Here is a 939,451-nt window from a genome sequence, read left to right as displayed (position 1 = left end):
TTCTCAGTACGGCTACCAAATTAAAATACAGCATAGTTAACCATAATAATATGTTCTACTAAAATAAATAAAAACAATTACTAACACTTTATATTCAACACAAAAACAATATATTTCACCAACACGTGCTCGCAGTTTATAAATGTAATCAGTCAAACCCATTTTAACCGACAAAAAATATTTAATTCAGCCGTATAAATTCTATCTTACTCTAACGCATAGAGCGGATATATAAGCATGCCGAATGCTTATTCACTCGCACTTACGTTTCGTATTTTTTCAGGCCTTAGTTTATCCCATATTTTTCCACACTTAGCCTGTTATACTACACCAAGTAGGGTAAGGGAGTTTCCATTAATGTTGTGTTCCCTGATTTGGGATGAATTGATGACTAAAAGCAATTTTAAACAATTTTCGGTATAGTTCGGTTATGAGGAATACAGCGGAAAACACATTTTGAAAATACCCGATATACTGGATTATTTCTTAGTTTGGGTTAGTTTAGGTTAGGTTAGGTTGGGTTAGGTTAGGTTAGGTTTGGTTAGGTTAACCTAACAAATAATTCGGTATATCAGCTATTTTCAAAATGAGTTTGCCGCTGTATTCCTCATAACCGAACTGTACCCAATTTTCTTTGCAATAAGAAACAGGGTAACAATGTATTTTTTAAGTTAAATGCGTCAAGGATAATGTCATTAAAATAACTAACGTACATCGTTTTGCATTAGAGACGTCGATACCAATACACACTCGCAAAAATTTCGCTAATAAGAGGGCCTATGGCGTCAATGTTATTTTTTTCGTCGGTCCTATATTTTTTATTTTTTAATACTGTATCACTGCGTTCCTTGCCCATCTCAGAGCGATACATATACACACAAGCTTTAAAAAAAATAATAAACCATAGACAAGGAAGATTCTAGATTTGAAATTATTCGAAAATAGTGCGGGATAGAAACGGAACTGCAGCGGACGGATGCAGAATATCATTATAAATAAGTGTTGCCAGTAAACATGATAATTACTTTATTTAAAGTTATTGAAAGTGATATTCGATACGGAATAAATTTAAATACGCGTCATGCGTACTAATTATTGTGAAGTTTTTTCAAGCGTTATTTATTTGAAAATATTATCAATACTGCTAATAGACAAGTGAAAATTTTTCAAATTATAAAAGACACGAGTGATTGGTGATAAAACTATTTAACAAAAGTGAAATTTTATTTGATAAAACTGGTGCTATATACCCACGACTACTAACCTACATACAGAAGTGGAAAACCAATGAAATAACATTCAATGTGAGTTATTTTTTTGTGCATAAGAATAATCGGTTCTTGTCTGTTTAGTGGAAGTCAGCGGCAAACTTTGTTTTAAAATAGCCGATATACTGCGTTATTTGTTAGGTTAAGTTAAATTTTTTATTTTATTAGTTAGAATTCATGAAATCTTGCTGAAATTGGCTATGAAAATTGCAAAAACAGGCCTGTACCAAATAATTTTTATGTAACATTAATTACTTTACCTAATTTTATTTAAAAAAAAAATATTATGTCTTAGTTGATACTAATATTTATATACCCAGATGGTGTAATATCCATTTCTAAAACAGTGAGTCTCTGAATCTATCCCGTAGCTGGCAAATAGTTAAGATTTTTATCAATGTGTGGTTAATCCAGTGTAATGACGAATGGCTGACTACCACACTTCATGAAAACGGTCTGTCACTATAGCTTTGTCTTTGCAGATGCACATTTGCTCCACTTAGGAGTGTAACTGGTGATTTAGATAAAAATAAATGAAATCTGATATGATATGTCATAATACACCAACACTCAATATCTCAAGAAGTACGCTAGTTAAACAAGTGCTTTACAGCCAAATTAAAAAACAAGTAAGTATAATAATATCAAATAATTATTAATACTAAACATACGTTTTCATTTTTATCATATTTTATATTTTTTACAGTGAAATTAATTAAATATTAATTACTGTATACGATGATTGCAATAAAAAATCTGTATTTATAAATCTAATCTGTAACCTAGTAAAGAATTAAATTGCAAGCGCAACGGGTGACATTTTTTTTTATTTAGTACTGCACGACTTAAAATGTAGTGGTACCGATAAATGCGGTACGCAGATCCGGTTTCACGTTATGCCCAGCATGCACCTGTCCATTTAAAGCGTAACGAATGAATATTAGGTGGGTACTTACAACATTGATAAGATGTACGCAGGAGCGAAGTCAATAACACAGTCGATTCAATCTTTAGTATATGTCTTTTACCTGTTTCTAAGTATTACAAACTATTGTAATAGAAAATATTAGATACGTAAATAAATATATTAGTATTTTAAAGCAAAATTACTTCATCATATAAAACTCCAGCATCGGAGGATAGATCAAGCATAAAGATGTGGCATATCCTTCGATCCATAGATATCTAATGCGTCTCTTGCCATTTCTTACGCCGGATTCATACCAGACTGACGTGTCGTGTCATGATGCATCAGAAGCACATCGGAAGCCTATATTTTGTATGAAAGCGTACACACTATTCTGACGCCAGTATTATTCAAAATATATTCATTACTCTGTCAAGCTGCAAAACTATCCTGTAATTGGTAATGCCAATCGGGCGGATAATAACTATGAACAACCAGATCGATATTGATATATTCCACCTATCTAAGGAAGAAGTTTATTTAGACGTTGTTTTATAAATTCTTGACATAAAATCTCATTATGGGTATATTACTACAAACTAGTATATAATTTTTTGTTGTTCTAATAAAGCTTCTATTTTTTGTTATGAACGTCTTGAATTTGTAATTTTTAAATTGCTTGTATCTGAATAAATTAATTTTATTTTTAATGCCAGACTTGCACCGTGAAGTTCGCGTCTTACACCATCGATATAACGTCACAACGACGGAATATAAACGGTTAGTGCTCGGCCGTAGTCAATTGGCGGGCGCGGCGCGGCGGCGTCTTGCGAAACTCAAACGTATAACCGTGTGTATTATGCCCCAAAAAACACACTGTCTACGAACATTTTACACACGGTTATACGTTTGAGTTTCGCAAGACGCCGCCGCGCCGCCCCCGCGCGACCACTACGTTCTTGCACTTATGGAACAAGGGCGCGGAGTGTCACACCATCGGGTGGCAATATTATTTATTAAATCAACAAAAATAACTATTTGCCACAACTGTCAAAGAATGTTATTTTCTACCTAAGCAAAAATATCATATAATAAAATTCTATAATAATTATTGAGTAGGTATAATATATTTATTTTTCCATTTACCATTTTTTGAATAGATTTATTTACGAAGGGCAACAGCCATAGAAATAAAAAATAATAATATCAGAGTTGTATTTTTGTATATTTTAAAAGACGTATACTCGGAACATGACCTAATTTTGATATCCTTTGCGGAATGGGTATTTATTTAGGCAGGCTTATAAGATATAAGTGGATGATTTTTTCCGATATTTCATTGCTTAATTTATTCAAAAATAGAGACTGATTTTGTAATTTTTATATCCATATTTCATAGTCGGATGGCGTTATACCAGGGAATAATGTTGAAGAAACACACTTTTTAAATCAGGTTTATAAGATATAAGTGGATGATTTTTTCCGATATTTCATTGCTTAATTTATTCAAAAATAGAAAAATAGAACAGGGAATAATGTTGAAGAAAAACATTTTTTAAATCAGGTTCATAGGTGAGACACAAAATATATAAATCTTTAAAAAAAACATCAAAAAATAAAAGATTTTTCGGTACTGTTCGGTTATACGGAATACAGCGGTAAACGCATTTTGAAAATAGCCGATAAACTGGATTATTTATTAGGTTAACCTAACCAAACCTTACCTAACCTAACCTAACCTAACCTAACCTAACCTAACCTAACCTAACCTAACCTAACCTAACCTAACCTAACCTAACCCAACCTAACCTAAACTAACCCAAACTAACAAATAATCCAGTTTATCGGCTATTTTCAAAATGCGTTTTCCGCTGTATTCCATATAACCGAACAGTACCGATTTTTCTAGTAGGTGTCTTTTCAAATTGTGTATATTCAATATATAGAATGTTACATTCTCAAATCTTGTGAATTATTCGTTGAATAAAATAAATGGTTAATTAAATTATTAGCAAGTGCAAGTACGTTACAACTTAAAGGTATGCAGTATCAAACTTCACCATGAAATGTTGTATCGGAAATATATGACCGTATATTAAGGACCGTCCAACCTCTTTGGGTCGTATAGTACTGACATTAAGTTCATGTCTAAATAAAACACGTTTCTTGTCGGTTTACACTTTACAGGAAGCCAGTAGCAAAGAAATTTGGAAAATAACCGATATACTGGATTATTTGTTAGGTTAGGTTAGGGTTTATTCTTGAATTCATGAATTTTACATCAGCTATGAAAAATGAATTGATTTCATATTGAATCTAATAAAATTGGAGACCGTATACCACGGTGAAATATTTTACGTACAATTTAAATGTAACCAATAATTAGAGTAAATAATTATTAATACATTAATTTAAAACAAAAGAATCAATAGTCGACATTAACGCAATTTGATAAGCATTTCATGTAAGAACTAGTAGTTAAATTTATCGTAATTAAGTAGGATGCCCGTAGCTTATTTGTTTAAAGCACATTGTTCCATCGGGCAACGTATTTTTTCAATAAAGATTTTTTGGTACAGTTCGGTTATGAGGAATACAGCGGCAAACACATTTTGAAAATAGCCGATATACTGGATTATTTGTTAAGTTAACCTAACCAAACCTAACCTAACCTAACCTAAACTAACCCAAACTAACAAATAATCCAGTATATCGGGTATTTTTAAATTGTGTTTTCCGCAGTAAAATCCTCATAACCGAACTGTACCGATTTTTTCTATTAAGTATAATATTTGAGCTGTTTTCAAAAATGATATATTTATTCAATAAATATTTTCTAAAAATACCTTCGTTTTGCACCAGTGATCAATTATCGGTGGCGGTAAATATTTTCCGTCAACCTACTGCCTTATATAAAAAAAAACTGTGTAATGCTGTAAAGGTCAAACTTATTTTTTGTTTTTAAAAAAAGTATTCCTGAGTAGATTTATATGAAACATTTTATCAGATATAAAATGTAACATTGTATCTGTGAGTAAATAAAATTATTCTAATTTTACCAAGGCACTATGAGACGAACGCAGCAAAACCAAACCACCCCCAACCTCTCCACCTAGCATCAATGCTCGTACACCAGCATAAACAAGCATACTTTTGGTAGTGCTTAAACGCAGAAATATGTACGTACCCCCAAAACACCCTAGGAAGAAAAGTACGAAGCAGAATAAGAAGACGGAAGAAAACTGGGGTGGTGTGGGAACAAGGGAGGAATTAGAAGTTTCCTAAGACGTTGCCCCGAGCGACCACCTTTTCCCCATTCCACTACGTCCCCCCGGGCCCGTCTTCTCCAGGTCTTCCCCCCCAGAAGAGGGATGCAAATAATCCCTGTCTTTTTCGCGCCGTACGAATGCTCAGATAAAATGAATTCATTACGAATTTTCAGTTTGCATGTAAAAACAAGCGGCAAGCTTCGGTAACGCTACTCGATTGTGGGGCTGTGTTGGGCCGTAGCGCGCCGGTGTGCGTGCGTAGCAACGTCTACGCTTCTACGCTTCTACGCCATACATTTTAGTCTGCAGTATGTATGACATCTGTAATCGTTGTTGTGATTGTAGCTTTAAAAGAACATGTTTTGTAGACTACAGATAAGAAAGAACCGTTATTATTCATCTAACAAGCGCACAACAAATAAATAAGTACAAATAAATTAATATAACCAGCTTTTTGTACATAAATACAATAGTTATACACGGAAACAACTCAAAATCAAAGGTTTTCAATTAATAAAGCCATTTATTGAAGAAAAATTTTCTCACTTAATAATAACAACAAAATATTAAATAAAAAGAACTTTTCATATACAACGTTTTTAAATTTCCTGTTAAATCATATAAACTTGACTTGACTAGCTTAAACGATCAAAAAAAATTGTACTTGATAGAAATGCTGAATAATGAAATTTCATTTCATATTGATTTCTATAGTAACGCACGTATATATTATTTAATAATTTAGTTGCCCCCCTAGCAACCAATAATGGTATCGAAATAACTTCTCATACAAAATAGAATTAACTAAAAATGAATTCAATTCTACTTAAAGATGGCTAAAAGTATTTAAAAAATGCATTGGCATCGTGTTCTGATATATTGTAAAAGTTTCAAATGTCTAGCTAGTCGGGAAGTTAGTTAAAAATTGATTGCAAGATTTGTACCGAACAAACAACCACCGGATAAATAAGAATACGACCTAAAAAACGTTGTAAAATAGATACAGTAGTATCAGGGTTTGGTTTATATTCAATTCTATTTTTAAATAGGTTCTTAAATTGAAATAAATATTTATACAAAAATTTTAAACGCAATTTCCGTAAGTATCGAACTCTTGTACTTATCGATAAATACAATATTACTTTTAACTAGCGATAGCCCGCGATTTCGTCCAGGTAAAATACAGAAATAAAAAGAAAACACATACACATAATAAATAAATATAAATTCGATTAGATTTTTTTCAAATCAATAATATAGACAACGGTTGGATGTAGGCACGCGCCCCTCTACCCGCACTTCTTTGCTTTTTCAAAGTTGTTTTATCATCACGTTACCTACACGTGATTAAATTTTATTATTATCTCTGACTAAAATCGCGTTATTGACAACGGTTGGGTTTAGGCGTATTCTCCTTTGCCTCTCATTAAACTTAACACTCCACCACTGTCAACTGACTGCTTTACCTTGTTGCATGCTGTGGAGCTATATATATATCGAGATAAAACTCTTTAAACGTGCAACAATTAATAATCATTAAACTGTGCAAGTTTCATCAATATTGGTCCAATAATTTTATAGTTATATTTATCTATGTTAATGAATAAAATTATTGAAAAATGTTTCTGTTTCTTCTTCTTCTTCCACCCTGTCACGTCCCAACATTGGGACATAGGGCAAGCACAAGATGGCGCCACTTCCCTCGGTCCATCGCCAACTCTTGCGCCTCCCGCCATGTCAGACCTGCAGCACGTAGGTCGCTCTTGTAGCACCGCTGTAGGGTAAGGGAGGGCCGGCCATGGGACGGAACCCTTGATGCTGTGCCACAAGGGTACGAAGTGTCATACTCTTTGGCGGCATCCGGAACACATGTCCCAGCCACGTGAAATGCCTCTTCGTGATTACGTCAATCACCGAAGGCTGCTCACGAACTCGGGTGTTTGCAACGCGGTCGTACCAATGTACCCCTAAGATTCGGCGGACACATCGATTCTCAAAGCTTTAAAGCCGAGACTCTTGAAGCTTAGTAAGATGCCATGTCTCAGCCATACAGGATTGTCTTTTTGTTTACTCGGTTAGAACTCAAAAATACTAAACCAATACTAACGATACTTGCACAGCTTATAGATGTAGGTGTACTTATATGATGCATAAAGTGCGACTTGAAAGAATCCTCATTTGCGAGTATGGTGAAACACAGACTACGAAGCACATTGTCGAGTCATTCAATAAGTATGCCTTCCCCGGACTGAAGTTTCAGTCATATCCAAGCCAAACCGGCGGCTGTTATATGGATTGATACCTTGACGGTTCCTCTGTGACTTGTTATATGACTATTTCTGTGATTTTTTTTTTATATATTTATATTACGTTATACTTATATATGATATAAGTATTTGGTTAAGTGCAACAACATAATGGTTTGGGTAAATTGATGACAACTAATGTATATTATAAAATATGTTAATTAAAATCATTCCTTTTTTTAATAATACAAATAATGAAAGGGTCAGCTATTTAAAGGTGTACACTGTAATGTTTTTAGTTGATTTTGGAAACTATCAAAATATGTACATATAGGTATAAACGTTGAAGCTAAACAGCACGTAGATATAGAAGTCATTATCATCAGCCGGGGTCGGCCCACTGTTGGATGAACGCCTTCCCTAGCTCCGTCCACTCTTCTCGCCAGGGCTTCCAACCGTTATTTTTTTCATTTCGGTTTTCGTTCCGGTTCAAGTAAAAATATATATATCAGTTCGGTTCCGGTTTTGGTACCGAAAAAAATAACAGTTTTTTGATTTTCGGTTCAGCTTCGACTGATTAATTTTTAAATTTCATTTTTATTTGTATAAAATATTTCCTACCATAATTTATAACATTGTATTGTACTTATATGATAGCCCAAGACTCAGGTGAGTGACCCAATAATCAAGAGCCAAGACAACTACCTACGATAACAGAACAACAACTGAACATGTACGGTTCCGGTTTTCATTCCGACAAAATAACGGTTTTTCCTGTTTTCGGTTTTTGGTTAAGTTCCGATTCAAAGCCCTGCTTCTCGCTCATTAGTTCTTTAGCGCTACGTACATCAACCGTATTGTATTAGTTCTTCAATGCAAGGGATGTTAAGGCATCCATATGGTCGTTTAGTACCCCTGTATAACGGCATTTGTCCAGCGGTTTTCCACGGATTGAGTGACATGTCTAGCCCATTTAATTTTCATCTTATTGGCAACTTTTATGACATTACATACTCATGTCTCTCTCTTTATAAATATCTTTTTATAAATGTCTGTTTGTTGTATATCGTCACCTCAATACTACAACTAGATAACTTAATTTGCACTGTTTTTGAGATAGCTATTGAATATTATTCTACATTTCCTCCTCTACGAAATGATACAATTAGATTAGTAAGAAGTAGGGAATCCAATCCCGAGCCAAAATTCTGATCCCGGAATTTCGGGATTACAATTTGACAATCCCGGGATTGACATTTTTTTCCATTGTTAAAATAAAATTTTTATATTTACAAATAACATTGATAAAATCGGTCAAAAATAAATCTAGTATAATTTGTACTATTTTAGACATTTATTGTTAATATTGTATACGTTCAATCTTAGAAATACATAAGTAAGTTTAATGGAGTAAATAATATTGTAATATAAATAATAATGTGAATTTAATATGATAGTAAAGACGTTAGCGAGATTTAAAATAGTAAAGCAAATCATGGTGTACTTATGGCCTTTCCACTTCATAAATCTAATTAGTCAGCCAAATATGAAATTGCCGTAAAACGTATGAGATCATGGTGGAATTACTTTGTTAATAGTGCTAAGCATTGTTTTTTCCTTTTTTTCTCATTTTTATTAATTTATGTGAAAAAATAAAATGAATCGGCAATTTACACATGGGTATAAAAATCAAACTTCATTCAAACTCAGTTTATTTCTAATGTAGTTATTTGTTATTAAAAGTATTTTTTCTGATTTATTTTCGTTTTTATTTTATTTTCCATAAAAATTGATAAAAAAATCAATCCCGAAAGTTTCGGGAGTATGTTTATCAATCCCGGGATACATAGCTATCGAAAATAGCTCGGGATCCCGGGATTGGAATCCCTAGTCAGAAGTTAGTGGGAACTGTATTAATTTTCTATTTGAAAATATTAGATAACTTTAAAACCATAAATGCATTAAATAAATACAATCAAATATCTCCAATATTATTTCATTCAACTGAACATTATTTAGTTGTTCCCAATATAATAATAATAGCCTAGATTTATGTTAATGAAGTTAAGTATATTTTTTTCCAAATTTCCCAACAATGACCAAATCAGAGTTATCTAGTTGTAGTATTGAGGTGACGATATTCTTTTAGTTAAAAATGTCCTTCTGAGTTATGTTCAGTAAAAGTGAAATCGGTAATATAAAATTTTCGTTTTATTTAAATTAATAATAGGTAAGTACATTAGTTGTTAAAAAGGAAGATTTATATTTTGAGATTAATATATCAATAAATGTTTAAAATATGCCATATAAATTTAATAGTATTATACGGTAATAAATTCCAACAATTTTCCAGATTTAGTTTCATTATGTACATCAAAAATCATTAATTAAAATATATGAATGGCAAGAAGGCTCGTAAACTTCCCCTAAGATGTACACTAAAGCAGTCGAATTCGTCGCGAAATATGCTTGCAATGCGTAAAATGAAAGATTTTCATATGTGTACAACGGTGAATTTTGGCTACCTTATTAAGAGATTTCTTAACAGTTTTGTTTTATGACAAATGGATGTCGGCCACTTACTCTATATTAGGTCTATGCCAGCGGTTTCCAAACTTTATGTTACTACGCCTCCCTTTCGAAAAAATCAAATCTTGGCGCCAGGGACATCAGGGAATTTTGTGTCTCAAAAGCGTACGAGATTGTCAGACACAGCGATTGACAGTCTGTGTTTTTTGAAATTCTATTTTAATAAGTAATGTTTTGAATTATTTTTGTTTTCCTACTTCCATTATGTTTCTCTTCTTACATAGATAAAAAAAAACATATTTTTCTGGAATTTGTCTGTTTTTACACTGATTTTAGGATTTTTACAGTTTTTTTTTAAATTTCCCGATATCTCGAGAATTCTCGAGAATTCTTTTCTGGAAATCCCGAATCTCGAGAATTCAAAATTTCATCATTTCGGGAAATCTCGAGATGGAGATTTTCTCGGGAAATACCCAACTCCACGTGTGCTGACCATATACTTAGTTTTTGACTGGTTTATTTGCAGCCCAGCGTTTTCTGCTTTTATTTTCATAGTGCCACCATGATCGATCATCCTCTGTTTGGATCTGCTCTTAGTATTAATTATGAATATAAAATAAAAAACGGTATGATTACTTTATATTATATTTATGCTTGCTTATTAAAATGCAGATAAATCTGTCAGAAAAGTGCTCTCGTCATATAGCGCGAATCATTTTCTCATAGCATTCGTACAGAGCTTTATCACGTAGAGCAGACTTTCGCTGCATCTCTCGCTTTCGCGCTGTTTCGCGTAAACTTTTGTAAAATTCACATTAGGTTATGAAAAACACGAGGCATACGCCAGTGGCGGTACCTAAAAGAGTAGTAAAACCTACCCGTATTGATTATCCAATCAATAAAATATATCATACAGCCGAGCGGCGTATGAAAATCCTTTTTCCCTGTAACATCCCTCTCCTCCCTCACCGCCACTGTATTCATATACATTTATACACTTATACAAATTTCTCATCAGTGGCGTGCCTTAACAAAAAAGGTTACTAATCAAGTGCTGTATTTTAAATGCGTTCCCCATTGAGTGGTTAAGAAAAATAAATTACCATTTTAACCCTATACCATTATTATGTCTGTCCAAATGTTGACCATTTTTTAGACAAACACAATATACTGGGGGAAAAAAACGTATTTTTGTCCAGACGCGAATTTTTAATTCGTACTTGCGACACTACCAGCTATCATACCGTTTGGTTGAAATATATTATATACTTTACATAATATATTTATATTATGTTTAACTAAATATTTTAAAAATATGGTAATATGCCAATATATAATATGGTTTTATTTTACTATGGGAACATAGTTCATATTTTAGTGTCGATGTTTTAAGATAAGTATAGATTAGCCTACAGCCATAATTTATTTCTGTAATAGGAAGTTTTATTTGCTTCAAATCATAATACAGTGAAAGATGGAGAAAAGTCGAGGTGTAGGGAGAAGTAGATTGTATTGACTACATAACCTACGTAAGTGGTTCAATGTTCAAGAATTTGATGATATGATATGAATGGCATGTAATGGGAAGGTGTAGATCAGGGATGGCGAACCTATGGCATGCGTGCCACCAGTGGTAGTGGCACGCGAGATGCATTTTGTATGGCTCGCGAATGTTTCATTTTGAAGAGAAAAAATGACTATTTTATATATTATATTGAAAAAATGTTTTTTTTAAAGTAGTTTTACAAATAAATATATAGGTACTTACTTATATATAATATTAAAAAATAATAACGACATGGCCGTGCGTGTTTTCTTCTGTTTTTCATATTATGTTTAGGTACCAATCGATGCGCAAACGGAAACAACGAAATTCATGCATAAATAATGACAAATCGCATTAAGTATATGAAAAATTGCAGGCAAATCATTTTCAAGAATAATCATTACCTTTAATGTAAATATACTATTGTATAGGTCTGTTCTTAGGATTGGGGAATTAAAAATAAAAATATTTAATCAACAAACCTTATGAAATTAATTATCGGCAGTCATTCAAATATAATAACTGCTTGTTATTTTGCCTCAAACATAATCTCAAAAAATGGAAAACCGTTCAGTGATGGAGAATATAATATTGAAAGAATAGTGGTTTAAATGCTTCCACGATATTTTTGACTAATTTGGAAACAAGGAAAAAAATTCAAAGAATAAAAGAAATGCCTTCAGCTAGAAATACGATGAAAGATAGACTATCAAGAAATCAATTGTAATTTTTAAATTTTTTTAATAAAGTTCTTCAAAACTATTTATTTAGAAAACTTAAAAAAAAAACTTTTTTATCGCCATGAAAAACTGCGTGACACGTCAGAAAGTCGAAAAATATTATTTGGGAAATTTTGGCACCCGTACGTATAAATGTTCGCCACCCTGGTGTGGATATTGCAATTTGACCTTTGATGACTATGAGACGACACCAAAAGAAAAAGAACTTAGGTTATACCCGTTGTAGACCATTTAGTTTGTTTTTCTTCGGATTCGTTATATTTTTGCGAATTTAAGTCTCAGATAGATAATTGAGAACATTAATCATATATAAATATAAGCAGTTTCTGAAAATTAAACGTGCCATTCTCAAAATGAGACAGTCCGCTTTTTATATATCATAATATCTAATAGTTTACACCATCATGGTAAGATGAAAGTTTTGTACCTGTATATGCAGATTGTGAAAGTATATTGTGTGATTGACAACAGTGCACTGCATTGTCCATTTAAAATATATATAGATACGTACTTTATCCACTGATTACAGGAGGACCTCGACTTTCGCACATAATTGGTTCATAAAAGTGTGAGAAATGAATGTTAAATGTTCGAAAGTAGAGGGAAGTTAAAAAAAATTTAATTGTGTGTATTTTAAAATATTTATTTATCAAGTAAATATAAGATGTTTAAGAGGCGTTTAAGAGACAATATGTTTAAGTGGGGCTAAAAGTTATCAAGAGTTAACTGTTTGCCACTCTTCTTTTTCTTATTTTAAATAAAATGTTTCAAATGGTAAATTATTAATTGTTGTTTTTATTTATTAAAACGCATTTTTTATTATGTTACTTATTCCACTTTTAATCAATAGATTAGGACCGGTTTCGTCCGCCTCAGAGGGACATTTTCAACTGAGGCGGACGAAACCGGTCCTTATCTATTGATTAAAAGTGGAATAAGTACTACAAAAAAATTGCGTTTTATTAAATAAAAACAACAATACAATGCAGTTCCACCATGAATTGACAGTTAACAAAATAAAAGAAAAAAGTAAATTATTAACTTTACAATATTGCTTAACTGCTGGCACGAAATGTAAAGTGAACCAATCTTTTAATATTAACGCAGTAAACCAGGCTTTTTTATTTGATTACCAAATGACTGGAAGCAATTCTTTATCTTTCCCTTTCAATTCTCTAGGATTTTCTGGTTGATAAATTAACATTGGCTACAATTTGGCAGTCTGTTCTGTTCTATTTTGTTCTAAATGTAGTCATTTATAGGCTTCCCAGAATACATTATGTTATTGTTATGTATTGCGTATTGATTAATATATGACAGATTAATCTCTCGTCAAGCACGCCACTGCACTCGTTCGCTCTCAAAGTTGTATGAAAATTATAGCTGGAGTATGAAACTTTTATATCATCGCGGTACTTTCTGCGGATGTATAAAATATTCCCGTATAAACGGCGGGAATTTTCTGGTGCACGCGCGACTGTGTTGGTGAGACCTGCGCCAGTGTGCGTGGGTTTGTGTGAATTTGTACGGATGTCGGTGTGTGGTGTATCGTCGCAGGACTCTGCACGTAAAATGGCTTAAATTATATTTTTAGCGCCGACTTAATCAGGTCAAGTTTCGTTTACGACGCCACTGACATAAATAATGCGAAAATTTTATTTCAGTTCCATTTGGGTATTTAAATAATAATTATAACAAGTTTTTCGTAGTATAGAATTTATCAGTATCGTCATCATAACGATCTAAGTCAAAACTTCCCAACCACCGTGTACCCTTAAGACGATACATCAGTAAAACAGCAAATAATTTTCAACTATAGGCGCGACGAAATTTTGGACTCGCTGGCAATCGGAGAGTTCGCTCTCAGAGGTGTGAACACGTCAATTTGTTTCATGATGGCAACGGGGTATTAATTCTTAAATCATATAAAGATAACTAAAAACGTTACCCATTTACTTGAAAAAGAAAACATGTAAATGAATATATTATTATTGTTACTAATAGAACATTAAAGTGCCCACCACCACCCGTCATATCTGCACAGCCGTGGATATGCACGGCCGCTTTCTATGACGCTTTAAACGTGTCTGAAAGAAGTGATTTTAAGTGTTCATTCTGTCCCGAGACGGAGCCGCACGGGACTGATGCTGCAACCATGCACCGTAGTGCTTAAAGAAGAAAGTTAAGAAAGAAAATTAGAACAATAAACAGAACATTAAATGGACGCATGTTGGATTTATATGACAATTTTTTTTCGTTCAGCATGCGTCATTTGCACCCGCGACCCGCAATCCGCGCATCGCCAAGCCACGATCTTTTTACACTATGCCTCAACTGAGGTATAGCCTTAAACGCGAATCAAATTAGGTGCATGTCGCCTACTGTCACGCTATCGCGGCGACAAATTTTGTCTATTGTTTCATCATTTTCGAGAATTTTTTGAACGATCACCATCTCTGTAAATTCACTGAAGAATGACACTGATGAAGAGTGCCAACTATAATGTATTAGTAATTTAATTATTCATGCTAATTTCAATTAATTTTAACAGTTTCTACGTGTGCGTGCGTTAAAATTACTTGCGACATAACACCCATAGATAATGTCTTGAACAGAACCCAACCTGCAGATAATAGACAACATTCTTATAGAAAATACATGGTGCCAACCGCTAAAAACAGAAAAAAACGTGATTTTTACAAGACAGTCAAAAAGTGTAGGCATGCAGAAGATGATAAAAACGTTCATTGAGTCATGCAGGTGTCGATGCAGTGCAGTTCAACTTGAGGTGACCTCATTTTTTTCTGGTGATTTCGACAGATTTTGCCAACTGATAATGTTAGTTTAAAGGTTCAAAATGTGGAGCATCAGTCTGATAATATTTTAAACACCAAGAAAAAACAACATTACACACTTTTTTCCCATGGCGGTAGCTTACTGTGACGTCACGTGATAGCACGCTACATGCACCTGATTTTGATCAGAACTTTAGCGATTTGGAGGTGTGTCGTCGCATGATATTGTCGAAATAAATATTTGTTTTTTCAGGTCCACCAACAAAAGAGTGTTTATGGAAAGAATCGTGACAATAATATACTTTAAACAATCACTAAATGTTAATTTTAGTCAAAAATAATAAAGATCGACAAATTTGATACATATTAATATTAAAATAGAAGATATTAAAAAAACTATGTTAATTTAAACTGTCAAATTTATAATCTCCACCTTTTTAAAGAGATATTACTTTGAAGAATGTTAAGGCCTTGTCCACATGGCGCGTGTCTCGCCGCGATTCGCCGCTCGTGTATTTGGACACCTCAATGAGGTCACCTGTACCTCGACCGCGCGCGGCAGTCGTTACGGCGCGAGTGCATGTGGACGGCTATTTTTTAATTATTTTACATTTTTTTACCATATCTGATCCAAATAAAATTATAATATTGGCCTTCACATGGCGAAGGTTTGTATTAACAGATTTTTTTGTTTATACGAGAAATGGATGTTAGCCACTTGCTCAACCCATCAGGTCGATACCCATGTCATTATAAGCCGACGCGTAAGCCGCTCTGTCATCGTAGGCGTATAAAAAATGCGTGTGAAAAAAAACCTGTGTGATATACCGTCGCTATCATATATATTACAATACAATAATAGTTATATTTTTTTCTACCTGTGGGTACATTTATATAAAAATTAAAAGACTACGATAAAAAAGATAATCAGAATTACATTAATGATTATATCGTAGAACTTCATTATAATGATTTTGAAGCAAAGTTTTTTTTATTATAATATCATCACAAATAACTCAATTATCGTAAAGTTAACAACATTACTTTGTTTTGAAACCAAAACAATCTTCTGAAATCAAAAGCCTCTCCACCATAAGACTGTACCTACTTCAACACATAAACAATAATCAATCAACTCTCAAGCCTTCTTTGAATTATGAAATTATACAAATAATGATAATCTTTAAATAAATATTTTTTTTTTTTGATAAATTCTTATAAAATTAAACGGTTTCCTTAATGAAAGTCACTTTTAGTCCACTATTATTCTCGAGTACAAAAACGGGGAGTGTGCCCCCTTTGCTAGAGATGATGAAAAGAATGTACTAGAAGCGGCAACGAATACTAGCTGGCACCCCTATCCAGGTGCCTCCACCAACCCTTAATCTAGTGATTGTGAACCTCAATTATTTAATTTTTTTTAAATCGCGTTAAATATTTTAAATCTAATAATTAAAGTATATAATAAGTATATATTTTTTTAACAAATACTACACAAGATTTTAGAATGTAAAATTCTTTATTAGAAAACACATATTATTAATATCTATTAGAATTAAAAATATATATATATATATTTCGCCGAGAATCCCCTGTCCGGCAACATATGTCTTTCAAGATTTTTTGTAATAGGTATATATTAAGTATGTTTTTCAATTAAGTGTTTCAGAATTATATAAATTTATAACTACTCTTAAAGAATTAGTTGAAGATCCGTTATTATTCTATTATAACTGTGATATTGTAAATTTATAGCACGGTGTCTTTCGTAGTAGAATGCATAAGAATGTGATACTGACTTCGCATGGAAGGCTTCGTGTTCGATTACCGGCGAAATAACAATAATCTGTACCTGCTCAAATAAAATATCGAACATACATTTAATTCAGTGATTCATTGGATAAAAAAACTGGTTGTTGTATTATTAGACATACTAGCATATCAGAAAAATTCGGGGGTAATTAAAAGGTTCCCCGATTCTGGGCTAAGGAGGCGCTTGGGGTGTTCCTCTAGGAAGTAAGGGCGGATGACGGAGGCATCTGGGAACGGGAAACCCCGGAAAAGAGTCGGAAAACTAAACTAGAGAGAGAGAGGCGCGATCGCGGTGCTACGGCGTAGCCTTTTACTTTCGCGTAGCAGTGAGCTATTTCAGGATGCGGGCCCATCCTCGGATCACGGTCGTAATCACGTGATACAAATGGTAATTGTCGACATTCCTACGATATTTTCAAGCACTTGTTGACGAGTGTTTACTAGAATCACAGTTTTTTTCTGTAAAGCTTTCAAAGTTTTATATTGTATGTCATTATGAGATTGCGTTCATGACGGGAATACTCACAATCTTGTAAAAAATCTTAATATAAATTCTTATTTACGAGTTATAAACATCTTAACTATATCCCAACCACTTTCGGTCATGTTTTTATTGATCTGCTATAAATTCGGTTAATCCGGTAACCCTTATAGTCCAGTGCATAAGACACTAATTTCTCATTCCAAGAGTTTTACGTTTAATTTCTGACAAAATCACAATACATATACTCCAAATATTTCTGTTACGGCTTCACTGTCTTCTATAATATTTGGTACCCTCGTAGCTTGTTGTACTATATATAGTATATAAATATAATACATATTTATACATAGGTTTATATAGTATAGTAATAAATAAATTAAATTTATGTTCATAATAGCCCATTAGCAGAAGGTTACATGTAAGTTGTACGTATGCAGTTCATCATGGGACACTTCTTCGTGCGCCGCAGTACGTGAAACATGAGTTCGTATAACATTTTATCAAATGAAGAATTCTTCGTAAAACATTTCACCGTGGAATACATTTGTACGTATCTTACAAAATGCGGTGATAGTTTGTAAATAGTACTGTTCCAATTAGCTTAACCCTAACCTAACCTAACCTAGTAAAGGCATCTCATAAAATTTGCCACATGTTGTTGCATACGTACAAATATACTCGACGGTGAAATATTCAACGAAAAACTCGTCATTTGATTAAATTAATGTTACACGAACTCATTTTTCACGTACTGAGGCGCACGAATAAGTGCCCTGCGGTGAACTGTTTACGTACAAATTTCCAGATACGTTAGCAGAAATATAATTCCAAAGTTTTGGGCATAAAAATTCAACAACAAAAAATTAATGTGATGTAACAAGATATTATATTTAAAAAATATAACAATTAGAATAACAGATAATTTATAACTATTTTTGTATGCTTCCGACATTGTTAACTACTGGTAGTTTAACAAATTGTTTTTTTTTAATCGTAAAAACTAAGTAATGATAACTAATATGAATATTTTTGGTATACAGTATTGAAAAACCAAAGTAAAAAAAGACCTTTCAACCATAATTCATCATCGTACTGTCAACGTAATGATTTCTTAGATTATTTAGATTCATTTTTGTATTAGCCTTTGTTAGGTACTTATTATAATTTTTAATTTTGTCTCTACGTACTCCCCTCTTCCATGGATACACTTAACTTAAAGTCATGTAAATTCAGCCAAAGCAAATTTGAGTGCGTAGTGACCTCGGTCTTGCATAATTGCTCATGAGACATTCCCATTTATAAAAAAAATGATGCTTCACATTCAAACGTAAGATCCCGATACACTTATTAAGATGAAGACCCGTTATGTAATGGGACGGCTGTGATTTGGGGAGGTCATTACCTTCAATTCCTCAGGAATAATTAGTTACCCAAAACTGAGGTTACCATACACTTATGTGTGTTTTAATTAATGTTAAAAGCTATAAATATATTATAAATATAAACCATTATCATTTGCAAAGAGGATAATTTTAATAATTCGATAAGGAGTAGGTGAAAATGCAGGTCAAAATATGCCATAGATACTTGAAATTAAATTTCTTGATAACCTAGTTCTACAAGAAAACAACTCAAAAAAACCTTGTTCTAAGATAATCATTTTAAATTTAAAGTAAATGTGTTTATTTTTTTTTATTTAATTCAAATGAACTTAACAATGGATAATAATATTTTACAATTTAACAAATAATTGACCCGAACATTCGCGTTTATAATTAAATTAATGATTAATCCCAGAAAGATCTTATTCAATTTTATGACTCGTTATTGAATTGTAAAAAAAATACCTTTCTACATCGAATGACATTAGTAACTCAAACCCTTGAAATTTTATGTTGTTTCCCTACAGAACTAGACTATCGAAATGTAGCTATCGATGATTTCCATATACTAAAGTTTGCTAACTAGAAAGCTACCTATTTGGATAGGTATGCAAGTTGACAAGACATACGCCAAGTTATCACACTTAATACTACAAACACTTAATATTAACACTTACGGATATATTAAGGCACCTCAGTTGAGACATAGTCTAAAAAGATCGTGGCTAGGCGATGCGCGGATTGTGCAAATCACGCGTGCCGAACGAAGTATAATTTGTCATATAAATCCAACATGCGTCCATTTAATGTTCTGTTTATTGTTCTATTAGTAACAATAATAATATATTCATTGATATGTTTTCTTTTTCAAGTAAATGGGTAACGTTTTATAGTCATCTTTACACGTTTTAAGAATTAGTACCCCCGTCGCCATCACGAAACAAATTGACGTGTTCACAGCTCGACGTTTGCTCTCCGATTGCCAGCGAGTCCAAAATTTCGTCCCACCTATAGTTTAAAATTATTTGCCGTTTCACTGTACTATACCGCAATATATATATTACTACAATATACATACTGCACCGCAAGTATGCTCTTAAGTAAAAGCTTTATTAAATTTATACTTAGGAATATTTTTTTTCAACCATGTCCGATCCTAATAGGATCATATTATTTGCCTCCATAGAGTAGAGGTTTGTATTGACAGATTTTGTTAGCTGGATTTATTATTTTTCGTATTTCATTTCTGATATTGGTTTATATTATATTTTCAATTAGGACACTTTTGAAAATAACCACCTGCAATTTTCTCCGACTGAAATAACCTGATACGTGATATGACAAAATACCTTGTCTTCCCATTAGTTGTGCCAGTTATATTCTTTTTTTCTTTGCTGTACCTTCTATGAGAAAGGGAAGACTTTGAATAATTATATTTTTTGTTCTCTTTCTTGGATACATTTATAAATTCGTCACTCTAACAATACATATTATGTTTTATTTTAAAGTATTATTTATTTAAAAGATAGAACAATAAAAAAATAATTATATTATAATTATCTTGGTTGATCTGTATGTCTGTCTGTCTGTAACGCAAAAGAGAAAACATCAGTAGCGAAAGGTGGAGGAAGGCTGTTAAGATTCACCGTAAATAGAGCACATTAAACTTTGTCAACCATACGTATTGAAATAGAAATACAATTTACATACGGCGTTAGTTAGTTTTTAAAATTCAAATAAACTTTGCGGAACCAATCCATTTTGGTTTAGGAAGGAATTAATTGATTTTTAAAAACTAGCCTACACCATCTGTAAATTGTAGTTTTAACAAATACGTTTGACTGACAAAGTTTAGGGTGCACTATTTATGGCGGATCTTAACAGCCTACCTTCACCTTTCACAACTTGAAAACATATATAAATGTGTAATAGAGAGCAATTAGGGAGCATACGTATTAAAACGGATAAGGTGACAGAAAACATACCTACACATAAAAGCAAGTTATAAATTTAAAAAATAAGCTGACATGCAAATAAATGAATCGTTTATTCGCTCATAATACTTTGACAGATGCTTATAGTACAGTACTAGCATATTGATTGTATTTATAGACAGTAATTAAACGATATTACAAATTATTAATTTGTGACAGATTGACGAAATGGTATAAAGAAGTATGGTAATGAATTTATAGGAAACACAAGTGTGAAAATGATATATATATCTTAAAATATCAATGTATATAAGAATGATCTCGATTCAAATTACAGAGGTTTTATAAGTGGATAAATCTAAGTGAAATTGGTTAGATAAAAAATTACCAAGTACTAGTTAGTATTAACAACTGGTATTCTTTCTAGTAGTAAATATTAAATAACCTGGATACTTAATAAAAGTAAAAATATTAACAATATGTTAATATAACAATATCAAATTTATTAACTATTATAATCTACTACTATTGGGTGATTTAATAATATAATAAATTTAATATATTCACTAACTATGTTTTTATATAAACGTGGATTAACTGTTCTAGTTGTCACTGAGCATTTACCCAAGTCGCAATAAAACGACTCAAACGGATTAGTATAAAATTTAAATCAATTAAAATTCAAAAAATATTTATTAAAATATTTTTATTCAAATTCAAATTAATAAACCTTCTTTTTATACTTTTAGTATTGTATTGTTGCTTCACCAGCAAAGTCTAACAATTTAATCAGTCGATTTCGTAATTATATTTTTATTATTTTTTACTCCAATAAGCAATAATCTGTTATATCTTTTTATTTACAGAATAACCCAGCAGATTCCAATATCTCATAGGATACAACTCTTCGCCAAAAAGGTTAGTACAAAAATATATATTATTATTTGTATTTTTAAAGTAATTTAGCATTGTTCTATTATGTGGAATATTCTTTTTATTGCAAACAAACAATACGTAACTAATTAATAAATATGTAAACAATTTAAATAATTATAGTATTTAAAATAAACACTGTATAAAGTATACTTATTTTATTGACTTATTGAAATAACTACTACATATTGTGTTTTAATTTAACACAATTTAAAATAATTAGCATCAAATTAATTAACCATCTTTTCAAAAGATACTTGATTACTTGATAGTAATTCACAATAATTTATAAAATACTTATTGACATTAAAAGCATTTTACGTAGAAATAATATATAACTGTGGTGATTTCTTTAACCATGTTCGATCTTCATAATTAAGATTACATGGGTCTCCACAGAGTGGATGTAGTATCAACAGATTCTTGTACGACAAAATTGACCTAAGCCACTTGCTCAAGATATTAGGTCCATACTCTGACTCAAACAAAAATTGAAAAACAATATGCGTACTTGTCAGACCCAGGATTCGAACCTGGGACCCACAACATTATAGGTTCACAACACGCGTTAATAAGTGGATTTTTCACATTATACTCTCTCTGAACCCACGACAGTATAAGCCTGCCGCATAACCGCCCGGCTATCGTGGGCATTGTGTTGAATAACAAATGGTAACTAAAGTAGCTTTCTGGTTATTTTTGAGAGTGACATATCGTTGTTGACTTGAGCGCTCCCAAATGACAAATGAATTTGTACCTAGCGTAGCACGTAGCGCGCAATGTGGCACTAGTTTTTTTACTAGACAAACATAGCACCTAACGAAGCACTAGCGAAGCACCTACCTATGTGGCCGAAGCCTTCTGGTTTAATTTAAAGGGCGCTTGTGAGCAGGCATTAAAAAGGCCAATAGTTAAAATTTGTCGCAATTAAACATGACAGTCGTAGCATAGTGGTAGTGCACATGGCGCGAAACCCAAAAGACATAGGTGCGATTCTTGTACGATAGATTGACCATCAATATATTAGGTCGATACGCTGGTTCCAAAGACACATTAATAAATGGATTTTTGTCATTATAATGCTCGGAACCCACGACATTATAAGCCTGCCACATAACCGCCCGGCTATCGTGAGCATTGTGTTGAATAATAAATGGTAACCAATTTTCTAAAATAAATTTAATGGTTTTGATTATGGCTTAATTTGGAGAGTGCTTATGAGCAGGTATTAAAAAGGCCAATAGTTAAAATTTGTCGAAATTAAGCATGGCAGTCGTAGCATAGTGGTAATACACAGAGCGCAAACCCAAGAGACGCAGGTTCGATTCTGCCGGGTGTCTTACTTTTTTCGAAAAAAGATTCTTTCTATTGGCAATATTTTCTGTGTTTCAGTGTTTTCAGAATTATGTATGTAAAACAACAATGTAATTATTATAACAATGATTCCAAAGCTCACAAAGTATTAGAGTATGGCAAAGATCTGTTTTTGCTAATTACTTTTCAAATGCAAATTAACACGTTAATTACAAAATTAATTAAAAGGGCCCGTAAGCATTGTGTTAACTATATAATTATATTGTTATAAAATATATGACAAACTGTCTGGATGAAAATTTCTCAGACATTAATTAAGTAGAATCAATCGAATTTTTATTTTTTGTTTACAAGTCCAGATTTTATATTTGCACCAATCCGAACCCGAAGCGTCCTTGCTTTTCAAAACGTTGACATATCCGGTTGCAACCTCTAATACTTCCGACGTTAATCGTCAGATACAATCAAACCACGGTTGGAAGGACGCCTCTTCAAGCTGATTCATATTACTGCAACTATTCTGTAGTCAACCCGGAGGTCTGCATGTCTACCTTTATGATGTTTTGTAGTTTGTACACTTCTTGCCTACCATTGACTTGATTCTTCCAGCAATTATCTAGTCGATGAGCTATATACCATTTCCGTTTCCATGAAAGGTTTTTAGGAAACTTTAATATATCACAAACCTATATTTGTTCCTTTATGCAATTACTGTCATTACACGTTATGCCCAGCATCAATATACTATAATATATACAATTTTATATAATACGACAACTGACTTATAAAACACATGTTATTTTTTATAAAAATTTCGTTGACGATGTGTCAAAAGGGCGTAAGAACATTATTTAGCCCTTCCAAGGAAGAAGGCGGTAACTGACACTCACACACTTTAAATATAAATGACATAGTGTGTGTTTTTTTTTCAAATTTTATTACTGTGAATTAATAAAAAATGGTGATATTTTTTATTAGTACGATATTATCATACAAAGTAATAATAAATAAGCAGTAACTGCAATAAATACGTGCAATGACTGCCTTTTTGCTAAGGTGTATTATTGTAGCAGATGTTCATTTTTTACTAAGGATTTTAACGGTATTTTAGTGATAATACTGATTTTAAAGTAAAAATAGATTACCTAAAGGATGACGTTCATAACTAACTTTCACAAATTTTGCGAGTTACTGCCTTCTTCCTTGAAAAGGCAGTATGGTGAAAAATAGTAATTTTTTAGGTTTAAAATATTTTTTGGGAAGATGTATTTTTCTAATTTTCAAATCGATTTCCTCTAAAGCTGAAAATTGTTACTTACGCCCTTGTGGTATAGCGGGTCCATTATACAAATTTAATACAATCAAAACACAATTTTATTTAGATTTCCACAGTATCTTTCGTTGAAATCGTATTTTTTATATTATATATTTCAGAGAAATTAACAAAATAATAAATAAACAAAACTCAATGCAATTTTATCCGGATATCAGAAGAGGCCTGTGATAATTCTTTCCTCTTCTCCCTTCACTCATTTTGCCAGCGGGTACTTTCACCCCTTCCCCTCCCCACCCTCGCCAGCGCTCACGGTTCATTTTTACCGCCCTTGCCCCCCCTCCTGTCATGTAACACCCACACAGTCGAACGCACGCACTGCACACACCCATACACTCACACCGTCTCAATTACTCGCGAATGTATGCGCGGCATTATAGAGTGTTTTCCGAAAGTTTCATTTTTGGTCCATGCAGCATTCCATCGTCATCATCATCATCAGCTAGATTCTTCCGCTATTTGAGGATTCAAATTCAGGTAAGTGCTTATAAATCGAGATGTATGAGCCAAAAGGACGTAATAAAATAAGGATATAAAAGACGTTATTATCGATTGCTAGTGTAATGATCTAATATATATACGTATTTTATTATTTTAAATATATAAAGTCACTACTAAAACAAAAGGGCGTAAGTGACAATTGGTAACTTGCCAGATGGAAAAAAAACTATTTGGCGGAACTAAACTCTAGAATCTGGGGGTTCACAAACTTTTTCGTCAAAGGGGCAATTTTGAAATCAAACTATTTGGCGGGCCGCCCTTTCTTTTGTAAATATTTTCGGTTTTAAAAAAAACAAAAGACAAAAAAAAATATTTCATTGTGTAAACTTATATTTTTTACTAAATATACATTATTATTACTCTGATTAATTAATATACTAAAAAATAATATTTAATTTTTTTACCATGTGAATTATGCAATTATTTTTTGTTTGAAACTAAATCCTGCAATTTTGGCTCAAATTTTGTGGTGTGAATACGCAAAACAGATGCGATATTATGGTTGTATGTTAATTTTGATTTTTAGTTTGATTTATTAAAACTCATTGTAGAAAATGCTTTTCACAAATATAGGTACTTCCAAATAAAGAAGCCATTTGATGAGCATGTTTAACTATATTTAGATATACCACAAGTCAAGTTTTTTTCAAACATCATTTTGTTTTGTCATAATATATGTTTACTAATTACCCTTAAGACGATACAATACGTCAATTTGTTTCGTGATGACGACGGGGGTATTAATTCTTAAATCGTGTAAATATGTCTAAAAACGTTACTCAATTACTTGTAAAAGAAAACATGTCAATGAATATAAAATTATTATTGTTACTAATAAAACAATAAACGGAACATTATATGGACGCATGTTGGATTTATATGATAAATTATATTTCGGTCGGCATGCGTCATTTGCACCCGCGACCCGCAACCCGCGCGTCGCCTAGCCACGATATTTTTTGACCATGCCTCAACTGAGGTATAGCCTTAAGTAAAATTTAAGTTTAACTTAGAATAACTTAGATTTTTGTTTTTCTTATCACGTCCCATAATCCAGGATTACGTATTTAAAGAACTTTTGGTAACATAATGCTTGTTTCAAGTTTAGTTTTTTTAAAGGCTTATTCATTTTCTTTTAAATTCTATTAATACATTTATACAGAATTTCTGTAGATATTTAAATGAAATGTGTTCATTTTCATTTCATTATAAATACTTTAATTATTATGAAAGAAAACACGTATTATTGAAATTTGATCAAAATATTATCATAATACGCTGAAATGGTTCATTTCATTGAACATACTACGCTTGGAAATACTGAGAACATGAGTTACGTGCTACGCCGTAGCCGCTTACTACTTAGTCTACGGCGTAGCAAGCTTGTAGCTGCTATAATATCTGCTGTACGGCGAGCGTACAGAAAAATGTGTACAAGAGATTCGATTCCGCAATTCGCGCGCACATCCTCCCATCTACTGCTGCCAAATGTAAATTTTACGTTGTACAGTCGCCACAGTGATTCAAATTATTTAATAATTAATTAATATTTTATTGATGTTATTTTAATTTCGAAAAAATATGTCCATCCGATCTATTCAATACACAATACAATCTACCATAAAGACTCTACTTCAACTGATGCGGTGCCCAAACAATAGACTTCGAAGTAAAAAATTATAAAGAACTTTTAATACTGTGACATTAACGTTGGATGAATACATTCGCATATATTCTACACACGACACTGCTTTCGGCCGCTACGGCAGCTATCTAGGGGTTTTTTTTATTTATAATTATTAATAACCATGTCCTTGCTTTTTCGTAGAAGGTGGTTGTTGGTTATTTGAACAATCACAAACACCCAAGCTTTGAGACACATAATTATTGTGTCCTTGCCGGGAATCGAACCCAGAACTCTCGGGTGGAAGGCCAGCGCCTTACGCACTGCACCACGAGAGCCGCCCTCTAGGGTAGGTTTGTATCGAAGCATTAGCACTTATTGTAACAATTACAATACGTTAGCCGTCTAAACAGTCAAAACTGTCTATCTCGCTCTAAAATTTACCACAGCCAAAAGAAGTGCTGTTAAAAAATAGCACTTATTGTAACAATTACAACTAAGTGCTAATACTTCGATATAAACCTACCCTAGATAGTTGCCTTGTGTATAGAATAGATGTGAATGTATTCATCCAACGTTAATGTCACAGTATTAAAAGTTCTTTATAATTATTTCCTTAGTTCAAATTCTATTGTTTGGACACCGCATCAGTTGAAGTACAGTCTTTATGGTAGAGAGAATTCAAAAAAATCAGTGGCTTTATTCAACTGGCTGTCTTGTAGGTATACTTACGCGTAAATACTGTAGCGTAAAAATTAGAAGTCATCTATATTTAAGTGTAAATGAAAAACCTATTGATAACTTACTATTTTAGAAATTGGGAACATCAGCTGTTCATTCTCCCAAGGTGCAGAACTAACAAACCATTGGTAATGCTAATTGCGTGGGCAATAACTTTCTTCAAATATTTCACCTATGTGAGGGTGGGTTTAGATGGAAATTGCTTTATGTATATTTTTAATAGATTTACTTAGCTCGTTTGGCGTACTTCCGAATACTTCTAAATCCGAGAAGTTAGAATAATTGGTTGAATGACTAATAATCAATTCTATTAACTGGTTGCCAATGACCAAAAATAGTAGACAGAAGTATGGAATGGCATAAGAAAACGAAGAAGATGACGTACACTTTGTAGAGGCCTATGTACTACGCTGAAGAATGACAATAATACAATGAAGGTACTAATCTATATTTTAATAATATTGTTAATAATATAATCACTATTATGTATTAAAACTAGTTTTTTTTTCATTTATTTATAGACCGGTCACGTCTTTGCCATTGATAACAAAATTGAGAAAGTCGTAAATATGTGAATTTGTACAAAAAATAAAATTAAAATTACTAACAAAATAGTTAGTGGTTGGCAACTGTAAAATTATAGATATTTAGGAAATTTTCGATAAACTCAGTTTATTTTGCTATGACAAGGATGAAAAATTGAATTATAGAGACTTTTTGATTATACGGTATCAATGTAGGGCTCCTATATTACAAATTGATTTTAATTTTTTCTATGAGGATTGCTGGCTAACTCATTCAATGCCCGAATAGAAGATAGGTAAAGAGCATAACATCACAAACACTCATACTCACAATGAAAAAATATATTAATAGTTTATAAACACGTACAAATAATTACATTCCTAGCCGTATTTCTATAATATATTCATTTTACCACGTTTTAATTAGCTCGTATTCTTGTTTGTCCGATACGGATTTTTTCTTGTTTGTCCAAGATTTTTAACTAACTTTCTGACTGGCTAGACATTTGAAACTTTTAGAATATATCACATCACGACTACAATGCATTCTTTTAATACGTTTGGCCATCTTCAAGCAGAATTGAATTCATTTTCAGTTAATTCTGTTTTGTATGTTTCGGAAAAAATTCGTTATAAAAGTGATATTTACTACTCACTATTATTGGTTGCTAAGTGGGTCCTAGCAACTGAATTATTAATATATACGTGCGTTACTATGAAAATCAATATAAAACGTCAAAATGACATTTCTGTATTCTATAATATTTATTCAGTATTTCTATCAAGTACAATAAAAAGTTTTCATTAATACATTGAATTGTCAAGTTTATATGATTCAATAGAAAATTTAAAAACGTGGTATATAAAAAGTTATTTTTATCTTGTAATTATTTCTTATTTGGTCATTGTGATATTCTATCGTAAAATGGAAAACTAACTACGTATTTCAAAAAAGATTTTTTAAATATGGAATACTAATTAATACGAAAAATTCATCTTTAAACATATGAAAATATAATCCTAGTCCTGGCCTATTCAACTAGTAAAATGTAAACAAGCAGCAGTTATCCACTGATAAACATCTATCCTGGCTACTGATACATCCTGCATCTGGCACAATGTATAGAGCCTGAAAATGGAAAAGTACAAAATTCATTCATAATTTATCAAGTATTTAAAATCAATATATTATTATCATATATAAATAATTGTATTATAACGTTCATTTGACATACGAGGGTACTTTTAATCGTCATCTGATAATTATACATTTTTAGTTGGCTATATCACAATTCACGTGAGATATTCTATCGAAAACCGATGGCCGTATAGCATTGAGATCAAATTCGTGTCTAAATAAAATACTTAAAAATACTTATTTAATAAAATCCACAGGAATACAAGGAAAAGACAGAAGAAAGTAGGTGGGTAAGTAAATTAGAAATACAATCATATACTATGTATTTACATAAGATTCCGAATGATTCAAAAGTAGGTATATATATCAAATTAATTTACTTATTGAATCTTATAAATTTGGAACATTACTCTCTGCAATTCTCCACGAACAACGCATCACTTTTGATCTCAGTAATATACGGCCATCTCTTTCCGGTACGAAAGCTCATGGTGAACTGTGATACGGTGAAATTCGATACGTGCAATATGCATTTAACTACATTTAAGAGGATCGGGAGACCCAAACTGCGGTGATTGGACTGTGTAAAAAGAAACACAGCATATCTGCGGTCGGGAAAGATTTTAACCGATAGAGGCAGATAAAGACGTTTCCTGGAGTTGTCCAAGACCCACATTAAGTTATTATACCGATGATGAATGAATGAATGTATTTTCTTTTAAATCTTCTGTCAAAAAATAGCAATAGATATAATTAAAATGGATTGATAAATAGGTCAGATTTATTATATAGTTATATAGTATTATATATTTTTTTTATAATTTCTACATAAAAATTATCACCCCTATCACCTCTTACACTGCATTGAAATACAGTGTATTTAGTTGGTTCTCAAAGAGTTTTTCTCACCGTAGCTCTACGTAGGGTCTACGGTATATATTTGAATTGTTACAATATTGACAATGATCCTACATATTGCATCAGTGCATCAGAAAAAATATTATCAATTAACTGTAAATATATATTTATTTTTTTATCAATTATCACAATTCATTCAATATTTTTTTGCTATAGATACAGAAATGACACTTTTAAAAAAAATTATAACACAAAACACCTGTTATTTTCCCCAGCTGTATTTTATTAAATTAATTTTATTAATTTTTCATTTTTTTTTAACTTAGTAAACGTAACTGAAGTCAATGCTGCTTATTGTTTAATTTAAGTAGTAATTATTCAAATAAAGTAAGTACAGTATGTAGGTATATTCTCAACGTTACAAATTTGTTAGTAGGTATAAATAACTTTATGATTGAATATTTTATGTCAGCTGAAAATGTACCATTGAAGCTGACGAAATCAGATCTGACCATTAATTAATTATGTCGACTAATTACCTACTACATAATTATGTTTTATGCAGTATATAATTGACATTTTATTTTAATTAACAGTTAATTAATACCATTAAAATGTTAGAGGCTTTAATGTATTGTTGTTAAATAAATTGTCACGTGTTTGTGAAAAACATTGTATTTAGCTTTTGATGTGAATGTGAGCGGACAGAACAGGTTCTGTTTTTTTTATTATATTTGCGTAATAAATACGATACTATATTATTAATGTCATATTATAATAATAATTTTTAATTCATAGAGCATTCTTTGAAATTACACAATTAAATAATTAAGTTGAATTTTTCATATGTATAAACTTATGAAACCATGTCCGATCCTAATAAGATCATATGGGCCTCGACAGAGTGGAGGTTTGTAATAAAAGATTTTATTTTTACGAGGAATGGATGTCAGCCACTTGCTCAACTTATTAGGTCCATCCTCTGACTCATACACAAATTGAAAAACAATCGTTTTTTAATTATTTTAATTAAATATTTATTGACTGTGTTTAGGCGAAAAGGGTTAACCATCGTGTTTTCATTTGATATTCACAATGTCATCATCATCAGGGGCGCGACAACCCAGTGTAGGTCCTGGCCTCGTCCAACAGGTCCCTCCACCTGTCCCTATCCAGTATGGCCGCTTTCCAATTTGGTACCCCCAGAATACGGCCGTCACTGGCAGCTCCATCCAACCAGCGAATCTTTGGCCAGCCTCTTCTTCTACGCCCTATTGTATTGCTGGACATCACTCTCTTTGCCGGTTCATTGTCATTTATACGGTGCACATGACCTAGCCATCGCAGTCTCCCAATCTTAATTGATTGAACTGCGCTGCAATCTTCGTACAGCCCATAGAGCTCAGCATTATATCTTCTCCAATTGCTGCCGTCCCTGATCAGTCCATATATACGTCGGAGAATTTTTCTTTAAAATATGTTCAGGGCTCGTTCATTTCGTAGAGTTAATGTCCAGGTTTCCGATGCGTAGGTGAGCAGATATTCACAATGTACACAACGAAATATACGTTCTATGAAAAGAGAGTAAGCTGATTTTTTTTATTATTATCATAAATTCAACTTTTATTTCGGTCTGGAAGAAGTATTTTAATTACTATAATGTTTTTCTATAAAAAATACAGTTAATACAATTAAAAGTCTTAAAAATGCAAAGGTACTATTAATAAAAACACACGATCTATATTATTTACGATTCGTCGTAAAATTGTCAATCACTTTCATTCGCGTATTTTTATTAATAAAAAAAAATCCCAATCAAAGCAGATATGTTCTCTTGTTGTTATTCATTTCCCATCAAAAATAAAACGAATTTTCTATCAGTTTTCATCCGTCGATAACGCAATGCCGAGCTCATTCCACCCAACCAACACAGCCTTAAAATTTTATAATGTTTTATAAAACACGCCACATACATACATATTAACGAACGACCCCCATCCACCCCCAACCCCCACGCGCACATTCACGCGAACCAACCAATACATTCGCACGACATTAACAATATCCACGCGAAAAGCGCTCTAGGCAGAAGTACACATTACACAATATTTGCACAAACCAAAACTTACTTATATTTTTAGATTATATAAAAAAGGGGGTAGTATCTGTGGGGGGGTTTGTTTCTGCAATTCTCCATGGGCGTAGGAGGCTGGCTGTATGTATCGGAACATGCGCAAAAACCCAAAAACATCGCGGATGAAGTAAATATACTCGAGTACTATCATACTAGTAGTACTATTTCGAGTATTTAATCATAGGTAGGCGGGGGCGGGGGGACAGGGTGCGTACAGTCGGCGTAAAATTCTGCGCCTTTCAAAAAAAATATAGCAAAAACGTTGCCATGTTTTAGACATTCTTTGTTTATATTTTTTTTCGTATTTTTATAGTACTGAGTTGGCTACGTTTTATATACTTAGGTAAATAAATATCAGGTTGTAAACATTGTATATAAATTCACAGTTATAGGTACGTTATTTTACGATAATATTTCGTATATACACTTAGGTCTTTTTTAACTAAAATATCACATATTTTAAAAACATTTAATTTCATATACAATTAAGAAAAGTCCAAGTATTTCTTCTATTTTTAAAAATAACTACAACATTCTACAAAGCACAATTTCAGAAGTGTAGTAGTAGTAAAACATTAGCACATAAAAAATGTCCAATCCCAAGAGAATCATGCGGGCCTCCACAGATCGGATATTTTGTATTAACAGATTTTTTTACGAGATATCGACGTTACCCACTTAACCTATTAAGTCCATACTCTGACTCCAAACACACATTGAAAAGCAATATGTGTATTTGCCAGACCCAGGATTCGAACCTGAGACCCACAACACTATAAGCCGACGCGTTAGCTGTTCAGCCATCGTGGACGTAATAATAGCATCAAATTCTAATATTATGTATTATGACCTCAGCATGAATCAAATCCAAAAAATTCGGTAAAGGAGGCCAGCCCGTTAAGCATTAGATACAATTTTCAGCTGACATATTCATTAGATATTATTTTACAATTTTTAAAACATTTTAATATTTTTATTATAAATAATACATTGTTAACATTTAATTGTTTACTGTTAGTATACAATTCAATTTTTTATTCTTAACAAATGTATTACAATCAAAATAGCTAACGGAAAATAAACTAACTTGTAGAAATTAATAAAAGTTACATTATTATTTTGTACACATATTACCACGTTTATCTTAGCTCGTATTCTTGTTTGTCCGGTGGTTGTTTATCCAGTACAAATCTTCCAATCGATTTTTAACTAACTTTCCGACTAGCTAGACATTTGAAACTTTTAGAATATATCAGAACACGATGCCAATGCATTCTTTTAATACTTTTAGCTATCTTTAAGTAGAATTGAATTCATTTTCAGTTAATTCGGTTTTGTATGAAAAGTTATTTCGAAAGAAATCCGTAATCCAATCCACTATTATTGGTTGCTAAGGGGCTGGTCGTAGCAACTAAATTATTAATATGTACGTGCGTTACTATAGAAATCAAAATGACATTTCAGTATTCTATATTTGTTTGTTTGTTGCAAAATAGCAAAAAAATGATTTGTTGACAATTGCCTCATTTGTTCTAAATTATTAATACATAGAATTGTCAAGTTTATTAATGATTCCACAGAAAATTTAAAAACGTGGTATTTAAAAAGTTATTTTTATCTTGTAATTATTTTTATAATACGTTGGTTTTTAAAAATAATATTTTTGATTTTTTCAAATGATGATCTTCTTTATTGTGTACCATCCCCAATCGGAAGCCGACGACGATAACAGCGATCATCGTTTACTTCCGGAGCAGTTTAATAGAACTGCTCTCATACGCATATTCATTAGACGCCAAGTGCTACACCTTCACTGCCACATAATATATACCATACCGTTGATCTTTTCTTGGATTTTCCTGTACGTCTTTTCCTGTGATAATTTAACTTGGGTGCTATAGTTCTTCGAGTTGTCTGCTATGCAGATGTTCGGTCCTTTCGAATTCGTTTGAAAATGTCCACATTAGTTACCCCGTCAGAATTTTGACGACACTTCTCTATAGGCACATCTCAAAGACCTCATTTCTCCCTTATATTTAATTGCCTAGAGTCCATACCTTCAGTGATCGATCATTTTAAGCTTCATTCTTCGGTAAATAACAATCCATGCTATTTTTAAATAGTTTATAATTAATGTACTCGTATTATAAGGAAAACATTTATTTCTACGCAAATAAATATTTTATATATTTTTTATTTACTACATATAAGAAAATTACGCGTCATCACATCGCTTTTTCTCATATAATACAATCCCGTCCGGTGTCATAAGTTTAATAATAATATGTAATCGGTTTCTACTATTAATTGGTAGTGAACGTAAATCTAACTTCCAATTGATAAGTAATTTCTACTATTTCATAGGAATTGAATTTAGCAACTCTGGTTTCATCGTACAGAACATTCATTTCCAACGTTTATCTACACAATATATCAAATAATATGTAACATAATGTCAAATATACATCAAGACGTTAAATATACAACATGGAGTCAAATATACAATATGATGTCAAATATACAAACTGATGTCAAACATACAACATGATGTCAAATATACAAACTGATGTCAAACATACTACAACATGATGTCAAACATACAATATGATGTCAAATAATATATACAAACTGATGTCAAACATACAACATGATGTCAAATATATAAACTGATATCAAACATTTCTTTTATTTTGTTAACTGTCAATTCATGGTGGAACTGCATTGTATTGTTGTTTTTATTTAATAAAACGCAATTTTTTTGTAGTACTTATTCCACTTTTAATTAAAAGTGGAATAAGTACTACAAAAAAAATGCGTTTTATTAAATAAAAACAACAATGATATCAAACATACAACATGATGTCAAATAAATAGCAAGGCAAATATATAAACATAATTACATATAACCTGATGATGCAGACAGTGCATTATACAGTAAGAAAAACTTTCATCAATTAGTATCAAAATTTTCACTTGACGTATTTAAAGTAAATTTAAAGTAATCTACCTATCAATCATCTGAATAAAAATACAAAAATAGAAAAAAGCAAACAGTAGGTATTCCAGTCAGTGAAATAGTTTTATCTATTGATTGAAAAGTGTAGAAAACTAATTTTGTAAATTTGAGTGATAAAATTTAATAATTTACTTTTAATGTTATACTTTATACGTTTATTAGCAGGACCTACCTCGAAAAATCGTAACGCAGTGGTCTAGCACGGAAGTGTTAGTTGTAAACATAATATATTTTACAAACGAAGTTAAAGTCGCAGTGGCTCGATATCATCCTTAAAAAAAGCACAAGTAGGACGAGCAACATACATATTTTTTTATACTAACCAGGACGTAAACCAAAATATTTCTAATATAACTTTTTTTTTAATATTAGAATGTCATATTTTTTTATATATATTTACGCTGTTTCATAAATATATAGTCTGTCTTATTTTATTTTATTACCACGTTTTTCTTAGCTCGTATTCTTGTTTGTCCGGTGGTTGTTTATCCAGTACAAATCTTGCAATCGATTTTTAACTAACTTCCCAACTAGCTATACATTTGAAACTTTTAGAATATATCAGAACACGATGCCAATGCGTTCTTTTAATACTTTTAGCCATCTTTAAGTATAATTGAATTCATTTTCAGTTAATTCTGTCTTGTATGAAAAGTTATTTCGGAAGGAATCCGTAATCCAATCCACTATTATTGGTTGCTAAGGGGGTAGTCCTAGCAACTAAATAAATAATATATTATACGTTCGTTACTAGTGAAATCAAAATTGCATTTCAGTATTCTATATTTGTTTGTTTGTTGCAAAATAGCAAAAAAAATATTTGTTGACAATTGCCTTATTTGTCCTAAATTATTAATACATAGAATTGTCAAGCTTATATGATTTAACAGAAAATTTAAAAACGTGGTATATAAAAAGTTCTTTTCATCTTGTAATTATTTTAAATATAGATTACTTAACGATGTTTTATAAATACATAGTTTGTTATTTTAATGTTAAAATATTTTTTTTAGTATTATATGTATATAATAAATATTTCTTATGAACCCTCAGCAGTGATACTGAATATTTTAAGCGAGTGTTTTAATAAAAAAATATTTGTTGTATCTTCAATTTTTTAATATTTAATTCAAGCAAAAGATTCTAACGTACATTTTCAGGCACTTTTTAATCTCTCAAATGCAGACATGGTGCGCCCCCGCGTCACAGAGCGAGATAAACAAAAACCTCGCTTTGATCGTTGGTAAATTTTATTCTCTGTTAATAATACAATATCATATACACACAGAGCGAGAGCGCAAAGAAATGGCAACCGCAGGGCGCTCAATCACATCCGAAAAACCCGGGCCAAAATATTCGCAGCACTTCATTTCGCGCCCTCTACCCACCGTGGTATACAAATTCTTCTGACAGGCCCAATATTTTCGACCCACACCGCTGCATAACGGCGGGGGGGCGGTGGGGGGCGGTAACTAACTACCGCCCCCCTCCCTCCTCTGAATAAATGCTTCCCTTAAGCTCCCTCATAGGGGGCGGAGGGGGGCATTAAACTCCACGAAAAACTCTACTCTCTCTCGCATACAACGTTAAAGAAAGCTACATCCAGACGCCGCGCTGTGGGGTTCATCACTGTAACACAGTTCGTCGTCAGATTACTAATCAACATTAATATTAATTCGATATTAATGGATATACCGCGGAAAGACAAAAAAAGAAACCAATGTATAAAAACCAGTGACGAATTGTAGAGATCCGACAGAAATTTTGTGATGTGTGTTTATCTCACTTAGCTGGTAGACCTGCCATGCTGGGCCAATGAGCTGGACCTCTATCATTTCAACCCTTGTGGGGGGCATGGTATTAGTATATTGTATATTGGAAGTCATAATGTGACACATTTACGCCAGTTTTCTTCGGCGAGAAATCTCACCATGCTCACTCAACTGTCAGTCATACTTATTTATTTTAGTGCCTGAAGATGCCGAAAGACAAAACCCGGGTCGCTAAAAAAAACGACTCAAATGGAATAGTAGTAGTGGAATAGTTAAATCCATCAGAACTTAAATTCAAATTCCATCAAGTACCATCGGTCGATAGTATTAATATTAGTTAATAGTATTCGTTATCAGTGTTTATTTGCATTTTGGTGAGTGTACACAGTGCGTGAAGATGCCGAAAGGCGAAACCCGGGTCGCAAAAAACGACTCAAATGGAATAGTACAAAACTAAATCCATTAGAATTTAAATTCGAATTCCATCAAGTACTATCGGTCGATAGTATTGATATTATATATTTTCATTGAACTAAGAATACAAATTACAGGTGGTGTTGGTTAGCTTTTAAATTTCAATTAAGCCGTGCCTATATCAAACAATAATACATAAACAATATTCTTATAAGTACCTATCAAATCTACAATAATTATATATGATTTTATGGCAATCTAATAGTGGTTCAAGCATAGCTTAATTGAATTTTAAAAACCATCTGCAATTTGTATTCTTAGTGCAATGAAAATAAATAAGTATGAAATGCAAATTTGGTGTACACTATTTATATTATTAATCTCTACAGTCTACCTCCACCGTTCGTTTCTGAATGAATTCGGTACACAGACGTATGTTAAGATGATGTCACTCGGCGTGTGGCACAACCGATGGACAAATACAGTCCTATATTAGTATTCAAGGGGCTCAAATGACTGCAAAGGCAGGCCTTCATCCAGCAGCGAATTAATCTCGGATGATAATTATTATGGCTAGTAATAAAGAACTACTGATATTTTCACTGCTTAAGTATAATGTTAAATGTCTCGGTAGCCGTCGATTGGAGCCCAGACCGCGATATTGATCAAATTTGATATGATAGGTATCACTTTAGAAAAAAATAAACATTTCTTTTGTAAATAAGATATAACCTCATAAAGCTTCGCATGCCTCAATTATTTACAGTGAATAAACGCAACCACTAAGCGAAGAATATAACGGTCTAGGAAAAATTTTCAGTCGAATATAGTGATATTAAGCTGCAGGATAACGTGGCGTCACACACGCCCATCGACCCATGGCGCGATCAAAATAATAAGGGTGTTATGGGGAATTTATTAACCATACCTTCCAGTTATACTTATTTTAATTACACCGCAGAATAATATAACTGATTTTCTATTAAAGTAACTGGCAATCAATCGACTGACACGGAATACTGTAATTTTGTATGCATCCTTCGATATAATAAAGTGTTTCAAGGTTAAATTCATAGTTAGTTACGTATTTAACAGTGGGTATTCATTGCCCTCGAATGCCTTATCAAATTTTCTGATAGGAAAATAAATATATATATATACGTGGAAATGGAAATAAAAATATATAATTTATTGATGAAAACGTGAAAGACTGGGTTTTTTAAAATTGTCTCCAGAGAATTTTATAGTTGTTAGTTCACATAGTCTGAATGGAAATAAATCATTTTTAAATCTAACTGATAGCGTCAGACTGTCTAAATGGAAGAGATATGTCACTAATAAAAATGGAATTGAAAAGTATATGAATAATTTAACTCAATAAAAATCTGCGTCATCAATTTGATAGAACCATATAAAATTTTTACGTATAATATATCAATTTAATGATAAACCTCTTTTAAAGTATTAAGAATAATTGCTAAAATAAATGAGCAATGAGTTTATTCGCTTAAGTTTTTATGTACCGTCAGGCCATAAGCGAATTAACTCGCTAGATCTTGTTGACGTCATAACAAGGTTAGTAGTGGTTTATGTCTATTTTCAAACCAATATTTATTATTTTAGTGTGAAAATATTGTCGAAAAAATAGTGAAACGTGTTAAGTTGCTTTGGTTTCACATTTTTTCATCATTCTATGTTATGTAATAATATAATACGTAATATTAATACGTTTTTCATATTTGTGATTTACTTTATTCTTAAAATAGATGGCCTAGAGGTATCCACATAGTAAAATTTGTCTGGCAGTAATAACGACATCAAATATTATCATATCACTAATTATTTCAAGCAAAAAAATCATTCAAGTATCTACTTAGGGTTGCATTCGTAGATTTGGGTATGCTGCGAACTGTCCGCAAGCCCTCTACAACACCGCTACGCGCGTAGCACCGTATAGGTCTACGCGCGGTGCAGATCCGGGTAGAGGAGAGGTCGCTCTTCGGATCTCTGTGTATTGTAGCCTGTCCTACCCTGCAGCGGAGGGGTAATACCACCCTCTGAGGCGTAATGATTTTTTGGCGATGAATTTATATTCGCGGGGCACGGGGGGGACGGCGGAGCGCGGGTGGGGGGGCGTCGCCCTCATTAACGCCCGGCAGATATGCAATTCTGATCTTTGACGAATAATAACTACACGGAGCTAAACACGGAAAAAAGGCGCGGTGTAAAGTGGACTAGCTTTTTTCACATTGTGGTACTTATCACATTAATAATAATATAATACTTATGTCATTTTATTACACTTTTTTGTGTCTCATTACAGTGTTTGTTTACAATAATTAATGCAATATTTTATAATGTAAATTTAATTTAAATATTTTATTTAAATAAAAAAATTAACGTTCCATCGTTGTATTTTATTTAAACAACAAATTAGTATTATTAAAGATATTACTCACATACAATTCACGTAGTTAAATAATAAAAGTCAACAGTTTATTAAATTAATAATTTGCGTTTTCGTTTCATTCTAAAATGTTATATTTATTATCAAAAATAATAAGTAAAGATCATGAGTTACATTTTTTTTAAACTTGTTGATTCTATTTGTTTCGTAAGAATGATATATATATTAATTTTAACTAAAAACAATAAAATAAAAACTTCTAAACTAAAAACTATTCAAAATATATATTTTATACAGTATTAATATAAAAATGATAAAATAAACTTATTAATAATTATAATAACTTAGCAATATCCTTTGTCTTGTCACATTAAAAAGATAACAACTAATATCCAAAGTGCGTGAAAACTTTCTCTTACACATGCTTGGTTTTCCACTGTGGGTTTTCCATGTCCGCGTAAACTAAGTTTGTTTTGACAGTTTTCCAAGAAAAGCGCGTACGTTCCTCCCTCACTAGGCGCTGCCTCCGCGTGATTTCGAGTACATTTCTATGTATGCCATAAATCTCCATTTACACAACTATATTAGGTATGTTTCACACCAGGTGAATTATAATTATGACGTATACAAGATGCTCTTTATACTATTTCATTAAAAAAATATTCCCTGCAGAGTATTACAGTAAAACTAGCTAAAAAACTATCCAAAACTTTTATAAGTCAATAGTTTAAAAAGTGTATAAACAACTAGTTAAAACTAACAATTTATAATTACATCTTATTTGTGTGACTTAATTGTATTTTTTATTGTATCTAAACACAATAAAATACGGTTGAATATATTATTAATTCTAAGATATATTTTACCACAAAGTTTACTGTAGAATCATTAAAGTGATTGCATGCACATTATTATTATATAGTATACATAGTTTGAGAAATAATATATAGTTTATTGTATTACATTAATTATTGCACTTTAGTAGTATGGCAATGTATTTCGGAAAACTGATAGATTACCACAATATATTCAATGGTTTAACTTGTATCTGATATTATATCTTTATGTCATTAACTAAATTCTTGAATACTATGTATGTATTTATAGAAGGCAATATCGTTATGTTCCTTAAATATTCTAAGAACTATTAGGTTACTATAATACAAAAATGTAGGTATCACTATAATACGTAAATAAATAACTTTATATATAATCATAGAAGGATAACGGCTAGTATAATTTTCACCTAAAAGAATGAACAAACTATTTCGCTATTACAAAATAGTTCGTAAAGTATTTTGTACTTTAGTTCATAGAGTGAAGAATAGATGAGACTGATTGATAATATATTATTAAATACCAAGGAATTCTTTGATGCAATCTTTAGTGATATTATTAGTAATAATTATACAATATTTTTATTATAAAGAAATTACTATAACATTAATTATTAAAAAAATAAATGCAATACCTACTTGTTTTTTTTGTTATTTCTGTGTTACCATTTAAGGCTCTGTAGCTTAGTGCTACGTGCTACGCTGACGTAGCATACATAACATTATGGTTCAAGTCTTGGCTAAGCGATGTGCATAAACTTTACTATTATTTCACTTTGCTTGTTATACTTTTCTTCCGGAGTGAAAACAATACAAAATAATATGCCTACACACCTATTTTATTTTAATAATGTCTAATAGTATCATATAGGTGCTTTAGTTGGACATTAGTTTTTAAATTATTTAATGGATAAAATAAAATAATAATAAAAAACTGTTTGTTTTAAATTATTTATTATTACATTAATTATAAAACTTAGGTGTTGTTGAAAGCTATAAGTATGATGACTTAAGTAACACTATTACATGTATCGTCAAGCATCCTAAATAAGATAGAATTTATTATAATAATATTGTGAAGTTTTATTTTGTTTTTGTTGTTGTTGTTGTTGTTGTATTGTATATTTTGTAAAAAAAACGTTAAAAGTAGTTTCTTGTTACTATTTCACTATTGAATGATGAATGAAAAGGGTTTGTTTTGTTAAATATAATATTATCGGTAAAATATTTTTTTAACTAAAGGGTTATAATAACGAAATTGAATATGGGCCATTTTAACAATGCGGGTGCAAAAGTATCCACCGCAGTTTAAAAAAATCGGTACATGGCTGCAACTAAAAACGCGGAAAAACAGAGAGGGCCATATATACCCGTCCCGCGCCCACAATTAGGAAGCAAAAAATGAAAAAGCGCGTGTTCGAGGAGTCAAAATTCACGGGAGGAAAAACCACCCGCCACCGCCCGCGCCCCCGAAAAGGCCTCCAGCCCCTCGCGCGACGCCTGAACACGCCCCCCGCGCGCACACCACCACCATCGCAAAATATCGCGGAGCATTTTATATATTTTAATTGCAATAGCCCGCTACTTTCGTTCTCGGTTCCCTGTGTATGTAAAAATTTCAGAGCGAGAGAGAGCGATGCCTCTCCGTTTTAAACTTGCAACGTTATTCATGGCGAAGGGTGGGGGCTAAGGAGGTTTTCGGGCTTCCGCAAAACATAGGCGAAATTCACGCACTACTTTTTAGTGTTCGCTGATTACGGCAGATGTCTCTCGCACCACGTCCGGGTTTCGCGTTCGGAATTTTTTTTAAAAGTATTTTGTTTTAAAAACCGGCGCGCATACATGAACACGATCTCGGCGAGATTGGTACAGCTTTTTTTCACTCGTCACAAATAAAAGTAATACGCATTGTATTTTTTCCACAATCAATGCATCGCGAATTATGATTAATTAACAGTAATTAAAAGTTTATAAAAAAAAAAAAAAAAAACATTATTTAAATCACACAAAAGTGCTTTTCAAATACTTTCTATATAGTTTAAAAAAATACAATAACTTTCCTCTAAAATACAGTGATTAATAAAAAAAATAACTCAAAAAGCTTAATTAATAATTACATATATTTCACTATTTAAAAATCTAAATGTGATAAATTATATACACTTTAAAAAATATGCATTAAATAAATTCAATTTTGTTTTTCTTTACTTAATAACAAACTTTCAAAAAAGTTTCTTAAAAATACTGAAAATAAACTTAAATAAAATTTTGATACTTGTTATAAAACAATTTTACACATAATCAACAAAATATATATAGTATATAGAATTTATAGTTTTAATTTAATAAATAAACCTTAAGTTATTATATTGAAAGTATCAGGCGTGCATGTAATTGAAGAGGTGTTCATTAAGTTGTTACAAATTATGTTCTAATTTCAAATACATTTTCCGGATATTTTTGTAAATATCCTACGTTTTTTTTTATATATGTAGTTTTATTCAATTCTATTTACCGAAACATTTATATTTTTTTTTAAATAATAAGTAATAAATGAATTATAAAAACGATGTGTGCAAAAAAATATGCAAAATAGAGGGAGATGGGGTAGTTTTCGGTTGTTTTCATAATATGCTAGATACCAGGCGCACATGCCAATGCAATAGATAGCGGGTCCTTGGCCGCCAGTGCGGGCGCAATCTTACCTACTTCCCCGCGTCTTTTTCGCGCTCCATTTTTCAAAAATGGAATTAAGTTTCATGACTCGCCGGCACGCACACAGATGTCATGGCCATGCCACCGAGAGATGATAATATTTTTCGCGATTTTTTTTTTACTCGCCGCGAAAAAACTGCACGCGAGAGTGCTGGCTGTACATACACTATTTCGGGTGTCCGTGAAACGAGTCGTTCGGCCGAAATTCGAACGGATTTTTTTACAAACAAGTTTTCATTCCAGTGACAGAAATTTTCTCAATTTGAAAATATTTACCCGCGCTATTTTACACCACAAAACAATTTGGCAAAAGTTTTTTTCTTATACTAGTTTAAATATATAATTATTTTGGTTACATTCGAGTACTTTGACGTTTGTTGTGACATGTGAGTGCTATGTTTTTTTTTCTAATTTAAATAATTAATATCAAACCTATATTGCCTATCCAAATTAAAAATCAAATTCCTTACATAAATATATAATACATAATAGTATGTACTTATTTAGTTACTTTTAAAACATTAGAACCTAAGATTTGTTGATTCAACATTGCATCGCTACCCATAGTATGCAGTACTTGAATTTAAATCTAATTTGCAATAAGTGTAAACAATAAATTTGAATCTAATAACATCACACTAAAATACTCATTGATGTGCCCGTTTGTTATAGAAAACTTTATAAAAATAGCTTCAAGCTTATATTATATACATCAAGATGTACTTAAATCGTTATCTCTTTCTCTTTGGTACAAACATTAAAATAATTTATCTATAATTAGTTTTAGAAAAAGAAAAATGTCAAAATTTTTATCTGAAACCAAAAAAATAGCTTTATGCTATAAGCAGCCATCTTATTATAATTAATTATCTCACATATATATATAATAATAATAATATAATATAGTGTCTTGTATAAAATTAGATTCTTTTAACTATAAATAAAGGTGTTTCCAATGTCCAGTTTATTATATCTACTGAAATATAAAGGTAGTTAGCTTTTCAATTAATTAATACAAAAACGGTTGCTTGCATATTATTAAAGTAATACTTATTTTTTTAACAGTTTCTACTGTTGTGTGTGTTCATTTGAAATATTAAAACAACCTAAACCTAACACAGCCTACTCATTGTGTACCTTTTCTTGCTTTTTGTTTGTTTTTATGTGTCGAGTGGTCACACAATCTTCAGTAAAGTTGTCCGTTATTTGGCTCCTGCATATTGGCAGTTTATATTATTTTAACATAATAATATAATAACGTGTCTCCAAATCATATTAATATCCTGTATTTATAAATTATAAATATTACAGGTATATAAGATTGTTATTAAAATACTGTGCATTACTTTGATTGGCAATATTTTGAATTGAATAAAATCTTCTCATTCCATATTTAAATGTTTAAGTTATAAAATAGATACTTAATTTTATTAATACTGAAGTGAATTTCAACCTATATATTATAGTTGGCGATAATAATATCGATGCGGTCGCTCTTTGGATTATCTAGTCAGGTACATATGACAATTTATTATTTTATGGCGAAATAATTAATTATTTGATTAATAAAAACAGATCAGTATACGATAAAAAGAACAAAATTAATTATTTAAGCTCCTTACAATACTAAAAACCTAGATTTGCAAAATAAATTATAAAAAAACACCCTCGCAAATATTTATAATTATTTCACTGCATCAATTAATACGTTATAGGTATATATTATTTTGTATTACATTAAAAGAGAGATAAAAAATGTTAGAATATAAAAATAAGGAAGACTAAGTACTTATTCATTCTATTTTTTTATTATTGACATGTCGTTAAAGGTTAATCTAGACTGTATAATGTGACGTCATAATTCTTTGATACGATATTAAAACAATAATAATTAAAATATCACATCCTTGTTAATTAAAAATTGAATCATAGCGTATATTGTGTAACAGAGCAACGGACCTAATATTATAATGCAAACATTTACGCATATCTCACATTGAATGCAAGGACCTAAATATATAATATGGCTTTTCATACTGACTTGATAACATAAATATTTTTTTTGTATTAATAATATATCACGCGTAATAAATAATATGAAGATGGCCTAATAGCAGTCGGCTATGATATTAAGCAGTGTGTAGTGGGTTCAAATCCCGCGTTTGTGAAAATTCTCGGCTAGATATAGTTACAGTAGATTTCAGCTAATAATTGCTCGTTTGTAAGTTCTTATATATTATTATGCAGGAGTATAATATAATATATGAATCGTATTTTGCGAATTAACTTGATAATTATGTGTCAATTAATATAATGTAGACTAATGTTTATAATTAATTATACAAATCGAAGAGCAGGAATTCTGAAAACTATTTGTATAAAAAGTCTCCGTAAATCTTGTTTGTAAGTCAGTATAGAAATAAATTCTAAAGCTATTTTCATATTTTTTTAATTATGGAATTTTTCTTATCATTTCGCGTTATGACTTATGTCCAACATCAGTCAGTTGTAATAATATTGTATAATGTTGAATGAATTGAAATATATGCATTGAGATGACCAATATTATGCAGGCACCTATATTATAAATTTAATGTCAAATTTAATATCTAAAATAGAGTTAAAATAATGCTCAAACATGACTCAGTAAATTGTAATAAGTTACTTATTACTTAAGATCACTTAAAAAAAATATATCTCCTTATAATACTCACATAAAAACAATAATAATTAAATAACACCCAATAAATACCGCATTATGCAGATACTGATTAAGTGAAATAAAAAAAAAATGTTTTTAATTATTAAAACTGCATTTCCATAAATTATACTATATTATTTGAAATGAAAAATTTTATTTTAATGATAATTAAGGCACTAAAGATTTGTAGGAATACAAAAGTGGTGAATTGCACCAATGACCAAGTTCAGCCAATATAGACTTCACAGTCAAATAAATGGTACCTAATGCTCTTGTTAGTTATAAGTATATAAATATTTTCAAAACATTCTCTAAAAAATAGACAAACTTGATATTAATTCTTTATATTATATTGTTTATAAACGTTGTTCGAATTTTAAATAATATTATAACCAGTCTGTAGACAAATTAAAATTTATATTTACGTCCAATTCTTTGAGAATAATAACATTTTATAACTAGAAAAAATGACCAGGTGGCAGTGCCACTTATCACCATTCTTGTCGATTCGCTCAAAAATACTAATTAGCATAAGTAAATCAATATAGGATGCAATATTCATAGCTAAAGAACGCGTCGATTTGAACACCAGTGCGTTTGATCGAAATGCATATACTTGCACTAAGCGAATAAGTGCAGCGCGCATGAGAGCGATGCGACGTGGGTGTTTAATTTATGCGATTGCGCAACAAAGACGCAAAATCTTTCGTTTGCAATTTTACATGCGTCGGAGAGAGATGCAGTTTATGCGTTACAGACAGACGGATAAATCAATAAATATATATAATATTATAATTCGCCAGTATTAAATGTTTGCATACGATGCTTATAACTTTTCATTAAAAGCAGTAATGTTATGTAGGTATTAGAACTATAGGTAATCTATATATCTAGGTAATTTGAACCTTTATTCATGCATAAACAGGCAAATTATTATAGTAACGTAAACTATTGCATTTTTAAAAGTAGGTAGGTATATTATGTCACATTAATTATTTATATGTATATCAGAAACATTGCTTAATCTATAAATGCATAATATGGTATTTTAGTAGGAAAACACTAACTAAAATAAACTAAAAACAATAAAATTAAAATATTTCACTACCCAGAAAAATAATAATAAATCTCTTTTTTTATTATTTGGGGTGTCATTTCTTGAGTCTCATTCCTTCTTCAACATTTCTGGCTCTTTGCAGAGATCATTCTCAATGACATCTTTTGAGAATGGAATCTACAACTAATCAGACACATTGAGAAAGTAAAGAGAATCAAAAAGTGACAGTCCAAATGCCGAAAAAACACTTATAACCAACCGTAAAAGTCTTAAGAAATATATATGAATTATCTGTGATATCAAGGAAATAGAGGAAAAATCAATATATTCTGCAACAGAGATAAGCCGTATGTGTACTTAAATTACAACCAATTCACATTTTTAATCTATTCATAATATAAAGCCAAAATTCTACATTATATATTATAAAATATTAAATTTTAAATTTAACATTGGCTTTAGTTACAGATATTGTTTTTCACAAAGTAATAAATCAATAATTCAAAAATAGATCAGATTCTAATTCATTTCTCTGCTCTTTGTCAATACTCTTTAAACATTTATTTATACATTACTTTCAATTACCTAACTCCATTTTCCTAGATATCGTAGATAATATAATTACTTATATAATATATTCTAATAATAATCAAAATAATAGTTTATCTCTGTCAGACAATATAATATACGTATGCGTTTCTTTTCTAATTATTTTTTGTGTCATTAGGACATTTTTAAAGGAAGTGAACTAGTAACATTATCACGGTAAGCGAAAATATATCATTATAAACAATATAAGTAACATAACAAGAAAAACAATCGTAAAGACAATGCCGATAAAGTTAAAGAACTCTTCAAATCCAAAAACCATCACCAACCCGTGGACTCCGGCTGCCTAAGACAAGTGGAAACCGTGCCAAATCGACAGCATCTACCAATGTCTGGAGGTCAGTCTATAAAATTTAATTATACACCTTTTTTAGCCATTTATTTTTATTATTATTTACACGACATTTATTAAATCTAATATGTAAAATTATTTTTTTCTAATATGTAGGTATATTATCTTATGACTAGTCCAGACCAAAATATATTTGTTTGTAAAAAACAACGTTTGTGAACGTTCACCCTGCATGATAGTGCTCGTCATGATAGGAGTAAGGACACAGGTATTCTTCAAGCATTTCGGCCAAGACGAAATGGTGTTGGTGTCCTTTAAAAGTAACAACACCAACACACAAATGAGTCGCTTGTTCTGCCAGAAGAATCGGACACCATTCTACAATCATTGGTTTAAAACTTCTGCTAGCATTTCTATTAAATCAATTGTAGTTTGCAATCAAGACACCATTCTGCAAGACCACGCGTCGCTACTTCCGATGAAACTGTAAAAATTGTCTACCAAATAATATGACCCCATTTGGTTATTTGTCAGTAAGTACATTTCCACATGTTTTCCATTCATGGCGGAACAAAACATAAATACTTACATAAACATTGTTTTAAACGGATAGATGTCTCTTGGTATGGACTAGGTATTATGTTATACACTAGATATTATTTTTTTGTATCTCTATTTTTTGTTAAATTTACAAATGTCTTACTGCAATAATATAAATGGACACAGCTATGCATTTATAGATTAAGCGACATTCAACTGTTGGTAATATTCTTTTAACATGGAATTTATTATCGTTGTATTGGAGAGATATTGAGCTAATTACCATTTCACTGACTTCAGACGATGGTGAAAAGTTTCGTTAAAATGTCACAAATCCACTGCCTTTATCTGCAAACCAGCTAACTGCACTTTTGTACTTTTGACCAAAAATGGCATTTTGTCATAAAGCATGTTTTATATTATGCTCGCACAAAATTTCAAACTCCTAAACCTATAAATAAACGCGTAATCGTTCTACACACAAAAAAGCCAACTGCAGATGCCAAATTTCCAATAGCATAAAATATGGAACAACTCCTCTCTTTATATAAATGTTCTTTATATATAAAGGGAAACTAAAATAATGTATTAATTATTCATAGTACAGCATATTTGTAAAAAAAAATGTATTTTTGGAATTGATAGTTAAATTATTAAGCTTTTTCTCCTTTTTGAACAATTTGCTCAAATGGAGTTAGCCGGTTTGCAGATTAAACAGTCGAAATGTGATTTACTAACAATATTTTGTTTTCTGTGTTATGTACATCAAAATAAATTTTAGCAGACAAAACTGATATCGAGTATTTATATATCACGTGAAGTAGGTACCTAAGTACCTACTACATACTATTGTGTTTTCTTTTTTCTTAATTAATCATTTATTATGCAAAATTTTCTTTATTATTTTAAACTAAAAGAAGGTTAGTCCAATTTCTTATATTATTTAGGTTAATATCTTAATCTAGTGTATGTGTGTGTGTGTGTTCGAAGGCGGGCCGGGTCCCTTATCAAAACCGTCAATCAGTATTCTGTGCTGCATTATAATCTCTAATTACAAAATAATGTCATTTATCTATAATTCTGTAATGCCAATCAGATAGATAATTCAAAGCATAAGACCCTTATCTTCAATGTTTCATAGTGGCACTGCTTAGTAGCTATCCAAAACTAAAAAGTATGAGTCTAAAAATGAAACTGAGATTAGTCATTTAATTGCATCATAATAATAATATAATATTAGCTAGGTATTGTATATCGATATCCGGAACCCCACTTTAACTACCTACTGCTAAAAGCTCGATTTGAATTAAGAATAAATTGATAGATATCATGTTGAATTTTATATTTTCCAACAAATTAAACCTGAAATACGCGCGGGACTTTACAAAAACATTGTTATGAAGATTAACAGATTAACAAAACAAATCAAAATACCATTTCTGCCGTCTGCATTACTATTTATTAGGTAAAATATACGTGCACATACTATGTCGTTAGGTATAATAGTTATATCGTGGTGTTTGCTTTAAATAATGGTAAACATTTTGTGAAAGAGAAAAAAAAATATTAGAAACTTTTAGAAAATATTCCAGCCATTTAGATGACTTCATTATGTATTAATAAGAATTGTGAAAATGATACTTTTAGATACCTACGAAAAACATTTTACTATGAAAAAATGATGATGAATATTACAGAAGGACTTTGGTCAATCTTTATGCCAGCATGAAGTTCCTAATAATTATTAAGAGCATACTTCAGTGAAACGGCAAATAATGTTCAACTATAGGTGCGACGAAATTTCGGACTCGCTGCCAATCGGAGAGCGAAAGTAGAGCTGTGAACACGTCAATTTGTTTTGTGATGGCGTCGGGGGAATTAATTTTTAAATCATGTAAAGATGACTAAAAAACGGTACCCATTTACTTGAAAAAGAAAACAAGTCAATGAATATATTATTATTATTACTAATAGAACAATAACACAACATTAAATGGACGCATGTTGAATTTTTATGACAAATTATGTTTTGTTCTGCACGCGTCGTTTGCACAATCTTCGCGTCGCGTAGTCACGACCGTTTTAGACCGTGCCCCAGCTGAAGAAGAATTCATATATTTTTTCGAACAACCTTTGTATCACTGTATTTATGTAGGTTAATAGCGAAGGGTAGATATAGCTGAGATTCGACATAAATAGTGCACACTAAACTTTGTCAGTTATTAACAATTCGTTTGTTAGTTATTTAATATTCATGTTCCCCTGCGTAAACTTTATCATAATACCTAGATAAAAAATATTCTTATATGTGTAAACTATCTAAAATTATGCATGATTCAATGGCATAATTTTAGATGTTTTATAGATACGAGTACCTACACATTTTTGGGAATTATCTATTATGCTATGGTTTACGCAGGGTTTTAATGAATTTTAAAAACTAACCAACACTTTCTGCAATTTTAGTATTAGTTCAATGAAAACAAGCACTATTTATTTCAAATAATGACAGCCTACCTCCACCCTTTACCAATGATATAAGTAGTGAATTAAAAAAAAATATCGGATATGTAAATACGTAGGTATGACTTTAAGTCATTGATCTTTCTGAAATCATGTTAGCAATGTAAATGGTTTAAATTAAATCTTGGCTATTTCAACCATAATTGAATTATTTATATTCACAGCTGTTTCTGGCTATGAACCCATTTTAAGAACTATTCTGAAAAACGCTACCACGTAATCAACAATTCAATTAATTAATACTTTAGTATATATTGAATGGTAAATAATATATTATTCAGATAGTAATTTACTAAGTCATCGTAGATCACGCATATCATATTAAATATAATTATATCACTGAGTAATGCAGTTTCTTCAAAATTACAAATTATTTATTAACTACAGTCTTTAATAAAAAGTTTAGCGAAAATTATACTACTATTATTTATTTGGCGTGTGTTGCAATAACCACGGAATGTGGCTTTATTCTAAATCACACACATTTAAAATAATTGTTAGTTGTTAAAAATTATCCTTATTTACTTATTTATTTGTATGACGTGAAAATAGAGCACAGTTTAATTCGAATATCTTTCCGACAAAACTTACAGACGCTCAGATTTAAATTCTTAAATTGTAAATCTTATATCTACATGTACCTACCTACACGTATTATTAAAGCTTCATTTAAGTTTATTACAACGTTTTTATTAGCTCGTATTCTTATTTGTCCGGTGGTTGTTTATCCAGTACAAATCTTGCAATCGATTTTTAACTAACTTCCCGACTAGCTAGACATTTGAAACTTTTAGAATATATCAAAACACGATGCCAATGCATTATTTTAATACTTTTAGCCATCTTTGAGTAGAATTGAATTCATTTTCAGTTAATTCTGTTTTGTATGAAAAGTTATTTCGGAAGAAATCCGTAATCCAATCCACTATTATTAGTTGCTGAGTGGGTGATCCTAGCAACTAAATTATTAATATAATACGTGCGTTACTATGGAAATCAAAATGACATTTCAGTATTCTATATTATTTGTTTGTTTTTTATTTACTTCGTATCAAGTACAAGTTTGAGCATATTGAGCATAATAATTGAATAGAAAATTTAAAAACGCTGTATATAAAAAGTTCTTTTTATCTTGTAATTATTTTATATATAATAACATTTTATTGCATAATATATGAATATCGTGAAACATTTCCTATCGGACTTATTTATTGTAGTATAAAAAGTCATCGATATAGGAAATAAGGTTTTTTAATACATTTCTGTACCCCGAGTAAGCAAAGCAAAGCTCTCACAACAAATAGAAAAGTATAAATATATCATAATAATCATCCCATGAAGAATATTAATACATTAGGTAAATCAGTGTTTGTGAAACTACTAAGATACTACCTAATACACTTTTTAAATACGTAGGTACATATATTTTACTGACGTACCCACCCCACTCATGTTAATGGAAAATTTAACCTTCCAAGTTGCATTTGAGAACTTTTATGAAGTGCCAATCGAAAGTTGTCCTTACTTTAAAAAGCTTTACTACAGCCATGTCAAACCTAAAGTAGGATGTCATCTATTATCCAGTACTAAAGCTGGTAATGATCTACTATTGTTATTCTTCAACTAGAACAAACATATTATATTATATTTAGCTTAGGCCACCTTAGACGTTACAAATTAAACAAAATACGTGTCTTTCACTGTCACAAATAAATACTCCGTTTTCCATATCGTCGTTGAGCTTTGGTCACCTTTTGGGCACTCATTGCACTCATCACCTAATTATTATGATACTGTTGAAAGACTTTACAGCGCGACAGTAAGGCGAACAATATGTTAGTATAAAGCCCAGGGATTCACACCATTTCTTTCTCTCACTCCTGAGGCAGATGAGTGATGCAATACGAATCAAGAGATACAACGAGATCGCGCGTGCTTTCTTGTGGTTAATTTGAAAAGGACTTTCTCTCTAGCTGATTAAGGCTATACCTCGGTTGAGGCATGGTCTAAAAAGATCGTGGCTAGGCGATGCGCGGATTGCGGGTCGCGGGTGCAAATGACGCATGCCGACCGAAATACAATTTCTCATATAAATCCAACATGCGTCCATCAATATACAAATAACAGTAAGTAACCTTAGGAAAATATTAATATAAGTCGAAATATTATACTTACTTATTGGTAAGTGCCTAGTTATTATTAAAATGACAATTCTTTGCATTATGATTATCCATGTTTACTTTTACTCCTTATACCTATATCGCTGAAAATGCGTAGGTACGCAGGTAGTTACGTCAATCAATGTTGTGACAGTTTTTCAGAGAGAATTCCAAGGCTTCTTGTATGAAAAAAAAATTCCGAGAATTCTATTTTTATTATTAGATGAATTCCGATTTATACAACAAGCGGAAAAAAACTTTTTCTCATCTAGGTAGTAGGTAGGTACAGTACAAGCCCTAAGTTGCGGTATAGGTTAAACAAAACAAGCAATGAATTCCTTTCAAAATTATGTTTATTTTGTAAAAAATATAGGTACTTACCTAATTCAAGTTCTGTTGCTTAAATTCCAATACAAAATATGGTTTATTTTATATTAAGAAACGGAAATTAACGTAGGAAAAGAAAATTTATCAATATCGGCACTTACTCAAACTACTAGATAAAACTCACCTATTAGAGTCGGACATGGTTGAACAAAAAAATAAAATAAGAAATTTGAGACAATGTTATACCCCGTTTACATGTGCATGGATCTACTGCTAACAGTACGTATTATCGCGGCCATAACAAAGTTGCAAGATTGCATGCATGGATCAAAAAATTTCAGAAGCTTCTGAATTTTCACGCGATAGTTGGAAATTGCATGACGATGCGCATGCGCAGCGCGCAGCTCATTTTTTCTTCAAGGAAGCTTACGTCAGCGCATCTATTCTACACGCAAGGCTGCTATCGGCGACCCTCGAGGGTAGTTTATCATATTTATGTATTGAGGTAGTATAATTTTGTTACAATAAGTTAGCCGTCTAAACTTTAAACTGTCAACACTGTCTATCGCGCTCTAAAAAAGTTATCACAGCCAAGAGAGATGCTGTTAAAATATAGCACTTATTGTAACTATAATTAGGTAAGTATAATAACATAAATATGATAAACTACCCTCGATAGCCGCCGATAGCAGCCATGTGTATAGAATGCGCAGATGGCCGTGGTTATAGCACTTTTATAATACTCCTCATCGTCCATACTGACTAAATAATAAATAGGTATGTCCCGATATTTAAATGGTATCCAAATTCCAAAACTGTCGTGGACTATCGATTAATAAATTACCTTACTATGTTTTTATTTTATGTTCTCCCTTTGAAACATTAGTCATATTATTATTACTAAGGTCAGCATGAAGGGCATGAAAGCGAGTAATGCATTTTTGTGAATTATTTTTTTTCTATGAGGAAAAAAATACTAAATACGCGACAGGTAGGTACTTAAGAAATATCGGCCAGACATTTTATTATTCAACACTATTTTTGTAAATAGAACAATCCATTGCCAATAACTACCTATTGTGTTCCTGGAAGCCAATGCGATGATCGTGTATTGAAATGGAATTATTAATCCACTCACGGTGTGTATTACCCGACATCAACTTTTAGATTGTCCCGCGCATTATTATTAATATTATTGAACAAATACAAATAATTAACTATCTCTTTTATTCAACGAATAATTCACGAGATTTTAAGAATGTATTTTAAATACAAATAAGGCGTTTAGGTTAAACAATATTCAAGTTATTCCCGAAAAAGAGACAACAAGCTAATTTCATTTAAGTATTGCATACCAACATTTGATTGCTATACCGAATGGGTATTTTCTAGGATGAATCTAAATTACTTAGTCAGATGCAAGAGAAAATTTTTGTAATGAGTTGATAAAATCGGAATTACTAAGTTCAATTCAGCATGATATACTTACTAATGTGCTGAATTTTACCAATACATTAAGCAGCAGAATGAAACTCTTCAGGAAGTAAAATCTTCATCAGAGTACAAATAGGTGAGTGTCAGGAATAAATCGTCTCTGTTCTGGCAGAACACAATAACTGGAAATTACTAGTTTTGAGTAATTTGACTTTGAAGTTGTTAAAATGTTTGAAATGGTCTATCATGTGAGTTTATTAAGTAATCGTAAAAAAGATGACTTTAAAATAAAGACTGTTTATTTATTAAGAAGGTTTCCAGACGGTAAAGTTTGAAATAAGGAACAGTTTGATATGACTAACTTAATATGTCATTTTTTAGAATTAGTGTCTTCTGCCAGAACAGTGACAAAATATTGTTTAATATTATTATCGTTTTGATTAGAGTTTTGTAGTTTTTATTGTATTATTTATAATTGATATTATAGAAATATTGAACTACCTATGCATTTTTCAGGTTGTCCGGCTTTTTGCTCCTAAATGGTAAAAATCCCGATTTTGTAAAATAATTATCATTCTGGCAACGCTGGTATTACCCAAGGCCGACTATAGTTAGGCTGTGACACTGAACAGTAAATTTCGACCGTAGTGATAGTTACTGCTACTTCGAGTAAGATTTAAAGATTTAAAAACTTCGGGTGTCCAAAATTTGAGGGAAGCGGCACTGGTACAGTCTTGGATGAAATCAATACGTACCCACAGGGCTTCTTTTTTTTTTTTAAAGTTGCCGGATCTCAATTCACTCACATCATATACTTGAATAAAAGTATATACTTAGTGATTTCCATGGTCCCCACATCCTGAAGCAGGCCCTCTACCTGTCACTAAGGTTAAAGGTAGTGTGACGCTCTATAGTAACGTTTTTCAAATGGTGTTCGACGTAAAATTAAAGGTATTCAGTGTATCAACAAACATCAACCAAAAAATGCAATTACAAAACTAAATATTTTAAAGTGTTAATAATTAATAAGCGTGAAGGAAATTAGCGCCGCGGGCGATTTTTTTTACGATCAGAGCATATTTGTGTTGTGCGTTTATCTCACTTATCTGGTCAATCCCCAGGCTAGAGCCCTGTCAATCCCCCCTTTGTCGGGGCCATGGAGATTGCCAAAGTTTAGTCCAATTCTCGTCTGGCAAATCGTCTCGATTTCTTTTCTTAGTGTTTGTCCGAATGTTTTCCACTGAGTAACCACCAATCGACATTTTGAAGGAAGGAAAAGTGTCAAAGGTGGTCCAACGAGTTTGATGAACAAAAGTGGCGAAATTGTTTTGGTCTTCAACAAAGCTCTTATTGGGCTAATAATTAGATTCATTTGCGAAAATTCGCGTTCACATTCACTTAAAGAAATGGTAATATAATTCAATGCATATAATAATATATCAAACGCGATAGTTTTTCAGGATATGTCTTTTCATGTGAGATGATTCAGGAAAATTAACTTGTACTATGTAAGCGCGAACATTGTTTCGTCAAATTTCTTTTGAAACATTAAAAATACCGTGAGAAAAGGTGCCGGAACGCCGTTCCACCGCGTTACATGACAAAAAAGCCTGGGTACAGTGATGCCAACCATATAGTACAATACTATAATTTTAATTCTGCGAAAAATGTAAAATACTATAATTTTACGCCAAATATACCAAAATACTATATTTTTTAAGGATTCAAGACGAAAAATGTTCCTGTACTATATATTTTTTAGAAATACTATATTTTTTACGCCTTTGTACTATAATCAGTATAGAAAAAGATGGCAACACTGCTTGGGTATCCATATAGGGTTCTAGCATTAGGAAAAAGTAAAAAAAATTAACTCTGCATTTTACGGCGTATGGCTTTACGTGCATCGTTCGCATCTTCAACAAATATAGCAGCCTTCGATTGAGATATTTGGTCACCTACCTACTTATTTATGCACAAAGTGTTGGTCCACGATTTTATTTATTTATTTAAAAACAATACAATCCTGGCAGCGCATTATAATAAATAAATCAACTGGATTTATATTTTTCGACAACACTAATGTTTCGAAATCACTACTTACCTATTATTATATTTCAAAATACAAAAACTCATTCAATATGGTACGGATTAAATAAAAAATTAAGTATGTAGGTCCCTTTTTCATTTTCGAATTTCCTTCTTGCGCGCAATGTTTTCAAAAATCTATTAAATATAATAAACGATTGTTTTCGTTTAAAGCGCATCAATTTTTTTAATTAAATCATCTTAGGTACGCAGGGGTTATCAACAGCGTGTGCGACCCTAGTTGAGGGCACCCGCAGTATATAAGTAATATTATAAAAATATACCAAGTAGGTACTTACTAGAGGTGAGTTGGAAATACTGTCACCAGTTTGTGTACTCAAGTTTCGGATGAAACTACCCATACTCAGTATGTGTGGCCCAATAAACTTACTCCAAAAAACTTGTGATGATATCATCGCGAGTCGCTGTTCTGTGCACTCGCCAGTTGGTAGAATTTCAACACTATTGACATTATCATTTCACTTGAATATAGGTATATTTTAATTTATTAGTCTATTGCGTTCGAATGTATGAATAATAATAGGTCATAAATTTTGTGTCGCAGCAAAGTGGTGAGATGACGCACAGGTTAGGCTTGTTATAATTATAACTGCTCAAAACATGTCTAAAATTTAAAAAAAAAATCACTGTTATTCATTTTTGTTAACAAGAATATTGTAACCTAACAGAAAAACAACTCATAAATTTAAAATGTGTTTAAAATTTTATAATAAATAGGACATTTCAACAAGCAGAGCTTAGCGTATTTTTAGCGATTCTATTGAGCCGATACAGAGTTCCCTGAGCCGATACGTATTTCAAATACTAATATGGAGTTGGTTTTAGTTTCAGTTGAGTATGAAACTTTTGTCGCATATGCACGCCGAATGCTCTATATAGTATTTCAAATACTAGTAAGTATTTTGGAACAAGTTTCTATATCAAGTATTTTTTTATACTGGTAGTAAGTATACTCAGTCTTCAAAATCGACCAATTTTCCCATCTCTAGTACTTGCCAATAATATGTATTGTGTATTGACATTTTGATATAGGCATTTGGGAGTATTGTCGGTTTTTTGGGTTCTTACTTACAAGTCTCTGAATTAGTGAAAGTCAGTGCAAAATCAAATGGACAAATTATGGTTTAAAAATCTCTAGAATGTCATTATATTTCCCACCAAATTATTATGTACTTACACCGATAAAAACTCGTATTTCCTTCAACGTTGCACATTGTTTCATTCGATGAAAAAAGTGGCCTGCGGCGCAATTTTACTATCTTCTAATTAATCATAATATAATAATTTATTTACTTTATCAAACGCATAAAAATTATGGTGTACCTTCTACCTATTAATTTTCACTTTCTAAAATTATAAATGTTTGAAATAATTGTGCATTGTGAAAATAGGATATGCACCCGATCAAAAGCCAGTTGGAAGCCGCTGATCTAACTGGTTCGTATACATATTTGATACGTTATCTACATAATGTTATATAAGTTGTGTCAGTCTCCATTTTATTAGGCAACGCATATATAAAAAAAATAGCTAAAATTGCGCTCCGTTCATGTATGTGTGTAAGTTTTATCACTATTTTTTATGCATACATACGCACACACACATCACTATTTATTTGATAATAATAATTCGCATTATACAATGATAACGTACCTACTTATTCATTTTTGTAATCGCAGTCTAAATAATTACTGCATTGCAAAATCACCAACTGAAATTCTGACGTAACTTCGCCCTATCTTGTGAACCTCGTAAGTCCAATACAACTATTTCTTCAAAATGAAACAGTAAAAACGTTCTAATTGACGTTTCAAATAATAATGTTCGAAATATGAAAAATTAAGACAAAGAACTAACTACCTATTTACATTTTCAAAATTACAGCTATTCCTGAATATATTCAGGAGGATTGCAAATTGTACACGATTTAGGGGACAAGTACATAGGTACCAGTCAGTATTGCCAGCCGTGCTATAATTATAGTATTTGTTTTATAACTTTGGTCCGCGTACTATGTACGAAATAAAACAATAGTACGCCCAAAATACTATAATTTTGAATATGGGAAAAAATATGTAAAAGGTACTAAAATTTCGATATTTTCGTTCGATAAATTGGTGCAAAGTACTATAATTTCGCAATATAAGAAGATTTGGAGAACTTGGAAAAAAAATTGCTCGAAAAACGTAAAAAAGTCCCTTGACTCTGGTTTAAAATGAAATTTCTTGAATTCTTCGGTAACCATTTTTGGTCGGATGAGGCACCTAAATAAAAAGGGGTCTCGGAGTTTCTCAAATTCTTCGTTATTTTTTTCTTCTGAGAAACAAAAAACCTATACATTTTCAACAGATGACAACGCGTACTATACTTTATCCCCAAATACTATAATTGTGGAGGCTCTGTACTATAATTCCACTTTGAAAAGATGGCAACACTGATGTCTGCATGAACAAATGTCTAGCTAGTCGGGAAGTTAGTTAAAAATCGATTGAAAGATTTGTACTGGACAAACAAGAATACGAGCTAATAAAAACGTTGTAATAAATGAACGGTCCGAAAATACTATGCATGAAAAATTGAATTTGTAAAACGATCACATGCCAGCTAAATTTTCGTACGTGCCACCTCTGGCACGCGTGTTTTAGGTTCACCACCGCTCTACTAGGTTATTACTAGGTACATTCAGTTGCACTTGCACACCGAAATCGCTTTACCTACATACTTATATTAATATATTTTTTAAATTTATTACGTAACAAATGCAGATCTTTTTTTTATCTAGATACTAACAGTATCACAATATCTAATATTGTTACTATCTGAAAAATAATCGATAATTCTGTATGCATTTATTCGAAACTGCGCGGTATAATATGTATTATGTAGCATCAGTGCAAAAGTATTTGCATTTTTCTAGAAGGCGATCTCATTTTCTGGCAATGAAACATCTTTGTCAATAAACGATTTCCGAAAAAAACATAACTATTACAGCTTTATTTGCCTACTACATTTTAAAATGCGTGTCTTATTGTACCTATACTAGGTACGTATCTATGTATTGTGTCTCAAAGAAAATAATCTTGTATGTATATTTAATATAATTTTATTGAAATTTTCACGGATACTAAATTTGATATTTCTACACGTAGGTATGGTATGACTAACGTGACCATTTATTTTTTTCCTCAAAACGAGACATTTACTAATTTTTAGGTAATGATAATAGTATGTGTATTCAAGAAAACGCATATTTCTTCATAGTTTTTATTTATTAATAAAAATAACAGGAATGAACACGTGAATATAATAATAATTTTTTGGAGAACAAAGTGTATTTGGTTTTGAATTCAAATAAAAATGAAATTCTTGGCAGGACTTCTTATAATTATTTACTTTGGTAATTAACATTGATTTAAGAACTGCAACTTGCAACTGTGTTTTTTCGCTCTTTCACAACTTATTAATAACAGAACAGACCCTTTCTACCAGTGCATTAGTGCCGGGCTGACATCATAATAATGTATTCATTTTATACAAAAGTTCGCATGATACAAATTATTATTGGTGTGTATTTGAACAACTCCACCCAACGAAATTCGTTTAAAACATTCGTAGTGTTCCATTTTGTCACTTTTTGCGTTGTGATGTAGTTAAAAAAATAAGTGAATATTCATTATAATATATACTTCTGTATCTTGGTTACAATTTATAAAACTACTTTCAATCAATACATCCAGTACAACATTTATAATTTATTGTTACTGTGGGTTGCTCTCTTTCTGAAAACGGGACATTTCGTCGTCCTGACGCTGTGCTTGGGGACAACGGGATAGGCTACCTAAAAACGGGACGTTTGGTTATGATGGTATGACGTATGACCAACAAACAGGTCGATCGCAAAACAATTTTTGCAGTTTTAAAATAAGTGTCTCAATGACGTCCCATGGCAGTGAGTAGACAGTCCATGCGTTATTTAGAGCATACTTGAGAGTGGGTAAATTGTTTGGGCCCTGCATCAGTTTAAGTACGGCATTATGGTGGAGAGGGCCTAGGAAAAAAAATTGAGACTCCTTCACTTTCGGCTGTATAGATAATTATCCGTGGATCTATCCGATTAACAGGTATTCCTGCATATTGCTTATATTTTTTCTTTCCTTATTTCACGCGGACGATGTCAGTAGGTGATCGTTAGTTTATTAAAAAATACCAACGGTATCATTTTCATGATGAGGCAGTTGTGTAACATTGCACTAGTTGGATTTATGCATTTTATATCATAACAAAGTTCAGCATGAAATGTCTAGTATAGACGATAATAAAAAATAATGTCTGTGGTGTGGCTATCATTTCCTGGATTGGTGTTTTGATGACTTATTTATAATAAACATTTTTTTATTGCACTATATATTTACTACGCATATCGAGTTATAACGAGGAGTTAATAGATATGACGTGCCTCTACTAGATAAACATAATGTATTAGTTTTTCACTTAGGTAACATTTTTTATATTAAGGGTTTGTAATACAGTAGTATCCCGATTCGCGATCTGACTGCGAATTCGACTGCGAAATTTCGTTCCACCTACCTACTGTTGAACATTATTTTTTGCCGTCCGCAAGTCGGAGTACAACTTTACATTTATAAATAAAAATAAATTATGTTTAATTAGGACCAATGACTAGGAAAAACACTAGTTTAGAAGAAAAATATTTACTTTATAAAAATGGAGTTCTTTGTACAAAATATTAAAAATATAAATGAGTTACTTACGTAAAAAAGTTATTTATATGTCGATGGCTTCATAAAATCTAACATATTCGTCTGACGACACAATGCCTTTTTTTCACTAAAAATTAAAAGTAAGCTACATTATACCTACCTACTTCAGGTATGCTATGGGCGATCCGACAAAAATGGTTGTAAACTTTTTCAGTCATACTTATTTGTTTTCGTTGAATTAAGAATACATATTATTTCAGATGGTGTTGATTAGTTATTATATAGATAATCGAATATTTTTTGACCATTATCTACTATGTCTTGAATTAGGAAGGGTTTAATTGAATTTTAAAAAACACACATTCTACACATTGTAGTATTATAGCGCCTGTACACATGCATGGAATTACTGTCGGCAATCGTGCTTATTTTAAACTGTCATGACAATAACTGTTTACAGGTAAAAGTGCTGACTGTTTCTCCAATCTCATTCTTCAAGAGCAAGCGAGGCGCGATGTTGTCATTTTATACTACTATCTGAAAGGTCGTATTGAAAATCGGAGCTCAAAATGAGTAGTTCATTTTTTTACCGGCATCTTCGCCCCTATCGCTCTACTGCGCAGGCGCAGATCGAAAATAATCTTACTTGCGCGCAATAAATCATCACAATTTGGAATATTCCAATCTTGTTTGATTTATGCACGCAATCTTGCCAACTGCAGGATAATATATGCTTCCCCATACATTTTCTTACTATGCACAGTACATCCATGCACGTGTAAACGAGGTATTAGTTCAATTAAAACAAATACCTTTGACAGACAAAGTTTAATGTGCACTATCTGTGTTGCATCCGGCTTACTTTCACCTTTCGCTACTGATGGAAGGTCGCTTTTGAAAATGAAATTCAGATACCCGAATGCACTTATGCCCTACGCCCTACGCCTTGTTCGTCTGATGATTTTGGCATGTATATTATTCATAACAATGCTAGCTTTATTTTTACTGTCTAAGGAAATTAATCATTTTTCTCCACACAGTTTACTATATTAAATTAGATATTAATCATACATTATTTATAAAATATTACAATGTATCTGTCTAGTGACATTTTATCCAAAAAGTCAGATCATCTATTTCCAAAAAGTGATGCATGCGATAAGAAATACAAATAACCTAAACTCCGCATTCCGGGCATTATCAAAACCGCAAAAATATATTTTTCTACTTAGAAAGAGTTTGTCTCTATTATTACGCTTTTTGTTAAATTATAGGCCTCACTGTATCACGAGTCACTGTACACCATGTCAAAAAACGTGTAGCACTACATAAACCACAAATCAACCAGTTTAGCAAAGAATACTAATACCAGAAGAATTCTACTGGATCCCTGAAGTAAAAATCAATACATTTGGCATACTATCCATTATATACACAAGGCTGTTATCGGCGGCTATCGAGGGTAGTTCATTATATTTATGATTTTTTTGAAGTTATACTTCTTTTATTGCGTTTGGAAAATCAAGATCAGAGTGTATTTTTGGCGTGTGACATGTAACACATAATTCATTTTTTCACACGAAAAAAAACGCACGCCACAGCATGATACTGCAATCGTGACGATTATACAGTATAATATTATAGTTTAGAATTGTTTCGTTGCCTAAGCAGCGAATTTATTATTGTCGGCCATTTGCAATTCCTTACGTAATTCACAACAAACGATTAAACGTCAGTTAGTAATATAAGTTAAAGTGTATAGAAATAAACCAACGGCTTTCCAATAAGCAGTCCTTTTTTTGAGTGTGTAATTTAACAAGATAATTAAGGTCTAGTCAAAGAATCTAGTTTATCATTAGTTTTGTTTTTGTTTTGTTACGCCAAAGAAGTGAGCATAAGTACACACACCGATTTTTTAAATTATTAATTACCATGTCCCTGCTTTTTCGTACCAAGAGGTTGTTAGTAATTTTGAACAATCACATACATATGGGCGGCTCTTTACTTTATTTAATATTCATAATGGTATCCCTCAAGAATTTGAAGTAGTTGCCTACACAAAGTAATGACGAATTTTTCAAAAATTCGGCAAAGCATATTCTTCTTGAATAGGAAAATAGGTAGACCAGTGTTTCAAAGAGGATTTTCCCTATTTAACACTAAATTACCGAGGGATTTCTGAATTATTTTTTGCATGCCAACTACAACAGGTATATTCACCTCTTGAAAAATTTTGTATTTATGTCACATGCAGAGACATTCTTGAAGGATAGGTTAAATCTTCTGACAGACTTGTATTCGTATAAGAATTTTTGGTAGAAGCCAGCTGGGAACCGCGCTAATTTCCATGACCGATTTTGGCAAAATTCAAGAATGAAAACCTAACCTAACAAATAATCCAGTAAGTATATCTATAAGGCTATATTCAAAATTTGTTTGCCACTGGCTTCCCTTAAACTGACAAGAACCGAATTTTCTGTATAACTCATTCAGAAAATCTTCTTCGCCCATGTCCGAACCTTAGTTGGAGCATATGGACACCACACAGCGATCGCCAGTATTCTTGTGTCATTCTCTGATAACTTCGCCGTGTACTCTCTGTAGATAGTATTTAGTGGCCTTCCAAGATGCTGGAATCCGGTTGGCTTAACCTACAGACAGGCCAGGTTGAAATTATTTTCTTCAGGCATCCAGCAGGAGCAGTCAAGCCAGGCACAACGTCGCCTCTTCATTATCAGTTGATTGATTCGTTCTTTTATCTCCCTAAGGCCTTTCGCTCATGGAGAAACAAAATCTGACGAATTGGTTGCTGATGAAACACATAAACTGGCCAATGACTGATGCTTCGCACACGGCGCTACTGAAATCCACTTGAAATAATAATATCATAACCTCAAACTGTTAAACCCGTTGTCATTCCTACTTCATTCTAAGCATTCTCCGTAACATCTTTACGGGACTATTCTGGCAGCCTGTAATTATACAGACAGGAGTATTTCACAAGTTTTAAATTAAAAATCGATTCGCCCATCTTTAACTTTTGGCGTCTTGACTTTTTATTGCTTGTTCAGTTCAGTGCTACCAATTTTGGTAAGAAAATATGATTTTTCATCGAATCTACTGATATTGGCACCACTGTTTTATGGGAGAATGGGAGACTATCATGTCGCGTCTCTTCAGTTTAGTCGCGAACGTTTTAAAACTGAGAGATTTCAGTCTTGCTGTGACCTATTGAAATACGTTAGCTAGATACTGGCTGGAATTTTAGTTTCAGTCTCATCTTTTTGAGTATTTCGTGATCGAAGTCTCCCTGTCTGTTACTCGTAAAGTCATATCACCGCATACACAGTATCTGTTCTCGAAGCCTGAACCTTCGCTACCGTAAAGAAGCATCGTCAGAATGCTGGCGTCGAATAGGCGGTATTTGGTTTTAACCAAAGTCAAGTTGAGTGTTGAATTCAGTAAATAGCAAGAGTATACTAATCATTCTAATCAATAATCATTTAAATAGTCAAGAGTCTTGTCACAATTAATATCAACAGTGACACTACTGACCACAATTACCATCTCTTCATTTCATTGTAATTCAATACTCACTATCTTTATTACATATAATTTTACATGTTGTACTCTAACGATACCTATCGCTTGAAAATCCGTGGGTGGGTTAGATAGATAAACTAAGACGTCAATGAATCCGACGCATCTATGCATTTAACGACTGGGTGGCATACCAATAGTATAACATAGTTTTTCTTTTTATTATTTTTAATATCCTACAGTAATAACCTAATATCATATTACAACACTCTGATAAGAGGCAACGGTTAATTTCTTAGTAAATCAGACTCCTACCGGATGTTTACAATGAATTATTGGTTGATTATTTTTGCTACAACTTGGTTAACAAAACTCAATTCTATTTTTCGATAAGTGTTTTGACCAAGTGAATTTTGGAAATCAATAGAACTTTGTACTAACGATTAGTTCCGTATAGGTATGTCGTGAATATGTTGATAAGCCTAAAAACCTAATTCTCATGGCAGCTATTTGTACGCTTGGCTTTCAGTTGTAAATTAGAATATAAATTATGTTTTCGAATGTTATAGTGCCAGTCGATACTTCATATAATTATGTTTGAGGTGTTTTCAAATTATGTACCTATGTATTATTACCATGGCCCCCACAAGGGGGGGGGAGCTGACAGGGCTCTAGCCTGGGTGCCCGGCGAGGTGAGTCGATCAGATAAGTGAGATAAACACACATCGCAAATTTGATTTAATAGTTTTAAAAAAAGTCGCCTGTGGCGCTATTTTCCTCCGATAGTTTTATTTAATTATATTAAAGTGTATTGATACTCGACAACTCCATAATTCAAATGGGTGTATCAAGATGTAAAAAAAATCTAAATATACCTATACATTATTGTTACCGCGTACACCATTTAGAAAACGCTAACGGAGCGTCAAACTGCCTTTGTCCGTATCGATAGGTAGGGGGGCCGCCAAAAATCCTAGCATGGGGGCGTACTCGAGAGTCTAGCGATTGCTTGCGCTTGTCGCGTGGACGGCTCAAGGAGGTCAACGGTACCTGGAATACGCGTCAAATCAATATACGGAGTCAAATCGCGCCATCTGGACAAGGCCTGATTACATATTTTTTTATGTTTTGGAATACTTATAATATTTTTCGCTAGCTAGCCAATTTCACTCCTTTCGAAATAGTGTTTTCTACCATGAACATCGTTCAGTCTCATTAAATAATAGGTAGGTAAAGATAATGAATCAATAATTAACTTATGTCTAAGCGATGGTGCCCATAGAACGCGACGAGCGGGCGAAGTCCGCGTATGCAGTGTTTATTCATAACCATAATCACACGTCTCTTCCCGCGTATTACCCTTCACCTATGTAATAAGCGGCCCAAGCAGCACAAAATAATTTTTATTACAGCGCCTCTCATAACAAAGCAATAAAAATATTATATTATTTCGGGGCTTGTCATTAATATTTACGACGACATTATTCAACCAGCGATAAACTGAACACGCAATAAAATTAAACAATGACTTCTCTGTAATTAAATACTTGCTTTTCGCCCGTCGATCGACGAGGCCTCAAGCAGCGTAATTTTGGTAGCCGTGTTCAATGAATGGACTTCTTTGTATTTTCATTAAATCGTATCGCCGAGAAGCGAAAAACGGTGACTCATGCGGCACGCGGGGCGCAAGGCATCGTTAAGTCCAGTGGGCGCTGACGTATTTGATTACGTTGTATTTTTGATGATTTACGCGCCACTTGTAGAAATTTTGCGCGAGCGCCGCACTCGCTGCGTCAATGGGCTTTATGCCTAATGTTTTGAGGAATGTACATACCTACTTACATAATTATACGTAACGTGTCTGGGGGTAAAAATTAAACATAGTATAACATTTAGGCTGGTCCGTTTTTTAAAACAAAATTAAAACGAAAAACCTTCCGTACATTTATTGTTTATAGGTAACAAGATGACGTATAGTCGACGTAAAAAAGTGTATTTTATTGTTTCAGTATCGTTTTTCTCTTTTAACAAAATACTAACGTTAATTTTTATCCCGATTCAAGTGTCTAGCCTTGTGTCGAGCTATTTATTTTGGGCCAGTATTATGAAAAAAATATACAAGACGTATAAATCACTACATTATGAGGCACGTCCAACATATAGTTGCGGGATAGAAATGTTCGATCAAACCATAATATTCCCATAGGAATTATTGAGTCTGTAAATGTAAAAAAGCGTGTAGGCATATCTAGTGATAATGTAATAATAATACTCCGTACGTGCATAGATTTACTACTGACAGTAGGCACGTATTATCGCGGACATAAAAATGCATGTGTAAACACGTATTTATAGTGTAAATTGCAAGATTGCATGCATGCATGGATCAAAAAAGTTCAAAATCTTCTGAATTTTAAAAATATATTTTTTCCCAACAATCATTTTCTCTCATTTCTCTTCGGAAGCAGATTTGGTACCTATTAATTGAACAGAACACAAACAGAAAATTTTCCTTCAAAACCATATTTAAGAGCTTTTTTTAATATTTTCGAGAGACCGATCGATAATTTTGCTTTCGGAACCGCATTTCAAAATTATACCTAGTAATTATTTTGGCGTAATACCTATATTAAACCCCACTGTGGCCCCGCGGCTTAAGCGTTGCACTGTCCCAGGTTCATCTTGGGTCTGGCAAATACACATATTGTTTTTCAATTTGTGCGTGAGTCAGGGTATGGATCTAATAGGTTGAGCAAGTGGCTGACATCCATTTCTCGTAAAAAACAAAATCTGTTAATACAAACCTCTACTCTGTGGAGGCCCATATGATCCTATTAGGATCGGACATGGTCGAAAAAAAAATATTATAATAATATGTATGTATTTATCTTATAAATTTTCTATAGAAGACAAGAGAAAATGAATAGGTATGTTAATGTATACTTGGTACTTTTAATACATAATTGTAATACGGTTGGCAGCACTGGTTTGAAAGCTCAAAACTATTTCAAAGCACAGATTATTTCTTATCTATGATTTATCAATAATAAATGTATCATTCACAAATACTAGTCTTTCTTTTGTTTTTTACTTGTGGAACAATCTAAACATTATTTTTATAGGCGACTAGGTTTCCATGTCTTGTAAATGGACACCTAATTAATTCGCAAATCGCAGTCAGTGGTGGTATTTAATGTTTATGGTCTCTGTTACAATAGTCTAGAATCTAGATATTGTAAACATGCTCAATTATTATTTCGACGGACGACAATACGCCATTGTTATCGAATTAATAGTTAAATTCCACTGGCAATACTTAGAAACGATCGACTGTCAGTGTAAACAGAAAATAACTAAACTTATTGCACTCAGGGCTGCACTGTCGAGTGCATTTTTTGGGCGGATCGATTATTGTGACCTGGTTTTATTTGGCTTTACACTGGCAGATTAAATTGCGTAGAGTTCCGAGACGCTGAGTAATTTAGATGCCCCCCCACAGAACAGATCAATTAAGTACCTACATATAAATGTAAAAGCCAGTCGCCATGGACCAAGTTTTTGAGGCAGGGTTTGTTTTATTACTTTAAACCATAAAACACATATGACACGGTTACATGTAAATTGTATGTAAAAGCTTTTTGTAAACCGTCAGGAACCGTGTTTTATTTAGGCGTGAATTTTATCTCAGTATCTACTATACGACCCAAAGAGGTTGGACGGTCTTAAATATACGACTATATTTTCCGATACAACATTTCACGGTGAAGTGTGATATGGCGAACTGCATACGTACAAGTTTCCGGACACGAAATGACACAAAGCGCGCAGACCGTCTTCAAATAATGGATGCGCGTTTCGTTTACGTGATAAACTTTAATAGTTTAATACATAATAGTATGACAGTTATGATGACACAGACGTAATCATTGAAAATAACATTATTTAACACGTCTTACAAATAAGTATATCTCGTAGTGTTCTACAATCGAGATCCTTACCCTCTTATACCATAGCCCAGTGATGGCGAACTTGGCTTACTTTTTTATTCAACGAATAAGACACAAGATATCAGAATGTAACAACCTATATATTATTGAATATACACGATGTTTTTAAATTATGTATATTCAATATACCTATAGATTATAGAATGTTACATTAACATATACCTAAATGTTTATTAATTGCTAGCTAGATATGTCAAGTAAAATTTATCAACTCTGTACCAACCAGATTCTTCTCATTTTTTCCATGTCAGAACGGTTCGTGGATGCTTAAAGAATCACTGACTTTGACTTTAGAATGAGAATGATAATAAATGATTACGTATGATTCATATTGTATTACTTACATGTAATCTTCTTTTCTAAAAAAATGATTAAAATTGTAAAGATTTTAGATTTTATCAATGGCATGTAGAAATGCATAAGTTAGTCGTGTAAATAATATTATATTATGCTCGGATTACATTTTATGTGCTATTGATTAATGGAAGGTTTTGATGCAGATCGATTCGCGATTATGGTATTTGCACGTCCTTTTCGAAATCATTTTCTTGATTACAGAGTAATAATAATTCTTGTCTATTAATGCATTGCCGAATCTTATCTCTTATCACTGCGTGTAGAGGTAGATAGATACCTGTGGAAATTTTGAAACCAATATTAGGTTAGGAACAAAGGAATGTCAAACCTTTTTTGGAATATATATATATATATATATTTTAAATAAAAACTTCATATTGGGAACACATTAGAGGTGAGAAATACTGTCACCAGTTTGTGTACTCGCCATGAAACTACCCATACTCAGTACGTGTGGCCCAATAAACTTGTTCCAAAAAACCTATTCGAATGCATACAATGTGATCATCGCGACTCGCTAGTTGGTAGACTTTCAATACTATTGACATTAAATGCGCCCGAGCAAGATAGCATATACGATGGTGCAGATCACAAACCTTCTATGTCAAATTTTATGATTTTGACTTTATGGTATCATAGGTATATCGAGCCGTGATACACTCAACTGTCATCGGCGTCATTGCTCTCTCTTTCTCCCCAGTAGTAAAGTTGGTATAGTGAAGGACAGAAATGGCGACAAATTCGCGTGACGCCAAATGCTCTATGCTCTCAAACAAAATTGTAGTTATCTTACTTAGAGCTTGTCCAGATGACGCATGCATGTGGACAGCCCAATGAGATCATATGTACCTCGACCGCGCGCGAGAAGTGACACGCGGCGATTACATGAGGACGACTCAGTGAGGTCACATGTAGGTACCTGGAATGCGCGCGAGTCAAATCGTTCTATCTGGACAAGGCGTTAACTGGTCGTCCCGGTCTCGTTATGCCGTGGCCCTTTAGAGCTTTATCACCCCTTGTGTGGAGGACATGGCATCGTGTCCGGAAACTTGTACGTATGCATTTCGCCATGTCACACTTAACCGTGAAATGTTGTATCGGAAATATATGGCCGTACAAAGACCGTCCAACCTCTTTGGATCGTATAGTACTGACATAAAATTCATGTCTAAGTAAAACACAGTTCTTGTCGGTTTACACTTTACAGAAAGCCAGCCGCAAACATTTTTTTTAAATAGCTGATATACTGGATTATTTGTTAAGTTAGGTTAGGTTTTCATTCTTGAATTTTACTGAAAATTAAATTAATGTTCATATTGAATCTAATAAAATTGGAGACCGTATAGTACCTATACGTTCATCTCTTTCTGATAAGAAAGCTCACGGCGAACTGTGTCACGGTGAAATGTTTTACGTACAATAATTAACAATATTACGTAACCTTGTAACCCATGGGCATGGCCCCCACAAGGGGTGGGCTGACAGGACTCTAGCCTAGGGGCCCGGGCTCAGGGGGGCCCGTCGTGGCGGGTCGACCACATAATTGAGATAAACAGACATCTTAAATATGCTCTAATAGTAAAAAATGCTCTATTTTACTTTGGAATCATTACCATTTTAAAGTACATGGTCGTGCAATGCAATTTTGATTTAATGTACTTATGTTGATAGTCGACAACCACACTGAATTTTTATTGACCTCGAACACCATTTAGAAAACGCCACTGTAGAACGTCAGATGCATTTAACCTTAGTGATAGGTAGGGGGGCCCGCTTCAGTATGTGGGGGTCATGCCCATGGGATAGGTATAATATTGAGTATGGTGAAAAAAACCACTGTCAATCGAAACTATAATAATTTTCATTATTAAATTTTTCTTTTTCTGTAATATTTTATCTATAGAAATGTTCGATACTATTTTTTAATTGTACATTGGACTGGCCTACGTGAAATTTCGTCTATAAATTTATACACTTCTCTGTGTTAGTTTCCGTAAATATGCACTTTCCGAGAGTGTGTATGTGTGCTCGCTAATATTTCGCGTATCTATTTTTATTGGTGCACACAAACACACACGCGAAAGCTCTGTAATAATCATAAACATAGAAAGTAGTGTTATGCAAGTATTTGTGAATCTCTACAGGCGCCGAAATGTTAGTGTTGTTATCTCGAATTCGTCCAATTTTTATGGCGCAATTTACATAGAAAACTGTAACAGTTTGGGCAACTATCTTTGGCGACACATTACTGTATCTTATGTAGAAACTGAAGATAATGCAAGACGACATTATTAATAACTACAAGCCCTGTAGTAGCAGCACTCGTAATCAGTGACGTCCCGTGGGGGTAGGCAAATTGAGCGTCGCTTGGGGCGGCAGTTACCCGAAGAGCGGCCAATCGTGGAGGTATTTATCAGGTATAACGGAAATATCTTTCAATTACAAATTTGAGCTCACTGGTTGGAAAGAAAATGGATCAATTCACATAAAAGGTTTAACAGGACTGTAATTTATTGTCGGATTCGCAATGTCTAGTTTACTTCCGTAAGTATCATGTAGGAGTAAGATCATGTTAACGCGCGTGTTTGAACATGTACCTAATCGATTTTTTTACGGTACATGTTCAAACACGCGCGTTACTATGATCTTACTCCCTACTACATTTATCGTTTGTCAATTTATGGCTACGGCCGTATGTTGTAGCTTAGCCACTGGGAAATGTCAATAGAAATGGCGTATTTCAAAAAAATACTACCTTATTCTTAGGTCAATAATTATTATAAAGCAAACATTATTCGTAGAATCTTTATCACATTTGAATGGTCAAAGACATAGCTTATAATCAGTATCATTAAAAGTATCTTTAAATGTGTAAATCTTGCCCATTTTTTGAATAATAAAATGCCTAATTCTTGTCAAATTTGAGATCACAGAGATTATCAATATAATTTTTTGTAAATATTTCACTATAATAATGTCGACATAAATTTTAATAATAGTTTTATAAATGCTTTTAAAAATCATTAAATATAAAAAAATCTTAACACCACTTCACATGGACGTACTGAAATATGGCTATATTCTAAAACATTAGAGCGAGAGATTTAAAAGAATACTATTTTATGTAATAAAAATACTTTATGCAGTCATCAAATGTTTAAAATAAATATAAAGGATAATAATTAATAAGGCTTCAAAATTATGTAAATAGATTATCTACAACGTTTAAGGAATGTCCAGGATCATGCTTTGAAAATAGCATAAAAGCTCCGTTTTGACGTACGCTGAGCATGTCCCCCCTTAACAAAACAATAATAATTACGTTCGATTTAAGTAAAATAAAAGAACATCAAAACTTAAAATTTAAATTGGCGCGAAACGTAATTTGTATATAATGTATATATGTAATATCTTATATTGCGTATGTGTAATTGTTTTAAATTAAATTATTTCAAAAGGATTTACTTATAATGGGGTTACATACATGGCAGTGGCGAAAGGTGGAGGTAGGCTGTTAAGATCCGCCATAAATAGTTTACACTAAACTTTGTCAGTCATACGTATTTGTTTTAATTGAAATAAGACTACAATTTATAGATGGTGTTGGTTATTTTTTAAATTCAATTAAACCAAGCCATAATAGATAATAGTAAAAAAAATACTCGTTTTTCTATAAAATATCTAAAATTATGCAATTAAATCATTCATAACTTTGAATATTTTATAGATAAAATTTTATTTTTTATCTATTATAGTTTGGTTTAGGCAGGCCTTAATGAATATCATAAAATAAACCAACAATGTGTAATATGTATTCTTAATCCAACGAAAACAAATAAATATGAATGAAAAGTTGTGCACAATTTTGTCGTATCGCCTAAAATATGACAAACTATTATGGTTTGGTTAGGCAAGTTTAATTGATTTTTAAAAACAAACCAATACCATCTGTAAATTATTGGCTTAGTTCAATAAAAACAAATACGTATGATTAACAAAGTTTAATGTGCACTATTTATGGCGGATCTCAACAGCCTACATCCACCCTGCTGACAGGGCTCTAGCATGGGGACACTGGACTACTAGGTCAAAGTTGCAGTCGAGACGAGTGTCTGTGTGCGACCGGGCCGAGAAAAACATCAGATACAATGTAACGAATAACGATTATGCAATAGTTTACCAAAAACCACGTATGTCAAATAATACTTTCTTGTGCACAATTATTATAACCAGTAAAAATGGCATCGCTAGTTGAAAGTACACACAAGTAGTGATGCAAAAAAATATATACATCATTGTACATTTTATATATATTATTTTTTTATATCGCTCTATTAAAATACTTATCAAAAAAAAGTGAAAGAGAGTCTCTTATCGCGAATTTCGCCCCACTATCGCAAAACATGCGTACATTTATTTTGGTACGAGTACGATGGTTTTTTCGGAATATTATTATTCGACTTGGTACGATTCTATGTACCGAAAAGCGCATACAGAAGTATACTAGGCAGATAGTAATAAATATTATAAATAAAAAATTGGACACCTACGCAGTTTATAATACATTATACTAACTGATACAGCAAGTAATAGAATTGCTATTACTTTAATTACAGCATGTCACTTGGTTTCCTGACATGCTGAATGAGAAAACACAGTAGGTAGACCATGGACCCCATACCCTGAAACGGGCCCCCAGGCCACGGTTTTTTGCGGACCCCCAACCTATGTTTTGAATTGTCGACACTCAGCATCATAATATTATGAAGCACTGATCGCGATTCCCTTTTGTAATAGCCAAGTAACATGCGACCCTTCGCCATGTTGGATAAATAGTCATTTTCATTTTATTAATCATGAAACACACTAAAAGCGACTTTCTTGTACTGAGCAAATTTGTGGTGTGTGTTTATCTCACTTAACTGGTCGACTTGCCACACCGGGCTCCTCCTAATCCCGGATCCCCAGGCTAGAGCCCAGTCAGCCCCCCCCCCCCCATCCCTTGTGGGGGCCATGAGGTAGGCTATATCCGAACGAAAGATGTTGAAAAAACCTTATTCTATAGATATGGGACCTTTTCTTCTTTCTGGGACTAGGTACACCCTTGTGTGCACTTAGGCCTCCTCCAGCATCTGCCACCATGCAGGTATACCCAAAGCCACGTCCATCCATTAGTTAATCCCTCCAAACCAAAACTCGCCCCGCACCACACTCGGTCTTAATCGAGCGTATCACGGGACCCTTCAGTGGCGATTCTACTTCAATTTTGCCTGGGAATGCCTTGGGAGAAAATACCCAAGACTGAGGTTACTGCGCTCAAGGTGAGTTCTGACTGAGTTTAAAGAATTTACTCTAATACAAGGTGCCAGGAAGAGAAAAGCACATGGAAATTACGAAAAATAAAATGAATTTAAGGTAAACAGTGGCGCACCCAGGGGGAGGGCCAAGGGGCCCTGGCACCCCCCACAATTATCAGAATGATTTTAAACATTAAAATTGAAAGCCGATAAACTATACCTTTGGGCTTAGACAAATAAAAACACGGCAAAAAAATGATTTGTAATTCTCCAACACCTTTTTTAGAAAAATTTCTTAGATTTTAATTTCTAACACAAACGGAATGGTGTAGGTCATGGCTGGGGAGGGCTGACAGGGCTCTAGCCTGGGGGCCCGGCGTGTCGGGTTGACCAAATAAGTGAGATAAACACATCATAAATTAGCTTTAATAGTAAAAACTTCCTAATAAAAACTAATAGTAAATACTTCATGGCCATGAACATTTTCAATTATATAATTGTGCAATATATTTTTTGATTATTATGTGTCGATACTCGACAGCTCCATTATTAAAGTAGATGTATTAAAAATCGCCAATAATTTTAACTAAAACTAGAACTAAAACACAATTTGAAAAAGTTAATGTAGTGTTTCACACTGCCTTTAGTCTTAGCGGTAGGTAGGGGGCCCGCCAAATATTCTAGCCTGAGGGCTCGTTTCAAGATGTGGGGACCATGGTGTAGGTACACCGAGTGCAACAGACAAAAGACCGATAAACGAGAAATTAGGCTGTGAAGAAGAAAAGATTCTATGGAACTAAAATATTAAATCCTGGGTGCGCCACTGCAGTCGTACATCAAGTTTTATGCACATGCGTAATAAATGATTCAGATGTCATGGCTAAAAACTACGTTTGCATCCAGCCAACGTATTCCTTGAACGCTGTGGAGGCAGGAACGATTTAAATTGTCAGACGGAACACGGTGAATGCAACTCAAAGCTTTATTCGTGAATGCGTTCGATGAGAATTTTTGTGAATCAGTGAACGAGACATGGCATGTAATTGACGTGAAGGCTCATGTTCAAATGAAATAACCCGTTCTCTGTAACACGTCACAAAGATGGTGGATGGGCTGGCCACCAGACGTTTTAATGCACAGTGGTCCCATATTACCCTCGTGTGACCGCAGCTGTGCCTCCACTTTATACCGCTCCCTCTCTCTTCATACCTAGACAGTACACCATGGCCCCCACATCCTGAAGCGAGCCCCTAGACCAGGATCTTTGGCGGGGTCCCCTACATATTGCTAGGGTTAAAGGTAGTGTGACGCTCTACCTTTCCAAATCGTGTTTCAGGTTAAGAGTATTCAGTTCATTTGAAGGTACTTGAATGAATTTGAATTTAAATTGCGACTTTTTTGCCATTGGAGCAAATGTGTGTTTATTTCACTTATCAGCTCGGCCCGCCACGCTGGGCTCTTCTAGAATCCTGGCCTCTTCTAGAATCCTGGCCCCCATGCTAGAGCTTTATTATCCCCCCCTTGGGCCATGTATTACACATTCTACACCATGGGTGGCCAACCTTTTCAGCAGCCGGGCCAGATTCTAAAAATGAGATTACCTACCGGACCGCACAATTATTATACAAAACAAAAAAGAAGTATATGTTATATATTAATAAAATAAAACAAAAATGAGAATCAAACATATATATTAGATTAGACTTTTTTAATTAATAAAAATTAAGCAAAATAGGTAATATAAAAATAATAAATTTTTGTGATAAGTTTGATTTTGTGCGGCAGAACTAAGTGCATCAATATCGATATCGGGTGAGGTTGTTCCTACACGCAAACAGTTTTCCAAATGCACATCAGTGATTCGTGTTCTCACTCGGGATTTGATATGCTTCATCCGACAAACAAGCTGTTCACACGTATATGTGTTTCCAAATAGCGAAGTCATTGTTAGAGCATGTTTGTAAAATGCAGGATATTTCTCCTTGTCCAAATATGTTTTGTAAAACTCTTCCAAACCAACCTGATGGAATTTCTCCTTTAACTGTTCATCGCAACATATTTCACAATGCTCCATTTGTAAATTTCCCGGTAATAAATTCACGTCTACGGAGAATGGCATTGCAAATGCAGCAAAAACCAACGTGCTTTTTAAAATCTTGAGCCAATATCGAATCTCAATTTGCGATTAGCATTTATTAATTATTTTTATTAATTATTTTTATTTTCTCACTGCTCCACGGGCCACAAGTTGACACCCAGCGGGCCGCGGGTTGGCTACCCATGTTCTACACGGACTGTTTGTGGATATCTCATGCCACCAGTTGCTGCAACGTGTCGAAGACGCTAGTTAGTTCGATGATACATCCACGCAAGTACAATGCATTGGGCGTTGGAGAGAAAAACTATCCATGGTTTTGAATGATTAATTTCCTTCCATACAATGACATTAATAATGTCATTGCATACCTGCCATCGGCCTAGCTATATCTCTTTACATAACCGTCTTACCATGTATCTAATAAGTGAACTAGAATCACATTTTTATGATTTTGTTTTTTATTCAGGAAACCCAAAAATGTTTACACAAGTGTTGATAACCGCTCCAAGATACACTATTCGTGACCCGTGCATCTTGCATGCTTTACTTTCTCTCCATAAAATGCCTTATCCACCAACTCTGTGATACCTACCTAGTTTTCAATAATACACAATTATTCTTACTATTATTTCATAACTAATTACTTGCGAGATATCGATATAATAAATATAGCATTATTTTTTATCTCGTCACACTTTCTTTGCACTGTAAACATAAATATACATTTTTTTATGTTTAACTCAACAATCAGGGTCTACGATGAAAGAAATTAAAGCCAGAGGCGGATTGGACGCTTTAAAATGCAGATAGACCAACGAATCATAAAAGCATTTTTTTTTACTGAATATATTAATTATTACAAGACCATCGCATCTATTCTATACACAAGACTGCTTTCGGCTGCTATGGCAGCTATCTAGGGTACGTTTGTATCGAAGTATTAACACTTATTGTTACAATTACAATAAATTAGTTGTAGTGTTATGTTTTAACAGCACCTCTTTTGGATGTGGTAAATTTTAGACCGAGATAGACAATTTTGACTGTTTAGACGGCTAGCTTATTGTAATTGTTACAATAAGTGCTAATACTTCGATACAAACCTACCCTAGATAGCTGCCACAGCGGCCGAAAGCAGTCTTGTGTATAGAATAGATGCGATGCAGTTGTTAAACGAAAATACTATGACCCACACACTGGACCAGTGTTGCCAACTGTCGGTGACAAAAACATGCCAGATGGGGACGAAAAAGAGCTATTTGGCTGGAAAAAACGCAAAATTTTGAGAAAACAATATTTCAATAAATACCGGTTTTTGCTGATCGAAAAAAATGGGTACAATAGGAGAGAGTTGAATCCCCGATAATCGTCAGTCCGACGCCACATGCCTAAGCACACATTAAATTATAATATCTGATACAAATATATCACTATAATGCCAAGAGTGCTCCTATTGTTTCATTGTGTTGTTTTATTTCTCAAGTACCGACCTACTACCTTCATTAAAAATCTGAATAAATAAACTAAAAATCTAGCTTATTTTCAGTACATAAAAAATGCTAATAAAACGCTATAAGCTAGATCCATTTTTTGCAAGCTTGATGATGCCTATCGGAAAATGCTAGATCTGGCAAGAAAAATGATAAGTTGGCAACACTGCAATGGACTAGCCGGATCCTTACCGGCCATGGTAATTTCACTGCGAAAACGTTATCTGGGATTTCCCGCTTATGAATTCTGAGAGAGTGGAGCTGTTTGCCAGGGTCCATCCACACACGGGCCCAATTGGCCGAGTGTGGCAATCAATCGAGACACACTTCAGGCATTTGAGAGATTTGTACCGTCGTATGGAGAACAGTCATAGAGTCATCATCGAATTCAATTCTTGATATTCAGTATGTGGATACAGATGACCATGGCTACCACAAAGGGGGGGCTGAGAGAGCTCTAGCCTGGTGGCGAGTCGACCAAATAAGTGAGATAAACACACATCACACATTTGCTCTAACAGTAAAAAAAGTTCTATTAAGCTAAAAGCCGCTATTTTCCTTCAATAATGTTATTATTTAAAAGTATCTGCCTGTACGATACAATTTTTAATTGTGTATCGATACTCGACAACATATAATTCAAATGGATGTATTATACAAAAAAACACTAAATATACACATTAATTTTACCACGTACACCATTTTAAAAACGCTACTGTAGAGCATCACCGTATCTTTATCCTTAGCGATAGGTAGGGGGGCCCTGCAAATATCCTAGCCTGCGGGCCCGCTTCAGGATGTGGGGGCCATGCAGACGACATTTAATGTCACCGAAACTAGCATATCCAGTCCAACACTTTCATTTTCTGTCTATTTTTTTCTTTAAGCACCACGGTGCATGGTTGTTACATCAGTCCCGTGCGGCTCCGTATCGAGATAGCAGAGTGAGCATGTAAAATCTTTTCTCTTTCTTTCGTACACGTTTCAAGCTTCATGAAATATCCACGGTTGCATATAATATGTATAGATTGGAAACCTAAAATAAGTTGTTTTTTATTGAGAAAGCTCGTCTCAGTATCGAGCAGTAATAAGAATATTGGAATCTCATTTATTAAGGTGTATCGTATTAAATCTCTCGAATATAGATAATATAGGTATTATCTAAATAAACAGATCAGTAAGTGTTTATATTATACCCACATAAATAATTGGTCATGAAATTGAAGCTAATCCTAGATTCGTACGTGTAATTGAATTTTTCTATAACAGTTGATTTATCACATTATTATCCCAATCAAAGCAATCGGCATACCGAAACTGGGAATGGGACAACTGGACGCCTGGACAATTGGACGCCGTACTATCGTAGACACGTAAACAGAACGTAGAACGTAGACGATGAATTTTAATCAGTGTCTATCTACTACTTAGTAGTTTTAATTCATTTTACTCTTAACATAATGTTTTTTATTGCGGATTGAGAATTACCATGCCTAAGGCTTCATATAAAAATCTCTTTTTTCGCGGGAACTTAAACATATGCACGATTAAATCATTATTTACGTGTGCATATTGAAATTCCCATCAATTATTAAATCATAATATAATAATTTAAATATAAATAATAATATTTTTTTTTTTTGAAGTACGTATAAGTACCTAACGTCTATTTATTTTCGATTTGCGTGGCGTCCAGTTGTCCCGGTGCCAAATCGTCCTAGACCCCCGAAACTTGTCTCAACTTGGAGAAGCCGAAAATTTTAGAGTTTATATAGAAACGAAACTGAATTAAATATTTCAAAATTCTCGAATTGAAAAAAAAGATAAATATGCATGAATAGTTTCCAAATACATAAATGTAGCACAGCACTTTTGAACTGTGCAATGAGATGACAATATACAATATTCCTAAACCGTTCAACTTTTTAATGAACAAACAATCAATGCTTATAATATGACTATAATTTATTTTTAGAATCTTGAAAATCTCCTGATTCGGTCTCAGGCTACGAATCCGCCCCTGATTACATCCGATTCCCAATTATCTGGAATAGGATGAAAAATCTATTCCAAGCATAATTGAGTTCCCGTCCAATGACAAAGTCTCCCAACCATTTTATTTATCACGGTTAATTTTCCCGGTTAACGCAACCCCGGCACATCAACAGTTAACTTAATCTAAATACGGGCTTATTGTAAATAAATAATCATGTGGTTTATGGTACTTATTTATGACTAAGTTAAGTATGGTTAGTTACATACAAACATTAAAAGATCATTTATTATTTTAATCGCTAATATGAAAATAATTATAAAGTTTAACTAATAATATTTAATGATAACAGGCAGGTCAATATATTACTTTAATAAGAGGCAATTGCTGAACAAAATCTAATCATCCAGTGATACCGAAGAGAATAAAAGTCAGAAAAGTTGACATGGATGATACAAGGCAACCGCAGGAATCGAAAAGAATAAGTTTGGAGAACCCTGCATCCAGCAGTGAATTAATCCAGACCGATAATGATTACAATGACTAAATGAAAACTATTAATATATAGTGGAATTGACACAATTGGGGGGCCTATTTGCAGCACCAATTGGGGTTACCCACAGAACAGATTAATAAATAGAATCCAGGTAGCTCCAATACACTACATTTTGAAACAGGGTTTTGGATGTGTGAGTGTCCTACGAAAAGGAACCACACATTATCTACGTGCATTAGTGCAATATTGAATGAGCGTCAGTGCATAAACCGAAAGCAGTTATCAAAACGAAGAACAAGCTTAGAATAAAGTATTCTTAACACTGTATAAGTTTATCCCATATTCTTCTACACTCGAGATCGGTTGTCTGTTACTCCACACCTGTTGGGTATTTCAGTTCCCATTAATTCTGTGTTCCTGGGGTTACCATTTATTTTTTTTAATACTAAAGAAAACTAAATTACTAACCCAAATATTATTCTATGTTTTGGAAAATAGAATTATTACAAAGTAATTATTTTATAATAAGTAGTATGAAATATAATTAATATGAATGATAAAAATAAAGTAATACATTACAAGATAAAAAGAACTTTTTTATATACAACGTTTTTGAATCTTCTGTTGAGTCATATAAACTTGACTTGACTAGCTTAAACGATCAAAAAAATTTGTACTTGATAGAAATACTGAATAATGAAATGTCATTTCATATTGATTTCCATAGAAACGCACGTATATCGTATTTAATAATTTAGTTGCTAGGAACCCCTAGCAACCAATAATGGTATCGAAATAACTTTTCATACAAAACAGAATTAACTAAAAATGAATTCAATTCTACTTAAAGATGGCTAAAAGTGTTACAAAATGCATTGGCATCGTGTTCTGATATATTATAAATGTCTAAGCTAGTTGGAAAGTTAGTTAAAAATCGATTGCAAGATTTGTACCGGACAAATAAGAATACGACATAAGAAAAACGTTGTAATGTAAAATATACATTATTTTCTTATTTGTTATGCATTAAAAATATACTTAATAGTTTGGAACGGTGAATTTTGCATTTTTTTTAAATATGATTTAATCAGATTATCGGTAAATTCACCATTCTCTATAGATTTTGATAGAACAAAATAAATTTGAACCAACTAATTATTATTAAGTACATAGGTTTTTTTTTAATTCTGCAGAGTACCAAGCGTCTTTTCTATTTGTCCGCAGGTATCCTTCCCCCAAAATTGGAGCCATACCGACTGATAAAGAAATTATATGACCTTGGTCGCGATATGATATTAGGCGCTGGTATTCGCGGCGAATTCTGCGGCTGTATTCGCGAATTCTGTGTCGGTGTGCGGAGTATGCATTTAGCTGTAGGTGTGTGGGTGCACGTACGTGAATTAGCAGATTAGTCTATCAATATAGTCAACGCGTTGCATGTAGGGCTGTGCAAATAGTTTATTTTATTATATTAATTTTTATCAATAATTATTTCAACTAATATTTTTATCATTTCATCAATTCGCGTCAATAAATATCGACGTTGGGACGTCATAACTGACTAAACTATACAGAATAGGCAAAAAAATAACGCGAATTTTAATGACTGTTCTAGTCATTATTTATAGATTAATGCCTTTAGAATCACTCAAAAAGAACAAAATTACAAAATCTGAGTTATGGCTATAGGCGACTAAAACATACAGTATCATTATTTAAATGCATAAATTAATAGAATTTGTCAGATATATAATATATGAATGTAAATTTTCAATCACTCATCGTCGCTGTAGATTGGTTTGTCGAATAGACCAAATGTTCAGGAGACGAAAAACAAATTTCATAATCCTATATTTAAATACATCGAGATATTTAAATTATTTTTACAGCATATGAATGATGTATTCATTACCATTACAAAGTAATTTAAAGAAAAGGGTGGTTCTAGTCCGTTTAGATACAAAAAAACATTCTGCATTAAAAGGTCGATTTCGAACAATTACGGATATTCGACAAACCAATCGTATAGCGACGATACGGTAAACTACCATCCACGTAACCTTGCAATTTGGAATAGATTTTTTTTAAATTATTTTGAAATATTTGTTGAAATCAGCCAATCAGGCGCCTGGCATTTACTAATACACTAATACGGAGTGCGTATTACACACAAATCTTGTCGCTGTGTACAATTGCAAAGTTACGTGGGGGATATTATACAAAAGAATTATATTAATATGAATACATAAGACACTTTTATTTTTTAGATCCCGTGTCTATTAATGAGTCAAATCAAATTCAAATTTATGTATTTACAATATAATATTATACTGAACTAAAGTTGTATTTAAAAAAAGGAGGAAATTGAGGTGAATACAAAAATTATAAACTCTCTACGTGGAAACACACCGAATGAATAATAATATATACTTACCCTATTTTAAGAATTCAATGAAAGAACGTCAATATTTATAACTGTTGGGTAGGAAAAGCGACGTTGATCTTTAGTATTGTAGAAAACGGCTTTGCTTTAAAAAACCGAATGCCTATTTAGAGTCTGTTTTAATTTCTCAGAAATTTTGTGGCAACCCTTAACCTATCAAAATTACGAAAATTAGATAATCTACCATATAAATCATTATCAATGCAGTGCAAATTGTACTGATAAGCACCCGTGTACTAAATTTCTAAATGAAATGAATTATGTCGAAACGGTAAGTTATACAATGTATGCCTACCTAAAAACATTATAAGTAGTTATAATTTTCTTGCGTACTTATTAAGTTATTAATTAATAGTCTACATAATACTATCAATATCTACTTACTATTGGGCTAAAAACGCTAAACTATTAAAGCCTAAAAACGATTCTTAGCAAAATAAAACTTATCAGCGTTTTAAGTTTTCTGATAAGGATTTTTTTATCGGAACTAGTTACCAAGGTGACATATCTAGTATCTGCTCTAGCAGTGTGTATAATAATTTCTTATTCCTAGAGTATGACGCCATTACATGACAAATGAAAGTGATAACGATTATTAATAATTATATTTATTTTATTTTCTCTTGCTTCCGTCTTCTACCAAATTAATGTACGTCATGTCCAATCGTATCAGATCACCAACGCATTGAATATTGAGCCACTTACAAGGGTTCTGTGGTCAAGATAATCTATTTTTTACATACGCCCCTTTTGCTGTCTACGTTTTTCTACTTTATAAATTTCGATGCAGAAAATATTTTTGATTATATCTATTTTTACCATGGCCCAGTGCTGCCAACCGTACTATAATTATAGTATCTGTACTATCATTTTGGTCCGCGTATTATCTACGATATAAAACACGTATAGTACGCCCAAAATACTATAATTTTGAATATCGGAAAAAGTATGTCAAAAGTACGAAAATTTCGATATTTCCGTTCCGTTGCGATAATTTCGCAATATAAGAAGATTTGGAGAACTTTGCAAAAAAATCTCTTGACTTTTGTTTAAAATGAAATTTATTGAATTCTTCGGTAAGCATTTTTGGTCGGAAGGGGTAGGTACCCAAATAAAAATGGGTCTGGTTTCTGAGGAACAAAAACCTATACATTTTCAACAGAATATGACAACGCGTACTATATTTTTTCCCCAAATACTATAATTTTGGCGGCTCTGTACTATAATTCCACTTTGCAAAGATGGCAACACTTCCATGGCCCCCACATCCTGATTCCTGAAGCAGACCCTCAGGTCAAGATGTTTAGCGGCCCCCAACCTATCGCTAAGGTTGAGGGCAGTGTGATGTTCTAAAGTAGTGTTCCCTACTGGTATTCCGTAAAACCCTAAGGTTCCGCGGGGTGAAATTAGGGGTAATTCGGATGTTTTTAGTTTTATTATTGAGTTGGCATTATATTATGAAGCACTGATCACGATTTCATTGTGTGGTAGTCAAGTAACATGCGACCCTTCGGGATATTGGGTAAATAGCCATCTTCATTAGTCAGGAAATACACTAAAAATAATTATAAAATAAGATTTTACACTTTTTTAAAACTATTACAGTAAATTTGTGGTGTGTTTATCTCAGTTAACTGGTCGAATCGCCACGTTGGGCCCCCAGGCTAGAGCCCTGTCAGCCCTCTCCCTTGTGGGGGCCATGATCATTACACTTGACTTATTGGTATTTATATATTATAAATTAATTTCCTTGTTGGTGACGTGATCCTCCCCATGAAACGCCTATACCTACAGCCACATTTGAAACGCCTATACAGTCCCTTCAGCTATGTCTACATTTGATCATGTCATCTTCCTCTTCACTTCAACTTTGTAATTCTTGCTTTTAATACCGAATAGTTTTGCGCGTGCATTATGTTGAAAGCGTGTTACGTATCTACATCAAATAGTTTTCAAAATTTAACGCAATGTTGTCATATTTTTATAAAACAAAGATTTATGTCCACGAAACATTTTCGTTTTTAATCCTTAAAAATTATAGTATTTTTGGTTATTTGGTACTTATAAAATGATAGTATAATATGCTAATATTACACGTTTTTTTGCGGAATCATTCGGTTTTGTGATGTTGAAAAAAAGTTAGCTACGTGCGCTAGCATTTTCCTCACGACAAACAGCCATTTTTAAACCGGTTTGAGGCATGCAATATTCGTTCATATAGCGAACGGAAAAATTTCCAAATGTAGACAGGGGTTTTAACATCTAGTTTTTAACAGTGTCCTCAACAAGTAAGCCTAAGTAACCAACTCAAAATCTTAGCTTTATATGAGACTCTTTATAACTTTAATTGAATACTGTCTTGTGAAAAAAAATATTCTTCATTTTAGATCAATTAGATTGTTTACTGTAAGTATCGTAACGGGTAATATTATAATTTGCGACAAATATTGGATTAAAACTAAAAAAAAAAGTTCTCTAACTCCTGATTTAGAAAAAACTTTTGTTTCTCGCAGTCTCCGATTCATGACGTCAATTCTATTAAGTTAATAATTTAACTTAGTAAAATATTTTAAGCTGCACTTGTATATTAATATTATTATTTAATTTAGGCTTCATTTTCATTTTAAAAAGAGGTTTTATTCTGTATCTTAAATATATTTACTGTATTTTACCCGGTTTCGGCAGAGTTTCAGTACACGGATACAGATGACCCCAAACTCCTTGCTATTAAAGATAAATGACGGAAGAGCAAGTCAAGATTCTTTTTTATTTTCTAAAACTCTTTCTTTAAGCATCAAGGTGCATGGTTGCTGCATCAGTCCCGTGCAGCTTCGTTTCGGGAGAAGGAAGTGTGGACGAATTTTCATTCTGACACGTGACCTGACACAAGACGACCGTGAACAAATCGCGGCTGCTTATACATGGCGGGTAGAGATAAGGGTACCTAACTCAAATCATATAAAATAATCATTAAAATATGCAGTTTATTAATCAAAATAACTTTTTTATATGCCTGAGTACGTACCTACTTCTACTCACTACTTATCTATTTTTATATTTGACTGATGCGCAGTACAAAATTCATAATTTAAAAATTATTACATAACATGATTATTTTCACTCAACTTTCTCCGAAAAAACTATTTTGGCCTGACAACTGCAACTAATTTTTGTTTATTATTACATTAATTTATTATTATATTTTAGATATTTTCTGTTATCTGTCTATAATAATATTAAGAATACATCTCTGATTTGTACAGATGTCACTTTCTTTTATGCAACATATATTATGTACTTTTATCTATAACGATTGGTCACGTAGTTCACTACAATATTATTATCGTAACAACAAAATAATTATTATGTTATAATATAATAATACTGGACATTCAGCTCAGGAGTTTCAAGCTCAGACCCCCACCCTAGGAATGATAAAAAATACAAATTATTTAGATGAATGGAGTACATAATACTTCATATTCTTCTTCGCCAGGGTTTCGTAACGACCTGCATGATTTGACTGTCGAGTGACGAATAACCTTCTTAATACGTTTCAACCGCAGAACAGATTCATCCAATAAATATAATTAAGATAGGCTATAATCATGGCCCCCACAACCTAAAGCGGGCCCCTAGGCCACGGTGTTTGGCGCCCCCCCAACTTATCGCCAATATTCTACATTAGTGTTCTCCAAATTCGTATTCGATGGCGCTATAGCTCAAGTCGAGCCCTGGCCTCCTCCACCGCCGTCCTCCAGCCGGAACGGTCCTCCGCACGTCTTTTCCAGTTCATGATTTTAAGCAGCTGGTTGGCATCTTTTGTAATGTTGTCACCCCATCGTGTGCGTGCCTTTCCCACTGGTCTTTTCCCCACTGGATTTCCTTCGAACTTCGAACTTCGACTCAGGCATGCGCTGGACATGGCCTGCCCAGTTTAGCCTCTGGAGTTTTATGAAGGTGGAGAGTTTATACCAAGTGTTCTCCAAATGGTATTCCGTAAACTTAAGGGTACTCCGTGTATTTTTAGTGATTTCTTGTATTTCTTGTAACGTTATAACTAAAATATTTGTCGAGAGCCGGGCGTCGATTAGTAATTAAGGTAATTAATAATCCTTGATTTAATACACAGAAACCGATAGTCAATAATAACGCAATTTGGTAAGCATTTCATGTAGGACCTACTATGTAGTTTAAATTGTCGCAATTAGATAGGAGGTTCGTAGCATAATTGGTTAATGCGCGGTGGCGCGATACCAATGGTTATGCGGGTTCAAATCCCGTCGAGCATCGTATTATTTTCCAAATATGATTTTTTCTAGTAGGTATATACCTATTTGAGGTGTTCTCAAGTTATGTATGTTCATACTTATATATATGTTTAAAATGTATACTTTAAAACTAAACGTTGTCAAGATTTATGAGGTTTGTACGTTTGTTAGTCTTGCGGGCGATCGCTTCGATTTGAATTCACTGCAATGTCTAATAATACTTGCAACATTTTCTAGAAAAGCATTAAGATTAGTACAGCCATCATTTTTTTTTTGTCTAGTTGAGAATTTTTATTTTTAAGTCTAGCAAGCTCACCACTCACACCACCAAAACTATAAAATAATAAATTACCCACACAAACGTAATGGTCTCGGGTCAAACAATTTGCAAATAGATTTGCCTGTTATCAGATGGGTGCGCGATATAAAAAAAAATCACACCAACACGCATGCAAATTTATTACACACAGCTGAATGTTACGCGAGTGTGTTATATAATAATGTGATGCACTTTAAAAGAAATATAAGTGGGTACAAATAATTCACCAGTGGCTCTCAACTTGTTCAAAATTAATTTTTCTTATTCACTGACTTGTGAGTTTTCTTATAATTAGATAATATAAGTTTAGCAATATTAATGACATGGCACAGTTGCGAAGGGTGGAGGTAGGCTGTTAAGATCCGTCATAAATAGTGCACACTAAGCTTTGTCAGTCATACGTATTTGTTTTCATTGAACTAAGACTACAATGTGTAAATAGTGTTTGTTAGTTTTTTAAATACAATTAATCCCTGCCTAATCCAAGTCATAGTAGATAATAGTCAAAAAATATTTGTTTATCTATAAAATATCTAAAATTATGCCATTAAATCAAACACAATTTTAGATATTTTATAAATAGAAGAATATTTTGTATCTACATATAATCTTTTGGTTTAGGCATGGCTAAATAAATTTTCAAATACTAAACAATATAATCGTTAATATTTATATTCTTAATTCAACGAAAACAAATAAGTATGACTGAAAGAGTGTGCCCTATTTCTAGCGGATCACCCATCGCATACCTAAACTATTATGGTTTGGTTAGGCAGAGTTGAAACTAAAACTTTTGATTTATCTTCCAATAAGAGTACATGGCTCTCGACAATATGTCTGAGACATATCCTACTAATTTTTTGGATATATTGTTCGGTGGGGGCCGAATAATCTGGAGAGACAGGTGGTTTTTAGAGATAGGAAAACTGGTCGACTTTGAAGACTAAGTATACTTACTACCAGTATAAAAAAATACTTAGTATAGAAACTTGTTCCAAAATACTTACTAGTATTTGGAATACTATATAGAGCGTTTGACGTGCGTATGCGACAAAAGTTTCATACTCAACTGAAACTAAAACCCAACTCCATATTATTAGTATTTGATTGTTCGATTTGTATCGGCTTCAATAGAATCGCTAAAAATACGTTGAGCTCCGCTTGTCGAAAAGTCCCATTTATTATAAAAATTTAAACACATTTTAAATTTATGAGTTGTTTTTCTGTTAGGTTACAATATTCTTGTTAACAAAAATGAATAACAGTGATTTTTTTTAAATTTTCAACATGTTTTGAGCCTTCATATAACAAGCCTAAGCCTGTGCGTCATCTCACCACTGTGCTGCGACACAAAATGTATGACCTATTATTCATACATTCGAACGCAATAGACTAATAAATTAAAATATACCTATATTCAAGTGCTATCTCGTTCGCGCGCATTTAATGTCAATAGTGTTGAAAGTCTACCAACTGGCGAGTGCACAGAATAGCGACTAACGATGATATCATTACAAGTTTTTTGGAATAAGTTTATTGGGCCACACATACTGAGTATGGGTAGTTTCATCCGAAACTTGAGTACACAAACTAGTGACAGTATTTCCAACTCACCTCTACTGAGAACAGTGGAGGGAGCTAGAAGAGCCCTTCACCCAGCAGTGGATCGATCCCAGCTGATGATATTTAACTTGTATTATGTACTTATATCAGCACAATTCTCACCACGTCAATTTGTATTAAATTTAATATACTAAAATGTCGACAGTTCCTTAGAAAATACTGCCCTTATACAGAAATATTTAGATTCAAATCTAGTTAATTAACTTAGAGTTAAATACTAGATTCATCTTGAAAGATGTTGCCATAAAACTGTAAAGATATCAGAGTTAAGAAGCGCTGATACGAGTATGGGTATTAATAGTGAAGGTCAAACTAGTAATCTGCAATATACCTTTAGTTAGTCTATTGTAGAAGAAGATTCTAATACTTGGGCGGAAAAACACAGGGTTGCGCTTTTCTATATTATTTTTATTTTAAGATGTCTTTTGTCTATGGTCACCAACAATATTTTAAAATGCAGCCACACTACAATTAGGGATTGCAATACCGAATGAATATAATATCAATATCGGTATTTCGGTATATCTTAACTCTACCTCTGCCTTACTCTACCGGTATTAATACCGGTATTCGTCAAACATATTATAGAAACAAAGAAGTACTTATCAATAAATATAACTATTAAAATATATTTCAAACAATAGATATTTTATCGCAACCTGAAGTACCTACCTACCTACATTTATTCTGTTGAAAGTTGTAAATATGTATAAATCATAATATTTTAGAACTGCTAAATTTTACCAAAGTCCGGGTACAAAAAAATCTTTCTATAAGTTATAGAATAATTCGAAATATTTGCCACGAATGTTTCCTTTTTCTAAATATGTAAATTCACGACAATTCTATAAGTATATATTTTGAGGCATTTTGTTTTAATTTTATTTAATGTTTGTTGATTTCAGTCGATATATTTTGAGTTACAGTTGTGAGTTTTTGAGAAAATAATTCAGAAATTAAAATAGCGAACTATACGACGTAATATATTGTATAGCATGTCTAAATTGAGGCCTCAATTTATTGATAACGTGGCGACTCATTTTGAGAAATGCACCCGTTTACCCGTAAATATTATTTTTCAATCTCTTTTAAGAACTGATCCCATTTCTCATTGACCCATTCAATTATTACTAAAACGCTACAAATTTGTACTATTATTAAAATACAGTTATCACTCATTCTTTTGACAAGGTGCAGAACAAACCTGACTCTTGTAATGCCTATTGGATGGGCAGTAACTGTGTCAAAACAAAATGCTTCGGATATTGATATATTACACTTGCGTATGGGTGTTGAGGTGGATGTTTTATAAATTCTTAAAGTATGGTCATTTAGTGTACTTTTTATGATGATAAACATCATTTACTCTTCTAATTACACTGTTTTGTTTGCCATATTATTATATTGTGAACGTATTCAATTTATGATTCGTAAATAAATAAATTTGTATTTGAAACATCCTAATCACGTTTAATTACTTAAATTAAAGAATATTAGTAATACCTAGGTACCTACAGTGACGTCCCGTGGGGGTAGGCAGATTGAGCGTCGCTTGGGGGCGGCAGTTACTCGAAGGGTGGCAAATCAAGAAGAATCATAAGGTATATATAGAAATAGGTACCTAAACTTAGTAACAACGGAAATATCTGCCCATTAAAAAAAATCAGCTCACGCTGGAAACAAAATGTATTAATTAACATAAAAGGTTTAACTGCGATGTCTAGCTTATTTCCATTGTCCTTGGACCTCACGTCCTTGATGACCAGAAATGACACGTGCAGATTTGCGAATTATAGGTAGGTAGATACATACTTACATAATTGATTTATCGAATTATTTTGCCAGTCACTCACGAGGTTTGAAAGTTGTCAGGTGTATTTTTAAATGTATCTGAAACCGTGGACTCGCAATGTTGTCTATTGAAGTAGAGATGGCATTTAAATTAGATTTAGTGGTATATATTTTGTTAGTAATGTATCTATATAACACATTTCTTATATATTGGAGTCATGAAGGATGATAAAATGTACTGTATAAAAATGGGGCGGCATTTTGGCGCTGCCTAGGGGCGGTATTTAGTCAAGGGACGTCACTGGGTACCTTTACCACCATACGACTCCTAATATAGAGCTTAATTTCTTATACTTAGTGACGAAGATTCGATATCCACCTATGATTCTGATATTTTACGTTTCACTGGTGACCTCTACACTTTGAGTTATTTAAGCTTTCACTTGTTTTTTGTCCTATGTTTTGACAACCAATACAACATTGTTTATATTATGTGCAATAAAAATGTATGAAATCTCGAGCTAATAAATATTAGGACTAAGATCTGGCCCATTCTTCGAAACGATTTGCGACTCAGTGACGTCCGGTGAGGGTAGGCAGGCCATTCGTTATATTACATTTTTTTAGAGCAGTGGGGGTTTTCCAAAGCAGACTATGCGGTTGCCCTGATGACTATCTTAGAAATAGAGAGCAACAGTTGTTTATTCTCCCAAGGTGCAGAACCAACACGCCATTGGTAATGCCAATTGGGAGAGCGATAACTATGTTCAACCAAATTGCTTCGGGTGTTGATATATTCCACTCGGTGTACTTCTTTGAACTTCTATATAAGTATGTATCATTGTATTTTCACTGATTTTGTATGTTTATATTATTTCTCTTTTTATATTTTCATTTTTATCGCTTTTATTACTTTTTTTTCTTTATAATAATGTTTCATGTCATGCTACGGACGCCTTATACTTATAATTTGTAATGTCCACAATATGTTTAAAAAAATAATTGAAATTGAAATTCATTAGAAAGTATCGAAGCATAAAAAATTCTAACTACACAACTATTAGATATTGTAATATATTATACCCACTTTAATATATATTTTAATGTCGGCTTATAGTACAGTCAAGATTATCATAAGGGTGCCTCCAAACCTGCCACACACCTCCGCGTACCTAAAATCATATCCATTCTAAGGGCAGCATTTTGACTATGGATGTCACTGTTGCGACCATACGATGATTGTGATGTTCAAAAAGTCTATGTACACCATTAGCGAAGGGTGGAGGTAAGCTGTTAAGATCCGCCATAAATAGTGCACATTAAACTTTGTTAGAAATACGTTATTTGTTTTAATTGAACTACGACTACAATTTACAGATGGTGTTGGTTTGTCTTTAAAAATCAATTAAACCCTATCTAAACCAAACCATAATAGTTTTGGTATATTTTGGGCGGTACAACAAAATTGTGGTCACTTTTTCATTCATACTTATTGGTTTTCGTTGGATTAAGAATACATTATTATACATATTGTTGGTTTATTTTTTTTAAATTCATTAAAACCTGCCTAAACCAAACTATAATAGATAAAATATATTATTCTATCTAAGTATAAAATATCCAAAGCTATGTATGAATTAATTGCATAATTTTAGATATTTATAGATAGACACGTATTTTTTTAATATTATCTATTATGGCTTGGTTTTCGCAAGGTTTAATTGAATTTAAAAAAAAACTAACCAACACCATCTGTAAACTGTAGTTTTGTTTCAATGAAAACAAATACGTAGATATGACTGTTAACGTTTAGTTTGCACTATTAATGGCGGATCTTAACAGCCTACTTCCACCCTGCTCCACTAAAAGTACAATGCCTCAAATTTGAGAGACACGTCTTTAAGACCGTTGAGAAACTGAAATAATATGTACTAGCATCTTTTTTTTAAATATAATTTGAGAAAGAGAATAAAAGACGGATCCTGCAGAGGAAGAGATATTTTTGCAAGCATTTTTTTACTAGTTTCAGCCGAATAATAACAAATTAGTATCAACAGTCTGAAACTGTAAAATATCTCATAACTCTAGACTTGTTTGGACTATTAAAATTGCGCACGCGGACACTGCAGAATTATTTTTATCTAACAGTTTGCATTCTAGAGTAGAAAAAAATCTCTAAAAACACCCGCGCACGCATATCAACTAAAATATAATAATAATATACGATATATATTATATTCTGTTTATATCGGATAGCGATTCGGCCGTTTAATATATTTTTAATGTAAGCGAGGAGTAAATTGACGTAAATATCGGTTTAGTTTTAAAAAATAGATACATCACTGCGTTCAGCGGTTCTCAACGTTTTTTCTAGCTTTGAAACTATTTTGTAGTTTGGCAAACAGCGTCGGTATCTTTCATTGCGATGCGTTTTATACTCGAACCCTCAGATGTTCTTCAGACCACTTGCTCCAACGGATTATTTCTCACATGCAGTCGATTACAATACGATCATCTTTTCATATTGTGTAATAATTCCCTAACGAAGGCCGTACAGCTTCAGGGCGATTAGGGACAAGCCAAGGGTGTCTGCTGACCCCACCTTAATTATACATGATTTTTAGTGGAAATATTGAAACAAAAATTATGTCATATTTTCCTTATTAATTCTGAACTATAAATGCACAACGACTTGGAACGATCGATATATATCTAGATTTATAAAGTAATCTTTAATGATACTGAATAAAGCCGCAGGCGACTTTTTATACTATCCATGAAACAAGCCCAAGAGACAAATAGTTTTTACTTGAAATATTGACTCGTTCATTTTCTGGTGACTGGTTCATAAGACTTTTGCCGCAAGGATGTTTCGCACTCCTAACACCCCCGTTTGGCGCACACCTGAGGGCGATCTTTGCTCTATCATCGGCTATCCAGTACGTATGAGGTTCTTAAGCTACGAAATGTGGCGTCGTCCTCTGCTATTGATATTTATTTGGATAACAATTTAGTTAGCTGTACTATTGTCATCGTATAATGTGGTCAAGGTACTGTAGATTTCTACCAGTTCTCGATCCCATTAAATTTATCACTCGGTCAGTCCAAGGAATTTTGAAGATGCGACTATACAGCCACATCTCGAAAACCTAATAATCCGTGATATCTTGGTTTAACGTCCATATCATAAAGAAAGAATTGCTAGAACATAACAAAGAACCAGGCCTCGATTAATATGGGGACGTCTTGCACGCCTTGCTATCTCAATTCACGTTTATTTTATTTAGTGAGATTTGTCCCATTTCTCATTGTTAAATTTTACCACACTTAATTTACATTTAAGACTCGATAATTGAATTAGCAATAGGTAACACCTTGTTATGTGTACCTATTAGGTACGTTTTATTATAACAGCATTGTAATATTGTGATATTACATTTCAGGGCGTTAGGAATTTTGGATCATAGGGGTCTATCTACAACAACATAGTTTTGAAATAAACACAAATAAAGATTTTGCAAGTATGAAATTCATTAAATAAAACACTCAACTATATAATATAATATTATGTACAACATAGAGCCTTGTGTCACCAATAAATAATATGATTCCTACAGCATTGTCGAAACCGGAGCTAAATCAAAACTTGCATTTTTATTACCACGTTTTTCTTAGCTCGTATTCTTGTTTGTCCGGTGGTTGTCTATCCAGTACAAATCTTGAAATCGATTTTTAACTAACTTCCCGACTAGCTAGACATCTGAAACTTTTTGAATATATCAGAACACGATGCCAATGCATTCTTTTAATACTTTTAGCCATCTTTAAGCAGAATTGTATTAATTTTCAGTTAATTCTGTTTTGTATGAAAAGTTATTTCGGAAGAAATCCGTAATCAAATCCACTATTATTGGTTGCTAAGAAGGTGGTCCTAGCAACTAAATTATTGATATATACGTGCGTTAATATGGAAATCAAAATGACATTTCAGTATTCTATATTGTTTGTTGCAAAACAGCAAACAAATGATTTGTTGATAATTGCCTTATTATTTGTCCTAAATTATTAATACATAGAATTGTCAAGTTTATATGATTCAACAGACAATTTAAAAACGTGGTATATAAAAAGTTCTTTTTATCTTGTAATTATTTTGTAGTTAGCCCTCTGTGATCTTTGTCCACCGATTTTTGGTTATGGGTTCACGTACTCCAATGGAGTAGCTGCCGTTGCATGGCAATACTTATCCATATTTTGTTCAAACCCTTCATTACTTCTATACCTTTTCTACGATACCAATATAATGAAATTACAATTTGATGCATGCGAAACATTTCTAACTTTTCATATACCTACCTAAATACAACAAGTTAGAACTAATAATAGCATACCTACAAAAATAAATTAAATTATAATAATATCACTAGATCGCCTAGCTATCTATCTATATTTCAAGGTTTTGCAAATTTTCTTCGAGACTTTTTTGTGTATTGTAAACACTATTTTTTATCTAGACCAGGATTTATAAATAGCCTTATCTAGTTTCTTTTATTGAAACTACTATACTAGTGATAGTTTCTTAAAAAAGTAAAATACCACTATAAATTAAAACTAGGTCAATTTCGCATAGTTCTGCGGTATATTCTACGCATGTCGCTATTTTATCTATCGGGTAAACCAGTGCTTCCTAACCTTTTTTATGTGTATCCCTCAATAAAACTAAAAATACACAGAATCAGTCGAGATTTTATGTTTGTTTTTCTTGCTGTCCATCCGAGCGGATTTCTCTCCAAAAAAAAGACGTCCAAAAACAAGAGAGCTTTTACTTTTTAGCTTTCTTTTCTAAAAACTTTTTTAACGTCTGCCCAGTATTCATCGCAGATTGTATTACAAACGGACCAATGACATCATGATTCATGGCCCCCACAAGGGGGGTCTGACAGGGCTGTTGGGCTATTGGGGGCCCGGCATGGCGGGTCGACCCGATAAGTGAGATAAACATACATCACAAAAAAGTCTTAACATTTTGAAATATCTAGTTGTGTGATGGAATTTTTGATTATTGTGTGTCGATATTCGACAACTCAATAATTCAAGTGGATTTATTCAACAATACAAAAAAATACATCGAATACCCTTAATTTTACCTGAAACAACATTTAGAAAACTATTCTGTAGAGCGCCTCACTGTCTTTAACTCTAGCGATGGGTAGGGGGGCCTGCCAAAGATCCTAGCCTGGGGGGCTGCTTCAAGATTTGGGGGCCATGAATGACATGCTTGATGTATTCATTGTCATATCAAAATGAACCAATGTCTATAATATTCTTCATATTTCTTCTCGATGTGGAAACTTGAACCATAAACAACCTAAACTTGACACTATTTTTAAAATGAAGGTTCCTACTAAAAATTTGTATAATATTCATTTTACTAATGATGTTTTATTGATTACCACAATTTCGTTTAATTAAAATCTTCTAGTATATGGATAGACGCGTCGGTAGACAGAAAATTGTCAACATGGTAAAAGAAATCATGTTTTTTTTAATGCGGCCAACTGTATGAGAAATTAACAATTATTGTTTAACAATTTGTTTATATGTACGGTACATTCTATTCCCAGATATTTAAGCAAATAGTTAAAATTATTTCGCATGTTTGTTCAGCCTTAGGTGAGTTGGTATGTCCTGAAAACGGTATCATTGACACAGCGAGACTATTTTTTGAGATGTCGGCCATGTTGGATTCGATAAATAATTACTATTGAAACCGCTTAAAAACGCGGCGCAGAAAAATATTAAACAAACACAGTAAAGGCAGCCTATTAATTCAAATATAATGCATTTTGGTATGTGCGGAAAGAATATTAATGTTTTATTTACAGTATGTATATAGTTTAATAATTATAAAGTAGCGTACCAACTACATTCTGAAACAAGTTACTAATTTACCGATTATTGTCCAACAAGAACTTCTTGTCCACGTGTTAAAACTGTGAACTAACAATCCCCTTCAGTGCAGCTAATCACAATGAGAACTCACAAATGGGGAACGCTCCCAAATGTATCATTTCATTTTATTCTCCCGTGATGTACGGATCTATCAATTTACGTAATTTGATGCTTTTTATAATGAAAATATGTCTAAAACAATCAGGAGTGATGTTAGAATTATAAATAGTAAAATTTTGGTTAATTGTGAAGAAGAAAAAGAGTCTAAGTATATACGGTACTATACATTATTTAAACACGCCTTTAGCACGCGTTGCCGCCATGGCAGGTACGTCATTAAGAAGTCTTATATGCGACTACATCGATTTTCTGTTGTCGCCGATGTCTTATTGTCGACAGTAGTTATAAGCATTTTCATGAATCCATCAATATACATCATTCACTAAAATATGCCAAATAGCTAGTTGGCAAAAAATAATGCTAGATTTACAAAAATATGCAATAAGTATCTACATATTTATGTATTAACATTGGTTTCACCTCAAGCTACGCTGCCATTGTGGGTGTTAATTATACTTCCTTAATATTTAAAATAATTACAAGATAAAAAAGAACTTTTTATATACCTACCACGTTTTTAAATTGTCTGTTGAATCATATAAACTTGACAATTCTATGTATTAATAATTTAGGACAGATAAGGCAATTGTCAACAAATCATTTTTTTGCTATTTTGCAACAAACAAACAAATAATATAGAATACTGAAATGTCATTTGATTGATTGATTTCCATAGTAACGCACGTATATATCAATAATTTAATTGCTAGGACCACCCCCTTAGCAACCAATAATAGTGGATTGGATTACGGATTTCTTCCGAAATAACTTTTCATACAAAACAGAATTAACTGAAAATGAATTCAATTCTACTTAAAGATGGCTAAAAGTATTAAAACAATGCATTGGCATCGTGTTCTGATATATTCTAAAAATTTCAAATGTCTAGCTAGTCGGAAAGTTAGTTAAAAATCGATTGCAAGATTTGTACTGGATAAACAACCACCGGACAAACAAGAATACGAGCTAAGAAAAACGTGGTAATAAAATGTTTCAGATGGATTATAATCGACTAAGCTAATTTTATGAAACTATCCATACCAACCCATGTGCTTCTTTCATTTTGCAAGTATAAATAAATGTACTTAAGTAATAATTTATTATATTGTCATATTAAATGCGTGGAAAAGAAATAACAGCGAACTAGACGTAGGTAAGTTATCTCGTTGATGTATCTATCGCTTATGGGCATCAATCAAATTGGGACAAATGCACCCCTTGTTATTTAAAATTCTTAATTTCTTAATAGTTTTTAAATCATTTTTTGTCTCCACTGAAAAGTTTCGCTTTGCATTCTCGTGATTTTATAGGTCGATCGATTACAAAAAAATGTTTATAATTTGACGATGTTGCTAGAATAAAAAAAAAGATCATTAATACCGTCTGGCACGAGCGATAAAATATTCTTCTGTGTAAACATTCTATGATGCAATAGTTCGTACCTAACCTACCCACCTATTTTTAACAGTAGGGAACACATAACAGATTAATAATACATACATGCGAAAGCCAGTTGCCATCAATGTATTTATGTCATGGTCAGTGACGTTCCGTGGGGGTAGGCAGATTGAGCGTCGCTTGGGGGCGGCAGTTACTCGAAGGGCGGCAAATCGAGAAGAATCATTAGGTATATATAGAAATAGGTACCTAACTTAGCAATTACGGAAATATCTCTCCATTAAAAATACAGCTCACTGGTTGGAAACAAAATGTATTAATTGACATGGAATGTTTAACCGGAGTGTATTTTTTGTCGGGTTTGCGATGTCTAGTTTACCTCCGTTGTCTTTGGACGTCTGATCCTTGATGACGAGCAATGACACGTGCAGATTTGAGAATTATAGTTGAATTATAGGTAGGAACATACTCGTACTTATACTCGAACAACATCTTCTTGGTTACGTCTTAAAACTGCGAACTACAAGCTCCTCCCATTTTTAACCGCAATTCCATTATAAACTAACAAGCTCCACCCATTTAGTCGACAACAGCGCCTTTTGTCTAAATCTTCTTGTTGGAGAGTACCTACCTAATTAATTTATCCAAATATTTTTGCCAGTCACTCGAGAGTTTTGAAAGTTGTCAGGTGTATATTGAATTGTATCTGAAAACCGTGGACTCGCAATATTGTCTTTTGAAGTTGAGATGGCATTTAAATTAGACCTATATATTTTGTTAGTATTGTATCCATACAACACTTTTCTTAGATATTGGAGTCATGGAAGGATGATAAAAAATATTGTATAAAAATGGGGTGGCATTTTAGCGCTGCCTAGGGGCGGCATTTTGTCTAGGAACGTCACTGGTCATGGTTGCCATAGATCAAGACTTTGAAGTCAGTTTAATGACGGTCTGAAGAAATTCAAAGCCCGCTAAATAAATGTCCTCAAATATTATCAATATTAAATGCGACTTTCGTTTACGTGACAAACTTTAATACAAATTATTATGATACATATGTTTATGCTTCATAACTTTGCACTCCGCCTCTAGGATGAAAATGATGAAATATACTCTAAAAATATTTTTTTACACATAATATTTATTTATTTATTACTTACTAGATATATTAATACAACGAATACAAGTGAATATCATTTGATCTAATTTTATGCGTGGTAATCAGGTAAAGAGGCATATCAATGAATTAGTAAAAAGTGCACAAAAAGTGCAAAGTTATAAAACGTATACTCTACATATATAACTATTGAAAATAATATATCTTTTTTGAAAAAAATACGACACCCTACGGGACTTGAACCTGTAACCACTGGATTCACACCAAGATGCTTTTCCAATTAAAATACGGGCATCCTACTTAATTACGACGAATTTAACCAGTAGTTCTTACATGAAATAATGCTTATCTAATTGAGTTAATAATGTTTTTTATCGGTTTTTGTGTATTAAATCAAGGTAGATATCAATTAAACGCCTTAATCATTAACCGACGTCGGGATCACTCCAAATTTTTAGGTATAACGTACTTGCACTTGCACTTGCTAATAATTTAATAAACTATTTCTTTTATTCAACTAATTATTCACAAGATTTGAGAATGTAACATTTTATGTATTATTGAACATATAATTTGAAAACATCTCATGTATAAGTTAAAGGCTAAAATATACCTAAGTAGTTACATGTTTCCTAGTATGTATGCTAAGGAATTCGTAAAGAACTTAGGTGGGTACTTAGGTACTTACTATTTTTTTAAATACACTTTTATGCAAAGAAACTAGATTTAGATTCTCACAAATGAGCTATTACGGTAAACAAATATATAATTAATTATGTATTATAATATGTACATAGATACTTTGGTACTTATTTGTATTATTCATTCAACTGTTTACATATTGATGGTACCTATCCAATTATTTTTATTGAATACCTGTTGAGTATAGCAACCACATTTTATTTCAAAAAAATATGCCTAATTATATTATCATGACTAAGCATCTTCCTTTTCACTAGTTTCTCCTCGCATTCTACGCTGACTGCACCCTAAGCCAGTGCTTCTCAAATGCTGGTCCTCGGCCAATGACGTAACTTAAATTGGAAATAAGATCTCGATTTAATCAGGCTGTTAATAAAGATTTTTAAAAAGTGTTTTTGTCTTCTGATTCAAATTGAAAACAGAATTCCCAGACCTTTATAAAATTGTACTAAATAATATTTTACCATTAACCTCGACTTCCTATATTTTTGTGTGCGTATTGACAACATGTTGATATTACGAGATCACATGGCATATTAAAATGCAGACATATAATGCCGGAGGAGATACCAGCAAGGCGGGCTATGTACGCAACCGCCGATGGTCGGGAGATGGCTGAACTGCGCCACAAGAGATTTTCGAATGCTCAGTCAAAGCAACGGGAGAGTGTCATCGCTGGATTGTCTAGGATGGACGAAGTTTTTGAAGGAGGCCAAGGATTGTGCCATAAAAATGATGATTGTTAAAGAAAGCTTTTCAACCTTTTAGGAGTTTTTTGACGTTTTCTAAAAAACGCCAATGTGTAATTAGTTGCCTAGAGCCATAACTCACATATTCCAAAATTCGAGTTTTGAGATAACCGCAAAAAACCACCAGAACACTGTTTTTCTGTAATTAGAAGAAAAGTATTGGACTCCCTTGAACATTAATGACTGAGTGAGTCCATATACATTTTTTTAAATAAATATAATAGGTACCTACTCCTAAGACTGCAGACACACAGCACACTATGAGAAATAGAGCTTCCTGATTGGTTAGAAAGGCATTGATGACAAAACTGACATTATTCATTGAAAAGTGTGAGCTATGACACCAACAGTCAACTTTGTCAACGATTTCCACATGGTTTAATGTGATTTTTGATAGCCAACTATTTTTCTTTATATAGATGAATGCCTTAAGAATCACTTGGTATATTTATCTCAAAAATTACAAATTTGCAAAATGTGAGTTATTTATTACCTCTATGGTATGACTCTAGCCAGGGGACTCAATTAGACTGATAGAATCATCATTTTTTTTAAATGTATACGTTTCTAACTTTGTTTTCTTATATTGTTTGCAGTGAATCATTGCGTGCAACGATGGTAGACACACAGCACTTCTGCCTGCGTTGGAACAACTACCAGAGCAGCATTACGTCGGCGTTCGAGAATCTGCGCGACGACGAAGATTTCGTCGACGTCACGCTCGCCTGCGACGGCAAAAGCCTCAAAGCGCACCGAGTCGTCTTGTCCGCATGCAGCCCCTACTTTAGAGAATTACTCAAGGTACTTTTCTAACTATCTATTTCACAGATATCTATCAAATATTACATCTCCTCGAAATAATCCCCTTTGAGCTTGTCCAGATGACGCGTCACTCTCCGCGAGTGCATGTGAACAGCTCATTGAGGTCAAATGCACATCGACCGCGCGCGAGAAGTGACACGCGGCGGATACATGTGGACGGCTCAATGAGGTCACATGTACCTGGAATGCATGCGGGATTCTACGCCCGAGTCAAATCGCGCCATCTGGACAAGGCCTTTGCTGTAAAACTTCTTTAACTGGAAGAAAATAATTGGAAAGAAAATAAGCCTGGCCGCGCACTAGGCAGCTACAATAAGTGAAATGCTACCTAGTGCGTTCATTTGCGTACGTTGTGCGTTGAATACATTTTAATACAAAATATACGAAGATCATGTTGGTTGCTGCAGCCAGCCTTCCGCAGCCTGGCTGTCTAGTGCGCGGCCAGACTAATATGCTCGATTAAATTCTAATAATAAAATCTAAAATTAAGACAAATAAATTTTAAATATAGAATACATAGGTATATGTTCAATATAATAAGGCTTCAAAATTATGTAAATAGATTATCTACAACGTTTAAGGAATGTCCAGGGTTATGCTCTGAAAATACCATAAAAGCACCATTTTGACCTACGCTTAGCATGTGGGCCCTTGCTCCTTTGAATTAATGTGGAGATTTTTTTTATTTTATTGTCACGCCGGCAAGGCTTCCCAATCTTTTTCGTGTCACAGTACACTGAATAATTCTAAGAACATTGTTGTGCGTATTTTACCTTTTTCTATTTTTAATAGTGACCATCGACGAAAAAGCTTTCTCATGGTAAAGATGTTCTTGTTAATAAATACTTAAATTATCTTGGTTTTTCTCCCTGTTTTTCCCAGTCAACACCATGCAAGCACCCTGTGATAGTTCTCCAAGATGTGGCGTTCACAGATCTCCACGCGCTCGTGGAGTTCATCTACCACGGAGAGGTCAACGTCCACCAGCGATCATTGAGCAGCTTCCTCAAGACGGCGGAGGTTCTGCGGGTCTCCGGTCTCACCCAGCATGAAGATGCGCAAGGAGTAGGACTTTTTTTAAAAACACGTTCTTCTTGTTTTCACCCAGCCATACAAAACTAGCACAACGGTAGTTACGGAAAGATTGGACTATTGACAGTGGCGGATTTAGGCCGAGGCTATAAATGGTTTGGAGCCCCGCATCCGAAAATTTTGCCTGTGCGATAAATCACCGTTATGTATTGAACATATAGCGAGATTCCAGGATGGTTAATATTCTGTGATTGATTTTTGATTGTACCTACATAATTCTCATTTTTTCAATGTGTCGGCACTTTCTGGAGCCTCATCTGATTCATACAAAACCGGTGGTTCAGCCATACATTCGTAGATACGAAGAGTTTGGAGTATAGAAAGAAGATCCATTTATGTACTTTTTGTATTACGGCATTTGACACCAATTTTGCCAATTTTAGCACGGTTGAATATAGTTAATATTCTCCTAGCTGGCAACTGTCCAGTCTGCTGATAACATTTTGCTATTATTTGCGACTTGACGTGATTGATCATCTAGATATTCTAAATCATAGGTTTCCAACCTTTTGACTTCGCTGCACCACACTGAGTCAAGACTAGAAGAATTCTCTTGGATCGCACCGGAAATATAGTGAAATTTACGCGGGAAATAATAATTCACTTCCACAATCCAGGGTTGGGACTTCCGCTTAGCTCGTCCTTCTAAAATATGTCCCCGAATTATAATCAGCGTTTCTGCTAAAAGTTTAGATTTGCTATCAATAGAGATTTTCTATCTAGGAATTATTTTCACAAGCATTCAAATTTTAATCTTCAAATGCCATTCATTCTCTAAGATGCCCAACGGTTTCTCGGGTTCTGCAAACTAAAATAGGTACATTTATCAAAATAAAGGATCAAACTACGTTTTTCTGAACTACATCGTGCTCAAAAAAAGGATTGTCTTTTCAAGGACCAATGTGTTGTATGAAAATCGAAAATTAAGAATTTGGGGTATCTTTGCGAGCTTAGCTTAGAAATCTTAGATAATCTGTAGACTTTGCAGCGCTCGAAATGGAGCGGAACGCACCGGAGCCAAGCCCAGTTAATATGAATTAGTATGAAAATCATTACGTTAATTTACATATATATTTTTAAGTTTAATAATAAGCTCGAGATGACCTACACATCTATTTCTACAAACAATAATACGATTTTGTTTTGTTACAAAGTTTTTAAACAATTTTAATATAAAATAAATTCTGATTGATCAAAGTTTTGTACCATTTCATATGATTTGGATTTGGTATTCTAGGCTTCGCTTTTCGACATCTTCAATGTGTGTTGATATTGTATATTACTGATTGAACTAATTTAACAATCGAGCGGGGTATGCAAGCCATGCACTGCTTATATGTGGCAGATAAAGGAAGGAAAAATAATAATGCCATTTTTGCATATTTCGTAAAAAAAAAAAATTCGCCTGCGGTGCTGAAAGACGTTACCTGCCTAAATCTTTTTTTGTAGTGCGTATCAGAAAGACTGTTGTTGCATTTGTCTGTCTAAGGTAGCTAGATGGGAATATAAGATAATTATATAACAAAAAAAATCATACATTAAATTATTTTCAGAAAATTATCGAGCGCTCCGGTTTATAAACTTTTATATTTCAACTGCTGAGAATTTGTAGGAAAGACGTTTTTATCTGTCAGTGCAGAAATACAGACGTGTTTTGTAAAATTATATCATAATCTTGATTCTTGATCATAGTATTAATCATCAAACTTGTCGCCAGCAGCTGGCTCAAATGCAGAGCATGGCCGCGCGAGCCGCAGCGGCGCTGACGCCCGTCACCCCCCCTCCGCCGCCGCCGCACCCCACCCTCGCGCCCTCCTTCTGCGACAAGCTAGAGGAGGCTCTCCTCTCGCAGACGGGGCCCCCGTCCGTGCAGCCGCTGCTCCGGAGGGCCAACCACCACCCGCGCCGCATTTCGCGCAGCTCCGATAACTCTCCGGACGGCCACAAGCGTCCCCGCCACGACAACAACAACACCGAGCAGATATCCAACATGCCCTCCAACATCGCACACGACTTCTCCATCAAGCACCACCACAGCATCATGAACCACTCGAGACTGAATCACTCCATGGACAACATCGGCAACACCGGCAACGGGATATCCAACTCGAGCGGGAGCCCCTCGCCCCGGCTAATGGACGACGTGAAACACGAGCCCATGGAGTTGCTCTGCGGTGCGGCAGACATGGATAGGAGTGACGACTCGCCCCCGCCTTCGCATCACAGACCTCATGTAAGGTTCAGAAATGTAATTATAAACTTTTTATTTATTTTTTGTTTTATTTTCTTTTCTACCGACGAGAGGATCAAGAACGTAAACCCAACGAAAAGTCCCAGTCGGCGTTATAAGAAATGATATTATATTAAAATTAAAGTTTCTATATCAATATTAATAATAATTTTACTTGTTCTTTTAGCCCACACTTAGAGGCCATCTATGGACTAAAACCACATGCGGTTTAGAACCGTGTGCCATACTAAACTTATGATTTCTATTCATGAAAATATATTTTCACTAAATTTGTAAGTGTAAGTGTATGGTATAAACGGATACAATCAGATGCTTATAATATACTTTGTGAAAATATATTTCCATGAACAGAAATCATAAGTTTAGTATGGCACACGATTCTAAACCGCATACAGTTTTAGTCCATGGATGGCCTCTTACACTGACTTTATATGAATAGGACCATACATTCATCCAATTTCTAATCGTTTGCCGTACAAGATACAATATTCTCTTCTAGTCATACTTTATTTTATTTCTGTCACTCTCAACTCTGCGTTATATACATATCAGTACTAGTGAAATCGCTGACACTTTTAGCAGAGAATATTAGACGCACATTCAACGTTATATGCGTTGCACACTGAGCTGTAGTGAGGCCAATATAACTCTACACTTCAGCATCTTATAACAGTGACATCTGTTGCAGCACAATAAACTTTGAAAGTTATAATTATCAGATAAAAGCATTTGACTATATTTTATTTTGTATTTATAGAAACTATCACTTTTATTCATACAAATATTAGTTATGATTAGAGATCAAATAATTTCGAAGCATTTAAAGGTGTCACCAGTTTCTCACGTTACAATTCATGCTATTCATAGCAATTGCCTTGTAGATATAATATGTTTAAAAAATTCTAGTCTTAACACAATATTTCATTATAATATAAAGAGAATATTTCCATTATGTCATGCCATACATTAAATACCTAGTCAAGTTTCCGTTGATGAATCAGTGATTAATTTTTATTTTTATTTTCTGTTATTCTTGTCAGTTGGGCCCCCCATCACGCGGGTCGTCAGCCGAAGCGGACGAGCGCACCCCACCGCCCCTGCCACCCCCGCCTCCGCCATTTCTCTCACCCAGCGAAGCCAAACTCTTCACTCCCGGATCATATAACTTCAGCATGGCAGCGCTAGCCGATCATTCACCGCTTGCAGGTAAACATTTGTCCAACTTAATGTCACTTCTATATTTTATTAACCACCCAACGTCAGCGTAACCATAATACATAATTTTGAAATAAGAAATATAATAACGAATACTTTAATATTTATTAAGTACCTACCTATAATATTTAGAAATTACATAATTGTATTGTCTATGAACAACTGCAATCCTGCCAACATAATAAAGACATCTGTCATTCTACCTATATAATGCCTTTTTCCATTTGCTAGTCTTCAGCATATTATACAACAAAATATGCTTTTAAATGTCTCACTTTTCTCTGAAACGGTGGCCATTATAATGTGAAATTATTTTCTTTACATAGGAAATCAATACAAACTGACATAGTGTCTTAAATAATTATTATTTCCTTAACTAACCACCAATGTCAACATAAAATATGTTATAGATATTCAAAAATATGATGCAAACCTTCTCTATGTTATGTACAATATCCACTTCTGGGTGATCGTTATTTATTTATAGAGAAAAACATATTATGATATAAAATTTAGCATGGTACAATTAAAAACACTTTAATACCAAAAAATGAAAAATGTTCAGAACATTAAAATATTTCATTACAAAATTTTGTCCATCTGTGTGTTTCGTTACATACTAAATTGCATTTATAGCCAACTTAGAAATTAAAATTCCAATTCAAATGATTCATATCTGTGAAGCCATTTCATTTGAAATTGACTCCACAAAGTTTTTCACGATGAATGTCATTCACTGAATGCATTGGCTATACGCACGCACATTAAAAAAAATGTGGGAACGTGATCCAGGCATGGGATTTGTACTCGCGGTTAATGTGAACCGGATATCAAACCATCGGGAAAATTTTACAGCAGAATTTTTCACATGAAAAGAAGGAATTAAAATTTTAAATAATTATCAAATATATTAGCGATAGAAAAGCAAGAAAACAATCATCTATTGATTAGTATGAAAATTTTTACAAGAAAATTAATCGCACAGATAAACTAACCCCCCCCCCCCCCCACACCGCTGTAAATTGGCTTTGGAATGTAATATAATATTCTCATCCCGTACCTGAGGGTTTTGCGCACAAGTTCCAGTTGGTCCTATCTAAATAGGACCAACTCTGTGTATAACAATCCCTTATAATCTCGGGATAAAATTTTATGGATCAGGCAAGATCACAGAATGGACATAGCCGATATAAGAACAGATGTTACCATATCTTTTGAAATAGACTATTTTTATGGTTGTACCTACATAAAAGTGGAAATAAGTAATTTCCACATACTATTTGTAACAAATATTTCATTGTAAATAATATTATCATGTCATTGTATTATGGTTACGCTGCTGTTGGGAAAATAACATTTGTAAAAAAACATATCTGTGTAAATAGTTGTGTAAAATTATTTGGAAAAATAGTGTACATTTATTACAACATAATATTAATATGCTGCATTGCAAGAATTCTTTACAAAATATTACAGTTCCAATTATTGTATGTTTGCATAACTTAAATACATCATTTACTATTTTCTAATTCATAGCAATATTGAATTTTCAAAATACTATAATGACTGTCAGATAAAAATGCATTGCCTACTAAAAATCCATTACCAAACAAAAATTATTTTCAAAAATGGAATAATAAAACCATAAACACTCCTAATAAACAATAATCTATTGTGGAGGGTGGATTGTTTATGGATTATTTATTATTGTTTATGTTCTGCAGTTGTCAAATTATTATGCAAAGGAATATTAATGGAGTTTAAAATAATAATTATGTGTATACTCTTTTTCCAAAATAAATACATCTTTGATACTATACGTTGTTAATGGTTGAAATGTGAAAATTATTTCACGTGGGATAAAGTCAAAGTCTTCCATCCATGTTCGAATAATTTTACTCCCACATTTGATATACTTAATAAGTAAATTATACTAACTAAAGGTAGTATTTTTTATTAATAATTATTTTCTCTGTCTAATATTTAGGCGAGTAGTCGGTAGTTACTTATTTTCTTACTCATGCGCTATCCTATCCTAGAAACTGACCGTAGATATTTAAATATTCTCATTTAAAGCTTATAAGATGTTTGTCGATGTTGTTCATAGGCTAAAAAGTCACCACCAGGCCAATGATCCTTGCTAAATCATACATTATCGAATTTAGTACCTACCTATGTCGAATGAAGCATTATTGTACCGAAAACAGATATTATTTTATTTTTATTAAATATTATTATCTCAGGAGAACGATTGAATTTGTTTTAAATATTACATTAACCCTTAAATGCATGGTGTCGCATTTTTGCATTTGCTGTGAATGAAATTTTGTTTAAAAACTCGCAATTCTCTAAAGTAGACAAAGTTGTGCTTACAAAATACTGCAAACTGTAAATTTAATTGGTAAAAAAGTGGTACCTATAAATATTATTAATCGATAAAATTCTAATATTTTATTTTATTTTAAATTAACAGTGTCACCTATGAATAAAAACTATAACTATTTTGTAATGACACTTGGTCCATTGTAGGGAACTGCAAGTTTTTCAATAATATTTCATTCTCAAAAAAATATAATGACTTGTATAGTTTCTCGTCGAATGGTAACAATGTGCTTTTAAGGGATTAATAATAGAAATTGAATTTAATTCAAACGTAATCAGTTATTGAACAGTTTAAAAAGTGTATAACCTTTTAAAACAGATTTCTTTGATAAATAGGAATGGTACTGAACTTACTGTAAACGAATATTTATTAAAGAATATTTTATAATAAATACTAATAAATATAACTGCTCAAGCTGGAGAAAGATCCATTATTAAAATATTATTATATTTTAAATTGTCTTATTAAATAAATTTCTCAATGTACTATTTTATTTAACGTCATTGTTGTCGTTTTTTTTTGATGCAACGTATTTAATAAAAATCTGAATAAATTCTAATTGATGGGAGTTTTGTAATATTCCGTAGGAATCTGTTTTAGTGAACCGGAATTACCCTTCAACAATTTCCTTTAAAATAGCACAAAATCCAAATCAATTATAATTTAACTGTAATTTCCATCGAGCACCCACCTTAGTCATTAGTATATTAAATCAATACCTATGTTGTGTTGCCACTGTCAGTTCGCGCGGGACATAATATAAGTATGAGCAAACATTGGCAATCGAATGAAGGTCCTCCATGGGCTACGAAGTAATTTCTGAACTTTATGCTTAGGTCTAGGCAGTGGGGCTTTGACTCCCGATGGTTTGGCTGGCACATCTCAAGGTGAGTGACCACCCTCGCGCATTAGCTTCCCCACTCTGTCTCTATATAATATATATATTTCACAAATATATATTTATCTATATAAATATATTATACAAATCTCAGATAGGATATTATACATAGCGTCTCATATCATCATGTCACGCAGATCCTTACCCTTGCAGTCAAATCACTGTGTCATTCACTGTCCCATTTTTCTTATAATGTTATAATAATGTTTCCAAAATGGTGGGTCACATTGTGAACAGCTGACTTATATGTCAAAATCTTGAAGGCTTTAAATTTATTAAATATTTGATACTAACATGGTTTTGGTTACTTCTATTAGTGTAAATACAATATAATAACTATTTAACACATAATGGTCTTCTGAAGATACTGTCAATTTCATTATTTTATCAATATTAGACAATTTATAATTATTTTCACCATTATAAATTACCTATTTCAAAATTAGGTATGTCAACTTCATCAATTTGATTATAAATGTGAGATTTTCGAATACAATGCTAAAATAATTACATTATTATAACAGTTATAAGAAAAATGTATGCATGCTTGCGCATATTGTTTCTGTCATAGCTTTCTTAATGATACTGTGATGTAAAAATTACACCCTTCAAACTTTATAGCTGTTTACTTTCATCTTAGATTTTTGCATCTTTATAATATAATATCTCATACAAAAAAAAAAAAACAATATTATTTTCAAATTCGGTGATTGTACCATTAACCTTGTAATGCACGATTATAATTATTTAAAGCTTTTTAAAACAATATACTTTACGGCTGTCCAGTTTAGAGAAGTTACTTCTAATAATCTGTAAATAATATACTACCTATCGATCTGTAAATAATATTTAAAAACAAAAATAACACATTTAGGGAAATATTATCATACATCTACCTACTTCTAAAGTTATTATTGCCACATGGGTGAAGCATTTTTTTTAACTTACTATTAAAAAATTGATTGATACTATCTTTTTATTTCGTCAAAAGTTAACAATGAAACTATGTTGACTTAAATAAAAAGTAGATAGAATCAACCAAGATTTATGTTCTATGTTGACTGTTTTTCACGTATGCCTGTATGTGGTCGTTACAATGGAAAAAAAATACATAGATTCAAATTGTACTTTGTGTTCAATTATTGTTCTTTTGATATTGACTGTTTGTCGTTGTCCACGTAATCGTTATCGTAATAAATATTTCGTAATTCGTAATTTGTAACAATTTATTACCATTACAGTATATTTTGTCTATATAAAAATGGTTAATATTGAGAGACGTGTACAAAATATCTCTCGATGCTAAAAAAAAATGAATTTTTTAAAATTTAACGTAGAAAATATTTAAATAATTATTATTTTTTTTCCTCTCTTGTGATCGGATAGTGTTGGTATTTTCTGTAATATTTATTTCGGAGTGCTAGCTTGTTTGTAACTTCCATTGAATGTTATTTATTTTTTTCTTCAAAGCATTAAAAAATCATTTAAAACAAAATTTTTACCCAACCGCATACTCTGTCCATTTCCCGTGACCCCAAGACCCCGTATTATTTTTGACTGCACATATTATTATAATACATAATATGTTATTTTTTTAATTTTTTGGGAAAAATTCTTTCGGGAATATTATTATTATATTATTATATTTTGGAAGTATTTATTTCTCTTTTCTTTTACAACACCTGTATTATAATAAATCACTATAATCTACATATTCTTAATATTCATACACCCATTTCAACTATTGGCATTTTTATATGAACGAGTGCTTTTTAATTAAAAAAATATTAAAGATGCTTTTAACGCAGATTTCTTGACTACCTCAGGACTGAAAAATAGTTGTGATTCTAATAATCTATTGTGTGAAAATATGAATTGTTTAATGTCTCTTTCATTCCTTCGTATTTTGTCAACACGACATTTATAAGTGAATTAATTTTTATTTTATTAGGTACATACAGACAATTACTCGTTTATAAATAAGTATCCTATAACATTCTAGATAAAATTTATCTTACATGAGATTTCAAACATTATATCAAATTTATAGTTTAACTGTATAAAGAACATAATAAGTATATTATTTTTATATAACTTTTTATTATGTATAATAATATATTGTAAAAATGGAATACAAAATCAACATCATTTTATAAAATTGAAGTAAAGTAAAATCAGAAAAGTTAAAAATGTTATCTACTTATAAGTTTTTGGTGTCAGAACAAAAGAAATGTGACGAAGAATCAGAGATTGTCAACTGAATTTTCCCAAACGACTATGCCATATTCTGAATTAATAAACTATGGCGGAATTTTGTTGTAAATGTAAGTGGCATTCATTTTATTGAATAAATTTAGTAATATTTAACAAAATGACTTATCTTTGATGTTTGTAATGATCAATCATACACTAATTTGAAAGAGTATGCATTTGTTCTTTAAATTGCCTTGTTTGAAAGAAATGAAGCCAAATTAAAGACAGCCTCAAAAGAGCTATCACTCTGCACATATTTTGTACGTAACATAGAAATTAAGAAGGTGTCGGTGGAGCCGTCTCGCACGGGACATTATTAATATTAGAAGTAACAATATTATTTATTATTAGTTTAACCGAAAAATTGTAACGAAAGCATGAAAGTTTTTCCATTCGGCTAACGCTAAAAAATGAATAACAAACTGTGGAATCGTGGTCAGGGAATGCGCTATCGCTAGAATGTTTTGAGACGAAGGAGCGCGGATATGGAGACGCGGGGGGGTGGCGGTGCTTTTTAATAAATAAGACATCAGCGCGGAGGAGGCGACGGTCGCTCCGACGCCCGGAGAATGAGTGAACCGACGGGCCGAGAGAGGATAAGAGCGGAGGCGAGCTAAACCTGTGGTTGTGTCCGCCAGGTGGTGCCGGGCCCGACGAATACCGATGCGAGCCCTGCAATAAGAGCCTGTCGTCGCTGACCCGCCTCAAGAGGCACATCCAGAATGTGCACATGCGCCCCTCGCGAGAGCCCGTCTGCAACATCTGCCGGCGCGTCTACTCCAGCCTCAACAGCCTGCGAAACCACAAGAGCATCTATCACCGCAAGCAGCCGCAGCCGCCGCCCCCCCCTGCGGCTCACCCTCACCCCCTAAACCCCCACGCGCCCCACACTGCGCCTTTCTTCCCTATCAACTGACGGGGAACTCTGGCTTTGTCCATGAGCAGACAGCCCCGACAGCCGATGCGTCAAATTTATAGAATTGATCGAAAATGTGCGCAATCTATCATTGGAATCAATCAATAACTGAAAGAGTCCCTTGGACAGTCACTTTGATTTCAAATTATTTAAGCATTGGGCAAATATGTATGGCATAAAGAATAGTACAATATAATATTGATAATTATTAAATCAATAATCAATGAAAATAACATATCGCTTTAATTCCAGATTTTTAATGACGGTTAGATTAATCGTTGAGAGATTTAATATACTAATTTCATATTATAATCGAGACGAATTCAAATTAAAGAATTGTCGACTCCGAATAGATTAGCATGGCCATGATAACTTTGAGTCTCATATTTCACAATATAAGGTTCAGACAATATAAAAAAAATCATTTTAACAAAATTGTCACATCAGAGGTTATAAAACTTCTACGACGACACAGAAATAAAATAAATCTTATCAGTTTTCAAATGGATAGCGGGAAATTTTCGATCAATTCGTATTTTTTTTTTTTACAAAATCCTATCTCACCGTCAAACGTTGCCCGTAGTTTTTAAAAAAATAAAACTATTGTGATCATCAAACGCTATGAAGATTCCATCTTTTAGATTTTTCACTTGTTATATTATATAAAGGAAAGTTTCAAAATATATATTTTCTACAAATTAAATACAATATAGGTGAATATTTTTTTAATACTGTGGATAATAAAAACATAACAATAATATTGTTACAATTAAGAACACATTTAGATGTGAAACAATTTTATATCCTCTCCTGTATTTTCATGATAACTATGTATACAAATTGTGCATGAGTAAATATTATATTTATTTTTATAGTTGTTGTATACCAGCTTTTATAATAATATAACTATATATTAAAATCTATTATTTCAGCAAACTGAATTTGACATGCTTTTAAAACATTGTATGTACAAAATTATAATATAGGAATGTTGTTATTATATTATGTAATGGCGTCGGAACCAATTGGGACATGAAAAACCACACCCTATGTTAAAAATGATACCGACCGCAAAGCGCGCATTAGTCGACACAGGCAAACGATAAATTCGGATTATTAATTAAATAAAACCAGAGAAAATTATTTGTTTTAAAAAAAGTCAATTTCGATATTATCATCATTCCTTTTCCCAGGTCGTATATTTTGTTTTTTAAGTTGGCAACACTGTGCCAATTGGTTCCGTTTTTTTGGGACCTGTTGGATAATACTTTACCGCTGCTTCTTTTATTTTTTTTGTCTCCGTTGCTATCGGCAGAGGGACGCACAATTAAAAGGGGCACTCCCTGGTTATATACTGGTGTTGGAACTTCATTATCTAGTTTGATTGTTTTTTTTTTTTATTTTCTCCGAATACTATAATTTGTACTTTCCTGGGATATGGATGAAATAAGACTTTTGAAATAATTTTCTCTTTTGAACTATTGACACGATTATCGTTATGATAATCCCAAAGATATAATATCAATTATGGTCATACCCATATAAACTGAATCACAATTAATAATAATAAAATATTTATATATATTTAAAGCATTTTATTACTATCAAAACGGCATTTGAATCTTTGATCTTTCATCTTTGAAACATTGATATTCAAAGTTTATAAACTAAGCCAGCCTTTTTTTTATAATATTAGCTATCCTGATTAAATTCACTAAACATAAAGATAATTAAGGAATTAAGTTTCTTTAATTTTCATTATTTTATTTGATAATAAATTTCATGTGCATATTAAGATTTATTCATTAAAAATTAGTTTGACATACCACATGTTTTTTGACATCCATGTTGAATGAAATGTCACATTTTAAATTAAGAATCTAGTGAATTTAAATATTTAAAACAAATGAATCTTCACTAGATTTAAAACAAATTATTTTAAAGTCGTCTACAGACATAACTGCATACTTGAGAGTTATAATAATTGTGCAAGAAAATTGTACAAATATGCTGCTTATGTATGCGGTTACATTTGTAGCCGGCTTTTCTCAGACATTATAATATGTCACTTTTGGAATCCACAGTCATAACACATGTTTTTTGTCATCCATGTTGAATGAAATGTCTCAAAATTCAAATTTAGGAACAATCTTCAGATATTAGATGTTACTTTTGAATTTAGAATGCATAGTGCAGATGCGAAATTCGAATTGATAGTAATAAAATGCAGAGCAGAGAGTATTTAGAGTGTTTTGATGTGCGTAAACTAATGCGTAGCTTTGTGGTTGGGTCCCCAGTGGGTCCGCTGGGGTCGGGTCACCGCTGCGAAGTGTGCGGCAAGCTGCTGTCCACGCGCCTCACGCTCAAGCGTCACACGGAGCAGCAGCATCTGCAGCCTCTGCACTCCGCCCGCTGTGGTCTCTGCAACAAGGTCTTCCGCACCCTCAACTCCCTCAACAATCACAAAAGCATCTACCACCGCCGCCAGAAAGGCGCGCCCTTCACCCCCCCGGACATTAAAATGCCCCCACCTCATCACCTCGACAGCGTGTTCTTCAAGTTCAAAGATCAATTCAACGCATGAATGGCGTAACCGACCAACGTATTCACAATTGGGAGAGTTATGCATTCATAGGTCAAGCGACACTTTCTCGATAGTGCTTAATAATTCAAAACGCAACATTCATTAATATTTTGCCTGCTTCAATATTTCAGATTTTAGTTGAACGTTTCTACTAGTAAATCCGATAACTTCTTTTTTGGATATGCGTTTGACCTAACAATGCATAAACCAGACCGATTAATCCGCTGTACGTGCACGTACCAGAATAATTATGCACTAGTTAAACCACTCAATGTACATTATTAGTAAAAAATATTATTTCAATATTTACTGATAGATTCAGCATTTCAAACATATTAATCATAATTTCCTAACAACTCTAAAATGGAGCACGTAAAACTCTATAGTTAAGGTCGTCTGTAGTCAGGCCGCGTCACTAAATTGCGAGTTCCGGTGGTAGAGCTAGTTATTGTTAATTTTCGAATGCAATCATCATTCATCAGATACATCATTATTAAGAATATTTAAACCACAAATCCAAAAATCGAGTAGATATGTAACAAATGATTTAATGCGTTGTATTAGTAGAGTAATCCAAAAATGAAGGAGAAACACCACAGTACAATCTTATCTAAACGCTTGATACAACAAATATAAAAAAAGAAACTACATTTTGTATGAAATATTTAAAAATAATTTCTGAAAATTTTTAGAAAATTGAGGACTTAATAGCATTGCTATCACGTAAAATAGTAATTTATTGCTCTAGGAAATTTAAATGATTTATAATTTTATTATATCACTTAGCTATGGTTGCTATGGTAATAAACAAATAAGCTCAACACTAGATTCTCCATAATATGGTTTTTTTCTTTAAGATTCTGGCCACACTGAACCGATTGGTTAATGGTTTGTTTTATACAACAAATACATTGAAACAGATACAGAAATATCCGATGCAAAAATAAGGATACAAAAGAGTATGTAGTTGTATATACTGAATGTACATACGTCCACGCATCGTGGAAAATAGTAGAAAAACAAGATTTTTTTATTTCAGTAACTCGCAGCAATTTGTTCTATCATATCCGGAACTGAATTAACGGTTATATTTAAATATTGTCATTACTCCAAAATATGACACAAATCATCCATTTCCTTACATAATTATTGGTTTAAATTACTTACCCAATAATCTCATAGTATTTATAGGTGTCGCAATGTGAATGATAAATCAATTCTCATTGCTACGAGCAAGGTTAACATTAAACAATCTCTTATTGAGTCCACAACACTGCAATGTAGTCAGACCCATAATATAATACTCATTGGACACATTTTTTACATACAAAATATCTTGTAGGTTTTTATCGCAAGTGCATAATTATTCTAGGTTATTATTTATTTTATTCAAAACAAATATAAAATTATCGAAGTCAAACTAAAAAAAATGTGTTTCATGACTTTCAGTGAAAATTATAATCTATTTATGAAATAACTATTAGCTACTGACAAAACTAACATGATCAATTCAACATACCTATTATGTAAAACGTTTCCGACATTTTGCATACCTATATATTATATTACTATGTAATGTGAATTTTATTTTAAATCTGAATTTTATTCTAAATCTGAATTTAGAATTTATTTTATATACTTTGTTATGTTTTGTACCATAATCTTCCATCAAATTCTGAGTATAGTGCAATTATTATTGATTATGAAAGAACGTTAATTTAATAAGCATTCTAAATTACCAAAACGTCACCTCAACACTATAGCTAGATTGAAATATAAATTTATGGCCAAATGCAGAGATGTCGATGTTAAGTTAGCCTTAATTAAGACATTCTAATAATAATATTAATAAACACGTCGCTTGTTTTTCTCACTTCCACTAAGTCGGCGGCGTTAGGTTAAGTGTTGTTTAAGTCCATTTATTTATGACTATGCATTTGGCCCTTTGAGGTCATTCATAATTTAATATTATAATAGCACTTTTTACGGGGGGGGGGGGGTTGATATAACGTGTTGATTCTCTAACAACATTATACCTACTGATAATGATCATTTTTAATTTTGTTTTTATGTAGGGGGGGTTGAAAAATATGACTTAATTTAGACAGGGGGTAAAAGATTTTGTGACCAAGTGGACGACCTCTGGATTGCTGGATTGAACTAGGTCTCCTGTGACTTCATTGTGGTAATTTTCATTTATCTTGTAAATGTGACAAAGTAAACGACAACAAGATATTATCTCAAAATAGTGACTGTAGACATCTGATATGTAAAATTTTGAGAATCAATCAATATTACATGTTACAAACACTATCTACTTTTTTCATAGCCTTCCATGAACGGTTGGCTCCCATTGAGTTATGAATTAATTATCTACTGATTCCACTATTCAAAGTTAGAGATAATGTATCAAATTCTTTTATCTTCTCAAACACGGCATAAATCTTGATGTAGCATTGAGGTGACAATATAAATATCGATAGTTCAAAAAATATTAATACAATTACGGTGTAAAGGGAGTGATGGATTCTGATATAGAGATTTCAGATTGGTTTGAAATTTTACTCTCTGTGCCGCCAGGTTTCTCATGTACTGGATAATCAAAACCTTTAAAATGTAAAAAAAATACCAAAAAATAACCAAGAGTATATTTTTAAATTCATTGTCATTTTCAGAAATTTTATAACCTGACTTATTGTATAAATTATTTATTAGACCAGAATAAAATTAATTTTTATGGAATAAAGCTAACGACACGGCTATCACTGTGGCCAAGAGTTTAGGTGCATCTATCGCCGGATAGGACGGAAGAAGAATTTTGATGGAAGATAATTAATTATGATTTATACTAAAATATTATTATTTAATGTAATGTTTTTACACCCAGCTATTTTCGTACAAAATTATATTTATTACGCTAGGAGTATTAAAGATTATTCCCGAGCTATATTGATCTCTATTAGAAATTCTTTTTTGGTAACATTAGATTTATTTACAAATTTAGCTATCAAAATTATTTTATTATTACGATAAGGTTTCATAGCTATTATGATATAATCATAAGTATATAAATAATATTTTATTAACGATTACTTGGTAAAAAAAAATACTAGAGGCTTTTAAAGGATAAGCTTGCATTTTGTGGGCGCATTTATGGTGCAAAGTTGATTTTTAATTTAATCTTTATAATGATAATAATATTATGAAAAGAGTAATTAATTGTACATTAAAATATCTATATTGTTATAAAAAGTCCTTATTAAATATAGTCGTCATTCATAAATTGAGAAAAGTTAATCTAAAACACTGTAGAAAATATATATAATTTCTATTCAAAGAATTTAGAACTATATATTGTATTCCTCAGATTATAAATTGACAGCTCTCGGCATTTTTTAAAAATCATGTAAATGTTTAATTACACTAGCATAATCGCAGACCCATCCAGATTCAATGATCGGTTTGAGCAATTACGCATAACGATTTAGATTCCAACTCGATCGTATTCACGCTTGATTTGATCAGTTCATAATAAACGCTCAATTGCTTGTGTTAACAATTATAAGTAAACCAAAAGATATTTATTAGTCAGCTTGGTCGAATGCAGAGATGTTATAATTAAATTAGCCTAAATAATTTAAGTTTTCACCGACACCAAACAGTGAAACACTTGAAAAATACATGTAGTTTCAGCTGTCAAAATAGACAAGCATATCGCACACTAAATTCCAGCAAATTTAGCATTGTATTTTGTTTATTCGTATGCTAGATAAAATTAAAAACAAAATTTTATGCAGATTCCAACAGGTCACTTACATTTCTCAATTTTGCAACTATTTATTGCTGTTGACACTCACAAAATTTCAGCTACCTGGCATTAAGTATGACAATGCATCTGGCCTGTAGAAATTTAGGGAGCATAGACCAGCACGAGAATATCTTCACTTTACCTGACAGACAAGAAAATTAACCCTAGTTCAAAAGTAGATTCCTTCTTTATCGAACCCGCAATAAAATCTTTAAAAAAATGGATAGATGTCATTATATTATAATATGTTTTTCATTTTGATATCATGTAAAGAAACTGGGATAGAATATTATACCTACAATGAATAATTATCATATCTTATTGGGATCTGTCAATTTATAACACGAGGATGAAATCTTATTACTCCAGGATATAAGATACATAACTCAACTGTATTAATAATAATTCTAGGCTTCTCCTATGTTATTGATAGCACTGAGAAAAAAATAGCCTTTGAAAACTATTGCAAGAAGGCAATTTAATTAGTTTTAGGTTAGTATATAATTTTGATGATTTGCGCAACGCAACTAGCTGTTACGAAATTTACTTTTGATTCACGATTATTGAAATGTTTCTTTGTAATAATTATATGTATGTCCGGTATGTGATCATAAAATGTTTATTATTGTGTTAATGACATTAAAATGTGGCTTGCATAGATGTCAACAAATTACTTATATATTATTATCCTACAAGGATGACATTCCGCTTAAAGCATTTTCCTATACGATGCAAAACTGTGACAAGAACGCAATCACAGCATTGGTAACATAGTTTTGATCTTTATTTACGTTTACCTCACCGTTAAGGATTGTGACTCCTTTTAATTATCCTAGTTATGTCTCTCACAACAACCCCTGGATTCCACCATCCGCAGAACTGAAAGTATTGATCAACTGTCATGTAAATGAACTCCCACTTGGTTTTCAAATTATTGTTTACCTTTCTGGCAATCTAGAACTCTTTTGAAACATATTTTAGAGCCGATTTTTCATTTTCATTTCATGAGGACTCGAATGTCTAAATATGATTACCCCACAATGGAGAAGTACCTGTTTCTGACTGAACCCACGGTTGTAGGCTCGAAGCCTGTATAATAACAAAATATTTCATATTGGTTTTCAATTTCTATTTGATCCAGTGCAAAGATCCAATCGGTTGGCAGAATAGCTAACAACCACCCAAAAAAATCTGTCAATATGACCTCCGCTCTGTATAGACCTATATGCTCTGATTAAGATTGAATATGGATATTAAATTTATCTAATATCCAGGTTTCTGAGATGATATGAGCCGACTTTACAAGTTCTTAACATGTTTTAATACATTCAAAAGTAGAGAATTTTTGTCATGATTTGCAAACTTGCTCTCTCTTACTTGTTCAACGTTAGAAAAGTTGGGCGCCCTTCAAAGTTGTGCAAGGAGATGTTCCAATAGCAACCGTAACCTGGGTTGGCATGCACTAGGACTAGAGTGTGCATGATTCTTCGTCTGATGACCCTTACTTTAACTGTAATACATTTCAAATTTATTCACCAAATCTATATCAAAGTTCTATGGCCAGTTACTCAACTGCCACTTGATAATAAAAAACTATTACCCATATACCCAATCAAATACTGTGGTAATTTGAATTCGGAATCTTCTAAATACACTTCAATTTTTGTTACAACTGTTGTAACACGTTAAAACTTTAGTTCCATCATTCTTGAACGTTACTGTGTGCGTGTCACTCGATCGCGTTGGTTAAAGGAATGCTTAATTATTATTATTATTATTATTACTTAGCTATAAGTACATCATTTGTTAAAAATATATTATATATGATTACAATTTATTAAGATTTGTTGTTAAGGACATTTTACGTTTTAATTTGATGGTAATGGGTTAGTAATTATAGATAATCTTTTTTTTTAATATCCCTATTCTTTAAACAATTTTATTGATTGAATACTCCTTAAGACTGTTTCTGTGACCTGTTTTTTTTATCTTTTTTAATGAAATTTTTATAAAATTGTTTAAAAATACCTAATATATTTTATCATTCTTTGATTTTTATCCTTGTTCTTTGTCTCTCGTTATTGTATTAATATTATTTTTATTGACAAAGATTACTTCTTTTGACCGTATAATTTATTTTATTTATTCTTGACAACTTAAATTCCTTCTTTATTTCGTGTACCTAATATAAAAAAAAATATTAATAAATTATTTACTTATGAAATAATTAGATTTTAATTGAGATTTTTATATTAAAATAATATATTATCTTTTTCTGGGCATCGTGTCGCTTTACTTGTTTACAAAGATTATTTCAAATCACACTCAAGCAAGTGGGTAAAATAAATTTAATTAAACTTATTTAAATACGACATTTACACATGCGTAGATTTATTATCATGACAAAAAAACACATATTAATGTGACAGTATTTTAACGTTCACGACGACGTAAGAAGTCTTCTAATTTTTATTGCCACGAAAGTTAAATGTATATTACATATTGATGACAATAAATCCATGCGTGTGTAAAAAGTCTCTTTTGAAATAAATGTCAACTCAACTTTTGTAACATCAATGTAAAATAATATTTATTTTTCTAAATATTAATATATTTTAGTAAATAAGAAGTAAATAAATAATTCATGTAATTCAATTAGCGAAGTAATCATCTCGTTATGTATTGTTTTCTACAATGACATATTGATACATAGAAGCATTGACCTAAATATAAATCAAGTTACTTTCAACTCCATTTTAACAATTAATTCATAAACCAATTAATATCTTCTTTATTTCTAATTCATATGACAGCAACACTGTAAAGCATGTACCTATGTATAATTATTAATTTTATAAAATCTTTTTAATTTTCCACAGAATGCACTTTCTTTTTTGGTCTTTCATCCCGATTTAATTTTGTGAAGATTTTTCATTTTTAAGCGCAGTAAATATTGGCTTTAATTTTATTGATATAATATACCTAATAATGTATTCACAGGTTATATAATATATATTATAATATTTTATGTTTTGTCTCGTGTAATTTTCTAAATAATTGTCATTTTATCTTTATAATATACATACTCGCAACATTACATAACTAATAATTTCAAATGGACTACACATAATCAAGACAAAAAAATGTTTATATTATTCTATGTAACTACATTCTACTTTGTTTATTTCAAAATTTATTTTTTCTAATCTTCAAAATATAACAAACGTTTTTTCAAAATTATTGCAACCCATTTCATGAAAAATAATGTATTTAAAAATTGTTTAAAAAAAATTTAGGTGATAGATCTAGTTTTTATTGATAAAAAAAAATCTCTATAACGTAAATGATTACTGACTGTCACAAATTTACTTTATTTTGGCATTAGAAAATATGTATACAATACATATTGCGTAGTAAACTAATACTTTATTCAAAATTATTATGTTTTTTTTTACGACTTAAACATTTAATGGACTGATATAGTGTAATTTATATAGGAAACTGAATGTTTCTTTAGGTAGGTAATCAAAAACATTTGCTATTATATAATAAAGGACAAATTATAATTATTATATTGATTATTATGAAAAACGATGGAAAAAAACAATGATTATAAAAGAACATCAATAAAGGAAATTAAAGTATCAAAATGATTGTTATTGTTAATAAATAATATATTATATTTTTTGAGAGTTTACAGATTTTTAGCCGACCTATATTTACCTATAGACATTTTTATTTTTAACACGAAGTACCAAATTTTACATCTACAGACAATCTATGTTGACACGGTCTAAGTAACGCTTTTATTGATAATGCATAGATGATGAACCCTGCAATAATGTGCCAAGTGACAAGACGGGGGGTCCCACTAATTGACACTTAGAGCATTAATATTTTAATGCCGTGGATTATTTCAATTCTGAGCGGAAACGGTAAGTAAATAATTGAAATTAATTTCAACAGATTAATATATTTATAATTGGTGTCAATAAATTTTGAAAAGTTGACTTTTTAAACGTTTTGTTAGTTGCCTCATTATTGCGGAAAACATTATATCACCTATGGATTAATAAAATGCTTTTTTTTTCATTAAAAATAAAGAATACTTTCCAATATATACATATATTATATTATTTTCACATTATATTATATTCTAGTTATATATGGAAACAACTAAAAGTTTCAAGGTTTTGAGTCAATGATGCCATTCGATGTAGAAAGTTCTTTTCAATACATAACAAAAACAAGTTAAATTATCTTTAAATATTTCAAAAAATCAAATATCTGGAATTAATCATCAATTCAATTCTATACGGAAATTTATGGAAAAAACTTAAACATATTTTCTTTACAAATCCAGTTTTTTTAATTTTATTTCCCTATTGAACTATTTATTTCAAGTGTCAATTATATACCTAATAGGTGAATACATAAGAATGTTTTAATAAAAATATTTAAAAACAGTTATAATTTTTGGTGTAAGCACTTATATACAGAATTATTTGAGTAAAATATAATTTATTTTGGTTAATTTTTACACAAAGTACACATATTAAAATTTTATTTGATTTATAATACTATAATAATATATTAAATTTAATACATTCATTATGTACACATTTTTTATAAATAATAAAAACTACAAATTTTATTATTATTGAAAATGTAGTAAAGATAATAATTCTGGGTCAATCTTTTATTAGAGAGTCAATATTATCCATAGCATAGAAGGCATGCAGTCGTTGTTCATTTAATGTGTGTCATTAATTTAAATCATGTATCGATATTTTAGTTGATTAAACAATTATTATTTTTTTTTTATAAAAATGCATGAATTATTGTCTAATGTTCAATCATAAGTAGTAAATAGAATCCAGCCCTGTTATATATTTTATTTCATCTATGTTTTATGACTAAATGTTATTTTTTACATCTCGTGTAATAATTATTTGCATTTTTTTATGATAATTTTTTTTTATTATTACATATAAACATAGAAAGTTTCTTTTTTTTTAAAAGAACCATTGTTTTATTTATTCATCCGTTTATACGTTTGTTCATCCGTTTTGATATTTTGAACAGCATCGATTTCAGTTACCGGCGAGAGCCGTTCTGTTATGTTATTTGTAAAATTATTTATTAGTCCTGGGTGTAAATTAGTTTACATGGTGCTCTACCGCATTATGGATCAATTCTATCATCGCTTTCATAATGCCACTTCATTTTCCTTTAATATTAGTCATGTTCGCCGCTTTTCCACAATCATCATTGTAGAATTTTGAACACACACACGTGCAAGCCGACGAGAATGAAATGGTCTTTTCATCATACCCATACAATTATATATTCTTATATACCCACATCTTTTTAATTACCTTTCATAACTTATCTAGATTTTTTAACAAAATTATTCATTGAATCTTGCCAACTATTTGTACATAAATATTATATAGGACTTTACTGATGCAGATATATATTGGTGACTCTAAAATAAAATATTTAGTTATGATAAATTTAAAATTACATTATTATAATATTATATTCACCAAATTTCAAATATAAACAGATAAAGGTGCCGAAAGTTTAATAAGTTTGATTTCGAAGACACTTTTACAGATTTTGTGAAATATAATTTAGCAAAAGTTTACGACATATTCACTTCTGCGTCATTATTTCGATATATTTTCGTAGCGAGATCTGTAAAGGTTGCTTCGTAAATAGATTAATTATTCAGGGCTCTATGATGACTTTAATAGGTAAAATAACCTGTAATGTCACAGTTATAATATAAATGATGACCTCTCTGGGTGAAAACAGTTAAATTGTTTGACGAGGTCCCGGGTTCGAATCCCGGACGGGTCGACAATTTCATATGCTGACACATATGCGATGGATCCGAGAAATGAGTGTTTCGTATTTTGTCCCTCTCCCTCCAATGTCACACTTCCTGAATAGAAGTCGAATCAATCGTTTAAAGTTCCACTGAGATACCTTCAGATTGTGATGGTTTCTTTGCTCCGTGCAGGAGCGGACACGTTGAAAAAAGAAAATAATGTTGTGAGAGATATTTAGTATTAAATTTGAAGATTGATTTGGTGTGAATTAGCGAAGGCGAGTTATGAGTTAAGATTGTGTGTGACGTCGGGGCATTGTTGGGGTATTTTCCGTTGTCTGCTTGCAGGCAAGAAATTGTTTTCGTGCCAGCTGTGCGGTAAAGTGCTGTGCTCGAAGGCTTCCCTGAAGCGGCACATAGCGGACAAGCACGCCGAGCGCCAGGAGGAGTATAGGTGCGCCATCTGCGAGAGGGTCTACTGCTCGCGCAATTCCTTAATGACGCACATCTATACGTACCACAAGTCCAGACCGGGGGAGCTGGACATCAAGTTTTTTTAGTGATCACCTCGGACGGACATCTGCGTTATCGGTGCGGCAAAAAAGGAAACGCCGGTTCCGTAACGCCACCTATCCGCAGCCAATTAACGCAGCACTGAAGGTTAGACACGTTTTTTTAGAGCTTTTTTCCACCAATTAGAGATAAAAAGTTCCAGCTCTCGGATACCAAAAGTCGTAATCGGCTCTCTCGAAGGTACCAGGAGCGCTGTCCAACCGGTATTACGATGTATTTCATCAACTATTCAGGGAAATATTATTATTATGAAAAATGAACCTTTGACATCATTCTTTTGAGCATTTCGAACACTCAGGACTGTCCATTCTCTACCGTTTTACTTTTTTTATTTACCCACACTTTATTTGCCATCGCTTTACAGATGTTTATTTTACAACAATTTTTATTTTGATTATTGATTATTATCATTTAGGCGCACTTCCGAAGCGACTTTTTTTTATTTATTTTATTATTTATTACGAATATATTGTATCTTTGAAGTGAACCGTTTATTTTTGACACATAGGTTTCATTATTTTCGATGTGCTTCTCCATCCTGTGTCCCTTCCAAACGAGATTACTGTTGAATGTTGCTTGCCGCATGCTTCTTTCATTTTGTAAACATGTCACTGTCGTTCCCTTTTCGTGAAAGTGCTGGTTGTGTAGTTTACAATGACATTATTTTTATCATATCGGCTTAATGTCTAGTTATTGTTAAATGTCATCTCTGGTATACCAATAATTGACTAAGCTTAATAATTGACACCACCGTTGCTCGGATATCGCAGACATATTATTTGAAAATTTAAAACCGCGTCCGTCCACAAAACGGACCCCGCGTCATCGCTGCGTTTAAATTTTCAATGCGTCCGAGTATATTGAAAACCGAGACGATTTTGAAATATTAATCGACGTTCTTTAGCATTTTCAGAAAATGATAGCTCACCGGAAAGTCCTCCGCCCCGATCCATTTCATCTTTAAACGAGTCCGGGACAGAACTTCATTCATAATAAAAAATCAACAATTTATTGAATAACAGGCTGCGACAACGTCATAATTTACATTTTTGACACAAAAATGTTCTACATTACTCCCCTACATAATTTTTTTATCTAAAGTTAACTACCTGGCAATGAAAAGGTAAAACCAAAATTAAATATTTCAAGTATAATCGATGTAAATGCAACTTATAAATTTACTTAACATTTATAAAAAAATACATGTTACTAATTAATGTATTGATGTACAGAGAGTAGTTGTCTGTAAACTAATCAAGATTTTAGCTAATATTTCCACCATTTTCATTGGTCAAATACATGACAACGGCTATAACATCTTTTTTGTACAAGAGAAATAAAAACCTTTCTAAAGCCTCAATTACATTGAGCTTCTTTACGAGCTGTGTGTTGGCGAATTTTATAATAATATGCCTGTAAAGTCGCCCAGTGTAATCATCGAACAAGCTAACATGTTCGATGATTACACTGGGCGACTTTACAGGCATATTATAAATTCGCCAACAAACAGCTCGTAAAGAAGTTTAATGTAATTGATGCTTAACTAAGGAGGTTAAAAAAAATTTCACTGCACTGCATAAAACGTACATTAAATTTTGACTTCCCTGCACTCTAGTGATGTAAAGCCTCATCTGTTGCAAACCGCTCCAAACCAATGGGCTGATACTTCATTGGCTACGTACCGCCTAATACCATAGGCCAAGTAAAGAACAGCCCCGATTGCTTTATGGAACGTCAAAAACTATGTATGTATTAAATCTATGCAAACTTAGCTCAAAGCCAATCCTATAATTATACTAAATCAACGCTTTGAACGATTATAATGTAGTAAAAAATGATCAATGTAATCAAATTTATGCATTCAGATTAAGTTGAGGTTGCATCGATTATTTGTACCTACGTGAACTGCCAAAAAAGTTGGATTACTAAAGGGATTCCTGAATGTTTAAAATGTTGTCGCGACCTGCTATTCAACCGATAATGACACGATGCAAAGACCGTGAAACCCTGTAGATTTTTATTTTCCATTGTCCTTTAAAGCGCTCTAATGAGGATTAACTGAGTGGTATTGAAACTAATGTGGGCGTCCGGGGCGCGGTGGATTTGCAGGTGGGGGTCTGCGCATGCCGCCGCCCACTTCCGGGGGCATAAACGAGCCGCAGGAGTGCCCGTACTGCCGGCGCACCTTCTCCTGCTACTACTCCCTGAAGCGTCACTTCCAGGACAAGCACGAGCAGTCGGACACGCTGTACGTGTGCGAGTTCTGCCACCGCCGCTACCGCACCAAGAACTCGCTCACCACGCACAAGAGCCTGCAGCACCGCGGCTCCAGCGGCATGCTCAAGCGTCTGCTCAAGACGTCCGCCCTGCAGAGTGCCCTCGCGCCGCCGCCGCACCATCTGTTCGACCTGGCGGCCGGCGACCCCTCCTCGCCTCACCCGCCCGGCGCCGGCGTCCAATGACTGCAGCTCGCTTAGCGCCAGTGGATCGCCGCCTGCGCGTGGATCGCCCCGCCGCGCAATTAACCGACCCCCTTTTTTGCCCGGTTTCATTTTGCCCCGACCGCTTTCGTTCGCGGACTGCTCGAACAACGCGTCACGCGAGTGATTACGGTGACGAGATTAAAAAAAATCGCTCTTCGAGTAATCGCCGATGTGACGTTAAGTGCGCCACGTCCGCAGCAGTAAGATTTGATAATAGAAAATATGATATCCTTTAAAAAAAAAAAAAACGGACAGATAATATATCAAAAAAGGAGTGTTACCCCGGGGATATCATTTCAGTCGAATAAAGGAAAGGAAAAGTTAACGTAAACGTAATATAGACTTTTTAATAAGATCGCGATGTAACAAAAATTAATTTCTTCTTTATTCGTATAAATAACAACTTAAATGATAGTTATCAAATCTTTAAAATAATAAATCGACCCAAAATCACTGCCAATGTATTCTTATCGATGTAAGACTACGTGTTAAGCTGCGGCCGCGTCCGTCGAGCGGGCGCCTCTCCGCCCTTTTACGACAAGACCGTAAAATGAAGTACGGCGCTGAAAGATAATTTCATAATGACATAAAATATACGATAAAATATGTAATATTATTATGATTAATCTCAGAAATCAATAGTACAAATGAAATTTCTTAATGAATAAATAATGAGTCGAAAACTATTTTTGCTAAATCCGTAGTAACATTTTTTGTAATAAAAAGATAACTTACGAGAGCTACCTCTGTTAATATACTATTAAGGTCAATAAAACAGTTTGACATGTTCATCAGATGCTATTAAACGTTACATAAACAATAATTCTATCTCAATAAATGCTCAATTCAAAAGTTATACTATTTTGCATATCATTTGTAACAATTAATCAATAGAATTCTGATAACAATTTTCTCTACATAATTTAATAAAATATTAATAATAAACATTTTTTTTTGTTAAATTTCAATTTAAATTATTCGTTAGTTTGCAATTTATCTCCGTAAACAATTGACTATTTAATTCTGTAACATATTATTATAATCATTAAAAATACAAGATGTTAAGGCTCTGTTACATTTGTAAAGTAAATATCACACTTCCATAATGATTATGGACATATTACGAAATAAATAAAATACTCTTCGGGGTAAAATATTCTACATGTTACTTTGTGGTAATTATATTTTGATCAATTTTTAAATAAAATACGTGTTGCCATGCACTTGAGCGATGAAATTGATTCTGTTGAATGGGATCGCTTCAATGTGTTGTGTTTATTACATTTTTACAATCAATTTACATTGTCAATCTTGTCAATTGTGTCTAATTTAATTTTGGGCCAAGTGGTAAAAATTACCTTCTTTATTAACACATTGTAAATTACCACAAAGAAAACGTTGAATCTGTTGAAGAAGAGCCATTAATTAGCATTAGCGACAAATTAGGGGTCGTCCATAAATGTCACACGATTTTCGGTATTCTTTTACACCCCCTCCCCCCCCCCCCCCGTCCTCTTTTCCTAACCCTTTGGTCACAAATCCAATTCCCCTTATCCCCTTAGGATGCGATGTCATTCGATACCCTAGTTCCATATAGAAACAACATAAAACAACAAGGTTTTGACATTCAGTTTGATAGTAAAATAATTTCTAGAATGTGTAATAAAATCGATTAACCCCTTCCGAGATTAATTATTAATTCAATTCTATGTAAGAATGCCTTGGTTGATACCTTATTGAATTGCAAAATTTCATTAAATATTGATAAACTCTATTCGACCTTATATTAAAAAAAAGACTATAAGAATGAGTACAAACTTTTTCACTACTATTAATTACCTATGTATGTAATGCAAAGAAGATTATAAATAACAAACACTTAATTATGTTAGGTACTTAATTGCATATTTTTATTTATCATACTTACATATTATTTCCAATTGTCAATTAATTAAGAATATCCTAAAGACGAATCCGGTCTTGTTATAAAAATATAATAAAGTGTTTGTTATTTATTATCATATTAGACATATTGTTAGAAGAAGGTTTTTTGAGTTGTTTCTGTATAGAACTAGAATATCATTTGGACGACCCTTAGCTGTTAATAAAGATATGTATGCGTTGAAATGAAATATGGAATTAAATAGTTTGTTGTTTTTTAATTTCAAATATGTTATTTAATTCAAATGGGCATAACAATAATTATTTATGTTATCCGGAAAAATCTGTCAAAAGCGAAACTAACCACTTCTCGGTGAAAAAAATATATTAGCGAGTGTGTCGATTATCGGTGACGTTCAGCTAAATTAAGCTTTTTAAATAATATTAGATTAAGATATCCCGAACACGTTTTGATGTTTCCATTTTGAAATGTTGTCATGATTGGCCGTTGAACCGAATCACCTTCCCACCCTTTAAATGTTATTAATGTACTGTGATGCAAAGATTGGAGGGAGTATACGCTAGGTGTAGCTTAGTTAACCTTACATTAAAGAGAGGAAGGGGAATTTTGAATTAAAACTTACCGAACCCAGCTTTCGCGAGTGAATCGTGACCAAGTCGAACCTCATTAAATGTATCGTACTAGATGTAAGTTTTACTGTATATGGTAAAAGTAAATAAATATTATCATTAATGTAACCTTAACATAAATGTCGACCAAAACTCTTTACAAAATGTGGGTGTATTCACTATCAAAATTTATAATCATTAAGAAACAGATTATTAAGCAAAAAAAAAATATATACATATATTAGAATATTTGTTCGAGAAAAAAAAAATGAAGTTATCAACAAGGCGGAGACTTTCGAGATTTCTAAATTTCAATCTAAATTAATTAAAAATGTTTATAGAGGATTCATTATCGTCGATTTTGAAAACGGTTTTCGAAATTTAAAACATATCTTTCCAGGGTTTTTAGTAAACGGTAAATTTAGTAAATCAAAAAAACACTTTCTGTAAATATTTACCTGTTATATATATTTAAAAAAAATATATCAAAGTATTGGAATCATGTGCCAATGTTAATATCATATTATTAAAAGTTTAGGCTAACAATTTACTTAACATTCAATTCTACCAATTATTATATAAAGTGGGTGCATTTATTTTTCAATATTTATAAGTCCATATCTACCTTACTCTGTTGACTGCCAGTATACATACAAGTTAATTTCAATATTGTTTTATTCCAATACATAAATTACAAATATCCTGGCAACCTTTAAACATAAATTTTATGAAAGCGTATTTTGTCATTGGACCTTTAAAACCGGCTTTACTTCCCTTTTACACATGCATGGATTTACTATTCACAGTAAGAAAATGTATGGATAAACATGTATTATCCTACAGTTGGCAAGATTGCGTGCATGAAGCAAACAAGTTTGGAAGCTTCTGAATTTTAACGCGCAAGTAAGATCTGCGCCTGCGCAGTAGAACAATAATAGCGAGCCTGCCAGTAAAAAAACAAACTACTCACTTTGAGGTTAACCGATTTTCAATACGTCCTGTCAAATAGTATCATAAAATGACAACATCGCGTCTCGCTTATTCTTGAAGAATGCGATTGGAGAGACAGTCAGCACTTTTACGTGTAAACAGTTATTGTCACGATAGTTTAAAATAAGCATTAATGCCGACAGTAAATCCATGCACGTGTACAGGCGCTATTATGTTTTAGGCGATTAAAATTAAAACAATTATAAAATTATGCGATTGTAAATTCTACATAACTGTTTTCAACATTCTGTCAATGAGGTCTCAAACATCCAAATTATATACGGTTGCTATGACAATAACAATGGCATTTTATACATTATGTCCATGGGATCTCCAATGTTGTGAATAACTTTTCTTATAAAGGAGTTACATATTAGTTGAACCCTGTTCCAAGCATAACGGATTCCTAATTATTTTTTAATCACATGTCAATTGTGTTCGTTTAATTCTTGGTACCGCAATTATAGAATATATTCTGTAATTGTTTTATAAAAATATTTCCATATTATATTGTGCAACCATTAAAATTATGTATAATTTTGAAAGAAACACATAAGTAGCTTGTTTTAAAGGCGCAATGACGATTTATTATTTGTGTGATACCTACTAATAATTTAATAAGTACTAGTACCAAATCAAATAACCAGCTATTATCAGTGGTGAGCACAATTTTACGAACGGTTACATGTAAATTGTACGTAAAACATTTCACCGTGGCACAGTTCGCCGTGAGCTCTTTTATCGAAAAGAGATGACCGTATACTATATTATAGTCTCCAATTTCATTAGATTCAATATGAACATTAATTCAATTTTCATAGCTGATTTCGGCAAAATTCATGAATTCATGAATGGAAACCTAACCTAACCTAACAAATCATCCAGTATATCGACTATTTTCAAAATTTGTTTGCTGCTGGCTTCTTGTAAAGTTTGTAAACTTACAAGAACCGTGTTTTATTTAGACATGAATTTTATGTCAGTACTATACGACCCAAAGAGGGTGAACGTATATTATATACGGCCATATATTTCTGATACAACATTTCACGGTGTTCACGGTGAAGTGCGATACGGCGAACTGCATACGTACAAGTTTCTGGACACGTTTACGAACAACACATGTCAAGAGAAAATATCTAAAATGTCACTCAGCGTAACAGCATGGGTTAAAAATTGGAAAATATGTTTTTCAAAAATATCACATGCGCATCACTGACCTTTATGTTGTGTTGAATTATAAATTTTTATCCTATGTTTGAAAATTGAATGCCTCGGTATAATTTAGACAATTTAAATAATTCTTATATCGTAAAAATATTATTAAAATTCCAGCAAAATGGCAGAATCTGTTTAAAAACTATTGTACTGTTTTTTTATTGAATTGAGTTTTAAAAAATGCACTCATTTTAAGTCTTTATTAACTACACTCCTAATTAGTGTAAATCTATATTCCAATATATGTAATCTGTAGGTTAAAATTAATAAACTTTTAAGTTTGAAATCTTAATAATGTTGGTAAGTAATCCAAAAAGATAATACTGTCATAAGTTAAACGTTTGAATTAATTATTGTGTGATCGAATTATGATGATTCAAAATTTTTGGACTCGTGTTTTTTATTTTGAAAATGTGCTGTGAAAATTTTTATTAAGGTCAAAATATATTTCGAAATATTTTTTTAAATTATAAATTACTGAATTTTAGAAATCTTATTGAAATGCTTCGGCGTCGCGGAGTGACCTCCGAACCGACGCACCTTTTTTCCAAAACCCGTGATTTTATTTTAGTGATAATTGTGTAAAGCCAAAGAAATTTTATTAATATGTTATGTGTTTAGATAAAATAACTTTTTAATGTATAATTTCTCTTGTACTATTCCGTTGAAGCAAAATTTCAAGATAGATAAGCGTTCACACAGAATCGTAAATTATTACGATCGTAAAGATTGTATAATTTTTAATTGAATATCTAAATTGTTTCATGTGCCATATATTTAAAAGCTTAGATTAATTTACTTTTGGACAGCAAAATCTTAGTTTGTTTTGATTATTATTTATAATTAAATAAGTTCAGACTCTTAAAGAGATATTTAGTGTTATTTACCGATTTGGAGCAGTATTAACAATCGTGTCACTACATGTATAACATTATCTATATATTTACAACTATTCTGATTTAGAGCTAAGTATTGATTTTTAAATAATCGGTTACTAACATTTTAATCTATTTAAGTTATTCATTTGAATTGACGAGCCGAAAACAAAAGTCAAACAAAACATACTATCAGGTACCTACTATTTATAATCGTCATCACTTTTCTCGGTGCTATGACCAAATAGAGTCTTCGATAACTTACCTGCGAGCCTTTTCTAGTCGTCAGGTGTCGGGCATGATTCATTCTGGGTTCTTACATGGAAAGCGCATGTGCCACGCACCATTAATATTTTGTCATTATAAAAATAAATTTATTGAGTTAATTGAACATCCGAGCAGTTTTAACTGTAGTCAATGAGATTAATAATCAAGTTAAGACATGATTTATTTTTAACGAACTAATCAATCAAGCTGTTACGATATTTATTTAGGAAGTTAATTGGATCATTTAAAAATGTCCTAACAAATGAAATTGGTATTGGGTTAATTTGTTAAAAATAAATAATGGAAAAAGAAAAAAATATACCTAATAATATGTAATACTTAATTATTGATTTAATTATTTTCTTTTTTGAATTCAATTTTGGTTTCCTGCACTGTGGCTACGCACCATATTTTAATAGCTTCACGAGGCCTCTGCGCTATAATCACGTTATCAAATTATTCTTTAGAGGTAAAACTCACTAAGCGCCGCTAAATAATCACTATCTTTTGCACATCACATTGGTCATTACTTTTAGTATCAGTACTATAGAAGAAGTTATATCTTATAGTGCTTTTAATTTAGACACTCTATGGCTGTGTAAAGCCTGCATCTCTATATAATAGTGTCGCCTGTCATTGTCAGAGTGAATAACTAACTAAATACAATTTTTAAATAATTCTCTATGGGAAGACTTTTGTTCTCGGCTCGTCAATTAATCATTTAAAAAACCTTGTAATGTAAACAATCTATGGACAGCAATTATGAGGCTCTGTAGAAATTATAAACAAAACACGCGAATGATATTAAATCATTGACGAATTTTATAGGGATAGGTTGCGAGTAATACTTAAAAAATGTGGAGTTTATTTATCACGACACTTTAACTGTTTAAGTTTTTATTATTATAAAAGTAACTGCTTATTTACATTGTAGGGCTTCAATTTGAAGAGTTACATTGACGGAGGCGACGTGTTGAACCTTCACGAAATCTGTAATATATAAACTAATAAGATATGTATACTTGCGGGGATGTCGCCGCGGTGCATTCTTTTTCTGCCGACGGTCAAACCGACAGCTCGAACTTTCTATACAGATCACACCGAGCGAGAGGTTTTAAACCGACATAGGGAATTATGGCCAATTCAATTTGTAATCATATTAGGTTAAAATTTTAATTATTATGTACTTTGTAGGTGTAAGCATCACACAAATTGTGTTTCTATACATATAAATGTTTAATCTTTCATTATTAAACTAAAAGTAGGATTTACTTTTAAGTTTGTTACAATTTATGATTATTACACGGTCCATCGGACGAAATAAGATGGGGGTTTTTAAAAGCATTGCCTTTCTTTCATTAGCCAGTGCAATTTTATTTTTTTAATTTTAAACATTACGCTTTTTTATGTATTGTTTTTATTTTTTGTTTCACTTTTCGACACTTTTCGAATTAGGAATTCCACTATTCATTCTAAATGTTAAAAAAACAATAGACAACAATTATTAAATGACAGCCATTGATTGACACTACATTTTAATGTCACTGGCTGTTTGAATAATTAATTAAAAATGTCTATCAATTTCATTTATTTATAATTATAATGATAGAAAAAGTAAAAATACTGACTGTAATTATTTGACAATTTAATATAAATTGTGTGAAATAAAACCGTTTAATTTAAAATTCATTTATTAGGTGGAACTCCTTGTCGGTTGTATAATTTCACAGCGGAATGATTGTAGGAATTGTTTTTTTTTCAGGGCAGCTCTGCGTGTCGTAATTAAATAATTAATTTGTGCTCTTTATTTATATCGGACACGGTAATATTTAATTAAATATTACGGAGAATAATACTTATTGTAATTTTAACTTCTCAAAAGTAAATATGTACATAATATTAATAGTTAGCTGTACAACAAAAACGTGTAGATTGAATTTTCTCCAAAGTTTTTGCTGAAGAAAATGTTAATGATTAACGTAATTTTAACAAATTAACGAGATGCCTTCAAAACAGTACAACATTTTGAACACAAAGTAGTAGACGCCTTCACAACAATATCTATCCAATAAACAATAATGAATTAGCCTACATACTGATAATTAATATTATAATTGATTCGCATATAAGTCTCCGCGCGTCGAGTCAGGGCGAACGCTGTAACTGGAGTACATTTATATGAAACCAGAGATCACCTCATTTTACCAGAGTACCTCATTTTCTAAGATACACTCAATAGTCTAAGAATCAACTAGTACTTATGTGTACACTCAGATTCATACAAATACAATATATTTTTTTAAATAAACCTTCCATATTAAAATGCAATAGTCAATGTTATGTTATATAGCATAAATAATATAAATCCTAACAATAGTTCTACAGAATGAATGTACTTAGACAATTAATAAAATAAAATAAATGCAACCGTTATTATTTTCTACAATCCTAATGTACATTAATTACAGTGTTGATAATACCAGACTATATATTTTCTGTATTGAAATGTGTATGATGTTAAATACCATAGAATTCAGCATTAAGCTTCTCAAATATTAAGAGTTTATTAAAAACAAATGAGATTTCAAAGTAATCTCCTCCATGTTTCGTGTGAGAACATAAAAAGAACGATTTCGTTAAGAGATCGCATCTTGAGAAACTAACAATGCTCAATAACGCAGACGTGAAAAACCTCTTTAGTATTGAGCGTTGTTAATTTATAGTTTATGTCAATATTATTATTATTATTTATATTCAAATATTGTTGTAATATTATTTTTAAGTGTTGCTATCATGTGAAACACATTTAGTTAACACAATTTTATCCAATGCTTTACGGTTATTCAATATATTGTTGTTCTTTATTATTTGAATTGGGCTAAACAGATCTCTAAATTATGCAAAAGTAAAATCACAACGTTCGGCTGTATTTAATGATTTAATTTTTGATTGTGTCTACAATGGTGAGTGTCTACAAAAGTATGTTGATGTCAATTTTACCCTTAGGGCAGTGCAACTGTTGTGATTTTAATTTTGTATCAATGTCTAACATATCTTCGTTTAATCTAAGAATTGTTCCATTTTTACGTTGTTTATATTATATCCTTTTTTATCGGTTTAATCCTATACGAATTAATTATATTCAAGGAAAACATTGTTGGTGTAATTAAACAATATTAAAAACTCAAAATGATTCCATTCGAAAGTATATGATATCTCATTACATCCCTCCAATACCTATTCCCTTTGTTGGAGAGACATCAACGTTGTTTTTAACGTAGAACCTCTTACATAAAGGAGTAACCTCAGCGCTTGCGATGCCAGAATTTCACAGTGCTCCATGCCTAATTCAAATAGTGCAGAGACGATACATCGTTTGAAAGGTAATGAATATTCCTACAACCTCAAAAAATGACACCCATGTCAAAATCACCTACAATTATTTTCACACTCACCATCTAAAATATTTGCTATCATGTGAACCACTTGACAATTAATTACACTAATGAACAAATACTCTTTAGAAATACCTAACAACATCGTGATGTAACATGTTCACCACAACTAACAGTCAACTTCTTTCTATTTATCTTTTATCCTTCTCACTCTCAAGCAGCTAAAACATTTTAACACTCAAAAAAATATCGCCAACATTCAACTTGTTACTGGACTTGGGACTGGTTAAAAATGACCCTTTCATACAAACCCTGAACTTTTTGAGTTATTTTAGTCTAATATAGCCATATGACAGTCCCACGATGGCCGTGCGGCTTAAGCGTCGGCCTATAGCGTCGAATCCTGGGTCTGGCAAGTACACATTTGTTTTTCAATTTGTGTGTGACTCAGAGTATGGACCTAATAGATTGAGCAAGTGGCTGACATTCATTTCTCGTAAAAACAAAAACTGTTAATATAAACCTCTTCTCTGCGGAGGCCCATCTTATTAGGATCGGACATGGTCGAAAGAAGAAAAAGAATAGTCTATATATCTTGGGGACACAAGGATTGGGGCATGGGGCCAGTTACATTGTTAAATGTGATGAATCTAGAGCTCTCCAAAAGGTTTACGAGGTAAGCACTCATCTCCTTTGCCGTCCCCAAAAAATATGGGCAGACAATATCAAGAAGAATGCAGAAAAGCTGAGTGTGACCGACAGGAGAGCGAAAGCTTGGGTAAGACTTATGTTTGTGCAGCAAGTCATGGACCTGAATGGTCTGTAGTGCCAGTAAAAGTAACTAAAATTTTCATTAATTTGCCGCAAGGTTTAGTTAATCTGGAGCAATTCGCCAATCAGTTCATAAAATAAAGAAGCTAAACGACAAAGTTGGAGTGGTTCAAGTGATACCTACCACCTACCCAATAATAATATAGAATATAGATAATATTGTCTCTGTTCTGGCAGAACACACTAACTGGAGAATACTAGTTTTGAGTAATTTGACTTTGAAGTTGTTAAAATGTTTGAAATGGTCTTTCATGTGAGTTTATTAAGTAATCGTAAAAAGGATGACTTTAAAATAAAGACTTTATTTATTAAGAAGGTTTCCAGACGGTAAAGTTTGAAATAAGGAACATTTTGGTATAACTAACTCAATATGTCATTTTTTCGAATTAGTGTCTTCTGCCAGAACAGTGACGATATAGAGTTAATGAATACAGCAGACATTTTTATTTACCAATGTACTATGTAGTATAACCTGGGAATTACTAGTTTAATGTCAGATCAAATAATAAAGGGAAAAAAGTGCTTGACATGGATAGAAGCGGATGCTAAAGGAGACAGTGGCAGTTTTTTTATGAAGCAGGTGAGGTTGTTGCTTTGTCAAGAAGTACTGAAATCCTAAAAAAATAATCAAAGCATAAGGTCTGACAACAGCTCTGTATTTTGACAGTCAATGGCTTTTTAGTGCAGACGATTAATATTTCCTGTCAGTGCATTGAGCCGCCACTGAGTGGAGGCAAAGACACATAGGGTTGCAGTGCCGAAAAGAAGAAGAATTAGGATAAAATAAAATTATAACCATAACAATAGGTAATTTAACATCATAACAATTATTATAAAAGCTTTTACAGATATTTATAAATAATAAAATTGAGATAGCATTCATTTACATGGTGGAATCTCGTTTTACAAAATGATAATATAAGCTTTATTATATTAAGTTCTACAGATCGGTTTATTAGAGTACAAGATGACAACTATTATACACATCAACAGTGGCGCACCCAGGGGGGGGGGGGGGGGGGGCAAGGAGCCCTGGCACCCACCCAAACATGAAAATTATCAGACTGATTTTAAACATTGAAATTGAAAGGCAATAAACTATACCTTGGGCTTAGACAAATAAAAACACGGCAAAAAAATGATTTGTAATTATTCTCCAGCACCCTTTTTAGAAAAATTTCTTAGATTTTAATTTCTAAAACAAAAATTTTGAAACACTAATGTTGGGTTTTTATAGAAACCCAATCCCTAATGGAACTGCCAAAAAAATCTCAGTGTCCACCTGAATTCCAGAGTGGTGTAGGTCATGGCTGGGGAGGGCTGACAGGGCTCTAGCCTGGGGGCCCGGCGTGTCGGGTTGACCAGATAAATGAGATAAACACACATCATAAATTAGCTTTAATAGTAAAAAAAAGTTGCCTGTGGCTCTATCATACTTCATGGCCATGACCATTTCAAATTATATAATTGTGCAATATATTTTCTGATTATTATATTATTATGTGCCGATACTCGACAACTCCATTATTAAAGTAGATGTATTAACAATTGCCAATAATTCACTATATAAGTAGATACCCTTAATTTGAATTAAAAAACAATTTGAAAAACGTTAGTGTAGTATTTCACACTGCCTTTAATCTTAGCGGTAGGTAGGGGGCCTGCCAAATATCCTAGCCTGAGGGCCTGTTTCAGGATGTGGGGGCCATGGTGTAGGTACACCGAGTACAAAAGACAAAAGACTGATAAACGAGAAATTAGGCTGTGTTGTGTTGAGTAGGTTTGTGTATAAGTTAAATGCAATAATAGTTTTTTTTGTCCATTTTCAATAAATATTTTAACCTCAATAAAAAAACCAAAAATCAACGATAAACATTCTGCAAAAAGAACGACTACATCCACTACAGTCGGTGGTGGTGTAAATCAAAAGAACATTTTTTTTTAGTGGAATTCGCCATAAATATTGTAGCTTTCTAGACCAAGCGGGTAGCACAGCCAATATTATTTGAGTAATGTTTTAGCATACTAGGCACACATGTCCAGCATGGTCGCTGTTAGTCACTTCCAATCCGCTAGTCGCTAATAACACGCTCAACGGTTACCGCCACTATGCCTCCAATTTAATAAAAACTAGGAGAAACTGTAAAAATATACCGCCGTGTATTGTGAAAATATGTAAAAATAATTACCTATAGAAAAAGAGCCTATGGGACTAATTTATATTCTCCTCCTTGGCCCCCCCCCCCCCCCCATATTAAATCATGAGTGTGCCACTGCACATCAACATCCTGAATATATCAACGAAGAACTTTTGCATTTGAAAGTTTTCTTATTAGCAGTAAGTAAGTTGTCTTCTACTATCTTTGTTTGAAAATGGACACCTCGTAAGCAGCACTTATAAAAAAAATATCCAAAATGGGTACATTGATATTTTGTAGAAAGAATGCAACAGCAGATTTTTGCTTTGCCTAAATCAGTGGTAGCCAAACCGTGGCGCATGCGCTAAACGTGGCGCATTTGGTGATTACAAGTGGCGCATTGCATCTTTGCGCCTACTTATTCTTTTGAAGTAGGCGCCATAACTGAATCCATCATCATATTTTGAACACCTGAATGCTCTCAGTTCAAGTCATACAGCCTTCTTACTCATCAGTTCGTCCCATTTTTTGACAGTTTACATTGTAGGATCTGAACAGTGTGTGTCTGAAGAGCTATCAGTACTCCATCCCGCTCAGAGCTCTCTATCATCACATTCAACAACTGTGGTCTAGAGCAGCGGTTCCCAACCTGTGGTGCGCGAGTGGATAGTTGGTGGTACGCGAAAAATAATCAGTAATGGCGGGCAGTGGCACACCCAGGATTTAATATTGGGGGGGGGCCCAAGGAGGAAAATGTAAATTAGTCCCATAGGCTCTTTTTCTTCTTCACAGCCTAATTTCTCGTTTATCGGCCTTTTGTCTATTGCACTCGGTGTACCTACACCATGGTCCCCACATCCTGAAACGGGCCCTCAGGATAGGATATCTGGCGGCCCCCCTATCTACCGCTAAGATTAAAGGCAGTGTGAAACACTACATTAACGTTATTCAAATTGTGTTTTAGTTCAAATTAAGGATACTTATACAGTGAATTATTGGCGATTTTTAATACATCTACTTTAATAATGGAGCTGTCGAGTATCAACACATAATAATCAAAAAATATATCGCACAATTATATAATTAAAAATGTTCATAGCCATGAAGTAAAAAGTAAAAAAAAATTAGTCATAAAAATAACATTTAAACTATTGTATTTTTTCTATAATTCATAATTTTAATTAATAATATACAGTACAGTTGTTAATATGTACAGTCGATGATCGAAAATCCAACAATCAATATCGTATTTTTGGAGTGCACTTTTAAATTTAGCGCGTTAGCTATCAGTAACTTGAGATGTATTAAAAATTAAACTTATAATTTGAGAACAATGTATTTCAACACTTTCATAACTATTATTTTCGATAATAAATAGAAAATTTCGGTAATAAAAATATTTTTAAATACAATTTCATTAATATTATTATATTTAAAACAAAAATTTCGCCTGCGGCGTTGCTGTAAATTTGTAAAAATGAAAGTGTTAATTGTCTCGTTTTCATCAGAAGAATTTTTACATTTACCGTGTTTAATTAATTTTATATACATATATTTTCTATTAATATCGGTAATTTTTGGAAATTAAGTTAATTTTATACTTACAAATAATTTAATTTAATTCTATGTAATTTTTTTTTAATAAAAATTAGTTAAAAAAAACTTCTTTAAATTCCTGGTTTTGAATTTCGACAAGAAATGAGCTTCGGCACCTTTTATTAAAAAAAAAAACATTGTGATATGTAAAGTTCAAATGTCTCATTTTTATCAGAAAAAATAAAACCTTCGGTATTTTTTTTTAAACTTAAATAAATTGAGTTCTGGGAAATATAGTCACCCTATTAATATTATAATGCAAATAGAATAACAAATTTCTTGAAATACAATCATTTTTACGAAGTGGTACAATTAAGCGTGATGTACTACCAAGTAAACCAAACGCTGGTCTAGAGTTATATTCGCCAAACGAGAATCTCCGGCAGCTGTAGCACGACAGCGATCACCCTCTCGTCCAAAAGATCATTTCTGACTATATTGTAGATTTGTCCTCCAATAAACGTGTGTTTTTTGAACTGACATAAATTAATTAATTTAATTGCGTGACTGAGTTATTCCTTTTCCTCCCCTAAGTGAAGCAGATCCAACCCCTACCCCTATTTTCCAACCGTGAACGTAATAAAGTAGAAAAGGTGCTTCAGTTGTATGGCGCATCCGAACTCGTCTGTGAAAAAAATTGGCGCATGGTATGCAAAAGGTTGGCAACCCCTGGCCTAAATAGATTAAACAATAACCAATAACAAGAAGAGAGAAGAAAAATTGTCTGTAAATTGACATTGGGGCGCTGTATCGTTTTCTACCAGGATTTAGTATCTGTTTGCAATCGACGGTGCTCAAAAATATCGAATGATATTTAATTAAAATGAAACTTTATTTCAAATTCGACACTAGGATCAAAAGAAAATTTTGTATTGCCGTAAACATAATCACATCGTTACCTTCATTATCTATGGTCATATTTTTTAGTGACGAATCAGACGAATGGCAATAATTTCTTTCCATAGTGACAACTAAACAGCAAAAATGTTTCAGAAATTCAGTTTGACCAACATAACATTCCCAAAAAGTACACAGAACAAAATTAGGTCACCGTCAGGGAATACGCGTTATCATCAGAATTAATTGTATTTATTATTGTATATATATTTTTTACAATAGAAATATGTTAAATTTAAGGTTCTTACAATATTTAAATGGGAAATTCTACTTCCAAATCTGACGTCAAAAAGAGCAAATCAACGAACGAAATTCGTCCTGTTCGCGAACGTCAAAATTACTCGAGTCAGGTAAGTGCTACTTTGACACAGCTGGTAAATAGGCGGATTTTTATCAATATATTTGCTTAGCACTCGTGGCGAGGTGCTCATAACTCGAACAAAAATATTACATTTCGTTTTAATCAATAGATGATATCATCTTTTTGCGATATGTCACATCATTCAATTTGACATTTCCGTTGTTTGCTAACATAATACGTATGAACAAAAGTAATGCGCATGTTATGACAAATATAAATAATGCAATGCAATTTTTTGTTTTGTTTGAAGTTTGTGCGTTTATTTTGCAGTTTAGTTTATCGAGTTTCGTTGGAAATTTGAGTGGAAGATCGTTTTTGAGCGTCGCAAGTAACCAATCATTTTCGTCGAGGCCGTTATCTCGTGTCTCCAGAAGAAGGTATGCATAATATTATATATTTAAAATTATTTAAACAATGTAATAATTTAATTTCTATGGTGCGCCGACTGTTTAAATGAGTTTCGGTTATTTATTCTGAATGTTCAGTATGTTTATCAAATAATAAATTGTCTATTTATCCAATCAAAATAAAACTTGAACCCATACCTAACCTAACATATTGACAATGGAAATTTCTGTAACGCTGCAAAATCGGGTTGCATTATCATTGAAATGGTATGGGCTTTCCTATTAACGTCAGACACTTGTTGAGATAATAATGGTGGAATGAAACACTTTTTTTTTTTTTTTTAATATATCACCTAATTTTTGATTGCATCATTATATGTAATCATAATACAGTAGACTTCCAATTATATATAAGAAATAATAAGAATAACAGCATTAAAAATTTAATTTCACTAGAAAAGGAGCTTCAACAAACCAATCTTAAGGCGACGAAATGGTGGGCCTCAAAGCGTCCCTGATGTCATTTTTTCACGGTCAGTTGAACATACCAACATAACATGCGGGCCTTATGTTGAATTATTTTAATAATAAATTTTATATGAAATCTACATCATTAAATGTTGCAAATCTGTATTTCAGGAATCCTTTTTATGTAAAAATCAGTGATGTCCTAAACCAACCACAGATAGAAATTTTGAAATTACAATAATATTGTATTTGTGAACAAACACATTTTCTCGAAAGAACAAATTTTATTCTTAATTCATTTATACTGTCCGAAAACAAGAAATCGGTGATAACAGGAAGTCGCATATAAAAGACTTCTTAGTGACGTACCTGTCATGGCGGCAACGCATGCTAGAGGCGTGTATAAATAATATATTAACTCTCTTTTTATATGTGACTCATTTTCTTCATCACAATAAACCAAAAATTTACTAATAATAATTTTAACATCACTCCTGATCGTTTTAGACATGTTTTTATTATAAAAAGCTTCGCATTACGTAAATTGATAGATCTGTACACAAGGGGAGCGTAAAATGAAATGATAAATTTGGGGGCGTTCCTCATTTGAAATTGGAAGTGCGATTAGCTCTATTGGAGGGAATTGTTAGTACACAGTTTTAACACATGGACAAGAAGTTCTTGTTCGACAGTATATGTTTTAATCCGAATTTTCAACTCGTGGCTATAGATAATTTGGCTAAGGGAAAATAGTTACCAATAATACCAAAATAGTCATTTAGCAGCGAGACAGACAATATACATGTTGTTTGTTTTAACTTAAGTAATTTATTTTATTTCTACTCGATAATATTGTTTCATTCTTATCAATTTTTATACATTGATCGTTTCATATCTCATACTTTCAATATTTCTGTATTGTTTGTTACATTCAAAATCTTCTCTTAAAAGCCTGCGGTGACCCTATTAATAAAACTATAAGTTGAATGTGACCCATAAGTTTGTAAAGGTTACCGACCGCTGACATGAGGATTCCTTACAATGAATCATTTATCTAAGATATATAATGTGGGATCCATACCCTCTGTCGTGAGTGGCCAATGACATTATTAATGGACGACGCACTCAATACAGTAGCTAGCAAGTAAATTCGCATGTATAGGTAGACGGCACGCAATTTCCATTATGCGATATCACGCATCGGGAATTTATAGCAATATCACCTTTATTGTAATTGCGTTAGAACAGATTATGCCATTCGGCAGACCCGACAATGAAGTAAGTGTCATTTTCTTTTCCAGATGATTCGTCCATATTAATGTCATTGTGAGTGGCACAAAAATTTTGTTCAACAATACGCTGACTGCGTTTCCAGTTTATAGCGTGTGACCTTTTGTTTCTTTTACTCTTTATTGAAGAGGGTCCTCATTAATTGTCTTCCATTTTTACCACGTTTTTATTAGCTCGTATTCTTGTTTGTCCGGTACAGATTTTTTCTTGTTTGTCCAAGATTTTTAACTAACTTCCCAACTAGCTAGACATTTGAAACTTTTTCAGAACACGACGACAATGCATTCTTTTAATACTTTTGGCCATCTTTAAGCAGAATTGAATTCATTTTCAGTTATATTTTGTATGTTTCGGAAAAAATTCGTTAAAAGTAATATTTACTACTCACTATTATCAGTTGCTAAGTTGGTCCTAGCAACTAAATTATTAATATACTATATGTGCGTTTAGTAATATAGTTGGAAATCAATATAAAATGTCAAAATGACATTTCTGTATTCTATAATATTTATTCAGTATTTCTATCAAGTACAAAAAAAAAGTATTTATTAAGGCTATACCTCAGTTGAGGCATGGTCTAAAAAGATCGTGTCTAGGCGATGCGTGGGTCGCAGGTGCAAATGACGCATGCTGAACGAAATATAATTTGTCATATAAATCCAACATGCGTCCATTTAATGTTCTGTTTATCGTTCTATTAGTAACAATAATAATATATTCATTGACATGTTTTCTTTTTCAAGTAAATGGATAACGTTTTTAGTCATCTTTACACGATTTAAGAATTAATACCCCCGTCGCCATCACGTTAAACAAATTTACGTGTTCCCAGCTCGACGTTCTCTCTCCGAATGCCAAAATTTCGTCGCGCCTATAGTTGAAAATTATTTGCCGTTTCACTGATGTATCGTCTTAATACATAGGATTGTCAAGTTTATATGATTCAACAGAAAATTTAAAAACGTGGTATATAAAAAGTTATTTTTATCTTGTAATTATTAAAATATAGCCTGCCCAATAGAATAACTTTTGCATATAGGAAAAACCTTCATAACCGTGTGCCATATTCAATTACTCGTTCCTTCTAATATCACTCTTTCAAAGATGCTCAGCATCCTGGTATACCTTTTGACAAGCTTCAATACGCTGATTGATATGTCAGTGTGGGCGTTCATTTCCATGTCATTTTCTAAAAAAAAAATCAATTTATATCTCCGTTCTCTAAGACCCAAATTGATTAGATATTAATTTCCTAAATACTTCCAATATTATTCACAAAAGGATATATAATTTTGTAAGGAAGATTCGATTTTTATTTTTGTAAGATCGTGCATCTTAGCAATCGTCGGTTTGCTGACCGCTGCTTATCTCCAATGATTTTTAGGTGGAACACATCCACATTGACTGACCCGTTGCTAGCCAGCAAGACAGCGTGGCCTGTGCCCCACGTGGAAGCACTGTTCCTGCCTGAGTTCAAAGTCAGCAGTGACATACACGATCGGAAGTTTGAGATATTGGAGACAATCTCGAAGGGCGCTTATGGGAAAGTCTACAAGATCAAGAAAGTCGAGTCCGGTGAAATTCTTGCACTGAAAGTACTCTCGAAAGCACAGGTGAATATGAAATATTTAGGTAACTTATGATGCTAAAATATGCTGATTGTCTGGTTTTTGCCTTGGAAATGCATACACATACTTGAGTGATTATAATTCTTTTACTTTACAAAGGCACAACCCCATTCTGCTAAGCAAGAGGTGCAGTAGTAAAATCCAAGACAATAGAAAAGACAGACATCATTCTCACACGGTCAGCGGGGTGGGGTAGTTACTAACAATCCCTTTACATCTGGAGTGATCTTACACTGATGTTGTTAATTCAGCTGCTTTTTTAACGATGTTGCTCCATCTATAAGCCCTTGCAACCGGACACCACCAATGCAAAAATGAAGCATTCGCATTATATTATAAACGTAGCCGATAATTACTGTCCGACAACAAGAAATCGGCGGTAACAAGAAATCGGCGGTAACAAGAAGTCGCTGTAGTCGCATATAGACGATTTCTCAGTGACGTACCTGTAAATAATGTATCGGCTCTCTTTTTAGATGTGACTTTTTTTCTTCTTCGCAATAATCTAAAAGTTTACTAATAATAATTCTAACATCACTTCTGATTGTTTTAGACATATTTTTATTATAATAAGCTTCAAATTACGTGAATTGATAGATCCATACACCACGGGAGCGTAAAATAATATGATAAATTTGGGTGCATTCCTCATTTGAAAACAAGTGCGATTAGCTGCACTGGAGGGGATTGTTAGTTCACAGTTTTAACACGTGGACAGTTCTTGTTCGACAATACGAATGTATTATGAAACTATTATCCATTTTAATTATCGTATATAGATCCACAGTGAAATACACCGAATCCTTATTATTTAGAATATTAAACAACCATAAAATCAACTGTTTGCTATGAAAAAACACTGCGTCAACATACAAAATATTAATTTTTGTAGCTACCAATCCGACCATTGTAATAATTCTGACCATATTATTTTAATAGATCATCTCTGAAAATGCCATACGTCAAGTGAAAGACGAGGTCCACATCCAGGAAGTGTGCGGTCATAATCCGTTCATCGTCGGCTGCCTCCTCAAGTGGCAAAGTAAACGGAGACTATATATTGGTGAGTCCACTCCCCTCTTTCTAACAGTTATTGTTTGGCAGGCGCAAGCAAGTCAAGTTATGTGATGGTGCATGGCGATATTCTATCTTCTTCGAGGAGAGAAATATAAAGCCTCGGAGAACTGTTTCTCATATCATTACAGTTCAACTGAACTTCCTTTTTTGACTTCCAAGTAATGTGGTGGCACACCGTAACCCACTAACACAGTGCTTCCTAACCGTTTTTACATCACGGTACTCCATTAAAATTATAATATTTTCACAGTACACTGATTATTCTGGAACAATTTAACCTTGGAACATGTGCAGATGCGATTTCTTCTAGTATGCAGCAATTGAGTCTGTCAAATGTGATTATTGTTAGGGTTACTATTGTGCAGTGGCGAAGGGTGGAGGTAGGCTGTTAAGATTTGACATAAATAGTACACTAAACTTTGTCAGTCACACTTTTTTCATTGAACTAAGACTACAATTATTGGGTCTACATTCAAGTCAGCCATGACACTGTTGATGGTGCGTAGGAATCATAAATCAAAAGTCTTCCCCTGTGAAACGCTAGACGAACGGATGAGCGCTATAAGCAACACCAGACAAAAGTCATTGACTTTAACGTCTTTAATCAACGATATCTCAGTTTGACATTTGTTTGACATAACATATCATATCATAACCTACCATAACATAACCTATCTGAGGTGTTTTCAAATTATTGAATAAAAGAAATGGTTTATTAAATCAATAGCAAGTGCAAGTACGTTATAACTAAAAATTTGGAGGGATCCAGGCGTTGGTTAGTAATTAAGGCTATTTATTAATTGATACCTTAATTTAAAATGCAAAAATCAATAGTCAAAATCAATGCAACTTGATAAGCATTTCATGTTAAAACTATTAGTTAAATTCGTTATAATTAAGTAGGATGCCCGTAGATTAATTGTTAAAGCACATCGGCATGAATCCAATTTTACAGGTTCATGTCCCGTCGGTCGGGTGAGGTGTTTTGAAATTATGTATATTCAATAAATGCAGTATCTACTATTTTTTTCCCGCATACTATGTACAATATACATGCACAAAAATACTATAATTTCTTAGACCGCGTACTATAATTCGGTGACAAAAAGATGGCAACACTGCTCGACTGTAAAGCGAGGTATTGGTGTATATGCGCATTTGGACAAAAGATAGCAATTCAATGCTTTACATTTTACAAACTTAATGCATTGTTTAATTATACATTACTCCTACAATGTATTAACTTTATCTTGTTTATAGAATATCACAACAAAACAACAACACATCTCGCCATTTGATCCTGTCACATTAATATTTATTTGTGTCAATGTGACTAAACAGTTTTATCTACTCTGACAAGCATGGTATAACTAAGTCTATAAACTTTGTATGCTTTTCACTATCTTTATTCACGCATAGGTATGTGCATTTAGAATAATATTGTATCATGCTAAAGCAGGGGTAGTTAACCTGGTCCCTACCGCCCACTAGTGGGCGTTCCAGATTTCATGGTGGGCGGTAGGGGTTTTAAAACATTTTCCCTACCTCATATCTTGTGGCATCAGGTTTTAGTGTTGTTAATCATATTATGACCAAACAAAGAAACTGCCTGAATATTTCTGAAAGAGGAGACCTTCGTTTGTTCCTCACAAAAATTGAGGCAGATATCCAGGATTTAGTTTCGCAGCATCACCCTCATTGATCTCATTAATTTAATTAATTAAATGCAATTTCATCAGACTAGGAACTAGTGGGCGTTTAGAAAATTTTACTACTAACAGTGATACAAAAGTGGGCAGTAGGTATAAAAAGGTTGACTACCCCTGTGCTAAAGGATCAGTGGCGGAGAGTGGAATTAGGCTGTGGAGATTTGACATAAATAGTTCACACTAAACTTTGCCACTTATATTTATTTGTTTTCATTGAATCTAAGAATAGAAATTGCAGATGGCTGGTTAGTTTTGAAAATTCAATTAAACTGCCACACAATACAGTAGAACCTCGATATAACGGACAAAATGGTTACATGTAAATCTTACGTATTACATTTCACCGTAGCACAGTTCGCCGTGAGTTTTCTTATCGGAAAGAGATGACCGTATACTAGGAATTCCAATCCCGGGATCCTGAACAATTTTCGATACCTATGAATCCCGGGATTGGTATACATAAACCCGAAACTTTCGGGATTGAGATTTTTTTATTAATTTTTATGGAAAATAAAATAAAAACGAAAATATAACAGAAAAAATAGTTTTAATAACATACAAATACATTAGAAATAAACTGAGTTTGAATGAAGTTTGATTTATTACCCATGTGTTGCCAATTCTATTTTTTCACATAAATTAATAAAAATGAGAAAGATTGGAAAAACAATGCTTCGCACTTGTGATTCCACCATGTTTTTTAATGCATTAATGCATTTGTCATTTTTTTATTTTAATTGAACTTGTATTTGTTATCTTTTCATAAATAAATAAAACTGTTTTACTTTCACATTATTATTTATACATATTACAATATTATTTACTCCATTAAACCTAAGTATTTCCAAGATTGACCGTACACAATATTAACAATAAATGTCTTAAATCCTAGTATAGTGATACACCCCTGTTACAGGCAGGCTTCTCCCGGTGTAAAATAATCATTTAGTAGTCATAAGTCGAAACGTAACCCTGACCTCTAGAAACGGCTTCATAAAACATCTAATCTTATTCCTTGTTCAACTACGTAATTTTTTTATTCATAAGTAAAGGCCTTCGTCCGGTGTGTGAAAATCATATACTGGGCGGAGGTGTAATTAAGATAAATTTAATTTGACTTAAAAAAGTATAAATGATGATGGATGAGAGAGATAATTTTAAGACTAAATATAAGTATTCATATATAATAAATTTTGCCGCGCTTGCCGGCAACGTTCAAATTTCCACGCGCCTGCGCCGGGGTGGTCCTCGTGATTCGTCAAATCAAAAGCATCACGCGATAAAATTTGGCCAATCACGAGAGTCCTTTTTGCTGGACGGCGTGGGTACGCGTAATTTGAAAAAGAGAAAGAAGGTAGTGAGCGTCTGGTTTTCAAATCGTACGGACCTGACGACTACAACTGTAAAAATCCCAAATATAATTTGTAAAACTAAAAATTAAGAAAATATAAGAAGACCACGTTACGAGCACGAAAGGCCGTGTTTTATTTACACTCCAATCGTTTAACTCTTTTTTTTTGTGAATCCGGGGTTCGATGGACACCTGAGCTAGCCGCTGGAACCCCGGGTATCTCAATAGATTATACTAAATTTATTTTTGACCGATTTTATCAACGTTATTTGTGAATATATAAATTTTATATTAACTATTGAACAAAATGCAAATCCCGGGATCGTCAAATCGTAATCCCGAAATCCCGGGATCAAGATTTTGGCTCGAGATTGGATTCACTACTGTATACTATATGGTCATCTCTGATTTTGGCAAAATTCATGAATTCAAGGATGAAAACCTAACCTAACAAATAATCCAGTATATCGGCTATTTTTTAAATTTGTTTGCCGCTGGCTTTCTGTAGACCGACAAGAACCGTTTTCTATTTAGACAAGAATTTTTTTCTCAGTACTGTATGACCCAAAGAGGTTGGACGGTCCTTAATATACGATCATTTATATTTCTGATACAACATTTCACGGTGAAGTGTCATACGGCGAACTGCATATGTACAAATGTGAAAATTTCTTAAAAACATCCTGTTTATGTTACATTATAAATGTTTAAATCCAAGTGTCATCGCTTGTAAACAATGTTCTGTTTATGATAATCACATCATACCTCTCACACTCGAATTCGAGTCATAATGCCGTCCTGCTCGTAACCTAAACGTAGCACTGATGTTTGCAATGCTGGCCGCTAATTTATACAGCTGCACAGCAGTTTAAATTGTTTACTTGAAGTGAATGGGTGCATTTGTTACTTCATTCAATAAGTTTACAATCGTTAGAATTAGTTGTAGGTGCCCCTGGGTAACACGTCATGACTGAAAGTGAATTAGCAGATGCAGTTATGATCTTGGAAAATGAGGATGGAAGTGAAGATAGCGAGGAAGAAGACACAACACACCCAAAAACAAAGTTATCGATGATAAGATCGCATCTCAACGATCTAATAACATTTATTGACTATTCGTCAGATAAGGAAATTCAATACTATGTTACACGCATTTAAAAAAAAACATCAGACTTCAAGTATAAACAAAACTTCTTTTTTCAAAGCAGTATTATCGAAAGCAAGCGCGTCCACATCGAACATTAACATCACTCCACAACGGGTGTGTCTGGATATATCATCTGAAGACGAATAAACATGATTTTTGTTTTTATATAACAGATTTTCGATTTTAAATGACACCCCTTCACCCACATTGGTCTGTTATATTGAGGTTCTACTGTATATTTCTTTAATTTGTTTGGCACTGTGAATGTGTAAAGGCCAAATGCATAGTCAAACATAGGTGCTTAAGTGGTGTTATACACTTAGTGAAAATATGAAAAGCAATTGATGTCTATTTTTATCATTATTAGAACGTTTTAGTTAAGGCTATACCTCAGTTGAGGTATGGTCTAAAAAGATCATGGCTAGGCGATGCGCGGATTGCGGGTCGCGGGTGTAAATGACGCATGCCGAACGAAATATAATTTGTCATATAAATCCAACATGCGTCCATTTAATGTTCTGTTTATTGTTCTATTAGTAACAATAATAATATATTCATTGACATGTTTTCTTTTTCAAGTAAATGGGTAACGTTTTTAGTCATCTTTACACGATTTAAGAATTAATACCCCCGTCGCCATCACGAAACAAATTGATGTATTGACACCTCGACGTTCGCTCTCCGAATGCCAGTCCAAAATTTCGTAGCGCCTATAATTGAAAATTATTTGCCGTTTCACTGATGTAGCGTCTTAAGCAGCGGCGGCTGGTCTAACATCATGCAAGTGCACTGCACTGCTTGCATTGCTATGAAACATCGTAAATCATATTTTTTCTTCATAGGTTGTTAATATTATCGCTCACTTACTGTAATGCAAACCATAAACTGATGTGCCCACATTCAAAATCGGCGATAATACAGGCACAATGCACCGTATACGTCATCCTCACTGAAATCGTTTGCGCACCGGCAATATATTTTGTTTACTTAAAATGAACCCAAAGCTTAGTATTAACTAAAGCCATTATAAAACAACTTAAACCGTGCTAATCGTTTACATCATGCGTAATTTCCAGAATATCGTGCGCCGACCGGGTAAAATGACATATTGTTCTGAGTAGAGAGCGGCGACTTACTGTTCACGCTCAAATTATGTTTAGTATCATATTTAGCAATCTCGTATGTAAAATGCCTGTTAAACTAAATACAGTAGAATTCATTATTTTCTAAATTTAAAATGTGTAAGAAATATAATAGAATGTCGGTAAGATATTTTGATTTATGTGTACTGCAAATTAAATCAATGAAGATAAAAATAATTTTGGTACCTACCGCATTTCTGGAAAATTAATATTTCATTATCCTGTGTGTTGACTAAACGCGAAATGTCAGTTATTTATAATAGGTATAGAAAATTATTAATTCATGAATTCTAGTGATAAGCTAATAAATCTTAAGACTATTTCACAAAGTGCAGTTTCATAATAATCATTATTCATACAGTGTACAAATTGCTAAAGATAATGTACTTATATATAATAAGATGGCTTCCGTTGAAAGTAAGAGGTATTTATCTACTATAAGAGATGCAATCGTTTCTTAAAACAAATCCAATAAAGATTTAAGTAACTCGCAACATGTTTTATTAAAAATATAATATATACAGGTAATTTCCCAATTGTCAATAATGTTTTGTCAAATCAAAAATAACGCCGAATTGATTTCATTTTTCAATAAGGTAGGTTTTCAGCGCACTTTCAAAAATTACAATCCAAAAAATCACCGGCCGCCACTGGTCCTAAGGCTATCTTAACATCGACATCTCTGCATTTTGATATAATTGTCTAAGTTGACGAGAAGACCCGGTTTGGTGTATCATGACTGCTATATTAATAAAATTGAATATAATTTTAGTTACAGAATACATCCCCGGCGGAGAACTTTTCACTCTGCTGAATAAATACATTCGATTACCCGAAGAACTGGTACGGGTTTATGTTGCGGAAATCGGGATTATTTTAGGTAAGGGTTTTCTCTGATGTCATTCACTATTTTATATAATATACTAAATAATAATATACTGGCTAATCAGTATAACAAGTTTACTGTATTTTAATGTTTCGTATGAATTTTTCTATTCAGATTTTCTCCACAACGCTGGAGTAGTGTTCCGCGACCTCAAGCCGGAGAATCTCCTGCTGACATCTCTGGGTCACATCCGCCTCATCGACTTTGGCCTCTCCAAGTGGCTCAAGTTCGGCTGCCGCACGTCAACCGTTTGCGGAACTCTACAATACCTCGGTACAATGTCTTTTTAGCATCCTATGCTCACTAATCTCAACACTATCCACACTGACAACTAATCAACTAGTCAATTATATATTAAGAATTATTATTGATTCCTCATAATATATTTACTTGTAGTTATAATCCAAAACGTGATTAATCCATAAGAATTACTCGTGTTATAGTTTTATGTTTATCCTGATATTGTATTCTTATTATTTCTGCTGTAATATTGGCATACGTTATTTCTTTTCATAATGTTTAAAGTAAATGATTTTATGTGTGAATCGTCGTCTCGTGCCATGTCTGAATTTGAATCGAGCGTCATCAGCGAATAACGGATCGATGTCAAAAATGATAGAGGCGTGCACGAGTGCCTGTAGGTGATATATCTTTCTCATTGGAACGGCGGTTTCCGCGCATCAAGCGTGAGAATGAACGCTCGCTCGCAGGTGTTCTCCCTGACGATGGAGGGGAGGCAGGTGGACGAAGCCGTCGCCAGCATCTTCCACACTGTCCTGTTCCACAGATCGTTTGGAAAATTTCTCTACAGCAACGATATAAACTACTCAATCGGTACCGTGGGGTACACGGACGTCGATTGTGATTTCATCGACTTCACTTACGTTTGCTGCTCTTCGAAAGGTCTGGACAGAACGGTCCGGCGGGAGATCTCCGGTTTCTCTGATCTGCTGCGAAACACCGACGGCTCCGCCACCGGGCAGATCAGTCTAGAATTTTTCCAAAAAAGACGCAACCGCTGGCCGTTTCAACCCGAGTCCATCCCGTGGGAAGTCTGGACGGTCCGTCTCGAACTGATCAACCTTCACAGCGAAGACGAACGGCAGGTCTATCGAGAGAAAGTCGGCGAAATGCTGCAGGATAAAGTGTTTTACATAACCGACGTGATGAACAGGCACGAGTATGTGCCGAAAATGCCGAGCCGGTCTGATCTTGATCTCATATTTGATACCTCATACGAGGACATCCAGCCGTATCTCTTTAAAGTTAACTATAGTCTCGCCGGCCCCCCCGTTTCTTCCGTCGGTACCACAATGAAAAAGCTGATCAAAGAGACGCTCGCATTGTGATAAAGCTGACGAAGGTTTCGACCCATGTCATTTTTTTCAACATGACTCATCCATTTTACTCGATTTTAGAATCGGTTCCTTTCTCACTGTAGGGACGAAAACTCATTTATTAAATACCCATTTATTTATAATCAAATATGTGTGTAAATTTTACATTTGAATATTACTTAAATAATTGTGGAAATAAAGTATGGGTATATATTTCTGTGTGATTTCGAAGGCATAGTAACACAAACTGATAATTCAACAGATCCTATTTTTTACATTCAAAAGTATGTTGACTTATCAGCAGTGACATCACGGCATCAATAACATGTAGTTGGATGTCTTTCCTGGGTTACCGATGAGCAGTGGCGAAGGATGGAGGTAGGCTGTCAAGATCCGACATAAATAGTGCACACTAAACTTTGTCAGTCAAACGTATTTGTTTTCATTGAACTAAGACTACAAAGTTTAGATAGTGTTTGTTAGTTTTTAAAATTCAATCAAACCCTACCTAATCCAAGGCATATAGATAAAAAATATCCATTTATCTATAAAATATCTAAAATTATGCCATTAAATCATACACAATTTTAGGTATTTTATAGGTAGAAGAATATTTTTTTTATGATTATGGTTTGGTTAGGCAGGCCTTGATGAATTTAAAAAAAAACTAACCAATAACATAATGTAACATGATGTATTCTCAATTCAACGAAAACAAAAAAGTGTGCACTATTTTTGTCAGATCGCCCATTGCATACCTAAACTATTAAGGTTATGTTTAGGCAGGGTTTTATTGAATTTTAAAAACTAACTAGAACCAAATTCAAATTGTATTGTTAGTTCAATGAAAAAAACTAATAAGTATGACTGACAAAGTTTAGTGTGCACTATTTACGTCGAACAGCCTACCTCCATCCCTCGCCGCTGCCGATGAGTTATATTTCTATGGAATGAAATGTTTCATATTTCGTTAAGTAGACGAAGGGAATTTTACCTATATTTCTACATTGTTTTTAGTTCAGAATCAGTAAATTAGTAGCAGGTAAAGAATACGATTAATTAATTTGTTTGGTTTTGTCAATATGTATTTTAGAAGTATGTACAGCAAATGTTTATTTATTGCCGATATCTCTAACTGCAAAATATTATGGTAACCTGAGGACCCAACAGTAGAACTGATTTTCCAAATGGTAAATATTTTCCATGAATCCTTCGTAGAGTGTAGTAGACTTGCGTTTCTTTTTATTTTAGGACGTTTACTGGTAAATTTAACGTTCGGTGTGAAGTATAAAGAGAAATTTGTCTGTGCGTATATTTGAAATGTAAGTATTTAAAACTGTGTTAGAAACTAAAATGACTAATGAAATTTTTTTAAATGCACAAAAAACAATCACTGAAATAAGGAAAAATACAAAATTAAGTCTTAAATGCTGCTAAATATAATTTGCAGATCAATTTCTTAGGTCCAGATGCATAGAGTGTCGACATTACATAAATGTAACTAACGCTATAAACAATCAAAATGGAACAAAATTCTTGATAAACAAGACAACGTTCCTCTATGCAATTAACATTGTTGCCATTTTTTAAACCTTGTTTGCTGATAATAATTATTAAAATAGTTTTTAATTGACATACCACGGTAAAAGTATGAAACAAGTACAATATAAATAGGATATTAATTTATAATGTTTATATCATTCATATATTTTTTTTGACGTGGCAATTATTTTTTTTTCATCATTAAAAACTATGACTGTTTATACTATTGATGTTAGTCTAGCATAAACAGTTTGAATAGGACTTATATAATACTGTTAGTCTTTCGTGTTTGCATAGATAATCGGATCTCAAAATAATTTTGCTTTGTCGGAAACAAAGGACATTAAAAACTGTATTTATTTCATTTCTGTTTAAAATACGTAATTAATTATATGACAACTGTGTGAACTGTTCAAATCTTTCAGCGCTATTATCTGCGCATGCATACACAGTGGTTACCCGAATATCGGTTTAGTGACTGTCTATGCATCTTGGCTTAAGATTTTAAATATAGGATAACAATATTTTATACAAGGAGACTAATAAATAGACCAATAATCATTTTGCTAAAATACCTCCATTATATATTTTCTTTCTTATGATGTGTTCGCTCTCAGGTGGAGCATACGGTTAGTACTAGTGAGGTATCTATTTGAGAAGATTAATTGTGGTGTTACATTATTCGTGAAAACGATAAAGATAAATAACACAAATATCGAGGGTTAAGAAACGACACCTCGTAAGTGACATTAAAAATATTTTTTTTGCATTATCGAATATATTGGTAGTATTGGCATCTACCGACGAAAACTGAAATTTCTTGAAAAAATGTTTAGCTCACGTTTGAAACGATATCACGAATCTACTATGTGAACTATTCAACTAATGAATACTCAAATTGTTTGCCGCCAGCCACCTGTTAAGCAGCATTTAGACCAAGCGAGCGAATGTTTGTTCTTCCCCCACTCCAGCGAAATTCTCTTGACGTAAACATTTTTTGAATTCCATGGAGATTCGCTGCATCTAGATAGAATGCTCGTTCGTTTGATCTAAACGCATGCTAGAGCGAGAGCACAATTACAAAGTGTTCTTCGTTCACGGCAGAACATACCTATACGATTAATAAATAATATTGAATCACTTGCATATTGTTGCATTCATACCGAAAACGCGACTAAGTCGTGCACTCAGGCACAAACAAATGCGATAGTTTAAACTTTAAAGCAAACGAACAAAAACACTGAAGGATAGCCAGAGCATTTTTTTCACTAGGCATTACACCAGGCGAGCAGGAACAGAACGCTCTAACTCTCTCTCTTGTTCGTTTGGTCTAAATGTACCTTTAGATGCATGTAAGTAATCCTCATACCTACATACATACATTCACTATAGATGACAAAAACATTGATTTGTAATATCAGATATCAAACACATAGCGTGCAGGTGAATTTTTTTCCCGCTCCTGTAAAATTATTATTTTGTAACTTAAAGGTATCGTTTCTTAACCCTCGATATTACACTTATGTGAATTACACCAAATCTTCTAATTGATCATTTATTATTATTTAAAACCAAATTTAAATTCTGTATAAAAAATATAATTAATAATTAGATGTGTGTCGCGCGCGTGTTGAGAACAATTTTGACAAAAGTCTGTTTAGCAACAAAAAAAAATCCACTCTTAGGACTAGATTTATAAATGCCAATAAAAAAACGAATGTCCATTTTTTGTTTTAATTTAAAATTGGTATGTGATAAGAGATTGCCTTTTTATAAATCGACTTGTAAATATTTACAGATGAAAATAATATATTATATTTAATTCATAGCTATTTATTATGAACTACTTAATTAAGTGTTACGTGTCGATGTGATGCTTATGTGCGTCAATGATTATTGAAACGGGCTGAAAACAGAAGGTTAATGATACAGTGTTTTTATTTGACGCTCACTAAGAGATTTGTAGTTTTCTTGATTTTAATTAAAATCATTAACACTAAATTATCCTTGTAAAGTACACTGGCGATGGATATTTTGGATACTTAATAGATACAGAAATTCCAGAGTCGTTGATTCGTCCGGAGCATAGTTGGTAGAGTCCTCAGCTGAATTCAGAACTATTCTTACTCACATTTGAAATTTTCAATACTAAAATATGATGCGTACAATCTATAAAGATTTCAATTGTAAGTTAGCATTCAGCTGACGGAGTGTCTAGTGCTGGTTGGGGCCTCTAAAGCCATGAGTGCAAAAAAGATATACCCACATGTTTTTTTTAATGTGTTTTGATCGAGAACATGGACCAGAGATTCCAATGGGTAACTACCATTCCAGCCGTCCAGTTTGTAGAGATCGATATGACCAAACATTCTGTTTTTTTTTACTGTTTAAAATATTTATCTTGTCTTCTGCCCTCAGCCTGTTTGTATAAACAAAATATTGACATCAAAATTGAAAAATTATTATTTAACCGATAATTCGTGCAATGCTTTTCGAATATAAATATTGGAGTAATGAATGATATATATATTTTTTACAAATTCATTGATTTTTCCAATAATTGGCAATTCTTTCTCGATCGTAATAATTACATAATATAATTTTTAGAATTATTGTTTAAGAAATTACGAGTTTATTTTGCATCTCATGAGTAGTAAGTTATATGTAAAATAATAAAAATACTTAATGTGTGTCGTAATTAATCGATCGAATATTAATGATGTTTCATTTAAACGTCTCTAAGGCGCTTCAAAAAAAAAATTGATATCAATACCTTCCAGTCAAACAAACCACCAATACGTTTTCACCAAAATTTATTTCCCCTTCGAATATATGCCACATAAAATATCACTGGGAAGTTGATTTAATATAAGATATATAAAACAATATTTTTATAAAAATTGGACAAGGTTTTATTTAGGTTTGTGTCAAGCAACGGCATTCACGCTTGGCTGTACAATCCTTGTCGGGTCTTGGCTTTCTCATCCCATATGATCCAGCGTTGTTTCAAATCCTTTATTCTGCAGTCTTCAATTCAGTTCTGGCCGTCCATGTCTTCTTTTTTGAATCTTAAGAGAATCAATAATGATATTTTTTAATATAAAAAAATTGATTTATTGAATATACATAATTTCTCATAACACTGTAAAAACATACCAAAATTATAAATGCCGCTCGCCGGTATAAACGGGTAAAAGGTCAGTTACGATGGCTCAGTTCTATAGAGCTAAGGAAGAGTGAAGGAAGGAATTAGTAGTTTTGAGGAATGGCTGATTAAAGTTTTGACTAAACTGAGTTGTTGAAAAGTGATAAAAATGTCAGCCCTATGAGGACAACTATTAATTTTTTCGAGTTGTAATTTTGCGGAAATGAAGAGGAGCGATATACGAATATGATGGGTAACATAACTCAAAACTTGAAATTTTTTACTTATTATACTATGAAACTGAGCCATCGACATATTGTTGGGAAATTTTAAGTAAGTGTTGCATGGGTAGCTTGATTAGTAAAACATATTACCCGAAATGTGACGGATGCACGTTCTAGTCTCACTCTGTACAAATATTTTTTCTAATTGGTATGTTTCTGAGATAGTGTTATTTTGAATGAGTGCACTGCACTTCCCGTTTTTATCTTACAATATTAAATATAATTCAAATTCAACGAGTCATATTTTTTTATAATCAATCCAATTCTAAAACAAATTGAATAACTATGTGGTTTAAACTTATGTATTGTAATAAATAAACAAATTGGGTGAATCGTTTCAATAGATAATGAATTAATTTCTTTTGAAACCAATGAAGAAGGTATTGATATTCAATTATAAAATTGTGTGTAACCGAGTGTAGGGTATATTTATTTGTGAATACGTTTTTCATAAGTATCTGTAAAATGTAGTGTGATTAGAGAACGCTTCACAGTAAAGCGCCCAAATAAAATTTGATAGGTTTTTGTACAGATTTAATTCTTAAAAGTATGTTATACAAGGGATAATATAATAGTGTATAAGTTTAGACATATATAACGGATTTGTGTAAATAGATATATATATGACTAAAGTATATTATCGATAGTAATATTAATATAATATTGTGTCTCTGTGTTTTATAATATCGATTAATATTGTGAAGAAAACAAAAACATTGTAAATAAATTTTAGAATTATGAATTACTTATCTGTTTGGCAGTTGTTGTTTTTTTTTTTTTTTAATTTGTGTGTATTTTGAATAATACGAATTTATAAATAAATACAACTGATACGGAATCATTGTTTTTGTATAATTTTCTACAGAATATAAAATAATATACTATTAGAAAACTGTGTTATAAATATTATTCACAATTATCTAAAACTATAGTAGTTAAATAATATTTATAGATTACACCTGTGTTTACAGGGTAGACATTTTAAATTTTATCAATGTACATACATTATAGGATTTAAATATGTTTTCATTGTGTATAAAACATTTTTGTTACAATATTGTTTCTATGTGTTGTCACCGTAATTCATAAATTGTTTGATACAAATCATCGCGGGTGACGTAATTAAAAATTATAATTTCTATGCTTAACTTTGTATAAAGTGCAATATCGAATGTGAAGAGATATATTGTTTATTTTTAAATGTACATAAAAAGAAAGAAAGCATAATTAAAGAAATCAATCAACACAATGATATTTGTTTTATTAATTTAAAATTAAACTTTATATAATCTGTATATAATCTGTATATTATTCGGCTGATACGATTCAATATGACTGGGAATCATACTAAAATACTTTCTTAATATTTTTCTCTTGTATGAGATATAGATATGTTGAGGGTGCATTCATGTATCGTTGCCTTAGGATTGGTTTGTCGAACCTCTAATTATGGCAAAATTAATGTAGTTCATTTTCTTTTATATAAACGCATCGAAATTGTTAAACATTTTTTATTGGAATATGAGATATTTGAGAGCCTACAAAATAATCATTCCGTGCTGGTTTGTCCAATGTGTGGACATTTTACAAACCAGCAACGAACAATATTTAAAAAAAAAAATAAACTGCATAACACCTTTTGAGTCTCGAAAATCCAAATACTGCTGGCGTTATATTTATATATCCCTGCTACATACATATTATAACTTGATTAATTTAGATAACCGTTTTTTGCCACTCTGTATTTTATGACAGTTAGGAAAAAGTATCGTTTGAATTGTCTAATCTCCACAACTCGATCACTGCTTTAGTGCAGTATCTGTTGTTAAATAAATACAAATTCTTCTGAATTAAATGAGTAATATTCTAATATAACCTATCTCTCAATTATTTTAAAATAATAAATAAATTTGATTGTTCTTAAAGCATTGAAATATAAAGTAATGAACTTTGTTTTTCGCCTCCTGAACATTTCATATATTGTTGCTTTTGAGAAACCAATACTAAGTATGTCATTCAAGGGAGGGAGGGGTTTGATATAATTAATGTGACGAAAGTTATACAACGTTGTAGAAAATGTGAGGTCACACATTTATGGCTAGGATGTAAAACCACATAAGTCAAGAAGGATATTTTTTTCAGTCGTGTCATTTCAAATATAGTTTCAATCGTCAGTCAAATAATTGAATGAAACTGTTTCCTAAAACATGAAGTATTTTATTCTTGAACTTCAATATTTTTTACGAAGGCTAAAGTTAAATACCACACAATTGTGTTGTCTGGTATCAACATTGGTCAAATCCATTATGTTTTTCATCTAAGGAAGCCATATGAATAACATTGGATTTGTTCAACTTTGATAAATTATTTTTGTAGATGCTAAACCAAGGTTTCATATGGCTTAACTTAGATGAAAAACATAATGCATTTGACCATTTTTGATACCAGGCAACACACTGTCATGCTTACAGTTGACATTATAGAATAGGGCACATCATGCTGCGATCTTTGAAATTTACCTTAGGATAACCGTAATGAAATTTTATAAAATAATCAAATACAATACTTTCCATGTCATGGAATTTTTTTCAAAATGGAGCACGATTCTAAACATTAAATATACAATATCACTCAGACAGAATTGTGAATCTCATCCACATCCACATCTCCATCGAAACATACTATCAATATAGATATATCCATGTATGGCGTGAATATGTTGATAATCTAAAAAAATTAATTCTCAGGGCAGCTCTTTGTAAGGTTGATATTCTGTGGTAAATCAGATTTTAGTTTGTTGAGAATTTACAAGCGTTTTACTAAAATTTGAAATTATCCAAATACATATCGCCGCCGTAGATGTCAAGGCAGCCAGTCCACAAAATCATATTGCTGAGAAACAGGCACTCAAAGATTTTGTGTGACAAAGAAATATAACATTTTTTTATTAAACTTTTTTGTTTTTAAAGATATAACGGTGAAATTTTCAACATAGAATATACTTTGTGGTATTATCTTTTTATTATTTTATACAAATAACTTAAAAAAATAGTATCTTAGAAGTTATGTGTGTTATATCTCTTGACCACTGAATATTGAAATGTACAAAAAATGTAGTCAAAAGAATTTTGTGGCTTAAATCCATTGACCACTGCATCTTTGATGATTTTAAAATGTTTTTTTGTACTTTACTCATTTTCGCCAAATTTGTGGCTTGGCTCCCTTGACATCTACGGCGACGATATAATCTAATTTACCACAGAATACTAACCTCACAAAGCTGCTCTGAGAATTGATGTTTTTAGACTTCCAACATATTCACGTCAAACACGGATATCATCATTTAGGCATTTTGTGTTGCATACGAGAATCACCGAAGACTGTAAGAAAATATTGTTTAATTATTATATTTCTGTGTATTTCAGTTATTTTTATGAATAGTGGAATGCCAAACCTGTACGTGTGTTTTACAGCATCAAGAATTCCTACCGCCATTTGAGAAGTAAATATAATATTTTTATTTTTTAATTACATATAATTTAGTTTTCATCAATATCAAATTTTAAAATGTTATAATATTCTACATAAAGCATAAATGGATCGGAATGAATGATGCATGTAAGGTACACTTTTTTCTTTTGTAATTATTTGGTTGTTAAAATTTATTATTTTTGCATTTGAGAGGTTTTTTTGTCTTATCGTTTTTCTAAATATTTTATTATAATTCTTACTAATATTTTGTTATTTGTTTTGTGAATGTTGTGTGAATGGAGTACTTGTAGCGTGTAATTTATTTTTATGTGCTGTATATTTAATTTATAATAATTGTTTATTGTTTGATATTGATGAATATAAGGTAGGTACTGAGGATTGAAAAAATCGACACCTACGTAAAAGGTCGGAACCTCAAAGTGATAATATAATAGAGAGGCTATTGTTCCGCAAAATGAAGCCGTGTTTCTTGCGTATAACGCACAGTTGAACCTCGATTTTATTATTATCAACTTAACTATGAAACGTTATACCATCATGTTGCTTCTGAGTATGGCTACCAAATTTAAACACAACATAGTTAACCATATGTTCTACTAAAATAATTACCACTAACTTTGTTTTTAGGTAACACAAAAACAATAAATTTCAGCAACACATGCTCGCAGTTTTTAAATGAATGTAATCATTCAAATCCATATTTACCGGTGACGTTTTCAAAAATTAATTCAACCGCAGAAATTCTATCTTAATCCAATGCATCTTGCGGAGATATAAGCGTGCCGAATGCTTACTCACTCGCACTTATGGTTCGTTTTTGTTCAAGCCTTAGTCGGAACTGCTTTTTTTTTGCTATATATAATATAATAAAACAATGATATTGAAGAAAAAACAAAAATTCATTCAATATTTTATAGGTATCACTAGAAAATTGTGTTTCCAGCATTTAAATTAACGTTGTGGTGGCATTAAAATTTATAAAAAATCGTACCACTGAAGAGTTACCATTTTGTAGTTCCGACGTTATACGTATGAGGTGTCAAAATACAAGTGAAATAATTTGACATCACATACATACCTACCTATTTATGCGTGAAAACGATTCAAATGTCTAAATTTTTGTATTCATTCAATCCTCAGCTCCTTAATTACTTGCTTGTATATATGACACTAGGGATTGCAACACCGGTATCCCAGTATTTTTCGATACTGAAATACCGGTTTCAGAAATCAGACAATACTGATATATTCGGTATTGAAAGTGGAAACACGATCTATTAATTATCATAAAAGGCTTAACAGGACTGTAATTTTTTTGTAAGGTTACGCGATGTCTGGTTTACCTCCGTGGCCTTTCATCGTCCTTAGCAATGACACATGCTATCGTATAAAATATTAATATTTTAAAGATATTTATACACCTATATATCTATATTGGTAGATACTTCTGTTTTTTCCAATTATTTTACGAATACCGGTCTTAATACCGATATTCAATAGGAAATACCGAAATACAGGTATTGGTATTTTCATTCGGTATTGCAATCCCTATATCGAGGGCTTAGTGTCAAACAACACTATCTACAAAAGTGCAACTTTACAGGAGAGCCAAAAATCGTTATTTTAGATTCTTGTTACTCAACAAGGGAAATGTTTATTTAAAACCTAATTTTAATATTTTATAATTTATTGTGTATTGTACATTTATCTTGCTTATGATGATGTTAAAATTTATAGGACAAGGGTAACTTATGTAGTTAGCGTTAAACTTTACTGACAATTTAATAAGAAATTAGAAAAAATTGACATAACGTTGTTTGACTATCATGTAGCCGTAAATGTAAAATAACGTTATCTCAAAAAAAAAGAAAAAAACACTTTTTTGTAGATAACGTTGTCTGACTTTAAGCACTCGATATGACACCAACTAATTTTAGTGCTCTAATTCGGTTTAGATATAAAACAGAGGTCTTAATATCAAATAACACAATCTAGTTACCTCGCATAAGAAATTCAGCAATTCAGACAATTCAGAAAATCAAATACCTACACAGTTACTTTGTATGGGTAGGAGAAAGGGCAAGTTAGTGTAATATACATTATTGTACCATGTAGGCTTTTAGCTGAGTTCGCATACTTAAAATAGGTATACTTGGAAAAACTCCATTGCCGGCAATCATTTATGCAAGAAAACCAAACCAATTTAAAGTCATTCTACCAAACGTTCTCTTAACTACACACCTGTTTCGTCTACATAATAGTCTTCATCAAGTATGGGTATGTTATATACACAGAACAGATTAATAAAATAAAAATGGGAAAGCCATCCGCTAAGACTTTGAAGGCAGTTTTAGTTTATGACTTAATGACGTCATGCCTTTAAATGAAAGATATACAAAACTCCTCAGTGTGACGAACTTTAATGCATATTATGATAGCGACGTGAATATTGAAAATAGTATATTCTTTAACACGTGTTTTAAGTTTATCCCATATTTCTCCACACTCGAGAATCATACCTTCTTACAGCCCCGTAAGGTAACCTAGATAGAAGAATATTATTTATCGATTATGGTTTGGTTTTTCCGACCATGTCCGATCCTAATAGGATCATATGGGCCTCCACAGAGTAGAGGTTTGTATTAACAGATTTTGTTTTTTACGAGAAATGGATGTCAGCCACTTGCTCAACATATTAGGTCCATATCCTGACTCACACACAAATTGAAAAACAATATGTGTACTTGCCAGACCCAGGATTCGAACCTGAGACCCACGGCGTGATAGTCCAACGCTCAAGCCGCGCGAGAATTAAAAAAAAAAACTAACTTAACTCTATATATCCTAATAAGATCATATGGGCCTCCACAGGGTGGAGGTTTTGATTAACAGATTTTGTTTTGAACAAATGGATGTCAGCTACTTGCTCTACCTATTAGGTTCATACTCTGACTCATACACAAATTTAAAAACAATATGTGTACTTGCCAGACCCAGGTTCGAACCTGGAACCTACGACGCTTCATAGCATACCAAACTATTATGGTTTGGTTTAGAAAGGGTTTACTAAGAAATGTATAGGTACTATACCTAGACCACGATCATATACCTAGTGAAAACAGAGACCATAAGACGGTTAGTATGGCACACGGCACGCATGGATGGTCTCCACCTGATGCTAGAGTGCTCGTCTCTGAATCCGGTATGTACATGTTTTAATCTCGTGCAGTATGTGTTGAGTCCTGGGCTAGGATTCAGTAGGTTGCGAAAATGGCTAACAACCATTCCTCTTTAAACCTCTCTAAAAAACAGCGTTAATATCACCTCCAAGCTCACGTGGTCAGCTTTCTGTTTATAATATTTTTAAATAATGGAAATGCATTTATATCGTAGTCCAAAATTCTAATGTTCAAATAGTTTATTTCGGGTTTGTATAGTTGCCTAGAAAACAATATAGTAAAGATACAGTATACTTACTCCACATACCATCAAAAAAATAAATTAAAAAGAATGTATGCCAGACTAATAAATTTATGCAATGTAAAGCCTACTTCAGACCAAATTAGATACATGAACACTTTTACATCGTGTCGGAGCATATAAATTTTTTAATTAACTATTTGTTTTATTCAACGAATAAATCGCAAGATTTAAGAATATAACATTCTAATTATTGAACATACCTACATGATTTTGAAAACACTTTTTTTATTTAGAAAGCGATTCACCGAGTATTAAAAAGGTCATTAGTTAAAATTTGTAGTAATTAAGTATGACTCCTTAGCGTTGTGGTCAATATGCATGGGCATGCAGGAGAGATGGAGGTTCGATTCCTGCGGGGGTGTCTTACTTTTTTCAAAAAGATTTTTTCTATTGGTTATAATATATTATTTTCTCAGAAGTGTTTTCAAAATTATGCATATTATCTTATTAGATCTGTATTAGGCACAAGACAAAAGTATGCACTTGTATTATAAACACGATTGTACCAGTCGATGACAAGCAAATTAATGCATCAATGGCTGATGTGTTTTGGCAGATTTTAATTAATGTCGTACCGTTTTTGTGGGAATGGTCTTTTGAAACCTAAAAACAAACCAAAACATATGTTTTACGACCACTTACTGTAAGAAATAAGAGGTTTGTGTTTTGGTTTGTTTAATTGGCGATCCTTATTGTGCACTTGGTCCTCTCATCAATAATTTCAATCGAATTGTGATTATTGTTGATAATAAAATACTAATTTATACTTTATATTGCATATACCTATTTATCTGAAATAAATTCATTTTTATTTATACATTTAAAAGTGTATAAAAAAGTTTTTTGAAGATATGGTACCTAAGTACTGTATCTATATTTACCAAAAATCAATCTCTTTGAAATATCAGAATACAACTTTGTAATCTAGAATTCCCGTAGATTATTTATTATAAGCATGCTTTATTTTGGTTTTAAAAACTAGAGTTTTTTTAATAATTTTACTTAATTTTTAATAATGTTTTATTTTGTTGAACAATGGCAACTCCAGGCGATGCTTTGATTCTTACGAATATCAAGGGGGTTTTGATTGGCGAATGTTACTAATAAATAATAATATAGAAATATAAATAAAATTTTTAATGAATATAGAATTTATATGGCAATGTAATATCCGTGGTATTGCCATGATTTTTAATGTTCTCTCTTAATATTTATTCCACTTAAGTGTGAACGAGTTTTAAAATTCGAAATAAGGGTATGTCACCATTTTCGCTTCATAGTGCAGCATATTATGGAGCTCCATCTTGTTGAGGTATCTTTTAACATGTCTTTTACAATAATAAAGTTGTTATATATAAAACTTTTATTATATAAAACATCCATTCAACTCATATGTGCATAGCACGGGATCAAATATATAAATATATACCTACATGTATTGAAAAAAACAACATGTAAATTCCAACAGTCGGCTTTCGAAAAGACTCAAGCTTTGCATCAACACTTTACTACATATTATTAACATTGTACGGCAATGAAGTCATAGATCGTGGGTACGAATGATTCACATCCTTCGTTGTATTTTTTTTATTTATTCACCATATTTAAAACGAACAAAATCATTAATTGAAAAACACAAAATCGTAATATCTGGGGCACCGAGCCAACATGGTGATATCCCACTAATGTACATTGTGTCCTGTTTCCTATCAATATTCGTAAAAATCATCGGATTGTCTGAAATCATCTTAATAATAGGTACCCAATGAATGTAGGTATCTACAGGTTTTTTTACAAGTTTTGTTTTATTTCAGCACCAGAAGTATTGTCTCATGAACCGTATGACCATGCTGTGGACTGGTGGGCCTTGGGGATAATAATGTGTAAAATGTTGACTGATAAGGTGAGTAAATTTTTTTTGTCTTATAGTATTACTAAATGTCTTTTTTGCATTGTTATTATAGTGTATTTTTCATGTATTTCATGTACCTAATTTTAGCTGGTTCAAAATCATCTACCTCTTCGATTTTAATTGAACTAAACCCTATGAGTCAGATTTTAATGTACCTTTTTTACACGCGGTACAGCAAAATTGGCAGTAGAGTGAATCCGGCTAATGTGTAACGAAAAAGCATCATAGATGATTAAAAAAACGATAATCATGCCCACAGATTGGTTCAAACCAATGCCTGAACAAAAGCCATAACCATAAGTGCGAGTGAGTAAGCATTCGGCACGCTTATATCTCCGCTCTATGCGTTAGAGTAAGATAGAATGTCTGCGGCTGAATTAAATATTTTTTGAAAACGTCGCCGGTAAAAAAGGATTTGACTAAGTGCATTCATTTAAAAACTGCGAGCACGTGTTGCTGACATTTATTGTTTTTGTATTAAATATAAAATTTGTGGTAATTATTTTTAGTTATTTTAGTAAAACATAATATGGTTAACTATGTTGTGTTTAAATTTGGTAGCCGTACTGAAGCAACACGATAGTATAACGTTTCATAGTTTAGTTAATAATAATAATAAAATCATTTTGTCGAAAAATAGGCGCTCTCTATATATCATTACTTTGAGGTTCGAACTTTTGGTAAACAAGAAGCACATGTTGTTTTTCACTGCATGGTTGATTCATAGCAAGGATACAACACAATACCTTGGGAAAATGATTGACAACCAAGCCATCCATTCCATGAAAGCTGATATACCTCGTTTAGGACCGACAATGGTAAAACTTAAAGTTCAGCTAGATTTTATTTTCACATATAAAGTTATGTAGGTCGATTTGGTCATGGTGATTTCTCAAACGATCGATCTAATAATTGGATCTTACAACAGTAAAAAATCAAATTTTAATAAAGTGATTTTTTATGAGAAATGAATGTTAGCCACTTACTCAACCTGTCATCTCCATGCACTGGATCCGAACACACATTGATAGTTAATATGTGAGTTTTCCAGGCCCGGGATTCAAACCCGGGACCCCACGACATTATAAGCCTAACGCGTAACCACTCGGCCATCGTGGGCACAATCCCACATATAAAATTAAGTACCCTCATTAATGTAATATCCACATATAAATTATATTTTATGAGCATTTTATTAATGTTGTCTTCACCCTGTTAAAAATCGTGTACGGAAATTGCAGTTCGCCATATCACACTTCACGGTGAAATATAGTATCGGAAATATATGGTCCTATAGACATAGACCGTCCAACTTCTTTGGGACGTATATTACTGAGATAAAATTCATGTATAAATAAAACACGGTTCTTGTCAATTTACAGGAAGCCAGCGGCAAACAAATTTTGAAAATAGTTGATATACTGGATTATGTGTTAGGTTAGGTTAGGTTTTCATACTTGAATTCATGAATTTTGTCAAAGTCGGCTATATTAATGTTCATATTGAATCTAATAAAATTGGAGACCGTATAGTATACGGTCATCTCTCTCCGATAAAAAAACTCACGGCGAACTGTGCTACGGTGAAATGTTTTACGTATAATTTACATGTAGCCGTTAAAAATACATTTAATGCAACTGTGGCGGAGGTTATTTTAAAAGTCGTGACTAAAAAAGGTTAGGAATCCGCGATCTATTCTATACTATACAATCATCTCGTAATTAATATGATTTATTAAAACTGTGTACAGACCTACAAACTTATTAATTGAGTTAGCATTATAGCATCTATAGAATGGATGGGAGAGCCACCGTCGAAAACTACCCAATCAAAACTCGCAACTGGACAAAATCTGACATTCGAATGACGTTTTCAAAATGGCGTCCATATGGTAGATAGTTTGTAGTTCCATTTTTGACCATTCTTTAAATAAGTTTGTAGGACTGTAACCATTTATCTTACAAACGTATCTAAAAAATGCCCAAAAATTGAACTACGAACTACCATAGGACGCCATTTTGAAAATTTCATTCGAATGTCAGATTTTATCCAGTTACTAGTATTGATTGGGTAGTTTTCGACAGTGGCTCCCCCATCTCATTCTTTCGATACATACCTACAAACTTATCTGGAGAATGAGATGGGGGAGCCACTGTCGAAAACTACCCAATCAATACTATTAAATGGATAAAATCTGACATTCGAATGACATTTTCAAAATGGCGTCCTATGGTAGTTCGTAGTTCCATTTTTGGCCATTCTACAGATACGTTTGCAGGTCTGTATAAATTGTTGTTCTATATTTGAAAGAAAAGTCTCATCTCTTATATTTGCCAAAGTATCCATAGACAAATAATATACTTAGATATGTTCCATATTTGAAATAAGAATAATATTTATCCATAGAAATTTGCGTAAGAAGATGTGCAACTAAACAAATAATAAATTATTGAAATGGTACGGTAGACATTATAACGAGGACGTTAACCCTTTGCGGCCATCGGCGTGACTCCCCACTTACTGCGAACAGTATCATTAGGCGGCCGCCAATATTTGCTCCACTATTGAGTCAAGAGCGGACTGCCCTGCTTTGCGATGACCCTCTATTTGTGGTGATACTCGCAATATCAATTATTGTATGCGACTAATTATAATCTTGCCGATATGGAGTACCTATATCTAATTAAATCTACTTTTAGTTTTTACGAAGACACAATAGAGCTATGGAACCACAGATACACAACATCCGCCACAGGATCAATAACGCAGAAATTTATTCAAAACATAAGCTCTACCATCACTCTTGCCAGGAACATAAAAATATCACACGAACTCACACAGATACAAACAGGCCACGGAACGGTGCGATCTTATCTAAAAAGATTTAAATTGAGGGATGATGACTGTTGTCCATGTGACGGCAACACATCTCAAACTGTGTGGCCCTGTACTAGAAAGGGGGCGATGGACTCTCAGGACTCGGTGTAGACAGTATAATCATGAAATTGACCTCCAAAAGCCTCACGAAGTACTAAGCAATAGAACAACACAGGAACACTAGGTACACAAAATATTTAATCCTGGCCATAAAGGAAATTAAAGATATAATTGGAGGAACCTAATTAGCCCCACATCAATGCAACTAACACACCCAACCACATTGTACGAAAAAGCAAGGGCATGGTTATTCATATTTAAAAAAAAAAATTAAATCTTCTGTATGCGCCATGATTCGATTGCAATGTTTTTTGATTGAATGTGTCTGTTTTTTTTACGAATTTTACTACTTATTCATAGATTCTAAGACAAAAATACAATAAGAATATTTCTGACTATTATTGCGTTAACCCCACGATGGCCGCGCGGCTTGAGCGTTGACCTTTGGCGTCGTGGGTCCCATGTTCGAATCCTTGGTCTAGCAAGTACAAATATTGTTTTTCAATTTGTGTATGAGCCAGAGTATGGACCAAATAGGTTGAGCAAGTGGCTGACATCCATTTCTCGTAAAAAACAAAATCTGTTCAGGCCCATATGATCCTATTAGTATCGGACATGATCGAAAAAAATGCGTTAAAAACATATAATATGGTATGCTAATTACAAGTTATCATCGAAAAATGACTCTATAGAGTTCTCGAGAGGTACCTACATATTTGATATTTTCGTGAAATTTAGCATTTTGACCAAATGTACGTACGTGACTCAATCGGTAATAGTGGCGAAGAGTAGAGGTAGGCTATTTAAATTCGACATAAATAGCGCACGCTAAACTTTTCAGTCAAACGTTTTTGTTTTCATTAAACCAAGGCTACAATGAGTATTTATAGTATTACTTAATTTTTAAAATTCAATTAAACCCTACCTAACCCAAGCCATAGTAGATAATAGTAAACATATATTCGTTTATAACATATAAAATATCTAAAATTATATTAAACCATACACAGTTTTTGTATTTTATAGATATAAGACTATTTTTTATCGACAATGACTTGGATTTGGCAGGGCTTAATGAATTTAAAGAAAATTAACTAATAATCTGTAATAACATGTATTCTTGTCATGCACTATTTTAGTCGGATCGCCCATAGTATACCTGCATAAACTATTATGCTTTGATTTAGGCAGGGTTTAATTAAATTTTAAAACTAACAAGTACCATATGCAAATTGTCTTCTTAGTTCAATGAAAACAAATATGTATGACTGACAAAGTTTAGTGTGCACAATTTATGTCGAATCTTAACATCCTACCTCCACCCCTCGCCACTGATCGGTAAAGCATATCGGAGCGAATCCAGTGGATGCGGGTTCGAGTCCCGCCAGGCATCGTATTTTTTTCAAAACATTGTGAGATGTACGAGGGTGGGTCAATAATTCCTTAGAAAAAAGCATTAAAACAGTTTTTATTTTTGTATTTTTTTTTTATTTCTCAACATAATCTTCTTGGAGCTCAATACACTTGGTAAGACGTTTCTCAATTTTTTTTAAACCGTCAGAAAAATAAGTTTTCGGAAGGTCCTCAAAATAAGCATTTGTCCGATCGATGACTTCTTCATTTGAAAAAAAACGTTGTCCACTTAGCCATTTTTTTAAGTTTGGGAAAAGGAAAAAGTCACTGGGGGCTAAATCTGGCGAATACGGTGGGTGGTCGACCAATTCGAACTTCAATTCTTCAATTTTAGCCATTGATCGTAAACATGTGTGAACACGGGCATTGTCCTGATGAAAGAGGATTTTTTTCCTGTTTAAATGAGGCCGTTTTTCTTCAATTTTGTTTTTTAGCTGGTCCAATAAAGATGCATAATAATCCCCTGTTATTGTTTTTCCTTTTTCCAAATAGTCAACGAAAATAATTTCACGTGCATCCCAAAATACAGTAGCCATAACCTTACCAGCTGATTTTACGGTTTTCGCCTTCTTTGGACATGGTTTGCCTTCGCAATCCACTGCTTTGACTGTTCTTTCGTCTCGGGAGTATAGTGGTGTATCCATGTTTCATCTACAGTCACAAAGCGACGAAAAAATTCATCCGGATTGCGTTGCATGAGCGACAACAGGGCTTTAGAGGCCACCACCCTATTGCGTTTATTGTCGACTGTGAGCAAACGCGGCACCCATCTTGCAGAAATTTTTTTCATGCCCAATTTGTCATGTAAAATAGAAATGAGGCTACCTTTTGAGATCCCTGTAACCTCAATTATCTCACTCAACTTTAATCTTCGGTCACTTAACACCATATCGTGGATTTTATTGATCATTTCTGGTGTAGTCACCTCTACAGGACGTCCTGAGCGTGGTTCATCCTTTGTTGATGTACGACCACGTTTAAATTCATTTAACCAGTTATAAATAGTTGCAAGTGAAGGAGCAGATATGCCGTGAACTAAATCCAACTCATTTTTTATTTCCTTTGCTGTTAACCCTTTTATATTAAAATGTTTAATAACAGCTCTAAACTCAATTTTCTCCATTTTCCATTTTTCCATTTTCCACAAGCAAATTTTTTTTTTAAATGTACGAGAAACACACAACAACCCGACCAATCTGATTGAAACTTCGCAGCATACTGAATCGGTAGTGCCGCTGCATGAAAACAAACCGCTTACAGTACTAGTCGCGCCACCTGTCGGCTTTTCTAAGGACTTATTGACCCACCCTCGTATTCAAATTATATAATATTGTTCAATAAGGATTGTTGCGTTGTCAAATCTATCATGATGGCTTATTTTGTGTTTTTTGTCAGGCTATGTTTCGTTTGGTCGGCGGATGCCTGTTTCTTTTATGTTTATTTGTATCAGTGTTTAATATGTGAGTAAGTACTTACCTAATATTATTATAGTTTTCACAAATTATGATTATTTGCTATAAATTATTATAAATTATAAATTTATCGATTCAAATAGCGAATTTACCCAACCATTTTTTGTATGTTGGCAATTTCAATTTTTTTTTTTTTACATATTGTGGACATTTTAAATTATAAGTTTAAGACGTTCACAACATGACATGAAACATTATTATAAAGGAAAAAGTAATAAAAACGATAAAAATGAAAATATAAAAAGAGAACATAATATAAACATTCAAAAACACTGAAAATACAATTATTATACATATATAGAAGTTCAAAGAAGTACACCGAATTTGCTAAGGAGACCCGACCCTATTTTAAGAATTTATAAAATAGCATCCACCTAAACTCACCCGCACGCAAGTGGAATATATCAACACCCGAAGCAATTTGGTTGAACATAGTTATCGCCCTCCTAATTGGCATTACCAGTGGCAGGTCGGTTCTGCACCTTGGGAGAATAAACAACTGATTCTCTCAATTTCTAAGATAGTTTTATCAGGGACACACAGGTCAACACTGCCCAGCATGGCAGATGTTCTCATTTATACCTCGTATAAGTAAAAAAAATACGTAGCTAAATAAAGATCTCTTCTAAATTGCAGACTACAGTATGTAAGCATACCTAAGAGAAAGTCAGTTGGATAAAGCCACGGATAGTATCCATACAAAGATTAGGCATCTAAACTTTTGATTCCCGATATCGATATATTTCCGTAGAATTCGTTGCCTATAGTTTACCGTTTCTTAATGGTTGTCAATGACTGCTTCAGGCTTTCTTGAAAGTATGCCATCTCTGCATAGCAGGCCGTTCTCGTGTGTTCATGGGTGAGATCGTGATTTTATAAAACACGTTGGAATTATCTATTATATCGTGATGCTATTTTAAGACAGGGCCATTATTTATTTCGTTTCAGGATTGCACACAGGGCTAGAGCTCGTGTGTAATAAAACTTCAGGATATACGCAGTGGCGAATGGTGGAGGTAGGCTGTTAAGATTCGACATAAATAGTGCACACTTAACTTTGTCAGTCAAACGTATCTGTTTTCATTGAACCAAGACTACGTGTAGATAGTGTTTGTTAGTTTTTAAAATTCGATTAAACCCTACCTAATCAAAGCCATAGTAGCTAATAGTATAACAATATTCGTATCAACTATATGTTGATTATGGCTTGGTATATCCAGAGCTTAATGAATTTAAAAAAAAACTAACCAACACCATCTGTAATAGGTATTCTTAATTCAACTAAAATAAATAAATATGACTGAAAATGTGTGCACTATTTTGTAGAATCGCTCATACCATACCTAAACTATTTTGGTTTGGTTTAGGCAAGGTTTAATTAAATTTTAAAAACTAACCAGCACCATTTGCAAATTGTATTCTTAGGTCAATGAAAACAAATAATTATTACTGAAAAAGTTAAGTGTACCTACACTATTTATGTCGAATCTTAACAGCCTACCTCCACCACTCGCCACTGGGGTGTTGTAGTGATTATTATAAAAAAAATCTCCACAAAATATGCTATATTGATTTATTTTTTGTGTACAGCGCCAATTTATAGAATCAGGTCTGTCCCTTGTAGTGTTTTGTGTAATACTTTCCTAAAAATATCTATTATTTCTTTCTAAATCTTTTTCTGTGTAGTATTTTTCTGTTTTAGATACTTATGTCACATGATTGTTATAATATAATACAATCTTGTATTATTAAATTTATAGTGTAGTAGAGTATATGTTTCATAACTTTGCACTCCGCCTCTAGTATGAAAATGATGTAATATATTTATTTATTATGTACTACACATATTAATACAATTAAATATCATCTAATCTAATTTTATGCGAGGTAATCAGGCAAAGAGGTGTATCAGTGTAGTAAAGAGTGCAAAGTTATAGAACATATTATACTCTATCTCATATTAATATGTATGTGAGGTAAGGGATATTAACATAGGACACAATAATAATAATAAAAGTATTTTTTTTATAATTTATAAAACGTATTTTATTGCAAGCTTTACTTAGCTTAACTTACACTGGAAACAGTTGCGCACAGTGTACAACTTTTCTTTCTCTAAATTAATTTAATTTGAAATGACAACGATAATGGGATATGAACGGTGTCCCCAGGGGGGGGCAATCGAAAGAAATGAAATATTATTATTATCATCACCAAATTCTCATTCGCTCTCTCACACAACCGACCAATCACACTGATATTGCGTAATCATGACGACATTTCACAATTACTTAGCATTTATTGATTCATACTTCGCGATTCAGTCCGGGGTAAAATCGCCTCCCTCGATTTACCAAAATATTCTAAAGAATTAATGGCAACACTATTGAGAAGCGTCAAAAGCGACTTTTAAATTGCATTCACTTGCACTTGTTTTGTTTATAATATAGAAACATTCAAACTAAAAAAAAAGTTAACATAAACTGATACAACCCAATATCTTCAATTACAATAATAATTGAAGTGTAGTATGTACGTTAGATGTGAATTTGATAGTTGTGTTGCAGATGGCCGCTTTTAAAGAGTCGCCATCATTGATGGATGGCATATCCGGCGCTTCGCGATAGTGTTGCCGAATTAATTTGGCGCTGAATGAACCTGTGTTGTTTTTTCTTACTTAAATGACTCGAAGCGTGGGAGCGCGTCGGACGGGTCGGCCGCGGCGAAACCGCCCCTCGCGCCGCGCGGGTTAAGTAGGTGGGGCTGCTGCGGCGCGGGGGGCCCTCGCCGCTGCCGAAGCGCCAGACGCGCCCGCGCTCTGACGATCGTCCTCCGATCGCTTAGGACTTGTTCTCTTCTGACGCGACTTCCTGTGACTTCTCCTCGGATTTCGATTTGGCTTCGTCAGACTTTGGCAATTCTTTCGCTACCGATTCGTTGCTTTTGTCTTCCACGCTCACGGACTTCTCTTCCGAGCTCTCTACCGATTTGGGCTCGTCGGCTTGCGGCTGCGGCGCTGCGGCCACAGGAGCGGGAACGGCGGGGACGACGTCGGCGAGGACCGCTGGTGCTGGCGCGGCCGCCTCGTGGGATTCAGCTGACGCGTCCCGTTTTACTGGAGCGACATCCACTGGCTTGCTTTCTGAAGATTCGTCACTGGCTGGTGCTGCGACTGGTTTTGGCGATTCTTTAACGGGCTCTTCAACCTTAGCGGGCTCTTGTGATTTCGCTTCCTTCTCTTTTTCTTCGGGCTTGTCGGCGACGACGGCGGGGACTTCGGGTACCGGTGCTGGCGCTGCGACAGGCGCGACTTCTTTAGGAGCATCGTCCTTCTTTTCTTCTTCAGTATCTCTGACTACTCTCACTGGCTCTTCGGCGGCTACTGCAGCGGGGACTGCTTTGGGTGCGGGAATTTCCGCTGCGGGCTTGACAGCTTCTTCTTTGACGGCTTCATCTTTAGCGGGTGCGGCAGCTACGACAGCGGGAACAACCACGGGCTTGGCTGGCTCTTCGGGTTTCTTTTCTTCTGGCTTTGCAACGGGTTCTTCTACTTTTTGAACTGGGGCAACTACCTCATCAGCGGCCTTCTCTTCCACCTCTCTCTTCTCGACGGCTGGTGCTGCGGCAACTTCAGGGATGACCGGGGCGGGGGCTGGTGCGGGAACAGCGACGGGCACGGGCTCGGCGGCAGGGATCTCCTTCGATGCTGGCTCGGGAACTAAGTCAATCTTCTTCTCGGGAGCTGGAATCTCAGCGGATTCGGACTTCAGAGGAATAACCGATTTAATATTGGGAACCGATTCTTCTGCGATCGCTACTGACTCCTTCGCGGCAGCCACCACATCGACTGGTTTCTCAGGAACGAGTTCTTTAGCGGCGATCTTTACTTCAGGCTTGGATTCAGCTACTGGCTTATCTTCGGCTGGCTTTACCGCCTCCTTTTCGGGTGCCTTTTCTTCGACGATGTTTTCTGTGATCAATGGCTTCTCGTGCACGACGGCAGGTACATCGGCAGCAGGCTTCACGGCAGCCGGGGCCTCGGGGGCGACGGCGGGCTCAACAGCTTTGGCTACGACTTCTGGGATTTTCTCTTCAGCGGCCGTGGAAACGGATGAATACCCATCGTTGATAGCGGGGACCTCGTTCTCAGCAATGGGCATGGCGTATGCCGTCGCCAACAGCGTCAGTACCAAAATTGGCAGCTTCATTCTGTAAATAAAAAAAAGATAGCGTTAGTAAAGCATTCGCAGAGGGTTCTTTGACGGACGGATACGAGCAATGACGGAGGATAATTACAGCCGGCCGGTCGGCGGTCAATTGACACTTCTAGCTCCGAGACGTGTTGTGCGGAGGTCCGCGGCGTTTTAAATTTGAACATTAAACGAGATAATTTCGTTTAGAGTGGATCCATGTGACAGCTGCTGACCCCTCGTTCCCTGCGAATCACTTCACGAGTTCAAAAATATCCATACATCTTTCTTCCCTATTATATTTATTATAACGGAAATAGTTATAGAACATATACTCGCAATTTCATTGTGACAGTACCTATCTATATAAATAATAATATAATGGATAAAATTACTCATTTTCTCATTCTATAGTGACAGTTGAAATATATACCTACATAGATTAATAATTCAATATTCTTTATTGAAACATATTATGTACATATTATATTTAAACATAGCATAGGTATACGTTGGTAAAACGTTTTATTAAATTTCCTGACATATTAGGGTAACTATAGTATTTGAAACAAAACAATTATAATGCCCGTGTACATAAGGACATGTGCATTTATAAGTAGTTTTACTGCAGAAAAAAATCTATAATGTTTCTCAGCGGCGGTTTTCTTTGATGCAGACGACGCAATCGATTCATCAGGAGATATTAAAAGGGGCCTCGAAACAGTTCAAACCAGTCTTGCAATTATTAAATCACAAACTGTGCTATTTATATACTTTTAAATGATTTTTTTTAACTAAACGATAATGTCAAAATATCGTTTTATTGGTTGCTTATTTATTCATAGTGACGGATAGTGTTTTCAAACACCGTACGAATTGGCAAATACATGTCATATTAGATGTGTAAAGTTATTTTCAAATGAATTTGAAATGCGTAGTCGTTTGTAGTTAACCTAATCAGTAGGACTAAATGTTTTTTAATTTGTTTAAGCTTTATCTATATAGAAGACGGTTTTCTTTTAAAACATCTTTAGTATCTATCTTACAGTGCTTGAAATGGAAAATTTTACGAACCGGAGCGCTTAATCATTTTCCGAAAATATTAACTTATTTTATAAAAAATAAGTGTTTTAGATTTTTTTTATTCTGATATGGCCTATCTAGGTCAGACGGTCAACTTATTTTTTTCCACGAGATTGAGCGATAATTTTGCCGATTTCACAAACCGAAACGGCGCTCCGGTGCGCTCCTTTTCATTTCGAGCCCTATCTAGCTACCTAGGTAGATTATATGCTTCTTTGCACTCCGGCTCTAGGACGAAAATGATGTAATATATTATTCTGAAAGTATTCAGTATATTTATTTATTACTATATTTATATATATATTAATACAAGTAAATACCATGTTGATCTAATTTTATGCGAGGTAGGTAATCTGGCAAAGAGGCGTATCAGTATTATAGTAAAGAGTGCAAAAAAGTGCAAAGTTATAAAACGTATAATATGTCTGTTCACTCGGTTCTCTCGATTTTCATAGAATTGTATTAAATTATGTCACACGATACTCTCATTGGTGATATGATCTTTTCGCGAAATATCACGCAATGAGAAGATTAAATACAATTTATGATATTCTGCGGAGCGTGCATATATGCGGTTATCATGCTGTACTTGGAAGGCCAATGTTACAATGTGATGCGAGATTGCTTGTACACGTCAATGTAAGCCTTAGCACTGAATGGGAACGATTCTTCGCTTTCTGGATCGACCGGTGCAACGACAATTTTCCTATTAAACTCACAATGCCATCGCGGCTATAGTCAAATTAACTTATGGACACACTCGTACATACGGTGACATATTCTATAGTTACGCGATTTGTACCTCAATTGATGAGATTAGGTACATGGCGAGTAGCGCGGTTTTTAACGTCCGTATCTTTTGATACAATAATGGCGAGTTTCCATGAAACAATCAGTCGGTTAGTCAGAAAATATAAAAATCGACAATACGCATTTTGCATAATATTTTCAACAATATGAACAATATTTTCGGAAGTTGTTTGTCAACCGTCTCATTCGATAGTATCGCCAGAATGTTTATATACCTAATATTATGTTGTTACATCCCTACTTATAGATTATAAACACATATAATGTACTTATTGATATTTTTAAACTGATATACGTGTGATATGTCATAATAGTGACAGCAGAAGAAAAAACAAATTATATACAAAAACAAAAGAAATCAGATTTGAAAAAAGAACAAAAAGAGCGTTGTGTGTATCCTTCAGAGCAATGTTGCCATATGTATAACTAAGTATCATAGACTATGCAATGTTTTTCAACAATAATATTCAATCAGTACCTTGTTACAATACTTAATCATATAGAAAACCTCTAGTTATTAGTTAAATACATAAAAATGTGCACGTTAGGCGGAAGAAAGGTAATTAAGGCTAATGGCAAAAATAGCTGCATTTCACTACATTGCAGATTTATTTATGCAAGCTTCTCATTAATCACACTAATATATTTTGCTCTTAGTTGTATTTTTCGGTGCCACACAGACTAAAAGCGTGTGGTATGAGTGTTACAATTAATCTAAAATGTTTCATGATTCTATGAATCACATACAATTGTAATTAACAGTAGGTAGTTACGTGGATAAATAACCAAAGCAATACGTCAAAACAGGACGCCATTATTTATTTAGTTAACAAACAATGCAACCTACACAAAGATTATATTTTTTTTTCTAGTTACCATTTCAACAGTAGGTACTAATGTTGTTTTAGAATTAATTGTAGTTAGTAGGTACATGTCACACATTTAATTCAATAAAAAAATATTAAAAAAAAAAAACAAATTATCACAATTAAAGACACTGTTGATAAAGCAGTTAACCGTTTTATCGACACAAATCACGACGATCCTAATAGGCAAGGCAGACTTGCAAATTTTTTCCCTACACATTTCGACGCGATCTCAGACGATGATTGTCGTGAATTTAAACTGCAATGTCATGCCATGTATCCACCACATATTTCCTATTTACAGTGTGACATTCGCGATTTGGCCACACGCGGAATCGATCGCGAAAAACACGTAACCGAGATACGAATACGATACGTGCATATCAATTAATCGATGATCAATCTCACAATTGACGATGGACATGTCGAAGCAATATATTATATCCCTATGCGTTTAACTCTTTATAAAATTGACATTTACGTGGAAGAAATTCTATATTATATCATGGATGTTTTTTGGCGAATTGGTTGCTGAAAAAGTGACGTTACAAAGTCATAGAAATACAAATAGAATTTACTAAAAATACAATATTCCGTGAAAATATTATACAGAAATCGATATCTATACTTTTCAACGAATTTGTTTTTAACGAGTGATGTTGAAAAATGTAACGTAATTTAGACACAGAGAGACGGAGTAAAAGATTTTATAACAGTGGGTCGACAAAATGTCTAATATCATGCGATGTTACTTATGGACGACCCTTAATTTAATTAATTTTTAAACCATTTTCTGATACATGCTGGAAAATAATCAACGAATAGAATTCTTATCCAATGAAAGAAAAACAATTATACTTATCGACTGAAGATACTTGATGGAATTTGAATTAAAGTTTTAATTGATTCATTTTTTATGACCTGGCTTTTGCTTTTCGGTATCCTCAGGCAATGTACGCACTCAACAATTCAGTGTGCAATTATATTATAGATATCCCCCATAAATTATATTACCTCAACAAATCCCCTTGCGGTATAAAGTGTAACTAAGATAGCTACCTACTTATTACATTATCCAATTTGACTTTCCATGCTTATACGATGTCCCAAATTCGCTGGCGATTGTGTGGTAGAACTCTATTATAATGATTTTAAAAAGGTGTCAGCTATTTTTACCATTTTTTAGTTATTCGTGTTGACTGCACATTCGGAATATAACTCAACAACAATTGCAAAATTAACAAAGAGTTTGATTCAAAACCGAAATAAACAGTGTTTATTATACGACGCGTGCTTCGTTCACTTTGATGAATATTATCAACATATATTTTATAAGAAATAGGTTAATAAACCTTAACCTTCAATATATATTAAAAAAAAACTCCCTGCCAACGATGTAGTCATGTATGTAGAGACGATGAACCTGATGCATTCCTGTCACGCGTTCGTGCACACCGCTCAATCCGCGATCAATTAACATTAACATTGTCTGGGGAAAAGGCCAAACGGTGAAACATGCATGGTGGAAGATGACGATGCTACACGCTGAGCGAAACCGGCCCTGCAACGGGCGGTTAGATAACTCTTCGTGATAGTCAAGTTCATGCACCTCTCTAGTGGATTGCAGGGATATTCAAAACGCGCAATCAAGTCTATTGTAATTAAATAGACAATAATTTGTTGTTTCCGAAGTTTATAAACACTGTTTTATATTTAAATGTTGCCAAGTGCAATATTACTTTAATACAGGATGGGTATTTGTGTGATTGAAGAAGTGCGAGTGTGGTTTTGCTACACTCATCTGTTTCATTTTAGCATTGATAACAATGGTTTATAAAGATTATTTAAAATAGATTTGTTCATTGCAGTACCAACTCAAATATCATCAAAAGCATCACTAATGGTAATCTATCTAGTCGATATGTAATTATTTTGTGGCAATTTTTATGTTGAACTATATTTTGACAGCTCCTGTCAAGTTGTATAAAATAGAAAAAAAAATCGTATACCTACCCAAAGAACTTGAACTTCAGAAAAAGGGATACATATTATGTTAAACTTTATAAATTTTCTTTCAATTAAAACCTTTCAGAGCAATTACAAAACGATTTTAGTATGACTATTGAATAGTTCTGCAATAATTCTGTACGTTGGTAAAATTATTGTTTGTAAATAGAAAAGAAAATGGCGGCATGTTGTCATTCTATTTAATTGACTGTATAAACAAAACTTATATTAATTGGCGTGTGACACTATCTAGCATTTTCAGTGCGACCTAGGCAATTGTCAAATACATTATAGAGCATGAGTATGATGTTTGCCACAAAAGAATCTGCGATGCGAAATGATTTGTAGCTAATTTAATTAATAGGCTTAGTATATTAGTGTTTCTTTCAAGCTTACAGTCATATATTTTAGCTCCGTATTAATAGAAGAACTTTTTCTTCAACTTATTTTTGTATACCCATATTAGGTATAATTTTGCAATCCCTGTACATAAATAATACCGGTCTTGCCCTCAGCTGCACTCCGCATGCATCGTCCGAGCTACAAGCTCCACGCCACAAAAAGTAAAAAGCGCCTCGTTAATATTATTATTTTCCGCGAGTCTGTTTTATTTTGTTTTTGTTTTATTCGACTTCACTTTCGCAGCGATGTATTTTGTTGGGCTCTTTTACTTTTTTTTAAACCCCTTTCCTTGATTTATTGATAGCATGCATACGTACCTATGTACTCAACATGACGTAGCATCATTTTCACTGTGCATTATTATATAACACACCAATGACAAATTTAATTAAACATGAATATAAAAATATTATTAACAGAAAAATGTAATCATTAATAAATATGTAATATGTAGTATTGTATATTATTGTTATTACTCATCACAAGTAGTAGGTATAATAAATTAACATTTAAAAATAGAATATCATTAAACCGTGAAATTCGAATTTGTCATTGTTTTATTTGATGTTTATGGTTGTTTAAAACAAATTAAATATAATCTTTTAATGCATTTAAATACATTTTACACTTCGATAGATTGCGTTGTATTGTAATATTGTAAATTAGTATTATTTTATGATGCTAATTTTTATCGTCGATATAAAAACTTTACGCATTAAATAAAATATTATACGAGCATTTTTATATCATCTGTGTTCAAGAGGTGTCTACTTTCATAAGTACCTAAATACTTATTCACACTTTACCCATTTTACCTTTTATTCTTGGGAAGCTTTTAGATAAACAACGGAAAAGCCATACCTATCCATTAAATTGTTCACGTATTAGTGTAATTAATCGACGCCATTATAAACAATAAAGCAATTGATGCTGGATCTTGGAGGCCGTTCTTGAAATACAATACGTAATAAACAGTTTTTATTAATCCGCATTATTTACACGATAAAGAGCGCATCCTCTGAATAATACAACCGTGCAGTAAAATTCCACTTTTATCTTGCATTCAATGCTGTGCTTTGTTGTGTAATTTTATTCAGAACCTCAACATTCATTTTTTTTTATTACATTATTGAGAATGGAATACCGACCGCCATTTTTTTTTATTTTACTACGTAAATAGGTATTAAAATTCAAATGTCTATGATTCATAATATACTCTTCATTATTATCTATGATTTTAACTATTTTTATCTCTATGATTCCTCAATCAATCAAGAACATTTTTAATATGTATAAACAAAATTGCTGACCTATAGTGTTTATTATTGCATGATTGTCGTATCTAATAAATAATAATATTAATTATTATTATTACAACTAAACACAACATCCTTGACATATTATTTTGTCTGCTGTAACAAAACGGTTAATACCTACCTATAAGATTTGTTTAAGTATGCAAGCTGTTTATCGAAAAATAATAATAGAATGTCAGTGATCCCAGTTTTACGAGACGAAAACAATAAATTGATGCTAATGATTTAAAAACGGTTGCAAACGATACAAACATGACACACATAAGAATAAATAACAAATTAGCATACATTATGTCCGGAATGAAACGAAACATTTTGTCACCTTTCCGGCTAATCAGTAAACATGCATAAATTTTTCGTAATTATGTATTATATTATAGGACATTATTGCAGTTTCATCTGTAAAATATCGGTCATTAAAAATTGTCTATAGATTTGTCATTCCAATTCCTTATATTATTATGGAATTTGCGTAATTCTAGAAATATATTTACTATTTAGAAACCTACAAAATATGCCATCTAAATTATTGGGCATGTGTATTGTTATATTCATAATTAAAAATCATGTAATAAAAGAAGAAGACGTTCATACGATTAGTGTCACATATTATTTACTAAGCTATTGAAAATGACAGCAGCTATAGTATATTATACGGAATTTAGTGAAAAAAATACCATACAACAAAACATACACCATACAAAACCATAACACTAATAAAAACTAGTTATTCACATAGGTATTAAATAAAAATAAAAAGCTCCCATATTACGGCAGCTTCGTATAAGGCGCATGGTGATGTAAATAATTTATTGCAAAGCTCGATTTCTTTTCTCTTGCGCAAGACATGGATGCTGTATCCAGCATCCGGTCGCCGGCGAAACAAGTTATGTCTCCTCGGATGTCCTATCCAGTTTATTTTTACCATCACGCCCACGGTACCAGTTTGTACCATAACAAGCCAAGCCCGCGGAACCCGATTGCCAGGATAGATAAAGAATGTACGAGAGCCTTTGAAACCGCATTGCAATTTCTTTTTTTGTATTATTTAGTTATTTATATACACGGGGCGAGTGGAATAATATAATGGTCAAGTTTTCATCTTGTTTTCCCTTTTATAAAAGCTGCGCATGGCTGGTTTGTTATTATGCGGTTGCATCTAATTGCATAATGTTGCACTTGGCAGTGGTTTTTTTTTTATTGGAATTACATGCGTAAAGATGTGCGCTGTACGCACATTCTTGTCGAATTGCATAAATTGCGCTCACCTTAATTGCATAATATCGCAACAATATTAATTATTTTCGCTTTATGGCTATGAAGTGTGTACCTACATAAATAGTGCATTAACTTATGTTCGATTTTTGAAATAGGTATATTCGATTATTTTTGTTTTTATTATGTTGGTACTGTTGGTAGCATTAATTTGACGATGACAGTACAGAACTACAAACTTATCTGGAGAATGGCCAAAAATGGAACTACGAACTACCATAGGACGCCATATTAAAAAACGTCATTCGAATGTCAGATTTTGGCCAGTTACGAGTCGTGATTGGGTAGCTTTCGACAGTGGCTCCGCCATCTCATTCTCCAGATAAGTTTGTAGGTCTGTAAATGATGTGGGTACAGTACCACAAATTTATCTTGAGAATTGATGGGGGAGCCATAGTAATCGAATACTACCCAATCAAGACTCTCAACTGAACAGAATCTGACAGTGGAATGACGTATTCAATATGGCTTCATTGTAATTCCATTTTTGTCCGCTCTACAGTTGAGTTTGCGGGACTGTACCTTATTTTATTATCTCACAGCTATTCTAAAAACTATAAAACTCAATATTACGTCTGTTTTAACTTATAACATAATATTTCTAGCTTATTTTAATGACTACGTCTTAAAAATGTTTTTATTATCAACATAATATAAATATATAAAACTAAATCGCCATTATAATTAATTTAAATGATATCTAGTATTATACTTATAGAAATAAATGTACAACAATCACGTGTTGATATCAAAATATTTTAATATGCATGCCGATAATATTATTCATAGGTAGGTATCTAGTAAAGGGTCATAGAAATAATCGATAAAATTTCGTCATTAAAATATCTTGATTTTAACCAGTTTTTAAACGGCATACCTAGGCTGTTGGCCTTCATTATAAATAGTGCATATTATCGTATACAATGTATATCCACATATTTTCGATAGGTATTTGAAAAATATATTATTATTATACGGAAAAGAAATTACTACATACCTTACATATATTAAACCGAAATACTAGTAACTTAATACTGTAATATATCTTGCAGAGATAGTTTTGGTGATTGAATTTAGCTGGAATTTACTGTTAAACGAATCAACATTAATTAGAATGTATTTTGGGCATCTTATAATAATAGCGATCTTCGTAGTCCCGTACATAATGCGCTGGCTTTTTATCCGGGGGCTCCGAGTTCGAATCGGTGAGGACACAATATATTTTTGTGATTTTCTCAAAGCCTGGGTAATTGTGATTGTTTCTCTGCTATTACTGATTATATTGAGCCTCGTGGCCTGTTGTAGTGTTAAAAGAAGAATATAATTATGTAGGGACATTTATATTAAATGTCACAGACAGCAAATGAATATAAAATGAGGAATTGCCGAATAATTGTCTAGTTATCAAAATTGGGATGGAATGCATATTATGGATGTCTGAATAAAATATTAGAATGAGCGCTCACTGTTATATACTAAATCGCCATGTGTCCTTCTAGTGCTAATGTATATAAACATCGTGGAAAGATGCATGTTGATGTTAACGTGCAAGGGTCTTAAAATAAATATGTGAGTTATGGAGATAACGAGGGTATTAGGTACACACGATACAAACACTTGAAGAACAGAATATCATGGATTAGACAAATTATAACATCCAGCCCAAGAGATAGATTTAAAAGTCTATTAAGACCCTGCTCAAATTAAGCCTAAGTACGTGGCAACGAAAGTCAGAGAGCTTCATCTAGAAGTGGATCGAAAGAGCCCGAGATGATGATAATTGTGTACATTACTATACGTATAATAATATGAATCATGGAGTTCTACAAAATATACGAAATATATACCACCATAAAGATGAAGCTTTGTCGGTATAAATGCCAGTCAGTGACCTAAATGCAATATTTCTATTTGCATGTACGTTTTATTTAATATTAATATTAATATTGGAAAAAAACCATTATGGCTACTCAAAATAGATTTGTTTACGTTTATCTGTGGCGTGACTAACTCTGCATATTTTCACGCGAATATCTGAAACTCTGATGATCAATTACCATTTCGCCTATTAAAACAATGGCCTGATTGCGTACAAAGGAATTCGTTCAATTAGTGTGTCTAATATATTAATTGTTCTAACGGTTTGGCTATCATGCAAATTAACACGGTGATCATTTTCAATACAATTTAATATTTACATACTCACATAAATTATTCGCTAATAATAATATGTTTCTACACATATAAAATCGTTCGAATTATTTTATAGATTCTACAATATGCGTTTTGTGTAAATTAAAATAATGTCAAAACAAAATAAACTACCTAGATAATATTATTATTATGTTACATTCATTTATTATTACAGGTGCATTTTGAATTTCGAATTTCTTATTCAAATTTCGAATAGACTAAAATAGTATTTATTATATAGATAGGTTGCCTACATATTTTCTAAGTATGAAACTATGAACAATTATCGGTGAATGCATTTGTATTGTAACGCTGAGCAAAATGTTGAATTATTGAACAATATTTATTATGTATAATAATTAAGCACACCTGTCACGAAATAAACTAAATAAATAAAATCGAATAAATATTTGGTATTAAATTTGTTGAAATATTCGATAAGACAATAATTTTATTGTAATGTACGGTGTTTATTAAGCGAATCATCTAAATTGGCATGAAGGCCACTCTGTCTAATTTGCCACACTCGTCTGGAACAAAGACGCATTGTAGATTATGAATAATTGCCTAAATGCAATATATCCTGTCTGAAGGGAGGAAGTTGTCCTAAACATTTGCATTCGCGCCTCGTGACGAGATTGAATTTATGACGATTTATCTAATAATCATCACACAATGCGATCATTGGAGGTTGCATAATGTATTTATTTCTAAAGAAACCCAAAACAACGCTCTATAAAACTCTCGTGCGTATCCTGTTCAGTATTAATGTACGGACCAGAATGATGTGCACTCAGCAAACAGGATGATTGGAAAATGGATATGTTTGAGAGGAGAAACATGAGAAGAACCTTCGAGAATATTAAATAATAATTACAAGATAAAAAGAACTTTTTATATACAACACTTTTTTAATTTTCTGTTGAATCATATAAACTTGACTTGACTAGCTTAAACGATCAATCCTAGTTCGAATCCTCAGTCAATTTTTGCGTCTAGGATTCAAAGTGTATCTGAACATTAATTATAAATTCATTATAAAACGTGATATTCAAGCCAGAAGAAATTGCTGCGCTTTAGTTGTCGTTGACTACCTACTATCTACTTAACACATTAATTACTGTTTAAGGGTGTATTATAATTCTTTTTATAATGTCGATTTTACATGTGTACTTACATGTATATGCATATAATAGATGGCAGGTGCATCATTCTAGAAGGCTGGAGTTTGAAAACGATTTTTAAATATATATTAATTTGATTAGCTGTCTAATCAGGCGATTTGTTTTTTTATTATTCAGTGAAGACAGGGCTACGAGTAAGCATTGAACTCTTTACATCGATGGTTCTCATTATCTAATATTTTTTTTCAATTTTGTCGTGTTGCTTACATAATCCGGATAACCTCCTAACTTCCTCGAATAAAAAAATACAGCCGGTTAGCAACGGTGGTGTAAATATTTGTCGTAGCAATGGAATTCAATATATGTATTGTTGTTAATAAATGTTTCGGAATCAGTGTAGCATAATAGCATTATATCGAGGGGACGAAGTCAAAGGGTGTTAGGGATTGTAAAGTTATAGCGAAAGTAGGCTATTTATTTATGGGGTTATATCATTTGATAAGTTTAAGACGTTCACAACATGACATGAAACATTATTATAAACAAGAAAGAAAGAGAAATGTAATTAAATGGATAAAAATGAAAATATAAAAAGAGAACATAATATAAACAAACAAAAGCAGTGAAAATAGAATTATACATATTTTAGAAGTTCGAAAAAGTACACCGAGTTTGCTGAGGAGACCCTATTTTAAGAATTTATAAAATAGCGACCACCTAAACTCGCCCTCACGCAAGTGGAATATATCAACACCCGAAGCAATTTGGTTGAACATAGTTATCGCCGTCCCAATTGGCATTACCAGTGGCAGGTTGGTTCCGCACCTTGGTAGAATAAACAACTGATGCTCCCTATTACTAAGATAGTTATCAGGGACGTCATCTTCAGCTTTAAAAAAATACGTCAGCAAACGTTATTCCATTACGAAGTTACAATCATTTATTTGCAGTGAAAGATATATGGTGATAACGATACAATTATCCAAATCGCTCTCCTGTAAAGTTTACTAAAGCCCCTGTCTTAGTAAGATTAATATTAAAACGATTCTATAGGGTGAACATGAGAAAAGGACTATCCTGAAATGAGTAGGTAAGATAAAAACCATTAAATAACTTCTCCGTGTAAAATTTAATCATATATATAATATGATAGATATTCTGTCTGAAATTGAAAATGAATAATTACAAGATAAAAAGAACTTTTTATATACATCGTTTTTAAATTTTCTGTTGAATCATTTAAACTTGACTTGACTAGGTTAAACGATCAAAAAAAATGTACTTGATAGAAATAATACTGAAATGTCATTTTGACATTCATATTGATTTCCACAGTAACGCACGTATATATTAATAATTTAGTTGCTAGGACCATCCGCATAGCAACCAATAATGGTGTCGAAATAACTTTTCATACAAAACAGAATTAACTGAAAATGAATTCAATTCTACTGAAAGATGGCTAAAAGTATTTAAAAAAAATGCATTGGCATCGTCGTGTTCTGATATATTCTAAAAGTTTCAAATGTCTAGCTAGTCGGGAAGTTAGTTAAAAATCGATTGCAAGATTTGTACCGGACAAAGAACCACCGGACAAATAAGAATACGAGCTAAGAAAAACGTTGTAAAATAGCGGCATGTTTATACAAGTCAATATGTTGCCATTCCAAAATATTAGATATTTTTTCTCTGGATACCACTTCAATACACATTTAGAGACCTACAAACTTATCTGAAGAATTAATGGGGGAGTCACTGTCGAAAACTACCCAATCAAGACTCCCAACTAGACAGAATCTGACATACAAATAACATTTACAATATGGTAGTTCGTAGTTCCATTTTTGACCGTTCTTCAGTTAATTTTGTAGGACTGTAAACCGTGGACTAATCGCTATCAATGATGTATTGTTAGTAGGAACCTACATACAGTGTGTATAAAACTCTTTCTGTCTAGTTATGGTCCAAATTCTATGGAGTGCAACAATTTCTTTTGTGATAACACTGATAACGTCGTGCTGATTCATATAGCGGTATTATTGTCAAGTGTAATCCGCTAATAGTGTTAAATAATAAAAGACTCGTATGTGGCAAACATTAATAAAATAATGTCATTCTTAGCCGGCGTTGATTGGAAAATTGTCCCGGAGACTGCGACGGGCGGTAAAGCGGGCAACCTCTTCCCACGTGCGTCCAATGTCCAATAATAAATACACTGTCTTTGTGTTTATACCCATACAATATTCTTCGCGCCTGATATGTACCACCAAATCAAATTATTTATCACTAACCTCAATAGGGAGTTTACCAAAAAATATACTCTTATATAAAATAAGGAGTGCTATACGAATTCGTATTAAGAAATTCTAAAGACTGTTCGATTTTTGAATCGAAAGATTATACGTGTATTTGTATTTGTGATAAATTCGTTATTTTGATTCTTCTGTTGGCAGCCCTAAAATAAAATGGCGTCTTACGTTCTGGTTTGAAGTATGTTGTGCTATTTACATAATCTACGTATTTCTCGATGTATTGCTTTTGGCTGCCTACGCACAATTGACGAAGAAGTATATTTTAAACATAAATTTTATTTTCGGGAATAACGTTAAATAATTTATGTTAAAATGTTAAATTGAAATCGATTTTATTTATTTTTACATATACTTAGTGAACATTACAAATTATTAATTTAAGACGTTCACAACATTATACGCTATCCGATCCTATGAAATTATATTGGAATGTTTAGTTATTACGTACGTATGTTCATTCGCTATTAATTGATGTGATTTATAAGATATTTTAAACCAGTTAAAATATTAACTACTTGCCCAATGCAATATTGAAGGGAAATTTTAGTAATATGACATTGCAAAATAAATTTACACCAGTGAATTTTGCATTTTATCCATTCCTGAATATGCCACACAATATTCTCGGCTGTCGACAAATCATATACAAAACTAATCTTGCTGACTATAAACTGAAACTATTTCACAAGCCGTGATATTATAATATTTAATATACTTAATTAATAACTATCACATAATACTAAATTTATAGTCATTGGTTTAATCTCACCCCATTTCACAGTACATACGTATTTATTTCGTTGTGTATTTAAACAAATGTTCGTGCTACTAATCACACTGTGGGTGTTGGATACTTTCGACACATCGATGCAAAACAACTGCCAAATTATTAATATTTCAAAACGGTGTATTTATTGGCGAACGACGAACACTTTCTATTTTATATTTATATGCTACGTCTGGAGTAAAATTACCCAGGAAATAACAGCTAAAATATTGCAATAATATTCTTATAGGTAAATCTTTATTGCTAATCGGCATTTAAATATTCTGACTATGGAAATCGGATGATTCGATATTGATAAAAAATTGTCCGGAAGAAAACTATTGATACTTTAGTGATGTTTCTGATTCCCCGGAAGTGACTTACAATAATAACTGTCAGCATATTATTGTTACTCTATGCCCAATACCGAAGTATTTTTTAATTAAGAATATCTTCTGAAATATGTGTATACTAGAGATCGGATTTTATAAATATAAATAATATAATCGGTAGTCCAACACGCTTGACTCTTGAAGTGTTCCTACTTATTACAAAGACCAGTTACAAAGTGCAGTGACGTTGACCGTTCCCTCCAGCTCGCTTTTGAGATATTACAGTTAGAAATATTGGTAAGCAGCATAAAACAATTTCGTCATATCAGTTTCATCATTAAGCTTTTTTTTACCGAGCGAGATTTTTACCGTTGGCCGCCGCATTGATTGTCATCATCAAGAGATACGAACTCGAAGACTGGTTTCTTTCTTAACAGCCGTCCTCACCCGCCCAGATGTCAAAAGTCGCCGGTCTACAACCGGTCGACCGCGGAGCCGTTTCCAATCGATGTCGAACCAGGTTCATAGAACATGTCAGACTAAGCCACGGATTCTGTATCTTAAAGCTACATTTATAATATATTATCCAGTTCAAAAACATGTATATACCTAAGTATATTTTATAGCGGAAAAGTTGTGGCAACTGCATTCATTTTGATTCATTAATAATTGTTTTTTTTCATTGCCTCTACAATTCGATCGATTTTAGTAACTCAAATTATTATACACATCATGTTCTACACTCACTGTAAAACAACATGTAATATTTACATTAATTTAAAATTATTAGCAAACTGATAAAATATTCGCTGCTGAACGGAAATCAAAACAAGTGTAAAAATATTATAAATAAAATTATGCGAAAGAAGTGAAATGATTATTTTATTTTGTTATCATGTAGGTAATGTTGTCCCTTTGGTTTAACAATATCAACATTACCTACACTGTCTTATTTCATGTCATCAAAATATTGTTATAAATATGTGTGCGTAGTTTCGGATTTGATAGCGGCTACCAAATTGGTCATCCATAAAATGGAATCGAATATGCATTGATTTCAGCAGTGCAAACAGTAACATAATGTTCCACATAATAATCAAATCAGACAAAATAGCTGGAACTAGTAGGTACTACATATCGTCTCTGTTCTGGAAGAACACACTAACTGAAGAATACTAGTTTTGAGTAATTTGGCTTTGAAGTTGTTAGAATGTTTGAAATAATGGTCTATCATGTGAGTTTATTAAGTAATCGTAAAAAGGATGACTTTAAAATAAAGACTGTTTATTTATTAACAAGGTTTTTCAGACGGTAAAGTTTGAAATAAGGAACATTTTGGTACTAACTCAATATGTCATTTTTTCGAATTAGTGTCTTCTGCCAGAACAGTGACGATATTATTGTGTTATATTTTATTAATGCAACCTATTTCCACTAAGAATTGACTTAGCCGGTGTGAATTTATGTGACTTTGTATGATATTATAGTACTTTGCTATCGCCATATTATAAATATGTCGATTATTAATCTATCGTGATAATAATCATACATCAAATGATGTTGATGGCTGACAAAGTCCAAAAAGGTTGAACACCCGCGTGGTAAACTGTAGATTTGAAAACCAACATTGAGCAACCGACTCCAACCGGTTAACTCTTAACTTGTACGTAATTCATGTTATCGGCTGCAAGTAATATGACTTTAATAGTTTATTGCACCTCTGTGTGTATGTAAATGATAAAGTATAGGTACACGTTGATTCATTTGAATGCTATAATACCGAGGCATCGGTTAACGGCTATAACTCGATATTATGTCGCTACTTATTTTTTATTCTTACAAGGTGAATGAAACTTGTTGTAAAGTATATATATTTTAAATAAATACTATGCTATAATAGTCAAGAGATTATTTAAGTAATACTAACTAGTTTTTCACGTTTTTTTTGTTTATTAAAAGTCAGGGTTTATTTTTGTAATAATTCAATGTCAGATCAATCATTTTTAGTATGTGTTTGACTGTTAATCAAATTTTTCCGATCTTAGTTTAAAAATGCGGAAATAATCATTCAAAGAAGATTTACAGTAAACAGTGTTGTTTAATTTATTTTAAACGATGCGATTCGTTTATTTATCCACTGATGGTTAAAATGTAATATCTCCGAACTGTTTCGTTTCCTATCGGGCATATCTGTTGCCACGTAGACTATACGTTTCATAACGTTGCACTCCGGCTCTAGGATGAAAATATAGTAATATATTCTAAAAATATTTTTTTACATATATTATCTGTCTATTTATTTATTCTATTTATTTGACACACACGGTGGCCGCGCGGCTTAAGCGTTGGACTATCACGCCGTGGGTCTTAGGTTTGAATCCTGGGTCTGGCAAGTACACCTAGTGTTTTTCAATTTGTGTGTGAGTCAGGGTATGGACCTAATAGGTTGAACAAGTGGCTGATATCCATTTCTCGTAAAAAACAAAATCTGTTAATACAAACCTCTACTCTGTGAAGGCCCATATATGATCCTATTAGGATCGGACATGGTCGAAAAAAAATATTTATTACTACATATATTAATACAAGTAAATATCATTTGATCTAATTCTATGCGAGGTAATCAGGCAAAGAGGCGTGTCAGTATTATAGTAAAGAGTGCAAACAAGTGCAAAGTTATAAAACATATACTCTATTTAAAGAGAACTCGACTATTTCGCCTATCCAGCAACCCCTGTGTCTATGCTTTTTTTGTATTCTTGTCAAAATTATAGTATTATACTGTAATTGTACGGTTGGTAATGCTGCCTTGCAGTAATGTTACAAAACTAAAAAAGGTTTTTGTAAGATAAATAATGAACATTAAGCATAAAATTGCAATTAGTAGTTTTACGAGCAAGTCTGCAAACGCACGCAGAGAATATTAATATCTGTCTAACGTTAAAATGATTCCGAAATCGCCATCAAAATAAATGATCTTACACTTTGGTCCATTAGTGATAAAACTTATATTCAACAAAAATGAGTCCTAGGAATCCAACGATGAATGCACATTATCAGGCAAGCATTAGAATATTATAGTTTTCGGACGACTGAAACTTTGCATTTAATTGAATTTAATTTGAATTTTCGTTGTCTGTGTAGATTCTCGCAGTTAAGACTTCTTCACAGTTCAATAATCTCAGGAAGTTTATAAAATTAAAAACCTTCAAATAGCACCGAGGCAAACATTATTTTTTTCCGCAAACAATTGACAAATTTGAAAGAAAATTACATACGTTTAAAAGTTGTCCCATGAGAAATTTGCGAAATACATTGGTAATTATGACGTATTATCCTCTTATCCATAAAACGCTAATGTATATAATTTATTATGTTCATATCCCGTTACAACTGAGTAAATATCTCTGCATGATTTCAGTTGCTGTCGGATACATTTAAAAGTAAACAATTGTTGTTTTATGTTTTAAACAAACGCGCCAATATTTAAATGTTTTCAGTAATAATTTATCCATAGTTTGTTTTCGCGTACAAAATATAAAAACATCTATAAACATTGTGACACGTAATTTTCCTGCCAGTTGTTGCCCTTTGATAATGAATTATTAATTATTACTGATTACCCTTTCAATGACTGAATACAATATTGTAAATAGGTACGTATTGTTTGATTATGAATAAAAAATAAAACAATCAACACCTGACTGTATTGTACACAAAATACTATCTAGCTAATAAATAGAAAATATATATTGAAAGAGTAGAGGTGACATATAAGTAAAACTTTCATATTATTTATGTGTGTTAAAGATTAATGGTTTTATATGTCAATTTATGTGCATCGTGTTTCTAACATTGTATTACACTTCATATACTTATTTACCTATATATATACAATGTTATTATTTTCATAGAATACTGAAAAATAATAATACTTAACCATTAAAAACATTTAATATTTTTTTTATATAATGGCAACATGGATCATTTGAGAATATGAGTTCATTTATAGAATGTTAAAAAAAGTAGAATTTACAATCACATATTAATTATCTTTTAAGATCTGATTTCTCACAATATAGTCAAAATCAATCGTATATTAATTAAATTTAGTTTTCTTTCATCTGTCAAAACCATTATAATATGTACTACAGTGTTGCCATCTTTTTCTATGCTGAAGTGCAAAGGCGTAAACAATATAGTAAGTATTTCTGAAAAATATATAGTACCTACAGGAACATTTTTCGTCATGAATTCTTTGAAATTATTGTATTTTGGCATATTTGGGATAACATTATAGTATTTTACATTTTTCGCGGAATTAAAATTATAATGTTGCAATAATAAATAAATATATTTTTATAGTACAGTTGGCATCACTGATGTACGACTCCTTTTGAAAAAAGGAAGAAGATGACGTATACCATTATGTCATGTGAATGTTGAGCTATCATCACTTAATAATTATCTCTGGTACATAACACTAGTTGTTTATTAGTGTACAATAGCCGAAAATTCCTTACTCACATATAGTCTTATAGTTTATAAAAGGTAATAATAATATAACAATACGATTAGTTAGGACTACGTTTTTTTGCTAAATCCACGTGAAACCACACAATTAACCGACGATGATTCACCAAGGTTGTCCGTCGTAAAATCCATGTTATTCTCAATGATTCACAGCGGTTTATCTCGTTAAAATGGGCCATTGTGGAACCTGTCGTGTGGCACCAGGTACTATTATACCCATTGACAGATATATTGCCATTCAAAGTATTTTACTACCGATTCACAAAACCGACAAGTCGCATACCTACTACTCTCGAGTCTATTGTTACGTTACGTTGCGTGTCCTTGCTTTTCTGTCTGTGACAAGTTGCAATACAGTGATAATCGATTGACATTAATCATTCGCTAGTTACCAAATTAACGGTAAGTCATCTAATTGGCTGTATTATTGTCGCTGATGATTCTAAAACCCTGCGATGGTCTAGTCACGTGGAAAACACTGGATAGATATGTATTACATACTTCATGAAAATTTGTCGTATGTGTATGTCAATGACATTAATATGGATGAAGCATCTAGAAAAAAAAATGACACTCACTTTTTTGTCGGGTCTGTCGAATGGCATAATCTGTTCTATCGCCATTTTCAATAAAGGTGATATTGCTATAAATTCCCGATGCTTTTTGTCGGGTCTGCCGAATGGTTCGGTTCGAACGCGTTCGATCAAATGAACATTGACACTAGAAACACTGTTCTAACGCCATTATAATAAAGGTGATATATAAATTCCCGATGCGTGATATCGCATAATGGAAATTGCGTGACGTCTACCTATACATATTACTATATATTTACTATTACGTAGCGTCACTAATAACTGATGGCTTCAGTCATCATTTAAAACGACTGAATCCGAAGAAAGCACCTTCGTTATAACTATAACCGAAAACTGTACAAATATTACAAATAAAAATATTGTTTAATGTGTAGTAATAGTTGAAATTCAATATGTATTTACATTACAATATTTTTATCATCGGTAATTATTACATGATAGAACCTTGATAGTGAAATAGCTACGCACGTTGCAAAATATATAATTATTGTTTGCACTTGACTCCGAATTGCAAAGTAGACTTGATTTCAATATCAATGTAACTAATCCAACTAGTTTATAATATTACCTCCTAGAAACTGATTGGCTAGGGTTGTAACATGGAGGTCGGAGATAATAATTATTATATAAAATAAAGTGGATGTACAGCATATTTATGATAAAATAAAATTTCTTTTATTTTGTTAACTGTCAATTCGTGGTGGAACTGCATTGTATTATTGTTTTATTTAGTTGAAAATGTCCCTCTGAGGCGGACGAAACCGGTCCTAATTTATTGATTAAAAGTGGAATAAGTACTACAAAAAAATGCGTTTTATTAAATAAAACAATAATAAAATAAAATTTAACAATTGTGTAGGGCTTGTATCAATTATTAATTGTTGGAACGGTTTCTTGCTGCATGCCCATTATTAAGACAAGCAATAATAATGTAAATTAAACATACAAAATTTCTAATGATTAAGTATGTTTTTGCTTAATTTTGATTCAATTTATTGACAATACAAATTTTGATTCCTAAATGGCATCAGAATCGTTCAGGCGTTCAAAATATTTAATACAATTCTACATTTGACATATTTTAGTTAAGTATATAAATAACTATATGAGTTATTAAATTTCGATTTTTAAGTGTTGCAAGTGATTTCAAAATATTTCGTGCGAATTTGTGACATAGAATAGACAATATTTTTGATAAATTTGAATTGAAAAATATTCCGCCATACGCCGTGACTTCGTGTTCAATTATTTACTGTCAAAATAAAAAATATAATATTTCATAATTTTTCACACTATTGGGTTGTTTAATTTGTGAATAGTGTTAACATGACAAGACAGTATATAATATAAAATCAGCGTACAGTTCAAAAAAACGAAAGAAACAGTTTTTCTACCGGCTATCATATTATATTTCCCACTGGTGAAGGGTGGAGGTAGGCTGTTGATCCGACATAAATAGTCCACAATAAACTTTGTCAGTCATACGTATTTGTTTTCGATGAATTAAATCTGCATTTTATAGATGGTGTTGGTTAGTTTTTTTTTAAATTCACTGCGAAAACCAAGCCATAATAGATAATCGTCAAAAAATAATCTTCTATATATAAAATATCTAAAATTATGCCATTGAACCATGCATGATTTGGATATTTTATAGATATAATAATATTTTTTTATCTACCTGTACTGTGGTGTGGTTTAGACAGGGAATAAAATTTAAAAAAAAAACTAACCAACAACATGTGTAATATAATATATTCTTGATTCAACGAAAACAAATAATGTAATTAAATAATGTAATAGATGTCGCATCTTAACAGCCTACCTCCACCCTTCGCCACTTCGGCAGGACCTGTCTCTTGTCTATAATTATGTAGTAGATGTCTAGTATCGGTCGACCATTACAATACAGATAAGACAGTAGTATTAATGCATGTATAATCAGGATCTTACAAAGGAGGGAAACTTTTGAATTATTGCGAAAGAATTTTAAATCGAATCAAACCCATAGACAAGTAATCCGCACCCAATAAATAGGAATACCTACAGATAAGTTATATATAAATTCAGTCCCTCGTTTAGTTTACTATAATAACTAATAAGACGCATTACGTTAAATCAATGTGTTTATTTTCATATAACAATAGCACATTTGAAGCGCTTAGTTTCAAATCCCCCTAAAACGGATTTGATTTTTTTTTACCTATATGGTGGACAAAGATTTAACTTTAAAAAACGCCAAAAACCGTCAATATGTATGAACAAAAATTAGGGTAAATTTCAAAACCCGCTAAAATGGTTGGGTGTGATGTACGAATTAAATAATAAATACATATAAAGTTCACAGATTTAATAGATAGAGTTTTTCTAATTTTTATCAAAACTACCTAAAACCGTTCTAGGGGGTTTTGAAACTAGGCGCTTCGTTTTATGAAAAATGGGTGTAAATATAGTATTTCTAAAAAAACTGCATGGTTATTTTTTGTATCCTTCAAAATTATAGTATTTTTATGCATATAATTTACTATTTTACGCAGTCCCTTGGAAAACGGAAAAATGGATAATTATTATAAGCTGCGTTAATAATCACAATAAATTTACTAAAACCTTATCTAATGTAACATTTTTCTAATATAAATAACAGTAGATTAGATGAAAAATCAATTGTTTTCTTTTTCCGATTAAAATTGGGTAGCTATGCAGTTGTTGGATGATTTTTATTCCCTACAAAATATTTTGTATAATATAATATATAGTACCTCGAACAAAATTTTATTATTTTAGCACAATTCGCCGTACCCTACTGTGTCCGTGTTGCCGGGTGAATTTTTCGAAAAATCTGTAGATTTTTTTTCAAAAATGTAGATTGACAAAAATAAACAATTTTACTGCATGACAACTTAATAAAAACCACACATTATTATAAAGTAACTGTTCAACCAATAAATCAATAGGTGTACTGATATAGAAACACATTTGCGCGATTACTTTAGACTATAGAGGTATTATAGAGGATAATATTATTAGATTATAACAATACTAATAGGTATGGCTTTGAAACTTGAAAGTCACTAGGTACCTACTCAAACTCAATACTCATTTATTTTTCATCGAGTAAAATCGTTGATTTCATATTTAATTTTCTCAATCTACTGAACTTGAAAAAAAAACATCTGGCATCACCAGTGATGCCAACCGTACTATAATTTTAATTAAGCGAAAAATGTAAAATACTATAATTTTAAAGGATTCAAGACGAAAAATGTTCCTGTACTATATATTTTTTAGAAATATGTACTATACTCAGCATAGAAAAAGATGGCAACACTGTACTATATTATGCATTAATAACACTCATTCAGTTCATATATTATATTACAAAAGTCGGATATTACGGAAACTGTCGAGAGCATAATAACTTTGGATATTTTATTTTTATATACAGATTTCACAGTATTTAATTTCAAACGACCTAATCCGTCAAGCTGCAGATAAGAGTAAAGTAGAGGAAAACCGAAATTCTCCTCTTTTCAAGATAAAGGTTTCGAATGGATTCGATTCGTAAGATATCGTTATAACGCTGTTAAATGTGAAATATTTATATATATACATTGATTCAGCATAACGCTTCTGGTTTGTTATTAGTCAACTAACGACATCTGTTGACGTTTATTTTAGTTATTTTATTTTTCTAATATAATAATAATTGCATTGCTCTCATAAGACGTACTATGTATAAATTACCTCGAGATGACCGATATCGAATGTCGAAACCATGCCTAGGTTTTCAGTTTATTTATTATTCTGAATATGCGGTATAAAACCAAAACTTTTAATGTCATTTTCTAGCGTAAACATAAATAATATTATACTAATATAACAGTAGGCACATATCGAAAAATATTAGTTAAAAATAATTGATAAGTTTTTATATAAAATACATAGTAAATATACCATTGTAGTTGTCTGTTAAAAGAAACACCAACATTGTATTAAACAGTTCGCGTTACAAAACCATGAATATTTGCACCAAAAACCATCGTCGGTAGATAGGACCTATAATAATTAAAGTTGATAGATATTTTGTATGCTTAATTCACTTATAAATATGAAGTAGGTGCTTCAAATGAGCTGAACAAAATAAGGTACTGTATAACTTCGTGTTATAAGGAATAGAATTATTTATATACTATTCTATCTGCTTCTATTCTTGCTACAAACTAATCGACTTAATATTCGGTTCTATCAAAAATGGTCTATTCACTTACTAATTAAATATAATCATTCATTATTTTTAAAAGGCATTCACTACGCCAAACATTATAAAAACATGCCAATACAATATAGTCATTTTTTGAAACATAGTCAATTATATAGAAATCAATTAACTTTAATTAAAATCTTAAGTCATTTGGAGAAGTTATTTTTTAATTCGCTCTATTGTAGAAACTGTCAACAACATAGATCTATATATTTTATTACAAGGTAATTTTGATATCAAATTATCAGCATTAAAAATATGAATATTTGTGTGTTTAACAGACCGTTAAATTAAATATATTTTTCATTAATATGATACGAACTAAAGTGAATAAATATCTATGTAATATTGAAATTGATCCGTTTTTATTTGAAAAACTTTGTATAATAAATTCATTTTAACTATAATATAAGAGTAAATCGTTTATTATGTGCAATCTTTGACTAAACCACCCCATAGTAGGTACATTTTTATAAAATATTAATATTTTTTTTCCAATCTGCATTGCTTATCATTGAATAACTATCACAATAAAATATTTCCCATGACTATAATCATTGTTTCGAGAAAACGCGCGAAATGAGATTTGTCTATTTCCTGCGAATTTTCCGGGAAAACCCGAATTATTGGCTTTCTATCCAAATCTTATGCTATCGTATAATAATATTCACTCACCTTAATTTGTTATGTGAAGAAAACTACAACAAAAACTGCTACAACGAACTTCTGAACTTTACTGGCAAACACTTAAAGGAAGTCTGTAACGTCTGCTGGTCTTCGTGAGGAAGTCTTGGGAGTGGAGTGACAGCGACACCAACTATCATGATCTTATATAGTTGTTCGGGGGCCGCGGTGCGAGCGCCGGTCGCCGAGGGGGGCGGCGCAGGGGGGCGCAGCCGCTATAGGCATCATTATTGTCTTTTCTATAATAATATTAGTGTGTTCAGTGGACGCACGGGATCTTAATTTCTTCTGGGTGGATAGGAAAGCTTTTAATGTTATCGATTGCAGAAATGGATGTTTTTGTAATTTAAAAAAAATATACTTGTATAATATCTACATTTCTTTACATTTAGAATATCTCTCTGTGTCTACACTCTACGTCATATTTTTTAGATTCTATGTTGATGCATATTATTATTTAAGTTATTTTATTAAGCCACATGTACGACATTCCTTTATCGAGATAATCGAAAACTTAGACAATGAAAATCTTTTAAATGGATTTAGCGTTTACTGCCGATTCGCGGTAAATAGTGTATATTTAGTAGTAAGCTTATATGTTTTCATTGAACTAAGACTACATTATGTAGATAGTGTTTGTTAGTTTTTTTTTAAATTCAATTAAACCCTGCATAATCCAAACCATCGTAGATAACAGTAAACAAATATTCGTTTATCTATAAAATATCTAAAATTATGCCATTAAACCATACATAATTTTAGATATTTAATAAAAAGATTTTTTATCTATTATGGTATGGTTAGACAGGGCTTAATGAATTAAAAAAAGTAACTAACACCATCTTTAATATTACATTCTTAATTCAACGAAAACAATTTTTTAAGTGTGACTGAAAAAGTGTGCACTTTATTTAGCTACGTATTTTTTTCGACTTATACGAGGTATAGATGAGAACTCTGCCATTTTGGGCAGTGTTGACCTGTGTGTCCCTGATAACTATCTTAGAAATAGGGAGCATCAGTTGTTTATTCTCCCAAGGTGCAGAATCAATCTGCCACTGGTAATGCCAATGGGAGGGCGATAACTATGTTCAACCAAATTGCTTCGGGTGTTGATATATTCCAATTACGTGAAGATGAGTTTAGATGGACGCTTTTTTATAAATTCTTAAAATAGGGTCTCCTTAGCAAACTCGGTGTACTTCTTTGAACTTCTATAGATGTATGATTGTATTTTCACTGCTTTTGTTTGTTTATATTATGTTCTTTTTTATATTTTCATTTTTATCGTTTTTATTACTTTTTCCTTTATAATAATATTTCATGTCATGTTGTGAACCTCTTAAACTTATAATTTGTAATGTCCACAATATGTTGAAAACTAAATAAATTGAAATTTAAAATTAAATAAATTGAATTCTCCCTTACAAAGCAATCGCCTAATGTACTTCATATAAAGCAACGCTACTAGATACAGTGAAAATTAAAGAAAAAGATTCGTATGGCGCCAAAAATTATATAAAATATTATTTATTTTTTATCGTGTTTATTGAGTCAGTATAGATTACTTTTACTTGACATCAAATCATTCAGATGTACAGTTACCTTATCAATCATTTATATTTGATTCTATAATACCGAGTCAGTGGCGAAGGGTAGAGGTAGGCCGTTAAGATCTGACATAAACAGTGCGCATTAAACTTTGTTAGTCATACGTATTTGTTTTTATTAATTTATAGATGGTGTTAGTTAGTTTTCTTTAAATCAATTAAACCTTGCCTAAACCAAAACCATAATAGTTTTGGTATACTACGATAGGACAAAATTGTGCACACTTCTTCATTCATAGTTATTTGTTTTCGTTGGATTAAGATTTATTGTTGGCTCATTTTTTTTAAAATTCATTAATCCCTGCCTAAGGCAAACTATAATAGATAAAAAATATTATTCTATCTATAAAATATCTAAAATTGTGTATGATTTAATTGCATAATTTTAAATATTTTTTATATTATAGACGAGTATTTTTTTATATTAAGATTAAGGCTTAGTTTCGCAGGGTTTAATTGAATTTTAAAAAGGTATATTGGGGTGTTTTTTCCTCATTTCTTACGGGAAACATTTTAATATGTAGATGAAATTCTTTCCAGTAATTGTCATATAAAATTTAACTGTATATATATAATTTATTTAATATAAAAACACTTTGAATATACATTGTGCTGTACAGGACAGCTGATTAAATTTCGCCTTGACTCATAATTGACATTTATTGTCAACAAATTAAAATTATATAACCAAATTAACTTCGATAAAACAATAATTTTTTTAATTAGCTTTGTTTTAATATTGGAAGTAAAACTGTTTCGTAATATGATATGTTATTAGCTTTGAATTTATTTATTCAGAAATTAATGAAGAGCATTTTTCAAAAGAATACTCAGGATAAACGTCATCTTTGTCTGCTGCAGGCAGGGTCGCGTCAAGGGTGAATGCCGCCCGGGTGCTAAACCACAATAGCCGTCCCCCAAATGAAAATATATTATATTTATAGTGAAATAAATAAAAGTAAATTACAAGATAAAAAGAACTTTTTATATACCACGTTTTTAAATTTTCTGTTGAATCATATAAACTTGGCAATTCTATGTATTAATAATTTAGGACAAATAAGGCAATTGTCAAAAAAACATTTTTTTGCTATTTTGCAACAAACAAATAATATCAAAAATAATAAAAAATAATAAATAAATAAATACTGAAATATCATTTTGATTTCCATAGTAACGCACGTATATATTAATAATTTAGTTGCTAGGACCACCCCCTTAGCAACCAATAATAGTGGATTTGATTACGGATTTCTTCCGAAATAACTTTTCATACAAAACAGAATTATCTGAAAATGAATTCAATTCTACTTAAAGATGGCTAAAAGTATTAAAAGAATGCATTGGCATCGTGTTCTGATATATTCTAAAAGTTTAAAATGTCTAGCTAGTCGGGAAGTTAGTTAAAAATCGATTGCAAGATTTATACTGGATAAACAACCACCGGACAAATAAGGATACGAGCTAAGACAAACGTGGTAAAATATATATTTTACCTTTTAAATATATAGCATTCTGAACGCAGTCACACTTATTTGTTTTCATTGAATTAAAAATACAATTTTCAGATGGTTCCGATTATTTTTTTAAATTCAATTAAACCCTGCCTAAGCCAAACCATAATAGTATAGGTATACTGCATACGATCCGACAATAGTGGACATTTTTTTTATTTATACTTATTTGTCTTTGTTGAATTAAGAATATATATTATGGGTGGTGTTAGTTAGTTTTTTTAAATTTATTAAGCCCTGCCTATTCCAAACTATAATCGATAAAAAATATTCTTCTAACTAAGAAAACATCAATTATTAATGATGTCGTTAAATTGGGAAGTAAATGAAATTTAAATAATGACACCCAAAAGGTATCGGAGAGTGAAGATGAACCGTTCCAGGATCCCAAAGAAATTGCCACCGACCATGAAAAATCGGTTAAAATTGAATATACCAGTAGTTAGTAGTCAGCATTCTGAACGAAGCGACTTGAAATGATCGAAATGTCTTGATGAAGTACGGAAGCACAATTTGTAAAATTAATATTTTATGACAGTATAATATTGCGCCGCAGGCGATTTCTTCACTATCTGGGAAACAAATTTATATTTTTTCTGAGACTTTTATTTATTATAATATGACAACTGGCCCAGCCTATGGAGACTTTGAAAGAATGCTTTTCGATATTTTTTATTCAGCTGTAACGTAATGGTTATAGATAGAAGATTTAAAATGCCATAAATAAGAATGTAGATAATAGTTGTATAAATCGCTTTAACTTCTGGATTTGCCGCCCTTCGGCAGTAAACAACGTGCTTAGATACTTCATAAATTTCAACGGAACATTCTTCTTCGACTTCTGCCGCCCCCTCAATCGTGCCGCCCGGGTGTTTCGCACCCCTAACACTCCCGCTTGGCGCGACACAATACGTACACCTTTATTTACTTGACTCATCACTGTCTGGTTCAGCTGTCATTCACCGAGAATTGTTTAATCCACCCATCCTGTTAACGACCAATATTGAAGCATTTAGTTGTATGTGGTCATCACTCTCTCATCTGTCAACCGATATCCTTGCAATATATCTTGATAATTGCCAACATAAGTTGCAAATCCACTCATTGGTCCACCTACCCCTCAAAGTATCATAAAGCCTGATGCCTTTAATGACTATACGATTCTATGATAGCTACTAATACAAATTCTATTTATAACAGCTTCATGTTTAATGCAGTAGGAAATTATACGCAAAAAAACAAACCAATTAAAAGCCAACGTGTGGCTGTAAGAAGGTACGATTCTCGAGTGTGGATAAATATGGGATTATCGACATGTATGCTATTTTCAATATTTACGTGCGTATATTATGCAGGGCTCGAAATGGACCGGAACGCACCGGAGCGCCGTTTCTGTTCGTAAAATCGGTAAAATTATCGCTCCGTCTCGTGGAATAAATAATTTGACCGTCTGACCTGGATATGTCATATAATAAAAAATCTAACACACTTATTTTTATGAAAAAAAACACATAAACTTTGATAACTTTACTATGTAAAAATCTTCAGAAAACTGTCGAGCGCTCCGGTTCGTAAATTTTTCCATTTCGAGCGCTGATAATATGCATTAAAGATTGTCGCGTAACGAAACGCGCATTAAATATTGGCAATATTTGAGAACTTTTACGAATCTTTATATTTCTAACGTTTACTGGCCTGACGTCATTAAAACATAAACCGAAACTGCCTTCAAAGCCTTGGTCTATGATGACTGGCTTTCGCATTTCTATATTATTAATCTATTCTCTATAACATACCCAAACCATGTAGACGAAACACCCGTTAAATAATGTGTTATTTTCAATATTTACGTATATATCATATTATAATACACTCAAGTTTGACACGTACTCGAAACGCGCAGTCATTATTGGTATTCATTTGAGGATATTACGGAAGCTTTTTGTATTTCAAGCATTTTATAATTTGACCGTTATTAAGTCATAAGCAAAACCCAGCTTCAAAACAATGGTCTATAGCGACTGGTTTTGCATTTCTATGTATGCCAACCACATCCTCTGTGAATGTCTTGAGTATGTGCTCCGAACGGGAGGAGATGCTCGTCGGTCCAACCAGCTGTTTCTACAAAGGCCAATTATCTTGCATTTAAAAAAAATTGCGGCGTCTTACTGCGGGCGTGAACATCTCTTCACATAATCTTTGCTGTAAATTCTTTAAACTCAGTCAGAGCTCACTTTGAGCGTAGCAACCTCAGTCTTGGGTATTTTCTCCCAGGGCATTCTCAGGCAAAATTGAAATATATGCTTCACATCGCCACTGTAGGGTCCCGTGATAAGCTCGATTAAGACTGAGTGTGGTGCGGGGCGTGTTTTAGTTTGAAGGGATTAACTTCAATGTTATGTGTATAAACCAAATTCAAAAACTTGAAACCAGTTTTCCATCTGATTCTGAGTGTTGGGTTGGCAATATAATAATTAGTAAGTACAAACGGGTTAATTTGTATTTCTTAATAATAATTTAGTTACGTATATATCTGAGAAATTTATTAACGGTTTAGTTGTATACCCGATATATATTGACATTCTAGTCGGATCGTTCAAATTCACCTTTAAATTTCATTACCACATATTTCTCGGAAATTTTCATGTTGACGTTGTGTTATAATATGCTATTGTACCGTGTTCATAATTATTGTAGATTTGTGTTTCTAAAAATACGTGCATTTATGGTTACGGTTAAAGGAAGACGCTGAAGAAAGGGTTTTCTATATAGACGAAGCATACATACGTATAACTTTTATACAACTGAAGCCGATAAAAACAAAATACTAGTGATCAAAATCACGTGCAAGTTTAGTATAGGTACATTATAAATTCAGCATTATACATTTATTTGTAGCAAATTTCACACCTCTATCACTTTTATCTGTCAAAAACAGAAAGAATATCAAGCCAATTCCATAAACATACGTACGTTTATGGTTACGGCTAAAGGAAATACGCTAAAGAAAAGGTTTTCTATATAAGTATACAAAACATACATACGTATATCTTTTATATTTATACAACTGAAGCCGATAAAAACAATTTCGAAGACTAGTGTTTAGTAGGTAATAGGTATTGTAAATTAATTTGTGGCAAACTTCACACCTCTACCACTTGCATCTGTCAAAGACAGCAAGAACCTCAAGCTAACTTCTTGAATAATTATTAAATGTACTTATAATTATGTACATAATATATTGCATAATAATTCTGAAATTAGATTTTTTTGACTGGATTGTATAGTTTTTTTAATGCGAATTTTAATTAAATACGAAACATGTTCGACTTGTACCGAAATCAAAACATAGATATTATAATACAAATATTGCTGTAACTGCATACAAAAGGACACCCGCTAATAAGTACATATTAGATAATCATCATTATTTGTAATATATAAATGAACAATTGCCTATACACAAACAATCGCGTATGTTATATGTACGAAACGACAAAAGAGATAAAGAAAGATGGCGTCTGTATACAATATGTACCCGCCATTTTTTCAATACGGCAATGTACAGCATGGCCCCCACAAGGGGGGGGGGCTGGCAGGGCTGTAGCCTAGGGACCCGGCGTGGCGATTCGACCATATCTGCGAATTCAACCATATGTTTAGAAATTGCAATCAAGTTTTGTAATGCAAAAACGTCTTACGATATGTACTCACTGTATTAGTTAGAATTTGGGTAGTCTACATATTACTACTAAGTATGTTAACTTTTAAAAGTTGATAGTGTGACCGCGCTCAGATTTAAAATAATTTTAAATTACGAACACTGCTAGTGTTGTCGTTATAGAAAATTCTCAGTATACTGTCCATAGACAATGAATAAATAATTCATTTTATATCATTATAAATAGCGCTAAAGTCGTTTGTTCTTGGAAGTTGGTAGACAGCTCGTCGAGAGCTTCCAAATCGTTAGTTGCGATATGTAAACGTTGACCATTGATTGAACGTATTCAAGAGGTGCCATTATGACTCACAAATGGACCCCTATATATATTTTAAGTTTAAACGATTCTTTTAAATATTCGACCTTCGTATATGAATGTATTCCTGGAATTATTTGAAACGTTATTACATTTCACGTTGCGATTCTCTGTGTTGTCATGCCGAATAAAACTTAATCGGAATCATGTTTGGTGTTGATTTTCTGATGAAAAAAATAATTTAATTATTCTATGATCAGAACCTACGTCATTTGCTTTTCCGAGCATGTTGATAATAAATTATAAAGTCGTAAGTGCATACTACGTTGAACGGATGTTTTATATTCAAAATTTACAGGGCATTGAAGGAACGGACGCGAATCAAATTGAGGTGCATGTCGCTTACATGTCGCCTACTGTCACGCTGTCACGGCGACAAATTTAGTTTCGTTATTTTGCAGAATATTTTGAACGATCACCATCTTGTAGATTCACTAAAGAATGACACTAATGAAGAGTGCCAACTATAATGTATTAGTAATGTGAATACTTATTAATTATTCACGCTAATTTCAATTAATTTTAACACTTTCTACGTGTGCGTGCGTTAAAATTACTTGCGACATGAGATCCATAGAAAATATTTTGAACAGAACCCATCCTGCAGACCATAGATAATAGACAACATTCGGTACTGTTCGGTTATACCGGAGCCAGCGGAAAACGCATTTTGAAAATAGCCGATAAACTGGATTATTTGTTAGGTTAACCTAACCAAACCTAACCTAACCTAACCTAACCTAACCTAACCCAACCCAACCTAACCGAACCTAAACTAACCCAAACTAACAAATAATCCAGTTTATCGACTATTTTCAAAATGCGTTTTCCGCTGGCTCCGGTATAACCGAACAGTACCCAACATTCTTATAGAAAATACACAGTGCCAACCGCTAAAAACAACTGTGATTTTGACATGACTGTCGAAAAGTGTAAGCATGTAGAAGATGATTAAAATGTTCATTGAGTCATACAGGTGTCGATGCAGTGCAGGTCAACGTGAGTTGACCCCATCGTTGTTCTGGTGATTTCGGCAGATTTTGCTAACTGACAATGTTAGTTTAAACGTTCAAAATGTGCTACGGGATGCATCAGTCTGATAACATTAAACACCAAGAAAAACGACATTACACAGTTTTTTCCCCGTAGTGGCAGCTTACTGTGACGTCACGTGATAGTAGGTAACATGCACCTCAATTTAATCAGAACTTTAGAGGTTTGGATGCTTTCGAGATGTGACTATATCGGTGTTCGTTGACGATGTCCTGGGTTGATAACGCCACCGATGAGCTATGATAACTACGACGAAACACAGAAATTCATTGGCCATATTTTCTGATATGAGAAATACAATTATTTACACGAACTCCCTATGCAGGAAAATTCAGAGGACAAAATAGGCGAAGGTCGAAAGAAGTAAAACGTTGGCAATCAGATACGACTATCTCAGGATAAGGAGAATATTAGAATATTCGGTCTCCAACCATCGATGAAAGTCGTCACCAAAACAAAAGAAGAACAATTCGAAAGGTTTCTTGGCTCTCACGATGTGTAGGTATCGTAAAAGATTTTTTGCGTTGATTGATTATTAGACATGCGCTCAAGCCGTCGGTTCCATGATCCCAATACAAATATACATACCTTTCACAGGTTTCCTACGAGCAAAGGTGTCCGACAAGGCTATACACTCTCACCTAAACTATTCACCGTTAATCTGGAAGATCTGTGCATTCCTATTATATTTCTTATTCTATTGAATTTGTCTGTGAATGTAATATAGATGTTTGTTTCTTCTATTCGAGATTACTTAATTTTACACAGTTCATCTAATGCGTAGGTTCTGCTTGATTTTGTGTAATCAAGAAACTCTAAACATTGTATTTAACTATCTACAGTAGCAATTGGAGCTCTGTTACTTATTATGTCTTGCCTATATATATTAAAATGAATGACTATTGATTTAAAAATAAATAACATAATATCACGCAATTGCCGAAATAATTGATAGTTTATTTCGCATTTTTTTTTTTAAATATAATTAGTATTACAATCATTCCACAACTAGGAAGTGAATATTTATTGATGTGTTATTATTCTATTAGTGTAGTCATAATATTCAAGTTGGATAAACCTAATTTTACAACGTTTTTATTAGGTCGTATTCTTATTTGTCTGGTGGTTGATTATCCAGTACAAATCTTGCAATCGATTTTTAACTAACATCCCGACTAGCTAGACATTTAAAACTTTTAGAATATATCAGAACACTATGCCAATCCATTCTTTTAGCCACCTTTAAGTAGAATTGAATTCATTTTCAGTTAATTCTGTTTTGTATGAAAAGTTATTTCGGAAGAAATCCGTAATCCAATCCACTATTATTGGTTGCTAGGGGCATGGCCCCCACAAGGGGGGGCTGACAGGGCTCTAGCCTAGGGAGCCAGGCTCAGGAGGGGCCCGGCGAGGCCAGTCGACCAGATAAATGAGATAAACACACAGCACAAATTTGCTTTAATAGTAAAAAACAAGTCACCTGCGACGCTATTTTGCTTCAATAATGTTATTATTTAAAATTATATGGTTGTACGATGAAATATTTAATTGTGTATCGACACTCGACAACTCCTTAATTAAAATGGATGTAAGTATTAAAATATACAACAAAAAACACTAAATATACATATTAATTTTACCGCGTACACCATTTGGAAAGCTCTACTATAGAGCATCACACTGCCTTAATCCTTAGAGATAGGTGGGGGGGGGGGGGGGGCGCCAAAGATCCTAGCATGGGGGCCCGTTTCAGGATGTGGGGGCCTTGGTTAGGGGTCTGGAGTCCTAGCAGCTAAATTATTAATATATACGTGCGTTACTATGGAAATCAATATGAAATGTCAAAATGACGTTTCAGTATTATTTCTGTCAAGTACAATTTTTTTTTGACCGTTTAACCTAGCCAGTCAAGATTATATGATTCAACAGAAAATTTAAAAACGTTGTATGTAAAAAGTTCTTTTTATCTTGTAATTATTATTGTCTGATGTATTGATGATTAAAAAATATAAGAAATATTGGACACATTCATCAATTATAAATATACAATTTCGTAGCGTTTTAATAATTTATTTTTTGAAGGATATTCCTAGAAATGCCTATGTGCGATCGGTTGCTTGAACTAAAAGCGACTCGCGCACTATAAATAATATGGATACCTACTATAATGTGATAGTGATAATTTTGTAAACTACGCACTTCAGCAACATGCATAATCAGCGTCTCCCAACATGTTTGTAAGCCCACCAGTTTTTGTTTTTTAAACAAACAATATGACATCAACGCTGTGTTACGCATGCAGTCTAAATTTCTCAGGGAGACTCCAAACCTGTTATAAAATATGATCACACAACACATGACACATCTATTCATCAGTTTTCGGGACCTCCATGTAGTTTAAATGGCCACTTTAAGTTTTAATTCGCCTGCTAGAATAAGCTCATTGACAACCTAACCTAACCTAACATATCGACACAGACGGCTCTCGTGGTGCAGGGCGTAATGTGCTGGCCTTCTACCCGGAAGCTCCGGGTTCGATCCGGTGAGAACACAATATGTATATTTATGTGATTTCTTTTATTGTGTTAACTGTCAATTCATAGTGGAAATGCATGCGTGGTAATATATTATTAATTTAATTTAATAAAACGCAAATTTTTATAGTAAGTACTTTTTCCACTTTTATTAATGAAATCTGGACCGGTTTCGTCCGCCTCAGAGAGACATTTTCAACTAAATAATCTGGTCCATTTAATTAATAAAAGTGAAAAAGTACAAACTATAAAAATTTGCGTTCTATTAAATTAAATCAATATCTAATATTATGTATGTGATTTTCTCAAAGCCTGGGTGTTTGTGATTGCTCAAATTACTAACAACCACCTTGTACAACAAAGCAAGGACATGGTTAATAAAAAAAAACCCACCAAAGAAAATTATGTTTATTATTGGTAGGCTTTTGTGTGTGAATAAAAATTCTATACTCCAATTCGATTAACTAAATTAATACAAAATGCATCATACATTTATATTTATTAGACACTACATATGAATAATACATTGATTAGACCGCAGGTTCCCAATCATTTTTATTCCGTCTACTAAAGTGTCAGTTTATTTAGTTGCATTCATTAAACTTTTCGCACTGTATTCGCTTCTACTTTTAAATGACCAAACATTGCATTTGGTTTCGATTTCTTAGTCTCTTCTCTTCTCTACCTACCACCGATAGCTGGCTGTTCTGTTTGTGAATATAAACATAATGTTCATTGCGACTGATGAGTTAAGAACCGGTGATTTAAACTCTTCTAGTAATCGTTTAAGGATAATCGGAGAATTTTGAGAATCTATCAAAAATAGATATGATTCGTTCCAGTGATGCCGCGTGGGGGTAAGCAGATTGAGCGTCGCTTGGGGGCGGCAGTTACTCGAAGGGCGGAAAATCAAGGAGAATCATTTGGTATACATAGAAATAGCTCCCTAAACTTTGTAATAACGAAAATAAAAATTATTAATAACGTAACAGGTTTAACGTGACTGTGTCGGGTTCGCGATGTCTAGTTTACTTCGTTCGACAGATATATTTTATTAGTATGTATCCATAAAACATATTTCTTAGATGTTGGAGTCATGAAAGGATGATAAAAATTACTGTATAAAAAATGGGACGGCATTTTGACGCTGACTAGAAGCGGTATTTTGTCTAGGGACGTCACTGATTCGTTCATTTCGCTGAGGTAACGTCCAGAATTATAACCTGTAGAGTAAGTTGTAGAGTGTAGACGAACACAGACTTTAGTGGGCTCGCACATCAGAACTCGCCGCATGCGTCTTACGACGAATTCGTCGATGTGACGTCATCGTAAACCAAGAAACAAACGTTATCAAATGGAGCTTCGCAGATTGGCCGATGCAACTGCGACTCTGCGACGCTGCGACATGCGTCGAGTTGCATTGGCCAAAGCCTGCATGTCGATGTCCGGCCAATATCGACTCCGCGCATGCACACAGCTGCAGAATCGGCCATTTCTCTCCAGACTGTCGCCGCGTTTGGCAGAGCTAGAGCTAGCAGCGCTAGGCAGATATGCGAGGTTGTGATCATGCAGCATTCGCCGGCAGTCTCGGAGGTTTTGATTTATGGCCGTCAGTGATACAAGGCGAGTTGTGATGTGCGAGCCGGCTTATAGTTATCTTGTAAAGCGTGCATTTATAATAATATAGTACCTACGTTCATATTGTGTATTATTCATTCTAATAACCATTTAGGAAATTTAATATATTACCTATATACTATATAGACTGCCGAGTATTTCGGTTACCTAGACTTTCAATGGTAAGTTCCCAAATAGTACATAATGGTACATAATTAACAGAATTATTTAACAACTTTTATTTTTTATGTAGGTTCTCATAAGTAAAAAGTTTAAAAAATCGGTGTGTGTACTTATGTACGCGCGTTTGAACTTATACTTCTTTGCCGTAACAAAAAAAAAACAAAACTTGTGATAAACTAGATTTTTTGACTAGCTCTTAATTATCTTGTTAAATTACACACTTAAGAAAAAGGACCGCTTATTGGAACGCCGTTGGTTTATTTTTAAAGTACCAACTGTCACTCTGACGTTTAATCGTTTGTTTACGTAAGGAATTGCAAATGGCCGACAATAATAAATTCGCTTCTTAGGCAACGGAACAATTCTAAACAATAATATTATACTGTATAATCGTCACGATTGCAGTATCATTCTTTCTTTTCTTTCGACCGTGCCCGATCCTAATAGGATCATATGGGCCTCCACAGAGTAGAGGTTTGTATTAACAGATTTTTGTTTTTTACGAGAAATGGATGTCAGTCACTTGCTCAACCCATTAGGTCCATACCCTGACAGACGCAAATTAAAAAACAATATGTGTACTTTCCAGACCCAGGATTCGAACCTGGGACCCACGGCGTGATAGTCCAACGCTTAAGCCTCGCGGTCACCGTGGCAGTATCATACTGTGGCGTGTACCGAACAATCGGTGGTTCAAATCCAATCGAGTGCGTTTTTTTCGTGTGAAAAAATAAATTATGTGTTACATGTCACACGCCAAAAATACACTCTGATCTGATTTCCCAAACGCGCCAAAAGAAGTATAATAATGATTCATTCGATTTAGATCAGTATTGTTTGGTACCTACCAAATGGGTAAATTGAATTGTGCGTTTATTGTGTCGTCTAATTTTTAATGTGCGGTCAGAATAGAACATATTAGATAAATGATTTCAAACAATGCTTAATGCCATAAAATAAGCGTCCATTTTGTTCGACCTGTCAGTTAAATCTCGGTATAATTAGCATTCAATTGTTGCTGTCTTCGGTGCAGTCATGTTGGACAGTTTCAAATCATTCTTTTTTTAAATACGTGCCTATATAATTTTATTTTCATCAAAATGGAGAATCAATAACCATAAATAATTATATAAACGCCGAAAAGAATTGTCAATGCACGAGTAATGCTCGCCACTCACGGGTAAATGAGAAGTTATTTTCGGTAGATATTTTTTTTATTAAAACAAAGAAAGATTCTATATGGTTAATAATTGATAATGATACAACAATCATTTTTTTGTATAGTGAAGATTATTTCTGGACATCGGATGTTGTGTGTTGCCAGTGGTGAATGAATGAAAGTTCAAAGACTTGTCGTTGCATTGACCGAGTATACCTATTACGCAGCAATGAATTTTTGCTGTAAATGATAATATTGATAATAAGTCTAGGGCACACTACTAGGAACTGGAACAAAGCATAATTATTTATTAATTAAATTAATTTTAGAGTACATGTTGAACCATGGCCCCCACAAAGGGGGACTGATAGGGCTCTAGCCAGGGGACCCAGCATGGAACCACAAATTTGTTCTACTAGTAAAAAAAAGTCGCCTGCGGCGCTATTTCACCAGTAGGATTAAATTTTATAATTATTTTTAGTGTGTCTTCCTGACTTATAATGACAATGACAATTTATCCAATATGGTGAAGAATCGCATGCTACTTGGCTATATATATAATATTATGCCGAGAGCCAACAATTCAAGTGGCTTTATTTAAAAATACCAAAAATCGCTAATTTGGGGAAAACTATTGTAGAACATTACACTGCCCTTAACCTTACCGATAGGTTGGGGGGCCCTCCAAACATCGTGGCCTGGGGCTCCGATTCAGGATGTGGGGATCATGTGTTGAACAATGGCGGGTATAGAGACGTGGAGGTCCGAGGCACTGACTAATTTTGACCCCCCCAACAATATAGAATAAAAGCCATACATTTCAACTACCAACGTTTCCCTAGTTTAAAAAACTACCAATATAATATCTATCTCTTTCTTATAATCACATTCTGTAACTAAAAATAATTCTTATTGATGATGTTAGATGACAGTGTTTATACATAACGTTAGTGTGTTTTTTTCTGTACGTACCTATCTGTTTCAGTAGGATTTTTACATGCTTTAGTATAAATTTGTTAGATATACACATCCTTTTAATATTGTAATATAATTTAATAATTGTATGACTGTTTTGAACTGTTTCGAGACCCCTTTTACACTTTCTGATGAATTGGTTGCAACATCTGTGTCAAAAAAAAATCGCCTCTTGATAATGAACGATAATAATTATTGAGACCATAATATGCAATACTTATCTCCAGAACGGTAGGTATTTATTTAAATATATAAGTAAGTTATATAATATGTTGTCTGAGTCCTCATATATGGCGTAGACTATAGACTGTAGAACCATCACGTAAGAGCATCATCACTTGTTTGTTTTCCCAAGGTGCAGAACTAACCTGACATTGGTAATGCCAATTTGGACGGCAATATTTGCATTCAACCAAATCGCCACGCCAAAACACCACTTGCGTAAGGACGAGATTATGTAGACGTTGTTAATTATTGTTCATAATAACTTCAACAAATAACTTTGCCTTTAAATTTATTTTTTTAATATTTTGTACCAGCTGATGATGTTAATTTGAACCGGACGAAACCGGTCCTGATTATTATTAAACTAAGTGGAATATGTACAAAATATTGTTTTTTATTTTAACTAATAAAATGTATTTGAATTGATAGTAATAGTTGAATTATTTATATATAGAATTGAGTAACGAAACTATAGTGATGAATTTCAATCAAAATTTTTGTTTAATCCTATCATGAAAATGAATAAACAAAACATAATGCTATATTTGCTTGAATTCCGTGTGCGATATGGTTGATTGTTTTGACAGGCGCCACATGCTTTTATCAAGTCTGCCACTATTTAGTGGCATCACCAGAAAACACATAAATATGAAAGTGGATCACCTTCTGGGTGAGGCTGTAGCAAGTTAAATATCTCTGGTGTGGACAAATATGTGTTAAAGAATATGTTATTTTAGATAGTTATGTCTGTATCAAATTCAATTTTCTTTCATACATATAGTGAACTTTACAAATTATAAATTTAAGACGTTCATAACGTGACATTTAAAAAAGCAAAGTAATAGTATTAAAACAGGACAAATAAATATATGTAGCTTTAAAAAACAAACCACACTCAATTAGAATAATTAGAATAGTTTGAATTAATTGTAATAGTAGATAGTTGAATTCATAAAAGAAAAAACTAATATTATAGTACAGGTCGCATAATTGGTAAAACACAAAGTAGGTTTATTTCTAGTGAATTTAAAATTGTATATATTCAATAATGAATTCTGCATTCTTTAGTTAAAAAAAAAGTTTAATTAATTATTACAATAAAGTTAAAGAAATCTCGTTTGAGGAAATGTAGCACAAACAACACGAAGAAAATTAATAATTTTTAGTTGCAAAATAAATTAAAATGTGAGAAACTGATTGCAGAAAATAATGAATCATCGATTTTGAATAGATAGCATTGCTACTTCCTTATTAAATAATCATTAACGCCATCATTATTTTGAATACACCAAAATTAATGATCACAGCGAACTGCTATGAAATTGTTTAGAATTATTTGAATGCACAGGTTGATTGGTTAATATTATATTCCATCTGAATTAACTGATCAATATAATGCAGTGTTACCTTATACAGATATATATATATTGTATTACCTGTAACGCATGAGAGAAAACATAATATGATGTATGAGAGAGAACGAGAAAACAAATTGAACATACACGTATAAACGCAAATTCTATATTTGAAAAATCTGAGGAATCGTTTATTAGTAGGTTTTAGTCAATAAAGAATAAACATAGTATGTACATTGATATCCGTACGTATATTGTGCGATATTACGTTTTTTACGAGTTCTCCTAAATGGTGTTGTAGACCAGAACCACGCAGTCTAACCAAGAAAGGCTAAACAAAATGTTTTTTTTTTAATCGGGTCGTGAAAGAAAACAAAATATGCTATGTACACTAATAATATAATTTGACAGGTGCTTTTATTGTGATGATATCGTTTCGAGTGATTAGAGTATCGGGAAATTAGTGTGTTATTGAAGATATTTTACGGTAATTATAATGAGGATAGAGTGCTGCCATGCAGCCATGATCTATTATGGATCTGAACCGTTTCCTCGTGTCAAGCCTATCAGGCACCATTAGCGAGGGGTGCAATATTAGTAAATGCGCTCCCTAAAGACATAGACATTTTCAATGATGCACTTTGTATTTTGTTTTTGAAACTTTATTTTTCTGTATAAAATTGTACCTATGTTTTTTGTTTTCAAAATTTTATTTTTCTGTATTAAATTGTACTTAAGTATGTTTTGATTTAATTTTTTCTGTTATTATTATTATTTTCTATATTCTCTTCTTCTCTCTTGTGAGCGTAATATTTGTTATAATGTAAATCTCATGTTGTGTACGTCTTGAATTTAGATTTGTTATGCCCACAATGTTTGTATTCTTAAATAAATAAATTTATAAATAAAGACTGTAACCTTAGGCAATATACACTAATCAATAAGAAAATTGAAATATTATGGATTATGAAGGACCATCAGCTACGCGTCGCCGTTTGAAAATGAATTTAATCTGAAACACCGGGACAAAGGCAGTAAGACACAATGAGAGGCACGGAGAAGACGTATTATAATGTTGACAGGTGGTACTGCCACCTAGTAATATTTGCCAGTATAAATATCAGTAAAATAGAAGATTTGTTTCAAAAAAAAAAATATTACAAAAAAACTCTCAAAAAAAAAATCACAAAATTAGTAATAAATATAACAAGTCACGGTAAAACCGGCAAGGCATCAATCCACGATACAGTCTCCTCCTTGGCCTGATGTGTGGCTGAAACTCTTTCTGAAAAAAGGTTCCATACAAAAGTTTTAAAGAAACACCTGAAAAATGGAGTTTTATATTGTTTCCTTTTCAAAATCGGTGAAGCAATTTCTACGATAACATTTTCATATGTCATCTTTACAGAAGAAGGTTGTCTTCAACATCTTTAGTTCCATGGTAATTTTTCTATATTGTATCAAATGCGGGTAGGGTACAGAGTAGAAACCTATAAACAAAATAAATTAAGAATTCAACACCCTGTGTTATTTTTAAGTAGAATTTCCTAGTTAGTCTTACGAATGCATACACAGGTGAAAATAATCAAACGGTAAATCAATATTGCAACCTTCATGTGTTACAGTTCGAAGGTGAGCATAGCAAATAAATAATTATGTTGGCGATATTAACAAGAAGTGTCTGGTAGGTACAGATTTTTTTTTTAAATAATGTGGTTATGTTTGCATCATCAATCATTATTGGTGGATTTGTCGTATATATCTACTATTCCTGGTGAGTGATGACGAAGGCCTGTCCACACTTTCATTTCAGTATTTTATATTAGATATTAGACATTAAAGATAATTACTTATTTAGAGATAGAAGACATAATAGAAATATATTATAAATATATACAAAACCATCAGCTATCAAAGGTTAAAAAAATGTGCCACAGAACTCTTTAACTATTATATGTATCAGATTATTGTGCGATGAATGTCAGATTTTTTTGTATGGACTTTACCTCACGTACCTCAGCCTCATCTACCATAATGTATGCAATACGGTGGGCTCGAAAGGTGAAGCTTAAAACCTTTGCGCATAATATTATTGTCTGTGACTGCAGTTTTGTCCAAAATAATTAATAATAAGATTTTTTTTTAAATCTATGGAATTCAATCACATAACAAATATAAGTAGATTGTTTTTAAAAATAAATTAAATTTTATGTAATGATTTTTGATACGTGTAAATGTTTAGAAAAATACATAGTAATTTTACATCGTCAGTGAGCTATTAAAATTTCATTGATTTAGTGTGTCGTTGTCATTAGTGTGTACATATTCATCAGTAATAATATCATATTATCTTCTTATTTCCGGTAAGTACATAAGTCAGCTTTTTTCTTTGATCTTCACAGCCTACCTCTTTCCAAAAGTCACCCTTCGCCACTGATATGTACACCCACTTTTCGAAAACTTCAAGTTTTCTAAACGTTGTTTCTGTGAGCGTCCACGCCTAACCTAACCTAACCTAACCATTTTCATTCTGAGTCTCAGGTTTTAGTCGTGGCTACATAGTATTTTCTTCAGTCGTGTAAAAGCACCCCTGACTTTATAGATTGTTATCTATTAATTTACGCAACTGTTTTTCTCGGTTGATATAAGAAATATCGTTACAATTATATTATATTATATTATATTGTGTATCTAATCAGTAGACCTACATGGTAATCCATCAAACAAAAACCTTGGTTATATAATTGTGTTCGAAGATATTATGTCTAAGTATCAATGAGCAATATGTAATGGACCTATGCACACATACAAAGTTCTCGGATTTAATTGAATTGTCTTTGGTTTTGAAAATTATGTCTGTGATATATTACTACCATTACATTTTGTCGTCGATTTTATGCACATTGTTGTGAATATATCAGTCTAAAATTCATTTAAGTAAGACGTATTTTAATATGTTTATCTATGACATGTGTATTTTACATGATATAGCAGTAATTTACATTCTTATTCTATCTTTGTCTTCTGTATGCATCTATATGTCCCTTTAATTGTCAACGATTTTTTCCCGTATACTCAGAGACATTAAATTCGGAACTATGGTGTTAATATAATGAACAATTAATATACTAATAAAATTTGGGTAAAGTTTCTAGTGTTACAAAGGTGGAGGTGTGTCCAAACCTTCACCAAATCTAAAAAACATGGGCGCCGTTGATCTACTTTCCGAAATATAAAGTATTTATACACGTTAATTTTAAACTGTTCGATGACTACACACATTAGTTAATTCTTCTTCTTTAACTGCTATCTCCTCAATCCTTGACAATCATCAAATCGATCATTACCTTTTATACCGCCGACCCGAATGAGGTTGTGCTCTTATGAAACCATGTCCTTAGATTCTTCAACCGTGATAATCATCTTCTATCCAGATATATTTTTCCTGTATTTTCCCCCGTATCATAAATTATATAAGATGGTATTTTCACCACCCATAATGTATACAAAAGATTACATCATATATATCTTGATTTATCTGTCTGTAACGTAGCGCAGCACAATCACACATACCTACACACACACTCTCCGTCTACCAAATGTATGCACAGCTAATATTAAGCTGTCTCTCCGACACACGTAAATTTGCAGGCGAACGAGCTTGCATCTTTGTTGCGCGATCGCATAAATATAACACCCATGTTTTATCCCTCTCATGTGCGCAGCTTTTAATCACTCAATCACGTATATGCATTTCGCTCACACGCTTACTCAGGTACAATACACCGGCTTTATCGAAATAAATACCTACCAAATCTTGGTTTTCACATCGACGCGTTCTTTAGCTATGAATATTGTTACCATATATTGCTATGCTTGTGTGATGCGCTTCAGCATTTCTTTTCAGTTTCTATCAATATTATATATTACTCACACAATGATATAATTATAGAAAATGGTGTCACCGTTAGCTTTATATTAGAAAAGACAAGAACATTTGTAAATATGTAAGTATGTATATATTAAATTTATACCTGGGTATAAAAATCCGAGACACGCGATTAGTCAGTCCAATTTCGAAGTGATTAAACGGCCTGTTTAACTTCGATTATTACATCCGGTCGCTTCGTTTTTGTTGTTTATAATCAATAATCATTGTCATTATTTTTAGGATTTTTTAGTACGTAGGTACCTACTTTCCATATAGATACCTATCCATCGAAATATTGAAAGAAGTGTAAGGGAGGGGGGATGGTATTGAGATTTTTTTGAAGCGACAATGACCCAGCACTATTTTATTTGGTTACATGTCAGTTGTACTTATGCAGTTCATCGTGGGATACTTATTCGTGCGCCGCAGTACGTGGAACATGAGTTCGTATAACATTTTATCAAATGATGAGTTCTTCGTTGAACATTTCACCGTGGAATACATTTGTACGTATCTTACAAAATGCGGCGATAGTTTGCAAATAGTACTGTTCCAATTAGATTAACCCTAACCTAACATAGTAAAGACATCTAATAAAATTCGCCACATGTTGTAGCATACGTACAAATATACTCCACGATTAAATGTTCAACGAAGAACTCGTCATTTGATTAAATGTTACACGAACTCATATTTCACGTACTGCGGCGCACGAATAAGTGTCCTGCGATGAACTGTTTACGTACAAATTTCCGGATACGATTTTATTTATCACCACACCACTGATTGCAATTTGCAGTAGGTAAAATAGACCTTGATTATAATAAATAAAAAATGGCTAACAAGTAGCTCTACCACAAGACCTAGGTCCAATTTAGAACCTTTACGATTGCAACAGGCGGCTAGAGATGGTTTTCTTCGCGTTTATTTTCACCGCACGCATAAAAAAATATTGTAAAAATATGAGGTACATTGGTGCCGTAATTTGCTTCTCTTGAACTAGTTGATGTTTACGATAATAATGAAATGAGTCGCCTAGAATACTGTGGTATTGCGGGCTAATGGTTCATCTTTGACAGGTATGCGGTAACTTTTTTACACTTTGCATTTTACAGGTGGTTTTGAAAAAATACATTATTAACTTATTTGAGGGGTATAGAATCAAAGGCAGCTTTATACCAAAACAGTGTTTTGGAGAAAAAGCTAAAAAAACTAATTTAAGACAGATAAGTTTAATGCAGAACTTTTTGTTATTTTTTTCAATGTAGAAATAAGGTTAAAAAGACTGTATAATAAAAATCAGTAATTTCCCTACACTTATTAAGAATTTTGATTATAAAAGTCAATATTGCTACATTTGCTTCCAAATATATAAGATTGCTGTGTTTGCGTCTAATTATTTGAAAGTTTGCTGTGTTTGCTTCCAAATTGTACCGAGTGGCCATTTTGTCACGTGACTTTTTTGTATGGGAATAATATTGAATAAAGAAGAATGCAGCCTTTGCTTCTAATGTGAATTTTTAAAGTGATTTTGTATGAAATAATGCAAGGTTTGCGCCTCAAATATTGTTTTACCATGTGCATAATGGAGCAGCTCTATATTTCTGCATTCACAGGTTATTTTGCCAATGTTTCCTCATTTATACAGTAAGTATATAAATTGCCTTGAATTATCTATAATGCATGAGAGAAAACATATTATGAAAATGTGTAAAATAGAGCGAGACAGGGAGAAGACATATTAAACATTGGCGTCTAAACGTAAATTCTAAATTTGAAAAATCGTGAAAGAAAACAAATGAAACTGTCATAATAGTTTGACAGATGCATTACGGTAATAGCATATCGAGTGATTAGTGTGTTTTCCAAGAGATTTAAATGTATTTATAATAAGAATAGAGTGCTGTGACTTACTGTAAACCTAAGGCAACATATACAGTCAATAAAAAATAATAGAAACGTCATGTATGAGGAAGAACTATCAGCTAGAGTCGCCGTTTGACAGATGTACTAGTTCAGCGATGGCGTGCTCGGCAAAGTCATGAGAAACTACAAAGACTCCACCTGGCTGATGCAGCAGCTCACGGACAAATAATTAAGTCTGAAACACCAGAACAAAAACGGCAAGGCAGAACAGACACATAAATGTGAGAGAGTGAAGGATAAGGAGAAGACGTATGAACACTGGCACCACACGTTGGTTGAAGACTTTACCGTTAAGACATAATGGGAGGTCACTTTTGAAGATACTTTTCAGGCGTTCAAACGAACTCCACACCAGTTTGTTTCTTCAAGAAATCTCGTCATATAATATACTACCGTAAAAAAATATATTTTTTAATTATTCACGTTAATCAACAGAGGCAACAATAGTAATCCTGAGAGTAGGAATTAATACATATATATATATATATATAGGTATTTCAAGAGTGGACACTGGACAGGCAATATAAGAAAAAAAAATCAATAAAAAAATAAAAAAAACAGCCGTCCATTTACAGTGAGCCGTAAATCTTGGAGAACTTAATTTAAAGAGGCAAGAAAACAAAACAGTTTCACTAGATCACTGTGAAGATTCATAGTTTTCCAGAGTCGAGTCACCGGACAATATTAACTGTTTTATACAGGGAACTGAAATATCTAACGGGTGTGGAGAAGCAGGTAACCGATCTCGAGCGTGGAAGAATACGGGATAAACTTAAACACGTGTCAAGAATACGTCATACGTCGAATACTGACAACTGCTCTCAGTTTATGCATTGAAGCTTATTTAATATTGGTGTAATGAAAGTTGCAACACACACTATTGTACGTCTATAATGCGTGGGTCATTTTCGTAGGACACTCACACATTGAAAACCCTTCGTCAAAATGTGTATTGGAATATAGCTTATCGGAATTATGTATATTCATATATTCTGTAGTTTTATATGTTTGGATGTGTAGAAATGAAAAAGTATAGGTAAAGGTCTGTTACCGAACGTTGATGCGATCAGAATACTCACACAGACGCATCTATTACAAACAGGATGTTTCAAATTTTTAAATCGACTTTTAAAAAAGGAGATTCTTTGTTTTGATTTAGGAAAAAAAATCGAACTAATCAAAAAAGGAACAGCATGTAAAAGAATACTGTATTCTTCAAAAATACACCAATACACACAATCTTTCGTATCTGTGATCGCCTCAACTTTCGGTAACAGACCATACCTAGAGAAGTGGTACATAATTTTAAAAAAATCGGTGTGTGTACTTATGTACACGCGTTAGAAGTTATACTTCTTTGGCGTAACAAAACTTGTGATAAACTAGATTCTTTGACTAGTTCTTAATTATCTTGTTAAATTATACACTCAAGAAAAAAGACCGCTTATTGAAACGCCGTTGGTTTATTTCTATACACTTTAACTTATATTACTAAATTATATAATGGTTTCTCGTTGTTTTTATTTTTAAAGTACCAACTGTCACTCGTTACACTCGTTGAAAGTTACGTTTAATCGTTTGTTTACGTAAGGAATTGCAAATAGCCGACAATAATAAATTCGCTGCCTAGGCAACTGAACAATTCTAAACTATAATAGTATACTGTATAATCGTCACGATTGCATTCGAGTGCGTAACTCGCTGCTAACCTAACAATCGGTGGTTCGAATCCAATCGAGTGCGTTTTTTTTCGTGTGAAAAAATAAATTATGTGTTACATAGCACACGCCAAAAATACACTCTGATCTGATTTCCCAAACGCGCCAAAAGAAGTATAACTTCAAAAAGCCGTGTTTAATTGATGTACAAGTGATGAAAAAAATGTACATCAGATCCATGTTTACTTATGTTTTAAGTCGGATTTGTAGAAGCATAGATTTATTGTTGACAGATTTAAATGACGATAAGTTTTGCTATCGGCTCGCGATCCACTGCTTATGGATCGCATTTTAAGTCACGTTCGACTCGCGGGGTGCTCCGGTCTGCCCGAGATTTGCAGGCCAACGCTCCCGCCTTTGGTCATCTCCTTCGCGTGGACACGACCAGGCTCCGGTCTACCCGCCAACAGTGCATATACCATATAGGTACCCTGGTGAATGCTGTTTGTAATTCATCTTTACTTCTTTCTATACAAGACCAAATCGCCTGGCTTAGTCGCTAGTTACTTATTCTCAATTGCCTTCTTTTACATACATAGTTTGATTAAATTTAACCAAAAAATCAACAGACAACAGAACGGATTAAAAATATATAAATGTGCGAAAGCCAGTCGCCATGGCCCAATACTTTGAAACTAATTTCGGCTTACGACTTAATGATGGTCACGCAAAGCCCTCTTGAATGTTCTCAAATATTACCAATATTTTGTTTCGTTTACGTAACAAACTTCAATGTAACTAACCTAACATTTATTAATGAGATATAACTATATAAAATAAAATAACGCCTTGCAACCGAACGGTCAGGTAATAAAACGCAAGAAACACAAAGCGCGCCGAATGACAAACTTTAATTCATATTTATATTATGATACTTATTTATATTAAGCTAGAAGCTATCTATATTTGGCCACGTTTTTCCCTGATAACTTATCTTAGAAATCGAGGGCATCAGTTGATTGTTCTTCCAAAGTGTAGATTCAACCTGTCATTGGTGATGCCAATTGGGCGGGCAATAACTCTGTTCGACAAAATCACTTCGGATGTTGATATATATATAACGTGAGGATGAGTATAATAGGTGGGTGTTGTTTTGTATACCTATTCTTAATTCATTCGGTGTAGGTACCTAAATCCGTGTATACTTATACTTTATAATTTATGTACATATTTACTCTTTATACTGTTTTTTAAAGCTACATATATTTATTTGTCCTGTTTTAATACTGTTACTTTGCTTTTTTAAGTGTCACGTTGTGAAGGTCTTAAATTTTTAATTTATAAAGTTTACTATATGTATGAAAGAAAATTTAATTTGATACAGACATAACTATTTAAAATAACATATTCTTTAACACATATTTGTCCACACCAGAGATATTTAACTTGCTACAGCCTCACCCAGAAGGTGATCCACTTTCATATTTATGTGTTTTCTGGTGATGTCACTAAATCGTGGCATACCTACTTGATAAAAGCATGTGGCACCTGTCAAAACAATCAACCATATCGCATACGGAATTCAAGCGAATATAGCATTATGTTTTGTTTATTTATTTTCTAGATAAGTTTAATCAAAATTTTGATTGAAATTCATCACTATAGTTTCGTTTCTCAATTCCGTAATTATTTCGTGGTACTCGTATCACTACTCATTAAACGGCTGATTTCGTTTAGTGGCGGTTAAGCATAACTAAGCATCTGGCGCTTAATCGTCCACTAAGTGGAAACTAGGTCTTCTCTGAACGAGATTATCAATGGTAAGGAGATTGCCATCAAACTTATAGAATTACGCTTTGTTGTATAAATTGTGTTTTGTACCCATACGTCATGACCTGTTGTTAATTGACATTGATTGGTTGCCATAGTTACTAAGCCGTTGATAATTACAATGTGGTAGTGGGGGGGGGTTATTGTTTGTTTTAATTGTACGATTTACGCCTGCTTTGTTGTGTCACTGAATGGACACCTTTGAGACGTTAAATTTAATTTAATTTGTCATGCATTCTTGCATCCGTGAAAATGTCAGGAATGCTCCGCATCCAATTAAGTTATTATGAAAAATATTCTTTGATCAGATAACCGTATAGAATTTTTTTGTTGTTTTTAACTTTGTCATTCCAAGTTTTCCATTGTACCTATATAATACTAAATAAAAATGTTAGGTAAACATTAAAAAAAAATATGAATAAAATGTTTGTATAATATTTTCAAACACAAGAATGAATGACGAAGAAAAGATTATAAATGATGTATTACTCGATAGGTTAGGTTAGGTTAGGTTAGAATACATGTCTGGTCTTTTGTTGGGGTTGAGGCATCTCCAAGAACCCCTGTCGCTTGCCAGCCTTATTGCATCTTCCCAGGTCATACCAGCACGGCAACCACCAAATACAAGACAGAAGAAACACAGAACAGATTAATAAATAGAATTCAGTGGGTCTATTCTATACTTATCGACCGCTAAAGTGATAAATTTTATCACCTTATTATATTTATGTATTGAGGTATTATAATTGTTACAATAAGTTAGCCGTCTAAACAGTCAAAACTGTCTATCTCGCTCTAAATTTTATCACAGCCAAGAGAGGTGCTGTCAAAATATAGCACTTATTACAACAATTACAACCAATTTATTGTAATTGGTAATATATAAGTGCTAATACTTCGATACGAACCTACCCTGGTTAGCCGTTGTAGCGGCCGAAAGCAGCCTTTTGTGTAAAATAGACCCACATATAGGCTATTCCCCAATACACTACATTTTGGCGCAGGGTTTTTAATGTGTGAGTGTCCTACTAAAATGAAACACACATTATAGACGTGCAATAGTGTGTGTTGCAACCTTCAAGTACACCAATTGAATGAGCATCAGTATATAAACCGAGAGCAGTTGTCAAAACGAAGGACAAGTTTAGTGTAGATTAAGTTTATCCCATATTATTCCACACTCGAGATCGGTTGCCTGTTCACATCCGTTAGGTATTTCAGTTCCCATTAATTCTGTCTTCCCTTGTGGGAAAGTAAATTAAAAATGCAACCATATCATAATATATATTTATATAAAATTTTGGTAGATTCTAATGAATTATTAGTATAGTAGTAGTATATTAGTAATATATAGTAAATAGTTATTATCAGATATTCGACACAAATTAATGTTATTGGAACGTTACTGTCTGCAATTCTCCACGAACAACGTGTTATTTTTTTATCGCAATGCTATACGGTCATATATTTCCAGTAAGACAGCTCACGGTGATATGTAATAAATACAATTTGCTCATGACACGTATTCCCCAATTATTTCCGTTATTGAATGCCGATTTCTAATAAGCAATTTGCTTAGTAATATTTATTGTGCTGTTATCATATTGTAAAAACTCTAAAATTTATTTGAAAAATATTTTAATTAACTAAGTATCGATTTTCTAAATTGTGGTTTACTCAATACCTTAATATAAATCAAACGTAAACTTAATAATACATATGAATATTCATAATTAATTATTAATGCTGATTAATTAATTTGTTGATACAAGTGAAGTATAATATTTGATATCTGTGTTTATTTCTCTATATTATGACTCTACTTAATTTGCATCTTTTATAAACATATTAGTCACTAGAAAAACTATTGTAATAATACAAACTAATAATTATTATTCATGACTTTGCCAATGTGCGTTTCGTTGGAAAGTCATTTGTGTGGTCGTGGAAAACTTTTCCTGTTCAAAAGACTTCTTTTGGTGATGTTAATTCATTTGTTTTACTTTTCATTCAATGTGTTAATTTTTAATTTTCAATATAGACAAAAACATACGTGATGACTTCAATGTTAAAACGAGAATTCTTAATTTTTTGATAGTATTGACTTGTCAATGATAATTCCCTTGCAAATCGGGAGCAGGTGTTTGTTTTCGTAAAGTATAGAATTTGGAGGGCACTAACTGTGTTAAACCAACTCGCTTTGGATATTGATTTATTTAACTGATTAGGTTAGGTACTTTAGTTCGGCCACTATAGGTGGATATTGTTTTATATAATATTCTTCATATTACACTGTTTTTTTGTTTAACATATATTAATACAGTTTTTTTTCTTTTGCTGTTTCATGTCAATTTGTGGACGCATTGAATTTATAATCTGTGATGTTCACTATATTATGTAAAATAAATAAATTTTAATTTGTCCCAGATATTAAAATACATTGAATTTAAAATGCACTAAGTATATAATTAGTCGCATCCAATAATTGATATTGCGAGTATCTCCACAGAGTCATCGCAAAGCAGAAACGTCTTGAATTTATAATTTGTTATGTTCACTATATTATGTAAAAAAAAAGTTATGTTTTAATGTGGCACTAACATTAATAAGGATTTGAAGTTATGCACATTTATATTTTTATAAAAATCGATGTTTTTTTTTAATAAATATAAAAAATGTTAAAAGTATGAATTAGTCAAAAATCTCTGCGACAAAACATAGAAAACTTATAAACTAAATTTTCATAATAAATATGACCATAAAATATATGTACTTAATAATAAGATAGGGTTCTTTGACAACAAAATCACATTTTATAACATTTTTTTACAATATCTTTGACTTAACATAAAAATATTATTCTTTTTAATGTTTTCAGACACATATTTATTAATTAATACAATTTAAATTGTAAATTATGAAACAAATGTCTTAAATTACAAGCTTCGTATTTTTCCGCTAGGTGCCTCTGATAGGTAGAGGTATCACCTTAATATTTTAAAAGCCAACAGCCGGACAGTGAAAAATATGAAGTTAAAATGTCACTCGGTTCATATGGTTGTCTAAAATAATGTAATATGAAAAATCGTCATCATTTACTGTAGGTACTACGAAAGTTCATAAAACTCCTTCTCATTATGGTCCAACCCCTTTTTGCAAAACATTCTTTTTAGGTCTTCCACATTTCACTTCCGTTCTGTATTTAAAATTCTCTATGTCTACGTATTTAGGTGTGTCCGATAAGAAGTGCGAAAAATTCCATTGCGAATCAACGATAAAACTTTCTTTGTCCGAAATAGTTGAGAGATAAAATTCCAATCAGTTAAAAGTAAAAACACAATTTCTATATTAGGATTCGAATATTTGACTTTTTTTGTGTAATTAACATTATTTTCTGGTGATGTATTTATGTATCTTATCAGAATATGGGCTAGCCGCTAGTGGAATATTTTGGGGATCGAATAATCTCTACACCAGGAATGGAGAACCCTTATCTATAAGTTAAAAATTGTATACAAATATCTTGTTAAAAATGGTCGCGTATCAGATAAATAAAATATAAATACCAAATATTTCTGTTTTTATACATTATATCTAAGTAAATTTACCGAAAAATATTTAAGTACCTACCTAAGAATATCTTTTCATGTTAAGCTAGGTTAAATTATGTTAATTTAGGTTATGCTAGAAGATATCAATATTTCGCCACGTATTTTTTTCGATTTTGGTGTAAATGAGCACTCTGCCATTCTTAGCGACATTCATTTCAATTTATTTATTTTACATATTGTGGACACTACAAATTATAAGTTTAAAACGTTCACAACATGACATTAAGAAACAAAGACATATTATTAAAACAGTATTAGGTACATAACAAAAGAGATAGATCAGTATTAAGTTATTCTATAGTATAAATGTGTAAATACAAGAAATATTAAGTATATAGGTACAAGGAAGTACACCGGATAAGTTAAGCAGACTCTATTTTAAGAATTTATAAAATAACGTCCACCTATACTCATCCTCACGTAGATGGAATATATCAACATCCAAAGCGATTTGGTTGAACAGAGTTATTGCCTTCCCAATTGGCATCACCAATGGCAGGTTAGTTCTGCTCCTCGGGAGAACAACACACAAGTCAATACTACCAAGGATGGCAGAGTTCTCATTCACACCACGTATAAGTCGAATTGACTTGTGTGTCCCTGATAACTGTCTTGGAAATCGGGAGCATCGGTTGTTTGTTCTCCCAAGGTGCAGAACTAACCTGCCATTGGTGATGCCAATTGAGAGGACAATAACTCTGTTCAACCAACTCGCTTCGGATGTTGATATATTCCATCTACGTGAGGATGAGTATAGGTGGACGTTATTTTATAAATTCTAAAAAATATTGTCCACTTAGCTCATTCGGTGTGCTTCCATGCTTTATAATTTACAATTTTTGTACCTTTTACTTTACTTTTCATACTGTTTCTGTGATACTGCATGCAGGTATTTATTTATTCTTTACACTGTTTCTTTGTTTTTAAATGTAATGTTGTGAACGTCTTAAATTTATAATTTGTAATGTTTACCGTATATTAAAAAAATTAATTGAATTTGAAATGAATTGATTAATCATTCTTGAATAATTCATGAATTTTGCCAAAATCGGCTATAACAATAATAATTGCCGCTGTTCCCGCCTGGTTTCCAGTAAACAGACTTGTACCACGAACTGTTATAGTGTAATACCGGCCTTATTAACAATTAATGTAATCAATAAATTATTGATGTTAATTGTATTATAACGTCAGCATTTTTCGGTTAAATCTACAAAAAATAATGCATTTCTGGAAAATGTTAACCGTAAACACTTAAATAATTCAGATGAATTCAACATGAATCACGTTTACGGTGAAAATAATTATTTAGTATTATTTTATACTGAGAACCTGTCTAATTCATTACCAAATCTACGGAAAATCATTCTTAAAATATGGGTCACGGCGTAATAGAAAACATAGTATAACTAGTTTTATCAGAATCACCAAGCCAGAGCTGTCATTTGAACATAAATGGCCGCATATGAGAAAAAAACGCTTTTGATCGAATTATGTATGCTAATCGTGTGATAAAATCATGAGGCGATTCGACGAATACATCAGATCGTTTGACGTCTCTACTTCAGAGTCTGGCCCATGTAATTCACGTGTTGTTTTTGTTATTGTCTGTGATGTGACTACCTATATGAGGTGAGATGATAGTTATTTAGTTTCTCATAGTATATGGTGGGAACCCGGGATCCCGAGCAATTTTTTATACCTATGAATCCCGGGATTGATAAACATAATCCCGAAACTTTCGGGATTGATTTATTATCAATTTTTATGGAAAATAAAATAAAAACGAAAATATAACAGAAAAAATACTTTTAATAACAAATTAGATTAGAACAATTAGAAATAAACTGAGTTTGAATGAAGTTTGATTTATACCCATCTGTAAGTTGCCGATTCATTTTATTTTTTCACATAAATTAATAAAAATGAGAAAGATTGGAAAAAAAACAATGCTTCGCACTTTTAACAAAGTAATTCCACCATGATCTCATACGTTTTACGGCAGTTTCATTTTTGGCTGACTAATTAGATTTATGAAGCGGAAAGGCCATAAGTACACCATGATTTTCTTTACTATTTTAAATCTCGCTAACCCATTCATTAAGTATTTACTATCAGAAACAGCAATCTCATATTAAATTCACATTATTATTTATATTAAAATATTATTTATTCCATTAAACTTATGTATTTCCAAGATTGAACGTATACAATATTAACAATAAATGTCTTAAATAATGTTATGTGTAAATAAAAAAAAATATATTAACAATGGAAAAAAATGCCAATCCCGGGACCCCGGGATTGTCAAATTGTAATCCCGAAATCCCGGGATCAGAATTTTGGCTCGGGATTGGATTCCCTAGTGGGAGTCCCTCTCGAAACTATGAGATATGTTAATATTCACTAATAAAAGATAAGTGTGTAGTATCGGGGGTTATCTCGAAGATGCTGATGTAGTCCCGATCTTATTAATATCTGTTCTGGAAGGTTAGGGGTAGTAACAAAAAATGCACTCTTTACGTAATACAAAACTTATACATCAGCATGCTTGTACATATTATATTACCTATAAATATTAAGTTCACCTATTTTCGATTAACATTAACCACAAGTTTGAGAAGCATTAGCCGGCTCGCACATCACAACTCGCCTTGTGTGCCTGACGGCCATAAATCAAAACTTCCTAGACCCGCCGGTCAGTGTTGCATGATACAACCTCGCACATCTCTAGCGACATCGACATTCGCGCGTAATCTCCCGAACCGTCAAAATATACTCTAGCTAGACGACGCCATTGCGCAAATATGTCATCAGACGCGGAAACAGCGATTATTGTGTATTGGTACCGGAGACATTTAAGGAGAAGTCACTCGTCTGCCATTTTTATTATGTTGATTGTATGAACAAACGTTAAACGCGGTGACCAGCGATGAGCGAGCGATGACAGTGTAGACAGAGTCAGAGACAGAAATGGCCGATTGTGCGGCTGTGCGCATGCGCGGAGTCGACATTTGTCGTTATCGACACGCAGGCTCTAGCAAACGCAACTCGTCGCATGCAGGAGCGTCGCAGTTGCATCGGTCAATCTGCGAAGCTCCATTTGATAACGTTTGTTTCTTGGTTTACGATGACGTCACATCGCCGAATTCGTCGTAAGACGCATGCGGCGAGTTCTGATGTGCGAGCCCTCTTAGGCCCTAATGCGCGCAGTGATGTCTATGTTACTATCGTCGGCTTATATTTTCGAATGGTAAAATGTCCTCACGTTTATTTATTATAATTATTATTTTGAAAAACGTTTAGTCGGCCAGTGATTTTAAATAGGTACCTACGTAATAAATTCTCAACAGTTAAGCCACTTCTGTGCCCCTACTCTCACTGCGCCCGAGGCGGTTGTACCGCTCGCCCACCCCTAGCTATGGGGCTGATGAAAGATTGAATGAATTAAATTTTCATATACAATCATAATCGGTATTTTGAGATATCATCATGATAATCAGCTGGTCATCGATCGACTTCTGGATGAAGGTCTCTCCAGCTCTATAAGTTCGTCTATCCAGCGGGTTTTAGGGCGTCCCTGTGAGCGTGTAATGCACCTTTGGTACCACTGTATGACGGCATTTGTCCAGCGGTTGTCCACTCACCGAGCGACATGCCAGCCTGCCATTTCATCTGCTTAGCGACCTCTATCACATCGCATATTCTTTATTTGCTTCCTTGACCATTGGTTTATTTTGTGATTTTTATGCGTTATGCCTAACATGCACATTTTCGTAATTTTTAGATTTCTCTTACATTAAGAGTCCATATTTCACATGCATACGCTTAAGACACGATGGGAGGTCACTTTGAGATATATGTTTATATAATTTATTTATTTATTTTAAAAAGACACATTGAGCACATAGTAATTTATTAATTGAAGACGTTCACAACATGACATTTAGAATAAAAAGTACAGTAAATCAAATCATTAGAGAGAAAAAACAAACCAAAAAGTAATTTTATAGCAAAAGAAATTAAATAAAAAAAACAACAATAATTCAAGAAAAATACAAATTAAACAATAAAATAGAATTTAAAAAACAAAATAGATATTGCATCGCTAAAAATATCTACATCTCTATGGAGTGCATTGACCAGCCGCACAGTCTTCGCTGTTGGTTCCTGGTGAGCCAGACATGAGGAAACAGTTTTCACCCAAAATAGCTCATGGCTGCCACGCATGTAATTAACGGGTGCATAAAAATTCAAATTTTCCAAATTATCAGGAATGGAAACTATATGTACCACGTGACAGTAAGGAGAAATGCTTTAAGAGCAGAAGTGGCATACGAGCTTCAAGAGAATGAAAGGGAGCATGCCTTGAAGAAATATACAATATATCTCCGTTCCGATATATGACAAGACATACCAGTTTTGCGTACTATTACAACCTTAATTTAAAATTTCCACTATACTAATTTAATTTTTCACTACCAAATATAGCAAATCTTACACCACACCACATATACTCCAATAGGTATAGCAACTAGTCTTATTATTAAAAATATTATTTTCCTTAAATGTTAGATTTGCGTGATTAACCGAGCAGCAACGTATATATTATGGGAATGGGACAACTGGGCGCCGCATTGAATAAATAATAATAAATAGACGTTCGTTACGATTTTATTATATACGATATTTAAACGAGGAATTTTAATTAGTTTATATCTACTACTTGGTAATTTTAATTCATTTTGCTCTTAATATAATGTTTTTTATTGCGAATTAAGAATTATCATGCCTGACGGTGTATGTAACAATAAATAACTCTCTTCTCGTTGGAACTTAAACATATCCACAATTAAATCATTATTTACGTGTGCATTTTTAAATTCTCACTAAGTATTAATTAATATAATAATATATAAGTATTAAATATATACTTTTAAAGTACCTATAATTCATGAACGTCTATTTTTTATCTTCTAATTTCATTTGATTGCATAGCGCCCGGTTGTCCCGACGCCGAATCGTCCTAGACCCGTTTATACAAAGTGTCCCAAAGTACGCATTTTATAAGGACAACCGTTATTGTAATCATATGTCTAATGGCTGTTTCTATGATGATGAATGGTGAAAAAATATACGCCTATGAATTCTTCTTATTTCGACATATTTTTATATTTTTCTACTATAACAATGAAACAATTTATTTTATTACAACGTTTTTATTAGCTCGTATTCTTATTTGTCCGGTGGTTGTTTATCCAGTACAAATCTTGCAATCGATTTTTAACTAACTTCCCGACTAGCTAGACATTTGAAACTTTTAGAATGTATCAGAACACGATGCCAATGCATTCTTTTAATACTTTTAGCCATCTTTAAGTAGAATTGAATTCATTTTCAGCTAATTCTGTTTTGTATGAAAAGTTATTTCGAAACCATTATTGGTTGCTAAGTGGATGGTCCTAGCAACTAAATTATTAATATATACGTGCGTTACTATGGCAATCAATATGATTGTCAACATGACATTTCAGTATTATTTCTATCAAGTACAATTTTTTTGATCGTTTAAGCTAGTCAAGTCAAGTTTATATGATTCAACAGAAAATTTAAAAATGTTGTAAGTATATAAAAAGTTCTTTTTATCTTGTAGTTATTTCTACTATAACAATGAAACAATTTACTTTATTTTTTATTACTCTCCTCTTCCACATCGCCTGATAAAAGCTTATATATTGCGACATATTCTGGACATTAATCAAGTGAGTGATTTCTAGGAAAACTCTTTTTAGATTCGTCATTATACATTTCGCGCATCTTCAATGAGGATATGCTCCTTTATATCAATTCTTATCTGTAAGGACGAATTGACATATTGCAGTTCCTTATCAAATTAACACAATGCCTCGGACATAATATTACAAAATAATAAATTATGCAAGAGTGATGAAGGATGGATAAAGACTGTTAAGATCCAACATAAATAGTGCACACTAATTTTTGTCACTCTGTATTGGATTCCATTTAACTAAGACTACAATGTTTAGATAGATAGTGTTTGTTAGTTTGTAAAACCCTGTCCATAGTAGACAATAGTCAAAAAAATATTCGTTTATCTATAAAATATCTAAAACTATGCCATTAAATCATACTTATATAATTTTAGATATTTTATAGATGGTGCTGGTTATTTTTTAATATTTAATTAAACCCTGTCTAAACCAATCCATAATAGTGTAGATGTGGAGTCTAAAACACCAGAGCAAATACAGTGAGACTGTATGTATGAGGGTGTTGACAGATGGTACTGTCACCTGGTAATATTTGCTAGTGTATTTTATATTTTTATGTATTTATTTAAAAAGACACATTGAGCACAATATAACAAATTATTAATTCAAGACGTTCACAACATGACATTTAGAATAAAAAGTACCTACAGGTAAATCAACTAGAAAAACATAATTTATAGAAAAGGAATAATAAAAAATAACAACAATGATTCAAAAAACAATAAAATATTTTTATTAAAACAAAATATATAATGCATCGCTAGAAATGTCTACATCTCTAGGGAGTGCATTGACCAGCCGCACAGCCCTCGATATTGTTGCCTGGTGAGCCTGACATGAGGAAACAGCTTTCACCCAAAATAGGTCATGGCTGCGACCACCCATGTAATTGACGGCTGCATAAAAATTCAAATTTTCCAGAATATCGTGATTGGAAACTATACCACGTGAGAGCAGGGAAAAATGCTTTAATAGCAGAAGTGACCTACAAGCTTCAAAAAAATGACAGGCGAGCATGCCCTGTAGAAAGTTTGTCGGAAAATACTCGTTTAAGAAACTGTCAAAAGGAAAATTATTATATACATCAAAATAAAGATGTCGAAAAAATTTCTTCTGAACACGCTCTAAATCAAGCTTATAGGATACCTCATAAGGACTCCATATAATGGACCCATACTCAAGAATACTACGTACTAACGACACATAGAGATTGTACGTAAAACGTATTGTATATTCTTGTAATTATTAGCCTATTTGGTCATTATTTTAATTGGTAGGTAATTAGTTAACTTTTTTGTTAAAAAATATCTTCATTGAATAGGCGTTATCTTCTCTGTAGCGGTATCCATCAGCCGTTGGGAAAAGGTAGTTTTAGCGCAATTCACTCGTGGTCAGTTGTAAAACAAAAAATAAATGACTCAGACCAGGGTTTCCCAAACTTTTTCTGCAATGGAACACTGCGCAAACCCGGAAATTTTAACGGAACACTTAGCTTATTTTTTAGGTTGGGTAATTCCTATTAGTAAAAATTTAATAAATATTATTAAAACACATTATTTATTTAGTAATTATTTTAAAATGTAAAACTATAAAAATATGAATAAATAAAGCACTAAATGACTTTGATGATTTTAAGTCCTTGAATTATTGCATATTATCTTCTTGATATCAGGCACAATTAATACTGGTAAGTTGCATTCTTATATCTGGTGTAGCGTCGAGCCTGTTCCTTCACTTTGACTTCGTTGCAGCACAAAAAGAGAATTCCGCTTTGCATAAATAGTTTGTAGAAAACGGAAGTAAAACAATAATAGCTTGTTTTGAAAAATTGGGGTACTCTTCTGACCAACTCAGACCCAGAAATCATTTAAAGGCTGATCTTTGTATTTGTGTTTCAAATCAGAGTCACTAATTAAGTCAATTATATTTCCATAGTCAGTTGCGCTTAAGTTTACTGGTTTAGCTATCACGGAAAGGATTCTGAACCCAGGAATCGTCCTTACTAGTTTTCGGAAAATGATTCAAAAGTGTATAAAACCTTTCCAATTTGTCGCGGAACACTGGTGTTCCGCGGAACATAGTTTGGGAAACCCTGACTTAGACAACGATCATCGTAATAATTATATTATTTTTGTTATGTTGGCGGAAGATAAATCTTAATGAAACAATAATGGCAATAAAACGATGAAAATTTAATTGTTTTAAAAATAGTTTGCGCAGATATTTCGCGAGAGATGATCAAAACAATTGAGCGATCAAGATCTCGTCGCCCGTGAAGAATCGACGTCCTTGAAATGGTTTGTATTAAACGGGTAAATCCGAATTAATGGCCAGATCAGAAAAAAAACAAATTGTGACATCCGCAATAAGTTCATTCATTGTTTAAATGTGACGCTGTGTCGTCTTCTCGGAATATGTCCACAATAATATTTACCTACTATTAAATTCGACGAGCTTAGTTGACTGCAAACGCCAAGTTGGCTGATAAGTGGCATCTTTATCTACATTTTTGAAAAATCATTGCAATTTATCGTTGAGAAATAGTTATACATAATGATATATTGCTTGAGACTTTCACTGCTATTAGCTGTTATCGTATTTATTTGTCAAGGGGGAGAGGCATGCCAGCTGGGTGCCAGGTGCCTCTACCTAGCGGAAAAATACGAAGCTTGCAATTTGAGACATTTTTTTGATAATTTACAATTTCAACTGTATTAATTAATAAATATGTATATAAAACAATAAAAAGATTTTTTTTATTTTTATAATTCAAAGATATATTTACAATTGTAAAAAAATGTGAATTTGTTACATATTTATGTCACGTCTAACGTTATTATTACATTATATTTATGGTCATATTTATTATTAAAATTTAGTTTATTAAGTTTTCAATTTTATGTGTATAACTTGAAATTCTTTTTATTTGTATGAAATCAAACTTAATATTTGGACTTCATTTTCAGTGACACCGAGTTTAAAAAAACTATTTTTTTTATTGAACAATCCGTACGTCGGTTAGTAATTAAGCCACTTAATTGATAGTATATTTAAAATACAGAAGCCGGTAGCCAAAAAAAATAACGCAATTTGATAGCATTTTAAGTTGTAAAAACCAACGCGTTGGAGCGAAGCTCAAAGCAGGAGCACGGAGTATTGGACCAATGAGATTTTACCCGGAGCTGGAGCGGAGCCGGAGCACCAAAAGTTTGTTGTGCTCCACTGCTCCAAATGTTTTATTATTATTAATAAATTTTCGCCCTAAAATTAATTCTAAGTGAGAAGAGGCAGATGATAAAAGACATTTGCTGTCGGAAATTTTGATAACAGAATTAATAATGAAAATGACGAATAATTAATTGACCTTATTTCAAAATTACTTATTTTTTAACCTACACCTAGGTACATATAATACATATTAAAACTTTTTACCCGGAGCGGAGCAGACCCTGGAGTGGAGCTGGAGCACGTATTAGGTACTGGAGCGGAGCAACTCAAAAAAGGGTCCGCTTACACCCTCTGGTAAAAACTAATAGTTAATTTCATCGTATTTAGATAGGACACTCGGGCTTATTTTTTAAAGCACATTGGCTCGCATCCAGTGGATCATAGCGGGCGTCGTATATTATTTCCAAAGGTTGTTCTAGTAGTAAAATTATATATGATAGGTACCTACCTAGAGAGTTTTTTTTTAATACGTTTGTAAATCTGTCTTCCAATACAGATTGTTCTCAGCGATCACTGATTATTTTCATACTACCTTTCAATAGGTAATCAAAAACAAAATTCATTCTTTACTCTATAGGTAGGTGCTTTATATTGACATCTATGTATTCTTATCGGTCTGGAGTTTGTATTTTAGACATGTCCACTGTATCGGGACGATTTGCCGACGCGGTGCATTTTTTTTGCCTGTGTTGCCATTTGGTTATATTTAATGATTGTTCTGTCACATTGTATTATCGGCATACCAATTCGTCGAGTAGCTACATATTTACATTATCGACGGAATGACTTCTTCCGATACTTATCGCAGGAAATCCGCATTGTCATTTTTTACACCACATATTGGGTATTTACCAGTGGCGAAGGGTGGAGGTAATCTATTAAGATCTGACATAAATAGTTCAGAATAAACTTTGTCAGCCATGCGTATTTGTTTTCATTGAACTAAGTCTACAATTTAAAGATGGTGTTAGTTAGTTTCAAAAATAAATTAAGCTCTGCCTAAACCAAACCATAATAGTTTTGGTATATTTTGGCTGACGACAACATTGTGCACACTTTTTCATTCATACTTATTTGTTTTCGTTGGATTAACAATACATATTACACATATTGTTGGTTATTTTTTAAAATTCATTAAACCCTGCCTGAACCAAACTATAATAGATAAAATAGTATTCTTCTTCTTCCACGGCGCTACATCCCGGGGTGGGATTTGGCCTCCTCCACAACCGCTCTCCGCTCACTCCGGTCTCTCGCCACACTTCTCCAGTTACCGGGTCTTCCTATATGAAGCCAGTCCACTTCTACGGCGTCAGCCCATCTCCTTCTTGGACGGCCTCTGGGTCTCTTCCGTTGGGGTAGCCACTTTGTCATGATCCTTGGCGCTCTAACTTCAGGCATTCTCTCCACATGTCCCGCCCATCGTAGTCTTTGGGACTTACAGTATCTTATGATTGTTTGCTGTTCAATCAGCTCTTCCAACTCGTGGTTCATTTTTATTCTGTAGTTCCCATTTTCCAACGTGGGTTCAAAGATTTTGCGGAGTATTTTGCGCTCGAAGACAGCTAATTTGTTTTCCTCGTTTTGAGTTAAGCACCAAGTCTCACAGCCATAAGTGACCACTGGCCTTATAATTGTTTTATAAATTAGAAGTTTACTTCTTCGGCCTAGAATTTTCGACCCCACCAGTCGCTTGCAGGTATGCCAGCATTTATTCCCGGAAATAAGGCGGATTTTTATCTCCTCTGCTGTCTTATTTTGGGTATTTAGGCTGAATCCGAGATACGTGAACTTGTCCACCCCTTCATATGCATGCTGTCCTATGTCTATATTCTTCAGCGGTACCTGATCGCGTGTGCTGACCATATATTTAGTTTTTGACTGGTTTATTTGCAGCCCAGCGTTTTTTGCTTTTATTTTCATAGTGCCACCATGGTCGATCATCCTCTGTTTGGATCTGCTTGTAATTACTATGTCGTCAGCATAAACGCACATCTGCGTTGTACTGTTATCTACCCATCCGCTTATGTTGGTTTCACGAGCTATGGATTCCACCACAAGGTTAAATACCATAGTGGATAGCGCATCCCCTTGTCTCACACCTTTTGATTTTGAAGCTTTCAATTTGTTCATTTTGCACAGTGACAACTGCTTGAGTATCCGTCAGTGTGGTCTTTATTAGCCTTACTAGTTTTAAGGGAATTCCCAGTATTTTTAGGCTTTGCAGCATCTTATCCCTATTCACGCTGTCCAAAGCTTGTTTAAAATCAATAAACAGGTGGTGGAGTGTAAGGTTGTATTCGTGCGCTTTCTCCATAGTTTACCTCATGAGATGGATGTGATCTATGGTGGATCTATTTAGTCGGAAGCCGCATTGGTATTCTCCTAGGATTTCCTCACCATAGATCATTAACCTGCTATACAGTACAGATGAGAAAACTTTATAAGCTGTGTTTAGAATTGTGATCCCTCTTCTTACTTCAGGCAGAGTAGGCTCATCAATAAATTCCTCAGCAGTGTGGTACAATACTTCTTCCGTTTCCTCATGACCATTACTATAAGCCTGATTTAAAAGTGTTGTGAAATAGCCTTTCCATCTTTCCATAATGTCCTCCTTTTCGATCAGCATTTGTCCTTCACTATCCTTACAGGCGTTTAATCTGGGTTAATAGGATTTCGTTAGATTTCGAAGAGTCTTGTAAAATTTTCTGGGATCATTGTTTCTTCTTTGACATTCGCCTTTTCTCTCGACAGAGCTTTGTTGCAGTTTTTCTCTTTTCTTTATAAGTTTCGTAATTTTGGCGTAATAAAAATAGTATTATTATATATATCTATAAAATATCCGAAGTTATGTATAATTTAATTGCATAATTTTTGATATTTTTATAGATAGGTAGCCGAGTACTTTTTGACTATTATCTATTATGTCATGGTTTTCGCAGGGTTTAATTTAGTTATAAAAACTAACCAACAGCATCTATAAATTATTGTAGTCTTATTTCAATGAAAACACATACGTATAACTGACAAAGTTGAGTGTGTATTATTTATGGCGGATGTTAACAGCCTACCTCCACCCTTCGCCACTGGTATTTACAAAACTATAGATAGAACGAATTATTGCACTCAAGAAACCAACAAAAAAAACTGAAATTTTAAAGATATCTAAAAGAAATATTCTCAGCCGTGGATGCTCCAAGTGGCTGGATGAAGGCCTCCCCAGCTCCTTCCACGCTTCTCGATCTCCAATTATTCACATCCACGTATATCCACTGAACATCGTCGATTGACCGTATTTACCAGCTGTTGGGCCCATCGGCCCGTCCGACTTGATTGCTACTAAGGCCAACTATCTTGCTTTCAAAAAATTTCCGGCGTCTTACTACGGGCGTGAATATCTCTTCACATAATTTTGCTGTCCGTATGACTAGCTTCGTTTTCTTTGCTATATAAACAACGTAACTTCATTTTCTTTTTGTAATTTTCATGTGCTTTTCTCTTCCTGGCACTTTGCATTAAAATAAACTCATTAAACTCAGTCAGAGCTCATTTTGAGCGTAACAACCTAAGTCTCGGGCATCTTCTCTCATAACACTCCCAGTGCAATTGTTTCAGATGCTTTACATCACCGCGATACGCCCGATTAAGACCGAGTGTGGTGCGGGGGGGGGGGTTTCGGTGGAGGGCACTTAACTTGGATGTCACCACATACAAATACGCGGTGCATCCACGATGTTCCTCAAAGGTGAGAAGGCCGTTATTGGTGACCTTCCTTATTCTTATTGGAATCCTTGAGGAAGCGGACAATACATCTTATGACGCTGGATGCGGCGTCGAAGACCTGGCAGTGAAAGTGAGATGCTTCTATCAAGTGCAGGCATACGTATTTGTTCTTTGCGAATATACAATGGCGATTGGAGATAACCAAACTGACTTCTGACCTCTACACCAGTCAGTTTTTGACAGGCCATGATGGATTCGCTGCCAAGCTCTATGAGCTTGGACTTGTTACCCGGCCAACATGTCTATGTGGCGGAGAACTACAGGATACAAACCACATGATCTGGGTATGTCCGATATTTAGTACTTTTCGTACAGACAGTGACGTCTCGTGGGGGTAGGCAGATTGAGCGTCGTTTTGGGGTAGCAGTTACTCTAAGGGCGGCAAATCGAGGAGCATCATTACCATTAGGTATATATAGAAATAGCTACCTACAATTAGTAATAACGGAAATATCTTTCCGTTAAAAAAATCAGCTGACTGGTTGAAAACAAAATGTATTAACTAACATACAAGGTTTAACAGAACTGTATTATTTTTTCGAGTTCGCGATGTGTAGTTTACTTCCGTTGTCCTTGGAGGCCACGTCCTTGATGACCAGCGATGACATGTGCAGATTTTCGAATTATAGGTAGGTACATTCTTAACGAATTTTAAATTTAATCAAGTCGTCAGGTGTATTTTTAAATGTATCTGAAACTGTGGACTCGCAATATTGTCTATTGAAGCAGAGATGGTATTTAAATTAGATTCAGTGGTAGGTATATATTTTGTTAGTAATGTATCTATACAACACATTTCTTAGATATTTTAGTCATGAAAGGATGATAAAAATGTATAAAACTTGGGCAGAATTTTGGCGCTGCCTAGGGGCGGCATTTTGTCTAGGGACGTCACTGCATATAGAAGTGCAGGTTATTTTATATTCCCATGAAAATAATCATATTCCATTACTTTAAATTGTTTTTTATGTTTTTAAAACGAAGAGTTATTATGAGCATTAAAACAAACAACAATATACCGTGACATTTTGGAAGCTGGTCATCTGACGACGAATCATTTTCTTTCGAATAAGTAATTATTATCGAAAAAGGCCGTCAAACTTGGAAAAAGAAATAAAATACGTTTATTGTCAATGGAATTATGAAGTCAAATAATTGTAATTAATTTCAAATCAGCGTGTTGTGAGTCACATGCTTCAGAGATTGGCAACAGGGGCCCGCGTGCAGTATATTCAGATATTAAAAAAAAAATGAGCTATCTTCAACATGCCACCAATCACACAATCCATACCCAATGTATTCCGTCTAGGGATTCCAATCCCGGGATCCCGAACTATTTTCGATACCTATGAATCCCGGGATTGGTAAACATAATCCAGAAACTTTCGGGATTGATTTTTTTATCAATTTTTATGAAAAATAAAATAAAAACGAAAATATAACAGAAAAAATACTTTTAATAACATATAAATACATTAGAAATAATCTTATTATATTATCTTTTCATAAATAAATAAAACTGTTTTACTTTCACATTATTATTTATAAAACAATATTATTTACCTACGTATTTCCAAGATTGAACTTCTTTTCTTCTTTCGACCATGTCCGATCCTAATAGGATTATATGGGCCTCCACAGAGTAGAGGTTTGTATTGACAGATTTTGTTTTTTTACGAGAAATGGATGTCAGCCAGTTGGACTATAACGCCGTGGGTCCCAGGTTCAAATCTTGGTTCTGGCACGTACACGTAGATTGAACTTACACAATATTAACAATAAATGTCTTAAATTGTATAAATTATACTAGATTTATTTTTGACCGATTTTCTCAACGTTATTTGTGTATATAAAAAAATTATATTAACTATTGAAAAAAAAGCCAATCCCGGGATCGTCAATTGTTTGTTTACTTAAGGAATTGCAAATTGCCGACAATAATAAATTCGCTGCCTAGGCAACGGAACAATTCTAAACTATAATATTATACTGTATAATCGTCACGATTGCAGTAAAATACTGGGGCGTAAAAGTAGTGACTGATAACCAAACAATCGGTGGCTCGAATCCAATCGAGTGGGTTTTTTTTCGTGTGAAAAATAAATTATGTGTTACATGTCACACGCCAAAAATGCACTCTGATCTGATTTCCCAAACGCACCAAAAAAAGTATAACTTCAATAATATACATAAAGATAGAAGGATCAAAGAAAAATCTCGACATTTTTTGCAATGCAAAATCACTTGTGGCTAACTTAATCAGTGAATCAGATGTCATTTTTTGTTTCTTAATTTCTTACGTAGAAGTAGGTTTTTTCATCTTCTTTGGTTGGCGACTACTTATATGCACTATCGCCGAGTGAATCGTTTATTTTAGTAGCATTAAAAAAATGACATTTTCCCACATTTTTTCCATTTTTGACGAGCCAAACGACACATCTCATTGTTTCTCTGTAAGCTCGCGATTAAAATCAACCTCGCCGTCGAGTCAATGAGAATAACACTACTTTAACAAAAACTCATTAAGCTTCAACCATCTGTGACCTTAGCGCCGTACAAGGATGGCATCTAAATACTTAGTAAGATTATAGTAATCCGCAAATCCGATCGGAGATCACTTTTCATCTTCAATCCTTATCACCATTGATCAGGCATTACCAATATATGAAGGTTATGCAAAACAATACTACATGTGTATTATCTGCATTAATAATACAATTGAAGTGTTTAATTGTTCGTATAACCACAGTAATACTGATCAACTGACAATTTAAAAAAATATATTTTTTATTAAAAAATCATTTAAGTTGGTTTGGAACATATTATGTAAATGTGTCTCTTAAACTAACAATGTTTTTCTTTGCTGAGACATTGTGTTTTTGAATAAATTGACGTAATAAAAAAAAAACCCCTAGTCTTGAGCACTGCAGACATGTCTATAAATAGAAATTTACAAATGCATCTGGAAGTGATGATATTATATTCCTGGCGTTTGGCACTTTTTTTAAATTTAAAAGATCCGTGTTGCATCCAAGCCGACAGCTTTACTTCTTCCGGTCCTATTTTATTGATGTTAGAAGACGTTATTAATGTAGCATGTATAGTTATAGAAAAAAAATATTTTATAAACACCTCAAAAACATAATTATTAGAAGAAAATCCTAGAAAAACAATTGGACCGAGTGAGACTGGAACTCACGTGTTTCATTTTCTGGGGGAGTTATTTCAGCACCTATAAACAGGCTCTCACATCAAAACTCACCTCGCCTGCAACGTGTCGAATACGTCGATGTGACGTCATCGTTATTCACAAAACACCCGTTGCCAAATGGAGCTCCGCAGATTGGTCGAATGCAACTTTTTAGTTTGATTAAAACATCTACTCTTGCATGCTTCTCGGGCTGCGAGTTGGACCCCTAGGCTAGGATCTTTGGCGGGCCCCCCTACCTATCGCTAAGGATAAACGCAGTGTGACGCTCTATAGTAGCGTTTTCCAATTTATTAATGGTGTACGCGGTAAAATTAATGTGTATATTTAGTGATTTATTGTATATTTTAATACATTTGAATTATAGAGTTGTCGAATACACAATTAAAAATTGTATTCTACAATCGCATAATTTTCGATAACTAGAGCCCTGTCAGCTCTCCCAGAAGTAAGAAATTAAAGGTTTTAAAATTTAAAAAATATGGACGATAGTTCTGTACTGACATCTCTAATGTTCTCTACAAAGTTGTGCACCTACACAGATATACAGCGATCGCATAGTCCTTTGTCATTTAATTGATCGTATTCCTCCTGATTGAAATTGTGTCGAGTTTGCTTGGTGGTTTAATTTAATTTATTTATAGGCAATCATACTGTCAATGTCAATAACAGCATCTGACAAACGGGGGACGGCCAGTGATGATACTCGTACACAACAAACGGTTCGCAGTTTAAATACAGATGTGTTGATACTATACAGAACTATTACTAATAATTATTGTTATCCAGAGAATTTAAACCAATTACAAGCAAGAATCGATAATGCAATACTATTTTTAACAGTGCCTCCTGTCAACATTCCTGTCGATCATTCAATAATAATATTTGTTTAGCAATACCTAATACAATTTTTATATCATTCGTAAATCAATATAGTGTCACAATCAAGGCTTGAACATAAACGATGCATGAGTGCGAGTGAGAAAGTATTCGGCACCCTTATAATCTCTGCGACACGCGCTAGAGTAAGATAAAAGGTCTACATATGTTTGAGTTAGTTTCCAAAAGTATCGCCGACAAATCGTGGTGAATCGCTTCACGTAGCGTCGTAGCTCGTGTTGCTAAATTGCTATTTTTTGTGTTAAACATAAAGTCAGTGGTAAATATTGTTAGTTAATTAAGTAGGAAAGATGGTTCTGTGTGTTGTATTAAAATATGGTAGCCGTACTGATAAGCAAGAAGATGGTATTACGTTTCATAGGTAAGTTGATACATGTTCGTGGTAATTTATTTGTATATTATTATATATTTTAATATCAGTGACCTAGTGTTTCTTTAAAATAACTTAAATTATGGATATCCTTACCTAATGGTTGCATTTTGACCGCTTAAAAATACTATATAACGTAACAAAATAGAAAAATATATTTTAATTCTGAGCGTGTATTGCGAGCACTTTGGGCGAGCACTAGCGAAATGGTCTATGGTCTCGAACATTTGTAGACGAATGCGTTCGCTCGCCCACAAACCAAACGCACGACACGCGGCTTCATTTAGCAATGCAACGGGTGACGTATAGATGTATCTATAGTCTAAGGTCACAATAGTCATAGCGGCTCTCTTGGTGCAGTGCGTAAGGGGCTGGCTTTCGTCCGGGAGCTCCGCGTTCGACCCGGTGATGTCACAATATATTTATTAGATCTTTCTCAAAGCCTGGGTGTTTGTGATTATCACTAAAATTGCTAAATACACTACTGTCATTGGACCTCTTGACATGTTGTAGTGTTATAAATAATATATGTATATATTTAGGTACATATATTAAAAATGTGTAGCTATAGTAGGCGTCGATTTGAATACCAATAGATATTGATTGGTACCATTTTTGATAAATCCGGTCTATTTTACGTGACGTGTAAGCGTGTGAGCAAAATGCATATACGTGACTTAGCGATTAAGTGCAGCGCGTATGGGAAAAGATGCAAGTGGTGTTTTATTGTATTTGATCGCGCAACAAAGACGCAAACTCTTTCGCATACAAATGTACGTGCATCAGAGAGAGATAGCTAATACGTTGCAGACAGAGTGACATACAAATAAATCAAGACAAATATTATATTGCAATTGATTTTCAGAGCAACTTTGACGTCACGGTATCAATGTCACGTATGTAATGCGGAGTTCCCTTAAAAATAATTATCATTCTAGCAACGAGACGTATCGTGAGTCATGCCTCTCAATCCATTTAATATTGTTATATAGATTCTGTTTGTATAAAAATGATTTGTAAAAAAACGCCGGTGTAACCTGCTCTCTGCAAAAAAAGTGTATCGCCTCGTCAAATGGTTTTATTTATGTACGAATTCTTCACGGTTGCTGTCTGGTTTTGTTCAATGACTGTCTTCCACTAGTGCAGCGGTTTTCAAAACGTACGCCGGGACGCCTCGGGGCAAATAACCAGACGATAATTCAATCTGGTGATAAATGTGATAAATCAAAGGACATAAAATATCGTCATTCAGTTCTAAATTCAAAAAAAAAAATCAAAAATCAATATCTATCTACCTATCTAATATATAAGTAATAATTACAAGATAAAAATAACTTTTTATATACAACGTTTTTAAATTTCCTGTTGAATCATATAAACTTGACTTGACTAGCTTAAACGATCAAAAAAATTTGTACTTGATAGAAATAATACTGAAATGTCATTTTGACATTCATATTGATTTCCATAGTAACGCACGTATATATTAATAATTTAGTTGCTAGGACCCCAGATCCCTAGCAACCAATAATAGTGGATTGGATTACGGATTTCTTCCAAAATAACTTTTCATACAAAACAGAATTAACTGAAAATGAATTCAATTCTACTTAAAGATGGCTAAAAGTATTAAAAAAATACATTGGCATCGTGTTCTGATATATTTTAAAAGTTTCAAATGGTAGAAAAACCATATTCTTCTTCTTCTTCTTCATTCTATCTTCTTTTATTCGTATGGTTCCTATACCAATTATCCGATTGCAATTAAACTTTGGTGAGTTGTTGTGCGCACGCCCGCAAAGGTTTCTGAATTAGTACAACCATCTTCATCTTCTTACATTCTATCTTTTTCTATTCGTATGCGTTCCTATACAAAATGTGGAAAATCCATGCTCCTCACATGGATAGCTGTATGTGGCCTACTCACGCGTTGGAAAACCTTCTGATTTATTGTATTTATTGTATATCCATAAGCTTTTTCAATAAACAGAATTAAAACACAAACACTTTCTTTCTCTGGGTGGCATTGCAACGCATGCAGTATAATTTGCTAAGATAGGCATTCGTCCAGCAGTAGATCAACAACGTTGTAGATATTTAAAATATAGCTGACCGATGTTTGCAACAACTGCAATGCATCATTCTTTAACCATACGACTTGCATGACACTGCCCTTAATTCATTCTAAGCAGCGGACAAGACAAAAACAACCCATCTTGCATGGCATCAATTTCTTCTCAACAGCTTTTGCGGAGCTTTTTTATTTCGTTTTATTCGCTAAGCTTTTGTGTTGGTATATATTCAGCTCCGCCTCTCGTGATGGATTTTCAATCTTTTTCGCTGCATGTACTAATATTTTTTTAGTTTTATTCTTTTGGTGCATAAAATCGATGGATAAATTAAAATTGCTTTCTTATATTATATTATAATACCGGTTTGCCTAAAACGGATCGATGAATAAATAATTTGTTGACTCTGCGAAAATAATAACAAACAAAATGCATGCACACTTTCATGATTATAATAAAATTATAAACAATACAAAAAAAAACAAATAAGTGTGTACTCTTTATGGTGATCTAGTAAATTTTAAACATAATAACAACTAGATTCTTATATTATTATTAATTTTCTTGTGTGCCCACTTCTGGAATATGTTTCTACTATTTGGCCTATAGTTGTACACCACTTTCCGTTGTGAATTTAGGGAATCCAATCCCGAGCCAAAATTCTGATCCCGGAATTTCTGGATTACAATTTGACAATCCCGGGATTGGCATTTTTTTCCATTGTTAATATAAAAATGTTATATTATTTGCAAAATAAAATCGGACAAAAATAAATCTAGTATAATTTATACTATTTAAGACATTTATTGTTAATATTGTATACCTTCAATCTTGGAAATACATAAGTTTAATGGAGTAAATAATATTGTAATATAAATAATAATGTGAATTTAATATGAGATTGCTGTTTCTGATAGTAAAGACTTAATGAATGGGTTAGCGAGATTTAAAATAGTAAAGCAAATCATGGTGTACTTATGGCTTTTCCGCTTCATAAATCTAATTAGTCAGCCAAATATGAAACTGCCCTAAAACGTATGAGATCATGGTGGAATTACTTTGTTAATAGTGCTAAGCATTGTTTTTTCCAATCTTTCTCATTTTTATTAATTTATATGAAAAAATAAAATGCATCGGCAACTTACACATGGGTATAAATCAAACTTCATTCAAACTCAGTTTATTTCTAATGTAGTTATTTGTTATTAAAAGTATTTTTTCTGTTATATTTTCGTTTTTATTTTCCATAAAAATTGATAAAAAAAATCAATCCCGAATGTTTCGGGATTATGTTTATCAATTCCGGGATTCATAGGTATCGAAAATAGCTCGAGATCCCGGGATTGGAATCCCTAGCCACGGTATACTGATGCAAACAATATGAACGAAATTTCAGAAGCGCTTCAGTTGCATGACTATTTTTTTAAATTAATTTATTTAGGTCAACAACAGGATCAATCACAGAGGATAAGTATAATTATAATATAGGAAAAAATGATATGTGATGGTCCCAAATAAATAAACGAAAAATGAATATAATTGAAGACTTATTAATTAGTAATTAACTTCGTCATAATTAGGTAAGCTGCAGATGGCTAAATTATCTAAAGCATAGTGGCCGCAATCCGATGGATGCTTATTCAAATCCCGCTAGGAACCATATTTTTTCTAATGTGTGTGTTTGTGGTGTGTCTTCAAATTATATACCAATACATATTATATTAAATATAAAAAAATACCATTTAAATTTATTAAAATTAAATATCATTTTGAGCAGGTATTCGAATAGTTAGGTAGATATTTAAATAGTTTTTATATTATTGATAAAAATTCTATTTAGTTTTTATAGCATTGATGTCAGATGCTGAATAGATAATTGAGTTTCTCAGAAGACAATTATATTGAAGTAAACATTGAAATTTAGTTTTCATCTAGAAAATCATCCTATATACTTATTATTATGATTAATTATATAGTTAGGAAGGTTCCTAATGTTTTACCTGCCCTAGACCCTAAGACCTTCTGATTTCTAACCCGAGGTCTACGATACCTCAGAATAAGTATGTCGTCACGTAACTCTAAATCAATTATTATATTGTATTGAAAGATTTAGTGTTGTATACAGTGACGTCCCTAGGCAAAATGCCGCCCTTGGGCAGCGCCAAAAAGCCGGCCCATTTGGTGATTGTCTATCCAGTACAAATCTTGCAATCGATTGTTAACTAACTTCCCGACTAGCTAGACATTTGAAACTTTTAGAATATATCAGAACACGATGCCAATGCATTCTTTTAATACTTTTAGCCATCTTTAAGTAGAATTGAATTCATTTTCAGTTAATTCTGTTTTGTATGAAAAGTTATTTCGGAAGAAATCCGTAATCCAATCCACTAATATTGGTTGCTAAGGAGGTGGTCCTAGCAACTAAATTATTAATATATACGTGCGTTACTATGGAAATCAAAATGACATTTCAGTATTCTATATTTTTGTTGCAAAATAGCAAAAAATGATTTGTTGACAATTGCCTTATTTGTCCTAAATTATTAATACATAGAATTGTCAAGTTTATATGATTCAACAGAAAATTTAAAAACGTGGTATATAAAAAGTTCTTTTTATCTTGTAATTATTTATACAGTATTTTTATCACCCTTTCATGACTCCAGTATCTAAGAAATGTGTTGTATTGATACATTACTAACAAAATATACACCAATAAAGCATACAAAATTAAATTTAGATATAAAAAGCGAATAAATATAATTAAGTTTGACACTTAGGTACCCAAATCATCAAAGTCAGATTTTTCTAACACATTTGGTTTGTACCATGTTTGCAATACACAGAGTTGTTATTTCCACACCATTTTTACAAAGTTATTATTGTAGGTAGGTACAACATGTAAACAAAACATTTTTAGCTATTTCTATAAGTATACCAAATCTCGATTTGCCGCCCTTCGATTAACTGCCGCCCCCAAGCGACGGTCAATCTGCCTACCCCCACGGGACGTCACTGGTTCTATAGGTATACAGTAAAACTTTAATATCAAGTCTTCTACATTTCGACGGTCGTTTATTGATCTAAAACCCGATCCCATATGTATTTTCCTTCTACTACAATCCCAACATAATTCAGTGTGTGTTCGATATGGCCCCCACAAAGGAAGGGGCTGACAGGACTCTAGCCCTAGTGGAGGCCCGGTATGGTGGGTCGACCAGATATCAGATAAACACACATCACAAATTTGCTCTAATAATAATAAAGCTATTTTACTTCAGGATTATTAACGTTAAAAAAATAGTGAATTTTTGATTATTGTGTTAAATCCGGTTACTCCAAAATTCAAGTGAATGTACTTACTTATAATAAAATACAACAGTAGCTAAAACTACACTGAATATCCTTATATCCTAAATTTTAACTCCAAAAACAATTTGGAAAACACTAATGTAGGGCATCACACTGCCTTTAACCTTGGCGATAGGTATGGGGGCCCGCCAAAGATCCTATCCTGGGGGCCCGCTTTAGGGTGTTGGGGCCATTGTAGAACGTCACACTGCCCTTAACCTTAGCTATAGGTAGGGGGGCACGCCAAAAACCCTGGCAAGGAGGCCCGCTTCAGGATATGTGGGTCATGACGACTAATAATACAAAATGATAATAATGTTATGTATCCGTAACTCCCCTCTATATTATGATATCTCCCCAATGACAACAAATTGTCTTTTGTTTAATTCATCGACACCCTAAGTTACTAATTATGTAGCATTGTTAAGAATATTCGATCGGTGTGATTTCGACTATTGCGATGTATCTACTCAATATCATATTATTAATCAACCCTAATTTATCCACCCTATCTAGCTGTGTTACGTCACACATATAAACCCTTGTACATGAACTAAGCGCCACTAATATTACTTACTTACTATTTCATATTAATTATACCATTGTAAATGATTCTAATATCATTCAACTCGGACCATTCAACTTGTTCAAACTTAACTCAGCTCTGCTCACCAAGTTGTTTCACTGCGGATTGAACTGTCCTGAGTTCTTTCCTTTTTATTTTTACACCATGCAACTGTAGATAAAATTGAGACTCTGACGATGAACATCCATCGAGTCTTATTACTGACATACAACTTCCACTGGACCACGTGAAGGATCGGGGCCCGATCGTAAGGATTTCCGTTCCGAAAACATAGCAATATAATTAACTATTTATTTTATTCAGCGAATAATTCACAAGATTTAAGAATGTACCATTCTAATTATTGAACATACATAATTCTGAAAACACTCATGAGAAAATGTAGCCAATAGAAAAAATCTTCTTAGAAAAAAGTAATATTTTAATTTAGAATACAAAAATCGATCGCCTACCGTAACTTAATAATTTGGAGAGCGCTTATGAGCAGGTATTAAAAAGGCATATAGTTAAAATTTGTCGCAATTAAGTATGGCAGTCGTAGCATAGCGCTAATGCACAGGGCGCAATACCCAAGAGACGCAGGTTCGTTTCCTGCCGAGTGTCTTACTTTTTTCGTTTTTTTTTCGATTGGCTATATTTTCTTATGAGTGTTTTCAGAATTATGTTAGTAGCTTCGTATCAATGTGGGCCATAAGCCATTTACAAAATTTTATAGGAGACTCACAACCATTTGTGTAAAGTGTCCGTTTTTCATATAATATACCATCTTTAAACTCAAAACTCTCTATGAAAACTACCGTTTTTGATCCTTTTGGTGGATTTCTTGAAAAGAGCATCACTTGCACTACCATAATCAATTAAAACATGAATTTAGTGGAAGGTGGCGTTTGTCCCTTTTTGGTACTAAGCTTCTCATGTATATTCATAACAATATAAATTATATTAAATTGTACCGGATAAGTGGATAGCTATTTCGGTTATAACACCATTATCAAGACTACAAAAATAAACGTCTTATCAATATTCAGATATTCATCTCACGACTGACTGAAGATTATTGGGTTTTATTGTTGTTACCGTATTTCGTACAGAAATTACCGTTTGAAAATAATTTGTATGTAGATACATATTTCGTCTATCTAAGGCTGTGTTCATTGCCCATGTTGATATCATAAAATCAACTTCCTCAATAAAACAAAAAATCTATTTTGAATATTGCTCGGCAAATAATTTATTATTTCACTCGTGTAGCTCAATTTGGTGCGAGTGAGCTGCAGTGAGTAACCTACACAGAACAGATGATAAATAGAATACCGATAGGCTATACTCAATACGCCGCATGTTGATGCAGGCTTTTGAATGTGTGAGTGTCCTACGAAAATGAAGCACGCATTATGCACATGCAATAGTGTGTGTAATACGCCAACATTAAATGAGCGTAAATGCATAAACCGAGAGCAGTTTTCAGTATTCGGCGTAAAACGTATTCTTGACACGTGTGTAAGTTTAACCCGGATTCTTCCTTACTCGAGTCGGTTACCTGCTGTCGCCTGACCCGTTATGTATTTCAGTTCCCATTATTTCTGAGTTCCCTGGTAACCTACATGTATCTGTGACGACCCGTGGTCCGTCGTCCTTCGTGGTACAGTGCGTAAGGCCCTGGACTCTCACCCGGGGGCTACGGGGACAATCCGGTGAGATCACAAAAAATGTTTTTCTCAAAGTCTGTTTCGCTTCCACTACTGGGTTACATGTAAATTGTATGTAAAACATTTCACCGTGGCACAGTTCGCCTTGAGCTTTCTTATCGGAAAGAGATGACCGTATACTAAACGGTCACCAATTTTATTAGATTCAATATGAACATTAATTCAATTTTCATAGCTGTGAAAAGAGCAAAATTCATCAATTCAAGAATGAATACCTAACCTAACCTAACAAATAATCCAGTATATCGGCTATTTTCAAAATTTGTTTGTGTTGACTACGTTGCCTGGTTTGTTACGGCCATATATTTCCAATACAACATTTCACGGTGAAGTGTGATACGGCAACCTGCATACGTACAAGTTTCCGGACACTTTTTCACTCAGGGAACACAAAATTAATGGGAACTGGCTTACACTAGTGCGTGTGGTACAATGACATTAATATGGACGAATCATCTGGGAATAAAAATGACACTCACTTTTTTGTCGGGTCTGCCGAATGGCATAATCTGTTCTAACGCCATTACAATAAAGGTGATATTGGTATAAATTCCCGATGCTTTTAGTCGGGTCTGCCGAACGATTCGCTCAAATGAACATTGACACTAGAAACACTATTCTAACGCCATTACAATAAAGGTGATATTGCTATAAATTCCCGATGCGTGATATCGCATGATGGAAATTGCGTGACGTCTACCTATACATGTGCGATTGTCGCTGTGCGTGAATTTAATTGCTAGCTATTGTATTGAGTGCGTTGTCCATTAATAATGTCATTGGTGTGGTATAACAGGCTTAATCTCGAGTGTGGAAAAATATGCGATAAATTTAAACACGTGTTAAAAAATATGATATTTTCGATAGTTAATAAAATATGCATTATAGATAGTAAAATGCATTATGTTAGTGGGCCTCGTGGCCTGTTGTAGTTTTAAAAAAATAAATAAAAATAACACAAACATGGGCCATAGTGGGTGATAATACATTAATTCATTTGAACGAAATATTCAATCGAAAATCTATATTTACAGCGAACTGTTTACCGCATTACATTCAAAGATAATAAATAACTTACTAGCACCGCCGTTTAAAAATGTAATTCAGTCCCCTTGACATGGACACCAAATCAACCTACCCGCACGATATTCAGTCTTAATCGAGCGTATCACGAGGCCCTACATTTTATGCAATGACATTAATATGGACGAAGCAGTGACGTCCCGTGGGGGTAGGCAGATTGAGCGTTGCTTGGGGGCGGCAGTTACTGGAAGGACGGCAAATCGAGGAGAAATATCTACCTAAACTTGGTAATAACGAAAATATATTTCCATTAAAACTTCAGTTTACTGGTTGGAAACATAATGTATTAATTAAACATAAAAGGTTTAACAGGACTGCAATTTTTTGTTGGGTTCGCGATGTCTAGTTTACTTCCGTTGCCCTTCGGCGTCCTTGGTGACCAGAAACGACACAAGCAGATTTGCGAATAATTACAGTTTATATTTTGTTAGCAATGTATCCATACAACACATTTCTTAGATATTGGAGTCATGAAAGGATGATAAAAAAATACTTTATGAAGATTGAGGCGGCATTTTGGCGCTGCTCGGGGGCGGCATTTTGTCTAGGGACGTCACTGGGACGAAGCATCTGGAAAAAAATGACACTCACTTTTTTGTCGGGTCTGCCGAATGACATAATCTGTTCTAACGCCATTACAATAAAGATGATATTGCTATAAATTCCCGATGCTTTTTGTCGGGTCTGCCGAATGATTCTGTTCGAACGGGTTCGCTCAAATGAACATTGACACTAGAAACACTGTTCTAACGCCATTACAATAAAGGTGATATTGCTATAAATTCCCGATGCGTGATATCACATAATAGAAATTGCGTGACGTCTACCTATACATGTGCGATTGTCGCTATGCGCGAATTTACTTGCTAGCTACTGTATTGAGTGCGTTGTCTATTAATAATGTCATTGGATTTATGTGAAGCCTCACTGGTCTTTTTACACGTGGCCTCAGAAGCAGTTACCCAAGACATGTCACCAAGCATTCAGGTGTGCTTTGATTGAGTTTAAATTAACTTCGTTGAAAGGTCGGTGGAAGTGAAGATTATTAAAAAGTTAATGCAATTATTCAGTATCAGCTATCGCTCATGCGTGCAGATATCTGCTAAGTTCAACCAACAAAAAACAGCTATCCGTTCCTCTGACACGTTCGGAATTCGATTTTATCTTAATAGGTTACGATAACGTCTAAACTAAACTCTAAGATGCCATCTAGACTCTAGACTCGAGTTACTTCGAGACTAGAGTTATTTTTTTATCTCATTTTTTTTGATTCTCATAATGCATTCTGTGAATTGTTCTTAATACTAAAACTACGTAGCTATTGGGAACAACAAACATATTTTTTCGCTGCCAATTTTGACGTGGAAGATTAGCAAAAACTCAAAGATGGATAGTTAGTGCCCTACTGCGTAATCCATTATTACATGGATTCGAAAAAAATCGTGATTCATACATACTACAATAAAAATTGTTTTGTTACTTTTCCGGCTTCATTGAAACAATACGTTAGTTACTACTTGCTTCGGAAATGAAGTTTTTATTATTTTAATTTTTGATTGTTCATAAGATACTAATAATTATTTTAATATTTTGCTTACAATCTATTTACTTTGGTATGTAAGACTATGGTTGGGAGTGCATCGCCTTCCAGAGTCATCTAGCGGCATTTATTATTGACTATCGGTTTTTGTGTATTAAATCAAGGAATATTAATTACATTAATTACTAACCGGCGCCCGGTTCTAATACTTTTACACAAAAACCTATAGTCAATAATAACGCAATTTGACAGTATGACCTACTAGTTTAAATTGTCGTAATTCGATAGGAGGATAGTAGCATAATTGGTTAATGCACAGTTGGCGCGATACCAGTGGTTATACAGGTTCAAACCCGTCGAGCATCGTATTTTTTTCAAATATGATTTTTTCTAGTGGGTTATCTGAGTAATATATTGAAGCTCGTTATTGTATGGCACGGGTAAAATGTTGAAAAGGTTGCTTTCTAACCCGCCAGGGCAACAGACCTCCACGTTCCTCAAACTACCGCTATTTGAGAGTAGGTTTTGTGGAAATTCTCTAAATTTAGTAGGCAAGTATCTAACAATTTTAAAGACAATTTGAATCTAAAAATAAAATGGGACGGCATTCCACGTCTGTTTAAGGGTGGCAGTTTGCCTAGGAACGTCACTTTGTGGTGTGGCAGCGGGGAAGTGATTCGGTTACATGTAAGTTGTACGTAAAACATTTCACCGTGGCACAGTTTGTCGTGAGCTTTCTTATCGTAAGAGACCGTTTACTATACGGTCTCCAATTTTATTAGATTTTAAATGAAAATTAATTCAATTTTCATGGCTGATTTTGGCTAAATTCATGAATTCGAGAATGAAAACTTAACCTAACCTAACCTAACTTAGGGGTACCTTCACCTAACCTAACCTAAAAATAATCCATTTTATCGGCCAAACCAAAAATGCGCCCGTACCAGTGCTCGTCAATACCGCCCGGACAAATCCGCCTAGGCAAAACCGCCCTCAAAAAATACAAAAATATATGAAAACAAGTACTTTTTTAGTTTTTAGAATTGCGTACCTATCGATAGAAATTTACATACTTACTATAATCAGTGTAATTTAAAATTTCATCCGTTGCAGCTCTTAGAGTAATAACTTAAAATCATCAGCTTTTAACATTTAGGTAATGCGTTTGTATGATAGTATTTCTAATTTAGAATATTTATGAAGGTTAGAACACAATATTGAAATTTAATTTTAAATAATTTATATCTTTATTTATTTTTTTATTTATATATCTAAAATACTATAATATCATGTAAAAATGAAAATTGTCTCATTTCTAAATTATTTTGGCGGCAATGTCTGGGTGGTTTTGGTTCGGACGGTTTTGTCGGGACTAGGGAATCCAATCCAGAGCCAAAATTCTGATCCCGGGATTTCGGGATTACAATTTGGCAATCCCGGGATTGGCATTTTCTTTCATTGTTAATATAAAAAAATTATATTTACAAATAACATTGATAAAATCAGTCAAAAATAAATCTAGTATAATTTATACTATTTAAGACATTTATTGTTAATATTGTATACGTTCAATCTTGGAAATACATAAGTTTAATGGAGTAAATAATATTGTCATATAAATAATAATGTGAATTTAATATGAGATTGCTGTTGGAGACAGTAATGCAAATCATGGTGTACTTGTGGCCTTTCCGCTTCATAAATCTAATTAGTCAGCCAAACATGAAACTGCCATAAAACGTATGTGATCATGGTGGAATTACTTTGTTAATAGTGCGAAGCATTGTTTTTTTCCAATCTTTGTCATTTTTATTAATTTATGTGAAAAAATAAAATGAATCGGCAACTTACACATGGGTATAAAATTATAAATCAAACTTCATTCAAACTCAGTTTATTTCTAATGTAGTTATTTGTTATCAAAAGTATTTTTTCTGTTTTGTTTTCGTTTTTATTTTATTTTCCATAAAAATTGATAAAAAAATCAATACCGAAAGTATCGGGATTATGTTTATCAATCCTGGGATTCATATGTATCGAAAATAGCTCGGGATCCCGGGATTGGAATCCCTAGTCGGGACCCCCAAGCAAACGGGCAGACGGACACAAACTCCTGTTTTATTAGATAAGTAACGTAAAATTTAAACTTCCTTCGTATTTCGAACAATAATATTATGTAATAGGTACTCTGTTTTAAAATCGACGTGTAGTGAGTCCATAGCAATAGGTAGGCAAAATTAGTCTTATAAAATATTATAGGTACTAACAGAAAAAAAAAATCATTCTATTATCTGTTGATAATCCGAATTGATATGAGTCACTCTTGCCTGCTATTGTGAGAAAAAATAGCCAATAGAATTGATGTTTTTATAATCGTGCACTGTAAATGAATACAATATAAGTTATCTCCTATTCTTGTTGCTACTGCGTAGATTTAACTTACTCGTGTTTTTTCTAATTGGCGTTTCTGATCAAACATATTCTAAGAAATAATACCAATTAACTTTACAACGTAAATAGTATGTATTTACAATTAGTTACACATTGTGATGGACGCCGATCAAGGTATAATTAATGTACTGCGTGAAAATTATAATATAATATGTACATATATGGTTTCCCTTCAATACATAGTTTTAACAACACAAACATGCGCATATATTCTATACACAAGACTACTTTCGGCAGCTATCGAGGGTAGTTTGTCATTTTTTGTATTGAAGTATTAGCACTATTATTGTTACGATTGTTACAATACGTCCTATGTTTTAACAGCACCTCTCTTGGCTGTGTTAAATTTTAGAGCGAGATAGACAGCTTTGACTATTTATACGCCTAACTTATTGTAATTGTTACAATAAGTATTAATACTAATAATAATAAACAATTAAAAACTACCCTCGATAGCGGCCGATAGCAGTCTTGTGTTGTGTATAGAAAATATGTGATGGACCCTCCAAACCAAACCGCCTCTACGTTTGGATTTAAAGCATCAGCAGTTGTTTACAGCTGAGAATGTCTCAAGAGCAGATACCCAAGTCTTTATACTCCACATTCTCAAGTCAGCTTTGACTGAGTTTAATGAAAGACGTATTTATATAAAAAGTGCCATGGGAAGAGAAAGGCACGGATACTTGATAGAAATAAATAAATTTAATGATATATAAGATACAAAAACTATGTGAAGAGATCTGGATGTGAATTACTCGTTTAATCCTTGGCATCTCTATTCTTGGCATATTCTGGACAAAGGTTCGAATCTAGATAATAAAAGTCCGGACAGATTTTCCCATAAGCCAGGACAATCAGAAAGTTTAGCGAGCTAAGAGCATACTTCAGTGAAACGGCAAATAATTTTCAACTATAGGTGCGACGAAATTTTGGACTGGCTGCCAATCGGAGAGCGAAAGTCGAGCTGTGAATACGTCAATTTGTTTTGTGATGGCGTCGGAGGAATTAATTCTTAAATCGTGTAAAGATGACTAAAAACGTTACCCATTTACTTGAAAAGGAAAACATTTCAATGAATATATTATTATTATCACTAATAGAACAATAAACATAACATTAAATGGACGCATGTTGAATTTTTATGACAAATTATGTTTTGTTCTGCACGCGTCGTTTACACAATCTTCTCATCGCGTAGTCACGATCGTTTTAGACCGTGCCCCAGCTGAAGTATAGCCTTAATCATATGTGTCAATAATTGTTCGTATAAGAGTTGCTGATTTTGCATAACTGCCTTGTTGTTTCTGCAAAATGTAACCTATCCCAAGATGCAGATCTTTAGTGCAGGATGACAGGTTTTATGCGCGATCCGACCTTTTATTTATGGGGCCTATCACCCTCATATTAAAACGCTGGCCCTTCGTGTTAATGATACACGATATTCGCGAAGAGGGTACTGCGTCGCCGTTGACAGGCGATCGTTAATCAAGATATGTCTATTCGGTGACCAAGACTCGATAAAGGGTTTATCTATACTGTCTTCAAGGGTCTGTGTATGGTACCTTTGACGTTGTAAGAAACCTTATCTGCGAGAAAAGTGTGTGATGTGCAAGAAGGAAAATTTACTGATGTTTACTTTAATAAATTATTTATTTTATTCAACGAATAATTCACAGGATTTGAGAATGTTACACTCTATTATGAGTTGCCTAGACTCACAACTGAGATATGCCAAAAATCGAATTTTGAGATAATCGAAAACAACCACCAAAGCACTGTTTTTTTTCAGAGGGTTGGAGTAGACCCTTTTTTAAGTTGCTCCACCCCAGCTCCGCTCCGGGACCTAATACTTGCTTCAGCTCCGCTCAAGGGTCTGCTCCGCTCTTGGTAAAAAGTTTTAATAGGTACCTATATGATATAGTTTTGAAATAAAGTTTATTATTCGTCCTTTTCATTCCAAGGTTTTTTTCCCAATGTTTGTTTGTATAGAAAGGCATAACTTAGTTTAGGCTAGGCATTAGACACGGAATGACAACTTGTCCATTGATAGTTCTTTCGTGACTTCTTCTTACCGTGCCATCCCCTAGCGGAGGTCGGCCACTATTCTGCCCTTCTAAGGAAGAAGGCAGTAACTGACTCTCACACACTTTCGAGATAAATGACATAATGTGGTTTTTTACAACTTTAGTACTGTGAATTAATAAAAAACGGTGATAATTTTTATTAGTAGGATGTTAAAATACAAATAAAGTAATAATAAACAAGCAGTAACTGCAATAAATAGGTGCAATTACTGGCTTTTTGCTAACAAATTTGTATTATTTTAGCAGATGTCCATTTTTTCACTATGGATTTCAACGGTATTTTAGTGATAATTCTGATTTTAAAGTGAACAGAATATATAGTTTTCAAAATTACCTAACGGATGGCATTCATAACTCAATTTCACAAATTTTTCGAGTTACTGTCTTCTTCCTTGGAAGGGCAGTTTATTATTATTTTGATACCATTTTACTACACTATTATTGTAGAACATGTATGTAAACAAAATAATTTTAGCTATTTATATATATATATATATATATAATTACACTATATATAATTACAATTAAAGCTCTCCTAGCTGGTTGCAAATGAGTGCAGTGACGTTTTAATAAATATTTCGATTTTTTACGTCTCGATACGTTATCTGTGAAGTTTAGCAAGCGCTGGTCTAACCTATTTGTTGACATAGAAGTGCACGGGCGATGTAACGGCACACTTACTTATACATCGCGATAAAAGTTAAGTTAATCACAACGGGCAGTAATAGTTAATTAGTTACTATCTATAGAACTTGCAGACGGCGCCATCCGAAGTGGAGGCTCGCATGCCGTACCACTGACCAGTTTTCAAGCCTCATTTAGCCATAGGCCATCATCGTCAACCTCTCCATCATCAAATATTATACTTAAAACAATTATTATAACCTGAAGCTTAATTATTAATAGAACTGCTAAGGGCTCGGAGTAATGATGTATAGAAAGCGCATATTTTTCGGCAAAATGAAGCCTTAATTCTTGCGTATAACGCACAGTAGAACCTCAATGTTATTATTAGATATCAACTTAACTATGAACCGTTATACCATCGTGTTGCTTCTCAGTACGGCTACCAAATTTAAACACAACATAGTTAACCATATGCACTACTAATTAACTAAAAATAATTTCCACTAACTTTATATTTAACACAAAAACAATAAATTTTAGCAACACATGCTCGCAGTTCTTAAATAAATGTAATTAGTCAAATCAATTTTTACCGGCGACGCTTACAAAAATTATCTAATTCACTCGTAGAAATTCTATCTTACTTTTTAACGCATAGTGCGGAGATATAAGCGTGCCGAATGCTTACTCACTCGTATTTATGGTTCATTTTTGTTCAGACCTTTGACTAAGGGTGTGTATATTATTATTATTATGCAGCCGAAAAAATTGCAAATGCTTCACACCAAACGTATTGTCTCGTGATACGCTCAATTAATATCGAGTGTTGTGCGGGGTGGATTGGTTTGGAGGGGCCTGTTTGTATTTTTGCGGGTCTCGTGGTTGAGGGGCGAGACCGCTATGTTTTGTTTGGGGATGACCAGGATGTGTAGATCGAGAGTCGTCTGGAGGATGAGAAGTCAATAATTGGTGGTGGTTGCTCCATCATCAACTATGACCTGCTAATTATATATATGAATATTCGGTAAATTGCGAATCATTATTGACGAAGTTTGCTATTGAGAAATCTGCTGGCATTATTGCACTTCGATATCACGCGTGTAGAATGTACTGACTGTAGATGCGACGATTGTGCGATAGAGGTGAGTTGGAAATACTGTCACCAGTTTGTATACCCAAGTTTCGGATGAAACTACCCATACTCAGTATGTGTGGCCCAATAAACTTATTCCAAAAAACTTTTGATGATAATATCATCGCGAGTCACTGTTTGTGCACTCGCCAGTTGGTAAACTTTCAACACTATTGACATTAAATGCGCGCGAACGAGATAGCACTTGAATATAGGTATATTTTATTTTATTAGTCTATTGCGTTCAAATGTATGAATAATAGGTCATAAATTTTGTGTCGCAGCACAGTGGTGAGATGACGCACAGGCTTTGGCTTGTCATATGACCGCTCAAAACATGTTGAAAATTTAAAAAAAATCACTGTTATTCATTTTTGTTAACAAGAATATTGTATCCTAACAGAAAAACAACTCATAAATTTAAAATGCGTTTAAAATTTTATAATAAATGGGACTTTTCGACAATCGGAGCTCAGCGTATTTTTAGCGATTCTATTGAAGCCGATACACAGTCTGAGTTCCCTGAGCCGATACGTATTTCAAATACTAATAATATGGAGTTGGTTTTAGTTTCAGTTTAGTATGAAACTTTTGTCGTATACGCACGCCAAACGCTCTATATAGTATTCCAAATACAAGTATTTTGGAACAAGTTTCTATACTAAATATTTTTTTATACTGGTAGTAAGTATACTTAGTCTTCAACATCGACCATTCCCATCTCTATTGTGCGATAGTTTAAATGACTTGCTAATTATTACAATATTGAAATAATGATGACATGGCCCGAGGTCATTGACCACTACAGTATTGTTCCGTGGCTTTTCCCCTAAAATCATCCCACTGAAATATTTCATACTATCTCTACCCCAGAGCTAATGTACCGTTTTTTATAAGTTAGTATGTTTATTTATTTTGGCATCAGGTATACACGTTATTAATCAAAAGGAATATTGTTCAGGTTACTGTCGTTTTTGCATACCGGTTTTAGAATCTAAACGGCATATTTTGACAATGGTTATTTCTCTTCTCGCACACAACCATTCATCTAACGACTGATAACTTCTAGAATAATACCGATTTATATTTTAATTTAGTAATTAGACATCATTTATATACCGCCAGTGTGACATGCATTCCTAATTACTGTTATTTCTGGTTCCGTATCCATGTGTGACACAAATCGTGGCAAATTTGATACATACCTACCGAATTCATATTTTGGTTTTTCAAATATATTTTTTTTAATACAGGAAAAAACTGTATTGCCAGATAAAGAAAAAGGTAATAATTTATAATTACTAATTATTTAACAATATAAAAACATCGTATATCAGATTCTAATGTACATCTCTTATGTGCCCAAATATGGAGTACATTTGGGTGGTTCACAATAATTATGGATCAAGTCCAATTTTCATAAAATTCGATTTTTTTGTTTCAATGGCTAGATAAAACAGATTTCTATATTGTGTGTATTAAGAGGTATTTGCCAACATTAATTTGCTAATATTAATAAAGTCTGAACACCCACGGTGGCTGCGCGGCTTAAGCGTTGAACTATAACGCCGTGGGTCCCAGGTTCGAATCCTGATTCTGGCAAATACACATAATGTTTTTGAATTTGTGTCTGTCAGGTTATGGACCTAATAGGTTGAACAAGTGGCTGACATCCATTTTTCGTAAAAAACAAAATCTGTTAATACACACCTCTACTCTGTGGAGGCCCATATTATGATCCTATTAGGATCGGACATGGTCGAAAGGAAAGAATACCTATACTTAATGTTTCGATTATTTATTTAAATTGATCCATGTAGGTACTATCAAAATATGGTGAAATATATCGACATTATAAAGGAAAAAGGGCGTAACCCTCAATTTTTTCAAAATAGCTTTTATTGCACAATAACGTTGAACACAACTAAATATAAGTTGTGTAAAAAGGACGTAAGCTGAAAATGCCGAATTATTATCTAAAGTAAGCTAGAAGTTAAAAAAAAAATAATTAAGTGACTTAACCATCATTCTTGTTGGGTTTTTTTAATTAACGCAATAATTAATATTAAATTAAAGATATAAAAACTAAATTATTAATTAATATGCACTTTAAGGTTATGTCTATTTTGTATTTCAACTTTGACCGAAAACCATACCAAAAACGTTTTTGAGCCTCCTGTAAAATTTGATTTGTATGGATTACGCCTTTTTTCCTTTCCACAGTCGATATGGTATATCTGTATATATTCAAACGTTCCTGAATTTTACAAAAGGAGTTTTAACGTCTTTAGGTCAAAATATCTTAGGATCCATTTTGATAGACTTGATCCATAATATTATTGTGAACCAACCATTTTTAAAATATGGTGTCCCGAAATTATAATGCACTTTTTGCCGAGACCACTAAGGTCATCATGTCCACATCCATCGTCGACGTTTAGGAAGGGTAGTCACCCGAACTTCACCCCTAAGCTGTGTTTAATAAATTACCTCCCATAAAATTTTAATATTTGCAAATTGGGTATCGAATTATATGTTTTTTGGGATATCTACTGAATTTAAAATAAAAAGAACTTTTTATATACCGCGTTTTTAAATTTTCTGTTGAATCAAATAAACTTGACAATTCTATGTATTAATAATTTAGGACAAATAAGGCAATTGTCAACAAATCATTTTTTTGCTATTTTGCAACAAACAAACAAATAATATAGAATACTGAAATGTCATTTTGATTTCCATAGTAACGCACGTATATATTAATAATTTTAATTTATATGCTAGAATCACCCCAAATAATAGTAAATTGGATTACAGATTTCTTTCTCCAAATAACTTTTCATGCAAAACAGAATTAACTGAAAATGAATTCAATTATACTTAAAGATGGCTAAAAGTATTAAAATAATGCATTGGCATCGTGTTCTGATATATTCTAAAAGTTTCAAATGTCTAGCTAGTCGGGAAGTTAGTTAAAAATCGATTGCAAGATTTGTACTGGATAAACAACCACCGGACAAACAAGAATACGAGCTAAGAAAAACGTGGTAAAATGTTCTAAAATATTGTTGAAAGTCCATAAGACGAGATATCCAATATGGCGACAAAAATGTCGCCCTCTTAAAATCATAATCGTAAAATTCGGTTCACGTATTTTACAACAATTAAGCAATGTTTTTTATGTGATGGTTTTTAGTTTAGAAATGTTTTATTTTTTAAAATGTCGTTTTAATTAAAATAGTATTAATATACATTTTAAATAAACAATTTAAAAACCAGGTTCTTCCATAATATCATGTATTGCCAACTATTGCTATATTTTAAACATCCAACTCTTTTTTAACATTACAAAATGCCCTGAGGTGTAAATAGTATAGTAGTGTATGTGAAACAATCACAAAAACAACCCGGCTTAGAACATCACAAAGATGTATTCTGCCTATACCGGGAATCGAATACGGAACCCCCAGTATGAGACACTAATAGATTACCCAGGGTGCCCAATATAACCTTTTATTTTCACAATATGTTTTATTCAAATATTAAATCAAAGTATCTAAAACTAAATACCACGACTGGTGTAATTGGGAAATATTCGTGTTCAATTCATAAAATTATTCACTGTTCTTTGGCTCGTCAACATTTACCGACAACTTACTAACGGAAAAAAAACGAAAAAATAATCAACATTTGAGTAGGTACAAGTAGGTACACCAGTTATGGAACTTCATCTTAACAGAGAGAAAAAATATTTACGTGAATGAAATATTACTTTCTGGTATTCTTAGTCGCGTATAAAAGACAAAACAGCACAGATGACACAAACGGACACTAGCAATCCTAACTGTAATTACAAGCGCATTCAACAACCACTTGAGGCCAGGTCTTCATAGCTATATTCAGTGCGGAGTATCTGGGTATGTGGAATGTACCAAAAAAGTACGAAGAGGTTGAAGCGACTAGAAGTCATCAGTATTAAGCAGGGTAAATTTGGAAGTCAGTTACATCTGCTGGATTTTGAAAAAGTCCCAAATCGTTTGTCTGTATGCGATCCTGTAAACAGTACATAATGGCAACTGAAATACCTAACAGGTGTGGAGTAACAGCAACCGATCTCGAGTGTGGAAGAATATTGGATAAACTTAAACACGTGTCAACAATACGTCATTATAACCTTGTCCTTCTTTCTGACAACTGCTCTCGGTTTATGCACTGACGCTTATTCAATATTTGTGTATTTGAAGGTTGCAATACGCACTATTGCACGTCTATAATGTGTGTTTCATTTTCGTACGATACTCACACATTCAAAACTCTGCCACAAAATATAGTGCATTAGGGTTATAGCCTATTGGAAATTATTCTATTTATTAATCTGTTCTGTGATGACCTGCTATCTAACAAAAAATTTACCACTACTCCACCGAACATTTACTTTACATACATAGCACCTCTTTTTATGTTATCGATTCCGGTGCACGAGTTGTAAAAGCAATAAACTGCTGGCGCCAAAATGTGTTATTTTTTTAAACTTAGAATCAACACGTCTGATAAAATGGTCGGACGAGAAATGCATTGCGATATATGTATTTGAATTTTTGTTTTGGTCGGTGCTTCGGGCGTTGTATTAAGTTTTTCTAAGTTTACAGTTAGACGGAAGACTTGTGAAGAAGTGATTATTTTTATTGATAGAAGACTGTCGTGCTGAATTCTTGGCGCAGTGGTAAAATCCTCAAATTAATATGCAAAAATTCAGCACCGCTTTGTTTTTATCTAGAAATTCATCTAGAATAGCTGCATTTTTTTTTGTCTTTTTACTGTTTTTATTGTCGATCTATCATTTATGTCTAGACTAACCATATATTTTTTTAAACTGGTACAAAATACAACCCAAAAACTAAAAAATACTAGCTATGTATTGAATTAATAATTACAAGATAAAAAGAACTTTTTATATACCACGTTTTTAAATTTTCTGTTGAATCATATAAACTTGACAATTCTATGTATTAATAATTTGGGACAAATAAGGCAATTATCAACAAATCATTTTTTTGCTATTTTGCAACAAACAAATAATAAAGAATACTGAAATGCCATTTTGATTTCCATAGTAACGCACGTATATATTAATAATTTAGTTGCCAGGACCACCCCCTTAGCAACCAATAATAGTGGATTGGATTACGGATTTCTTCCGAAATAACTTTTTATACAAAACGGAATTTAGTGAAACTTAATTCAATTCTACTTAAAGATGGCTAAAAGTACTAAAAGAATGCATTTTGGCATCGTGTTCTGATATATTCTAAAAATTTCAAATGTCTAGCTAGTCGGGAAGTTAGTTAAGAATCAATTGTAAGATTTGTACTGGATTAACAACCACCGGACAAACAAGAATACGAGCTAATAAAAACGTGGTAAAAATCGCAAGAAATACAAAGCTTCCCGTATGTCATCAGGCAATATTGAAAGCGCGTTTCGTTTTAAACATCACAAACAGTAACTATATAAAATTAAAATAACATATTCTTTATCTAATGTTTATCAACACTCCCGATTTAAGCTTGTGATTTCTCGACCTTTTTCATTTCTCGAGAAATCGTCATTATTACAAAATTACCTTTTCTTTTCATAATTAAAAAATTGAGACCTTTTATACTACCAGCGCATCTTTTCTATACACAAGACTGCTTTCGGCCGCTACGGTAGCTATCTTGGGTAGGTTTGCATCGAAATATTAACATAACAAGTATTGTAACAATTACAATAAGTTAGCCGTCTAAACAGTCAAAACTGTCTATCTCGCTCTAAAATTTACCACAGCCTTTAAAACATGGCACGTATTATACCACTTAGGCATAAAGCCCACCAAAAAAGCGCTCGGTGCGCTCACTACTGAGTAGTCCCCTCCCACCCGCGCATTGCCCTTCACCTATGTAATAAGGGGACCAAGAAGCACAAAATAATTATTATTTCAGCGTCTCTCATAACAAAGCAATAAAATTATTATATTATTTCTCGGGGCTTGTAAATAATATTCACGATGACATCATTCTACCAGCGAAATATTGAACACGCAGCAAACTAAACAATGGGTTCACTGTTATTAAATAATAGCTTCTCGCCCGTCTATCGACGACGCTTCAAGGAGCGTGATTTTGCTTGCCGTGTTCAATGAATGGACTACGTTGTATTTTCGTTAATTAGTATCGCTGAGAAGCCAAAAAACGATGAATCATGGGGCACGCGGGCTCAATGCGTCGTCAAATCCAGTGTGCGCTGGCGTATTTGATTACGTTGTATTTTCGATGATTCACATAGAATATGCGCGAGCGCCCCGCTAGTGCGCTTTAGTGGACTTTATGCCTTATAACAGGGGGGGGCAAACTGTGGCCCGCGGGTCGCATGTGGCCCGCCGGGTATTTTTTGTGGCCCGCCATCATTGTACTTCACATTACGAATAACTTTTTTGTAATTTTTTAAAAAATATTGACAATAGATTAAAATTTGAAGAATTTGTTGTTTCGTAAATGTATTATCTCAGTACGTCTTCCTTGCGCCTCTTCTCACACTATGTAACAACTATTTTCTACGTTGAAGATCGTGACACATTTAAATACTTTTAACTCCGCGTTTTAAGGAAAAAAAATATATGCCCATGATATGGTAAAAAGTTTGAATGGATATCAATTAAAACTCAAGTTATTCCTTCGACAAATATCAAATAACGACGTGGACCACTTTCCATCTTTGAAGTTGCTGAATATATCAGAATATAGATTTGAAGAATATGGTAAAATTATTAAAGGTCTGAATGACGATTTTTCACAAAGATTTGGTGACTTCCGAAAAATTGAGACAAGTTCAGCAATAGTACGCGATCTATTTTCAATATATATTGATAGTGTACCGACAGAGCTACAACTTGAGATTTTTGATCTGCAGTGTGACATTGATTTAAGAAAATTGCATCGTCGTGAAGAAATCTCCAATCTTTACAATGCCCTTAATTCAGACAAATTCGACCAACTTGAAGATTATGCAAGAAAAATGTTCGTTATTTTTGGATCAACCTACATTTTTGATCATGAACCTCGATAAAAATTCTTTACGATCAAATATCTCCGATGCCCATTTACAAGCAGTTTTGAGAATATCAACCACAAAATTAACACCTGAATTTAAAAAAATGTTTATTTTTTGTGATAATAAATAGTGTAGGTATATCTAAAAATGGTATTTTACTTGCGGCCCGCCGCTCATTTTGAATTCTTGAATTTGGCCCTCCATCCAAAAAGTTTGCCCCCCCCCCTGCCTTATAACTAACTTATTGTTACAATAAGTGCTAATAATTCGCTACAAACCTACGCTAGATAGCTGCCGTAGCGGCCGAAAGCAGTCTTGTGTATTGAATACATGCGCAGGAATACTTGATTTTATTTGTTACAGCACATAATATATGAAAAAGTTTTATAAGCACATGTGTCACACGTGTGTGTAGGTAGAGTATATTATCTTATAAGCATATGAATCTATGCTATATTATATCCTATTGTATAGTATATTCTCTATGACTTTATCGAAAAGGTTGCATTGCGCATGTTGGCATCTTCGTGCAATAACAAATAAGTACTTAATAATGAAGTATCGAGGTCCTGCAAATGCGCATCTTCCTGCGTGCGCACCAGGTATTCGCGAGCCTCCGACAACCATGAGCGGCTCGCTATCACGCTATTCAATCGTTTAAAAATAATAATTATTGAATGGGACAAATGTTACTTGATGTTCGGCGACGGCGCTGTTATTGTTGTAATTGTTACAATAAGTGCTAATACTTTTATTATAAACCTACCCTAGATAACTGCCGTAGCGGCTGAAAGCAGTCTTGTGTATAGAATAGATACGCTGATGTAAATATCAAATTAATCACATATATATTTTTTTAAATCAATCTTCTAATCAAAGACGTCCAGTTATGGTAATTGGTGACACTTTTGGACAAATTAAAAAAATTACATGTGAATTTGTCAGACGCTGAATTTGAACACGCCGGCTTCAGCGCATCTATTCTATACACAAGACTGCTTTCGTCCTCTACGGCAGCTATCTAGGATAGGAAAGTATCGAAATATTAGCACTTATTGTAACAATTACAATAAGTTAGCCATCTGAACTGTCAAAACTGTCTAAAGCCTCAATTACATTGAGCTTCTTTAAGAGCTGTGTGTTGACGAATTTATAATCTGCCTGTAAAGTCGCCCAGTGTAATCATCGAACAAGCTAACATGTTCGATGATTACACTGGGCGACTTTACAGGCAGATTATATATTCGCCAACAAACAGCTCGTAAAGAAGCTCAATGTAATTGAGGCTTATCTCGCTCTAAATTTTATCACAGCCAAGAGAAGTGCTTTTAAAACATAGCACTTATTTATTGTAACAATTACAACTAACTTATTTTAATTGTTACAATAAGTTGTGCTAATACTTGGATTCTTTCCTACCCTAGATAGCGACCGAAAGTCTTGTGTATAGAATAGATGCGGAGAAGTGGTTATTCAGCCACTCGTCGCTGTTTTATACAATTAAAAATATTAATCATCTTGGATTTATGGCAAACGTTGCATCTCGCGGATTTCTCGATGTTCCCTCAAGTCGATGAGGTCGTCTCCAGCAGAGTAACAACATCGTCCGGCCATTTTATGGTCGGCCGGTTGACCGCCCATTAAATCACGGCCTTCTATTCCCTCCCCCTCCTGCCGATAGCCTCCTCCACCATCTTCCAGTTTCCTCCCGATCCTCCTTGCAAACGATCGCTCTAATACCGACACAGGGCCGGCTCAGACTTCTTATTGCACAGATTTATGCTTATAATATGTTTATAAGTGAATCATTTGTTTATTAAGCAAATAAAAACAATGGTATTAATACTTCCTTTAGAATTTAAAAACAATAGTTATGGAAACTGAGTTATATAGTATACCAAGTCCAAATGTCTAAATTACATAGAAGTTAACTTTTTTTTAAAATTCTTAATATTAAGATTTAAAAAGGGAAAATAAGAAAATTTTATAATGCACAAAAGGAAAAGATAGCCGAATTTAGGAAGACTCACTATCCGTCCAATCGCCATGTCGATAGACTTCGAGATGTGAGCACGTCAATTTGTTTTGTGATGGCGTCGGAGGAATATATCCTTAAATCGTGTAAAGATGACTAAAAACGTCACGCATATACTCGAAAAAGAAAACATGTCAATGAATATACGAGGGTGGGTCAATAATTCCTTAGAAAAAAGCATTAAAACAGTTTTTATTTTTGTATTTTTTTTTTTATTTCTCAACATAATCTCCTTCGAGCTCAATACACTTGGTTAGACGTTTCTCAATTTTTTTTAAACCGTCAGAAAAATAAGTTTTCGGAAGGTCCTCAAAATAAGCATTTGTCCGATCGATGACTTCTTCATTTGAAAAAAAACGTTGTCCACTTAGCCATTTTTTTAAGTTTGGGAAAAGGAAAAAGTCACTGGGGGGGCTAAATCTGGCGAATACGGTGGGTGGTCGACCAATTCGAACTTCAATTCTTCAATTTTAGCCATTGATCGTAAACATGTGTGAACACGGGCATTGTCCTGATGAAAGAGGATTTTTTTCCTGTTTAAATGAGGCCGTTTTTCTTCAATTTTGTTTTTTAGCTGGTCCAATAAAGATGCATAATAATCCCCTGTTATTGTTTTTCCTTTTTCCAAATAGTCAACGAAAATAATTTCACGTGCATCCCAAAATACAGTAGCCATAACCTTACCAGCTGATTTTACGGTTTTCGCCTTCTTTGGACATGGTTTGCCTTCGCAATCCACTGCTTTGACTGTTCTTTCGTCTCGGGAGTATAGTGGTGTATCCATGTTTCATCTACAGTCACAAAGCGACGAAAAAATTCATCCGGATTGCGTTGCATGAGCGACAACAGGGCTTTAGAGGCCACCACCCTATTGCGTTTATTGTCGACTGTGAGCAAACGCGGCACCCATCTTGCAGAAATATTTTTCATGCCCAATTTGTCATGTAAAATAGAAATGACGCTACCTTTTGAGATCCCTGTAACCTCAATTATCTCACTCAACTTTAATCTTCGGTCACTTAACACCATATCGTGGATTTTATTGATCATTTCTGGTGTAGTCACCTCTACAGGACGTCCTGAGCGTGGTTCATCCTTTGTTGATGTACGACCACGTTTAAATTCATTTAACCAGTTATAAATAGTTGCAAGTGAAGGAGCAGATATGCCGTGAACTAAATCCAACTCATTTTTTATTTCCTTTGCTGTTAACCCTTTTATATTAAAATGTTTAATAACAGCTCTAAACTCAATTTTCTCCATTTTCCACAAGCAAATTTTTTTTTAAATGTACGAGAAACACACAACAACCCGACCAATCTGATTGAAACTTCGCAGCATACTAAATCGGTAGTGCCGCTGCATGAAAACAAACCGCTTACAGTACTAGTCGCGCCACCTGTCGGCTTTTCTAAGGACTTATTGACCCACCCTCGTATTATTATTATTTCTACTAATATAACAATAAACATACCATTAAATGGACGCATGTTGAATTTTTATGACAAATTCGCACGCTTCGTTTGCACAATCTGCGCGTCGCGTAGTCACGATCTTTTTCGAGCATGCCTCAGCTGAAGCATATCCTTAAAGGATAACCTAATTTCTACCCAATTTCACACTCGGTTTTTATCGTCGAAACGTGCCTATCGCATCGTTATTTCTTGTTCTTGTTTTGTGCCAAAATTATAAAACCTCACGGTAATGCGGTATGATTGTATTAAATGTTTACCTGCTGAATCTTAATAAAAATATCATTAGCTAAAATTAAAGTCAAAGAATTTGGACTCTAGATACTAGGATAGAAGGTGTCATAATTATACGAAGTCATTTTGAAGGCAGTTCGATTTTCGAATTGAACAATATTTATATTGTATGTACTACGTTTGATTGTATTGGTACCTTAACAACTTAATTATTTTATCTTTCTATTGGTACTATTGGCAGTCCAAAAACAAAATGGCGGCTCACATTCTAGGTTAAAGTCTTTTGCTTCGTTTAGATAAATTATTTGCGCATTTCTCAGTGTATTACGTGATTATTCACATTACAAATAATGTTCAACGTATTGTTTCTGACTTATATAAAATTGATGAGAGATCTACAGATATTTTATAACAAAATTTTATAGACAAATAAATGTACGCTTTGATACGACAATAAGTGAGATATGCGAATTTAATTATTATAGATACATAATCTTATTTTCACAATATTCTTATATTAGCTAATTGGGTAAATTTGAATTTATAGTGGAAGTTTTAAGTTCTCTTCAAATGAATCTGCTATAATTACGGTAACTTGTACCTAACTTAATCAGTATATCAAAAGTCTTTTTGTTTCTATTTTATATATTTAGGTTCCATATTAAATAACATAATTTGGTGTTCGACATCTTTTATTAAAGTCTTTTTTGTTGTTGATAAAATGGCATATTTATACTGTCACCAATCTCGGATTTTAAATGCTCAGTTTTAAAATTACTTTTTTCTCATTTCGAATCTTTCTCTTCTAAGCCGGCCCAAGTATCAGGGCAACATGTTATCCTACAGGTATTTAATTATTTACCCCTGTGCTAAGAATAGATCCGAGCCTCGGGTGCGTTTAGCGCAACCTGCAAATCTCAGCTGCTGAGATCAGAATAATACATCAATACCAAACATGAGATACCAACCTGAGAGTATAATATAATATTATTACGTTTAATTTTGTACGCCTGACTCGTTACTAAGTCGCCTGGGATATGTGGTCCGAATAAATAGATAGTACGCAACAAAGTAAGACGTAATACTTCGCTTAAATGAAGTCCAAATTTTTAGACCTAACTATTCATACTAAAACAGAAAATACAGGGTATAACAAAAAAACAATGTATTTTTAATCGTAGTAAAACCAAACTCTGCTACGTCAACAAAATCTTGATAGGGAAACAATTGTATCGATTAATCACTGCAGAGCTTACCATTACAATATTGCAGCATGCATAACTTGTTTAGGTATAATAAATGATAATGAAGATATAAATCACATTGTTTGACAAAGTCAAAATACAAAGGCCCCTTGAAAATTTAAGTAGTCAAAATTATCAGTTACCATATAAATGATTGAGATGTTTGTAGCTCAGTCATACATCAAAGCGTTTTTGTGTTTACAAAATGTTAACGTTCAAGTGTCACTTATAATATCACATGGTTGAAGCTAATGTGTGATAATATTAGTATTATAGTAGTAAAACCAAACCCTGCTACGCCAACAAAATTCACAATAGGGTAAACAATAATTGTATTAATTAATCGCTACAGAGCTTACCATTACAATCTTGCAGCATCCCTAGCTGGCTTAGATATAATACATGATCCTAAATGTCAATGAAGATATAAATCACATTGTTTGACAAAGTCAAAATACAAAGGCCCCTTGAAAATTTAAGTAGTCAAATTTTTCAGTTAACATTTAAATGATTGAGATGTTTATAGCTCAGTCAAACATCAAAGCGTTTTTGTGTTTACAAAATGTTAACGTTCAAGTATCACTTATGATATCACATGGTTGAAGCTAATGTGTGATAATATTAGTATTATAGTAGTAAAACCAAACCCTGCTACGCCAACAAAATTCTTAATAGGGAAACAATAAAATTGTATTAATTAATCGCTACAGAACTTACCATTACAATCTTGCAGCATCCCTAGATGGCTTAGATATAATAAATGATTCTAAATGTCAACGAAGATATAAATCACATTGTTTGACAAAGTCAAAATACAAAGGCCCCTTGAAAATTTAAGTAGTCAAAATTATCAGTTACCATGTTGGAGTTGTAGTTGGGGGGCGCGTGGCGCGTCTACCTTATAAGTGAGATAAACACACATGACAAATTTGCTATAATATTATCTATTTTACTATTATCTATTTTACTTTAAAATTATTAACATTTTAAAATAGGTATATGATTGTGTGATGCAAATTTTGATTATTGTATGTTAATATTCGAAAACTTCATTATTTATGTGAATTTATTGAAAAAAACATACAAAAAAATCGTTAAAAATACACTGAATACCCTTAATTTTACCTGGAACGCCATTTGGGAGACTTTTCTGTAGAGCGTCTGTTTTTAACCCTAGCGATAGGTAGGGGGCCCCGACAAAGATTCTGGACTAGGTTCCCGCTTCAGGATGTGGGGGCCATGGTTATCATCTATCTACCTTACAGGTATATGTCATAGTCACATGTCTTCAGCGCAATTAATTGACACTCACTCCACATGGTATCTCCACGGAAGACGGTTCAGCGAATGAATGAAGCGAAACGTCGACATCAACCTCACAGAGTTGTGAAGATGTATCAAGGCCTGAACAAAAACGATGCATTAGTGCGAGTGAGAAAATATTCGGCACCCTTACAATCTCTGCGACACGCGCTAGAGTAAGATAAAAGGTTTACAGATGTGTGAGATGATTTGCTGTGGTGTCGCCGCCAAATCTTAGTTTGTTGCATAGCTAAGCGTCGAAAACCTGCGAGCGCAAGTTGCTAAAATTGATATTTTTTGTGTTAAACATAAACTCAATGGTAAATATTTTTAGTTAATTAAGTAGAAAAGATGGTTCTGTGTGTTGTATTAAAATGTGGTAGCCGTACTGATAAGCAAGAAGATGGTATTACGTTTCATAGGTAAGTTGATACATGTTCGTGTATATTATTATATATTTTAATATCAGTGACCTAGTGTTTCTTTAAAATAACTTAAACTATGGATATCTTTACCTAATGGTTGCATTTTGACCACTTCAAAATACTATATGACGTAAAAAAATAGAAAATTATATTTTAATTCTGAGCGTCTAGTACGAGCACTTTGGGCGAGCACTAGCGAAATGGTCTATGGTCTCAAATATTTGTGTACGAATGCGTTCGCTCGCCCACAAACCAAACGCACGGCATTCATTTAAGCGTCAATTACATTGAGCTTCTTTACGAGCTGTTTGTTGGCGAATTTAAAAGCGGGTGATTCAGCTACTGCAATTTGATGATTACACACAAAACTTTCCATTCGCTGAGAAGCCACAAGCCAGCGACTATTTTGACAGAACGTAGTTCGTTTTTTTTACTGGGAGGTTGCTACTGCGCAGATGCAGTAGGCCCACACGCCGGCGTGTAGCGTGTAAAGTTGACCGGCTTTCAACTTTTCTCGGTAGAGTGTTTACAACCTGCTTATTAGCTTGTTCGATGATTACACTGGGCGACTTTACAGGCAGATTGTAAATTCTCCAACAAACAGCTCGTAATGAAGCTCAATGTAATTGACGCTTTAGGAATGCAATGGGTGGCGTCTATGTGTATCTATAGTCTAAGGTTGTGAATCATATTATAACGACTATGTCCCGATTACTTCAAAGTGTAATTTCTTGAACTTTCATAATGTAAACACGACATTTTTTACGATGAACATAACTGTACGTTGGTACCTACTTAATTTAATATCGCGAAAGCGATGCGTCGGAAACCTTGACCGCATAATACTTATTGTATCTCCAACTATATTATGCAATGGTAAAGAGGACGAAATTACTTTTAAAGCCATCTTTGTCCGCAATGAAATAAAAAATTACATAATATTTTCACTTATATATTGCATGAGGTTATTGACGATTATTTCATTCCATTGTTATTGTTTTCCATTGTATCTACCCCAGACGAAACACATGGCGACCACAATATAATCTTTAGTCGTTGGAAAAATTATTAAGTGTACCACAAGTGATATTTTTCAGTTGAATAGTATGAACTAATACTTTCTCTCAGCGTAACGAAAAAAGAATATCAAACGCAAGACATCTGAGTGGTAGTACTCGTTAGAAAGGAAATAGTATATACAGTTATACACTAAACATAGTTAGTACAGAACTAAACAAGTATAGTACAGTTATACACTAAACTTTGTCAGTCATACTTTTTCATACATAATTTTGAAAAACACTTTCTGAGAAAATATATTATAACCAATAGAAAAAATCTTTTTTGAAAAAAGTAACCCACCCCGGCAGGGAATCGAAACCTGCATCTCCTGGGTTTACGCCCCGTCCGTTGCATTTACCTCTATGCTACAAGGCGACGTACTAATTGCGACAACTTTTAACTATTGGCCTTTTTTTTTAATACCTACTCATCAGCGCTCTTCTAAATTATGTATGTTCAATAATCAGAATGGTACATTCTGAATTCTTGTGAATTATTCGTTGAATAAAAGAAATAGTTATTTGTTTTCATTTATCAAACAGAACATTTGGAGATTGATAATTCTTTGTAAACGATTATTTTCTTCGTCTTATTAAAAGTTCCAAACCAGCTAGCCAAAATTACTGAAAAAGCAGGTTCTGCACTTTCGTAGTAAGTATACCTATTATGTCGAGAGAAATTTGTTGCTTGCAACACTAGTTGCTTTTTCTTCAAACTAAAATGTCGCATGAAACTGTGGGCGGGGAGGTACATTAAGGGATGTCTAGGACGATTCGGCGCCGGGACAACCGGGCGCCACGCAATCGAATGAAATTCGAAAATAAATAAACGTACGTGAATTATATGTAGGTGCTTTAAAATATATATTTAATATTATTATTTCTATTTAAAACTTAGGTATATATAGTATTTAATACTTAGTAAGAATTTAAATTATCATCATCAGCCTGAATCTATCCACTGCTGGATGAAGGCATCTTCAAGCCGATTCCACTTCTCTCGGTCCTGTGCGTTGCGTTGCCATGTACTTCCGCAAAACTTTATCATTTCATCATTTCATCGATCCAGCGGCCTCTAGGTCTACCTTGCGGACGTTTTGTACTTCTTGGATACCACTGGATGATTAAATTTGTCCAACGATTGTCTTTTCTTCGAGCTATGTGTCCAGCCCATCTCCATTTAAGGATTTTAATTATGCACACGTAAATTATGATTTAATTGTTTAAGTTCCAACGAGAAGAAAGTTCTTTTATTATAATATAAATTATAAAGCATCATGCATATAATTCTCAATCCGCAATAAAAACCATTACCTATGTTAAAATGAATTAAAGTTGTAGATAGAAACTGATTAAAATTCTTCTCTGAAGCACTTTTTTAATTGAGCTAATATTGGCTATCGACTTTTTATTTTAAATCATTTTATCAGTCTACTTATTTTATTCGATTGCGCGGTTGTCCAGTTGTCCCACTCCCACAAAATCACATTTATTCGATGTGCTGCAGTCGGGACGAGTTTACATGTGTGACCCGGTTACGTAAATGATGCCAAAAGGATAGAATATATCTATATTATTTAGTATTAAGTGATCCACCTATTACGTCAATTAATTTATTATAGCTATACAGATAACAGCACTTCCAACATTAAAAAAAATCGATGGATAAAATTATTCAAATTATTTCCAATATCCGTCATGCCACGGTCGCGATAATCATTAATAAATTCCTCGTGAGATAGTAATTATTCATGGCTTCTTGAATTTAATATTATTATATTTATATATTAAATATTATGTATTAAAAAAAAACATATTTTGTCTGGTCATTGCTATTTTAATTTGGACCTCTGTGTAACCAAACAGAATGCATTTTTGTTAGTTATGTTAATTGAGTTCTTATAGAGTTTTCATTCTTTGGTTTTTTCATTTGAATACTTGCTAAAATGATGTCATAAAATCTCGCCTGGGTAATGCAGGGTGTTTAAGATATATGTAAATGGGGTGTTGATGACCTTTTTGTTGACAACGGAGAGCAATGCAGCATCCGAAAAGTGTTAGATGTGCATTTTATTTTTTTGTATCTAGAGCTTGTGATTTATCGACTTTTTCAATCCTCAAAAATGCGAGAACTGTGGAATATTAATATTTTTGTTATGGGAAGGACATTTTTGTTTTTAATGTATTGTTTGTGATCCTGGCATAGTACCTACTCACATCCATGTGCAGCTTGATTCTTAAAGTGAACAATCTCAGGAGTATATTAACGGCCCACATGCTCAGCGTACGTCAAAATGGAGCTTTTATGCTATTTTCATAGCATGATCCTGGACATTCCTTAAACTTTGCAGATAATCTATTTATATAATTTTGAAGCCTTATTATCTTTAATATTTATTTTAAACATTTGATGACTGCATAAAGTATTTTTATTACATAAAATAGTATTCTTTTAAAAGATTTTTTTACATTTATTAATTTTTAAACGCATTTACAGTATAATTTATATCGACATTATTATAGTGTAATATTTACGATAAAAAATTATATTGATAATCTCTGTGATCCCAAATTTGACAAGAATTGTTTTTTTTTATTATTGTTATTTGTTTATTTATTATGTTATTATTGTTATTTGAACATGTACCGTATAAAAAAAATCGGTTAGGTACATGTTCACATCGTTTAACAAGAGAGGTTTAAAAGAATACTATTTTATGTAATAAAAATACTTTATGCAGTCATCAAATGTTTAAAATAAATATAAAGGATAATAAGGCTTCAAAATTATATAAATAGATTATCTACAACGTTTAAGGTATGTCCAGGATCATGCTTTGAAAATAGAAAAAAGCTCCATTTTGACCCACGCTGAGCACGTACGCCCTTAATATTTATCTTCTTCTCGAGAATATCGTTTATAATTTCTCGAGATATAAGTTTCTCGAAATTTCTTAAAATATAAATCTCGAGAAATCGTCGTTTTCTCGTGATTACTGGATTCTCTTAATAATTGTATCATTTATAATAAAAATTACTTTTCTTAGTCGAGTGTAATACGGTACCTAGTCGCGAAGAATAACTATCTGAGGAATCAAGAGTATCAGTTTTTTGTTCTCCCAAAGTGCAGAACTAATCTGCGATTGGTAATACCAATTGAGAGAGCGAAAACTGTATTCAACAAAATCGATTCGGATATTGATATATTCCATTTGCGTGAGAATTAGTTTAGGTAGATGTCTTTATAGATTTTTTAAATAGGGGTTTACGATGTACATCCATGTAGGTTATATTTACTATTCTAATTACTCAGTTTTTTGTATAAATATTGTTAATACTTTTTTTATATTCTTGTCCCCCCCCCCTCATGTCATCTTGTGAACGTCTTGAATTTATAATCTACAAAGTTCAGTAAATCTTCAGAAAATTCAGAAAATCTGTTAAGAGCATACTTCAGTGAAACGGAAAATAATTTTCAACTATAAGTGCGACGAAATTTCGCACGCGTTGCCATTCGGAGAGCGATAGTCGACCTGTGAGCACGTCAATTTATTTTGTGATGGCGTCGGGCGAATTAATTCTTAAATCGTGTAAAGATGACTAAAAAACGTTACCCATTTACTTGAAAAAGAAAACATGTCAATGAATATATTATTATTATTAGAACAATAAACAATATTAAATGGACGCATGTTGAATTTTTATGACAAATTATGTTTTGTTCTGCACTCGTCGTTTGCACAATATTCGCGTCGCGTAGTCACGATCGTTTAAGACCGTGCCCAAGCTGAAGTATACCTTTAATACAACCTCCACTTTGTGGATGCCCATAATATGATCCTATTAGTATTAGGATCGGACATGGTCGAGAGAAAAGAAGATATCTATATCCATTTAATAAATTTATTATCAAAAATGTTTACTGACAACACGGTCTATTTTGAAGATACTGACAATATCGTCATTTACGTAGTGTTACCATATTAAAAAAAACATGAACCAAAGAGTGATGGTCGATGGATTACGTAACCATGCCACTTACTCGAGCGTAATTATAAAGCTATTTCTATGGAATTCCTCTTTAATAAGCCTGCGGAAGGTGGCACCACACGTACGCTTTTTTGATTTACCTACCTATCTGTGTTGATTGTAGAATAAAAGCTAGCTCGGGGTTTAGTTTTTTCGACACCCGGAAGAAATCTACAATAATATTCATTACAAAGGACTCCATTTTGATTCATCATCACATCGTGTATGGACGTATTTAATTATCGGTGTGATTGACATGCGAACAATGGCGTCGATACACTATTGAATATTGACAACACGGCAACATTGCAGTGGCCAAGACTCCATACTAGGCTATTATTTAAAGCCTACCTTCTTATGAAAAATATTTTTTAATTACATAATAACTTGATTATTTTATATTTTGTAAAAAATAATTTAATTTATTATATCAACGACATAAGACAACTATATCGCATATGTAGTAATGTATTATGTATTACAAATATATACAAAACGGTTAGGCACATGTAAATTTTATCTATTACATTTCACCGTACCTACCACAATTTGACAGGAGCTTTCATATCGCAAAGATTTGACCGTATATTATATGGTCATCTCTATTTTCATAGCCGATTTTGGAAAATTCATGAATTCAAGAATGAAAATCTAGCCTTACCTAACAAATAATTCAGTATATCAGCTATTTTCAAAAATTGTTTCCCGCTGGCTTCCTGTAAATCGACAAGAACCGTGTTTTATTAAGACATGAATTTTACTTCAGTACTATACGACCCAAAGAGGTTTGACGGTCTTTAATATACGATCATATATTTTCGATACAACATTTCACGTTGAAGTGAACTACATACGTACAAATTTCCGTACACGATACAGAACCATCTGTCAAAGGTAAAAAATGCAAAAGCGCCATCTCTCTTCAACTATTGTATGTATCCGATTATTGTGCGATGAATGTTAATTTTTTTGTACGGACTTTACCTCACGGTCCTTGGCCCCGTCTACCGTAATGTATACAATACGGTAGGCTCAAAAGGCGAAGCCTAAAACCATTGCGCAAAATATTATTGTCCAAGATAAGCAATAATAAGTTGATTTTTTAATCACATAAATAAATGTTATTTTTTAAAACAAAAATTATTTTATCTAATGATTTTTGATGACATGTGTAAATGTTTATGTAAATACATAATTATTTAAACTCATCGCTCAATTTTATATCGTCGGTGAGCTATTGAAATTTTATCGATTTAGTGTGTCGTTGTCATTAGTGTGTACATATTCATCAGTAGTAATATCGTATTATCTTCTTATGAAGTGTGCTGTTTTCCTCTGATCTCCATTTTAAGATATTTTGTATATGTTGTAATCACCGCTTTCTGAATAAACATTTAAAAATTTCTCCTTGCCGAATGAAATTCAAGCCTTTTCCAGACGTCAATCGAAATTGTGTCCCACCATTATCATAATAATATAATATTAAAGGTTTTTTCTCCACGTCAATCTATGCGCAGATTCAAAATTTGAATGCAAATATAGTACAGATTTATCTAAGTATATATATAAAAAAAATGAATGTTTGTTGGTCTGTCTCGTATGCTTTCCTATACCATTCATCCGATTGCGATGAAACTTTGGTGAGTTGTTGTGCGCATACCCGCGAAGGTTTCTTAATTAGTACAACCATCTTCTTCTATTCGTATCCGTTCCCATACCAAATTTGGAAAATCCATGTTTCTCACATGGACAGCTGTATGTAGCCTACTCACGCGTTGGAAAATCTTCTGTTTTATTCGTGTACGCACCAGATGGAAAAACAAAAAATATTGTGTATCCATATAAGCACTTCAATAAACAGAATTAAAACACAAACACTTTCTTTCTTTGGGTGGCATTGCAACGCATGCCGGGTATTCGCTAGTCTAAAATAAAAGACGATTGGTCACCATAACGGTAATAGAAAATCAGTAAATAGTCATTTAAACAGACGAATCTATCATCGTGATCATGTACCATCACAATTAACATAAATTTCGTTGTTTAAACCAAATCTTGCGAAACATCAATATTTTTTCAATTGTGTAGGTAGACAGACACCTATCTGTACCCTTCACCTGAAAAACTTTGACCATAACGATGCGTTTTCAGTTTATTTTTAATATTTTTATCGACCACAATTTCATTTTATTTACAAAAAGTGACATTTTTACTGCATCTTCACGTATTTTATCGTTCTTTTGTTTCAAACAACCTTTGAATTTATGACGAATCGAATAATTTTGCCGGGCTTATTATTGCGTTGAATCGTTACAATATAACAAAATCAGTGAAAAAAATATACCCGTATTTTAACCAGTATTCTGTGAAGAAGATTGCAATATTTAGTCTTTCAAAATTAAATTAAATTATTACAAGATAAAAAGAACTTTTTATATACAACGTTTTTTTTAATTTTCTGTTGAATCATATAAACTTGACTTGACTAGCTTAAACGATCAAAAAAATTGTACTTGATAGGCATGTACCTGAAATGTCATTTTGTCATGTCATATTGATTTCCATAGTAATGCACGTATATATTAATAATTTAGTTGTTAGGACCTCAGATCCCTAGCAACCAATAATGGTGTCGAAATAACTTTTCATACAAAACAGAATTAACTGAAAATTAATTCAATTCTACTTAAAGATGGCTAAAAGTATTTAAAAAATGCATTGGCATCGTGTTCTGATATATTCTAAAAGTTTCAAATGTCTAGCTAGTCGGGAAGTTAGTTAAAAATCGATTACAAGATTTGTACCGGACAAACAACCACCGGACAAATAAGAATACGACCTAAGAAAAACGTTGTAATAAAATAATAGACCCGTATTTTAACCAGAATTCTGTGAAGAAGATTGCAATATTTTGTCTTTCAAAATTAAATTAAAATACCATCATCCTTGGCTCCCGTCACTCTTCTCGGTCCTAAGCACTGACAGCCCACCTACAGTCACCTAACTTCATGAGTTTGTCTATCCAGCAGGTTTTATGGTGTCCTTGTGGTCGTTTAGTGCCCCTAGCTAGGGTACCGATGTATGATGGTATTTTTCCAGCGGTTGTCCACTCGCCGAGCGACATGCGAGCCCAATGTCACTTCATTTGCTTCTTAGCTAACTCTATCACATGCTATAAGATATCAATATTTGGCCACGTATTTTTTTCGACTTATACGTGGTGTAAATGAGAACTCTGCCATTCTTGGTAGTATTGACGTGTGTGTCCCTGTCAACTATCTTAGAAATCAGTAGCTTCCGTTGTTTTTTCTTCCAAGGTGCATCAATAACCTGCCACGTGCGATGGCATTAATTAGGAGGGCAATAACTATGTTAAACCAAATCGCTTTGGATATTGATATATTCCACCTACGTGAGGATGAGTATAGGTGAGCGTTGAAATTCTTAAAATAGGGTCCACTTAGCTCATTCGGTGTGCTTCCATTTCTACTTTATAATTTGTGTACTTACCTATTATACTGTTTTGTGATACTGCATATAATATTTCTTTCTTCTATTTCTTTGTTTTTAAAAGTCATGTTGTGAACGTCTCACATCTATAATTTGTAATGTTCACTGTATGAAGAAAAAAAATTACAACTCAGCGATTATATGTATATTGTTTTATATCAATGAAGTATAACTACAGTTACATGTAAATTAGTAAATTATAAGTACTTATTACCTTTCGCCGTATCACAGCTGTCGTACCAGAAAAAGGTGGCCGTATAGCATTGAGATCAAAAAAAATCGCGTTATTGGTGGGGGCATTGTAGACAGTAAGAACATTAATTTATTTGATGATTTGAGGTATGACTTGATGCTATGACCACTTTTCAGTATTTTCTATAAATATATTTGAAATGATTGTTTTTTTCTAAGTTACTTATATACTTACATATTTTCTTCTGTCTTTCCCTTGTATTATGTATTTTATTATTACAACGTTTTTATTAGCTCGTATTCTTGTTTGTCCGGTGGTTGTTTGTCCAGTACAAATCTTGCAATCGATTTTTAACTAACTTCCCGACTAGCTAGACATTTGATTTTAGAATATATCAGAACACGATGCCAATGCATTCTTTTAATACTTTTAGCCATCTTTAAGTAAAACTGAATTCATTTTTAGTTACCTACTTCTGTTTTGTATGAAAAGTTATTTCGATACCATTATTGGTTGCTAGGGGGTCCTAGCAACTAAATTATTAATATATACGTGCGTTACTATGGAAATCAAAATGAAATGTCAAAATGACATTTCAGTATTATATATTTGTTTGTTTGTTTGTTTTTTATTTACTTCATATCAAGTACAAGTTTGATCATATTGAGCATAATATTTCAACGGAAAATTTAAAAACGTTGTAAGTATATAAAAAGTTCTTTTTATCTTGTAATTATTTAAGTGTTATATGTAAAGTGTTATTCACTATTTATTCAATTCTATACGGCGATCGGATTCTGATATAAAATCTCACGGTGAATTTTAAAATTACGATATGGCCAACTGCGTACGTATAATATTTTCCTACATGAATCGAGCTTTTTGTGTTTTAATGAAGCTTCCTTTTGATAGTTAAGTTAGCAATACATTGTAGATAGATAGAGGGTGACTAAAATTAACATCGCCATTAAATGGATAGTCTATTAATAAATACGAGTTCCATGCGTTCATGCCCCTTGCGTAAGTTAAGTGTCCATCGAAGAACGCGTTCCCAGTGGCTCGTTCCACCTTCATCCGTCGACGGTCAGAGCTTGTACAGCAGCGCAAAAAACAACCCTCGGTGGCCTTGATCTTGCGCGGTAGGTTGATGGTCTTTACCTCGCCTGCTTCTCAAACCAATTCCACAGTTGGAAAATGCTAGCGTTTTTAGTTTTATGGATTTACTGTTGACAGTAAGTATTATCGCGGCTATAACAAGAAATTGTATGGGTTAACATGTATTATCCTGCAGCTTCTGAATTTACATGCGACAGTATGGATTTTTTCGACCTGCGCCTAACGATAGTGGCGAACCTGCCGGCAAAATAACGAACTAAGAACGAATTTTCAGGTTGACTGGTTTTCACTACCTCTAAAATAGTACGAAATATTATCATAAAATGACAACATCGCGTCTCGCTCACTCTTAAAGAATGAATTGGAGAGACAGTCAGCAATTTTACGTGTAAACAGTTATTATCACGATAGTTTAAAATACGCACTATTGCTGTCAGTAAATCCATGCACGTGTACATGCGCTATTACTGTGGTTTATTTCATGTGAAAGTAACACTAAGTTTTACATCGTTACCCAGCTCCTAATTTGTTATAGATGGAAAATGGCTTTTGTAAGTAAGGCAGTAGCGTTAAATTGTCTGCTTAAAGTAAATGTAAGACCAAAATGTTCCAAATGGTTCAAATGCAATGAACCTGTTATAGTAAAGACAAATTTTAAATATAGAATATTCGAAACAAATGAAATGAATTTTCTGTCAGAATAAAACAATTACTTAATCTTAAAAAACACGATGCATTTTCTAAAAATTAATACATATCCATTTTTAAACTGTATTTTGATTTCAGGATTTCAGATATATATTAAACTATATTTTGTCGTTCGGTATCATGTCAAAAGGTCACTGATCAAAAGTAAATGTTACGAAATTATAGACTGATTTTAGTATTTAGTATTATTAGTATATAACGCGCAGGGTAAATATGCATTACAATGTTATTGGAATTTTCGTAAAACATGCCGACACGTCTTTATTGTACCCTGGTAACAAAAATGGCAGTTTCTATTTTTCTAAAATATATAGTTTCTGTTTTATAGGTATATCTAATAAACTATAAACAAAGTTTTCTGTAATGTTGTATATAATATTGCTGCCAAATGTTGGTAAGTCGATAATTTACATATTTAGACTTAACAACGAATTATGTGTCTATATATAAATAATATGTATGCTAGAAAAAAAAACGTGGCCATCCGATATATAGGACATGCAGATAAAGCACAAAGAAATTAGCAATATTCCTAATTTTAGAGAGCATGTCAAACTTCAAATTGCATTACTCCATAACATAATTTCGAGATTTAACAACTTTTGGCAGTATATTATTAGCATGGCCCTCACAAGGGGAGGGCTTATAGGGCTCTATCCTAGGGGCCCGGCGTGGCGGGTCAACCACTTAAGTGAGATAAACACACACTATAAATTCGCTCTAATAGTTTAAACATGTCGCCTGGGTGAAATTTTATTTTATAATTATTTTTAGTGTGTTCCTTGACTAATAGAAATGACTATCCGATATGGCGAAGGGTCGCATGTTACTTAGCTATCACAAAAGGGAGTCGCGAGCAGTGCTTCATAATATGATACCGAATGCCGACAATTTAATTGGCTTTATTTAAAAATGCCATTTTTTTTCGAAAAATACTCGGAATACCCTTTATTTTACAAGGAACCCTAGAGTTCCTGTTGTTAAACATTACACTGCCCTTAACCTTAGAAATGGGTTGGGGGGCCAGTTTCAGGATGTGGGGGGCATGATTATTAGTATTATACTAATAAACAAATAACATTTTAGAATAGTTTTATTTGAAGTTTGAATAATAAGAAAGAAATAATGTCATTTTTACTGCCATTTTTGTTTCCAGGAAACTCAAATGTTGCCATCACCAAAAAATATATTTAATCATAATATAAGTAATAATATACATAATTCTGAAAACACTTTTGAGAAAATATATTATAACCAATGGAAAAAATCTTTTTGAAAAAGTAAGACACCCCACAGGAATCGAACCTGCATCTCTCGGGTATCACGCCCAAGCACATTGACCACAATGCTAAAGAAGTCATACTTAATTACGACAAATTTTAACTAATGGCTTTTAATACTCACTGAAGCGGTTTCTAAATTGAGCTACAAATTTATGTATGTTCAATAATTAGAATCTTACATTCTTAAATCTTGTGAATTATTCGTTGAATAAAATAAATAGTTAATTCATAATATAAATGTTTAGAATCCGTTGTATAGTGCAGAAATGCAGTTTGCCAGCAAGTGCAACGTGTGCATCAAGGTAAGTAGGCATCCACGTAACAAACCGGCCACCGCTTACATATTATACCTATACCGTGCCATCGTCATCCTAGAAGACGCAATATCGCTAAGCTATTTATGTAACAAATCTATGGCAACCTGCTCCGGTGAGCTTTTCTTATTATGGACTTTTCAAAGTTCACTTTTAACTTGCGTGCCTGTGTTTTATTTATACATCCTGCCGACAGATTGACAGTTCGTATTGACAATACAACTCATGTAAGATCATATTTATTTGATATGGGAGACATGAAACCAGTGGTGCGCTTAGTGACGTAGATGCTCGATGCACTGATTGATTTTAAAAACCCTACGATAAAAAAAATAACCTCGACCATGTCCGATCCTAATAAGATCATATGGGTCTCCACAGAGTGGAAGTTTGTATTAACAGATTTTGTTTTTACGAGAAATGGATGTCAGCCACTTGCTCAAATTATTAGGTCCATTACTCTAACCATACACAAATTGAAAAACAATATCTGTACTTGCCAGACCCAGAATTCGAACTTGGGATCCACGACGCTATAGGTCGACGCTTAAGCCGCGCGGCCATCCAACACTGTTGGAAAAAATAACAATAAAATTTTAATTTTCCAAATAAATTCATGCATTCGTCTTCTTCTTATAGTGCCATCCCCTAATGAAGGTCAGCCACCATCAGAACAATCTTTTCTTTATCATCTGCTTCCTGGAACAGTTCGGTGGAGCTGCACTCGTACCAATAAAATAAAAAATAATTTCACTAAAGATAAAAAGAAAAATACACCCTGGAATTATGGTGTTATTAGAATTAAGAATATTTTCGATATATTAGGTTTCACAGCATACATGACATGAAATAAAAAGGTTATCAAAACCACGATTTATCTGCGAGAATGTTAGTGTTGCCGACTTCTTGCCAGATCGACAATTTTCGAATAAATCAAATATTTTTTTATTGTTCGGAATATTTTTTTGTACCTTGTAAAATACGCATCTACATAATATGGAGCAGAGCGTTGGAGCGGAGCTCGGAGTAGTGGAGCAATGGAGTTTTACCCGGAGCAGTAGCGCAACCGGCAAACCAAAAATGTGTAGTGCTCCAATGCTCCGGATGTTTTTTTATTACTATTAAATTTTCATCCTAAAATTCAATGGAAATGTTATATTTGACACTTCGTAACACTGGAATTATTTAAGAGCATACATAAGTGAAATGGCATATAATTTTCAACAGTAGGTGGGATGACATTTTTCACTCGTCGCCAATCGGAGATCGACACTCGAAGTGTAAGCACGTCAATTAGTTTTGTGAAGGCATCGGAGGAATATATTCTTAAATCTTGTACAGATGACTAAAAAACGTTACCCATTTACTTGAAAAAGAAAACATGTCAATGAATATACTAATATTATTACTAATATAACAATAACATAACATTAAATGGACGCGTGTTGAATTTTTATGACAAATTATATTTCGTTCGGCTCGCGTCATTTGCACAATCCGCGCATCGCCTAGTCACGATCTTTTTAGACCATGCCTCAACTGAAGTATAGCCTTAAAATACGGCAACACTGCCGAGTGATAAATAACCTCGCTTTTTGACAAAAGAGGCAAATAATGAAAGACGATTTGCTGTCGTTGCTTAATAGAATTAATAATGTAAATGACGATTATTTGAAAACTACTTATTTTTTTAATTTTTTAACATTTGTATACATATTATAATACATATTAAAACTTTTTACCCGGAGCGGAGCAGACCCTGGAGCGGAACTGGAGCAAGTATTAGGTTAGGTAGGAGCAACACATGAAAGGGTCCGCTCCAACCTCTGATATGGAGTTAAAACTAACGTTTTTGGACACCACAAGCAACTTGAAATTTTTCATAAAAAAACTACACTATCAAGTACACCAGATTTTCTTGAAAATCAAAATAGTTATCACATACGACATTCAAGTGATAACCAAATTGTATAGCTTCATTAATTTTTACCTATATTACTTATTTATTAGTTGCGAAACAAAAAAAATGTTCTTCAATCTTATTTGTAATAAAACGATGTTCACATTGTACCTAATTATGATATATTTTTTTGAAATACATACTAATTTCTACGAATTTTTATTTTGAGAATAATATCTAGCATTTTTTCTATCAATAAAATAGCTTATTTTCTTACTGAACATGACAGTTGGCAACACTGCGCGAAATATTTTTAAAAAATCACAACCACCAAGCTTTATCATAAGGACTATTTTTAGAGTTTAAAATTAGAACCCATCCAATTCTCGGGCTAATTGACAGGGGGTATTATTTATTAGTGTTAAGGTGTTATTATTAATATTAAAACTAATTTAGGAAATTTTTCAGATAAATGCTTTTATATTGGATCGGTCAATTAATCTGATGCATATGAATTAAAATATATATGCATTGCTAGCCTATAAGATAGATCCAACTGTTTTTTAAAAATATGTATGTTCAATAAATAATGTTACATTGTCATTTATTCGTTGAATAAAAATATAGTTTATTAAATAATTAGCAAGTACAAGTACGTTATAACTAAATTTGAAGAGATCCTGACATCGGTTAGTAATTAAGGTAATTGATACTTTGAGTTAAAATACAAAAAACCGACTGCCAAAATTAACGCAATTTATAAAGCGCTTCAAAAAGTTGATTTTTTCGTAATTACATAAGACGCACATTGCTTAGTTAATAGAGCACATTGGCGCGAATCCAGTAAACGCGAGTTCGACGTAGGTATGTTTTTCAAAAAGATTTTTCTAGTAATGTTTCTCTGAAGTGTTTTCAATTTTTTTTTTAATTATTAATAACCGTGTTCTTGCTTTTTCGTACAAGGTGGTTGTTAATAATGTTGAACAATCACAAACACCCAGGCTTTGAGAAAATCACATAAATACATTGTGTCCACACTGGGAATCGAACCCAGAGCTCCCTGATGGAAGGCCAGCGCCTTACGCACTGATCCACAAAAGCCGCCAATTATTATGTAACATTAGTTAGGGAAAAAAAATGAAATTGAATTAATCTTTTTCTTCATTATATACCAATTGCTGTATAAAACTAAACTGTCTGTCTGTCCGAACCCTTCCGTTTTAACTAAAAAACGAATATTGATGAAACTTGCACAGATTATAGCAGAGATGGCAAATAGGATTTGATCGGCGTACCAAAATAAGCCGATTTTTTTTTTGATTCGTGGTTCGTGGCATTCCTTTTTAGGTGTAGGTATAGGTACATGATATAATCTAAATCATATTTATTGAATATAAAAAAAAAACAATTAGGTACATTGGTATTGAATATATAAAAAATGATACAAATAAAATTAAAGAAAATAAGGGAATATAAAAAAAATTCTTCTGTTTTCTTCTTTCGACCATGTCCGATCCTAATAGGATCATATGGGCCTCCACAGAGTAGAGGTTTGTATTGACAGATTTTGTTTTTTACGAGAAATGGATGTCAGCCACTTGCTCAACCTATTATGTCTATACCCTGACACACACAAATTGAAAAACAATATGTGTACTTGCCAGACCCAGGATTCGAACCTGGGACCCACGGCGTTATAGTCCATCGCTTAAGCCGCGTGGCCACCGTGGGTGTCAAATAAAAACATTCAATAACACACTAATTTTTGTTTGAGGTTTTTTGTTTCATGTTATTTGCGAAACTTAAGGCTGATATGTCGTTGATTGCAAATTAATACATGCTGTTGAATCTTCCTTTGTCAATCTATTTCTAGTCTTTGAATGTACATGATACGATTTACGTGGAAAAAAATGGTCAACAACGAGATTTTTCCGCTATAAACGTTTTGAATATTAAAAAATAAAAAGATTTTTTTTTTTACTTAACTTTTAGCGTGCCTAGTTGGGCACGCGTGCCACGTATTTACCATCGCTGATTTATAGAATATATTCTTGGTACCAATTGAGTAGATTGCTCAATTCTCGATTACGGTTCTGAAGTTATATACCTACTCACATACAATAAAAAAACTTCTCGAAAATATATCATCGAAAAGCAGCAAATAGCAACGTCAAATTATAAACGACAATTATTTTTTCTTTTTGTTTTGTTTGCGAAATACACGAAAATTTCGGAATTAACGAAATATACTACCGCATGTACATTGGTTAACCTTTAAAAATCTTCTCTCCTAATCCTGTCATAATAATTTTAAAATATTACAGAAATTAAATTAAAATAAATTTTACGTTTCGCTTCGGCTCCTGGCTATTTTTAGCTGAAACAATCTTTTATTATTGAAGGCACGCAAATAATAAATACTATACCTCTGCCAGCGAGACTTTCATCGTCGTCATTTTTCACTTAAATTGACGTACCTGTGCACATAGTGAAAAAAAATATTTTTTCAATTTATTTATTTTTTAACATATTGTGGACATTGCAAATTATAAGTTTAAAACGTTCACAACATGACACGAAACATTATTATAAAGAAGAAAGAAAAAGAAAGGTACTTAATAAAAGGGATAAAAATGAAAATATAAAAAGAGAACATAATATAAACATACAAAAACAGTGAAAATACCATTATACATGTTATAGAAGTTCAAAGAAGTACAACGAGTTTGCTAAGGAGACCCTATTTAAGAATTTATAAAATAGCGTCCACCTAAACTCACCTCACGCAAGTGAAATATATCAACACCCGAAGCAATATGGCTGAACATAGTTATCGCCCTCCCAATTGGCATTACCAGTGGCAGGTTGGATCTGCACCTTGGGAAAATAAACAACTGATGCTCCCTATTTCCACGATAGTTATCTAACTAATAGTATAATCTAATCTAATTGAATTTATTCGTATAGTTTAAAATGTAAAGAATTGCTAAATTGTGATATTGACACATGCTAGATGTGTCCAACCTTTTCTGAACCCTGGTTTACTTTGAGTACCTAAAGATTAATTCTCTTAGACCTTACATATTATAATAATAGAGTGTATGTAAGTAATGAAACATTTTATATATTTTTTTTGTATTATAAAATTATTAAGAAAAGAGGGAAATCTAAAACAGATTAGAAAATTGATCTGATACGTTTTCCGAAAAAAACATGCTCTCAAATTAGTGTAGCAAATCGGAAATTATTTCTGTATATTTTTCGGTGTTCGATTAGGTACTTGAACCCTGGGAAAACAAAAGAGAACTGGGTTACCTTTTAGATGTGACTGTAAGAAGGTACGATTCTTGAGTATGCAGATAATATAAACTTAAACACGTGTTAAGTAATATGTTTTTTTTTTTCAATATTTACGTCTGTATCATATTATTTTTTCAATGTGTATTCGATCCAGTGAAAGTACCTGTGAGTTGGGCGAATGCCTAACAAGTTAACAACTATTCTTAGTATAAAATGTCCACTCCGTAAGGACCAATTGCTAAGGACCCATTTATGCTTTGCTTAAGAGCGAACATGATAATTTACTTTTCTTACATTAAGTATTCGAAGATTTTCTCCATATTTTTGAAGAAACGGAATGATTCGATGACAGCACCGGAGTTCCATTTTACAACGTTTTTCTTAGCTCGTATTCTTATTTGTCCTGTACAAATCTTGCAATCGATTTTTAACTAACTTCCCGACTGGCTAGACATTCGAAACTTTTAGAATATATTATCAGGACACGATGCCAATGCATTTTTTAAATACTTTTAGCCATCTTTAAATAGAATTGAATTCATTTTCAGTTAATTCTGTTTTGTATGAAAAGTTATTTCGACACCATTAATATGAATGTCAAAATGACATTTCAGTATTATTTCTATCAAGTACAAATTTTTTTGATCGCTTAAGCTAGTCAAGTCAAGTTAATATGATTCAACAGAAAATTTAAAAACGTTGTATATAAAAAGTTCTTTCTATCTTGTAATTATTTTTAATGGAGAAGTTCACATTAGCTCTGGTTGCAATAAACTGATTCTCACATCTACTGTATTTCTCAATATTTTATATTTCTCAATGGGTTCTCTCGCCAGCACGACTATACTCGAGGATTCTCCGGGATGAGCGTCCTTAGCCGGCGAGAACACCTGTTTTGATTCTCTTATTTTGTTAACCCAGGTAGCTATAAACTCGTTATGTGTAATTTGTTTATGAAAATAATATTATAGAATCATTAAATTCCTGCAGATTTCCTCGTTCTTTCTTAGAAGACATATGCATTTACTATTTTCCTTGATCGGGCTAAATTGCCTCATCTATTATATTAAAACAAATCGCCATCCTGGTGGTTAAGGTCAATGACACTAGCCTGTTTGATTGATTAGAAAGATTAGAGTTTAATTTCTTGTAGTATTTTAAAGTCATGGTTTAATAATTACAAGATAAAAAGAACTTTTTATATACAACGTTTTTGAATTTTCTGTTGAATCATATAAACTTGACTTGACTAGTTTAAACGATCAAAAAAAATGTACTTGATAGAACTAATACTGAAATGTCATTTTGACATTCATATTGATTTCCATAGTAACGCACGTATATATTAATAATTTAGTTGCTAGGACCCCAGACCCCCAGCAACCTATAATAGTGTTTTACTTTTTACGGATTTCTTCCGAAATAACTTTTCATACAAAACAGAATTAATTGAAAATAAATTCAATTCTACTTAAAGATGGCTAAAGGTATTAAAAAAAATGCATTGGCATCGTGTTCTGATATATTCTAAAAGTTTAAAATGTCTAGCTAGTCGAGAAGTTAGTTAAAAATCGATTGCAAGATTTGTACTGGATAAAGAACCACCGGACAAATAAGAATACGACCTAATAAAAACCTTGTAAAAATCGCCAAAATTTAGCGAAACTCTTCACGTTCGGAGTCGGTGTGATGTTGATTTATTAATGCTCATTGTAGAAAATCTTTTTTAATAAAAATATACGTACTTTCTAATGGTTACAATATGTAAATTTTACGTAAAACATTTCACTGTGGCACAGTTCACCGTGAGCTGTCTTATCGGAAAGAGATGACCGTATACTATACGGTCTCCAATTGTATTAGATTCAATATGAACATTAATTTAATTTTCATATCTGATTTTGGCAATATTCATCGATTCAAGAATGAAAACCTACCCTAACAAATAATCCAGTATATCGGCTATTTCAAAATTTGTTTGCTGCTGGCTACCTCTAAAGTTTAAACCGACAAGAACCGTGTTTTATTTAGACATGAATTCTATGTCAGTACTATACGACCCAGAGAGGTTGGACAGTCTTTAATTTACTGCCATATATTTCCGATACAACATTTCACGGTGAAGTGTGCATCCGTACAGGTTTCCTTTACTCTGTAAAACTTTGTAATACTCGTACATCATACCTGTAAAAACATTGTAACTCCAAATAGGATATCTGCAAACATTATCTTATTCATATATGTATATACCTACTATATAGATACTATCTCCATTTCGCCTTCTATTTTGGATCGATTTGATTTTTTCAAATTATGTTTATAAAATTGGTACTGCGCAGTAGACCAGTTCAGGCTTCAGGTTTATTTTTTTTGTAAAATGTCAAATTATATTATATATGATATAAAGATGTGCTGTGTATACCTAATTTAATATTTCCATTTACGCATATATTCTATACACAATACTGCCATCGGCAGCTATCGAGGATAGTTTTTCATATGTTTGTATCGAAGTATTATAATTGTTACAATAAGTTATCCGTCTAAACAGTCAAAACTGTTTATCTCGCTCTAAAATTTAGCACACCCAAGAGAGGCGCTGTTAAAACATGCTTCGATACAAAACTACCCTCAATAGCCGCCGATAGCAGTATTGTGTATAGAATAGATGTGTTGGTAAGCATAACGCCCACGATGGTCGAACAGTTACACGTCAAGCCTATAATATCATGGGTCCCGGGTTGTTGGAAATCAATTTCTCAATGCGTGCTTGGACCTAGAGTATGGACCTCATACGTTGAGCATGTGGCTAACATCCGTTTCTCCTCAGATAAAAATCTGTTAAGGGGGGACATGCTCGTCGAAGGTCAAAATTGAGTTTTTATTGTATATTCAAACCATGATCCTGGACACTCCTTAAACGTTGTAGATGATCTATTTATATAATTTTGAAGCCTTATTATCCTTTATAGTTATTTTAAACATTTGATGACTGCATGAAGTATTTTTGTTACATAAAATAGTATTCTTTTAAACCTCTCGCTCTAATGTTTTAGAATATAGTCATATTTCGGTACATAACTGTGCAGTGGTGTTAAGATTTTTTACATTTATTAATTTTTAAACGCATTTATAAAACCATTAGCATAATTTATTATGAGATAATTTTTGTAAAATATTCACGATAAAAAATTATATTGATAATCTCTGTGATCCCAAATTTGACAAGAATTAGGCATTGTATTATTCAAAAAATCGGCAAGATTAACACATTTCAAGATGATTCTAAAGGTATTTATTATAAGCTAAGTCTTTGACCATTTAAGTGTGATAAACATCTTATGAATAATGATTGCTTTATAATAATTATTGACCTAAGAATAAGGTAGTGTTTTTTTGAAATACGCCATTTCTTTTGTCATTCCCTAGTGGTTAAGCTACAACATACGGCCGTAGCCATAAAATGACAAACTATAATTGAAGTAGGGAGTAAAATGATATTGACGCGCGTGTTTGAACATGTACCGTTTAAAAAAAAAATAAAAAAAAATTCGGTTAAGTACATGTTCAAACACGCGCGTTAACATAATTTTACTCCCTACTTTAATTATAGTTTGTCATTTTATGGCTACGGCCGTATGTTGTAGCTTAACCACTAGGGAATGACAAAAGAAATGGCGTATTTCAAAAAAACACTACCTTCTTCTTAGGTCAATAATTATTATAAAGCAATCATTATTCATAAGATTTTTATCACACTTGAATGGTCAAAGACATAGCTTATAATAAATATCTTTAGAATTATCTTCAAATGTGTTAATCTTGCCGATTTTTTGAATAATAAAATGCCCAATTCTTGTCAAATTTGGGATCACAGAGATTATCAAAATAATTTTTTATCGTGAATATTTTACAAAAATTATCTCGTAATAAATTATACTAATGGTTTTGTAAATGCGTTTAAAAATTAATAAATGTAAAAAATCTTAACACCACTGCACAGTTCTGTACCGAAATATGACTATATTCTAAAACATTAGAGCGAGAGGTTTAAAAGAATACTATTTTATGTAACAAAAATACTTAATGCAGTCACCAAATGTTTAAAATAACTATAAAGGATAATAAGGCTTCAAAATTATATAAATAGATTATCTACAACGTTTAAGGAGTGTCCAGGATCATGGTTTGAAAATACAATAAAAACTCAATTTTGACCTTCGACGAGCATGTCCCCCCTTAAGGGCGGACATGCTCAGCGTAGGTCAAAATGGAGCTTTTATTGTATTTTCAAATCATGATCCTGGACATTCCTTAAACGTTGTAGATAATCTATTTATATAATTTTGAAGCCTTATTATCCTTTATATTTATTTTAAACATTTGATGACTGCATAGAGTATTTTTATTACATAAAATAGTATTCTTTTAAACCTATCGCTCTAATGTTTTAGAATATAGTCATATTTCAGTACATAAATGTGCAGTGGTGTTAAGATTTTTTACATTTATTAATTTTTAAACGCATTTATAAAACCATCAGTATAATTTATGTCGACATTATTATAGTGAAATATTTACGATAAAAAATAATATTGATAATCTCTGTGATCCCAAATTTGACAAGAATTAGGCATTTTATTATTCAAAAAATGGGCAAGATTAATACATTTGAAGATAATTCTAAAGATACTAATTATAAGCTGTCTTTGACCATTCAAGTGTGATAAACATCCTACGAATAATGATTGACCTAAGAATAAGGTTAAGCTAACCGAAGTCCCCCTTAATTCTGCACTCTGTGGGGCCCATAATGATCTTCTTAGGATCGAACATGGTAAAAAAAACCATACCTATGTTAAAATATTGCAGTACGATTTTTAGTAGGTATACTCTTCATTCTCCTGTGTCGCTGCAGGTTGAGTTTCGTCGACTTTGCCAATCAACGTGTTTGGTGAAGGCCTTCGTTTCCACTCTTCTAATCCCCGGCTAGTCACGGATGTCTGAATGATTTCAAGAGCGTCGATTTGGACTTAATCTGAGTGTCACGTTGGTATTCGGGACCACATTTGAATTTATTACGGCGCCCGCCACCGATATCATGTCCTTGACCACAAAATTTGCCTGTCAAAACCAGTGCTTCGTCCGACAGTCAGTATCGGATTGGGGATCCAAAAGTCTGGCCATGAACTTTCATCCCGATTCTTTAGAAGATGAATATTATCTAAACGTGTTACCGTCTGATTCACTGGCGGGCTTAAGGACTCGAAGTCCCAAACCATTGACTGATTGTGAGACCCCCACGATAAAAAAAAATAAGTACAAACGATAACTACCAACGTGCGCAATAAACACATCCTTTAAATATTGTAGAAAATGACAATGATGATACATAATAATATTAATTGTCTGTTTTTATTTTGTGTACAAGTTGGTATAATGGTGTCAAATTCTTGTGGCATCGGATACGACTCATTTAGACGTCATATACTTATCCCGGAGGTATCTCAGAAAAATATAACAGTAACCCTACTTCTTCAACACTGCGATTAATGCGATCGCTATATTTTAATAGAGCAAGAGAGGTGCTGTTAAAAATATAGCATTTATTGCAACAATTAAAACCAACTTATTGTAATTGTTACAATAAGTGCTAATATTTTGATACAGTGATGCCAACCGTACTATAAATATAGTACAATACTATATTTCTGCGAAAAATATACTATAATTTTAAAGGATTCAAGACGAAAAATGTTCCTGTACTATATATTTTTTAGAAATACTATATTTTTTACGCCTTTGTACTATAATCAGCCTAGAAAAAGATGGCAACACTGCTTTGATACAAACCTACCCTAATTTTAATAATGTTTATCACTTTATCACTTTAGTGGTCGATAAGTATAGAATAGACCTACAGGTATGTGTATGAATGCAGAACTATTCTAACTCACATTTTAAATATTTTGCAAAAGAGTTTTTTGAAACAGCCTACTTCAGTTATTTATTATTTATATAAAGAAGTGTATGTGTTACGCCGAATGTGCGAAATTGACTATTACATGAAATGGGCAAAATTTTGCCTAATTCATGTAATAGTCAAGCCCGTTGCCTTATTCATGAATTATGTAAATTATCTGCCGAGTGCGTGAATTCGCCAGGGTATGGAATTCTTAAACTGTCAACATGACAGTAGAAAAGGTAAATTTAATACGTATGATTTTATTAGTTATAATTGGACATAATATAATATTATTATTATTATTAGGTTAGGTTAGGTTAGGTTTTGTAATTCTGAATTCAACTGAATGTCCATTTTGAGCTTAGCTAACATGTGTCAACAAACTATCAAATCATACTATCACAAACAAACAATCGACCATTGCACGGAATCAAATCGCGAAAATACCTTTTAATAAAATTCTTCCGTTATCATATTTATAGTTCTAAATTTTTTTTGAGCATAGTAAATGGATATTTACGTCATTTTAGTTATTGAGTGGTATATTTTTATATAATCAATGACATTTGACACATTTGGATAGTTTGATTAGTTATCACCACATATTAGCACCACCGGTGCGCGACAATCTATTTTGACCAATGCATGAACTAGGCAGAAAAATTACTGCCGAATTCACGCACTTGACAGATATTTTGCCTAATTCATGAATAAGGCAACAGGCTTGCATTTTTCATGATTTAGGCAAAATTTTGCCCATTTCATGTAATAGTCAATTTTGCACATACGGCGTAACATATGCACCATTTTTTTCATCAATAATCCTACTAAAATATGGTGCATACATATGTGTCGCTACATTTCAAAATCAGCCAAGTCCTTCTTTAGGTATTTTTGACTTTTTTGTGAATTGCTGAAGAACTACTGCTTTCTAACATTTCTGCATTATCAAAATGTGGAATTTATTAATTTTAAATATTCTATTCTCGAAATAATATAAACTTTCACCCTTGTGACTGTGTATTTGCGAAAACAAAAAGCTGTTTTTCTCCTGTTCATCTATTATGGACTTGGCTGATTTTGAAATCTAGCGACACATATATCCATAAAAATAATAAAGAATTCAAATGAAAGTGTGAATAGTTCTACATTCAGGTGACGTATTGATTTTTGAGTCAGAGTAAACACCTAATAAGTTGAGCAAGTGGCTAACATCCATTTCTTGTAAAAACAAAATCTGTTAATACAAACCTCCACTCTGTGATTAGAATCGGACATGGTCAAAAGAAAAAAGATTTTTTTACGTGTTTTATATAAACATGGATTTAATCGCATTGCCATCTCACTGCGAACTGTGATGATAACTGCAAACCTGAAATTTTCTGGACACGGTGTAATAGTATGTAAGTTGCACAAGTCCAACCCTGATAAATTAATTTCTAAACTTGTTTCTTGTCATCTCGTCAGTGATCATCATCACTCGTGAATCACGTCGATTTGTTTATCGGAAGAGCTTTACACCGCGTGGAACCAGGTCAACGTTTTTTTCGATATTCAAATAGACAGTGTTTGACCACCACGATTCACCTGCCTCATGTTGCGTAATACCGTTTGACCGTTGGGTTACCGTTAGCGAAACGCAGTCCGTCGTCTGCGTTACTAGCCACGAAAAGAGGTGTCCAACTTGTCTATGGGTCGCACCAGTCGTATTCCATTTTCGAAAATTTAAATTACCGCCGTTTTTTCAAACCCACTTTGCGCGAAAATTAGTTACTGTCCGACAAGAAGATCTAGGCAGTAACCGGAAGTCGCTGGAGTCGAAGTGCGATTAACCAAATAGGAGGGGCTTGTTAGTTCACAGTTTTAATACGTGGACAACTCGTCGATAACCGGAAGTCGTTGCAGTCGAAGTGCGATTAACTAAATAGGAGGGGCTTATTAGTTCACAGTTTTAACACGTTGACAAGAAGATCTTTTTTGACGATCGACAGTAAATATGCACATCGTGGGGTTGCTGCCAAGAGTTAGTAAGTCGATAAATTAGGTAGGTACCTATTCAGAGTTAACAGCGGATTATATGTCTATACCTATATCGACTGCTCCAATCCAAAAGGGCGTAAGTAACATTTTGGTGATTTTGAGTTAAATATGAGGTAAGGTTTACAAAAAAAAATATATATACAGACTGGCAAAAAGGCGTTCTTCATAGATGATTGCAAACAGAGTTACGATTTTCCAATTTGGGCGTAAGTGATAACCCTACAGAAAGCCAATAAGAATTGACGTCTGATTCTTCTTCTTCTTCGGCCATATCCGCCCCTTAGTTAAAGCATATGGACACCACGAGATGCCTGTCGCTCGCCAGTCTTCTTGCAACGTTCCATGTCAAACCAGCATTCCGTAGCTCCGCCGTATACACCCTATAGATAGTATTTAGCGTCCTTCCAGTACGCCGGAATCCGGTTGGCTTGAAGAACAGGCAGGCCAGGTTTAAATTCTCTTCTGGCATCCGCAGCACGTGGCCGAGCCAGGTCCAACGTCGCCTCTTCACTCTCAGCGTGATGCGAGGCTGCTTGGTGCGTTCTCTTATCTCCTCGTTGCTCCTAAAGTCATACCACCGCACACCCAGTATCCGTCACAAACATCTGTTTTCGAAACTCAGTATACCTTCGGTTACTCTCAGCCTTAGTATGGTGCCATGATTCGCTACCGTAAAGCAGCACCGTCAGAATGCAAGCGTAGAATAGGCGGCATTTGGTTTTGACCGAGTACAATCGTTAATCTAGGAATTAACGTACCTACCTCTAACGTAACGTACCAAAATTAAAATGATCATAATAAACAAGTAAAACATAACAGAAATACAATGGAAAAAATGAAAAAAAAAAGCAATTTGTGTTTTCTTTATGAACGTTGTATTTTTTCTTGCACAGATATACAGCAATCATTGAAAACTCAGCCAGGCTGATGTAACAGCTCACAGATAAATAATAATTGAGTCTGAAACACCAGAACAAAGACAGAAAATACACGTAAACGTATGAAAGAGAGGGAGACAGGTAGAAGACGAATGAGAATGTTTACAGGTGGTACTGCCACATGGTAATATTTTCTAGCAATTTAATTTTTTTCAAGTCAAGATAAATCTATACTCATTAGAATCGATTACGACAATGAAATATCATACTATATATTTATCTTGATTGATCTGTTTATAATACAACGCAACAGCGAGTTTGCGTCTCTGTTGCGCGATCGCATAAATACAAAACCCACAATGCATACATACGTATATAAAATATGTAGAATGTCATATTCTAGTAAATACGATTTTATTTCTTTACTACTTCAATTCCCCTGTACATTAAAAATAGTGTCTGAAATTAAGCAATAGTATAGTTAATAAAAGACGTTTGTAAGCTATTATCGACTGACATTTATCTTCAGACATCGTGATAACAGAAATCGGTAAATTTAATTTAATGACGCTCATACCGGAATTCGGACCCGCCCTATCTAGGTGACAGAGCACCAGTTTTGTCTGTCGGCCTTATTAATTTGACAACTAATTATTTTCATGTGCCTGTTGCTAACTGATTTACCAGCGCTTTTGTCATATAATAAAATAAAATATACATCCGTAAACTTGGCAATTTTCATATACTTACATTTAGATGTTATCAATACATAACATATATAGGTACCAACGAACACACACACTTTTTGCCTTGCAGCATTTTACAGAAATACCAGAATGATTTTGTGTGATTGAATTGGTACCTATGTAGCTATATACAAGCCTAACTTAACCTGCCATGTGTATTGACTAATGACAATTGGGCGGACAATAACTGTATTATATAACCAAATCTCTTCGGATATCAGTGGCTAAGACTCCATACTAGACGATTATTTAAAGCCTACCTTCTTAAGAAAAATATTTTTTTATTTTCATGTTGACGTATTTATATAATCAGTAATCACAAATAATAATATATTGAATATGCCCAAAGACATCTATCGTATAATTGTCATAATTTTACGATCTTTTCCCATATTTCAATAAGCACCATCTATGGCACCTCAAGAAAGTTTAAAAAAAATAGAAGACACCGTGTTTCGCTTCACATATTGTGTAGGATTATTTTCGCGTGAATCGACGGGCTTTTCAATATGAAGTTTTTTTCTCATTATTTCAAAATGTCTGGCGTCCCGCATACAAATGTACAAGCTGTTTCGTTAGCGCTTACGTCGCGAGAGCACATTTATTCAAAATAATTAATAAGATAATTTAAAAAGAAATCTATGGGATTCAATCACATAAGTATGTATTGATTGTTGTTAAAAATATAAAATAATTTATCTCGTGATTTTTATGTATTTATTAGTTCACTCATTAGACAATTTAGATATCTGATATTGTACCTACCTAAGTCTGTGTTTTAAATATAGAAGTATTTTAAAATGTCTAGTTTTACGGGTTAAATTATAAATTGTTATGGAGCATAATATATATACAACAACGGATATTTTCATAGATGATAGGTAATATATTTTGAGCGTATATTACGTTTATAAATGTTTAGGAAAATACATAAGTAATTCAAACTAATTGCTTATTTTTATGAACTAATTATAACAAACCAATTTAGCTTTTGAAATTTCTTCGTTTTAGCGTACCTATTCATCAGTAGTAATATTGGGTTATCTTCTTATTTCCCGCAAATATATCTGACAAGCATGGTTACTCCCACAGCCTACCTCTTTCAAAAAGTCATCCTTCGCCACTGTCGGATATTAATATATTCCACCTGTGTGAGGATGAGTTTTGGTGTTAGGAGTTTAAAGAATTCTTAAAATATTTGTACGTATTTTTCATATTTCCAATATTTTTATTATTGAGAATATCAGTGATGACATATTATACTTATAAGTGCTTTTTTTAATATATTATATATGTATCTGTTTAAATGGTTATATTATCGGCTCCTTTGTTGCTAGCTTTATTAATTATTGATAGGGAATGCTAAAGACAACAAAAGAAATCAATGGATATGAAGCAGACAAGAGTACGCGATATAAGAGAGGTTGCTAAGCAGTTGAAATGGCAATGTGTTGGATATGTCGCTCGGCGAGTGGACAATCGCTGGATAATTTCCGTCATACAGTGATACCCAAGGGGCACTCCCTAAAACCCGCTGGATAGACTAATTCGTAAAGTTCGGTGGATGTACGTGACAGCAAAGAATGGTGAATCTAGAAAGAAGAGTGGAGTAAACTAGATGATGCCTTCATTTAGCAGTGGATCGACCATACATAGATACTCAAAGCACCAGCAACTACATCTTATTACACTGATTATAAAACAGGATGCAAGCCACATCTCTAGAAATGTCCGAGAATGTGCTCCGAGAAGGAAGAGATGCTCGATTTGATCCAACCAACTGTTGGGCCCACCGGGGCCGTTTGACCTGGTCACCACAAATGCCAACTTTATAGCTTTAAAAAAATTGCGGTGTCTTATTTCAGACGTTAAGATCTCTTTACATTTTGTCTGTCCATAATAATAATTATTATTAAGCTTTGCTTTTGTTTTATATGTATTTATAATTAAATTCATTTTTTATGTTGGTTCTCCATGCCTTTCTCTCCGATGGATTTTTTTACTAACTTAGTAAACTCACTAAACTCAGTCAAAGCTCACTTGAGAGCGTGGCGACCAGGAGTAGATACCAAGAATTGGGTATCCACTCCTGAGACATTACCAGGCGTGTGATGCTTCACATCGAAGGTGGTTCGGAGCGGGTTGGTTTGGATTGGTCGTTGTTTGCGTTGATCATAGAACTTACTTAGTCTACGTCCAACTTATCGATCCAGAAGATGGCCATGGGGACGGGCATTCAATTTAAAAACCTAATAAGTAAGTAAGGACTTATGACGCCTACCACTCCAATTGTTACCACGTTTTTATTAGCTCGTATTCTTGTTTGTCCAATATCTTGCAATCGATTTTAACTAACTTCCCGACTAGCTAGACATTTGAAATTTTTAGAATATATCAGCACACGATGACAATGCATTATTTTAATACTTTTAGCCATATTTAAGCAGAATTGAATTCATTTTCAGTTAATTCTGTTTTGTATGGAAAGTTATTAAGGAAAAAAATCGTAAAAAGTAAAACACTATTATTGGTTGCTATGGGGGTCCTAGCAACTAAATTATTAATATATACGTGCGTTACTATGGAAGTCAATATGAAATGTCAAAATGACATTTCAGTATTCTATATTAATTCAGTATTTCTATCAAGTACAAAAAAAAGTATTTATTAATACATAGAATTGTCAAGTTTATATGATTCAACAGAAAATTTAAAAACGTGGTAGGTATATAAAAAGCTCTTTTTATCTTGTAATTATTAGTTCTGAATTGCAGACTCTAATATTATCATAATTTCTTTTATCATGACTTAAAAGTACAAAAGCAATCATTAATACTTATTGCTGTGTTTCTAGCGAATCGGGAAAATCATCAAAGGCTAGGCTAGGGGAAACTTAAAAGCTCAATTAATAAACGTAATTAAAAACAAAATTACATACAAATTATTTAATATTATCTTAAAATATTAATTATTATTCTTATATCTTCATTGAATAAAAAAACTATTGACGACCATGATAGATTTCACTTCCTTAACCAAGGATTATCAGTAATTAACCTCAGATACTCTCTAGGTACATAATTAAAATTTATAATGCAGTTTCAATGAAGCGAACTAACTTCTCATTACATTATATTTTTTTATGAATAACCATAAGTAGGCACTAAATTATGGTGGTATTCAAACTTTTTGATCGCAAATATTATATCGCGTGGAAGGTTACAAAACTATTGAGATTTATTTTATATATTTCTTCACGCATTGTTTAAATCTTTAAATTTACTCTGCGGCTTTCATGATTTTGCAAACTGGTATTTTGGGTCTTTTGCGGATACAATAATATTGTCTACAGAGCTCATGTGGATGAGGCAGTGGCGAAGGGTGGAGGTAGGAGGAGGCATGGCATGTGAAGATGTTCACTTGCTCATTCTAGACTTCTAGAGTTTCCCTCTCCCTGAATAGATAGTGTTGAGCTAATAACTAGTAACATATAATCCGTCCGAGATATATATTAAAGCTATGGTACATGTATGATAGTTTAAATGAAATAACGACAGTATGTACCAGTGGCGTAGGGTGTAGATAGGCTGTTAAGATCCGACATAAATAGTGTACATATACTAAATTTTATCAGTCAAACGTATTTATTGTCATTGAACTAAAACTACAGTGTGTTGATAGTGTTTGTTAGTTTTTAAAATCCAATTAAACCCTGCCTGATCCACGCCATAGTAGATAATAGTCAAAAATTATTCGATTATCTATAAAATATAGATAGAAGAATAGTTTTATCGATTATAGTTTGCTTAGGCACGGCTTAATGAATTAAAAAAAATAACCAACACCATCTGTATTATTATGTATTCTTAATTCAACAAAAAAAAAAACAAATAATTATGACTGAAAAGTGTGTACCTACTATTTTTATCGCATCGCCCATAGCAAACATAAATTATTATGGTTTGAGTAGGCAGGGTTAAATTTAATTTTAATAATTAAAAGATAAAAAGAACTTTTTATATACAACGTTTTTAAATTTTCTGTTGAATCGTATAAACTTGACAATTCTATGTATTGATAATTTAAGACAAATAAGGCAATTGTCAACAAATCATTTTTTTGCTATTTTGCAACAAACAAACAAATATAGAATACTGAAATGTCATTTTGATTTCCATTGTAACGCACGTATATATTAATAATTTAGTTGCTAGGACCACCCTCTTAGCAACCAATAATAGTGGATTGGATTACGGATTTCTTCCGAAATAACTTTTCATACAAAACAGAATTAACTGAAAATGAATTCAATTCTACTTAAAGATGGCTAAAAGTAGTATTAAAAGAATGCATTGGCATCGTGTTCTGATATATTCTAAAATCAAATGTCTAGCTAGTCGGGAAGTTAGTTAAAAATCTATTGCAAGATTTATACTGGACAAATAACCACCGGACAAACAAGGATACGAGATAATAAAAACGTTGTAAAAATAAAATACATAATACAAGGGAAAAACAGAAGAAAATATGTAAGTATATAAGTAACTGAGAAAAATACAATCATATCAAATATATTTATAGAAAATACTGGTAAGTGCTTATAGCATCAAGTCGTACCTCAAATCATCAAATAAATTAATGTTTTTACTGTTTTTACTACCAATAACGCGATATTTTTTTGATCTCAAGTTATACTTCATTGATATAAAACAATATACCTACCTATCATCGCTGAGTTGTAATTATTTTTTCTTCATACAGTGAACATTACAAATTATAAATGTAAGACGTTCACAACATGACATTTAAAAACAAAGAAATAGAAGAAATAAATATTTTTATTTAATATAAAGATTTTTACTGGGTAAACAACCTCCGGACAAATAAGAATACGAGCTAAGAAAAACGTGGTAATAAAAACTAACCAGCACCACATTAAAGTCAAGCGTACAAATAGTTGCCCTGAGAATTTATATTTTTAGACTTATCAGCATATTCACGTCGTACACGGAATTATTCATTTCATAACATCGCATTGTAAAATTATATGATATATAAATACTTAATTAAACAAAGAAGAGCCACGACGCAATCATTTTAAAAATGCAGATTTTGAATTACCGACGTATCTCTCTGCCGTACACGGAATCGCATGTGCTGGACTGGTAGTGCTAGAGCTAGAAGAAGGCAATCGATGTTATCTCCGTTTAAAACCGCATTCTTATGTCTCAGTACTTATCTGCATTTTATGTTTGGTATTAGCTTTTAGATCGTACAGCCGATGCTTTCTTACGAACTTGCACGTTTATCAAGCTAAAAATAGGCTGACAGATCGATGCCATGACATATTATAACACGGACAGTGTTGCCAACCGTACTTTAAGTATAGTATTTGTACTATAATTTTGGTCCGCGTATTATGTACGATATAAAACCGGTATAGTTTTCGGTTCGCTGATGTTATAGGTTCGCTGATGACTTGAAACTCTTTTTGGAAGTTGTCAGCTTAGACGATTGTCGTCAGGTCCAACTTGATATAGATAATATATTAGATTGGGGCAGGCGTAACAAACTAGAATTCAATATTGATAAATGCAATCTTTTGTCGTTTACCAGAGTCTCAAAAGTGTTGTTTTTCCAATACTCGATGCATGGCAGAGTTCTGTCACGAATATCATCTGTAAGGGATCTTGGCATTACGTTTGAGAGTAAACTGACATTTATTACGCTGACGCTTAACATGTTGGGCTTCGTCATGCGTACTTCCCGGGTCTTTTCGGATGTAACGGTATTAAAACTTTTATTTAATTCTTTACTTCGAAGCAGACTTGAGAGTGGGTCTATTGTTTGGGCACCGCATCAGTTGACGTATGGCTTATGGTGGAGAGGGTTCAGAAGAAATTCTTGAGACTCCTTTGCTTGAGGTTGTATGTATACTATCTGTGGCTTTATCTAACTGACTTTCTCTTAGGCATGCTTACATACTGCAGTCTGCAATTTAGAAGAAATCTTTATTTAGGTACGTATTTTTTTCGACTTATGATGATGATTGATGATTAAACTGGCGTTAAGGTCCATTTAGGTCCATGGCCGACTGCACAACCATCCTCCAGGCGTCTCTGTCCAGAGCTTCTCTTTTCCAGTCGGTCACACCCAGCTTCGCTGCATCCTTGCTGATGGCGTCCGACCATCTCTTCCGAGGTCGGCCTAAAGGCCGGATACCCACTGGGACTCCCTTGAGACTTATACAAAGTATAAATGAGAACTATGCCATTCTGGACAGTGTTGACCTGTGTGTCCCTGATAACTATCTTAGAAATAGAGAACATCACTTGTTTATTCTCCCAAGGAGCAGAACCAACCTGCCACTGGTAATGCCAATTGGGATGGCGATAACTATGTTCAGCGAAATTGCTTCGGGTGTTGATATATTCCACCTACGTAAGGATGAGTATAGGTGGACGTTATTTTATAAATTCTTAAAATATGGTCTGCTTAACTCATCCGGTGTACTTCCTTGTACCTATCTAATTTATATTTTTTTTGTATTTACACATTTCTACTGTTTCATAACTTACTATCTATCTCTATACTGATCTATCAATTGTTTATGTAATACTGTTATATTGCTTTGTTTCTAAATGTCATGTTGTGAATGTCTTAAACTTATAATTTGTAATGTCCACAATATGTTAAAAATACATAAATAAATTGAAATAGTAGCTGCGCCCAAAATACTATAATTTTGAATATCGTAAAAAATACAAAAATTTCGATATTTGCGTTCGAAAAATCGTCGTCGAAACTAGAAAATTGTGTAACTCCGTTTTAACCGAAAATTGACTTTGAATGCCATCTAGTGGCCGTTTATAATATCTATACATCTTTTTTTTCTAGATGCCGTTATGGATACCTCGCATTTACTATCGAGGTTTCTTTCAGGACTTTGGCACGCAAATTACTCTACCTAATATATATGTATCCATCTTGCAAATTTTGTAATTCCAAAAAAATTGTAATATTGTTAAGGCTATACTTCATTTGAGGCATGGTCTAAAAAGATCGTGACTAGGCGATGAGCGGATTGTGCAAATGACGCAAGCCGAACGAAATATAATTTGTCATAAAAATTCAACACGCGTCCATTTAATGTTATGTTATTATTATATTAGTAATAATACTAGTATATTCATTGACATGTTTTCTTTTTCAAGTAAATGGGTAACGTTTTTTAGTCATCTTTACACGATTTAAGAATATTATATTCCTCCGACGCCATCACAAAACAAATTGACGTGCTTACACCTCGACTGTCGGTCTCCGATTGACGTTGAAAATTATTTGCCGTTTCACTTATGTATGCTCTTAAATCATGAATGATTTAACTCCAAAACCATATATTTGTATAGGAAACCATAATGCTTTTTGTCTCTCCTGTTAAGTAGTGTTTTGGAGTTACACAATTTTCTAGTTTCAAAGACGAAATTGGTGCAAAGTACCTACTATAATTTCGCAATATAAGAAAAATTGGAGAATTTAGAAAAAAAATGCTCGAAAAACGTTAAAAAATCCCTTAACTTTGGTTTAAAATAAAATTTCTTCTAGAATTCTTTGTCGGTCGGAAGTAGTACCTAAATAAAAGGGGTCTAGGAGTTTCTCAAATTCTCCGTTATTTTTTTTTCAGTGAAATAAAAAACCTATACATTTTCGACAGATGACATCGCGTCAGTGGCGAAGGGTGACTTTTTGAAAGAGGTAGGCTATGGGAGTAACCATGCTTGTCAGATATATTTGCTGGAAATAAGAAGATAACCCAATATTACTACTGATGAATAGGTACGCTAAAACGAAGAAATTTCAAAAGCTTAATTGGTTTGTTATAGTTAGTTCATAAAAATGAGCAATTAGTTTGAATTATTTATGTATTTTCCTAAACATTTATAAACGTAACATACGCTCAAAATATATTACTTATCATCTATGAAAATATCCGTGGCTGTATATATATTATGTTCCAAAACAATTTATAATTTAACCCGTAAAACTAGACATTTTAAAATACTTCTATATTTAAAACACAGACTTAGGTAGGTACAATATCAGATATCTAAATTGTCTAATGAGTGAACTAATAAATAAATAAAAATCACGAGATAAATTATTTAATATTTTTAACAACAAACAATACATATTTATGTGATTGAATCCCATATAAATTATTTTTAAATTATCTTCTTATTAATTATTTTGAATAAATGTGCTCTCGCGACGTAAGCGCAAACGAAACAGCTTGTAAATAAGCTATAAAGCGAGACGCCAGACATTTTGAAATAATGAGAAAAAAACTTCATATTGAAAAACCCGTCGGTTCTCGCGAAAATAATTCTATACAATAAATATGTGAAGCGAAACGCGGCGTGTTCTATTTTTTTAAACTTTCGAGAGATGCCATAGATGGTGCTTATTGAAATATGGGAAAAGATCGTAAAATTATGACAATTATACGACAGATGTCTTTGGGTATATTGAATATATTATTATCTGTGATTATATAAATACGTCAACATGAAAATAAAAATTATTTTTCTTAAAAATGTAGGCTTTAAATAATCGCCTAGTATGGAGTCTTCGCCACTGCATCGCGTACTATATTTTTTCCCAAATACTATAATTTTGGAGACTCTGTACTATAATTCCACTTTAAAAAGATGGCAACACTGAACACGGATGAATTCGACTACAGTCGATAGCCACTGTTGATAAGACAACTAAATTATCGTTAGCGTGTATAGGTAGGTACTTAATGTTTCAAAATCGTCAAAATACTTTCTCATTTTTTGCAGATGTAGTTAGTTAGTTTATTACCTGCTATTTTTTTTATTTTAAATATAAATAAAATAAGATATATCTATCTGCGCATCTATTCAAGGGTATATAGAGGGGTTCATATATCTTATCGAGGGTAGTTTTCATTTTTGATATCGCAGATTTGCGTATTTTTGATATCCGTCTCTAAACAGTCAAAACTGTCTATCTCGCTCTAAAATTTATCACAGCCAAGAGAGGTGTTGTTAAAACATAGCACTTATTGCAACAATTACAACTAACTTATTGTAAATGTTAAAATAAGTGCTAATACTTCGATATATAAAATGAAAAACTACCCTCGATAGCAGCCGATAGCGGCCTATAGAAGTCTTGTATAATATAGAATAGATGCGCTGAAGTGGCGATTTCAAAACAGCGCATCTATTCTATACACAAAACTGCTATCGGCGGCTATCGAGGGTATTTTATCATAAATATACATACTTTGAAAACATCTCTTCCATATACACACTAGAAAGAAACTATTTTGTGGGAAAAAATACGACATCCGACGGGAACCTGTATAAATGTCGGATTCGCGCCAATGTGCTTTTCCAATTAAGCTACGGGCATCTTATTGAACGACGACCATATTAAGTACCTAGTAGTTGTTACATGAAATGCTTATCGAATTGCGTTATACTGTTAGCTATCGGTTTTCATACCTATATTATAATATTATGGTTTATTAAGATTAATTCCTTAATTACTAACCGACGTCGCCCGATTACTCCATTATTTAGTTTTTATAACGTACTTTAGACTTGCTAATAATTTAATAAACTATTTCTTTCTATACCCATACTGAATAGTTCATTATATAGAATGTTACATTCTCAAATCTTGTGTCTTGAATAAAATAATAAAATAGATAGTTTATTAAAGTAGTTTATCATATGTATGTATTGAGGTATTATAATTGTTACAATAAATTAGCCATCTGAACTGTCGAAACTGTCTATTTCGCTCTAAAAGTTAACACAGCCACGAGAGGTGCTGTTAAAACATAGCGCTTTTTGACAGTTCAGACGGTTAAGTTGTTGTAACAATTAACCGCTTTAATACACACATATAATATACTACCCTCGATAGCCGCCGATAGCAGCCTTGTGTATAGAATATATGCACATGACCGAATCGACGGCGGAACAACTGAGCGTTACGCAATCGAATGAAATTCGAAAATATCTAGACGTTCGTGAATTATAAGTATTTTTCACGGAACAGATTAATAAATAGAATTCAGATAGACACTACATTTTGAAACAGGCAGTAGATACCTACACAATGTATTGAACTATTAATTAATAATCATGTTTAATAATAAACGTGGGGTATGTAACATTCATATTATTTTATAATACTTGCAGGCTGCCTGAAAGTGTTAACTCTCTCAGTGCCGTCTGATAATTTTCAATTACTTTCATTGTATAATATCTTCAAATGTGACCTACCATTGTGTGTTAAGCGTAATATATGCATGTGAAACATGAACCTTAAATCAAAAATTTATGAGTGGCAACATAGCAAGGTACTTAAAGGTTTTTTTTTAGAATTATTAATAACCATGCTTTTTCGTACAAGGTGGTTGTTAGTAATTTTGAACATTCAAAGATACCCAAGCTTTGAGAAAAACACGTTAATATTGTGTCCTCACCGGGAATCGAACTCAGAACTCTCGGGTGGAAGACCAGCACCTTACGCACTGCACCTACGCATAACGTGGAAAGACCACAAAATAAACCAGTGCGTAAAGAGGCAGACTAGAGTACATGATGTGATAAAAGTCGCTAAGTAGATGAATTAACATGGTGAGTGGACAGCTGTCATCTTAAAGTGTACCCAAGGGGCACTAAACCACTACAAGAATGACCTAAAACCAATTGGATTGACGATCTCATAAAGTTCGATGAATGTACGTGGCAGCGAAGAACTAGAGACAAGAAGGGTGGAAAGGACTGGGACAGGCCTTCATGCTGCAGTGGGTCGACCCTGGTTGATGATAATGAATGATAATGATACACAAATTGAAAACAAAATGTTTATCTGGTCTGTTGAAAAGGATTTGACAAGAATTACATCAAAAATAAAATCATTCTGAGTAAAATAGTTAATAATGATTACTTGCTGACTGAAAACCAAACGTTTTGTGCAATAGGACCTTTTCAATCAAGATTTCTTCAGATTCGCGACGGAAAAAACATCGAGAGTATCAATAACTTTAGATCACTTCACGGGAATTATCACCTATTAATTGTCACCCACAATTGGTCCTACAATTGCAAAATGTCAAATATCAATATTCAGCACTATAAAATACATGTTCAAACTGAAAGCGTATATAAGTGAAACGGAAAATAATTTTCAACACTATGTGGAACGAAATTTTGGCCGCGTTGCCATTCGGAGAGGGATAGTCGACCTGTTCGCACGTCAATTTATTTTGTGATGGAGTCGTATGAATATATTCTTAAATCGTGTAAAGATGACTAAAAAACGTTCCGCATGTACTTGAAAAAGAAAACATGTCAATGAATAGGTATAATAATAAACATAACATAAAAAGGATGCATGTTGAACTATTATGACAAATTATATTTCGTTCGGCTTGCGTCATTTGCACCCGCGACCCGCAATCCGCGCATCGCTTAGTCACGATCTTTTTAGACCATGCCTCAGCTGAGGTATAGCCTTAATACAATCAGACAGTAATGATGAAAAAAAAAATTTTGAATTTAGGGGCTGCTGTCAAATTTTTGAAGCGGCTCTTAGAGATATTTATCAGTTCATGCTTTTTTATATAAAAGTGCACAATTCTTTTAATCTCCGACCTATTTATTAAAATAGTAACAACTTGAGGGTATACTGACAGAAAGCATTAAGTCATTAAAACAAGTTCTGCGATAATCGCAGAAAGGACTTTTTTTCAAAGCGTTCTCCCACGTAGATTTTTCTATGATTTAAAAATATTTTTTCTACATTATAAAGAATTACCTTTTTGGCATATTACAAAACATAAGATTCGATGTCGATAAGTTGTATGTATGTATACTTACATAAAAAAATCGGTGCGTGTACGTTTGTACGCGCATTAGAAGTTATACTTCTTTGGTGTAACAAAACAAAAACAAAACTTGTGATAACCTAGATTCTTTGACTAGCTCTTAATTATCTTGTTAAATTACACACTAAAGAAAAAGGGCCGCTTATTGGAGCGCCGTTGGTTTATTACTATACACTTATCTAATTATTTCTCGTTGTTTTTATTTTTAAAGTAACAACTGTCACTGACATTTAATCATTTGTTTACGTAAGGAATTGCAAATGGCCGACAATAATAACGGAACAATTCTACTATCAAACTTGCGTTTGTTGTATACAGCTGACTGATTCGCAGCTAACTTCAAACTGTCGCGCACTTTCGTAACGTCTCAATTTCACTCTCTACTAAACGCCCCAAAAGAAGTAGGTATAACTTCAAAAAACAATGTAATTTTAATGTGACTGCTGACTTAATGCATTCTCTCAGTAACAATATGGTGTAAATTAATTAATTAAATAGAGTATAATCATAATTAATGATCAGGGCGATTTTTGTATCACTTCCGTCATATATTTTCTCATCCAAAAAACGTGACGTATATTTCGTACTATTCATCACTATCATCTTTGTTGTTTTTTATCGCTTGATCGAATTAGGTTCAAAGAGTTAGTTCCGGTTCGAGCTGATTTACTGATGGATAAAAAATACGTCCTTCACTGTTGTACCATAGGCAGATCTAGGGGGGTCTGTAGAGGCGATGGCCACTCTCTAGAACGAATGTAATGTTAGCCCTGTCGCACGTTTAAAATCATCTCGTATATAGATATAGTCATAAATCAAAATTGGGCACAGTGTTGTAACTGTCTTCTAATCAAAACAAATGAAAAATCCACTTTTATAATATTAAGTATATTATAATATGTGCCAGTGGACATTTTGGAATTATACATGCATCATAATTATATTGATTAACATTTGTTGCTTGCGACACCTGCTGCTTGTTTTCAAACTAACATGTCGCATTCGAGCAGTGTGCAGACGTACATTAGGTTAGATGTGTTTTGTGAATACTTACAAAATCACATTGACATATTCGATGTGTTGCAGTCGGACGAGTTAAGATATGCGACCCGGCTTAAATACAAATTTAATGTATGAGTATGATAATCGATTGAGATTATTATTGTATTTTGCATCTATGTAATACTTTGGATGAGGGATATATGGATATATGTATTTAGAAGAAGAGTCTTGAGAAATAAATTTGTGGCTGTTAAAGAAGGTGGCATCTCGGGGTGGAGGTGTGATGAGGAGCTGGACATTGCACGCTCTTTATAGGGGCGAAAAGGTAGGTATATGAAAATGCAGAGACTACGCTAAGCGCCAGCAAGGCAGGCTATGTATGCAACCCCTGAGGGTAATTAATTGAATACTTGGACGGGCAAATCCAAGATGGCTAGACTATGCCACATGAAAATTAAGAATGTTCAACCAATAAGACTGAAGAGTATTGACGTTGGATCGTCCAGGATTACAGGGCAGATTGATAAAATTGAAATAAAGCTATTTCATGGACCAAGGGTTTGGAGCAGGGTATTTTATGACTGTCAGCCGCTTTGACATATTTTTCTCGGAATCAATAATTGTATCCTTCTCACTTTCGATACCCTAATAATTATATAGAGAAACAACTCAAAATTTCAAGATTTTGAGTTAATAATGCCATTCGATGTAGAAAGTTATTTTCTTATTAATAGTTCTTATTAATATATTAATATAATAAGTAATTCAATAATAGAATAATCAAAAATTTCTTTAACGGGTCAAAAATCGAATAACCCCTTCTGGGATTAATCATCAATTCAATTATAAACAGGAATTTCTGGATTGATTATTTTTGTCAAACTGTAAAAATTCATTGTACATGACCAAGTTCATTCGAAATAAATAAAAAATAAACACACTTATTTCATAAACCAAGACTTTAACATTGAAATGAGAATTTATGCGAAATTTTCAAACGCCATTATTTTAGACTTAGAACAAGGTATTTTGAGTTGTTTCCCTTTTGAACTAATAAGGTATCGTTATGTTGAGAAAATAATATGTTTTGGGGGAGGATAATTTGGTGTATTATAAATGAAAAAAATCCATGAAAAAAAATCCCTTTGTGCCGTTAGGTAAAAAACGTTTGGCAGACTACTATTTCACATAAATATGCTCGTTCCATTTTTTACGGAGCTTTAGATTAGGTATCAAATTATCTGTTAGCGCCAGAATGATTCGACACCACTGCCTTATATTGTACCGTTTAATGATAATTTTATTTAAAATCACCTATCGAAATCGAATGAACACCCTTACCCTTACCATTTTTGCATGTGCTAGTGTTTGTTTTAATGTTTAATAAATATAATACGAGTATCTTAAAAATATTAATGGAAATTAAATGAGTTAGACATCGGGTCGTAGGGGGTTTAATAGCGGCTATCAAAGCGTCCATCGTTCATCCAGTGGTCGTTCCAGCCTTCCCTGATAACCTGTCAGGCGCCACTCCGCCGCGAAAAACTGAAGCAAAAAAAAAATACGACCGCTTGGCTCGCTGCGAGTTATTTCTGTACTAAGCGGAGCTGAATATCTAACCAGTTGCCGCAATCTAGACCTGACGATGGACTAAAATAGAATCGCGAAGCCTTGCCGAGGCAGTAGCGCCCTGTAGTTGAATCAGTAAATCGGAAGAAGCCCTTGAAGAGGAAAATTTCACAATGCGTTCCCTTTGGAGTATTTACTTCGTAACCAAGGAGACAAACAAACAATAAATTATGCGTCAAGTTGTGATAATACCCCGTTTACATGTGCATGGATTTACTGTTCACAGTAAGAAAATGTATCGGTAAACATGTATTAAGCGTCAATGACAGCTACTTTACGAGCTGCTTGTTGGCGAATTTACAATCTGCCTGTAAAACCGCCTAGTATCATCATCGAACAAGCTAACAAGCAGAATGTAAACAATCTACCGAGGAAAGTTGAAAGCCGGTCAACTTTACACGCTACACGCCGGCGTATGGGCCTACTGCGTCTGCGCAGTAGAGCGATGGTAGCGACCTCCCGGTAAAAACACGAACTACGTTCTGTCAAAATAGTCGCTAGCTTGTTGGCTTCTCAGAGAATGAAAAGTTTTGTGTGTCATCGTCACAATCGCAGTAGCTGAATCGCTTGCTTTGTACAGCTTGTAAAGTAGCTCAATGTAATTGACGCTTAAGATCTGCGCCTGGGCAGTAGAACGATAATGGCGAACCTGCCGGTAAAAAAACGAACTACTCATTTTGAGGTTAACCGATGTTTAATACGTTCTGTCACTCCTGTCAAATAGTACTATAAAATGACAACATCGCGTCTCGCTTACTCTTGAAGAATGAGATTGGAGAGACGGTCAGCACTTTTACGTGTAAACAGTTATTGTCACGATAGTTTAAAATAAGCACTATTGCCGACAGTAAATCCATGCACGTGTACAGGCGATATTATATTGTGATGCATGTCGCGTATTGTCACGTGTCATATGTGGCGACAAATTTGGTATATGGTTTCGTCATTTTGCAGGATTTTGAATGAACACAATCTCTGTATATTCAATGATGGAGTAACCTAGTAACGAGTCTGTTAGTTCAATAATATTTTGAACGGAACCCAACCCGCAGAACATAGATAGAGAATAGTTCTCATAGAAAATACAGTGTCTACCGCTGAATACAAAAAAAAATCGTGATTTTGACATGATTCGAAAATGTGTGAGCATGTAAAAAATGATAAAAAAAAACATTAATTGAGTCATGCAGGTGTCGATGCAGTGTAGTACAATTTGAGGTGACCTAATTGTTGTTCTGGTGATTTCGGCAGATTTTGCTATCTGACAATGTTCGTTTAAAGGTTCAAAATGTGCTACGGGATGGGAGCATCAGACTGATAACATTTTGAACACCAAGAAAAACGACATTACACACTTTTTTCCCGTAGCGGCAGCTTACTGTGACGTCACGTGATAGTCCACGACATGCACCTCAATTTATATGTCGCGCTTTATTGTACAAGGATTGGACTCTTGCTTTCGGTCAAATACACCAGACATGTCCAAATTCAAGTAGGCTGTAGGTAATATCCAGTATCAAAGAAGGCAGCAACCATACTCTCCTATCTAACTTGGACAAACATATTATATTTGGCTGAGCACACTGAAACATTACAAATTAAACAACAACACTAATAAGTACTTACCTACCACAGACCAGATTAATAAATATAATTCCGATAGGCTATATCCCAATATAATACATTTTGACGCAGGGTTTTCAATGTGTGAGTGTTCTACGAAAATGAACCACACATTATAGACGTGCAATAGTGGGTGTTGTAACCAATATTGAATGAGCGTACACGTTTTTTACAATTTCATGACTCAATTTCTACGACGCGATCGACCAAAGTTCATTCCGCTATCGACACGTTGAATATGCCTGGTATATTCGATCGTTTTGTTATATAGATACCTATTATTGTATTATTCGCTTTTCTTCCTTTATCTGTCACCCATAAACAGTGCATGGTCTACATATCCCTACTAGATATCACCGTGTGAAATACATTATATATTATTCATGATCGCCTAATTAATTTAGGCATAATATCCACAAACCTTCAAGGTCCGCTATAGTCAGACCGTGACACGAAACTGTAAATTTAGATTGTAGTGCTAGTTATTGCTCATACTCCGGATGATATAATATGGTAAATTCCGGCCCGATCTTGGGGCGATTGTACCGATTGAACCCAATCGGGCTTCGCGCCCTAACCAAATGAAAATGAATGAAACAAAAAAATAACGTTGTTTTTTTTAAGTTCAATCAAATATTTGAGGAAATAATATAATATACTAAACATCCGAAACACGAAGCCCTTGTGCAGTAGAATCTTATATCACTTAGGAAAAATTGAGAATGACATTTATTTAATGAAGAAAACAAAACATTGCGGACATAACAAATCAAAATTCAGGACGTTCACAACATGAGATTTACATTATAATAAAATTCGACTGTGTTTAGAAAAAAGGGCGTAACCCTCGATTTTTCGAAAAGTGCTTTTATTAGATATTAACAATGTATACAACTAAATACATGTTCTGTAAAAAGGAAGTAAGCCGCAAATGTCGGTTTATTATCTAAATTCAGGTTTTAATTGAGCTTTAATTAAGTTTTAATTTAAGGAAAAAAGCATTTACCTTCAATTTTAATGATTTTCTGTAATATATTCTTTAATTATTAGTAGATCGAAAAGATATTACACCAAATCATTAATCATCATGCACCCAATGTCTGTGCCTATTTTTTTATTAATAATAAACCAAAATCATTCAAAAAATTTGTAAAATTTGTTCTGTGTGGGTTACGCCCTTTTTCCAAAACACGATCGAATATATTACTGTCACAAAAGAGAAGAAGAAAAATCTAAAAAAGAAACATAACCAATTTTATAAGTACATTAAAATAATGTTTCAAAAACAACTTTTTGACATTATATAATTATATTAAATCGGGGTTCTTGGCTTATTGAAAGTGATACAGAAACACTTATTAGTATAAATTCTTGTTTATTTTTTTTCATATTGAACTTTCAAGTGAACAGAGATTTCGTTGCAACATAATAACAATCCAAATCATTGCGATTGGTGCATATAATTTTAAATCATCTCCAAAAGGTAAAAATTCAATTTCATCCATTTCATTCACAATATCATTGACAATAATACGAGGAACATAATTGATCCGAGATTTGATCCTTGGGGAACACCTGAAAGAGTTTGAAACACGTTATAATAATATGCGCACCCAGCATACTCGACATATTGACAACGATGCGAAACATATTATTATGATTTGAAAAAAATACAAAATATTACAACCGCCTACTGTACTTAGTTTAGTTTTAAAAGAATATCATGATCAATTTGCCTATTTAGGGCCACTATTGAAAAACACATTCAAAATTAGCTCATTGGCTTCATAAAAGATGCAATACAAATCGCGAGGGATGGTTTCCAATCCTGGTGTCCTAATGAATTTGAATTTCCATGCGCCTGTCAATTACCTACGTGGTCGCAGTCATGATTTATTCTGGATTGGAACCGTTTCCTCGCGTCAAGCCTATCAGGCACCATTAGCGAGGGGTGCAAGACTAGTAAATGCGCTCCCTAAAGACATAGACATTTTCAGTGATGTACTTTGCATTTTATTTTTGAAACTGTATTTTTCTGTATAAAATTGTATTTTTTCCGTTCTCAAAAATTATATTTTTCTGTATTAAATTATACTTAAAAGTATGTTTTGATTATATATTTTTTTTTTGTTATTATTATTGTTATTATATATATATATTTCTTTTTCTATATTCTCTTCTCTCTTATGTTTGACTTATAATGTAAATCTCATGTTGTGTACGTCTTGAATTTAGATTTGTTATGTCCACAATGTTTTGTATTCTTAAATAAATAAATAAATAGTTTTAGATGAAACATAATACATCTAAGGGCCTCGCATCTGTCATGACTGGGCTGGGTAAACAGATTGCTTATTGTAAAAAATGATGATTGTTGCATATTGAAATAAACTGTACCTAATACGTTAATTTGATTTTAACGAAATATACAACCGAAAATCTTTATTTTTTACTACGAATGAGTTACCGCATTACATTTGAAAATAACCGATAACTGGCGCTGCCATCGTAACTCACTATTCAGTGCCGCGGCCTGTCTATAGCCAGCCTTGACAAACCCTGAAGATGATATTCCAAATAATATCAAGGAAGTGACACACACATTAAGTATGTGAATTCACCAAACGTGGTATACGTTCTACAACCACTCCATCGTAAAATATCTGTGCTTTTGTCATCACCGACTAACATGTTGATTATCCTCCTCCAACAGAACTATTTCTACGCCACTGCCATCGAGGGCATGGCGGTAAGTACTAGAACGGTAAATACGTTATCATGTTTGACCTGCGGCCCGTCAGGAAATATCTCTTCTCGACTGACAAATTTAATGCTACATTAAACCTGAGATTTTAAACACAAGTCCGAAAGTATCTTCGCATCAGCTGTGAGCGGTAGTACCTGGATAATTGTATGCGTGGAAAATCCACAAGCGTATTCAAAATAACTATTAGGTTAGTAGCTACTCTACTCATATAGGTATTGAAGAAAAATATGCTTCTGCAATACAATAATAATAATTGTTTAATGATTGATACGGTACACATAACGTTTTATAATACGTATTGAAAATCCTCATTTAAAATAAAGAATAATTATAACTTTCTGCTTACAGTCAATTAAATGAGTTACAAGTACAGTACAGATACTAGGTACATTTTGAGGCAAGGTTTTGAATGTGTGAGTGTCCTACGAAAATGAACCACTCATTACGCACGTGTTAGTGTGTCTAATACACCAATATTAAATGAACGTCAATGCATAAACCGGGAGCAGTAATTGTCAGTATTCGACGTATGACGTATTCTTGACACATGTTTAAGTCTATCCCGGATTCTTCCTTACTCGAGATCGGTTACCTGCTACTCCTTACCCGTTAGGTATTTCAGTTCCCTGGCTATAGGTACAATAGGTACGTATTGAAAATCCTCATTTAAAATAGTGAATAATTCTAGCTTTCTGCTTACAGTCAATTAAATGAGTTACAAGCACAGAACAGTGTAATAAATATAATTCCGATAGGCTAGACCCCAATTATGTGAGTTGAGTGTCCTACGAAAATGAACCACAAAGTATATAGACGTGCAATAGTGTGTGTTGCAACCAATATTGAATGAACGTCAGTAGGTACATAGACCGAAAGCAGTGTTGTCAGAGCGAAGAACAAGCGTATTCTTGACACGTGTTTAAGTGTATCCCATATTATCTCACACTCGAGATCGGTTGCCTGTTACTCCATACCCGTTATGTATTTCAGTTCCCTGGTTACAAGCATAGCCCTCGTAAGAGGAGGGGGGACTCACAGGGCTCTACTCTGGGGGCCCGGATGTGGCGGATCGGCTAGCTAAATTAGGTGAATAGTCTGTAGAAACTGTCTTTGTGAATCATTCGATTTTTAAAGAGTTTTTGTTGGATTTTGGAAGTTAAGATCATTACATATTGCAGTAGATACGTAGTTTTATTAGATTTTGACTATATTATGTGGATTTAATTCAAGTATTTTGCATTATCAAATATTTTATGAGACCCGGAAGTTGTGGGGATTTTAGGCGTAAACAGGGCTCGAAATGGACCGGAACGCACCGGAGCGCCGTTCCGGTTCATACAATCCCCACAATTATCGCTCCGTCTAGTGTAAATATTAATTTGACCGTCTGAGCGAGATATGTCATATTATAAAAAATCTAACAAAATCGTTTTTTTAAATACATATATGTATAGAATTAGATACGTAACAGTGTTTCGTAAAATTATCAAGCGCTCCGGTTCGTAAAATTTTCCATTTCGAGCGCTGGGAGTAAGTTGCCTAGGGTGTAACTAGGGTAAGCATTTCTATTTCCATTGTAAGATTTGAGAAACTATTCAACTGAGTAATTGAAATTTTAGACCTCTATTAAACATTGTTTATATTGGCGCCATAAACCAAAAACAAGAAACAACCACTGCCCTAGGGAGTTGATGGAGCTAAGTATGAAATCAAACATTGGCAGGTAACCCATTATCACTGAATACAAGATTGAATCGTGAAAGGCAGATAAAAATCAACCCAAGTAACTATATTATAGCGCCTGTACACGTGCATGGATTTACTTGCAGCTATAGTGTGTATTTTAAACTATCGCGATAATAAACGTTTACACGTAAAAGTGCTGACTGTCTCGCCAATCTCATTCTTCAAGAGTAAGCGAGACGCGATGTTATCATTTTATAGTACCTACTATTTGACAGGTAGTGAAAATCGGTTAACCTAAAAATGAGACTCTCTCGTTCAACTGCGCAGACGCAGTTATCGAACAAACCAACTGTCGCGTGAACATTCAAAAGCTTCCGAACTTTTTTGATTCATGCATGCAATCTTCCAATTTGCATGATAATACATGTTGACACGTGCATTTTCTTGTTATGGCCGTGATAATACGTACTGTACATGCACGTGTAAATGGGGTATTAGGTAATTACTAAAACGCAATAACGATAACGCAAACACCCACCTACCTACCTAATTTCCCGTATTTCCCTAATTTTAAAGTGTTCAAGTAACAGTCGTGTTATTAATTTATTATGAAATTATAATATGCCGATATTCATTTATTTGTTTATTTATTTATTTACGCTAGCAACGCCTAGCAAGTTCATTTACCGGGTATTGCAGTGACATCTTTGGTGCAATAGTCTTATTAAAAAATACGACAGTGGCATCTATTGTTTGTTTTTTAATCCATATCGTATTTTCGCCAAGCGTCAGATGTCGGTAATACTTACTTGGAAAGGACAATAAAAAATACCCATAATAATTATTCATAACATACAGTGACGTCCCTAGGCAAAATGCCGCCCTTGGGCAGCGCCAAAAAGCCGGCCCATTTGGTGATTGTCTATCCAGTACAAATCTTGCAATCGATTGTTAACTAACTTCCCGACTAGCTAGACATTTGAAACTTTTAGAATATATCAGAACACGATGCCAATGCATTCTTTTAATACTTTTAGCCATCTTTAAGTAGAATTGAATTCATTTTCAGTTAATTCTGTTTTGTATGAAAAGTTATTTCGGAAGAAATCCGTAATCCAATCCACTAATATTGGTTGCTAAGGAGGTGGTCCTAGCAACTAAATTATTAATATATACGTGCGTTACTATGGAAATCAAAATGACATTTCAGTATTCTATATTTTTGTTGCAAAATAGCAAAAAATGATTTGTTGACAATTGCCTTATTTGTCCTAAATTATTAATACATAGAATTGTCAAGTTTATATGATTCAACAGAAAATTTAAAAACGTGGTATATAAAAAGTTCTTTTTATCTTGTAATTATTTATACAGTATTTTTATCACCCTTTCATGACTCCAGTATCTAAGAAATGTGTTGTATTGATACATTACTAACAAAATATACACCAATAAAGCATACAAAATTAAATTTAGATATAAAAAGCGAATAAATATAATTAAGTTTGACACTTAGGTACCCAAATCATCAAAGTCAGATTTTTCTAACACATTTGGTTTGTACCATGTTTGCAATACACAGAGTTGTTATTTCCACACCATTTTTACAAAGTTATTATTGTAGGTAGGTACAACATGTAAACAAAACATTTTTAGCTATTTCTATAAGTATACCAAATCTCGATTTGCCGCCCTTCGATTAACTGCCGCCCCCAAGCGACGGTCAATCTGCCTACCCCCACGGGACGTCACTGATAACATAATATAAAATGATGTGTGAAAAAATGCTTAAATGATTGGTCAGCTAAGTGATTCTACTAAGGAATTAGGTATGACCTATAAACAAACTTCAATGAACTGTTTTATTAAATAATGTTTCTTCTTCACAATAATTATTCCTCCAATTATTATGTAATCGTAATTGATTGACCAAAGTAGAGCTGTTTGATTTGAGCACTTTCTCATTTGTATACCTAAAAAGGGATAAATCGTCCTTCAGCATCCAATTCTAAATGTAACTTCCCCGGGCTTGTTTTTTTTTCTTCTGGGACAATCTCAAGTTGTAATCTCAAGCCCCTTTCAATAACTTAAAAATCAATTCCATAACCATGTATAATTATCATATAAATGTGCTTTGTCAAATCTTAAATCATGTGTCAATCAAATTAATGTGTGTGGTCTGATCCAACCGTAAATGAAGTAGGTACTTATTATCAATTAGCTTTGCCCCCTTCAAATTGAAATCATGTTGAATCTTCGGCCATTAATCGTAAAGTACCATAACTTCCAGTGTGACAATATAATATGCACATTGTATAATATACCTATTGTATAATATATCTATTGTATTACGTGCAGATAGTGTATATTAAAAATTCATTCATAATAATTATTAATAGGTATCGTAATAATAGTCATAAAACAACCAAACCTGACTCATTATATAAGTAGAAAAGTAATCAAAAGAATTATGATTTAAATATTTTTATGTTTTTGTTACAGTATCCGAATGCTGAAGGGGATATACATGAAGATGTAGGTGACGTGTCCGATTCTGCCAAGCGTCTGCTGCTGCGACTCCTTGATGTGGATCCCAGGCGCCGCTTGCATACCATCAAGACCTTGCAAGAGACCGCATTTTATAAGGACTTTAATTTTGCTCAAGTCAGATCTATGACGGTGAGTTTAATAATTGTTAATTATACTTTAAATAATATGCTTGAACTATAACTAGATAAAGTCCTATGTGCTTTTTGTATTACAATACTTGATGGCGAGCGATTTTTCATCATTTAGTGTGATTGACTTGTTAGCCGTAGAAAAATTAATATTCGTTATATTGGCGCATTTAAAGATAGCGGCCTGTTTTGACATTTCAGTATTATGTATATATGAATACGTGTATTAATTAAGGCTCTAAGTACCAAAAAGTAGTATTGCCTGTAGTTACAAAATACCGAGTCATTGCAGTAAAATTTCATATAGCAGACCTTTTGAAAAATGTGGTTTTACAGTGTGAAGCAATCACGGCAGCTTCTATAATTTTAGGTATTAAGAACTCGCAAGTGTCAACACACCATCGTCAGCCATTTTATATTGAATGAGGTTGACCACTGTAGTGCTATTTACACCATTATAAATAAAACAGGCCAACGGACTTACAACGTCGACAGGTTTAAATATTTTGCTGTATTTTTTTGACTTGCTTGAGGCACTTAGACCATAGTTGAAGTTATTGGCGTTAGTATGTAGAACACTTTTCTATAAAAATTACAGTTTTTTTGTTTTTGGTACTTAGCGCCTTAATTAATACACGTATTCATATGACAAATACAATTCTAAATAAAGATGGTACAGTGTATCTGACTGCCTATTTATGCACAATAATTATTAATGACAGTTTATCCTTTCACAGACAGTTTTAAATATATTTTTTTATAATATCATGAATGCTTTGCTTTGGTACAAGTCAAACCGCGTTCAAAATGTCCAATCTATATAGTAGATAATTAATTAACCACTTATTGTCAATGTCTATAACTATATTTAATAATTTATTGAATTGAATGATTGGGTGAATCTAAAATTGTGTTGAAATGTTTGCAGTTTTGATATATTATGCGAACATACACGGCAATAACGGTGTGAAGTTTGCTGCAAATTAATCATCAATGCGAAATGATATACAGATATACATACATAGTGCCACTAGTCAGTCACTTCGGGTTGATACGAGATACACGCCGCGTGCTTCGGCGTTAGCGTCATTAAATATTTCCAGCGATGGGGGTGATTTTTCGCCAGCGAAAAACAGCAGTAAACGGGCACGTTTATTGTCAAATAGCGACACTGAATGAATATATTTCTCTATGCTAAATTAAATTTAAATCGAAAACTATGTATTTTTATGTATAAATATTTTTATACATAAATAATAAATAAATTCGATTTATTTTTGAGTTCAAGAATTTCGTATTTTGAGTTGATTTAAAGTAATGGAACCTATCTACCATTTTTGTATGGGCACCTTATCTTTTTTTACACGTTTTTGTTTTGCACGGTAGTCTTTGGAACATATCCCCTGAGGATCGGGTGTAATTACTTACTCATTGGATAATTAACTTGCGATCTAAAGTTTTGTTCTGACCTTTTTCAGATATGCCCCAACGATATTTTGAAGAAACACTTTCCTGATGGGCCACCTCACCCAAACGATGAAGAGGACCTCGTCAAGCAAGCTGAATCGATATTTTCCAATTTTGATAAACTGAATTTTAATTAAACCATATCAAATGTAAAGAATATCCATGAATCTCAGACATTTTGAATGTCATGTTTGAAAGGAAATCTAATGTATATTTTTCAACTACCTGTTAGCCAGAAATATTGAAATAAATTTCTCTTATAGAATCAAAATTTATGTATAAATGTAATAATATCATTCTAACACATATAAAATACTAGTAAGCACTCTCTAGGAAAAATATCTGTGGTATTTGGGAAACACTAATATTTTTTTCTTCTCAGTCTCAGAAAAATACCTTTTCAAATTTGATCAAAAAAATTATGACAATCTGACACCAAAGTTGGTAATAATTAATAAACGATTTAAAATTAAAAATGTCGGTTGACATTAATGACTGAATGAAGAATCCCTCACACCTATTATATAATATATCGTCGGTGTTTTGTAAAAAGGGCGAATTAACCAAAATGCTACTTTACAGGAGGAGGATTTTTAACTTTTGACATTTATTTGTTTTTTACCTGTAGATGATTATAAATATCTAACAAGTTTATAATAAAGCTTAAAAAGAATACTGTCATTATAATAGGTATTATTATATAATATTTTAAAAGGGCTAATATGTCACATTTGCTTTTTATTTCGTAATTTTAATTAATTTAATTTTAGTCGATTATCGTTTTTAAGTACTTTCCTGTGGACATAAAAATTCGCCGTTTTTACACAACAAAGCTAGTAGGGTACATATTGTATTTTCATTAAAATCTCGATTTCGCCAAAATGGTTGATTCGCCCTTTTTACAAAACACCGACGATATATGTCATACCTATTAGCTACAAAGTATTGACATGAATGACACTTGTGCCGGAAGCTTAATTGAGACTTAGCAGATTGCTATGAATGTAGGTTCAAATCAAGTCACTTGTTACAATTTACTAAATACACAAATAATAAGTTTAGAATAAGGTTTTATGTAGGTACAGAAATGTACAGTGTTACCCTGATTTTACGTTTTTGAAAGGACAGAAAAAAAACATATTTTAATAAAACATTATACTAATTGGTTTGGTACATATTATGTCAATGTGTTATTTCACTTTTTCAAGAATATTCCTTTCCCATTGGTCTAAACAAAAAAAAACAAGGCGTACAAATCATGTAAACAATAATAATGAAAAATGTCAGCAACAAGTGACTGTAACATTCAAAATGAAACACAGAATGACAAATAATAGCAAAACTAAAGATTTCCCACCAACATGTCGCTATAGGATTGGTTTCCCGAATATCCGTTTTTGTCGAAATCGACCTCTTAATGCAGAATGTTTTTTTTTATCTAATTGGACGAGAACCATCCCTTTCTTTAAATTACTTTTTAATGCTAATGAATACATCATTCATATGCTGTAAAAATAACAATTTAAATATCTCCATGTATTTAAATATAGGATTATGAAATTTGTTTTTCGTCTCCTGAACATTTGGTCTATTCGGTAAACCAATCCTACAGCGGCGAATAGCGTTGTGTAACCTTGACCTTGGCTACTGTAAATGTGTCTATAAATAGAAATGCACATATTCACTACAATGATTGCCATGCATTTGATTGAATGTGTCAAAATGATACGTATTTTTAATTAAATTATGAATATTTCGGGAAATAAAATCATAAAACTGAGAATTAAATGTACTAAAATGAAACGGGACTACAGAAACTGCACGTAAAATCGGGGTTCCACTACATTGACTACGTGTACATTTTTGCATCTAACAGGACCATTGAAAAGTTGAACTCTCTTTAGAAGTTGATATATTCAATTTAAGTAGGTAGTTTTACTCTAACACCACAGAAGTATTAGTGGAACATATTAATAAATGTAATGTAAACAATAATTAGAACTCTCTCTGATTTCTCTTTACTAGAATTATCTGTAACTATATACTTGGTCTCACTAAGTACAGCAATTATATAATTACTATCTCTGATTTCTCTTTACTAGAATTATCTGTAACTTTATACTTGGTCTCACTAAGTACAGCAATTATATAATTATTATGTCTGTCATCAATTTGATTTAGCGGTGTTCTACTTGTTTGTGAATTATTGCTGTACTGCAGTGGCGAAGGGTGGATATAGGCTGTTAAGATCAGACATATATAGTGCACACTAAACTCAGTCAAACGTATTTGTTTTCATTGAACTAAAAAACTACAATGTGTAGATAGTGTTGTTATTTAAAATTCAACTAAACCCTGCCTAATCCAAGCCATAGTAGATAACAGTCAAACAATATTTGTTTATCTATAAAATATCTAAAATTGTGCCATTACACTATAAATAATTTTAGATATTTTATAGATAGAAGAATATTTTTTATCGATTATGGTTTGTAGTATTCTTAATTCAACGAAAACAAATAACTATGGCTGAAAAAGTGTATTCCTAAATTAATGAAAACAATTAAGTATGACTGACAAAGCTTAGTGTGCATCATTTATGTCGAATCTTAAGAGCCTACATCCATCCACCCCTAGCCACTGCTGTGCTGTGTACATAAATAAATCGAAAACAATGTGGGACAAAGTTAGACTAATGAGTCAAAGTTGTCCAAATAGATATTAGATAATAAGATCATTTATTTCATTCCAACTATTTTACAATATATCATTGATTATTAAAATTATAAGTGTAGTTTAATTTTTATACAATACATTTACATACATGTCATACAGATATTTTTGCTGAACTTAACTATCTTGTCGATATGTCGAGTAGCAGGTAACCGATCCTGAGTAAGAAAGAATCCGGGATAAACTTAAACACGTGTCTAGAATACGTCATACGTCGAATACTGACAACTGCTCTCGGTTTATGCATTGACACTCATTTAATATTGGTTTATTATACACACTATTGCACGTACATAATGCGTGTTTCATTTTCGTAGGATACTCACACATTCAAAACCCTGTATCAAAATGTAGCGTATTGAATATAGCCTATCGGATATCTATTTATTATCTGTTCTATGTGTACCAAGCATGATGTGAATCAAATACGTTTGGGAACCCATGTTGAAGAAAATCCTTCTACTGTAGAAGAAGGATTTTCTTCAACATCTTTGGTTCACGACTCTCATTTCCTTGACTTCTTAATTCGTCTCTTCTTCGAAATAAAAGCAAAACATTTATTTAACCCATGCAGAGACCACTCCATGAAAAATGCTATCAATCCCGTACCTAGCCCGCCACCTAACAAAATAAAATACGGCATGAAATCTGACATCTGCAGTACTTTGATATCGACGACTGTCTCAACTGGAGCAATACCTGTAGATTCACGCCATTTTTGAATTAACCCGGCTTCAAATATATTTGAAAGGTAATAATCGAATCTTCTCTTCCAAGGACAATCCTTCGGCAACGCGTATGATAGATAATGATTGTGAATTCTGTCTGTACCCACGTGTATTAGAGGATTTCCTTTTTCATCTCGCATAGTTTTAATAATTCTCTTCGCAATGAGGCAGTCAAACCAACACGCTTTCTTGTCCGTGTATTTCAAATCGTAAACACAACCGTAAAGTTCTTGGTTAGCTTTGAATCGTCTATTTAATCCGATGAATAATTCAGACGTGGGTGGTAGTATTACGTCTGGTGACGGATAACCTTCTATATAAAATCCTGTATCATACAATTCTTGGAATGTATTGATGTTTTCTTTGTACCGAGGCGCAGTCAAAAGCGATACAATCAACCCTTGAAATATATAATTCACCAGGAATATTAACCAGAATAAAATAAATACTATCGAACGTAGCGAGTCATTTTTTCCGACCCACGGAACGGGTAATGAAAGAAACAGCTGTAGAGTGTAGATATATCCGAGGATTATAGCATTAAAAACGCTTGACTTATTAGTTTTTATCATTGTTATAAAATAGATGAAAACCATTACGTGAAATGCGCCGATTAATAAAGTTATCGACATGAAATCGAAGATATGCATCATGTTCATCCAATTAGGAATTAAACCCGCTTTCTGTACGATAAAACAGAGCCCACTGCCTTCTATAGGGTACGTTAATTCCAAAGCTGGATATGAAAAGGGTAGAAGATAGATGGCGCTGGCAAAGATGTCTTTTTTTCGATTGGCCACATCCATCAAACCTCCGAGGAATGTGTGAAACTTTGGATTGTTGCGGGATTCTCTGTCTTGATCGTTGATATATTTACCCCCAAAATTCATTTTGTTTGCAAGAATATTTAAAACATTACCGTCCTTCTCTTGAAACTTTTTTATGCCTTCAATATTTTCATCAATGCTTATAATTGAAGGCACGTGAACGGCGAATATAATCAACTCGAATCCTTTAAAATCGACTGTTTTATCGATAAACAAAACTAAATCTGCGATATACACATAGGTGTGAACTTCGATGCATGTTAATACATTTCTCGATTCGATCTCGTCTTCAGGAATAACACCTGTACAAGTGTTAGTACAGTTTATAAACTCTCCCATATTGCCTTCAAACATATCCTGCACTTGGATCGTTGCCCAGCAATGAAACTGATTTTCGCTATTTGGCAATGTTACAACGACAAACGGTGTATATTCATCAGTGGCGAAGGGTGGAGGTAGGCTGTTAAGATCCGCCATAAACAGTGCACATTAAACTTTTTCAGACATACATATTTGTTTTCATTGAAATAAGACTACAATTTACAGATAGTGTTGGTTAGTTTTTAAAATTCAATTAAACCATTAGAAACCAAGCCATAATAGATAATAGTCAAAAAATACATGTCTATTTCTAAAATATCTAAAAGTATGCAATTAAATCATACATAACTTTGAATATTTTGTAAATAGAATAATATATTTTATTTATTATAGTTTGGTTTAGTCAGGGCTTAATGAATTAAAAAAAATAACTAACAATATGTGTAATATGTATATTTAATCCAACGAAAACGAATAACTATGAATAAAAAAGTGTGCACAATTTTGTCGTATTGTCCAAATTTGACCAAATCTATAATGGTTTCGTTTAGGCATGGTTTAATTGATTTTTAAAAACTAACTAACACCATCTGTAAATTGTAGTCTTAGTTCAATAAAAACAAATACATATGACTAAAAAAGTTTAGTGTGCACTATTTATAGCGAATCTTAACAGCCTACCTCCACCCTTCGCCACTGATATTCATATACCAAAATCTTTTGTGCTTCCCTAAATTCAAGAACCAGAGCATACAAAATGCGGTACCACCAGCACAAAAAGAAAAACCTCGCCTTGTCAGCGGGTTCTTTGGAATAGACAATCACCTTGGCATCGCTGGCAAAGAATATTGATTGGGTTATGTCTGCCATCCCTTCTGATATTACAGTGTCCACTTCCACGAAGAACATGATTAAACCGACTCGGTATTGGATGTAGTTTTCTGCAGAATTGAGTGCAATCGGAATGGCGAAATCTGTCGGATTTTTTTTTAAGTTGTTCATTATGATCAAAGCCACGTTGCGGTTCATTATAAATTCCATGAATTCTGCAGGAGGTCTTCCATATACAACTATTGTAGAGCGGTTGAAATGGGGACAGTAGCCATCAATAATCTTGGTCTAAAACAAAAATCATTCTGTTATATAGCAACCTAAATAAAGCTTTACTGAAATTTTTATTTCTTTTAATAGTTTCACCCATGGCGGCCGAAATGATATATTAGCCGTCTATATAGATGTATTCGCTTCCATGACTGGGCAAACACTTGCATGTTGTTTTTTCAATGTGCATTGTATGCAGTATAATACCCCGTTTACCAGTGACATCCCTAGATAAAATTCCGCCCCTAGGCAGCACCAAAATGCCGCCTCATTTTTTATACAGTATTTTGATCATCCTTTCATGAGTCCAATAATATATAAGAAATATGTTGTATGGATACATTACTAACAAAACATCAGACTCATTATTCCCAAATCTACACGTCTCGTTTCTGGTCACCAAGGATGTCGAAGGGGAACGGAAGTAAACGATATACCACGAACCCGAGAAAACCAGTGAGCTGAATTTTTTAATGAAAAGATATTTTCGTTATTACTAAGTTTAGGTAGCTATTTCTATATATTCCAAATCATTTTACTCGATTTGCTGCCCTTCGAGTAATTGACGTCCCCAACCGACGCTCAATCTGCCTACCCCCACGGGACGTCACTGCCGTTTACACGTGCATGGATTTACAGTTGACAGTAATTATTATCACGGCCATAACAAGAAAATGTATGGCTAAACGTGTATTATCCTGCAGTTGCAAGCTTGCATGCATGAATCGAAAAATTTTGAAAGCTTCTCAATTTTCATGCGACAGTGGCAAACCTGCCGGCAATAAAACGAACTATACTCATTTTGAGGTATTGAGGATTTACTGGCAGCAATAGTGCATATTTTAAACTATTGTGACAATAACTGTTTACACGTAAAAGTGCTGACTCTCCAATCTCATTCTTCCAGAGTAAGCGAGACACGATGTTGTCATTTTATAGTACTATTTGACAGGTAGTGAAAATCGGTTAACAGATCGAAAAAATTCTTCTGTCGCATGAAAATTCAATAGCTTCCAAACATTTTTGATTCATGCATGCAATCTTGCCTACTGCAGGATAATACATGTTTACCCATTCATTTTCTTGTTATGGCCGCAATAATACTTATTGTCAACAGCAAATCCATGCACGTGTAAACGGGGTATTAGTTTATGTTTTAATTAAAAACTCTTACCAGCGCATCCATGATATCAGGATTTATTTCAGCTGGTTCAATATTTACTTCACATTTCATTATATATGTCAGCGAAAATATAACCAAAATTTTTACAAGCAACATTTTGCTTGTTATACAGATTATAGATGATACTAATAAGTATGTAAATAAAATACCCAAAAAATTGTTTATTCTTTATATTTATAGGATCCATCATTGTATACTTACGGATATTGAGAATAAATAATAAATTACTGACAATATACTTATTAGTTGATGAATTATTAATGCTCATTTTGATATTGTAATATTATAATGTATTCAATAATTTTATGTCAATGCGGTAAGTATATTAGCATGTTGGTTAGTATAATTACCATTCACACCACATTATGATTATGGTTATCAGGACAAAATTAGATCAATCATTTGATTCATCAGTGATTATTGACCATTTGAAATAGATTACACCCTATCTTTTTAAGGAAACATTTCTGTACACTAGAAGATAAACCACGGAAGTCCAGTTTTTACCGTTTCTGAGTTAAATATGCAGAAAATTTTCTTTTATTTCATTGCACAAATGAATGAAACACTGAAGTTCATAAGTAGTAAATTAACCGATATAGCTAATTAAAAAATCACTGAAGTCCAATTCACTTTAGTGCATAAACAACGGGTGTCCTTTTTACGATGTTTATGCTCTAAGAAAAATGTTAATAAACCATTATAATAATTCCATAAACACGGAAGTCCAACAAACGTTAGGTAGGTACGTATTATCTATACTATAATTTTCGTTTTTCTTTGTAAAAATCCACACGCGTAGTCGGATTTCGACAAAATTTTAACAGTAGACGGGGGCTGACAAGCCGGAGTGCGTGGTTGGGGTCTCAAATTTCAGATTTAACCCGTTGCAACCCGGGGACAGTTTTACGGTTTTTGCGGAAAAAAAGTCGCCGCGTACAAGGTCTTGAAACGCGGAAGTTAATATTGCAACCCCCATTTTTATTGAAAATGTCGCTAGAATGTGTACATTTAAAAAATATTGGCGTTTATTTCAACTTGATCGGAGGTCAAATGGCAAAGTTAGATTAGAAAAAATAATAACCGCCAGGTTGGCGCGGGCGGCGTGTTACGCGTAGAGCGGAATGCATCACTCACGGACAATAATTGTATGTAGTGGCATCAGAGCCGGAGTGCGTGGTTGGAGTCCCGAATTTCAGTTTTAACCCGTTGCATCCCGGGGACGCATCAGAGCCGGAGTGCGTGGTCGGGGTCTCGAATTTCAGTTTTAACCCGTTGCACCCCGGGGACAGTTTTATAATAATAAACAGAATTTGTACTACTTTTTTAGATATTTAAATGCAATAAATGTACAAAAAAATAAAAATCTAAAATATTATATTTTTTTACTTTTTTAAATTCAATTCCTTGCACTCTACGTAACTCCCGGGCAGCGCCTGGTGATACAGCTAGTTATACATGAATAAGTATTACAAAAATGTTTGATTTATTCTTCAAAGAATATAACCATATAAATGAACCCAAAATTGTGAATCTATCGCCATATAGCTATTCAAAATGGATTTTTAATTAAATAAAATAAAAAATTAATTCGGGTTTGATTTGCCAGGCAATGATACCTGTGATGCCTGCGATAGCCCTAAGATGAGTCTTAAAGGTCTCAATACATATTTCTTTTGAAGAAAAAGAAATTCAAAGACACCTTTTGGAAGACCACATACAGGAAGCAGCTGCAATTAAATAAGATTGATAAAACTCTTGCAACAGAAAAAATTACCAGTATGAAAGTAATAATGGTTGACTTGGAGAAGTGTTTACCTACTCCATATAGTTTCCATCTGAGAAAATTGTGGACTCTGAATTTTACAATTTACGATGATGCAAGTGGTGAGTGAGACACAACACTGATGTGGATGAAATAAAAAGTGGAAGGGGTGACAATAAGATCGGCTGCTTCTTGATGAAATGGGTATCTAGCAATGTTTTAGCAAATATTGACGAGCTGACGATTTGGTATGATAATTAATTGCCCTGGCCAAAATAGGAATATCATGATTGTTTTTTCATATACCTGGTTTCTGAAAACCATTCCTACGCTGAAAATCATAAATCACAAATTCCTATTACGAGGCCACACACACATGGAGATAAACACTGACCACTCTATAACAGAACATCAAAAAAGATGCTGAACGGTATGCAGATTGTTACTCCATGGGATCGGGTTCAGTTTGTAGGGACATGTAAAACAATTATTGCTCTTTCTATGCATCATCTTCAGCTCCTTTTGTGGCTCGAAAAAAGAATACTGATGGCACACCTTTTTTTTCTTTTTTATTCATATCTTTAGATGGCGCTGGTTATCTATGTTATAAGGCGAAGTTCTCCGATGAAGATTTCCAAACTGTGGACCTCCGACCTTCTCGCTTGCCGTAAAACGCCGCAAACTTTTTAAAAGCTGACAAATTTTCCCCCGTAGATACCAAGTCGCAATGGCCGACCGGTCCAACTGAGGGTCGAACCGCTTTGAGAAGCTCTTCCCTTTCAACCGAGATAATATGGGGACACTCCCAGAGGATGTGATCGGCATCCTGCAATTCGGCACATAAGCAAGTCGGAGATTCTATTAGACCAAGAGATTCGAGGCAAAACCACCGTGTCCGGTTAAGATCTGTAAACTATGAAACAATGGATATCTCCAGAATTTCAAGAATTTTATGATAGAATTCCACATAATTCCTCATCAGCTGATGTTTTTCTAGAGCAATAATAAATTTCAAATAATCTTGTACTTATGTAAATTAAAAAATATATAATTCCTTTTCATATTTAGACTTACTGAAATATTTTGTGAATTTATAATAAAATAAATATTAATAATATGATGTAAAGGAAATAAAAATAATTTATACCTATATGGACTTCCGTGTATTATCTATAGGTGAAGTATTGCTTAATGGTACTTCTACATTATGTGGGAAGTCCATTAATTTATGAATTCTAAATAATTTGGTATTTCTATCTATACTATGGTCTAAAATAAATTTAATTATGAATAATACCGTTTACAGATCCTAATTACTATAGTTCTTTAAAAAGTTATAGAGTTTCAAACATTTTACCTATACTAAAATCACTCTCCTGAACAAAAGTCCAAACGTGACTTCTGTGGTTCTTCCTCTAACGTATTGATATGTATTTAGATATTGAATGAATTTTTGTCTTGAATTTGATGACTTAGAGATATGAGATTTTTGGTACATAATTACTATGAACGATAGACAATGAAAAGTAGTAATTAACTCAAAACACGTAATTTTGGACTTGTGGCGATTTAGTTGCGGGGGGTAATAGCTAATTTAAACCGTTTTTCAATTAGCCAATCTTTTCTAGAAAAGATTTTATTCAATGGCATGGGCAGTGTAGTGGATTTTTTAGATGAAAGTAACATTTTTGCTTGATTCTAAGTAATTACTTACTCACTTGGATAATTAACTTGCGATCTAAAGTTTTGTTCTGACCTTTTTCAGATATGCCCCAATGATATTTTGAAGAAACACTTTCCTGATGGGCCACATCACCAAAATGATGAAGAAGACCTCGTCAAGCAAGCTGAATCGATATTTTCCAATTTTGATAAATTGAATTTTAATTAAATTATATCTAATGTAAAGAATATCAATGAATCTCAGACATTTTGAATGTCATGTTTGAAAAGAAATCTAATGTATATTTTTCAACTACCTGTTAGCCAGAAATATTGAAATATATTTCTTTTATAGAATCAAAATTTATGTATAAATGTAATAATATCATTCTAATACTTATAAAATACTAGTTAGCACTCTCTAGGAAAAATATCTGTGGTATTTGGGAAACACTAATATTTTTTTTGTTCTCAGTCTCAAAAAAATACTTTTTCAAATTTGATCAAAAAAATTATGACAATCTGACAGCAAAGTTGGTAATAATTAATAAACGACTTAAAATTAAAAATGTCAATTGACATTATTGACTGATTGAAGAATCCCTCACAGTCATGCATATTAGCTACAAAGTATTTACATGAATGACACTTGTACCGGAAGCTTAAATTTACCTCCAGATTGCTATGAATGTAGGTTCAAGTCAAGTCACCTATTGTGATCACCCGTGTGCGTGCAACCTATGAGCTGGAGCTGCAGAAGCGCTTATATGATGCTAGAACTCTCACGTCCTCCATCGACTCGGATCCCTTGGAAGGAAAATGGATATTATTCCGGGATGCTATAATGAGCTCCGCAACTACTGCCTTAGGAGAGCGGCATACGCACAGGCCGGACTGGATGTCACCTCATACACGGGAGATGATTGAGAAGAGGAAGCTCCTGAAAGAATTGCGAGACAATGGTACATACGACTCACAGCGCAGCGCGGAATACCAGACAATGGACCGCGTGGTAAAGCGTTCTGCCCGCCGCGATAAGCGCCGACGCCTGGATGACCTCATTCGGGATGCGGAATCTGCTGCCTGCAAGAATAATCCAAGTGCTCTCTTCCGCATCACCAGAGCAATTTGCGGTAAGAAACGTCCAGTGGTCACTGCATTACGCAACTCTGACGGAGTGACAGTCACTGAACCTGCAAAGGTCCAGGAGCTATGGCGCCAACATTTCAGTGATGTCCTGAATCGCCCACCTCCATTGCATCCCTTCGATATTCCGTCGGAGATCACCGCCCTCGGAATCACTACTGCATCGGGATTCTGCGAAGATCCTCCGACAACTGCTGAAGTTAAAGAGGCTGTCAAAAGACTGAAGCGCAGGAAAGCTCCTGGAGATGATGGCATCCATGCAGAATTTCTGCTCTGCGGACTGAGCGCTGTATTGCCGTCCTTGTGTGACCTTCTGCACGAGGTGTGGGAAAGGGAGCAGTGCCCCAAAGCCTGGAGGGATGGTACCGTTGTTACTCTGCACAAAAAAGGTAACCCACAAGACTGTAATAATTACAGAGGAATCACTCTCCTCAGCGTTCCCGGGAAGGTGTTGGCGCAGATTCTCCTGTACAGGATTAGAAGTCCCATGCTGGACATTTTGCGTGCGCAGCAGAGTGGATTTGTCCCGGGGAAGTCCTGCTCAGAGCATATTTCAACTCTCCGATGCCTTCTGCAACAGTACCAAGAGATCGTCGCAGGACAGATGTTATGTATCATGATGCTGTGTATCGTGCAATTAGCTTATTTGATGGCACCATAAAGGTTGATTTGTTTTTTATTAATTATATAATGTTTGTAGTCGTTTTAAATAGGATAAATTTATAATTGTATATATTATCATATTTCTTTAATATTTACACATGCTGTCTTTTCCACTTTCCTGTCATATTAGTTGTTATTTGTAATTAAGATATTTTTATATATTTGTATGTATTATGTATTATGGCGCATTGGCCAAAAGCTGTAATGCCGTAATACTCTTTTTTATAAATAAATAAATAAATAAATGAATATACCTGTTGCCTGCTGCTTCGTGGACTATGAAAAGGCATTTGACAGTCCTCATCGTGAATCTCTGTGGCAAATTCTGCTAGGATATGGTGTCCCACGGAAACTGGTCACCGTGATAAGTGCTCTCTACACCAATACAGAGTGTCGCGTGAGAGCAGCCGGAACATCCTCTGACCTCTTTGAAATCACGTCAGGAGTTAAGCAAGGATGTGTACTTGCGCCCTTTCTTTTTATCATCATGATGGATTTCATAATGCGTAAGACGGTTTGCCCCGACAGTGGGATACGCCTACATCATGATGACACAAGCGATCTATGCGAAGAAAGACTGTGCGACTTGGAGTATGCAGACGACGCAGTCGTGTTTGACTCGACGATCGAGAGGTTGGAGGTGACCGTGAACAGGCTAGCCGCGAACTCGATGCGTGTGGGTCTTCATCTGAATGCCGCTAAGACCAAATCCATGTGCAGTGCTGCTTGCATCGACGCCGACACTCCTCTGCGGGTTTCTGGTCTGCCCGTCAAGCTGGTGTCCAGATTCAGGTACTTGGGTGCCACGGTTGCCGATGATGGTGGTATTTCTAGTGAGCTTGGAATCCGCATGGGTGTGGCGGGCTCTTTGTTCAACCAACTTGGAGTCGCATGGAGGTCAAGGCAATTTTGTAGAACTTGCAAAAGGGTGACTATAAATTTTCATACATCTAAGCTTACGGTCTAGAAATTTGCCTCGCAGTCGATCTGTTCATGTTTGCATGAATCAGCCCAGTGATGATTTAGGCCTCATGGCCTTGGATCCTCTGAGGATGCCATGGTTTAGGCGGTATCAACTACAATGATGATTGTATCGATTATGGTTTGGAGATGCAGGGCTTGAATATGACTGAAAAAATGTATGGGTACTCTTTTTATGGGTATATAGGTAGCAGACCTGAACTACTATGGCTTGGTTTAGGCAGGGTTTAATTAATTTTTAAAAACTAACCAGTAGGTACCATCTGCAAATTGTATACTTAGTTTAATGAAAACAAATAAGAATGACTGAGAAAGTTTAGTGTGCATTATTTATGTCAAATCTTAACAGCCTACCTCCACCCCTCGCCACTGCTGTGATGTGTATATAAATAAAGAGAAAACAATGTGGAACAAAGTTAGACTAATGAATCAAAGTTGTCCAAATAGATATTGGATAATAAGATTATTTATTTCATTCCAACTATTTTACAATATTATATTATTGATTATTAAAATTATAAGTGCAGTTTTATTTTTATACAATACATTTACATACATGTCATAGACATTTTTGCTGAACTTAACTATCTTGTCGATATGTCGAGTAGCAGGTAACCGATCCTGAGTAAGAAAGAATCCGGGATAAACTTAAACACGTGTCTAGAATACGTCATACGTCGAATACTGACAACTGCTCTCGGTTTATGCATCGACACTCATTTTATATTGGTTTATTATACACACTATTGCACGTACATAATGCGTATTTCATTTTCGTAGGATACTCACACATTCAAAACCCTGTATCAAAATGTAGCGTATTGAATATAGCCTATCGGATATCTATTTATTATCTGTTCTATGTGTACCAAGCATGATGTGAATCAAATACATTTGGGAACCCCTGGCGTAGAAGAAGGATTTTCTTCAACATCTTTGGTTCACGATTCTCATTTCCTTGACTTTTTAATTCGTCTCTTCTTCGAAATAAAAGCAAAACATTTATTTAACCCATGTAAAGACCACTCCATGAAAAATGCTATCAATCCCGTACCTAGCCCTCCACCCAACAAAATAAAATACGGCATGAAATCTGACATCTCCAGAACTTTGATATCGACGACTGTCTCAACTGGAACGATGCCTGTAGATTCACGCCATTTTTGGATTAACCCAGCTTCAAATATATTTGAAAGGTAATAATCGAATCTTCTCTTCCAAGGACAATTCTTCGGCACCACGTACGATAGATAATGATTGTGAATTCTGTCTGTACCCACGTGTATTAGAGGATTTCCTTTTTCATCTCGCATAGTTTTAATAATTCTCTTCACAAGGAGGCAGTCAAACCAACACGCTTTCTTGTCCGTGTATTTCAAATCGTAAACGCAACCGTAAAGTTCTTGGTTAGCTTTGAATCGTTTATTTAATCCGATGAATAATTCAGACGTTGGCGGTAGCATTACGTCTGGTGACGGATAACCTTCTATATAAAATCCTGTATCGTACAATTCTTGAAATGTATTGATGTTTTCTTTGTACTGAGGCACGGTCAAAAGCGATACAATTAACCCTTGAAATATATAATTCACCAGGAATATTAACCAGAATAAAATAAATACAATCGAACGTAGCGAGTCATTTTTTCCGACCCACGGAACGGGTAATGAAAGAAACAGCTGTAGAGTGTAGATATATCCGAGGATTAAAGCATCAAAAACGCTTGACTTATTAGTTTTAATCATTGTTACAAAATAGATGAAAACCATTACGTGAAATGCGCCGATTAATAAAGTTATTGACATGAAATCGAAGATATGCATTATGTTCATCCAATTAGGAATTAAACCTGCTTTCTGTACAATAAAACAAAGCCCACTACCTTCTATAGGGTACGTTAATTCCAAAGCTGGATATGAAATGGGCAGAAGATAGATGGTGCTGGCAAAGATGTCTTTTTTTCGATTGGCCACATCCATCAAACCTCCGAGGAATGTGTGAAACTTTGGATTGTTGCGGGACTCTCTGTCTTGCTCATTGATATATTTAACCCCAAAATTCATTTTTTTTGCAAGAATATTTAAAACATTACCGTCCTTCTCTTGAAACTTTTTTATGCCTTCAATATTTTCGTCAATGCTTATAATTGAAGGCACGTGAACGGCGAATATAATCAACTCGAATCCTTTAAAATCGACTGTTTTATCGATAAACAAAACTAAATCTGCGCTATACACACTGGTGTGAACTTCGATGCATGTTAATACATTTCTCGATTCGATCTCGTCTTCGGGAATAACACCTGTACAAGTGTTAGTACAGTTTATAAACTCTCCCATATTGCCTTCAAACATATCCTGCACTTGGATCGTTGCCCAGCAATGAAACTGATTTTCACCATTTGGTAATGTTACAACGACAAATGGTGTATATTCGTGCACCAAAATCTTTTGTGCTTCACTAAATTCAAGAACCAGAGCATACAAAATGCGGTACCACCAGCACAAAAAGAAAAACCTCGCCTTGTCAGCGGGTTCTTTGGAATAGACAATCACCTTGGCATCGCTGGCAAAGAATATTGATTGGGTTATGTCTGCCATCCCTTCTGATATTACAGTGTCCACTTCCACGAAGAACATGATTAAACCGACTCGGTATTGGATGTAGTTTTCTGCAGCATTGAGTGCAATCGGAATGGCGAAATCTGTCGGATTTTTTTTTAAGTTGTTCATTATGATCAAAGCCACGTTGCGGTTCATTATAAATTCCATGAATTCTGCAGGAGGTCTTCCATATACAACTATTGTAGAGCGGTTGAAATGGGGACAGTAGTCATCAATAATCTTGGTCTAAAACAAAAATCATTCTGTTATATAGCAACCTAAATAAAGCTTTGCTGACATTTTTATTGCTTAACGACACGCTACGGTCTTAAAGTCCGAATGTCCTTGTTTTGTTCCGAATATCCACTTTTCGGAGCCAGCTCTGAGAATGATCCGTATATCCACATTGCTTACTTGTAAATAAAACATATTTTCTCTTAGTTTAATGAATTATACTAATATATTATTCATTGAATCTCTTCTTGGATAATATGGCAATCATAAAGTGGAGACAGAGTGCGTGATATATATACTGATATTTAAATATAAGACAGTGAACTTTGTTTTTCGTTTCCTGAACAATCGACATTTGGTCTATTCGGAAAACAAGTACTATAGCGACGAGGTAGTGAAAATCGGTTAACCACAAAATGAGTATAGTTTGCTTTTTGCCCGGCAAGTTAGCCACTATTGTCCTACTGCCCAGGCGCAGATCGAAAAAATCCTACTGTCGCATGAAAATTCAATAGCCTTCAAACATTTTTGATTCATGCATGCAATCTTGCCTACTGCAGGTTTACCCATACATTTTCTTGTTATGGCCGCAATAATACTTACTGTCAACAGTAAATCCATGTACGTGTAAACGGGGTATTAGTTTATGTTTTAATTAAAAATTCTTACCAGTGCATCCATGACATCAGGATTTATTTCAGCTGGTTCAACATTTACTTCACATTTCATTCTATATGTCAGCGAAAATATAACCAAAATTTTTACAAGCAACATTTTGCTTGTATACAGATTATGAAAGTGTGTAAATAAAATACACAAAAAATTGTTTATTCTTTATATTTATAGGATCCATCATTATATACTTACGGATATTGAGAATAAATAATAAATTACTGACAATATACTTATTAGTTGATGAATTATTAATGATCATTTTGATATTGTAATATTATAATGTATTCAATAATTATCTCCTATATATTATTATCCTAAGAGATTTTGGAAAATACGTCAACTTTTTTATTTAAATACCACTTTGTTGATTATTAAAGGAATTCACTTCAATTTTTTGAGTCCCGAATCTACTTCCATTTGAATCGGGCACAATCTGATAAAACTTGACACAATCACAGATAATATCGTTTTTAAATCGCGTTTTATATCCGTCACCATACATTTTCGCATCTTGCAGTCCGTGTACCTCAAATTAATTATAATGTCGTTTAATACTTTTTATATAATCAATATTGCAAAATATCTAAATTAATATTCCACAAAATTATTCAAATCTGTAAGTAGCACATTGGCGTATTCTTGAGTTTTAACACAAAATAAATACATATTTCCTCACTAATTATTACGAAAATATAATCTAAAACCATTTCACTGCTTTTTATCTGTCAAACTACTAACGATTGTCAATTGTTTTCTTTCGCTTATTTAGTTGACGTGTCAAAATATTTTCAAATTTAGAATTTGTGAAAATCCTAGAAAACATCGAACAGTAATGTGACATTTCAAATAGCATACACATTTATTGCAATATTATATGTGTATTCATTGCCAATAATAATAATGGAGAATTTTAATACTATCAATGAATAATAATTTCAGATACCTTGATTTTCCTGATATAGTATGTAATAGTATTATTATTACATTTAGGTAGGTGGTAGGTAAATGAAATTAATGTGACGTTTATTACAAATAATAATTAATTCGTGATGTTATTAATAATAATTAAATTGCAATAATGTTTCTTCTTATTATTATTGTAAAAAATGACATTACTATCATTTATTCATTATCACCTGTAATATCGCTTATTGGCAAATAATATACTAATAGTCAATTTTTACTGTTTTACACCATAATTAGGTAGGTACCATAAGTAAGTAGCTACTACTTTTACGTGACAAAAATAATATCATTTTTATTTCCTCGCCCAGATAATTTATTAAATAATAAATTAAGCATGTTGGAATTTATTAAGTAGTATTATTAAAAACCTACATACTAATTTTAAAATAAAATAGCATTTCTGCTCCTAAGCAAAGCATATCGACACACCCCTTCAGAGTGGTAATTATGAGTATCAAAAGACTTAGTACGGAAAATAGTTTTTACATTTTTTTAATCTAATGGGATCTTCCCCCATTCAATAAATAAAACGTATTGTAACAACGCAATAATCTAAATGTATGAAAAATTAGACTATCGTGCTGTGGCGATGGGTGGAAGTAGGGTGGATCCACCATAGATACTGCAGACTAAGCTTTGTCAGTTATACGTATTTGTTTACATTTAAATAAGACTACAATTTACATATGGTATTGGTTAGTTTTAAAAAATCAATTATACCCTGGGAAAACCAAGCCATAATACGCATCTGTCTATGATATATTTAAAATTACGCCATTAAATCATACATCATTTTGGATATTTAATAAGTGTCATTCGCCGCGGAGTATTTAATTAATATTTAATTACCACATTTAAATAACATACTAATTATATCCAATGCGGACATAACAGATGTGTTGTTAGTCATATTAAACTAACAAAGTTGCCATTGCAAACAATGAAAGAAATTAATACGAATTGTTATGTAATCAAAATTTGTGATATAGTATAATATCTACATATTTTTATCATCCTTATCATCATCAATCTGGACCTATCCACTGCTGGATGAAGGCCTCCTCAGCCTTATTCTACTCCTTACTAACAAATGAATTGTGATATTTATCAAAATCAGTGATATTATATTATCTACCTATCTATATAATATAATGCGTTATTATCACGAGCCTCAATAAATCCACTGCTGGATGAAGGCTTCTCTACGTTAATTGTATTCTTGACAGTCATGAATTTCTATATTTATTAAAAATGTTAATGTTATTTATCTACATATTCATATCGTCATATTCATCATCAATCCATTGCTGGATGGAGGGTTCCGTAACGTGGTTCCGTAACGTGAATTTGTGATATTATACCTACTTTTATCATCCTAATCATCATTGACCTGAGCCAATCCACTGCTGGATAAAGGCCTCCCTAGCCTGATTCTGCTCTTTTCTGTCATTTGAATTGCTGTTTTTATCAAGATCGGTGATATTATATTTATCTACATATTCATATCGTCATCATCATCAACCAGGATCAATCAACTGCTGGATGAAGGGTTCCGCAACCTGATTCTACTACTATCGTTTAACGAATTTGTGATATTATACCTATTTCTGTCGTCCTTATCATCGACCTGAACCCATCCACTGCTGGATAAAGGCCTTCCTAGCCTGATTTTACTCATTTCTGTCATTTGAATTGCTGTATTTATCAAAATCGGTGAAATTAAATTATATCTATTTATATTGCCTATAAGCCTGAATCAATCCACAAGTGGATGAAGGACTCTTTAAGTTGTTTGCATTTCTGTCGGTTATATGAATTGCTATATTTATCAAAATTGCTGATATTATATTTACCCATTCAAAATATCGTCATTATCATCATCAACCAAGATCAATCCACTGCTGGATGAAGGTTACACCAACATAATTCTACTCTTCTTGGTCATGTTAACCGCCATATTTTTTTAAATTTGTGATTTTATATACCTACCCATTTATATCGTCATTATCGTCATCAACCCATATCAATCCACTGCTGGATGAAGGCCTCTCTAAGCTGATTCAACGTCTTTAGGTCGTATAAATTCATATTCTTATCAGGTCCAGAATAGACTCAGATATAATATGTATTGCTTTATTATTTATCAACATTTGTCAAGATATGAATGTCCCGCACCTGGAAACTATATTGTTTAAGGTTAATTTTTAAATTAAAATATGATTTTAAAATATTATTCTATGGCTGCAAGCATTTATTTTTTATAGACAATTAAACAAAATAATGTTTAAATTAATTTTTTATGCTGCTAACTTTTTTCTATTATGTAAATGGGTCCCGAAAGAGATTAATATTCGCGTTATATTGGATCGCTATTTATGATAATCACAATTGAGATGTATTAATATTTATCATATTTAAATGCACATACCTACACATATATTGTATTAAAATTAAAATTTCAGTGGTAGCAATCGGCGATTGCCAGCTGTTCTGCTAGGCATAGCAGCCTGAAATGGTGTCAGACGATATTGTGAAGGCCATACCCCAGAATAGACTACGCATATGACTCCAAATTTGTATTGGCAGTGACGACATGCAAATCGTAAAAATTACAAATCAGGGAATTGTCAAACTGTCCGACGTGAATGAAAATCCATCCCGAAGGGAAAACTATGGCGCCGTCTATACATACTTAACAATTATATTAAAATCCAACGCCATGTCATTATGACGAAAAGCTGTCTGCAAGACCTAGCGAGACAGACTGGCGAGAGCCAGCTGGCTCAGCTAGTTTTATATCAATGCGGTAAGTATATTAGCATGTTGGTTAGTATAATAATTACCACTCACACCACATTATGATTATGGTTATCAGGACAAAATGAGATCGATCATTTGATTCATCAGTGATTATTGACCATTTGAAATAGATTACACCCTATCTTTTTAAGGGAACATTTCCAATTTAATATTTCGATGAGGGGTAGTCAACCTGATCCCTACCGCCCACTAGTGGGTGTTTCAGGTTTCATGGTGGGCGGTAGGGGTTTTAAAAACATTTTCATTATGTTTTCATAAAATTCCCCGTGATAATTCAAAATTCGGAAAATATACTATTTGTATCACCCTCGCATAATTTTAGTTCACGTTACATCAGTGAAATTAAATGGCGCTATGGTGCGACCGCAAACAGAAGAGCCTCGTCCCAGAAGCTTGTGGAATCAGGCTTTAGTGCTGTTAATCATATTATGACCAAATAAATAAACCGCCTGAATATTTCCGAAAGAGGAGACCTTCGTTTGTTTCTCACAAAAATTGAGCCAGATATCCAGTATTTAGTTTCACAGCATCAGCCTCAAGGATCTCATTAATAATTTACTTAATTAAATGTGATTTCAACAGACTTCATGCTTCTATATATGCAAAGTATACATAAAAAGATAGATTTAACTGCAGTAAGTTGTTTTATAAAGATTTATTCTGCCAAACTTAGCGAGTCTGACATAAAGTATTTGGTAAGTTATTATTATTATATGTTTTAACTTGCTGTAACTCTACTTTATAAATTTTATAAATTAAAGTTAAGTACTTTCCTATAAATCACCATTACTGTGGAACCGGTAGGCAGTTAGAAAATTTTACTTTTAACAGAGATAGAAAAGTGGGCGGTAGGTAAAAAAGGCTGACTACCCCTGTTTAGATTCATTTTTGATTAAAATTGAGTATGCCATCTATGAGAGTCTCCCCTCAGCCATTTGTGAAATCTTTTTAAGCAAAGATATTTTGGCTTGCTTGACTGCTATTTAATACATATGACTGGAAAAAGTCACTAAAGACCAGTGGTGTAGTAGATCTGGAGCATTTTTTCAGACCGGAGCGTATTGCAACACTTCTTCAAACAGTTCTCATGAATATTAAACCCGTGGATAAGACAGTATAGAAAATTACAGATAACACCGGTGAGTGCGAATTCGTTATATCGCAATCGATTTTTGATAATATTATTTTTAGCCCCGCACTTATTTTGACATGTACCATATGCTGGGAATCGTCATAAGTGGAATCATATGCGTACAATCAGATTATTTGACAGTAAAGTTATCGTTCATTTTCATCAGCATCAGTTATTTGTACTCCCAAGGTGCAGAACTAACCTGCCATTGGTGATGCCAATTGGGAGGGCAATAACTCTGTTCAACCAAATCGCTTCGGATGTTAATATATTCCACCTACGTGAGGATGAGTATCGGTGGGCGTTGTTTTATAAATTCTTAGAATAGGGTCTACCTAGTCCATTCGGTGTGCCTCCATACTTTATAATTTTTGTAAGTAAGTACCTTTTACTTTACTTTTCATACTGTTTTTTGTGATACTGCATTTTATTATATTTATTACTTCTTTACAATATTTTAATACTATTTCTTTCATTTTAAATGTCATGTTGTGAACGTCTTAAATTTATAATGTTCACCGTATCGTCGCTATAGGATTTGTTTCCCGAATATCCATTTTTGTCGAAATCGACATTTTAATGCAGTTCAATTTCTTTTATCGAACTCTACCGAAATCGTTTATAAAAACAATATATTTTTATCTAGGAACAGAGATATTTTTTTGAAAAACCCGAATATGCCATGTTAAGTTACAATTACTTCGTGTTGTTTTCCCAAATGTCCAACTATTCGTACCTGAATATCCAAGTTAATTTCGGTCGAAATAAATCTCTGGCTGAGTTTTTATTTCCCGAATATGACTTTTAGCCAATCAAACCGCGCTGACGCCGTGCATCTCGCTCCCACATTCACGCTGTCCAGCTCTAAAACAATCACGCCCACTTTCATATTTTTCGGCCTTCCGGAATGCTCTTTCAAATTTCGTCTTATTGATATTGTTTTTAAAGTTACTATTGTTTTAATAGTGAATTCATCAAATTTGAAGAGATCATTTATAGCTGATACATCACCAGTTCGCCCTAAACTTATAGTAAAGTTATGGAAGTAAGTATTTTAACCTAAATAACTGCATTTTGTTTTGATAAATGACACAAAATCCCAACGGTTATATGAATTCTACAGTGTGACCCGGCAACTACTATGACGTAAAAAATAATTATTATTAATTAAACATTGTTTGTCTTTATTTTACTTTTAATCTGGGTATTTCTATGAAAATAAAGGCGATGCTATTATTTATTTTTGAATGCGCTGATAGTTAATTTAATTTAATATGTATGTTAGTAACTATTTATTTGGTAAATATTATATACTTAGGATATTGGTACCTACCTAATATTAGCAGCCAATGGTAATTAATTTATAGATGCTAATATTTTGTATTGTCATTCCAATAGTTAATATATAATATTTATTTGGTGGCTTGTAATAAGTTTAATTGTTAATTATAGAAATATATAGATATAATAATATACAGATATATATACATAGATTTTTTTTTTTTTTTTGGGAAAAGTATTAATATAAAATTGTTAGCAAGTACGAGTAAGTACCATCATAAAATATTGGAGAAATCCGTGATGTCGGTTAGTAATTGAAGTAGTAGATACCTACTTTTATTTAATAAACCAAAACCGATCGCCGATAGTCGCTTGATTTTGAAGAATACTGATGAGCAGGTATTAAAAGGCCAATAGTTAAAGTTTGTCGCCATAAGTATGTCACCTCGTAGCATAGTGGATAATTTGTGGACTGGGTCGTAAACCCAGGAGACGCAGGGACGATTCCTGCCGGGTGTCTTACTTTTTTCAAAAAGATTTTTTCTTTTGGTTATAATATATTTTCTCAGAAGTGATTTTAAAAATTATGTATGTTCAATAATTAGAATGGTACATTCTTAAATCTTGTGAATTATTCGTTGAATAAAAAAAAAAGATTATTAAAAACTATTTTATTACTTATTACGAAAAAAACCGAAAAAAGCGAATGCCGCATGTTATTATTACCTACGAACTTGGGTTATTACGATCATTAGGTATTTAAATAGTAAAAGTAATCATTAACAATTATCGTTTAAATAAATATAACATTTGAGGTGCGTACTTTTTGACCACTCAGTAATCCGTGGGCCGTGCAGCAATACGCTACGGTCTTAAGTCCCGAACTTCCTTGTTTTGTCCCGAATATCCATTATTCTGAGAGAGCGTTAAAAATTTCCCGAATATCCACAACGAGTACTTGTAAATAAAACGCATTTTCTGTGCATTTACTGATTTATACCAGTATATTATTCTTGGAATTTATTCTTAGATAATGTTGCAATCATACAGTGTAGAAAAAATGATTGATACATCTACTGATATTTCATAATACGACAATGAAATTTGTTTTTCGTCTCCTGAAAAATTGACATTTGGTCTATTCGGGAAACAAATCCTATAGCGACGGTATGTAAAAAAAAATTTATTCAGTCAAACTTTAATAGGTATACGTCTAAATAGTAAACTAGTCATAAATATGCAAAAGAAGCAATAAGTCGCTTTAAATTTATTGTCTTTTTTACTTCGGATTTTCGTTTTTCACACGACAACCACTAGATGTTGCGAGTCAGGTGTTCGGGGCAGGAATGGTTTAGACATGGGTTGGGGGTCCCACACGGGCTTAAGTCTGGTAAAAAAGCACGCAACATAATAAATGATCGTTATTCGTTATCATTATGATAATTATTGCAAAGTTGCGTGGAGGATACTCTATTACAAAAATTGGCATTTTATTCAAAAATATTAATCATAATAATATGTAGGTATATTAAACATATATATTCATGCTATATCGCTATTTGCCAATTGTTTTTGAGTCAAAATTTTAAACGGACGTTAATAATTAGGCACAAAAGTTTTGAAAAAAAAAGAAATTTTGAGAAAATCAAACATTTTTCCCTATATGACATAATTATGAGAATGACAGTATAGTCTATGGCAACATAATAGCAACCTATGAGCAACACTGAAATAAAACATTCTCAATTTGACGTTCGTAAATTTGTGTTTGTGAGATTTTGGCCACTAAAAGTTTGGTCAAATTCACAAGAAAACATTAAATTTAAGATTGTTTCTACTATAAACCACTGTTACAATATTCACGAAGTCTTAGACCATGTCTCAAAATGCAGGTATGTTTCAAATACATTTAATTTACCTTATATTATCTTGCAAATGCCTACACACTAAAAAAATGTTGATTTATGAAATTATTTTAAAACGTTAAGTTGATGACAAATTTGAAATATGAACAAACATGTCTAGGAGTGCCCACCTGTCGCCACATTAATTACTAAATCAGCAGATTATTTTTATTGTAAATACCGCACTATTTGAGTTGTACACAATTTGATGTCAGTTGGGAAAATAGGTTTTGTTGCAAATGTTAGTAAGCAAAATCTGAATTATGGTTTGAATAATTTGTAATTTTCAAATAGAATCCTGACATTTTTAGAAACATATTTAAATTATTCAATTTTGTGATATTATAATGATTACACAAGCATGCGGGAAATACTTACTACCTTGCAATTTTTGTGGTTATTTTGATAAATTATGACTGCCAGAACTCTCTATCTTATTACTTTAATCATTTTGTAAGTTGTGTATATTCTCGGAGAAGCAAATTCACCCTATTTTAGGCATATAAGTATTTGTAAAACGTAAAATATCTCCATGAAACATTTTATTATTGTAAGGTTAGGTTTCAGCATTTTGTTTGACTGTCAAAATTCAAGGTGGTTTGTTTGGTGATATGAGCAGACTATTAAGCGTCAATTACATTGAGCTTTTTTATGAGCTGCTTATTGGCGAATTTAAAAGCGGGCGGTTCAGCTACTGCGACTTCATGATTACACACAAAACTTTCCATTCGCTGATAAGCCACAAGCCAGCGAGCGATTTTGACGGAACGTAGTTCGTTTTTTTACCGGGAGGTCGCTACGCTCCATAACAATGTTTCCATTAAACGTCAAAAATGTAAATTTCAAAATGAGTAGTTCGTTTTTCCACCACCATCGCTCTACTGCGCAGACGCAGTAAGCCCACACGCCGGCGTGTAGTGTGAAAAGTTGACCAGCTTTCAACTTTTCTAGGTGGAGTGCTTACAACCTGCTTATTAGCTTATTCGATGATTACACTGGGCGAATTTACAGGCAGATTATAAATTTGCCAATAATCAGCTCATAAAAAAGCTCAATGTAATTGACGCTATAGTCATCAAATACTAATATGCCACATACAGAGAGGGGGGGGGGTTCTTGGATCCGGACCCCCACCCACCAACGGCCCACATGAATGGAAAAACAAACTATATAAATCAGGGAACTCAGAAATAATGGGTACAATTAAGTATAACAATATTTTCACTTACCAAAAAATTCGTATTTTTCCAGATTCGTACGATGATGAACCACCTCTTGAGTCAGGAAATTCTCTCAAAAGATCTTACTCCAACAGAGGTTAGTTCATTTCCTGTTATCCTCACTCCATGACATAAAATATGATAAAAATACCGTACTCCACAATATCATCAACAAAATCTTCTAAAACATGTAAAACATTAACATTATTTTTTAGTGTTAAAATCAAAACGAATGCATTTGCTTCTGCCATCGATAGGTTGAATCGAATCGTGTTGATTATTGGTAAAAAAAACACGAAATTAATTATCCAATAGTTTATTTCTGACATATGTTAATTTAGATTTCTATGGTTAATGTTTAATTTGGTCCATTTTCAAGTTTTTTTTTATGATATGGAGTACTGTATATTTACCTTTTACTTAACCCACATAACTTAATCATGAGCAATGGGTCTATTCTATACACAAGGCGGCTATTGATGGTAGTTTATCATATTTATGTATGTATTTTAATTGTTACAAGAAGTTAGCCGTCAAAACTGTATATCTCGCTTTAAAAGTTAACACAGCCAAGAAAGAGGCTGTTACAGTCCCACAAACTTATCTGAAGAACAGACAAGAATGAAACTACTATGACACCATATGGACACCACATTGAATTACCACATTATTCCACTATCAGATTCTGTCCAGTTGTGAGTCGTGATTAGGTAGTTTTTGACTTTGACTCCCCCATCAATTCTTCAGATAATTTGTGGCACTGTAAAACATGTTCATTCAAAAAGTGATATTGATAGCCGCCTTGTGTATAGAATAGACCCACAGGACCGGTTGTGTCCACTTTAAAGGACATTCTTAATTGAAACTAAGAAAAAAAATATTTATAGCTACTTATTTACATTTAATGGGAGCACCTCAGTCACCTGCGCTTTGCAGATGATATTGTTATACTCTCACAAGACCCGAAAGACCTCCAAGGTAAGTCAAACGGTCGGTCTAAAGATAAATGTCTCAAAGACAAAAGTGATGAGGAACTGTTTTACGGACCCTGCGATTATCTGTATTTCTGGCACCCAACTCGAGCAAGTCAGCAGCTACGTCTATCTCGGACAGCAGGTGTCCATAGACGGAAGCATGCACGATGAAATTGCTCGAAGAACAAAGCTGGGATGGAGTGCTTTCGGACGTCTGAATATTATCTTCAAGAGTGACCTACCATTATGTCTTAAGCGTAGGGTGTTCAACCAATGTGTGCTACCCGTGCTCACGTATGGCTGCGAGACGTGGACCCTCAACACGAGAGATGTCCAAAGGCTAAGAGTCACACAGCGAGGCATGGAGAGGTGCATGTTGGGCATCACGCGAAAGGACCGTAAGAGGAACGAATGGGTTAGGAAGCAGACAAGAGTACGCGATGTAATAGACGTTGCCAAACAGCTGAAATGGAGATGGGCGGGGCACATTGCTCGCCGAAAGGACGGCCGCTGGACAAATGCCGTCATCCAGTGGTACCCAAGGGGTACGAAACGGCCACAGGGTCGCCCTAAAAGCCGCTGGATTGACGAACTGGTAAAGTTCGGCGGAAATACGTGGCAGCGAACGACACAGGACCGAGAGAGTTGGAGAAAGCTTGGGGAGGCCTTCATCCAGCAGTGGATTGACCCCGGCTGATGATGATGATTTACATAAATGCTTTATTATTTAAGAAGATTCTATGAAAAACCATTAAATGGTATATTCTAAGGGCCGTATGTATGAGATTCCCAAATTCTTTATAAGCTATTTAACCGATTTTCCATCGAATAGCTTATAAGACTGTTTGTGACGTGAGCGATCTGACGTCACGCGCCATTCAAAATGGCTACCTCAGCTGTCACTTTCAAATGTCATTTTAATTTTGCAATCATTGCAACAAACGTTTGGTTGAGGCCCTTGTTCGTTTTGTAGATTCTGTAAAACATTTGCGAACTCTAAAAACAGTTCCTAGTCGTGCTGTTTACAAAATACGTATAATTTTGATCCCTAGTCTATAATCTAGATAGTAGGTAACTGATAAAATGCCTCGTTCCTATTTTGCTTGCAAATTTCTCATGGAGACATAAGATGGACTTACGAAAGATTACGATAAAATATCTCCGCTAAACCACCGCAAAAATTTGTACCTACTGCTGTATCTGGCATTAAAATATACAAGTGGAAGCATTCTGCGTTCTTCAAAATAGGTACCTACCTACCTTGTTAATTATTGTAAGATAACTGTAATAAACAAGGCACAACTCTAAAATATACTGGAAACATCAATAGTGTCATACGGTGATTGGTATAAATGATAATATTATACAGAGATCTAAATCATTTGCATTTTCTGTCATTTATTATTATTCTGTTTTGACATTTCTCATAATAATTGAAGTCCCATTGAAGTGAAGTTAGTCATAATAATATTCAGTATTGCCACCAAATGTATTCAGTGTTGCCACCAAATGGAAAAGATTACTGGCAATACAACCTTTCGTACAGTAGAATAATTTTAAAATACATGTGATAAAATAGCTGATAAATTATTTAAAGTTCATAATAATTATTCATGTATAATTATTAAATTTATATGGTACCGTTCGCACACTTTCAGACACATTTACAATTTCAAAATTTTGAATTATTTATCGGGAATGAAATTTTATAATACGAACACCAGGACAAATGAGATCTCACATTCGTGACGTCACTTAACAGCTAATAACGTTTGTACTCATGCATACAAACGTGCAGTATATAGCCTATAAGGTTTTTGGGAATCTCATGCATACGACAGTAAGAGTAGTCTGTCTTAATCCAAAAACACAATTGAATAATTTACCTAGCCTCATAGAATGTTTTAATATAATATAGTTTGTATAAAACTCTACTGAAATAAGTTTTTGTTAAAATATGTTGCGAGTGTTGTCGACAGAAAAAATACAGAATTAACACTGTCCTATCAACAAAAACAAATAAGCTGAAATGAATATATTCATACCAAAGTAATAGCGCCTGTACAGGTGCATGGATTTACTTGCAGCAATAGAGTATATTTTAAACTATCGCGATAATAATTGTTTACATGTAAAAGTGCTGACTGTCTCGCCAATCTCTTCAACAGTAAGCGAGACGCGATGTTGTCATTTTATGGTACTATTTGACAGGTCGTGAAAATCGGTTAACCTCAATATGAGTGTGCGGTGTAGTTCGTTATTTTACCGGCAGGTTCGCCACTATCGTTCTATTGCGCAGGCGCAGATTTCGAACAAATCCAACTGTCGCGTAAAAATTCAGAAGCTTCTGAACGTTTTTTGATTCATGCATGCAATCTTGCAACTTGCATGATAATACATGTTTACACATACATTTTCTTGTTATGGCCGCGATAATATGTACTGTCAGCAGTAGATCCATGCACTTGTAAAGGGGGTATAATACATAATTATAAATTGTACACATATGGACATACGCAGATAGACCTGATATTTGTTCTAATATTTGTTATGTTTCTCGAACTTCGTCTTACGAGAGAAAAATAGTTCAATATTGTTGGCATCGTGGCTTCAGTGTTATAATAATTATTATGAAAGTGTAATTAATTTGTTGATTTGCAGAAAACCTATCGGACTCGTCGAAAGAAGAGGGCCATGCCATTCAGCCGTTTAAACGGAGCCGTCGAAATACCACTGGCACTGCCACCTCGTCACAATCGTCCAGTGGAAGTGGAGACAGTGGTGAGATATCATGACAACACAGATACTGACAATTCTATGTTAATCGTTCGCCGGATCTTATTTAAGCAAACGCAATCGTTTATATTTCAGATGATTCCACGTCTGAAACTGAAGATGTCCCACGACCGAGTATGTCAAATTCCATTGCCAATCAATTCAACGATGCGCCATCAACAAATATTTCAAATATTTCTACCTACGCCCAGAGAATTATGGTTAGTATTAAATATACATTCTACTATTCAAAACTATGTTCAGTAAAACCTTGTTTACCCATGGCCGAGCAAGCACGAGGATTTCACTTGCAGCATTTTTTTGTCTTGTACCAAGCACAAGATATTCACGCCCCTGAGAAGGCACGTTTTCGTTAATTTTTTGGGACGTCCATAGGCATCTATCGAAAAAATAGTGAATTAAATAAGTTTAAGAAGAAGATTTCTGCACCACATAAAACTTTGGTTAGCGAGGTTTCTTACCAAATAAATATATTACAGATTTTTTAAATGCATCACCATGAGAAAGTAGCGCTGCGTGAATTCGTACTGAATATATTTGTGAATTTTTTTGTTGTAAATTGTTGATCTAATATGTTTTAAAACAGCTTCCTATACTCTACAAATCAATGATTAGTGAAGTTTTTAACCAAATAATAATTTTAATAAATACTTGAAAACATCGCGGGAAGTTAGAAAAAAAATCAACAAAAGTTCTTATTTATTGATCTTTGAACCTCCCTATCTCCATTTTCATGTGTTTTATTATTTTTATGACTCTGAAATTATAATAGACCATCCTTTTTTTATATATGTTCCAAAAATCAATTGATTTCAAGTTATACATTTTGAGTTATTGATATTTGATTATTGGTCATTTTACTGTTCTATATATGTTACGCCGAATGTGCGAAATTGAATATTACATGAAATGGGCAAAATTTTGCCTAAATCATGAAAAATGCAAGCCCGTTGTCTTATTCATGAATTAGACAAAATATCTGGAGAGTGCGTGAAATCGGCAGTAATTTTTCTGCCTACTTCATGTCTTGGACAAATTAGATAGTAGCGCTACGGTGGTATTTTTTGCAACTAAACTAAATGTGTGAAATGCTCGTGGATTGGTCAAAATATACGTATATTATCTATGGTCGAAAGAGGTGGTATTTTTTGCAACTAATCAAACTAACCAAATTTGTGTCAAATGTCATTGATTATAATATAAAAATATACCAATCAATAACTAAAATGACGTTCATGTCCATTTACTATGCGCAAAAAAACTAGAACTATAATATGATAACGGATGAATTTTATTAAAAGGTATTTTCGCGATTTGATTCGTGCTTGTACATGCAATGGTCGATTGTATTGTTGACACTTGTTAGCTAACCTCAAAATGGACATTCAGTTGAATAATTCAGAATTTCAAAACCTAACCTAACCTAACCCAACCTAACCTAATAATATTATATTATGTCCAATTATAACTAATAAAATCACCCGTATTAAATTTACTTTTTCTGCTGTCATGTTGACAGTTTAAGAATTCCATGCCCTGGCGACTTCATGTACTCGGCAGAAAATTTACCTTATTCATGAATAAGGCAACAGGCTTGACTATTACATGAATTAGCCAAAATTTAGCCCATTTCATGTAGTAGTCGATTTCGCACATTTGGCGTAACATATACAAAAATAAACTTGGATTGAATGACCAATTTGTGTTTCGGAAAGTCGGACGCCAATGGGTTAATTCAAAATTGGTGGGACCGAAATATGAAAAAAATTCAAATAACAAAAAATATATGGTTGACTGTTATGATCCACCAATGCTTTTGTGTTGCATGGAGGGAGGTGTGGACGCTAAACCGAGTGATGTCAGAGAATTAAGCCTTCCTTCATCTGCTATAGTCCAAGCTGTTTGCTTATCAATAATTTTGTCATTCATTTCCAGATGAAAGGAGGTTATGTGGAAGGCAAAGGTCTGGGAAAGCACAGCCAAGGTATCGTGAAGCCTGTAGAAGCGTCCAGCCAGAGAGGACGAATGGGGTTAGGCTTTCAATCCATATCACAGGGGAGGAAGTACATAGGCCCCGATTGGAACCCTACCATGGAGAATGTGGTTGCCGAAGAAACTGTGGTATGCAATCGTCTATTTTATCCGCATCTTTCATTCCGTAGCTCTGCTGTATACATCCTATGTAATTGTCTGGGACCAAAAAGGTTAACTTTCTTAATTGATTTGAATATAGGTATTTTAATGTTTCCTAAGTGGTTTGTTCAGTCAGCAGGTTATTTGTAGAATTTAATTCATCGTGCTTATAAAACTATTGATTGTGCTTTTGTTTGCAGTTTTGGATGGACGAGTCGCCCAGTGATCAACTGGACCGAGATACCCTGGAGTCGTGGATGGTGCTGGAACCCAAAAAACTGACAATCCAGGATGAAGTATACTTCTGCGACGCTGAAATACTTCAAGATATACTCAGTTTGAAGGTAACTATCTACTGTTTAAATTCTATCATTATCTTTGGGTGAATGTATGGCGGCAGTGTGTTGCGACGGTATATTATCATTGAATTACATACCAGTGGCAAAGGGTGGAGGTAGGCTGTGGAGATCCGACAAAATAGTGTACACTTTGTCAGTCATGTTATTTTTTTTCATTGAATTAAAAGTACAAATTAGTTTTTAAAATGCAAGTAACCCTTGCCTAAAGCAAACCATAATAGTTTAGGTATGCTATGGGCGATCTGACAAAGAGAGTACATACTTTTTCAGCCATGCTTATTTGTTTTCGTTGAATTAAGAATATATAGGATGGTTTTTATTTATAACAATAACAATACTTTGGGGCCACGTTGTACGCCAGTTTTTGTTTATTTCTAACTAAGAAACACTTTGGGCCCACGTTGGTAGATACACACGAATATTTATTTATAAAGTAAATGTACGTCATGTTTGTTGGCATTATTTGAGATAAATGCAATTTTTCCATATCGAGTAAATAATACTAAAATCTATCAAGTATCTACATATCACTGTCTATTCTTAGACGGGCTTGGATCCCATGACCGCCGACCAGCTGAAGAAAGCCCGCAGTCAATGCAACCCTTTTGAGAAAATCGCCGGAGTGTTCTTCATCAACCGAGCTGCGCTGAAGATGGCCAACATGGACGCTGTGTTCGATTACATGTTCACTGAGCCCAAGAACGAACACGGCAACAAGATGGTGGGGCCCAATGACCTCTTGTACTTTGCAGACGTGTGCGCTGGCCCCGGTGGATTCACTGAATACGTTTTGTGGAGGAAAAAATGGCGTGCAAAAGGTACATAAAGGAAACATATCGACACCCCCTCTATGACATGACTGATCATGAACTCGCAAACAGAGTAATGATTTTAATTAATCCTTTTATTTATTCAAACGAATAATTTATATGATTTTAGAATGTCTTTTGTAGAATGAATCCGGACGCACCTCAAAATCATTCCGATTGTAAAAAATTATAAAAATGGTACCTGAATCCATTAAATTTTGCTACTGAGCTATACCCACCTTAGTCATCTGCACCCTTCCTAATTACGACGAAATTGTCTATTAGTCATGCGACTTAAGCGTCATTAAAATTTCATTAATATTAGATACCGGCTTTTTGTGGTTTGAATCAAGTAACCAATAATAAGTACTCGCCTTGATTCTTAGCCGGATAGGCATAGGCGTAAGGCTAGATGGGGCTGTATATAACTGCAGTCCGTACATGCAGGCTTGTGTCATATCGGATAGCGGCCACATTACATTGGGACAGGTTGGGAAAAGCGGGGCAAAAAACCCAATACCAAAATAAAAAGAGATCAAGGGTTAACCATAAAAGATAAAGTGCCTCTTGAGTGAACTGCATCAAGCTACCGAGCGCCAGAGATCCAATGCCACAGCGTATTTTTACCAAAAGCACTATCCTTCTCTCCGATTTTTGTATGCGGTGTGTTTTGATGATAGTAATAATAATAATGTCGATGTCAATTACCGCAACCCGAACCCACACAGCAAAGGAAGCAGATAACAATACTGATCTACAGACGATCCGAGGAGGAGTGCAAAACTATGAACCCTTCTACTACCCTTTTGCGTAATTCTTAGAGCCGTTTCACACCAGATACTGCATATATACAAAGAATGGGTGCGTTCAAACGGAGCCACTATTGTCTCGCATTCATTTTTGTGTAAATGCAGTGTCTCGTGTGAAACAGCTTTTAGGGATCGCAAAACCATTAGGCATTTCTTTAAATTTGCCAAAAAAACTTACAAAATCACTACAAAACTACAGATAAAGAGAATAAAGGCCATAGCAGCACATTTTTCAATAGAGAAATAATCGTAATTAGGTCAAAGACATTTTGGTTTTAATGCTTCTCTATGTGTAAGACCCAGAAGATCTCCAAATTTTGGAGTTGTTCATTGATTTACAGGTAAATCAAAAATTGGATGTAAATAACTAAACTCTTTTTGTAGGCTTTGGATTTACACTGAAGAAATCAAACGACTTCAACCTGACGGAGATGCGCGCCGCATCGACTAGCACCTTCTGTCCGTACTACGGAGTAAAAAAAGATGGCGACATATTCGACCCGGACAATTTGAGTTCTTTGAAGAAATTCATTTTGAAATTCACCGATGGCTACGGGGTACATTTCTTAATGGGAGACGGGGTAATACAATATTTAATATACCTACTACTGTTTCTAGGCTATTTGGTAAAACTACAAATGTCGTCTTAGTTTTATAAACCATTTGACAGCATTTATTTCATTATACATTTTGTAATATAAGGAAGTCTTCAGTATATTTTAAATTGTTCAAAAGCAGTCTGAAATTCATTTAGAATATGTATAGTATAACAAAACATCAAAATGGAGTCATTTTGTTTATGCTGCTATCTTTCAGTATTAATCATTTATTATGCTGACAAAAATTTGATTCACAAAATCACAGAGCTAGTCATATAGGGTAGGGTGGTACAAGAGCGCGCAGTTTTGGGTTTCAGAATTTGTGCAAATAAAACTATACATTTTAGGAAAACAAAAATAAGTTTATTTCAACTCTTGGTTATCTATCTGTTACAAGAAAAAATATGAATCGTCTAACTCTCACCTATTACAACACATAATAAAAAAAGTAAAAAAACTTAATGTGCGCACTCGTGTGCACCCTGCAGCCCAAGAGTGCGCAGGAGGGTGTACACCAGTGTGCAGACACTATATGATGGGATAATCAGAGGCAAAGATAAAATCTCCAGATCCCAAATAACCAGTGCATCTCTCGTGCCACTATTCTTGGCATATTTTGCACTGAATCCAGTCCTCAACTGTAAACAACAGTGGCGAAGGGTGGAGGTAGGCTGTTAAGATTCGCTATAAATAGTGCACACTAAACTTTGTTAGTCATATGTAATTGTTTTTATTGAGCTAATACTACAATTTACAGATTGTGTTAGTAAGTTTTTAAAAATCAATTAAACCCTGCCTAAACGAAACCATAATAGATTTGGTCTAATTTGGGCGATACGACAAAATGGTGCACACTTTTTCATTCATAGTTATTTGTTTTCGTTAGATTAAAACTACATATTAAACATATTGTTGGTTCATTTTTTTAATTCATTAAGCCCTGCGTAAACCAAACTATAATAAATAAAAAATATTATTCTATCTATAAAATACTCAAAGTTATGTATGATTTAATTGCATAATTTTAGATATTTTATAGATAAACATGTATTTTTTGACTATTATCTATTATGGCTTGGTTTCTCAGGGTTTAATTGAATTTTAAAATTTAACCAACACTATCTGTAAATTGTAGTCTTATTTCAATGAAAACAAATATGTATGTCTGAAAAAGTTTAATGTGCACTATTTATGGCGTATCTTAACAGCCTACCTCCACCCTTCGCCACTGGTAAACAATAATAACAGTAGCAATTAACGTATCGTGCAAGAGTGCGCGCGTACTCCTGCACATTTTGTCCCAAGCGCACTCATGCACAGCAGGCGAACATTTCGTCAAAAACATACTACTATCGCCATCTAGGGCAAACTGTCAAACTTTTGTCGTGTGACTGCTAATTAAGTAGATTTGTAATATAAATAATAATACAAGAACACTATTGCAATGAGCCTCCATGTGAGAGAGTTTCCAGAACAGTTAAATATTATAACAAACAAGCAAAAAAACGATTTTGTTACCTGGAATCGTAAATAATCGCCCAGCGACACATCAAAACTTCACGCTAGCATATAGCAGTGGCGAAGACTCCATACTAGGCGATTATTTAAAGTCTACCTTATTAAGAAAAATAATTTTAATTTTCATGTTGACGTTTATATATAATCACAAATAATAATATATTCAATATGCCCAAAGACATCTATCGTAAAATTGTCATAATTTTACGATCTTTTCCCATATTTCAATAAGCACCATCTATGGCATCGCTCGAAAGTTTAAAAAATAGAACACACCGCGTTTCGCTTCACATATTGTATAGGATTATTTTCGCGTGAAACGACGGGTTTTTCAATATGAAGTTTTTATCATTATTTCAAAATGTCTGGCGTCCCGCATACAAATGTACAAGCTGTTTCGTTAGCGCTTACGTCGCGAGAGCGCATTTATTCAAAATAATTAATAAGAAGATAATTTAAAAAAAAGATTTCTATGGGATTAAATGACATAAATATGTATTGATTGTTGTTAAAAATATAAAATATTTTATCTCTTGATTTTTTTCAATTTCAATCAAATTGAATTTAGATATCTGATATTGTACCTACCTAAGTCTGTGTTTTAAATATAGAAGTATTTTAAAATGTCTTTTTACGGGTTAAATTATAAATTGTTATGAAACATAATACATATACAACAACGGATATTTTCATAGATGATAGGTAATATATTTTGAGCGTATGTTACGTTTATAAATGTTAAGGAAAATACATAAGTAATTCAAGCTAATTGCTTATTTTTATGAACTAATTATAACAAACCAATTAAGCTTTTGAAACTTCTTCGTTTTAGCGTACCTATTCATCAGTAGTAATATTGGGTTATCTTCTTATTTCCCGCAAATATATCTGACATGCATGGTTACTCCCACAGCCTACCTCTTTCAAAAAGTTACCCTTCGCCACTGGCATATAGTGACTGAATTTATCAGCTAACGTCAAATGCGGTAAGTTTAAATCGAATGCGTACTCTTGCACACTGCGCGCTCTTGTACCACCCTACCCTAACATGTCACAGTGTAATCACTAAGGCATTAATCCACATAACAGCCTCCGGTTTGACATGATATATGGCTGAAACCAACCCAGGTAAAGCATGTTGCATGACTCCACGATATGCTCTGTGGTTTGAATCTAACCACATTCACAAAGTGGCGACTCTTTCAAGCCCCACTTATACATCATATGAGCACACCTGGACTGTCCATACCGGATTCGGTTCAGAGACATGCGAAGCCTAGGAAGCTCATCCAGTGGATCCACAGATTGCCAATGGTTTTTAAAATTCGATTAAACTCTTGCCTAAAGCAAACGATAATAGATATTATATTTATTATCTATTATGTCTTGGTTTACGCAGGGTTTACCAACACCATCTGTAATTTGTATTCTTAGTTCATTGAAAACAAATAAGTATGACTGACAAATTTTAGTGTGCTCTATTTATGTCAGATCTCCACAGCCTACCTCCACACTTTGCCACTGCAAAAAGAGTAGATTAAGTGTGCTGTAATACCCCGTTTACACTTGAATGGATTTACTGCTGACATTACAAATATTATCGCAGCCATAATAAGAAAATGCATGTGTAAACATGTGTTATCGTGAAAATTGCAAGATTGCATGCATAGATCAAAAAAGTTCGGAAGCTTCTGAATTTTCACACGACAGTTGGGTTTGTTCGATATCGGCACCTGCGCAGTAGAACGATAGTGGCGAGGTTAATTATGCGGTTAACTGATTTTCACGACATGTCAAATATAGTACCATAAAATGACAACATCGCGTCTTGCTTACAAGCAGTAAATCCATGCACATGTACAGGCGCTGTAAGAGGGCTCGCACATCAGAACTCGCCGCATGTGTCTTACGACGAATTCGTTAATGTGACGTCATTGTAAACCAAGAAACAAACGTTATCAAATGGAGCTTCGCAGATTGACCGATGCAACTGCGGCGCTGCGACGGTCCTGCATGCGACGAATTGCGTTTGCCACAGCCTGCATGTCGATTTCGAAAAATGTCGACTCGGCTCATGCGCACAGCTGCACAATCGGCCATTTCTGTCTCTGTCTACACTGTCATTGCTCGCTCATCGCTGGTCACCGCGTTTGACGTTTGTTCATACAATCAACACAATAAAAATTGCAGACGAGAGACTTCTCCTTTTTCGCGTTTGACGTTTGCCGCTAGGCAGATGTGCGAGGTTGTAGCATGCAACATTCGGCGGCGGTCTCTGAAGTTTTGATTTGTGGCTGTCAGGCACACAAGGCGAGTTGTGATGTGCGACCGGCAAAGTCTAATTAAAAATCACTATATATAATAATTGTGTGTATTTAATTCTGTTCAGGGGTTTGCGGTGGAAGGTCAGGAAAATATCCAAGAAATCCTATCCAAACAGTTGTACCTGTGCCAGTGTGTGGCTGCGCTTTCCTGCGTGAGGGAAGGCGGAAACTTTGTTGTCAAACTCTTTGATCTCTTCACTGAATTCAGTGTCGGCCTCGTTTATCTAATGTACAAGAGCTTTCGGAGAGGTCAGTACATAAATTATAAATTAATAAATACATATGTAATTAAATTGTAACGATTACCATAATAGCTGTAAACTAATATGATTTTTTTTTGTCCAGTTTGTATTCATAAGCCAAACACTTCTCGGCCTGCCAATTCGGAACGATACCTCATCTGCAAGGGAAAGCGAGGTTCTTCCGACACAATAGAGAACCACCTTTTATATATTAATACATTGCTGTGGGAGTGTACCAATCGGAAGACCAAAGACGTGACGAAATTGGTTCCTTTAGAAGTCATTATGAATGATGAAAAATTCTACAAGTATATCTGCGATAGTAATAATCGGTAAGATTTAAAAAAAAATTTCACATGCTAACGGTGGATGGGATGTGACGTGAAGTTGGATATGTCGATGGTCATCACCAGCGTTGCCAATTTAGCGTTATTCTTGCAAATTAAAATTAGCATTAATAATTCAAAAAACTAATACATTAGAGTTGGCACTTTCCATCATTGAATTTACAGAGGTGGTGATTGTTCAAAATATTCTGCAAAGTGACAAAACCATTGACTAAACTTGTCGCTGTGACAGCGTGCCAGTACGCGACGTGCATCTCAATATAATCACAACTTAACAAGTGTTACCCGTATTATAATAAAGATCGTGGGAATACCAATTATTTTGATTGCTAATGTGCGTTTTGTGTTTTTTAGTATTGGTGAGGTGCAGAAGAATAGCTTATTAAAAATTAATACGTACCACAAGAACCCTAATATAGTACAAGATACGAAGCATGCTGAAATGAGAACACGAAGTTTACAGCTATGGAATGTAAGTACATTACGTAAATATGTTTTTCATCAATCATGCATTTATAAATTAACATTAACAAATTAACAAAAGCATGCGACAACTGCTAGTATCTCACACAGCATCATGTCAACAACTCGATGTGTTTTTATTGAAACTGCCAAACGGTGTCACCTCTCAAAGGCCGGAGTGCTGTGTGAAGGTCGAAAATTAATAATTAAATTTGTGGTATCTTTCCAAGCTTACTCTAAATAATCTGTAGACTTTGTAGGAAAAACGTATATGTCATTATGATACCTTGTCTTTTCTCATCTTAGAAATTTCTTCTAATGGATTTAAGTTTTGTACTATTTCATTTGAGTCATTTTTGCGACCTGGGTTTCACCTTTCAGGATCTTCAGGCACTATATAAGTTAGAGTTAACTGTATTCGTTGTCAGTGTGTATTTGACTTTTGGTGAGTGCACATAGTGCCTGAAGATGCCGAAAGGCGAAACCAGGGTCGCAAAATAGTAAAAAACTTAAATCCATTAGAATTCAAATTCCATCAAGTACCTTCGGTCGATAGTATTAATAATAGAAATTTATATTCAATGACCACATAAATTATATTAATACCATAAAAGAGTATTGTTGTAAACGTTGTCGTGTTAAAATTGAAAATACTGCCATATTTGTTTAGCACGTTTAGGTCTGCAAATAGAATATTTTCTCTTTGCAAACATATTAGGGTGTCGCAACATGTGAAAAACCCGACACAGACGGGGACAGTAAATGCAATGGTCTCTAGTTGATGCGGTCGTTTTATATCTGGACAGACAAAATAACATAGCTTTACAACCCCTATGTATATAATCATCTCACAGTGGCGAACTAGGTAAATAAATGAAGATGGCAATACTTATAATATTGTACCTACATTTATTTTTCTACTATTGCTTGAATTGGAATAGAATACTATTTTATATATAAGCCGGCTCTCACATCAAAACTCATCTCGCCTAAAACGTGTCGAATACATCGTTGTGTCATCATCTTTATTCCCAAAACATACGTTGAAAAATGGAGCTCCGCAGATTAGTTGAATGTGACTGTTTCGTTTGAAAAAAACAACTGTTGCAAAATTGCATCCTTCTCGGGCCCCGAGTCAAAGAGTCGAAGTCACATACAAACACCTACGAATTGGTCATTCCTAAACTGGCTCGCCGATCACTGCATTCAAATATCTCTACGTTTCGAAGGCTACACGCGACTGTCGCTAGGTAGATGTGCGCGGTCTTCACAAGCAACACTGGATCTCAGTTCTCGGAAGGTTTGTTTTATGGCTGTGCGGCACACGAGACGAGTTTTGATCTGAGAGCCGGCTAAGGCGTTTTGGAAATTACTTATTACATATCTATCATCATAAACATTGTCTGATTAGTTTTGGTAATATTTCCACTATGATGAGGTTATTTTAACTGACATACGAGAATTATTTGATGGCGGTTTATTCAATCCATCCTGATGAGTGATGACAATTGATTCAAAGTTATAACATTAGTCACCAATGTTACTTTGAATGATTGACTGACTAAAGAAAATGTTGTATATTTTAGATTCCCGACATGGTGAGAGTGGATCGACCGAACACGGATTCTAAAACTTTGTTGGAGTCAATCGAAAAAACCATCACCGCATACAGTCCCAGAGTGAACAACGAATTCATCATGAAAACGCTGCACAGTAGCGGGAAAGTTATAGAAAATATAAACCTCATCAGAAAGGTTATCAGATCACCGTACGATTGGAATTTTGTGTTCAAAGGCAGTCCCAATTACGCCGCGGAGAGCTCACACTTCTACCTTGGTAATCATCCATGTTTACTGAACATTATACTTTTTTTTACAATTTTTACAGTGGCAAAAGCAGTGGCGAAGGGTGGTGGTAGCTAGATACAGTAAAACCTCGTTAATAAGAACACGGATAATTCTAAATTAAATAAAAAAATTTGCGGAAAAAAAGTCCCTTGAACATTATTTTCATATAAAAACATACCTTTAACTCGAAATTCGTAATAAAAAATGATTTCAGAGTCCTGACAATTTCGAATTATCCGTGTTTTTATTAACGAGGTTTTACTGCATATAATATAAACTATTATTTATAAAACTTTTGATATCCTAAGTTTCTCCTATTATATAAAATATCTCCCAGTCCCTTGGATACCTCAAGAGTACCCAAAACAACAATTACAATACCTCTTTGGGTTCCTATGCTTATTCGCTATGTCAGGTACTCAGTTGAATGGCACTCTCCTATTTTTTTAAGTCAAACGACAACCGCTTTCAAAGGAGAGGGTCCAAATGTCTCCTTGGCTCTGTTAGACTAGCTAGAAGAGCTGCTGAATCTGATGAGTTAACTGTTTTATTCGAGTGAGATGCCACGAGTTCATCCACCACATGGCATCCCAAACCGTTCATTTTTCAAGATTTAGTTTAGATATCTGATATTCAATAAGGGAGAGTAATTTATTCCATTTGAATTTTATTTTATTTGTGTAAAATACTTTCACGAGCAGGCAGTGGCGAAGGGTGGAGGTAGGCTGTTAAGATTCAACATAAATAGTGCACATAAAACTGTCAGTCATAGGTATGTATTTGGTTTTATTGAACCAAGATTACAATTTACAGATGGTGTTAGTTAGTTTTTAAAGATCAATTAAATCCTGCCTACCAAACCATGGGCGATCCAAGCAAAATAATGCACATTTTTTCATTCATATTTATTTGTTTTCGTTGAATTAAAAATTCATATTACACTTGTTGGCTATTTTTTTTTAATGCATTAAGCCCTGCCAACCAAACCATTATAATATGTAGTTGAAAAATATTATTCTATCTGTAAATTATCTAAAATTATGTATGATTTAATGACATAATTTTAGATATTTTATAGATAGACGAATATTTTTTGACTTATCTATTATGGATTGGTTTTCGCAGGGGTTAAATTGAATTTTAAAAACTAACCAACACCATCTGTAAATTCTAGTCTTAATTCAATGAAAACAAATACGTTTGTCTGACAAAGTTTAGTGTGCACTATTTATGTTGGATCTTAACAGTCTACCTCCACACTTCGCTACTGCGAGCTGGTATCGTGACGTTTTATGTAGAACTATTTACCTTTTGCTTACCCATTTTGCTTACCTATGGAAAACTGTAAATTAAATAGTTAATGTAAATAATAATTTCATATCACAGGCTCCCCTGGAAACAAAAGTTGGAAGTTCGAAGGCAGATGGATAGCGGATCACGACGTGAATCTCCCTTGTGATACTTTGGTGTTTGCGGAGCTGGTTCAAGAGTACCGCGGAGAAGGCAAAGCATCTTTCATGACAAAGGGTTTCCACATTTTAGATGCTATATGCCTGGGCGGAGAGTGCGTCTTTGACAAATCTTTGAAAGAACGGTAAATATAGCATCTTAGTTGATACTATTATAATGTCACGATTAAGCGAATGTAAATATTATTTAGCTTATTCCTGCTTGTTAACGAAGCCAATCAAAATGCTCTAAGTTAAACCTGCATGCTCAGTACATTGTGGCTTAATTAATTTAACCTTAATTTGTAGTAGGACCTAACTTATTCGAACACCTGTAATTCGAAATTTGCCATAATTAAAATTTTTGACCGTACAAAATTCCAAGTATAATAATTCGTAATTTAAAAATTTTCTTGATCCAATGAATTTAATCACCTGCAAGACAGCAATGGGGGGCATCTCCTGAAGTCTTAAAACCTTCACTTATGCGGCATCAGTCTTGAATAAAACCTCCCACAGAAAATCAATCCAAAAAAACACTAAACCTCTGCACAAATATCCTTTGTATTAACAATTTCCATTAGTGGTCAAACAGTCGAATGACTTTCTTCGAGTTTTTCAACTTATAACATAATTTGTGCGGGTAGGCTTCTAGGATTCATCATGCGACAAGCCAAACCATTCAAGAATCCAAATGTCATACGTACACTCTACGTCTCAGTGCGTAGCATTCTTGAATATGGGTCGATAATCTGGTGTCCTTATCACTGGCGGCTCCCTCTATAGGTCATTCGGTCATTGACCTGCCAAAATAAATACCTTACAATCGACATAATAATATTAATAATATGTGCAATGTCATATATAATAATATTAATAATAATCGGTGGATTTGAAATTATAGGGCGCGCGATATTGTGTCAACCCAGTCTATTGGGCTTTTTTTGTTTGGGCGATAATTCCCCGAACAAAAATATTGTGTTCGCCGGCAGTCTGAAAATTGACCCAAATTGAATATTTTTATAAAATTTTCTCTCTCGTTTCTCATACATAAGACAGAGATCGATATAACACAAAATACGAGATCGAAGCTTCTAACGGTGCGTGAATTACTGTAATATCGGCAATGCCCGAGTGTGAGACAAAAGATTTTTTCACCTAATTAAATGAAACAGAATGATAACACTGACTAGATAATTGGTCTCAAGACGCAACTGTGTATGCGGTTCGGATTCGTTGACAGGTTTTGACGAATGCCTTTGGTTATTTTAATAATATATAAGGAGTTTTTGGTGATTTATAACATTTTTGTGAAGCAGTTAGTACGCACGCAGTAGCAATTGAAGTCTGTGATACAATTATAATGGAAATGGAAGCACGATTTGCATCCAACGATCATCTCATTATATCCGATTTGTTCAATAAAGAAAATTACACTGATTTTAAAAATAATTTTCCCACACGTCAAGTAAATTTGGTAAAACTGTTAGAAGAAATAAACATAATCAAGTTAAAAAATGAATTATTGGTGTTTTATCAACGAGATGATTTGCATGGCGCTATTAGTGCAGTTTCTCTTCTACATTTTTTACTCAGCAATAATTTCAACGAAACATTTTCCGAGTCGATCAAAGTTCTCCAATTTATTTGCGTCATACCAATGACAACAGTTGAAAGTGAAAGATGTTTTTCCACTCTCAAAAGAATAAAAACCTTTCTACGCAATAGGGCCAGGATAGACTGACCGCTCTTGCAATGCTCAGTATTGAAAAAAAATATGTGGGAAAAATAGACAATTTTTATAATCGTGTGATTGATGATTTTTCAAAAAGCAAAGAAAGAAAAGTGGACCTGATTTACAAAAAATTATAACGCGTTGTGTGCAATTTCGGTTAACGATGGGTTGGCGTTATGAAAAACGGACATTTTTTGAAGGGTTAGTAGGTACCGACCTATAACAATTTCTAGCACTTATTCTATAATGTATAAAAAGTCAATTTGCAATACGTCTTTTCAGTATACAACGAAAAGGCAAATTAAAATAATATATTCAAAATTGACCTGCTAGGTTTTTCCGGATTAAGCCGCCAATGGTCCTTATGAGGTTTCCTATAAGCTTATTTTAGAATGCGTCCAGAAAAAATTTCTTCGATATTTTTATTTTAAGACATAACTATTTCCCTTTCGATAATTCGTCAAATGATTATTTTCCGACTGCCTTTCTACAAGGCATACTTACTTTTCACTCTCTTGAATCTCGTAGCTCACTTCTGCTCTTGAAACATTTTTGCCTGTTATCGCGAGGGATGGTTTCCAATCCTGGTGTCGTAAAGAATTTGAATTTACATGCGACTATCAATTACCTACATGGTCGCAGCCATGATTTATTCTGGATAAGAACCATTTCCTCGTGTCAAGCGTATAAGGCACCATTAGTGAGGGGTGCAAGACTAGTCAATTGCTGGCCATATACGTACAGTTTTCGTAACAGGTTGAGCATGCCAGTTATTACGTAATGGCGGCCATACAGTTATCTTTGGTAGATAATCTGCTGCGCCCTACTCCCGTGTTTTTGTAAAACTGTTGGAATTTCAACTCACCGAAAGTTCTCGGGTGACGTTAGATGTTGGTAACGTAAAGTAGAATATACCGCGCGATACAACTGCGGCTGGTGTTGCTTGTTATAAAATACAAATTCATTTATTATTAACAATGTAATAATAATATGTACGCGGAGATCGCAAATATTATATTTTATTTATTTTTACGAGAGTAAAACAAAGTTATAGTTATTTATGTAAACATATTATTTTATACAATATAATATAAATGTTAAAATTTTAGAGAGCATTATAAATATTAAGTTATTGTGAAAATATAGACTAATAACTCAGTACTCAAATTTTATTTATTGTATGTAGTGAATATTACAAATTATTAATTTAAGACGTTCACAACATAAATTAATATACCTAATTGTGAATGACAATATCAGTAAATCTAAATAAAATGTAAGTATGTATATATTTTAATAATATCATAGTAATTAATTATTATACTGATGATTGATGTAAATATAATTTTGTGGCATGTTTAAATTTATTGTATATAAAATCAATACCTTTATAAATATTACCGTTTTCTAAAAATATGACCAAATAGATAATTAATACTGTCCATTAAAGGGAATAATTTATTCAAAAGAAAAGAATATATTTTATATTTACACGAATGTGTATAATATTGTTTCGGTGAATCGATAAAATACACAATCCACTAGCGAAATCATGATTTATTTTACCAACGTCATAGGTGTGTATTTTATGTCAATTTGTTTCTAATAAAAAGAATTATAACCATAATAAATTCAAAGTAAAATTATTCGTCTATCAATATCGTTCAAGTATACCCTACCTAAAACTAATTTAAACAATACCCCTTTGTAATATCTCCGCGAACCTAACCTCCATAGTTTTTGACACTTGCTCTGCCACAGACAATAATTGTACGTATATGGGCACGTCTGTTGACAGTTCGACAGATTTAAATGGGGTAGTTAAACTGATCTGTGGTGTGCCCACTAACGTACAGTTATTGAACAGTTATTGTCTGTGCCATGTTCAACCTGTTACGAAAACTGTACGTCTGTGGCCAGCTAATGCGCTCCCCAAAGACGTAGACATTTTCAGTGACGTGCTATGTATTTTGTATTCGAAATTTTATTTTCCTGTATAAAATTGTACTTAAGTTTTTTTTTTATTATTATTATTATTATATACTAGCTGACCCGGCAAACGTTGTTCTGCCATATAAATTATTTCTAGTGAATATTTTGGTTGTTAAATAAAAAATAACAAATGTATCGTAAGTGTGTGGGTATGGGATCTATGACAGAAAGAGGAATAGAGCGTTGTAGACGATGACCGCCGATAAAAACAAAAAAACATCAACCATCCATTTTCTCAATTCAAAATGAGTAATGATGTTCATAATGAATGAATTACCTGTAATAGGATCTCGTTGTTTAATGTTTATGCAATATCCGTCTTGTCCCTTCCAGAAAATTAGCGGATATTGGAGAGCGTCCTATGAACGGTGTGTGTCAGTGATGAACTCCAGATTATTGTTTCTTCTTCGAATCACGATTTCTCGCGTCGATGTGCGGTCGCCAACCATGATTCCAGCAATGTCGTCAACAACGGTCGCATTGAATCGACGTACGTGCTCTCCAGCTGGTGTTTTATCAGGATTGATGACAATAGCGTGATTGTCACTTTGCAATTCGTGCATGTGTGCTTTGAAGAATTTCGATAATTCATTGTGCTCGTTCAACAGGGCGTCCAGTTCGCCGACGATGCGCCTGGCACCAGGCGAATTGAGGCTATTGTACAGCGCTCGAAATGGAAAAGTTTACGAACCAGAACGCTCGACAATTTTCTGAAGATATTTACATAGTTATCAAATTTTATGAGTATTCTATAAAAATAAGTGTGTTAGATTTTCTATTATAATATGGCATATCTAGCTCAGACAATATTTTTTTTTTCCACGAGACGGAGCGTGAATTTTACCGACTTCACGAACAGGAACGGCGCTCCGGTCCATTTCGAGCCCTGCTATTGTAGCCGCAACGTGCATCCACATGATTGATGTCCTCACCGCCGCGCCGCGCCCATGAAGTAGATTTGTAAAAAATTATGTGGTTCGTTTGGCATTGGCAGCAATGAACCTACTTTGTGGTATACTTGGCCTTTGATTTTGAACGTAGAATGGAATTGTTGACCATTTTTCGCAGTGTTGTGAACTATTTCTGTTGCTCCGGACGAAGTCATTTGGAAGCATGAATTGAATGTGCGAATGGACTTCAGGAACAGGTTTGAATCTGGAACCGTGCCGATGACCAAGCCGTTCAATGGTTCTGGTGGTATCTCAATTTCTGATAGTTGCACTTTTCCTGATGCGCTACACATCCCGGCTGACTCATGTTTGAATTTGAGCGCATGATAATGGGGACATTCTTTGTCCATAGCACCAATCAGCACTTTCGGATGAGCGGAATATTCAATATCTGGCTCGTACTCGAATGCGAGACGAAGGAACGAAGCGAATGTAAATGTTCGATGTACTTGTTGGCATTGTCGGTCATTTGCTCTGCGTGTGTTAACTACGAACCGGCGTGCTTGGCTCCGTTCCAATTGTCGTTGTTGATTTCGTTCAGCATTCGTGCGTGTAAGCAATTGCGACATGCTTACACGCACGTTTTTGTTATCTTATTGGATTTGTTCTTCTGTTCTTTCTGCTCTACTATTTCGCATGTTTGTTGCTTTATTCGTTCGACGGCCCAAATGGCCCCCTTGCGTCTTGCTGGCATTGTGCACTGTAATACACGCACATAAAAATAGATAAATTAAAATAAATCATACAAAATTTTGCACGCACTGCGTTGTGATATGCCGAATGAAATGTCAAAATGACGCGACGCTTCTCTTAAATTCTTCTCGGACGTAGCGCCATCTGTCATTCAACAACATAGATAATTTCGTTCTGTTTGAAATACGAACGACGGTTAAATTTGATCATACAAAAATAATAAAATCGCGATTAAAAAATGGGAGGGTGGGGGTAGGAGGGTGAAAATTTGGGGTTATAGGTATTTTTTATGCCAAATAATAAAAAAAATACAAAAAAAAAATTGTTAAAAAATAAAAAGAAAAATTTTCTGGATAGAGATACCCTAATCACCTAGCGGTATGAAATATACTTGTTGACCTATTCTCATACCTAACAAATATACATGAAAAAAATCATAAAAATCGGTCGAGCCATTTCGGAGGAGTTCGACCACAAACATCGTGACACGAGATTTTTATATATATAGAGATATATTCTCTTCTCTCTTGTGAGGGTAATATGGGTTATAATAATGTAAATCTCATGTTGTGAACGTCTTGAATTTAAATTTGTTATGTCCACAATGTTTCGTTAAATAAATAAATAATTTTCGATTTTTTTTTCTAAACGTCCCCTTTAATTCGAAATCAACAAAGTTTTACTGCGTCAGTTTACGTAGAATAGTAACATGAATTTGTATAACATTAGTGATTAGAACAGCTGCTAGCCAGTGGAATTAAGCCAACATCTTTGTCAAGATTTGGAGCCAGAAGACGACACTCAAAAAGGAAGAAATTTACATGTTTATTTTTTTATAATTTTTCAGATACGATAAAATCGCCTTGTTCTGCGCCGCCCTCAATAAACCGACTGACAAAGACTTATGTGTGGAGAAGCCACCGATCCCTTTAAGATGCAAGAAACTGTACGCCCTAGAAGACCTTCCGAGTATTATCAGTTCTCTTGTGGCAAGAAAGCTGAAGAACTCACAATCCAGACAGGACACTACGCCAGTGCCCAAAGCCTTTGACAATAGTGATTTATATTATGTTGTTCACAATATACTATTCCTGAAGATAGTGAAAGGTTAGTATTCATTGTATTACGCGCCTTGACTGACAAATCCTTTGAAAACTAAGCACTTTCTGTACAAAGTTACTTAATAAAATCTTTAATATTGTTTTGATAAAATAATGATCTTCATACAATATGTGCAATTACAGTCGAACTCGGTTATTACGATCACGGCTATAGCGAGATCTCGGATGTAACGAGGAAACATTCGTTGACATTTTAATTTATGATTTTCTCCATACATCTATTCACTTTTATAACGAGCTACTTATCGGGTATACCGAGCTAAAATACCGTCAAGAATTTTCTTAATACTGTTAATATGTCGATCGTTTAAAAACATTTCGACCCTAAGCAATAAAATCCGACCGAACAGGATGGTGCCGGAATCGGATTACGTTTGTAACACTAGTTAAGTGTTTAAGTACATGGGCATTTTCGCCAAAGTTTGTACATGTTTGAAATTTGGGTAATATTATTTTTTCACTCAAATTAACCATTTTTATATAGCTAGCAGATTCCTTGTTCTATTGCTGAATTGGTGATAGCAATTTTTCAGCAAAATATTGATTAATACAATATTTATATCATTTTTATTATGAAATTGGGCATAATAAGTTTCCGTTCCGTGACTACGAAACTTAGCTTTTAAAACATGAATGAAACACTTTTTATCACTTAAAAGAGCTCTATTAGATTAAAAAAACCATACACTTCAAAATAAAACTACAAATAGTCAAAAAATATTATTGAATTTTAATTCTTGGGCACATTTCGTTCCCCTCCGTTACCCTATGTCTATAATGGCAGAGCATTTTTCCTTTAGTATTTGAAAAAACCAATCAATGTTCGTTCTGCTATTTTTTTAAAGACAATAATCACTTTTACTAAATTTTATTGGAAAAATAAATAAGTTTCGTTATTTAATAATCAAATGAAAAATAGTTAACGTTCAACTTTTTTGGGGACATTTTCGGAATGGAACGAAATGGTAACGGAGTGTAATTTGTAAAGCTTAAGTTACATGTTACCATAAAAACAAATTTTTGTTTTATGAAATTTATTTGAATTTTTTGATAGACAGATAAATATTCAACGTGCGTCAAAATAACAAAACAAATCAAACTTAATCACTAAAATAGACATATTTTATAATAAATTTCACAATACTTGTAAAATAAGGTAGGTAATAATTTTGACACACTATACATTACCATAACTTTATTTGGCATTTATATTATTTGTAACTCAGATAAAAAATATTTTTAAGCAAATTAACAATATATGAAAAAAAAAATCAGCAAGGGATTCAGACGCGAGTTCCTAGCGCGGCACGGAGTATATAACTTTTACGAAAATAATTATAGTCAAACTCGGTTATTACGATCTCTGACATAGCGAGATCTCGGATGTAATAACGAAACATTTGTTGACAATTGGTTTATGATTTTCGCCATACATTTAATTCTTTCACTGTTATAACGAGCAACTTATCGGATATACCGAGCTAAAATACTGTTAATGTGTCGACCGTTTTAAAACATTTCGACCCTAAGCAATAAAATCCGATTGGACAGGATGCCGCCGGGGTCGGATTACGTTTATGACACTAGTAAAGTGTCTAAGTACCTACCTTATTGGTGTTTCACCGACAATAATAAAAAAGTATCCACGCATATGGTTGAAAAATCCAAGGTTTGTGAAGTCCGTAGGTACCTACCAGCGTTAATTACAATAAACAACTTCTTTTGTAGTTTATGAATGCCATGCTCGTTTCGGGGATTTTTACGATGGTTTCCAAATTTTTTATTTTCGGCTTTTTGTGTAATGTGACATGCTCATTTAAAAATACCTATTCTCTGATATAACGAGTAACGCTTATAACAAGCAAATTCAGTCGGTCCCATCTTCCTCGTAATAACCAAGTTCGACTTTATGTTGTCTTGAAATTTAATTGTATTCATCAACATAAAATGTAGCTATACAGGTTGATTGTAATCAAGACGTACTTTTCTGACATTTCGTGAATACCTACAGTTCTAGGTATTAAATCTAATCGAGTACACATTTCTGTTAAACGTGACAAAAAAATACTTTTTCATACATTTTTATAAATTTCTATGCCTAAAATGTATGGAGAAGTTTATGACAGAGCCAGTGCCTGTCTCGCAATTATTTCAGTCTGGTGTTTTTTCTTTTCCTTCTGTTGTTTTTTTTTATCTCCATACTTTTATGTGCGCTATTTTTGCGTATTCAGACATATCACATACTTTTTTAATCTTTATTATATTATTATATTATAGTCAGGTTATTTTTTATATTTTTTAATGAAAATATTTTTGTTTTTCATACGAACAGACAAAATAATTTTTTTTATAATCTATGAAGAACTAAACACACACTGTAAACCCAACTTTATGCATGCCATTTCGTTACTTTTACATTCCACATATACGTTACCACCAATATAGTTTCGGAGTGGAAGTAACGGATTCTGTTTCAGAAGTGTTTGAAGCCAAAATTTAGCTTAGTTTTATTGTTAAACCTGCGATATGTTTTATTATATCTGTAGTATGAAAGATAAGCTCCATATGTGTAGTATGTGAAATAGAAATATGTGTTTTCTTACCTTATAAATCGTGGTAACAGTAGTGGAACTTCTTAAATGACCAACCCAGAAAGCAACCTGTTCCGATAGCGATACCGACACACACCAACAATTTAAAGTGTACATGGCGATCAGTGTTATACAAAAATGTTGCTACATTAAAAAAAAACATATTTATAGTGAAAATTTTTCGCCTTCATGCTAAAATCGTGGTAACGGAATGTGGAGTTCCACTTTTTCAAATATCCTGGGACACACTTTAAACGTGATTTTTTTTCAATATTGGTACAAATTTACGAAAAAACTATATATTTTCCAAAAATATATAATGTAAGCTGTTGAAAACACTACGAATTTAATTTTACACACTCAAAATTAATGACGAAATCAGACTTTGTTTATTTGAATTTATGGGTGGGACATGGTAAAAACGCACTACCTTTCGATCTAAATAATCAATTAAAAATATATACAGGTCAGATAGTTGTATTTAACTGATTGAATAGAGTAAATTAATAAATTTGCATGTTAAAAGTACATAACTTTCCAACATTTTATAATATAATAACTATGAAAAAATCAATCAAAGTCATGGGACATGCCAAAAACGCAATGTACAAACTTTGGCGAAAATGCCCACATACCTAATTGGTGTTGTCGCCGACAATATTGAAAAAGTGTAAAAAATGTAAAAAAATCCAAGGTTTGTGAAGTTTGTAGGTACCTACCAGCGTTCATCACAATAAACGATTTCTTTTGTAGTTTATGAATGCCATGCTTGTTTCGGGGAAAAATTCTAATTGTGTATTTTTGTTTGAATTGCCACTTTTTGTGTTATGTGACCGCACATTTAAAAATACCTATTCTCTGATATAACGAGTAACACTTATAATGGGCAAATTCAATCGGTCCCTTCTTCCTCGTAATAACTAAGTTCGACTGTATAATAAATTATAGTGGCAGTGCAAATAATACATTTTATAATGATAATTTGAATTCTTAAATTATAGAAGCGGTTGTCACAAGTAGGGATTCCAATCCCGGGATCCCGAATTCCAGGATCCCGGGATCCCGAGCTATTTTCGATACCTATGAATCCCGGGATTGATAAACATAATCCCGGGATTTCGGGATTGATTTTTTTATCAATTTTTATGGAAAATAAAATAAAAGCAAAATTAAAACGGAAAAAATACTTTAAATAAAAAATAACTACATTAAAAATAAACTGAGTTTGAATGAAGTTTGATTTATACCCATGTATAGGTTGCCGATTCATTTTATTTTTTCACATGAATTATTAAAAATGAGAAAGATTGGAAAAAAACAATGCTTCGCACTTTTTACAAAGTAATTCTACCATGATATCATACGTTTTACGGCAGTTTCATATTTGGCTGACTAATTAGATTTATGATGCGGAAAGGCCATACGTACGCCATGATTATTTGCTTTACTATTTTAAATCTCGCTAATCCATTCATTATGTCTTTACTATCAGAAACAGCAATCTCATATTCAATTCACATTATTATTTATATTACAATATTATTTACTCCATTAAACTTGTGTATTTCCAAGATTGAACGTATACAATATTAACAATAAATGTCTTCAATAGTATAAATTATACTAGATTTATTTTTGACCGATTTTATCAATGTTATTTGTAAATATAAAATTTTTATATTAACAATGGAAAAAAATGTCAATCCCGGGACCAGTCCCGGGATCCCGGGATTGTCAAATTGTAATCCCGAAATCCCGGGATCATAATTTTGGCTCGGGATTGGATTCCCTAGTCACAAGTAAACAGTCCCACATTACCCTCACATTTGATTGCCCTATCGATAATTCGACTACGCTTTAAATTTAATTACTACTTAAAACTGCAACTTGCATGGTTATCAGTTCCTCCTTATTTGTCAGTCATAGCTGTTAGCGTACTTATTGTTATAACAGATGTTTTTTTGCTTACAAGTTTTTTTTGCTTTACTTTGCTGGTAGAACTTACAAAAGGGTTAACTGTCAAACCGAGTTGTGATCCTGCGCTCACTTTTTAACATTTTTGCACATCTATTCTATACACAAGACTGCAGGCTATTGGCGGCTATTGAGGGTAGTTTATCATATTTATGTATTGAGCAGTTAATTGTTACCCGTCTTAACTGTCAAAAAGTGCCATGTTTTAAAATCACCTCTCTTGGCTGTGTCAACTTTTAGAGCGAAATAGACAGTTTTGACCAGGGAACTCAGAAATAATGGGAACTGAAATACACAACGGGTAAGGCGATAGCAGGTAACCGGCTCGAGTAAGGATGTATCCGGGTTAAACTTACACACGTGTCTAGAATACGTTTTGCGTCGAATACTAAAAACTGCTCTCGGTTTATGCATTTACGCTCCTTTAATGTTGGTGTATTACACACACTATTGCACGTGCATAATGCGTGCTTCATTTTCGTAGGACACTCACACATTCAAAAGCCTGCTTCACCATGCGGCGTATTGAATATAGCCTATTGGTATTCTATTTATTATCTGTTCTGTGGTTTTGACAGTTTAGACAGCTAACTTATTGTAACAATTATAATACCTCAATACATAAATGTGATAAATTACCCTCGATAGCCGCCGATAGCAGTCTTGCGTATAGATTAGATGCGTTGATTAGTATAGTCTAACAAATATCATGAATAGAGTCTCGTTTGAACAAGCCTGCCAAATTATCCAAATTTACTTAGAAAATCAGTTGTAGATTCGCGCAACTTATAGACGTTATTTTACCCCAAAATTGCATTCAGCGATGAGGGTAATTTTTTGTTTAATGGGTTTGTTAATAAACAAAATTGCCACATATGAAGTGAGACCAATCCAGAAGAAAATGTACATTTGGTGTGGTTTACATACTGGTGGCATCATTGGATCTATTTTCTTAAAAAATGAGGCGGGAGCTCGCGTTACAGTCGATGGAGATCATTACCGGACCATGATCACAAACGAGATGTAGTTTCAACAGGATGGCGACGCTACTTGCCATACGGTGACTGCAACAAAGTGGACCTGTCAATCGTACGATTTGACACTTTTGGATTATTTTCTGTGCGGCTACGTGAAGTCACTGGTTTATGCTGATAAACCAGCATCAATTTACGCTTTGGAAGCCAACATTGTTTGTGTTATTCATGATATACGCCTAGCAGTTGCTATATGCCCGAAATCGTTTTAAAATGGATAATGTCATGTATTGATCTTTCATCTTTTTCTTTCACAGAACCATGGACAATAAACTGCTCAAAAAATAGCTACAAGAAATATTTCTACAACCTAACAACACTGACGTCGAGATACGATGATCCCGGTGTGGTGCTTAATTCGCTGAAGACATTAATGGAGCGTATGCAGATGCCATACACAAACACACCGCTGAAGAATGATTTATTACATCACATTCAGAAAATACAGTGATGGCAACACATGACTAATTCTGCGATAGACATTCACAATGTATTACATATTATTTTGTTATGTATATGTTTTGACGATGTAGATCAATCATGTCTAACTCAAAATATGCTGTCATCTACTATCCGGTATCAAAACTTGTCAACAAATCGTCTTTCGTTAACTTGAACTGAGCACACTGAAGTGTTACAAATTAACAACACTTGTGTACGCTATCACTACGAAAAACTCAATATCCCATGTCATGAAAAAGATAAGTTTTGATCTTCTTTTGCACGCTCATCATCAAATCATTCTCGATATGTGACGGTAAGAGGAACTATGCCTCAGTTTATAGTGCAGGGATTCACTGCAGCAGGCTGTAAATGTAGGAATTACGAATCAAGCTATACGACACATAACAGGGTTGTTCATGATAAATTTAAAAATGACTTTCATGTAAGCTGCTTAAGAAATGAAAATAGGAATATTCAATGCTTCATATTATGTCAATGACACATATTATGTTACAATTTAATTTCTTCTTCGGCCATATCTGCCTTATTTGGAGCCATGTCTCCCTGTCACTAGCCAATTTCTTGCATCGTTCCAGGTCACACCAGCATCCCGTAGCTCCGCCGTATACACTATAGATAGTATTTAGCGACCTTCCATAGCGCCGGAATCCGATTAGCTTGAAGGACAAACAAGCCAAGTTGAGGTTCTCTTCTGGCATCCACAGCTTGTGGCTGAGCCAGGTCCAACGTCGCCTCTTCACTTGAGAGGCTGCTTGGTGCGTTCCTTTATCTCCGCGTTACTTCTAAATTCATACCACCGCACACCCAGTATCTGTCAAAGTTCAGTATACAGTTGTTCTGGGCCTTCGTAAGGTGCCATGCTTCGCTACTGTAAAGCAGCACCATCAAAATGCAAGCGTTGAATAGGGTTTGGACCGAGTACAACTTAATTTACATGATTCAATTCTTATGGTCTGATATATCAAAATCCATCTAGCAGTCGACCAGTCGTTGGACATGCTTGATATAGATTTATGTCAATGCCACAATGGAATATCTGTAATATAGATTTGTTAAGTTCTGTGTGTTTGTTTACTTTAATGACTCGCCGCGAAAACAATGGAATATACTAGTATGTATGCCTTACTTGTTATATTGTCATGGCGGTGATTTCATAGCGCTGTGTGTAGTCTAAAGTATGGCAGTGAAGGTCGGTGGTAGATGAAAAAATGGGGGGATTTGTAACTCTGCAGAATGCCGCTAAGACGTATGCTTGTTATAGCGCGCGCCTATCATTGGTGCTAATAAACTTTACTGGTACTAGATACCAGGTGATCTATTCTATACACAAAGCGGCTATCGACGGCTAAAGTGATAAATATTATCTCTATATATATAAAAATCTCGTGTCACGATGTTTGTGGTCGAACTCCTCCGAAATGGCTCGACCGATTTTTATGAATTTTTTTATGTATATTTGTTAGGTATGAGAATAGGTCAACAAGTATATTTCATACCGCTAGGTGATTAGGGTATCTCTATCCAGAAAAATTTTCTTTTATTTTTTTGACAATTTTTTTTTTGTATTTTTTTTATTATTTGGCATAAAAAAATACCTATAACCCCAAATTTTAACCCTCCTACCCCCCCACCCTCCCATTTTTTAATCGCGATTTTATTATTTTTGAATGAACAAATTTAACCGTCATTCGTATTTCAAACAGTACGAAATTATTTATGTTGTTGAATGACAGATGGCGCTACGTCCGAGAAGAATTCAAGAGAAGCGTCGCGTCATTTTGAAATTCATTCGGCATATCACAACGCAGTGCGTGCAAAAATTTGTACGATTTATTTTAATTTATCTATTTTTATGTGCGTGTATTACAGTGCACAATGCCAGCAAGACGCAAGGGGGCCATTTGGGCCGTCGAACGAATAAAGCAACAAACATGCGAAATAGTAGAGCAGAAAGAACAGAAGAACAAATCCAATAAGATAACAAAAACGTGCGTGTAAGCATGTCGCAATTGCTTACACGCACGAATGCTGAACGAAATCAACAACGACAATTGGAACGGAGCCAAGCACGCCGGTTCGTAGTTAACACACGCAGAGCAAATGACCGACAACGCCAACAAGTACATCGAACGTTTACATCCGCTTTGTTCCTTCGTCTCGCATTCGAGTACGAGCCAGATATTGAATATTCCGCTCATCCGAAAGTGCTGATTGGTGCTATGGACAAAGAATGTCCCCATTGTCATGTGCTCAAATTCAAACATGAGTCAGTCGGGATGTGTTGCGCATCAGGAAAAGTGCAACTACCAGAAATTAAGATACCACCAGAACCATTGAACGGCTTGCTCATCGGCACGGTTCCAGATTCAAACCTGTTCCTGAAATCCATTCGTACATTCAATTCATGCTTCCAAATGACTTCGTTCGGAGCGACAGAAATAGTTCACAATACTGCGGCAAATGGTCAACAATTCCATTCTACGTTCAAAATCAAAGGCCAAGTATACCACAAAGTAGGCTCATTGCTGCCAATGCCAAAGGAACCACATAAATTTTTACAAATCTACTTCATGGGCGGTGAGGACATCAATCATGTGGATGCACGTTGCGGCTACAATGGCCTCAATTCGCCTATTTCCAGGCGCATCGTCGGCGAACTGGACGCCCTGTTGAATGAGCACAATGAATTATTGAAATTCTTCAAAGCACACATGCACGAATTGCAAAGTGACAATCACGCTATTGTCATCAATCCTGATAAAACACCAGCTGGAGAGCACGTGCGTCTATTCAATGCACCTGTTGTTGACGACATTGCTGGAATCATGGTTGGCGACCGCACATTGACGCGAGAAATCGTGATTCGAAGAAGAAACAATAATGTGGAGTTCATCGCTGACACACACCGTTCATACGACGCTCTCCAATATCCGCTAATTTTCTGGAAGGAACAAGACGGATATTGCATAAACATTAAACAACGAGATCCTGTCACAGGTAATTCATTCATTATGAACATCATTAGTCATTTTGAATTGAGAAAATGAATGGTTGATGTTTTTTTGTTTTTATCGGCGGTCATCGTCTACAACGCTCTATTCCTCTTTCTGTCATAGATCCCATCCCCACACACTTACGATACACTCGTTATTTTTTATTTAACAACCAAAATATTCACTAGAAATAATTTATTGGCAGAACAACGTTTGCCGGGTCAGCTAGTAACTTTATAATATTTATGTATTGAGGTATTATAATTGTTACAATAAGTTAGCCGTCTAAACTCTCAAAACTGTCAATCTCGCTCTAAAAGTTAACACAGCCAAGAGAGGGGCTGTTAAAACATACCACTTTTTGACAGTTGAGGCGGTCAACTTATTGTTAGAATTCACCGCCACAATACATAAATATGATAAACTACCGTAGATAGCCGCCTTGTGTATAGAATAGCTTCGCAGGTACTATATTATCTCCCTGAAAAATAGATATATTTTTTTATTAAATTCTTGTTGATTATTAGGAACTTCTATGCTGGCATCTGTGATTTACGTGCCTCATGTAAAATAATAAAAAGTCCCCCTATAAAATTAGCACATAAATCTGTCATCTTTATTTTACCACTGCCAAGGACCTGTCCACTGCCTTGCATGTGTGAAAGTAGTATTTCCAAGATTAATAATTAATGAAGTCACCCAAGTGGCCAGAATGTCGTTTAAAACCATCCAATTAAACTGTTTCATCTTTTGCAAAATGTTATTATTATTATGGCTATACCTCAGCTGTGGCATGGTCTAAAAAGATCTCGCAACTAGGCGATGCGCGGATTGTGCAAATGACGCGATCCGAACGAAATATAATTTGTCATAAAAATTCAACATGCGTCCTTTTTATGTTATGTTTATTATTATATTCGTAAAAATAATAGTATGTTCATTGACATGTGGAACGTTTTTTAGTCATCTTTACACGATTTAAGAATATATTCCTCCGACGCCATCACAAAACAAATTGACGTGCAAACAGGCCGACTATCAGTCTCTGAATGACAACGCGGCCGAAATTTCATTCCACATACAGTTGAAAATTATTTGCCGTTTCACTTAGAAACACCAACAATATATAGTCGGTATTTTGTAAAAAAGGCGAATCAACCATTTTGGCGAAATCGAGATTTTAATGAAAAAACAATATTATGTACCTCACTAGCATTGTTGTGTAAAAACGGCGAATTTGTATCGCCAAAGGAAAGTACTTAAAAACAATAATCGTAAGGGCGAATATCCACTTAGTATTATGAAGAAAAAGCGAATGTGACGTATTAGGCCTTTTAAAATATTATATTATAATGCCTATTATACGGACAGTATTCTTTCTTAAGCTTTATTATAAACTTGTTAGACATTTATAATCATCCACAGGTATTTAATAAATAAATGTCAAAAGTTAAAAATCCTCCTGTAAAATAGCATTTTGGTTAATTCGTCCTTTTTACAAAACACCGACGATATATGCACATATAATTTAATTAATACCTGTTTTTTCAGCGCGATATTGTCATTTGTTTTTTTCATCTGTCATTGACTTCAAAATAATATTTTAAAATTGGAACTGCACAGTAAATTATGCAGAGTAGTGCCAAAATCCCTGCGTGCCATGTCACATGTCACGGATGCGGATTCGAATCTCTGATCGGGCAATCTTCTTTCAATGATGCTGGATCCATTGTAAGGATCCAATTTGTTGGACAAATGGTTAACGATCAATTCTCATAGAAAAAATCTGTTAATGGTGCAAACTACCTTATTTTAACTTTTTGAGTTACAGTTATTTTTTCTGAACATTTATATTATCGATGGTCTTTCCACAATGTTGTTTCGATGTAATATGAAGAACCAATGGTATCTAAATATGTCGCCATTAATATAATATAGTATTTAAAACTATCTTTGATTGTATAATCTAATTACAAATCTAAGCATGTACAAAAAATGAATATGTATTTTTACATTTTAATAGCGGTATACCCTAAAACAGTGTGTCCCAAACATTCTTCATGCCAGTACCCATTCAGAGACATACATTTTACTGGCATACCTCAAAGTATTTTTTTTTAAATTTTTGAGCTGCCAATTGAAAATTTTCATTTTTGGTTCTATGTTATTGTTTTTTTATCTGCTGTGGAATATTTTTGCTAAAAATAATTTACAACAGTATTCTTACTATCAGAGAGTTTGAGAAACACTGTCCTAAAATATCATTGATCCCCGAGGCCCACTATAGTCAGACCGTGACACGGAGCTGTAAACTTCGATGGTAGTGCTAGTTATTGCTCATACTTCAAATACAATACAAAGTATTGGTAAATTCAGTGCCATGGCCCGAATATAGTTGGCCTTGATTGATGCCATGTAATTCCAGGTTTTTGATTACAATGTTGGCTCCAATATAAGGCTGAATTCTTTTTTAAGGTGAATTGAGATAGAAATTATGTGTTTTAGTGGAATATTTCCATACATATGTTAGAACATTAAAAAAAAAGGGCGTAATGAATTTTAAAATTCATTACATAGTCTATTCGCATCAACGATTATTCGATATCGAAATCTATTTTACTTGAGCGTCAATAAAAACACTGGACACTTGGCATTCGATTCGACACCCAACATAATCCCAAATTAGAAGTGCCAACAGTCTTTCATTCACTTCTGTTCATTAGCCATGTCTACTTTCTTGCATTTTTTTTGTTCACTTGTAGTAGAACACATCGCAAGGCATGGGTAGTGTGTGCATTCACTGCCTCAAACCAGTTTCAAGATGGAATGTAGGTACATTGTTAGTTTTCAAAAAATTGTGTCTATTTAAAAATGGATTTCTTATTATTGGGCCAATAGATTAATTGGAAGTAAATAATGGCTTTAAAAAGCAAGGAATGAATCGGGACATTTCCCCACTTTCACCTGGCTGGAGAATTATCTATACTGATAACTTTTTAACTGTTATAAAGTCATCAGTGACTGCTGTCCGTTGTGCAAAATGGATAATGTAATATATCCCGTGAATGATACTATTGTATAGCTAATGTCTAAGCCAATACAATTGTACCAAAATAAGAGTATTTTCACTATATTTCATTTGTATTTAAAACATTAAATTAAGATTTAATCGAAAATGTGTGTTTTATGTTTTTATACCTATCCATAAATTTTCTAATGTGACCCCCCCCCCACCCAAAAATAAAGAAAAAAATACTTAGGTTAACTTATACTGGAGTGATATTAAAAAACTATTTTTGTTTTTAATATTATACATCATATTGTGACAGCGCAGCGCAAATGACGTAGTCGGACACTATAAACATACCCACGAAACAAGATATAGTTGGAGGGGCGCCAATACAATGTAATAAGTGTCATTTAAACAGTCATCAATAGCAACCATAGACAATAAACAAGTTACCACTGCAAATACATAATACAACTATTTAGATTAGATTCTGTGGAGTTGACAAAATTTAACCGGTGGCGCCAATGATTTCTGGATATCAGATTTTCATGTTAATGTTAGCGATGGTAGCGAATTACTGGTATACAATTAGGTATTTGACGATTTTAGATCAAATTTGCGATTAAAAATAATATGGGCTCGTACTTTGTAGGTACTAGTTAGTTAAGGGCACACATGCTTACCTAGAGTTTCTGTTTTTTCATTTAAAGTTGAACTATGACATTGAATACTAGGTATGATTTTTAAAGTGAAAGTGATATTATGTTACATCTCTTTTACGCATGCTAATATGATTAAAAAGTTATTCTTTCTCTTTCTGTCACATTCGAATTTGATTACCGAAGTTTAAACATTTACTATGCGTATTAGCTGACGTGCTTCGTCGTTTACAAATTATAACATAAATTTAAAAAATATATGTATTTATAATATTAAATATATTTTATAATGTACACAGATTTTTTTAACAACTATATTATATATACTTTTATTTATTTGTCGCATATTTAAAATGTTCTTGCTATATTAAAATCTTTTTTTTAGCCGGCCAAATAAATCCGTATTTTTGGCCATAGACTAATATAAAAATCTCTCTCCTGTCAAATATTATGTTTGCAAATTGCAAGGTACCTAAAACAATTGTGTTTTATATCAGGAATAAGAAACACTATCTGTAAGTACAATATTATGTTATTTATTACTATCGTAGTATTCTGTGTGTTTTGCATATATTATTCAAGTGTTTATTTATTGTTTTCTTAGTCTATACATACTTTCAATGTTTCATAATTCCGACGTAATACAATCCTTTTTTTGAGGTTAGTTACATTCATTCCAGAATTATATAAAACCTGTGATTTCATATATATTTGTTTGATATAATCTAAGGCGTTCTAGTTGTTATTAAACATGTTACCTACCTGATTACTTTATTTTAGTTAATCAATCTTTTTTGATGCTTTGTATTATCACTAATCCGTTTTAATTACCACTCTTCAAACAGTCGCCAACTATAAAAGATTAAAAATCACACTATTAACAGTTCCTATGTTATGTTTTTTGCAGATGGAGAAAATGTCTACCGAGATCTTTGCTTGTCGACGGTTTCATATGAATAAGATGGAATGAAATAAATCTTTTAATTAATAATGAAATAAATCCAACTTTCGGCGTACGTTTCGAACATGGCGTGATTTATGACGTCGACCATAAAGCATATACACCCATTTTATAGATTTAATAGTACAATTACACAAGGTAAATATAAAGTGACTAATGTTTAAAAAATAAAACAATTTTATAAAAACATTTTTGCACTAAATTTATTATTATCGATAATGATATAAAAGTTGCTATTTTGATTCGTAATATAAAATATAATATAATTGTGCATATCAGTTACTTGTATCATATTAGGTATGTCATTTGGTAGAGCTTACTCTCCAAGTCTTGTCTTTTTCAGCCTCAATATCACTTTGATATTAGAAAAATTGTCTTTCCAACACCAATGAAAGGTGCATGTATCTATACACACACATTTCAAAGGCTTTAAGTTTTCTAGATGCTGTATATTAATTACTTCTTCTCTTCGGCTATATCCGCATCTTAGTTGCAGCATATGGATACAATGCGGCGCCTCCAAGAATCTCTGTCACTCTAGTTTTTTTGCATCGTTCCAGGTCATACTAGCAGCCCGTAACTCCGCCAGATATGCTATATAGATAGTATTTAGTGGCCATCCAGGACGCCGGAATCCGGTTGGCTTGAAGAACAGGCAAACCAGATTGGGATTCTCTTCAGGCACTCGCAGCACGTGGCCGGGCCAGGTACAAAGTTGCGTATTCACTCTCAGCGTGATGGGAGGCTATTTGGTGCGTTCTTTTATCTCCCGTTACTTCTAAAATTACCGCACACCCAGTATCCGTCGTAAACATCTGTTCTCGAAGCTCAGTATACGGTTGCTCGGAGCCTTTGTAAGGTGCCATGACATAAAAACTAGTAAGATATTTAAAATAGCTGCTAGAATGAATACATTGTTGAAAGGAAATGAAAACTGATATTATGATATATCAATTAATTTGTCCATCTGAAGTTGTAGATATCAGTTAATAATTATGTGTTATACCAGTAATTAAATGCTGACTTCAAATGAAAATTGACAATTAAATATTGAAATAATATATTACCAGTTTTGATTTTTTTAAGTACTATACTATATCCATGGTTCATATTACAATGTCATAGTAAAACTTAGAAGAATAAAATATGTCGTAAGACGAAATCAATCTTGGGGTTTTAATATAAGTTAAATAAATAGTACACAGCTAATTTGTTATTACTTTGAATACATGTCATGTCTTTACATCAATAAAAAACAGAAAAACAATTTAATAATGTATAAATATTTATATAAGACTTAACAACGGCTGACATCTAGTTAGACACGATGAACTCCATTTAATTTCCTCTTATTTTAAAATTCACCAAGATATATCCTAATAAGTAGGTAAGTATATTACATTTGTACATATAATAAGTAAATCAAGTACTTAACATAAATAATTATACTGTAAAATTAAATTACAATTGAAGCAGTATATATGGACCCCACAGAGTAATTAACAATATAATAATTTATATAATTATATCGGGTATATACTATATTGACACATTTTAATGAAGTCTATTTTTCTTGGTACCTACGTTCAATGATAAATGTTGTTTTATATTGTAACATAAACAATGGTAATATGCATTGATCTTTCTGATTTTTAAACTGTGATATCTATTTTATATATCTATTGATTTCTATGTGTATTATTGATACATTATTTATTTCAAATACAATAATTTCAAAACTAACAGTAAATAATATATAGAAAGCGTCATGTTGTTTAGTTGGAAAATCTACTAGGAAATTCCATCCAATCCAAATCCAATTTTTACCAGGTGGGTACTTGTAGGTCAGTTATTTTTGGAATAAAATGAATCCCTTAAAAAATATGAAATAAGAATAGAATGATAAATATTTGTGAAAATTTACCAAATCAACATGTTTAACGTGAATATTTTCACACTAAAATGATAAATATTGTTAAGAAAATATACACAAACAGTTCATTCAGAAGTTATGACGTTTAAAAGATCCCGCGAGTTAACTCGTGCGTGGCACTGATCAGTTATGAGGTGATATCAGTTATAATCATTTATGAGGAATGGTTATAAGCCATTGGCACAACCAATTTGGTTTTTGACCTTGAGAACAAAATGTACTTTTTACACGGAACCAAACCCCACGGCTGCAGAGACGAATGCTTATACAAAATATGGCACAGTGGAATCGCCAGCAAAATCTGTAGGTATCATTATTTAGATGTAAGTATACATATTATTTTGAATTTCATAAAATTACACTCGTTCTAGGTGTCTCGTAACAGTAAACTATATTAGTAAATTAGATATATCTTGATGAACTATAAAATAGTGATGTAATATAGACTTGTTGAAAATATATTAAGCATAATAAAATTTAAAATAAAAATTTAGAAATTCAGCCTTTCTGGTTCTCTAATATTCATAGATCTACTGGTTCTGGGATCTACTATTTCTGGCAGTAGACAATTCATATAAAAGTGATATATCTTTTTTTCAATCGTTTCAATCCAAAATGTCTCGTCTTTTTTGATTAATTCTATTTTAACAGGAAAATTATGTCCCGTCCAAACTCCAAATAAACAGACATCTTTCTTAGTAATATGAAGCTGCCCCTGAATCTGGAAGTACCAATCGTGATTTTTATCTATTACCATATTCCTGTCTTTATCTACTTTCCAAAATTTAATTTTTTTCTGTACAATAGCTTCATCTGCACTTATTCCAGCAGCTGAGAAAGGACATTTTATTTCAATAATTGTATCATCATCGCTGATGCCATCTGGCGTTGCACCGATAAAATCATACACATCATCGATAAACAATCCACATCTCTCAATCTTAATTCGTTCTTGTACACTAAGCTGTTGTAAAGCTATTGATTCATTTTCTTTACCATATTTTACCGCTTTCACGTTGGCTAATGATTGGCTATATAATAAACGTTTTACCAAAGGCCCAAATTTTGTATTTTCTCGCCGCTTACACACCTTTCCAAAAACAGAGGCAGTAAGAAGGTTTCGTCGCCTTTCTAGCCATTCTGCACATTCAGATTGTAATACAGTGCGTCTTTCTATATCCCTCCTCTCATAGTTTGTTAGTTTGAGTTTTTTCAAAAAAGTTTCTTTTAACAATTATTGATATTGATTTTTGTCCATATCAGGTTTTTGGCAACTCTATCCATAATCTGGATTAGATAAAGGAACAGAATGTATTGGTTTTCGCCAAGGTTTTCCTATTTTCTTTTTATTTATTTTCAACCTTCTTGATTCTAAGCGATTTATGAAGGCTTTTGGGCTATTTTTATAAACTTGTTTTTGAATTGTGCAATGTAACTTATTTGTATTAAATGCGATTACCGCCGCTGCACATCGTCCCATGTACGATTGTCTTTGAGAGTAGTTAATTCTCTTGCCGCCTACAAATTTTGCAATCATGTTATTAAAAGATTCTGAAATATTAGTAGAAAAATTATAAATTAAACTTTTTGAATTTAGCACCAAACGAGAATTATATATCATTAATTGAGAAAATAGACTGCATTCTTTTAATGCTGGTACATAATTTACATCAAGCATGTCCTCTGTATTTGGTTCATTTGTACAAAAATTTGGTAGACAAGAAGTATGGTCTCCAAAAACATGGTGCGGTCCATTAATTAAATCTTTTTTCAAAGCGATAACCTTTTCTTCGAAAGTACTATCTTGTAGTTTTCTATACTTGATTGCACCTATGACGGCTTTCCGCAGACGTCTTTTTCTTGACGCAATGATTTTTCTTACATTCAAGGGATATCTTGTGTCTTTGGTTAATGCCTCTATTTTGCCACAATAATTTCTAATTAAATGGTTTTTACATTCAACTTTCTCGACAGTTACATTCGGATATGGGTGACAATCAAGAATTTTTTTGTATGTGCTGGAATCTCCATCAGCAATCAATTTTGAATAAATCAATCCATGTGTATTATTAGATTCTTTAAAGCCTTCTAATATTGCTGTAGATTCCATTCCAGCTGACGGACCGGTGTAATTTAAAAAGCATTTATGTTGTTGAGCAGGGATATTTTTATTTTTAGCTTTGGCGCACAAATCGCAATATTTATTTTTCACTGACATGTACAAAATCTTTCCGGTTCTTTGACCAATGATCGTGGCAGCGCCAGATGCTGCGGAATAATTGCATCTGTATGAACGTTTCGACCAACAGCCGTCTGCAACAACTGATATCATGGGAATACCAGAAGAATCGACGTCACCATTTTCGATTGCAAGTTGTCGCTCTTCTTTCGCAGCGTTTTCCATACTCTTATTTTTGGTTTCTTCAAACCACTCGTACACCTTCTGTTGACTCTTTCTGTATGTTCTTGCTGTAATCGATGGTACGTCAATTGCTGAACACATTTCTTCCAGATTTGAAAATCCACTGCCGATACTGATTATACTGGATACAAATGCGTCACACAGATTCATTTTGTTTTTGTTCATTTCAGTGGTATATAATTTTAATTTTTTACCACAAAGTTTACATTGGATAAAAAATGTACTACTAAAGTTATCCCGATTTTCCCCAAAAATTTCTAAATGTGATAAATTACAATTAAATGGAGAATCATGGTGGCTAATTAATTGAAGTTGTTGGGAAAAATATGAAAAGTCTATAATTCTACGGCCTTCTACACGGAATTTAGGGCTTGAATCTTCAATTTCATTTTCTATAATAAATTCTTCGTGTTCGTGTTCAAATGTGGGATGAAATTCTGGTTCAGGTAGTATGCTTTGAGGATTTCCATGCTCAGGCATAGTCTTCGGCAATATATCAATACTATAATACATTCAAAAATATTAGTTTAGTAGATAGTTAACAGAAAACAAAATGTATAGCTGCTATTAATTATTGTACCAGATTATAATTTTTGTCACAGACACACTAATTTCGAATAAGACATGGCACAAACATAATATAAGTACAAATGATCATTATACTTAATTGTGTGTATTAATAAGTAATACGCAAAACTTCCTTTTGCAAGATAAATAAATATTGTGAACCAAAATTTTCTGTGAAATGTGGTTTTTTCAACTATGTATAATTATGTAAAATTATAAAATAATAATTTCAAACCTTTGTGTTTTTAATGTATTAATATTTCCATCTTTTCTCCTACGTCTTTTTTTGGAACTTCCAGCCATCGGATAGTGAGTTCGTGGCATTTTTTGTAAGTACAATCGATATAAATAATTGTGATAATATTGTTAGGTACCTATGTCAAAAACCGAGGATGAAAATTTCGCATTCCCGCTGAAATAAATGACGTTCATAGTATTGCCAGGCTAAACTTTCGAAATTAAAGTTAATTTAAAAGAAAAAAATATTTCATTGGAAAATATTATGTAAGTACAGGCATCCATTATTATGTTATTATTTGATGAAAGTATTCTTTAAAATCATCTGTATTATTATAATCTCGCAAATTCATAATTTAGTAAAAGTTAAATTTTCTGTAATATAAATATCAGTAGGTACCTAACCTAGGTAGATTCATAATTTGGCTAAGTAAAAAATATAGATATTTTTACTTCGCGATGTGTTTGGGGTGTTCTAAATTATGTAAGTATGTTTAATAACAAATGTGAAATTCGTAAAACCTCATGTGTATTATTTATTAAATAAAAATAGTAAAACTAATAGTAGATACAAATGGTGAAAAACTTCATTCACTTATTTACTAAAATATCAATCCAATAATATTTTAGTAGATATGGCAATACTGGACGACCCGATATATTTCACTGAAATAAAATAAAATCTATCACAATTTATAAAATACATACCTACTACAATCATAATTATTTTGAATGTAGAGGGAGATAGTTGTAGAAAGGGACAGAAAACTAACTGCTATGTTGCAATATTAGGCAAAATAGATTGCAACAGTGTTAAAAATTAGAATGTATGATTTAGTATGACATTACGTAGAATTTACGCAAACACAAATTTCTTCAGATTTTTTTTGCTTTCCGATCCTTCTGTCAAAATGATTTTACGTTTGCTATAATACGCTTGAATATCCGTTTATTTAACCTATTTTTGTGCTCAATTTGTAGCATTTAGTGTTACAAACAAATTTGTGTACAATACTAGTGTGTTGGCGTATTTTTTTGGACATATAAAGTGAAAATAATACGAGCTATAAATACTAGACATCATGCGCCAGTTCGTAGGCGATTCTAATGGAAGATTAGCTTGTCGAAAATTTCACGGAAATTGTCGTTTAAAATATTTCACTATTTAGTATTATAAATTTATAATTAACAAGATGTTTCATCATTTATTCAATGATTAATGATAACCCTTCTGATACGTAGCTTTAGATTATTTGGAATGTCTATAATTATAGCATATTTTAATAACAAAATGTCTAGTCGATTCCGTTAGATTTAGAGGGAACAGAAACTGCAAATATTATAATTATACTGAATATATTTTACTACATTATGTTTGATAACATTAAAGCTATCTATAATAAACGTTTTGACATAATATTTAGTGGAAAAAACGGTTATCAACACAGTCTATTAATGTCACAAAAATATGGCTTCGTTATCAATTATTACATTTCAAGGTTCCAAAGAATATTATTTTACGTCATAAAAATACTTTATGCAGTTATCAAATGTTTAACATAAATATTTGCCGATGAATAAGCTTCATAATTATATAAATAGTTTTTCTATAAATCTTACGTAAGATTCAGGCTTAACCTCCGAAAATACCAGAAAATAGCTGACATGGAACACCTTCCCCCTTAACCGCCATGAAAAAATCTTTAGACACAAGGGGCCCCAGCGAGATAATGGATTTTGAAAAACAATAAAATATATTTCCATCAAAGATGTTGAAGACGAATAGAGATAGAGACTAATGAAATTGAAGTAAAAAAAGAAAATTAGTTACAGACCTACAATCTGAAGAATGGGATGGTGGAGCCACTGTCGAAAACTACCCAATCAAGACTTGTAACTGAACAAAATCCGACATTCGAATGACATTTTCAACATGGCGTTCTGTGGTAGTTCGTAGTTCCATTCTACAGATAAGTTTGTAGGTCTGTACAAGGGATTTTGCATTGCAGGTTCATTTCCAGAGAACTTTGCATACTACCACTATGACATTTATTTGCCAATTTGGAAGGTGTATAAAAAGACAAATCATTACAATGAGTAAATAAACAGCTACAGTTTGGTGTTATTATTTAGTTGGAAAATCATGTAAAATTTGTGTAAAACCGTTTATAATAATTGCACTCAAGTAAGTAATCACAATGACCATAAAAAACGGCAGCCCTTGCGTCTGTAAGAAAAATGGAATGGCAATTGAGCGATCACAATATTTGTGAAGTTTCCAACTTAACAATGCTTCATGTGCTTGCAAAATATTTTTATAAGTCATAATATAAAATATAACTTATTTTATAGAATAAATAGCTATAGTCCATTTTTTTGCGTTCTGTTCATTTTTTATTCTTGCTTGTCTTCTGCTTCCTGAGAAAAATAGTTATATAAGTAAATTCTTTTTTTTTTTACATTAAATTTCTTAAGCTTGCTTTCCTTATATAATTCAATCAAGAGAAAGTTGTAAATTTAAATTTCCATTACTGAAATTTGTACATTATACTCGTACTAGACGTACAGTGATTCACTAGTATTTTTATATAGTATATTAGTCTATGGATTCACTGTATTCTAGGATTTTTTCCCCACAATGTTGGTCACTAATAGTAATAAAAATAAAATTATGCATTTTTTAAATAAAAAAATATGCATGTACATTGTACGGGGAAATTCAAGCGGCGGACATATGTTTGTAATTTAATAGTAAATATTGCATAATGCAGTTTAAAGTTCGTTCGAATCTATAATAAAGACTTGCTGCAGTGACAGATTGAATCCAGGTTAGGTGTTTGACAGTTGTGCAACGTGCAATAGATTTACGCGGCTATATTAAAACATTACTAATCTCATTTCGAGGTTCTCGTTTGACGAATATTCTGATAAAGAATTAAATTAAAACAATCAAATGGGGGATGCTGGGCGTTATCTGAGTTATCAAGCCGTGGGTTCCAGTGAAGATTTGGGAGAAAATACAAGTGTTAAAAGTGTTTTCAAAGATGGTAAGTTGAAGTTGGGATTTATTATCGATTATTTTAATAGTTTTCTTATACTATCGTCACAAAACCTTCCAATGAATGCCACGATAGTTTCTATTTTATCAAAACAACGATTTATCACCACTTTATGTTATAAATATGAATTTAAATTTGTATGCGCGTCAAAGCTGATGCAATACATCAACTCGTTTTCGTATTTTTAGCATGCATCTACCTTTCTCTTGCAATGAATTATTAATAAATTATACAATAATTGCCACCGCTACTCACGGCACTCTTTTAAATATTTACGATTTAAAATAATGTAAAAATATGTTTTTAATTATTATGTATGTACTTATTTAGGTTTAATTAATTAAAATAGACGCGCCATATTTCTCCCGATTTGAATTTTGCTGTGCATTCTATTTTTCCGGTGCCGCAGAGGTGGACACAAGCTTTTATATATATATTTTTAACAGTTTATTCCATGTAGACAATTATAATAAATACCTTTTTCTGTCGGCGCATCGGCTTTTCGATCCAATAATCGTTAATTGAAAATTTGAAATTTTCATACATTTTGATACACCATTATCACAAACTAAGATCATATGAGGTAATATTAGGTTGGGGTAGGTCAGATTTGGTTAGATTAGGTTTGGTTTGGTCTAAAAAGAAAATTGTAAAATCTCATATCCACATTTTGTGGGGTCAATTTCCCAATTGACATTGAGAGTGGCCGGCGTAGGTACCTAGGTAAATGCCTGAGACACTGACTGATTTTGAGACCCCCATGATAACAAATAAAATAAAAATTATAGGTAAATATGCCAAAGATGCCCACATGAGCTTTTATAATTTTTTTTACGAAAACAGTATTCCATGTAGACAATTATATTAAGTCTTTCACTGTTAACCTGTTCTCTGCCAAGAGGTATTTGTATGGCCATATACGGAGGGCCGCGATTTTCTTTGAAAAAATAAACCTTAGTAAATGTACTTTTTTTGGCTTTATATTAATACTATATCATATAGACTTACCAAATTAATACACGATGTGTCCATTTACGCCGTTATTTATCCAAATAAATCACAAGTAATGTTTCACAAAACGTCAGGGTTGTCACAACACTTACACAGTAAAGATGAGAACGTGATAATGTATGAGAAGTAATTCTACAATGTGCTACTTTAGTCTTAAAACCAAATAAAAATATAACGAATTCAAAAAAAATTAATAGTCTTCTACCGTGTGGTATGTCTCAAAACAAGGTTCAACGCAGAGAGCCACTTTGCACTGTTTGCACTCATACCTTGATTCTCTTCGAAGTTTCCTGGATAAACACACCACACATCTTGCCATTGTTTTGACTTTTTTAGCACTTGGAGGTGATTTTGCCATAAAATGCCTCTCTGTGAGACGCGATGGCAATTCTGAATGTCTTTTCCTAACTGAAGATTTGGAAGGCACAACACGTTTGTATTCGTTAATTAATTGTCGAATGACCTCTAATTGAAATTGTGCCAACGGTACACGTTTTCCAGTTTTTTGACAAAACAGTATATGGCTGTTCAACAGTGAGAGGTCGATTAGATGGAAGAACATTTTTTTGTACCACCTCATTGTTTTGCGCGTCGAGTGTACACTTGACAAAACCATGTCTGATTTGTCAACTGCACCCATATTTTTATTGTAATCTTGGACACATTCCGGTTTTATTATCGGTTCATTCCGATACGTTCTTTTGCCTGTGTCGGTGAGCTGGGCAGGATGAAGAGTCGTCAGCATGGACACTTCCCTTTTATCTTTCCAGATTTGTGCCGAAATAGTGTCTGTGTGGTAAGCTTTCATTTCTCCTTTTTTCAATTTCTCCGTATGCTTTGGCAATCCCTTTCGGTTTCTCCTTACAGTGCCGCAAGCATTCGTTTTCCGGTCATGTAGTTTTTGGAACAAAATTGGGCTAGTATACCAATTGTCTACGTACAGGGTATGTCCCCTGTCCAAATATGGTTCCATGAGAGTCAAGACTACACTTCCTGAAATACCCATGTGCATGTGTGTTACATATTCGGTGGTTTTTCCAGTGTACACAATAAAATTCAGTACATATCCGGTGGCACAGTCACATATCACAAAAAATTTAATGCCAAAACGGCTTGCTTTTGATGGGATATACTGGCGAAATGACAAATTGCCTTTGAAAAGTAGCAAACTTTCATCGATGCACACATTCATGTAAGGATACATGCACTCCGCAAACTTTTTTTTGAAATATTCCACTAGGAATCTAATTTTGAAAATCTTGTCCCCACTTATTTGTTGCGTATTGTCACAAAAGTGGAGCATGCGAAGAATGATTTGAAATCTATTGCGGGGCATCGTATCTGAGTAAATCGGAGAAAATAGTAAAATATCTGTAGACCAGTGATCTTGTATTTTATTTCTCGAATTACAGGCCATCAAAAGACATATTGCCAAAAAGAGGTACAATTCTCCTACTGTTACGTCTACCCATTGTTTCAATCTCCAACTCAACTCATTGCAGTGATTTTTGACATATTGGTATTGTTTATTGGTTTCCATGGCAACAAAATTCATAAGCGTGCTGGTTATGAACAGCTTGAAAAACTCCGATTCTCTGCTATCAACATTTTCTATGTCCGCTCCTGACCTCGAGCTATCAAATGAATTTATTTTGGGGACAAAATCATCGGTTTCCCATTCGAAAACTGGAACAGATTCATCAGCCAGTACAGATTCATCAATTTTTGCAGCTTCATATGCACTGGGATCTTGTTCCTCTTCATCCAAATCGACATCAAAATCACTATCATCCGATTCAACAGTTATGCCAACCCTGTACATCAAATCTTCGACCTGTTCGGCATTTTCTGATGAACTTTGTGTTCCTTCCATTTTGATTAGAAAGAAGATCAAAAGGTTTATATGTAAAAAAAGTTCAAATATCCCAGAAACTTGACTTATTATAAAAAGATATAACACAAAAAGTCAAATAAGTTAAACACTATGCGAATAAAATATGTCCCGACACTAATATCTTATAAAATATACAATTACGACACACAACACAGATTACGAAGGTTTAAAAATTACAAAATCGTACCCGTAAATTACTGAAATGAATTGTAAAGTGAAAATATTTCAGCCGCGAAACCGAATTAGGTACGTCAAATACGACTTCGAATATTCAACTGGCATATTTTCGAAGATGTGTCACTGCTATTGTGTACTTGTGTATATTCAGGAATCACAGTATTCCCCGTTTCTCGTATGCATAAGCGAACCATAATTTCGATTGCATCTACTATAAGTAAACGGGAATCCCGGCGAGTAATTTGATAAATATCGGATCCGTGGCACAACCCTACTAGCGACGCGTTTCGGTAACCAAAGAAAGGTTTGTTTAAAATTGATGTTTCGTTGATGATAATATAGAAAATTACAAATGTAAGTATTACACCATGATCCTAAGAGATGTCGCTGTATGGGCAATGCGATTGAATTATTCAAAACATTGCCTCGGCCGATATATTGCGTTTCAAGTGAAGCGTCTTTGCACGCGCATTTTGCATGGCTGGCCCTCTGTTCTCGGAATAGAAAAGCGTGCTAGGACGCTGGTGGCACTTATCCGGTTAAAGACGCGCGTAGCCATTAGATACTAATACTTTCACTGCTAACTGGTTAATTACCACATTTAATTATCATGCCAATAATTGCTATACATCAGGCATTTCTTTAGCAGTGACCGAGTTGTGGTAATTAACTGGCCAGCAGTGAATGTGTTATTAAATACTATTTTCTGTCGGCGCAGATGCTTGTCGATCCAATACATAATTGTTAATTTTAAAATTTGAAATTTTCATACATTTCGATGCATCATTATCACACACTAAGATTATATTAGGTTAGGTTAGATTGGGTTTGGTCTAAAAAGAAAGTTGTAAAAGCTCATGCGGGCATCTGCGGCACTATTACCAAGATACAATACTCCATATCGTTATTGTGGTTTGGATGTTTTGTAACTAAAAACCATACCAAAGCCCAACACAACTTATTGAAAAACAAACCAAAATCCAAACTCTAACCCTCCAAGTAGCTCTACTTATATCGGTACAAGGCCGTTTACTGCAATTTTCATAGCTGATTTTGGCAAAATTCAAGAATCAAAACCTTACCTAACCTAACTGAACCTAACAAATAATCCAGTATATTGGCTATTTTCAAAAGTTGTTTGCCGCTGGCTTCCTTTAAACCGACAAGAACCAAAATATCAATGAACATATATTATATATTATACACATTTTTATTTTTTATAAAAATCGATGTTTTTTAAATTAGATATAAAAAATATTAAAACTATGAATTAGTCAAAAATCTCTTAGGTGATGCTTAGAAAAATTAATAAACTAAATTTTAATAATAAATATGACCATAAAATATAATATGTAATAATAGGGGGCGGTCCGATTCAACAAATTCACATTTTATTACATTTTTTACAATTGTAAGTTTATCTTTGACTTAAAATAAAAAATATTTTTCTTTTTAATGTTTTCAGATACATATTTATTCATTAAGGGGGGACATGCTCGTCGAAGGTTAAAATTGAGTTTTTATTGTATTTTCAAACCATGATCCTGGACACTCCTTAAACGTTGTAGATAATCTATTTATATAATTTTGAAGCCTTATTATCCTTTATAATTATTTTAAACATTTGATGACTGCATAAAGTATTTTTGTTACATAAAATAGTATTCTTTTAAACCTCTCGCTCTAATGTTTTAGAATATAGTCATATTTCGGTACATAACTGTGCAGTGGTGTTAAGATTTTTTACATTTATTAATTTTTAAACGCATTTATAAAACCATTAGCATAATTTATTACGAGATAATTTTTGTAAAATATTCACGATAAAAAATTATATTGATAATCTCTGTGATCCCAAATTTGACAAGAATTAGGCATTTTATTATTCAAAAAATCGGCAAGATTAACAAATTTGAAGATGATTCTAAAGATATTTATTATAAGCTATGTTTTTGACCATTCAAGTATGATAAACATCTTATGAATAATGATTGCTTTATAATAATTATTGACCTAAGAATAAGGTAGTGTTTTTTTGAAATACGCCATTTCTTTTGTCATTCCCCAGTAGTTAAGCTACAACATACGGCCGTAGCCATAAATTGACAAACTATAATTAAAGTAGGGAGTAAAATTATGTTAACGCGCGTGTTTGAACATGTACCTAACCAATTTATTTTTTATTTTTTTTTAAACGGTACATGTTCAAACACGCGCGTTAATATCATTTTACTCCCTACTTCAATTATAGTTTGTCAATTTATGGCTACGGCCGTATGTTGTAGCTTAACCACTGGGGAATGACAAAAGAAATGGCGTATTTCAAAAAAACACTACCTTATTCTTAGGTCAATAATTATTATAAATCAATTATTATTCATAAGATGTTTATCATACTTGAATGGTCAAAGACATAGCTTATAATAAATATCTTTAGAATCATCCTCAAATGTGTTAATCTTGCCGATTTTTTGAATAATAAAATGCCTAATTCTTGTCAAATTTGCGATCACAGAGATTATCAATATAATTTTTTATCGTGAATATTTTACAAAAATTATCTAAAAATAAATTATGCTAATGGTTTTATAAATGCGTTTAAAAATTAATAAATGTAAAAAATCTTAACACCACTGCACAGTTATGTACCGAAATATGACTATATTCTAAAACATTAGAGCGAGAGGTTTAAAAGAATACTATTTTATGTAACAAAAATACTTAATGCAGTCATCAAATGTTAAAAATAATTATAAAGGATAATAAGGCTTCAAAATTATATAAATAGATTATCTACAACGTTTAAGGAGTGTCTAGGATCATGGTTTGAAAATACAATAAACACTCAATTTTGACCTTCGACGAGCATGTCCCCCCTTAATACAGTTGAAATTGTGAATTATCAAAAAAATGTCTCAAATTGCAAGCTTCGTATTTTTCCGCTAGGTGCCTCTTTAAAAAAGGTTCAGTGAAGACTTCGCCTTAACACTAGATATTCGAAATGTTTACTTACTTGTCAAGCTTTTGCCTCAAATATCCCAGTACATCTAAATCACTGGACGTGTGGCAGGAAACAATTGAATTTCAGAAAGTACTTACAAGCATGAAGCAAAAACTTTATCTCTTTCTATCGCATAAGAAATGTGGATTTCGTATAACACATTCTTACAGTCATAGAAGTCCTGCCATTCTTATTTTTTGGAATTTATTCTAAAATTGCCGATAATTGGAGCAGTGATGGAAATTGGTACATTTACCTTACCAGTATAAAAAAATACTTAGTATATAAACTTGTTCCAAAATACTTACTAGTATTTGGAATACTATATAGATCGTTTGGCGTGCATATGCGACAAAAGTTTCATACTCAACTGAAACTAAAACCAACTCCATATTATTAGTATTTTAAAATACGTATCGGCTCAGGGAACTCAGACTGTGTATCGGCTTCAATTTAATCGCTAAAAATACGCTGAGCTCCGCTTGTCGATAAGTCCCATTTATTATAAAATTTTAAATTTATGAGTTGTTTTTTGTTAGGTCACAATATTATTGTTAACAAAAATGAATAACAGTGATTTTTTTAATTTTAAACATGTTTTGAGCGGTATATAACAAGCCTTTGTGTCATCTCACCACTGTGCTGCGACACAAAATTTATGACCTATTATTATTCATACATTCGAACGCAATAGACTAATAAATTAAAATATACCTATATTCATGTGCTATTTCGTTCGTACGCATTTAATGTCAATAGTGTTGAAAGTCTACCAACTGGCGAGTGCACAGAACAGTGACTCGCGATGATATCATCACAAGTTTTTTGGAATAAGTTTATTGGGCCACAAATACTTAGCATGGGTAGTTTCATCCGAAACTTAAGTACACAAACTGGTGACAGTATTTCCAACTCATCTCTAATACACGCTACATGAAAACATCATAAAAATTACAATATTTAAACATTAGTGACTCCCTTGAGGTTCAATTTTGGAAGCTAACACCTCTAAACTATGAACCAAGTCATAGTTTGAAGTTTATAATTTTATGCATATTTCCGAATTTTTTTCAATTTAACTATTTCGATAGGTACAGGTTTATAATATATTTCATAACTGAGAATGTTTGCTCACAGTAAAGTACGTTGTGCTGAAAACACTTAACACAGTGAATGCGACTTTTTCCATACAATAAAATCTGTTCATTCCACGTTTTGGTTATCGACTATCTCTAAATCAACACACTCAATGTTCAAAGTGTATCATCACATAATATTACGGTACAGTTTTTAAAGTACCGAAAATTTTAACAAATCGTCATTTTCGAGGCGTGCCACTAAAATTCCACTGGGTGGCACGCGTGGCATAGGTTGCCGGACACTGCTCCATATCATTTAAAAAAAATTAAATCAATCCAAAAAAATATTGCTTTATTTCTTCTTCACTTGAGTGAATAGATAGCAAACAATCGCCGTTAATGTAGTTATAAATAAATTCTTAATTAATTGTTGATGCAAATGTGATGTATTGGTTTCTTGGAAAATATTGCAGAAACCCTGGACACCCCTGGCGAAGCAGGAGGCTCCAAAGTTCACATTTTGAGAAACACTAGCACATCAATACGAGTGCTCAATTAAATTGACGTCTTGTTGATTAAGTCAATTGGACAATTCCGAACTGTGACTGATTTTTTAGTTTTAATTTATTAAACAATGTGTCTACAACGGTTCATGAACATTCGAAATTGTCTGCGTACTGATTAATTAGTACACCAATACCATTGGTTTGGCTATTTTGAATATGGTTTGACGAGTGCCTGAAGCAAATCATTCACAATATATTAATTACGAATGTAGCCATAATTGCCAGTGAAAAAATATGCCCCATAAATTAATGTACTTAAATAGGTAGCCAAATACAGTGACCTATTGTTACCTAGATGATCAATCACAAAAAATCAAAACAGGCAGACAAAGCTTTTCAATGTTCTCATCTACGGGCCCTTATATTCGAATGTGTATTATGTTGCTAGTTTCTCATCCGGGGGCTGATTGTTCGATTCGCAGTGTGGTCACAATTCATTCATGTAATTTTCTCAAAGCCTAGATGTTTCTGTGATTGTTTCACTGGTACTACTTACTACACTACGGTTAAAGGCTTCACAGTCTCCTTTAGTTTTAAAAAAATAGGTAACGCATTCGATCACGGTGAGGTCTCAGTATATTTATGTAGTTTTCTCAAAGCCTAGATGTTTACGTGGTCATTTCACTTCTACTACTGCACTACTATGATTGGGCCTCATGGCATGTTGTAGTGTTAAAAATAATATCTATTGTGTATATTACATAATATCGTCGGTGTTTTGTAAAAAGGGCAAATTAACCAAAATGCTACTTTACAGGAGGAGGATTTTTACTTTCGACATTTATTTGTTTTTTACCTGTATATGATTATAAATATCTAACAAGTTTATAATAAAGCTTAGAAAGAATACTGTCATTATAATAGGTATTATTATATAATATTTTAAAAGGCCTAATATGTCACATTTGCTTTTTATTTCGTAATTTTAATTAATTTAATTTTAGTCGATTATCGTTTTTAAGTACTTTCCTGTGGAGATAAAAATTCGCCGTTTTTACACAACAAAGCTAGTGGGGTACATATTGTATTTTTATTAAAATCTCGATTTCGCCAAAATGGTTGATTCGCCCTTTTTACAAAACTCCGACGATATATTCTTGCTTTAAAGCCTTTAAGGCCATACATTAGTTGAGGCACGGTCTAAAAAGATCGTTGCTAGGCGATGTGCGGATTGCGGGTCGCGGGTGAAAATGACGCCTGTCAAACGAAATATTATTTCTCATATAAATCCAACATACGTCCATTTTATATTCTGTTTATTATTCTATCAGTAACAATAATAATATATTCATTGACATGTTTTCTTTTTAAAGTAAATGGGTAAAGTTTTTAGTCATCTTTACACGATTTTAGAATTAATTGGCCCGTCGCCATCACGCAGCAAAGTGACGTGTGTCTGACTTCACGTTCTCTCAAAGAATGCGAAGCAAGTACAACATTTCGTCGCGCGTACAGTTGAAAGTTATTTGGCGTTTCACTGATGCGTCACCTTAACAACTACATGTACAATTGTGTGATTCGAAAATCGAACTGTCTTCATTTCTAAAATTCTTTAAAGACAATTAAAATTATTTAATATTTTGTAAAACGCTATTTTAATAAGTTGTTTTTTTGGGGGCTTCAATATGTAGCCCAGTGCCATTTAAAGCATAAACCCGGCCCTGGTTATAATTCTTCATTTGCTTTATGTAAAAAAAACTCTGAAAAAAATTTTGGTGATTCCGTGGTCTGAAGTATTTCAATACAAAGGATGTTGATCTCATTTTTTAGTGAGACCTCAATCAAAAAATGTATCTAATTTTGATCTGACTGATTGAATTGAGTTTAGTCTAGCAGCTCCAATATCACTTTGGAATCCTAACAAGTTAAGAATTCGCTGTGTCGTGTTGCACATTGTAAAAAAGAATTATATTACAAGAATTTAGCACCATGAAATCTGACCTCGTTGGTTTTATGTGTGAGTAGCTGTTTTTTTTAATGTTTCTTGTGGTTTTATTATCTATGTATGCATTGGAATTCAGCTGATAAAACATTATTCAAAGTTACAAAGGATTTTCTTCGAAAGTATTTCGAGTTACGTATTTAGAATGGAGAATAGTTTTTTTTTGTTCATTAGGTTTCAACATAACAATAATCTATTGAATAAAATTATAAAATAAACACTAAATGTGAGAGGCATTAAATCTGTTTTATTCATATCTAAAAAAAGGATACTTTCGGGAACATTTTTCAGCCATTCAGTTTTTGAGTTTTAGAAATTTTTGATTTATATTATGCAGTGGATACTCAGCTAGAAGAGCTGCTGAACCTGACGAGTTAACTGTTTTATTCAAGTGAGATGCCACGAGTTCATCCACCACATTGGCATCCCAAACCGTTAATTTTTCATGGTTTAGTTTAGATATCTGGTATTTAATAAGGGAAAGTAATTTTTTCCATTTGAATTTTATTTTATTTGTGTAAAATACTTTCACGAGCAGGCAGTGGCGAAGGGTGGAGGTAGGCTGTTAAGATTCAACATAAATAGTGCGCACTAAGCTTGGCAGTCATACTTATTAGTTTTCATTGAAGTAAGAATACTGTTTACAAATGGTTCTGGTTAGTTTTGAAAAATCAATTAAACCCTGCCTAACCCAAACCATAATAGTTTAGGTATGCTATGGGCGATCTGATAAAATAGTGCACACCTTTTCAGTCATAGGTACTTATTTGTTTACGTTGAAATAAGAATACATATTGCAGATGGTGTTAGTTAGTTTTTTTAAATTCATTAAGCCCTGCCTATCCAAACCATGATTGGTAAAAAAATATTCTTCTATCTATAAAATATCTAAAATTATGTATGTTTTAATGGCATAATTTAGATATTTTATAGATAAATGAATATTTTTTTACTATCATCTACCATGTCTTCGATTAGACATGGTGTAATTGAATTTTAAAAACTAATAAACACTATCTACACATTGTAGTCTTCTTTCAATGAAAACAAATATATTAACACTATCAACCGAAGGTACTTAATGGAATTTGAATTTGAATTCTAATGGATTTAAGTTTTGTACTATTGTACATAGTGCCTGAAGATGCTGAAAGGCGAAACCTCGCAAAAAATTACTCAAATGTACAAAACTTAAATCCTGTAGAATTTGAAAACAAATATGTTTGACAAAGTTTAGTATGCACTGTTTATGTCAGATCTTAACAGCCTACCTACACCCTTTGCCACTGATGTTTTGATTACACTCAAATTGTGTATCGGCTCTGAAAGATGTGCTTCTTGAGGTAGCGTCAAAATCTGCAAAATATTACATACGACACTGACTTTGTGGTACAGAAACATTACACAAGATTGTATGATTTAAAAAAAATTTCATCAACATTATTATCAATTAATATAGTAGTTCAGACGTTTTCAAAGTGTGTGATTCAGCACCATGGTGCGTCGCAATTGATTCCCAGGAGAACTGCAAGATATTAGAAAATTTCAATAATTCTAATCGATCTTAATTTAATGCGCGAATGCAAGCATATGAATGCATCATAATAGAAAAGGGGAAATGGAGTAAGTCTATTCTACCATCACCACGAGAGGTGCCCTGGTTTGTAGAGTCTCCTTTGACGAGGAATGAGCTTAAGGGCTTGCGCAGACAGAGCGCGGTCAGGCGGTCTGCGTTCCGCGTTCGGAGTTCGGCGTTCTTTGTACTGTATGGACTTCATACTGTATGGGTACACAGCCGGTGGTCAGACCGCGCCGGTCAATTGGAACGCTGGAGTTCTGGAGTTCTATGCCCGGAATTACAAAGAACGCCGTACCTCCGCTGAGCAGTCACACAACATAGAGCGAAACCACACGGGGGAGTGAGTACGCAACAGCGGTGCTTTCTCACTTCCACTCGCAGTCGAAATATAGCGGTCAAGCATTATGCAGCGCTTGTGTCAGTACAACGTTTGTAAACAAATGGAACGCTTATTGTTGACCGCCACCTGTCTGCTGTCCCTGAACGTTAGCGGTCAACGGTCGGTTGAACGCAGAACTCCGACCGCTCTCTGTCTGCGCAAGCCCTAAGTTAATACTGAGGCTAAGAACAGGGCACACAATGGGCAAAAGATTTGATGTCCTCATGGGAAGAAGCGAATCGCAACTCTGCGATGAATGTCATGTTTTAGAGGACATTGTACATATAGCACTACAATGCCCTAAATATCAACTTCACAGAGTACAGCTGCGAATTGCGGATATCTATGAGAATGTCAACGAATTGAAGGGTGTCCTGGCGGTGGGTAAGACGGAAGAGCTAGGCAAAATTGTAAAGTTATTTAACAGAATAGGAGTGTGGACCTGATCGACGGATCCCCTTCTAGAAGAGAAGAGGCGATATGACAGCGAGTCGCAGTCAAAGCCTCGGTAAAATCACAAAAAAATTCATTTACTTAATAAACTATTTATTTTATTCAACAAATAAGACACAAGATTTGAGAATGTACGTAACATTCTATATATTGAATATACATAATTTGAAAACATCTCATGCATATACACACTAGAAAAAATCATTTTGTAGAAAAATATACGACACCCGACGGGATTTGAACCTGTATCTGCTGGATTCGCGCCAGTATGCTTTTCCAATTAATTTAACCTAACTTAATTTAATATAGTAAAACCAATAGCGAACATTATAACGTAATTCGATATGGCTAAGGCCACATAGGCAGGTGCCTTGCTTGGTGGCTACGTGCTAGGTGACATATCATAGTGAACGGACGCACATTATACTATCGCAATGGCCACACTGCATGCTTCGCGCCTCGCTATGTGACTATTAGTCACATCATGAGTCCCCGGCGAACAAACATGTTGGTTATTTTTATTGTGTCACCTAGTGATTTTGCAAGATGGCGGATGTTTCTTCAGTATGACAAACGTCAAACACCATATATTTTGAGGTTATGAATAATGACGCATAAGATGAATTGACATTATGCACCCAATGAGTTCGAATTTGAGACTTTGGAAATTTTAAACATAAATTCTACATGAGAAGTAGCTTTCTGGTTAGTTTTGAGAGTGACATATCGTTGTTGACTTGAGCGCTCCCAAATGTCAAATGAATTTGTACCTAAGCACGTAGGGTGCAATGTGGTAGTAGTGTTTTTAGTAGGCAAGCATAGTACCTAGCTCAGCACTGCACTAGCGAAGCACCTACCTATGTGGCTGAAGCCTAAGCATTTCAGGTAACAACTACTCGTTAAAATCGTCATAATTAACTAAGATGCCCGTAGCTTAATTGGAAAAGCTTACTGGCGCGAATCTAGCAGTTACAGGTTCAAGTCCCATCGGGTGTCTTATACTTTTCTACAAAATGATTTTTTCTGGTGTGTATATGCATGAGATGTTTTCAAATTATGTATATTCAATAAATTCATTTGCTTCGATAGTTGCTCTGCAGCTAATCTAATTATTGGCCATAGTAATTTTTGTCTTACCAGATCTTATTTGTGAAAAATGTATATTAAGCCACTTGCACAACTTAATTATTATGTCGTCCATGCTATGATGATTCGAACCCGAAACCCATAACTTACAACACTTCATTTTTTCAGTTTCACTATCATACGTAGTTTCGCTCCGTTTCATTTATATTAAAAAGGTTGCATTATACATTTTTGTATTTTCTCACTCCGACATAATAATCTTTCAATGTAAACTATGTATCAATGCTTCATGAACTGTGTTTTTTTCAATTTCATTTCAGCCGCAAGTGTTCGAAGATCTGCCAAGTCAGCTTACAATATACTGTCGAGGAAAAAGCCCATTTCTCCGACAGTCCTGACAGATAGTCACTTGGCGAGATGCCTCACCACTCTCGACCTGACGGCCCTCGGCATCGGGAGCACTCTCGGTGTCGGTGTCTACGTGTTAGCCGGCAACATCAGCAAAACTTACGCCGGTCCTGCTGTCATCATCTCATTCCTCATTGCAGCCATTGCTTCCATATTTGCAGGTATCTTATCCTGTCTATGAAATACTCTTTAATCCTTAACCAGGCCCCATGAACTTTTGGAGCAATCATTATTATTTTAACGGAATCAATGTTCTACTCTACTTTCGTGTATCAATTATTATGAAATAATTACCTTTAATTGCAATTCTACGACTTACATAAGGTTGAGTCTCTTAGTTTTGTATTATAAAAATACAATCACTGCTTTTATAACTGACCCATAATAAATGTACAGTGGAACCCCGATCTACTGTTCTCGCATAAACCGTTTTCCCGCATGGATCGTTCATTTTTGAAAGTTCCGCCAAACACCCATTAGTACAATGTTAAATAATCCCGCCTTAACCCTTCCCGAATTTATCGTTTTCCTCGATCTATCGTTTAAATATTATGGTCCCGTCACAAATATTATCCCGATTGACCGTTTTTTTTAATATTTTTCATTTTGCTTTCATAGAATTGTTTATGATACTTTTTATTATGCTTTATTTGTACAGATCGGTCGGCGTTCAATCTCGCCTGAACGTTCAGTCGCGTTGCTTTCTTTGTACAGGCCGCTCAGGCTTGCCTCGCATCTCGTATCACGATTTTTTATAAGTCACAACTAAAATGCCCCCTTGAAGAAAACTGCAACACTAGCTGGGAAACTTAAAATAATTCAAGACATCGAATTTTTTTTTTATATGTCCCGTATTTATCGTTTTTTTAAGGGGCCCTTGAAAATCGTAGAATCGGGGTTTCACTGTAATTGTAAATTTTTACAGGTCTGTGTTATGCTGAATTCGGTGCAAGAGTGCCGAAAGCTGGTTCAGCCTACATTTACAGCTACGTTTGCGTCGGAGAGTTCATGGCCTTTATAATTGGATGGAATCTAATCCTGGAATACGTTATAGGTAAAATATATTTTAAGCGTCATAATAATTGAAGGACCCAGGATAAAACAGTGTCAACTCTCATTTTGGTTAAAATTGAGTTGAGTAATCCATCTGATAGAATTGATTGGTGTTTTCAGACTATGGTATCATGAGGTAAAATAAATGTGTAAACTGCAAATTACCAGTAGCAGGTGAAATGCACATAGGTGCCCAATTTATGATTAATAAATTATGCCGGAAGATTCCTACGACTCATTTTAAAATCTACCAAATTTGACTGATTAAAAAGTTTTAACTGTCAAAGTGAGATGTCCTTTTTTTGCTTTATTTTCATACATTTTTTGGCTCTATTTCTATAGAATAAGGTTTTATTTAACATCTTCGGATTGGTGTTTATTCTTAAATTTATTGTTATTTACAGGTTCTGCAAGTGTGGTCCGAGCGTTGAGTCAATATTTGGATTCGCTTTTGAACAACACCATGTCGACGCATTTCCATGCTACGATGCCCATCGAACTTAAATACCTCTCGCCGTATCCTGACTTCTTCGCTTTTACCATTACGATGGTATTTTCAAGTAAGACTTATGACATGAATTGGACGTATATATGCAGAAAAGATCCAAAGCTCATTGGATCTTTTTTAAATTTATTCAATAATCCGATTGAGGATATCTCATATACATATATGCAAAAAAGATCCAGCCCGTAAAGTTATTCCTTTCGCGTCAATCCATTTCTAAAATAATGCCAAAATGCAAATCTTCAATTTTACATTTATTTTTGAATTTGAATTATTCATTTATTATTTCTATCAAAGTATTTTGTTTATTAAATTGGTAAATGATATCTTTTATAAATAATGGTATATATTATGTTCTTAATTTTTTTGCAGTTGCCCTTGCGTTTGGAGCGAAGGAATCGTCTCGATTTAATAATATCTTTACACTCGTGAACCTGTGCGTCGTTCTATTTGTCATTATATCTGGATCATTAAAAGGTGAAAAAAAAATATGTTTATTATTTGTACGTAATATGTAATACTTAATTATGGCAGAACATATCAATAATTGGCACCCTGCATACAGACATTCGGCACGACACTGATATAATCGTATAAAATGATCAGATCGAATAAACTTCATTATACATCAGACAGGAACAGTGATTTTGTTTTGTTACTTAACGGCCCACGTGCTCGTCGTAGGTTTAAAAAATTTTTTTTAAAAAATCGGTTAGGTACATGTTCAAACACGCGCGTTAACATAATTTTACTCCCTACTTTAATTATAGTTTGTCAATTTATGGCTACGGCTGTATGTTGTAGCTTAATCACTGGGGAATGACAAAAGAAATGGCGTATTTCAAAAAAACACTACCTTATTCTTAGGTCAATAATTATTATAAAGCAATCATTATTCATAAGATGTTTATCACACTTGAATGATCAAAGACATAGCTTATAATAAGTATCTTTCGAATCATCTTCAAATGTGTTAATCTTGCCGATTTTTTGAATAATAAAATGCCTAATTCTTGTCAAATTTGGGATCACAGAGATTATCAATATAATTTTTTATCGTGAATATTTTACAAAAATTATCTCGTAATAAATTATACTAATGGTTTCATAAATGCGTTTAAAAATTAATAAACGTAAAAAATCTTAACACCACTGCACAGTTATGTACCGAAATATGACTATATTCTAATACATTAGAGCGAGAGGTTTAAAAGAATACTATTTTATGTAACAAAAATACTTTATGCAGTCATCAAATGTTTAAAATAACTATAAAGGATAATAAGGCTTCAAAATTATATAAATAGATTATCTACAACGTTTAAGGAGTGTCCAGGATCATGGTTTGAAAATACAATAAAAACTCAATTTTGACCTTCGACGAGCATGTCCCCCCTTAAGAAAAATAATTAAAAGAAAAAAAGAACTTTTTTATATACAACCTTTTTTTAAATTTTCTGTTGAATTATTATGCTCAATATGCTCAAACTTGTACTTGATATGAAGTAAATGAAAAACAAACAAACAAAATAAATATAGAATACTGAAATATCATTTGACATTTCATATTGATTTCCATAGTAACGCACGTATATATTAATAATTTAGTTGCTAGGACCCCTTTAGCAACCAATAATAGTCTTTTACTTTTTACGGATTATTCTGAAATAACTTTTCATACAAAACAGAATTAACTGAAAATGAATTCAATTCTGCTTAAAGATGGCTAAAAGTATTAAAAAATGCATTGGCATCGTGTTCTGATATATTCTAAAAGTTTCAAATGTCTAGCTAGTCGGGAAGTTAGTTAAAAATCGATTGCAAGATTTGTACTGGACAAACAACCACCGGACAAACAAGAATACGAGCTAATAAAAACGTTGTAATAAGAAATATTTGGTACATCCATCAATTAAAAGTATACCAATACCCTAATTTTCCGGACACAGCTGTAGTTAAGTCACATTGATTCCGTCAACATGGCCAACCCTCTCTCACCCTGCAGTAATGCTACAAAAGCAATCTACACGCTGCAGGTCTGACATAACAAGAGGGTTGCTAGGTATGCTCTATGCTTCAATGTAGAAGCATGATAGGGTTAGTACCAATGACATTAATATGGACGAAGCATCTAGAAAATAAAATGACACTCACTTTGTGTCGGGTCTGCCGGATGGCGAAATTCATATTTTAATATCGGTATCCTACACTCAAATGAATATTCTGCTTGCAAGCGGTCTGGCGACACCGCTGGGTCTGCCCATACAAAATTTCTGACTGTCAGGTTTCGACTCCACCGTTATTATTGTGTTACAAAATGCCAATGTGCCTAGTTAAAAATTGTAAAAAAAATCTACTAAACACTCCAAGAAAGATGGGATATCACTTTTCATGTGTTAGTATTATATATTATTTATAAAATGCCATTTTAAGATAATGTTTATTCAATGCAATTGAATGACAGAAACCATTGGACAGTCGCCTGTGATGCGCCGGGCTCACTTGCGTCTAATCTACGAGAAGTCGTAAGTAACCGAGAATCTGTTTCTAACGCAATGAGTCATGACACTAATACGCCATTACAATAAAGGTTATATTACTATAAATTCTCGAAGCTTGTATCGCATAATGGAAATGGACACGTCATATGGTCACGTGACATCTACCTATACATCTGTGAATGACTTTCATGCACAATTTCTCGTGCGCGCCGGTATGAAGTGAGTTGTCCATTTAATATGTCATTGGTTAGTACATATGCAGGAGAAACCATTTAACCTGAAATTGTAGTTCCGATGTATCAATAACATAACGTCTTTCATTGATTCTAGCCAACACCCAAAATTGGCGAATCGAAAAGAAGGATGTCCCAAAGGGTTACGGGGAAGGCGGTTTTGCCCCTTATGGCCTCTCTGGGGTGATACGAGGGGCGGCGGCATGCTTCTATGGCTTCATCGGTTTCGACTGTGTGGCCACAGCAGGCGAGGAGGCCAAGACTCCGCAGAAGTCGATTCCCATTGCCGTCATCGCGTCTCTCTTCATCGTGTTTCTAGCCTATTTCGGGGTGTCATCCGTGCTCACTTTGATGTTGCCTTACTACTTACAAGTAAGAGAATGTACACTTGAGCGATATTGACATGAGAGCGGGGGTTGGAGACTTAGTCCAGATGACAATGTGTATGCGATGATTTTTCAACCGAAACAAGAATAGCATCTTAAACTTCCTGCTTTTATTTTGAAACACATGAGAATATTACGACAAAAAACCGATACACTTAATTTAAAATCGTGGGTTGATTAAATACATCACCATAGTGAAGTTAGTTGAGTCTAACGTAGGTTATGGGCGTTCCGCGGAACCATCGATGATAGCTGCGACACAGGGGGTAAAAGGAAGATAAGCTGCTTGGACCTTGAAGTGATGGACATGTTGCCAGAAATGCAAAACTCTTTCTGGCCAATCCTTAGAAGTTAGGTCCTGCCATGACTGTGCATACTTTGTTGTTTTAAAAATGTCGGTTCTCAAGTTTTATATTATAAAATGCTGTATCACACTGAGATATCCGGGGTTCCAGCGGCTAGCTCAAGCGTTGATCGAACCCCGGATTCACAAAAAAAAGTTTTCGATTGGAGTGAAAATAAAACAAGGTCTTTTTCGTTCGTAACGTGGTCTTGTCTTATATTTTTTTTTGATTTTTAGTTTCACAAATTTATATCTGGGTTTTTACAATTATAGTCGCAGGTCCGTACATATTGGAAAAGGGACGCTTACTGACTTTTTTTATTCTTTTCAAATTTCTCATACCCACGCTGACCAGTAAAAAGGACTCTCGTGATTGGCCAAATGATCGCATGATCCTTTTGATTTGACGAATCACGAGGCCCACCTCGGCGCAGGCGCGCGGAGATTTTAACGTTGCGCAATGTGCGGCAAAATTTATTATATTTAAATACTTATATTTAGTCTTAAAATTATCTCTTTCATCCATCATACTTTAAAATCTATCTTAATTACACCTCCGCCCAGTAAGTGATTTTCACGCACTGGACGAAGGCCTTTACTCATAAATAAATTTTAATGTAATTGAGCAGGGAACCAGAACAGGTGTTTTATTCAATTGTTTATAGAGATCAGGGTTGCGATTCGGCCTGTCTTTTATTTAATATTTACAGAAACCAACAAAAGCCTGTTGATAACAGGTATGTGTCAACACCCAATGACATTAATATGGACGAATCATCTGGGAAAAAAAATGACACTCACTTTATTGTCGGGTCTGCCAAATGGCATAATCTGTTCTAACGCCATTACAATAAATGTGATATTGCTATAAATTCCTGATGCTTTTTGTTGGTCTGCCGAATGGGTTCGCTCAAATGAACATTGACATTAGAAACACTGCTCTAACGCCATTACAATAAAGGTCATATTGCTATAAATTCCTGATGCGTGATATCACATAATGGAAATTGCGTGACGTCTACCTATACATGCGAATTTACTTGCTAGCTACTGTATTGAGTGCGCGGTCCATTAATAATGTCATTGATCACTTTCCGTTAAGGAATAAAGTAAACTGGGCCATGTGGTTTACACAATCCGTCGTCCGCCACACTTTCTGAGAAATCCATTTTTTTTATTGCATGGTCTTCTGGCTTGAAAGACCAGCCAAGCCTTGAATTCTCACTTTGTCTATTAATGCTTACTTAATTACTGTCCATGTTGACTGTTTGCAAAACCGGATGATCTTTTAGCGGCATTTACTTTGAGTTCACTAAATATCAAATTTGGTAGCCGCTATCAGATCAGAAGCTATCACCGTAATTGTAACAATGTTATTTCAGTTAAATAAATCTTTAGAAACCACACTTTGATGCACTACCATCGGCCACAGAGGTCACTTGTAAATTTATTGTTATTTTGAAAATAATTAACTTACATATTATATTATTTTAGGATAAAAATGCTCCCTTACCGCATATCTACAATTTTCTTGAATGGGACGTGGCAAAATACATTGTAACTGTTGGCGCCATGTGTGGACTTTGTTCAAGGTACCAATAACTATTTCTAAAAAAGTATAATGAATAAGGAAGCAACATGGTCCTTGCTATTATTTCATAATTTCTGCCAAATAACAAATGCTGACACAAATAATCTTCCTGCTTTTCAGTGAATACGTTTAACACATACTGATTGTTTTCTTCCAGTTTATTGGGGGCCATGTTTCCTCTTCCCCGTATTATTTACGCGATGGCATCAGACGGTCTGATGTTCCAGTTCATGGGCAATATAAACGGCAGGTTTCAGACACCTCTCGTCGGAACATTGGTCGCTGGCTTATTTACTGGTAAATTATTTTTTCTTCATCTATTAGGTGCATACTGATATTGTTCGGATGGATACATGCATCGGAGTCGCCATATGTTCAGATGGGATTCAATTATGACCGAACATGATGTGATATATTTGGCTGAAGGCGGTGAGCCAGTTGGAAATGTAGGATGAAAGATAAAAGTCATTTCTCTGGTATAGTTTGGAGATTCACCCAATTATAAGTTAATTACATGCATGATGCTATCTGCGGATATTGCCAAAATAAGCTTTGAATCCATAGAATTGGATAGTGTATCATTAAATTTGACTTAAGGTTTGACATTTCTCATATCTCATATTGCCGTTTCAAATCAGACAATTGATTATAAAATTTAGCTATAAATACCTGAGGAATGATCTTCTTCTTCTTTGGCCATATCCGCCCCTTAGCTGGAGCATATGGTCACCACGCGGCGCCTCCAAGAATCCCTGTCGCTCGCCAGTCTTCTTGCTTCGTTCCAGGTCAAACCAGCATCCCGTAGCTCCGCCGTATACACTCTGTAGATTGTATTTAGCGGCCTTCCAGGTCGCCGGAATCCGGTCGGCTTGAAGAATAGGCAAGCCAGGTTAAAGTTCTCTTCTGGCATCCGCAGCACGTGGCCGAGCCAGGTCCAACGTCGCCTCTTCACTTTCAGCGTGATGAGAGGCTGCTTCGTGCGTTCTCTTATCTCCTCGTTGCTCCTAAAGTCATACCACCGCACACCCAGTATTCGTCGCAAACATTTGTTTTCGAAGCTCAGTATACGGTTGCTCTGAGCCTTCGTAAGGTGCCATGATTCGCTACCGTAAAGCAGCACTGTCAGAATGCAAGCGTCGAATAGGCGGCATTTGGTTTTGACCGAGTACAATCGTGAGTCCCAGACATTTCGCATCAAGTTGAATGTTGCTCCAGCCATTCCCATTCGGATAGCGAGCTCTTTCTGCAAAATGCCATCTCCCGTGATGTGTACCCCCAGGTACTTGAAGCTGTCGACGCTCTCGATGTTTTGTCCATCGCTAATCAGAGGGAAATCTGGATCAGGACAGGTGCTATTGCACAAGACGTTGGTTTTCTTCGCATTGATTTTCAAACCAACGCGAGAGGAGCTGTTATGCAACCTGTCGATTGTCTCTTGAATGCCCTCGATTGAGTTGTCGAATAGGACAGCATCATCAATGATACTCCCTCGTCAATTTCATGTAGGCAGCTAAAAGCAATACACTGACATGTAAAACACTGATAAATGCATACGTCATAGGTTATCGATACAGAGCAACAGACTTAAAACAGAACGCAAGCCGCCATTTTGTTTTAGGGGCTGCCAATAGAACAAGAAAAATAATGAACTTACCGATGCAACCACATGTATAATTGTTTAATTCAAAATTCGAACTACCTACAAAACTCTTAATACGAAATATGTATATAACTCCTTTTATCTATCGTCCAAATGAAGATACCGGGAGTGAAGATGTGGCATTGGACCATTATGAGTCATTTAAGTGTAAATTTAATCATTTATTATTTTCAGGTACAATGGCGGCCATGTTTGAACTAGACCAGCTCGTGGATATGATGTCTATCGGTACACTACTTGCCTATTCTATGGTAGCATCGTGTGTCTTAATTCTAAGGTAATTTTATTCAATACTTGAACAAAAATAGTCAGGTCACATTTATTACGAGGGTGGGTCAATAAGTCCTTAGAAAATCCGACAGGTGGCGCGACTAGTACTGTAAGCGGTTTGTTTTCATGCAGCGGCACTACCGATTCAGTATGCTGCGAAGTTTCAATCAGATTGGTCGGGTTGTTGTGTGTTTCTCGTACATTTAAAAAAAAAAATTGCTTGTTTACAAAAATGGAGAAAATTGAGTTTAGAGCTGTTATTAAACATTTTAATATAAAAGGGTTAACAGCAAAGGAAATAAAAAATGAGTTGGATTTAGTTCACCGCATATCTGCTCCTTCACTTGCAACTATTTATAACTGGTTAAATGAATTTAAACGTGGTCGTACATCAACAAAGGATGAACCACGCTCAGGAGGTCCTGTAGAGGTGACTACACCAGAAATGATCAATAAAATCCACGATATGGTGTTAAGTGACCGAAGATTAAAGTTGAGTGAGATAATTGAGGTTACAGGGATCTCAAAAGGTAGCGTCATTTCTATTTTACATGACAAATTGGGCATGAAAAAAATTTCTGCAAGATGGGTGCCGCGTTTGCTCACAATCGACAATAAACGCAATATGGTGGTGGCCTCTAAAGCCCTGTTGTCGCTCATGCAACGCAATCCGGATGAATTTTTTCGTCGCTTTGTGACTGTAGATGAAACATGGATACACCACTATACTCCCGAGACGAAAGAACAGTCAAAGCAGTGGATTGCGAAAGGCGAACCATGTCCAAAGAAGGCGAAAACCGTAAAATCAGCTGGTAAGGTTATGGCTACTGTATTTTGGGATGCACGTGGAATTATTTTCGTTGACTATTTGGAAAAAGGAAAAACAATAACAGGGGATTATTATGCATCTTTATTGGACCAGCTAAAAAACAAAATTGAAGAAAAACGGCCTCATTTAAACAGGAAAAAAATCCTCTTTCATCAGGACAATGCCCGTGTTCACACATGTTTACGATCAATGGCTAAAATTGAAGAATTGAAGTTCGAATTGGTCGACCACCCACCGTATTCGCCAGATTTAGCCCCCAGTGACTTTTTCCTTTTCCCAAACTTAAAAAAATGGCTAAGTGGACAACGTTTTTTTTCAAATTAAGAAGTCATCGATCGGACAAATGCTTATTTTGAGGACCTTCCGAAAACTTATTTTTCTGACGATTTAAAAAAAATTGAGAAACGTCTAACCAAGTGTATTGAGCTCCAAGGAGATTATGTTGAGAAATAAAAAAAAAATACAAAAATAAAAACTGTTTTAATGCTTTTTTCTAAGGAATTATTGACCCACCCTCGTATGATGAATCTTTGGTATTGTAATCCTTTCTAGAGCGGCTATCGATGGTAGTTTATCATATTTATGTATTGAGGCCATTAATTGTTACAATAGGTTAACTCTCTAAACTGTCAAAATTGTATATTTTGCTCTAAAAGTTAACACACCCAAGAGAGGAGCTGTTAAAACATAATACTACCGTCGTTAGCTGCTTTGTGTATAGAATAGACCCACTGGTCTATTCAAATAATACAGCAGCCATCTTGAATAATTATATGATAAAAAACTAGTAAATGATTTGCAAAGCCATTTTTTGTATTGAGTTGACTCATCAACATCTAATTGAATTGTCATATTCTGCTAATGTTTTAGTTGATTAATATTTTATTTTTCTCTTTTTTGTTAGGTATGATATATCTACGAGTAACAAAAAAGAAGAAGACAAAATAGCTCTGACTCCCAAAGTATTTTTTGGCCAGCTCGTGAACAGCGCTAATCATCAGTACCCGACCAAACTAACCTCAAATATAGTTACGTGGATGGTTACTGTTTACTGTACGTACACATAATATTCTTAATTTGAACAGTGTTTATTGGAACAAAACAGTTCCACTAGATCACTGTGATGATTTTATAGTTCTGCAGAGTCGGGACACCAAAGAATAGTAACCTAGATTGGTTATATATTGGTTTTCATGAAGTTGAAAGGGCCTCAGACCCAGGCATGTATTTTATCTTGGTTTGATTATACTCATGTTCAATTTCCTTGGCTGCTTCAGCCAAAGCAACAAGTGCCTCTTTTGGTTGGCTCAATTATTGTATAGATGTGTTTCTGCAAGTATAATATTGTCAATAATTATCCAGGTGTCTGGTGCTTCATGTTCGGAGCCTGTCTGGAAACGTATGGGGGCGCTCTGTTTGATCTAGACCCGACGGCCATCATTCTAACAACTATCTCCAGCATACTTCTGTTAACTACATTGGTGATTATATCACGACAGCCTGTGTCGGAGAAGAAACTGTCTTTTGCCGTAAGTATTTGGTCTAATTAGATCTTTGATAGTCTAGTACCGGTTTACGGTTATGTGATAAAATGGTGAATGTAATAACAAAAGAAATCTGTCACTTTAAAGATTGGTGTTTCCTTTTGTAGGTTCCATGTGTGCCGTGGCTTCCTGGTTTCAGTATTCTGATTAACATATGTCTTATGATGAATTTAGATCTGCCAACGTGGTATCGCTTCGGTGTGTGGATAGCTGCAGGTAAGTCATTTTTTCTTCTATAGCTGCCATTTTTAAATGTACCAACAGACAAAATATTAATTTATCAATTCAACTCAAGCCCCACTATAGTCTAGGCGTGACATGAAACTGTAAACTTCGATGGTAGTGCTAGTTATTGCTCATACTTTGAATGAAATATGGTAAACTGTTTGAAGAAAATGATGATTGTTGCATATTGAAATAAACGGTAATAATTTGAATGAAATATACAATACATTACATTCGAAGATAATCAATAACTAGCACTACAATCGTAATTCATAATTCAGTGCCACGGCCTTGAATTCAACCATACCATGCGCATCTGGCTAGAATTTGTACCTTTGCCGACGATGGCTGAGCGGTTACCGTGTCGACTTTTAATGTCGTGGGTTCCAGTTTCTAATCCTGGTACTGGCGAATTCACACGTTTTTCAATGTGTATTTGGACCAGAGTATCGACATAATAGGTTGAGAAAAGTGGCTAACATTCATTTATTGTAAGAAATACATCTGTTAATACAACCTCCACTCTACTGTGGGCCATATGATCTGAAGATCGGACACGGTTAAGAAAAAAAAATGATTACAGGAGCACCATTTGCTTGTATAACCATGACCATGGTTGTGGTTTATTTGGCATATCCCATTATTTGTGAACACAGAAATTGTCACTAACTATATTGAATGGTTTCAGGTTTGATCATCTATTTTACGTACGGCATACGTCACAGTTTGGAACGAAACAGGCACAAACCCTTGTCCGACAGCACGGATGAAGCTGCATCTTCTTTTATCATGAAAAATGTCAGCGAAAACGGATCCGCAACCGACGGCAGTTATATCCTGCATCAATAACTTCATTTTTTACTGCCTAACAATCGAAGACTGTTTTCTTCACTGTTAATCTCTCAATCGAATTTGATTTAAGAATATTCTAATATTACTTTGATCAGATCCACACAAAGTAGTGGTTACGATACAATATACCAAAAAATTGAAGAAATACTTCTTGTATAGAGATGGAGTCTAAACATATGGTAGGGATGACAAAAAAGGACCAGTAATTATCATTAAAAGTCTGATAAGATACTACCTTAACTATGTAATGCAATATTTTTTTTTGCATTCAAACTGAAACTTGCTTCAGTTATTTTTATAGGGAAATCGCAGAAGGCTCCATTTGGAGAAGATTCAATGTTTTTGTATTAAACATTATTTTTGTCTTTGTGATAAATTGGTCTCTATTAGCGGTTCTCAAGTGTTTCAACAATGCATACCATTGCAAGATTTGCATTTCATCAGATTAGTGCCTCTAGACTAACGGCACGCGTACCAGTGGATAAGAGCCGCTGGTTTATATGCTTAGATAAATCCACTCAAAATAAAAAGTGTCATAAGATAACGCAAATTATCCTACTTACTCTACAACAGGCCTGGGCAAACTTTTTGGATGGAGGGCCACATTAGGAATATAAAATGAATGTCGGGCCACAAGTAAAATACTATTTTAGACATACTTACATTATTTATTATCATGAAAAAGGAATTTCAACGTAATAAAATAAATGATTCTCTAATAGCAATTTAATGAGAAGAATGAAACAGTTTTACATTTTTTACAAGCTCGCGGGCCACACAGAAATACTTGGCGGACCGTAGTTTGCCCAGGCCTGCTCTACAAGATAGCTGATATTGATATTCTTTATGGTCAAATACATGTAATCATCTTCAGCAGAAATGGTGTTCTTGTAGAATTCAAACGTTGAACTTATTATGACGTATAATGTTTTTAACTTTCCATTAAAATCTCCATTTGGGAAACACTAATCCAACTCAAAATGCTGCAATGACGCAAAGACTCGCCGATTCAGGTTGATTATTGTGAGCCATCATCTCTCATAAATAACTATCACGCACGATTCAGATACCAATTGGATCGTCCTAACACTTGCGATTGGCTTATCTTGTTACCATTGTATTGCTAGTGTTAAAAATTATAAATACACGAAAAAATCCTTTGTTGAGATTGGTGTTATTAAATCATTAAAACCAATCATTTATGCTTGAAATACAAAATCGATACCTCATATCGTGAGGTTATTGCCAAGTCTCGAAATCATGTTATGGAGTAATTGCAATTTTAAACAAGAATAGAAATCTATCTATTTCACTCCTGACTTTATTTATTCCAGGTTTATTAAAATAATTAAATTTCAGTATTACTGTAAACGTGGTTACTTAAATATATGACTTACTTTAATAATTATTGAAGGTACAGGTGAAAAACATTTTATGTCGCATTTTTGATTTTTTTTAAACTGGCAATGCAGTCTCTTAGATCAAACTGAGTACTACAGAATGGTATTATAATTTTGGTGTAATAATCAAAGCATTATAGGGCATTGAAAATTGGGCTAAAAATAAGATGTGTCACTAAATTTCAAAACCCGCTATAACACTTTTTCATTATGTTGAGAAAGTCAATAAAAACTTTTTGAACTAAAAAGGTTTTTATTTTGAAAGAGGTGATAATTTTTTTGAGTAGAGATTTTAATAACGAATCCAATGATATATTATAATATCTTAATTATTTCAAAAATTTAGCGACACATGTCCATTTCATTCTGGATAAAAACATACATTGTCTACAGTCTACATTCACATCTGACTTGACACTCTTGATAGTGCATAGGAATCATAAACCAAAAGTCTCCCCCTTTGAAACGCCGGACGAACAGATGAGCGCTATAGGCAACGTCACACAAGAACCGCCACCCTTCACTGTCATCATTGACTTTAAAGTCTTTAATCAACGATATCTCAGTTGGCCTTTTTTGTGACATAACATGTTCTTCTCCTGTTGTATAAACCAATTATACGTGATTTATTTGCATCTTATTTTTTTAAAATAAAATGTTTTATTTTTTACTTATTTCAATATTAGTTCTCCGTCATGGACAATAATTTAATTGTGATATTATATTCACTGTATCAAATGTAAAACATTGTACAATGATAAACTAGATATTGCACGTAATGAATTTTTACCTAGGATGATATTGATTATACAGTAGAACCTCGATATACTGAATATACGAATTTCAAAAACTTACCAGTATCATCTGCAGATTGTATTCTAGTTCAATGCAAACAAATAAATATGACTGACAAAGTGTATTGTGCACTATTTATGTCAATCTTAACAGCCTACCTCCACCCCTTGCCACTAATGCTTCGTAGCTAAAATGATAATCTGTTTTAGCTTTGTTTTGGTGTCCTCAGTTCAGCATATTATATTATGTGTATTTGAATTAATATTATATTTTTTGAAGTATTCGTTATTAATTTTATTATTATGCATTGTGATAATAATTGACTTCATCATTGTATTTTATGATATTTATTTAAATTTTGAGCAATAGAAGAATATAATATCTCATTTTATAAGAATCTTAAAATATATTATCAAAATTATCAATAATTTATTATATTAATTTGAAATGATTCTCATTAAAATTACATAATGATATATAATTCTCATGTTTTGTCGATCAGGATGTATAAAAAAAAAAAAAACTAAAACTATAAACATACAACTATACTAATAAGGGCTCTGGAAACAAAAACGGCAGTCTCCATTCTTGCAATATGTGCAAATGTCTTACATCTTTCTTATTAGATTTCGTACTTTGAAATTTTATATACTAATAATAATATATAATAGCACCTGTACACATGCATGGATTTACTTCCACCAATAGTGTGTATTTAAACTATCCCGATAGTAACCATTTCCACGTAAAAGTGCTAAATATGTCTTGCCAATCTCATTCTTCAAGAGCAAGTGAAACGCGATGTTGTCATTCTATAGTATTATTTGACAGGTCGTGAAAATCGGTTAACATCAAAATGAGTCTCTGCGCGGTGTAGTTTGTTTTTTTACCGGCAGGTGCAATTGTCGCGTGAAAATTCAAAGACTTCTGAACTTTTTTAATCCATGCATGCAAACTTGTAATTTGCACAGTAATACATGTTAACACAAGCATTTTTTTGTTATGGCCGCGATAATACGTACTGTCAGCAGTGAATCCATGCATGTGTAAACCGGGTATAACATGTTATAAGATGGAAGACATTTTTAATGACTCATCAACATATTGCGAAAATGGAAACTGCTGTTTTTGTTTCAATAGCCATCACTTTACCGAAATAATTACACACCAAAAAGATAAAATGAATAATTTATATTTTACCAAAGTATTCATACATTGCCATACTCAATATGCAATGATATGTCTGTATATTGTAATCTTGTTAAACACGACAGTATTAAAAATCCAAATTATGTCACATAATTATTTATAATATTAATAATTAATTTTTAAATTTGATATGTGAAATATTTCATCATAATATTTATGATTATTTATTTTGTCAATATGCTTATTAATTACGCCGCTGTGAGTTGAATAATTTATTATTATATGATTTTTAAATATTATGCATCTATTTCCTAAAACCGATAAGTCGGTGAGCACAAACTTACTTTATGTACAATTTTCGCTATAATAATGTAAAACTTAACAAAGAAATACGTTTTAGAAATCATGACAAATGATGGACTTATCGGTATTTGGAAATATACACCTTATAATATAACAAATGTTTCAGCAAATTGGGTTCAAGTCCTCAATGTACTAAGATATTTATTTACCACAATCACTGTTGCATTCAATGCGTGTGATATACGCACATGTAGGGATGTCTAAAGTACCTATACTTTCTTTTACAGATTGGGGGGGGGTGACGAATAAAATAATAATCATGTAAAATCGTAAATAATGGTACAAGTGACCAAAGCAAAATGTCAAAGTAAGCTGCCATGTTTAAGAGCGTACATAAGTGAAACGGCAAATAATTTTCAACAGTATGTGGAACGAAATTTCGCAGTCGCTGCCAGTCGGAGAGTGATAGTCGACCTGTTCGCACGTCAATTTGTTTTGTGATGGCGTCGGAGGAATATATTCTTAAATCATGTAAAGATGACTAAAAAATGTTCCACATGTACTTGAAAAAGAAAACACGTCAATGAATATACTATTATTATTACGAATATAATAATAAACATAACATTAAAAGGACGCATGTTGAATTTTTATGACAAATTATATTTTATTCGGCTCGCGTCATTTGCACAATCCGCTCATCGTCTAGTCACGTTTTTTTTAGACCATGCCTCAGCTGAAGTATTGCCTTAATAAAATTTAATGTCGTTACACAAAAAGATCATATTACGAATTCTCCTTCCTTATTTGAATGCAATAGCGATATTGGGTCGTCTGTTGTGGGTCCTAACTACATTAATAATTTAGGGACTGAGAATTAAAGGGGTACAAGTAATAGGTAAAAAATGACTTAGGGACAGTTCACAGCACCATATAATTTGTGCTGAGACAAGACTCAATGTGTTGTTCTGTTTGTTGCTCTCCCAATCTAGAAAATACTAATGTTGATGTAGATTTACTCAACCTATGCGTTTGAGTCCCTTGATCCTCAAATCTTAATTGTCGTTTTTATAAAGCTTTCTTAATAAAATAAGCCGAAAGAAAAGAATTTCAAATGGTTGGTTTCTTATTTGAAAATTTGTTAATTATTTAAGTAATGTGTTATAATTGTATTTAGTGCGTTGTTTGTAATAGATAAGATACCTAGAGACGAGGCAACTATAACTGGAGACGCACGGCCCTGGTGCTCGATTTAGTATTGCAGGTTCATTGCGAGGTATTAAACCGCCTCACCTCAAGTTATAGTTGTCAGTCTATTACTGTATTTTTTTAACAAATTCAGTATGACAGTGGTTTTCAAAATGTGCGCTACAACTAATCTAATAGAAAAATATATAATATCAGTCTTAATCAATTAAATTTGCTGATTTACAATCACAGCTTTGGATCCTGTTTTTGCAAAACCTTTAGTATTTTATACCCATTTCAGCTTAGTAACTGTTTCAAGAAGATAATATGGAGAGCTTGCTTACCCATCCGCTAGCTGAAATTTTTAGGGTGCTGTGAAAAAATCTTTATAAACTAAGGGCGGTGTGAATTGAAAAAGTTTGAAAACCACAGTATTATGAAATCAAATATTTTTTATAATAGTTAATTTTTATTAGCGCAACAAAAAATACATAGTTTTGTTTGTTTGTTTATGCATTTATTTTGCTATAGGTGCTTCAAATAATGTATTTAATATTTGCATCCAATGCGAGAAAATCAATGTATACAGTACATGAAAAACTTAAAAATGTGCTTTGTAGTTTTTGTCTAATAAAAGTGTTTTTACCACTTCCGGATCTTTTATTTTCCCTCCATTAATAGATTTTTATTATCAGCCGCTATGACAACCACTAAGTCAGAGATGGAGAACCTTTGAAGTTAATTTAATTTCTCCGTACAGTATAAAATTTTGATATATTATATAATTCGATAGCTCAATTCCATAGTACGACAAGTCAAAAATTTCAAGTTTTGAGTTATGTTAGCCATTCATATATCGCTCATCAGTTCCACAAAATTACAACTTGAAAAAATTACTGGTTATTCTCATGGGCCGATGTTTTTGTCATTTTTCTACATGTCAGTATAAGTGAGTTAAAACTACTAATACCTAGTTGCAGCACTATGGAACTGAGCCATGGAATTATATTTCAAGAATTACATACAGATGTATCTCAGAGGCCAACTGAGAAGAAATCAATAATCATGTCTGCAAATAAATGCTACTTTGCCCTGTTAAGACATTTTAAGTCCCGCATACTATCTCGCCGAACTAAAAGCACTCCTTACAAGACACTTGTAAAGCCAGTGCTCACCTACGCATCGGACATTAACTCTGTGAAATGAACGAGCCCTGAACATCTTTAAAAGAAAAATTCTATCAAGTGGTTAAAAAATCTTAAATTATGAAAAATGCAATTAAAAAAAAATAAAATACCTACAATAAAAATAAGCAGTCGTCCAGATAAAATTAGTGTATTTTGGAGCAACTAAATTTGAAAGAGGCAATAGAACAAAACAGATCCAGTCGATCACTGTGAAGATTCAAAGTTCTGCAGAGTCGAGCCACCGGACAATTGTAACCTGAATTGGTTTTATTGTATGAATGTATAAAATTAAAAAAATTGTGAGGATTGATACCGCCTAAACCATGGCATCCTCAGAGGATCCAAGGCCATGAGGCCTGAATCATCATTGTGCTGATTCATGCAAACATGAACAGATCGACTGCGAGGCAAATTTCTAGCCCGTAAGCTTAGATGTATGGAAATTTATAGTCACCCTTTTGCAAGTTCTGTAAAATTTAATAGAATCAGTCTAGCCCTTAATATAAATAAAATCCTGCATTTTTTTTTATACCTACATTAATTCTATGAGCAAGCCAAGTAAAACCTAGCGCCATTATAAATTCTATACTTAGTAAATTTTAAAAATACTTAGAAGCAAGCTGTAATTTTAAAGCCAATCAATAGCAAACGATTTTGTAGTTACCTATATAACATAAAACAATATTGTTAGCACAATATTTTAGATGCCAAAAATAGTAATTATTAATACCTATCATTTTTTAATATTATTACCTACATTTCATCCAATTTTGACCAATAGGTATTAAATTCGTACACTTACCTATATAAATATTGAAAGCAAAGTTCCCAGCCATACAACGTACCTAATACCTAGAATATCTGATTTGAGATTATTTTGAAAAAATATGTATTTGTGTACCTAGTTCAAATATTTCACCTACAAGCAAAGAAATGCACAAGGTAATATTAATTCCAAGAAATTCACAGCCCCTTCCCAAAGCATGTCGTCGTCGCGCTTGCAAAATCTGCTATGTAATAAAACACAACTTTTCAGGAGAAGGAAAAAACTGATTTACTCAACAATGCCTCACGTTTTTTACAAAGCAAATAAACTGAAAATTAGATAATTACTTCGGATTCAGTATAAATGATATTTTATAATACAATATTTAACACTTTAGTCGTTAAATTTTTTTTGTGGGTAAAAGGCACATAGCTTGTTTTATTTGGGTCTTTAAATCCGTTTTGTGGTTGAGGCAGCACATAGCGGATTTAAATTAACGCGTATTTTAGACATAGCGGATTTTGCCCCGGGTAAAAAATGATAATTACATAATTTAATGATATTAATTCTATGCGTAAAACATCTTTAACCAAGCCAATAGTCTGTATCAAACAAACCTTTATCTTCCCAGCCCAAATTTGACACATAAATAAGTAATAATTATAGAGTGAAGGGGAAATAAACATATCCAGAGTAGGATGGATAAATAATTAAACAATTTTATTATAGCACATCGATAAAGTTACATTAGATTATAATAAACAGTTGTATACTTACCTACTTACCGGGCTTTTAAAATTAACACTCTTCTTTAAGTAAACACAAATGATTGTGCAATGTAATGTTATTTAACACTTTTTTATTGCTTAAATATTATTTGTCGACAAACGTAAATAATCCGCTATGTGCACTAGCGCTGGTAGTAAAAGGCGCATTCTGAAGCAGAGGTCAGTGCAAACTCCGTCATGTGTCATTAACAGGCGCAATTAATAGTATTTTTTTTTAACTTTAAAATGCGATATGTGACCGGAATATTCATAGCGTATTTTGCAAGCCATTTTTAAGTGAAAATACATAGCTTATTTTGCATTTTTCTAAACTAGCGTTGATATTAGAAAACGGGTTTTACAGGCCCGTCCGTCGCGTCTCGTTCTATCACATAGCGTAAAAACGCAAAAAAAATGTTTGTCGGATTTTGCAGGCGCAACGACGATGTACCTAGAAAAGGTCTGAAATATGAGACCTGAGGTACCTACTTACAAGCCAGGTACATATTATGCAGAGTGTTTTTGTCATTTTTCAGTGACAGAATTTGTAGGTTTTATTTTATTCTTGCCTAGAGTTGACCTGCTCTCCAAAAAGGTTGATTCATTCGGTTTTTGCTCTCTACTCTCTGCAGACGTCGGCCGCGGCCGCTGGCGTCACCCGCCATTTTAAATTTAATTATTTTTTTTTTTAAATATTTTCTACGCTGTACTACTTGACTGTAAATGTATTCCGACAAATAAACGCCGTTTTCGCCTATAATTCCACGTTGTCAATCAACATAAGCATGTCCCCGAAAGAAGCCAGCAGACGATATCACCATGACCTTACATCATCAGGGGGGTCCAGCGCATCATCCTACACCCCCCCCCCCCCTTTCGGAGGTGACAGGATGAATATCGACTCTTGGTACATTTACATTTAATTTTGTTTTGGAATCTGGTTATGGTCTGGGGAGTATGGTTATTAATTATTTAAAATAAGATCAGAAATAGTATGCTGTGTTTCTAAAGATTGGATTTTGAAATGTTCCAATTGGGAAGAATAATTGGGTATGTTGATAATGAGGTGACTGCTGAAAGATAGATGATTTCAAAAAATGTTTTTGCACTCGTTCCAAAATGTTGACATGAATTAATAGTGTGGTATGGGTTCCATACTGAACTGCAGTATTCGAGTTGCGATCGTACCAGAGTGTTATAAAGAAGATTTTTTGAGATCCTTCGATAGCCTCAAAAGAAAGCCCATCATTGAATTGGCTTTGGAAATAATCAAATCAAAGCGGTAGTGGAACATCTAAATGGAATCAATAATACGTCCATGCCAGAAGATTTTAAATTGTCAGTTATCGGGTAAAGAGATTGTGCGGGAGAACCGGTGATGCTGCAGCTTTTGCACTTCCATTTTAGACGGGTACCGGAGGACATTTTCTTAAATGTGGATGCAGGCATTCCTGCACACTGTTGGTGGAGGATTAATTTACGGTGTTGCATTGCAACTCTCCTCCAGTTGGCAAACTGCAGTCGGACTTAGTACACGGCATTATAATAAATCCACCGAACAAAAATTTATCAAATAAATAACGACAATATCGTCGGTGTTTTGTAAAAAGGGCGAATTAACCAAAATGCTACTTTACAGGAGGAGGATTTTTAACTTTTGACATTTATTTGTTTTTTACCTGTAGATGATTATAAATATCTAACAAGTTTATAATAAAGCTTATAAAGAATACTGTCATTATAATAGGTATTATTATATAATATTATAAAAGGCCTAATATGCCACATTTGCTTTTTATTTCGTAATTTTAATTAATTTAATTTTAGTCGATTATCGTTTTTAAGTACTTTCCTATGGAGATAAAAATTCACCGTTTTTACACAATAAATACATATTGGATTTTCATTAAAATCTCGATTTCGCCAAAATGGTTGATTCGCCCTTTTTACAAAACACCGACGATATAATGAGCACCTACAGATAATTAGTAACAAGCAGGTGGTACTGGCTATTATAAACAGCTGATTTGAACACTGCTTGCAATTAACTATCGTAGCAATTAATGATAATTACACTCAGCACGGGCACAGAATTTTTTTTTATTTAAAGTCGGTTATATGTTATGATTTTATAAATATCACTAGATTTTAAACGAAATAAAGTGTGCAACTTTAAACACTTTATAACACAGCACATATATGTTACGTGCACTGCAAGTAAACTGACATTGATTAACGTATATAATACTTGATTAAACTGATTTCATGTATCTAGATCATGGGTGGCCAACCTTTTCAGCAGCCGGGCCAGATTCTAAAAATGAGATTTCCTACCGGGGCGTACAACCGATTTTTTTTTATTATACTTCTTATTGTGCCATCCCCTAGCGGAGGTCGGCACCATCAAGGCGATCTTATCTTTGTCGTCTGCAACCCGGAACAGTTCGGTGGAGCTGCACTCGTACCAATCACGGAGGTTCTTAAGCCACGAAATGCGGCGCCGTCCTCTGCTACGCTTCCCATTGATCTTTCCTTGAATGACAGGTTGGGGATTGCTGTATTTTTGTCCTCTCATAATGTGGCCGAGGTATTGTAATTTCCTGGTTTTGATACTACGTAGAACTTCTCGGTCCTTTCCCATTCGATTGAGAACTTCAACATTTGTCACCCGGTCAGTCCAAGGAATTTTGAGGATGCGTCTATACAGCCACATCTCGAAAGCTTCAAGTCTCCGTGACATCTCTTAGTTTAGCGTCCACACTTCCATACCATAGAAAAGAATTGAGCGCACATAACAACGTACCATACGCAGTCTCAGACCTAGGTTAAGATCTCGATTGCTAAGGAGGCATCTCATTTTGAGAAAGGCGCTCCTTGCGTTCTCAATTCTAGTTTTTATTTCCTGAGACTGGTCCCATTTCTCAATGACCCATGTACCTAAATATTTATAATGGGTCACACGTTCGATTGGTTCGCTGTTAATAACAAAATTTGTGTTGGTGTCTGGTGTCGCTGTTTTTGATACTAGTAATAGTTTTGTTTTCTTGAGGTTCATTTTTAAACTATAAGAATTACTGACCTCATTAACCTTTTCTACCAGTTGATGTAAACTCTTTAAACTATCAGGAATCAGCACAGTATCATCGGCATATCGTATATTGTTAATATGTTTGCCAATAACCATAATACCCACCGATTCACCTTGTAAGGCTTCCTTGAAAATAGCTTCCGAGTACATGTTAAATAGCAGAGGTGACAATATACACCCCTGTCTTACACTGCGACGAATTTTTACCTTATACGTTAGCTATCAGTTGAATGTCTCTTGCATCGATGCCTTTCTCCTGTAAGAGTTCGAGAAGTTTAGGATGCCTAACAGTATCGAATGCTTTCTCGTAATCGATGAAACACATATAAACATCAACATTAACATCTAGGCATCTTTGCACTAGAACATTCAAGCTGAAAAGTGCTTCGCGAGTGCTCAAACCACTTCTGAAGCCAAATTGTGTATCATCCATGTCTTCTTCGCATTTTCGTAAAATCCTATTATGGATGATTTTTAATAAAACTTTTAACATGTGGCTCATCAAACTTATTGTTCTAAACTCGCTGCACTCCTTTGCATTCGCCTTTTTTGGTAGAGTGATGAATGTCGATTTCAACCAATCCATCCATCCATCCATCAACCAACCATCGGGAATTATGCCCGTTTCGTAAATTTATTTTACAAATATTACGTAAATTTATTATACAAAACAAAAAAGAAATATATATTAATAAAATAAAACAAAAATGAGAATCAAACATATTTATTAGATTATACTTTTTTTAAATAATAAAAAATAAACAAAATAATATAAAAATAGTAAATTTTGGTGAGAAGTTTGATTTTGTGTGGCAATATCGATATCGAGTGAGGTTGTTCCTACACGCGAACAGTTTTCCAAATGCACATCAGTGATTCGTGTTCTCACTTCGGGATTTGATATGCTTCATCCGACTAAAAAGCTGTTCACACGTGTAAGTGTTTCCAAATTGCGAAGTCATCATTAGAACATGTTTGTAAAGTGCAGGAAATTTCTCCTTATCCAAATATGTCTTGTAAAACTCTTCCAAACCAACCTGATGAAATTTCTCCTTTAACTGTTCATCGCAACATATTTCACAATGTTCCATTTGTAAATTTCCCGGTAATAAATTCACGTCTACGGAGAATGGCGTTGCAAATGCAGCAAAAAGCACACGGTGCTTTTTAAAATCTTGAGCTAATATCGAATCTCAATTTGCGAAATTAGCACATCTAGCGGCAGCATTTGATATTATTTTTATTTTCTCACTGCTCCACGGGCCACAAGTTGACACCTAGTGGGCCGCAGGTTGGCCACCCATGATCTAGATGGAACGGTTAAAAACGCGTCTGTATAGTTTGAAGAATGGTATGGTCCTGATATGACTCCTAGCTAGACAATCTTAGAGCATGGCTCGGTTGCAATACAGAAAGTTTTACATAATCAAGAAACAAACTTAGTAGAAAAAAATTATGGTGCCCTGCGGCAGTATAAGTTGTCCGCTGAGTGAGGGCGCCACATGCTAACATTTGACATATCATTCAATACTTTTTATACTGTGATGAGCTTAGTTCTAAATTCGAATACTGGATGATTTATGATGGTACATCTAGATCCACCAATATAAGTTGTCCACTGAGTGAGGGCACCACATGCTAATTTTGACATATTATCACTCAATAGTTCTTTATACTGTGATAGACTTAGTTCTAAATTCGAACACCTGACGATTTATGATAGTATATCCCAGGGTTTTGATACACCCCTGTTACAGGCGGGCTTCTCCCGGTGTAAAATAATCATTTAGTAGTCATAAGTCGAAACGTAACCCTGACCTCTAGAAACGGCTTCATAAAACATCTAATCTGATTCCTTGCTCAACTACGTAAATTTTTTTTTATTCATAAGTAAAGGCCTTCGTCCGGTGTGTGAAAATCACATACTGGGCGGAGGTGTAATTAAGATAAATTTAATTTGATTTAAAAAGTTTTATTGATGATGGATGAGAGAGATAATTTTAAGACTAAATATAAGTATTCATATATAATAAATTTTGCCGCGCTTGCCGGCAACGTTAAAATCTCCACGCGCTTGCGCCGGGGTGGTCCTCGTGATTCGTCAAATCAAAAGCATCACGCGATAAAATTTGGCCAATCACGAGAGTCCTTTCTGCTGGACGGCGTGAGTACGGGGAATTTGAAAAAGAAAAAGAAAGTAAGTAAGCGTCCTTTGTAAACCGTGTACGGACCTGCGTAACTAATTGTAAAAACAAAATATGTAAAGGACTACAAAGTAACGTTGTCCAACCAAATATTAAAATATATAACGCTAAGACCGCACGAGAAAGACTTAGTGTTTTATTTAATTTTACCAACATATATAAATCCTTTTTTATCTTTTTTTGTGAATCCGGGGTTCGATGGACACCTGAGCTAGCCGCTGGAACCCCAGGCATCTCAAATGGCGCCCTGGCAACATTAGGCGTGAAGAATCGCATTAATTCTTCCGAACCCGCGAAATAAATTTTAAGCCCGCCTGTAACAGGGGTGTATCAGTTTCCCAAACTTTTTCTGCAAAGGAATACTTCGCAAACCCGAAAATTTTAACGGAACACTTAGTTTATTTTGTAGGTTATTTATTAGCGCAGCTAACCGTTCTGCCAATTTAGGCAAATGTCGTTAAACTGACTAGATTTGTCAGCCGGTCAGTTAAAAACAATATACCCCATCTTTTTCATGCGCACGTTGTGAGAAAAGATGGTCCTCCGTCTGTACCTAGATCATGGCCCCCACATCCCGAAGCGGGCCCCCAGGCTAGGATCTTTGGCGGGCCCCCTACTTATCGCCAAGGTTAAAGGCAATGTGACGATCTACAGTTGCATATTCCAAATGGTGTTCAAGGTAAAATTAAGGGTATTTTTAGCGATTTTTTGTATTCATAATACACCCACTTTTATGTTGATATGCACAATTATATCGACAATAATCAAAAATTGTAAGTAGTATGGCAAAACCACATATTATTAATTTTTTTTCTATTAGTGCATGTTTGTGATGTGTGTTTATCCCACTTGGCTGGTCGATCTCTCACGCCCCCCCCCCCCCGTAAGCCCAGGACCCAGGCTAGAGGCCTGTCAGGCCCTCCTAGTGGGAGCCATGACCTATCTAGATACTTGACGTCATAAACATCAGTGGAGATTGATCATCACTCGCTTTTCAATATGAGGTTGATTCTTTAATTATTTTAGTTTTACTTATTTTACTTCTACTTAGTAGAAGATCTTTAAATGTGTTGCAGTGTATAAAACCTTTCTAAATGGTCGCGAAACACCTATTCAGGTTCGGCGGAATACTGGTGTTCCGCCGAACATAGTTTGGGAAACCCTGGTATATCCTATACGAGCTTTTTTGTGGTTTGAATCAAGGTACCAATAATAGAAGATTTTTTATAACACGTATGTTTCTGAAGTGTTTTTAAATAATTTGTATTCAATAAAGAACGTGACTTATTCATTGGATAAAAACAATAGTATTGTTGAGTGAATGTCTTAAAGCCATCAAGGAAAAGTAAAGTGGTGATGTACCACCGATGGAGAAGGTCTTGATGTGGAAAGTGGAAAAAACAACACAAACAATTAGTTTATATAAAATTTAATACATAACAATAATGATTATAATCACAAATTATAAAGCTTTACATAAAATTTTACTACATATGGTACAATAATAGCTATTGCCATAATATAAGTACAAACATATTTTTTAATTAAACTAAAAAAACCTGAAATTAACCTCTGCAAGGAGATGGCAGGCCGTAAAAAAAATACATACGCAAATAAATATACTATAATATTCACTAAGCGTTAGAACTAAGGATTTATTTTATTTTTCTATTACGAGAACATAAATATTTGGCACATTTTCTTATAAATGCATTATAAAAACGTTCATCCATAGTAGGCCGTCGACTTTCTTAATTTATAAAAGCATATTATTACAAAATACTGATACATTTTCTATACAAAACGAAAAATAATAAACATTGCGCGGGGGGGGGGGGGGGGGTAAAGGGGGTGTTTGTCTAATAACATGACCCCTGAGTAACTAAATTAAATAACAATATCAATAGCTAATATAACGTAACTAGAATGCGACAAGTGTAACTTGAGGATTGGCGGCGGCGCTCGTGCTGTCGATGTATTATGAGAGTATTACCAGGATTGGAAGATATTATTCCCCACTTCCTTGATAAAAATACATTTCCCCATTGAGTTAAGATATTTTTAGTTATATGGCAAGATTGAAAGTCAAATGATTTTCCTGTCATCACTGTGATTCTTTTCGTCAACATTGTTTATGGGAAGGTCTTTTTTCTTCTTTGCAGTTATGACTTTAAATAATTTTGAAATAATAACGCATTCATCTATTAATTAATAATTTCTTTAATTGTGTTTAACTGTCAAATTATGGTGGAAATGCAGAGTATTATTAATTTTAATAAAAACGCAATTTTTTGTTAAACCACTTTTTATTAAATAATTGGACCGACACCGTCCGTCATATTTTCAACTGCTTTATATTAAAATAACCCTCGAGGCGGACGAAACCGGTAAAATTATTTAATAAAAAGTGGAATCAATACAAAAAATTGCATTTTTATTAAAATTAATAATACATACATCTTTACAACACACACAAATAAGAAACTTTCAAATGCTTTGATGATGGGGGAATGAATACGGGATATAGAACACCAAATTCCCGCACATCAAGTTAACCTTTTCGCATTCTAGCCAAGGTATACCATAATATGAAGCATTTATTTCCAAAAACGAAATGTCCACAATTCAATATTTTAGTGAACAATAATTTTGTGTCGCAGGAATTGTCGATCGGTTTTAATGTAAGTATATTTCTTTTTTCCTCATGTTTTACATTTTCTAAAATTATTAAGCCTGAAAATGCGCACGGGTCTTCTGCCTAGCTCGTAATAAATTATTTCGAAGACAGTGACAGCTGATGAACAAAACAAATGGAAACAGCATTGCTGTCATTCATTATTCGTGGATCGTGGATATTATTATATTGTGTTTCCTTAAAATTATGAGGAACATTTTGCAAAGTATGAAAAAGATTTATTAAAAGGTTTTAGAGGACATTCTGACCATTTGGATGGATTATTAATTGTGAAAATAATATTTTTGCAGTGATAAAAAAATGTTGATGGGATTAGGTATCAACTTTATATGGACTTTGGTCAATCTTTTTCTGTTATTTTACATGAGGCACGTTTCTAAATTATGGTATGATATAATTCCTATTACCCAATTAACGAGAATTTAGATATTCTTTTCAGAATTGGGTAGGCTTCCAATTGTATTATATTTTCAAAATTATAACAATTTATTAGCTAATAAATATACCCTTATCGCAAAAAATGTATGCAATATAAAATTTGATACATCTGCATTTGTTTGTACGTATTATCAAGTTATTTTGACAGATTGAACGCAAATGGAAATGGATGCCTCATATAACTTATAACAATATGTATACATACAGAATCATGATAGTGTAAAACTAGCGTCAATACGTGGAGAACATAACCGCATTAATTTCATAGTGAACATTGCAGTAAATTTTCAAAAATTTAAGCACTGACAATTCGAAATTTCCTGTAAAATAATTCAAATTATTTTCATACAAATTATTCGAAATTGTTTTTAACCACAAGAAAGCAATAGTGAAAATACAAATTAAAGTGATGAACGTAGGTCTTTCTACGACAGTTTTTTTAACAATTTTTTTAGTCATTATTTATAATTTTTTTGTCTAAATATTATAATGTTTATTATATCTATATCAAAACTATTTTGATATGGGTTTTAGGGTATTCAAATTTAGAATTAAGGAGGTTATTGAGTTGTTCTGTGACAAAATGGTATAAAAATTACCTACAAAATATGCACAATATTATTAACACGTGTATGATGTGTAACACATCCCTAAAAACATGTCTAAAAACAATCAAATGCATGTGATGAAAACGCGATGATGAGATATTGAAAACTGCTATTTGAGAATTAATATCTTTGATATTTTATAAAACAAAAAATAAATTTAGCCTGCTCGCACATTGAAAATCATCACGACTGGGATTGGGTCATAAATCAAAATTGACTGCAATATTGTAACTGTCATATGGTGCGCACAAGTAAGAATATGCCTGACAGGACAGTGATGTCACATGGCTAGCTGAAACAAATGACAAAGCAACTCCTACACATGCGCCGATGTGACATTTTGGTATCATACCGCTGAGTGAATTTTTGTTGCTTGCGACACTGTTTTTTCAAACTAAAATGTCGCATTCGAGCTATTTGCTAAGGTACATTCGGTTACATGTGTTTTGTGAATAGCAACAGAATCACATTGTGTCGACGTGTTGCAATCGAGACGAGGTGCGAATAATCTGTACCATTCATTATTTGCTCATTTAATAAATGGCTATATTCTTACATATTGTTTAATCTGTATTATTTGTTTAAAAATATCTGTAATTTTATTTTTGTTTTAAATATTTTTCGAAGATCAATACAAAGGCATGGATAATCCACACCCAGATTACTAGTTAACTATACTGAGAGTAAAATAATGTGATTACACGAAAACATGATTTGAAAATATAAAATTTTTCATCACAAGGCATTTTTACACATGTGAATTATATGATTATGTTCATATATTTTATCTGGATGAATTGATTGATTCGCATCGTGAGTAAAACCAAGTGTGAATTTTTCAATTTCAAATTTTAAATGTGAAACAGCTTGATAATAAAGTTACATACAAAGAGGTAGAAATTAATGAACGAATATGGCATATAAACCAAAAATTGTTGTTAAACTCTATTTTTACCACGTTTTTCTTAGCTCGTATTCTTGTTGTTTATCCAGTACAAATCTTGTAAAAGATTTTTAACTAACTTCCTGACTAGCGAGACATTTGAAACTTTTAGAATATATCAGAACACGATGCCAATGCATTATTTTAATACTTTTAGCCATATTGAAGCAGAATTGAATTCATTTTCAGTTAATTCTGTTTTGTATGAAAAGTTATTTCGGAAGAAATCTGTAAAAAGTAAAACACTATTATTGGTTGCTAGGGGTCTGGGGTCCTAGCAACTAAATAATTAATATATACGTGCGTTACTATGGAAATCAAAATGACATTTCAGTAGGTATTCTATATTTGTCTGTTTGTTGCAAAATAGCAAAAAAATGATTTGTTGACAATTGCCTTATTTGTTCTAAATTATTAATACATAGAATTGTCAAGTTTATATGATTCAACAGAAAATTTAAAAACGTGGTGTATAAAAAGTTTTTTTTATCTTGTAATTATTCTTGATTAAATGAAATCTTTTGGCCCTACTATCTTCAAACTATTAATCTGCACTTACTATGGTTTTACACTTAAGGTGTGAATTATATTAGTCATAAGGAATAAGATGTAGCCATTTTTTTTGACACGCCGGGCTTTCCAATTTTGAAATTTATTTCTACTGAATATACTATTTAAAGAACCAATTAAAATTACCTATAATAATTAATAAAATAAAACCTCAAATTTTGCCGCAGTACGCCACAATTGCGCTCCCATAGGGAGCAGTACTGAGCAGAATTTTAAAGAGCCTCATATGAATTGGTTTTGAATTAATATAGATCGCTCTACGACAACCTTCCACCCGCAATGGTGTAGTGCAGTGTTTCTCAACTGCCGGTCCGTAGATATTTTCTCCCGGTCCAACATGTAGTGGTCACCCGTTTTAAAAATGAGAATAACTGTCTCGAAAGTTACAAAGCCATTAAATTACAATCAGTATTTTAAATTTTCAACTTTTTTGGGCATGTCAGTAATAAATACAAAACGGGGCAACCGAACGGATGTCACTGCAGAGTTTTGTCTCACCGAAACAACACTGAAGCCACGGTTATCAATTATTGGGGCAAAGATGAAGCAGTAGATTTCACACAATTTTTCTAGAAATCAAAGTAAGTAAGTAAAGTAAATATTAACAATTTATTTAAATGGTTTCTAATTATTCCAATTAACGATAGAATTTTCATGTTATATATTTTTTTTTCTATTCTCAGACTATTGATTTTAAAAACTATTTAAATAATAGTGTTTATTTATCAGTGGCGAAGGGTGAAGGTAGACTGTTAATAGTGCACACTAAACTATGTCTGTCACACATATTTATTTTCATTAAACTAAGCCGGCTCCAAGGCCTGAACAAAAACGATGCATGAGTGCGAGTGAGAAAGTATTCGGCACCCCTATAATCTCTGCGAAACGCGCTAGAGTAAGATAAAAGGTCTACATATTTTTAAGTTGGTCTCCAAAAATATCGCCGGTAAATCGTGCTGAATCGCTTCACGTAGCGTGTTGTTCGTGTTGCTAAATTTGCTATTTTTTGTGTTAAACATAAAGTCAGTGGTAAATATTTTTAGTTAATTAAGTAGGAAAGGTGGTTCTGCATGTTGTATTAAAATATGGTAGCCGTACTGATAAGCAAGAAGACGGTATTACGTTTCATAGGTAAGTTGATACATGTTCGTGACAATTTATTTGTATATTATTATTTATTTTAATATCAGTGACCTACTGTTTCTTTAAAATAACTTAAATTATGGATATATTTACCTAATTGGTTGCATTTTGACCGCTTAAAAATACTATATAACGTAAAAAAACAGAAAATTATATTTTAATTCTGAGCGTCTAGTGCGAGCACTTTGGGCGAGCACTAGCGAAATGGTCTATGGTCTCGAACATTTATAGGCGAATGCGTTCGCTCTCCCACAAACCAAACGCACGGCACGTAGCTTCATTTAGCAATGCAACGGGTGGCGTCTATATGTATCTATAGTCTATGGCCGGCTCTCATATCTAAGCTCGTCTTATCTGCAACGTGTCGAATACGTTGATGTGACGTCATCCTTATTCACAAAACACAAGTTATCTTATGGACCTTCGCACACTGCTGGAATAAGACATTTTAGTTTGAAAAAAAAAACATCTGGAGGCACATGCAACTATTTTCACCTGACATGCAGCACAGGTATAATCCTGAAATGTCGAGTGACGTCACTGTCCTCGCACGGCCTTGCTATACACACATAAAAAAGTTGCATATTGCGCTCAGTTTTGATTAATGACTATTATCCCAGTCGAGACGACTTTCAATGTGCGACTGGGCTAAGACTACAATGTGTAGTGTTTGCTAGTCTTTAAAATTCAATTAATCCCGGCCTAATCCAAGCCATAATAAATAGTCAAAAAATATTCGTTTATAAAATATCTAAAATTATGCCATTCAACCATACATAATTTTAAATAGGTTTGGTCTACGCAGGGGTTAATGAATTTAAAAAAAAACTAATCAACACCATCTGTAATATTATGTATTCATAATTCAATGAAAACAAATATGAGTAGGTATATGAAAAAGTGTTCAATATTTTTGTCGGATCGCCAATAGCATACTAAAACTATTATAGTTCGGTGAGGTAGAGTTTAATGAATTTTTAAAAACTAACCAATAGTATATGCACATTGCAGTCTTAGTTCATTGAAAACAAATACGTATGACTGGAAAAGTTTAGTGTGAACTATTTCTGTAGGATCTTAACAGACTACCTCCGGCCTTCACCTCTGGTATTTGTATGTTAGCGGTCTGCAAAATATTTCTACTATTTTCACCGGTCCGCGCATATAAAAAGGTTGGGAAACACTAGCTGTAGTGGACAACGACAGTTTCAAAATCTACTACTACAGTGGGCTCAACTCACATGCCTGGATACTTCATATGTTTTTCAATGCGAGCTCATCACCTCGGTAAATCGTGAGTCAATTATAGCTCTAGAATGTGTTTTTAACAAACAGACCCATTGACATAGTATATATACTTTCAAATCACTCATGTATGTCGACAATACAACACTTTTACAGATATTTACGATACTCAACAAATTATGACAGCACTCAGCATCTCAAGTGTTAATATTTAATCACCGATTTCAATGAGATGCGGAGGAATCACGTTTGAAAGGCAGTCATTGGTTGGAGGGCGCCGGCGTCTTGCCCATGTGGGTTATCGGCGGGCGGCCACCACGATTGGGAGGACATCTGGTAACAGCGGATGTCGTTCACCATACTCGCCAGGTTCTGGGTAAAAGTCGGAAGGTCCTAGAAAACCAATATAATTAATTGCAATCTACAAAATAATTTTGAATTAACCGCATTTATGTTTTAGTGTATTTTTATAGTATTTTCATTTACCGTGTCCCGTGACATGCTCAGCACCGCTCTGACATGTTGAGGCTGCAGATTGGGCAGTGACGCTAAAAATGCAGGCAAGAAGGAGTTGAAGTAGGAGGGGAAGTCCACCGCGGCGAGGGCGTGGCAGGTGGAGGCCACTTCCTCTTGAAGCAGGATTGCGGCAGACGCCCGCTGGACCAGTGCCCCGAGCAATAGGGCCAAAATCTGACCCAGCATCTCCGTTCGGAATACTATCTGCAACGATCCGAAGAATTTCGAAGTAGTAGTATTAGTAAGTAGTACTATTTAAAAATGTTGTTTGTTCTCCCAAGGTGTTAAACTAACCTCCCAATTAATTGGTAGAATGATATCTGTATTCCACCAAATTCCTTCTGATATTGAATTTAGCTGGATGTATTTTTATAATTTTTTTAAATAGGCTATGTTAAAAAGCATAATGTCATGAATGCATTGAATTAATAATTTTTAACATCCATGTATTAAAATAAATTGTATAGATATTGAATAAGAGTACACAAGTAGATAATCAAAGCAAGAACGCGTATTTTATTTACAAACAATGTACTTACTAAGTTTGGCTAATGCCCAACACAGAGAATATTAACTTTTCCATAATAAAATTATTATCAAATTAACTATTTGTACTAAAAACATTACGGAATCGCTATCAAGTGTTATAATACAAAAAGTTCCCTCATTACTTTATGCCCTTTAACCCTTAACACTCGAGTGCCGCCATATCGGCGGCATTAGAAGTTTCCCGTATTACTCGAGTGCCGCCGTAGCGGCGGCATCGCCTATAAAGTCATTTTTTGTAATATTTTCATAAATTTTTATAATGCGATTTCAATCAAGTTAGAATGAATAATAATAGGTTATTACATTTATCTGAGAAAGAAGTCGGCAAAAGAATACTGCGTGCCTAATTTCAACATAGTATTTTTATCGGAATCTTCTCTTTTTTTATTCGTAGGTCGTCGCTTGCAAGCAATGTTTTTTTGTCACATAAATTTTATTTATTGAACGTTCCCAGACTAGAGTGAAGTGTTTGTCACGCATGATTTTGAAGTGTGTTTATATTTTTTATTGGTTCTCGCTTGCGCAGGGGCGTCTCGTATAGTTTACAGTTTTATATTTGAATACTGTTTTTGATGACAATACTTACTAGTATATTATGCCGATTCGGAACCTATATAATGTGAAATACTCTAATGAGTCAAATGAAAATTATTACGTATCGATTTATTATTTTTTGAGAAATCTTTTGATAATGTGTACCGCACTGGGAATGAGTTGTTATGAGCCCGAAACTAATTTAGGAAATTTACGAGACAGCCGCTTATATTACAAGTGTATTTGAAGGCAATTCATTTGTATCATATTTACAGTCATAATGGACGATTTACACTTTATAGCCAGTTCTCTACATACCGCTATTTCATTACGATTCTGTGATAAGCCAGGATTACATATTGGAGATTGCTTTGTGAAATACCACACAATCAAGAATTATAAATAAACTAAAAATAAGTACAGTATATTCATTATAAATTTATTTTACAGAATAAAAAAAAAAAAAAATTTTTACATTTTTTTCACCAATTAAATGTTTTATATTGAAATTATGCTTTGTGCGGGAAAAAGTCTCGAGTGGGTGGTATGTACCTATAAAAAAAATTTCGAGTGGAAAAGGTTAAATACCTTTTGGTATAGTTTCCATCTGGAGTTCAGCCGATCGAGTGTGTGCAAGTTGAGGCGGAACACCTCGATGTGTCCCTGCATGAAGGAGGCCAAGATGGCGTGCAGCAGTGCTCTGAAGTGAGGCGCGTTTGCTATCCTTTCCCCCTCACCCCCCGGTGAGGCGGCGCCTGCCCCCGATAATCCAGAGAGAGTGCCGGTGCCCGATTGGGCAGGGGACCAGCCTAGACGGACGCATGACGAGTAAAAGTGTTGCCAACAATCCAGAAGAATGCTGAAAAAACAAGCGAAATTTGTATGGGCAGACCTAGTATGTAAACAGTTAAATATGGTTTAAATGGTGATAAACAAATGGTGGTGGTTTAAATAAACTATGGTTGAAAACTCTAACTAAATTGTAATAAGGGATATTATGACAAATTTGCGTTCATGTCTTTAGAGCATTGTTGACCTGCTAACATATTTGCACTGTTCGCATACCATTTTGTATAATATATTATTGTGGAATGTAGTTGAAAATATTAACTCAAACTACATTTCGATAAGGGTGACTATTGCAAGTTTGCATTCATGTGGTTAGCTTCTAATATTGTTCACAAATGTATGTGCAAATGTTGTAATGAATATTAATGAGCAGACGTACATGAACATTTCTTTTTATAGATATGTCTGCAATTGATTACTGAAGCCGGAGTGAGGTGGTGGTCACACAATATTGTTTTGCTCGAATATGGTCATTTGTTGCAGACATTTCTCATTCCTATTTTTACATAATTTTTACGTTTTGTTTGTTTAGTTATTTCTTGTTTTGTGTACATACTTTTGATAATGTACAAGACAAATCCTTCAAATTATTTACGTTTTTTTCTCAGTCTCGTCAAAACTGTAAGTATCAATGTAAGTTAAAATAATACCAATATTTTATATGCTATGTCCATGGGATATAATCCAATGTTATTGGTTCACACAAGGTAGTTATATATTTGAAACCGTGTCCGGAAATTTGTACGTATGCAGTTCGCCGTATCACTCGGATATATATGGTCGTATATTAAAGACCGTCCAACCTCTTTGGGTTGTATAGTACTGAGATAAAATTTATGTCTAAATAAAACACGGTTCTTGTCGGTTTACGGGAAGCAAGCGGCAAATTTTTTTTGAAAATAGCCGATATACTGGATTATTTGTTAGGTTAGGTTATCATGAATTTTGCCAAAATCGACTATGAAAAATGAATTAATGTTCATATTGAATCTAATAAAATTGGAGACAATATAGTATACGGTCATCTCTTTCCGATAGAAAGCTCACGGCGAACCGTGCTACGGTGAAATGTTTTAGGTACAATGTACATGTAACCATTTGAAACCAGTTTCACACATAAATAGGTATGTGGTGATATGAAAACTGCCCTCAGCTCATCATTTTAATTATATCTCTTGCACTTGTATTAGCCTTTGCACCTCAATTGTTCACATAAAATAGGTATATTCCAACCTGCCGAATACATCAAAGAGGGCATAAGTGACATCAGGGTCAGCGCTTTCAGACTGGACCAGCGGGAGGACATGGTCCAAGCAAAGGTTGAGAACTTCGGTGAGCGCCGCCTCTCCTCCCAATACGCCACCCTCGATGCATAACTTCAATACCTGCAGTAACTTTTGAAGGGCACCATGCTCTTGCCTGTGAAGAATTCCATTTGTTAACGAAACATAATATTATATAGGTAGGTACCTAATTGTATCTGATGTTTTCTTTTTTCCTGCGGCGGATTTGAAATCAAAGCAATCCATCTCAACCATCCCATCCATTATTTTTTGTATCCAACAAATAATTCGTGCGATTTAAGAATGCAAAATGCTTTATAGAACATACATAGTTTTTAATAACACATTAATTAGAAAAAATCTTGAATATACAGTGCCAGGCAGAACCTGAACCCTCACTATCAGATTCCGGCCAATGTGCTTTGTCACTTACACCCTACTTAACTACGACGATATTAATGAATATACATATGACTGTACAAAAGTACAAAAAACCAATAATAGGTACTATCCATCGGATTCTGTTCTGATTACATGAGTTACCTTCGATGTGTAGAAAACACACTACAAACTAAAAATATTACTAAAATAACATAAATATTCCATAATTTATCTCCTTAAAAGTTAATCACACTAATATATATAATATGTACAGTAAAAACAAAACAATGATTCGGTTCGTGGAGTGGCAGTATACCGTAGTCAGCGCTTCGGCCACATCGCTTGCCAGGTAATTAGTACCACTAGTAGGGCTAAATATCCGCACGCACACCTTCGACCGACCGAATCATTGTTTTGTTTTTACTGTACATATATGTATGATATTTATCACTAAAAAAGCCAATATGGTGTACCTTGCTGTAGTTTTAAACAATCACACCTAACACTAAGTATCCTGTTTGTGGTAAAGGGTCAATTTCATTGAGCTTCCTTACGAGCTGTTTGTTGGCGAATTTAAAAGCGGGCGATTCAGCTACTGCGATTTGATGATTACACACAAAACTTTCCATTCGCTGAAACGCCACAAGCCAGCGACTATTTTGATAGAACGTAGTTCGTTTTTTTACCGGGAGGTTGCTACTGCGCTCTACTGCGCAGACGCAGTAGGCCCACACGCCGGCGTGTAGCGTGTAAAGTTGACCGACTTTCAACTTTTCTCGGTAGAGTATTTACAACCTGCTTGTTAGCTTGTTCGATGATTACACTGGGCGACTTTACAGGCAGATTATAATTTCGCCAACAAACAGCTTGTAAAGAAGCTCAATGTAATTGACGCTTAAGTGTAGAATGGCTGCTTTCTGCACAAATATGATAAATTATAGAATTGATGTTGTACCTTTTCGCGACATCCATAAACATCCTGATGGACTGGTGTACGAACGCGGATCCCAGCTGCTGATGGAGGGATCCCAACAAAGCCAAGAATAGTTCCAGCACTAGAGAAGACACCTGTCCGTCTCCATTTGAGTTCTGGAACGCTACTAACGCAGCTTGTACAGGTCTCTGAAAAACAAAATATCAATTTCAACAAACATTCATAGTTACATGAACTAAGAGGCCATCCATGGACTGAAACCGTGTGCGGTTTAGATCCGTGTGCCATACTAAACTTATGATTTTTGTTCATGAAAATATATTTTCACTAAATTTGTAAGTGTAAGTGTATGGTATAAACGAATACGATCAGATGCTTATAATATACTTTGTGAAAATATATTTCCATGAACAGAAAAGATAAGCTTAGTATGGCATACGGTTTCAGTCCATGGATGGCCTATAATTCACTACAGAGGAGACACATAATTGTTAGGAGCCAGATGCAGAGATGTTCATGTTAAATTAACATAACTAACATAAGTGGCAACGTCACCAAATAGTAGCATATTTGACGAAATGATAGTTGTCTTTGAGCCTTCCTATAATGTAGTCGACACGCGCCACTGTTCCGCGTCTCTCACTATATCTAAATTCGAAAGTATAATGTAAACCTTTCAAGTCAAACTATATTCAATGTGACAAGTCACTTCTTAGTGCCGTGTTTACCTAACTTTATTACTATAAAATAAAACCAAGAAAATACCAACTCATGTTTTATTCATCAATGAACCCGAACATATTGTCATTCACACTCAAGCAACCATCTGAACTTAAACTTAACATTGGGGGTAAGAATAACAACACGTTCATCCCCCTGATAGTTTGTAAATTCTCAACAAACTAAAATTTAAAAACATTCCTGATTTACCACAGAATTACCAACCCTACAAATAGCTGCCCTTAGAATTGATGTTTTTAGATTTATCAACATATTCACGCCATATACATGGATATGATCACCAGTTTCCTATGATTATAAAATAAATGTATAATTTAAAAACATGAAATAATAATAGCTTTAAAGCTTTCGGAAATTGTTCGCTTTCACTTTGAAATACCTTATAATCTCAAATGCATAATGAATATGCATCCAAGATTGTTAAATACCTATCTATTTGTGTTGACTTTTTCTCAAGAAATTCACGGTGAATAAAAAAAATATTTCCTTACAGTGACAGCAGTCGCAAGGAACTTCTTGGTTTGCGTATTATGATGGGCAAAGTAGGTGAGCAGCTCGCCGAGTATGGGTAGGCAGGCCTGACACGCGGCACCGGTGGGGACGCCACTGGAACTGACCAGAGGTGCACACCACGCGTCAATGAGCACGCCGCACAGCTGCGCCCTATCCGACGAGTGGGAGTTGTTTGCTACTGGACACTCCAGTACCATCACACAAAGAGTCTGTCTGACTACAGCTGCAGTCTGTAACATATCACCGTGGGGAAATAGAAACCACCATTAATCATATTAATCAGGTTTGGGAAATTCTGCGAAGAGTTTTTTCTTTCATAAGATAAAATTGAAAAGAGATTATACATTATCAAGACAAAGCAAAGCAGTCTTGATAGAGGTTTGGAAGCTGATCTCTAAACCAGTGCTTCCCAAACTTTTTTGTATCATAGTACACTGAAAAAAAAAAAAAATATTTCACATGAAAAAAATAACCAAATGAAATTATTTATAACTAATGATCGCCCATTACTTTATCTGAAATAATGCCGATAGGTAATCAGTTCTTCCAATGCAACGCTTGGTGAAAGAGAATGCAACTTTTTATGCCTGAGTCGATGGTCAATGCTTGAGAGAGCTACTCACAGAACAGGTTAATAAGGTAGAAATACACAAAAACCAGTTGTCATAGACCAAGGCTTTAAAGCGTCCTTGAAACCAGCTAAGTTTCCTCAAATATCAATAATATTGAATGTGCGTTCCGTTGATGTGACTAACTTTAATAGACGAAACTAAGTTTATCCCATATTTCTGCAAACTTGAGAATTATATGATACCACGCTCATCTAGAAGGTAACCCATTTATTTGCATACATTAAGTAGCATTTATTTTAAACTAGAACTTGCTTCAGTGATTCTTCAGAACTGAGACAAATCAGAGCATGTTGAATCTGGAAAAATAAATTAATAAATACCTTAGGTTCCAAGTGGGTGAGTGATCTTTGGGCTTGAGGAATGAGATCGTGAAGATGCATGAGAGGGTCGGGCGCTTTCAATGACACGGCAACACTCAGCAAAAGATGGGCAGCAGCGTGACTCAGCACCGGAGGCATCTATACATTAAATAAACACTTCAGTGAAATGAAAAAATCACATGATTTGGAGACCTTTTCTTGTTTCTTTTCTTCTTCTTTTCTTTTGACAATGTCCGATGTTAATATTAAATATTTATTTATTTGTGACACGTTGAGTACATAACACATTATTAATTCAGGACGAATTAGTTAGAGAAAAAACAAGGTAGAGAAAAAAAAACAAAGCAAAAATATTTTAACCCTTTATAGGGCAAAGCATTTTTTTCTTCATTTCACACCGATCTCTACCATTTTGCATCAGATATTTCATATCTTAAAACAATTTCAATATAAAAATAAAAAATATATATTAGAAATTTAGAAAAACTATAATTTATGGTGGTTTTTTTATCAACCAGTGCCCATTCAGGTGTTTTTTTTTTTGATTTTATGATATATTTTTTTCAAATAAAACAAATAAATAATGGTTGTAAATATTATTTATTTAGTCATAAGAAAAGTTACAATTCAATTTTTATTTTTTTATACCCATTTACGTAATACTTTTCAAAACGTAGAATGCAAAGCGGTACATTACATTGCTTACAAAAATAAGATATGCGTTTTGGCTCTCTAGCCATACTAGAAGCACATCGACAGCTCTTTTTCTTAGATTTACTCATAATGAACTGAAAAAAAAATAAAAAATATTGTCGTAACAGTACCTACCGACATACAACATTACCATATTACGAAATGACCGCGAAAAATGAAGTATGATGGGGGAGGCCTGCATCCAGCAGTGGATAGACCCCGGCTGATGATGATGTTGCTTCTACAGTCAAATATAATACAATACAACCCTATGAAAGTTGCGATTTTGATAGTAATTGAGGACTTTAGCATTCAATTGATGTCGAAACTAACAAAAAAACACCATTTCTTCTCGGATATTTTGAGAACTTTTCCGATCCCAAATATTCTGAGTAAAAATAAAATATATTTATGATAGTATACTATATTCACGATAAAATATAACTATACACAACTGCCTAAGCCGCTCCGAATTGCAAATTTGAGGTTATGTACTTCCCGCTTGGCAAAAGAATGATGAAACAAGTACTCTATCATAATATATTTGTAAAAAATATAATGTAAATCGATAAATAAGTGCATATTAAATAATTATGTACATACCCTTTTTCACAACACATAATATAAATGGGAACAAAATGACTTGCAAAGTCAAGTGTCACTCGCGAATTCGTCGAGTCGCGACCGCAAACGCGCAATGGCCGATACATCGACCAATCGTTGAAATAATGTTTTGCGAGCGATTGGCGTACACTTCATATTAGATGGCTTATTTCGTAACCAGAGAACGTTTTCGACAACGTCTTGAAGCACTAAGGTTGATATTTTCATATTTAGTGTATGACTATAGCTCATAAATGAGGTGGTCGATAAATAAACCGTTTTTGACTTTGCCCTATAAAGGGTTAAGACAAAAGAAATAAAATAAAAAAAAACAACAATAATTCAAAAAAATACAAATTAAACAATAAAATAGAATTTAAAAAACAGATTATATAATGAATCGCCAAAAATATCTACATCTCTAGGGAGTGCAATGACCACCCGCACAGCCCTCGCTATTGGTGGCTGGTGAGCCTGACATGAGGAAACAGCTTTCACCCAAAATAGGTCATGGCTGCGACCGAGCATGTAATTGACGGGTGCGTAAAAATTCAAATTTTCTAGAATATCGGGATTGAAAACGATACCACGTGAGAGCAGGGAAAAATGCTTTAAGAGCAGAAGTGACCTACGAGCTTGAAGAGAATGAAAGGCGAGCATGCCTTGAAGAAAGTTAGTCTGAAAATACTCGTTTGAGAAGGTGTCAAAAGGAAAATAATTAATAAACTTTAAAATAAAGATGACGAAGAATTTTTTTCTGAACACGCTCTAAAACAAACTTATAGGAAACCTCATAAGGACTCCAGATAATGGAGCCATACTCAAGAATACTCCGTACTAACGACATATAGAGTGTACGTAAAACAGTTGGATTCTTGTGATCTGAATCTGTCTTTCCTCTACATCTAGCGCCGTGAAAAAAGTATTGATAACATATATCGACACCTACGTATAAGGTCGGAATTGCAAATACTTAACTAAAGTAACCTTTCACTAGAGCGATTGTAATGTTGCAATTGACACCACAATGTTAATTCAAATGCAGGAATCATAATTTTTTTAGTTATATAATATTATATTGACCTATAAAATATTGACTGAATTTTTGTTTATTTTCAGATATCATCATCATGGTTCTGTGCCAAAGCGAACTAGTTCGCGGATATGGCCGGGCGTACAGTGCCGGCCATACAAAAAACGCGAACTTATTCGCCTGTCTTTGAAGACAGAATGCCAGTCTCAGGAGTTTGTTTTGAATAATTTAAAATTCGGAAGAATACTGGTCCAATAATGAAACATGTAGCATATGATTGGTAAGTGTTTATGATAACCTTTCAATGTATTTAAAAAAAATATATGGTTTATTTTTGCAAAAGACTCACGGCCTTTCACTTGCCGCCAGACAAAACTTCTGCCACAGATCAGGTTAATAAAATGCAATTAAGTCAAAATAACCAAAAATGCAGTTCCAACATTTTACATAGGAGTTGTCAATATGTATAATATATACACAATATTTCAGCCATTATTTTCAGTATAGTTTTTTCGAAATTATTGCTCCCAATGGAGCATATAGATGTCAAATAGAAAGTGTTTTGTTTTTTATAATAATATGTTATTTTAAGTCAATGTGTCAAAAACATCCAACCCCTAGTCGCCTATATTAGTGAAATTTGAAAAGTGCTTCAGTTGCATGATCATTGTCATAATTAAGTTGGGTGTAGGCGGCTTTATTGGTAAAGCATAATGACTGGCATCTGATGGATATAGGTTTGAGTCCTGTCCGGCACCATATAAGATTTTTTCTTATATGTATGTTTCTTTAGGCGTCTCCAAATTAGGTATGTATGTTCAACAAAGAATATTACATTCTTAAATCGTGTCAATTATTCGTTGCATAAAAAAATTGTTTAGCACTAAAAACGTTATCAATTGCAATTCCCTCTTTATTAGTCCAATTTTTGTGATGAAATATTACTTACGACAGGCATTTTGAGGACGGGAGGCAACAGAAGTGGAGCGGCGGCTCTCAAAAGCGGTGCCACCTGAACTGAGGAGCGTGTCGCGTACGGGAGTAGGCCTCCAATGCATGCCAATACTCCCGCGTGACTAAAATGGAGAAGAGATTAATTTATTAATCATTGTCGTTGGATTATGAGTCTTATTTTAATGATGCGTCACTTAAAACATTCTCACACTACATGCAACAATACTTTTCATTATTTATACATGTACATAAGAAGTCAAATTATGCTTACACTTGAATAATGGCATTCAGCTTGGACGATTGAAGATGGTGCTTGTCAATTGAGCTGACCTGATGCAGAACGGCCAATAGATTGTCTAAAAAATGGTCTACCAGCACTGAGCACTGCTTGTTCACTTCCTCATCGTCATCTAACAAAAAGAAAGTAAACACATTAACCCATACGCATACATAATACTGATTTTGGGTGGATTTACTTCAGTGTTGTTCACATACAAACTACCAGATTTCACTTGTCTACACAATATATATTTTGTAACCATATGGGGAGGTTTATACACAAAAAATACTATTGCAAAACACTATATAATATGTTGAATTAAATAATTCTATATTGTGGAGAATATTTTATACAGGGCAGAGCTTCAAAACTATGCTTTGACCACATGCAACAATATTGGCTTAGCTTCAAAACTTATATAACAAATGATACATTATTGCATAGAGAAGTTATAATAGCAAGTCACCAGATTTGCACATCTTCGTTAAATAAAACAGTACATGATAAATCTCATCAAATCTAAATGGTTATAGTCCTGCTCTTAAATGTCAAAAAAAACATTTTCATGAAATGGCCAAGATCCACATTGGATTATAGAGCAAAGAGCTGCTATTTGAGTTCAAGTTGTGACCGTACGCAGTGGATTAAATAATTTGTGTTAACACTCCCAATCCACTCGTTGATAAACAGTGAGAAATAAAAATAAGTTTATTTCTGAGTTGCCGGTGTATAGAAGAAATTAACTGACTTTGAAAGAGAGTAGGTGCTAATCGTCCAAGAAGTTGTGTGAATGAGGCAAGATCCTGCAGCTGATAAACTGATGCAGATCCTGACGCGTGTGCCGATGCAGCCTCTTGCCAGCCTTCCATCTGAAAAAAAAAAATACATTTATTATTTCACTCGGTATTCACGACTGTTGAATTTTTGACATTTTGTCTGTAAGGTTTAAATCATGTCCAGAAATGCAGTTTTATTGACTTTTCTGATTGTCACATAGAACGTGTGCGGGCGCATTACGAATACTATATATACAATGGGTACGTTGGTTGAGTTCCACGTATTTTGCGGGAGAATAGGGTATGCAGTTTTGGGAATGTAACCAGAGCATTGGAGCGGACCCTTTTTTGAGTTGCTCCGCTCCGGGACCTAATACTTGCTCCGGCTCCGCTCCAGGGTCTGCTCCGCTCCGGGTAAAAGTTTTATATGTATACAAATGATAAAAAGATAAATAAATAAGTAGTTTTAAAATAATCGTAATTTTCATTATTAATTCTATTAAACAAAATTTCCAACAGCCAATCGTCTCTCATTATTTGCCTCTGCTGTCAAAAAAGTGAGGTTATTTATCACTCGGCAGTGTTGCCATATTTAAAAAAAATCCAGTGTTGCAAAGTGTCAAAATATACTATTTTCATTGGATTTTAGGGCTTGCGCAGACAGAGAGCGGTCGGAGTTCTGCGTTCAACCGACTGTTGACCGCTAGCGTTCAGGGACAGCAGACAGGTGGCGGTCAACAATATGCGTTCCATTTGTATACAAACGTTGTAGTGACACAGGCGCGGCATAATGCGAGACCGCTATATTCCGACTGCGAGTGGAAGTGAGAAAGCACCGCTGTTGCGTACTCACTCCCCCGTGTGGTTTCGCTCTATATTGTTTGACTGCTCAAATTCCATTCAAATTTTTATTTACTTTCGCATGTCAATACAAAGCTTCGATGAATTATATAATTTGATTACATTTGAAATTGACTTGTAAACTAAATATAATCTAGGTACTAAAATTACTGCTGTAATCAATGCATTTTATCAAACCGGATATTTAAAAACTTAATATCGATGATTTTAAACGAAGTGACATATAAACTTATTTGTTTGTGTACCTACCTCTATCTATAATATTTGACATTTCGATTCTAACCTTTTAATTTTACCCATAACCTCACATGTCAAATTTATTCTATTATTGAACTATGAAAACTATAAATCTCGCCAAATTATCAAGTATTTATGCACGTAAATCAATCAAGTGTTGATTTAAAAACAATGTTTGTATTAAAAACGATTTATATAATTTGCGTCACTTAAATCAAGTATCAATCTTCTCTAGATCGATTCATTTTTCTGATCCAGACATTGCAACGGTTGAGAGGTACGGAGTTCTTTGTAATTGCGGGAATAGAACTCTAGAACGCTAGCGTTCCAATTGACCGGCGCGGTCTGACCGCCGGCTGTGTGCCCATACAGTATGAAGTCCGTACAGTACAAAGAACGCTGAACTCCGAACGCGGAATGCAGACCGCCTGACCGCTCCCTGTCTGCGCAAGCTCTTAGAACGAAAATTTAATAATAAAAAAAAACATCCGAAGCAGTGGAGCACAATAAATTTTCGGTGCTCCGGGTAAAATCCCATTGCTCCAGTGCTCCTGCTCCGAGCTCCGCTCCAACGCTCTGAATGTAACACAATGAGAAATACTTACGACTAAATTGAAAATGTGCGATGGCGCCAGCTCTCCTACTTTGGCTATGCATTCGATACACTGTCTTAAATACGCTTGCCATTCAGTCTCACCCTGGAAAAAAAATAACCGAATACAATTTCACAAATGATACTTAAATATTATAATACTTTTAATATCATACAAGTATACTGCTTGAGGTGAAACCCACCTACAATCAAGAGTAAAATTTATACATATTATATAATATTGAAATGTTAGAAAAAAATATTTTATATATATTATTTACATCATCGTCTATGGATTCGTTGTCGAATTGACTTATCTCTTCACTATTCTGTTGGAATCTTATCTTGTTTACAACACCATTAACGAGCCCAGCGAGTACATCAGAATATCTGCAAGAAACCATATAATATTATGTATTATAATAACTATGTAATTGAATAATTCGGTAATACCTCAAAAACATACATATAAAGGGGCCCGTAAACGAGCATCAAAAATTGCAGGTTGCTGGGGAATGTATGACCCATCATCAATGTCGGGAAAGTGAGGCTGATGTATTTTGTGCGTACACGTGACAACATCGGCCGGCAATGAAGTTTCTGCACCATATAAACAAATTAATTCAAAATGAAAAAAGGATTTGGATCGGGTCCTACTTTTAATAAACGTAAAACGTAAAGTAATATAAACCAGGAATTAATTATTGATTTAAAAACTTTAAAAGAATGTCAAAATTTGACGTTTGTGCAGCTTTGTAGTTGGCCTTTTCATATTAGGATCATTATATAGTTTGGATTCGATGTTCCATAGCTCCGGACATAAATAAACCTCATTAACAAGCTCCAATACCCAGTCGTTTGTCCATTTATTCATTGTACGTAGTGTGAATTGATGATTAGTAATAACACCATAATAATATTAATTATAGCACGGTGAAAAATTATAACAATGTATTGTCAAATCGGCTGTCACTAACGTTTTTATTGTTGCTAGGGGTGAGATCAAAAACAGAGACGCACAAATGCAGCAGAGGGAGAATGAAATAGATTTATCTAGCAATTATTGCCATATTTTCGATTTGAGTTCGATATTCGATATATCGACCAACCATGCTGCCAGAAACAAAGGCAATAAATGTAAAGTTTCGGCAACGTAGACTATTATTGTCGTGTTTTGGGGAACTATTAACAGCGACACAATTGCTGTATCAAATTGCCGTAAAAAGTGGCTCGTTTACGGGCATTTAGAAAAAACTTGAAAAAATACGTTACCGGGCAGGACTCGAACCTGGATCCATCGGTTTCTCGCCAATGTGTTTTACTAATTTAGCCACCTGCACCCTACCTAATTGCGAAATTTCATAAAAAATTGTTTTTTTTTTTAATTATTAGCAAGTGCATGTACGTTAAGACTAAAATTTTGAGATCCAGACATCGACTAGGTCAACTAATGAAATTTAAGATACATTTCAGTCACATAACTAATAGTTAATTTCATCGTAATCAGGTATGATTCTGATTATTATTAAAAATATGTTGGAATAAGTATTACACTTTGTATTTTATTTTATTTAATACAATGTCTTCCCGCCAAGAATTGACACTTAACATCATTAAAGAAAAAAATATTCGATAATGCCAGCATATTATTAAATAAAAATCTAATTTTAGCCAAAATGGGATTTATGCGTTTCACAAGAAAGACAGTCGATAGACTCAAAATATATACTTACTTTAACGATTCCTGAGGTTTCAAGTCATCAATAAATTGAAGCCATATGTCTATACATAAAATAAAGCTTGAACGTCTTGGAACCTAAAAACACAATCAGATTACAATTCATTTTATACTTTTTTTACTATTTTTACTTCTATGTATTACTATTTTTAAGGTCGTAAGATGCTAGCGGGATAGATTTGCTGGCAACACTGCTGGTCATGGCCCCCACAGGGGGGGAGGGGGGGCTGACAGAGCTCTAGCCTGGGGGCACGGGCTTAGGAGGGGCCCGGCGAGGCGAGTCAACCAGATAAGTGAGATAAACACATATCACAAATTTGGTTTAATAGTAAAAAAGTCGCCTGCGGGGCTGTTTTCCTTCGATAATGTTATTATTTTAAATTATGTGGTTATACGATAAAAATTTTAATTGTGTATCGTACTTGACAACTCCATAATTCAAATGGATGTAAGTATGAAAATATACTCATTATTTTACTGCGTACACCATTTGGAAAATGCTACTGTGGAGCATCACCCTGCCTTTATCCTTAGCGATAGGTAGGGGGGCCCGCCAAAGACCCTAGCCTGGGGGCCCGCTTCAGAATGAGGGGCCATGCTGCTGGTAGTTATGATTTAAGACCGTGTTGAGTCGAATTTCAATGTGCACATACCATGCCGTCTCTGTCACAGTACTCGAATGACTAGCTTTAGGATACTTCTGCATTTGCATGACGTAATGCATTGAATACTGTACTGTGTGGTAAAAAATATCACCACAGTGAGAAAAATAATGTTTATAACAATTTTTTTCTTACTTGGAATGTATACTGGAACATTAACGAGAGATAGGCCATCGTGTCAAACTCTGGTTCCGCCTCCAGTCTTTTCAAATGCAGTAACACAAATAATCTTAGGAACTCTGATACCTTATCTATATATCTGAAAGAAATAACAAAGAACTTTTAATAACATTGTGAACAGAGGAACGGAATTTTCGTTAACTATAAATTAGTTGCGGAACAATCTGAAATTCTCCACGGCGACGAAAACATACAGCTGTCAATGCATGAGAATATATGAATATAAATCCAAAACCAGTTTTGTCCTCACGGACATTCTCAATTCAATTCAATGTGGAATATCATATCCATATATAACCGGTTGATAGTAATAGCCAACAGAAAAAGTAATATAAAGATTATAAACTTACAGAGGAGATCGGGAAATGACTTGTGGCGAGTGCAGATGCTGCCCCTCGGTCTGGGTGAGGTGCCTGAGGAGGCGGGATGACGCTCGCGCCAGTCTCAGGGCACACCCAGTACCCGGGGGTGACAGCCGCCTATATAACAGTTCATTTACTGCGGACATGCCAGCTATAGACACCTTTTCGCGGAACTGAAAATAGAAAAACAACAAAGTATTATTACAGAAATGTTAAATAAAATTCTCTCTACCCAAAATTAAACATACAGACGGCCAGAATATTGAAACCAATTCTATATTCAGGCCTTGGTACTACTGAATTGCAAATTACGTAGTACTAGTTATTGGTTATCTTTGAATGCAATGCGGTAATCTGTCCGCAATAAATGAATGATGAATTTGTTCAAATTATTATCATTTATTTCAATATACAAAAGTTATCATTTTCTACAAACAGCTTAACATATTGCAATCGAAGTATGAGCAATAGCTACCATCGGAGTTTCCAGTTTTATGTCACAGTCTGACTATTATATAGTGGGCCTTGTGTTGAAGCACCTAAACATACTTTTTAAATGCATTTTGTACAATTCATTAGGTTCATACCTTGCATTACTTAAATGTAAAGGATTGGATAGTGTGCAATTAAATTCGATTTCAATTTAACATTTCACGCATCTCATATTCTGTTGTAATATCAAAGAAGACGTTTGAATATAAAATTTAGCTATAAATAAATACCCGTTGAAAGATATTTTCTTGCTAATATACATTGACCATTATTTATAAGATCAATAATCATGTAAAATATTGCGAAATGTAGGTAATGTAAACAAAGCAACAGACTTCAAACCAGAACGCGAGCCACTATTTTGTTTTCGGGGCTGCCATTACAAGAAGAAAATAATGAACTTGTTCACGATACATACGTTTAATCAATCGATTCGAAAATTCGTAATATGAAAAGCATAATATGCCAGGAGGTGATTTCTAATTCCTGAGTCTCTCTCCCTACTACTGTATACAGACCTGAGTTTGTGTGGCAGCGCTGGCCCAGTAAAACACCGACGTGATGAGCGTTGGAGGAAGATGCGTTGACAGAGGCAACCACGTGAAGATATTCTGCAAAGTGTTGAGACACATCCGAACGCAGTTCTCCGCCAATTCGTCATTCATTCCATATCTGTAATTATATAAAATTTGACGATAACTGTCAAATAATCTGATCGTATGCGCGTGATTCTACTCATTATGATGATTCCTAGCACGTGGCACATGTAAAAATAAGAGCAGAACAAAAAAATTATATTAAGAATTGATCGCGATATATTGAATTCGCTCTCGCCGTGATCGCGAAAAACGAGGATTACCTGTATTAGGCTTGTACTGCCCTTCTAAGGAAGAAGGCAGTAACAAAAATTGTGAAATTGAGTTATGAATGCCATCCGTTAGGTAATTTTGAAAGCTATATATTCTGTTCACTTTAAAATCAGTATTATCACTAAAATACCGTTAAAATACTTAGTGAAAAAATAGACATCTTCTAAAATAATACATTTTTTTTTAGCAAAAAGGCAGTAATTGCACCTATTCATTGCAGTTACTGCTTGTTTATTATTACTTTGTTTGTATTTTAACATCTTACTAATAAAAATTACCACCGTTTTTTATTAATTCACAGTACTAAAGTTTGAGAAAAAACACATTATGTCATTTATCTCGAAAGTGTGTGAGAGTCAGTTACTGCCTTCTTCCTAAGAAGGGCAGTGTAGTGCTGTCTTGTTCACTCAACCACTGAACATGCACACTTCCCTCACGTGACTGGTATACTCATTCAGGTGCTGAAGTGCTCCATTCAGTATTCGATATGGAAACGTTGGTTGTGGTCAATTTTCTTGTTTATTCGAGTGTGAGTTATTCGGTGCTATCTGAGTGTTTGTTAAAACTAACTAGTGGCAAAAATGGAAGTAGGCTGTGAATATCCAACATAAATAGTGCAACATAACCCCGCTCGCACATCGAAAACTGTTTTACATGCGCACAGGCAAGAATATGACAGGACGGTTACATCACTCAGTTAGCCAAAATTAATGAAAAATAAGTTGTACACATATTATGCAGATGTGACATTTTAGCAGTGGCTAGAGATGGAGGAAGATTTTCAAGGTCCGATATAAAGAGTGCACATTAAACTTTGTCAGTCACACTTATTTGTTTTTATTTAGCTAAGAGTAAAAATTGCAGATGGTGTTGCTAAGTTTCTAAAATTCAGTTAAACCCTGCCATGCCAAATCATAATAGTGGAGATCCAACAGAAATAGTGCACACTTTTGTCAGTCATACTCATTTGATTTCATTACGCTAAGAATACAAACGGTAGATGGTGTTGGTTAGTTTTAAAATTCAATTAAACCCTGCGTAATTATACAATAATCAGTATTTTTAATTGAATTTTAATAATAATTCCAACGTAAACAATGAGCCAGAAATAAGACGGGACTGCTGAAACTACATACAAATAGCGGAAAAATGTTAATTTCAGGAACGTAAAATTGGGGTTCCACTGTAGATTCCAATCGAACAGAGAGTCCTTATGCATTGGACTATAAAGGCCGCCACCTATGAACAGTACGCGACTAGTAGACTTAAGTGATATAAAGAAGAAGATAATATATATTGAAGTGACTGAAAAAAAGATCTGAATTTCAAAATGTATTTAACATATTGTGTTGTAAAATGTATTATCATATGGTGAACAAATGCTTTTAAAACGATTTGACCTTGTGTTGGCTGTACGTGATGTGAGCAAGTCAGGTAAAATAGGCTGCATCAGGTCGCACCTTAAAGATTCGGCGCCCCTTTCAGGAGACGGTGGAGGGTCGCTTGTCTGCTTGTCGGGGTCGTCTCCTTTGGACAGCTTGTCTAAAATATCTGCAAAGAAAAAAACACAATGACTAAGAATAGTATTAATACTATCAACCAAGAGTACTTCTGTCCTTGCCTCATACAAATGCCAAAGGACAATAATAGTGCTAGAATAAATGTAATTAGATACCAACCAGCGAGAGTGGATACGAGCTGAGGAGTGTGACGCAGGAGCAGATCCTCCAACTGTTGTCTCCGCTCAAATGGCAAATTGGAATTACTATCGAAACCTTCTGTCAGATTCCTCAATATGAGCAAGCCTAATAATGTGTTCACACCGCCTTTTCTTAACAGCTGTGAACAAAAAAAAGCATTTTAGAACATTGGATTAAAATAATTAATTGTGTAAAACATTCTATTGAAAAAAGGTGATAGACAATATTATTGACACGTTTGGGATAAGAAAATGCATAGAAAGTAGAGTTACGTTAAATCGAAATAACATCAATATAACGTGCATAGACCAAAATAGTGGAAAAAGGGGATGTGAAGCAGAAATAAGAATGGGCATAACATATTTGCGATTTTGTCAAAGCCTAGGTGTTTGTGATTGTTTCTCTTCTATTACTAAATATGCTACTGTCATTAGGCCTCGTGGCTTGTTCTTGACTTAAAAAGAATGTATACCTATGTATTATATATTAAAAAAAAAAAAAAGGCAATCGATGCCTTCGAAATGTGGTGTTGGCGCTGAATGCATTGTATTTCATCGACGGAGGACAAGACGAACCAGTCAATCAATCAAGAACCAGAGTGCTGTTAAAGATATATTGTTTTATTGACATGGCAAGAATTTTGTATCATGCTATGAATTTGCGAAATTAAAATAAATGTTAATGTTGTTGATAATACAATGTGATATATTTCAAAATGAGCTTTATCTACTAGTGTTCTAAAAAGTGATTACAAATGGTGTTTACCTCAGTGACATTTGTGTAAAAATCCTGATAGTTGTACGGCCATTCCCGTTTTGCTATATCAACCATTATCTTTGCTAATTTGTCTCTGAGAAAGTTGGGCAGCTTGTAGTGATTGTTGGTTAAGTGGTTCCATAGACAAACCCTCAATTCCACTTTGTCCGCACTGGATAACGTATTCCATTTCCTGTTTATCACATTCTGAAATCGAGAATATAAAAATGTCTGTTAGTAATCAGTGAATTAGTCAAAGATATTGAAAACGTCCTTCTATTATAGAGCTAGACTTAGAGCCAGTGGCGCACCCAGGGGGGGGGGGGGTGGCAAGGGGCCCTAGCACCCCCCAAACATGAAAATAATTATCAGAATGATTTTAAACATTGATATTGAAAGCCAATAAACTATACCTTTGGGCTTAGACAAATAAAAACACGGCAAAAAAATGATTTGTAATAATTCTCCAGCACCTTTTTTAGAAAAATTTCTTCGATTTTATTTTCCCATATACAATAAACACAAAAATTTCGAAACGAAATCTCGGTGTCCACCCGAATTCCGGTGTAGTGTAAGCCTTGGCTGTGGAGGGCTGACAGGGCTCTAGCCTGGGGGCCTGGGCTGTGGGGGCCCCGGCGTGTCGGGTTGACCAGATAAGTGAGATAAACACACATCATAAATTAGCTTCAATAGTAAAAAAAGTCACGCTATTAGACTTCATGGCCATGAACATTTTCAATTACTTATATAATTGTGCAATATGTTTTTTGATTATTATGTGTCAATACTCGACAGCTCCATTATTAAAGTAGATGTATTAAAAATCGCCAATAATTCACTGTATAAGTACCCTTAATTTGAACTAAAACACAATTTGAAAAACGTTAATGTAGTGTTTCATACTGCCTTTAATCTTAGCGGTAGGGGGGCCGCCAAATATCCTAGCCTGAGGGCCAGTTTCAGGATGTGGGGACCATGGTGTAGGTACACCGAGTGCAATAGACAAAAGACCGATAAACGAGAAATTAGGCTGTGAAGAAGAAAAAGAGCCTATGGGACTAATTTACATTCTCCTCCTTGGGCCCCCCCCCAATATTAAATCCTGGGTGCACCACTGCTTAGAGCCTGTGTACATGTATGAAATTTAAGCAAAAAAGGACCATTGGTCAACATATAAAATTAGCTACAAGTGACTTTGCATTGTAGGTTCATTTGCAGAGAATTTCACACTACTACTATAACATTTATTTGCCAATTTGCATGGTGTATAAAAAGCCAATTCGTCACGATGAGTAGATAAGCATTTAATAATACAACACTTCAGCATTATCATTTAGTTGAAAAATCATGTAAAATTTGTGTAAAACCATTCATAACTGCACTCGAGTAAGTAATCATAATGAACATAAAAAATGGCCATCGGCAACTGAGCGATATTAATATTTTTGGACTTTATTAACTTGACCGTGCTTCATGCACTTGCAAAATAATTTCAAATGTCATAACAGAAATAACGTATAAGATTCTTTGGAATAATTCTATATTAAAGTTTCAAATTTTACTTGTGGATTTTCAGACCTTTATCATGTTATGCCTATCTCAGACCAACATACATCGGTTCGGTGAACAAATGAACACTGTATACAAATTGTTCTAAAGTTGTATCAGAAGTGTTTCTGAACGTTTTCCAACATTTAATAAAATGTTCTGAAACAAATGTCGAGGTATTTTCGTTTTTCAGCGCAGATGGAAAACATTAGTTCATATATAGATATTTTTGGCCTGGAATTTGCTTTAGAATGAGGAAATATAAATTATTCTTTTTAGAGACATGGTCCTTTTTTTCTATCTTATATACAGGCAGCCCTCGACTTCCGTACGTTCTACTTTCACACAATTCGCTATTTCGTACATTTCTTATGCCACTAAATCATAGATAATTTTGAATATTTTATAAGTAGAAGAATATTTTTTATCTATTATGGTTAGGTAACCAACATGTAATATTCTTAATTCAACGAAAACAAAAGAATGACTGAAAAAGTGTGCACTATTTATGTCGGATCGCCCATAGCATACCAAAATTATTATGGTTTGATTTAGGCATGGTTTAATTGATTTTTTAAAACTAACAAACACCATCTGCAATTTCGAGTCCTTGGTTCAATGAAAAGAAATAAGTATGACTGACAAAGTTTATTGTGCATTACTTATGTCAGATCTTAACAGCCTACGTCCACCGTTTGCAACCGCCACAAGGAATACACCCCCTCATTCTGATGTAATATGTGCCTAAAACACTCACAGTTTAAATTGTTTTAGAGATAATGGGTTCATAGCTTGAAACAGTTATCAATATTATATTATTATTCAGGACAATAACGGTATGTGGAAATCTATTTACCTCAATTGTGTTGAAAGCAAACATAAGGACATATTCACTTTCAGATTTGTATATCAAATATAAACAGTCCCTCCAAGAGTCTTGCTGGTTTCCGAACGCCTCAAGGATGCTTTCGATGTCACGCTTCCTCTCATTGTTGGTCGTTGGAAAGAAAAACTCTGTCATTAACTCTTCGAATCTACCCAACAGCTCGACCTTGGGATCCACCTAAAACAAGTTTAATTAAGTTGTATGTATTACATTATCTTTCTTTTGATACTACCTTTTATCATACGTGTGCTATCACCAGCGCCATGTCCACCTTATTTACCGCAAAAATGAATAGTTATCTCCTACTCTTAAAACAGTGTTTGTCAACCTCTCTAATAAAGCGACGTACTTGTCTTAATCCTCTGCCATGGATATTTGAACATGTACCGTTTTTAAAAAAAATATTTTTTTTTCCGTTAGGTACATGTTCAAACACGCGCGTTAACATGATCCTACTCCCTACTTCATTTATCACTTGTCAATTTATGGCTACGGCCATATGTTGTAGCTTAGCCACTGGGAAATGCCAATATAAACGGCGTATTTCAAAAAAATAGTACCTTATTCTTAGGTCAATAATTGTTATAAAGCAAAAATTATTCGTAGGATGTTTATCACATTTGAATAGTCAAAGATATAGCTTATAATCAGTATCTTTAGAATTATCTTCAAATGTGTTACTCGTGCCAATTTTTTAATAATAAAATGCCTAATTCTTGTCAAATTTGGGATCAAAAACATTATAAAATATAATTTTTTATCGTAAATATGTCACTATATAATGTTAACATTAATTTTACTAATGGTTTTGTATATGCGTTTAAAAATTAATAAATCGAAAAAATCTTAACACCACTTCACATGGACGTACTGAAATATGACTTTATTCTAAAACATTAGAGTGAGAGGTTTAAAAGAATACTAATTTATGTAATAAAAATACTTTATGCAGTCATCAAATGTTTAAAATAAATATAAAGGATAATAAGGCTTCAAAATTATATAAATAGATTATCTACAACGTTTAAGGAATGTCCAGGGTTATGCTCTGAAAATTCCATAAAAGCTCCATTTTGACCTACACTGAGCATGTGGGCAGTTAAGTGCACCTATAAACATACCACATAAGCATGGAGATCGATAGTTTTGACAGAAAATATGATGTAGTTGGAGCTACGCCGAGTGAGAGAAATCGATGCAATAAGCTTCAAGTAAAAGCAGTCAGAAATAGTATCGGTAACAATAATTAAATTCCCTCATGTAATTAAAAAAAATTGCAATCTGCGCAAGTTCGAGGTTAAATTGTTCGACTATAGCAAGGAATCTCTAGGAGCTATATAAACATCTTGAATAACATATACAGTGATGTAACAGCCAGTGTAAAGATTCATACGCCATCTTGTAAGTTTCCTATCAGCAACGGTGTCCGGCAGGGCAACACGGTCTCAACCATATTTTTCTATTACTGAAAGATCTATTCAGGCGACTTGACTGAGAGAGCAGTTCGCCATTAACGATGAATACCTTAATCATGTGCGCTTTGAAAATGACATAGTCGTATTTGAGAATGACTCAGATGAACTCCAGAACAGGATGCAGAAGGTTACAGATTAAAGCCACAAAGTTTAAAGATAAATGTCTCGAAGACAAAAGTAATAATGAACAGCTTTGCTGAAGCAAAAATCTTCATTAAAGGCAATAAAATTGAGCTACATCTATCTCGGACAACGAATTTCAATTATTAAATATTGAAAATATATATTCTCATATTGTTCCACACTCGACATACATAGCATGTTATACCACACCCAGTTCCCATTAATTTTATGTTCCCTGGTTCTGACAAACTATAAAGGTTGGGAATCTCCACCGGAGTTCATGTTATTACAAAAACCTTGAATTTTTTTTCACAAAATACACCAATTTAAAAGCGTACTTGAGTGAAACGGCAAATAATCACTCGTCGCCTAGACTCGCCAATCGGAGACACCGACAGTAGAAGTGTGCGCACATCGATTTGTTTTGTCATGGCGTCAGATGAAAATATTCTTAAATCGTGTAAAGATGCCGTGGAAAGTTTATAATTTAACTGGTGTGTTGTGACATGAAAATGGTTGGGAAGCAATGATCTACGAACTACAAGTATCTTTGATATTCTACGTACATCTCTATTCCTACGCCCACTGCTTACTATAAATCTCTCTGCCATTACATGTTCATCTCAATCCCTGCTCAAATGGCAAAGTCTTTGATAAAAAATTTAATCTTTAGCCTTGATTATAAAAAATAATTTAAATAAAAGAATCAATGGCGTATTATTGGGCAAGTAAGAAATACGTAAGTGATAAGATGTATTGAAAAGTTAGAAACCACAAAATCACTACAACTGGTAACCATTCATTGGTAGATTACAAAACGGGACTACTACTTAATGGATGATTAAAAAGTATGAAAACATTCCAAATTTTAAATTTCAATTATTTATGTTTAGTTAGTCTATGAATGTATTCAATAACCATGACAGATAACTGTTATCATTTTTTATGACACCTACATACTTAGTTTAGATGTACGTTATATATCATTCATAATATATTATGGAAAGAAATATTTTCCTATAAATTATTTCCCCTCTTTTGTACTGTGCCCAATTTTGGTGCAGATATTGACTGACGTGTGAGTAATATTTTCAAAATAAAATACAGTTGTGCTTTTTTTCCATCGGCTGACCAAATTGTGAAAAAATGTACCATACTAGAGAATGAAAGGCAAAAGAGCATTACCATTTTTAAAATTATATCCAGAATAACGATAACATCGGACGATCCACTGTTTTTAAGTTAAAAATTATGAATATTCAAATTAAAACTTTTACATGAGCTCTCGAATGAATTTTGACGTTTACGAAGCAGATACCATAGACACATCTTCAAAATATAGGGAAGAAGGGAAGGACAGCTGACTCCATTTTCGGGTCGCCTATCGGGAAACAAGTACCTACCTGGAAAATTATAAATTTATAACTTCCGGGTATTTGTAAAGTAAACTAATTTTTGTTATGCATGTAATATTATATAGTTTTGTTTACCATTCATACAATAAAATAAAGGAGAATATTTTTTTCTAAATATTTGGAAAGTTGTCGGTGCCGAGAAAAATATTTGACACTGGCAAAACTATCAGTATTGTTATGTTTGCGCAGTGTACGTTGTCAGATCATCGAATTATTGTGTCAATCTCTCTGTTCGGCCATATTTCTTTTGTCTTATTTGCGAAATCATTGGTAATTGGAAGTTTCTTGGATAATTTAAGGTAATTTTTAACGCTTTATGTGCATCTAAATAGAACACGGCTTATTGATAATGTTAAATACCGTTAAACCTTCTGCATAATCCTCATTTTTGATTCCATCTGATAAGCAGTGTACCCCAGTAAGTAGTATATCAATTTGTTATTGCTCCACAGATAATATTGGTTTAGTTTCACGTATGACTGACAATATTACATATGTATCTTGTTCGCTTCATTTCGGTTTTTATAACTTCTCAAATTGTTCTCGCATAGTAGAATAAATCAAACTCTAATTTTCTTAATGTCGAAACGCAAAAATATTGCGCTTGTCTAACGTCATTACAAATTGTTTTTAGACATTGATAATAGTGTGTTCTTTACGGATGTTATTGGATTCGTCGAATCGTAAACGATTATAATCATCACTATCGTAGCCTGTTCAATGTTTTTCTTAGTGTGTTTTAATATTTTAGAAGTAACATGTCATTCTAATTTTAATTAAAATAAATAATTTTTGACAATATGTCGAGATAGTGTTGCCCCTATAAATATTGAATACAAAAACATATTACTTGAATATATTTACCTATGTGGGTATATCAATTTGTACCTAAGGTTTACTGCATATCTTATCAGTAAGTAAATGATGATTTGTAAACAAAAATGAACGACATATTATTTGATATTTGGTAAATTGTTGTTTAGATGGACATTATAATGTTTTATAATCCGTTTACACGTGCATGGGTTTACTGTCAGCGGTACATATTATTGGGGATATTATAACGCTTGTACATGGATTTACTGGCACCAATAGTGTGTATTTTAAACTATCGCGATAATAACTGTTTACACATAAAAGTGTTGACTGTCTCTCCAATCTCATTCTTTAAGCGCAAGCGAGACACGATGTTGTCATTGTATGGTGCTATTTGACAGGTTCGTAGATAATCGGTAAACTTCAATATTCGTATCAACGCATTAAATATTCGTAATGTTGAGGACATTTAGGAGTTTTCATATTTCTTGCCCCTCATTAAGTCATAAACCGAAACTGTCGTCAAAGTCTTGGTGTATGGCGATTTGCTTTAGCATTTTTATCTTATTAATATGTTCTATGGAATAACACAAATCTCATAGATACGCTTGGGAATGAACCTAAGGGATAATTTTTGTTTATGGTAATTACATAATATCGGTAGCAAAGGTTGGAGGTAGGCTGCTAAGATCCACCATAAATAGTGCACACTAAACTTTCTCAATCATACGTATTTGTTTTCATTTAGCAATTTACAGACACAATCTTTTAAATTCAATTAAATCCTGCGAAACCAATAGTAGTCAAAGACACTTGTCTATCTATAATATATCTAAAATTATGCAATTAAATCATACATAACTTTGGGTATTTTATAAATAGAATATGTTTTATCTATTTTAGTTTGGTTTAGGCAGGGCTTAATGAATCAAAAAAACATAACCAACAATATGTGTAATATGTATTCTTAATCGAACGAAAACAAATAAGTATGAATGAAAAAGTGTGCACAATTTTGTCGTATCGCCCAAAGTATACCAAAACTATTATGGTTTGGTTTAGGCAGGGTGTAATTGAATTTTAAAAACTAACCAGCACCGTGTGCAAATTGTAGTCTTAGTTCAATAAAAACAAATATGTATGACTGTCAAAGTTTAGTGTGCACTATTTATGTCGAATTTTAACAGCCTACCTCCACCCTTTGCTACTGATATAGGTACTTACAAAATAATTTTTGTTTGTGCATACTTTAAGTATTCCACATTTCCAATTTCTGGTTTTCTTTTTCCGGATAATATGTATGTTTTTATTTCTTTCGATTTACAATTGAATATATATTTTTGTTACAAGATAACGCAATACTGATTCCATTATGGATTCCCGTATATGTGTGTCATGTTTATTTAGCGGGTGTAATGTCTACAAAATAATCTAGAAATCTCACCGATACGTAAACAAAATGTGCATATTTTAAATTAATTTGCAACATTTATTTCTTGAGTGGTAAAAAAGGTGTTTTCTTCGTGCAAGCTGTACATTACGGTTACATGTAAGTTGTACGTATTACATTTCACTGTAGCACAGTTCGCCGTTAGTTTTCTTTTCGGAAATAGATGGAAAAATTACGTGTTCTTTATTTCTAATTTAATTATATACCTATTTTCTACATTCTTTCCCTTGTATTTCTTTTAGGTACAAATCGGTTTACAGGAAGCCAGGCGGGAACCGCGCCAATTTTCATAGCTGATTTTGGCAAAATTCATGAATTCAAGAATAAAAACCTAACCTAACCTAACAAATAATCCAGTATATCGGTTATTTTCAAAATTTGTATAACATTAAGAGGGCTCGCACATCAGAACTCGCCGCATGCGTCTTACGACGAATTCGTCGATGTGACGTCATCGTAAACCAAGAAACAAACGTTATCAAATGGACCTTCGCAGATTGGCCGATGCAACTGCAACTCTGCGACCCTGCGACATTCGTCTAGTTGCAATGGCCAAAGCGTGCATGTCGATCTCGGGAATGTCGCCTCCGCGCAAGCGCACAGCTGGCGACCATCGGTCATTTCTGTCTTTGTCTCTGTCTACAATGTCATTGCTCGCTCACGCCGCCGCGTTTGACGTTTGTTCATACAATCAACACAATAAAAATGGCAGACGAGAGACTTCTCTTTTTTCGTGTTTGACGTTTGCCGCTGGGCAGATGTGCGAGGATGTACGATGCAACATTCGTCGAAATTTTGTCAACTTTTGATTTATGGCCGTTAGGCACACAAGGCGAATTGTGATGTGCGAGCCGGCTAACGGTTACATGTACATATTACATTTCACTGTAGCATCGTTCGCCGTGAGCTTTCTTATTGGAAAGAGATGATTGTATACTATGCGGTCAACCTAACCTAACAAATAATCCAGTGTATCGGCTATTTTCAAAATTTGTTTGTCGCTGGCTTACTGTAAACCGACAAGAACCGTGTTTTATTTAGTCATGAATTTTATCTCAGTACTACAACCCAAAGAGGTTGGACGGTCTTTAATATACGACCATATTTCCGATACAACATTTTACGGTGAAGTGTGTTATGGCGAACTGCATACGTACAAATTTCCGTAATAATATAAAATAATAAATATTATGTTTGTGTTTCATTTTGTTATCAAGCTCTCATTCAAGGTTAAGGGCAGTGTAATGTTCTACAGTAGTGTTCCCCAAATAGTATTCTGCGAACCTCTAGTTTTCCGCGTAAAATAGAGGGCATTTTTAGCGATTTTTGGTTTTTTTTTAATAAATCCACTTGAATTATTGAGTTGTCGGCACTCAGCATCATATTCTGAAGCAGTGATCGCAACCCCTTTTTGTGATAGCCAAGTAACTTGCAACCCCTCGCCATATTGGATGAATAGTCATAACACTCTAAAATTATATAATAAAATTCTTCATGTGAATTATCATTTAATTTTATCAATCATAGTATGATATCACGTTGCATCGCACAACCATTTTTTTAAAATGTTTAAGTAAAATAGCGCTGCAGGTGACTTTTGTGTGTGTTTATCTCACTTAACTGGTCGATCCGCCATGCTGTGCCCCCCAAACCCCAGGCCCCCAGGCTAGAGCTAGGATACCATAGATATGCTCCACCTACGGGTGGAAGAGTGGAAATGGTGATTTAATTTTTTAATATAGCGTGTGATGTAGTTGTTTTTGTTGACTGTTTGAATTTATCTATTTATCCTAGAGCTTCCGAACTGGTGGGCAGTGAGCGATTGTGTAGTAAGTGTACTATAACACAATTCTAAAGTGTTGTTTTGAGTACATTTAAGTTATTTTGTAAGAGAAATCATACCCTTAGAGAATAGGGAATACTCAAATGTTTATGTTTGAACCTAGCTTACTCAAAAATAACCAGAATGGACTTGGTTCACTATGGTTGGGAACCACTCTTATATGCAAATTGTCATGAGGTGAGGGTGCCGTTGCGGCTTGTTGCTTTGCATTATTAAAATTAGTTTATCATTTGTTATTCACAACATAATTTAAAGCAGTGTTTCCCAACCCAGATTCGAACCCGGAACCCACAACATTATAGGCCTGACATGTAATTATTTGTGTTTCCTGACTAATAAAAAGGGCTGTTTTTTCCAATTTGTTGAGGGGCCGCACGTTACTTGGCTAACACAAAAGGGGTCGCGATCAGTGCTTCATATGATGCCGAATGCCGATTCCTCAATTATTATACAAGTGGATTTATTTAGAAATAAAAAAAATCGATAAAAATAAACAGGAGTGCCCTTAATTGTACCTCTTGGAACAAAATTTTGGAAACACTGCTATATAGCATCACTACAGCCCTTAACCTTGGCGATAGGTAGGGGGAACTGGGAACCCACTTCAGGATGTGGGGGCCATGTCTGATGTAGAATTATTATAGTATAACTTACTATTTTATATTTTTGTCGAAATAAAAATTATAGTATTGTTTCCGTATGGTTGGCAACACCAAAAATGTGTGCCATTGTACATTTTTTTCTTAATGTGTTTCTACTCTGATTTTAAATGATACAGTGTGTCAACAAGTTTTATGTATGGGAATTCCCATCTGACGAGGAAAACCTTTGTCTTTATTTGAAGTGAATCACACTCTTGTGCAAGTTTATTGTAATGTAATATGATTTTGATTACAACTGTGAAGATGTTCCCTCCTTTTCTTTTGAGTGTCGTGTTTCGTCTTGCCCACTGCAGGCGGCAACTACGCTGCTGCATTGTTATTTTGTAATATGCAAATTATACAAAAAAAAAAAAATGATCATCGTCCCTTTTCGTTTTGCTCTCCATTTTCGGACACATATATTATTACCCTATTTCCTTGATTATAAGACGCACCCTTATTTTTATATACCAATAATAAAAAATAAAAACATTACGTAAACTTTATTATAACAGACAAAGTCATACAATCACAATAAAAAGGATTTGTCATCATCTACTTGTGGAAGTCTTCCTTTCTTAGGCCCCCTAAAGCATTTGGTCATTGCTTTACAAGAAAATATAGGAATATGATCAATTCTCCAACGACGAATATTCGCTTCACTTATGACAAATTTACATCATGTAGCTCGCGTTTCCGTGCTTTTCATCATACACAATAACTTTTCTTTTCAATGCAGCATCATAATCTAGTCTTTTTGCCGATATTTTAAACGGAAATTAGGGGCAAAATTTTTATTCAAACTCAAACGTTTTTACGCAGTGGCTACTGTAACTCGGCTAGCTGCTCCCGCCGTGCCAGAAGGCCAATTCTTGAATGAAGCAGTATTGCCGGTTGCACAACCTAAGCGCAAACCTACTACAACGAAGTATATTAAATGTCAACCGGTGGTGTCGGGTACAGTATGCAATTTAGTATACACGCTTTGCCGGTAGAGGCGCTAGTAACTATCCGTTTGACTTTGACATATTATTAAACGTCAAAAATTTGTACGTAGTGAGCAGGCTGTTATTCTATTTTTTCTATTACCGCTGAAAGTATTATTTTGAGTTTAAATTCTCACTTAAATATTTATTGTGATTTTGTAATACAGAAACACACATGTTTGTTTGCAAAATACAACGGAAATTCCGTGTTGTAATATTGTTATATTGTAGACGTAACTAGCCTGTTTAAAGATTAATTGGCTACGTACTTCAACAATGAATGATTTAATCATGCAACGTTAACAGTAAGAACTGATTAAATATGAAGTCATTACCAAAATGGATAAAAATGTTATTTAATTTCTATGACATTCACAAACGATCCGTTTTGGCAAGTTTACTTTCTATCTTACTCTAACGCATGGACATGAGGTATAAGCATGCTGAATGCTTTCTCACTCGCACGTATTGATGTCGTTCGAAGCTCTACACACTCAATATCTCCTATAAAACTAAAAATTTTACATGCTTCAGTTAAGCGGTGTTTTTTACTGCTTCGTTCGTGAATTGCCCTTCAGACCAAGTGAAAATGATGGTAAAGTCGTTTTTCCCACGTCACTTCTTTTTTTTTTTTTTTAAATAGCTAGGTAAATTTAGATAATAAATCGGTATTTGCAGCTTACATCCTTTGGACACAACGTTTATTTAGTCATGTATAACGTTATTATGCGATGAAATCTATTTTGAAGAAATTGGTTTTTATACCCTTTTTCCTTTTTACAGTCGATATATTTTCATGCAGTTTCATGTGTGGTTTTCACAAAGAATGTATCCTATCGATTTTAAAACAAATATAATAGTAATTTTATATTGCCATCTGTTAATACTAACACAAAGGAATACTATGAAAAATCGATAATTTATTGATTTGCGTCTATTTCTTCTAAATTAGATAAAACTTGTTACTCGCGCCCAATGGCTATAAATAGCTCAACAGAATGTGTGCTTGCTAATTGAAAGACTCGTGGATCGATCTTGTCCGTCATCTCTGCTTTTTGTGTTGTTGATCGGACCCACGGCTTCACTTCGGAGACGCACATTTTACAAACTCAGCCACCAGGGTCAAGTACCACTAATCAATAGAATTCATTTTCTATGGATAGTTGTTAATATTTTTTTCAGATGGGTGAACACTAAACAATGCAAATATGTTCAAACAGAAAATGTCAACATGTATTTCTTTTTAGCCAGATATAATTATATGATATTTAAAATGTCATTAAAAACAGTCATTATGTTGTATTTATTAATAGTTGTTTTGTAACTATTATACATATTCAATATTTATTTTTTCGTTCAAATTGATGACTGTGCTTTGAAAGAATTTTACTCTATATGAAAACTGTAACACAGCAAATTTTATTATGATTATGTATTGATTACTGTGCAAACAATCACATATGGAAATTACTCCAATAAATCATTTTCCAATTTGAATTATGATGGCAGTAACTTTAGACATGCATTTTTAACTTAGTCACGTACAGTGTGGCTCATCGTGTATTGGAATATTATGCTGATGTATATTTATGTATACTACATACCAGTGACTCTTATCTGACAGAAAAAAATACTATAATCGGCATTAATATGATATTGAATTTGAGCACATTTAAGAATTTGTGCTATCCTAAGGTCCTGCCTCAGATAGCAAATTTATGCATATAAATGACATGGAGTGATTGCCAAAATGCTGGCACAACGTTTGGTATTTCTTGTGTGTCCATGTTCACTCCTTAGGTGGAGCGTGTGAGCTGTCTGTTTTTTAAAATACCACACTTCAATATTTGTGATAAACAACATTTTTTTGTTTTGATGAGCGCGCGCCGGGATTGAGCGTCTAAAGGCATATCGCGCGTTTATTATGGCGTGATCGTGGAAGTCGTTGGAGCGTAGAACAATTCAACGGTTTTAGTAAGAGTGTATGTGAGTGTGTTATTTCGACACACTGCATTTTGACATCTAGCTCATAACACAGTTTCGTAAACAAACCATTCTTGAGATAAAAGAATTCAATCAAATCCTTCTGCACATAACATAACCAAAATATAACGCGTGAACAAGTTTAGCTTTATTTTTATACAAGAAGAAATACACACTTAATTTGTACATTATAAATATACAAAGAAGAAATATTATACTAGCTGCGCTTGTGCAGGCGCAAGTATAAGTTTAAGGGGGGACATGCTCGTCGCAGGTCAAAATTGAGTTTTTATTGTATTTTCAAACCATGATCCTGGACACTCCTTAAACGTTGTAGATAATCTATTTATATAATTTTGAAGCCTTATTATCCTTTATAGTTATTTTAAACATTTGATGACTGCATAAAGTATTTTTGTTACATAAAATAGTATTCTTTTAAACCTCTCGCTCTAATGTTTTAGAATATAGTCATATTTCGGTACATAACTGTGCAGTGGTGTTAAAATTTTTTACGTTTATTAATTTTTAAACGCATTTATGAAACCATTAGTATAATTTATTACGAGATAATTTTTGTAAAATATTCACGATAAAAAATTATATTGATAATCTCTGTGATCCCAAATTTGACAAGAATTAGGCATTTTATTATTCAAAAAATCGGCAAGATTAACACATTTGAAGATGATTCTAAAGATACTTATTATAAGCTATGTCTTTGACCATTCAAGTGTGATAAACATCTTACGAATGATTGCTTTATAATAATTATTGACCTAAGAATAAGGTAGTGTTTTTTTGAAATACGCCATTTCTTTTGTCATTCCCTAGTGGTTAAGCTACAACATACGGCCGTAGCTATAAATTGACAAACTATAAATAAAGTAGGGAGTAAAATTATGTTAACGCGCGTGTTTGAACATGTACCTAACCGAATTTTTTTTTATTTTTTTTTAAACGGTACATGTTCAAACACGCGCGTCAATATCATTTTACTCCCTACTTCAATTATAGTTTGTCAATTTATGGCTACGGCCGTATGTTGTAGCTTAACCACTGGGGAATGACAAAAGAAATGGCGTATTTCAAAAAAACACTATCTTATTCTTACGTCAATAATTATTATAAAGCAATCATTATTCATAAGATGTTTATCACACTTGAATGGTCAAAGATATAGCTTATAATAAGTATCTTTAGAATCATCTTCAAATGTGTTAATTTTGCCGATTTTTTTAATAATAAAATGCCTAAATCTTGTCAAATTTGGGATCACAGAGATTATCAATATAATTTTTTATCGTGAATATTTTACAAAAATTATCTCGTAATAAATTATACTAATGGTTTTATAAATGCGTTTAAAAATTAATAAATGTAAAAAATCTTAACACCACTGCACAGTTATGTACCGAAATATGACTATATTCTAAAACATTATAGCGAGAGGTTTAAAAGAATACTATTTTATGTAACAAAAATACTTTATGCAGTCATCAAATGTTTAAAATAACTATAAAGGATAATAAGGCTTCAAAATTATATAAATAGATTATCTACAACGTTTAAGGAGTGTCCAGGATCATGGTTTGAAAATACAATAAAAACTCAATTTTGACCTACGACGAGCACGTGGGCCGTTAAGTCAAAACAAAAAACGAAAAGTCTGGGTTAAAGACTATAGACGGTGTTTTGGTCACCTAACCTTAATACGTGAATTACGCCAAAACTATCCTGATGATTTTTAAAAAATATTTAAGAATGAACAGTAGTTCATCTTGATTACAGATTCATCCTCAATATCCCCGATCTCCTAATCCATATTTGACATGTTTGCCGTTGGAAGCTCTTGATCCTTCGTGAAGAGCAGCAGATCGTTATACCACAATGATGGCTCATATACCTACTTCATCTCTTCCGTTACCGCTACGTCGAATTTCCTTTACTTTTTTTTAACTCTTTCCGAAAAGAACCCTTAAGGCTTTGAATTTTTTTTACTACAAAGTCTCTATTAGCCTCGGGAAATCCTCTCTCTTTGAAGAAATTAATTATTTTTGGATACGCCACATCGCGTAAATTTCTATTTTCATATGCCGCCGATTTGATTCTCCACACATATGGGAATATTTTATATTATATTTATATATATTAGAAATTGCGAACGTCCATAACGGATTGTGGTAAAACGTATTAAATCATAGACTTATACAATATATTTTTATATTAAATTATCCTTATCTATGCTATTGGTAACGACTTGACATACAGCACGCGTGAAAGCGGTAAAATGTTTAAAACAACGACTTGACGTATGGCACGGGTGAAAGATTGGACACGACCAACCTCACTCTTTCCGCTGTTCGCTACGCGACTTTAGACACAAGATCATTTCCGTGCGACATCGCACAAGGCTTTCACGCAGACAAGATTGTGTGTGTGCAGGCCGCTAATGGCTTCTTCTTTAACCACAATACACTATTTCTCTGTGAATGGCTTATTACTGTAGAAATAACTTTTTCCTGCCAATTAAAAATTTGTGGGTGTTTTGTATGTCATGTCTTGGTTTTCCCATATTGAATAATTCTCTTTTTAATGAGAAAAATAATTCAATGTAAACTTTTCAAATACCATTGGAGTTTTTAGTACTCTGAAAAGTCATGAGCGTTTTATGTCTGAATGCTGAGCCCTGTGAGAAAATTTGCCATTGATTTGCATTTGCCGAGATTACGTAGTTTCTCCCATAAACATGCTGCGGATGGTATTTAACGGTCGTTCAGGATATCAGAATATGATTGGCTCGCCGGAATCTTGAGTCATCCTAGCATGTGGACAAGATAATTCAATATTTTGTAAAAGTATTCAAAATATTGGAGAAATTCCACGACGTCGGTTAGTAATCTATAGTAATAGTAAAATAGTTACCTACTTTGATTTAAGAAACAAAAACCGATTGCCAAATTAGCTTGCTTTCGAAGAACGCTAATGAGTAGTTATTCAAATGACCAATAGTTTAAATTTGTCGCTATTAGTATGTCACACCGTAGCATATTGGATAAAATGCGCCGGTTGGGGCGTTTACCCGTAGGAGATGCAGGGTTCGATTCTCGGCCGGGTGGCTTACTTTTTTCAAAAAACATTTTTTCTATTGGTTATAACATACTCTCTCAGAAAGTGTTTTTCTAAATTATATAATGAAAGATGTTAAACTCGCTATTAAATAAAACAAATAAAAGTAAATGGTTATCGTGGTAGTATACCATATAATTATTATGCATACATGGATTCCAGCACAATCATGTGAATTGAGTTGTTAAAAATATAATATTACATTAATTTGATTTTAATGAATCTGCATCTGATGGGTATCGCTTTTACGAAACTTGCGGCATTGTAGATTAGCTTCATCTATGAAAGCAAAGTTTAGCATAAATAAAGCAGTCATTATTGAATAAAATAAAGCACCAATTATAGGATCAATTGTAAAGTAGATAATACCATTAGATAATAATCAAAATAATTCACTGAATCATAATGAAACACGGAAGAAATAACTACCTATGACAATATCAACATACGCGGCTGTCAGTTGCAATCTGTCAAACATGGACTCTGCCAAATTTGGCAATCTTTTTGTTCAACTTATGGTAGAGGGGCATTCGGTGTTCGGATTCGGCCAGATGCTTATACAACATTTCGATGAACGCAGTCATACGTTTCGCACGCCATCTGGCGTAAAATCGCATTCGAAAATTTTGGGTGGATGGATCTGATTTTGAAGCTCTTGAGTCTTCATAATAATGTAATCGTTAAAAAGGCAGTATTTGATTCTGACCACTGGATAATTGTGATTCCCAGATATTCCGCATTGAATTGATTGTTGATCCAGTCATTTTTATTTGTATAGCGACTTATTTTTGTGAAGTTCTGTCCTCTGTGATGAGCACCCCTGTTGACATTATTTCAACGTTCTGTCCATTGCTGAAAGTAAATCTGGGTCTGTACTGGTGCTTTTGCACATAATATCAGATTTCTCTGGTTTCAATATCTGAATGGTACAATAATGTTGGTTCTTTGAAATAATTTTCACACAAAGCAAGAAAGATAATATGTAGGTGGTTATATATAGTGATGAAAAACCAAACTAATCCGCCTATCTGAACCATCCCTGCTCATATATTCTATACACAAGACTGCTATCGGCAGCTACCGAGGGTAGATTTTCATATGTTTGTATTGAAGTATTATAATTGTTTCAATAGTTGACCGTCTAAACCAGGGGTAGTCAACCTTTTTCTACTTACCGTCCACTTTTGTATCTCTGTTAGTAGTAAAATTTTCTAAACGCCCACCGGTTCCACAGTAATGGCGATTTATAAACTAGGGAAGTAATTTTACTTTATAAAATTTATAAAGCAGAGTTACAGCAAGTTAAAGTATATAATAATAATTACTTACCAAATACTTTATGTCAGACTTTCGCTAAGTTTGGCAGAATAAATCTTTATAAAACAACTTACTGTAGTTAACTCTCTTCTTCGTCTTTTTCTTTATACTTTGCATACATAGAAGCATGAAGTCTAATGAAATTCCTGAGGCTGATGCTGCGAAACTAAAAACTGGATATCTGGCTCAATTTTTGTGAGGAACAAGCGAAGGTGTCATCTTTGGGAAATATAATGATGTATGAAAACATAATGAAAATGTTTTTAAAACCCCTACCGCCCACCATGAAAGCTGAAACGCCCACTAGTGGGCGGTAGGGACCAGGTTGACTACCCCTGGTCTAAACAGTTAAAACTGTCTATCTCGCTCTAAAATTTAGCACACCCAAAAGAGGTGCCGTTCAAATATAGCACATTGTAACAATTATAGTAATTGTTACAATAAGTGCTAATACTTCGATACAAAACTACCCTCGATAGCTTCCGATAGCGGTCGATAGCAGTCCTGTGTCTAGAATAAATGCGCTGATGTTTATAATTTACCTTACGGAAATATTAATTATGCTATTTTGATTTTTATTTCAGATAAATTGGCGTTTGACACATAAGTGACGATGCTGCGTCTAAGACCCAAATTGGGGTCGGAGAGGGGCAACGAGTGGAAATGTTGCTTCTGTCTCCACGTCCGTACGGGGACCATGGCGCTCGGCATATGGCATCTGGTATGTATTACACTATTACAGCAACATGCTAACAATATGTTTATTTGAATAGTAAATATGTCAATCTCATCCTGCATTGCAAATTCATTTGTGGCAACTTCACACGTATTGTAAACTACAACAACTATAACATGCAGACAGGCGGTGTGTAGAACTATTTTCTCGCAACAAATTAGCTAAGGATCGCACTGACATGAAAACGACTGACATTTAAGTTTTGTTATAATATGAAACATTATTTTGCTTAGTGTATCTCAAGCCATGGTACATGTATCCCACATCGTATTGAAAGATTTGAAAGAGTACGTGTAACTCACGTGCATTAATAAAACTGTTAAATCAAACCATCGTGTGTTTTATTGGAAATTTTTATCATGTCGGTTTACAGCAAAAGTAAATTTCCATTTTTGTTCCATCAGATGCTTCATGTGATGGCTCTGGGAGTGCTGGCAATCATCCTGCATGAGCCGACGCTACTACGGAAGCTTCAGCGGGAGGGCACTGTGCTCACCTCCGGGGAAGAGCCGCCTGCGCCTCTGCCCACCCCCCTCAGCAACATCGACCAGCCTCCGCACCCCTACACTAACCATCGGGAACCCGCTTTCGTCTACCGTTCGTATACCAAATATATTCTTTGAAAATTCATATACATACATCGTGAACAAGAAATGTTGATAACTGATGAACAAAACAAACGGAAGTAGCGTTACTGTTACATAACCTCGCTAATTTTCTACAAACACGTATCTCAATCTTTGTCAGTTTTAAGTTTATTATGCAATGAATTCAGAATTTGAATACACACATATTCCACTAACACGTATCTCAAAACATACTTTATAACATGATAGATTTAAGCAATGACAAAAAACTCGTATCACAATTAAAGACTCTTATAAATATTATAAACTCGTATCTTGGGTTACGTGTTTGTACAGAATACTGAACTCCGACATGATTATACTGAAGCACTTTCTCGTAAGTCAAGATACATGTTTACTGCAGCAATATTGTGGAATGACTCACAGTAAAGTTGCAACGCATTCTCGTATCTCGGACAATATGACTGATCGGTTGAAAGTATAGTGCGATAGATTGACGAAACATAACATTTTTTTCATGAAAATATGTGTAACTTTTCTGAATGGATATTTCATAGAAGAAAATTTATTTCTGAATTAAAAACTGAGAGAACAAAGTTGTTATTTGCCTCTCCTGAAAAGTTGTGTTTTTTGAGATACGTGTTTGTAGAAAATTACCGATATTATCCGCATTACGCATTGAAAAAAATAGTTAATTAATAATGAAACTATACATGCTCTTATTCTGGTGGTTCCATAAAATAATGAGGAAATGATAACGATGGAAGGTTTTAGAAGAGACATGTTAGACATTTTTTTTTTATTTCTTCCGCTGGCGATAGTAATTAATAATAATGAGATTAGGTACATGCTTACTAACTTTATAGAGGGACTTTATGCAAATTTTTTGTTATTTTACACAAGGCACGTTCTTAAATTATAGATGATAGCATAAAGTTTCTGGTAATTAACAAGAATTTAAATATTTTTTAGCATATTCTTTGATGGGCTTCCCACACAGTTGTACATAATTTCTAATGTGAATGTAATGATATCCTTTTTCAGACGATGTGGACATGGGGGCATTGGTGACGGTGTGCACGCTTGCTATAACGCTGATGCTGATTTACGGAGCCGCCAAGGGCAAGCCCGCCCATCTGCTACCATTCTTCTGTCTCCAACTCTTCGATTTTGCCATCACTGCGTAAGATTATATTAAAAAATCTCACTTTTCCATGAATACGTTATACGATTATGTATTTATTAACCCTTTGCACACTTGACTTTTCTGTCCCTTGACTTGTATGTCCGTTAAAGCCGAAAGTCCTTATATAAAAACACAAACAAAATCCTGTTAATTCATCTTCGGATGATATATCCGGACACCCGTTGTCGAGTGATGTTAATGTTTGATGTTGACGCGCTTGCTTTCGGTAATCCTATTTTGAAAAAATAATCAACTCTCTAAAATTACGAAAATGCATGTAATATAGTTAAATTTCATTACCTGACGAATAGTCAGTAAATGTTATTGATTATCATACGCTAAATATTGTTTACAAGCGGTGACACTTGGATTTATACATGTATAACATTAACGGTTACATGTAAATTGTACGTATTACATTTCACCGTAGCACAGTTCACCCTGAGCTTTCTTATCGGAAAGAGATGACCGTATACTATGTGGTCATCTCTGATTTCGGCAAAATTCAAGAAGTAAAACCTAACCTAACAAATAATCCAGTATATCGGCTATTTTCAAATTTTGTTTATCCTGGCTTCCTGTAAACGGACAAGAACTGTGTTTTATTTAGACATGAATTTTATCTCAGTACTATATTACCCAAAGAGGTTGGACAGTCTTTAATATACGATCATGTATTTCTGATACAACATTTTACGGTGAAGTATTATACGGCGAACTGCATACGTACTAATCTCCGGACACGAACATTAACATGTTTTTAACAGTTTTCACGTTTGACAGGAAGTCTGTTATATCCGAAGTCTGTTGTATCGAGGTTCTACTGTTTTATCGATTTTTAAACTAACAAGATAAAAAAAAATGTCATGTCATGAATGCATCTGTCTTTTTTCTGTGCCGTATCCGTTGTCTGACATGATGATTTTGGGCCCCTTTTACCTGTCTGTCTGCTCTAAATAGGGATGGAGTGCTTACCTCAAACCAGTTTCTTGAGATTTATCATTATCAACATCCCTTGACATTAATCACTTTGTCTTTGAGCTGATAAGAAGGATGCGTCTGTATACTGATATGAAAGGGTTCATGTAGGAGGGTTTGTTTCACTATAATTAAAACCACGGCTTCGGGGAAATTAAATATTCAGTATATTTCACTTTTACGACTTATAAATTGATTAGAGGGTAACATTTAAATTATTATCAATATTTCACGTTCACGTACACTTTTGTGCGAAAAGGTAGTAAATTAGATTCAGAGGCGATGGTCAAGGCTCGAGGGATAGTTCCCGACTGGCTAGTACCTACCCTCTGTCCTTCATCCACCCCGAAACATGTAACGGTATTTTTTTCACTGGTTTGTTTCGCTGTGCACCACGGTCAAGCATTCCTCTATCGACTCATTTACAGTTACGAATCTTATTATGCCCAAATTCTTTTCTTCCTAACTCTGTCGATTGCAAGATTTTTGATGGGGGATTTAGGCATTTAATGTGTTATTTGGTATCAATACATGCCTACATTTCAAAAGCGTCGAGCTATACACCTTCACTCGATACAGTAGAACTGAAAAAATATATGACATATACAAATATTGCGCAAATTATCCATACCTGTCACCTATCAAGTATACTGGTTGAGATCCGCTGCCATAGTACGAGGGTGGGTCAATAATTCCTTAGAAAAAAGCATTAAAACAGTTTTTATTTTTGTATTTTTTTTTATTTCTCAACATAATCTCCTTGGAATTCATTTGAAAAAAAACGTTGTCCACTTAGCCATTTTTTTAAGTTTGGGAAAAGGAAAAAGTCACTGGGGGCTAAATCTGGCGAATACGGTGGGTGGTCGACCAATTCGAACTTCAATTCTTCAATTTTAGCCATTGATCGTAAACATGTGTGAACACGGGCATTGTCCTGATGAAAGAGGATTTTTTTCCTGTTTAAATGAGGCCGTTTTTCTTCAATTTCGTTTTTTAGCTGGTCCAATAAAAATGCATAATAATCCCCTGTTATTGTTTTTCCTTTTTCCAAATAGTCAACGAAAATAATTCCACGTGCATCCCAAAATACAGTAGCCATAACCTTACCAGCTGATTTTACGGTTTTCGCCTTCTTTGGACATGGTTCGCCTTTCGCAATCCACTGCTTTGACTGTTCTTTCGTCTCGGGAGTATAGTGGTGTATCCATGTTTCATCTACAGTCACAAAGCGACGAAAAAATTCATCCGGATTGCGTTGCATGAGCGACAACAGGGCTTTAGAGGCCACCACCCTATTGCGTTTATTGTCGACTGTGAGCAAACGCGGCACCCATCTTGCAGAAACTTTTTTCATGCCCAATTTGTCATGTAAAATAGAAATGACGCTACCTTTTGAGATCCCTGTAATCTCAATTATCTCACTCAACTTTAATTTTCGGTCACTTAACACCATATCGTGGATTTTATTGATCATTTCTGGTGTAGTCACCTCTACAGGACGTCCTGAGCGTGGTTCATCCTTTGTTGATGTACGACCACGCTTAAATTCATTTAACCAGTTATAAATAGTTGCAAGTGAAGGAGCAGATATGCCGTGAACTAAATCCAACTCATTTTTTATTTCCTTTGCTGTTAACCCTTTTATATAAAAATGTTTAATAACAGCTCTAAACTCAATTTTCTCCATTTTTGTAAACAAGCAAATTTTTTTTTTAAATGTACGAGAAACACACAACAACCCGACCAATCTGATTGAAACTTCGCAGCATACTGAATCGGTAGTGCCGCTGCATGAAAACAAACCGCTTACAGTACTAGTCGCGCCACCTGTCGGCTTTTCTAAGGACTTATTGACCCACCCTCATACATATTGGGGACTGGAAAACTTTCTTTTTGTATGATTTTAAATTGACAAATAGAATAAAGCATTTGGAAGGCTATTTAAATGTGCAGGTTGTGAATTCCAGGTTGACCGCCACCGGTTATCTGTGTTACCTGCGGTCGGTGCATCGTGCGGTGGCCGAGTCACGGCACCTGCCATGGCGTGCGCAGCTGCTTAAGCTCTCCCCGGCCGCCCTCTCTTTCCTCGTGCTCTGCGCTTTCATGATCGCCATGCTCATCAAGGTATGTCATATTTTTATAACTGCCATGTTTACGGTTCAATCACATTACAACAAGAAGATGATTCATCTCTTACCCAATGATTTCAGGATAGACAGTGTCGCTTTTTCACTCTTCATCTAAGAATTATGTTATGCCATTTTAAGTTACAACTTAATTTTCTTTGATGTTTTCATATTTATTTTGTTTGCTCCAAAGTGTAAAAACAAATATTGAAATTGATTGATTGATGAAATAACATTGAAAAAAATTAATTACATGGCAATAATGATAATAATTTACGAAATTAATCATTTCAATGAATTTAAAATTGTGTGAAAATTTGGTTGCTGATTCATTAAATTTGTAGTTATCTCATACTGTTATCACTCGCATAAAAACTGTCAATTCTATAAGTTATTAAATGTACCAGTGTGCGAAGACTCAATACCATTTATTTATTATTATTTAAAGCCCATCTTCCTATGAAAAATAATTTAATTTGCCCACGACATCTGTCGTATGCGTAGTAATTTATTGTAAATATAATATACATATTACAGAAGAATCAGTCAAAGGATAAAAAAAATATGCCACAGCGCACCATCTGCCTTTAACGTATTTATCAGATTATTCGTCGTGGAATGCTGATGTTTTTTTGTATGGACATTACGTCACATGACCTCGGTCTGTCTATCGCATTGTGTGCAATATTGTAAACTCTGATCGCCAAGCTTAAAACCTTTCCGCATAATATTATTGTCTATGAATGCAATTTTGTCCGAAATAATTAATAATTACATAATTTTTTTGGCATCACATATGAATAAATGTAGGTTTTAAATATAAAAATTTATTTTATCTAATGATTTTTGATGTATACAAATTTTAGGAATGTACGTAATTTAAACTCGTCGCTCAATTTTATGTCATCAGTGAGCTATTGAAATTTCTTCTAATTAGTGTGTCGTTGTTATCAATATGTACCTATTCATTAGTAGTAATGTCTTATTATCTTCTTATTTCCCCTAAGTATACCTGACAAGTGTGCTCTTTTTCCCAGAACTCCACAGGCTACCACTTTCCAAAAGTCACCATTCATTCGCCACTGAAATGTGCTGACTGATATTGCCAAGATAAACTGTGTAGCTTGAATTTATTTTGGATGGATTTTATTGTTTTATTAATTACTGCATACATTGACCATTTCGAACAATAAACATTATCTGCAGTATAATACGAATATAACTCTGTTTACTGGAAAAAACAGACAGTGTGAAGTATTATACATTGATGTTTTGTGTATACAATTCATTTTTTATTACATATAAACAATTTACTAGTAGGTATATTGGTTGAATTGTAATGGGGAAATAAAAAAATGTCATGTCATTCCAGGCTTACTGCATCAGTATGGTGTGGCGCTGCTACAAATACCTGACGATGCGACAGCACGCCCAGCGCTCCCTCATGCCGTATGTGGACTCCCCCTGCCCCCGTGCCCGTCCGCCTCCCTCCGCTGGCCTCTCCGCGGGCGCTGCCCCCCTCCCTGACTACGAGGAGGCTCTCAAGCAGGCCCCGCCCCCGTCCTACCAGGTGGCAACCGCTCATCTGCAGATGGACGACCAGGGGAATCTTGTCGCAGTCCCGGCGACCGCAGTGCAAGTTGTGAACGCCCCCGCGCCCGTCACTCAACTTTCTATTTAGCTCTCGGCGCAACACTCTCAGCGGAGGCCCCCTGCCCGACGAGAGAACCTTATACACATCTACTCGCATTGAACATACATTTTCATCTAAATGTTTACCTTTGAATGTATAGCTTAATTCTAACTGCCAAAGTGCGCGATTTTGACGCTGCAATGTCATAGTATTCACTATTGAATGACAGCAACAGCAAATGGACTCTCCAACAACCGATCAACCATTTCACGTAAGAATACAACTTATAAGATTTTAATCGAAAATTGATTTATCAGAACATCCCTGTGTTGCTCAGGGAAAGTTTGTTGTATGTATAATTTCATCAAGTACATATTTTTTTATCCACCCAAAGTATCATATCTTTCAGAACCAATTTAACTTTCGAGTCTACTCGTAACAGAAACCTGATATTCCTAGAATCAAAAAAAAACTGATATAAATCAAAGTGTTCTTTTTGGATATGATGCCTCTGAGATTTGACAGATCTGATTTAATTATCCTTTGAGATTGATATAAAAAAAAAATATAGTGAGATGCAGCCATTTCTTCCTGTGCTCAAGAAGTCGATGAGTCTTGTCGCTATTGCACCTTTCGTCTCACTCGGCGTCCGTCCCACTCTCTTTTGCTACCTGTTCAAACCTTAATTACATTGCGATATTTATATAGAATCATATTTTACACGCAATCACCAAATTAACTATGAATGGTCAGTTTTAAATCATGTAGCGTATCGTCTCATTGATAACTAAGCCTTTACCATCCTTAGGGATTAGATCCAAAGATGTCAACAAATATAATATCTAATATGAGAGACAGTTGACGATGAATACTAGTCGTTTTGTTTACAATGGTTCATTACAGATGGTCAACAAAATACCATGTTCGAAGTAATTAAATTTGTTATTTTCAAGTAGTTTGGTGGTTCTTTCATCGGGCGTTCAAAATTCGGGTCTCCCGTAAATAATTTTTGTCGTTTGTGATTGTTAGTATGTGGTTTATCTTTACGTATGTACATATTTATTAACGAGTATTCTTTTGCACAGATAAAGTACAAGCTCTTAGAAATCAATTTTGTCAAAACAGTAATAATTAATCTACATAATAATAATTATAGTGTCCACTTGCCAGAAATTTATTAATAATACTTGTAGGTCTGTTTTGTCTAGCCTCCTTTATCCGCAGACATGTCTGAGGTATTCACGGTGGAAACTCAATTAGGTAATTAATTACTCAGTTATCAAACTATTTTAAATGATTTTTGTAATTTCCAATCTGTCACTTAGCAAATTTTACAATATGATATGTGCGATATTCTAGTATTCTGTTTAATTGAGTTTTTACTGTACATATTTCAGTAGAGTAGTAATTGTTTAACTTATTATATCCGATGTGTTCTTTTTTTTTTTTTTTGAAAATGTCAAATAAAGCAAGTATTTTTATTAATATATTTAGTAACTTTTCCTTGTAATCTTTAATCAATTATTATTGTAATCTTTACATAAAGTAGATTTTAAATAAAGCAAATTTATTTTATTTTTGAAGCGGTTTTTATGCTGAAGAATTGTAATTTAATTCATACATTCCAAATAATGAACAGTTTTTCTTTTAAATTTTATAATAATAAGTACATAACTGCTGAGATAATGCTCCTTTTAGTAAATGTGTTTTATAATATCTTTTGCTACATCCTCCATTTTCATTTATTTTAAATTGGAGTACTTACATAAAGTGAAATTACCACCACCAAAATACGTCAATATCGTGCTTAATAATACCTTAAATCGTTATATGGAGTTTATCTTATGATGTGTATTGGTATTGTATAAGTCATAACGAAGTGATCAATCACTACATTTTTTTTTTTTACGTAAAAATCATAATTTTGACTCGTCAAAAGAAATCATGCTATTCCATTTTTTTTTTTTATAATTTTGGTACCTACGTAGTTCGAATTTTTTTTTTTTTTTTAGACAATTATTGTATTATTATTTAATTTAAATACGCAGTATATAATATTAATTACGTAAAATTGTTGTAGATTTAGATACATATTTGATTTATTAGTACCTAATCTTTTATGAAATATTTATTATAAATGAATTTTCACTCATTAAAAACTAACTTTCCTAGTTGCAATTAATAATGTTTTTCAATTCAACTAAAGAGAATTACAATTTTTTTTAGTTTTAACTATTCTTATAAAAAAAGCAAAATGTTATTATTTTTGTATACTTACATTTAAAATAGATTCATTTGTTATTTAACTTTTCAATAAAATATATAGATAATATTATAATGAATATGCTTTTTGGTTTGTAATATAATATTGTGTTATCCACTGGAAAATTATTTTCTGAGGATATTGTATGGTGGTATAATTAACCGATCTTGGATTCATATAAAAAAAGAGAAATTGTTGCACAAATATAAATATTTTTTTACATAGAAAAAAATATGTGTATTCCTAACAATACCGACTTTTTACTTGACCGGGATTATCAAATTTTACTAAATATGAATTTATTTGATAATTACTGAATTTCCTTGTTGAATGCAAAAATTATAAGTATACTCAAATGTATGTCAATTTCGTGTTTTTACTATAAAATAAATAAGTCCAAAGACACAAATATTCTTGTTTTATTTCTTTTATTATTCCTTACTTCCCATCCCATGGGTCAGTGGTGTCAGGTAGGTATGCTTGCCTTCTGATGGTGATTGGCAGGATAAAATCCTACGGTTAGGTTAGCAGTCTACATACGACAGTGGCGAAGGCTCCATAGTAGGCGATTATTTAAAGCCTACCTACTAAGAAAAATAGATCTTCAAGTAAATAATTTAAATAAAAACACTGAAAAATCCATGATAATTGATAGTCATCTATCGTCAGAATTTAGAAGTACATAGTTTTATTTTATAATTTAGTAAGGTAACCATAACGTCTGGATTCAACTATATGAAATCGAGGGTATACTGACAGAAAGCATTAACTCATTAAAACAAGTTCTGAGATAATCGCAAAAAGGACTTTAATTTTTTTTTCAAAGCGTTCTCCCACATATATTTTTTTATGATTTAAAAACATTTTTTCTACATTATAAAGACTAACCTTTATGGCAAACACAATATACGACATGTTACAAGTCCTGTATTTTGTATACGCAGAATGCATTAGGTCATTATGATGCTTTCTATCAGAATAAAAAAATAACAATATGATCTAATAATGTTCCTATTTTCTCACCATTATATCCTATGTCTTTGTGCGTTTTACCAGGACGTAGAACGTAAAATTGTATATACATTTTGGCATTTAAAACAGCAAAAACTTAAATAATGCGTTCTGTCAGTATACCCTCTAAATATTCGATGGGAATTTAAGATGTGGTTTGTATGCGTTTTTAGTCACGTGACGCCACTACGATACTTCCATCTTTTTATGGTGATATAATCATTTATAATATTGACTACGATCAGAAAAAGGGAAAAAACCAAAGATAGAGCTTTTCTTATTTTCTATAACAAAAACATTGAAACAAAAGACTACTGCCGGTTGCTAAGGTGGTCCTAGCAACTACAGTCGAACTTAGTTATTACGAACACGGAAATAGCGAGATCTCGGATGTAATGAGGAAACATTCGTTGACATTTAGTTAATGATTTTCTCCATACATTTATTCACTTTTATAACAAGCTACTTCTCAGGTATACCGAGCAAAACTGTTAATGCGTCAATCGTTTAAAAACAACATTTTCGACCCTAAGCAATAAAATCCAACCGGGAAGTTAACTAGACCAATGCCGCCAGGATTGGATTACGTTTATGACAAGTACCTAATTAGTGTTTTTGCCGACAACATTGAAAAAGTATCCGCTGCATGTAAAACATGCAAGCTCTGTGAAGGCGCTGGTGGCTCAGCACTTCATAACAGCAAACAACTTCTTGTAGTTGATGAATGCCATGCTTGTTTCAGTGATTTTTATGGTTTTCAGATTTTTATGTTCTATGCTTAAATAGAACGTGGCGCGAAAAATGTTATATAAGGATATAACGAGTAATGCTTATAACGAGGAAATTCAGTCGGTCCCATCTTCCTCGTAATAGCCAAATTCGACTGTATATCGTTACACAACGCGTGTTGTTATAGAAATCAATATGAAATGCTTATTTCATATTGACCGTACCAGAGTACTTCAAATTCCACCAATCAGGAAGTGATCTGTGGTCTTGTACTAATTATGAATATTGAAATTATTTTTTGAACGATCATAAACAATATTTTAAGTAAATAAATAACCAAAGCAAGAGGATACAACAGGCTGCTACCATTTGTATATTAGTATTTAAATTTACAAGCAACTTCTTTTACATACCTACCAATTTAGCCAAAATACAATGCTAAAAGCAGAAACACATTATTTACATCTCTGCATCAACTCATATTCGCCCATGATAGCTGTGCTGTAACATGTCGACTTATAGTATCGTGAGTCTCGGGTCAACATGTATTTGAAATCAGAGAATGGACCTAATAGGTTTAGCAAGTGACTGACATCTGTTTCTTGTAAAAACAATACATAATCTGTTAATACAACCTTCACTGCATGGATGCCCATATGATGCTCTTAGAAACGGAACACGGTGATGTAATGTAATGAACTCGTATGCTACAATTATCAGAATATTCAATAATAAAAATTGTCAACCTACAAAAATATTATGTCAATTACCTGTTATTTGTAGCTCCCTTCCAAACCACTAAAAACTAAGATGTAACTATTACGCATGACATACGATGTAATACAAGTGAGGTAACTTCAGTGTGGTTTTGATACATCTATGCACACTTTTTGCACGTGGTGTGAACTTAAACTTATCTCGCGTGTAGTGATGTGATAATAATATGTTTCTGCCTTAAGGCTTGATCTTTGATTGATTCATATATTTTGTTTAATCTATGAATCCGAAATCGGTCAAAGATAGAAGAAGAAGATACATACCCAATAATTGCAGCTAAATCTCTCGGGATAACACTGGAACTGATAAGGGAAAATGAAAATATAACTCTCAGATATATTTATCTTTCAAATTTTTATTAAATCATCAGGCATTATCAAAATACCTATTCATGATAGTAATATTGCACTTTTTATTGAAAAAGATACAATAAAGGCCATTAAAAATACGCAATAAACAATGACAATCGTAAATAAATTGAACAATAAGATTAATAATAACAAAACAATGGTTAAATAAGAAAAATAATTAAAAACAATAGTTAAACATTTAATTAATAATATAATAATAAAATTATCATAAAAAAAACATTCAATGGCACCCAGCGATCACATAACAACGAGTAAATAAAAGTTCCAATAATTGAAACCAATTTTATGAATCAGGTTTATTTTTGTAGGTACCAGAACCAATCCCTAAGCACATAAGATTGTTCTAAGCAGCATATTGAGTTTTAAAATATATCGATATCATATTTCAATAGGGAAACAACTCAAAATACCTCGTTCTAAGGTAATGGCGTATGAAAGTTTTGGACAAATTCTCATTTCAACGTTAAAGCCTTGATTTTTTTAGGTAAATGTGTTTATTACAACGTTTTTCTTAACTCGTATTCTTATTTGACCGGTACAAATCTTGCAATCGATTTCTAACTACTAGCTAGACATTTGAAACTTTTAGAATATATCAGAACACGATGCCAATGCATTTTTTTAATACTTTTAGCCATCTTTAAGTAGAATTGAATTCATTTTCAGTTAATTCTGTTTTGTATGAAAAGTTATTTCGACACCATTATTGGTTGCTAGGGGGTCTGGGTCCTAGCAACCAAATTATTAATATATACGTGCGTTACAATGGAAATCAATATGACATTTCAGTATTATTTCTATCAAATGCAAATTTTTTTGATCATTAAGCTAGTCGAGTCAAGTTTATATGATTCAACAGAAAATTTAAAAACATATATAAAAAGTTCTTTTTATCTTGTAATTTTTTTTTTTTTTTCCGACCATGTCCGATCCTAATAGGAACATAATATGGGCCTCCACAGAGTAGAGGTTTGTATTAACAGATTTTGTTTTTTTACGAGAAATGGATGTCGGCCACTTGCTCAACCTATTAGGTCCATACCCTGACTCACACACAAATTGAAAAACAATATGTGTACTTGCCAGACCCAGGATTCAAACCTGAGACCCACGGCGTGATAGTCGAACGCTTAAGCCGCGCGACCACCGTGGGTGGAAATTATTTTTATTTAGTTCAAAATAACAGCAATATATAATGAAAATTTACAGATTAATAAGGAATTAAGCCAGAAATTACACAATATAACTGAATTAATGATTAATCCCAGAAAGTATTTTTCGATTTTATGATACGTCTCTTTTTTACTGAATTGTAAAGAGAAAACCTTTCTACATCGAATGAACGACTCAAAACCTTGAAATTTTGAGTTGTTTCCTTATTGAAACGGGGTATCGATATACGTCATGTTGTCAACAGATTTTTAAGTGTAAAATTATGCATACATATTCTTATTATTCAAACACATTGCAATGTTTAGTTATGAAGGCATTGCTTAGCATTTATTATGAGTATTAGAATTCAATATGGTTAATTTAATGCAGAACCACGTGTTTGTTTTTTATATGCATTCAGATCTTGAACACATAAAAAAAAGATAATACATATATTAATAATTTTATTGTTGATCGACTTTGGCTTTGTTAATTATTATAATTGTATAATATTCAAAATCTCCGAAATTTTACAATATTAAAGTAATAATAAGATTATATTATAATAGAAAGAATTGTTTTTGTAATCATAAATTAAATCAAAAAAAAAATCCCTTTTTTGTACTCAAATATTGAAATTTGGAATGCGTTTTAAGATGGAGAGTGATTATTCAGTGTTGAAGACATCTAGTGGCATGCAATTTAAAACAATTTACTGAAAAATTATCATTGATACAATAATACAAATTAATTAGTCTTATAAAACAAACATTAGAATCAATCTTCACCAAGTGTTCCAGGCGATTTTAGTTTGACTTTAACCTTTTCTGGTAACCGGACAAAACAGAACAGCCAGGGAAAAATGAAACATTAATTTTTGTGGAATCTATTTAGGTTAGGTTAGGTCATTATTTCGTTGCACCTAGTTACCCAATCATTTTGAACATATTATATTGATTAAGATGAGATATCCTAAGCTTGCCGCAAAGTCCCGTTTATTTGAGGCTTTCTAGCGATTAGGAATGCAGAAATTAGGTATATAATTTGATTTATTATGGCGTATTGAAAATCTAAGCTATTAAAAATCTATCAACATAATAGAGATAGGACAATTTCAATATTAAATCTATATTTTTCCTGAAAGGTCATAGTTATATTTGTCATTGTTCTGTTTTGTCATGGAACCACCTTTTCTATGCCTCACGATATTAGTATGGCAGTATCTGACAGGCCGCAGATTTTTAACGACATACGTTGAATGTAGAGCGAAGCTCTTACTAAAATCGCTGTATTATCGATAACTTGTGGCTTAGTATTTCATAATTATTCAAACAGATATCACTGTGTGTTTAATTTTTTAGATTATGCAAATCAATTGACAGTGGCTAGTAATTTGAGTTTAAAGTCGGAAGAGATAACTCGCGAAATTTGTATGTACGTAATACATAATACAATACACGGAGTCGAGTCGTGGACCCTGAAGGCAAGAGAACGGAAGGCAATTGATGCCTTTGAGATGTGTTGGCGCCGAATGCTTCGCATTTCTTGGACGGAGCACAGGACGAACCAGTCAATCATCCAGGGACTGAAGATAAAGGAACGGCTCTTGACGATATGTCTGAGAAGAATTCTGCAGTTTTTTGGACATATTGTCAGGCGCGGACCGAACAACCTGGAGAGACTGGTAGTTTTGGGTAGCCTCCAGGGAAGGCGAAGCAGAGGAAGAGCGTCTTCGCGATGGAGTGACCAAGTGAAAGAGCTGACTGGGGGCACCATCCATTCTGCCCTTAGAGAAGCGGAAGATCGACAAGGATGGAAAGTCTTGGTCGCTCAAAGGATGGCGAAATTTAAATGTGGTCACGATCCTCAGCCATGAGTGCACGACCAAGAAGAAGAAGAGCTATTAATGTTTCTAAATTTACTTTATACTGTTGAAAGATCTTGTTACTATAATCCATTGATAAAAAAACATGTATTAATAAAAACTAGTGTAGAAATGCTCATTTTAGGTATTTAAAAAAAAAAAACAAATTTTAACTTAGATTTTAAAAAAGTTATCATTATTTTTAGATACACACTGATTAATTAAAATACATTTTCAAACAAAAGGTAATTTTGCTGTAAATTTCATTTAATAACACGTTTACCACATAGATGTCACTAGTATTTTTAATATAATTTCATCTGTAAACGCAGCTTCAGATATTCAGATATGGGTGTCTCAACACGAGTCTTTATTTGTCTCGACATATTGTTGTGTCTCGCGGTACAGTCACATATCATTAAAGGCGGCTGAATACAACACAAACCTTTTCAATCAACACTTAAAATGAGATGGCACAAACTGTAATATCAGTTTTTAAATAAAAATATTTATACCATAATATTATAATATAAAATAATTTGAAACCGATATACGAAAACATATTAATTTCATGTCCATGCAAAATGACAAATTAAAACATGTTACATAATTATTAATATGGAATCTCTATTTTAAAACATGTAAAAATTCATCAAACACTTTCAACTCGTTAAAAATAACAATTCCACTACTCAACCTTACAACATTATTTCAACACGTTACAAAACATTCATTTCAATTTATTATTTCAGTCATTTTTCTACCGTCAACCATCTTGTCCATCTTGGTAATGTATTTCGTAAGTTTTGTACCACACACATATTAACCCTTCAAATAAAAATCTTTCGATGGAATTATACAATGTAAGGTCCCCTTTCACATTGGGTGAGGCATCGCGAATGTTGGCGCACTTTGACGCATGTACAAAAACTGAAACAGCCACAACACAATACGTATGCCGGTCTCTGCACAATAGTGATCGTGGACATTCGCATTGCTTGACCTACAGTAAAGGGCAGCAAAAGAATTGCTAATATTGTAACATTTCTCTATCTATAACAGTGCAAAGAATTATTATATTACAAAAGCATACAAATTCTATTTCGACATCTGCTTCATCTTTCGTGACTAAATCAATTCATGCTATCAAAACGAGTATGAACAACATTCAAATGACCATAAACAATCCGTCATTCCCGCCAATATTAAAACAGTTTTATGTTACGATAATACCAGAGATAAAATATTTTTATTCACGCTGGAATTTTATAAAGGCAAAGGAAAATATACCTATATTAACACTCCCGTAACTGTATTGTCACCTTAGGTTACCCAGCTCAATAAACTGCAAATATTTCACTTAATATGCACTACGCCATCTTCATATTTTGGCTTTTCCTAAAATCATCAATATTGCATCTAATTAAATTGTTATTTATAATTAACTATTTCTTTTATTCAACAAATAATTCACAAGATTTAAGAATGTACCATTCTGAACATTGAACATATATTCAATTTGTTCAATATTCAGAATGGTACATTCTTCAATCTTGTGAATTATTCCTTGAATAAAAGAAATAGTTAATTATAAATTATTAGCAAGTTCAAGTAAGTTACATCATAAAAAATATTGGAGAAATCCATGACGTCGGTAGTAATTGAAGTAATAGGTATCTACTTTGATTTAATAAAACAAAAACCGATTGCCAAAGTAGCTTGATTTGGAAGAACGCTGATGAGTAGGTATTAAAAAGGCCAATAGTTAAAATTTGTCGCAATTAGTATGTCACTGGGTAGCATAGAGGTAAATGCGACGGACGGGGCGTAAACCCAGGAGGTGCAGGGTTCGATCCCCTGCCGGGGTGGCTTACTTTTTTCAAAAAAGATTTTTTCTATTGGTTATAATATATTTTCTCAGAAAGTGTTTTTCATAATTATGTATGTAAAATGTTATTATTTTCAAAATGGATTACCTGGTAAATACATATAATTGTTTGATAATCGTCAGATTTCATTTGCCTGTTACAAATAGTTATAAAATGCATATTACGTACAGAGCGTCACATTCAATTACCAACAAAAGTTGACTTGATGGAAGAACATGTAGAAATACTCATATGATTATAATTAGGTTTTGATGCCTTATTGATAATTGTATATATAAAACAAATAGCAAATAATGAAGATGAAACCTTATTAAACTTATTTATGTTGCCACAATAGGCATTTTCCTATTACCTACTGTAAATATTGTCAATCTCGTACAGTAACCCAAGGTGACATCACCGGAACGGACAGAATTTATTAGCATCGTAAAGGGAAGGTTAATATTATTACAATGTATGAATTTGGTTAAATCCATATACCAAATAACTGTTTTTTTCTACATATATATTAATAATTGTTATTTGTCTTTTAAAAAGTATGTAAGTACTACTTTGGAGTATTATGTCTTTAAAAATGGTAGGTAGGTATTTAATTCTACGTGCAAAGTTTTTTTTTATATTTAAAAGACTTTTAATTTGCAGACATTTACGATTTTTTAAATTACCTATTAATTATTAATCAATGGTTTCGCTTTGTACAAAAGTTTGCTTATATATTATCAAATATCAACAAATAAATTAATAAACAATGTAAATTGAATAAATCCCATTTATAACTAAATACGAATCCATAACCAAAAGATACTTAATAAAATATTAATGTTTATAAAGCTTACGAGTTATAAATAAAACAGTGAATATATTCACCAGCTAAGAAATTCCATTATAGGAATAATTTCTGTAAACTATATTCATAATAATTATTGCAGATATTTTTATGCATTCGGATGACTCGTAAAGAAGACTGGATATTAAAATATTATTTGGCATTAATAATAGCTATTTGTGTAAAGTAAAGCACAAGTCTTAGTATCCTGTAGAATATTTTTTAAAACATAACAAGCAATAATAATAAAGTATACCTACTAATGTAATAATATGTAGGTAGGTAAATTTAACAAACCATAGAGATACTCTATAATTAGGTAGATAGTAAACTTGGTAATGAATAAAAAGTCAAATGGCTCTATGATTTTTTTTGAATTTGGAATGAAGAATGAAGAAAAAAAAAATTGTAATTTAAAAAATATAATATGCAAGATGCAATATTAAGTCGCAAAATAATCTTATGACAGATTACATTACTATGTAAAATTTAACATTTAATAATATTGAGTATGGCGAGTTACAATCAGGTTAACTAACATAATAAATATGAAGGCTGCCACATCAGACCATCATCTCAGATCATAAACTTCGGACATTCGGATCGGACCGTTGACAAACGGCCTTAGGAAATATACCTATTTACTGGTTATATTACAATATTTTAGGTGGATTCAAATAAGGTTAGTTATATAAGGCATTGCTCGCTATAGTTTAACATATTAGTCAGTGGCAAAGGGTGGAGGTAGGCTCTTAAGATCCAACACAAATAGTGCACACTAAAATTTCAGTCAAATGTATTTGTTTCAATTGAACTAAGACTACACTGCGTAGATATATAGTATTTCTTAGTTTTTTTTAAATTCAATTAAGGCCTGCCTAATCCAAGCCGGTGGTTGCGCGGCTTAAGCGTTGGACTATCACGCCGTGGGTCTCAGGTTTGAATCCTGGGTCTGGCAAGTACACATATTGTTTTTCCATTTGTGTGTGAGTCAGGGTATGGACCTAATAGGTTGAGCAAGTGGCTGACATCCATTTCTCGTAAAAAACAAAATCTGTTAATACAAACCTCTACTCTGTGGAGGCCCATATGATCCTATTAGGATCGGACATGGTCGGGAAAAAAAAAAATCCAAGCCATAGTAGATAATAGTCAAAAAATATTCATCTATCTATAAAATAATATCTAAAATTATGTCATTGAACCATACATATTTTTGGATATTTTACAGATGGAAGAATATTTTTTATCGATTATGGTTTAGTATAGAGAGGGCTTAATGAATTTTAAAAAACTAACCAACACTGTCTGTGTAATATTTATTCTTAATTCAACAAAATCAAATAGGTATGACTGAAAAAGTGTGCACTATTTCTAGCGGATCGCCCATAGCATACCTAAACTATTATGGTTTTGTTTAGGCAGGGTTTAATTGAATTTAAAAAATTAATCAGCACCATCTGCAATTTGTATTCGTAGTTCAATGAAAACAAGAAATTATTAATATGACTGACAAAGTTTAGTGCGCACTATTTATGTCGGATCTTAAATACATAATCTGTAGAATACTTTAATAAAATACGTTAACTACTTATTCAGTGACACAAAAACATTTAAAATAAAATATGGCCTTCACACGACTTGAATACTGATTACTGACTAATTTTATCGAGTATAACAATAGAACAACTCAGAGCTACCAAGCATAACATTATGCTCTCATTATAATACAAATCGTTATCTCAACATGTACTTAACTGGATTTAATCAGTTCTCCTGTCACTTCATCGTGGCAATAAAAAATGTCAAATATAAGCTACAATTAAATATTTAAAAATATTATTATCATTGTTGCCAGTTAGTAGGTAACTGTAGTTATCTACAGTGCAACTTTTATATCGAGTCATCTACGTAACACGTGTCCGGAAATTTGTACGTATGCAGTTCGCCGTATCACACTTCACAGTGAAATATTGTATCGGAAATATATGGTCGTATATAAAAGACCTCTTTGGGTTGTATAGTACTGACATACATGGTTCTTGTCGATTTACAGGAAGCCAGCGGTAAACAAATTTTGAAAAAGCCGATATACTGGATTATTTTTTGTTAAGTTAGGTTAGGTTTTCATTCTTGAATTTATGAATTTTGCCAAAATTGCCTATGGAAATGCTGCACGAACAAAATCATCTCAGTCATCTCTATAGCACCGAGATGACCGTATAGTATACGGTCTTCTCTTTCCGGTAGAATGCTCACGGCGAACTGTGCGACGGTGAAATGTACGTACAATTTACATGTAACCACGGTTGTTTCTGGAACAATGACCGCGACCCCGCATTTACTTTCCCCACGCCATTAATTCAGTGGGTGATTGATTTCGCGTGAATTTTTATTCACATTAAAATGTCTAAGCCTTTGCGAAAGTAAACGAAGAGCATTATTTTGAATGTAGGTGTAGGTATTGTGAGGAGAAACAGAAAAGGAAAATTTAAATTCCTCTTAATAGTACCAGAGATAAGAGTATCTGCTATGACAATTCAACACATGACGTAACAGTGTCAGCGTGCAGGTATCGCTGTGACGTAGAAGACTTGACATAAAAGTCGCACTACATTCGTGGGGTTACTGCAAAAAGTTGGTAAGTCTCGAAATCATGTTATGGAGAAATCGCAATTTGAAGTTTGACGTGCCTTCCAAAATCAGTCATAATGCTAATTTCTTTGTGCTTTATGTCCATGTTATATTTATATCGGATAACCTTGATTGTTTTTTCAAGCATATATATTTACATATAGACAGATAATCCGTTGTTAACTCTAAATACCTAAATTATCGACTTACCAACTTTTGGCAGTAACCCCACCCCATATTATATTCTATCCGCTGGAAGAAGTCAGTTAGTTAAATCGGATATCCCTGTCTTTTGACGTATGTAAGATTGTATCTACATATCGTAGACGTAGATCTATCGATGATTATTATTTCACATAATATTACTTGAACACAGAATCATAGAACAATATCTGAACACTGCATTATATATCGTCACAGTTCAGGCAAAAGTCACCAACCCTAAAAACATAGTTTTGAGATATCGCAATTTGAAAGTTTGAAAATGCTTTAATTTTTGCTTTAGCTTTTGCATTTTAATGTTTTTAAGGTTTTATCTACAATAAATTATTTTTTCATGTCTTCTTAATAATTTCTTTAAGGTAATTTTACTTTTTGATGCTAATTAAAACATCTGGAAGGTTTTGAAGGAGGCAAGGTAGCTCAATTATGGTTTGGTAACTTTTGCTTGTTAATAATCTGAACAATGTTAGCCAAAAGAAATATCAGTAAAACTCACCATCCATAGTATAGTGACTTTTGCTTGTATATTTATAACGAAGGATTTTTTTTTTTTGTATAGTCAATAATGTCTATTTACCTATAATGACTTTTGCTTGTTAAGATTTTATCGAAAGTCATTTAGTGAAAAACAAATAATTCGGATTTAAGCAAAATTTTACTAACTAATGTACCGTGGTGAGTTTTGCATCTTAAAGAACATAATTTTACGCTTCGGGTGACATACTCAACTCAAAATTGCCATTTTCAGGGTTGGTGACTTTTGCCTGAACGGTGACGATATAGTATTTGAATTGGTAAAGCTCTCGTCTGGATTGCGATGGATGTGAGTTCATGTCTGACTCCGCAAATAAAACCAGAGTAAGCGCTCATTGACGAACACGCTCAACTACAACCGAAGCACGTGAGTTATCAGTGTTTAGTACAGTGTTGACAATACTACAATAATGCAGTATTTGTATTATAATTTTGGTTTACGGATTTGATTTTAACGGAAAATTTTTGATTAGGATACGCTGGTAATATCATCATTCTTAAAGAGGTAGGTGTTTAAAATTTGGGAAACATTGCATATCAAACCACGGTAACATGAATTTTAGACAGTTGCGTTGCGACCCCACCGCCTGTAAATTTTGCAAAATAACCTGGTGACTACATATTTTTATGTATTAGCTAATAACAACTATATTCGATTCACCCTATGTCACAAGACGCTAAGTTCCATAGACAATATTGACTGTAAGCCACAAAGCAGTGATTGTTTTCACAATAATTAATAATTACAACAATCTTGTAGTATAAAACTAGATGCTGGAATATTTGGCCTGATATAAAAAGCACTACGTAAAAATTTCAATATGTATACCTATTTACAGAATATGAAATATTTTTAACTAATTTTGCTAGTTCGTTCGATGCATGTAATTTATGTACTGACATTACTGCCAACAGCAGGATGTCGCCGAGTGAATGACACTGACTGGACGCCAGGAAGGATGGGAAAATTGGATGATGGACTACTAGGCACAGCGAGAAATGCGGAAAGAAATACATGTAGATACGTTATGATTTGAAACAACAAACAATGAAGACTCGGCAGTCAATATAGTCGGTGTTGCGTTAAACCGCAGCTATATTGTGCAACAATATTTGCAGGCAAGTTGGTATCCCGCAAATTGCATGATTTTCAATGAGTCTTAAATAATTTATATCAATCAATTAATAAAAAAGAATTATTCTAGATTGTGCAATTTTGTTGATCCATAATGCCGCAGGTGTTCGACACAGCGATACTGTGTGTGTGAAGATCCCACACAAGCCGTATGAGATATGAAGTCTCCAGCATGTAGCAGCCGCAGATGGCTGTGGCAAGTAGCTATGTCACGTGGCCCGCGGATAAATTACATGCATTCAACCGTATTGATGAAATTATGACTTAATTATTATGTCTCCGTTCATGCTGCCAATTCTCAAGAGGTGCTCTTCGAAATTAGATCGTTGATGCGATGACACATGATCAAATACGTAAGAAAGCCTTCGTAAGTCTTCGAAAACTGTCCATTGTATGTCTTTTAAGTGCCGCCTTATCCGTGATAGTCAAACATTCAAAACATACATTACCGAAATCTTAATCACAATCTGAGTGTAAAATATCATCTTTTTTAAATACTAGCAACACAACTATTGTTATACATTCAACACCCAATTGCTGGTTATAGCAGAGGCAAAATTTTCACAAGTCGGTCTCCAAATCTATCATCATGTATATACGATCGTTAATGAAAACACAGGGTATTTCCATTAACATTTCAACTAACAACGTATCTAGTAAAAATATCAATGTATCTCTTTCGTAGCATCACATCCTGTTACTAAAAGTATGATAGTCATGTCATATTACAGTATTAGTGGTTTATTTTTTTTCATTCAAGTACTTATCTGTTTGAGTTGTTATGTCAAAGGCCCCTTTGATGTTAGTTGTACTGGTTTTGTTAAGCTTTCGATAATATTTTATACTCAATTTGTTAGAAATATGCATCCTTTTAAAACTTCTGGTAAGTATCGTACAATAATTGTATGATTCGAGGCCCCCTTTTAAATCTTCTGACGAATCTATTGTGTTATTTCCATGAAAGAAAATCGCCGCCGAGTAGAAGATTAAAATGAGCAAACTTTGTACAGACATTAAACACTGCTTTCACAGTGAAATCTGGCATTGAATATTCAAATTGCACGGATGAAGCGACCATACAAATTACGCAAAAGCACTAATATTTTTGCATAATTGCATCATCGTAAGATAGGGATATGATAGTAGGTACTGTTGACATTCCTCGTTACTTGTGGGCTGCGTGATTGTCAGAGTTTGTGGGGCGGTCTTCATCATCACTGTGCTCCTCCTGCAGCAGACCGCCGGCACCGCTAGTGTTGCTCTTTTTGTTTCCTTGCCAGGTGAAAACTCTGCTCAGTTGAGAGAATTTCTTCCGGGACACTGGAAGTATTAACAAAACATAAATTGTAATCCTAATCAACGTTCCCTCTAATTTTTCTATTGTGTGTGCGGATCATCAACGCATCTGAGCAGTGGCAAGACTAGGGTTGGTGTCTCCCGGTGTAGTAAATAAAAAAAATAGGAAATAAAGAAAAGATATTTGTAAAACTAAAATCTGGCACTTTCTTTCACAATATTTTTGTGTGAGGACTGTGCGGGGGATGAAATAATGTGTGCTGACACATTTTGGTAGGTGTGCGTGCGCACACCTTATAGGGAACATTGATTCTAATATGTGGCTGTTTTTGATTTTTTCATTTACAATCCTATGTGGATCTTGGTCATCTCGAAACAGTAGTTGAATATTTGCTGAACATCGTGATCGGCTTTGTATTTAAATCAACATGATTAATTATGTGACGTCAGATTTCCAATTGTAAGTAACCTATCATCACATCCACTAGGCTTTTTCGCATATGCAAATTGCCAGAGTAGTCAAATTGGGTAATATATAATATTAATATAATTATGGTATGTCCTTGATACTTTGAACACACAATGTACTAAATTTAAATGCCAACCTGCGATTTCTGTTTTATCATAGTTGAAATTTTCACGAGTCGAAGAATTTATGTGGTGGCTGGCCAACTCGAAATTAAGCCAATTCACCTCATCCACCCTATCTATCTTGTCAAATAGTTGAGTGTGGTAACCGTTCTCAAAATTATCCACAGCCTTGACGCGCTTGGCTGTCGAGCAAAAGTTTGGTGGTTCAAGGCTGACAATGGTCTATTTTGGACATTTTTCGATTTTTGAATCAGCCATGATAGATGTTCATTATACATCAGCCAGATTCATTCTACTAGCAAACTGCAAATAAAAAAGTTTGACTGAAAAATTTCATGCAAAAAAGAATAGTATATAAATAATATGGTGAAATACAAACTTTTTCCCATATTCCTAAGTCTTTCTTTGAAGTCAGCTTCTTCTTCGTGTCCTTTCTTGGTCTCGTTGGTTCCCTGCTCTTTGTCGAGGGCGCACAGAAAGTCCTGGTTCCATCGCAACTCTGCCATGAACTCCTCATTCTGTAGAAACAGCGCAATGCGTTCGTCTTCCAGGTCTGGCGGGTCAACCGATTCTGTTGCCGGAAGCCTCAGGAAGGTCGGGGGGAGAGGGCCGAGCAGAGGAGGTGCCCAGCCTTTCTTGACTCTAAGCGAGTTCTCTTCATTTCTTTTGCTGAAAAAAGATTTAAATAATCATAAATTATGTTGGTGTATAAATTAAAGAGATGTAACACAAAATTTTAATAATCAAACTAAAGACCAACTTCCCATCGATACTTATCTAGAGATATCAACTGGCAGCCAGGATTAAACCTCAGGTCACAAGCAAGAAAACCCTATCTTTTAAAGTACGGTCTAAAAAGAAAGTTATAAAAAGTCATGCGATCATCTGCGGCACCCAGTGACGTCCCGTGGCGGTAGGCAGATTGAGCGTCGCTTGGGGGCGGCAGTTACTCAAAGGGCGGCAAATCGAGGAGAATCATAAGGTATATATAAAAAGCTACCTAAACTTAGTAATAACGGAAATATCTTTCCATTAAAAAAATTAGCTCACTGGTTGGAAACAAAATAATATATATATTATTTGGATAAGTAGATACTTTACAATTTTCAACAGGACTTTTTTTGTCGGGTTCGCGATGTCTAGTTTACTTCCGTTGTCCTTGGACGTCACGTTCTTCACGTCACTAGCGAGTTATGGAAGTTGTTAGGTGTATTTTTAAATGTATCTACCTATCTGAAACAGTAGACTCGCAATATTGTCTATTGAAGCAGAGATGGCATTTAAGTTAGGTTTAGTAGTATAGGTACATACCTATATCTTGTTAGTAATATATCCATACAACACAATTCTTAGATATTGGAGTCATGAAAGGATGATAAAAAGTACTGTATAAAAAAATGTGGCGGCATTTTGGCACTGCCTAGGGGCGGCATTTTGTCTAGGGACGTCACTGGCGGCACCATTACAACTGTTTTTTTCTAATAGGTACCTATGTATGTAGTGTTTCAAATCATTTGTTGTATTTTCAATAAGTAAAGATTTTGTCCAGATATTTATGATAATGGTGGTAAGTGTTATGGCCCGTAAGATTTATTTTTACTTGTGGCATCTTTCGTGTGGTTTTAAAATAATTAAAATAAAATAATAATTATTGTTTTTGTACAGAATTGGCTGATGTTTTGCGTTGGATTTATATACTATAAGATTTGATTCTAATTGGAATCTACTTTGACAAGAATAATCGAAGTTTATTTCAATAAGTTTAATATATTATCTTGTGTACCTGTTAGCAGGTGTAGTGATAGCGGTGTCATTTGAAGGTGTTTTTGGACTAGATTTGACGACCGGCCGTCGTACGATAGGCTGACCAGTTTCGTCCTGTTCAATTTCTTGTCTTAACCTCTCGTTCTGATTGTCAGTGCTCATAGTCAGGAGTTGATCGATCGTCGCATCCACTGCGCCTTGATTTGCACGCAAAACCGCTTCGATAACATCGTCGTCCATTTCGGGAAACATCGTCTTAAAATCTGTCATCGCTTGCGTAAACTCCAACTGCATTGTAGATGCCATCGTCTTGTTTCGTGAAATTCCAGTAAGATTGTTAATAATTAGTGTAATTGACTTCGTTTCCCGCAATATTTTGAAGTTGATCACATGATGTCTAAACACAACTTTGATTATTATTTTATAATAATAATATATGCGCGACAATTTGATGTTAATGTTCACACTTTTGACAGCTTCACGTCGCTCAGCTGATTATGGCAAAATTGTATATACATGCGCAGCAATGTAGATACCTCCTATGTGATGATTAAAAATACTTGTTTGAATATAAATAGAAAGATAATATACATTAAGTTCACATAAATGTATTATTTCATTCATTCATACTGTGATAGATTTATTATTATTTCATTATTGTGATTATTTAATTCAAAGTTTTTTTTACTTGGTGTTAACCAATATGAAAAAAATATTTCCTATTCAACGTCTACAAAAAAATAATTTTCCCGGTATAATATTTTATTTGGGCGTAGTTAGCATCTAATCGACCAGCGCCATCTTTAGATTAATAAAGCCTGAGCATACTTTTTGTACTAGCAACGAGTGGTCCACTGTTCAGCTGTCAAAATCAGATCCCAGATTGTTTGACATATTGATTCGCCCTTTCTCGTTTCAAATTGAATTATAAAAAATTCTTAAATCAAATATATTAATAAATTATAAATAATATACATTCCTGTTATTCATCAGCTGTCAAAGTCAGACTAGTCCTTCACACAATAACCGGTGGTTATATCGATTTCCAAAAAATATGTAGCATTGATCTATGCATTACATTTGTAGAAGGTATGTTAATGTTAGTGTATTATTTATCATGTAACTTATCTATTTAAATCAAACCATTCCCTGTGTGAACATGACACACGTCAGTATGAGCACTCTATAGAAAAATGACAGGCAATGACAGGTCATCCTTAGACAACAATGGGAGGGGCGGAAAAAGTAGGACCAGTCGTTGTGGATGTATCGGCTTTCTACTTGAGTCGGTAATGAATCGATACAATACATACTCAACATACAAATTTAATGGTCCACACGGCTAGTTTTGCTTCATAATAAACAACCTCTGCTTTTCCCTACGATAAAGATTGCCTCAAAATTTCACATGTCTAGCTTTTAAATTGTTAATAGTTAGTTCATTTTAAAGGAGTGGAAAAAAGTATCGATGCAGTGATTGGCATCAGAAGAAAAGACAAGACGTGTGAATAATTATAATTAGTCGTATCAGCATCACAAAATGACAAAAATTCACTATAAGATAAGACAAGAGTCGATATCAAAAGATTTAATTTTCGGTGACAGCTTTTTTACGTCCACCCAGCAAAAATAATGCAAATAAACAAAGGCAATGTATCATATTGAAAGAATGTATCGATAGAAAAAGTATTGAAGAAGTTGTCAAAATGTATTGATAGTTTACATCTCTAGTAGAGGTTATTTTCGTATGTTATTATTATCTATGGTTATTGAAGAAACTTCTTTTGGCGCGTTTGGGAAATCAGATCAGAGTATATTTTTGGCGTGTGACATGAACACATAATTTATTTTTTCACATGAAAAAAAAAGCACTCGATCGGATTCGAACCACCGATTGTTCGGTTATCAGCCGAATGCACTACCTTTACGCCTGAATTACCAATGAAACTGAGGAATCTATCATTGTAACTGTGCATCAGCAAAAAAGTAATTGAAGGGATAAAATTTATTAAAATGTAGTCATTTCACTGTTTTAAAGAGTGGTTAGGCCAATTATGGCGGCCCTAATACAATATAAATGTCTTATCCACTTAACACCATTATCCTTGCCAGGCCTACTATAAACAGGCAGTCTTGTAAGTGTAAACACCTATAATCAGTAAAACAATAAGATGTCATTATGTGCACTGGTTTTGACTGTCAATCGCCGCACACAGGGTTACTCAATAAACAGTTATCGCACGAGAGTGGTAGTGCCAGTGAGTGAGAACCAGACCATGGGGCAAACCTCATGACCATCATCATTAAAGATCAGTGCCTGGTATCCTTGGTATAACACCCCGCCAGCATCCGAATCATCCCTGTTCTATTACAGTCCACTGAAAAGCGCAACCAAAGGGATAATAAGTATAATTAGTAAAATGCAGTTTTTTCTGTAAAGATTTTATTTAAAATATATTATGCTTATTCAATAAAACTGAAAAATAGCAAACAAGCCTATCAACTAAACTGAGCACATCGTGATTTCTCACCGCCATCATATAAAGCCACAATTCGAAGAGACTTTTGGTAAAGGTGCTGAAGAATTCAACTGCACCAATAACCAAAATTAGTAAATTGACTGGTAAAGTAAATATGAGATTGTAAAATGTTACATAAACGTTTTCGACATTCTGTAAATGAGGTCTCATTCTCAAATTTATTATTATTTAACACAAAAATATTGATATTTCTTTATGTTTATCGATGTTTGAAGGCGGACAAGTCAAACAAAAATATAAAAATTATATACGGTTACTATGCTAATAATGACATTTTACAAACCATGTCAATGGGATTACTAAAATGGAACTACGAACCACCATAGGACGCCATTTTGAAAATTTCATTCGGATGTCAGATTTTGTCCAGTTATGAGTCTTGATTGGGTAGTTTTCAACAGTGGCTCCCCCATCCTATTCTTCAGATAAGTTTGTAGGTCTATACTCCAATGTGGAATTAAAATTCTTATTTCTTTGTTATTATTTTTCTGTCATATATTATTTATAATTTATCAGAGATTACCGTGACCCTTCAAATTACGTGTCCGGAAATTTGTACGCATGCAGTTAACCGTGAAATGTTGTATCGGAAATATATGGTCGTATATTAAAGACTGTCCAACCTCTTTGGGTCATATAGTACTGAGATAAAATTCATGTTTAAATAAAACACTGTTGTTCTCGGTTTACAGGAAACCAACGGCAAACAAATTTTGAAAAAGCCGATATACTGGATTATTTGTTAGGTTAGGTTTTCATTCTTGAATTCATGAATTTTACCAAAATCGGCTATGAAGATTGGCTTAGGTACTGTAATCTGACTTGTACCTAAAATACATAATAAAAATTACCGAAATACAAGGGAAAGACCGTAGAAAATAGGTATGTAATTAAATTAGAAATACAGAATGCGTAATTTTTTCATCTATTTCCGATACGAAAGCTCACGAGCACGAGCAAAGCGAACTGTGCTACGGTGAAATGTAATATGTACAATTTCCATGTAACCATCAAATTGTGACTAAATATTCCCATTCAATATAAACAATCACACAGCAATTTACATCAACTCTAAAAATAAACAAAATAACAACAGTATAATATAATATTTTTTGTCATTTGACACCACTTAAAAAGTACATAAATTCATTAGTTTTATAATAACATACATAATCAAATATAAATATATTGAGTCCTAAGCCAAAAGTGCATTACTAAACAAAGATATACATAATTTGAAAACACCTCAGATACATTATCATCATCATCCGCCGGGGTCGATCCACCGCTGGATGAAGGCCTCCATTAGCTCCCTTCACCCTTCTCGGTCCCTGGTTCTTTGCTGCCACATACATCCACAGAACTTTATGAGTTTAATAAACTATTTTTTTTATTCAAGGAATAAAAAAAAGATTTGAGAATGTAACATTCTATAAATTGAATATACATAATTTGAAAAGATGCCCGTAGCTTAATTGAAAAGCATACTGGCGCGAATCCAGCAGATACAGGTTCAAGTCCCGTTGGGTGTCATATTTTTTTCTACAAAAATGATTTTTTCTAGTGTGTATATGCATGAGATGTTTTCAAATTATGTATGAGTTCATCAATCCAGCAGGTTTTAAGGCGTCCCTGTGGGCGTTTAGTGCTTTATGAGTACCACTGTATGATGGTATTTGTCCAGCGGTTGTCCACTCGCCAAGCGACATGTACAGCCCAATATCATTTTCATCTGCTTAGCGACCTCTGTCACCTCAGATATATACATACTAGAAAAAATACGATGCCCGACGGGACTTGAAACTGTAACCACTGAATCCAATTCAAGTATGTATATATCTGAGGTGTTTTCAAATTACATATGTATATTCAAAATAAAGAATGTTACATTTTCAAATTTTGTGAATTAATCCTTAAATAAACGAAATAGTTTAGTAAAAAAGATGTTGGAAACAATCTTCTAGCAAAAAAAAGAACTCCGGTCTATTGATTAAATTAGCTACAAGTGACAAGTGACTTTTGCATATTACGTCATGTTCATTTGAAGAGAACTTCACACTTATCTATGACATTTCAATATAATTTCAGATTCACCTGATTAGTTAATTACATGCGTAAATGCCAAAATAAGCCTTGGATAGATACTCAAATCCATATTATCATTGGATGGTGTATTATTAAAATTGACTTCAATTTGACGTTTCACATATCTCACATAATATTGCCGTATCAAAGCAGACATTTGAATATAAAATTTAGTTATAAATGCGCACAACGGTTATGTCATCAAAACAACAGACTTCAAACTAGAACCCACCATTTCGTTTTTGGGGTTGCTAATAGAAGGTTTATAAATGTAGCATTTTGTTGTTGAACATTATATTTCTTGGATAATTTCAACATGATTAGGTACGGGTGGCGAAATTGATAAAGCATATTGGAATCTGATGGGTTCAAGCTCCACTTGGCACAATATTTTTTCTGATAAGTAAGCATGTTTCTGAGGTGTTCCGAATTATGTTTAAGACATTGAAGATAACATTCCAAGTAAGCTAACGCCTTTTTGGCTTAACACCCTCGATGTTATTATTTCGACAAGCCTTTTTAAATTTTTTGATTGTTACAATCTGCAATATAAAAAATACAACATTTTTAATAATAAACATAATTTTGATTAGAAATATATTTTTTTTGTACACTAAACTTATTTAATATACACAATAATATTATTAATGAACACATAATTAGGTAATTCTTTTTTGCATACAAGGGAGGTACATTAATTTGTCAATATTAAAATAGGTACATTTATTTCATAGTAAAAATCAACTAAGTAGCATTGGAGATTACTTTGAAAACAAACTCATTCATAAACATTCACTCCAGAAAATGCATAGTTCTAACTTTAGTGTGTAAAATAAAGTCAATTTGAAAAAAAAATGTGAAAATGAATAGTTGCGTGCAGAACTACAAGGTTCCAAGTGTTTGAAATATTACTTCATTGTTACGTTTGTTTTGTGAAAAATAAACACTTAGAACTTTGTAGTAGTAGGTTCGCGAAGTGTGTAGGACAAAAACAACAACGCTGCTTGCTGCCTGATAAATGCAAATTGGATTCATAAAACTAATTTTGAAAAACATACGACTTCTCTCATAAACTAAAAACAAAAAGAAGTGAAACTTTTGTTTTGGTCTCAATTCTCAATAAAACAAAAACAAAATTTTCACAGATACGAAAGATTGTGTGTATTGGTGTATTTTTGAAGAATACAGTATTCTTTCATAGGCTGTTCCTTTTTTGATTGTTTTTTTTTTAAATCAAAACAAAGAATCACCTTTTTTAAAAGTCGATTTAAAATTTGAAGCATCATGTTTGTAAACAATGCGTCTGTGTGAGTATATTCTGGTCGCCTCAACTTTCGGTAACAGACCTTATAAGCTCCTGTACACGTGCATGGATTTACTGGTACCAATAGTGTGTAAATTAAACTATCACGATAATATCTATTTACACGTAATAGTGCTGACTGTCTCGCCAATCTCATTCTTCAAGCATAAGCAAGACGCGTTGTTGTCATTTTATGGTGCTATTTGACTGGTTGTGAAAGTTGGTAAATGTCAAAAACGCTCTGTGCGGTGTAGTTGGTTTTTTTCCGGCACGTTCATCACTATCGTTTTACTGCGCAGGCGCATCTCACTAAGTTCCAACTTTCGTGTGAAAATTCAGAAGCTGCTGAACTTTTTTGATCCATGTATGCAAACTTGCACAATAATATGTGTTTACACGTGCATTTTCTTTTTATGGCCGCGATAATACGTAGTCAGCAGTAAATCCATGCACGTATAAATAGGGTATTATAACGTAATAAAACAAGTAATTGCTTAGTTTCATCGTTTGAATCGAATAATTTTCCAATTTAAATATTATAAAAATTTATTGTACACGTAATTAAGTCTAACATCCACGATAACCGAGTGGTTATGCGTCAACGCATCTATTTTATACACAAGACTGCTACCGTCGGCTATCAAGGGTAGTTTATCATTTTACGTATGTATTGAGGTATTATAATTGTTACAATAAGTTAGCCGTCTAAACTGTCTATCTTGCTCTTAAAGTTAACACAGGCAAGATAGGTGCTGTTAAAACATAGTACTTTTTGACAGTTCAGACGGTTAACTTTTAACAGGCTCAATACATAAATATGATAAAACTTCCGTCGACAGCCGCTGAAACAGCCTTGTATATAGAATAGATGCGCAAGCCTTTGATGTCGTGGGTCCCGGGTTGGAATCCCGGGTAAAAATATGTTAAATTATAAAATAAATGTGTTTCAAGTACAACAATTATAAAAATATTACATAAACATCTCAATATTAAATTATAATATCATCCAGATTGATAAAACTCTTTATTACCCTCACGAGACGAGAGAACAAACGAGACGAGAAGGTGTATGTACACAATGGCAAAGAATATATCGTCGGTGTTTTGTAAAAAGGGCGAATTAACCAAAATGCTACTTTACAGGAGGATTTTTAACTTTTGACATTTATTTGTTTTTTACCTGTAGATGATTATAAATATCTAACAAGTTTATAATAAAGCTTAGAAAGAATACTGTCATTATAATAGGTATTATTATATAATATTTTAAAATGCCAAATATGTCACATTTGCTTTTTATTTCGTAATTTTAATTAATTTAATTTTAGTCGATTATCGTTTTTAAGTACTTTCCTGTGGAGATAAAAATTCGCCGTTTTTACACAACAAAGCTAGTGGGGTACATATTGTATTTTCATTAAAATCTCGATTTCGCCAAAATGGTTGATTCGCCCTTTTTACAAAACACCGACGATATTATTATCATTCGAGACTAGTACATTTTGTACGGGCAAACGTAATAATAATTAGTATATAGATTGTCTTCTCGGTCAGTGTTTAAGCGAATATTAAAAATACATTGACTATTCACAAAACTACCGCTCTACTAATCTCATTAAATGAGGTAGGTACGCTAATATTACAGTTAGTGTTTTAGATTCACAGCGTAAATTGAAGTACAGTGCGTTTCAGACATCTACCCATCATCTCAAATCTCTGTACCTGGAAATGTGAGACACCATGTCCATTTTTATTGTACCATATTCTAATAAAAAAAATAATGTTTGTTTATTTATGTTTTAAGATGCGAAAACGACCAAAGATTATATTATGAACTGATTTATCCTATTGGATGTGTTATTCCAGCGTACGGATCTCGGGTGTGGAAAAATATGAGACAAACTTAAAGACGTGTTAAAGAATATCGACTGTAGAAAGGAAAAAGGACGTAATCCACACATATCAAATTTTACAGGAGGCATAAAAACGTTTTCGTTATGGTTTTAGGTTAAAGTTAAAATACAAAATAAACATAACCTTGAAGTGCATGATAATTAACAATTTAGTTTTTATATTCCTAATCTGATATTAATTATTAAGTTAATTAAAGAAAAGCCAACAATGATGGTTAAGTCATTTTTCCCACTTCACTTCCTTCCTTTTCTTTAATTATCATTAGATAATAAATCGGCATTAGCAGCTTATATCCTTTGGACACTACGTGTATTTAGTCATGTATAGGGATTCCAATCCCGGGATCCCGAGCTATTTTCGATACCTATGAATCCCGGGATTGATTAAAATAATCCCGGGATTTCGGGATTGATTTTTTTATCAATTTTTATGGAAAATAAAATAAAAGAGAAAATATAACAGAAAAAATACTTTTAATAAAAAATAACTACATTAGAAATAAACTGAGTTTGAATGAAGTTTGATTTATACCCATGTGTAGGTTGCCGATTCATTTTATTTTTTCACATAAATTATTAAAAATGGAAAGATTGGAAAAAAACAATGCTTCGCACTTTTAACAAAGTAATTCCACCATGATATTATACGTTTTACCGCAGTTTCATATTTGTCTGACTAATTAGATTTATGAAGCGGAAAGGCCATAAGTACGCCATGATTATTTGCTTTAATATTTTAAATCTCGCTAATACATTCATTAAGTCTTTACTATCAGAAACAGCAATCTCCTATTAAATTCACATTATTATTTAAATTACAATATTATTTACTCCGTTAAACTTGTGTATTTCCAAGATTGAACGTATACAATATTAACACTTTACGGTCCGGTCATGCCACATTGGCGTCCTTTGCAAGCCGAACGTTACGATCCGGTGACGCCTACGTGGCGTCCTCACATAGGCATATCTTTACTGTGAAAAATAAATATGAAATTTAATATTTGGTTGCAAGATCTATCGACAGATGGTTGAATGACATGTGCAAGAAGTAAAAACATGATGGAAAAAAAATATTTCGGGGTTTTTACAGAGATGGCGGACGTAATACCATTCAGTATTTTTTTGTACCTATACCATTTTTTTTATTAGTTACAAGCCCATTTCTAGACGGGGTGAATCACGAGACGTAAACAAAAAAGGTAATAAACACTCAATGTTATATTCCAGTGTCGTCACTTCAACTTCGAAATTTAATTGTCGACCCTTTTCAGTGGTAGTCACCCATTTATGAACCTGCATTCTTTTTTTTTTAAATGAACGCGATTTTTAGCTATGAAATTGCATCCTATTTGATAATTTGTCATTAAAGGTTTACTACCCATGAAACATCCACCATGCTTCATCATCCATGATAGAAATCTTAACTTGAAAATGAGAACAGTTATAAATGTGAACTTGTATCGCGTTGTCATTTTCGTTCGCTTTTTTCGGGAGATTATTGCTTGTGTAACTGCATAAATACTAGCTATTATTATTTATATTGCACTAATTTCATTGAAAAAATAATTAATCTAAGTATATTTTAGCTAGGATATATATTTTTTATTAGTTTTATCTCCAAAAAAACTTTTTAAAATGGAGGACCATTCGTTTTTAAACAGAGGAAAACTATGCGGATTGTATGTCAGATATTCCCAGTGACTGAAGATATCGGAGATTTTAGTGTAATTTTCAATCACAATCAAATATTTCCGGGGATTTCCGCAACTAATAAACGTTTAACGGCCCACGTGCTCGTCGTAGGTCAAAATTGAGTTTTTATTGTATTTTCAAATCATGATCCTGGACACTCCTTAAACGTTGTAGATAATCTATTTATATAATTTTGAAGCCTTATTATCCTTTATAGTTCGAGTGCTTAAAGTCAGACAACGTTATCTACAAAATAGTGTTTTTTTTTTTTTTAGATATCGTTATTTTACATTTACGGCTACATGATAGTCAAAGAACGTTATGTCAATCTTTTCTAATTTCTTATTAAATCGTCAGTAAAGTTTAACGCTAACTACATAAGTTACCCTTGTTTTCATATTTTTTTAAAACTATCCCTATAAATTTTAACATCATCATAAGCAAGATAAATGTACAATACACAATAAATTATAAAATATTAACATTAGGTTTTAAATAAACATTTCCCTTGTTGAGTTACAAGAATCTAAAATAAAGATTTTTGGCTCTCCTGTAAAGTTGCACTTTTGTAGATAGTGTTGTTTGACACTAAGCCCTCGAGTTATTTTAAACATTTGATGACTGCATAAAGTATTTTTGTTACATAAAATAGTATTCTTTTAAACCTCTCGCTCTAATGTTTTAGAATATAGTCATATTTCGGTACATAACTGTGCAGTGGTGTTAAGATTTTTTACGTTTATTAATTTTTAAACGCATTTATATAACCATTAGTATAATTTATTACGAGATAATTTTTGTAAAATGTGTGAAGGTAAAGGTGTGAAGGTGTAAAGGTGTGAAGGTAAAATGTGTGAAGGTAAAAGGTGTTAAGATTTTTTACGTTTATTAATTTTTAAACGCATTTATATAACCATTAGTATAATTTATTACGAGATAATTTTTGTAAAATATTCACGATAAAAAATTATATTGATAATCTCTGTGATCCCAAATTTGATAAGAATTAGGCATTTTATTATTCAAAAAATCGGCAAGATTAACACATTTGAAGATGATTCTAAAGATACTTATTATAAGCTATGTCTTTGACCATTCAAGTGTGATAAACATCTTATGAATAATGATTGCTTTATAATAATTATTGACCTAAGAATAAGGTAGTGTTTTTTTGAAATACGCCATTACTTTTGTCATTCCCTAGTAGTTAAACTACAACATACGGCCGTAGCCATAAATTGACAAACTATAATTAAAGTAGAGAGGATATAATTTTTTATCGTGGATATTTTACAAAAATTATCTCGTAATAAATTATACTAATGGTTATATAAATGCGTTTAAAAATTAATAAACGTAAAAAATCTTTATCACCACTGCACAGTTATGTACCGAAATATGACTATATTCTAAAACATTAGAGCGAGAGGTTTAAAAGAATACTATTTTATGTAACAAAAATACTTTATGCAGTCATCAAATGTTTAAAATAACTATAAAGGATAATAAGGCTTCAAAATTATATAAATAGATTATCTACAACGTTTAAGGAGTGTCCAGGATCATGGTTTGAAAATACAATAAAAACTCAATTTTGACCTTCGACGAGCATGTCCCCCCTTAAGAAAGTGTAAAGTGCGTTCCTCACATAAACTTCGAAAAGAAACTATTTACATGTCCAAAGAGTGTAAAGTACCTCTACATCTACATATTGGTAATTGGTTTTCTTCGTATAATTTAAAAAAAAGTGTATTAGTTGTTAGTTCATTTTACATTCATAGTTTTATAAACTATTTCAAATAATTTCAGCTTTAGTGTGATAATAATTATTTCGTGCCTAGCCAGTTATCTAAAGGTATTATCCATAAGATTGAGTGTTGATTCAAATATTTTTGTGGAATGTAGATGTTTGTTTTACAATCCTATTGCTCATAGATTTTGTTATATGAATTTTTTACGCACGCCTCTGCACTGTTATTGGATTGTCTCGATTCCTACAGTAATACCAAATTTTAATAAGCGGTGGGAATGTATATGCGTGCATTTTATTTACTTGAATTTACTCGAAAATATGCACGCCACTGCACTGCCTTTATCGGCTAGGCCATAAAAATCATAAAACCAATAAATCACTAGTAAGTGTTAGTTCGGGAATGAATGTGCATTTATTTTTAAACACTTCACAGTTTGTGTGAAGTCTTTGTTATTTTATTATATTTGATAATCAGAGATATGAGTAGCTAGCGCTAAAAATGAATTGATACGTATTCTATAGCGGTGTAAAACATTTTGTATTTGAATATTTTATTATATTTTTTAATTAAAAAATAATATATTGTGATGCTTTATATCAATAGGCTGTTTCCTTTACATTATATTTAACAAATTGAACTAATCTAATAACATATAATAAATAATATACGAAAATTTACAAATTATATACTTTACCTTTATGGAACGCGGGCCAGAGGTTGACAAGTGTTGAATAAATGACACAATTTGATGCATTGATATATTTTAAGTATTTTCTGAAAATTTTATTGAAATATATCAATAGGTTCAAAAGTTATATCATTTTTAACTTCGCGATCGAAATTTGTTGATTTTCATTAAAAAATACCGGATATTGGCGTAGGTTCTTCGCGAAAATTCGCGGACCGTATAGTGTTAACTAACAATAAATGTCTTAAATAGTATAAATTATACTAGATTTATTTTTGACCGATTTTATCAATGTTATTTGTAAATATAAAATTTTTATATTAACAATGGAAAAAAATGCCAATCCCGGGATTGTCAAATTGTAATCCCGAAATCCCGGGATCAGAATTTCGGCTCGGGATTGGATTCCCTAGTCGTGTACAACGTTATTATCCAATAAAACCTATTTTAAAAAACTGGGGATTACGTCCCTTTTCCTTTTACAGTCGATATGTTATTTTCAATAATCACGTCTGTCTCATAATATGCATTTAATTTTATCTTAATGCGCATTACTTTATTTTATGGCCAAAAGTTATAAAACCGGCCCTGCTTGAAAACTGCTACCACACCCGGTAGAGTATGTCATTTCCCATTAGTTTTGTGTTTCTTGACATCTACAATATAGCCTGATGATGCCGAAATGTGAAACCAGGATCACTAAAATCTATCGAATAGATAAAATTTGCTTCAATTTAAATTCATCCATATGACCAATTGTGTCGCTAGAAAAATCAGCTAAGTCCATAATAGATGAATAGGAGAAAAACAGCTTTTTGTTTTCTCAAATACACAGTCACAAGGGTGAAGGTTTATATTATTTCGAGTATAGAATATTTAAAATTAAAAAATTCCACATTCTGATAATGCAGAAATGTTAGAAAGCAGTAGTTCTTCAGCAATTCACAAAAAAAAAGAAATACCTAAGGTGGACTGATGCTGATGAGGTGGCTGATTTTGAAATATAGCGACACAATTGTGTAAAATCGTAAATAGCATTGCATAATTAAAGTTTTGTCAATATAGAGAATATTAAAGTTTCTATGGTTACCAATTCATACATAATAAAAAGTAAGAAAGTTCATATTACTATCTTCGTAGTTCAACATCTTTGCTTTGTTAATTGTTTTACAATTTCAAAGTATCGACAAAAAATTATTTAAATTAGTTGTCTCTTCTCTCCTTTGTGAGAGAAAGATTTTGGAATATGGCGTCTTATGTCTCCGAGGTACAGAAATTTAAACGGACAGATCGGTGTAATCTGTTTAAAAATTGGTTGTTATATAGTTTTACAAAAACAACTAACCTGTAACTTACAATGTTTTGCTAACGACAAATTACATAACAAAGTCTATTAGACAAGTCTTATTTAACTAGAGATTCAGTTTGTAATATTAAATATTCTATGAAAACAGACTTGAAGCACCATAGTCATTATCAATAATATGTCAATATAGTTATATAAAATTCATAACAAAGGAGTTATCCTGTTCTGACCAAATATAAAACAATAAATGTGTCGCTGAGTTTCAAAACCCGCTATAACACTTTTTCATTATGTTGAGAAAATCAATAAAAACTTTTTGAATGTTTCAGTAGTGTCATAGCGGGATTTGATAGACACATTGATTTTGTTTTATAAATGACAGTTAATCGTAGCGGCTTTTGAAAGAGGCGATAAAATTTTCATGTAGAGATTCTAATAACGAATCCAACGATATATATATATATATATCTTAATTATTTAAAAAAAGTGTTATAGCGGGTGTTGAAATTAGCGACACAAATATAGACAAGTCAAACACTGAAGACTTATACAAAATACTTATTCAGTGTTCAATAATAATATACTATATCTGAACTAACAACACTGAATTGAGCAGATTATTTTCTCTACAGGAATAACTGCGTGAATTTAATTCAAAATTCATAATTCGAATTACGCTATAAGTGATACAATAATTCTAAAGTTGTACTTTGAAATTGATCGTATCTCAGGAAAAAAACTATATCTGTCGATAAATCAAACAATGATCTGATTAATTGATTTAAAATTTAAATCTGTAATTTATAATTTAAAATTTTGAATTAAAAAGGTTATGTTAAATGATTTTTTAATATTGAAACATGAATTATAAACTAAATCTACTCATACATCACGTGCACACATACACACCGTGACTAATTATTATGTGTATACAATATTTTTAATCTCTCGCAAATACATAATTTCCTAAATATAATGTAATAATTCACCAATTACATTTTTCTTAAATACTCCAGTTTTATACAATCTTAATTATGTCTGTTTTAAATTTATTAAAGCTTGTATTTCAAGACATTGTTTGATTGAGCGGTATTCATAAATTCAGAGAGCTCAAAAGAAAAATGAGTGAATTAAAAAAAAAATCACAGGGTGAAATAGTAAAAGAAAATTTTTTGCAAATAAAATCATCGCCATTCAAGGAAAAGTCGCTATCTACAAAATGAATAACTAAGTTTTTCACATGTTTCCTCTCGTGATTGGTCATATTGAGTATTTTATCATGATTTTAACTAGTTTTAACTGCATTATTTCGAAAGCCATTGTCATGTTTTTCAAAACTGTCGATAGTGACATTTGCCTGAACGGAGACAATAATACCGTAGTAATTATTAAAATTATGCATTGTTATCAAATTTATTTCAAACGAAAATATTATAATCCTTTCAATTCAACATAACATAATGAAATCATCACTAACATAAGTTAGTCAATTTGAGCAAAATCTTACGTTAAAAACTTAATAAACAAAATCATTATTATTATGTAATTGTAAAAGGCAATATGAGTTGCCTAGTCATAACTCACATATTCCAAAAATTGAGTCGTGAGATAATTGCAAAAAACCACCAGGGCACTGTTTTTTGTAAGTAGAAGAAAGGTATTGCACTCCCTTGAATGTGTTAAGGCTGCAGACACACAGCACACTATGAGTAATAGACTTCCCTAATTGGTTAGAAAGACTTTGGTAACAGAACTCACATTTTTCAATGTCAACAGTCAACTTTGTCAACAATTTTCACATGGTTTAAAGTGACTTTTGATAGGAAACTATTTTTATTTATATAGATTAATGCCTTTATTATTAGTATATTTAACTCAAAAATGACAGAATTGCAAAATGTGAGTTATGACTCTAGCCGACTCAATGTAATGGCCTAATGAGTTATTACTTATTTATCACGCAATGTCAACAAAATTATGCAAAATCTGATAAAAAAAACAAAAAATGGATTGCACATGCATTGATAGATCAAGGGACCTATTCAAAACACAAGAATTATTAACGCCATTTCCCGGCAAAAATATTGATCCTTGTAGCTTTGAGGAAGTTTTCAACTAAGTGCCGTTGCCCTGTTTGGGTAAATGTTTTAGAACTGACAAAACCTTAAATCTGATTCAGTTATTCCTTCCGATGTACGATCCATGCAACGCATTATTTTCTTTCATTATATACGCAACTTTCTTTATAACTGAACGATTGAAAAAATAACATCAAAAAAGTCTTTTTATTTACACAGTCGGCGTTTAAATCATTTAGGATTATTCAATAATTTGTCACATACTATTTAACCGAAAATGGCACAGATATTATTGTACATTTATAAAAAGCTATAATTTCAATACAGTACAAGACTGACACAAATTCTCACTGACTAGGAAGTATTATCAATTTGTGATACTGATAATTTTTTTCGTCGCAAAACAAAATGTTATCATGCTTCACACGACTGAAACATTTATGTTCTACGAGAATCAACGCATGATTTTAGTCAAACTATCTGACATCTTTGATTCTTTACACGTCACACGTAGCCGGGACAACATAAACATGATGGCATCAGTATTGTTAACTGTTAATCCTCAACTAAAAGCTATAATGATACAACAACGAAACAGTATGCTAGAATTTACTATGTACCACAATAATTAAAGACCAGGGCAGAAGAGTAATGCAAGCGACGATAGGTCACAATAATTTTGCAAAAATATGCGGAAGTAGCACCAAAGACGTGTTTCATTGTAGAATCTATTTCCAAATCATGGCGACAGTTCTGTCTCTCTCGAACTGCTCCTCCAGGGAAGTCATGGCAGCTCCGCTGGTGCAGCACATCTCGTCGAGAGAAACCAGCCCCGTGTGCAACGGGTTGCAACTGCCACTGTTCATGCTTCGCTCCGAGCCCTCACATACCACTGACACCGGATACTGGAAACAATCATAATTATTCAATCACCATTTTTCTTTTCTATTTTTTTTTGTACTTGTTATCCTAAACAGCCAGGCAAAAAATGGTTTAGCCATAAAACTATGGATCTAAATGTTTATCACATACATAATTCGGAAATACCTCAGACACATACTTATTAGAAAAAAATTGGTGCCGGGCAATACTCAAACCGTTTGCTTTACCAATTTAGCCGACTGCACCCTACCTTATCATAATGAAATTAACTAATAACAGTCATGCAACTGAAACACTTTCCAAATGATTCGAGTCCCGCCTGACATGTTGTTTTCAAGATTTATGCATTTTTAATAAAGTTTGCATTCTTAGAACATGTGAATAATTTGTTGAATATATTTTTTTAATGGTAACATTACTAAATGAGGAGCAAACATTCAAAACGTGATTTGTCACACAGATGTTGAGCTGAGATAATCAAGAAAAACATATTGTACTCAAAATGGTTTTTTTATTATAAAACTATTTAAGGAAAGAATTTTAAACCTGGTATTTTGTATAATCCAAAATTCGCGGAAGTGGTTCATTTTTTGATTTGAAATTTGGACAAAACACGATTTGCATGAAACTTGTGGGCAAAACACTATTTGAATGAAAATCAAGGCATTATCAGAATTGACAATAAACGGCATTTTTCAAAATGTGTGACAAATCACTTTTTGAATGTTTGCTCCTCAAATATGATTCATAGTTGGTGTCAGGATTCTTTATATTTTTGTTTTAACGTATATTCAACCGCAAGATTTTTGAGTCTTGAGTTTGCGCACCTTATAAATCCGCCTAATGAGTCCCTCCAGCAAACCAAACTGCACGAGCTTCCGTTCGTTGACGCCCAACGCCTGCGGGTTGAATCTGACGCAGAGGTCTCTGATGGTAGTGCCATAACTCATCCCAGCGTACATCGACAGGATGCTCTTCAGTGCAGCCGGTTGACGCGCTGTAAAATTACCATATTCATACAATTTCTACTGACCACAGCAGTTTATATCATAATGAATTATCAATTTATTGATAACAGTGACTATTATTAATTATAATATATTATGAAAATTTCTTTCTACTAATGAGTTCTATATTCTGGTCAACACACTGTGTAGTGTGAAAGGATACGCACACAGAATGGTGTGAAGTCAGCACACATATTTATTGGACTGGTGATTGGCATTGTGTTGAGTGATTGCCGGCATTTACAGTAGAGACAAAGAAATCAAGAGACCAGTGCTAGTTAACTGTAAAATTTTCAGGGTGAATTATGTCTTTTTCTTATCAGGACGAATCTAAGGGTTTGAACCTCAGAGTAATAATACTAAAGAGACAAGATATTATCCGGCTATATGAAGCCGTTTTCTTTGACGCACAGTAGAATCTGAATTTTATTATTGTTAGCAATGAAACGTTATATCATTTTGTTTCTCATTACTACCAAATTTAAATGCAACACAGTTAACCCTTTAACAGCCACTGACGAGTGGTTCTCGTCATGGGCGTCTACTTTCGTGCGCCCGTGACGAGCGAAACTCGTCGCGCCGTTTTTGAGCCTAATATGAGTCATATATTTATTTTTTCAATTTTAATACGTGTATTGACATCTATGGGCAAGCTCTGCAGGCAGAAATGTTTGAAAAGTCAAATACATCGCGAGAATAAAGGGGATTCCCGAGAGGCCCGTTCAGGGTTACCGATTTCTTCCCATGTACTGAGAAATTTTTGACTCATTAGTTCGCACCGCTATCGCGTAATAATTGGTCGTCGGTATGATAGTCTGATTTGCGTTCTAATTGAAAGAATTTGCATTTTTTCTTATTGAAATTTAATTTGTGTTGAGTTACGAAGTGTTGTGAGTATTTATATTTATATTTCGCGTATGATTTGCGTATACAAGTGTTATATTTACGAGTTTACTTATTGAATTGAAACATTTTCGATGTTTTCAGATTGAAAATTTTATTAGTGTCGAGTGACTAAGTACTGTGACTATTTTTATTTATATTTTGCATTCAATTTGGACAAACAAAATTGTTATATTTACGAGTTTAGTTTACCAATTTTTCCAATTCAAAATGGATGAATATTGTGAAGATGGTGAAATTGACAATCTTTTAGAAACGATTGAATCTGAAGACGATAGTGATGATTCCGAAGTTGATGAAGTTGACGATACTTTGGAAGTTGAAGAAAATGAACCAACTACATCCGAAGCTACTGAAAGGCCGACATTTGAGTGGAAATCGGATTTATTTGACCCGCGCGCATTTTCATTCGATGATACTGAATCGGGATGCAAAGCAGATAGTTTAGCTTCGGATGCAATTGAAATGGATTATTTCAAGTGTTTTATCCACATTTCCTTTATTGAAATGATAGTGCGAGAGACAAATAAACAATTTAAATTTGCTACAAAAAATATCACGGTTCTAAGTGATCGTTTACGACGATGGGTAGACTGCACAACCGACGATATATACACATTTTTGGGAGTGTGCATGCTCATGTCACGTAATTCTCGCAACAAAATTACTGAACACTGGTCTATCAAAAGACCGTTGTTTTCACCATATTATTCCGAATCAATGTCCAGAAATCGTTTTGAGCTCTTGCATCGAATGTTGCATTTTAGCGATAATGAAACCCAAATTCCCGGAGATCGATTGTACAAGATAAGACAGGTCTTGCAAGAGCTGAAAATTTCTTTCAAACAGTACTTGTATCCTTATCAAAATTTGTGCATCGATGAGAGTCTTCTTCTCTTCAAAGGGAGGCTTTTATTTCGCCAATTTATCAGAACGAAGGCAAGTCGTTTCGGCATTAAAATTTTCGTAATGGCCGATTGTAAAACTGGTTTTGTGTTAGATATAATAATTTATACAGGGAAACAAACAGAAATTCAGAAGAAAAATTACATCGGAATATCAGGCAACGTTGTGGTGACATTACTTGAACCGTACTTGGAACGAGGACATACGCTTTTCATCGACAATTGGTACAGCAGCCCAACATTGTTCAAGTACCTGTATGACCACCGGACAAATGCCTGCGGAACCGTGAGAAGAAATCGAATTGGGATGCCGAAATTCGTAATAAAATTGAAGAGAGGGGAAACCGAGGCATTTCACACTGACGAAATGATGGCATTGGCGTGGAAAGACAAAAAAGACGTGACAATGTTGACCACAGTGCACAAGAATGTATTCAAACCGACGGGAAAAGTAAACTATGTGACAAAAATTCCTATTTCAAAACCCGAGTCCATCGTGGACTACAACAAAAACATGGGCGCTGTAGACCAAAGTGACATGATGCTTTCATCCGTAAACTCATCACGAAAAACCCTGAAATGGTACAAAAAACTTTTTTTCCATCTATTAGATTTATCATTACTGAATGCGCATATATTGTACCAACAAAAAACTGGTAAAAAACAGCCCTTAGGTGACTTTCAGTTGAATGTTATCGATCAACTGATTCAAAAACACAAGACACAGCCAAAGACAAATTTGAAGCGGAAGGTGCCGCTACCCACTAGGCTTACGGAGAGGCATTTTCTGGGTAAAATACCACCCACGGACAAAAAAAATAGTGCCACCAAAAGGTGTTACGTATGTTATAATACAAAAAACAATAAGAAACGTAGGGAAACGCGGTTTGTGTGCAAGCAATGTGACATTGCACTATGCTTTGAACCGTGTTTCGAAATTTACCATACGGAAGAAAACTTTTAAAGATGTTTATGTGGACAGTGAAAATAATACTGATATTGCAAAAAAAAATGTGTATTTGTAAAATTTATAAATTTTATAAATTTTTTTTTTGAATTTTTTAAAAATATTTTTGAACTATTTCTTGTAAATTCGCAGTGTTGTGATAACCCTAACCTTGGTGCAAATTTTCCGACATTTTCGTGAAATTATGAATGAAAAACCCTTTCGACGAACTTCAAATGATGTCTCATAATATGTAAGTGCTAGATATAAAATTTTCCACTGATAATTTTTTTTTTTATATATTATTTAATTCTTGGGCCCTGGAGATTATACCTAGTATTATCAGCTGGGCTGCTAAAAGGTTAACCATCTTTTCCACTAAATTAACTAAAAATATTGACCAGTAACTTCATATTTTGCATAAAAAACTATATCTTTCAGCAACACATATTCCTGGTTTTGCCTTAGGCACATACTATTTTTATATAACATAACTATTTTTTACCGGATACACTTCTAGCTTCACTAAATGGGCTATTCATACGTCTTCTATCTTACTCTAACGCATATTGCGGAGGTTATACACGTGCCAAATGCTTTCTCACTTGCATTCATGGTTAGTTTTTGTTCAGGCCTTAGTTCGAACTGTAACAATCGGGAAACTTATGAATTTTTACACGATTCTGCAACATTGTCAGTGGGGTGATTTATAAGAAAATCTTCAAGCTCGAATTTGAGACATTGAAGCGTTACGTCTACAGTGCCCTCCTGATCATCCCTTTTCACATGAGGATCCAATCAAATTTTTTACCCATTGCGTGGCCTGAACTTTGTCTCAATATCAGCTGGAGCTCATTTCTGCAAGCTTTCTCAAAAAGCAACTCGACATGAATATGGTTGAATTGGTAAATACAGAAAAAAATAATATTCTGTATGCTGGCTATATCTTCTTTGGCTACTAATAATAAGATTGACGCAGTAACATATAGATAATGCTACATTTATTATAATGGGAATATTTTGGTTTTGTAGGTACAAAAAACAAATGGTTCTTGCTTTCATTTCATTGACATTTAATGCTGACTTTCATATTTCGTTTAGCATTAATTTTTCAAAAAAACCTTTGAAGAATGAAGAGACAATAATTCGAAAAATATATCTATCTTTTATATAGTTTGAATTTTTCTCCTTGATAACAAAGAAGGCCTGACCTGTTCTGGAGCAATAGTCGATGCACTGCCTTTGAAGCCCCTTGCAGAGGGCCAGCTGTCTCAGCTTGGGCGTGGCGCAATACACGGCACAATACTGGAAGATCGGGATGAGGGTAACCACTCCGTAGTAGACCAGGTTTTGTATGCACGCTTTCACCAGGTTCGTCTCGACATCAGCCACCGCCGCTATCTTCGACACGTGATTGAAGCCGTCTATATACGGTAGAATCTGAACATGAAAGAATGCGTTGGGTTAAGTACCATTAAGAGTAAGTATCAATTAGGCTTATTATAAATGTACTTCATTATAAGTAAGAGTTTTATTCCACATACACTGGCATTCTCGAGTTTTTATCACTCTAGTCGAATCATTGTCGTGGTAATCTACCATGAGAAGATCCACCGATCACACAATGGTTACAGATTGGTCACACAACTTCTCTTGTGTATTTTAACAAATTATTTACAACTTTTTAAGACGCGCATGTGCACTGGAGAATACAATAATATATCATATATACACCGCGGAAAAACATACATAGGTAGCCAAATATAGATGTCGTCTGACTTTTAGACTACGATACATCAGCATATCTGAGAGAAAGTCAGTTGGATAAAGTCATGGATAGTATCCATACAGCCTAAAGTAAATAAGTCTCAAGAATATCTTCTGTACCCTCTCCACTATACGACCGTACTTCGACTGATATGGCGCCCAAACAACAAACCCAGATGATGATTTTCAACTAAATACAGGTGGCCCTCGACTTTTGTACAGAATTGGTTCCTGGAAATGTGTACGAAAGTAAAGTAATATAGAAATAACATAAAAAAGTGTTGTTTAAAATATTTATTTATTAATGGGTACAATAAAGGGTTACATGTAAACTGTGCATAAAAAATTTCACCATGGCACAGTTCGCCGTGAGCTTTTTTATCGGAAAGAGATGACCGTATACTATAACGTCGGTCCCTATTAAAAAAGTCGGATCTGCAAAATGCTATTTTTCAGTACGAGCAATCAAAGATGTTTCATCAAATATCGTTTGTGACCTATTACTTGCCATAATGAATAAAAATACGGGTTATAGAAACTTTTCTAAACGTTTATAAAAACATCCGTCTGTCCGGTGAACATAGCAGCAACTGTCAGATCCGACGCATCTTGCTCACCCACGCCCAGCCAACAATGTCGTTTGTTAAGAACCGAAATTTTTATTCGGACACTCTCGGTAGATCCGTCATTTTTAACTTGAATATCTCGAAATTTTTCAAACAAACAAAAAAAACTGTGATTGTGGTATAAATGTTTAAAGTGTTTAAATAACTTTTACGTAATAATCCGAAAATGACAAAATTTCAGATCCGACTTTTTTAATAGGGACCGACGATAAGGTCTCCAATTTTATTAGATTCAATATGAACATTAATTCAATTTTCATAGCTGATTTTGGCAAAATTCATGAATTCAAGAATGAAAACCTAACATAGCCTAAGAAATAATCCAGTACATCGGCTATTTTCAAAATTTGTTTGCTGCTGGCTTCCTGTAAAGTGTAAACTGATAAGAACCGTGTTTTATTTAGACATGAATTTTATCTCAATACTATACGACCCAAAGAGGATTGACGGTCTTTATTATACGGCCATATATTTCCAATATAAAATTTCACGGTGAAGTGTGATACGGCGAACTGCATACGTAAAAGTTTCCGGACACGATAATAAAGTTAACGCGGTATATTATAACAAACAGGTGTTTTCTTTATAAACTTGTCAAGAGATAGTCGAATACCACCCTATTTTCTTGAGAGAGGAGAGACTGCACCGTTTTTGCACTATGAACAAAAACCTAAATTTTAACGAATGTACGAAATTGTGAATTGTACGAAAGTAGAACGTAGAAAAGTCGAAGGCCGCCTGTAGATGCTCAATAAATATATTTTTTAAATCAACGTTCAATATAGCATTCATTTTATAAATCAATTTTTATCAAACGAATAGCAGTGAACACAAGTCCAACGTTTCATAAGTTACAAGTTTACATTGCAATAAAAATAAATATAACGCAAAGTCCATAAAAACAATCAGTACACAACGTGTGATATTAATTGTTTCCTTTTATGTCAGTTTGAAGGTGATACGGCCGATGGATTGATTAAATATTCATCGGAAGGTGTGAAATTTCAAGTCAAGATTACGAATGCAAAACCGCTTTCAACAGCAATTTGCATAGCGTGTTCTATTTTAGTAACAGAGAATTTGCATACAAGAAATAATACAAAATATGAATAGTTTTCTGTAAAAAATACACTGTGTAAATTGAATGTGTGTACAATGTTTTATTTGTCTTTTGAGGACAAGCAAAAGTTGATAATTGACATTATCAATATAGTTGACATTGCTTGACGTAACTACAACTTAAAATCCAACTGATTACATAGTAATACTATCGACTGAGTGTGCTTGTTAGATATTAAATATAAATTTATATGTATGGTACTATTCCCAGAAGACATGACCTGCGTAGAAGGAAGAAGAAGACTGTGTAAGTAACCAGGATTCTTGGATATATACTTCATCAATTAGAGAGAACATAAAAAGGAGATGAAGAATCAATCACAATGGGGGATATGAGCCGATCAATTAGGTACCTGATTAGTGGTGAGGTCCCACTGGTCGGGCATGAAGGTCTCTCTGTTGAACAGGAACATGGGCACCTGGTGATCCTGTACGGGTGCCGGATCTGAGCTCACCCTCACCACTGTCAGGTGGGTTGTTGTTGTTCCTTCTAGAAGTGGAAAAAAAAAAATTAATCGGTTGTATTTATACAATATTACAATGTCTTGGTCGAGATGATATTACGCACTTCTTGCATACAAGGGAATAGAATGACATTAACAAGAATAAAAAATAACGCCAACATAACTTATCGAGTTGGAATATCAAGGTGTTATTAAACACACTTAATTTAAAAACACCTCAACACAGCTATTCTTAACAGTTAATACGGTATTTTTATTGGTCCAAATTAACACGGAAGCAATTCCATACACAAGGCAGTTATTTGCAATAATTGATAACACAGTGAAAATTTAATTTGGTATGTTGTGTGAAATATGTCTCTTTTTTACGGAGCTCGGTCAAGTTCTTGTATGCTTTCCTACTCGAAGCGAAATTTTGTGTACAAACGTTAAACAGTAATCGAATATAACCTACCCGTATTTGACAGCTGCGGGTAACTATAAATTGACCAGGACGCAGGTAGTATTAATTTTCAAAATAGTCACATCTCAATTCCCAATATATAATTGACGTACTCTAAAACAGTTGGCACGGTAATGAGAGGCCGTGTTAAAAGATAGCATTTTTGACGGTTGACTTTCCGTGATAATTAACTGCCTGAATACACAAAGTGATAAATGTGATATTTTTATCACATTTATTACTTTTTTCATTGCTTTTGGATATGTTAGAATAGCCTCGTAGATAGAAAAAATCTTTTTTGAAAAAATACGAGGCCCAACAGGACTTGAATCTATAACCACTGGATTCGCGCCAACGTGTTTAACGTCTTATCAGTTGAATAATTGGCCTGTTATAGAACCACCAGTATAAGTTGTCGGCTGAGTGAGAGCGCCATATGCTAACATTTGACATATCATTCATTACTTTTTATACTACGATGAGCTTAGTTCTAAATTCGAACATCTGACGATTTATGATGGAATATAAAGACAAATTAAATATATATCGGCGATATTAAATACCCATAACATCTCATCCTACCGGGATTCGGAACTCAGACGGTATCAAAAGTATTGTAACATAACTACTGGAACATAATCTTGTACCGGCTGTTTACGCTGCAAATAAAACTCGCTCCAACATCCATCGGAGCATCCACTAAATCTTGACTTCTTCATCCACATCACCATGACTACCCACAGCGATGACCCCTACACATATAAGTCATGTTAGGTTTCTTAAAATAGTCTGCTCAATGTGAGCTCTGAATCCACATACAAAATCAATAACATTTTATCAAAAACAAAAATACTGTAAGTCAAACAAAACTAGATGAAATTATGTTTCGGTAATGATATGATAATTTGTTTGTTTTTCAGTGATAAGAAGACTTTAAATATCAGTAAATGAGTTCTAATGGTCCATTTAGTATCATTAGGTAGCTGTTATTGAAGCTAATCAAACTAATGGCTATTAAAAAACAACAACACTTCGATAATTAGATATCAATTGCCTAGTTGAGTGTCGGACATGTGACCTCTGTATTATGAATTACTATTTCTAATTATGATAACACTTAGAAAACTGAGTTAATTTAATATATTTAATGTGGACATTTGAGCAATTTCAATTTATTAGGTTTGCGTTAATCGAATATTAAGATTAAATCCAAATATATTACCACGTTGGTATATTTGGCGGTGTGGAATCAGTGACGTCCCGTGGGGGTAGGCAGATTGAGTGTCGCTTGGGGGCGGCAGTTACTCGAAGGGCGGCAAATCGAGTGGAATCATTTGGTATATATAGAAATAACAACCTAAACAGGGTACTTAATAACAAAAATATCTTTCCTTTCAAAAATTTAGCTCACTGGTTGGAAACAAAATGTATTGATAACATAGAAGGTTTAACATGACTTAAATTTTTTGTCGGGTTTGCGAGGTCTAGTTTACTTCCGTAGCCCTTCGACGTCATTGGTGACTAGAAACGACACGAGCACGGATGATAAAAAATATTGTATACAAAAATGCGGCGGCATTTTGCCTAGGGACGTCACTGTGTAGAATTACGGGTAGTTGAAACTTATACCCTGTTTACACGTGCATGGATTTACTGCTGACAGTACATTTTATCGCGGCCATAACAAGAAAATGCATGAGTAAAAACATATTATTGTGCAAGTTGAAAGATTGCATGCATGGATCAAAAAAGTTTAGCAGCTTCTGAATCTGCATGCAACATTCGCGCCGGCGTAGTATAACGATTGTGGCGAACCTGCCGGAAAAAATACGAAACTACACCAGGCACAGGATTTTGACGTTTACCAATTTTCACAACCTATCAAATAGCACCAGACAATGACAACAATGCGTCTCACTGACACTTGACGAATGAGATTGGCGAGACAGTCAGCACTTTTGCGTTTAGTTATTGTCGCGATAGTTTAATTTACACGCTATTGATGACAGTAAATCCATGCGTGTGTACAGGCGCTACTAAGCCGATGAATCAGAATGTCTACCTACTGCAGAGAGACTAACACTACACACATTTGGCATATTTGTTCAAAAAACTTTATTTTATGGAAAACTAAAACAGGTTGATATAGCTAAGTTAACATAAATTTGATGCGTACACAATTTCTGACAGTTCCAAAAGCATTCGGGACCGTTCATTGGTCGGCATATTGGTATTAAAAAGTATGCAGCTAATGAGGTATCGCCTGATTAGTTTTGAGTACTTTTCAGCACATGAGATTATATATCGCTATAATGCAGATGAGCCCAAACTGAAGGCAGGCAAATGTACGATTTTCGTTTGGAAGAGTGTCTCCATGGACACAGCGATAAAATCAAATCTCATTGGTGAGACGACAATGTATAGACTGGTCCAAGAGTTAATCTATGTGATGTTAGAACTTTCTGAGAATCTGATAGAAAGAGAATCAATGTGTTATAGATGTTGTAGTAGCAGAGGATGCTCTGAATATCATGGACAGCCATTGCACAAATGACTCTATATTGAAGAAGTTAGAGAGTAAAGAACATTTCTCACCCTTATAATTCAGCGATTGCCAGGGAACAGAAAAATATAGTGCATTACCTTCTGGGTCTAGTTGTAAGAAGATACGAACCTTGAGTGCGGAATGAAAAAAATTTAAACACGTGTTAAAGAATATATCATGTTCGATATTTACATCTTTAATATTATCATAATATGCATTAAGGCTATACTTCAGCTGAGGCATGGTCTAAAAAGATTGTGACTAGGCGATGTGCGGATTGTGCAAATGACGCGAGCCGAACGAAATATAATTTGTCATAAAAATTCAACATGCGTCCTTTTAATGTCATGTTTATTATTATATTCATAATAATAATAGTATATTCATTGACATGTTTTCTTTTTCAAATACATGCGGAATGTTTTTTAGTCATCTTTACACGATTTAAGAATATATTCCTCCGACGCCATCACATAACAAATTGACGTGCTCACACCTCTACTGTCAGTCTCCGATTGGCGACTACTGCGAAATTTCGTTCCACATACTGTTGAAAATTATTTGCCGTTTCACTTATGTACGCTCGTAAAGTTTGTCACGTAAATGCAACACACATTCAACAGGTTTTTGCAATTCTGCCTTATTAATCTGTTCTATAGTGATCGCTATCCTCAGTAATGAGAAAAAAATATAACAAAACATGGAAGATCTTGGTTAATAGAATAAATGTTAAATAGGAGAAACCTCTTTCTAAATTCATTTTATACTATGTCGTAAATTTATGAAGGTCATATCAATTTGGGCAAAGTGTTTTGTTATTGAACTAAGTGTCGGTAAGCGATTTTATTGCTTCCTCTATATATATTATATCATCGAGTTGATGTCCTGCTGATAAGTGATTAATTAATATTCGTGCAACGTTGGATACCACAGCAGTGAGCTGAATAATCAGTACAAAATGCGTACTCACAATTCACAAGTGATAATGTAATATGGAAATGAGAGATAATAACATAACACGGCCCATGTGGCTGGGTATTGAATACGCTGGCCAAATTGATTAGATATAACGAATCGTACGACAGGGATACAGTATTTATAAGAACAATAAATATATTGAATGAGTTTAATAACGACAAATAGAGCGTAAATAATAGTATCTGAATAAAGATCTCAGAAACACACCTGGTAGAGAGTAGTCCTAGAATTCTTCTTGGATTGAACGGAATTTCAACACAATCTCTTACCACTAAGAGCGCGATGCAGAACCTTACTTAGGCGTGTAAGTCCTAAAGATATGGGCCTAACTTTACGTACTTTTGTACGTACAACATTTCACCGTATCACAGTTGGCCGTGAGCTTTCAATCCGAAAGAGATGACCGTATACCATACGGTCTCCAATTTTATTTGATTCAATATGAACATAGCTTGTTTTAAAGGCGCAACAACGATTTATTAATTGTGAAATACCAACAGTACTAATACCAAATCAAATAAACAGCTATAATCAGTGGTGAGCACAATTTTACGAACGGTTACATGTAAATTGTACGTAAAACATTTCACCGTGGCACAGTTCGCCGTGAGCTCTCTTATCAAAAAGAGATGACCGTATACTATATTATGGTCACCAATTTTATTAGATTCAATATGAACATTAATTCAATTTTCATAGTCGATTTTGGCAAAATTCATGAATTCAAGAATGAAAACCTAACCTAACAAATAATCCAGTATATCGGCTATTTTCAAAATGCGTTTGCCGCTGGCTTCCTGTAAACCGACAAGAACCGTGTTTTAATTCGACATGAATTTTATTTCAGTACTATACCCAAAGAGGCTGGACGGTCTTTAATGTACGACCATATATTTCCGATACAACATTTCACCGTGAAGTGTGATACGGTGAACTGCACATGTACAAATTTCCGGATACAGAGAAATAAATGTCAGCCAAATGTTCAATTTATTAGTTCCATACACTGAGTCCAAGCAACATGTAAATTTGCAACACCCACAACCTCACATAAAGTCCCGCATACTATCTCGCCGAACTGAAAGCACTCTTTACAAGACACTTGTAAAGCCAATGCTCACCTACACATCGGAAACCTGGACATTAACCGAAATGAACGAGCCCTGAACATCTTTGAAAGAAAAATTCTCCGCCGTATATATGGACCGATCAGGGACGGCACCAATTGTTTCTGGAAGATATAATGCTGAGCTCTACGGGCTGTACGAAGATTGCAGCGCAGTTCAATCAATTGATATTGGGAGACTGCGATGGCTAGATCATGTGCACCGTATGAATGACAATGAACCGGCAAAAAGAGTGATGTCCAGCAATCCAATAGGGCGTAGAAGAAGAGGCAGGCCAAAGATTTGCTGGTTGGATGGAGCTGCCAGTGACTGCCGTATTCTGGGGGTACCGAATTGGAAAGCGGCCACACTATATAGGGACAGGTGGAGGGAGCTGTTGGAGGAGGCCAGGACCCACACCGGGTTGTCGCATCCCTGATGATGATGATGACAACCTCACATATTACCACATGGCTATTGGCTATTACAGTATTGGTATTGGTTTTTTTTTCCATATATGTCCGCTAATGCTGGGCAATTTTAGTCTAAGCTGTACAAATACATAATAAGAAAAAGGTGGCAACCCTGAAATGTGCCACAATGTAAACACACTTGTGAAGCACTTACCAATGTGTGTGTATGTATTCACAGGCACATAATAACACTCGAAAGGAAAAAAACAGGAGATTGACACGGGCAGACGAGAGAGATTGATAACTTATTTATTTTTAGACATCATGGCATTATCGGCCGGTGGGCAACAAGATAATCTCTCCAATTTACATAGGTATCCTGCTTGACTTTGTGTAATACTGGTAGGTTGCAATATGTACTGATATGACGGCCCGGTGTTATCTGTCGCTATCCACAAATTCAGATAGATAGAACGGGATATAAAAAATATTAGTTACAAATGGTAACAGTTGTTTTTTTTTATTATTATTCAATATTGAATACACACTACATTATTAAAGAATGTTATTAAAATTCTTATTGCAAAAAACATAATTTTGAAATACCTCAGAAAACATCATAGGTACACACTCTAGCTCAGTGGTGGCCAAACCGTGGCACATACGCCAAACGTGACGCATTGGATGATTACAAGTGGCGCATGGCATCTTTGCGCCTACTTATTCTTTTGAAGTAGGTGCCATAACTGGATCCTTCTTCATAATTTCAACACCTGAGTGCTGATTAAAAGCAAAACAAGGTCGCGAATAACTGATGCAAATTTGAAGAATTCTCCGTTGCTCTCAGTGACAAATTTAACACCAAACATTGAAAGACTAGCAAAATCCAAACGCTCAAAAGCTCTCAGTGCTTCATTCCGCTCTCTCTCTCTCTTTCTCATCACATCCAACAACTGTGGTCCAGAGTTATCTTCACTAAACGAGACTCTCCGGCAGCTGTAGCACCATCAGCGGGGTTCATGACAGCGATCACCCTCTCGTCCAAGAGATCATTTCTGACTATTGTAGATTGGTGCTCCAATAAATGTCTGTTTTTTGGCATAAATTAAGGAATTTAATTGCGTAATTGAGTTATTCCTTTTCCTCTCCTAAGTGAAGCAGATCCTACCTCTATCCCTATTTTCCAACCTCAACCGTGAACGTAAGAAGGTAGAACAGGTGCTTGAGTTGTATGGTGCATCTGAACTCATCTGTGAAAAAAATTGGCGCATGGTATCTAGAAGGCCACCCCTAGAGTCTAGCTGGTGAGCTATAATTGGCCAGCCTATGATTTAACCCCCTGATATATATCCGTGTACACGAAACCCAAAAATAAAACCTTGACGACCCCGCCTGAATTCGGTAAACGATTTTGTTTTCGAACCTACAATATTCGCTCTCTAAATGTCCCTCGAAGGTCCCTAACAGTTACATAAATATGATAAACTGCCCTCGATAGCCGCCTTGTGTATAGAATAGATGCGCTGAGTACCATGAATACAAACATTACTTAAAATGTATAAAAAGTTTTTTCGAACTGCGAATTTAATAATTTATACTATATTATCAAATAAATAAAATATAAAAAGAACTTTTTATATACCACGTTTTTAAATTTTCTATTGAATCATATAAACTTGACAATTCTATGTATTAATAATTTTTATTTTTTGTACTTGATAGAAATACTGAATAAATATAGAATACTGAAATGTCATTTTGACATTTCATATTGATTTGCATAGTAACGCACGTATATATTATTAATTTAGTTGCTAGGACCCCCTTAGCAACCAATAATAGTGTTTTACTTTTTACGATTTTTTTCGGAAATAACTTAAACTTAACTGAAAATGAATTCAATTCTGCTTGAAGATGGCTAAAAGTATTAAAAGAATGCATTATCATCATGTTCTGATATATTCTAAAAGTTTCAAATGTCTAGCTAGTCGGGAAGTTAGTTAAAAATCGATTGCAAGATTTGTATTGGACAAACGAGAAAAAAATTTGTACTGGGCAAACAAGAATACGAGCTAATAAAAACGTGGTAAAATGATGCTTAATTTTTTACGATACTTTCTTTTATCACGATTAACCCGCAACTGAGTAAGTTGACCCCAATAAATTGATGGTCATCTGTCAGAAAGATTCATCTTTTGGCATCTTTAAACATATCGTCACCTCAATACTACAACTAGATAACTTGATTTTCACTGTTGTTGACATAGCTATTGAAAATGATTCTACATTTCCTTCTCCACAAAATGATAAAACTAGGTAAGTCAGAAGTTAATGGGTCACTGTCCAAGAAAGTCAGCAAATCCTATCTCTAGCCTCCGCGTGGCGTCCCCCAGGCAATGCAGATAATGTGCTGTATAACGCAACATAATATCTGTAGCTAATAGAGAAGGGTGCAAGGCGAAACTCTGGCGCCTTAAAACGAGAGACCTTTGGCTACGGGAAGGATCACCCAGACAGAAAAACCACACACCAACCCGTCTGGACAGCGTGGTGTGTTATGTCCAAAACCTTCATATGAAAACAAAAACTTCTAGAACCCGGCCCTCATTCTCCGGAGGCCAACCTGATACTGATCACGGCAGCGATCAGCGAAGGAAGGCAGAGGGTGCTAACAATCCCCGGAGACCCGGAAAAGGCTGCCAACAGATGACCATTGCTACATATAACGCAAGAACATTGTCCAGCGATGCCAAACTTGTAGAGTTTCAAGAAGAGCTCCGGAATATCCACTGGGATGTTGTCGGACTCAGCGAAGTAAGGCGTAAAGGTGAGAGTATTATTACTTTACAAAGCGGACATGTGCTGTACTCCAAAGGAACCGATGAAGGACGCACGAGCGGTGTTGGATTTGTTGTCAACAAAGCCTGGAGGGACCGCATAGTCGAGTTCAACTGCATTTCTGACAGGGTCGCAAGCGTGATACTTAAAATCAATGCTAGGTACCGGATTCAGATTTTGCAAGTATATGCTCCGACACAGAGCTATCCTGATGAAAAAGTGGAAGAGTTTTACGAGGAAATAACATCCTTGAAAAATAAAAGTAAATGCCACTTCAACATCATAATGGGAGATTTCAATGCACGTATTGGATCATACCAAAGAGATGACGTAGCGGTCGGACATTTCGGACATGGCTCAAGGGATGGTAGAGGGGACATGCTTGTGGAGTTTGCTGAAACCAACAATCTTCACATCATGAATTCCTTTTTTCAACATAAACCTACACGTAAATGGACGTGGAGAAGCCCGACAGGAAGGACCAGCGAAATCGATTACATCCTCACTGACAGAAAATATACATTTTTAAACTGTAAGGTGATCAATCAGTTTAACACCGGCAGTGATCACCGGATGGTGAGATGTAAGATAAGATTTAACGTCAAATCAGAAAGATCCAAACTGCAGAAGAAGTCAAATGCTCGCGTATACCTGCAGAACAATACTGAATTCCAAAATGAACTCAAAAATGCACTATCGGCTTTCTTAGATGAGAACGAAACCGTTTCCCTATCCAACGCGGAGGATATAACGAATATTATTCTACAATGTGCAGAAAAAACAAGCGTAAAAAGCTCAGAAGTTACACCTTCCACCAAGCTTTCGAAGGCAACATTGAATCTTATGGAGCAGAGAAGGAAAACCAAGAGCGATAGACAGGCACAAAACGATATGGAGTTTTCATCACTTTGCAAAACCCTCCGAAGGAAGATTAGAGAAGACCTTCGTAAATTCAATGTAAACCTCATACAAGCAATTGTGAAAGCAGGCAGAAGTTTAAACAAAAACAAGCAATGCTTGTCGATAGGAAAACGTCAAATCACAGCACTAAAAGCAAAAGATGGTTCTATCGTCAGAAACTGGGAACACTTGTTAAGCCGAGTTGAAGAGTTCTACAGCGATCTCTACAGTGATGACACTGACAATACGACTATAGACTTAGATCTTCAGAGAAATGGAAATTCGGAAGACCATACTCCCGAAATTACATCCTGGGAAGTAACCCATGCTTTAAATTACATGAAAAGTGGGAAAGCCCCCGGGGAAGACGGTTTAACGATAGATATCCTCAAAAAAGCAGGAAAGGATGCAAATGAAGTACTTGCACAATTGTTCACAGCCTGCATATGCAAAGAGGATGTCCCAGAGGTATGGAAAAATGCCAGCATTGTCATTCTTCACAAAAAAGGTGACAGAGAAGACCTAGCAAATTATCGTCCAATAAGTCTACTCCCTATTCTCTACAAGACGTTCACAAAAATTCTCTCAAACCGTCTGCAAAATGTACTAGACGAGAACCAACCGAGAGAACAAGCCGGATTTAGAGGAGGATACAGCACTATGGACCATATCCAAGTCGTCAGAGAAATCATAGAGCGGTACCAGGAATACAAACTGCCACTATGCATGGGTTTTATAGACTATGAGAAGGCGTTTGATTCGATAAAGAAATGTTCAATACTCGACGCACTCAGAAAACAAGGAATCCCTGGACGCTATATAAATATTTTCAATAATATATACAGTAGCGCAACAGCATCTGTAAATCTCCATAAACCATCGCGCAGATTTCCTATCAGCAAAGGAGTCCGACAAGGTGATACAATCTCACCTAAACTATTTACAGCTACCCTTGAAGACTTATTCAGGCAACTTGACTGGAATGACAAAGGGATCCCCATAAATGGAGAATACCTGAATCATCTGCGCTTTGCCGATGACATAGTAATTTTCTCGCAAGACTCAGAAGACCTCCAAAGCAGAATGCAGGAACTCGCTGAAGTAAGCAACAAAGTAGGTTTGAAAATAAATGTAACAAAGACGAAAGTCATGTTCAACTGCTTTGCAGGCCAAAAAGAGATCCTCATCAATGGCACTCAGCTCGAACAGGTGAAAAGCTACATCTATCTGGGACAACAAGTATCTATAGATGGATGTATATTTGATGAAATTGTTCGCAGAGTAAAGCTAGGCTGGAGTGCTTTTGGCCGCCTGAATAATGTCTTCAAAAGTGACCTTCCACTGTGCCTAAAGCGCAAAGTGTTCAACCAGTGTGTGCTTCCCGTGATGACATATGCGTGTGAAACATGGACCCTAAGTAAAAGAGAGATCCAGAAACTTAGAGTAGCACAACGTGGTATGGAGAGGTGCATGCTGGGCATAACGCGAAAGGACAAAAAGAGGAATGAGTGGATAAGGAAGCAGACAAGGGTTTGCGATGTAATAGAGTTTATTAAAAGCCTTAAATGGAGATGGGCTGGACACATAGCTCGAAGAAGAGACAATCGTTGGACAAATCTAGTCATCCAGTGGTATCCAAGAAGTACAAAACGTCCACAAGGTAGACCTAGAGGCCGCTGGATCGATGAAATGATAAAGTTCTGCGGAAGTACGTGGCAACGCAATGCACAGGACCGAGAGAAGTGGAAGCAACTTGAAGAGGCCTTCATCCAGCAGTGGATAGATTCCGGCTGATGATGATGATGATATGCATTAAAAATAAAATAAAATAATATAGGTATCGACAGTATTTTTTCATACAATTGAACATTATTTAATTATTGTTCTCAATTAGACAATCACAATTTTTCATTTTTATTAATCAAGTGAAGTTTAAATTTTATTTTCCCAATGACCAAATCAGAGTTATCTAGTTGTAGTATTAAGGTGACGAATGAACAGTCAATGAATAAGCGGCAGTAAAAAGTTAATGAAAACGATATATTTAAATTGAATGACCTGTGAGCGTGCACATCTTTCTGGAGTTGAGATCCTGCATGACTTGCCGCATGAGCATTCCAAGAGAACCGGCATCCTCAGACGAAGACTGTTTCGACAGCCACTCACTCTCTAGCTCCATCGACAGCTGCAAACAAACACTCATTAGTATTGTTTAAAAGCAAAACTAAATTTACTATTGGCAACACGGCAGGAACTCTATTCTTTAGATAAAGACTAACAAATATTATTACGTATTCATCGACTTCTATATTGTGACTGATGCATCATAACATGTCCTAGTTTACTATAATCTCTCTTGCTAATTTACATATATATCCAAGCCCTGCCCTCAGCAGTCAACCAGTCAAAGAACGCCTTGCAAAATTGAATTATATTATTGTAATGTAAGTGAAAACCTTCTCTATAAGTGAGCCAAACACAATTCAGTTGTCTATTTTCGTGTCCGGAAACTTGTACATATTCAGGTCGCCATATCACACTTCACCGTGAAATTCACCGTTGTATCGGAAATATATGGCTGTATATTAAAGACCGTCCAACCTCATTGGATCGTATAGTACTGACATAAAATCGTCTCTGTTCTGGCAGAACACACAAACTGGAGAATACTAGTTTTGAGTAATTTGACTTTGAAGTTGTTAAAATGTTTGAAATGGTCTATCATGTGAGTTTGTGAGTGAGTTAAGTGAGAAAAGGATGACTTTAAAATAAAGACGGTTTATTTATTAATAAGGTTTCCAGACGGTAAAGTTTGAAATAAGGAACATTTTGGTATAACTAACTCAATATGTCATTTTTTCGAATTAGTGTCTTCTGCCAGAACAGTGACGAAATGCATGTCTAAATAAAACACGGTTCTTGCCAGTTTACAGGAAGCCAGCAGCAAACAATTTTTGAAAATAGCCGATAACACCCACGGTGGCCGCGCGGCATAAGCGTTGGACTATCACGCCGTGGGTCCCAGGTTCGAATCCTGGGTCTGGCAAATACACATATTGTTTTTCAATCTGTGCGTGAGTCAGGGTATGGACCTAATAGGTTGAGCAAGTGGCTGACATCCATTTCTCGTAAAAAACAAAATCTGTTAATACAAACCTCTACTCTGTGGAGGCCCATATGATCCTATTAAGATCGGACATGGTCGGAAAAAAAAAATACTGAACTATTTGTTAGGTTAGGTTTTCATTCTCGAATTCATGAATTTTGCCAAAATCGGCTATATGAACATTGAATTAATATAGTATACGGTCATCTCTTTAGAAAGTTCACGGCGAACTGTGCTATGGAGTGTGTCGCAAGTAACAAATTTCACATGACATGGGGTGCTGGTATCAAAATATTGCATAGTCACATGTGCAAAAGCTGCTCTTTCATTTGTTTCGGCCAGCAGTGTGACGTCACTGTCCCGGTATTGTGCGCACACGGAGGAGAGTTGCAACATTGCACCTGATTTTGATTCATGTCGACCGGGCTTAATTGCGTTGGATCCCTATTGAACTGACATCTTTTTTGGCTCAGTGCTGTATGAAGAAAAATTCTAAGTAACAACGACCTCCCTAGAAATGGGACTTTAAAGTTCGATGACCTAGTACAGTGCAAGTTTTATCAGTAGATAAGTCGATACACATAAATGCTGTGATTGTGTGCCAAAATATGTTATCTTTCGTTGTTATGTATATACATTTAAAAAGCAACAGTAAATTGAGGTCATTTTTTAACTGAAATATTATACTGTGCAATTCCCAACCATTTTTGTTTGGCGGTACAACATTACAAGAAAAAACAATTTCTCTCATAAGTTTGTTTCATGGACAGTAAAAGAAATCGACTGCGGCATAATTATCTAATTAATTTTTTTTTTATAAATTCATTGTGCTTCTGGGCTCCATTGACCAACCACATCAAATAAATCAAACGTTTCGAGTCGCTCACGCTATAATTCAGACTGTTCAATTTCAATAGGTAAAATATATCTTCATATTTCCACTAAAAATAGTTGTTTCATTTAAGAGCGTACTTCAGTGAAACGGCAAATAATTTTCAACAGTAGGTGCAACGAAATTCCTCACTAGTCGCCAATCGGAGACCGACAGTCGAGGTGTCTGCACGTCGATTTGTTTTGTCATGGCGTCGGATGAAAATATTCTTAAATCGTGTAAAGATGACTAAAAAATTTTACGTATGTACTTAAAAAAGAAAACATGTCAATGAATATACTATTATTATTAGTAATAGAACAATAAACATATCATTCAATGGACGCATGTTGGATTTTTATGACAAATTATATTTCGTTTGGCACGCGTCATTTGCACAATCCGCGCATCGCCTAGCCATGATCTTTTTAGACCATGCCTCAGCTGAAGTATAGCCTTAAGGGGGATTTGACCTAGCACTCTGGCGGCGGCCCTGGCGAGCATCTGCTTATTGCACTAAGTAGAGAAGGCAATAATGTATGTGCAGTAATATTCTCAAAAACAGCAAAAATTAAATTACTTGTAAATTAATAGTATTGAGATGAAAAAATAAAAAAATTAGAGACATTAAAAAGATTCTTTTACTACCGAAGTACATATTCTTAAGATATAAAGTCAATATCAAGGCTGTTTTATGAGACATTGTATCATAGTATTTAATCACCTTTTAAAAATATTATATAATCATGTTTTATCAAATTTTATAATCTCTGCAATCAGATGTCACCAACTAGATAACAGCAAATAAAAAAAACAACTGTTATGACATTAAAATTGTTTTAAGTAATTTAAGTAATAAAAAAAAAACTTAATTCAATGTTGAACCATATCTTAGTTTTAATCAAACAATCATAAAACAAAGAATTATGAGATAACATTTATGTAATAACCTAATAACTAAGTTAGTGTTTTTTTCTTCAATTCAGTAGAGCCAATAAACCATCACACCCAGTTTTTGGTTATTTGACAGTTTATTGCATGCAATGATTTACGACGTTTATTCGCCATCTTACCTTGAGATTTATGGCACAAAATCAACAATCAATTACAATTAAGTATGTTTGCATAAAACTACATTATATTGTATGCTCAATCTACGAGATTAATAATTTACGATGTACTGGTTGACCACATACAAGATAGATTAATATGCTAATAATAGTGGTTATTCACAATGTAATACTTTATATCAGTCCTGGGCAAACTTTTTGGATGAAGGGCCACATTAGGAATATAAAATGAACGGCGGGCCGCAAGTAAAATACTATTTAATGAGAAGAATGAAACTGTTTTACATTTATCAACATTATGTTAATTACAGGTGTTTATTTTGTAGTTGAGATTTTTAAAATTGGTTGTAAATGTTCACCGGTGATGCTTGTCCTATAGAGTTTTTATTGATATTCATAATTGAAAATGTTTGTTCACATATTATGTAGGTTTATCCAAAAATAACCGACATTTTTCGAGCAAAAACTTTATATTGTTCGAATTCGTCTGCATTAAGAGTGTTGTAAAATTTGCAGATTTCATCTCGACGGTGCAATTCATGTACATGTATTCAAATTTTATTTTAAAAGGGCAAGAAAAAAGTAAAATTATCCAGAAATACGATTAAAGCCCCACAGAAATACTTGACAGGCCGCGACTTTAATTAAAACTGCAGATTCGGGGCAATTGAAAATTACGTATATTATTCATTTTACCCTAAATATTGAAAATACAAAGATGTTGAAGACACAGATGTATAAAATTGAAGCAAAGACCACTGGTCCAGATATGAAATTAGTTACAAGTGGCCTCGCATTGCATGTTCAATTGCTGAGAACTTCACACTACTGCTATGATATTTATTTACCAATTTGCAAGGCGTATAAAAAGACAATCCATTACGATGAGTAGACAAGTAGGCAGTAAAACTTTGTGTAAAACTGCACTCGAGTAAGTAATCACAATGAATATATTATCATATTCATGTTGCCGTGAATAAGAAAATCAGAATGGCAACCGAATGATGTTCATGTTTGTGGAGTATAAATACCAACTTAACTGTTTCAAACATTTGTTAAATAATTTCAAACGCTATAACAGAGATAACGTGTAAGGCTCCATTTATGTACACAGCACACAGCTACATAACAGTAAAAATTCAACAAATTCAAATTTCAACGAATCGTGTGACGTTGAGTAGGTATACGAAATTTTACTGTACGCAATATCTTCCGGCATAATTCCCAATCGCTCACTAGTTGGAAAATTCTGTTATATTATGGTTGGAAGGTAATCACCAAAGAAGATTGAGGGTCTTACCAAGTATTCCGTTAGTTTCTTGACGACGGGTTCATAATGTACAGTCCTCGCCCATGCGTCACAGACAAAACAAAGGTTGAAGTAGAAAGCGTTCCTGGCATACTTCTTGTTGTCGATACGCACGGGGAAACCAAGTATCTTCGAGTCCAGCACCGTTCTACAAGTTCAAGGAGAATAACAGCATTATTAAGAATATATTACAGGACTTGATAATGGTTCTGTAACTTTTTGGTGTGGTTGAATCGTGCCACCATCTTTGGCAACTGTTTTCAAATAAGTATGTATATTATGAATATTTGACATTTCGTACTCGGTGCCATAGTTTAATACGGAAACAACTCAAAAACTTTGAAAACTACGCTTGCAATGGCTTTAGCAATTCACAATGAAATTTTGGTTTAATAATAAATAAACCAGGGCTTTGAACCGATATTTTTTTTTTGTTTCGGTTTTCGTTCCGGTTCAAGTTAAAATATATATATCGTTTCGGTTCCAGTTTTCGTTTCGAAAGAAATAACGGTCTCTCGCGTTTTCCATTCAGCTTCGAGTGATTAATTTCTAATGTTTTTATTTGTATTAAAAATTTGTTTTCTACCATAATTTAGAACAGTTTATGGTACTTGTATGATAACCCGGCGCCATGCTCCGAAACCGATGGTTATGCTGCATTGCACGGCCGTAGCCATAAATTTTTTAAATAATATATTATAAATTTGAGAATTATGTCCATATGCGTCAACTATCGTGAATGCTTTCTTTGCGCCTTGAATTTGACACAATATGTTAACGCGCGTGTTTGAACATGTGCCGAACCGAAAAAAACCGATATTTGTTTTCCGGTTCGGTTTCGGTCTTCGGTTCAGTTCCGGTTCGAAGCCCTGGAATAAACTGAAACTTTCTCATATAGGTATAATTAAATAAATAATTAATCCACTACTTGATTGTATAAGTGTAAGGCCTGAGTGGACAGCGTTCGGTGGGTGTGAGCGGCGTGCGCAACTCAAACGTATAATCAGTCACATTCAGGAGGGAGAAAAGTATTTTATTTTCACTCAATAATATATTTATCAACCGGTTCCATTTTTATACATCATGATGTTTGTTTCAGACTCAGTACTTTGATTACAGTGGAACCCCGATCTACCGTTCTCGCATAAATCGTTTTCCTGCACGGATCGTGCATCGAAAGTCCCGCCAAACATCCATAAGAATAGTGTTAAATAATCCTGCATTAACCATTCCCCGATTTATCGTTTTCCTCGATCTATCGTCTAAATAATAGGGTCCCGTTACAAATATTACCCCGATTGACCGTTTTTGTTGAATATTTTTCATTTCACTTTCGTAGAAGTTCATGATATATACATATAAACAGTCGCGTCGCTTTGTTTGCACAGGTCGATCGGGGCTCAGGCTTGCCTCGCATCTCGTATCACTAATTTTTATAAGTCGCAACTAAAATGCCCCCCATGAAAAAAACTAGAACTCTAGCTGTTTTTTTCATTTTTTTATAAGTACATCCCGCGTTTATTGTCTTTTTTTAGGGTCTCTTGAAAATCGTAGAATCGGGGTTTCACTGTATTACTAAAAAATTTTACAAGTGCATTATGTTATGTATACGGACCCTTGCTATATTAAATTGGTACCGACAATGTAGTCTATAAGTTGTGCAAGTCTCATCATTATTGGCCCAGTAGTTTTTGGGTTGTAACCGAAGTTAGTATAGACGAGTAAGAAATTAAATATTATCTTATAATTAGTACCTAGATAATATATTTTTAAATATTGCTGTCATCATGTGTGAAAAAATAATACATTCCTAGACAAGTGAGCTTCATTATCTTATCGGCAATAATGTAATCTTAAAACAAACAGAGTCTGAGATTGATTCAATATTTTTTTCATTGTCTGTTTCACACTTACATTATAATTGACACAAAGTAGTAAGTTAGTTGCTCACTTCACAGTCATATTATACTAAGATCATCAATCATTATTGACATGACAACATTGGTATTATGAGTGTAAAGAAATAGTATAATTTTCACTTCTATGATAAATGCACGATTATCTGGGCTAATAATCGGCAGGGGGGGCATAGATAGTTCGAAAAATACAGATACTTAATCCGATCTATTCACTTTTAAAATATTATTACATATTTGTATAGGCATAAACCTGTAATGATTTTCTGAAGTGCCAAGTTTCCTATGAGCTAATATCGTCTCTGTTCTGGCAGAACACACTAACTGGAGAATACTAGTTTTGAGTAATTTGACTTTGAAGCTGTTAAAATGTTTGAAATGGTCTATCATGTGAGTTTATTAAGTAATCGTAAAAAGGATGACTTTAAAATAAAGACTGATTATTTATTAAGAAGGTTTCCAGACGGTAAAGTTTGAAATAAGGAACATTTTGGTATAACTAACTCAATATGTATTTTTTTCGAATTAGTGTCTGCTGCCAGAACAGTGACGATATATTGTTCATTTAATGCACAGATAATCCGCAAGTCAAATTCTCATGGATAAAATTATGGAATTATTACTTAACATTGTTTATGTAACTTTCAAAAACCATCGAAAGCATACGATTTTTCTTATAGACCTAACAACTTATAGAAACCGGTTAATCGAATTTAATAATGCAAGTCCACAATGAAATATGTGTGGTAAACTACGGCTTTAATGTTGGTTTCATTTATTGATCGTATGGTATTATCAAATTATAGCAATATGCCCATTGTTATTAGCCCATAAACCGTTTATTGCAACAAATATAAACAAAATACAATTCAACATTATGGTATTTAAGTATTTGAGGTTTTTAAACATGGTGTGCTTTTAGTGAGTTATAGAAATTGGGCATGTCCAACGAGTCAACCTGTCAAATTGCTCCGTAGGTCTACAGGAATTAAGCCATGAAAATGTAAAAAGCATGTACATCATATTCCAAATAATAAAATAATACAATCAGATTCCAAAAAGGAAGAATTGACCATTCGGATCTATGCCATAAGCACGTTTACGCGCTCTACAAATCCAAGCATGCAAGGCCGGCCATAGAAAATGAGCATGTATACACGCTGTACTTTACACTCACTATACTAGCCCCGGTCAGTTTTTTTAAATAAGTTAATATACTGTCATTTCTTGTAATCATGGTGTCATTCTTAACCGATAAACAAGTCTTTATGGTATACTTTTAATATATTTCTAAATAATGATGTTTCTAAAGTTTTATTTTTTTATAGAAATTCGTGGCCCGCCAGGTACTAACCAACATTCTAATACCTCCCAGCATTTAAAAGGTGAACCGGCTTACTGAAAGTCGTTTTCAGGAAGCCCGTGTGATTTCGTCATATCACTTGATTCATAATGCATCACTCACGGCCTGCTGCAGGAGTGTGAGAAAGAGAAGATATGAAACACCGTGCTTTAAATTGAGGGAGGCGTAGTATCCCTTTTCTGTCGCACAATAGGAGAATAGATGAGTGCAATGAGTGCACAAAAGAAGACCAAAAAATAATTTTCACGACGAACAAAGTATTTTTTTGTAATGGTCTTTGCTCGGTGCCCTCAGCTAAATATAATACGTTTGTTCAAGTAAAATGGCAATGGAAAAATGTGGTAGTACTTGAAGTTAGACATGCCTGTTATAGATCATTGTGTGAAGTTACACATATAATAATATGTATGTATATTTTGGTAGATATTGACTATATTATATGAATTTACTGGTTTTTTGAAAATAGACACCTCATATCATGTAACGACTACAAGAAAACACTTATGTTTTATAATCTGTATCGGAATATTCCACTCCGCCCAAGTGAGTAAATAAAAAAAAAATCGTTTGAATGAGTAGGTATGTTTATGGATTAGGAAAGTAGAACGAATTTTCATATCTCAATTTAGAATTGGTAAGAATGCACAAATATTTATACAAGATTTTGCGCTACCCGTATTTCATAATAACACAGCAGTTAAGGCCAACTGTCATGCGAAAAATGTATAAGTGTATAATATTTATTTAAAAAAAAATACATAATACTTACTTTACTTGGTACATCTACATTGTCATGTTATCTGGATTAAACAAAACAAGTGAAATAAGCACTATCAAGTGATATTCTTTTTATTAAGTGCCGATTATCTACGCTAACACGAAAGACTAGCATTATTAAAAATGTAAATTTATTATTTGACAATTTTTGTATGCAAGCATCAACTGACGTAAATGGTGATAAAACAACCATTAAATAGGGTCTAGGACGATTCGGCGCCAGATTAATTAAAGATACTTTAAAAATATATATTTAATATTATTATTTATATTTAAATTATTATATTATTATTTAATACTTAAATATGCACACGTAAATAATGATTTAATTGTGAATATGTTTAAGTTCCAATGAAAAGAGAGTTCTTTTATTTTTATATAAAGCCTCAGGCAAGATAATTCTCAATCCGCAATAAAAAACATTATATTAAGAGCAATATGAATTAAAATTACTAAGTAGTTGATAGAAACTGATTGAAATTCCTCGTCCACTTGCTGTATAAAATCGTAACGAATGTCTATTTATTTCATTTGATAGTGCGGCGCCCAGTTGTCCCATTCCCATTAATTTAGCTAGTGTATTATAATTACCGTGAAATGGCAATTTTATGTTTTTGAAAAGAAATAGCGGGAAAATTTGAGAAATATTTAAATATTTAAAAAAATTAATTATCCTTTTATTAAAAAATCATTCAGATTGGTTATGCCGTGGCCACATTGGCAACAAGTTGCTGGCAACCTCATTAAATTTCGATTAAAACAATTTTTTGTCAAACAAATTTTTATAATTATCGTGAAATTTAATGAGGTTGCCAGTGTGAACACGACATTAGGTGCATATATTTTGGCTTGTTTATATTATAGAACTCTTTAATATCACAAAATTGATTTGAAGGTTTCATCTTATACACCCTCGGTGTACCTCATAACATCTTCTTGCATCACCAATCGCGACCGGCCAAGTGCATTTCGCCATTGTTTTTAAATGAGTGAGTGTGCTAACATTCTAGCCCCAACGGAAAATGACAAACAATAAGATCTGCCCACCCTGGCTAAGTAAAAAGATCGCACATCAACTACATTGTATAAACTTGCCGTTGTACACTGCAGCCGTTTCTATAAAAAAGGAATGCGCATATGCGTCAACATCCTAATCAACTGCGCTGTGAACACGGCAAGCGTATTTTTAAAAAGAAATTTGCTTATAAAATATGTTTATGCGTCTGCAACTTATAATTTTGTACACACATACAGAAAAATAAATTTAATTTTTAATGTTAGTAGAATTTTGAACATATATTGTAGACGTAAATTGTGAGAAATAAAAATGTCGTGCTAAATTGAAACGGGGCTGCAGAAACTACAGTAGGAAACAAGGTTTGCTTTAAGCAGGGTTTAATTGAAATTTTTTCTGCAATTTGTATTCTTAGTTCAACGAAAACAAATAAGTATGACTGACAAAGTTTAATGGGCACTATTTATGTTGGATCTCCACTGCCTACTTCCACCCATCGTCATTCGTCTCTAGTGCCAGTTAATGAATATCAATCTATGCAATGAGAGAAAGGTTTGCAAGACCTGTCACACTGAAAACATTATGTAAATATAATATTTTGGTGAGTACATAAATTTTGACAGCAAATAATAAAATAAATATTTACCAACAATCAGATATTTTAATTAAACCGTATCCGATAACAAAATGATTTAAAAAAAGCCACATAAGTTTATGTGTTTGATCGTTATCTTGAGTGAAATCAAATTTACATCATAATAATTATAATAATAATAATCATAATTATTATGACAGTATCAATAATCATCTATCAATGGTCTGCCGATGTCGTGTGCTCAAAACGATCAGGTTAAATTCCCAGCATAGAAGAAAACTTAGAGATAACTTAAAGATAAAATAATAGAATGTATGTACGGTTTCTCACTCAATGAAAATGAAACTGAGTTTTGAAGATGGAGGCAGATATTTAGATTGTAATGAAATTTAAAAGTAAGTAAAGCAATACCCCATTTACACGCGCATAGATTTACTATTATCGGAGCCATAACAAGAAAATGCATGTGTAAACACGTATTATCGTGCAAGTTGCAAGATTGCATGCATGGATCAAAGAGGTTCAGAAGCTTCTTTAATTTTCATGCGACATAATTGAAGTTAATCTTTCCAAACCAAACCCGCCCCGCACCACACTCGGTCTTAATCGAGCGTATCATGGGACATGGGTGGCGCTGTGAGGCATCTATTTAATGTATGACTGGGAATGTCCTGGGAGCAGATGCCCAAGACTGAGGTTGCTACGCTCTAAGTGAGCAGACTGAGTTTAAAGAATTTACTCTAATGCAAAGTGCCAGGGAGAGAAGAACACATGGAAATTACAAAAATAAAAAGAATTTTAGGTATATGTAACAAATGAAAATGAAGCTAATCATATGGACAGCAAAACTTATGTGAAAAGATCTTCACGTCCGCCGTAAGACACGCAACAGTTCATGCGTCAGTTGGAATTGCACAGTAGAAAGATAGTGGCGAAGCTGCTGGAAAAAATACGAACTACACCACCCAAAGCATTTTGATGTATACAATTTTTTCACAACCAATCAAATAGCATCATAAAATGACAGCAACGCGTCTCGCTTACGCTCGAAGAATAAGAATGGCAAGACAGTCAGCACTTTTAAATGTAAAATGTTATTATCGTTTTAGTTGAATATACACTGAATATACATTGGTACCAGTAAGTGAATGCACATGTACTGGCGCTATAACTACATAATTAATAAAAATGTATATATATATTTTTTTTTCCAACACTACAAAAGGCCACTAGGCCCAATGACAGTAATGTAGTAAAACGGTAGTGTAGCTAGCAAGTAATAGAAGTGAAACAATCACAAACACCTAGGCTTTGAGAAAATGACCTCACGGGGAATTATCGCACCCGGAGCCCTCGGATGAAAGGCTGATGCCTTACGCACTAGACTACGAGAGCTCCTAAAGTCAATATTGGCTAAAAGTATGTAGCAGTTGTTTTGAGACACAGGAAATAATAGCAAAAGGGGTTGTCTATAAACGATGTCACACGATTTTCATTATTTTTTTTACTCCCCGCCCCCCATCGCCACAAAATCTTTTATCCACCTGTCTAAATTACATTACATTTTTGAACTCCCCGATTCATTAAAAAATATATTCAATTTTTCTATAAATTTTGTTTGTTTTGTGACGTCACATTTTTTACAATCTCATTGTCACAAATTATCAAATATCAAACCCCCTCCTCCTCCCTGTGGGCGTTACTTCATATATGGATGAGCCCCAAGAAGTTAAGAATTATTAATAAAAAAAAAATGATACATTTTCATTTTATTCAAATTTATGGGTCTTTTTACTGGTTCTCCGCCGTCGCTCGCTGCCAACTGTTAGTGAGCGCAGTGTTGCCAACCGAACTAGAATTATAGTACATTTTGGTAAAAATACCACAATTTTGAAAAATGGAATTAATTGAATTCGCCGATTAGACCGCGTACTATAATTCGATGACAAAAAGATAGCTGAATTCCAAAATGGCGACTGATAGATAAAGACGGCGGAGCACCAGTAAAAAGCACCAAATTTATTTTGAATAGAATGGAAGTACCTACTTTTTACTTAAGGTTTTTAAAAATGAAGTCATATTTTGTAAACTAATAACAATAAGATACCTATCTACCTATGTGAGATTTTTGCAATATTTAATTAAGTACTTATTATAGGTATGTCCTTCAGTAATTAATTAATTTAATTAACTATTTGACAACAAAACAGTAGGTATGTTAAAAAAAATGATTAACAATGCTGATAAACATAAAACAAAAAAATTACAACTATCTGTAAGCAAGAATGCCATATAAAAAAATTGTTCTAAAATGTAAATACGTAAACAAGTCGTTCAACAGCTATTTTACATATAGGTAGGTACATCCAACAATAGATTTATTGACTATTACGATCGTGCGAAAAAAAGTAAACAAGAAATGTAAATGAACGAAAGGAATTTAAACACAACGAGATCATCTATTTCTGGACAAAGCATACCTACAAATATTTTCGAATTGGAAAGCGGGGATATAAATAAAATAAACTTACACAGTCAGGGTACATCTTTGGAGCTGGACCTTCGGGATAATATAATGACTGACATTGTCAAATATATCTTTCGATATGTAACCTTCGGGCACTTGACATGTAATTTTAGGCCCAGCTGTGGGATGGAACTCGCACAGGAATATACATCTTATCGGACCTTCTTGCCCGCAACCTTCGTAAAACTTGCAATTTACGTTCATTTCGGTAGGCGTGTCTTGTCAACTTTCCATATCATATCACACAACACAGCGCATAATTTGAATAACTGGATTGTTTACATGCAACAATAACAACTTGACACAACTGAAAGGGAGACCTTGAACTAATGAGAATATTGCCCGCACGTGTATCATTTTTAAATAATAATTCGAATTGAACATACTTATCGCAATCACGACATACCGGTGTTACCATAAACAGTTTGTTATTCTGGTGGCTCATATATAACTGCATTGTCTATTGAAATTCATAAAATAGTTTTGAATTTTTTCTTTTTTCACCTCTATACAATTTATATTTTGGCTTATTAATATGTTATACATCATCTATAAGTACCTACCATGTTTGTATTAATTATCACGGCACGCAAACTAATATAAATTAAACCGTGATTTGACAGCTTATTTTTTTAAAGATCAAATAGTTGTATTGTCTATGATAATTTATTGTCAAGCTGACGTTTAAACATAACCTATAAAATTAATGAAAGTGGGCAAAGTGGCTGTATTTACATACATGTTTTATACTTTATAATATATGCAGATTTTATTTTATAGTCATCAGAAAAGTAGAAGAATGACATTATCATTGTGGTTAAGGTGTCGAGGCAAAAAAAAAAACCAAAACCTAACAACCATACGTGACAATTGGTCTTATTAATGTTTTGTACAAGATGTATTTTAAGTGTTGATTCAAGTTAAACTTACCTTTATAATCATAATTATTTTTTTGAAGTTCAAAATTAAGTCAAACCAGAGATCTTGAAGAAACCCTGCTTCTGCCAGGTGTAGCCTTCTGTGATATCGCTATCAAAATTGCTGAATCAAGTTTTGGTGCTTTTTACTGGTTCTCCGTCGTCTTTATATGTCAGTCGCTATTTTAGAATTCAGCTATCTTTTTGTCATCGAATTATAGTACGTGGTCCAAGACATTAAGTATACTATTTCGGCAAAAATTATAGGACGTGTTGAAAATGTAAGTGTTTTGTTTGTCACATAAACATAATGGAGAATTCGAGAAATTCCGATGCCCTGCTTTATTAAAACACCGCATGCGACCGAAAAATGCTAACACTGGCCGCCGTCATTAACTGTCACATTAGTTTTTTAGAGTATACAACGCAAGACTATGTCCATAGACTAATATCGCATACTGAGATGTTATATTTTTTATATTATATAGATTATACTTACTCGTCCCTCGCTTCACGTTATTACGATTTGCTGTGATTGAAGTACGAACATTTTACGGAACTTTAAACATCGACAATATAGACAACTTTTAAACGCAATGCAATAAGCAATGGGGAATAGTCGCACAGCCGGCGAATTCAACTAATTCCATTTTCCAAAATTGTGGTATTTTTGACGTACTATACTTTTTTAATAGTCCGCGGACGAAAATGTTACTTTTTTAATAGTACACGAACCAAAATGTACTATAATTATAGTTCGGTTGGCAACACTGCACTCACTGACAGATGACAGCGAGCGGTGGCGGAGAACCAGTAAAAAGACCCATTGTTTGCACAGTCAACACGCCTTACTTGATTCTAATGGGATACATTTTGAATCAAGTGAGATGTATTAATTGTGTTACTCAATGAAATTTGACAGCTTGCGGTTAACACGGTCATGGGTGGCCGTGTTCAACAATATCATGCCTGATAGTTAAGATCCCGGGATAATCAACCCTAATTAATCAACTAATGCCTGAATACGACATAAATATTTGTCAAGTTTTTTATTGATTTTGGAGTGATATGTTGGAATGGTCGGATCTATTTTGCTTCACTTTCATACATTTATGCTAAGTACACACACACGGTCTTGCTCAATCGTTTTAGTAGTAGACGTCATTTAATAATAACCTTGTCTGTATTTGAGGCGTCTAATTCCAAAAAACGATAAGTCCACATTTGGTTAAAATCGAGAAAAAAATACGCATGTATTCTTTGTATAATTTTACACAATACGTATTGATCTATAAATTCCAAAACGCGACAAAACCCTACGAAAAAAAATATTTTTAATCTCGATTTATTACAAAAAGTGCTAAGTCCGTGTTAGATATTATTTAAAGCTTGGTTGATTTCGCGCGTATTTAAGTCAACCAATGAGGGAACGTTCAATATTGTAAATGGCGTCTCCCATGCTGTAGCATACGGTAAACACATGACAGTGCCTCGGAAATATGTGCCTTATGCGGAATAAATTAAAAAGTGAGGTACAAGTAGCGCTACGTCCAATTTTATTTTGCCTATATTTATTACATTTAAGAGTTTATCGGCTGAAACAAATTGCCATTTGGTTCTAATTTTGACATAGAATACAACGGAAAAAATAATCTTACGCTAAAACAAATAATTGAAGCTTGAAACATAAAAACGTTGTTTCCCGCAAATATCGAATTGTGGACTTTTTGAATTAGACGCCTCATTTTATTTATGGTAGAAGACAATAAAGAGGTATTTACTTTTCTTCACACAACATCATTCTGTCTACTGTCATTGACCTACCCTGTCCTTATATCATCCCCATAAAAGTAGTAATTGGGGTTAAGGAGGTGATGGTTCGGTGGGTAGAAGGCTCACTCGGCAGTCAGGCAGGGCGAGTTTGATACTCGCAGCGGGCGTTGATTTACTTACTCCCTTCCTACAAAATTTCAAATGTAAATTAGAATAGTTCTGCATTCAGCTGACAAAATGTAATACGTGATACCTGCTAAAGAAAACAACAACTCATTGTCCATGGCTCGAGACGCTTTGACTGAGCGTTTTGTGTCTAGCTGTACGAACTTGTGGATGTAACAACGAGCATGCTTCCAAATCAACATGTTCGATCGAGCGAAACCGTCGAGCAAGAACGTGCACTTAGCTTTAGGTTCCATCTCTATAGAAGAAGGTTTTTGTCAACATTTTCGAGTCAATATTTTATTAAAACAACTGTTCAATGTAAATGTTTAATTGACTTTATTTTACATTAATAATAATTTAACAAATTTTTCATAATATACACATAAATTTATTTTATAAAATATTCATTATCAGTTAGGTGATATATCCAATGTATTGACAATTAATTATTCAAATAATATCCAAATACAGGAAACTTTTTAAAACAACAATTTTATAACAATACAAAAACATTGCATTTGCAAAATTATTGTAATTGATAAGAATTCTGTGATTCCCAACTACGGTTGAGAATTTTCAAAAGCCCATTTATATTGAGTAAAATTATTTAAATAATTAGCGGTTCCATGTTTAAAAAAACAATAAATCATTTTGAAAATTAAGCTTGGTTCAGTGGCGAAGAGTGGAGGAGGTAGGCTGTTAAGATCCGACATAAATAGTGCAGACTAAACTTTGTCAGTCATATGTATTTGCTTTCATTGAATTAAGACTACAAATTGCAGTTAGGCTGGTTAGTTTTTATAATGCAATCAACCCTGCGTAAACCAAGCTAAAATCATGCCGTTAAATCATACATAATATAAATTTTTATAAATAGAAGAATATTTTTTTATCTACTTATATTGTTTTTGTTTAAAAAGTCGAACCAACACCATCTGTAATATTATATATAATGTAATAAAAGTGTGTACTATTTATATCGGATCATAACAGCCTACCTTCACCCCTTGCTATTGGCTTGGTTAGATATTCACGATCAGTATGAAATAGATGTTAACAGTAATCCCTCGCTTGTGCGAATGTAAGAATGCACAATATCAGTATGTTAAATAACATTTTTTCATTTACTAAATCCAAACTAATCATAGTTTATCATTATTTTTGTGCCAATATTCTTTATTTTGGATATATTGCTTGAGCTATTAATTTATAGGTGATCTATTTGATTGTATTGATTTTGTATGTCTTTACGTAAAATTCTCTACTAGACAGCATTCAAAAGTCATTTTGGCGACGATAATAGATTCGAAATGTTGCCGCGATAGTGATTAATATTTTTACATTGGAGATATTCCCAAACTATAATGCTATAATAAAAATCCTTGTAAAATCGACTATTAAGTAATTATTCACAGCATGATTTTATAAATAGTAGTATGTTGTGCAAATTCAAAGGAAAAGTTTTTACAAGTTGTAGGTAGACGCTTACTACATATCATAATAAAAAAAATATTAAATCAAATTTTAATACTGCCTCCACATATTGTCAAGAGTCTAAGACTAATATAACAGCCATCGAAAAGTCCTACCAGAAAGGCAATTTCTATTGGACCGCAGTTTATATAGTAATGTAAACTGGTGTCCTTTGTTGGTTAGGTTAGGTTAGCTTAAATCAGGAGAGTAGCCTTAAATAGTGTTTTATAGCGCCTGTACACATGCATGGAATTACTGTCGGCAATTGTGCTTATTTTAAACTGTCATGACAATAACTGTTTACATGTAAAAGTGCTGACTGTCTCTCCAATCTCATTCTTCAAGAGTAAGCGAGACGCGAGGTTGTCGTTTTATACTACTGTCTGACAGGTCGTATTGAAAATCGGAGCTCAAAATGAGTAGCTTATTTTTTTACCGGCATGTTCTGTATTGCTCTACTGCCCAGACGCAGATCGAAAATAATCTTACTTGCGCGCAATAAATCATCACAATTTGGAATCTTCCAATCTTGTTTGATTTATGCACGCAATCTTGCCAACCGCAGGATAATATATATTTTCCCATACATTTTCTTACTGTGCACAGTACATCCATGCATGTGTAAACGGGGTATTAGGTTTAAAATAACACATTTACCAGACACTTTATTGTTTAGTGGTAGGCTTACAATGGATCTTCGAGGATTGATGACTAAAGTTTATAGTAGTAATAGATTTAGAACACTTATTGCCATTGGTTGAATTGGTAGCCAATGAAATTCCTTGTTTTGATTTCAATTCTGATTGAATGAAGCATAGATATCAGGATGTATTATGCAAGTAGTATTAAAATCTGTCGTTTCTTTATTATATTAAGGATAAACAGTAAACTTTTTAATTTTATTTGTGAAATTAAACAGATGTTCAATATAAAATACTAATAAAAACAATAATAAATTGATAAATTAAATCACAACTTAGAAGATATTTTTGTTAAATGCAGCGATACATATTAAATATGTACACATAGTAAAAGAAACCCACAAATTTATTGACAGAACCAATTTTGATAATAGCGATCATCATAGTTATCAGGAGTTTTAACCCGGAGTGGGTGGTGGCTACCTTCAACAATTATCTCCATTAACCGCTCAGCAAATGGTACGGCAGTCATCGATGGCTCTGTTTAACTAGAGAGTCAAAAGCTATTCGGGATTTTTTTACAATATTATTACATGCAGATATCATGTAGAACACAAGAGAACCAACCTCATAGTCAACCATAATGCGAGGAAGTGTGGCTATTATAATGTTTATCACTTTACCAAAACCGGTTTTAAATAAGACAAAAATTGTGGAATGGCATTCCATAGAAACGTAACATTATCTTTCAAAAACTTTGCATATTAAAATCTATATAAATAACATTTTTTAAGGACTTAAGTTATCACTAGGAGGCATAATATGGCGTTTAGGACATCGTGATTACTGCATCAGGGGCTGGCAACCTGTAATTAGAAAATATACGATTAAATAATATATAAGGTTGTTAATTTTTAGGTTTAATTAGAATGCGGTGTTTTTTTTTTTAGTAAGTAATTATTACTAACCATGTACATGCTTTTTCGTACAAGGTGGTTGTTAGTAATTTTGGACAATCACAAACACCCAGGCTTTGAGATAATCACATAAATATATTGTGTCCTCACCGGGTCGAACCCAGAGCTTCCGGATGGAAGGCAAGCACCTTACGCACTGCACCACGAGAACCGCCTAAATGAATACAGTGTTATACCTAAAGCTTATAGCCTAAATTATTTATCTTATAGCCTAAATCAATACCGTCTAGAATGTGGTGTTGGCACCGAATGCATCGTATTTTTTCGACAGAGCACAAGATGAACCAGTCAATCGGAGACTGCAGATAAAGGAACGGCTCTCGACAATATGTCTGACGCATTCCACAGTTTTTTGGACATATTATTCGGCGTGGACCAGATAACCTGGAGAGACTGGTGATTTTGTGTAGCCTCCAGGGAAAGCGAAACAGAGTAAAAGCGTCGGCGAACTGGAGCGTTTGGGGGACAGCAGTCACTCTGCCCTGAGAGTAGCAGAGGATCAAGAGGTGTGGAAAGTCTTAGTCGGTCAAAAGATTAAAAATTTCCAAGGTGGTCACGATCTTCAGTCATGAGGAAACGACAAAAAAAGAGATATCCAAAAATTCGATTATCTACTGTGCCATAATCAAATCAAAGTAAAATATCCACCGTTGCTTACTAAAAGACAATCTATATCAGAGGTCAGCGATGAGGGCGCAATACAGATTTTTTACACGTAAAGAGACTGCTAACTAGTAGCAAAGGGTGGAGGTAGGCTGTAAAGATCCACCATAAATAGTGCACTTAAAACTTTTTTAGTCATACGTATTTATTTTTATTGAACAAAGATTACAATTTACAGATGGTATTGGTTAGTTTTTAAAAATAAATTAAACCCTGCTTAAACCAAACCATAATAGTTTTGGTATATTTTGGGCGATATGACAAAATTGTGCACACTTATTCATTCATACTTATTTGTTTTCGTTGGAATACATATTACACACATTGTTGATACATTTTTTTAATTCATTAAGCCCTGCCTAAACCGAACTATAATAGATAAAAAATATTATTCTATCTATAAAATATGTATGATTTAATTGCATAATTTTAGATATTTTATAGATAGACGAGTATTTTTTGACTATTATCTATTATGGCTTGTTTTCGCAGGGTTTATTTAATTGGATTTAAAAAACTAACCAACACCACCTGTGAATTGTAGTTTTATTTAAATGAAAACAAATACGTATGACTGACAAAGTTTTGTGTGCACTATTTATGGCGGATCTTAACAGCCTAACTCCACCCTTCACCACTGCTGCTAACGGTACCCACATAATATAATATTTTTTTGGCTGTAAAACATAAAGTAGGGTAGCACAAGCAATAAAGTTTAAACAATTGGGGATGGACTCATTCAGACTGGATTAAGAACAATAACAAGTCATGGACACTTGCATCATAAAATTCGGCAAATCGTCACTGTAGGATTGGTTTGTCGAATATACCAAATGTCAAATGTTCAGGAGACGAAAAACAAATTTCATTATCCTATATTTAAATACATGGAGGTATTTAAATTGTTGATTACAACATATGAATGCTGTATTCATCACAAAGCAATTTAAAGAAAAGGATGGTTCTGGTCCATTTAGATACAAAAAATCATTCTGCATTAAAAGGTTGATTTCGACAAAAATGGATATTCGACAAACCAATCCTATAGCGACAAAATGATACCTACATAATAAGAATTACTCTTGCCTTGGCTCTCTAACCTTGAACGATTTGTCGAAAACTTCAGAATTCCACTTCAACCTTTAAAATTAATTAAACAATATTTACCACAATGAGATGTCCACTTTTGTCTTTATGAATGTTTGCCTGGGTTCCTGTTGTGACTTCAATTAGTCCTGCTCGCTTTCCACCGACAAGATTGTGTGTGATTCTGTAACAAATAGTCATCTTTATTATTCTCCATGCTTTCAATAATGTAATGATTGATCACATATTATTTGTGAAGAAATACTATGACATTCAAATAAGACAAGATAACATAGCAACTGTCAACTTCAAAAGAGGTCTTGGTTATCCCAGCGTGGAGTATATTCGGATAATTACATGTACATACAGAGCATTACTGGGGCTCGATTCATTGCTAGACGAAGACCTCCCCTAGACCTCCAGTCTGCTCGGTCCCTAGTTCTTCGCTGCCACGTACATCCACCAAACTTTATGAGTTCGTCTATTCAACAGGTTTGATAGTATCCCTGTGGTCTTTACTGCCCCTTGGGTACAACTGTATGACTGTACATTATTTCAGTGGTTGTCCACTTGCCGAGCGACATGTTCAACCCATTGCCATTTCTTTACTATTGGTTTCTTTTGTGGTCTTTCCGCATTATGCCCAACATGCATCTTTCCATGCCACGTTGCGCTACTTGTAATTTTTGAATTTCTTTTACATTAAGAGTCCATGTTTCACACATATGTGAGCATTGTTTGAACGCTTTACGCTTAAGACACAATGGGAGGTAATTTTTCAGATACTATTCAGGCCAATGAAATTAACATGGACGAAGCATCTAGAAAATAAAATGACATTCACTTTGTGTCGGGTCTGCCGGATGGCGAAATTCATATTTTAATATCGGTATCCTACGCTCAAATGAACATTCTGCTGCTTGCAAGCGGTCTGGCGACACCGCTGGGTCTGCCCATACAAAATCTCTGACTGTCAGGTTTCGACTCCACCGTTATTATTGTGTTACAAAATGCCAATGTGCCTAGTAAAAAATTGTAAAAAAATCTACTAAACACTCCAAGAAAGATGGGATATCACTTTTCATGTATTAGTATTATTTATTATTTATAAAATGCCATTTTAAGATATTGATGAATGTTTATTCAATGCAATTGAATGACAGAAACCATTGGACAGTCGCCTGTGATTCGCTGGGCTCACTTGCGTCTAATCTCCGAGAAGTCGTAAGTAACCGAGAATCTGTTTCTAACGCAATGAGTCATGACACTAATACGCCATTACAATAAAGGTTATATTACTATAAATTCTCGAAGCTTGTATCGCATAATGGAAATGGATACGTCATATGGTCACGTGACATCTACCTATACATCTGTGAATGACTTTCATGCACAATTTCTCGTGCGCGCCGGTATGAAGTGAGTCGTCCATTTAATATGTCATTGATTCAGGCGCCCAAATGCACTCCATGCAAGTTTGGTTCTGCGAGAAATTTAATCATACATACCACTACTGTCAATAAAATTGACATTTCTTGTCCAAGATAGACGTAGTCGTTGACTCGCTCGAATTGAGTGCCATTAATTAGGATCGCTTTTGGTTCAGCAAAGCAATTTATCATTACTTTATTATAAATGTTATATTTCAATCAATAATGAATGGTAGGTATTATGAAAGAAGGGAAAAGGAAGATTGGGAGATTAAGACTGGTGCAGAGAGACTATATATCTGTGGCTAAGGCGGTGGACATATTTTCTAGTAAGATAATTTGTGATATGTTTCGTAATGGCTCATTTTGTAAGAGTATTATTGCAAATACGGTGTCATATTTTCAGATTCAATAGCACAATCATGTCATCATCATATTAGTCATCCAGAGAACTCAATATGTCACTCAAGATAGTGTTTCTGTTTCTTAAGTCATTTAAAATCTATTACCATATGAACAAATGAATTGAATCAAGAAAAATACTTACGATCCAGTATCCACAATGGATATGGTGTTAGGTTTATTTGTGACATCCAGGATTTTGATTACTGCTTCAATAAGATGGGGGACCGACAGGATTAAATCTCCCTGTTAACAGAAATTACAATAAACATCAGTAGATACATATTTGTATTTCTTCCCATTCAATCATTTAATTAATGATAATAAAAAAATATTACATAATAACAACGATGTTGAAAAAAACCCTACTATAGAAACCTTCTAAACGTATGAAATTGAAGCAAAAAAAGGACATTTGGTCCACTGATTAGCTTAGCTACAGGTGACTGCATTGCATCTTCATTTGCAGAGAACTTCACACTAATGCTATGACATTTATTTGCCAATTTGCAAGGCATATATAAAGACAATGAGTAGATAATATGCAACCAATAATACTACACATCGACATTATTATTTAGTTGAAAATCCCATTGTGTAAAACCGTTCATAACTGCACTCAAGTAAGTAATCTCAATATATATAAAAAATTGGTAGCCATTTTCAAATGTCATAACAGAAATAAAGTATACGGCTTCATCTATTTCTAGTCCAAATTCTTTGCATAACAACTTTTTCCAATAGATAGCGAACAGCCACAGCTGTTTAATAGTTGTAGGTATTTAGAAAAAAATCATAAATATTAAATGGTAAAATATTAGGTCCAAGATATTTAAAAATCAGTTTCTTTTAATTATGCTTGAAACAAAGAAATTTTCTATAAGTCAGAAGAAAACATGAGAATAGCGTAATACCCAGTTTACACGTGCATGGATTTACTGCTGACAGTACGTATAATCGCGGCCATAACAAGAAAATGTACGTGTAAACATGTATTATCCCGCAGTTGCATGATTGCATGCATGAATCAAAGAAGTTCGGAAACTTCTGAATTTTCATGCGACAGTTGAGAATCTTTCGATCTGCGCTTGCGCAGTAAAACGATAGTGGCGAGCCTGCCGGCAAAAAAAACAAACTACGAACGAATTTTGAGGTAAACCGATTTTTACTACAACCTGTCAAATAGTACCATAAAATGACAATATTGCGTCTTACTCACTCTTAAAGAATTAGATTGGAGAGACAGTCAGGACTTTTACGTGTAAATAGTTATTATCACGATAGTTTAAAATACACACTATTGCTGCCAGTAAATTCCTGCACGTGTACAGGCGCTATTATGTAGTAAATTATTATGTTGTCTTTTATTTTAATTAAAACAGATCAGTACCTTATCTTTCTTGAGCTCTGGTGGAATCTTGACAACAAGAAGTGGGTCGCTTTCATTGGTAACAACAAATTCCAGTTTATCCAGTGGTAGCCGGTGCTTCAGTTTGAACTCTTTCTTGCCGTTGAGCAGGTAGAGGGCTTTATTGCTGACCAGAAGGACTCTGTCGCGTGGTTTGTAGCCGTGACGGTCGTATTTCTCAACACCGGTGGAATACTGAAAACAATGATGAAGTGCGTCTTTAAAAATTACTGTTTTTCAATAAATTAAAGTACCTACTCCAAATATTATTGATTTAAAATTCCCATTAACCATTCGTCCGACTTATCAGTTCTTTGGTCAGGAAAAGATTAAAAAAAAATAACATCAGAATTGTGCAAGATGCAAGATTTGAACCATATAATGGACCCACAGCTTCAGGAAAATATACTCAGCACATTACTCCACCATGTGGGTGGGAATGGTGAACTAAGAATACTAATTGGAGGTGGTTTTATAAATTCGATTAAACTCTGCCTCAACCAAACTATAATATGATAAAAAATATTCTTCTATCTATAAAAATAAATATCGTATGGATATATAATATATAAATGGAAAAATTATATGTGATTTAGTACGTAGTTTTAGATATTTTATAGACTGAAGAATATTTTATATCTATTACTATTATTGTTTGGTTTAGGCAGGGTTTAATTGAATTTTATAAACTAACCAGCTCCGTCTACCAAATATGAAATTTTGAAGTAGTAGGTTGAATTCACAGTATCAGCTCAAAAACCAAATACAATATTGTAATTATCTTTTAAGTTTTAGCTGTATGGATATATTTCTATAGTTAAAATGGAATTTACAATTAAAAACATTCCATTATTCGCGAGCCTAATACTTCAAGGTTCTAAGTGTTCGTCCTTGAGAAAACAAACCCAACAATGAAGTAGTTTTCTAAGTTGCCTCATTGTTACTTTTGTTTCGCCAAGAACAAACACTTAGAACCTTGTAGTTCTCCACTCGCGTATTACCTTGATAACTTCACCGGCGGGTAACGAGACGGTTATGAACTTTTGTTTGAGGGTTTGCTGTTCGGTTGAAAGTCGTTCTTCTTTGAACCAAGGTGCAACACTCTTTGGGTAGCTCTTTTTCTTGCCTGAAAAAAAAATTAGATTCCTGAATATATTTGGACAATAGTATTAGGCAGCGACGAAGGATGGTGATAGGCTGTTAAGATTCAACATAAATAATGCACACTAAACTTTGTCAGTTGTACTTATTTGTTTTCATTGAACTAAGAATACAATTTGCAGGTGGTACTGGTTAGTTTTTAAAATTCAATTAAAACCTGCCTAAACGATATTTGGATTCTGCAGAGTTTTTGTATAAGATCGGTGAATAAATCCAAGCCGTAACTGCTATAGTTACGGAGAAATCAAGGGTTTTAATAGCCGTATCTACGGAGTTTGAGAAATAAACTCGATAAATACTAAGCGATTTGGTTGTAACTATCATTTACTAAGGCATATTAGCCGTATCTGACATATATATGGCTAATATCAATACATAATAATAATAATAATAATAACATAAATCAAATTTTCAAGGTATGTAAACAAATCTTAAACCAAAATTAACTATTATAGGCAAATAAAATAAATAAAAAGTTCCCCAGTATTAGCTGGAAAAGTAAAATAATATGAAAGCTCAGATCTCCCACTTGCCTAAAATGCAGATACGGCCTCTGTGCTTAGTACGGCAGTATAGGCGATCCGACAAAAATAGTACACACTTTTTCAGTCATACTTATTTGTTATCGTTGAATTAAGAATATATAATATCACAGATGGTGTTGATTAGTTTTTTAATATCCATTATTCCCTGCCTAATCAAACCATAATCGATAAAAAATATTCTATCTATAAAATATCCAAATTTATATATATTTTAAAGGCATAATTTCAGATATTTTATAGATAGATGAATATTTTTTGACTATTATCTATGGCTTGGATTACGCAGGGTTTAATTGAATTTAAAAAACTAACATATACTATGTATCTACACATTGTAGTCTTAGTCAATGAAAACAAATACATTTGACGGAAAGTTTAGTGTGCACTATTTGTGTTGGATCTCAAGAGCCTACCTCCACCCTTTGCCACTGACTAATATGTTAAACTATAGCGAGCACCTATACCTACAATACTACAAGGTTCTAAGTGTTCGTCATTGAGAAAACAAACCCAACAATGAAGTTTAGTAGTATTCTAAGCTGCCTCATTATTACTTTTGTTTCGCCAAGGACAAACACTTAGAACCTTGTAGTTCTCCACTCGCGTATTATCTACTATGGCTTAGATTAGGCAGAGTTTAATTGAATTTTTAAAACTAACAAAACACAACTTACACATTGTAGTCTTAGTCCAATGAAACTAAATACGTTTGACAAAGTTTAATGTGTATTATTTATGTTGGATCTTAACAGTCTACCTCCGCCCTTCGCCAATGGTATTAGGTACATGAGACCATGAGACTATCAATTTCAAAGTCAGTAACCTTCATTTCTTATCGAAGTTTTTCTTGATTCTGATTACGTAATAGAATTAAACCGGAGGTTGATTGCAAGGTCGTCAGCCGTCATTTGTTATGTTTTATAACTAACGTTTAACGCAATTCGTTTTAGAAAATATTCTATTTGCAGTCCTAAATATGCTTGACGGTTTTTATCGATTATCTCAAAATGGCGGAATATGGAGGTCATCGAATTCCAGCACACTAGAAAACTAGAAAAAATCACATCTACGCATGTATAAAGAACCTATTGGAGATAATCGGCGCCAATTTGACGCCGCTGCTTATCAAGTGATTCTGGACAATTGGATTCAATTTGGCGCCGCTTGAACATGGTAGAAAATATTTAATATTTTTATTTTTAGATATTCAAAAAGATAAATATAAATTAAAATGTTTCAATACCTACAAGTAAACTCAACTTGTCAAATTTACTATAAAATTTAATCTGACTGTTGGTCTACTTTTTACTCTTTTTAAATCTTTTTTCAATGGGTTAAATTGTTCCACTATAACAGACTTTAGACAAACTCATATTCATGGCTTCAGAGATGTGCCCTCTACCAAGTACTCCGCTGTCAAGCACACTGAATAGATCGCTTGAAAAGAGGAATGTTTAGTGTTCATTGCATTGACTGGCATGGTAGTATAGTAAAATCGTCAGTAATAAAAAAATTACATGGAGACGTATCCGACGTTCTCACAATTGCGACTCTCAGATTAGTTTAAATTTCATGGCTAACTAAATCGTAGCATATCTGTTTATAAACACTCCATCTGTGTCCGTTGTGGGGCATAAAAGTAATATTCTATTCTACTCCAATAATTTTTTCAAAAGTGTATGTTTTTACTTATACAGCGTTTTTTAAAAATGTTCACTTATATAATAATAAGGTTTTTTATATTCCTATTACCACCCACGATGGCCGCGCGGCTTAAGCATCGGCCTATAGCGTCGTGGGTCCCAGGTTCGAATCCTGGGTTTGGCAAGTACAAATATTGTTTTTCAATTTGTGTACGAGTCAGAGTATGGACCTAATAGGTTGAGCAAGTGGCTGACATCCATTTCTCGTAAAAAAAATGTGTTAATCCACTCTGTGGAGGCCCATATGATCTAATTAGGATTGGATATGGTCGAAAAAAAAATATTGTTAACATATTAGGTACTTACCTTTGAAGATTCTTTCAGCCATGACCTTAAGAACAAACTGATCCCTCTTTTCGGGGCTCAAGGCCTGTCTGTACTTCCTGGCGAGGTGGTTGCGGTGCATCCTATGCAGGTGGACGGAGGCGTCCCTGCAGGCGAAGGGGCAAGGGGGCCACGACATGTCCAGCACCTCCTTGGGAAGACGGGTGGCCAGTTTCTTCAGCCAGTGGGACTTTGCAATCTCGATGAAGTTTCTGTTGTCCTCATTGGGCGGATCGTTCCGTGTGATGAAGCCCTAAGAATTTAGACAATCATCGGTTTGTAGCATCAGATTAAATATTGATTAGAATAGGTATACATACGGGCTTATCAACACAGATTTTATAACAACACATTTACTCCAATTCAAAGATATTGATGGAGAAGTTCTGCGTAGTATCAAAACAAGACAACTACAATAAGGACCTCAGCCACATTATGAGAGAACAAAAGTACAGCATTCCCCAATTTGTCATCCAAGGAAAGAATAATGTTAAATTTATCAGAGGACGACGCCGCAGTCAGTGACTTAAGAATCTGGTACGAATAGTGCTCGATATAGCCAGCCCCAAATATAAAAATTACCTTGATAAATCGTCTGATGGTAACAGCAGCCTTCTTTCTCTTTTCACGTTCCCTGATGGCGAGCAACCTTCGTACCCACTTCTCGATGATGATGGCAGATGCCCTCATGAGGAGATACCGACGTCTCTGCACCAACGATTTCCACTGGCTCTGGATAACAGCCGCAATATAGTTCTTCTTGATTTGGAACGCATCCTCTGTTCTGAATAGTGTCTTCGGGAAACGGATGAACAGTTTTGTGCTGGAATAATTTGAATAACAGAGATGTTTAAATTTAAAAAAATTACTATTTTTATTTTGCAACTGTTTCAATTAATAAAATGTAATATTTTATAGTATACGGTCATCTCTTTCCGATAAGAAAGCTCACGGAGAACTGTGCTACGGTGAAATGTAATACAGTACACCCTCAGTAATCCGCCACTCGATTATCTGACAACTACTATAATCTGCCGTTATTTTTATTAGTTGAAAGCACAAAATCAAGAAAAAAAGAAGAGTGGTTTAAATGCTTCCACGATCTCTTTCGAGTAATTTGAAAACAAGCAAAAAAAATATTCAAAGAATAAAAGATATGCCTTCGGCTAGAAATACGGTGAAAAATAGAATATCGATAACTCAATTGTCATTTTTAAACCTTTTAAATAGAATTCTTAAAAACTATTTTTTAGAAAACTTTAAAAAATAAAATACTATTTTGGAAATTTTGGCACGCGTACGTGGTTCGCCAATCTTGGCATAGGTATTACTAAGGTCGGTAATAATAAATGGAAATATTCACTCACTTTCCCATTCTGTATTCATCAGGCTCATAGTGCATTGTTTTAACAAGTTCCCGCACGCCTTCCTTGGCTGGTCCCTTGTAGTTTGGCCAGGTAACAGGAGACAGGCACTTGTACCGCTGCAAGAACAACTCGTAGGGTCTCCTGTATGCGAAACCTGCTCTTCTCACTCTCAGATTCTCCATCAATCCCAAATATTTCACCTGGTGAGTGACTATTTGGTCATCGAATCTATCTGAAAGAATGAAAGAAGAAAAACTGGTCATGATTAATTATTGTGTGTAACAGTTAGTAGGTACTATGGATTTTGATATCATTGCACCACTTCATGGTTTATAGGTGTATCATCGTGATTTCCTCATCAATCGAACAACACTAAATAAAAAAAATAAACAACACTTGATTTTTAACTCGAAACCACTGTTTATCCAAGCATGCACGCAATCATCACGCTACCTCAGTCATCAGGAGAATAATAATATATAATGAGTAGTATTCTAGACAGAAACTTTGACGAATGGCCAAAAGAATGTTGCATTTGTTTTATATGTAAATACCTGAAGACTGCAAGTCGTTGGGCTTGATACACCTAATGTAAGAAGGTTCCTTTCCCATCAGGATCTTGACCAAGTCGTTTAGGGAGTTCTTGAATTGAGTGACAGCAGTCTCGGGTCTCTTCTTGCATTCCCACTCCTTGTCGGGGAAGCACGCCTGCAGAATGGAGTTCTCCGTCTGCGACATGGCTTCACGGAGATCCCTGAACAGCAGGTCGTTGTTCTTCTCCAGGAATCCGTTTACGTTATATGTCACATCACCCGCGTAGTGAGATAAACAGAACTCCTGCAATGACATACTTAGAAAGTGAGTGGCATTAAACAAATCCTTTTAATAGTTGATAATAATTAACGCAGGTTTATCAATTAAATTCCATAGTAATATGCTAATATAAATAAAATTATGAAGAGTTTACACGAATTAGATAAAGAAATACATAATTTCCGATGACAACCAATATAAAACAATAATTTAGTAGCACAGAGAAAGCAAGTTTGAATTTAATAGGAAATTAAATATCAATAACACCAAATCCCACTTTAATTTTTAAGCCTGATATTCCGAGATAGTAACTGGGATTTGTGATTTTTAACAGAACTAAAGAGGTATATAATTTAAAGTCTAATTCTCAAATCCGGATTAAAAACATACTATGTATATACATATTTCTGTAATGGTGTGTACCCACATTGCGATTTTTGTTGTTCAACTATCTGTTGAATGTTAATAAAGAAATTGATAGGAACGGTCCAACATATCACTTTCAGTTGAACTTTAAATAGCAATTACACGAAACGATTCAGTTATCAAGTCGATTGTGTTGACACTCAATTTGATTGGTTTATAATATACGCTCAGTTGCTAGTGTCAACAATTATATATAAGTAAACCATAAAATATTATCTATTGGTCAGCTAGGTGGCAACACTAAACAGTCTCTCCTGATATGTTGTTACTTTAAAATCTTTAAATGCTAATAGAAACTAAAGTAATGATGATATTTAGACAATCTTGTGGTTGAATCGGGGACTAGTCTAGAATGCGCTAGTTCTAAAAATGACTTACATCTCTGCCCATAGTCTTTTGTGTCTTAATATCAGCCTTCATGTGTCCGATGAAGTGGGGATGTTTCGTTAAATTCTTGTTCATTTTGGCAAGGAAGCTCAAATCAGTCGGATCACCAGGTCTCAAGCACTCCTCGTCCATCAGGGCAATGATACCTGAACACATAACATATAAACTTTTTATTATTTTTTTTTTTTTTTGTGATTTTACCGAGGCTTTGACTGCGACTCGCTGTCATATCGCCTCTTCTCTTCTAGAAGGGGATCCGTCGATCAGGTCCTCACTCCTATTCTGTTAAATAACTTTACAATTTTGCCTAGCTCTTCCGTCTTACCCACCGCCAGGACACCCTTCAATTCGTCGACATTCTCATAGATATCTGCAGTTCGCAGCTGTACTCAGTGAATTTCATATTTGGGGCATTGCAGTGCTATATGTACAATGTCCTCTAAAACATGACATTCATCGCAGAGCTGCGATTCGCTTCTTCCCATGAGGACATCAAATCTTTTGCCCATGGTGTGCCCTGTTCTTAGCCTCAGTATTAACTTAAGCTCATTCCTCGTCAAAGAAGACTCTACAAACCAGGGCACCTCTCGTGGTGATGGTAGAATCGACTTACTCCATTTCCCCTTTTCTAATGATGCTCTATGGTGAAAATCTATCCACATACTATGGCACATTTTCTTTATAGCCTCATTCCAGTCCAGGTTTTCTGGTATCCACTGATATGGTACCCCTGAATGGCCGGCTTCCTTTGCCAGATCATCTGCCCTTTCATTTCCCTCAATGCCCATGTGCGATGGGATCCATTGAAGGCATAGATCTCCTCCTCTATTTTTCTTGGCGTCGATCTGGTCAAGGATGTGGTATGCTATGGTTTTACTGTTATGTGAGCGAGTTGCTGCGGCAAGATGTTGTAAAGCGCTTTTGGAGTCTGTTAAAATGACAGCGGATTGCGCCGAGAAATCATCGCTTAAAGTGTATTTAATTGCTTCGTTTATCGCGATGAGTTCGCGTATTGGTATTGCTGGGTTTAGCTTCCAGCTCTTGTTTATACCTACTTCTGGTATCACAAGAGCTGCTCCTGCTCTATTCTGATCTTTGGATCCATCTGTATAAAGGTGGCTCCATCCTGCGTACCTCTCTGTCAGCATTTTTTCGACACGCTCTCTTGCTTTATTGGATACTATGCTCCGTTTTGGTTTGTCTATTCCTTTGACCTCTGGTTGGATAACAGAGCTGAGGTCGTAGGTACCAACTGGCCTCCTCAGCGAATACATACCTAGGCATTTTGTATTTAATACCTCCCTACTTTCTGTGGCTTTAAGGATTCCTACCAGTAGTGGGAGCTTTCTTTTCTCATAGTATGTATTGCTTTCAACGAGCTCGTATAGGAGTTTCACCTTTGCCAATATGGGGTTATCTATTATAGATTTCCACTTCATCCATGTCTTGGTAGCCAGTGCCCATCTCCTGACATTCAGTGGAGGTACGCTGAGTTCCGCTTGTAGCACGTGAATGGGCGTTGTCCTGATAAATCCTCCACATATTCTTAATGCTTTGGACTGGATGCGGTCTAGCCTCACCAAATTAGTTTCGGCAGCGGAGTGGTAAAACATGCTCCCGTAATCTAATCGGCTTCTAATGAGTGCCGTGTATAACCTTCTCAAAACTTTTTATTATTATCTGTAATAGTAGTTATTTCATTATTCCTATTGCATATTTGCAAAGGTATTTATTTTTAAACAATATCATGTGTAAGTTCTGTATGTGATGAATATTTGGCATATTGAAAAAAAGCCAAGGATCTAGAAAAGGTCCACAAGGAAATTCTGGTTATCTACACAAGAGATGGGTGGTTGGTGGGTATGCAAAATATGTAGAAAGGGTCTGTGTCATGATGGAGAAAATATTCAGGACAAAAACGTCTTCTTTCTTTCGACCATGTCCGATCCTAATAGGATCATATGGGCCTCCACAGACTGGAGGTTTGTATTAACAGATTTTATTTTTACGAGAAATGGATGTCAGCCACTTGCTCAACCTATTAGGTCCATACTCTGACTCATGCACAAATTGAATACAAACACAAAAACGTCTAGAGAACAATAATTATTGTGCTGTAAGCCATCGATCTGGTTGGTCTTTAGCACCAGTTAAACGGTAAGTAAATAAGTAGGAGAAATCTTAAAAGACTTTTTGGTTTATATTCACCCTTTAAATGCCGGGAGGTATCAGAATGGTGGTACCTGGCGGGCCAAGAATTTCTATGAAAAAATAAAACCTTACAAATATCATTTTTACAAATATATTAAAAGTATATTATAAAGACTTGTATATCGTTTATGAATGCCTCCATGATTACAAGAGATGGCAGTATATTGTGTACAATAATACATTAATTTAACCTACCAGGGCTAGTGTAGTGAGTGTAAAGTACAGCATGTATACACGCTCATTTTCTACGGCCGGCCTAGCGTGCACGGATTTGTAGAACATGTAAACGCACTTATGGCATACATCCGGTTAAAACCATGCAGTTTCGACTAGGTAGAACCAGAATGATTCACATAATATGAACTTTGATTAAGTACAACAATATTTGCGATTCCAAAACATTTTTAGTATGGTTGAATTGGTAGCCATGGAAAAATTAATATACAGTACATTGGTGAATTGAAAAAATCTGTTTTGACTTTTGGTTATAATATAATATTATTATGACATACGGTTGTTTTGAAATTTTTATGATTGTTCATTAAAATAATTTTATCTATTCATAACGATTGTATATTCTATAAATACTCATTTTATGCTTGTAATAGACATTTTTTATCTCATTACTGGCAAGTAAATATCAGCATAAGTATGACGTTGACAACACATGAATCTGCAATGCGAAATTACTTACCCTATTCAAGGGCTAGAAAATAATGGGTAGAGCGTTTAAATCACAGAACAGATTGATACCAGATAAAGGTATCCCCTGGGATACTACCGCAGCTGACCGAAGCATCGGTTTTCCCAAAAGGACACCTCAGCCTACCTCAGCCTAAAATTGTCCTTATGCAGTCCATTTCAGTCAAATAGCCATTGCCAATACCATTTAGATGACAACATTCTTTTTGCCATAAGTTCTCTCTGGGTACGAACTATGGCAATACAGACACCGGATGGCCGCAACCGCCGCCATCAGAGAGAGAGTTCCGCGGAAAGAGAGAGATGACCACTGACGCGTGGGTGGGCAATATAACCGGCCGGCGCCAGCCGGCTCGCTCTCTTGCCGCCAGCCCGTTGCCCCGAAAGGTCCTCGCAGAACCTCGCCGTGTCCCGCCATCTTGTTATTATTTAGTACGCCGCGAGTTGCCGATCCCGCCGTGTCCGCTAGTTTCCGAGTTGAGATATATCGCTGTACGCCGCGAGTTGTCGATATCGCCGTGTTCCGCCGCCTGGTGAGTTCAGTTATCTATAACGGTACGCCGCGAGTGCCAATACCGCCGTATTCGCCATTTGTCGAGTTTGGATATATCGCTGCACGCCGCGAGTTGTCGATATCGCCGTGTTCCGCCATCTTGTGGAATCGACAGTGTACAAGCTCGTCGCCTCGTGCCTGTCACCTCGTGACCACCGAGTCTGCGCCCCTCGCTGTTACCTCGTGCCCACAGAGCCTGCGCCCCGGGCTTGCCACTCGGTCCATCGAGTCTGCGCTCCAGCCGCCACCACGTGCTCGTCGCCTCGTGCCCCCGCCGGCGCCCGTGACCACCGATTCTGCGCCCCGTGCTGCTGCCTCGTGCCCTCGGGAGTCTGCGCCCCTCGCTGTTACCTCGTGCCCACAGAGCCTGCGCCCCGGGCTTGCCACTCGGTCCATCGAGTCTGCGCTCCAGCCGCCACCACGTGCTCGTCGCCTCGTGCCCCCGCCGGCGCTCGTGCCTGTCATCTCGTGACCACCGATTCTGCGCCCCGTGCTGCTGCCTCGTGCCCTCGGGAGTCGGCGCCCCTCGCTGTTACCTCGTGCCTCCAGAGCCTGCGCCCCGTGCTGGCTCACGCTTAATCTCAATTATATCAGTCCATGTCCTTACAGTTAATACAACCAGCCGGCGCTCGTGCCTGTCATCTCGTGACCACCGATTCTGCGCCCCGTGCTGCTGCCTCGTGCCCTCGGAAGCCTGCGCCCCTCGCTGTTACCTCGTGCCCACAGAGCCTGCGCCCCGTGCTGGCTCTCGCTTAATCTCAATTATATCAGTCCATGTTAATACAGTTAATACAATAGTAATCTATCAATAAATGCCGACCTAACAATCCGTGTTTCAGTCTCCTGCCCCTCACTCTTGCCCTAAGCCCAGTGTCACGGCCCGCCGAATTCGTCTCACCAACGAAGGCCGGTGACATACTGGCGCCCAACGTGGGGCGCCAACTTATCACCGGCCTTCTGCGCGCTCTGAAGCGGAGATGGCAGGCCGTGATAACGTCAAGGTCAAAGCGGGGGTGGGGGACAGAAACGCACGTGGTATTTGGTCAAGGCTGGTTTATTTCATCGTTTTGCAGGGTAGTCGTTACAGATACGATACAGGTTATTGTCGTCGTTGGCGGTCGGTTGGTAATTGGCGGGCTGCAACGTAGTGTCGCGGCTGGGCTGCTGATTGATTGCTTGGCATCCGAGGCGAGTCAGTGCTTGCGGCGTGGCGATCTGCCGATGTCAGATGTGGTCTTTTTGGCGGGCTGTCCGGAATGCTGGCTTGGCTTCGCGTCCGAGGCGAGCGAAGGCGAGAAGAGATTTTGCTCTCTTGCCTGATACGTCGACCAGCCAGCATCTCTCTGACATCAACCGCTGAACCAACAGCATCTGACATCGGCAAAATCTCTTCTCGCCTTCGCTCGCCTCGGACGCGAAGCCAAGCCAGCATTCCGGACAGCCCGCCAAAAAGACCACATCTGACATCGGCAGATCGCCACGCCGCAAGCACTGACTCGCCTCGGATGCCAAGCAATCAATCAGCAGCCCAGCCGCGACACCACGTTGCAGCCCGCCAATTACCAACCGACCGCCAACGACGACAATAACCTGTATCGTATCTGTAACGACTACCCTGCAAAACGATGAAATAAACCAGCCTTGACCAAATACCACGTGCGTTTCTGTCCCCCACCCCCGCTTTGACCTTGACGTTATCACGGCCTGCCATCTCCGCTTCAGAGCGCGCAGAAGGCCGGTGATAAGATTAATAAATAGAATTCAGATAGGCTATACCACAATACACTTCATTTTGAAGCAGGGTTTTGAATGTGTTAGTGTCCTATGAAAATGAACCACACATTATAGACGTGCAATAGTGTGTGTTGCAACCGTCAAATACAGCAATATTGAATGAGCGTCAGTGCATAAACCGAGAGCAGTTGTCAGAACGAAGTACAAGCTTAGAATCACGTATTGTTGACACGTGCTTAAGTTTATGCCATATTCTTCCACACTCGAGATCGGTTGCCTGTTATTCCATACCCGTTAGGTATTTAAGTTCACATTAATTTTGTGTTCCCTGGTTTGAATCTTTTTAAAACCTACATTGATAAACAAACTATGTGTGCTTTTATTACCTTTGTGTTTCTCTTCGATGAGATCGCAGATGACTTGATTGTTGAAGTATTCGACGGGTTCCCACTCGATACCCTCTCGGAGGTACTCCTCCTGTTCAGACTTCAGAGTCAAGTGGATGAAGAGTTGTTGCAGCTTTTCGTTACAAAAATTAATGCAGAACTGTTCAAAGCTGAAAGAGAAACAACAATTTTATTGTAAGACCTCTCATTTTTGTAATGCCATTTATGGCTTTTATAATATAAAAACTATCGCGTTGGGGTCACCATTTATGGTATAAGAAACCATTACAAAAATGAGGTTTCTATTTCCAAAAATCAATATGTCCACATTTATGGTCAACACCCTAACAAAAAATACTTAAGCCATGGGCCCCACATCGTGAAGCGGGCCCCCAGGTTAGGATCTTTGGTGGGCCCCCCTACCTATCGCTAAGGATAAAGGCAGTGTGATGCTCTGCGGTACCGTTTTCCAAATGGTGTACGCGGTAAAATTAATCTGTATGTTGAGTGTTTTATTGTATATTTTAATACATCCATTTGAATTATGGAGATGTTGAGTATTGATACACAATTAAAAAATGTATCGTACAACCACATAACTTTAAACATTAATATTACTGAAGGAAAATAGCGCCGCAGGCGACTTTTTTTACTATTATTGCAAATTTTTGATGTGTGTTTATCTCACTTATCTGGTCATCTCGCCTCACCGGGCCCCCAGGCTAGAGCCCTGTCAGCCCCCCCTTTGTGGTGGCTATGACTTAAGCACATAATATTAAAAAACTTTAAATCACCTGTTCTTTTTGAAGACTTCAAAACCATAAATATCCAGAATGCCGATAACAGGATTGGATAACTTGCTCTCTGGCTGCAAGGAAGCATTCAATCTGGACACGAGCCACGTGAAGAGACGGTCATACACGGCTTTGGCCAGAGCATCAGTGGCGAATTGAGCTAGTTCGGGGCTGAGAGGACTGGTCACGACATCACCTCGTGCATCAATAGTTCTGTTTGTTAGTGCGGCTCGCAGGGTGAATATATTGCATCCCATGAGCTGGAAAAACAAAATAATGTAGGTTATTACTACAAAATGAAAACAAATCTGTTTTAATAAAATTATTATTATCGCCACTACATCCTGTGTCTTCACTGCTGCGAGCATGCAATCCATAGTTTGTGATGGTATCTTCTTAATATACGGCTCTGGAGACGTTCTCAAAATTTTCTTTTTAAAACCTTCCGTCCATTTTTTTTGTTAAACTTCTCTATTTTTTTTTTTTTTTTTCGACCATGTCCTATCTATCCCAATAAGATCATTATGTGCCTCCACAGAGTAAATGTTTGTATTAACAGATTTTGTTTTTAAGAGAATTGGATGTCAGTCACTTGCTCAACCTATTAGGTCCATACCATGACTCAAATTGAAAAACAATATTATGTGTATTTGTCAGACCCAGGATTCGAACCTGGGACCCACGACGCGATCTATAGGCCGATGCTTAAGCCATGCGGCCATCGTGGGCTGCTTTTATATCAACCTCAAATCATGAATGGTGTTTTTTTGAAATAGAATTGTTTTTGTAATTGGTCCCATGTGCGGTGCATCGTGGAATTGGGGTTGTAACGAGATTTTTAAGGCTATACTTCAGCTGGGGCACGGTCTAAAACGATTGTGACTACGCGACGCGAAGATTATGCAAACGACGCGTGCAGAACAAACCATAATTTGTCATAAAAATTCAACATGCGTCCATTTAATGTTATGTTTATTGTTCTATTAGTAATAATAATAATATATTCTTTGACTGTTTTCTTTTTCAAGTAAATGGGTAACGTTTTTTAGTCATCTTTATACGATTTAAGAATTAATTCCCCCGACGCCATCACAAAACAAATTGTCGTGTTCACAGCTCGACTTTCGCCCTCCGATTGGCAGCAATTTCTTCGCACCTATAGTTGACAATTATTTGCCGTTTCACTGAAGTATGCTCTTAACATTTTTAACAGCTATAATTCAACAACTGATTATCATTTATTACAGTTCTCGAAATGAAACATTTTACGAACCGGAGCGCTAAATAATTTTCCGAATGTTAGAATGTTCCATGTGTTAGAGTTTTTTGGTTATTATTATTTGATATATGCATGAGACGGAGCAATAATTTTACGGATTTCATGAACCGGAACGGTGCTCCGGTGAACTCTGGTCCATTTCGAGCCCTGGCTTATTAACAAGGGACATTCCATTGGAAAGTCAAAGGTCCGAAGTTAATAATAGGACAGGGTGTTCGGGGTGGTGTAAAATAAGCCCCCGAATTGCATTGAATTGAATTGCAAGTTTGTGAACGTCTCTTGGTAACAGAAAGAGGCAGTCTCTGAATATAATCATCGTTGTATTTGTCATGTCTGTGCCCAAGATGTACTATAATTTTTTTACCTTTGCAATCGCTTCGGTGCTAGTGTCAGTCACCGAAACAAAAGCATTTCCCTTGTCGCTGGTGCTGAACTTGACGTTACCGATGTGCATGACGCTGGCGATGATATCGAAGATCTCGTCCTGTTCCTTCTTCCCGATGTCAATTGTCTCCATTGCTCTCACCACTGTCCTGAATTGGTCAGCGTCTTTGTTGCTGATTTGATTGTTTCCATTCTGAAACAGTCAATCATTGAGTTAGAAAAAGGATATCTTTTATTATTTTATCATAAGTAGTCTATATTTTATTTTTTAATTTAGTCTAACTTTAGTTAATGCTAGTTTTACAGTAATGGGATAAAGATAAACTCACAGGGTCTTTAGTGTATTTGTAGTGGTCAGCGTTACTGCTCAAATGGAGTCTTTTCAGCAGAGCATCATCACCACCGGCCAGCAGCTGGTAAAATATATGGAAGTTCCTCTCTCCGGGACTCTGATGCACTACCCTGGACTTTTCCAGCAGATAATTGATGACGTTACCGCCGACAGGCGCTCCTTCGTAATTGAATTGGATGTCCATGTACTTTCCGAACCGACTGGAGTTTTCATTCCTGTTTGTTTTGGCATTGCCGAACGATTCGAGGACTGGGTTACTCTGGAGAAGCTTGTCTTTGACTCTCTCGACATTTTTTAAATGCCCCGTGCGTGCAGCGATGTATTCTACTACTTTCTTCGATGTCTCTGTCTTTCCTGATCCGGACTCGCCTGGAATATTTATTAATTCTCAATGAAATGACTTCATATTGAATAATAGATCACAGATTCAACTAAAAAACAATCCACTAAGTAATACATAGTACACCTTAAGACTATACCTCAGTTGAGGCATGGTCTAAAAAGATCGTGGCTAGGCGATGCGCGGATTGCGGGTCGCGGGTGCAAATGACGCATGTCGAACGAAATATAATTTGTCATATAAATCCAACATGCGTCCATTTAATGTTCTGTTCATTGTTCTATTAGTAACAATAATAATTTATATTCATTGAAATATTTTCTTTTTCAAGTAAAATGGGTAACGTTTTTGTCATCTTTACACAATTTAAGAATTAATACCCCCGTCGCCATCACGAAACAAATTTACGTATTCACACCTCGACGTTGGCTCTCAGAATGCCAGCGAGTCCAAAATTTCGTCGCGCCTATAGTTGAAAATTATTTACCGTTTCACTGATGTATCGTCTTAATAATGAATTATTAATTTTCATACAATTCCAACAATTGAGCAAATAAATAATTAGAATTGTTTTTTAATTTGTGTATGAGTCAGAGAATGGACCTAATATGTTGAGCAAGTGGCTGACATCCATTTCTTGTTAAAACAAAATCTGTGGAGGTCCATATGATCTTATTAGGATCGGATATCAGTAGCGAAGGGTGGAGGTAGGCCATAAATAGTGCAAATTACAACATTGTTAGTCAATACGTATTTGTTTTTATTGAACTAAGACTACAATTTACAGATGGTGTTGGTTAGTTTTTAAAAATCAATTAAACCAAACCATAATAGTTTTGGTATACTTTGGGCAATACGACAAAATTGTGCACACTTTTTCATTCATACTTATTTGTTTTCGTTGGATTAAGAATACATATTATCACACTTATTAATTGTTGGTTCATTTTTGTATCATTCATTAAGCCCCGCCTAAACCAAACTATAATAGAGAAAAGAAATATTCTATATATAAAATATCCAGAGTTTATGATTAAATTGCATAATTTTTGATATTTTATAAATAGATGTGTATTTTTTGACTATTATTTATTATGGCTTGGTTTCGCAGGGTTTAAGTAATTAAGTAGTAACACCCACGGTGGCCGCGCGGCTTAAGAGTTGGACTATCAAGCCGCGGGTCCCAGGTTCGAATCCTGGGTCTGGCAAGTACACATATTGTTTTTCAATTTGTGTGTGAGTCAGGGTATGGACCTAATGGGTTGAGCAAGTGGCTGACATCCAGTTCTCGTAAAAAAACCAAATCTGTTAATATAAACCTCTACTCAGTCTACTCTGTAGAGGCCCATATGATCCTACTAGGATCGGACATGGTCGGAAAAAAGTAATTGAATTTTAAGAATAACCAACACCATCTGTAAATTGTAGTCTCATTTCAATGAAAACAAATACGTATGACTGACAAAGTTTAGTTTGCACTATTTAGGGCAGATCTTAACAGCCTACATCCACCCTTCGCCACTGTCGGATATGGTCGGGAAAAAAAGTGATTCGTTATCCAGCATTACGCTTTTCGGCCAATTTTCCAGAAACCTATCTCGGCCATAAAAAATAAGATGGTGGCCAAATACACTATTGGAAATAAAAAATGAACCGAACCTGATATAAGTATACACTGCTCCCTGTGTTCATCTTTGAGGGATCTGTAGGCATTATCAGCTATGGCGAATCTGAAATAGAAATAATCGAGAAGTTGATATTAACCTTATCACTGCCAGCCAATTTTTACTAGGTGGACACTGGTAGGCCAGCTATTTCGAAATAAAATAAATCCTTTAAAAAATATGAAATATGAACGGAATGATAAATATTTGTGAAAACTTAGCAACACAACATGTTTATCGTGAATATTATCACACTAAAATGATAAATATTGTTTAGAAAATATACACAAAATGTTTATTCAGAAGTTATGACGTTTACAAGAACCCGCGAATATATTCGTCCGTGGCCTGACGAGACATACATGCTTTGGCAAGTTAATTCGTCCGTGGCATGGATCAGGTTAATTATAATATAAATGTGGAATTAAGTAGAACTGATATAGATAGGACCGAATAGGTTGAGCAAGTTTAGTGGCTAACATCCATTTCTCGCAAAAACAAAAATCTGTTATATGATCCTATTACATGGTCAAAATATTAAAAAAAATAGAGATAGACCACAGAACGCCAATTGCCTCAGTATGAGTAACGGCGTCTCCACACTATATACCTATCATTGATAGCATGAATACGTAGAGTGCATACTTTATACTAGAACCATCATATATTATCTTGGCTACGATTTTACTTATATGATTAACTTATAACTGGAGTCGGAGGCTTATACTTACACCTAAAACTGCGGGGGATCAATCGTTCCTCAGATCACCGTTATAGATTATATAATAATATTTATTTCACTTTTAATTGGGCCTCCTTAGATAGTTGGCCCAAGTACATAGAATGGACAAGTCACGCATAACAAAAAACTGACATTCTGGAAGCCAGACAAATGAAAACCTGGTACAAGGTAAAGGGGTAGTGTTGAGTTGGATTTAAAGACTGCGGGTAAACTGGAGGGAAATGGTTTTGGACTGACTGAGATGGAGGCAGATGCTTGAGGAGGTCAAGACCCACAAAGAGTTGTCGTGCTAGGTAGAAGAATTTTTGATGGAACGATCAATTGAAAATATCATTATAATTTTTTCAAAATTATACCTTCTAAAGAACTATAATTATTATACTATAATATAAAGAACTATAATGGATTACTTACACATGTGGTGGTGCTTCAAAAAAGTGTCTCTTCATATATTCCTGGACTTGTTCATTGGTGTACAAAGGAATATTTTTATATGGATTCACAGCTACCAATACTTGACCAATATATGTCTGAAAATAACACAAACACGTCATTATTAATATTACTTTATCAACATTTGAAAGCTGACTTCCAAGAGTTAACTTAAAGTTTGTCACGAATGTGGGGGCTTGTAAACGAGCAACTTTTTTACGGCAATTGAGATACCTACCGTTAATAGTTCCCGAAAACACGAAAATAGTAGTCTACGTTGCCAAACCTTTGCACTAGAGATGGGAAAACTGGTCAATTTTGAAGACTAAGTATACTTACTACCAGTATAAAAAAATACTTAGTATATAAACTTGTTCCAAAATACTTACTAGTATTTGGAATACTATATAGATCGTTTGGCGTGAAATACGGCAATAATTCCTAGATAAATATATTTCCTTCTCTCACAGCTCTTCAATTTTCTTCAAACTTCATTATCGACCGTTGTTGCTTTATCTCAAGTCACGTGTACACACAAAATACATCAGCCTTACTTGCCCGACACTGACGTCAGGTCATACATTTCCCAGCAACTGGGCAATAGTTTCACCATTTTTTTGGCAATTGTATCGGCAATATGCAATTTTAGATGCTCGTTTACGGGCCTCTTTATAAAACAAGCTATTGATTATATTATGTTAATTTATCAATCACATCTGAAACAAATGAAGCATGGCAACATTTTCCTTGAATTACACACGGTTTATTTTGTTTTAATTGGATTACTAGCTGCCTAGATTTTTCATCGGCAGTACCTAAATAATGAGTTAAATCATATTTTGGCCAAATGAGTGAAGAAGCGTTTATTAGAAAGCTACATCCTGTCATACAAAGCTGATTTTATTAATATGATTATTAGGTTGTAATATTTCATAATCACACAATATAATGTATACAATTAAATTATTATGTTTTAGTATAATGCTGCTTGCAATGCCTAGCAGAATTATCTCAGAGATCTATAAAGTTTAAAGGTTAAGAACAAAAATGGCGCCCATGCCAACAGCTGTTTATAGTGACAGTTGGTACCGTATTGAATCAATTGGTTTAGAATAAATATTTAACTGACATAGATAATGTTTTCCTTGAAGCGTTTCCTCATGTTGTCAACGAAGGCCTCCTCACTCTGGAAGTTTTCCAGGAGGACAAAGTCCTGGACTCCCACCACGTCCCGGTTGTGGAGATTCTTCTCCATCGCGAGACGGGATATACTCCTGGAAACAAAAAGAAAATACATGTTATAGTTTAGTAAACTAATTATTATTCACACGCTTTCCTTTTCTACTACATATGTGACATCAGGCTTCAAGGGGTTGAGAGGGGCAGGTCAGAGAAAATATCACGTCACAAAGTAAACAGGACATATAAAAGGATCTGAAAACACAATATTGGGGATCTGGGATTTAAGGATAAATATTTAAAAAAAACATTTTTTAACGTTTAGTACGACAGGTTGGTAAAAGGTTATGTGACGATGGGGTGTGGGGGGGGGGGTTAAAAATACTCAAAATATTGTGACGTCATATGTGGAAGGCCCCTGTGACGTAATATAGACAGGTTGGTAAAAGGTTATGTAACGATGGGGTGGGGGGGAAAATAGCCAAAATAGTGTAACATCATAATAATATGTGGACTAGAGATGGGAAAACTGGTCGATTTTGAAGACCAAGTATATACTTACTACCATTGTAAAAAAATACTTAGTATAGAAACTTGTTCCAAAATACTTGCTAGTATTTGGAATACTATATACAGCGTTTGGCGTGCGTATGCGACAAAAGTTTCATACTCAATTGAAACTAAAACCAACTCCATATTTGTTTTTGAAATACGTATCGGCTCAGGGAACTCAGACTGTGTATCGGCTGCAATAGAATCGCTAAAAATATGCTGAGCTCCGCTTGTCGTAAAGTCCCATTTATTATAAAATTTTAAACACATTTTAAATTTATGAGTTGTTTTTCTGTTCTGTTACAATATTCTTATTAACAAAACACAGTGTTTTTTAACAGTGTTTTTTTTTTTTTTTAATTTTAAACATGTTTTGAGCGGTCATATAACAAGCCTAAGCCTGTGCGTCATCTCACCACTGTGCTGCGATACAAAATTTATGACCTATTATTCATACATTCGAATGCAATAGACTAATAAATTAAAATATACCTATATTCAAGTGCTATTTCGTTCGCGCGCATTTAATGTCAATAGTGTTGAAAGTCTACCAACTTTACTGGCGAGTGCACAGAACAGTGACTCGCGATGATATATCATCACAAGTTTTTTGGAATAAATTTATTGGGCCACACATACTGAGTATGAGTAGTTTCATCCGAAACTTGAGTACGCAAACTGGTGACAGTATTTTCAACTCACCTCTAATGTGGATCCTTTGACATGTTTTTCTAGAAGTATAATTAATTAAGGTAAAAGTACAGTACTATGGGAATTCAATTAAAAGTAATTCTAAACTAAATCACCTTTCGTAATGGGCTCAGAATAGTTACCTATGTATTTGTCTACATGAACAAACAATCAAAAAAATTACTATTCTTGACAAGGTAATTTACCAATTAATAAGTAAGGCCAGGATATGAAGTAATACGCACCAAACATAATTTATGTTGAGTTGTGTCCTTTATAAAAACACATTATGATTCTAGGAGTGTATGAATAAAATTATGTGTGCCATATTTAAATAAATTTATTGTCTGGAGGTGTTATCATTATTAACAGGAAGTTAGCATTCGCTCTTTTTGGATCGTGCCATTTGCAACAATTTTGTGCATTCCGATATTACTTATTTGACTTAAAGATAGACATTGTGGTTTTACAATTCAATTCGAAGAAACGCTATTTTTATTAAAAAAAAAATGATTATTATTTAACACATCTATCATGGACATTGAAAATTATGAATTTTTAATCTGTAATTCGTAATTTTAATTTATAATTCGTAATGTCTATGTAAAATAAATAATTTTGAATAACATAAACATAAATTTAAGCGCAGTGGTTGTTTTTTTCATATATTATAACTATGATCACATAAAACCATTTCCACAGGCAGTGGTTTAGTTCAACTCATTGTTTCTCAACCATTTTACACCTGCGGACCACTGAAAGTAGGAGAAACGTTTTGCGGACCACTAATGCAGAAATAAAAAAATATTATTTATATAGGTAGTAAAATATAACACCGTCTGATCGCGATTGATTTCGTCAGGTAAAACCTTATTCTATTTTAAGAACATAACACAATGCCAAATACTTGCAGGTATTTGCATTCTTCGCAAATTCGCGAACCACCGATTGAGAAACACTGGTTTAAATCACATGAATTCAGATAATTGTGTGTTAGCTATTTTAAACTTAGATAATATGTATATTTATACCCAGTAAACTGAAGGTAAAATGCGAGAGAGGCGATTAGTCAGTTCAATTCTAAAGTGATTATGAGAAATGTATTTACTTTTGTACTGAGAGCAGTTAAATTTTAATTTTCAGTATGTACATTACATACACATTGAAACATTAAAGAAAATGCTTTAGCCTTTGGGAGGGGGTGATTAGGTTTAGAAAACCCAACACACAGATGAGGACGAGAGGTGCATATTGATTTATGTTTTTACGCTATCTTTTGAATAGGCTGGCATCCCCCACGGGAGTGATAGCCCCACTTTGTAAATTAATTAACTCTTTTCAGCCAAATGGTATCCAAAGCGATTTGTACATAGTAAGTATCTACTCGTACCTATATTCAATATTGGTATCCCAATGTATGGGAAAAGGAAGGACAAATTCTTTTTGGAACAGTGTTAGTGTCATTTGAAAGTAACAAAACCAACACCTAAAAGAATCGCCGAGACTGCCAGAAGAATTTGACACCACTCTACCATGGGTGGTGTGTTTAGCAACGTCGAGGCCCCGACGCATTGACTGATTTTGAGTTTTGACCATTTTGACCGCCAAAATAAAAATGACATCCTTTGGATAATATTTTATACTCAATTTGTGAGAAATACGGATCTTTTAAGTTTTCGATATAATTTAATAATTTTATGACTTGTTTGAATTGTTTCGAGGCCCCTTTTAAATTTTATGACGAATCGATAGCATCATTTGCGTCAAATAAGATCGTCACCGAACGTTATTGAAGCGATGGTAATTTCTGGAACCTGCGCCAGCGGTATTCAAACTGAGCAGTTGCTTTAAAATTTTAATTGGTAATTCTCGATGATTTTAATACACAACTACAATGCGAGAACATATTGTTGCACCTGCTTATGACCTTAATCGCTTCATTTTTACGATATAAAATTATTTTTGAAAATCACCTTTCTCACCTTAGTAACAGGTTACAAAAATACTTTAAGTAAACTAATAATATAAAGCCCTAACGTCTTCAAGGGGACTAAGTTCCGGTTTGGGTTTTGGTTTGGAATCTAGGGTTTCGGTTCCAAAATAATTAACGGGCTCTCAGGGTTCTAGAACTAATAGCTATCACCGATTTCAGACTGCTTCGCTCCTGATAATGCGACTCTCACACTTTCAGTGGTTTATTCTATTGTTATTACATAATGTTATATCTACCTGAATGGCGTGTTTATTAATAAACTTGTTCGTATGCAATTCGCCGTATCACACTTCACCGTGAAATGATGTATCGGAAATATATGGCCGTATATTAAAGACGGTCCAACCTCTTTGGGTCGTATAGAACTGACATAAAATCATGTCTAAATAAAACTCGGTTCGTGTCGATTTACACTTTACAGGAAGCCAGCAGCATTTTTTTTGAAAATAGCCGATTACTCGATTATTTGTTAGGTTAGGTAAGGTTTTCATTCTTGAATTTTTCCAAAATTCCCAAATTCCCAATTTCCAAAAAAATCCTAAAATCTATTCTTCCCGTAGTGTCCAATTATGGCGCAGTAAATAGCTGACTGCAATGATTTTCAAACATTTGCCCACATAGTCAGCTATATTCGATGACGCAAACTCCATATTATAAATAATTATTTCCTAAATATTCCTTTCAAGATTTTATTTTGATTGTGAGTACGTCAAAAAAGAGCGGATCATAATAATTCATTGGACATGTCACTTAAATAATATAAGTTCCCGGTCTGTTAGTATCTCAGTCTCTGTATCGCTCCACACAACATCTCATTCTACCGTGACTCGGACCTCAAAACAGTATCATAAGTATTGTAACATACTCTTGTACCGACTGTTTACGCTGCAAATAAAACTCGCTCCACCATCCATCGGAGAAACCACAAACCTCGACCTCTTCATCTACAACACCGTCCATGACACCCACACATCTAATAAAATTGGAGATCGTACAGTACATATACAGTCATCTCTTTCCGATAAGAAAGCTCACGGTGAAATGTTTTACTTACAATTTACATTTTTTAACCATTAATATAATACAACAAATTTAATTATTATCATGCAAACAGTCAGTTATCTAATAAACTTCCTGTGATGCAATATACCGACTCGTAATAGACACTCATTCGTAATCATTTTATGGTATCAATAAAATATTATAAATAAATGTTGATAAATCGCTCGATCAAGAAAAACTTGTGTTTTCGATCAAAAATTCGAATTTTCTAAATTCGAAATTTAGCGTTTTTATTGCCATATCTAGCATTTTTCGATAGGCTTGCAAAAAACGCACATGGCTTGTGGCGTTTTTACTAGCATTTTTGATCCCACCAACAGCTTTAAATGTGCTGAAAATACGCTAGATATTTAGTTTATTTATTTTCATGCGCATCAAATTTCAGATACATACCTAATGCAGGTAGGTAGGTCTTTAGGTACCTATTTTAGTAGCGTAATAAAACAACACAATTTAACATGTTGAAAAAATAGAAGCATTCATGGCCTTATAGTGAAATGGTATCATATAATGTAATATGTGCTTAGGCATGTGATATCAGTTTGACGATCATCGGAATGAAGGAAAGGTTTTGATTTCGTTCATGGTAGAATAAATAAATTTAGGACTTGCAATTTTATTTTCAGAAAATCTAGCGTTTTTTCCTGCCAAATAGCTTGTTTTTGTACCCCTTCTAGCATGTTTTTGTCAACGATAGTTGACACCACCGATTGCATAGCCAAGAGAATCTCCTTGTACGTACGCTTCTGCTCCCGATTACCTTTCCCTGCATTATGAGTTGGAATCAATAATACTAATCACTGTGGCCAAAGTTTACTGTGCAGTTTTTCTGCGTTTGGTGGTAGCTATTACTTCTCTTGACATATTGGGACGTCCAAAAATATTTTTTAGTTGATTTTCAACCGACCTTTCAAAATATCCTCGTACTACCTGTCTTGTATTTATTTTACAATATTCATTTGTTCACTCTGTTTAGATTTTCCATTGAAAATATGATTATACAACAGATTAAAGGCCGTTTATCATAATCTCCGATTAACTTATAAGCTAATAAGACTTTAAGTATTCATTTAGCGAACAATTTCGTCGATATAAAACAGTTGTGTAATTCAGATAAGCCTACATATTTTTGTTTAGAATTTAGATGGTCATTTGTAACTTAGTATTCTGCAAGTGATTTTGCGAGGTTTAAAAATCATAGACAATAAAATCCAACCGTGATTGAATAAAAAAAATGAGTCTTCATTTATCAAAGTCACTTTTCTTTTCATCATCTGTGTCCGTTGTTTTTTGCAGATGTTTTCAAACGTTTTCAAAATGGTTTGCGAAACAAATTTCTGTTTTTGATCGTAATTAATCTACTAATTCTACATACGTATACATAGTGACGTCCCGAGGGGGTAGGCAGATTGAGCGTCGCTTGGGGGCGGCAGTTACTCGAAGGGCGGTAAATTGAGGAAAATCATTTGGATTATATAGAAATAGCTATCTAAACTTAGTAATAACGAAAATTTCTTTCCATTAAAAATCCAGCTCACTGGTTTTGTCGAGTTCGCGATATCTGGTTTACTTCCGTTGCTCTTCGGCGTCCTTGGTGACGTGCACGACACGTGCAGATTTGCGAATAATTAGTTAGTAATAACATTTTGTTAGTAATGTATCCATACAACACATTTCTAAGATATTGGACTCATGAAAGGATGATAAAAATAATGTATTAAAAAGGCGGCATTTTGGCGTTGCCCAGGGGCGACTTTTATCTAGGGACGTCACTGCGTATACAGATACAGGACTGCGCCAAGCGGGGGTGTTGGAGGTGGACAGCATTCGACCGGCAGAATTCAGGGGGGGGCAATATATTAGATTAAAAAAATATTACTAATTAAAGCATTATATACCTATATCAAACTGAATCTTATGTTGAAATTAAGGAATACAGAATTAATGGGAACTGAAATACAAATCAGCTAAAACGCGACACATGGTACTAACTTAACCAACAAATATATTGATTGGTTTATCCCAGGGAAAACAGAATTAATTTCATAAGAAATACCTAACGGGTGTGGAGTAACAAGCAACCGATCTCGAGTGTGAAAGAATATGGGATAACCTTAAACATGACTCAATAATACGTCATACGTCGACTACTGACAATTGCTCTCGGTTTCTGCACTGACGCTCATTCAATATTGGTGTATTTTAAGGTTACAACACATACTATTGCACGTCTATAATGTGTGTTTAATTTTCGTAGGACACTCACACATTCAAAACCTGCTTCAAAATGTAGTTTATTGGGATATAGCATATCTGAATTATATTTATTAGTCTGTTCTGTGGTTGAAATAGATATTATGAAGGAGGTACCTACGTCTCTCGTCGAAAGGTGGTAAATCGAAGAATGAACAGAAAATACATAATCATATTATATTCCTATTTGGGAGTTTAAAATATCCAATAAATGATTAATGAATACATCATAATGTACTTTAATAAAAAATACCTAAACGTATTTTTCAAAATCTGAATAGGATTGATCAGCCAGAAGCGTACAATCTTTCTGCAATAATGCAATTATTTGTACGGCAAAGGGGCCAGGAAATGGCCTGGTTCATGAAACCATATTATAATTTTAATAACATGCACATTTTCTACTTAATTGATAGTAATTTTTTATTAATTATTTTTAAAACATGAGGTTACGTGTCTCACTAATTCCATCTATACACATTGCACAGGTAAAATTGATAATATCAAATCGCTTCACTTTTGAATATGCATACAATCAATGACATTAATATGGACGAAGCATCTGGAAAAAAATGACACTCACTTTTTTGTCGGGTCTGCCGAATGGCATAATCTCTTCTTACGCCATTACAATAAAGGTGATATTGCTATAAATTCCCGATGCTTTTTGTCGGGTCTGCCGAATGGTTCGGTTCGAACGGGTCCACTCAAATGAACATTGACACTAGAAACACTGTTCTAACGCCATTACAATAAAGGTCATATTGCTTTAAATTCCCGATGCGTGATATCGCATAATGCAAATTGCGTGACGTCTACCTATACATGTGCGAATGTCGCTATGCGCGAATTTACTTGCTAGCTACTGTATTGAGTGCCTTGTCCATTAATAATGTCATTGCATACAATCTTATAAATCCGTTTTGTTTAAATAGAGATAATATTCCTTATAATATAAATATATGATTCAATTTCTTTTAAAAAGTGAAGTCAATTTTTTTTTCTCCTGCGTTTTGGGATCCTATTCCCTGTCGTGTTTGTACTTTGGCTTTTCCGGTGAATGCCTTCTAAAGGCAATATGGCCAAGAAACTGAGTATACATTCTGACTACACAATATAACGTCGAGAGAAACTTAAAAAAATCACTAAAACACAATCACAAAATAAGTAAATAATTGTGCTGGGTAGGTCATAACTAGCTACTTATATGTATGACCGTGACTGTGCCTCCGTTTGATGAAGTTTGAGAGCCTATGGTTGGTGAAGCCTTCGTGACCGGGTTATTCGGACATAACGTTTGATTGACGTAAAAATAAACACGAACTTTATTGTTTGTTTACTATAAGCCACAAAGTAAATTCAACCATTAACAGAGGATTAATTTGCAATACTGCTCCGGTATAATTTCTACTATGCAATGAAAAAATAGCTGGCTTAGTGTTGTTTTAATAGTTAGCCATATAAACATAATAATATATATTATTTATTATTAATAATATAAAATAATTACAAGATAAAAAGAATTTTTTATATACAACGTTTTTAAATTTTCTGTTGAATCATATAAACTTGACAATTCTATTAATAAATACTTTTTTTTGTACTTGATAGAAATACTGAATAAATATAGAATACTGAAATGTCATTTTGACATTTCATATTGATTTCCATAGTAACGCACGTAGGTATATATTAATAATTTAGTTGCTAGGACCCCCTTAGCAACCAACAATAATAACTTTCCATACAAAACAGAATTAACTGAAAATGAATTCAATTCTGCTTAAAGATGGCCAAAAGTATTAAAAGAATGCATCGTCGTCGTGTTCTGATATATTCTAAAAGTTTAAAATGTCTGGCTAGTCGGGAAGTTAGTTAAAAATCTTCAATCGTCCAATACAAATCTTGGAGAAACAAGAAAAAAAAATTACTGGACAAACAAGAATACGAGCTAATAAAAACGTGGTAATAAAATACAAAGTTTGTTTGTTAAAATTAAAATCACCTTTTCTGCCAATTCCAATTATGATTTTTTATGATATATAAAGTATGCAAAGTTTGGGTTCGGTTTTAATTTATTTTGTTTGACTTGGCTGTCAGAATTATTTTCATTTCGACGTCATGTTGTGTGCCTAGATACAGATATTTTAATATTGAAGAATGTAATTATTTATTGTTGTTTTGTACATCGACTAGCAGTGGCGAAGGGTGGAGGTAGGCTGTTAAGATTCCACATAAATAGTGCACATTAAACTTTGTCAGTCATACGTATTTGTTTTCATTGAAATAAGAGTACAATTTGCAGATGGTGATGGTTTGTTCTTAAAATTCAATTAAGCCATGCGAAAACCATGTCATAATAGATAATAGTCAAAAAATACTCGCCTATCTATAAAATATCTAAAATTATGCAATTAAATCATACATAACTTTAGATTTTTTATAGATAGAATATTATTTTTTATCTATTGTAGTTTGGTTTAGGCAAGGCATAATGATTTAAAAAAAATGAACGAACAACATGTAATATGTATTCTTAATTCAACGAAAACAAATAATTATGAATGAAAAAGTGTGCATAATTTTGTCGTATCGCCCAAAATATACCAAAACTATTATGGTTTGGTTTAGGCAGGATTTAATTGCTTTTTAAAAACTAACAAACACCGTCTGTAAATTGTAGTCTTAGTTCAATAAAAACAAATACGTATGACTAACAAAGTTTAATATGCACTATTTATGGCGGATCTTAACAGCTTACCTCCACCCTTCGCTACTGTCGACTAGTTAATCTGCAAATCAGCCAACTGCACTTTTGACCAAAAGTGAAATTTCGATGGCATTTTGTTAAGCCTCAATGACATCGAGCTACTTTACAAGCTGCTTAATGGCGAATTTAAAAGCGGGAGAGTCAGCTAGTGCGATTGTGATGATGACACACAAAACTTTCCACTCGCTCAGAAGCCAACAAGCTAGCGAGTTGAAACCGTCATTTTGGTACTATTTTGATAGGACGTATTGAGTATTTCGTTTTTTTACCGGGAGGTCGCTACCATCGCTCTACTTACTGCGCATACACATTAGGCCCACACTCCGGCGTGTAGCGTGTAAAGTTGACCGGCTTTCAACTTTTCACGGTAGATTGTTTACAATCTGCTTGTTAGCTAATTCGATGATGACACTGGGCGAGTTTACAAGCAGATTGTAAATTCGACAACAAGCAGCTTGTAAAGTAGCTCAATGTGATTGAGGTTTTATAAAGCATGTTTTATATGCTCACACAAAATTTTAAACTCCTAACTAAACCTATAAATAAATGTGTTATCGTTCTTCATAAAAAACAGCCAACCGCAGGTGCCAAAAATATCGAAATGGAACAACTCTGCTCTTTATATAATTTTTCTTTGTGTATAAAAGGGAACCTAAAATAGTGTATTAATTCATAGTGCAGCTTATTTGTAAAACAAAATATTTCCAAGTGTATTTTTGGAATTGTTAATTATTAAGTTTTTTCCCTTGAACAATTTGCCCAAATGGAGCAAGCTGGTTTGCAGATTAATTTGTCGATGTCACTGTAGTATGTACAAGTGGCAAAGGGTGGAGGTAGGCTGTTAAGATTTGACATGAATAGTTAACAGTTTACACTAAACTTAATTGTAAATTGTAAATAATTGTAAATCGTAAATAAATAAATGTAAATTGTAAAATAAATAAACCATACAATCAACGATTTTAGATATTTTATAGACAGAAGAATATTTTTTATCGATTATGGTTTGGTAATTCATGACTGAATTTTAACAAACTAACCAACACAATCTGTAATATGTATTCTTAATTCAACGTAAACAAATACCTAAGTAGGTATGACTGAAAAGGTGTGCATTATTTTAGCCGCATCGCCTATCTATAGCATGCCTAAAATATTACGGTTTGGTTTAGGCAGGGTTTAATTGAATTTTAAAAACTGTTTAGTGTGCACTATAATAATATATCTTGAATCTTACCAGTCTACCTCCAAACTCGCCACTGGTATGTAAATATATCTATAAATGAGACAAAGTCGGGTACTTCAACCAGTACGTAATACATTTAAAAGATTCTGTCCCAATAAATATAGGAAGTTAGTTCACTAGCATAGCTATTTACATATTATAATTTACTTCAGGGATCAGATCAGATCAGATCTTACTGGGATATTATCAGGGCTCGAAATGGAACGGAACACACCGGAGCGCCGTTCCGGCTCGTGAAATTTGTAAAATTATCGTTCCGTCTCGTGGAAAAAATATGTTGACCATCTGAGCTAGATAGGCCATAGAATAGAAAATCTGACACATTTATTTTTTATAAAATACATATACGATTTGATGACTATGTAAATATCTTCAGAAAATTTGTCGAGCGCTCCGGTTCGTAAACTTTTCCATTTCGAGCGCTGGATATTATAACAGATTATTATGATTATTAATCCTTTCTATGCCGCAATTAGTTAATTGATAGTAATTAACATAAGAATTGGTGTAATTAGGGCGTCCAAAGACGCTTTGGGCACCGGTTAAAAGTAATGGTTTAATAAAAGCTGTTTCCATCATAGACTCCAGAGAATGGAAAAGGCATAGATGTTGGAAAAGGTTTTAAGAAGAGGCCAAGACCTGCCAAGAGTTGAAGTACCAGATATGACGAATATATAATTTAAAATCACTGATTTTTTGAAAAAAAATAAAAATGTTTTTAACTTGCAATCCGTTTTGTTTATATCTAATGGACATTTTCATCATGGTTGGTTTGCACCTATAAACATAGAGCCTATAGATAATATGCCTGTTATGTTAATACTTAGCAGGCGTGCATACATAAAAATGGTATGGAGGGTCAATTTCGAAAAGAATCCATAATACAAGTAATAATTTATTATTGATTTTTCATGGCCGCAGAATGGGGAGGGGGGTTAATAAAATCTAGACGATGTCATTGACTTCCCGGTACATTCATCACACCCAGATACTTTGAGTCCAGCGATTAACAACTGGCCTGTAGATATAACTACGGATGCTGTAAGCTACCATTATTTTATTATATGTTAATTAACATTTAACCAAATTGCGCCGCAGGCGACGTTTCAGGTAGGTATATTAATCAGTTAGTTTTATGAGAAAATAGACTGAAAATGCGGCTTTCTACTAGATTGCGAGAGGAAATAATATACTTAATAATATATTAATAGATTTATTATTGATGTATGTATGATGAGGCGGGCTGGTAATCAAGTTGCGACAAAATTTCCACGTTAACATTATGTCATACGTTATAATGACCAAAGTAAATCCTCCGCGATGCCCTGATTTTTTTATCACGTCGCTATTTCTCGTAAGTTGTCGGCTATTGTTGGTCTGCTTCATTCAGTTGTATGAGAAAGCCGATCCCTTGCCCCTCTTTTTATTTAATATCTCTATGGTTCAACCATTTTAGGAATGTAAACCTACTCACTATGCTGGGCTGCTCGAAAACCCTAATTATTCAGGCCATGATCCTCAGTCAAGACGTTCCGACAAAGATCTGATTTGCCATTTAATTTAAATACTTTGTATTTTTTTCGTTATTAGGGGCTGGGGGGTGGGTCTTATTATTGACCCTGGTTAATACCACAATTCAGCAGTTTTAGTGGTGTAAACCTATTTACCATGCTGTTAAGTCTATTCGACGGCCCAACTATCCAGGCCATGATCCTCAGTCATGACGTCCGAAGAAGAATAACTAATATGCCATTCATTTATTTTTTTTAGATTTTTTCGTTCCTGGGGGGCGGTCCGGAGCCAAGGACCCCCTTTGTGTGCGCTCCTAATACTTGGAGAACATAAACGGTTGCATAAAAATGCAGTAATTAACATTATTGAACGTTACGTAACTGACGATGTAATAAAAAAAACCTCGGTTGTTAAATCTTGCAATAAAATGATTTTTCTGTTTATTTTGCAATCGAAAATATCCTTGGCATAGTCGCGGTGAGCGATAATTTTAAATTGCCTTCAATGTCCATAGAATAGTAAGTTTTTTATCGATTACCTACATAAATTATTACTTAGCAGCGTTTATAATATGTTACACACGTCATGTGTGATCTTTACGTAATACGATAAATCCGTAATATATAGTTGTTGAGAATAATGGATCGTTTAGAGGATGTTAAATTATCAACATAGTTTTATATATATGATTAACTTTATTATTATCAACTTCATGAATAATAATATACAGAGTAATAGATTACATTTTGTTATGCGACCGTTACAATAGACCTTCGAGTACACACTGTTGTCACGCCGGACACCCAAGTGAACATAGAACTGTAATTAGTATTAATTAGTATTTAGCATTGGCGGACAGCCAGTGCCATAGTTAAACGTATTAATAATATTCTTAAATTATTACTTATAATATTTAGTTATGTTATTATATTAGACGGCTATATATCAACAATAGTTTACGACAGTGGTTTCCAAGCTTTATGTTACTACGCCTCCCTTTTAAAAAAAATCTAATCATGGCGCCCCCCCCTTTATTTCATTACAAATAATACAGACACATTTTTAAATAGTCAAAAATATACTAATCCAAAAATGAAAAAGAAATATAAAAATCTACTTAGGTACTCGTATATTATATTAATTTTTAAATTAATATGTTTTTCATGCGATGAATGCGCTTGTTTATTAGCACAATCAATTTCAATAGTGGTCAATCCAAATTCATCATCGTTCATTGGCAGATGGATTCTATCATATGTCCCACATCCTGAAGCGGGCCCCCAGGCCAGGATCTTTGGCGGGGCCACCTACCTATCGCTGAGGTTAAGGGCAGTGGGGTGCTCTTATATAGTGTTTCGTAAATTATACACGGGAGTTATATCAATCATCATATAGGTTTCACATCAAATTTCAACACACAACCACATATTTAAAAGCCTTGAAACAAAGCAGCTCAGCAGGCGACTTTTTTTTACTTTATGTTGCTACGCCTCTCTTTTAAAAAAATCTAATCTTGGCGTCTCCCTCTCCCTTTATTTCATTAAATAATACAGACACATTTTTAAATATCATATATCAAAAATTATCATTTAAGTATATCAATCATCATACAGGTATCACATCAAATTGCAACGCATAACCACATATTTAAAATATTTAATAGTTTACAAACAAAGCAGCGCCGCATGCGACTTTTTTTTACTATTAATAAAATAATGTGAAAAGTGCATTAGCAAACTAACCAAGAACTCAGTAAATAGATTTTTGTTTGCTTCAATAATATATCTGGTGCAGAAATCATTTAAAAGTGGAAACATGGCGAACTTATTTTTTTTGTAATTTTGATTTCCAAAGCTCCAATTTTTTATGAATGCCTTCACTTTTTTTTAAATCAGTGAATGCATTAGTGGTCCTTGCATTGATTTATACATTATTACAGAATACTTTTAAATATTTACGAACCTTTCTGAACCTGTCAAATGGCACCGTAGAATGACAACATCGCTATACGCTTGAAGAATGAGATTGGAGAGACAGTCAGCACTTTTACGTGTAAACAGTTATTATCGCGATAGTTTAAAATACATAATATTGGTGCCAGTAAATCAATGCATGTGTACAGGCGCTATTAGACCTTATATACCTGCTACAATGAATGCTGTTACTACAAGTCCATAATTGAGTTTAACTTTATAATCACAGTGCGGGATAAAATTACATGCTAAAAATGATTAGAAGCCAGATTCGGTTTATCACTTTATGATGGCCAAGTCATAAAACGCCATAAATACAAAGCGTACCTATGTAATTGTTTATTAGTTTAAGTTAAGGGGTTACTATTTGTAGTTGTCCAACACTATGTTGATACAATATAATTGAGTGATAGACAGAACTATTTATAATGGTTATTTGTATTATATGCACTTATACCTACACTGTATTACATTTTGAGGATGTATATATATATATATTTTTTTTTTCGACCATGTCCGATCCTAATAGGATCATATGGGCCTCCACAGAGTAGAGGTTTGTATTAACATATTTTGTTTTTTTACGAGAAATGGATGTCAGCCACTTGCTCAACCTATTAGGTCCATAACCTGACTCACACACAACTTGAAAAACAATATGTGTACTTGCCAGACCCAGGATTCGAACCGATTAGATATCTACTTAATATTAATTTAGTTATCTATGTTAATTTAGTATTTAATTATGGTTTTACGTCATTCTCGGACAATTCGAATATGCAAGGAACTACTAGTTAATTGAGAGGTTAATTTTGATCTACATGCTTGAAAGGTTTGATGTCAACTGATACAATGTAATATGATAAGCAGGGCTCGAAATAGACGGGAACGCACCGGAGCGCCGTTCCGGTTCGTGAAATCTGTAAAGTTTTCGCTCCGTCTCGTGGACAAAATAATTTGACCGTCTGAGCTAGATATGGCATATAACAAAAATCTAGCACTGATAACCATGTAAATATCCTTTTCCGTTTTCGAGCGCTCCGGTTCGTAAACTTTTCCATTTCGAACGCTGATGATAAGTTTGATTGACGAGTATTTAATTTATCGTATGAGTTCGTTAGTAAAGTTATAATTTATGTTGATATATATTAGGTACTTACTAATTATCTAGTGTACTCAAATATTACCAATGTTGAATGCGCGTTTCGTTTACGTGACATGCCGCTCTTACGACGAATTGTTGTTTTACTACGGGCATAATAAATGATCTGACGAATTAGGTTATGTTGTGACTGTTATGAGCATTATTTTATGATACCTGATTAACCCCCTCCCGTTGTGTTTACGCCTGTCTGATTTAGACAATTCATAATTTCATTTTTCTATTTTTTTCTCTTCTTCTTTCAATTCTTATTTTTTGTCCCGATTTGGAAAAAAAAATGTTGGCCGAGTAATACTTGGAACCGTCGGTCTTTTAAGATGACTTCATTTTTCAACCTAAAAGGACTGTACTAGATCATTAAAGTTTACACCTGCGCAAAAATAATGGAGGTCGGTAAATTCTTGGTTGCTTATTAATCTTAAATCATTACTCATAGAATGATATAATATTCCAACAATTTTAAAATATATTGTGTTTAATTATGAATGATTTAGCTTACATGCTATAAAATCAAACTCCACTAAAATATGTAAAACACAAAATATAAGTATGGAAATCGTGATTTAAAAAATCCTACATTGTCTTCCAGTAGCGAAAAGTGAAACTATTATGGTTTGGTTAGGCAGAGTTTAATTGATTTTTAAAAACTAAACAGCACTATCTGCAATCTGTAGTATTGGTTCAATGAAAACAAATACATACGTATGACTGATAAAGTTTAGTGTGCACTATTAATATCGGATCCTAACAGCCTACCTTCACCCTCGCCACTGCTGTCTGCGAGGATACGAAGTTAGTTTTGGTTTAATACAATTTTAAGTTTGTCCCATATTTCTCCACATTCTAGAATTGTAACCTCTAAGGCCTTCCGCTCACGGGGATACTAAATAAAATTTCAGCTAGTATATTAGTATAAATACCTAACTAACGTATTTCAATGGCGGCTCGCTCGCGGCAAGACTTGATTCTCTGTTTCAAAACGTTCGCGACTAAACTAAAGAGACCCAACATTCTAGTCTCCCAGTCTATCAGTAGATTTGATAAAAAATCATATTTTATTACCAAAATTGGTAGCACTGAACTAAATTGAAAAAGCAATAACAAGTCAAGAAGTCAAAATTTAAGGCTGTACCTACTTCAGCTGAGGCATGGTCTAAAAAGATCGTGACTAGGCGATGCGCGGATTGTGAAAATGACGCGAGCCGAACGAAATATAATTTGTCATAAAAATTCAACATGCGTCCTTTAAATGTTATGTTTATTATTATATTCGCAATAATAATAGTATATTCAATGACATGTTTTCTTTTTCAAGTACATGCGGAACGTTTTTTAGTCATCTTTACACGATTTAAAAATATATTCCCCCGACGCCAGCACAAAACAAATTGACGTGCGAACAGGATCGCTCTCCGACTGGCGACGACTGCGAAATTTCGTTCCACATACTGTTGAAAATTATTTGCCGTTTCACTTATGTACCTACGCTCTTAAAGGTGGGCGAATCGATTTTTAATTTAAAATTTGTGGCAGAAGTTGAGAAATACCCCTGCCTGTATAATTACAGGCTGCCAGAATATTCCCGTAAAGATATTACGGAAAAATGCTTGGAACAAATTAGGAAAGACAATGGGTTTTTGACAGTTTGAGGTTATGAGATTATTATTTCAAGTGGGCTTCAGGAGCGCCGTATGTGAAGCATCAGTCATTGGCATGTTTATGAGTTCCATCACCAACCAGTTCGTCGTATTTTAGTTTCTACATGAGCACATGAGCGAAAGGCCTTAGGATTAACGTAGTAAGTTGCACGCGTAGTATTTACACAAAAAATGGCTGCCAAAAGTGGTACCAAATCCAAAAAGTTCGAATGATCGCATTCTTTACGAATTTTTGTAGTAGGCTGTAAATGTATGACAGTGCACTGAAAAATAAGTTACCAATCTAATACCCAGTTCACACGTGCATGGATTTACTGCTGACAGTAGATACGTATTATCGCGGCCATAACAAGAAAATGCACGTGTAAACACGTATTATCGTCCAAGTTGCAATATTACTATACTATCTATATATTATCCGTGGCTTTATCTGACTTTCTCTTCGGTATGCTTACATACTGCAGTCTGCAATTAAGACGAGATCTTTATTCAGCTACGTATTTTTTTCGACTTATACGAGGTATAAATGAAAACTCTGCCATTCAGGGCAGTGTTGACATGTGTATCCCTGATAACTATCTTAGAAATAGAGAGCGTCAGTTGTTTATTTTCCCAAGGTGCAGAATCAATATGCCACTGGTAATACCAATTGGGAGGGAGATAACTATGTTCAACGAAATTGCTTCGGGTGTTGATATATTCCACTTGCGTGAGTGTGAGTTTAGGTGGACGCTATTTTATAATTTCTTAAAATAGGGTCTCCTTAACAAACTCGGTGTACTTCTTTTGAATTTATGTATAATTGTATTTTCACTGCTTTTGTATGTTTATATTATGTTATTTTTTTATATTTTCATTTTTATCCCTTTTATAACTTTCGTTTTTCTTTCTTCTTCATAATAATGTTTTATGTCATGTTGTGAACGTTTTGAGCTTATAATTTGTAATGTCCACAATATGGAAAAATAAATAAATTGAATGCATAGATCAAAACAGTTAAGCGGCTTCTGAATGTTCACACGATAGTTGGAACCTTTGCGATATCTGCGCCTGCGCAGTAGAACGATAGTGACGAACCTGCCGGATTTTTTCAATCATTATTTCTTCTTACACGACTTGTTGTCAGCTGTTCTGTGGGCGAGCGATTCGGTCCGTATTACCGATTTTATTATGTTGTCAACCCCAGTCAGGACACTACTTTACAAAGACATGCCAGACATTAACGTCTATATTTAACGTTTATATTAGACATTTAACGAAGGTGATAACCTGATAACGTTTGTCATATGCTCAACATTAATCAAATTTACACTACAGAAGACATTAAAATGTATTCGTTGAAAAAAACACCACCTGACTACTCCAAGCAACGGGATCGAAACCCGGACATAATTCATTAATAATGAATTGTTTTATTTATGTAGAATAGTTTTGTTGTGGATAATAAAAGTCCGGCCATCCTTGATTTCCCATGTGATCGATTTAGGACAAGCGCATCAAATGTTGTAAAGAAAAAATGTTCCAATTTCCTGACATATGGGTAAATGTCAACGGCTTGTAGGCCCGAGGGAACACGCGCCATTTTTTTAGGAAACGAATTCAAATACTTGGGCTTAGAATAAAAACATTTGACATTTCCGAAGAGTTCAGCTGTGCCCCCTAAATTGCCATTGTAAAAAAATACAAACAAAATAAATGCACGCAAGCATTTCACATGGGAATTAATGAAATTATTTGGGTAGGTAGGTATATAAATATAATTAATCTAATATTAATTTATTTAGTTAAGTCTGTATGTACACATTATTTTTGTAGATACCTACAGCTTGCGTAGAATCTTAGATCATTCGTTAAGTACCTAGAGGCCGACTTCAAATCCTCGGAACTGTTTGTAGAAGTCTCATTGTTTTCCACATTATTCTTCTATTTTCATACGTTTTGCAATACGAATACCTCGATATGTAACAAAATTATTTTTAATTATGTACCTTCCTAATAAAATTTTAATATTACCGTATTGCCTACCTCAAGGTTTTCCTCCGCGAAGTTTTTTTTAAACTTCGTCTCCATAATATAAGGTTCTTTTTCAACGTTTTTGATACCTACGTAACAGTTTTGTCTTTGGTCAATAAGTTCTTCATTTGCCTTTAGAGCATTTTTGACGTTTATAAATTTTCACAACCAGCACTATACAATGACAATAACGCGTCTCGCTTATGAGATTGGCGAGAAAGTTAGAACTTTTACGTGTAACCAGTTATTATCGCGATAGTTTAATTTACACACTATTGGTGCAAGTAAATCCATGCACGTAGACAGGCGCTATTACTAAAATTATATTTCGCATTCGTAGCAAACATCAGTCTAACACTCTAACATGATGATTGTTAGGTACATATTGAAATAATTTTAACGAAATATACAATTAGAAATCTTCATGTACCTATTGCGAACTGGTTGACGAATTGCATTCTAAATCACTATCACTATAATCGATGTAAGCAATCTAACCAATCATTATTAATATTTCTATAGTTAGTGGTTTACAATTTAACCACACTAAAAATATTAAAAGTTCGTCTGAATCCCTGTTTATATTATTATAATAGTCCACGACTATTTGGTAACCACTCGTTATGGCGAAAATAATATAATAAATGTTTAATTCTGTTGTTAGTGTATAATAGAAAATCATTGCTAATCTTGTAAGAAACTATCTCGGTTTAATTATGGGAATTTTATTCTGTGTTCAATCTATTACCTGCATCTGACAATTCGATTGCGCAAATTGATTGATTTTTATATTGTTAGTTAAAACTTTATATCGTAATACGATGTGAGCCAATAGTTTTCTTCAATTTTGTTTTCAATGCCTACGATAATTAAATACCATTGCGTTGCACAAAGAAGTCTTGCAATCTCTATATTCGTGAAGTTTTACGATTTTGCACAAGGAATTGAATAATTTTACATATTGTGAACATTTTTTTTTGCTCTACAATCCCTTGTGGATCTGGGCCGCCTCACAAAGAGGTTTCTTAACAAATTTTTGAAATTGAATTTGAAAATTGTAAAACAACAATGTGAATATTTGCCACGCCTGGTATTCGAACACGGAACCCATGACATTATAAGACAGACGCATAGCCGCTCTGCCATCGTGGCATAAAACTCAGAAATAATGGGAACTGAAATACCTAACGGGTTACGAGAAGCAGGCAACCGATCTCGAGTAAGGAAGAATACGGGATAAATTTAAACATGTGTGAAGAATACGTCATACGTCGGATACTGACAACTGGTCTGGGTTTATGCATTGACTATCATTTAATATTGGTGTATTACACATACTATTGCACGTCTATAATGCGTGATTCAATTACTTAGGACATTCACACATTCAAAACCATGCGTCAAAATTTACCGTATTGGTATATAGCCTATCGGAATTATATATATTAGGTACCTATCTGTTCTGTGCATAAAACGTTTCTGCAATAATATTTTTTTTGTACGGCAAAGAGCACCAGGAAATTGACCGAACCGTAAAGTGAAAACATTTTTTTTCATGGATAGTAAAAAAGTCGCCTGTGGTGCAATTTTATTTCATACTATTATTATCAACGTTCCATCTAATTTTTCTATTGTATGTCGGATCATCAACGCATCTGAGCAGTGGCGTAACTAGGGTTGGTGTCACCAGTCAGTGACCCCACAAACACACATACAATTTGTTATAAAAACTTATATTTTAAGGTATTTATTAATCTCAGCCTTCCGTCTTTCAAGGAGTCGAAGAATTGTGCATGCGATGGTTTCGTGCATTCGAGCAAAACTAAAATCTGGCAAAGGAAACTTACTTTTACAATATTTTTGTGTGAGGACTGTGCGGGGATGAAAACATATGTGCGGACACATTTTGGCAGGTGTGCGCGCGCACACGCGTATACCTACAGGGAACATTGATTATTGTATCAACTTTTTACTTATTTTATATTGCTATTAAAAATTATTTTCTATTTGTGGGAGGATGGCAATGGGTGACAAACGGCACCCATGGCACGGCTCTGGTTGTATAAAGAAATAAATTCTTAAAAAATATCTATTACTTTCTTAGTAAGTAATACGATATTCCTCCAAACATACAAACAGAATAATACGTACAAAGGTGTGCAGGAGACAATGGCGGCGTAAAAAGCTCTTTTGAAATAAGTACGTATTTCACCCACGCCTTACAAAACTAGTTTTGTATTGGAGGAGAGGAAGAGGAATGACCTCCATCTTCACAAAAGATTACTTCAGGATGCTTTCACGATGGCCACAAGTAGATAGATAGATACAAAATGATAATCGGCACAGAACGAAACATCTTTGCATTATAATAATATTATAATAATACAGTTTTCGTGGTTTTGTTTGATTAATTATTGATAAATAGACAATTCCTTTATTGTGTTGCAGTATTGTTGGGCTATTATTTAAAATAGCAAATAAAATTAATAAACACGTTAATATAACTCCTCAAAACCATTTCAAAGGACCACCTTCATTTTTCCGTTTGGCTATAACCTTACGTATTATTGTATCAATATAATATATCTATCTTGGATATTAGTTGAATAGAAATTCATTTTAATAAACAATTTTTTTTTATTTAACGAATAAGACACGAGATTTCAGAATGTAACATTCTGTACACTGAATTATATACATAATAAGAAAAAATCGTTTAAAACATAGTGGCGCAAATCCAACAGATATGGGTTCAAGTCCCGTCGGGTGTCGTATTTTTTTCTACAAAACGACTTTTTATTTATTTCTATATATGTAGGTATATGCATGAGATGTTTTCAAATTATGTATATTATTCAGATATTCACTTTTCAAGTTAGTAACTAAGTAAGTAGGTATTTCGTTTCGATGTCAGTGCTCAAAACGGACTGTAACGGACCGGAACACAGATCCGGTTCGTAAAATCCTCGAGACTGCCGCTTCGCCGCGTGGCTCCGGTTCGGAAATTATGATGATAATCAATAATCACGTTAGTTTCAATTTGCATTGTACACTATCTTTATTATCTTTAGAAACAATAATGAGGCTTTGTGTTGTTTTCTGACACAGTTTTTATGCGATCTGAATATGACATAAGTTCTCATTAATGAGAGTTTTGTACCATTCCATAAGATTTGGGTTTAGTATCCCAGGATACGCCTTTCTAAATCTTCAATATTTGGGGATATTGTATGATATTACTAATTTAACTAATTAAACGATCCAAAATAATACATTATTTATAAGCACAAAACAGCGATGTCCCGTGGGGATAGGCAAGACACGCATTGCTTAAAAACGCGCAGATAAGTAAGGGAAAAAATAATAATAAAAAACTGTTTTTTCGCCTGCGGCTCAGAAAAATTTTCCCTGCTCTAAATCTTTAGGAGCAGTGAGTATCAGATGTCTAAAGAATATTATTGAATCTGTCCGTTTCAGGTAAATAGTTAGGTATATAACAAAAAAACTCGCAAACTAATATTTTCGGAAAATTATTGAGTGCTCCGGTTCATAAACTTTGTATTTCGACGATTTGTACGCTATGCATCCATTGGCAAGATAATGGTATTATTAAAATACGTACTATAACATTATAAACCGGGACAAAATGACAATCTTGCCAGGATTTCGGACTCATCGTTATATCGAGACGTATATGGTACCCAAGCCTAACAATAATGATATTAAATCTGGGTATGTACTAGAGGTGAGTTTTAGAAATACTGTCGCCAGTTTGTGTACCCAAGTATCGGCATGCTACTACCCATACTCAGTACTTGTGGCCCAATAAACTTATTTCAAGAAACTTGTTCGAAGTTCGAACGCATGCGATGAGATCATCGCCGTGACTCGCTAGTTGGTACTGTTGGTAGACTTTCAATTCTATTCACATTAAATGCTCGCGAGCGAGATAGTATAATACACAAATGTCGAGCCGTGATATACGCAACTGTCATTGCTCTCCTTTTCTCCACAGTTGTAAAGTTGGTATAGTGAAGGACAGAAATGGTGACAAGTTCGTTTTATAATAGGTAATAATATGGAGTTAGTTTTAGTTCCAGTTGAGTATGAGACTCTATCTGGTTTCGTCACGTCGAGTTTCTCGACTTTTTAGTGTTATAATTTATTGGAACTTATAAAATGAATTCATCTTTTATGCGTGAATGTGTAAATGGATAATAATTATATAAACAATTTGTGTAAAAATGGCTTCTAAAAAGAACTGACAGCTTTGTATGCCAAACGCTCTATATAATATCTCAAAAACTAGTAAGTATTTTAGAACAAGTTTCGATACCAAGTATTTTTTATACCTACTGGTAGTAAGAATACTTAGTCTTCAAATTCGACCAGTTTTCCCACCTATAGTACATACGACTTATTATTACGAATTGGTTTTAAAAAATGGAATAGGTACCCATATAATCCAAATAACATGACATAACGAAATTCGCCTACATTTTTATGCAATACTAATTATATTTATATGTAAATTTGCATTGTTTCGACTATGAGTCGCATGGGAAATAATCGTATTACATGACTATTAATTGTATTAAGTAATCTAATTAGTAATTAGCAATGCAATGGGTAGTTTCCATTCATAGTAACGTTTATACGAGAGGTGAAGTTGTAAAAGTTTTTAGATACAGTACCTACTCGTACGTATAAGTATCATCTAAGGCAGTGATTCCCAACCAGGCTCCGCTATGATTCAAATAAACTTTTTGTTATGTAAAATACGACCTATTTTTAAAATAAATAATAAAATATTTTGAAACATTCGCTTGATGTTAAGTCAAAGGTAACATTGAAATATCTAGCGACACTTATTATACTTAGTAAAATAAATTATGTAGGTACCAACAATGGATGAAGGAACGAAAGAAATATTCATTAATTAGGTGAATGGAATATCACTTCTTTTTCTTCATCACTGAGGATCGTGAACCGGATGACTTGGTTGTCGAACAGCTTTCTCAACGGATCGTCCCCTCTCCTTTCGGCATTCTACGACATGCAAAGCCTGTCAGTAGAACTCATAAATAAGTACAAACATCTGCGGCATCCAGTGTTCGCTATAGTATTCGGGCGCGGTATGTTTAATAGTCAAGACAGCGCGGACGACACAAACGGAGACTAAATATGTATACTTATAATCACTAGCATTCGATAACCACCCGTGAATGCGAGCGGTCACAATAACTCGTAGCGGGAAGCCAGCTGTACTTTTCTAGACTCAAACTGCGGAGTGTCTGGATAAGGGGAATGTACCCGAAAGGAGAAACTATGCGTAGGTATAATGCGGAAGTCAATGCCACCTGCTGATTTTGTCCCCCCCCCCCCCCCATGAATATTTTTTCGAAATTGACGAATTTTACGAACCGGAGCGCTCGTTAATTTTTTTAAAATACATAAATTAACATAGTTATATAATTTTATGTGTGTTTTATAAAAATAAGTGTGTTAGATTTTTTGTTATATGGCCTATCTAGCTCAAACTGTAAAATTATTTTTTCCACGAGACGGAGCAATAATTTTGCTGATTTCACGAACCGGAACGGCGCTACAGTGCGCTACGGCTAATTTCGAGCCCTGTCCCACCATTCTATTTACTGTATGCGCGCCTGCGTACGCTATACTATATAAAATTGTTCATTTCATACCAACTTATGTTTCATGATGCTGTGTATCGTGCAATTAGCTTAATTGATGGCACCATAAAGGTTGATTTGTTTTTTATCAACTATATAATATTTGTGGACGTATTAAATAGGCTAAATTTATAATTGTATAAATTATCATATTTTATTAATATTTCTTTTATGTATAAATATATATGTATTTTTATTGTTATTTGTAATTAAGATATGTTTATACATTTGTATTTATTAAGTATTATGGCGCATTGGCCAATAGCTGTAATGCCGTAATACTCTTTTTTATAAATAAATAAATAAATAAATAAACTTAAGTTCGTCTGGCAAAAAAACATACGTAAAGTTCACTGCTAATGAGAAAACGACGTATCGTTGCTACGGGTATTTTTATACATACAATATGGCATATTTGGAGTTAGATCCTATGTCGATTTTATAAGTGAGTATCTACTGTCTACATATATATATATTAGATAAATATTATAATATGCACACGTACATTTCTAGGAAATGCAAGCCACAAAAATTCACTGATAATATTGATAACGCAGATAATATAATGATAAATTAAAAATGATATCTACAAAAATTCCTCAAATAAAATTGTGTGTTATCATAAATTATGCTAAAAGAAAGAAAAATATAATTATTAATATTTTAATCCTGGTAAAGAAACCACATATTCAAAACAAATTCAAATTACAATAAAAGTACAATGATTTGAGTTACCACATCTCCACCATTTTAGGTAATAGATCGGTTTTAATCATATTAAAAAAAATTTACGAATACTTAGTAACATCGATGTGGAGAAACACTATTAATTTAATTAAAAAAAAAAATCCTGTTTGCTTCGAATCCCGTGCATCGTTATCCCAAGATACTTTGAATTTCGATCTTTCAATGACAAAAAATTGAGCTCCTAGATTTAAAGATTGGAAGTTGAATTAAAACATAAATAGTCAGATGATTTGAGTTACCCCACCTCCACCCGCTATGTATATGCAGCCGCGATTTGTGCACGGCCTCCTTCCATGACGCTATAAACGTGTCATACCTGATCACTGCCAGAGCCGAGTTAACTCGTCAAACCATGGACTAGTTAACTCGTGTGTTCTTGTAAACGTAATAATTTCTGAATAAACTGTTTGTGTATATTTTCTCAACAATATTTATCATTTTAGTGTGAAAATATTGACGGTACTCGAGAAACATGTTGATTTGGTAATTTTTCACAAATATTTTTATCATTCTGTTCCTATTTCATATTTTTTAAGGGATTTATTTTATTCCAAAAATTGCTGGCCTACAAGACGTGTCTCTCTTCCACGGCGCTACATCCCGGGGTGGGATTTGGCCTCCTCCACAACCGCTCTCCACTCACTCCGGTCTCTCGCCACACTTCTCCAGTTACCGGGTCTTCCTATATGAAGCCAGTCCACTTCTACGGCGTCAGCCCATCTCCTTCTTGGACGGCCTCTGGGTCTCTTCCGTTGGGGTAGCCACTTCATCATGATCCTTGGCGCTCTAACTTCAGGCATTCTCTCCACATGTCCCGCCCATCGTAGTCTTTGGGACTTACAGTATCTTATGATTGTTTGCTGTTCAATCAGCTCTTCCAACTCGTGGTTCATTTTTATTCTGTAGTTCCCATTTTCCAACGTGGGTCCAAAGATTTTGCGGAGTATTTTGCGCTCGAAGACAGCTAATTTGTTTTCCTCGTTTTGAGTTAAGCACCAAGTCTGACAGCTATTATTGACCACTGGCCTTATAATTGTTTTATATATTAGAAGTTTACTTCTTCGGCCTAGAATTTTCGAACCCACCAGTCGCTTGTAAGTATGCCAGCATTTATTCCCGGAGATAAGGCGGATTTTTATCTCCTCTGCTGTCTTACAAGACGTGTACACCTAGTAAAAATGGGCTGGCAATGAAAATTCAATTAAGCCCTGCCTAAATCAAAATATAATCGATACAAAATATTATTCTTCCTATAAAATAATCCCCCCCCCCCCCCTTTGTGGGGGCCATGGTGTTTTGAAAAGTTCAGTCCAATTTTCGTCTGACAAATCGTCTCGATTCCTTTTCTTATAGTTAGAGTCTTTGGCCGAATGTCTTCTTCCACTGAGTCACCATCGATCAATGTATTTCGAATGATCGAAAAGTGTCAAATGTGGTCCGACGAGTTTGATGACCAAAAGTGCCGAAACTGTTTTGGTCTTCAACGAAGCTCTTATTGGGGTAATAATTAGATTCATTTGCGAGGATTTGCGTTCATATTCACTTGAAGAAATAATGGCACCTAATAGAATTCAATGCATATAGCAAACGCGATAGTTTTTCAGTATACGTCTTTTCATGTGAGATGATTCAGGAAAATAAACTTGTAATATGTAAGCGCGAACATAGTTTCGTCTAATTGTTTTTGAAACGTTAAAAATACCGTGAAAAAAGGTGCCAGAACGCCGTTCCACCGCGCTACATTACAAAAAAGGCCCTGGGGTATGAGTAATATATAGCTTCACTGACTTCTGCGTTATCGTAAAACGTCAGTCAAAATGTCGTTATCGTGGTCATAGATGGTTGTCGTATTTTTCATTAGAATGTACAGAGTCAACATGGATTATCGCAAAGCCCACGTCGATTCCCATGAAATGATAATGACGATAGCGTATTGTCATATCTGAGAATTACCATCGATCGATAGCGCGATAAAAATTTATACCTACTTAGGGAAATGTGGACATCGTAACATACCAGAAAAAAAACAAGCGGTTCTGATACTTTTTACAACGTTTTTAGTAGCTCGTATTCTTGTTTGTGCGGTGGTTGTATGTCCAGTATAAATCTTGCAATTGATTTTTAACTAACTTCCCGACTAGCTAGACATTTGAAACTTTTATAATATATCAGAACACGATGCCAATGCATTCTTTTTATACTTTTAGCCATCTTTAAGCAGAATTGAATTCATTTTCAGTTAATTCTGTATTGTATAGAAAGTTATTTCAGAAGAAATCCGTAAAAAGTAAAAGGCTATTATTGGTTGCTAAGGGGGTGGTCCCAGCAACTAAATTATAAATATATACGTGCGTTACTATGGAAATCTAAATGACATTTCAGTATTCTATATTTGTTTGTTTTTTATTTACTTCATATCAAGTACAAGTTTGAGCATATTGAGCATAATAATTCAACAGAAAATTTTAAAAGTTCTTTTTATCTTGTAATTAATATTTCTTTAATTTAATACATTGCAAGGTCGGTGTTTGACTATGGCAGTTCTTTGAGAAATGAGTTGTCTAGAGTCATAACTCACATATTCCAAAAATCGAGTTTTGAGATAATCGCAATAAACCACCAGAGCACTGTTTTTTTTGTAATTAGAAGAAAAGTATTGAACTCTCTTGAATATTAACGAGTGAGTGAGTCTAGGGATTGCAATACCGAATGAATATATCAATACCGGTATTTCTAATTGAATACCGGTATTCGTTAAAACACATAAAAAATAAGTACTTCGTCAATAAATATAGTTATTAAAATCTATTTAAAACATTATTTTATAGCAATCTAAAGTACTTAAGTACCTACATTTATTATGTTTACCTTTATACATAATATGTATACTTAAATGATAATATTGTTGAACTGTGCAGTTAAGGCTGCAGCACACTATGCGAAATAGAGCTCTCTGTTTGGTTAGGTTAGGTTGGTTTAGGTTATTATTCATTGAAAAAATTTGAGGTTATGACACCAACAGTCAACTTTGTCAACAATTTTCACATGGTTTAAAGCGACTTTTGATAGCCAACTATTTTTCTTTATATAAATTAATGCCTTAAGAATCACTTGGTGTATCTAAAAAATGACAAAACTGCAAAATGCGAGTTATATTTTGTGAAGAATATTTCATAAAATGTGATACCACTAAATTACATTTTATTAATGATTTCTCCATGATTGAGTGTTTTTAGGAAGTGTGTTGCAAGATGACATTTCCAAAATTCATTTAGATTAACAAAAATGCATAAAAATCATGAATCTTCGTGAAAAATTAATGAATGGAGTTCAAAGTGTGTTATTATTATAATTGAAAAAGTATTTCTTTTAAAAATTACGCAAATATGACATGGCAACGTAACGCACAGTACCTAAAGGAATGGAATCAGCTTGGAGGCGGATCAAGATCTTCGCGGTCAACGCTGATGATGAAAATGAAGCCTCAATTACATTGAGCTTCTTTACGAGCTGTTTATTAGCGAATTTACAATCTGCCTGTAAAGTCGCCCAGTGTAATCATCGAATAAGCTAATAAGCAGGTTGTAAACACTCTACCGAGAAAAGTTGAAAGCCGGTCAACTTTACACGCTACACGCCGGCGTGTGGGCCTACTGCGTCTGCGCAGTAAAGCGCAGTACCAACCTACCGGTAAAAAAACGAACTACGTTCCGTCAAAATAGTCGCTGGCTTGTGGCTTCTCAGCGAATGGAAAGTTTTGTGTGTAATCATCAAATCGCAGTAGCTGAATCCTCCGCTTTTAAATTCGCCAATAAACAGCTCGTAAAGAAGCTCAATGTAATTGAGGCTTTACGACACCACGTTTGACAATCTCTGAGATTATACAACAAACTAACTTATGGAGATACATATTACTTAAATGGCGATACCTCAGCCTACCTATTAAGCAAAATGCTCTGTTATCAAGGTGCGGCCCAGCTGGGAATAGATAAATTTTAAATAATTTCCCTTGCGATAGGTCAGCAAATTCACTATTAACTGTTTCTTTTACAATAGGTACAATAACTGTAAAGGTTTTCAAAGTATGCTATTTTAAATGGCATATGTCACTGTAAATTACTGATAAAAAATAAATGCATTATTATTGGAATACAATACTTATACAAAAGACAATTTTCGGTCATAAAAGGTCTTTATATTCCAAAAGTTTAATGTCGATTGGAGAATGATTTTGTATCGAAATCTTAAAAAAAACACTCAATGGCATTTATAATAGATTTGAAATATATTTTATAGTGTAAAAGAATTGACATAATCGGGTCATTCATTATAGTAATATGTATAATAGGTTTTTCAGACACTTTTATAAGTATACAATTATTATTGTAATGAAACCATTTTGAAATTTAGTAATTGTACAGGGCATGCCTTATATTGGACATTGCAAAGATCTTTTATTAGTAAGTACGTTGGTAAAACTACATTTCACCACGCGATGTAATGTTTTTTGTTGAGTATCTTCGACTCAATTGTGGTGAAATCAGCCGCACAACGATAGAAAAAGTATACTGAATAAAAATGTGCAAATGCCCTCCTTCAAAAAAACAGAAATCATCTAAAAGTGGATAACAGCGTGTCCTAGAACGGAGAAAAAATTATGTATATAATACTTATATACATAATTTTGAAAACACTTCTGAGAAAATATATTATAACCGATAGAATAAATCCACCCCGCAGGAATCGAACTTGCATATCTCGGGTATCGCACCCATGCACATAGACCACTATGCTAAAGGCGTCATACTTAATTGCGACAAATTTTATCTAATGGCTTTTAATACTCACTGAAGTGTTTTCTAAATTGAGCTACTATTGGCGATCGGCTTTTGTATTTTAAAACTAAGTAGATATTAAGTACTTTAATTACTAACCGACGTCACAGATCACTCCAAGATTTTTTGTTGTAACCTAAGTACTTGAACTTGCTAATAATTTTTAATTAACAATTTTTTTTATTCAACGAATAATTCACAAGATTTAAGAATGTAACATTCTAATAATTATTGAAGATACATAATTTTGAAAACTCTTCTGAGAAAATATATTATTAACCAATAGAAAATCTTTTTTAAATTTTCTTTCTGAATCTTTCAAAATTATATATGTTCAATAATAAGAATGTTACATTCTTAAATCTTGTGAATTATTTGTTGAATAAAAAAATGGTTAATTAAAATTTTTATTATATTTCAACTTCTTGCATAGTCCTGTATAATGTATAGCCCGCATTTATAGACACCTATCTATTGTTGACGAAATACAATATATTTTCCATATTGTGTCATCAATCTTATTTCAATATGTACAATAGTAGAATATTAAATTAGTTATAGGTACATAAGTCATTGTGTTATCGTTTTACTAGTGTTCTCAATACATAATATTTGTTTTAGTTTACGATTCAAATGATGAAGTCAGTAGTCACCATTAGCTCTGATTAAATCGAATAGCCTAGACGCTGAATCGAACAACATATTATTTATTATACAGTGATGCAACAGCTTGCTTTTCCCTCCACCACCCGCCACGTCTCGACACCCGTTATGCAGGCGTATACCGTGGCGTAACGAACGATAGGCGCTGCTCAAATTTGTGCCGAAAGTGTCCCAGGAGCAACTTCCCAAGACCTTGGTTGGCGTGCACTAGAGTGTGCGTGATCCCTAATTCCATATAATGTATTACGGTCAATTCTCGATGAGAAAAGACCTTCTCGCTTGCCGTATAATGCCGCAAACTTTTTAAAAGCTGAGAAATTTTCCCTCGTAGATACCAAGTCGCAATGGCCGACCGGTCCAACTGAGGGTCGGACCGACTTGAGAAGCTCTTCCCTTTCAACCGACATATAGGGACACTCCCAGAGGATGTGATCGGCATCCTGCATTTCGTCACATAAGCAAGTCGGAGATTCTATTAGGCCAAGCTGACAGAGCTTGGAGGAAAAACCACCAAGTCCAATGGTCTGGAGTCAATCTGGTTATCTCCATGCGCCACTTAATATTAGGAAAGAACAAATGCGTTTGTCTGCCCTTGGAAGAAGTGGTCCATCGCCCCTGCCACACACGCAGCGCCGTGTCATACGCCAGGTCGCGTGATGCAACAGCTAGAGGAACTGAAGTTTCCTATTAGCAAGGATTTCCGGCAGGGCGACACATTGTCACCTAAATTATTCAGCGCTACTCTGAAAGATCTATATATTCAGGAAACTAGACAAGGAGAATAGGAGAAAGATACCTGCATTTTGCAGACGATATTTTTGAGACTTTCATTTGCAAGGGATTTGCAAATGAAAGCCGCAAAGTAAGTTTAAATATAAATGTATTAGTGACAAAAGTAATTATCGCTCTCGTGGTGCAGTGCGTAAAGCACTGGCCTTTAATCCGGGAGCTACGGGTTCAACACGGTGAGTATAAAACATATTTATGTGATTTTCTCAAAGCCTGGGTGTCTGTGATTTTTTCACTTCTATTACTAAATACACTACTGTTAAACTACACTACTAGTAGCTTAAAATTTACATATTTTTTCAGACTTATACGCGGCGTAAATGTGAACTCTGCCATTCTTGGTGGTGTTGGCTTGTGTGTCTCTGATAATTACCTTAGGAATCGAGGGCATCCGTTGTTTGTTCTCCCACGGTGCAGAACTAACCTGACATTAGTAATTCCAATTGGGAGGGCAGTAACCATGTTTAATGAAATCGCTTCGGATATTGATATATTCCACTTACGTGAGGGTGAATTTAGGTGGACGTTGTTTTATAAGTTTTTAAGATAGGGTCTATCAAAGTTCACTCTGTGTGCTTCCATCTACTTTTATTTTGTTACTTATTTTATTTATTTTCTTATTTTATTTCTTATTTTATTACTTATTCTCTGTATTTTTATTTTTAAAAATTATTAACACTTATTTTATGTCATGTCGTGAACGCTTTGAATTTATAATTTATTATATTCATTATATGTAAAATAAATAAATTTGATTTGTTTTATTTTGATTTGACTACTGTCGTTGGGCCTCTGGGCCTGTTGCATATTTTATTAAATGAATGAATCAAAAGCGATTCTCATCAATACAATCAAATCGAGCGGGTCAACAAATACATCTATCTCGGACAACACATGTCAATTTACATGGGTTTTATATGACGAGATTGCTTGCAGGACAAAACTGCACATGGAGTGCATTTGAATAGTATCTACAAATCTGACCTAATATTGTATCTTAAGCGTAAAGTGTGCAACTGATGTGTGATATCAGGGCTCAAAATTATTTAGGCATGGGAATGTGCATGTTGGGCTTAACGCGTAAAGACCACAAAATAAACCTATGGATAAGGAGGTATGCAAAAGTCTGCGGTATGGTAGAGGTCGCTAAGCAGATGAGATGGAGATATACTGTCATACAGTGGCACATAGGGGGGATTAAACAACCACAGATATGTCCTCGACGTCACCGAAATCATACAGTTCAGTTGATGTATGTGGCAGCAAAAACCTGAATGAGCTGTAGGGAGGCCTTCATCCAGCAGTGGATCGATCTCGGTTGATGATGACGATAGCCTCTCATTGATTTAATTTAAGTTGCAGGGTGCCACTGAACATTGGTTGGTGCCACAGAGCCGATAAGATTTCTGAGTTCCCTGGTTGGTGCTATAGTGCCTATATATGTTCAACTCTATATATTTCTTGTAAGTTGGATAGTGTTATATTATTCAATACAATCTGGTCAAAACGGGCTCAGAAATCTCCGCGTTGAATTATTTCCCCCATGTTTTTGGTACTGTAGCCAAATAAATGACAACCGGTTTGGCCGAATCCAACGTGTCCGAAAAGAAACACTATATTATATTGAAGGGATACAAATAAAATTGAACGTACCCGATATTTTTACAATAAAGAGAGTGAACAACTACCTAAATATAAAGTAAATATGGCAATATCAACATTTTGTATTACATCACTTCTTTTCTTTTTTCTTTTGACGATGTCCAAAACTAATAGGATCATATGGGCCTCCACGGAGTGGAGGTTTGTATTAACACAATTATGTTTTTACGAGAAATGGATGTTAGCGACTTGTCAACCTATTAGGCCCATGTTCTGACTCCAAACACAAATTGAAAAACAAAATGTGCATTTGCCAGACACAGGATTCGAACCTAATCGCTCGGCCATCGTGTGAGCATATCCATTAGGTACATAACATTTTAATATAGTCGAAAGAGGAAAGAATATTAAAACTATTCAGGCCTCGAAATGGACCGGAATGCACCGGAGCGCCGTTCCTGTTCATAAAATCCCCAAAATTATCGCTCCGTACCATGGAAAAAATAATTTGTCCGTCTGAGCTAATGAGGCCATAATATTACAAAAAATCTAACACATTTATTTCTATACAATGCCCATAAATTAGATGAATATGTTAATATTTTCGTAAAACTATCAAGCGCTCCGGTTCGTAAAATTTTCCATTTCAAACGCTGAAACTAATTTTGTGTAAGTTGGTAGCATTGATTGTAAATAAAACAATTAATTGTGGCAGGCTGTTGACGTTCTTGCTTTGGTTTCTTACTTGCCTACGTACTGTCAATTGCGATAATAATTGTCTATGATTGTTCATTTAAATATTATAAATAAACACATGCAGACGGTCGGCTTGCCAGAATTAGTACCAACTTTAAAATCCACAACTTCAAAAATGCATGTACGGAAACTTGTACGTATGCAGTTCGCCGTATCACAACTCCATCGTGAAATGTTGTATCGGAATTAATATATGGCCGTGTATAAAAGACCGGCCAACCTCTTTGGGTCGTATAATAGTAATGACACAAAATTCATGTCTAAATAAAACACGGCTCTTGTCGGTTTACACTTTACAGGAAGCCAGCAGCAAACAATTTTTGAAAACAGCCAATTTACTGGATTATTTGTTAGGTTAGGTTATGTTTTCATTCTTGAATTCATGAATTTTCCCAAAATAAGCTATGAAAATTGAATTAATGTTCATACTGAATCTAATAAAATTGGAAACCGTATAGTATACCTACGGTCATCTCTTTCCGTTAAGATTCCGATAACTGTGCCACGGTGAAATGTTTTACGTATAATTTACATGTAACCACAAGAATGCGGTGAGAGGAATGAAATAATAATAAAATTCTTAATATTAAGTCATTTTGTAAAATAAATAATTAATTTGAGCCGTTCAAAAATAAACTAGCAACACTCTGATTAGTCAGGCGAACTTTGTCTGACTGTGTAACTTTGGTCCAAATTAGGTTAGATAATAATTTAGCCAAAGACACGTATATTCATATCATAATTTCCATAATATGCGATGATTTTAATATAGAATACCACAAAACTGTTTCCATGCCTTGTAATTTATTCATGTTGATTTTATTTTCATTAATGAAGAATAATATAGAATATATTAACACATTCAGAGAGAGCATACTATTTTTGAAATCAAGTGTTTGACATAACACATAAGTACGAATCCAACCCACGGTGGCCTGATTGTTGACAGTGACGCTCAGTGACGTCCCGTGGGGATAGGCATATCATATTATAGTTGCTTAGGGGCGGCAAACGAAGGAACGAACCCGATCATTACAACTTTTGAAAGCAGTGGCTGTTTTCACGAGGAGGAGATGATTTAATGTCATTGGAAAGTTTTAGATTTTAATTTTAAACAAATATAAAGGGGTCTCTACACTAGTCACCGCTTACCTAAATCCACCGATGTTTGAGACCAGATTTCGTAGAAAATCCTCAGTAGACTCCTAACAATTAATTTAAATTCAATTTGAGATTAAAAATGAAAGGGACGGCATTGTAATTATGGATAAGGGCGATATTTTGCCTAGGGACGTCACTGGTGACGCCGTCTCCGAATCCGTGTTGTTTTTTCAATGGGGGGGAACGTTTTTGGAAATAACCTTTTTATATTACGGTGGATACTAATTACGAACAGAAAAGAAAAACTTATTAAAAGGGGGGGAAAAGGACTGAAGAACTAATCAATGCTCCACCTAGAGACGTAGACATGCTACGTTGCCGTGCTATGTTTTTTTTAAAGACTGAATATTCTATTTACATATTTTAAATCTACATGTTTGTAATTTCCATGATAATCTCTACTACTAATCCTAATAGCGCCTGTACACGTGCATGTACTTACTGGCAGCAACAGTGCGTATTTTAAACTATCGTGACAATAACTGTTTACATGTAAAAGTGCTGACTGCCTCTCCAATCGCATTCATCAAGAGTAAGCGAAACGCGATGTTGTCATGTTATGGTACTATTTAACATGTAGTGAAAATCGGTTAACCTCAAAATGAGTAAGTATAGTTCATTTTCTTGCCAGAAAATTCGCCACTATCGTTCTACTGCGCAGGCGCAGATCGAAAGCAATCTCTACTGTCGCATGAAAATTCAGAAGCTTCCAAACTTTTTTGATTCATGCATGCAAGCTTGCAACTGCAGGATAATACATGTTTACCCATACATTTTCTTGTTACGGCCCCGATAATATTAACTGTCAACAGTAAATCCATGCACGTGTAAACGGGGTAAATTACTATCTCTCATATATCACTAGCGCAATGCACTACCTTGTGCGCTGCTGATTATACCTACATGAACTTATACTGCTACTTAATTATATATACTGGTAGATGTACATTTTTAATGTTATGATGGTCGTCAGTATGTTAAGAATAAATATACCTGCTTACTAGAATATTAAACAGGAGAGTGTCATTAACCTGCGAAATTTAACATTTCTGAATTAAAAATGTCTGAGAAAATTGTCAGTTAGCGGTATCTACCATTCCATAATGAAGATAGTTATATTGCTCTTTTTTTGACCATGACCCCCATATCCTGAAGCGGGTTCTCAGGCCACGATCTTTGATGAGTCTCCCTACCTATCGCTAACAGCGTTTCCCAAATGGTATTCCGCGGAACTTAACAGTTTCGCGAGGTAAAATTAAGGGTATTCCGTGTATTTTAAAACGTTTTTATTAGCTCGTAGTCTTGTTTGTCCAGTACAAATCTTGCAATCGATTTTTAACTAACTTCCCGACTAGCTAGACATTTGAAACTTTTAGAATACATCAGAACACGATGCCAATGCATTCGTTTAATACTTTTAGCAATCTTTAAGCAGAATTGAATTCATTTTCAGTTAATTCTGTTTTGTACGGAAAGTTATTTCATAAAAATCCGTAAAAAGTAAAAGACTATTATTGGTTGCTAAGGGGGTGGTCCTAGCAACAAAATTATTAATATATACGTGCGTTACTATGGAAATCAAAATGACATTTCAGTATTCTATATATTTTGTTTGTTTGTTTGTTTTTTATTTACTTCATATCAAGTATAAGTTTGAGCATATTGAGCATAATAATTCAACAGAAAATTTAAACACGTTGTATATAAAAAATTCTTTTTATTTTGTAATTATTTATTGTTTTTTTGTATTTTTAAATGAATCCACTTGAATTATTAAGTTGTCGGCACCCGACCCGAGCACTGATCGCTGTCTCCTTTTGTGGTAGCCCAATAACATGCGACCTCTCGCTGTATTGGATAAATAATCATTTTTTATTAGTCAGGAAACATACCTACTAAAACTAATCATAAAATAAAATTGTACTTATATTATGTATTAATCATCATAATATCACATCAAATTGTTTCGCATAACCTCATATTTTATATTATTAATAATTTTTAAGTAAAATAGCACCGCAGGCCACTTCTTTACTATTAGAGTAAATTTGTGATGTGTGTTTATCTCACTTAACTTGCCGAGCCACCACACCACCCTCCCTCTAACTAAGCCTAAGCCCTGGCCCCCAAACTATAGCCCTGTCAACCTCCCCCTTGTGGTGATCAAGCTTTTGACAATCCACTGTAGAATGGTGGTATCTTCAACTTCAAGGTACCAATATATTTTTGATGCAAATTGAAATAATGGAGATTTAAATTAAAGCTATTGTTTACTAGCACCATACAATTAACACAAATCAAACAATAATGCATAGTAATATTATGTACCTACATCTTCACATCCTTTGCCACATTACTTGATTTGATACGAAACTAGTGATATTAGTTCACGGGTGTGGAGAAGGGTTGCCAACTTTTTCTGAGACAATTATACAATAATTTGATATTGATAAAATCAGGGTTTTATTTTATCCCATTGTTTTTGCCTTTTCACTGTGAGCTATTACCAAAAAAGAAAATTCTATACAGTATCTAGGTCAATAGCATTATTTTAAGGTTCTTTCAAAAACCCCCACAAAGATTTTCAAACAAAAAAATAAATTCTGTACACAATCTAGTTTCTTCAACTCCCTTTTTTTATATATAGGACACGACGTTATTTCTTATCCTTTAATTTTCATTGTCATTTGTTATCTTTTCAAATTCCTACATTTCGTTCTAACCTGCGAGTACATCTCTTTTGAAAAAAAAATTGAGTCGGTGACTTCTAAAATACTAGGACACTGCGTTCTGGTTGAGATTCATCCAGGATCCGTGGCATTATCTTCTTTTCCGGGACGATCCTGGCCAATCCGTGACGTTGACAACCCCAGGGTGTAAGAAGAGACGGGGAGACGTATAGTGGGGGGAAAAGTGAGTGGAAAACAAAGGGCAGTTAATCTGGGTAGGTATTTAACTATAAGTGACTAAGTGACAACAGTTTATTACGATAATATACCTAATGTGCTTAATGACATAAAACAAACAAAAACGAATTTGGCGAACGCTTGATAGCGAAGCCACGGCGTCGACCGCAAGGATTATTCACTAAAAAGTAGGCCATCTGTCTACTGTACGTGATGTAGAAAGAAATTATTGTGGGTCATATGCCATCGGATTATACGAGGAATCTGACTCCAGAGAAAAAAATAATAGTATTGTCATTGAGTTGATAAAACCTCCGATGTGACAGAATTAAAGTTTCACGGGAGAGACAAAAACCGCTGTCAACCAAATCAAGGTATTTTTTTTTTGTAAGGCAAAACAAGGTATCCATGGAAATAAGCCGAATTGAATGGTTTATGACGGTCTCACCTTACGCCGAAACCGTTTATTGCCGTAATAAAACTTGTCGAGTGTTCACCCACTTATCTGCGAATTTGTATATACGGGTGCCGCCGTGTTCCATTATGCTCCATTCAAATAACGGTGTTTGTACATGCGCGTCTATTTGAAATAAGTATTCCTTATATTAAAACAGAAAAATATTTTTTCTCTATGGTCAGTTTTTGATGTCTATGGGCACTTAACTGTCAAATAAATGACAATTTTTCACATTTTGCCGCTAGATATCCCTAAAGGTCCATATATTTTGAGCTCGCTATTACATTTACTTTCATATTATTTCTTTTATTTTTCGATTAATACTACATTATGGCCGGATAATCCGAATGCCGAATAAACGTTATTGAATAAATAATCATTACAATATAAACAAATGAAAGTAAATGGTTATCGTGATAGTATACCTACCTACCATATAATTATTATGCATAAATCGATTCCAGCATAATCATGTGAATTGAGTTGTTCAAAATATTATATTACTTGTATTTATTTGATTTCATGAATCTGCGCCTGATGTGTATTTACTAACGAGACTCTTAAATTTGAAAGCGTCGCCGCTTTTACGAAATTTGCGGCATTGTAGATTAGCTTTATCTACGAAAGCAATGTTTAGTACCTATAAATAAAGCATTCATGATTGAATAAACTGAAGCACCAATTATAGAATCAATTGTAAAATAGATAGTACCATAAGACAATAATCAAAATAATACACTGAATCATAATGAAATACCGAAGAAAACAAGTACCTATGACAATTATCAACAAACGCGGGCTGTCAGTTGCGATCTGTCAAAAATCGACTCTGCCGAATTTAGCAATCGGTTCGCTAAACTTATGGTAGAGGGGCATTAGGTGTTCGGGTTCGGCGAGATGCTTATGTACTAAATTTGGATGAACGCAATTATACGGGCGTATTATATATCTGGCGTAAAATCGCATTCGAAAATTTTGGATGAACACCCTATTAGTTGTGGGGCCTTGCAGGATACTCTTATTATTCTGTTTTGTCATCTTCGAGTTTTTGTAATAAATAAATACAATGTGATGACTGATAACTATCTAAGTATATATTGTCGTATATTATAACAAATGAAACAATAAATACAGCCAGGGCTCGAAATGGACCAGTGCGCACTGGAGTGCCGTTCCGGTTCATAAAATCGACAAAATTAACGCTGTCTCGTAGAATTTTTTTGACCAGATATGCCATATTATAACAAAAAATCTAGCACACTTATTTTTATAAAATATATATAAGATTAGATAGGTAGGTAACTATGTTAACATTTTCGGAAAGTTATTAAGCGCTTCGGTTTCTAAAAGTTTCTATTTTTAAATTTTCTATTCACCGTCAAATATTGTATCATGTTATCAGCAAATTCATGTCTAAATAAAACACGGTTCTTGTCGGTTTATACTTTACAGGAAACCAGCAGCAAAAAAAAAATTGAAAATAGCCGATATACTTACTGGATTATTTGGATCATTCTTGAATTCACGAATTTTGTCAAAATCAGCTATGAAAATGCTCATATTGAATTTAATAAAATTGGAGACCGTATGTATAGTATATGGTCATCTTGACATTTACTAGCCATATTTATAGTTACCATTTGTAACAAGGCGCTTAAAATGTTGGGCTTCGTCTTGCGTACTTCCCGGGTCTTTTCGGATGTTACGGTATTAAAACTTTTATTTAATTCTTTAGTTCGAAGCAGACTTAAGAGTGGGTCTATTGTTTGTGCACCGCATCAGTTGAAATATGGCCTTATGGTGGAGAGGGTTCAGAAGAAATTTTTGAGACTCCTTTACTTGAGGTTGTATGGATACTATCCGTAGCTTTATGCAACTGACTTTCTCTTAGGCATGCTTACATACTGCAGTCTGCAATTTAGAAGAAATCTTTATTTAGCTACGTATTTTTTTCGACTTATACGAGGTATAAATGAGAACTCTGCCATTCTGGGCCGTGTTGACATGTTTGTTCCTAGTAACTATCTTAGAAATAGAGAAAATCAGTTGTTTATTCTCCCAAGGTGCAGAACCAAGGTGCCACTGGTAATGCCAATTGGGAGGGCGATAACTATCTATGTTCAACAATGACGTATCATTGATGTTCAACGAAATTGCTTCGGGTGTTATCCACCTACGTGAGGATGAGTATAGGTGGACGTTGTTTTATAAATTCTTAAAATAGGGTCTGCTTAACTCATCCGGTGTACTTCCTTGTACCTATCTAATTTATATTTTTTGTATGTACACATTTCTACTGTTTAATAACTTACTATCTATCTCTATACTGATCTCTTTTTTATGTAATAGTGTTTTATATTTCTTTGTTTCTAAATGTCATGTTGTGAACGTCTTAAACTTATAATTTGTAATGTCCACAATATGTTAAAAAATAAATAAATTGAATTGAATTGAAAATTGAATTGAATTGAAATAAATAAATTGAATTGGATCTCTTTCCGATAAGAAAGTTCACCGTGACCTGTGCGACGGTGAAATGTTTTACGTACAATTTACACGTAACCATAAAAAGGATGGTAAAACACTTTGCGAACTGAAACAAGCAAAGCATTAAATTTGTGAGTTTGTGTGGGGATTACCCGAGGCTTAAAATAATAATAAAAAAATGATTCATCGTCGTTCGGACTAACCTTTAAATTCTTGCTGTTTTGTGTTATATCTTATACTTAGGTTATCATATACAGTGGCGCACCAGGATTTAATATTGGGGAGGGGGGGGCAAGGAGGAGAATGTAAATTAGTCCCGTAGGTTCTTTTCTTCTTCATATAATTATTTTTACATATTTTCACAATACAAGGCGGTATATTTGTACAGTTTCTCCTAGTTTTATTAAATTGGCGGCATAACGGCGGTAACCGTTGAGCGTGTCATCAGCGACTGGCTGATTGGAAGTGACTAACAGCGACCTTGCTGGACATGTGCGCCTAGTATGCTAAAACCAAATATTATCGGCTGTGCTACCCGCTTGGTCAGAGAGCTACAATATTTATGCCGAATTCCACTGAAAAAAAATGTTCTTTTGATTTACATCACCACCGACTAGTGGGTGAAGTTCTTTTCGCCGAATGTTTATCGTCGATTTTTCGTTTTTTAATATTGATGTTCCAAAATATTAATTGAAAATGGACAAAAAAAGTATTAGTGCATTTAACTTATACACAAACCTACTCAACACAACACATCCTAATTTATCGTTTATCGGTATTTTATATATTGTACTAGGTGTACCGAGACCATGGCCCCTACCCACATCCTGAAACGGGCCCTCAGGCTAGGCTATTTGGCGGGCCCCCTATTTACCGCTAATATTAAAGGCAGTGTGAAATACTACATTAACGTTTTTCAAATTGTGTTTTAGTTCAAGTTAAGGTTTATTTGCGTTATTGGCGATTTTTAATACATCTACTTTAATAATGGAGCTGTCAAGTATCGAATAATAACCAGAAAATATATTGCACAATTATATATAATTTAAAATGTTCATGGCCGTGAAGTATAATAGCGCCGCAGGTGACTTTTTTTTACTATTACAGCTAATAAAGTGTAGCTAAAGTGTGTTTATCTCACTTATCTGGTCAACCCGACACGCCGGGCCACCCACAGCCCGGGCCCCCAGGCTAGAGCCCTGTCAGCCCTCCTTAGCCATGACCTACACCACTCCGGAATTCAGGTGGACACCGAGATTTTTTTGACAGTTCCACTAAGGATTGGGTTTCTAATAAAACCCGATATTACTTAGTGTTTCAAAATTTTTATGTTAGAAATTAAAATATTTTTTTTGCCGTGTTTTTATTTGTCTAAGCCCAAGGTATAGTTTATTGGCTTTCAATTTCAATGTTCAAAATCATTCTGATAATTTTCATGTTTGGGGGGTACCAGGGCCTCTTGCCCCCCCACCCCGGGTGCGCCACTGATCATATATAAATATATATATGCGAGCATGACGATCGATTTATAAGAAATCCTTTTTGGTCCGATCCGGGTTGTGATTTATCGGTGCTATATGTATTGTGACACATTATAATACTTACACACTATGGCAGTTTAAACAAAAGAATTGTTGAACTCGCGAAGGTTGTCTACCTGAGACTTTATTAATTCTTCTCGGTGACTACCTACTTATCCAGTTATCTATTGCCCCAAGGTTGGTGTGACATACGAGAAAGACAGACTATATTCAGGCCGTGGCACTGAATTGAAAATTAAGTACGATGATAGTGCTATGGCCCCTACATCCTGAAGCAGAATCCAGAATCTTTGGCAGGCCCCTCTACCTTAAGGTACACTTAAGGGAAGGTATTCAGTGTTTTAGCGATTTTTTTGTGTTTTTAATACTCACATCCACTTGAATTATCGACGTTGTCGAGTATTGACACAAACTACTCAAAAACTCCATCGCACAACGACATAATTTTAAATGTTAACGGCCCACATGCTCAGCGTAGGTCAAAATGGAGATTTTATGTTATTTTCAGAGCATAACCCTGGACATTCCTTAAACGTTGTAGATAATCTATTTATATAATTTTGAAGCCTTATTATCCTTTATATTTATTTTAAACAGTAGATGACTGCATAAAGTTTTATTATTATATTAGAATATAGTCATATTTCCGTAAGTAGATCCATGTGCACTAGTGTTAAGATTTTTAGTTTTATAAATTTTTAAATGCATTTGCAAAATCCATTAGTAAAATTAATGTTAACATTATATAGTGACATATTTACGATAAAAAATATATTTTATAATCTTTGTGATCCCAAATTTGACAAGAATTAGGCATTTTATTATTCAAAAAATGGCCACGATTTACACATTTGAAGATAATTCTAAAGATACTGATTATAAGCTAGGTCTTTGACCATTCAAATGTGATAAACATCCTACGAACAATGATTGCTTTATAATAACTATTGACCTAAGAATACAGTAGTATTTTTTTGAAATACGCCATTTCTATTGGCGTTCCCCAGTGGTTAAGCTACGACATACGGCCGTAGCCATAAATTGACAAACTATAAATACAGTAGGGAGTAAGATCATGTTACGCGCGTGTCTGAACATGTACCTAACTGGAAAAAAAATAGATAATAAAAAAAATAGGCTAGAGCCCTGCCAGTCACCCCACCCCACCTTGTGGGACCATGGTGCTATTTATTGATTATCTTTGAATGGATACGGTACCTAATCAGTTCAAATTATTACCATTTATTGCAATATGCAATATCATCATTTTCTATATTACATTCGAAGTATGACTGTAATATGGAAATGTTATTTATATAGTTTTGTACCACGGCCTACTGACTATTAGTGGACCTTGCATCAAAGTGACTTAAAGTGAAAAATTCAAATGTTGTTTTTACAACCTGTTTTTCATCCAGCTAGATCAGCGCTTTACAGCCATACCTATTTGGTATCTATGTTGGTTGGTTACATGTAAATTGTACGTAAAACATTTCACCGTGGCACAGTTCGCCGTGAGCTTTCTCTCGGAAAGAGATAACCGTATACTACACGGTCTCCAATTGTATTAGATTCAATATGAATATTAATTAATTCAATTTTCATAGCTTATTTTGGAAAAATTAATGAATCGGAAAGAGATTCAATTCAATTTATTTATTTTTAACATATTGTGGACATTACAAATTATAAGTTTAAGACATTCACAACATGACATTTAGAAACAAAGAAATATAAAACAGTATTGAGTACATAAAAAAGAGATCAGTATAGATATAATATATAGTAAGTTATTAAACAGTAGAAATGTGTACATACAAAAAATATAAATTAGATAGGTACAAGGAAGTACACCGGATGAGTTAAGCAGACCCTATTTTAAGAATTTATAAAACAACGTCCACCTATAATACTCATCCTCACGTAGGTGGAATATATCAACACCCGAAGCAATTTCGCCCTCCCAATTGGCATTACCAGTGGCACCTTGGTTCTGCACCTTGGGAGAATAAACAACTGATGTTCTCTATTTCTAAGATAGTTACCAGGAACACACAGGTCAACACGGCCCAGAATGGCAGAGTTCTCATTTATACCTCGTATAAGTCGAAAAAAATACGTAGCTAAATAAAGATTTCGTCTAAATTGCAGACTGCAGTATGTAAGCATGCCTAAGAGAAAGTCAGTTGGATAAAGCCACGGATAGTATCCATACAACCTCAAGTAAAGGAGTCTCAAGAATTTCTTCTGAACCCTTTCCACCATGAGGCTATATTTCAACTGATGCGGTGCCCAAACAATAGACCCATTCTTAAGTCTGCTTCGAGCTAAAGAATTAAATAAAAGTTTTAATACCGTAACATCCGAAAAGACCCGGGAAGTACGCATGACGAAGCCCAACATTTTAAGCGCCTTGTTACAAATGGTAACTATAAATATGGCTAATAAATGTCAAGATGACCATATACTATACATACGGTCTCCAATTTTATTAAATTCAATATGAACATTTTCATAGCTGATTTTGGAAAAATTAATGAATTCAAAAATGAAAACCTAACCTAACCTAACAGATAATCCAGTATATCGGCTACTTTCAAAAATTGTTTGCTGCTGGCTTCCTGTAAAGTGTAAACCGACAAGAACCGTGTTTTATTTAGACATGAATTTTATGTCAGTGCTATACGACCCAAAGAGGTTGGACGGTCTTTAATATACGGCCATATATTTCCGATACAACATTTCACGGTGACGTGTGATACGGCGAACTGCATAGAGCATACGTACACGTTTCCGGACACGATGTTGGTTTAGGTAACCCATGGCCCAGCCAGCAGAAATTAACACCACATCACAAAAATGCACTAATAGTAAAAAAAATGTCGTTGTGCGATGCAATTTTTGACTATTGTCGACATTCGACAAGTCCATAATTTTATGGTGCATAAGCATAACAACATAAAGGTGGGTGTATTAAAAATACAAAAAAATCGCTAAAAAATACCATTAATTTGACCTCGAACACCATTTGGAATATATGCAACTGTAGATCGTCACAATGCCTTTAACCTTAGCGATAGGTAGGGGGGCCCTCCAAAGATTATAGCCTGGGGGCCCATTTCGGGATGTGGGGGCCATGAGGTAACCCCTACTTGTCGGCTAACATTTTCTATATCAGCGGGTCGGGTCTATTCTATACAAAAGGCGACTATCGACCGCTAACGTGCTAACGTGATAATGTGTTAGTATTTTATTACATACATTTGTTGTAATAAAATATTGAAATATTATAATTGTATCAATCAGTTAGCCGTTTAATCAATCGAAACTGTATCTCTCTCGCACAGCTCAGGGGCATGCTGTTAAGTTATAGCATTTATTGCAACAATTAATACCCACTTATTGTAATTGTTACAATACGTGCTAATAATTCGATACAAACATACCCTATTTAGCTTACGAATGCAGCCTTTTGTATAAAATAGACCCGCAGTAGTTATAAACTTTTTAGTTTCACAGCGCCCTTATTGTGTAAAAAATCTTTCACGGCGCCCTAAATCATAAAAGAAATCAAGGACGTAAGCTTTCTTATAGTATTTCCTTTCAAACATTATTTTGTTCCTCGGTGTTTTCTGCTTTTCTGCCCAAAGTATAAATTCCGTCCAGAGTGGGATATGTGGAGACCATTTTTAGCTCGCAATGGCCGGATGCCCTATCAGTTGCTCACGGCTTTGTAGATAAGGGAAGGATTGCTATAACCATCGGTTCATCGCTGACGTAAGGTAACGGAAATGATATCCAACGGAAATACATATCATGTATTGTTTTATGTGTCAATTAATATATCTACACAATTGTTTTTATTTTAATAAAAATAAAGTTGTTAAATAATAACTATACGCGAATAATTTAACTAAAGTAAACTGTCGAAATAGTCAGTTGTTTTATTACGGAAGATTATCATATTTATGTATCGAGGCGGTTAATTGTTACAATAAGTTAACCGTCTTAACTGTCAAAAAGTGCCATGTTTTAACAACCCCTTTCTTGGCTGTGTTAACTGTTAGAGCGAGATTGGCAGTTTAGACGGTTAAGCCGGCTCTCACATCAAAACTCGTCTCGCCTGCAACGTGTCGAATACGTCGATGTGACGTCATCGTTATTCACAAAACACACGTTGCCAAATGACAACAAACACCTACGAATTGGTCATTCCCATACCGGCTCGCCAATCGCCGCATCCAAATATCTGTACGTTTCGAAGGTTACGTGCGACTGTTGCGGTCTTCATATGCAACACCGGATCAACATTCTTGGAAGGTTTGATTTGTGGCTGTGCGGCAGACGAGGCGAGTTTAGATGTGAGACCTGGCTAACTTATTGTAACAATCATAATACCTCAATACATAAATTTAATATGATAAACTACCGTCAACAGTCGCCTATAGCTGCTTTATGAACCTATAGAATAGACCCACTGACATTCTTAACAATTCAAATCGTGTTAATAAATTTAAATAAGGGGGAGTTATATTTTTTATAAGCCTTCATATTATAGGTATTCTCGCAGAACTCTGGTTGGGAATTACTGATAATATAGAGCAAAATGTCCAAGAAGCTGCGAACAATACCATTAATAAGTCTATTAATAGATATTTATAATCTTTACTTCATTAAAGTTTAGATAATATATGCCTGATCACGAGCAAAAAATGTAGGTAATTATTACCTATTTGGTAGTAATTATTATGACATTCAGTGACGTCCCGTGGGGGTAGGCAGATTGAGCATCGCTTGGTGGCGGCAGTCACTCAAAGGGCGGCAAATCGTGGAGAATCATTTGGTATAATATATAGAAATAGGCACCTAAACTTAGCAATAACGAAAATATCTATCCACTAAAAAAATCAACTCAGAGGTTGGCAACAAAATGTATTAATTAACATAAAAGTTATAACAGTTGTTAGGTGTATCTTTTAAGGAACTCAGACTCTGGTGATTTGTGTAAGTGTCTAACTTAGTTATATTATATTATTTATGCGCTTTTTATATCTAAATTTAATTTTGTATGTTTTAGTGGTATTATTTTTTTAGTGATGTATACATACAACACATTTTTTAGATATTGGAGTCATGAAATTATGGTAAAAAATACTGCATAAAAAATGGGGCGGGATTTTGGCGCTGCCTAGGGGCGGCGTTTTGTCTAGGGACGTCACTGATGACATTTTATAAGTGTTACTTTATAACAGTTCGTTTGGCAGCTAATTTAAATTCGCCATACGTTACGAACGTGTAGCTAACTGCTAAAAAATATAGCCACTACCGGTATTGTTTATGGTTACAATGTTAATCTGTAATAAGTAGTTTCGATAGAACGAGATAGCAGTTATTGTTTATGCATAGATATGCATATCAAATGTTGATAATCGTAGCAAATTATTATCGAAAGAAAATGTATTGATACCAAAAAGCTTGAAGCGTGGTAGATTTTAATTTCAACGTTTTTGACTGGTAGGTACATAATAATATTATGTGGTATATACTTTAATGTACTTGCCAGACCCAGGATTCGAACCTGGGATCAAAGGCGTTATAGTCCAACGCTTAAGAGCGTACATAAGTGAAACGGTAAATAATTTTCTACTGTATGTGGAACGAAATTACGGGCGCGTTGCCATTCGGAATGCGATAGTCGAGGTGTCTGCACGTCGATTCGTTTCGTCATGGCGTCGGATGAAAATATTCTTAAATCGTGTAAAGATGACTAAAAAACTTTACGTATAGGTATACTTAATAAAGAAAACATGTCAATGAATATACTATTATTATTACGAATATAATAATAAACATATCATAAAAAGGACGCATGTTGAACTTTTATGACAAATTATATTTCGTTCGTCTTGCGTCATTTGCACCCGCGACCCGCAATCCGCGCATCGCGTAGTCACGATCTTTTTAGACCATGCCTCAGCTGAGGTGCCTTAAGCCGCGCGGCCACCGTGGGTGGAGTATTGTTTTTAACTTGTGCGTGAGTCGGGGTATGGACCTAATAGGTATGGCTGACATCCATTTCTCGTAAAAAACAAAATCTGTTAATACAAACCTCTACTCTGTGGATGGATGCCTATATGATCCTATTAGGATCGGACATGGTTGGACACGGACATTTTTTCCAGACTGCTTTCCATGAAGTAGATAAAGCAGGCGTTTCATCAAAACGTTCGATCACAGATTTTTTTTAAATCCTGACAAGAAAAACATTACTGTATTTCTAACACGCAATGGCGGAATATCTCAAAGGCTTTTTGCAAGGGTGCCTCTACAATTTATATTATCAGATATTCCCAACCAGGGTTCCGCGAGAATTGGTAAAAGCTAAAACTAGTAACAATTTTGAAGATAAATTAGTAAAAATAATTACAAGATAAAAATAACTTTTTATATACAAAGTTTTTAAATTTTCTGTTGAATTATAATGCCCAATATGCTCAAACTTGTACTTGACATGAAGTAAATAAAAAACAAACAAACAAACAAATATAGAATACTGAAATGTCATTTTGATTTCCATAGTAACGCACGTATATATTAATAATTTAGTTGCTTGGACCACCTCCTTAGCAACCAATAATAGTGGATTGGATTACGGATTTCTTCCGAAATAACTTTTCATACAAAACAGAATTAACTGAAAATTAATTCAATTCTACTTAAAGATGGTTAAAAGTATTAAAAGAATGCATTGGCATCGTGTTCTGATATACTTATTCTAAAAGTTTCAAATTTCTAGCTAGTCGGGAAGTTAGTTAAAAATCGATTGCAAGATTTGTACCGGACAAATAAGAATACGAGCTAATAAAAACGTTGTAAAATGGGTTAACGTGATTTATTTTTAAGCAATTAAGTATTAAATTTTAAGTTAGAGGAATCAATCACTCTCAGTAATGAACATCACCACCTACTATGCACTATGACTATATTATACTATACTATTGCACGATAACTTTATAGTTTATTCACACAGTAATGATTTATTGATGTACTATTTATTGTTAAGTGTGTGTTTATTGACCTGCCCAATAGGGTTGGGCAAACGATATATTAAAATATCTACCACATCCTAAATTTACGCTATGTGATAATACACTATCGACTTTGAGACTAAAAATAGTAATAGACGGTGTTTTTAATATACTTAAAGCGTTATTGAGCGGATTTTTCATTAAGTATAATAATATCATGTAATATCAATTCTCACGTACATTGTACCTATATTTTGTCTATCAGCAGGGCTATTCTAATTCCTAACATATCACTAAACTCTACTACGAGTATCAATAAAAAGTAATAAATATAATATGTCGTATTCAGGCAGTTAATTATCCCGGGAAGTTAACTGTCAGCTCATCTATTCTATACACAAGACTGCTATCGGCGGCTATCGAGGGTAGTTAATCATATTTATGTATTGAGGTATTATAACTGTTACAATAAGTTAGTTGAATTGTTACAATGCTATGTTTTAACAGCACCTCTATTGGCTTTGTTAACTTCTAGAGCGAGATAGACAATTTTGACAGTTTAGACGGCTAACTTATTGTAATAATTACAATACCTCAATACATAACTATGATAAACTACACTCGATAGCCGTCGATAGCAGCCGATAGCAGTCTTGTATATAGAATAGATGCGCAGGTGTGATATTTTTTTAACGCGGCCGTTCATGACCACGTTAACCGTGAAGTGTCAAATTTCGTCGAGTAGCACAGTTTACACGTCTTACTTTGTTCTAAACGGATGCATTTGGAATCGAATAAGACGCAGTGCAGTATGTTAACAATTATTGTAGACAAATGCCCTGTTTATTGAATAGCTCCGAGTGATATCTGTGTTCTTTTAGAGCAATGAAAATAAATGAAAAATGTTACTGTGTTAACTAAGTAGAATAGCCCTGCTGGACTTTAATATGGGTGTTCCTCAAGATCTAGAAAATGTCCGAAGGGATCCGCCAACCAAAAAAGGTTGGAAATTAGGTACTGGTCTACATTCTTATGGTACGTTTACATCTGACACTTATACCGTTAAACTTATTTTATGTGTCTGACATAAAAATTCACTTACTGTTTACACCTGCATGGATCTGACATAAAATGCTCGTATACTTCTCGTTGAAATAAAGTCTCGACACTTTATTCAATGGCAACATTTGGAATAAATATATGCGGTGTTTACATATGGTATTGTAACTTATTCGGACACTTATTTCGTATACTTCTCAAAAACGTTATGTCAGTTGTCAATATGGGAATGTTAAAAAAGAAAGCAGCGAGTGTTATTATTTTCTATTTTTCTATAAGTCTTTTGGCAACAAAAAGGAGGAAAAAATGGTCTAGATGGATGCGGGAATGGATTCAGCGACGAGAAGAACTAGGTGCCTTCCGTTTAATGTCAGAGTTTAAAATCGAAGATCCAACTCATTTTGTGAACTTTAGTTTGCAAGATTGGACCTTTTGCCAAAAAACAAGACACACAATTCAGAAATGCGTAGAAGAACGATTAACAGTAACTTTGCGATATCTAGCACTTGATCGTCATTGCATATTCAATATAATATTATCGTAGCTAATACGAGTGCAGGTGTGGGCCAAAATGAATTAGGTAATACCATTTGAAGCGCATTTTTTCTTCACAGAGTGCATCAGAATTAATCGTATGTGCCGAGAACAAGCGATATTTTATTTTCGAACAAAATCCATAGAACACGGCACATCCGATTTATTTCCCATTGTCTATGATTTTTGACAGATCGCTACAGTACATTTACACTACAGTGCATACATTCATGGTGTACCTATGATAATTGATTGTCCGTTGTTTTAGAAATATACATAAGCAATTCACTAGGTACCTGTCAAACTACGAATAATGTGTCAGGTACTTGACATAAAAGTAGACGGTGGTCCAACTTCGGTGATATATCGCTCCAAGTTCGAACTTGTCGAATACGCGGTGTTTACATTTGCGTATATAAGTAGATTGAATAAGTGGCAGGTGAGAGTCGACACACGCAAAATAAGTGGCAGATACAAATATACTTACTGTTTACACTTAAGTGAATATGGTGTCATACATAAATATGACGATATTAGTGTCAAATATAAACGTACCATTACATAACACCGTCACAGATTGTATCATTGAAAAAACCATATACTCAATATTTTTGGTGTTTTATAATATAAATATTTATTTTTTAGTGAGGACACTGTAATTCATTATGACAGCATTGAAATTGGATTTCGACCGGTTTATAAACTAAATTTTAACCTCTAAACCAGGGGATGTCATCCTTTTTATACCTACCACCCACTTTTGTATCTCTGTTAGTAGTAAAATTTTCTAACCGCCCACCGGTTCCACAGTAAGTAATGGTAATTTATAACGTAGGGAAGTAACTTTAGTTTATACAATTTATAAAGCAGAGTTACAGCAAGACAAGTTAAAGCATATAATAATAATTACTTACCAAATACTTTATGTCAGACTTTCGCTAAGTTTGGCAGAATAAATCTTTATAAAACAACTTACTGTAGTTAAATATATCTTTTATTTATACTTTGCATACATGGAAGCATGAAGTCTGATGAAATTAGATTTAATTAATTAAATTATTAATGAGATCCCTGAGGCTGATGCTGCGAAACTTAATAATGGATATCTGGTTAAATTTTTGTGAGGAACAAACGAAGGTCTCCTCTTTCGGAAATATTCAGCCTACTCCCGCCCACTATGGAAGCTGGAACGCCCAATAGTGTCTAAACTATGTCAATACCAACGTGAATTCTTCGTATTTTTCATCTCTAAATAGAGGCTCGAAATGGACCGGAGCGCCGTTCTTGTCCGTGAGATCGGTAAAGTTATCGCTCCGTCCCGTGAAAAAAATAATTTGACTGTCTGAGCTAGATATGCCATTTATAACAAAAAAATCCAACACACTTATTTTTTATAAAATACACATAAAAATTGATAACCATGTTAATATCTTCAGAAAGTTGTCGAGCACTCCGGTTCGTAAACTTTTCCATTTCGAGCGCTGTAACTGAATTCATCCGAAGATTTCATTTCACTAATTCAAACCTAGCAATGTACCTATACCAAATTAAGTAAATAAACCGATTGTCTCCTAGAAAACTGACACATGACTGACAACGTGATATTAATATTCTTATCTGTTGAATAATCAATAATCACATACATAATAATAATTATTTTACCGCGTTTTTTTTTTGAATTGTCTGAAAATGTCTTTAGTGTAAATTTATTTTATTTGACACATTAACCGTGTGTAACAATTAATGTCGTATCGCGGAGGTATCAGTAGTGCACTGCTTATTGGTGGCACATTCTAAGTGGTGCAAAATTTAGTAAAGAATCCGATTATTATGGCTTTTGATTTAGTGGAATCGAAAACGTTTTTTTACATGCGACGCTCAAAGGGACATACAAGATCTAGAGTAGCTGTATGGTCAAAGTTTTAAAGAATATTCGATTTTCTACGACATAATTATTATTTCGTAGGAATTATTGAGATTTTAGTTAGTTTGGTTTAATAACACAGTTATTGCTGTACGAATTGTCTTCCCGAATTCGACGACTTGAGTAAACAAACTATTCATACTCGCAGGGCACACAGATAAACACTTACAAAAATGGCAAAATAATAGGTAGCCAATATTGTAAGAACAACAACATACGTGGAATTTTGTTATCACCTGAAGAATACAGCCATCCATAAATGTATCATTGCAACCACAGAATAGATTAATACGATGGAAATACGAAAGCCAGTCGCTATTAGGAAGACGGTCAGACCATAAAACTTAAGAAAATACAGAGACCGCTGAATGACATCAAATAATAATTATCAATATTGAATGTGTGTATCGTTTACGTGATTTTTATTAATGCATACCTACCTAATATTATTCCACCAAAATAAATATTGAAAATAATACGACGTGTTTAAGTTTATCCTATATTTCTCCACACTTAAGAATCGTCTTCATCTTCTTACAGTCAGATCCAGAACGTAACCCACTTCGAGTAAAGTTTGACTGAATTACTAAAAATCCAGCGGCACCTCGACTTTGTAAATTTCTGTCATAGTAAATGGATTTAAATATCTTAAATTTAAGATATAACGTAGATTTATGAGTACATATGGTTATACAAAAGGTGCAGACTGCATCCTAAACGTAACCTATGTGGCTCAACCCTAAAGAATTGGGTTATTTACTGGTCACTGAGTAAATACATACTAATTGATTTTTAAGTACCTAATTAATATTGCACAGGTACTGATTCAATCATTATTAACATAATGAGTTAAGTACTAGAGTTAAGTATTAGACGCAGTTTAATATACCGTAAAAATCGTAAATAAGAAATATCGATCGAAAAACACAGATCGTTATTTATAAGTAGTAAATAAAATAATATTCAATTACCTATATTTATACTTAATAGTAGGAATATTCTTATTGGAATAATTTCATAAAATGGTAATAATTATGCTGTCATACTTACAGTAAATTAAGAATTAATCAAACTTTTAAAATCCACATGCCAAAAGTTTAAAACATTTGCGAAAGATGCACAAAATTAAAATAATAATAAACTATTTTATGAACACACTTTCACAACACAGGATTCAAATTTTTGTATTTTTTTAGGAACACGCACAACAGCTGACGCCCAAAAAATAACGGTCAATATTTTCACTTATTTAATCGAATATTTTTAATTTTAAAGGCATTCATCTTTTAAAGTTTCCTTCTCTGCACACGACATAGCCCAACTATAACTCAACCGACACAACGCACGTGTAAAGGCGTACTAAACTGTCACTGCGTTCGAAATTTGAAATAATTCAAAAGCGGTGAAAAAACCGGCGGGCTCAGAAAGGCGCGCGCGCATTGGATAAACGTCAAAACCGGTTGTGTCATGGGAAACATTTTCATATTTTTTATTTATATATAAACGGAAACTTACATTCATAACACCACGCTTCGTTATTAAAAAAAACTATACTGAAGCAAGAATCGTGAGATATATGAATAATCAGGAGTATCAGGGTAATAAAACGAGTTAATAAACGATACGGCGAATAATCTCCAATATGAGTACATTATAATCTGCAGGGCTACGCTAACTAGTTAACACAAAATAACACGAATATCACTCGGTGCTATTCCGTATTATACAAGGTAGTTATCTACAATAATAATTTTATTGGTAACACAGTCCAATTGGAGATTCTAATCGGATGCATTTGCAAATATGTTGCAGTACTACTGATGGCTGTACTCCAGCTGAGGCATTGTCTAAAAAGATCGTGACCACGCGACGCGCAGATTATACAAACGACGCGTGCAGAACAAAACATAAATTGTCATAACAATTCAACATGCGTCCATTTAATGTTACGTTTATTGTTATATTAGTAATAATAATATCTAATATATTCATTGGCATGTTTTGTTTTTCGAGTAAATTCGCAACGTTTTTTAGTCATCTTTACACGATTTAAGAATATATTCCTTCGACGCCATCACAAAACAAATTGACGTGCTTACAACTCGACTATCGCTCTCCGATCGGCAACGAGTCCGAAATTTCGTCCCACCTATTGTTGAAAATTATTTGCCGTTTCACTGAAGTATGCTCTTAACGACACTAGAGACGTTAGTGTCACATTGTTAGTATTAATTATTATTAAAGTCGCTGCATTTCAATTCTCAACATGTAATTGTCGTACTCTATCTCTCTCTAAAACAGCGCGGTCATAATCCCGGGATAATTGACTGTCTGAATGCGATACAGCACATTTATCACTTTTTGGGTTAAGTGATTTAGAAAAGTAATATATTTTTGGGGTTTTACCGCGTGTTCCTCCTCCTTCTTTCATCGACGTTTCGGGCTTCAAAATAATGGCCTCTGCAATGAGCCTGATACCAAACAACCACGAAAGTCTCAAACGTTATAATATGTTGTAATAGCCCTGCATAAAATTTTAGAATATTCCAGTTCATGACATATTCAATTTTCACCATTTTATAAATAATTGATTGCATGGTTATAGTCAATAAACAGGTGGAGTGTTTATATACCTACAGAACTAATAATAAATATTTTACCAGGGAAATTAAGCCTATTCTAAGAATGCTTACGATGGCCGCGCAGCTTAAGCGTCGACCTATAGCGTCGTGGGTCCCAGGTTCGATTTCTGGGTCTGGCAAATACACACATTGCTTTGTCAATTTGTGCATGATTCAGAGTATGGACCTTATAGGTGGAGTAAGTGGCTGACATCCATTTCTCGTAAAAACAAAAACATCTATTAATACAAACTTAACCCCCACTATGTGGAGGCCCATAATATGATCTTATTAAGATCGGACATGATCGGGAAAAAACTAATTGATAACGCTGAATCCACGCTATTTAATATTTTATCGTTTTCTAAACGACGGTCAAAACCGTGAAATCTACAAGAAATTTGGGGAGCCCAACACAATCAAAATCATTAAAATTTATCGACTAAAATTGGCTGGTGATATTCAATGTATGGACCTGTTCTGACTAGTCAAGAAAGTCTTTGATACAAATCCATCTGGGTAGGTAGAAGACTTTTGGAAGAGCTTAACTGCCATGGTCGGATGGAGCTGCCCAGGTTGCATGAGCGATTTGTAATCCGGATTGGAGGAAAATTACGGAGGATAAATCCGAGCTATTATTCCAATAACTATGATGATGAAGAACCGTCCTAGAACCGTTCCAACGTAATGCTTAAAGTTACCCCGTTTTCAATCGTTCTATTACTACAGGCACAGGTGTGGATAAATAAAATTATCTATTAAAACATTTAATAAACATTTAATAAATAATAAATGGAATAAAATGTAGATAGTAGTGCTTAATAGTCTAAATCAATACAACATTATTTTTAAGCTCGTTAACAAGGCCTGAACAAAAACGATGCATAAGTGCGAGTGAGAAAATATTGCGCACCCTTATAATCCTGCGACACGCGTTAAAGTAAGATAAAAGGTTTACAGATGTGGGAGATGGTTTGCTACGGTGTAGCCGCCAAATCTAACTTTATTGCTTAACTAAGCGTCGATAACCGTGTTGCTAAAATTTCTATTTTTTGTGTTAAAAAGTCAGTGGTAAATATTTTTAGTTAATTAAGTAGAAAAGATGGTTTTGTGTGTTGTATTAAAATGTGGTAGCTGTACTGATAAGCAAGAAGATGTTATTACGTTTCATAGGTAAGTTGATACATCTTCGTGTTAATTTATTTGTATATTATTATATATTTTAATATCAAGTGACCGTGTTTCTTTAAAATAACTTAAATTATGAATATTTTTACCTAATGGTTGCATTTTGACCGCTTAAAAATACTATATAACGTAAAAAAATAGAAAAATATATTTTAATTCTGAGCGTCTAGTGCCAGCACTTTGGGCGATCACTAGCGAAATGGTCTATGGTCTCGAACATTTGAATACGAATGCGTTCGCTCGCCCACAAACCAAACGCACGGCACGCAGATTCATTTAGAATGGGTGGCGTCTAGATGTATCTATAGTCTAAGCTCGTTAAATAATTTCACACACCTGTCGCACGCAAGCCGCAGGTGTGCTTCCCATTCTTTGCTCAAATGCATTACTTACTCTTCACGTCAGAAGATGCCTATTCAATATACCGCATGACGTACAACAATTTACCTGTGTCTTATTATTAAAAAAAAAAAAACAGTTTTATTGAGTCAATAAGAACAAAAAAACAATTTCTCTTCGGACAAATCGTCAATCTGTCGATTTGGCTCGAATAACAAATAAGATTGTATTGTCATAATAATATGGACATTTACGATAATAAAGTAAATTGTTTAGTGTTTACCATTAATTATTTAGAGAATTTAGAAAAGAAAAATACTGGATTGTGTACCTAAAACCCGTTACACCACTTCTATCTTAGCGTATGGTCTGATTAATTAGTTTTGAGTTAATCGAGTTTCAAGTTTGATGTAAATATAATGAGATGTTGACGTATACGGCCAGGTAGAATTCTGATTAGATATAGAATTAAGACGATGGATCCAAATGGCTCTAGAACAACTGGGCGCCGGAAATAACGTTAGAAATAATATAATATAGAAATTAGACGAAAATTTTTAATAAGTTTCTATTTACTAACTATAGTTTTGATTGATTTTGCTCCTAACATAGTGTTTCTTTATTGCGGATTGATAATTATTATGCCCGACGCTTCATATAAAAATAAAAGAACTCTGTCTCTTTAGAACTTTTAAAGATATTTAACATACACAATTAAATCACTATTTACGTGTGAATATTTAAATTCTAGTATTAAATAATATATATTTTAAAAGTAGCTATAATTCACGAACGTTTAATTATTTTCGACTTTCAATCGATTGTGTAGCGCCAAGTTGTCCTGGTGCCGAATCGTCATAGACCCATTCAAATAATAGCAATGCCGAATGAATAGAGACCAAAACTAAAAACATTTGTCATAAACATTGGTGGCATTTTCAACATATGTATTGAAATGTAATGGTATATCACATCGATTTAATTGCAGAAAGGATCTTTTATATATTATATGGTTTGAATATGTAGGTGCTCACTCAACCTAATATTATTAATTATATAATAATATGTTTTTGCCAATGATTAAAGAGTTCACATGTTTTTGCACACAGTGTTGTTATGTCACTCCACAGCGGTCCAATGGGGAGGCGTTCGAATGCCTCATGGAGATTCTAAATTTAAATCTGACTTCTAAATTTAAATTCGTATTCCATATTCAATAATATGACACATTGTATGGGACATAACAATATACCTTACTCTGTATACATTGACAATACAATAACACTGCAAAGTTTGCACAGAATAAATAATAATTTAAAAGGAGCATCTTAGTCTTAGGAAGGTATTCCGGCCTAACGGGCCCATAGTTAGAATGTATATAAATGTTACATCGTTATACCTATTATGCATGCATGGAATGAATATATTTCAGAGTATTGATTATTTTATAATATTATTTCTACTGCATAATATATAATTATATAACTTCGAAACATACGAAAACCGGAAAATGTAACTAACCTTTCCCTCACAATACCAATAAGTAATAATGATTGTAGGCAAGACGATTTGAAAATGTTTATTGGGATCAGAACTCGAAATGGAAAATGTTATGAACCGGAGCGTTCGATGATTTTTCGAAAATATTAAAAAGTGTTGGATTTTTCTGCTATATAGACATTTCGTATTAAACTTAAAGAGAAAATACAATATTATACTTAATGAAATGTAATTTGATATTTCTTAATAATTTAAGAACCAGAGCTGCGATCCAGTCCGCTCCGGTCCATTTCGAGCCCTGATTTGGATGGCAAACCAGTCCAAATGTATGCATCTTAATATTTTTCCAAAATAACATTATGACAATTAATATGAATTACTTACATACTTACAATAATAATCAATGAGAATTTTATTGACAGACAATCCGGTAAATAATGTAAATATTATATAGCATTAACGGCCCACGTGCTCGTCGAAGGTCAAAATTGAGTTTTTATTGTATTTTCAAACCATGATCCTGGACACTCCTTAAACGTTGTAGATAATCTATTTATATAATTTTGAAGCCTTATTATCCTTTATAGTTATTTTAAACATTTTATGACTGCATAAAGTATTTTTGTTACATAAAATAGTATTCTTTTAAACCTCTCGCTCTAATGTTTTAGAATATAGTCATATTTCGGTACATAGCTGTGCAGTGGTGTTAAGATTTTTTACATTTATTAATTTTTAAACGCATTTATGAAACCATAAGTATAATTTATTACGAGATAATTTTTGTAAAATATTCACGATAAAAAATTATATTGATAATCTTTGTGATCCCAAATTTGACAAGAATTAGGCATTTTATTATTCAAAAAATCGGCAAGATTAACACATTTGAAGATGATTTTAAAGATACTTATTATAAGCTATATGTTTGACCATTCAAACACGCGCGTCAATATCATTTTACTCCCTACTTCAATTATAGTTTGTCAATTTATGTCTACGGCCGTATGTTGTAGCTTAACCACTGGGGAATGACAAAAGAAATGGCGTATTTCAAAAAAACACTACCTTATTCTTAGGTCAATAACTATTATAAAGCAATCATTATTCATAGGATGTTTATCACACTTGAATGGTCAAAGACATAGCTTATAATAAGTATCTTTAGAACCATCTTTAAATGTGTTAATCTTGCCGATTTTTTGAATAATAAAATGCCTAATTCTTGTCAAATTTGGGATCACAGAGATTATCAATATAATTTTTTATCGTGAATATTTTACAAAAATTATCTCGTAATAAATTATACTAATGGTTTTATAAATGCGTTTAAAAATTAATAAAATGTAAAAAATCTTAACACCACTGCACAGTTATGTACCGAAATATGACTATATTCTAAAACATTAGAGCGAGAGGTTTAAAAGAATACTATTTTATGTAACAAAAATACTTTATGCAGTCATAAAATGTTTAAAATAACTATAAAGGATAATAAGGCTTCAAAATTATATAGATAGATTATCTACAACGTTTAAGGAGTGTCCAGGATCATGGTTTGAAAATACAATAAAAACTCAATTTTGACCTTCGACGAGCATGTCCCCCCTTAACATTATACTGTATTATGTAATAATAATTCAATAATTCTTTGAATCTTGAATCATATAACATTTTGAAGTATTTATTATAATAATAATATTATTATAATAAATACTTTTACTTATACTGTTCTGGCAGAAGACACTAATTCGAAAAAATGATATATTGAGTTAGTTATACCAAAATGTTCATTATTTCAAACTTTACCGTCTGGAAACCTTCTTAATAAATAAACAGTCTTTATTTTAAAGTCATTCTTTTTACGATTACTTAATAAACTCACATGATTGACCATTTCAAACATTTTAACAACTTCAAAGTCAAATTATTCAAAACTAGTATTCTCCAGTTAGTGTGTTCTGCCAGAACAGAGATGATATAATGTACTATGATTAGAGATTCCACCAAAAAACACTAATGGATTCCCCAGTACGACTTACGAATATTTTATGTATTAGAATCCGGTTAGAAAAACCGATCTACCTATATGATTTCAAAACGTGTCAGAATTAGTGATCTAATTTTTTGTTTATGGTTTCTAAAGTCTATTATCTACTATCACTAGGCATATCAAATAATATATAAAAATATTATTCTATCTATAAAATATCCAAAATTATGTAGTTATGATTTAATTTTATAATTTTAGATATTATTTTATAGATATACGAATATTTTTTGACTATAATCTATTATGGCTTGGTTTTCGCACGAGTTAATTGAATTATAAAAACTAACCGACACCATCTGTAAATGAAATTGTAGTCTTATTATTTATGGCGAATCTTAAAAGCCTACCTCTACCCCTCGTCACTGCAATTCATAGACCTCTGTCTATAAAATTTTTGAATAATTTTCATAGTTTACTAAACTTGTCCTCCTTCAAATAATAAAAACAAAAGTAAATATTATCTTCTGACACTCCCCCTTAATTAATTTATCGTGACTCATCACTACTTAGTACGTAGTGATTTACGCATATAATAATATTGTAGGTACCTAGCATAGACTAATCAAATATACGCATATGAGATGAAGTGTCTATACTATATACATGTAAATCTTGAATAAAAGTATGCCAATACGAAAATAATACTGATTATTTAATAAATCATATCTCACTGTTGTATATACGAACGTTTAAATTTAAATCAGCAGACGTTTAATGAGACTTTTAAATCTAGCAAAGTTGTTTTATTTATTTTTTTAATGATACCTACATCTCGCTTTTTAGATATTTCGGTCAAACTACAAACTAAACTACAAACTAAACAACAAGCGTACGATTTATTTATATAATTTACTTTGTCAAATTTTAATGCAGTTTTGTATGCAATCTAATTGGGTAGCCACTTACCGGTAAAGCCACATTTGACACAGGTATTTTAACAGAAGCATGGGCAGTAAAACGAAATATACTGCTGAAGATGTATTAAAAATTCTTTATAATTCCTTAGTGAGGATCCGGCTTGAGAGTGGGTCGATTGTTTGGGGCCCGCATCAGTTGAAATATGACCTTATGGTGGAGCGAGTTCAAAAGAAATTTTTGAGATTCCTTTATTTGAGGTTATATGGATACTATCCGTGGCTTTATCCAACTGACTTTCTCTTAGGTATGCTTACATACTGTAGTTTAAGTGCTAGAAGATATCAATATTTGGCCACGTATTTTTTTCGACGTATACGTGGTGTGAATGAGAACTCTGCCATTCTTGGTAGTATTGACTTGTGTGTCCCTGATAACTATCTTAGAAATCGGGAGCATCAGTTGTTTGTTCTCCCGAGGAGCAGAACTGACCTGCCATTGGTGATGCCAATTGGGAGGGCAATAATTCTGTTCAATCAAATCGCTTCGGATGTTGATATATTCCGTCTACGTGAGGATGAGTATAGGTGGACGTTATTTTATAAATTCTTAAAATAGGGTCAGCTTAACTCATCCGGTGTACTTCCTTGTACCTATATTTTTTTTTTGTATTTACACATTTATACTGTAGAATAACTTAATACTTATCTATCTCTTTTGTTATGTACCTAATATTGTTTTAATAATATTTCGTTGTTTCTAAATGTCATGTTGTGAACGTCTTAAACTTATAATTTGTAATGTCCACAATATGTAAAATAAATGAATTGAATTGAATCGAATTGAAAAGATGGATCTAAGATTTTAAGACCTTTTCTGAACTGTATCCGGAAATTTGTACGTAAACAGTTCACCGCAGTACGTGAAACATGAGTTCGTGTAACATTTAATCAAATGACGAGTTCTTCGTTGAACATTTCACCGTGGAATATATTTGTACGTATGCTACAACATGTGGCGAATTTTATTAGATGTCTTTACTGGGTTAGGTTAGGTTAGGTTAGATTAGGGTTAACCTAATTGGAACAGTACTATTTGCAAACTATCGCCGCATTTTGTAAGATACGTACAAATGTATTCCACGGTTCAACGAAGAACTCGTCATTTGATAAAATGTTATATAAACTCATGTTTCACGTACCTACTGCGGCGCACGAATAAGGCCGGTTTCAGACGGGACACCGGTGTCACGCTCGTATATAATAAGGATGCCTTTGTATTCGAATAAAAGGGTCTTTGTATTATGTTTATGAGCGCCCCGAGCTAATGAGTCAAAGCGTGTATGGTACACTTTTCCGTCGGCCGCTACATTCTCAAGCCGCCGATACACGTGTTTTTATGACCGCAGCCAGTTTTATGTTCTGATTTATATCGCGAAATTATGCGTTGATTCATTAGATCTGGGCGTTCATACACATAATACAAAGGCCCCTTTATTCGAATACAAAGGCCTCCTTATTATATACGAGCGCGACACCGGTGTCACGTCTGAAACGGGGGTAAGTGTCCCACGATGAACTGCATACGTACAACTTATATGTAACCTTTCTGAACGCATGAAAATAAATACGTCTTCCGATTTCGTTCAACATTAATTTTACATTCTATATAGCAGTAGCAATGGGTGGAGGTAGGCTGTTAAGATCCGCCATAAATAGTGGTCATTATACTTTGTTAGTCATACGTATTTGTTTTTATTGAACCAAGACTACAATTACAGATGGTGTTAGTTAGTTTTTAAAAATCAATTAAACCCTGCCTATACCAAAGCATAATAGTTTTGGTATACCTACTTTGGGTGATACGACAAAATTGTGCACAGTTTTTCATTCATACTTGTTTCAGTCATACATATTATATTGTTGGTTCATTTTTTTTTTAATTCAAGCCCTGCCTAAACCAAACCATAATAGATACAAAATATTATTCTATCTATAAAACATCAAATATAAGTTATGTATGATGTAATAGCACAATTTTATATAAGTATTTTATAGATAGACGAGTATTTTTTGACTATTATCTATTATGGCTTGGTTTCGCAGGGTTTAATTGAATTTTAAAAACTAACGAACATTATTTGTAAATTGTAGTCTTGTTTCAATGAAAACAAATACGTATGACTCACAAAGTTTAGTGTGCACCATTTATGGCGGATATTAATAGCCTACCTCCACCCTTCGCCACTGCGTACATATAAACATTGGTAACGAAGACTATAATATGAGATTTCTGACCCAAATAGGTCATGATTAAAGAGCTGTCTTATTGAACCATGTATTGTTTGTTTATCTGTCTCTGCGAAAGTTGTATTTTTTCAACAACCAATATGCAGTGACGTTCCTATTACAACCAACAACATCTTGAGAAAAAAAATATTTTATTAAATATTACCATTTATATTTTCGAGACTTTCATGGATATTTTTAATTGTATTTTATCTTTTAGCTGTAAGCTTCTTTCTTATTTTACCTAGACGTATCGGACAAGTTATAGAGGCCTTTCTCAAGAGATATTGTGTTGGAGTGTAATGTTTGTTGTATGAATGCGAACGCTGCTCAAAATATTTTAGGTATGAGTCGAAGAATGATTTACAATTAAAAAATAGTGATAAAATTTACTCTTTCAATTAATAAAAATCATATTAATGTAAATGGCTTGTAACGTAATTTGTATAGTATGAGAGAGTAGGTAGGTATATTTAATAATTGATGGCTAAACCCCACATCCTAAAACTTGTAGAGCCACCACTGCTAATATACAAATAATGCCAATACCAGTGCTATATATTATTCTCTATACCTATATACCATAAATTGTATAGATAGAATATGGATTCAGCTTTGAAGTATTATGCTGACCATATTTAATTATTTTTTTCATATTTACGTAGGAAGAGCCAGATGCATATATGGATGATGAGTGAGTAATCGTAAGACGGAATTTATATGTTTTATGTACTTAAGAGCAAGCTACGTCAAAAAACACAATAATTTAAGATTTTTAATGTCAACAATTTCTGGTTTCTGGTATGAATAGACACAGTGTGAATTATACTAGGGATTGCAATACTGATATTCAATTATTTATCGATACCGAAATACCGGTTTCAAAAATCCAAAATACCGGTATTTTCGGTATTAAGAAAGCATACACGTATATATGTTACTAAAATGAATTTGAATTGTATATTCAATTTAGTGTATAAGTTTTATGCTGCCAAAACGCAAATACGAGTATATTGACCGAAACCAACAAAAATTAAATAACATTAAAACAAAATCCCTCAAATATACTTATAGAATTGTCGCGATGAAATTAACATAGTTCAAAAAAGAAAATTTTCATGGCAAATATTTCCAATTATTCTACATATAACTAATGATCTTACGTTAATAGTACATCCAACAGGCGTTGAATTTCAGAAAGATTTTTCTGTACCCGGACTTATGTAAAAAATAGCAGTTCCAAAATATTATGATTTATACATATTTACAAAGGTCAGAGCCAGTCCAAAAACAAAAAAAAAATCTTTCTTAACTTTATTCTTTAAGGACTACGGTGCATGGTTGCAGCATCAGTCCCGTGCGGCTCCGTCTCGGGACGGAATGAGCACTTAAAATTACTTCTTTCAGACACGTTTAAAGCGTCATAGAAAGCGGCCATGCATATCCATGGCTGTGCATATATGACGGGTGGTGGTGGGAACTTTAGAACAAGGTCAACATAATAAATGTAGGTAGGTACTTCAAGTTGCTATAAAATAGATTTATTGATAAGTACCTAATTCTTTGTTTATATTATATGTTTTGATGAATACCGGTATTAATACCAGTAGGTATTCAAAAAAATAATATATCGAAATACCGGAACTGATATTTTCATTCGGCATTGCAATCTCTAAATTGGACCCGCCAGATAAATGATAATTTACAGAAGTTTGTGTATCTGCCCTTACGCGCAATAATTATCTGAGTATACATAAACGTCGATCCAAGATACTCGTGGAATTAATCCACTTAGATACCAGGAAAAATGGTTACCCTATAACAGAGGGGGGCAAACTTTTTGGCTGGAGGGCCAAATTCAAGAATTCAAAATGAGCGGCGGGCCGCAAGTAAAATACCATTTTTAGATATACACTATTTATTATCACGAAAAATAAACATTACAAAAAAATTAATGAGAAGAATGAAACTGTTGTGCATTTTTTAAAATTCAGGTGTTAATTTTGTAGTTGATATTCTCAAAACTGCTTGTAATTTTTACGTTCGAATACGGTCGAATTTGTCTGATTTGAGGGCATTGTATAATTTGAAGATTTCTTCACAACGATGCAATTCTCTTAAATCAGTGTCACACTGCAGATCAATAATCTCAAGTTGTAGCTGTGTTGGTACACTATCAATATCTATTGAAAATGGATCGCGTACTATTCCTAAACAAATTTTAATCTATTGTCAATATTTTCTAAAAATATATAAAAAAGTTATTCGTTATCAGAAGTACAATTAATGATATCGGGCCGCAAAAAAATACCCGGCGGGCCACATGCGGCCCGCGGGCCGCAGTTTGCCCCTCCCTGCCCTATAATCTCAGTATTAATGCGAATTGTTATTCTTGAGCTATGGTTGAGATTAAAATCGTTGAGTGTGTGCACTCAGATTTATGGTCAGTACACAAAATGATCATTCACCCTTTAAGTCCCATTCACTGTTATAATATTAATTATAAACATATTAATACTATCGACCAAAGGTACTTGATGGAATTTGAATTTAAATTCTAATGGATTTAAGTTTTGTACTATTCCATTTGAGTTATGGAATTATGGACTATAGTCAATCGGAATAGTACAAAACTTAAATACATTAGAATTTTAATTATAAACGTTATGTTTTCATCAATTCATATTAAATATCTGCAGTGACGTCCATAGGCAAAGTGCCGCCCTTAACCAGACTTGGAATACCGTCCCCTTTTATGTTTAGTTTCAAATGGCCTGCAAAATTTTAATTAATTTTTTTAATTTTAAGTACACACTTACCTATTTTATTGTCTACTTTTGGCTATTTAAAACAGGCAAATTAATACCGACACCAAAAATCTTTAAATTGACGCACATCATCTACACAGAATAAAATAATTTCCACGAAACCTACTCTCAAACGGTGGTGGTGATCTGTGGCACTAAGAGGCATGGATGCACCCTTATGAAAAATTTGCAATAAACCGCCAATACAATACTGTATATTACAACTGGTATTGGTAAAGGTAATTGGAAACTTTTCTCTAATCTATTTATATACATATTTGTATTCAATGTACCTAACTGTTTTTTTTCCTCAAAGAAAATAAAAAATAAAATAAAACAATTGATTATGTAATTGAATTGAATAGATTAATAAAATAATTGACGTACTTAGTAATTGGACACAGTGTGTGAAAAATAAAAGTGCCATATTATAATATGTAAATACTACCATCTTAGTTTGCTATTTGTTCGTAAACAGATGAAAGGCTACATTTTAAATCTGCCTTTATATACATCTACTGCTGCTGTACTGCAGGATTGTAAACATATCCTTTAATTCAAAAACACACCTACGTAGTACTTACAGTTAAATTTATTATATAGGTATATTTATATGAATATTTTCATCATCAAAATGTAATTCAATAAATTTTGATTAATGTGTGGAAGAGATTTTTTATTTATGCATAGTTTAAATGTATTTATATGCTATTTAAAAACTATCTTTTTTTTTTTTTAGAAAATTGAGATGACGTGTTGTCCAGTTTCCTGGAAGCCATGCGGGAACAACGGTAATTTTCATAGCCGATTTCGGCAAAATTCAAGAATAATAACCTAACCTAACCTAACAAATAATGCAGTATATCGACTATTTTCAAATTTTGTTTGCTGCTATCTTCCACTAGACTGAGTACACAGACAAGAATCAACATAAGCTTTGGTATTGTCATATAAATATGAGTACAATCAAAACGGGCGCCTGCCATTGACGTATGTATTCGTTTTGATTGCACATGATTATTTTTTTCTAAATAATGATGGTACCTTAAATAAAAACACTTTTTCAGACTAGGTACCACAGATAATTATTTCTGAGTTCCCTGCTAGGTACACTAACGAAAGGCATGTTTATCTCTCAGTGGCAAATAAGCAAATACGTATATTATTCTCTGATGGTGATTTTTGGTACCTACACGATTTAAAGAATCTGCAATCTAAAATAACCAGTAGCTTATTAATGATTAATCATTCACATATGGAACTTTCTTATTTATAAAATGTTTTTATCATCTGGTATTCTAGAAAAGCCTTTTTTACGGTTTTATTTTCACCAACGCCTGAAATGGAAAATTTGCGAACAGGAGCGTCACGATAATTTTGCGAACATATTTAACTTTCTTTCTGTATATTTTATAAAAATAAGTGTTAGATTTTTTGTTTTTTGACCACGTAAATCAGACCGTCAAATTATGTTTTCCACGAGACGGAGTGATAACTCGGAGATTTCGTGAACCGAAGCTGCGTTCCCGTGCGTTCCGTTCCATTTCAAGTCCTGATTATCACATATTTAGGATCAGTATTAAGAAAAATGTCTTTCAACATCTTTTGGTTAGTACGTTTAAATAATATTATTTTTTATACGGCACTATTATTTAGTTCAATAATATCATTTATATATGTACCTACCTATTATAAATACAAATATCACTAGAATATTACTTATCCTGAACGTGTTAAGGTGATGAATACATACCGACGCATCTCTATTTATAGCCAATTCGTCAAAATCTTCTAATAATAAATTATTAAGATATTATAAAATAAAAAGTGAGATGCAAAAAAAGCGAAATCATTGACTTATGGCACCAATCAAAATAAATAGTAGGTTCTCACGAAAGAGAAAGATTTTTTTGTGTTGTAACTTGTAACGCAATCCAAGACCGCAATCAATATAATCCAATATTGCTCCTTATTTAGTATAAGTACAGTAATATTCACTTAGGGCCATCACAAGTGATATATAGATGAAAGGTGTAGATAGGCTTTTAAGATCCGACGTAAATAGTGCACATTAAACTTTGTCAGTCATACGTATTATTGTTTTTTATTGAACTAAGATTACAATAAATTTACAGATTTAGTTGGTTAGTTTAAAATAATCAATTAAACCCTGCTTAAACCAAACCATAACAGTTTTGGTATGCTTTTGGTAATCCGACAAAATTGTACACACTTTTTAAATCATACTACATTTATTTGTTTTCATTGAATTAAGAATACATATTACACAATATGTTGTTGGTTTTAAATTCATTAACCCCTGCTTAAACCAAGCCACAATATATAAAATATTATTCTTTATAAAATATGCAAAATTATGTATGATTTAATGTTATAATTATAGATATTTTATAGATAGACGAGTATTTTTTTACTATTATCTACTACCTATGGCTTGGATTAGGCAGGGTTTATTTGAATTTTAAATACCAACAAACACTATCTATACATTGTAATCTTAGTTCAATGAAAACAAAATAATTCGTTTGACTGACAAAGTTTAGTGTGCACTATTTATGTCAGATCTTAACAGCCTACATCCACCCCTCACCACTGCAGTACAGCAATAATTCACAAACAAGTAAAACACTGCTAAACACTATTATCTATTATGGCTTGGTTTTCGCAGAGTTTAATTGAATTTTGAAAATTAACCAATACCATCTGTAAATAATTGTAGTCTCAGTTCAATAAAAACAAACACGTCTAACTGACAAAGTTTAGTATGCACTATTTATATCGGATCTTGAAAGCCTACCTCCACCCTTCGCCACTTGAAGGCATAGAGCCGCCTATGTGTAAAAAATGCTGATACCTAAGTTAGAAATAGTGCCTACAGTATCAGCGATGATATTGCGAGCGTCCGCTTCATCTGCGTATACCAGTGATTCTAAACATTTTTTGGTTGACGGAACCTTTGAGACGTATTATAAAATCTTGTTGCTTGGATGACATACTTTAAGGTCCAAAGTGACACAAATTAGCGCCGAAAGCGAAAATTTTGTAATCTTCTCGTCATCAAAAGATATATGTATTATTTTTATTGAATAAACGTCAAAGTGACATTTAATATAAAAATAAGTCAGTGGCGTGGCGTATGCGCAGCGGGTGTTAAAAGTGTTAACTTGCAATTTAGATAACTGCTTTGTACCTATACACAGCGCTCGAAATGGAAAATTTTACGAACCAGACCACTCGAAAAATTTACGAAAATTTTAACATAGCTTTTTTTCTTTTCTTTTATGTTGTTAACTGTCAATTCATGGTGGAACTGCATTGTATTGTTGTTTTAATTTAATAAAACGCATTTTTTTGTAGTGCTTATTCCACTTTTAATCAGTATATTAGGACCGGTTTTGTCCGCCTCAGAGGGACATTTTCAACTGAATACATTTCTTTTTATAAAAAAATATTTATCAAACAAAATCCAAAGCGACAGAAATAATATAACAATAGGTACATAAATTGGTACATATATTGGGCGGATAATTTATGTACCTATTGTTATATTATTTCTGTCGCTTTGGATTTTGTTTGACAAATATTGTTTTATAAAAAAAATGTATTCAGTTGAAAATGTCCCTCTGAGGCGGACGAAACCGGTCCTAATTTGTTGATTAAAAGTGGAATAAGTACTACAAAAAAATGCGTTTTATTAAATTAAAACAACAATTAACATAGTTATCCATTTTATAAAAATAAGTGTATTGGATTTTTTGTTATATGGCCTATCTAGCTCAGACAGTCAATTTTTTTGTCCACGAGACGGAGCGATAATTTTGGGCATTGTATGAACCGGAACGGCGCTCCGGTGTGCTCCAGTCCATTTCAAGCCCTGCCTATACAGAATTGACTCAAGCGATATCCGTGTTATTTCTGATCAAAAAAATAACGGAAACCAGTAATTTTGTTACCTGCCTAAATAACTAGTTACAATAGGCCTGCTGGAGTATGTATTGATATCTCAATGACAAAATAATGATTTTATGTAAAAATATACCTATACATATTTTTTTAATCTTATCTCATAACGTGATAAGTCTACTTTAAGATAACAGTTTCCTAGTACATTATCGTTAGGTTTAAATATTTGCAAGATAATTTTGTTGCATATAACTTTAAAAGTAGATTTTTTTTAGTATTACAACTAACTAGGCCGGGTCACACATACGTTGAAGTTAATGACCCACCAAACCACACCCGCCCTCGGGCTTTATCGGGCGTATCACGGGACCCTACGTTTGGTGTGAATCATTTTTTTTATGACTGGGAATGTCTCAGGAGCAGTTACTCAAGACTAAGGTCACCATACACTCAAATGTGCTTTGACTGAATTTACATGACTTTAAGTAAAGGTACCCACAAGAGAGATGAACACGTAGAGGCAATATTAAAAAATTGTAGTAAGTAACAAATTAAAGTTAAAGCTAATACAAAACTGCCGAACATTCTAAGTGAAGAGATCTTCACGTTTCCAGTATGACGCCGCAAATTTTATAAATGCAATAAAGTGGCGACCAGGTAGTGTAAGAGGCAGTGGTAGCCTTAAGTAATGGATATGCAACATCAATGGTAGATAAAATATTATATAAAAAAACAACTTACATTAGCTAGATCTACAATATACCCTAACGTTAAGATTTAAATCGTTATTACAAGTACATTGCTTGTCACGGCATTATTTCAGACAAAATTTATCAAGAAATTAAACATAGCGTTAATGTAGCATTCAAAGCTAATAATAATCTAGGATTAAACTAAAAAAATAGTAAAGATAAAATCAACAAACTGGAGAAAAGCGGAGTTCATAAAGTAACATGTGGCACATGTAGCCTATGCAACATTGGTCAATCTGACAGGCCTATAAAAACTCATTTCGAAGAACACCTCCAGTCTTTCAGGAACGGTAAAACAGATTCTCAGTTTGCTAAACATTTGATATCAAATTCTCATAGCATCAGTAATAATATAACGCCAGAATGTTTGCATATATGTTATAAAGGTCTAAAATTAAATTTACTCGAACAGTTGGAAATTAATCGCGAATTATCCAAAAGTAATCACATAATTAATGAAAATCTGGTAATGCATTCGTCGCCACTATTAAATATAATTTAAACAGACGATTAAGACAATTATGCTAATAAGATTTTAATTGATTAATAATGTCAATAAATAACCAAAGCACTCGAATACTGTACTTTCGATAAATTTTGTAAATTTTGATATCTTTTTAAAAAAAAACCCACTTAGGGTTTTCAAAATATTAATAATATTCTTCCGACCATGTCCGATCCTAATAGGATCATATGGGCCTCCACAGAGTGGAGGTTTGTATTGACAGATTTTTGTTTTTTTACGAGAAATGGATGTCAGCCACTTGCTCAACCTATTAGGTCCATACTCTGACTCATACACGAATTTAAAAACAATATGTGTACTTGCCAGACCCAGGATTCGAACCTGGGACCCACGACGCTAATATTGTTGGAACGAATAAGGAAATGTATTCTGTCTCTATCTATATGTATAGTATTTAAGCAAAGGCAAATGGCCTATCTGAATAGTCTTGATAATGGTGTTACAACCGAAATAGCTATCGACAAACCTTCTTAAAAAACCTGTAGAATTTAATATTAATTATATTTTCATTTCATGTTTTGATTAGTTTTTCAACTAAGCTGTCGATAGCTACTTTGTAATGAAGCGACTGCATCGTCTGCTTCATGAAAAACTCCCACTGCTCTCAAAAGTTATAATATTATTTGTATTCGTCTTTTCATTTGCCGCCCTTCATAATATGCCACCCCTATACAACGCACGGCCTGCCTTTCTCCACGGAACGTCACTGGTTGTAATATGTGTGCGTTGCTATATGTAGAAGGATTGATGTTATGTTATTACGCTATTTATAAGTAGAACAAAAGATTAATAATAAAATAATTAGAAAATAAAATAATGATAAAAAAAAGTTTTATATGCCACGTTTTTAAATTTTCTGTTGAATCATATAAACTTGACAAGTTTAGTCTATGTATTAATAATTTAGGACTAATAAGGCAATTGTTAACAAACCATTTTTTTGCTATTTTGCAACAAACAAACAAACAAACAAACAAATATAGAATACTGAAATGCCATGTTGATTTCCATAGTAACGCACGTATATATTAATAATTTAGTTGCTAGGACCACCCCCTTAGCAACCAATAATAGTGGATTGGATTACGGATTTCTTCCGAAATAAATTTTCATACAAAACAGAATTAGCTGAAAATGAATTCAATTCTACTTAAAGATGGCTAAAAGTATTAAAAGAATGCATTGGCATCGTGTTCTGATATATTCTAAAAGTTTCAAATGTCTAGCTAGTCAGGAAGTTAATTAAAAATCGATTGCAAGATTTGTACTGGATAAACAACCACCGGAAAAACAAGAATACGAGCAAATAAAAACGTTGTAAAAATAGGTCTTTATGTACCTCTACTTTTTCACTGCGGGGGATTTTTTAATTACGTAAGTATTATTAATATAGGTAATCATAATGTTCTCTTCTACAATTGACGCCATGTTGACGCACGTATCATCGATCATTGTCTATGAAATATTTATAGATTAGATTGCATTTATTTTATAGGTAGGTATTGTAAATTAAAAACTGATTAAAAAAAATTATATGATTGATAGTAGATCAAGCGTTAATCAATGCGTTAATTCGTCGACTGAGCGAAAAAATGTTTATCTATATATTTGTATGTAATAATATTTTATCCCCCGTAATAATACATATTATAATATTAAAGAGTGATAATGAATTGACGTATGAAAAACATTCTAAGAGATCTTCACGTTGCCAGTATGACGAAGCAAATTTTATAAATGCAATAAAGTGGCGACCAGGTCGGACAGTCCGATGGGCCCAACAGCTGGTTGAACCGACGTGAGCAGCTCTTCCCTTTCCATACACATTTTAGGACATTCCCAGAGGATGTGGTTTGCATCCTGTATTTCTCCGCCACATGGACATGTTGAACGGGTAACAAGACCAAGCTCAAAGAGCCTGCCAGCAACGCCACCATATCCAGTCAAGAATTGACTGGTGTAATGATCTGGAGTCAAAGCGGTTATCTCCATTCGCCATTTAATATTGGAAAAAATATATACTTATGTGTGCCTGCCTTTGGTGGAGGGAACCATTTTTAAACCCACCACGAGTAAAATGTGTACCTAGTTAATTAAAAAAATTTGCTGACACCGTGCACAGAATTCACACTATTCATAGCGCGCGATTCGATTTTCAAGCTAGTTCATTTGATTACCGTGCTAACCTGTCAGATCGCGCATAGAAAGAATGAATAATGGCGTCGGGTTACGACCCAAACTTCAAATCTAGCTTCAATATGGTGATCGTACCGAAATTACATTCGATATAAACTAAAAGGATCTCAAGTTATGCACATTTATATCTTTTAGAAAGTGCATAAGTAAGTTGAAAGTTTAAAAGTTGAAAAAAATGGCTAAACCTTTTTCACATGTATGTACGTCTATTTGTGTTATCGCCAGAGCTGGAAATGGAACCGGAACGATCCCTGTAACCATGAGAACCCTTTTTGAAACAGGATCCGGCAATAAAACCATTGATTCCGATTCTTGAGAACTCTAAACCACCGGAACCGAAACGCCTTTAAAATGTTATGGTTCTGGATTCCGTTACTTTCAATTTATTTTGTTATATAGCTATATTTTATTTTTGTTGACAATGTGTGATCCTATGTCCTCCAAAGAGTGGAGACTTGTATTAGCAGATGTTTGTTTTTACCAATGACATTAATATGGACGAAGCATCTGGAAAAAAAATGACACTCACTTTTTTGTCGGGTCTGCCGAATGGCATAATCGGTTCTAACACCATTACAATAAAGGTGATATTGCTCGAAATTCCCGATGCTTTTTGTCGGGTCTGCCGAATGGTATAATTCATATTTTAATATCAATATCGCTCGCTCAAATGAAGATTGACACTAGAAACACTGTTCTAACGCCATTACAATAAAGGTGATATTGCTATAAATTCCCGATGCGTGATATCGTATTATGGAAATTGCGTGACGTCTACCTATACATGTGCGAATGTCGCTATGCGTGAATTTACTAGCAATATCACCTTTATTGTAATGGCGTTAGAACAGTGTTTCTAGTGTCAATGTTCATTTGAGCGAACCCGTTCGAACCGAACCATTCGCCATTAAAGCAATATCACCTTTATTGTAATGGCGTTAGAACAGATTATGCCATTCGGCAGACCTGACAAAAAAGTGAGTGTCATTTTTTCCCAGATGCTTCGTCCATATTAATGTCATTGCCTGTTGAGGACTCAAGTTGAATAAGCGCCGTTATATCTTAACCTAATTTATTTAACACAATGCTTACGGGCCCTTTTAATTAATTTTGTAATTAACGTGTTAATTTGCATTTGAAAAGTAATTAGCAAAAACACAATTTTGTGCGGTCTGTAAGCATTTTAATATTAAAAAGTATATTAACGTCATATTATATACATAAACTGTTATCATCCTCTTCAGGATTCTATTAGTATTATCTAGAGTAAATAACAAGGTCCTGACCTAATTCAACGATTTTTCTATCGCAGACATTTTATCATAAATACTAGAAAAATAAAACTCTTTCTACGTACTATTATAATAATATAGAGTGGCAAATACTTGAACTAATAAATCACAGTATTGAAATACCTGCTCGACGAGAAACAATATTTAATAAAAAAACTTTAATGAAACTTACCCCTGCCTATCGAACGACGAATCATCCATTCTCAGGCCTGCCTCGAACAGCAACTGTAAAAACCATAAACACTTATTGTAAAAAAAATAATTTAAATAAATAATTTTAACACTTTGCACTATTAGTTATTATTAATTACGTAACAGCCATAAAATATTTTGACACTTGATGAAATTTGAATTTGGAACAACGAATAATGTTTGAATTTTAATTTAAAATGTTCCTAAGTATAATAGTCTTCCATACCAGCTATCAACAATTTGTACGAATGTTTCCAAGATAGCAAGCAGCTTGCAATTTACTAATAATGTTAAGAGTAAGAGAATTCTGAGACGAATGACTCCGGTGTACGGTGTAGGAAAAATGATAACGATAATTAATATCGATACATAGATAAAATCAATAGGTACCATCATCGACATTATTTTTAGGTATTTAATAGATGCTCGTATCACAATAAGTATTAATTTATTGTTATCAGTTGAAATAAAAGCCATTGGGTGAATATTCACCAAATGGCTTTCATTCCAATCTTATTATGACAGCCAGCAGTTGATTACGTGGTGTATTTTCATGTACTAAAAACAATAATGTCTGTAAATGCAGTTACATTTTTAATATGAGAAAATATATTACATACTTATAGTGCAGGCTCCCATAGACTTTTCGTATACATAATATGCGGAACGCATTCTGACAATTGGAATAGGTTCTAGGGGTCACAAAGATATATAATGTCGATGTTGCCAGGCGATATTAGTGGTCAATTATTTTTTTAATGAGGTTTATAAGAAATCGGCTTTGACATGTATATCATTGTGCAAATGTGTAAGTAGTGTTTGTAAAAACTGTGATCATGATACTTAAGTAGTTTTAACACAATATGACTTGTTGTTTCTTTTTTTAATAAATGTGTAATTAGTGTGGTTAGTGGTTATCGTTATTTCATTTATTCACCTACCTATATATGCAAACTACACTGTACTTTCTGGATTAACCATAATACTAAAACTAATGGCATGCATAGATATAGTAAAGAAATCAATCTGGGTGATTCTATACAAAAATGCTGCTAAGTAAAATAATTTAAGCCAAGGAGGATCCTGAGAATCGATAATTTTGAACACATTGCACTACCCGCTATTTTTATTTTTTCAAATAGGACGAACCGTTCTACGACCATGCCAATAGCATGGTACAATTATTGCATTTTCAATCAATCCCTGATTCGGTCTTGGTTTTATTGAAGTACTCAGAACAATTTTTGGTGGGTTATAAGAAAAAGACATTAAATATCTTTGTGACCCCTAGAACCTATTCCAATTGTCAGAATGCGTTCCGCATATTATGTATACGAAAAGTCTATGGGATCCTGCACTATTAGGTAGGTAGTATGTGAAAATGTCTTGTGCCTAAAATATATATTATTTTATATTCTACATACAGATTTTTTGGTTTTATTGTCCCATATCGATTGTTATGTAATGTTATTAATTGCTGAAAACAATGAATGCTGCAAATAAAACGATTTTGATTACATAATTAAATTCAGAAACATGATTTTATTCTTCAATATCATTACTTATTCAGGTTTCGTATTATATCTAGTATCACAGGCGCGCACATATAAAACTGGTTTGGGGGGGGGGTCCATTTCGAAAAAATAACTATTTATATTAATTTATAATTGATTTTTAAGGCGGCGGGAGGGAGCTGCCCTGTTATTATTATTATTATTATTCTTCTCTCTTGTGAGAGTAATATGTGTTATAATATAAATCTCATGTTGTGAACGTCCTAAATTTTGATTTGTTATGTCCATAATGTTTTGTTTTCTGAAATAAATAAATAAAATCTACCAGGCGCCACGGATTTCGCACATTTACCCCGCCTACTACTTATAGATTCTGGTAGCTTCAATTGCAGAATACCGCACTTTTCCAGGTACATTCCCCACACCCAGACACTCCACACTTTGAGTCTAACGATGGACATCTGGTTAACAGATATATCTTCGGGTGCTCACCTACGAAATATAGCGACGTGTTGCATTCACGTGTGGTTATCGAATGAGCGTAGCTTAGCGATTATAATTATTAGGATCGTCAGTGTCCGATTGTGTCGTTAGCGCTGTCTTTTCTCTTAGACTTTCTCTCAGAATATTAAAGCAAAAATTATATTGACATTTCCGTCAATTTATGACATTTTTGAGTGACCACAGGCATTACGTGTCGAGAATGCCGAGATGAGTAAGGTCAACCCGTTGATAAGGCTGTTTGACAGTCAAATTATTCGAGTCACGATCCTCAGTCATGAGGTCCTGACGAATAAGAACAACTACTATGCCATTTACCTAAATAATTTTTATTTATTTTCATTTCCGGTGGGGTCTGGACACGAAAACCCCTCCCTTGTGTGCGTGTCTGTGGTAGTAGGTAAATATACATTCACTTATGTAACCTATAAAGTACTAAATTATTTATTCAGGTTTATGGGGTTTGGACAATATTATAATATTCTATCTGTTAGTAACATCTAAATATAATATGTTCATTATTAATAGTATTACATTAATGATAATTATTAGTTATCTACTGATTCAGTTAACGCATTTAATGTACTTATTCCACATTTATAATAATACGATCAGGACCGGTTCTATCAATATTTGTAAGGCCCCTCTGCCCTATATATAATATTATTATTTATTCCTCCAAAAGCCAGAAGAATCTATCCTTCCTCTATGTAATGTCTACATCATCAAGATGATTTTTATGCCCTTTTACCTGGTACGTACCTACTCTACTTGCCCTAATTTAAGTACAAAAACCGATAGCCAACATTACAACGCAATTTGATAAGCATTGCATGTAACAACTACTAGTTAAAATCGTCGTAATTAAGTAGGATGTCCGTAGCTTAATTGGAAAAGCACACTGGCGCGAATCACGCTGTTACAGCTTCATGTCCCGTCGGATGTCGGGTATTTGTATGAGATGTTTTCACATTATGTATGTTCAATATATTATAGAATGGTACATTCTCAAATCTTATGTCTTATTCGTTGCATAAAAGAATTACTTAGTTCATTATAATATAATACTTATATAATATGTATACGTATTTATTTTAAGTATAATAGTCGTTCTGAATGACTAAATTGGAAACGAGCAGTTCTCGGATATTCATCAGAATTCTTTGATTCCGTCACATTTAATTAAAATTAAAACCAAGTTTTATTTTTTTATTTAATAATTTTATATTTTTATTTAAACCCGATTGGGTCAATCGCCCTAAGACCGGGCCTGAATAATAATGATTGGTATTGCTTAATCTTATCAACATTCTAACACAAGATAATGCAAAATCCTTGATGTATCGATGACAATGTTATCAATTAATAGGCAAGTCTTTAAATGAATTATAAAAAAATAATAAAATGGATTATAAAATAATAAAAAAATCTTAAATTATTACGTGTATAAGTGATTAACCATCATCATTTATAATATTTAGATGTACAATCACAAAAAATGCGTATGGTGTGGTATGGTAACGGGACGTCAAAATACGACCAGCATTGTGGCTATATTCAAATGTAAATATAAATAGTCACTTATTCATCAATACTGTATAAAATATAAACTTATATTTTTCTTTCCTTGGCAATTAATTCACCATATTGAATGTCTTGGAGGATAGTAGCTCATTTATCATCATTTATGATACTACAACCCTTGGCATGTCTTGGTCTCCTTCAAAAACTTTTTCCATACTGGACGATTCAGCGCCGACACTCTCCAGTTACTTAGACCGAGCATTCTTGAATCTCCTGTGGCGCAGTCCAGCCATCTCAATTGCAGCCGTTCATGTCTTTTCTTACCCTCTGGAATTGCGTACATAGCCCGCCTTGCTGGTATATCCTCCAGCGTTCTCCAGTGATCTTTTCGCCCCCATAAAGTGTGTACAGCTCCTTATTATAAGTATCTTAACCTCAAAATGCCACTTTCTTGAACATCCCCAAAGAATCTTCTCAAAACTCTCATCTCAAAGATATCCATATTTCTCTCATTTTGTGTCCAGCATTCTGATCCATACGTTAAAACTGGTGCAGGAGAGTTTCATATAAGGTTGTTTTGGTTTTCCTCGGGAGTGCCTTTTTCTTCAGAAGCCCAGGACTATACGTACTTGGTTAAAATCAAATGCCGCCTATTCGTGTAATTTAACATAATATAATATTATAGTCATCTTTACAATTTTTACTGTATCAATAAATCAGTTTAACAAAACAGAGTCCACCCTGAAGCAACTACCCCTCCCCCCCCCCCACTAAAAACATTCCATCCCTCTATCCTGCGATTCCTCCCCGTAATCGTTCAGAGCCAAAGGGCGGTGTATTACTACCTACTCAATTGTTTAAAAAACATATTATAGGTACTTATCTAATTAAGAGCATTCTTCATTGAAACGGCAAATAATTTTCAACTATATATGCGAGGAAATTTCGGACTGGCTGCCAATCGGAGAGCGAAAGTCGAGCTGTGAACACGTCAATTTGTTTAGTGATGGCGTCGGGGGAATTAATTCTTGTAAAGATGACCAAAAAACTTTACCCATTTACTTGAAAAAGAAAACATGTCAATGAATATATTATTATTATTACAAATAGAACAATAAACATAACACTAAATGGACGCGTGTTGAATTTTTATGACGAATTATGTTTTGTTCTGCACGCGTCGTTTGCACACTCTTCGCGTCGCGCAGTCACGATCGTTTTAGACCGTGCCCCAGCTGAAGTAAGTATAGCCTTAATGTAATATTATGTATTACTCTGGCACACATTTGTTATGTCACCAATTCAGATATCTAGAAGTCTACTACCAAAACCCCGGGATTGGATATTATTATAGTATCTATGCATAATTTTGTATTAATATAGTATACTAATATTACTAATAGTGTGTGCCGAATCGTATACCTAATGTTTGAAAAAAAATCAGACAATATTAATTATATGCACGTTGCTAAGCTTCGTTGGTTTTTCGTCGTTTTTAAATAATATTCATTTGTTTTTATTCAACTTAAATTTCTTTCAAAAAAAAAAAAGTTAAATAAATATGTACCTACTCAACGAATACTCCGTATAAATTGACCCGGAGAGTTTTATTATTGTCCGGGGTAGGGATTGCAATCCCGGGATCCCGGGATCCCGAGCTATTTTCGATACCTATGAATCCCGGGATTGATAAACATAATCTCGAAACTTTCGGGATTGATTTTTTTATCAATTTTTATGGAAAATATAACAAAAAAAATACTTTTAATAACAAATAACTACATTACAAATAAACTGAGTTTGAATGAAGTTTGATTTATACCCATGTGTAAGTTGCCGATTCATTTTAATTTTTTTCACATAAATTAATAAAAATGAGAAAGATTGGAAAAAAATGCTTCCCACTATTTAACAAAGTAATTCCACCATGATCTAATACGTTTTACAGCAGTTTCATATTTGGCTAACTAATTAGATTTATGAAGCGGAAACGCCATATGTACACCATGATTTGCTTTACTATCAGAAACAGCAATCTTATATTAAATTCACATTATTATTTATATTACAATATTATTTACTCTATTAAACTTATGTATTTCCAAGATTGAACGTATACAATATTAACAATAAATGTCTTAAATAGTATAAATTATAGTAGATTTATTTTTGACCGACTTCATCAATTTTTATATTGGCAATGGAAAAAAATGCCAATTCCGGGACTAGTCCCGGGATACCGGGATTGTCAAATTGTAATCCTGAAATCCCGGGATCAGAATTTTGGCTCGGGATTGGATTCCCTAGTCCAGGGGGATATGGGCAATGGAACCTAGAAAATGAATTTAAAAAATCCAAGAAAAAAGGTCTTGAGGAAGGTAAAGCAGGCAGGCGCTTTCGCAATAAGCTCGTCAAAAATAGATAATTCAAAAATTTCATTTAATGTCCGACCTTCTAGACTCTGGAAGATGAGAGCCCAATTCTACATTTTTACAAATTAACAATAAATTTATGTAACATCATTGGCAAGTTTACTTGCTTCAAAGCCAATAAAGTCTGAAATTTAAAAAATAATAGATATTAATGAAATTATAATTGATTTCATGAATAAAAAAGCAAGGAAAGTTATGTTTTTTAATATTTACAGAGCATTAACTATGACTCTCGTATTCCAGTGCGTAAAGTGCTGGCCTTTCATCCGGGGACCCCGAGTTCTATTCTTGACGAGGTCATTAGAGGTCAGGTATATTTATGTGACTTTGTCAAATCCTGATTGTTTATGCTTGTTTCTCTTTCATTATTAAATATTTGCTATTACATTATTTATCTCGTATCTTAACAGCCTACTTCCACCCTTCGCCACTACTATAAAGGAAAAATTGTCTTTAGGGCGACGTGGCGGAATTTTTATATATTACGAAGGGCGTCGTGAATAGATAAAGTTTGAAAACCACAGTAAGTACGCAATAAACTTTGTAATGTTCACGGCTATTTCTATTTTATGCAGATACTGTTATCATTAAACAATACTTACAGCAATAAGCGACGTTATCTGCTAAGTTTTATTTTTAGTATGGCGGATTATCTAGAAAGCAAGAAAGCAGACGGTGCAAAGTATAATGCACTCTTTATTACTAAAACATCACCAATAATTAAACAGTCGTCTTCTTTGCTGTAACTAGTGACTAGCGAATCCAATCCCGAGCTAAAATCTTGATCCTGGGATTTCAGGATTACGATTTGACGATCTCGGGATTGGGATTTTTTCAATAGTTTATATAAAATTTCGGTACAGTTCGGTTATGAGGAATACAGCGGCAAATGCATTTTGAAAATAGCCGATATACTGGATTATTTGTTAGGTTAACGGTTAACCTAACCTAACCTAACCTAACCTAAACTAACAAATAATCTAGTATATCGGGTATTATCAATATGCGTTTTCCGCTGTATTCCTCATAACCGAACTGTACCAAAATTTCTATATACACAAAATAACGTTGATAAAATCGGTCAGAAATAAATTTAGTACAATTTATACTAGGATTTAAGAGTTTTATTGTTAATATTGTGTACGTTCAATCTTGGAAATACATAGGTTTAATGGAGTAAATAATATTGTAATATGTATAAATAAAAATTTGAAAGTAAATCAGTTTTATTTATTTATGAAAAGATAACAAATACCTACTAGTTCAATTAAAATAAAAAAAAATGACAAATGCATTAAAAAACATGGTGGAATCACTTTGTTAAAAGTGCGAAGCATTGTTTTTTCCAATCTTTCTCATTTTTATTAATTTATGTGAAAAAATAAAATGATTTGGCAACACATGGGTAATAAATCAAACTATATTCAAACTCAGTTTATTTATAATGTATTTGTATGTTATTAAAGGTATTTTTTTCTGTTATATTTTCGTTTTTATTTTATTTTCCATGAAAATTAATAAAAAAAATCTTAATCCCGAAAGTTTCGGGATTATGTATACCAATCCCGGGATTCATAGGTATCGAAAATAGTTCGGGATTCGGGATCCCGGGATTGGAATCCCTAGTCGTGACTGATGATCACAAGCGAGGTCGCCATATCGAAAGAAAGGTATTGATAGGTACTCACAAATATTGCAAAAACAGTATCGCCATCAGCGCATCTATTCTATACACAAGGCTGCTATCGGCAGCTTTCGAGGGTATATCGGTATCATATATATTATAGGTATCATAATATGTATGTATTGAGGAATTATAGTTTTTACAATAAGTTAGCCGTATAAACTGTCAAAACTGTCTATCTCGCTCTAAAAATTAACACAGCCAAGAGAGGTGCTGTTAAAATATTTTTAACTTTTAAATTTTAAAACATCATGTCCGATTCTAATAGGATCATATGGGCCTCCACAGAGTAGAGGTTTGTATTGACAGATTTTGTTTTTTACGAGAAATGGATGTCAGCCACTTGCTCAACCTATTAGGTCCATACCCTGACACCCACAAATTGAAAAACAATATGTGTACTTGCCAGACCCAGGATTCGAACCTGGGACCAACGGCGTTATAGTCCAATGCTTAAGCCGCGCGGCCACCGTGGGTATAGTAGTATGGTAAACATCGCACTTTTAAAATTATTGTGTAGGTATAACATAATAATGATGACTAGAAAAAAATACCAGGTCACAGTGCCACCTGTCAACATTATTGTCGAAAATAACAATAACCAAAACAATATATTTTTATTAGCTCTACAATCCTCTGCGGGTTAGGGCCGATTCAAAATAGGTTTCTCAACAGATTTTTGTTTAACGAAAAATGGTTGTTTATTCACTTGCTCTACCAGCGACGTTTCGTGGGGGTAGGCAGATAGAGCGTCGCTTGGGGGCGGCAGTTACTCGAAGGGCGGCAAATCGAGGAGAATCATTCGGTATATATAGAAATAGCTACCTAAACTGAGTAATAACTAAAATATCTTTCCATTAATAAATTCAGCTCACTGGTTGGAAACAAAATGTATTAACTAATGACTGTAATTTTTTTGTCGAGTTCGCAATGTCTAGTTTACTTCCGTTGCCCTTCGACGTCCATGGTGACAAGAAACAACACCGTGCACGGATGATACAGAAATACTGTATTAAAAAATGGAGAGAGGCGCTGCCCAGGGGCGGCATTTTATCTAGGGACGTCACTGTGCTCTACCTATTATAACCATACTCTGGGTCCAAATATACATTGAAAAAAAAATTGGAATTTTTGCCAGACCCGAGATTCGAACTCGGGACCCAAGCCATTATATACCAGACGACTAGCCAGTGGCTATTCAACCATCGTGGGAAAAAGCAAAGCAATATAGGGTTATAACATTCACAGCGTAGATAGCATAGAACGCATCGATTCTAATACCTACCAATATCGATTGGTATGTATCTATTTCGATAAACCCGGTGTATATTCCGTGAGTTTCATGAGTGAATGGGTTAAGGCTATACCTCAGCTGAGGCATGGTCTAAAAAGATCGTGACTAGGCGATACGCGGATTGTGCAAATGACGCGAGCCGAACGAAATATAATTTGTCGCACAAAATTTCGTCGCGCCTATAGTTGAAAATTATTTGCCGTTTCACTGAAGTATCGCCTTAAGTCAAAAGAACGAAGCTAATCATATCAGTATAATTACAGTTTATGCGTTACAGACAGACAGATACGTTAAGACAAATATATTATTATATTGATGATAACTATTTCAAGAAATGCCAGAGTGCAGGGCTCCGGTTCACTACACCCTTGCTGGCATCATCAACATGTAAATAATTGTTTGTAAGCATTGTTATGTTATAATATAACTGATAAGATAATATTAGTCTCAGCTTAGTCTCGTTATAATTTTTTTTTTAGTTTAGAATTTCGCTGATCTTGATATCTATTAGAATTATTCGCATCAAATATCAACGAAAGTAATTTGATATAAGTATGTAAATTAATATTTACGAAAGTTAACATAAAGTTAGGATATCATTTTTATTACCTACATTTTTCTGTATGATCATCATATTATAACGTGGAAAAACACGTTTTGATTAAGGCCATACATTAGTTGAGGCACGGTCTAAAAAGATCGTCGCTAGGCGATGCGCGGATTGCGGGTGGCGGGTGAAAATGATGCCTGTAAAACGAAATATTAATTGTCATATAAATCCAACATACGTCCATTTTATGTTCTGTTTATTGTTCTATTAGTAACAATAATAATATATTCATTGACATGTTTTCTTTTTAAAGTAAATGGGTAACGTTTTTAGTCATCTTTACACGATTTTAGAATTAATTGACCCGTCGCCATCACGCAGCAAAGTGACGTGTTCCCGGGTCAACATTCTCTCAGTGAATGGCAGCGAGTCCAAAATTTCATCGCGCGTACAGTTGAAAATTATTTGGCGTTTCACTGATGCGTCACCTTAATATTTCCGTAATTAACAACACGATAAAGATGAGTATACACTTATGTGATTCGCAGTGACGTCCCTAGACAAAATGCCGCCCCTAAGCAGCGCCAAAATGCCGCCCAATTTTTAAACAGTATTTTTTTATCATCCTTTCATGACTCTAATATCTAAGAAATGTGTTGTATGGATACATTACTAACAAAATATATACCACTAAATCTAATTTAAATGCGATACCTACTTCAACAGACGATATTGCGTGTCCATGGTTTCAGATACATTTAAATATACACCTGACAACTTTCAAAACTCACGAATGACTGGCAAACAAACATATGTCAGTATGTACATACCTATAATTCAAATATGTACGTGGCATTGCTAGTCATCAAAGATGTGACGTTCAATAAGAACGGAAGTAAACTAGACATCGCGAACCCGACAAAAAAAATCAGGCCTTTTTATGATAATTAATACATTTTGTTTCCAATCAGTGAGCTCAATCTTTTAATAGAAATATATTTCCGTTATTACTAAGTTAAGGTACTTATTTCTATATACACCTAATGATTCTCCTCGATTTGCCGCCCATCGAGTAATTGCCACCCCTAAGCGATTCTAAATCTGCTTACCCACACGGGACGTCTCTGGTGATTCGTAATTTAAAGATGTAACGCATTATAACTAAAATATCATTGAATTTGCATAATTGTAAACGGTTTTTGCTACACATTTTATTAAATGTTTTTTTGCTCATCTGAATAGTTGACATTTACCCATCAGTTAGTGTGTTATTCCATGAGGCAGTCGAATGTATTTATATATTATAATAAAAGTTAGTGGGCACTTGAGATCCACAGATGATTTGTGACATTAATCTCTGCTGATGAAAAGGAACTCACAGAGCGGGTACAGGGAGAGAATTGCAAATAAGGACCTCTTATTAATATAATAAGAATAAGTTGATGGATATTAATTATTGGGCTATCCTTATTAAACCAAATGCTGCCTATTCGACCCCCGAATCATGGCACCTTACGAAGACTCAAAGCTACTGTATACTGAGCTTCGAGTACTGATATTTGTGACGGAGACTGGATGTGGTGTGATTTTAGGAGTAACGAGGAGATGGTAGAGCGAACTAAGCAGCCTCTCATCATGCGAGTGAGGAGACGATGTTGGCCCTGGCTCGGCTACATGTTGCGGACGCCAGAAGAGAACTTCAACCAAGCTTGCTTCATCTTCCGGATGCCAGTGTCCTGGATGGCTGTTAAATACTATCTATAGAGTCAGTGACGTGACTCTAGACAAAATGCCGACCCTGGACAGCGCCAAAATGCCGCCACATTTTTTTATACAGTATTTTTCATTATCTGCGAACGTGTCGTTTCTGGTCACCAAGGACGTCGAATGGCAACGGAAGTAAACTAAACATCGCGAACCCGACAAAAAAATACAGTCCTGTTGAACCTTTTATGTTAATTAATACATTTTGTTTCCAACCTGTGAGCTGAATTTTTAATGGAAAGATATTTTCATTATTACTAAGTTTAAGTAGGTAGCTATTTCTATATATAACAAATGATTATCCTCGATTTGCCGCCCTTTGAGTAGGTACCTAACTGCCGCCCCCAAGCGACGCTCAATCTGCCTACCCCCACGGTATTGTATAGATTGTATAGAGTGTATGCGACGGAGCTACGGAATGCTGGTATGACACGGAGGCTTTCTTGGATACGCCGTGTGATGTCCATATGCTCCAGCTAAAGTGCGGAGATGGCCGATTCGCAGTTCGCAATTTGCAGTTCACATTTCGAGAATCAGTGGAACAGCTTGTATATCTGGGATCGACCATTAGTGGAAAAGACGGATGTAAAGCAGAACTAAGAAGGCGCACTCTGATCGTGGAAAATGTAATACGTTATTTCATAATATTACTTGACGCATTGAGACCAGACTGACACGGGACTCCCAACTGATGAATTTCGGTTTCGTCGTCAATTTCTGCCATCTAGCGTAGAAATTCCCAACTGCACACTGATAAGTGGTGACCAATTATTGGGATGTATCATGATCATCATCAGCCTGAATCTATCCACTGCTGGATGAAGGCCTCTTCAAGCTGCTTCCACTTCTCTCGGCCCTGTGCATTGCATTGCCACGTACCTCCGCAGAACTTTATCATTCCATCGATCCAGCGGCCTCTAGGTCTACCTTGCGGACGTTTTGTTCTTCTTGGATACCACTGGATGACTAGATTTGTCCAACGATTGTCTCGTCTTCGAGCTATGTGTCCAGCCCATCGCCATTTAAGGCTTTTAATAAACTCTATTACATCGCAAACCCTTGTTTGCTTCCTTATCCACTCATTCCTCTTTTTGTCCTTTCGCGTTATGTCCAGCATGCACCTCTCCATACCACGTTGTGCTACTCTAAGTTTCTGGATCTCTCTTTTACTTGGGGTCCATGTTTCACACGCATATGTGATCACGGGAAGCACATACTGGTTGAACACTTTGCGCTTTAGGCACAGTGGAAGGTCACTTTTGAAGACATTATCCAGGCGGCCAAAAGCACTCCAGCCTAGCTTTACTCTGCGAACAATTTCATCAAATATACATCCATCTATAGACACTTGTCGTCCCAGGTAGATGTAGCTTTTCACCTGTTCGAGCTGAGTGCCATTGATGAGGATCTATTTTTGGCCCGCAAAGCAGTTGAACATGACTTTCGTCTTTGTTACATTTATTTTCAAACCTACTTTGTTGCTTACTTCAGCGAGTTCCTGCATTCTGGTTTGGAGGTCTTGCGAGAAAATTACTATGTCATCGGCATATTAGGATGTATATCGCAAGATATTGTAAACAAACGCAAGGAGCGAATGAACATATTAATATGCTGATAAACTCAATCGATTTAAATCTTAGCTTACTCGCCGAAAAAGGGAAATTATTAGGTAATAGCTCGGTTGTAATCATGTTAAAGAAATATTAGGAATAGTAACATCGGTGTATGCATAAGGAGAAGCACTATTTATTTAACAAAAAAAAAACAAAAAAAAACCTGTTTGCTTCGAGTCCCATGCATCATTATCCCAAGATACTTTGAACTTTGATCTATCAATGAAACAAAAAATAGAGGTCCTAGATTATATTTAAAGATTGGAAGTTAAATTAAACCATTCCTATTCAGCTATCGGAATTTTAGTTGACTATAAAGCTGGGTACTCATTAGTGAGCCGTAACTGTGACCATTGCAGATACAGTAACTCAGTGGTTTCCAAACTTTATGTAACTGCACCTCCCTTATAAAAAATCTAATCTTGGCGCCTCCCCCCCTTTATTTCATTAAATAATACAGACACCTTTTTAAATATTCAAGAATGTACTAATACAAAAATGAAAAAAATATTTAAAAATAAACAAGGTTTTACTATTTATATTATACTAATTTTTAAATTAATTTGTTTTTCATGCGATGAATGTGCTTGTTTATTAGCACAACCAATTTCAATAATAGTCGATCCAAATTCATCATCGTTCATTGACAAATGGATTATATCATGGGCCCCACATCCTTGAGCGGGTCCCCAGGCCAGGATCTTTGGCGGGCTCACCTACCTATCACAGAGGTTAAGGGCAGTGTGGTGCTGTAAAGTAGTGTTTCCTAAATTATACACGGGAGTTATCATTTAAGTATATCAATCAGGTATCAATATAGGTATCACATCAAATTGCAACGCACAACCACATATTTAAAATATTATGTAATATCTCAGATATAGAGCAGCGCCGCAGGCGACTTTTTGTACTATGAATAAAATAATATGAAGAGTGCATTAGCAACCTAACCAAGAACTCAGCAAATATATAAATGTCTTCACTTTGTCTTTTTAAATAAGTGAATGTGTTAGTGGTCCTTGCATTGATTTATTCACTCATTTTTTTTTTATTTCAACCAAATAGATAAGTTTAACAACAAAATTATCGTTCCTCAACAAATTTGCCTCAAATTTCAACATTATGATTAGACCCTTTTATTTCCTTTTCTCACGAGACAGCCAGCGCGCTTCACAATAGTATAGAAGTGAGGTATTATAAAATTAGACTCAAACAAAACCTTGCAAACAACCTTTTATAGTATTGTTTTTTTATGTATGTTTATAACTAGCAGCCGTTTTATAAACTATGAATTTGAGAACTGCAAACCTGTGTCTACATTAATTGTGTTAACCTTTTCGCGCCTCTCTTTGCAACACTCCGCGCCTCCCAGTTTGGAAATCGCTGCAATAACTAGTATGCATGCTAAATAATTAGTTTGCCAGCCTACCGCGAGCAATTTGAGGCGTGCTCACAACGATCCATCGTTAGAAAAAAAAATCGATAAGGTATCTACCTATTGAAAAGTTACCACAGATAATGGTTAATAATAGGTATATAAGCGTATCCTTTAAATTGTTTAAGTAATTCTAGTTTACTGACAATCAAATAAGTTACGTCAGTGGAATTTTCTTTTTATTATAATGTATTCGCGAATAATTCAAACAACACAAAGAAATTACACATGGTAAAAACCTGGGAAAAATAATACTATCGTCTGTGGTCAGTTTTTAGTAAAAAGTTGTGATTATCAACATCTGATATGTATAAAAATAAACAATGGTTATATACCGTATTTCACTCTCAGGGAATTCAGAAATAATGGGAACTGAAATACATAATGGGTAAGGCGATATATTATATTATGTTACGCCGAATGTGCGAAATTAACTATTACATGAAATGGGAAAATTTTTTCCTAAATCATGAAAAATGCAAGCCCGTTGTCTTATTCATGAATTAGGCAAAATGTATGCCGAGTGCGTGAATTCGGCAGTAATATTTCTGCCTAGTTCATGCATTGGGCAAATTAAATAGTAGCGCTACGGTGGTGTTTTTTGCAACTAAACCAAACGTGTCAAATGCTCATGCATTGGTCAAAATAGATGGTCGCGCTCCGGTGGTGTTTTTTGCAACTAATTATATAAAAATATACCAATCAATAACTACAATGACGTTCATATTATCAATTTACTATGCCCAAAAAACTATAATAATGAAGGAAGAATTTTATTAAAAGGTATTTTCGCGATTTGATTCGTGCTTGGGTATCAATCGTGCAATGGTCGATTGTTTGTTTGTGATAGTATGATTTGATAGTTTGTTGACACTAAGTTAGCTAACCTCAAAATGGACATTCTGTTGAATTTAGAATTACAAAACCTAACCTAACCTAATAATAATAATAATATATTATGTCCAATTATAACTAATAAAACCATCCGTATTATCTACTTTTTCTACTGTCATGTTAACAGTTTAAGAATTCCATACCCTGGTGAATTCACGCACTCGGCAGATATTTGCAAAATTTTGCCAATTTCATGTAATAGTCAATTTCGCACAATCGGCGTAACATATATAATCATAAGGCGTGATATATAATCAATGACATTTGATTATATATCACGTCTCATGATTAACATATATAACAAAATACCCACACACTTACCTAAATATATTCGGAAACTTATCGGGCACTCCGGTTCATAAGCTTTTCAATTTCGAGCACTGCACTGATCGATTTTAAAATTTAAAAAAATATTTACACCCGGTGGATGTAAAATAAAATTACTAAATCCACTTTAATAAATAAATAATCATCATTGTAATAAAATAAATGTCAATATTATATTGTGTTACAGTGAATCCGTAAAACTGCGTAATAGATAAACGAAGCAATTAAATACACTTTAAGCGATGATTTCTCGGCGCAATCCGCTGTCATTTTAACAGACTCCAAAAGCGCTATACAACATCTTGCCGCAGCAACTCGCTCACATAACAGTAAAACCATAGCATACCACATCCTTGACCAGATCGACGCCAAGAAAAATAGAGGAGGAGATCTATGCCTTCAATGGATCCCATCGCACATGGGCATTGAGGGAAATGAAAGGGCAGATGATCTGGCAAAGGAAGCCGGCCATTCAGGGGTACCACATCAGTGGATACCAGAAAACCTGGACTGGAATGAGGCTATAAAAAAAATGTGCCATAGTATGTGGATAGATTTTCACCATAGGGCATCATTAGAAAAGGGGAAATGGAGTAAGTCGATTCTACCATCACCACGAGAGGTGCCCTGGTTTGTAAAGTCTTCTTTGACGAGGAATGAGCTTAAGTTAATACTGAGGCTAAGAACAGGGCACACCATGGGCAAAAGATTTGATGTCCTCATGGGAAGAAGCGAATCGCAGCTCTGCGATGAATGTCATGTTTTAGAGGACATTGTACATATAGCACTGCAATGCCCCAAATATGAAATTCACAGAGTACAGCTGCGAATTGCAGATATCTATGAGAATGTCGACGAATTGAAGGGTGTCCTGGCGGTGGGTAAGACGGAAGAGCTAGGCAAAATTGTAAAGTTATTTAACAGAATAGGAGTGAGGACCTGATCGACGGATCCCCTTCTAGAAGAGAAGAGGCGATATGACAGCGAGTCGCAGTCAAAGCCTCGGTAAAATCACAAAAAAAAAAAAATCCACTTTAATAAATAAATAATCATCATTGTAATAAAATAAATGTCAATATTATATTGTGTTACAGTGAATCCGTAAAACTGCGTAATAGATGACATTTGATTCTATAATACAGTGTAGATAATGTAAATTGTAAATGTTAATTATTATTACTTAGGCAGGGACAAAAAAAATGTTAACCCAGTGAAATGTAATAATTTATTTACAATACTATTTTTTATTACAATTCCGTTGTCACAGCGGAAATAAATGCCACAGGCTGATTTTTATAGCATTTTCCGGGATTTAATGACTGATTCCAGCCGTGTTGTTGATTGTATGATGCTGAAAACTCGAGTCTGGCTATTAATTTAGGTTTATTGGCTATTTTAGTCAATTACGTCATGCGGGGGGAAGCGGGTCAAACGTTGCGTAGGGCAGCGGATGGAGGAACGAATACAACTATTACAACTTTTAAGAGTGGTGAAGGTTTTCGATGAAACAGACGATGCGGTTGCTTCATTAGAAATTATCGACATCTTGGTTTAAGCTTAAACATTAAATAATACTCGAAACATAAAAAATCCTGACTATTTAGCTAACTAACTAGCACAGCAATACATATTTTTGTAAGAGCCGTTTCACACGAGACACTGGTTTCTGGACACCGATATCTTTGAACACTGCATATACATATAAATTAAATGCAGCTTCTCGAGACACCGATGTCTCGTGTGAAACCGTGCCACCAAAGCTATTAGCGCCACAGACCTCCACGTACCTCAAACCACCACTATTTGAAAGTAGGCTTCATGAGAATGCTCTAATTTTGTACCTATTTGTCTGTGTACGATTGCCAAAATTAAATTATAAATTAAGTAGGTATCTAAAAAAATTAAAAACCATTTTAAAGTAAAAATAAATTCTAAATTATACCAGCAGAGGCACCTAGCGGAATAATACGAAGCTTGCAATTTGAAACATTTTTTTGATAATTTACACTTTCAGCTGTATTAATTAATAAATATGTATCTGAAAACATTAAAAAGAAAAGTATTTTTCTCTATAGTCAAAGATAAACTAGAATTGTAAAAAAATCTGAATTTGTTATATATTTATGTCCACGGTTACGTTATTATTACATTATATTTCATGGTCATATTTATTATTAAAATTTAGTTTATTAAGTTTTCTATATTTTGACATAGAGATTTCTGACGAAATCGTAGTTTTATAATTTTTTATATTTATTTTAAAAAACATTGATTTTTATAAAATTATAAATGTGTATAACTTGAAATCCTTTTTATTTGTGGCACCTTGCCTAGGGACGTCACTGGTGGAAACAGAGCTTCCGCTTGGAAAACAGATCGCAGGTTTGAATCTCGCCTTAGGCAAAATCCACAAAATCATTTACCCACTACCCAAACCAAGCAATCACCATGGTTAAAAAAAATATGTTGACATAATTTCCAGTCTGTTTAGAACAATGATACTCGACCTTTTTTTACTTCGGGCCAAATACATGTATTTGTAAAGTAACGCGGGCCGCATCACTACTGGTGTGACGAAAAAAATCATGAAACCCCCCCTTTTTTACAAAACATTTTTGAGGTTTTAAAAATTATGCGTGATTTTTTAATTAATCGTGTGCAATAGCAAGACTCTGTCTTCGGGTGTCACTATCTGTGCGTCAAAGTCGAAACGAATCTCAAGATATACGAAATTCCTGATAATAACCCTGATAATATCCTGATATGATAATATCCTGATAATTCCTGATAATATCCTGATATGACCCAGAGTATGGACCTAATATCTGTACCTCAGAGGCAGACGGATGCAAGTGCCAAATACCCAATTGTTCAGGAGAGCCAAAAAACAATTTTTATTTTAAACGAATACTCATAATTTCTAAGAAAATATACATAGAATGATCATTATTTTTTTTATTCTAATTTCAATTAAAGTGCTTCTGGAATATGTAAGAAAGGAATAAATATAATACAATTTTATATCTAAAAAAATAAAATAAAAAACGTAGTGTGGATTTGCATCCTTCTGCATCTAAAGATATTTTGTTAATGTGGATTTGTATCTTATTTACCTAGCCAAAATAAAACAATGTATAAGTTAAAAAAATATAGGTATAAATACAACAAAGCAAAACATTTTTTTTTAAATTTTATTATGTCATCATCACCATCACCAGCCTGAATCTATTCACTACTTGATGAAGGCCTTGCTAATCTCCAAGCTGATTCCACTTCTCTCGTTCCTGTGCGTTGCGTTGCCAAGTTTTCCGCAGAACTTTATCATTTCATCGATCCAGCGGCCTCTAGGTCTACCTTGGGGATGTTTTGTACCTCTTGGATACCACTGGATGACTAAATGTGTCCAACGATTGTCTTTTCTTTGAGCTATGTGTCCAGCCCATTTGCATTTGAGGTTTTTAGCAAACTCTATCACATCATTAATCCTTGTCTGATCCCTTATCTAATCATTCCTCTTTTTGTCTTTTTGCGTTATGCCCAGCATGCACCTTTTCATACCACGTTGTCCTACTCTAAGTTTCTAGATCTCTCTTTTACTTAGGGTCAATGTTTCACACGCATGTGATTACGGCAAGTACACACTGGTTGAACACTTTGCACTTTAGGCACAGTGGGAGGTCATTTTTGAAGAAATTATTCAGGCGGCCAAAAGCACTCTAGCCTAGTGAAGGCCTCCGACTTCCTGACTAGCTCAGGCACTTGGAAGTGGAGGTTCATTAATGTGGAGGAACAGGCAGGAACCTCATGGACGTGGAGTAACCAAGAAGTCACGGGGCACAAAGTCAATTAAACACCAGATGAAATCTTCAGAACTCGTATTTTATTGTTATTAGAATATGTTTGGCCTTATGGCATTCCTTCATCAAGGATTATAGTCCAAAGGTATCATTCACATTGGTATCGAAAGTCCCAAAGGTTATAATAATTAAAAGAAACTCGATTTATTGTTATTATCCATACACCACAATTAGTAAAAAAAAAAGAAAAAGTCAAATCAATTAATATTCGAAGTTCACAGTTCGAAGTCTCAATAAACAAGAGTCAACTAATATCCGAAATCACAAAAATAACCACATTTATTACTGATTAATTAAAAATTAATTCGAATATTATTATTTAATTATTTTAAAATCAACTTGATTATTATTAACTAATTATTTAACATTAACTTAATTATTTCTAATTAGTTATGCAGACGAGATCGTGAGGGTCCCGGGGCAACAAAGCGTCGCCGAAGCGACCTCCGGAAATCCACAAAACAGACTGATTTTGGATTTAATAATTTGCCTTTTTATCCGTTAGGGGTGGGTGGTCGTATTTCTTACCAATTCACACCGATCACCGATACCGCCATATGCTACACATTTATATAAGGTTGACGGATGTCAGTCTATCAACCAAACATATAGCGATATCGATGTACATAATATGATTAATATTAATATTACTTTAATTACATTAATTCCTTAATTACTATGTACCACTAACGCCCGTCTATACATCTCGCTTTAATTATCCGACTAATCCATTGCCTATATATATTACATTTACCCACTATATTACAATTTATATTACATATTACCATTACAAACAAATCATATTTTACATTTAATTTAATTTAATTACCCCCTTACCTAAGCATATATTTAATTAATATTTAATCTTATAACCTTATTACCTTATATTTACATGGTCTGCGACCGACTTATCTCCTCCACAGCTCACCTTGCGGAGTGCTAACACTTGACAAGGCAAACTGTGGGACTTCTGCATACATTAATATTGTTCAGCTTTGTCGAGGGTCGTAATCATTCCACCGGTGGCACATTGACTACCAGGGTCAGACCGAGCGGCTGGGAGGCACTACTCCTTATGGGAGCGCCCCCCACAGGGGCGGAAAATTCAGTGTGCGACACTAGCTTTACTCTGCGAACAATTACATCAAATATACATCCATCTATAGACACTTGTTTTGCCAGATAGATGTAGTTTTTCACCTCTTCGAGCTGAATGCCATTGATGAGGATCTCTTTTTGGCCCGCAAAGCAGTTGAACATGACTTTCTTCTTTGATACATTTATTTTCAAGCCTACTTTGTTGCTTACTCCAACGAGTTCCTGCATTCTGCTTTGGAGGTCTTCTGAGTCTTGCAAACTACTATTTATTGTCATCGGCAAAGCGCAGATGACTCACGTATTCTCCATTTATGGGGACCCGTGTCATTCCAGTCAAGTTGCCTAAATAAGTCTTCAAGTGTAGCTGTAAATAGTTTAGGTGAGATTGTATCACCTTGTCGGACTCCTTTGCTGATAGGAAATTCGCGATGGTTTTTGGAGATGTTGTTGCGCTATTATATATATCATTGAAAATATTTATATAGCGCCCGGGGATTCCTTGATTTCTGAGTGCATCGAGTATTGAAAATTTCTTTATGGAAACGAACGCTTTCTCATAGTCTATAAAACCCATGGATAGCGGCAGCTTGTATTCCTGTTACCGCTCTGATTTCTCTGATGACTTGGATATGGTCCATAGTGCTGTATCCTCCTCTAAAGCTCGTTCTCCTGGCTGGTTCTTGTCTAGTACATATTGCAGACGGTTTGAGAGAATTTTATCTTAGTGGATTATTGGATTTGCATCCTTCTGCTTCTAAGGTAGGTATGGCATTTGCATCTTTATGCTATGCATATCTTGGACTAGGACTTCCATCTCTCTGCCTCTAATAAATAAAGCCTTTAGCATGACGATTCTTAAAAAAACTCATTTTCCCCAAAAACGGAGTTGCATCCGTCTGCCTCTGAGGTACAGATATTATGGTGAGCAAGTGACTAACATCCATTTCTCGTAAAAATAAAAAAACTGTTAATACAAACCTCCACTCTCTGGAGGCCCATATTATGATCTTATTAAGATCGGACATAGTAAAAAAAGGTTATCTTATTATGGTACAAATTCACCTCGATTTAAGAGTAATTAATTGTCTCTCATGTCAGGTAGGTACCTAGATTGTTAATAAACAATATGGAATGGCAGTAATAAACATGCAATTTATTAGCTTTATTTAAAATACTTCTTTATGCAAATGTGGCGGGACTCGCAGGTTACTTGGATATTATAAAGGACATCGCGACTTAAAAAGTTTGACAACCAGTAGTCTTATATTATGTTCCTACATATTATTTATTAAAATTTTCAAATTATAAATTAAAGACGTACACAGCATGACATGTGCTAAATTAACATATTATTTTTGGGTTATCCATCGTTTACCTCCCTCCAACAGGAACTCTTCCTCATTGTCTACCATATTTATGATTTTTTAATGATTATAGTATTTTAAAAGTACCGTCGGCTCAAAATGAACTGATGACTGATGAATTACTGATGACGGATGTCTGACAGGGACAAAATGACAGAATCATCCAAATATGGCGCGAAAAGCAATCAACTCTTTTTCGATCCTGCTAATTTGCGGTATGATTTTATATGTTTACACAAATAAATCAAAAATACATATTCAACGTCACAAATTAAAATTGATATACCACAATATAAGTAAGTACCTACGTTTTGATAATTTGGTTAGAAAACCAGAAAGCGAGAAAAGACCTCCGAGAGAGACGAGGCAAAATAGCACTCACAATATAACACTGTCGGCGATAGCAACCATATACACCACGCGGGACTTTAATTACGTCAAGGCGTACCACTATAATATATATTTAAAATAATTAGATTCGCTTATTAAAAACTGATAATGTAGTAAAAAAAATAATAAAATTCATTTATATACTTAGTAATAACATCGAACTGCCAAAAGATGTCATTAATATCAAAGACAAAAGTGCAATTCGATATTCGCGAACACTCTTAATTCGAATTTAGAATACGAATGTTTTATATTTTAATCGGCGGTAAATATTATAATTAAAAATAGAACACAAACAACTCGTACACTGCACATAAACTGCACTTTATCTATGGTTTACTTTATGACGAAAACGCGTTTACGATAAAATAATTAAATACAATTCTATAAATTTGTAATGTTAAATATTTCGCGGTCTTTACTCTGTTTCGCGCGCGCTCCGCGATGTCGTTTCCATACTGAAGTAATATTGAAATTTTATGCTCACGACATGTAAACGTATGCATTTTATTATGTAGCTAGGCTAAACTTAAATAAACGTTTGTGGCATCCTCTCGTTCCCGCTGATTTTAGATTTTGTTTGAAAAATACAGGGTCTACCAAGCGTCCCTTCTACCACTCAGTAATAATTAAAAAATATAAATAATTATTTCACTACACGACTTGAAATATACGACACGCACTGGAAAATTTAAATTAATAACTAATAAGTAACTATATAATAACACCTCAGATATTATATAAATTAAAAATATGACGCCTGGCTGGACTCGAATCCACAACCACTGGATTCGTGCAAATATGTGTTATTTACATACCTATTTACCATTTTTTTTAATTCAACGAATAATTCACAGGATTTGAGAATGTAACATTCTTTTATTGACCATACCTACATAATTTGAAAAAGAAACATCTTTCTGAAAAAACTATGACGACTATATTACATACGACGCTAATGTGCTTTACCAATTGAACCATGTACGTCATATTTAATTACGACGAATTTAAATAGTAGTTTTCACATTTTCATTTCATGCAAAGACAATAGCTTCATTATTTTAACTTATTCTAAAGATAACAATGAAAAAGCATTTTTCGGGGCCATTTTTTCAATATGGCAGCTGAAATGCCTAAAATTCACCTTGTCAATTTGTTAAAAGCGTAGCATAGTTAGCACTACAAAGGAAATTATTGGTAACTCATTATTCATATATTTATAAGCATCCACTAGGTTGTAGTGTGTGCATACCTAATATTATTGCTGTTTGATTTTACATAACGGTATAAGCAGTGACATTCCGTGTAGGTAGGCAGATCATCCATTGCATAGGGAGCGGGGGGCAGATTAAAAAGGGCTGTGAATGGAAGGAACGATTCTAAAATATTACAACTTTTAAAAGCAGTGGCGGTTTTCCATTAAGTAGACGACGCTTTGGCTTCATTAAAAAGTATCGACATTTTTGTTTAAAAGTAGTTGAAGCATAACAACCTAACTATTAGTTATATTGTAATACCCATTCTGAAACAAAAATGAAAAGGGACAGGATTCTAAGTCAGCTTCCCTTAACCAGGCCCCAGGTACTACAGCAATAATTAGAATTTATTTCAATAAATTATAGCCCTTTTAATACGTGAATTATAATAATATAGACTTATGGAAATTTCAGTATGTTTAAAAAACTGCCTGATTGCAGGGAACACTTTACCAGGGAATGGGACAACTGGATGCCAGGACAAATGGACGCCGCAGTGTCATAGACACGTAAACAGAACGTAGACGATGAATTTTAATCAGTTTCTATCTACTATTTCGTAGTTTTAATTCATTTTACTCTTAACATAATGTTTTTTTATTGCGGATTGAGAATTACCATGCCTAAGGCTTTATATAAAAAATAAAAACTCTTTTTTTGTTTGAACTTAAACATATGGACGATTAAATCATTATTTAAATTGTCACCAACTATTAAATCATAATATAATAATTTAAATATATATAATAATATTAAATATATTTTTAAAGGTACCTAACGTCTATTTATTTTTGAATTGCGTGGCGTCCAGTTTTCCCGGCGCCAAATCGTCCTAGACCCCTTTACCATTGCCCGATTAAAAACAGTCGAATTGTATGTGGGAAGGATATTACTATGACTTTATTAAGGTTTAAAGGCAGCACTTTGTCTCTGTCACTGGGAATCACTGGCGAAGCGTGGAGGTAGGCTGTTAGGATCCGATAAAAATACCGCACACTAAACTTTGTCGGTCAAACGTATTTGTTTTCATTGAACTAAGACTGCAGTGTGTAGATAGTATTATTTGTTAGTTTTTAAAGTCTGCTTAATCTTAATCAATGTCAATATTTGTTTATCTATAAAATGTCTAAATTATGCCATTAAACTCTGCCTAATCCATGTCAATATTTTATGGATAGAAGAATATATGTTTTGGTTTAGGCAAGGCTAAATGAATTTTAAAAAAAAACTAACGAACACCATCTGTAATATGTATTCTATAATTCAACGAAAATAAATAAGTTTGACTGAAAAAGTGTGCACAATTTTGTCGGATCGCCCACAGCATACCTAAACTATTATGGTTTGTGTTAGGCAGGGTTTAATTTAATTTTCAAAACTAACCTGCACCATTTGCAAATTGTATCATTATTTCAATGAAAACAAATAAGTTTAGTATCACTGACTATTCATGTCGAATCTTAACAGTATACCTTCACTCCTCGCCACTGTGGAGTATACGATGCGAATTATATTATTGTTTATCAATCATTATTTTATTGTCTATTATGCACTTATTTTCATGTACCTATACAAACATACATAATCACTGATTCCAAATTCCCTGTAATTATTAATAATACAAAGAAAGGTATATGTTAAACTATTAATTGGTGACCATGTTATCTTAAATACTAGCCAACATGTTGTTTACAGTTGTGTTTAATTTACCAAGTCTTTATAATATACCCATGTCATGCTTCAAAGCTTTTGAGAGGAACCATTTTTTTTAAAGTCGCAACACCGTCGTATTAATAATAATATTATGATTCTTAAATGCCATAATTATAATGCAAAGCATTTTGAATGTAAATTTACTTCTCTATGTAATACAATAATTATTTACATCCGAATTGCAATCGAATAGCTTCCGATCGGACATACAAACCCACCATTAAATGCAATTTTGCAAAAAAAAAAAAAAAATGTTGAAAAAATTCTTATACAGAGATAGAGAATGTATGAAATTGAAGCAAAATAATGGCGTCTGGTCTACTGATTAAGTTAGCTACAAATTATTTCATATTGTAGATTCATTTTAACACACTTATTATGTGCAGTTATTGTCAAAATAAGCTTCGAATACCCACTTCAATTTTTCGCTTGGATATTGTATGATTGAATTCAACTTCAATTCATATTGTCATATTAAAGTAGAAAATTGAATATAAAATTTAGCTATGAATACATCGGGAAACTGGAAAGATACTCCCTTGTAAATTATTTTGTGGAGCCACTTCAACGGAACCAAATTATTGTGATAAAAAACATACTTTTGTTGTGAATAATGTTGGCTAATTATTAATTTAGAGTGGAATTTATAATACATTTTGGCCGACACAAGCGGTGTTATATAAATGGAATATTACTTCTTCTTCTTCTTTTTTCAAGACCTCACAATTGAGGATCGAGACCTGGTTGATTTATCAGTTCAATAGCCTTCTCAGTGGATTGGTCTCCCTCTTTTCGGCATTCTGTGACACGCGAGGCATGTCAGCGGAACTCATGAATTGGTGCAACCATCTGAAGCATCCAATGTTTGCTTTAATATTCTGAAGCAGCATGTCTAAAGAATAAAACAGTGCAGAAAATACAAACAGCACCAACCATCCTACCAATTATGACCTTTAGGCAACGCGTATTTGATAACCACTCGTGGATACGACAGGTCGTAATAATTCGTACATGAGCACCCGCAATTATAGCTGCAGGCCAGGTGTCCAATTCTAGATTCAAAGTTCCGAGTGTCTTGGTATGGGGAATATACCCGGAAAAGTGTGTAGTAGGCGGTGTAGATACGGAAGTCAGTGGAAAAAATTTGCTAACCCCGCCCCTTCCCGTAATATTAAAAATCGTGAATAAATTATTGTGGATATTATTTAAAATTTATTCATACCATTTTTCTGTGCGCGTGTCTGCCTATAACACAAACACAATCTAACAAAGGCTTCAACGAATTTCATCGGTACATTTCACGCATACAACACATACAAACGATAGACGCGTATTGTAAAAAACACACGCACTCAATATCAAAACCTGAGGCTATGTTATGTCTAAAAGACTGACGTGCTTACAGTGACGTGTTTTCGTAAAAGTATATAAATTTGTTCAACATTTACGATTAACAATTTTAATAATTTAAAATTAATAACAAATATGATGATACAAAATGGTTCCTTCGACAAAACGCTGACTACCGAGACAGTAGAATTTTTTAAACCGAGTTCAAATTACTTTATTATGTATTATATTTTAGAAGTATCTATTATAAAGGCGTAAAATAGTATTTTGTTGTTGAATAAAATTTAAATCCAAGACCTGTGAATATGAATGTCTTAGGACTTTCTTTCAGTACCCTACCATTTCATAGCTTATCTACCTTCGGCACTGCAATATTATATAAATCGTATTGTAACCTAAATAGAAACAAGCAAATGCCGTAATAGAATTAGAGATTATATGCGTAAACTGTATAGAAGAAGCCGAAGACGGTTTCACAAAGATGTCCGCATAGAACCATTTGCTTGAAACACAGAAAAATAACATGTTAACCTTTCGGGCATATATCGTAGCATTACGAACGAGAAACTCCCCTCAAAGTTGTCACGTTCCCGAGTCGTTTGTCTTAAATATCATGCACTATTATATTACAGTTTAATACATATTCATATTGTCTTTTACCATCAAGTACTTTCATTGAGTTCACCCAAGAAGAAGCTTTAGGAATATGGGGATAAAAGATCATTGTTGCTTGTAGGTTTTGAGGAGAGAGCTTATTGATCGACACAAGAATAAATAAATAGAATAATAAAGATGGTAGCGTGATGTGATTGATTATATTAATGAACTGAGAGACTGGACTCGAGTGAAATGACGGTTAGCTATGTCGAGTGACCGGACTCGTTGTGAGAGTGGTGTGTAGAATGACGAACTCGAGACGATAGTGCGCCGAATGACGGATTCGATGAATGAGAGAGGATTTATTTATGGATTGTCCTTATTTATACAAATGTAACCCATATATTATAAGAGACATTGTTGCAATTAACAAATTATAACAGACCCTACTGATATGATTGAGGAAATGCTGACAATCATTTTCGCTCCATTATTTTGTTTTGACAACAAAACATGCATACATATTAAAGTGTGTCACCCATGTAATACTGGGAGGTATGATTGCTACAAGTCACTTGAATTTTTCAAAAGAATTATTGGTCCGGTTGGCCAAATTTTTAATACAGGCGTATGCATGTGAGATAAATTTCTACTGAATAATATTAATCCCAATTATTTTTAATTATCTAGATTTTATAAATTATGCATGTATCTGCATAATTTATTTAAAAATTTTCCTTATCTAATTATATAATCATTTGCATGTGTATTAAATTATATAATACCTAATAGATATAGATCGATGTGGACGAGATTTCTTGCGATACCAAACCGATATGGCATGCATTTGAGCGCCTGAATAGTATCTTCAAAAGTGACCTTCCACTGTGTCTTAAGCGTAGAGTATTCAACCAATTTTGTGCTCTTGTATGAATAAGAAACATGAACATTTTAATGTAGGTAAGAGAGATCCGAAAATTACGAGCAGAAACGTAGCACGGAAAGGTATGTTGGGCACAAGCGTACACGATGCAGTGGCGCACCCAGGATTTAATATTCGGGGGGGCCCAAGGAGGAGAATGTAAATTAGTTCCATAGGATCTTTTTCTTCTTCACAGCCTAATTTCTCGTTTATCGGTCTTTTGTCTATTGCACTCGGTGTACCTACACCATGGTCCCCATATCCTGAAACGGGCCCTCAGGCTACGATATTTGGCGGGCCCCCTACCTACCGCTATGTGAAACACTACATTAACGTTCTTCAAATTGTTTTTCAGTTCAAATTAAGGGTAACTATAGAATGAATTATTGGCGATTTTTAATACATCTACTTTAATAATGGAGCTGTCGAGTACCTATCGACACATAATAATCAAAAAATATATTGCACAATCATATAAGTAATTGAAAATCTTCATGGTCATGAAGTATAATAGCGCCGCAGGTGACTTTTTTTACTATTAAAGCTAATTTATGATGTGTTTATCTCACTTATCTGGTCAACCCGACACGCCGGGCCCCCTACAGCCCGGGCCCACAGGCTAGAGCTCTGTCAGCCCTCCCCAGCCATGACCTACACCACTCCGGAATTAGGGTGGACACCGAGAATTTTTTGACAGTTCCATTAGGGATTGTGTTTCTAAAAAAACCTGACATTGGTGTTTCGAAATTTTTGTGTTAGAAATTAAAATCTAAGAAATTTTTCTAAAAAGGGTGCTGGAGAATTATTACAAATCATTTTTTTGCCGTGTCTTTATTTGTCTAAGCCCAAAGGTATAGTTTATTGGCTTTCAATTTCAATGTTTAAAATCATTCTGATAATTTTCATTTTTGGGGGGTGCCAGGGCCCCTTGCCCCCCCCCCCCTGGGTGCGCCACTGACACGATGTGATAGAGGACGCTAATTAGATGAAATAGTAATAGGTTAGACATGTCACAAGGATGCCCTAAAACCCACTGCGTCAACAACGATCTCATAAATGTTGGTGGATCTACGTGGTAAAGAAGAATCAATGAACGATAAGAGTGAAGGGAATTCCTTCATCTGTCAGTGGGCTGACCCAGGCTGATGGTGATGATATTAATTATGGTAGAATGCTCGATTTTATTCATTTTATCATAATGTGTGTGAGTAAATCTCAAATTCAGATTTCATTCCTTCAAGCATGTACGCCTTGGAGATTAAAATTTAAAATACCAAAGAATTCGGACTACTTAAAAATTAGTATAATAAATGTTTACCTACACGTAAAAAATGTCAATTAATATACGACGATAAAAATATGCTTTTTTGTAAACACCCTGTGTTCTAGTATTATTTTTATCACCGCTGTTCATATACAATATTGATATACTTTTGGAGACATTTGGACACTAAATTTGTTTCAGTAAAAACTTAATAAATCAAAAATAGATTCTATTGATTCCTCCACCTTTGAAACATTTTGTACAAACTTTTAAATGTTACAATGATTAATTTGTATTTTATTTACGTCACTTTTGTGATACTATAATTGATTAAAAGATTAGAAGACTAATTATAATTTATTGAAAACGTCAAGTATATTATTGATTAACAAGTATTTATAAAAATATTGAAGTAAACAAAAAACACTTACTCGTTAACGAAAAACGATTGATTTCAGATTGTCGTTTGTTGACTATCAATCCAGTTGTTTTAATTATTATTTTCTTTCGAAGGCTAATAGTAATTTGTTTAATTAGTATTATTTAAACAAGTGTTATGTATTCATATTTATTATGTATATCATTTTCTAATGCCAAGTCTCGAGACAGAGTCAAAATAATGTTCCCAAAACTTACACAACATGCTTATTAGGTATACGGGGTTATTAGTTTTGTCAACTCGTGCCGTATTCAATAGAAACTTATTTCACTTAATCCGGAAGCAAAACATCTGGTTCTATTATTTTTTTATTATTAAATTATCCCGCGCTTTTTACATGTGTATTTTACCCATTGAATAAACTGTGTTATCATTAATTTTAATTACAATTGTATCGCGCCCGCGATGGCCGAGTGGTAACTAGTAACGTGATCGCTTGCTAAGTCGTGGATCTCGAGCTCGAATCCCGAGTCTGACAAATTAATATATATTTATTTAATATGTCTTTGTACTCAGAACTTAGAACTAATATATTGAGCAATTGGCTAACACCCATTTCACGTAATAAAAAATAAAAGATGTTAAGAAGCCCCTTCGTGTGGCGACCGAGATCCACATATTATAGTGAGGTCAAAGGCAAAGTCTTTTTTCATTTCTATGTTCAAATTATCTGCCAATTCGTTATGGATCTACTTACCTATTTTAATATTTATTTTCGGCCATCTTTTTTTATGATTTCACTGAGGCTTTGACTGAACACTAGAAGGGGATCCGCCTATGAGGTCCTCACTCCAATTCTGTTAAAGAAATTTTACAATTTTGCCAAGCTAATCTCTTACGTCTTACCCACCGCCACGGCACATTTCAATTCATCGATATTCTCAAAGATATCCGCAATTCGCAACTGTACTATATGTCGTTCATATTTGGGGCATTGTACTGCTATATGTACAATGTCCTCCAAAGCATCACATTCATCGCATAGCTGCGAATAGCTTCTTCCCATGAGGACATCAAATCTTTTACCCTTTGTGTGACCTGTTCTTAGCCTCAGTATCAGCTTGAGCTCATTTCTCTTCAAAGGAGACTCTACAAACCAGGGCACCAACCGTGGGGATGGTAGAATGGACTTACTCCATTTCCCCTTTTCTAGGGATTCCCTATGGTGAAAATCTATCCAAATTCTTTGGCACATTTTATTTATGACCTCATTCTAGTCCAGGCTTTCTGGTGTCCACTGATATGGCATCCCTAATTGGCCAGCTTCCTTTGCCAGATTATCCGCCCTTTCATTGCAGTCAATACCCATGCGCGATGAGATCCATTGAACGCATAGATCTCCCTCTCTATTTTTCTTAATCATGTTAAACAAACAAATGAACGAAAAGTCTTTAAAATTAACATACATACAATCTGCTGATATATAAAGAATTTCCACAAAACGTACTCTCAAACAGTCATGGTTTTAGATACGTCTGTGGTGCTGACGGGTTTTGAGGCACTCTGTGTATTAAAATCAAAAATGGTATCGGGATTTTTTATGGTTCGATTACTTTTGAAACTAATACGTCAAAAGTCAAACGTTACATTTAGTTCATGGTATACTCCTGGTTGGAGTGCCAGAGAAGAATACTAACCTCATAGATTTAATATAACACTAACCTATTCAATTTAAAAAAGCGGCCAACTAAATTATTTCTGCCCAAATTTTATTCTATTCAATATCAATAATTCCCTGTGCTCATTTAAATACTTTCTCATATATTATTTTAATACTTACCAATGAGCATTTTTACTTACTGTTGATATTAAATTATTCCTAAAGATTAATAAAATACTTTTATTAAGATACCTCCTGTTTTTGCATATTTATACTTACCGAACAATTATTACAAGCCGTAGTTTACGAGTATCTAGTCGTCGTTATTGGTACAGTCTAGCTCTAGCTATTACAAATTACCTAACGTACTGTTAGAACAAACAATATTTTCTGCAAGTTGTTGATACTGTTTATTTAACAGCCAATTAACATCGTTATCACTGTGCTATCAGCTAGTTATCAGTTCGTCTGACTACTGAGCTACTGTGTCGGCGATGTGTTCGCAATAATAAATATTGAAAACGCAAATTTCAAGGCAGATAATAATAGTGTACTTATGTAAAATCATGTCCCATCATTGTAACTAGGGAATCCAATTCCGAGCCAAAATTATGATCCCGGGATTTCGGGATTTCAATTTGACAATCCCGGGATCCCGGTATTGGCATTTTTTCCATAGTTAATACATTTTTTTAAATTTACAAATAACATTGATAAAAATCTAGTATAATTTATACTATTTAAGACATTTTTATTGTTAATATTGTAAGATATATAAGTTTAATGGAGTAAATAATATTGTAATATAAATAATAATGTGAATTTGATATGAGAATGCTGTTTCTGATAGTAAAGACTTAATGAATGGGTTAGCGAGATTTAAAATAGTTAATCAAATCGTGGTGTATGGCCTTTCCGCTTCATAAATCTAATTAGTCAGCCAAATACGAAACTGCTGTAAAACGTATGAGATCATGGTGGAATTACTTTGTTAAAAGTGCGAACCATTGTTTTTTCCAATCTTTCTCATTTTTATTAATTTATGTGAAAACATAAAACGAATCGGCAACTAACATATGGGTATAAATCAAACTTCATTCAAACTCAGAGTATTTCTAATTTAGTTATTTGTTATTAAAAGTATTTTTTCTGTTATATTTTCGTTTTTATTTTATTTTCCATAAAAATCGATAAACAAATCAATCCCGAAATCTTCGGGATTATGTTTACCAATCCCGGGATTCATAGGTATCGAAAATAGCTAGGGATCCCGGGATTGGAATCCCTAATTGTAATCCGTGTTTTATAATAATATGTATTTCGATATTTAAATTTTATTTTAACGTAGAAAGGTTGACCTTGATATAGTAATATATTAAGCGACCATATTATAATACATGTAACAAGGCAAATAGAAAAAGCAAAGATTACTGATCAATTGCTCCAATGGAAAGTTTGCCGAATATAATACTTCACTATAAAATAACAGAAGTCACAAAGGGAGGACAATTATTTTGAAGATACTATACATTCGCCCAAATATGCTTCATACCAATTTGGTTCTGCAAATAATCCCGTCATACATACCATCTATCTGGGACAACAAGTGTCTATAGATCAGGGCGGGGCAAACTTTTTGGATGGAGGGCCAAATTCAAGAATTCAAAATGAGCGGCGGGCCGCAAGTAAAATACCATTTTTAGATATACACTATTTATTATCACGAAGAATAAACATTACAAAAAAATTAATGAGAAGAATGAAACTGTTGTACATTTTTGAGCATTTTTTTTAAATTCAGGTGTTAATTTTGTAGTTGATATTCTCAAAACTGCTTGTAAATGGGCATCGGAGATATTTGATCGTAAAGAATTTTTATTGAGGTTCATGATCGAAAATGTTTGTTCACATATATAGGTTTATCCAAAAATAACGAAATTTTTTCTTGCATAATCTTTAAGTTGGTCGAATTTGTCTGAATTAAGGGCATTGTGAAATTTGGAGATTTCTTCAGAACGATACAATTCTCTTAAATCAGTGTCACACTGCAGATCAATAATCTCAAGTTGTAGCTCTGTCGGTACACTATCAATATCTATTGAAATCGATGTTCAACGTAGAAAATAGTGGTAACACAGTGTGAGACGAGACGCAAGGAAGACATACTGAGATAATACATTTACGAAACAACAAATTCTTCAAATTTTAATCTATTGTCAATATTTAAAAAAAAAAAATTATAAAAAGTTATTTGTAATCAGAAGTACAATTAATGATGGCGGGCTGCAAAAAAATACCCGGCGGGCCGCAGTTTGCCCTCCCCTGCTATAGATGAATGTATATTTGATGAAATTGTTCGCAGAGTAAAGCTAGGCTGGAGTGCTTTTGGCCGCCTGAATAATGTCTTCAAAAGTGACCGTCCACTGTGCCTAAAGCGCAAAGTGTTCAACCAGTGTAGGCTTCCCGTGATCACATATGCGTGTGAAATATGGACCTTAAGTAAAAGAGAGATCCAGAAACTTAGAGTAGTACAACGTGGTATGGAGAGGTGGATGCTGGGCATAACGCGAAAGGACAAAAAGAGGAATGATTGGATAAGGAAGCAAACAAGGGTTTGCGATGTAATAGAGTTTATTAAAAGCCTTAAATGGATATGGGTTGGATACATAGCTCGAAGAAGAGACAATCGTTGGACAAATCTAGTCATCCAGTAGTATCCAATAAGTACAAAACGTTCGCAAGGTAGACCTAGAGGCCGCTGGATCGATGAAATGATTAAGTTCTTAAGTTCACAGGACCGAGAGAATTTGAAGCAGCTTGAAGAGGCCTTCATCCAGCAGTGGATAGATTCAGGCTGATGATGATGATGATGACATACCATCGTCAATAGGGGTGACTGCACGTTTTCCAAAAAAATAATTTTCAGGTGTTATAACCAGATATAAAGAAAGTTTTAAAAGGCTGATCCAGAGTTATATTTCGGAGTGATCACGATCCTCAGTCATGGGGGTGATATCGAGGAAGAAGAATATGAAAAAATGCGGTGTACCTACCCTCGGACGCCGGTTGGGAAGCTCTGGTGTACGTGATGCAGTTTATTTTCAGTGATATAAAATATAAACAAACATTGTGATAACATGATATTTGATCAAAAAATAGTTTAAAAATGTCATTTTTAAGACTCATTCATTTCTTTGTTCAATTTATCATTTTATACCTTGCATACATCATCTACAATTCTACACACAGAGTTTGTGATTTCTAGTCTCGAGATTAAAAAATGTTTTTTTCTGGAGAATTCTCGAGAAATTACTTTATTTCCATTTTACTTCAGCCGGCCCAAATTTTCCAATTCCGATCAAATTCGAGGCCATATTTTTTTAGGCTTGTCTTACCAAAGATTCAGACTAAGGTCGGCAGATTCCGTTTCTTTTTTAAATTCTGTTATCATTAACATTTAATCTATTTAATCTAATCTACCTAACCGAAAAAAAATCTTTTTTTTAAACGGTACATGTTCAAACACGCGCGTTAACATGATCTTACTCCCTACTTCAGTTTTAGTTTGTCAATTTATGGCTACGGCCGTATGTTGTAGCGTAACCACTGGGGAAAGCCAAAAGAAAAAAGAAAAAAACACTACCTTATTCTTGGGTCAATAACTATTATAAAGCAATCATTATTCATAGAATGTTTATCACACTTGAATGGAAAAAGACATAGCTTATAATTTGTATCTTTAATTATCTGCAAATGTGTTAATCTTGCCCATTTTTTGAATAATAAAATGCCTAATTCTTGTCAAATTTGGGATCGCAGAGATTATCAATATAATTTTTTATCATAAATATTTCACTATAATAATGTCGGCATAAATTATACTAATGGTTTTATAAATGCGTTTAAAAATTAATAAACGTAAAAAATCTTAACACCACTGCACATGCATGTACTGAAATATGACTATATTCTAAAACATTAAAGCGAGAGGTTTAAAAGAATACTATTTTATGTAAGGACTAAAAATACTTTATGCTGTCATCAAATGTTTAAAATAAATATAAAGGTTAATAAGGCTTCAAAATCATATAAATATATTATCTACAACGTTTAAGGAATGTCCAGGATCATGCTTTCAAAATGCAATAAAAGCTCCATTTTGACCTACGCTGAGCATGTCCCCCCTTGATAGTCATCTATCTAGTTTGTAAACTTCGCATCTGGCGTATGGCGTTAAATCTAGCCTTTTTCGACGTCGTAGATAGCTAAAAAAATTAATAAAAATCAAAAATATTACAGAAGATTATCTTGAAAATTAAGAGAGTACTTCAGTGAAACGGCAATTAATTTTCAACAGTAGGTGCGACGAAACTTCTTACTAGTCGCCAGTCGGAGACCGACAGTAGAGGTGTCCGCACGTCGATTTGTTTTGTCATGGCGTCGGATGAAAATATTCTTAAATTGTATAAAGATGACTAAAAAACTTTACGTATGTACTTAAAAAAGAAAACATGTCAATGAATATACTATTATTATTAGTAATATAACAATAAACATGACATTAAATGGACGCATGTTGGATTTTTATGACAAATTATATTTCGTTCGGCACGCGTCATTTGCACGATCCGCGCATCGGCTAGCCACGATCTTTCTAGACCATGCCTCAACTGAAGTATTGACCTTTTGTACCTTGTATCACAAATAAAATAAATGTTACACACAATATTAAGTGATGATTAATCTTCATACCTGCATTAATTTTAGTTGTATTTATGACTTATTTATTAGTTGTGAAACAAAACAATAAATTCTACTTCAATCTTTGATCTCAATGAAACAATGTTGATAATATATTATGTAATGACTTATTCTTTAGAGATTAATTTCCTTCCATGTCCAGTATATTTTTGAGAAGGACAGTAGTTGTCCACAATGCTTATCACGATGTCATCCGCAAATATGTGGATGACATTTCATATCAAGGATGCGGTCAAACTGAGTGACAGCTGCACTGAACCGGAAAGAGTTAAAGAGTCAGCATTAGGTCAGAAGGAAAGGTAGGTATATCATGTAGCCGATCCATGATGCAATTGTGTTTTTTTTTATAATAATTGTAGGTGTCAAAACTAAGATAGTCGATGAATTCATATTATATTATCTAGTAACACAATGAAAACAGTGATAATAATTACAAGACAAAAAGAACTTTTTTATATACGTTTTTAAATTTTCTGTTGAATCATATAAACTTGACTTGACTAGCTTAAACGATCAAAAAAATTTATACTTGATAGAAATAATACTGAAATGTCATTTTGACATTTCATTTTGATTTCCATAGTAACGCACGTATATATTAATAATTTAGTAGCTAGGACCCCAGACCTCCTAGCAACCAATAATAGTGGTTTGGATTACGGATTTCTTCCGAAATAACTTTTCATACAAAACAGAATTTACTGAAAACGAATTCAATTCTACTTAAAGATGGCTAAAAGTATTAAAAGAATACATTGGCATCGTGTTCTGACATATTTTAAAAGTTTCAAATGTCTAGCTAGTCGGGAAGTTAGTTAAAAATCGATTGCAAGATTTGTACTGGATAAACAACCACCGGACAAATAAGAATACGACCTAATAAAAACGTTGTAAAATACAGTAATATTGTAATTAAAAAGCCAGTATTAGAATATCAACGACCTTTGATAAATCTTTAATGAAGAATACTGTATAGGTATAGTCTTTCACAGTGTAATTGTCTATATTTTATAAAATGTAATAGCAGGGAATTATCTTTAGTCACAGATTAGTATATGGCAGTGGTTTCCAAACTTTATGTTGCTACGCCTCCTTTAAAAAAATCTTATCTTGGCGCCTCCCCCCCCACCTTTTATTTCATTAAATAATACAGACACCTTTTTAAATATCATATATCAAAAAGTATCATTTAAGTATATCAACGCATAACCACATATTTAAAATATTTAATAGTTTAGAAACAAAGAAGTGCCGCATGCGACTTTTTTTTACTATTAATAAAATAACGTGAAAAGTGAATTAGCAAACTAACCAAGAACTCAGTAAATAGATTTTTGTTTGCTTCAATGTATCTGGCGCACAAATCATTTAAAAGTGGAAACATGGCGAACTTATTTTTTTTGTAATTTTGATTTCCAAAGCTCCAATATTTTATGAATGTCTTCACTTCGTCTTTATAAATCAGTGAATGCATTAGTGGTCCTTGCATTGATTTATTCACTCACTTTTTTTTAATTTCAACCAAATAGACAAGTTTAACAACAAAATGATCGTTCCTAAACAAATTTGCTTCAAATTTCAACATTATGATTTGACCCTTTTATTTAATTTTCACAATATACTATAGAAGTCAGGTATTATAAAATTAGTCTCCATATTTTCAGAGAGGTTTGCAAACAACCTTTTATATGACTGTTTTATGTAGTTTATATCTAGCGGCCGTACCTATTATAAAATAAGCATTTGCAAACTGCAAACCTGCGGCTACATTAATTGTGTGAAAATTTTCGCGCCACTTTGGAAATCACTGGTCTATGGTTTAAAGCAGTGTTTTCCAACCGCCGGTCCGCAAATAGTATTGTTGCCCATTTTAAAACGCATACCTATGCCAAAAATTCCAAGCAAATCGTCATTCAAAAAGTGAAATGTTCAATTGTTACCATTGTTCTAATATCACTCTGGTGGTCTTCAGTGTGAGAGGAAATATAATAATTGTCATATAAATTCAACATGCGTCCATTTAATGTTCTGTTTATTGTTTTATTAGTAACAATAATAATATATTCATTGACATGTTTTCTTTTTCAAGTAAATGGGTAACGTTTTTTAGTCATCTTTACACGATTTAAGAATTAATACCCCCGTCGCCATCACGAAACAAATTGACGTGTTCACAGCTTAACGTTCGCTCTCCGATTGCGGGGTGTCCAAAATTTCGTCGCACCTATCGTTGAAAATTATTTGCCATTTCACTGAAGTACCGTCTTAACTACGCGTGCTCACCTACGATTTATTACGACCTGTCGTATACACAAGGGGTTATCGAATACGCATGGCTTAACGGTCATAATTATTAAGATTGCTAGTGTCCGTTTGTGTCGTCTGCGCTATTTTGTCTTCCAGATATATTTCCGTGTCAGAATATTAAAGCAAGCATTGGATTCCCCGATGGTTGCACTAATTCAAGAATTCCACGAGTCTCCCACTGACATAGATAAACCCTGCGTTTCGTAAACTGCGCAGAGGAGTGAGGCCAACGCATTGAAGAGAGCCAGTTCATGATCCTCAGTCATGAGGTCCTGAGTCCTGAGTCCTGACCAGTGACGTCCCTAGACAAAATGTCGCCTCTGGGCAGCGCCAAAATGCTGCCTCATTTTTTTTATAAGTACAGTATTTTTTATCAACCTTACATGACTCCAATATCTAATAAACGAGTAGTATGGATAGGTACATCACTAACAAAATATATACCTACCACAAGGCCTAAACAAAAACGATGCATAAGTGCGAGTGAGAAAGTATTCGGCACCCTTATAATCTCTACGACACGCGCTAGAGTAAGACAAAAGGTTTACAGATGTGTGAGATGATTTGCTGTGGTGTCGCCGCCAAATCTTAGTTTGTTGCTTAACTAAGCGTCGATAACCTGCGAGTGCGTGTTGCAAAAATTTATATTTTTTGTGTTAAACATAAAGTCAGTGTTAAATATTTTTAGTTAATTAAGTAGAAAAGATGGTTCTGTGTGTTGTATTAAAATGTGGTAGCCGTACTGATAAGCAAGAAGATGGTATTACGTTTCATAAGTAAGTTGATACATGTTCGTGATAATTTATTTGTATATTATTATATATTTTGATATCAGTGACCTAGTGTTTCTTTAAAATAACTTAAATTATGGATATCTTTACCTAATGGATGCATTTTGACCGCTTACAAATACTATATATAACGTAACCAAAAATAGAAAATTATATTTTAATTCTGAGCGTCTAGTGAGAGCACTTTGGGCAAGCACTAGCGAAATGGTCTATGCCCTATGGTCTCGAACGTTTGTGTACGAATGCGTTCGCTCGCCTATAAACCAAACGCACGGCACGCAGTTTCATTTAGCAATGTAATGGGTGGCGTCTTGATGTATCTATAGTCTAAGACCTACCATTAAATCTAATTGAAATGCCATCTCCACTTCAATAGACAGTATTGCGAGTCCACGGTTTTAGATACATTTTAAAAATACACCTGACAACTTTCAAAACTCCCAAATGACTAGTAAAAATATTTGGATAAATTAATTAGGTAAGTATGTACCTACATATAATTCGCAAATCTGCACGTTTCATTGCTGGTCATCAAGGACGTGACGTCAAAGTACAACGGAAGTAAACTAGACATCGCGACCCCGACAAAAAATACAATCCTGCTAAATCTTTTATGGTAATTAATACATTTTGTTACCAACCAGTGATCTGAACTTTTTAATTGAAAGATATAAGTTTAGGTACCTATTTCTATATACTTAAGCATACCTAATGATTTTTCACGATTTGCCGCCCTTCGAGTAACTGCCGCTCCCAAGCGACGCTCAATCTGCCTACCCCCACGGGACGTCACTGGTCCTGACTAAGAAGAAGAAGTAATTTTGTCAGTTGAGAATGTCCCTCTGAGGCGGACTAAACCTTAATAAATTAAATCAATAAGTAATTTTCCATTCACTTAAACAGATTCGTATTTTTCTTCGTTCCTGCGGGGGAGTGCGGACCCAAACCAGCCCCCTTATGAGCGCGCCTGATTGCAAATATGTCCAGAATTCTTTCATCTTCTTTTTATTGGGCATTACTGAAATGTACATGATACATTGTATGTTAGATAGTTTGTATCACAGAGTAAAACGAGTTACATCAAGCCATGTATGTATTAATGTAATGACGTGCTACACAATATGATAGTAAACCTAATATGGAATAATACAAATGACAGCTTGTAACACAACATAGTAAAGTTACAGTACAGCGAATACGTAAGCATATGATATCTCCAGATAGATATGCGGTTCTACGAGGGTGGGTCAATAAGTCCTTAGAAAAGCCGACAGGTGGCGCGACTAGTACTGTAAGCGGTTTGTTTTCATGCAGCGGCACTACCGATTCAGTATGCTGCGAAGTTTCAATCAGATTGGTCGGGTTGTTGTGTGTTTCTCGTACATTTAAAAAAAAAATTTGCTTGTGGAAAATGGAAAAATGGAAAATGGAGAAAATTGAGTTTAGAGCTGTTATTAAACATTTTAATATAAAAGGGTTAACAGCAAAGGAAATAAAAAATGAGTTGGATTTAGTTCACGGCATATCTGCTCCTTCACTTGCAACTATTTATAACTGGTTAAATGAATTTAAACGTGGTCGTACATCAACAAAGGATGAACCACGCTCAGGACGTCCTGTAGAGGTGACTACACCAGAAATGATCAATAAAATCCACGATATGGTGTTAAGTGACCGAAGATTAAAGTTGAGTGAGATAATTGAGGTTACAAGGATCTCAAAAGGTAGCGTCATTTCTATTTTACATGACAAATTGGGAATGAAAAAAAATTTCTGCAAGATGGGTGCCGCGTTTGCTCACAGTCGACAATAAACGCAATAGGGTGGTGGCCTCTAAAGCCCTGTTGTCGCTCATGCAACGCAATCCGGATGAATTTTTTCGTCGCTTTGTGACTGTAGATGAAACATGGATACACCACTATACTCCCGAGACGAAATAACAGTCAAAGCAGTGGATTGCGAAAGGCGAACCATGTCCAAAGAAGGCGAAAACCGTAAAATCAGCTGGTAAGGTTATGGCTACTGTATTTTAGGATGCACGTGGAATTATTTTCGTTGACTATTTGGAAAAAGGAAAAAAAATAACAGGGGATTATTATGCATCTTTATTGGACCAGCTAAAAAACAAAATTGAAGAAAAACGGCCTCATTTAAACAGGAAAAAAATCCTCTTTCATCAGGACAATGCCCGTGTTCACACATGTTTACTATCAATGGCTAAAATTGAAGAATTGAAGTTCGAATTGGTCGACCACCCACCGTATTCGCCAGATTTAGCCCCCAGTGACTTTTTCCTTTTCCCAAACTTAAAAAAAATGGCTAAGTGGACAACGTTTTTTTTCAAATGAAGAAGTCATCGATCGGACAAATGCTTATTTTGAGGACCTTCCGAAAACTTATTTTTCTGACGGTTTAAAAAAAATTGAGAAACGTCTAACCAAGTGTATTGAGCTCCAAGGAGATTATGTTGAGAAATAAAAAAAAATACAAAAAAAAAACTGTTTTAATGCTTTTTTCTAAGGAATTATTGACCCACCCTCGTATCTAAAGCACGAAAGCAAGCATCTGCATTCATATAATATTTTCAATATGTACCTATTTACTCTCTAAACTAGTTGTAAACCCAGTGACGGAACTAGACTGGTGTGTTACGCTGAATCTGTTAAATTCTCTAACAATAAAATTCTTCTTTATTTTTTTCTTTTGGTCATTTCCGATCCTAAATGGGCCCCCACTGAGTAAATGTTTGTATAAACAGATTTTTAGTTTTACGAGAAATGGATAGTCACTTACTCAACTTGTGTGTTGTGTATTTTTGCCAGACCCAAGATTCGAACCAGGGACCTACGACAGTATAAGCCGACGCGTAAGCCGCTCGCCAATAATTAGTGATACGATAATTAATGTGACATAAATTTAAATTGCATATTAGTTATTACTAGGGATTGCAATACCGAATGAAAATGTCAATACCGGTTTTTCGGTATTTATTGAATACCGGTATTTCTTAAACATTAAAAAACAGAAGTAGGTGCTTATAAATAAATATAGCTACTCATTTTTTTTAAATATTATTTTATAGCAAAAACCTACATATTTTATTATGTTGACATTTAAAAATATGTATCGATCACAATTGTAGAACTAGTGATTTTTTACAAATATTTTGAATGTATTGATGATTTTAACTAAAGCCCTCAAAAATTCATCAAGTGCAAATAAGTCCGGCTGCAGGAAAAGCTTCTTAAATTCAACGCTTGTACAGTCATCAATAATTATTATAGAATAATTGAACATTTTTGTCACGGATGTTTTCTATTTCGAAATATTATTATGATAATTAATTCATCTTCACAAATACTTATAAAAATTAATTTGATGTAATTTGTTTTATTATGTTTTGACCTCTGTTGGATTCATTGAATATATTTGCGTTTTAGCAGCACATAACTTTTAATTCATTTTCAAAAACGTAAACGAGTGTGCTTTCTAAATACCGAAAATTCCGGTATTTTAGATTTTTAAAACCGGTATTTCAATCCCTAGTTAATACTATAGATAACGAAAATTTTTTTAACTCTTACTATCGATAGGTTTTCCTAATAAAAATAATGAAAAATAAACTATTTGAATTATAAAAAAGATAATAAAAGACGTGTTGTGTACTGAGTTGATTCTCACACTTTTGTGATGTGAAGTTTATTTTTATTCTATTTTTTGTACACTTACCACTACAACAAGTATTTAGAAGTTAACATTACAACAAGTATTTAGTAATGGAAATGAAACAATTACCGATATCCAGACTTTGAGAAAAATCACATGAAATCTGTACTGTGCACAATTTTTCAAAAAATGTGCCTACTTAGTAAATAAAATTGCGCCGTAGGCGATTTTTTTTTTTGCTTTAGATACAAGAAACTAATTTATAAGAAAAGCACCCATAAGAAATTGTGACTTTTTATTAGAATTAAAAGATTTAAAGGAAATAGAGTAAAATAATATTATTGAGGTCCGTATTTCCCAAATTAGTGACGAACATTTTGGTTGCAATAGGTATTAAACTTTCAATTTTTTTTAGATTTCCGGACGTGCTATCTTTGTGTTGTGACATTTAATAATACAATTGTCTTAGACAATCAGAATTCTGTATTATTTCAAACAATAGAGTAATTTATTAATTATATGCTAATCTAACTTGAACTAATGTAATTTACCCCCACGGATACGGGCCCCCACAATGCGAGGTATTGTGCAATATAGTTCCGCCACTGGGTTTAGTGAGGGTCAGTAACGTCGAGAAAAGTCTGCTAATGGATAGCGTTTATCTAGTGAATTTTTAAATATTGTCTCAAGTGCCAATGAAGTCACTCAACAAAACGTAATTTTAAGGTAATCGTGTCAGAGAAACGATTTTTTTGCATGAGCACCTAACATTTATTAGTTAGTCTCGGAGATAGAAGAGACAAGACACGTCGCCTTTCTTCCGTGAATGACCGGTGTACACTTTCAATTATTTATTATCAATTTCTATGCAGGTTCACTTTCTCTGTTGCAGGTTGCAGTAATTATGCACTTGCATGAATTGGCACATACGGGCTTGATATACTTGTATTGCGTGTAGATATATTGTACTATTGTAGTGACAGATGCGATATTTAATACCTTGATCGTGTGTTCAATATGATGATGTGGGTACTGGGTAAGCCAGTGACGTCCCTAGACAAAATGCCGCCCCATTTTTATACAGTATTTTTTATCATCCTTAAATGACCCCAATATTTAAGAAATGTGTTGTATGGATACATTATTAACAAAATATATACCACTAAATTCAGTTTAAATGCCATCTCTACTTCAATAAACAATATTGCGAGTCCACGGTTTCAGATACATTTAATAATACACCTGACAACTTTCAAAACACGCGAGCTAGGTAAGTACCTATGTAGGTACTTACCTATAATTCAAAATATAATTCGCAAATCTGCACGTGTCATTGCGAGAGGTCAAGGACGTGACGTCCGAGGACAACAGAAGTAAACTAGACATCGCGAAACCGACAAAAACAATACAGTTCTGTTAAACCTGTTATTGAACATGTATAATTTTGACACCCCGTCCGTTGCATTACCTCTATGCTACAAGGCGACGTACTAATTGCGACAAATTTTAACTATTGGCCTTTTTAATACCCACTCATCAGTGTTCTTCTAAATCAAGCTACTTTGGCAATCGGTTTTATCGGTTAAATCCAGGAGATGCAGGGTTCGATTCCCTGCCGGGGTGGCTTACTTTTTCAATTTTTTTTTTCTATTGGTTATAATATATTTTCTCAGAAAGTGTTTTTCAAAATTATGTATGTTCAATAATTAGAATGGTACATTCTTAAATCTTGTGAATTATTCATTGAATAAAAGAAATAGTTAATTTTAAACCTGTTATGTTAATTCTTAATACATTTTGTTTCCAACCAGTGAGCTGATTTTTTTAGTTGAAGGATATTTTCGTTATTAGGTACCTATTTCTATATAATATACTTAAGGGGGGACATGCTCGTCGAAGGTCAAAATTGAGTTTTTATTGTATTTTCAAACCATGATCCTGGACACTCCTTAAACGTTGTAGATAATCTATTTATATAATTTTGAAGCCTTATTATCCTTTATAGTTATTTTAAACATTTAATGACTGCATAAAGTATTTTTATTACATAAAATAGTATTCTTTTAAACCTCTCGCTCTAATGTTTCAGAATATAGTCATATTTCGGTACATAACTGTGCAGTGGTGTTAAGATTTTTTGCATTTATTAATTTTTAAACGCATTAATAAAACCATTAGTATAATTTATTACGAGATAATTTTTGTAAAATATTCACGATGAAAAATTATATTGATAATCTCTGTGATCCCAAATTTGACAAGAATTAGGCATTTTATTATTCAAAAAATCGGCAAGATTAACACATTTGAAGATATTTCTAAAGATACTTATTATAAGCTATGTCTTTGAACATTCAAGTGTGATAAACATCTTATGAATAATGATTGCTTTATAATAATTATTGACCTAAGAATAAGGTAGTGTTTTTTTAAAATACGCCATTTCTTTTGTCATTCCCCAGTAGTAAAGCTACAACATACGGCCGTAGCCATAAATTGACAACCTATAATTGAAGTAGGGAGTAAAATGATATTGACGTGCGTGTTTGAACATGTACCGTTTAAAAAAAAATTTAAAAAAAATCGGTTAGGTACATGTTCAAACACGCGCGTTAACATAATTTTACTCCCTATTTTAATTATAGTTTGTCAATTTATGGCTACGGCCGTATGTTGTAGCTTAACCACTGGGGAATGACAAAAGAAATGGCTTATTTTAAAAAAACACTACCTTATTTTTAGGTCAATAATTATTATAAAGCAATCATTATTCATAAGATGTTTATCACACTTGAATGTTCAAAAACATAGCTTATAATAAGTATCTTTAGAATCATCTTCAAATGTGTTAATCTTGCCGATTTTTTGAATAATAAAATGCCTAATTCTTGTCAAATTTGGGATCACAGAGATTATCAATATAATTTTTTATCGTGAATATTTTACAAAAATTATCTCGTAATAAATTATACTAATGGTTTTATAAATGCGTTTAAAAATTAATAAATGCAAAAAATCTTAACACCACTGCACAGTTATGTACCGAAATATGACTATATTCTGAAACATTAGAGCGAGAGGTTTAAAAGAATACTATTTTATGTAACTAAAATACTTTATGCAGTCATTAAATGTTTAAAATAACTATAAAGGATAATAAGGCTTCAAAATTTTATAAATAGATTATCTATAACGTTTAAGGAGTGTCCAGGATCATGGTTTGAAAATACAATAAAAACTCAATTTTGACCTTCGACGAGCATGTCCCCCCTTAATGATTCTCCTCGATTTGCCGCCCTTCAAGTGACTGCAGCGCCTAAGCGACGCTCAATCTGTCAACCCCCACGGGACGTAACTGGGGTAAGCTATTAATTGCTAACAGGTACAAACACAAAAAGGGCGTTATCGTCTTCGGATTCCTCCAGAAAAAACACAAATTATTTAGGTGAATGCGACATAACTTAAATACCGCGGTGATATTATTAAATAATTTTTAAATTACGAGTACCATTCAATATGTCTAAAAGAACGGACAGCAGCTCGCGGACTATTCAAATTGACTAGGTAAGTACTAGGTAAATAATGATATAAAAACTTCCCTAAATTATTTTTTTTACTTATACGAGTATATTACCCTTTAATCATATGTAGATACCTACTTTAATAATAACTATTTTCAGTGATTTTACTTATGCGATCATCACCGAAATTGTAATTTCAATTGCATCAATGGTTATCTTTTGGAAGGCCGTAAGTATATTAAAAGTAAAACCATAATTCTTCTAAGTTCAGTCATATGCAACATTTATTTTTCCACGTGAAAACTATAATACATGCGGCTATACATCGGAGTTCTTATTTCCGAATGAATACGACAAAATATTCATCAGAATCACCCCCACCTTGCGCCACAAAGAATTTTCCAGGGTTTTTGCAAGGTGGTTTCATAAGCCGGTGCTCCATTGGCACGCAAGGCAGACGATTTACAGTCTTCGGACTTTTTTTTCGCGTGGAGCACCCCAGATCTGCGGACTTTTTAATCCGCAGACCAGGCTCGCTGGATTGAGTTGCCAGACTTCGTCCGTCGATCACTATGCAAATTCGATTTGAAATAATTACGCGATCATTCTGACCGAATAAAATCTGTAATTGTTTTAAACATTTTCATTGATTAATTTGTTAATTTACACATTAGAAAATGAGAGATTTATCAAATATTTTTTTTATTTGTATTTATAAAATTCATAAAATGAAACGTAAAACTTGTGTTGTTTTCACTGCTATATTATTTTATGCAAGTCTAGATATAAATAACACAACCTTATAGGATTATCGGAAGACATCACGATAATCGCAACTTTTGACTTTTGACAGCTCGACTTTTTTATTCGTTCGTTGTTATCAGTAGCAGAGCATATACAAATCGGACGATTTATTGTCCTCGGGCTTTTGGCTCGCCAATGGAGCGCTGGCAATAGGCCCTGATCGAATTCAAATCAGCAATACCCGGTTCGGGTGACGAATTCTTTACAGTAAGGAAGGCATTTTCCTTAGTCGGGACCAAATTCTTTTGTCTTCGCATCAAGTAGAATTGTTTTCGTGTCAAAGTAGAGTACCTATATGCTTCATAACTTTGCACTCCGGCTCTAGGATGAAAATGATGTAGGTAGTATATTCTAAAAATATTTTTTTACATTTATTATCTATTTATTTTCTTATTACTATATATTATATTAATACAAAAGATTATCATTTGATCTAATTTTATGCGAGGTAATCAGGGAAAGAGGCGTATTAGTGTATTAAAGGTGCAAAAAATTGCAAAGTTATAAAACGTATAGGTACTCTACGTAAAGAAACATTTATAGTAAATGTGAGGTAGGGGAAGGTGTTGTACCTGTGGACAATTTTTAGTTTTTCATTTCTAAATCGTCAAATATATCATATTATGCAATGTTTTTGATGTCATCAATAAAGGTGATTATCTGGGCTTATAATTATAAAATAAAAAACATATTTAGTGCAAAGGGTTTTCATTTATTGACAGCATATGTTGTACCATTGGACATACAAGACAATATACTACTAGCCAGCATTATATTCAATTTTAAAAAAATAGGGTCGACATTGAATGAAAATTGACTTTTTAGTCGACCAGGTTTACCTATCATCTAAGCCAGGGGTCAGGAAACTCTTGAACCAAAGAGCCAAATATGAGTGGCACAACGGTTAAAAAAAAATCGAGAGCCATACGTATATTTTTATAGACATGATTTATTTAAATGAATTAATTACATTTTAGGTTTATCCCATATTCTTCCACACTCGAGATCGGTTGCCTGTTTCTCCACACCTGTTAGGTATTTCAGTTTCCATTATTTCTGAGTTCCATGATTAGAATACATTTATATTAATTCAAGCAGCCGCAATCAATAAATTTAATGTAGTGCGATCATCGCACAAATTAAATAAGATTTAATTTAAACATCATTACAAAATAAACATGTCGAATAAACAGTTAAGACGATACTTAAGTGAAATGGCAAATAATTTTCAACTATAGGCGCGACGAAATTTTGGACTCGCTGGCAATCGGAGAGCGAACGTTGAGGTGTGAATACGTCAATTTGTTTCGTGATGGCGACGGGGGTATTAATACTTAAATCGTGTAAAGATGACTAAAAACGTTACCCATTTACTTGAAAAAGAAAACATGTCAATAAATATATTATTATTGTTACTAATAGAACAATAAACAGAACATTAAATGGACGCATGTTGGATTTATATGACAAATTATATTTCGTTTGGCACGCGTCATTCGCTCAATCCGCGCATCGCCTACCCACGATCTTTTTAGACCATGCCTCAACTGAGGTATAGCCAATTCCGATAAGCTATTCCCCAATGTGTGAATATTCTACGAAAATGAACCACACGTTATATACGTGCAATGTTGCAACCTTTAAATACACCAATATTAAATGAGTGTCAGTGCATAAAACGAGAGAAGTTGTCAAGCGTATTCTTTACACGTGTTTAGGTGTATCCCATATTATTCCACACTCGAGATCGTTTGCCTGTTTCTCCACACCCGTTAGGTATTTCAGTTCCCATTGTTACTGATTAGAATGCATTTATATTAATTCAAGCAGTCGTAATGAATAAATTTAATGTAGTGCGATCATTGCATAAATAAAATAAGAATTAATTTAAACACCATTTCAAAAATAAACATGTCGAATAAACAGTTAATCTGTAGGTACTACAGTTGGTTGACTTGTTTACTGTTGTCATTTGTTTTGCTTTAAAATAAACTGTGTGAGGTTATCAAAATATAATTGGACAATAAAAGTTTTTTAGCCTCATGTCATGTTAAAGACCCATTAGATTTTTTATCGTTATTTTAACGAAGTGTGACACCACGCGAAGACAATCAAAAATTCACAGTAATGGAGAGTGTGGTAGTACTGGGGACATCTAACGACATAATACGAAACATGCAATTTAATGATGATTTGCATGATAAAGACTTTTAAATTTAATAATAAATTTACACTTTTAGAAAATGTGAAATGTTTATTCGGTGAAGGCTTTCATCATTATTAAGTTCTTAGTTTATGATAGGACGGCCTACGGCGGCCGGCGACTTACGTGTCGGCTTATAATGTCGTAAGTTCTAGGTTCGAATCATGGGTCTAGCAAATACACATATTGTGTTTCAATTATTTGTGTTTAGAGTCAAAGTATGGTTCTAATATGTTGAGCAAATGGCTAACATCCGTTTCTCGTAAAAAAAAAACTTAATACACACCTCCACTCTGTGAACGCCCATCGGCCCAAGGATCGGACGTGGCCCAAAAAAAAAATAGAATACTTACTTAAATAGAAAAATTTACAAACTGCAATACCATACTACTTCATCGCCCGCATGCCAAGATTCGATTAGTAGAATATAATATCTAACAGCAACCGTTCTATGGAAACGTCTGGTGGCCGCACCAAATTTCACTTTGGTTGTGATTGAAAAAATTAAAGTTAAATTTTATTTACTAAAAAAATGGATCAATTTATTTATAGATAAGTCCATTTGATAGACGACATTGAAGTTAAATTCCCTCCACCAAAACCCGCCCCGTACCACAATTGGTCTTAATCGAGAGTATCACGGGACCCGTCAATTGGTGATGTGAAGCATCTAAGAATTGGCCTGGGAGTGTCCTGGGAGAAGATGCCCAAGACTTAGGTTGCTACGCTCAGAGTGAGCTCTGACTGAGTTTACTGAGTTTACTCTAATGCAAAGTGCCAGGGAGAGAAAAAGCACATAGAAATTACTTAAAAGAAAATGAAGCTACTTATTTATTATATCAAATCAAAGAACGAAGCTAATCATACAGGCAGCAAAATGTATGTGAAGAGATCTTCACGCCCGTAGTAAGACGCCGCAAATTTTTTAAATGCAAGATAGTTGGCCTTAGTAGCAACCAGGTCGGACGGGCCGATGGGTCCAACAGCTGGTTGGACCGACCTGAGCATTTCCTCCCGTTCGGAGCACATACTCAGACACTCCCATAGGATGTGATTGGCATCCTGTACCTCCCATCCGCATGGACATGTCGGATGGCTTGCAAGTCCAAGCTCAAAGAGCCTGCCAGCGAAACCACCATGACCAGTCACAAATTGACTGGTGCAATGGTCCGGAGTCATATACTTGGTTATCTCCATTCGCCACCTTATATCTGGAAAAAACTCGTATGTGTGCCGGCCCTTGGTAGATTCGTCCCACCTTCGCTGCCAGGTCTTGATAGACGACAGTTGAATATTTTAGGCGGTACATACCTATTTATTTAAAAATAATGCAAATGGAAATTTCTTAATACTCCTTTTTTCCAATGCGAGCCGCACGGCTGCTTCTAAGTTTACATCTGCCAACTTTACTAGCTTCGATATTTGTTTTTTATGAAGTGCATTACACTGAATGATCTTTCATAGTATACAGTAGTAGGAAAAAACGACTATATTTATTACTAAACCAATTGTTGCCGATTCATTGAATTGATTTGATTCTTGGTCAACGTATAACTCCGACCGAAAATTTTCAACCGTGGTATTATTAAAATGGTTTTTAAGTACTTGGTCATGACTCATTTCCAATAACGCATATTTAACGTTAGCCCAGTTAATTAAATTAAATACTGAAAATGATGGCCGCAGCAAAATCCTCTGGTGGCCGCACATGAAAACCACTGCCCTAGAGTGTGACGTCATATATGAACGACTTCTAACTAAATAATATATCATTGATCCACAAATCAGTTTGCGCTTGGATCCTCAAGTGCCTTAAACTGATATCTGCAGGGACTCTGCAATGCAATATTTTTGACCATGGCATGCATGCATTGTCGTCTATGTATGTACATTTACACAATACCACTACCATACTAGCGAATGAATGAGCAAATAATATGTGAAAATTATTAGTTTGAATTCCCGTAATAATAATATATTAACCAAACATCGGAATAAATACACATTAATATTGGCAAATTCAATGCAAATAAAATTATTCATAACATTGTATGAAAGGAGCTTTGTGAAATAGCCGATAGGAAAATCACATAATAGAGCTTGTGGTGCCATCTGCCTTTGTTTGTTTGCAACAAAATGATACGTTTTCCCGCGCGATCAAATCGTCCGAACATTTTTTTCAAACTGCAGGGTGCACATAAAGTCATAAACCAATAATATTCTCATACAGTAACCGGTTCAGAACGATCTTTGATACATTTAATATCCATTTTCTGGAGATATGTTTATAGTTACAACCAAATAATTACAAGATAAAAAGAACTTTTTATATACCACGTTTTTAAATTTTCTGTTGAATCATACTTGTATCAACTTAACAATTCTATGTATTAATAAGGCAATTGTCAACAAATCATTTTTTTGCTATTTTGCAACAAACAAACAAATAATATAGAATACTGAAATGTCATTTTGATCTCCATAGTAACGCACATATATATTAATAATTTAGTTGCTAGGACCACCCCCTTAGCAACCAATAATAGTGGATTGGATTACGGATTTCTTGCGAAATAACTTTTCATGTAAAACAGAATTAACTGAAAATGAATTCAATTCTACTTAAAGATGGCTAAAAGTATTAAAAGAATGCATTGGCATCGTGTTCTAATATATTATAAAAGTTTCAAATGTCTAGCTGGTCGGCAAATTAGTTAAAAATCGATTGCAAGATTTGTACTGGATAAACAACCACCGGACAAACAAGAATACGACCTAAGAAAAGCGTGGTAAAATTGAACGAGATCATGACGTCAGTTAGGAATCAAGGTAAGTACCTACCTGTTATTGGTACCTTTATTCAAACTATAAAAGTCGATTGCCGATAGTAACGCATTTTGAGCAGCGCTTTAGTTGTATAAAACTAGTATAGTACATTGGTCGAAATCCAATGGATGTATATTATGTTTGTTTATGAGTGTTTTCAAGTCATATGTGAAAATAATCGTTTTTTACGTCCTACGTTCATGATATTACCAACTTGTGATAGGTAAGTAATTATGATTTTTATGGTGTCAACTAGATAGGTATAATAATATAGTACTCATGTTTATGGGTCAATTGGAAAATCAATTTCCCATGGAGTGTCCATTATAGTAATTATTTCGATGTCGTATAACCATCAAGTTGATCAAAGTCAAGGAATGCAACCATAGTATAATATGCTGCAGACCTGATTGCGATTGCAAGATTTGTACCGGACAAACAACCACCGGACAAACAAGAATACGAGCTTAGAAAACGTGGTAAAATAACGAAACCCGAATGTTATACTTAATATTTATAAAAATCTTTGAGATTACGATCAAACTATGATTACATGTCTACTGATAAAACTTGCACAGTTTATATGCTACAGCTACAGTGTTTCTAACAAATTAAGACATTAATTTAATTTTTTAATTAATATTCAATAATTTAATTAAATTTCGATTCTTGATGTAACAAAAGAAATGTTTTAAAAAATAACAGACTTGCCAATTGAATATGAGATGAGGCCCGGGTAGACAAACGAAATTAATAATACGAATCAGTCTGTTCCTTTATTGTGTACATTTTTAGGCTTTTTGTTGTGGGTAGGGAATCCAATCCCGAGCCAAAATTGTGATCCCAGGATTTCAGGATTACAATTCGACAATCCCGGGATCCCGGGACTGGTCCCGGGATTAGCATTTTTTCCATTTTTAATATAAAATTTTTATATTTACAAATAATAAATAAAATCGGTCAAAAATAAATCTAGTATAATTTTAACTATTTAAGACATTTATTGTTAATATTGTATATCTACGTTCAATCTTGGAAATACATAAGTTTAATGGAGTAAATAATATTGTAATATAAATAATAATGTGAATTTAATATGAGATTGCTGTTTCTTATACTAAAGACTTAATGAATGGGTTAGCGAGATTTAAAATAGTAAAGCAAATAATCATGGTGTACGTATGGCATTTCCGCTTCATAAATCTAATTAGTCAGCCAAATATGAAACTGCCGTAAAACGTATGAGATCATGGTGGAATAAAATTACTTTGTTAAAAGTGCAAAGCATTGGTTTTTTCCAATCTTTCTCATTTTTATTAATTTATGTGAAAAAATAAAATGAATCGGCAACTTACACACGGCTATAAATCAAACGTCATTCAAACTCAGTTTATTTCTGATGTACTTAGTTATTTGTTATTAAAAGTATTTTTTCTGTTATATTTTCGTTTTTATTTTATTTTCCATAAAAATTTTTATCAATCCCGGGATTCATAGGTATCGAAAATAGCTCGGGGTCCCGGGATGGGAATGCCCAGTTGTGGGTGTTCGCTAGAATTTTATCAAGTCGATTTAGGAATGCGCGAAATTTCTTGACCACGTTGTATTATTTATCATTTTAGGCAACTCTTAAGTTATTCGCCGTGAATGTTCGGACTGTTTGATGACTCAACATTTTTTTTATTGTGTTGAAATAGTATAGTATTCCTCGCGAATAAAAATAGTGAAATAAATTACCTACTGTGCTTTTCGCGGGAAATGGAATGGCGGTAGCTTTCGGAATACTTCAAAGATATTGATCAGGAAATTTACATAGTTAGATGTGATTTCAATGTCCGACGAAAAGAAAATACGTGATCTTTATGTCTTTGGGCTTGAAGAAGCACTACGTACAATGCAACGTAACTTCAGTTTTTAAATCTATTTTAAAGGCGGAATATATTATAAAGAATATAAGTTGGATAAAAATAATTATTAATATGATATTTAAACCACCAGGTAACCTAACCCAGTGGTCGGCAAACCGCGGCTCGCGAGCCACATGTGGCTCTTTGGCCCCTTGGGTGTGGCTCTGCAATAAATGACCACCTACGGGCTAAAACAGTGAAAGATAGAACAGTCAAAATGTCTTCGAATATAACCAACCAGCAAGTCGAAAATATTTAATTGGTTTTAGCTTTATCAATAGCAGTAAGGTGACGAGTCTTGTGACATAAATGATACAGCACAAGTTTCACGTTTTGTACGATTTATTTCATATATAGGTCCTAAAGAAGAACTTGTAGGATTATTGTCAAGCACGTGGAGAGGATATTGCAAATGCTGTAATTGAATGTATGGAAAAACATTATATTTTATTCCATTCGATAAAATTATGTCAATTTCAACAGACGGGACGTAAAGTATGACCAGCGTAAGAAAGGGGGTTGTTGCTATTTTGAAAGAAAAAAAATCACGATATATACTTGCTTACCATTGCGTCATTCGTCAAGAAGAGCTTTGTGCACAGACATTTCCAGAAGAAATTTGCAAAGTTATGGAATTGATGATTAAGATTATCAACTCCATGTTAGATAAAGCTTATGGATAAAAAATTATGGAGCTCTAAATTTGAACGTCTCTGTGCTGATATGGACATATTGGAGAAAAACAAATGTGAACATGGTTCACAGCACAAGTTTAGTAGTCGGATTTGAAAGACCTAGAGAAGGAAGACATGATGATGTTTAAATACCTGGAATAGTATTCCTGACTCATATGATCAGTTGAAAAAACTAGCGTTTGCTGTTCTTTTCCTTTCCGGTTCTAGATATTCACGCGAAAAATCTTTTTCAAGCATGAACCTTATCAAGAGATATTGAGAAGTCGTCATATTGATGAAAACCTGGAATCGTGCCTAAAATTAAAAACAACAACATACAAACCTGACTTACCCAAACTTTTCAAGGAGATGCAAGGCCATTGTTCACATTAAGTGTTTGTCAGTCATTATCATGATTTTATTTTATGGATACCTTACAATTTAATTGTTATCAATAAACAAGATCATTATTAAGAATGATATCAAGTTAACAGTGTACCTACCTATATAGTAAGTTTAAGAAATTTGGCTCTCAAAAGAAATCTCAATCGTTGTACTGTTGATATTTGGCTCTGTTGACTAATGAGTTTGCCGAACACTGACCTAACCAATGGATCATAGAATGATATTATGTATACTGATCGTGTGCATCGATTTCGAAGTTGTAGTTAGGTAGTCTGATTATCTGGGTTTTCTGAACAATTGGAAAATGTGTTTGTCGGCTACCAATGTTGTCGTAAAATCCAGGTAGTCAGGCAGGCACACAAAAAAAAATTATGGGGGAAAATAAATTATTATGGACAAAATACCCATAATAATTTATTTTTGATTTTTTTACGCGGCGGGAGGCGAAAAATGTAAAAAAAAGATAAGGACTACGCCACTATTGTGAAACAAAAAGAGAAACAGATATCAACATAAAATATAGGGTATCCGAGATTGGAAGAAGGTTGTTCTAATCTCCAACTTCAGTTATAGCCCGAAATCGCTGTCAACATAAATAACCCAGATAAAGTAGAATTAACAAAAAAACTTTGTTTCAAAACCAGTACAATAGAGTTTTACAATGTAAACTTCAGATCAATTATTATGTTTTTCAAACCTCTTAGATTTAGTCACGAGCCCCAGAGAGAAAACCACTGGCCTAAAGTCAAGGTCCTTTTTCGTATTTCTGTACGAATTTTGCACCCCCATAAAATAGATAATGGGGGAAACGCTTTGTAGTGTTGACAAAAAAGTAAGATTTTTTTTATTAAACTTCTATTGCCATCACGAATGTTTGCGATATAATTAATTTAGTTCAATAGAAGGTACCTACGTGAAATGACTGTTGATTTCTCTTGTAATATAACTACAATAGGTACCTTCTAAGTTTGTACGGTGCCTACAATGCCAACAACGATATAGTAAATACTAATACACAATTCGAATGAAAATTTATTATAGTTCAGGTCTAGCGAATCATTTTCTACAAGTGTACCAAAATATATGTATAAATTAACTATTTTTTTTATTCAACGAATAATTCACTACATTTAAGAATGCAACAATATTTTTATTGAACATGCATAATTTTGGAAACACTTCTGAGGAAATATAATATAACCAATAGAAAAAATCTTTTTTGAAAAAAATATGCTTTGCCCAAGATGCACATTTCCATACCACGTTGCGTTACTCGTAATTTTTGGATTTATATAAACATTAATAAGGGTCGTATAACACAGAGTCGTAGGCATATCACAGTTTGGAAAAAAATGTTCTCATTTCCCAATGAATACGAAAAATATTCACCACAATCATGACCACCTTACGCTACAAATAATTTGCAGGGTTTTTGTAATGCAGATTCATAGGTCCTGGCCGAATCAAATAAGTAATACCCGAAGAGGGTAGGTAGACGAATTGTTTTTAATCAGGCATTTTCTCAGCTGGTACATTTTTCATTTGAATGAACATCAAGTAGAGTAGTTTTCGTCCCAAAGACCTTAAAGAAACCTCGATAGTAAAGACATCTAGAAAAAAAGAAGAAAACACATTGTCAACTGAAATTCATATACAAAATATTCAGAAGCAGCAGAGCTATTCTAAACAGTTAACACGGTGGCACGTTTCCGTTATTTGTATTGCTTCAAAATAACATGGATATTACTAGGCGCAATTCCATAAACAAGGTGATTATCCACAATAATTCATAGCACAATTAAGACACTTGATTCCAAATGTATCTCATTAGAATTAAGTTAGACGTGTTAATTAGCCGGCTCTCACATCTCAATTCACTTCGTCTGAAACGTGTCGAATACGTCGATGTAACGTCATCATTACTCACAAAACACACGTTGCTAAATAGAGCTCCACAGATTGATCGAATGCGAATTAAGGCGCTAGAATGCATACGAACACCTATGAAGTGGTCATGCCTCGCTCGTCGATTGCTGCATCCAAATATCTATACGTTTCGTGAGGTTACGTGCAACTGTCGCCAGGTAGATGTTGGCGGTCTTCATATACAACACCGGACCGACGTTCCTAGAAGGTTTGATTTATGGCTGTGCGGCAGACAAGGCGAGTTTAGATGTGAGAGCCGGCTTATGTTACTCAACGACATTTGACAGCTCGCAGTCATGGGCGGCCGTGTTAAAAAATATCAGTTAACTTCTCGGAATAATTATTAAGTGATTGAATAAGACATAATATTATCATATTTATCACTTTTTTTTATTGATTTTGGAGTTAAGTGATATGTTAGAATCAGTGGCGCACCCAGGGGGGGGCAAGGGGCCCTGGCACCCCCCAAAAATGAAAATTATCAGAATGATTTTAAACATTGAAATTGAAAGCCAATAAACTATACCTTTGGGATTAGACAAATAAAAACACGGCAAAAAAATGATTTGTAAAAATTCTCCAGCACCCTTTTTACCGCAAAATTTCTTAGATTTTAATTTCTAACACAAAAATTTCGAAACACTAATGTCAGGTTTTTTTAGAAACACAATCTCTAATGGAACTGTCAAAAAATTCTCGGTGTCCACCCGAATTCCGGAGTGGTGTAGGTCATGGCTGGGGAGGGCTGACAGAGCTCTAGCCTGGGGGCCCGGGCTATGGGGGGCCCGGCATGTCGGGTCGACCAGATAAGTGAGATAAACACACATCATAAATTAGCTTTTATAGTAAAAAAAGTCAGTTATATAATTGTGCAATATATTTTTTGATTATTATGTGTCGATACTCGACAGCTCCATTATTAAAGTAGATATATTAAAAATCGCCAATAATTTACTGTATAAGTACTCTTAATTTGAACTGAAACACAATTTGAAGAACGTTAATGTAGTGTTTCACACTGCCTTTAATCTTAGCGGTAGGTAGGGGGCCCGCCAAATATCTTAGCCTGAGGGCCCGTTTCAGGATGTGGGGACCATGGTGTAGGTACACCGAGTGCAATAGACAAAAGACCGATAAACGAGAAATTAGGCTGTGAAGAAGAAAAAGATCATATGGGACTAATTTACATTCTCCTCCTTGCCCCCCCCCCCAATATTAAATCCTGGATGCGCCACTGGTTAGAATAGACTGTTTTATACAAATTATCGAAATCGATTGATTTAATAATCGACAACGCTGCAAAACTGTGTAATTCCATCACAAGCTGACAATAATTGTTATCGATTGGTGTGTAAATATGGCAATTTTTAAACATTTAATCACACGAATAGCAAATTAAAACATCGTACCTATTGATTTTTTACAACATGTTAAAATGCTATTATTAACGAATGAATGTGAGTATTCTAACATTGTGACATTGGATTGACTTCTAGTAAACAGAAAACCACGAAGCGAGATTTCAATAATTGCATTAAAGTTATCACTTATCACATAATATGTAGTCATTACGTGATATTATGAGTGCCACGTTCTAAAAGACTTCTAATTATTTCAAGTCACTCATCAATGCAGTGACGTCCCGTGGGGGTAGGCAGATTGAGCGTCGCTTGGGGGCGGCAAATCTAGGAGAATCATTAGGTATATACATAAATAGCTACCTAAACTTATAAGTAAGTGATAACGGAAATATTTGTCCATTAAAAATTCAGCTCACTGGTTGGAAACAAAACGTATTAATTAACATACAAAGTATAACAGGACTGTATTTTTGTCGGGTTGCCGATGTCTAGTTTACTTCCGTTGTCCTTGAATGTCACGTCCTGATGACCAGCAATGATACATGCAGATTTGCGAATTATAGGTAGGTACGTATTTACCTAATTTAAAATGTATCCAAATATTTTTGCAAGTCACTCGCGAATCTTGGAAGTTGTCAGGTGTATTTTTAAATTTATCTGAAACCGTAGATTCGCAATATTGTCTATTGAAGCAGAGGTGGCATTTAAATTAGATTTAGTGGTATATATTTTGTTAGTAATGTACCTGTAGCTGTCAGTATATTATTGATCAAATCTCTATTTTTAATGTATCAAATTATTCGACCGCAATAATAAATTCCCAGGTACTCATATACCGGTAAACAACCGTTTACATGTATCAGCAGATTGATTGGCGATATTAAATACGGTATCGCAATGGAAAATTAGTCTAATATCCATTCCCATAGTATCATATTATATTACGACTGTAATAATAAATAAAATTCACAGCTACTCGTATTTAAACCGCTGACTCGTTCAATATAATTATGTACTAGAATATAATGTTTAGGTATTACTTTCAACTGTATAAATTACGAATAATGATGTATCTAAATGTCACTTGAATATACGTTTCCAGTCTGTTACCATCGCAGTCTCTATATCGCTTCGCCCAACATCTAATTGTACCGAGATGCGGACCTCGGATCCGTACCTATCATACGTTTAGTATTGTAACATAACTGATGTAACCTACTATTGTACCAACCGTTACGCCTAATAAAAATCGCTCCTGCATACATCTTCGACTTCTTCATCATCTTCCTCAACACCATAACCTACGACACATCGACGACACCCAAAGTGATATGAACACGCATCGAAAACCACATATCCATACAACAAATTTCATAGATATTTTCGTCATGAAAGGATGATAAAAAATGCTGTAAGTATAAAAAATGGGACTTTATTTTGACGCTGCCTAGGGGCGGCATTTTTTCTAGGGACGTCACTGCATCAATGTATCAACTCTATTTATTCAAATTTTAATAAGTATACTATCTATTACTACTCGTATATCACAAATAAGCATGGCCCCCACATAAGGGGGCTGACAGTGCTCAGGGACCGGCGTTGCAGGTCAAGCACAAATTTGTTCTAATAGTAAAAAAAATTGCCTGTGATGATTGATATTCACGTGTAGAATTTTATGTTATCAATTGTTTTTAATGTGTTTCCTGACTAATAAAAATAGCTATTTATCCAATATGGCGAAGAGTCGCAATCAATGCTTCATAATGATATTATGAAGTGTGTCGACCCCTCAATAATTCAAGTGAATATATTAAATTTAAATAATTACAAGATAAAAAGAACTTTTTATATACAACGTTTTTAAATTTTCTGTTGAATTATTATGCTCAAACTTGTACTTGATATGAAGTAAATAAAAAAACAAACAAGTATTAGAATACTGAAATGTCATTTTGACATTTCATTTTGATTTCCATAGTAACGCACGTATATATTAATATTTTAGTTGCTAGGACCACCCCCTTAGCAACCAATAATACTCTTTTACTTTTTACGGATTTTTCTGAAATAACTTTCCATACAAAACAGAATTAACTGAAAATGAATTCAATTCTGCTTAAAGATGACTAAAGAATGTATTGGCATCGTGTTCTGGTGTATTCTAAAAGTTTCAAATGTCTAGCTAGTCGGGAAGTTAGTTAAAAATCGATTGCAAGATTTGTACTGGACAACCAGCGGACAAACAAGAATACGAGCTAATAAAAACGTTAATAATATAAAATAATAATAAAATACGCGGAATACCATTTGGGGAACACTATTGTAGAACATCACACTGCCCTTAACCTTAGAGATAGGTAGGGGGGCCACCAAACATCCTGGCCTAGGAGCCCGCTTCAGAATGTGGGGGCCATGTACTGGTGTGTCAATACTGGACTACTAATTATTCCTAATCCGATAACTAACCATAATTCAAGTAGATGTATATTAAAAAAATCACTAAAAATACAATGCATATCATTAATTTTACCTTGAACACCATTTGGAAAATGCTACTTTAGAGAAAGTTATGACACTGTCTTTAACCTTAGTGATAGGTATGGGGCCCCGCAAAGATCCTGACATGGAGGACCGCTTTAGGATGTAGGGGCCATGCAAATAAGATAAAAAATTAATTGGTTAATAAAATAATGAAAGTATAATATTTTTGGCAGACTTTGGTAGGGTTTATGTTTATAAAAATTATATTCAAATCTTTGAAGTTAATGGCCCTACCAAACCACACCTGCCCCACACCACACTCGATCTTAATCGGGCGTATCACGGTAATAGAATGTAGCATATTGATACGAACTGTTTCAATACGTGCTAAGTTGCTCCCCGATACTACTAATAACAAATTACTGACAATTTGAGAAACTGACCACATATACCCCTCCCCGCCCTTGAGTGTGCGCCTGGTTATAATGACAGAGTAGGTACTTTGAAGTTAATGGCCTCACCAAACTACACCCGCCCCACACCACATCCGGTCTTAATCGGGCGTATCACGGGACTCTACGTTTGGATGTGAAGCATCATTTTTTTTATGGCTGAGAATGTTCCAGGAGCAGTTACCCAAGACTTAGTCGCCATGCACTCAAATGTGCTTTGATTGAGTTTACATGACTTTAAGTTAAGGTACCCATGGGAGAGATGAGCACGTAGAGGAAATATTAAAAATTGTAGTAAGTAACAAATTAAAGCTAATACAAAACTGTCGAACATTCTAAGTGCAAAGATCTTCACGTTGGTAGTATGACGCCGCAAATTTTCTAAATGCAATAAAATTTGCCTTTGTGGCGACCAGGTCGGACGGTCCGATTCCTGACACGTGTGTAAGTTTAACCCGGATTCTTCCTTACTCGAGTCGGTTACCTGCTATCACCACCCGTTATGTATTTCAGTTCCCATTATTTCTGAGTTCCCTGGTTCCACTTCTATTGGTCCATCTCCAACTCTCGTACGCCATGCCAAGCCGTACGAGAATGGTGACGGAAGGTTGTGCCACATGCATACTGACTAGTCTTGTTTTAATTAAAACGTTATTGCATTGCATCACGTTTCCATTTTTATAAAAAAACCTGACATATAAATTTAATAATATATCCAATCAAACACAATACAAACCCAATCCGAGCTACCTATACATAGTATTACCACCCTCGCCGGATTATTATTTAGGGAAAAAATGCGTAATAAACTCACTTTACTGCGTTGTTATCAAATACTTACTTATCCATCATTGAATCGAAAGGAAATCGACCGTGAAAGACAATGGAGAAATACAAATGTATTTTTTTGACACAAAAACATTAATTTAAGTATGGCACGTCATTAAACATCAAAAGGCTGACAGAGAGTAGTTTTTTTTCAAGGCCTAAATAACACAGTTTTTGTCCAAGTTGTCAACATTTTTTTATTCCGACTCATATATCATAGCAAGTACAAGACGCTTTTTTATATTGGGAAATAATTTACGAAACAACTTTACAATAAATGAGTCAAATGAGTGTACCCAGTTGCGCAGTCAAGGATAGTGGGAGGGTACGTTTGTATCTAAATAGGTTATTTTTATTATTCGAGAGTTCAAGACCGATATTGATACATAAGTGGTTCAATGTCAATTTTTTCAATTTCAATTTTCAATTTATTTATTTTTTTAACATATTGTGGACATTACAAATTATAAGTTTAAGACGTTCACAACATGAAATTTAGAAACAAAGAAATATAAAACACTATTAAATAAAAAAGAGATAGATCAGTAGATACATTATATAGGTACAAGGAAGTACACCGGATGAGTTAAGCAGACCCTATTTTAAGAATTTATAAAACAACGTCCACCTAAACTCATTCTCACGTAAGTGGAATATATCAACACTCGAAGCAATTTCGTTGAACATAGTTATCGCCCTCCCAATTGGCATTACCAGTGGCAGGTTGGTTCTGCACCTTGGGAGAATAAACAACTGATGGTGTCTATTTCTAAGATAGTTATCATGGACACACAGGTCAACACTGCTCAGAATGGCAGAGGTCTCATTTATACCTCGTATAAGTCGAAAAAAATACGTAGTTTGATACTTGGAACTGCATACGCACGAAGTTGAAGTTTCCGGACACGGGATAGAAAGATGTATTGCAATTTAGTCGCTAACCCTTGGATAATAACAACATCAAGAAAATAGAAAAAGAATGGTCCTAAACAAACCATAAAACCTTGATATTAAAAAAATCAATGATTGACTTAAATATAAACATAAATGCTAATTATATATATCGCTCAAATTTCACGGTTTGAATGCCACATCCACCAATGGCGAAGGGTTGAGGTAGGCTGTTAAGATCCGACATAAATAGTAGACGTAAAAAATTCGGAAGCTTCTGAATCTTCATGCGACAGTTGAGAATTTTTCGCTCTGTGCCTGCGCAGTATAACGATGGTGGCGAACCTGCCGGCAAAAAAACGAACTACGAAAGAATTTTAAGGTTAAACGATTTTCACTGCCTGTCAAATAGTACCATAAAATGACAACATCGCGTCTCGCTCACTCTTGAAGAATAAGATTGGAGAGACAGTCAGGACTTTTACGTGTAAATAGTAAAGTTATTATCACGATAGTTTACAATACACACTATTATTGCCAGTAAATTAATGCACGTGTACAGGCGCAATAATACCAAGCTAAGCTATTATAGTAGGTAATAGTCAAAAATTACTCGTTTAAATCTAAAATTATGCCATCAAACCAAACATCATTTCATCTCTTGATGGCCGAAACGTCGAGGAAAGGAGGAAGAAGTACAAACGGTGTAAACCCAAAAACTTATCACAATAAAAAAACAATCGTGAAAGCCTCAAACATTATATAATTTCAGATATTTTAAAGACAGAAGAATATTTTTCATCGATTATGATTTGGCTTAGGCAGGGCTTAATATATATTTAAAAACTAACCATCACCATTTGTAAATATGGTATTCTTAATTCAACATATACCTACAAATAAGTATGACTGAAAAAGAGTGCACCATTTTTGTCGGATCGCTCATAGCATTCCTAAACTAATCTGCTTTGGTTTATGCAGGGTTTAATTTAATTTAAAAAAATTACCACCTAATTAAGGCAGCTTTGCAAGTCATTACACGCAAGAAATATAGAGCTTCTGAATGTCACCAAATATTACAAATATTGAAAGCGTGTTGCGGTTACGTGACAAACGTTTATGTATATTATGATACATATCTGAAATATTGAAAATAAAGTATTATTTAACAAGTACCAATGTGTGCTACCCGTGCTCATGTATGGCTGCGAGACGTGGACCCTCGACACGAGAGATGTCCAAATGCTAAGAGTCGCACAGCGAGGCATGGAGAGGTGTATGTTGGGCATCACGCGAAAGGGCCGTAAGAGAAACGAATGGGTTAGGAAGCAGACAGGAGTACGCGATGTAATAGACGTTGCCAAACAGCTGAAATTTAGATGGGCGGGGCATATTGCTCGCCGAAAGGACGGCCGCTGGACAAATGCCGTCATCCAGTGGTACCCAAGGGGCACGAAACGGCCACAGAGTCGCCCTAAAAGCCGCTGGATTGACGAACTGGTAAAGTTCGGTGGAAATACGTGGCAGCGAATGACACAAGACCGAGAGAGTTGGAAGAAGCTTGGGGAGGCCTTCATCCAGCAGTGGATTTACCCCGGCTGATGATGATGATGATATAAGTTTATCCTAAATATATCCACACTCGAAAATAGTACCTACCTATTTACAACAATACCCAGAAGGTAACGAATTTATTTTTGTATTCCCTGATAGGTATAAATATGAAAATACCTAAGTAATTAGGTACTAAATATGCAAAAACAGGACTGTACTGAATGATTTGCTTACAATAAAAATAAAGTAGGTTTGTACCTATTATTGCAGGCATTAATCAGTACCTAAGCTTTTAAATAAGTTTAGTGTTTTTATGGCAGCACTAACAATCAAAATAATATAATATTGGTCACCAACCCTTCGGCAATATAGAGGTTGAGTAGTGATGTACCACGACGTGATAGTTTTATCATTTATCTACGGGTTCGATAACAGAAAACAATGTTTTATTTATATAATAATATATACTTAACAATGTTAATATGCCCGCTAAACATTAAAGAAAAGGGAAATTTTCAATTGACAGAATAATTTATTTTTTATTTTTTTCATTTTGAAAACTTCTGCTAACCTATTTATTAGGAGCATAAATGGACACCACACGGTGTCTTCAAGAATCCCTGTCTCCAGTCTTCCTGTATCTTCGCACATTATGCCATCATCCAGTAGCTCCGCCGTATACACTCTGTGGATGGTATTTAGTGGTCATCCAGAACTCTGGAATCCGGTTGCATTGAAGAACAGGCAAACTAAACCATGACTCCCATCGTGATAATAGGCTGCTTGGTCAGCTCTCTTATCTCCTGCAAACTACTGCTCTCAAAGCTCAGTTTAAGGTCGTTCTGAGTAGGAATTGCAATACCGGTATTTCAAGACCGGTATCCCAGTATTTTTCTATACCGAAATACCGGTTTTAAAAATCAGACAATACCGATATATTCTCTATTGAAAGTGGAAACAAAAAGTATTAATTAATATAAAAGACTTAATAGGACTGAATCTTTTTTGGCGAGTTACGTGATTTCTGATGGCAGGCTTACTTCCGTGGCCTTTCATCATCCTGTGTTACCAGCAATGACACATGCTATAAAATATTAATATTTTTAAGAGTTTATTTCTTCTTTCGACCATGTCCGATCCTAATAGGATCATATGGGCCTCCACAGAGTAGTGGTTTGTATTGACAGATTTTGTTTTTTACGAGAAATGGATGTCAGCCTATTAGGTCCATACCCTGACACACACAAATTGAAAAACAATATGTGTACTTGCCAGACCCAGGATTAGAACCTGGGAGTATAGAGTTTTTTTTTACATATATTATATTTATTGGTAGGCACTTCTGTTTTTTCCAATTATTTTACGAATACCGGTATTTAATAGGAAATACCGATATTGGTATTTTTATTCGGTATTGCAATCCCTAGTTCTGAGCCTTCGTAGGGAGTATTTATTAAAAATGCAAACGTCGAATAGGCGGCATTTGGTTTTCACCGAGTATAGTCAAGAGTCCCAGACATTTCGCATTGACTCGAATGTTGCTCTAGCCATTCCCATTCGGATAATGAGCACTCTTTGAAAAGTGCCATCTCCCGTGGTGTGCACCCCAAGTAATTAAAGCTGTCAACATTCTCAAATTTTTGCCCGTCGCTAACCAGGAGGATATTTGGATAATGACAGGTGCTATTACACAAAACGAGATGCAAGAATTTGTTATTTATTTATTTATTTATTTAAGAATACAACACATTGTGGACATAACAAATCTAAATTTAAGACGTATACAACATGAGATTTACATTATAACAAATATTCCAATATAGAATATAATAATAATAATAACAGAAAAACAAATTAAATCAAAACATACTTAAGTACAATTTAGCAGAGAAAAATAAAATTTTGAAAACAAAAAACATACAATTTTACACAGAAAAATAAAGTTACGAGTACAAAAACAAAATGAAAAGTACATCACTGAAAATGTATATATCTCTAGGGAGCGCATTTACTAATCTTGCACCCTACGCTAATAGTGCCTGATAGGCTTGACACGAGGAAACGGTTCCAATCCAGAATAAATCATGGCTGCGACCACGTAGGTAATTGGCAGGCGCATGTAAATTCAAATTTATTAGGACACCAGGATTGGAAACCATCCCTCGCCCTAACAAGCAAAAGTGTTTCAAGAGAAGAAGAGACCGACGAGATTCAAGAGAGTGAAAAGTAAGCATGCCTTGTAGAAAGGCAGTCGGAAAATAATCATGTTCAGTTATGCAGCCCGTCGATTAAACCACTGATAATATCTATGTTAGGTTAAAATATTATAACAAATTTCCAGATTAACAGAACAAAGCAACCGTGTCCAGAAACTAGTACGTATGCAGTTCGCCATATTACACTTCACCATGAAATGTTGTATCGGAAATATATGGATTTATATTAAAGACCGTCCAACCTCTTTGGTTCGTATAGTACTGACATAAAATTCATGTCTAAATAAAACACGATTCTTGACAGTTTACATTAAACAGGAAACCAGCAGCAAATTTTTTTTTGAAAATAGCCGATATATCTACTAGATTATTTATTTAGGTTTAGGTTAGGTTAGATTTTCATTCATAAATAATTCATGAATTTTGCCAAAATCAGCTATGAAAATTGAATTAATGTTCATATTGAATCTAATAAAATTGGAGACCGTAGTTTGTATATTACACGGTCATCTCTTCCGATAAGAAAGCTCACGGCGAACTGTGCTAAGATGAAATATTGTACGTTCAATTTACATGTAACCGAAATTGTCAGAGGTTCCAGTGGTCGATATTTGTCAATTTTTGCAAGTAAGTACTATTTTTGAATGTCTAAATAAAACACGATTCTTATCGGTTTACACTTTACAGGAAGCCAGCAGCAAACAAATTTTGAAAATATCCGATATACTGGATTATTTTTTAGGCTAGGTTTGCTTAGGTTCGGTAAGGTTAGGTTTTCATTCTTGAATTCATAAATTTTGCCAAAATCAACTATGAAAATTGAATTAATGTTCATATTGAATCTCATACAATTGGAGACCGTATAGTATTCGGTCATCTCTTTCCGATAGAAAGCTCACGGCGAACTGTACCACGGTGAAATGTATTACGTACAATTTATATGTAACCGATAGTAAGGCAATAAATAAAGCTGTCGGTAGATTTTGTCATCCAGTTCGCGCGAACCCCCAATGACACATCGCTAGAGTACGGTGTAACCAAAGCAACCCTTCAACCCTCACATTATTGCCGATTGGCTACAAAAAAATGATATTGTACGCCGGTGTCGGCTGCCCACACACCTGACACCATAATAGTTGCGTTCTGCCACCGTGCCAGGCGGTCGTTTGCATAAATTGTACAACATAATATATACAAAACAATAACTTTAATAATCAATTTGTGTACATTTTACTAAACAATCACTTAGTTATTTCAATTGTAAAAAAGGCATTGTACGTTTCATTTGTGTGAAAACTATAATCATATATATATATCATTTAATTTGTTTAATATGTAGCGCTTTTTATCGATAAAGTGAAAGTACATAATATATAATATACATCATATAAAGACAATACAAACAGACATAGTGACTTCAATAAATTTAAATATGTTATTAATATTATTGTCAATATATATTTTTATTTAGTGGAAAAATAAACAAAATAGACTACTTTATAATAGTGGCGAAGGGTGGAGGTAGGCTGTTAAGATTCGACATAAATAGTGCACATTAAACTTTGTCAGTCATACGTATTTGTTTTTATTGAACTAAGACTACAATTATTTACAGATGAAGTTGGTTGGGCGATCCGACAAAATTTTTCACCCTTTTTTATTCAAACTTATTTCTTTTCGTTGAATTAAAAATACATATTACACATGTTGTTGGTCAGTTTCTTTAAATTTTATTAAGCGTTGCTTAAACCAGCGGTTCCCAACCGGTGGTCTGTGAGAGAATTTTGGTGGTCTGTAGAGTAATTTGAGTATATTTGCAAAGTTCGAAAAGTTTCAGTATATTCTTATAATATTTTTTTTGCAATTGTAGCCTTATTACGTCGTCAACTTATTAAGGGGGGACATGCTCGTCGAAGGTCAAAATTGAGTTTTTATTGTATTTTCAAACCATGATCCTGGACACTCCTTAAACGTTGTAGATAATCTATTTATATAATTTTGAAGCCTTATTATCCTTTATAGTTATTTTAAACATTTTATGACTGCACAAAGTATTTTTGTTACATAAAATAGTATTCTTTTAAACCTCTCGCTCTAATGTTTTAGAATATAGTCATATTTCGGTACATAACTGTGCAGTGGTGTTAAGATTTTTTACATTTATTAATTTTTAAACGCATTTATAAAACCATTAGCATAATTTATTACGAGATAATTTTTGTAAAATATTTACGATAAAAAATTATATTGATAATCTCTGTGATCCCAAATTTGACAAGAATTAGGCATTTTATTATTCAAAAAATCGGCAAGATTAACACATTTCAAGATGATTCTAAAGATATTTATTATAAGCTATGTCTTTGACCATTTAAGTGTGATAAACATCTTATGAATAATGATTGCTTTATAATAATTATTGACCTAAGAATAAGGTAGTGTTTTTTTTAAATACGCCATTTCTTTTGTCATTCCCCAGTGGTTAAGCTACAACATACGGCCGTAGCCATAAATTGACAAACTATAATTGAAGTAGGGAGTAAAATGATATTGACGCGCGTGTTTGAACATGTACCGTTTAAAAAAAATAAAAAAAAATTCGGTTAGGTACATGTTTACAAAATTATGTTAACGCGCGTGTTTGAACATGTACCTAACCGAATTTTTTTTTATTTTTTTTTAAACGGTACATGTTCAAACACATATTCTAAAACATTAGAGTGAGAGGTTTAAAAGAATACTATTTTATGTAACAAAAATACTTAATGCAGTCATCAAATGTTTAAAATAACTATAAAATATAATAAGGCTTCAAAATTATATAAATAGATTATCTACAACGTTTAAGGAGTGTCCAGGATCATGGTTTGAAAATACAATAAAAACTCAATTTTGACCTTCGACGAGCATGTCCCCCCTTAAAGAAGAAATAAATTGAATAAAGTTTGTTGTTCGGGATAAAATAAAATGCAAATGCTACACACTGATATTATTATTTGTAATTCTTGAAAACAGCCAATGTCGACACACCACTAAAGTATAAACGCTCGATTTTTTTATGTTTTCTAAAAATATTGCGTTATATTCATATTTCTTCACCATACTTTAGGCATATTGTTCTATTGTGAGTGGTCATTGATCCTTTTTTATTTACATGCTGTCCAAAACCACCTGACTAATTCTTCAGTCGGCTTGAAATACAAATGGCTCTCCGTGTTGGAGTAACGTCATTGGAGCCAAGAATCCAACAGCTTGTTTCAAACAAGCAGCAACAAATGTTACACTGATTATCTGCAATTAATATTTTATGCACCTCTATGTCGAGGTAGAATTCATATCAATGTAATAATTTTAATGATCCTTTTTTAATAAAATGTCTTTTTTTTGTATTTTTCGTAATGAATATCTGTGTTAATAAGTTTATTTATTATAATTCCATTATCATTGTGTTGACATATCTACCTATCAAATTTTTAACAAGTAACATTTTCAAAATTTTGAGTTTAGAGGTCCGCGAGGTCCAAAAGGTTGGGGACCGCTGCCATAATATATAAAAAATATTAATGTATCTATGAAATAACCAAAATTATGTATGGTTTATTGTCATAATTATAGATATTTTATAGATAGACGAATATGTTTTGACTATTATCTATTATGGCTTGGTTTTCGCAAGGTTTAATTGAGATTTAAAAACTAACCAACACCATAATATATAAATAATTGTTGTCTTAGTTCAATGAAAACAAATACGTATAACTGACAAAGCTTAATATGAACTAATTTTATTTGATCTCAACAGCCTACCTCCACACTTCGCCACTGCTTTATAATAGATATTGAAACAAAGTTATTTAACTTTACATCTTATAGTTATAGTTGACCATTCCGAAGTTGGATATATAGCCCGAAAAAGCTGTCAACGTAAATAACTCAATTAAAGTAGAATTAGCAAAAATAATTTTGTTTAAAACCCATCATAAAGGAGTTCTACCACGGAAACGCTAGTTCAGTTAATATACTTGATAATTATTATAACATTTATCAGGATTCCTCTTCTTTCTCTGCGATACATTACATGGTTCGATTTGGCTTCCTTCACAATAGTGTCTTTCCCTTAGCTTTTGTTTAATCCTGGATTTTACATCATGTTCTAGTCTACCTTGGCACATTCCATTCTTTAGTAGTCTTCTCCTAGTCCGCTTCTGCTGGGATGCCCACCTGGTCTGAGTATCTAGTGCTTTTTACATTACAAGATTAACATGGAATACCTACCTATGTAGTGAGTAGGGTGTTATTGTTATATTCCCCCATTTATTTCATGGCCAGTTTTAGATATAATTTTGTGTACTCTTCTTGCATTATTTTGTTTGTTTAGTATTTCATGAGATTTTTGGGGGTAAATTACGTGAATGTATTGTCTGCACAGAGCTCTAAGAGTCTATCGCACTTTTCTAGTATTGGGCAGTCGTTGATGACACATCACGTTGTTTGAATATAACTGATTGAACACAGTGAATAAAATTTAACTTTTATAATACGAGAAAAAAAGTGGCATGTGGCTTAATTTTGCAACATAAATTATTTTGATTAAAATCACATTTAGAATTATTTATTACTGCCATTTCCGTCATTCTGTAACATATTAATTCCGTGTATGGCGTGAATATGTTGATAAGTCTAAATAGATCAATTCTTACGGCAGGTATTTTTGTACGTTTGGCTTTCTGTGATAAATCAAGAATGTTTTTAAATTTCAGTTTGTTGAGAATTTGTTTAATATTTTAAAACATTCAAAAGAAAAAAAACATATAATTTGATTTACCACTAAAAGCCAAACGTGCAAATAGCTGCCCTGATAATTGATGTTTTTAGACTTATCTACATATTCACTCAATACACGGAATTATAATGTAATTTAATACTTTCAATATTTCAACTCGAAATGCTATTACTGCACTGTAAGCGATTAATTTTTTTAAAAAATCTCTTATTTTCGTGTGAGTTTATTTTTCAAATTTATAATTTGTGTATATTTTTTCTTTCACTGTCTTCTCCATGTCTTGCTCTCTCCTACACATTTACATTTTTTCTCTCATGCGTTACAGATAATAACTTTTATACATTGCATTTTGCATCCTAAAAGAAAGTCACACTTTCATCGGTGACCTGGCCATTTAAAACAATTATTACTAGTAATTACTATCCTGTATTTTTAATTATGTAGAGATTATTTTACATAGGTAAAAATATTTAATAATTTTTAGTCCTAGTACAATAATGTCTTTAGATACTTATAATAATTGCATATTGTTAACCATACTATTAAAATTATGCGGGATAGTTATATTATATTAACCCACATTTTAATTAAACACTGGGAAGTTAGTAAAAATAAAACTAATATCACCAGTTAATTGCAGTGACGCTGGTATTATTAAACAGCTGAGTAATGATTACTGAAGGAAGGTTTTTAATAGAGAGATATTTTTATTTTCCATATTGGCAAATGATAATTAACATAATATTTATAATAAGTCAGATTTATTTTTGTTTTTAGGCAACTTGACTTCATTTTTTTTATTTCATATCACTCCAAACCAGCGTTCGAAATGTACTAGATTTCAGCTACGGTTTGTGATATCCTCAAAACTATATTTGGTACAGTTCGGTTATGAGGAAAACAGCGGAAAACACATTTTGAAAATACCCGATATACTGGATTATTTGTTAGATTAACCTAAACAAACCTAATCTAACCTAACCTAACTTAACCTAACCCAACCTAACCTAACCTAAACTAACCCAAGCTAACAAATAATCTAGTATATCGGGTATTTTCAAAATGTGTTTTCCGCTGTATTCCTCATAACCGAACTGTACCCTATATTTTTAAATAGCGTTCCTATAAACTCTGATTAATGACAGTTTTGTACCATTCCATAAGGATTTGGTTTTAGTAATACAGGTTTAGTCTTCCGACATATTCAATGAATTTTGTATGTTATTACTAAATTATGTGTTTAAACGGTCTTAAAGGAAGCAAAGATAATATTATTACAATTTTTGACAGTATATTTAGTAGAAATTATCTTTTTTTTCACCTGAGGCGCTAAAAAATATTACCCAAGTCGTTTAAAGATTGTTATTATACTTTTCAGTCCAAGATAGGTAGGTGTTATAATAAAATAACGAACACACCTAAATATTTTTGGAAAATTATCGAGCATCATGGTTCGTACAATTTTTCGAACGCTGTTCCATACGCATGTATTTTATATTAAGTATACATATTGACTGCTTAATCTGTAAACCGGCTAACTCCATTTGGGAAAATTGTTCAGGAAGGAAGAAAAAAATTAATAATTTAACTATTTAGCGGAATTAACAATTATTCCAAATAATTACAAGATAAAAAGAACTTTTTATATGCAACGTTTTTAAATTTTCTTTTAATTATTATGCTCAAACTTGTACTTGATATGAAGTAAATAAAAAACAAACAAATATAGAATACTGTAATGTCATTTTGACATTTCATTTTGATTTCCATAGTAACGCACGTATATATTAATCATTTTTACGGATTTTTCTGAAATAACTTTCCATACAAAACAGAATTAACTGGAAATGAATTCAATTCTGCTTAACGGCCCACGTGCTCGTCGTAGGTCAAAATTGAGTTTTTATTGTATTTTCAAACCATGATCCTGGACACTCCTTAAACGTTGTAGATAATCTATTTATATAATTTTGAAGCCTTATTATCCTTTATAGTTATTTTAAACATTTGATGACTGCATTAAGTATTTTTGTTACATAAAATAGTATTCTTTTAAACCTCTCACTCTAATGTTTTAGAATATGTGTTTGAACATGTACCGTTTAAAAAAAAATAAAAAAAAATTCGGTTAGGTACATGTTCAAACACGCGCGTTAACATAATTTTACTCCCTAATTTAATTATAGTTTGTCAATGTATGGCTACGGCCGTATATTGTAGTTTAACCACTAGGGAATGACAAAAGAAATGGCGTATTTCAAAAAAACACTACCTCATTCTTAGGTCAATAATTATTATAAAGCAATCATTATTCATAAGATGTTTATCACACTTGAATGGTCAATAACATAACTTATAAAAAGTATTTTTGGAATCATCTTCAAATTTGTTAATCTTGCCGATTTTTGAATAATAAAATGCCTAATTCTTGTCAAATTTGGGATCACAGAGATTATCAATATAATTTTTTATCGTGAATATTTTACAAAAATTATCTCGTAATAAATTATACTAATGGTTTCATAAATTCGTTTAAAAATTAATAAACGTTAAAAATCTTAACACCACTGCACAGTTATGTACCGAAATATGACTATATTCTAAAACATTAGAGTGAGAGGTTTAAAAGAATACTATTTTATGTAACAAAAATACTTGATGCAGTCATCAAATGTTTAAAATAACTATAAAGGATAATTCGGCTTCAAAATTATATAAATAGATTATCTACAACGTTTGAGGAGTGTCCAGGATCGTGGTTTGAAAATACAATAAAAACTCAATTTTGACCATCGACGAACATGTCCCCCCTTAGATTAAAAGAATGCATTGGCATCGTGTTCTGATATATTCTAAAATTTTTAAATGTCTAGCCTAGAAGTTACTTAAAAATCAATTGCAAGATTTGTACTGGACAAAAAACCACCGGACAAACAAGAATACGAGCTAATAAAAACGTTGTAAAATACACTTTACACATAACATTTTTTTTACAGATAAGTTGCACTATGAATTAATACACTATTTTAGCTTCCCTTTTATATATAAAGACAATTTAAACATTAATTGTTCCATTTACGATATTGGAAATTTGGCACCTGCAGTTGGCTGTTTTGTGTGAAGAACGATAACGCATTTATTTATAGGTTTAGGAGTTTGAAATTTTGTGTGAGAATAGAAAATATGCTTTATAACAAAATCTAATTTTTGGTCCAAAATCAATGACATATTAAATGGACGACTCACTTCATATCGGCGCGCACGAGAAATTGTGCATGAAAGTCATTCACAGATGTATAGGTAGACGTCACGTGACCATATGACGTATCCATTTCCATTATGCGATACAAGCTTCGAGAATTTATAGTAATATAACCTTTATTGTAATGGCGTATTAGTGTCATTACTCATTGCGTTAGAAACAGATTCTAGGTTACTTACGACTTCTCGGAGATTAGACGTTGTAGATTGTATGGGCAGACCCAGCGGTGTCGCCAGACCGCTTGCAAGCAGTATGTTCATTTGAGCGTAGGATACCGATATTAAAATATGAATTTCGCCATCCGGCAGACCCGACACAAAGTGAGTGTCATTTTATTTTCCAGATGCTTCGTCCATATTAATGTCATTGTCCAAAATGCAGTTAGCCGGTTTGCAGATTAAGTAGTCGATATTCAATTGTTTGTAAGGATGTTACTCTGTTTGGATACATCTTTATATTCGTTTAATTTGATAGTTTTTGCGTATTTAATTTGCAATTTATTATAAGCATAAATAATGTGTTATTATAATATCTAACTTGAAAGACTTTATTCCTCATTTCTGAAAGTTCAAAGAACGACGACGCTCAAAACGACCGTTCACGCATGTCCTCCGCAGCGGTAGTCTTCGTGGAAAACCAGAAAGTGGCTGAAGATTTAATAATACACAGTGTCGATGAACTCATTGAAAAATGGCATTAAAAAGTCTCCAACTCCTGCGATCATTAAGTCCAGAACATCACCGAATGAAAAAGCACTTAACCAGTCCAGTTAAAGCGCCACCAATGGCACTGAGAGGAACTTACCCCAGCAGAGAAAAGGCTCCGCCGAAAAAAGCACAAGGCCCTATGAAATCAAACCCTCGTGACATATCTAAGAACTCAATCACAAAAGCTGTGGCTGCTAAGAACGGAACTAATGTCTTCCAAAGGCGTTCATCCAGCAGTGTTAGGAGTCTGTCGGCTGAAAATTTAGCGGCTTCCGTCAAGATGGGTGGGGAGGATTCGAATGTTAACGTGGGAGGACGGGAAGGAAGACCGATGGTTCGAGGTGGAAGCTGGCAGACGTTGGCTTCCAATAATTCTAGAGGAAGCAGTCCAGCCAGGAGCTCCGGAGGAGGGAATAGCTACACTAGGAGATCGACAGAGAGATGGTGAGATTATTTTATGCTATCTTATATTTTTGTAGTACCTTCTAATAATTATTTTACTATTAACTATCACTCTATTGTACCATTTAATAGCTAAATTAATCCGCAATGCTAAGGTCGTCACTAAGCTTCATTGATGGATTTACATTAACAATTGTCGTCGGTAATCACGAGGACTTCATTAAATAATGTGTAATAAATTATTTTTTTATTCAACGAATAAGACACAAAATTTAAAAATGTAACATTCTATGTATTATTGAACATACATAATTTGTTTTTGAAGTTATACTTCTTTAGGCGCGTTTGGGAAAACAGAATATCAGAGTGTATTTTTGGCGTGGGACGAAGTTGCGCGCGCAAATGTAACGCATTAATTTGGAGTGGGACGAAAGTTTTGCCCGCCGATGCAACATAATTTATTTTGCACGGCGACGTTCAGGTGTTCTAAATGCTGAAGGTTTGTAATTTTCAGCTGTGATATTGACCGGTACTGTGGCTTGGGCCGGCTGGGTAAAAACTGAATGTTACAACTTTTATTTATGAGTAAAATTATATATCAATAAATAAATAAACTTTGTGAATATTGAGTTGGTAAATAATTCAAACAATGGTACGTTGTAAATTTACAATATTTAGACACTTCATACACAAAAATACATATTTTTACAGTTTAGGATAATATTTGTCGTATATCCCATGTCAATTTATGTATTAGCGGTTTATGATAATTGAAGACAATAAAAATAATTATTATGTTTCATCACAAAAGCCAATATCACGTTTCAGTTAAACCATTAAATAGGGTATAGGCTATGTTTTACTTTTGATTTGTAATGAATTATTATTGTTAACGAATATAGTTGTACAGTCATCTGTTTAAGCAAAGATGGTCGAAATAGAGGTTTGCTAAATTTTTCAAACACAGGTTTTGAGATTTTTTTCTTCCAAAGCAGGTACATTCTGCAATAATATTTTGTTTTGTTACGCTAAAGAAGTATAACTTCCAACGCGCGTACATATTTTTTATAGTAGGTATATGCTTGAGATGTTTTCAAATTATGCATGTTCAATATATAGAATGTTAAGCCAGGTACTCATTGGCAAGCCGTAACTGTAAATGCGAAATAATATTATGTATTAGGCTCGCGAACAAATTATTTAGCGTCGTCCATATTGGTTACTGTATTTGCAACGGTCACCTGGCCTTGCATTCTCAAATATTCCATCTTATTCGTTGAATAATAAGAAAAAATAGTTTATTAAATTATTAGCAAGTCTAAGTAGTACAAAAACTAAATATTTGAGTGATCCGTGACGTCGGTTAGTAATTAAGGAATTAATTGACAACTCCCTTAATTTAATATACAAAAACCGACAGCGAACATTGTAACACAGTTGATTAGCATTTCTTGTAAGAACTACTAGTTAAAATTATCGTAATTAAGTAGGATGCGTGTAGTTTAATTGGAAAAACACACTGGCGCGAATCCAGCGGTTACAAGTTAAGGTTCCGTCGGGTGTCATATTTTTTTCTTCTAATCGGTACTTATATGCAGGAGATGTTTTCTAATTATGTATGTTAAAATAATATGTACCACGGTGGCCGCGTGGCTTATGCGTTGGACTACAACGCCGGGGGTCCCAGGTTCGAATCCTGGGTCTGGCATGTACACATATTGTTTTTCAATTTGTGGGTGTCAGGGTATGGGCCTAATAGGTTGAGCAAGTGGCTGACATCCATTTCTCGTAAAAAACAAAATCTGTCAATACAAACCTCTACTCTGTGGAGGCCCATATGATCCTATTAGGATCGGACATGGTCGAAAGAAGATTCCTAAAAAAATATGCTTAATAATGGACAAGTACTACACTTTAGTTTTGTAAAAGTATACTCAATGGCGTTCCTCCACACCTATGTCCCGGTCTTTCCACGAGTCTCTTTCCTATAATGACTTCCCTAAAACTAATAATAATAATTATTAGTCTTGAACATAGCGATGACTTATGACACATAATAATATTAGTGGTTTATTTTGTTGAGAGACTAAACATATTTTCTAGCTAATTTCATTTAATTTAAGCATAGCAATATCTAATTGCTATACCGAACGGGTATTTTCTCAAATGAATTTAAAATTGTTAGATGCAAGAAACAGAATAATATGTTCTATTGAGTTTATAAAATCGGAATTACTAATGACACTCTTCGGGAAGAAAAATCTTCAGCCATGTAGTACAAGTAGGCGAGTGTCGGGGAAAAATATTTTTTAATATTATTATATTGGTACTAGTTGAGAGTTTTGTAGTTTGTGTTGTGTCATGTTTGAGTTATCTTATAGAAATAAACATTATAAATTTAATATTGAACTATGCGTTGTTAGGCTGTCAATATAATTGTTGTTAAAGGTCTGGCAACGCTGACAAGTGCATAATATCTGTTTGCGTGGTTAATGGTCCATTTAACATTAAATTAGTTGCAGGATATGCTTTGTTTAATATACTAAATTAATTTGTTAGAAATAAATTCCTAGTTATCTTTTTTAAGATTTTAGTATAATTTAATAATTGTATACGTAAGTGATGTAACGTATTTCAGGGCTCACTTTTAGATTTTCTGGCAAATCGATTTCGTTATCTGCGTCAAATAAAATCGCCGCTGTGTGTGGAGAATCGAGGATCCTTGTTTATAGTTTGTACAATTCATTATTCGCCGTACTCCTCATACGCCTTCTTCATTTACAGGTCATTTGAAATCAATACTTTGAACTGGTATTCGTCTAATTGATTGAAAACTCCATTAGCAGTAGGTGTACTAAGTATATTACAGTAGGTCTGCAGTATATTATACTATGGTTGCATTCCTTGACTTTGATCAACTTGATGGTTATACGACATCGAAATAATTACTATAATGGACACTCCATGGGAAATTGATTTATCAATTGACCCATAAACATGAGTAGGTACTATATTAGTATACCTATCTAGTTGACACCATAAAAATCATAATTACTTACCTATCACAATTTGGAAATATCATGAACGTAGGACGTAAAAAACGATTATTTTCACATATGACTTGAAAACACTCATAAATAAACATAATACACATCCATTGGATTTCGACCAATGTACTATACTAGTTTCATACAACTAAATCGCTGCTCAAATTGCGTTAATATCGGCAATCGACTTTTATAGTTTGAATAAAGGTACCTACCTGTTACTTACCTTGATTCCTAACTGACGTCATGATCTCGTTCAATTTTACCACGCTTTTCTTAGCTAGTATTCTTGTTTGTCCGGTGGTTGTTTATCCAGTACAAATCTTGCAATCGATTTTTAACTAACTTCCCGACTAGGTAGACATTTGAAACTTTTAGAATATATCAGAACACGATGCCAATGCATTCTTTTAATACTTTTAGCCATCTTTAATTGAATTGAATTCAATTTCAGTTAATTCTGTTTTCTATGAAAAGTTATTTCGGAAGAAATCCGTAATTCAATCCACTATTATTGGTTGCTAAGGGGGTGGTCCTAGCAACTTAATTATTAATATATACCTACGTGCGTTACTATGGAAATCAAAATGACATTTCAGTATTCTATATTTGTTTGTTTGTTGCAAAATAGCAAAAAAATGATTTGTTGACAATTGCCTTATTTGTCCTAAATTATTAATACATAGAATTGTCAAGTTTATATGATTCAACAGAAAATTTTAAAACGTGGTATATAAAAAGTTCTTTTTATTTTGTAATTAGTTGTCTTAATGTAATGTAATAAAGAATGTTATATTCTCAAGTCTTGTGAATTATTCATTGAATAAAAAAAGTAGTTTTTTGGATTATTTTCATATTAAAATATTTTGTGTTAAATATTTTGGATCTACACATTTACTTTAGACTTTTCAATCTGGGGCTCTATACACTATTCGATGAGTCTGATGTCATTAAATTTATCAAAACTGTTAAGAACAATGACGTGCCGTGGGGGTAGGCAGATTGAGCGTCGCTTGGGGGCGGCAGTTACCCGAAAAGGGCGGTAAATCGAGAAGAATCATTAGGTATATAGAAATAGCCATCTAAACTAAATAATAACGGAAATATCTTTCCATTAAAAAGTTCATCTCACTGGTTGGAAACAAAATGTATTAATTACTATAAATCTTTTAATATGACTATAATGTTTTGTTGGGTTCGGGATGTCTAGTTTACTTCCGTTTTCCTTGGACGTCACGTCTTTGGTGAACAGCAATACCACGTGCAGATTTGAGAATTATATTAGAATTATAGGTAGGTACATAATTACTCAATTTTGTGTAAAATGTTTGCTAGTCACTCACGAGTTTTGGAAGTTGTCAGGCGTATTTTTAAATGTATCTGAAACCGTGGACTTGCAATACCTATTACTTGTCTATTGAAGCAGGAATGGCATTTAGTGGGATACATCTTGTTAGTAATGTATTCATACAACACATTTCTTAGATATTGGAGTCATGAAAGGATGATAAAAATATTGTATAAAAAAATGTGGCGGCATTTTGGCGCTGCCTAGGGGCGGCATTTTGTTTAGGGACGTCTCTGGTTAAAAATCCAACGTTTATAATTGATATAATTCATGATCGAGCCCTAAAAACGTGCCTCACGTCTAGTACACCCAGCGATGGTTTTGCCATCAAGCTCTGTCAGCTCGGCCTAATAGAATCTTCGACTTGCTTATGTGGCGAATTTCAGGATGCCGATCACATCCTCTAGGAGTGCCCCCATATGTCAGTGGAAACGGAAGAGCTTCTCAAGTTGGTCCGACCATTAGTTGGACCGGTTGACCATTGCGACATGGTATCTATGAGGAAAAAATTCTCAGCTTTTAAAAGGTTTGCGGCATTTGACGGCGAATGAGAAGGTATTTTCTCATCGAGAATTGACCGTAATACATTATATCGAAGCAGGAATCACGCACACTCTAGTGCACGCCAACCAAGGTCTTGGGAAGTTGCTCCTGTGATACTTTCGGCACAAATTTGAAGAGCGCCTAACGTTCGTTACGCCACGGTATACGCCTGCATAACGAGTGTGGAGACGTGGAGGGTGGTGGAGAGAAAAGCAAGTGCACCCAGCGCTCGAAATAGAAAAGTTTACGAACCGGAGCGCTTTCAGTGTATTTTACAAAAATTAGTTTAGATTTTTTTGTTATATGGCTTCACTAGCTCATACGGTCGAATTATTTTTTCCACAAGACGGAGCGATAATTTTACCGATTCCACGAACCGGAACAGCGCTCTGGTGCGCTCCGGTCCATTTCGAGCCCTGATTACACTATAAGGAAAACTATGACTTCGGTAGCACGATGGCTTACAGAAAAACTTGCGTTACAAGTGAGTTACAACTAGGGAATCCAATCCCGACCCAAAATTCTGATCCCGGGATTTTGGGATTACAATTTGACAATCCCAGGATCCCGGTACTGGTCCCGGGATTTGCATTTTTTCCATATTTAATATATTTTTTTTATATTTAGAAATAACATTGATAAAATCGGTCAAAAATAAATCTAGTATAATTTATACTATTTAAGACATTTTTATCGTTAATATTGTGTACGTTCAATCTTAAAAATACATAAGTTTAATGGAGTAAATAATATTGTAATATAAATAATAATGTGAATTTCATATGAATTTGCTGTTTCTGATAGTAAATACTTAATGAATGGGTTAGCGAGATTAAAAATAGTAAGGCAAATCGTGGTATATGACCTTTTCGCTTCATAAATCTAATTAGTTAGCCAAATATAAAACTGCCGTAAAACGTATGAGATCATATTGTTAAAAGTGCGAAGCATTGTTTTTTTCCAATCTTTCTCATTTTTATTACTTTATGTGAAAAAATAAAATGAATCGGCAACTTACATATGGGTATAAATCAAACTTCATTCAAACTCAGTTTATTTCTAATTTAGTTATTTGTTATTAAAAAGTATTTTTTCTGTTATATTTTCGTTTTTATTTTATTTTCCATAAAAATTGATAAAAAAATCAATCCCGAAATCTACGGGATTATGTTTACCAATCCCGGGATTCATAGGTATCGAAAATAGCTCGGGATCCCAGGATTGGAATCCCTAGTTACAACTAATGGGATTGAAAAAAACGAGAGGAATGGAAGAGTTTGCTTGAATATCCACCCTAGGCTGCAGCGCCAAAAGGTCTCCCTCACTTTTAAATATTTGAAAGTCAAATTGGCTGAGATCATTATTTCTAAATATGCCTATCTAAAATAAGTTTATGTTTTTATTTCATTCATTTCATGTTACAATCTTTACTTTCGTTAACAAAATAGTTTAAAAGTTTTGAAACTCTACAATTTATAGTTCCCGACATAGAAAAAACTTATCCCCTTGCAAATATACGAAGTACCTACAGCCAAGAAAATCTTCCCTTGCTTTATGACAGCGGAAATAGATTTAAAGAAAAGTATAAAATTATCAACCCTTGAGTTTGAAGTAAAACCTACAACCAAGGTGAATAAAGTTTATTAACTATTCACCCCTCTGCCGTTGAATTGAAATGTTGTGAACAAAACTTTCTTTAAGTTTGTTTGTTTCTATAACAAAAGATCTGAGGATATCCGGGCGGCGATTTATAGAACTAACAATCTAAATATTGTCAAAAATCGACCGCAGTCATATAATTATTTGTGTAACGGTTCATATTTCTTACAATTTGAATTACCTACTACATGCTTAGTAATTATTAATATCTTGATACAATATATTAAAAGGACGATTTCTTTACAATCTTATATGAAGACGTGCCCGGAAGTTTGTGCGTATGTCGTTGGCCGTATCGAAGTTCAGCGTGAGGTATTGTATCGGAAATATATGGCCGTATAGTATTCATGTCAAAATAAAATAGTAATAAAACCGCCGGAATATAAGGGAAAGATAGGAGAAAATTCCTTAGGTAAGTAAATTAGAAATACAATCAGTCAGTCTATCGAGCCTAAAACCTTCGCGAATAATATTGTTGTCATGACTTCACTTTGTCCAAAATGATTTTTGATGTGTATAAATGTTTTGAAAAATACGTAATTTAAACTCATTGCTCAATTTTATGTCGTCAGCAGGGAATCCAATCCCGAGCCAGAATTCTGATCCCGGGATTTCGGGATTACAATTTGATAATCCCGGGATCCCGGGACTGGTCCCGGGATTGGCATTTTTTCCATTGTTAATACAAAATTTTCATATTTACAAATAACATTGATAAAATCGGTCAAAAATAAATCTAGTATAATTTATACTATTTAAGACATTTATTGTTAATATTGTATACGTTCAATCTTGGAAATACACAAGTTTAACGGAGTAAATAATATTGTAATATAAATAATAATGTGAATTTAATAGGAGATTGCTGTTTCTGATAGTAAAGACATAATGAATGGATTAGCGACATATAATATAGTAAAGTAAATAATCATGGCGTACTTATGGCCTTTCCGCTTCATAAATCTAATAAGTCAGCCAAATATGAAACTGCCGTAAAACGTATGATATCATGATGGAATTACTTTGTTAAAAGTGCGAAGCATTGTTTTTTCTAATCTTTCCATTTTTAATAATTTATGTGAAAAAATAAAATGAATCGGCAACTTACACATGGGTATAAATCAATCTTCATTCAAACTCAGTTTATTTCTAATGTAGTTATTATTAAAAATATTATTATTAATTTTATTAAAAGTATTTTTTCTGTTATATTTTCACTTTTATTTTATTTTCCATAAAAATTGATAAAAAAGTCTATCCCGAAATCCCGGGATTATGTTTATCAATCCCGGGATTCAAAGGTATCGAAAATAGCTCGGGATCCCGGGATCTCGGGATTCGGGATCCCGGGATTGGAATCCCTAGTCGTCAGTGAGTTTTTGAAGTTTCATTGAATTAATGTGTCGTTGTCATTAGTAGTAGTATTGTATTATCTACTCATTTCCCGTAAGTATACCTGACAAGTGTGCTTTTTTTCTCAGATCTTCACAGATTACCTCATTCTAAAAGTCATCCTTCGCCACTGATCTACATAATATTTCTAAAGTAGTATAGTGGAATCTAAAAAAAAATCTTTCGGGAAAAGACAATCATGGCCTCCACATCCTGAAGCGGGCCCTCAGGCCAAGATGTTTGGCGGCCCCCCTACCTATCGCTAAGGTTAATGGCAGTGTAATGTTCTACAGTAATATTTCCTCAATGATATTCCGTGGAACTCCAGGGTTCCGTGTAAAATAAAGCGTATTCCGTGTATTTTTAGCGAATTTTGGTTTTTTCAAATAAATCCGCTTGAATAATTGTCGACACTTATATTATAAAACACTGATCGCGACCCCCTTTTGTGATAGCCAAGTACCATACGACATTTCACCATGTTGGATAAATAGTAATTTTTATTATTCAGGAAACACACTAAAAGTAATTAGTTAAATAGTAACTTTTTTTTAGTATTATAGCAAATTTGTGGTGGGTGTTTATCTCACTTAACTGATTGACCTGCCACGCCGGGCCCCTTCTAACCCCGTCCCCCAGGATAGAGCCCTGTCAGCCCCGTCTTGTGGGGGCCATAAAGACAATTTACTGCCAAACCCGAAAAAATGTGTGACATAATTATATCAGAATATATACGTTTCTACCACAAAACAGCCAACAAACGTGATGAATCCCCTAGTTCGTCATAATATTATTATGACAATATTTAAAGTTTACTAGACTGCCCGCCCATTGTATGCGTGTAATCTAGTTTCTATTCAGACATGTTGAGTCATAGTTTTCGAACGAAACCCATTTAAATACCTTGAAGTGAAAATTGGTGAAAATTACTACATAATTGGTGGAAAATTACATACACTTTTCCATAACATTTTAAACCACAAGTTCAATGCCGAGTCAGTCAAACATCACGATCCCAAGAAACGTTTACATATTAAATTAACTAAAACCACTTACTTAATTTCGTTTGCATTCTGATTTGCGATGTGGAATATTTTAAAGACATGAGAAAATTTAATATTTATAGGTTCTCATTTTTAAAAAGCATGCAATGAGATTAAAGCTCGTCGATAGAGCTTCGATACCAATTTAAAGGCAATTATATCGGAAACCAAATACATTATTAGGGTCAAACTTTTCTATCTACAAGGGTAAAAAATAACCTTAATGCTGTTTGTGAAATATTAACAATTTAGATTAATTGATACAGTGTTCTGGTTAAATTGACCTCTCACTAATGATGATGTGATTTAGGCCACAGCAGGAACGGAAACCATGCATGAAAACTTTCTGTGTGTACATATTTATTCTATCAATAATTATCTTATAAAGAGTTTTGATAGAAAACGTTGGTAAACAACTAAAGTGTGTAATATGGATATACTTACAGTGGTAACATGTAAATTCTACGTAAAACACTCCACCGTGGCACAGTTCACTGTGAGCTTTCTTGTCGGAAAGAGATGACCGTATACTATACGGTCTCCAATTTTATTAGATTCAATATGAACATTAATCCAATTTTCATATTTGATTTTGGAAAAATTCATGAATTCAAGAATGAAAACCTAACCTAACCTAACCTTCTTCTTCTTCGATGGCGCTACAGCTCAAGTCGAGCCCTGGCCTCCTTCACCGTCGTCCTCCAGCCGGAACGGTCCTCCACACGTCTTTTCCAGTTCCTGATTTTTAGCAGCTGGTTGGCATATTTTGTAATGTTATCACACCATCGTGTACGTGGCTTTCCCACTGGCCTTTCCCCCCTGGGTTTCCGTCGAGGATCTTCTTCGGTATCCGTGACTCAGGCATGCGCTGGACATGGCCTGCCCAGTTTAGCCTCTAGAGTTTTATGTAGGTGGAGAGTTTTGAATCTTGGTATAAGCGGTATAGTTCCGTATTGTACCTAATTCTCCACTCCTCACCATCATTCATGGGTCCGTATATCGCCTCAGAATCTTTCTCTCAAAGCTCTCTAACCTAACCTAACAAATAATCCAGTATATTGGCTATTCTCAAAATTTGCTACTGGCTTCCTGTAAAGTGTAAACCGACAAGAATCGTGATTTATTTAGATAATATGAATTTTATGTCATTAATATACGACCCAAAGAGGTTGGACGATCTTTAATCTTTAATATACGGCCATTTATTTCCGATACAACATTTCAGTGATACGGCGAACTGCATACGTACAAGTTTCCGGACACGACTTACCGCATATATCATCATCAGTCGGAGTCGATCCACTGCTGGATGAAGAGCTTCTCTAACTCCTTTCATTTTTCTCAGTCTCTAGTTATTTATTGCCATGTACATCCACCGAACGTTACGAGTCCATTTAAGCGAGTTTTAAAGTATCCTTATGACCGTTTAAGCCGCGTTGACACGATCCGAGTACACTTGGACAGCTTCATACTAATTACTCCTATCCGAGCTACTCGGACCGCGTCCAACTCTTCAGAGTTAGCTCGGATAGGAGTAGGAATTTTAATACCGGTATTTCAAAACCGGTATTTCAATATTTATCAATACCGAAATACCGATTTTTTAAATCCAAAATACCGGAATTTTCGGTATTAAGAAAGCACACTCATTTACGTTTTTGAAAATGAATTATAAGTTATGTGCTGCTAAAATGCAAATATATTGAGTGAATCTAACAGAGGTGAAAAAATAATAAAACAAATTTTATCAAATATTATATAAGTATAATTATCGCGATGAATTATCAAAATATTCTTTCGAAATAGAAAATATCCGTGACGAAAATGTTCAATTATTCTATAAGTATTGATGACTGTACAGGCGTTGAATTTAAGAAGCTTTTCCTACAGCCGGACTTATTTGCACTTGATGAACTTTTGAAGGCTTTGGTTAAAATTATCAATATATTCAAATTATTTGTAAAAAAAATCACTAGTTCTACAATTATAATATCAAAACATATTTTTAAATATCAACATAATAAAACAATGTACGTAGGTCTGTAGGTTTTTGCTATAAAATAATATTTTAAAAAGATATTTATTGATGCTTATTCTACTTCTGTTTAAGAAAATTTTATTGTTTTAGAAATACCGGTATTCAATAAGTAATACCGAAAAACCGGTATTGACATTTTCATTCGGTATTGTATCAATCCAAGCAAACCATTATTTTTTGTTAATAATGCTATCAATTTGAAACCTTTACCAATTTATACTTCGTGAATGGTTTCCAGATATAACTTGAAGAAAAAAGATAAAATTTGCCTATTATTTAATTAAACTAATAATACTAGAGACATTCATTCACCAGTGGATCCATCCAGTCTGATGATGATAATCACTAGAAAATTTCAAGTAACAAATATTTCCCATTCCTAATGGCTTAGCTTACAGTTGAAGCCATCTAAACGGTACCAAGAGAATGAAGTGATTATGAAAAAAACTGACCCCTCGTTGACCTTTACGGTTCGGTTAAGGTCGTAAATAAATAAAAATGGCCACACGATTCCCAAGAAAAGTCTGCGAAAATCATTTATATAATACGTCATCAAATTCGAGAAAATAACACGTGGATTTTTTTGTAGTTTTCATATTATTTTATGTTTTCGCAAAAATTCTATTCTGACTCGACCAGATTAATTTCACTGATTAGCCACATTGCCGAAATAATTTCATGTAAATACTACCTCTACGATTCATATTTTTTTTGTTTTCTTTCTTCTTCGACCATGTCTGCCCATTAGTTGTCGCATATGGACAACACACGGCGCAGTGGCGTCCCGTGGGGGTAGGCAGGTCATGCATTGCATAGGAGTGGTACATTATAAATATCTTTTGAGAGTAGTAGCGTTTTTTTTCCATGAATCAGACGATTCGGTCGCTTCATTAGAAATTAATATCGACATCTTTGTTGAAAAAATAATCGAGATTAAAAAAATCGTGACAATATTACTATTGCTGTATTGCAATACATGTTGTAATGGCGGTTTACCATACAGCAAAATTTTCCCAAGTAGCCCGAGGTCGTCCACCATCAAGGCGATCTTAGATTTGTCGTCTGCTAGTGGAATAGTTCAGTGGAGCTGCACTCGTACCAATCACGGAGGTTATTAAACCACGAAATACGGCGCCGTCTTCTGCTACGCTTACCATTGATCTTTCCTTGAATGACAAGTTGGGGAATGTTGCACTTTTGTCCTCTGTTAATGTGGCCGAGGTACTGTAGTTCCTGGTTTTGATACTACTTAGAACTTCTCGGTCCTTCTCCATTGGATTGCGAACTTGAACATTTGTCACCCGGTCAGTTCAAGGAATTTTGAGGATGCGTCTATACAGCCACGTCTCGAAAGCTTAAATTCGGCATTTTACCCAGGGACACCTCATAACGCCAGGTTTGGCTTTGAGAATAGGCAGAACAGAGAATTTTAAGAGCCATTAGTTAAAATTTGTCACAATTAAGTATGACAGCTATAGCATAGTGGTCTATGAGTGGCGAAGGGTGGAGGTAGGCTGTTAAAATCCGATATAAATAGTGCACAATAAACTTTATCAGTTATATGTATATGTTTTCATTGAACTAAGCCTACAATTTACAGATGGTGTTGGTTAGATTTTTTCAATTCAATTAAACACTGCGAAAACCAAGCCTTAATAGATAATAGTCAAAAATACTCGGATATCTATAAAATATCTAAAATTAGGCAATTAATTCATACATAAGTATGGAGATTTTATAGATATAATAATATTGTTTATCTACTATGGTATGGTCTAGGCAGGGCTTAATGAATTTTAATAAACTATCCAACAAAATGTTTGCATAATTATGTAATATTATGTATTCTTACTTTATCGAAAACAAATAAGTATGAATGAAAAAGTGTGCACTATTTTGTCAAATCGCCCATAACATACCAAAACGATTATGGTTTAGTTCAGGCAAGGTTTAATTGATTGTTAAAAACTCACCAACACCATCTGTATATTGTAGTCTTAGTTCAATAAAAACAGATACGAATGACTGACAAAGTTTAATGTCCATTATTTATGTCGGATCTTAACAGCCTACCTCCACCCTTCGCCACTGAGTCCGTCTATGTGCATGGGTGCGAAACCCGAGAGATGTAGGTTCGATCCTGCCGGGTGTCTTACTTTTTTCATAAAAGATTTTTTTCTGTTGGTTATAATACATTTTCTCATAAGTGTTTTCAAAATTATGTATGTTCAATAATTAGAATGTTACATTCTTAAACCTTGTGAATTATTCGTTGAATAAAAAAATAGTTAATTAAAATTATTAGCAAGTTCAAGCAAGTTACAACAAAAAATCTTGCAGTGATCCGTGACGTCGGTTAGTAATTAAAATAAAACCTACTTTGATTTAAAATACAAAAGACGATCGCCGACAGTAACTCAATTTGGAAAGCGCTCCAGAGATAATTAAGAGCCATTAGTTAAAATTTGTCGCTATTAAGTATGACGCCTATAGCATAGTGGTATATGTGCATGGGCGCGAAACCTGAGAGATGCAGAGCTTCGATCCTGCTGTCTTAATTTTTTCAAAAAAGATTCTTTCTATTGGTTATAATATATTTTCTTAGAAGTGTTTTCAAAATGATACGAGTATATTATGTTCAATAATTAGAATGTTCCTTTATTAAACCTTGGTTATTCGTTGAATTAAAAAAATAGTTAATTATTAGTCATTATTGTTGTTTTGTTAAGTGAGATAAATGTATATTGATCAATGCAGCGACCACGTGCGAGGCAGTGTTCTCAATCTAGTAATAAGTATATAAAATAAAATATTTTCTTTCGGTATCTACGTATACGATTTACGGAATATTGTCCTAAAGTTCTGCTATTACCACTGGTTTTAGTGATTCACTATAATAGCGGGACTTTCATAAATATTACTGAAAGAAACATCAATGTATTATTAAACTATTGAGCGATTCACTATTCCTTTGAACGTTCCGGAAGTGTGTTTTTGACTTGTTACATTATTGCCGTTTTATTACAGCAATATCCCCAGTATAGACACAATGATATTTAATTTATTATTATTTGTGGATCGTACGTAAAAGCTCGTTTAACGTCTGTTTTTCATACCGAAGCATTATCGTTTAGTAAGGCATTGAAAACAGTGGCGGCGAACCTATGGCACGCATGCCACGCGAGATGATTTGGCATGGCACGCGTTTGAAGAGAAAAAAATACCTATAATAATAATAAATGACAGATCGAATTGTATAAAAAAATAGCATGCAAATACTCTTCGAGAATAAGCATTAAGTTTGATGTAAATATATAATTGCACAGGTCAGTTCTTAGACTTTATGCATCACATATAATATTATCACACCAACCTCATCATGCGGCGTAGGATGTTGCGTCGCGAACCTCAAATTTTGATCGATTCACAATGCTTGAGACCACTGTAGTGAGAGAATGCCTCGTCTGATCGGAGCAATTCTCGTGTCAATTTGTACGATAAAAACCAAACTAAAAAATACAATAACAAACAATTTCATTTCTACCCACAAAAAATGACTGCAGCAAATAAGAAACAAAAACTTGGTGAAGCTAGTAGTAGTAATTCTGGCAGACTGTTTCAAAATTAGTGGACCTAAATGTATGGCATTAATTGAAAAAGGTGATAGAGCTATACGTGTACTATGTTCTGTGAGTGGTATCTAGAACATCATTTTTAAAAGATTTTTTAAAAACTTTTTTTTTCCTCATGAAAAACTGCTCGGCATGTCAGACAGTTGAAAAATAATATTTGGGAAATTTTGGCACGCGTACATGAAAAGGTTCGCCGACCCTGGCCTATAGATTTTTCATAGTAATGATTTTAATGTAGGTATACGCCAACTTCCCTCAATATTTATTTAAGAGTTACAATTTTATTAATACTCCAACACGTTTCCGTTATTTTTATTGCTCCAAAATAACACAAAATTACAAGTCTAATAAGGATCTCACAGTTATATCTAGTGAATCTTTGTTCATAGATTCAGTTATGAATAAATTTGATTGATATTAGCTAAATATGAGTTGCTTTTTATATAACATGTTAGAACAATCCATTGGAATTTTCCAAATATTATTTATAGTGTATATATTATGTGTAAAATTATTTAGAAGGTACATATATTACATGGGTATCCCTTTCTGGTACTGTTCGGTTATCAGGAATACACCGGAAAACAAATTTTGAAAATAGCCGATAAATTGGATTATTTTTTAGGTTAACCTAATGATACACCCCTGTTACAGGCGGGCTTCTCCCGGTGTAAAATAATCATTTAGTAGCTATCAAGTCGAAACGTAACCCTGACCTCTAGAAACGGCTTCGTAAAACATCTAATCTGTTTCCTTGCTCAACCACGTAAGTATTTTTTTTTATTCATAGGTAAAGGCCTTCGTCCGGTGTGTGAAAATCGCATATTGGGCGGAGGTGTAATTAAGATAAATTTAATTTAATTTAAAAAGTAAAAATGATGATGGATGAAAGAGATAATTTTAAGACTAAATATAAGGATTCAAAAATAATAAATTTTGCCGCACTTGCCGGCTACGTCGAAATATCTGCGCGCCTGCGCCGAGGTGGTCCTCGTGATTCGTCAAATCAAAATCATGCGATAAAATTTGGCCAATCACGAGAGTCCTTTTTGTAGAATGGCGTGGGTACGCGAAGTTTGAAAAAGAAAAAAAAAGAGTTAGTAAGCGTCCCTTTTTCAATAGGATAGGACCTGCGACTATAATCGTAAAAACCCAGATATAAATTTGTGAAACTAAAAATCATAAGAAAATATAAGACCATGTCACGAACACGAAAGACCGAGTTTTATTTATACTCCAACCGTTTAATTTTTTTTTTTTGTGAATCCGGGGTTCAATGGACACCAGAGCTAGCCGCTGGAACCCCGGGTATCTCACTAACCAAACATAACCTAACCTAACCTAACCTAAACTAACCCAAACTAACAAATAATCCAGTATAATTCCTGATAACCGAACAGTGGGAATGGGACGATTTGGCACCGCGAACTGGCCTCCGGCGATTGGCCTCCGATATATCCGCATAAATGCGTATTTTAAGATAGTATGAAATTACAAACAAAATATTAAGTAAGTTATCTGCTAAGTATAAATGTTTCAGTAGTTTGATTGATAAACTACTTAGGTACTGGGTGCCGGACGAAATCTCGAAAGAATTATTTTCTTTTAACAAACATCATAAGGCATAATAATTATTCTCAATCTATATTAAAAATGTGTCAAGCGCGAAATGTATAAGGTACAACTACTGAGAAGATAGAAGCATATTAAACTGACTTGCTCATTTACTCCAACAAATCGTAACGTACGTCTATTCCTTTGCGCACTTAATTCAACTGTGCGGCGTCCAATCCTCCCGGAGGCCAATTGGGTCGGCGTACAATTGGGTCGGCGTCCAATTGGGCCGGCGTCCGATTGTACCGGCGGCCAATTACCGGAGGCCAATCGCCGGAGGCCAGTTCGCGGTACCAAATCGTCCTAGACCCCCGAACAGTACCCCCTTTCTTTATCTCGTAATTCTGGGAAATAAATCTCCACATATTAATTTTACTTTACTACTTTTAGACGATATTTAATATTATTTTATATATAATCCAGGAGATGCAGGGTTCGATTCCTTGCCGGGGTGGCTTACTTTTTTCAAAAAGATTTTCTCTATTGGTTTTAATATATTTTCTCAGTAAGTTTTTTTCAAAATTATGTATGTTCAATAATCAGAATGGTACATTCTTAAATCTTGTGAATTATTCGTTGAATAAAAGAAATGGTTAGATATTTTTTTAATTTAATTTAATTTATTGGAAAACAAACAGTTACATTGATTATACATTATTATGTATAAAAATAGATTAGAGAGAATATGTTGCAACCAGCAAAGTTTCTATGTATAAATTATAATACTTCTAGTAAAGCCTAACAAGATGGAAAGTAAGAAGAACATATTAAAATAACCTTTTTAGTACCTAATTTTTTTTATAATATAGGTACCAAGGTACCTATATACTCATGAGTACCTACCTATAGGTATAATATATTATGTGCGTTAAGAATTATTATTTAAATGTATAAATATGAGTAATCTAAGATAGAACCCCAGAACAGATTAATAAATAGAGTTCAGATAGGCTATAGCCTAATACGCTACATTTTGAAGGAGGGTTTGAATGTGTGAGTGTCTTACCAAAATGAAACACACATTATAGACGTGTAATAGTGTGTGATGCAACCTTCAAATACACCAATATAATATTGAATGAGCGGGATCGGTTGCCTGTTACTCCACACCCGTTAAGTATTTCAGTTCCCATTAATTCTGTGTTCCCTGGATAGAATAGGAAATGAGAACAATAAGGAAATTCAATTCGTGTTAATTATACATTTTTTTGGAAATATCGCGTTTAAATGAACAAGAGGAATTATTGAATGGATCAAAGATGGCGAAATAAGTATCGAAATTTAAACAAGAGGGCCGAATGAAGAAGTTTCGTGTAAAAATAAACATGATACAAAGCTTAGTTTCGCGTAAATCTTGATGGACAATGGAAACTCAACATTTTGGGTAGGTTGGTAAGTGAGTTAACAAAACCGTTGATAACTTTGAAAATATAATACTGATAAGATAGAGAACGTCGACTTTCCATAGACGGTACCATGAAAGATGCAATGATCGAAATAGAATTTGCTGTGTCGATGCTGTTATTATATAAATGGATGTCCTTTCTAAATATATTGTATACTATAGACGGTTTATGTATAAAACGTACTGTGGATTCCACACGACAGAAGCCAACTTAACTATAGATCGAATATAGATGAACAATCCGCACTTTAGTACTGGAAAGCTCAGGCGTCTGATTTTAAAAGTTTTCGCTAATGCTTTTTGGTTAATATGATTGCTTTGCAAAATTGGAAACAAGGTAATTCCGTGTGTGTTTCATTCTCAGAGCTGTACATCGATCTGTTAACTTCCATTATTATGGAGTTCAGACCAAATCAATAAATTAACTTCAGCCATCATGCACGAACTTGACACAGCGCCCGGAGGCATAAGCGAGTTGCGTGCTCTGTGCAGCTATAAAATAATTTTATATCGCGGTCCGTTCGTAAACTGTTTGATTTTACTTTCCACTAAGGCCGAAGGTACGGGGGAGGGGTGTAAATAATGAATCAGGGTGAAATTGCCCTCCCCTTCCCTCCGTTGACCACGCGTAACGTCACAGACAGGCTGTTGTGTACTGCGTATTTGAATACGGCGGGACATTACCCCGCGGAACAAAGTGTGTTGTGATTTTCCCCGTGTCTATTTTCAGATTTTCGTACGTCATGGTTTAATTATATGTATTTTTTAAGCAGGCAACATTAATTAGTACAACATTGCAAAAGGTCTTCGACCTAACGGAACGATTCTATATATTTTACAACGTTTTTATTAGGTCGTATTCTTATTTGTCCGATGGTTGTTTATCCAGTACAAATCTTGCAATCGATTTTTAACTAACTTTCCGACTAGCTAGACATTTGAAACTTTTAGAATATATCAGAACACGATGCCAATGCATTCTTTCAATAATTTTAGCCATCTTTAAGTAGAATTGAATTCATTTTCAGTTAATTCTGTTTTGTATATGTCTTAACTGAAAATAAATCAAAAACTATTATATTTGTTATTTTTAAATTTCATGTCAAATTGATGTATTTTAATCCATAATCTCAAATTTTCATAATAACCGAACAATATACTTAATTAGATAGTTACCCATTCGAGCAAACACCATAATAAAATAAAAATAAATGTGCAACATTTACAACAAAAAAAATATTTTAACCGCATAAAGTCATAAAGTAAAAATAATATATCAAATAAGCAAATAAGTCATCAAGTTTGGTTTGGAAATCTGTTGTAAAAAAAATGCTTGTAAGATAAACGGCCATTACAATATGTATTATAATGGTTATTACAATACAACATTAGAGTTATGTTATCATTTTTTATGGATCGATTAATCTTTCTACTTCATCGAAAACTGCCACCGCTTTCAAAAGTTATAATATTTTGTATTCGTTCATTCATCGCCCTTTATAATGTGCCACTTGTGCAACGCACGTCCTGCCGATCTCTCACTGGACGTCACTGTAAAATTATAATAACTGAAATAAAGACGAATCAGTATTTACTGGTTAATAAAAGTCTCTATGTCGTGGATAAGTGACCATGACAGTGGTTTCAAAGTCAAAGCGTCGGTTTTACCTGACCACAGAACATCATTAGCATTATCGCGGCGAAGAATCAGATCGCGCGCAATCCTGCATCACTGTAAAAATATAATAATTTATTCGTCCTTAATTATTCCGTTGTGTTTGTAATCAGGGTTGCCAGTTGAAATTTACGACAAACGGCTCGCTGTTGGATTAAGACCGGCGCTCCATTGGCACGCAAGTCAGACGATTTACAGTCTTTGGACCTTTTTTTTCGCGTGGAGCACCCCAGATCTGCGGAATTTTTATTCCGCAGACCAGGCTTATTGGATTTCAAATATGTTTGATATTTTACTGTCCGAGTTGTCAGACTTCGTCCGTCGATCAGTATGCTAATTCGATTTGACATTAATACGCGATCATTCTAACCAAAAAAAATCTGTAGTTATTTTAAATTTAAACATTTTCATTGATTATTTTTGTAAATTTACACATTAGAAAATGTGAGATTTATCAATTATTTTTTTATTTGTTTTATGAAATTCATAAAAGAAAACCTAAAACTTGTGTTGTTTTCACTGCTATATTATGTTATGCAAATCTACATATAAATAATACAAAATTATAGGATTATCGGAAGACATTTTGATAATCGTAACTTTTGACTTTTGACAGATCGACTTTTTTATTCGTTCGTTGATCAGTAGCAGAGCATAGACAAATCGGACGATTGTCGTCGGACTTTTGGCTCGCCACTCGAATTGTTGCCAACTAACCTCCTTAATATAAATCTGTTTTTTGTAGTGGCGAAATACAAATAGGAATATGTATTTGAAATATTATTCAAATGGCTAAATATTTTATCAGCATTTTAATATTAATTAGAATATAACTCCTATCTTACAGATCAGAATCCTACTGTATTTTTTGGCGCCAATTTAAACATATTTAAGCTCTATAATAAACTCCAGTCTTATCTAATCACGAGTGGTAATTCATTAGTTTTGAGCTATTCAACGTTCAAAATTGAATCCACATAATATTATATTATGCAATATTATGACATATGTATATTTTGGGTGCCAAAGACTTAAACCGGTGAATCACAAAAATATAATATTCCCTCTGTGACCAAATCACATGCGCACAGACGCACATCAGAACTCGCCGCATGCGTCTTACGACGAATTCGTCGATGTGACGTCATCGTAAACCAAGAAACAAACGTTATCAAATAGAGCTTCGCAGATTGGCCTATGCAACTGCAACTTTGCGACCCTGCGACATTCGTCTAGTTGCATTGGCTAAAGCCTGCATGTCGATGGCCGGCCAATATTGACTCCGCGCATGCACACAGCTGCAGAATCGGCCATTTCTCTCCAGACTGTCGCCGCGTTTGGCAGAGCTAGAGCTAGTAGCGCTAGGCAGATGTGCGACTTGTGATCGTGCAACATTCGCCGGCAGTCTCGAAGGATTTGATTTATGGCCGTCAGGCACACAAGGTGAGTTGTGATGTGCGAGCCGGCTTAATATTAATGATCTCTAATGGCTTAATTACATTGGCAGACGCGCAGACCCAACCCGATCCAACGATCCACGCCGACCGTCGTCGCCAACGCTTTTACACTATTTGCAATTACACGCAACGATTCAATCGCGTTGGTACTTGTTTTTGATTGGTTTAAAATAAACATAGTGTTGCTATTATTAAAAATATAGGTTGAGCGAAAACTAGATATTTCTTAGATTGGTGGCTACACTGAACGCATTCCCGCGCAATTTTACGTCAAAAAAACTGAGCTGTCAAACCTAGCGAGCATCAAATCTGTTATTATATATTATATTATTATATGTATGTCAATTATATTATCAGCTATCTCTTCGAATATTGGGTCCTTTAAATGATTTTTTGAATATGGAGGGTTTTTTATATTCCACACTATATCTTTGGCGTGTATTAATTCGTTAATTCGACGAGGAGTGAGTCATCTGTGGTACTCCAGATATTTTTTTGAGTTTTCGCCATCTTGATCTTGCAGTTGTTCAGTTGTTGAAATCGAAAATCATAGACTAATATATATTATGTCGAAAATTAAATGAACGACCGTTGCGTGACAAGCGGGCGCGTATTCGGCTATTTTCGTACGCTTTCGGCAATCTTCGCTCGATCGCTCACGATCCTTGAAACCCATGAGCGCGATGCTCAATTCGTACTTACCATAAAATAACAGTAAAAATTGTAAGTAGCCGAAATCCATCTGTTAACTATAGATTATAGAGATAAGGAATCCTTAACCATAGACTACTTTTGTTATGAACTCGCCCCCTTGCCCCCCTTCTGTATTATCATCTACCACTGACAGCTGCTGTCAAAATAAATTGACGTGTCTTTAAAACGGCCAATACACTCAAATTCATTTAACAATTGATCTCAATATGGGTATTGAACAACTATTTAATATCCGTGACATTCAATACGAAATATTTTCCTTTACTTTCTTGATTCTGTACATGTCTTAATTTAGTAAAACCGATTATCTAATTGAAATGTCAGTGTCAATGAATTATGAATTAACTTTTCTTATTCAGATTTAGATATTTATGTAATATTAAACCAATAGATAGGTAGTTGAAATATATAAGTACTTAGTTACCTACACACCAACATGGTAATATTAGTTTTAATCACTCTAAATAATTATTCACATCATGGCATATTATATTTGTAATAATTGTAAATGACAAAATCTGACATTTCAACGGCAAGTGTTACCGTATCGGGAAAAACATGGTCAAAAAATAACTTATATTATTCACTAATTGCGGAGACATTTAATCATTTTTATTAAATATTAATTGTGTATTTATAGTAATTGAATTTATTTTGTATATTTTTCATATTTTTGTGATCGTTTAACAATTACATAATAATTTACCTAAATTATGAAAAAGAGAATTTTTATATATGGTAATATTTTCAATAGAAAACAGCGAAGCTATTGCAGATTTGGTGGACCATAGACAACTCGATCATAACTATGAAAGGCTTTATGGATAGTGTTTTTTGTAATTTTGTTGTAACTATGACAGACGATTGTGCATAGGGCTCATAGAGAAAAGAGTTTGACAGTCGTGGCACTCGTGGCAGACGATCGGGCCAGACGCAATCTGCCAATGGAATTTGGGCTTTACTGAGTGAGGGTCTTGGACGATTCGGTGCCGGGACAACTGGGCGCCACGCAATCGAATTAAATTCGAAAATAAATAGACGTTCATCAATTATAGGTACTTTTAAAAAACATATTTATTCTAATTATTTAAATTAAGAGTATTATTATTATTTAATAATTAGTGATAATTTAAATATTCACAGTTAAATATTGATTTAATTGTGCATTTGTTTAAGTTCTAACGAGAAGAGAGTTCTTTTATTTTACAACGTTTTTATTAGCTCGTATTCTTGTCTGTCCGGTGGTTGTTTGTCCAGTACAAATCTTGCAATCGATTTTTAACTAACTTCCCGACTAGCTAGACATTTGAAACTTTTAGAATATATCAGAACACGATGCCAATGCATTTTTTAATACTTTTAGCCATCTTTAAGTAGAATTGAATTCATTTTCAGTTAATTCTGTTTTGTATGAAAAGTTATTTCAGAAGAAATCCGTAATCCAATCCACTATTATTGGTTGCTAAGTGGGTGGTCCTAGCAACTAAATTATTAATATATACGTGCGTTACTATGGACATCAAAATAACATTTCAGTATTCTATACCTATCAAGTACAAGTTTGAGCATATTGAGCATAATAATTAAACAGAAAATTTAAAAACGTTGTATATAAAAAGTTATTTTTATCTTGTAAGTAATTATTTTTATATAAAGCCTCAGGCATGATTATCATTCTCAATCAGCAATAAAAACATTATGTAAAGAAAAAATGAATTAAAACTACAAGTATTCTGTAGAAACTGATTAAAATTCCTCGTCTATTTTCTGTATAAAATCGTAACGAACGTCTATTTATTTCATTCGACAGTGCGGCGCCCAATTTTCCTGGCGCCCAGTTGTCCCATTCCCCTTACTGGTGGCAATCATAAAAGTTTGTTTTGAAAGAATTGTGGTAACCAAATGGCAGGTGAAGGTAGGCTGTTAAGATTCGACTTATATATAGTGCACACTAAACTTTGTCAGTCATACGTATCTGTTTTCATTGAACTAAGACTACAAATTGCAGATAGTTTTGGTTTGTTTTTAATTCAATTACACCCTTAATACTTAGACTACTTAGAGAGACTGGTAGTTTTCGGTAGCCTCCAGGGAAGGCGAAGCAGAGGAAGAGCGTCTGCGCGATGCAGCGACCAAGTGAAAGAGCTGACTGGGGGCACCATCCATTCTGCCCTGAGAGAAGCGGAAGATCGAGAAGGATGGAAAGTTTTGGTCGCTCAAAGGATGGCGAAATTTAAATGTGGTCACGATCCTCAGCCATGAGTTCACGACTAAGAAGAAGAAGACACCCTTAATATTCCTATGTCATATTGCATATATTATATGGATACAATTTTGAACCTGGAATCTAACGCTTAATTTTAACAGCCTACATTTACTCTTTGCCATTACGAAAAAGTCACGGTTAACGCTTACAATATGTCATTATCACCTTGTCTCTAAATATGTTCGACAGTAATCAAGGCACTAACCTTCTTCTCTCACCTTTTAAGTAAAAATCTCAATTGCACCATGGTTGGTTGCAAACTAGATTGTAGGATATTAACATTAATTAATTAGGTAATTATTTGATCATGTCTTTTTAGCCGAGAACAAGTTCTTGTTTATATTACTAAAAAATAATTCGTAAAAACCATGAAAAATATCGTTAGTGGATGTTACGACCGGCTACACGTAAATTGTACGTGAAACATTTCGCCGTGGCACAGTTCGTCATGAGCTTTCTATCGGAAAGAGATGACCGTATACCTACTATACGGTCTCCTCCGGTCTCCTCCGGAGAGGACCACTGTCCGAATGGGAAGCGAATCTAGCTTCTGAGGGTTCTAAGAATGGGTAAGGCCAGCAGAGTGTCTACCTCCTGGAGCTAGTCTCTAGTACCGTATATAGAAAGCTCTTAAAAGACTAAGAACCGGTTACATGTAAATTGTATGTAAAACATTTCACCGTCGCACAGTTCGGCGTGAGCTTTTGTATCGGAAAGAAATAACCGTATACTATACGATCTCCAATTTTATTAAATTCAATATGAACATTCAATAATTCAATTTTCATAGCTGATTTTGGCAAAATTCATGAATTCAAGAATGAAAACCAAACCTAAACTAACCTAACAAATAATCCAGTATATCGGCTATTTCCAAAAATTGTTTGCCGTTGGCTTCCTGTCAAGTGTGAACCGACAAGAACCGTGCTTTATTTAGACATGAATTTTATGTCAGTACTATACGACCCAAAGAGGTTGAACGGTCTTTAATATACGGCCATTAATATACGGCCATTTATTTACGATACAACATTTCACGATGAAGTGTGATACGGCGAACTGCATACGAGTCGATCCACTGATGGATAGAGGCCTTCTCTAGTTCCTTACATTTTTCTCGGTCCCTATGGTTACCATGTTAAATGTAAGTAGATGGTCTACTCAGTCAAGCAACTAAAAACCGTTTTTGATGAAGATGTGTATAGAATTCTAACAAGCGGCACGCTATAATATCCGATAACATAACTACGGGCTCGTTCAGCCCTCTTTGGCGCAGCCCTGGATGTAATAGAACATCGGATTGATTGATGGACAAGATAACAGACTTTGCATGAGCCTCCATTTTAGACAACTAATAACATGCCTCCCCCTTTTTGTTCCGTGGTTGTAACATATGACCCAAATGCAGAACACGAAATGTATACAAAGTAATGCTTAACCCTTATATAACTGCTTGATTATGGACGTGGATTAAGATTTGTTCTATTTACCGATGCGTTATTCATTTCTTTTTAATTTTGTGTATTTTACCACGTTTTTATTAGCTTGTATTCTTGTTTGTCCGGTGGTTGTTTATCCAGTACAAATCTTGCAATCGATTTTTAACTAACTTCCCGACTAGCTAGACGTATGAAACTTTCAGAAGATAATATCAGAACACGATGCCGATGCATTCGTTTAATACTTTTAGCCATAGTTAAGTAGAATTGAATTCATTTTCAGTTAAAATTCTGTTTTGTCATCATCATCATCATCATCAGCCTGAATCTATCCACTGCTGGATGAAGGCATCTTCAAGTTGCTTCCACTTCTCTCGGTCCTGTGCATTGCGTTGCCACGTACTTCCGCAGAACTTTATCATTTCATCGATCCAGCGGCCTCTAGGTCTACCTTGTGGACGTTTTGTACTTCTTGGATACCACTGGATGACTAGATTTGTCCAACGATTGTCTCTTCTTCGAGCTATGTGTCCAGCCCATCTCCATTTAAGGCTTTTAATAAACTCTATTACATCGCAAACCCTTGTCTGCTTCCTTATCCACTCATTCCTCTTTTTGTCCTTTCGCGTTATGCCCAGCATGCACCTCTCCATACCACGTTGTGCTACTCTAAGTTTCTGGATCTCTCTTTTACTTAGGGTCCATGTTTCACACGCATGTTTTGTATGAAAAGTTATTTCGGAAGAAATCCGTAATCCAATCCACTATTATTGGTTGCTAAGGGGGTGGTCCTAGCAACCAAATTAAAAATATATACGTGCGTTACTATGTAAATCAAAATGACATTTCAGTATTCTATATTTGTTTGTGTGTTTGTTGTAAAACAGCAAAAAAATGATTTGTTTGTCCTAAATTATTAATACATAGAATTGTCAAGTTTATATGATTCAACAGAAAATTTAAAAACGTGGTACATAAAAAGTTATTTTTATCTTGTAATTATTTAGTGATAACTATGTATATCGAAACTGTTCAAAAACTTTCTTACAATCTGATTGATCAATTTAAGTTTAAGATAAATTTATTTATATGCAATATAGGTATTTACTATATTATGTGAAAGGTATTTTTACCTGTTTAGTTTTCGTCAAAATGTATGCGCAATCAATTGTAACCAATTCGCTAAATAACTTGGACTCACATAACAGGTTAGTAAATATAATTCAATTAGGCTATTTATACTCCAATACACTACATTTTGATACAGGGTTTTAAATGTGTGAGTATCCAACGAAAATGAAACCCACATTATAGACATTCTATAGTGTGTTGCAACACGCAAATACATCAATATTGAATGAGCGTCTGTGCATAATCCGAGAGCAGTTGTCGGAACGATGGACAGACTTAGAATGACGTATTCTTGACACGTGTTTAAGTTTATCCGATTTATTCCACACTCGAGATCGGTCACCTGTTACTCTACCCGTTAGGTATTTCAGTTCTGATTAATTCTGCATTCCCTGGTTGGACTGCTTCGTCTCGAACCGTTGATAGATAATTAAAATTAACTAGGGCATCATTAGAAAAGGGGAAATAGCGTAAGTCTATTCTACAGTCACCACGAGAGGTGCCCTGGTTTGTAGAGTCTCCTTTGACGAGGAATGAGCTTAAGTTAATACTGAGGCTAAGAACAGGGCACAAAATGGGCAAAAGATTTGATGTCCTCATGGGAAGAAGCGAATCGCAGCTCTGCGATGAATGTCATGTTTTAGAGGACATTGTACATATAGCACTACAATGCCCTAAATATGAACTTCACAGAGTACAGCTGCGGATTGCGGATATCTATGAGAATGTCGACGAATTGAAGGGTGTCCTGGCGGTGGGTAAGACGGAAGAGCTAGGCAAAATTGTAAAGTTCAAAAGCCTCGGTAAAATCACGAAAGAAAAAAAAACCGATTTTTATTAATATATTTTTTTGTGAAATACGTTTCCATTGTAAATGCCCTCAGCCTTGTCAATTTTCTGGATCCGTTAGCCGGCTCGCACATTAAAAACGTACTACGTGGCTACCCCGCTCGCACACCCATCGCTACGCCACTGATTTATCATACATACTCAAAAGTACTAAGTCCTTCATACACCCATATCACTACCTTGAAATTATTCAACTATCTCTGGATATTTAAGGGTTATAAAAAAAGCTCTCGTGATTCATGAAACAGTGTCCACCAGTTACCACGAAGCTTTCAGTGTTTCAAAAAGCTCCGCACAAGACAGGTCAAAGTCAACAATGTACTTTAACATAATTTGACAACAAGCCGTTACGCATCACCAGGTGTTTGATGTAGAAAAAAGACATTAACTGAATTATTATCCGTCTTTGATGTGCTGTCAAAGTGAAGGATTGATGTTTGTCTAATCGAACTTAAGTAGTTTGCATTGTTGTAGGCTGTTATTTTTTTGTTAAATTTCAGACCAAGTAGTCTTGCGATGTCTTCGGGTATGGCAACATTATTTTACAAATGAAAAAAATTAGGTAAACTTATATTAAATAATTATAATTTCAAAGTGAATCAAGTATGTATATTATTTTGTAGTGGCTTTTGCTTCCATATTATTTTGTGAAAAAGTGCGAATCAAACTGAGGTGCACGTCGCCTACTGTCACGCTGTCGCGGCGAAAAATATAGTCTATAGTTTCGTCATTTTGTAGAATATTTTGAACGACCACCATCTGTTTTAATTCACTGAAGAATGACACTGATGAAGAGTGCCAACTATAATGTATTAGTAATTTGACTTATTCATGCTAATTTCAATTAATTATAACTGTTTCTACGTGTGCGTACGTTAAAATTACTTGCGACATGACATCCGTAGATAATATGTTGAACAGAACCCAACCAACAGACACTAGATAATAGACAACATTCTTATAGAAAATACATAGTGCCAACCGTTAAAAACTAAAATAAACGTGATTTTGACATGATAGTCGAAAAGTGTAGGCATGTAGAAGATGATAAAAACGTTCATTGAGTGACCTCATTGTTGTTCTGGCGATTTCGGCAGATTTTTCTAACTGGCAATGTTCGTTTAAAGGTTCAAAATGTGCTACGGGATGGGAGACTGATGCTATCGATGATAACATTTTAAACACCAAGAAAAACGACATTACAGACTTTTTTCCCATAGCGGCAGCTTACTGTGACGTCACGTGATAGTAGGCGACATGCACCTCAATTTAATCAGAACTTTTATCCTTGATAAAAAAAGAGTGTATTGCAGTGTTTTTCAAGATAGTTTTACAGCGCCTCCTAATGAACAATTTAGTTATAAGTATACAATTTTCATAATATGAAAATTGTTTATATTAATAATTTAGTTGCTAGGACCCCAGAACCCTAGCAACCAATAACAGTGGATTGGATTACGGATTTCTTCCGAAATAACTCTTCATACAAAACTTAAAATTAAATTCTATGTTTTGTATGCAATCGATTTTTAACTAACTTCCCGACTAGCTAGACATTTGAATTTTAATACTTTTAGCCATCTTTAAGTAGAATTTAATTTTAAGTTTTGTATGAAGAGTTATTTCGGAAGAAATCCGTAATCCAATCCACTGTTATTGGTTGCTGGGGTTCTGGGGTCCTAGCAACTAAATTATTAATATATACGTGCGTTACTATGGAAATCAAAATGACATTTCAGTATTATTTCTATCAAGTACAAATTGTTTTGATCGTTTAAGCTAGCAAGTCAAGTTTATATGATTCAACAGAAAATTTAAAAACGTTGTATATAAAAAGTTCGGTACTGTTCGGTTATACCGGAGGCAGCGGAAAACGCATTTTGAAAATAGCCGATAAACTGAATTATTTGTTAGGTTAACCTAACCAAACCTAACCTAACCTAACCTAACCTAACCTAACCCAACCTAACCGAACCTAAACTAACCCAAACTAACAAATAATCCAGTTTATCGGCTATTTTCAAAATGCGTTTTCCGCTGCCTCCGGTATAACCGAACAGTACCAAAAGTTCTTTTTATCTTGTAATTATTTAATTTACTTATCTACTCATTTTCTTCTCTTATAATTTTATTCCGGTGACTTTTATTGCATATTTTTTCAAGCGTTTTATTTAAAAATGAATTTGATCTCAATATTATACGGTCATATATTTCCAATACAACAACTCACGGCCAACTGCGTACGTACAAATTTCGAAACACTTTTGACCTTGTCCAAATGGCGCGATTTGACTCGCGCGTAAAAATTCGCGCGCATTCCAGGTACATGTGACCTCATTGAGCCGTCCACATTCACTCGCGGCGTATCGCGGCTAGGCACGCGTCATCTGGACAAGCTCTTTGTAGGTATACCTACACATATTTTATCACGGCGTCCCAAAAATACCAGTTAGTAGGGTGGGTGAATACGTTGTCTACCACATCTTGGAATCTTTATCATTGTTTTATTAGATGTCAGACTTATAATTTCGTGGGTTCCGGGTTTGAATCCATCGTATGGATAAAATCACATTTTGTTTTTCAATGTATGTTTGGAACCAGGGTATGGACTTAGGTAATAGATTGAGTAAGTGCCTAATATCCATTTCTTCTAAAGATAAAAATCTGTTAATACAACCTCCACTTTGTGGAGGCCCAAATGAACAAGGATCAAACATGGTTAAAAAAATCTTTTCGTTAGATGTTTCATATAAAATAAATCTACTCCGGAAATAACATAAGATTTTTATAATTAGAACAAGGGGTTCAAAATTTGTTTTTTTTGTAGGAGAGGGTGCAGAATTTGAAGTCCCGCTACTGGTAGTGAACTTCATAAGTTATAATGTATATTGATGTTTTTTATATATATATATAATATCTTTATTTCTTTTTTTGCAGTTCTGCTGGAAGTGGTATGAGCAGTTCAGATGGGTTAGATCAGAGTATTGCCAGTTCCAGAGGACCCCCCAGCCTGACAGGGGAAGATAACATCAACGTTGTTGTCAGGTGAGAAATAACAAAAAACCATCTTTATCCACAAAATTGCAAGGCGTTATTGACCCATCAGTAGAGGAGAAACCCGCTTGATCAATGACTCCCAAAAGAGTCAAAGCCACACACCACGCTTTCACATTCTCGTGGTATGTAAATGTCCATAATGAAATTAGGACTAGGTACTCTTCTGCAAAATTTCTTCGTCTTTGACCATGTCCACCTTATAGTTGGAGCATATGGACACCGCACGACGTCTCCAAGAATCCCTGTCGCTCGCCAGCCATCTTGCTTCATTTCAGGCCATACTATCATACACTTTGTGTATATATTGTTTTAGCTTTTTTTTTGCATTATATAATACATAATATATAATATTAAATTCATTTATTTTATGTTAACTCTCCGTGTTTTTTTCTCCCATGGCACTTTTCAATAAATTATGTCAATCAGTAAACTCAGTCAAAACTTAATTGAGAGCGTGGTGACCTCAGTCTTGGGTATCTGCTCCTGTGAAGACCAGGCATAAAAAAACTGCTGATTCTTCACACCAAACATAGGGTCTCGTGATAATCTTGATTAAGATCAAGTGTGGTGCGGGGCGAGTTGGTTTGGAAGGATATTTGGATAGTATTCTACAGTATTCTATATTGAAATTCTCCTCAGCCGAACTAGGTACAACGTCACCTCTTCGCTCTCAGCATGATGAGACGCTGCTTGGTCCGCTCCCTTATCTCCGTGTTACTCCTAAAGACATACTAGCCGCACACCCAGTATCAGTCGCAAATATATTGTGCTTTCGAAGCTCAGTATACGGTCGCTCTGAGTCTTCGTAAGGTGCCATGATTCGCTACCATAAAGCATCACCATCAGAATGCAATCTTCAAACAGATGGTCTATACTAGTTGAATAGTGCTATGTATGCGGATGAAAGCTCTCTTTGCAAAATTAACATCTCATGCGTTCATCACTCGATGTTTTGCTCATCGCTAATCAGTGGGAAAAACTACACAATATAGTGTCCTATATATCGCGATAATTAAAATATTTCGTATTTTCAATTCATTATGATAATAACAGCAAACTTGTTATCACTTTAGCCTACTTTATGTCGTATCCGAAAATTTGTACGTAAACAGTTCACCGCAGGACGGGTCTAGGACGATTTGGCACCGCGAACTGGCCTCCGCCGATTGGCCTCCGGTAATTGGCCGCCGGTACAATCGGACGCCGGCCCAATTGGACGCCGACCCAATTCGACGCCGACCCAATTGGCCTCCGGGAGGATTGGATGCCGCACAGTTGAATTAAATGCGCAAAGGAATAGACGTACGTTACGATTTGTTGGAGTAAATAAGCAAGTCAGTTTAATATGCTTCTATCTTCTCAGTAGTTGTACCTTATACATTTTGCGCTTGACACATTTTTAATATAGATTGAGAATAATTATTATGCCTTATGACGTTTTTTAAAAGAAAATAATTCTTCCCTCGTTAAAACTTAAAAATGTGCATAATCAATTAATTTATTGTCTATACATGGGTACTTACTTATATTTACAACAAATATTAAAAATAATGTTAGATGTTAGAATGAAAATTACATTATATTTCAGCGTTTTATCGACTTAATATTATAATAAAGCTTAAACATGTATATTATTATGCATAAATGCGTATTTTAAGATAGTATGAAATTACAAACAAAATATTAAGTAAGTTATCTGCTAAGTATAAATGTTTCAGTAGTTTGATTGATAAACTACTTAGGTACTGGGTGCCGGACAAAATCCCGAAGGCCGAAATCCCGAAAAATAAAAAATACAAACATCAATAATTGCGCAATTTTTGCATGAGAGACAAAAACCCATTTTTTGTGGAAATATAAAAAAAATGTTAAATACAAACATCAATAATTGCGCAATCGCGAATTGCGCAATTTTTGTAAGAGACACAAAATCCATTCGTTCTACGAAATGGTCTCTCCTGAAAAATAATTGCGCAATCGAAAAAACCCATTTTCCGCAAAAATGGGATTTGTCTCTCTTACGAAAATTGCGCTCACGATTGCGCAATTATTGATGTTTGTATTTTACATTTTTTTATATTTCCACAAAAAATGGGTTTTTGTCTCTCATGCAAAAATTGTGCAATTATTGATGTTTGTATTTTTTATTTTTCGGGATTTCGTCCGGCACCCAGTACCTAAGTAGTTTATCAATCAAACTACTGAAACATTTATACTTAGCAGATAACTTACTTAATATTTTGTTTGTAATTTCATACTATCTTAAAATACGCATTTATGCATATTAATATACATGTTTAAGCTTTATTATAATATTAAGTCGATAAAACGCTGAAATATAATGTAATTTTCATTCTAACATCTAACATTATTTTTAATATTTGTTGTAAATATAAATAAGTACTCATGTATAGACAATAAATTAATTGATTATGCACATCTTTAAGTTTTAACGAGGGAAGAATTATTTTCTTTTAATAAACATCATAAGGCATAATAATTATTCTCAATCTATATTAAAAATGTGTCAAGCGCAAAATGTATAAGGTACAACTACTGAGAAGATAGAAGCATATTAATCCTTTCTATGCCGCAATTAGTTAATTGATAGTAATTAACATAAGAATTGGTGTAATTAGGGCGTCCAAAGACGCTTTGGGCACTTAACCGGTTAAACTGACTTGCTTATTTACTCCAACAAATCGTAACGTACGTCTATTCCTTTGCGCATTTAATTCAACTGTGCGGCGTCCAATCCTCCCGGAGGCCAATTGGGTCGGCGTCAAATTGGGTCGGCGTCCAATTGGGCTGGCGTCCGATTGTACCGGCGGCCAATTACCGGAGGCCAATCGGCGGAGGCCAGTTCGCGGTGCCAAATCGTCCCATTCCCCCGCAGGACACTTATTCGTGCGCCGCAGTACGTGAAACATGAGTTCGTGTAACATTTAATCAAATGACGAGTTCTTCGTTGAACATTTCACCGTGGAGTATATTTGTACGTATGCTACAACATGTGGAGATGTCTTTACTAGGTTAGGTTAGGTTAGGGTTAATCTAATTGGAACAGTACTATTTGCAAACTATCGCCGCATTTTATAAGATACGTACAAATGTATTCCACGGATAAATGTTCAACGAACAGTGACGTCCCTAGACAAAATGTCGCCGCTGAGCAGCGCCATAATGCCGCCCCATTTTTTATACTTACAATATTTTTTTATCATCCGTGCTCGTGTCCTTTCTGGTCACCAAGGACGTCAAAGGGCAAAGGAAGTAAACTAAACATCGCGAACCCGACAATAAATTACAGTCCTGTTAAACCTTTTATGTTAATTAATACATTTTGTTTCCAATCAGTTAGCTGATTTTTTATAGGAAATATATTTTCGTTATTAAGTACTTGGTTTAGGTAGCTATCTAGGTTTCTACCTCGATTTGCCGCCCTTCGAGTAACTGCCGCCCCCAAGCGACGCTCAATCTGTCTACCCCCACGGGACGTCACTGTCAACGAAGAACTCGTCATTTGATAAACTGTTATACGAACTCATGTTTCGCGTACTACGGCGCACGAATAAATGTCCCACGATGAACTGCATACGTACATCTTATATGTAACCTCCTTATGTAGGTACTTCGTACGCTACATCACGGAAAATCTACTAAAATACGTTGTTTTAAATCTTTAGAGTTCGCCCCCTGAACGCAAAGGAGTTAAAATGCGGAGATAAGTTCGTGGTACAGTTTCCAGGAAGCGGCCAAGTCCTCTGTGAGGGCAGCTCGTCGCCGGGAAACAAGCCCAAACTCTTTGGATACAATGCTGTCTTTGAGCCGGCGGCCTCGCAGCAGGACATCGTGGACCACTGCGGGGTGAAGAGACTCCTCGAGATGGCCGTCGAAGGATTCTCGTGCACCGCTTTCTGCTACGGACAGACTGGGAGTGGAAAGACGCACACGCTCACTGGACCGCCAGGATTGGTAAATATACCACGCCCATTATGAACTTATTTAACCATTTTCGGATCGGCGGGAACAGCGGCAATTTTCATAGCCGATTTCGGCAAAATTCATGAATTCAAGAATGATAACCTAAACTTACCTAACAAATAATCCAGTATATCAGCTATTTTCAAAATTTGTTTGCCGCTGGCTTCCACTAAATTGACAAGAACCAAAAACCATTAAAAATGTTGTTTATCTAATTTTGCAGCAAACCCTGATTATATTAATATAATACAGTCCAAAATTTCTGAATATTATTCTTTATAGGGAGATATCTTTAGGAGGTTACAATACCCAGTGATGTCCCGAGACAAAATGCCGCCCCTAGGCAGTGCCAAAATGCCGCCACATTTTTTTATACAGTACTTTTTATCATCCTTTCATGACTCCAATATCTAAAAAATATGTTGTATGGATACATTAATAACAATATATAGGTTTACGGTACATTACTATATCTAATTTAATACCATCCCTGCTTCAATAGACAATATTGCGAGTCTATGGTTTCAGATAGTGACTGGCAAACATATTTGGATAAATTTTAAATTAGGTATGCACGTGTCATTGCTGTTCACCAAGAACGTGACGTCCAGGGACAACGGAAGTAAACTAGACATCGCGAACCCGACAAAAAATAAAGTCCTGTTAAAACTTTTATAGTAGGTACCTAATTAATATAATTTGTTTCCAATCAGTGAGCTGATTTTTTTAATGTAAAGATATTTCCGTTATTACTAAGTTTAGGTAACTTTCTATGTAGTATCACTTCCCTCCATTTTGGTAAGAGAATTTCTCAACTGTCACTTTGTTTTGTTTTCTTTTTTATCGTCTGTATTTGGGATGAAGGTGGATAATTAAGGCACCGGAATTGTGGTGGAAAACGGCGAGTTTATTTAAGTTTATATTATACTATATGGTTACATTTTGAATAATTTATTTTATCCGTACGAAATCGGCGTGCTCGCGATTTTTCTGTTTGTCGCGATCTGCGCGCCATCTTGTGATTTTTTTCAACGAAACCGTCGTCGAAAAGAAAGCGACGTTGCAAATCTCCAACGGTTAACAAAATTTACGGCATTGCCGGCTGGGCTCTTTTATTATTATTTATTTTCGTAATCAGCGCTTTATTATGTGTTGGCTTTGATACCGATTCGGGCGTCTCCAGATACACAAAGACATCCCCAAATGGGGACCATACGGGGGTATCACAGTAGGTATACCTAATGATTCTCCTCGATTTGCCGCCCTTTGGGTAACTGCCGCCCCCAAGGGCCGCTCACTCTGCCTACCCCCACGGGACGTCACTGACAATACCTACTGTCACTATGGAAGGAAATCACACTAGTGGCAATATAAAATATAATGTAGAAAACGTTTGCCTATACATAAATAAAATATAAAATAATCCATTTAATAACAGAAGTCAAGTCAATCTAATAACAATGAATAATGATTGTGGAAACAATGTATTTATGATAAAACATTGATGGGAAAATGGAGTTTTTTTTAATACAATGTAGCCTTTGATAATTTCAATGTAAATAGTACAATCAATATTATTTGTTCGTTCTATCTTCATTGTGAATTCTTCAGTCTCATTGCGTCACATTGTCAAGTTCAGAATTAATCAACATTAAAAGTGTGAAGCACTCACGTGTCATGGTGGGGGCTTTCACTGGATTAGATTAGCCACTTAATTTAAATAAAACAACAAATAATGAATTATCTATCACCCACGCCATTTAGACTGAAGACTTCGGCGAAATAATCAAAAAGTAATTTAGTTGAACAAATACAATTTGACGTGGACAAATAAATTATTTAGACGCTCATTTTGTGTCTAAGCTTTGGTGCTAATCGAATATTTTCGTGGGAAATTTGTACTTTTTCACAAATTATTGTGGAATTTCAAGTTGTTTTAATATATTACCAATTCAACTTAAACGAATAGTATCAAAGGGTTTTTTTTTTGACAAAACGTTTTCCATTTAAATGCTGAACAACGATATTATAGTTGTTCATAATAACAGCTAGAAATGATCGTTGTTAACGTTCCCGTTACTGTAATGTTACCCTAGGTCAGGGGTCGGCAGTTTGTCTAGTGAGAAGAGCCAAATTGTCAAGGAAACAGGAAAACAAAGGTACCAGAGAGCCGCATATATGTAATATGTATATGGATTTTTAGGGGGGAAAAGTTCAAATTTTTTTATTATAAAAATTAATTAGAACGGCGTCCATTGGGTCTATTCTATACATATCGTCCGCTAAAGTGATAAATAGTATCAATCTTAAGGTAGGTTTGTATCAAAGTATTAGCATTTATTGTAACAATTACAATAAGTTGGTTTTTATTGTTGCAATAAGTGCTATATTTTAACAGCAGCAAGATAGGTGCTAATAATAAGTGCTAATATTTTAATACAAACCTACCCAAAGTTTAATAATATTTATCACTTTATCACTTTAGCGGTCGATAAGCATAGAATAGACCTACATGCATCGTTTTTGATAGCTTTACTATATCTGGCAAATAGCTACTTATTTTTAATACATGATTGTAAATTTTCATCCGTTATTCTGCTCAAGTTTATTTTTTATTTGTTTCATAGATGAGAATGTTTGTTCGCATATATGTAAAGCCAAGGATTGTAAGAATACCAAAAGATAGTTTATTTAACGTGTCATATGTTTCAGGCAAACTACTCTATGTATAAAATATTATTGTTTCTATTTTAGGCAGTTGTTTTATTGCTGTCCACTTGTGCTGAGAAATCAAATTGGATTTCTCTCTTTCGAGTTCCTCCAAGCGGCTGGTCAGATCTGTGAACTTGTTGCTCCACAGTTCCTTGCTTTTTAAATCTATTAACCACAAGCAACACGTGTGAGCACGCAAGTAAAGAATATGAGTAGAGTAAAGAGTGGTAAAGACAGAGACTATGTCGTACGAGTCTAAGTTTATTCAGCGACTCTATCTCATAAACTCATAAATTATAAGGCTGCTTGAGATGAGGTGAAATTTGAGTTTATATCCGAAGAGCCGCAAACGTCTATGCAAAGAGCCGCATGCGGCTTGCGAGCCACTTCTGCCGACCCCTGCCCTAGGTGACCCCGTGTCCGGAAACTTGTCTAGTCTAAATAAAGCACGGTTATTGTCGGTTTGCACTTTACAGAAAGCCAGTAGCAAACATAATTTGAAAATAGCCGATATACTGGATTATTTGTTAGGTTAGGTTTTTTTAGAATTATTAATAACCATGTCCTTGCTTTTTCGTACAAGGTGGTTGTTAGACTATTTTGAACAATCATAAACACCCAGGCTTTGAGAAATCACATAAATTGTTGTGTCCTCACCGGGAATCGAACCCAGAACTCTCGGGTCGGCCAGCACCTTATGCGCTGCACCACGAGAGCCGCCTGTTAGGTTAGGTTTTCATTCTTGAATTGATTAATTTTTCCAAAATTAGCTATGAAAATTGAATTAATGTTCATATTGAAACTAATAAAATTGGAGACCGTATAGTATACGGTCATCTCTTTCCGATAAGAAAGCTCACGGCGAACTGTATCATGGTGAAATGTTTCACGTACAATTGACATGTAACCTAGGTGGCCCAGCCCATTAAACTGCAAATATTTCAGTTAACCGGCTCACACATCTAAACTTGCCTCGACTGCTGCACAGCCATAGATCAAACCATCTAATAACGTCGCCCCGATGTTGCATAAGAAGACCGCGCACATAGGCACCTGCAACAGTCGCACCTAACCTCTCGAAACATGGACATATTGGGATGCGGAGACCTATTGCGTCAAAAAGTACACTAAAGCGTCAATCTGAGGCGAAAGTATAAATTCTACAGCTCTACGTGCAAGTAAGCTTCTAGGATTCATCGTGCGACAATCCAAACCATTCAAGAATCCAAATGTCATACGTACACTCTACATCTCATTAGTGCGTAGCATTCTTGAATATAGGTCGATTATCTGGTGTCCTTATGAGGTTTTCTATAAGTTTATTTACAGACATATAACTATTTTCCTTTCGATAATAATTTGTGAAATGATTATTTTCCAACTGCCTTTATACAAGGCATGCTTACTTTTCATTCTCTTGAATCTCGTTGGGTCACTTCTGCTCTTGAGACATTTTTACCTGTCATCGCGAAGGATGGTTTCCAATCCTGGTGTCCCAAAAAATTTGAATTGACATCCGTCAATTACCTACGTGGTCGCAGCCTTGATCTATTCTGGGTCAGAACCGTTTCCTCGTATCAAGCCTATCAGGCACAATTAGCGATGGGTGCAAGACTAGTCGATGCGCCCCCAAAGACATTTTCAGTGACATGCTATTTTATTATTACGACGTTTTTCTTAGCTATTAGCTTAGTATTCTTGTTTGCCCGGTGGTTGTTTATCCAGTACAAATCTTGCAATCGATTTTAACTAACTTTCCGACTAGCTAGACATTTAAAACTTTTAGAATATATCAGAACACGATGCCAATGCATTCTTTTAATACGTTTAGCCATCTTTAAGTAGAATTGAATTCATTTTCAGTTAATTCTGTTTTGTATGAAAAGTTATTTCAGAAGAAATCCGTAATCCAATCCACTATTATTGGTTGCTAAGGCGGTGGTCCTAGCAACTTAATTATTAATATATACGTGCGTTACTATGGAAATCAAAATGACATTTCAGTATTCTATATTTGTTTGTTTGTTGCAAAATAGCAAAAAAATGAATTGTTGACAATTGCCTTATTTGTCCTAAATTATTAATACATAGAATTGTCAAGTTTATATGATTCAATAGAAAATTTAAAAACGTGGTATATAAAAAGTGGTTTAGTTGTTAATTATTTCTGTATAAAATTGTACTTTTTTATTATATACTTAATATATTTTCTTCTCTCTTGTGAGAGTAACATTTGTTATATTGTAAATCTCATGTTGTGAACGTCTTGAATTTAGATTCGTTATGTCTACAATGTTTTATTATCTTAAATAAATAAATAAACCCTATACATTCATCAACGCAATTTTAAATGTCCTCATTTAAAATTGAGTTATTTAATGGCCACCTTCGCCATACAGCATAATTTTCGGAATCTATGTGCCGAATAAAATCTAAATCACACAGCAAAAATAACTTATTATTAAACAATCATTATTGTGTTATATCAACAAATTTAATCAACGAGATTTTTCGTTTACTCAATTCCTAATTTATTGGGCCACTTGAACAAACGGAAATAAAATTTGCGTGACTTAATAATGGCGACGTATGCCCAATCATTTTTGGCGAATGTTTTTTTTCGATTTGGGGCTAAGTCGACGAACCCTTGCGCATTTTAAAACAAAAAGAGTATTAAGTACCGGCCCATTGCGTCATAAACTACCATCGAATAACTTTAATTACGTAGGAAACGATATGAGTTCAACACCCGTACTACTTTTCGTTTAATAATAAATAATTGGTATTCTGAAACAGTCTATGTACATAACTAAATTATTCTGCTGTCGCCATTTTGTTAAAATATTCATATTAGGTACCCGTCTAGTCAAAATTAAGTACCTAGGTAATTAAAAAAATCCATGTATGGTAACCAGGAAATACAGAATTAATGGGAGCTGTACATCTATTCTTATTCTATCCACAAGACTGCTTTCGGCTTTTACGGCAGCTAAATAGGGTAGGAAAGTATCGAAATAATAACACTTATTGTAACAATAAGTTAGCCGTCTGAACTGTCAAAACTGTCTATCTCACTCTAAAATTTATCACAGCTTAAAGAGGAACTGTTAAAACATACCTAGCACTTATTGTAACAAATACAACTAACTTATTGTAATTGTTACAATAAGTGCTAATTCTTGGATACTTTCCTATCGTAGATAGCGGCCAAAAGCAGTCTTGTGTATAGAATAGATGCACTGAAATACCAAACTTAAATTTAAAATTTAAATCCGATTGATTGTTTGCGTTAATAAATTTTAAACAAATGAGATTTAAGAAGAAATAATTACAAGATAAAAAGAACTTTTTATATACAACGTCTTTAAATTTTCTCTTGAATTTATATAAACTTGACTTGACTTGACTAGCTTAAACGTTCAAAAAAATTGAACTTGATAGAAATTTAATAATACTGAAATATCATTTTGACATTTCATATTGATTTCCATAGTAACGCACGTATATATTAATAATTCATTTGGTAGGACCCCAGACCCCTAGCAACCAATAATAGTGGATTGGATTACAAATAAAAATGGAAATATTCAATTCTACTTAAAGATGGCTAAAAGTATTAAAATAATGCATTGGCATCGTATTCTGATATATTCTACAAGTTTAAAATTTCTAGCTAGTCGGGAAGTTAGTTAAAAATCGATTGCAAGATTTGTACTGGATAAACAACCACCGGACAAATAAGAATACGACCTAATAAAAACGTTGTAAAAAATCATTTTTTTTGTGTTTCTTCACTTATATTGTAATATGTTTTGTTTTGAAAATAATTAAGTACTAAATAAATAGTTATTATTTTTTCTTATTCTTTTAAAAAAGTGTATATTGATTAATTATATATTGTTTACCGACCTTACAAAATATAGTTACAAAGTGTTACATTACAATTTCAAGATTTGCGAAGTATTACATCGCAGGAAAAGTTTGGGAAAGCAGGACAGTAGTTTTAAATATACATATAATTAATTGACAATGAAATCAGAAGCCTCTACGCCGCCATCTACGCCGGAAAATGTATTAACGCAAACAATTAACTATAGTATTTTAATTTAAATTTAAGTTAGGTATTTCAGTTCCCATTAATTCTGTGTTCCCACGAATCTACGGATTTTTTAATTGATGCCTCAGCGCATCTATTCTATACCCAAGACTGTTTTCGGCCTTTACGGCAGCTAAATAGGGTAGGAAAGTATCGAAATATTAACACGTATTGTAACAATTGCAATAAGTTAGCCGTTTGTCATAACGGTCTATCTCACTCTAAAATTTATCACAGCCAAGAGAGGTGCTGTTAAAACATAACACTTATTATACGATGCGTTGCTTAGGGGCGACAATTTAAGGAATGAATACTATCATTACAACTTTTGAAAGCAATATGCGGTTTTCCATTTAGCGGAAGATGCTGTTGCTTCGTTAGAAAGTACCGACATCTTAGTTTAAAGAAATCACAAGGGGAATACAAACCAGCCAGTACATCAGACCTCCACGTACTTAAAACCATCGCTGTTCGAGGGTAGGTTTTGTAGAAATTCTAAGTACCTATGTAGATGATAATATCATATTATGTACGTCATTTTGTTCAACATTTTTTTTGCATTTGTCATTTTAATATAGTAAAATAGATAGGGATGCACCTAACAAATTTGTAAACAATTTAAGACTAAAAACAAGAGGGAACGGCATTCTAAGTCTGCATAAGGGCTGCACTTTGCCTAGGGACGTCACTGAAAAAGAATATATTTACCATAACGTCGAGTTAACGTTTCCCCCTTGAATTGTCGCGGGGTCTGGTTCGAATTCTGACGGGTGGAAATGTTATGGTATCTAATCTATAAACATCTATTCAGTTATAACGAAAATTCGGATATACCTACAAAACACTGCAGCGCATCTAATCTATACACAAGACTGCTTCCGGCCTTTACCGTAGCTAACTAGGGTAGGAAAGTATCGAAATATTAACAGTTATTGTAACAATCACAACTAACTTATTGTAATTGATACAATATACTTTCCTACCCTAGATAGCGGCCGAAAGCAGTCTTGTGTATAGAATAGATGCACAGGTATACAGGTAGATAAGCGTATATTTAATATGACGAGAAAATATTTTTGTTATATATGAACTATTTTTGTTTATTGTTGCTTTATTGAGCACTCGAAAGAGAAAATTTTACGAACCGGAGAAATAGTGTTGTTTTTTACATACCTTGTACGAAAAAATGCCTACAAATGAGGCCCCACGAATGTCTTAAAATGGTCATTCCCCCAGTTCTTTCGCGATAGAAGATAAACATCCTCATGGGTATTTCTTCTTTCTTTCTTTCTTCTTTGGCCATATCCGTCCCTTAATTGGAGCATATGGACACCACGCGGCGCCTCCAAGAATCCCTGTCGCTCGCCAGTCTTCTAGCACGTGGCCGAGCTAGGTCCAACGTCGCCTCTTCACTTTCAGCTTGATGAGGAGCTGCTTGGTGCGTTCTCTTATCTCCTCGTTGCTCCTAAAGTCACACCCAATATTCGTCGCAAACATCTGTTTTCGAAGCTCAGTATACGGTTACTCTGAGCCTTCGTAAGGTGCCATGATTCGCTACCATAAAGCAGCACCGTCAGAATGCAAGCGTCGAATAGGCGGCATTTGGTTTTGACCGAGTACAATCGTGAGTCCCAAAGATTCCGCATCGAGTTGAATGTTGCTCCAGCCATTCCCATTCGGATAGCGAGCTCTTTCTGCAAAATGCCATCTCCCGTGATGTGTACCCCCAGGTACTTGAAACTGTCGTATTTATTATCCAGGGTATTTATTATAGTCTAATTTTTTATTCAATAATAATATTTTTGGTATATATTAAAAAATACTCTATGACGACTAAAGATACATACTTCACTGAATTAGATTAAAGCAATGTACACACGATGAACAAGTCATTGGGCCAAACTCTTATTAATTAATCAAATGTTGTTTATCAATACAAATTGAATATCTTTATAAGTTGACTTTACAATAATGTTAGTTCAATTATAGTTGATCAACAAAATTCATTCTATTGCTTTTACCTCCATTGTCATCTGTAAAACTTTGAAATGTTGCAGAAGGGGCAAATATATAATATTTCAGGCATTGACAGTAGGCGCCAACTATTATCTCCATGTTATTTACACCCGATCCTCTTTTTGCACGGTTTCTAAATAACACGGTTTAAAAAAAATACCGATTATTTTTTAATATCTTTTATTTACACTGTTTTTTTTGCTTTACCACGGTTCAAAACATCTAAAAATAATAAAAATACGTGTGTATGTACATAGTTATCAAAAAATTGCACGCCACTAGTTCATCCATATGTTGTCATCCGATGCCACCCAGGTATACATACGTACATACATGGCGCCATTAGTCAGTCACTTCGGGTTCGATACGAGAGACGCGCCGTGTGCTTCGGCGTCGGCGTTATTAAATATTTTCAGCGATGAGAGTGATTTTTCGCCAGAGAAAAACAGCAGTAAACGGGCACGTTTATTGTCACTGAATGAATATATTTCTCTGCTAAATTTAATTTAAATCGAAAACTATGTATTTTTATGTATACCTACATATTTTAATGTATAAATAATAAATAAATTCGATTTATTTTTGAGCTCAAGAATTTCGTATTTTGAGTTGATTTTAAGTAATCTATAATTTTTTATGGGCACCTTATCTTTTTTTACACGGTTTTGTTTTGCACGACAGCTTTGGAACGTATCCCCCGATCGGGTGTACTCTGAATGACTGCCCTGCAGTCAAAACATGCATATTATAACAATAATTTGGCTGAAAATGTCGTATCAACAGCTCAGATTCAATTATTCATGCCTATAAAACTACCCAACTATTTGACAATTTGCGTCCTTAAGGCGAATTCTTTGCCTCAATTTACGATCAAATGTGACTTCAACGCCATCTAAAGGCATCTACAGGCATCTACCATGAATTTCTAAAAATGTGTTACTAAAAACTTTCGTCGATCGCAACCAGATGGCAATAAAATATAAAATAAAATATTGTGTGTCGCCACATATTAAAAATCATAAGCTTGATAAAAATGCATTTAAATTTATTATAATATATTTACTTACCTATGTAAAAATATTTACAATTAATATTTTCCTCATAAAATATTTAGAATTCTAACATGTCTATTTGATTTGATTTAAAGTGTTTATGATTTTTACATTTTGTTTACCGTAGTTTTTTTTACAGTGGCAATACAAGGGTATCCTGTCCAGTCAATGAACCAGATTTTTTTACGTTGTCAATACGAATTAATATAAATATTTTTCTACAGTAAAATTCATTTATAGTAGTAAATGAACATTTAAGTACAAATGTTTATAAGATTGAGTTTAATCTTGTACAATTGACAATTACATCGAATTTCTACTAGAGGTGGAATAAAAGAATGATATGAAATGAATAGCAAAACAAATGCCATTCGAATTATTATTAAACAAAATAAGGAATATACAGTTGTACTTGGTTATTACTAGGAAGGTTGGACCGGCTGAATGTGCTCGTTATAAGCGGTACTCGTTATATCAGAGAATAGGTATTTTTATTGTCGGCGAAAACAACAATTAGACACTTAACTAGTGTCATAAACGTAATTTGTCCCCGGCGGCATCCTGTCCGATCGGATTTTATTGCTTAGGGTCGAAATGTCTTTAAACGATCAACACATTACCAGTATTTTAGCTCGGTATATCCGATAAGTATCTCGTTATAACAGTGAATAAAAATGTACGGAGAAAATCATATACCAAATGTCAACGACTGTTTCCTCATTACATCCAAGATCTCGCTATGTCCGAGATTGTAATAACCGAGTTCGACTGTAGTTATAATTATGACAATGTCGATATTATATAGACATCCCAATTCATTTCGTTTCAACCATGTCCGATCCTAATGGGTTCATATGGGCCTCCACATGTATGTATTAACTAACTAACTATATCTGAGATAAGAATAAAGTAAGACACGCAACGAATTGAATAAAAAAGAAGTTGGAGGTAAGAAAAAACGTAAATAAACATGCGAACAAATCTTGATAAGCAAACCCAAGGACAAAATAAGTGACAAATTAAAAAAAAAATTGTAAAACGTAAGAAAAAAATTTAGAATTTGATGTAAGTGCACCACTGATTACATAATATTCTAAGAAAAAGACAGAACGTTATTTATTTGAAAAAATCTAATGTCGATTTTAAAGAACAGTGCAAGATAAAATAAAAGATAGTTTTATTTATTTTACCTATAAATGTGTAAGTGAAATGGATTTGGAGATATAAAAAGAAACCTTATTGGCCCAGTGGTTTCTAGGTGTGGACTTTTGTAATTCCCTGAAGATCTCGAATAAATAATTAAAAATTATCAACACCTATACCATATTCCTAGGTATCTACTATGATTGAAAAGTAGATCTTAATTTTTTGTATTTATGATTGCTTCATAAAAAAACAATATTTACGACTTTATGATGTAGCAGATAAATGAGCAACTAAATAGTGATCCAAATATTATGAAAAGTTCAACTATCAAAGCATCACGGCATAAAATTAGTAATACCACGGTTATACACAATTTATTGTACCTACCTATTGTTATAATTTTCTTAGTTCATTTAATCGTTTTTAATTTAATTTATTTTCAAATTCACCTCTTATGTGTTCATTCACTGAATTGTTTACCCTATATTTTATGGAGACTAATAATAACTTCTATTTTCTACATACTAAATTATCAACCTCCACTTTTTGACAGGACGGCATACAGTTATATAGGCACGTAGATAATAATTTTAAGGCCGTAGACAGGAATGAACGTTTGATGGCCCAAATATAGTACAATAGTATGTATGTAATTAAAGTTAGGGTACAAGTCGGTTATCCTGGATACAGCGGCAAAGACATTTTGAAAATAGCCTATATACTGGATTATTTGTTAGGATTACCTAATCTAACTTAAACTAACCCAAACTAACAAATAATCCAGTATATCGGCTATTTTCAAAATGTGTTTGCCCCTGTATCCAGGATAAACATATAGAACAAAAGTTAGTGAAGTGGAAGTTTGTCGAGGCTGTTTTGATCGGGTTAATTTGTCTTTGAATAATATTGTGACTAGAAATTTTAACAATTCTTATTATTTTTAACATTGTATATTGTTCATAATTTTCGCGACTACCACGTGAATAGACGATTTTTTTTTTACTTATAACATTTTAAACACTTAACATAAATATGGATAAATTGTACAGTTACTAGACAAAGATTAAATTTGATGTGTGTCAGAAGTATCTTAGGCATTTTCGCTCGTATGCTTTCTTTATATTATTATGAAACTATATTTATTTTAAAATCGCTTTATAAAAGGTAGGTACGTCAAAACAGTAATAATTATCTGAAATAATTACACAACACTATTTCAGAAAGTGGAGGTTGATATATGTAGTCCATTGACATATGCTCCAATATCGCAAACAAAAATTATTGACAGCAGAATTAACACAGTTTTTGTCTTCGTACCTGGCGAACCTTTATTTTCAATGTATGTGTGTGTGTATGTATTTTTTAATCTATGCAAGTACTGTTTCAAAAATAGTTCGATTTATTTCCGCGTTAGCAGCATATGTCGATAAAGTCTTGTCAAATATTCATTTTATTTACAATCGATTCGTTAATATACAAAAATACAAGATTAAATTTAAATAACTAGCCTAAAAATTATTAAATAATATTTTTAATAGAAACGCTAAGCGTTTATTGCGATAAATTACATCTGAACCGAGATGTTTCGATTTTAATTGCATGCTTTCTAACCTCTAAATCGATGTTTTTTAAATTTGAAAAAAAAGATATAAGGATATAATAAATTCCAATTAACGTTTAGCGTTTCCCTAGGTAATAGATTTACGTACATTTTTATCGTAATTTTGATAATAAATCTTATGTCATTCATCCATACCACCCGATAGAAATGTACCGAATTTGACACGTATTTTTGGTATATAGAACTCCACGATACATCTTAATTTTTTATTTTATTTTTCTCATTACTTTTGAATATATATTTACCGATTAATAAACTTTTCTAGCTATTTTTCGATAACAACTTTACCTAGAGACATCACCTTAACGATCTGAAACATACTCGTTTGATATTAATCTGGCGCAAACATTTACATACTTATATATAATATACTTACCAATAATAGCAATATACACATAACACATATCCGTGTCAATCAATGTGTCCACCGATTTACACACTGCATATTAAATGAATACGTCATCTAACAGTATTTTTTTTTATTAAAATACCACTCGAAAAGCCCGATAGATAAATTGTTTCGGTGCAGTAATAAAAATCATTCAAACTTCTTGGTCTGTTAAATCAGAAAACAGATAAAAATTACCAATAATTGTAAATGGTAAAAATATGCGTAAGAGAGTATACATTTGACGATATTAGATTCAAAGTCGGTAACATCCATTTTTAAAGTATTTGTCTTGATTCTTGTTCTCTAAGATGAATTTTATAAACCAGCTACATTTGTTGGTAAAATAGTATTATACCCACAGAACAGATAATAAATAGAATACCAATAGGCTATATTCAATACGCCGCATGGTGAAGCAGGCTTTTGAATGTGTGAGTGTCCTACGAAAATGAAGCACGCACTATGCACGTGCAATAGTGTGTGTGTAATACACCAACATTAAATGAGCGTAAATGCATACACCAAGAGCAGTTTTCAATATTCGACGTTAAACGTATTCTAGATATGTGTGTAAGTTTAACCCGGATCCATCCTTACTCGAGTCGGTTACCTGCTATCGCCTTACCCGTAAATATCGTAGTTCCCATTATTTCTGAGTTCCCTGATTATACCGACAGTGGATTGCAAATTCGGTTGTATACATCACGTCATGCCATTTTTTATGTTTTTCTACCAATTATACAGATTGTTTTTTTTATTCATTTTTATTACATTTAGACCTATTAATTAGCCACGTAGCCACGTGACAACGCAATGCACAATACCGAGAGAAGTGGAATCATCTTGGAAAGGCCTTCATCTATCATTAGTAATGCCAATTGGGAAGGCAATAACCATGTTTAATAAAATCGCTTCAGAGATTGATATATTTCACTTACGTGGGATGAATTTAGGTGGACGTTGTTTTATAGGTTTTTAAGATAAGGTCTATCATAGTTCACTCTATGTGCTTCCATCTATTTTTATTTTTGTTATATTATTTTAATTCTTATTTTATTACTTATTGTATTATTAACTCACATTGCTCTGTATTTTTATTTGAAAAATTATTAAGAGCGTACATAAGTGAAACAAATAATTTTCAACTGTATGTGGAACAAAATTTCGGCCGCGTTGCCATTCGGAGAGCGATAGTCGACCTGTTTGCACGTCAATTTGTTTTGTGATGGCGTCGGACGAATATATTATTAAATCGTGTAAAGATGACTAAAAAACGTTCCGCATGTACTTGAAAAAGAAAACATGTCAATGAATATACTATTATTATTACGAATATAATAATAAACATAACATAAAAAGGACGCATGTTGATTTTTTATGACAAATTATACTTCGTTCGGCTCACGTCATTTGCACAATCCGCGCATCGCCAAGTCACGATCTTTTAGACATTTAGACCATGCCTCAGCTGAGGTATAGCCTTAACACTTATTTTATGTCATGTCGTGAAGGCTTTAAATTTATAATTTGTCATTTTCATTATACATAATAAATAAATTTGAATTTGAATGCAGCAGTAGATAGATTCAGGCTGATGACGTCCACATAAACTCATCCGTACGCAATGACATTAATATGGACGAAGCATCTGGAAGAAAATGACACTCACTTTTTTGTCGGGTCTGCCAAATGGCATAATCTGTTCTAACGCCATTACAATAAAGGTAATATTGTTATAAATTCCCGATGCTTTTTGTCGGGTCTGCCGAATGGTTCGGTTCGAACGGGTTCGCTCAAATTAACATTGACACTAGAAACACTGTTCTAACGCCATTACAATAAAGGTGATATTGCTATAATTTCCCGATGCGTGATATCGCATAATGGAAATTGCATGACGTCTACCTATACATGTGCGAATGTCTCTATGCGCGAATTTACTTGCTAGCTACTGTACTGAGTGCGTTGTCCATTAATAATGTCATTGTCCGTACGCAAGCAGAATAATATATGAATATCTGATTATAAAACGATTTGGTTGAAAACAATTGTTGCTCTTCCAATTGGCAGGTTTATTGTGCATATTGGGATAACAAACAACACTGATGCGCAGTCAACAAAAATCTGCTGTCCAAGATATTTATGTAGTTGTTGACGCGCTCGATTTGAATAATATTGCTGAGAATCGCTTTTAGAGATGTAATTCGTAAAATTACAACGCAATGAAAGTTTTTTTTTCTTTTTTATCAAGATTTATTCTCCCCCCCCCCCCCCCCCTCTGTTAACACGACCCTGGTAAATCGGAAACTACAATATGTACCTACGTTTTGCATTAGTTTTATTACGCTATACTCGACACATTTGCGTGACAACTACTAATGGACGTTATTAATTAAAATAAAAACGATTATCGATTGCTATTATGATATGTGTCATCTGATTTTAATTGCTATTTAAACAATAATGTCTCGTCCGCACAATCCAACAAAAAAAATATTAAAAACATTGAAAATACTGAAGCCAATCTATGAATTATTGTACGTACAATAATGTACAATTGTTATTATATTACCTACATAATATGCAATTATTACTCACAATAACATGTTATTTCTAGGCTAAACGTTAAAATATAACAAGAAAATCGCTGTACCTGTAATGTGAAACATTTCTATACAACACTTAATGGGGAAAGCACTTTGTGTTTTTCGTTAATCAGGGGTATATTATAATGATGTAGGTATGTAACGTAGTTTAGACTATACCTTCAGTGTTTCCCAACCTTTTTTTGCCATGCTTCACTTCAACGCTTCAAAAATCTAAATGCCCCCTATCAAAATGTTATATTCTAATTGATTTAAGTTTTGTACTATTCCATTTGAGTCCATTCCATTGAATTTCATCCAAATGGAATAGTACAAAACTTAAATCAATTAGAATTTAAATTGAAATTCCTTCAAGTACCTTCGGTCGATAGTATTAATATCAAAATTTTATAGTTACCTAATAAATTCTGAAAAAATGAATTGCTTCAAATAAAAAATGCACATAGGCAATACTATTTTTAATTTAACTTTTGTAAGTACATAATGACGTATATATCGTCACTGTACAGGGCAATTGGCGTAACCCTCAAATTAATAACAAATTGTTCAGGAAGTGAAAAAAACGGTGGACATTGGATTTACTTATTATTTTATATAATATTTATCTATTATTTTATATATATTATATTATTACATAATGGTAAGTCAGCGTAGGGTGTTCAACCAATGTGTGCTACCCGTGCTCACGTATGGCTGCGAGACGTGGACCTCAACACGAGAGATGTCCAAAGGCTAAGAGTCACACAGCAAGGCATGGAGAGGTGCATGTTGGGCATCACGCGAAAGGACCGTAAGAGGAACGAATGGGTTAGGAAGCAGACAAGAGTACGCGATGTAATAGACGTTGCCAAACAGCTGAAATGGAGATGGGCGGGGCACATTGCTCGCCGAAAGGACGGCCGCTGGACAAATGCCGTCATCCAGTGGTACCCAAGGGGTACGAAACGGCCACAGGGTCGCCCTAAAAGCCGCTGGATTGACGAACTGGTAAAGTTCGAAAGCAGCGAACGACACAGGACCGAGAGAGTTGGAGAAAGCTTGGGGAGGCCTTCATCCAGCAGTGGATTGACCCCGGCTGATGATGATATTATTACAAATTGGGAATTTTCTTTTACCAGTGTCTTGCGCCACTTGTGGGTTACAGCCTTTGGCTGGAATATTTTTTGTCAAGTTACAAATGGCTCAAAAATAGTTTTTAATTATTTTGGAAATATTTTTTTGGGAGTTATGATACTCAGCCTATTAATTCGCGTAAGAGTATGCAATAAGTCCATTGCCATCAAAATGTAACTTAGGTGAAAAGTGAGGGTTACGCCAATTGGCCTCTACAGTGACGTTATGTTACAAGTTACATGTACAACTCAGAAGAAAATTAATGCGATTCTTGAGCTTTGCTTCGTCTTCAAATGAATTTCAAGACGACCTTTTTGCCCCTCAAAACATTCAAATTGCACCATATTGACCATTATTATCTAAACTTGCAACATGCTAGTAGGTACCCCTTTAGAGTCATAGATTTTTCCGATGTACCCCACTTTCATCGACGCATTGCATTATGCGTGTTTTTTAAAACATATTATACATTCAGATATAAGATTTTATTTCTGATTTCAATAACATCTTATGTCATACTTTATATTTTATATTACTTTTCCGATGGTACTCGTACTTTTGTGTAAATTATAGTATCATACAATTGTACATAGTATGATTACTGTAGTACAATATTTTTACTAAGAGTCCAAACGAGGGTTACATGTAAATTGTACGAAAAACCTTTCACCGTGGCACAGTTGGCCGTGAGCTTTCTATCGAAAAGAGATGACCGTATGCTATACGGTCTCCAATATTATTAGATTAAATGTGAACATTAATTCAATTTTCATAGCTGATTGTGGCAAAATTCATGAATTGAAGAATGAAAACCTAACCTAACCTAACCTAATAATCCAGTACATAATATATTGGCTATTTTCAAAAATTGTTTGCTACTGGCTTCCTCGTGTAAACCGACAAGAACCGTGTTTTATTTAGATATGAATTTTATGTCTAAATAAAAGTTAAACGTTGGACTATAACGCCGTGGGTCTCAGGTTCGAATCCTGGGTCTGGCAAGTACACATATTGTTTTTCAATTTGTGTGTGTCAGGGTATGGACCTAATAGGTTGAGCAAGTGGCTGACATCCATTTCTCGTAAAAAAAAAAATCTGTCAATACAAACCTCTACTCTGTGGAGGCCTATATGATCCTATTTGGATCGAACATGGTCGAAAGAAATACGACCCAAAGAGGTTGGACGGTCTCTAATATACGGCCATATATTTCCGTTACAAAATTTCACAGTGAAGTGTGATACGGCGAACTGCATACGTACAAGTTTCCGGACACGCCAAACGAGTAGGTACCCAGGTAAGTCTTTCGTATACCACCGTAGATGCACGTATAACAGTTTTCGAAAATTTGCAATAGAAAGGATCGTATGACCCCCTTATATTACGATAATTGATAACAATCCTAGAACGATTTTATTATGATTGAATTGGTAAAAAAATAACATTCTCTGTAGATTTGGTTATAACTTTACTAATAATGGTTACATGTATTTGCAATTATTGGCTAATACTTTTAGGCTTGTAAGACTAATCCAAGGTACCTATTATTAAAAGTTCATATTTGCAAGGTCTAATTTATTAATTTTCCATATTAAACCTTTCTCCCACTTCACTTTCATATTATATTTCCACCTCATTTCTCTTTTTCTTGAACAACATTGTTTGGTGTAGTGCTAAATTATATAGTGCCGGATGCCTTTATTTTCATTTTTTATCAGGGCTCGAAATGGACAGGAGCGTCGTTCCGATTCATGATATCCCCAAAATTATCGCTCCGTCTCGTGGAAGAAATAATTTGACCATCTGAGCTAAATATGCATTTTAAAAAATTTACACTTATTTTTATAAAATTTACATAAAATCATATACTTAACTATGTTATTATTTTTATATTAATATATCGGGAAAATATCCAGCACTCCGGTTCGTAAAATTTTTCATTTCGACCGTTGTTTTTTTTATACTAAAGTCACCAACCTCTACTCTGTGGAGGCCCATATGATTCTATTAGGATCGGACATGGTCGAAGAGAAAGAGAGAAAGTCACCCCTTTCCCGTCCCAAGAAAATGGGGTGATAATTTAATATTTAATAACAAATAGATAATGTATTACAAATTACACTTATTTTTCGCCTGTAGATTTATGATTACCCATCTATTAGTGTTGTCAGCCATAATAAAATTCATACGCCAAGCAAAAGTGACATTTATATTTTTAAATTCAGAATACAATTATTTTCAGTAGATTTTATCAATTCATTACTTATTTTATGGAGATATTTTAATGTTTAAATTCTCTGACAGTTTACACACACGTAAAATCGATTATTTTTACTAAAAAATGTTGTATAATAGCTATATACCTATACTTATTTTGTAATTTCTTCAAAAGGACTGTATAATAAAGAGCAATAATTATTACAACGCCAGCCAAACTGGAAAACTCGAATCGAAAGTCGACGTTGATTAATGATTTGGAAAGGTTGGCGCCGTTTCAAAAAAAAAAGTATTCGTTTCTGTTCGAAATTTTATTTCAGTTTTGTATTCTAATGTTGGTACTACAGTGTTGCCACCTTTCAGGAATAATACCCACAACGTTCTATTTGACCTTTGACATTATATTTGAATTTTCGTTTGAATTTTTTTTGTCAATGTAATAAACCAATAATAATTTTACAATGGTACACACTGATATTATGTAACTATTTTATTGTAATTGCAAATAAACTTTTAGGTATGTAATTATGGTTATCAAAGTTACGTATTGATGTACCTACACATAAATAATGAATACATAATATAGGTAGGTAGGTACTTACAATATTCTGTTTGCGCGAAAATTATTTTAAATTTGCGAAAAAACAACTAGTAAAAAAAATGTAGCTTTCTTTATTCATGTTATTTAAAAAGAGCAATGGCGTCCCGTAGGGATAGGCAAGCCATGCGTTGCTTCTTCTTTCTTTTGACCGTGTCCGATCCTAATAAGATCATATGAGCCGTCCACAGAGTGGAGGTTTATATTAACCTTTGTTTTTGTTTTTACGAGAAATGGATGTCAGCCACTTACTCAGCCTATACTTTGACTCCTAACACAAATCGAAAAACAATATGTGTATTTTGCCCAGACCCAGCATTCGAAACTGGGACCCACGACGATGCGTTGCTTAGGGGCGACTATTTAAGGAATGAATACTATCATTACAAATTTTGAAACCAATGTACGGTTTTCCATTTAGCGGATGACGCTGTCGCTTCGTTAGAAAGTACCGACATCTTAGTTTAAGGAAATCACAAGGGGTTCTCCAAACCGGCCAGTGCATCAGACCCATGGCCCCCACATCCTGAAGCGTGCCCCCATGCTGCGATGTTTTCCGCCCCCCCCCCCCTATTTATCGCTAAGGTTAAGAGCATGCTCTACAGCAGCGTTTACCAAATGGTATTCTGCGGAACCCACAGGTTTCAAATGGTAAAATTAAGAGTATTCTGTGTAGGTATTCAGTGATTTTTAATGATTTTTTATATTTTCAATAAATCCACAACATAACAACACATGACTCTTCGCCGTATTGGATAAATAGCCATTTTATTAGAGCCAGGAAATACACCTGAATAAAATAAAATTATCATTTAAATTTAAATATAATATGAATCATCATAAAATCGCATTAAATTGTATCGCACAACCATATATTTTTGAATGTTGATATTGTTTAAGTAAAATAGCGCCGCAAGCGAAATTTTTACTATAAGAGAAAATTTGTGATATGTGATTGTCTTACTACACTGGTCGAGGCGCCCTCGGCGAGCCCTCTCTAAAACCGGCGCTGCATTGGCACGCAAGTCAGACGATTTAAAGTCTTCGGACTTTTTTTTCGCGTGGAGCACCCCAGATCTGCGGACTTTTTAATCCGCAGACCAGGCTCGCTGGATAATTACGTGATCATTCGGACCGAAAAAAATTTGTTTTAAACATTTTCATTGATTAATTTGTTAATTTACACATTAGAAAATGAGAGATTTATCAATTATTTTTTTATTTGTATTTTTGAAATTCATAAAATGAAACGTAAACTTGTGTTGTTTTCACTGCTATATTATTTTATGCAAGTCTATATATAAATAACACAAAATTATAGGATTATCGGAAGACATTACGATAATCGCAACTTTTAGATTTTTTTATTCGTTCGTTGATCAGTAGCAGAGCATAGACAAATCGGACGATTTATAGTCCTGGGACTTTTGGCTCGCCAATGGAGCGCTGGCCCCCCAAACCATAGCCCTGTCAGCCCCCCCCCCCTTGTGGGGGCCATGATCAGATATCTACGTTCCTGAAACCATCGCTTTGTGAGAGTAGGTTTCGTAGAAACTAATTCTCAGTATGTAGATGATAATAATATGTACGTAATTTTTTTCAAGATTTTTAAGTAGGAATGCTCATAACAATTTTGCATACAATTTTAGATTACAAACAAAAGCGGACGGCATTTAAGTCTCCTTAAGTGCTGCACTTTCCACAGGGACGTCACTGAAAAAGTATATACTTACCGTAACGTAAAGTTAACGTAACGGTTTCTTCTTGAATTGTCGTGGGTTCAGGTTCGAATTATGACGGGTGGAAATGTTATGGAATCTGTAAACATTTGCTCAGTTAAAACGGAAATTCGGATATACCTAAAAATGCTGCTGGGGCCATCTCACATGTTATGGGGTAATAATTATATTGGATCCTAAAGTATCACAAAGCTGATATTTAAAATAATTATTATATGCAATATTTGGAGCCAAAAATAAAGACGAGCGTGTCTTATACCTACATAATATTATAATACAACTGTGAAATGTATTAAACAAATAATGAACTCAACACGGTTCAAAGCCTCAAACTATCCCGACTGATATAGGTTGATCATGTCGAACAAAATGGACTTGAATCGAGTCTCCTGGAAAGCTTTTGATGTGAAACCGTCTGATCGAAAGAATGTTGTTGGGAGGCGGTGTTGTAGTGGTTGAGTAGTAAAACTTAGGATGCCTGATCAATAATTGTCATCTAGGATTAGAGGAGGATAACAGATAATATATTGGAATGCAGACGATAATTATTACTAGAGAAGGCCAGGGTCCATCCACTCCGGAGTTTTGAGGTACAAATGATTATAAAAATAGTATGCCATTTTCAATCTAATATCTTCGTATATGGATATTAAATTGCTCACATACCATCCCATCAGCTAATTCGCGTATAAAAATCCGTTAACACACCTTTATAGTTTTTGACACTTGCTCTGCCACAGACAATAACTGTACGTATATGGGCACGTCTGTTGACAGTTCGACAGATTTAAATGGGGTAGTTAAACTGATCTGTGGTGTGCCCACTAACGTACAGTTTTTGTAGGTACAGTTATTGTCTGTGCCAGGTTCAACCTGCTACTAAAACTGTACGTATTTGGCCAGCTATTGTAGAAGTTTATAACAGTGACGTCCCTTGCGGGTAGGTAGATCATGCACTACTTGGGGGCGACACATTCGAAGGGGCAGCAAAATATAATGGCAGGAAATTGAAAAGTTAATACAACCTTTGAAAAAATTATCATTAGTATTGCACACAGTTAGACTAAAGGGGGTGGCATTTAAAATCTGTTAAGGGTTGTACTTTATTTAGTGACGTCACTGGATGATAATAATATATTCTGCCCGTAATTCTGAATTTGGAATTTGATTTGTTGTTAGTATGTACTTACTTATTTACCTTTTCGGTCACTTACAAGTTATTGGTCTTGACCATATGACTATGCATCCCGTAACATTGTACCAGTGATTGATTTAAATTAATTTTTCTTCTTTCAGTTCGAGACGAAGCAGGGTGCTGCTTCAGAAGAACATGGATTGGTGATCAGGTCTTTCATTTACCTCTTCAAGTTACTGCAAATGAGAAGGGACTTCCATTTTGTTCTGAAAGCTTCATTTTTAGAAATATACAATGAAAAGGTAAATAATATTTTTGTAATAATAAATTTCACACAATATGTAAATCAACATTACTTCTTTCGACCATGTCCGGTCCTAATAGGATCATATGGGCTGGAGCAGAGTGGAGGTTTGTATTGACAGATTTTGTCTTTTACGAGAAATGGATGTCAGCCACTTCCTCAACCTATTAGGTCCATACTCTGACTCATACACAAATTGAAAAAAACAATATGTGTACTTGCCAGACCCAGGATTCGAACATGGGCAACGCTTAAGCCGCGCGGCCATCGTGGGTGTTACATTACTACAACATTACTACCTATAGATATAAATCATCATAAATCATCCGGTGTTCGAATTTAGAACTAAGCTCATTACAGTAAAGTATTAATTGAAAATATTATCAAATCTTATTATGTGGTGCCCTCACTCAGAAGACAACTTATACTGGTATCTAAATACTTCACTGCCATGATTTACTTTGTATGTTGACTTTACTAACAGCAATCGTATAAAAGTTAGTAATGATAGTGGCGCACCCAGGATTTAATATTGGGGGGAGCCAAGTAAGAGGGTAAAATAATATATTTTTCATGCAAATGAAAAAAAAAACATTTCGTAGAATTTAAAAAAAATATTTACAGAATAAAATCAAGTTTTCTTTTCTTTTTACAAAGCTCTTGAATTACGTCGGCCGTTGTTATTATATGTCTATCTGTGTTTTAAATAAATTAATGCCAGTCCATTTAATCTTGACTGCGTCATGGTAGACCTTAGATATGTTTTTAAGGTTGAAAATGATCTTTCACTGACGCATGTTGTGACGGGAAATGTTTCAAATATTTTTATTTGTCTAAGCCCAATGTATAGTTTATTTGCTTTCAATTTTAATGTTTTTGGGGGGTGCCAGGGCTCCTTGCCCCCCCCCCCCCTGGGTGCGCCACTGCTATATGAATACCTAATATGATAGTTTTAAAACTATTATAATTGAGTTTTACCTCGTAAACGCTAGGCCAATAAATTAGTAAATGAATATTGTAGTGCAGTAAAGTTCATTATTGTACACCTGCATTCACGTCTTACAGCATTGTTACAGCACTTCAATGCTTAGATTATTATAATTATGTGAGCGAATATTCTGTTAAGAGCATACTTCAGTGAAACGGCAAATAATTTTCAACTATAGGTGCGACGAAATTTCGGACTAGCTGCCAATCGGAGAGCGAAAGTCGAGCTGTGAACATCAATTTGTTTTGTGATGGCGTCGGGAGAATTAATTCTTAAATCGTGTAAAGATGACGAAAAAAACGTTACCCATTTACTTGAAAAAGAAAACATATCAATGAATATATTATTATTGTTACTAATAGAACAATAAACATAACATTAAATAGACGCATGTTGAATTTTTATGACAAATTATGTTTTGTTCTGCACGCGTCGTTTGCACAATCTTCGCATCGCGTAGTCACGATCGTTTTAGACCGTGTGCCAACTGAAGTAAAGCCTTAAAGAAGTCAATAATTTATCGAATGATCAAAGTATAATTTTATAATTAATAAATATTGTGAAATACTGTAATATATATTTTATTGTTTAGGTAATAGATCTACTGAACCCTGGCAGTGCTAGGAAACCATTGGCAGTGAGATGGTCAAAGAAAGCGCGGGGATTTTTTGTAGAAAACCTTTTCACGGTCGACTGCGAAGAGCTCGACGATCTATTCGCAGTTCTGGAAGAAGGTATGTAAACAATAAATTAATTTACCTGCACGATTTCTTGAGAATGGATTCTGCAGCGACTTTGAAACTTCTAAGAAAGAAGAATGAAAAACACACGATCACAACTCAAAAAAATTTAAGCAATAGAATAGAATATAATTACAAGATAAAAAGAACTTTTTATATACAACGTTTTTAAATTTTCTGTTGAATCATATAAACTTGACTTGACTAGCTTAAACAATCAAAAAAATTTCTACTTGATAAAAATTCTGAATAATGAAATGTCATTTCATATTGATTTCCATAGTAACGCACGTATCTATATATTATTTAATAATTTAGTTGCTAGGACCTCCCCCCCCAATAATGGTATCGAAATAACTTTTCATACAAAACAGAATTAACTAAAAATGAATTCAATTCTACTTAAAGATGGCTAAAGGTATTATAAACATGCATTGGCATCGTGTTCTGGTATATTCTAAAAGTTTCAAATCTCTAGCTAGTCGGGAAGTTAGTTAAAAATCGATTGCAAGATTTGTATCGGACAAACAACCACCGGACAAACAACCACTGGACAAATAAGAATACGACCTAAGAAAAACGTTGTAAAATAAATCAGGCCTGGATGTTCAATAAGGCAGGGCTCTAAATTGACCGAATCTCGCCGGATTGCAGTTACAGTTCATGAAATCCATGAGATTATCGATCCATCTCATGAAAAAGTTAGTTTAATCGTGTGAGTTAGGTAGAAGCAATGACATATTAAATGGACAACTCACTTCATACCGGCGCGCATGAGAAATTGTGCATGAAAGTCATTCACAGATGTATAGGTAGATGTCACGTGACCATATGACGTATCCATTTCCATTATGCGATACAAGCTTCGAGAATTTATAGTAATATAACCTTTATTGTAATGGCGTATTAGTGTCATGACTCATTGCGTTAGAAACAGATTCTCGGTTACTTACGACTTCTCGGAGATTAGACGCAAGTGAGCCCAGCGCATCACAGGCGACTGTCCAATGGTTTCTGTCATTCAATTGCATTGAATAAACATTATCTTAAAATGGCATTTTATAAATAATAAATAATACTAATACATGAAAAGTGATATCCCATCTTTCTTGGAGTGTTTAGTAGATTTTTTTTACAATTTTTAACTAGGTACATTGGCATTTTGTAACACAATAATAACGGTGGAGTCGAAACCTGACAGTCAGAAATTTTGTATGGGCAGACCCAGCGGTGTCGCCAGACCGCTTGCAAGCAGAATGTTCATTTGAGCGTAGGATACCGATATTAAAATATGAATTTCGCCATCCGGCAGACCCGACACAAAGTGAGTGTCATTTTATTTTCTAGATGCTTCGTCCATATTAATGTCATTGGGTAGAGGCCATATTATAAAAAAAAATTAACACTTATTTTTATCAAATATTTTTTTTATTTTTTTAATATTAATAACCATGCCCTTGGTTTTTCGTACAAGGTGGTTGGGTGGGTTAGTTGCATTGATGTGGGGCTAATTAGGTACCTCCATTTATATCTTTAATTTTCTTTATGGCCAGGATTAAATATTTTGTGTAGTGTTCTTGTGTTGTTCTATTGCTTAGTACATCGTGAGGCTTTTGGAGATCAATTTCATGATTATGCTGTCTACACCGAGTCCTGAAAGTCCATCGCTCCCTTTCTAGTATAGGGCAGTCGTTGATGACATGCACACAGTTTGAGATGTGTTCCCGTCACATGGACAACAGTCATCATCCCTCAATTTAAATCTTTTTAGATAAGATCGCACCGCTACGTGGCCTGTTAGTATATGTGTGAGTTCGTGTGATATTTTTATGTTCCTGGCAAGACTTTTATCTGTTGTGGCTTGTATAATGTTATGTTATGTTTATGTTATCAAATATTATACAAAAATGGAAAATTATCGAGCGCTTCAGTTCATAAAATTTTACATTTCGAGGACTGTGACATAAGGATTAAAGAACCAGCGTCTTCCCGTGAGGGTAGGCAATTCATGCAGTACTTGCTGGTGGGTCTAGGATAATTTGGCACCGGGACAACTGGACGCCACGCAATTCGAAAATAAATAGACGATAAGTAATTAATTATACGTACTTAAAAAAAAATATTTATAGGTATTTAAATTATTATAAGTATTATGATTTAATAGTTGGTGAAAATTTAAATATGCACACGTAAATAATGATTTAATCGTGCATATGTTTGAGTTCCAGCGAAAAAAGAGTTTTTTTTATTTTTATATAAAGCCTTAGGCATGGTAATTCTCAATTCGCAATAAAAAAAACATTATTTTAAGAGTAAAATGAATTAAAACTACTAAGTAGTAGATAGAAACTGATTAAAATTCATCGTCTACGTTCTATTTATATGTCTACGACAGTGCGGCGTCCAATTGTCCTTGCGTCCATTTTTTCCCATTCCCTTGCTGGTGACATATTATTCTATTGGTTTTGTCATAGAGTGATTTTCCTTGTATTTATCACACCTTATTGATGTGTAAATTTCGCCAGGAATGAGGAACCGTAAAGTCGGCGCCCACAGCATGAACGACTACTCCTCGAGGAGTCACACCATGTTGACAGTCCACATAACCTCGGAGCAGCAGGCCGAGGGCGGCGTCTTCCTCACCAAGCAGGGGAAAATGAACTTCGTTGATCTGGCGGGGAGCGAGATGACGAAGAAAACGCAGAGCGAGGGCAAGACACTGGAGGAAGCGAATAATATTAACAAGTCGCTTATGGTGTTAGGTGAGAAAACAATTAAATATTAATTATTACGTACAACCGGTTTCGAATCCCAAATCCACAGTTCACAACCACTGGCTCGAGTTAGCACCCTTAAGACCTAATTACACCACGAGACTCGCAGATCCAACCAACGAAACGATTCAGCTACCAACTCAATCGCGTTGGCACTTGATTTGATTGATTCATAATATACGCTCAATTGCAATAATTATAAATAAATCAACAAATGAAATTTAGACAAGTATCGAGTTACTGATTGTAATTACTAGGATATTATTTTTATTTTTTATTATTATTGTCTGTGAAAATAATGAATAAAGTCACACAACCTTCATTGTGTAGGTACACCTCAAATTTATGTTGTTATGTCACACGCTCGCGCGGCCACTCTTGGAAGCTCAAGGTTAATTCGGATATTTTCGTACATTCTCGGTAATCTTCGACATGATCGTACTAAAAAAAAAATAGAAATTGTTCCAATTTGGTCTCTAGCTCTACGAGCTTGGACTTGTTACCCAGCCAACATGTTCATGTATTGGTGAACTACGTGATGCAAACCACATCATCTGGGAATGTCCGAAAATGTGGTCCGAGACGGAATAAATGCTTGTTGGTGCAACCAGCTGTTGGGCCCATCGGGCCGTCCAACCTGGTCGCCACAAAGACCAATTATATTGCATTTTTAAAAAAATCGGCGTCTTATTGCGGACGTGAAGATCTCTTCAAATAGTTTTGTTTGTCCCTATTGTTTTAGCTTTGTTTATTGTATCTTATATATCATTAAATTCATTTATTTCTGTTAAGTCTCCTTGCCTTTCTCTCCCAAGGCACTTTTTATTAAATTACGTCTTTCAGTAAACTCGGTCAAAGCTCACTTGGGAGCGTGGCAATCTCAGGCTTGGGCATCTGCTCCTGAGACATTCCCAGGCGTAAAAAAACTGCCGATGCTTCACAATCAAACGTAGGACCTCGTGATACGCTCGATTAAGTCCGAGTGCGGTGCGGGACGGGTTGGTTTGGAGGGGTCTATGTTCGTGTTGTTCCAATTTGGTCACGAGTCCACGGAATGACTCAAAAGTTGTTTTTTACGATCGGGGACGATCGAGTCAAACAGTTGGGCTGAGACACTACCTACCTATGTAATTTGACCTTTATACTGCTTCTATTTTATTATTTTTTAATACGTACTGTTTTAATAATATTTCTTTATTTTTTTAACTCCATGTTGTAAACGTCTTGAATTTTTAAAGTTCACTTTATATAAAAATAAATAAATTTGAATTTGAAATTAAATCAACTACGTTTTTTTACAATAAAAACTATACTGCTCACCAATATTCCCCACTAACTAGCTTTATAGTTACAATAATTGGAGACAGATAATGATTACTGACATAAATTATTTATCCAAAAGAACGGATATGTTTTTTTATTTTCCTGATAATGTGTATGATTTTGTTATCAAGATTTGTATGTAGCGGAAATAAAGAAGGGTGCATAGGGGGAAATAATTGGCCCAACTATTCTCACATGCTTATAAACTGAATAAGTCACCTTCCTCTTTCAAAAATGAGATTTAAATTGCCTGCTCAACAAATTGTAGGTGCTATACCTAATTAATTTGGAATTCCCCCTCGGGTTTGCGCCGATGTGCACTGACTACTAAGCTATACGATCAGGGCTCGAAATGAAACGGAGCGCACCAGAGCGCCTTCTGGTTCATAAAATCCCCAAAATTATCACTCTGTCTCGTGGAAAAAAATTTAACTGTCTGAACTAAATGTCTCATAATAACATAAAATCAAATTATTTTTATAAAATGCATATAAAATTAGATACATTACTATGTTGATATTTTCGTAAAATTATCAAGCACTCCGGTTCGTAAAATTTTCCATTTCGAGCGCTGTACTCGATACATTTGTTAGATTTACTTGGAAGAATTCCAATTTAAAAATTGATTACATAAATACTTATTAAGAGCGTACTTCAGTGAAACGGCAAATAATTTTCAACAGTAGGTGCGACGAAATTTCTCACTCGTCGTCAATCGGAGACCGATAGTCGAGGTGTGCGCACGTCGATTTGTTTTGTCATGGCGTTGGAAGAAAATATTCTTAAATCGTGTAAAGATGACTAAAAAACTTTACTATGTACTTAAAAAAGAAAACATGTCAATGAATATACTATTATTATTAGTAATATAACAATAAACATAACATTAAATGGACGCATGCTGGATTTTTATGACAAATTATATTTCGTTCGGCACGCGTCATTTGCACAATCCGCGCATCGCCTAGCCACGATCTTTTTAGACCATGCCTCAACTGTAGTATAGCCTTAATTTCTAACAACTGTTTTTTTAGTTGATAGCTATTTCAGTCACCATCATCAAGACTACAAAAATATAAGACTGGTCGGTATACCCTCAAGAATTCATTATAAAACACTTTATTATAGAAATTATCAATGAAATATAATATTAAATTGCATCTATCGTATCCTATCACTAATTGCGATGCCTTCAGTAAATTAACAAATTGTACAGTGTTTTTTTTATGAATACATAATTAAACATGTATATATTTCAGGTTACTGTATCGCCTCACTGAGCGATTCGAAGCGGAAGGGAGGCCACATACCATATCGGGACAGCAAGCTGACCAAACTGCTCGCCGACAGCTTGGCAGGAAATGGAGTCACACTAATGGTAAACAACTGTACATTACTATTTCATTACCAACTTATTTGACTTATTTTTGTCACAGGTTAAACACTCATATCCTGTTTTAAGTTAAAAGTCAAAACAAATAATATTTTATAATTGTACTAACTATTATGATATACCTATACCAAGGGAGAAGTGTCTCTTTGAAGGAGATAAACGATTTCTAACCAAAAAGGACAGTAACACACATTGACAGTAAAGTTAATGCGCTATTATTCAAACCATAAACAAACCTTCTTCTATAGAGATGGAGCCTAAATGTATAAAATTGAAGCAAAAAAATAGACTTCCGGTCCACTGATTAAGTTACCAAGTCAATTGTAGGTTCATTTGCAGAGATCTTCACACTACTGCCATGATTTATTTATTTGTTGTTTGCCAGTGATGTCCCGAGACAAAATGCCACCTCTAGGCAGCGCCAAAATGCCGCCCCATTTTTATGCCGTATTTTTTATCATCTTTTCATGACTCCAATATCTAAAAAATATGTTGTATGGATACATAACTAACAAAATATATACCACTAAATCATAGAAAATTAAATTTATATATAAAAAGCGAATAAATAATATAATATAAGTTAGACACTTACTCAAATCACCAGAGTCTTTATTCGATTGATATTTCTGACACATTTAGCAGTTTGTACATTTTGTTTCCAACCAGTTAGCTGATTTTTTTAATGGAAAGATATTGTCGTTCTTACTAAGTTTAGGTAGCTATTTATATATAAATGATTTTCCTCGATTTGCCGCCCTTCGAGTAACTGCCGCCCCCAAGCGACGCTCAATCTGCCTACCCCCACGGGACGTCACTGTTGTTTGCTAATTTACAGGGTGTATGACAAGACAATTCGTCATGATGATTAGATAAGCAGCCAATAATACTCCTTTTCAGCATTATTATTTGAGGCGTCTAATTCCATAAAGCAATAAGTCCACATTTGGTCAAAATCGAGAAATCGCACGTATTCTTTGTATAATTTTACACAAAATGTATTGATCTATAAATTTCAAAACGCGACATTACCCTACCAAAAAAAATATTTGAAGTCTCGATTTATTGCAAAAAGCGCCAAGTCCGTGTTTCATATTATTTAAAGCTTGGTTGATTTCGCGCGTGTTTAAGTCAACCAATAAGGGAACGTTCCCATGCATGGCGTCTCCCATGCAGTAGCATCTGGTAAACTCATGACACTGCCACGGAAATATGTGCCTTATGCGGAATAAATTAAAAAGTGAGCTACAAGTAAGAAAGAAATAAGAGATAAGAGTTTATCGGTTGAAACAAATTGCCATTTGGTTCTAATTTCGACATAGAATACAACGGCAAAAATAATCTCACGTTAAAACAAATAATTGAAGCTTGAAACATAAAAACGTTGTTTTCCGAAAATATTGAATTGTGGACTTGTCGCTTTTTGTAATTAGACGCCTCATTTAGTTGACAAATCATGTACCTACGATTTGTGTAAAGTTGTTTAAAACTGCTCTTTGAGTACCTAAGTAATCACAATGGACATGAAAAATGGTAGCCATTGTGTGAGTCAGACAATTAGCATGGTAAAGGGAGGATTTAATTGAATTATTATAAGTTTAACATATTATGTCTCTTCCTTGAGAAATATCTGAAGATGACATTTGTAACCTAACCTAACAACGCTTGATTCTTTTCAGATTGCTTGCATCTCTCCATCTCACTCGAATGCTTATGAATCAATAAATACACTGCGATACGCATCGAGAGCTAAGAAAATAAGAACGAAGCCCATTGTTAGAATGGTAAATAGCTAAATACAACCGATCCTTTTTTGCACGGCTTCTTTTTGCACGGTTTCGAAATAACACAGTTTAAAAAAGTACCGAATATTTTTTATTTACACTGATTTTTTTGCTTTTACGCGGTTTAAAAAGAATAAAAATACGTAAGCATGTATATATTTATAGAAAAATTGCGTTGCAATGGACCGCACGCCACTAGTGCATACATATGTTGTCACCGGATGCCGCCCAGACATACATACGTACATACATAGTGCCACTAGTCAGTCACTTCGGGTTCGATACGAGAGACGCGCTGCATGCTTCGTCGTCAGCGTCATTAAATATTTCCAGCGATGAGTGATTTTTTGCCAGCGAAAAACAGCAGAAAATGGGCACGTTTATTGTCAAGTAGCGACACTGAATGAATATATTTCTCTATGCTAAATTTAATTTAAATCGAAAACTATGTATTTTTATGTATAAATATTTTTATTTATAAATAATAAATAAATTCGATTTATTTTTGAGTTCAAGAATTTCATATTTTGAGTTGATTTTAGTAATGGAATCTATCTACCATTTTGGATGGGCACCTTATGTTTTTTTACACGGTTTTGTTTTGCACGGTAGTCTTTGGAACGTATCCCCTGTGCAAAAAGAGGATCGGGTGTACTTATATTATTTCACGCAATTTTTGTAGATTATAAAATTGAAAGATTAGGTAAATACACTGTATTAGGTACAAGACATGAGGGTTGTTGAGTAGTTTCCATTGTGTTATTATAACCAACATGAGAAGGTGGGTTTTCTCTTTCTCAAATTGAATTTAAACGATCAGTTGTCTCCGAAAGATAGTATCGTATTGAATAAGTTGTTTATTCTTGTTGTCAGTTCATGTTAGCCTAAAGATTAGGTGAAATCTGTGTATGGATATTGGGAGTTTGGCCTGCACCTTACACTGTATATACATAGAATATTAGTCAAGATTTTTGCATAGGTAACATTTTACACACTTGTAGAAAAAGTTTCACCATCCCTGGTCTATGTTGTACCTCCTAGTGACAGTCCTAATAATACAAGTCAGCTTTGGTAAGCTTTATTCAGTGAAATAATTTTGTTTATGGTTATACCTTCATAGTGCAGTAACCACGTGAGCTAATCATGTACAAGTAGCTGTCACTGTGCACGTTCTTAATGATTCTGTGTGATTGCAGGACCCCAGGGAGGCGTTGATATTACGGCTGAAGAGAGAAGTCGATGCGTTGCAAAATGAAAATGAGCATCTAAGATCAGCTCTACACTTCCAAGGCGAACCGGCATCGCAGAACTTACCAATGGTTGGAGATTCAATAGGTGATTAATCAATCATATCAATTTCATATTGACTTGACAATGTTTAGACAATATTAATTAAAACTTGATCACAAAAATATGATTCATTTGTACGGCAGTTTCCATTAATACCAACCAGTGGCGAAGGGTAGACGTAGGCTATTAACATCCGACATAAATAGTGCACACTAAACTTTGTCAGTCATTCTTATTTGTTTTCATTGAACTAAGAATACAATTTGCAGATGGTGCTGATTAGTTTTTAAAATTCAATTATATCATGCCTAAACCAAACTATAATAGTTTAGCATATATCTGACCATGGCCCCCACATCTTGAAGCGGCCCTCAAGCTTGAATCTTCGGCGGGTCCCCCTACCTATCGCTAAGGTTAAAGGCAGTGTGACGATCTACAGTTGTGTATTCCAAATAGTGTTCGAGATAAAATTTAGGTTATTTTATAGCGATTTTTTGTATTTTTTAATATACCCACTTGATTTATGGAGAAACAATAATCAAAAATTGCAACACATAACTACATATTTTTTAATGTTAGTAAGTATTCCTAAAGAGTAATAGTACTATAAGTGCAACTTTGTGATGTGTGATTATTTCACTTGGCTGGTCAATTCGCTACACCAGGCCTCCCCTTAAGCCCGGGCCCCTAGGCTAGAGCCCAGTCAGCCCCCCTTGTGGGGGCCATGGATCTGACAACCCCTCGCCACTGATACCAACCAAATATAAATTCCCATTTTGGTTTAGTTACCTAACGTACTTTAAAGGTAATCTCAAAATAAATAGAAATAATGGAGTGCGTTAGATTGACCAGTCGGACTATTATAACTATACGTTGCATTTTTCATCCGCTTCCTCTGAAATATATTTAATATACTTTACCCAAAAGAGGAAAGCATTCTTATCAATATTTCTCCCAGACCTAAAATAACGATAAGAAGCTATGATTAGTTTGGATTTAGTACACGAAAAATTATTATTTGACTACACCAGTCAAGAAGCATGCTTCAAACATTTGAATAGAAAAACTATGGATCTTTTGTGATTAAATTATTCCATATATTTTTTTTAATTTTCAGGTCTTCGACCCACCAAAACGCCGCCGCACGTAGACCTCGAAAAGCTCGCCGAATTAGAAGGTTCAGAATTAGCAGAATTAGTCAAATTATACATGTCCGAGAATCAAGCTCTGCGTCAAGAAAACGCCGAACTGTTCACTACCAGGGAGCTGGTGATGCGAGACCAAGAACTGGTCTGCCGAGAGAATGAACGCCTACTCAAGAAACTGGAAGATGTCAATTCGTAAGTCAACAGTAATGGTTAGAGTGCGCTTTTTTAAAGAGTTTTTACCGTGGAGGTATTAAACTGTCATGGCCGAGAATAATTTTGTGTGAATATTGAAGCATGACCTATGGTCGCAAGTCAATTTGATTCGTTTTAAGCAGTTTTGCTTTACCACCAGCAATCGATTGCAGTGATTCCCAACCTTATTTCTTTGTTTGTAATATTTCGAAGAACCTCTACCTGACCAACATGCATTATGGTCCAGAAAAAAAACCTAAATTACAAAATATATATATAAATCAGTATGTTGCGATATATCTATCGTATATAACAGTAAATTTCTCTCTTAAATACATAACGTGTTTTAGTTTTTTAGTTTTATTTAAAAGGTCTAACGATAGAAATGGAAATTTTGATAGACGAGTATTATTATTAGAGACATATTACATATTTCAAAAACTATTGGGTGGGGCAATAAACACATGCTCAATTATAGATAGTGGAGATGTTACTCAATACTGTGCAGTAAATATAGCATCGCGTATAATTATACAATTAACAAATAATCCGGTATATCGGGTATTTTCAAAATGTGATTGCCGCTGTATTCCACATAACCAACTTGTACCATTAAATTTGACTTTAATTAGACATCTCACATATTGCCGTTTGAAAGCAGATATTTGAACATAGAATTTAGCTATCGAACCTGTGGAAAGATACTCCCTTAACAGTTTTATGTACACAGTCAAAGACAATACTTACATAGAACATTATTTTAAAGATGAATAATCACATAAAACACTAAAAAATGCATATATTGGTTAGGTAAATAAAACTACAGAATTCAGACCAGAACGCGAGCTGCCATTTTGTTTCCAGGGCTGCCAATGAAAGAAAATCTTAATCTATCTAGAGTCCAAATTCTTTGATAACGATGAACTTTAATTTGTTGTACTAATATCGCTAGCTTTTGTAAATTTTCACGGAACCCTGTTGGGAATCACTGGACTAAGGCACTGCGAAAGAAACGGCAAGGTGGACAGAGGAGAACAGCACATTTGTAACTTTTAATATTCACTTTGCAATATATCGTAAAAAAATATACTCACCCTCCGTAAAGTGACAGAGTGATAGCTTTTGTACCTCCATGGTCCCAAAAAATATTGGTTTTGTGTTTGTGCTTAGCATTAAGTGATCACTGTAGTTAAAGCTATATTTTTCCCACTGGCAATATTTTTAGTATTGAAAATTATATAATAATTTTATTGTATTGTTAAATCTGTAAGTGTATTAGCTGTCAATGTGTAGGTATTATTGTACTTTTGAATAATTATTGTTTTGTATGTTGAGAATTGAAATGTTTAAGGATAATACAGTGGTATATTTACATGATTCTGGGTAAAAGAAAGTTTTATTATAATTAATATAAGATGAATTAATTATAATTTGCAGGGTTTTTTTTTTAAATAATTAGTATACCAAGTATGCTGATATCGATTTGAGCACAATATAATTGAGCATAGTTACACGCAAAGCAGCCAGTCCACACAAACCTCAAACAGAGATAGAAGCACTTTTATGTAAAGCGTGTTTCTTTAAATCCACAAAGCCTCTGTATACTGTTAATACCTTTTGAATGATAGATATTATATAATATATGATTTTGTGTAACTTATAAAGAGATAAAAGCATAAAATCTATGAAATTTTGCTGTTTTAGAAGTCCAGGCTGTTTTGTGCAAAACGGGTTTTTTAAAATGTTCATTCTTGAATGCAGCCAACTCTTATTTTTGTAAGAAAAATCGTTATTTTTGCATCTACTTTCTTAAAAAAAACCTTCAAAGTTATTCAAGTATTATGGGAATTACAAAGTCCTGAAAATAATTCGAAAAACTTGTAAATTATACATTAATATTTAGCTGTCTGGCACTAATTTTTACATGAAAAATCTATATATGATATTATATAAGTATAATAAAATGAAAAACATATAATGTAATTGAGAAAATAATGTTTATTAATTGAATGTAGAAAAACAAGCCTTACAGTCTGGATTTTAATAATTAGGTAAGTACATAATATTATCATGTGGCTGCTTTTTACCAATCGAATATGGCATATTTTTAGAACGCATTTATATGACATTTCTGTATGACAGCAGCTTGGATGCTTTATGCAGATCGAAAATGTCATATTCTGCGATTTGCTAAATCTTTACAACGCATTTATATGAGATTTTTGTATGCTTTGCTGATTTGTGCAGAATGTAAAACAAACATGTGAGATTGTGGAAATCACAATAACTCATTTTTTTCAAAATTGTGGCCAGGCTGCTTTGTGTATAACTACGCTCAATTACACATGGTTAATAGAAAATGAGATTTACACGACGGGTAAAGTTGAGGAGTCGTCGCATCAACAAATTCAAAATGTTGAAGGAAACCTCTTTTCTATATAGATGGAGCCTAAATATATGAATATTAAACTAAAAGAAGAACCCGTGTTCTACTGATTAACTTAGCAACAAGTCAATCTCACAAATTTCCCAACTTAGACATAAAATGTCCTTCAATATTCTACAATCTCGAATATGATGACTATTGAATTGGTTTTATTGAACCAGGCTTTGTCTTACGGCATTTTTGGACTTCATACTTGCCCATGATAAATTCAATGTGTAGTATGTTTAAGTGTTAATAATTTTCCCAATTAAAATATGAATTTGCCCTTGTCACTAAAGGTTTAAATACATTACGATCACGTTATGTACTGTCATCACAGTTAGCTGCCACTACGGGAAAAAAGTGTGTAATGTCGAAATCACCAGAACAACAATGAGGTCACCACACACGTACCTCGCTTCATCGACACGCGCATGACTCAATGAACTTTTTCGACTCATGTCAAAATCGCGTGTTTTTTCTTTTTAGTGGTTTTCTCTACAGATTTTCTATTAAAATATTATCTTATTATCTATGGTTTGCAGGTTAGGTTCTGTTGAAAATATTATCTATGGATGCAATATCGCAAGTAATTTTAATGTACGCACACGTAGAAACTGTTAAAATTAATTGAAATTGACATGAATAATAATTCAAAATACAAATACATTAGAGTTGGCACTCACCATCATTGAATTTATAGAGATAGTGATCATTCACAATATTCTGCGGAATGACAAAACTATAGACTAAATTTGTCGCTGAACGAGCATGTGAACAAGTATGTGATGTGATCATAATGTAATTGAAGCTTAATTTTCATAGAACATTTCGAATGTCAAAACAATATAGATTGTTTATGGATTGTTTGTTGCATAGCAACAAGGAAATATGACAAACTGACATTTGCGTCAGCTATCTTGTTAAGGATACTAAAGAATGCTCCATCTTTGGTATCAAACAATACAACAATGCGGTAACTTCTGGCTTCTGAAAACTTTTGTATAAAAATAACAAATGATATTAGAAATAAACAACAAAAGTTTACGATGTTGCTCGTACCTCCATTAGTCAAAGGGTACGCATACACCCGCAGACCTTATGAAAGAAAGCCCTGGTGTGTTTGATTAGCAATAAGAATATTATTTATTAAATTTTATATTTCTTTTAAAATATGAAACAATAAATTTACTGCAAGTGTTTAAGAAATTTTAATGTTTTCGTGAATTATACATAAGTACATTGTCTTAAGACGTGTGAATTGGTTTAGCCTTATAAAATAAAAGCGTGACAAACACTTATTTTTTAATATAATAAGATAATTAACGGCTGTAAACGTTTTAAAAACGTAATACCTTTCCCAGTTTCATTTATGATTGTCAAAAAAAGGATGAATGATGAAATTTTAATAATATCATAGACGCGTGTTCGATTCCGCATCTGGCAAAAACTACGAACCTAATGAGTTGGATAGATGGCTGATAACAATTCCTTGTTAAATTAAGTTTCCTCCAATCTGTGTATGCCGATGTGCTCTGCTTAGGAGTAAAAATAAAAACAGTAATTTACCAAAGATATTAACCAAGATATAACCGTGAGATAAAAGAGGAACTCTGGGAATACTGCACTGATTATTATACAAATTCTCGAATAAGGAAGTAGCTTACCTTTACATTGTCTTTGTGCATACTCGAACATGCTAAAAGATTCAACATAATATTTGCAATTTACTAATTTACTTTTTATATACTATGAAATGATTTACTGAATATAGCAAGTATTATAGAAAATAAGAATAAACATTGCATGGAATAAAAAAATTTAAATAATTAAGTATGTGCTAATAAAATATAGAAAACTCTATTGAAATTATTAATTATAAGTCACGATGTACGTGTATGTACTTAACAGTAATGATCATAATTCATATATTTATTATCTATTTCAATTATCTTTAGAAAGCACATAATATTGTTTCTCCAATCTTACAAGGACGAATGTAACATTTTAATGTTTTTAGATTTCCAATTTTACACTATGATAATAATATGTTTATTTAAATATAATGCTGCTTTGCTCCTTGTCCAGGTGGCATGTGTCCCACAGCGCTTTACACTCGAGTACCAAAAATGTGCTCTGTCCGTACAGCGCGTTTAATTTGGCAGTGAACAATCTAGGTGACCTAATTCACTTTTGAATGGGCATAAAAAAATACATATGACACACGTGTCCTGAGATTTAATATCTAGTCTTAATTAATTTAATACTGGGAAGATATTCTTGTAGGTATACAAGCCAGGTGACGTTATTTTTTATATAAGAAACTCTCTACTCGATTGCGAGGCGGTCGTAATTCATTTTGGAATGGCTATAAACGTTGCGTTGTCAAGAATCTCGCGATCGCTTATGCTTGTCGCGTGAGAGATAACACCTCGCAGTGCATTTGAACGGCTTAATTAGGTCACTTGTACATGGAGAAAGCGTGAGTCAAATCGCGCCATCTGGACAAGGCCTTTATGTGACAGTAGATGACCAAGTAGTCTACGTTATAATTATTATGTGTGTTTTTATTCAATAATTTAATTTAGAAGTATCCACCTATGTACCTAGTAAATTATAAAGGAATTTTCTCAAAATAAGATACAATCAAAAATCTTGAAGAAGACCTAACTCTATTAGACAGAGCCTCAATATATTATACAAATTAAACTGAAAAAAACGGACTCATAAACTAACATTTAATCAAATAAGCTGAAAATACTTTCGTATCGAAGATTTCTCTGTGGTAAACTTCACACTATGTACTGCATCTGTCAAAAACCACAATCATTTTAACACAATTTTAAATTCACTTAATCAGTGAATTCCATAGAATTATTAAATGTGCATATTATATTGCCAGGATAAACCAAAATGTCAACTGTCAAAGATAAAAATAGCGGATATAAACACTGCCATGTTTCGATACGCAAACTTTTAAAATAGTAGTTTTATTTGGCTACCAATTTATTCTACCACACTAAAAATGTTTCAAAATTACCACCAAGTGAATTTATATTAGAAATTGATAAAGCTCCCTCTAATATATAGTTTAAGCGCTACTTACACAACCTTGTAAGATTGGAGTGGCAATATATTGTAATAAAATTGTAGTAGAAATTTACAATCAAATTACTTATTAATTAATGTTTTTAGTTTTACATGAAAGAATAGTATTATCAGTAGATAGCTGAGTTTATTTTTATAGGTCATGTTAGAAAGTACGCTTTCTAATGTTAGATTATAAAAAAAATGTACAAAATTTTAATAGCTGCCATATTATTGTAAACTAGGTGATTGTTACCATTAAATTAAAATAAAATATACATGTGCATGGTACAAATACCAGTATTTCATTGACAAAACAATGCTTTTTTAAATCTTTTTTTATAAAATAATCTATGTTTTGACAGATATTTCAGCAGTTTCATAGCATCCACACACATAAAATATTTTCATTATACCTAGTATTTATTAATTACATGGTTACAGACACAAAAGTCACATGTTATCCAATTCCAAAACCCATTTTCTCCATGTTCTGAAAGACATTCATTATTTGATTACACATTTTGAAAAAAATCTATTTTACATATTACCATTCTGCATGAGAAAACCAGAGAGAAAACACACTTTTTATGTACCTAAATTGAACGAGATTACGCACAATGCATGGCTTACAAATGCATGCTCATGGCTTGTAAATATTGTGACAGTTTCGCTATGAACAATTGAACGACTTTACTGCTTGCCTTCACAATTTTGCTTCAATACGACAACAAACAAGAAGATGAAAATAATTGTAAGTCTACCAAGTAAAATCCTCCTTATTAAAATATGTAACTTGGAAAGACTTCATAAACCCAATTAGGAAAACTTGGATAAAAAAACCTTTTGACTAAGTAGGATTCAAACACATGTCTTATGCCCCTGCTCCATTGACACGTAAAGCTTGATTTTTTCACTCGTTCGTTGATCGTCCATTCGTCAGTAGCAGAGCATGGACAAATTGGACAATTTATTGTCCTCGGACTTTTGGTTTGTCAATGGAGCGCCTGCATTATTGTTTCCAAGTTATGCATTTCAATACACACAGTGTATATGAGGATATTGGTTTCAACGTCGGTTACCAACACGTTTTGCTTTTTCGATATATTTTATAATTTCGGTTCTTCAAGTACTTTTCCATCATGTATAAATTAATTAACTATCACATCCAACTACTTTCGTTAGAAAAAATAATATTCATCAACTGGGTTTTTTTTGATATTTTTCGACGAGAGATTTATGCATGTTTTTCTAATATTAATTTTTTTTAAACCATGACCAATCCTAAGAAGATCACGTGGCCGTCCACAAAGTGGTTGTATTAACAGATATTTGTTTTTACGAGAAATGAATGTTAGCCACTTGCTCAACCTATTAGGTCCATTCTGACTCCAAACACACATTGAAAAATAAAACGTGAATTTGCAAGACCTGAGACTCACGACATTATAAACCGACGCGGTAACCGCTGGACCATCGTAGGCTTTATTAATTGTAATTATATTCTATAGTCACGTCAGTTATTCCTTAACTTAAAATGCAATACGGTAAAATGAAGATTTTCGATTGCATATTTTATTCATATTAAGGCTATACTTCAGTTGAGGCATGGTCTAAAAAGATCATGGCTAGGCGATGTGCGGATTGTACGCGTGCCGAACGAAATATAATTTGTCATAAAAATCTAACATGCGTCCATTTAATGTCATGTTTATTGTTATATTACTAATAATAATAGTATATTCATTGACATGTTTTCTTTTTTAAGTACATACGTAAAGTTTTTTAGTCATCTTTACACGATTTAAGAATATTTTCATCCGACACCATGACAAAACAAATCGACATGCACACACCTCGACTGTCGGTCTCCGATTGGCCATGAGTGCGAAATTTCGTCGCACCTACTGTTGAAAATTATTTGCAGTTTCAATAAAGTACGCTCGTAATTAATGTATTAGGTCCTTTCATTTTTTTTTAAATGAAACAATCATCATTTTCTACAAATAGTTTACCATATGCATTTGAAGAATAAGCAATAACTAGCACTACCATCGAAGCTCACAGTTTCTTGCCGCAACCTGAATGTAATGGGCCTTGTTTTTCACCATAAATATTCACTAATAATGCATAGAAAATATTCTATTTGCAGTCTTAACACTGTGCTTGACAGTTATGTTGTAATTATTTCTAACCAACTTTGAAACCAATATTCTCATATTATATGCAATCTTCAAGAGTATAAGAACCAGTAATCCAGATGGCCTCTATGAATAAAATGAAGTAATAAGTGATTTTGATTCAACTATAAAGTCGGTAACCATCTGTTGCTAAAATTTGGACTAGAGGACACTAGAGAGCTATCAATGGCAAACAATAGACTTGTGCTAGAACCCCACTAAGTCCAAAGTTTGTTTCCTAAGTTATATGTTCCTGAGGTTTTCCAGATGATGTAGGGTAGTTCCAATAGTAGTTGGACATGCTATAGTTATTGGACTCATCAACTACCAACATCAGACCTACTAGTCTATAAGAGATAAATTTATCCGTTGTTTTCTTTTTTTATACAACTGCAACTTTAACTTGTAATAATTACTAACTACCGACAAAACATCATTTATATTTGATGTGATGTAAAAATCTTGAAAATACGTGTTCGTACTAGCTACATATTCACTTACGCAACAGATCTTTTGGTGGTATTTTCTTTAATTTACGAAATTTCCGCAGAGAAAAACAAGGGACTTCGAATTGTCTGTATTAATTTGAGTTTACTACATGTTTATATTTTTTGACACTGATTAATAAAGTACTTTACTTAAGTTTCCAATAACTATAGCATTCACTCTATTTGCTTTGTATTCTAAAGTCTTCCATACATTCAGTCTTGAATGAAAGTCCTCTTCGTTTTTAAGTAGAAATGCTATTAGTATTTTGAATGAGTTTGGATCCAACGCTGATTACAATAATTGAATAATAATTGAAATACTTTCTGTTCTTTGAAATTCTATAATTTACTGTAATTATTAAAATATTTTAAAAAACTATGTATTACAGCCACTAATTACTGTTATTTATACTTTGTTAACAAATTTAATTAGTACAAGCCTCAGGATATATTACTGAAACTATGACATGTGATAATATAACAGTCTTCCATAAACATATACGTCATATACAAAAGTGTTTACCATGTCATATACCGATCAGTATGGTTTTATACAAAAAAGGCATTTGTGTCACATATAATATATTATTGTATTTTACGAAAAATATCATTATTTCGTATGAAATTTTGAATGCTTAGATCTAGTTCAGACACAGGCTAGTATACAAAGAAAATTCTTTGTCGATTCCTAAATAAAACACAATCTTCTTGAAGTTTCTTCTGGTTTCGTCATTTTCTTACTTTTGTATGGCACGTGGGCTTAAATAATTATATAAGAAATTGTATTTAAGAAAAGTATTTAACTAAGTAATTTTTTTTATTTAAGTAACCAATACACTGTTTAGTATAGTATCAAATTTCATGCATTCTATTTTCAAGCTGTCACAACAGTTCAAAATGTATACCTCTATAAACGAATACACAGATATCGTTCCACATATTATAGTTAAATCCTAGCATATAATACCTACGTGCATATTTTATGTGGAATTTCACAAACCTAATGACTTACTGCAGATATGATGCGTATTATTTAAACTAATTATAAATGTCACATATAATGGTCAAAATATAATAAAAAGTATGTCTTTATTCTATGTGCAATTTCACAGAATATCTGATGGTTTATAATAGCGCCTGTACAAGTGGATGGATTTACTGTCTTTATTCTATGTGCAATTTCACAGAATATCTAATGGTTTATAATAGCGCCTGTACACGTGGATGAATTTACTGGCAGCAACAGTGTGTAAATTAAACTATCGCGATAATAAATGTTTAAACGCAAAAGTGCTGACTGTCTCACCAATCTCATTCTTGTTATCTTTGTATGGTGCAATTTGATAGTTTGTGAAAATTGGTAAACATCGAAATGCTCTGCGCAGTAAAGTTCATATTTTTGATCCACCCATCCTTGCAACACGCATGATAATACGTGTTTACATATTTTGCATTTTATCGTTATGGTCGCGATATGTACTGCTGCCAGTAAATCCATACACGCTTAAACAGGCTATAATTTCTGAAAAGCCCCTAAATCACACGAAAAAAATTGTTTAACCGGTTCTATGCCTTCAGCGAGTTTTCTCGCTCTATAAGACCGTGATCGACAGCCCACACATAGAAATTTCGCGAGTTACGTCATCCGACTTTAAACTCAAATTACTAGCCATTGTTGATTGTTTTGCATTATCTAAAAAATTAAACACACAGTGACATCTGTTTGAATAATTGTAAAACACTAAGTCACTGCGCTTCGCTCTACATTCAACGGGTGTCGTTAAAAATCTGCAGCCTGTCAGATACTGCCATAGTAATATTGTGAGACACATAAAAGATTAAAAACTGAACGATTTACAGGAACCGATTATTTAAAATGATATGACACGTCCAATTTTAATTTTCATGGATTTATCGCATAAAGAAATTCATCAGCTAAAAGACATATGCATTTTGTTCCAGTTTGAAAATAAAATATGATAGAATAAAGAAATTAACTTTAAAACCAACCAGTTTCAACGTTGTTGCACAAAAAATATAATTTCCCACTAATTTTGAATTGTGGACTTATCTTTTTTTGTTATTAGACTCCTCATTTATCTAATTTTATTATAAATCAATTACAATAAAGGGTTTATTGATTAATAAAAATGGACATATTGTTATAATTTAAAAATACAATATAATGGGAAAAGAAATTAATGCCAACCACTTATGCTTGAAGCACAAAAATGATGTTTACGGAAATTTTGAATCATCAGTTTTTGAAAATGGATGCTTCATATTATCATCGCATGTCATTGTTTCAAGAATGGGGAGCCAGGAAGGCATGAGGACATTTCCGCTAAGCATGTCTGTGTAGCCTAATCATTTAACATTTCACGACCTTTCAGGGTTTGTTGCCGGTCACCGATAATTCCTGCTCGTCCCACGTACACCTCGGAAGCCCTCGGCATGTCTTTCAATGGAGACTTAGACGCCACGACTAACGTCTGGACCAATCCCTACACATCCAGCACAAATAGTTTTGCTAGCAACTCTAGTAACCATAGCTGAATAACTTAGACCTCAACTGTTTCATATTTAACGAGTTATTGTTACCAAAATAAAAAAATATTTATTCCATAGTGTTGCACGCATTCTTATTTACTTATCCAAAAACCAAACAGAGATATGACATTTACAATGGATATACAATAGACCAGTGGCGAAGGGTGGAGGTAGGCCGTTGAGATCCGCCAATAATAGTGCACATTAAACTCTGTCAGTCATACTTATTTGTTTTTATTGAACTAAGACTACAATAAAATTTACAAATGGTGTTGCTTAGTTTTTCAAATTCAATTAAACCCTGCGAAACCAATCCATAATGGATAATAGTCAAAAAATACTCGTCTATCTATAAGTCTTAAATTATGCAATTAAATCATACATAACTTTGGATATTTTATAGTTGAATAATATTTTTTATCTATTATAGTTTAGTTTTTTTTTTTTTTTCGACCATGTCCGATCCTAATAGGATCATATGGGCCTCCACAGAGTAGAGGTTTGTATTAACAGATTTTGTTATTTTACGAGAAATGGATGCCAGCCACTTGCTCAACCTATTAGGTCCATACCCTGACTCACACACAAATTGAAAAACAATATGTGTACTTGCCAGACCCAGGATTCGAACCTGAGACCCACGGCGTGATAGTCCAACGCTTATACTGCGCGGCCACCGTGGGTGTAAATAGTTTAGTTTAGGCAGGGCTTAAATGAATGTTCAAAAATAACTAACAATATGTTTAATATGTATTTTTATTCTAACGAAAACAAACAAGTATGAATGAAAAAGTGTGCATAATTTTGTCGTATCACCCAAAGTATACCAAAACTATTATGGTGTGGTTTAGGCAGGGTTTAATTGATTTTCAAAAACTAACCAACATGTTCTGTAAATTGTAGTCTTAGTTTAATAAAAACTAATACGTATGACTATCAAAATTTAATGTGCAATATTTATGGCGAATCTTAACAGCCTACCTCGACCCTTCTCCACTGCAATAGACAGCACACGGCAAAATAACAATTTATTTATTAAAAATAACTCTTTGAACCCTACAGGCCTCTAAACCGACCACCTAAAGGAGCGATACACACTGTAGGCCGGTTTACCATCCTGCAGTGGTGAAGAGTGTAGATCCGACATAAATAGTGCACACTAAACTTTGTCAGCCATAGTTATTTGTTTTCATATTAATACTTTCGACCGAAGGTACCTGATGGAATTTTAATTTAAATTCTAATGGATTCAAGCTCTGTACTATTCCATTCAATCCTTAAATGGAATAGTACAGAGCTTGAATCCATTAGAATTTATTTGTTTTCATTGAACTAAGAATACAAATTGCTGACAGTGTTGATTAGTTATTAACATTCAATTAAACCATGTTTAAGCTAAACCATAGTAGTGGAGGTAGGCTGTATAGATCTGACAAAAATAATGCACACTTTGTCAGTCATACTTATTTGTTTTCATTAAACTACAAATACAAATTGCAGATGGTGTTGGTTACTTTTTAAAATTCAATACTCTGCCTCATGGCCTTCACAAGGGGGGAGCTAACAGGGCTCTAGTCTGGGGGCCCCGCGTGGTGCGTCTACCTTATACGTGAGATAAACACACATCACAAATTTGCTCTAATGGCGAAAAAGTCGCCTGCGGTGCTATTTTGCTTTAAGAATTTTAACAACTTTATAATATGTGATTCTGTGATGAAAATTATGATTATTGTTGATATTCGAAAACTCCATAAAGTGGATTTATTAAAAAACACAAAAAATCGCTAAAAATACACTGAATACCCTTAATTTTAACTGGAATATTATTTACAAAATTTTCTGTAGAGCGTCACACTGCTTTTAACCCTAGCGATAGGTAGGGCGCCCGACAAAGATCCTGTCATCCTGTCCTGAGGGCCCGTTTCAGGATGTGGGGGCCATGCTCTGCCTAACCAAACCATAATAGATAAAAAATTCTTGTCAGATCGCCCATAGCATACTTAAACAATTTTGGTATGTTTCGGTAGGGTTTAATTGAATTTTAAAAACTAACCAACGCCATCTACAATTTGTATTATTAGTTCAATGATAATAAATAAGTATAAGTGATAAAGTTCAGTGTGCACTATTTAAGTCGGATCGCCACAGCTTAACATCACCTTTCGCCACTGCCGTCCTGACCTGTAACTTAATACGAAAGGAATAGTCACGTCATGATCTCAATGAAACTTGTTATGTTTACCTTGTGACTGAATTTCTCAGGGGAGGGTTTAGTGGTGTGAGAAAAGATATCATTGAGTCGCTGGCAAACAATTGAAGAATTATTACAGAAACCATCTCCATGGTCCACAGTGAACATTTAATAATGGAAATTATATTATAGATTAATATGTAACCATTAAAAAGGATTGTACTTCAACACTGCTCTATAAAAAATGATGTATTTCTTTTCGGTAGCTACCCTGATAGCTATTGACATAAAGTGTTTCCTCTCAATTATACTCTATGACTAATAAAATAATCCAAGGCACTGCAATATTATGTATTATACAAACACATCACATGTACAGCACATCTTTATTGATTCTAGGAGACGAGAGAAGAACCAACATAACCTGTATACGTTTCCTCTAATTTTTCTATTGTGTGTGCAGATCGTCGACGCATCTGAGCAGTGGCGTAACTAGGGTTGGTGTATTTAGATACATGATTATGAATATCTTGTACAGAAAGCATAGAAGCATTTATTTTTATAGTGAATAGTACATTATCAATTAATACTTTGACTAGATCGCAACCAGATTTTTTGCGCTCAGCGACCTATTTTCAAATTTTTCAATTTTGTAACAGCATCCCGGTGTACTTTTTGACTTAAATGACTTTTTAAAAGATACAACCTCCATTCAATCCACTTCTTTCTAGACGTGAATTCTCCTTGCATATTTGCTGCGGAGCATATGATGCATTTGACAAAATCATCTGTTTCCGAATAAACAAATATATCACCAATTCTTACTTTTTGCAAATGCATTGACGATTTCAGAGAGCCATTCCAATTTAAATTTATTGCAGGATTTCTTCTTAATGACGAATGTGTGAGGACTGTGCGGGGGATGAAAACATGTGAGGACACATTTTGGTAAGTGTGCGCGCGCACATGCGCACACCTTACAGGGAACATTGCCTGTATATAATATTCCCAATTATTCAGAAATGTTAAGGTTTTTAGATTCCTTCATAATTACATACATAACTAAGAAGTAAAACATTGCGTCCATGATTTAAATTTGCAGACCATAACATCACAGAAACCAGAGTTTGGATTATAGAAACAGAAATTCATACGAACATATCACAATATTTGACATCAACTCTAGAATTATTTTAGTGTGGAAGTGGCGAAGGTAGGTTGTTAAGATCCGACATAAATAGTGCACACTAAACTTTGTCAACCATACATGTTTTCATTGAACTAAGAATACATTGCAGATGGTGTTGCCCTTCGTATCCGGAAACTTGTACGTATGCAGTTCACTGTATCACATTTCACCGTGAAAAGTTGTATCGAAAATATATGGCCGTATATCGTCGCCATAGATGTTAAGGGAGTCAGTCCACAAAATCATAATGCTGAGAAACAGGCATGCAAAGATTTTGTGTGACAGGTTTTATTGAACTTTTTTGTTTTTAAAGATATAACGGTGAAACTTTGAATATAGAATATACTTTGTGGTGTTAACTTTTTATTATTTTGTACAAATAACTAAAAAAAATAATATCTTTGGAGTTATGTGTGCTATATCTCTTGACCACTGAATATTGAAATGTACAAAAAATGTAGTCAAAAGAGTTTTGTGGCTTTTGTATACTTCACTCATTTTCGCCAAATTTGTGGCTTGGCTCCCTTGACATCTACGGCGACGATATTAAAGACTCTCCAACCTCTTTGGGTAGTATAGTACTGGCATAAAATTCATGTATAAATAAAACAGGGTACACTTTACAGGAAGCCAGCAGTAAACAAATTTTGAAAATAGCCGATATACTGGATTATTTGTTAGGTTAGGTTGTCATTCTTGAATTTTGCCAAAATCAGCTATGGAAATAGAATTAACGTTCATATTGAATCTAATAAAATTGGGGACCTTATAGTATACGGTCATTTCTTTTAGATAAGAAAGCTCATGGCGAACTGTGCTACAGTGAAATGTTTCACATATATTTACATGTAACCGTCACCATTGGCCAAATCCATGAAATCCATACAATGGAGCAAACACACATTAAAAAACAATATGCATTTCTAGTCCAGCTATGGGATTAATCCGCGACTTTGAAATAAATGAAAGATTAACAGAACTGTATACTTGAAACTGTCTCAAAATTATTAATTTTGCACTTATCATAAAATAACCAAATACCATAGATATTTAGAAAAGATAAAATTTTATAGCCTAATCGCATAAACAATGATTGTTCTACAATTAGATAAGGCCTCCAGAAATGTTGACAATCGAATACACATAAGAATTCAAATATGACTAAGTTAGTTGTTCTCTGCTGCCTGCTGGACTGCTTTGAGAGAAAGATCCTGAGGCGGATATACGGACCCATGAATGATGGTGGGGAGTGGAGAATTAGGTACAACACGGAACTATACCGCTTTTACCAAGATTCAAAACTTTCCACCTTCATAAAACTCCAGAGGCTAAAATGGGTAGGCCATGTCCAGCGCATGCCTGAGTCACGGATACCGAAGAAGATCCTCGAAGGAAACCCAGGGGGGAAATGCCAGTGGGAAAACCACGCACACGATGGGGTGATAACATTACAAAAAATGCCAACCAGCTGCTAAAAATCAGGAACTGGAAAAGACGTGCGGAGGACGGCGGTGGAGGAGGCCAGGGCTCGACTTGAGCTGTAGCGCCATCGAATAAGAAGAAGAAGTTGTTCTCTGCAGAATCTAGGACAATTTTCTACGTACATAATGTGTATTTTATCATGCATTGCATTCAAGTTTTCCAGTGCCAAAATGGCAATCATCCAGATGTCTTCTAGCTAACTCTGGCTAACTCGATGCCGCCAAATATTCCCTTTACCTCCCCTACGTTTGAATATTCCAGTATTCATTATGTTACCAGAGATTTCAATAATGTAAAACCAAAACTTTAACATAGGTATTGCAAATAGTTTTGTGTGTGTAACTGTAATAAAAGCAAAATGAGAAAATACACAAATAATCATTTATTATAATTAAAAACACACTTTCAGTTTAAGAATTACGCCAAATACTTATTTCATATAAATACACTAGTGTCCTATACTTAAACACTCAATAATATAACATAACTTTCGCACATTGTCCTTTTTGTTATTAGTGGTTTCGTTTGAAACCGTATTTCTTCCGTTCGTAATACAAATCTGTTTTGGAACTTCCTAAGTTAACAATCTTTGGACAGCCATCTCTCTGAAAACAAATAGAAAATGGAAATCTAGGAAACAAGTTTTATAATGCCAGCGCTCCATTGGCGAGGCAAAAGTTCAAAGACAATAAATCGTCTGATTTGTCTATGCTCTGCTACTGATCAACGAACGAATAAAAAAGTCAAAAGCTGTCAAAAGTTGCGATTATCGTAATGTCTTCCGATAATCCTATAATTTTGTGTTATTTATATGTAGACTTGCATAAAATAATATAGCAGTGAAAACAACACAAGTTTGTCTTCCGATAATCCTATAATTTTGTGTTATTTATATGTAGACTTGCATAAAATAATATAGCAGTGAAAACAACACAAGTTTAACGTTTTCTTTTATGAATTTCATAAATATAAATAAAAAAATAATTGATAAATCTCTCATTTTCTAATGTGTAAATTAACAAATTAATAAATGAAAATGTTTAAAACAATTACAGATTTTTTTTCGGTCCGAATGATCGCGTATTAATGTCAAATCGAATTTGCACAGTGATCGACGGACGAAGTCTGGCAACTCGGAGAGTAAAATATCAAACATGTTTGAAATCCAACGAGCCTGGTCTGCGGATTAAAAAGTCCGCAGATCTGGGGTGCTCCACGCGAAAAAAACTCTGAAGACTGTAAATCGTCTGACTTGCGTGCTAATGGAGCGCCGGCATTTAATGTAAGTAGCAGTAAAAAATGAGCATCTGATGCCAAATATCAGATATTACAGATAATGTAAGTATTGCTTGAGATTTTCAAGATTTATTTTATTCCTAGCTGGTCATTGTGTGTATGTAATAGCCATGTGCTAGTGGCGAATGATGAAGGTAGGCTATGGAGATCTGACATAAATGGTGCACAGTAAGCTTTGTCTAATATTATGGTTTGAACGTAGACAATTTTAATAATAATAACTACTATCAACTAAGTACGTAAGAGCACATTGGCGCGAATCCAGTGAACATGGGTTCAAGTCCCGCTGGACGTCGTATTTCTTTTCAAAATTTATTTTTATAGTAGTTATAGATTTCTCTGAGGTGTTTTCAAATTATGTATGTTCAATAAAGAATATTACATTCTCAAATCTTATGATTTATTCATTGAATAAAAACAAACGTTTATCATATTATGGTTCGCTTTAGGCAGGGTTTAATAGAATTTTAAAAACTAACCGATACCATCTGTAATTTGAAGTCTTAGTTAAACGAAAAAAAATATAAGTATGACTGAAAATTTATGTTGGGTCTCCACAGTCTACCTCCACCCTTAGCTACTGGCCTGTCCTGTATAATACACTCTGCGATGGACAATTACATATATAGATGGTTTTTTGCACATTGATTTTGATGACTTTGCAAGATGAATTCGAGGGCTTAGTGTCAAACAACACTATCTACAAAAGTGCAACTTTACAGGAGAGCCAAAAATCGTTATTTTAGATTCTTGTAACTCAACAAGGGAAATGTTTATTTAAAACCTAATGTTAATATTTTATAATTTATTGTGTATTGTACATTTATCTTGCTTATGATGATGATAAAATTTATAGGGATAGTTTTTAAAAAATATGAAAACAAGGGTTACTTATGTAGTTAGCGTTAAACTTTACTGACGATTTAATAAGAAATTAGAAAAGATTGACATAACGTTGTTTGACTATCATGTAGCCATAAATGTAAAATAACGTTATCTCTAACACTTTTTTGTAGATAACGTTGTCTGACTTTAAGCACTCGAATTGTTATGAAACCTGTCGATTGTCTCTTGTATCTCTAATAGAATTCTCAAATAAGACATATCACTGCTTTACAGTGGGTGTAGTAGCTATGCCTCCATCAGGTGATATTGACTTCCATAGAATAAAATCGAAAAGGACAATAGGAATAAACGGAGCAAGGACGCAACCCTGTTGGACTCCAGTTGTGACCCTGAACTTCTGTAAAATTATAAATATATTATAAACCTATATGACTTACATCTTTCTCTTGTATTGTGCATTCCTTGCAATAATAAGCATCGGAGACACCCGGCCCTCCGCAAATGACGCAGCGCCCCTGGTACGAGCCATAATTGCACTCATCACAAATCCTGACAAGTGTGCACGGACGGACGTACGAGTCGCAGATTACGCATTTGCCATCGCATTTCTCGCAAAGTCGCCCAATGGCTAAAATAAACACATTATATATAATATTTAGCCGGCTCGCACATCTAAATTCACCTCGTACTCAAACTCGCACAGCCATAAATCAAACCTGCTAGGAATGTTGCATATGAAGACCGCGCACATAAGCGCCTAGCGACAGTTACGCGGAACCTCTCGGAACGTGTAAATGTATAGGATTGAGCAATTCGTAGCATGTGCGTATGCCGTATGCCTACTGGCGACTTCGGCTCGCAGTCGGAGATGCATGCGATTTGTTGCTAGCATCACTAGATTTTTTTTTTCAAACTTAAAAGTCGCATTCCACCAATGTGCAAAGCTCCATTTGGCAAGGTGTGTTTTGTGAATAACAATGACGTCACATCGATGTATTCGACACGTTGCAGACGAGACGAGTTTAGATGTGCGAGCCGGCTTAGTTAAATTATTTTTTTTACAAGATTATACACACTGGATGTTAAAATGTAACAGTCTCCTACATTAAATATACATAATTTAGAACAGCATTAGAAACATTACTATTTAAAAAATCTTGTAACCAAATGGGGATCGAACCTACATCTTATAGTATTTCGAGTGAGAAATTTACCAAATAAACTACTGATTCAAGTACTATCAATGCCAATATTTCTTAATCGTTTTTGTAGTATGGTTTAACGTTTTAAAAGATGACGAAAAACATAATGATATTATGGAGTATATTGTACTGTATTTTACCTCTACTAACAAATATGCATCAGAGGTGTTATTCAAATTCCATTTATAATGTTAACCAACTTTTGTAATTTTAATAACATTATAGCGCCTGTATACGTGCATGGATTTATTTGCACCAATAGCGTGTATTTTAAACTATCGCGATAATAACTGTCTACATGTAAAAGTGCTAACTATCTCGCCAATCTCATTCTTCAAGAGTAAGCGAGACGCGATGTTGTCATTTTATGGTACTATTTGACAGGTCGTGAAAATCGGTTATCCTCAAAATGAGTCTCTGCATAGTGTAGTCCGCTTTTTTACCGGCAGGTTTGCTACTATCGTTCTACTACGCAGGCGCAGATACTGCACGGTCCAATTGTCGCATGAAAATTCAGAAGCTTCTAAATTTTTTTGATTCATGCATGCAATCTTGCGATTTGCATAATATATGATTACACGTGCATATTTTTAGAATGGCCGCCATAATACGTAGTCAGCAGTAAAGACATACGTTTAAACGGGATATTACTACCGTACAAAATACATTACCGATAATAATTAGAAAAAAATATAAAGGTCTTTTTTTTAATAACCCAGAGTGTCCGAGTTGGTTGAAAGACTCCGCTAAAAATACCATAGACCACGACTCCCGACTCCACAAACTCACTTAAAAGACAACTTTCTACAGATTCAAAAATACGAACAACATTCGTTTAGTTTTAAGGTTAAGTTGTATCAAAACACAATCGAATACTTTCGAGTAAAATCGTTCGTTTATTTTAGAGCCTTTTATTAATTATAATAATTAGATGCTACTGTTGTAATTTTATAACAGTATACGTGGATTTGACAAGAACTACAAGTGATTTGTGTGCAAAAATAAACTCACCAACGCCGGGCTGTTTTCGACAAAAAATAAGATCAGGATGATGTTTCGCCATATCCAATCAATTAAAATAATTGCAAGTCAAATGCGACAACAATTTTTTGAAATTAGATAATTTTGTAGTTCAGTTAATTACTGAATAATGAATTTATTATTCGATAGATCAAAATGCCAAATATCAACGCTTATTTTGACATTAGGCCATAGATAATATACCATGATGGGACCATAGAGACCATACGGCCCAGTGTTGCCATCTTTTCAAAGTGGAATTATAGTACAGAGCCTCCAAAATTATAGTATTTGCGGAAAAAATAGAGTACGCGTTGTCATCTGTTGAAAATGTATAAGATTTTGTATCTCGAAAAAATAATGGAGAATTTGAGAAACTCAGAGACCCCTTTTTATTTATGTAGGTATCTCTTCCGACCAGTGTTGCCAACCGTACTATAATTATAGTATTTGTACTATAATTTTCGTCTGCGTACTATGTACGATATAAAACAGGTATAGTACGCCCAAAATACTATAATTTTGAGAAATCGGAAAAAAGTTTCCAATAGAAGAAAAACAACGCCAAAATAATCCGTGGGAAGAAAGAAAAAATTAAATAACCCCACGTCTAAAAAAAGATGACGTTAATTACTTAACCCAGCGATTTCCAAACTGGGATGCGCGGAGTGTTGCAAAGGGAGGCGCGAAAAGATTAACAAAATTAATGTAGCCACACGTTTGCAGTTTGCAAATGCATAGTTTATAAAACGGCCGCTAGTTATAAACTAGGTACACAAAAAACAGTCCTATAAAGGGTGATACCGAGAAGAATGGGTGGGGAACTCACATGTATGCTGGCAGCGTTCTTCACGAGTATCACCTTGATTGAGGGTTGTGTGGACATCAGGACATATAATTCAAGATAAAACACGTTTTTGATTTGACAATTTCCCTGCGCAGGGATGTTTTATTTACACTAAGTTATACAGACATCGATTACATTACAGAAGGATAAACACTTATCAATAGGAGGCCGGGAGCTTTCACCTCACACGGCGCCAAGATTCAAGGACAGATTGGTTTGTGACGCGTTACACGGTATTATTTTCTTCACGGGGACATATCTACGTATCACTTAATTTAGTTACGCGAGCACTTTGATATCCGTCGTAATCTTGGCCGATAATTAAACATAGATTTAGTAATTGGTTAGAAACACGGTTGATTATACGGTTCCCGCGGGCGACGCTACGCGCCGACGTAACACTGGTTTTGTGTTGTCACTTCATTGTAGGGTAAATCTCAACTGACTTTATTTTTCAAAAGCATCTTTAATTTTTGGCGGGTCCATCCTACTCAGGAGAGGGGCAGAGGGGAGCGGGTTATTCGAGAAATGTTTAACTCTGCCTCGGCGGTCAGTATTCAAGGTCGCCTGAAATATCTTAGAAAAATGATCAGGCACTCGGCCCCGCTTTCGCCTGTCGAAGTGCGTTGCGATGATATTTCGTAAATCAGGGGAGGCAAATCCTAATTCAAGGGCGTATGATTAGGTTGTGGATATGTGATTTGAAACTGCGGACCAGGGGTTTTTTCCCATCTGGTGACAAGGGTTATTTTTTGCAAACCTTTCTGCAAAATATGGAGACTAATTTTATAATCCCTCACTTCTAAACTATTGTGAAGCGCAATGCCTGTCTCGTAAAAAATGAAATAAAAGGGTCAAATCAATCATAATATTGAAATTTGAGGCAAATTTGTTTAGGAACGATAATTATATACGATAAAAAATATAAAGATAGACATAAAAGATAAAAAAATGAGTGAATAAATGAATAAATGAATCCATGAACCACTAATGCATTCACTGATTTAAAACGACAAAGTGAAGGCATTCATTAAAAATTGGAGCTTAGGAAATCAAAATGACAAAAAAAAAGTTCGCCATGTCTCTACTTTTGAATGATTTCTACGCCCGATATATTAAAGCAAACAAAAATCTATTACTGAGTTCTTGGTTAGTGTGCTAATGCACTTTTCACATTATTTTATTAATAGTAAAAAAAGTCCGCTTCAGGATGTGGGGTCCATGATAGAATCCATTTGTCAATGAAAGAAGATGAATTTGGATTGACTACCTACTGTTGAAATTGATTGTGCTGATAAACAAGCACATTCGTCAAAAATTAATGTAATATAATTAGTAAAACCTTGTTTATTTTTTTTTAAATTTTTGTATTCGTAAGTAGGTACATTGTTGACTATTTGAAAGGTGTCTGTATTATTTAATGAAATAAGGGGGGAGGAGGCGCCTAGATTAGATTTTTTTAAAAGGGAGGCGCAGTAACATTAAGTTTGGAAACAACTAACTAAACATTTGAATTTTGTCTAAAAAAACAAGGCGTTAATTTACCCTTCATAGATATTTTGTCTAAAAAAACAAGACGTTAAGGGGCGGCTGAAGAGCTCCGTATTCAAATATAATTTAGTATGAAATCGACCTCGGCGTCGTACGCACGTTAATTTAAATCGATCTTTTGGCAAAAATCACTAATCATCGGAGATTTTATTTAAAAAAAAAACATTATTATTAGTATTATTACTAATGTCGACCTTCTACATTATTATTATTGTGGACAATCTTACATTATTATTTGATAAACACCACCTGCACGTGTCCGCTGATCAGAAAACAGGGCTGTCAAAATAATATAATATTTGTAAAATGTTAATTTCATCATAGTTTTTAATCAAACCTGTGCAAGTACATACTGATAACTTGGGTGGATATCGTGGCAAACATACTATTGATATATCTACGGGTATATTATTATTATAACCCAATTCAAATTGAACATAGGTTGATACTCAAATACTATTATAGTATCTTTATGATTTCGAGAAAATAATACGATGGAATATATTATATAATCCATTTTGGTTGCCAGTTTTTACTGCGATGAATCACTGTGTTCCTTACTGTCTTTTTTTATTCGTAGGTTTGTTTACTATGTACACCGAGAAATTTCCATTAATAATATCGGAAATGAGTTGGAATATAATGCAACCAAAACTGGAAAAATTCTATTATGGGTGTTTACTTTTTGAATTAGTTGACCCCAGAAAAACAGGTACATGCCACTACGTGAACCACAGTGGATATTATGCCGGGTCCAAATTGGCAACATGTTGCCGGCAACCTCGTTAAATTTTACGATAAGTATGATATTTATCGTAAAATTTATCGAGGTTGTCGCGCGACATTGTTTTGCGCCAGTGTGGACCCGGCATTAGATGCACAAAACTTAAATAAAATATATTATAAATTAAATTTAAAAAGTACAATATAATTAATTGCGTCGGCAGCCCTGTCAGACACTTTTTCTAGCGACAGTCATTTTTTATAGTCATTTTTTATATGCCCGCCAGTCCGATGGATTAATAAAAAAATAATGTGTCTAGTGACTGTATGTTAATAATTATTTTTAGGCACTCTTAATATAATATATAATTTCGCCCATTGGCTTTACCTACCACTTGTTTCACTAGTATAAAAGTGAAGTTGCGCAGGCAATAAAAAGTCACTTTGTTTTTATAGGCAGACAGTAAATTCTACGTTTTAAAAAATATGCATTAGAATTAAACAATACCTATTATTTTTAATATGTAGGTCCTAAACAGCACTATTCATTAGTAATGTTTTTTGGATAGCACATGAAATAAAAATGTAGGTTGATATGTATGTCAACATCCTTCGTATGTTTAGTTGTCGGACAATTTCAGGTTAAAAAGTTATTAATATATTATTAAGTTTATATCGTGGCCAACACATAATCAAAAAAGTTATCATATCCATCATATCAGTTGCAATACTTCCCACCAAAGAACTGATAAACATATTGAATTTAGTAACATTAAATGTTATTAGTAAATTTATTAGAAAATAAATTTTATTAGAAAGTACTATTTTTTGGTCACCCCATAGCTTCACTTCACAAGCTTCACTTGTAGGGAGTTTATTGAGACAAACATTGGCGGCAACCTTTTTATATTAACTAGTAGACCAGTTATTATGGACCACATGTAAAAAAAATCATATTTTCAATTCTCAAGGCCGATTCTGTAGAGCGTCCTCTTAATTACCCCACGTTTAAATTTTTGAAAATTATTGGTGACTTAACGCGTACTATATTTTTTGCCGAAATACTATATTTTTGAAGGCACTGTACTATAATTCCACTTTCAAAATATGGCAACACTGCTTCCGACCAAAAATGCTTACCGAAGAATTCAAGATAGTTCATTTTAAACCAAAGTTAAGTGATTTTTATACGTTTTTCGAGCAATTTTTTTTTCAAGTTCTCCAAATCTTCTTATATTGCGAAATTATAGTACTTTGCACCAATTTATCCTGAATGGAAATCTCGAAATTATAGTGCTTTTTACATATTTTTTCCGATATTCAAAATTATAGTATTTTGGGCGTACTATATCAGCTGTTTTATATCGTACATAGTATGCGGACTAAAATTATAGTACAAATACTATAATTATAGTACGGTTGGCAACACTGCTACGGCCACTCAGGCAGTGTTGCCATCTTTTTGTCACCGAATTATAATAATACGCGGTCTAAGGAATTACATATAGTATTTCCGCATAAAATATACAAACCTACGCCTTGTCATAATATTCTGTTGAAAATTTATAGAATTTTGGTTTTTTCACCAACAACAAATAACGGAGTATTTGAAAAATTCCGAGCCCTTTTTTTACTTAGGCAACTCATCTGATTAGAAATTTAATTTTAAACAGTCAAAGGCATTTTTTATCCTTGCTTTTTCTTAGTTCGCCAAATTTGCTTCTATTGCAAAATTATACCTAGTATTTCGGGAGTACTACTTATACTTTTTTAATATCGCACATAGTACACGGACCAATATTATATTACAAAATACTATAATACCTAATAATTATAAGCCGGTTTGGATTAGTCGAGTGGCGAGTAATTTAGTTACTACTAAATGATTATTTAGTAACTGAAAAGTGTCATTCAATAATGAACACAGTACATTAGTGAGCGAAGTGTCAAGATTCATAGAGCATGGCCTCCACATCCCAAAGCGGGCCCCCAGGCTAGGAACTTTGGCGCCCCCCCCCCCCCCCCTACCTAATGCGAAGGTAAAAGGTAGTGTGACGATCTACAGTTGCATATTCCAAATTGTGTACGAGGTAAAAATAACGGTATTTTAGCGATTTTTTTGCATTTGTAATACATTCACTTTTGTGTTGCTATGCGCAATTATTCATAGACTTGTCGAATATCGACAATAATCAAAAATGCATCGCATAACCACATTTTATTATATGTCAGTGTGCTTGAAGTGAAACAGCGCCGCAGGCGACATTTCTTTACTGTTAGTGCAATTTCGTGTTGTGTGTTTATTATACTTGGCTGGTCGATCTGCCACGCCGGGCCCCTCTTAAGGCCGGGCCCCCAGGCTAGAGCCCTGTCAGCCCCCCTTCTGGGGCCATGGAATAGAGCACAACGTAACAACGCAAAAATAAATGAACTATTTTTTTTATTCAACGAATAATTCACAAGATATAAGAATGTAACATTCATTTTATTGAATAAGTGTATATTTTATGCAAAATAAAACAGTTTTTATTATAATAATATGTTCGTTTGTTTACCAACATACATAATAATATCAGCGCTCAAAATTGAAAATTTTACGAACCGGAGCGCTCGACAATTTTCTGAAGATATTAACACAGTTATCTAATTTTATGTGTATTTTATAAATAATAAGTTTGTTAGATTATTGTTATACTAAATAAATAATTCTAAAAACACACAAAAAGGAGTACCTACCTAAGTATTATGATGGTTATAATATACTTAAAAGAAAATAGCGGCCCATTTGGGAAACGCTGGATGGATGGATCTAGGGGTGATAATTATAAAAATAATTACAACATAAAAAAAACTTTTTATATACCACGTTTTTAAATTTTCTGTTGAATCATATAAACTTGACAATTCTATGTATTAGTAAATACTGTTTTTGTACTTGATAGAAATACTGAATAAATATAGAATAAGTGAAATGTCATTTTGACATTTCATTTTGATTTCCATAGTAACGCACGTATATATTAATAATTTAGTTGCTAGGACTCCCTTAGCAACCAACAATAATAACTTTCGTGATCTGATAATATATTCTAAAAGTTTCAAATGTCTAGCTAGTCGGAAAGTTAGTTAAAAATCTTAAATCGTCCAATAGACATTGGACAATTGGACAAACAAGAAAAAAAAATTACAGGACAAACAAGAATACGAGCTAATGAAAACGTGGTAATAAAATATAAATAAATAATTCTAAAAAAAAAACACAAAAAGGAGGTTATCGTCGCTATTGAGGTATGTTGCGGTCTGCCGCGTCATAGACACGACTATACGCTGATTTATCGGCATTTTTAAGTGCACATTGAGGGTATCAATGAAATCTTTTTTTTCCTGAAGAAATCAGGATGGCGGCCGCATTGTCTGAGTGGAGTCAATGCGGCTTGGTTCACAGTTTAAGGAAGGGCGGTGAGCACTTCTTCACCTAATAGCATCCAACCTCCACTGACTATGATGAAAATAATTGTACAAGTATTTTTATTCGAAATCATTTCGCATACTTAGTGTAAAATTGTACACTCCTGACATCTCTTAAAAAATATACAAACTAAATAATATATACATTTTATTTTTCTTAAATAAGTATTGATAAATGTTCATAGAGGGCTAATTTTATTTATTTGAAAATAAAATTGAAAGAAAACTAAAATAATCTGTAAGGCGTGCGTATCCCGCCAATAAAATTATCTGTATTAATTTAATTGTAGTTTCTTAATTTATTAGAAATAATATTATGAAGTGTGCTCTGATGAAGATAATGTGAATTTGTTGAGATAATAAATTATTCATTTTAACTTGTATATTTTACAAAAGATGGCAGTAGCATCTTCGTTTCGTTTTTTTTTTACAATATATTCTTAAAGTGAAAGACCTGAGTTCGAATCCCACTCAGTCCAACTTTTTTTCTAGGGATTTTTTTAAAAATCTAAGATAAAGAATCAAACATTATTAAAACTCTGTACTAAAAAAAATCTATTTCAATGTTGTTCGTTCATAATATTGTTACATACAGTGCTCGAAATGGAAAAGTTTACGAACCGGAGCACTCGAAAATTTTCTGAGGATATTAACATGGTTATCAAATTTATAAACATAAGTGTGCTAGATTTTTTGTTATATGCCATATCTAGCTCAGACGGTTAAATTATTTTGTCCACGAGACAGAGCGATAACTTTACAGATTTTACGAACCAGAACGGCGCTCCGGTGCGTTCCGGTCCATTTCGAGCCCTGGTAACATACCTATTAAACACTATTGTATTGAATTGCATACAAAGCTCAATAGGTGCCAATGATGTTACCACATATCCGCTTTTACTATTGTTTTAGTCAATATTCTCTCTACCTATTATTGAATTCGTTGTCAGCATTATGCATTTGACATTATAACTTATCTGTTTACACCCATCTTATATAATTGCACTCAGAATTAGGGATGCACACCACCGATCAGCGGCAAAGGGTGGTCCAGAGTTGTTTTGGCCAGATTTGAAAACAGCCCTGTCTGTTTATCATGTATTTTATAAATTAATATTAATTTAAAAAAAAAGATAAAAGTATTACTTACATAATGTAGTTTTAAAATATTTTTTTTACCACCTAGGAAAATACGTTTTTGAAAACCTCCACCTTCATAAAACTCCAGAGGCTAAACTAGGCAGGCCATGTCCAGCGCATGTCTGAGTCACGGATACCGAAGAAGATCCTCGAAGGAAACCCAGAGGGGGAAAGGCCAGTGGGAAAGCCACGTACACGATGGTGTGATAACATTACAAAGGATGCCAACCAGCTGCTAAAAATCAGGAACTGTAAAAGACGTGCAGAGGACCATTCCGGCTGGAGGAGGCCAGGGCTCGACTTGAGCTGTAGCACCATCGAAGAATATTCATTATAATAAAAAAATATTTCATTTAATTAGTATTCACGATTTGACAAATATGCCGAGCATGAATCGGGTTCAAAGTTAAATAATGGGTACGTAAATAAAATTCTACATAGGTACCTAACTGTTTTCAATATTCAGTGTAACAGATGAGTTTTTCTCAAATAAACCATTGTTACTATTAAATAAACATGATCTTTTAATCTTTGTAACGTTTAATTTCAGTTTTGAAACCAAAATTATTTTGGATAATCCTACTTTATTTTAATCATTTACGTTGACAACTGTTTAGGGCTATAAACCCATCTACGGAACGGTCGACTATAACTGAAGTTGAAGATTCGGACAACTCTTTTCCAATCTTGGACTGCTGTAATAGAGCGAGCGAGGCAACAAAACTATTCTCAGTAATACAGCGCCATCACGGAGATGTACTTAGAAAACTACTGAAACTTATACAAAATGTAGACTGTCCATTTGAGTAAATAGAAATGTTTGCAGGTGTGGAGGAGCAACACTGTAAAGAAATGATTGTGCATAGACTATTATACTTAACGTAATAGATTCTTAGGTTTCCACCGCGTGTACTTCTTACTTCTTTCCTTGACGCTTGGCCTCTGTAAGGAGCCCGAAACGTCGAGGAAAGAAGGAAGTACACGCGGTCGAAACTCAAAATCTATTATGTTAAAAAACAACCGATAAAGTCTCAAGCTAATAAACTGGTCGGTGTATTGGTATTAAATGGTATCTGCATGATTAGTGTGGAGTGGTTTTCAGCCAATGAGATTTTATATTATTGAATTTGCTCAAATTAAAGGTGGGCAATGTACGAATTTCATTTACAAAAACATCTCGTGTAGCGAAAAAATCAAACCTCATTGAGAATGATATTTGCTTACATCCATAGATAAAATACGTCAACAATAAAGTTGTTCATTTGTGTTTTGGATTAGGTATTAGGTGCCAAGCCGGCCTGATTTTGGTTGGTAAAAGCTAAACAAATGATTTTTATCCAGAGCAAAAAATATGTATGATCATAATTCGATGACCCAGTATTAAACAGTAACAACTCAAAAAATGTAGTTTTGAGATAATCATGTTTTAATATTTTGAATATTTTACAATACACAAGATTTAAAAGGATACATGGTCGTAACGTCGAAACGTATGGTCGATCGCCAGTTTTAAATGGATCTGTACAAAACTAGTTTTGTTTGAAAGTTTGTAAAAATTCATGTGTTTTTTTTTGGGTCTCAAGGTATCTAAATTATATTTTTCAAATTATTGTTTCTGTACAAAACCGACAAGAGTATTTTGATACCAATATCGCGAAATGTCAAATTTTTGTCTTGTTACCGTTCAATACTGGGGTCATCGAATAATGGGAATAAGGGACCAATGGGTCTATTTTATACACAAGGCTGGTTTCGGTCCGCTATGGCAGCTAAATAGGGTAGGAAAGTATCGAATTATTAACACGTATTGTAACAATTACAATAATTTAGTTATAATTGTTACAATAAGTGCTATGTTTTAACAGCACCTCTCTTCTATGTGATAAATTTTAGACCGAGATAGACAGTTTTGGCAGTTCAGACAGTTAACTTATTGTAAATGTTACAATAAGTGTTAATAATTCTATACTTTCCTACCCTATTTAGCTGCCGTAGCGGACCGAAAGCAGGCTTGTGTATAGAATAGACCCGCAACAATTAATAAAAACACGCATGGTATTCAAGAATAGTCAACAATAATAATTTTATTGAAATAAAGTAGGTAGTTACAAATGTTTTTAAAAATACACTATTATAAAGATTTCAAAATAGTATTGTCATAATCATGATTTTCATAAAAAAGAATGTTCATAACTTTTAAGAATAAAATTATTTCAGCAAATATTATCAGGATAAAATAATATTACTGAGCACTATACCTCGATTTAACGAATGTGAGGGAAAGTCATGCTTATTTGTCTTCGGATGATATATCTAGACACACCCGATATGGAGTGATGTTTATGTTCGATGACTTTCGGTAATCCTACTTTGAAAAAAGAATCAAGTTTTGTTTTCACTTTTGAAGTCAGTTTTTTTATAATCAATTATCTAAAATTACAAAAATTCGTGAATATAGTTGAATTTCGTTATGTGACAAATAGTCAAATGTTATTAGATCGTCAAGATGCGATCTTATCTCTGATAGGTTGTTTCTTCTTCCTTGCAATCTTCACTTCCATCCTCATTTTCCAAGATCTTAACTTCATCTGTTATTTCATTTTCAGTCGCGATGTGACACCCAGGGTCACCTTAATCTACATCTAACCATTGTAAACTTATTGAATGGAATAAATGCATCCATTCGCTTCGAGAAAACAAATTTAACTGCTGTGCGGCTGTGTGAATTAGCAGCCAGCGTTGCAAACGTCAGTGCTACGTTCAGTCTATGAGCAGAACGGCATTATGACTTGAATACGAGTGCGAGGTATGACGTGATTATCATGTGCAAAATATTGTTTACAAACGGTGATACTTTTATCAGGATGTTTTTAACAATTTTCTCATTTCACCGGATATTTTGTCCGTTATATCGAGATACTACTGAACTGTATCGATTTAAAGATGTATATTTTTGACAATGTTGGTGTCTCCAAACTTGGGGTGTGTCTTGTAATCGCTGCTAAAAATGATATTTTATTGAAAAGGCAGATCACAGGCGAGATCCCGAGTCATAGTGTGATTAAGAAAAATCGGTAACTGAAACTGAGACTCACATTTATGATGATATACAGTAAGTAAAAAATATACCGTTTTTACTGGCATTGTATAAGCTTCATCTTTATAGTAACATTTTAATTTTATTATTGGTATTTAAAAATAAGGGCGCTTCTCATAATCGGGCGCATCTTATAATGAATGCAATATTATGGTATGTTTACTTATGTATACCTACCCTATTTATACTTCAGTCAAAATATTTCTAAAATTACTGAAATTGCCAAAAACATATTGAGTTGAATTTTAATCGAGAGATTGTTTAGTATGACAGTTTGAGTGTTTCTGCATAACTCGCCGTCAGTTACTTTCAGCCAGTTAATGTCACCCGGTAACATGGCACTAAGAAAATACAAAGTCCAACTGTAAAAAAAATGCCATTTTGTGTTGTGCAAAATATGCAAAAATAATTTTATGAAAGTTAAAAAAACCAATGGGGTTAGTAACCAAGTGAAAGTAAAACAGGAATATTCGATATGTAAGCAAGGCTGTGATTGGCTGGGCGTATCCATTTTTAAATAATGTAAAATTGACGCAGCGAGTCCGTGTCCCAAGCCATGAAGTACCTACATCTATTATATACTTATCACTGGTACTAGTCTTAATTTTGAAATTTCTTGGCAACAATAATATGTATACATAATAATGGAGATAGCTTATATAGATTCGTATTCATTCTCTTCACAAGAGATATAATATGTAATATACATTATAAAGAATGATAAATGAAACTAGTTATCAAGTAAAAATTAGAGATATTTTGACTGATATAAGTGTATTCTGTAATTTCTTATAGATAGTATAATATAAAAAAATATTCATGTATTTACAGTTACATTTTTAAATAAAACTTAATTAACAATAATAAAAAAATATCATAGAAGTACACTAAAATTTCCAGCACTTGAGTGTGTTAGGGCCAAATGCAAAGATGTCGCCGTTAAACTAACCTAAGTAACTAATTTGTGTTGTCATGAAACAGTGGGAGACTTAAGAAACGCATTTGAGTAGTACTGCATACAAAATTCAAGCTACTATAAAATTGTACATATTTTGTTTATTCAATATTAAAATAAGAACACGAATTTTGATTGAAATTTAAACAACACTCATTTTATTATATACTTATTCCTAAATCCGTACACGTCCTGACTATTTCAGTAGGTGTCAGTTGCACTTCTCGATTTCAGCAGTATTTATCATGTTGTGCGTATCATTACTGTAATAATATCGTCACTGTTCTGGCAGAAGATACTAATTCGAAAAAATTACATATTGAGTTAGTACCAAAATGTTCCTTATTTCAAACTTTACTGTCTGGAAACCTTCTTAATAAATAAACAGTCTTTATTTTAAAGTCATCCTTTTTACGATTACTTAATAAACTCACATGATAGACCATTATTTCAAACATTTTGACAACTTCAAAGTCAAATTACTCCAAACTAGTATTCTCCAGTTAGTGTGTTCTGCCAGAACAGAGACAAATTATTATGTATTCTTAATTCAACCAAAAGAAATAATTATGACTGGAAAATTGTGCTCTATTTTTGTAGGATTACCTGCCTATAGCATACTTCAACTATTATGGTTTGGTTTAGGCAGGGAATTGAATTTTAAAAACTAATCAGCACCATCTGCAATTTGTATTTTTCGTTCAATGAAAACAGATAATTAGTAAGACTGACAGAGTTTATTGTCCACTATTTATGTCGAACATTGTTTTCTCTTGCTCAGCGTCGCTACAACTAAGTCATATTATGTTGTCAAAACAATCAAATATCACGCTTATGTGGTATATTTATAAACGGCTGATCTCAGCCGCTTAATGTTATGCGGATGATAACTATGGATAAGCATCTGGGCCGTAGACCGACACACAGTTGCAGTCAATTCAACACATCTTGGTAAGCTGAAGTCATAAGTCTTACATAAGACCAAATCCAGCATTCTTGAAAGTAAGAAATAACTGGAATTCGCAGCGGATTGAAGATATGGCTGCCAAGGCTCACAGAGGGCTGTTGACGGTGATTAAAATTAATTAACTATCTACGTATTGTACAGTAAGTATAGAGGTGAGGAAGATTTATGATTTTCCTTTTTTCATGAGAGCGATTTTAATTTCGCGCCCCAGGGCTGCTCCAAGTGGCGGGGGCACCGCATTACCAATCTGTAAAAATAAATAATTATTTAATTTTGTTCTACAAATAATACATTATGTAATAAATGAACGCAATGGCTTCATTATCACGCAAGTCAGTATTAATCTATAGGGGAATATTTATTCGGTTATTAAAAAAAGTCGGTGACCGGACAAAACAGAACACGACAAAACAGAATATGACAAAACAGAACAGCCAGGGGAAAAATGAATCATTAATTTTTGTGGAATCTATTTATTAATTAATTATATTTACAATACCATTATTTTGAAAATAATGCATTTTTTTATATATAGAGTATATAAAATTGTATAATATAATCACTGCATGTTTATCATTTAGCGTAAATACCTCAATTTATCTGTTTGATTTTGATAATCATGCACAACTATTGCCACTCAATTACTAAGTGTCTCATACTTTTTCTTTATAACTTCAAGGCGACCTGTATGAGCACTAGGTAATAATAATCGGGGTGCCAGACGAAATCAAAAATCACGAAAAAAATGGTTTTTTGTGTCTCCTGTAAAAAATTGCGCAATCGTAACACCTATTTTGAATTGCGCAAATTTTAAGAAAAATGGATTTTTGTCTCTCCTGTGAAAAATTGCGCAACATTAACACTTATTTTGAATTGCACATTTTTTACAGGAGACAAAAAAGTATTTTTTTATCTCTTAATTATTTTTCGGGATTTCGGCCTTCGGGATTCCGGCCAATCGGGATTTCAGCCTTCGGCTTTCGGGGTTTAGGCTTTCGGGATTTCAGCCATTCGTGATTTCGGCCATTCGGGATTTCAGCATTCGGGATTTCGGCCTTCGAGATTTCGACCCAAACCCATCCTAAGCTTGCCGGCAACACCGAGTTAAGTTTATTTGAGGCTTTCTAGCGATTAGTACCTAATGCAGAAATTAGGTACCTATATAATTTGATTTATTATGGCGTATTGAAAATCTCTGCTATTAAAAATCTATCAACGTAATAGAGATAGGACAATTTCAATATTAAATTTATATTTTTCCTGAAAGGTCATAGTTATATTTATCGTTGTTCTGTTGCCACTGTTCTGTTTTGTCGTGTTCTGTTTTGTCATGGAATCTTATTTTCATATAAAACCATAACTTTGATTAGAATTTCGTAATTCCAAATTATTTCAGAATCCTGACATATAAAAATATTCAATAAATCGTAATAAAGTACACTATTTCATGAGCCAGTCATTGAAAATTGTGACAGACTTTTCGTAAAACATCATAAATTACTTATTTAAAGAAGGTAATAAAAATAATCCTGACATTTTATGACCCATTAACACACACGGAATCGGAAATTTCGTAGGCACATCTATGATCATAAACGAAATTAATGAAAATCAAAATTTTTTTTTTCACATTTCATATTTTGTAATATGTTTTTTTTTTTTGATTTTCGGTCCCGTGGAATTCGTACGAGGTTTTACTGTATTTAGCTATGAGTAAGGATTATTTTGCTTGGTGAAATATTGTTTCGTTTTATGAATGTTTGAATATTTTTTGTTGATGTGCGATTAATTCTCACCTAAAATCTAAATAAAAAGCATTCACAGAATAACAATATGGCAACCAGACCAGGCCGTCGTGCTAGCATACCGTAGAGCGGAGTATAAAATGGATTTTTACCTGTCGATGTTTGTCTTGTATGCTGCCAGCGAAGACATAGGAATCGGGAAATCCTTGCGATCTAGCGCACTCTCTCACCGACACGACGCGGTCTTGTTCCGGGTGAAGAATTCGGCCCTGTTTGCCCATCGGTTCAGGATCTGTCACCGTTGTGCTGAAGTATCCATCCCACGATACACGGCCTAAATTGATTCAAATCAAATTCAAATTAATTATACTTACGTCTAATCACCAAACCAAATAATATCTATACAATTCGAAATTCCATACAGACAATTGAACACAGATAATAGAACTAGGTAATGTCAATTCCCGATTAACAAATACGTATGCCTGACAAAGTTTAACGTGCACTATTTATGTCAAATCCTAACAGCCTACTTCCACCCCTAGCCACTGCTGCGTGGTGAATAATTGCCTGAATAGGATTCAGAATGGATGAAAACATTTAAATAAGGTTCTGTCTAAATCATGGGTGGCCAACCAGTGGCCCGTTGGGTGTCAACTTGTGGCCCGTGGAGCAGTGAGAAAATAAAAATAATATCAAATGCTGCCTCTAGATGTGCTAATTTCGCAAATTGAGATTCGATATTAGCCCAAGATTTTAAAAAGCAACGTGTGCTTTTTGCTGCATTTGTAACGCCATTCTCCGTAGACGTGATTTACCGGGAAATTTGCAAATGGAACATTGTGAAATATGTTGCGATGAACAGTTAAAAGAGAAATTCCATCAGGTTGGTTTGGAAGAGTTTTACAAAACATATTCGGACAAGGAGAAATACCCTGCGTTTTATAAACATGCTCTAATGATGACTTCACTATTTAGAAACACTTACATGTGTGAACAGCTTTTTAGTCAGATGAAGCATATCAAATCCCGAGTGAGAACACGAATCACTGATGTGCATTTGGAAAACTGTTTGTGTATAGCAACAACCTCACTCGATATCATTATTGATGCACTTAGCTCTGCCACAAAAAATCAAACTTCTCACTAAAATTTATTATTTTGTTTATTTTTTATTATTTAAAAAAAGTCTAATCTAATAAATATGTTTGATTCTCATTTTTGTTTTATTTTATTAATATATATAATATATATTTCTTTTTTGTTTTGTATAATAAAAAAAATCAGTTGTGCGGCCCGGTAGGAAATCTCGTTTTTAGAATCTGGCCCGGCTGCTGAAAAGGTTGGCCACCCATGGTCTAAATACATAGATTTTAGTTCTCTCCCTTGCCTACACACAGACGAGTATATTAAAAAAATCTTACCATACAGTCCCGCCCAATGGTTGTGTCGATTGCCGGTATGCGGAAGACACCAGGGGATCAACGTGTTGTCCTGTTTGTCTTCCGGAGTGCAGTTTCTCTTCGTTGAACATGCGCAGACGCCCCGAAGTGTGCCGTTGACTCCGCGGCCATTCTTCAGGTCATGGTGCCTATATTGCAATACCTACAAACCAAACGTTATGTTTCATTAATTACAATATTTTAGGCAAGAAAGCACATAATTACGTCACTGCAGCATATATATGCCCATTTGCACAATAATCGAACGGAGCCTATTGTCAGTTTTGATTACCTTGAAGTCAGCTACACAATAGCAATATTAAAAGGTCACACGAGTGAAACAAAAAAAAATATCACTTGTTTTCATAACATTGTATGAATAAACCAATATAAATCATTCTTTCGAAAGATAGATATGTTTATTTTCATCATCGGCCGGGGTCGATCCAATGCTCGATGAAGGTCTCCCTAAGCTCCCTCCACTCTTCTTGGTTTCCAGTTCTTTGCTGCCAGTTTATTTTATATATATATCAGTGGCAAAGGGTGAAGGTAGGTTGTTAAGATCTGACATAAATAGTGCACACTAAACTTTGTCAATCAAACATATTTAGTTACAGTTTAGTGTGCAATTTTTATGTTGAAACAGCTTACCTCCACCTCTCACCACTGATATATGAGGCGTCTAATTACAAAAAGCGACAGATCCACAATTCGATATTTGCGGGAAGCAACGTTTTTATGTTTCAAGCTTCAAGTATGTTTTAACGTGAGATTATTTTTTCCGTTGTATTCTATGTCGAAATTAGAACCAAGTGGCAATTTGTTTTAGCCGATAAACTCTTAAATGTAATAAATATGGGCAAAATAAAATTGGACGTAGCACTACTTGTACTCAAAAACTCTATTCTTCATAGGTCACATAGGTGTATTGTATCTTCACCAGGAATCCGTCGTATGAGGCCCATGTCAATAAAGTGAATTAAATACAAACCTTCGATCGGGTACCATCAGCCAGGGTCACAGCAATATTAGGAAGATCTCTCCAATCTGAACCATGAGCTGTCGGAATTCTGCAGATCCTGGCTTGAATCAGCGGTGCCATATTTTTGCAGATGTGATCTCGCAGTCTCATCGAATCACCTTTCATTCTCATAATCTTCTGGAAGTGAGATTGAGGAGTGGTTCCATAGTCTATTTCGGGCTTGAACGCCCCGTTAGAAATGATAGGCAAGTCGCTCATGGCATCTCGAATGGTGCACGTTCTTCTAGGGGCTGAGAGATCCCAAGCGCAGGTGGAGTAGTACCGCTTTCCATCTATGACGACGGACAAGTTGCAAGCTCTCCGGCTGAATACGTGAGTTGGTTCGGGGAACAGAGGAAGCTTATATCCGGGAGCGGCGGCTAATATGATGAGACGACGACGTGTCTGTGGAACTCCATAATTTCCCGCTTGCAAAACGCCAAACGAACACTGATATCCGATTTGTAACAAGCAACGCAGGGTCATTTTTAGCACCATACCTTTTTTGAAAGCGGCAAAGTTGCGGACATTCTCGAGAATGAAATATTTCGGACGGTAATAGTCACAGTACGAGAGATATGTTGCCACAAGGGAGTTTTTAAAGTTGGAATACTCGCGCGAGTTGAAACGATTCATTCCGGAGAAGCCCTGGCATGGAGGACCTCCGCAAAGAAGCTCGACTTCCCCTCGAGCCGGCAAAGGTAATCCCTCGGCACTGTGAGTGCCGCCTTCCATGGCACTTTTCAATAGAGCGTTACAGTCTTCAGTGTACACAGTACATTTCGGGTTGTTGAGCTGGAAAGCTCTGGCCGCGTTGGACATTTGTTCGATGGCCCAACAACTGGTAACGATGCCAGCTTGATGCAGACCTTCTGATAGTCCTCCACAGCCGGCGAAGACGTCCAGAGCTCTCAGTGGTCTCACTTTGACTTCTTCAGGTTCACTCACGGAGACACTACACTTTCCTTTACCCTTGCCTTTTGATTTGAGCTTCTTATTGCCGGGATTTCCCACACCTACGGCGCATTCTGGAACATCTGTTATCTTTTCAGTCTGATTATCGAAAGCTCGCTTAAAATAGAACCTGTTAAAATCTTGCAAAGACCACTCCAATGCTGTAATATCCGTCGGTAAATTGTCAGCATACGTCAATGTGCAGGGACCTATGACCTTCGAAAACGGGACTTCAATCTGTCTGTCAGACCAATATAACAAATTGAGATCGTCTTCGTGAGGGTTCGCTTTACAAGTATTCTCCGGTCGATACATAACGTTAAGTCTCAAATACATATTCTGCGGAATAACGACAGGTCCATCTTCTTTGGCAAGAACAGCATCAATGTATCCGACACAGAAAGGTTCCTTTGTGTCCGTATTGGATCCTCGCATGTTCGAATCACTCTTTCTGTAATACTCTGTGTAGATCGACTCATCGACCTTTTCAGGCTTGCATTTCTTTTCAATATTACTAGCTTGGTAATTCTTAAATCTGAAAGTTTCCGGCATGAGGAATACGGCTTCGCCTCGTTTGTAATCAAACTCTTTCCAGCGAACGGCAGTCCACTCGTGACGATTAGGGATATTTAACTTTGAATCCATGACTTTATCAACGACAGTGGGATTGTTGTACAGATGCAAATTGCTTTTTCTAACACAGGACGGGCAATATCTATGTATTCTGGACTCATTCTTGCACGGTGGATCGAACGGTAGATCTTCAAATCTAGCCGTAACTTTGTCGTATATTTTCTGATAGAAGAACGACTTCTCGTCGTATTCATCCATATCGTCTTTAAAATCTTTGTTACCGAGATCGAACCAATCAGCGCTGACTTCTTTCTTGATAACGTTGGCAACTCGGATGATGGAAGACAACGGTGCGCCGTTGCAGCACGTGTCCGTTAAAAATATCTCCCGAGGATCACTGATCTCCCCCAAGACAGTATCGCGCGCTCGGGTGAAGGTCTGAGCGTGGAAGTATCCAGCTCGAATATTCAAAGTATCTTTCCACATGCATGTTATCCTTGTAATCAAATACGGTACGTTGGGTGACAGAGTCTCGACCATTACAAAATCGCCTTTCTTAACGACGAAATTATCAATAGTAACGCTTTCATAATAAGTCTTGTTCAGTTCAGTCTTAACTGGTTCTCCTATCCAGCAGATATTCTTGACTCCGGCGCCCGTGAACTTGACAGGGATATCGTCTTTAGCTTTGTCTTTATTATCCGTTTCCAATGAATCGTCCTCGTCTTCCGGTTCCGATTCCTCCGCCTGTTCAACGGCCATATTTGGACAGTTCCGTTGTATGCATGCCTTTTTAGTCTTACCCGATCCACCGTATTTAGACATGGCTTTGCACGCATTGCATTGTCCGCAATCGGGCAACTGACACGCGTCACAAACTCCGCACCGCTTCCTTCTGATGACTAAATCCTTCTCCACCTGTTTATCCAACTGATCTGAAAAGAATTTCTCAAAAGTATTCCTCACTAAAGCGGTTGTCGTAGCTTTAGTCCACCCAGGCGTAGCGGTTTTCTTCTTGTATTGTATCTTCGCTTTGCTAACTCTCTGCCCGAATTTAATTCCGAATAGCTTAATCAGTTCCCTAATGCAAGGCAGTGTTACCAATGGAGGGTCTTCATCGTCAGCTACTTCCAAATTGACAACTTGCTCACAAATGAATTTGGCGTGCTTGTGAAGCATCTCTTCTGTCATCAGTTTATCATTAGTGATAGAGACAGGGCTTTCTTTAATGATATAGAGCAAATCTTCATAGGTCGGTTGCAAGTAATGATACTCTTCCAGATACTCAATGGTGACTTTGCTGATTCCTATCTTCTCGTAGAGGTTGTCCATGAGGTGAGTGTACTCCGCGCTGGGACTCTTGAGGTTGTATTCCGCATACGCAGTGGATAGAGTGATGCAATTCTGATCACCGCCATCAAAGCCATGGATGTACCTGAAAATTAATAACAGTATGTATGTGCTGGCAGATATGCCCGAACCCAAAAATTTTGAATTGAAACGTCAAATATACCAACATAACCTACAATTTTATTAGTCATGTCATTGCGATTGCAGCATGTAGTAAAACAAATATTATGTTACTATTAGCTGTTACCAACCACTCGATATTTGACAGCTCGCGGTGACATAATTATTTTCAAAACTATCAGATCCTGCATATCAATTCTCTATAGGTAAAATTTACGTACTCTATCTCGGTCTAAAAGTTAGCACAGCCAAGAGAGGGGCTGTTAAAAGATAGCACTTTTTGACAGTTCAGACGGTTAACTTATTGTAATAATTAACTGCCTGAATACATAAAGTGATAAATGTGATATATTTGTAACATGTAGCTTTTTTGGATGTTAAGTGATATGCTAGAATAGCCTCGCTTGCTCTATAATTAATACATAATAGTCCAAATAATTGGTTACTCACCACTCGTTGATAGGACCAATGTCTTTGACAGGAACGCAATCTGCGTCGATGTCTGTCGTATCACAGCAAATACTTTTAAGATAACCAGACGCGTACAAGACGATGTTGCTCTCAATCAAATCTCCATCGATGGGACAAAGATGGCCATCTACATCGTAAACAGAGAAACCGGTCAGGTTCATCACTGGCCTCTCCATTATGTCGCCGTCATCGCCTGAAAATGTAACAGGAAAAATATTAAGTATGTCTGTAAAAATTCATGAAAGAATTTCACATCTGATGCGACTGTCAATCGCGGGATGAATTTTGACCGATCACACCTCAGCTCAGGCCCACAGCTCAGTGGCGAAGGGTGGAGGTAGGCTATTAATATGCGACATAAATAGTGCATACTAAACATTGTCAGTCAAACGTACTTATTTTCATTGAACTAAGACTTATGTGTAGATAGTGTTTGTTAATTTTTAAAATTCAATTAACCCTGTGATACACCCCTGTTACAGGCGGGCTTCTCCCGGTGTAAAATAATCATTTAGTAGTCATAAGTCGAAACGTAACCCTGACCTCTAGAAACGGCTTCATAAAACATCTAATCTGATTCCTTGCTCAGCTACGTAATTTTTCTTATTCATAAGTAAAGGCCTTCGTCCGGTGTGTGAAAATCACATATTGGGCGGAGGTGTAATTAAGATAAATTTAATTTAAATTAAAAAGTATAAATGATGATGGATGAAAGAGATAATTTTAAGATTAAATATAAGTACTTATTCAAATATAATAAATTTTGCCGCACTTGCCAGCAACGTTCAAATTTCCACGCGCCTGCGCCAGGGTGGTCCTCGTGATTCGTCAAATCAAAAGCATCACGCGATAAAATTTGGCCAATCACGAGAGTCCTTTTTGCTGGACGGCGTGGGTATGCGAAATTTGGAAAAAAAAAGAAAGTTAGTAAGCGTCCCTTTTCCAACATGTACGGACCTGCGAAACTTATTGTTAAAACAAAATATATAAACGTGTAAAGAAAATGTAAAATAGAAGATAATACCAAGTTACGCACGAGACAGACGTGGTTTCATTTAATTTCTCCTCAATTTAAAATATCTTTTTTTGTGAATCCGGGGTTCGATGGACACCTGAGCTAGCCGCTGGAACCCCGGGTATCTCACCTGCCTATCCAAGCCATTGTAAATAGTCAAAAATATTCATTTATAAAATATCTAAAATTATGCTATTAAACCATACACCATAGAATATTTTTTTATTGATTATGGTTTGGTCTGGCAGGGCTCAATGAATCTTTAAAAATTGACCACCGAGTATAGAGAGACATACCGAGTTGCTGTATTTCAACGTATGACACATGAACACCCTGACATTGGCCCTCACCCGAGTACTGGGCCTGATATACAACAGATGGTGAACGAAATACAGACTCAGTTGCCACACTAACGACAGATGTACGCATTAGGTTTTGTGAAAGCAATTATCATTGTTGTCATCCTTATCATAGATTCAGTCAAGTTTTAGCTGAAGAATCTTATTATACATAGCCGTCCTACATCCCACTGGATCAATGAACCCATCAAGTTCAGCGAATATACATAGCAGCGACGAACTAGGGCCTGAAAAAAGTTGAAAGAGGTAGCAGCTTTTATCCAGCAGTAGATTGACTCTAGCTCAGTGGTCCTCACGTGAAATTTAACTGTGGCCGCACAATTGACATTGACAATTCTATGGAAACTTCTGGTGGCCGCACCAAATTTCACTTTTTGTTGTGATTGAAAAAATTAAAGCTAAATTGTATTTACTAAAAAAAAATGGATCAATTTATTTATAGACAAGTCCATTTAATAAAAGACATTTGTACATTTTAGTACATATCTATTCATTTAAAAATAATGCAAATGGAAATTCCTCAATACTCCTACTTTCCAATGTGAGCCAGATGGCTGCTTCTAAGTTTACATCTGTCAACTGGCTTCGATATTTGTTTTTTAAGAAGAGCATTATATCGAACTTTCACAGTATACAGTAGTAGGAAAAATCGACAAACACTAATTGTTGCCAATTCTTTGAATTAACTTGATTCTTCGTTAAAGTATAACTTCGACCAAAATTTTTCAACCGTGGTATTATTAAAATGGTTTTTAAGTACTTGGTCATTATTCATTTCCAATAACGCATATTTAACGTTAGCCCAGTTAATTAAATTAAATACTGAAAATGATATTGGTGGCCGCAACAAAATCCTCTGGTGGCCGCACATGAGAACGACTGCTCTAGCTGGTGATAATGATTATTATACATAAGTCTCAGATCGTTTCACCCGGATAGGACCACTGTCCGAATGGGAAGCGAATCTAGCTTCTGAGGGTTCCAAGAATCGGTAAGGCCACCAGAGTATCTACCTCCCGGAGCCAGTCTCTAGTACCGAATATAGAAAGCTCTCAAAAGACGAAGAACTGTTTACATGTAAATTGTACGTAAAACATTTCACTGTGGCATAGTTCGCTGTGAGCTTTCTTATCGGAAAGAGATGACCGTATACTATACGGTCTCCAATTTTATTGGATTCAATATGAATATTAATTCAATTTTCATAGCTGATTTTGGCAAAATTCATGAATTCAAGAATGAAAACCTAACCTAACAATCGGCTATTTTCAAAATTTGTTTGCTGCTCGCGTCCTGTAAAGTGTAAGCCGACAAGAACCGTGTTTTATTTAGACATGAATTTTATGTCAGTACTATACGACCCAAAGAGGTTGGACAGTCTTTAATATACGGCCATATATTTCCGATACAACATTTCAGGGTGAAGTGTGATACGGCGAACTGCATACATACAAGTTTCCGGACACACTAAGAACCACGGTAGAGCACACACAAGTCAATACAATATGATAAATAAGCGAAATTAATACAAAACATGAAATATTTACATACATTTAAATTTCATGCAATGAATGCCCACTGAATGAGATCCTATAAGCAGAGGAAAATGGTGTTGCTTTTGCTAACTCCATAGCCATTGAAAATCGGATAAAATAAAGAAAATGATGGGTAAACCTAACTAACTCCAGTAAAGCAACAGAGCAATATGTAATATAAATCTGTATACGCATTTTGTAAGAAGTCTGTCTTTAATAAAGAAATATTAACTTCATCGGAAGTTGTCCACAGCTTTGGACCAGTCAATATGCTGTACTCACCCGATGTCAGTATGAGCTTTTCGTCGGTGAGAGCGATGAATTCTTCGACCGCATTCTGAGGATGGCCCTGGTAGAACTTGGTGTCGGGGTCGTCCAGCACTTGGCAGCACGACTTACAGCGCTGGACCTCCACAATCGGTATGCTGTCATCATTCTTCAGATTGTCATTGTCATCAATATCCTCTAACTTGGGGACGTCTTTAGATTCTTCAGTCGGTGATGTTTCCATGTCGTCGTTTTGTTTTTCGTTTCCATTTTCAACGACCTCGACATCTTTCTCATCTTTGGTGTCCATCGGTTCACACTTTTCAGATTCAATGACGGGTTCTTCGCTTTCTATTTTAGGCTTGACCACCCTCTGAAAATGTAGCCATTACAACATTATTATTATGTTTATATCACGATGGTAAAAAATAATAATGATGTCATAAAATCAGTATAATTGAAACCATATACTTTGAAGCGCCTGCAGTGTAATAGTGGCAAACACTGCCTTATAGTAGCGAAGGGTGGAGGTAGGCTGTTAAGATTCGCCATAAATTGTGCACATTAAACTTTGTTAAGCCTCAATTACATTGAGCTTCTTTACGAGCTGTTTATTGGCGAATTTACAATCTGCCTGTAAAGTCTGCAGTGTAATCATCGAATAAGCTAATAAGCAGGTTGTAAACACTCTACCGAGAAAAGTTGAAAGCCGGTCAACTTTACACGCTACACGCCGGCGTGTGGGCCTACTGCGTCTGCGCAGTACCAACCTCCCGGTAAAAAAACGAACTACGTTCCATCAAAATAGTCGCTGGCTTGTGGCTTCTAAGCGAATGGAAAGTTTTGTGTGTAATCATCAAATTGCAGTAGCTGAATCGCCCGCTTTTAAATTCGCCAATAAACAGCTCGTAAAGAAGCTCAATGTAATTGAGGCTTTAGTCATATTTATTTGTTTCTATTGAACTACAATTTACAGATGGTGTTATGTAGTTAGTTTTTAAAAATCTACTAAGCCCTGCGTAAATCAAACCATAATATTTTGGGTAATACGACAAATTGTGCACAATATTTCATTAATATTTATTTCTTTTCATTGGATTAAGAATACATATTACAAATATTGTTGGTTAATATTTTTAAATTCATTATGCCCTGCCTAACCAAACCATAATAGATAAAAAATATTATTCTATCTGTAAAATATCCAAAGTTATGTATGATTTAATTGCATAATTTTAGATATTTTACAGATAGACAAGTATTTTTTGACCAATACATATTATCGTCACTGCTCTGGCAGAAGACACTAATTCGAAAAAATGACATATTGAGTTAGTTATACCAAAATGTTCCTTATTTCAAACTTTACCGTCTGGAAACCTTCTTTAAATAAACAGTATTTATTTTAAAGTGATCCTTTTTACGATTACTTAATAAACTCACATGATAGACCATTTCAATTATTTTAACAACTTCAAAGTCAAATTACTCAAAACTAGTATTTTCCAGTTAGTGTGTTCTGCCAGAACAGAGACGATAATATTATCTATTATAAAAAAAAACATGTTGAGATAACCTCCACTATTTCAATCTTCTACCTATAATAATATGCTCTGCTTTGGTAGGAAAATGGTAATTTTATTCTAAAACTGCTATGAGAATTGGTTGTATCTACTGATATGGATAGGTTTATGTGGGAGGGTTTGTTTCACTATAATTAAATTCGGATTAGGGGAGATTAAATATTAAGTGTATTTTGCTTTTCACACGAGACACGAGACATATATATTGATTTAAGTAACAATAATTATCAATATTTCAAGGGCACACACACAAGGCGTGAAAAGGTGACGAATTAGATTGGGACGCGCCGAAGCGATGGCCAAGGGATGGTTCCTGACTACCAGTGGGTAGAGTGCTCTATCCTTCCAGCCCTGCCGAGTCAAAACAACAGTACTTTTTTTCACGATTTCTATTTCGTTTGGATTCGTTCATTTAAAAGTTAGAACTAAGTAAATAGTAACAGCACACGAGTTAGACATAATATTTTTCTTCCTAATCCTGTCAATTAGAGGATTATTAATGGAGGATTTAGACATTTATTGTGTTATTTGATATCACTACGTATCTGGAACAAAACTTTGAGCTATATTATTTATTTTATAACTAGTTGAAAAATTCTCACAATTAAAATGATGTCTTTACAAGAGAAGGTAAACATTGAATGTTAAATAATCGTTTGCTATATAATATATATGAAGTCTTCGCCACTCAACTCACCACATCATCTGTGGATTCTTCGTTTTCTCTTGGTCTCTTCTTGCCGAACATCTCAGTCATCGTCAGCTGTTTACCGCTTGTTTGGTTGGCAGATCGCCGGGACCTTCTGGAATAATTAAGGCAATATACTTCAAACATTAATATAGGTAGTAAGAGCCTTTGACGTTTTAAAACACGAAGCCAGGGTCGCTAGAGACGATTCTTGTGCATTTCTACAAATCAAAAAGATGTTTATAAGATAGTCCAGTGATCGGTAAAATTCAGCGCTGGCCAAGGCCTGAACAAAAACGATGCATAAGTGCGAGTGAGAAAGTATTCGGCACCCTTATAATTTCTGCGACACGCGCTAGAATAAGATAAAAGGTTTACAGATTTGGGAGATGGTTTGTTCGGTGTAGCCGCCAAATCTTACCGTATTGCTTAATTATGCGTCGATAACCATGTTGCTAAAATAGCTATTTTTGTGTTAAACATAAAGTCAGTGGTAAATATTTTTAGTTAATTAAGTAGAAAAGATGGTTCTGTGTGCTGTATTAAAATGTGGTAGCCGTACTGATAAGCAAGAAGATGGTATTACGTTTCATAGGTAAGTTGATACATGTTCGTGATAATTTATTTGTGTCCGTGGTAGTGACCGTGTTTCTTTAAAATAACTTAAATTATGAATATTTTTACCTAATGGTTCATTTTGACCACTTAAAAATGCTATATAACGTAAAAAAAAAAGAAAAATATAATTTAATTCTGAGCGTCTAGTGCAAGCACTTTGGGCGAGCACTAGCGAAATGGTCTATGGTCTCGAACATTTGAATACGAATGCGTTCGCTCACCCACAAACCAAACGCACGGCACGCAGCTTTATTTAGCAATGCAATGGGTGGCCTCTAGATGTATCTATAGTCTAAGGCGCTGGCCTCTTTTTGTACAGTCTGAAGAGAATTGAATTCTGTAAATGTCTTTAAAGTGATGACTGTGGTCAATTAACATATATGTATTTATATCTGTAATTGGCAACAACTATCTGTGCGAGAAATATTCACTTTTTAAAAGAGTGGTACCTATATTTACTTCACTAGTTTAAATCACAGGCAAAGGAAGAACCCGCGTGCAAAACAACCAGACAGGGGGGGCTTCAAACGCCTATAAAAGGTGACTTTCAGGCGATATGCAACAACCTACATAATATTAAAATGTGGAAAAATGTAATCTGTGACGATAGCATACTGCTCATAATTACACATTTTTACCAAGCTGCTTTTAAATCAATTTGCGCCGTGAGCCTGCGTGTCAGCCACTGACCACGACAGAACATTACTTTTCACTTATTTCTGACAACACGTTTGGGTTGCTTTCATAACACCTGTTACTTCATAAAAACATGATAAGAACGAAGAATTTATGATGTATATTATTATAGTGCATACCTTGGTGATACGAGTTCTCCGTTTGGACTTCTGTTTTCATCAGGATCAGCCATCTTATTAGCCCTACTGGGCGTTTTAGGAGCCATTTCTTAGTTCTGTTTTCACAGATTGAATAGTCAATAGCGTATTTGAGTTCAAGCACAATCGCAGTAATACCAATGTCAAGCTTGTGTTGAAAAGAATAATCTTTTACAAGACTCGAAACAGAATCAGTAGTATGATATTGATAACACTATTCACACAAAATAAAAAGTTTAATAACAGCAAAACTCCACACTGCCAAACTGAAGTGTCTGTCTTGATTGGCGCCAAATTGTACTAGTTTTGGTCATAGACTAGCAAAGCACAAAAAATATTTATTTATGCCAAACAATTCACTCTAGGTACCTAGGTACATACTTCAAAAATAATTATAATAATCAATTAGGACTTTATTATTTTCAATTCAAAAAGATAAATATAATATCTTCTTCTTCTTTCACCCTGTCACGTCCCAACATTGGGGCATAGGGCAAGCACAAGTTGGCGCCACGTCCCTCGGTCCATCGCCAACTCCTGTGCCTAATATAATATGGGTAACCAGAATTATATTTCGATTTATTGAAACATAAATACCTATCTAAAATTAATTTTGGTTTTTAATAATTGGTGTGATCCATTAACTAAACGATAAATACTATGGGTTTTAGTTTCTCAAAACCTCAGTAAACACGGTTAATTTCAAATGGATATTATTGAATAGTAAGTATATCATAAAAAAGAGCATTTGGACTATATTATAATATGCAATAAATTAGATTCTTATTTAAATATATTGATTTTCAAACTTGGAGTTGAGTCATAATAGCGGCCTGCACACACACAATCTTGTCTGCGTGAAAGCCTCGTGTGTGCAATGTCGCACGGGAATGATCATTTGTGTCTAAAGTCGCGTAGCGAACAGCGGAAAGAGTAGGGTTGGTCGCATTCAATCTTTCACGCGTGCCGTACGTCAAGTCGTTTTTTAACACATTTTACCTCGTTTAATCTTTTACGTGTGCCGTACGTCAAATCGTTTTACTACGTTCGTCACAAATGAACGTTCGCAATTTCTCTCGCCAATTTATTACGGACCTTATGGACATGTATAAAATATTCCCATGTTGTGGAGCATCAAATCGGTGGCATATGAAAATAGAAATTTACGCGATGTGGCGTATGCAAAAATAATTAATTTCTTCAAAAAGAGACGATTTCCCGAGGCTAATAAAAACTTTGTAGTATAAAAAATTCAAAGCCTTAGGAGTTCTTTTCGAAAAGAGTTAAAAAAAAAAGTAAAGGAAAGTCGACGTAGCTGTTGCGAAAGAGATGAAGTAGGTAGGTTTATGAGCCATCATTGTGGTATTACGATCTGCTGCTCTTCACGAAGGACCAAGAGCTTCCAACGGCAAACATGTCAAATATGGATTAGGAGTCGGGGATATTGAGGATGAGTCTGTAATCAAATGATAAACTACTGTTCATTATTAATTTTTTTTTTTAAATCATTGGGATAGTTTTGACGTAATTCACGAATTAAGGGTATGTGACCAAAACACCGTCTATAGTTTTTAACCCAGACTTTTTGTTTTGACTTAAACTTAAGACTCAAGCTCAGCTAGTATAATATTTCATCTTTGTATATCCATTTAAAGTGTACAAATTAAGTGTGTACAGATGCCTTCTTGTATAAAACTAAACTATGTTATTACTTATATTATCACGCATTATATTTAGGTTATGTTGTGTGCGGAAGGATTTGATTGAATTGTTTTATCTCAAGAATGGTTTGTTTACGAAACTGTGTTTGAGCTAAATGTCAAAATGCAGTGTGTCAAAAACACACACTCACACACACTCTTACTAAAACCGTTGAATTGTTGTACGCTCCAACGACTTCCACGATCACGCCGTAATGAACGCGCGATATGCCTTTAGACGCTCAATCCCGGCGCGTGCTCCTCAAAACATGCGCAAAACAGGATATTGTTGACATGTAAATTATAGCACCAGTCATCTGACACGTGTGATATTACGCGCTCAATAACGGGTTCCGGCGCGTACGCTCCTGAGCATGCGGTAAAGAATGTGTGTGTAAAGGCCGCTAATATTAGAATAGCCTTGCAGTACCATTACCATTATACCAAAGAGATTAAAAACTAGACACCGTCCAACCTCTTTGCATTAATATGTCCCTAGTTCATTGTTATACGGACATGTCCGTTAATAAATTTTAATAAACATATGTAGTCAGTGGCGCACCCAGGATTTAATATTGGGGGGGACCAAGGATGAGAATATAAATTAGTCCCATAGGCTCTTTTTCTTTTTTTCTTCATATAATTATTTTTACATATTTTCACAATACACGGCGGTATATTTGTACAGTTTCTCCTTATTATTATTGTGCCATCCCCTAGCGCAGGTCAGCCACTATTAAGGCGATCTTATCTTTGTCGTCTGCTACCCGGAACAGTTCAGTGGAGCTGCACTCGTACCAATCACAGAGGTTCTTAAGCCACGAAATGCGGCGCCGTACTCTGCTACGCTTCCCATTGATCTTTCCTTGAATGACAAGTTGGGGAATGCTGTATTTTTGCCGTCTCATAATGTGGCCGAGGTACTGTAGTTTCCTGGTTTTGATACTACGTAGAACTTATCGGTCCTTCCCCATTCGATTGAGAACTTCAACATTTGTCACCCGGTCAGTCCAAGGAATTTTGAGGATGCGCTTATACAGCCACATCGCGAAAGCTTCAAGTCTCCGTGACATCTCGTCGCTATAGGATTTGTTTCCCGAATATCCATTTTTGTCGAAATCGACATTTTAATGCAGTTCAATTTCTTTTATCGAACTCTACCGAAATCATTTATAAAAACAATATATTTTTATCTAGGAACAGAGATAATTTTAAAAAAACCCGAATACGCCACGTTAAGCTACAATTACTCCTTGGTGTACTCCCGAACGTCCAACTATTTGTACTTGAATATCCAAGCTAATTTCGGTCGAAATGGATCTCTGCTGAGTTTTTAATTCCCGAATATGACTTTAGCCAATCAAACCGCGCTGACGCCGTGCATCTCGCTCCCACATTCACGCTGTCTAGCTCTAAAACAATCACGCCCACTATCATATTTTTCGGCCGCCCGGGGTCCTCTTACAAATTTCGTCCTATTAATATTGTTTTTAAAGTTACTATTGTTTTAATAGTGAATTCATCAAATTTGAAGAGATCAATCATAGCTGATACGTCACCAGTTCGCCCTGAACTTACAGTAGAGTTATGGAAGTGAGTATTTTAACCTAAATAACTGCATTTTGTTCTGTTAAATGGACACAAATCCCAACGGTTATATGAATTCTACAGTGTGACCCGACAATTACTATGACGTAAATAATAAGTATTATTTCAATTTATTATTAATCAAACATTATTTTTGTCTTTATTTTACTTTTAATGTAGGTATTTCTACGAAAATAAAGGCGATGCTATTATTTATTTTAGAATACGCTGATAGTTAATTTAATTAAATATGTATGTTAGTAACTATTTATTTGGTGAATATTATATACTTAGGATATAGATACCTACCTTATATTTGCAGCCAATGGTAATTAATTTATACATGCTATTGTTTTGTGTTTTTATTCCTCACAATAGTAAACATATAATATTTATTTGGTGGCTTGTAATAAATTTAATTGTTAATTATAGAAATATATAGATATATATAGAAAAAAATATTTTTGAAAAAAGTATCAATATAAAATAATTATTAGCAAGTACGAGTAAGTTACATCATAAAGTATTGGAGAAATCCATGACGTCAGTAATTGAAGTAGTAGGTACCTACTTTTATTTAATAAACAAAAACCGATCGTTAATAGTAGATTGATTTGGAAGAACGCTGATGAGCAGGTATTAAAAGGCTAATAGTTAAAGTTTGTCGTCATTAGTATGTCACCTTGTAACATAGTGGATAATGCGCGGATTGAGGCGTAAACCCAGGAGACGCAGGTTCGATTCCTGCCGGGTGTCTTACCTTTTTCAAAAAGATTTTTTCTATTGGTTATAATATATTTTCTCAGAAGTGATTTTCAAGATTATGTATGTTCAATAATTAGAATGGTACATTCTTAAATCTTGTGAATTATTCGTTGAATAAAAAATAAAGATTATTAAAAACTATTTTATTACTTATTACAAAAAAAAACGAAAAAAGCGAATGCCGAATGTTATTATTACCTACGAACTTGGGTACTTACGATCATTAGGTATTTAAATAGTAAAAGTAATCATTAACAATTATCGTGTAAATAAATATAACATTTGAGGTGCGTACTTTTTGACCACTCAGTAATCCGTGGGCCGTGCAGCAATACGCTACGGTCTTTAATCCCGAACGTCCTTGTTTTGTCTCAAATATCCATTATTCTGAGAGAGCGCTAAAAATTCCCGAATAGCCACAATGAGTACTTGTAAATAAAACGCATTTTCTGTGCATTTATTGATTTATACCAGTATATTATTCTTGGAATCTATTCTTAGATACTGTTGCAATCATACAGTGTAGAAAGAATGATTGATACATCTACTGATATTTAAATATACGACATTGAAATTCGTTTTTCGTCTCCTGAAAAATTGACATTTGGTCTATTCGGGAAACAAATCCTATAGCGACGATCTCTTAGTTTAGCGTCCATACTTCCATACCATAGAAAAGAATTGAGAGAACATAACAACGTACCATACGCAGTCTCAGACCTAAGTTAAGATCTCGATTGCTAAGGAGGCGTCTCCTAGTTTCTCCTAGTTTTTATTAAATTGGAGGCATAACGGCGGTAACTGTTGAGCGTGTCATCAGCGACTGGCGGATTGGAAGTGACTAACAGGGACCATGCTGGACATGTGCGCCTAGTATGCTAAAACATTACTCAAATAGTATCGGCTGTGCTACCCGCTTGGTCTAGAGAGCTACAATATTTATGCAAAATTCTACCGAAAAAAATCTTTTGACTTACACTACCACCGACTAGTGGGTGTAGTCGTTCTTTTCGCAGAATGTTTATCGTCAATTTTTGGTTTTTTAATATTGAGGTTCCAAAATATTAATTGAAATGGACAAAAAAAGGATTAGTGCATTTAACTTATACACAAACTTACTTATCACAACACAGCCTAATTTCTCGTTTATCGGTCTTTTGTCTATTGCACTCGGTGTACATACACCATGGCCCCCACATCCTGAAACGGGCCCTCAGGCTAGGATATTTGGCGGGCCCCCTACCTACCGCTAAGATTGTGAGATAATGGAGCTGTCAAGTATCGACATATAATAATCAAAAAATGTATTGGACAATTATATAATCTATAATGTTCATGGCCATGAAGTATAATGGCGCCTACTTACTATTAAAGCTAATTTATGATGTGTGTTTATCTCACTTATCTGGTCAACCTGACACGCCGGGCCCCCCAGAGCCCTGTCAGCCCTCCCCAGCCAAGACCTACACCACTCCGGAATTCGGGTGGACACCGAGATTTTTTTGACCGTTCCATTAAGGATTGGGTTTCTAAAAAAACCCGATATTAGTGTTTCGAAGTTTTTATGTTAGAAATTAAAATCATTTTTTTGTCGTGTTTTTATTTGTCTAAACCCAAGGTTTAGTTTATTGGCTTTCAATTTCAATGTCTAAAATCATTCTGATAATTTTCATGTTTGGGGTGCCAGGGCCCCTTGGCACCCCTGAGTGCGCCACTGTATGTAGTAAAACTGATCAAAATTTTTATAAATTTGTAGTCTATGGTACGTTCTAACATAGACAATATTATTATCTATGCTATGCGGACGGTTTTGACATTGACGTTTATTTACAACAAATTTAGGTTAAGTGCGTTATGTTATATAAAATAAAGATTAATTAAAACATGGCAATGAGAGAATTATTCAAATGTCGAAGAAACATAATACAACTCTATTTTAATTCAATTACTAGAAATGTCTTTTCAGAGTCAAAGAGCCGGCCTGCTTATGATTTCTCCTATTTATGCAATAAGAATAACATCGAAGAAATCGATAAAAATATAAATCTACGCAAAGGCATAGGAGACATACATAAAGTGAACGAGATCCACTCTAAATATTTAGCTGCTAAAATGGCAAATGACACACAAGAAGTGAATTCATTAGACAAACTTCTACAGGCAGAGGCTCGCAAAATTCCAAATAAAACACACTCATCTGTGAAAGACTATGGTATGGAGCCAAAGATTGTAAAATTTTTGAATAAAGAACGAAATATAAAAACGGCACACGAATTCGCAGATTTAACCAGAAAATTAAACATAATGAGAACAGATCAATTGGGAACTACGGCCGGGCACCGAAGTTATTACTTCATGGGTGAATTGGCAGAACTGGAAGAGGCTTTGATAAAGTATTCTATCAGCAATTTGTTGGGGAATGGTTTTAGGCTTGTGTCTGTACCGGATATTTTGCCAAGTCACATAATAGAGAGCTGTGGAATGAATGTAACCGGAGATCGCTGTCAGGTTAGCTTTATTCTTTTGGGTACCAGTCGGTTATGTGGAATACAGCGACAAACACATTTTGAAAATACCCGATATACTGGATTATTTGTTAGGTTAACCTAACCCAAACTATCCAAATCCAGTATTTTCAAAATGTGTTTGCCGCTATATTCCACATAACAGACATGTACATTCTTTTGTTTATTAACGCGTCATATACATTATAATAAAATTTACGGTACAAGTCTCGGTAATTGTGCCGCAGAGGTAGCCATGAGCTTTTATAATTTTTTTTACGAAAACAGTTTATTCCATGTAGACAATTATAATAAATACATTTTTATGTCGGCGCATTGGCTTTTCGATCCAAAAATCGTTAATAGAAAATTTGAAATTTTCATACATTTTGATACACCATTATCACAAACTAAGATTATATGAGGTAATATTAGGTTGGGGTAGGTTTGGTTTGGTCTAAAAAGAAAGTTGTAAAATCTCATGGCCACCTCTGCGGCACATTTACCCAAGTCTCTTTAATGGAAGCCAGGCGGGAACAGCGGCAATTTTCATAGTTAATTTCGGCAAGAATTCATGAGTTTTATCCTAACCTACCAGTAGCGAAGGGTGGAGGTAGGCTGTTAAGATCTGCCATAAATAGTGGACATTAAACTTTGTCAGTCATACGTATTTGTTTTTATTGAACTAAGACTACAATTTACAGATGGTGTTAGTTAGTTTTTAAAAATCAATTAAACCCTGCGTAAACTAAACCATAATAGTTTTAGTATATTCTGTGCAATACGACAAAATTGCGCACACTTTTTCATTCATACTTATTTGTTTTCGTGAGATTAAGATTACATAATACGCATATTGTTCGTTCATTTTTTTAAATTCATTAAGCCCTGCCTAAACCGAACTATAATAGATTAAAAATATTATTCTATCTATAAAATATCCAAAGTTATGTATGATTTAATTGTATAATTTTAGATATTTTATAGACAGATGAGTATTTTTTGACTTTTATCTATTATGGCTTGGTTTTCGCAAGGTTTCATAATTTATTTTACAGATATATTCTCTAGACTCGTCACATCATGGACCCGAATTGTGTCTGTCTGGAACGGCAGAGATGTCTTTAGCAGGACTATTGATGAATACACAACACGAAGAGAAAGATCTCCCATTAAAACTTGCTGCCGTTAGTAGATGTTACCGAGCGGAAACGTCGAGTGTCATCGAGCAGAAGGGCATTTACAGGTGGATTTTTTTTCAAATTCCAGGTGTATACCCATCCCACCTTCCCAGTCTTATTACAGGCGGTTATTTGACAGTATTTATTAGTTTCTTGCTGAAAATATCTCAGGAGTGCCATATCTTCTTTGACCACGTCCACCCTTTAGTTGGAGCATATGGACACTACACTCATGGGATACTTCTTGAGAGATCGAAAGAGAAATACAAGACGCACAATTGGATATTATAGCAGACATACTTGTTACGATAATATGAACAATATAAAAAACATTGATAGTGTCCCGTAAATAGGAGAGTTTCAATGAAACATTTTTTTCTACTGAGTCATATTATAATATCAATCTGCCATACAGTCCCACAAACTTATCTGAAGAACGGTCAAAAATGGAACTACTATGAAGCCATATAGACTCCATTTTGAATATGTCATTCCAATGTCAGATTCTGTCCAGTTGCGAGTCTTGATTGGGTAGTTTTCGACTGTGGCTCTCTTATCTTCAGATAAGTTTGTGGAACTGTAAATTTTATGCCTCAATTTGACCAATGGTATGGCTGACAAAGGGAAACATATTGTCGGTTATAAACCATTGTGTCTGTAAAAGTGTTAATTCAACAAAATCAATATATCACAATTAATAGTCCTATATTTTGATTTGCAGAGTTCATCAATTTACAAAGGTTGAGATGTTTGGAGTTACCACACCCCAGCACTCGGAGCAAATGTTAGAAGAATTCCGAACACTGGAAGAAGAAAGTTTTAGTAAATTAGGACTACATATGAGAGTGCTGGACATGCCACCTCATGAATTGGGAGCTCCTGCCTATAGGTAACTAAATACTTATATAGTATAACCCCTATTTTACGTTTTTTAAGGGACTGGAAAAAAAAACCTAATTGGAGGGAAAATGTAAAAGGGGGGTATTGAAAAAAAGAACATTAAAATTTAATGTTTCTAAAAAAATAACGTTTTATTAAAAAACAACATTCAATTAAAATTATTATTGAAAAAATCATGTAATTAGTTTGTTGCATTTTTGTTATGTAATTCTCTTTCAAGACTATATAAACATTGAAAAGTGTCATCTTGGATATCAGCAAAGTTTGTAAAGTAGGTTTTTAAACCCTCGGTGAACCTCATTGCTTCTTCTTTTGTTGGAATATCAACCTCTTCTTCATCAGACAGTTCTTCAGAAGCGGGCGTAACTCGCATATTTTGAATATTTCCGACGTAAATCACGGGAAAGAAAAACGTAAATGCGGGTATTAAATGTACTGAAATACATTGGGACTGAAAAAATTACTTGCAATTACCGGGAAAACTTGAATTCCGGGCACGTAAAAACGAGGTTATACTGTATTTCTACATAAATTATTGTTAAGGTGTGTTGAAAATGTGGAATTATTATTTGGATTGATAGCAACACTTTGAATGACAATGAACCAGTGGTGAAGTATGGAGGAAAGCTGTTAACCTTTTTACTGCCGGTAGGTGTATGTATGGCGGGGCGGTACTTTGCACGCCGCGAATTTTATTGCAAAATTAAAATCAATTTACGTTTCAAGTGGTAAAAACGAATTCTGTTTCAATTCTGGGTATGTGACGACATTCCCGTTTAAAGTGGGACGTCATTTTTGTATGAGCGGCGTTCCGTCATTGGCAGCCATCCGGTTAAGATCTGATATAAATAGTGCACACTTTGTCAGTCACACTTAATCGTTTTCATTGAATTAAAGTACAAATAATTGCAGATGGTGTTGGTTAGTTTTTTAAAATCCATGTTTTTTTTTTGACCATGTCCGATCCTAATAAGATATTATGGGCCTCCACAGAGTGGAGGTTTTGTATCAACAGATTTTTGTTTTTATGAGAAATGGATGTTAGCCACTTCCTCAATCTATTAGGGCCATACTCTGACAAACACAAAATGAAAAACAATATGTGTATTTTTCAGACCCAGGATTCGAACTTGGAACCCACAACGTTATAGACCGACATTTAAACCACTCGGTCATCGTGGGCGTTCATTCATGTTACCCTTGTCTAATTAAACCAAAATCAAAATTATATTCAATTTAAGTAAATTGCATAATTTTATATATTTTATAGATAGATAAATATTTTTTGACTATTATGGCTTGGTTTACGCTTCAGTTTAACGAAAACAAATAAGTATGACTGACGAAGTTTAGTGTGCACTATTTATGTCCTATCTTAACAGCCTACCCTTACCCTTCGTCCTGTAATGAATCAGCATAGAAAGAGTAATGTCAAACAATACAATAGGAAAAAAAAATAACAGGCTAAAAATTCATTGACTAGATGTAGCTACTAACGACATGCCAGGATCTACCCTGTGTTGTCGCGTTCCTGGTGATGATGGTGAATGCTAATACCCACGATGGATGAGTGGTACTGTCTGCTTCTGAAGGATGTGTTTGAATCTGGTGTGTGGCAAAATTCAGTGTGTTTGGATTCAGAGCATGTGCCTTATACCGCATCTATTACTTACGCAGTTAGGAAACTTTTTTCCGGAAGCGGTCAAGATCCACATTCGATTCTAGAGTCAATGAAAAATAAAATGGAACTGAAGATTATTGACATGACATCTACCACTTTTAGCCGTGCAAATTTATTTAGGATAATTCTTAAATATTCATATATTTCAAAAATTTTCAAGAAATTCTTCTTCAGGCAGATCGCTGAAGCAAGTCTCAATTTGTCATTTTTCAATGCAACATCAACTACAAACTCTTTTAATTAACTCTTCACAGTTTGTATAAAAGTTATAGACCAGGGATCCTTTTTTGTATCACTTTCATAAATTTAAGCTCCATCTCTATAAGAGAAGTGAGATCCCCGGGGTTCCAGCGGCTAGCTCAGGTGTTCATCGAACCCCGGATTCACAAAAAAAGAAATTCAAACGGTTGGAGTATAAATAAAACACGGTCTTTCGTGCTCGTAACGTGGTCTTCTTATATTTTACATTTTCTTTAAACGTTTACATATTTTGTTTTAACAATAAGTTTCGCAGGTCCTATCCTATCGGAAAGGGGACGCTTACTAATTTTTTTTTTCTTTTTCAAACTTCGCGTACCCACGCCATTCCACAAAAAGGACTCTCGTGATTGGCCAAATTTTATCGCATGATGTTTTTTGATTTCACGAATCACGAGGACCACCCTGGCGCAGGCGCGTCGAAATTTGGACGTTGCCGACAAGCGCGGCAAAATTTATTATTTTTGAATCCTTATATTTAGTCTTAAAATTATCTCTTTCATCCATCATCATTTTTACTTTTTAAATTAAAAAAAATACTTACGTGGTTGAGCAAGGAATCAGATTAGATGTTTTATGAAGCCGTTTCTAGAGGTCAGGGTTACGTTTCGACTTGAGCTACTAAATGATTATTTTACACCGGGAGAAGCCCGCCTGTAACAGGGGTGTATCATTCGCCCCATCTGGATTAAAGTCGAAAGGTACGCCCTGATCTCATCGGCCACCCATCCAATTCCTTGTTCATCCGTTAAATACATGGCATGATAACAGTTTATATAAAAAAATTCAACTACAATCTAACTATTCTAACAAAAAAAAAAAAAACAACTAACTTTACGTATTGTTTCTATATTTATTTTAATTACTATTTTCCTGCTCAAAGCAATGCTCCTGAATAAGTCAGAGTTTGATTTATTTTCCTTTCTTATTATCATTTGTCATAATTTATTATTATTTTATTTTTCTCCTGTAATGTCATGCGTTTATTTTGTTTTCGTAATGTTTTTGTTATTCTTCTCGTTCTTTTATACTAGTCAGCGAAGGGGTCGTGGAGCTGCAGTCTTTGACTCTTGGGCTGTCCAGTTTTTTTGTATTCCGAGAGGCTACATTTGTAGACGTTTGGCCCTCGTTCGGAATTATTATTTCGTGTTACGTTTTTCTTCTTCTGGTGCAATAGGAGCGTACCTCGTTTGGCGTCGTCTGCCTTTGCAACCAGGGCGTGGTAGTGGCGTTACTATTGAGCCAGGCTCGTTCCGAGCAGCGGATATCTTCCTGTGGAAAGTTTTCCACTGATCTGCTGGTCTCTGGAGTATCACCTCATAGATGGACAGGTACTGTGTCTCCATCTGTTCCTATTACTGCGGGCAAGGCATCGTATAGCGGTACAACGGCCAGGCTCGTTGACGGCGGCACGGCTTTCCCACAGGTACTAGGATGGATTTTCACAATAAGTATCCTTTTCCCTTTCTTTTTTTTTTATAGATGGTTACACTTCGGAGGTACCTCTTGTTGTTTCACGATATCTTTCAGGAGTCACGTCCCTAGTCTCTCCATGAACCTGCGCGAGAAAGGAGAGTGCGCACTCTCCACACCATCAAGCTTTGGTATCATGAATTTTCGGCTACGCTGCCTTTGGATGCGCTTACTTCGAGAGGTGGCTCCCTTTGTGCTTCCAAATTGTCTTCATCTGTATTTATTCTTTTTCTTTCTTTAGTAATTTATTCGTTCATTAGACTTCCTGTACTTTAAATTTATTCGAATTTACTTTATTAATTACTCCTACCCCATACATTAAATAGCTACTAATTTTATATAAAATCTTCCCATTGTACTTATGGTACTTACTATCACATTTAATATTTTACCCTAATACCCATAATTATTTTGCAACATTGTATTGACTGTATAAATCACATTGATATTAAAAATTTAAATATTCCACCCTCTCATTATATTTATTTCTGAATCAGTACACTTAAAACTGTGTAATTAACTTTATTTTTAGTGAAACCCATTTTATTTTAAAAAAATTGTTGTTTCGTTTTACGCGCCCGACATCCTATTCCAAAGGCGCGCCGCGCCGATTTGCGGTGCCTCTCACGTTTTATTATTATTATTTTTATTTTTTTTTCATTATTGAAACCCCGTTGAGAAATTTACGGCTTATTGACTCATTTTTTTTTTTATCACAAGCATACAATCTCTACTTTCATCCTCTTATACCTAATTTTAACGTATTATTAAAATTTCACTTATCAACTATAATATACACTTCGTCGAGTGATGCCGTATTATTCCCGTTCCGTTTTCGCTGTGTTAAATTTACGATTGGTAATTTGTAAAGAAATAATAGTGACGGTCGTATACTATTTTCTTCGTTTCTCTTTGGATTCAAATTATTAACACGGCGTAACTTTGAAACAGGTTTCGCGCTACTGTAGAATATCCTCTTTCCCGTTTATAAAATTGTTTGCGATTTTCAATGTTAATGTTTTCGAATTCATTCATATTTACTTTATTTGAACGGAAAGAATTGGCGTCACTTTGCGAAGCGTTATTTTTAAAACTAGAATGTACATTTTTCTTACTAATGAACTTAAGTTTACAAGGCTCAGAAAGTGGGTCCTTAATTAACTTTGTATCCGTAATTAGAAGAATTTCCGGATGTTTTATTCGTATAATCTACACATTTCACTTCCAACAGGAACTCGGCGTTCACCCTTGACTCGAGGGTTGGCGACTGGTCCTGCTTCATCTCCTCGTGGTCGAGCCTGCGCCCGCACAGCTTCGATTCCTCTCAGCTTGCGCGCCTTTTCAGTCCTCTTGTGAGGCTCCCTGGCCTCGCGTTTCCTTTTTCTCTCCTCACCGAACATCCCGTGGTCGACTAGGGTACACGACATGTTAGTGATACCCTAGGAAAATCGGCATTTTGCTCGCCGTTTTTCGTCGTGAGTGGGCCGTGGCCTCTACGAGCCCTCCTCGCTGGATACCGTTGATGATGTGTCTGGTCTCCATAGGTGGGATTTGTGCAGCCATTCGTCGTACTGGAGACGCGCTGGTGCTACGGTCTCCAGCACGACGCTAGGCGCGGTCAGCTCCGTATGTGGACTGTCTTCGAACACCAGAGGAGGGCTCTCCCGGTTTGATGTTGGAGACAGCACTTCTTCTTTGATAAGGGTCACGTCGGAGTCCACTTTTTAGTTAACCATTTCTTGGTTGTTCCGGCTCCTGGATCATAAACTTTTATTTAGCGTTCGCGGGCGTAAATTTTATTTCGCGGGTTCGGAAGAATCCATGCGATTCTTCGAGCTTCACGTTGCCAAGGCGCCATTGAGATCCCCGGGGTTCCAGCGGCTAGCTCAGGTGTCCATCGAACCCCGGATTCACAAAAAAAAGTACGATATATTTGAGGGTGGAATTAAATAAAACCACGTCTGTCTCGTGTAACTTGGTATTCCATATATTTTACACTTTCTTTACATGTTTAGGTTTTTACAATTAGTTACGCAGGTCCGTACGTGTCGGAAAGGGGACGCTTACTCCTTTTTTTTTTTTTTTAAATTTCGCGTACCGACGCCGTCCAGCAAAAACGACTCTCGTGATTGGCCAAATTTTATCGCATGATCTTTGATTCGGCGAATCACGAGCCTGACCCTGGCGCCGGCGCGCGAGGATTTCACGCACAATGCGCGGCAAAATTTATTATATTTAAATACTTATATTTAGTCTTAAAATTATCGCTTTCATCCATCATCATTTATACTTTTTAAATTAAATTAAATTTATCTTAATTACACCTCCGCCCAATATGCGATTTTCACACACCGGACGAAGGCCTTTACATATGAATAAAAAATACTTACGTGGTTGAGCAAGGAATCAGATTAGATGTTTTATGAAGCCGTTTCTAGAGGTCAGGGTTACGTTTCGACTTAAGCTACTAAATGATTATTTTACACCGGGAGAAGCCCGCCTGTAACAGGGGTGTATCAGAAGGTTATCTAGTCCATTTCAAATCAGATTTAATTTTCTATTTTCAGAAAGTACGATATTGAAGCTTGGATGCCCGGCAGGAAGATGTTCGGGGAAATCTCCAGCTGCAGTAATTGTACAGATTACCAGTCGCGGAGGCTGAATATAAAATACAACCCTTCCGATCAGGCCGGTGAACAGCATGTTCATACGTTGAACGGGACCGCGTGCGCAATACCGAGGATGCTGATTGCCATTCTTGAGACTCATCAGCAGGAGGACGGGAAGATTGGCATTCCTGAACCTCTCCAAAAGTATATGTCGGGAAAGGAATTCATTGTAAAAAAGAAGAGTGTACCTGATTTGAAATTAATAAAAACAAAAATCTAATAGATAATTTGTAGTGTTTTTATTTATATTATACTAGGTGGATAGCTCACCTAAAGATGTATGAAAAAATATCTAAATTCTCGTGGAACGTACCTCATATAAAATAACAGAGAAATATTGCCTGAAGTTCCCCTATAAAGTTGGTACCAAATCCCATCATCTTTTTTACTACTGCCAAGGAAAATGTTTTGCGTATGTACCTAAAAGTATTATTTCCACAATGAATATCATCCAAATGGTCATACATAAAACCTTCCAATAAATCTTTTTCATGCTTTACAAAATTTTCCCCATGTTTTAAGAAACCGCCATACATAATATGAGTGTATAATTTTTAAAGTATTTTTTTCAGTTCCTAATGCCTATGGAGAGGAACGCTATTTTTATTTGTTTTATTCATCTGACATCGGATTTAAACATTCTTTTAATTGGAACCGCACAGGAGTCCCATGTACAACTTGGGTTTATCACACATCACTGAACAGGTTATTTTTTTTTTTAGCATGTACATTTGAAATTACAGTACACTCTCAGTAATCCGCCGCTCGATTATCCGACAACTACTAGGTATAATTCGCCGTTATTTTTACTAGTTGAAAGCACAAAATCAAGCTCTATAATTCGCCGGTATTCGATTGTCAAATTCAGTAGTCCGCCGCGTACAAGTATACAACGCAGATGAGACGGGTTTATGTTTGAAACTTCTGCTTCGTAAAACGTACGTTCGTCGCGAAGAAAGTAATGTACCAGGGAGGAAAGTGCCCAAGGACCGCATCACAATTATGCCGTGCTCTAATGCAACCGGGACACGCAAACTGAAGCTTTTCGTCATAGGGAAAGCCAGGAATCGTAAGCCATTCAAGAATATCTGCCTCACTGAACAACTGATTGTGTCAAGTGATTTACTGTTTAATATTTAATCTATAAATATGTATAATTTAGGAAATACTTGATTTTGATTATAAATAAAACCGTAATTTGCTAGTACAAATTTCTCAAAAAAAATATTTTTACGAAATACCTATTTTAATTTTTACCGTATTTTGTATGCATACACTATAATCCGCCGCTTTCACTCATTGTACACTTGTTTAGTTTTTGGGGTGGCAGATTACTGAGAGAGTACTGTATATCTAAAAACTTAAAAAATATATCTTCACTGTGGTAAGTAAAAACACTGTCGGGAAAAACAGAAACGTAATTGTTGAATGTATATCTATCCAAGTGACACTATACTAGGTTTATAGTCAACATAGAAGTCCAAATTCCAATTCAAATAGTAGTACCATGGCCCCCACATCCTGAAGCGGGCCCCCAGGCTAGGATCTTTGACGGGCCCCCTACCTATCGCAAAATATAAAGGCAATGTGACGCTTTACAGTCGCGTTTTTCAAATGGTGTACGCGGTAAAATTAATATGTACCTATATTTAGTGTTTTTTGTATATTTGAATTATGGAGATGTCGAGTATCGATACACAATTAAAAATTGTATCGTACAACCACATAATTTTAAATAATAATAATATTGAAGATAAATATCACCGCAGGCGACTTTTTTTTACTGTTCGAGAGAATTTGTGATGTGTGTTTAAATCACTTATCTGGTCAATTCGCCACGCAGGGCCCCTCCCGAGCCCGGGCCCCCAGGCTAGAGCCCTATCAGCCACCCCTTTGTGGGGGCCATGGGTAGTACATATAAATAATTAATGTTAAACAGAGTTTGACTAACAAGAGTGAGTATTACGTAGTATTAAACATTACTTATTGAACTTAATAAACAGAAATATTAATAAACATATTTGGTTTTAGTGTGGTTGATTTGGTAGCCGGAGTAAAATTAATGTTTTGCAAGTTGGCAAATTGCAATTAAAACATGGCAGCTTGTTCATAACCATCATGTCTGTTTTGACTTTTCGATACGAATGGCATGTAAGAATTTACTATATTTGTGATGGTTCATCTCAATACCTGCACAAATGTTCTCCTTTCTCCTAAATTTTGCCTAATACAATTTAATTTCATTTATAGATACACCTTTAAACTATTTATCTCTTAACCAATAACCTGTACCACATTTTTACTCATCAATGCTGTCTATCGTCACATTGTACCATTTCGTGTCTGAAAATTTGTACGTATGCAGTTCACCGTATCACACCTCACCGTGAATCTTGTATCGGAAATATATGGTCGTATATTAAAGACCGTCCAACCCAAGGCCTGAACAAAAACGATGCATGAGTGCGAGTGAGAAAGTATTCGGCACCCTTACGATCTCTTTGACACGCACTAGAGTAAGATAAAAGGTCTACATTTGTGTAAGCTAGTTTCCAAAAATATCGCCATCAAATCGGGGCAAAACGCTTCACACAGCGTCGATAACTTGCGAGCTCGTGTTGCTAAAATTGATATTTTTGTGTTAAACATAAAGTCAGTGGTAAATATTTTTAGTTAATTAAGTAGAAAAGATGGTTCTGTGTGTTGTCTTAAAATGTGGTAGCCGTACTGATAAGCAAGAAGATGGTATAACGTTTCATAGGTAAGTTGATACATGTTCGTGATAATTTATTTGTATTTTATTATATATTTTAATATCAGTGACCTAGTGTTTTTTTGAAATAACTTAAATTATAGATATCTTTATCTAATGGTTGCATTTTTACCGCTTAAAAATACTATATAACGTAAAAAAATAGAAAATTACATTTTAATTCTGAGCGTCTAGTGCGAGCACTTTGGGCGAGCACTAGCGAAATGGTCTCGAACATTTGTAGACGAATGCGTTTGCTCGCTCACAAACCAAACGCAAGGCAAGCGGCTTCATTTAGCAATGCAACGGGTGGCGTCAAGATGTATCTATAGTCTAAGGTCCAACCTCTTTGGGTCGTATAGTACTGAGATAAAATTCATGAAAATAGCCGATATACTGGATTATTTGTTAGGTTGGGTTAGGAAAATAGCCGATATACTGGATTATTTGTTAGGTTGGGTTAGGTTTACATTCTTCAAGGAACATTATTGTCTGCAGTGCTCCATTTACAATGGGTATTTTTTTCATCTCGGTGCTATAGAGATGGTCATAAAGTATACAGTCATCTCTTTCCGATAAGAAAGCTCACGGCGAACTGTGGTACAGTGAAATGTAATATGTACAATTTACATGTAACCGTACCATTTAAAGATAAGGTAATTTCAGGAATATAATTAATAGAATTGTGTTTAATTGTGATTTTTAACAGCTGCGGGAGAAAAATAGTGAAGTTTGCCACAAGTGAATCGGCAATAAATAAATTAAAGTGTGACAGTACACCATGAGACCTTTTTGCGAGCTTCAGTTTTATATTTAGGATTGGAGGTCAACCTCTTTAAATAAAAGTCACTTTGTCAAAATTAGTATTTAATATATTCAGGACAGTTAATCTCATCTGCCATCTGATTATTATTATTAATATAAATATTCACTTTTTGGCTTTTTTGATGCCTCGTCCTTTAGTAGCTTTTTTCATCTTTGCCTTCAAAGCCTTAACATCTAGCATGGAAACAGTTTCAACTTTTTTCTGCGCGACTTCAATGGGAGGAACGAAATCTTTCTGCCTCTTCTCCTGCCTAGTCTTTGCGGCGATTGCGTGCCGCTCTTCCTTCTCTTTATGGATCCTGGTCTTCTTTTGTTCATCTGCAAGGAAGTACTCTCCGGAAGCCAGCTGCTTGTCAATTTTGCTTTCTTGTTGCGGTGGCGGGAACGGCGTGTAAGGCTTCTTTTTGTTCTTATTCTTCGGCTGCTTCCTCTTGCTGAGATTTTTACTTGTAAACTTCGGTAAAAATCTATCCCACGATTCATTTTTCAATTTGGGATCTCTGGCTAATTCTCTCTTAATCATGAGTGCTTTGACATTATAAATCGGATGAATGTTATTCATCGTGTCTTCGACTATTCTTCTAACTTGAACCAAGCCTTTGTAAGGTCCCAAACATGATACTGTACTTCCTTGGACTAAAACATAACAGTTTGTCAGTAGTTCTATTGATTTCAATGTACACCCATTTGGGCCTATCAACCTTTGTCGTCTTTTGATATATTTTTCTTTGTTGCTGATTAGTGAAGAAATCTTAATTATGTCGGAACCGATATCGTCTTGAAGGACGCGTACCGCTTGTTCAAAGGGTACACTTCTTGATAGTAATTTGATCATGTCTCTGGCTTTGATAATGATGTAAGGATCCCAAGTTTTCCTTGTGGTCTTTACAGACATACTACCCTCGATTAGATCTAGTTCAGCGGTGATGCAATTCTCACCCAAGGCTTTTTTGACGAGAGGCCAGCATTGTTTGAGGTATTTCTCACGATAGCTTGGAAACAGTGTGGCAAAGGAGCTTTCTTCCAAGAGCCTGTGGGGATTATCTTCGGGTTTGAACTTGGGTATTTTCATTTCCCACGCATTATCTATGGGGCCAGATGGTTGGGCCTGCTCTTCATCACCCGAATCAGCCATTTTAGGTAAAAATTGGCTCTAATGTCAATTATAATATGATTATTTACACACTCGTGAGGAGCTGTCAAAATACACATGTACCGACCATTAACGATTAACACAGTGAATATCAGTGTTTCTATATTCCGAAAGTCGAAAGCCTCCGGCCTACAAAATTATAGTAGTTCGGCAAAAAATATACGTAGGTATATATTTATATTATCCTAATAAATGTAAACATGTTTAACAATACATACTCGTTTTATTTAAATAAAAATATTCAGCGCAACATTTCGTTCGAGTTCGATTTTATATCAGTTTTCTTGGAGTAGAAGAAGAATTTGGGTTAAAGTCACCCCATGCTATGGTTTATAAAGAGATGATGGCAATAATATGTTTTGCGTTTATGTAGTCAATAGTGTAAGGTGAATACATGTTTTTTTTTTCAAATTTGCAGTAGGCCAATGGTCCTAAGGCTTTTTTGCTCGACGATGGTTAGCGACATGGAATCTCGGGTTCGATCCCCCAGTAATGATGAAAAATATAAAAATGTTAAAGAATTATAAGAAAAAACTGAACATCTTTGAAAACTCGAAACTCAAAATGTAGGGTAATTCTAATGTAGGGTAGGATTAAATATATAGTATCAATATGATAATCTATTAAATTGTGTAGTAATCTTATCTATTGAAGTTAACATTGTAAGCACAATTTATATACAAATACAATGTTATAGAACTGTATTAGGGAATTAATTAGTTAATTAAATTTAGTTAATTAAAAATATTAAATTATAGATATAAAAATATGGCAGGAAAAACCAAACATTGTGTATTTGATGATAAAAATGATATTGATTTGCGAAGCTTGCATTTAGAACAAGTAGAATGTCAAATAATTGCCTTGAAAATTGATCATGTTTTCAAAAATAGAAAAACGTTAGCCATGTCCAACACCAAAGGAAAAAATAATATGCCAGGAAAATCAATTAAATTAGGTAACCAATTGCAATCTTGGGAATTTGATGATAAAAAAGATATTGATTTGCGAAGCCCTCCTTTAGAACCAGAAGTAGAACTTAATACTGCCTTAAAAATTGGTCTTGTTATGATAAATAGTATAATGTTAGACATCTCCAAGTATTATAAGTTAAAAATTAATATAGTTCCTGAATTCACTGAAAAGAATTTCAAACCAACGATATATACTAAACATGGTGAAAAGTGGTATCCTGTTGAATTTGAACAGGAAATTGAATTCACATATAAAAATGTAGCCGCAAAGTTTAAAGCACAATTAAATATTGACAATCCTAAAGTTTCTGAATTCTCAAATTATCTAAAAGCAAATTCTTTAAAGACCAATTCTTCAGAAGGGCCCCAATGTCCACACATTGGGTATAGGCTTACTGTAACTCATTGGAAGATGCTCAGATTTTCTGATGAACATAGAAAATGTGTTGGACATATTCTTATCAATAATAAGAATATTCCTGATAGAGGCAACGGAATCCCTGTTGGTCTGTTGAATATCTCTAGACAAGATATTATGATTACGGTACAAGATTTATTAAATAATAACGTATAATTTTATACACTAGACGATTAATTTTTCAATTTAATTTTTATCTTAATCGCATGAATTATTTATAACGGAATTAATTTATTCTTACTTATTTTTATGGTTTGCCAATAGGATCAATCAGACAATCACAAAAGTATACAATATTGATGAATAATAAGATACAAAATAAATGACTAACACGTCACGATGGTCCCAATATCAGGTAGGTAACCACAGTAGTTATTTTATAATATAGGTAATACTGACACCTAAATATTTTCCAAAAAACTTAACTACATATAAGTATAATATTATTATACGGAGGTAAGAAATTACAAACTTGAAACATTCTGAGGTTAAACACCATCTTTCGTTCTCAGAATATTAAATAAAGTAGGTAAATCAAAATATTAAGATAATTATAAAAATATGTTCAAGACGTCATAATTTTATTATAGATAACGATGTGTTTCAAGCTACCTATGGTGTAACACAACTTTGTAGCATTATAATATATTCCGAATTTACCAAAAATGAAAAAACTTTGTGTGATAATAATATCTAGTCGACGTGATGCAATGCAAACGTTTTCATCTATCACTATGCCGTACATACGTACAATGTTTTACATTCTATATATGATTAGATATTACTTATACTGAGATCTGATAGATATAACTAGAAAACATAATTTTATTTATTAGCTCAAAAACTTAATTTTTTTATTTCTTATAACCCATAAATATAAAGATGATTTTTATTAATATTTCGACATGGTCTAATTTAATGACATCTACAGAATAAATGTAATATTAATTTTAAACCATAAATGATTAATATTAATTAAAGCCAGGTTTCAAATCAAATATTGCATGTCATTTTAGTAATCATTAAATGCCATAGAGCAGTGCATGCGTATAGAAACCATTTCAGATGGTTTTAGATATAATATTATTATTTATATAATATTTAGCTCCTCATTTCTCTCAAATTTATTGATTCTGGCTGCGGATTTGATCTGAATGTTGGAAGTCGGACATTCATTGGTATTTTCCGAAACAGTTGAAATAGAAAATTGAAATTTTTGAAAATAATTTATTGTAAGTATAATATAGTGCAAATATAGCAAAAAGCGTTTGAGAGGTTTATACTATAAAGTATTAGTAAAAATTGAGATGCAGTTACCTACCTACCTAAGTACATTTTTTTGGTATCTACCCAGTTCTTGAAATTTCTCCATAAATTAAATAATATTACCTCAGTGTCAGCCTATAATGTCTCTGATTTTACAACGTTTTTCTTAGCTCGTATTCTTGTTTGTCCGGTATTTGTTTATCTAGTATAAATCTTGCAATCGATTTTTAACTAACTTCCCGACTAGCTGGACATTTGAAACTTTTAAAATATATCAGAACACGATGCCAATGCATTTTTTAATACTTATATAAAAAGTTCTTTTTATCTTGTAATTATTAATTGATTTACAATGGTGCTTGAGATCACTATAGTGAGAGAATACGTCATTTGATCGAAGCAATTCTGTGTTTTCAATTTGTGCGTAAAGTAGGCAGACCATATTTCAACAATTTATAAAACAACCCCTAAATAAATACGCATCCTCATGTATTTAGGTGGAATATATTATCCTTATTATGTTTCTGTATACTTATATTATATTTATCAACAATCATTTACTGTCGTCATGGAGATGCCTAAAAATTAACATTGAACATAAAAAATGAGTTTTGTAATTATGAAACAAGGGCTCTACAATAAGGACGGTACCTATATCACTGCGTTTGATATTCTGCTTTCACAAATAGTTTTTAAAACCTATATCATTATTTATTTATTTATATATGGCACATGCACCTATTATATTTATATTATGTAATATAGGTACCGTCATATGATGCTAAATGGCCCACAAAAAATAGGTAAGAATCATCTATTATATGGTCTATAATAGATGATTATTTATCTATTATCCATCTACCAAATAGAGCACACACGACACCATGACCCCCATAAGGGGGGGGGGGGGCTGACAGGGCTCTAGCCTAGGGGCCCGGGATGGCGGGTCGATCACATAATTTAGATAAACACACATCTTAAATATGCCCTAATAGTAAAAAAAGTCGCTATTTTACTTCGAGGTTATTACCATTTTAAAATATAAGTATGGTTGTGCGATGCAATTTTTGGATCTATAATAAGATGTGTTAAAAATCGCTAAAAACACACTGAATTTTTATTGACCTCGAACAACATTTAGAAAACGCCACTGTAGAGCATCAGACTGCCTTTAACCTTCATGATAGGTAGGAGGGCCCGCCAAAGATCCTGGCCTGGGGGCCCGCTTCAGGATGTGGGGGCCATGCACGACACACTTGAATCTCTATCTCCAATAAAAAATTTAACACATACCTATGTTGATCAAACATATATTTCAAACCTTCCACTATAATAGTCTGTTCCATCGCGGTAGTAGAGCCCGGATAAGAAATATTACACTGATGTTCAAGTTTTACATTTTTACTAGTTGAACAAATTATTTGACAATATTAATTGTTCATAACACCCAAGTACATAATTTTTTCAGCACGCTTTCATATTATGCAGGCCACACCAGATTTAGCGGTTAAACTATGTCCATAACTTCTTTTCGACCATCCTCCATCAACAATTACTGTAATGCATGGGTATTCCTCGTCAATTTCATCATTTTCTTCAGCTAATTCTTTCTCCAACTGCATCGGTTAGATGAAATAATTAGCGAACACATAGATACGTCGGACATTCTCACAAATAGAGATCTTTTGTTTTCGATTGAAACATAAAACACTTACGATAATTTTATTGAATGTCAATAATTGTGGGATATTAATATGTGATAATCATATTCAATGGTTTTCTTGTCGACACGTCATGACATTGTAGGTACTCATGTAATCATAATAATACTTATGTACCTAATGACTGTTGCCCTATAAATTCCTCTGGAATTTATAGGGCAAGCGCTTCTATAGAATTTTCGGCATTGGTTGCAAAAGGGTTTCAAATCCAGTCATATTGATTTTATGAAAGTAATGATGAAATTTCTTTTGCAGCAAAAATGTTTTTGAGATGGATCCAAAATTATTAATAATTGCTTGTTTTCAATGGTGGTCTGGTAGGTTATTTGGTACATTTGTAGAGATTCTTGTCTTAACTCCTTCTAATTTATCAGAGCACGTCAATATATTTTCATTCTGACCTTGCATTGTTTTATTAAGTTCATGCAGAAATATATTACTAGCCATGTACGCAAATTTGGCTATTAAGTAAGTATTGTATAATATACAAAATTCTTTGTGTTTTTTTGGAAGCAATGCACCGCGGCACACCTAGCATCGTCTCGCGGCACACCAGTTGCAGAGCACTGTTCTATGTAACGGACTTAGGGTTATCATATCAAAAGAATAAAGTATCTATAGATTGATATCGATATTGAAAGATTTTTGTCAGCGAGACCCAAAGCGAGTCCTTTTTTTAGGTCCATCCAGTTAAAAAATATTGAAAGAGACAAAGACAAGTAAGTATCATAATATTATCGATAACTGGAGAGAAATAAAAAAGAAAAGTAGTGTTTTTTGGATTGAAGCAAGGTCGACTTTATTATTTTAGCCCATAAAACCAAGGAACACAAACCGAGCTGACTGTTCGCAAATATTGAATGTGCGAAATAAACTTTAATGTATATTATAAGACAGACATAACAATGTAGGGTTTAGTTCACAAATTAATCATCTTTCTCTCTTCTTCTTCTTCTTCTAGATTCACATCTAGACATCGAAAAAAACCATATATTTGTAAAACAATAAGATGTTATAATCAGCGACGGCTCCTCTAATACCATCCAAGTGCTACGCTCCGCCTGCATCTTTGAAGACATCGCTCAACTTTTCATTGTTATTCATACGTGTATCACTCACTTCGCGAACTATGAACAATACTCCGTTCGTGCGCAAAGCGATTACGATCCAAACAGATTTTCAGTTTGCACAGGATTTCAATGAGGTCATTATATACTTCTTAAACCGTGGTCGAATGTCCCGTAATGACGTTTTGTGTAGAATTCTTTATATACTTTTAGATCGGCGCACGAAATTAGGACTCTTTCTGCCAGTTTCTGTTTTATAACAATGTTGGCGAGTTAATTTTTAACAATTTCACATTTAAGATTTAATGAATCGCCAAACTTTTACGAAAATACAAACTACCGCATTTATTTCTAAACCACTCAAATACATTCAATAAACATAAAAACACATCAGCGGTTATTTATTTGGCTGAAGCATTGATTGCCCAGAGCGTAAAGTCGTAAACCGTGACATTTATTTTTCTTTATTGATATTAAATCATTTGAACTGTTTAAAAACTCTTTTTAAGAAATATAATAAATAAACAAAGACATATTTAATTTACCTTTTGAGAAGTTCAACGTTTCGGTCTTTTTACACTAAGATATTATCTTAGCTTATTGACACGGCAGCCTTCGGTGATTAAGGTAATCATGGAGAGACGCTTTACGACCATTACGTGGCTAGGACAAGTGTTCCTGATGCCGCCAAAAAGTGTGACACTGCGTACCCTTATGGCACAGCCTCAAGGGTTCCGTTGCCATGGCCGGCCCTCCCTCACCCTGCAGCGGTGCTACAAAAGCGAGCTACGTGCTGCAGGTCTGACATGGCGGGAGGCGCAAGAGTTGGCGTTGAACTGAGGGAAGTGGCGTGAACTTGTGCTTGCCCTATGCTCCAATGCTGGGTATAGAAGGTAAACCATTGCGCACTACCAGAAAATGCTATTCTGAAGACCACCGGCCGCCACTGGTTATAATGTGCATTTAAGCATTTTTTGTAACAGAGTTAAAAAATTGAGGCCCTTAATCCTTTTGAGATCCCCGGGGTTCCAGCGGCTAGCTCAAGAGTCCATCGAACCCCGGATTCACAAAAAGAAATTCAAACGGTTGGAGTGGTAGTAAAACACAGTCCTTCGTGCTCGTAACGTGATATTGTTTATATTTTACATTTTCTTAATTTTTAGTTTTACAAATTATATTTGGGATTTTTACAGTTGTAGTCGTCAGGTCCGTACCTATCGGACAGGGGACGCTTACTAACATCCTCTTTTTTCTTTCTTTTTAAATTCCTCGTACCGACGCCATCCAGCAAAAAAAAAGGACTCTCGTGATTGGCCAAATTTTATCGCGTGATCTTTGATTCGGCGAATCACGAGCCTGACCCTGGCGCCGGCGCGCGAGGATTTCACGCACAATGCGCGGCAAAATTTATTATATTTAAATCCTTATATTTAGTCTTAAAATTATCTCTTTCATCCATCATCATTTTTACTTTTTAAATTAAAAGAAATACTTACGTGGTTGAGCAAGGAATCAGATTAGATGTTTTATGAAGCCGTTTCTAGAGGTCAGGGTTACGTTTCGACTTAAGCTACTAAATGATTATTTTACACCGGGAGAAGCCCGCCTGTAACAGGGGTGTATCATTCGCCCCATCTGGATTAAAGTCGAAAGGTACGCCCTGATCTCATCGGCCACCCATCCAATTCCTTGTTCATCCGTTAAGTACATGGCATGATAAACAGTTTATAAAAGAATTCAACTACAATCTAACTATTCTAACATAAAACTCTATACTTTAGCTCTATTTTTATTATTTTCTATATTTATTTTGGATTATTATTTTCAGCTCAAAGCAATGCTTTCGCGATACTTTTGAATAGGTCAGAGTTTGATTTAATTTCAGTGTAGTACATTTATTTTGTGTTACTTTGTTTTAATTAGGTTTTCTTGTTATTTTATTCGTTTTTATTAGTCAGCGGAGGGGTCGCGAAGCTGCAGTCTTTGACTCTCGCGCTTTCCAACCTTTCTTTTGTATTCCTAGGGGCTATATTCGTAGACGTTTGGCCCTCGTTCGGAATTATTATTTCGTGTTACGTTTTTCTTCTTCTGGTGCAATAGGAGCGTACCTCGTTTGGCGTCGTCTGCCTTTGCAACCAGGGCGTGGTAGTGGCGTTACTATTGAGCCAGGCTCGTTCCGAGCAGCGGATATCTTCCTGTGGAAAGTTTTCCACTGATCTGCTGGTCTCTGGAGTATCACCTCATAGATGGACAGGTACTGTGTCTCCATCTGTTCCTATTACTGCGGGCAAGGCATCGTATAGCGGTACAACGGCCAGGCTCGTTGACGGCGGCACGGCTCTCCCACAGGTAATAGGATGGATGTTTACAATAAGTATCCTTTTCCCTTTCTTTTTTTTTTTTTATAGATGGTTACACTTCGGAAGTACCTCTTGTTGTTTCACGATATCTTTCAGGCGTCACGTCCCTAGTCTCTCCATGAACCTGCGCGAGAAAGGAGAGTGCGCACTCTCCACACCATCAAGCTTTGGTATCATGAATTTTCGGCTACGCTGCCTTTGGATGCGCTTACTTCGAGAGGTGGCTCCCTTTGTGCTTCCAAATTGTCTTCATCTGTATTTATTCTTTCTCTTTCTTTAGTAATTTATTCGTTCATTAGACTTCCTGTACTTTAAATTTATTCGAGTTTACTTTATTAATTGCTCCTACCCCATACATTAAATAGCTACTAATTTTATATAAAATCTTCCCATTGTACTTATGGTACTTACTATCACATTTAATATTTTACCCTAATACCCATAATTATTTTGCAACATTGTATTGACTGTATAAATCACATTGATATTAAAAATTGAAATATTCCACCCTCTCATTATATTTATTTCTGAATCAGTACACTTAAAACTGTGTAGTTAACTTTATTTTTAGTGAAACCCATTTTATTTAAAAAAAAAATTGTTGTTTCGTTTTACGTGCCCGACATCCTATTCCAAAGGCGCGCCGCGCCGATTTACGGTGCCTCTCACGTTTTATTATTATTATTTTTTTTTTTATTATTGAAACCCCGTTGAGAAATTTACGGCTTATTGACTCATTTTTTTTTTTTTTTTTTATCACAAGCATACAATCTCTACTTTCATCCTTTTATACCTAATTTTAACTTATTATTAAAATTTAACATAACAACTAACACTTTGTCGAGTGACGCCTTATTATTCCCGTTCCGTTTTCGCTGTGTTAAATTTACGATTGGTAATTTGTAAAGAAATAATAGGGACGGTAGTGTACTATTTTCCTCGTTTCTCTTTGGATTCAAATTATTAACACGGCGTAACTTTGAAACAGGTTTCGCGCTACTGTAGAATATCGTCTTTCCCGTTTATAAAATTGTTTGCGATTTTCAATGTTAATGTTTTCGAATTCATTCATATTTACTTTATTTGAACGGAAAGAATTGGCGTCACTTTGCGAAGCGTTATTTTTAAAACTAGAATGTACATTTTTCGTACTAATAAACTTAAGATTACAAGGCTCAGAAAGTTTGTCCTTAATTAACTTTATATCCGTAATTAGAAGAATTTCCGGATGTTTTATTCGTATAATCTACACATTTCACTTCCAACAGGAACTCGGCGTTCACCCTTGACTCGAGGGTTGGCGACTGGTCCTGCTTCATCTCCTCGTGGTCGAGCCTGCGGCCGCACAGCTTCTTTGATTCCTCTCAGCTTGCGCGCCTTCTCAGCCCTCTTTTGAGGCTCCCTGGCCTCCCGTTTCCTTTTTCTCTCCTCACCGAATATCCCGTGGTCGAATAGGGTACACAACATGTTAGTGATACCCTAGGAAAATCGGCATTTTGCTCGCCGTTTTTCGTCGCGAGTGGGCCGTGGCCTCTACGAGCCCTCCTCGCTGGATACCGTCGATGATGTGTCTGGTCTCCATAGGTGGGATTTGTGCAGCCATTCGTCGTACTGGAGACGCGCTGGTGCTACGGTCTCCAGCACGACGCTAGGCGCGGTCAGCTCCGTATGTGGACTGTCTTCGAACACCAGAGGGCCCTCCCGGTTTGATGTTGGAGACAGCACTTCTTCTTCGATAAGGGTTACGTCAGAGTCTGCTTTTTAGTTAACCATTTCTTGGTTGTTCCGGCTCCTGGATCATAAACTTTTATTTAGCGTTCGCGGGCGTAAATTTTATTTCGCGGGTTCGGAAGAATCCATGCGATTCTTCGAGCTTCACGTTGCCAAGGGCGCCATTGAGACACCCGGGGTTCCAGCGGCTAGCTCAAGAGTCCATCGAACCCCGGATTCACAAAAAGAAATTCAAACGGTTGGAGTGGTAGTAAAACACAGTCCTTCGTGCTCGTAACGTGATATTGTTTATATTTTACATTTTCTTAATTTTTAGTTTTACAAATTATATTTGGGATTTTTACAGTTGTAGTCGTCAGGTCCGTACCTATCGGACAGGGGACGCTTACTAACATCCTCTTTTTTCTTTCTTTTTAAATTCCTCGTACCGACGCCATCCAGCAAAAAAAAAGGACTCTCGTGATTGGCCAAATTTTATCGCGTGATCTTTGATTCGGCGAATCACGAGCCTGACCCTGGCGCCGGCGCGCGAGGATTTCACGCACAATGCGCGGCAAAATTTATTATATTTAAATCCTTATATTTAGTCTTAAAATTATCTCTTTCATCCATCATCATTTTTACTTTTTAAATTAAAAGAAATACTTACGTGGTTGAGCAAGGAATCAGATTAGATGTTTTATGAAGCCGTTTCTAGAGGTCAGGGTTACGTTTCGACTTAAGCTACTAAATGATTATTTTACACCGGGAGAAGCCCGCCTGTAACAGGGGTGTATCACTTTCTATGCCGCAATCAGTTAATTGATAGTAATTAACATAAGAATTAGTGTAATTAGGGCGTCCAAAGACGCTTTGGGCACTTAACCGGTTAAAATCGTGAGGCCCTGGGCAAACTGCACTTCCTGCCACGCTTTCCCTCTGTTATGGCCAGGGTGCCTTGTACTAGGCATAATAAAAATATACTGAAAAAAATAATGTGTACCTACCAATTTATTCCTGACAATTCATAAGTTGTAGATAGGTTTTTAACAGAAACTAATTATTGAGTTTTGTCCTCCAATCAGTATTTCTTGTCCGTTCCCAAATTATAGTCTACCCATAGATAATATTAATAATTCCATATCCAATGAGACAAAACATTTATAATTATAGAAGTTTTTATTCACAATAAATAAAATCTTAAATAGTTACACGCATTATTTACAATTAATTAATATTCTAATTACTAACAATATTAAAAATATACAAGAAAAGCGTAAAAAACACACAATAATTCAAAATTTTGACATAACAATTACAGATAATCTTCGTTCATCGCACCTCGGCGAGTACGAATTCGTTATATTATATCATCGCGATCAATTTTTTTCGTCCCATATTTTGACATGTACCACGTGCTAGGAATCGTCATAATGAGTGGAATCACGCATGTACAATCAGATTATTTGACAGTTATTGACAAATTTTACAGAAAGGCTAAGAAAGGTAAATTATACCTATAAATTCTTTTTTGGAATGCAGAACAAAATGAATGTTGTTTTTTTCAGTTTATTTTACTTTAATTTTATGTATGATTATTTTGTTATGTTTTGTGATTGCAAAATTTAACTTTCATTGGGAACTTATCCAAAATGTATCCCCGGCGATCAACAAGGGGTTACCTGTAATCCATTCTTCGATTAAATTTAAACATAGGAACACAATCCTAACATAATGCTATTTTTGTTGAAACACATACTATTTCTGTGCGGGGAGGGGGGAGGGGGATAAGTCTTAAAAATTAAAAATGCCAAATTAACCATAATGAGAAATGAGTCTAAATGAGAAAAATTACTAGTCAAATTAACATAGGAGTTCTCATACAATTGTCCAAAACTTAATTTTCTATTAGCTCCTCTGAAAAGTAGTGGTTTTAACCTTTTTTTCCTTTCACACACAGATTTTAGTTTACCTACAACATCTACCTTTAGATGGGTAGTAGTAGTAGGTAGATTAGTTTAGGTAGGTAATTTTATAACGTAAAAAAATTATAATAAACATTCTTAATGATAATTGGGTGCATTCATTCAACAAGCAACATTACGCGAAACTGATTCACAGTTTTGTCTTTTCATAGTCAAAAATATATATGAATACCAAAATTTAATGTTATACAGTCGAACCCCGAATTTACGTGAACGGAATACACGCTTTTCCCGCAATTTACATTCGTAATATTCAAAAATCAATTTATTTGAACACAAACAATTCAATGTATGGCAATCATTGAAATAAATTTTAGATGCACAGATGCGTTTCTATTTATAGACATGTCTACTAGTGCTCAAGACTTTATACAATGCGAGTTGTTTTGTGTTATTTTTTTGTTTTGTTTAGACCCATTGAAATAGCGTCTCAGAAAAATAAAATGTTGTCAGTTCAAGAGAGAAGGAATATTCTTGAAAAGGTGAAAGAACACGTTAACATAATAATATTCTCCAAAACAATTATGAATGATTCTTTAATAAAAAAATAATTTATTTTTTATAAAAATTTAATACCTATATGTTTTCGATTTATCTACATTTTTTTGTCAGTCCCTTCAGAAATGTAGGATCGGGGTTTTACTGTATTTAGAAAACAAAATATTTATTACTTCTGCAATTTGCAGATAGTAACATACATACATAACCAATTATCATTTATTGTATTTTAATATAAATATCACATTTGGTTCTTAAAATCTACAGCTAAACATTTTTCTCAGCAAATCGTCGCTATAGGATTGGTTTGTCGAATATCCATTTTGGTCGAATTCGACCTTTTAATGCAGAATGTTTTTTTGTATCTAAATGGACCACAACCATCCTTTTCTTTAAATTACTTTGTAATGGTAATGAAAACATCATTCGTATGCTGTAAAAATAACAATTTAAATATCTCTATGTATTTAAATACAGGATTATAAAATTTGTTTTTCGTCTCCTGAACATTAATTTGGTCTATTCGACAAGCCAATCCTAGAGCGACGAAATAGAAGAATGCCTTTCTTTACGATGCGCGAAAAGTATTCTACTTTACACTAGTCAATATAAGATTTTGTTGTTGTATATAACAATAGCTGGAATAGTAAATTTACCGAAAACAATTACATAATGGCACATCCCGAGTAAAACACCTTAATTTAAGGTAAATTCTATAACTTGATATAATAATATTAATCAATTTAAATATTCTTACTGAAAATACAAATAAAGAAGATTGAACAATTGAGTCATTGAGTCACAAAAGCCGTTCTGGCAACTTTTCTTACATAAAAAAAATAAATACTAAAAACCGTTTTGATTTCATTATTCTACTACGTCAATATATTATGTAATAATTATATTCTCTCACTGACAAAACGATGATAAAAAGTATCGACCCGAATTTGCAAGGAATCTTGCAATTTATAATAAAGCGAGTTTTGCAAAATGGCCAGAGTGGATTTTGCGACTCGGTGACTCAATTAATGATTGTAACATTCAAGTATTTAACAATAAATTTTTAAATATACTTTAGGCAGTGCTTTTTTTTTTTTTTTTTACTGAGGATTCATTATATCCCCACAATTTTTTTATACATTCAATTTAATTTATTTGATATGAGGCTATTAGTCTCAAAGTCGGTAACCTCCAATTATTTTAATTTTATTTTTATTCACAAAATATCAAATCCTGCTCCGTTTGTTAGTAAAATATAACTAAACCGGAGGTTGATTGCAAAGTCATTTATAGTCATCACCCACTATTTTGCACATTTTACGACTAACTTTAAACGTGATTTTTTTATTGATTTTAATGACGTTAAAGACATTTTATTTCGCTATTTCAGTCACGGCGTCGAATCCTGAGTTTGTAAAATGTACATGTTGTTTTTCAATGTGTTTGGACCTGAGTATGGACCTATTAGGTTGAGCGAGTGGCTAACATCCATTTAAAGCAAAAATCTGTTAAAACAACCTCCACTGTGTGAATGCCCATAGATATAATCTTCATAGGATATAAATAATTTACTAATATTATTTTTTCATTCCTAAATTGATGTGCACGACAGTTTATTGTGATTACCTTAAAATGGCCGAATAAGGAGGTTACCGACATTGAAACTATCAGCCACACATATTATTTCTTTTAAATATTTTATTTTTAAATTCTCCCTTAAAATACATTGTAAATTCGCTTTGACTTTATTGTTTCAGGAAAATTTAATTATTTTGGTATTAAGAAAACAGTAATAAGTTTCTACAATGAAAGCACAATTCCAATTAGTTTCGTTTATTTTTAAACTACGTTCACCCAAGAACATATTAAAAATATGATGCAATATTTCTATGGGAGATATTTTAATTACAAGATTTACAAAAGTATTTGTAGTTAATACAATGAATAAATAGTCTGACATTTTTTTTTGTTCTGATGGTGAATGGAGAAATAGTCTAAATACATATATTCTGTTCCCGGTCTAAAAAGGCACATTTGGAAATCCAGCGAAGAAATATATTGTGGCTTTCTTTCGTTGCCACTTGCACTAAGGGTTTATAGTTCAAATCACCATTATTGCTTATTATTAAAATATCAGCACTACAAAGGCAAGATTCGGTACGACAATCTTAATAAATTAAATCTTAATCGGGATGTTGCCATTCACTATTATTTCATAAATTATATTTATGGCCAAACCACACTCTCTATCCAATCTAAGTAATTCGCTACTCGGACGTAGACACCGGGAATCTTTCCACCGCATCCCTGCCCAAAAGAGGTGACTCCTACGAGCTTGAACATGCCGTCGACCGTATGGCGCGTCTGCAGAGGGCCACCTGAATCACCCTGTAAGAACAGATATAAGAAGATTAATAATTAAATTAAGCAATCCAATAATTGACAGCTTGATATAAAGCATAGTTATTTGGTAAAAATAAATATAATATATTGTGGGGTTACTGCCAAAAGTTGGTAAGTCAATTTGAAGTTTGACGTGCCCTCTCATCAGGCATTATGCCAATAATTTCTTTGTGATTTATGTACGTACATGTTATATTATATCGGATAATATTGTTTTTATTTTCTAGAATACATATTTATATATTGACACTTAATCCATTGTTAACTCTAAAATTGTCGACTTACCAACTTTTGGCAGCAATATATTAATTCTTTTTTTAACTCTACAATAGACCATGAGGGCCAATGACGGTAATGTAGTGAGACAGTACTGTAATTAGTAATAGAAGTGAAACAATCAAAACACTCAGCTTTGAGAAAATCACATAATATTTATTGTAATCTCACTGGGATCGAACCTGGGGCTCCCGGATGAAAGGCCAGTCCTTTATGAACTGGACCTTGCAAGTCAACGATTATAATCATAAAACACACTTTGACTGTGAGTCACTATGTTATTTACAGTAGACAGTAACGTCAAGTAATATGGTGTGATTCGTTTGTCAGGGTTTATTAGGGTTGATTAAAAATTTAATCTGAACAGTTATTTTTTGACTTACGACCATTATCAGAACTGGTAACTTAATAACTTAAAGTTAATGTATATCTGTACTATGATTTATGAAAAGTTTCTGAATCTTTCGTATTTTTCCAAAGGGCGGCGCTAGTGATTTTCGTACAAATTTTAGTTTGGATTAACGGATTAATAATTTCATACAATTTTTGCGATATAACTTACCCCGCAGGTGTCCATGACTCCACTCCTGTCGATGGCGCACATTTGAAGATTGGTCAGCCCATTTGGCAGTCTTCGTTTACCCATGTATTTTGTGTTGCACTCGGAAAGCGCCACTGCAGTCACGTTCGCCTTCAGCAAGAATTTACTCTTTGAATCCCCTGTAAAAAAAAAAATTGGTTATAAACAAACAAAATAACAATCTTTGTATTTATTTGGATATTACAAATTATTAGTTCGAGACGTTCACACCATGACATTTAGATTATATAGTGAAATAAGAACAGTGAGGAGTTTACCAAGTGAGCTTTTCAATTTCATAAAGCCATAGAGGTATTAAATAAAAAGAGGAGCAAGGAATCGGCTTTCTCATACAACTGAATGAAGCAGCCCAACACAATAGCCGACAAGTTACGAGAAATAGCGACGCGATAAAAAAAATGGAGGGCATCACGGAGGATTTACTTTGGTCATTATATTGTAACCATATAGTTTAATGTTAATGCAGAAATTTTGCCGCAAATTGATTACCAGACTGCCTCACCATACTTTTTCACCATACTTGCCTGCTTCACCATACTTTCATATAACCTGCCGCCCCTAGCATAAAGCAATGTCTGTTTAAATTCAATTCACCTATGCGGAATGTATTGAGATCCAAAGGTTTTGTTTCATGGAATTAATAAATGCAACATTATTTATTATAATGATGAATTCAATTTACTCAAAACTGTTGTCAGCGTATGTACTAATCACCCCTATTCTCTAGCCCCCTTAAGTTACATAAGTATATATTACGCTAATTGCTCAAAAAATGACCTTCTTTCAAATTACTGATGAATATCAAAATAGCTCTGTTGGTAGAATGGTTGTCTGGGCCAATGAAAATATTGTTGACAGGATTTGAATTAAAACTAGCATAGTTAACTCGAAATGCAACTGTCGGAGATATTAGGAGATGAACTTACTTTGAAGACTTGTGCTTCCCCAACCCGTGATGAACATAACGGCGGTAGGGTCTGCCGCGTCCGTGTTCAGACAAGCAGGGTGAACATTTGCCGTTAATGGAACCGGTTTGCCTAATCTGTAACAAAGATGCAATCATTCACTTATTTATGTTGATGTTGATCCACTGCTGGATGAAGGCATCCCTTAGGTCCTACCGCTATTTTTGATCCCTTGCTCTTTGCTACTACGTACATCCGCCAAACTGGGTGGTTTCGGAGCAGATTTTAGGTTATTCAATGTTATTTATTTGACACAATAGACAGAATGTTTTGAAACACTTATTTTCATAGCAAATAGCTTATGAATATGAAATATTTATATACATATATGCAGTGGCGGCTCGTGGATAAGATATCTGGGGGTGCTGCGGTTGATTAAAAATAAAAATAAATGTTTATTTGGGTTATATTTTACTATTAACATCAAAATTAAATATAAATAATTAATTATATTAATAATTAAAATAAAGAACTTTGCATAAATTGCTTGCAGAAATAAATTTTAACAATGTTAATAAATCATTATAGCTATATTTCATTCCTCGCTGTGGCGCACGACGCAGAAACGGAGAAATACTGAAATCGGACTGTCTGACCGGCAATTCGGATTAGGCTTCCATTTGCGAGCACGGCTGCCCGCGCCCTTCCTTCGCCCACTCAAGAATATTCTATTGAAATCGGTACTGTGCAAAATCAAGTACCTACCGCAGTGTATGATAATATTATTGGACATTGGGTGTATCGATGCGTGGGCGAGCTGATTACACATTTAATAATATTGATATTATAGTATTACATTTGTCTCAATTTGCTTCGGGGTGCTGCAGTACCGCAGTGCATATGGACGAGCCGCCACTGCTTATAATATGTATATATATTTATTTATCCAATCTTCAGAGGTTATTTTATAACCCAACGTAATATCATTATAAGCGTTGAAATATCAAAGAAATAAAAGCAATTATCGTCTAGTTTTTTTATACCTACTACATAGTAATAATATTCAACTATTCATATAGCTATTTTGTATTTTGATTCACTTCAAAATTATATTAATAATACATCAACAATTATCATTACATTATTCTGGAACTATTTTAAATCAGGTATAGAATCGTGGGTGTGAAACCTGTAGCCTACTATGGCTATATATATTTGTTTTTAAAAAATATGTTAATATAACCTCCAATCTGTAAAGGTCCATATCGTCACCTTACTATTAAAACCTCGTAAGTCTGTTTGGGAAGAATGTTGAGGGGAAGGAAAAAATGTAATAAAACAATATTTTAAACACCTCTTTAATTGATAAATCTGCTAACACTGGTAGTGAATTACGAGGTTTTAATTCCATGTTTGAAACCATGAGACTTATAAGTTCTTAAAATTTGTTGATAGATGGACAGTATACTAGTCTAGAGAACAGAACCGAGGGTTTGATATGATTTAAAATGTTTTGTTTTTTTATATAAATTTTATCGAACACACTTAAAATTTTCCATAATATCGGACTTACGAGGTCTTAATAGTAAGGTGATGATATATGGTAACATATATACTGTTTTTTTTATTGGGAATTTTTCTCTTATGGGTTATATAGATCTATTTCAGTCTCACTCAGTCAATAATGTTACTAGAATATAAAAATATATAATATATACCTGATAAGGGCAACATCATGATAATTCAAAGAACGCTTGTATTCTGGATGAACGATGACTTCAGCGACAGGATAGTCCGTCTCGGCCGTGTTGTCTTGTTTCTCAATAGTGATTGCACCAATTCGAATGACAGTTGTTTGAATTCTGAAAATAATATTTAAAACAGATAATTAATAATTATCGCGATCATAATACCACTAAACTAGTAATAGTAATGAAGAAACAAGAGAAGGCCATCTGAGTATTTGAAAATAAAATTCTCCGAAGAATACTAGGAACGTTATAAATAAAAACGATTTCAAGTTATACACATTTATATATTTATAAAAATTAATGTTTTTTAAAATAAATATAAAAAATATTAAAACTATGAATTAGTCAAAAATCTCTATGTCAAAACATAGAAAACCTAATAAACTAAATTTTAATAATAAACATGACCATAAAATATATGTAATAATAAGATGGGGTCCTTCGACAAATTCATATTATAAAACATTTTTTTACAATAATTGTAAGTTTATCTTTGATTTAAAATAAAAATATTTTTCTTTTTAATGTTTTCAGATACATATTAATTTATTAATTAATATAGTTGAAATTGTAAATTATCAAAAAAAATGTCTTAAATTGCAAGCTTCGTATTTTTCCGCTAGGTGCCTCTGGTACTTCTTCTTAATGGCATAATTTTAGAAGTTTTATAGATAAAAGAATATTTTATATTTATTATGGCTCGGGTTAGGTAGGGTTTAATTGAATTTAAAAAAACTCACCAATATCTACAATAATTTGTATTCTTAGTTCAAAGAAAACATGTAAGCATGACTGACAAAGTTTACATAGTCTACCTTCAACCTTCGCTACTGTTATTGGTTGTATCTTACCTATCACTTCTTGTTACGCAATGCGCCGCTGTGATGACAAACGTCGGGGAAATGAGGGTTCCTCCGCAGTCGAAGTCCAGCCCAGTATCTTTCTCGTAACCCAAAGCAGCCTGTATTCGAGAATAAAATAAATAGTTAATACAAATTTTATATTTAATGAAATAATATTAGGTACCTAGTGTAACCTCCTCGTCTCTACGGTGCTCTCAAGATTAAGGAGGGCCGGCGCTGTTTAGATCTTTGTTAAAAGGATAAGCACATTGAAGAGACAAGTTGTTACACACGGAGTAATATTGAAATATAAATACGGATGCATAATGAAAAGTGACTGCCAGCACACGTTTATTTTGATACATTAATTTGTATATGTATACAAAGACTATACTTCTTAGATCGCAATACATTATTAATACGACATTGAAATTGTTTAAATAGTAGGCTAGATAGCTGTGAATCATAATATTTCACTTTTATGTAGGTACAGTAGGCGCTCGGTAATCCGGCACCCATATTTTTTCACCTATGCCGGATTATTGGATTTCTATAGGAAATAATTCTATCACAGATTTGCACAGTAAAAATCTTTATTAGTTTATGTAAACATACACAAAAAAATGGTAACATTGTTTACTTAATCACGCATGAGAGAAACAAACAAACACGTGTTTATCTGTCAGTGCAGGATTATAGAGCAGGAGAGCTGAGTTGCAAAATGTCGGACTATTGGACGTGCCGGATTGGTGACGCTGGATTACCGAGCGCCTACTGTACTCAATATTAAGTACCAGCTCAGCTAATATATAATTAGGATATTAATTGTAATATCGATTTTAATGATTTAATACTTTACCATATGCGGGAACTCTCCAAGGCTGACTTCTTCTCCGCCAAGGATGAAAGGTGATACGGAGTCTGGTATTCCATTTGAGTATTCGGTGCAGTCTGCAAGCAATTTAGACATTATTAATTTTGTATACAATCTTGTAATTGAAGGTACGTAATTTTGAAAACCTTTATTAGAAAAAATAGAGAAAAATCTTATAAATTTCTTATTTATTGGTATTGCACTATATTTTATTTATGTCAAAATACAAGATTTGTTACGTCCCATAAAGCGATTTATAGAGAAATTCATAATTTTAATAAAATCGTTGAAAACAAAGTAAATGGTAGGATATTATATCTTTTTTCCATTTTTCTCCATAGTTTTACGGCATTGTGCATTTCTTAATCAAGTTCCATAAATAAAAAAGGTAAGCATGAATGAAAACTTAGTAAATATTTTATACTTGCATTATTGAAGTTATTGCATAGGTATAACCTAATGTTAGTATGGCTATTCAAAAAGAGGATTTCATTTTCAGGAAACATTTTCATTTTTTATATTTATTTAAAATAAATATATAAAACATTAAAACTATGGATTGGTAAAAAAAGCTTTTCTATCCATTATAGAAAACTTAATAAATTAAATTTTAATTATAAAAATTACCATGTAACAATACTGTAGTTGCAGGATTGGATCCTTTAATGAATTCACAGTTTTTTTTTACTTAAATGTTTTCAGATAAGTACGTATTTGTTTATTAAAATGCTTTAAAATCTAAATTATCAAAACAAGTCTCAAATTGCAAGTTTCGTATTTTTCCTGCTGGGTGTCTCTGGTATCGCTAGCTGAAAGCAACAGTGAAAAACGTCGATTTTGAGATAAGCTATATCTATGAATCACTGAGATTTTTTTAGAAATTGCAATACCCCATTTAAAAGAAAAATACCACTTTTGCATTTATTAAAATTGTCCCGTAACTTCAAAGCAATAGTGGATAACTGAAAATAACCAATTGTTAATAACAAAATAAACATAATAATTGGCAGTGTTAACCATTTCATTTTTATGACACAAATATTAAAGGTGAATTATGTCAAAGCTAATATTTTTGACTTATCGCACTGTTGCTTTCAGGTAGCAATATGCAAAATAACTTTTTCGATGTTCCGCATACTATTAATTTGGAAGTGTGTAAATGAGCAATTTCACATTTTAACTCAAAACACATACAAAAATTGAGCATTATATGGTTTAGTTTAGTTGTTCTATAGATTATTAAAAATATAAATTAAATAATTACATTGATCTGCTTTTCTGTCGCTTGGATACTGCACATCATTGTCATTGTTACTGGGCGAGTCTATTTCCCGAATCGGTTCATCTGGTCCAAAGAAAATATCGTCATCATCTGTAACACACCATGGCAAATTGTGGCTGACGTACATGCTTGGGGATATAGTTGATAATTCCGATGAATTAAATTAGAATATATTAAAACAAGTGTCCCGCCACATAGAAGCCATAGTGTGTTACAATGTAAAATAAATCATTTATCAAATTCTCCTCCGTAGTCATCATGACAAAAAAATATATTATCATAATCATTATTTAGGATTTAATTAAAACATGCAATTTATTTTTAAATGTTGTTTTAAATACAATATAATCAGTACAATTTTATTCAACTTACTTACTCCAGTATATTAATTAGTAAGTAATCTATACATAATTTATATTAGTCACAGACATAGAACAATGAAGTAAAATAAAATTATTTGGCTATGGAATTACACAAAATGAAAATTAATAAGCCATACATGTATTTAAAAAAAAACTATAAAGAACGCTTCCGATTGCATGCCAATACTTTTGCAAAGCGATGATTCAAACTCTCTTTGACGGGCAGAGTTTAATAATTCATAAGATCATGCGAATATATCAATGTCTGATTTAAAACAGCAACAACTCAAAATTTCAATTATTATACAATTTGCACGTTGGAATTTTTGAATTGTTACTTTTTTTAAATCATTCATCGATATTATTTTATACAGTAGGCATATGTCCTACTTTTTTACGTTATATTATAATATAGAGATACTTATTTTAACTTTACGTTAAAATGACGAAATGTTTTTTTTAATTGAAAATTTGATTCACGATTTAAATAGATTATAACTGATTAATTAGTGCTGGAAATGTATAATATAATAAAAGCAGTTAGAAAAATAATATTGAGAGTATGGATATTATAGCGGTAAAATAAAATGATAATATTATATTGTAAATGATTGTTAATTTTTAAAAATAAATTTTATAGTTATGTTGAGATATAAATAATTTTATATTATGAAACCATATATAATATATATGCCAATAGATGCTATGTAGTGTTATAGAGAGTGTAGTAAGTGTTGGATGCATATTATATTGTTATGCGCATCTATTCTATACATAAGGCTGCTATCGGCGGCTATCAAGGGTATTACGTGGTATTATAATTTTACAATAATTTAGCCGTCTAAACTGTCTATCTCACTCTAAAAGTTAACACAACCAAGTGAGGTGCTATTAAAATAGCACTTTTTGACAGTTCAGACAATAAACTTATCGTAACAATTAACCCCTCAATACATAAATATGATAAACTACACTCGTTAGCCACCGATAGCTGCCTTGCGGAAAGAATAGATGCGATGATGTGAATATACTATTATGATAATGTATCAGACACAGTGTGTTATAATAATATTAGGAAGAACTATGTTAAGTGGACACAAAAACATTTTATAAATAATTGTTATAAACAGTAAGTAAACATGACTTATTGGTGGTATATTAATTAGTGAAAATTTTTTGTTCATATTGTGAGTGTCTAACCATAGATACTATCCGATAATGGGAATATAGAAGATCAGAAATATCACAGCTGATAACTGAGAGTATAGTCACCATCTTCCCTCTATGGATACACATTCGTCTTATAATATTTTAAATATTTCAGTTTATTGCTGGGTATATCTCAGGACAAACAATTATTTTTTATTAATTTAGACTTATTATTGTTTTGCACTTGTGTGTATTGTCTTCATTTTTTAATAGATAAATAGTTATATTTTTAGAGCATCCAATTAATTGTGATCGCTCATAACTCATTCATATTTTGGATAATACTGTGTAATTGTAAAACTAATGAAAACAGTACTTTATTGGTAGCTAAAGAATTAATATCAATCAGTAGTTCCGTGAAAGAAATTCAATGAGTGGACAGTGCATTAAAAAGAAGAAGATATTCTCAAACGCTTGCATAAAATAGCACCATAAAGTCATGCTTTGCAATTTCCAAATAAAAAAATAAATAATATTCATTCTAAATTCTAATGACCAAATGCACAATGCTATGAAGATGTTCCAATAATAAGAACGTCATTTGTTCTTCTTAAGTTACTGGTTAACTATTGCTTAAGGCCACTATATGACTATGTATTTGGACATAAGAATATAATAATAATGTTAGTATCCTAATCACAACAATAATATATGAAAAAATGCACTGAATAATACCGGACACCAAATAAATTGTGAATTATTAATTAAAACAATACAAAAAATTAAATATGTCATAATTAATATTATATAACGAATATTGAGTAAATTAGTAACTAGTAAATAATATTGGTATGACATAAAATTTTTATGAAAATAATAATAATATATTCTCTTTGACATTTTGTCATGAAAAATAAACAGAAACATAATACATATTAGCAGATTTTAAAATACATAATTATGAATGATTACATTCTCAAGTGAATTGAAAGTAATAATGAAATGGTAGTAGTTATATTATATGAATACAATAATGTTTCTGTTGAAATGTGCGTAGAAGAAGCGTATTGTTCTTTTAATGATGCATTCAAACTATTAATTTCCCATAAGGTAAATGAATCGAATTAAATTGGTCAGATATTCTCGAGTGCATACCGTCTTTGTTAATTAATGTCGGAGTTGTGGCAACGGTAGCCGGTATATCACCTTCTATGGCGCAGCATACGATCTCTGCAAAGCCTTCAAACCCACACCGTACGTACGAGCGAGCTTTTATCTGCCTGAAAGTTATAATTAGGAATGTTAAAATAACACCACATACTATCTATTGTAACTGCTACTGACTGTTAATAATCTACAATTGGACGGTATTATGCAACAAAGGACCAATCCACAAAAATCTACTTCTGATATAAATTGCCTTTAAGTTTTATGTGTTGCTAAACAATATGGTATTCATTGGGAATTCAAAAATATTGAAAGTAATTATTTACCTTTTAATATTGACTATTTAACTTTTGCTTTATCTGAGGAAATTAAACTCAGTCACTGCAGACCAGTTAATTAATATTTAATTACCATATTTAAATAACATGCTAATTATATCTAATGGCCATCTAATGCTGACACGGCATCCGTGTCGTCAGCGCTGTATGAGTTAATGCATTTTTTATCAAAAAATGTTGATTGGATCTTTGTTGCAAAATTGAAACAGTCTATAGATGAATGTGGGTTGATTCTTACAGTGATAGATGGCAGTAACGTTCACTTACATTGTGGCATTTTTTTCCTAACAAATTGACTCTATGCGAACCACATTATAGCACTAACTCATATTTTAACATGTTGAGGGTTGGTTCTTTGTTGCACAATACTGTCCAATTAATAAAAGAATATTTTGTGAACGCAAGAAATAAATAATATTATAAAGACAATACTCAATCATTGGCTGCAGACAATCATAATATTATTACATTTATTTAAATTATGAGAGGTATTTATAGATGTAATAATTATTATATTATATTATAATATGTAATCATTTCCATTCCAGGATTTTTTTTACCATTTTCATGGTTATTGCATTATTGAGAAATGAATAAAATGACTGTTCCCTCAAATTACTATAAATTATAAAGAATACCCTCCAATCGTTAATATTATTGTGATGAAGCAGATTGGTAAACACGCTATTATTGTTTTACAATGTCTTTGATATTCTTCAAATCTCGGTGATATTTCAATCAGTAAGTTTGTGAATCAATCTACGAGTACAATTTTATATGACGACAATAAAAATGTTAGTCTATGAATAATAGATAGTTTTGATTTCATAAAAAGCAGAATAGCCTTCCATTCAGAGAAGAGCTCAATTGCTTCCAAATAAAGAAAAAAAAAAAAAAAATCCCATCTGTGTAAAATTGTATAAACTATTTGCAAACAATTAAGCATATATTCAAACCATTTGTTTCTTAATTTATAATAATAATATATATAGAGGTTCTTACACACAATAGAGAAATTTTTAGAATTAAACACTTAATTAAAAAATGACATAAATCAATGAAGTTTATCATATTAGAAAACAAAGGTCATTCAATTTATAGTTTTTTATGTCAATATCAGTAGGTACTACCTACTGAAGATGCTGAAGAAAAAGATTTCTTCTCCAATAGTCCAAACTTTTGGTAGATACCCATATTACAGGTATATCCATTTGGGAGTATTCTGAACAGTTAAAAGTACTTCTAGCGCTACAAAGAAGTATGTACAGACAATGTGCTATGGAGAGATTTTATTATGTTTTCTACAAAGTATTTAAAAATAGGTATCCTTACTTCATTGCTCCGGGACATTCGTATATCGATATGCATTGTCCCATTTGTCCATTTCTTAACTGACATTCTCCAGCGGCTGAAACAAGACAAACAAAACATGGTTATATATAAGTACGTATTCGTCCTTCTCACACTTCTCAGACTCTCCTATGCACTGATTGATTTTGAGCCTCCTCCATGATAAAATAAAAACTGTAAATTCCAACTATTCTTTTTATATGAGTTGCCTTAAGGGAGAACATGCTCGTCAAAGGTCAAAATTGAGTTTTTATTGTATTTTCAAACCATGATCCTGGACACTCCTTAAAGAGTGAAGCTACAACATACGGCCGTAGCCATAAATTGACAAACTATAATTAAAGTAGGGAGTAAAATGATATTGACGCGCATGTTTGAACATGTACCGTTTAAAAAAAAATAAAAAAAAATTCGGTTAGGTACATGTTCAAACACGCGCGTTAACATAATTTTACTCCCTACTTTAATTATAGTTCGTCAATTTATGGCTACGGCCGTATGTTGTAGCTTAACCACTGGGGAATGCCAAAAGAAATGGCGTATTTCAAAAAAACACTACCTTATTCTTAGGTCAATAATTATTATAAAGCAATCATTATTCATAAGATGTTTATCACACTTGAATGGTCAAAGATATAGCTTATAACAAATATCTTTAGAATCATCTTCAAATATGTTAATCTTGCCGATTTTTTGAATAATAAAATGCCTTATTCTTGTCAAATTTGGGATCACAGAGATTATCAATATAATTTTTTATCGTGAATATTTTACAAAAAATATCTCGTAATAAATTATACTAATGGTTTTATAAATGCGTTTAAAAATTAATAATTGTAAAAAATCTTAACACCACTGCACAGTTATGTACCGAAATATGACTATATTCTAAAACATTAGAGCGAGAGGTTTAAAAGAATACTGTTTTATGTAACAAAAATACTTTATGCAGTCATCAAATGTTTAAAATAACTATAAAGGATAATAAGGCTTCAAAATTATATAAATAAATTATCTACAACGTTTAAGGAGTGTCCAGGATCATGGTTTGAAAATACAATAAAAACTCAATTTTGACCTACGACGAGCACGTGGGCCGACCCATCGACATAGATACTTAGGAAAAATATCAATGTATCTCTTTCCTAGAATCACACCCTTCAACTGAAAATGTTAATTATTACTAATATTAAAGATGATAACGGTGACACATAAGTAATAATATTAGTGGTTTATTTTATTTCTGTACAAGTACATATTATTTAGGTAATATCTTTTTGAGTGGATTAATTGTGGACCACGAACCCCAATGACAGTAGTGTAATAAAATAGTAGTATATTGAGTAATATAAGAAAACAACCCATCACAACGACCCAGGCTTTGAGAAAATCACGTAAATATAACTCGGGGCCCCCGGATTGCCAGATTATACTTATGGGTAATATTGTATAAGTACTTACTAATTTGGGAGAAATACGAGTACGTATAATTTAAATATTTTCGTATACCTAATGTAATAATTGCATGATAGGTTTGAACTGTTTCGAGGCCCCTTTTAATTTTTCTGATGAATCGATTGCGTCGCCTGGGTCATAGAAAATCGCCGATGCTCACACCCCCTCTAAATATTATTGCATCTTATTATGGTAATTATTGAATAGGTACATACTCGAAATTAATCTATGGCTCGAAATGAAAAAAAAATTGTGTGATAATTGGTGAGAGGAAGTTGCGGTGAATTACGTCATTGCTGTCTATGAATATTATTTTAGGAATTTGAAATTATTACGTCAAGAGTAGCTGATCATTACAATAGTATAATATGCATTTGAAGATTTGAAAAAGTGTATCTTCTTTACAATAATAATTGATAATATAATACACCCACCATTGAAAATGCTGTAAATACATACATTCAAATGGATCATTCCAATACGTTTTTTAACAAGTCATTGATAAGTGATAACTGATAACATTATGTTTGAATAATCCTTTTCAATGAAAAAAAAAACTATCCAAATACAATCCCTTGATAAATAACAAGATAATCAATTTGAATGATGATTGTTGAAAATGGTAATATATAAAAATGTATTGCCATGCATGTGTTTTGTGCGAGATGCAAGTAGGTAAGTGGCTATTAGTCATTTGGTATTATTATAATAAATGTAGATATATATTTAGTTATCAAACATAATAATTATTGAAGAGAAGCTACTAATGAAAAAAACCGGTGAAACATGTTAAAGAGGGTCAACACCTTGATTTTGATAGTGGGTAGGTATATTCATATTGCATTTTAGACATTATGATTTCTCCTTTACGAAGACAATGTTTGTCCAGACATGAGATTGCATTTTACAAATGCTAGACGATATATTGTAGTTAAGGGAGTGAGGATTAAATTCGTTTAAGTTCTAAGTTAAGGTTCAAATTGGTTGGTTCCACGTTCAGATAAATTTCGTATTGGCATTAATATTGTATAATAGAGTGTGACAAATCGGTAGGTAGATACGAGTCACCGCCATCTTTAGATTAATAAAGCCTGTGCATAACTTTTTGCACAAGCAACGAGTGGTCCACTTTTCAGCTGTCAAAATCAGATCCCAGATTGCTTGACATATTGATTCGCCTTTTCTCGTTTCAAATTGAATTATGAAAAATTCTCAAATCAAATATATTAACCATCAGTGTTATTTATAAATAATATACCTACGTTCCTGTTATTCATCAGCTGTCAAAGTCAGACTAGTCCTTCACACAAAAACCGGCGATAATATCGATTTCCAAAAAAATACGTAGCGTTGATCTATGCATTACATTTGTAGAAAGTGTATTAATGCTAGTGTATTATTTATCATTAACAACTCATCTATCCAAATCAAACCATTCCCTACCACTAAATCCAATGAACTCCAAGGTCTCCAAGATACGTTCAAACAATCTGAAAGAATACTCCAACGAGTGAACACGACATACGCGTCAGTATGAGCACTCTATAGACAATGGCAGGCAATGAAAGGTCATCCATTGACAACGGGAGGGGCGAAAAGTAGGACCAGTCGTGTAATGTATTGGCTTCCTTCGTAGTAAAATTATTGATACATTGATCGGAAGTGAACGATGGAAAACAGATAAAGTATGTAGTGGTGCTTTGGTTTCGTTTTGAGAAAAATATTAGTCTTTAAAATAGCGATGCGGAATTTTAAACACATTAGTTTAGTACGTAGGTATATTTATTTTTAATTGCGTATATGTAAGTCCCAACACCATAAACAAAACAAGGCAAACTCAAATCTTTACCCAATTTCTATTAAACGTGTATTTAAATCAATTGATTACCTACGTTACCTTCAAAAGTTGTTTATTTCGGTACAAAATTAATAATCTAAACGTGTTCTAATAAAATCGAGTTTTCGAAAACGACATTTATTTATAAATTTAGACGTGCAGCTAACTAAATTCATTCGATATAGTGTTTTCATCAGAAAGTTTTAATATAATTATTAATTCCTAGTAATAACGCCGGCTGCTTTATATAAACTTAGTAGAGATTATAGGATGTGTATAGCAAGTGGATACTGCATATTTATTGTTGAATTGGTAACATTATAAAGACAGTGGGTAATAAATGATATCCCCCCAGGCAAACTGCCGCCCTTAAAAAATATACTTAATGACAATGCTACACTTTCAATTTTTGTTCGTATGTTCATTACATAGTAAATATTCATAATTTATTTTCGGTTATTTTAAACCACAGAACTGATAATAATTAGAATACCGATAGGCAATATTCAATACGCCACATGTTGACGCTGGGTTTTGAATGTGTGAGTGTCCCATGAAAATGAAACACGCATTATGCACGTGCAATAGTGTGCGTAATACACCAATAATAAATGAGCGTAAATGCATAAACCAAGAGCAGTTTTCAGTATTCGATGTATAACGTATTCTTGACACGTGTTTAAATTTATTCCGTATTCTTCCTTACTCGAGATCGGTTGCCTTTCTTCTGATTACCCGTTAGGTATTTCAGTTCCCACCAATTTTCTGAGTTCCCTGTTTTAAACGGATAAATGAATTTAAATAATAACAAGATAAAAAGAACTTTATAATTCTATGTATTAATAATTTATAACAAATAAGGCAATTGTCAACAAATCATCTTTTTGCTATTTTGCAACAAACAAATATATAATACTGAAATGTCATTTTGATTTCCATAGTAACGCACGTATATATTAATAATTTTGTTGCTAGGACAACCCCCTTAGCAACCAATACTAGTGGATTGGATTACGGATTTCTTTCGAAATAACTTTTCATACAAAACAGAATTAACTGAAAATGAATTAAATTCTACTTAAAGATTTCTAAAAGTATTAAAAGAATGCATTTGCATCGTGTTCTGATATATTCTAAAAGTTTCAAATGTTTAGCTAGTCGGGAAGTTAGTTAAAAATCGATTGCAAGATTTGTACTGGATAAACAACCACCGGACAAACAAGAATATGAGCTAAGAAAAACGTGGTAAAACAGATTTCTAGCATTCATATTAGGTAGGTATATACTGACGTTCGAGCAAGTAGAATTTGCTACAGACGCAGGCGAAAAAAACATATTTTCCATGGAACCTACTTAAAAAAAATGTAAAACCTATTCTGTCATAACGTTCATAATATAATGTGCCGCATACGTGATTGGTCATCTAAATATTGATTGCTAATAATTGTACAATAATACTGCTGTTTTATCTGTCTTGAATTCAGTGTAGGTGTATGAATAACACAAGCATTTGTAGCTACTAGATGTTTTTAATAATTAAATTACCTTGTTTGGGCATACAAATAATTTACAGAAAAAACGTAATATTAACTAAATTTAACACATTTTATGTGGTACGCCCACGATGGCCGAGCGGCTTACGCGTCAGCTTATAATGTCGAGGGGTTCTAGGTTCTAATTCTGCGTCTGGCAAATACACATATTGTTATTCAATTTGTGATTGGAGTCAGAGTATGGATCGAATAGGTTGAGCAAGTGACTAACATCCATTTCTCATGAAAACCAAAATCCGTGGAGGCCCATAATAATAATAATATGATCTTGATATGGGACGGGGCATTGCCGACTCAAGCAGAAAGCCGATACATTCACAACGACTGGTCCTACTTTTTCCGCCTCTCCCATTATTGTCTAAGGATGACCTGTCATTGCCTGTTATTTTTCTATAGAGTGCTCATACTGACGCGTCTGTCGTGTTCACACAGGGAATGGTTTGAATTGAATAGATAAGTTGCATGATAAATAATACACTAGCAATCTAGCATTAACACACCTTCTACAAATGTAATGCATCGATCAATGCTACTATTTTTTTAGAAATCGATATTACCACCGGTTTTTGTGTGAAGGACTAGTCTGTCAAGCAATCTGGGATCTGATTTTGACAGCTGAACAGTGGACCACTCGTTGCTTGTGCAAAAAGATATGCCCAGGCTTTAATGTTAATCTAATTATGGCGCTGGCATCTTGGGTGTACATGAAATAGCGGAGTGATTTAGTTCCGTAGATCTCCACCAAGACGCCCGCAGTCATGATAATAATGTTGGGTCTAACTAGGTATTAAATCTAAAATTTACATATTAAAACAATAAATAAAAATAGATAACTGTTTTTTTCGAATATTTGTCCAAACCAAATTAAAAAATAAAATGAGGACAATATTTGAATGAATAAATAAAATTGAGGGTTTACAATATTGATATTAATCCTAAATATTAATATATCTACTTAATAATAGTGTTTGAATATTATTAACTCCTAATATTCAATTATATATTTACGACAAGAGGCGGTGAAATAAAGGTTTTTAAAAACGGTATTGGATACCTGCTATTTATTTTTTATTTCGTAAATAATCATTTACCGTGACATGACAATCTACTAAATTAAAAAGGACGCAATAAACCTACCATTGTTTTGTGTACGAATCAGATGTAGGTATTTGGACTTGGGATTTACCTATTAAAAATAAAAGTTTCGTTTGTACATTTTTTACTTGCCAAAAAAATGACAAAATTCGATGTCATTGACTTTGAATTGTATGATTTAATTTTATAGCAATTAAAGAATTATTAACTGGTACAATTCTAAACACGTTATAATTCTATCAATACTGTGAAAATACTTACAAAAATATATTCAATAAATACAAACTGATAAAAAATAGGTATGAATTAATTTTGTTAATGAAATGAATTAAAAATAATTTAAAATGTTTAAATAATTTAAATTTAAAATAGTTAAAAATGACTTTTTATATACTACGACGTTTTTAAATTTTCTGTTGAATCATATAAACTTGACAATTATATGTACCTATTAATAATTTAGGACAAAATAAGGCAATTGTCAACAAACCATTTTTTTGCTATTTTGCAACAAACAAAATATAGAATACTGAAATTTCATTTTGATTTCCACAGGAACGCACGTATATATTAATAATTTAGTTGCTAGGACCACCCCCTTAGCAACCAATAATAGTGGATTGGATTACGGATTTCTTCCGAAATAACTTTTAATTAACACAGAATTAACTGAAAATTCAATTCTACTTAAATATGGCTAAAAGTATTAAAATAATGCATTGGCATCGTGTTATGATATATTCTAAAAGTTTCAAATGTCTAACTAGTCGGGAAGTTAGTTAAAAATCGATTGGAAGATTTGTACTGGATAAATAACCACCGGACAAACAAGAATACGAGCTAAGAAAAACGTGGTAATAAAAGAATATAGTTGATAAGTAGGTACAATAATAAAATAAAACAAAATATTATATAATGGTAGATATTATAAGAAGTCTATGGTAATTTTTTGATCTCAATGCTATACGGCCATCTATTTCCGGTACGACAGCTCATTATGAATTGTGATACGGCGAAATGTAATACGTACAATTATTAACATGTTATAGGTAACCTATCTCTATGTAATTCAGTTAAATTGTAATCCAATGTTAGAAACAAAATGCTATACGTACCTACTTACAGAATTTTTACATGGTCAAATTATGTTTCATGCGTAAAAATATATTTAAGATAATTTTTAATGTACGAATGGAAAAGAGAAAATAAATAATGTTTACGATCACCACTTTTCACGAGAGCCAAAATAGAAGATTTCGTTTTGGAAAAAGTTTGAATGGGATCTTCTATGTTCCTGTGTCGAATGTAGTATATCAAATGCATTGATTTAACTTGTCTCTTTTCTTATTTATGTGTTTAACATATTTAACTCATTTTCTCAATTTTTGAGACACATTTAAATAATATGCATGTGCATCGACGATGGTCGAGCGGTTACGCGTTTGGCTTATAATATCGTGGGTCCCGGCTTCGAATCCCGGGTATGGTAAATTCACACGTTGTTTGAACACAGAGTATGAACCTTATTTAATAGATAGAGAAAATGGCTAACATTCATTTCTCATAAAAACAAAGATGGTAATAATATTGTCGATTTTGTATTATAAAAACCAATTCGTGAAAGTATATTTTTTATCGTAATTTTGAATAAATATGTACCTACGTCATTAATAATATTAATTGTATGCATCTCTTACGCAGAAGCTAAAAATTAAGCTTTATATTGTGATTATACGGGGAAAAGAAATGAATGATGCATGCTTAAATACGCAAGAATTATACTGTTCGAACCATGTATATAGATAAATCATACGAGAATGATGAAACAGGTTCCTGTCATTACAAGTTATGTCTTGATAAATTGTTACTGGATATAATTAATAATAAATAACAAATTGGTAAATTACCACAAGGGAAAAAATATAATTAGTCATAAAATTTAAATAATAATATTTAAAAACGTTATGTATTGATTTTAATGAGGCAAGTAGAAAACATGTTGTGATATACGGATTATAAGAATAGTTATGACTCGTCCACATGAGCTTACGGTAAAATAATAATTATAATACATAATAGGTATATTATGTAGATTTATAGATTGAACATTTTTTTGGAAATCAGTGAAATTCGTGTAAAAGTAAAAGAATTTTGGATAAGTAGGTACCCATTAAGGGGGGACATGCTCGTCGTAGGTCAAAATTGAGTTTTTATTATATTTTCAAACCATGATACTGGACACTCCTTAAACGTTATAGATAATCTATTTATATAATTTTGAAGTCTTATTATCCCTCATATTTATTTTAAACATTTAATGACTGCATAAAGTATTTTTGTTACATAAAATAGTATTATTTTAAACCTCTCGCTCTAATGTTTTAGAATATAGTCATATTTCGGTACATAACTGTGCAGTGGTGTTAAGATTTTTTACATTTATTATTTTTTAAACGCATTTATAAAACCATTAGTATAATTTATGACGAGATAATTTTTGTAAAATATTCACGATAAAAAATTATATTGATAATCTCTGTGATCCCAAATTTGACAAGAATAAGGCATTTTATTATTCAAAAATCGGCAAGATTAACACATTTGAAGATAATTCTAAAGATACTAATTATAAGCTATGTCTTTGACCATTCAAGTGTGATAAACATCCTACGAATAATGATTGCTTTATAATAATTATTGACCTAAGAATAAGGTAGTGTTTTTTTGAAATACGCCATTTCTTTTGGCATTCCCCAGTGGTTAAGCTACAACATACGGCCGTAGCCATAAATTGACAAACTATAATTAAAGTAGGTTGGTAAGATGGTTAGAAAATACAATAAAAACTCAATTTTGACCTACGACGAGCATGTGGGCCGTTAAGCTATCAAACTAGTTGTCTTTCTTGCGTAGGTATAATTCAGAACGCTTTCTAATATTTTATAGCTTTCGGTTATTACCGATTAAAATTACCGGTATTGATTGGCGACTTGACATAATATGTGTCAGCACCAAAAACACAAAAAAAAACGCCGGCATACGGTAGCCCTGAAAAGTGGCGCCAAGTATGTACGCGTCACATCCATGTAATTATGAAGTCGGCATGTGATGCGTGATTTGTGGCGCTTCTAATTAACGTTAACGTGGAAGTGGTCGATCTATTCGAAGGGCCAAATCCTACTCTATTGCCGGATAGCATAGATAGTAGCCGGTTACACCTATTACATAGCTATACTACCAATACCATAATGCAATATGTATATAACATTTTGTGTAAATCATTTCCTTATATTATTTCAAAATATTCATTCATTGATATAATTAGTAAAGTTTATACGGAAAATTGGAAAACCGATCGTGCTTCACTATAATATAATTCTTAATTATTATTCTATTTGAGAGGGAAATTCCACAACATTGGATGAATATTATAATACTATTATTTATGAGTTTTGATTACATCTTGCTTTTAGATATGTACCTAAATCTATTTCGTAATTGACTAAAAATGTTAGATCAGTATTGCTGGATCCTCACTTTTGGACTTTTTGTTATGAGGATGACATTTGAAACTATTTTATAAGCGCGTTAAGCATGGTCAAGTTGGTAAACTCCACAAATATTAAGATCGGTGAGTTGCCATTCCTATTATTGACATACGCAATGGCGGTCGTTTTGTATGTTCATCGTGAGTACACTGAACTTGAGTGCAGTTATAAATGGGTTTACACAATTTTTACATGAATTATCAAATAAATAATAATGCCGAAGTGTAGTATTATTGAATGCTTATCAACTAGTAGTGTGAAGTTCTCTGCAAATTAACCTGCATTGCGAAGTCACGTCTTAACCAGTGTACCAGTGGTTTTTTTTTGCTTCAATTAGGCTTTATCTCTATATAAAAACGTTTTTCAACATTAACGAAAATATATTATTAACACCGCTAAGTTGGCATTTCCGATTTCTTAATTAAAGCAATGGATGCATTTTTTAGATACACATTGTTTTTATGCTATTAATTGGATGCTTATCCAGTCATTGTGACGGATTGTCTTTTCACACGTCCTCCAAATTGGCAAATAAATGTCAGTAGAATTCGTGTGAAGTATTCTTCAAATGAACATATTATTGTAATGTAGAGTCACTTGTAACCAAGGAACATAGTTGTAGCTAGAGTTGGGTATTTCACGAGAAAATCTCAATCTCGAGATTTGGGATTTCCAGAAAAGAATTCTCGAGAATTCTCGAGATATCGGGATATTAAAAAAAAACCTGTAAAAATCCTAAAATCAGTGTAAAAACAGGCAATTTCCAAAAAAATATGATTTTTTTTATTCATGTCAGAAGACAAACAAAATAGAAGTAGGAAAACGAAAATAGTTAAAAACATTGCTTATTAATATAGAATTTAAATAAACATAGACTTTCAATCTCTGCGTCTGACAATCGCGTACGCTTTTGAGACACAAAATTCCCTGATGTTGCAAAAATTGCGCTAATTTTGAGTCGACGTTGGCTTAATTGTGTTAAATGCCCCGATCAGTCTTTGAACGTTTTATGTTTCTGTCCACCTTTTTCATTTTTTCAATTAATATTTGATAATAAAGAAATCCCGAAATGTTAAAAATTTAAATTCTCGAGATTCGGGATGGAAAATTTCGAAAATTTCTCGAGAATTCCCCTCGGGAGAATCCCGAAACCCAACTCTAGTTGTAGCTAATCTAATCACTAGACCAGACGTACAATTTGCTTCACTTTCGTATGTTTAAACTCAATATTAAGATTCTCTTCAATATATTTAGATTTATTATTATTTAGACGTTAAAAGGATGAGTGTTTCTGTGAGACTTAATAATTTAGATTCGTATGGAAATCAATCAATTATCATGCAATAACACATAATACAAAAGCTTATTCACAACATATTTTCCGCAATTTACTGTTTCCACAGGTGAACATAATACGTACATTCAAATTTATCAATCGTCTACAAAATGAATTGCCAAGTGGTTATACAGAATAAATATTCATTAGGTTTACGGATTCGATTTAAATCACTGTATTATAATATTTGATTTGGAACACTGATTGGTTAATTAAATAATTCAAGTTTCTTTATAAAAAATAATATTTGAAATAAATTGATCACAACTATGGCCGAATACTGCTCTCAAAAGCTGTAATAATTATTGAATTCGTCCCTTCGTTCGCCGCACTTTATAATGTACCGCCCCTATGCAACGCATGACCTGACTGTCCCCACGGGACGTCACTGATACGTATGTACTAACCCATTTGACTAAGTATTTATATTAAAGCTTATACTTAACAGTTAACATAACTAATGGAACACACAAAATAGCTTAAATGTATCTACATTGTTGTCGTTTGTTATATTGAAATGGTTACCAAATAACAGGCAATGTCGCCACTGATCATGCCCGTAAACTTGTACGTATGCAGTTCGACGTATCACACTTCACCGTGAAATGTTGTATCGGAAATATATGGCCGTATATTAAAGACCGTCCAACCTCTTTGGGTCGTATAGTACTGACATAAAATTCATCTCTAAATAAAACACGGTTCTTGTCGGTTTATCTACACTTTACATGAAGCCAGCAGTAAACAAATTTTAAAAAAATAGCCGATATACTGTATTATTTGTTAGGTTAGGTTAGGTTTTCTTTCTTGAATTTATGAATTTTGCCAAAATCAACTACGAAAATTGAATTAATTTTCATATCGAATCTAATAATAATAACATTGGGGACCGTATAGTATACCGTCATCTTTTTCCGATAAGAAACCTCACGGCGAACTGTGCCACGGTGAAATGTTTTACGTACAATTTACATGTAACCGCCACTGATATAATTACGTATATCATTGTCAGAGAGGGTGTGTAGGTACCAGTGACGTCCCGTGGGGGTAGGTAGATTGATCGTCGCTTGGGGGCGGCAGTTACTCGAAGGGCGGCAAATCGAGGAGAATCATTTGGAATATATAGAAATAGCTACCTAACTCATTTAGTGCTGACAACGCGACTGGCGCGTTTGCATTAGTTGGCCATTAGTCAGCAGTAAATGTGTTAACTTAGTAATAACGAAAATATCTTTTCATTAACAAATTCAGCTCACTGGTTTTTTCGGGTTCGCAATATCTAGTTTACTGCCGTTGCCCTTCGACGTCCTTGATGACCAGAAACGACACGGGCAGATTTGCGAATAATTAGTTTGATATTTTGTTAGTAATCGATCCATACAGAACATTTCTTAGATACTGCAGTCATGAAAGGATGATAAAAATACTGTATAAAAATGGGGCGGCATTTTGGCACTGCCTAGGGGCGGCATTTTATCTAGGGACGTCACTGGTAGGTACCAATACATAATGAAGATGCCCTCATCTAGCATAATGTTACTCATGCTGTTAATGGAATTTTTATCACTTATGATCGTCAGCGGCTTTCTGACGTACACATTGACAGCTGCTCTTATCAAAATATTCACGAGTTGATATTATCATTATTATTTAATTTTGTGGTTTTCCTCCAACGTCTGGTTGAAAATTTATGGAGATAATCACAACCTTCGCAAGACTGGTGCAATGAAAATTCCATGACAGGTAGGGACGTCAGCAAATAGACACTATGGCAGGGGTAGCGAACTTACGGCACGCGAGGTGATTTTGCATGGTACACGTTTGAAGAGTAAAAAAGACCTATAATAATAAATGACAGATCGCATTGTAAAAAATAGCAGGCAAATACTCTTCAAGAATAAGCATTACGTTTAATGTAAATATATAATTGCAGAGGTCGGTATTTAGGCTTTATGCGTCACATATAACCTAACCTAACCTCTTCAGGCCATGCCACGAACCTCTAATTTTGATCGATTTACAATACAATGAAAAAAATTCATTTCAACCCGAAAAAATGACTGCACCAAATAAGAAACAAAAACTTGGTGAAGCCTAGTAGTAGTAATTCTGGCAGACAGTTTCAAAATTGGCGTACCGAAATGTATGGCTTAATTGAAAAAAGTGATAAAGCTATATATTATGTATCCTATATTCTATTAGTGGTATCTAGAGCGTCATATTTTTTTAATAGGATTATTAAAAACTATTTTTCCCCATGAAAAACTGCTCGGCACGTCAGATAGTCGAAAAATAATATTTGGGAAATTTTGGCACGCGTACGTAAAAAGGTTCGCCATCCCTGCACTATGGTGTCAATACTTCTCTTCCGATACGATACCTTTTGTGAATATCCTATAATAGATGATACCGTTTCCTTTATTTGAATTGGAATATTTACATTTTTTTTAAACATTTTTGTTTGAGAATGTATAATTAAATACCTAGTAACAAGCATTGCAGTTAATAATATATAAGCAATTTAATTTCTAAATGAATCAAAAATATCATTTGAATGTGTGAATATTTCGCCCACCTATAGGTCTATTCTATATACAAGGCGGTTATTGGCAGTTACGGTGGTAGTTAGCCGCATTGTGTATAAAACTACGAAGCTTGCAATATAAAAGACATTAAAAGAATAACTAAACAAGACGTTACAAAATATGAATTTGTTAGAGGATCTCCATTTTATTATTACATATTATTTTGAGGTTACGTTTATTATTAAAAAATACTTAAATAAAATAAAAATGTGTATAGCATGAGACATTGGCGCACCCAGGATTTAATATTGGGGGGGGGGGGGGCAAGGAGGAGAATGTAAATTAGTCATATAGGCTCTTTTTCTTCTTCACAGCCTTATTTCTCGATTATCGGTATTTTGTCTATTGCACTCGGTGTACCTACACCATGGTCCCCACATCTAGAAGCGGACCCTCAGGCTAGGATATTTGGGGGGCCCCCCACCTATCGCTAAGATTAAAGGCAGTGTGAAAAACTACATAAACGTTTTTCAAATTAAGGGTACTTATACAGTGAATTATTGGCGATTTTGCACAATTATATAAATAATTGAAAATGTTCATGGGTATGAAGTATAATAGCGCCGCAGGCGACTTTTTTTTACTATTAAAGCTATTTTATGATGTGTGTTTATCTCACTTATCTGGTCAACCCGACACGCCGGGCCCCCCACAGCCCGGGCCCCAGACTAGAGCCCTGTCAGCCCAGCCATGACCTACACCACTCCGGAATTCGGGTGTACACCGAGAATTTTTTGACAGTTCCATTAGGGATTGGGTTTCTAAAAAAACCTGACATTAGTGTTTCGAAATTTTTGTGTTAGAAATTTTTCTAAAAAGGGTGCTGGAGAATTATTACAAATCATTTTTTTGCCGTGTTTTTATTTGTCTAAGCCCAAAGGGCTTTCAATTTCAATGTTTAAAATCAGTCTAATAATTTTCATTTTTGGGGGGTGCCAGGGCCCCTTGCCCCCCCCCTGGGTGCGCCACTGGCATGAGATATTTTCTATATCCTTAAAGATCAGCAAAAATCGCTGTATTTTGGTGACTGTTTTAGCGTTGGTAACATTGAATAAAATATACATTATACTTAATAAAAAAAGATTAACATCTACTTAAATATTTTCCTAAGTTTCGATTTCTCTTTCAAACTGTCACTGGTTAGGTTACCTAAGCAGATTTATATTATTTTTCGTAATGTTACTGGATATGATACATTATTTCTTTTTCTACATTTTAAATTCACTAGTAGACTACATCAATGGGACATTTTTTAAGAGTATAAACTTTAAAAATCGTCACTAATATTTTGAGATATCTGCATAGTAAGTATGTTGGTGACTTTTTGACATTTGACACATAAGTGAATATTTCAAAAATTAGTTGATATAGGAAACAATTATTATTGAATCCAGATATTTGCACCCTACTGTTCCAAACTCGAAATCACCAAACAAACTTGGGAACTATTTTTAATAATTGTTCATCATTTTACAACGTTTTTATTAGCTCCTATTCTTGTTTGTCCGATGGTTGTTTGTCCAGTACAAATCTTGCAATCGATTTTTAACTAACTCCCCGACTAGCTATACATTTGAAACTTTTAGAATATATCAGAACACGTTGCCAATGCATTATTTTAATACTTTTAGCTATCATTAAGTAGAATTGAATTCATTTTCAGTTAATTGTTTTGTATGAAAAGTTATTTCGGAAGGAATCCGTAATCCAATCCACTATTATTGGTTGCTAGGGGTTCGGGGTCCTAAATTATTAATATATACGTGCGTTACTACGGAAATCAAAATGAATGTCAAAATGACATTTCAGTATTATTTCTATCAAGTACAAATTTTTTTGATCGTTTAAGCTAGTCAAGTCAAGTTTATATGATTCAACAGAAAATTTAAAAAACGTTGTAAATAAAAAGTTATTTTTATCTTGTAATTATTTAAATTATGTATTAAAGAATATTACATCATATTTTAGAAGTCGTCTATTTTCTAAAATTCTAAAAGTTTCAAATGTCTAGCTAGTCGGGAAGCTAGTTAAAAATCGATTGCTAGATTTGTACTGGATAAACAACCACCGGACAAATAAGAATACTACCTAATAAAAACGTTGTAAAATGAATGCACTTATAATAACGTGTTAAATCTGATTTTAAATAAATATATTTTAATACTAATTTATTGAGAATTTTCTATTCTTTTTCATCTCGTAAGACTACAATTTTATTCACATAAAAATTAGAGAACACTTCTGGACTCCATAATTTTTAATCAATATATCAAAACGTGTGATACCGACTTTGAGATTAGCCAATATGTACAAATACAACTCATTATTTCCGTACGGATACTATTTTAACGACGGAGATTATAATCATAGTTACCAACTTTGTCGATTTTTCATTATAATATAATATTGTCTCACGGGTTTATTTAAGTTTGACGTTTGACAGAAAAGACGTCCATTCTAAAAACAACTTGTTTAAGTACGCAATTCAGTAAAATTTTATACAAAAAAAAAAAAACCACCGGCTGTTTTAATTATATATGCAATAATATCCTTGTTGCCTTGAATTCAATTAACGATTCTAACACATCGTTATATGTGTGTCATTTGATTACCAATTAATTTATATTAAAATGATTTTAATGCCTTGTTGAGACCAACATACGTACATCAGCTGTCAGTAAACAAATAAGCCTTGTGCGTATTTTAAAATATATTAAAAAAAACTGTTTACAACCATTTTGTATTACTGTACCCTGTCACTATCCAGAATCGGAGCATAGAGCAAGTTCTTCCCGCTATGTAGATCACATTTTAGCACCGTATTCTATAATATATAATTATTTGGTACTGTTCGGTTATCAGAAATACAGCGGAAAACACATTTTGAAAATAGCCCATAAACTGGATTATCCCTAACCCAACCTAACCTAACAGCACCTTTTTTATATTCTGTAAGGATCAAATGTTCGTTCAATGTGTACGTGATATTATGTGTTCTGTATAACGTGGCATTTTACTAGAGCTAAAGGTCTCGACTTTTGATCTTTGAGAATCGATGTGTTCATAGAATCTTAAGGATAATAATATACTGGTACACTCGAGTTCATGAGTTGATAAGTCAGTCCTCGGTGATTGACGTAATCATGAAGAGGCACTTCACGTGGCTTGGCCATGGGATATAGATTCCATCAGAGTGCCTTAAGGCTATACCTCAGTTGAGGCATGGTCTAAAAAGATCGTGGTTAGGCGATGCGCGGATTGCGGGTCGCGGGTGCAAATGACGCATGTCAAACGAAATATAATTTGTCATACAAATCCAACATGTGTCCCTTTAATATTCTGTTTATTGTTCTATCAGTAACGATAGTAATATATTCATTGACATGTTTTCTTTTTAAAGTAAATGGGTAACGTTTTTAGTCATCTTTACACAATTTAAGAATTAATACCCCCGTCGCCATCACGAAACAAAATGACGTATTGACACCTCGGCGTTCGCTCTCAGACTGCCAGCGAGTCCAAAATTTCGTCGCGCCTATAGTTGAAAATTATTTGCCGTTTCACTGAAGTATCGCCTTAAGGATTCCATCACCGTGTGATTTACTAACAAATAAAGCAAGTGGCTATATTTGGGGGATTTTTAAAACTGTTTCTTCGGGAGTACGACGCGTGGTCTTTGGCGTGTGGAGCGATACGAGTGGATGGAGCTGATGGAATCCTTCATCTGGCAGTAAACCTAACTCCAGATGATGATAATGCTAGTTAGATGCTTATCGACCATTTGCAGTTTAACTATGTGTATTCAATTCTAAGCCATGTTGGAGTGCCATTATTCATTAATTATTCATTTATAGCATCAGGTATTGGTAGTTTGTTATGACACCAGGACCGGTTTCTCCAAGAAAGCCGTGGAAAGATGCAGCATACTGGCAACATCGTTAAAATACCAGTTTCAAGTTTAAATAATTTTAAACTTGGCCTAGAGGTCGCCGGGAAATCGCGCCGACAACATGAAATTAATTATAATTCCAATTTTAATAATATACGCGATCGGTTGACTTACTGTTATAATAATATTATAACGTATGGTACATATAATATTATATCGTGTTTGAAAAATGGTTGTTATTAATGTGATAAAAGCGAATCAATGCTAAAATAATACATCAATGATATGATATGTTTGCACTTCAACATTATTTAAAAACTACACAGGGTTATTCACTGTCAGAACGAGTAATATATATTAAAAAAAAAATGTCAATGAATCCAACATGTTAAAGTAAAAGTGATCGATGTTTCTTAAAGTGATAGGTATTTGAAAATTGAATTAGGTATGCATTAATATTCATTGCCAAATGATACTATATTGAAAAAAACCTTCTAATATATAGATATAGATTTTGTACATATATAATATATGAAAATGGAGCTGAAAAATTTGTTATTAAAAGTAAAACAAATGAATACTGGGTAGATATTAAAAAATAAGTATAGGGAAGCAGACAAGGGATTGCTCGAAAAAGAGACAATCGTTGGACAAATTTAGTAATCCAGTGGTATCCAAGGTAGACCTAGAGCAGGGGGGGGCAAACTTTTTGGATGGAGGGCCAAATTCAAGAATTCAAAATGAGTGGCGGGCCGCAAGTAAAATACCATTTTTAGATATACACTATTTATTATCACGAAAAATAAACATTACAAAAAAATTAATTAGAAGAACGAAACTGTTTTTTTTAACATTTTTTAAATTCAGGTGTTAATTTTGTAGTTGATATTCTCAAAACTGCTTGTAAATGGGCATCGGAGATATTTGATCGTAAAGAATTTTTATTGAGGTTCATGATCGAAAATGTTTGTTCACATATATAGGTTGATCCAAAAATAACGAACATTTTTCTTGCATAATCTTTAAGTTGGTCGAATTTGTCTGAATTAAGGGCTTTGTAAAATTTGGAGATTTCTTCACGACGATGCAATTCTCTTAAATCAGTGTCACACTGCAGATCAATAATCTTAAGTTGTAGCTCTGTCGGTACACCATGCCCCCCACATCTTGACGCGGGCCCCGAAGCCAGGGTCTTGGGCGGGCCCCCTACCTATCGCTATGGTTAAAGGCAGTCTGACGCTCTCCAGTATTGTTTTTCAAATGGTGTTCGAGGTCAAATAAAATTCAGTGTAATTTAGCGATTTTTTAACACAGTATTTCTCAACACGTCCCAACAACTATATGTTTTAAAATGGTAATAAGTTAGAAGTAAGCTAGCGCCGCAGGCGACTTTTTTTTGCTATTAGAGCAAAATTAAGATGTGTGTTTATCTCATTTATCTGGTCGACCCGTCACGCTGGCCCCCCCCTGAGCCCGGGCCCCTAGGCTAGAGCCCTGTCAGCTCCCCCCTTGTGGGGGCCATGCGGTACACTATCAATATCTATTGAAAATGGATTGCGTACTATTGCTAAACTTGACTCAATTTTTTGGAAGTCACCAAATCTTTGTGAAAAATCGTCATTCAGAGCTTTAATAATTTTACCATATTATTCAAATTTATATTCTGGTATATTCAGCCACTTCAAAGTTGGAAAGTGGTCCACGTTGTTATTCGATATTTGTCGAAGGATTAACTTGAGTTTTAATTGAAATCCAATCAAACTTTTTACCATATCATGGGCATATATTTTTTTTCCTTGCAACGCGGAGTTAAAAGTATTTAAATATGTCACGATGTTCAACGTCGAAAATATTGGTTACATAGTGTGAGACGAGACGCAAAAACGTACCTACTGAGATAACACATTTACGAAACAACAAATTCTTCAAATTTTAATCTATTGTCAATATTTCTTAAAAAATTATAAAAAAGTTATTCGTAATCAGAAGTACAATTAATGATGGCGGGCCGCAAAAAAATACCCGGCGGGCCACATGCGGCCCGCGGGCCGCAGTTTGCCCCCCCCTGACCTAGAGGCTGCTGGATCGATGAAATGACAAGTTCTGCGAAAGTACGTGGCAACGCAATGCACAGGACTGAGAGAAGTGGAAGCAGCTTGAAGAGGCCTTCATCCAGCAGTGGATAGATTCAGGCTGATGATGATGATTAAAAAACAAAACGAAAAGTTGGATTTCTTTCATAAGAGAGTTTTAAGAAGAATTTTTGGGACTATTAAAGTTTTATTTTAATTTTAACATGCCACGATATTCAATTATAGTAGTGTAGTAGTGAAACAATCACAGAAATACCTATCATTGAGATATTCATAAATATACATTGTGACACCACATGGAATTGAACGCGAAAGCATCAATATATTGAAATAATAAGATGTCAGTGTATTATGCATTCGACTATGGAGGTAGTCTAATGGTATTTGATGGTAGAGACGTTGCATAATATACTGATGTAAGATTGTGCTGGATCTGCTGGAGAAATAAAATACCTGGCACCATGGCTCCCACATTCTGAAGCGGGCTCCCAGGCTAGGATGATTGGCGCCCCCCCTACCTATCTCTAAGAGTGAAGTCAGTGTGACGAGCTGCAGTAGCGTTATCCAAATATTGTATTTCTAGCGATTTTTTTATATTTTTAATATGTACGAGTACATCCATTTGAATTATGGAGTTGTCGAGTATCGGCACACAGTAAGAAATTGCAGGGTATAACCAAACTATTAGAGCAAATTTGTGATCTGTGTTTATCTCACTTATATGGTCGGCTCGTCACGCCGGGCCCTTTCTGAGCTCGGGCCCCCAGGCTAGAGCCCTGTCAGCCCTCCCTTGCACCTACTAGGAAAACTGGCAATGTGGATAAAAGACACCAGAGATTGACGTCGTTATATTTAAAAGATTATACGACGCTCTGCTAAAATAATTGGAAAGCGGAAGTATCGTCCAGGATGGAGAAACATGCTAATTGAAGCAAAAAGGAAGCTCCTGTCAAGGGGTTTGGACTAAAGAATAATATGTAGTATTACAGATTCACTTGTAGAAAGATTTGCCGAGACCACTGTCATAAAACGCCTTTGTCATAAGAAGAATAATATTATGTAAAATCGCAAATAACAGTGCGCAAGTAATAATTATTATCGAAATCAAGACGTCAAAATTGGCAACCATTTTTTAGCCATAAATTCAACTTAGGTATACTAAAATAGTTCTGGAATCACAATCAAATGAATACAAAAAGTTTAGTCTAAGGGTCAATGATGCTTGAAGTAGGTTTTTATATGATAATATAATATTATATATTATTATTATATTATCGTCAAATAGTTAATCAAAATGTTAGACGATTTTTACTAAAAACACAAACTAATTGTATTGTATAAACATAAACAATACAATCGCGGGAATTAGTTTCAAATTTGTTCTTTTTTTTTAAAAAAATGTTTATGTTCTTAAGTCGACACAATAATTAGACAGATAATAATAAAAAACTATAATTGTATGATACGTATCACAAATTAAATTAGTGTTTACACACGAAAAAAATTGACCTTTTCATAGATACTGTGTTACAGTGGCGATGGGTGGAGGTAGGCTGTTAAGATCCGCGATAAATAGTGGACGTCAGTCATACGTATTTGTTTTCATTGAAATAAGACTACAATTAATTTACAGATGGTGTTGGTTAGTTTATAAAATTTATGTAATCCCTGCGAAAACCAAGACATAATAGATAATAGTCAAAAAATATCTAAAATTATGCAATTTAATCGTACATAACTTTGAATATTTTATAGATAGAATAATATGTTTTATATATTACTGTTTGGTTGAGGCAGGGCTTAATGAATTAAAAAAAAATAAACAACAATATGCGTAATATGTGTTCTTACTCAAACGAAAACAAATGAATGAAAAAGTGTGCACAATTTGTCGTATCGCCCAAAATATACCAAAACTATTATGGTTTGGTTTAGGCAGGGTTTGGTTGATTTTTAAAAACTAACCAATACCATCTGTAAATTGTAGTCTTAGTTCAATAAAAACAAATATGTGTGACTAACAAAGTTTAATATGCACTATTTATTGCGGATCTTAACAGCCTACCTCCACCCTTCACTGCTGCTGTGTTATATTATTTTAATTTGAATGTTGGATCTTGTTAAAGAATTTTTGATTAACATTGTCTATTTTGAAGTAATATTGTCTATGCAGAATTATTCCACGGTCGCTAAGAGAAATGACCATCGACAGATATATAATATATATGAGGCTTTCGCGTTGTGGCTTTATAATATGATTTTTAAAATCTCCAGGGTCGATCACATCATTAATGAAGCGGCGGTAAAATGAGGAAATTAATTTACAGAATTGACACGTTTTGTTGCTATTAATAATAATTAGTAAACGACGGAGAACTTCGAAAATATTATCATAATGAAACGAACGGTAGAAAGTAGATTGATTATATTATTATTAAGGCTATACTTCAGCTGGGGCACGGTCTAAAACGATCGTGACTACGCGACGTGAAGATTGTGCAAATGACGCAGAACAAAACATAATTTGTCATGAAAATTCAATATGCGTCCATTGAATATTATGTTTTTTGTTCTATTAGTAATAAAAATAATAATATATTCATTGACATTTTTTCTTTTTCAAGTAAATGGGTAACGTTTTTTAGTCACGATACAAAACAAATTGACGTGTTCACAGCTCGACTTTCGCTCTCCGATTGGCAGCGAGTCCCAATTTCGTCGCACCTATAGTTGAAAATTATTTGCCGTTTCACTGAAGTATGCTCAAAATTATTGTAGGAAAAGGTTTTTGTTTAGCTAAGAAAATATCTCAGTCTGGGAAATGTTGGAGAATTACTGCGACTGCCACATAGCAAAGAGATGTAATGTACTTGCTACGAATTGGTTGTAAGCCTTTCATAGAAGACGACCAGCGGTGAGTTTCGTTGATGCAGATGACTAAAAAGAAGATTTAAAAGGGGGCCCCGAAACAGTCAAAACCAGTCATACAATTATTAAATCACAGATGCCAAGTAAGCACTTGAAAATTTTTTCATCAAAAGGTCCTATACAAACAGATACGTTATAAATAAAATAAGCCACTAATATTATTATGTGCCATGGCTGTCATCTTCAAAATTAATCGGAATAATAGTGAATAGATGCATTGATATTTTTACTAGATACGTTGGTAGTTTGAAAATATGGTTTTTATTTATTTTTTATCCTGGGGGGCCTCAAAGTCAGTCTGTGCCTCGAGCCTCTAAGAAGAAATATGTATTTGAATCCAGCGCATTGGTCAACATGGCTAATTTAATATTATGTTGTAGTAATTTTTATTATACAGCTGTTATTATCAAAAATTAAATTATCAAATATTAATAATTAAGTTGTGTTATCTATTACAAACTTTAGCTACGCAGATAACATTTAGCAGAAATTCAACAATGCTGAAATTGTTAGAGTTAAGATAAAAGGTCAAGTAATCAAAAGATGTCACGTAATGACACTTTCAAAATCACAAACAAAATTGATTAAAATCGAACTTATTTGTAAATTAATGTAAATTATAATTACCATCGATTAAAGTTGTCGCCAATCCCAAAATAAAAGGAACCAAAAATGTTAATTTTTTATCCATTTTAAATTTGTTTGTGGTCAATTAATTAAAAATATATTTTGACACTTCCTCACACTTCCAAAAAAAACACTGCCTATATATTTAAAAAAAAAAATACACTTTTCCACACAAAGAAATGTTTAGTTTTCACTAATAATTATTATCTGTTAATAATTAACACACCACAGAAATTTTAAATCAGTACAAATATGTTTTACACATCACAATGTCATTAAAATAACTTGTTTACGTGATTTTTAACAATGTGGCAGACGTACAATCTCTTCGATGTCTTATATTATACTAAATGAACATGATTACATAGTTGACGCGCGTATTTATAAGTCGTCAAACGGGGGGACATGTCATCGGGCGCCATCTTGCTTTTGGAATTGCGGTCTCTGTTCGAATTTTAAACTTTACCTGGTAAATCCCAGATTTAGTGGATATTCGAAATCAATAAACAATGCCGTCTTGCATTAGTCACTTATATTGTCTGTGGTAGATAGTTACCTACATTTTTACAACGTTTTTATTAACTCGTATTCTTGTTTGTCCGGTACAGATTTTTTCTTGTTTGTCCAAGATTTTTAACTAACTTCCCGACTAGCTAGACATTTGAAACTTTTATAATATATCGGAACACGACGACAATGCATTATTTTAATACCTTTGGCCATCTTTAAGCAGAATTGTATTCATTTTCAGTTAATTCTGTTTTGTATGGAAAGTTATTATTGTTGGTTGCTAAGGGGGTCTGAATAGTATCTTCAAGAATGACCTACCATTATATCTTAAGCGTAGGGTGTTCAACCAATGTGTGCTGCCCGTGCTCACGTATGGCTGTGAGACGTGGACCCTCAACACGAGAGATGTCCAAAGGCTAAGAGTCGCACAGCAAGGCATGGAGAGGTGTATGTTGGGCATCACACGAAAGGACTGTAGGAGAAACGAATGGGTTAGGAAGCAGACAGGAGTACGCGGTGTAATAGACGTTGTCAAACAGCTGAAATGGAGATGGGCGGGGCACATTGCTCACCGAAAGGACGGCCGCTGGACAAATACCGTCATCCAATGGTACCTAAGGGGCACGAAACGGCCACAGGGTCGCCCTAAAAGCCGTTGGATTGACGAACTGATAAAGTTCGGTGGAAATACGTGGCAGCGAACGACACAGGACCGAGAGAGTTGGAAGGCCTTGGGGAGGCCTTCATCCAGCAGTGGATTGACCCCGGCTGATGATGATGATGAAGGGGGTTCTAGTAACTAAATTATTAATATATACGTGCGTTACTATGGAAATCAATATGAAATGTCAAAATGACATTTCTGTATTCTATAATATTTATTCAGTATTTCTATCAAGTACAATAAAAAGTTTTTATTAATACATATAATTGTCAAGTTTATATGATTCAACAGGAAAGTTAAAAACGTGGTATATAAAAAGTTCTTTTTATCTTATAATTATTTACCTCTATAACCTTACAAATAATTTGATTTACGTTGTTAATGTTTGATCTAAAAATAAGTAAGTATTTGAACCCCAGTCCAATTAATAAGTAAAATTATTTAATAATTTACTATCTTGAAGACACAATATGATAATATAATTAAAGTAATAGCAACGCGTCAAAGCTATTACTTACAAGTAAAATATATGTTACAGCGACACGTGTTTCGTTTTATTTTAGACAAAATATGCGGAATCGAGAAAGAAGAATTTGATGAAAATATGCATATAATTTCTTTTACCATCATGTCTGATCCTAATAAGATAATTGTGGGCCTATAGAGTGGAGGTTTTGTATTAACAGATTTTGTTTTTACGAGAAATGGATGTTAGCCACTTGCTCAACATATTAGGTCCATACTCCGGCTTATACACAAATTGAAAAAACTTGTACTTGCCAGTCCCAGGATTCGAATCTGGGACCCACGACGTTATAGGTCGACGCTTAATCTGCGCAGTCATCATGGGCATTTTTAAATACTTAAGTAGGGATATATTATTTTTTTTAGATAATACAAAAAAGTACCTAATATTAATAGTAATTAGCGCGCCTGCGATAGACTAGTGGTACCTGCCTACTGTTGTGGTTCTAGGGTTCGAATCCCGGGTATGCTAAATTTTATGTATATTATGTTCCAACGTTTGACCCATGTCATAGCATAGTACCTTTATGATTTATGTGATTAAGGTCAAATTTCAGCTAACGATGCATTTGTTTCAATATTTGGAAAGATTTATAATCATCTTTTCGAATTACAACGCTAATTGATAGCTATATGTACGTACAGGGTATTCCAGATATTGTAATGCGGTTGAATTGGTAGCCAAAACTGTAAGTTCAGCCCATGGATTTTCTGCACGCATTTTACAGATACAACAAGATGGTGGCGAAGATTTTAGTTTACTCCAAGATTTAATTATTTTTCAGTATTTATGTATGTTATACTGGTAAAACCAATTCGAATGTTATTGCAATTGGAAGCCCATGAAATACCAAGATGGTGGACGATTGTTGAATAAAATTATTCAATGGTCATATTTTAGAATCACCAGCGCTCGAAATGGAAAAGTTTACGAACCGGAGCGCTCGACAGTTTTCTGAAGAACAATACATAGATATCATAGTTAGAAGACATAGTTATCAAATTTTACGTGTATTTCATATAAATAAGTGTGTTAGATTTTCTATTATATGGCCTATCTAGCTCAGACGGTTAAATTATTTTTTCCACGAGACGGAGCGATAATTTTACCGATTTCACGAACAGGAACGGCGCTCCGGTGCGCTCCGGTCCATTTCGAGCCCTGAGAATCACACAATAAAATTCATTGTTATAGGTAAATCAATCTACAGTGACACCATGGGAGGTTTGCAGGTGTGTTGTCGACATTTGCTCCAACGCAGTTTCAATGCTAACAACAATACAACTGCGAATCGCTTTTGTCGTATTCATGGTGCCACTTGGCAGTAGAATGGTGGCTCTCGTTACCTCGTAGTATTGGCATAAGACGATGGTTTTTTATCTGGTAGCTCCGGGTTTGATTCTCGGTGAGGTCAGCATATATTTACGTGAAGTCTGGGTGTTTGTAATTGTTTCACTTATGTTACTAACTAATTACATGACTGTTTCACTACTACTGAAAAATTTATTTTGATATAACGAAAATCGGTAGGTATCTATTAATAGTGTTTTATACAGAAAATGGAGCACTGGAGCAATGGGGTTTTACCCGGAGAAGGAGTGTAGCCAGAGCACTGAAAATTTGTAGTGCTCCACTGCTCCGGATGTTTTTTATTATTAAATTTTCGTTCTAAAATCCAATGAAAACAGTATATTTTGACACTTTACAACACTGGTATTATTTGAAATACGGCAAAACTACTGAATGATAAATAACCTCACTTTTTTGACGGAAGAGGAAAATAATGAGGGACGATTTGCTGCTGGTAATTTTGTTTAATAGAATTAATTATGAAAATGACGATTATTTTAAAACTACTTATTTTTTAACATTTGTATACATATTATAAAACTTATTAAAACTTTTTATCCGGAGCGGAGCAGACCCTGGAACGGAGCTGGAACACGTGTTAGATTCCGGAGTGGAGCAACTCAAAAAAGGGTCCGCTCCAACCCTCTGGTTTATTAACAAATAAGTAAGTAGGTACCTACATAGTTATATCCAAATAAACAGACAGACACCATAGTTTCATTACTCGTATAGATTGATTTCACTTGTCCTTCGATGGGTATTATACAGCGCTCGAAATGGAAAAGTTTATGAACCGGGGCGCTCGACAGTTATCTGAAGATATTTACAGTTATCAAATTTTATGTGGATTTCATAAAAATAAGTGTGTTAGAATTTCTATTATATGGGCTATAGCTCAGGCGGTCAAATCATTTGTTCCACGAGACAGACCGATAATATTACCGATTTCACGAACAGGAACGGCGCTCCGGTCCATTTCAAGCCCTGGTATTTATGATAATATTAGGTACGTTTTTTTTTTTTTTTTAAATTTAAAACACTTCAGAAACAATGTGTATATAAAAAAAATCGAAATGATATATAACCAAATATATATAAATCTTTCCCTACATACTTTACTATATATTGATTCGAACTATTTAACCATGATCAGTAACGTCCCGTAGGGGTAGGCAGATTTAGCGTTACTTGGGGGCGGCAGTTACCCGAAGGGCGGCAAATCGAGGAGAATCATTAGGTATATATATAAATAGCCACCTAAACTAAGTAATAACGGAAATATCTTTCCATTAAAAAGTTCATCTCACTAGTTGGAAACAAAATTTACCTATTAATTACTTACTATAAAAGTTGTAATAGGACTATAATGTTTTGTTGGGTTTGTGATGTCTAGTTTACTTCCGTTTTCTTTGGAGGTCACGTCCTTGGTGAACAGCAATGGCACGTGCAGATTTGAGAATTATATTTGAATTATAGGTAGGTACATAATTACTCAATTTTGTGTAAAATGTTTGCTAGTCACTCACGAGTTTTGGAAGTTGTCAGGCGTATTTTTAAATGTATCTGAAACCGTGGACTCGCAATACCTATTGTCTATTGAAGCAGGGATGGCATTTAGTGGTATACATCTTGTTAGTAATGTATTCATACAACACATTTCTTAGATATTGGAGTCATCAAATCAAATCAATCAAATTTATTTATTTTATATATAATGAACATAACAAATTATAAATTCAAAGCGTTCACGACATGACATAAAATAAGTGTTAATAATTAAAAAAAATAAAAATACAGAGAATAAGTAATAAAATAAGAAAATAAATAAATAATACAATAAAAGTAGATGGAAGCACACAGAGTGAACTTTGATAGACCCTATCTTAAATACTTATAAAACAACGTCCACCTAAATTCACACTCACGTAAGTGGAATATATCAATATCCGAAGCGATTTCATTAAACATGGTTACTGCCCTCCCAATTGGCATTACTAATGGCAGGTTAGTTCTGCACCGTGGCAGAACAAACAACGGATGCCCTCGATTCTGATTCAGAGACACACAAGCCAACACCACCAAGAATGGCAGAGTTCACATTTACGCCGCGTATGAAAGGTTGATAAAAATATTATACTTATAATAAAATGTGGCGGCATTTTGTTTAGGGACGTCACTGACCATGATATTATTATTGATCGCATTTAGATTGAATGACGTTAGCAGAATTGTAGTATTACTTGGAATCTACATAAATTGGACTGAATTTTTTAATAACAGGAAGAAAATAGCTTGAATATAAAATTTATTTTAATTATTACAGTTAAATTAATCATTTGTGTGGTTGATATACATCCGGGAATAGTGGAAGTAATGTAATAACTATGTCTTTTTACCAGATGATTTATTTACGCAATAACAGGAGAAACGTACATAGCTTAAACAGGAAAATGACAAAATTTACGTGGATGTAGACATAATATTATTATAAATCATAGTCATTGTATTCTGTTTGTTATCAAACATTATAATATACCAAGCAGTGGCGCACCCAGGATTTAATATTGGGGGGCCCAAGGAGGAGAATGTAAATTAGTCCCATAGGCTCTTTTTCTTCTTCACAGCCTAATTTCTCGTTTATCGGTCTTTTGTCTATTGCTAGGATATTTGGCGGTCCCCCTACCTACCGCTAAGATTAAAGGCAGTGTGAAACACTACATTAACGTTTTTAAAATTGTGTTTTAGTTCAAATATGGGTATCTACTTATACAATGAATTGTTGACGATTTTTAATACTTCTACTTTAATAATGGAGCTGTCGAGAATCAACACATAATAATCAGAAAATATGTTGCACAATTATATAATTTAAAATGTTCATGGCCATGAAGTATAATAGTATTTAACTATTAAAGCTAATTTATGATGTGTGTTTATCTCACTTATCTGGCCAACCCGACACGCCGGGCCCCCCACAGCCCGGGCCCCCAGGCTAGAGTCCTGTCAGCCCTCCCCAGCCATGACCTACACCACTCCGGAGTTCGGGTGGACACCGAGAATTTTTTGACAGTTCCATTAGGAATTGGGTTTCTAAAAAAACCTGACATTAGTGTTTCGAAATTAAAATCTAAGAATTTTTTTCTGAAAAGGGTGCTGGAGAATTACAAATCATTTTTTTGCCGTGTTTTTATTTGTCTAAGCCCAAAGGTATAGTTTATTGGCTTTCAATTTCAATGTTTAAAATCATTCTGATAATTTTCATCTTTGGGGGGTGCCAGGGCCCCTTGCCCCCCCCTGGTTGCGCCACTAATACCATGGCCTGTAATATAACATGTCCTGGTGAAAGGGTGAAGGATTGAAAAGTATACTTACTAGATTTTACGTTGAAATAATTACATTCTTAGAAGTAAAGTTATTCGTCATAATGTTTAATTTTTTTCTCTATCTACTCGCCCCATGCAAAGTTTACTGCACGTTCTCGAATATATATGCTTACTGAAAGACCGAGGATTAACAAATAATTTGGACTATAAATAAAACGAGCCGTTTAATATGTAATATTTTCTGTTATGAAACATGGTTATGTTGGTAAACTCCAAGTTCACGCAATATGGCGGCCATTTTTATGTTCATTTGTCATTATTTACTCGAGTGCAGTTATATAAGGTTTTAGGTATACAACTTCAACAAAATAAGAATGCCGAAGTGTTGTGTATTGGCTACTTATCTACATAACACATCTTTCTTAATTAGGGTAATGAGCATTCGGTGGGGCGCCTAGGCAATCTTGGGCCTGTATCCTCTTTATATCTAGTTGCTATTACTGGGGTTGCTTGGGGTTTTCTTTCTTGAGAAACTGGCCTTGGTGGCTTCGCGACCAACCGAGGCCAGATTGAACATCTGTGGGTGATTATCTCTAGTAAGTTTAATGTTTTTCGTGCGTCCAAAAATAGGGAGTCCGTAGGTTCAGGTTACGCTGCGCTCTTCTTCTCGGCATCAGGTAATGCTGTTCTCGTACTCCTCTCCCTCCAGGTCTTCGTCGTTTTCCTCGCGGTAGCCATCGGGATCGGTCTTCTTGGAAGTCAGGGTCTCGGCGCTTGGATGATTGATGCAGTTCCCTCGAGTAGCAATTTTTCTTTTTTGCTGAACCCTTGATCTGTCGTGACGGATTGTCTTTTTATACGCCTTGCACATTGGGAAAGAGATAAATAATAACAGTAGCATACTTCATAAAGTAATCTGCAAATGGATCTCTAATCCAAAGTCACTTGTAGTTAATTCTAATCAATAAACCAATTGTCCTTTTTTGCTTAAATTTAATAGATAGAGGCTCTATCTCTATATAAGGAGGGTATTAACATCTTTGGGTATGACATATACTTAGAAAAGAGTTAAGTATGAGTTTTTTCAAATCACCTAACGTAAAACAGGATTCAAATACGTACCTGCAACTGAGAAGTTATCAGAATTTTATTCCTAACATTTGATTACATTTCATGAACTCCTGTGTATAAAGTCTTGTTAGTTCATAAAATATGTAATATTTTCGTCTGGCTTATCCTCCTTCAAACAATAAAAACATTAATAAATAATATAATGACATATACATTTTTTATCTTGAAATATCAAAGAACGTGAGAATTATTTGAGAACAAAACCCCATTTACGGAATATCGAAAATAGTGATCGACTGCCTAATCTGCAAACCAGCTAACTCCACTTAGGAAAATTGTTCAAGAAGGAGCAAAATCATAATAATTAAACTATCGAGCGGAATTTAACAATTCCAAAAATACACTTGGATTTTTTTTACAAATAAGCTGCAGTATGAATCAATCATGGCCCCCACACAGGGGGGGGCTGACATGGCTCTAGCCTAGGGGCCCAGGCTCAGAGGGGCCTGGCGTCGCTGGTCAACCAGATAAAACACACATCTTAAATTCGCTCTAATAATAATAAAAAGTCGCCTGCGGCGTTATTTCACTTTGAGGTTCTTACCATTTTAAAATATATGGTTGTGCGATACAATTGTTGGTTGTTGCATGTTGAGCATAGTTATTTAATTTTATGTTTTTTTATAAAAATAGGTGTGTTCGATTTTATTGTTATATGGCCTATCTAGCTCAGACGGTTGAATAAATTGTTCCACGAGACGGAGCGATAGTTATGGAGATTTTATGAAGAGTAACGGCGCTCCGGTCCATTTCGAGCCCTGAGATCACCATTTGGAAAATGCCACTGTAGAGCGTCAGACTGCCTTTAACCTTAGCGATAGGTAGGGGGGCCTGCCAAAGATCCTGGCTTTGAGCCCCGCTTAAGGATGTGGGGGCCATGGAATCAATACACTATTTTAGCTTCCTTTTTATGTATAAAGAAAATTTATATAAAGGGCGGAGTTGTTGCATTTATGATATTGGAAATTTGTCACCTGCAGTTGGCTGTTTTATGTGAAGAAAGATAACGCATTTATTTATAGGTTTAGGGATTTTAAATTTTATGTGAGCATAGACAACATGCTTTATAACAAAATGCCATCAAAATCTAATTTTTGGTCAAAAGTGTAGTTAGCTGGTTTGCAGATTTAGCAGTCGTGATGTAGAATTTACAATCGCATATTTAAATTTGGTTACTAGTATTCGCTACCATCTTTAGTAGGTAGAATGGTGTCAGCTTCTTCTGGCAGTGCGTGCGACTCATTTAGGTGTTGATATCGTTACTTTCAAATGACATCAACACTTATCCAAAGTGATTTTGTTGTGATCACAATGCGAGAAGAATCTGTTATGATTTCTATTATGTGTTGCTAATTACGTACGTGTGTTTTGTATGTCACTATATATCGATTTATCACTTGAACCCTGAAAAAGATGCAAACTGTATTAGGTACGAAAAAAAAATATTCAGATTTCTTCTTATTCTCTTTGCTCATATTCGCCCCTCAGTTGGAGCATATGGACACCACACGGCGCCTCTAAGAATCCCAGTGGCTCGCCAGTCTTCTTGCGTCATTCCAGGCCATGCCAGCATCTCGTATCTCCACTGTATAAACTCTGTAGATAGTATTTAGCCAGAATCCGTTTGGCATGAAAAACAGGTTGAAATTATTTTCAGGCATCCGCAGCACGTGGCCCAGCCAGTTCCAATGTCGCCTCTTCACTCTCAGTGTGATGAGAGGTTGCTTGGTTCACTCTCTTATCTCCTCGTTACTCCTAACGTCATACTAATGCGGTAGTAAACCCAGTATTCGCCGCAAATATCTGTTCTCGAAGCTCAGTAGGTATACAGTAATTGATCTGAGCTTTCGTAAGGTGCAATAGCATGCTTCCGTGAAGCAACACCGTCAGAATGCAAGCGTCGAACAGGCGGGAGCCCTTGACACTCTTCATTGGCTTGAATGTTGTTCCACCCATTCACATTCGGCTGGCGAGCTCTCTTTGCGAATTGCAATCTTCCGTGGTGTGGACCCCCAGGTATTTGAAGCTATCGACTTTCTCAATATGTTACATGTAAATTGTACGTATTACATTTCACCATAGCACAGTTCGCCGTAAGCTTTCCTATCGGAAAGAGATGACCGTATACTATACGGTCATCGATTTCGATAGTTTTTATTACGTTTTTATAATCTATCCTAACCTAGCAAATAATCCAGTAGGTATATCTGCTATTTTCAAAATTTGGTTGCTGCTGGCTTCCTGTAAATGTAAACCGACAAGAATTTTACTGTGATATATTTAGACTTGAATTTTATCTCAGTGCTATACGACCCAAAGAGATTGGACGGTCTTTAATAAACGACCATATATTTCCGATACAAAATTTCACGGTAAAATGTGATACGGCGAACTGCATACTGACATACGAACTGGGCAGTATTGACCTGTATGTCCCTGATAACTATCTTAGAAACAGAGAGCATCAGTTGTTTATTCTCCTAAGGTGCAGAACCAACCTGCCACTGGTAATGCCAATTGGGAGGGCGATAACTATGTTCAACCAAATTGCTTCGGGTGTTGCCATATTCCACTTGCGTGAGGGTGAGTTTAGGTGGACGTTATTTTATAAATTCTTAAAATAGGGCCTTAACCAAGGCCTGAACAAAAACGATGCATAAGTGCGAGTGAGACAGTATTTGGTACCCTTATAATCTCTGCAACACGCGCTAGAGTAAGATAAAAGGTTTACAGATCTGGGAGATGGTTTGCTACGGTGTAGCCGGCAAATCTTCGCTTATTGCATGACTAAGCGTCGATAACCGTGTTGCTAAAATTGCTATTTCTTGTGTTAAACATGAAGTCAGTGGTAAATATTTTTAGTTAATTAAGTAGAAAATATGGTTCTGTATGTTGTATTAAAATATGGTAGCCATACTGATAAGCAAGAAGATGGTATTACGTTTCATAGGTAAGTTGATACATGTTCGTGATAATTTATTTGTATATTATTATATATTTTAATATCAGTGACCTAGTGTTTGTGGATATCTTTACCTAATGGTTGCATTTTGACCGCTTAAAAACACTATATAACGTAAAAAAATAGAAAATTATATTTTAATTCTGAGCGTCTAGTGCGAACACTTTGGGCGAGCACTAGCGAAATGGCCTATGGTCTCAAACATTTGTGTACGAATGCGTTCGCTCGCCCACAAACCAAACGCACGGCACGTAGCTTCATTTAGCAATGCAATGGGTGGCGTCTAGATGCATCTATAACATGGGTGGCCAACCTTTTCAGCAGCCGGGCCAGATTCTAAAAATGAGATTTCCTACCGGGCTGCACAACCGATTTTTTTAATTATACAAAACAAAAAAGAAATATATATATATATTATATAGTAATAAAACAAAACAAAAATGAGAATCAAACATATTTATTAGATTAGACTTTTTTTAAATAATACAAAATAAACAAAATAATATAAAAATAATAAATTTTAGTGAGAAGTTTGATTTTGTGTGGCGGAACTAAGTGCATCAATATCGATATCGAGTGAGGTTGTTCCTACACGCAAACAGTTTTCCAAATGCACATCAGTGATTCGTGTTCTCACTCGGGATTTGATATCCTTCATCCGACTAAAAAGCTGTTCACACGTGTAAGTGTTTCCAAATAGCGAAGTCATCATTAGAACATGTTTGTAAAATGTAGGAAATTTCTCCTTATCCAAATAAATGTTTTGTAAAACTCTTCCAAACCAACCTGATGGAATTTCTCCTTTAACTGTTCATCGCAACATATTTCACAATGTTCCATTTGTAAATTTCCCAGTAATAAATTCACATCTACGGAGAATGGCGTTGCAAATGCAGCAAAAAACACACGGTGCTTTTTAAAATCTTCAGCTAATATCGAATCTCAATTTGCGAAATTAGCATATCTAGCGGCAGCATTTGATACTATTTTTATTTTCTCACTGCTCCACGGGCCACAAGTTGACACCCAGACACCCATGATATTCTACAGTTACTATTGGACAAAATGTTGGTTTACTTCATGATGGTTTCCAAATCATCGCGAGACGAATTGCTATGCAGCCTATTGATCGTCTCTTGAATGCCCTCGATTGAGTTGCCGAATATGACAGCTTTCAATGACATTTAAAATATAATTCTAAGATGACTATCTTACTACCTTGAACTTATTGGAATTCTGTGACAGTGAACTATTTAACGGAAACATTAA

At 33.9% G+C, this 939,451-nt stretch overlaps 19 protein-coding genes and 1 long non-coding RNA gene across 61 annotated transcripts; 9 read left to right on the top strand and 11 right to left on the bottom strand.

Annotated features, from left to right (window-relative positions):
- The first annotated feature begins 42,189 nt into the window (after nt 1–42,189).
- Nucleotides 42,190–129,372, top strand: br (broad-complex core protein). 34 transcript variants are annotated; one of them, XM_085944408.1, is made up of 10 exons: nt 43,293–43,558; nt 44,639–44,686; nt 47,658–47,877; nt 102,007–102,211; nt 103,115–103,297; nt 105,045–105,557; nt 106,616–106,781; nt 110,010–110,060; nt 125,817–126,128; nt 128,151–129,372. In XM_085944408.1, exons 4-9 carry the CDS (start codon nt 102,026–102,028, stop codon nt 126,026–126,028), a joined length of 1,311 nt encoding a protein of 436 aa, XP_085800534.1. In that variant the 5' UTR covers nt 43,293–43,558; nt 44,639–44,686; nt 47,658–47,877; nt 102,007–102,025; the 3' UTR covers nt 126,029–126,128; nt 128,151–129,372. The 34 variants fall into 34 exon arrangements, with proteins under 34 accessions (XP_085800536.1, XP_085800506.1, XP_085800515.1 ...); XM_085944402.1 differs by having other exon boundaries at nt 105,045–105,572; nt 128,151–129,122; XM_085944410.1 differs by lacking the exons at nt 43,293–43,558; nt 44,639–44,686 and adding an exon at nt 42,190–42,323.
- Nucleotides 129,373–143,361: 13,989 nt separating this feature from the next.
- S6KL (ribosomal protein S6 kinase like) lies at nt 143,362–334,303 on the top strand. Its single transcript, XM_085944374.1, has 9 exons — nt 143,362–143,592; nt 143,874–143,980; nt 147,093–147,321; nt 148,276–148,399; nt 154,535–154,642; nt 154,763–154,921; nt 169,746–169,834; nt 331,535–331,711; nt 333,189–334,303. The coding sequence occupies exons 1-9, from the start codon at nt 143,500–143,502 to the stop codon at nt 333,312–333,314; spliced, it is 1,212 nt and encodes a 403-aa protein (XP_085800500.1). The 5' UTR covers nt 143,362–143,499; the 3' UTR covers nt 333,315–334,303.
- Nucleotides 154,915–157,381, top strand: Atg101 (autophagy-related protein 101). 2 transcript variants are annotated; one of them, XR_015070356.1, is made up of 2 exons: nt 154,915–156,333; nt 156,890–157,381. XR_015070356.1 is itself a non-coding variant. In XM_085944376.1 (1 exon), the coding sequence occupies exon 1, from the start codon at nt 155,341–155,343 to the stop codon at nt 155,995–155,997; it is 657 nt and encodes a 218-aa protein (XP_085800502.1). In that variant the 5' UTR covers nt 154,915–155,340; the 3' UTR covers nt 155,998–157,374. The 2 variants fall into 2 exon arrangements, 1 of the variants encoding a protein (XP_085800502.1); XM_085944376.1 differs by having other exon boundaries at nt 154,915–157,374.
- On the bottom strand, nt 177,685–204,534 carry bnb (bangles and beads). The gene is made up of 2 exons (XM_085944373.1): nt 204,407–204,534; nt 177,685–179,874 (listed from the first exon to the last, which is right to left on the bottom strand). Exon 2 carries the CDS (start codon nt 179,871–179,873, stop codon nt 178,506–178,508), a length of 1,368 nt encoding a protein of 455 aa, XP_085800499.1. The 5' UTR covers nt 179,874; nt 204,407–204,534; the 3' UTR covers nt 177,685–178,505.
- Nucleotides 334,304–336,414: 2,111 nt separating the features above from the next.
- LOC147073543 (uncharacterized) lies at nt 336,415–337,702 on the bottom strand. Its single transcript, XM_085944793.1, has one exon. It carries the CDS (start codon nt 337,526–337,528, stop codon nt 336,416–336,418), a length of 1,113 nt encoding a protein of 370 aa, XP_085800919.1. The 5' UTR covers nt 337,529–337,702; the 3' UTR covers nt 336,415.
- Nucleotides 337,703–347,146: 9,444 nt separating this feature from the next.
- Nucleotides 347,147–348,350, bottom strand: LOC147073542 (uncharacterized). Its single transcript, XM_085944655.1, has 3 exons — nt 348,137–348,350; nt 347,371–347,860; nt 347,147–347,267 (listed from the first exon to the last, which is right to left on the bottom strand). The coding sequence occupies exons 1-3, from the start codon at nt 348,348–348,350 to the stop codon at nt 347,147–347,149; spliced, it is 825 nt and encodes a 274-aa protein (XP_085800781.1).
- A 9,373-nt stretch (nt 348,351–357,723) lies between these two features.
- Cmtr1 (Cap methyltransferase 1) lies at nt 357,724–389,967 on the top strand. Its single transcript, XM_085944450.1, has 15 exons — nt 357,724–357,890; nt 359,154–359,219; nt 362,758–362,877; nt 362,968–363,092; nt 364,828–365,013; nt 365,226–365,369; nt 365,929–366,202; nt 367,387–367,583; nt 371,509–371,692; nt 371,789–372,017; nt 372,387–372,504; nt 374,081–374,330; nt 375,728–375,935; nt 382,007–382,266; nt 388,137–389,967. Exons 1-15 carry the CDS (start codon nt 357,875–357,877, stop codon nt 388,328–388,330), a joined length of 2,571 nt encoding a protein of 856 aa, XP_085800576.1. The 5' UTR covers nt 357,724–357,874; the 3' UTR covers nt 388,331–389,967.
- A 5,042-nt stretch (nt 389,968–395,009) lies between these two features.
- LOC147073540 (uncharacterized) lies at nt 395,010–397,214 on the top strand. Its single transcript, XR_015070355.1, has 4 exons — nt 395,010–395,081; nt 395,392–395,521; nt 395,914–396,105; nt 396,528–397,214. It is a non-coding gene; the product is annotated as an uncharacterized LOC147073540 (long non-coding RNA).
- A 6,508-nt stretch (nt 397,215–403,722) lies between these two features.
- On the top strand, nt 403,723–429,894 carry LOC147073539 (cationic amino acid transporter 2). 3 transcript variants are annotated; one of them, XM_085944361.1, is made up of 13 exons: nt 403,723–404,173; nt 417,673–417,921; nt 418,686–418,814; nt 419,218–419,373; nt 419,691–419,795; nt 422,150–422,424; nt 424,276–424,373; nt 424,530–424,669; nt 426,207–426,309; nt 428,036–428,184; nt 428,494–428,660; nt 428,783–428,891; nt 429,589–429,894. In XM_085944361.1, exons 1-13 carry the CDS (start codon nt 404,080–404,082, stop codon nt 429,747–429,749), a joined length of 1,935 nt encoding a protein of 644 aa, XP_085800487.1. In that variant the 5' UTR covers nt 403,723–404,079; the 3' UTR covers nt 429,750–429,894. The 3 variants fall into 3 exon arrangements, with proteins under 3 accessions (XP_085800487.1, XP_085800488.1, XP_085800489.1); XM_085944362.1 differs by lacking the exon at nt 403,723–404,173 and adding an exon at nt 413,740–413,870; XM_085944363.1 differs by lacking the exon at nt 403,723–404,173 and adding an exon at nt 416,180–416,321.
- On the bottom strand, nt 413,151–879,581 carry dbe (KRR1 small subunit processome component homolog dbe). The gene is made up of 4 exons (XM_085944371.1): nt 877,933–879,581; nt 877,839–877,889; nt 877,021–877,183; nt 413,151–413,410 (listed from the first exon to the last, which is right to left on the bottom strand). Exon 1 carries the CDS (start codon nt 879,451–879,453, stop codon nt 878,422–878,424), a length of 1,032 nt encoding a protein of 343 aa, XP_085800497.1. The 5' UTR covers nt 879,454–879,581; the 3' UTR covers nt 413,151–413,410; nt 877,021–877,183; nt 877,839–877,889; nt 877,933–878,421.
- ebo (exportin ellipsoid body open) lies at nt 446,963–475,643 on the bottom strand. Of its 2 annotated transcripts, none has more exons than XM_085944359.1 (22): nt 475,499–475,643; nt 472,686–472,892; nt 470,291–470,488; nt 469,505–469,664; nt 469,226–469,376; nt 467,475–467,628; nt 466,453–466,637; nt 466,058–466,181; nt 465,256–465,338; nt 463,804–463,912; nt 463,536–463,628; nt 461,805–461,925; nt 461,048–461,186; nt 460,772–460,898; nt 457,494–457,631; nt 456,520–456,771; nt 455,309–455,475; nt 453,923–454,108; nt 452,429–452,699; nt 450,728–450,961; nt 449,328–450,634; nt 446,963–448,665 (listed from the first exon to the last, which is right to left on the bottom strand). In XM_085944359.1, the coding sequence occupies exons 1-21, from the start codon at nt 475,499–475,501 to the stop codon at nt 450,485–450,487; spliced, it is 3,252 nt and encodes a 1,083-aa protein (XP_085800485.1). In that variant the 5' UTR covers nt 475,502–475,643; the 3' UTR covers nt 446,963–448,665; nt 449,328–450,484. The 2 variants fall into 2 exon arrangements, with proteins under 2 accessions (XP_085800485.1, XP_085800486.1); XM_085944360.1 differs by having other exon boundaries at nt 469,286–469,376; nt 475,499–475,636.
- On the top strand, nt 475,916–496,717 carry LOC147073537 (lysosomal-associated transmembrane protein 4A). Its single transcript, XM_085944372.1, has 6 exons — nt 475,916–476,027; nt 488,478–488,614; nt 489,034–489,226; nt 490,261–490,399; nt 493,348–493,504; nt 494,879–496,717. The coding sequence occupies exons 2-6, from the start codon at nt 488,507–488,509 to the stop codon at nt 495,185–495,187; spliced, it is 906 nt and encodes a 301-aa protein (XP_085800498.1). The 5' UTR covers nt 475,916–476,027; nt 488,478–488,506; the 3' UTR covers nt 495,188–496,717.
- On the bottom strand, nt 509,431–514,686 carry LOC147073536 (CUE domain-containing protein 1). The gene is made up of 3 exons (XM_085944600.1): nt 514,217–514,686; nt 512,813–513,102; nt 509,431–511,866 (listed from the first exon to the last, which is right to left on the bottom strand). Exons 1-3 carry the CDS (start codon nt 514,501–514,503, stop codon nt 511,712–511,714), a joined length of 732 nt encoding a protein of 243 aa, XP_085800726.1. The 5' UTR covers nt 514,504–514,686; the 3' UTR covers nt 509,431–511,711.
- On the bottom strand, nt 529,321–562,367 carry LOC147073535 (GATOR1 complex protein NPRL2-like). Its single transcript, XM_085944366.1, has 7 exons — nt 561,954–562,367; nt 553,748–553,904; nt 549,459–549,585; nt 538,068–538,204; nt 535,414–535,642; nt 531,269–531,438; nt 529,321–530,464 (listed from the first exon to the last, which is right to left on the bottom strand). Exons 1-7 carry the CDS (start codon nt 562,151–562,153, stop codon nt 530,288–530,290), a joined length of 1,197 nt encoding a protein of 398 aa, XP_085800492.1. The 5' UTR covers nt 562,154–562,367; the 3' UTR covers nt 529,321–530,287.
- Myo61F (unconventional myosin 61F) lies at nt 565,148–690,643 on the bottom strand. 2 transcript variants are annotated; one of them, XM_085944518.1, is made up of 19 exons: nt 690,124–690,643; nt 667,945–667,997; nt 592,316–592,460; nt 591,169–591,284; nt 590,008–590,078; nt 587,986–588,377; nt 587,637–587,849; nt 585,994–586,253; nt 585,200–585,369; nt 579,605–579,759; nt 578,542–578,824; nt 577,988–578,219; nt 577,203–577,443; nt 576,603–576,873; nt 573,889–574,013; nt 572,870–573,082; nt 571,625–571,725; nt 569,729–569,831; nt 565,148–567,787 (listed from the first exon to the last, which is right to left on the bottom strand). In XM_085944518.1, exons 2-19 carry the CDS (start codon nt 667,971–667,973, stop codon nt 567,773–567,775), a joined length of 3,135 nt encoding a protein of 1,044 aa, XP_085800644.1. In that variant the 5' UTR covers nt 667,974–667,997; nt 690,124–690,643; the 3' UTR covers nt 565,148–567,772. The 2 variants fall into 2 exon arrangements, with proteins under 2 accessions (XP_085800644.1, XP_085800645.1); XM_085944519.1 differs by lacking the exons at nt 667,945–667,997; nt 690,124–690,643 and adding an exon at nt 646,482–646,757.
- On the top strand, nt 743,656–823,549 carry Klp54D (Kinesin-like protein at 54D). Its single transcript, XM_085944653.1, has 11 exons — nt 743,656–744,116; nt 774,264–774,371; nt 778,070–778,358; nt 800,971–801,111; nt 802,694–802,835; nt 805,367–805,603; nt 808,198–808,316; nt 810,011–810,115; nt 811,312–811,450; nt 812,523–812,745; nt 823,319–823,549. The coding sequence occupies exons 1-11, from the start codon at nt 743,656–743,658 to the stop codon at nt 823,479–823,481; spliced, it is 2,127 nt and encodes a 708-aa protein (XP_085800779.1). The 3' UTR covers nt 823,482–823,549.
- On the bottom strand, nt 828,698–832,894 carry Phf5a (PHD finger protein 5a). Its single transcript, XM_085944350.1, has 3 exons — nt 832,693–832,894; nt 830,917–831,107; nt 828,698–828,942 (listed from the first exon to the last, which is right to left on the bottom strand). Exons 1-3 carry the CDS (start codon nt 832,742–832,744, stop codon nt 828,850–828,852), a joined length of 336 nt encoding a protein of 111 aa, XP_085800476.1. The 5' UTR covers nt 832,745–832,894; the 3' UTR covers nt 828,698–828,849.
- On the bottom strand, nt 845,069–860,326 carry LOC147073531 (DNA (cytosine-5)-methyltransferase 1.L-like). The gene is made up of 8 exons (XM_085944530.1): nt 860,006–860,326; nt 858,582–858,687; nt 856,317–856,674; nt 853,105–853,318; nt 849,628–852,619; nt 848,619–848,799; nt 847,347–847,528; nt 845,069–845,696 (listed from the first exon to the last, which is right to left on the bottom strand). The coding sequence occupies exons 1-8, from the start codon at nt 860,089–860,091 to the stop codon at nt 845,613–845,615; spliced, it is 4,203 nt and encodes a 1,400-aa protein (XP_085800656.1). The 5' UTR covers nt 860,092–860,326; the 3' UTR covers nt 845,069–845,612.
- Nucleotides 865,850–874,961, top strand: SerRS-m (Seryl-tRNA synthetase, mitochondrial). Its single transcript, XM_085944365.1, has 4 exons — nt 865,850–866,583; nt 867,638–867,825; nt 868,482–868,649; nt 874,640–874,961. The coding sequence occupies exons 1-4, from the start codon at nt 865,960–865,962 to the stop codon at nt 874,959–874,961; spliced, it is 1,302 nt and encodes a 433-aa protein (XP_085800491.1). The 5' UTR covers nt 865,850–865,959.
- Nucleotides 879,582–892,572: 12,991 nt separating the features above from the next.
- On the bottom strand, nt 892,573–928,064 carry LOC147073528 (serine protease persephone-like). 4 transcript variants are annotated; one of them, XM_085944367.1, is made up of 10 exons: nt 927,717–928,064; nt 904,753–904,828; nt 903,071–903,195; nt 900,387–900,494; nt 899,108–899,199; nt 898,258–898,367; nt 897,374–897,517; nt 895,677–895,792; nt 894,712–894,869; nt 892,573–893,858 (listed from the first exon to the last, which is right to left on the bottom strand). In XM_085944367.1, the coding sequence occupies exons 1-10, from the start codon at nt 927,778–927,780 to the stop codon at nt 893,697–893,699; spliced, it is 1,155 nt and encodes a 384-aa protein (XP_085800493.1). In that variant the 5' UTR covers nt 927,781–928,064; the 3' UTR covers nt 892,573–893,696. The 4 variants fall into 4 exon arrangements, with proteins under 4 accessions (XP_085800493.1, XP_085800494.1, XP_085800495.1 ...); XM_085944368.1 differs by having other exon boundaries at nt 900,387–900,467; XM_085944369.1 differs by having other exon boundaries at nt 903,122–903,195.
- Between the last annotated feature and the right edge of the window lie 11,387 nt (nt 928,065–939,451).

This window comes from Rhyacophila brunnea, unplaced genomic scaffold (genome assembly GCF_057557595.1).
Source record: "Rhyacophila brunnea isolate RB1 unplaced genomic scaffold, BYU_Rbru_1.0 scaffold_17, whole genome shotgun sequence".
Taxonomy (NCBI): Eukaryota; Metazoa; Arthropoda; class Insecta; order Trichoptera; family Rhyacophilidae; genus Rhyacophila; species Rhyacophila brunnea.
The sequence above is the reverse complement of the archived record's forward strand: the minus strand, read 5'-3'. Positions and strand labels throughout refer to the sequence as shown.

Coding starts and splice junctions, on each gene's coding strand:
- br (XM_085944380.1), top strand. CDS start 102,026: ATGGTAGACACACAGCACTTCTGCCTGCGTTGGAACAACTACCAGAGC. Junction 102,212..103,114: donor ACTTTAGAGAATTACTCAAG/GTACTTTTCTAA, acceptor TGTTTTTCCCAG/TCAACACCATGCAAGCACCC. Junction 106,782..110,009: donor CGATCATTCACCGCTTGCAG/GTAAACATTTGT, acceptor CTTTATGCTTAG/GTCTAGGCAGTGGGGCTTTG.
- S6KL (XM_085944374.1), top strand. CDS start 143,500: ATGGGAAATTCTACTTCCAAATCTGACGTCAAAAAGAGCAAATCAACG. Junction 148,400..154,534: donor TAAACGGAGACTATATATTG/GTGAGTCCACTC, acceptor ATATAATTTTAG/TTACAGAATACATCCCCGGC. Junction 154,922..169,745: donor CGGAACTCTACAATACCTCG/GTACAATGTCTT, acceptor GTTTTATTTCAG/CACCAGAAGTATTGTCTCAT.
- Atg101 (XM_085944376.1), top strand. CDS start 155,341: ATGAACGCTCGCTCGCAGGTGTTCTCCCTGACGATGGAGGGGAGGCAG.
- bnb (XM_085944373.1), bottom strand. CDS start 179,873: ATGAAGCTGCCAATTTTGGTACTGACGCTGTTGGCGACGGCATACGCC.
- LOC147073543 (XM_085944793.1), bottom strand. CDS start 337,528: ATGAATTTTGGGGGTAAATATATCAACGATCAAGACAGAGAATCCCGC.
- LOC147073542 (XM_085944655.1), bottom strand. CDS start 348,350: ATGAATTTTGGGGTTAAATATATCAATGAGCAAGACAGAGAGTCCCGC. Junction 347,861..348,136: donor TTTTATTGTACAGAAAGCAG/GTTTAATTCCTA, acceptor ATATATTTCAAG/GGTTAATTGTATCGCTTTTG. Junction 347,268..347,370: donor GAGATGTCAGATTTCATGCC/GTATTTTATTTT, acceptor TTTATTTCGAAG/AAGAGACGAATTAAAAAGTC.
- Cmtr1 (XM_085944450.1), top strand. Junction 365,014..365,225: donor TGGTTGCCGAAGAAACTGTG/GTATGCAATCGT, acceptor TTTTGTTTGCAG/TTTTGGATGGACGAGTCGCC. Junction 371,693..371,788: donor GTACAAGAGCTTTCGGAGAG/GTCAGTACATAA, acceptor TTTTTTGTCCAG/TTTGTATTCATAAGCCAAAC.
- LOC147073539 (XM_085944361.1), top strand. CDS start 404,080: ATGGGGGATGCTGGGCGTTATCTGAGTTATCAAGCCGTGGGTTCCAGT. Junction 418,815..419,217: donor AATCCTGGAATACGTTATAG/GTAAAATATATT, acceptor TGTTATTTACAG/GTTCTGCAAGTGTGGTCCGA. Junction 428,185..428,493: donor GTGGATGGTTACTGTTTACT/GTACGTACACAT, acceptor ATAATTATCCAG/GTGTCTGGTGCTTCATGTTC.
- ebo (XM_085944359.1), bottom strand. Junction 463,913..465,255: donor AAACCTCAGGAATCGTTAAA/GTAAGTATATAT, acceptor GGTTTCTTGCAG/ATATTCTGATGTACTCGCTG. Junction 456,772..457,493: donor TCACCCACTTGGAACCTAAG/GTATTTATTAAT, acceptor GATATGTTACAG/ACTGCAGCTGTAGTCAGACA.
- LOC147073537 (XM_085944372.1), top strand. CDS start 488,507: ATGCTGCGTCTAAGACCCAAATTGGGGTCGGAGAGGGGCAACGAGTGG. Junction 489,227..490,260: donor GGAACCCGCTTTCGTCTACC/GTTCGTATACCA, acceptor ATCCTTTTTCAG/ACGATGTGGACATGGGGGCA. Junction 490,400..493,347: donor TTCGATTTTGCCATCACTGC/GTAAGATTATAT, acceptor TGTGAATTCCAG/GTTGACCGCCACCGGTTATC.
- LOC147073536 (XM_085944600.1), bottom strand. CDS start 514,503: ATGGCATCTACAATGCAGTTGGAGTTTACGCAAGCGATGACAGATTTT. Junction 513,103..514,216: donor ATCACTACACCTGCTAACAG/GTACACAAGATA, acceptor ATCTTTTTTCAG/CAAAAGAAATGAAGAGAACT. Junction 511,867..512,812: donor ACTTAGGAATATGGGAAAAA/GTTTGTATTTCA, acceptor TAATACTTCCAG/TGTCCCGGAAGAAATTCTCT.
- LOC147073535 (XM_085944366.1), bottom strand. CDS start 562,153: ATGAACGTAAATTGCAAGTTTTACGAAGGTTGCGGGCAAGAAGGTCCG. Junction 549,586..553,747: donor AGAAACTAACGGAATACTTG/GTAAGACCCTCA, acceptor GTTTGTTTGCAG/CTGTCGATGGAGCTAGAGAG. Junction 538,205..549,458: donor AAAGATGTGCACGCTCACAG/GTCATTCAATTT, acceptor TTCCACTTCTAG/AAGGAACAACAACAACCCAC.
- Myo61F (XM_085944518.1), bottom strand. CDS start 667,973: ATGGATGATTCGTCGTTCGATAGGCAGGG. Junction 573,083..573,888: donor CCGCCGGTGAAGTTATCAAG/GTAATACGCGAG, acceptor CATTGTTTTCAG/TATTCCACCGGTGTTGAGAA. Junction 571,726..572,869: donor CAGAGCTCAAGAAAGATAAG/GTACTGATCTGT, acceptor TTCTGTTAACAG/GGAGATTTAATCCTGTCGGT.
- Klp54D (XM_085944653.1), top strand. CDS start 743,656: ATGGCATTAAAAAGTCTCCAACTCCTGCGATCATTAAGTCCAGAACAT. Junction 802,836..805,366: donor ATTCGCAGTTCTGGAAGAAG/GTATGTAAACAA, acceptor AAATTTCGCCAG/GAATGAGGAACCGTAAAGTC. Junction 810,116..811,311: donor CGAAGCCCATTGTTAGAATG/GTAAATAGCTAA, acceptor GTGTGATTGCAG/GACCCCAGGGAGGCGTTGAT.
- Phf5a (XM_085944350.1), bottom strand. CDS start 832,744: ATGGCGAAACATCATCCTGATCTTATTTTTTGTCGAAAACAGCCCGGC. Junction 831,108..832,692: donor TCGAAAACAGCCCGGCGTTG/GTGAGTTTATTT, acceptor TGTTTATTTTAG/CCATTGGGCGACTTTGCGAG. Junction 828,943..830,916: donor GCACAATACAAGAGAAAGAT/GTAAGTCATATA, acceptor ATTTGTTTTCAG/AGAGATGGCTGTCCAAAGAT.
- LOC147073531 (XM_085944530.1), bottom strand. CDS start 860,091: ATGGCTCCTAAAACGCCCAGTAGGGCTAATAAGATGGCTGATCCTGAT. Junction 856,675..858,581: donor AAGAATCCACAGATGATGTG/GTGAGTTGAGTG, acceptor CTACATTTTCAG/AGGGTGGTCAAGCCTAAAAT. Junction 847,529..848,618: donor CCATTGGGCGGGACTGTATG/GTAAGATTTTTT, acceptor GAATCAATTTAG/GCCGTGTATCGTGGGATGGA.
- SerRS-m (XM_085944365.1), top strand. CDS start 865,960: ATGGCAATGAGAGAATTATTCAAATGTCGAAGAAACATAATACAACTC. Junction 866,584..867,637: donor TAACCGGAGATCGCTGTCAG/GTTAGCTTTATT, acceptor TTTATTTTACAG/ATATATTCTCTAGACTCGTC. Junction 867,826..868,481: donor GAGCAGAAGGGCATTTACAG/GTGGATTTTTTT, acceptor TTTGATTTGCAG/AGTTCATCAATTTACAAAGG.
- dbe (XM_085944371.1), bottom strand. CDS start 879,453: ATGGCTGATTCGGGTGATGAAGAGCAGGCCCAACCATCTGGCCCCATA.
- LOC147073528 (XM_085944367.1), bottom strand. CDS start 927,780: ATGGATAAAAAATTAACATTTTTGGTTCCTTTTATTTTGGGATTGGCG. Junction 899,200..900,386: donor CGACAGAAAAGCAGATCAAT/GTAATTATTTAA, acceptor AATTGCTTGCAG/ACTGCACCGAATACTCAAAT. Junction 897,518..898,257: donor TGCGTAACAAGAAGTGATAG/GTAAGATACAAC, acceptor TATTATTTTCAG/AATTCAAACAACTGTCATTC.